The sequence below is a fragment of the Lissotriton helveticus genome, chromosome 10, assembly GCF_964261635.1.
Source record: "Lissotriton helveticus chromosome 10, aLisHel1.1, whole genome shotgun sequence".
Lineage (NCBI taxonomy): Eukaryota > Metazoa > Chordata > Amphibia > Caudata > Salamandridae > Lissotriton > Lissotriton helveticus.
The window spans coordinates 1,178,257,164-1,179,233,021 of NC_136071.1; the positions used below are offsets into that span (position 1 = coordinate 1,178,257,164).

At 48.1% G+C, this 975,858-nt stretch overlaps 2 protein-coding genes across 3 annotated transcripts; both read left to right on the forward strand.

The window, feature by feature from the left end:
• The first annotated feature begins 11,145 nt into the window (after positions 1 to 11,145).
• LOC144784914 (vitelline membrane outer layer protein 1-like) lies at positions 11,146 to 39,329 on the forward strand. Its single transcript, XM_078664026.1, has 3 exons — positions 11,146 to 11,380; positions 13,790 to 13,896; positions 38,504 to 39,329. The coding sequence occupies exons 1-3, from the start codon at positions 11,177 to 11,179 to the stop codon at positions 38,799 to 38,801; spliced, it is 609 nt and encodes a 202-aa protein (XP_078520152.1). The 5' UTR covers positions 11,146 to 11,176; the 3' UTR covers positions 38,802 to 39,329.
• A 238,472-nt stretch (positions 39,330 to 277,801) lies between these two features.
• On the forward strand, positions 277,802 to 827,383 carry ANKRD28 (ankyrin repeat domain 28). 2 transcript variants are annotated; one of them, XM_078664027.1, is made up of 28 exons: positions 277,802 to 278,020; positions 428,122 to 428,205; positions 499,921 to 499,999; positions 553,685 to 553,755; positions 565,272 to 565,472; positions 609,837 to 609,924; positions 613,365 to 613,507; positions 621,482 to 621,694; positions 669,823 to 669,901; positions 675,745 to 675,859; positions 688,712 to 688,794; positions 696,113 to 696,176; positions 706,318 to 706,386; positions 717,184 to 717,324; positions 723,441 to 723,552; positions 729,361 to 729,387; positions 731,042 to 731,116; positions 745,909 to 746,110; positions 751,545 to 751,632; positions 765,457 to 765,574; positions 766,556 to 766,772; positions 768,243 to 768,330; positions 768,424 to 768,507; positions 776,917 to 777,062; positions 790,064 to 790,146; positions 793,398 to 793,480; positions 812,731 to 812,822; positions 824,364 to 827,383. In XM_078664027.1, exons 1-28 carry the CDS (start codon positions 277,811 to 277,813, stop codon positions 824,648 to 824,650), a joined length of 3,342 nt encoding a protein of 1,113 aa, XP_078520153.1. In that variant the 5' UTR covers positions 277,802 to 277,810; the 3' UTR covers positions 824,651 to 827,383. The 2 variants fall into 2 exon arrangements, with proteins under 2 accessions (XP_078520153.1, XP_078520154.1); XM_078664028.1 differs by lacking the exon at positions 277,802 to 278,020 and adding an exon at positions 418,036 to 418,242.
• The last annotated feature ends 148,475 nt before the right edge of the window (positions 827,384 to 975,858 follow it).

A 975,858-nucleotide genomic window follows, 5' to 3' on the forward strand; every position in this document is an offset into this window, starting at 1 on the left:
TACAGTTTCACAAGAAATATTGGTGTGTTTAACACCGAATTGTCAGCCTACTCACTGGAAACGGCATTTTAACAGATTGAACTATTTCCTTAACAAATGTGCAGAATTCTGGAATTGGGATGATTTCTCGATGAAATACAGTCTGCCTATTTTTTTCACAGGTTACACATCTGAAATTGCTGGAGTTTGCATATGTCAGTGACGTGTCAAATTACCATTCTGCTTTTTGGCCGATCCATTGGAAAACACCTACTTATGCAAGGCTACTTTTAATTTTGATTGGGTGCGCTTTGTAATTATCATATTGTCATTCCTTGAAAAACAGGTGTGAAATGAAATAAGGTATTCTATAGGCCTCATGCGCCATTCGCAGAACCATCACATGTTTTATGAAAATGGAACTCACATTGAGACTTTATAAAAATGTGGCTAAAACAGATAATAATGATCGCCTAAATAAGGCAATTTTCCATCTTTATATGTGCTCGCTAGCAGAGCGCACTGGGGAAGAATTGAGGTAGAAAACATCTGCCTAACAAGTCCCTGATCATGGGGCAGGAGGCTACAGCTACTGCCAGAGTCATAGTGATTGCAATGGAGTAGGAATGATCTGCTTGAAATCACCAGGCTCTACTGCTTGTCTCTTCCCTGGCAATATCAGTGTCCAAGCAGCATTCAGTTCGGCGAACATAGTCTGCAGAAAAGCCCGCAAGCATGGGGAGCTCTCCTTCTGCCTGCCCCAGTGCCACCCCCAAAGGTTCCCTACTGCTTGGTTTTCTTTCTAGGAATGTACAGGCACATGCATCAAGGGTTTTTGCATTCGCAAACGGTGCGAATCGCAAAATTCGGCCGTTTGCGAATGCAATTTCATTTTTGGGATGCATCATTTTTTTTTCTCGCAATTTAAGGAATCGCAATTATGTTGCGATTTTTTAAATTGTGAGTGCATTTAAGAAATCGCAATTTGTGATTTCTTAAATGCAATGCATGAATACTTTTTTTTTGCGAATTCGCAAATTGGAAGAGGTAAATTACCATGAAGTCAACCTTCATGGTAATTTGCGAAAACTTTCAAAAATGCACAAAAGTGCATTTTTGAAAGTTTCATTTTACACAAACACATGCCCTTGGGGCATGTGTGTGTGAAAAATGTACTTAAAGGTACATTTCAGGGGTGTAGGGGGGGTCCTTTGAACCCCCCCTACACTCTTGAAATAGCATTCTCATTTTGCGATTCCTTAATTGCGAATCGCAAAATGAGAATGGCTTCCCATTCATTCCTATGGGCCTCTAAGCCCATAGGAATCAATGGGGAGGGATTTCTTAATTGCGATTCGCAAATTGTGAATCGCAATTAAGGAAAATTAAGGAATCGCTAAAAATATTGCGATTTTTTTTAATGCATAGCATTTTGCAATTTCTTAATTGCGATTCCTTAATTTTTGCAATTAAGAAATCGCAAAATGTAACAATGATGCATGTGGGTGCACGTTTATTATCTGGTGGGAAGCCATACATCTTCCGTCGTCTAATTCCAGTGTGAGCCTACAGCACGTTGTATGGCAGTTCTACAAACCTAAGATATATGGGGGTAAAGGCATAGACCCCAAACCTTGGGTAAGAGATGGAGTGCAGTTTGTAGCGCATGGACCCTGCAGCAGGAGGGGCAGGGTACTTGCCCGTTTTTGGGGGTTGGCATGGCTCTGCCCACGGTGGGAGACCCCATCCCTTGGGTTTTTTAAGACCGATCCCTGGTGTCTAGTGGGCTTTCTACCCCCACCGCATTCTGCATGTTGTGTTGAGCACTCTCATGCCATCTCCTATCACCTCTGAGCACCACACAACCACCAGCGGTCTTCATGGCAGGTCTCATCTTGTCCCCAGGGAGATCCCTATTGGCTGGAGTCAGTACCCTGAACTATGTTATCTAGCTCACACTGTCTCTGTTCTGTGGTTTGGTTACTTCATGCACCAGCAGTCCAATCAGGATGGTGAGGGGTTACTTGACCAGTGCTGATGAAGCCACAGTGGTGTTGTGAGTAGTGCCATAACTGTGGGCAACACCTCTCATTAACCAGCAGAGCAGGCATGCAGCAGCAGTTTAATGCTGCCTGTCAGTATCTGTACTGCTCTCACTGTGTGCAAGAATTCACACTGTTGGCGAATTGTGAGGCAATGTCACCAAGTTTATGAAGTATACTGTGCACAATACTTCTGCCTGTATCCATGTGTGTGCGCATGCGTGCTTGAGTGTGTGTGTGTGTGTGTGTGTGTGTGTGTGTGTGTGTGTGTGTGTGTTCAAAACACGTCTCCTTGTATCCATGTTTCGGCTGCCTGTGTCTCACTGGCCATGACTAAGACTGTGTTTTATGACTGTCTAGAAGACACCACGCAGATCTACGCATTTGTGATGAAAAGCAAACGCCTTGTGAGTGTATATATATTCACATAGTGTTTAAACATGAAAGGCACACAATAATCCTGCCTTTATTTCAAATGCATGTTTTGATTCAGAAATTTATTTTTTTGAGTATTTTATTTTTATGGTATTTTGAAGTTTGTGTTAAAAGTCACCTGCTCCCCCAAGCACCACATGTACAGCCCTATCAGGCTGGTCATGTCCTGGTAGCTATGTTACCCCAGCACAGTCATCACAGGCCCCACCATGTGCAGTGCACTCCCAGGGAGAACTCTGTAGATGCTTGCTCTCTGCCTAGCCATCTCCGCAGCCTGCCTTCACTAGCGGAGAAACAAACTTTCAAGGGCTGCAGCCATCGTCTGAGAAGACTACAACACCGTACTGGTGGCAGACTGGAGGAACAGAGTGAATATTTAGAGGTAGAAACTGCTGCGACAGGAGTCCGCACTAAGGTAAGGCGTTTCTCTCGTTTCAGTGTTAAGGAAAGGTAGATTTCAATATGTTTACATTTCAAATGTCTTCCAGGCTGTGCTCCTTATACAGCCTTTGTATAGTGATGCCCCTCACAGCAGGACTGCCTCCAGCTTGGAGCACCCGCAACAGAGGCACTGAGAGGTGTGAGGGCTCTGCATTGAAGTGTGATTGAGGTAGACAAATGCTTGGCCTCGTCTAAAGGGTCCCTTCCAACCTGCAGCTCCACCCCTACTCACCCACAGCATCTATAACAAGCATTTGCAATGCAATAGGTCTGGGGTTAATTAAGTTTGAGCTATTGGCATTGCTAAATATTGCAACACCAATTGCAACAAAAGTCTATAAATTGTAGGCCAAAAAATGTGTCTTTTTTGTAGCAATGGTGTCATGCTGTGTTTTAGGTGAATATGTTTAAAAGTAAAGTGGGCCATACTGCAAGTGCTACAATAGTTAATTGTGGATGTGTTAACAATTGATGTGTGCCCTGATGGCTGGTGGTGTGGGTGCCTGTAGAAATTGTGCACTGATGGCTGGTGGTGTGTGTGCCTGGTGGAAGTGTGCACTGCCGGCTGGTGGTGTGTGTGCCTGGTGGAAGCGTGCACTGACGGCTGGTGGTGTGTGTGCCTGGTGAAAGCGTACACTGACGATTGGTGGTGTGTGCCTTGTGAAAGCGTGCACTGACTGCTGGTGATGTGTGGGTGCCTGGTGAAAGCGTGCACTGATGGCTGGTGGTGTGTGTGTCCCTGGTGAAAGCTTGCATTGATGGCTAGAGGTGTGTGCCTGGTGGAAGCATGCACTGGCGGCTGGTGGTGTTTGTGCCCGGTGAAAGCGTTCACTGACGGCTGGTGGTGTTTGTGCCCGGTGAAAGCGTGCTCTGACAGCTGGTGGTGTGTGCCTGGTGAAAGCGTGCACTGACACCTGGTGGTGTTTATGCCCGGTGGAAGCATGCACTGACGGCTGGTGGTGTGTGTGTGTGCCTGGTGAAAGCGTGAACTGACGGCTGGTGGTGTGTGTGTGTGTGCCTGGTGAAAGCGTGCACTGACGTCTGGTGGTGTGTGCCTGGTTGAAGCATGCACTGATGATGTGGGTGTGTGTGCCTGGTGAAAGCGTGCACTGACAGCTGGTGGTGGTGTTTGTGCCCGGTGAAAGTGTGCACTGACGGCTGGTGGTGTGTGTGTGTGCCTGGTGAAAGCGTGCACTGACGGCTGGTGGTGTTTGTGCCCGGTGAAAGCGTGCACTGACAGCTGGTGGTGTTTGTGCCCGGTGAAAGCGTGCACTGACAGCTGGTGGTGTTTATGCCCGGTGAAAGCGTGCACTGACGGCTGGTGGTGTGTGTGTGTGCCTGGTGAAAGCGTGAACTGACGGCTGGTGGTGTGTGTGTGTGCCTGGTGAAAGCGTGCACTGACGTCTGGTGGTGTGTGCCTGGTTGAAGCGTGCACTGACGATGTGGGTGTGTGTGCCTGGTGAAAGCGTGCACTGACAGCTGCTGGTGGTGTTTATGCCTGGTGAAAGCGTGCACTGATGGCTGGTGGTGTGTGTGTGTACCTGTTGAAAGCGTGCACTGACGTCTGGTGGTGTGTGCCTGGTGGAAGCGTGCACTGACGGTGTGGCTGTGTGTGCCTGGTGAAAACGTGCACTGACAGCTGGTGGTGTTTGTGCCCGGTGAAAGTATGCACTGATGGCTGGTGGTGTGGTTGTGTGTGCCTGGTGAAAGTGTGCACTGACGGCTGGTGGTGTGGTTGTGTGTGCCTGGTGAAAGTGTGCACTGACGGCTAGTGGTGTGTGCCTGGTGAAAGTGTGCACTGACAGTTGGTGATGTGTGTGTGCCTGGTGAAAGCGTGCACTGATGGCTGGTGGTGTGTGTGTGCCTGGTGAAAGCATGCAATGATGGCTGGTGGTGTGTGTGTGCCTGGTGAAAGCATGCAATGATGGCTGGTGGTGTGTGTGTGTGCCTGGTGAAAGCGTGCACTGATGGCTGGTGGTGTGTGTGTGCCTGGTGAAAGCGTGCACGGACAGCTGGTGGTGTGTGTGTGTGTGTGTGTTTGCCTGGTGAAAGTGTGCACTGACGTCTGGTGGTTTGTGCCTGGTGGAAGCGTGCAGTGACAGCTGGAGGTGTTTGTGGCCAGTGAAAGCGTGCACTGACGACTGATGGTGTCTGTGCCTGGTGAAAGTGTGCACTGACGGTGTGGCTGTGTGTGTAGTTGTATGTGTGGTTGTGTGTGTGACAGGAATCCACTTTAATGCTCAAATACAGTGAACGTGTGCACGGACGGCTGGTAGTGTACTGCTGGGTACATCACCCGCAGTGTTATCCCTGTTTCATTCAATAATGCCGTTATTGTTAAAGAAAAGAATATGCTTCAAATAAACAAGGCGGCGAAGAGGGAGGATAAAGTGTGAAGGGTGAAATATCAATATAATTAAACGGTGCGTTCTCACATTTAAACCCTGGAGTGATTAAAGAAATCATGCGTTTTGGGTATTTTCAACATCTAACAAGTGGCTGCAAAATAAACCATTACAGAGGGGATGCTATAATAATAGAAATAGTGCTTTGACACCCCAAGTGCTCAGTGTTGCTCCCTTCTCACTACACCTCCAGCTCATCCGTTGCTTTCTCCACTTGTTCTCAGCCTAATGTTTCCCCCATCCCATATGGTCTGTGTTGCTCTCAGCACTCCCACACTACGTACATCTTATGCATTTAGGTTTAAACTGACTTTTTGTCAATCAAAAGTGCCGATGTGGTAGGAAGCAGACTTGCCCTGCAGCAACCTTGATTTCCGATCAGAGCTGTCCATCTCTCTTTGAGAGCAAGCATTTTAATGAAAATAACACACACAAATAAGGCATATATACGGGATATAAGGAGTTGAGTTAACCAGCATTACATCGCCGCAGCGCGAAAGTGAAACTGATTGCTGCGCCGCAAAAGTGAAAGTAATCGCGTACATATTTAAAACAAGACTTGTGCTGAAAGCATACGCTGAATGAAAAATGATGCAGCGTACCACATTCGAGTTGTCACTGTGTTAAGTACAGTTTAGTTCCTGTATAATACTGGGAGTGCGAGTGCCAAGGTTTTATGAAAATGTGTTCTGGAACTTCCGATCGGAATCAATTTCACTGTTCGCGTAACAGAACGAGCTAAAGCTGCACTTCATGTTCCTGTTTTTAACACCCCGGAAACAATTTCGCTATAAAGTATAGTATTGTAGGTTTGCATCCGTATTGTAATATTCGAAGTTGAGGAGTTCAATCCGTACTCTAACCCATGTCTGCTGCAGCGTTTGTAGGCTAACGGACAGCACTACGTTTATGTGGTCTGCTCTAAACAGTAGTTAGCTGAAAAACGCAACCCACTGAAAGCACAGTTATTGCCTGCCTGTTTATCAGCGCCGCGCGCCTCTCTGCAGACTCCCCATGCATTCCAGAGAGGCGCGCGACGCGATCCGGTCAGCCCTGGAATGCTGTGGAGACAAGACCTGGCCGCGCGCACAACGTTATCCTATGGGAAAACGCTGCGCGTGGCCAGGTCTTGTCTCACTTCGGTGTTCTCAGACTGCTGAGACGCCGACAATAGTTCTCTGGCGAGAACGCGCTTTTCAGCGCGTTATAGCCGAGACCTAAAAAAGGGCAGTGCTTCAGGAAGTCTAATCAGCAACCCATTGCTAACAAAGTGTTTATTTACTTTGTAAAGGGAGCCCTCTCACCATCTCCTCACCAACTCACATCAATGTTTACATCCCCTGCCCTCCAGGCACTGGAATGCAGGTAATAAACTTCCACTGTCTGGGAAGCTGTCCTCATCTCCCATCTTGTGCCAGTGCCAACCAGAGGCATTTAAGTGTATCCCACTCTGCTGTATCATTAATACTTTGGGTCAAATCTGAGGTTGAACCCCAGAATCTCTTTTTCAATGTGTACATTGTTTCCCATGTATTTTCTCGACCATCCAGCAATTATTTTTCTCTTGAGCTCATCAACTGACCTGGCTGGATCGGTAGTCTAGCAACGGAGAGATGCTTTACCTGTTTCTAGTACCTATTAAAATTTCGAAAATATTCCTTAAATCTGGCATTAAAGAACTGTCCTTTAATTAATACTTTGGTTTGTCACCTCTCCTTTTTCGCCTGTCTTTCAAATGCCCTTCTTCCCTTGTATCTTCTGCACTTCCCCTCTGTCTGAGCACAACCTACTCTGACACGTGCACCTTTGACTATTCTCTGTTTGAGCAAATGTCCCACTACTCTTACAAGATCAAAATCTCTGCTCCTTCCTCTGAAAGTCATACCAATGCAAATGAACAGTAGCTAATCTTCTCTAACTTTTTTATTGATCTCACCAGCCATGTGCTTGAGCTCACCCCGGACTAATGAATACAACCAAGCGCCAATACTTCAGTCCAGCATAAAAAACTGAAATGTCTGCATGGAATGGTTTGCTCTGAATGCACAAGATGAATCCCAATAACACTGAACTAACCATTTCCAACCAACCAGCGTTTCCCCAGGTCTCCTGATAAAATGGTACTTCACTTGTGTGGGTAGGAAATAGTGGCTGCATTAGGAAATGGCCCAAATCGTACTGTGGAGACTTCAAAATTACCTATAGCAAAACTACCTGGTTTTGGGGGGGGGCACCTGGCGTTTTGGCCCCAGGCTCGCCGCCATCTAGGGAAACCTACCAAACCCGCACATTGGTGAGAACTAGACACCCTGGGGAGTCCAATGAGGTATGGCTTGTTTGGATCCCCCAACGCTTCCCTTCCCAGAATCTCCTACAAATCTCAAATTTAGCTGAAAAACCCCACATTTTCTACATATTTTTGTGTGGAATCACTGTGACGGCACAAATGTCCTACCCCGGCCTAAAGCACTTTGACGCCTCATCAGGGGTAGTAAATGCTATATAAATGCAATTACAATATTTGGGTGTCAAAATGGCACTAATGAGGTGCCACCAAAACCCAGACAGTGTTACCAAGTTTAAAAATGACCAAATAATGAATAATACGTGCTACATAATGTGCCGCATATTTTGCCTTTTCTTGCTGCATAATTTACTTAACCCTGCTGCATAATTTGGCCCTCTCCTGTCGCATAATTCCAGTGGCTCTGGCCTGACCTTCGTGCCGCATCCTTAATGGTCTTTCAGAGGCAGCGCCTGCCACTGAAATAACCTCATTATGTGTCACAGATCAGTTCTAAACACAAATAAAGCATTGGCGACCCGTGTACACAGTGATCACCTCACATGTTCACGGCCACCGGAAGTACAGCTGGTCACTCACACACCAGTTTACACAACAACCTTCAAAGAGACTGCCTTGTTGACACAAAACAGCTGCTCAATGTCTTGGAAAGTTCCCACCATGTTTCTTTCTCTCTTTTTTTGACTTGCGACCATCAATCTGTTCAAATATTAGATTACAGACTTACCAGCCCGTCGTTGAACATTTACTGTAAAACACAGCTCCCCCCTGCCGAGGAGAGGGTCCTGTTTGAAAAAGGAGACGTTACAGACAGGATGAAAATTAATAAAATATAAGTGACCCCGTCTGAGTGCTTCTAAATGACTGATTAAGAATGGCCGATGGTGAACGTCTGGCGGGCACAGGTCCACTGAAATCAATTCTGGCGGGAAATATTCAAGACTCCCTTGACGTTGAGGAATATACTTTCTGGAGGATTAAACTTTAATTCACCTTTTGTTTTAATGTACGACTTATTAATACGGAAGCTGAACAAAGATGCAGGACTGACTAACCACCAAGTTCGTGTGAGAGCATATCTTGAGTCTGATTCGATGTCTTATTTATTCATTGATTAACTAATTCTCTGACAAACTGTTTGAAAGAATATCTAGTGTTAACTGGGGGCAAAATGTTGGTGCAATACTATTCAGGGAAAGCTTCCACAAATTAAAAAAAAACTAAAGCCCACCCTGACCTAGGGATACCCTCGCAAACAGGATCCGGTTTGCGAGGGTATCTGCAGGTTCCAAGAGGGTGTCTGGCGTTGAGGGCGGTGTGCCAATTACGCCACCACCCCCCTCCCGAGATCCATGGTGTGCTACTGACCCATCATTTAAGTGCACATTTTTATTTGTGAGGTCTCCTAATCCAGGAGTATCTAAGGAGCCCGCTCCTTCTTCATGCACTTTTTTCACTGTTTTTACTTTCACGTCCCTAGGTCAGGGTGGGCCTTAGAGTGCTCATACCGCCAGGGTTTAGTTCACCTTTTGTCCTGATGAATGCCTGGTAAATTCACACCGTTTCAAGGCAGAAACATGTTGACTGACTATTAACCTCTGGAAATAACCAAACAATTTATTTGGATCATTTACCTACACTGTTTTTATCTATGTCCAAGTGATCAATCAATAAATATTTTTTTGAGACACCTAAGACATTTTTAAATATCACTGTCACCGCTAATTAACTCACTTCACGTCTGTCTTTCACAATAAACCCGCTCCGCAGTAGATCTGGCGTCGAAGCACACTGGTGAGGCACTGGGCCTCTCCAGTGGGGCCCGATGATGAAGCATGTCACCAACCAGGTTGGTGAGTGAGGGCTTTCCAAACTGACCTGAGTGGGGTCAGTTCCATTCCTTTTTTGCTCCATTTGTCCTTCAAACTGTGTGTTTCTTGGACCCTCTATTTGATATGCCATTTTTTTCACTACATCCTTCTGAAATCCGCCACTTGTGCATTTCACGCCTCATCTCCTTCCTCTGCAACACTCTCTCCTGCATGTACTTGTGCGTCGCCTTCACTTCAACCCCCCACACTCACTTGTAGTCATTGCATGTCCTTTTACTTTCTCCCTGACAATATTTCAGGAGCCAGCTACATCCTTCACACACTTTGGCACATAAACACAATTAAAATTGGCACACCTGGACATTGCTCTTTGAGATACAGAGAGGCCAAGGATTGGATGAGCATGTATTCTAAGCAGCTTTATGACCGCTGACAGGCACTGTGAGTAACTGGCACTTGCTCGGCCTCTGAGCCAGGGCCTTCCATCAGAGCTGTCAATCACGCCCGTTATAAACACCCACACACAGTCTGAACTCACTCCGGCCCCGAGAAGTGACTCATTTCAGAGTGTGCACCATGCAAGAGTAAACTGACGCAGGAAAATAAAAACCTGCATAAAAAGCAGGAGGTGCGTCTCTCCATCAACTGAACTTCCATCTGCCCACAAGACACCTGCGCTCCGCCTCACTTGCCCTCCCACTCACTCCCCGCATCTGACGCAGGTGCAGCGGGGGCTGGGCCTTCTCCTACATCGCCCTCAAGACCTGGAACGACCTGCCCCTCCCCCTCCGAATAGCACCCTCGCTGGCAGACTTCACGAAGAAACTCCAGACTTGGCTTTTGGATGGGAGCGCCCAGAGACCCCTAGGGGTGACTGTGTGGCACTATACAAAAGCTGTTTGGGCCCGATTCACAGAACTAACTAAGACAAAATCCTAATCTTACTACCATTTTGGTATTCACAGAAGGCACTTACTCATTTTGGTATTCACAGAAGGCACTTACTCATTTTGGTATTCACAGAAGGCACTTACTCATTTTGGTATGCACAGAAGGCACTTACTCATTTCGGTATTCACAGAAGGCACTTACTCGTTTTGGTATTCACAGAAGTTAGGAGTCTTAAAGTTTCTAAACTGAGAAAAATCCTAACTTTAAGACTTTCGGTATTCACAGAAGGCATTAAGGAGTTCTAAAATTAGGACTCCTAACTTCTGTGAATACCGAAATGAGTAAGTGCCTTCTGTGAATACCGAAATGAGTAAGTGCCTTCTGTGAATACCAAAATGAGTAAGTGCCTTCCGTGAATACCAAAATGAGTAAGTGCCTTCTGTGAATACCGAAATGAGTAAGTGCCTTCTGTGAATACCGAAATGAGTAAGTGCCATCTGTGAATACCAAAATGAGTAAGTGCCTTCCGTGAATACCAAAATGAGTAAGTGCCTTCTGTGAATACCAAAATGGTAGTAAGTTTAGGATTTTGTCTTAAGTTAGTTCTGTGGATCGGGCCCTACGTTTGTTTATGTTCGTCCAGTGCAGTGTGGGAACCATCCCTACAGCCCAATTTTCCCCTTATTGGCCGGCTGGCATCTGAACCTTTTCTCCACAGGGGCCAACGGGCCACCTGTCGTCCCTCCAGCACTGTGTACACAAGGCAGGGGGGCTGGAGCAGGTGCATAAAAGGCGGTGGTTCCCGGGGAGGGAAGCTTCTGGCCTCCCCTGTCTCTGCCTCTGTGAATGATGTTGTGGCTCCCGGGACTCCTGTGTGCCCTTGCCTTCTGCCTCCAGGCCGCCCATGGCTCCGAGATCAAGGCCAATGGCACCTTCGCAGGAAGACAGTACTACACCAGCATCAGTGTGACCAACGGCGGCCCCTGGGGGTCCTGGACCTGGATAGACATGTGCCCCGAGGGGTCCTACGCCACCGGGTACAGTGTACAGGTACTGTCTGATGTGGCCCTCCGTCACTTCCGAGCCACAGGGGCTGCAGCACTATCAATCTAGAAATGTAGAAAGTGCAGGCACTCAGCAGCAGTGTGTATGTAGAAATGTAGAAAGTGCAGGCACTCAGCAGCAGTGTGTATCTAGAAATGTAGAAAGTGCCGGCACTCAGCAGCAGTGTGTATGTAGAAAGTGCAGGCACTCAGCAACATTGTGCATCTAGAAATGGAGAAAGTGCAGGCACTCAGCAGTACGGTGCATCTAGAAATGGAGAAAGTGCAGGCACTCAGCAGCACTGTGCATCTAGAAATGGAGAAAGTGCAGGCACTCAGCAGCACTGTGCATCTAGAAATGGAGAAAGTGCAGGCACTCAGCAGCACTGTGCATCTAGAAATGGAGAAAGTGCAGGCACTCAGCAGCACTGTGCATCTAAGAATGGAGAAAGTGCAAGCACTCAGCAGCACTGAATCTAGAAATTGAGAAAGTGCAGACACTCAGCAGCACTGTGCATCTAGAAATGAAGAAAGTGCAGGCACTCAGCAGTACGGTGCATCTAGAAATGGAGAAAGTGCAGGCACTCAGCAGTACTGTGCATCTAAAAATGGAGAAAGTGCAGGCGCTCAGCAGCACTGTGCATCTAGAAATGGAGAAAGTGCAGGCACTCAGCAGCACTGTGCATCCAGAAATTGAGAAAGTGCAGACACTCAGCAGCACTGCATCTAGAAATGGAGACAGTGTAGGCGCTCAGCAGCACTGCGAATTTAGAAATGGAGAAAGTGCAGGCGCTCAGCAGCACTGTGCATCTAAGAATGGAGAAAGTGCAAGCACTCAGCAGCACTGAATCTAGAAATGGAGAAAGTGCAGGCACTCAGCAGTACGGTGCATCTAGAAATGGAGAAAGTGCAGGCACTCAACAGTACTGTGCATCTAAAAATGGAGAAAGTGCAGGCACTCAGCAGCACTGTGCATCTAGAAATGGAGAATGTGCAGGCACTCAGCAGCACTGTGCATCCAAAAATTGAGAAAGTGGAGACACTTAGCAGCACTGTGCATCTAGAAATTGAGAAAGTGCAGGCACTCAGCAGCACTGCATCTAGAAATGGAGACAGTGTAGGCGCTCAGCAGCACTGCGAATTTAGAAATGGAGAAAGTGCAGGCGCTCAGCAGCACTGTGCATCTAGAAATGGAGAAAGTGCAGGCACTCAGCAGCACTGTGCATCTAAAAATGGAGAAAGTGCAGGCGCTCAGCAGCACTGTGCATCTAGAAATGGAGAAAGTGCAGGCACAGGTACAGCAGAGGTACATGAGCCTTGCTTAGGAGGGGGTGCAGTCCTATTAAAGGTACAGCAGCCCTGCTAAGAGGGGGTGCAGCCCAATGAGGGGCACAGCAGTCCTGCTTAGAAGGGAGGCCCCAGTGGAGGTACAGCAGTCCTGCTCATAAGGGAGGTACAGCCCCAGTAGAGACACAGCAGCCCTGATCAGAGGGGGGTGCAGCCCCAGGAGAGGTACAGAAACCCTTTTCAAAAGGGGGTGCAGCCCATTAGAGGTGCAGAAACCCTGCTTAGAACAGGGTGCAGCCCCAGTCGAGGTAGAGCATCCCTGCTCAGAAGGGGGGTGCAGCCCCATTAGAGGTACAGCAGCCCTGCTCAGGTGGAAGGTGCAGCCCCAGTAGAGGTACAGCAGCCCTGCTCAGGTGGAAGGTGAAGTCCCAGTAGAGGTACAGCAGCCCTGCTCAGAGGGGTTGCAGCCCCATGAGGGGCACAGCAGTCCTGCTTAGAAGGGAGGTACAGCCCCAGTGTCGGTACAGCTGGGACACAGCGTTTACAACGCATGCTTTAGATCGCATGCCGTTACAACAACCTCATTGTTACAACGCGAACCATTACATCGCAAGTTGTTACAACGACATTGCTGTAGGGGGCAGAAGGTGTTGGATTTATAATCCAACACCTTCCCTGTTGTTGCACAAACTGGATTAGGAATAGTAAATGATACTGTTCCTAAGTCCAGCTCGCCCCCTGCAGCAAGCCGTTGTAACAACTTGCGATGTAATGGTTCGCATTATAACAACGCAGTCGTAACGTCCACGTTGTAACGGCATGTGATCTAAAGCATGCTTTGTAAAGGCATATATATTCGTACTGCTGCCCTGCTCAGAGGGGACTGCAGACCCATGAGAGGTACAGGAGCCCTGCTCAGCAGGCCAGCAGCTGCCCCCTAAGAGGTACTACAGCAATACAGCCCCAGTAGAGGTACCGCATCCTTTCTGCTGAGTCGTGGCCTGTTGTCCATGCTTTCTGTTGTTATGGAGGGCGGCCAGCAGTGGACCTGTGTCCACTCTCTTGTTTGTCCTGATCTATGCAATGTCCCTTTGAACAGTGATGATGCATTTGTGTTGCTGTATTTCAGCTGGAGGAGTACGTCTCTGCAAGTGACGACACCGCCCTCAACGGTATCCGACTCTTCTGCACCAGTCAAGACGGGGTGGCCTACACCGTCGAGTCTGCGGTTGGAGAGTAAGTCTCTTTGTTCACAGTAGGACTGTAAGGATGAAGTAAAGCTCTTGGGTTGAAGGAAGTCTACTAGGTTGAAATAAATGTCCATGGATGAAGTAACCAACTCAGCTGAAGTAAGCTGAAGTCTCTTCTGCCTAGTTGAGTCCTTTTGTAAGTAGTGAACCTTCAGTTGTAGTCTTTCAGTTTGATGTAAGCAGCTTTGATTGACGTACGTTATGTTGAAGTACCTCTATTGGCATACTGTGAATGCTGTCTGGACTGTCAGCCTGTATGACTGATAGGTGACACTCCTTATACACTTGTACCTTTGTTTTAATTTCTTCTAGGATGGAACATTTCCCACTTTTTTTCTGCATACAAGCAGCTATAGCAGACGTTAGTTTATTTGGGAATGCATAACTCTTGTCCCATATCTCACGTAGGCTCTTCAGGAGCACCTTTTGAATCCTAGACAGTCCATCTAACCTAGTACCCGAGGTCTTCTAAACCGCTCTTCAGAAGAACCTGTTAAACCCTAGGAAGTTCAACTAACCTAATACCCGAGGTCTTCTAAACCGCTCTTCCGAAGAACCTGTTAAACCCTAGGAAGTTCACCTAACCTGGTACCTGAGGTCTTATAAACCGCTCTTCTGAAGCACCTGTTGAATCCCAGGGAGTTCACCTAACCTAGTAACCAAGGCCTTCTAAACCTCTCTTCAGAAGCACCTGTTGAATCCTAGGGAGTTCACCCAACCTAGTACCCGAAGACTTCTAAACCGCTCTTCAGAAGCACCTGCTGAATCCTAGGGAGTTCACCTAACCTAGTACCCGAGGTCTTCTAAACCGCTCTTCAGAAGAACCTGTTAAACCCTAGGAAGTTCAACTAACCTAATACCCGAGGTCTTCTAAACCGCTCTTCCGAAGAACCTGTTAAACCCTAGGAAGTTCACCTAACCTGGTACCTGAGGTCTTATAAACCGCTCTTCTGAAGCACCTGTTGAATCCCAGGGAGTTCACCTAACCTAGTAACCAAGGCCTTCTAAACCTCTCTTCAGAAGCACCTGTTGAATCCTAGGGAGTTCACCCAACCTAGTACCCGAAGACTTCTAAACCGCTCTTCAGAAGCACCTGCTGAATCCTAGGGAGTTCACCTAACCTAGTACACGAGGACTTCTAAACCGCTCGTCTGAAGCACCTGCTGAATCCTAGGGAGTTCCCCTAACCTAGTACCCGAAGACTTCTAAACCACTCTTCTGAAGCACCTGTTGAATCCTAGGGAGTTCACCTAACCTAGTAACCAAGGCCTTCTAAACCTCTCTTCAGAAGCACCTGTTGAATCCTAGGGAGTTCACCTAACCTAGTACCCGAAGACTTCTAAACCGCTCTTCAGGAGCACCTGCTGAATCCTAGGGAGTTCACCTAACCTAGTACCCGAAGACTTCTAAACCGCTCTTCAGAAGCACCTGCTGAATCCTAGGGAGTTCACCTAACCTAGTACACGAGGACTTCTAAACCGCTCTTCTGAAGCACCTGTTGAATCCCAGGGAGTTCACCTAACCTAGTAATCAAGGCTTTCTAAACCTCTCTTCAGAAGCACCTGTTGAATCCTAGGGAGTTCACCTAACCTTGTACCTGAGGTCTTATAAACCGCTCTTCAGAAGCACCTGTTGAATCCCAGGGAGTTCACCTAACCTAGTACACGAAGACTTCTAAACCGCTCTTCAGAAGCACCTGCTGAATCCTAGGGAGTTCACCTAACCTAGTACCCGAAGACTTCTAAACCGCTCTTCAGAAGCACCTGCTGAATCCTAGGGAGTTCACCTAACCTAGTACACGAGGACTTCTAAACCGCTCTTCTGAAGCACCTGTTGAATCCCAGGGAGTTCACCTAACCTAGTAATCAAGGCTTTCTAAACCTCTCTTCAGAAGCACCTGTTGAATCCTAGGGAGTTCACCCAACCTAGTACCCGAAGACTTCTAAACCGCTCTTCAGAAGCACCTGCTGAATCCTAGGGAGTTCACCTAACCTAGTACACGAGGACTTCTAAACCGCTCGTCTGAAGCACCTGCTGAATCCTAGGGAGTTCACCTAACCTAGTACCCGAAGACTTCTAAACCACTCTTCTGAAGCACCTGTTGAATCCTAGGGAGTTCACCTAACCTAGTAACCAAGGCCTTCTAAACCTCTCTTCAGAAGCACCTGTTGAATCCTAGGGAGTTCACCTAACCTAGTACCCGAAGACTTCTAAACCGCTCTTCAGGAGCACCGGCTGAATCCTAGGGAGTTCACCTAACCTAGCCGAGGACTTCTAAACCGCTCGTCTGAAGCACCTGCTGAATCCTAGGGAGTTCACCTAACCTTGTACCTGAGGTCTTATAAACCGCTCTTCAGAAGCACCTGTTGAATCCCAGGGAGTTCACCTAACCTAGTACACGAAGACTTCTAAACCGCTCTTCAGAAGCACCTGCTGAATCCTAGGGAGTTCACCTAACCTAGTACCCGAAGACTTCTAAACCGCTCTTCAGAAGCACCTGCTGAATCCTAGGGAGTTCACCTAACCTAGTACACGAGGACTTCTAAACCGCTCTTCTGAAGCACCTGTTGAATCCCAGGGAGTTCACCTAACCTAGTAATCAAGGCTTTCTAAACCTCTCTTCAGAAGCACCTGTTGAATCCTAGGGAGTTCACCTAACCTTGTACCCGAAGACTTCTAAACCGCTCTTCAGAAGCACCTGCTGAATCCTAGGGAGTTCACCTAACCTAGTACACGAGGACTTCTAAACCGCTCGTCTGAAGCACCTGCTGAATCCTAGGGAGTTCACCTAACCTAGTACCTGAGGTCTTATAAACCGCTCTTCAGAAGCACCTGCTGAATCCTAGGGAGTTCACTTAACCTAGCCGAGGACTTCTAACCCGCTCTTCAGAAGCACCTGTTGAATCCTAGGGAGTTCACGTAACCTAGTGCCCGAAGACTTCTAAACCGCTCTTCAGAAGCACCTGCTGAATCCTAGGGAGTTCACCTAACCTAGTACACGAGGACTTCCAAACCGCTCGTCTGAAGCACCTGCTGAATCCTAGGGAGTTCACCTAACCTAGTACCTGAGGTCTTATAAACCGCTCTTCAGCAGCACCTGTTGAATCCTAGGGAGTTCACCTAACCTAGTACACGAAGACTTCTAAACCGCTCTTCTGAAGCACCTGCTGAATCCTAGGGAGTTCACCTAACCTTGTACACGAGGACTTCTAAACCTCTCTTCAGAAGCACCTGCTGAATCCTAGGGAGTTCACCTAACCTAGTACACGAGGACTTCTAAACCGCTCTTCTGAAGCACCTGCTGAATCCTAGGGAGTTCACCTAACCTAGTACACGAGGACTTCTAAACCACTCTTCAGAAGCACCAGCTGAATCCTAGGGAGTTCACCTAACCTAGTATCCGAGGTCTTCAAAACGCTCTTCTGAAGCACCTGCTGAATCCTAGGGAGTTCACCTAACCTAGTACACGAGGACTTCTAAACCGCTCGTCTGAAGCACCTGCTGAATCCTAGGGAGTTCACCTAACCTAGTATCCGAGGTCTTCTAAACCGCTCTTCAGAAGCACCTGCTGAATCCTAGGGAGTCCACCTAACCTAGTACCCGAAGACTTCTAAACCGCTCTTCTGAAGCACCTGTTGAATCCTAGGGAGTTCACCTAACCTAGTAACCAAGGCCTTCTAAACCTCTCTTCAGAAGCACCTGTTGAATCCTAGAGAGTTCAACTAACCTAATACCCGAGGTCTTCTAAACCGCTCTTCCGAAGAACCTGTTAAACCCTAGGAAGTTCACCTAACCTGGTACCTGAGGTCTTATAAACCGCTCTTCTGAAGCACCTGTTGAATCCCAGGGAGTTCACCTAACCTAGTAACCAAGGCCTTCTAAACCTCTCTTCAGAAGCACCTGTTGAATCCTAGGGAGTTCACCCAACCTAGTACCCGAAGACTTCTAAACCGCTCTTCAGAAGCACCTGCTGAATCCTAGGGAGTTCACCTAACCTAGTACACGAGGACTTCTAAACCGCTCGTCTGAAGCACCTGCTGAATCCTAGGGAGTTCACCTAACCTAGTACCCGAAGACTTCTAAACCACGCTTCTGAAGCACCTGTTGAATCCTAGGGAGTTCACCTAACCTAGTAACCAAGGCCTTCTAAACCTCTCTTCAGAAGCACCTGTTGAATCCTAGGGAGTTCACCTAACCTAGTACCCGAAGACTTCTAAACCGCTCTTCAGGAGCACCTGCTGAATCCTAGGGAGTTCACCTAACCTAGCCGAGGACTTCTAAACCGCTCGTCTGAAGCACCTGCTGAATCCTAGGGAGTTCACCTAACCTTGTACCTGAGGTCTTATAAACCGCTCTTCAGAAGCACCTGTTGAATCCCAGGGAGTTCACCTAACCTAGTACACGAAGACTTCTAAACCGCTCTTCAGAAGCACCTGCTGAATCCTAGGGAGTTCACCTAACCTAGTACACGAGGACTTCTAAACCGCTCTTCTGAAGCACCTGTTGAATCCCAGGGAGTTCACCTAACCTAGTAATCAAGGCTTTCTAAACCTCTCTTCAGAAGCACCTGTTGAATCCTAGGGAGTTCACCTAACCTTGTACCCGAAGACTTCTAAACCGCTCTTCAGAAGCACCTGCTGAATCCTAGGGAGTTCACCTAACCTAGTACACGAGGACTTCTAAACCGCTCGTCTGAAGCACCTGCTGAATCCTAGGGAGTTCACCTAACCTAGTACCTGAGGTCTTATAAACCGCTCTTCAGAAGCACCTGCTGAATCCTAGGGAGTTCACTTAACCTAGCCGAGGACTTCTAACCCGCTCTTCAGAAGCACCTGTTGAATCCTAGGGAGTTCACGTAACCTAGTACCCGAAGACTTCGAAACCGCTCTTCTGAAGCACCTGTTGAATCCTAGGGAGTTCACCTAACCTAGTAACCAAGGCCTTCTAAACCTCTCTTCAGAAGCACCTGTTGAATCCTAGGGAGTTCACCTAACCTAGTACCCGAAGACTTCTAAACCGCTCTTCAGAAGCACCTGCTGAATCCTAGGGAGTTCACCTAACCTAGTACACGAGGACTTCTAAACCGCTCGTCTGAAGCACCTGCTGAATCCTAGGGAGTTCACCTAACCTAGTACCCGAAGACTTCTAAACCACGCTTCTGAAGCACCTGTTGAATCCTAGGGAGTTCACCTAACCTAGTAACCAAGGCCTTCTAAACCTCTCTTCAGAAGCACCTGTTGAATCCTAGGGAGTTCACCTAACCTAGTACCCGAAGACTTCTAAACCGCTCTTCAGGAGCACCTGCTGAATCCTAGGGAGTTCACCTAACCTAGCCGAGGACTTCTAAACCGCTCGTCTGAAGCACCTGCTGAATCCTAGGGAGTTCACCTAACCTTGTACCTGAGGTCTTATAAACCGCTCTTCAGAAGCACCTGTTGAATCCCAGGGAGTTCACCTAACCTAGTACACGAAGACTTCTAAACCGCTCTTCAGAAGCACCTGCTGAATCCTAGGGAGTTCACCTAACCTAGTACCCGAAGACTTCTAAACCGCTCTTCAGAAGCACCTGCTGAATCCTAGGGAGTTCACCTAACCTAGTACACGAGGACTTCTAAACCGCTCTTCTGAAGCACCTGTTGAATCCCAGGGAGTTCACCTAACCTAGTAATCAAGGCTTTCTAAACCTCTCTTCAGAAGCACCTGTTGAATCCTAGGGAGTTCACCTAACCTTGTACCCGAAGACTTCTAAACCGCTCTTCAGAAGCACCTGCTGAATCCTAGGGAGTTCACCTAACCTAGTACACAAGGACTTCTAAACCGCTCGTCTGAAGCACCTGCTGAATCCTAGGGAGTTCACCTAACCTAGTACCTGAGGTCTTATAAACCGCTCTTCAGAAGCACCTGCTGAATCCTAGGGAGTTCACTTAACCTAGCCGAGGACTTCTAACCCGCTCTTCAGAAGCACCTGTTGAATCCTAGGGAGTTCACGTAACCTAGTACCCGAAGACTTCTAAACCGCTCTTCTGAAGCACCTGTTGAATCCTAGGGAGTTCACCTAACCTAGTAACCAAGGCCTTCTAAACCTCTCTTCAGAAGCACCTGTTGAATCCTAGGGAGTTCACCTAACCTAGTACCCGAAGTCTTCTAAACCGCTCTTCAGAAGCACCTGCTGAATCCTAGGGAGTTCACCTAACCTAGTACACGAGGACTTCCAAACCGCTCGTCTGAAGCACCTGCTGAATCCTAGGGAGTTCACCTAACCTAGTACCTGAGTTCTTATAAACCGCTCTTCAGCAGCACCTGTTGAATCCTAGGGAGTTCACCTAACCTAGTACACGAGGACTTCTAAACCTCTCTTCAGAAGCACCTGCTGAATCCTAGGGAGTTCACCTAACCTAGTACACGAGGACTTCTAAACCGCTCTTCTGAAGCACCTGCTGAATCCTAGGGAGTTCACCTAACCTAGTACACGAGGACTTCTAAACCACTCTTCAGAAGCACCAGCTGAATCCTAGGGAGTTCACCTAACCTAGTATCCGAGGTCTTCAAAACCGCTCTTCTGAAGCACCTGCTGAATCCTAGGGAGTTCACCTAACCTAGTACACGAAGACTTCTAAACCGCTCGTCTGAAGCACCTGCTGAATCCTAGGGAGTTCACCTAACCTAGTATCCGAGGTCTTCTAAACCACTCTTCTGAAGCACCTGCTGAATCCTAGGGAGTTCACCTAACCTAGTACACGAGGACTTCTAAACCACTCTTCTGAAGCACCTGTTGAATCCTAGGGAGTTCACCTAACCTAGTACACGAGGACTTCTAAACCGCTCTTCGGAAGCACCTGTTGAATCCCAGGGAGTTCACCTAACCTAGTAACCAAGGCCTTCTAAACCTCTCTTCAGAAGCACCTGTTGAATCCTAGGGAGTTCACCTAACCTAGTACCCGAAGACTTCTAAACCGCTCTTCAGAAGCACCTGCTGAATCCTAGGGAGTTCACCTAACCTAGCCGAGGACTTCTAAACCGCTCGTCTGAAGCACCTGCTGAATCCTAGGGAGTTCACCTAACCTAGTACCTGAGGACTTCTAAACCGCTCTTCTGAAGCACCTGTTGAATCCTAGGGAGTTCACCTAACTTAGTACCCAACGTCTTCTTTACATCTCTTCAGAAGCACTTGCTAAATCCTAGACAGTCCACCTAACTTAGTACCCGAGGACTTCTAAACCGCTCTTCAGAAGCACCTGCTGAATCCTAGCGAGTCTAGGACCCCATCCCCTGAGGCCCAGTCATGTTGTAAAGGGGGAAGGGGCAAGTGGCCCTACCTCCCCGGGCCAATTTTGGCCCAGAGGACCCCATCGCCCAGGGCCCGGCAGCATCTACAATGGGGAGACGTGACTCCCCTCCTTGAGCTGTTAAGGCCCCATTCCCCAGGGCCAGCTCACGCTATGGGGAGCCCACCCCTGGGACATAGAAATTTCCCTGCTCACACTGGCAAGGGCAGGAAGACCTGTGTTTGCTCTCACTTGGCGCAAGCATTATCTAATCTCCCTCCAAGCGGGAGCAGACATCAAGTGCGCTCCCAGCGAGCTGCAGCTTGAAAAATGCTCCCGCCAGCTGGGAGCGGACTTTTCATCTGTTTCCCTGCCCGCAGTGAAGCGCGCAAGAAAACTGATGAAAAGATTGCTCCCGCCAGGAAGGATCATCATTTTCACCTGCTCCTTGTGGCCTGGAACAATGCTGGCCGAAAGTGTAGTGGGTCCCTGGGTGGATACCAGGACACCTACCCTTTGCTGGCTGAGCTCCAGGCCAGGGAGTGGGGGCCGGCATAACCCCCTCGCACTTTCGAGATGTGGCCAGGCCCCGGGGGATGGGGTCTCCGGGTCCAAAATCAGCCCATAGAGGGGGGCCGTGTGAACCCCCCCCTTTCAGATATGCGGCCGGGCCCCGGGGAATGGGGTCCCCAGGGTCCAAATCTGCCTTAAATATGTTGGAGGTCCCCAGGAGATGTGGTCCCCGAGACCAAAAGTGGCCTGGGAAGGGGGGCTCCATGCACCCTCCCCCTAAAATATGTGCTGGGCCTCAGGAGATGGGGTCCCTGGGGCCTAGTGCGGCCAAGGAGGGGAGCAAGTGCCCCCCTTAACAGATGTAGCCGGGCCCAGGGGGGTGAGGTCCCCGGGGCTAAAATCGGCCCATGGAGGGGGTATTCAGGCCCCCTACCCCTTAAATATGTTCCCAGAGCCCCAGGAATAGGGTCCCTAGGGCCCAAAAGTAGCACGGGAAGGGTAGCCACATACCCACTCTCCCACAGATATATGTGTCAGGCCCCCGGATGGGAATCCCGGGACCAAAATTGGACTGGTGAGGGGGGTTGAATGTCCCACTCCCCTTAATTTTTATTAGTGGCCCTAGGGAATGGATTACCCCTCCTCTTAAAAAAAAGGCCCTGTTTTCCCCAGGGCTAGGCCCTGTGGCCAACCCCTGCCACACACGGCCGACTGCCATGCGCAGTGTGGGGTTGGCCACCTTTGGGGGTTGGCCACAGGGCCTGGCCGAGGACAACCTCCGCCATGGATGACCGAATGCCCTACACAGCATGGGGTCGGCTGCGTGTGACCGTGTGCAGCAGAGGTTGGATTAATGTATTGCAATTAAATATTACTTTACTTCTTTTTTTTAAACGTTGAAATTCACTGAAAAAAACAAAAGTTGAAGTAACATTATAGTTAGGTGAAATGTTCAGTTTTAAGATATAAAAACCACTGAAATTAACCTTCTTTTTTATTAGAGGGGAGGGGGGCTGGGCACCTCTCTTTCCCAGAGACTCTTTAGTCCCTGGAACCCCATCCCCTAGGTACATACATATATGCTAAAAGGGGAGTGGGGGCACGCAGCCCCCTCCCTGAGCCTTGTTAGGCCCTGGGGATCCCACCCCCCAGGGCTGGGTATTATTTTAATGGGAGGGGGCAATAATGGCTCAGTGAGGTGCGTGATTATAGTAATTTGAAGGTGGTGCATAAATTATAAATGTAAGTTATAAATATGACTTGTAGTAATTTGAAAGAGGTGAGTAAATTATAAATGTAAGTTATACCTCTAATTTTAGATTTTCTAATGTTTGTGTACGTTTAAGTTGGTTTTGAATACAAAGAAGAAATTACGTTTTCCTAACTATAACTTATCCTTAACCTTTAGTTTTTCATGAAATATACATATTCATATTAGGCTATCTGACTGGGCAGAAGAGAACAATACCTTGAGTGATGTCCAGGATGGATTTAGGGCGGGAAGGTTCACTGCAGACCAATGCCTCAACTTTCATTTAATTATCAACAAATATATGGTGGCTCGGTCTGAATCTCCACTTCTCGCATTTATGGACCTGACGTCTGCTATTGACAGGGTGAACCATGCAAAATTGTGGGATTTGCTCAGGGATTTGGGGGTCAATCCTAGCATTGTAGCATTATTATCTGGTCTGCATTCATCAAACCTCAATGCTTTTTTCTCAAAGAGCAGCATGTACACGATCATTTTCAACAAGCTGTGGGGTTCACCAGGGGTGCATACTTGCACCTTTTTTGTTCACTTTGTATGTGAACAGGTTATAATCCGCTCCTATCGGTCTCTGCCGACTTGTTTAGGATTAGGAACAGATTTAAACCCGTTTTGCTATATGCGGACGATGGGGTCCTGATGGCTTGGACTACACAGGGGTTGGACTTACTGCTGGGCAAGTATGTGTCTTTTATGGGACTCCTGGACCTCTCGGTTAATTTCTCAATGTCCTATCTAATGGTAGTCGGCCCAAAATCCACAAATAGCAAGACCTTCAAGGTATCCAATTTTGCCTTGGCCAAATCTTGGAGTATTATTTGACATTAAAAAGTGTTGGAAACCCCTGGTGGATGCCAAAAGATCAGAGTTCTTAAAAACTATGGGGGTGGTTTTTAGTTTTGCCGAGAATTTTGGGTCCAGGGCACCATGGGTTCTTTAAAAAATGTATCAAGCAAAGTGTATTGCAGAGCTGCACTATGGCAGCGAAGTTTGGGGGTACACTAAGGTGGATCAGATTCAGACTATGGAGAACAACTTCTTGTGCAAATTGGCCCAGGTCCCCCAGTCCACTACTGTGTTTCCTGTGCATGTGGAATTGGGGCTTGACTGTGTCTCGTACCTAGACGCCCTAAGGCCACTATTGTGCTGGATTAAGATTTGGAGGAGGGAGGAGCTGAAGTTGAGTCGGTTGATTCTTGAGGATTGTCTGTCTCGGACCTGGTAATTAGTATACCATGGATTGCTCATGTTAAAGCTTCCTTTTTTAGGTCTCGCCTACGCAGCACGCATGCGCTGCATAGGAGACATTTAGCCGTTGTGCAGCTCTCTTTCAAAGTACATACTCGTGCTTGTGGCGGCATACGCCTTGCGGGAGTGCGCAGCGGCGTGCCACAAGCATGAGTATGTGCTTTGAAAAAGAACAGGCTGCGTGCGCACGCATGCACCTTCGCCATGCTTTAAAAAAATTCCTTTGGAGAGCGCACACTACTCCCGGGCTTGTTAGCTATGTCACATAGCACAAACTTTCCCACGGAAATAGGAGTGCTTTGCCACAGTCACAGACTACTTGACACTTTCTATTTTTTAAACATGAAATGGGGAGCTGTGCCGGATTGACAGGATGCCTACGGAAAACGCCATTACCTCCTTCAAATAACCGACTGTCTGAGGCAGCCCTGAATGTAGACCCTCCAAACCCAATGGTAAACGAAGTACCCCCCCCCCCTTTGTTGAACCAACCTAATAACAATACAACTAACGTCGAGAGGAACCTGTTATTCTGGAATGTGGCGGGTCTAGCAACCAAGCACCTGGAGAAAACTTTTCTGGACTTGGTCCACACAAATGATTTAATCTGTCTCCAGGAGACGTGGCTGAACGATCCAGTCCACTTGGTGGGATACAGAACATACTTCTCCCACGCAACAAAATCACACTCAGGGAGAAGCAAAGGGGGCCTAATAACATACATCTCGAACCTTTGGCCCTGTCAGGAAACAACGCCCATAGCACTTCATCAGAATTATCAAGTGATTAACATTAAAGTAACTAATCAAGTTATCTACACAATAATAAACTTCTATAACAATATGAGCCTGACGGAACTATCCAAAACTCTAAGCGAAATCAGCGACGTAACAAACATGCAAAAAATTAAATACGCCAAAGTTACACACTCAATAATCTGGGGTGGAGATTTTAATCTACACTTATGCAGTAAAAGTAACGTAACCACATGCGGGATCACAGATGACCAGGACAATCTTCTAATTCACTTTTCTCACACGGAGGAAGGAAATAACATGCAGACCATCATGATTGAGCTAGATTTAGGGTTTGCCAATATAATAATGACACCGACAACCCAATTTTCACCAACTTTTCATGGAAGAGGCGCTCAAACATTAATTGATTACATCTTAGTTTCTACCAACAACGCAACACGGATAAAGCACTTTGAAGTGAATAACAACGCACTCAGTGACCATTATCCACTTAAACTAACCTACTCTGAGCCTGATCATCAAAAGAACCAAGTAAAGGACTATTTTGCTCTATTGCATCAAGAAACACTCACACTAAACAGACTGAACGGCTTTACCCTAAAGTGGGGTAACCTAAATCAAGAAATAATCAACAAAAGAATAATTGAAAAATGCAGGACCCATATCGATAATTGCCTAAACCCTATTGCTACTGCAGCTGAAATTCTGAACGGTTACAATGCAACAGTGAAAATTATAGGAAACGAATTAACCAAACCAAGAAAACAAAATAACACACTAAGAAAATGATGGTTTAATAGCCAGTGTACAAAAGCCTATTCGAACCTAAAGAAAGCCCTAGCAAAGAAAGATCGAAACAGGGAAGAGATAGTGCAACTAAGGAAACTATATGCGCATGCACTTAAACAAAGGAAAAAAGAGATACAATGCAACCTCTGGACACAACTCGTAGATAGTAGTACTCAAAAAGATAGTCTAGCCTTTTGGAGAATAGTTAAGACGCCATTCTTAGCCGGGAGCAATGAGGGTCCCTCCTTAGACATTGCAATAAATGCGGAGGATTGGGTACAGTATTTTTCAGGGGTTTTTGGAGAAGTAAAATTAGGAGACCCAGCCCCTCTACCCGTCCTATCACCGGTGAATTACCCGTTAGAAATACACTTCACCATCAATGAGACAAAGAAAGCCATTAAGTCAGCAAAAAATGGCAAAGCGCCAGGACCAGACTCCGTTCCCATGGACCTTTACAAACCTTTCCCTGATTTCTGGTCCCCTTTTCTAACAAAGGTACTGAAAGCAGCGAAGGAAATTAACCTCCCTAACTCCTGGTCAACATCAATCTTAGTTCCTATTTTCAAGAAAGGCAACAGAGACAGTCCTTCCTGTTATCGACCCATTTCGCTTTTGGACTCAGCGGGAAAGATGGCGGGGAGGATACTTCTTGATCGTCTCCAGGAGTGGTCCAAAGAACATGGGCTACTTTCAGATCTTCAATATGGGTTTAGGGTGGGTCTGAGTACCGTGGACCAAGTCCTGAATCTAACCTTATTGGCCACAAAATACACAACAGTAAAAAAAGCTAGTCTGCACATGGTCTATGTCGACCTCACGGCAGCTTTTGACTGTGTAGAACATTCCAAACTATGGCTAATAATGTTGGAAATGGGGATTGAGCCCGCAATCGTGGATTTTCTACGTGAGTTATACTCTGGCGCCACGGGAAAAGTAAGATATGGACTGGAAGGCCAACTCACAGATAGCTTTCCAATACAGAAGGGGGTCAGGCAGGGGTGCGTGCTGGCCCCCTTCTTATTTAACCTTTACACTAATGGACTTGAGGAGGCAATGCTACAGGGAGCAAAAGATTTTCCAACTGCAGGCCGGCGACCAATCCCAGAATTGTTATACGCCGACGATGCGGTGATCCTCGCCCGAACTCCGATTCAGCTACAGCGAGCTTTAAACAACTACTGTACTTTTATGACTAACCTCAATTTAAAAGTCAACATTAAAAAAACCTTTGTGATGCATGCCGGCAACAAGGGGAAAAAGGTGAAGACAATCCTGGTGGACAATCTGCCCCTGAAAGAACTAAAACTTATCCATATCTTGGCATCACCATTGACGAGGAGTTCAAATGGAAAGAAGTAATCACTTCTCGTAAGCTATCACTCATAAGAACAGTGGGCGCCCTAAAAGCTTTCTCTCTTCGCCTAGGAAAAAAAACCCTGGTAGAGATGATAAAGATCTACAATGCAAAATGCATTAGCACGGCCATCTTCGGAGCAGGAGTTTGGGGAATAGCAAACGTAGAACAAATTCAGAAAATTGAAAACTCTTTCCTCAAGTTCTTATTAGCTGTTCCAAAGAGCACGACCACATTTGGATGCCATTTGGAACTCGGAGTAGATCATATCTCAGATCTCATCAAGATCCAGCCCATAATGTTATGGCGCAGAATATGGGCTACGGAAGAATGCCAGCTCACAAGAGCAATCATTGAGGACTGTATGAAACTAGAGCATATGGAAAAGATAATGTGGTTATGGTATGTAAAATCTTTTCTTGCAGACATTGGTTTTTCGAGGTTCTTTGACGATCCGCAGTCAGTAACAGATATAGCGAAAAAAGATCTAAAAAATATATGTCTGTCTCATTTAACCCAATCACGACTGATGACAGAAATAAGTAAACCATCAGTACAAAACTGCCTAATGATACAAACCGTTCCTTCTATACAACCATATCTGCAGCATGACCTGACCCAATTCGAAAAACTACTTCTCACCCGTTTCAGGTTTAATCTTTTTCATATTATGGTTTCATTTCCTACTCAGAACATCTGGACACACAATACTACAATGTGCCCTTGTGACTCTACTTCCTCTCAGTCCACAATTCATGTCCTTTTCTTTTGTACATTTTATACATCATTTCGTAAAAGGTGGATCCTACCAATCTTAAAAGTAATGAAGGTGAGAAGATGCCGCCCAGCATACTTGGCATTGCAGTTTTTGGAAAACACTTTAGTGTCAAAATCTGTGGCACATTACCTTAGAGTGTGCCTTAAACATCGTACGAACTTATGAGAAACACAAAAACTGCCTTAAATATGGACTTTAATAAAGGCATTGTCTAGTATAAGAAAGATTAATTTTAACATATTATGAATTCTTAAATGTTTTTAATGGTTATTTACTGTGTATATTTGTACTTTTGTGGCTTTCATATTGAAAACCGAATAAAGTTATTTTTGATTTGATTTGACAGGATGCTGAGTCCAAGCCGGGTTCGGACAGTGCTCCCCATGTTACATGGGCGGCATTTGTAATCACTAAGTCTTACGGCCTTCCGTGAAAGCTCTTCCTCGTTTTGGGCTTGAGCTGCGCCAGAGCCAAGGGTCAGGCTCGGGCCCGGCTCGAGCATTCAATGACTCGCTCATCTCTATCCCTACCGTGCCTTTCTTATTCTTTCTCTCGGTTTACCTACATCACCTCCACCCTCATCCTCTCTCTCACTCTACGTCACTCCTCTCTCTACTGCATCTCTTTTTTTCCCACATAATATTTGTGTGCCTCATCTTTCTTTCTATCCTCTATGTACCTCACCACCTCTTTCCTCCCTGTGTATAGCACAGTCATGCCTCTGTATCGGGCCTCTTTTTAACTCTACCTCTCCCTCTCTTCCGTCTATTCCGGGTTGTTTCCTTTCTACCCCTAATGATCTCTCCTTTTGACTTTCCCTGTACATCGCCTCCCAGCTACCCGCTTCTCCCCACCCCTTCCCACCCACTCTCCTGTTCTCCGATACAACGTACTTCAATACATCTGTCTCTTTACCCTTCCTTTCTCTACCTTCTCTCGTTTTCTCAGCTCTCTTACTTCCTGTTTTTGACTACTCTCTTTCTCTCCACCTCCCTGTGGTGATGGGGTCAGGGCCTTGTCACGTGGGGGCATTAGCGTAAATGACTGGACAGACACTCTGGGCTCAGGTTGCCGGGAAGACCACGAGCGATCTTCCCCGGGGTTTATTATACCCTCGGGGCGTGCCCGCCCTGAGGGGTGGAGTGGATGCATGAGTGTTGCTACATTGTAGGGTAGAGCCCGCCTGGCTCTCTACATCCCTCCTTCATTTCAGTCTGCTTCATCACCAGTTCTTGGTCTTCAGGGGGAGGTACACACAAAGTCCCGTAGCTTGTGGCTTGGGCCAGGGTTTGGCCGAAGGTTGTATCTTTGGCTTCGGCCCTTTGGTGATTGAGTGTCCCCAGCCGGGGACACCTCTCCTTGCGCTCCGCAGGTCGGGGAATTGTCGGCCAATGCGCACGGCAATGGCAACGGATCTTGGCTTCTCCTTTGGTCTTCGACCGACGTTTGATCGTCGGATCCTCTCACTGATGATGAGGCTGTTGGAGACAGACCGGCGTGTCGTGGCCCGACCTCTTCTTCCTCGCCTTGTTCCTCTGTTCTTCCCCTCGCTGGTTTAAAGCATGACACATTTCGTGTGACTCTTTGTTCACCTTTCTTGACAGTCACCATGGTTCCTCTGATCCTTTCAACGGTCCACAGGTCCGGTTCATAGGGGGTCCTATACTTCCATCCGGGGTGTCGGTCATGGACCACTACTGTGTCCCCTTCCTGTAGATTTGATGTCTTCGCACGTCTGGCCGCACTAGCCTTCTGGTTGGTTACATCTCTTCTGGACTGAATGGCGTCCCCATCTCGCTCAGGTGGTGTCCACGTGCTTGCGGACGGGATGATGTCCCTGGGGGCCTTTTTGAACAGTAAATGGGCCGGGGCACATTTGGTTGTGCTGTGAGGCGTTTGTCGGTAGGCTCCCAGGAATCGGTCTAGAGCTGATTCCGGATCTTCTCCTTGACTTACGGCAATCCTCAGGGCTCTATTAATGGTCCTCATAAGTCTCTCCACCTCTCCATTGGCCTGCGGCCACAAGGGGGTGATTTTCCGATGTTTGATTTGGAGGGCGTCCAAGTAGGCTTGGAAGTCTCGGCCTTGAAAGGGAGGACCGTTGTCCGTTTTAATTTCCTCCGGCAATCCCATGGTTGCGAAGATCTTGTCTAGATTCCGTTTGATTTGGGGAAAAGCTGTGGAGGGGATCACCTCCACCACCGGGAACTTGGAGAAAGAGTCCACTAGTACCAGAGTATGGCGACCATCCGGGAAACTCCCGAAGTCCAGGCTCAGGTTGGTCCAGGGCAGCGTCGGGGAGGGCTCCGTTATAACAGGGGCAGGTGCGGGATCTCCTCCGGTGATTAGACACGCGTGGCAGGCCCTCACCATCTCTTCTACTTTGAGGTCCATCGCCGGGAACCAGACTCGGCACCGCAGCCTGGCCTTTGTTTTGGCCATTCCTTGATGCCCGACGTGAGCGAGGGACAGAATCCTGGGATGGAGGTCTTCCGGTATCACTATTAGATGCCCTCGCAGGACTACACCTTCATCCCCGACACTCAGTTCATTCTTGATCTGCTACATTTGCTGGCGGGCATGACTGACCTCCGGCCTGAGCCCATGTATTCCATCCAGGAAGTGCGCCCATTGGTTTCCCCTGAGCGCGTGCTTGACTCGGCATAGTGTTTCGTCTCTTTCCGTTGCTTCCCCAATTTCTTTCAGTGTCATTGTCTCTGGACACGCGTTTTCTGATATCAAGTGCACAAAGGCGTCCGCTTCTTGACTTTCCTCTAGTCGAGTGGCTGGTTTGGTGCAGTCCGGGTGTCTCGACAGGTAGTCCGCTGGGTTGTTGACCCCCGGGCGGAAGATGACTTTGAAGTTATAGCCCTGTAGCTGGACGGCCCACCTCTCGATCCTTGGAGGGGCCAGCCTCGCTGATCCTGCAAATAGGGGCACAAGGGGCTTGTGGTCCGTTATCACCCGGAATTCCTGGCCGCATAGGTACAAGTGAAAGTGTTGACACGCCCATTTGATGGCCAGGGCTTCTCTTTCGATCTGTGCATAGCGGGTCTCGGTGTCCGAGAGAGCCTTGCTGGCATACGCCACCGGTTTCCAGACATCAGCTCCGTATTCTTGAAGGAGCACCGCTCCCAGGCTCACCGGGCTTGCGTCGACCACTAGTTCAGTCTTCCTCTTTGGCTGGAAATACGCCATCACTGTGGTGTCCAGGAGGCTGTTCTTTATTGCTTGGAACGCCGTGTTCGCCGCCACTGTCCAGTCCCACTTATGGTCATGGCGGGTGAGTAGCCTCAGTGGCTCGGCCAGGTCTGCAAGGTTGGGGATGAACCTCCCGCAATACGTTGCCATCCCGAGGAAACTCCTGACTTCTGTGGGGTTTTGCGGGGTGCTGGCAGCCCGGATGGCCTCGGCCTTCCTGGGGTCAACCTTCAGGCCTTCTCGGGTGAAGATGTAACCGAAGAAGTCCACCGAGTCCTGGTAGAAGGCACATTTGGACTTGTGGAGGGTCAGGCCTTGTTCTGATAGCCTTTTGAGGGTCGCTCTCAGGTGTACGTGATGTTCTTCAAGCGATCCAGAGTACACCAGGATGTCATCGCTCAAGTTGATGACCCCACTCAGTCCGGATAGCACCTCTCTGATTGCATTCTGAAATACTTCAGCTGCCGAGGACACTCCGAAGCTTAGTCGTTTATACCTCCTTAGCCCGACGTGTGTGGAGAAGGTTGTAATGTAGCGGCTGTCTGGCTCAAGCTCCAGCTGGTGGTAACCTGCGTTTAAATCGAGTTTGGAGAACCATTTGGCGCCGTTGAGGTCCGCTATGATGTCATCCATGGTAGGGGTGATATGCCTTTCCCTCCTCACCGCTACATTTGGCAGACGCATATCCACGCACAGCCGTATAGCTCCAGGTTGCTTGGGCTTGGGCGCCACGACGAGTGGAGAGACCCACGGTGTGGGCCCGGTCACCTTCTCGATTACACCGAGTTCTTCAAGCTTCCTCAGCTCCTCCTCCACCTGCGGCCGCAGGTTGAACGGGACACGCCGGTGCCTTAGGGCTGTCGGTCGCACAGACTTATCTATGTGTAGTTTGAACTTCTTGTTCTTGAGTTTCCCTAGTCCTCGGAACAGTTCTGGAAACTCCTCCATCAAGAACTCTGCATGTGACTGGTGCACCTGGTTAGCGAAAAACACTAATCCGAGGTCCTCGGCGGTGTGGCAGCTTAGTAGCGTGCCTTTCTTTCCTTCCGTGACGTGGAACTTAGCTACGGTGGAGTATTCCCCTTGTCTGATTGTTGTCGTGATCACTCCGCGCAGCGGCATGGGCTCTGTTCCTCCATACGTGTATATTCTCGCTTGGGACGGTACCAGTTCGGGCCTCGGCATCATTTGGTTGTACTGCTCGGAGTCCATAACATTCACGGATGCCCCAGTGTCTATGAGTGCTTGTACTGTCGTGCCATCCACCTTGACTGAACACATCGGTGGGGGTCTTCTCCGCGTGGACGCTGCGGATGCTCTGCCTACGTATGAGACGACGTAGACTTCGTCGTCTTCATCATCCTCGTACCACTGAGGCCGTTCTTGAGCATGGCTGTCTGGTGGCGGGTCGGCATCCTCTTCAAGCGACATTTGATGAATTCTCCTCTGTATGTTCCTCGGCCTTGTCCCTGCCGGTCTGTACTTTCCGCCTCGGCATACCTTCGCGAAGTGGTTCATCCTGCCGCATTTGGAGCACGTGCGCCCTTTCGCTGCACACGCTGCGGTGGCGGAGTGGGCCTCTCCACAGTACCCGCACAAATTCCTTGTCGTAGTCACCTGATGCGGCCACTCGCTGCAGGTTTCCGGTGGATTGCTTCCACTCTCTCCGTTTTGATCTGCACTGGCTTGGTCTGTGCGGGGGTAGCTACCGGGGTGTACAGCGCCGCCTCCATCTCCTCAGCCCTCACGTCTGACAGCTCATGCGACCTTGCGAGAATCAGGATCTCATCGAGCGAAATCCCTGGTTGGCGCAGGATTAGTTTCCTGAGCAGCTTTGAACGGCACCCCACAATGATTTGATCCCGAATTTCCTCACGCGGGTCCGTGAACGGGCAGGTGTTCGCCAGCCGGCGTAGCCGTGCGTAGAACATGTCTACCGACTCGGAGCCCGTTTGCCACGCCCGTTTGAATTTAAACTTTTCGAAATCGTTGTTTAGCTGGGGGTCAAAGTGTTTATTTAGCGCGGCCACCGCGGCCTCGTAGTCGCTGTCACCTCCTGTGTTGGGGAGCGTCTCAAAGAGCTCGTCTATCTCTGCTCCGCCATATAGGATCAAGAGGGACCTCTTGACCTCGCCATCTGTCTCCCTGGTGCCCTTGAAATAATGGTTCAGCCTGCGAACCCACGCCTTCCATCTCACCGCCGCAGTGGCCGGGTCAGACGCTTCACTGAATGGCGGCAACGGCGCCGCGCCTGAATGGGCATGGTGGCCAGTCTGCGGACCGGGTGTTGCGGCTTGGGCCTGTGCTGGGATGTTTCCTGCTTGGACAGGTGGTGGAGGCTGTGCAGCCTGTGCTGGTGCACCATCCTGCAACGCTGGGGCTCCCTCCTCCTGGGACATGGTGCGTTCTTTATTTATTTATTTCTTAATTTATTTCTTTTTCCTTTTATATTTGGCTATTGTATGCTGATTTGAACTTTATTTGCTATCTGTGACACCCATTGGGGCTCAGTCTGCACCTTGTGTGGGGTTGACAAGCTCGTCTGCGCTCTTCGCGCCGTTCCTCAGGCGAAGCCACGTGGAGATGGTGGCGCGTGCACTACCACTGGCAGCCACCGGGGGCCGCCTCGCGCTCGTTCGCGCCCTTCGCACTCTTCGCGCTGGGCCTGGAGCAGCCGACGAGAGGAGGGACTCCGGAGCGTGGAGACACAGGAGCGTGGAGAGCGTCGCCTGAGGGAGAGGCTCAGGAGCGGGGAGAGCGTCGCCTGACGCACTTACAGGTGCGTGGTGCACATGAGGCGGGCCGGAGGCGTGGCGCGGAGCCTCACCGGCCTCTGCAGCCGGAATCACGGTCCGGCGTATGCCTCGACACAGGCAGCCGTCGCCCGGACAACCAGCCAGGTAGGCCGAGAGGCGCTCGCAGGGGGGGCAATGATCGCGCACTCACCCTGGGCGCTCCGCGGTCCCGGCCCTGCCAGCTGAAAGCGCTTCCGACGGGAAGGCGCGTGGGCAGGCCGCGGACCGGAGCAGAGCGGGAGCGGGCTCCGTGATGCGCCGACACTCCTCGTCTTATCCTGCACGCGCAGGGCAGTCCGGCCTCGTCGCCAATGTGGTGATGGGGTCAGGGCCTTGTCACGTGGGGGCATTAGCGTAAATGACTGGACAGACACTCTGGGCTCAGGTTGCCGGGAAGACCACGAGCGATCTTCCCCGGGGTTTATTATACCCTCGGGGCGTGCCCGCCCTGAGGGGTGGAGTGGATGCATGAGTGTTGCTACATTGTAGGGTAGAGCCCGCCTGGCTCTCTACACTCCCGACCCCCTACCTCTCTCTCTACACCTTTTGTCTCTCCCTTCAAGTCACCCCTCTTTCTAGAATCTTTCCTCCGAGCCTTTCAGGCTCCTTCCTCCCCTCTCTCTTCCTCACCAGAGGCGGAGGGCACGGATGAGGGAGGTGTGGAGAGAGGGAGAGGAAGCTTATGCACGCTTGTGCCCACAGCCAATCAGCTGCAAGCGTTGCTTGGCGGCATGGAATGTTTCATAAAGAAGGCTGCGATTATAATGACACATGCCACTAGCGCCCACAGCCTATAGCACATGTGGGGCCTGCGGAAGTTTTCCCGCTTCTCTTCTGACGCTAGTAAACATGTTTTACGAACAAGGGATTCTTTCACAATATTTAATGTGAGGTGGCCATCACCACCACATCCACCACCACCACTTCCACCACCACGACCATGTCCACCACGTCCACCACCACATCCACCACCACATCCACCACCACCTCCACCACCAGCATGTCCACCATAACGTCCACCATCACGTCCACCATCACCATCATGTCCACCACCACCACGTCCACCACCACATCCACCACCACCACATCCACCACCATGTCCACCACCACATCCACCACCACGTCCACCACCACATCCCCCACCACATCCACCACCACTACATCCACCACCACGTCCACCACCACATTCACCAACACCACGTCCACTCTCACCACCACATTCACCACCACCACCACATCCAGCATCACCATCACCACCATGTCCACCACGTCCACCACCACGTCCACCAACATGTCCACCACCACCACCACCCACGTCCATCACCACCACCACCACAACCACCACCACATCCACCACGTCCACCACCACCTCTTCCACCACCACTACATCCAGCACCACCATGTCCACCACCACCACGTCCACCACATCCACCACCTCCACCTCCACCACCACCACCACGTCCACAACCACTACATCCACCACCAACACGTCCACCACCACCACGTCCACCACATCCACCACCCCATCCACCACCACCACATCCACCACCACGTCCACCACCACATCCACCATGTCCACCACCACCACATCCACCACCACCACATCCACCACCATGTCCACCACCACGTCCACCACCACATCCCCCACCACATCCCCCACCACATCCACCCCCACCACCTCCACATCCACCACCACATCCACCAACACCACGTCCACTACCACCACCACATGCACCACCACCACATCCAGCATCACCATCACCACCATGTCCACAACGTCCACCACCACATCCACCACCATGTCCACCACCACCACCACATCCACAACCACATCCACAACCACCACGTACACCACCACCACCACATCCACCACACCCACCATCACCACGTCCACCACCTCCACATCCACCACCTCCACCACCACCACCACGTCCACAACCACTACATCCACCACCAACACGTCCACCACGTCCACCACATCCACCACCCCATCCACCACCACCACATCCACCACCACGTCCACCACCACATCCACCATGTCCACCACCACCACATCCACCACCACCACATCCACCACCATGTCCACCACCACGTCCACCACCACATCCCCCACCACATCCACCCCCACCACCTCCACATCCACCACCACATCCACCAACACCACGTCCACTACCACCACCACATGCACCACCACCACATCCAGCATCACCATCACCACCATGTCCACAACGTCCACCACCACATCCACCACCATGTCCACCACCACCACCACATCCACAACCACATCCACAACCACCACGTACACCACCACCACCACATCCACCACGCCCACCATCACCTCATCCACCACCACCACATCCAGCACCACCACGTCCACCACCACCACATCCATCACCACCAGGTCCACAACCACCACGTCCACCACCACCACCACGTCCACCACCACCACCACATCCATCACCACCACCACGTCCACCACCACCACCATGTCCACCACCGCCACGTCCACCACCACCACATCCACCACCATGACTACCACATCCACCACCACATCCAGCACGTCCACCACCACCACGTCCGCCACCACCACCACCACCACATAGGTCTCGCCTTTGGGACCTTATAAGTGTTTAGCCATGCAACACTTGATGTTGTTGCACCAAGGATATTGTGCTGAATACCTAAACACTTATAAGGGCCCAAAGGCAGGAGCTATTGGCTATGCAAATGCTTGTCTCTCTAGGTAGGCCTGATATTTTTATGAATCCAACTGTTCCTACTGCCCACGAGTTGGTAACTGTTAAAAGATTGTTCCTGGAACACTCCCGTTTGGAGAGAGAAAGCTTAGAACTTCAGAAGCCAACAGTTAGGGGCCACATGCTTCTAAAAACTGTCCAGGGGTTGGAGGCATACCTGGGCTTGGTTCGCTCACAGCACATCAGGTTTTTCCTGGGATGGTTTAGGTTTAATCAATTGCATCATTTTTTAACTTCCCCATGTGGGTGGATTCACCCTGAGGGAAGGGTACCCTGCGGCTGCGGCAATATGTCGCTGCAGAATTTGCTCTGTTTTATAATGTTCTGCTTTTACTTCAGTTAACCGAGAAAACATTTTTAATCCCTTTGTTGAAATCATTGCATTTTAAACAGGCTAGGCCCGCCTTGATGTATTTAAAGACGCTACCCACGGAGTGGGTGACTTTCGCTGTTTATCCTTTTTACGGGCTGTCTGGGCATCGAGGGAAACGACCTGATTAATTGTTTTATGCGCTTCTTGTTTTTAAAAGTAACTGCCCTGTCTGATCTAATTGTTATCTATGCAACTGATCTTATTATTATGGAACTGCATTCTTTTATGGTGATTTTATCTACCGATTAAAGATTTATTGAATTCAATACAATACATATACATACATAATTCCATTATTCACAGCAACAAGCAGTGTCAATACTAGCAATTAAATTTTTGATAGAAAATACAAAAAGGTCTATATAAACATACGCAATATTGTACCTACTGGTAATTATAAGTTGATAAGATAAAAAGGAATTTAGATTTAGTTTAAAATGTAAAGTAAATGTGAAATAAAGATAAATTATTTATTAAAGTTGGAGCAGAAGATAGAGAGAGAATACTATTAGAAAACATCAAAGTGTCTTGGTAACCATTCTTTGTTTTTAAAGTCCAGATGTGCTATGCTCTGATCCAGATGTGCTATGCCCGTAATCCACATGTGCTATGCTGTGATTCAGATGTGTTAATCTTGAGATCCTGATGTACTATGTACTGATCCAGATGTGCTATGCTTTGATCCAGATGTGCTATGCTTTGATCCAGATGTGCTATGCTTTGATACAAATGTGCTGTGCTCTGATGCAGATGTTCTATGCTTTGATCCAGATGTGATATGCTCTGATACAAATGTGCTGTGCTCTGATCCAGATGTGCTATGCTTTGATCCAGATGTGATATGCTCTGATACAAATGTGCAGTTCTCTGATCCAGATGTGCTATGCTTTGATCCAGATTTGATATGCTCTGATACAAATGTGCTGTTCTCTTATCCAGATGTGCTATGCTCTGATCCAGATGTGCTATGCTTTGATCCAGATGTGATATGCTCTGATACAAATGTGCTGTTCTCTGATCCAGTTGTGCTATGCTCTGATCCAGATGTGCTATGCTTTGATTCAGATGTGACATGCTCTGATACAAATGTGCTGTTCTCTGATCCAGATGTGATATGCTCTCATACAAATGTGCTGTTCTCTGATCCAGATGTGCTATGCTTTGATCCAGATGTGACATGCTCTGATACAAATGTGCTGTTCTCTGATCCAGATGGGATATGCTTTGATACAAATGTGCTGTTCTCCGATCCAGATTTGCTATGCTTTTGATCCAGGTGTGTTATGCTTGGGATCCAGATGTGCAATGCTCTGATCCAGATGTGCAATGCTTTGATCTAGATGTGATATGCTCTGATCCAGATGTGCAGTGCTCTGACCCAGTTGTGCAATGCTCTGATCCAGATGTCCAATGTTTTTGGTCCTCAAAGCTCTGTTGCTGAACCCCACATGGTGACTGCTCATGAAATGTTCTATTGTGCCTCTTTCCAGCTTTGGCAAATGGTCGCGGGTGACGTGGTGCCCGGCTGGATACCTGAAATCCTTCCAGTTGAAGGTGGAGGAACCCCAGGGTGCTCTGGACGACACCGCCGCCAACACCATCAAGTTCCGCTGCACCTCGGGCGCCATCGTTGAAGGGGAGGTGGGAGACTTCGGACAGTATGGTGGCTGGAGCAGCGACTGTCCACGCGGTGGCATCTGTGGCATCGAAACCAAGATGGAGCCCTACGGTGGGGCCTTTGTGGACGACACCGCCCTCAACGATGTGCGCTTCTTCTGCTGCGAGTAAATCTGAATGTGATGTGTCTGGATTTGTAGATTGGACAGGTCTAGTCTTTGGGGCGTTGCAATGTGCAATAAATCACATTATAGATCAGCTGGCATTAGTTGTCATCCTTTGAACCTAACACCAGGGTTTTAAGTGGGATGAAAAAACTGGGGGGTGTCTCTAAAAGGGGCGGGGCCAATAGAATTAAGGGTGTGGCTTAAAACACTGAGCAAAATATCTGTGCTTAGCTTAGTGTGCCCATTGACTTGTATTTTGCTGCTTCTGTCCTCGCATCCAGATATAAAATATAAGTCACATTACACCTACAAACAAGCCAGGACTATTGGCTGTGTCAATGGTTGTTAGTTGCATAAGAAACAACTATCACTTCTTTTAGTATACATTAGGGCTCCTGGGTTTATGGTATTTATTTTGTTGCCATTTCTGTCTGTATTTATCCACATTTATTTTGGGTTTTGTGTGAAAACTATGCTTAAATGAGTATATTTCTACATTTATTTAACCAATAAATATGCACTCATGCTTGAATGTCTGCCAGGTTTCAGTGCTGTTGAACACCCGCAGAAGATAAATCAGAGAACTTATATGAAATTATGCAAATTTCAGTATTAACCTTGTGCATATGTACTGCTGTTAAAACCTCTTGTAATACAATTCCTTTCTTTTTAACCCTCTTACCTATCACTCCACACATCTATTGACTGGGCAGTCATGGCAGACAGTATTTAGAATTACTCAAAAAGCAACCCATTTTCCGTTTGTATGCACATTTAAATATAAGTACAGACAAGAAAATGAATGTTTTGTGGCCGTAATTATCTGTAAAAATCAGGGAGACTTAACCCCTTCACTGCGGCGGCTATTCCGCCGCAGTGCTAAGGGGGCGGGGCGGAAATACGGCGGGCGCATGCTGGTGACGGAACCGCTCCGTCACCAGCGTCGGTTGCGCTGTGCTTGTGACGGAGCGGTTCCGTCATGGCCCGCCCCGCTCAATAGAACGCTCAGCGCAGGCGCGGAATTCGCGCCGCGCATGCGTGCCGGGCGGGCCATAACGGAACTGCTCCGTCATCAGCACAGCGCACCCGCAGCTGATGACGGAGCGGTTCCGTCATCAGCATGCAAAGGGTTAAATATAATGTGACAATCCTTCAGTTCTGAAATGATGAGACTGTGAAAGAACTGTACCGAGTCCGAGAACTTTGTAAAGCATCCGATTTCTTTTTTTTTTATATATATATTTTTATTGATTATAACACAAGAAAGAAAATATACATATCAGGTGTCATTTGGTGAAATACAATCCAGCTGGGGACAGGCCAACAAGTTGAAGAAATACACCACAATCATAGGCATCGAAAAAAGGGATCAATACCAGCTTAAAGCTAAAGCAAAACAATAAGATGCTAAGGACCACATTACATCGCAACAGCACCCGCCCACCAGGAATACAGGATATACGGATCGGACGTGTGACACCCAGATATGATGGACAAAAGATCAGGAGCGTATGCCACATTTCTTGTGAAGAAAGGAAAAGGGAATAGAAAGGTCATAGAAAAAAATAAAGGAAAAATAAAAAAAACCCTCCACAACCCCCCACCCTACACCCCTGCCGATGGCTACGACCTAACCCCACTAGCAGCGTGCCTGTCGCCCTCTAAACTACACCCCAAGGAAGGGAAAAGCTGGAGGAGGAGATATGGTACAAAACGATACGGGCTCCCAGATTCCCATCCCCCCACCAGAAGCAGACATCCCCTACCGCAGCGATAAGCAAGTTATAGCAGAGCAATAAAAATTCAATAGGGGAGCCACAAACAGAGAAAGGACCGTCCCGCCCGGCCCCCAGCACCACAGAGGCAGCACATCCCATTTCGAACATAGCAGTTACACAATACCCAGACAATCAGAATCCCATCCGGCCCTCGCTCCCACAGACACAACCCGGCAAAGCCAAAAGAAAACATTGCAAAGTCAGCCCTGGCCCTGACGATCCATTACGCAGACCCCATCAAGTACGACCAGGCCGCTACGGTTCTTCATGCGAGCCCTGACCATACGAACCGCCATCACAACAAGAACATCCAAAGACAGAAACGGCTCAAAGTCGCCACAGAAGGGGTGATACCAGGAGAAACGCTGACAAAGTTCAAAAGTCAAAGCAGGTCCACTGCCCACCAACGATAAGTCAGCAAAGCGTTTTTGAGCATTCTCTGAAAGAGGCGAGGTATGAATCCAATAGTCCGTGGAGAAGACACACTGAAGTACAGAAATAGTCACATCCATCTCGGGCGGTATCGACAGAGGGCAGAACACACAACCAGTACTTTCGGGCTCGCTCGCCTCCATCTTAGGGTCGCAAGAAATTCCCAAGTCCGACGTCCGCACAGGGTCCTCGGTAGCAATCGGAGCTTGCTCCGCGGGTAAGGCATCTCGGCTCACGACCAACAAAGGGTCGGAATCCGGTCTCCGACAGATGTGGTCAACCGTTAAGACCATCCTTTGGAAGGTGGCGGTGACTCGTTTGTGGATCTCCCTAATGGCGCCCATTACATTGCGCAGCGACGGTGTAGTTTCGGCCCGTTCCATCGCCCCTCAGTGGGCGACCGGGCGGGTATCTGAACCCCGGAGGTCGACTTCTCCGGGGCACCAGGCAGAAGCAATGTAGATGACAACTGTGGGTGCCACCACAGCACGATCGCAGTGCCGTCGCCGACAACGAGGAACCAAGCCCATCAACCCCGGGAGCTCAACGGGGCATCCGGGCAGCGGATCCCCGGTCAAAGCAGTCGATATGGAAAGCTGCCGTAGTTGTAGGAGAAAGCTGCCACCAGGTCACCATCCAAAACGGAAAAGAAAGATGCCACTTCGGGAGACCGGAACCACCCACGTCCCGCGGCCGATGTTGTTCAACTCCAACCCGGCCGGGTTATAACTCGAGGCCCTGGCTGCAACTCTGAGTTAGGCCAAGAATGGCGCACGATGTATCTTCGTCGTCCGAGCAGCTAGAAATTCCGGGATTGCACCTTTAGAATCAGGCACACTTCAGCTGCATGGGAGTCCGGTGGGAATTCAGGATGGGAGTCAGGATTCATGAGCTTCCGGCGGAGGTCGGCGGAGCCGGGAGCCTATGCGGCCATCTTGGTCGCTAGCGTAGCTCCTCCTCAGCATCCGATTTCTTAATGTCCACCTGCAGTTTCCACAAGCAAACAAATAGCTCCAATTTTCTTTCTTGGGATCCTGTGTTTCTCCAAATTGTTATTTCTACACTGTAAAATATTCAAAAAGCAGGTGGGAGATGTAGCCTTTCGGTGGATTCGAGACCCTTTTGACCAATGTACCAAAATCCATTAAGAACACCTGCATTCCTTTAGTTTTTCAATTCATAATTTTGTATTCATGTAAATGGACATGTCCTAAGAGACTCTTCAAGAATGCTGTAAGTATCATAAGAAGCCTGCTGTAGCTCTGTTACATTGAATGCTCCCTTACCTGGGTACAAGTATTTACAAAGATCTTGAATGGGTTTATAGAAGACAACACCACAGAATCCAGGGACAGACAAACAGGGGGAAAGGTGCAGTGCACTTTGGATGAGAGAGTTTCAAAAATAACTAATAGTGAAGCTTATGGAGGAAACGGTCACATAACTCTGAAATAAACTCTCAGGAGTGTGGTATATAAATAAATAATACCGGATCTATTTTTGAATGAATGAATGAATAACAGATAGCTCAATAAAATAAGAGTCAAGATTCGAGGTAGTAGGAGTTTCTGCAGGTTTATTACAGCATAAGGACAGGATCAGGACAACCTGCATAGGAACAGAGGTGACAGGGCCCAGCAGGACAACTGGGGCCCAGCAGCTGCCGGGGCTTGATCTGGGATGAGCGCGCTAACTTTTAATAACAATACATTGACTTATATACATAGCGCAAACACATAGCATTACATTGCAGTAGGCGTAACAGTGGGTGGAGCAGAAGGCGTGACGCGTAGCAGTCGCGAGAGATAACAGTAAAGGTAGGTGTAACTGGGCGTGTACATAGACATGTGGTGCAAACGTAACAGAATATGTCATGAATGGGCGGAAACATAGGAGGGGGCTACCTAAGGAGCCGGGACCTCTAACCTAATGGTGCGCGAAAACTGGCAATGACGTATTACTAGGAGAAGCTGGGGGCTACGAACTCTGTGCTAGGAGCAGAGACTAAAGTCTGGAGGGTCGGAGCGACATGTACCTAAACCCTATCTGGTATCTGGTGTTTAGGGAACATGTGGATATAAACTAGAAGTCATGAGGGGAAAAGCTAACTTGACTCTAAGACTGGACCATGCATTATTCTATATGTAGTGCGTGATGAAGAATATTAAATGACCATTAATACAGTATTTCTCTAACGTGGAGCCGAATAGGCTAGACAATGACGGAAACTATTGATGCAGTTCAGTAGCTTAGGAATGCAGAGAAGGAGGACTGAACTGATAGCTGGAACTATAACATACTTTTGGCAGACTCAGAGGCAGAACCAAGCTGCACCGGGCACTGCGAGGCAGGGAGTAAGTGAAGGGTCGAGGATACAGGTGGGGGCTGTATCGCTCCTCAGCGAGGCTTTCAGGAGACAGGAGCTGAATCTGATGTCCGGGCCCTTTTGAGGCCTGGAAACGGGGGCTTTATAATGGAATAACGTGCATACTGAGAAACGTGGCAACATAGCTTTACATAGGCCTGATATTCGTAGTATTCACGAGGACTGGAAACTAGCATACTAGAGGTGGACACAACTGGAATTGCGTCATTAATCGGACATGGGGAATAACATATGCATATTGGTCATGCACACATAACATATGATGGATGAGTAGGGACACAGAACATGGCAAAATTTACTTTTCCACATTCCCTCCTTGTCACTACGTTTCCATCAGGAAACATCAATTTTCATGATACCATCTATCATTTCATACAGTACCATTTGCTCGTCTCGAATTGTCTTGGAACGGGATTTAGAACGGGGCTTGGGACTAGGAATACAAGAGGTAGCACACATGCTGCAAATCGCAGGGCCACATTGTATACAGAGGCAGCAGCTAAATATGATCGCTACTGCAATACCTAGAAAGGACAGGACTTTCCATCCCCATGCGGAAATTATATTCCAGAACCAACCGGACCATGTCCAGGTGCCTGGATCTTGGTGTAACAGATGGGCAATTTTATGGAGTCTGATTATAGCTGAATAAACAGACGGCGCGTTATTTGGAATGAAAATACAGCAACTAGATCCGATGACTCTACAGGCCCCGCCCCTATCGGCCAGTATGACGTCAAGGACGAGACGATTTTGCAAAACGACAAATCTCATAGCAGATTGTTCTTCGGTTAAGTTACCTAGAGCAGAGGCAGTCTCATTTACTACAGCTTCAAGGGTTCTTGTTAACCTACGGATCAGTTTACTATTCTGGACAGGTCCTACAAAGAAGAAGAAACCTTTATTGAAATCTGTATACTGTTCTAGAGTAGTTTCAGTATAATCGACAATTGGGGACTCCCTTCTATGTCTAATGTGTACTAGATGTGTGTTTCGGTGATAATCAGATGGGGCTAGGAAAACAGGTGGCAGTAGGAAGGCAATGTAACAGGTTCCCTCCCAATCGAGGGGCAGACGAACATATGCAGTTTGACCACAAATAAAATAAGAATGACGTGAAGCTTTGAAAACAGATTTCCCACTGTCACTATACTGGATAACAGTAGTACATTCACTATGACCTACATGTATGGAACCATAACTACGGACACATAATTCGCCTTTGACAGGTAGTACTGAAATAGCAGGTAAGTCTGGAGTAGTATCAGACTGAACATTCAGGACCATGAAATTCGACGAATAATTACCTAAATTATATACTTCATTTTCTAGATCTAAACCTGTTCTGTGGGGGAGACCTTGCTTGTCTGGGAAACATGTACTGTTAAGAAAAGACATATCTGTTGAGGATGACGTTAACGTGGACCATGCTCCACACGAACCATTATGTGAGAATGGATAAGGAAAGAGTGGCAGAACTCCCTTCGGTGTCTGGAAAGGGGGGAGTCGACCACACACCCAACAATTAGTGGCATTGCTGGTCTGGTGTGAATAATGTAACATACGGATAAATGTGTTGTTACGCATAGCGAGGCGGTAAGAATATTCGTGAGGAGGCAGATCACTAAACGTGTGCTCTACTGTAGCATTAGCAGACATATTTACATGAGGAACTGGAAAATACAGATAGAACGCATAGCTGGTGCAGGAAATCAAAATGCTGATGAATAATATGAAACTCAGAAAAACGATACATTGAATTGAGTTATTACTGACTCTCTCACTATGGGGGTCTATTTTATTCATGTCAGAAACAATCTAACCGTTTCACCTAGGGGAGGACTTATACAATCAAACTGACTGACTTATTTTACTAGACCTGAGCTTTAACTTATACTCCTGCTGCGGAGTTTTCTCTAACCAGGGAGGGGTTGTAGTAATGTCTTTTGCGGGACAGTCCTTTAAAACAATATCTTGACAGTTTTTAAAATCCTGAGAATCCTGGGAAATGTTCTTGGAGACGGGTTTCAATCCATTGAAAAGTTTTACATGAGAAAGATGGACCCACCCCTTCCTGCCTTCCAACTTGACGGCAGTACGGGTGGTCAAGAGGACCTGACGTGGCTCCTTCCAACGTGGTTCCAGCGGACTTGATCTGTCAAAATTTCTGATCATCACCAAGGAGCCTGGAACGATCTCGTGCGGTGCCACCTCGGTATTGTCTGGAAATGCGGCGGCAACCTGTGAACGACATGAGTTGAGGGCAGACATCAAGGAAGCTAGGTAATCTGTCAGCATATTACATGAAACATCGGTAATACTTCGGGGTCTAGGAGTACCCCACATGTTAGGGGGGCGGCCGAATACGACCTCATACGGGGACAGACCTGATCTGGAATGTGCGACCATGCGCATATAAAACAAAGCGACTGGCAGAGCTACTAGCCAGTCCACACCTTTTTCTTTACAAACTTTGGCAATACGGATTTTCAGGGTCTGATTATGTCTCTCGACTAGACCGGCTGCTTCAGGATGGCGTACACAATGGAACTTCCACTGGTATCCTAACAAAAGGGAAACGTGCTTCATTAACTCTGAGGAGAATGGCTGACCGTTATCAGAATATACGACTCTAGGGAGTCCGTATCTAGGGAAGAATTCACGAACCAACTGCTTGGCAGTGGTCGCGGCTGTGTAATCTGGGACTGGATATGCTTCTGTCCATCTGGACAAAGCGCATACAACTACAAGGACATACTTGAAACCTCGACATCGCTCCATCTGAATATAATCCATCTGGAGGACCTCAAAAGGGTGGTCAGGGGGCTGGAAACCACCTTGTTCCACCGGGACACTTTTACCTGGATTAAACTGACAACATATCATACAGGTACGGACTTTCTGCTTGGCTGCAGCTCGTAAATGCTTGTTGAACCAAATGTTCTGGATACTGTCTAACATAGCTTTTTCTCCTAAATGTGCTGGACTATGTGCGGTATTGATAATGACTTGAACCATAGAATCGGGGAGAAACCATGTGGCTCTACCCTTCGTTAACCATCCTTGATCTGTCTGGACCCCTCCTTGTTCAGACCATTTCTTGATTTCATCGGGAGTAGCGTGTAACTGTATATCTATGACGTCTTGTGTAGGGTCCTTAACTGTCATGCATGTAGTCGGATCTGGAGTATGTGTCATGTTAACTGGAATGTCTGGAGTCTGTGCTGTAAGCTTGGCTGTGCGATCTGCTAGATCATTACCTTGAGAAATAATGTCAGTAACTTTCGTATGTGCTTTGCACTTCATGATAGCAATAGATGTCGGTAAATGTATGGCATCTAACAGGGCTTGAATAAGGAGACCATGCTGAATCTTGGTTCCATGAGAAGTCATGAAACCTCTCTCCTGCCAGAGCACTCCGAAGTCGTGTACAACTCCGAATGCGTAACGTGAATCTGTGTAAACATTAACTTTCAGGTTCTTGGCGTGTATACAGGCTTGTGTCAGAGCGACTAGCTCTGCTGCTTGAGCGGACAGGGTATCAATACGGTGTGTTTCAATAACTTCGGTGTCAGTAGTCACTGCATACGCGGCGACTAGTTCTCCTGTACTAGTTCTCATACATGAACCATCCACATAAAGTGTCAGGTCAGGATCTGGTAACGGAATGTCTGTCAGGTCTTGTCTTGGCTTTGTCGTAATGTTAACTACTTCCACACAGTCATGTGTGTCTGGATTTGAATTAACTGATGGTAACAGTGTAGCAGGATTCAGGACGTTGCAGCGTCTAATTTCTATGTGTGGCTGGAACAGTGTCAATTCATAACCTGTTAAACGTGCAATTGTCAAGTGCTGTGTTTGTGTTCTGTTTAAAAGAACTTCTACGGAGTGTGGAACTTGTACTGTCAGGGAGTGTCCTAAAACTATGGAATCACTTTGTCTGATAGCTAGTGCTGTGGCTGCAACTGACTTGAGGCACGCAGGCAACGCCTGGGCGACTGGATCTAATGTGCTCGAAAAATAAGCACAGGGCTTGTATTGTCCTGCTTGATCTTGTGTGAGAACAGATAATGCTGTACCTTCGCGTTCAGTAACGAAAAGTGTAAAAGGCTTACTGTAGTTCGGTGTAGCTAGAACTGGAGCTTGACATAGGGCTTTCTTTAACTCGTTGAAACTAAGTGTATGGTCAGATGTCCAAGGGAGGACAGTCGATACGGCTGCCTCCTGTGTCGTTAACTGTATCAGTGGCTTGGCTAGAAATGCATACTGAGGAATCCATTGTCTACAATAAGAAGTAAGGCCGATAAAGGCACGTACCTCCTTCTGGGTTCTGGGCTGGGGAAGACTCGCTATTAACTGGATACGGTCGGGTGTCAACTGCCTACCCCTCTTGGACAGCAAGTGTCCTAAGTATACCACTTGCTGGACACAGAATTGAAGCTTCGAAGGTGACACCTTGTGCCCCATCTCGGCAAGGAAATACAAAACTGTCAGTGACGCTCGCTCGCAGTCACGTTCAGAACGGGCTGTGATCAGTAGATCATCGACATACTGGAGCAGGGCAGTGTCAGTTGGCATGTGAATGTTGTCTAGTTGTCGCTTGAGTGCTTGACTGTAAATACTAGGGCTTTCTGTGAAACCTTGAGGAGCGCGTGTAAACATATAGCTCCTTCCATTTAAACAAAATCCGAAAAGAAACTGGCTGTCTGGATGAATTGGAACACTAAAAAATGCATTCTTAAGGTCTATGACAGTGAAAAACATGGCTTCGTAATCAATAGCAGTTAACAGGGAAGAAATATCTGGGACAACTGGGTACTGAGGAATAATACATTTGTTAAGCTCTCGTAAATCAATCACTAATCGATATACTGGGGGTGCTCTTGGATCAGTACGTTTCATGACTGGAATGATCGGAGAATTACATACATTGGAGTCAGTTTCTACAACTACTCCTTGAGCCATGAGCTCGTCAATAATTTTGGATAAGGCTGCTACAGCCTCAGGTGGCAATCTGTACTGTCTGATTCGTGGTAACACTACACCTGGTTTGAGAGTCACACGATGGGGTGTGATTTGCATGTAACCTACATCAGTTGGACCTTGCGCCCATAAATGCTGCGGAACATTAGACAATCTGGAATCAAAATCTCGTAATACATAGTGACCCTTAAAGTCACGTAGGAACAGACGTATTCCCTCTGGGGAACAGCAAATAACTGCACCTAACTCTTTCAGTGTCTTAATGCCTAACAGATTTTCTGGACATGACTTAGTAAGTAACAGATCAGTAGTGCGGGACAATGGACCTACTTCTAGAGTGACTGGCTTTGATATCTCATTAACTATTGGCTTTCCTGAAAATCCAAGGGAAACATTTCTTGAGCCTGAGAGCGGAGCCCCTGGAACTTCGGCGTGACTAATTGTGGTCCTACTTGCCCCTGTATCGATCAAAAACTTTCTGTCTTTCCCTAATACTTGACTGTGAACATAGGGACCTTCTTGATCTACAGGTATCTCGATGAGAGGCAAGCCTACCTCCCTCTCTAGGCTGTTTCATGAATATGGCTGGTACTCTGGATACTCAGACTGTGCATACTGATACATCTGCGATGTAACGTGCTGTGTTGCAGCAATAGGCTGCGGTGCGGGAACTGTCTGTTGTGCATTCTGTGACTGAGGAATCTGTGAAACTTGTTCTTGTCTAGGCGGACGTGGTCTTTCTTTAGTCTTACCAGTAGCTATGTTATGTTTCAGAACTGCACACTCGTTTATAAAATGACCTGGCTGTTTACAATAATTGCAGTTCCCTTTAACGGGAGCTGCAGGATGACTGGCTTGATTCGGACCCCTCTTCTGACTGTCTTGAGGAACAGATTGTGCAACTAGCACTTTCATTTTCGTATCTTTTATACGTTTTCTCTCGTGTTCTTGCTCTTCCCTAATTCTATTCTGGTGATACTGAAGCATCTGGAGCATCTGGGACGGAGTATTTGCTTGCCAGGTGCTTTCGACTTTCAAAACTCGATTTTTAATTTGTGGACTTGAATTCTCGACTAATTTGGTAACAAAAAGATGAGGGTATGACTCACTACTTGTCTTGAGACCACTATTGATACTGAAACATTTCTCAAATCTAGAATAAAAATCACTAATATCTTCATCTTGTTTCTGTTTACAGGCTGAGATTGCATCCCAGTCTTCCTTCCTAGTTGTCAATAATCTGGGTAAAACTTGAATCAGTAATTCTGGTAATTCTTTACATTTATCTCCGAGACCGGTACCTGGTACTCGTGCCTTGTCTTCAGCTTCTAGAGCTGCCCAATCGATCTTTTTCTCTCCCACCTCCCATTCTTTTTCTTTTAACTTTTCATATACCCCTGCGGGCAGCAGGACTTTTAACATTTTAATGATATCTGGGTAAGTGTATTCTCCCATACGGAGCATGTCTTTTAATTCTCTATGGAACCCTGCTGGATCTTTGTCATGACAGGGAATTAATTTCTTCATTTCAAGAAGTTCCATCTTTGATATTGGAGTGTATACAAACACTCGTTGCATTACGCCACCCGCCCCTTGGACTGGGTGGACTTCTCGTAACGGATTCTGTCTGTCTATGTAGAATGATTTACTTTCTGGGGGTGAGACATGAACAAAATGCGGGTTCAGGAACGTTCAATCAATCAATCAATCAATCAAGTCATTTATATAGCGCACTACTCACCCGTAGGGTCTCAAGGCGCTGGGAGGGGGGGGGTGCCGTTACTGCTCGAACAGCCAGGTCTTGAGCTTCTTCCTGAAGGAGAGGTGGTCTTGGGTCAGGCGCAGGTCGGACGGGAGTGAGTTCCAGGTCTTGGCAGCCAGGTGGGAGAAGGACCTTCCTCCTGTTGTCGCTCTTCGGATGCGGGGGACGGCGGCGAGGGCGTGGCTGGTTGATCTGAGGAGGCGCGTGGGAGTGTAGAAGTTGATCCTGTTGTTGAGGTAGCTCGGGCCTTGGTCATGTAGGGCTTTGTGCGCGTGGGTGAGGAGGCGGAAGGTGATTCTCTTGTTGACCGGGAGCCAGTGCAGGTCTCTCAGGTGTCCGGAGATGTGGCTGTTTCGTGGGATGTCGAGGATGAGTCTGGCTGAGGCGTTCTGGATCCGCTGGAGTCTCTTCTGGAGCTTGGCGGTGGTTCCGGCGTAGAGGGCGTTGCCGTAGTCCAGTCGGCTAGTGACGAGGGCCTGGGTGACAGTCTTCCTGGTCTCGGTGGGGATCCACCGGAAGATCTTCCGTAGCATGCGCAGGATGTTGAAGCATGACGAGGAGACGGCGTTGACTTGTCTGGTCATGGAGAGGGAGGAGTCCAGGATGAAGCCCAGGTTGCGTGCGTGGTCCGTCGGTTTGGGTGCGGTGCCCAGGGCGGGGGGCCACCAGGAGTCGTCCCAGGCGGAGGGCGAGGAGCCCAGGATGAGGACCTCCGTCTTGTCTGAGTTCAGTTTCAGGCGGCTGGTCGTCATCCATTCGGCTACCTCTCTCATCCCTTCGTGCAGGTTGGCTCTGGCGGCGTCGGGGTCGTTGGTCAGGGAGAGGATCAGCTGGGTGTCATCGGCGTAGGAGATGATGTTCAGGTTGTGTTGGCGTGCGATGGTCGCGAGGGGGCTCATGTAGACGTTGAAGAGGGTTGGGCTCAGCGAGGATCCCTGGGGTACGCCGCAGATGACTTCGGTGGCCTCTGACTTGTACGGTGGTAGACGGCCTCTCTGTGTTCTTCCGTCGAGGAAGGAGGTGATCCATTCCAGTGCCTTGTCCTGGATTCCGATGTTGCCGAGGCGCTGTACTAGGGTGCGGTGGCAGACAGTGTCGAAAGCCGCGGAGAGGTCCAGGAGGATGAGGGCCGCTGTTTCCCCGTTGTCCATCAGAGTTCGAAGGTCATCGGTGGCGGCGATGAGGGCGGTCTCGGTGCTGTGGTTCGCTCGGAAGCCAGACTGTGAGGGGTCGAGGGATCCATTCGTCTCGAGGAAGGCGGCCAGTTGTTTGTTGACGGTCTTCTCGATGACTTTGGCCGGGAACGGGAGGAGCGAGATGGGACGGTAGTTCTTGAGGTCGGTGGGGTCTGCTGTGGGTTTCTTGAGAAGGGCGCTGAGTTCGGCGTGCTTCCAGCTCTCCGGGAAGGTGGCGGTGTTGAAGGAGGTGTTGATGATGTCCCGCAGGTGGGGTGCGATGACAGCGTCGGCCTTGTTGAAGACGTGGTGAGGGCAGGGGTCGGTCGGAGATCCGGAGTGGATGGAGTTCATTGTGCGGATGGTGTCTTCGGTGCTGATCGGAGTCCAGGTGCGGAGGGTGGTGGTGGGTGGCGTTGTTGCGGTTGTGGCTTCCGTTGGTTGGTTGCTGAAGCTGTTGTGTATGTCCGCGATCTTGTTGTGGAAGTAGGACGCGAGGGAGTTGCAGAGGTCTTGCGACGGGGTGATGTCGTTGTTTGCGGCGTTAGGGTTGGAGAGCTCTTTCACGATGTTGAAGAGTTCCTTGCAGTTGTGTGCGTTGTTGTCCAGCCGGTCCTTGTATGTATTTTTCTTGGTGGCGCGGATCAGTTGGTGGTGTTTCCGGGTGGCGTGCTTGAGGGTGGTCATGTTGTCCGTGGTTGGTTCCCTTCTCCAGACTTTCTCGAGGGCTCGACAGTTCTTCTTGGAGCTCTTGAGTTCGTCGGTGAACCATGGTGTTTTTCTGCTGCAGGGTCCGCTGGGTGGGGTTCTCAGAGGGGCGAGTTCGTCTGCGCAGTTGTTGATCCACATCGTGAGGTTGTCGGCGGCCTGGCTGGGGTTCGCTGAGCTGGCGGGAGGGTGCTGGCTCAGGGAAGCGGTGAGCTGGTCGGCTGTGATCTTGTTCCAGCTTCTTCGGGCAGCCTGTTGCTGGTGGTGGTGGATCGTCGTTCTTTTGAAGGTGAAGTGGACGCAGCTGTGGTCCGTCCAGTGGAGTCCTGTTGCGTGGCTGAAGGTGACGTCTTTGCTGGATGAGAAGACGGCGTCGAGTGTGTGTCCGGCGAGATGGGTGGGGGAGGTCACCAGTTGCTTGAGTCCGAGGTTGGCGAGGTTGTCGAGCAGGCTGATGGTGTTGCGGTCGCTGTTGTTCTCCAGGTGGAAGTTGAGGTCCCCCAGGAGGATGTAGTCGGCGGAGGGGAGGGCATGCGGGCTGACGAAGTCGGTGATGTCCTCGCTGAATCGTGTGCGTGGTCCCGGGGGTCGGTAGATCAGGGTGCCTCTGAGGGTGGTCTTCGGGTCGGTGTGGATCTGGAAATGCAGGTGTTCAGCGGTGGTTAGGGTGTCGTCGGTGTTGGTCGTGATGCGGATGGTGTCTCTGTGGATGATGGCAATGCCTCCTCCCGTCAGGTTGGCGGTGCGGTCCCTCCGGATGATCTTGTAGCCCTCCGGGATGGCGATGGCGATGTCTGGGGCTGAGGAGGCGTTCATCCAGGTCTCGGTGAGGAAGGCAACGTCAGGGGCGGTGGTGTCGAGGAGGTTCCAGAGTTCTACGGCGTGTCTGTGGACGGAGCGGGTGTTGAGCAGGAAGCACTTGAGGTGGTTGCTGCTGATGTTCGGCTTGGCGAGTGCTGGTGCAGGGCAGGTCCGGATGCAGGTGAACCTGCAGGCGTGGCAGCTGAAGGGTCCGTGGGTGTGCTTCGGGGCGGCTTGGTGACATCCTGGGGTGCGGCCGGCGTTGAGTGCGAGGAGGTCCGCGGCGTTGTAGGTTCGTCGGGTCGGCTTCCGTCGGTGGGGACCAGGGGTCCTGGCGCTGGTCGCGATCCGGTCGCGGACGGGCGCAGACGGGCTTACCTTTGGCGCGCCTTCGGCGCACAATCGGCGCACCCGCTGCGCGTGACCGCTGCGCGTTCGCATGGTCGCCATATAAGGCGAAGTGCGCGGGTGGGCGGAGCAGCTGGGAGGCGGGAGCGGGGAGGGAACAAAAGAGAAAGGGGCGGGGTAACTGGCGGTGGCGGGAAGCGGGGAGGGAGAGCGGCGAGGGCGGCGGGAAAAGGGTAGACGTTAGCACAGAAAATACAATGTCACAGAAAACAAGCACAAATTACGGCAAAACAGGCAAAACTTACGGGGGAAAAAAAGACAAGCACAAATTACGGCAAAACAGGCAAAACTTACGGGGGAAAAAAGACAAGCACAAATTACGGCAAAACAGCTGGAGCAGAGCGCACAGGGAGACGCAAGGCGGCCGGCGGCTCGGCAGTCAGGCACAACGGGGCAGAGGGGCACACGCAGCAGCTGGTGGCCGTGCGGCGCGGGGGTGTCCCACAAGTGGGTCACACTCACCTGCGTCGCACGGTCGCCATATAAGGCCAAGTGCGCGGGTGGGCGGAGCAGCTGGGAGGCGGGAGCGGGGAGGGAACAAAAGAGAAAGGGGCGGGGTAACTGGCGGTGGCGGGAAGCGGGGAGGGAGAGCGGCGAGGGCGGCGGGAAAAGGGTAGACGTTAGCACAGAAAATACAATGTCACAGAAAACAAGCACAAATTACGGCAAAACAGGCAAAACTTACGGGGGAAAAGAAAACAAGCACAAATTACGGCAAAACAGGCAAAACTTACGGGGGAAAAGAGAAACAAGCACAGATTACGGCAAAACAGGCAAAACTTACGGGGGAAAAAAAGACAAGCACAAATTACGGCAAAACAGGCAAAACTTACGGGGGAAAAAAAGACAAGCACAAATTACGGCAAAACAGCTGGAGCAGAGCGCACAGGGAGACGCAAGGCGGCCGGCGGCTCGGCAGTCAGGCACAACGGGGCAGAGGGGCACACGCAGCAGCTGGTGGCCGTGCGGCGCGGGGGTGTCCCACAAGTGGGACACCCCCGCTATATATTTGTGGCGCTGTTCTAGAATGACACTAATTAAATCGGTACCTAGACCTCTCCATCTATACTGGAGTAACTCGTTCAGGATATCGTGTAACGGGCCTGGATCAGAGTGTTGACACTCATACAGAGTAATGAGGTACTGGACCATATACATACCCACCAGTCGTTGCTCGGCTGGGGGCAATTTCAGAAACATTTGTGCCACTATTTCGTCTGGAAAAGTGGTAGAATCAGTAATCCATCGGACTGCTGATCGGGCTAGTTCTTGTTCATGCATGGTACTTAATTCACTATAACCGATTCGTGATTTCAGAATGTGATCGGTAGCTTGAAATACTTGTTCTAGAGAACCTTGTTCTGGTGCTGAATGATGACAAATAGACTTGTGTTCTAGGCGTAAATGGCGATCTGGAAATCTAGATTTTCCTACATACGCTATTCTGGCGGGATTCTCGTCTTCCTCTTCTTCGGGATCAGAGATACTTTCTTTCTCGCTTACTTGTGCTGCTTTACGCTGGTCGTGTAACCTTATTATTTCTTTACGAATTTTCTTGTACATACTCTCCATAGCACCGACGGTCTTGTGCTTACCCTCGGCTATATTATCACTCCACCTTGTCAGGATTTTCATCTCGGCGGAATCTTTAGACGGGTAATCTTGTTCTCTTATTAGACAATTGATCAGGAACTTTAATATCATGAGCTGAATCTCGGCTTTTCTTTGAGACATAATCTCGCCAATACTTTCTGGATCATCCCCTGTACGGATGAAACGATATATTCTGTCTAGATCTTCTTTCATATTCGGTAAGGTGACTAGATACTCGGTCACTTTTCTTACGCGGAATGAATATAAAACCATATTATCCTCGCCTGGGACTGGATCATAGCAACATTCGGCAAGGGATTTTCTTATTTCTGCAACAGACTGATATCTAGGCGTACGCTGTGATGCTTGTGCATGTAATTCGGCTAACGTTAAACGCTTGTGTGGCGGCGGGGTTTGAGGAGGACCTCCTCCTGCGGCCCCTAGACTAGAATCGTCGACTGACATTCTTCGTGGCGGAGCGGGAAGTTGAAACGCTGGCTGGACCGGGGGTACCGTAGCAGGTACTCCGGTGTCTGGAAGAGCGGGAAGTGCCTGATTTACAGGGACTGGCGGAGCGCGAACAGGATTTGCATATTCTGGGACTGTGTCGTCCAAATAGGACGAAATAAAAATATCAGCTGCGGTCTGTTTGTGACGTAGCTTGGTCGGAACTAATGGCGGCGGGAAATTACTGGATGCCTCTGGGGTCGCTTTTGGCAAGCCCTCGGCAAGAAGAGGATACATACCCTTAATAAGGGCATGCCTCTGTCTGTCTGACTGTTCGGCTTTGACTTGTTCACCTATCTCGATTAATTCTCTTTCTTGGGCTCGTTCCTGGGATTCTCTACTTAACTCCGACTTTCTGACTTCCTTTTCGGTTCTTCTATGCGCTTCTTTACGCCATAACTCGATGGCATCTTTCTGTGACTGTCTGGCTTTCTTTTTCCATAATGCTTCTTCTACTCGCATGATACATTCGGCATCCCATGTACCCGATACGGGCCATCTATACTTTTCTTCTAACTGTTTGGTATACTCTACCCATAAATCTAGATACAATATGGCGCTTATGCCATGTTTCTGATACATAAAATGACCTGGACTGTCCCTAGGCGGGACAGGAACTGCTTCTTCTAATAAACCCTTTCTAGTTTTTAACTGTCGTAACTTGGAAAGGAGCGGCATTGTAAACTTGAATCGAAACACAATACAATACACAAAGAACAATAACAATTGGGAAAACAATTCAGGCATACCACGATATTGGAAATACATTGAACAACATCATAACATAACAGTTCGGACAGAATACTACCTGAAAATACTGAGAACAGAAACAGAACAGATTTTCTCGAGAACGGAACAGACTAGAGTTACTGGATGCACTGCTGTAACAGTACGGAACATACCGGTCCCATAAAGGGACGCATCAAGACCTGTATCCACCTAGGTGAACACTTCGTTTGTGAGTCTGGGCACCACCAACCCACGGACCAGGAGTCAATTTAGACTGACCCTGTCTAGATACTACCCCAGCAATGGTACTCACCGGGCAGCACGGAACGGAAGGCCTCGGACGGGACTGGACTGCTACGACGACGAACTTCGGACTTCGGACTTCAGTTACGGGTGGGCCTCCGGATACCTCGGACCTTGGACTCTCGGCTTGGGCTCTGGTCGGGACTCGCCGCGTTCCTCCACCGTCTCGTTTGGATGCTGGACCGCCTCCTCCGTCTCCTCCGTGGGCCTGAGGGATACTTGAGCAGAAATATCTGCCACTGCGCAGAAGAGTTCCGTCACGACTGCAGAGGGTCAGGGGGTCGGCGTGGGGAAAGGGCAAGTCCCTATTCGGGCGCCATTATGTGGTATATAAATAAATAATACCGGATCTATTTTTGAATGAATGAATGAATAACAGATAGCTCAATAAAATAAGAGTCAAGATTCGAGGTAGTAGGAGTTTCTGCAGGTTTATTACAGCATAAGGACAGGATCAGGACAACCTGCATAGGAACAGAGGTGACAGGGCCCAGCAGGACAACTGGGGCCCAGCAGCTGCCGGGGCTTGATCTGGGATGAGCGCGCTAACTTTTAATAACAATACATTGACTTATATACATAGCGCAAACACATAGCATTACATTGCAGTAGGCGTAACAGTGGGTGGAGCAGAAGGCGTGACGCGTAGCAGTCGCGAGAGATAACAGTAAAGGTAGGTGTAACTGGGCGTGTACATAGACATGTGGTGCAAACGTAACAGAATATGTCATGAATGGGCGGAAACATAGGAGGGGGCTACCTAAGGAGCCGGGACCTCTAACCTAATGGTGCGCGAAAACTGGCAATGACGTATTACTAGGAGAAGCTGGGGGCTACGAACTCTGTGCTAGGAGCAGAGACTAAAGTCTGGAGGGTCGGAGCGACATGTACCTAAACCCTATCTGGTATCTGGTGTTTAGGGAACATGTGGATATAAACTAGAAGTCATGAGGGGAAAAGCTAACTTGACTCTAAGACTGGACCATGCATTATTCTATATGTAGTGCGTGATGAAGAATATTAAATGACCATTAATACAGTATTTCTCTAACGTGGAGCCGAATAGGCTAGACAATGACGGAAACTATTGATGCAGTTCAGTAGCTTAGGAATGCAGAGAAGGAGGACTGAACTGATAGCTGGAACTATAACATACTTTTGGCAGACTCAGAGGCAGAACCAAGCTGCACCGGGCACTGCGAGGCAGGGAGTAAGTGAAGGGTCGAGGATACAGGTGGGGGCTGTATCGCTCCTCAGCGAGGCTTTCAGGAGACAGGAGCTGAATCTGATGTCCGGGCCCTTTTGAGGCCTGGAAACGGGGGCTTTATAATGGAATAACGTGCATACTGAGAAACGTGGCAACATAGCTTTACATAGGCCTGATATTCGTAGTATTCACGAGGACTGGAAACTAGCATACTAGAGGTGGACACAACTGGAATTGCGTCATTAATCGGACATGGGGAATAACATATGCATATTGGTCATGCACACATAACATATGATGGATGAGTAGGGACACAGAACATGGCAAAATTTACTTTTCCACAGGAGAGGGCAGCTTGGTCCATGGAAGCTGGGGTAGTGGCAGAAAGCTCACCCAAGGGCCTGGCACTGTGGGTCCAACCGCTGAGGACCCACCCAGTGCGGATCTTCACATCCTCGGGCTGCAACCAGGTGAAACCAGGACCGCATGAACCACTGCAAGGACCGGCCTCGTTTCCAGAGGAAACAATCACCCACTAGAAGAGAAAATAGAAACTCAAGTGAGATGTGAGGATTAAAGACAAATGAATAGATTCATCAAGCCGAAAACGGCTCGCAAAGGGCCAGATTCTGCGATTTCTGCGATTTTTGCATTTGGGATTCATCATCCCAAATGCAAAAATTGCTAATTGCGAAATCGCATATTTGCGAGGAATTGCATTTAAGGAATCTCTATTTGAGATTCCTTAAATGCAATTCATCAACCATTTTCAATTTGCGAATTCGCAATTTCTGGCCGCTATTTACCACGAAGTCAGACTTCGTGGTAAATAGCAAAAACTCAGACTATAGCAAACTTCTGAGTGGTATGTTACACACACACATGTCCTTTGGACATGTGTGTGCGCAACATCTGGCTACATTTGCTTTTCAGGGGTGCTACAGGGTGTCCTTTGGACACCCCTGGCACCCTTGAAATCGCATCCAAATTGCTAATCGCAAATAAGGAATAACTCCCCATTCATTCCTATGGGCCTTTTCACTGTGGGCATGTGCTCATGACGGCCGGGAGCAGTCAGAACTCCACCCACTGATTAATTCTCTCACACAGGAGGGAATTAACATCACGTGGGTGAGCGGCAACGTTCTGACAGCTTCCAGCCATCATAAGCACACGCCTACCGTGACTCATGATGGCCGGGAACTGTCATGAGCACCGAAGAGGTTAAAAATAATGTTGATCCTTTACACTATTTAAAAACTTTCATTATGTTGCTGATATCATCAGCCAGGTAGGGATCCTTTTACACAAACACTATCCGGGGGAGTGGCTATGGAGCCGAACATGGGAGACACGTCTCCTTAGAGCTCCGCAAGTTTGCTCCTTCTCAAGGCCATTATCCTGCTGCATCCTGACCCCTGTTGCCGCTACCGGAGGTCATTCACCGCGGAGCATACCGAGACCCCTTTGGCAGAGTTTGGCAGTGGTGGAGAGCAGAGAGGACCCGGAGCTGCGCCCGATCGGTGGCAGCCACACGCTGGGCATCGGGCTAGGTGGGTGAAGCCGTGACTGCTGCTTGCGGCGGCCACTGGGAGTGACCACTGCGGAGGCGGCTGCCCTGCTCTGTGCTGCCCCGGGTAGGTGTGTGACACCATCCGGACCCTGTGGAACGGCTGTGGGTGAGTGGATCAGGCGGATGGCCCACAACGCCGCAGCGACGTCATCGTGGTGGCCCTTCCCCCGCCTCTGTAAGCACCGGCGCCTACGTTGGGGAGGCTGTGGACTGGGTTGGCTCCGGTCGGGCCAGGTGCTTGGGGGCTGCTGGCATCGCCTAGACTGCCCTGTGCGCCATCTGGGACCGATCATCCTGTCCTGGGGCTACGGATCCCCCTACTGTGGGTGAAACCATGTGGGGGTGCACCATGAGGCCTGGGTCTGCGGCGGTGACTATCCGTGCCCTGCCTGTGTGGACATCGCTGAGCATCTGCCTCTCTGCTTGTGTGCTGATGCCGCACGTGGATTCGGAGCCTTGGCGGTGAGTGGCCCAGATTCTGTTGTGTGGTGCCCCGTTGCTACCCCCAGCGCCCACTTCCTGGGAAGGGGTGGTGCGACGTGGGGCCTGGGGATTTGGGGCTGTGTGTGTCCAGACTACACCATCAGCTGTTGCGCTCTCCCCAGGAGGGACTCCATTGTGCTCCGCCTGGGCTCTGGAGGCAGGCCCTTCCTGGATCGCCTGGGGCCTTGGAGGGCTTCTCCTGCATACCGCTCAGGGCTCCCTGTGGGTGCAAATGCTGGAGGCGCAGGGAAGGCACCCTGAGCTCGGACCTGGAGTTGAGTGACTCTCGCCACTACTGACTACCTGCCATCCTCTATCGGCCTCCCCCTACTTATCTACTCTCTGCGGTGGCCAACCCAGTGCGGGCCCCTTCGGTCCGCTCCTCCGGTTGCCATGGGCAAGGACAAGCATGGTGCGGTGGCCTCCAAACAGAACACCATGGATCACTACACCACCACACCCGCTGGGAAGGATCAACCAGTCGCCCAGATCGGGGCTGTCGGCTCCGAGGTGTTGTTTCTTCATCAGGATCTTCAGATGGCGGTGGACCGAATCACGGATGCAGAGACAAGGGTCTCCACAGTAGAAGACACTGTATCCATCCTTCAGAAGAAAGTAGACAAACTCGCCGTGGTCTCCCAGGAGCTGGCATCGCGGGTTGAAGATGCGGTGGTTAGGGCCTGCCGCAACAATATTCGCCTGATGGGTTTTCCGGAAGGCTGTGAGGGGACATCAATGGATGACTTCCTTTCGGGCTGTCTTAAAGTGCTGCTGCCACCAGAGGCCATGTCTCCCTGCTTTGTGATCGAGAGGGCCCACCACCCTCTGATCAAGAAGCTGCCTCCCTGGGAGCGCTTGAGGCCGGTGATCGCCCGGCTCCTCAACTATGCCTATCGAGATGCCATCCTTTGGTATGCCTGGCTCCATAAAGACAAAATGACCTTTTATTCTCACTCCATCATGGTCTTCCCTGACTATACCAGACGGTCCAGCAGCAGCGTCAATCCTTTGTGGCGGCCAAGAGATGGCTCAGAGAGCTGAACTTATCCTATGCACTGTTGTTTCTTGCCCAGATGAAAGTGATCTACAGTGCCAAGACTTTCTTCTTTGACACCCCGGAGGAGGTATTCGCGTGGACGGATGAGAAGCATAACCTCAAGCCACACTCGCTGATTCATATGGACTTGGACTCCTCGCAGGGCTCACATCGGAGTGGTCAGCAGGGAAGGGACACTGCTGTGAGGCGCCACAGATCCCGCTCCAATTGGCGAGCCCAGGGCCAGTCGGGCTCTGCGGACTGAGGTTGCCTTGGCATATGGACATATCCTCTCCTGTTCTCCTTCAGCAGCAGGGCGATGTCGGAGGTGGTGGCTCCCTGTTGGGTCGCTTCAGATCCTACGGGCTGGGGTCTTCATCACAGGCCCAGGAAGGTGTTGGACATTGTACGCCCTGATCTTTTTTGCGTAATGTTGGGTGATGCTGGGTGGGGGGATCCACTGGCTATCCTGGATGAAGAGGGGTGAAACCCCGAAACCGGTCCTAGGATACTTGTTTCCAGTACAGGGAGGACCTGGCTTGGCAGTTCGGGCTGGACTGTTCCCATGAGGCACAGGGTCAAGACTGATTTGCATATGGCCAGGTCTAAACTGGGGTGGCATGGTGAGCAAAAGAATGATGGATTCAACCCAGATCTATTGACAGGGGTTGAATGTTTTGATTTGTTCTGCATTCCGTCCATCAATTGTGTATCTTTTACTTCAAGTTACACAGCATTTGTTAGGTCCGGGTGGGCGCTTCACATTTATATCGTACAAAGTTCTCCCAGTGCACAATTCTTCAAAGCCAACATACACAATAGTAAAAATTAATAGAGACAAATATGTATTGTAAACAATAATCAGTGTTATTTAATCACACTGATTATACATATATATCATTATTCCAACAATATCAAAGTTACCGTGCCTCTAGGGGGTAAGGGAAGAGGGTGTGGGTATTCGTGATTAGAGTGAGGATAAAGGAGAAAAATAGAGTGCAAATCACATCAATCAACCATTGGACAACATTAGGCTTATGTCTTAAAGCATAAGTTTCACAATATTATCAAGAGAACAAATAGCCATGTTCAATGATGCAGCCACAGTGATTAATCGCTGTTGGACACAAACTGGCAAATAGTGCAGATGTCGATATTGTGAAACAGTTTTATCCTCCCGAATAAAGAACGGCGTTGAGGGGAGGACATCCATAGTCTGTGTTCCAATGGAACAGGTCTCCACCACATGGTTGCACGAGGCCCCTTTTTTTGTTTTGGCTTCTGGGGACCCACACCATACTTGCGGCTCACAGGTGCCTTTGCTTTCGTGCCCACTAAAGGGAGATTGGAAGTCCGGGTCCTAGAGGATATACTAAACCCACCGGGAGTTTCCATATGTGGTGCTATTAATTCATCATGTAGGGGGACCGAAGTATCCGGGGTAACCTGTGCCGTCCCTTGAATGATGGGAAGTGGACAAATTTGATGTTGAATTATACATCCCGGGATATGCATGCCTAGTGAGGAACGCCTCTGCAAAGATGAAGGATCTAAAGTAAGCCGTGTCTCCGTTAGTTCAATCTCATGGCAAAGGAATGTTTCCGCCCTCGTGATGAAGGCATCCAATGTATCCTTGGCTCCCTTACATTTACAACAAGGGGCGGTGATGGACAGAGTCTCTGAATTAAGCAGAATACTCTCACCCAGTCAAGAGATCAGGGCTAGATCCAACACCGTTTTTTAGCTCATTGCACCATCCCAGTTTCAGAACATGGCTGTATGCAAATTAGTCTGTCCCTGGCCCAGTGCATCATGGGAACAGGGCAGACCAGACTACAAAAGCCAATTCTTACACTGGGAAGGAAACAAGCTTCCGGGGACCGGTTTCTGGCATTTCAGCCGTCTTCGGCCCGGCTTGCTTGAATCCTGATGGTGCAATGAGCAAGGGACTCACATCTGAGTATACCCTTCCACGCTTAGGGTGGACAAAAATATTTACAACAAGGGGTGGTGATGGACAGAGTCTCTGAATTAAGCAGAATACTCTCACCCAGTCAAGAGATCAGGGCTAGATCAAACACCGTTTTTTAGCTCATTGCAGACTACAAAAGCCAATTCTCAGAGACTCTGTCCCTCACCACCCCTTGTTGTAAATATTTTTGTCCACCCTAAGCGTGGAAGGGTATACTCAGACATGAGTCCCTTGCTCATTGCACCATCAGGATTCAAGCAAGCCGGGCCGAAGACGGCTGAAATGCCAGAAACCGGTCCCCGGAAGCTTGTTTCCTTCCCAGTGTAAGAATTGGCTTTTGTAGTCTGGTCTGCCCTGTTCCCCTGATGCACTGGGCCAGGGACAGACTAATTTGCATACAGCCAGGTTCTGAAACTGGGATGGTGCAATGAGCTAAAAAACGGTGTTGGATCTAGCCCTGATCTCTTGTCTGGGTGAGAGTATTCTGCTTAATTCAGAGACTCTGTCCCTCACCACCCCTTGTTGTAAATATTTTTGTCCACCCTAAGCGTGGAAGGGTATACTCAGACATGAGTCCCTTGCTCATTGCACCATCAGGATTCAAGCAAGCCGGGCCGAAGACGGCTGTAATGCCAGAAACCGGTCCCCGGAAGCTTGTTTCCTTCCCAGTGTAAGAATTGGCTTTTGTAGTCTGGTCTGCCCTGTTCCCCTGATGCACTGGGCCAGGGACAGACTAATTTGCATACAGCCAGGTTCTGAAACTGGGATGGTGCAATGAGCTAAAAAACGGTGTTGGATCTAGCCCTGATCTCTTGACTGGGTGAGAGTATTCTGCTTAATTCAGAGACTCTGTCCCTCACCACCCCTTGTTGTAAATATTTTTGTCCACCCTAAGCGTGGAAGGGTATACTCAGACATGAGTCCCTTGCTCATTGCACCATCAGGATTCAAGCAAGCCGGGCCGAAGACGGCTGTAATGCCAGAAACCGGTCCCCGGAAGCTTGTTTCCTTCCCAGTGTAAGAATTGGCTTTTGTAGTCTGGTCTGCCCTGTTCCCCTGATGCACTGGGCCAGGGACAGACTAATTTGCATACAGCCAGGTTCTGAAACTGGGATGGTGCAATGAGCTAAGAAACGGTGTTGGATCTAGCCCTGATCTCTTGACTGGGTGAGAGTATTCTGCTTAATTCAGAGACTCTGTCCCTCACCACCCCTTGTTGTAAATATTTTTGTCCACCCTAAGCGTGGAAGGGTATACTCAGACATGAGTCCCTTGCTCATTGCACCATCAGGATTCAAGCAAGCCGGGCCGAAGACGGCTGTAATGCCAGAAACCGGTCCCCGGAAGCTTGTTTCCTTCCCAGTGTAAGAATTGGCTTTTGTAGTCTGGTCTGCCCTGTTCCCCTGATGCACTGGGCCAGGGACAGACTAATTTGCATACAGCCAGGTTCTGAAACTGGGATGGTGCAATGAGCTAAAAAACGGTGTTGGATCTAGCCCTGATCTCTTGACTGGGTGAGAGTATTCTGCTTAATTCAGAGACTCTGTCCCTCACCACCCCTTGTTGTAAATATTTTTGTCCACCCTAAGCGTGGAAGGGTATACTCAGACATGAGTCCCTTGCTCATTGCACCATCAGGATTCAAGCAAGCCGGGCCGAAGACGGCTGTAATGCCAGAAACCGGTCCCCGGAAGCTTGTTTCCTTCCCAGTGTAAGAATTGGCTTTTGTAGTCTGGTCTGCCCTGTTCCCCTGATGCACTGGGCCAGGGACAGACTAATTTGCATACAGCCAGGTTCTGAAACTGGGATGGTGCAATGAGCTAAAAAACGGTGTTGGATCTAGCCCTGATCTCTTGACTGGGTGAGAGTATTCTGCTTAATTCAGAGACTCTGTCCCTCACCACCCCTTGTTGTAAATATCCCTTACATTTACTCACTGCAGGATTACTCATGATTGGGTTAGCAATGTGCGTCACCACCAGGAGAATAATTACAATTCTCGAGCTTTGCCACGGGCACGGCACGGGCGCTTCGCCGCGCGCGTCCCACTCCGCGGGCATGGCGTCCTCTTTTTGAGCGCGTCCATGCACTCAGAATCCTGGAAGATGCAGTCCCTGACTGTTGCTGGCGAGAGACCTGTGGACACACAAAGCGGGAAATAGCACAGTTAGGCATTCATTTTTGGAATCTCTTTGTTACTGAGATGTTACCCACATGTGAATTAGTCTACCCCAGCTCTCTGTTTCTCATCCCAGTTGTGCCAGGGCCCGTGTTATGCTTCTGAAAGCTGCTGGTCCCCAGAGATGAGATTATGGGTTCTATATCCAATGGGATGGTGGCCAATCCCATGGCAGTGCTACGTGGATAAGTGTGGCTCAATGGTTAGAGCGGCAGACCCTGATGCAGAGGTCTAGCCCGGGACCAGGGTTCAATACCCACCGAGGCGGGTCGTGGGCTCAATTTCCTCGGACTTGATAATTCTCGCCTCGGTGCCTATTCTAATCATGGGTCCCACTCTGTGACTCTGGGCAATAGCTTGCTTAATCTTCACAACGGCCCCAGCAGCGCTCGGATGCCTGGCTTCACCTTGGGGGTGCCCAGGAGTGGACACCTCACAGGGAAAGCCAGGAAGGGTTCCACAGCGGTATGAGTACAGCGCTACGAGGCCTCTGGGTAGAAGTGCGCTATATAAATACTATACACATTTACATTTACTGTAGTCCAAGGATTATCCTACAGTTTCTTCTCAGCCTAAAGTTTGCTCTCATTCCCTACATATGGAATTACATGCAGAGGGGATTACACTACATCAATCGAACCCGGTGCTATTGCTCCTTTTGGCCATATTTACTCTTTGGTCTAGTTGCAGGAGAATTGTGGGAATAGACTATTGCATCATCTTCATCACCTGCTCCGGCACCTTTGTTCTTTGTACCTAAGAAGGATCAAGGTCTTCTTAAGAGGGCCCCAGTTCAGAGGGAAAAGCACAAAGAGTCAAAAGCCCCCTTGGCAGACTTACAGCTCTTGATTGTAGATAAAGATTAATGCAGAGATGGATAGAAAGGCACCAAACATTGAAGAGGAGGAAGAGTCATGTGTCATGTCCAGGAGAAATCCAGCAGAATCTCCAGCTACAAAGGATCAAAAATCAGCGACAATCTATAAAATGGGGTCGTCGTAAGGGACTGTCCACATTGGTCATCCCACTGACTGTGCAAAGCAGCTGCGTCTGGTGAAGAAGGGTATTGCGACCGCCCAGGCATATATGAATGGGATACTAAACTTTGGCACATCCTTGGGAAGGATAAGATGACACACTCTGCACATGGAGCATTAGAAGGCGACGGCCAATCCAAAATGGCGGAAACCATCTTGGGATCCATGGAAACGCCAGAAGCATTCAATGTAAATCCAACACATTCAGCTGTTTTTTCTCAAGCCCAAATTTCACGGTCAACAGTACAAATGATGTTGCCGATTCCTTGCCAGAATCGGACTCACCAGCTCTCAGAAATAGTCTTTGAAAACAGAAGAACATTATCCGAATAGAGTAATACAAGCTGACTCAAGATGTCAGAGAACATTGCAACGCCCCATTATATTTTATTTGTGTTTTTCTCCTTCCTTCGTGGGGGAAGGATTAAATAAGAGACTTCCTATGTACTATTAAGTGCAGGGTAGCACCACGGCTATCGGGAGGAGTCGACTTTTCCTTAGAAAATGTCGAACATGATTCAATAGACATTATCAGAATCCATCCTCGACAAACAGCCACATTTGTTCCTTGAACCGTCAGTCTATGGCTGTGTTGGATGTGCAAGGGACATGGCAGATAGGTGTAGAAACATTTAAAACAAGCAATGGCAAAGTCAACAGGCCTGGATTTAAGTAGATAGACATGCAAAACACAGGCATGCAGAAATGGCGTTTCCATGTAATAGCACATTAAAACCTGGCCTAGTGGTGCTGGTATTGGCAGTGTTATTTTGGGATGGTATATTGTGGTTACGGTGTGCTATTGGTGGTGGTTTTGGTAGTTGGTGGTAATGGTGGTGGTATTTGTGATGGTACTGCGGCTGTCTGTACTGGTGGTTGTGATAGTGATGGTGGTGTGGCATCGGTGATGGTTGGTGGTATTGATGCTGGTGGTTTTTATGATGGTACGGCTTCTGTCTGTACTGGTGGCAGTATAGTTAGAGATGTCTAGTGGTCTTGGTGGGTATTGGTGATGTTGTGGTATTGGTAGAATTGGTGGTTGTGGAATTGGTTATGGTGGTGTTGTATTTGCTGTATGATAAAAAGCAACTAGGAGGCCATGTTAGAGTCAGGCACATACCGAAGTCATGGCAGAAGTATTCAAAAATGCTTGCTGCAGTAAAAGAAAAAATTGTTTTCAATCAATTAAACAGCATCTTTAAAGCCCAACACTGTCACCCCTGGGGGTATCTGAGCGCCGTGTCTCTGTTGAAGAGCCAGGTGTTGAGTCTCATTCTGAAGTATACCAGGGATGGGGCGGTATGAAGCTGGAGGGGAAAGTCGTTACAGGTATTGGCAGTGATGTAGAAGAAGGCGCAGCCACCGCTGCGCCTTCTCCTAGCGAGGGTGAGTGAAGAGGAGCACAGGTGTCTAGAGGGTTGGTAGAAGTTCAGACAGTGGCTGATGCAGGGAGGTCCTAGGTCATGGAGGGCCTTGTAGGTGTCTACCAAGCCCTCTTTGGATCTTTACCTGGCATCTCTTCTGAATGGGGAGCCAGTGGAGGTCTGTCAGGTGGGGTGACCTGGTTTCGTTTGGGGAGGTCCAGGATGAGTTTGGCTGCAGCGTTCTGTATGGCTTGGAGTCTTCTGAGGAGCTGTGTGAAAATGCTGGCGCAAAGGGTGTTGTAGTAGTCGAAGCGGCTGATTATGAGGATCTGAGTGATGGTCTTTCTGGTGTTGGTTGAGATCCATCTGAAGATTCTGCCGAGCATGCACAGTGTGTGGAAGCAGGAGGAGGCGACTGCGTTGACTTGCCGTTTCATGGTCAGTTGGCTGTCGAGGATGATGCTGAGGTTGCGTGCATGGTCGGTCGGTGTGGGTGTAAGTCTGAGTTCTGCGGGCCACCAGCTATGGTCCCTTGTGGAGGTGTTCTTCCCGAACATCAGTTCTTCAGTTTTGTCTTAGTTGAGTTAGAGACAGTTGTCTCTCATCCATTTTGCTACGATGTTCATGGCGTCTCAGATGTTGGTTTTGGTATTAGAGGGGTCTTCGGCGAGTGAGAGGATCAGTTGAGTGTTGTCTGCATAGGAGATTATGTATGCTAAGCATGTATGCGATTCAGAATTGTCTGTGACAGAAGTATGATGGTCAGAGTACTTGATGTAAAATAGTCCCTTAAGCATTAAAGAACAAGAACTTTCTAGGAGGTAGAGTGTTTCACCAAACACCCAATAGCACGAGGGTGAGTGAGAAACACTAATCTGGCCAGATCTAAGATGTGATTTACAGTACCTGAAGCCAATGAAAAGGACTGATCCTGCTTCTGTTGGACTACTCCCATATGTAAAGGAATGAGCCCAGATCTCGCATGAATGCTCTCCACTGGCTACCAGCTGCTAGAAGATCTACCTTCAAGCTGCTTTGTATCACCCACGAGGCAATACATGGTAAAGACCTTGTATTCCTCAGGAGGAAACCCTGAAGGTCTGGAGTAAAAGTACACACCGCAGGACCAGCATCTATAGTGTGGAGCAGCTGGCTGGGTCTGCCTCACCTTGCAGAGGTCAGATCCTGTTCTCAGGAGGCCTCAGCTCAGGGAGAATGGTGGACAGAAACCACCTGAAGGGCCTGCAGCCTGGCCTCTTCAGGAGCTGCTGGTGCTGAGCCCAGTCCGCAGCCTGTGGGTCCACCTGGAGGAGAGAAATGGTGCAGATAAGATGTCAAGCAATTGAAGGGAAATGAAAAACTCAACAGAAGGCAGCAATTCTCCTTCAGGTATCACAAAGAGGCACCATTAGAGAGAGCAAAAACCAGACATAAAGCAGAAACTTTCAAATTGCAGACAGAAAAGCGACATTACAAGAGAGAGCAAACACAAGGCAGGAACTGCTGAAATAGCAAAGAGTCATGATTAGAGAGAGAAAACCAAACACAAGGCAGGAACCGTGCAACTGCAGACATAGCAAAGAGTCATGATTAGAGAGAGAAAACCAAACACAAGGCAGGAACCGTGCAACTGCAGACATAGCAAAGAGTCATGATTAGAGAGAGAAAACCAAACACAAGGCAGGAACCGTGCGACTGCAGACATAGCACAGAGTCACGATTAGAGAGAGAAAACCAAACACAAGGCAGGAACCATCCAACAGCAGACATAGCGAAGAGTCACGATTAGAGAGCGAAAAACAAACACAAGGCAGGAACCGTGCAACTGCAGACATAGCAAAGAGTCATGAGTAGAGAGAGAAAACCAAACAAAAGGCAGGAACCGTACAACTGCAGACATAGGAAAGCGTCATGATCAGAGAGAGAAAACCAAACACAAGGCAGGAACCGTGCAACTGCAGACATAGCAAAGAGTTGTGATCAGAGAGAGAAAACCAAACAAAAGGCAGGAACCGTACAACTGCAGACATAGGAAAGCATCATGATTAGAGAGAGAAAACCAACCACAAGGCAGGAACCATCCAACAGCAGACACAGCAAAGAGTCACGATTAGAGAGCGAAAACCAAACACAAGGCAGGAACCGTGCGACTGCAGACATAGCACAGAGTCACGATTAGAGAGAGAAAACCAAACACAAGGCAGGAACCATCCAACAGCAGACATAGCGAAGAGTCACGATTAGAGAGCGAAAAACAAACACAAGGCAGGAACCGTGCAAATGCAGACATAGCAAAGAGTCATGAGTAGAGAGAGAAAACCAAACAAAAGGCAGGAACCGTACAACTGCAGACATAGGAAAGAGTCATGATTAGAGAGAGAAAACCAAACACAAGGCAGGAACCGTGCGACTGCAGACATAGCACAGAGTCACGATTAGAGAGAGAAAACCAAACACAAGGCAGGAACCATCCAACAGCAGACATAGCGAAGAGTCACGATTAGAGAGCGAAAAACAAACACAAGGCAGGAACCGTGCAACTGCAGACATAGCAAAGAGTCATGAGTAGAGAGAGAAAACCAAACAAAAGGCAGGAACCGTACAACTGCAGACATAGGAAAGCGTCATGATCAGAGAGAGAAAACCAAACACAAGGCAGGAACCGTGCAACTGCAGACATAGCAAAGAGTTGTGATCAGAGAGAGAAAACCAAACAAAAGGCAGGAACCGTACAACTGCAGACATAGGAAAGCATCATGATCAGAGAGAGAAAACCAAACACAAGGCAGGAACCGTACAATGCAGACATAGCAAAGAGTCACGATTAGAGAGCGAAAACCAAACACAAGGCAGGAACAGTACAACTGCAGACATAGCAAATAGTCATTTTTAGAGCGCGAAAACCAAACACAAGGCAGGAACAGTACAACTGCAGACATAGCAAAGAGTCATGATTAGAGAGGGAAAACCAAACACAAGGCAGGAACCGTACAACTGAAGACATAGCAAAGAGTCATGATTAGAGAGAGAAAACCAAACACAAGGCAGAAACCGTACAACTGCAGACATAGCAAAGAGTCATGACTAGAGAGAGAAAACCAAACACAAGGCAGGAACCGTACAACTGCAGACAGCAAAGAGTCGTTATTAGAGAGGGAAAACCAAACACAAGGCAGGACCCGTACAACTGCTGACATAGCAAAGAGTCATGATTAAGAGAGAGAAAACCAAACACAAGGCAGGAACCGTACAACTGCAGACATAGCAAAGAGTCATGATTAGAGATAGAAAACCAAACACAAGGCAGGAATTGTACAACTGAAGACATAGCAAAGAGTCATGAGTAGAGAGAGAAACCCAAACACAAGGCAAGAACTGCAGACATAGAAAAGAGTCATGATTAGAGAGAGAAAACCAAGCACAAGGCAGAAACCTTACAACTGCGGACATCGCAAAGAGTCACGATTAGAGAGCGAAAACCAAACACAAGGCAGGAACTGTACAACTGCAGACATAGCAAAGAGTCATGATTAGAGAGAGAACACCAAACACAAGGCAGGAACCGTACAACTGCAGACATAGCAAAGAGTCATGATTAGAGAGAGAAAACCAAACACAAGGCAGGAACCGTACAATGCAGACATAGCAAAGAGTCATGATTAGAGAGAGAAAACCAAACACAAGGCAGGAACCGTACAATGCAGACATAGCAAAGAGTCACGATTAGAGAGAGAAAACCAAGCACAAGGCAGAAACCTTACAACTGCGGACATAGCAAAGAGTCATGATTAGAGAGAGAAAACCAAACGCAAGGCAGGAACCGTACACCTGCAGACATAGCAAAGAGTCACGATTAGAGAGCGAAAACCAAACACAAGGCAGGAACAGTACAACTGCAGACATAGCAAAGAGTCATGATTAGAGGGCGAAAACCAAACACAAGGCAGGAACCGTACACCTGCAGACATAGCAAAGAGTCACGATTAGAGAGCGAAAACCAAACACAAGTCAGGAACCGTACAACTGAAGACATAGCAAAGAGTCATGAGTAAAGAGAGAAAACCAAACACAAGGCAGGAACCATCCAGCAGCAGACACAGCAAAGAGTCATGATTAGAGAGAGAAAACCAAACACAAGGCAGGAACTGCAGACATAGCAAAGAGTCATGATTAGAGAGAGAAAACCAAACACAAGGCAGGAACCTTACAACTGCGGACATAGCAAAGAGTCACGATTAGAGAGCGAAAACCAAACACAAGGCAGGAACAGTACAACTGCAGACATAGCAAAGAGTCATGATTAGAGAGAGAAATCCAAACACAAGGCAGGAACCGTACAATGCAGACATAGCAAAGAGTCACGATGAGAGAGAGAAAACCGAACGCAAGGCAGGAACCGTACAACTGCAGAGATAGCAAAGAGTCACGATTAGAGAGAGAAAACCAAACGCAAGGCAGGAACCGTACAACTGCCGACATAGCAAAGAGTCATGATTAGAGAGCAAAAACCAAACGCAAGGCAGGAACCGTACAACTGCAGACATAGCAAAGAGTCATGATTAGAGAGCGAAAACCAAACACAAGGCAGAAACCGTACGACTGCAGACATAGCAAAGAGTCACGATTAGAGAGCGAAAACCAAACACAAGGCAGAAACCGTACAATGCAGACATAACAAAGAGTCATGATTAGAGAGAGAAAACCAAACACAAGACAGGAACCGTGCAACTGCAGACATAGCAAAAAGTCATGATTAGAGAGCGAAAACCAAACACAAGGCAGGAACTGTCCGACTGCAGACATAGCAAAGAGTCATGATTAGAGAGAGAGAACCAAACAGAAAGCAGCAACCGTACGACTGCAGACATAGCAAAGAGTCATAATCAGAGAGAGAAAACCAAACACAAGGCAGGAACCGTACAACCGCAGACATAGCAAAGAGTCATGATCAGAGAGAGAAAACCAAACAAAAGGCAGGAACTGTACAACTGCAGACATAGCAAAGAGTCATGATCAGAGAGAGAAAACAAAACACAAGGCAGCAACCTTACAACTGCGGACATAGCAAAGAGTCACGATTAGAGGGCGAAAACCAAACACAAGGCAGGAACCGTACAACTGCAGACATAGGAAAGCGCCATGATCAGAGAGAGAAAACCAAACAAAAGGCAGGAACCGTACAACTGCAGACATAGGAAAGCATCATGATCAGAGAGAGAAAACCAAACACAAGGCAGGAACCGTACAATGCAGACATAGCAAAGAGTCATGATTAGAGAGAGAAAACCAAACACAAGGCAGGAACCATCCAACAGCAGACATAGCAAAGAGTCCCGATTAGAGAGCGAAAACCAAACACAAGGCAGGAACAGTACAACTGCAGACATAGCAAAGAGTCATGATTAGAGAGGGAAAACCAAACACAAGGCAGGAACCGTACAACTGAAGACATAGCAAAGAGTCATGATTAGAGAGAGAAAACCAAACACAAGGCAGAAACCGTACAATGCAGACATAGCAAAGAGTCATGACTAGAGAGAGAAAACCAAACACAAGGCAGGAACCGTACAACTGCAGACAGCAAAGAGTCGTTATTAGAGAGGAAAAACCAAACACAAGGCAGGACCTGAACAACTGCTGACATAGCAAAGAGTCATGATTAGAGAGAGAAAACCAAACACAAGGCAGGAACCGTACAACTGAAGACATAGCAAAGAGTCATGAATAGAGAGAGAAAACCAAACACAAGGTAGAAACCGTACAACTGCAGACATAGCAAAGAGTCATGATTAGAGTTAGAAAACCAAACACAAGGCAGGAACTGTACAACTGAAGACATAGCAAAGAGTCATGAGTAGAGAGAGAAACCCAAACACAAGGCAGGAACCATCCAACAGCAGACATAGCAAAGAGTCATGATTAGAGAGAGAAACCCACACACAAGGCAGCAACTGCAGACGTAGAAAAGAGTCATGATTAGAGAGAGAAATTCAAACACAAGGCAGGAACCGTACAATGCAGACATAGCAAAGAGTCACGATTAGAGAGAGAAAACCAAACGCAAGGCAGGAACCGTACACCTGCAGACATAGCAAAGAGTCACGATTAGAGAGCGAAAACCAAACACAAGGCAGGAACAGTACGACTGCAGACATAGTAAAGAGTCACGATTAGAGAGCAAAAACCAAACACAAAGCAGGAACCGTACAACTGCAGACATAGCAAAGAGTCATGATTAGAGAGCGAAAACCAAACACAAGGCAGGAACCGTACGACTGCAGACATAGCAAAGAGTCACGATTAGAGAGCGAAAACCAAACACAAGGCAGGAACCGTACAACTGCAGACATAGCAAAGAGTCACGATTAGAGAGCGAAAACCAAACACAAGGCAGGAACCGTACAACTGCAGACATAGCAAAGAGTCATGATTAGAGAGGGAAAACCAAACACAAGGCAGGAACCGTACAACTGAAGACATAGCAAAGAGTCATGAGTAAAGAGAGAAAACCAAACACAAGGCAGGAGCCATCCAGCAGCAGACACAGCAAAGAGTCATGATTAGAGAGAGAAAATCAAACACAAGGCAGGAACCGTATGACTGCAGACATAGCAAAGAGTCATGATTAGAGAGAGAAAACCAAACACAAGGCAGGAACTGACCAACTCCAGACTTAGCAAAGAGGCATGATTAGAGAGAGAAAACCAAACACAAGGCAGGAACCGTACAACTGCAGACATAGCAGAGTCATGATTAGAGAGAGAGAGAAAACAAAACCAAAGCAGGAACCGTACAATTGCAGACATAGCAAAGAGTCACGATTAGAGAGAGAACACCAAACACAAGGCAGCAACCATCCCAAAATAGGCACAGCAAAGAAGAATTAGAGAGAACAAAACCAAACCAATCATCTACAGTTCAGTTGCAGGTACACAAAGAGGGTTTAGAAGAGAGAGCTCAAAACAAACAATTCTGCAACTGTCCAATTGCAGGTATAGCAAAGAGGGATTATTAGAGAATGAATAAAACAAACACAGGGCAGCACCCACCCAAATGCAGACATGGAAAGGAGGGAGTATTTACAGAGCATAAACTTAAAACACAAGGCACCAACCGTCTAACTGCAGGCAAAGCAATGAGGCATTATTAGAGAGAGCAAATCCGAACCCAAGGAAACAACCATCCAACTGCAGGCATTGCAAAGGGGGATTATTCAAGAGTACAGAAACCAAACACAAGGCAGCAATTGTACAAACGCAGATATAGCAAAGAAGAATTATTAGTGAGAGCAAAACACAAAGCAGTCAGCAACAGTTCAGTTGCAGGTGCGCAAAGAGGGATTAGTAGAGAGAGCAAAAACGCACGCACTAAGTAGCATAAACCCAACTGCAGACATGGAAAAGAGGGATTATTGAGAGAGAGTTTGAGTGACATGCAGGCACCAACTGTAGGCATAGCATAGAGAGAGCAAACACCAAACACAAGTCTGCGACTGTCAAACTGCAGGTATAACGAAGAGGGATTATATCTGAAAACACAAATGCAAATACAAGACAGTGATACTCCAACAGCACATCCAGAGCACCCATTGGGGATGGCAAGCACTAAGGACGAGGCAGCCATTGTCTAGACACAATGAAGTGTAAAGGAAGATTCTCTTGGACATACACTATTCATCAATCCTAAATTCAACAGACAACTATATCATTCAAACACATCTATGCATACATAACAGAGGTAAAGGGTAATTAAAAAATACCTAATGGGTAAGCCCCAAGGGAACAGCTGTCTGGACTGTGGCACTCAAGGCTCTGAATGTTTCCATCCTTTGCCCCAGCTCCCACTGCCGATCCAGCGTAGACTTCGATAGGTCCGAACAAATGTCAAACTGGAAATCCGGGCCTTTTACCGTTTTAGGTTTTAGGGCAAGATTTAAAAAATTTTCCTTGAGTGCATAAGTAAGGAAATTTATCAGGATTTTTCTGGGCTTAGATCTGCCAGGCTTTAGGCGGAAAGGGTCCCTATGAATCCTTTGGATGTCCTTCTCAAGGGTATCCGCTGTCTCCTCCAGATTTAATGCACCCTTTAAAAGGCTCACCACAAAAGTTTTAATGTCACTCCCCTCTTTTCCCTCTGGAACCTTCAAGAGCCAGAGGTTATTTCTCCTTGAGTGGTTCTCCAAGGACTCAACCCTCTCACGGATCTAATTTCCATCTCTTCGTAGTGATTGTATTTTTAGCTCGGCAGATCCCAAATTCGCCTTAAGCTCCTCAACGGATCCTTCCAATGACTCTGTTCTCTCATTTAGCCGGTCAACCTTTTTTTCCAAGATGTCGCAGGCAGCCCTAATCTCCGTTTGGTTTTCAGCTGAGACTGAGAATCCCATCCTTATGTGAATGAATGAATGAATGAAACCCGACTTATAATGCGCTACTAAGCCCATAGGGCGTCAAGGCGCCTAGTCCAAATATCTAAATATCCACAAAGCAAGCTTACTGGTAGGCCTTAATGAAACACCACGTTTTTAATGCTTTTCTAAAAAGGGACAGTGATGGTTGTGCCTTAATGTCAGCGGGGAGGGCATTCCACATTCGGGGGGCCACGGTGGCAAAAGCCCTGCCTCCCCATCTGACTTTCATGATGCGCGGAATACACAGAAGATTCAAGTTGGAGGAGCGAAGGCTCCTGCTTGGAGAATAGCAAGTTAGCAAGGAGCCTAAGGCATCAGAGGGACTTGCCCGAAGTGCTCCAAAAGTCAGACATAGAGTTTTAAAAACAATTCTGTGCTGAATCGGGAGCCAATGGAGATTCTTCCTAACTAAGGTGGCAGAAAAAGACTTGGGAACATCCAACACAAATCTCGCCGCAGCGTTCTGCACGCTCTGAAGGCGTTGAATAAGGCCCTTATTGATTTCTGCATACAAAGCGTTGCAGTAATCCAGCCGGGAAGACACCAGCGCGACTACAGTCTGCTTACGTGCCTGGGGGGAGAGATAATGGACGATTCTCCTGAGAATCCTGATAACTCCCCAACAGGTAGCCACAGTTCTATTTACCTGAAGATTCATAGTCAACCAGGTGTCAAAAATGACACCAAGATTCCTGGCAGAGGGCGATGGGGTAGGACAAGCTCCCAACAATGGGGGCCACCACTCACTGGACCAGACATCCTGGTCCTTGCCAAAGATCAACACCTCAGTTTTATCGCCATTCAGTTTCAGGGAATTTTGAATCATCCATTCTGCAACTACTTGCATGCAGTTCCTGAAGCTGGACGCAGCGGTGCTGACTGAATGGGCCAAGGACACCATAATCTGTGTATCATCTGCATATGATACAACCTCCATCCCCTGCGATTTAACTAACCTAGCAAGTGGGGCCACATAGATGTTAAATAGGGTCGGACTTAACGCCGACACTTGAGGAACCCCACATTGCAACGGTTTGGCAGGGGAGAGGAACTCTCCAAGCTTGACCCTCTGCTCCCTAAGTTCTAAAAAGGAGGACAGCAGGCTCAGCGCTGAGCCCTGCAACCCTATCTCCCTCAGACGAGCTGTTAAAGTCGAGGGAGACAGGGTATCAAAGGCTGCCGTCAGATCTAAAAGGACAAGCAGGGTGGACTGTCCTTGATCAACCTTAGTTCGGATATTATTCATCACCACAGTAAGTGCAGATTCTGTACTGTGTGATTTCCTGAACCCATGTTGGGACTGGTCCAGGTAGCCAGAGGAATCAAGAAAAGCGGTGAGATGTGAATTAAGGTGAGATTCCAGCATCTTAGCAGGGGCTGGGAGCAGGGAGATAGGTCTAACATTTTTGAGGTTTTCTGGGTCCAGGGTAGGCTTTTTAAGAAGGGGCTTAACAATTGCCTTTTTCCAAACTGCCGGAAAAATACCCTGAAGGATAGCGCAATTCATCACCTCCAATAATGGTGGTAACAGGGAATCCCTACAATCCTTCAGGACTTTTAAAGGGCAGGGGTCCAATTGTCGAGTTCCTGTGCAGCAGCACCGGCATCTCTGGTGGCCAAAAGGGTCACGGATCCTATTAGAGGGGCAAGTGCCTCATTAGTGATATTCCTAAGGCACCTCTTGGGGACTCGATTAGCGGAGACCTGAGAGGTCGGAGGTCCTAGAAAGGAAATCAGCTCTAAGGGAACGGCCAAATGATCTGACCAAACCAATGGTACGGGGGGGCCCGAGGAAAGCCTAGGGTCGTTGGAAAACACCCCGTCCAGGATATGCCCTGTCAAATGGGTAGGTCTGTTTACCAGCTGAAGAAGACCACATGCCACAAGAGGGTCCGTCAAAGAGAGAGTATCTTTCGAACTCTGGTCGTCTAGATGGAAATTTAAATCCCCTAGAATAGTAAAGTGAGATTTACCAAAGTAAGGCTCCAGAATTCTGAACAGATCATGACTAAAATTGGATCTGGGACCAGGGGGTCTATAAATAAGAAGACCCGCAAAGGAAACCGAAGGAGAGGAGGAAATGCAAAAGTGCATGGCCTGGAAGGAGTCGGAGGGCTCAGAAAGGACCTTTATGCGACAGACAAAAGAGGATTTATAGAGAATCGCCAGTCCTCCCCCTCTACGTTTTACTCTATCGAATCTATGTAGCGCGTAGCCTTCCGGGATTGCATTCAGAAGGTCCGGACCCGACGAATCCGAGGCCCAGGTTTCCGTTATAAAGACCCACGATGGGTTCCTAGCCAAGACAAAGTCATGGAAAGCAATGTTGTTTTTAATGAGCGATCGGGAATTAATTAAAAAAAACCTTTCCGAATATAGGGGGGCCCCATTGATGGAGGAGGCTTGTATACTTCCAGTAGCCGAAATGGGAAGGGAGTCACTAGAACACGTACGGCAAATAGAAGAATTTAACAAGATCTCGGGGGTAGATTTATGGTGACAGGATAAGGGAGAAGGTTTCAAGGCCGTCAGTTCAGCAAGAGAATAAAAACGGGATACCTGAGAGACTACCGAAGAGACGTCATCCCCCAACAGGGCCCGTCCTCAGCGCGGACGGGCGCAGACGGGCAGAACTCTGGCATAACTCCTGCAGAGATCCGGCGATCCCGCAGCACGATTCCGCTGTGCGTCAATGTGACCTGCTTAAGTACATGCCTAGCGTCCTTGTGACGACTAGACCGTGACCGCGTCTAAAGGTGCCGCCGGGCGTACCTCTACCCCCCCCCAATATGGCCGCCAAAAAGCAACTGGATCGGGAGTGCCGGGAAAGGGACCGGCCAAACAGCGGTGCTTGATACAATTATACTGCGGGTGAGTGGGGAGTGAAGTTAAAAGGGGGCAAAAGGCAAATAATGATATAACCAAGATAACAAAAACAGAAGTATTAAAAAGCCTACAATAAGGCCAGCAATGCAGAAAACACCAGTGCAGCGCGCTCAGCAAAAGCAAACAGGGCTACTTCCTAGATTTTCCCTGCTTAAGTACACGCCTAGCGTCCTTGTGACGACTAGACTGTGACCGCGTCTAAAGTCTTCAAAGAGACCAACAGCGTCTCAATTGAAGGGCAGGCTAGGACAGTATCGCCCCTACTCACAGACACTCCAATCTCTGGTGATGATACAAAAACTGCTAGAGTTTGAGCCATGGGTGTGTTAGATATCTCGCCTAACTCAAACTGACCGAATGTCGAAGCCTCGACTTGGTCTGGCGATGATAAGGTATCTAGCACACAGTTCTCCTGCACCTGCTGGAGGCTGGCTGACTCGGCTACCTCAACTACCCCTGCCATCTGGGATTTTTCGGGGCTGTCGGCGGAGGAGACTGCTCGGAACACAAGTGACACCGGTGAGTAGGGAGCCTTCTTAGTAGGTGACTGGCGGCTTAGAGCTAAGAGATCAGAAGGTTTTATTGCAGAGGGCGTCTCTTGATAGATTTGTTGGATATTTAAGACCTGAGGTAATACTTTAAAAAAGGAGCACAGTGAAGGAGTGATACGCGATGATCTGACCTCTCCGTGAGCTTTTTTAGGGCCTGCTCTCTGCTTTAAATTCCCCCCTTCGACAGTCTCAGCTAGCTTGGCCCTACTTTCTGCTCCCCTTACAGGGCCCCCTATGTGGGTCTCACTAGTATCTTCTATTGCTGTAACTTGGGGGGCATGAATGGCCTTTCCGCCCCTCCCCCTGCCTCTTTTGGGCTTACCTTTAGCCTGTTTCTTTGCGCTTTTACCTTCCGCTGGAAAGCTCCCGTCACCTGCCACACCCCCTGAGCCAGACCGGCGTGTGCCCCCCTTGTCACCTCTTACAGATGCCACTGCCACTCTCTCCTTTCCTAGATCCAACGTCGAGAACTGCACTCAGTCCTTCCACCGAGGACTCAGTTGCAGCTGAGATGTCCGAAGAGATGACCGCAGCGGTAAAGAAATCGCCTATACTCGGCACACCAGCAGCAAGCTTGCTTTGATTCACGCCGCTCCCACCTGTGCTTGTGCTGACTCTGCCAGGACTTCCCCACAGGAGACCGCGGGCTGCCGCTCTGCGGCCCCGCCTCAACTCCACGGCTGCGAACTCCCAGCGCTGCGGCAGGGAGAAACCAGGAGTGAGAGCGGAAGCCAGATCTTTAAGGTGCATTCAGAGGCGAATCAGCACAGTGTGGCAACAAACAAGGTGAGATATATGATCCCATCACGTTCCAGCATCGATACCCCCGCACTGTTAGAAAGGCGGCATAAAGGGGGAGAGAGAAACTGAGGTTTTCTGGCGAAGGCGTGCGCTGCGGCTCAGCACGCGGGCGCCATGTTTTCCCTGCACGATTGCCTTCCTTCTTCATCGTTCATGTCCATCTTCGTGGTATGTTTTGTGTGTATGTGATCACTTGACAGATCACAAAGGTTAGATTTCAGGTTAGTCAAGACAAGGATTCACTTTAGAAAGATGCATCAACCCAGCCTGAACTCATTTTTAGGTCGAGCCTGTCCCATTCCGCAGGAATGGATAGGATCGAATTTTAGTGTTGCATCAGGAAAGCTAAACCAGCCGGCGGTTTTCCTCAAGTGCATATGATCGTGAACGCGCATCCGCCTGCTGCTTTCCTGATGCAACTCTAGGGATCTGCTCCGCCCCCTACTGCACGCGCTTTCCATCCGCCTGCCTCGAGCGCGTCCACTTTAAAGCCATCTGTTGCTCGGCCTCAGTTCTTCAGTTCTCCTCCCCCCTCCTCCCCTCTAATTACATCCCTGTTCAAGACCGCAAGGCCATTCTTCAAAGGGATCCGCAGTCCCGCCCCTAAAAGCTTCTTTCCTGACTCCACTCTCTTCCCCTCCTCTTTACTTTCCTGGTTTTCTTTCCGTTCTCTGTTCGTATCCCCCCTCACCCCCTCCTCTCTCTTTCTCTCTCTCTCTCTCGCTCTTTCTCCCTCATTTCTCTCCAACTCTAGTCCTCGAGCGCGTCCACTTTAAAGCCATCTGTTGCTCGGCCTCAGTTCTCCACTTCTCCTCCCCCCTCCTCCCCTCTAATTACATCCCTTTCACTTTTAACAATAGCGGCTGTCTCCATACCACCCAGTCCCCCCTCCAAAGCTTCCATGTTGCTTCCGGACTATAGCGTTAAATGAGCAATGCTTGTTTGTTTTTACAGTGCTTGTGTTTTTTTAGTTTCAACGCATTACAGTGCGATTTTACTCTTAACAATCGTAGCATTTCCCATCCTGCCCGGTCCCGCCCTCCAAACCTTCACGGACTTGATCACTTCCTTGCAGTCTGCCTGCTGAAGTTTCACGCCGTGTGCCAAGCGCTTTGTTTTTTTGTAGAACTTGCCCTTCGGCTTCTGGTAACTCATGGCCCTTGTGGCTGATTCATACTCTGATGTTTTCTGCCACACATGGGAAACGTAAGCTGAGCTAGAAAATAGCACACGTAAATATGCTGAACATAATAGGGCATAACAATACACACTAATGCATATTCGCCCCTCACTTGCGCACAGAACTGTCACTATGCAGAGAAAGTAACGACTCTCGGATGTGTCAGTCGTACACCTGCAGTTTCATCGCTAAATTACGTCTAGGCACACACATGCAATATTTCAATGTTCAGTTATTTCCCTCTTTGCACCCTGCATAGATGCGGACTCTCATATGGTTGTCTAATAGAGCGTACATTACATAGCACACTGTAGAGTAGTGTTCTACCTCCACCTAAAGACCATTTCGCGTTTCAGCGATTTTTGATAAAACCGGCACCATGATCTCCTCTACATTCCTAACCTTTACCTGTGAGTGAGGGACACACACATGTAAGAGTCGAGAAAGATCCCTAGATTCTGGCAGCACTTCTTACCCACTTATTTAACCTCTCTATTAGCAAAGGCATTCTGCCAAGTTTTGAAAAAAAAACTACTGCTCCCACTCCATTTCTCATAACTCCCGTTTCATTCTTGAGAATCTGGTAAAAACTATATTGCTTCCGTTACATCATCCCTCGTTGCTAAATGCAGCTCAGTCTGAAATTTGAGCCAAGCGCAGCAGTTTCACAGCGTGAGTTACAATCCTGGAATCTGTCTTAATGGAGGTGAAAATAAAATGTGTGTCACAGTGGTAATTGATCATTTAACCCCTTCACTGCGGCCGCTATTCCGCCACAGTGCTAAGGGGGCGGGGCGGCCGCGTGGCCCCGCATGCTGGTGACGGAACCGCTCCGTCATCAGCCGCGGTTGGGCTGTGCTTGTGACGGAGCGGTTCCGTCATGGCCCGCCCCGCTCAATAGAACGCTCAGCGCAGGCGCGGAATTCGCGCCGCGCATGAGCGGCGAGCGGGCCATGACGGAACCGCTCCGTCATCAGCACAGCGCACCCGCAGCTGATGACGGAGCGGTTCCGTCATCAGCGTGCAAGGGGTTAAAGACCTTCAACAGTTTTGATGATGGCATCGATATTAGGTACTCCCAGCCTTTGGCTTACCTGTAGTCAATTGTAAGTAATCCCTTGCAACTGGGAGCAGCGTAAACTAGCATTGACAAAGCCATTAGTTTGGGCTTTAGTACATTGAACATTTTCTGAAGCTTTACTAACACAAAAGCGCTACAGCTTGGGTAGCAAAGTGCTAGCTGCTCTCTCACACAGATCAAGTGCAGTGTCGGCAGCAGCAGTGCATGTTAGCTTCACATGCAGGACATTTATAGCGTAGATGGCAGCAGGGCAAGCTCCTGTCACGCAGAAATCTGGTGCAATCCTGACAGCAGCAGCTCATATTCATATCGTATATTTACAGCATAGATTGCAGCAGGGCAAGCTGGCCTCTTGTGCAGCTCAAGTACAGTCCTGACAGCAGCAATGCATGTTACAGTCATATCCAGGACATATGGCTATTGGCTTTGTGAATAACGATGCTATTAATTTATATATTTTAAAAGCCAACACATATTAAAAAAAAATTGTCATTTACAATACCAATAGCTCACACTTTCCTAATGCGAGACCTATTGCATTGCAAATGCTTGTTGTTTAATGTAGTTAAGAAGACCTTTTCTTTTGTTCCAAATATTTTATTGAGTTTTTAGCAACATACAATAAAGGAGATGAGCCGAGTGAGGTAATGACCGGTGTTCGAGAATAAGATAATGAGAAGTGGTAGTGGTGTCTATAGTGAACTCACAAGAAAAGGAAGTGGGAAAAAATGGGTTAACATTCTCATGAATTTGAACTAGGACTAATATGGTCCCACCTCACTGCAATGCTAAGAATGCAGTGAAAATAAATAAAGAGGCAGCAATCCATGTATATTTCTACCAATGCCTAGATCCTGAAAACTTAAGGTCTGATTACAATCTTGGCGTACAGGGTTACTCCGTCACGAAGGTTATCTTTGAGTAAATAGGGACAGACCTAGTCCCAGGATTCATTTCTGGGTGGTGACATGCCCTTACCAGAAAAATATGTTGACCATTTACTACAAGGGAAGAGTTTAATGGCTTTGATGTACTGCTGAGTAATTTGTAAATCTTGGATGCGGCATGACCTCCTCTTTGGATACGTTTGAGTTCTTCAGAAGACTTATGCTCATACTGCTTGGAAAAAGACATGTTTGGTGCACAACTGGGAAAATCAGACCTGGTAGAGGTTCTTCTCAGCAGCTGCAGAGTAACATTTCTTAAAGGTTCACCAGTACCTTGAGTACCTCCCTTGGCTCACAAGTGCCATAGGACCACCTTATGGACTTTGTACCCAGTATTTTAAAACAGGATATTTTCGCTTTCCCTTTACTTGTTCTCCCAAGGCACTGGATCTTTACCTTGAAGCCGGCAGCTCATGGTAGAAGGTACATCTCCAGGGTGCTTAAGGGTCATTAGAACACTGGAAGGCTTGCAGCTCCATTGGCGACAATGAAGCGGGCCAGGTGTTATAATGACTGGTATATGACCCTTCTGCTCCAACATTCCAATGTATGTCTTTCTGTTTCTCCCTTTTTCATTTATAACATTCTACCCTCAGAGGGTGAAATATTCTAAAAGCTTCATAGCCCTTCAGTTGTTAAATGCCCTCTCCCTTGTGATACTCCTCTCCTGCCACTCAGGCCTATAAATCTGATTCAGGGCCTTTAACAACCGGTATAGCCCCCAGCAGCGGGCAATAAGGTTATATGATAGACTGGAAGAAGTTGACATGGTCTGTTGAGGAAACTAGTGGTCGCAGTCAGAAAGCTGTCCGGCCAGAGGGAGAAACTTTTGGGATGTTACGGTGGCTGAAATAATTGGAGCTATCAAGAGGTGGTCAAGAAGTTTTGATGAAGGTACAGGGAGCCCCTATGTGTCTCCAATAAGTCTCAAAGGTAACCAGGTATAAAGTCAGGTCCCAGGACACCACATCCAGCAGAGTGGGACAAGGCGATGGGATGCGGCACAGGGCAGGAGAGGCTCCCTAGCAAAGACAACATTACCAGGCCTTCTTACCATGTGCACTTCTTGTGACCAGCAAGGAGTACGACCATAGAACTATGTTAGTATCTTGAACTCAAAGGTGTTGACATTCACAGATAAAATTGTGCAGTTAAATAGTAAAGTGATATATAGTGTTCAAAATTAGTCAAAAATTGAAAAAATGAAAAGCAGACGGTGTTTCCCGGCTTAACTTGCGCAGGAGGGAGGCCTCGCTGTTGTTCTTGTAGAAGATCTCCCTGTAGGTGTCCAGCCAGGTCTCCGTGACCCACATCTTGCTCCTCAAGGCTGCCTGGTGGTCAGAGAAGGTTTGGGGTTCGCGGTCCTGGGGTACTCGCCCCACTCGTGAGCAGGGTACGATCTCCACCGACCCGCCGCACAACCAGACCTGGAAGAACATCCATGGAGGGACATGGTGAGGAGGTAAGTAGGGGTGAACCTGTGTCCCATCTCAGAGCTATGGAGTCACAGGGTGGCCAACATTAATCTCTGACTTCAGATGAAGGCCTTCAAAGGAACCCATCAGGAGTAAAATCTATTTGTATGTATTTATTTCAAGAAAGTTTATGTTTGCTAATGCTGATTCTCAAGGAAAAACATCACCTAACTTAGAAAAGTTCATGTTGCAAATGGAAGTCAAATAGTTGCCTGAGAATAATGTGCTCTTTTCTGTGATTTTCAACCTCCAGCACACGCTCAAAGTATGTAGTCAAATCATATCAATTTAAACAAACAGTGTTCTGCAATTAATCATTCCAAAATCAATGTTATGCAAATTGCATCTAAATTTTTTCCCTTAGCATGTGCTCCAAATACAGAGCCTGCTTGTCCCCACACGTCAAGTTGTCTTCGTTAAGCTTAGTTCACTGATTTTGGTACGATAAATTGCAGATGACTTTCGGGTCGAAATTACAACCAGATATAAGGAAATTCAAAAGATTAGCCCTGAGGAAGTCCCGAGATATCGTCCCATTAAGGTGCCGAAACATGTGTTGGCTAGAAAGCTGCACAACTGGCTAGAAGGTGATACAACTCACTGGATAAAGAATCGATAAAGAACAAAAAGACGAAGATGACTGAATTGATGTCGTTTGACTATATACTTTTGAGCGTGTAGTAGAGATTGACTTGTGCAATATTATGTTGTCTATGACTGCATATTAGGGAATAGGGTAGTTCGCCCTACCTCATTAGCACCACATTCATTTTGAATTCAGCTAATATTTTTTGTGGCTTTGTTTGGAGCACCATCATCCTACAATTCTCCACCTGTACCACAGCTATTATAATTGGCGTAGAGCAGCCTTCACCAAAGTGAAAGGGCACAAATCTACCATAATTATCTAACACGATGCATTCCTGTCCTTTCTCCCTGTGCTGGCGCCATTTCAGCAGTCTAGCGGCAACGCAGGCCCCCTTGCACCAAGGATTGTTTTTGTTCAGGGCCTTTATGCACAAAAACAATCCTGAGAGGTGTTTTCCTCTTTCTATGAGTGCTCCAACACACACTGAAAGAGGGATAAACAAAGAAAATAAAGTAATTTCTCACATAACACCTCTCCTCAGGAGCCATAAAGTTTTGGCGCTTTGACAAGTTTATATGGTTTTGTTGATCTGTGGAAGCATCAAAATCCACGGGTGTTGCATGAGAACACCCACCTTAAAGCCCATGGAAAGCCTCCTGAGCACAGAGTACGGTAACGCAGTGATTTGTGCTGCCTTGCCTTACTCCATATCTATGAGGCCTCAAAGATATGATTTCAAGGTTTGCGCCACTGTAGCATCAATAAAGGTAACGCTTCTGCGGCGGAGGGGGCTAGTAAATAGGCCCCTGAGTGCATCAGTGGTGATGCGCAGAAGCTGCTCAGGGGATCAGCTTCCGACATCATCTGGCGGGTGGTGCACCAGTCTACCCACCCCTCATCCTATTCTGTGTGCCCTACAAAGTGTCAATAAATATTCATATATGTACTTACCTGCTTTCAATGACGTATTGAGGTGCTGCTTCCCTCTGCTGTACATTACACCAGCCAGTGGGGGTCACTATACCATAAGTGACGTCTCTGCTATGTAGAGCTTGGCTGCCAGAGCTGTGTGTGCTGTAGGGTGGAAGTGCTGTCTATGCATCCCTTTTAAAAAATCTGCAAGACCATAAGAAGTATTTCTTTTGTTGGGTGCATCGGTTTTAAGCTCAGTGGATAATGAGGGATAGCTCTGCTGGTAAATGTGCCAGCTGGTGAGATCAGTACAGCAGGAGCAAGAGCCAGGATAGCAGCCGGTGCAGGTAAACGTGGTGTGGAGGGCGCTGTATGAGTGTCGACAGACAACGGAATAGGAGTTATTTATTTATTTATTTTGCCCTATTCCGCCGTCTGTCGACATCCCCCCACAGCGCCCGCCAGGTCCACCTCCCCACTGCGCCTACCTGCACTGGCTGCATTCACAGAACTATCACTCTGTGACATCCATGTCACCAAAAGCCGCCCAGATTGGGGTCTTAAGATGCCAGATAATACACCAATACAAGGACAGGCTATGCTTGTTCCCCCTGCATGCATTGCTGTGGTTTGTAATCTTGTGATATCAGCTCACAAACTTACCCTGAGTGACAGCTCCAGGTTTTCTGCCCCCCAGGTGGATAGACCAGTATTGTAGCCTCCAATGTTCTGGAAGTAGTGTCTGTCCACTGCTAGGACACCCCCGGGTGCCACGGGGCTCCTAGGCAGAGTAGAAATTACAAGCAGTCAGCAATTCAGTATTAAAGGAATGAAAGGGGCATTGTCTGTAGAACAGCAGCCCTGATTCTGGTACCCAGACTGACGGATGGAGGAAAGATGCCACACAGAGGAGCCGTAAGGAGTGCCTTCTTTACTACAGTGGGGGCCAGCATCAGCAGATGCCATTAACTGCGTCTCTAAGTTAGCATGGCTAGTGCCGCCATGATGCTGCTTTTGCACACGTTACTACATAACTTAATTTTTGCGTGACTCTGTTTATGCCTTTCGCGTGAGAACTGTCTGCTGTGTTCCTTCTTTGCTGTTTCCTGGAGTTTAGTCTGAACACCGTGAGCAAGGTCGATAAACGATGCCCCTTGTTATTCTGTTCTGGTCAGGCCTTAGCACCTAGACAAAACATACCGTGGCAGCTGCGGCGGAATACTTGTGTTTTGATAATACAGGGATGCAGGGTTTGGGGAACACACTTGTAGAGGGACCTTTCCAGGGAGAAGAGCAAGGCCCAGCTTCGACGTAGAAATCTCCCCTATGCTCTAAGGTATGGGGTCTGTTCACAAAACCCAAAGATCTTCTATTAAATAATAATACATATTCTATCCAAGGGATGGGAGTTTAGGCACTACAGTTCTTTTTCTCCATTGTCTTTATACAATGACATCTACCTTCATAACCTATGGAGTGGCTACAATGCTAACTGTATTATTGTTATGCATTTTCCTGTTTGTTGTGGCACGCATACTGCATGTAAGAGCACGTTAGTCAAAATTAATATTTTAAACTATATTCGTGTCTCAGTCAGATCTCATTGTGGATAGGTGCAAGAGTGTGAGTGAAAAGGTGAGTCTTGTCACCACGATTCCTGAGAGATCAGGGAGTGTTGTGTTCTGAGTTATCTAAATCATTTGCTTCTCTGTATTTGGATAGGAGAGGGAGTGAGACACTATAGCTAGTCGGTCACGGGCTCGTGGGTACAAAGGAGGTAGGAGGTAGGCATAGCCCCAGTACACCGAGGTCCCATATTCCTGGCATAGTTCTGTGTGTGTGCAGAATCCCTCAACACTTTATTCTAGAAACATGGTACATTACCTTACATCCTCCTCAGACTCTAACCTTTACCATCCTGAGCGATCACACTTCCTTTATTGAGCCTCACCACTTTGATGGGTTTGGAAAATGCACTCTGGGAGTGCAATAACTCATGTGTTCTTTATGATGCATATCTAATAAGATCTAGCAAATTCGTCCGGTCCTGGGCTGATCACACTGCACAGGCTCTCAGATGCCAATTCCTGGTGCTGCTTTCATGCTGAGAATGTCATTCCCAGCATGAAAGTAGCACTGGGATTGGTCTGATCAACGTGGTTCGGTGCTCAGAGAGGGACTAGGAGCTTGTGACTTTTCTCCACCCAGCTGTACAACACAGCTGGGTGGAGAAATGCTAAGTGCGCATGACGGTTTAACTGTCCTAAGACACATCTTCCCCACTGCTGTTGGACACAGAGTGCATAGGCCCGCCCTATGACATGCTCGCCCGCAGCTGCAGGCAAGAAGAAAAACAAAATGATAATAAAATTGGTTTATTATCATTTTATGTTTGAAGAGTTTGCCTCAGCTGCAACCTAGTGGGGCGACGCTCCTCCGCCATAACGGAGGAGCCGCTCCTGGGGGTATGTGAGAGAGCCCACTTTCCTCCCAGTCCCACTCTTGTGATGTAACAGATATATTTTATAAAGCTGCCATATTATCAATGATAAGGCAGGTAAAATGGCTCATTCCACAAGATGGCGCTAAAGGCTAATTTGTCATCTTTTTCGGATACGGCTTCCACTATCTGCTCGTCAGAACTTTCACATATTGACATTTTAAAAAGTCGTAAATAGCTGGTTCTTTCCTTTCCATTAGTTTGACGGTTTAATTTCTGCTCGAGTCTTAGGGGCTTATTAGGATAGCGGATTTTCCGCATCCTCTGGGCCGGCGGATGGGGAAAATCCGCTGCGGACCCACCAAAGACCCACCGCCACATTAGGATGGATGGTGGGTCCTGGTTTCCGTCCGCTGCTTTTCCGCCGCGGTTGGCTTACAACCGCGGCGGAAAAGCTGTAATATGGTGACGGTGTCTCTCAGACACCGTCAGCCAGATTAGGATGGGATGTGAAACATGCTTTTCCGCGGCGGCTTTTCCGCCGTGGAAAAGCATGTGTAACTTCACTGGGGGGCCCGTTGCGGGCCCCCTAGGTGAAGGGGGTGAGGGGTGCACATGGGGGGTACCTATGGTACCCCCCTGCATTTGTATGCGGAAAGCAGCAGGCACCGCGCGGTGCCTGCCTCTTTCTGCATACAAATGCAACACCTGCATTTTTTACATTGCTGCGGGTGCAGCTTGAAGCCGCACCCGCCGCAATGTTAGTAATAGAGGATGTGACCGCCAGGGTGGCGGTCACATCCTAATCGCACAGGAGGGAACGCCGCAGCCCATGCGGACGTTCCCTCCTCCTCAGTGATCGCGGACGGACGAAAGTCCGTCCGCGATCATAATCGGCCCCTTAATACGGATACAGGGAGCGCCTTGGTACCCCAGGTAAAGATGCTGTTCAAACATTTCAAATTGCAAATATGGGGTTAGATGTACAAAATTGTGTACATGCAATTTCCTAATAGCGAATTTTAACGATTCGCTATTAAGAAATCACAAACTGCGATGTACAGCAGTGTGTTTGACATTATTAGCGTCGCCCCCCTGCTCTCAGTGCAGAAAAAAGGAAAAATAAAATTATAATATCATCGTTATTATAATTTTATTTTTTTGCGCTGTGGGGCTAGGTTAGGGTGGGGCCGTGCTGGCCAGAGCAGGGGGAAGAGTGGTTTGTGCACTCTAAGTACTCATGACTGTTTGGCCGGCCATCTTGCGCACTTTGCCTGTTCCCCACCAGGCTGCCTGCAATACACAGCCTGGTGGGGAACATGCCCAGGTCCCCCGTCCCCATCTGAGCGCTGAACCACAGAAATCAGACCAATCACAACGCTGCATTGCAGCATTGGGATAAGGTCAGGGGAGCCTGTGTGCTTCCTGCTTCCGGGACCGAAGCTGAGGAAAGGTAAGTGCGTTTTTTTGTCCCCCAATCCCCCGTCCTCCAGCCCGCCACCCGAGTTCCCTGCCAGCCGCCACTGTTTGCGGTGAGTCGCAAATGGACCTGCCTCATCAATATTTATCAGACAGTTTGCAATTTGCTACCCATTGTGAATGTCTACAATCACAGGGATGGTGGCCTGCTGGGGACAGCTGATCACCATGTCTGTGTTTGATTTTTAAATAAAGCTACTTTTTTCCCAATGCAGCTTGTTTTCCTTAAAGGGATGTGTTTAAAAAAAAAAAAAAAAGTTTCCTTATTATTTTTTAAGGGCAGACGGTGGTCCCATGACACTGCCTACCTGAATTTTTTTTAGCACCCCCATACACAAAGGGTAAAGGGTCTGTTTGCGAATGGCAGACCACCAACTTGAAGTTGGTGTTGACTGCAAATGTTTTGCGACCGCATTCTGGTCGCAAAACATTCTCACATACCAGTGTGACTGGCTATTAGAAACGGATGCCCTTGAAACAACACTTCCTAATAGCGAATCGCAAACCCAATTTTTGCGATTTGGTAATAGCTTACCAAATCGCGAATAGGGCGTTGTATATTTAATTATGCTTTTTTCAGGTGAAAACAGCCTGATTCTACAATTCAGGCCATTTACGAGCCTGAAAAAGCATCGTAAATCTGGCCCATGATTCGCACAATAAGAGCGTTAACACAGACAGATGCGACGGCCACTGCAAAGCCTTAGCGTGGCCCTAAAGTTGTGACATCAGCTATGAATGGGGCTTCCTGTTAGCAAAGAATGTTGTAAGATTCACCGTATGTACCTGACAGGACTAGTGGGGTGCCTGGCACCAGTCTCCCCATCCTCCGGAACCTCTCCCCATTGAACATCGAGGTTCCAGTCGAAGACGCCACGCTGGAGGGCGCTGGTTCGACGGTAGTCCCCTGTCCTCGGATTCACGACGTCTAGGGCGGGAGACACAACACAGCTCCTGAAAAAGGAACCATAGTTTCAGGGCTATCTGGTTTTCATTTTACTTTTGTGTGACACTGCCATGTTTGAGGTGTGTTCATGCGTGACATTCCCATGTGCTGCGCATGACAGTTTTTTGCTGCTCTCTCAACAGTTGTAAATGAGGTTGGTTACCCACCCACCAATTGCTTCCAAGTGTACCTTCCCCACCATGATAGTATAAACAACTGCATTCTCTCATTTAGCAGCTCTCAAACTAAAACTTCTGCCTTATTTATGGCCCGGTGTACGTAGGGAATGGTTTGCGATTACCAAATAGCAAATTCGCTATTTGGTAATCGAAAACACCCATGTACAACATTTTGAGATTCCTAATGGGGTCACAAATAGACCTACCTCATTCTTATTCATGAGGTAGGTCTCCGTTTGCGACCCAATGGGAATCACTAAAATCACAGGAATGGGGGCCTGCTGGGGTCCGCGGACCAACATGTCTGTGATTGCTTTACAATAAGCAATTTTTTAAATGCAGTCCGTTTTCCTTAGCGGAAAACGGGATGCATTTCAAAAAGAAAAAGGAAATGTTTTCTTTTCATTTAAAAAAAAAAGTTTTTACAAACATTTGCAAAGGGGAAGGGGTCCCTAAGGGACCCCTTCCCCTTTGCAAATGTTTGTAAAAACTTGACGTAGGTGGTAAAATGTAAATGTTTTGCAATCGCATTTCGGTCTCAAAACATTCACACATACCACTGCGATTCGGTAATAGGAAGGGACGCCCTTAAAGTGCTCCTCCTAATACTGAATCAAAAACCTAATTTGCAATTCAGTAATAGGTTACCAGATTGCAAATTGGGCCTTTGTACATTGAAAAAGGCCTTTTTTTCATTCGGAAACGGACAAATTCTGCGAATCAGGTTGTTTGATAACGAAAAAAACCTTTGTACCTGCGGCCCTTAATCTTAATTGTATTGCATAATATAACCAATTCCTTTCTCTCGCATTCCAGCATAGCTGCTGAGGGCAATGCTCAGAGGAGCTGCTATGAGTGGTGCAGTCCAGGACCCAGAAGCCTGAGGGACCCCCTGGAATAGTGCTGTATTTTGCTCTCCCAAGCAGCACGCGGAGATCCAGTCCGGTTGGTTGTTTTGTGGGTCACGGTGCCCCTCTCATGCCACTGGCAAGGCTTTTCAGTGATATATTTCTGTTGGATCAGCATTTCAACTTCAGCCAATCCTCATTTCAACTTTGAGTTATTAATTTAGGTATGAGAGTTTCTCCAGCCTTCTCCTTCCTCAGGGAGCTCCCCAACCCTCTGCTTCACATACTACACCACTCCCTGTGCTTTTAAACCTCCTTTCAGACCCTTTGTTATTTTCCCTCTGTCTGATCCATACTTTCACTTCACCAATTTCTAGTGACAGGTCCCTCATGTCCTTCCACCCAGTGCCCTACATCTGAGTGACACTCCCTTCTCACTGGACTCAAAGTTTGAGTGTGTCTTTTTTTGGGGCCCAGTTGAAATGTGATGACGCCTTTAGTCAGGGAGGGGGCCTCCGAGGTGTCCTCTGCTATATAAATGTTACTCTGTTTCAAGCCCACGCTCACTCACTTTTTGTGCTGTGTGTCATGAAATGCAGATGTGCATAGGGCAGGGCACAAGTCGTAAAAAAAGAAGTGGGGGGGACGCTGTCACCGGAAGTGACGTCACGACAGGAAGTGACGTCACAAAAGGTGCCGAGCTCCTCGTCCCAGAGAGGTTAAAGAGTGAAGTCCAGCTGTTTGACCGGGGGGATGGCGTCCCCCCGGTAAAATAAGTGGGGGGACGCCGTCCACCCGCGTGGTACCCCGACTCGAGCCCTGGCATAGAGGCTGTTCATTCATAAAACTGCGAGCTGCTCTTCTAGTGCCTCGTTGAGAGACAGTCTGAAGCGCTATCAGAGATGCGCCTTTGCTGCCGAGTGTCTGTGTTCTTGAGGGACAACGGGCTGCATAGGGGGCAGCATTTCGCCGCCGTCTGGCGTCAACCGTGGCACGTCCATATTGGCTATGGGGCTGATCCAGCGGCCTATAGAAAATATATCATAAACAACGCTACCCAACTTCATAACCTATAAACAAAATTCTATACTAAATCATGGACCCATTTATAAACCTGACATATTTTGGGCCTACTGAATCAGGTGGTCGGATTAAATCTATATACACCTAATTTACAAACTATATACAATAATATACATTTGCTGAAAGAATATTGTCATTATAACAAATCCTGACTATTTAAACGACCACCATTGGCGACGTGATCTAGCTAATAGTAACCTACACTTCTGAATAATCAAGACCAGCTTGTTTGTCAAAAGTAAGATTTTATTTACTAAATTATGGTATTTCAATTGGTAGTTTTATAAATGTAATTTATTAGCATTAGAGTAAACATATTTGTAAAGAATCATGAGAAAAAGCAGTTTAAGCAAATAAATCAAAGTTTAAGAGAATTATTAAAAGTTTAGCATTTCTAAAACCTAAGTCCCTAGCTGAGCTAAATAGATAGAAATTAAAGTAAAGTTCTTTGAGGATTCTTACGTGCTCCACGCAATGTCCGACAGCACTTCACCCTCATCGGAAAGTCAGAAAGCAGCAGCCAGCCCATCCCTAGGGGCATGACTTTTTATACCTTTCTACGCTAACTAAACTACGGAAAGGAAAGTTTTCAGAAATCTTCGACGTCCCATTGGCTGAGAGTGACAAGTGACATGTCACCCACATTTCAAATCTTCCATTAGGTCACTTTTCTTAAGGACCATTGTCTTTTCCGAATGCAACCAGGAGCTTCCTAGGTTTGCAACAAATGTACAATAATGTTCTCGCTGCGTCCATTGACTTCCGCGGATGCCAAGTTAAGTCTGACAAAATGTTCTTTTTCGACCTTGGCCACGTCCGACAGAATGATGACAGCACATCAGTTTTTGCTTTGTGAATGCAGCTTTTGACGAACACTTTATTTCAGAATGGGCGTCTCGTGACTTTTGCAGAAGTAAATTTCAGCTTCTAGCAACTCGAGCAAACTAGGCCCAAAAGCAGGCAACTTATGCTTTCTAGTATAAAACAAACACAAGAAAAGTATTAATGTAAGAAATAATGTAGATTCTGTATCCACCCCAGGATTTACTAATTAATTAACCCACCCGATTAGTCAAATGTTACCTAGCAAATGCAAACAAATAAAGCAGCGTTTATATCTACCAGTCTTCATTAATCCATGAGACTTATGTGCACCTAGAATAGTAGAAATGACATCACATAGACAAGGAAGAGCAAAATAAGCACATGCTTCTTTTAAGTTTGCAGCAGTTAGTAATGACAAAAACGAAAACAATAAATTATTTTATTATTTTGCACGAACAAAAAGATGCAACAATTATGCACGTTTATGAGCACACATGTTAGTCCCCCCATGTGTAAAGTTTAATCTAAGTTGTATTAGCACGACATATCACAAATCATTAATATTATTATTCATGTTATGGAAATGTGACTTCGCGAGTTCAAACAAAATTTTGTTTTCTATCTCGCTCCATCAACTCCCTCATCTGGTGATTAACAAATCACCACACCAGCACCCAAAATTTTGGTAATTTAAACTTCCGAGAAAATGATTCAAATTCATTTGTGTCAGTAAATTCTAAAAACCAGTATCTGCAAAATCCTCACAATTTGCATAACGTTCTCTATGTAATTCCTGTAACTCAATCTCCCTTTCTTCTTCTTTTCTAAGTTTATAGATCCTTTTCTTCTCTTTCAACTGCTTCTTTCTTTTATGCAACAAACAACCTATTTTGGTCAAAATAAAAATGAATACTATTATAATCAAAGGTGCCAAAATCTTGCCAAGAATTGAACTTCCAATGTCATGAAACCAATTTCTAATTGCTTGAAATCGTTTTGAAAGTTTCTCTGTAAAATCATCTTCTTCTAAAGGAATTATTTCCGAATGCATTTGTGTAATATTCTTGATGTACATTTCAATATTCTTACTTTCATCAGGTATATATGTGCAACAATGTTGCACATGTAAGATGCCACAGACTCCTCCCTCTTTTGCTAGGAGTATGTCTAAAGCAAGGCGATCTTGAATTACCATGGATCTAATTGCAATAACTTCAACATTCACTAATTGGAATCCATCAGCCGTATCAGTTGACAATCTATCAACTATAGTGGACAATTTTCTGATTCTCCCTGCATTTAGGGTTATACCAACAAAAGGTATTACTGCTTGAAAAATATCTCCCAGAACTTCAGTAAAAGTTTCTCTTTTAACTCTATTTACATAATTATGAATTTTAAACAATCCTTCTGAATCTCTGTCAACATGAAACACTTTAGGAAAAACAATTCCCACATAACAAGTTCCATACCAGTGGTCTGGAAGGTTGTAGTAGGCTTTGTCACCACAAACAAAATAAATTCCAGGAAAGATTGGATCTTTTCCACCTTTGAATCCCCAACCTCCCATAATCTGATAAGTATCTTCACAGTTACTTGCACCTACAAAGTAATTATCAAAAAGTGTGTTATCTCTTCTAATGCAAAGCTTTCCACTAACTGGTTTGTCTATGTGAATTGCAACATTTTCAAGCATTTTGCCATTTAACTTTTCATACTCTTTCTGCCAGAATCTAGACATAGTCTGCTTGACTAATTCATTCCTTTTGTAAATTGCTCTTCTCTCCTCAACCATATTCAAAAATTTCTTTCCTTCAGTGCTTAATTTGCAAGTTAGATTATTCTTATAAGCATACTCATATGTAAGTTCATTAGTAACAAGGAAAAATTCTCTCATTTGTTTTGCTTTCTTATGCTTATTTAAAGCATTTTCAATCTTTATATTTGCGAAAATCTCGTCAAAATCTGAATAATAATATTCTAAGCGTCCTGTTTGATAAAATAAGCTAGTTAACACACTACATGTTACACCATAAGTTAGAGGAAGCATATTATATGTTACTCCCTCAGAAACAGAAGCAGGTAACTTAACGCAGACGTAGCAGTCTTTTGCATCCATTACCTTAACATATTCACTCAAAAGTTTTGTGAATGTATTGCTTGAAAAATCACTAATTGATTTATCTTGATGAAAGTTAGGCTGATGATCAATAACTTTTGCAGCTGCACTATGTTTAGTTTGGCTAACCAAAGCTTTGCTTGTTATGTTGACTTTGTGTAATTCTCTATTCATCTCTAAAGGGATAATCACAGCTAAAACTAACCAGAGCAGAATTAAAATGAGCAGACACACCAGAGTCATCTTACAGCATCTCTTAAAAACAGAACACTTTGAAGTGTTCTCCTTAACATAAGGCATTTTTGGTTAGTTTAGCCTCAATTTAAAACAAAATAAAACAAAAATTTTAAAATCTAAATTTATATTTACACCCCCCTTTTAAAATATATATATTTTTTTTTTTTTTAAACCCTAAACAAGATTTCTTCGACCTTATGTCATACATAAGTTTTCTTCAACTAAACAGTTTTTCTTCGACCTTGTGTCAACTAACAAAATTTCTTCAGCCTTTTGCCAATTTAATATTTCTGTACTTCAATCATTGTCACTAATTTTTTGGATTTCGTCTTCTTCTTCACTACTATCATATATGTCAATAACAGGTGGAATAACTAAATAAGTCCACTCAGGAGACTTGTATTTCTGGTTTGGTCTTATTATTCTTTTTCCTTTTCTCGACACCACTTCAATTTTCCTTCCAACTCCAACTTCCTTTCCAGGACTCTTTTGACTACTGATTTCTTCAACTTGCTCTTTTGGTTTCTTGATTAACCTGACTCTCAATCTTCCACCAGGCCAGTAGTCTGCTTTTCTCACGTACTTTTCCCTTGGTTCAGAATTATTTGATTCTGACTTCCAAGTCCTTTTCTTTCCGTTTCCACTTTCACCATCCACGTTTCTTTCTTCAGTTTCGTAGTCTGAAATTTCAATTGACTCAGGAACTTCTCTATTCGGCAATTTCACTCCTTCAGGAACTCAACTTTGTTTGCCATCACTGGTACTTGGTAATTCGTCTTCCTCCTCTTCTTCAATTACCCCCAACTTCCCAGATTTTGGATTTCTGTTCCTTACTTCAGAGCTTGTTTTCTGCCTTTCGATACTCTCCTGGTTCGAAACTTCTTTTTGTTTTGCTTCTTTGTCTTCGATGGAGACAACCGAATCCTCAGTTATCTTTCCCTTTAACAGATTCTCTTCACCTTCAGAATCTATTTCAATGATTTCCAAGTCTTTTCTTGTCAAATTTCCATTTACTGGCACAGTTTCCAGATGTCGACTTTCTTGTCGATCTTCAGAATCTGGATTTATTTCACCTTCTGTTTCGCCTTCTGCTTCAGAATCAGAATCATCTGTGGTATCACTTTCAACATCAGAACTCTCAGGAGTTGGTACTGGAATAGTATGACTAGGATGAATCCAGCGTTTCAATCCTCTGCACTTTACAGCATTAGTAGTGATCAAAATTATTTGCCTAGGTTTCTGCCATCTAGGAGCTAGACAATTTCTTCTCCGATGTACTTTCGTTCTGACCCAATCGCCAGGTCTCAGATCATGTGTCAAAACTTTTTCATTTGATTGTGCTTCAGTTCCCACCTGATTAGACACAGAAGTTACCATATCAGATAACCTTTTACAGTAATCCAAAATAGCACTGTCATTTATGCTCAACAGTTTACCCACAGGTACAAAAGCTTGCCTCATAACTCTTCCCATTAAAATTTCATGAGGACTCAAACCTGTCTTTTTATCTGGTGTACTTCTTAATGACATCAAAACAAGTGGAAGAGCATCAGTCCACTTTACACCTGTTTCAAGACACATTTTTCCAATTCTGTTTTTAATTGTTCCATTAATTTGTTCAACCACCCCAGATGCCTCTGGTCTGTATGCACAATGTATTTTCTGCTCAATGCTCAAAGCTTCGCAAATTAATTTCATCAGTTTGTTATCAAAATGGCTTCCTCCATCACTCTCAATAGTGACTGGAAAACCGTACCTTGGGATGATTTCTCTGAGCATCAGTTTTGCCACTGTAATTGAATCACAATGTCGTGTAGGGAAAGCCTCTACCCATCTTGAAAATAAACAAACAATTACAAGCACATATTTCAAACAATTGTGTAAGGGCATTTCGATGAAATCCATTTGTAGCCTGGTAAAGGGACCACCCTCTCGACCAATTATTCCTGTCCCCACCACTGATTTTCTGTTTGGATTCATTTGTTGGCATGACAAACACCTTTGACAAAAAGATTCTGCAATTGTTCTGAACTTAGTATTGAACCATGTTTCTCGGAAAAGTCTAATCATAGAATCTCTTCCCAGATGTGCTGGACCATGATATAATCTGGCCATGTCTGCAATCAAGCAATTTGGTAAGACCACTCTACCATCTTTGTAAACCCACACTCCATCTTCTTCACGTGGTCTACAATCTGATCTTAACCACAAGTCTTTCTCTTCATCATCTGCTTCATTTTGTAAATCTCTAATCTCATGCCATGTTTCTACAACTGTTGTTAGCATTAATGAATTTGAATCAGTTTCTTTACTCCTTTCCCGATTGTATGAATAATTTTTTCTTGCACAGAATTTAGCCGTTTCATCTGCAAAGGCATTGCCCTTGGAGATATAATCAACTCCTTTAGTGTGTGCTGCACACTTGACAATAGCGATTTCTTTCGGCAATTGTATTGCTTCAATTAATCTCCTAATGAAAACTGCATTTTTAATTGGTGACCCTGCTGATGTCATGTATCCTCTCTGTGACCAGAGTTGTCCATAATCATGCACAACTCCATACCCATACTGACTATCAGTAATGATGGTAACTCTTATATCTTTTGATATTTCACATGCACGAATCAAAGCAATCAATTCAGCCACTTGTGCTGAACGAACTCCTTCAAGACATGATGCTTCTTCGACATCTTTAACTGTACAAACTGAATATGAAGCCTTTAAGACACCTCCTTCGGATCTTAAGCATGAGCCATCTACAAAGTAGACAAAATCCGATTCAGACAAAGGTCTGTCTTTGATGTCTTTTCTTGGTTTTGTGCAGAATTCCATGACATCTAAACATTCATGTTCTGATTCAATGTCATCAACGATTTCAGAATCAGGCAATAATGTAGAAGGATTCAGATTCAAACACCTTGAAATCGAAACATTATCTGCCCCTAGTATGATTTTCTCATACTTTGTCAATCTGCTACTTGTTAAATGCTGAGTCTTACCTCTTGTCAGCAATATTTCTACTGAATGAGGCACAAAAACTTTCACAGGAAATCCCATAATGATTCCCTCACTTTGTTCAAGACTAATACTTGTAGCTGCAACTGCTTTTAAGCAACCTGGTAATGCTTTTGCAATAGGATCAAGAACTGCAGAGAAGTATGCAATAGGTTTCTTTAGATTTCCATGTCTCTGAATCAACACGGATAATGCACATCCTTCTCTCTCACTGCAATACAGTTCAAAATCTTTCTCATAATTTGGCATACCTAAAGCAGGAGCTTGGCATAAGCTCTTTTTCAGGTTTTCAAAAGAATCCATCTCAGCATCATTGAGAATAATTGGATCCTTTACATCTGACTTTGTCAGTCTTTGTAGTGGTTTTGCAATTACTGAGAATCCACTTATCCATTGTCGACAGTAACCAACCATTCCCAAGAACATTCTGACTTGTCTCTGTGTTCTTGGAGGTAACATTGCTTGAATCATTTTTATTCTCTCAATTGTTACTTGTCTTTTTCCCTTTGCAATTCTGTGACCAAGATATTTTACTTCTTGTTTGCAAAACTGTAGTTTTGCTGGGGACACTTTATGTCCCTCTTCTGCAAGGTGATTTAACAGAATTATTGTGTCTGTCACACAATTTTCTCTTGTCTTAGCAGCTATCAACAAATCATCAATATACTGTACTAACGTAGACCTACCAGGTAAGTCTAGGTTTTCTAATGATCTTTTTAACAGTTCATTAAAGATTGAAGGACTCTCTGTATAGCCCTGAGGGATTCTACACCATCCGAGGGTCTTACCTTGGAATCTGAAAGCAAAGATTTCATAACTGTCTGGATGTAAAGGAACCGTAAAGAAAGCATTGCAAAGATCAATGACTGTGTACCATTCAGCATCATGTGGGATTTGGTACAGAATTACTGCTGGATTTGGAACCACGGGACAACATGGAACGACAATTTGATTAACCTTTCTCAAATCTTGTACGATTCTAAATGTTCCATTTGACTTTTTAACTCCCATAATTGGTGAATTACAAGGACTACTCTCCATTTCCTTTAATACACCTTGTTTAATGAATTTTTCAATAATAGGTGTAATCCCTTCAATTGTTTCTGTTTTCATTTTATACTGTGGAATATTTGGAAACTCTATTCCCTGTTTCAAAGTAATTTTTACTGGATCTATGTTTTTCATTAGACCCATTTCATTCCCAGTAAAATCCCATATTTCAGATTTCACTGTTTCTCTGAGCTCTCCAGGCAAATCTTTCTTTTCCATTGCAGGAAACAATTTTGTTTCTTCTGCTTCCATCATCATCATTGTCATTCTGTACAAACCATCTTCCTCCATTGTTTGTAACTCAACTCCATCAGGAGAACAATATATTCTACAATTCATTTTACATAGGATGTCTCTGCCCAATAGATTCACTGGACTACTATTACAAACCACAAATCTGTGTTTGTCTCTATAATTTCCAATTTCAACTGGAACTGGATCAGTTAAGTCAGTTTTAATTTGCTGATTACTTACTCCGACAACTTGGATGGTATCCCCAGAGAGAGGTAGGTTTTCAATTTCCACTGATCTAACAGTAGAACGGGTAGCACCAGTGTCCACTAGAAAAGTGATGTCTACATCATTAACTTTCCCGTTTACAAAAGGACCAGACTGGTCAACCTCAAGAGTGGCTCCAACAACACACTCTTCCTCCTCTCCCGGGCACCGTCAGCAATAATCATCAGAATCACTGTCCTGACTTTCTGCTAATAAAAACTGTTGTGAAGCATTTTGCATTTGAACTCTTTGCTGCTTTTGCTGTTTTTGTGGTTTTATTACCTGTTCATTTCCCTGAAATCCTACATTTGGATTATATTTTTGAACTCCCCCACAATTCGGAAAAGGTGGTTGTGGCAATTGATCCTGACGATTATTCACCTGTTGCTGTTGCTGCAACTGTTGTTGTATGTTTAACTCGTTTAACCCCTGTTGCATCTGTAGCTGTCGCTGCAGGTCAACACCATTCTGCATCTGTGGATTCAATAAGGGATTCTTTAAGTTTTTAGGAGGATGAGGACACTCGTCTCTCCAATGTCCAATTTCGCCACAATTAAAACAAGGTAATCTTTGTTTCAACTCCTCAATCTTTGGGCTAAATTTCTTTGGGAAATTATTACCTTTAAACTTTCCTTGTATCTGGTTTGTATTTCCAGTTTGAACAAAATTAGTGTTCTTATTACCCATGCTGGCAATCTGTTGCTCAGCCACTTTTACCTGAGCCCACATTGCTTTTTCCTTGAGCTTCTTCTGTCTCACTTCTAATTCATCACTGCAATATTTAGCTTTTCTCAGAATATCATCCACAGAAAGTGATTGCCATCCTACAATGCTATTTCTGATCATGTCTCCAATTTCAGGTTTTAGTCCATAAACAAATCTATAGACAAAATGACTCATATCTTTTTCATCTAGTTTTTCATAACCACTGTATTGTTTAAAGATTAACAGTAGTCTTTCATAAAAAGAATGAACTGATTCTTTTGTTTCCTGTTCTGTCCTTTCTATTTTAACCCAATCAACTTCTTTGGGTGGAATTTTGTTTTTCATCCAAACAATTACCTTTTCATAAAAATCCATTACAAGAGGATTAGGAGCACCTGTTTCTTTGATTCGCTCAGGTTCTGTTTTTGGCCAACTAATCGATATTTTGCATTCTGTCCAAAGATCTGATGGAACGACAATGTCAAAAAATCCATCTAAATCAATCCACAGAACTTTTGACACTTTGATAAATCTATCCACTTGTCTATACCACTCAACTGGTTTTTCCCTCAATTTTGGAAAGTCATTTGTAAATAGCAGAATGTCCTGTCTTGACCAAGGGACATGAACATATCCTCCACCTGCAATCTCTCTCATTGGAAATTGTTTTGACAATTTTTCCAATCTTTCATCTTCCTTCTTTTTCGTCCATTTTACTCTCCACTTATTCAGTTCTCCTAGCTTTTTGATATAAACGATCAAATCTTTTATATGTAGTATTCTTCCCATTGAGTTCAAACTCTCAATGTCACTTTCTGAAAAGTCTAATCTGTAATGTTTTGCAAAATTCTTTTGTTTACTCACATCGATTTCAAGTTCCGCTGCTAGGTCTTCTAATTGATCATATTTATTTTTTGTTTTCCACTGAATGCTTTTACAAATGAACAGTAGTTCATCATCTCGATAGTAATTTAAACTATCTGGACCGATTGTTCCGATTATTAATTCTTCGATATTTGCTTTTAATTTGGCCACATCAAGTTTTGGTGTAGTTACCCTGACTTCAGGACTCCCTACATCTGAAATAGCACCCATTGGTGTTTTTGGAGATAAATCCTCATTAAAAGTTAAATCAGGCATTCTTGATCTAGAAGAGTTTATTTCAGATATGTCTGAATAAAATTTTTCAGCTACTCTTTGAATTTCTGCATTTAAAGGAATATTTAAACCTGTTTTGCTTGATTCTTTTTGGTCAAATACAGGCTGAACAGGACCAATCGTTACTGGAACTGTCACAACTTCCATGCCTTTGGTCATTCTTCTAATTAATTCTTCTTTAGATCTTAAATATTCATTAGAATCGACATCTTCAACATTTCTTGTCTCTCTTGTATAATCTTTTGGAGCTTCTCTTGCCCTTGGAGCCATTGTAAAATGTCTACCTTCATTTCGAGCATTATCAAATTCTGGTCTTCTAGGAGTTTCAATGATTTCACAATTATTTGGATAAAGTTTAGGAGCTTCACTAATTGGAGGTGCACTCGGTGAAGTTTCTGTAGAAACCACCGGAGTAGACCATGATCTAGGAGGTCTCAAAGGTTGATTCTTTCTAGCTGTAGTATATATTTCTTCCATAACTGCATCTTCAGATTCACTCTCCATAGATTTCCCAGCAGGAGTACCCATTACCATTTCCTGAATTAAATACAATCCTTCACTCATGTTTCCCTGTCTCCACATTCGCAATCTGTCTTCATGAGTATCCCTTCTCCAAGGTGGATTTTTAGACGGTCTTTTAATTCCACTAGCTTCTCTTTGTAACTGATACATCTCATCTTCCCACTCAACTAAAGCTTCAAATTGAGTTGGTCTCGGTTTTGGAACAAGAGCATTCATTTTCTCTCGTAAATTTCTCAAGACTTTTACATTAAATGAACCATCATCAGGCCAAGTTAAAACACCGTCGTTCTTAGTATAGCGTTTCCAACTATCAAACCATAAGACAGTATGATATCCATATTCACCTTCCATGTACGCTGCAGGTGTTTTATACTTATGAAGTAGTTTACCACCTCGCGTTTCGATTTTCTTGTCAGGTGAAAATAAATTTTTAAACTTCTGAAATAATGTTGGCTTTTTCTCAACATGTTTAAAATGATAACTCATTTTTAAGAGTTAAATATAATTCGCAAAATCGTTCGTAAAATATTTCCGGGATGTTCCGCAAAACAACCAATCCGTGCGCGAAACACACCAACAAGCCAATGACAGTTGAGCTACGTCACTTTTCAGCTCAACCAATAAAATGGAGTTTTCCTGAATAACCAATTAGCTTACAGATCGTCAGAGACTCACGAGCCAATCAGAGTACAGTTTGTGACGTAGGTCACCCAATCCCAGCGCGGCTCTGTTACGTACACAGCAGCTGCGGTTTCTCGTTTCTCACTCCTGGCGCTTACCCCTCCTTCACAAAATCTTTTCACAGCGCCATTTTAAGAACACTTTTCAGTGTAAATTAATTATTAACAATGACAATAAGGACTCATCTGTTTGTTTCACTATTTAGGATAGTTTACATACATTCAAGTATCCACACTTCGGAATAGACGGCGCTATTCACACTAAGGATAATTTTCAATTGTCGGTAGAGTAACCCTTACCCCACCCTTCTAACACGTATAATTATGAACTCGCTTCCCTCTGAACGCACCGCGAAGTGACAGTTCTAAGATTTCCACTTGAACATAAAATACAAATCAAACTCACACTTTCACACGGAAAAATTCCCTAATTTCGAACACACATGAAATCCGTACAGGACTCTCACCTGTTTATAGAAATCATGCACAGTTAGCAAAATAACGACGTCATCCGTACAGGGCTCTCACCTGTTTTTAGATATAAAACATGTACCCGTACAGGACTCTAACCTGTTTATAGATAATCATGCACCGACGCTACTTTACCCTTCACTCAAGCTCGGATATAACTAATACTTTTATCACAGTGAGTTTTATGGAAGGCGCTTTGTCCCTATTCTCATGCTACTCTAATTTCTTAGAAAACCCTCACTATACAAGATTCACACCTAGCCCTAAAACTGTGCTGCTCGGCGACAACACTATGGTACACGGCGATACCTCTTGTGATACTCGGCGATATCACTACAAACAGAACAGATGATTTGCGTGACTAATTTCTCGCCACACAATCTATACCGGTATAGCTTACAGATAGCACGAATAACAAATTTAACATGTGTTAAAACATCGTTCCTATTTCCATACCATAACACCTTAGTAACCCTTAGCAACCAACATATTACCTTGGTTACCCTTAGCAACCATCAATTTCTGCTACCAGAGAATTGATCCAGCGGCCTATAGAAAATATATCATAAACAACGCTACCCAACTTCATAACCTATAAACAAAATTCTATACTAAATCATGGACCCATTTATAAACCTGACATATTTTGGGCCTACTGAATCAGGTGGTCGGACTAAATCTTTATACACCTAATTTACAAACTATATACAATAATATACATTTGCTGAAAGAATATTGTCATTATAACAAATCCTGACTATTTAAACGACCACCATTGGCGACGTGATCTAGCTAATAGTAACCTACACTTCTGAATAATCAAGACCAGCTTGTTTGTCAAAAGTAAGATTTTATTTACTAAATTATGGTATTTCAATTGGTAGTTTTATAAATGTAATTTATTAGCATTAGAGTAAACATATTTGTAAAGAATCATGAGAAAAAGCAGTTTAAGCAAATAAATCAAAGTTTAAGAGAATTATTAAAAGTTTAGCATTTCTAAAACCTAAGTCCCTAGCTGAGCTAAATAGATAGAAATTAAAGTAAAGTTCTTTGAGGATTCTTACGTGCTCCACGCAATGTCCGACAGCACTTCACCCTCATCGGAAAGTCAGAAAGCAGCAGCCAGCCCATCCCTAGGGGCATGACTTTTTATACCTTTCTACGCTAACTAAACTACGGAAAGGAAAGTTTTCAGAAATCTTCGACGTCCCATTGGCTGAGAGTGACAAGTGACATGTCACCCACATTTCAAATCTTCCATTAGGTCACTTTTCTTAAGGACCATTGTCTTTTCCGAATGCAACCAGGAGCTTCCTAGGTTTGCAACAAATGTACAATAATGTTCTCGCTGCGTCCATTGACTTCCGCGGATGCCAAGTTAAGTCTGACAAAATGTTCTTTTTCGACCTTGGCCACGTCCGACAGAATGATGACAGCACATCAGTTTTTGCTTTGTGAATGCAGCTTTTGACGAACACTTTATTTCAGAATGGGCGTCTCGTGACTTTTGCAGAAGTAAATTTCAGCTTCTAGCAACTCGAGCAAACTAGGCCCAAAAGCAGGCAACTTATGCTTTCTAGTATAAAACAAACACAAGAAAAGTATTAATGTAAGAAATAATGTAGATTCTGTATCCACCCCAGGATTTACTAATTAATTAACCCACCCGATTAGTCAAATGTTACCTAGCAAATGCAAACAAATAAAGCAGCGTTTATATCTACCAGTCTTCATTAATCCATGAGACTTATGTGCACCTAGAATAGTAGAAATGACATCACATAGACAAGGAAGAGCAAAATAAGCACATGCTTCTTTTAAGTTTGCAGCAGTTAGTAACGACAAAAACGAAAACAATAAATTATTTTATTATTTTGCACGAACAAAAAGATGCAACAATTATGCACGTTTATGAGCACACATGTTAGTCCCCCCATGTGTAAAGTTTAATCTAAGTTGTATTAGCACGACATATCACAAATCATTAATATTATTATTCATGTTATGGAAATGTGACTTCGCGAGTTCAAACAAAATTTTGTTTTCTATCTCGCTCCATCAGGGCCACGCCCCCTTACCTTTTGCCCATCAAGAAGAGTATCTATGAGGCTGAACAAAGGTCATCCTGAGAGACATTCTTTATTTTCAGGTGAGGCAGCCATGAGCCAGACATGCTCTAAATGCGCAGGCTCCTGGCTGCCTGAGCTGAACTTTGCTGGGCTGAGGATGTCACAGCCCTGTGGGCGTGACTTCCTAAGCTCAGAAAGGGTCCTTTTGGCCTCCCCCTTGTCACGAAGTGGATGTCACTGCTTGCCGCCAACCTCGGCGCTTCAGTTTTAAGCCCTGAAATGCCCAGAGCTGAGTGTCAATCAGATACAGAGAGTCACAGAGTGTGGTGGGTCAGCAACTCTCACTGACCCCATCCCACTCTGTCACTGGTAGGTACTGCTGCCTCCTCTCTGAAAGAAGGGAACAGTCCCAACCCTTCTGGGACCTGCCAGGCAGAACTGCAGGTGTGATGTCTTTTTTTAATATTTGGTGCGTGTATGTATGAATATTTGTCTGCGAGTGTTGTGAACATTGTGGGTCTGGGTGTGCTCGTGTGAATGCGTGGGTGTGAGTGAGTGTGTATGTGTGCTTCTCTATCCCACCCCCCTTTTCCCTCCTAAACTTACCAGCCGCCACTGTCTGGCATATGCACTCGGAGTCTGAGGTTGAGTACACTCAGATCTATGTACCGTCACACCTCGTCAACAGTTGTCTACAGTGGTGAAGAGCTCCCATATCAAGCCCTAGGGTGGTGGAGCAGTTAGGGATGTGGAGTTTCTAACCCACCTGGCTGTGGTACAGTCACTTCCGGAATACCGAGCTGCAGTGCTTAATTTGTAAATGATGGGGTGCCTATGCATGAAACTTTGCTCAGAAGCCCCACAGCTAGTGCAATTAAACATCAGTGTGCCGAATACCAAGGCTGGTAGCCTTAACCCCACCTTAGTCCTTTTAAATCCACTGTCCGGCACTCCCTGCCCCTTTATCTCACTCTTGTAGGTTCCTGATTCCTCCCTTTGGGACGGGTTTTCCGTTTTTCTCTTCTTCTGTCTTTCTGATCTGTGTGTAGTTCCCTCTGTTGCTCTCGGTAAATGTATGATGCGGAAACTGGTCCCTAAAAACAAGTGCCAGTGGCCCCCACTGGCAACCACCTGCTCAAATTAAGCACTGCATAGCTGACAGATTCCAGTACTCCGCAGTCCACACACACTTCTCCGGTGGGACTGCTGGAATCCACTGTAGGTTTTACAAATCAAGGCAGACACTCCGCCCATGCAGGTAGAGCGCCCCCTCGCCTCAGGAACCAGTCACTGGAAAAGCAGATGACCCAATCAAATGCCAGGACACATATTTCCACCCGCTCTGAGTGACACCTGCGTCCTTGTTTACATAATCTATGATCCATTTTCCTATTACACTTCCAATGAATCCCATGTAGCCAGGGGTGGAGGGCAGATTCTGGGACCCTCAGGTCTGTGGAATTTATGGGCATGTGGTCATCTCACAGCTGCATAGTGTGACGAATGACTCTCCTCGTGGGGATGCGAGAATATTTCTAAAATGTGTTATAATAACCCAAAATGCGTGGTACTTGGCAGAGCTGCACTTTATTTCAGTAGATTATGAACTTTTAGCAGGGCCACTGGAAATATCTGAATTTATGGCTGTTTCTGCATAGTTATGGATTTCTGCATTTGCCACATAATCCATCATCTGATGCATAATCTGTAGATTTTAGCAAAAAAAAAGTTTGTTTCTAGCTCAAACAGATCAAAAGTCACTAAAAATAAGGCAAGGTGTCTCCGTGCAGTGGAAGGCCCTCGCAAAGGTTGACTGGTCACCTTTCGGCTGCTTATTGCTATATTTGGGTGTTAAACCGGTACTAATCAGGTAAAATCTTTGCCCAGACAATGTTAACAAGTGTAAACATTACAAAATAATGAAATAGTACTGTAACAAAATGTGCCACATTATGATGCATAATTTGCCTTTTCTTGCTACATTTATTTATTTATTTATTTATTTATCTATTAACAGTTTTCTATAGCGCGGACATGACCCATGGGTATCAGAGCGCTTAACATCATAAGGTATAGGTTACAGATAGATTGTACATATAGCGTTGAGCTTGAGATGAGCTTGAGATGAATGTCTAACGTTCATGACAAGTCTTCAATTGTGCAAAACTTGATTATGGGAGGAACTTGCTGTTAGAATTGGGGGTCTCTGGTTGGCGCAGGTTTGTACTTGCGACAAGCAGGGACCCTCTCCTCTAAGTCAGGGCAAAGGATTACTCCCAGAAATAACCCCTACTCGCCCTTTAGGTAGTGTGGCGCAAGCAGTCTAGGCTAAACTCTGGAGTACATAGGGTTAAACATTTGCAACATCACACACAATGACCATCAACCCACCACACAATGACACTAGACTGTATTTCTGTAAAAATATCTTCTTTATATATATCTTTAGATCAGGCTTGTAAACACAGTCTTTGCGTAGTTTAAGAAAATGGTTCCAGTTACTCTCTGATTATGCCACAGGTCTTTGTATCAGCGTTAAAAGAATTGTTCTGGTGCTTAAAAAGGGTTGCGGACTCTTCCCTAGTCCTGGTACGTTCCTCCAGCAAGAATTTCAATCAGCCAGGGCCTCTCCGTGCCAACGATCGGACCCGGTCTGCCCAATCTCACGCCTCTAGCGGGATCGGCGGCCGGGGAGTCACTGTCAGCCTGACGAGCGCGCTGCACGGCTGTCAGGGGAGAGAGCGGGGGCCCGGGGAGTGCTCACTGCGCGGCTCCGGGGAGTCGGCTGAAGCAGATGGCGGTGCGAGCGAGGTGGGACAGCGGCTCGCACCGCGGGACGGGAAACAGTACCTTTGTCTTTTTGAAGGGGTCGGGTGCAGGCCGGCTCGGTGGTCCACGTCGCGGTGTCTTCCTCCCGAGGTTGGAGCGAGCGGCGGCTCGGCTCTGGCTCGGAGGTTGGCGTTGCGGCGCGGGTCGGGTAGACGGCGACACACCTCAGGTCCTGGAAAAGGGGGGCAGAGCCCCGGGTAGCAGCGTGAGGCGCACACAAGCCTCTCAGGTCACAGCAGATCCTTGGCTAAGTCCGTTCTTGCGGTGCTTCGCAGTTAGGCAGGCGGTAGGGACGGTGATTAGGCCAGCGAGGCTGGGCCTTTCGGTGTCACCTGGTGCCGGCCAGTTAGCAGATGCGGTGCTCGGCGGGACGGGGTGCCAAGGGCCTCGTAGGAGGGGCGCAGGGATTCTTTCACGGCGCGCTCCTCTTTCCTTCAGCAGCTGTGTCGATCAGGTTGCTGGCTCACAGCAGCTCCTTCCTCCAGGGGGACAGGGTAGCGCCCACTGTTCCTGGGGCGCTGGTCAGGGGGCAAGTTCACAGCAAGCCCTTGGAGATCTTGGTCAAAGTTTTAGCACAAGATGGATAAAAGCAAAGTCTTTCAGTCTTTCTTCTCCTGCTCTCCTTCAGCAGCAAGGCACCCACTACAGGCCAGTCTCTTGGGGTCAGAGTCAGTACTTCTCCTTGCAGCTTCCAGGGTCCTTCTCTTCAGGCAGAGCTTCTTCTTTGCGCAAACTGGATCTAATTTACAAGGAGCAAGGCTCCTACTTTTATACACAGTTTCTTTTGTTCTCACTGGCCAGGGGGGCCTCTGCATAACTGCTTCAGTCTCTGAGTACTTGTTGTGGGTACTTATGACTTCTGTATTCAGTGTGAGGGCAGGCACATCAGCCGCTCCCCAGGGGGGCGGAGCCGGCATTGAGAGGGCAGGAGTGGCCTGAGTACTTTGTTGACAAGCTTCGGTCCTTCCTGGGCCAGGTGCAGGCTGAGTCATCAGTCGCTCCCCAGGAGGGCGGAGCCAGCATTGTGGAGGCAGAGCACAGCCTGATGCATCATTCAGGGGAAACTCCCACCACCCACTAAGGGGTCCTCCTGCTAATCACTACCTGTCAACTCCCAGCCCTGTCACTCACACACACCAGACAGTCAGATCCACATCCAAGCAGAGGCGGGCTGAAATGGTTAGGCAAGCAAATGCTAACTTTCTAAAAGTAGCATTTGCAAACACAGGATATTAAAATAAACTTTACTAAAAGAAGTATTTTATTATTCTGAGTCCAGGCATACTAAACATGAATTTCTACCATGTTCCCTGAGCCTGCTGGGATTATAGAGTGTAATAATTCCAGCAGCCCATCTGGCCTAGAAGGGAACAGGTAGCCTTACACTAGTGAAAAACGAATTTGGCAGTAATTCACTATTAGAACATGCCACACACATCAGGGCATGTTCTACCTTATACTTACAATGCACCCTGCCCTCAGGCCTACCATAGGGGTGACTAATATGAAGTTAAGGGAAGGTTTAGGGGCTGGCAAGTGTGTGCACTTGCCCAGCCAGGGTGACAGTACCAGACTGCACGCAGGTTCTGCAATGGCAGACCCTAGACACATTTTAAGGCTGCTTCTGTGGGTGGCGCAACCAGCGCTGCAGGCCCACTAGCAGTATTGGCATTCACAAGCCCTGGCACTCCTAGTGCACTTTACTAGGGACTAACAGTAAATCCAATGAACCAATCATGGACATCAATCACATGTACACTTTACAGTAGGGAGCACTTGCACTGCGGCACGGGTTGGCCGTGGCGCAGTGCCCTGAGTAGCAGACACCATCAAAACATTCGAGGCACAACAGCAAAAAGTGGAAGGGAAACTCACGCCAAGGTGCCAGGTCTAACACGTGTCCCCTCCAGCTGAAATGTGGGGAGAACTACCCTTCCCCAGGGAGTTCCTCATCACTAAGGCGGAAAAATCTGGACAGACCATCAGCGTTGGCGTGATCTGTGCCAGGGCGGTGTTCCACCGTGAAGTCCATACCCTGTAGGGAGATGGACCACCTCAACAGTTTTGGGTTCTCACCCCTCATTTGCATCAACCATCTGAGGGGCCTGTGGTCCGTCTGAACCCGGAAGTGAGACCCAAACAAGTAGGGTCTTAGCTTCTTCAGCGCCCAGACCACAGCAAATGCTTCTCGCTCTATTGCACTCCACCTACTTTCCCGTGGAAGTAACCTCCTACTGATGAAGGCTACGGGTTGGTCCCAGCCCTCCTCAGTCATCTGTGAGAGAACAGCCCCTACACCATGCTCTGAAGCGTCTGTTTGCACTATGAATTCCTTGGAGAAATCAGGAGCCAGGAGCACGGGCGCCGTGCACATGGCAGTCTTCAGGGTGTCAAAAGCCTTCTGACAGGTGTCAGTCCAAATCACATTCCTGGGCTGCTTCTTAGAAGTCAGTTCTGTCAAGGGGGTCACAATAGTGCCATAGCCCTTGACAAACCTCCTGTAATACCCAGTGAGCCCCAGGAAGGCTCTCACTGCTGTCTGGGTCTTGGGGGGTTCCCAAGCCAGGATGGTCTCAATTTTGGGTTGCAAGGGTGCCACCTTGCCACTCCCCACTTGGTGTCCCAAGTACACCACGGAACCCTGCCCAATCTGGCACTTGCTTGCCTTGATTGTGAGGCCTGCCTTGCGCAGCGCCATCAACACTTCCCAGAGGTGCCGCAGGTGTTCTGGCCAGGTGCCGCTGAACACTGCGATGTCATCCAGGTAGGCGGCACTGAACTCGTCCAGCCCGACCAACACCTGGTTGACCAACCTCTGAAAGGTGGCAGGGGCATTCTTCATCCCAAATGGCATCACCCGGAACTGGAAATGCCCATCTGGTGTGGAGAATGCTGACCTCTCCTTTGCCCCATCGGTCAAGGCGATCTGCCAGTACCCAGACGTTAAATCAAACGTGCTGAGGAACCGGGCAGCCCCCAGCCGATCAATGAGCTCATCAGCTCTGGGGATAGGGTGCGCGTCAGTCTTGGTGACTGAATTGAGTCCTCTGTAGTCCACACAGAACCGGAGTTCAGGTGTGGCTCCCGGCGCAGCAGCCTTTGGGACCAAGACCACGGGGCTGGACCAAGGACTGCTGGAAGACTCAACCACCCTAAGAGCAAGCATCTTGGAGACCTCCTCCTTGATGCAGGCCCGTACCCTGTCAGTTACCCTGTAAGCCTTATGCTTCACAGGTAAGCTGTCCCCTGTGTCCACATCATGGACGCACCAATCTGTGACACTAGGAACCAGGGAGAACAGGTCTGGAAACTGCCCCAACAACTGGCGGCAGTCTTCCTGTTGCTCAGGGGTCAGGGTGGGTGAGAGGTTAACTCCATCCACTGACCCATCCTTCTCACAGGCCACTAAGAGGTCAGGAAGAGGCTCAGACTCCTCTTCCATTCCATCATCAGTGGCCAACAGCATGCCCACTTCGGACCTTTTCAAGTGGGGCTTGAGGCGGTTGACATGTAAGACCCTTAAAGGATTCCTGGGCGTCTTCATGTCCACCAAGTATGTCACTGAGCTCTTGCGCTCCACAACCTCAAATGGGCCTGTCCACTTATCCTGAAGTGCACAGGGTTCCACTGGGGCCAAGACATACACCTCCTGTCCAGGCTGAAGCTCTACCAGAGTGGCATTCTGGTCGTACCACCGCTTCATCTCCTCCTGGCTTGCTTCCAGATTTGCCTCAGCAAGTTGTCTGAAGCGCCTGGTTTGGTTTCTGAAGGCCAGCATGTAGCTATATACATTCTGGGGAGGTTTCCTGGGAGATTGCTCCCAGCCTTCCTTTACCAAACTCAGTGGTCCTCTCACGGGGTGACCATACAGCAGCTCAAAGGGGCTGAACCCTAGAGACTTCTGTGGCACCTCGCGGTATGCAAAGAGCAGGCATGGTAAGAGGACGTCCCACTTACGCCTCATTGGACCTTCCAGGCCCATGATCATGCCCTTCAGGGTTCGGTTGAATCTTTCAACCAACCCATTTCCTTGGGGATGGTAAGGTGTGGTGAACTTGTAGGTTACACCACACTCTTGCCAAAGGGACTTCATATACTTGGATATGAAGTTGGTCCCTCTGTCGCTCACCACCTCTAGAGGGAACCCCACTCTGGAGAAAATTCCCATTAGTGCACGCCCCACCACGGGGGCCGTCACTGTCCTCAGAGGGATGGCTTCAGGGTACCGGGTGGCATGATCCACCAAGACCAGGATGAACCTGTTGCCCATGGCTGTCTTGGGGTCCAGAGGCCCAACAATATCAATACCCACTCGTTGGAATGGCGTACTGACCACAGGGAAGGGTTGGAGGGGAGCCTTGTTCTTCCCTCCGCACTTCCCACTTGCCTGGCAAGTTGGACAGGTCCTACAATGAGCATCTGAGCTCTTGTGCATTTGGGGCCAGTAGAAGTGGGTGACAAGCCTGTCATAGGTCTTGTCCATCCCCAAATGTCCTGCTAAAGGCACATCATGAGCCAGTCCCAGTAGGAAGGCTCTGAACTTCTGGGGTACCACCAGCACACGGGCTGACCCAGGTTCAGCAGCCTTAGGCTCTGAGTACAGGAGGTCATTCTCCCAGTACACATAATGTGTTTTGGCCTGAACACCATTGGCCTGGTCTGCAGCCTGCTGCCGCATACCCACGAGAGAAGGGCATTCTTTCTGCTCCCTGCAGAATTCCTCCCTGGAGGGGCCTCCCTCTTGCTGCCAATGGGTCAGCTCAGGCAGGTCCCCCAGTTCGGCAATCTGTTCCCCAGTAGGCTCCAGGGCATCCCCCTCAAGGTCTGCTTCCTCCTGGACCGTGGGAACTTCAGGGGCTGGTTTCCCGCGCGCCCTGCGCCTTCTCCCTAAGGCCGGTTCCTGGGCCTCTCCGTCAGGCCCCAGGACCTCTTGATCACCCCTACTGGCTGCCATTGACCGGGTGGTCACGCACGCCCAGTCAGGTAGACCCACCATCTTCAGGTGAGTCGTTTTCTCCACCTTTTCCCAAGGGGAGTCCTCCAAGTCATTCCCCAGCAAACAGTCAACAGGCATGGTTTTCCTCACACAGACCTGCAGAGTACCAGCGACCCCCCCCCACTCGAAGGGAACTTGAGCCATCGGACACTGACTCTCTGAATTGTCAGCGTTGACAACCCTACAGTAGGCATGGGGTACAACCTGCTCTTGAGACACCAGGTGATGCCTCACTGCAGTCACACTGGCTCCTGTGTCTCTAAGAGCCTCAGCTTTCTTGCCATTGATGGTAACCACCTGCCCATATTTTTTAGTGTTAGAGGGCAGGTAGCTTGTAGGGACCATCTCACTGTCTCCTAGTGAGACTAGGGTCATCTGAACAGGATCTCCACCCCCCGGGACCACCACTTCTCCTCCTAAGTGAACACTGGTCACTTGTCGGGGCGGAGCACCAGTGGGTGCTGGTTTGCCAAACAGGCGACACTTGGGGTCACGGGCTATGTGCCCCGGGTCACCACATTTGTAACAATTGAAGGGCCCCTTTGGAACAGGTCGACCTGTCGGGGCCCCATCCTGCTTAGGGGGTGGGGGAGGCTGAGAACCTTTCTGCTGGTCCCCTTGGGGATTACTTTGGGGGCCTTTTTGGAACCCTTTCTGTTTTCCCTTGTCCCCCCCACTCTTCTGCTGGGGACCCTGCCCACCCTTGGCGGAGTCTCCCACTGGACCCTTGTGGACCCTGGTGCTGAGCCAGCGGTCCGCCTCCTCAGCAAGTTTCCTCGGGTTGGACAACTTGCTATCAATCAGGTGCTGGCGTAACTCAGGAAAACATTGATCAGACAAGTGCTCCCATGCAATTAAATCAAAGAGACCTTGAAAATCATTCACTTTGTTACCCTTCACCCAACCATCCAGTGCTCTGCAAAAAAAAGTCACAAACTCCACATACGTATTCCCAGGCCGCTTATTACACCCCCTAAACTTCTGCCTATACATTTCAGGGGTAAGCCCATACCTGGTCATTAAAGCTTCTTTCATATGGGGATAGGATCTCTGGTCTTCAGTGGGCAAATCTAGCAGGGTGTCCCTTCCTTCGCTAAGGAACCTTCCCCATAACCCCGCTCCCCAATCCTTCTCAGGGACCCGGTGGGAAAGCATGGCTACCTCATATGCCCTAAACCACTGTCCTATGTCATCCCCCTTAAAGAACTCTTTAACTACATCTTTGGGGATGTGCACTCTTGACTCTACCTGCACCGGCGTTGTGCTGCCACCAGAGGGAGGATGATCCAAGGCTTTCTCTTTTAGACTCATCTCCCTCATTTTCACATCAAACTCCAACTGGAGTTTTCGCTCTTCCAGAGCCATCCGTTTGCTCTCCAGCTCCAGTTGGCTCTTCACGTTTAATTCTGCCAGCTTCATTTCATGATTCCTGGTTTCTTTTCTGTCTGCCAGCTCCTCTGGCGACAGGCCTCTGCCAAAGCTATGGACGCTGCCTTCCTTGTCAGGTACACCAGTCTCATCAGGTAACTCCTGATCCTCAGGTGCATTCCTAGATTCAATCCAGGCTTTCAGGGCTTTGTAGTAATCCGTCTTGTTCTTGCACCCTGCACGTGGAACCTTGAATCTCTTGGCAAAGAAGACGAGCTCATCTTTCTTGTATTCCTCCAGTTTTGACACATCCCATTCTATTTCCAACACCTCAGAGGTCACAGACGCGGTTTTCTCTACGCTGTTGGTTCCAGGCATGGCTTTAGACAAACAGGGATCTTCTTCTAGCAGAGCAAAGTCACTTAAAAAGAAATCTGTGGCTCAGTTACTGGATTGAAATCACTGTGCAATGGTCACTAGTCAATGTATGGACACTGCAAATGTAAATTCGAGATCCTCACCGCTGCGACCAATGTTAGAATTGGGGGTCTCTGGTTGGCGCAGGTTTGTACTTGCGACAAGCAGGGACCCTCTCCTCTAAGTCAGGGCAAAGGATTACTCCCAGAAATAACCCCTACTCGCCCTTTAGGTAGTGTGGCGCAAGCAGTCTAGGCTAAACTCTGGAGTACATAGGGTTAAACATTTGCAACATCACACACAATGACCATCAACCCACCACACAATGACACTAGACTGTATTTCTGTAAAAATATCTTCTTTATATATATCTTTAGATCAGGCTTGTAAACACAGTCTTTGCGTAGTTTAAGAAAATGGTTCCAGTTACTCTCTGATTATGCCACAGGTCTTTGTATCAGCGTTAAAAGAATTGTTCTGGTGCTTAAAAAGGGTTGCGGACTCTTCCCTAGTCCTGGTACGTTCCTCCAGCAAGAATTTCAATCAGCCAGGGCCTCTCCGTGCCAACGATCGGACCCGGTCTGCCCAATCTCACGCCTCTAGCGGGATCGGCGGCCGGGGAGTCACTGTCAGCCTGACGAGCGCGCTGCACGGCTGTCAGGGGAGAGAGCGGGGGCCCGGGGAGTGCTCACTGCGCGGCTCCGGGGAGTCGGCTGAAGCAGATGGCGGTGCGAGCGAGGTGGGACAGCGGCTCGCACCGCGGGACGGGAAACAGTACCTTTGTCTTTTTGAAGGGGTCGGGTGCAGGCCGGCTCGGTGGTCCACGTCGCGGTGTCTTCCTCCCGAGGTTGGAGCGAGCGGCGGCTCGGCTCTGGCTCGGAGGTTGGCGTTGCGGCGCGGGTCGGGTAGACGGCGACACACCTCAGGTCCTGGAAAAGGGGGGCAGAGCCCCGGGTAGCAGCGTGAGGCGCACACAAGCCTCTCAGGTCACAGCAGATCCTTGGCTAAGTCCGTTCTTGCGGTGCTTCGCAGTTAGGCAGGCGGTAGGGACGGTGATTAGGCCAGCGAGGCTGGGCCTTTCGGTGTCACCTGGTGCCGGCCAGTTAGCAGATGCGGTGCTCGGCGGGACGGGGTGCCAAGGGCCTCGTAGGAGGGGCGCAGGGATTCTTTCACGGCGCGCTCCTCTTTCCTTCAGCAGCTGTGTCGATCAGGTTGCTGGCTCACAGCAGCTCCTTCCTCCAGGGGGACAGGGTAGCGCCCACTGTTCCTGGGGCGCTGGTCAGGGGGCAAGTTCACAGCAAGCCCTTGGAGATCTTGGTCAAAGTTTTAGCACAAGATGGATAAAAGCAAAGTCTTTCAGTCTTTCTTCTCCTGCTCTCCTTCAGCAGCAAGGCACCCACTACAGGCCAGTCTCTTGGGGTCAGAGTCAGTACTTCTCCTTGCAGCTTCCAGGGTCCTTCTCTTCAGGCAGAGCTTCTTCTTTGCGCAAACTGGATCTAATTTACAAGGAGCAAGGCTCCTACTTTTATACACAGTTTCTTTTGTTCTCACTGGCCAGGGGGGCCTCTGCATAACTGCTTCAGTCTCTGAGTACTTGTTGTGGGTACTTATGACTTCTGTATTCAGTGTGAGGGCAGGCACATCAGCCGCTCCCCAGGGGGGCGGAGCCGGCATTGAGAGGGCAGGAGTGGCCTGAGTACTTTGTTGACAAGCTTCGGTCCTTCCTGGGCCAGGTGCAGGCTGAGTCATCAGTCGCTCCCCAGGAGGGCGGAGCCAGCATTGTGGAGGCAGAGCACAGCCTGATGCATCATTCAGGGGAAACTCCCACCACCCACTAAGGGGTCCTCCTGCTAATCACTACCTGTCAACTCCCAGCCCTGTCACTCACACACACCAGACAGTCAGATCCACATCCAAGCAGAGGCGGGCTGAAATGGTTAGGCAAGCAAATGCTAACTTTCTAAAAGTAGCATTTGCAAACACAGGATATTAAAATAAACTTTACTAAAAGAAGTATTTTATTATTCTGAGTCCAGGCATACTAAACATGAATTTCTACCATGTTCCCTGAGCCTGCTGGGATTATAGAGTGTAATAATTCCAGCAGCCCATCTGGCCTAGAAGGGAACAGGTAGCCTTACACTAGTGAAAAACGAATTTGGCAGTAATTCACTATTAGAACATGCCACACACATCAGGGCATGTTCTACCTTATACTTACAATGCACCCTGCCCTCAGGCCTACCATAGGGGTGACTAATATGAAGTTTAAGGGAAGGTTTAGGGGCTGGCAAGTGTGTGCACTTGCCCAGCCAGGGTGACAGTACCAGACTGCACGCAGGTTCTGCAATGGCAGACCCTAGACACATTTTAAGGCTGCTTCTGTGGGTGGCGCAACCAGCGCTGCAGGCCCACTAGCAGTATTGGCATTCACAAGCCCTGGCACTCCTAGTGCACTTTACTAGGGACTAACAGTAAATCCAATGAACCAATCATGGACATCAATCACATGTACACTTTACAGTAGGGAGCACTTGCACTGCGGCACGGGTTGGCCGTGGCGCAGTGCCCTGAGTAGCAGACACCATCAAAACATTCGAGGCACAACAGCAAAAAGTGGAAGGGAAACTCACGCCAAGGTGCCAGGTCTAACACTTGCTCATAAAAAAGTTCTTAATTTCTTTCTTGAATGTTGTTGTGTTTCTAATTTTCCTGATGTTTGCAGGAAGGGAGTTCCAAATCTTGGGAGCTACGCCTGAGAAAGTCCTTTCATATGTTTTTTTCTTCTTAAAGATAGGTGGTTTCAGGAGCAGATAATTGGAACTCCTGACAAGTCTGTTTCTTCCTGTGATTTCTATTTTGTGGGCGAGATATTTAGGTGTGTTGTGGTGAATCGCTTTGTGGGTGATACATACCATTTTCACCTGTACTCTGGCCTCGTACGGTAACCAGTTTAAGGCCTTCAGGTGAGGTTTGATGTGGTCAAATTTCCTCGATCCTGTAATAAGTCTTGCCGCAGCATTGAGGCATGCTTTTAAGGGTGCAGTTGAAATTTTTGGTAGGCCAGGAAGTGTAGTACAACCATATTCGATCCTAGATATGACCAGCGATTGCACCGCCAATTTCAGGTCTGTCTCCGTTAAAAAAGATTTCATCTTTCTCAAATAGTTCAAATGGAAACGGGCATTTTTTGCCATAGAATTAATGTGGGTTTTCATATCCATGTTCTCGTCCAGTGTGATTCCGAGGGATTTCGCCAAGTCAACTAGAGTTGGGATGCAATTTAATGCTGTAATCCTTTAGGACCATTCTTTGACTAAGGATTGATTTTTTTGTGGTGAGATGAGTAAGAATTCGGTTTTGTTAGCGTTGAGCTTGAGATGATTGTTGGTTAACCAATTCAGCGATGTTTTGAGGGCATCATTCATTGTAGTTATGTCTTCCAGGCTGACGATCTTGATGTAAAGTTGCGTGTCATCTGCATACATGTGATAGGATATTTTTGAATTCTGTAGAATTTCTGTGAGAGGTTCGATGTATAAGTTAAACAGAGAAGGAGATAATGTGGATCCTTGCAGTACTCCGAGTGTGTTTGGGCATGAAGGCGATAGTGTTTGGTTTACTAGGAATCTCTGTGTTCTGTTCTTTAGAAATGATTCGAACCATTTCAATACCGTGCCAGACATTCCCATCCTTTCTTGAAGTCTGTTCAGTAATTTTTCATGGTTAACTGTGTCAAATGCTGCTGACAAGTCTAGGAGGATGAGTAGACAGGATTGATTTCGATCAAGAGCTTGCAGTGCATCATCGACAATGTGAAGGATTGCTGTTTCCGTGCTATGATTAGCTCTTAATCCCGATTGGCAGTCATAAGTAAAGAGTAATTGTCGATATGTTTACTCAGTTGATTCTGTACACATTTCTCTATGAGTTTTGCGAGAAAAGGGATGTTGGTTACTGGGCGGTAGTTGTTTGGATCTGTTGGGTCCACTGTTGGTTTTTTAATGATCGGGACTACTTGTCCCGTCTTCAGGCATTCTGGCAGGAATCCCTGTGAGAGTGAGGCGTTTATAATGTCTGTCCATATTGGAATCATATTATGGCTGATTTCTTTCAGGCATTTCGATGGTATAGGGTCCTTAAAATGGTTATTGGGTTTTGTGGATGCAAGTGTTTTAGCAATTTCATTCTGGTCTAATAATTTGAAGGTGTTCCATTGTGCCTTGTTTTTGGTTGTCCTGTTCTCATAGTTTGGAACGGAAGGTGGTGTAGGCGTGATGTCTTTGATGTTATTCGCGGCGGTCTTAAGCTCTTCTTCCAACTTATTGGCTTTGTTGATGAAGAAGGTAGAAAATTCATCGGAACTTAGCTGTGTTTTAGTGACCTCTTGGACAGATTTTGCTAGTTTGTTGGATTGTTGTTTTATGATTTCGAATAGTTTACGTGGTCTGTTTTTGGCGTTATCCAATTCAGTTCTGATAAATTCCTTTTTTGTGTTGAGGATCTTCTTGTTATAATCATTTCTGATTTTTCTGAGAGTTTTCAGTGTAGGGGAGGAAGGGTGTTGTCTCCATTTTCTCTCTGCTCGTCTCAAGGTACGTCTTTCTTCATTCAGCATTCCATTGAACCAAGGATTTTTATTCTTTTCTGTAACTCTTTTTAATTTGAGTGGAATGGTGTCATTGACTATTTTCGTTACTCTGGTATTGTAATGGTTCGTTAGGTCGATCACATTTTTCAAGTTGTCAGGTGGGTTCAGGTCTCTCTTGCAACTTTCGGATAGCAGGTCCATATTAGCGTCTCTGGTATCTCGGATCCATTTTTTTATTTTGGTAGTTTGAGTCGTTTTTAGGGCTCGGCCTCCGCCCACTGAAAGTGGGAGGAGTTTCGAGATCCTAATGTTAAAGAAAAAAAAAAAGTATCTCCTAGGGCTTTGGCGAGACACATTCCACACATTCCTTAGTGTGGTATGTCATCTGGCCAGTGATTCGTCTTCGTTGTGGTGTCGTTTTAATAGGCTTGAAGTGATAGGCTAAATGTCGTTTTCGTCGGGCATGTGTAGCATTTTTCGTGCGTGTGCGCGCAAAGAAGTACATTAATTATAAATAGGAGCTGTCAGGGTGCCTCCGTAAGTGAATCCAGATGGCCGGGCGCGTTCACCATTCAGCAGCGCTCAGCGCGCAGCTGCTCCATGCCAGGCCGGGAAAGGGCTTCATTAGTTCAAGAACAAGAGTCTGACGTTCTGTCATGGGCTGTTCTTTTAATCTCAGTTTCATTTTTTTTCTGGAATGGTCCGTGGCCGGTGTGAATGGAATTGTTCTCTCGAGTTTATTATGTGTTTCTTTGCAGCAGCTTTTGTTTTCGGAGCTGAGGTAATGAATAGCAAGCTGGCAGGCAGCGCCTTTTAGAACTGTTTGCTTTCTGTTTGAGACTCCTGACAATGTTTTACAAAATCTTTTTTCTAAAAGCAAGACTCTATCGGAAGTGGGAGATCGGAACCTTTTGACTGGTTTCATATAGTTCAGAGATTCACTTTCATTCCTCTTTAAATATCACTCTTTAGGTGTTCAAGGTTTGTGTATTTTTTTTTTACATACCTTAAGACAATCCAAAAGTATTTTTTCAAGATGAAATGCCAAAGCAGCACAATGCAGAGCAATGACATACTACAAGTGGCATACTATAATATTTTTTAATAAGGGGCAAGACGTTGAAAGCCTAATAGCATTCTCAAAGTTTATGTGTAGTGTTCATAAAAGCAGCAAATCTGGGATAAGCTGGGGGGAACTGTCTTTCGCTCTAAAGGCTGTCTGTCAACAGGTTTCCGCTTTCAGAAGTCTAACTGGAATTCTTCAGGACTGTTTATATGGAGTAGTTGCACTATTCTAGCAGACAGTAAAGCATCTGATTACAGTGGTCTTGGGGGCAGAAAACATGACCGCCTTGCTCCTGTCACACTCACATACGTGTATATGACAATTGTGAGAGTGCAGTTTGAGAGTTGAGAGTGCAGTTTGAGAGTTGAGAGTGCAGATTGAGAGTGCAGATTGAGAGTGCAGTTTGAGAGTGCAGTTTGAGAGTGCAGTTTGAGAGTGCAGTTTGAGAGTGCAGTTTGAGAGTGCAGTTTGAGAGTGCAGTATGAGAGTGCAGTATGAGAGTGCAGTATGAGAGTGCAGTATGAGAGTGCAGATTGAGAGTGGTGTTTGAGAGTGCAGAGTGGAGATTGAGAGTTGAGAGTGCAGTTTGAGAGTGCAGAGTGGCGGTGCAGAGTGCAGAGTGGCGGTGCAGAGTGGCGGTGCAGAGTGCGGAGTGGCAGTGCAGAGTGCAGAGTGGCGGTGCAGAGTGCAGAGTGGGGGTGCAGAGTGGCGGTGCAGAGTGGGGGTGCAGAGTGGGGGTGCAGAGTGGGGGTGCAGAGTGGCGGTGCAGAGTGGCGGTGCAGAGTGGCGGTGCGGCGGTGCAGAGTGGCGGTGCAGAGTGGCGGTGCAGAGTGCAGAGTGGGGGTGCAGAGTGGGGGTGCAGAGTGGCGGTGCAGAGTGGCGGTGCAGAGTGGTGGTGCAGAGTGGCGGTGCAGAGTGGCGGTGCAGAGTGGCGGTGCAGAGTGGCGGTGCGGCGGTGCAGAGTGGCGGTGCAGAGTGGCGGTGCAGAGTGGCGGTGCAGAGTGCAGAGTGGCGGTGCAGAGTGGCGGTGCAGAGTGGCGGTGCAGAGTGGCGGTGCAGAGTGGTGGTGCAGAGTGGTGGTGCAGAGTGGTGGTGCAGAGTGGGGGTGCAGAGTGGCGGTGCAGAGTGGCGGCACAGAGTGGCGGCGCAGAGTGGCCGTGCAGAGTGGCGGTGCAGAGTGGCGGTGCGGCGGTGCAGAGTGGCGGTGCAGAGTGCAGAGTGGCGGTGCAGAGCGGCGGTGCAGAGTGGCGGTGCAGAGTGGCAGTGCAGAGTGGCGGTGCAGAGTGCAGAGTGGCGGTGCAGAGTGGCGGTGCAGAGTGGCGGTGCAGAGTGGCGGTGCAGAGTGGCGTTGCGGCGGTGCAGAGTGGCGTTGCAGAGTGGCGTTGCAGAGTGGCGGTGCAGAGTGGCGGTGCAGAGTGGCGGTGCAGAGTGGCGGTGCAGAGTGGCGGTGCAGAGTGGCGGTGCAGAGTGCAGAGTGGCGGTGCAGAGTGGCGGTGCAGAGTGGCGGTGCAGAGTGCAGAGTGGCGGTGCAGAGTGGCGGTGCAGAGTGCAGAGTGGCGGTGCAGAGTGGCGGTGCAAAGTGGCGGTGCAGAGTGGCGGTGCAGAGTGCAGAGTGGCGGTGCAGAGTGGCAGTGCAAAGTGGCGGTGCAGAGTGGCGGTGCAGAGTGCAGAGTGGCGGTGCAGAGTGGCGGTGCAGAGTGGCGGTGCAGAGTGGCTGTGCGGCGGTGCAGAGTGGCGGTGCAGAGTGGCGGTGCAGAGTGCAGAGTGGCGGTGCAGAGTGCAGAGTGGCGGTGCAGAGTGGTGGTGCGGAGTGCAGAGTGGGGGTGCAGAGTGGCGGTGCAGAGTGGCGGTGCAGAGTGGCGGTGCAGAGTGGCGGTGCAGAGTGCAGAGTGGCGGTGCAGAGTGGCGGTGCAGAGTGCAGAGTGGCGGTGCAGAGTGGCGGTGCAGAGTGGCGGTGCAGAGTGCAGAGTGGCGGTGCAGAGTGCAGAGTGGCGGTGCAGAGTGGCGGTGCAGAGTGGCGGTGCAGAGTGGCGGTGCAGAGTGGCGGTGCAGAGTGGTGGTGCAGAGTGGCGGTGCAGAGTGGCGGTGCAGAGTGGTGGTGCAGAGTGGTGGCGCAGAGTGGCGGCGCAGAGTGGCGGCGCAGAGTGGCGGTGCAGAGTGCAGAGTGGCGGTGCAGAGTGGCGGTGCAGAGTGGCGGTGCAGAGTGGCTGTGCAGAGTGGCGGTGCAGAGTGGCGGTGCAGCGGTGCAGAGTGGCGGTGCAGAGTGGCGGTGCAGAGTGGCGGTGCAGAGTGGCAGTGCGGCAGTGCAGAGTAGCGGTGCAGAGTGGCGGTGCAGAGTGCAGAGTGGCGGTGCAGAGTGGCGGTGCAGAGTGCAGAGTGGCGGTGCAGAGTGGCGGTGCAGAGTGCAGAGTGGCGGTGCAGAGTGGTGGTGCAGAGTGGCGGTGCAGAGTGGCGGTGCAGAGTGGTGGTGCAGAGTGGCGGTGCAGCGGTGCAGAGTGGCGGTGCAGAGTGGCGGTGCAGAGTGGCGGTGCAGAGTGCAGAGTGGCGGTGCAGAGTGGCGGTGCAGAGTGGCGGTGCAGAGTGGCGGTGCAGAGTGCAGAGTGGCGGTGCAGAGTGGCGGTGCAGAGTGCAGAGTGGCAGTGCAGAGTGGCGGTGCAAAGTGGCGGTGCAGAGTGGCGGTGCAAAGTGGCGGTGCAGAGTGGCGGTGCAGAGTGGCGGTGCAGAGTGCAGAATGGCGGTGCAGAGTGGCGGTGCAGAGTGGCGGTGCAGAGTGGCGGTGCAGAGTGGCGGTGCAGAGTGGCGGTACGGCGGTGCAGAGTGGCGGTGCAGAGTGGCGGTGCAGAGTGCAGAGTGGCGGTGCAGAGTGGCGGTGCAGAGTGGCGGTGCAGAGTGGCGGTGCAGAGTGGCGGTGCAGAGTGGCGGTGCAGAGTGCAGAGTGGCGGTGCAGAGTGCAGACTGGCGGTGCAGAGTGCAGAGTGGCGGTGCAGAGTGGCGGTGCAGAGTGGGGGTGCAGAGTGGGGGTGCAGAGTGGCGGTGCAGAGTGCAGAGTGGCGGTGCAGAGTGGCGGTGCAGAGTGGCGGTGCAGAGTGGCGGTGCAAAGTGGCGGTGCAAAGTGGCGGTGCAGAGTGGCGGTGCGGCGGTGCAGAGTGTAGAGTGGCGGTGCAGAGTGGCGGTGCAGAGTGGCGGTGCAGAGTGCAGAGTGGCGGTGCAGAGTGGCGGTGCAGAGTGCAGAGTGGCGGTACAGAGTGGCGGTGCAAAGTGGCGGTGCAGAGTGGCGGTGCAGAGTGGCGGTGCAGAGTGGCGGTGCAGAGTGGCGGTGCAGAGTGGCGGTGCAGAGTGGCGGTGCGGAGTGCAGAGTGGCGGTGCAGAGTGGCGGTGCAGAGTGGCGGTGCAGAGTGGCGGTGCGGCGGTGCAGAGTGGCGGTGCAGAGTGGCGGTGCAGAGTGCAGAGTGGCGGTGCAGAGTGCAGAGTGGCGGTGCAGAGTGGCGTGCAGAGTGCAGAGTGGGGGTGCAGAGTGGGGGTGCAGAGTGGCGGTGCAGAGTGGCGGTGCAGAGTGGCGGTGCAGAGTGGCGGTAGGGCGGTGCAGAGTGGCGGTGCAGAGTGCAGAGTGGCGGTGCAGAGTGGCGGTGCAGAGTGCAGAGTGGCGGTGCAGAGTGGCGGTGCAGAGTGGCGGTGCAGAGTGGCGGTGCAGAGGGCAGAGTGGCGGTGCAGAGTGCAGAGTGGCGGTGCAGAGTGGCGGTGCAGAGTGGCGGTGCAGAGTGGGGGTGCAGAGTGGCGGTGCAGAGTGGCGGTGCAGAGTGGCGGTGCAGAGTGGCGGTGCAGAGTGGCGGCGCAGAGTGGCGGCGCAGAGTGGCGGCGCAGAGTGGCGGTGCAGAGTGGCGGTGCAGCGGTGCAGAGTGGCGGTGCAGACTGGCGGTGCAGAGTGGCGGTGCAGAGTGGCGGTGCAGAGTGGCGGTGCAGAGTGCAGAGTGGCGGTGCAGAGTGGCGGTGCAGAGTGGCGGTGCAGCAGTGCAGAGTGGCGGTGCAGAGTGGCGGTGCAGAGTGGCGGTGCAGAGTGGCGGTGCGGCGGTGCAGAGTGGCGGTGCAGAGTGGCGGTGCAGAGTGGCGGTGCAGAGTGGCGGTGCAGAGTGCAGAGTGGCGGTGCAGAGTGGCGGTGCAGAGTGCAGAGTGGGGGTGCAGAGTGGGGGTGCAGAGTGGCGGTGCAGAGTGGCGGTGCAGAGTGGCGGTGCAGAGTGGCGGTGCAGAGTGGCGGTGCAGAGTGGCGGTAGGGCGGTGCAGAGTGGCGGTGCAGAGTGCAGAGTGGCGGTGCAGAGTGGCGGTGCAGAGTGCAGAGTGGCGGTGCAGAGTGGCGGTGCAGAGTGGCGGTGCAGAGTGCAGAGTGGCGGTGCAGAGTGCAGAGTGGCGGTGCAGAGTGGCGGTGCAGAGTGGCGGTGCAGAGTGGGGGTGCAGAGTGGCGGTGCAGAGTGGCGGTGTAGAGTGGCGGTGCAGAGTGGCGGTGCAGAGTGGCGGTGCAGAGTGGCGGTGCAGAGTGGCGGTGCAGAGTGGCGGTGCAGAGTGGCGGTGCAGAGTGGCGGTGCGGCGGTGCAGAGTGGCGGTGCAGAGTGGCGGTGCAGAGTGCAGAGTGGCGGTGCAGAGTGCAGAGTGGCGGTGCAGAGTGGTGTGCAGAGTGCAGAGTGGGGGTGCAGAGTGGGGGTGCAGAGTGGCGGTGCAGAGTGGCGGCTCAGAGTGGCGGCGCAGAGTGGCGGCGCAGAGTGGCGGTGCAGAGTGGCGGTGCAGCGGTGCAGAGTGGCGGTGCAGAGTGGCGGTGCAGAGTGGCGGTGCAGAGTGGCGGTGCAGAGTGGCGGTGCAGAGTGGCAGTGCAGAGTGCAGAGTGGCGGTGCAGAGTGGCAGTGCAGAGTGGCGGTGCAGAGTAGCGGTGCAGAGTGGCGGTGCAGCAGTGCAGAGTGGCGGTGCAGAGTGGCGGTGCAGAGTGGCGGTGCAGAGTGGCGGTGCAGAGTGGCGGTGCGGCGGTGCAGAGTGGCAGTGCGGCGGTGCAGAGTGGCGGTGCAGAGTGGCGGTGCAGAGTGCAGAGTGGCGGTGCAGAGTGGCGGTGCAGAGTGGCGGTGCAGAGTGCAGAGTGGCGGTGCAGAGTGGCGGTGCAGAGTGCAGAGTGGGGGTGCAGAGTGGGGGTGCAGAGTGGCGGTGCAGAGTGGCGGTGCAGAGTGGCGGTGCAGAGTGGCGGTGCAGAGTGGCGGTGCAGAGTGGCGGTAGGGCGGTGCAGAGTGGCGGTGCAGAGTGCAGAGTGGCGGTGCAGAGTGGCGGTGCAGAGTGCAGAGTGGCGGTGCAGAGTGGCGGTGCAGAGTGGCGGTGCAGAGTGGCGGTGCAGAGTGCAGAGTGGCGGTGCAGAGTGCAGAGTGGCGGTGCAGAGTGCAGAGTGGCGGTGCAGAGTGGCGGTGCAGAGTGGCGGTGCAGAGTGGGGGTGCAGAGTGGCGGTGCAGAGTGGCGGTGCAGAGTGGCGGTGCAGAGTGGCGGTGCAGAGTGGCGGTGCGGAGTGCAGAGTGGCGGTGCAGAGTGGCGGTGCAGAGTGGCGGTGCAGAGTGGCGGTGCGGCGGTGCAGAGTGGCGGTGCAGAGTGGCGGTGCAGAGTGCAGAGTGGCGGTGCAGAGTGCAGAGTGGCGGTGCAGAGTGGCGTGCAGAGTGCAGAGTGGGGGTGCAGAGTGGGGGTGCAGAGTGGCGGTGCAGAGTGGCGGTGCAGAGTGGCGGTGCAGAGTGGCGGTAGGGCGGTGCAGAGTGGCGGTGCAGAGTGCAGAGTGGCGGTGCAGAGTGGCGGTGCAGAGTGCAGAGTGGCGGTGCAGAGTGGCGGTGCAGAGTGGCGGTGCAGAGTGGCGGTGCAGAGTGCAGAGTGGCGGTGCAGAGTGCAGAGTGGCGGTGCAGAGTGGCGGTGCAGAGTGGGGGTGCAGAGTGGCGGTGCAGAGTGGCGGCGCAGAGTGGCGGCGCAGAGTGGCGGCGCAGAGTGGCGGCGCAGAGTGGCGGTGCAGAGTGGCGGTGCAGCGGTGCAGAGTGGCAGTGCAGAGTGGCGGTGCAGAGTGGCGGTGCAGAGTGGCGGTGCAGAGTGCAGAGTGGCGGTGCAGAGTGGCGGTGCAGAGTGGCGGTGCAGAGTGGCGGTGCAGAGTGGCGGTGCAGCAGTGCAGAGTGGCGGTGCAGAGTGGCGGTGCAGAGTGGCGGTGCAGAGTGGCGGTGCGGCGGTGCAGAGTGGCGGTGCAGAGTGGCGGTGCAGAGTGCAGAGTGGCGGTGCAGAGTGGCGGTGCAGAGTGGCGGTGCAGAGTGCAGAGTGGCGGTGCAGAGTGGCGGTGCAGAGTGCAGAGTGGGGGTGCAGAGTGGGGGTGCAGAGTGGCAGTGCAGAGTGGCGGTGCAGAGTGGCGGTGCAGAGTGGCGGTGCAGAGTGGCGGTGCAGAGTGGCGGTAGGGCGGTGCAGAGTGGCGGTGCAGAGTGCAGAGTGGCGGTGCAGAGTGCAGAGTGGCGGTGCAGAGTGGCGGTGCAGAGTGGCGGTGCAGAGTGGCGGTGCAGAGTGCAGAGTGGCGGTGCAGAGTGCAGAGTGGCGGTGCAGAGTGGCGGTGCAGAGTGGCGGTGCAGAGTGGCGGTGCAGAGTGGGGGTGCAGAGTGGCGGTGCAGAGTGGCGGTGCAGAGTGGCGGTGCAGAGTGGCGGTGCAGAGTGGCGGCGCAGAGTGGCGGCGCAGAGTGGCGGTGCAGAGTGGCGGTGCAGAGTGCAGAGTGGCGGTGCAGAGTGGCGGTGCAGAGTGGCGGTGCAGAGTGGCGGTGCAGAGTGGCGGTGCAGAGTGGCGGTGCAGAGTGCAGAGTGGCGGTGCAGAGTGGCGGTGCAGAGTGGCGGTGCAGAGTGGCGGTGCAGAGTGGCGGTGCAGCAGTGCAGAGTGGCGGTGCAGAGTGGTGGTGCAGAGCGGCGGTGCAGAGTGGCGGTGCAGAGTGGCGGTGCGGCGGTGCAGAGTGGCGGTGCAGAGTGGCGGTGCAGAGTGCAGAGTGGCGGTGCAGAGTGGCGGTGCAGAGTGGCGGTGCAGAATGGCGGTGCAGAGTGCAGAGTGGCGGTGCAGAGTGGGGGTGCAGAGTGGCGGTGCAGAGTGCAGAGTGGCGGTGCAGAGTGGCGGTGCAGAGTGGCGGTGCAGAGTGGCGGTGCAGCGGTGCAGAGTGGCGGTGCAGAGTGGCGGTGCAGAGTGGCGGTGCAGAGTGGCGGTGCAGAGTAGCGGTGCAGAGTGCAGAGTGGCGGTGCAGAGTGGCGGTGCAGAGTGGCGGTGCAGAGTGGCGGTGCAGAGTGCAGAGTGGCGGTGCAGAGTGGCGGTGCAAAGTGGCGGTGCAGAGTGGCGGTGCAAAGTGGCGGTGCAGAGTGGCGGTGCAGAGTGCAGAGTGGCGGTGCAGAGTGGCGGTGCAGAGTGGCGGTGCAGAGTGGCGGTGCAGAGTGGCGGTGCAGAGTGCAGAGTGGCGGTGCAGAGTGGCGGTGCAGAGTGCAGAGTGGCGGTGCAGAGTGGCGGTGCAGAGTGGCTGTGCAGAGTGGCTGTGCAGAGTGGCGGTGCAGAGTGGCGGTGCAGAGTGCAGAGTGGCGGTGCAGAGTGCAGAGTGGCGGTGCAGAGTGCAGAGTGGCGGTGCAGAGTGCAGAGTGGGGGTGCAGAGTGGGGGTGCAGAGTGGCGGTGCAGAGTGCAGAGTGGCGGTGCAGAGTGGCGGTGCAGAGTGGCGGTGCAGAGAGGCGGTGCAGAGTGGCGGTGCAGAGTGGCGGTGCGGCGGTGCAGAGTGCAGAGTGGCGGTGCAGAGTGGCGGTGCAGAGTGGCGGTGCAGAGTGCAGAGTGGCGGTGCAGAGTGGCGGTGCAGAGTGCAGAGTGGCGGTGCAGAGTGGCGATGCAGAGTGGCTATGCAGAGTGGCGGTGCAGAGTGGCGGTGCAGAGTGGCGGTGCAGAGTGCAGGTGCAGAGTGGCGGTGCAGAATGGCGGTGCAGAGTGCAGAGTGGCGGTGCAGAGTGCAGAGTGGCGGTGCAGAGTGCAGAGTGGCGGTGCAGAGTGGCGGTGCAGAGTGGTGGTGCAGAGTGGCGGTGAGTGCAGAGTGGCAGTGAGTGCAGAGTGACAATGAGTGCAGAGTGACAGTGAGTGCAGAGTGACAGTGAGTGCAGAGTGACAGTGAGTGCAGAGTGACAGTGAGTGCAGAGTGACAGCAGAGTGACAGTGAGTGCAGAGTGACAGTGAGTGCAGAGTGACAGTGAGTGCAGAGTGACAGCAGAGTGACAGTGAGTGCAGAGTGACAGCAGAGTGACAGTGAGTGCAGAGTGACAGCAGAGTGACAGTGAGTGCAGAGTGACAGCAGAGTTACAGTGAGTGCAGAGTGACAGCAGAGTGACAGTGAGTGCAGAGTGACAGCAGAGTGACAGTGAGTGCAGAGTGACAGCAGAGTGACAGTGACAGCAGAGTGACAGTGAGTGCAGAGTGACAGTAGAGTGCAGAGTGACAGTAGAGTGCAGAGTAACAGTAGAGTGCAGAGTGACTGTAGAGTGCAGAGTGACTGTAGAGTGCAGAGTGACTGTAGAGTGCAGAGTGACTGTAGAGTGCAGAGTGACAGTGAGTGCAGAGTGACAGCAGAGTGACAGTGAGTGCAGAGTGACAGTGAATGCAGAGTGACAGTGAGTGACAGTGAGTGCAGAGTGACAGTGAGTGCAGAGTGACAGCAGAGTGACAGTGAGTGCAGAGTGACAGCAGAGTGACAGTGAGTGCAGAGTGACAGCAGAGTGACAGTGAGTGCAGAGTGACAGTGAGTGCAGAGTGACAGTGAGTGCAGAGTGACTGTAGAGTGCAGAGTGACTGTAGAGTGAGTGCAGAGTGACTGTAGAGTGACTGTAGAGTGAGTGCAGAGTGACTGTAGAGTGAGTGCAGAGTGACAGTGAGTGCAGAGTGACAGTGAGTGCAGAGTGACAGTGAGTGCAGAGTGACAGTGAGTGCAGAGTGACAGTGAGTGCAGAGTGACAGTGAGTGCAGAGTGACAGTGAGTGCAGCGGTGCAGAGTGGCGGTGCAGAGTGCAGAGTGGCGGTGCAGAGTGGCGGTGCAGAGTGGCGGTGCAGAGTGGCGGTGCAGAGTGGCGGTGCAGAGTGGCGGTGCAAAGTGGCGGTGCAGAGTGGCGGTGCAAAGTGGCGGTGCAGAGTGGCGGTGCAGAGTGCAGAGTGGCGGTGCAGAGTGGCGGTGCAGAGTGGCGGTGCAGAGTGGTGGTGCAGAGTGGCGGTGCAGAGTGGCGGTGCAGAGTGCAGAGTGGCGGTGCAGAGTGGCGGTGCAGAGTGCAGAGTGGCGGTGCAGAGTGGCGGTGCAGAGTGGCTGTGCAGAGTGGCTGTGCAGAGTGGCGGTGCAGAGTGGCGGTGCAGAGTGCAGAGTGGCGGTGCAGAGTGCAGAGTGGCGGTGCAGAGTGCAGAGTGGCGGTGCAGAGTGCAGAGTGGGGGTGCAGAGGGGGGGTGCAGAGTGGCGGTGCAGAGTGCAGAGTGGCGGTGCAGAGTGGCGGTGCAGAGTGGCGGTGCAGAGAGGCGGTGCAGAGTGGCGGTGCAGAGTGGCGGTGCGGCGGTGCAGAGTGCAGAGTGGCGGTGCAGAGTGGCGGTGCAGAGTGGCGGTGCAGAGTGCAGAGTGGCGGTGCAGAGTGGCGGTGCAGAGTGCAGAGTGGCGGTGCAGAGTGGCGGTGCAGAGTGGCGGTGCAGAGTGGCGGTGCAGAGTGGCGGTGCGGCGGTGCAGAGTGGCGGTGCAGAGTGCAGGTGCAGAGTGGCGGTGCAGAATGGCGGTGCAGAGTGCAGAGTGGCGGTGCAGAGTGCAGAGTGGCGGTGCAGAGTGCAGAGTGGCGGTGCAGAGTGGCGGTGCAGAGTGGCGGTGCAGAGTGGCGGTGAGTGCAGAGTGACAGTGAGTGCAGAGTGACAATGAGTGCAGAGTGACAGTGAGTGCAGAGTGACAGTGAGTGCAGAGTGACAGTGAGTGCAGAGTGACAGTGAGTGCAGAGTGACAGCAGAGTGACAGTGAGTGCAGAGTGACAGTGAGTGCAGAGTGACAGTGAGTGCAGAGTGACAGTGAGTGCAGAGTGACAGCAGAGTGACAGTGAGTGCAGAGTGACAGCAGAGTGACAGTGAGTGCAGAGTGACAGCAGAGTGACAGTGAGTGCAGAGTGACAGCAGAGTGACAGTGAGTGCAGAGTGACAGCAGAGTTACAGTGAGTGCAGAGTGACAGCAGAGTGACAGTGAGTGCAGAGTGACAGCAGAGTGACAGTGAGTGCAGAGTGACAGCAGAGTGACAGTGACAGCAGAGTGACAGTGAGTGCAGAGTGACAGTAGAGTGCAGAGTGACAGTAGAGTGCAGAGTAACAGTAGAGTGCAGAGTGACTGTAGAGTGCAGAGTGACTGTAGAGTGCAGAGTGACTGTAGAGTGCAGAGTGACAGTGAGTGCAGAGTGACAGCAGAGTGACAGTGAGTGCAGAGTGACAGTGAGTGCAGAGTGACAGTGAGTGACAGTGAGTGCAGAGTGACAGTGAGTGCAGAGTGACAGCAGAGTGACAGTGAGTGCAGAGTGACAGCAGAGTGACAGTGAGTGCAGAGTGACAGCAGAGTGACAGTGAGTGCAGAGTGACAGTGAGTGCAGAGTGACTGTAGAGTGCAGAGTGACTGTAGAGTGAGTGCAGAGTGACTGTAGAGTGACTGTAGAGTGAGTGCAGAGTGACTGTAGAGTGAGTGCAGAGTGAGTGCAGAGTGACAGTGAGTGCAGAGTGAGTGCAGAGTGACAGTGAGTGCAGAGTGACAGTGAGTGCAGAGTGACAGTGAGTGCAGAGTGACAGTGAGTGCAGAGTGACAGTGAGTGCAGAGTGACAGTGAGTGCAGAGTGACAGTGAGTGCAGAGTGACAGTGAGTGCAGAGTGACAGTGAGTGCAGAGTGACTGCAGAGTGACAGTGAGTGCAGAGTGACAGTGAGTGCAGAGTGACAGTGAGTGCAGAGTGACAGTGAGTGCAGAGTGACTGCAGAGACAGTGTGTCAGGGTGCACATTGTGTGAGTGTGCAGAATGAGTGTGCAGGGTAAACAGTGTGTGACTATGCAGGGTGACATTCGGAGTGTGCGGGTGAGCAGTGTGTGAATGTTACGGGGCAGTGTGTGAGTGTGCAGAAAACACCACACACACATACACCACACACACATAACGCACACACAAACCACACACCTCAGTCTCTCAACACCACACACTTGTCACCACTCAACACAACACACTCACCACCACACTCACTCCCCAGGCTCACCCCCACAGACTCACCACCACACACTCACCAGCACACAGAAAACAACACACACAACAACACACCCCCAGCCGTCAATGAATGCTTTCACCATGCACAAACACCAACAACCATCATCCATCTGTGCACGCTTTAACCAAGCACACACCCACCAGCCGTCAGTGCACCCTTCCACCAGGCACACACACCTCCAGCCGGCAGTGCACTTTTCCACCAAGCAATCGCAGTATGGTACACTTTACTTTTAAACATATTCATATAAAGCACAGCATGCCACCATTGGTAAAATTACAATTCAACCAACATACTTCCACTACACACCACATGCACACACTCCATAACACATGGCAAAAAGACATTGGCATTTACAATGCCATTAGCTCAAACTCAAATAAATCCGAGCCCGATTGCATTTCTAATGCTTGTTATTTTTTCCCGTGATTGTATTCGGAAGGTTATGGCATGGTGATCTGACCAGTCGCACTGTTCATTGGAGAGAATTGAGATGTCCTTGTTCTTCGAGATAATCCAATCCAGTGTAGCTCCTTTTGAGTGCGTTGGTTGAAGACATGCTTGGGATAGTTTCAGATCATTTAAAAATTCTTTAAAGGCGTTGACCTGTTTGTCGTTGTTGTCGTTCCAACGAAGATTGAAGTCACCTAAAAATATATTATTGATGTCAGAGTTGGCGTTAGCAGTGATGATTTCCATCATTTGGTCAATGAATATCATATTGTTTCCTGGTGGATGATATAGGGCATGTAACTTGCAGATCTGTTTGTTTGCTGATCTTATGTTGAGCCCTAGGTATTCGCATGATTCGAGGGGGTCAGATTGAAATTGGCTAACTTCTAAATTTGACCTAAAGATACAGGCAATACCTCCCCCTGTCCTTATCTGCCTATCTAGTCTTAATATATTGTATTGCGGTGGTACCAGAAGGTCCATGACTGGCGATGAGGATTCAGATAACCAGGTTTCAGTCAGGATTGTTATGTCTATTTCTTGATTGATGATGATGTCAGCTATGTCCGAAGCATGTTTCGCCGCAGATCAACAGTTGAGCAGCAGACTTTTTAGAGAATTCTCCGATCTGGTTGTGGTCATGTTTAACGGATCTGAGGATATTTGGATTTGTTGTAAGTTGTTGAAGTTCAATTCCCTTACCTTCCTAGTGGATTTTCTGTTTATGTCTATCGCCACTCTTTTTATTTCTTGTGTTATCATGGGCTTTGATGATTCATATTCCTGGAGTAGTGATGTTATGTCTTCTTCGGTTAGATGGTTTTGGTTCCTAATTGGTCTGTTTTGTCGGTCTGTCAGTGGTAGAGATTTCTTATTATTTAACGTAATGGGCGTATTGACTAACTCTTTGATAAGTTCTACTTCATTCTGAGTCTTCTTAGAGATATCACATAGTTTTTCAATCCTTTCTTGGTGTTTTGTAAGTCTTCTGCTAGATTGCTGATTTGTGTTTGGATTTCGCAGATTTTTCTCATGACCTTGGGTGTCGACGTGTGAATATTCTTCCGTAAGTTCCCAGTTTCATTATTTCTGTTCCTGATTTTCCGTTTGGAGCCATGTGTCGTTGATTTCTTGCTCTTTCCCTTCAGTCGATTATTATCTCTCTCATTTTCTGGGTTAGCCGATCTATCATACTTTGTTGAACCGCTGCTATGTTTGTTGTTATATGTAACTTGTGTTCTCTCTGATTTATTCTCGCTTGATGATTTTTCTATCTCGTCTATGGCTCCCGATTGAGGGTCTTGTTCCCGTAGGTTATTTGATGGGATATTTGTTTGTACCGGTTCCTGTTGTTCTCTGGTTGGAGTAATAATTATAGTGTTGTTTTCGTCTTTGCTTAGGTTGTCTGTTGGCGTCTTCTGGTGTTGTATTTGTGTGGTTTGTTCTGGTTCCAGTTGGTCTCTAGTTGTTGCGTTACTTGTAGAGTTACTTGTAGAGGGATTGTCTAGTGGGAGGGGGTTGTCTTCTGAGCTGCCCTGGTGAAAGGGTGGGTTCGAGTTCTCTACATTTCTTTTTAGGGTGGAGAAGATGTAGTCGCATTTTTCCAGATCATCGTTAGAGGCTTGGATCATCACTATACCATTCTGAAAGATAGTTATGCAAATGTCGGGAGTGTAGCGGATGCTGTGGTCATGAATTTCGTTCCATGAGGGATGTTGGTAGAGGTTTTAATATTTAGCAGGTTTGTGATGGTATTTCGCCATTTAGCCCTTCTTCTAGTGAAGAAAATCATATCTTTTAAAATGATCCCTTTATCCATACAGAATGAAGTGTCAGCGATCAATGTGGCAGGGTTTCTCCTCATGAGGTTATGTTTACATTTTTTGGCTGCATTTTTGGAGAGATATGTAGGGTATTGTATGTTGTAAACATTTATGCCTATTCGTTTCAGATAATTGTCTTCCATCTTGTGATATGTATTGGCGTTGAAGGCAATGAATTCCTTCTTCCAAGTGGTATTGTAAATATCTTGTGTTAATTACCGGCTAATAATTATCACGGTAATATTAAGTATTATAACAATAGGATTAAATAGCTGTATCCCGTAATATAACAATTATGCTTATCTTAGTAATTGTGGTTACTTGATATATTCTTGTTATCGATTCCTCCTCTCAGAAGTTTCTTCTGTATTCCATTAGAGTATGCTATCTTCATAACATATTAGATCAATGAAGTTCAATTAGATCTTTAAAGATGTCCGCCGTTTTAGTTGTTTTACTATGGGCTGAGTACTTTCTCTCTTTCTACTCTTTTAATTTAGTCCTCTTTCTCGTTTCATCCTCTGTTTGGGATCTGGAGTTGGCTCCTTTCTCTCTGTCCATTAAATTTAAAATTCGTCAGTCCTCTTTCTACTGCCTCTGAAGTAGTGCCATTTTGATGTACTCTCTTTTTGTGCAGTGCAGTAAGAGCTACATATCCTTCTCTTAGAAGTATATGGACAAGTTGTCCTAAGCGGCTGCCATTTTAGGGTCAGGCACGCCGCTTCGGGAGTTTCCTACAGTTTCACTTTCAGCTCTTTCAAAATAATTTGTTTCAATCCCCGCTTGTATTCCGTTCAGGGGCGCAGGGTCCCTTTAAATCCTTTCCAGTGCAAAACCGCTCTGCCTGCGATCCTGTCTCTTATCCCAGTCGCTTGCCGCTACGCATCTTAGCGCTGATCCCTCCTCGTTCCTCTTCTTACCGCGTTGGGCGCGCCTCTTCACTCAGGCTGCGTTCTTCATCCTGGTCCTTGGGCAGAGTCGAGGACACCCCGGCAATATCGCGGATGGCATCCAGGAGCCGCCAATCAATTTCCATCGGGCGCTACACAGCCGTGTACGCGGTGGGCACCGTGGCGATCCGCTCCTCCATGTCCGGTGATATCAGGCGACATCTGCTGTCCTCTTCGGTGTGCGGCGATCTACGGGCTCAGGAGGGGTCATCCCGTTGTGTTCTCGGGCGCCCTTAACAGCCTTAGATGGTGGCCGTAACGATGTCCAGTGAGGGCAGTCTTCCAGGCAACCCTCCAGGGTAGGTCGAGGTATCTATGTATTAACCTCTAGAACTGCTGTCTCTGCGTGCTCAGGGTGAGGGGGGGTTAAATCAGGGATTTTAACTTTAAAAAGTTATCCCGAACCCTAGGAGCTCTCGAAGTGAGCTCCTACGCTGCGGCCATCTTGACCACTTGATTTTGTCAACCTTTCAGCATTATACGGTCCTCTTGTTCTGCATAATTCCAGTGACCCTGACTATAGAGGGACATTAATCTATTTAAAATGTTTATTTCTCACAATATGCAATCATGCTTTTCTCTGAATTGCCCTATTTACTGCGTGCCTTCATGGCATTGACTCTTTATTGTATTACTTTTGAATTTTGTAAGAAAACCCTTTACCTATTCCATTGATCTAGAACTCAGTTTTTCTTATTTCTTAATGTATTGTATTTCTAATATTTTTGATGTGTTGGGAGGTGCCTTACCTCAGGAACACTTTGCCTCATGAAATTGAGTTCATCCCCATCTCTCATTCATCAGTATTGTGGGTATTCTGTGTAGGTACATTTTGGGGTGTCAAAATTGCGGGGTCCCCCGCGCCCACACCTGCACCAGTTGAGGAGAAGGTTTGACTGTGAGTGGATCAGACCGTGGGATGGATTGACTGTGTGTTCACCAGTCTGCGGGAAGGGGTTAGGTAAGTATTTCGCACACACCACCCCTGCACGTGGCTCCTTGAAATGCCTCTTTGAAGTGCCTTGACTATGGCAGTCTTTACAAGACATAATCTACTACCTATAAAGCGCGTCACATGTCCACCCTGAAACAGCTCACACACAAACTCAAACGTTTTAGAGGAAACGCAAGATATGAGAAGTAAATCCCTCTTGTGTCTTGGTGTACCTGGGTTCTAAAAGAAGTGCACCCTGAAACAATCCTCCCCTGGACACACAACAAAAAATGTGACAGTCTTCTCACCAAGGTGACGTGTCTCCTTCTTTCTCAACTTTGAGAAAAGCTCCAGCTAGCTCCTAATTTGCATTCCGTAAACCTAGAGGCTTATTTATAAGCCCTGTGCACCGCCGGAGTGGTAGTTTTTGTGATGTTCTTGATAGGTTTCATTTTCTGATGCCCCGCCCACTTACATTTACATTTATGAGTTAGCATAATGTGTTTAACTAATGATGTATTCATTTATGCATTTACGTTTATATTCTCCATCTCATTATTCATTTATGCGTGTGATGTTATTCAGTTTTCTTAGCTTAGCTTGTGTACCACCATTTTGGGGTGCTTCTCTCTGCGTGCGAGTCGCACTCTCTCACTCCCCCTCCCGTAGGAATAGGAAAAACCCTGAACGCAGCAGTTTTCGTTTCTTAGCTAACTGTGACCGAAACTAATAACAAAAAAACCCTAATCAGTAATGTTCTCATGCGCTGGAGATGCTGAGGCCCGGCTCCGCGGCCTTGGGCAGAGATAACCAAATGTTGCTATTGCAGGTGCAGATGCCTCTTGTGTGAGGCCATTGTTTACCCTCTCCGGGGACCAGTACTTTTCCAGTATGGGCGTGTTTTACTTTGCTATACCATGTTATAATGTATTGCGGTGATGAGATGAGTCAGTCCTCTCGGCGCACTCCTAGGGGTGAGGTCGGACAGGGCACTCTCATATGGGAGTTTGTGGCCTAATAAAATACTTTGTTTATTCTTCTCCACTGTACGGCTGACTTCTTACTTGGTAATTATAGGTGAGTGCGGTAAGTCACTCGGGTGGATTTGAGCCGCGCTTATCAGATGGCGCCCGAAAAGGGACCCTGCGATAAGGATCTTTCTCACCCATAAGTGGGTAGCAGAAGGCCGGGGACCCTCTGGTCGGCACGGTGGGTCCGGGTACCCATTTGATGCTGAGCTTGGTTCTCACAGCGCTGCCCCACCCTGCTGATCAGGAGAGGTCCCGGTTCATGATCTTACGCCGGGGTCCGGAAGGCGGAACTTTGGAGCTGACCGTGTTGGTCCCAGCAGCCGGCGGTGGAGAACGGTAGAGGTCGGTACCGCGTATAGAAGGTGTGTGGTCCGACTGTTGATTGAGGGAGCTGGGACGCTCCAAGAGACTGGTGTGTCTCCGAGACCGGCGTGTCTCTAGTGGTTGGAGGAGCCCGTGTGCTCCTGGGGCTAGTGTGCTCCGGGGAACTCAGAATGCGAGTGGTGCTCTGACAGACTTGGCGGAGGTTGGATGGACGTTTGTTTGCGGTCATCCGACCGGGTGGTACTGCGGTCGAGGCGTGGCTCATTGTGGGCGGATTCTGGGACTCACCCGAACCCCTAGTGTGTGTGGTTTGTTGAGAGCGGGTCCCGGGTCTCTCGTGGTAAAGTGCGCAGCGATCTGTAGTGCCGCACGGGTGGCGGATGTGTTCCCCAATCTCGGAACAGTGAGTGTACTGTTCGGTCTGCGGTAGGGTCCAGGTTCCCCAGGACTTGGTCGACGGGCCTTGTCCCATTTTGGTAACACATGTTTGGCAGGGATTTGACGCATAGGAAGCGTGAATATATGTGTGTGTGCTTAGTAGTGATTGTGCGGTCTGGGTGTCGGTGAGAGGGTGAGTGTGAATTTTGTGTTGGTGTGTGATTGAGTGGGTGAAGATGCCGTGTTTCAGTAAGCTACGGTGCCTCGGGTGCTGCTGCGGCGCCTCGGACACTAGATTGGCTGAGAGCCAACCCGCCCCAGTGGAGGGCTCACCTAATTTCGAGATGTATGTTAAACATGGATTGACTCCTATTTTGTTTAATACTTTGTGGCACAAGTATACCAAGGGTAACGTAGATTTGCAATGGCCGTTGACTGGTTCTTTCGATGTGGCAAAACTAGATTATTTGCAGGACAGATTATTTGCTAAGTGTAGCCGCCAGAGTATGTTAGATTCCTTGAGGATGTGGCAAAAAGAAGTAAGGGAACGACAGATGAGAGAGGAGAAGGTGGCTCAGAAGAGAGCAGCGCAGACGATGGCACAAAAGGCGAGAGAATATACTAAGAAAGAGAATGAGATACAGATTGAGCACGCAGACAGACTTCAAAGGTTACAGACTGATAAAAGCTATGTAGTAAGAGAGGAAGAGCAAGATGAGATGGAGGACATTTTGAATGTTCGGCCCCCTCCCCCGTATGCTCCGCAATCATTGTACCCCGTGTTGACAGGTTCTGCTTCCCCTGCGGTGGTTTCAGTTCCACAAACGGTTCGGCACCCCCACTTCCTCTGTTTCGGCCCCTACTTTGTTGAGAGATGTTGAACAAGCATTGTCTTCTGTCACCTCTACGCCCTTGGTTTCTTTCTTTGCGGCGAGCCCACCTGCCCCCTCTGTGATCTCTTCTGCACTTCCCACTGTTTCTGCTAGCGCTACCCCCCAAGGTGAGTTGACGACCCCGACTCGAGGTGCCAGAAGTGGGATACTTACCCAAGTACGTAAATTGCTTACACGCTCTACTGTTGGGTTGGATGAAAAAAACTATAGTGGCTAATCAGTGTAGGAAGGGGGAGTCTCTGGTTGGCGCAGTGCAACACTGGCGACAAGCAGGGCCTCTCTCTTCCTCGTCAGGGCTGAGGGTTACCTTCAAGACAACCTCTGCTTACCCTCTAGGTAGTGTGGCTTAAGCAGTCTTAGGCTAATCTCTGGGGCATGTAGGGTTAAACATTTGCAATATTACACCATCACAACCAACCCACCACACAATGACACCAAACTGTATTTGTGAAAATATATCTCTTTATATAAATCTCAAGCAGGCTTGTAAATACAGTCTTGGTTACTTTTCAAAGCAGGTACCAGTTACTCTTTTATCAATGTCACAGTTCTTTCTTTAGGGTTTCTTACAAATAGTTCTTATTCGGCTTATTTCCCCCAAAACGGGGATTCCAGGCTCCTCACGATACTTTTCTCCTTTCTGATTGTTAACCAGGATTCCCCCAGCTGCCCGTGGCCTCTCTGTGCCCCTTCGCTACTCCGTGATCAACATACGGGCCCGGTCGGCCTCCTCACACGCTTCTGGCGGGGAGCGGCGGCCGGGGAATCAGTGCCTGCCTCGCCGGGCGGCGGCGCGGCTGACAGGGGGAGAGAGCGGGGGCCCTGGGAGCGCTCCACACGCAGCTCCGAGGCTGGGCGGACAGAGGGAGAGAAACAGTACCTTCGCTGGGGAGTCGGCTGGGCGCAGGTCAGCGCTGTAGTCCGCGTTGCGTTGTCTTCCGTCCGAGGTCAGGAGCGAGCGGCGGCTCGGCTCTGGCTCGGGGGTTGGCGGTGCGGCGCGGGCCGGGCTGCTCTGGACAAGCGCCTCCGGATTTCCTGACGGGAGGGCACACACAGAGGGCGGTGATCCTCGGGGCAGGCCTCTTTGGTTCCAGGCGACGATCAGGCACCCCACGCAACAGCTGTGTCAGCGGCGGCGCGTTCAGGGGCACAAGACTCGAAGGGGTGCAAGCAGGCACCGGGCGCCACCCTCTCTTCACGATGCGAGCTGCCGCTCGGGGCCAGTCACGGTGTTTAGATCAGCCGGGCTGGTCCTCACGTTGCTTCTGGGCCAGGCAGGCGGCAGTTACTTTGTTCAGAGCGTGGGCAGCTCCCAGAGTGGTGCTAGAAAGCGCGATTATCAGAGCGCGCTCTGCTTTTCCTGGAGAGGCTCGCAAAAGGGAATCAGCGCCTTGTAGTGGTTCCGCTGTCAGGGGGTAGCGCTCACTGTTCCTGGAGCGCTGGTCAGGGGGCAAGTTCACAGGCAAGCCCTTGGAGATCTTTAGCAGAGTTTGGCACAAAGTTCAATAAAAGCAAAAGTCTCTTGTAGTCTCTTCTTTTCCTCTCCTTTGGCAGCAAGGCACCAGACACAGGCCAGAGTCAGCACTCCTCCTTGTAGTCCTTCCAGGTCCTTCTCTTCGGGCAGAGTTTCTTCTGTAGCGCAAACAGGATCTAATTTACAAGGAGCAGGGCTCCTACTTTTATACCCAGTTTCTTTTGTTCTAGCAAGCCAGGGGGGCCTCGGCATAACTGCTCCAGTCTCTGAGTACTTGTTGTGGGTACTTATGACTTCTGCATTCAGTGTGAGGGCAGGCACATCAGCCGCTCCCCAGGGGGGCGGAGCCGGCATTGAGAGGGCAGGAGTGGCCTGAGCACTTTGTTTACAAGCTTCGGTCCTTCCTGGGCCAGGTGCAGGCTGAGTCATCAGTCGCTCCCCAGGAGGGCGGAGCCAGCATTGTGGTGGCAGGGGCACAGCCTGATGCATCATTCAGGGGAAACTCCCACCACCCATTAAGGGGTCCTCCTGCTAATCACTACCTGTCAACTCCCAGCCCTGTCACTCACACACACCAGACAGTCAGATCCACATCCAAGCAGAGGCGGGCTGAAATGGTTAGGCCAGCAAATGCTAACTTTCTAAAAGTAGCATTTGCAAACCCAGGATATTAAAATAAACTTTACTAAAAGAAGTATTTTATTATTCTGAGTCCAGGCATACTAAACACGACTCTCTACCATGTTCCCTGAGCCTGCTGGGATTATAGAGTGTAATAATTCCAGCAGCCCATCTGGCCTAGAAGGGAACAGGTAGCCTTACAATAGTGAAAAAACGAATTTGGCAGTAATTCACTATTAGAGCATGCCACACACATCAGGGCATGTTCTACCTTATACTCACAATGCACCCTGCCCTCAGGCCTACCAGAGGGGTGACTAATATGAAGTTTAAGGGAAGGTTTGGGGGCTGGCAAGTGTGTGCACTTGCCCAGCCAGGGTGACAGTACCAGACTGCACGCAGGTTCTGCAATGGCAGACCCTAGACACATTTTAAGGCTGCTTCTGTGGGTGGCGCAACCAGCGCTGCAGGCCCACTAGCAGTATTGGCATTCACAAGCCCTGGCACTCCTGGTGCACTTTACTAGGGACTAACAGTAAATCCAATGAACCAATCATGGACATCAATCACATGTACACTTTACAGTAGGGAGCACTTGCACTGCGGCACGGGTTGGCCGTGGCGCAGTGCCCTGAGTAGCAGACACCATCAAAACATTGGAGGCACAACAGCAAAAAGTGGAAGGGAAACTCACGCCAAGGTGCCAGGTCTAACACGTGTCCCCTCCAGCTGAAATGTGGGGAGAACTACCCTTCCCCAGGGAGTTCCTCATCACTAAGGCGGAAAAATCTGGACAGACCATCCGCGTTGGCGTGATCTGTGCCAGGGCGGTGTTCCACCGTGAAGTCCATACCCTGTAGGGAGATGGACCACCTCAACAGTTTTGGGTTCTCACCCCTCATTTGCATCAACCATCTGAGGGGCCTGTGGTCTGTCTGAACCCGGAAGTGAGACCCAAACAAGTAGGGTCTTAGCTTCTTCAGCGCCCAGACCACAGCAAATGCTTCTCGCTCTATTGCACTCCACCTACTTTCCCGTGGAAGTAACCTCCTACTGATGAAGGCTACGGGTTGGTCCCAGCCCTCCTCAGTCATCTGTGAGAGAACAGCCCCTACACCATGCTCTGAAGCGTCTGTTTGCACTATGAATTCCTTGGAGAAATCAGGAGCCAGGAGCACGGGCGCCGTGCACATGGCAGTCTTCAGGGTGTCAAAAGCCTTCTGACAGGTGTCAGTCCAAATCACATTCCTGGGCTGCTTCTTAGAAGTCAGTTCTGTCAAGGGGGTCACAATAGTGCCATAGCCCTTGACAAACCTCCTGTAATACCCAGTGAGCCCCAGGAAGGCTCTCACTGCAGTCTGGGTCTTGGGGGGTTCCCAAGCCAGGATGGTCTCAATTTTGGGTTGCAAGGGTGCCACCTTGCCACTCCCCACTTGGTGTCCCAAGTACACCACTGAACCCTGCCCAATCTGGCACTTGCTTGCCTTGATTGTGAGGCCTGCCTTGCGCAGCGCCATCAACACTTCCCAGAGGTGCCGCAGGTGTTCTGGCCAGGTGCCACTGAACACTGCGATGTCATCCAGGTAGGCGGCACTGAACTCATCCAGCCCAACCAACACCTGGTTGACCAGCCTCTGAAAGGTGGCAGGGGCATTCTTCATCCCAAATGGCATAACCCGGAACTGGAAATGCCCATCTGGTGTGGAGAATGCTGACCTCTCCTTTGCCCCATCGGTCAAGGCGATCTGCCAGTACCCAGACGTTAAATCAAACGTGCTGAGGAACCGGGCAGCCCCTAGCCGATCAATGAGCTCATCAGCTCTGGGGATAGGGTGCGCGTCAGTCTTGGTGACTGAATTGAGTCCTCTGTAGTCCACACAGAACCGGAGTTCAGGCGTGGCTCCCGGCGCAGCAGCCTTTGGGACCAAGACCACGGGGCTGGACCAAGGACTGCTGGAAGACTCAACCACCCTAAGAGCAAGCATCTTGGAGACCTCCTCCTTGATGCAGGCCCGGACCCTGTCAGTTACCCTGTAAGCCTTATGCTTCACAGGTAAGCTGTCTCCTGTGTCCACATCATGGACGCACCAATCTGTGACACTAGGAACCAGGGAGAACAGGTCTGGAAACTGCCCCAGCAACTGGCGGCAGTCTTCCTGTTGCTCAGGGGTCAGGGTGGGTGAGAGGTTAACTCCATCCACTGACCCATCCTTCTCACAGGCCACTAAGAGGTCAGGAAGAGGCTCAGACTCCTCTTCCATTCCATCATCAGTGGCCAACAGCATGCCCACTTCGGACCTTTTCAAGTGGGGCTTGAGGCGGTTGACATGTAAGACCCTTAAAGGATTCCTGGGCGTCTTCATGTCCACCAAGTATGTCACTGAGCTCTTGCGCTCCACAACCTCAAATGGGCCTGTCCACTTATCCTGAAGTGCACAGGGTTCCACTGGGGCCAAGACATACACCTCCTGTCCAGGCTGAAGCTCTACCAGAGTGGCATTCTGGTCGTACCACCGCTTCATCTCCTCCTGGCTTGCTTCCAGATTTGCCTCAGCAAGTTGTCTGAAGCGCCTGGTTTGGTTTCTGAAGGCCAGCATGTAGCTATATACATTCTGGGGAGGTTTCCTGGGAGATTGCTCCCAGCCTTCCTTTACCAAACTCAGTGGTCCTCTCACGGGGTGGCCATACAGCAGCTCAAAGGGGCTGAACCCTAGAGACTTCTGTGGCACCTCGCGGTATGCAAAGAGCAGGCATGGTAAGAGGACGTCCCACTTACGCCTCATTGGACCTTCCAGGCCCATGATCATGCCCTTCAGGGTTCGGTTGAATCTTTCAACCAACCCATTTCCTTGGGGATGGTAAGGTGTGGTGAACTTGTAGGTTACACCACACTCTTGCCAAAGGGACTTCATATACTTGGATATAAAGTTGGTCCCCCTGTCGCTCACCACCTCTAGAGGGAACCCCACTCTGGAGAAAATTCCCATTAGTGCACGCCCCACCACGGGGGCCGTCACTGTCCTCAGAGGGATGGCTTCAGGGTACCGGGTGGCATGATCCACCAAGACCAGGATGAACCTGTTGCCCATGGCTGTCTTGGGGTCCAGAGGCCCAACAATATCAATACCCACTCGTTGGAATGGCGTACTGACCACAGGGAAGGGTTGGAGGGGAGCCTTGTTCTTCCCTCCGCTCTTCCCACTTGCCTGGCAAGTTGGACAGGTCCTACAATGAGCATCTGAGCTCTTGTGCATTTGGGGCCAGTAGAAGTGGGTGACAAGCCTGTCATAGGTCTTGTCCATCCCCAAATGTCCTGCTAAAGGCACATCATGAGCCAGTCCCAGTAGGAAGGCTCTGAACTTCTGGGGTACCACCAGCACACGGGCTGACCCAGGTTCAGCAGCCTTAGGCTCGGAGTACAGGAGGTCATTCTCCCAGTACACATAATGTGTTTTGGCCTGAACACCATTGGCCTGGTCTGCAGCCTGCTGCCGCATACCCACGAGAGAAGGGCATTCTTTCTGCTCCCTGCAGAATTCCTCCCTGGAGGGGCCTCCTTCTTGCTGCCAATGGGTCAGCTCAGTCAGGTCCCCCAGTTCGGCAATCTGTTCCCCAGTAGGCTCCAGGGCATCCCCCTCAAGGTCTGCTTCCTCCTGGACCGTGGGAACTTCAGGGGCCGGTTTCCCGCGCACCCTGCGCCTTCTCCCTAAGGCCGGTTCCTGGGCCTCTCCGTCAGGCCCCAGGACCTCTTGATCACCCCTACTGGCTGCCATTGACCGGGTGGTCACGCACGCCCAGTCAGGTAGACCCACCATCTTCAGGTGAGTCGTTTTCTCCACCTTTTCCCAAGGGGAGTCCTCCAAGTCATTCCCTAGCAAACAGTCAACAGGCATGGTTTTCCTCACACAGACCTGCAGAGTACCAGAGACCCCCCCCCACTCGAAGGGAACTTGAGCCATCGGACACTGACTCTCTGAATTGTCAGCGTTGACAACCCTACAGTAGGCATGGGGTACAACCTGCTCTTGAGACACCAGGTGATGCCTCACTGCAGTCACACTGGCTCCTGTGTCTCTAAGAGCCTCAGCTTTCTTACCATTGATGGTAACCACCTGCCCATATTTTTTAGTGTTAGAGGGCAGGTAGCTTGTAGGGACCATCTCACTGTCTCCTAGTGAGACTAGGGTCATCTGAACAGGATCTCCACCCCCCGGGACCATCACTTCTTCTCCTAAGTGAACACTGGTCACTTGTCGGGGCGGAGCACCAGTGGGTGCTGGTTTTCCAAACAGGCGACACTTGGGGTCACTGGCTATGTGCCCCGGGTCACCACATTTGTAACAATTGAAGGGCCCCTTGGGAACAGGTCGACCTGTCGGGGCCCCATTCTGCTTAGGGGGTGGGGGAGGCTGAGAACCTTTCTGCTGGTCCCCTTGGGGATTACTTTGGGGGCCTTTTTGGAACCCTTTCTGTTTTCCCTTGTCCCCCCCACTCTTCTGCTGGGGACCCTGCCCACCCTTGGCGGAGTCTCCCACTGGACCCTTGTGGACCCTGGTGCTGAGCCAGCGGTCCGCCTCCTCAGCAAGTTTCCTCGGGTTGGACAACTTGCTATCAATCAGGTGCTGGCGTAACTCAGGAAAACATTGATCAGACAAGTGCTCCCATGCAATTAAATCAAAGAGACCTTGAAAATCATTCACTTTGTTACCCTTCACCCAACCATCCAGTGCTCTGCAAAAAAAAGTCACAAACTCCACATACGTATTCCCAGGCCGCTTATTACACCCCCTAAACTTCTGCCTATACATTTCAGGGGTAAGCCCATACCTGGTCATTAAAGCTTCTTTCATATGGGGATAGGATCTCTGGTCTTCAGTGGGCAAATCTAGCAGGGTGTCCCTTCCTTCGCTAAGGAACCTTCCCCATAACCCCGCTCCCCAATCCTTCTCAGGGACCCGGTGGGAAAGCATGGCTACCTCATATGCCCTAAACCACTGTCCTATGTCATCCCCCTTAAAGAACTCTTTAACTACATCTTTGGGGATGTGCACTCTTGACTCTACCTGCACCGGCGTTGTGCTGCCACCAGAGGGAGGACGATCCAAGGCTTTCTCTTTTAGACTCATCTCCCTCATTTTCATATCAAACTCAAACTGGAGTTTTCTTTCTTCCAGAGCCATTTTTTTGCTTTCAAGCTCCATTTGGCCCTTCAAATTCAATTCTGCCATCTTGATCTCATGATCCCTGGTTGCCTGTCTGTCTGCCAGCTCCTCTGGCGACAGGCCTCTGCCAAAGCTAAGAACGCTGTCTGGTTTTTCCAGACCCACAGGATCCACAGGTGCATTCTGATCCTCAGGTGCCTTCCTAGATTCAATCCAGGCTCTCATGGCCTTGTAGAACTCAGGTTTGTTTCTGCATCCTGCGTGTGGAACCTTGAGTTTCCTGCAAAAATAACTCAACTGCTTCTTTGTGTAGTCATCCAGCTTTGATGCGTCCCATTCTAGCCCCTGCGCACTAGAGGCTATGGACTCTCCTCCATCAATGCTGTTTGTGCCAGGCATGTTTGCAACACTAGGGATCTTCTTCTTTAGCAAAATCAAAAAATCAAAAAGTCTGTGGCTAAGTTACTGGACTGTAATCACTATGCAATGGTCAGTAGCTAAGGTAAAACACTGCAAATGTAAATTCGCGAATCCTCACCGCTGCGTCCAATGTAGGAAGGGGGAGTCTCTGGTTGGCGCAGTGCAACACTGGCGACAAGCAGGGCCTCTCTCTTCCTCGTCAGGGCTGAGGGTTACCTTCAAGACAACCTCTGCTTACCCTCTAGGTAGTGTGGCTTAAGCAGTCTTAGGCTAATCTCTGGGGCATGTAGGGTTAAACATTTGCAATATTACACCATCACAACCAACCCACCACACAATGACACCAAACTGTATTTGTGAAAATATATCTCTTTATATAAATCTCAAGCAGGCTTGTAAATACAGTCTTGGTTACTTTTCAAAGCAGGTACCAGTTACTCTTTTATCAATGTCACAGATCTTTCTTTAGGGTTTCTTACAAATAGTTCTTATTCGGCTTATTTCCCCCAAAACGGGGATTCCAGGCTCCTCACGATACTTTTCTCCTTTCTGATTGTTAACCAGGATTCCCCCAGCTGCCCGTGGCCTCTCTGTGCCCCTTCGCTACTCCGTGATCAACATACGGGCCCGGTCGGCCTCCTCACACGCTTCTGGCGGGGAGCGGCGGCCGGGGAATCAGTGCCTGCCTCGCCGGGCGGCGGCGCGGCTGACAGGGGGAGAGAGCGGGGGCCCTGGGAGCGCTCCACACGCAGCTCCGAGGCTGGGCGGACAGAGGGAGAGAAACAGTACCTTCGCTGGGGAGTCGGCTGGGCGCAGGTCAGCGCTGTAGTCCGCGTTGCGTTGTCTTCCGTCCGAGGTCAGGAGCGAGCGGCGGCTCGGCTCTGGCTCGGGGGTTGGCGGTGCGGCGCGGGCCGGGCTGCTCTGGACAAGCGCCTCCGGATTTCCTGACGGGAGGGCACACACAGAGGGCGGTGATCCTCGGGGCAGGCCTCTTTGGTTCCAGGCGACGATCAGGCACCCCACGCAACAGCTGTGTCAGCGGCGGCGCGTTCAGGGGCACAAGACTCGAAGGGGTGCAAGCAGGCACCGGGCGCCACCCTCTCTTCACGATGCGAGCTGCCGCTCGGGGCCAGTCACGGTGTTTAGATCAGCCGGGCTGGTCCTCACGTTGCTTCTGGGCCAGGCAGGCGGCAGTTACTTTGTTCAGAGCGTGGGCAGCTCCCAGAGTGGTGCTAGAAAGCGCGATTATCAGAGCGCGCTCTGCTTTTCCTGGAGAGGCTCGCAAAAGGGAATCAGCGCCTTGTAGTGGTTCCGCTGTCAGGGGGTAGCGCTCACTGTTCCTGGAGCGCTGGTCAGGGGGCAAGTTCACAGGCAAGCCCTTGGAGATCTTTAGCAGAGTTTGGCACAAAGTTCAATAAAAGCAAAAGTCTCTTGTAGTCTCTTCTTTTCCTCTCCTTTGGCAGCAAGGCACCAGACACAGGCCAGAGTCAGCACTCCTCCTTGTAGTCCTTCCAGGTCCTTCTCTTCGGGCAGAGTTTCTTCTGTAGCGCAAACAGGATCTAATTTACAAGGAGCAGGGCTCCTACTTTTATACCCAGTTTCTTTTGTTCTAGCAAGCCAGGGGGGCCTCGGCATAACTGCTCCAGTCTCTGAGTACTTGTTGTGGGTACTTATGACTTCTGCATTCAGTGTGAGGGCAGGCACATCAGCCGCTCCCCAGGGGGGCGGAGCCGGCATTGAGAGGGCAGGAGTGGCCTGAGCACTTTGTTTACAAGCTTCGGTCCTTCCTGGGCCAGGTGCAGGCTGAGTCATCAGTCGCTCCCCAGGAGGGCGGAGCCAGCATTGTGGTGGCAGGGGCACAGCCTGATGCATCATTCAGGGGAAACTCCCACCACCCATTAAGGGGTCCTCCTGCTAATCACTACCTGTCAACTCCCAGCCCTGTCACTCACACACACCAGACAGTCAGATCCACATCCAAGCAGAGGCGGGCTGAAATGGTTAGGCCAGCAAATGCTAACTTTCTAAAAGTAGCATTTGCAAACCCAGGATATTAAAATAAACTTTACTAAAAGAAGTATTTTATTATTCTGAGTCCAGGCATACTAAACACGACTCTCTACCATGTTCCCTGAGCCTGCTGGGATTATAGAGTGTAATAATTCCAGCAGCCCATCTGGCCTAGAAGGGAACAGGTAGCCTTACAATAGTGAAAAAACGAATTTGGCAGTAATTCACTATTAGAGCATGCCACACACATCAGGGCATGTTCTACCTTATACTCACAATGCACCCTGCCCTCAGGCCTACCAGAGGGGTGACTAATATGAAGTTTAAGGGAAGGTTTGGGGGCTGGCAAGTGTGTGCACTTGCCCAGCCAGGGTGACAGTACCAGACTGCACGCAGGTTCTGCAATGGCAGACCCTAGACACATTTTAAGGCTGCTTCTGTGGGTGGCGCAACCAGCGCTGCAGGCCCACTAGCAGTATTGGCATTCACAAGCCCTGGCACTCCTGGTGCACTTTACTAGGGACTAACAGTAAATCCAATGAACCAATCATGGACATCAATCACATGTACACTTTACAGTAGGGAGCACTTGCACTGCGGCACGGGTTGGCCGTGGCGCAGTGCCCTGAGTAGCAGACACCATCAAAACATTGGAGGCACAACAGCAAAAAGTGGAAGGGAAACTCACGCCAAGGTGCCAGGTCTAACAATCAGGCTTGTCAGTGGGCTAGGAGTCCTATTTACGTACTGGAAGACATCTGGTCCACAATGAAGGATTATGAGCCTCTGATGCAGCAGCATGCTTTATGGCATATGTCAACGACGCTAATCTCGTTTTGGGAGCAGGGTTATGGTGGAACGGCACCCCAGGTTCTTTATGACATTAAGGACAGAGCCTATAGGGCTAATACTAGCATGAGGGATGTGTTACAGAATGTGCGGACTTTGCTGGAATATAGAAATGAATTGCCGTCAGCAGGAGGGCCATATTTCTTTGGAGCGCATCCAATGCGCGAAGTTCACCCTATTTTCCATCCTGAAGTGCCTGAAGTGGTAGACCCAGTAACTAAAATTGTGACCAGAGCTCGTGTAGAGGCTCATTTCCAGGAACACGCCTTGGAAACGGAGCGAGGTGTTGGCGCTGAAGGCGCAGTTGCCCGACTCTAGAAAAAACCCGACTACTTATTACAAAGAATTGACGGAAGCAGCTTCCTCGACGGTCATGACTTTAGCTGACATAGAATTGTTCTTTGGATTACTGGTTCCGGTGGAAGTGTGGAGGCAGGTGAAGGGTACAGATCATGCGGAGGAATTGGGAGGTACTTGGGAGGAATTTAAGGACTGGGACAAGGAACGGACGCCAGGGGAAAAACCGAAACTTGAAATCTTAGCATTACCGGGGTGAATAATAAAATGTATGCACTCTCTTATTCCTCCAAAGAAGGTGGATTGGGATAAGTTGACTGCATGTAGACAAAAAAAGGACGAAGCGGTTTCGGATTTCTTCACTCGTTTCGAGGAAGCCTTTTTGGATTTTAGTGGTCAGGATCTCTCTCAGGATGGGGGCTTGCGACTTTTCGTGAATAGGTTCGTAACTAACTTGTTACCAGAAATAGCGGCTAGATTGCAGGCATCGGAGAGTACGTGGACGACGTCCACCCACTCTGGTATTCTGAGTATGGCTCAGTATTATGAACATAGAGAGAACGAGAACAAAGACAGACAGGAAAAGAAAGCCAAAGACTTGAAGACAAGGGTGCTGCTGCAGCAGGTGTCGAAGGGTCGGGGACGTGGAGCCCCACCTATGGTAGCGGGTCGAGGTGGAAGTAGTTATGGAAGGGGAGAGAAGAGAGAGAGTCTGGTGAGTGCGGTAAGTCACTCGGGTGGATTTGAGCCACGCTTATCATTCTGATGGCGACATATCCACAAGGCGACATAAAGCAGCCCTGCATGGCTTTCCCTAGCCTTGTAGATATGGAGTAAGGCAAAGCAGCACAAGTCGCTGCCTCGCCTTAGTCTGCGTGAAAGTAGTGTTCCATGGATGTTGCTGTGGGTGTTTCCACTCAACACCCATGGAATATGACTCTGCCCCAGATTTACAACATCAAGCAAACCAAACCTGGAGCCGTGTCAAAACCTTGCGCCTCCCTAGAGCAGGTGTAATAAGGGGAAAGGTTGACTTTTCTCCCCGTATTTTCCTCTTTCCATGTGTGCTGCATTTTGCAGCACACCGACTGAGGAAACTGCATTTCAGGATTGTTTTTGTGCAGGAAGGGGCCTCTTCCTGCTCCAAAACAATTGTGCCAACAACACAGACCCCCTTGCACCATGGTCTCCTTGTTTTTCCTCTTTCCATGTGTAGGAAGGTAAATCCCTGACTATGGTTGCCCCCAACTTTTTGCCTGGTGTTTTGCTGGTTTTCTGACTTAGTTGACCTGAGGCCCTGCTATTCAGGACCTCAGGCCCACTGCTCTCTCTGTAAAATGGATTCCATGTACCTTAGGTACATATCTAAATTGGATACTGAGTCACCTTATCAGTCCCTGTACAGTGTACCTTAGGTACCCAGGGCATAGGTGTACCCAGGGCCTACCAGGGGCTGCAGCATGTATTATGCCACCCCTGGCTGGCCATCCAAATCTGACACAACTGGCTGCTTGACAGCTGGGGCAAGGTGGTGTAATCACCCTTTGCTTTAGATATAGTATACCTATATCTAACCCTAAAATGGACACACAGATCTCCTATCAGTCACTCCTATGGCAGGCCTTAACAATCCTGAAGGTAGAGTGCTTGGAATCGTGTGAGATGGTGCTCTGGCATGAGCTGAGCCTGTCTGCGGCTTTCGGGATCCATCCCTTAGCCGTTTCCATGATATCGCATACCATATACTCTTAAGTGCATTATAATCCTCGCGGTTATATGCCAACTCTGGTATCGCTTTATCAAAACATGTCGAGTAAGGTGTCATACGAATTGGAATACTAACCCCTCGCCAATTCTGGCGACGGGGTTAGCATTCCACCCTTCTAGAGGGACACGACATGCCTGTAACCTATAACCCGGTTAAAAGTCAGACAGAGCCTTAGCATCCACAAAATGGATGCTGCCACCGAGACACAAGTCTGCCCTCCTGCTGCTGGGAGTCCTCCCAGAGCAGGAGATAAGGACAAAGTGTTTCCTGCCAGGGGCGGTGCCAGCACCGTCCCAGACAGGGTTTTGTGTATTGTAGGTAGGCAGGGCTTTAGAGGAAGGTGACTGCAAGTGGCACCCCGGTGCTCACTGTGCATAGGCCGGCTGGAACCAGTTCCAGGGGCACTCCAGCCCCTGGCCTGGGGAAAAGCCCGCCAAGGAAGTGGGTGTAACCACCCCCCTCCTGGTCCCACCCATAGGGCAGGACCTAGTCGCGTGCCAGCCCCCTTTTACAGGATAAAGGTAGAGACTGGCCCCCTTCCAAATCAGATCATCTTTGGAATCAAGATACCACTTTCCACGAAAGGACTTCACGATTTCTTCCTCAAGATTCTCCCTTGTGGCTAAGGAGTAGTCACCCTGCATCCGCAGGCACCATCTAAGAACACTGCGGTCTGCTGCACGTCCTTCCTCCGGAATCCGACTGCCCAGCTCGACGAGACCCGGCTTCCCTGGCACCTCTGACCTCTACCCACCTCTACAGCCCAGCTGAGAACCGTGGGTGCGACGAGACCTCGAGGGACCGGCCATCGCCAAGACTGCACGACTTCTGCACAGCAAGCCCACCGAGTAATTTCCTGGTGAGTGCTTTGGGGTCCGAGAAGCCCCCACCCTGCGCAGCTCCAGCACCGAAGAGCAGCCCCCCAGCATCTCCACGATCTGCGTGGGGCCCTTCTGCTTTTTACTGCTCACCGCGTTGTTTGGCTACTAGCCCGCTGGCTTGTGGCCTTCCTGACGACGCCCGACGACATTTCTGCTGCTGGTCTGGTTGCTCCAGACTGGCCCTTGCTCCCTTCCAGAAGAGGAGCACCCCGGACCCTCCTGGTCCACTCAAGACGCCATTTTGAGTCCACCGCGTGGGCTTGAATTAGCCAAGGCTTGTTGCCCAATCCTGGGTAACTTCGACGCCAACGACTTCATCCTTCGTGGGACAGCTCGCACCTCCATCCTGGTCGCCGACAACGCCTCCTGGTCCGAGAGACTGCAGAGCCCAGCAGCGCCCACTCACCTGACTGCGGTGACTTCGCCCGGTGCCATCCTGGTGCCCACTGAATCACTGGCTAGTGATTCAAGAACTTGGTCCCCTCTGCTTTCAGGTTTCTTCTTCCTTGATCCAGGCTTGGATCCATCGAACTTTCCTTCACTGGTCGCCTGCCAGCAACTTCTTCCTTCCAGGCTCCTGGTCCGGCAACGAGATCCCCGACGTCTTTTCAGACCTATGCAGCTGCAGCCCCTGGGCTAGGTAACTTCGGCACTTCGGTGTCCCAGCATAGCCTCACTATCCTAGGGTCAGGATCCACTGTCGTTTTCTTCCTACCAGGTCGGGTTCGCCCGTGAACACTAACTTTGCCTTTACTAGCCTCCATAGACTTTGTCCCGCATCCCGCGTGAGAGTGCACACTCTGCACCCGAGTCCCCTGGGTCTCCTAGTAGTAATCTAACGATTCCCTAGTCCAGTCCTAGCGATTCCAAAGCCTATTAGAACTGTTACTTACCTGCTAGTAATTCGCATTCCACTTTTAAAGTATATGGTTTTTCGTGCCCCTCGGGCATTTGTGTAACGTGCTAACTTAAAAGTATTTTCGTAAGAGTTTTGTTGTGTGCTTAGCACCCTGTCCTCATAAAGAGTACAGGGTTGTTGTGATTCTAATAAATACATTGTTTATTTTCATAACACTTGTGTGGTGTCCTTTCACTGGGTGTTCAAGGGGTAATGTGATGGTAAAACAGCTGGCTTAACACGCCCTCTAGAGTCTTAGCCTTAGACTGCTCGTATCCATGCTACTAGGATAGCTGGTCTATAAGGTTGACTTACAACCAATCATCAATAAGGGTTGTTTGGACTGATATATAGTGACCACTAGAATAGTGAGCACTGCACATCAGGCCAACTTCTCACATTGGTGAGCAGCGGTTGGGATTTGAGCTTGCTGTTGTTTTACCACACATATCCTAAGAATATCTTGTGAAAGATCACATAAGTACTAAAGGTACATATAACTTAGCTTAGAATACTCTGAGTTCTACTGAACCAGCTGTTGTAGCTCCTAGGGCCTAGCACACCCTAAACTACAACTCTAGCAAGGGATCAGTAGGCAAACATATAGTGTAGGTAAGTGCACCACTTACACCTCACTAGAAAAGCATGTCGACTCAGGGGGACTCTACTGAGACTCCCCTGGTCAGTGTTGACCCTCCACAGGTCACTTCAAGATATGCAGCTCTCAGCTTTCATGAGATGAGACAGATCTGTGTCTCCAGAAAACTGAAGCAGGGGTCTAACCCCACCACTTCCTTTCTGATAGGTCTCTTAGAGACATATGATGCCAGAAAGCTTTCTCAGTTACATGAGAACATGCCAGCCTTAGAGGGAACCTCTGGGGATCCAGATCTCCACAACACTGATTCAGCAGTTGAGGAGGAGGATCAGGAGGTACTCTCTGGGGATGAGGTAGACAAGGGTCTTGAGGTAGTCAGAAGGCTAACTAGGACCAACTTAGACTTACTTGGGCTAGGATCTGGGGGCCCCCCAGTACTGACCCGAAGTGGGCCTAACCTTGGAGTTAGGAGAGATAGATCTCTTTCTAGGGACTCCAATAGATCTCTGCACTCTAATGCCTCTTCTCAGGGGAGAAGGAATCCTCCACAGAGGAGATTTACTTCCCCTCAGAGAAAGGAGCATGAAGCTAGGATGAGACAAGCTGAACTGAGGATTGAAAGGGAAGAAATTGCCCTGGCCAAAGAGAAGCTTGCCCTGGCAAGAGAGCAGCAGATGAGTGGGCTAGCTCCCACTGGTGGCAGCAATCTCCCAAGAGATAAAGAGAAGGGTTTAGATACTAAACACCTGACTAAAATAGTGCCCCCCTTTAAGCAAGGGGATGACATCCAGAAATGGATGGCTGCTCTGGAGAGGGCCTGCACTGTGCAGGGCATTCCCCAGAGTCAGTGGGCAGCTATACTGTGGCTCTCCTTTGATGGTAAAGGTAGAGATAAGCTCCTCACTACAAGAGTGGAGGATGCTAACAATTACCAGGTCCTGAAAAATGCACTGGTTGATGGGTTTGGTTTAACCACTGAGCAGTACAGGTTGCTGTTCAGAGACACCCAGAAAACTCAGTCTCAGGACTGGTCAGACTTTGTTGATTGTGCCACTAAGGCTTTGGAAGGCTGGCTACTGGGTAGTAAGGTTACTGATTTCAAGGGATTGTATAATCTAATTATGAGAGAGCAAGTCTTAAATAATTGTCAGAACCAGTTATTACACCAGCACCTGGTAGACTCTGATCTGACCTCTCCACAAGAATTGGGTAAGAGGGCAGACAAATGGGTCAGAACCAGGATTAGGCCCAAGAACCAAGGTGGTGACCAGAAAAAGGAATCAACCAAGCCTCAAGAGAAGGGTGGGAATAAATCTACAGATCAAACCACATCAGGGCCCCAAAAATCCTCTGAGGGGGGTGGGTCCCAGAATCCTTCCAACAACCAGAAGAAACCTTATTGTTATCCCTGTAAACAGGTGGGTCATTTAAAAACTGACAGCAGTTGCCCAAAGAATAACAATAAGGAAAACATACCCCCAAGTAACATTCCCAAACCTCCTGTTACTACTAGTAGTAATCCCCCAGGTGGTGGGAGTGCCCCCAAGAATTTGGGTGCATTTACTTTGGGAGTTCCTGGGGACTCTGGCCTAACCAGGTCCCCAAACTTAGATACTCTTGTCTGTGAGACTGGCATGGGGTTTGCCAACTTCACAACTTGTCCCAACACTTTGGGCAAGTACAGACAGGAGCCCCTCATCAATGGTATAAAAGTTGAGGCCTATAGAGATACAGGGGCTAGCATCACTATGGTGACTAAGAGTCTAGTCCCCTCAAGGCAACTTTTACCTGGTGCCACATACCAGGTGACCAATATTGATGGAGTACAGAGAGATCATCCCATGGCAGTGGTCAATCTCAGCTGGGGAGGTGTCACTGGCCACAAGAGAGTGGCAGTGTCACCAAACTTGCCTGTAGATTGCCTACTGGGGAATGATTTAGAGCTCTCAGCCTGGGCTGAAGTAGAGCAAGAGACCCATTCTAGAATGGTGAACATCCATGGTAAGGGTAGTGGGGCAGTGGTAGCCACAGCCCCAGTCCAAGATATCCTCCCTGAACAGGTCAGGAGGGTTGTGCCAGTCACAACCCAATCTCAGACAACTTCCTTCCCAGAACAGGTTGTCAAGGCTGTCATGGTAACAGCCCACACCCAAACTGAGCCCCCTCCTGAAAAGGTTGGGAGAGTTGTGATGGCCACAGCTCAAACTCAGACAGATGATAGTGTTGTGAAGCCTGAAACTATGGATCACTCCACTCAGACAGAGAGCATTGAGGAGGAAGAGAAATCTCCCTCCCACCAGACTTTAGGAAAGGATCAGCCTCCTCAGGGAACTGATCTGACCCCTTGTGAAGAAACTGCCACAGAGGTAGTCAGGCCTAGCCTGGCAGAACCCCTGATGTCAGTGGACCCTTCCAAGGTGGGACCCAGTCTGGAGCAGGTAACCTGCCCCTCTCTACCCTGCCTCAGTCAGCCCAGGGCTGTAGAGGTCAGGGAGGCCAGTGGTGGACCCCAAAGGGCCCCCTGTCCAAAAGAACTTCCCAATCAACAGATTAAGGGCACTGAAGCTAGTAATCCTAGCCAAGTGAAAATAAAACATACTCCTGAGGGATCCCCCTTAAAATTAGTTAGGGACCTCCCACAGATGGACACTGTTGGGCACAGCCAAACTTGGGACCTGAGGGCCCCAAACCTGACCTGTCCCTCCAGTAAGCCAAACAGAGGGACCCAACCTCCAGCTGTAGGTAGCCAGAGGTTGACCCTGAGAGCCCAAAACAACTCAGTCTTGGAAAGAAAGGCCTCTATGGTGGATAGTGATTGGAGGAAGCTGAGCCCAAAGTTAGTGGAGCCTCACTTCAGTACTCCATTTCAGCACCAGCCTTTTTCTTTGACAAAACACACCACAGGTAGAGATTCCCTATGGTGGAGACCCTCAGACACCCTTAGGGTGAGGGATTGCTTAGTGGACCATGAGATAGGGGGTGACCATGCCAGTGCTGGTACTTCCTTATATGGCCACTCAGGCAATATAGGCTTACCTGGCAAGGATAGCCTTATCTCCTTTCGTTTGGGGGGGGGTTATGTAGGAAGGTAAATCCCTGACTATGGTTGCCCCCAACTTTTTGCCTGGTGTTTTGCTGGTTTTCTGACTTAGTTGACCTGAGGCCCTGCTATTCAGGACCTCAGGCCCACTGCTCTCTCTGTAAAATGGATTCCATGTACCTTAGGTACATATCTAAATTGGATACTGAGTCACCTTATCAGTCCCTGTACAGTGTACCTTAGGTACCCAGGGCATAGGTGTACCCAGGGCCTACCAGGGGCTGCAGCATGTATTATGCCACCCCTGGCTGGCCATCCAAATCTGACACAACTGGCTGCTTGACAGCTGGGGCAAGGTGGTGTAATCACCCTTTGCTTTAGATATAGTATACCTATATCTAACCCTAAAATGGACACACAGATCTCCTATCAGTCACTCCTATGGCAGGCCTTAACAATCCTGAAGGTAGAGTGCTTGGAATCGTGTGAGATGGTGCTCTGGCATGAGCTGAGCCTGTCTGCGGCTTTCGGGATCCATCCCTTAGCCGTTTCCATGATATCGCATACCATATACTCTTAAGTGCATTATAATCCTCGCGGTTATATGCCAACTCTGGTATCGCTTTATCAAAACATGTCGAGTAAGGTGTCATACGAATTGGAATACTAACCCCTCGCCAATTCTGGCGACGGGGTTAGCATTCCACCCTTCTAGAGGGACACGACATGCCTGTAACCTATAACCCGGTTAAAAGTCAGACAGAGCCTTAGCATCCACAAAATGGATGCTGCCACCGAGACACAAGTCTGCCCTCCTGCTGCTGGGAGTCCTCCCAGAGCAGGAGATAAGGACAAAGTGTTTCCTGCCAGGGGCGGTGCCAGCACCGTCCCAGACAGGGTTTTGTGTATTGTAGGTAGGCAGGGCTTTAGAGGAAGGTGACTGCAAGTGGCACCCCGGTGCTCACTGTGCATAGGCCGGCTGGAACCAGTTCCAGGGGCACTCCAGCCCCTGGCCTGGGGAAAAGCCCGCCAAGGAAGTGGGTGTAACCACCCCCCTCCTGGTCCCACCCATAGGGCAGGACCTAGTCGCGTGCCAGCCCCCTTTTACAGGATAAAGGTAGAGACTGGCCCCCTTCCAAATCAGATCATCTTTGGAATCAAGATACCACTTTCCACGAAAGGACTTCACGATTTCTTCCTCAAGATTCTCCCTTGTGGCTAAGGAGTAGTCACCCTGCATCCGCAGGCACCATCTAAGAACACTGCGGTCTGCTGCACGTCCTTCCTCCGGAATCCGACTGCCCAGCTCGACGAGACCCGGCTTCCCTGGCACCTCTGACCTCTACCCACCTCTACAGCCCAGCTGAGAACCGTGGGTGCGACGAGACCTCGAGGGACCGGCCATCGCCAAGACTGCACGACTTCTGCACAGCAAGCCCACCGAGTAATTTCCTGGTGAGTGCTTTGGGGTCCGAGAAGCCCCCACCCTGAGCAGCTCCAGCACCGAAGAGCAGCCCCCCAGCATCTCCACGATCTGCGTGGGGCCCTTCTGCTTTTTACTGCTCACCGCGTTGTTTGGCTACTAGCCCGCTGGCTTGTGGCCTTCCTGACGACGCCCGACGACATTTCTGCTGCTGGTCTGGTTGCTCCAGACTGGCCCTTGCTCCCTTCCAGAAGAGGAGCACCCCGGACCCTCCTGGTCCACTCAAGACGCCATTTTGAGTCCACCGCGTGGGCTTGAATTAGCCAAGGCTTGTTGCCCAATCCTGGGTAACTTCGACGCCAACGACTTCATCCTTCGTGGGACAGCTCGCACCTCCATCCTGGTCGCCGACAACGCCTCCTGGTCCGAGAGACTGCAGAGCCCAGCAGCGCCCACTCACCTGACTGCGGTGACTTCGCCCGGTGCCATCCTGGTGCCCACTGAATCACTGGCTAGTGATTCAAGAACTTGGTCCCCTCTGCTTTCAGGTTTCTTCTTCCTTGATCCAGGCTTGGATCCATCGAACTTTCCTTCACTGGTCGCCTGCCAGCAACTTCTTCCTTCCAGGCTCCTGGTCCGGCAACGAGATCCCCGACGTCTTTTCAGACCTATGCAGCTGCAGCCCCTGGGCTAGGTAACTTCGGCACTTCGGTGTCCCAGCATAGCCTCACTATCCTAGGGTCAGGATCCACTGTCGTTTTCTTCCTACCAGGTCGGGTTCGCCCGTGAACACTAACTTTGCCTTTACTAGCCTCCATAGACTTTGTCCCGCATCCCGCGTGAGAGTGCACACTCTGCACCCGAGTCCCCTGGGTCTCCTAGTAGTAATCTAACGATTCCCTAGTCCAGTCCTAGCGATTCCAAAGCCTATTAGAACTGTTACTTACCTGCTAGTAATTCGCATTCCACTTTTAAAGTATATGGTTTTTCGTGCCCCTCGGGCATTTGTGTAACGTGCTAACTTAAAAGTATTTTCGTAAGAGTTTTGTTGTGTGCTTAGCACCCTGTCCTCATAAAGAGTACAGGGTTGTTGTGATTCTAATAAATACATTGTTTATTTTCATAACACTTGTGTGGTGTCCTTTCACTGGGTGTTCAAGGGGTAATGTGATGGTAAAACAGCTGGCTTAACACGCCCTCTAGAGTCTTAGCCTTAGACTGCTCGTATCCATGCTACTAGGATAGCTGGTCTATAAGGTTGACTTACAACCAATCATCAATAAGGGTTGTTTGGACTGATATATAGTGACCACTAGAATAGTGAGCACTGCACATCAGGCCAACTTCTCACACCATGTGTGCTGCATCTTCTGAAAAGCGTGGGTGCCAGACATGTATCAGAGACTTGGCCTTTGATAGAGCCAACAGGGCTGGAACGGAGTCAGTCACATGTGAAGTTTTTGGTAGTGTGTCGGGCAGGGCTAGTGTCAGTCTTTGTGTATTTGTTTCACACGCAAGAGGTCTTATTTTTCATCTTTTCACTTCCACGCCTCCAGCAGTAAAGCTCGTCTGGGTTTTATCCTTCCATCTGTCGCCCTCATCCATTCCTGAGGTAAGGGAGACAGCATTCCTAGCACCTGATGAGAGAGTCGAGAACTAGTCACGACAGAGAGCTGCTCTCTCTTATCAGACTCCTCCCTGGCACCCCTCACCCCTCTGAGTCTCTGAGGAGGTGCCCATTCAGATCAAAGGCGATTAAACATTTGTGGAGAGTTGCACAGGTGGGTAATGCACACTCACCATGTAGCATCATCCTTTCCGCAATGCATTATGGTAGATGTAGTTTCATCAGTTCTTTTTTCCCACATTCAGATGGCTTGATGAGTCATGCACTTGTTCAGTCAGAGCTGGACATTCCCTGGCACGTGTTTCCTGGTCTTTCCATCTAAGAGTCAAGGATATTCGTTAATATAGGGTTGTAACCTGCTGCATGTAACTAGCTGCAGTGCATAAACCATTCCAGACACAGGGGCAACCCCACTGGTTCGGATACGATTCCTTCCTTCTAAGGAGCTTCCAAAAGTGTAACTTTACCTTTGTGAATCAGACTCTTCATTCCTACTGCATGGAACAAACTACACCTGACCCGTCCTCCTCTCGTGGCGAGCTATTGCCCCACTTGGGGAGATCCTGCTTACTGGTTAATCTTTCCTTGGCCTGGTGTTGTGCGGTGGATTGTGGCGCCCTGTGCGCCCTCTGTGAAGTGATGGAAAAGCACAGTATAGGTGCTCCTGCTGCAATGGCAGGTCCTGGGCTTCTGCTGGTATGGAAGGTCCTGGGCTCCTGCTGGTATGGCAGGTCCTGGGCTCCTGCTGCTATGGCAGGTCCTGGGCTCCTGCTGGTATAGTAGGTCCAGGGCTCCTGCTGCAATGGCAGGTCCTGGGCTCCTGCTGGTATGGCAGGTCCTGGGCTCCTGCTGGTATGGAAGGTCCTGGGCTCCTGCTGCTATGGCAGGTCCTGGGCTCCTGCTGCTATGGCAGGTCCTGGGCTCCTGCTGGTATAGTAGGTCCAGGGCTCCTGCTGCAATGGCAGGTCCTGGGCTCCTGCTGGTATGGCAGGTCCTGGGCTCCTGCTGGTAAGACAGGTCCTGGGCTCCTGCTGGTATAGTAGGTCCAGGGCTCCTGCTGGTATAGAAGGTCCAGGGCTCCTGTTGGTATGGCAGGTCCTGGGCTCCTGCTGGTATAGAAGGTCCTGGGCTCCTGTTGGTATGGAAGGTCCTGGGCTCCTGCTGCAATGGCAGGTCCTGGGCTTCTGCTGGTATGGAAGGTCCTGGGCTCCTGCTGGTATGGCAGGTCCTGGGCTCCTGCTGGTATGGAAGGTCCTGGGCTCCTGCTGGTATGGCAGGTCCTGGGCTCCTGCTGCTATGGCAGGTCCTGGGCTCCTGCTGCTATGGCACGTCCTGGGCTCCTGCTGGTATAGTGGTCCAGGGCTCCTGCTGCAATGGCAGGTCCTGGGCTCCTGCTGGTATGGCAGGTCCTGGGCTCCTGCTGGTAAGACAGGTCCTGGGCTCCTGCTGGTATAGTAGGTCCAGGGCTCCTGCTGGTATAGAAGGTTCAGGGCTCCTGCTGGTATAGAAGGTCCAGGGCTCCTGCTGGTATGGCAGGTCCTGGGCTCCTGCTGGTATGGCAGGTCCTGGGCTCCTGCTGCAATGGCAGGTCCTGGGATCCTGCTGGTATGGAAGGTCCTGGGCTCCTGCAGGTATGGAAGGTTCCAGGCTCCTGCTGGAATGGCAGGTCCTGGGCTCCTGCTGCTATGTCAGGTCCTGGGCTCCTGCTGCTATGGCAGGTCCTGGGCTCCTGCTGGTATAGGAGAGGCTGGGCTCCTGCTGGTATGGAAGGTCCTGGGCTCCTGCAGGTATGGAAGGTTCCAGGCTCCTGCTGGAATGGCAGGTCCTGGGCTCCTGCTGGTATGGAACGTCCTGGGCTCCTGCTGGTAAGACAGGTCCTGGGCTCCTGCTGGTATGGAAGGTCCTGGGCTCCTGCTGGTATGGAACGTCCTGGGCTCCTGCTGGTAAGACAGGTCCTGGGCTCCTGCTGGGATGGCAGGTCCTGGGCTCCTGCTGGGATGGCAGGTCCTGGGCTCCTGTTGGTATGGCAGGTCCTAGGCTCCTGCTGGTATGGCAGGTCCTGGGCTCCTGCTGGTATGGAAGGTCCTGGGCTCCTGCAGGTATGGAACGTTCCAGGCTCCTGCTGGAATGGCAGGTCCTGGGCTCCTGCTGGTATGGAACGTCCTGGGCTCCTGCTGGTAAGACAGGTCCTGGGCTCCCGCTGGTATGGCAGGTCCTGGGCTCCTGCTGGTATGGAACGTCCTGGGCTCCTGCTGGTAAGACAGGTCCTGGGCTCCTGCTGGGATGGCAGGTCCTGGGCTCCTGTTGGTATGGAAGGTCCTGGGCTCCTTCTGGTATGGCAGGTCCTGGGCTCCTGTTGGTAAGGCAGGTCCTGGGCTCCTGCTGGTAAGCAGGTCCTGGGCTCCTGTTGGTATGGAAGGTCCTGGGCTCCTGCTGGTAAGGCAGGTCCTGGGCTCCTGCTGGTAAGGCAGGTCCTGGGCTCCTGCTGGTAAGGCAGGTCCTGGGCTCCTGCTGGTAAGGCAGTTCCTGGGCTCCTGCTGGTATGGCAGGTCCTGGGCTCCTGCTGGTATGGACGGTCCTGGGCTCCTGCTGGTAAGGCAGGTCCTGGGCTCCTGCTGGGATGGCAGGTCCTGGGCTCCTGTTGGTATGGAAGGTCCTGGGATCCTGCTGGTATGGCAGGTCCTGGGCTCCTGTTGGTAAGGCAGGTCATGGGCTCCTGCTGGGATGGCAGGTCCTGGGCTCCTGCTGGTATGGGAGGTCCTGGGCTCCTGCTGGTATGGAACGTACTGGGCTCAGGCTGGTAAGACAGGTCCTGGGCTCCTGCTGGTATGGAACGTCCTGGGCTCCTGCTGGTAAGACAGGTCCTGGGCTCCTGCTGGTATGGCAGGTCCTGGGCTCCTGCTGCAATGGCAGGTCCTGGGATCCTGCTGGTATGGAAGGTCCTGGGCTCCTGCAGGTATGGAAGGTTCCAGGCTCCTGCTGGAATGGCAGGTCCTGGGCTCCTGCTGCTATGTCAGGTCCTGGGCTCCTGCTGCTATGGCAGGTCCTGGGCTCCTGCTGGTATAGGAGAGGCTGGGCTCCTGCTGGTATGGAAGGTCCTGGGCTCCTGCAGGTATGGAAGGTTCCAGGCTCCTGCTGGAATGGCAGGTCCTGGGCTCCTGCTGGTATGGAACGTCCTGGGCTCCTGCTGGTAAGACAGGTCCTGGGCTCCTGCTGGTATGGAAGGTCCTGGGCTCCTGCTGGTATGGAACGTCCTGGGCTCCTGCTGGTAAGACAGGTCCTGGGCTCCTGCTGGGATGGCAGGTCCTGGGCTCCTGTTGGTATGGCAGGTCCTAGGCTCCTGCTGGTATGGCAGGTCCTGGGCTCCTGCTGGTATGGAAGGTCCTGGGCTCCTGCAGGTATGGAAGGTTCCAGGCTCCTGCTGGAATGGCAGGTCCTGGGCTCCTGCTGGTATGGAACGTCCTGGGCTCCTGCTGGTAAGACAGGTCCTTGGCTCCCGCTGGTATGGCAGGTCCTGGGCTCCTGCTGGTATGGAACGTCCTGGGCTCCTGCTGGTAAGACAGGTCCTGGGCTCCTGCTGGGATGGCAGGTCCTGGGCTCCTGTTGGTATGGAAGGTCCTGGGCTCCTTCTGGTATGGCAGGTCCTGGGCTCCTGTTGGTAAGGCAGGTCCTGGGCTCCTGCTGGTAAGCAGGTCCTGGGCTCCTGTTGGTATGGAAGGTCCTGGGCTCCTGCTGGTAAGGCAGGTCCTGGGCTCCTGCTGGTAAGGCAGGTCCTGGGCTCCGGCTGGTAAGGCAGGTCCTGGGCTCCTGCTGGTAAGGCAGTTCCTGGGCTCCTGCTGGTATGGCAGTTCCTGGGCTCCTGCTGGTATGGACGGTCCTGGGCTCCTGCTGGTAAGGCAGGTCCTGGGCTCCTGCTGGGATGGCAGGTCCTGGGCTCCTGTTGGTATGGAAGGTCCTGGGATCCTGCTGGTATGGCAGGTCCTGGGCTCCTGTTGGTAAGGCAGGTCATGGGCTCCTGCTGGGATGGCAGGTCCTGGGCTCCTGCTGGTATGGGAGGTCCTGGGCTCCTGCTGGTATGGAACGTACTGGGCTCAGGCTGGTAAGACAGGTCCTGGGCTCCTGCTGGTATGGAACGTCCTGGGCTCCTGCTGGTAAGACAGGTCCTGGGCTTCTGCTGGTAAGACAGGTCCTGGGCTCCTGCTGGTAAGACAGGTCCTGGGCTCCTGCTGGGATGGCAGGTCCTGGGCTCCTGCTGGTAAGACAGGTCCTGGGCTCCTGCTGGTAAGGCAGATTCTGGGCTCCTGCTGGTATGACACGTCCTGGGCTCCTGCTGGGATGGCATGTCCCGGGCTCCTGCTGGTATGGAAGGTTCTGGGCTCCTGCTGGTGAGGCAGGTCCTGGGCTCCTGCTGGTATAGAAGGTCCTGGGCTCCTGCTGGTAAGGCAGGTCCTGGGCTCCTGCTGGTAAGGCAGATTCTGGGCTCCTGCTGGTATGACACGTCCTGGGCTCCTGCTGCTATGGCAGATTCTGGGCTCCTGCTGGTTTGGAAGGTCCTGGGCTCCTGCTGGTATGGAAGGTCCTGGGCTCCTGCTGGTATGGAAGGTTCCAGGCCCCTGCTTGAATGGCAGGTCCTGGGCTCCTGCTGGTATGGAACGTCCTGGGCGACCGCTGGTATGGGAGGTCCTGGGCTCCCGCTGGTATGGAACGTCCTGGGCTCCTGCTGGTAAGACAGGTCCTGGGCTCCTGCTGGTATGGAACGTCCTGGGCTCCTGCTGGTATGGGGGGTCCTGGGCTCCTGCTGGTATGGCAGGCCCTGGGCTCCTGCTGGTATGGAACGTCCTGGGCTCCTGCTGGTATGGGAGGTCCTGGGCTCCCGCTGGTATGGAAGGTCCTGGGCTCCTGTTGGTATGGAAGGTCCTGGGCTCCTGCTGCAATGGCAGGTCCTGGGCTTCTGCTGGTATGGAAGGTCCTGGGCTCCTGCTGGTATGGCAGGTCCTGGGCTCCTGCTGGTATGGAAGGTCCTTGGCTCCTGCTGGTATGGCAGGTCCTGGGCTCCTGCTGCTATGGCAGGTCCTGGGCTCCTGCTGCTATGGCAGGTCCTGGGCTCCTGCTGGTATAGTGGTCCAGGGCTCCTGCTGCAATGGCAGGTCCTGGGCTCTTGCTGGTATGGCAGGTCCTGGGCTCCTGCTGGTAAGACAGGTCCTGGGCTCCTGCTGGTATAGTAGGTCCAGGGCTCCTGCTGGTATAGAAGGTCCAGGGCTCCTGCTGGTATAGAAGGTCCAGGGCTCCTGCTGGTATAGAAGGTCCAGGGCTCCTACTGGTATGGCAGGTCCTGGGCTCCTGCTGGTATGGCAGGTCCTGGGCTCCTGCTGCAATGGCAGGTCCTGGGCTCCTGCTGGTATGGAAGGTCCTGGGCTCCTGCAGGTATGGAAGGTTCCAGGCTCCTGCTGGAATGGCAGGTCCTGGGCTCCTGCTGCTATGTCAGGTCCTGGGCTCCTGCTGCTATGGCAGGTCCTGGGCTCCTGCTGGTATAGGAGAGGCTGGGCTCCTGCTGGTATGGAAGGTCCTGGGCTCCTGCAGGTATGGAAGGTTCCAGGCTCCTGCTGGAATGGCAGGTCCTGGGCTCCTGCTGGTATGGAACGTCCTGGGCTCCTGCTGGTAAGACAGGTCCTGGGCTCCTGCTGGTATGGAAGGTCCTGGGCTCCTGCTGGTATGGAACGTCCTGGGCTCCTGCTGGTAAGACAGGTCCTGGGCTCCTGCTGGGATGGCAGGTCCTGGGCTCCTGTTGGTATGGCAGGTCCTAGGCTCCTGCTGGTATGGCAGGTCCTGGGCTCCTGCTGGTATGGAAGGTCCTGGGCTCCTGCAGGTATGGAAGGTTCCAGGCTCCTGTTGGAATGGCAGGTCCTGGGCTCCTGCTGGTATGGAACGTCCTGGGCTCCTGCTGGTAAGACAGGTCCTGGGCTCCCGCTGGTATGGCAGGTCCTGGGCTCCTGCTGGTATGGAACGTCCTGGGCTCCTGCTGGTAAGACAGGTCCTGGGCTCCTGCTGGGATGGCAGGTCCTGGGCTCCTGTTGGTATGGAAGGTCCTGGGCTCCTTCTGGTATGGCAGGTCCTGGGCTCCTGTTGGTAAGGCAGGTCCTGGGCTCCTGCTGGTAAGCAGGTCCTGGGCTCCTGTTGGTATGGAAGGTCCTGGGCTCCTGCTGGTAAGGCAGGTCCTGGGCTCCTGCTGGTAAGGCAGGTCCTGGGCTCCTGCTGGTAAGGCAGGTCCTGGGCTCCTGCTGGTAAGGCAGTTCCTGGGCTCCTGCTGGTATGGCAGGTCCTGGGCTCCTGCTGGTATGGACGGTCCTGGGCTCCTGCTGGTAAGGCAGGTCCTGGGCTCCTGCTGGGATGGCAGGTCCTGGGCTCCTGTTGGTATGGAAGGTCCTGGGCTCCTGCTGGTATGGCAGGTCCTGGGCTCCTGTTGGTAAGGCAGGTCATGGGCTCCTGCTGGGATGGCAGGTCCTGGGCTCCTGCTGGTATGGGAGGTCCTGGGCTCCTGCTGGTATGGAACGTACTGGGCTCAGGCTGGTAAGACAGGTCCTGGGCTCCTGCTGGTATGGAACGTCCTGGGCTCCTGCTGGTAAGACAGGTCCTGGGCTTCTGCTGGTAAGACAGGTCCTGGGCTCCTGCTGGTAAGACAGGTCCTGGGCTCCTGCTGGTAAGACAGGTCCTGGGCTCCTGCTGGGATGGCAGGTCCTGGGCTCCTGCTGGTAAGACAGGTCCTGGGCTCCTGCTGGTAAGGCAGATTCTGGGCTCCTGCTGGTATGACACGTCCTGGGCTCCTGCTGGGATGGCATGTCCCGGGCTCATGCTGGTATGGAAGGTTCTGGGCTCCTGCTGGTGAGGCAGGTCCTGGGCTCCTGCTGGTATAGAAGGTCCTGGGCTCCTGCTGGTAAGGCAGGTCCTGGGCTCCTGCTGGTAAGGCAGATTCTGGGCTCCTGCTGGTATGACACGTCCTGGGCTCCTGCTGGTATGACACGTCCTGGGCTCCTGCTGCTATGGCAGATTCTGGGCTCCTGCTGGTTTGGAAGGTCCTGGGCTCCTGCTGGTATGGAAGGTCCTGGGCTCCTGCTGGTATGGAAGGTTCCAGGCCCCTGCTTGAATGGCAGGTCCTGGGCTCCTGCTGGTATGGAACGTCCTGGGCGACCGCTGGTATGGGAGGTCCTGGGCTCCCGCTGGTATGGAACGTCCTGGGCTCCTGCTGGTAAGACAGGTCCTGGGCTCCTGCTGGTATGGGAGGTCCTGGGCTCCTGCTGGTATGGCAGGTCCTGGGCTCCTGCTGGTATGGAACGTCCTGGGCTCCTGCTGGTATGGAACGTCCTGGGCTCCCGCTGGTATGGAACGTCCTGGGCTCCTGCTGGTAAGAAAGGTCCTGGGCTCCTGATGTTATGGAAGGTCCTGGGCTCCTGCTGCTATGGCAGGTCCTGGGCTTCTGTTGGTAAGGCAGGTCCTGTGCTCCTGCTGCTATGGCAGGTCCTGGGCTTCTGCTGGTAAGGCAGGTCCTGGGCTCCTGCTGGTATGGAAGGTCCTGGGCTCCTGCTGCTATGGAAGGTCCTGGGCTCCTGCTGGTATGCAGACCCCGGGCCTCTGCTGGTAAGGCAGGTCCTGGGCTCCTGCTGGTAAGGCAGGTCCTGGGCTCCTGCTGGTAAGGCAGGTCCTGGGCTCCTGCTGGTATAGAAGATCCTGGGCTCCTGCTGGTAAGGCAGGTCCTGGGCTCCTGCTGGTAAGGCAGATTTTGGGCTCCTGCTGGTATGACACGTCCTGGGCTCCTGCTGGTATGACACGTCCTGGGCTCCTGCTGCTATGGCAGATTCTGGGCTCCTGCTGGTTTGGAAGGTCCTGGGCTCCAGCAGGAATGGCAGGTCCTGGGCTCCTGCTGGTATGACACGTCCCGGGCTCCTGCTGGTATGACACGTCCTGGGCTCCTGCTGGTAAGGCAGGTCCTAAGCTCCTGCTGGTATGGCAGGTCCTGGACTCCTGCTGGTATGGCAGGTCCTAAGCTCCTGCTGGTATGGCAGGTCCTGGGCTCCTGCAGGAATGGCAGGTTTTGGGCTCCTGCTGGTATGACACGTCCTGGGCTCCTGCTGGTATGACACGTCATGGGCTCCTGCTGCTATGGCAGATTCTGGGCTCCTGCTGGTTTGGAAGGTCCTGGGCTCCTGCAGGAATGGCAGGTCCTGGGCTCCTGCTGGTATGACACGTCCCGGTCTCCTGCTGGTATGACACGTCCTGGGCTCCTGCTGGTAAGGCAGGTCCTAAGCTCCTGCTGGTATGGCAGGTCCTGGACTCCTGCTGGTATGGCAGGTCCTAAGCTCCTGCTGGTATGACACGTCCAGGGCTCCTGCTGGTATGACACGTCCTGGGCTCCTGCTGCTATGGCAGATTCTGGGCTCCTGCTGGTTTGTAAGGTCCTGGGCTCCTGCAGGAATGGCAGGTCCTGGGCTCCTGCTGGTATGACACGCCCCGGGCTCCTGCTGGTATGGCAGGTCCTGGGCTGCTGCAGGAATGGCAGGTCCTGGGCTCCTGCAAGTAAGGCAGGTCCTGGGCTAATGCTGGTATGGAACGTCCTTGGCTTCTGCTGGTAAGACAGGTCCTGGGCTCCTGCTGGGATGGCAGGTCCTGGGCTCCTGCTGGTAAGACAGGTCTTGGCCTCCTGCTGGTAAGGCAGATTCTGGGCTCCTGCTGATATGACACGTCCTGGGCTCCTGCTGGGATGGCAGGTCCCGGGCTCCTGCTAGTATGGAAGGTCCTGGGCTCCTGCTGGTAAGGCAGGTCCTGGGCTCATGCTGGTATGGAACGTCCTGGGCTCCTGCTGGTAAGACATGTCCTGGGCTCCTGCTGGGATGGCAGGTCCTGGGCTCCTGCTGGTAAGACAGGTCCTGGGCTCCTGCTTGTATGGCAGGTCCTGGGCTCCTGCTGGTATGACACGTCCTGGGCTCCTGCTGGTATGGACGGTCCTGGGCTCCTGCTGGTATGGCAGGTCCTGGGCTCATACTGGTATGGCAGGTCCCGGGCTCCTGCTGGTAAGGCAGGTCCTGGGCTCCTGCTGGTATGGAAGGTCTTGGGCTCCTGCTGGTAAGGCAGGTCCTGGGCTCCTGCTGGTATGACACGTCCTGGGCTCCTGCTGGTATGGCACGTCCTGGGCTCCTGCTGGTAAGGAAGGTCCTGGGCTCCTGCTGGTAAGGAAGGTCCTGGGCTCCTGCTGGTATGACACGTCCTGGGCTCCTGCTGGTATGGCACGTCCTGGGCTCCTGCTGGTATGACAGGTCCTGGGCTCCTGCTGGGATGGCAGGTCCTGGGCTCCTGTTGGTATGGAAGGTCCTGGGCTCCTGCTAGTATGGAAGGTCTTGGGCTCCTGCTGGTATGACAGGTCCTGGGCTCCTGCTGGTATGGCAGGTCCGGGGCTCCTATGTAAGGCAGGTTCCAGGCTCCTGCTGGTATGGAAGGTCCCGGGCTCCTGCTGCTATGGTAGATCCTGGGCTCCTGCTGGTAAGGAAGGCCCCGGGCTCCTGCTGCTATTGCAGGTTCCAGGCTCCTGTTGGTATGGAAGGTCCTGGGCTCCTGCTGGTATGACACGTCCTGGGCTCCTGCTGGAATGACAGGTCCTGGGCTCTAGCTGCTATGGCAGCTTCCTATAAAAGCGGTGCCTCTTTAAGGCGTCATGCCTTTGCCGTAAAGATATCTACTGTTTTTAGTTTACGTTATACCGCCCCACAAGCACCTTAAGTTTGCACCACACATGATTTCTTGCTTTGGCCGTCCATTGGGCGATTCTGCCTTCTCTGTCCTGACTGCCAAGGCTTGAATTCTCTCTCAAGAGCCTCGCGCCACCACAAATCTCTTCTGGATTCACAAGCTCATCTTTTAGCAGCCCGCTATGATCCTTTCCAGCATCACATAGAGTAGTATATCATAAATCTAAGCAGATTACCCTCTGCTCCCTCTAACATGGAGCACCCTAAGAGATGCAGACTGCAGGGCTGGAGTTTTCTGAAGGATTAATGGCACTATGCCGAAGACAAAATGATGATCGATGCAAGGACCATGTGAGCATGGCCTTGGGAGGCAGCGGAAGTGCCTCAAGGCTAAGAGGCTTCCAGTCTAGGCGCCTCATGACCTGGAGACACACAGCTGTGCAGCTTCTATCTCCCACTCTTGCCTTCTTCCCACCAGTAAGACAGTGTGACCTGGGGGTGGGGGGGGGGGGGTTGGGGTGTAAGGAGGGGGGAGGGTGGGGGTAGGGGGGGGGAGCACATCCTCTCCCCTGTCCCGTCTCAGGCTCTTGTGTAGCAGGAAGGATACTTTTTTGGGCTTCCCGATAATTATGAATCATTGATAATAAATACCAAAACATTTATATTCTTCTTTATACTAATTGCTCGCAGGGAAATATGCAAGAATTGGGTCAAAGTTACTCCTCCTAATAAAATAGAATGGTTGGCCTCAATACAGTATATTAATGTATTAGACAGAGTACGTAAAAGCGAGCGGAACGATTTCTGGATTCCTTATGAGAACTAGGTAGAATCACTTATATAATAGTCCGATGATTAGGCCTCCAGACCATGTTGCCAAAATACTCTGATGGTGGCTTATAAAGGATTTGACTAAATAGTCACCGACGGGCGAGTAAGGATGGCAAGGTGTAGAGTGCTCCGTCCCGGTAAATAAGATCACTGGTCGGTGTCACTTACTTCAGAGGTGATCCAGGAGTAAACCTCCGTTATACCTGGGCAATGAGGACAACAACAAAAAAAGGGAAGGAGACTGCTGAGACGGAAATAACAACTGCTGAGAGACCTCTCAACCTTAGAAATATTTTCGCACTGCATGATTTTAGTATCAAATCCTGAGAGGATGAAGTGGAGCAGAAAAGATAGGACGTCATGCCTACTTTGGGCTTTTCACATAATATATTTAATCAATTTAAAGCACTTTCAAGTTATTAAGAAGGTGGTATACTGGAGGTGGCGTCACCTGTCCTGGGCGATCCTGCTGAGCAGTGGCTCCAGCCAACCCGGGTGGCATCGGCAGGCAGAGTCCATGAAGACGAGGACCTGGCCCGTAGACCTTGCTGCTCCCAGCATGCGTCCCCCAAGGACCCCAAGTCTCCTGTTGCTTCTGATGAGTCTCACACCTTCTACTCCGGAGACGTACCTGCTCAGGGCCAGCTTCAGAGGACCTACAGGAGGACAGGAGAAGGACATCCAACATCAGAACCAAAAGCATGGACCAAACCTGGTCAAAGCTAGTCAAAGATGATGGAGGTTTGATTGTTGATGAACAGTAAATAACCATGGTTTATCCATGACCATAAAAACATGAATATGTCCAAAAAAGCAACAAGTGGAAGGCTAGACCGGTCCGCTTCAGCCCAGGGCTTTCGTCCTGATTCTGCTGGATTTATTGGCGGCTGGTGATACTGTCCCTCATTCATGACTTTTAGCTCGACTCCATCAATAGAGATTGGTGGTATGGCTCACTTCCTCTGTGGAACAAAGAACTCTGGGCCCGATTCACAGAACTAACTTAAGACAAAATCCTAAAACTTACTACCATTTTGGTATTCACAGAAGGCATTAAGTAGTAGTAAAGTTAGGATTATGTCTTAAGTCTGTCTTAAGATTCGGTTCTGGGCCTTGTCGTCTTGCTTTTACTGTTATAAAATGGGATTGACATCCCAGCATGCATCTTGCTGGAGGCCGAAAACCCAGGATTAGTTAAAGATGAGCCACAGCAGTATCATCTCTGTGCTGTACATCGACATGCGCCCAGATTGTGCGTCCCATTACACCCCCTATTAAACATCACACCATGCCTCCAGAATGCACATAGTGCTGTGTACCTCAACTGCACATCACTTGAAGGCTCTGGTGCTCCACGCCCAGGGCCTTTGTGGGATGAATCATCTAGTCCAGGAGGCCCAAGCGTTTTAGGACCATGACCCACTTTTTAGAAGTCAAACGTTTGCGACCCACCTACCTTTAATGGACATGAGACGGGTGATTTTTTAATGTACCTGAAGCATTGTGTGGAGGTCACTGTCATTTACACACATCACACCTTCTATTGAAGTGGCCACTGACTTTGCACAGACACTCCTTTGCTGATAAAACTACACAACGCAAATGATAATGTGTGGAAATCGGCCCTCTGTGAATATTTATCATTTGCGCATCACCAAGAAAAGTGACTTGATTTGTTTTGGTCCATTTAAAATCTGAGAGCCTTTTTCACAGAGGGTTTCTGCACTCCTGGTAGAGGACCCGCAGTCGTGGCGGAGTCGCCACACTTGTGGCAGAAGCCCCGCAGTCATAGAGGAGTCGCCTCACTCGTGGCAGAGGCCCCGCAGTCATTGAGGAGTTGCCGCACTCGTGGGAGAGGTCCCGCAGTCTTGAGGGAGTCGCCGCACTAGTGGCAGAGGCCCCGCAGTCGTGGGGGAGTCTCCACACTCGTGGCAGAGGCCTTGCAGTCGTGGGGGAGTCACCGCACTCGTGGCAAAGGCCCTGCAGTCGTGGGGGAGTCTCCACACTCGTGGCAGAGGCCTTGCAGTCGTAGGGAGTCTCCGCACTCGTGGCAGAGGCCTCGCAGTCGTGGGGGAGTCACCGCACTCGTGGCAAAGGCCCTGCAGTCGTGGGGGAGTCTCCACACTAGTGGCAGAGGCCCCGCAGTCGTGGGGGAGTCTCCACACTCGTGGCAGAGGCCTTGCAGTCGTGGGGGAGTCACCGCACTCGTGGCAAAGGCCCTGCAGTCGTGGGGGAGTCTCCACACTCGTGGCAGAGGCCTCGCAGTCGTGGGGGAGTCGCCGCACTCGTGGCAAAGGCCCTGCAGTCGTGGGGGAGTCTCCACACTCGTGGCAGAGGCCCCGCAGTCGTGGGGGAGTCTCCACACTCGTGACAAAGGCCCTGTAGTCGTGGGGAGTCTCCACACTCGTGGCAGAGGCCCCGCAGTCGTGGGGGAGTCTCCACACTCGTGGCAAAGGCCCTGTAGTCATGGGGAGTCTCCACACTCGTGGCAAAGGCCCCGCAGTCGTGGGGGAGTCTCCACACTCGTGGCAAAGGCCCTGCAGTCGTGGGGGAGTCTCCATACTCGTGGCAGGGGCCCCGCAGTCGTGGGCGAGTCTCCACACTCGTGGCAAAGGCCCCGCAGTCGTGGGGGAGTCGCCGCACTCGTGGCAGAGGCGCCGCAGTCATGGGGGAGTCTCCACACTCGTGGCAAAGGCCCCGCAGTCGTAGGGAGTCTCCGCACTCGTGGCAGAGGCCCCGCAGTCGTAGGGAGTCTCCGCACTCGTGGCAGAGGCCCCGCAGTCGTGGTGAGTCTCCGCACTCGAGGCAGAGGCCCCGCAGTCGTGGGGGAGTCTCCACACTCGTGGCAGAGGCCTTGCAGTCGTGGGGGAGTCACCGCACTCGTGGCAAAGGCCCTGCAGTCGTGGGGGAGTCTCCACACTCGTGGCAGAGGCCTCGCAGTCGTGGGGGAGTCGCCGCACTCGTGGCAAAGGCCCTGCAGTCGTGGGGGAGTCTCCACACTCGTGGCAGAGGCCCCGCAGTCGTGGGGGAGTCTCCACACTCGTGGCAAAGGCCCTGTAGTCGTGGGGAGTCTCCACACTCGTGGCAGAGGCCCCGCAGTCGTGGGGGAGTCTCCACACTCGTTGCAAAGGCCCTGTAGTCGTGGAGAGTCTCCACACTCGGGGCAAAGGCCCCGCAGTCGTGGGGGAGTCTCCACACTCGTGGCAAAGGCCCTGCAGTCGTGGGGGAGTCTCCATACTCGTGGCAGAGGCCCCGCAGTCGTGGGGGAGTCTCCACACTCGTGGCAAAGGCCCCGCAGTCGTGGGGGAGTCGCCGCACTCGTGGCAGAGGCGCCGCAGTCATGGGGGAGTCTCCACACTTGTGGCAAAGGCCCCGCAGTCGTAGGGAGTCTCCGCACTCGTGGCAGAGGCCCCGCAGTCGTAGGGAGTCTTCGCACTCGTGGCAGAGGCCCCGCAGTCGTGGGGAGTCACCGCACTCGTGGCAGAGGCCCCGCAGTTGTGGGCAGTCACCGCACTCGTGGCAGAGGCCCCACAGTCGTGGGGGAGTCTCCGCACTCGTGGCAGAGGCCCCGCAGTCATGGGGGAGTCTCCACACTCGTGGCAGAGGCCCCGCAGTCGTGGGGGAGTCTCCACACTCGTGGCAATGGCCCCGCAGTTGTGGGAGAGTCGCTGCACTCGTGGCAGAGGCCCCGCAGTCGTGGGGGAGTCTCCACACTCGTGGCAGAGGTCCGCAGTCGTGGGGGAGTCGCCACACTCGTGGCAGAGGCCCCGCAGTCGTGGGGGAGTCTCCACACTCGTGGCAGAGGCCCTGCAGTCGTGGGGGAGTCTTCACACTCATGGCAGAGGCCCCACAGTCGTGGGGGAGTCGCTGCACTCGTGGCAGAGGCCCCGCAGTCGTGGGGGAGTCGCCGCACTTGTGGCAGAGGCCCCGCAGTCTTGGGGGAGTCACCGCACTCGTGGCAGAGTCCCCGCAGTCGTGGGGGAGTCGACGCACTTGTGGCAGAGGCCCCGCAGTCGTGGGGGAGCCGCAGAACTCGTGGCAGAGGCCCCGCAGTCTTGGAGGAGTCGCCGCACTCGTGGCAGAGGCCCCGCAGTCGTGGGGGAGTCGACGCACTTGTGGCAGAGGCCCACAGTCGTGGGGGAGCCGCAGAACTCGTGGCAGAGGCCCCGCAGTCTTGGAGGAGTCGCCGCACTCGTGGCAGAGGCCCCGCAGTCGTGGGGGAGTCTCCACACTTGTGGCGGAGGCCCTCACAAAAAAATGACTTCACACTTTCCTCTACTCCAACAAGATTGTCACATAATTCACTTTAAAATCTCCTCTCACTTTGCAGTTGGTGAAAGAAAAGTAAACACCAGTCCCACAGGCAGGGATCTGTCAGTGGACACAGCCTGTTATTCAACCTCTATCTTTAAAGCACCAAATATGAAAGATAAACACAGAATTTAAGGCATCTTTATTTACTGCTGACTTTAGTGATCCCCCAAATATTGGCTGGCCTCCAGAATGCACATAGTGCTGTGTACCTCAACTGCACATCACTTGAAGGCTCTGGTGCTCCACGCCCAGGGCCTTTGTGGGATGAATCATCTAGTCCAGGAGGCCCAAGCGTTTTAGGACCATGACCCACTTTTTAGAAGTCAAACGTTTGCGACCCACCTACCTTTAATGGACATGAGACGGGTGATTTTTTAATGTACCTGAAGCATTGTGTGGAGGTCACTGTCATTTACACACATCACACCTTCTATTGAAGTGGCCACTGACTTTGCACAGACACTCCTTTGCTGATAAAACTACACAACGCAAATGATAATGTGTGGAAATCGGCCCTCTGTGAATATTTATCATTTGCGCATCACCAAGAAAAGTGACTTGATTTGTTTTGGTCCATTTAAAATCTGAGAGCCTTTTTCACAGAGGGTTTCTGCACTCCTGGTAGAGGACCCGCAGTCGTGGCGGAGTCGCCACACTTGTGGCAGAAGCCCCGCAGTCATAGAGGAGTCGCCTCACTCGTGGCAGAGGCCCCGCAGTCATTGAGGAGTTGCCGCACTCGTGGGAGAGGTCCCGCAGTCTTGAGGGAGTCGCCGCACTAGTGGCAGAGGCCCCGCAGTCGTGGGGGAGTCTCCACACTCGTGGCAGAGGCCTTGCAGTCGTGGGGGAGTCACCGCACTCGTGGCAAAGGCCCTGCAGTCGTGGGGGAGTCTCCACACTCGTGGCAGAGGCCTCGCAGTCGTAGGGAGTCTCCGCACTCGTGGCAGAGGCCTCGCAGTCGTGGGGGAGTCACCGCACTCGTGGCAAAGGCCCTGCAGTCGTGGGGGAGTCTCCACACTAGTGGCAGAGGCCCCGCAGTCGTGGGGGAGTCTCCACACTCGTGGCAGAGGCCTTGCAGTCGTGGGGGAGTCACCGCACTCGTGGCAAAGGCCCTGCAGTCGTGGGGGAGTCTCCACACTCGTGGCAGAGGCCTCGCAGTCGTGGGGGAGTCGCCGCACTCGTGGCAAAGGCCCTGCAGTCGTGGGGGAGTCTCCACACTCGTGGCAGAGGCCCCGCAGTCGTGGGGGAGTCTCCACACTCGTGACAAAGGCCCTGTAGTCGTGGGGAGTCTCCACACTCGTGGCAGAGGCCCCGCAGTCGTGGGGGAGTCTCCACACTCGTGGCAAAGGCCCTGTAGTCATGGGGAGTCTCCACACTCGTGGCAAAGGCCCCGCAGTCGTGGGGGAGTCTCCACACTCGTGGCAAAGGCCCTGCAGTCGTGGGGGAGTCTCCATACTCGTGGCAGGGGCCCCGCAGTCGTGGGCGAGTCTCCACACTCGTGGCAAAGGCCCCGCAGTCGTGGGGGAGTCGCCGCACTCGTGGCAGAGGCGCCGCAGTCATGGGGGAGTCTCCACACTCGTGGCAAAGGCCCCGCAGTCGTAGGGAGTCTCCGCACTCGTGGCAGAGGCCCCGCAGTCGTAGGGAGTCTCCGCACTCGTGGCAGAGGCCCCGCAGTCGTGGTGAGTCTCCGCACTCGAGGCAGAGGCCCCGCAGTCGTGGGGGAGTCTCCACACTCGTGGCAGAGGCCTTGCAGTCGTGGGGGAGTCACCGCACTCGTGGCAAAGGCCCTGCAGTCGTGGGGGAGTCTCCACACTCGTGGCAGAGGCCTCGCAGTCGTGGGGGAGTCGCCGCACTCGTGGCAAAGGCCCTGCAGTCGTGGGGGAGTCTCCACACTCGTGGCAGAGGCCCCGCAGTCGTGGGGGAGTCTCCACACTCGTGGCAAAGGCCCTGTAGTCGTGGGGAGTCTCCACACTCGTGGCAGAGGCCCCGCAGTCGTGGGGGAGTCTCCACACTCGTTGCAAAGGCCCTGTAGTCGTGGAGAGTCTCCACACTCGGGGCAAAGGCCCCGCAGTCGTGGGGGAGTCTCCACACTCGTGGCAAAGGCCCTGCAGTCGTGGGGGAGTCTCCATACTCGTGGCAGAGGCCCCGCAGTCGTGGGGGAGTCTCCACACTCGTGGCAAAGGCCCCGCAGTCGTGGGGGAGTCGCCGCACTCGTGGCAGAGGCGCCGCAGTCATGGGGGAGTCTCCACACTTGTGGCAAAGGCCCCGCAGTCGTAGGGAGTCTCCGCACTCGTGGCAGAGGCCCCGCAGTCGTAGGGAGTCTTCGCACTCGTGGCAGAGGCCCCGCAGTCGTGGGGAGTCACCGCACTCGTGGCAGAGGCCCCGCAGTTGTGGGCAGTCACCGCACTCGTGGCAGAGGCCCCACAGTCGTGGGGGAGTCTCCGCACTCGTGGCAGAGGCCCCGCAGTCATGGGGGAGTCTCCACACTCGTGGCAGAGGCCCCGCAGTCGTGGGGGAGTCTCCACACTCGTGGCAATGGCCCCGCAGTTGTGGGAGAGTCGCTGCACTCGTGGCAGAGGCCCCGCAGTCGTGGGGGAGTCTCCACACTCGTGGCAGAGGTCCGCAGTCGTGGGGGAGTCGCCACACTCGTGGCAGAGGCCCCGCAGTCGTGGGGGAGTCTCCACACTCGTGGCAGAGGCCCTGCAGTCGTGGGGGAGTCTTCACACTCATGGCAGAGGCCCCACAGTCGTGGGGGAGTCGCTGCACTCGTGGCAGAGGCCCCGCAGTCGTGGGGGAGTCGCCGCACTTGTGGCAGAGGCCCCGCAGTCTTGGGGGAGTCACCGCACTCGTGGCAGAGTCCCCGCAGTCGTGGGGGAGTCGACGCACTTGTGGCAGAGGCCCCGCAGTCGTGGGGGAGCCGCAGAACTCGTGGCAGAGGCCCCGCAGTCTTGGAGGAGTCGCCGCACTCGTGGCAGAGGCCCCGCAGTCGTGGGGGAGTCGACGCACTTGTGGCAGAGGCCCACAGTCGTGGGGGAGCCGCAGAACTCGTGGCAGAGGCCCCGCAGTCTTGGAGGAGTCGCCGCACTCGTGGCAGAGGCCCCGCAGTCGTGGGGGAGTCTCCACACTTGTGGCGGAGGCCCTCACAAAAAAATGACTTCACACTTTCCTCTACTCCAACAAGATTGTCACATAATTCACTTTAAAATCTCCTCTCACTTTGCAGTTGGTGAAAGAAAAGTAAACACCAGTCCCACAGGCAGGGATCTGTCAGTGGACACAGCCTGTTATTCAACCTCTATCTTTAAAGCACCAAATATGAAAGATAAACACAGAATTTAAGGCATCTTTATTTACTGCTGACTTTAGTGATCCCCCAAATATTGGCTGGCCACCCAAAAGTGGGTGGCAACCCACAGTTTGGGAAACACTATTCTAGTCCTTTTAAGAGGTGCATCACACAGGTCTCTGATGAGGGGCATCTCTGCTATGCTGGGGCATTTAAATATGTCTCCTCTGATTCTCATCGCTCTGTGCCTCCTGCCTGCAGAGGGTGACCACCGCAAGATCATTTAGGGCACTGTGTCCAGTCCTGAACTTCTCACCTGCAAACTCTTCTTTTCAGGTGTGTTCGTCTGACTAGGTCGATGGAAGCGAAAGAAGCTCTCATCATCATCCGCAGTGCATTAGGTTATCAAATGAAAGTCCAGGACTGAAAACAGTGTCGGTGATGGCCTGGACGCGGGTGACCGTCCTGGCCACACGTAATCCTGTGCCTCTTGATCTAAGCCACGTTTTTGCCCCAATGCCCCTCATTCTGTCCTCCGCAGGTGTCCCCTGGTGAGCAGAGTTATGCATGACTTGAACTGTGGGCAGTAATGCTGGCTTGTGTGTATTGGTGCCTGCATGACAGGGTTGTATGACGTTACAACGCATTTTTTTACAATGCATGCCATTACAACGCATCTTTTACAACGCAACATCCATTACAACGCATTCCATTACAACGCATGCCATTACAACAAATTTCCATAAACTACCATTACAACGCATTCCATTACAACGCATACTACCTTTACAATGCATACCATTACAACGCATAACATTACATTGCATGTATGGTAAGTATTGGATAGTATAGGGGTAAAAGCTACTATTCTAACTCCAGGGGGGGTGCAACAGTAGGGTAGGTGTTGGATAGTGTAGGGGTAAAAATTACTATTCTAACTCCAGGGGGTGCAACAGTAGGGTAAGTGTTGGATAGTGTAGGGGTACTATGCGTTGTAATGGTATGCGTTGTAATGGTATGCGTTGTAATGGTATGCGATGTAGTGTCATGCGTTGTAATGGTTGCGTTGTAATGACATGCGTTGTAATGGATGTTACGTTGTAAAAGTTTTGTTGTAATGGAAGTGCGTTGTAAAAGTTGCGTTGTAAACGTTGTTCCCGCATGACATATGGGCCATGTTAAAATGGAGCTCTGAGAGTGTGTTAGTATGCATGCACGCTCTACATGTACACGCAAACACACTTTTAAGCATGCATGTCAATCACAGGGCCTACATGTGTACCTGGTTGGCTGAGATCATCGACCAGAACGAGCTCGTGCAGGAGATGTCGCGGCGCGGTGTCCAGCACGCTGCGGATGGTCCTTCGAAGCACCGGCCACGCCTCGTCGCGGAAAGAGATGACCACACTGGCGGTGGGCAGGAGGGTCCCATACCACTGCTGGAGGCACCTGTGGGGGCAGAGGCCAGATGTTGGCATGCTGGACATATATCACTTACATTATGGGCTACAGGAATAGTGCTCGCCACAAACTGAACCGCCTCTTGGCGCTGACAAACCAGTCTTAAAACCCAACTCCCACCACCGAAGAATGGAAAGCAGTGTGAGGAAGGAATACAAGCCCTGTAGGAAGCCATCTGCTCTCATCCCAAGCTTCTGGTTTTTGGTCTCTATTGAGCTTAGAAGCCTGTGTTTTAACTCAATAGTATATTTCTGTTTCAGTAGGGGGTGCAGGCCTACTTTAATGCAAATGAAGATCTCAGAGGCCTGCTATAGACTGCACATATAACTTTATTTTTAAATAGCGGCGAGGGCAAGCCTCACCCTCGCCGCTGTCGCCCGCATCCAACAAACGACCTCCGGCAGCAGATCCTTCTCCTACCTCGCCGCCAAGACCTGGAACACCCTCCCTACCCTCCCACGGCAGACCCAAGACCTACTCGCCTTCAAAAGACTCCTCAAGACCTGGCTCTTCGAGCAGTACCAGCACCCCCCCCCCCCCCCCCCCTCAGCGCCTTGATACCCTCACGGGTAAGTAGCGCGCTTTACAAGTACTCTGATTGAATGATTGAAACTTCACTTATAAACTTTAAAGTTGGTCACAGACACAGAACTTAACAACCTTGTAAACATATCTGCTGTGAACTATAATATATATGTTGTGTGATTCTTTTGTGTTTCTCGGTTCATCCATCGCACAGAGCCTCACTGTGCACCACCTCTCACTGCCCCCACTTCGACGTATGTGCCCTCTGTATCTGCCTATCCGCCCCGCCCCGATGGGGGCCTGGTGCCCAGGGGGCAGCCAGGGGGCAGGGTGGGCAGTCTGTGCTCACCCAAGCCCACCCCAGGGTCTGAGCCCCAGCAGGACCAGGGGAATGTAAAGACTGCGGATGCCACGTTCACTATCAGACATGCAACTATCAATAAAAAGGTATAACAACTTTACAATAAAGAAATATTGTAAAAGACAGGATAAAAAATACATATTTACCAGCACAATGTGATCCCCCAGGGTATGAAGCCAATCAGGTAACCAGGAGCCCCGAGGTTCCCTCGACAGTCCTGGTTGTGCGCCCCCTGTCTGGTAAAGGTCATGTTTTGCCTGTTTTCATAGCTTTTTCGCTCCGTAAATTTCACCAGGCTTCTATTCTATCACACAACTCGTGATTCCAATGTGTACAAACTTCTGTTCACACAGGAATCTGAATTTAGCCCGGAACCTGTAACCAGGGCGCCAGTCCGACCCCCACCCCCCTCCCCCGTGCCTGGGACAGCTCGCTGAGCCATCCGTGTGGACACAGACATTTAACAGCCAAGGCTTGTGATAAACGGTCCCACATTTGCCAGTTAAAGTTTATTAAAGCCGGTCTATTGTTATAGGGGCAGATTTATGAAGGCCTTGCGCCGCCGGTGCGTCATTTTTAACATGGGAAAAAGTGACGCATAAATCTGCCCCATAGAGTTTATCTTTTTTAAATTATGGTTAAGTCTAATTCAGTTCTAATTGCTCCTATTTCCAGTCCGGACCGTTTAGCGGCTTCTAGTTAATTAATGTGAGATGCTAATATATCGGATTGACTCTAGAGCTGTAATCCGAAGCGTTTTACAAAACTTAAATGCAAGATGACTTGAACCTGAAAAAAACAGAATAATAATGGACCAGTCCAGAACCAAGGAACGAATGCCAGCAGTCCAAACCAACTTGAACAAAAATACAGGCAGCAGGTGAAATGTTATGTACACTTAAATGTAAGATGAAATGAAACCGAAAAGACTGAATAATGCACCAGGGGGAACATCCTTTACAACGCAACTTTTACTCCGCACTACCATTACGACACAGCTATTACAACGCAAGTTGTTACAACGACTTGCGCCGGGGGGCGCTGTAGGATAGGGAATAGTTTAATTTACTATCCAACACCTTCCCTACTATCCACGGGGACTGGAGTTGGAATAGAAAATTAAACTTTTCACTATCCAGCGCCCCCCAACGCAAGTCGTTCTAACGACTTGCGTTGTAAAAACTGCGTTGTAATGGCAGCGCGGGGTAAAAGCATGCGTTGTGAAGTCATGCATCCACCTGAAGGTCAAGGGGGAATACTGACCTGCTAAAATATTGCAGCTCAAAATTGAGGACCAAAATGTTGTGTAAGTATCCACAAGGAAGGATGGATTTACTATACTTAACTCTTTTAGAATGTATGTTGGCAATTTATATGTCTTTAAAGTACATGGCTGTGATGTTAGGAATATTACATTTATGCTCACCTATGCAGTCCCCCTCATGACGCCGTGGGAGGCTGTGATATTTTAACACATCCAGATGTTCCCCACAAACAGAGGCAGCAGCAGCTCTCTGACCGGTGTAGAGGACTCATGAAGGCAGGGACATGGAGCTCATGCAGAGACCCCCAAACCTGCTCCAACATTCACACCAGCCGGCGACCCCACCACCACCGAGGACCAGAGGCTCAGGCCAGGCAGGAGTGCGCCTACTGTCGCTGCAGCAAGTGTTATCATGCACTGCATTTGTGGAGTACAAGTAAATCCATGTGAAGCCTCTGCCCCCCCCCCCCACCCCCACCACCACTGTACTGGCTGCCAGAGCCCCAGAATCTGCTGTAGTGAAGGAGAGTATGAGACCACCAGGGTGGAAGCTGAGAAGGAAACGACCAAAAGGGAGTCTGCAGGCAAAGGCGGCCAGGGCCAGAGGAAACGAGCAAGCATGCCAGTGCTTCAGACAGGCTGGCAGGGCTGGGGCTGAGCTAGTCACAAAGAGGGGACAGTAGGGCGGCAGTCAGTCACATCTCGAGCTACTTCGTGAGTGTCCAGACACTTAACAAGGATGAAAGGCGGAGTCTGCCAGGCCTGGGTTCCATCCACTGACCTGGAGGCTGAGATCCCTTCTGTGTCATTATTCAGCTGCGGGGGTGTCCTACAGGCAGAGCTCAGGGGTGATGAGACAGGGCACTTAAGAAGGATGAAAGGCTGAGTCTCCCAGGCCTGGGGTCCATCCAAGGACCTGGAGGCTGAGATCTCTCTCGTATCATCACTCAGCTGCGGCGGTGTCCTACAGGCAGAGCTCAGAGGTGACAGCAAGGCCAGAGTCAGTCACATCTCAAGCACCCACGTGAGCGTCTAGGCACTTAACAAGGATGAAAGGCGGAGTCTACCAGGCCTGGGTTCCATCCACTGTCCTGGAGGCTGAGCTCTCTCCCTTCTCATCACTCAGCTGCGAGGTGCCCTACAGGCAGAGCTCAGGGGTGATGAGGCAGGGCACTTAACAAGGATGAAAGGCGGAGTCTGCCAGGCCTGGGTTCCATCCACTGTCCTGGAGGCTGAGCTCTCTCCCTTCTCATCACTCAGCTGCGACGGTGCCCTACAGGCAGAGCTCAGGGGTGATGAGGCAGGGCACTTAACAAGGATGAAATGCCTGGGTTCCACCCACTGACCTGGAGGCTGCGATCCCTTCCGTATCATCACTCAGCAGCGGCGGTGCCCTCCAGACAGGGGTGATGAGACAGAGGACGCTCCTGGCAGTGTATGAGGGGCGGTCTACAGGTATCACAAACATGGTGCACGAGGGGGCTGATGGGCGACCACCTGCGAGGCAAGGGAACCGGCCTGAGGTCTGCAGCCCAGTCACCCCTCAGTGGCTTCATAGCAATGCCCGGATGGAGCCTGGGGCTCTGGTGTCACGGCCCAGGCTCAAGTGCACAAGTGCCCTGGTGCCACAGCCTCATTTTCTGCACAAGTGCCCTGGTGTCACAGCATCATCTTCTGCACAAGTGCCCCGGTGTCCCAGCCTCACCTTCTGCACAAGTGCCCCGGTGTCCCAGCCTCACCTTCTGCACAAGTGCCCGGTGTCCCAGCCTCACCTTCTGCACAAGTGCCCCGGTGTCCCAGCCTCACCTTCTGTACAAGTGCCCGGTGTCCCAGCCTCACCTTCTGCACAAGTGCCCCGGTGTCCCAGCCTCACCTTCTGCACAAGTGCCCGGTGTCCCAGCCTCACCTTCTGCACAAGTGCCCCGGTGTCCCAGCCTCACCTTCTGTACAAGTGCCCGGTGTCCCAGCCTCACCTTCTGCACAAGTGCCCCGGTGTCCCAGCCTCACCTTCTGCACAAGTGCCCGGTGTCCCAGCCTCACCTTCTGCACAAGTGCCCCGGTGTCCCAGCCTCACCTTCTGCACAAGTGCCCGGTGTCCCAGCCTCACCTTCTGCACAAGTGCCCCGGTGTCCCAGCCTCACCTTCTGTACAAGTGCCCCGGTGTCCCATCCTCATTTTCTGCACAAGTGCCCTGTCGTGACCTGACAGTGTGGGCGACGGACAGTAGGGCGTTAGGACCCTGTGGGCAGAATGACCAGGTCACCGGACACCGGATCCGGTGACGTCAGAGGAAGGAGTGAGGACAATGACTAGGACATGGACGGGGACGGACGTGCGGACCAGCAGCTGCCCGAGAGGCTAACTAGCAGTAATGCGAGATGCCAATAAAGAAACGTGCAACTAACCTGTGTCCCGTGTATGGTGTACCTCCCGGCGCACATGGAGAACATGACAACTGGCGACGAGGGAAAGTGACGAACGACGCGTGGGAAGGCTGGAGACACACAAGGAGCCCACCCTGGAAGGGTAGGAGACACGAGAAAGTCTGCCCGTTGAGCAGCGAGGCGGGAGCTCACCCCGACTGCCACCGGTGAAGATGATGCGGTAAGCGCTGAGGAGAAAAGGAATAAATTGGAAAGGCTGGCGCGAGCCATCGCGAGAATATGGAGAGTCTCGGCGGCCATATTGGAAGGAGGCAAGCTGAGCCAATGGGCAGTGAGAACAGCGGTGGCGGCCATCTTAAGTACAGGCAATGCGATTAGGACGGCGAAATTGCGAAAAAGCGGCGGCCATCTTAGATCAGGAAAGAAAGATAGACAATAATGGAGCGGCCATTTTAAGGCCAAATAACGTCGGAAAAGAAGGAAATGAGAAAGGAAAGACGACGAGAAGTAAAAATAAATAAAACAAAGGCAGAAATAAGGAGAATAAAGGGGCATATTAAGGACAAGAAAGGACAAAGACGACCAAAGGGACATTTTGAAGGGGACATTCAAGGAAAGGTCATAGGAAAAAGGAGAGCAGCCATTTCAAAGCCAGGCAAAGGGCAAAGAAGAAGAAGAACATAAGACAAGGTGAATTAAGGAGAACGCGAGCAAGAAGAAAAGACAGGAAGAAAAAGAAGATAAAGAAGAAAAGGAAGATAAGCACGGAACATAAGACAAGGTGAATTAAGGAGAACGCGAGCAAGAAGAAAAGACAGGAAGAAAAAGAAGATAAAGAAGAAAAGGAAGACAAGCACGGAAAAGGTCTGAAAAGGGAGACAAAGGAAATGAATGTCTTGATTGAAGAATAAAGGATAAATAAAAGGCAAAAGAGCAATAAGGCAAAGGAAGATGATGGTGTAATAAGAAAAGAGATTACCAGAGAATAGCAAAAGGACAAATAGAGAAAGAGAAAGAAGGAAAGAATATATACACATATAAGAAAGAAGAACAAGAGAGTGGAAGAAGACAGAGAAGGCTAAATAAAAGACAGAAAAGAGACACAACAAAGAAAAGAAAACAAAAGGAAAGAAAGCAGAACAACAAAGAGAAATAAAAGGACAAAGATTGCACAAGGACAAAGAAAGAGCAGAGGAGAAGTTACAAGGCAATAAAGAAAAGAAGAAAGAAGAAAAAGGAGTAAAATAACGAGGAAAGAAGGGACCAAAGAAACAGGAAAGAGAAAAGGAGAACATAAAAGAAAAAGAGAGAAAAAGGAGACACAAAGACAACAACAAAAAAAGGACAAGGAGGAAGAAGAAAAAAAAAAAAGAAAGGGACACAAGAGAAAAGGACAAGGAGAGCCTAGAAAAGGCTAAAAGGACAAGGAGAGCCTAGAAAAGGCTAAAAGAAAAGGAGAATAACAGAAGAAGAAGAAGAAAAAGGACACAAAAGGGACACAAGAGAAAAGGACAAGGAGAGCCTAGAAAAGGCTAAAAGGAAAGGAGGATAACAGAAGAAGAAGAAGGAAAAAGGATACAAAAGAGACACAAGAGAAAAGGACAAGGAGAGCCTAGAAAAGGCTAAAAGAAAAGGAGAATAACAGAAGAAGAAGAAGAAAAAAAGGACACAAAAGGGACACAAGAGAAAAGGACAAGGAGAGCCTAGAAAAGGCTAAAAGGACAAGGAGAGCCTAGAAAAGGCTAAAAGGACAAGGAGAGCCTAGAAAAGGCTAAAAGAAAAGGAGAATAACAGAAGAAGAAGAAGAAGAAAAGGACACAAAAGGGACACAAGAGAAAAGGACAAGGAGAGCCTAGAAAAGGCTAAAAGGACAAGGAGAGCCTAGAAAAGGCTAAAAGGACAAGGAGAGCCTAGAAAAGGCTAAAAGGAAAGGAGAATAACAGAAGAAGAAGAAGAAAAAAAGGACACAAAAGGGACACAAGAGAAAAGGACAAGGAGAGCCTAGAAAAGGCTAAAAGGACAAGGAGAGCCTAGAAAAGGCTAAAAGAAAAGGAGAATAACAGAAGAAGAAGAAGAAAAAAGGACACAAAAGGGACACAAGAGAAAAGGACAAGGAGAGCCTAGAAAAGGCAAAAAGGACAAGGAGAGCAGAGAAATGGCTAAAAGGACAAGGAGAGCCAAAAAAAAATAGGGGTAAAAAGGAGCAAAACGAAAAGACATACCGCAGGAGAAAGAGCAGCAAAAAGAAAGGACAAAGACATGCAATGAGCAGAGCGGACAAGCGCCACCAAGGAAATAAAGGCAAGAGGCACCTCAGGGCCAGGACCAAAGGTGTTGAGACAGAAATAATATAGATGATAAGACAACAAGTTCTCCAAAGAGTCACTGGCGGTGACGAAAGTGAAAGGATGGATGATAACGGCTGTCTACGACAAACAACGAATAACAAGAAAGAGATAGCATTTCAAGGACAAAGAAGGCGGAGAAAGAAGAAATGGCAGCGACAACTGCAGCCACATGGAAGGTAGAAGATAGAGGACAAGGAAGCGATGGAGACACTAGATTCACGAAGGGCATGCAGTAAACAACAGAGACTCATTGAAGAAATGTAGAATGACAAGTACTCTCTCTCTCTCTCTCTCTCTCTCTCTCTCTCTCTCTCTATCTCTCTCTCTCTTTCTCTCGTTCGTTCACCTCCATCAATATAACTGTGAATGAGGACTATAGTAAATGTGTCACAAAGATTTGTTTGCAACAAGGGGGGAGGTGTCGTGACCTGACATTGTGGGCGACGGACAGTAGGGCGTTAGGACCCTGTGGGCAGAGTGACCAGGTCACCGGACACCGGATCCGGTGACGTCAGAGGAAGGAGTGAGGACAATGACTAGGACATGGACGGGACGGACGTGCGGACCAGCAGCTGCCTGAGAGGCTAACTAGCAGTAATGCGAGATGCCAATAAAGAAACGTGCAACTAACCTGTGTCCCGTGTATGGTGTACCTCCCGGCGCACATGGAGAACATGACAGGCCCTGGTGCCATAGCCTCATTTTCTGCACAAGTGCCCACGTGCCCCAGCCTCATCTTTAGCACAAGTGCCCTGGTGCCACAGCCTCATCTTCTGCGCAAGTGCCCTGGTGTCACACTCATCTTCTGCACAAGTGCCCTGGTGACCCAGCCTCATCTTCTGCACACGTGCCCTGGTGTCCCAGCCTCATCTTCTGCGCAAGTGCCCTGGTGCCACAGCCTCACCTTCTGTACAAGTGCCCTGGTGTCCCAGCCTCATCTTCTGCACACGTGCCCTGGTGTCACAGCCTCATCTTCTGCACAAGTGCCCTGGTGTCCCAGCCACACCTTCTGCACAAGTGCCCTGGTGTCACACTCATCTTCTGCACAAGTGCCCACGTGTCCCAGCCTCATCTTCTGCACACGTGCCCTGGTGTCCCAGCCTCATCTTCTGCACAAGTGCCCACGTGTCCCAGCCTCATCGTCTGCACAAGTGCCGTGGTGTCACATTCATCTTCTGCACAAGTGCCCACGTGTCCCAGCCTCATCTTCTGCACAAGTGCCCTGGTGTCACACTCATCTTCTGCACAAGTGCCCACGTGTCCCAGCCTCATCTTCTGCACACGTGCCCTGGTGTCACACTCATCTTCTGCACAAGTGCCCACGTATCCCAGACTCATCTTCTGCACAAGTGCCCTGGTGTCACATCCTCATCTTCTGCACAAGTACCCAGGTGTCCCAGCCTCATCTTCTGCACAAGTGCCCACATGTCCCAGCCTCATCTTCTGCACAAGTGCCCACGTGTCCCAGCCTCATCGTCTGCACAAGTGCCCTGGTGTCACACTCATCTTCTGCACAAGTGCCCTGGTGTCACACTCATCTTCTGCACAAGTGCCCACTTGTCCCAGCCTCATCTTCTGCACACGTGCCCTGGTGTCACACTCATCTTCTGCACAAGTGCCCTGGTGCCACAGCTTCACCTTCTGCACAAGTGCCCTGGTGTCACAGCCTCATCTTCTGCTCAAGTGCCCCGGTGTCACACTCATCTTCTGCACAAGTGCCCTGGTGTCACACTCATCTTCTGCACAAGTGCCCTGGTGTCACACTCATCTTCTGCACAAGTGCCCACTTGTCCCAGCCTCATCTTCTGCACACGTGCCGGGTTCACACTCATCTTCTGCACAAGTGCCCTGGTGCCACAGCCTCATCTTCTGCACAAGTGCCCTGGTGTCCCAGCCTCATCTTCTGCACACGTGCCCTGGTGTCACAGCCTCATCTTCTGCACAAGTGCCCTGGTGTCCCAGCCACACCTTCTGCACAAGTGCCCTGGTGCCACAGCCTCATCTTCTGCACAAGTGCCCTGGTGACACAGCCTCATATTCTGCACAAGTGCCCTGGTGCCACAGCTTCATCTTCTGCACAAGTGCCCACGTGTCCCAGCCTCATCGTCTGCACAAGTGCCCTGGTGTCACATTCATCTTCTGCACAAGTGCCCACGTGTCCCAGCCTCATCTTCTGCACAAGTGCCCTGGTGTCACACTCATCTTCTGCACAAGTGCCCACGTGTCCCAGCCTCATCTTCTGCACACGTGCCCTGGTGTCACACTCATCTTCTGCACAAGTGCCCACGTGTCCCAGACTCATCTTCTGCACAAGTGCCCTGGTGTCACAGCCTCATCATCTGCACAAGTACCCAGGTGTCCCAGCCTCATCTTCTGCACAAGTGCCCACATGTCCCAGCCTCATCTTCTGCACAAGTGCCCACGTGTCCCAGCCTCATCGTCTGCACAAGTGCCCTGGTGTCACACTCATCTTCTGCACAAGTGCCCTGGTGTCACACTCATCTTCTGCACAAGTGCCCACTTGTCCCAGCCTCATCTTCTGCACACGTGCCCTGGTGTCACACTCATCTTCTGCACAAGTGCCCTGGTGCCACAGCTTCACCTTCTGCGCAAGTGCCCTGGTGTCACAGCCTCATCTTCTGCTCAAGTGCCCCGGTGTCACACTCATCTTCTGCACAAGTGCCCTGGTGTCACACTCATCTTCTGCACAAGTGCCCTGGTGTCACACTCATCTTCTGCACAAGTGCCCACTTGTCCCAGCCTCATCTTCTGCACACGTGCCCGGGTTCACACTCATCTTCTGCACAAGTGCCCTGGTGCCACAGCCTCATCTTCTGCACAAGTGCCCTGGTGCCACAGCCTCATCTTCTGCACAAGTGCCCTGGTGCCACAGCCTCATCTTCTGCACAAGTGCCCACGTGTCCCAGCCTCATCTTCTGCACACGTGCCCTGGTGTCACACTCATCTTCTGCACAAGTGCCCACTTGTCCCAGCCTCATCCTCTGCACAAGTGCCCTGGTGTCATACACATCTTCTGCACAAGTGCCCACTTGTCCCAGCCTCATCTTCTGCACACGTGCCGGGTTCACACTCATCTTCTGCACAAGTGCCCTGGTGCCACAGCCTCATCTTCTGCACAAGTGCCCTGGTGTCCCAGCCTCATCTTCTGCACACGTGCCCTGGTGTCAAAGCCTCATCTTCTGCACAAGTGCCCTGGTGTCCCAGCCACACTGTCTGCACAAGTGCCCTGGTGTCACACTCATCTTCTGCACAAGTGCCCACGTGTCCCAGCCTCATCTTCTGCACACGTGCCCTGGTGTCCCAGCCTCATCTTCTGCACAAGTGCCCACGTGACCCAGCCTCATCGTCTGCACAAGTGCCCTGGTGTCACATTCATCTTCTGCACAAGTGCCCACGTGTCCCAGCCTCATCTTCTGCACAAGTGCCCTGGTGTCACACTCATCTACTGCACAAGTGCCCACGTGTCCCAGCCTCATCTTCTGCACACGTGCCCTGGTGCCACACTCATCTTCTGCACAAGTGCCCACGTGTCCCAGACTCATCTTCTGCACAAGTGCCCTGGTGTCACAGCCTCATCTTCTGCACAAGTACCCAGGTGTCCCAGCCTCATCTTCTGCACAAGTGCCCACATGTCCCAGCCTCATCTTCTGCACAAGTGCCCACGTGTCCCAGCCTCATCGTCTGCACAAGTGCCCTGGTGTCACACTCATCTTCTGCACAAGTGCCCTGGTGTCACACTCATCTTCTGCACAAGTGCCCACTTGTCCCAGCCTCATCTTCTGCACACGTGCCTTGGTGTCACGCTCATCTTCTGCACAAGTGCCCTGGTGCCACAGCTTCACCTTCTGCACAAGTGCCCTGGTGTCACAGCCTCATCTTCTGCTCAAGTGCCCCGGTGTCACACTCATCTTCTGCACAAGTGCCCTGGTGTCACACTCATCTTCTGCACAAGTGCCCACTTGTCCCAGCCTCATCTTCTGCACACGTGCCCGGGTTCACACTCATCTTCTGCACAAGTGCCCTGGTGCCACAGCCTCATCTTCTGCACAAGTGCCCTGGTGCCACAGCCTCATCTTCTGCACAAGTGCCCTGGTGCCACAGCCTCATCTTCTGCACAAGTGCCCACGTGTCCCAGCCTCATCTTCTGCACACGTGCCCTGGTGTCACACTCATCTTCTGCACAAGTGCCCACTTGTCCCAGCCTCATCTTCTGCACAAGTGCCCTGGTGTCATACACATCTTCTGCACAGGTGCCCACGTGTCCCAGCCTCCTCTTCTGCACACGTGCCCTGGTGTCACACTCATCTTCTGTACAAGTGCCCCGGTGTCCCAACCTCATCTTCTGCACAAGTGCCCTGGTGTCACAGCCTCATCTTCTGCACAAGTGCCCACGTGTCCCAGCCTCATCTTCTGCACATGTGCCCTGGTGTCACGCTCATCTTCTGCACAAGTGCCCTGGTGTCACACTCATCTTCTGCACAAGTGCCCACGTGTCCCAGCCTCATCTTCTGCACACGTGCCCTGGTGTCACACTCATCTTCTGCACAAGTGCCCCGGTGTCCCAGCCTCATCTTCTGCACAAGTGCCCTGGTGTCACAGCCTCATCTTCTGCACAAGTGCCCACGTGTCCCAGCCTCATCTTCTGCACACGTGCCCTGGTGTCACGCTCATCTTCTGCACAAGTGCCCTGGTGTCACACTCATCTTCTGCACAAGTGACCACATGTCCCAGCCTCGTCTTCTGCACACGTGCTCTGGTGTCACACTCATCTTCTGCACAAGTGCCCTGGTGTCACAGCATCATCTACTGCACAAGTGCCCATGTGTCCCAGCCTCATCTTCTGCACACGTGCCCTGGTGTCACACTCATCTTCTGCACAAGTGCCCTGGTGTCCCAGCCTCACCTTCTGCACAAGTGCCCTGGTGTCCCAGCCTCATCTTCTGCACAAGTGCCCTGTTGTCACAGCTTCATCTCCTGAACAAGTGCCCTGGTGTCACAGCTTCATCTTCTGCACAAGTGCCCTGGTGCCACAGCCTCATCTTCTGCACAAGTGCCCTGGTGACACAGCCTCATCTTCTGCACAAGTGCCCTGGTGCCACAGCTTCATCTTCTGCACAAGTGCCCACGTGTCCCAGCCTCATCTTCTGCACACGTGCCCTGGCGTCACACTCATCTTCTGCACAAGTGCCCACGTGTCCCAGCCTCATCTTCTGCACAAGTGCCCTGGTGTCACACTGATCTTCTGCACAAGTGCCCACGTGTCCCAGCCTCATCTTCTGCACACCTGCCCTGGTGTCACACTCATCTTCTGCACAAGTGCCCCGATGTCCCAGTCTCATCTTCTGCACAAGTGCTATGGTGTCACAGCCTCATTTTCGCACAAGTGCCCACGTGTCCCAGCCTCATCTTCTGCACAAGTGCCCATGTGTCCCAGCCTCATCTTCTGCACACGTGCCCTGGTGTCACACTCATCTTCTGCACAAGTGCCCCGGTGTCCCAGCCTCATCTTCTGCACAAGTGCCCTGGTGTCACAGCCTCATCTTCTGGGCAAGTGCCCTGGTGTCCCAGCCTCATCTTCTGCACAAGTGCCCGAGTGTCCCAGCCTCATCTTCTTCACAAGTGCCCTGGTGTCACAGCCTTATCTTCTGCACAAGTGTCCTGGTGTCCCAGCCTCATCTTCTGCTCAAGTGCCCTGGTATCCCAGCCTCATCTTCAGCACAAGTGCCCTGGTGCCACAGCCTCATCTTCTGCACAAGCGCCCTGGTGTCACAGCCTCATCTTCTGCTCAAGTGCCCTGGTGTCACAGCCTCATCTTCTGCACAAGTTCCCTGGTGTCACAGCCTCACCTTCTGCACAAGCGCCCTGGTGTCCCAGCCTCACTTTCTGCTCAAGTGCCCCGGTGTCACAGCCTTATCTTCTGCACAAGTGCCCTGGTGTCACCGCCTCATCTTCTGCGCAAGTGCCCTGGTGTCACCGCCTCATCTTCTGCGCAAGTGCCCTGGTGTCCCAGCCTCATCTGCTGCTCAAGTGCCCTGGTGTCCCAGCCTCATCTTCTGCACAAGTGTCCTGGTGTCCCAGCCTCATCTTCTGCATAAGTGCCAGGTGTCACAGCCTCATCTTCTGCATAAGTGCCCTGGTGTCACAATCTTATCTTCTGCATAAGTGTCAGGTGTCACAGTCTTATCTTCCGCATAAGTCCCTGGTGTCACAGTCACATCTCCTGCACAAGTGCCCGGATATCCCAGTCTCATCTTCTACACAAGTGCACAGGTTTCAAAGCTTCATCTTATGCACAAGTGCCCAGTGGTTACTGACTCATCTTCAGCATAAGTCCCTGGTGCCACAGCCTCACCTTCTGCAAAAGTGCCCTGGTGTCACAGCCTCATCTTCGGCACAAGTGCCCAGGTGTCATGACTCATCTTCGGCATAAGTCCCAGGTAACACAGTCTCATCTTCTGCACACGTGCCCAGGTAACACAGCCTCATCATCTGCATAAATGCCCAGGTGCCACAGTCTTATTGTCGGCATAAGTCCCAGGTGTCAGAGCCTCATCTTCTGCATAAGTCCCAGGTGTCAGAGCCTCATCTTCTGCATAAGTCCCAGGTGTCACAGCCTCATCTTCTGCACACGTGCCCAGATAACACAGCCATATCGTCTGCATAAATGCTCAGATGCCACAGTCTTATTGTCTGCATACGTGTCAGGTGTCATAGTCTTATCTTCTGCATAAGTACCCAGTTGTTAGAAGCCTTGCCTTTTAGGGGGGCTTGAGGGGGTGTAGCCTTCACTCTGCAGGATGCCCGGTCGTGATGAGCCTTACCTTGTGAGTGGGTACCCGGGGAAGAGGCCTCTGTCGTCAGGAGGCTCCCGGTGGTCATAGAGTCACGCCTCCCCAGGGGCTCCATGGATGGACCGGTGGAGCCATACCTGATCATGGGTGCCTGGTGGGGCAGGAGAAGGAGGGGCATCTAAGTTCTAGAGGAGGGTTCAAACTCGGAAGCAGAGACTGGGTGGGGGAGGGGGAGGGTGAGTGACCCTTCCCTCTGTTGGAAGGTGCAGGTGGGAGAGCTTGAAAGGCACAGGAATGCAAGTCTCTCTCACCTCTGCCAACCTGGAGGAGTGAAAACAAATACTCTATCAATACTTTCCTCCGGTTTAGGTCACTTTTTGCGACCTTGCTCCTGTGCCAAGGTTGATAAACCTGCCCCTTGTATCAGGCCGCAGAGATGTGGAGAGACAGGTCAGAGGGGAACAGATCTGAGGGAGGGAGGGAGGGGCTGGAAAGCCCCATCGGGGGAGTCCCTGAGGTCCGATCACAGCATGAACGGAATGATAACATTTCTGCACACACCTGCACTCTCTCAAAGCTCTTCAAAACACACAGCAGAGAAGACAAATGTTCCAAAGCTAAAAAGAGATTAAACATCACTGGTTCTCCCAAGCATGAAGGCGATGTGGGCCCATGCCATGTGTGACACCCTCATCCAGGCCAGGCTGTTTATCTAACAGCACTTTGCATTCTGGGATTTGCTGATTTCTTTTAATAGTTATAAGCCTTGTCTTAAACATCCAGAATGCAAGGCTGTTGGCTGAAAGCCAGTGTTGGCTAAAGACGGCACTCAAGGCATGATGGGAGCACTTGACTAGTATTACTAAGTCAAGTGTGAGTAGTTTACCTAGTGTTTTATTACTTTCTGGTACTTGCTGTTATGTACTCTCAATGGGCAAAGCAACACTGCCACTCCCACACGCTGAGAAGTAAAACACTGCCACTCCCACATGCCAAGAAGTAAAACACTGCCACTCCCACACGCCGAGAAGTAAAACACTGCCACTCCCGCACGCTGAGAAGTAAAACACTGCCACTCTCACACGCCGAGAAGTAAAACACTGCCACTCCCGCACGCTGAGAAGTAAAACACTGCCACTCCCGCACGCTGAGAAGTAAAACACTGCCACTCCCACACGCTGAGAAGTAAAACACTGCCACTCCCGCACGCTGAGAAGTAAAACACTGCCACTCCCGCACGCTGAGAAGTAAAACACTGCCACTCCCGCACGCTGAGAAGTAAAACACTGCCACTCCCACATGCCAAGAAGTAAAACACTGCCACTCCCACACGCCGAGAAGTAAAACACTGCCACTCCAACAAGCCGAGAAGTAAAACACTGCCACTCCCACACGCCGAGAAGTAAAACAGTGCCACTCCCACACGCCAAGAAGAAAAACACTGCCACTCCTACATTCCGAGAAGTAAAACACTGCCACTCCCACACGCCGAGAAGTAAAACACTGCCACTCCCACACACTGAGAAGTAAAACACTGCCACTCCCACACACCAAGAAGTAAAACACTGCCACTCCCACACGCCGAGAAGTAAAACACTGCCACTCCCACACGCCGAGAAGTAAAACACTGCCACTCCCACACGCAGAGAAGTAAAACACTGCCACTCCCGCACGCTGAGAAGTAAAACACTGCCACTCCCACACGCTGAGAAGTAAAACACTGCCACTCCCGCACGCTGAGAAGTAAAACACTGCCACTCCCGCACGCTGAGAAGTAAAACACTGCCACTCCCGCACGCTGAGAAGTAAAACACTGCCACTCCCACATGCCAAGAAGTAAAACACTGCCACTCCCACACAACGAGAAGTAAAACACTGCCACTCCAACAAGCCGAGAAGTAAAACACTGCCACTCCCACACGCCGAGAAGTAAAACAGTGCCACTCCCACACGCCAAGAAGAAAAACACTGCCACTCCTACATTCCGAGAAGTAAAACACTACCACTCCCACACGCCGAGAAGTAAAACACTGCCACTCCCACACACTGAGAAGTAAAACACTGCCACTCCCACACACCGAGAACTAAAGCACTGCCACTCCCACACGCTGAGAAGTAAAACACTGCCACTCCCGCACGCTGAGAAGTAAAACACTGCCACTCCCACATGCCAAGAAGTAAAACACTGCCACTCCCACACGCAGAGAAGTAAAAAACTGCCACTCCCACACGCTGAGAAGTAAAACACTGCCACTCCCGCACGCTGAGAAGTAAAACACTGCCACTCCCACATGCCAAGAAGTAAAACACTGCCACTCCCACACGCAGAGAAGTAAAACTCTGCCACTCCCACATGCTGAGAAGTAAAACACTGCCACTCCCACACACTGAGAAGTAAAACACTGCCACTCCCACACACCGAGAACTAAAGCACTGCCACTCCCACACGCTGAGAAGTAAAACACTGCCACTCCCACATGCCAAGAAGTAAAACACTGCCACTCCCACACGCAGAGAAGTAAAACACTGCCACTCCCACACACTGAGAAGTAAAACACTGCCACTCCCACACACCGAGAACTAAAGCACTGCCACTCCCACACGCTGAGAAGTAAAACACTGCCACTCCCACACACCGAGAACTAAAACACTGCCACTCCCACATGCCAAGAAGTAAAACACTGCCACTCCCACACGCCGAGAAGTAAAACACTGCCACTCCCACATGCAGAGAAGTAAAACTCTGCCACTCCCACATGCTGAGAAGTAAAACACTGCCACTCCCACACACTGAGAAGTAAAACACTGCCACTACCACACACCGAGAACTAAAGCACTGCCACTCCCACACGCTGAGAAGTAAAACACTGCCACTCCCACATGCCAAGAAGTAAAACACTGCCACTCCCACACGCAGAGAAGTAAAACACTGCCACTCCCACACACTGAGAAGTAAAACACTGCCACTCCCACACACCGAGAACTAAAGCACTGCCACTCCCACACGCTGAGAAGTAAAACACTGCCACTCCCACACACCGAGAACTAAAACACTGCCACTCCCACATGCCAAGAAGTAAAACACTGCCACTCCCGCACGCTGAGAAGTAAAACACTGCCACTCCCACACACCGAGAACTAAAACACTGCCACTCCCACATGCCAAGAAGTAAAACACTGCCACTCCCACACGCAGAGAAGTAAAACACTGCCACTCCCACACACCGAGAAGTAAAACACTGCCACTCCCACACACCGAGAACTAAAGCACTGCCACTCCCACACGCTGAGAAGTACAACACTGCCACTCCCACATGCTGAGAAGTAAAACACTGCCACTCCCACACACCGAGAACTAAAACACTGCCACTCCCACATGCCAAGAAGTAAAGCACTGCCACTCCCGCACGCTGAGAAGTAAAACACTGCCACTCCCACACGGAGAGAAGTAAAACACTGCCACTCACACACGGCGAGAAGTAAAACACTGCCACTCCCACATGCTGAGAAGTAAAACTCTGCCACTCCCACATGCCAAGAAGTACAACACTACCACTCCCACATGCCAAGAAGTAAAACACTGCCACTCCCAAATGCCAAGAAGTAAAACACTACCACTCCCTTATGCCAAGAAGTAAAACACTGCCACTCCCACACGCCGAGAAGTAAAACACTGCCACTCCCACACGCAGAGAAGTAAAACGAATCACTGACATAATATCGAAAGACACAATATCGTCCTACAAAAATATATACACAAAAATATCGGAGGCATTAATATCGACATCCTATACATAACTAAAAACTTACAAAAATATCGAAAATTAAATATCGACCTACATACACATCGATCTCACTAATATCAACAACATACATATCGTAATATTTAAATATCGACTATCAAAAATTATACACACTAAGAAAAAAAATCGAGAGTTAAATTATCAACAAAAATATCGTTAAATTAGAAACATCGAAAATATTTACTAATATATAATAACACTTTTTAACATAAAAAATACTATTAATACAAATTTAAACATCTCTCATAACAAACTATAAATATATTTACATTTCACAATTAAAATATATTACATTCAATACAAATGTAACTAAAACTATTAAAAAAAAATATATAAAATTATCTCACCAAAATATTAATTAGCGTTTGCCTTATATGGAAAATAAATACCCAAGCATAATTTCAAAAATACAAACTAACCAATAAAAACACTGCTAATATAAATTGACCAATAGCAATCTAATTACTAACTCCAAACCACTATATAAACCATTAAACACTAAACACAAACCACCTGGAAAAAATACGACTGGAGAAAATACTGTGGATAAATTCGACTACACCTACAAGAACACCAAGATTCAACCTACAATTCAGAGGAGTAAAAGTAAGTAACTTAAATAAAGTAAATGAATCTAACTGCTAAAACGTTAAAAAAAACCATGATCCAATAACTAATACATATCTATTTGTTTGATCTCCTACTACTACAGAATACTCTACTAACAAAGAATAGACAACAGAACTCAGAAAACCAAGATACAACTAACAAAGTAAGTATGTCCAACGATTTTTATAACAATATAAAATAAATCTAAACTAAAACTTATAGCATAAAATGCAACTGCAACCGAAAATATTATATCAACACAATTAACACAGATAAATGCATTATTTTTACAGATAAAGAAAATACAGAAAATACAGGCCACAACTAAACATTGGATACACTCGACTTCAACTACAAGAACATCAAGTAAATAACATGAACTCACTGAAACTAACTGCTAAATTGTAAAAAATAACAAACATTATCCAATTACTGATGCATATCTACTTTTTATTTTCTAGCACCACTACAGAATACTCTACTGACAAAGAACAGACAACAGGACAGAGAAAACCAAGATACAACTAACAAAGTAAGTATGTTCAAAGACTTTTATAAAAACATTACATAAATCTAAACTAGAATGTATAGGCAAAAACTGTAATTACAACCTAAAACATATATCAGAACAATTAACACAAATAAATGCATTTTGGTTTTCAAGTAAAGAAAACACAGAAAATACAGACCACAACTAAACAGTAAAGAACATCAAAATCAAAGACTAAGGGGTCCATTAGGATGTCCGCCCGCCACCCTAACGGAGATTGGGACCACCCGCCATAAGGGTGGGGGTCCCGTTGGGGGTATTAGGATGTGCTCGCCACAGTGGCGGGCACATCCTATATGTTTTACATTGTGGCGGGCGGTGCTCTCTGCACCGCCCGCCACAATGTAAAACATAAGTTGACGCATTCACACATGCAAAGCGGCAGGCACCGCGCGGTGCCTGCCACTTTGCATATGTAAATGTGGGGGGGTACCATAGGTACCCCCATGTGCCCCCCCAACAGTGGCACCAACCTGGGGGCCATACAGGGGGCTCCCACAGCAATCTCCGCATGCCTTTCCATGGCGGCATTGCCGCCGCGGAAAGGCCCACACATTTTGCCATCGTAATATGGCTGGCGGTGTCCATTGGACACCGCCACCATATTAATCTATTACCGCCCGGTAAAGCGGCGGACGGTCTTTCCGTCCACCGCTGTCCCCTCTGCCATCCTAATCTGGCGGAGGGGAAAACGAGAGTGGTTGTCGGGCTGATTGCCTCCACCAGGTTGGCGGTGGCCACAGCCACCCTGGCGGAGGCAATCCGCCCGATATCCTAATGGACCCCTAAATTGGCAAAAAGGTAAACATGCACAATAGAAATGTTTTTACATTTTATTTAATATGCATACTTCTATATTTCAAATAACTATAACATATATTTCTTATAGATTAACAAACAACAAAATGACAGAAGGAGCTGAATTTTTTACCACCCTAAACCTTAAACGGGGAATCTAAAACAAACAACGCTGTTGAAGGCTGGTACAATGCCTTCCTCCAATCAACAGGCAGAACTAAACCAACTTTAGAAAAATTTATCAAATGCCTCCAAAAAGAACAAAGTTATCAATAATTCAGAATGGAACACTCCATTACTGAACTAACTCCAAAAACATCTAAACAAACCAAGCAAATGCGCAAATACCTAGAGCAACAAGTAAAGCTGTACCCTAGCACTAAAGGCATAGAATACCTAAACATAATAGCCAAAACACTACTCTAAATTACTCTAACTAACAAATCATAACTTAAAAAAATACAAACAATACAATGTAAATCACAATAATATATTTTATCTCAAAAGTAATTAATGTGTTCAATATATATTATATTTTTCAAAATATATATAAACACATTAATAATTTTGGAAATAAATAAAACATAACAACAATCATAATAACATTACCCACCCACAATAAATAAACTTTAAAACACTTACCAAACATATCCCAAAGACTGTAGATTCCATTTCCACCAAAACAATCCAGTTAAGAAAAAGTGTGCCCAAAAAAAAAAATGAAAAAATCCAACTGTTCCAAAACTGAATAATCTAATTTCCGAAAGTCGTTCGAACAACCATAAAAATCCCGAAAAATGTAAAAAAATACAACAAACGCTCCAGGAAAACCGAAAAATTTAAAGAAGTGTTAAAAATCCATTAGTTAATAAAACTAACAAACACTTCTTTTAAAAAAAAAAGACTCGTTCCGACATCACGAACTCCTGCAAAAAAAATACATAAAACATACATTCCCACCCACACAAAACAACACATAAACTCCTACTAACAGTAATACTAACATTAGATTTCACTTAACCCCTTAATTGCTGCCGTCGGCCAACGGTCGTCACGGCCACTACCTCCCCAGTGCTGCGTGCGACCGTTGGACGTCCATTCAGCACTAGTTCCAATGGACAGCACAGCACTGGGGAGGGATTTACAACGCTCTTAAGGAGTTAATAAACATTAAACATAGAAACACCAACTCTACAAACAAGCCTATACAACGCCAAAAAGTACGTACATACACCATATGTAAATACCACATATCCAAATGCCTAATACAACTAACTTACTTCTAACCACACTAAATAGTACCGAACTACTATCAAAATTAATTAAAAACACACTTAAAAAATATAAAACAAACCTTACCTTCAGCGACGTGAAGTGTCTCCCAACCGCGAGCTTGTCTTCATCCAAATGACACAAAACGACCTAAAGCGGTTACAAAATAAATGACCCAAAACTAAATAAAAAGATTAACATAACAAACATATTTTTAATTTTTAAAGATTTTCCTTTATTAAATAAAAAATGAATACTATGTTAAAAAAATTGTGATTTTTTACTTGTATTAAAATACTTTAATAAAATCTACATATTTTGTAAAATTATAAAAATAAATATTATAAAATACATAGGGGTCCATTAGGATGATGGGCGGACTTTGTCCGCCCGTCATCCTCTTGTGGAATGGGACCGCCAGTAGGTCGGGGGTCCTGTGTTTGGCATTAGGATGCAGCCGCCACGGTGGCGGCCGCATCCCGCATTCATAACATTGTGGCGGGCGGTGCACTCTGCACCGCCCGCCACAATGCTATGAATAAATGCATACATTTGCATACGCAATGCAGCAGGCACCGCGCGGAGCCTACCGCATTGCATATGCAAATGCGGGGGGGTACCACAGGTACCCCCTGTGTGCAACCCCCACCCCTCCTTCACTCTAGGGGCCCACAGGGGGCCCCCAGAGTGAAGACCGCATGCCTTTCCGTGGCAGCATTGCCACCACGGAAAGGCATTGTAAAATGCCCATGTTAATATGGCTGGCGGTGTCTGATAGACACCGCCACCATATTATTCCTTTTCCTCCCCGGACGCAAGGCGACCGGGGCGGAAAAGCGGCGGACGGTCTTGCCGTCCGCCGAGGTCCCCCCCGCCATACTAATAGTGCGGGGAAGAAAACTAGTGAGGAGGTCGGGCGGATTGCCCCCGCCAGGCTGGCGGTGGCAATCCGCCCGACATCTTAATGGGCCCCATAATATTTATTATTATAATTCATAAAATCTGGAAAAATTGTACAAAAATGTTTTAAATTTTTTTCAAAATGTATATAAATAAAACTGTTAAAATATTTTCTTCTTTTAAATATATTGTTTCAAAATGTATTATAATTAGTTTTTTTATTAATATTCATAGAAAAATATTAATTATAACCAACAGGTATGACAATATAAAAATGGTATATATTTTGTGAAAATATTGTACTTTTTTTATAATTACAAACAATACCTACATGTACATGAAAGATGTTTTTGTAATAAAATAAAGTATTACAATCAAAATTTAAAAATTAAAAATTACCCATAAAATATTTTAACAAATATATGACTAAATATATTAGTATCAAATAAAAATGTCATACTAATTCTTTTGTTTATTTTTTGTCATGTTAATAAAATAATAAATTGCAACTAAACACAAATTGTATGAAATGTATTTATTCTCATAAACTATATACTATTCCCACTCCAGTCTACATTAATTTGGGGTAGGTGCTGGACACTAATTAAATATAATTTACTATTCCTACTCCAGTATACATTAATTTGGGGTATGTGCTGGATACTAATTAAATATAATTTACTATTCCCACTCCAGTCTACATTAATTTGGGGGTAGGTGCTGGACACTAATTAAATATAATTTGCTATTCCTACTCCAGTATACATTAATTTGGGGTATGTGCTGGATACTAATTAAATATAATTTACTATTCCCACTCCAGTCTACATTAACTTGGGGTAGGTGCTGGACACTAATTAAATATAATTTACTATTCCCACTCCAGTCTACATTAACTTGGGGTAGGTGCTAGACACTAATTAAATATAATTTACTATTCCCACTCCAGTCTACATTAATTTGGGGTAGGTGCTGGACACTAATTAAATATAATTTACTATTCCTACACCAGTCTACATTAATTTGGGGTAGGTGCTGGGCACTAATTAAATATAATTAAATATTCCAACTCCAGTATACATTAAATTCTGGTAGATGCTGGACACTAATTAAATATAATTTACTATTCCTACACCAGTCTACATTAATTTGGGGTAGGTGCTGGACACTAATTAAATATATTTTACTATTAACACCCCAATCTACATTAATTTGGGTTGGTGCTGGACACTAATTAAATATAATTTACTATTCCCACTTCGGTCTACATCAATTTGGGGTACGTGCTGGACACTAATTAAATATATTTTACTATTAACACCCCAATCTACATTAATTTGGGTTGGTGCTGGACACTAATTAAATATAATTTACTATTCCCACTTCAGTCTACATTAATTTGGGGTAAGTGCTGGACACTAATTAAATATATTTTACTATTAACACCCCAATCTACATTAATTTGGGTTGGTGCTGGACACTAATTAAATATAATTTACTATTCCCACTTCAGTCTACATCAATTTGGGGTACGTGCTGGACACTAATTAAATATAATTTACTATTCCCACTCCAGTCTACATTAACTAGGGGTAGGTGCTAGACACTAAGTAAATATAATTTACTATTCCCACTCCAGTCTACATTAATTTGGGGTAAGTGCTGGACAATAATTAAATATAATTTACTATTCCCACTCCAGTCTACATTAATTTGGTGTAGGTGCTGGACACTAATTAAATATAATTTACTATTCCTACACCAGTCTACATTAATTTGGGGTAGGTGCTGGACACTAATTAAATATAATTTACTATTCCCACTCCAGTCTACATTAATTTGAGGTAAGTGCTGGACACTAATTAAATATAATTTACTATTCCCACTCCAGTCAACATTAATTTTGGGTAGGTTTTGGACACTAATTAAATATAATTTACTATTCCCACTCCAGTCTACATAAATTGGGAGTACGTACTGGACACTCATTTAATATATTTAACTATTCCCACTCAAGTCTACATTAATTTGAGGTAGGTGCTGGACAGTAATTAAATATAATTTACTATTCCCACTCCAATATACATTTACTTGGGGTAAGTGCTGGACACCAATTAAATATAATTTACTATTCCCACTCCAGTCTACATTAATTTGAGATAGGTGCTGGACACTAATTAAATATAATTTACTATTCCCACTCCAATCTACATTAACTTGGGGTAAGTGCTGGACCCTACTTAAATATAATTTACTATTCCCACTCCAGTCTACATAAATTCGAGGTACGTGCTGGACACTAATTAATTATAATTTACTATTCCCACGCCAGTCTACATTAATTTTGGGTAGGTGCAGGACACTAATTAATTATAATTTACTATTCCCACTCCAATCAACATTAATGTGGGGTAACTGCTTGCCAAAAAATAAATATTTATAATAATACCAAATACATTTTTTATAATAAAATTATATAATATACTAAATAAATGTAATACATTTTTTAAACAATTTTTTTTCAATTTTTAAATATTTTATCAATTATACATTTGTCATTTTCAAAATATTTATGTTTTAACTATAATATAGACTTTTTCTAAACAAACACAACCCTTAACCACTATAAACAGTACAACTCAATCCTAAATAAAAAAATATTATTTCTAATAAATAATATTTATTTTCTAATTTCAATTTTTAAAATATTACAAATGTTGCTATAGTATATACTTTTTACAAACACACACAACCCTTATACAATAAAAACACAACAACTCAATACTAATTTTAAAATACATATTTATCAATTTTAATATATTTAAAAAATAATTCATTTTTAAAAAAATTATTTCATTAAAAATTAACTATTTCCAAAATTATGCAACCCTTATCCACTATAAACACTACAACTCAATCATATTTTTTACTAATTATTTAATTATTATTTCATTATAAAAATTATTTAACATTTTTGAAAATGTGTAAAATGTAAAAAAATATTATTTCATCATTCACCACCCTTACACTATAAACACAACAATTTTAACCTACATTTTTTAATTTTTTTAAAAAAATACAACCCTTATCCACTATAAACACTACAACTCAATCATATTTATTTTGAATTTTTTTTTAAATTTATTTATTTCTTTAGTTCGGCTGGATTGCCATAAAAGATTCACAACACAATTCATTATAAAAATACATCAAGTCACAAGTTTTAGATTACATTTTGGAGCAGATAATACAATTTTGATCTAAAAAAAGAATTTTCCCCAATACAACTATCTCTAAACTCAATAAAATACCAATAGCCCTTTAAGTACTCAATAAAAACACATTAGGTATATTTTGAATTTAAATTATTTTTTTATTTTTTTAAATTATTATTTTTTTAAATTAAATATACATTTGTAAAACACTCCCCACCATTACACTATAACACAATTCAATCCTAAATTAAAAAAATATTTGTTCTAATTTAAAAAAAAATGTAAAAATATTTTTTCTAATTTAATTTTTTTTTTCTTAAAAATTTAACTTTTTCTAAAAAAAAACAACCCTTATCCACTATAAACACTATAACTCTATAATATATATTTTTTAATTTAAAAAATCTTTTTTAAAAATATTTTTTAACAATTTTTTAATTTTTTTTTAATTTAATATACATATAACATCCCGCTCCTAAAACTATATATGATTTTTGAACAAACATGAACAAATGAAAATTTATAAACACCTTAAAATTACAAATTTTGAATACAAACAAAATATATTAACATAATTAAACACATTACTAAAAACTATACATTATCGATATTTTAACACAACGATATTTTATCATACTATATTTTTACTTTCGATATTAAAAAACACATACTAAAAATTATATTTTGGTACTCGATATTAAATATTCCGATATATATTACCATCGATATTAAAACATCGATATTCTGTCACATCGATATTTAAATTTCGATATTATGTCTACTTACCAAGTAAAACACTGCCACTCCCACACGCCGAGAAGTAAAACACTGCCACTCCCACACGCCGAGAAGTAAAACACTACCACTCCCAAATGCTGAGAAGTAAAACACTGCCACCCCCAAATGCCGAGAAGTAAAACTCTGCCACTCCCACATGCCAAGAAGTACAACACTGCCACTCCCACATGCCAAGAAGTAAAACACTGCCACTTCCAAATGCCAAGAAGTAAAACAATACCACTCCCACATGCCGAGAAGTAAAACACTGCCACTCCCACATGCCAAGAAGTAAAACACTGCCACTTCCACATGCCAAGAAGTAAAACACAACCACACCCACACGCCGAGAAGTAAAACACTGCCTCTCCCACATGCCAAGAAGTAAAACACTGCCACTCCCACACGATGAGAAGTAAAACACTGCCACTCTCACATGCCAAGAAGTAAAACACTGCCACTCCCACATGCCAAGTAAAACACTGCCACTTCCAAATGCCAAGAAGTAAAACACTGGCACTCCCACATGCCAAGAAGTAAAACACTGCCACTCCCACACACCGAGAAGTAAAACACTGCCACTCCCAAATGCAGAGAAGTAAAACACTGCCACTCCCACATGCCAAGAAGTACAACACTGCCACTCCCACATGCCAGGAAGTAAAACACTGCCACTCCCAAATGCAGAGAAGTAAAACACTGCCACTCCCACACGCTGAGAAGTAAAACACTGCCACTCCCACATGCCAAGAAGTAAAACACTGCCACTCCCAAATGCCGAGAAGTAAAACACTGCCACTCCCACATGCCAAGAAATACAACACTGCCACTCCCACATGCCAAGAAGTACAACACTGCCACTCCCACATGCCAACAAGTAAAACACTGCCACTCCCAAATGCCGAGAAGTAAAACACTGTCACTCCCACACGCTGAGAAGTAAAACACTGCCACTCCCACATGCCAAGAAGTAAAACACTGCCACTCCCACATGCTGAGAAGTAAAACACTGCCATTTCCACATGCCAAGAAGTAAAGCACTGCCACTCCCACACGCCGAGAAGTAAAACACTGCCACTCCCACATGCCGAGAAGTAAAACACTGCCACTCCCACACGCCGAGAAGTAAAACACTGCAACTCCCACACGCCGAGAAGTAATACACTGCCACTCCCAAATGCCGAGAAGTAAAACTCTGCCACTCCCACATGCCAAGAAGTACAACACTGCCACTCCCACATGCCAATAAGTAAAACACTGTCACTCCCAAATGCCGAGAAGTAAAACACTGCCACTTCCACATGCCGAGAAGTAAAACACTGCCACTCCCACATGCCAAGAAGTAAAACACTGCCACTCCCACATGCCAAGAAGTAAAACACTGCCACACCCCACGCCGAGAAGTAAAACACTGCCTCTCCCACATGCCAAGAAGTAAAACACTGTCACTCCCACACGCTGAGAAGTAAAACACTGCCACTCTCACATGCCAAGACGTAAAACACTGCCACTCCCAAATGCCAAGAAGTAAAACACTGCCTATCCCACATGACAAGAAGTAAAACACTGCCACTCCCACACGCTGAGAAGTAAAATACTGCCATGCTCACATGCCAATAAGTAAAACACTGCCACTCCCACGTGCCAAGTAAAACACTGCCACTCCCAAATGCCAAGAAGTGCAACACTGCCACTCCCACATGCCAAGAAGTAAAACACTGCCACTCCAACTTGCCGAGAAGTAAAACACTGCCACTCCCACATGCCAAGAAGTAAGACACTGCCTCTCCCACACGCCAAGAAGTAAAATACTACCACTCCTTCTGGCTGAGAAGTAAAACACTGCCACTCCCACATGCCAAGAAGCAAAACACTGCCACTCCCACATGCCAAGTAAAACACTGCCACTCCTAAATGCCTAGAAGTAAAACACTGTCACTCCCACTCGCTGAGAAGTAAAACACTGCCACTCCTACATGCAGAGAAGCAAAACACTGCCTCTCCCAAATGCCAAGAAGTAAAACACTGCTACTCTCACATGCCGAAAAGTGCAACACTGCCACTCCCACATGCCAAGAGGTACAACACTGCCACCCCCACATGCCAAGAGGTACAACACTACCACTCCCACATGCCAAGAGGTACAAGTCTGCCACTCCCACACACCAAGAGGTACAACAATGCCACTCCCACACACCGATCAGTAGAACACTGCCACTCCCCCACGCTGAGAAGTAAAACACTGCCACCCCTGACATGCAGAGAAGTAAATCACTGCCACTCCCACATGCTGAGAAGTGCAACACGTCCATTCCCACATGCCAAGAGGAACAACACTGCCACTCCCACACGCCAAGAGGTACAACACTGCCACTCCCACACACCGATAAGTAGAACACTGCCACTCCCACACGCTGAGAAGTAAAACACTGCCACCCCTGACATGCCAAGAAGTAAAACACTGCTACTGCCACATGCCGAGAAGTGCAACACTTGCATTCCCACACGCCACGAGGTACAAAACGGCATCTCCTCAAATGGAGTACCTTCATCTGCACTCTCAGATGCAGTTCTAACATCATCCATTGTGGGATCAAGACACCGTTCCACAGTTGGTACCTAATGTTTGATGCACCTCATCGGAGGGGGTACACAGAAATCATCGCAAACTTTAACTTCTGACATCCTCAATCATAGAATCAAGACCCGGTTTCACTGTTCGGACCTGCTATACCGCGGTCTATTCCAGCGACAGCAGTTAAGCAAGCCCCATAACCATGTGCAGCAGTTAACTACAGAAGCACAAAGTGTGATGCACCTCAACAGAGACAGTTATGTGAAAACCAAGCAAAAGGTTGTATCAGATATCGTCCATTCTAGGATCAAGACACCGTTCCACTGTTGGGACCTAGAGTTGGTTGCACCTGGTTGAAGGGAGTACCTTCGTCTCCACTCTCAGATGCAGTTCTAACATCCTCCATTGTGGGATCAAGACACCGTTCCACTGTTGGGACCCAGAGTTGGTTGCAGCTGATCGAAGGCAGTACCTCCATCTTTACTCTCAGATGCAGTTCTAACATCAAAACACCGTTCCACTGTTGGGACCTAGAGTTGGTTGCACCTGATAGGAGGGGGTAAACCGAAATCATCACAGACTTTAACTTGTGACATCCTCAATCATAGAATTAAGACCCTGTTTCACTGTTCGGACCTGCTGTACCACGAGTAGTCCAGTGACTACAGTCAACCTGTTAGGACACAGAATGGATAGAACGGAACGATAGCGATGCCGGTTCGCTAACCGAACTACAACCCCCAAATCAAACACGCCCGGAACTATCCTACCCAGCATGCTTAGCGCGGAGCATGCGCGATGCACACAGGCGGAAGAGCCGGCATATAACGAACAGCGGAAGCAGATGCAGCCGTCGGATAGTCCGTGTCCACAGTGGGAACCTGCGCTTCTACCTAGGTGAGACTTTGTTAGGAGGAGCGGCTCTTTGCCGAGACTGACGTGCATGACCCCAGTCCCCGCTCGAGGGTTTCGAGCTCTTGGACCCGCGCTTAGTCGCGCCAATGACCCCAGTCCCCGCTTGAGGGTTTCGAGCTCTTGGACCCGCACTTAGTCGCGCCACTGACCCCAGTCCCCGCTCGAGGGTTTCAAGCTCTTGGACCCGCGCTTAGTCGCGCCACTGACCCCAGTCCCCGCTCGAGGGTTTCGAGCTCTTGGACTCGCACTTAGTCGCAACACTTACCCCAGTCCCCGCTCGAGGGTTTCGAGCAGTTCGAACTCGTGCTCTGGAACACGCTGTGACTCAGTCCCCGCTCGAGGGTTATCGAGCGCGCTGACCCCGCGTATAGACACGCTAAGTGTAACAGTCCCCGTTCGAGGGTTATCGAACGAGCGGGATTGGACCTCCTGCTGACGGTCGTTTTCAGGTCACGCTCAAGGATTATCGAGTCGGCTACGGACCTTTGTTTTCCCTTATACTTTCGCGGTTGCCCTCCGTTGGATGGTGTCGGGACTGACATCAATGCGGAGGACGATATAAGAACAGAAGTGGAGCTCTCCCACACCAACAAAGTTCGAGTGGCATTGCTGGCCACTTCTTAGCACGGTGTCCTCTGTTGGGGAATGCCGGGACCGGCATTCGTGCAGAGGACGGTTGGACGGAGAGGATTGTAGCCCACAACATCGGCTTCTCCCCAGCACTTGACTTATTGCTTTGCCGAGTTTAGTTGTACAAACCTTGTGTGATTAAACTTGGTTTGCCCCAAAACAACAAGCCTGTTTGTGTCTGTACACGACCTGAAGTCCAGAGGGTTCTTCTTTTCTCAACCCCGGGGTACCCAGGGGGTTACATAATATCCGACCTAACGAACTCTAATCCACCTCCTGGTTGAGTAAGGAACCATGGCAGCAATGGACGATGTGTTGGCAGCTTTGCTTGACGTACAGACCGAGCTAGCTACGTCCCGTCAGGAAACTGCTGACTTGAGGGCTAGGATGGACCATTTGCAGTGGAATCCCTTCAATGCAGGGGCTCCTAGCACAGGCCAACAAGCTGCGGTAGTGGTGGAAATGCCGGTCGCCATACCACTGGCCACACCAGAAAGATACAGCAGGGACCTCTCTACAGTTCAGGTGTTCATAACACAGGTGGCTCTACATTTCTCCTGTAAGCCTAAGTCATTTCCAACAAACCAGGCGAGGGTGGCCTTCATGATTTCATATTTGGCAGGAAACGCGGCGCAATGGGCCGTGACTTTGGTGAGCAGGGATGACCCACTCCTGTACGATTGGGAAGCCTTTCAGGAGGAATTTGTCAAGGTGTCCGACAGGAGAGCAGATTCGTACACCGCAGACAGAGAATTACTACAGTTGAAACAGGGGTCCACAGGTCTCGTCCAGTATCTGAACGCGTTCAGGCGTCTTGTAGCAGAGACCAAATGGCCACCGACCAAACAGACAGCGCTCTTCCACCAGGGACTGAGTGAAGAACTGAAGGACGTGATCGCGCAGATTGACCCCCAACCAGCGCATTGCGAAGACCTGATCAGCCTGGCACTGCGCCTAGAACATCGGCTAAGCGAACGCCGTGGTGGTGGGCCAAAGAAGGATAAGCCCTGATCCACTTGGGGCCATCCTGGGTCCACCGAACCACTTCCGGCTCCTCGGAATGAGCCCATGGATATAGGGGCTGTCAGAGCCAGCCTAACGGCAACAGAGAAAGAGTCCCGCAGAAAACAGGGCCTTTGTTTGTACTGCGGAAAGAAGGGGCACTACGTCCGAGAGTGTCCAGCGAAACCAAGAACAGGTCGTCCACGCCCCAGCCGACTGTCCACAGCGACAGTGGAAAAGGGGGCGGAAAACTAACGGGCTCCTGGAACAAAGAAGGGGATTCCTGGAGTCATGGATACATCCCTTCCATACAGCGGCGCAAATTGACCAGTCCCAGACATCTATTCATTCCTCTACGCTTAAGAGTGCAGGAGGAGTGGGTCTCTGTCTCAGCAATGGTAGACTCAGGAGCCACGGGGTTGTTTATGGATGAGAAGGAGGCAGAACGTATCGGGGCCCCGCTCCTACCATGTTCGGTCCCAGATGATGTTTATGCGGTGGATGGGCGCAGGTTGGTTACAGGGCCCATCAGTCACCACACGGGGAATATGGAGGTGTGTTACGGAACACAACACAAGGAGGTCATGGACTTCAATGTCATCTGTGCACCGCAGTATGGAGTCAGCCTAGGGTTACCATGGCTGAAGAAACATAACCCTTCCATCGACTGGGAAACCCAGACAATACGGATGGACTCCCCTTAGTGTTCCAGGTTCTGCGGATGGTCCTCAGAGTGCCCATTAACGGAGAAGACACAGGGGTATGCGGTGGCCACGGCAGCCGAGAAAGAAGTGACTCTCCCAAGAGCATATCAGGAATACCGGGACGTCTTTGATAAGCAAGCTGAGACGCTTCCTCCACATAGGGTCTATGACTGTCAGATCGATTTGGTCCCTGGGGCCAACATCCCTAGTGGGAGGCTGTATGCTTTGTCCGTGCCCGAGAACAACCACCTCCGTTCCTATTTAGATACAATGCTAAGGCTGGGGTTCATAAGGCCATCAAGATCACCGGCGGCATCCCCTCTTTTCTTTATCCCAAAAGCCAACGGAGAACTGCGCGCTTGCGTGGACTTTAGGGCTTTGAACGCCATAACCGTCAAGAACAGATACCCCCTGCCTCTCATAAACGTACTTCTGGAGCTAGTCAAAAGCGCATGGGTGTACACCAAGCTGGACTTGAAAGGGGCGTACCACCTTGTCCGCATGCGTTGTGGGGACGAATGGAAGACGGCCTTCAAAACGAGGTTCGGCCTATTCGAATACAAAGTGATGCCCTTCGGGCTTTGTAATGCCCCTGCGGCGTTTCAGTACTTCCTGAACGACGTGCTAAGAGACATCCTGGATGTGTACGTCGTCGTCTACATAGACGACATACTCGTGTATTCGAGGCTAGGACTGGTGGCAGTTGTCTCATTTGACATGGATCCACTTGGCAGGTAAATGAAAGAAGATTCTCCCTTTTAAATAAGGTCAGTGCAGCTTGTCTGTGTGCAAACTCTCATCTTGACCTTCACACCTTACCTGGGATGTACAACATCGCGATAGATGCTCGAAATCTGTGGGAGACCACAGGATGCCACGAGAGCAGGCCTTAGGGGCATATCATCAAGGGCCCGGGGTTAACATTATTGCCGCTTTTGCGTCCCTTTTCGGGCAAAAAGCGTCGATAATGTAAACGCCCTATCGGCATGGACACCCTAACGCGTGAATGCATGCCTTAGCGCCTATAATCTTATCGCCGCGCCTTGCATCGCTATTGAAATGCGAGGTAGGCGTTCCCGTGTGAACTACAGTGATTTTAATCGCTAACAGGCATTCTCCCTATCATCAATGTAATCGCTAACCGGCCTAGCGACATTTGAACTAGTGCTAACCGGCTCTATCGCAGGTTTCTTACGCCTGCTAATTTTCTGACTTGGCTTTGTTTGTAATGGGAGGTGGATTATTATCTTGCGTCCACAACTCCCTATCAGCAATGTTATCGTCTAACTCTTTTTTGTATTGCAGGTAATTGCCCCTTATCGCCGATATTGCCTGGATTTCTATCATCTCGGCGATGCACGTTGCTGATAGTGCTCTCACCTGGCGATAGAATCCGGCGATAGGCGGCGTTAATTTTCTTAACACTAAATACGGCCAGCGATAATTTTCGCTGCCCGTTGATGATATGCCCCCTTCTTTGTAAAAGAATAACGGCCAGAGGTACCAAAGGGATTCACCCATTCTGTATCTATGGGAAAATGTGGTTGTACATATGGCGCTAAGTGCCAGAGCCCAGACGGGTTCAGAAGCCCACAGCCGGCGCTAAGAAAGGGTCCGGGTCGCCAAATTTCAAGGTGGCGTTGTCTTGATTCCACCTCATGCCTCTTTAATCCACCGCCAGACACTCCCTGACCCTTGACCTCACTCGTGCAGATTTTTTCTCCTTCTTCCTTCTTTCTTTGTAACAGTTTTTCTGTCGTCCAGTTCCTTCTTCTCTCCGCTTTTTGTGTTGTTCTCTCTCTTCCTTTGTAACAAAGGGCCATATTATCAAGAAAGGGCGATACATTATCGCCGCTTTTATCGGCAGGAAACTGCCGCTAAAGAGGCGATAATGGGCTTAATAATATGCCCTTGTGAATTCCCATAGAAGCCCAGGTTCTGGTGTGAACCTGCCTATTATCGCTGCTTTAGCGGCAGTTTCCTGCCGATAAAAGCGGCGATAAAGTATCGCCTTTTCTTGATAATATGGCCCAAAGACTGTTAAGGAAAAATACGTGCGGGTTTCCAAACATTACCGTTTACCGAGTTTCATTGAGCCCCACCTCAAATTAAGCACTGCAGGACAGGGAGTATAAAGATATGCTTAGAGTTAGCACAAGGCTCGAAATCACTGTAGGTTTTCCAATCCTAGACTTTCCTTTTACAAGCTATTGTTCTAAAGTGTGTTAGTCCAATGGATTCAGTTAAAGTGAACCGAGACTACAACTCCCAGAATTCACTGATTTGTTAAATGAAAAGCCCAGGGCTGTGTACTCTGCATCCTAGAGAGATAGATTGACATGGTAACCCTAGACATGTTGTAGCCAAATCTCAAGAGGAAAAGGAGCTGCTAGGCAAATTCAAAAGAGGGCTGTAATCATTGTCAAGAAAATAACAAATAAGTATTCTTCTGCGAAGCAATGCAGGATTACGGTCACTGAAGGCACCACTACAAAATGTCACAAGAGGGCGCCAGAGTGCAACAAGTGATCGCTCAAAAGGGACTTGAAGTTAAGACAAGGTGCAGAGCACAAATAAGGAACTGTCATGTGTTTGGGTCTCTGAAAAATCATACTGAGGTGTGTGTCTGTCTCTAAATTCATCAAGGAGCAGTTTCCATGATTCGAACTCAAAGGAACAAATTCCAACAGGTGTCACCCGGACAGTGCCCACACTGGCCTTCCCAAATCTCACCTCTCCCCCCTCAAATCCGTCCTCCATTCAGCAGCTCGCTTCCTTACAGGGTCCAAAAGAAGTGACCACATCACTCCTACCCTGTCTTCTCTCCGATAGCTTCCCATCGAGGCTAGAGCTATCTACAAAACGGTGTGCATCACCCACAAAGCTGTGCACTCTTCCTCCCCTCGCCATCTGGCGAATAAACTCAAACTGTCTGGAGGCTCAAGACCTTTTCGGAATGTGGAAAAGTTCCTTCTTGAGCCCCCCTCCTTCAAAAGAGAAAAACTGTTGGCACAATCGTTAACAAACCAACCTTCACCTGGAGCATCAATCAACACTGCAGAGCCGACACCACTCGCTCACACCCCTTATAGTATATGTAAGAAGTAGGTTTTGATATCAGCCAGTACTTCAGTATTTTAGCTACTTGGACAGTATTTATATGTCAAGTTTCTTTAAAAAAAAAAGTGGAAAAATCAGCTTGAAACAATATTTTTCTCCTAAGAAATATAAACTAAAAAAGCAAAATGCAAGACGAAATCTGCAAAAGGAAAAAGAGTCAATACTGACACATTCAAAAAGAATACAGAAATACAGAAAAGTTTACATACATTTTTGCTCTGGAACCTGCACCAGTCATCTTCACAACCTCCAAAAATGGTTGGAAAATTTATTTGAGGGAAGTGTAAAGCCTCACAAGAAATGCGTTTTTCTTTCTTACATACCACAAACGATGGAGCTGCTTTAGGCGAATGATGCTGTAATGAAAATGCAGATTGTTTATGCCCATGGATGACAATTCACCAAAATACTTAGGGCTTCAGTTATGAGAAGTGACGCATCACTGTGTGAAAGCAGCGATGCGTCACTTTTCGTTGCGCCCTCCTTGCGACATGATGGATGCGTCATATTTACTGTATAACGCATCATGTCGCAAGGAGTTACAGATACGTCAGTATTTCTGAAATATCTGTAGTGACGCATAAATAAAAGTGACGCATTGCTGGGTGTGTCACAAAAGTGACACACCTCCAGCAATGTGTCCTTTCAGATGGGGCAAGTCCCATGTGAAAGGGCTTGCGTCAGTCGTACGCTTGCTGTGAGGCAGGCGTAAGATATTGATGCATTTGCACCCTAGATGTGGTGCAGTGAAATCTCATAGATTTCACTGTGTCACTTCTACGAGGCGTACTTGTGTGGGAACGCCGACCTTACATACGTTATACCTGATGCAGGTATAATGTAGCAAAGGGGTTTACAAAGTGACGCATCGGCTAAGATACGTCACTTTGTAAATAGAGTGCCACAGGAGGCAGGTTTTACGCTGCCGATACATTACAAAAAGTGACGCAACGGAAGTGCAAAACTGTCGCAAGACCTTATAAAAAAGGCCCTTAAGGAAGTAGAAAGAATATTACGTACTATCACCATGAATATCTAAGACATCACAAGGCAGACTCTGTATCCCATCTTCAGGAACCGCCCACCAACGCATGCATGAAATTATATGAACTTCTGCCAGTACAGTGCATAAATCCTGCGCAAAACAAACATTATATTGATTATGGCCATTGAATTCCTATCATATTCTGCATGCCCTGCTCCCCTTATTCAAGTTCTACACAAAACTGTATTCCCTCTGATTCCTTTTCTATAAGCACTTGTGGGAACTGCCCAAGTGCCCACCGATAGCCCTGTTCTTCTCACAAACTGGGAATTGTGTGTCTAAAATCTGTCAATACCCTGGTCCTCCTCTACCCAATCTATGTACACCATCAACTAAGCACGTGAACTAACAACCCCCCTCAAGACCTTTGCAAGTGATCACATGCTAACTAGGAAAAGCTTTGAAGGTTTTTTTCTGAGAATATAATGCTAAAGTTACTTTAAAAAAGCCTCCAAATTAATCACTAAGCTTGGGTTCCTGAGTCGCATTCTACTCGCCTCCAAGCGCTTCAATGGCTGATTAGGGATAGTAAGCACTACATACATACAATTGCAATACAACACAACTCTGCCATTTCCATTTTGCTACTGATGGGCTCCGTAATGGCAACGATTAGAAGGAAACTACAGGACTCTGCTGCCTTCATGCCCCCTGAGGTCACGGAGGGCTAAGGCAGTGCCAGGTGTGTTAAAAACCACAACAGACTTCATATGTTGCATAAATCTGGAAAGAATGTGTACTGAACCAGTAAGGGTCTGATTATGAGTGGGTCGTGTATTCCGACGCATGAGTGAACCCCTGTTTGAGCACGGGTCGGAATTATGAGTTGGGAGGTATTTAACATATCCGAAAATTATGGGGTGCATTGCATACCTCACCCTTAGTTAAATTTGACTGGGAAAAAGCGTGTAGAAATTGCTGTATCATGTGGATTTTGGCGTCTTAAACATTGAAATCTGCATGTTATTCCCCAGAAACTTGTAACAGGAGTTATTTATCGCACTCGATAAATAGCGAACCACCTGGTATTGTTATTTACCAGGTGTGATAAATAGCACCTATACTCATAATCAGGACCAAAGTCTATTAAATACGATGTTCAACCCCATCCATGTGTGCTGCTCACCACCTTGTGGTATATCCAAGCTTGTGGTTCACTTTAGAAATTAAAGCTCTTTCTCTGAGAAGATGACGTCCCGAAAGTTTATTTTTGTTCTAGCGTTCAACTGCACTAAGTAATATTGTAACGATTTTTATTAATCAAACAATAATCATTTTATTATTAAGAGACAGGCCTTGGATAGCAGCTACTACTTCTTTCTAGCCTACATGTGACGTGGCAGGGTAATGGTTTAACTAAGTCAAAGCTGACAGCAAGCAAGGGAATGCCAAGGGCATAGCTGTTGTACTGCCACTTGTCACTAGGTGGCAACATCTAATCATTTATAGTGCATGCATTTCACAAGTTCCACCTTTGTATGGAGTAAGCCAGTACATGGGGTCAAAGTAGACGCAAGAGTAGTTATGAGTAATGACCAAATCTTAGGCGTCATTATTAGCATAAATCAATAAAGTTTATGATTAATAACCGATAAAAATCTCTCAGTGGAGCAACAGATTAACCTTCGGGTTTATTCAGGGTTGCGAAAACACCATTCTGTGTCGAAATAAACAACACACCCTCTACCAACAGAATTACAACCTGGAAAGCCTTTGTACATAGCAGCACCAATGATTAAATTGTTATAATGAGTGAGCTAAAGAATGGTGATGGATTAAACCCAGATCAGTTGACTAGGTGTGTGTGTTTGATTTGCTCAAACGCTCCGTCCATCATCCCCTTTGGTATCGCTTTGTTCGCCCTAAGTGTGGCAGGGTATGCTCAGACGTGAGTCCCTTGCTCACTCTACCACTGGATTCAAGATAGCCTGGCTGATGAGGATTATGAATCCGAAACCGGTCCCAGGATGCTTGTTTCCGGTCCATGGAAGACATGGCTTGGCCGTTCGGGCTGGACTGTTCCCATGAGGCACAGGGTCAGACTGATTTGCATATGGCCATGTCTGAACGGGGGTGGCTGAGCGAGCTAAAGAATGGTGATGGATTAAACCCAGATCAGTTGACTGGGGGTGGGTGTTTGATTTACTCAAACGCTCCGTCCATCATCCTCTTTTGTATCACGATAAAAATAAATGCAGGTCTTAGAGATTTTCTTAGGAACCCCCTTGGATGCTGGGGTTTTCCGATTATGCGGCGTAATGTGGCACATTTTGAGATAGTATTGCTTCATTATTTTGTCTTTTTGTTCTTTACACTTGTGAACACTGCCTGGACATTGGTTGCACCTCCTTATTATCAGTTTAACTCCCAAATATAGCAATAAGCAACAGAAAGGTGGCCAGTCAACCTCTGCACAGGGCCTTCCACTGCAAGCCAAGCACATGTCATTGAGTTTTTAGAAACTTTTCAACGTTTGAGCCAGAAGCAAATTTTATTTTTGTTAAAACCGGCAGATTATGCAGCAGGTGATAGATTATATGGCAAATGCGGCAAATCTATAATCATGCAGAAAACACAGCAGCTGCACAATCGCATAATTCCAGTGGCCTTGGGTAAGAGCGGAATGTGGGTATGTCGTTGAGGGTCTTAGGGACAGGAGTCACAGTTAGATGAGCAGCCTGAGCCATAAGATGCCTGGTTCTCACCGGGTCAACATTTATTTACAATTTATTGGAAACTGTAACTTGGCTTAACCTCTTCCATGCTCGTGACGGCCGGGAGCCGTCACGCGTCACTGTGAGCGTGTGCTCAGGGCGCCTCCCGGCTGTCCGAATCCCCGCCCACTAATGAAAACTCCCACACAGCGCAGAAATTTTACGCGCACAGAAGGGGTTAATAAATAAGCTCCCTGCCAAACTGAAGAGCCTATACATGGCTGCCAAGTTTTACACATTCATGCGTGATGCACTGCTAGTGACCAGGGTTTTTTCTTTGAATTCTGGGACTTGTTGTCCCATCTCATAACGGAATAAACAAGACCACAAGCCCCAGAATCCAAAGAAAAAAACCTGGACTGGCGTACCACATCACAGATGGACCGCTATGTTTCTTTATTGAGTTGTATAGTTGCCTGGGGCCATATGTACCAACCTATTTTGCATTTGCACTACATTTGAGAATTTGCAAATGCAAAATAGCCTTTCAAGATGTATGAAAGGCTTTGGCAGTGCACTTTTGGTAATCACAATTTCCTAAAATTACAACTCAAAATACGGAATCGCAATTTGCAATTCCTCAGCACATGTATTAGGCATTTCCTAAATGCAAACTGGCCATTCAGGAAATGCTACTACCATGGACTCCAAGTTGATGTTAAGCATGTGTCATTTTTTAAAATGCATTTTTCAAAGTGCCGTGTAGTAGGGCCATCAGTCCCTAGGCAGCCTTGGTTTTGCATTTTCTAATTTGGAATTACCAAATAGGTAGTCGCAAATTATATAATGCAAAACCATTTGCACCAATAGGCCTTTAGGCCCATTGGAACGAATGAAGTAACATTTCTTGCATATCATTTTGCACTCCCTAAATAGCGATTACCTAAAATTCGCTATTTAGGGAATGCAAAATGGAACTTTGATACATGTGGCACCTCGTCTTCTTTCCACCTCATGGCGCTTTCTTATACCACCCTTCATTTTATGTTTCTCTATTATTCTGTTGTATTTTTTTTCATCCCTGCTTTCTTCCTTTGTTGCTCTTTCCTATCTTTTTCTTCTTCCTTCTTTCCCCCTTTTCATGTGTTTCTCTGTCTTGCTCTGGGTCAAAGTTTGATGCTGAAAAGTAAGTCCTGGTCCCCAAAATGAATGTTGATGCCCCCACCTGCAGCCACGAGCATAGATGGCATACTGGTCTGGGTGGATTACATAGATGTAGAGATAATATTCTGATTTACCAGGTGAATTATGGCTGCCGTTATCACTATGATTGTGCAGTATGTAGGAGCGCAGTCTGGATTATGGTTGCGTGGAGCACTATGCTTGAACACTATGTAAGCTAGCAGTGTGGGTTAAAGCTGCATAGAGCCCTGTGGTTGTAAACTGTGTAAGCTGGCAGTGTGGGTTACAGCTGCATAGAGCCCTGTGGATGTACACGGTGTAAGCTAGCAGTGTGAGTTACAGCTGCATAGAGCCCTGTGGTTGTAAACTGTGTAAGCTAGCAGTGTGGGTTACAGCTGCATAGAGCCCTGTGGTTGTACACTGTGTAAGCTAGCAGTGTGGGTTACAGCTGCATAGAGCCCTGTGGTTCTACACTGTGTAAGCTAGCAGTGTGGGTTACAGCTGCATAGAGCCCTGTGGTTGTACACTGTGTAAGCTAGCAGTGTGGGTTACAGCTGCATAGAGCCCTGTGGTTGTGCATGGTGTAAGCAAGCAGTGTGGGTTACAGCTGCATAGAGCCCTCTGGTTGTGCATGGTGTAAGCAAGCAGTGTGGGTTACAGCTGCATAGAGCCCTGTGGTTGTAAACTGTGTAAGCTAGCAGTGTGGGTTACAGCTGCATAGAGCCCTGTGGTTGTACACTGTGTAAGCTAGCAGTGTGGGTTACAGCTGCATAGAGCCCTGTGGTTGTACACTGTGTAAGCTAGCAGTGTGGGTTACAGCTGCATAGAGCCCTGTGGTTGTACACTATGTAAGCTAGCAGTGTGGGTTACAGCTGCATAGAGCCCTGTGGTTGTACACTGTGTAAGCTAGCAGTGTGGGTTACAGCTGCATAGAGCCCTGTGGTTGTACACTGTGTAAGCTAGCAGTGTGGGTTACAGCTGCATAGAGCCCTGTGGTTGTGCATGGTGTAAGCAAGCAGTGTGGGTAACAGCTGCATAGAGCCCTCTGGTTGTGCATGGTGTAAGCAAGCAGTGTGGGTTACAGCTGCATAGAGCCCTGTGGTTGTACACTGTGTAAGCTAGCAGTGTGGGTTACAGCTGCACAGAGCCCTGTGGTTGTAAACTGTGTAAGCTGGCAGTGTGGGTTACAGCTGCATAGAGCCCTGTGGTTGTAAACTGTGTAAGCTAGCAGTGTGAGTTACAGCTGCATAGAGCCCTGTGGTTGTAAACTGTGTAAGCTAGCAGTGTGGGTTACAGCTGCATAGAGCCCTGTGGTTGTAAACTGTGTAAGCTAGCAGTGTGGGTTACAGCTGCATAGAGCCCTGTGGTTGTACACTGTGTAAGCTAGCAGTGTGGGTTACAGCTGCATAGAGCCCTGTGGTTGTACACTGTGTAAGCTAGCAGTGTGGGTTACAGCTGCATAGAGCCCTGTGGTTGTACACTATGTAAGCTAGCAGTGTGGGTTACAGCTGCATAGAGCCCTGTGGTTGTACACTGTGTAAGCTAGCAGTGTGGGTTACAGCTGCATAGAGCCCTGTGGTTGTACACTGTGTAAGCTAGCAGTGTGGGTTACAGCTGCATAGAGCCCTGTGGTTGTGCATGGTGTAAGCAAGCAGTGTGGGTAACAGCTGCATAGAGCCCTCTGGTTGTGCATGGTGTAAGCAAGCAGTGTGGGTTACAGCTGCATAGAGCCCTGTGGTTGTACACTGTGTAAGCTAGCAGTTTGGGTTACAGCTGCATAGAGCCCTGTGGTTGTAAACTGTGTAAGCTAGCAGTGTGGGTTACAGCTGCATAGAGCCCTGCGGTTGTACACTATGTAAGCAGGCAGCCTGGGTTAAAGCTGCATAGAGCCCTGTGGTTGTGCATGGTGTAAGCAAGCAGTGTGGGTTACAGCTGCATAGAGCCCTCTGGTTGTGCATGGTGTAAGCAAGCAGTGTGGGTTACAGCTGCATAGAGCCCTGTGGTTGTACACGGTGTAATCTAGCAGTGTGGGTTACAGCTGCATAGAGCCCTGCGGTTGTACACTATGTAAGCTAGCAGTGTGGGTTACAGCTGCATAGAGCCCTGTGGTTGTAAACTGTGTAAGCTAGCAGTGTGGGTTACAGCTGCATAGAGCCCTGTGGTTGTACACTGTGTAAGCAAGCAGTGTGGGTTACAGCTGCATAGAGCCCTGTGGTTGTAAACTGTGTAAGCTAGCAGTGTGGGTTACAGCTGCATAGAGCCCTGCGGTTGTACACTATGTAAGCAGGCAGCCTGGGTTAAAGCTACATAGAGCCCTGTGATTGTGCATGGTGTAAGCAAGCAGTGTGGGTTACAGCTGCATAGAGCCCTCTGGTTGTGCATGGTGTAAGCAAGCAGTGTGGGTTACAGCTGCATAGAGCCCTGTGGTTGTACACTGTGTAAGCTAGCAGTGTGGGTTACAGCTGCATGGAGCCCTGTGGTTGTACACTGTGTAAGCTAGCAGTGTGGGTTACAGCTGCATAGAGCCTGCGGTTGTACACTATGTAAGCTAGCAGTGTGGGTTACAGCTGCATAGAGCCCTCTGGTTGTGCATGGTGTAAGCAAGCAGTGTGGGTTACAGCTGCACAGAGCCCTGTGGTTGTTCACTGTGTAAGCTAGCAGTGTGGGTTACAGCTGCATAGAGCCCTGCGGTTGTACACTATGTAAGCTAGCAGTGTGGGTTACAGCTGCATAGAGCCCTGTGGTTGTACACTGTGTAAGCTAGCAGTGTGGGTTACAGCTGCATAGAACCCTGCGGTTGTACACTATGTAAGCTAGCAGTGTGGGTTACAGCTGCATAGAGCCCTCTGGTTGTGCATGGTGTAAGCAAGCAGTGTGGGTTACAGCTGCATAGAGCCCTGTGGTTGTACACTGTGTAAGCTAGCAGTGTGGGTTACAGCTGCATAGAGCCCTGTGGTTGTAAACTTTGTAAGCAAGCAGTGTGGGTTACAGCTGCATAGAGCCCTGTGGTTGTAAACTGTGTAAGTAAGCAGTGTGGGTTACAGCTGCATAGAGCCCTGTCGTTGTACACTGTGTAAGCAAGCAGTGTGGGTTACAGCTGCATAGAGCCCTGTGGTTGTAAACTGTGTAAGCAAGCAGTGTGGGTTACAGCTGCATAGAGCCCTGTGGTTGTAAACTGTGTAAGCAAGCAGTGTGGGTTACAGTTGCATAGAGCCCTGTGGTTGTAAACTGTGTAAGCAAGCAGTGTGGGTTACAGCTGCATAGAGCCCTGTGGTTGTAAACTGTGTAAGCTAGCAGTGTGGGTTACAACTGCATAGAGCCCTGTGGTTGTAAACTGTGTAAGCTAGCAGTGTGGGTTACAGCAGCATAGAGCCCTGTGGTTGTACACTGTGTAAGCTAGCAGTGTGGGTTACAGCTGCATAGAGCCCTGTGGTTGTACACTGTGTAAGCTAGCAGTGTGGGTTACAGCTGCATAGAGCCATGTGGTTGTACACTGTGTAAGCTAGCAGTGTGGGTTACAGCTGCATAGAGCCCTGTGGTTGTGCATGGTGTAAGCAAGCAGTGTGGGTTACAGCTGCATAGAGCCCTCTGGTTGTGCATGGTGTAAGCAAGCAGTGTGGGTTACAGCTGCATAGAGCCCTGTGGTTGTACACTGTGTAAGCTAGCAGTTTGGGTTACAGCTGCATAGAGCCCTGTGGTTGTAAACTGTGTAAGCTAGCAGTGTGGGTTACAGCTGCATAGAGCCCTGCGGTTGTACACTATGTAAGCAGGCAGCCTGGGTTAAAGCTGCATAGAGCCCTGTGGTTGTGCATGGTGTAAGCAAGCAGTGTGGGTTACAGCTGCATAGAGCCCTCTGGTTGTGCATGGTGTAAGCAAGCAGTGTGGGTTACAGCTGCATAGAGCCCTGTGGTTGTAAACTGTGTAAGCAAGCAGTGTGGGTTACAGCTGCATAGAGCCCTGTGGTTGTAAACTGTGTAAGCAAGCAGTGTGGGTTACAGCTGCATAGAGCCCTGTGGTTGTAAACTGTGTACGCAAGCAGTGTGGGTTACAGCTGCATAGAGCCCTGTGGTTGTAAACTGTGCAAGCTAGCAGTGTGGGTTACAGCTGCATAGAGCCCTGTGGTTGTAAACTGTGTAAGCTAGCAGTGTGGGTTACAGCAGCATAGAGCCCTGTGGTTGTACACTGTGTAAGCTAGCAGTGTGGGTAACAGCTGCATAGAGCCCTGTGGTTGTACACTGTGTAAGCTAGCAGTGTGGGTTACAGCTGCATAGAGCCCTGTGGTTGTACACTGTGTAAGCTAGCAGTGTGGGTTACAGCTGCATAGAGCCCTGTGGTTGTGCATGGTGTAAGCAAGCAGTGTGGGTTACAGCTGCATAGAGCCCTCTGTTTGTGCATGGTGTAAGCAAGCAGTGTGGGTTACAGCTGCATATAGCCCTGTGGTTGTACACTGTGTAAGCTAGTAGTTTGGGTTACAGCTGCATAGAGCCCTGTGGTTGTAAACTGTGTAAGCTAGCAGTGTGGGTTACAGCTGCATAGAGCCCTGCGGTTGTACACTATGTAAGCAGGCAGCCTGGGTTAAAGCTGCATAGAGCCCTGTGGCTGTGCATGGTGTAAGCAAGCAGTGTGGGTTACAGCTGCATAGAGCCCTCTGGTTGTGCATGGTGTAAGCAAGCAGTGTGGGTTACAGCTGCATAGAGCCCTGTGGTTGTACACTGTGTAAGCTAGCAGTGTGGGTTACAGCTGCATAGAGCCCTGCGGTTGTACACTATGTAAGCTAGCAGTGTGGGTTACAGCTGCATAGAGCCCTGTGGTTGTAAACTGTGTAAGCTAGCAGTGTGGGTTGCAGCTGCATAGAGCCCTGTGGTTGTACACTGTGTAAGCAAGCAGTGTGGGTTACAGCTGCATAGAGCCCTGTGGTTGTAAACTGTGTAAGCTAGCAGTGTGGGTTACAGCTGCATAGAGCCCTGCGGTTGTACACTATGTAAGCAGGCAGCCTGGGTTAAAGCTGCATAGAGCCCTGTGATTGTGCATGGTGTAAGCAAGCAGTGTGGGTTACAGCTGCATAGAGCCCTCTGGTTGTGCATGGTGTAAGCAAGCAGTGTGGGTTACAGCTGCATAGAGCCCTGTGGTTGTACACTGTGTAAGCTAGCAGTGTGGGTTACAGCTGCATAGAGCCCTGTGGTTGTAAACTGTGTAAGCTAGCAGTGTGGGTTACAGCTGCATAGAGCCCTGCGGTTGTACACTATGTAAGCAGGCAGCCTGGGTTAAAGCTGCATAGAGCCCTGTGGTTGTGCATGGTGTAAGCAAGCAGTGTGGGTTACAGCTGCATAGAGCCCTCTGGTTGTGCATGGTGTAAGCAAGCAGTGTGGGTTACAGCTGCATAGAGCCCTGTGGTTGTACACGGTGTAAGCTAGCAGTGTGGGTTACAGCTGCATAGAGCCCTGCGGTTGTACACTATGTAAGCTAGCAGTGTGGGTTACAGCTGCATAGAGCCCTGTGGTTGTAAACTGTGTAAGCTAGCAGTGTGGGTTACAGCTGCATAGAGCCCTGTGGTTGTACACTGTGTAAGCAAGCAGTGTGGGTTACAGCTGCATAGAGCCCTGTGGTTGTAAACTGTGTAAGCTAGCAGTGTGGGTTACAGCTGCATAGAGCCCTGCGGTTGTACACTATGTAAGCAGGCAGCCTGGGTTAAAGCTACATAGAGCCCTGTGATTGTGCATGGTGTAAGCAAGCAGTGTGGGTTACAGCTGCATAGAGCCCTCTGGTTGTGCATGGTGTAAGCAAGCAGTGTGGGTTACAGCTGCATAGAGCCCTGTGGTTGTACACTGTGTAAGCTAGCAGTGTGGGTTACAGCTGCATGGAGCCCTGTGGTTGTACACTGTGTAAGCTAGCAGTGTGGGTTACAGCTGCATAGAGCCTGCGGTTGTACACTATGTAAGCTAGCAGTGTGGGTTACAGCTGCATAGAGCCCTCTGGTTGTGCATGGTGTAAGCAAGCAGTGTGGGTTACAGCTGCATAGAGCCCTGTGGTTGTTCACTGTGTAAGCTAGCAGTGTGGGTTACAGCTGCATAGAGCCCTGCGGTTGTACACTATGTAAGCTAGCAGTGTGGGTTACAGCTGCATAGAGCCCTGTGGTTGTACACTGTGTAAGCTAGCAGTGTGGGTTACAGCTGCATAGAGCCCTGCGGTTGTACACTATGTAAGCTAGCAGTGTGGGTTACAGCTGCATAGAGCCCTCTGGTTGTGCATGGTGTAAGCAAGCAGTGTGGGTTACAGCTGCATAGAGCCCTGTGGTTGTACACTGTGTAAGCTAGCAGTGTGGGTTACAGCTGCATAGAGCCCTGTGGTTGTAAACTTTGTAAGCAAGCAGTGTGGGTTACAGCTGCATAGAGCCCTGTGGTTGTAAACTGTGTAAGTAAGCAGTGTGGGTTACAGCTGCATAGAGCCCTGTGGTTGTACACTGTGTAAGCAAGCAGTGTGGGTTACAGCTGCATAGAGCCCTGTGGTTGTAAACTGTGTAAGCAAGCAGTGTGGGTTACAGCTGCATAGAGCCCTGTGGTTGTAAACTGTGTAAGCAAGCAGTGTGGGTTACAGTTGCATAGAGCCCTGTGGTTGTAAACTGTGTAAGCAAGCAGTGTGGGTTACAGCTGCATAGAGCCCTGTGGTTGTAAACTGTGTAAGCTAGCAGTGTGGGTTACAGCTGCATAGATCCCTGTGGTTGTAATCTGTGTAAGCTAGCAGTGTGGGTTACAGCAGCATAGAGCCCTGTGGTTGTACACTGTGTAAGCTAGCAGTGTGGGTTACAGCTGCATAGAGCCCTGTGGTTGTACATTGTGTAAGCTAGCAGTGTGGGTTACAGCTGCATAGAGCCATGTGGTTGTACACTGTGTAAGCTAGCAGTGTGTGTTACAGCTGCATAGAGCCCTGTGGTTGTGCATGGTGTAAGCAAGCAGTGTGGGTTACAGCTGCATAGAGCCCTCTGGTTGTGCATGGTGTAAGCAAGCAGTGTGGGTTACAGCTGCATAGAGCCCTGTGGTTGTACACTGTGTAAGCTAGCAGTTTGGGTTACAGCTGCATAGAGCCCTGTGGTTGTAAACTGTGTAAGCTAGCAGTGTGGGTTACAGCTGCATAGAGCCCTGCGGTTGTACACTATGTAAGCAGGCAGCCTGGGTTAAAGCTGCATAGAGCCCTGTGGTTGTGCATGGTGTAAGCAAGCAGTGTGGGTTACAGCTGCATAGAGCCCTCTGGTTGTGCATGGTGTAAGCAAGCAGTGTGGGTTACAGCTGCATAGAGCCCTGTGGTTGTACACTGTGTAAGCTAGCAGTGTGGGTTACAGCTGCATAGAGCCCTGCGGTTGTACACTATGTAAGCTAGCAGTGTGGGTTACAGCTGCATAGAGCCCTGTGGTTGTAAACTGTGTAAGCAAGAAGTGTGGGTTACAGCTGCATAGAGCCCTGTGGTTGTAAACTGTGTAAGCAAGCAGTGTGGGTTACAGCTGCATAGAGCCCTGTGGTTGTAAACTGTGTACGCAAGCAGTGTGGGTTACAGCTGCATAGAGCCCTGTGGTTGTAAACTGTGCAAGCTAGCAGTGTGGGTTACAGCTGCATAGAGCCCTGTGGTTGTAAACTGTGTAAGCTAGCAGTGTGGGTTGCAGCAGCATAGAGCCCTGTGGTTGTACACTGTGTAAGCTAGCAGTGTGGGTTACAGCTGCATAGAGCAGCCCTGTGGTTGTACACTGTGTAAGCTAGCAGTGTGGGTTACAGCTGCATAGAGCCCTGTGGTTGTACACTGTGTAAGCTAGCAATGTGGGTTACATCTGCATAGAGCCCTGTGGTTGTGCATGGTGTAAGCAAGCAGTGTGGGTTACAGCTGCATAGAGCCCTCTGGTTGTGCATGGTGTAAGCAAGCAGTGTGGGTTACAGCTGCATATAGCCCTGTGGTTGTACACTGTGTAAGCTAGTAGTTTGGGTTACAGCTGCATAGAGCCCTGTGGTTGTAAACTGTGTAAGCTAGCAGTGTGGGTTACAGCTGCATAGAGCCCTGCGGTTGTACACTATGTAAGCAGGCAGCCTGGGTTAAAGCTGCATAGAGCCCTGTGGCTGTGCATGGTGTAAGCAAGCAGTGTGGGTTACAGCTGCATAGAGCCCTCTGGTTGTGCATGGTGTAAGCAAGCAGTGTGGGTTACAGCTGCATAGAGCCCTGTGGTTGTACACTGTGTAAGCTAGCAGTGTGGGTTACAGCTGCATAGAGCCCTGCGGTTGTACACTATGTAAGCTAGCAGTGTGGGTTACAGCTGCTTAGAGCCCTGTGGTTGTAAACTGTGTATGCTAGCAGTGTGGGTTGCAGCTGCATAGAGCCCTGTGGTTGTACACTGTGTAAGCAAGCAGTGTGGGTTACAGCTGCATAGAGCCCTGTGGTTGTAAACTGTGTAAGCTAGCAGTGTGGGTTACAGCTGCATAGAGCCCTGCGGTTGTACACTATGTAAGCAGGCAGCCTGGGTTAAAGCTGCATAGAGCCCTGTGATTGTGCATGGTGTAAGCAAGAAGTGTGGGTTACAGCTGCATAGAGCCCTCTGGTTGTGCATGGTGTAAGCAAGCAGTGTGGGTTACAGCTGCAAAGAGCCCTGTGGTTGTACACTGTGTAAGCTAGCAGTGTGGGTTACAGCTGCATAGAGCCCTGTGGTTGTACACTGTGTAAGCTAGCAGTGTGGGTTACAGCTGCATAGAGCCCTGCGGTTGTACACTATGTAAGCTAGCAGTGTGGGTTACAGCTGCATAGAGCCCTCTGGTTGTGCATGGTGTAAGCAAGCAGTGTGGGTTACAGCTGCATAGAGCCCTGTGGTTGTTCACTGTGTAAGCTAGCAGTGTGGGTTACAGCTGCATAGAGCCCTGCGGTTGTACACTATGTAAGCTAGCAGTGTGGGTTACAGCTGCATAGAGCCCTCTGGTTGTGCATGGTGTAAGCAAGCAGTGTGGGTTACCGCTGCATAGAGCCATGTGTTTGTACACTATGTAAGCAGGCAGCTTGGGTGACGCTGTATAGAGGCCTGTGGTTGTACAGTATGTAAGCAAGCAGTCTGGGCTGTAGATGCATAGGGCTCTGTGGCTGCACACTATCCACGCAGTCAGCTTGGGTTAAACCTGCATAGAGCCCTGTGGTTGTGCACTATGTAAGCAAGCAGTGTGGGTTACAGCTGCATACAACCCTGTGGCTGTACAGTATGTAAGCAGGCAGCCTGGGTTAAAGCTGCATAGAGCCCTGTGGTTGTACACTTTGTAAGCTAGCAGTGTGGGTTACAGCTGCATAGAGCCCTGTGGTTGTGCATGGTGTAAGCAAGCAGTGTGGGTTACAGCTGCATAGAGCCATGTGTTTGTACACTATGTAAGCAGGCAGCTTGGGTGACGCTGTATAGAGCCCTGCGGTTGTACACTATGTAAGCTAGCAGTGTGGGTTACAGCTGCATAGAGCCCTGTGGTTGTGCATGGTGTAAGCAAGCAGTGTGGGTTACAGCTGCATAGAGCCATGTGTTTGTACACTATGTAAGCAGGCAGCTTGGGTGACGCTGTATAGAGCCCTGCGGTTGTACACTATGTAAGCTAGCAGTGTGGGTTACAGCTGCATAGAGCCCTGTGGTTGTAAACTGTGTAAGCTAGCAGTGTGGGTTACAGCTGCTTAGAGCCCTGTGGTTGTAAACTGTGTAAGCTAGCAGTGTGGGTTACAGCTGCATAGAGCGCTGCGGTTGTACACTATGTAAACTAGCAGTGTGGGTTACAGCTGCATAGAGCCCTGTGGTTGTGCATGGTGTAAGCAAGCAGTGTGGGTTACAGCTGCATAGAGCCCTGCGGTTGTACACTATGTAAGCTAGCAGTGTGGGTTACAGCTGCATAGAGCCCTGTGGTTGTAAACTGTGTAAGCTAGCAGTGTGGGTTACAGCTGCATAGAGCCCTGTGGTTGTAAACTGTGTAAGCTAGCAGTGTGGGTTACAGCTGCATAGAGCCCTGCGGTTGTACACTATGTAAGGTAGCAGTGTGGGTTACAGCTGCATAGAGCCCTGTGGATGTACACGGTGTAAGCTAGCAGTGTGGGTTACAGCTGCATAGAGCCCTGTGGTTGTACACTGTGTAAGCTAGCAGTGTGGGTTACAGCTGCATAGAGCCCTGTGGATGTACACGGTGTAAGCTAGCAGTGTGGGTTACAGCTGCATAGAGCCCTGTGGTTGTACACTGTGTAAGCTAGCAGTGTGGGTTACAGCTGCATAGAGCCCTGCGTTGTACACTGTGTAAGCTAGCAGTGTGGGTTACAGCTGCATAGAGCCCTGTGGTTGTACACTGTGTAAGCTAGCAGTGTGGGTTACAGCTGCATAGAGCCCTGCGTTGTACACGGTGTAAGCTAGCAGTGTGGGTTACAGCTGCATAGAGCCCTGTGGTTGTACACTGTGTAAGCTAGCAGTGTGGGTTACAGCTGCATAGAGCCCTTTGGTTGTACACTGTGTAAGCTGGCAGTGTGGGTTACAGCTGCATAGAGCCCTGTGGTTGTACACTGTGTAAGCTAGCAGTGTGGGTTACAGCTGCATAGAGCCCTGTGGTTGTACACTGTGTAAGCTAGCAGTGTGGGTTACAGCTGCATAGAGCCCTGCGTTGTACACGGTGTAAGCTAGCAGTGTGGGTTACAGCTGCATAGAGCCCTGTGGTTGTGCATGGTGTAAGCAATCAGTGTGGGTTACAGCTGCATAGAGCCCTGTGGTTGTACACTGTGTAAGCTAGCAGTGTGGGTTACAGCTGCATAGAGCCCTGCGTTGTACACGGTGTAAGCTGGCAGTGTGGGTTACAGCTGCATAGAGCCCTGTGGTTGTGCATGGTGTAAGCAAGCAGTGTGGGTTACAGCTGCATAGAGCCCTCTGGTTGTGCATGGTGTAAGCAAGCAGTGTGGGTTACAGCTGCATAGAGCCCTGCGTTGTACACGGTGTAAGCTAGCAGTGTGGGTTACAGCTGCATAGAGCCCTGCGGTTGTACACTATGTAAGGTAGCAGTGTGGGTTACAGCTGCATAGAGCCCTGCGGTTGTACACTGTGTAAGCTAGCAGTGTGGGTTACAGCTGCATAGAGCCCTGCGGTTGTACACTATGTAAGCTAGCAGTGTGGGTTACAGCTGCATAGAGCCCTGCGGTTGTACACTGTGTAAGCTAGCAGTGTGGGTTACAGCTGCATAGAGCCCTGTGGTTGTACACTGTGTAAGCTAGCAGTGTGGGTTACAGCTGCATGGAGCCCTGTGGTTGTACACAGTGTAAGCAAGCAGTGTGGGTTACAGCTGCATAGAGCCCTCTGGTTGTGCATGGTGTAAGCAAGCAGTGTGGGTTACAGCTGCATAGAGCCCTGTGGTTGTACACTGTGTAAGCTAGCAGTGTGGGTTACAGCTGCATAGAGCCCTGTGGTTGTACACTGTGTAAGCTAGCAGTGTGGGTTACAGCTGCATGGAGCCCTGTGGTTGTACACAGTGTAAGCTAGCAGTGTGGGTTACAGCTGCATGGAGCCCTCTGGTTGTACACTGTGTAAGCTAGCAGTGTGGGTTACAGCTGCATAGAGCCCTGCGGTTGTACACTGTGTAAGCTAGCAGTGTGGGTTACAGCTGCATAGAGCCCTGTGGATGTACACGGTGTAAGCAGCCACTGTGGAATAAAGCTGCATAGAGCCCCTTGTTGTGCACACACACATTCACAGAACCCTCAAAACATACACACATCAAACCCTCAACACACACACACACACACAATCTAATCCTCAAACACACACAATCTAATCCTCAAACACAGACACACACACACACACAATCTAATCCTCAAACACACACACTCACACACTCTAATCCTCAAACACACATACACACCCCAACCCCCCTCCCCAAACACAGCAGAATGCTGCTTCCGCACGCGGCCGGGCCGCGCGTTCATCATTAAACCGCGGTGCATTGATTTACATTTAGCTAAAGGCCCCTGGGGCGGGGGTCACACAGAGATCTCTTCATGTTGGCATCAGCAGTGCGCACATTTAATTACACGCAGTGCTTTAAATGGGGAAAAATTAAGTGTAGATACTCATCAAATTGAGCTAGGGGACGTGGCAAGGGGCGGAGCTGAGGGTGGGGAATGATTATATAAAGACACTACTGCCATCTATCAAGTCACCATTTTGCCCTTAAATTACACTTATCAATAGTATCAAATTGCCTGCATGTGCAAATTACCTCTGCACAAGGGCATGGCATATGTAGACAATTAATAACCGGTCTCCTACTAGGCCCCTTTCAACTGTGTAAGCCGCCCACTGCATTTAAAGGGACACGTCAGTTACAGCAGTTTCAGCACACTCCAAAACACATGAAAAATGTATGAACATAAAGTGGGTAAGTCCAAACAATGTGTTATGCTTTAGTTTGTGTTGTTTTTATATTTGCAGGTTCAGTTCTTATTTGTTTTATTAGGTACAGCATGCATACATTCTCTTGCCCATGAGCATGAGCTCACACACAGGCACAAGAACAAGCAGACATGCGCACACAAAACATTCCTCACATTTTCTTTAAAATACCTTCACTTAATGTCCCGTTGCTCTCTGTCGCTTCGGCACTCTCACACAAAAGCAGACATTCACTGACACAAAAGGCTCACAACAGAATTAAAGACGTGGTTTGCAATTCCTACCTCCCACGGCTTTCTTCTTGCAGACTCTCAGGCAGTTGTCTGGACTTTAAGTGCCCGAGCAATTTCACACCTGTGATTGACAGTGCAGGGTGTGAGGGGACCCTGTCACTCACAGTGTGATACTGAGCTTGCTCCCCTGTCACTCACAGCGTGATACTGAGCGTGCTCCCCTGCCACGTTAACAAAATGTAAATGAGCCGCTGCTGAATAATTCAGCAACGCCTCGGGGGAAACATCGTTTACAACGCGGTGTTACACCAACAACTTCCCTACTGTTACGTAGGCTGGTGTTAGAATATAAAATCATAATATTCCACAATCCACGCACACCAACGCAAGTCGTTGTAACGACTTGCGTTGTAATGGCAGCGTTGTAAAGTACCGCGATCTAAAAGATCGCGTTGTACTAACGTACATCCGCGGCTCGGCACAGGACTACGAAGGCGCTTTGCCTGAGAGTGGCGTTCAGACAGCCACATCCTCAGCAGCACAAGTACCACTGAGCCTACCAGTCATGAGTAGCGGTACGCTCCGTGGCAATTAAAAAGTACTGGTACTCAGGAGTTTAAAAATAAAAAGGGCTGGTACTCAGTAGCGGCGAGTACCGGCCCATTTAAAGCACTGATTACAGGTATTAATCACATTAGATGAGGGGAGGGGGGCAGTAGCCCCCGGGGCATGCGCGTCACGGACACCCAGGACTCTAGCGAAGAAGCGATGGACACGCCTGGGCTGCGCCGGTCCATACTACTCCCCCCCCCTCCCCCCCACGGACCAGGACAGGGAGCCTTTCACATTTTGGGGTGTCTTTGAGTGCAGTAAAGTTTAAAGCTCGCCTCAAGGATTTTCCAAACAGTTTCATCAAACACTTCAGTGGGATGAGTCCCCTTTGCAGGGTTCTGTGTGCAAGTTGCAATTGACACACCTTCATGCCACCAGTCCTTTATTGGGTTTCGCCTGCCGAAGGCTGCGCTCTGCGCAGCTCTTCAGCGCAGGTGAAATCCTATGTCGAAAAACAGAAGTGGGGAGGGTCAAAGGGGATATAATTTAAAGACCTGTCAACTTATGCCCCAAATAAACGTCTAACACAGAAGAAAGAAGACCAGGTCTAGGTGTGGAGTGCTGTCCTAAATGGTGTGTAGGAATCACACGGAAAACCATGTGGCTAGAGATGTTAAGTTTCAATGGGCTAGAAACGTCCCATCAGACCACCCAATAGGCGGTATATCATCATTTGGGGGTTGGCAGTAATTCCTGCATCGCCAAAGAACAGTGCGGGCAAGGAAATCAACCATGTTCTGCCAATGTTGTGCCCAAAATGAAAAGTGTGTTATAGATAAGCAGTGCTGTGAAAAAGGTGATGCTTAAAAATGACTACCTAGACTGCGTGGATAACCTGATAGCAGAAAGTATAGGTGTCATGATTAAAAAACACGCCTAGTAGCGAGATAGTGGAGCTACATAGTGGCGTTGTGTGGAATGGTCAACTAGTTTCAGCTGTTAAGAGAAGTGCTCCAGCTTTCATCAGGACCTTAAATTAAGTGCGCTACTGCCAGATTGACTACAGGGTGTACAAGTATTAGGAAGCACAGGTTGCATCAAAATACTATATAAATGAGGACGTATCACCCAGACTTGGAGACTCTGTGTTCTCTGCAGACAGGAAAGGAATGTTCTACCTGTCGAATAAGTAGAAGATAACAAGTACATGTTACCACACAGTCAACCACATAACTCCACACACACAAAAAAGACAATCACCACCACTTGCATGAACAAATTGCGTCCTGCATTTGTAGATACGCAAACTAGCTGTATCTGGTTAAGCATATTAGCTACATCACAAGGAGGCATTTCCTCTAAGTGATACTTACCCAGCCTTGTGTGGGTAAAAGCCTCACCTTACCCGGCAACCGCTCGGGAAATGGAGGCCCCGCTCTAATGTGTAGAAAAAGAGAAAAGAGGGAAGGACACAATAAGCAACAGTTCAAACGTGTCCAACCCGCTAGTTCAGTACACAAACCTAAAAAGCATGTCGATGGCCCCTTACTGTCCAGTCCTTAACAAACTCTGTCAGTACTAATCATACCCATAGTTCATTCATAGTTCATTAGTGCACAAGATATAGACCCTAAACGAGGTGGGCTAGAGATTATGCCAATATTGACCATATAGCGTACTTCGAGTGATGTACTGGATAGCTCTATGAAGTTACTACAAGGTAATGCTACCAAATCAAACAGTAAAGTGCATCCCCTGAGTCTCAATCTAATAAAAAGTAGCCATCACAATAATCATTAGTATGCACTTTGAGTGGTGTTCTCGATAGCTCTATGAAGTTGCTACAAGGTGATGTTACCAAATAAAAAGTAAAGTGCATCCCCTGAGTCTCAAACTAATGAGAGGTAGCCATCACAACAATCATTGGTATGCCCAACCACTCACAAGGAAGCCACTGCCTGTAGTAGTAATGAAAAGCTTAAACTACACCACTACCCGTTTAGCTGTCTAATCAGCTCCTTGGAAACTCACCTATCCGTCGGTACCTCGGCTCGAAAACGAGCGGAAATGAAGGTGACCGAGGGGGGAGCCTGAAAAGGTTTAAATAATCAAGCTAACTGATGTATCAGCCAATGCCATCCAAGAGGAGGGTCAAATTCAAAAAATGATTGGCGCCGAAGGGAAAACTCTCCCACAACGGTAGGGGAAGCGACCTAGAACTAGTGTTGTTCCAGCCGCGCATGCGCAAGGGGTAAAGTGACCATCTGGTAATGCGCATGCGTGGAGCTGAGCTGGTGTCCCGCGGCAAATGTATGGTAGTCAATGAGGATCGGTAGTACACAGCGTAATGATAGGGGTATAGTGGGCCAATACTGATAGTGCCTAAGGACATTTGTATTTATATGTGTCCCACAAAAATACACCGCTAATGTCGAAAAAGGTGGTGTATAGTACCATACTGACAGGCAGCTGGGAATAGTGTTGCATAACATGACTGTACATGAAACGGGGTCTAACTGAGAAGGTTATTAATGTACAATCGCTAATAGATGTAGGGATCATGGCTCTGGATGCTGTTCCAAGTGCCTAAGCTGGAGGGTACAACTAAGACAGGTATGGGAAGGGGGGCAGGGGGGTCACAAAAGTGCAATCTAGGTGAGCTTAAATAGTGTAAACAGCAAGTCCGTTTACATCTCAGAAAAAGACCCGCAACTAAGAAGTTGCTCTAAATGCTGAAAAACAGAAGTGGGGAGGGTCAAAGGGGATATAATTTAAAGACCTGTCAACTTATGCCCCAAATAAACGTCTAACACAGAAGAAAGAAGACCAGGTCTAGGTGTGGAGTGCTGTCCTAAATGGTGTGTAGGAATCACACGGAAAACCATGTGGCTAGAGATGTTAAGTTTCAATGGGCTAGAAACGTCCCATCAGACCACCCAATAGGCGGTATATCATCATTTGGGGGTTGGCAGTAATTCCTGCATCGCCAAAGAACAGTGCGGGCAAGGAAATCAACCATGTTCTGCCAATGTTGTGCCCAAAATGAAAAGTGTGTTATAGATAAGCAGTGCTGTGAAAAAGGTGATGCTTAAAAATGACTACCTAGACTGCGTGGATAACCTGATAGCAGAAAGTATAGGTGTCATGATTAAAAAACACGCCTAGTAGCGAGATAGTGGAGCTACATAGTGGCGTTGTGTGGAATGGTCAACTAGTTTCAGCTGTTAAGAGAAGTGCTCCAGCTTTCATCAGGACCTTAAATTAAGTGCGCTACTGCCAAATTGACTACAGGATGTACAAGTATTAGGAAGCACAGGTTGCATCAAAATACTATATAAATGAGGACGTATCACCCAGACTTGGAGACTCTGTGTTCTCTGCAGACAGGAAAGGAATGTTCTACCTGTCGAATAAGTAGAAGATAACAAGTACATGTTACCACACAGTCAACCACATAACTCCACACACACAAAAAAGACAATCACCACCACTTGCATGAACAAATTGCGTCCTGCATTTGTAGATACGCAAATTAGCTGTATCTGGTTAAGCATATTAGCTACATCACAAGGAGGCATTTCCTCTAAGTGATACTTACCCAGCCTTGTGTGGGTAAAAGCCTCACCTTACCCGGCAACCGCTCGGGAAATGGAGGCCCCGCTCTAATGTGTAGAAAAAGAGAAAAGAGGGAAGGACACAATAAGCAACAGTTCAAACGTGTCCAACCCGCTAGTTCAGTACACAAACCTAAAAAGCATGTCGATGGCCCCTTACTGTCCAGTCCTTAACAAACTCTGTCAGTACTAATCATACCCATAGTTCATTCATAGTTCATTAGTGCACAAGATATAGACCCTAAACGAGGTGGGCTAGAGATTATGCCAATATTGACCATATAGCGTACTTCGAGTGATGTACTGGATAGCTCTATGAAGTTACTACAAGGTAATGCTACCAAATCAAACAGTAAAGTGCATCCCCTGAGTCTCAATCTAATAAAAAGTAGCCATCACAATAATCATTAGTATGCACTTTGAGTGGTGTTCTCGATAGCTCTATGAAGTTGCTACAAGGTGATGTTACCAAATAAAAAGTAAAGTGCATCCCCTGAGTCTCAAACTAATGAGAGGTAGCCATCACAACAATCATTGGTATGCCCAACCACTCACAAGGAAGCCACTGCCTGTAGTAGTAATGAAAAGCTTAAACTACACCACTACCCGTTTAGCTGTCTAATCAGCTCCTTGGAAACTCACCTATCCGTCGGTACCTCGGCTCGAAAACGAGCGGAAATGAAGGTGACCGAGGGGGGAGCCTGAAAAGGTTTAAATAATCAAGCTAACTGATGTATCAGCCAATGCCATCCAAGAGGAGGGTCAAATTCAAAAAATGATTGGCGCCGAAGGGAAAACTCTCCCACAACGGTAGGGGAAGCGACCTAGAACTAGTGTTGTTCCAGCCGCGCATGCGCAAGGGGTAAAGTGACCATCTGGTAATGCGCATGCGTGGAGCTGAGCTGGTGTCCCGCGGCAAATGTATGGTAGTCAATGAGGATCGGTAGTACACAGCGTAATGATAGGGGTATAGTGGGCCAATACTGATAGTGCCTAAGGACATTTGTATTTATATGTGTCCCACAAAAATACACCGCTAATGTCGAAAAAGGTGGTGTATAGTACCATACTGACAGGCAGCTGGGAATAGTGTTGCATAACATGACTGTACATGAAACGGGGTCTAACTGAGAAGGTTATTAATGTACAATCGCTAATAGATGTAGGGATCATGGCTCTGGATGCTGTTCCAAGTGCCTAAGCTGGAGGGTACAACTAAGACAGGTATGGGAAGGGGGGCAGGGGGGTCACAAAAGTGCAATCTAGGTGAGCTTAAATAGTGTAAACAGCAAGTCCGTTTACATCTCAGAAAAAGACCCGCAACTAAGAAGTTGCTCTAAATGCTGAAAAACAGAAGTGGGGAGGGTCAAAGGGGATATAATTTAAAGACCTGTCAACTTATGCCCCAAATAAACGTCTAACACAGAAGAAAGAAGACCAGGTCTAGGTGTGGAGTGCTGTCCTAAATGGTGTGTAGGAATCACACGGAAAACCATGTGGCTAGAGATGTTAAGTTTCAATGGGCTAGAAACGTCCCATCAGACCACCCAATAGGCGGTATATCATCATTTGGGGGTTGGCAGTAATTCCTGCATCGCCAAAGAACAGTGCGGGCAAGGAAATCAACCATGTTCTGCCAATGTTGTGCCCAAAATGAAAAGTGTGTTATAGATAAGCAGTGCTGTGAAAAAGGTGATGCTTAAAAATGACTACCTAGACTGCGTGGATAACCTGATAGCAGAAAGTATAGGTGTCATGATTAAAAAACACGCCTAGTAGCGAGATAGTGGAGCTACATAGTGGCGTTGTGTGGAATGGTCAACTAGTTTCGGCTGTTAAGAGAAGTGCTCCAGCTTTCATCAGGACCTTAAATTAAGTGCGCTACTGCCAGATTGACTACAGGGTGTACAAGTATTAGGAAGCACAGGTTGCATCAAAATACTATATAAATGAGGACGTATCACCCAGACTTGGAGACTCTGTGTTCTCTGCAGACAGGAAAGGAATGTTCTACCTGTCGAATAAGTAGAAGATAACAAGTACATGTTACCACACAGTCAACCACATAACTCCACACACACAAAAAAGACAATCACCACCACTTGCATGAACAAATTGCGTCCTGCATTTGTAGATACGCAAATTAGCTGTATCTGGTTAAGCATATTAGCTACATCACAAGGAGGCATTTCCTCTAAGTGATACTTACCCAGCCTTGTGTGGGTAAAAGCCTCACCTTACCCGGCAACCGCTCGGGAAATGGAGGCCCCGCTCTAATGTGTAGAAAAAGAGAAAAGAGGGAAGGACACAATAAGCAACAGTTCAAACGTGTCCAACCCGCTAGTTCAGTACACAAACCTAAAAAGCATGTCGATGGCCCCTTACTGTCCAGTCCTTAACAAACTCTGTCAGTACTAATCATACCCATAGTTCATTCATAGTTCATTAGTGCACAAGATATAGACCCTAAACGAGGTGGGCTAGAGATTATGCCAATATTGACCATATAGCGTACTTCGAGTGATGTACTGGATAGCTCTATGAAGTTACTACAAGGTAATGCTACCAAATCAAACAGTAAAGTGCATCCCCTGAGTCTCAATCTAATAAAAAGTAGCCATCACAATAATCATTAGTATGCACTTTGAGTGGTGTTCTCGATAGCTCTATGAAGTTGCTACAAGGTGATGTTACCAAATAAAAAGTAAAGTGCATCCCCTGAGTCTCAAACTAATGAGAGGTAGCCATCACAACAATCATTGGTATGCCCAACCACTCACAAGGAAGCCACTGCCTGTAGTAGTAATGAAAAGCTTAAACTACACCACTACCCGTTTAGCTGTCTAATCAGCTCCTTGGAAACTCACCTATCCGTCGGTACCTCGGCTCGAAAACGAGCGGAAATGAAGGTGACCGAGGGGGGAGCCTGAAAAGGTTTAAATAATCAAGCTAACTGATGTATCAGCCAATGCCATCCAAGAGGAGGGTCAAATTCAAAAAATGATTGGCGCCAAAGGGAAAACTCTCCCACAACGGTAGGGGAAGCGACCTAGAACTAGTGTTGTTCCAGCCGCGCATGCGCAAGGGGTAAAGTGACCATCTGGTAATGCGCATGCGTGGAGCTGAGCTGGTGTCCCGCGGCAAATGTATGGTAGTCAATGAGGATCGGTAGTACACAGCGTAATGATAGGGGTATAGTGGGCCAATACTGATAGTGCCTAAGGACATTTGTATTTATATGTGTCCCACAAAAATACACCGCTAATGTCGAAAAAGGTGGTGTATAGTACCATACTGACAGGCAGCTGGGAATAGTGTTGCATAACATGACTGTACATGAAACGGGGTCTAACTGAGAAGGTTATTAATGTACAATCGCTAATAGATGTAGGGATCATGGCTCTGGATGCTGTTCCAAGTGCCTAAGCTGGAGGGTACAACTAAGACAGGTATGGGAAGGGGGGCAGGGGGGTCACAAAAGTGCAATCTAGGTGAGCTTAAATAGTGTAAACAGCAAGTCCGTTTACATCTCAGAAAAAGACCCGCAACTAAGAAGTTGCTCTAAATGCTGAAAAACAGAAGTGGGGAGGGTCAAAGGGGATATAATTTAAAGACCTGTCAACTTATGCCCCAAATAAACGTCTAACACAGAAGAAAGAAGACCAGGTCTAGGTGTGGAGTGCTGTCCTAAATGGTGTGTAGGAATCACACGGAAAACCATGTGGCTAGAGATGTTAAGTTTCAATGGGCTAGAAACGTCCCATCAGACCACCCAATAGGCGGTATATCATCATTTGGGGGTTGGCAGTAATTCCTGCATCGCCAAAGAACAGTGCGGGCAAGGAAATCAACCATGTTCTGCCAATGTTGTGCCCAAAATGAAAAGTGTGTTATAGATAAGCAGTGCTGTGAAAAAGGTGATGCTTAAAAATGACTACCTAGACTGCGTGGATAACCTGATAGCAGAAAGTATAGGTGTCATGATTAAAAAACACGCCTAGTAGCGAGATAGTGGAGCTACATAGTGGCGTTGTGTGGAATGGTCAACTAGTTTCAGCTGTTAAGAGAAGTGCTCCAGCTTTCATCAGGACCTTAAATTAAGTGCGCTACTGCCAGATTGACTACAGGGTGTACAAGTATTAGGAAGCACAGGTTGCATCAAAATACTATATAAATGAGGACGTATCACCCAGACTTGGAGACTCTGTGTTCTCTGCAGACAGGAAAGGAATGTTCTACCTGTCGAATAAGTAGAAGATAACAAGTACATGTTACCACACAGTCAACCACATAACTCCACACACACAAAAAAGACAATCACCACCACTTGCATGAACAAATTGCGTCCTGCATTTGTAGATACGCAAATTAGCTGTATCTGGTTAAGCATATTAGCTACATCACAAGGAGGCATTTCCTCTAAGTGATACTTACCCAGCCTTGTGTGGGTAAAAGCCTCACCTTACCCGGCAACCGCTCGGGAAATGGAGGCCCCGCTCTAATGTGTAGAAAAAGAGAAAAGAGGGAAGGACACAATAAGAAACAGTTCAAACGTGTCCAACCCGCTAGTTCAGTACACAAACCTAAAAAGCATGTCGATGGCCCCTTACTGTCCAGTCCTTAACAAACTCTGTCAGTACTAATCATACCCATAGTTCTTTCATAGTTCATTAGTGCACAAGATATAGACCCTAAACGAGGTGGGCTAGAGATTATGCCAATATTGACCATATAGCGTACTTCGAGTGATGTACTGGATAGCTCTATGAAGTTACTACAAGGTAATGCTACCAAATCAAACAGTAAAGTGCATCCCCTGAGTCTCAATCTAATAAAAAGTAGCCATCACAATAATCATTAGTATGCACTTTGAGTGGTGTTCTCGATAGCTCTATGAAGTTGCTACAAGGTGATGTTACCAAATAAAAAGTAAAGTGCATCCCCTGAGTCTCAAACTAATGAGAGGTAGCCATCACAACAATCATTGGTATGCCCAACCACTCACAAGGAAGCCACTGCCTGTAGTAGTAATGAAAAGCTTAAACTACACCACTACCCGTTTAGCTGTCTAATCAGCTCCTTGGAAACTCACCTATCCGTCGGTACCTCGGCTCGAAAACGAGCGGAAATGAAGGTGACCGAGGGGGGAGCCTGAAAAGGTTTAAATAATCAAGCTAACTGATGTATCAGCCAATGCCATCCAAGAGGAGGGTCAAATTCAAAAAATGATTGGCGCCGAAGGGAAAACTCTCCCACAACGGTAGGGGAAGCGACCTAGAACTAGTGTTGTTCCAGCCGCGCATGCGCAAGGGGTAAAGTGACCATCTGGTAATGCGCATGCGTGGAGCTGAGCTGGTGTCCCGCGGCAAATGTATGGTAGTCAATGAGGATCGGTAGTACACAGCGTAATGATAGGGGTATAGTGGGCCAATACTGATAGTGCCTAAGGACATTTGTATTTATATGTGTCCCACAAAAATACACCGCTAATGTCGAAAAAGGTGGTGTATAGTACCATACTGACAGGCAGCTGGGAATAGTGTTGCATAACATGACTGTACATGAAACGGGGTCTAACTGAGAAGGTTATTAATGTACAATCGCTAATAGATGTAGGGATCATGGCTCTGGATGCTGTTCCAAGTGCCTAAGCTGGAGGGTACAACTAAGACAGGTATGGGAAGGGGGGCAGGGGGGTCACAAAAGTGCAATCTAGGTGAGCTTAAATAGTGTAAACAGCAAGTCCGTTTACATCTCAGAAAAAGACCCGCAACTAAGAAGTTGCTCTAAATGCTGAAAAACAGAAGTGGGGAGGGTCAAAGGGGATATAATTTAAAGACCTGTCAACTTATGCCCCAAATAAACGTCTAACACAGAAGAAAGAAGACCAGGTCTAGGTGTGGAGTGCTGTCCTAAATGGTGTGTAGGAATCACACGGAAAACCATGTGGCTAGAGATGTTAAGTTTCAATGGGCTAGAAACGTCCCATCAGACCACCCAATAGGCGGTATATCATCATTTGGGGGTTGGCAGTAATTCCTGCATCGCCAAAGAACAGTGCGGGCAAGGAAATCAACCATGTTCTGCCAATGTTGTGCCCAAAATGAAAAGTGTGTTATAGATAAGCAGTGCTGTGAAAAAGGTGATGCTTAAAAATGACTACCTAGACTGCGTGGATAACCTGATAGCAGAAAGTATAGGTGTCATGATTAAAAAACACGCCTAGTAGCGAGATAGTGGAGCTACATAGTGGCGTTGTGTGGAATGGTCAACTAGTTTCAGCTGTTAAGAGAAGTGCTCCAGCTTTCATCAGGACCTTAAATTAAGTGCGCTACTGCCAGATTGACTACAGGGTGTACAAGTATTAGGAAGCACAGGTTGCATCAAAATACTATATAAATGAGGACGTATCACCCAGACTTGGAGACTCTGTGTTCTCTGCAGACAGGAAAGGAATGTTCTACCTGTCGAATAAGTAGAAGATAACAAGTACATGTTACCACACAGTCAACCACATAACTCCACACACACAAAAAAGACAATCACCACCACTTGCATGAACAAATTGCGTCCTGCATTTGTAGATACGCAAATTAGCTGTATCTGGTTAAGCATATTAGCTACATCACAAGGAGGCATTTCCTCTAAGTGATACTTACCCAGCCTTGTGTGGGTAAAAGCCTCACCTTACCCGGCAACCGCTCGGGAAATGGAGGCCCCGCTCTAATGTGTAGAAAAAGAGAAAAGAGGGAAGGACACAATAAGCAACAGTTCAAACGTGTCCAACCCGCTAGTTCAGTACACAAACCTAAAAAGCATGTCGATGGCCCCTTACTGTCCAGTCCTTAACAAACTCTGTCAGTACTAATCATACCCATAGTTCATTCATAGTTCATTAGTGCACAAGATATAGACCCTAAACGAGGTGGGCTAGAGATTATGCCAATATTGACCATATAGCGTACTTCGAGTGATGTACTGGATAGCTCTATGAAGTTACTACAAGGTAATGCTACCAAATCAAACAGTAAAGTGCATCCCCTGAGTCTCAATCTAATAAAAAGTAGCCATCACAATAATCATTAGTATGCACTTTGAGTGGTGTTCTCGATAGCTCTATGAAGTTGCTACAAGGTGATGTTACCAAATAAAAAGTAAAGTGCATCCCCTGAGTCTCAAACTAATGAGAGGTAGCCATCACAACAATCATTGGTATGCCCAACCACTCACAAGGAAGCCACTGCCTGTAGTAGTAATGAAAAGCTTAAACTACACCACTACCCGTTTAGCTGTCTAATCAGCTCCTTGGAAACTCACCTATCCGTCGGTACCTCGGCTCGAAAACGAGCGGAAATGAAGGTGACCGAGGGGGGAGCCTGAAAAGGTTTAAATAATCAAGCTAACTGATGTATCAGCCAATGCCATCCAAGAGGAGGGTCGAATTCAAAAAATGATTGGCGCCGAAGGGAAAACTCTCCCACAACGGTAGGGGAAGCGACCTAGAACTAGTGTTGGGTAAGTATCACTTAGAGGAAATGCCTCCTTGTGATGTAGCTAATATGCTTAACCAGATACAGCTAGTTTGCGTATCTACAAATGCAGGACGCAATTTGTTCATGCAAGTGGTGGTGATTGTCTTTTTTGTGTGTGTGGAGTTATGTGGTTGACTGTGTGGTAACATGTACTTGTTATCTTCTACTTATTCGACAGGTAGAACATTCCTTTCCTGTCTGCAGAGAACACAGAGTCTCCAAGTCTGGGTGATACGTCCTCATTTATATAGTATTTTGATGCAACCTGTGCTTCCTAATACTTGTACACCCTGTAGTCAATCTGGCAGTAGCGCACTTAATTTAAGGTCCTGATGAAAGCTGGAGCACTTCTCTTAACAGCTGAAACTAGTTGACCATTCCACACAACGCCACTATGTAGCTCCACTATCTCGCTACTAGGCGTGTTTTTTAATCATGACACCTATACTTTCTGCTATCAGGTTATCCACGCAGTCTAGGTAGTCATTTTTAAGCATCACCTTTTTCACAGCACTGCTTATCTATAACACACTTTTCATTTTGGGCACAACATTGGCAGAACATGGTTGATTTCCTTGCCCGCACTGTTCTTTGGCGATGCAGGAATTACTGCCAACCCCCAAATGAAATCCTATGTCGTCAATAAGGACTCCTGGAACGTCCCCCGGCTCTCATTGGTTAGCTCCATAAATGGAGGCTAGCCATTGGGTGCCGGATCTGTCCATCAAGGCTGGACCAGATTCGGGGGCGTTCCGGAGATTTTTTCCCAGGGCGGAGTTACGTTTTTTGCCGTTCCCTCCCCTTTCACTGAAAGTGAATTCAGATGCGCTGTCCATTCCCGCCCCCTCCGTGTGCCTTTCCGCCCCCTTGCTGTCCTGTGCACGTTTCCCGCCGTCCGTGTCCTCTCCCGCCCCCTCCCGCCGTCCGTGTCCACTCCCACCCCCTCCCGCCCCCTCCCGCCGTCCGTGTCCACTCCCGCCCCCTCCCGCCCCCTCCCGCCGTCCGTGTCCACTCCCGCCCCCTCCCGCCGTCCACTCCCGCAGCCCGTGTCCTCTCCCGCCCCCCTCCCGTCGTCCGTGTCCCCTCCCGTCGTCCGTGTTCTCTCCCGCCCCCCTCCCGTCGTCCGTGTTCTCTCCCGCCCCCCTCCCGTCGTCCGTGTCCCCTCCCGTCGCCCGCCCCCCTCCCGTTCGTGCAACTCGAGTCAGCTGTGCCCATCAGCGAAAACAGGCAAGAGAGAGACTCTGAAGTCGGCAGTCAGGTAAGTTTTCTTTTTTTTTTTAAACTTTTCTTTTTAATGCCCCCAGCCTCTCATTCCAGCGCTTCCCCACCAAATCCCCCCAACCCCTCCGCAGCCATTGTGCTGGATGTTGGGTGCGGACACAAGCAGACGACTGGAACCCATCCACCCACTCCCACGGGACTCGCACAGAGCACGAGGAGAATCCATCCACCCACCCCCAGGGGACTCCCCCACGGCACCAGAACTCATCCTCCCACTCCTAATGGACTCACCCACAAATCCGATAAAACTCCATCACCCACTCAGCGTCAGGACTCACCCACCCACTCCAATGAAACTCACCCACAGCTCCGATAGAACCCATCCACCCACTCCCACGGGACTCACCCACAGCAACAGGAGTCTTCGTCCACCCTCTCCATTGGACTCCCCACGGCACCAGAACGTAGCGTCCCACTCGCAAGGGACTGGGACTTACCCCAAAGTACCAATTTAACCCATACTCCCACTCCCAAACGCCTCACACACAGCACCGACAGAACTCAACCACCCATTCCCATAGGACGCAGCACAGCACCAGCACATACCCGCACCTCCCACGGGACTCACCCACAACAACTGGAGAACTCACCCATCCATGTCCATGACTCACCAACTGCACCGCCGACTCACCTGGAGAACTCACTCGCCCACAGCAAGAGAGGGCTGTGTCGTCGCCCACATACTGACCGATAGGATAATTCACCCACTGCCATTGCGCCCACCTACTGTTCACGCAGGACTGACGCCCCCGAAGGCTCACCCAACACCCCATCTCCACTCAGGGGAGGTCTCCCCACTCCCGCGTGCACTCACCTAGCGCCTTGAGTAGCTCATCGAAGTTCTCCGAGTGCTTCATCTTCCATTTCCCGTTGAAGTTTTCAGGATGGGTCCGGGGCTGTGCGAGGCCGAGGGCTGGTGGCAGGTGCGCCCGGGGAGGTGCCTCCTAGGGCTGGCTTCTCGTGCCCTGTGGCGGGGGTCTGTGGGCGCAGCACCCTGATATCCCTCTGTGGGCACCCTTTCAATCACCCGAGCACCAGCCCCTGTCTGCGGCAGGGCGAGGACCTGTGCCTCTGCAGTGCGGGCCGCTCCCCCGTCTGATCTCCGTGCTGCGGTGCTACAGTCACCGGTCTGTGCTGCCCGCAGCCGTGCCCGCTGGCTGCTTCCTGGGAGAAGGCGACTCGGCGTGGACGCTGTACCCTCTACCGCGCTCCAAGCGCCATGTGTCTTTTTATTCCTCGCCGAGCCCCGGCCTCCCAGCTCGAGTCCCTGCCCCCTCGGGGAGGAGCCCGCCAACAAAACCTTTCTCCATCCCACCTGTGGAGTTTGATTCTCCCCACCCCCTTGTTGTCCCCCTCTGCACCCTCTCCCCACCGAAAAGAAAATCTATCTATTTTAAGGTGACACTTAAGACTGCGGGTGGCTGCTGTGTCTGCAGATCGCCCTGCTTCCTGCGGCGCCTGGTCAATGAATGTCTTTTCTTCCTGGTGAATGCCTCGCCTGCCTCCCGGATTCCTTCTCCCCCCCGTCTCCTGATGGGGTTTATTCACTCCTGTCATTTCTGCAGTTAATCTGCCCTCGAGTCTTGGCCATAGCTTACCCTGGGTGGCCGGTCTGGCTGGGGGCTAATGGCCGGCAGGAGCGCGGCTTGACGACTGACTCTGCCCCAACCCAACAGACTATGAGGTTATGGAGACACTGGCCGGAGAATGGCTCTGATCTAGCCCTGCAAGCACTTTTTATCACCATTAACTCGTAGTCACTACAGTCTTCAACAGCACAGTCAGTTAGCTCAGTACAGGGGGGTAGTAGCTCTGTTAGCGCCTAAAAGCAGCACTATTTAGCATTCGGCGCTAAAGACGTCTGACATCCACACATAGGTAAACACAATTATCTAGGCACGTGGCTTTTTACTCAAATGACTAAAAGATGTAATTCATTTGCACTCGAATAAATGAGTGACTGAAACCTTTATATCGAAGGCAGTGAAGCGATTCGCCTGTAGTCGTCCCTGCTAAAGAAGATAAGCCTTGGTGGTAAGAGGTTTTGCGGGCACACGCGAAGTGCGGAGTCAAGCCTCTGTAGTCTCAGCAAAGAGGCCAAAGACTGTACTTCTGACAATCTGCGCTGCTCCCGATCCAGAAAAGACGGATTTGACCGAATTCGGGTCCCACTGCTGTATGGAAAGGGGCTGCACTAGAGGGATTACATAACACGACGTGTGGAGCTTTTGATGGGGCAGTGTGTGCTGCCCAAACACTGGGCTGTGTATTGTGTAGATAACTTTTATCTTCCCATCTGGTCGGTCTTTTTACTCTTCTGATATCGTTTTTAGTGGGAGAAAATGTCTTTATACATTTGTGCCTTAGGCCTAGGTGATGGGTTGTCTGTGAGCTTAGTGTTAGACGATGATGCCATTGGGTACTAGGTGCCGGGCGCTGCTGCCCTTAGGTTTTAGTGTCAGATGTTGTGTTGATATGCCTGAATTTTATTGGCAGACTAGGTTCAGCCTGTTTTACCGGCGTGCATGATGCACTGCCATGCGGCCTCTTTCCGTGACAGTCCTTGTGCCACTGTCCTCGAGCTTTGTGTGACGCAGTGCGTTACTGCTTCTGAGTTTCACTATGAGGCACCTTACTCCCTCAGTCCCTCTGTCTTTTAGTGCGGCTCACTGTACAGATTTCCGTTGGTTACAGTCGCCGCGAACTGCTTTGTGGTGCCTGGGTCACTCACTGTGCAGATATCCGTGGGCTTAGTGTCGTCAGGCTTTAGCTTGTACTCCCTGTATTTTAAATGTCTGTATTTTTGTAATGTGTCGCCTGTGCCTAAAGTCAGGCTGTGCTGCTTCTATTTCAGTGAGCACGCACTGTGCTGCGGTCTTTGCACTTCTATCTCGGGCGGCGTGCTGCTGCCTCAGTTTGGCGTGCTGCTGCTTCTGATTCTCAATGACATGAGTTGTCCTACTCCTGCCTCTATTTTACTGTCATGGCCTGCACTGTAGTCTCTGCCCCCGTGCGGCGGCTGACCTGCTGCTGCCGTCCCCAGCCCTCCTTCCTTCCTTCCTTCCTAATATTCCTTCCTAGTTGTACTTATTAGACCTTGTTCATCCATTCATACTCTCACCCACTAGTCCAGCAGCCCATCTATCCCCTCACTTTTCCATCTTTGCGCTCAGTCACTCACCCAGCACTAACTTGGCACGTGTTTAATCCCGGGGCCCTCAGGATTGCTGTTGGCAATCAAGCGAGTTGTAGTGTTTTCTGTATTTTGTTGCCAGTGGTAGTGTTTCCTCTATTTACGTGCAAGTGGTAGTGTTTTCTGTTCACAGTCAAATGGTAGGGTTTTCTGTTTAGCCGCAATTGGCAGTATTTATTTTGTTTACGTTCTGGTGGTTGTGTGTTTTCTGTTTTACATTCTGGTGGTTGTGTGTTTTCTGTTTTACATTCTGGTGGTTGTGTGTTTTCTGTTCACAATCAAGTGGTGTGTGTTCTGGTTAAATACAAGCTGTAGTGTGTGCTCTGTTTACGTATAAGTGGAAGTGTGCTGTATTAGCGTGTATGTTTTCTATTTGCATGCAAGGGGGGGGTGTATTTTCTGTTTAAATTGGAGCGTTGGTGTTTTTTTTGTTTACTAGAATTGGTAGTGTCCTCCTCATATATTAGTAGTAGCGAGTTTTCTGTTTAGGTGGTAATGCAACTTTTTTTTTTGTTCATTTTTTTTTATATCGGGAACTTGACCCAAAAGCATTAAAGCCCTTTATATCGTATCAGATTTTTTTTTTTTAAACCTGGGGAGCCGGGATGAGCTGGAAACAACCCACACCTTCAGTGTGAGAGACATTGTGTATGAGAGACAGCAGTGTCTGTAAGAAAGACAGCAGTGTGTGTGAGAGAGACAGCAGTGGGTGTGTTCAAGGCAGAGTCAGCAGTGTGAGAGACAGCAGTGTGAGACCTTTTATTTATGTTTTGGTTTTTGAAACATAAATAAAACGAATTATTTGCAATGTCAATAGCATAAACTTGCTTAAATACGTGACCTATTGCATTGAAAATGCAATACAAATCGCATTTGCGAGAGATTAAGCTATTGCCATTGTAAATGACAATGCCATTTATTTATCTGTTTTCAAAACCAACACATAAATAAAAAGTTTGTAATTCACAATGCCGATAGCTCAAACTTTTCCAAAGGCGAAACCGTTGCATTGTAAATGCTTGTCTTTCTGATGCCGATAAAAGGAGAGTCATTGGACTGGGTAATCACTCATATTGTTTAAGCCTTAGCTTCTGTTTCATTGTTGGGCAGGAGCCCTTGGAGCGAGAAAGAGAGGGAGGGATGAAGGGAGGAAGAGAGAGAGAGAGAGAAGAGAGAGAGAGGGGGGGAGGAGAGAGAGAGAGAGAGGAGAGAGGGGGAGAGGGAGAGAGAGAGAGAGAGAGAGAGAGGAGAAAGGAGAGAGGGAGAGAGGGAGGGAGAAAGAGAGAGGGGGGAGAGAGAGAGAGAGAGAGAGAGAGAGAGAGAGAGAGAGAGCGAGAGAGAGAGAGAGAAAGAGAAAGGGAGAAAGAGAGAGAGAGAGAGAGAGAGAGAAAGAGCGAGAGAAAGAGAAAGAGAGAGAGAGGGAATAAGAGAGAGAGAAAAAGAAAGAGAAAGAGAGAACGAGAGAGAAAGAAAGAGAGAGAAAGAGAAACAGAGAAACAGAGAAAGAGAAAGAGAGAAAGAGAGAGAAAGAGAAAGAGAGAGAAAAAGAGAGAAAGAAAGAGAAAGAAAGAACGAGAGACAGAGAGAAAGAGAGAAAGAGAAAGAGAGAGGGAGAGAGAGAGAGAGGGAGAGAGAGAGAGAGAGTGAGGGAGAGAGAGAGAGAGAGAGATAGAGGGAGAGAGAGAGAGAGGAGAGAGCGAGAGAAAGAGAGAGAAAGAGGAGAGAGGGAGGGAGAGAGAGAAGGAGAGAGAGAAAGGGGGAGAGAGAGAGAGAGAGAGGAGAGAGGGAGAGAGGGAGAGAGAGAGAGAGAGAGAGAGAGAGAGAGGAGAGAGAGAGAGAGCGAGAGAGAGAGAGAGAGAGAGGGAGAGAGAGAGAGAGGAGAGAGGGAGAGAGGGAGAGAGAGAGAGAGAGAGGGAGCACTTTCACTGTCTTAACCCCCTTCCCCCCTAACCCTCAGTACATCGTTTGACACCAGAGGCGTAGGTGGCCTCCAGCGATGGAGAGGGAGGGCCTGGCCCCGTCTTCCACTCATGAGCGCCCGTGGCCAGGACAGGTGGCAGGCCCAGATGATGGAGTCGGAGGCCAATGCCCTGCAGGTAGGAGACCACACCATCGCCAAGGTTTGCAAGGATCTTGAAACTGCTCAACAAGAGCCTTCCCCTCATACTTGAGAGATTAAATCCCTCCAGTATCTCCCAGATGGGAGGATCTGCTAGTCTGTTGCCCAGACAGTCCCCTTGCAATGTCCTAGGGCTCAGGAGGAAGTAGTTCCAGGAATTCCTTGTAGCGTCTTCCATCCACGTCACTTTCAGCCACACTTATTCTGGCACCTCTGGCCATCCACACCCTTTTCAGGCCCTGGCACGGTGCCACCTGCATGTCCTAGCCATACCATAGACTGTCTCTGCCAAGCCAGGGTCACAGTTATGTTACCATAGCTAAGCAAGGCTGGCTTGGCGTGGCTTGGGCCACTCGCTTAATATTAAATCAGAGTCCTTCGATTTCAGATTATGTCATCTTGGTAGAACAATTCATGGCGATCTGTGGACGACGCAAACGCCATCCGCTGCTCCGAGGGCCCACTTACCCTTCAACAAGGGAAGGAGTTGGTCTCGCACAGGAGTCACTTCCAGCTTGTGGACCATCGCGGATGGATGAGACTGCTGCAGAGGTGTTTTATCAGTGTTATAGTCACGTGGCATTATGCAGCACACGTAGAAAGAGGAACATGCCTCAGTGGATTGCTTTTGTGCAGGAAGGTGTCCCTTCCTGCAGAAAAACAATCCTGCTTGCAACACAGGCACCCTTGCACCATGGTTCAAAGGTGCTGGAGTTGGTGTTAATCAGCACATTGTGCGTCAGGACTGGGAAAAGACAGGAAGGTGCCCTATTGTGATAAATAGAGCACATTCCTGCCCTTTCCCTGTAACGCAGTGCTGCAAAGGGACATCCTGCATTGCATTTTCATAAACATGGCCCTGAGAAAGGAACCTGACAAGTGATATAAAGAAGTTTGTAATTTGGTAACAATTTTGAAGATGCTTTGGATTGATTAGGGTACATTATTTGAGATTGTTGTTCATAGTGATTTATGGATGGAGCGTAAGGCTATATTGCTTGGTCGACTGAGGAGGCATGTGTAGTTCCACTAAACAATGCTCCAGCTGAGTTGGTTGTTGAAAATGTAGTCATTGATAGAACATTTGAAAAAGAAAGTGCCTGAGTCAGAAGTAAATTGGAAAAAAAATATTGAGATCTACACAAGAGCCAAAAGAGTCGGTGCATACTTATTATGAAAGGAGTATGCAATTTATAGCAAGTACAGTGGAGTTGAAGAGCTTGAGAAAGAAGTTGTTAGCAGATTCGTGTCAGGTTTGGTTTTGGGTTTGCAACCGGAGCTTAGTTCTCATATTCAGCAGAGTGTGATGTGTTGGCAGATCCAGAGCATCGAGCAGTATGCTAAATGTTGCAGTGACTGTTTGATGCAAAGCAGAAAAAGATTAAAGATGAGTTGATGATTCAACATACAGTGCAGATTCAAAGAAACAACAGAAATCTGGCAACTGGTATTAATTTGGATTCTATGCAGCCTAAGATATGTGGAATGAGTGTTGTACATTCCATGCAAGGTGTTGGAGTGAGGAACGAGATGCTGAAGATACATGGTTGTGATAGAGGGAGTGTAAATAATTTTGGAGTGAATGCAAAGATTAATGTGCTAAAGAAGATCACTGCTTGTCATTTCTGTGGTAAAACAGGACACTGGAAGTGCGAGTGCAGACAGAATCCAGATCGAATATTTAGTGATTTTGTCCCCCAGATGCAGTGAAACACAACTCAGATGCCAAATTGTGCCCCAGCCCAACCAACACCGATGCAGAATGTGCAAAATCAGGGCCCATCACTCCAGTGATGCAACAAAACATGAGAAACAAGATGCCATTTATTCCAGAATCTAGGATATCAACAGAACACTTTAAATCTGAGCAATGATTTTCCTCCGTTCTAACCATTGACTAATTCACAATGACGGTACCTGGAGGGGGAGTGAGAATTGCAGATGTGGTGCAGTCTTAAAGGGAGAACAGAGTGGTCCATATGTAGATAATGTGGTGAATGGCCACATTGTATCATTTTTTATCAATACTGGTGCTACCTACTCTATAGTGTGTTTTGTGGAGGTTCCAAACCTGCCCCTCTTGGAAAAAGAAGTCCAAGTTGTAGGCATTATCAATAAACAGATTGTTATTCAGGTTACGGCAGGTGTTCCAGTTAAAATAGGGTAAATGGAGAACAGTCATCAGTTCATATTGTATGAATCGAGTCTTGCTAATTTACTTGGCTGGGACTTGCTTTATGTTGTTCATTACTGTCATCAGTGAATTCCAAACTGTTCCCTGACTGCGAAACCTTTAATATGGCTGACTCACAGTGACATCAAAGAACCAGTACCATTTGATGACAAACGCATGAAGACCATCCGAGAATTAAGAGAAAAATTGTGTAGTGCACCAGCCCTCGGAATGCATGATTACGATAAGGGATTTTTGTTTTCCTGTTATGAGAAGAGTGGTTGCTTGCTTTCAATTCTAACCCAAAACACGGGGTAATGAGACCTGTTGCTTATTTTTCCTGCTCTGCTAGATTCAGTAGCTGTAGCTCTTACTGGTTGTTTGTGTCAGGATTCGGACTGTCCGGTAAGCGCTGACTCAAATCGCGCTACACCCTGAAGTATGAGGCAAAAAACTAAGTTTCCCAGCATGCTCAGTACGCACGTTGTACGTGCACCGAGAGACACGCAGCAGAGGAAACAAAACTCTTTCTGGGGATTGCATCGCTGCCGATAATTCTCTTCGAAGTTCCTGGTCGGTATGTAGCAACTTTGAGGAGGCGGTAAGAGCTCTTTGTTATATGCTATCTCGCATTTCTTTGGTCCTGGAAGGGTTACGCTGTACTCCCTTTATCGTTGGGTGCACTTCTGTTATTTGGCGAGAGGCACGCCCTGCATGAAACCGTTGTTGCCGGAACTAGGAATTCAGTTTCGGTGAACTCTCTCGGCTGAGCGAGTTCACGCTTCCCCGTTTGAGAAGACAGGCATTCCGCCGTCTTGTTGTGGGGAACAGTTGTGGTGCTATTGAGTTTCCCCATTGAAGACATTGATTCCTAGTCTCTTGCGGGGAAACTATTACCTGGTACAGTTCTGCACAATATATCTTGGCCATCCTAGCAGAGTTGCTGGGAATATGACGGATATCTGCGACAATATCGTGGTGCAGACATAGTTAAGAGGCAGTAACCTTGTCTGCTGTTGAAATTTGATTTCTGTCTACAATCCTTTATATTTATCCTATCACAGGAGAGAGGAGCATAAGGTTATCATATCGGTGGAACTTTACAAACTACGGATTATTGCACAGACTGTCTTGGGTATGTTGTAGAACAAAGACTATTATATATATTGTTAGAAATAGAGTCTGTAGTTCCAATGTGTTCTTTTGTTTCCCATTACAGTTTTGTAAAAGCCTGGTATCACCCTACTCTCTCCTTGCATTGAAAGACAACAGTATTTTCCTTTACAGGTAGGAGAGCAGAATAGTAAATGTTCCTATCAGGAGGGGGGGACTAGGGAACAAGGTAGCGTTGTGATCCACAGATACTTATAGTATGTTCCTTGTGTCTCTTGTTGTCTTTCACAGGTCTCCCTCCTTGCTGTTCCCATTCTTTCCTTCCCTCGCTTGATTATCCCAGTAGTCTGTGTATTCATACTTCAGACTCTGGGGCCAGTGAGAGGTGGTCCCCTTATAGCATCGGCACAATCCCGTAGATTCTGGAAGGAGGAGTCTGACAGTTTGAAGGTGGTTGCAGCTGCATTACAGTTGAACAAAGTGTAGGGATTTTAATGGGACCTGCATTCATTGTGTTTTTCCTCATTCTGCTAAAATTTTGCTGACTTGCACAACAAACTCAACACCTGAAAAACAGTCACCGTACAAAGTATGAGCAAATCATACTGGCAGCTGAGACCATCTCAATCAGAAGGTGTAATTCTCTGAACTCTGCTACCTGCTTCAGACAGCAATGAAAACAATGACAATGATAATGAACTAGAACACGACTGCGTGAATGTTATGTTATGTTATGTTATGTTAATATTTTATTAAGCGCAAAACAGCTGCCCCAGCAACGAGGCGTCCCGGCGCTGAACCATAACAGATACCTGAGGGGAGGAGGGGAGGGAGTGACACAACAGGGGGATTAAGTCAGGGAAAACAAATATGTTTTGATTGCTTTGCGAAAGGCCATCAGATTTGTCATGGAGCGAATGTAAAGTGGCAAGGAATTCCAAAGTTTCGCCCCCAAAACCTTGAAAGAACGGCCACCCATTCTGCCAAGCCTGGTTCGAGGGACAACCACAAGGTGTTGTCCTGAGGAGCGTAGGGCGCGCTGGGGGGTGTAGGATGCCAGGAGTGGGCGAAGGAGTCCAAGACAATCTGATCTGAGAATTTTAAAAGCAGTGGTGAGAGTCTTGAATCGAACTCGAGACTCAATACGCAGCCAGTGTAGCTTCTGGATGGTAGTTCTAGCAGAGCACCTGCGGGGAAGGCCCACCACAGCCCTGGCTGCTGAGTTTTGTACCCGTTGCAGCCGTGCAATCTCTGCTTTATTGAGGCCTAAATAAAGAACATTGGCATAATCCAATCGATCCAAGATGATTGATTGAACTATCAGTTGGCGTGTTTTGGGGTCGAAGAAGCCAAGTATCGGATAGAGACTCCTCAGCAGACCCACACACGTAGCTGCCACTTTCTTTGTGTGGGTCTGGAAATTGAGGGAGGAGTCCAGCCAGACACCCAGATTCTTCACCACAGATTTAGGCGAAGGAATGGGGCCAAGTAGGGACGGCCACCAATGTTCACTCCAGTAGCCGGGATTTTTTCCCAGGAGCAGCACCTCTGTTTTCCCAGCGTTCAATTGTAGGCAGTTGCGTGTCATCCATTGCGCAACTGCCGCTAAGCCATCTCTAAATTTCGCTGCTGAAATAGAGGGGCCCTCAGTTAGAGTGATGACCAGCTGCGTGTCGTCAGCGTACGACACCAGCGTGAGGTTAAAGAATCATATAACAAACAAGAACAGGTCAAGACTGGTATCAAAGATGTTCCTTTTGAAATGGCTGATCTCACTTTGTTTGTAGATGGATCTTGTCTGATAGACCATCTGGGCCATTAAAATCTGCTTCCGCAGTCTGCTCTATTTCAGTAATTATTGAAACATCGTACCTGCCTAACGTAACTTCAGCACAAGTGGTGGAGTTACTATTGTAAGTAAGTAAAATGTTTATTGTTTCTGATTAATTAAAACCATTACAAAAGTACATTTAGATACACATTTCATCAATACAAATATTTAAAAGAAAAAAGGAAAGATCTTTATTTGTTAAGAAAATGCAGTAGTTATAAAATCAGGGTTTGAGAACTGTCCATAATTCCTTATTTTTCTAAACCGCCAATGTCTATGTTGGATTGTTTGAGCACAACTTATTACATTTTTTTTACAAACATCCCATTTAATAACGGGAGTCTTGGGTCGAAGCATGCAACGGCTGCTTGTCTCCTTGTGCGTATACTGTATTCGTTAAGAGTGGTTTTTAAGTGAGCTACTCTTTCGTCTTTTAACTTCGTGCAGGAACATAGCAGGTGTTCCGTATCTTCTTTCCCTGCACCACATAACATACATGTTGTCCCGCAGTTACTTCTCAGCCATGGTTGTAGATGAGGTATGGCTGGTAGGATTCCTTGCCTGTGTTTTAGGAAGGCTTCTTTTGAGTTCCTGCAATACCCCAGTCCAAAGTAAGCCTGTAACCCGGGTGATTTATAGGTGCTCAGAATCCTCCAGGCGTGGCGCCTATGGGAAAAGGTGGCTTTGTCCTCTATAAAGGAAAGTCTCTTTATGCCCTTATTTACTGCATGCTTAAATTGTGCATGCAGTAGGGAGATTTCCCATAGTTCTTTTAGTCCTGTGGTAACCAGCGACTCCTCTAAGTATTTCTTTGCCGGAGCAGTGGAACTGCTACGCAAATCTTGCCAAAGCAGGTGGTTCAGTGTGTTCTCATGTGAATTCTTTATTTTGTACCAACACTTAATATACGATCCTCGCCTTGCAAGCAGTTGTTTTGTTAGTCCTAGTTCTAACTGGATCCGGGCTTGTGAAGTATAGGATGGTAAGTTTAAGAGGACTCTGTACGCTTTTGTAATAATAGTGTCCAGCAATTTCGCATCAGCGCATCTTAGTGCTTCGCTGCCATAGGTAATTGATGACTGAATTTTAACTTGAGCAACATGAAGCAGTGGCAGAAAGGTAGGCCCGGTCAGTTAGGTTTTGAGTTGTCTAAGTGTTGTCGCAATCAGCATGCCTTTCCTCTTGGTGGCCTCAAGATGGTTTGAAAAACGGCCTCCCCTGTCAACTATGACGCCAAGATATTTATATTCGGAGCAATTTGCGATTTCCCTTGTACCAAGGAACCACGAGTGGGACTTTTTATTCCCGGTTATTGACAGTATTTTGGTTTTGTCAATGTTGACTTTGAGAAGGTTCTCCTCAACATATCCATGCAGTGTATTGATAAGATGTTGTAGTCCTACTTTGGTGTACCTGACCAGGACCACAACATTTGCATAGGATATGCTAGACAGGGTTCGATGCCCTGGTGGAGTTGATTTGTGTGTGATAATTTACACGGATAGCAAGTATGTATTTGGAGTGGTACATGATTTATGGCAGCTGTGGTCACAAAGGGGTTTTATGACATGTTCTGGTACTCTCACCAGAATGGTCCTAATCCTTGTGATCTTTTAGGAGCAACGCAACAATCTGTAAGGACGGTGATGACATTGTAGGAAACAAGTATGCTGGCCAAGTGGGCAACTATTGCACACGTGCACATGCAACTCTGAGATCAGATGAGCAAACCACAGTGAAAGACCCTGAATGACATGAACACAGTGCAAATACTGCAGAAGATGTAAACTATGTGAATTCTTTTCTGTTACACTCAATACAAACCCCATTAGGCGAATTCAGAAATCTCCATGAGGTGGCACCGGAGGATGAAAGACAGAAATGGGGACTAGCAGGTTGTAAAAAGACCTTTAATGATGTTTGAATAACTCCTGAATATAAAAATGTACTCCTGGTGTCCTAGGACCACTATTTGCAGGGTCACATGTAAGAAGGGATTCGCTGACCGGGACTTTCAGAAAATTCTTTTGAGACAGGACGAGGAACTCATTTAAAAATGAAATCTTTAAATTGGCTTGTATAGCGCTTCAGATAGAGCAAATGTTACATTGTAGTTATTGTCCTCAATCATCTGGTGTTGTAGAGAAAATTAATTGAAAAAATAATAGACCCATAAATAAATTAAATTGATTCTGAGAACAGTGATGGTGAATTGCCTATTGTCAAAAGACCAATAAGAAAGAGAACTCCAAAACATGAAGTACACGTCACCTGAATGGGTGTATCTTGCCTCTGTGTCGGAAGAAAAAGGAGGAGAGTTAGATGTGGAGGACTACAATTCAATAAACTGTTGCCATTCATTTCCTAAAACATCTAGACAAAGAGCTATTTTGATTTTTCACAAATCGTGATGGTCATTACATTTTTAATTTAAAGATTTGAACTTTGCAAGAAAGTATCCACGTGAAAAAATAAGAGTATTGAATATATGAACTGAGCTAATGAATAGAGTAAAAAAAAGTTGCAGTCTGATTTTTGTTTTTGATTGTTTGAAAAAAAGAAGAAAGAAGAAAAAAAGATTTATTGTTGTTTTGAAAAAAAGTTTCTTGAAGACTACTTTTTGACTCATTAATTAGTTTAATTTTTTATCTTAATATAACTGTCACACGGCTAATGCTGTATAATTGTTCGCATGATTTCACTGATAGTGATAGGAATAACCTTATTCTGCCTATTTTCGTGCCTAATTTCTCTTGTTGAATATGTTGTCACACAGGTTGATTTGACTCCAGTACATTATAAAACTGAACACAACATAATGACACAGGGAAAGTTTAGTTAGTGTGTTTAGGTATAATTTCTAAGCAAATATGTTGGGTGAATATGTTGACCTTATGGGGATCATGAACTGTATGGTTTGTACTTTTCACCCTTCTTCTGCAGGTGAGGGTGCAACGCATTTACAACTACCTATTTTATGTAGCCTTTCTTGTAATGTTGATGTTAGTATATTTAATAAGTAAGAGTTTCTACCATGGTACTTATCAGACTTCCTTGCTTCACTGGAGGGTCTTCCTGTATGTGATGATATTGGGGACAGGGTAACTTATGGTAAATATTTGAATACAGTTGCACAACCAAACCTGAACACTAAGCAGACTAAAAGGGAATATGTGTGTAGTTTGAGTAAATAGGAGCAAGACTTTGCTAAAGAATATAATAAAAGGAGAGTAAAGATTTGGAGAGACTGGAAGGATGAAGAGAAATTTAGAGAACAGATTCAGACTGAAGAGAAATTTAGATTTTCGAATTTGCAAACATGGTTGAGAATGGAGCATGAGATAATGGTGAATTGCGTATGGTGCATCATGAACCTACAGGAGGTATATCAATAGATTTTGTGGGGAAAAGTGAGAGTGAAAGAAGTTATGTTATCAGTGGTGATTTCCTGGATGATGAAGAACCAATTCTTACAGGAATTTATTATGTGTGCCTATTTTAATCTCCAACATAATTGGGTGGTTTCTAGCTACCTGGCTTTAGTATTTTCTAGAGTTTATCATTATGAATGAGATGAGTGATGCTGTTAGTTAGAAGAGGGAGAAGCATGGTTTTGGGCAGAGAATGTTCTTGATGTATTAGGGACTATGAGCCCATCTACTGGAGTGGCTGTGAATGATGTGAAAATTAGAAGATTATCTACTCTTGTGGATCAGTTCGCTTCTAACCTTGCTGGTGTGCTAACACAAATAATTGCAGAATTAATTGTTATGTGTGCAATGAATATGCAAAAACCATTATCCCTAGATATCCTTTTTGCGAAGGAAGGTGGTGTCTGTGGGGTTTTGAAGGTGAGAGAGTGTTGTCCCTTCACCCCAAATAATAGTATGGTTATTAAGGCCTAGGTCTCAAATATATAACTAATATTTCTTGTGAGGTCCAAGCTTTAGAAGAGTATAGCTTTTGGGAACCAGGAGGTTTTTGGGTAGTGAAATTCGAAACGGTTTTAGCAAGGTTGGCAAGTGAATTGATAGTTTGGGTGGAGATATGTTTATACCATACTATCTGCAGTAAATATTGTGTTGATTTGTGCAATTATTCAGTTTCACCTGAACACATTTTCTGAGTTACTGTTTCTAAATTTTGGGCATAAAAAGAAAGAGAGATAGTCTAAGAGAAAGTGGGATGAAATTGAAATGGAAAATACCCAAGACCAAGTGTATAATCAACTGGAGATGTTGGATGGGTCAAATCATAAGAAGCAGAAAGTGATGCAGACTGCATTATAGTTTATTGTGGCTTTTTGTGCTTATACAATAATCAGGGGGGAGTTTGTAAATGTTTTTGTGCATTTATAAAATTGTGCATTGTTAGCAATGTGCATAATATAGCTCTACAGTTCAAAATGACATGTGTACAATTTCCTGATGCTATTGCCTTTGAAATCATTTTGCAGTGACCTGTTAAAGTACCTTTTCACAACTTATGCCAACTAGGCCTCTACGCCATATCGTTTAATATGAATGTTTCACCCTGCGTGTTCACTGTTTATTATTTCTGTTGCGCGCAGTCAAACAAAGTTATGCTTGTTTATTTCCAAATGATATTGTCTTGATGAAGTCTCTCTAACATGGGCTCAGTAATGTTACAAACTTTAAGGTTTCTTCTGCTTGCCCACTGCATTATATTAATTCACAATAGTTCACTGTTGTTTTGCAACTAGTTTGTCATTCCCGGATGGCATTAGCATGTGGGGCTGAATCAATATTCATGTAGTGAGATAATGTGTAGGTGGTAAGGCACTTTGGTGTTCTAATTTTCTGTACTCTGATTTGCTAAAATTGGACTCTTCTGCTCACACCATGATGAACGTTCAGTATTCAATGTTGGTTTATGTGCACATTTCCTATCTAAACCCTCAAATGTGGGGGTCAACCAGATGGCTTGTGATGCTGCTAGGAATGCTGCCCCAGTTAATACTAATTTTGCTGCTCCTTTGAAACACTGACACTCTTCATGGCAATGATTTATGCATCTGCAATTACAATTCATGTATTGTATGCTTTTACATTTTTGTAAAAATGTAATGGGCAGGGGGCCTTGGCCAGGCCAGGTGCCGCCAGCTGCCTCCACCCTTGCTGCACTAAGAGCCCAGCTCCACACCTCACCACTTGTGATGGCTTTAGAACAGGAACACTCGTGTGGTTGTTTGGTCTCCTTGTAATTACATAGTGTTTAATACTCTGGAAAAAGCTATGATGTATTCTAATTTACATTGTGATCCTGGGCACTCTTTTGGGATGCATGGTTGATAAGGATGCTGGATGTAGTGTGGCCTATACAGGAGGTGTTGGGTGAGGGACATGAAGTTCATACACATGCTTCAAACATGCTTCTGTGAACATCGCTGCAGATAAATATGAGGTGCCGCAAAGCGAGTGAAAATTGACCAACCATTTTGCCAAAAATGTGCAGTTAAGTGAATTGGCACAGCTACATTTTTAGTCCCCCCTGAAATGTTAAAGGTTTGCAAATGTTATGATGTTGCACTCTGTAAGAAAAATACATGAATAATAGCTGTTATAAGGAGTTAATATCTTCTTTACAATCTGGAACATGTCTGCAGAAAGTTGTCATGCTCAATGCCAGGTGCAAACCATTTTTCTCTCATGATTCAGAGGCCTCTTGCCTTTGGCTTCTTCATTGCCTTCTAATTCTACATATCACAGCAACATTTGGTCTGCCTTGGTCAGCTAGAATCCTTGAATTCGTTTAATAATGCAAATCGTTCTAATAATATAGACAAGTAACTCCTTAGAGATTCTGCTCAAGAATTACTAACACTTTGAGTGAGTTTGCATCACAAAGGTAATACAAACCCAGCACACAGTGTTGAGGTGGGATTTATTTCCAAACGCAAATCATGATTTACGTGGGAAAGTTGCCTACGGTAACACAAAGTAGCACTATGCCCTACACTGCACTACTTTGTATCAAGGGGGCATAGCATGGCTGGTACATTGGCATTTCCATGTAATTACCCATGGGTTTTGAAGTAACTCCTTATCTATTAACATTTATAGACAGGAATTTGAGCCCCAAAATTATCTCTTTGAGGCCGGCGTAACAGTTGAGCAACTTTTAAAAGTCTCCATATTTTTCAAGCTCAACTTGTACATTTGCAATTTTTTCTGTTTTTATCTCTTCCTTGTGTGACTCTACAACTTGTACATTTGCATTTTTTTCTGCTTGTATCTCTTCCTTGTGTGACTTTACCACTTCTCCATTTCCAATTTTTTTCTGTTTGCATCTTTGATGTAACTCATGTAATCCTAAGTCCTTATGTATTGCAACTGATTCTTATGTAAAGCGCTCTGACGCCTTCGGGTAATGATCGCGCTATATAAAATCGCATAAAAAAATTGGACGAAATCCATCCCTGCTGGGCTGTATTTTGTACATTAAAGTGCCTTAAACTACTTTGAGTGCCCATGCATTCTTTTGACTGGAGACTGTTGGATGTACGGAACCGGGCTCCGCACCCGACACCACGCGCCACTCTCGCAGTGGCAGCTCTGCATCTGTGGCATCACGGAGGGACGTGCCAAACATATTTTTCAATCTGTGCATGTGTGATGCACTGTACAGCATAAAACAGTGTGAATAGTCTTCAAGGATAGTTTTTGTACTGGAAGGATTCCCTTCCAGTCCAAAGCCTATGTTTGAAAAAACGCCCGTGTGCTAAGGTCAGGGCTACTGGAATTATGCAATTTTGTAGCTCGAGCGTTTTCCGCATAACTATCGATTTGCGGCATGTGCCACATAATCCATTATCTGCTTTATAATCTGCATATTTTAACCCAAAAAATGGTTTATAGCTTGAATGGATCAAAAGTTACTAAAACTGCAATTACCCTTAGTGCTGCGAAGTGAAAGACGCTTTACAAAGGTTGAGTGGCCACCTTTCTTTTGCTAATTGTTGTCTTTGGGTGTTAAATTGGTACTAATGAGGTGAGACATTTGCCCAGACATTGTTACCATCTGTAAAAATGACAAAATGATACTATCACAAAATGTGGTATTTTAGGCAACATAATTTGCCATTGCCATTGCAAGGAAGAGGTGTGGCGCCGCGGCCAGGGCGACTGACGCTGGAATCTGGGGACCTCGGTTCGATCCCCGGCTCCGGCGGCAGGTTAGCCCAGCACCATGTGACTCTGGGCAATAGCTCGCTTAATCTTCCCGACGGCCCCCAGCGCCTAGAGACCCTTACGGGTGATTGTGTGCTTTACAAATGTGGACTTTACTTTACTTTTGCTTGACGCAGAATTCAACCCTACTGCATAATTTGGTCCTCTTCTGCCACATAATTCCAGTGGCCCTTGCCGTAAAATTCAAGTGGCAATGAATATGGTAAACAGACATAATATCGACTACAAAATATTGAATGGAGAGAATATAGACATCAAAAATATCGTTTTAAGGTAAGTAATGTAATATCGAATGTTAAAAATATAGAGAGTTAAAATATCAAAGTATATAATATAGGTGAATAAAATTATCGAATTTTTAATAGTATCAAATTTTTTATAGTGTTTTTTTATGTTATTATATGTGTGATAATTGTGTATTTATGTTACAATTACTTTTAAATAATGAAATTTGTTTTTTTTTATTTTTGCATAATTTAATGCTGTAGCGGGTTGTGGGTTTATAGGGGAATAGGGTGGGAAGTAATTTAATTATAATTAATTAAATATGTAAATTTATTTCTTGGTATTCATTTTTAATTAAGTGTTCATTAATTTATATTTGGTAATTAATTAAATTTTAATTGCCAATTAATTTTAATTAATTGTTTAATTGCTAATTATGTTAATTTTACTAATTTATTTTCTGTAGCGGGTTGTGGTTTTATAGGGGAATTGGGTGGGAAGTAATTTAATTATAATTAATTAAATATGTGAAAATATTTATTGGTATTTTTTTAGAATTAATTGTTAAATAATTTTTTATGGGTAGTTAATTACATTTTAATTGGCAATTAATTTTATTTAATTGATTAATTGATAATTATGTTAATTTTACTAATTGACTTTCTGTAGCGGGTTGTGGGTTTATAGGGGAATAGGGTGGGAAGTAATTTATTTATAATTAATTAAATAATTTAATTTATTTAATTGTATTTAATTTGAATTAATTGTTAAATAATTTTAATTGTTAATTAATTAATTGTTAATTTGTAATTAATTTGGAATAACAGGTAACTAATAGTAATAAATAATTTTAATTTGTAATTTTAATTGAATAATTGTTATATTATATTAAATTGATAATTACTTTAAATACATTTTTTATAGATATTACTTTATATTTTTTAAAATAATATATGAAGTATTTACTTTCCCTACTGTTGCACTCTCTGGAGTGGGAATAGTAATTTTTACCCCTACGCTATCCAACGCTTTCCCTATTGTTGCACTCTTTGGAGTGGGAATAGTAATTTTTACCTCTACGCTATCCAACGCTTTCCCTACTGTTGCACCCACTGGAGTGGGAATAGTAATTTTTACCTGTACGCTATCCAACGCTTTCCATACTGTTGCACTCACTGGAGTAGGAATAGTAATTTTTACCCCCACGCTATCCAACGCTTTCCCTACTGTTGCACCCACTGGAGTGGGAATAGTAATTTTTACCTCTACGCTATCCAACGCTTTCCCTACTGTTGCACTCTTTGGAGTGAGAATAGTAATTTTAACCCCTACGCTATCCAATGCTTTCCCTACTGTTGCACTCTTTGGAGTGGGAATAGTAATTTTAACCCCTAAGCTATCCAATGCTTTCCCTACTGTTGCACTCACTGGAGTGGGAATAGTAATTTTTACCTCTACGCTATCCAACGCTTTCCCTACTGTTGCACTCTTTGGAGTGGGAATAGTAATTTTAACCCCTACGCTATCCAATGCTTTCCCTACTGTTGCACTCTTTGGAGTGTGAATAGTAATTTTAACCCCTACACTATCCAACGCTTTCCCTACTGTTGCACTCTTTGGAGTGGGAATAGTAATTTTTAACCCTACGCTATCCAACGCTTTCCCTACTGTTGCACTCACTGGAGTGGGAATAGTAATTATTACCCCTACGCTATCCAACGCTTTCCCTACTGTTGCACCCACTGGAGTGGGAATAGTAATTTTTACCTCTACGCTAGCCAACGCTTTCCCTACTGTTGCACCCACTGGAGTGGGAATAGTAATTTTTACCTCTACGCTATCCAACGCTTTCCCTACTGTTGCACTCTTTGGAGTGGGAATAGTAATTTTAACCCCTACGCTATCCAATGATTTCCCTACTGTTGCACTCTTTGGAGTGGGAATAGTAATTTTTACCCCTACGCTATCCAACGCTTTCCCTACTGTTGCACTCTTTGAAGTTAGAATAGTAATTTTTACCCCTAAGCTATCCAACTCTTTCCCTACTGTTGCACCCACTGGAGTGGGAATAGTAGTTTTTCCCCCTACGCTATCCAACGCTTTCCCTACTGTTGCACTCTCTGGAGTGGGAATAGTAATTTTTACACTTCTGCTATCCTACGGTAATAATATTGATTATTATTTAGTTATATTATGTTACTATATATATATACGTTTTAACAAATATGATTGTAAAAAGTTTTTTTTATAACTTTCGTTAATTATTTAAATATTATAAGGTAATTTAAGTATTTTTAAGTATATTTTAGTAATTAATTTTTAATATTAATTTAATTTAACATTGTTTTTAATAAAGTCGATATTTTTATAAACTATTTTTAGTAAACGATATTTTTTATTCAATATTTTTGTACTTACCTGTTTGTAGATACAAAGTCGATATTCTGTCTGTCGATATTTTGTCAACGATATTTTTGATAGTCGATATTATGTCCCTCGATATTATGTCAGTGATCCTTAAGATCCCTCTCACACGCTGGCCCTTGTAAATATGCAACATGCCAATCAAGCAGCACAGATCATGTTAGAATATGATAAGGTGTCTCAAAATGTGTAAAAAAATGCGGAAGGGTTTCACCTTAGTACATCAGATTATATCTCTGCATTGAGAAGTATTAAGTAAAAGTGAGAGTTTTTAAACATGAACTGAGAAACATTCCTGCCCCCACATTGATGACAATGCTATTAGTCAACTAAAAGCCAAGTCAGAGATCATGTGAGCCGTATGTGTGGCCTAGATTCTAATTATAGATGGAGCAACTTTATCAGCGATTGAATCAAACACGAGATGTTTTGTACTGTGCACAGCCTGAACTGATGATGATGAACAAAAAGGTGGATGAGTGAAAAAGTATTTGCCCATTCCTTACGCTGAATGTTTATTTTTTTGCAGTTGATATAGTTCATATTCAGGGCACAAGTCGTAAAAAAAGAAGTGGGAAGACGCTGTCACCGGAAGTGACGTCACGACAGGAAGTGACGTCACGAAAGAAGCCGAGCTCATCGTCCCAGAGAGGCCAAGGAGTAAAGTCCTGCTGTTTGGCAGGGGGGATGGCGTCCCCATGGTAAAATAAGTGGGGGGACGCCGTCCACCCGCGTGGTACCCCGACTCAACCCTGTTCATATTTGACCTGAAAGTATTGGAGCAATTTGCGTGAGCACCGAGACTTGAACCTGATTCTCCAGTTCCAAAGTCAGCAGCTCTGTCCCCAAAGCCTCCTCTTCACCCTCTCTTTGCGGTGTGATATACAGCCACAGAGCCCGGCGTCGGTCTCCTGACAGACTCCAGTCGTAAATGAAAGCAGCAGCCCCTTTGTCTTTAATGGTTGTGCTCTGCCTCCTGGAGCGCTGCCTGTCACACAAGAAGAGAGTCAAAGGGGTTTTCATGCCTCCCTCATGTGATGTACTTTGGTGTTGGGAGCGGTGAGTGCCTCCTAGAGAGAGTCTGGGCGCTGGAAGAAGCAAGGCTAGAACATTATAAAGGGGTTCTGCCCAAATCACCCTCCCATACCTGAGCAAGGGACATCAAAAAGATGAAAAAGTAGGAAAAAAATGGTACTAAGGGATCAATTCAGCATTTAATTCTTAAACAAGATATATTTAATTATCCTGTTATTTACAAATATTTGCAATCAAATCAAATTTCACAAGTTATAAGGACATGTATACGTGTCACAGGACAGGGTGGCACACAAGAACAAGGTTATATTAAATCATAAAACATACAATATATATACATCTCACATTTACAATATATACACTACATATACAACAGTGTACCCTACAAAAATAAAAATAAACGTCTCACAATATCCACTCCTAACTTAGAGTGATACACATCAAAAAAGGAAATCCTTGCAGCGCCTGAGATATAGATTCTCTTAAACAAAATATATTTATCAGGGCGCATGAAATCAAACAAACAATGCAAATTTATGGGGACTCCTTATCACAATGATGTCGACGCAGTCGCGGTCGCGTTTCCGCCAGTTGTCACTTATGGCTTCATCAGGACAAGGGTACTTAGAGCTTAATTTACAGGGGATTAAACAATCCTAAGGGACGGGACGGCTTCCTCGTCTGGTGCACACATGACGTGCCCTCAAATAAATAAGGGCGCCCACTTAGAGGTTCAAAGGTACGCTTGATTGTCGGAATGGAAAGGGCGAAAATGTCACTACTTTTTAACTCCGTATTCGTGGGTCAGGGCAAATCGAAATTCCATCTCCAAGCACTCGCAGCAGCAAACATCCGCGATGTCGAGCAAGGCTGCGTGCCTGCGCATATGCGCAGTCTAATGGATCACGGATCACATACGTGTCACCTCCTATGAATGCTCATTCAAGAGATAGCAAATTAGTTTTCTAACTAATTTGAAGGGCATAAGTATTAGTATCAAAGCTTAGGATAGCAGCAAGTTTGTTAAAGACTCCACAATGTCAGCTCTTGTACTATGCTGATATGCATTATTGAATATTAGAATTAAAATATCTCTATTTTCTCACATTTCTTTTCAGCAGACCTGGCTAACAAAGGTGCATGTCAGCAGAACCCGGAACAAGAGAGAAGATCCTCGACTAGGAATTGGGCACAAATAGATTCCACCACCAGAGAGGAGGAGGAAACCACCATCAGCAGGGGTAGTGTGCCCATCTGGAGACACATAGGATGTTTTCCCTGTTAAGGCCGGGCGTACCTTTCGAAAGGTGCTCTCAGCACAAATAAGGAGAGTGCGCTGTATTAGATTGAATGCCCTGTCCCAGGGCAACCGCTAAGTCATGCTGACCTGGGGGCAGCGCATTCAAGTGGCTGCTTCAAAGCGGCTCCGTGTTTCACTGTGCAGGCTGCAATGGTGCACAGACATAATATCGACTCCAAAATATCGACTGGAAAGAATATCGAGTTGTAAATATCGTTTGGAGAAAATATCGACTAGACAGAATATCGACAGTCAAAATATCGTTTTTAAGGTAAGTGAAGTAATATCGACTGTAAATAATATAGACAGTGAAAATATCCAAGTATATAATCTAGATAGTAAAAAATATAGTTTTGTAAATAATATTTAATTATTTATAGTGTTTTATGTTATATTATATGTGAAAAGTGTCATTTTTTTAAATTATTATTTTTAATTAATAATTTTTTTAAATTATTGTGTAATTTTATTCTGTAGCGGGTTGTGGGTTTATAGGGGAATAGGGTGGGAAGTAATTTAATTATAATAAATTAAATATGTAAATGTATTAATTGGTAGTAATAATTAATTAATTGGTAATTAAATAATATATGTTAATTATTTACAATTAAATTGGTAATTAATTTAATTTAATTGATTAATTGCTAATTATGTAAATTAAAATAATGTATTTTCTGTAGCGGGTTGTGGGTTTATAGGGGAATAGGGTGGGAAGTAATTTAATTATAATTAATTAAATATGTAAATTTAATAATTGGTAGTAATATTTAAATAATTGTAAATTAAAAAATATTTTTTAATTAATTAAAATGTAATTGGCAATTACTTTAATTTAATTGATTAATTGCTAATTATGTTAAATTAAAGGGGTATTTTTAGGGTTCAGGGTCAGTTTTCAGTTTTTGGGCAAAGGGGTATTTTTAGGGTTCAGGGTCAGTTTTCAGTTTTTGGGTAAAGGGGTATTTTTAGGGTTCAGGGTCAGTTTTCAGTTTTTGGGTAAAGGGGTATTTTTAGGGTTCAGGGTCAGTTTTCAGTTTTTGGGCAAAGGGGTATTTTTAGGGTTCAGGGTCAGTTTTCAGTTTTTGGGCAAAGGGGTATTTTTAGGGTTCAGGGTCAGTTTTCAGTTTTTGGGCAAAGGGGTATTTTTAGGGTTCAGGGTCAGTTTTCAGTTTTTGGGCAAAGGGGTATTTTTAGGGTTCAGGGTCAGTTTTCAGTTTTTGGGTAAAGGGGTATTTTTAGGGTTCAGGGTCAGTTTTCAGTTTTTGGGCAAAGGGGTATTTTTAGGGTTCAGGGTCAGTTTTCAGTTTTTGGGTAAAGGGGTATTTTTAGGGTTCAGGGTCAGTTTTCAGTTTTTGGGTAAAGGGGTATTTTTAGGGTTCAGGGTCAGTTTTCAGTTTTTGGGTAAAGGGGTATTTTTAGGGTTCAGGGTCAGTTTTCAGTTTTTGGGTAAAGGGGTATTTTTAGGGTTCAGGGTAAGTTTTGGGTTTTTGGGGTACATATACAATATTGCCTATTATTTAATTAAATTTTGTTACTATATATATATGTTTTAAGAAATATGATGAATTTTTTTTGTTTTTTTACTTTCATAATTATTTAATTATTAAAAGTTATTTTAAGTATTGTTAATTATATTTTAGTAATTAATTTTTTATATTAATGTAATTAAACATTGTTTTTAGTAAAGTCGATATTTTTTACAACGATATTTTTGTAAACGATATTTTGTACTCGATATTTTTGTACTTACCTGTTTGTAGATTGGAACTCGATATTTTGACTGTCGATATTTTGTCAACGATATTTTGGGTAGTCGATATTCTTTCAGTCGATATTCTGTCAGTGATCCGGCTGCAATCACCTGCACTTTTAAGAGGGGTGAGAGATCCACTTGTAGGTGGGTGCAGTGAGTGACTGCAGCCGCCTGCAAGGAGATGTCTGAGGAGTACATAGGACCCTCTTCACCCCCTCCAGAGGGCTGCCATCAGGGGCCGCTCTGACAGTGTGCCATTTTTTACGTGGCTCACTGGCAGCGCACCACTTGACAGCTTTTTTATCTTTGCGTCTGCGCATATATAATAAAGCACAGGTGCAGAGGCAAAGAGATTCCCACGCCCCCATGCAAATGAGGGAATGCCCTCTGATGATAGCTACATGTGCACCAGCCTATCTATATTACAGAAGGGGCCGCACAAGCGCCTGCAAGCCCTTCTGGAATACCAAAGGACCCTGGGGGCATGCAAAGTGGGCGCAAATCCCTGTTGTGCCCCCAGGACTTTTGTATAATTCCGCCCCAGGAGAAGGTTGAAGAGGCAACTGGAGACCTGGGGTTTGTGGACACCACCAGCAGATCTTGGGTCCCGACTTGGCCTTGAGCAACAATCTGTGGTGTATGAAGAGTAGACCCCAGCATCACCTGGCCCTGCACCCAGTCCATCCTTAACTCCAGAGGTCCCCATTCCATCGGGGTATACACCCCCTACACAGGTCTCATCTCTTCCTCCCAGAAGAATACAAACAGTTGAGGGACACTTCCGCCCCCAACATTTCACAGCCCTCTTGTGCAGCCCACTTCTTTCTTCCCGAATATGTGTCCTTGGCTGCTCTCAAGGAGGCCCTAAGGCATGTCAGAGAGAATCAGGGAGTGATCTTCCAGGATATCCAGTACTTAGTGGGAGAGGTCAAGATACTCAGAGAGATGATCACTGAACAGCTCTGAACATTATGTGGCCTCATGACCTCCTTGGTAGATGGTCTACATCCCCAACCCCCCCGGCCCCCCTCCCACCTCTGTTGTCCCATCACCCTGTCCATCTGTCAGCCCTGCATCCCCTGCGTTTCCTTCTTTCTGTGGGGTGTCTGGTCCTGCCTCTGCCATCCATTGGACGTCCACATCAGAGGAGGAATTCAACATTGCTCTGGTGAAGACAGCAAGCGAGGATGGCCAGAGACTTTTTTCCCAAACCAGAAACATGAATGAGACTTCCTCTCTGGCTTAGGGGAATGACTTTATAATAATTTAAGACAGGGGACTCTTGTTTTTGCACTGTTTATGGACCATTGACTTGTGTTGTTCCTCTTTGTATACAGATATTTTCTGACAATTTAATTATTTGCCTTCCCCCCTCCACATTAGCATTGTTCCTCTGCTGTAAGACTCAAATTTATGTCAATTCAATTCAATTTCATTTTATTGTTTGATTAATAAAAATCGTTACAATATTCGAACAAGATAAAAAATTACAATTTTAAAACGATAAGAGATTAAATATTCTGTCCCAGGTCGGGACAACACTGGTCATATTTCTTCCATTAAAATACATTAAGTTCATTAGCAAAATTGTGGGTATTGTCCTTTCTGCCACCACAAACTTCCTTCCTTGGTCCACTATTTGTGCTGGGCATTAGACGCCTTTATCAGTTCAATTTCTTGCATCGGCTTTGTTACCTTGGTCATAAATTTGACTCCCCGACATGCCAAGATGGATGATGTGCCTCCTAGCCAACTTGTCACTGCTTGCCGGCAGGTGCGGATCTTTAATGTGATGAAGATGGCCCGTAGGTGCCATCTTCTCAGAACTAGTAGGGCTGGACATGCACATAACAGATGCGTCAAAGTTTCCTTCTGGTATCCTCACAATCTACAGTTTGAACTTTCGACTTGATGTTTCCAAGAGGGCCTTAAGTCCTTTGAGTAGTGCATGCCAATTCGATAAGCTAAAAAAGCTTTTTTTAAATGTTGACTGTAATGTGAGGCTAAATATCCCTGTGGTTTTTGGTGGGTGTAAGAGTTGACTACTGTCCATGCGTGGTGCCATTTCGTTAGAGTTATTTTGTCTTCTAATAAGGAATTCCTCTGCTGTAAGACTCAAATTTATGTCGTTTTGGCCTTTCTCAACGATAGTTTATCATTTCCCCTGAAAAATGGCTGTAAAAACATTTTTTAATGTATCAAAAAATTTAATCTCATTCAATAATGTCTTTCTCGCTGTTTATTTTTTTCTGAATAATGAATTGTATGTCAAACAAATTAAATGTTTTAGATAGAAGATGCTTTCTATATTAGAATGACTTTTTTAATGCATTACACGTTCAAGGTAATCAAGGATCAGAACACATATAACACTTTCCTATCTTTTTTTATTTTTTTTAATAAATGTTTTATTAAGAGTTTCATCAGGATGATACATTCAGCATGTCAAGAAACAATTGTTAACAGCAACTTCTCCATAGACAACATCATTGATAAGGGTTGGTTCTTCGCATTCACATTCTATCATTGTAATATAGTTTTTGTGGCTTAATTTCGACCTTTCCCATCTCACAGCCCCACCCCCACTTTGCCTCCCATCTGCGTTTAAAGGCAACCTGGCCAGTGATAAGCAATCATATAGTAAAACCGTACACAACTGTCAAGATTGCAATCTACAATTGATGCATACATTCAAGTATCACTGGGTCCTCCCGTATGTGAGCCATAAGCTTACTGTATGAGTCTATGGGTTAGTGTCAGGGTCTGTGGTAGATTGTGTTGGCTCACAAATATTTCCACGTGATTCGTTCCATTTCCCCCATATCCTAGACCATTTTTTGGGGCATCCCCTATGTAGATAGACTGCTCTTCCTGCCACCATTGCCGTGTCCATATCATTTTCCCACTGTGTTCGTGTGGGGGCTGTTCCTGACCCCCAGTTTCTTGCAATATTCCTTTTCGCTAGTGCTAATCCCAGTGTGGCCCATGTCTGTAACGCTCGGTTGAGGTCTGTAGGCTTCCAGATGTTCAACAGGCAGCATCCAGGATCTAGCCGTAAACATGATGAAAGTTAGACACATGTTTTTTATTAAAAAAAGGCCCATATTTTTGTTTGTCTAAAATGTTTACAGTGATTGTGTTAGTTGTAATTTTTTATATTTTAACATTTTGGGGCATTCCCCCTACTACTCTGTCCATGAAATACTGGTGGCGAGACTGATTGAGATTGGGTTTGTGTTATGGGTGGTTGAGCTGGTGCAGGTGGAGATGGTGCAAGTGGTTGTGGCAGAGGTGTGAGGTTTGTGGCTAGTATTTCTCTCCTACACCGAGATGCCTCTATAGAATCACCTGCCTGCGTTAACCATGAAGAGTGACATTGGGCCACAATTTTGGCCTATTGTCTCTATCATCTTCATGGCCAAGCATGTTGCCTTGCACTCTCTTCCCTAAAATATTAAGTTCTTGGGACATCTTTGCCATATCTTGGTAACATGTTTCAAGTTTTTCCAAGGCACTACTGTTACAACGCATTCACCAAAGTAACGCCCCCTGGAGTTAGGATAGTAATTGCGTTGGAATGGGGAATGCGTTGTAACGAAATACGTTGTAAAGCCATGTGTTGTAAAAGTTATTGCGGAGTAACAAAGGCGGGTTAAAGCCATGCGGAGTAAAAATTGTGGGGTAAAGTGTCCTATTCCCATCCTGATATAGCCTCATGAACTAATTCCTTTTAGCATAATTTCCATTGACTTTTGAAATGCAGTGGCCGCTAAGATTCAGGCCAAAGGGTGTTCTCAAAAACCTAAAAGTAACAAATGCAGTCAGATTGTTTGAGTCTCCATTCAATTTGACTTGACGGTATGCTGACGCAAGGTCTTTCCTCCTTTCACCATCATCGTCATCCCCGTAATGTTTTTGCAGAGTGTAATTATATACTACCACTTCCTTGTTCAATTCTCAGAGATCAAGGCTTAGTCTAACTTCACCTGCCAGTTTTTGGGCCACAAACACTGGGGCCACTGGGACCAAACATTTGATCACCTCTTCTCAATCCTCCCTTTATTGCATGCTTTACCATGATCGGTACGATTCTCACCTTGCTTACTTGGGATGTGCCCCCCTCTTAGCTTAGTCTTGTGCTCATACCTTTGTAAACAGCCTTGCCAGTTTCAAAATACTTCAGGAAATTAGGCACAAAATTGTCTTCCTCCTCCAAATTCCTATGACATTTCTCTAATTTCCTTGGAATTTCTGTGCATGTGGCTCATTTTACTTGGACTTGACCTATTGCACAGTTTCTTTAAGCACCATGTCCTTTAATATTTTGTATACACGACATACAATATTCAAGTTTCAAGCACTTCAGTTAAAGGTGGCTCATAATTTAGCAATGACTTGCCTCTCACTTTTTTAGTAATACATTACAATATAAACAGGTCTCCTCTCTTCCAGATTACCCCCAATCTTGCAGGTGGATGTCAACTTTCTTAGATCAGACACATAATTTTCCACAGACTCCTCAGTCTAATTCACAAAGTGGTAGTTCTTCAAAATTGTGAAACCTTATCTTCATTTAGAGCATTGCATCTTCAGGTGAGAGCTCTGGGAGGTGGTCACACACCTCATTTCCTTCGGGACCCAGTTTCATAAAAGCAATGTTTTCCTTTTAGAACCTAAAGTCCCACACACTCTAGCATAATATACAAACACCTTCTTCCATTTCCTCCACTTTATATTACATTCACTTGGTGACGACAAAATGAACGGGCATGCTTTGACATTCTGCATTTTATCTTTAAATAGATTTAACAGTGGCAGGCAATAGCCTCCCTGACTGGCTACTGCCTGCCAAATTTAGAGATGACTGCTGGTCCAGCAGTTGTCTCAGTGGATGTATGACGTTACAACGCATACTTTTACAACGCCTACCTTTACAACGCATTTTTTACAACGCAACATCCTTTACAACGCATTCCTTTACAACGCATGCATTTACAACGAACTTTTAAAAACTACCTTTACAACGCATTCCCTTACATCGCATACTACCTTTACAACACATACCATTACAACGCATAACATTACTTTGCATGTAAGGTAAGTATTGGATAGTGTAGGGGTAATAATTACTATTCTAACTCCAGGGGGTGCAACAGTAGGGTATGTGTTGGATAGTGTAGGGGTAAAAATTACTATTCTAACTTCAGGGGATGCAACAGTAGTGTAAGTGTTGGATAGTGTAGGGGTAGAAATTACTATTTTAACTCCAGGGGGTGCAACAGTAGGGTAAGTGTTGGATAGTGTAGGGGTAGTATGTGTTGTAATGTTATGCGTTGTAATGGTATGTGTTGTAAAGACTGCGTTGTAATGACATGCGTTGTAGTAGTGTGCGTTGTAGTGTCATGCGTTGTAATTGTTGCATTGTAAATGCATGCATTGTAATGGATGTTGCGTTGTAAAAGTTTTGTTGTAATGGTAGTGCGTTGTAAAAGTTGTTTCAGTCTTTTGAAAAGAACCACCATCAAGACGATTACTTCCAGAGTACAAACCATTTGGCGGAGGGACGCTGTTGATTTTGACAGCCATTCGCCAAACATTTCCAAAATGTTTTGTTTTTCTGAAACAAACCCCCAAAGCAGGGTTGTTTCTGAAAAACAAAAAGTTCACTCCGCCCTGGAAGTTGTCTTCCATGGAGTGGGGGTCATTATTGTTCTTTTTCTGTCTCTCACTACTTTAAGGCGGTGACTGACAGAAAAAAAAGACAATATGGTCCTCCCTTCCCCAAATGAGGCAGGCGGACCACGTTTTTAGCAAAAAGGATACTCTGTTGCATTTGATATGGAGTACCCTGCCCAACAAACTTTAAATCAGGCTAGTAATAATTTCAATGTCCAGCATAGTGCTTAGCGTTTTAAGAAAATGAAAGTACTTTTAATCATACAGCAGTACTACGCACTACACAACCTGGCTTAGTGTACAGGGTAGTAATCCTGGGCCCGTACCTCCCTTGTGGTTTACCACCCACCGGTTTTCCTTGCTAGTTATGTTAGGTCATTTTATGTTAATAACACTTCTATAGCGCACAGATGCCCCAGCCAAGGGGCGTCCCGGCGCTTCTGGAAGGGTACCCAAACACAACACAGCAGTATAAGGGAGGAAACACAAGAACCTAAAAAGGATGAGGGAACAAATGCGTTTTGATGGCTCTCCTGAATTTCAGCAGCTGATCAATTTCGCGAATGTGGGGCGGTAAAGAGTTCCGCAGCTTTGCAGCCAAGACTCGGAAGGAGCGTCCTCCCGCCCTACACAGTCTAGTCCCACCTGGATGACCCCGCTTAGGTTGGCCCCACCTCTAGTAGTCAGAAAACAGCTGAATCAGGATCAAGTGCAGTCTTAATTTTCCTCCAGGAGTCAAATGCGCACTCAGTTCCTGGTTTTCTCATTTCTTACTTCCTGGAAGTGTAGCAGGTAGGCAATAGTCTTTTTTTCTGTACCTTTAGAGCAGACTGGACCGCTCCTCTGCAAAGAGTGAAGATAGTCCAAGGCTGCCAGTCAAGCCAGGCGTAGACCATGTCTCTAGTCAAGTGTGAGCCCAGCCTAGTCCTGGGATGCAGCAACTCTGCCACAGGTGCTATTGCGGCTGCTGTGGTTGATGCTGGCAGCGAGTACTATGCTAGCCATGTCCAGACCAATGATGGTCATTGCGGCCATAACTGAGCCAATGCAAATGTCACAACAGATGCAGCTGTCATCCGGCTGATGGCAGATACAACCCAACTGGGCAAATGGGACTTGTAGTCCTGATCAGACCAAGATGATGATCATGGCAGATGCAGCCATGAATTTGCTGATGACAGCTGCAGCCCTGCTGGGGTCAATGTGACCCTCTGCAGCGTGGGTCTCTCCTAACTTTTATCACGCTCAAGGAACCTTTGGGTCTGAAAAACAAAACTACTGTCATAGGAGAGACCAAGCCACAAAGGGATATCCCTTTAAAAGGTCGAAATCCCTCACCCAGCTGTGGTGGCATGTTTTATAATTGGGCTGTGATGCCCAGTCACGGCACGGGCTACAACTCCCTCTCTGAGAGGGAGGAGCTCAGGGATGTTTTCTATGTTTCTATGTTTTCAATAAGTGTCGGCCATTTATTGCAATATTACCCTTTTACCTGTGTTTGGTACTCTTTTGTAACATGCACACATCTCTTTTCTCTTGTAACACACTGTTTGCTACCTCTCACATTTTGTTTGCTTTCAATACTTGCACAAGTGCCACCACTGCCTACGTAACGTTTGTTCTTGTGTTTGATTGGCTGCCATTTATTGCAGCACTATACCTCTACTTGTACTTTGTACGCTTTTGTAACCTGCACGCATGCCACTTTTTCCTCCTGTAATGCACTGTTTGCTACCTCTTGTATTTTGTTTGCTCACAATTGTCACTTTTGCCTCATGTAACTTAACGTTTGTTTTTGTGTAATTTATTGTCCTGTAATTTTCTCCTCATGTATCATTACTGTTCCTATTGTGAAGCGCTCGGACAGCTTCGGGTAAAGTCCGCTCTATATACAAACGCAGAAAATAAAAACAAATAAAATAAAATAAATCAATAGGATAAAAGAAGCATATGGCTACACCACTAACATGGGTTTCACTACTATAAATTGTAAAGCGCTACATTAAAAAACCATAATATAAAATAACGCAGCCATTCTGAAACGAGCTGTAACCGAAGGCACGGGTTACAGCCGCGGCAGAAGTCTTTCTTTAATTTCCATGACATTGCCCGGTCTTCGCAGACGTCGTTATTGACAGCTACTTGACCAATCACAGCATGTTTTACTCAGCGGTGCCTTCACTTAGTCGTTGCCCCTTTTCCAAGGAGACGGTGGTATCGGTGCTAACCAATGAGCGGTGGTTTTGTAGCGGGCCAATGAGAGCGAGGCCCGGCGTTGGCCAATGGGCGGCGGGCTGAGAGTGGAGCGACGTGGGGGCGGCGGCTGTTGTGGCGCTGGCGGTAGAAAGCAACGAAGGACTGAGCGCTGGCTGCGGAGAGGCGGCGGCACCGGGCCCGGGGCATGGAGGCGGCGGCAGCGGCAGCGCGGGGGCCTTGAGGCGCGGGGGGCGGCCACACGAGCGGCCATGGTGTTCATGAAGATCCGAGACCAGGTGAGAGGCGGCGGCGGGCGAGGGGGCGGGTGGAGGTCGTACCTACCTGCCAGGTCCATGGGCAGGTGAGGGAGGAGGGGGTGGGGGCACTGGGAGATGATGACAGTGCGAGGGGTGGCAGGGGCTGGAGGGTGACGCGGTGCCGACCCCGGGTACCTGCGGATAGAGGGTCACAGTGTCCAGCAGGGCACAGAGGGCACCAGATATACAGGACACCGGGGAGCCTCGGGGCGAGCTGGGATCAGAGCCCGAGGGAGGCCCAGAGGGCAGTGTGGGAGGAGACACACTGGGCAGGTAGAGGGCAGTGTGGGAGGGGGCACACTGGGCAGGTAGAGGGCAGTGTGGGAGGAGAGACAGTGGACAGGTTGAGGGCAGTGTGGGAGGGGGCACACTGGGCAGGTAGAGGGCAGTGTGGGAGGGGGCACACTGGGCAGGTAGAGGGCAGTGTGGGAGGGGGCACACTGGGCAGGTAGAGGGCAGTGTGGGAGGGGGCACACTGGGCAGGTAGAGGGCAGTGTGGGAGGGGGCACACTGGGCAGGTAGAGGGCAGTGTGGGAGGGGGCACACTGGGCAGGTAGAGGGCAGTGTGGGAGGGGGCACACTGGGCAGGTAGAGGGCAGTGTGGGAGGGGGCACACTGGGCAGGTAGAGGGCAGTGTGGGAGGGGGCACACTGGGCAGGTAGAGGGCAGTGTGGGAGGAGACACACTGGGCAGGTAGAGGGCAGTGTGGGAGGGGGCACACTGGGCAGGTAGAGGGCAGTGTGGGAGGGGGGACACTGGGCAGGTAGAGGGCAGTGTGGGAGGAGACACACTGGGCAGGTAGAGGGCAGTGTGGGAGGGGGCACACTGGGCAGGTAGAGGGCAGTGTGGGAGGAGACACACTGGGCAGGTAGAGGGCAGTGTGGGAGGGGGCACACTGGGCAGGTAGAGGGCAGTGTGGGAGGGGGGACACTGGGCAGGTGGAGGGCAGTGTTGAAGGGGCACTGGGCAGGTGGAGGGCAGTGTGGGAGGAGACACACTGGGCAGGTAGAGGGCAGTGTGGAAGGGGGCACACTGGGCAGGTAGAGGGCAGCGTGGAGGGCAGTGTGGGAGGGGGCACACTGGGCAGGTAGAGGGCAGTGTGGGAGGAGGCACACTGGGCAGGTGGAGGGCAGTGTGGGAGGAGACACACTGGGCAGGTAGAGGGCAGTGTGGGAGGGGGCACACTGGGCAGGTAGAGGGCAGTGTGGGAGGGGGCACACTGGGCAGGTAGAGGGCAGTGTGGGAGGGGGGACACTGGGCAGGTGGAGGGCAGTGTTGAAGGGGCACACTGGGCAGGTGGAGGGCAGTGTGGGAGGAGACACACTGGGCAGGTAGAGGGCAGTGTGGAAGGGGGCACACTGGGCAGGTAGAGGGCAGCGTGGAGGGCAGTGTGGAAGGGGGTACACCGGCCAGGTAGAGGGCAGTGTGGGAGGAGACACACCGGACAGGTGGAGGGCAGTGTGGGAAGAGAGACACTTGACAGGTTGAGGGCAGTGTGGGAAGAGGCACACTGGACAAGTAGAGGGCAGTGTGGGAGAAAAGACACTGGCAGGTATAGGGCAGTGTGGGAGGAGGCACACTGGGCAGGTTGAGGGTAGTGTGGAAGGGGGCTCACTGGGCAGGTAGAGGGCAGTGTGGGAGGGGGGACACTGGGCAGGTAGAGGGCAGTGTGGGAGGGGGGACACTGGGCAGGTGGAGGGCAGTGTTGAAGGGGCACACTGGGCAGGCGGAGGGCAGTGTGGGAGGCGGGCACACTGGGCAGGTGGAGGGCATTGGGGGAGGGAGGCACTCTGGGCAGGTGGAGGGCAGTGTGGAAGGAGGCACACTGGGCAGGTGGAGGGCAGTGTGGGAGGGGGGACACTGGGCAGGTTGAGGGCAGTGTGGGAGGAGAGACACTGGACAGGTTGAGGGCAGTGTGGGAAGAGGCACACTGGACAGGTTGAGGGGGCGCTCCGGGCAGGGTTAAGACCAGCATGAGGCGAGAATGTAGTGTTCATTGGGACCCCCAGAGCTCCCGGATTGGGCAGGGTGTAAATGGCAAGAGTGTGTGGGCTCCGTGGGGCGAGGGTATGTGCAGTACCCAGGATTATGGTTCAGAGTATCCGACATAAGGGGTCACGGTGCCCATTACAAAGAACAATACATTGACATCTGGGTGCAGGATCTTTGGGAGGAGATGTGGCTCAGTGCCCCTGAAGGGCACGCTGCTGAGGATGGTACAAGCAGGGTACCAGCGGGTAGAGGGAGGGCAGTATCCATGGAGACGACCAGGGCTGCTGGAGTGGACCAGGATAGGATGCACAGGGCAAGCATGTGGGAACCATGAGCAAGACTGGTCCGGAATCTAGTATCTAGTGTACAGATGGCGAGAAGGGACGCTATACTTGGGGTATGTGGCATGCGGTACCCACAGTAAAGAAACGGAATATCCAGGCGGATGGCATATTACATGGTGCCCAGAGCAAAATAGGACAGTATCGGCGTATGTATTTTTTATTTATTGTCGGTGTAGTTTTGTGACGTTATGTATTAATCCGGTCACACGCACATACATTCTCCCTTATTGTGGCTGTTGTCATTTCACTCTTCTTCGCGTCACTACTTTTTATGACCTGTGGCCAGAAATGGTATCTCAGTGTGCTGCTTAAAGCCCGCCAGGAGTAGCGCGGGGTAGATCATTCAGGGTAGCGGAGGTCTCATGTGGGTATCAGTACACTTCGTTCATCCCAGAACCAACCCCTGTCGCCTTCAAGAACATAATTTAAACGCTGGGACCCGGATTTGGACATAAACTTCCCTTTTGCACCAGATTCCAGCTGAAAGGCATTCCCGTTTGTTACATGTTATCCTCGGAGTCTCCAGGGTGTCAACACCTCGATTTAGCTGGATTTATTTTTGAATGCCAGTGATTCTTGTATGTCTTTGTATTTGCCGTTGATATGGTTAAATAGATGGTTGGTAACACGAGAGGTGCCTGATGGGGCGCTGCAGTGCCAAACTAGTGTATAGAAGTAGAGCATGCAGCAAAATAATGTACATTTCGCTCAGTTGTATCGGACTGCTTGGAATTGGAGATGTGGCCCCTGGAACCACAAGTGAACACGGTCTGGGAAGTGGCTTTGGGTGACATGCGCCGTTCAAAGCTCCAGTGCAAGCAGGCGAGGAATGGTGCCCAGGGGGGCCCTCACTGATGGCTGAGAGGGGGCGATGTGACCTTGGTGAGGGCGCCCTGTGCCAGTGTTGATATGATAGATACATATGGCCGTTCTATGGAAGGCTTGTTGGTGGCGTGTGGCCTGTGGTGTCTGTGCATTGCGCTGTCAGTAGCTTGGGGGCCTCTAGCTGTTGTACTGATTCGTCTACCAGCTGCTACCATGGGGTTATTTATAAACCTGCCTGCCTTGTAGTATCGCCCTCTTCAGATAGTGGTGACGCTTTGCAAGCACGCACACTCTCCTGGTATCTTTGTGATCATATCGTGCTGTTCCCGAAACTCACCCTGCCCACACCACATGCAGAGCTCTACCTCTCCAGATTCGAACTTGTTAGCAGGCAGTTTCAAAAATAATAGGCCGCTCTGAGGCTGCACACTTAGCTCTCTGATGCTGTTGTATTTGGGAGCTTCAGCCCGCGCCCAGACTTCCACACAGCTCTCCCCCTTCATACTCAGACTTGTGAAACTTAAAGGTTCTTAAAATTCACGCACCACCCCAGCCACTCACCCCCCCCACTCAGTTTTGACATGGTGTAGTGTCATTTAACTCCAGACCTTTCCGCACCCATCTATATGTCTCTCTTTCTGCACACTCGGCTGTGTGATGCTGTAGGATTTTTTAGGCCCAGCCCCATCCGAGGCATCTTACACTTCTCTTTCCCTGCACACTTTTCTGTGTGATGCTGTAGCGTTTTTGAGGCCCAGCCCCATGCGCAGACATCTTACACTACTCTCTCCCTGCACACTTGTCTGTGTGATGCTGTAAGATTTTTTAGGCCCAGCCCCATCCGAGGCATCTTACACTTCTCTTTCCCTGCACACTTGTCTGTGTGATGCTGTAAGATTTTTTAGGCCCAGCCCCATCCGAGGCATCTTACACTACTCTCTCCCTGCACACTTGTCTGTGTGATGCTGCATTGTTCTTGAACTCCAGCCCAAGCCACACTGCTCTCTCTGACACTCAGCTGTAGTGTTCTTGAGGTCGAGTCCTATCCACAGCCATCTACACTGCTCTCTTCTTGCACACAGTCTACGATGCTGTAGTATTATTAATGACTAATGAGTTTTGGTAAAATCAAATATTTTAAAAAGATCGTTTAATTTAAGCAGTGAAGTCGCAATTTATCCAGATGTTCTGGCTTCACTTTGTAGAAACCAGTCAGTAAATGGGTAGCCATTTGTCTTTCCTTATATTACGGCTTTGCTTTTGCCTCACATTTACTGCAGTTCTTATATATTGTGGAAGAGGTGTGGCGCTGTCTCTCTCGTTACATTACTCAAGGTCCCATTCGTTGGTTATAGGAGCGTGCACATTAAGTAATATGCCCTGAATTACAGAATGTTGAACTGACTCAGACTCCAACCTGGCTCCCCAAAGTCAGCAACTCTGGCCCTAATACCACATCTTGGGTAAAGGGTGAGTGACAGGCAGGTGCCACATGAAAGCTCGACCAACAGGACCTCGAGCTGAGACAGGCTTCAGACTTCAGCACAACGCTGCTAGCATTACAGAAGTTCCTTCTATTTATACAACCCCGCTACCATTTCTTCATCATCAACCCAGCAGTAGTTTACTTTTATCCTGATGGTTGTATAGCCCGTTAGGATTCCCCTTTAGGATACCCCTTTTTCCTGCTATTTTAACTGCAGGCTTGGGTGCCTTATAATATTTACAAAGACCCAATACCATAACCCTCACCCATTTACACAGCTCTGCTAGCATGCATAACTACTGTTGTTTACACAGTTTTCCTAAGATGTATTCCTCTCCATGCCAACTTACCTCCCTCTGTTTACACAGCCATGCCTTTCTCTATTTACAGAGCCATGCCGATAGGCCTCCCTCTATTTATGGAGCCTTTCCAAAGGGCCTTCCGCTGTTTACGGAGCCTTTCCAACGGGCCTCCCTCTGTTTACGGAGCCTTTCCAACGGGCCTCCCTCTGTTTACGGAGCCTTTCCAGCGGGCCTCCCTCTGTTTACGGAGCCTTTCCAGCGGGCCTCCCTCTGTTTACGGAGCCTTTCCAGCTGGCCTCCCTCTGTTTACGGAGCCTTTCCAGCTGGCCTCCCTCTGTTTACGGAGCCTTTCCAGCTGGCCTCCCTCTGTTTACGGAGCCTTTCCAGCTGGCCTCCCTCTGTTTACGGAGCCTTTCCAGCTGGCCTCCCTCTGTTTACGGAGCCTTTCCAGAGGGCCTCCCTCTGTTTACGGAGCCTTTCCAGAGGGCCTCCCTCTGTTTACGGAGCCTTTCCAGAGGGCCTCCCTCTGTTTACGGAGCCTTTCCAGAGGGCCTCCCTCTGTTTACGGAGCCTTTCCAGGAGGGCCTCCCTCTGTTTACGGAGCCTTTCCAGGAGGGCCTCCCTCTGTTTACGGAGCCTTTCCAGGAGGGCCTCCCTCTGTTTACGGAGCCTTTCCAGAGGGCCTCCCTCTGTTTACGGAGCCTTTCCAGAGGGCCTCCCTCTGTTTACGGAGCCTTTCCAGAGGGCCTCCCTCTGTTTACGGAGCCTTTTCAACGTGTGTGGTGTAAACACGCGTCTTTGAGATAAACCTTTTCAGCATTTTCAACGTGTGTGGTGTAGTCACTTCGACATTATGGCGACGATCGCCAACCTTAAGTTGTGACTGTGACATCAGATCACGTCGTGGAAAGGAGTTGGAGCAAGGAGCTCCACGGCCCAGGCGGCTACAGTCTGTGAAGCAAGAACTTGGAGCGCTCCCTTCGAGTCAGCGGGGCGTCTGGAGGCATCTGAGGTCAGCGCCACTACAACAGATAAGTGCGCTTGACTGGATTGAGGGAATTCCTTTGGCTGTCTGTGGTTGAGAGGCACCGGAAGCCGGTGCGCCTTGTTCCGATATGTGCGCCTGACTGGAATGAGAGAATTTCCGGGGCCGCCTGTGGTTGGGATGCAGCTGAGTAACAGCCGTGCTGGGAGCGCGGTCAGCGGGTACCAGCTTACAAGAGTTTTTCTTTTTCGTTGTGTGCGCTCGGCATGTCACTTTATTTCTTGTAGCGCCTGCCCACTTTTAAAGAAGTGACCAAATAAATAACGTGCCCTCCGCCGAGACTGTCCTGCTCAATTGTGCTGCTCTTCTGAGTGCCTACCTGTGCTTTTCTTCACGCTTGTGTGGAGGAGGCTTCGTGCTGTTTGGGGGATGGCTCTGCTGTGAGGAACGAGTGTCACTGATCACATGACACATTAGAGGAAAAGTCTTGATGCAGTCTTTAATAGGAATAGGCTTACTTGGTTTCTGAGGAAAGCTCTTTGGCATTTCAGTGCTATCTGAACTTTACCCTCTCATTGCCCTCTGCTCTTAAATTCTTGCAAATTCCTCAATAGTGATTCCACCCCATTTTCTGGCACAACCGAGTCAACCTTCCATGCAGTGGGAAGAATGGCTAGACCTATTTGATAACTACATTGCTACTGATGGATTGGAATTCACTCCTGAGTGTAAGAAACCGTTTTTGGTGGGCACCATTGGCTTGGAAGCGCATCATATTTTCAAATATTTATCCCAGATGTTAAGCAATGACAATCAGCCTGTTGAGGTTGTGTTCCAAGAAGCCAAATTCCGATTGTAAAAAAGGGTTGCCAAGGAGGAAAATATCATTATTTCACGATACAAATTTTACGCTACACTTCAAAAGCCATGTGAATCTCTGGATGCCTTTGTGTCAGGATTACGAGAGCTGTCTTTTAAAATATACATTTGGGTAAATGACTGATGAGTTAGTCCGAGATCATCTTATAGTCCAGTGTTTAAGTAAGAAAACACGAGCGTCTTTGGGCAGAAAAGAATCCTTCTCTGAAGGATGCCATCTCCATTGCCAAGGTAGTGGAAGAGTCTGAGCAGTGCATGTAGCAAATTAGTAGAAAAAAGACTGTGGAAGGAGAGATTACTGGAGTCGGGATGAAGGAAGAGACATGTAAAGCTACTACCAGTAAATTTAATAATGAGGCACACAGAGGGTCTAGATCTAGAGGCTGCTTCAGGAGAGGAAGCACATATCATTCCAGTGAATCCAAGTGGTGTTTTGCTTCAAACAATGACTGTAGGAAATGTGGGCGTAGAGGACATGATGTCCAGGTTTGTAAAGAGCCTGCAAAATCTAGTGTGGCTGTCACTGATTACTTTAGTTGGGAAGATGAGAATGGAAGATTGGGTATTGGTGGTGCTTCCTTGCTCTGAAGAAAATGTTAGGAGGATTCGACCTAAGGCACCGTTCCCGGTTTTGGACAAACTGGTGGATCTGATGGTGGGCTCTGGCTCTTTATATGCCAATGTATCCAATAAGATGTGGGAAAGAAAGCGGCCTCATGTTACTCTTCTTCCCAAGGATATTAATCCTAGGGGATACCAGGGGGTAAAATAGAAGCGTTGGGATACTTTTCGTTTCCCATTGTGTTTCAATAACGACAAATTGTAGGAAAAATCTATGTGGCCGAAGATCGTTCACCCATTTTGAGGTGGGGGATCAATTTGACTTGCATATTGGTATTGATCTACATGCTCCCGGCAGGTGTTGTCTGTGATGGATATTTTCATTGGTGAAGCGTTGAGTGAAATGAGGGATGTGTTCAGTGATGAAAAGCTGAGAGAAATGAGAGGGTAAACACCTAGAATTGTGGTGGAAAAGGGGGCCATTCTGGTGAAACACAAATTAAGGAGAGTACTAGTGGTTGTAAGAGGGGAAGTCAAGGAGCTGCTCGAAAATATGCTGAAAGATGGTGTCATAGAGCCTGTGGAAGCGTCCAAATGGATTTCCCCAGTAGTATTAACCAAGAAGTGTGATGGTAAGCTCAGGCTTTGTGTAAAACTCTGCAGTTTGAACCAGCATTTTGTAACTTATACATTTCCTCTCCCTAATATAAATGAGTTGTTGTTGCTTAAGGAGGGGAAAGCACTTTTCAAAACTCATCTAAAAAATGCCTATCACCAGATTAGGCTGCATGAGGATTCCAGGGACCGTACTGCTTATATCACCATCTCGATTTAAGAGAATGCCATTTGGGTTATCCTTGGCCGCCAGCCTATTCCAAATGATCATGGCGGAGTTTTTCAGAGGGGTGGAAAACGTAAAGTTTTTCCAAGATGATATTCTTGTCCTCAGTTAAATCATTCAAGAACATAATAACATCTTGAGGTAAGTGTTGGGCAGTCTTAAAGGGTCAGTTCTTACTTTAAGGAAGGAGAAATGCAAGTTCCTTGTAGAGGAAATTGAATACCTAGGCCACACCGTTTCAGGTCAGGGAGTCTGACCTAAAATTTATCTGTTAGAAGTGATCAAGTTGGTACCCATACTATGTGATAAAGATCAGTTACGGTCATTTATGGGCTTAATTGAATACTATGCCAAATTTGTACCCAATTTCGCTAACAACTGTAGGTCTTAGATTGTTAAGAAAAGGGTGCACTTTAATGTGGGGTTGTGCACCTTTTGACACAACTTAAGACATTATTAACTGTTGATGCCAGGTGCATGGTTTGGGGGATGTTTTGTCCCAGCTGTGTGCGGGTTCAGAATAAACTGTGGCGTTCTCTTCGTGCTCTTTGACGCATTGCGAAACCAACAAGTCTGTCACAGAGTGTGAGGTCCTAGCGGCTGCCTGGTCTGTGGAACATTTTAGGACCTCTTTATGGGGTATACATTTTTGCATACGCTCTGATCATAAATTCTTAATAAAAGTTCTGAGTACAGGTGGTGCTGTTAAGGGTTCAGCTAGATTGGCGTCCATACAGCAAGAGTATCGCTACAACGTTGCCCACATTCCAGGATGGAAGAATGCTCAAGCCGACTGCCTTTCCCGTTTGTCTGTGGAGCGCTCTGTTGTAAAAGATCACTGTGGGTCTGCTGTGGATCAGGAAGGGCTGTGGCTTCATTAGGTGATGTGGAAGAGGCTCTTTCTATGCTGATGAATGGTGTTTGTGCATGGATTGCGATGTGGTCTTGAAGAAGGTCAAAGAAATGGTGATACATGGAGAGCGTAGGGAGAACACAGTTTCCCCTTCTGTGAGACCTTTTGTTAGGGTTCACCTTAAGTGATGCCAATGTTTTGATGAGAAACGACAAGTTTGTACCACCTGAGGGTTTGAGATGCAAAATCATTAAATTAGCTCATGAGGGGCACTTGGATCAAACCATGATGAAGAAAAGAGTGAGGGAGAACTTTTGGTGGCCCTTTATGGATGAGCAGATTGCGACCTGGCTAATGGAGTGTGCAGTGTGTAAGGAGAGTGAAAAGAGGCTAAAGACCAGAGTGCTTAGAGCACAAAAACATATTGAGGGCCTATGCAGGTGTTGGAGGAAGGCATGAAAAATGCCATTGTGTCAGTGGATGTACACTCAAAGTAGTTGGTGGTCAAATTTATGCGGGATGTGACCACTAGGTGTACAGTGGAGATTTTGAAGGAAGTGTTCATGTAGGAGGTCATGCCTCGTATTCTTGCCACTGACAATGGAACGCAATTTGTCTCTCTTGAAATGAAATCTATCTTGGCCAAGTGTGGCATCGCTCACCATCGCACTGCACTTTGGAATACCCAGGCCAATGGCATGGCTGAGCGTGCCAACCGCTTGGTCAAAGGGACCATCTCAATGGCTCTCCAAAGTGGGATGGTGAGAGGGAAAGCGCGAGACCAAGCGCGTGCCCAAGCTGTCAGAAGCACGAGCCTGCCTATGTGTCCCAGAAATCCTGGATCGAAAACACTTTCAACAAGCGAGAATGCACATATCTTATTCCAAGTTCAAAGGATCCTCACAGCCGTGAGGTGAACGGCCATCGAGGTCAGCAGTAAGCAGATAGCCTTCCGCTATAGCGCTCCAGCGCTCTACCGACGCCGTGAGGGAAACGGCCAGCGTTACCAGCGCTCAGCCACATAGCGCTCCAGAACAACAACTCCCAGGTGCCCCGGCGGCGGAAGTGACGCCGCACGAGCGCCCGGAGGCGCTTGAAAGAGCGGAGCGCCCAGAGCTCCGGCGGGACACTTTCTTTTTCCTAAGCCGTGAGGTGAACGGCCATCGAGGTCAGCAGTAAGCAGATAGCCTTCCGCTATAGCGCTCCAGCGCTCTACCGACGCCGTGAGGGAAACGGCCAGCGTTACCAGCGCTCAGCCACATAGCGCTCCAGAACAACAACTCCCAGGTGCCCCGGCGGCGGAAGTGACGCCGCACGAGCGCCCGGAGGCGCTTGAAAGAGCGGAGCGCCCAGAGCTCCGGCGGGACACTTTCTTTTTCCTAAGCCGTGAGGTGAACGGCCATCGAGGTCAGCAGTAAGCAGATAGCCTTCCGCTATAGCGCTCCAGCGCTCTACCGACGCCGTGAGGGAAACGGCCAGCGTTACCAGCGCTCAGCCACATAGCGCTCCAGAACAACAACTCCCAGGTGCCCCGGCGGCGGAAGTGACGCCGCACGAGCGCCCGGAGGCGCTTGAAAGAGCGGAGCGCCCAGAGCTCCGGCGGGACACTTTCTTTTTCCTAAGCCGTGAGGTGAACGGCCATCGAGGTCAGCAGTAAGCAGATAGCCTTCCGCTATAGCGCTCCAGCGCTCTACCGACGCCGTGAGGGAAACGGCCAGCGTTACCAGCGCTCAGCCACATAGCGCTCCAGAACAACAACTCCCAGGTGCCCCGGCGGCGGAAGTGACGCCGCACGAGCGCCCGGAGGCGCTTGAAAGAGCGGAACGCCCCTCGCACTCGCGAGTCGCGCGCGGGAGCGCCCGGGAGAAGCCCGGGACAAGGGCGGGACAGTCTTAGACAGTCCTAGACTGGCCGGGACTGGACTGGGCAACCCCTCTAACGTCTCCAACACAAGCAAGTAAGCAAATCTTTTTCTTTACTGACTTTCCTACATAGTGTCATCACGTAAGGATTTATACAAGTACCCGGTGTGTACAGGTAAAGCTTATATAATCCCTGGTCAATTGACTACATATTCTTAATATGTCTAAAAAGAATTCTAAAAAACAGCCTCCTGCTAGCTCTAAGCCTACAGTCAACTCTAAGCCCATTGAAAACTACATGCTTCAAGTCATTACCAAAATAAATAAAGACAGAAGAGAATCATTGGGATTAAGTCAGTCGCCTGACTTACAGTTACTAAGCCCAATTCAAAGTCCTCAACATTCAGGTTCTCTAGTACTGGATGATACCCCAAACCTAATAGACATTACGGTTCATCCTACTCCAAATTTGGACGATCAGATTAGTCTCAATCTGGATGATGCCGCTAATGCTTTACAACTAGACCAAGGAGTAAACACTGATCATGACCATGAGATCCTGGTGCATAATGCTGATGATTTACTTTCTCCTGAACAGGAAACTCGACCTACAAGGAAAAACAGGAGAACTCATCAAAAACGGATGGGGCTACGTTCCAGTAATAGGAGGAAAAATGTTTCTCCAACAGGTCAAAACAAGTCAAAAACTTTAGATGATGGTGATAATAATGTCCTTGATAAAAGCAATCATGGAAAAAGCTATAACGAAGATGATTTGCTTCAGAAAATAGCAGACATTATTGATTCCAAAATCCAAACTATCATAAAGCCTTTGATCGCTAAGATCGATAAATTGAATGCGGAGGTAAAAAAGATGACTACTCTTCAAGTTAAAGCTGTGGAAGGGGCTGAGACGGTCAATACTTTAGTGACACAAATGGTAAAATCAATTGAATCCAAGGCAAAGAGCCCTATAGAAAAGGAGATAAGTCCTATGCTCCCAGAAAGCACAGTCGGGAATGAAACTCATCCTATCACTCGACCTCCAAACATTGCCGGGGTATCAGGACCGAAAAACTTGCCATTAAACTGTCAGGAAACAGATCCCCTCCAATTTATTGAGGAAGCGTCTCCTGTGGTCCTGGTTCTGGCAAATGTTCCCTCGCCAGCAGATGCACAACCTGAAACATCGGAATCTTTGTCCAGCAAAGCCCTCCATTGGTTAACAAACAATATGCAAATGGCACCAGGAGGTAAACATCAACTTGCGTCTGAGATTAAATCCACTAAGAGGGTGGCGTGGATTGGAAATCGACCGAAAGTATTTAAGGGAGATTGTGTTTTAGTGACTTTTTTCCATCCAGGTGTTCTGCCTAATCTTCTAAAACATATCAATCCCCCCCAAAGAAGAGCAGGATCTGTTGTTCCCCTTACGTTAAAATTCTTTTACGGAGAGCAAGAGAATGTGACTTTTCCTAGGACCCCCGGACCTATGTGGAACACTGTGAGAAACAACAGAGGTCAAGGTGTTCCCCAAAAAGACTGGGGTATGGTTCTAGGTAATAGATATGATGCTTTATCAGGGCTAAATGACTGTGATTGACTGGGTAATAGTCTTGAAAATTTTCTAATTCCTGTTGTCACTTATGAGGCTAGGGAAATGGGCACCCGTTTAAATACTGGATTAGCTGATGTTCTGAGCAATGGAAGTAGCACTCAGGTCGAATCTGGTAATGTGATTAATGTTGAACAGTGTATTGAATGTCCCAAACTCACTTTAAATAATGATATACTTGAGTCATATGAGATTCTCTCCCCTGAATTGGGTACTATAGAAGGTAATGCATGTGAATATCTTTTTACTCAGCGACATGGTAAAGGTTTAACCAACATTACAAAACCTATCAGTGACAATGTTGACATACAAAGTACCTTGTTGTCATGGAATGTGGCAGGGCTAAAAAACAAGATTTTATCACAGGATCTGCTAAATTTCCTGGATTCTAAGGATATAATCCTTTTGCAGGAGACCTGGCAGATAGAACCGGATCCAATCCAGGGATATTTACATTATTTTACTCCAGCCACCCCGTGTTCAAGGGGAAGGGCAAAAGGTGGCTTGGTTACATGGATCAAGCAGAAGAATGACTACACAGTGTTACAAATAGATACCAATAGTCCTGATATATTACTGGTCAAACTACAGCGACCGCCAAGTAGGGACATTTTTATTTTTAATATTTACTCAAGGGGCCTACCGGGTGGCAAATCCACCAAGGCGGTCGAGATATTGGATATACTATTAAATCAACACTGTTTGAATGCTGATATCATTATTGGTGGTGATTTTAATTGTTGTTTTGAACCACTTGACAACCAGGATGTTGACCTCACTACCGAAGAGGACTTCATTTGGGAAATCCCACAGCTTTCCCTGATACCCATCAAAAGATGGACTGAGGCTGCATTACAGTTAAAGGTATTATGTGTCGAGTCTGGGTTGAGGGCCACTAATGGAAGAACGCCATCGGACAAGCAGGGCGCCCCTACTTTCTCTAATGGAACTACGCAAAGCCGTATTGATTATATATTAATTAATAAAGAGAATTGGGGGAAAGTTCTTGATATGAGGGTTGAGACTAGGGTGGAAAGCGACCATGATCCACTGATTCTAACCTTTAAATTGTTCGATCTGATGGCAAATGAGGAGGAGAGGGAAACTGTCCAGATAAACCTCACTAACGACCAAAGACACATTAGATGGGCAATTTGTGCAGCTAATGAGGAAAGCATGGTAGCCATAAGGGACTTTACAATTTTGGCCATTCAAGAAGTCCAGGATACACTTGAAAATAATACCCCGATAGCTGAAATTAGCAGGATCCACGATAAATTTTTTAACAATTTAAAATCATTTTTTCTAAAGAAAGCTAAGAAAAAGCCACGTAGACCAATTAGAAAGGAGGATCAGTGGTATGACAAGTCCTGCAGGACTGCCTATAGACTATTGTCAGATGCGGTAAAATCTCGAGACAAAACTAAAATAAGGGAGGCACGAGTTATGTACAAAAAAGTGCAACTTAGTGCAAAAAGGGAGTGGGAGGAAGGCTACTGGAGGGACCTACTTGATGCCAGTAGGGAAAGATCCATGACACCCTTCTGGAATATCGTCAAATGGGGAAGGGGCTCTAGTAGAGGAGAACCCATTAACCATGTGCTACCAGAAGCCTGGGTATCCCATTTTTCTACCCACTTTTCTGCTGAGGATGAAGTCGAAGAGGAATGTCTAGCTTTTGAAGATATCCTCGAGAGCCCTTTAGTCTTTTCAAAAGATGATATCTTAAAAACTCTGAGCTGTATACCTAAAGCCAGAGCTCCGGGCCTAGATTTTATCCCTGCAGATTTGTTTATGCATGACAAGGATCTATGGGCCACCTATATTCAGCTGTTAGCCAATGCTATCGCAAAGGGCTCGCCTATCCCTGAGACCTGGAAGGGAGCCGAGATTATCCCCATCTTTAAAAAGGGGGCATGCTCGGATCCAGGCAATTATAGGCCTATCAGCCTGATTGCATGTATGCAAAAAGTTGTGGCAAGACTATTATTACAGCGAATCCATGGGTGGATAGATGACAATGATATACTATCTCCCCTGCAGGCTGGTTTTCGTAGTCATACCAGCACTATTGATCAAATTTTTAGATTTGTTTTATTATATTGGCGCACAGTTTTATTAGAAGGCGGGATGCTTTTTGCAGCTTTTGTTGATTTAAAATCAGCTTTTGATTTAGTTCCCCGCCACAAACTGTGGAATATCTTACACGATCAAGGCATTCCAATAGAAATCCTGTCTTTATTGATTAGGATGCATGAAAATAGTTTCGCACAAGTCCGATGGAATCAGCGGGGTAGTACTACTGAGAAGTTCCCTATAGCGAGGGGGGTACGTCAAGGGTGCGTGTTGGCACCAACTCTCTTCTCGCTTTACATCAACAGGGTGATCGGCTATTTTGAACAAAAGCCCACGGATGCCCCTAGGTTGGCAGGAAGGCCGATCCCCCTGTTGATGTTTGCGGATGACACCTTGCTGATATCAAAGACGCAGCAGGGGCTACAAAAGGCCATCAGGGTGTTTGAAGGTTTCTGCAAGGATCATGGCCTTGTAATTAACACCAGCAAAACCAAGTTTATGGTTATGCACAAACGAAAACACATTAGAGGCAGAGTTATTATGGATGGGGTTCAGCTTGAGCAGACCCAGGTCTTTAAGTATCTTGGCATCAATCTGGCTTACAATCTAGATTGGAAACACCATACTAACGAACTAGACACAAAGCATGCTCAACTTGCAGGAGCTCTCACAAAGGAGCTTTTTTCATCTCACACTAAACCAATTAGACCTGTCTTAAAAATCTACAATGCTAAGGTGGGAGCAGCTGTTCTTTATGGAGCAGAATTATGGGGGTCCAGTAATCTGAATAAGCTGACGGTTGCACAGAATAAATTTCTCCGCAACATTACTGGGCTACCAATGTCAACCCCATTGATACCTTTAAAGTATGATCTGGGAATCTACAGCTTTAGTGACATAGCCAAGTATAGAATTGTGGCCTACTGGAGAAGGTTATGGACAACTCCGGAGCTCTCTCAGTATGCCCAAGGCTTCCTGGAGGTGAGATCCCTAGATACTGCTAATAAGATAGTCTGGTTGAAAGAGGCTAAGCTTCTATATAGGGCATTGGGCCTATCCCAAATGTGGGATGATCCACTAAATAGTGTCTTTCCATCAAAAAAGATACTTCGTGAACTCTACTGGAGTATGGTGGAGATTAAGTGCTTTAGGAATCACATTGACCGTTCTTTTACATATGACTATTTGGAGCTCAAACACTCGCCGGCCCTAGAATTATACTGGGATTGGATTACGGTCCCAGGGGATCGGAAGAGGTACCATCAGATGAGGGTGGGGACACTCCCACTGAATGCCCTAACAGCGAAATGGTATAAAGCACAAACTCCAAGGTGCCCCTTCTGTCCGGACCATAATGAAAACATTGGTCATGTGTTATTTGCCTGCCCCGAATATAGAATACCGAGACAATCATGGCTCAAACCAATTTGCATCCAGCTAGGTATAAAGACGTCAAATGAGGCTGTCAGGATTTTAAGAACAGATCCCTCCCAGCCTGTTGTTATAGCTATGGCAAAGTTCCTTCACTGGATGTGGATAATTCGGGCACGCAAAATCTGTTTGGAATAAGTTAGGATCTCTATTCGATGCCGCACAGTCTGCACTTATTTTAGTTTCTCTTAAGTTACATTTTACGTGATAAAATATGTAATTTCCAACATATAGTTGTTGTTTTTTATCCTTGTTTGATTGGATTCTAATGAACTTAGCTGGATATTTTAAGATTAGGCAAAAATGTAAATAGGATGTTGTAAGATTGTGTAAAGATGTAAGTAGTATATATAGTAGTAGTGTAAATAGCATGAGATAGGAAGATTTTTAATATTTTGCTTTTTTTGCTTATTTATTATATTAACTGATGTGGATTCTGTATTTCTGTGGGGTGGGGGGATGGGGTGGGATAAAAAACAACGCATTTTGTTTTGGAAATTGTCTTTTATGATTGAAATATATCGAATAAAGACTAATTAAAGTGAAGTGGGATGGATGTTAGAGCAATGGTGAATTATGTGGTGTGGGCTCATCTTACCACTACGCTTGGGGTTACTGGCGTTTCTCCTTTTGAGAAAATGCATGGGAGGAAGTCGGGCACGAAGCTCAATCCTGCATGGCTTACTGATTAATGTCAGGAGAAGCTTACTGTGGAGGACACCAGATTGGACGACAATGGGGTGTGTGGGGGACTTGGTCAAGATTAAACATGGCCGAGTTTGCAAGGGGTTGCCTAAGTTTTGGGACCCATTCAAAGTTAAACAAGCATTTGAAAACTGTGATCTTGACCAATGGCGGCAATTGGAACAAACGCACAGCGGCGTTAAATAAGAAAGCTGGAAGACCGGCAAATAAAGGAGTTGGTCCTAACTCTGCCAGTCTGCAAGGGGGCTGGAACAGTTTTATGCTGATGAGTTGACTAGCAGGAGAGTCTCCACATCAGGAGTGATTTCAGAGAATTTGGGGCAGGTGATGCTCATCTTCTTGGTTCGGACAACTGTTCTTCCCCCCCAAACCCTGAGGGCTTTATTGATTTATTTATTTGATGCATCACTCTGAAACTTTCCAGTTAGTAGCTGATGTAGATGAATTTGTTTTTGGAAAGATTTGTGACGATGTGTCTAACGGTGCCAAAGGTATTAGCAAACAAACACTCTTCCAGTGGCATCCATATAAATAATTTCTGCAGCACGCACTCAATCCCCAATTAGCATACCTCCCTGTATTTACGCAGACCGTCCTGCTAGAATGTCTTCTTCTCCTTGCGCACACATACACCCAGTCCATGTCGATATAACTGCTCCCCCTTCCCCCGCAAACATGATGGCAACCTGTCTGCTCTAAAAGCTGTGGTTTACCTTTCTCTTTGCAAAAATACCTGCTTGCTTTACATGCACTCCTCCATGCTAGCATGCATCCTTTTTCTTGCTCACATGCAACATCTTTAATTTACTTTGCTCAACCCCATTGCCATGACTTGCATTCCTGGCTCACACACTTATGTGCTAGTAAACCTTCAACTCCTCTCACACACAGCAGAACACGTCTTAGACAAACTGCTCTGATAGCATACTTTGCTCCCCATACAAACGCAATACAGCTATATGACATTCAGCCCCATCATCACACACCATGCTGAACCAACACCCCTGTATCCATCCATGCTAGCATGCATATTTGAGCACATGCTTTCCCATTACAGCACATTGAAGTGTGCAGTTATGTTTTTGTATACACGCTTAGCTCTGCTCCTGTGCACACTGAGGCATATACACAGGCTGCTTTGCAGGGCACACTTTTTGCCTCACCAGTACAAAGACTCTTCTGAAGCAGCAGTCCATAGGCCCGGTGAGTAATGTGCTTCACAGGACCAGTGCCTTTGGACTCTCACTGTGTGGTTCTGCTTATAGTGCCGCATGAGCTTCTGGTGAGTAGTTTGTGCCCACGCCTGTCGTCGTTCTGTTGGTTGGCAGTCGCCCAAGTTGTGAACACAAAGCCCGCTTTCCTCTCTGTAACAGGTGGGGAGCCCAGTTGAGAGTTGCTGGGGGGTCTTTATTTTATGTGCAGATGGGTAATTGTTCCCTTGGTTGATGTGGCGTGCTAAGACGTACTGGTGGACGTCCCAAGCAGGGCTGCAGTGGGTGGATTTACTTGTTTGTGGTTGCAAATGTCAGCATAGGGTTTGCCTTTTTCCTTTGGTTACTAAAAGAAAATTGGTTTCCAATGTGCTTTTCCCACCAAGTCTATTTTTCTGTTTGTTTATTTAAAGCTCTTACATTTGTTTTTGGTTTATTTTCAGAGTGTATTGCAGCTTTCAGTTTTAATGACAATTTGTAGAATGGTTCTTGCTCGCTTTCAACCCAGTCTAGCCTGCACTATAGGTGATAGTAATGGGTGTACTGCAGTTGTTTGACATGCACTCTTTATTTCCTATCTGTACTTAAACGATGGTTATAAATGAAGCTTGCCAGGCGCTGAGCATTGAAGATTACTGTGATTCAGGTGCTTGGGGGAGGGGCGTGCGGAGGGGGTTGCTGGGGGGGGGGAAGGATCGCCTCCTTAGTACCAGAAGGTTTATACTAGGCATATGTGTTTTTATTCTGTCTTTGCGGACACCAGGCACGCTTTGCAAAACCCTGCGAATCCATTATGTCTCTACTTGCATGCATTCATTTCATTGTTTAGTACAACACACACTGGTTGCCCTCTGCCACTTCAGTGCTCCTGTGTGCCTGGGAAGGAGGAACGCACTTTCAAACGTCCAACCAGTGAGTAGAAGGGCAGGCCAGCCTCTCCGGGTTTTCGGATGGTGGTTCTGTGGGCCCCAGAAACAATTTTTGGAGAGCAACAATCTCTTCTTGCTGTGGTGTTGGGCCCAGAACAGACTAGTTATCTGTATTAGGCATATCAGTATAAGAGAAGTAGTTTATCTATATGAATGCGCTTCTCCGTAATAACTAACTGTTCTGTTGAGTCTAGACTTGAAGGATTCGTTGCACGTGCCCTGGGGACTGAGTGAGCGATATTTCATGTACAGCTTATTTCTCACTGAACTGGTGGCATGCAGTCTGGCTAGGGGATCCCTTGGAGCCAGGAAATAGATCAGTGTTTCAGACAAATATCGCTGAAAGCCATCATTGGGAATGAAGCATTTGTGTTCCAGGGTGGATTTTCATATTGTCGGTTCTATTCCATGGTTACACATTTCTGTGTATTTTTAGGTGTATTCTTGATTTATGAAGAAGCCCCTTCGAAAAAGTACTTTAAAAATGCAGTTGCAAAACAAGTTGTGTCCAAAAAGTCGCGGACATCCGGTATATCTGGGTGTCAAAAATGCAGAGGTAATAATGTTGTACCATTACATTTTTTAAGGCTAATTTCTTTTTTGTAGGAGGTGTTTAAAAAAAATATGTTTTTAATTAAATATTTGCAAAGGGGATAATTCACCCTGAATTTAATCTTTCTCCTACATTGTCGTTTTCTTTTGCCCCCTGCTTCAATCTCATTTTTTTGCAATCTTTTACCTCCTGTTCTTTGTCCTCCTTCTTACCCACTCTTATTTTCACCCACCTACATTTCCCATGCCAGGTTCTCTATTTCTTCTTCCTTATCTGGAAAACTACAGACACCGGCACTCCTTCCAATTCGTTCCTTCTTCCCTTTTCTAGATTTTCTTAGCTCATGTTTCCCTGCATGATAAGGCTCTGCACCGCTCGTGTGTTCCTATGCACCACTTACTCTTCCGCCTGTGGAGTTCTTCACATTGGGCTCCTCCCACCCTTCTTTGCCAAGGTGGTCGTCTTTTATTTTGTAAGTTAATTTTTCTACGCAGCATTTTCGATTTCTATTTACTTGAGGCATTTTTATACCCTACAGTCACCCAATTGGTGTTATGACGCTTTTCAATTAAACATTTCATAAAAGAAGGGAGTACATTAACATTGAGTATGGGTTCACAGTGGAGAGCAGGCACCATTGAAACAATCGTAGAGCCGGTTAGAGCTCCAAGCGAGTATGGTAGTGCATGACATTTAATGCTGCCATAGAAATTGAGTGGAAAGAAGGGCCTTGACTTTATTCTTAGTTTTCTTTTGTTTATTTTTCCAGCTTTGTCAACTTTTTTATACATGCAACTATTCAGTGTCTAATACTTTATTGCAAACCTCATTTGGTTTTTATTGTTCATCTTAAATCTCTAACCCCACTCCCCCAATATACATCTTAATCCCCCCCCCCCCCGCTCTCCTCCCCACAGGACATTGAGTGAATAGTAAGATCTCGGTTAAAGCTCTCCCAACTTTCAGGCGCAATTTTGAAGGTTGCAAACACCTCAACCATTAAACCTATAAGCCCGGCATTAGAAATGTACAAAACCCAAGCCAAAGCGGCCGCATCCTATGGCAGCGAGCTATGGGGGTACAAAGCAGGGGCAGATCTTGCCAGAGTGGAAAATAACTTCCTTAGACGCCTTTTGGTCCTCCCTCGTGGCACACCCCTCCTCCCCTTAAGATTAGACGTGTGTTTACCCTCCATCGCTGAAGAGCTGGAGTCCAAGCCATTAAGATTCTGGCATAGGCTCTGGTCCACCAGCGAGCTCGCACACTATAGGCTCGATCTCACCCATGTAATGGACTTGAACCAGCGCGATAGAATCCCATGGCTGGCTTTTATTAAGAAAGAACTGTATCGCATGAAATTGCCTGAGCTATGGGAGGATCCCGAACAAGGTTGTCAAAGGGTTTCCCGTAAAAGATTGGTCCAAATTTTCAAAGAGAAAAGACTAGCTCTTCTGCTGTCCGCACCTAACAACGGCACCTTAACTGATCGCTTTTTGGAATCCAAAAATTCTTACGAATTCGAAGGTTTTATGGACATTATTTTCCCCATTTTAGCGAGAAAATTGTTTATACAGTCGAGGCTAGGCACTCTGCCCATCAAAACCTTCATTTGCAAATGGCTACAGGGGGACGATAAAATTTGCCCAGGTTGCAATACTCATGATGAGGAGGAAATTCACCTTTTGTTTTTCTGCCCAGCATATAATAGACCAAGGAAATATTGGCTGGTGCCCTTATGCAGGAACTTGGGATTTAGGAGTCACCTGTATGCGTACAGAATATTAAAAACTAGTACTCTGCCCCACATAGTTTTTGCAACTGCTAAATTTATTATGGCTATGTGGCAGATGAGGAAAAAAATTATTAAATGCACAAATGCCGATATGAATTGTGTTTTCTAATCCTCATTCACGTTTGGAACAACATGGAAATCATTTTTATGAAATGTGTTTTTATAATTGTAATGTGTTTTTAATATGGATGTTTAAAATGTAATATGCAATGTATCTTTTATGGTCTAAAGGACCGAAATAAAGAATTTTTGGATTGGATTGGATTGCAAACTTTCATGGTGTAATTCCCCTCCTTTTGGAAGAATTGTACTATGAAAGTTTGTAATATTCCACCGCAGGCTGTTTTTGATTACACACTTTTTCGTGTTAAAATAAATCCCTTCCTATTTTAATCCATGTAACATTTTTTATTGTTACAGCTTGAAACAGCCCCTTTAACATGCATCCCATGCCTTGACGGCAGTGTAGACATTGGCGTTCTATCGATAAATACCCTGACCCCCTCTGTATCGTTGCAAACTTACATTCTACATGTTGATCATGGTGGGGTGAACCTAGAAGGGCCCCTGCTCTTTGTTCGGTAGCACAGCATGCTATTGCTTTCCCTTTTCTAACAATGTTAGGACAGTCTGTCACGTCAAGCCTAACAATGAAGCGGTAATTAAGGACAGGTCATGTACCCGCAGGTTGCACATTCACCAAGGCACTGCTCCTGTCGTTGGCCCATATCCAGCTTTCCTCTATCCCTGGAGCATTTTGTTCCTGAATGCATTCAAGTTGTGTAAGCTTGTAAATGATTAATAACCACTTTATGCAGTTTGTTTCTGCTGGTGATGCTAGGTCAGGACAGGCAGACCAAGATCTGTGAGTGACCAGAAAGACAAGTGCAGTACGGAAAAGTTATTTCAAACAACCAATACTTTTTTAATTAGATGTGAAGGAATGGTACTGGAACGGAGTTCATGAGTAACACCGGAAAGTATTCATAGAAACGTAGAGAAAATAACAAGTGATTGAATTGAAAAAGACTGCTTCTTGGCACTTGCTAAGATAGGTGGGGTCTTACATGTGCACAGGAAAGAGGCGGGCTCAGCAGGCTGCCTGATCCTCCTGGGCCATCAGTTTTCACTTTTATAAATTCTTAAAGTGTGAGTTTGCAGTTAAGGTTGGTTGTTGGTTGAGGTGTGCCCATTCCACAGGCCCCATGATTTGAATTCCAGCATGACAGAATGTGTCCATCATCCACTTGGGGTGCATACCATACTTCTTGTTGGGAATGCTAATGGTAAGATCTATTATTTAACTCGGAAAGACGGTCTGGTTTTTGGAATTGCTGTAATTAGTTTTGTTTATTAGTTGCGGTTAGGCATTGTTAGCTTTTGGTCTTGGAGATGCTTATGTGGCCTTTATTGTTCATTGTGATCTTCCTCTGCAAAGAAGAATTGACCAGTGGATTTGGGACTGGCTACTAGAACTGGGCTTTTATTTCAACACACAGCAGAATTGGTTGGTTCACAAACCTACTAATAAACGTTTGATGTGGGTACCGTTTGCATAACGACGATTGAGGAGGATCATCCAGTGGTGTACGTACTTGCATTTTGGTCTTCTTTATATGACCTCTTATGTGTGGTATTTGTGATTTCTAAACTTCAGCCAGTCGTGAGTCTGGGGTTCTCCCTCACTGCACTTTAAAATACAGTACCAGTGGACTTGACAAGCAGTACCCAGTCATGTGCCAACCTACCCAGATGGGCTCGCAGGGACCAATCCTCAACATAACTTTACGATCAAATATTGTAAACGTGCTAAACAGTAGATCTCAGGAGTCTAATGTTCCATTACCTGAAAGGAGGGTGAGGGAAGGCAGTGAGCCCCAGAGAAACTGTCTACAATCAACCAATTGTACAACAATCAACTCTAAGACCCAAGATTGGCATGTATATCCAATCGGTTATCTCGTTACAGCGAGGAAAGCAGTCTTCTGTTCTGGCCATAGTCTACACACAAAAACAAGCATTTGCAATGCAATAAGTCTCGCATTTACGAGAGTTTGAGCTATTGGCATTGTAAATGACAATGCATTTTATTTATATTTTGTTTTTAAAACTGTTAAATAAAAGGCATAGTTCTTTACAATGCCAATAGCTTATACTCTCGCAAATGCGAGACCTATTGCATTGCAAATGCGTTTGTTGTATAAAAAAGTGTTGAGAGAGTGCATTCCCTGCCTGCAACAGCAGGCAGGACAAAGCTATTTGAGAAAATAGTGATCGGAGGCATGGCGGTTCTAAGGAGGGACTACTAAGCCTATTGACCAATAACAGCCACAGTTTACTGTGGGCAATGACGCAAGTGAATGAAAAATATGGGCAGAGTGGGCAGAGCTTCAAGGACCTACGCGCTGTACAACCTAAAAAGACTCATGGAACTCCATAGGCAGTGAACTTTTTTCTCGGCCTGGGTGGTAAATTCCGTTCCGCTCGCGGAATTTGGGTAATTTCGCAGAGAACGTGGAATTGCCCAAAAATTCCACTATCCGCGGCTTTGCAGAATTTTTTGCTTGTTCATGCTTTCAAAATGTGTGTTTGCAAGATATTTCCCCCCAGCACGCAAACTTAGTTTGCGAACAGGAAAAAAGCATTGCAAAAGGGCAGAACAAGCAATTCCGCGTGTTTGCGGGATTTGTACGCTCTCATTGAGATTTTTTACCATTTCGCGGAGCTTTGCGTAGTGCGACATCTCAAATTCCGCCCACCCCATCTTTTCCCCCAGTTTAGAGCCTATAACACACCATTAGTGTCCATCCTACTCTGTTCTGGGCCGGAGACCTTTCCCAGCAAGTGTGTAGACCCCCCTCTCACCGAGGGGACGAGATAAATATTTAATCTGTTTTATCCCTGGGGAAAGAGGCTCAACAAATCTGTATTTCTCCAATTCAGAAACCCCTACACAGGCCGCACAACCTTCGCTGTCCGTGTTCAGATGTCCGCAGTAAACCAGACAGTTTTTAGGCTTGTTGATTGTGGGTTTTGGCAATATGATTGATACATACATGCTCACGCTTTTTCCTGTCGTTGTCTAAATGTGTCCATTGGGATACGGAGCACCTTTGTCTTTTTCTCTCTGTGTGGAGTGAACAGTGGATCTGTAGGTTAGATGCATTATCAGTGATTATTGTGTATTAGCCGCGTTGATTGTGTTGAGTCCACTCTCTTGCTCAGGAGTCTGATTCCTGTCTGTTAAGAGACCCTCGTGAGCCTCTGTTGTATGGTCTCTGTGCCGGGCAGTGGACTGTCCACCCCACGAGCACGCCAAGAGTACTCCTCTTGCACCCTGGTTAGTCCGGCTTTCTGGCAAGTATTTTTTAAGCCTTCTGGTGTCCAATCTTATGCTATGCAGTTTAAGTATTTATAAATATATTGTTGCGCCTTCTTTCTTTATAGCCCCAATTTTGGTAGACCTATACATTGAAAGACTGGTCCAGGGAAGACCTGTCTTGGCAGTTTGGTCTGGGCTGTTCCCATGAGGCCAGGGCCAAGGCTGATTTGCATAGAGCTCGGTCTGAACTGGGGTGGCGAAGCGACCTAAAGAACGATGATGGATTCAACCCAGATCTGTGACTGCGGTGAGTGTCTGAAAAGTTTCAGCGCTCCGTCCATCATCTCCTTGTGTTTGCTTTGAAAGACCTGCCAAGGTGAGGCAATGTAAGCAAGTAGCAAATAGTGAGCCTAAATCTCTGATGTCATGGCGCTACATCCCCTCTCCGTGTTTCCTGAACCTGTGTTTCTGTCAGTACTTCTCCTCATGTGTGACTATTCAGTGGAGGACACTGTTAATTGTAACTTTAGTTTGATGTGTAGCATCAGACCAACTTTAATATGGCCAGGCATTTGTGCAAGTCAAGAACTGAACAGAAAACACACGTTTTGACTTGTTTTTGTTTTTAAGATTCCTAATTTCGTTGAATCTTTGTTTCCTGTGGAGCAGTGTTTGGAGTGTGACCTTTGTACATGTGAACAACAGATAATGGTTTCTCAGAATAAAGATTCTGGAACTTGGGGCTGAAAGAATTGGTCAGCAACATATTTTTGATAATACATCCGTTCCAAGCAAAACAACTTTGCTTTGTCATAAATGTTTACAGGCTACCGACATTTTAATATGGATTTGATGTTTTTGAAATTCCCTGTGTTCCTGAGCGGTGAGGACCAGCAGGGCCGTAGCAGGGGTTTTGGCCCTTAGTCTTTTCAGGTCCTGGGAGGTGGTAGTTAAATTATGTGGCAATTACTATCGTACAGTTGTAGAATAAACTCTGTAGAAGACAGATTGTCAGTTCCTCTGTTAACGCACATAGATCGGAGTTATTTCGGTAGTAGGGTGCTACTGTCGCCAGGCACATGTCTTGAGGTTGAAATGTTTCCTATTTAATGCGCTTGAAGCATGGCGGACATCTGCATTTGATTGTTGATACAGTTTGTTAACAAGGACATGCACATCGTGAAGTATGAAGCCTGCCCCTCTTACGCTGCTCCTAAACTCCAGTGCCAGTCCTTGGCACAGTGCCCACTCGCTGGCACCCTCTGAGATCAGGTGCCGTGCAAGCGGGCAGTGGTAGGCTTGACTGTTGCACATTTTCAGTGGGGCTGTGCGCTCCCCACCTCCCAGGGCTCCTCCCTGTTCTTATTTCCATTTTTGTGTTGAGAGGAGTACCACTTCCGGTTCGATCCTCCTTCCGGGGCCGCTTTTGCCAGTACGAGAGCCCTTCCATCTTGTCTTTATTTCAGAGAGAATGTACCAGGCCCCCGTCGACCCGCCGGCCCTCCCTTTGCACTGACCTCCATTTTCCTCCATGGTTGTGCCCACGATGGATTTCACGCTTATAAGTCACGTATGTCAAACACATCTGAGGGACGTAGAGATGGACGTCCAGTGTGCCAGTTGGCCCAGTTCGTTGTAGGAGATGACGGAGCCAAAGGAAGAAGCGAGTGGGCACCTGTAGGAAGTGATGAGCACCGCGGAGGCTTCCAGGCGCGCTCAGTGACATGATGCCACTTGGGCCATATGCACGGTGGCAGGCTTTGCCCCTGGCATGCATGGCTCTCTGGGTTCTCTAATTCACAGTGACGTGCCTCCTTCCTGAATCTGATGCTGTTGCCCGGCAACCCCTGCTGCTACTTCTTGCATTTGCATCGTTGCTTGGCAACCGCTGCAACATGGAGTAGAGGGCAGCTCTGGCCAGCAGCATCTGCTCTGTCCGCGCATCTCTGCTCGCACACTCTTGTTTGGTTTGTAGCCACCACATCTGGTAACATACGCTGGCACAACTGGCCTCTCTAGGAAGGGTGGGCACTCATTTACCATTTAGAGAGAAGGTAACATTCTGGAAGTTTAAAGTACACCTTCAGCTGCTGCCTCGGGCTCCAGAGCACCCTTAGCATCTGAACTTTCAGTGAGTGCCCTACGGTGGGGTGAACGGACAGCTTTTCATTTATAAGATCTCGGAGGCGCCATCTCGACGGGGCGAAGAATTCGACCGTGAGATTGTGTATCAAACTTTAACTCCTCTGTGAAAGTAAATGGATTGAACTCAGAAACAAAGGACCAGGGAGCTGCCACAGAGCTGTTCTTAGATTAGACCAGACAGGAAGCAGCTCCGGGTTTGGAAAGCTCCGTGGATGTGCAGGTGGTAGAACCGAGGCCTCTTGTAGCCAGAGCTGGTTGTGGGCCAGCTACGGTGTCGGGAAGACCTGCAAAACAATACCTGTTAGAAATGCAGGGCATCGAGGCCCTTGAAGTCACTCGTGTTGCAGAGCGAGCGCCTTTCTGTTGGAATCAGGAGCGCCTGCGTCGGCAGGCATCGGTGCTGCTGTGCGAGTGCAGCGGTGCGGCGTGCGTTGCCCTCGGGTCGCGGTGCGAGTAGCGACTCTTAGTGCGAGATTAAGGTGGTGCTCGTCACGGTGCTAGCAGGTCACGGTGCTAGCAGGTCACGGTGCTAGCAGGTCATGGTGCAAGCAGCGTCGTCGTCGTTGCTGCAGCGCTGTCGTCTGCTGACAAACTGGAGTCGATTCTAAAAAGGACAATTCAAAACGGTGAATTAAATCACCAGGGGGGGAGAGAAAAAGGAGAGCCCACAACAAAGTAGTAGGGTGGAATAAATCAAACTGTAATGTGTTATACATAAATATCAATTTGCACACATATCAATTTGCACACAATCCATCATCTGCTGCATTATCCGCCGATTACAATAAAAGAAAATGTTTCTAGCTCAAAATGAAAAGTTATAAAAAATGCAGCGACGTGTTTGCTCTTCGCAAAGGTTGAGTGGTCACCTTTCTGTTGCCAAGTGCTGTATTTAATTGTCAAACTGGTAAATAAGGTGAAACGTTTGCCCAAATAGAGTTAAGATGTGAAAAAATTCCCCCAAAAGGTTAATACTATCGATACACGTGCTGTATTACGCTGCATAATTAGCCTTTTCTTACTGCATACTGTAGTCGACTCTGCCACATAATTTGGTCCTCCACTGCCGGATAATTTCAGTAGCCCCACCTAGAGGCAGGTCAGTTGTCATTTGCATCCTATATATTTTCTCGATTCTTAATATACATAAACAGCATTATAATTAAAATACTGGAGGGTTTTGTACAGAAAACATCCTGTAATCGTATGCTTGAACATGCTCTCTTTGGCAATAATGACGAAAATGGAGGAGCTGTCAAATGAAATAACAGCCTAGCATCACTCAGTTTGGAGGCCGGGATTGATCCTAGGTTTTCTGGTTTCACTTTGTGCAATTCAGCCACTGGATGGGCATCTCTCTCACTCTCCTTTTTGACATCCGAAGTTAATGCTTTAATGCTTAACACACAAGGGTAGCGTGTGGGTGGCAGGCAGAAGGCACGTGAAGGCTCTGTTCATTTTTGGGTTTGCGTGTCTAAGAAGACCTCGTGCTGAGCCAGAGTGATAGATCTGTCTGGATCCTTCAGGCGCTTGTCACCTTCACAAAACATCTGGCCATTGGTTACCTGCTTAGTCAAATGGTGAGTTTGATGCTGAATTTTAAGTGTCTCTATGGAATGGGGTAATCTTTCTTGCTACAGAACAGATGGAAGATTCCCTGACACTGACCCAGTGGTTTAGTGTTTTTAGCATACCTTTCCCAGCTTGTGGTTCCTTCATCCAAACGTAAGTCGCAATGTCACTATAGGTTTTAGTCTTTGGGAACCAAGTGATGGAACTTTTTGGGACGACCTATTCAGAATGTGCAATCGCTGCAGTTGATGTCCTTAGAATCTCCCCTGATGGCCGCTCCCAGTGTGTTCTTCCTACCATCTAAATGTGTGTTTGTCCATGCTGGACAAACAAATATTTGGGGGAAAAAAGTCGAGTAAAGGCCGTAGAAACACTCTGGTGAAGATTCAAAAGACTTGTGCAATGCAGCAGTGTCCTGTCTAATGGTGAGCTGCAGAGATCATGTTTGTTGAAGTTGCAGCGTTGAGTCTTCATATAAGAGTCTGAAGCTTTTCAAGTAGGCCGTAAGTTCTATAGTCGAGGTTAAGTCCTTGGGTTACAGAAGCAGCAAGTAGGTCCTACCATGGCTCCATCTAAGTGTCACAGTCTCTTCGCTTCTATTGCGAACCGCACACCACCATTCTTTTGCATCATTGACTTACAGGCATCGGCTCAGACATACAGGGAATAGAGTAAGACAAAGGATACTATAACATGGTACACACCTTTCAGGCACTGGTATTCTGTGTTGGCCTGGTACGGTGTTTATTAACACTGGCTCAGACATACAGGGAAGTGAGACACACAGGATACTACAACATGGTACACACCTCTCTGGCACGGATCCTCTGCACTGGTCACACACGGTGTTTACTAACTTACTGTTTTTGTCTTCCTTCAGTTATGTCAAGAGTTCAAGTGCTACGCAAACTAATGATGGATGGAATGCTGAATAAATCATACATTCGCCCCCAGTCAAGACATCTGGGTTAAATCCATCGTTCTTTTGTTCACCATGCCACTCCAGTTTAGACCCAGCCATATGCAGATCAGTCTTGAACCTGTGCCTCGTTGTAAACGTCCAGACCGAACTGCCAAGCCAGGTCCTCCCTGGAATGGAATTTGTCACCCAGAGTGGGATGGGTTTGCCCAGATGGGGGTTCCGTGCTCTCCATGCCACTGGAATGAAGCTATCTTGGCTGATGAGGGCTGAGAGCCCGAAACCAGTACCTCGGATGCTTGTTTCCAGTTCGGGAAGGACCTGCATGGCAGTTCGGGCTGGACTGTTACCATTGGGCGCAGTGTCAAGACTGATTTGCATATGGCTGGGTCCAAACTGGAATGGCATGGTGAGCGAAAAATACAACGGATTTAGGCCCAGATCTTTGTACTGGGTTGAATGTATGACATTGTTCTGCATTCTGTCCATCAATTGTTCTTTTTGCAAGAGTTAGTTCAAGGCATTCACTCCCTCGTTCTGTGGACATTACATTTTCTGGTGTTAATTATTGGCTGTTATCTGCTCTTTAAGAGTCCTCTTTTGTTGAACTATGCTTGGCTCTTCACATTCTTTTTCGGTTATTTCCAGTGTGTTCATGAGCTGTGTTTTGTTCTACTGAGTTTAATTTTGGTTATGTCCGACTGTATTTTGTTAGGTGCCGCCCCAACCCTCCCACCTCGTATTCTTGTTTTTGCTAACCATTTTGGCTTAAGTTAATTCAACATTTTATCCACAGGCTAAGCATAGGTAACCGCAGTTTTGTAATTAAATAAGAGGTTGTAATATTCGCTAGCTTGAGGGTGCGTAATGTATCCTCTCAGCACGGTGCCCTCTGGGACTCAAACCTGTGACTTGCAGGTTTATACAAGCCTCTTCGCAGTAGGTGCTTAACTCCGCTGAGCTGTCCAACTGTCGTATCATGCGTTCTCGTGAAAAGCCCAACGCTGGTCTTATATAGAAACCAAGTCACTTGTTTATAAAAGAAAGCGAGAGGTTTTAATTGTACATGCACTCTAAGTGATGTTGGTAGGCCAGCTGCTCCTGTGACTGACTCTTCCCCAGGCCTAGCAGCCTTTTAAATGTACAAGCCTGTTGGGAAAACCCTCGTTTCATCTGGAGGCCAGAGACTTCCACATGGTAGATGATATAGTTAGCACTAACTTGCTGACGTTGGTCTGATCTGCATTCTTCTACTGCCCCCTTACTTTACAGCATGGAAATGAGCCAACCCCGTTACTATTGGCTGCTTAGAACACTAGGAATGGAATAGAGAACCTTTATTTTTCCCCATTTACCTTCAGTGGCAAGAGGCTCGTTTTACAGGCCATAAACATACCTGCCAGAGGGAGACCAGGTTTTGAGTAGCAAAAGCCTGGGCAGGTCAGAAATAAAAGTAGGACTAAAGCCTTTGGTCTCAATTGAATATCTGGCTTGTCCCGTGTTTTGCACGGGTGGGGTGCTGCACTTTCTGTAAAAAAACATCAGTAACTTCACTGTTTTAAACATAACAAATTAATATAATAGTGTGAATGCGTGCCAGCACCTTAATAAGCAGCAAAGTGAACAGAGCAGTGAAGTTACTGATGGTATTTACAGAAAGTGCAGCACACATGTTGTCAGCAATGGAATTGAAAACATGACATTTTTGTTTTAAATTTTGTATTGTACGAACTGCTAAGTATGATTTTTAAATATGCTTTACCACGGGTGATTGCTCAACAATAGCACTGGGACATTTAAAAACCGAGAAGATCATGAAAACGGGAGTATTTCTTCCATGTTAATGTAATTAAGCAACACCTGTGGGGAAATTTTAAATGTGAGAAAAAATGGTGCACTTTAAGGTTGATAAAGGCTGCAAAGACAACCGAAAAACGCGTTCCTGTTAATTGGTGCTGCCAGTGAACCTCTGAAAAATCAAAGGTTACAAGGATGGTAAAAAAAAAAAACACGTAGAAATTCACAGGGAAAAAAACCAAGGCTACAGGGATGGGCGTTAAAGTTAGGCGCAGATTTCACTCGGTACACACAGGGCTCTCGGGTCTAGCGAGCTGCGGAACTGCACAAAACGATTACTAATTATTGGTGTAAATGCGTTGGTTATTTGTTAGTCCTGTGCTCTCCGGAAACCAACCCATTTTCTTGAGTTTCGGGTGGGGTTGGGGGGGAGCGATACATTAATATGAGTTGGGTGAGATTATTAGACTGGCTTCATTCATGTGGGATAAGTAAATGGGGTGGGGGAGGTTAGACATTGGGACTGCAAGGAGAGGTTACACAGAGAGAGAAGTTGAGATCTATAGGAGCAGGATGCGTAGGCGGGTGAGGAAGGCTAGCCGTTGCAGGGATTCAGACAGTTTAGTCACTAACCCATGCATTCAGTAAGACCCATTTAATCACTCACTCATACAGTCAGTCACGCACCTACTAAATCCTTAATCCAGACACTTATACATCTACTCATTGTTCAATATGTAAAACATATTTAAACTTTACAGAAACACACAGTCACTGGATGATGTCATCAGTGATGTCATCAGTGAAGTCATTTGAGATGTCATCAGTGATGTCATCAGTGATGTCACTGACCATGTCATGAATGATGTAATATGTGACATCATCAGCAGTGGATTGCGGGTGCGCGAAATATAGTTAGTCCAACTAACTATATAGGAGCAATTTCAATGGTTTTGTATGAGTAAAATGTCCAGCTAACTATAACACCACTAAAACTAAGTTTTTTGAGTGAATTTCAATGGTTTTTTAAATGCTAATACCTAACTATATATGACCTGAAACCTATGGTTTTTTTCAGTGAATTTGCAAGGTTTTTTAAATGCTAATTCTATTAGCGGATAACGTTTTTATATATTCAGACTTTTTTAATGCTAATTCCTAACTATATAAGGCCTGAAACCTATGTTTTTTTCAGTGAATTTGCAAGGTTTTTTAAATGCTAATTCCTAACTATATAAGGCCTGAAACCTATGGTTTGTTCAGTGAATTTCAAAGGTTTTTTAAATGCTAATTCTATTAGCGGGTAACGTTTAAATATATTAATATCCTAGTGGGACCACCTGAGCAGCCCTAAGGAGTCGGGGTGTTTCTACCCTGCCCCCTTTTTGTGTCCTACACGTTTGTTTTCTGCTTTCTTGTGCCTAATTCCTAACTATATATGGCCTGAAACCTATGTTTTTTTCAGTGAATTTGCAAGGCTTTTTAAATGCTAATTCCAAACTATATAAGGCCTGAAACCTATGGTTTTTTCAGTGAATTTCAATATGTGTATATATATATATATATAGTCACTGAAAAAACCATAGGTTATAGACCATATATAGTTAGGAATTAGCATTTACAAAACCTTATTTTACTCACACAAAACCATTGAAATTCGCATATATAGTTAGTTGCACTAACTATATATCGCGCACCCGCAATCCACTGCTGATCATGTCACATATTACATCATTCATGACATGGTCAGTGACATCACTGATGACATCACTGATGACATCACTGATGACATCACTGATGACATCACTGATGACATCACTGATGACATCTCATTTGACATCTCATTTGACATCTCATTTGACATCTCATTTGACATCTCATTTGACATCTCATTTGACATCTCATTTGACATCTCATTTGACATCTCATTTGACATCTCATTTGACATCTCATTTGACATCTCATTTGACATCTCATTTGACATCACTGATGACATCTCATTTGACATCACTGATGACATCTCATTTGACATCTCATTTGACATCACTGATGACATCACTGATGACATCACTGATGACATCATTCATGTGATAATACGATGAACCTCTTCAGACTCTAATATAACCTTAGATACACTCGGTGTAAACAGACACAGACTGTCACTCATCCATGGAGTTACTCACACACCTAGTCAGTCATGCAAATAATCAATCACACCTCCATTTCCTCAACTATACAGTTATACACACCTTACTTATTCAAACATATACTAACACATATTTACACTCTTATACAATCCCTGATACAAGTTCACAATGATCCATACAGCCACTCACACATTCACTGGCTCTTATGCACAGTTATTTATATATGTCAACTCTCACATGTACTGTGTTTTACATATATTATTTTTTTTTATTTATTTTGAAAGTTTTATATAGCGCGAACAAGATCTTTGCAGATATCAGAGCGCTTTACAGACGAAAGGAACAGCGTGAGGGTAAATAACAATAGGGGTGGGGAAGGTACATGTGGGAGCATAGTCAGCCAGATACATCAATAATGAAACAAGTACAAGTAGTTGATAGCGTAAACACTCAGGCAGGTCAATAACACGAGTCATACAAAAATGCAAAAAAGATCAGTAGAACTGATTGGTACAGCGACTGTAGAATCATCCCCAGTAATAATTCAAGTGTATTTAGCCAAGAGGATAGCTTTTACTTCTCTCTTAAAAAGTATGGTAGAGGAGATGAGCCTGATTTCAGGGGTGAGTGAGTTCCAAATCCTGGGTGCCATTCCTGAGAAGGAGCGTTTATACGTTTTTTCCTTGCGGAATCTTTGGGGCTTTAGCAGGAGATTGTTTGTGCCTCTAGTGTTTCTAGAGCCTCCGGAAATCGTCAGCTTCTGGGTGAGATATCCGGGTGAGCTCAGGTGGACAGCCTTGTGCGTGATGCAGGCGATTTTCAGATGTATTCTGGCTTCAAAAGGCAGCCAATTCAGGGCTCTCAGGTCAGGTAAAATGTGTGAGTGTTTTTTTGATCCGGTGATGAGTCTCGCTGCGGCGTTTAGAGAAGCTCTTGTGGGTGCCGTGGTAGTTAGGGGGAGACCACAGAGGGCAATGCTGCCGTAATCTATTCGAGGGATGACTAGAGCTTGTACCGCAGTTTGGAAATCTTTGGCTGGAAGGAAGGGTTTGATTTTCCTTAAGATATTAATCTGGTAGTTCGCCCCCTTAGTTGCTTTGTTGATGTGTTCCTGCATGTTGAGGTTGGTGTCAAGTGTTATGCCTAGAGATTTTGCTGAGTCCACGTTGGTGGGATGCACATTGAGTGCGGTTAGGTGTTTAAGCCAGATTTGGGTGGTAGTGATCTTCGCAGGAGGTGATATCAAGAGGAACTCTGTTTTAAGAGCATTGAGTTTGAGATGATTAGCGGCCAGCCATGATTGGGTGCTTCTGATCGTTGAGTTCAAGAGCATAATGTCTTTGGGTGATTGTAATTTGAGATAAAGTTGTGTGTCATTGGCGTACATGTGGAATTGAACATTGCATGCTTGTAGCAAGGTGGTGAGAGGTTCCATCACTAGGTTAAACAAAGTTGGGGATAGGGAGGATCCTTGTGGGACGCCTAGCGATACCGGTATTGGAGAAGACATCAAGTTGTTACTCTTGAATTTCTGCGTTCTGTTGTGTAGAAAGGACGTGAACCACTTGAGCACAGTTCCAGATATACCCATTCTTGTGTTTAAGAGCTCGAGTAAGTTCTCATGTTTGACGGTGTCAAATGCAGAAGAGAGATCAAGAAGGATAAGGAGGCAGGTATCGTTTTGATCCAGGATTTGGAGAGCGTCGTCAATTATGTGAATCATAGCCGTTTCTGTACTGTGGTCTGCTCTGAAGCCTGATTGATGAGGGTTGAGTAGATCAAACTGATTAATGTGTCTAGTCAATTGAGTTTGTGCGCATTTTTCCAGCAATTTGGCAAGAGTCGGAATATTGGTAATGGGACGGTAATTATTTAGATCAGAGGGGTCGGCTGTAGGTTTCTTTAGTAGAGGTGTGACTTGTCCAACTTTGAAGGAGTCGGGGATGGTCCCTTGTTGAAGTGAGCTGTTGATGATTTTAGTCCAGAGTGGGAGGAGCGACGGGGTCAGGTCTTTGACCGCGTTGGCAGGAAGGGGGTCCGTGAGGTGGTTGGCTGGTTTCACAGTTCTGAGCAGTCTACCAATTTCTTCTTCCGAGTAGGTGGCAAAGGATGACCATGTAGCATGGTTTTTTAGTTCAGTGGGTGCTGTGCAGAGGGGTTTGGGGTAGAGACTTGCGTCAATGAGGAGATCGTTCTTTATGTTGTCTGTTTTTTGGATAAAGAAAGAAGCGAAGGCTTCGCAGGAGGGTGCTTCGCCCAGGGTGCTGAGTGGTTGGGGTTGTTCCTTGGATTGTGTTCTGATTAGTTCAAACAGCTTTCTCGGACGATTTTTGGCTTGGTCGAGCTGACGGCTGAAGAAATCTGTTTTTGAGCGTTTTCTTTTCCTGAAGTAGGCATTTCTCTTTTTCTTCAGCGTTTTTAAGTGCAGTGCGGAGGGAGCTGATCTCCAAGTGCGCTCTGCCATTCGCATGTCCCGTCTATCGTCATTGAGACTCCCGTCGTACCAAGGATTGGACTTTTTTGTCGATACTCTTTTTAGCTGCATAGGTGCAGCTTCGTTAACTAAGGAGGTCATAGCGTTGAGATAGTGATCCGTCAAGGATTGGACATCCGTAACGCCAGTGGGAGGAAGTAATATATTGCAGCTGTTGGGGGTTAGAGAGTTTGGGTTGAGTTTTTTCAGGTCTCTTTTCCAGACTTTGGGCTTGATGGATTGAACCGGGTTAGATTTGACTTTTTCGTTGATGAAGAACGTGACAATGTGATGATCTGACCAGTCACAGGGTTGGATAGATTTGAGTTGGATAGAGTCCTCTTTGGAGATGATGAGGTCGATGATGGAGCCTTTCTCGTGGGTCGGGCTGTTGCATATTTGGGTGAGGTCAAGGGCGTCGAGGAATGTACTTACTGTACTTACTTTGACATGTAGCACTGAGATATCCATTCACGCACCAATACACTCATGCACACAGTCAACCGCCCATACAGCTGTTTCCACATGCACTTTTGAACCCATACATCTAGTGAATCAACTGCTCACACATCTATGCACAGTCGTACACCTCCCAGCCACCCACACACACACTCAGTCTCCCATACAAATACTTGGGCAACCAATCAATAACCCATATAGTTACTCATATAGCTACTGATCAACACATGCAGCAGTTTACAGAACAACAGACATAATGATGCACAAATTAAGACAGTTTAGTCACTAACCCATGCACTCAGTGAGACACATTTAATCACTCACTCATACAGTCAGTCATGCACCTACTAAATCCTTCATCCAGACACTTATACATCCACTCATTCTTCAATATGTAAGACAAATTTTAACTTTACAGAAACATACAGTCACTGGATGTTGTCATCAGTGATGTCATCAGTGATGTCATTTGAGATGTCATCAGTGATGTCATCAGTGATGTCACTGACCATGTCATGAATGATGTAATATGTGACATGATCAGCAGTGGATTGCGGGTGAATGGGCCTATCTGAATTCCTAGTAAGGACATTACTAAATTGAGCCCTGAATGGGCAATCTAAGTCCAAGGAACAGTTAACGTGCTCAAATTTATATTACACAGGCACGTATTCACAGGATTAAATTATTGCATTCTAAGATGTTATCAATGCTGTTACTGAATCATTACAAATCTATAGGTGTACCCACATCTCTTCATTGTTATTTAGTCCCCAGGGCAACAATTTCTTCTAGCTAGGCAAGAGTGAAAAAAATGGATATGATGCCAAATAGAATATTACCAACTCTTAGCCTTATGTTGAAGTGCTCAACTAACTGGTCTCAAAAGATACGCATAAATAATGAAAGAATAACTTGTTGCTACAATTGTTTTTAATTTGCACTCAAGCACTTTATTGTACATAGCGCCGTTTGAGAAATACGAATCTACTTGCTTATTTGCATACTAAAAGATGGCCGCTATATTTGTCTTCTGAATTACAAACGAACCGTCATTTATGTTGTTGATGGAAATGTGGAAAGTGGCTTTAAATGGCGCCTTGTATTAATGCACTGGTTAACACTGACGAAGCCTGTTGGCTAAACGTGTCTGTTGTGGGGGTTAGGGGCTTGAATTAAAAAGCATCACTACGATATCAGCGTGCTGGTCATTTTTCTAGCCTGATTGGAGTGGATTGTGCGAAAATATATAGCGGCTCACCACCGCTGACCAAGCACCCGGGACTACGAGGAGCGACGGCGGTGGAGACTCGGTGTTACAAATCATGATGGCCGTCAGCCCCGAGGCTACAAGTATCTAACAGAGAGATCGAGCAGAATTGGTTGCTCAATCTTGAAAAAAACACGGAATTGGAATATACTGCAGACCTACAGGAAGAGCGGGGAGCTGGGGTGTGCCTGCTGAGCCTTCGGCGGACGATCCGAGTGACCCACTTCGGACTGGTGAGTGAAGCGGCAACGCGTATAAACATTTTTCCTGTGAGCATCTGTCCCGTAGACATATCGCTATTAACATCGCTAGCCCCGAAAAAGAGTGTATATTTAAAAACACCGCCCCGCTATTTGAAAGATAAAGCGTCACGCATTGAGACACTTTGAATCAACAACAATGTCGAACACAGGAGAACTTTTGCAGGAAAGGCAGTCAGCAGCCGAAATGATGTTTAAATCAACAAAAGACAAATCGGCAAAAGCGACTACTGCAGCAATGACAACTGCACCTCCCAGCAATTTAAAGATTTTGTATCAAAGGCTGGAAAAACTGATGGAGAGAGAAGTAAGGAAATGGTGGGAAACCACCTCCCTTCAACGTTACGTGGACTGCGACCGTATTCCAAGAGGTTTGCGTATTTTCACAGTACCATCATATGAAAGGCCAAACCCAGCCCTATTGAAAGAATGGGCAGAATACACGTCGGAATCTGCAAAAGGGATGGTAAGGATGCTTATTAAATACGCATGGTTAGACAGAGATGACTGTCTTAAAGAAATAGCAGACTTGGAAGAAACGATCGCAAAGGAAAAAGACACGAAAACAAGTGATGACTTAAGATCAACAATGTTAAAAAGAGTAAAAGAATATGAACTTGGAATCAGGAAGAGGAAACAAAATAAATTTCAAAGAGACGAGCAAGACTACATGTCGGGGAGAATTCTGACGTTTGCTCGAAAATTTGATGCTAGGAGGAAACGCTTGGCGCAAGGTATTTCCGGACCAACAAGTGCAGAAACCTCTGAATCAGAAGTAGAGATCTCAGATGAAGAAGGTGCGGAGGCTCAAGCAAACAGAGAGAAAGCTAGAGATGCACAAAAGGAAAATGTTTTTTTCGACGAATTTCAGATTATCAAAGAAACGAGACAGAGGCCACAACAACGAAACCACCCCCCAGCACGAAATCAAAGAGGAAAACAAGGAGGGGCAAGAGGGGGAAATGCGGCCGCCGCCTCACCAAGAGTAACGAGGAGCGCCTCCAGACGCGCGAAATGGTAAAAGAAACAGAAGATCAAACCATCATTAACCTCTCCACAAGAGAACTAACCAAGGGAGAGGAGAATGTACTCAAAAAAGGCCTCAGTTTCTGTCCATCTAACGACTTCAATCTCGTCGATACCAAAATAGATCTTTTCAGATATATTAGAAAGCTGAAATTCCAGAAGATTTTCGCAATGCATCCGATCAAATCTCCAAATACAGAAGCACAAACTAACGAGAATGACACTTTAACCGGAACCTTAACACAACTACTTGATACAATGAATAACTCAGTATCTCTGACATCAAACAATGAAAGTGACAGCACACAATCCTCACAAAGTGGGAGCAAACAGATCAGAGACCCGAGTAACTTGAAAAATAAATCGAAAAAGCTCCCTAAAACCCAAAATGATGCGATTGATATCTTCAGTGATGCAATTCTGATGGACCTTGAAAAGCTGGCCAAAGAGAAAATGAATGTCAAGAACTCAAATATAACACGCAAAGAATGGGAAGCAATTAAATCCTTGCGGAACGATGAATCCATTGAGATTAAACCCTCTGATAAGGGTGGAAACATGGTGATCTTTACAAAAGAACATTATCAACAGGAGGCTCTCAGACAACTAAGGGACACGGACTGTTATATGACAATTAACAGGGCAGAATACGTCAAAAGCACCATGGATTTCCAGAAATTGCTGGTAGACTGGAAACAACAAGGTATGCTCAATATGGACGAATTCTTATATCTGCAATGTGAAGCACCCATTTTACCAACGTTCTACCACCTGCCAAAGGTCCATAAAAATCCATTAAGACCACCAGGACGGCCGATCGTCTCCTCAATAGGCAGTCTATTGGAGAATGCATCCAGATTTATCGATAGATATATTGCACAATTGTGAAAGAACTTCCCTCATATGTAAGGGACACACAAGACTTTTTGCGGTTAATTGACAATATCGCCTGGGAGCCTGGTTTCCTACTAATGACTCTTGATGTTGTTAACCTCTATACCTGCATAGCTCACGAAAACGGTCTGGCAGCAGCGAAGTGGTTCCTGGATAAAAAACATGACCAATTCCGGGAACACAATGAAATGTTAATACAAATGATAAGATTCTGTTTGTATAACAATATATTTCTATTCGCAGGGCAGCTATACAGGCAGATTAGAGGGACATCTATGGGCTCGTGCTTCTCTCCCAGCTACGCGAACCTGTTCGTCGGCTGGTGGGAGAAGCACGAGGCCTGGGGGGAGGCTAATGACCAGTGGACAGACAATATCCTGCTATGGACAAGATATATAGATGACCTTTTTGTCGTCTGGCGCGGTAGTAGAACCTCGGCTGAGGAGTATATTGCTGCGTTAAACGACAACGTGTGGAATCTCAAATTTACCAGTACGATAAGTGACACCAGTGTTTACTACCTAGATCTGGAAGTTTATGTCAATAGGGGAAAGATTCAAACCCGTTTGTATAGAAAACCTACAGCAGGGAATGCTGTTTTGCATGCAGCAAGCCATCATCCCAATTGTCTTATTGCAAACGTACCCTTTGGCGAACTCCTACGCCTAAAAAGAAACTGCTCGGACGAGGAGGAGTACATTCAGGCGAAGGAGGAGGCCAAAAAAAGATTCCAGATCAGAGGATACTCCCACAACATATTCAATGTTGCTGAGGAGAAATCCATGAAAATTCGGAGAGAGGAACTTTTGGTAGTTAAACCTGTACAAAAACAAGATGAGATCCTCAGAATGATTACAACCTTCAATGTGAAGTCAGGAAAGATCATGCACATATTTCAAAAAAATTGGCATATCCTGGGCACTGATGAAATAATGAAAAAAGTCCTTCCAGAGCGACCAGTGATAACTTATAAGCGCAGCCAATCACTGGCGGACCATCTTGTACATAGTCATTTTACGTCCAACAAAAAGACTTTGCAACTCTCCACTTCAAAAGGATTTTTCCCATGTCGAGGCTGCAAGGCCTGCAAAAATAGTAAAACAATTAAAACATACCCAGGCAGAACCGATGAAAATGAGCCGGAGAGAATAATTAAAAAATTACTTAATTGTAACTCTGACTACACAATCTACTGCCTCCTCTGCCCATGCGGAAAACGCTATATAGGTAGTACTATCAAACCTACAAAGATGTGAATCCTTGAACACATGCGGGCAATTGCGAATAAAGATAAGTCGTACCCTGTGGCACGACACTTCGCAGAGCTCCACCAAAGCGACAGGAATTTCTCAAAATCCACTGGAGCACATATCTTGAGACATAGCAAAGGCACATCGGGCTACCAGTCCCTACAATTTTGCCAAGTTTTGTGGAAATCCATTCAGCCGTTCGAGCTAAAAGTGAGTCCAACCGCCCTATGGAAAACTCAATGTTAAAAACACGTTTTGGGACCCCCCTTTTTTCTCGGCCCCCGCTTGACGAAACCCCCCCAAACTTTCAGGGGACGCTCAGAAACAAAATGTGCCATTTTCCGGAAATTTCAGCCAATTCCGTCCAACGCCAAAGTTATTCAACATAGAATTTTCAGAAATCCCTATTCAAAAAAATCCTAACTATATATACCTACTGGCGACCGCCAGTAGGTTATATATATATATATATGTATATGTATATGTATATGTATATGTGTGTGTGTGTGTTCTGCTCAATTCTCCACGTAAACAAAGAATTACCCGCACTCACGGAAATTTCGATTTTTTTTTTTTATTTATTTTTTTCCCCAGGATTGCTTCATTTCAAACGGACAAAGACAGACGCCCTCGCGTTTCGACACACAGCCTTTTTCGATGTCGGTAGCCACCGGACATCAACATGTTTTTAAACACATTGACCTCATTAAAGGAAGGACTACTGGTCAACTGACCATAATCAGCGCCATTTTAGAGTGGTGTTTCATCATTGTTAATGTAATCACTTTATATTTACCTGTTTTTATGTTAAATAACAGTGTATATATATGTATGTGTATATATATATGTGTGTGTATATATGTGTGTGTATATATATATATATATATATATATATATATATATATATATATATATATAGTGTGTGTGTATATATGTGTGTGTATATATGTGTGTGTATATATATATATATATATATATATATATATATATTTACCACGAGCGATCCTGTCGCAGAGGGAACAGCTTTGCAAGTTGGTGCTTGGTTCGGGACCAGGACCGGATCCCGTGGAGAATTTTTCACGAAATGAAAACCAGCACTCCTGCACTTTGGAATAAGATATTTATTTAGACACTGTGCAAGCCTACGCGTTTCGAACCAGATGGTTCCTTTTCACGGCAGTGTTAACAGTTGTCCTACTTCACTTACAATTATATAGCTTGTAGTGCTTGTCCTGGTGCATTATGGATCATGCAGTTTGGCATTCATTATGCATTATTATTTACATTGTTTTGCATTTTTATTACACAATTATAAATGTGTTTCAGTTTTTGGGCTAGTAATTGTGGGCTAAGTGCCCTACATTTAGTCTTTGAGCACGAGGACTGACCATGTCATGAATGATGTAATATGTGACATGATCAGCAGTGGATTGCGGGTGCGCGATATATAGTTAGTGCAACTAACTATATATGCGAATTTCAATGGTTTTGTGTGAGTAAAATAAGGTTTTGTAAATGCTAATTCCTAACTATATATGGTCTATAACCTATGGTTTTTTCAGTGAATTTTCAAGGTTTTGATAATGCTAATTCCTAACTATATATGGTCTATAACCTATGGTTTTTTCAGTGAATTTCAATGGTTTTTTAATAGCAAATATCAAAAGCTGTAAAATGTATTCTTCTTTTAAAGGAAAAATATATTTTATATGTAATTAATATAATTTTTTTATGTATATAAATTTTTTGAGGGAACGATTTTATCAACTATCATGTTGAAGAAGAGTGTGGGGAAAAAAAAACAAAGAGGAGGATTAAGAGGAAAGAACAATCAGTTCAAAAATACAATTGCTTTAAAGCATGAAGTACTTTTCCACACATTTACATTTAAATAACCCATATTAGAACATACAAAATATCTACAGAGGAGACGGTGTACATTGAATTTTAGACTCTTCATTGGTACCTACATGTTGGTACTTACATCACCCACACAACACAACAGCTCTATTCAGAGCTACCCTACCTCAAAGCACTCTAAAATATTATTTTACTATTTCCCTTGGTTTTCCCCTTGTTACGCTTTCCGGAAGGCTACCCGGTGCGCGGTCCGGACGCTTTTTTTTTAAACATATATGGGCCTCCTCAGCCACCCTCAGAAAACCTAGGGGGTCAGGATATGTCTCCCGTGCCCCCTTATACCCATTCCCAACATTGTTTATCCTCCATCTTGTGACTAAATTCATCCGAAACACAAGATGGCGGACTCCCGTTACGCTACCGGTGAGCTACCCGGTTCGCGTACCGGGTAGCGCTTCCACCGCGAAAAATCGAAAAAAAATGTATTTTATTCTTTTGCCCCGCAGGGCCCTTTAATAGCCCCCACATCACTCCTAGGGGGTCAGGAGGGGTCTACCTTGCCCCTTTCATTCATTTCCCCCTTCGTTTATTTCCACCTCTTGTCTCTTGATCCTACCGAGAGACAAGATGGCGGCCGCTCCGGACTGTTTAGAATGTTGGGAGTCACCGGAGAGCCAATCCGCTTCTCCTCGCGAAGTTCCGTTACGCGTCTGGTACGCGAACCGGGGCGCTAACCGGGACGCTGTCACAGATATATATATTTTTTTGAACGTTAATTTCTCAAAATCCACTGGAGCACATATCTTGAGACCTAGCAAAGGCACATCGGGCAAACAGTCTCTACAATTTTGCCAAGTTTCATAGAAATCCATTCAGCCGTTCGAGCTAAAAGTGAGTCCAACCGCCCTATGGAAAACTCAATGTTAAAAACACGTTTTGGGACCCCCCTTTTTTCTCGGCCCCCGCTTGACAAAACCCCCCCCCCAAACTTTCAGGGGACGCTCAGAAACAAAATGTGCCATTTTCCTGAAAATTTCAGCCAATTCTGTCCATCAACGCCAAAGTTATTCAACATAGGATTTTTTTGAATAGGGATTTCTGAAAATTCTAACTATATATACCTACTGGCGACTGCCAGTAGGTAATATATATATATATATATATATATATATATATATATATACATACACACACATTTCTATGGCAAAATGGAACCCCTCATTTTGTTCCTTTGCAAATTAAATGTTTTAAGTGTTAACACTTTATTCCAATCAAGATGACTTCAGGTGAGCCATACTTTTGTCATAAGTAAGACTGTTAGCGCTCTAGTTGTTCTTTAGAACACTCTGGGACATTCTGTCACTGGGTTATAGTTGGGCTACATTTGGGCTCTTTTGTCTCTGGTGGCCATCTTTGGGCTACATTGGGCTCCAACATATATATAGCCCAATGTAGCCCAATATATATTTTTCAAAGTTAATGTTCGTAAAAACCACTGGAGCATATATCTTGAGACATAGCAAAGGCACATCGGGCTACCAGTCCCTACAATTTTGCCAAGCTTTGTGGAAATCCATTCAGCCGTTCGAGCTAAAAGTGAGTCCAACCGCCCTATGGAAAACTCAATGTTAAAAACACGTTTTGGGACCCCCCTTTTTTCTCGGCCCCCGCTTGACAAAACCCCCCCAAATTTTCAGGGGCTGCTCAGAAACAAAATGTGCCATTGTCCTGAAAATGTCAGCCAATTCCGTCCACAAACGCCAAAGTTATTAGACATAGAATTTTCAGAAATCCCATAGAGAAAAAATCCTAACTATATATACCTACTGGCGACCGCCAGTAGGTAATATATTAAGTGTTAACACTTTATTCCAATCAAGATGACTTCAGGTGTGCCATACTTTTGTCATAAGTAAGACTGTTAGCGCTCTAGTTGTTCTTTAGAACACTCTAGGACATTCTGTCACTGGGCTATAGTTGGGCTACATCTGGCTGATATTTGGGCTACATTTGGGCTCTTTTGTCTCTGGTGGCCATCTTTGGGCTACATTGGGCTACATTGGGCTCCAACATATATATAGCCCAATGTAGCCCAATATATATTTTTCAAAGTTAATTTTCGTAAAAACCACTGGAGCATATATCTTGAGACATAGCAAAGGCACATCGGGCTACCAGTCCCTACAATTTTGCCAAGTTTTGTGGAAATCCATTCAGCCGTTCGAGCTAAAAGTGAGTCCAACCGCCCTATGGAAAACTCAATGTTAAAAACACGTTTTGGGACCCCCCTTTTTTCTCGGCCCCCGCTTGACGAAACCCCCCCAAATTTTCAGGGGCTGCTCAGAAACAAAATGTGCCATTTTCCTGATAATTTCAGCCAATTCCGTCCACAAACGCCAAAGTTATTAGACATAGAATTTTCAGAAATCCCATAGAGAAAAAATCCTAACTATATATACCTACTGGCTATCGCCAGTAGGTAATATATATATATATAGATATATGTGTGTGTATATATGTGTGTGTATATATATATATATATATATATATATATATATATATATATATATATATGTATGTATGTATGTATGTATGTATGTATATATATATATATATATATATATATATATATATAAAAAATCAGACCCCTCCGTGAAGAAAGCCAGAGGACACAAAGGGAGCTTTCGGGAACGCTTTAATGACCGCTTTCGTATGGCATGATGCATTTCGGCGTGTTGCCTACTTCGGATATATATTCACTTAAAAAACCATAGGTTTCAGGCCTTATATAGTTAGGAATTAGCATTTAAAAAACCATTGTCATCAGTGATGTCACTGACCATGTCATGAATGATGTAATATGTGACATCATCAGCAGTGGATTGCGAGTGCGCGAAATATAGTTAGCACAACTTACTATATAGGAGCAATTTCAATGGTTTTTAAAATGCTAATTAATAACTATATAAGGCCTGAAACCTATATTTTTTTTCAGTGAATTTGCAAGGTTTTTTAAATGCAAATTCTATTAGCGGATAACGTTTATATATGTTATTATCCTTCTGGGACCACCTGAGCAGCCATCTTGTTTCTCAGGAGAAGTGAGGCACAAGAGAGCACAAAACAAGAGTGGAAAACGTGAAAAGGGGGCAGGGTATAGACCCCCTGGCCCCCTAACCCTTCTCGGGTCCCAGAAGCAAAACATTGTTTTTCAAAATCGCGGGGTACACCCACGGTACGTACCCCATGATTTTCTTTTTTTTTTTTTACCCTTGGGGGTATTTTTGGGACCCCCTGAGAAGGGCTAGAGGGTTGGGGGGTCTCTACCCTGCCCCCTTGTCGTGTTTTCCACTTGTTTTGGGCTCTCTTGTGCCTCAGTTATCCTGAAAAACAAGATGGTGGCCAACACTTCCTGGTTTGGACAGTTTAGAATGTGGACAGTCGACTGCCAGCCAATCAGAAACTCGCTCGCGCAAGTAAGGGTACGCGTACGGTGAACGCATATAGATATATAATTTGCTCAAATTCAATTTTCTCAACAACTACTGGAGGGATTTTCACCAAATATAGAAAAGGCACTACTGCATACCTGTCCCTACCATTTTGCCAAGTTCGGTGTAATTCCATTCAGCCGTTCAGGCTGTAGCCGTGTCTAAAGGTTCCATAGAAAATGCCATTTGAAAAATTTCAAATTCAATTTTCTCAAGAACTACTGGAGGGATTCTCACCAAACATAGCAAAGGCACATCTGCATACCAGGTCCTACCATTTTGCCAAGTTTGGTGTAATTCCATTCAGCCGTTCGGGCTGTAGCAGTGTCTAAAGGTCCCTATGGAAATTAACATGAGAAACACGTTTTGGGACCCCCCCTTTCGGCCCCCGGTTGACTAATCCCCCCCGAAACTTTCAGGGAAGGAGCGGAGCGAAGCTGGCCAAACTTCCTGAAAATTACACGCCGATTCCTCAATCGGCGCCAAAGTTATTCCCAATAGAATGTTGAGCGCATATAGATATATAATTTACTCAAATTCAATTTTCTCAACAACTACTGGAGGGATTTTCACCAAATATAGAAAAGGCACTACTGCATACATGTCCCTACCATTTTGCCTAGTTTGGTGTAATTCCGTTCAGCCGTTCGGGCTGTAGTTGTGTCTAAAGGTCCCATAGAAAATGACATTTTAAAAATTTCAAAATCAATTTTCTCAAAAACTACTGGAGGGATTTACACCAAACCTACAAAAGGCACTGCTGCATACCAGTCCATACCGTTTTGCCAAATCTGTTGTAATTCCGTTCAGCCGTTCGAGCTGTAGCCGTGTCAGAATGTCCCTATGGAAATTAACATGGGGAAAACAGGTTTTGGGACCCCCCCTTTTTTTTCTCGGCCCCCGCTTGACGAATCCCCCCCGAAACTTTCAGGGAAGGAGCAGAGCGAGGCAAACTTAAGGAAAATTACAAACGGATCCCTCAAATCGGCGCCAAAGTTATTCCCAATAGAATGTTCAGAATTTCCTATGGTAACTAGGTCTTAACTATATATACCTACTGGCGACCGCCAGTAGGTTATATATATATATATATATATATATATATATATATATATATATATATATATATATATATATATATAATACTGTATCAGAGTTCATTATTTTATTGCATACATTTATCATTCTTTTGGTGTTTTAATTAAGATCCAGTGCTCACAATTTAGTAAAGAGGGGTGCAGTGATAAGGGAGCAAGAAAGAATGTGCATCACAAGATATGACTCCTTAAAATTACTTCATTCAATATATATGAGTCTATATAGGTCGGTCATCAACATTTCAACCTAAGTCCTAAGGCAATGTGAGGGGGTCATCAGGACGAGGCTTCTGCACACGGTATCTGTAAATTAAAAAAACATATGTATAAGAATCTTAGGAGGGCGAGTCTGGGCTGGAAGAGCTCAGTATGGAAATACATTCGTTATACTACCCTTGGAGATTATTCAGGAGGGTGCTACCTTCTTGAATTAGAAGGAAAGGGCGTCCATGTCAGCCCTAAATGGCAGTAAAAATGAATTAATTATACTGGGTGCGCAGAGGATGCGGTAGAGGTGTTTATAATGATTGTAGAAGCTTACCTATTTATAGTAAAGAGCTGGATGGCAGAGGAAGCCTGGAGCGAGTAGTGGCTTATGCCAAAGGGACCAGCCTAGAGGTGCTGGAGTACCGTATAGCTGAAGCGCTGCATGAACATTCCTGTAAATGGGGGCATAAATTACTGAAAGATATAAGTGGCAAAAAAGGTATCAACCAAGATTGTGAATGGAAAGGATCTGTTAGAACGGGTGATACCCAGTTAGCATACTTAATTTACTTTTAAACCCCATGTAAAGTAGCACTACCTGTGCCATGGCATGTAAATTAAATGCTACTAGTGGGCCTGCAGCACTGATTGTACCAGCCACGTAAGTAGCACTTTAAACATGTCTCAGACCTGCCATTGCAGCCTGTTCGTGTGCAGTTTTACACTGCCATTTTGACCTGGCAAAATAAACAATCTGCCAGGCCCAAACTTTCCCTTTTAATACATATGTTACCCCTTCGGTAGGCTCTGAGCAGACCCAAGAGCAGTGTGCAGTGTATTTAAAAAGTTGGACATGCTCTTTTGAGGTTTGCATGTCCTAGTTGCGAAAAACTCTTAAATTAGTTTTCACTGCTGCAAGACCTACCTCTCCCATAGGAGAGCATTGTAGAAACCTTCTAAAAAATGTTTAAGTGTAATTTCTAAATGGGACCAGGGAACCATTTCATGTTCGGTGTCTCTGGAATTGTAATGAAAAATCCTAACTCATGGTGAAGTCTCATTTCAAATTACAATTTTTAGTATGCCGCTTTTAGACCGTTGGTATTTTCTTGCATTGACCATTTGGTGCCTACAGCCTGTCTCTGGGTCTCATGACTGGGTTGTAGTTGACAGTTGGTCTTTGTGTATTCCTCCTAGGCAGCCATACTCAATAAGGAACTTAAGTATGACTGGATGGGCCATCACTCGCAGGATGGGAGGGAGGAGCTGGACCCAGCACTACTTGCACCTGAATATGCTGTGTCTCCTCACAAAGGGCTGCATACCCCCCTGTAGTTAGTCTGAAGCCAATGCCAGACACACAGGGCACCTGGGCACTTCAAAGGCATGTAGAAACTTCTCCCCACTTCAGAGGCACAGCTGGGTATAAATACTGGAGCTCAGACACAAATCTCTTACTTACACTTTTTGACCTATGGATACTCTGCCAGGAAGGACTGCTGCTCTGCAGGACTTCTGTCCTGCTGTTGTCTTGCTTGGGTGATGGCAGGAACTGCATCTCTTGAGCACAATAAACAGAGTAAATCCAAGGGCTAGTTGTCTGGCATCCTGATCTGAAGCCTCCAGGACTCAATATGCTTCCAACAACTTGCACCTGCACTTAGATTTTGCCATTTGAGAGTTTACCTTGCCAAGTGGTGCCACACCAGTCCTGCACCCTTGGAAGTAGGCTTTAGTACTCTGCCAGCCTCTGTGTCCAGCAGAACTGATGCATCTCCTCTGCTGCATGGATTGGACCTGTTAAGTTCCTCATAGCATCCGGCCCATTGTAACAGCTGCTGCGCAAGGCATCCTCGGCTCAGGTCCTCGCATCACTTGTCAACAGCAGCCTGGACTGCAACGCCGGACTCAGCATAGCAGCCTTGCAGTTCCTAGGAACTGACATCTCGCCTGACTGCTCCCCACATCGCTTGACGCCGGCCTTTGCATCACAAGCCCTGCCTATGAAATCCTCAACAACGCAGACTCCCGCATCTTTGCCTTGCCGCATTTTGTAACTGAAGTATCCCTTTGGCTGCGTGATGCATATTCGCGCATCCTCACAACGCTCTGCAAACCGGTTATAAGGTACTTTGTTCATCCGGCCTAACCGGGTCCCGGTAGCCAGTCCGCGCACCATCGCGGTCGACTTGAACTTGTGACTTTTTCCCAGTCTGGCGCAACCAGATAGCCACAGTTGGCGCTTTTGGGCTTTTTAGCTCTACTTTCACTAAACTCTTTATCATTTTATATCTCTGGTTCTACTGATTGCATTTTTGTTGTTTTGGTATTCGTTTCTTTATTAAAGAATGTTCTATTTTTCTAACATTGTCTTTTACAATTTATTTTATATTATATTGTGTGCATGATAATACACTTTGGTCTTTCCAAAAGACAGACCTTCACTGGTTTCAACCATACATCATGATACAATGTGATTAAAAAAAACGGCTCATGATATATTACTTGCTGATAACTAAATCTATGTTGTGTTTTCTGTGTATCTGTACGTATCTGTATATTTGTCTACGTCTGGTGTCTACTCTAGCTCCAGACGAACACACTGGTCCCATTTTTTTATTGCTACGTGCACTGTCCCTTTGTCTCTTTCTAGGTCGGACAACCAATTGAATGACAAGACAAGTAGGTACCACCACTCAGGGGACTACTTTCTAACGAACATAGTGTGGTTTAGGTAACTCACCCTTGTTTCAGGTCCTGAAGAAGTGCCACAGATCATTTTGACCAATAGTGGCGCGAAACATGTTGACCCATGTTTGGTCCTAGCAAAGAAAACAAACTAAGCTACGAGGGCTCGTTGTAATCCCTCTAGTAGTACCAAATTATCAAGGTTTTTTAACCTGACAGAGGAATCCATATATTGAAGATTGAAGTGATTTCCACTAGTAACTTTTAACTCACTCTATCACTAACACTTCACTGCACCAGGACATCCCTCGTACTCGTCAAATGGTGTAAATAACAAAGATATTTACCAAAGCGACCCTCTGGGGGACCCGTAGTGCATTGCAGCGCCGGCTTGACTGGGAGCACTCGCTTAATGATGAAGCATGGCATCCCTTGGGGGGTGTGAGGGCAACAAGAAACCATCTTGACTGTCCTCCACGTTCTGTCCAAGAACTAGATACTCATTCTTTCTCTTTCGGTCATGAGCAGTAACTCTTCCCGCCCACCCCCCTGCCCCCCCCTTTTTTGATTTGCAAATTGAGAGCCAGTCATGATGTTGGCAGTGTCTACACTGGAGTTTGTTATAGTGGGTGATTCATAAGGACGCTGTCTACCAGTACACACCGTGCAGAGAGACCGTTCACTTGAGAGAGGCTGGATCTGAAAATGTGGCCATCTTCTACTGTCGGCATAAGTTAACGAACACCAATAGGCACAGCCACAAGGTCCTCGTGAGAATGCAAAGAGACTGCTGAAACTGGCTCAACGAAGAGCTGTAAAACAGAACTGGGTGGATTTTGGCACGTTCAAACATTCCAGGTCTGTGCCAAAGTCACTTTGGGTCACTTTACTCATGCCAGACCATAAGGTAAGCTCGGACATAGGCAACCTCCTCAGTAGCACTCAAAGTGATCACCGCTTCAACAGCAGTCTTGGGAGTTTTATGAACTCTAGGGAGCTGCTAGCATAGAGATAAGCATGCAAGGTAGTATAGCACCGAACCCAGGAGGCAGGTTCAAGTCCTCAGGATTTCTCTATTGTGACCCCTCCCAAGTAGATGGTTTGGTTTTAAGTCACTTGTACTCCCTGTGTTGAGGAACCATTACAGTTGCACTTCAGCGCTCGTTCGCCTGAACTTCAGCGCTCTGTTGCTTATTGGCTACACAGACCTTCTATAAATACCGTTTCATACTTCTACTTTAATATCGCTGATGGACCGCTCGTGTTCTGGCGTCGGTTGAAGGCTCGCCTACAGGAAAGCTCCAGCGATGAAAGGACCTCATTGAGAGGATTTCCAGCAGCAGCACTTTGAGGTGGTGTCACAGCTTGGAAATGAATTGGATACCTGCCAGCACTTCAACATCCGTAAAAAGTTTAATGGAGTCAGGAGGCTGTTCACAATCTGGTGCAGCCTTGTGCAGCCGGCTTGGTTTTCACAAACTTCCCAACATTGTTTCAGATTGTCTTATTTTGGGCTGATTGGTATTTAATAATGGTGCTCACTGTAGTACTTGTTACCAGAAGTTCCCCTTAGCTCAAGGGCTCACACAGAAATTGTCAAAACCTTTTGAACTCCATTCTTACTTCTGAATCCAAATGAGCACATAAATGACATCCTAACTCTGAGCACTGTTTAAAATTCTATTTTTATGCCATCATTAATATAGGCTAAATAAAATCCAAATGGCCATGCATTCTGTAAATGTACAATGTGATTGATCCTCCTTATGTAGTGTCATTTTCTAGATTTCCAGGATCGAACAACGATATTAAAGAAGCTGCTGGGCACAGAGCTTGTTCTTTCCTGAATGCTGAAAGTCTTAACGTTTGGCCAGGGGTTGAAGTTGCATTTGAGAAACCTGTCCAGTTCAGTGTCATCATTTATTTGAAGTCGCGATCTAAATTCCAATTCTTTTCTTTTCTCCTAATTAAAATCTGCCCTCCACGCCATTCAGGAGCTCAGATATCGGTGAGGTGGGGGTGTCCTAACAATACAGGGAGGATGCAACACAGCAAAAGTTTACAACTGAACCTTCACACAATACTTTCTGGAGCTTCTGTGGGTTAATTGCCTTGCTGAGGAGGGATCCATATTATAAGGTTAACTTTTCTAACCTACATTCATGGACATGAGCACAGGCTGATGCCTGTTGTGGTGTGGTCATTAGCATTGTGTAGCGTTGAGCCCTGGCCCTAGCCTTCCCACCATGCCTCTGGAATAATAGCAAACCTTTTTGCATCTAGGTTTAGGTCTCCATTTAGTTTCTGTATCTTTGAGCTGCTTGTCAGAACAATTTCGTGACCCATCAGTGTTTTATTAGGGATAACTTGTCTTAAAGGTTTTCTACCAAATACATGTTGGTTAGCTGTGCTTAGCTACTTCTTCGTTTCTAAATGTAACTTAAAGTTGGAATTGATTTACATTTGTATGTCCTGAAGACCAGCACAAGAGCAAGTATCTTCTGCGAGAGCTGTATTTAGGAGACGGAGAGTCAGGAGTGGATTATAAGGCACCACGCATTCCCTTTCCTCCTCGCAGCCTTCGTGGTGTAAACTTCCTTCTATTCATTGCTATTTCTGTTTGTCAAAGCACTTTTTTCTTCCACTTTGATTCTGTATCGAGATTTTAGTTCCAGGTGAATGTTCCTTGGGACAACTTTCAATAACCGTTTATTTTTCGGCTTTTTTTCTCTTCAGGCTCTTAGCAGTCTCCCCTTTGTTTCTTTTCTAATGTTTCTGCTCCTGAATACGTCCCTCTTCTGCTTTGCATGTTACCAGACTTGGGTGTGACTGGTCTGCTCCTTCCAGTGGTCTCTATTTGAGAGCTCAGCCATGTATGTAGGATGTCTCTGTAGTTTTGCCTCTGTCCTTTGCTGTGGAGCCAGCACTGTACTGGCCGCCTGGTAGACCAGGCCCTTTGCTGTCTACCAGACCATTTCTGCACATCTTATCTGTACACTGTCCTCTTGCCTTTAAGCAAGTAAAGTATAAATCGTCCCTTCTCTCTGACACAAGTTAAGTCTGAGTTTATAAATTTGGCTTCTGCCCGGAGTGCTTTTTTTTGATGAGATTAGGTGGTCGTTTCTTTTTGCCGTCTTTTTATTGTCTCATTGTTATCATTCATTTGTTTCTTCCCTTCTTGGGCTGTATGTACAGCTTTATTGGTTGAGCGCATACATTTTCCATTTGACTTTTCCTATTTGTGGTTTCTTTCTGTGCTTCCTCGTCAGACCTTTTTATATTGTGTGTTTTTGTTTCCTTCAAAATTCACATTTGTTTTTTTTACTATAGGTCATTTTGAGCTTTGAATTCCTTCTCCAAGAGCTACTGTTCTCTTTCTTGGCTGATTACATTTTGAAAATTATCATAAGTGCTCATAGGAAGAGTTCCCTCGGGTGATTCACAGAATAAAATGCATTTCTACAGTGCAGTTTCATTTTTAAGCAGTGACCTAGATTCTTTTCTTTGAGACTGATGCACACATTGGCAACAGTGCCCTAATTGTATCAAAACTTCTAAAAGCTTACGTATTCACTCATGTTTTATTGCCCTGTGGTAAAAGGGGGTTTGTTGCTCTTTGTGTATTAACAAAACCTAGAAATCTCCTCCCCAACAAAAGTATTTTACATTGTCTCAAATGTATTCTGATAATGGGCCCATTGCGTTATGACTTTTATCAAATTAATTAACTAAAAATCCACTCCCCTTACAGACACCAAATCTGCAGAACATAATATATCCAATATTTTTCCCTATTTTAAAATTAATGTGTTTGGTGTGGCACATTTCTGATCCTACAAAAGTACATATGCTTTGTGAAATTCATGTTTTTGCTAAATGTCTTGCTTGTGGCTTTTGCTCCTAATGCCACTTCTCACGTTCCCCGAAGAAACTAATGTCCAACTTTGATGATTAAATCAGAATTTCAAGAGTTTCCCGCCTAATTGGAAAAGTATTGACTTCGGAATAGAGTTCTCTTTTTGGAGGATTTTTCCAGTTCGCTGTAATAAGGGAAATATGATTCCCTGACCTATAAATGAGGGCTCCCTGCATGTTTCAGACATGTCACAGCGTTCTGATACTCCATCAAAAAAATTAATTTTCCTCAAGACTTGCATGCCTGCAATGTGATCTCGATAAATAAGAATCAATCAAAAACTTCTACTTTTTTGGTACATTCAGTCATTTCTGTAGTTCATATTTTTGTTGACATTTCATGAAGAAACGAGTGGGACCTACAAAATATTGTGCAGTTACAGAAGAGCCATACCATATTTCTAGCATACAACCAGGATTATCCCTGAAAATCTGTTGGCCAGCTCTATTTACTTATTACCTATGCGGGAAGTATAGTGCTTGGAAAGTGGATGAGTCTGAATTTAGAGGTTAGCATTTCTTATAGCCATTATCTTGTCTTGTACAGCTGGCTATAGTCTAAAGAAGCTGCTGGGTAGTGTCAAGTAGGAGAGGATAATTGGGAGGAGGGTTTGACTGTTCAGCACAGTGCAGTAATAATTCACCCTTAAAGGTCCATTGTCATTATTTAATGCATTTCACATTAAGCCATGCCTGCTACCTTTCTTGTAAATGTTCATAACAAATAAGTGCTGTAGCATCTGGCATAGCTTTTTCCTAAGAAACCAGGCAAGCTAATTGCCTTCATCATTGGCATCGCCATAACCAACTAAGGTATTGCTCATAAAATGGCAACAGTCAGGCATGTACTCCTAAAATTGCAAACCTATACAAAATTACGCTTGGCAAAACGGTATACAACCCCTCTGCCTAGCCAGGGTGACCTCGTTGGAAATCTTGAATGCCAAGGGTTTGTCAGACTGAGTAGCCACCAGCCAAACCCTTGCCTACTCTAATCTGGGAGATTTCATGTAACAAAGTATCGGTCGACTGTATTTAACGCATTGTAATGGCAATCATCCCTTAAGCGTCTATTGACTTTAACAAATGCTTTTGAAAATTAATGGTCCGGCATACTACCTTTGTCATAATTGTTCTTTATAAACCAATCCTACCTATAGTAGCTGGCATCTGTTTTCAGTGTACCAATCTCAAACTCTTTAGTCGAAGCTCACAGTACCGGTGCAGTCAAATCTGTACTGGTCAAACAATTGTGTGGGTCCAATGCCTCCCGCTCAGTAGATCACATAAGGTCTGCGTCAGACAGATTGTTGTCTGGGGTGGCCAATGGCCCCCCTCATGGAATAATAACACTCCTTGCCAGAGTGAACCCTCAATATCATTAAAGATACTTGACTTCAACTCCCTGGTCGCTATATCAGTGAGAGATGCTTAACTCGGGCAAATGTGAATGTATTTATACAGTAATAAAGTCAAAACACCAAACAGTAAAAAATGTTTTAAATAAAAGTAGCACCATTAAAGGCAAAGTGCCAATGGTAATAAAATACCCAAATCCCAACACAGAATGGTACTTCGTCGTTGTTTCTGAGGTGCAGAGACCTTTGAGTGAAACAAAGTGGAAATCCAATCTGGCCTTGTGGAACTGCTAGTGGGATATTTTTTCCGGCAGGGCCTGTTAATGCTTTGGAAGGAAAGTTTTCAAAAGTGTCCAGACTTTCTTGTGGTGCCCAAACAAACGCAGCATTATTGTTGTAAGGCTCCTAGGACATCAGGAAAGGCACCTATAGACTTACAGGGTGTCAAACAGAGGTAAACCAGCAAAGTCCAATCCAGCTCCAGTTGCCCCTGGCCAGCAGAGCACTTAAGAGAAAATGCCTTTTGAAGGCCTTTTTTTTAACAAGCCAGGAGGTAAGCCAACTAACACTTGAAATCCACTACTTTGTCCTTGCTACAAGAAGGAGCTGATACAGTCTTCGAGGGCTTCACTCGGGTCAGAGAAAGCAGGTCTAGTACTCTTCTGATATTCCGCATGTCAAAGTGTTCTGAGGAAGGTGCATAGGGTGCCACTTTCACGATTGGCACAAGCTGGTGTGTGGGGTTGTGACTCTACTATTGTAAACGTTCACAGGGGCATACCTACTGATTTCAGCAGGACCTGTTTGCCCTACTGCAACCAATCCCACAATGCCACTCACACTCAAAGTTCAAGATTGAGAAACCCTTTTTCCACTCGTGTGGAGTCTGTGTTTTCACCGAGAGGTGTGGCCAGGAAAATTAGCACACCTCCCCTTTGTCTATCCTACACCACTTTTGGGTGTAGCTTCCCTCTCATTGGGTTTGATGCAGACCTGACTAGGGATCAAAGGCTGCGTCCTCCAGTTCTCGTTACATTTACTTGTGAAAGTGCAGATCTCCATCCAAGTTATCGAAGTTACTTTGTTCCCTCTAATTGGCCTTCATGCAAGCTAAGGTCCAACACCTCCCCACACCCAGACCATTTTTGACATTTAAGTTCCAGGCCCAGGGTGCATTTTTTTACACTATGGACTTGCAGACAAATGTGTCTATCATTGGTAAGTCAATTTAAACATGCAACCTGTGGACTGCAGCATCTATTTTGCCATCCCCAGAGTGGACCTATTGAACATGGCTGAAGGTCTACCCAGTGCTAGTTCGGAAAGCTTTTCAAAAATACCATGGAAAGCTCTCCTGGGGTCATGGATTCAGCGGCCCAGAAAATATACTTTCCTGTTTCTGGGGGGCTGCTGTGCTCCCTGCAGCCCTCCAAAACCTTAATAAATGCTTGGGGTACCACACACAAGAAGAAATATAATATTTTTTAAATCCCTCGCAGGGCATTTTGGTGTGCTCTTTGCACGTAACAGTAAATAATAAATGAATGTCTATAATTGGGGCCCCAAAGTAACTAACTCATGCCCCCGACATGAGTTGTTAGTTACTTTAGGGCTTGAGTTATTAAAACTTGTGCACTTTTTTTTTGTTTACCCCAGACTGGCTGCCTTCCACCTCCTTTTTATGTCTCACATAGACATAGTCTTTAGCTGTCTGTTATTGAAAGACCTGTAGGGGACAAAGTCCATATTTACATTGAGCTTTGGGTTAGTCTTTTGCTTACCATTGGTTGCCTTTCTTGTCCGCTTCAGTGGCTTTCTTTCCTCTTCTTGTTTGTCCCGCCGCTGGAGCATAGCGTCTTTATTATACTTGTGATTGAATGACCTGTATCCATCCACAGCTTCAAATCTGGGAACTGCTCTCGCTCCCAGTATGATGCTCCTTTTTAAACCTGCCTGCTCTCTCCATGTTGCATGCTCCCATGCGCATCCATTACTTCCTCTGCCACTCCCCATCCCACTTTTTTTTGGGGTGGTGTGTGGGGGTTGTACACTTTTTTATTCAAAGAACTGTCATCCCACTACTGCTGTCAATGCTGTAGGCATTTAAAGGTGAGAAGTAGTGGATTTATGAATGCCTTGGTGTCCCGTCTCATCCTTTATTGCAGACCTCGAGAAATCTAGTTGGCCTCTTGCTATGGTGAGTCCGATTTTAGCGGGGCAAGCTACTTTTAGGGCCTTCTGGCACGGTTTGGAGAGCTCAAGCTGGCAAAGAAGTTTTTTTGTGCAGATAGAAAGAGAATGCGCAATAAATATGCTTTTGCTGTGCTTTCAAAGGCAGAGGTCAGATGTCAGCTTATGTCTTCATACAAGTTACTGCTTATTTTATTCTGGATATAGGTGTTTATATTTTTTCTCTGACGTAAAGTTAGAGGATTTTGTTAAGTGAACTCTCACAATCCTGCTGGATGCACAAAATTTAAATAGCTTATGAGTTGTACACATTTCAAAATATATTTCAGGATCTAGAAAATCACTTTTTGTATTTCTGAAGTGAGAGGGAAACATATATAGGATCAAACCAACCATAATTCTTTACTTGGTGATATGCAGATGATAAATATTTGCTGATATGCAATTTTCACACATTGTTTCTACACTGTATTGATTTGATCAGTGAAACTGCTTGAGAGTGGGAATGTTTGTGACTGTTTCAATGGAAACTGTCGGTTTTAAAGTGAGCGTGCTACCACATCATGCTTTAGTAATGTAATGTATTTATTACGAGTGAGAGATTTTAAATATGAATTGAGAAACATTCCTGTCCTGCCTTGATGACAGTGCTATTAGTGAACAAAGAAGGGAGTCCTGTGTACCTTATATGTAGATTTTCTTTTATAAGTTTAGCAAAAGATTATAGTCTCATTAAAATAAAGGGGTTTTAGTACAGTAGACATGATCAACTCGCATTTGAAGGTGCTCCGATGTGTGGTAATGAAGAAAAAGGTGACTCTGAAATAAAATATTTGCCTAGGATCACACAATTTGAGACAAGTTTATAGTTCAGCACATTGCAGTTAATCCTGGTAAATTATTAGTCCTAGGTCTGGTGACATTTTTCAGTTTTTTCTTGGCTTGCAGTGGTACTATAGTGCTTTGTGTGTGAGGCCAAGAGCGATGTTCTCGGACCTGTGGTGTGCTACAAATGAGAGTTGGGGGATTATCACAGATGTGATTTCCTACTGGTGGGAATTGTTGGTTGTTGGAGCGCTATGTAGGCTCCTTTTATTGAGCTTTTGAGTGATTGTCTTCTCATAACCGAGGAATATTCTCTAGGCAAATTCTAGAGTGCAGTGCCCTTGCGGGCTGTTTGAATAATGTATAAATCTATACATGGCTTTCCCTCTTTTCCCCATCTTACCCAGTAAATCCTCTTTTAGTCTGCACGCCAACCTTAGCTTGAGACCTCAACACTGTGTGGCAGCCACTCTGTCCTTTGCAACTGCCAGCTAATCAGTGTATTTCTCCTGACATTACACAATAGTAACACCTTCCAAAAGCATCATTTCAATCACGGAGGCTGCAGTTTAGCCCTTCCCTCAGGGACCACCATGGTACTGGTGTGTTGTCTTTCGTAAAAGGTTGCTTATCTTGTATTATGATGGAAGTCTCTCTGGCGCTGTTCTGCAAAAAAAACATTGTAGTCCCCCATCATGGTTTCATTATTGGCTAATGGACCAGGCCCATGTTACTTCTTTAGAACATTTTTCTTTGAGATCACATAATTAAAAATAAAGTATTTGTCTGCTCGAGATTGTTTTGTTCTCTGTGTTGTCCTGTCCAAGTTTCAGGGGTGAAAACACTGTTCCTGTGTCATTGTGGAAACTGGCTTTTTTTCCTGGCTTTATTGAGAACAGAAATGTGGGCAATATTGCTTCCATGGTTACTCCTTGATACTTATAAGCTAGGCCCCTGGCATTTGTTGTCTCATATACAATAAAAGAATAGCATGACATTTTATTTGGACTTTGGTATTGAAGTGTACGCATTGTGAAGATCTCCATATTTAGGATATTCTGCTGTTTTATGTCTGTGCTGAGGGCAGTTGTTGCTGTTTGTCATACCCTATTGTTTCCAAAACCTTACAAACGTAGTGAGCTTTGGGTCAGCCCCTTCGCGATTGGATGGCTTTGTTGCCGATCTCACTTGCCTATTTGAAGAGCTTTCTTCCTATTCTTGTGTTTGTCCCACCCAGGGCATTTTGGGAACACAATGTTCTGAGTGGATGATGTATCTGTTCACCACTGACGTCAGAACATGTTTTGCAGTTCATGGGGAACTATTTTATTTCCACCACCTGACGTCCCTTGCTTCGTTGACCACACGCTCTGTCGTCCAGTGTCCTCCGCTCAGTCCTTTTGTTGACTTTCACTAGGGAGGGGCTGCTCTCCTCCTCTTTCTGTGCCTCTCTTCCCCAGCTCTACGGGGCCTTTGAAGCACACTCCCTTCAGCTAGTGTGATGACCCAATGAGGAGGAGGATTCTAATGCCGCTCTACTTTATGCCACTCTACGTTATGCCACTCCACGCTGCTCCACTCTGCAGCAGTGTTTCAGGAGATGGATACTTAAAGGCATATTTTAGCTTAGAGCGTAATAAAATATTTATATTTTTAGCTTGTACTATTTCATAATTTCCTCCACATTATGGGCTAGTAAAGTGTAGTTTTTATAATTGGTCTAGAACATTAACTTATTTTATAACACACTAAGAAATGTACTTGAATGCAAAGACGTGACGTCACCATCTCAGACGAGGTGTATGCTGACATGTATGTTATGAGTTAAATAGGAAAGCAGAATCTTGATATGTACGTCGACTTTCTACTTTTGAACCCTTTATTTGCAATGATTTCATTGTGTTGGAGCTGTAAATGGAACATAAAAACTACAAATCACGGGAGTAGATAGTGGACACTGGGATTTATCGATGATTAAATCACCCCACTGACGTTTTTGACTTACTAAAGAATGACCAGTTATGCATAAAAATGACACCGACAGTCCAAATGCCACAGATGCAAACTTTGACACCCTCCGGTGGCAGCTATCTAGCGAAAAGGATTGCAAAGCCGGAAGGTTTCAAGGGCGGACCTAATGGATTTGCCAGTGCTTATTAATTATATGCTGCACACCAGAATACAATTGAAAATGACTGTCCTTTGGAGAAAGAACATTGTTCCTTTGGATAAGCTTTAAGAGCAGGTTTGCGAGTTGGCCACTAGATGGTGGTGTTGTAGTAGTATTTGACCGGTTCCTATCACTAGATTCATCATTTGCTGTTTAGTGGAGAGCCAACCTGGGTCTACGTTTCAGAAACTTGCAGTGGTGCAGAAGGCTTCCTGCCACACATGAGCGTTGTACTGCGTTCATACGTGTCATACTGAACAGAACAGACTCGTGCTGCTGAGGTCGGTATTAATACTGAGGTTTGCAGCAGGGGCAAAATGTTGAAAATGAAACCGGGGAACCTTAAAAACCATACTTGTATTGCTCACCTTTAAAAAACTATTTTACGTGGGTAATTAAGGTTTTAACCAAGAAATAGATGCCAATGAATTACTATATTAAAAGAGCAACTTGATAGTGCCCTATTTTTCCTACTTGCAAAATGAAAACTTTAAAGTATTATCCTGGGGCTACTGGTGTCTTTGTTATTGTTTTAAAAGAACCATATTCTTGGGCTAAAAGTGTTTCTCGAAATATTGTTTAGCATTTTTTTCCTTACTCCTTTGATGTTTACATTTGACACATTACCCATGCATCCAAAGGAAGTGTTCTTGCTTTCTAACAATCAGTCAAACATGTATTAATCATAGCAAATCACCTGCCCTCATGACTGCTGTGTGTTGGTTTATTCATTCGAACATCCAGGTCTTGAGTTCTTTCCTGAACTGCTGGAGTGAGGGGTGCTCCTGAGGTGCAGGGAAATGTCATTCTATGCCTTGGCCGCCGGGTGCAAGAAAGTGCATCCTCCGCTATTGGTGCGGCGGATTCGGGATGGAGGATGGGGAGGGGTCTCTGATGAAGAGGGAGGCAGATGGAAGGGGTCTGCTTGGTCTGTTGGTGGAAGGCCAGGCATTTGTTGATTGATGTATACTGGTCCTTCATTGTGAAGGGCTTTGAAAGCATGGGGCACCATCTTTTCAGAATATTTATCCGCAAACCTGTGGCCATATGAGGTCTGCAAGTCTTTTTTCACTTCACTGGGGTTTACAAGTCTGTTTTTCTTTTTTCTTCATTTACTTTGCCAGGTCTCTCCTCTGTACCTGTAGCTCTCTGCTGAACATTTATTTTCCTTATGTTGCCTACATCAGCTGCTGCTTTCTTCTGTTACTGTGACCGGTTATGATTTACTGCATGCTGGTGTTTTGGGAATTTTGGCACTGTTTTTTTTTGTTGAAGTTTCATAGAACTCTTGATGGTGTCCTGTGTTGGCCTTACGCATTTAGTTTCTGTTTTCCTTGTTGTTCATGGGCTGGCAAGAGATTTAGCTTATCGAGCATTACCAATGATATCTCTTTATTGATATATCAATGTAAGACTAGGACTGTGTTAATTTATGTAGTGCTTTACAGGCTGCAGTTACGTACCTACCGCAGTTTGTAGGGGAAGAGTGGCGCTGAGGCAGATGCTTGGTGCTTTGAGGTGCAACATTGTTCGCGGGGGTGTTGTAGTTTGAGGGTAGCAAGCAGTATTTTCATGTGGCATTGTTAGCATACAGAGAGTAGTACTTCAGTGTTGGGCCGTGTCCGGGAGCTGGGTCACTGGGTGCTGGTGGGATGGCTGTGCAGTGTTGTTGTGAGCGGGTCGAGAGACCAAGGCGGTGGCAGTTGTGTTGAGGTGCATGAGCTGGGAGTGGCATTTGTTGGGCTGTTATATTTCATATCGGTACCCTAATATAGTCCCAGGGAACATCGTACACTTTCCCTACATCCTCTCCCGTTATTTCATATTAACGAGCCTTATCAGGGCATAACACCAAATAAGGACAGACTGCCTTACAAGGACATCACACCTTATAAGGTCTGCAGCCTTTTATGGACTAAACCTTTCACCTAGTTCCATGCTGAGGGTGGGTTTTTCCCTATCGATATTGCTAATACGTCATCCTTAGCACATATGAATAATTGATGAGTACACTCTCCAGGAGGTACACTACACCTCTCCCATCGACGCACTAGGTTTAATCCCCAACGTCATCCACATACTGATCAATGGGTAACACGTACATAAACTAAATAAATACATCACCTCTTACTATCAGAAGGCAGGAAGGAACCGCGACTTCAAGGACGACACACTGACCAGAGACTCTGCAGCTCCGGCATGCCATCGCTCCAGCTGACAGTGGTCTAAAGATCCCTTTCGGGATATCCAGCTCAAGTCGAGGCCGAAGTCCCACACTCTCTCTATTCAGGTATGGGGGTTTGACTAAAGCCGAGTGGGATTCTTGGCTCTTAGGCTTATGGGCTCTTGGGCTATATAGCACCTACTCACATGCTAGGTACACTTAGGTACATCTAGTCAGGCACCTTAGGAGTATGCACTTTATTTTATAAATGCATTTTATATTCATGTATTGGTTAATGACTGTTGCAAAATGGTAGAACGATACTATTCCTTCTTATTCACTGTACTGCTGGTTCTATATCTCTGCTACTGTTACAATCGTAACAGCGCACATATTCTATACGAGAAGAACTACTGTATAATGAATTCTTATTGTAAACACGTTCGACTGTTTCTGCTCTGTATCTCTCTGAGAGTAAAAACAAACCGGCACTAGTGACTGGGTGCATCGTAATGTATTGTTTCCACGAGACTGAGGTTATTGTGTTCTGAGGTTGCCAAAAAACGAATCTCTCTGATAATAGGAGATTCTGGTGGCACTGCGAGCTAGCTAATGCAAACCATAGGCTAACATATGCGGTAGGGGTGTACGGAGTAATTCTGCCACCAAACCCACGGTATAGGTTATCTGTAAACGTCGTAGGTCCTGAATGACAGGGTACTTTTGGGACTACACTACCGTGCTAGGCTGGTAATACGGTGGTGGGTTGGTAATCTTGGTTTGTAGTGATGATTTAGTGGTTAGAATGTGAAAATAAAATGTGATGTCAGTGTAACTTTGCGATGTTAAATGGCCCTCACTTTACACTTAGTGTGCAGCAGATTGATACACCTAGCAGCCATTAGGATGTGGTGAGCGAGAAATACTCTTCTGGACCCCTATAGCTAACTAGACACCCATATTCCTGCAGGGTAGAACCCTATAGTCACTTATCCTCATCTTAACTATTTCACTTTTAAAATGTTACCGCGCTTACAAAACTATTGTCTTCATTGCAATTCTCAAATGTCTCTCAGCAGAACCAATAATGACACATTTACGTAAGCTATTCCGAAAGCGCCTCGAGAGTGTAGAAACGTTAGAGTGCGCTACACATGCTGCTAAGATGACGTGCCCTGGTCCTGTTCCGCCCATAGTTGAGATGCATTCTTTTAAACAATGCTTGCTGGAACACTTCTTTCTGCCCAGTGCAGAGGATTTTCAGTATAAATGCAGCTTCTGTCCTTTTCCTTCGCCTCCCTCTCCAGACAGTGGTTCCAGCCTGCAGCATGGTGAGCCTCCCGGCTTGTGTCGACCCTGCGCCCTCTCTAATGAGGCTGGGAAAGCAGCAGAACAGGCTGCTCTGCCAGCACAATAATGAACGTGGAGAGTCCAGCCTTTCCCATTGCAGTCAGGCATGTGGTGCCTTTTGACTGTGAAAAGGTCAGCTCCAGCTATTAAGCAAGAAAGAAAAGAAGCAAAGAGAATGTGTGCAGTCTCGGCTTTCGCAAAATCCTGTGTCTTGCCTCGAAATATCTGAAATAACTCTGATCTCTGCACCGCAGCTGGGTACTTCAGTTCTTTCCTACACCCAGTATGCACTGCAGTATCTTTCAAAGAGCTGGCATCTGGGCCTCAAGCTCCTCTACCATCTCCAGGCCAGCACTTGTAAGTAAAGAAGTATTCTGAATGTGAGCTCTGCAGTGTAGCTTTGGCCTTCTCTCTCCCTCGGTGGGTGGGTGGAACTCGTGGATTTTCACTCTACGGCATTCCTCAGTCACATAAAAAAAAACATGAAATTCTGTCACACGGTGATGGGTGGAATTTGGTAGAAAATCTGCGTTAGAACAGTAATGTTCAGTTGCCAAATTCCACCAATTCCATGGGCTTTAATAACGCATTCCGCCGATCACCTCTAAATGGTGGGGGGCTGGGCGGGGGTGTGTGTGAGCCAAACAGTGGACCCAGGGCCCATCTCCTTTCCTCTGTTTGCTAAATTGTAGTCTCTGCCGATTCATCATCACTGCCAGCTCCCATGGAGTACTGTAGGCTCTTGTGGTCAGATCACTGCGTGTTGAAAAGGTAGGCCGTGTGTGTTGTACAGTAGAGCCATGGCCATATCTCTTCATCTGTGTGCTAAATAGTTGAGCCCATGTTTGTGCTTTGCCTGTTCACCACCACAGTTGGCTTCCATTGAGTGATCCTGTACCTTCATCACTTAGCGTTGAAATGGCAGGCCTCGTGTGTGTGATCTGCTCAGTGGAATGAACCCCCATTATTGCTGTTGAAGTTAATGTGATAGAGGCCTGTTTTGAGCACTCGTGGTGTACCGCAGCCACAAGTTCAAGTGTCCAGGTCACTTCACTTACTGCACCGTCTAACCTATTATTGTACTGTTTAATGTTCAAAGGATAGGGCTTGTGTCCTTCATCGATACCTGGTCTAGGATTGTTGTGCCATTCTTATTTTTATGCCCCAATCCCGTAAGATTGTTTGCTAGGATTATACGAACTCATTCGCTGTTTCTTGTGCTCATTTTAGGACTTTAGACACTGCACTGACCATCGTGCGAAAGCGTCGCCCATTCGTAAGTTGCTTGGTGTCTTGAATGTTAATCACATGCCTGGCACATCCGTGGTGCATCCACACTACATGCGACGGGCTGCAACTTAATGTAATGTACATGTTCTCTGTATTGTTTACATGAAAGTGCAAGTTTTTTCCTTGATTGTGGAAACCTTGCCTTTCCTGGGATCATAACTTGGTCTCACATTTTGTATTTGTGGACACCTTCCATGCAGAGCTTCTGGCTACACTGCTATGGGCTGTAGTATAAAATGCAGTATGTCGCCTTGCTCTGCAGCCTGTGCTTCTGGTATGCACTATTCAGTAGTTATTTAAGCCTACAAAGCACTCTGTGTAGTGGTAAGCAGGTTTCAGGAGTATGTTTGCTACTTTCTGCAATATTCCAGGATTGCAAACCCGAACTGCTGAAACCTTCCCAGCAGGCTCTGGGAGCAAGCCGCCTTCAGTGTGGACATCAGTACCACAGCCTAGTTTTCTTACAGACTAGTTCACTAGGCAAATGAGCTACAATCTTCACTAGGGTCTTTCGTGGCAGGTAAAGGATGTACTTGGGAAGTCCTGTACCAGTGCCTTTTCAAATGATTCCAGAACAAAAATGCAATCTTGTTTGCAGGATCTAGGCAGATGGAGTCTTCCATATGCGGTGCCTGGGCTGTTTATAATGAATGGAGGAGCTTCAGATTGTTAATTACTTAATGAAATGATTGAATTTACAGTGCTCTGCAGCCATGAATGAATGTAAACTGTGTTTTTTTAGGTCTCCTGGCGTTTAACAGCGCGTCAGCGCTCTGTCCGCCAGGAGATTTTTTGTCGCTGACTGTGCTTCCCAGGAGACAGCACCTGGCCGCGCGCATTTCGCAAAAGGCGTTCGGCGCAGGCCACGCGCGCGCGAACGCGCTCGCCGTGGCTGTCTCCTGGGAAGCGCAAACATTATAGGCACACCTCTCCCTGCACGCATGCGCACACAGAGACACACACGAGCACACCTACACACACGCACGCACACACACATACAGAGACCCCTCCCCCCTCACCGCCGCATACATACATACAAGCGCACCCCCCCCACTAAACCCCACTTACCGCCATTCTACACTTCTGCAGCCTCCGCGGGGCTCCCCCTTGGCCATGGGAGCCCCGCGTCACCAGCACTGCTTCTCTCTGTGGGCGCGGGCTTCCGAAGACGGAAGTCCCGCCCCACGGAAGTCCCGCCCCACGCAAGGTTTCTGTTTCGCGCTGTAGCCTGAATAACTAAACATTAAATGCAAACGCAGATTGATGCACAAATGAAACCAACGAAAACTAACAATCTGAACAGACTCGGAAGCTATTTCTTTCCCAAGGACTGACTGTTCAATAGAATTGAGCAGTTTGTGCGCCTTCTTCGAGTTTCATTTTTTTAAATGGCTTGTTTATGACTGGAATTGCTAGTTCTGCAGCAATGTGGGGGGTACAGGCTTTCGACTGTCTAACGCTCGATGGTCAGACATGCTGCCAATATTCATGAGCTAATTGTGGACAATAAGCTTGATATATTGTTCATCAACGAAACATGGCTCGGAGTCGTGTGAGCCGGTGGTTGAGCTTGCAATCCCCCGGGGGTACCATTTAGCACGTGCGGGTCGCACGACAGGGAGAGGGGGGGTACTGCTGTGGTTTTCAGGGAAACCTGGGCCTTTGCATGTGAAACCTCTGTGGACTTGATGGAGGGTGAGTCTCTGGATTTTTCCTTCACCTTATCGCCTCATTTTACGCTGGGGGGCACACTGATCTACCGCCCCCCTGGCCCACTTGGTGCTTTCCTAAAGACTCTGGGGATGCCATTGCCCTACGGTTCTGCGTTTTTCCAAATTCCTCCTCCTGGGTGATTTTAACATCCATTTAGATACCCCGGAGGCCCCTGAACCCGCGGCTCTGTTGGACCTTTTGGCCTTGACTCAGTGGGTCACTAAACCAACTCACTCAAGGGGCCACTTGATCGATTTGGTATGTTCTAATTTTGAACTGCATGTTGAAGATCCACTGCCTGTTACATGGTCTGATCACTCGCTGATAACTTTTTCTTGGGACATGGGGAAATCTTCCCGCCTCCCATCCTGGCCACTTGGCCCTCCCACTCGCAAGATTAACATTCCTGTGTTAATAGAGGCCCTTACTCATTCCCAGGTAAGACCCCGCTGCTGACCTTGAGGGTGCGGTCGACCGGTTTAACACCTGGATTAGCCAGGGAGTAAATTCCTCGTGCAAACCTTTGCCTACTAAGACTCACCGGCCTTCCCCCTCTCAGCCTTGGTATTCCCTTCTCCTTAAAGAGGCGAAACTAGGCTGTAAGAAGCTGGAACGCCAGTGGCGGGTCGCCTACTGTCCAGTAGCTAAATCTGATCTGCGCACGGCACAGAGAATTTACTACACAGCTGTTAGGAAAGCTAAAAGCGATTTTTACGGTGAAAGAATAATGAAGGCCAATAATAATAGTAAAGAGATTTTCTCTATTGTCAAAAGTTTTATGTCGCCTTGCGCGGAGCATAAGGTCATCCCAGCCTCCTCTGGATGGTGTGAGGAGCTTTCCGCGTTCTTTATTAATAAAATTCATTTAATCCAAGATAGCTTGGCTTCTTCAGTGGCACTGTAGAGTTCCCCCTAGTGCCCCCTCTCTGTACGTCTCTTAACTCACTATTCACGCAGTTTGCCCTGGCCGAGAAGTCTGACATCCTTGCTATTCTCAAATCCCTCAAGTCAGGCTCTCCCTCTAACCCGTGTCCGGCCAGAGTCCTGGCGGGGGGTGCAGATATTGTGTGCGATTAAGCTACTACCATGGTCAACTGGCCACTTCAGTTGACGACTGTACCAGGACAATGGAAGCAAGCTAAGCTTCTCCCTCTTCTCAAGAAACCGACAGCGGACCCCTCTGTACCTGCCAATTATCGCCCGATTTCCTTACTGCCAGCACTGGCCAAAGTCTGCGAAAAGGTAGCTTTCCACCAACTGGAAACCTTTGTGGAAACATCTGGGGCTCTGCATCCGGCCCAGTCAGGCTTCAGAACATCTTACAGCACAGAGACAGCGCTGGTGGAGATGGCCGAGGCAATTAGGGAGTGCCTGGACGGGGGCGGCAGAGCGGCTCTGATTGTATTGCACCTCTCTGCCGCCTTTGACACGGTACCTCACCAGCTTCTTCTTGCCCGCCTCTCTGCCATTGGCATCTCTGGGGCTGGAATCTTTTTTGGATGCCCGTACTCAGCAGGTCTGGATGCCTCCTTTTTCATCCTCTGCCAGGGAGGTCTCGACTGGAGTCCCCCAGGGCTCGACTTTGAGCCCCTTGCTCTTTAATATCTATTTGACTCCATTGATCTCTCTGGCTGAAGAACTTGGTGCTAAAATAATGACTTATGCTGATGACACCCAGCTTCTATTTACTTGGAACGGCTCCGACCTGTGTAAGGGGGCCGCACAGAGCTGCCTTGCCGCGTGTTTACATGGCTGGCACAGGATAAACTCAAGTGCAACAAGGGGAAATCAGAGATACTGCTGTATGGTCAATTTCCACCGCTTTTCACAGAAGCCTTGTGGCCCCCAGATTTCCTCCGCCCACTTTCTGAGGGTGGTCCGGCTAAGAATTTGGGAGTTTGGTTTGGGAAGGATCTCCGGTTCTCTAAACACATCAAGAGGCTAACTGGTGTCTGTTTTGGTACACTCAAGTCGCTAAGTAGATTCTTCCCTATGCTCCCTCAGCCAGCGAAGGAAATGGTGGCACTAGCACTTATCTTGTCAAGTTTGGACTACGCCAATGCGCTTTTTATTGGCATCCCGGCATACTTGGTGAACAAACTTTAAATGATCCAAAACGCGGTGGCTAGACTCTTATTTAACATCTCTAAGAGATCTAGCATAAGGGCACACTTGCGTGACCTTCACTGGCTGCCCGTGGTCCAGCGGGTGCAGTTTAAGGCCCTCACTTTAGCCATAGAGCGTTGCATGACTCAGGACCCTCCTAAATTAGATAACAGGTGGCCTTTTACACCCCTCATCGATCCCTACGATCTGCTTCCCACCGTCTGAAGGCCATTCCCCGCTTCCGTCGTTCCAGGATGGGAGGTCAGTCACTCACGGTCAAGGTAGCTACTCTCTGGAATAGTCTTCCTGTTTCTCTGCGCCACACCCAGGACTTTTGTCGATTTAAGAAACTTCTCAAAACTCATCTTTTTAATCAGGTTATATAATTTTCCTCCCCCCGCCAGTCTGCAGCTCATAGCTCGCCAGGACACTCATGAGTAATTGAGCGCGTTATAAGTCTCGTATAACGTAACATAAAATAACGTCCCCAACTTTGTACAGTTCTTCTACATGGTGGGATCTTATTTAATAGCCATACACAGTAGAACATCTGCGTGTGTGCTGGTATACTTTTACCACCTATAAAACCAACTCAAAATGGTGTCCAATAGGCGGTTATAAATTCAGAAATAAAGATCTAGCTGCCTTACTGTGGGTGCATTTTAAAAACACTTAATCCTTTTTCTTTTGCAATTAAACTAGGAAACTACTTAAAACATTGGAGCCTAATCTCGCTTCTTCCAGAAAAGAAGGGAAAACAAATAGAAATGAAGCAAAATGCAGAGAGAAATGAAGGAAAATGCAGAGAGATACGCAACATTCATCAGAAATCTGAAAAGGATTCTGCTCCTTCGCCCGGCAGCTTCCGTAGTCCCTCACGGCTTGCACTGAATGTGGCTGCATCGCCTCAGTTGTTGAAGTCTCATCTGAGAATGATCTCAGAACACGAATAGGACCTTTTTTTTTTTTTATTGCTTTTTTTTTTTTTAGGATTTTCTAGCTTTTTTTTCTTTTTACTTGATCTTGTAATGTATGCCATCAATTCTACTGAATGTTTCCCTTGTTCTTGCCAATGTTTTCGACATTTCTTTGTTTATAAATGCCCTCCTTTGGAAGGAAGAAAGCTCCCTACTGCTCAGACTTGGTATGTGCTTCTGTCGACACATTCGACTGAAGAATGTGAATTTCTAACCAACTAATGAAGTACATTCGGTGTTTCGACAAAATATAGTTTTAAGAATATCGAAGGCAAAAATATTGTGAAGGTAAGCTTCTACGGGAAAGTTAAGTTTTACTATAGTTCCACATATATGTACTTTGACACTATATATCCCTTCAAGGTACACAGATGTGGAGTTAATAATAGTAAACCCTCACATGCCTATTTGCACTTACCTTCTTCATATTTTGGCCCTCTATTTTTGGCACACTATTCTGTCCATGCGATATTCACAAAGATATTCTATCAGACAAAACCCTAAGTTGAAACATTGCCTGGGCATCTACAGCCAAGGAGAATTGGAGGCCCTAAAAACAAGGAGTCACAAAAGGAGCTCAAGACACCTTGAAATGTTCCCATTCTGTGACCCATCTTGTCTCTTCTGGCAGGAGATCCAGGGCGAGAACAGCACATGAAAATCACCTGCGTTCTCAACACTCATGACATTACCCATTAATGTTGATTGCCCTCGTGTTGAACCGAAGCACAAAGACCACGTCTTCGCTGGCGAATATTGCCCTGCTGTGAAGTCATTGATGAAAAGGAGGTACCCCCGCCAGTCTGTTCATCCGCTTTCGGATCATTTCAAACATCACTTGACATAACCTCTCTCAGTATTGATGCCAAGGAATTTGATGATGAAGATGGTTCTGTTTTCGCCATGTTCAACAGGGTATTTCTCGCTCCAAGTACTACCTCTGAATATAATACTGACGTGATCAGATGCGGACACCACTGCAGCTACTACAGAAGCTACCCAGGTTTCTGGCTGTGCTGGAACCATAAGTCTATATTCTTCATTGAGACTTCTGCGACTCCTCGCGATTCAACACCAACCCCTGCCTCAGTGTCGTTTTCTCTTCTGCCTTTGCCTGATCAACCTCTTCACAAATCGGCATCAGATGTTGGGCACCAAAGGTGGTGGATCGGGTTCCTGAGAATAGGAGGAAGAGAACACCAACCGCTTCCAGGAGTATAGAACGAGCGACTCGTAGTCACGTTCACATCCCACATGCCAATCCTGTCCTAAGTCACTATAGGGAATGTCATCCGTGAATGACATTACCACATCTCACAACATGTTGGCCAGAGGAGCTACAAAACTCAGCATTTCATCACTCTCAACATTTGCAGACATTATGGAATTCTTGCAACAGAGGTGACAAACTAGAATATGCCCGTGCTGCCTTTCAGACTTTTTTCCTGCAACTCCCAGAAGAAAATGTGTACACCGCTCACGTAACTCAATTGGACGTTCCTAGCCTGTTTTAAAAAACAAAAAACAAAAAAAAAAAACACTTCAGCAGGAGCTAAGTTTTCTTAGATCTAATCCAAACGGAACTTGATTGTCTCCGCAGTTAGAACAGGGCATGCTTGCTGAGATTTTAATGTGTCAGGAAAAGTAAATCCGTAATTGAAAGGCTTAATTGTCCGAAAATGTGCGGTACAGCAATGGTGTCCTTAAAAGCAGACGGTGTCACTGTTTCTAGAGCACTACAACAGAAGCCTTAGAAATTCATTCAGTTAACATTTCAAAAGAGAGCCGGGACCAGGCTGAAAGGCCAAATATTCTGACCTATTCTGATTTTGAGCTTAACGTATGTACAAATTCTGGAACCAGGCTTTTATTTGAACTTCTCAGGCCTGCATGTGCGTTTCGAGAGAAGCTTGCAGTCTGGCAACCAGGGCCGACTATCTATTTAAGAGGAAAAGATTCTGCGTATGGTGCCTACAACAGGCCCTGATCGACCGGCTTTTAAAAAAGAAAAATTATATATATATATTTTTTTTTTATAAGACATGAGTTTGAAATCCTATGCTTGGTTGGAAATGGACCTTGGTCTCGTATAAATGAATGTTTCCTTACTTAGGACTTTTTGCTGTACCTATATTGGACAATACATTCCATTTTAGTTGGTGTTACTAGGGCTCGTACTCACTGTAGAATCGGGCTCTTTCTCCTCCAATCATCCCTGGTTTCCATTCGAACAGTAGGGCTGAGACCGGTCTTGCCCGAGGGCAGTCTGAGTTCCATGTACTTTCTGAATCGGTCTATGGAGATCGCCATGCCGCAGAGTGGTCCATACGTCTTGTAGGAGGGCGCTATTGGCTTTGGTGGCCAGCCTCTAGGACTCTGCTCTTTGGGCAGACCAGTCTTTTCTGGAGCCTGGTTTCTGGGTTCAGTCTTCAGGTTCCTCTTGCGGTTCAGTCCTTCGGCATATGTCCTTTTACTTTGGCTGCATCTCTGCACATGGAGCCTGGGTTCCAAGAGCGTCGACTCGAGCAATGCTTCGAATTTTGTAAGTCGACTAATGTTTAAAGCAGCAGCAAAGCGAATGGCTGTCATCTGGGACGTGCTGCATGCAGGCCCCGGATGGAGAGCTTTTTATGAGTTTGTAAAACGACAGGGTGGCAGGTCGAGGAATAAACGGGCCTCTTGTGCCTGCTGACAGGATTATGAAGGTGATGGATGATGCTTACCTCACTGGCAGCCGTCTGCAGGCAGGCCTCTGAGAATCTGTATCTGCAGTGGGGTGCGCAGTCTGTGTGGCACAGAGCCAGGGTATACCCAGGAGCATCCATCCAGTGGGCACAGGGCCAGGGTATACCCAGGAGCATCCATCCACAGTGGGCACAGGGCCAGGGTACACCCAGGAGCATCCATCCGCAGTGGGCACAGGGCATCTGAGAGACACAGGGCCAGGGTATACCCCAAGAGCATCCATGCGCAGAGGGCACAGGGTGTCAGAGAGACACAGGGCCAGGGTATACCTCAGGAGCATCCATCCGCAGTGGGCACAGGGCGTCTGAGAGACACAGGGCCAGGGTATACCCCAAGAGCATCCATGCGCAGAGGGCACAGGGTGTCTGAGAGACACAGGGCCAGGGTATACCCAGGAGCATCCATCCACAGAGGGCACAGGGCCAGGGTATACCCAGGAGCATCCTTCCGCAGTGGGGCACAGGGCCAGGGTATACCCAGGAGCATCCTTCCACAGAGGGCACAGGGCCAGGGTATACCCAGAAGCATCCATCCACAGAGGGCACAGGGCCAGGGTATACCCAGGAGCATCCTTCCGCAGTGGGGCACAGGGCGTCTGAGAGACACAGGGCCAGGGTATACCCAGGAGCATCCATCCGCAGTGGGCACAGGGCCAGGGTACACCCAGGAGCATCCATCCGCAGTGGGGCACAGGGCGTCTGAGAGACACAGGGCCAGGGTACACCCAGGAGCATCCATCCTCAGTGGGCACAGGGCGTCTGAGAGACACAGGGCCAGGGTATACCCAGGAGCATCCATCCACAGAGGGCACAGGGCCAGGGTATACCCAGGAGCATCCTTCCGCAGTGGGGCACAGGGCCAGGGTATACCCAGGAGCATCCTTCCACAGAGGGCACAGGGCCAGGGTATACCCAGAAGCATCCATCCACAGAGGGCACAGGGCCAGGGTATACCCAGGAGCATCCTTCCGCAGTGGGGCACAGGGCGTCTGAGAGACACAGGGCCAGGGTATACCCAGGAGCATCCATCCGCAGTGGGCACAGGGCCAGGGTATACCCAGGAGCATCCATCCACAGTGGGCACAGGGCGTCTGAGAGACACAGGGCCAGGGTACACCCCAGGAGCATCCATCCGCAGTGGAGCACAGGGCCAGGGTAAACCCAGGAGCATCCATCCGCAGTGGGCACAGGGCGTCTGAGAGACACAGGGCCAGGGTATACCCAGGAGCATCCATCCGCAGTGGGGCACAGGGCGTCTGAGAGAGAGAGGGCCAGGGTATACCCAGGAGCATCCATCTGCAGTGGTGCACAGGGCGTCTGAGACACACAGGGCCAGGGTATACCCAGGAGCATCCATCTGCAGTGGGCACAGGGCCAGGGTACACCCCAAGAGCATCCATGCGCAGAGGGCACAGGGCCAGGGTATACCCAGGAGCATCCATCCGCAGTGGAGCACAGGGCCAGGGTATACCCAGAAGCATCCATCCACAGAGGGCACAGGGCCAGGGTATACCCAGGAGCATCCTTCCGCAGTGGGCACAGGGGGTCTGAGAGACACAGGGCCAGGGTATACCCAGGAGCATCCATCCACAGTGGGCACAGGGCCAGGGTACACCCAGGAGCATCCATCCGCAGTGGGGCACAGGGCGTCTGAGAGACACAGGGCCAGGGTACACCCAGGAGCATCCATCCTCAGTGGGCACAGGGCGTCTGAGAGACACAGGGCCAGGGTATACCCAGGAGCATCCTTCCACAGAGGGCACAGGGCCAGGGTATACCCAGGAGCATCCTTCCGCAGTGGGGCACAGGGCCAGGGTATACCCAGGAGCATCCTTCCACAGAGGGCACAGGGCCAGGGTATACCCAGAAGCATCCATCCACAGAGGGCTCAGGGCCAGGGTATACCCAGGAGCATCCATCCACAGTGGGCACAGGGCCAGGGTACACCCAGGAGCATCCATCCGCAGTGGGGCACAGGGCGTCTGAGAGACACAGGGCCAGGGTATACCTAGGAGCATCCATCCGCAGTGGGCACAGGGCCAGGGTATACCCCAAGAGCATCCATCCGCAGTGGAGCACAGGGCCAGGGTACACCCCAGGAGCATCCATCCGCAGTGGAGCACAGGGCCAGGGTATACCCAGGAGCATCCATCCGCAGTGGGCACAGGGCGTCTGAGAGACACAGGGCCAGGGTACACCCCAGGAGCATCCATCCGCAGTGGGCACAGGGCGTCTGAGAGACACAGGGCCAGGGTATACCCAGGAGCATCCATCCGCAGTGGGGCACAGGGCGTCTGAGAGAGACGGGGCCAGGGTATACCCAGGAGCATCCATCTGCAGTGGGGCACAGGGCGTCTGAGACACACAGGGCCAGGGTATACCCAGGAGCATCCATCTGCAGTGGGCACAGGGCCAGGGTACACCCCAAGAGCATCCATGCGCAGAGGGCACAGGGCCAGGGTATACCCAGGAGCATCCATCCGCAGTGGAGCACAGGGCCAGGGTATAACCAGGAGCATCCATCCACAGAGGGCACAGGGCCAGGGTATACCCAGGAGCATCCTTCCGCAGTGGGCACAGGGCGTCTGAGAGACACAGGGCCAGGGTATACCCAGGAGCATCCATGCGCAGAGGGCACAGGGCCAGGGTATACCCAGGAGCATCCATCCGCAGTGGGCACAGGGCGTCTGAGAGACACAGGGCCAGGGTATACCCAGGAGCATCCATCCGCAGTGAAGCACAGGGCCAGGGTATACCCAGGAGCATCCATCCGCACTGGAGCACAGGGCCAGGGTACACCCCAGGAGCATCCATCCGCAGTGGGCACAGGGCGTCTGAGAGACACAGGGCCAGGGTATACCCAGGAGCATCCATCCGCAGTGGGCACAGGGCCAGGGTACACCCCAAGAGCATCCATGCGCAGAGGGCACAGGGCCAGGGTATACCCAGGAGCATCCATCCGCAGTGGAGCACAGGGCCAGGGTATACCCAGGAGCATCCATCCACAGAGGGCACAGGGCCAGGGTATACCCAGGAGCATCCATCCGCAGTGGAGCACAGGGCCAGGGTATACCCAGGAGCATCCATCCGCAGTGGGCACAGGACGTCTGAGAGACACAGGGCCAGGGTATACCCAGGAGCATCCATCCGCAGTGGGGCACAGGGCGTCTGAGAGAGACTGGGCCAGGGTATACCCAGGAGCATCCATCTGCAGTGGGGCACAGGGCGTCTGAGAGACACAGGGCCAGGGTATACCCAGAAGCATCCATCCGCAGTGGGCACAGGGCGTCTGAGAGAGACAGGGCCAGGGTATACCCAGGAGCATCCATCCACAGCGGGCACAGGGCGTCTGAGAGACACAGGGCCAGGGTACACCCAGGAGCATCCATCCGCAGTGGGGCACAGGGCGTCTGAGAGAGACAGGGCCAGGGTATACCCAGGAGCATCCATCTGCAGTGGGGCACAGCCAGGGTATACCCAGGAGCATCCATCTGCAGTGGGGCACAGGGCGTCTGAGAGACACAGGGCCAGGGTATACCCAGAAGCATCCATCCGCAGTGGGCACAGGGCGTCTGAGAGAGACAGGGCCAGGGTATACCCAGGAGCATCCATCCGCAGTGGAGCACAGGGCCAGGGTATACCCAGGAGTATCCATCTGCAGTGGGGCACAGGGCGTCTGAGAGACACAGGGCCAGGGTATACCCAGAAGCATCCATCCGCAGTGGGCACAGGGCGTCTGAGAGAGACAGGGCCAGGGTATACCCAGGAGCATCCATCCACAGTGGGCACAGGGCGTCTGAGAGACACAGGGCCAGGGTATACCCAGAAGCATCCATCCGCAGTGGGCACAGGGCGTCTGAGAGAGACAGGGCCAGGGTATACCCAGGAGCATCCATCCACAGTGGGCACAGGGCGTCTGAGAGACACAGGGCCAGGGTACACCCAGGAGCATCCATCTGCAGTGGGCACAGGGCGTCTGAGAGACACAGGGCCAGGGTATACCCCAACAGCATCCATGCGCAGAGGGCACAGCCAGGGTATACCCAGGAGCATCCATCCGCAGTGGGCACAGGGTGCCTCTGAGGCTGAGAGACACAGGGCCAGGGTATAACCAGGAGCATCCATCCACAGAGGGCACAGGGCCAGGGTATACCCAGGAGCATCCATCCGCAGCGGGCACAGGGTGTCTGAGACACACAGGGCCAGGGTATACCCCAAGAGCATCAATCTGCAGTGGGGTACAGGGTATCTGAGACATACAGGGCCAGGGTATACCCAAGGAGTATCCGGCTGCAGTGGGGCACGGTGTGTCTCTGAGAGACACACTGCCAGGGTGTACCTCAGGAGCATCCATCCGCAGAGGGGCACGGGCTGTGAGCGACACCGGGCCAGGGTATCCAACAGGAGCATCCATCTGCAGTGGGGTGCACAGGCTGTATCCGAGAGACACAGGGCCAGGGTATACCACAGGAGCATCCATCTGCAGTGGGGCACCGAGTGGCTGACCGGTGGCCGCCGTCTGCAAAGTCATGCTGGAACTCTACAAGGAGGCCTGGCTGACCTTGTGCGACCAGGAGCCTATGCTGGACCTCATCACAGGGGCCTAGCTGACCCTGTGCGGCCAGGAGCCGGTGTCCGCCATCTACAAAGGCACGTTTGACCTGTACACAGAGGCCAGGATGACCCTGTGAGGCCAGGAGCCAGCGGCTGCCATCTACAAAGGCACTCTGGACCTCTACACTGAGGCCTGATTGACCCTGTGAGACTAGGAGCCAGCGGCTGCCATCTACAAAGGCATGCTGGACCTCTACACTGAGGCCTGATTGACCCTGTGAGACTAGGAGCCAGCGGCTGCCACCTACAAAGGCACGCTGGACCTCTACACTGAGGACTGGCTGACCCTGTGAGACCAGGAGCCAGCGGCTGCCACCTACAAAGGCACGCTGGACCTCTACACTGAGGACTGGCTGACCCTGTGAGACCAGGAGCCAGCGGCCGCCGTCTGCAAAGGCACCCTGGACCTCTACACTGAGGACTGGCTGACCCTGTGAGACCAGGAGCCAGCGGCCGCCGTCTGCAAAGGCACCCTGGACCTCTACACTGAGGACTGGCTGACCCTGTGAGGCCAGGAGCCGGTGTCCGCCATCTACAAAGGCACGTTGGACCTGTACACAGAGGCCTGGATGACCCCGTGAGGCCAGGAGCCAGCGGCTGCCATCCACAAAGGCACGTTGGACCTGTACACAGAGGCCTGGATGACCCTGTGAGGCCAGGAGCCAGCGGCTGCCATCTACAAAGGCACGCTGGACCTCTACACTGAGGACTGGCTGACCCTGTGAGACCAGGAGCCAGTGGCCGCCGTCAGCAAAGGCACGTTGGACCTCTACACTGAGGACTGGCTGACCCTGTGAGACAAGGAGCCAGTGGCCGCCATCTACAAAGGCACGCTGGACCTCTACACTGAGGACTGGCTGACCCGGTGAGACCAGGAGCCAGTGGCCGCCATCTACAAAGGCACGCTGGACCTCTACACTGAGGACTGGCTGACCCTGTGAGACCAGGAGCCAGTGGCCGCCGTCAGCAAAGGCACGCTGGACCTCTACACTGAGGACTGGCTGACCCTGTGAGACCAGGAGCCGGTGTCCGCCATCTACAAAGGCACGTTGGACCTGTACACAGAGGCCTGGATGACCCCGTGAGGCCAGGAGCCAGCGGCTGCCATCCACAAAGGCACGTTGGACCTGTACACAGAGGCCTGGATGACCCTGTGAGGCCAGGAGCCAGCGGCTGCCATCTACAAAGGCACGCTGGACCTCTACACTGAGGACTGGCTGACCCTGTGAGACCAGGAGCCAGTGGCCGCCGTCAGCAAAGGCACGTTGGACCTCTACACTGAGGACTGGCTGACCCTGTGAGACAAGGAGCCAGTGGCCGCCATCTACAAAGGCACGCTGGACCTCTACACTGAGGACTGGCTGACCCGGTGAGACCAGGAGCCAGTGGCCGCCATCTACAAAGGCACGCTGGACCTCTACACTGAGGACTGGCTGACCCTGTGAGACCAGGAGCCAGTGGCCGCCGTCAGCAAAGGCACGTTGGACCTCTACACTGAGGACTGGCTGACCCTGTGAGACCAGGAGCCAGTGGCCGCCATCTACAAAGGCACGCTGGACCTCTACACTGAGGACTGGCTGACCCTGTGAGACCAGGAGCCGGTGTCCGCCATCTACAAAGGCACGTTGCACATGTACACAGAGGCCTGGATGACCCTGTGAGACCAGGAGCCAGCGGCTGCCATCTACAAAGGCACGCTGGACCTCTACACTGAGGACTGGCTGACCCGGTGAGACCAGGAGCCAGTGGCCGCCGTCTGCAAAGGCCTGCAGGACAGCCCTGGCTGAGTGTAGGTGGCTGTGCTAAGCGAGGAGGATCAGAGCCGGGGAAAAGAACCTGGGACCGGCAAGATTACACTTTCGGACGCTGGACCCGGACTCCTCACAGATCAATAGCTGCTAATACTCTGTCCTGTTGACTTTTCAGGAACATCCATTGGGAGAATAATTACCCCAGATGATTATCGTTCATTACAGTGAATCCACATTCCTTGTCCTTCATCCATAGACTCGGTCCTGTTGACTTCTCAGCAACACGAACCGGGAGATTAATTACCTCAGATGATTATCATTAGAATACCAAGGGGCAGTTGACTGCCCACTAGGACCGTTCATTGATAGTTCCTTCCCCAAGTGCTCCATACACCACCTTGAGGAACTAACAACCCTTCATCCAACAGGGGTCGAAACGTAGACTACCACACACCCTCAAACGCATAGGAATAGAAGAAATCCATTCATATGTACCTATGTGTTATGAATATAGGGGAACTATGGACCGATATTAGGCTGTAAAGGTTCTACTGTATATAAATGCAACTGTGCCTATGTCACAACACCTTTACCCTGTCCCTCACTCATCCTTTCACCCCCATTACCCAAAAAACCTTCTCTCTTTTTCTCTGTTACACTGTGAGCACTGAAAATATGACATGCAATAGGAGTATACTTAAGTAGATACATGGATTAACATTAATGCTTTGAATTACAAGAGCATCTAATGAATGTTTCACTTATAAAATAAAAAACCTTTGTTCCTGGTGAACAGAATTGGAACTGTTTTGTGGTGATTTGTGTGTTTAAATGTATAGGTACTACTTCGACCCCTTCTCGAACGTACTGTTATCATGACCTAGGTCGGGTAGTTTTATGGGTTAACCCCGTTAAAACTCAACCCTCTGTGGCACAGGGCCAGGATCTAACTGAACTAGGAGCAGCTATGTGCAGAGGGCACCAACTATATCTGAGACACAGGGGCTTAGTGTGCATAGAACGCAGCAGCTGAGGCAGCGGCCAGGAGGAAGGCACAGGCTGTGAGCCATAGGGCCAGGGGGGTGCAAGCTGTCTGAGACAAGGGCCACAATATGCAGAACTCAGCAGCTCTGTGAAACCTTCAGTGGTGAATGTGTACCCCCAGCGTGGCGCCTTCTTCAAGCGCAACCCTCACGCCATGAGCTTGGAGAGATTCCATTTTAATTTGAGAAGGAAGCAAGAAACTACATAATTTCTCATTTTTGTATTGAAACTGCTGCAGCAGAAAACGGTCTCCAGTTTATAATTGTTGTTTAACCGCTTGCGCGCTACCGCGTTTTCCCGCTGTACGCGGGAAATTCAAAAATGGCTTGTTTATGACAAAGCCAGCTCGTCATCCGCGCAGCGCAGGTAACGCTGATGACGAGCTGGCTTTGTCATCAGCGCCGAAGGGGTTAACAGCTCCGGGGAAAGCAGAATGTGACCACAGCTGCACACACTGGGTAATTTGTCACTGTGTCGCTATAGCGTTGTAACAGAATTATCTTAAAAGGAAGAGCAGACACAAGAATAGTGATGCTAAAGTCCACAGGATGGCTCGGCAAGTTAACTGTGAGAAAATGGTAAATAGACAATACTGAGGTCAATAAAATGAGTATGAAAAAAACAGATCCAGATTGCGTAAGAACTTTTCTTCATCCTCACTAATCCAATCTTCTGCCAATGCCCTATCTAACAAATCCTGTACCTCTTTCTTCAATTGGATGTTCTTAGAGTGGGATACCAGTTTGTAATGTTCTCGTATGTTTAGTAAGCTCATCATTTTGGTGTCATCATCGTTTTGATAAAAAATAACCACTCCTCCGCCATTGTCGGCAGGATTGATAAAAATCCGTGCATCCTCTTTAAGTACTTTGAGGGCATTTTTGTGTTCTATGGAGAGGTTATGATTAACTTTAGACTGGCGTTCAAACAGATTTTTGATTTCTATTTACACTGTTTTCTCAAAGGTGGCCATTTTGCTACTCACTTGCCCTAACGTAGGAGTAAAGGAAGATTTGACTCGAAATCCAGTCGCATTATTTCTTGGTCGGGGTTCTTTATCAGTAAGAAAATCCTTTAATCTTATTTTTCTAAAAAAAGATTTAAGATCTTTATCAAATTCAAATTTATTGGGGGCTGTTGCTGGTGCAAAGCTAAATCCTCTCTCAAGGACCTCAGTCTTGGCAACTGTCAACATTTTTTTTAGATAAATTTATAATAGGGATTTTATCTACCGCCAATATCGGCGATTCCTTGTTTTCAGGGGGATAATTCCTTCCTTGTTCTACTCGATTGGTGTTCCTGAAGGTTCCCGAATCTCGCAGCTCTCGCTTCTGGTGCTGGCCTAAAAAATGATGACAATCTTGGTTAAAACCCAACCTATTTCTATTTTCAGTAGGATGTTCCTCTTCTTCGCTACTTGAGCAGGAGGTATCAGAAAAAGTAATTCTCTTGTTGCCTCCCCTGGTATAGATTGGTTTTTGAAATCTAGGTTTGTCCCATCCCTGATCCCCTTTTGCATTATAATAGTCTTTCTCTCGCGTCGACGCCTTTATTCCTATACGCATTCCATCAACACAAGGCACGGTGTAGAGTAACAAGTGTACAATTACTGAACTCCGTGCCCTGGATACTTTCATATGATGGATGTGTAATATCTGAAGACACATTACATTTGTCTATTTTTTTCATACTCTGTTTTATGATGTTTGATTTGTTTTTACTTGTCAAAGAAAACCCCTTTTTCCTAATCTGTATAGGGATTGTGTTTCCTTCTGGAACCCGAAACCCTTTTTTAAGATAAATAAATGTATGAAATAATTTTTTTCAGTATAGAGGTTGGTGTTATTTCTTGTTTTATATGGTTCAATCACTTCGAAGGAGGATAAGTGAGTCAAGTGAGGGGTATGTTTGGTCTGCATGTGACAGCTTGATTGTGGACTAAGAGTGGAACAAGTTACCCAAAGGGAAACAAGTTTTTTGTCACTGTACAATGCCCTATCCCTATGGTTGCAAGGGGCCCCTCTTCTTTTTACCAATAAAATGAGTACCATTGAATTGTGTAACAATAAATGTCTGTTATTCAGCACCAGTCTGCCTGCGGGTGAACCAGTGCTTTACAAATACACGTTTTGTTATCCTAAGTTATTGTAGAGTGGTCAGTTGACTATCCTTTATGCACGGCCTGTAAGCCGCTTTATGGCAAGCGCTCTGCGGCATGCTCTGGGCTGTAGCACGGCCTGTAAGGCTCTTTATGGCGAGCGCTCTGCAGCATGCTCTGGGCTGTAGCACGGCCTGTAAGCCTCTTTATGGCGAGTGCTCTGCGGCACGCTCCGGGCTGTAGCACTGCCTCCAAGCCTCTGTATGGCGAGCTCTGAGCGGAACGCTCGGGCTGTAGCACGACCTCCTAGCCTCTTTATGGCGAGCGATTTGCGTCACGCTCTGGGCTGTAGCACTGCCTCCAAGCCTCTTTATGGCGAGCGATTTGCGTCACGCTCTGGGCTGTAGCACTGCCTCCAAGCCTCTTTATGGCGAGCGCTTTGCGGCACGCTCTGGGCTGTAGTACTGCCTCCAAGCCGCTTCTGAGCGGAACGCTCGGGCTGTAGCACGACCTCCAAGCTTCTTTATGGCGGGGGCTCAGCGGCACGCTCTGGGCTGTAGCACTGCCTGTAAGTCTCTTTATGGCGAGCGCTCTGCGGCACGCTCCGGGCTGTAGCATGGCCTCCAAGCCTCTTTATGGCGAGCGCTTTGCGGCACGCTCTGGGCTGTAGCACTGCCTCCAAGCCTCTTTATGGCGAGCGCTTTGCGGCACGCTCTGGGCTGTAGCACTGCCTCCAAGCCTCGTTATGGCGAGCGCTCTGCGGCACGCTCCGGGCTGTAGCACGGCCTCCAAGCCTCTTTATGGCGAGCGCTCTGCGGCACGCACCGGGCTGTAGCACAGCCTCCAAGCTGTTTTATGGCGAGCGCTCTGCGGCACGCTCCGGGCTGCACTAGTGTGTGCTAACATAATAGAGCTCTGCTGTCGTCTGGGACACGATGTGGGTCAGGAGGACTACAGATGAAACATTAATTTGAAGCCACGTCCATCGTGGGGCTATTTTGCCCAGTGTGGGGTTGACTGTGTTTAGCTCATGATTTCATTCCACCTCTCAATAACTTTTGATTGGTTCTAGCTTCTTCCAACAAAGGCAGGCATCAGCAAAGTCCCATGGCCAGGCTGTCCATCTCCTCTCAAGCTCAGGCCTCCCACGTTCGAGTAGGAGTCTCTGATCCCGGCAAGTAAGTGCTTTCCTCGAGGCCACATTTTCATATGCTAGAAGCTGTTCTAGGGAGATCTCCTTGCATCTGTCCTCGGTGCTCAGACTGCAGTCTTCTTTTCTGCATCTAAATTTTGGGGCCCCCACTGAAGTCCACCCCTGCAGCTTTATTTCCCAGCTTGGTAGATTTCCTATGTTAGATTCCTGGAATCTGGTGGCCTCTGCTGTCTTTTGGGGAGTTAAATGGTCAGCTGTTTGTTGCTATTCCCATTGTATAATGTTGCAAAAGGCCGGAATCTGGCAGCAGAGCAGCTCAGCTGTAGTGGGAACATAGCCGTTTGTCGCAGAGCTGTTATATTGGTCTGTCCTTGCCAATGTTTCCTTTGGAGAACGATCAAGAGTCTGAAATGCGCTCCAAAGAGTGTGGATCATCGCCCAGTTTTTATGAATGACTGCAGGCATCTGCATGTGAGTATATCGAGCTGCCTGATGTGTGCAGGAACTTTGTACAGGTGCTGAATACTTGAGGCTTCTTGGACCCCGCTTTGGGGGGAGTGCAGGGAGCAAGCGGCGTGAGTCAAGTGAGGGCTTTTAGGTGCCAGGGGCCACTGGGTCTCTTGCGTGGGGGGCTATTGGGTCTCTTGCGTGGGGGGCTATTGGGTCTCTTGCGTGGGGGGCTATTGGGTCTCTTGCGTGGGGGGCTACTGGGTCTCTTGCGTGGGGGGCTACTGGGTCTCTTGCGTGGGGGGCTACTGGGTCTCTTGCGTGGGGGGCTACTGGGTCTCTTGCGTGGGGGGCTACTGGGTCTCTTGCGTGGGGGGCTACTGGGTCTCTTGCGTGGGGGGCTACTGGGTCTCTTGCGTGGGGGGCTACTGGGTCTCTTGCTTGGGGGCTACTGGGTCTCTTGCTTGGGGGCTACTGGGTCTCTTGCGTGGAACTCTGGAACCTCCTCGACGCTACATCACCGGACGTCGCCTTCCTCACGGAAACCTGGATGAACGCCTCCTCTGCACCCGACATCGCCATCGCAATCCCGGACGGGTACAAGATCATCAGGAGGGACCGCATCAACCAGACCGGAGGTGGCATCGCCATCATCCACAGGAACACCATCCGCATCACGACCGACGCCAACGACTCCTTCGCCGCAGCCGAACATCTCCACTTCCAGATTCACACCGACCCTAAGACGACCCTCAGAGGCACCCTCGTCTACAGACCCCCGGGACCACGCACACAATTCAGCGAAGACATCACAGACTTCATCAGCCCGCACGCCCTCCCCTCCACCGACTACATCCTCCTCGGGGACCTCAACTTCCACCTGGAGAACAACAAGGACCGCAACACCACCGCCCTGCTGGAAAACCTCGCCAACCTCGGACTCAAGCAACTGGTCAACACCCCCACCCACTACGCCGGCCACACACTTGATCCCGTCTTCTCTTCCAGCAAGTACATCACCTTCAGCCACGCCACCGGACTCCACTGGACCGACCACAGCTGCGTCCACTTCAGCTTCAAAAGATCCACGACCCACCACCACCCGCAACAGGTACCCCACAGGAATTGGAGCAAGATCACCGCAGACCAGCTCACCACCTCCCTCAGCCAGAGCCCACCCGCCAACACAACGGACCCCAACGAAGCAGCCCGCAACTTCACACAGTGGCTGACCGCCTGCGCCGACGACCTCGCGCCACTAAAGAACCCTCCCAGCAGACCCAGAAGCAAGAAGGCATCCTGGTTCACCGACGACCTCAAGGACTCCAAGAAGACCTGCCGCACCCTCGAGAAAGCCTGGCTCCTCGACCGGACCACCGACAACATGACCGCCCTCAAACACGCTACCCGCAAGCACCACCAGCTCATCCGCACCACCAAGAAGAAATCCCTGAAGGAACGACTGGACAACAACGCCCATGACAGCAAAGAGCTCTTCACTATCGTCCAGGAGTTCTCCAACCCCAGCACCGGCACCAACGACATCACTCCGTCACAAGACCTCTGCGACTCCCTCGCCTCGTTCTTCCACCGCAAGATCGCCGACATCCACAAAAGCTTCGGCGCCCCACCCACGCACCCAACCGTCGAACCAACGCCCCCCACCGCCACCCTTCGCACCTGGACCACGGTGACCACCGAGACACAGCCCGCACGATGAACACCATCCACTCCGGATCACCGACCGACCCCTGCCCACACCACGTCTTCAACAAGGTCGACTCCACCATCGCATCCCAACTCCGGAACATCAACGCCTCCAACACCGCCACCTTCCCGGAGAGCTGGAAGCACGCCGAGATCAGCGCCCTCCTGAAGAAACCTACAGCGGACCCCACGGATCTCAAAAATTTCCGCCCCATCTCGCTCCTCCCTTTTCCTGCTAAAGTCATCGAGAAGATCGTCAACCGACAGCTGACCGCCTTCCTCGAGACGAACGGATCCCTCGACCCATCGCAGTCCGGCTTCAGAGCCAACCACAGCACTGAGAACGCCCTCATCGCAGCCACCGACGACATCCGGACCCTGCTCGACAAGGGGGAAACAGTGGCCCTCATCCTCCTGGACCTCTCCGCTGCGTTCGACACGGTCTGCCACCGCACCCTAGTCCAGCGCCTCAGCACCCTAGTCCAGCGCCTCAGCAACATCGGTATCCAAGAGAAGGCACTGGAGTGGATCATCTCGTTCCTCGCCGGAAGAACACAAAGAGTCCGCCTCCCCCCGTTTCGCTCCGAGGCCACCGAAGTCATCTGCGGCGTCCCGCAAGGATCTTCACTCAGCCCCACCCTCTTCAACATCTACATGAAACCTCTCGCAGCCATCGCACGCCAGCACAACCTCAACATCATCTTACGCCGACGACACCCACCTCATCCTCTCCCTCACCAGAGACTCCGACACCGCCAGAACCTGCCTACACGAAGGGATGAAAGACGTCGCCGAGTGGATGAAGGACAGCCGCCTGAAACTGAACTCGGACAAGACAGAAGTCCTCATCCTGGGATCTTCGCCCTCCGCCTGGGACGACTCCTGGTGGCCCCCAGCCCTGGGCACCGCACCCAAGCCAACCGACCACGCACGCAACCTGGGCTTCATCCTGGACCCCTGCCACTCGATGACCAGACAAGTCAACGCCGTCTCCTCATCGTGCTTCAACACCCTGCGTATGCTTCGCAAGATCTTCCGCTGGATCCCGACCGAGACCAGGAAGACTGTCACCCAGGCACTCGTCACCAGCCGACTGGACTACGGAAACGCCCTCTACGCCGGAACCACAGCCAAGCTACAGAAAAGACTCCAGCGCATCCAGAACGCCTCCGCCCGACTCATCCTCGATGTCCCCCGACGCAGCCACATCTCCAGCCACCTGAGGAACCTGCACTGGCTCCCCGTCGACGAGAGGATCACGTTCCGGGTCCTCACCCACGCACACAAGTCTCTCCACGACCTGGGCCCCAAGAACCTCAACGACCGCCTGACCTTCTACACGCCCACCCGCCAGCTACGGTCCACCAGCCTCGCCCTCGCAGCCGTGCCATGCATCCGAAGAGCCACCGCCGGAGGAAGATCCTTCTCTTACCTGGCTGCCAAGACTTGGAACTCCCTCCCCATCCACCTTCGGCTGACCCAAGACCATCTCTCCTTCAGAAAGCAACTCAAGACCTGGCTGTTCGAGCAGTAGCATACCCCTCCCCCAAGCGCCTTGAGACCCTCCCCGGTGAGTAGTGCGCTATACAAATGGCATGATTGATTGATTGATTGATTGCGTGGGGGGCTACTGGGTCACTTGCTTGGTGGCTACTAGGTCTCTTGCGTGGGGGGCTACTGGGTCTCTTGCTTGGGGGGCTACTGGGTCTCTTGCTTGGGGGGCTACTGGGTCTCTTGCTTGGGGGGCTACTGGGTCTCTTGCGTGGGGGGCTACTGGGTCTCTTGCGTGGGGGGCTACTGGGTCTCTTGCGTGGGGGGCTACTGGGTCTCTTGCTTGGGGGGCTACTGGGTCTCTTGCTTGGGGGGCTACTGGGTCTCTTGCTTGGGGGGCTACTGGGTCTCTTGCGTGGGGGGCTACTGGGTCTCTTGCGTGGGGGGCTACTGGGTCTCTTGCGTGGGGGGCTACTGGGTCTCTTGCTTGTGGGGCTACTGGGTCTCTTGCTTGTGGGGCTACTGGGTCTCTTGCTTGTGGGGCTACTGGGTCTCTTGCGTGGGGGGCTACTGGGTCTCTTGCGTGGGGGGCTACTGGGTCTCTTGCGTGGGGGGCTACTGGGTCTCTTGCGTGGGGGGCTACTGGGTCTCTTGCGTGGGGGGCTACTGGGTCTCTTGCGTGGGGGGCTACTGGGTCTCTTGCGTGGGGGGCTACTGGGCCTCTTGCATGGGAGCTGGGTGCTTCTGCCTCCGTCCTGGGCCCCATCCTACTACTGCTTTGCAGACTGGTCTAAGTACAGTCTTTTTAGCTCTGGACTATAGCGGCACCGATAGCAAGCAGTAACAGACTTCTCAGGTAGGTAGCTCTGGCGTGTTCCAAGCTCAGTACTCCACAGTATCCCAACAGAGCAATAATGTGAATCTTCCACGTTGTGCCAGATACCAGCAGTGCCTTGGCGTGGGGAAGCAGGGAGCAGCAGCGAATGCCCCCTCCCAGAGTCTGTGCAAGCTCCAGATTTGGTGCTAGTCTCTGGTTAGTCACTTCGGTATATTGAGGGATAAGCCATGGGCAATAAGTCCCAGGACCTCCATGAGGCAGACGGCACAATCCTGGCTTTATTCGTGTTGCTGGGTTAGCAGCACAGCCTGCTCTGGTTCAGTCGTCACTGTATCCTGGTCTGCTCAGCCACACTACAGGCTGTCGCAGCAGCACAGTCTGCTTTAAGCACAGCTTCAGAGTGCCTAGTGCTCTCGTTTACAACTAAAGGATTGCAGCAGTACAATTTTAGGACAGTGCTGCAAGCTGCTTGGACACAACTTCAGTTTTGCAGCGGCAAATTCCACTTACGCACAACCCCCGGGCAATACCACAGTGCAAGCCTCTCCGCAGGAGAGAGTGTGCTCCAATCAAGGAGCACGTAGGTCCTTCTTGAGTTTGAGTTTCGTTGGATGGACATCCCCTTGGCTCAGAGGTTATCTGCTCCTGGTTTACCCTAGATTATTGCACTTCCTGCAGGATTGGTGCACCCTTGAGGTCCAGGACATCACCTGTGTCAGAAGTATAGGCCTTCGGACACACACCAGATTAGTGTGCGGCTAGGGCCAAAATTAAAAAACAGGACACCAAATACTCAGTTGGGCCCTCTGAGTCGGGCCGCTATGAAAAACAATATTGCTCGCCCCTTTCAAAATTCTTTTTCACATGAGTATTGCCAAAATCAACATCAATTGGTAATAAGTAATTTCAAAATAAGCAAACCATTTGTGTCAATAGCACAAGCTTTAATTCTGTCTTTTGTGTGCACCTAAGTTGTCATGCAGTAAGTTGTCTGACCTTTGTCCACTTTGATGTCTCTCAAAAGAAGTTGCTTTTTGATGACTCTTCCACAGTGATGCAAAGAGAATCCTCAAGAAATGGAAACCAGCTCAACTGCTCGATAGGAACCACTTTGTGATATGGAGTAAGCCGCCAGACCTACCTTTAACCAGAACACATGGTTTCCAGTCCTTAGTCTATTCTATTTAGAAAATGTTACAGAATTCGCAGAACATAATCCTTTCAGACACAAAAGCCAAACCTTCCTTTTTAGGTCTCGTGGCGTTAACCGCACGAAAGCGTGGTCTCGCCAGAGACCTATTGTCAGCGAGGCAGCTTTCCAGGAGACGGGACCTGGCCGCGCGCATCTCCTCTCCAAGAAAGCGATTTGAACGGGCCACGCGCACAAGAACGCGCGCTCCATAGAGCAGGCCACACATCCCCCTCGTCCTCGTTTCACATACGCATGCGTACACACAGAGACACACACACGAGCGCACATACACGCACGCACACTTACAGAGACACCCCCCCGCCGCCGCACACACACACGCGCGCGCACACACACACACACACACACACACACACACACAAGCGCACCAAGACCCCCCCCCCCCCCTACAACTAAAGCCCACTTACCGGCACTCCGGACTTCTGCAGCCTCCAAGTGGTGATGATGTTGCGCCTGACTGAAATATGTTCCTTGGGCTCCCTACGCGCATATGAGGCATTGGGTTACCGGGCATTGATTGGCTGTGCGACCGGGACTATGACATGCAGGCTGACGCTATTGGCTGTGCTGCTCTGAGGGAACCCTCCTCCTCGCTGCTGGTTTCCCGCCAGTGCCGCTCCGCGCTCCCCAGTCAGATCCCGTGTGCAGCCACAGCGGAGCCGGAGCGCAGCCCCCGCCATGTCCCGTCAGAGCACCCTCTTCAACTTCTTCGCCAAGTCCCTTCCGCCGCCCGGCCGCAGCAGCTCCTCTCCCACCGAGGCCTCTCTCCCGGGCCAGGGCAAGCGGGAGGGAGCTCAACAACACCGCCACAAGCACGGGAAGAGGCCCGGGGTGGCCGCGAGCAGGGGGGGATGCGGGAAGGCGGCACGACCTTCCACACCCAGGTAACCGCGCCTTCCTGCACCACGCCCCCTCCCCCGGCCCTCTGTGCACACTGCAGCCCCACGCAACTGACCCCACCTGTAGCAGTGTGACCCACGCCCCATTTAGCGGCCACTCACACAGCACCAGGATCTAGGCCCTTGCCACTATGGCTGGGCCAGCACCGCCCACTGCGCTCACTTCCTTGGGTAAAGAAAAACCAGGTTACAAAGCAAAACGTGTTTTACTATAGCATAGAGTAACAACAACCCATACAAAACAACGTTTCACAGTCACAAGAGACAATATAGCTTAACGTACCTTGCAAGGACAATAAAAGGAGAAGGAGCTCGAATGCAATACATTAATTTCATTCCTCCGCACCCCACCGCGGTCAGTTGTAATAGCGTTCCCGATACTTCCATGTACCAGCCTGGCCAATGTAGGTGGGACTGGCGAAATATAGCCCTAACTGGCCAGTTGGCTATTCTACCGCAGAAGCGGACCTTTTGATTTCCAGTGCATGAATGGAAAACTCACGTAGTGGTTCTTTGCAAGGTTGGACTGAAATAATAAAGGCTAGCAGGAAGGGACTTCAAACAGATGCATTGCCGCAGGGTGTGCGGGTTCATCTCCGGCGAAGCCCAGTTTGTAAGAGATGGGGTACTCTGTGGGACCCTAATCACATTCACCAGGGTGATATGGTGCTCCTGTTGGGATCTCAGAGGCACGACTTCTTCATACTTTTTTAATATAAGGAAAACAGTTCACCCTACTTTCTGTGAGCCCGTGCGTGAGGTGCATCATCAGAGCTGTGTGAATAATAACAGCTGTGAGCCCTGTGCTGAGGTGCATCATCAGAGCTGTGTGAATAATAACTGCGTCAGCCCAGTGCTGAGGTGCATCATCAGAGCTGTGTGAATACCTGCGTCAGCCCCGTGCTCAGGTGTGACCGCTGTGAGCAACAGCATACTCTTGCACACACTCTCACTGCTCACCAGTTCAAAGTTTGCTAAATATTTTATGCAACGCATTGTCCTACACAATGCCAATAACTCAAACTTTAATGCTGCGAGACCTATTGCATTGTAAATGCTTGTTAATAACGCAGGTAGAAGCCCTTCAGGACTCAAGCAAACACAAACCTTTGTTCGGCCGAGGTAGGTCCTAGGTAAACCGTACGCTTTAAGCAACTGACTTCATGGAGTAATTCATCATGCATATGTACCCTGTCATCCTTTCTGCATCACCGAGGGCAGCCCTTGTGTTCGCCCTGCTTCATCCTCAGCCACTGCCCAGGCCTCAGACTGTCCTCAATAGTACTTCTACTCAAGACTTGTTGGTGCAACTCCCCCAGTGCTGATGGTCCTCTTCAGATGCCCCTCTCTGGCCTGCACCCTACAAGGACTCCAGGAAGGAACATGCCATTGCCATGCAGCTTTTCTCATAACCATATTATGGCCGGTCGTGATTTTCTGTAGTTTGTCTTTAGGGAATGATCGGGGCAGGGTCAAAGATGTGAGATTCGTGTGTTTCCACTCCAAAGAGTAGATACGCGAATTGGGATTAACATATATTTTTTTTTATGCTCTACCATTTCTTGTCTGGTTAGTAGGGCTTCTGCTCTGTCTGCCTGTCTGCTGTTTCAGAAAGTGCCCTTTCCCATAAGACCCTAATATGATGCATATGTTGTAAGTGTTTTAATCTGATTAGGGCAACCAGCTCTTTGCGTCGCGTGTTTTGATGTTCCCCATATCTCTTGAAGCTATAGATATATATATATATATATATATATATATATATATATATATATATATATATATATATATATATATATATATATATATATATATATATATTTATTTTGCGTCTTATAGATATTCAAAGTGCTGTGGTGTTGTTATTTTTAAAAGCCTGAAGAAGGTGGTTGGACTTGTGAGACCACCGAAACGCATTGCTTGTGGGTTACTTTTAAAAATAACCTGCCCTTTTTAGGGAAAGTATGATTTGTGAAATTTACTCCTACAAAATATTTTTTTATTGGAAATATGAATATTGATTATTTTTTTACATTTTCACGCACTTTTGTTTTTAAATTGAAAGTTATTGACTTGTGTTAGATCTATTTTTAAATTGAGCTATAATGAATTTGCAATGTATGGGTGAATAAATAAACATATTTTACTTTTGATCAATTGGCTACTACATGCAGCTCCTGTTGGACGAATGAACTGTGAGAAGTTGATATATGGGTTTTGCGTGTTGAGCATACAAGCAAAGAGTGGTGTGTGCAACATAGAATTCCCAAAGGGATCTATTTTTTGAGACTTTGTGTAAAAGCAAGGAAAGCCATAGAAACATTAGATAGCTAGTAAGATTGGCAAGCAGCCAACTAGTGATTAACCCTGGGCGTAGTTTGCGTAGTAGCGCTATGCGTAACTACGCCAAGTGCACTTCGCACTACGCACACTACACGTAGCTACACGAACTGCGTAGTGTGGTAAGGAAATGCTGTTCGCACTGATTGCACAGTGCGGACAAGCATCCGGCACTGTGCAATCATTGCAAACTGCATCTTGCACAGTGCAAGCGGTCGTTTTCTGCCGCTCAGGTAGATTTGCGCTCGAGCAGCAGCTTTCTCAATGCGGACTGGTAGTTTCTCATCGCAAGCGGTCCCGAGCATACGCAACCACTCGCAATGAGAAACCGGACCTCCCCGCGTTGAAACTCGCCAGGAGGTTTATTTTCCACGCTCGCGATCGGCAACTTGATGTTGCTGATCGCGAATGAGGAAATTCTTGCCGGGATGTTGATTTTGCTCGCTCGTGGTCGGCAACTTTGACGTTTAGGACCGCGAGCAAGCAAAAAATGCCCGCTACGCTGCGCGTTTTTGCACTGTGCTACGTGCAATTTGCGTAGTAGTGCAAACTACGCATGCTCCGCTAGCGTAGTACTACGCCCAGGGTTACTAGTGATGAGCAGTGGACTGATACAAAGCACGCTTAGTACCTGTCCGTTTTAGACAAGACCTAAACAGGCACTCAGTTCTCCTCACTGTAGACTTACTGTTGTCAGCCAGACTGTTTGCATGTTAGCAAATGTCTTGACTCCACGCTTGCTTCACTTTCTTCTTTTACTGGACTTCTCGCTTCTGCTCTATGTCCATCTGGGTCCTGCTCCAATCTCCTTACAGTACAGCAGTGTTTGAAACTGAGGGAGCCCCCATCCCCTTCAGGCTCTTTGAAGCCACTGAAGTCCAGGGAAAGGAAGAGTGCGCTGGGGGTTCCCCTGCTAGGAAGAAGCAAGGCTAGCCTTCCATCTTACTCTTGCTGCAGAACACGGCCTGCAGAAGAAAAGACAAACCTCCAAAACAAGTTTCTTAAATCCAGTTGCAAAGGCTTCATTTTGTTGCTCTACAAATCTGTTTTCTGACGTCTGGTCTTCTACGACGACTACAACACATCCAAAACGCCTCCGCCCGACTGATCATCAACGTCCCCCGCTGCAGCTATATCACCCCCCACCTGAAAGACCTACACTTGCTCACTGTCGACAAGAGGATCACCTTCAAGCTCCTCACCCACGCACACCAAGCACTCCACAACGCCAGACCAGCCTACCTGAACAGCAGACTCAGTTTCTATACCCCGACTCGCCAGCTCCGCTCCGCCAGCCTCGCCCTCGTCGCTGTCGCCCGCATCCAACGAACAACCTCTGGGGGCAGATCCGACTCCTACCTCGCCGCCAAGACCTGGAACACCCTCCCTACCTTCCTACGGCAGACCCAAGACCTACTCGCCTTCAGAAGACTCCTCAAGACCTGGCTCTTCGAGCAGTAGCGGCAACCCCAACCCCCTTGCGCCTTGAGACCCTCACGGGTAAGTAGCGCGCTTTACAAATACTCTGATTGATTGATTGATTGATTGATTGATTCTTTTGGAGTCATTTAGCAGCCATCTTGTGGTATTTAGTCAGGCCGTGTCTCATTGGTCTGATTCTCTATTCATGCCATGCAGCAGTCCAATCGGAGTGGTGTATCAAGGGACATTGCCTCTCTCGTCTACGCCTCTCCCCCCTTCGGTCTGTCTAGCTTCTGGGCCATCAGTCTCTCTAATGTGGATGTGTTTGGCACTGTCTTGGGGGCACATTACACTGCTTATGTTCTGTGCATGTGTGGTATATTTTGTATGTAAATGCGGAATGTGTTTGAACTTGAAGGCCTATGTGTGGTTATCAGAATGCAAAGCACTGGCCACCATTACTCCAAATAATGTAGTTTGCAGAAGATTACAGTTCTGTACATGCATGTAAAGCCTGGCCTTATGCTAGCCCCATCCAAACCTGTGCGCCATGTCCTCTTCTTGGTCCTGCGTTAAAGCTGCATTCCGTATTGCACCATGTCACCTGTGCATTGTGTTACCGAAGTCCATTGTGTGAATTCTTGCCGCAGTCATACGTGTTGCGGGCACTGCCAGTGTAACGCCCACGGTGGTGGTGTGGGGCTTCGGACAGTAAAGCACCAGCATCTGTGCCGCAAATTGTACAATTGTGTTTTAGAAACAACGTTGTTTCTTTTTTCGTTTATAAATAGCAGACAGAAACGCGCTTCCCGTGTTTGCAGCTTCAAATGCAGAATAAGCACAGCTCAGCAGGTCAATGTGCCTGGTGTGACCCTCTGCGTGCACCCAGCATGTTCGAGTCAATAGACGTCAGTGTGTACATATTTTTTTTGCAGGTTTTTGTTGCAGATTTATATAGCGCGAACCCAACCCAAAGATATTTGACCGCTTTACATGAGCACAGTTACTTACATAAGGACACATCCATTTTTGGTAGGCGCGAGAGATGAAGTGATTTTCCCAGAATCACAGGACGTTGATCCGACGCCCGGACCTTGTCCCCCAGTTTCAACGTCGGTAGCTCGGGCCATTAGGCCACATCCTCTCCCATAATGGCGCGGTCTCTCCATGTGCGTCTCTCGGAGCATGAGAGGTTGGTACTCTGTGGTCGGAAGTTGAATTCTCATCAGAGTAACTCGAGTGATCGGCCCCTCTTGCTCTCAGCATCTCCACGCCCCCCCCTTCCGCCCCCCCCACATAGCTGCCCCCACCCTTAGCTGCCCCCACCTCACCCCCCCTGGCTGCACCCACCTCACCCCCCCCCTCCCTGGCTGCACCCACCTCACCCCCCCCTCCCTGGCTGCACCCACCTCACCCCCCCTCCCTGGCTGCACCCACCTCACCCCCCCCCTCCCTGGCTGCACCCACCTCACCCCCCCTCCCTGGCTGCACCCACCTCACCCCCCCTCCCTGGCTGCACCCACCTCACCCCCCCTCCCTGGCTGCACCCACCTCACCCCCCCTCCCTGGCTGCACCCACCTCACCCCCCCTCCCTGGCTGCACCCACCTCACCCCCCCTCCCTGGCTGCCCCCACCTCACCCCCCCTCCCTGGCTGCCCCCACCTCACCCCCCCTCCCTGGCTGCCCCCACCTCACCCCCCGTGGCTGCACACACCTCACCCCCCCCCCCTCCCCGACTGCCCCCACCTCACCCCCCCTGGCTGCCCCACCTCACCTGCTCCCTGGCGGCCCCCACCTCACCTCCTCCCTGGCGGCCCCCACGTCCCCTCCTCCCTGGCGGCCCCCACGTCCCCCCCCCCCCACTGGCTACCTCCCCCTCACCTCCTCCCTGGCGGCCCCCACCTCCCCCCACCCCCCCTGGCGGCCCCCACGTCCCCCCCCCCCACTGGCTACCTCCCCCTCACCTCCTCCCTGGCGGCTCCCACCTCCCCCCACCCCCCCTGGCGGCCCCCACCTCACCCCCCCCTGGCTGCTCCCACCTCACCCCCCCTGGCTGCTCCCACCTCACCCCCCTGGCTGCCCCACCTCACCCCCCCTGGCTGCCCCCACCTCACCCCCCCTGGCTGCTGCCCCCACCTCATCCCCCTGGCTGCCCCACCTCACCTCCTCCATGGCTGCCCCACCTCACTCCCGTCCCCCTACCTCACTCCCGTCCCCCTGGCTGCCCCAAGTCCTCTCGTAGGGTTCTAGTGACAGACCGCCCTGCCTCAGGCTGCCTCGTAGGGTGCTAGTGACAGCACGCCCTGCCTCTGGCTGCCTCGTAGGGTGCTAGTGGCAGACCGCCCTGCCTCTGGCTGCCTCGTAGGGCGCTAGTGACAGACCGTTCTGCCTCTGCCTGCCTTGTAGGGTTCTAGTGACAGACCGCCCTGCCTCTGGCTGCCTCGTAGGGAGCTCGTGACAGACCGCCCTGCCTCTGGCTGCCTCATAGGGTTCTAGTGACAGACCGCCCTGCCTCTGGCTGCCTCGTAGGGTTCTAGTGATAGACCGCCCTGCCTCTGGCTGCCTTGAGGGTTCTAGTGACAGACCGCCCTGCCGCTGGCTGCCTTGAGGGTTCTAGTGACCGACCGCCCTGCCTCTGCCTGCCTTGTAGGGTTCTAGTGACAGACCGCCCTGCCTCTGGCTGCCTCGTAGGGTTCTAGTGATAGACCGCCCTGCCTCTGGCTGACTTGTAGGCTGCTAGTGACAGACCACCCTGCCTCTGGCTGCCTTGTAAGGTTCTAGTGACGGACCGCCCTGCCTCTGGCTGCCTTGTAGGGTGCTAGTGACAGACCGCCCTGCCTCTGGTTGCCTCGTAGGGTGCTAGTGACAGACCGTTCTGCCTCTGCCTCTGGCTGCCTTGTAGGGTTCTAGTGACAGACCGCTCTGCCTCTAGCTGCCTTGTAGGGTTCTAGTGACAGACCGCTCTGCCTCTAGCTGCCTTGTAGGGTTCTAGTAACTGATACCGCCCTGCCTCTGGCTGCCTTGTAGGGTTCTAGTAACTAATACCGCCCTGCCTCGGACTGCCTTGTAGGGTTCTAGTAACTGATACCGCCCTGCCTCGGACTGCCTTGTAGGGTTCTAGTAACTGATACCGCCCTGCCTCGGACTGCCTTGTAGGGTTCTAGTGATAGACCGCCCTGCCTCTTGCTGCGTCGTAGGGTTCTAGTAACTGAAACCACCCTGCCTCTGGCTGCCTTGAGGGTTCTAATGACGGAAACCACCCTGCCTCTGGCTGCCTTGTAGGGTTCTAGTGACGGACCACCCTGCCTCTGGCTGCCTCGTAGGGTGCTAGTGACAGACCGCCCTGCCTCTGGCTGCCTCGTAGGGTGCTAGTGACAGACCACCCTGCCTCTGGCTGCCTCGTAGGCTGCTAGTGACAGACCGCCCTGCCTCTGGCTGCCTCGTAGGGCGCTAGTGACAGACCGTTCTGCCTCTGCCTGCCTTGTATGGTTCTAGTGACAGACCGCCCTGCCTCTGGTTGCCTCGTAGGGTTCTAGTGATAGACAGCCCTGCCTCTGGCTGCCTCGTAGGGTGCTAGTGACAGACCGTTCTGCCTCTGCCTGCCTTGTAGGGTTCTAGTGACAGACCGCTCTGCCTCTAGCTGCCTTGTAGGGTTCTAGTAACTGAGACCACCCTGCCTCTGGCTGCCTTGTAGGGTTCTAGTAACTGATACCGCCCTGCCTCGGACTGCCTTGTAGGGTTCTAGTAACTGATACCGCCCTGCCTCGGACTGCCTTGTAGGGTTCTAGTAACTGATACCGCCCTGCCTCGGACTGCCTTGTAGGGTTCTAGTGATAGACCGCCCTGCCTCTTGCTGCGTCGTAGGGTTCTAGTAACTGAGACCACCCTGACTCTGGCTGCCTTGAGGGTTCTAATGACGGAAACCACCCTGCCTCTGGCTGCCTTGTAGGGTGCTAGTGACAGACCGCCCTGCCTCTAGCTGCCTCGTAGGGTGCTAGTGACAGACCGTGCTGCCTCTGGCTGCCTTGTAGGGTTCTAGTAACGGACCGCCCTGCCTCTGGCTGCCTTGTAGGGTGCTAGTGACAGACCGCCCTGCCTCTGGTTGCCTTGTAGGGTGCTAGTGACAGACCGCCCTGCCTCTGGCTGCCTCGTAGGGTACTAGTGACCGACCGCCCTGCCTCTGGCTGCCTCGTAGGGTTCTAATAACTGAGACCACCCTGCCTCTGGCTGCCTTGTAGGGTTCTAGTAACTGAGACCACCCTGCCTCGGACTGCCTTGTAGGGTTCTAGTGACCGACCGCCCTGCCTCTGGCTGCCTTGTAGGGTTCTAGTAACTGATACCGCCCTGCCTCTGGCTGCCTTGTAGGGTTCTAGTAACTGATACCGCCCTGCCTCTGGCTGCCTTGTAGGGTTCTAGTAACTAATACCGCCCTGCCTCGGACTGCCTTGTAGGGTTCTAGTAACTGATACCGCCCTGCCTCGGACTGCCTTGTAGGGTTCTAGTAACTGATACCGCCCTGCCTCGGACTGCCTTGTAGGGTTCTAGTGATAGACCGCCCTGCCTCTTGCTGCGTCGTAGGGTTCTAGTAACTGAAACCACCCTGCCTCTGGCTGCCTTGAGGGTTCTAATGACGGAAACCACCCTGCCTCTGGCTGCCTTGTAGGGTTCTAGTGACGGACCACCCTGCCTCTGGCTGCCTCGTAGGGTGCTAGTGACAGACCGCCCTGCCTCTGGCTGCCTCGTAGGGTGCTAGTGACAGACCACCCTGCCTCTGGCTGCCTCGTAGGCTGCTAGTGACAGACCGCCCTGCCTCTGGCTGCCTCGTAGGGCGCTAGTGACAGACCGTTCTGTCTCTGCCTGCCTTGTATGGTTCTAGTGACAGACCGCCCTGCCTCTGGTTGCCTCGTAGGGTTCTAGTGATAGACAGCCCTGCCTCTGGCTGCCTCGTAGGGTGCTAGTGACAGACCGTTCTGCCTCTGCCTGCCTTGTAGGGTTCTAGTGACAGACCGCTCTGCCTCTAGCTGCCTTGTAGGGTTCTAGTAACTGAGACCACCCTGCCTCTGGCTGCCTTGTAGGGTTCTAGTAACTGATACCGCCCTGCCTCGGACTGCCTTGTAGGGTTCTAGTAACTGATACCGCCCTGCCTCGGACTGCCTTGTAGGGTTCTAGTAACTGATACCGCCCTGCCTCGGACTGCCTTGTAGGGTTCTAGTGATAGACCGCCCTGCCTCTTGCTGCGTCGTAGGGTTCTAGTAACTGAGACCACCCTGACTCTGGCTGCCTTGAGGGTTCTAATGACGGAAACCACCCTGCCTCTGGCTGCCTTGTAGGGTGCTAGTGACAGACCGCCCTGCCTCTAGCTGCCTCGTAGGGTGCTAGTGACAGACCGTGCTGCCTCTGGCTGCCTTGTAGGGTTCTAGTGACGGACCGCCCTGCCTCTGGCTGCCTCGTAGGGTGCTAGTGACAGACCGCCCTGCCTCTGGTTGCCTTGTAGGGTGCTAGTGACAGACCGCCCTGCCTCTGGCTGCCTCGTAGGGTACTAGTGACCGACCGCCCTGCCTCTGGCTGCCTCGTAGGGTTCTAATAACTGAGACCACCCTGCCTCTGGCTGCCTTGTAGGGTTCTAGTAACTGAGACCACCCTGCCTCGGACTGCCTTGTAGGGTTCTAGTGACCGACCGCCCTGCCTCTGGCTGCCTTGTAGGGTTCTAGTGACAGACCGCCCTGCCTCTTGCTGCCTTGTAGGGTTCTAGTAACTGATACCGCCCTGCCTCTGGCTGCCTTGTAGGGTTCTAGTAACTGAGACCACCCTGCCTCGGACTGCCTTGTAGGGTTCTAGTGACCGACCGCCCTGCCTCTGGCTGCCTTGTAGGGTTCTAGTAACTGAGACCACCCTGCCTCTGGCTGCCTTGTAGGGTTCTAGTAACTGATACCGCCCTGCCTCTGGCTGCCTTGTAGGGTTCTAGTAACTGAGACCACCCTGCCTCTGGCTGCCTTGAGTGTTCTAATGACGGAAACCACCCTGCCTCTGGCTGCCTTGTAGGGTTCTAGTGACAGACCACCCTGCCTCTGATTGCCTTGTAGGGTTCTAGTGACCGACCGCCCTGCCTCTGGCTGCCTTGTAGGGTTTTAGTGACCGACCACCCTGCCTCTGGTTGCCTTGTAGGGTTCTAGTGACAGACCGCCCTGCCTCTGGCTGCCTTGAGGGTTCTAGTGAGCGACCGCCCTGCCTCTGTCTGCCTTGAGGGTTCTAATGACGGAAACCACCCTGCCTCTGGCTGCCTCGTAGGGTGCTAGTGACAGACCGCCCTGCCTCTGGCTACCTCGTAGGGTGCTAGTGACAGACCACCCTGCCTCTGGCTGCCTCGTAGGCTTCTAGTGACAGACCACCCTGCCTTTTGCTGCCTTGAGGGTTCTAATGACGGAAACCACTCTGCCTCTGGCTGCCTCGTAGGGTCCTAGTGACAGACCACCCTGCCTCTGGCTGCCTCGTAGGGTTCTAGTGACAGACCGCCCTGCCTCTGGCTGCCTTGTAGGGTTCTAGTGACAGACCGCCCTGCCTCTGGCTGCCTTGTAGGGTTCTAGTGACAGACCACCCTGCCTCTGATTGCCTTGTAGGGTTCTAGTAACTGAGACCACCCTGCCTCTGGCTGCCTTGAGGGTTCTAGTGACAGACCACCCTGCCTCTGGCTGCCTTGAGGGTTCTAGTGACAGACCACCCTGCCTCTGGCTGCCTTGAGGGTTCTAGTGACAGACCGCATTGCCGCTGGCTGCCTTGAGGGTTCTAGTGACAGACCGCCCTGCCGCTGGCTGCCTTGTAGGGTTCTAGTCACAGTCTGCCCTGTCTCCGGCTACTTCGTAGGGTTCTAGTCTCAGACAGCGCTGCGTCTGGGTGCCTCTCAGGGTACCTGTTACGGACCGCCCCTGCTTCTGGCTGCCTTATAAACTGCTGGTTCAGAAAAGGGGGTGGTGATGAACAGAGTGCCTGAATTAAGCAGACCACTCTTACCCAGTCCAAAGATCAGGGCTTGATCCATCACCGTTATTTATCTCACTGCCCCATCCCAGCTCAGAACTTGGCTGCTGGGTTCTACTAACCGAGGTCTCACTGCCTGTGGCTGCCTTGTGCAGTGCAGGTTTCTGTTGTCAGACTGCCTTCCCTCTGTGTAGGGTTCTATGGAAAGCGACTGCTCTATATCTTGCTGCCTTTGTAGCTGCAGAAAAGAAGCAATTGAGTTATGAAAGTTAACTTTGAATGTAACGTCGAATATAGGGCCACATGTTTGTGGCTGGAAGAGTCAAGGCAGTGATGGTCTGTATGTGGAGTAGATTCTGCCCCTGATACTGAAACCTGTTGCCTTAGAGAGCTTCCCTCTGGATCCGAGAGGATCTTGGCTGTGTCTCTGGACCAATCGCTTGGCATCTAGCAGAATAGATGTCCAAGCTTTGTCCTAGGAGTCAGTCCGTCCACATGTTGCCTGAATGCCCAGCTTCCATCTTGAACATCTGGAGGTAACGCTCTCTCCATGTTGCTGCCACTGGTGGGCCTGAGATGTCCAAGATCTGCCCTGTGTCAGCGCGTCCACATGTTTGTGATTGTCTGAAGGCCCAGCGTCCATCTTGCACATCTGGAGGGAATGCTCTCTTCATGCTGTGTCCATCGGTGGTCCTGAGATGTCCCTCGCCGCCATCTCTCATTAGATGCAGGAGTGAAGTTGAGAAGTTCTGCTGAGATTTCCAAGCTTTGCCCTATGAGTCAGTCCGTCCACATGTTGGTGATTTATTGAAGCTTCCGTCTTGCACATCTGGCGGTAACACTCCCTCCATGCTGTTTACATTGATGGGCCTTCGATGTCCCTCGCTGCCATCTCTCGCTCAATGCAGGAGCGAGGTTCTGGGATGTCCATGCTTTTCAAGCTTTGCCCGGAGTCTGCGCGTCCCCATGTTGGTGATTGCCTGAAGGCCCAGCCTCCATCTTGTAGATCTGGAGGGAATGCTCTCTTCATGCTGTGTCCATCGGTGGTCCTGAGATGTCCCTTGCCGCCATCTCTCATTAGATGCAGGAGTGAAGTTCTGCTGAGATTTGAAAGCTTTGTCCTATGAGTCGGTCCGTCCACGTGTTTGTGATTGCTTGAAGCTTCCGTCTTGCACATCTGGAGGGAACGCTCTCTCCATGCTGTGTCCATTGGTGGGCCCGAGATGTCCCTCGCCGCCATCTCTCATTAGATGCAGGAGTGAAGTTCTGCTGAGATTTGAAAGCTTTGCCCTATGAGTCGGTCCGTCCACGTGTTTGTAATTGCTTGAAGCTTCCGTCTTGTAGATCTGGAGGGAATGCTCTCTGTAGGAAGGTGGCTACCTGACTATGGTTACCCCAGATTTTTTGCCTGTGTTTAGCTGGTTTTTTGACTTAGTTGACCTGGTTCCCTGCTAATCAGGGCCCCAGGCCATCTGCTCTCTCTGTAAAATGGATTCCATGTACCCTAGGTACATACCAATTGGAAATGGACTCCTTGTCAGCCCCTGTAGAATGCACTATAGGTGCACAGGGCACAGGAGCCACTAAGGCCTACCAGGGGCTGCAGCATATCTTTTGCCACCCCTGGCTGGTTCTTAAATTGACACAACTGGCTGATCACTCAGCTGGGGTAAGGTGGTGTACACACCCCTTGCTTAGATATAGTATACCTATGTCTAAACCTATATCTGGACACATGTAAACCTGTGAGCCACTCCTATAGACAGGCCTCACCAATCCTGGAGGCTGGGTGCATGGTTTTTATGTGAGATGGAGCTCTAGCATGAGCTGAGCCTGTCTGCAGCCGTCGGGAACAAATCCCTAAGCTGTTTCAGGATAATGCCATACCATATACTATTAAGTGCCTTATAATCCTCGCGGTTATTTAGCAACTTTGGTTTGGCTTTATCAAAACATGTCGTGTAAGGTGTCATACGCTTTGGAATACCATCCCCTCGCCAGTTCTGGCGACGGGGATGGCATTCCACCCCTCTAGAGGGGTAAGACATGTTACTTCACTTTAATGCGGTTGATTTCTCCAAAGGCCTTAAGATCCACAAAATGGATGCCTCTGCCACAGACAAATGTCTGGACCCCTGGAGCTGACCGAAACCCAGTCAAGGGGGTCCTGGACAAAGGGTTTCCTGTCACAGGAGGGTGTCACCGCCCTCCAGACAGGAGATAGTGTATTGTAGCAGGGAGGTTTGAAAGAAACCAGACACTGCCTGGGGCGCACAAGGCTGCCCCTTGCATAATCCGGCCAAACCGGTTCTGGGGCACTCCAGCCCTCGTGCCAGGGCGGCCTGGATCAAAGGAAGGGGGTGTATCCACCCACTTCCTGGGTCCCACCCATAGGAGGGGACCTAGCAGGTAATCACGCCCACCAGATTCGAATAAGAGTGGGAGCAGTGCCAATGCACATCAGATTTCCTGGAAGAAACATTTGAAACGATATTCTGGACCCTTCGCCCTCCATCTCAACGTGGAAGCCCGAAGAATCTCCCTTGTGGTCAAGGAGTGACCACCCTGCAGCCGCAGGCACCATCCAGCCCTCGACGTCTACTTAGTTGCAGTTCCCGCCGGAACTCGAGCGACTGAGATCGACGAGATCAAGCCTGCCCAGCTTCTAACAGCCCGATCCACAGTCCCTGCAAAGCTGAGACCCGTGGAGGCGACCGGAAGCGTGGGGCACGCCATCTTGAAGTGACCACGAGACGCTGACCGTGCAGCCCACGAGTGACCCTCGAAGCTGTACACCGGGGTTTGAGAAGCCCCCACCCTGAGCTACTCCTGAGCCGAAGTTCAGCCCTCCACACTCGACGAGTGCTGCGTGGGGCCCTTTGGCACGATTTGGCTCAACGCGTTGGCCCGGTCACTTGCCAGCTGGCTTGTGGTCCCTGTGCCGACGAACTACAAAAGAAGACTCGTGATTCTGGTTGCTCCAGATCCACACCAGCTCCCCTGAAAGGGAGCCCCGACTCTGACCTTCCTGGTCCGAGTGAGACGCCATCTTCCAATCCCGCGTGGATTGCTCTTACCAAGGCTTGTTTGCTCCAAACCGGAAGCCGACTGCACCGACGGTGAGAGCCTGCGTGGGACAGATCGTGACCTGCTCCTGGACGTCGCAGATGCCCCAGAGCCCACGTGACAGCGAAGAGAAGCGCCTCGACGACCACCTGATTGCGCCCGACATTGCCTGGTTCCGTCCTGGTTCCACCCTGGTCACTGCTGAGTGACCCAGACTCTGTCCCCTCTGCTTTCAGGTACTCTACAACTTGAGTCCACCCTTGGACTCCACCGGACACTTCGTCTTCACCCTGCCTGCAGCCCTTTCAGCTTCAAGCACCAAGAGCCTGCGTGTCAAAACCCGACGCCACTTCGACCCTGTGCACCCACTTCCTGTGGGTGAGGTAACTTTGCTCCGCCGGTGTTCCCACACTGGTGCACACCTCTAGGGTCTGTGTGTTAAGTTTTGTTCCTCTAGGTTCAGCGGAAGTGTCCTTAAACTTTAACTATTTGACTTTTACGCACCATTGGTTAACATTGGTGCATGCGTGCGCTTTCCGCACATCTCCCGAATCCCGAGGGCCATTCCCGACTTCAGCATTGCTTGTCCTGACTGCTCCCAGCGATTCCCTAGGCCCTAGGCCTAACCACTGTTCGAGTGGCCTCTCTTATACCACTTGTTTAGTATATGGTTTGAGTGGCCCCCCGCCCTCATCCATAATTGTGCAACTTGTATGTTTAAACAGTGCTTTTTGATTTAACGCTTGTGCCCCTTTATTCATAAAGAATACTGGGGATTGTTTTTAGTAATAAACACATATATTTTTATAATATATACTTGTGTGGTGTCCTTTCATTTGGTATTACAGGATTGTATGTGGTAAAACAGCTCGCTTAACACGACCTCTTAAGTTAAGCCTTTAGGCTGCTTAGTCCATGCTACCCCTAGGATAGCTTGTCTAATAAGGTTGACTTACAACCAGACACCATAAGGGATTGGTTGGTCAGGTAGTAGGTGGTTCCAGAATTGGAAACATCCCCTACCAGGCCAACTTCTCACATTGGTGAGCAGCGGTGCGGATTTGAGCTTGCTGTTGTTTTACCATTGCAATCTTTATATCAAATTGAAAGATCACATCAAGTACCTCTAGGTACATATAAAATCAAAAGCTTAGCATATTAAGTTCTACTGAACTTAGTAGTTGTAGGTTGGAGGGAGTAGCACACCCCTGACTACAACTAACTAGCAAGGTACAGTAGGAAAACACTTAGTGTAGGTAAGTGCACCACTTACACCTCACTAGTAACCATGTCTGACACAGGAAAAGCCTCAGGGTCTGCTCCTGTGACAGTTGACCCTACCCAGGCAACTTTTGGATATGACAAACTAACCCGCAGAGACTTGATTGCCTTGTGCAAAGCAAGAGGGTTAAAAAGGGGCAGAAGCCCCACCTGCCAAATCCTGGTAGAAATCCTAGAACAGGATGACTTAGAGAAGGCAAAGGAAGCTTCCCTAGAAACAGGAAATGGAGAGAACCCCCCTGTAGTTGATCCCCTTGAAGAGGAGGATGATGATGACTTGGATGAGGACTCAGAGGTTGAGGACTTAGGAGTACAGGATCAGGGTAGCCAGGTTCCAGTTGGTAGGCTTAGCCAGGCCAACTTGGACCTACTGGGGAATGGAGAGGGCCAGCACCTCCCCAGAACCCAACATATGATTCTCCCAGGCAACAGAAGAGTGAGATCTCCCTCAGGGGACTCTCATCTTTCTAGTGCCTCCAGAGAATCAGAGAGAGGCATGAGTGCTTCTCAAAAAGCTGAGCATAGGACTAGAATGAGGGCTGTCAGACTCCAGATAGAGAGAGAGGAGGTAGCCCTGAGTCAAGCTAAGCTTACCTTAGCTCAAGCTAAACTTGCCTTGGCAAGAGAGCAGAAATTGTGTGGCTTAGATGCCACTGGTGGCAGCAATATTCCAAAAGAGAAACCCAGGTCCTATGATAGTAGAAACCTGACAAAGATTGTGCCCCCCTACAAGGAAGGGGATGACATCCACAAATGGATGACTGCTCTTGAGAGAGCCTGCATGGTACAGCAGGTTCCTGAGGAACAGTGGGCAGCAATCTTATGGTACTCCTTTTCAGAGAAAGGGAGAGATAAGCTCCTCACTGTTAGACATGAGGATGCAAACAATTACAAAGTCCTGAAGAGTGTTCTGATAGATGGGTTTGGCTTAACCACTGAACAGTACAGGTTGAAGTTCAGAGACACCCAGAAGACACAGACTCAGGACTGGACTGATTTTGTAGATTGTGCTACTAAGGCTCTGGAGGGTTGGCTACATGGCAGCAAAGTACATGACTTTACAGGATTGTATAATTTGATTATGAGGGAGCAGATCCTAAGTAATTGTCAGAACCAGCTCTTACACCAGCACCTGGTAGACTCTGATCTGACCTCTCCCCAAGAATTGGGAAAGAAGGCAGACAAATGGGTCAGAACCAGGATTAGGCCTAAGAATCAGGACAGTAACCAGAAGAAGGAGTCTACCAAGCCTCAAGATAAGGGTGGGGATAAAAGTAAAGAAAAGACTTCCCCAGGGCCCCAAAACTCCAAGGATGGGGGTGGGTCCCAAGACACTTCTTCAACTGAGAAAAAGCCTTATTGTTATGCCTGTAAACAGGTGGGGCATTACAAAACAGATAACTGTTGTCCCAAGAATAACAATAAAGAAAATATACCTCCAAAGCCAGCTTCAACACCTCCTGTTACTGTCAGCAGTAATCCCCCAGGAAGTGGGAGCACATCCAGGAATCTGGGTGGGTTTACTTTTGGAAATCAGGTGGACCCTGGCCTATCCAGGTCCCCATCACCCAATGATCTTGTTTATGAGACTGGCATGGGGTTTGCCAACTTCTCTGCTTGCCCAAATACTTTGAGTAAGTATAGACAAGAACCCATCATCAATGGTTTAAGAGTTGAAGCTTTTAGAGACACAGGGGCTAGCATCACCATGGTGGCTGATGGCATAGTCCCCTCTAAGCAACTTTTACCTGGTGCCACATACCAGGTAATAAACATTGATGGCATCCAAACAAATCATCCCATGGCAGTAGTAAGTCTCAGCTGGGGAGGTGTCACTGGCCCAAAGAGAGTGGCAGTGTCCCCAAACTTGCCTGTAGACTGTCTACTGGGGAATGATTTAGAAATCTCAGCCTGGGCTGAGGTTGAACAGGAAACCCATTCTAGAATGGTGAATTCCAATGGAAAGGTTAGTGGGGCTGTAATGGCTACAGCCCCAAATCAAGATGTCCTTCCTGAAAAGGTTGGTAGGGCTGAGAAACTCTCTGCCCCATCTTTAGCAAAAGCTCTTCCTGAACAGAATAGCAAAGCTGTTATGATAACAGCAGAAACCCAAACTGAGTCTCCTCCTGAAAAGGTTGGTGGGGCTGTGATGGCCACAGCCCAAACTCAAACTGATATGTGTGTTGTGAAGCCCGAAATGATGGATAACTCCACACAAACTGAGAGCATGGAGGAGGAAGAGAAATCTCCCCCTCACCAGACTTTAGGACAGGATCAGCCTCCTCAGGGAACTGATCTTACCCCTGATGAAGGAACTGCCCCAGAGGTTGTTAGGCCTGGCCTGACAGAGCCTCTGATGGCGGTGGACCCTTCCCAGGTGGGACCCAGTCTGGAGCAGGTAACCTGCCCCTCTCTACCTTGCCTTAGCCAGCCCAGGGCTGCAGAGGACAAGAAGGACAGTGAGACCCAGAGGGCCCCCTGTCAAATAAAGCACCCCCATCAAAAGATTAGGTGCACCAAAACTAGTAGCCCTAGTAAGGTGAAAACTTTAAAAACTCCTAAGGGAGCCCCCTTAAAAACAGTTAGGGACCTCCCACAGATGGATTCTGTTGGGCACAGCCAAACCTGGGACCCAAAGGGCCCAAACCTGAACTGTCCCTCCAGCAAGCCAAACAGAGGGACCCAGCCTCCAGCTTTAGGTAGCCAGAGGTTGACCCTGAGAGCACAGTGCAACTCAGTTAAAGAGAGAAAGGCACACATGGTGGAAGATAATTGGAGGGAGCTAAGCCCTAAATCAGTAGAGCCTCGCTTCAATACTCCATATCCAAACCAGCCTTTAACTTTGCATAAACACACCCAAGGTAGTGATTCCCTATGGTGGAGACCCTCTAATACCCAAAGGGTGAGGGACTGCTTAGTGGACCATGAGACAGGGGGTACCCATGCTAGTGCAGGTACTTCCTTATATGGCCACTCAGGCAATATAGGCTTACCTGGCCAAGGATAGCCTTATCTCCTTTCGTTTGGGGGGGGGTTATGTAGGAAGGTGGCTACCTGACTATGGTTACCCCAGATTTTTTGCCTGTGTTTAGCTGGTTTTTTGACTTAGTTGACCTGGTTCCCTGCTAATCAGGGCCCCAGGCCATCTGCTCTCTCTGTAAAATGGATTCCATGTACCCTAGGTACATACCAATTGGAAATGGACTCCTTGTCAGCCCCTGTAGAATGCACTATAGGTGCACAGGGCACAGGAGCCACTAAGGCCTACCAGGGGCTGCAGCATATCTTTTGCCACCCCTGGCTGGTTCTTAAATTGACACAACTGGCTGATCACTCAGCTGGGGTAAGGTGGTGTACACACCCCTTGCTTAGATATAGTATACCTATGTCTAAACCTATATCTGGACACATGTAAACCTGTGAGCCACTCCTATAGACAGGCCTCACCAATCCTGGAGGCTGGGTGCATGGTTTTTATGTGAGATGGAGCTCTAGCATGAGCTGAGCCTGTCTGCAGCCGTCGGGAACAAATCCCTAAGCTGTTTCAGGATAATGCCATACCATATACTATTAAGTGCCTTATAATCCTCGCGGTTATTTAGCAACTTTGGTTTGGCTTTATCAAAACATGTCGTGTAAGGTGTCATACGCTTTGGAATACCATCCCCTCGCCAGTTCTGGCGACGGGGATGGCATTCCACCCCTCTAGAGGGGTAAGACATGTTACTTCACTTTAATGCGGTTGATTTCTCCAAAGGCCTTAAGATCCACAAAATGGATGCCTCTGCCACAGACAAATGTCTGGACCCCTGGAGCTGACCGAAACCCAGTCAAGGGGGTCCTGGACAAAGGGTTTCCTGTCACAGGAGGGTGTCACCGCCCTCCAGACAGGAGATAGTGTATTGTAGCAGGGAGGTTTGAAAGAAACCAGACACTGCCTGGGGCGCACAAGGCTGCCCCTTGCATAATCCGGCCAAACCGGTTCTGGGGCACTCCAGCCCTCGTGCCAGGGCGGCCTGGATCAAAGGAAGGGGGTGTATCCACCCACTTCCTGGGTCCCACCCATAGGAGGGGACCTAGCAGGTAATCACGCCCACCAGATTCGAATAAGAGTGGGAGCAGTGCCAATGCACATCAGATTTCCTGGAAGAAACATTTGAAACGATATTCTGGACCCTTCGCCCTCCATCTCAACGTGGAAGCCCGAAGAATCTCCCTTGTGGTCAAGGAGTGACCACCCTGCAGCCGCAGGCACCATCCAGCCCTCGACGTCTACTTAGTTGCAGTTCCCGCCGGAACTCGAGCGACTGAGATCGACGAGATCAAGCCTGCCCAGCTTCTAACAGCCCGATCCACAGTCCCTGCAAAGCTGAGACCCGTGGAGGCGACCGGAAGCGTGGGGCACGCCATCTTGAAGTGACCACGAGACGCTGACCGTGCAGCCCACGAGTGACCCTCGAAGCTGTACACCGGGGTTTGAGAAGCCCCCACCCTGAGCTACTCCTGAGCCGAAGTTCAGCCCTCCACACTCGACGAGTGCTGCGTGGGGCCCTTTGGCACGATTTGGCTCAACGCGTTGGCCCGGTCACTTGCCAGCTGGCTTGTGGTCCCTGTGCCGACGAACTACAAAAGAAGACTCGTGATTCTGGTTGCTCCAGATCCACACCAGCTCCCCTGAAAGGGAGCCCCGACTCTGACCTTCCTGGTCCGAGTGAGACGCCATCTTCCAATCCCGCGTGGATTGCTCTTACCAAGGCTTGTGTGCTCCAAACCGGAAGCCGACTGCACCGACGGTGAGAGCCTGCGTGGGACAGATCGTGACCTGCTCCTGGACGTCGCAGATGCCCCAGAGCCCACGTGACAGCGAAGAGAAGCGCCTCGACGACCACCTGATTGCGCCCGACATTGCCTGGTTCCGTCCTGGTTCCACCCTGGTCACTGCTGAGTGACCCAGACTCTGTCCCCTCTGCTTTCAGGTACTCTACAACTTGAGTCCACCCTTGGACTCCACCGGACACTTCGTCTTCACCCTGCCTGCAGCCCTTTCAGCTTCAAGCACCAAGAGCCTGCGTGTCAAAACCCGACGCCACTTCGACCCTGTGCACCCACTTCCTGTGGGTGAGGTAACTTTGCTCCGCCGGTGTTCCCACACTGGTGCACACCTCTAGGGTCTGTGTGTTAAGTTTTGTTCCTCTAGGTTCAGCGGAAGTGTCCTTAAACTTTAACTATTTGACTTTTACGCACCATTGGTTAACATTGGTGCATGCGTGCGCTTTCCGCACATCTCCCGAATCCCGAGGGCCATTCCCGACTTCAGCATTGCTTGTCCTGACTGCTCCCAGCGATTCCCTAGGCCCTAGGCCTAACCACTGTTCGAGTGGCCTCTCTTATACCACTTGTTTAGTATATGGTTTGAGTGGCCCCCCGCCCTCATCCATAATTGTGCAACTTGTATGTTTAAACAGTGCTTTTTGATTTAACGCTTGTGCCCCTTTATTCATAAAGAATACTGGGGATTGTTTTTAGTAATAAACACATATATTTTTATAATATATACTTGTGTGGTGTCCTTTCATTTGGTATTACAGGATTGTATGTGGTAAAACAGCTCGCTTAACACGACCTCTTAAGTTAAGCCTTTAGGCTGCTTAGTCCATGCTACCCCTAGGATAGCTTGTCTAATAAGGTTGACTTACAACCAGACACCATAAGGGATTGGTTGGTCAGGTAGTAGGTGGTTCCAGAATTGGAAACATCCCCTACCAGGCCAACTTCTCACACTCTCTCCATGCTGTGTCCATTGGTGGGCCCGAGATGTCCCTTGCCGCCATCTCTCATTAGATACAGGAGTGAAGTTCTTCTGAGATTTGAAAACTTTGCCCTAGAGTCGGTCCGTCCACGTGTTTGTGATTGCTTGAAGCTTCCGTCTTGTAGATCTGGAGGGAATGCTCTCTCCATGCTGTTTCCATTGGTGGGCCCGAGATGTCCCTTGCCGCCATCTCTCATTAGATACAGGAGAGAAGTTCTGCTGAGATTTGAAAGCTTTGCCCTAGAGTTGGTCCGTCCACGTGTTTGTGATTGCTTGAAGCTTCCGTCTTGTAGATCTGGAGGGAATGCTCTCTCCATGCTGTGTCCATTGGTGGGCCCGAGATGTCCCTCGCCGCCATCTCTCATTAGATACAGGAGTGAAGTTCTGCTGAGATTTGAAAGCTTTGCCCTAGAGTCGGTCCGTCCACGTGTTTGTGATTGCTTGAAGCTTCCGTCTTGCACATCTGGAGGGAACGCTCTCTCCATGCTGTGTCCATTGGTGGGCCCGAGATGTCCCTCGCCGCCATCTCTCATTAGATGCAGGAGTGAAGTTCTGCTGAGATTTGAAAGCTTTGCCCTAGAGTTGGTCCGTCCACGTGTTTGTGATTGCTTGAAGCTTCCGTCTTGTAGATCTGGAGGGAATGCTCTCTCCATGCTGTGTCCATTGGTGGGCCCGAGATGTCCCTCGCCGCCATCTCTCATTAGATACAGGAGTGAAGTTCTGCTGAGATTTGAAAGCTTTGCCCTAGAGTCGGTCCGTCCACGTGTTTGTGATTGCTTGAAGCTTCCGTCTTGCACATCTGGAGGGAACGCTCTCTCCATGCTGTGTCCATTGGTGGGCCCGAGATGTCCCTCGCCGCCATCTCTCATTAGATGCAGGAGTGAAGTTCTGCTGAGATTTGAAAGCTTTGCCCTAGAGTCGGTCCGTCCACGTGTTTGTGATTGCTTGAAGCTTCCGTCTTGTAGATCTGGAGGGAATGCTCTCTCCATGCTGTGTCCATTGGTGGGCCCGAGATGTCCCTCGCCGCCATCTCTCATTAGATACAGGAGTGAAGTTCTGCTGAGATTTGAAAGCTCTGCCCTGAGTCAGCGCGTCCACATGTTGTTGATTGCCTGAAGGCCCAGCCTCCATCTTGTAGATCTGGAGGGAACGCTCTCTTCATGCTGTTTCCACCGGTGGGCCTGGGATGTCCCTCGCCGCCATCGCTCCAGGGCTGAAGCGCTCTGAGCATGTTTGGGCGCTTGGCAGCCGTCCCAGTGCTGTGGGAATGTGATTAATGAAAGGCATGGCCGCTGCTCTGTGAATGGGTCCCTCGTGCGGTAGGGAATGTCCAGTGACTCATCCGCTATATGAGTGTTCGCCCCCACCCCTCGGGGCCCCCTCCGTGAATCATAGCTGTCGTCGGAAGCCCCAGATGGCTCTCCTCTGTGAAACGGAAGCTGCATTTTTTGTTTTCAGTTTTCAAACTCTGGCCGTGTGCGGTCATTGGCGGCTTCAACGCCGTCGGATGTGGCCAGCGCCGGGGAACGGCCGGTGGTTTCTCAGGGTAAACATGGCGTTTCCTTGGTAACTTTCTTCCGCAGTGATGCTCGCAGGTCGGTGCTCGACACGTGTCTGCTTTCGGAATCTTCTCGAGTCTCTCGGATTCGAAGGGGTTCCCTGCCCAGCCTCTTTGGCCTCCTGTACTTCTCCTACAAGCTCCTAAGCTGCAGAGTCAGCGGATAGGCTTGAGGCATGAGGTACGCGAGGTATCCTTGGTGGAGGCAGTTCCCAGAGTCCCCAGGTTTGCATAGTCATTGGACAGGCAGCATGGAGCTGCAGCTGTCTGAAACTACTGATAGTGCCTAGAAGAGAGTCCTCTTAGGCTTCACTCAGTCTGAAGCCTCGAGCTGTATCCCTGCGAGGTCTCTGTCAGTAAGCCGTTCCCCTGTAGGCGAGCCCGTCTGCGCCCGTCGGCGCCCGATCGGGCCCAGGGGCCACAGACCCTGGTCCTCGCTCGGTATGCTCCATAAAGTATGATTCGCTTAGCCTACATGGGCTAAGACCGGGAAACAAAACTGAATGCAGCCACACTCTAAATCCCGCTATTCGCCCACTATATTGTCGATTCTGTCACCAGCACTTTAAATCTTTTGACCATCTAGACCAAGACCCTCTAACCACCACATTACGGAAACTGGCTCTCCTGAATTGCAGGTCTTTGCCTAAACATTGCATTGAAATAGCACTATTGATTGAGGAGTATAAATTAGACGCCCTGTTCCTAACCGAAACCTGGCTGCAGACTGGGAGTGACCCTGATATCATTCGAGCTCTGCCCCCAGGTTACGGGATATGTAGAGCCGATCGGGCATCGGGTAGAGGCGGAGGCCTAGCAATTATCTTTAAGGACTCCTATAAATGTCGACATCTACCCTAGTCTATCAACGACTGCGAAAGTATGTCGTTTTCGATTGAATTCTCATCCGTTGATACTCTCTCTGGCCTTCTGATTTATCGCCCTCCAGAAGCGCTAAAACAATTTGTCCCTAAATTTATCGATGCAGTTGCTGAATCCGCTCTGGCCATGGCAAATTTCACAGCACTAGAAGATTTTAATATACACTTAGATGATCAATCAGATCCCACAGCCAACTACCTCCTTTCAAGCCTTCGGGCGATAGACCTCCATCAAAAGGGCTTCCTTCCAATGCATGATAAAGGTCATCTCTTAGACCCTATTTTCAGCAACCTAGATAATCTGAGTACAGGGAATCCTATTTCCCTTCCTTGGTCGGACCACTTGCTAATTCCTTTATTTTGGGGTACGAGGTCCACTCCTCGCGACCAGGATCCTACGTTAGCCTGGGGCAGGAAATGGTCCAGACTCCCGCTGGCAAATTGGAAGTCCGCCTTAGAGGCCTCACAACCCTCTAAGGGAACCAACATCGATGCAGCAAACAATAACTTTAACAAGTGGATTCAGGACTCTCTCGATAAAGTTCTTCCTAAAACCATCATCCAAAAACAAAGTAGGAAAAGCATAGCCCCTTGGTTCTGTCCCGAACTCAGGGTTCTAAAACAATCCTGCCGGAAATTAGAAAGGGTCTGGAGACGAGACTTCTCACAGCCTAAGAAGGAAGCCTATACGAAAGCAGTCAAACTATACAAAACGGAAATTAAAGCTGCACAGGCCCTCTTCTATGATACTAAAATCAGGGCAGCTGCCAATTCTCCTAAGGAGATCTTTAGGATAGCGAAATCCCTGATTGCGCTGCCTCAGAAACCTCCACCGAGGGAAGGGGCCCTGATCCGCTGCAACAAATTAGCGGTGTTCTTCCAACAAAAGATTCTAGCCATCTATACAGGTTTCTCTCTTAGCCAGAGGAAATTGAGTCAACTGGTTCAGTTCCAGTCCCGTTGTTGGAACAATTTTGTCCTCTGGACGCAGACACATTAGATAAGTGTATAGGAAAGGTGTCCTCAGGTTCCCCGTCGGACCCTGCCCCTCCTCAACATCTGATGGCGGTCCTTCACTCTGTTCGCACAACAATTCTTGAGGTTCTAAACTCCTCTATTACATCAAGCTCAGTCCCTGTCCAATGGAAGTGTGCGAAGGTCAAGGCCTTATTGAAAAAGCCCAGCCTGGACCCACTAAACCTCTCCAACTGCCACCCAATTTCGCTTCTACCTTGGATGAGCAAATTGTTGGAGAAACATATTAATAACATCTTGGTTAACCATCTTGAATCCAATAACCTGTTGGATACCACACAGACCGGCTTCCGTCCTAACCACGGGACGGAGACCGCCCTGTTAATGGTAACAGAGGAGGCAAGGAAGCTGGTGGATGAGGGAGGGGTGGCTGGAATCATCCTCTTAGATCTCAGTGCAGCGTTTGATACGGTTAATCATAAGATCTTAGCCGACCGACTAAAAAATGTAGGTGTGAGAGGCGCTGCGCTGGCATGGTTCCTATCCTTCCTTACTGACAGTCACTTTCAGGTCTTTGAAGGAGACGCTGTTTCTTCCAGCTTGCCTCTTGGATGCGGGGTCCCACAGGGCTAGGCCTTAAGTCCGACGCTCTTTAATGTCTATATGAGGCCGCTGGCAGGTATCATCCGCCCATTCGGCATAAAGATCGTGAGCTATGCAGACGATACCCAGTTAGTGGTATCTTTATACCCCAATAAGGGCTCGTCCAGCACTCTGGCTCCCTGCCTTGAGGCAGTTGTTCCTCCCTCCGCCTTAATGGGGATAAGACAGAAATCCTGGTGTTGAGAAACCCTTCACCTACTATATCTGCCCCAACGTGGCCGCCATGCTTAGGGCCCCGCACCATCCCCAAAGCTCCAAATAAAGAGTTTAGGCATTTGGCTTCACAACGCCCCTAATTTTGGATATCGGGCCACTATGCTTTCATCAACCTGCTGAGATTGCTCCGAAAATCATTCCCCTCCTTCCATTTGAGGCTAGAAGGATTATGGTCCAGGCCCTCATATTGTCCCGGCTGGACTACGGAAACATTTTGTACTTGGGAGCACCTCAAGCTACATTAAATAAACTACAGGTAGTTCAGAACTGTGCAGCACGGATGCTCTTGCAGGTTCCACGGCGGCAATCAGCAAGGCCAGCCCTGCAACAGTTACACTGGCTACCCATCGCTGCCCGAATACAATTTAAGGCAATGTGCCTGGCCCATAAAGCCATGTGGAAAACCGGCCCATCCATCTTACACCCTTTACTAACACACTACCTGCCACCTAGGACTCTTCGTTCTGGTTCCCTGTATCTGGCCACCATCAAGAAAATAAGGAAGGTGAGATGGGATGGACGTTCTTTCTCCTTCACTGACGCTGGGTTGTGGAACTCCCTTCCCCAAGTTATGCGGGGGAACAACAACATGCTGACCTGTCGCAAGTGCCTAAAGACCCATCTGTTTAGAATGTTCCCTTAAAGGTTAGTTCGATGTTACTCTGCTTCCTTTGTTTAAGCGCTACGAGGCCTCCGGGTAGTCAGGCGCTATAGAAATACTTTTCATACTCGTACCCTGTAGAGTCTCCAGAGGTTTGTGCAGTCATTGGACAGGCAGCCGTGGAGCTGTAGGTGTTTGAGGTATCTCTGTCAGTAAGTAGTTCCCTTGTAGAGTCTCCAGAGGTTTGTGCAGTCATTGGACAGGCAGCCGTGGAGCTGTAGGTGTTTGAGGTATCTCTGTCAGTAAGTAGTTCCCTTGTAGAGTCTCCAGAGGTTTGTGCAGTCATTGGACAGGCAGCCGTGGAGCTGTAGGTGTTTGAGGTATCTCTGTCAGTAAGTAGTTCCCTTGTAGAGTCTCCAGAGGTTTGTGCAGTCATTGGACAGGCAGCCGTAGAGCTGTAGGTGTCAGTAAGTAGTTCCCCGCTAGAGTCTCCAGAGGCTTGTACGGTCATAGCCGCCATCTTTGAGAGACGCTGGTCTTTGACAAACAGCTCTGTTGCTCAGGGGATAGAAGAGTTAAATGCTCTGGCCATTGGCATAGCTAGGAAACCAGGGACCCTACAGTGAACAAGCACAATGGGGTCTCTATCCCTTGGCTTGTTACTGAGGTACAGCTAGAATTGTAATCCTCCTGAGCAGAGCCAAGATGGCAGTCCACCTGCCTGCAGAGTCCCACATGCAGTGCGTCTTCTGGCCAGTGGGCTTTCTTGCGACCTTTTGTTTATTCGCGATGTGCAGATTTTCTTTTGGGAGTTGGGGTCTATGCGATGTGTAGATTTTCTTTTGGGAGTTTGGGGTCTGTGCGATGTGTAGATTTTCGTTTGGGGTCTGTGCGATGTGCAGATTTTCTTTTGGGAGTTGGGGTCTATGCGATGTGTAGATTTTCTTTTGGGAGTTTGGGGTCTGTGCGATGTGTAGATTTTCGTTTGGGGTCTGTGCGATGTGTAGATTTTCTTTTGTGTGTTGGGGTCTGTGCGATGTGTAGATTTTCTTTTGGGAGATGGGGTCTGTGCGATGGGTAGATTTTCTTTTGGGAGATGGGGTCTGTGCGATTGGTAGATTTTCGTTTGGGGTCTGTGCGATGTGTAGATTTTCTTTTGGGAGATGGGGTCTGTGCGATTGGTAGATTTTCGTTTGGGGTCTGTGCGATGGGTAGATTTTCTTTTGGGAGATGGGGTCTGTGCGATTGGTAGATTTTCGTTTGGCATCTGTGCGATGTGTAGATTTTCTTTTGGGGGTTGGGGTCTGCGCGATGTGTAGATTTTCTTTTGGGAGATGGGGTCTGTGCGATTGGTAGATTTTCGTTTGGGGTCTGTGCGATGTGTAGATTTTCTTTTGGGAGATGGGGTCTGTGCGATTGGTAGATTTTCGTTTGGGGTCTGTGCGATGTGTAGATTTTCTTTTGGGAGATGGGGTCTGTGCGATTGGTAGATTTTCGTTTGGGGTCTGTGTGATGTGTAGATTTTCTTTTGGGAGATGGGGTCTGTGCGATGGGTTGATTTCCTTTTGGGAGTTGGGGTCTGTGCGATAGGTAGATTTTCTTTTGTGTGTTGGGGTCTGTGCGATGTGTAGATTTCTTTTGGGAGTTGGGGTCCGCGATGGTTTATTTTCGTTTAGGGTCTGCGATGTGTAGATTTTCTTTTGGGGGTTGGGGTCTGCGATGGGTAGATTTTCTTTTGGGAGTTGAGCTCTGTGTGATGTGTAGATTTTCTTTTGGGGGTTGGGGTCTGTGAGATGGGTAGATTTTCTTTTGGGGGTTAGAGGTCTGTGCGATGGGTAGATTTTCTTTTGTGTGTTGGGGTCTGTGCGATCAGTAGATTTTCTTTTGTGTGTTGGTCTGTGCGATGTGTAGATTTTCTTTTGGGAGATGGGGTCTGTGCGATGGGTAGATTTTCGTTTGGGGTCTGTGCGATGTGTAGATTTTCTTTTGGGAGATGGGGTCTGTGCGATTGGTAGATTTTCGTTTGGGGTCTGTGCGATGTGTAGATTTTCTTTTGGGAGTTGGGGTCTGCGATGGGTAGATTTTCTTTTGAGAGATGGGGTCTGTGCGATTGGTAGATTTTCGTTTGGGGTCTGTGCGATGGGTAGATTTTCTTTTGGGAGATGGGGTCTGTGCGATTGGTAGATTTTCGTTTGGGGTATGTGCGATGGGTAGATTTTCTTTTGGGAGTTGGGGTCTGTGCGATAGGTAGATTTTCTTTTGTGTGTTGGGGTCTGTGCGATGTGTAGATTTCTTTTGGGAGTTGGGGTCTGTGCGATGGGTAGATTTTCTTTTGTGTGTTGGGGTCTGTGCGATGTGTAGATTTCTTTTGGGAGTTGGGGTCTGCAATGGTTTATTTTCGTTTGGGGTCTGCAATGTGTAGATTTTCTTTTGGGGGTTGGGGTCTGTGTGATGTGTAGATTTTCTTTTGGGAGTTGAGCTCTGTGTGATGTGTAGATTTTCTTTTGGGGGTTGGGGTCTGTGCGATGGGTAGATTTTCTTTTGTGTGTTGGGGTCTGTGCGATGAGTAGATTTTCTTTTGGGAGATGGGGTCTGTGCGATGGGTAGATTTTCGTTTGGGGTCTGTGCGATGGGTAGATTTTCTTTTGGGAGATGGGGTCTGTGCGATGGGTAGATTTTCGTTTGGGGTCTGTGCGATGGGTAGATTTTCTTTTGGGAGTTGGGGTCTGTGCGATAGGTAGATTTTCGTTTGGGGTCTGTGCGATGTGTAGATTTTCTTTTGGGAGTTGATCTCTGCGATGGGTAGATTTTCTTTTGGGAGTTGGGGTCTGCGATGGGTAGATTTTCTTTTGGGAGATGGGGTCTGCGATGGGTAGATTTTCTTTTGGGAGATGGGGTCTGTGCGATGGGTAGATTTTCGTTTGGGGTCTGTGCGATGTGTAGATTTTCTTTTGGGAGATGGGGTCTGTGCGATGAGTAGATTTTCTTTTGTGTGTTGGGGTCTGTGCGATATGTAGATTTTCTTTTGGGAGATGGGGTCTGTGCGATGGGTAGATTTTCGTTTGGGGTCTGTGCGATGGGTAGATTTTCTTTTGGGAGTTGGGGTCTGTGCGATAGGTAGATTTTCGTTTGGGGTCTGTGCGATGTGTAGATTTTCTTTTGGGAGTTGGGGTCTGCGATGGGTAGATTTTCTTTTGGGAGATGGGGTCTGCGATGGGTAGATTTTCGTTTGGGGTCTGTGCGATGGGTAGATTTTCTTTTGTGTGTTGGGGTCTGTGCGATGTGTAGATTTCTTTTGGGAGTTGGGGTCTGCAATGGTTTATTTTCGTTTGGGGTCTGCGATGTGTAGATTTTCTTTTGGGAGTTGAGCTCTGTGTGATGTGTAGATTTTCTTTTGGGAGTTGAGCTCTGTGTGATGTGTAGATTTTCTTTTGGGAGTTGAGCTCTGTGTGATGTGTAGATTTTCTTTTGGGGGTTGGGGTCTGTGCGATGGGTAGATTTTCTTTTGTGTGTTGGGGTCTGTGCGATATGTAGATTTTCTTTTGGGAGATGGGGTCTGTGCGATATGTAGATTTTCGTTTGCGGTCTGTGCGATGTGTAGATTTTCTTTTGGGAGATGGGGTCTGTGCGATATGTAGATTTTCGTTTGGGGTCTGTGCGATGTGTAGATTTTCTTTTGGGAGTTGGGGTCTGTGATGGGTAGATTGTCGTTTGGGGTCTGTGCGATGTGTAGATTTTCTTTTGGGGTTTGGGGTCTGTGCGATGGGTAGATTTTCTTTTGGGGTTTGGGGTCTGTGCGATGTGTAGATTTTCGTTTGGGGTCTGTGCGATGTGTAGGTTTTCAGTGTGCTTCACTTCTCTTCCAGCTGAACCAAGACTTGTCGGCTCTAGGTCTGTATTTGATTCTACTCGGAGCCCCTTTCCCAGAGGACTGGTCTTGGAGTGGGAGAGGATGTGAGGTGTTTGGTGGCACCTTCATCCACGTTCATCCACAGATGCACATAGTTGTGCGCCTTGTGACCCTCGCTCCAAAATCATCCGTTCAGACCTCTTCCAATGGAAGTGGATGAAGTGTTTCCATTGGAGTTTGGCAAAAGGCGCAGCATTTTTTTAAAAATATCACTTTTGTTACTTTGCTTGGTTGCGAAGTTCCTAGAAGTATCAGGCCTTGTGTTGCAGGTACGAGTCTGGATCAATATTTGTTTTTCTAAGTGCATGAAAACATCTTTCTGGAAGCAGAACTTGGGAAATACTTTTATTTTATTAGACTTTTTTACAATGGCCTTCATTTTGACAAACCGCTGATATGCTCCGTGTGATGTTTCTGAGCCCGGTTTCCCTTTGCGCTTCCTAGTCGCAGTCTGCAGTAAGCTGTGGTGAGATCTGTGAAATCCCGGTCACCTGCCTGCGGCGACATCGGTGGTATCCCTGGCCCTTGCCTGCGGCGACATCCGTGGTATCCCTGGCCCTTGCCTGCGACATCTGTGGTATCCCTGGCCCTTGCCTGCGGCGACATCCGTGGTATCCCTGGCCCTTGCCTGCGGCGACATCCGTGGTATCCCTGGCCCTTGCCTGCGACATCAGTGGTCTCCCTGGCCCTTGCCTGCGACATCAGTGGTATCCCTGGCCCTTGCCTGCGACATCCGTGGTATCCCTGGCCCTTGCCTGCGGCGACATCCGTGGTATCCCTGGCCCTTGCCTGCGGCGACATCCGTGGTATCCCTGGCCCTTGCCTGCGACATCAGTGGTCTCCCTGGCCCTTGCCTGCGACATCAGTGGTATCCCTGGCCCTTGCCTGCGGCGACATCCGTGGTATCCCTGGCCCTTGCCTGCGGCGACATCCGTGGTATCCCTGGCCCTTGACTGCGGCGACATCCGTGGTATCCCTGGCCCTTGCCTGCGACATCAGTGGTATCCCTGGCCCTTGACTGCGGCGACATCAGTGGTATCCCTGGCCCTTGACTGCGGCAACAACAGTGGTATCCCTGGCCCTTGACTGCGGCAACGACGGTGGTATCCCTGGCGCTTGACTGCGGCAACGACGGTAGTATCCACAGATGCACATAGTTGTGCGCCTTGTGACCCTCGCTCCAAAATCATCCGTTCAGACCTCTTCCAATGGAAGTGGATGAAGTGTTTCCATTGGAGTTTGGCAAAAGGCGCAGCATTTTTTTAAAAATATCACTTTTGTTACTTTGCTTGGTTGCGAAGTTCCTAGAAGTATCAGGCCTTGTGTCGTCGCCACGAGTCTGTATCCCTGGCCCTGGACTGCGGCGACATCGGTGGTATCCCTGGCCCTTGCCTGCGGCGACATCCGTGGTATCCCTGGCCCTTGCCTGCGGCGACATCCGTGGTATCCCTGGCCCTTGCCTGCGGCGACATCAGTGGTATCCCTGGCCCTGGACTGCGGCGACATCGGTGGTATCCCTGGCCCTTGCCTGCGGCGACATCCGTGGTATCCCTGGCCCTTGCCTGCGGCGACATCCGTGGTATCCCTGGCCCTGGACTGCGGCGACATCGGTGGTATCCCTGGCCCTTGCCTGCGGCGACATCCGTGGTATCCCTGGCCCTTGCCTGCGGCGACATCCGTGGTATCCCTGGCCCTTGCCTGCGGCGACATCAGTGGTATCCCTGGCCCTTGCCTGCGGCGACATCGGTGGTATCCCTGGCCCTTGCCTGCGGCGACATCCGTGGTATCCCTGGCCCTTGCCTGCGGCGACATCCGTGGTATCCCTGGCCCTTGCCTGCGACATCAGTGGTCTCCCTGGCCCTTGCCTGCGACATCAGTGGTATCCCTGGCCCTTGCCTGCGACATCCGTGGTATCCCTTGCCTGCGGCGACATCCGTGGTATCCCTGGCCCTTGCCTCCGGCAACAACAGTGGTATCCCTGGCCCTTGCCTGCGGCGACATCCGTGGTATCCCTGGCCCTTGCCTGCGGCGACATTGGTACCCCTGGCCCTTGCCTGCGGCGACATCAGTGGTCTCCCTGGCCCTTGCCTGCGGCGACGACAGTGGTAGCCCTGGCCCTTGCCTGCGACATCAGTGGTATCCCTGGCCCTTGCCTGCGGCGACATCCGTGGTATCCCTGGCCCTTGCCTGCGGCGACATCCGTGGTATCCCTGGCCCTTGCCTGCGGCGACATCCGTGGTATCCCTGGCCCTTGACTGTGGCGACATCCGTGGTATCATCAGTGGTATCCCTGGCCCTTGCCTGCGACATCAGTGGTATCCCTGGCCCTTGACTGCGGCGACATCAGTGGTATCCCTGGCCCTTGACTGCGGCAACAACAGTGGTATCCCTGGCCCTTGACTGCGGCAACGACGGTGGTATCCCTGGCGCTTGACTGCGGCAACGACGGTAGTATACCTGGCGCTTGCCTGCGGCGACATCAGTGGTATCCCTGGCCCTTGCCTGCGACATCAGTGGTATCCCTCTCCCTTGCCTGCGGCGACATCCGTGGTATCCCTGGCCCTTGCCTGCGGCGACATCCGTGGTATCCCTGGCCCTTGACTGCGACATCAGTGGTATCCCTGGCCCTTGCCTGCGGCGACATCAGTGGTATCCCTGGCCCTTGCCTGCGGCGACATCAGTGGTATCCCTGGCCCTTGCCTGCGGCGACATCCGTGGTATCCCTGGCCCTTGCCTGCGGCGACATCCGTGGTATCCCTGGCCCTTGCCTGCGGCGACATCAGTGGTATCCCTGGCCCTTGCCTGCGGCGACAACAGTGGTATCCATGGCCCTTGCCTGCGGCGACATCAGTGGTCTCCCTGGCCCTTGCCTCCGGCAACAACAGTGGTACCCCTGGCCCTTGCCTGCGGCGACATCAGTGGTATCCCTGGCCCTTGGCTGCGGCGACATCCGTGGTATCCCTGGCCCTTGCCTGCGGCGACATCAGTGGTATCCCTGGCCCTTGCCTGCGACATCAGTGGTATCCCTGGCCCTGGACTGCGACATCAGTGGTATCCCTGGCCCTTGCCTGCGGCGACATTGGTGGTATCCCTGGCCCTTGCCTACGACATCAGTGGTATCCCTGGCCCTTGCCTGCGGCAACAACGGTGGTATCCCTGGCCCTTGCCTGCGGCGACAACAGTGGTATCCCTGGCCCTTGCATGCGGCGACAACAGTGGTATCCCTGGCCCTTGCCTGCGGCGACATCAGTGGTACCCCTGGCCCCTGCCTGCAGTGACAGCTGTGGTGTCCCGTGGGTTCCCATACCCTTGTCTGCGGTGACAGCTGTGGTGTCCCTGGGGGTTCCTTTGCCTGCACTGAGAGCTGCGGCGTCCCTGGGGGTTCCCTTGCCTGCAGTGACAGCTGTGTTTTCCCTGGGGGTTGCCTTGCCTGCGGTAACACCTGTGGTGTCCCTGGGGGTTCCCTTGTCTGCGGTGACAGCTGTGGTGTCCCTGTGGGTTCCCTTGTCTGCGGTGACAGCTGTGGTGTCCGTGGGGGTACCCTTGTCTGCAGTGACAGCTGTGGTGTCCCTGGGGGTTCCCTTGCCTGCAGTGACAGCTGTGGTGTCCCTGGGGGTTCCCTGGTCTGCAGTGACAGCTGTGGTGTCCCTGGGGGTTCCCATACCCTTGCCTGCGGTGACACCTGTGGTGTCCCTGGGGGTTCCCTTGCCTGCGGTGACACCTGTGGTGTCCCTGGGGGTTCCCTTGCCTGCGGTGACAGCTGTGGTTTCCCTAGACTCTCTCTGTAGTGACAGCTGTGGTGTCCCTGTGGGTTCCCATACCCTTGCCTGCGGTGACACCTGTGGTGTCCCTGGGGGTTCCCTTGCCTGCGGTGACAGCTGTGGTGTCCCTGGGGGTTCCCTTGCCTGCGGTGACAGCTGTGGTGTCCCTGGGGGTTCCTTTGCCTGCAGTGACCGCTGTGGTGTCCCTGGGGGTTCCCTTGCCTGCAGTGACAGCTGTGGTGTCCCTGGGGGTTCCCTTGCCTGCAGTGACAGCTGTGGTGTCCCTGGGGGTTCCCTTGCCTGCAGTGACAGCTGTGGTGTCCCTGGGGGTTCCCTTGCCTGCGGTGACAGCTGTGGTGTCCCTGGGGGTTCCCTTGCCTGCAGTGACAGCTGTGGTGTCCCTGGGGATTCCCTTGCCTGCAGTGACCGCTGTGGTGTCCCTGGGGATTCCCTTGCCTGCAGTGACCGCTGTGGTGTCCCCGGGGGTTCCCATACCCTTGCCTGCAGTGACAGCTGTGGTGTCCCGGGGGTTCCCATACCCTTGCCTGCAGTGACAGCTGTGGTGTCCCGGGGGTTCCCATACCCTTGCCTGCAGTGACACCTGTGGTGTCCCTGGGGGTTCCCTTGCCTGCGGTGACAGCTGTGGTTTCCCTAGACTCTCTGTAGTGACAGCTGTGGTGTCCCTGTGGGTTTCCATACCCTTGCCTGCAGTGACAGCTGTGGTGTCCCTGTGGGTTTCCTTGCCTGCAGTGACAGCTGTGGTGTCCCTGGGGGTTCCCTTGCCTGCGGTGACAGCTGTGGTGTCCCTGGGGGTTCCCATACCCTTGCCTGCAGTGACAGCTGTGGTGTCCCTGGGGGTACCCTTGCCTGCAGTGACAGCTGTGGTGTCCCTGGGGGTTCCATTTCCTGCAGTGACTGCTGTGGTGTCCCTGGGGGTTCCCTTGCCTGCAGTGACAGCTGTGGTGTCCCTGTGGTTTTCCATACCCTTGCCTGCAGTGACAGCTGTGGTGTCCCTGTGGGTTTCCATACCCTTGCCTGCAGTGACAGCTGAGGTGTCCCTGGGGGTTCCCTTGCCTGCAGTGACAGCTGTGGTGTCCCTGGGGGTTCCTTTGCCTGCAGTGACAGCTGTGGTGTCCCGAGGGGTTCCCATACCCTTGCCTGCAGTGACAGCTGTGGTGTCCCTGGGGGTTCCCATACCCTTGTTTGCAGTGACAGCTGTGGTGTCCCTGGGGGTTCCCATACCCTTGTTTGCAGTGACAGCTGTGGTGTCCCTGGGGGTTCCCACACCCTTGCCTGCAGTGACAGTTGTAGTTTTCCTGGGGGTTCCCTTGGCTGCAATGACAGCTGTGGTGTTCCTGGGGGTTCCCTTGCCTGCAGTGACAGCTGTGGTGTCCCTGGGGGTTCCTTTGCCTGCAGTGACAGCTGTGGTGTCCCTGGGGGTTCCTTTGCCTGCAGTGACAGCTGTGGTTTCCCTGAGGGTTCCCATACCCTTGTCTGCAGTGACCGCTGTGGTGTCCCTGGGGATTCCCTTGCCTGCAGTGACCGCTGTGGTTTTCCTGGGGGTTCCCTTACCTGCTGTGACAGCTGTGGTGTCCTTTGCCTACAGTGACAGCTGTGGTTTCCCTGGGGGTTCCCATACCCTTGCCTGCAGTGACAGCTGTGGTGTCCCTGGGGGTTCCCATACCCTTGCCTGCAGTGACAGCTGTGGTTTTCCTGGGGGTTCCCTTGCCTGCAGTGACAGCTGTGGTGTCCCGAGGGGTTCCCATACCCTTGCCTGCAGTGACAGCTGTGGTTTCCCTAGCCTCTCTGTAGTGACAGCTGTGGTGTCCCTGGGGTTCCCTGGTCTGCGGTGACAGCTGTGGCGTCCCTGGGGGTTCTCTGGTCTGCAGTGACAGCTGTGGTGTCCCTGGGGGTTCCATTGCCTGCAGTGACAGCTGTGGTGTCCGTGTGGTTCCCTTGCCTGTGGTGACAGCTGTGGTGTCCCTGGGGGTTCCCTTGCCTGCAGTGACAGCTGTGGTGTCCCTGGGGGTTCCTTTGCCTGCAGTGACAGCTGTGGTGTCCCTAGGGGTTCCCATACCCTTGCCTGCAGTGACAGCTGTGGTGTCCCTGGGGGTTCCCATACCCTTGCCTGCAGTGACAGCTGTGGTTTTCCTGGGGGTTCCCTTGCCTGCAGTGACAGCTGTGGTGTCCGTGGGGTTCCATTGCCTGCAGTGACAGCTGTGGTGTCCCTGGGGGTTCCCTTGCCTGCAGTGACAGCTGTGGTGTCCCTGGGGGTTCCTTTGCCTGCAGTGACAGCTGTGGTGTCCCTGGGGATTCCCATACCCTTGCCTGCAGTGACAGCTGTGGTTTTCCTGGGGGTTCCCTTGCCTGCAGTGACAGCTGTGGTTTCCCTGAGGGTTCCCTTGCCTGCAGTGACAGCTGTGGTGTCCCTGGGGGTTCCTTTGCCTGCAGTGACAGCTGTGGTGTCCCGAGGGGTTCCCATACCCTTGCCTGGAGTGACAGCTGTGGTTTCCCTAGCCTCTCTGTAGTGACAGCTGTGGTGTCCCTGGGGGTTCCCTTGCCTGCAGTGACCGCTGTGGTGTCCCTGGGGGTTCCCTTGCCTGCGGTGACAGCTGTGGTGTCCCTGGGGGTTCCCTTGCCTGCAGTGACAGCTGTGGTGTCCCTGGGGGTTCCCATACCCTTGCCTGCAGTGACAGCTGTGGTGTCCCTGGGGGTTCCCATACCCTTGCCTGCAGTGACAGCTGTGGTTTTCCTGGGGGTTCCCTTGCCTGCAGTGACAGCTTTGGTTTCCCTGAGGGTTCCCTTGCCTGCAGTGACAGCTGTGGTGTCCCTGGGGGTTCCTTTGCCTGCAGTGACAGCTGTGGTGTCCCGAGGGGTTCCCATACCCTTGCCTGGAGTGACAGCTGTGGTTTCCCTAGCCTCTCTGTAGTGACAGCTGTGGTGTCCCTGGGGGTTCCCTTGCCTGCAGTGACAGCTGTGGTATCCCTGGGGGTTCCCTGGACTGCAGTGACAGCTGTGGTGTCCGTGGGGTTCCCTTACCTGTGGTGACAGCTGTGGTGTCCCTGGGGGTTCCCTTGCCTGCAGTGACAGCTGTGGTGTCCGTGGGGGTTCCCTTGCCTGCAGTGACAGCTGTGGTGTCCGTGGGGGTTCCCTTGCCTGCAGTGACAGCTGTGGTGTCCGTGGGGGTTCCCTTGCCTGCAGTGACAGCTGTGGTGTCCCGGGGGTTCCCATACCCTTGCCTGCAGGGACAGCTGTGGTGTCCCTGGGGGTTCCATTGCCTGCAGTGACAGCTGTGGTGTCCGTGGGTGTCCCATACCCTTGCCTGCAGTGACAGCTGTGGTGTTCCTGGGGGTTCCCTTGCCTGCAGTGACAGCTGTGGTGTCCCTGGGGGTTCCTTTGCCTGCAGTGACCGCTGTTGTGTCCCGGGGGTTCCCATACCCTTGCCTGCAGTGACAGCTGTGGTGTCCCTGGGGTTTCCATTGCCTGCAGTGACAGCTGTGGTGTCCGTGGGGTTCCCATACCCTTGCCTGCAGTGACAGCTGTGGTGTCCCTGGGGTTTCCCTTGCCTGCAGTGACCGCTGTGGTGTCCCTGGGGGTTCCCTTGCCTGCAGTGAGAGCTGTGGTGTCCCTGTGAGTTTCCATACCCTTGCCTGCAGTGACAGCTGAGGTGTCCCTGGGGGTTCCCTTGCCTGCAGTGACAGCTGTGGTGTCCCTGGGGGTTCCTTTGCCTGCAGTGACAGCTGTGGTGTCCCGAGGGGTTCCCATACCCTTGCCTGCAGTGACAGCTGTGGTGTCCCTGGGGGTTCCCATACCCTTGTTTGTAGTGACAGCTGTGGTGTCCCTGGGGGTTCCCACACCCTTGCCTGCAGTGACAGTTGTAGTTTTCCTGGGGGTTCCCTTGGCTGCAATGACAGCTGTGGTGTTCCTGGGGGTTCCCTTGCCTGCAGTGACAGCTGTGGTGTCCCTGGGGGTTCCTTTGCCTGCAGTGACAGCTGTGGTGTCCCTGGGGGTTCCTTTGCCTGCAGTGACAGCTGTGGTTTCCCTGAGGGTTCCCATACCCTTGTCTGCAGTGACCGCTGTGGTGTCCCTGGGGATTCCCTTGCCTGCAGTGACCGCTGTGGTTTTCCTGGGGGTTCCCTTACCTGCTGTGACAGCTGTGGTGTCCTTTGCCTACAGTGACAGCTGTGGTTTCCCTGGGGGTTCCCATACCCTTGCCTGCAGTGACAGCTGTGGTGTCCCTGGGGGTTCCCATACCCTTGCCTGCAGTGACAGCTGTGGTTTTCCTGGGGGTTCCCTTGCCTGCAGTGACAGCTGTGGTGTCCCGAGGGGTTCCCATACCCTTGCCTGCAGTGACAGCTGTGGTTTCCCTAGCCTCTCTGTAGTGACAGCTGTGGTGTCCCTGGGGTTCCCTGGTCTGCGGTGACAGCTGTGGCGTCCCTGGGGGTTCTCTGGTCTGCAGTGACAGCTGTGGTGTCCCTGGGGGTTCCATTGCCTGCAGTGACAGCTGTGGTGTCCGTGGGGTTCCCTTGCCTGTGGTGACAGCTGTGGTGTCCCTGGGGGTTCCCTTGCCTGCAGTGACAGCTGTGGTGTCCCTGGGGGTTCCTTTGCCTGCAGTGACAGCTGTGGTGTCCCTAGGGGTTCCCATACCCTTGCCTGCAGTGACAGCTGTGGTGTCCCTGGGGGTTCCCATACCCTTGCCTGCAGTGACAGCTGTGGTTTTCCTGGGGGTTCCCTTGCCTGCAGTGACAGCTGTGGTGTCCGTGGGGTTCCATTGCCTGCAGTGACAGCTGTGGTGTCCCTGGGGGTTCCCTTGCCTGCAGTGACAGCTGTGGTGTCCCTGGGGGTTCCTTTGCCTGCAGTGACAGCTGTGGTGTCCCTGGGGATTCCCATACCCTTGCCTGCAGTGACAGCTGTGGTTTTCCTGGGGGTTCCCTTGCCTGCAGTGACAGCTGTGGTTTCCCTGAGGGTTCCCTTGCCTGCAGTGACAGCTGTGGTGTCCCTGGGGGTTCCTTTGCCTGCAGTGACAGCTGTGGTGTCCCGAGGGGTTCCCATACCCTTGCCTGGAGTGACAGCTGTGGTTTCCCTAGCCTCTCTGTAGTGACAGCTGTGGTGTCCCTGGGGGTTCCCTTGCCTGCAGTGACCGCTGTGGTGTCCCTGGGGGTTCCCTTGCCTGCGGTGACAGCTGTGGTGTCCCTGGGGGTTCCCTTGCCTGCAGTGACAGCTGTGGTGTCCCTGGGGGTTCCCATACCCTTGCCTGCAGTGACAGCTGTGGTTTTCCTGGGGGTTCCCTTGCCTGCAGTGACAGCTTTGGTTTCCCTGAGGGTTCCCTTGCCTGCAGTGACAGCTGTGGTGTCCCTGGGGGTTCCTTTGCCTGCAGTGACAGCTGTGGTGTCCCGAGGGGTTCCCATACCCTTGCCTGGAGTGACAGCTGTGGTTTCCCTAGCCTCTCTGTAGTGACAGCTGTGGTGTCCCTGGGGGTTCCCTTGCCTGCAGTGACAGCTGTGGTATCCCTGGGGGTTCCCTGGACTGCAGTGACAGCTGTGGTGTCCGTGGGGTTCCCTTACCTGTGGTGACAGCTGTGGTGTCCCTGGGGGTTCCCTTGCCTGCAGTGACAGCTGTGGTGTCCGTGGGGGTTCCCTTGCCTGCAGTGACAGCTGTGGTGTCCGTGGGGGTTCCCTTGCCTGCAGTGACAGCTGTGGTGTCCGTGGGGGTTCCCTTGCCTGCAGTGACAGCTGTGGTGTCCCGGGGGTTCCCATACCCTTGCCTGCAGGGACAGCTGTGGTGTCCCTGGGGGTTCCATTGCCTGCAGTGACAGCTGTGGTGTCCGTGGGTGTCCCATACCCTTGCCTGCAGTGACAGCTGTGGTGTTCCTGGGGGTTCCCTTGCCTGCAGTGACAGCTGTGGTGTCCCTGGGGGTTCCTTTGCCTGCAGTGACCGCTGTTGTGTCCCGGGGGTTCCCATACCCTTGCCTGCAGTGACAGCTGTGGTGTCCCTGGGGTTTCCATTGCCTGCAGTGACAGCTGTGGTGTCCGTGGGGTTCCCATACCCTTGCCTGCAGTGACAGCTGTGGTGTCCCTGGGGGTTCCCTTGCCTGCAGTGACCGCTGTGGTGTCCCTGGGGGTTCCCTTGCCTGCAGTGAGAGCTGTGGTGTCCGTGGGGGTTCCCTTGCCTGCAGTGACAGCTGTGGTGTCCCTGGGGGTTCCCTTGCCTGCAGTGACAGCTGTGGTGTCCCTGGGGGTTCCTTTGCCTGCAGTGACCGCTGTGGTGTCCGTGGGGTTCCCTTGCCTGTGGTGACAGCTGTGGTGTCCGTGGGGGTTCCCTTGCCTGCAGTGACAGCTTTGGTGTCCGTGGGGGTTCCCTTGCCTGCAGTGACAGCTGTGGTGTCCGTGGGGGTTCCCTTACCTGCTGTGACAGCTGCGGTGTCCCTGTGGGTTCCCTTGCCTGCAGTGACCACTGTGGTGTCCCTGGGGGTTCCCTTGCCTGCGGTGACAGCTGTGGTGTCCCTGGGGGTTCCCTGGCCTGCAGTAACACCTGTAGTGTCCCTGGGGATTCCCTTGCCTGCAGTGACAGCTGTGGTGTCCCCGGGGGTTCCTTTGCCTGCAGTGACAGCTGTGGTTTCCCTAGCCTCTCTGCAGTGACAGCTGATGTGTCCCTGGGGGTTCCCTTGTCTGCAGTGACAGCTGTGGTGTCCCTGGGGGTTCACATACCCTTGTGTGCAGTGACAGCTGTGGTGTCCCTGGGGGTTCCCTTGCCTGCAGTGACAGCTGTGGTGTCCCGGGGGTTCCCATACCCTTGCCTGCAGTGACAGATGTGGTGTCCCTGGGGGTTGCCTTGCCTGCGGTGACAGCTGTGGTTTCCCTAGACTCTCTCTGTAGTGACAGCGGTGGTGTCCCTGTGGGTTCCCATACCCTTGCCTGCAGTGACAGCTGAGGTGTCCCTGGGGGTTCCCTTGCCTGCACTTAGAGCTGCGGCGTCCCTGGGGGTTCCCTTGCCTGCAGTGACCGCTGTGGTGTCCCTGGGGGTTCCCTTGCCTGCAGTGACCGCTGTGGTGTCCCTGGGGGTTCCCTTGCCTGCAGTGACAGCTGTGGTGTCCCTGAGGGTTCCCTTGCCTGTGGTGACAGCTTTGGTGTCCCTGGGGGTTCCCTTGTCTGCAGTGACAGCTGTGGTGTCCCTGGGGGTTCCTTTGCCTGCAGTGACCGCTGTGGTGTCCCTGGGGGTTCCCTTGCCTGCAGTGACCGCTGTGGTGTCCCTGGGGGTTCCCTAGCCTGCAGTGACCGCTGTGGTGTCCCTGGGGGTTACCTTGCCTGCAGTGACCGCTGTGGTGTCCCTGGGGGTTCCCTTGCCTGCAGTGACCGCTGTGGTGTCCCTGGGGGTTCCCTTTCCTGCAGTGACAGCTGTGGTGTCCCTGGGGGTTCCCTTGCCTGCAGTGACAGCTGTGGTGTCCCTGGGGGTTCCCTTGCCTGCAGTGACAGCTGTGGTGTCCCTGGGGGTTCCCTTGCCTGCAGTGACAGCTGTGGTGTCCCTGGGGGTTCCCTTGCCTGCAGTGACAGCTGTGGTGTCCCTGGGGGTTCCCTTGCCTGCAGTGACAGCTGTGGTGTCCCTGGGGGTTCCCATACCCTTGTCTGCAGTGACAGCTGTGGTGTCCCTGGGGGTTCCCTTGCCTGCAGTGACAGCTGTGGTGTCCCTGGGGGTTCCCATACCCTTGTCTGCAGTGATAGCTGTGGTGTCCCTGGGGGTTCCTTTGCCTGCAGTGACAGCTGTGGTGTCCCTGGGGGTTCCTTTGCCTGCAGTGACAGCTGTGGTGTCCCTGGGGGTTCCCTTGCCCGCAGTGACAGCTGTGGTGTCCCTGGGGGTTCCCTTGTCTGCAGTGATAGCTGTGGTGTCCCTGGGGGTTCCCATACCCTTGCCTGCAGTGATAGCTGTGGTGTCCCTGGCGGTTCCATTGCCTGCAGTGACAGCTGTGGTGTCCCTGGGGGTTCCCTTGCCCGCAGTGACAGCTGCGGCGTCCCTGGGGGTTCCATTGCCTGCAGTGACCGCTGTGGTGTCCCTGGGGGTTCCATTGCCTGCAGTGACCGCTGTGGTGTCCCTGGGGGTTCCCTTGCCTGCAGTGACAGCTGTGGTGTCCCTGGGGGTTCCTTTGCCTGCAGTGACAGCTGTGGTGTCCCTGGGGGTTCCCTTTCCTGCAGTGACCGCTGTGGTGTCCCTGGGGGTTCCCTTGCCTGCAGTGAGAGCTGTGGTGTCCCTGGGGGTTCCCATACCCTTGCCTGCAGGGACAGCTGTGGTGTCCCTGGGGGTTCCATTGCCTGCAGTGACAGCTGTGGTGTCCGTGGGGTTCCCATACCCTTGTCTGCAGTGATAGCTGTGGTGTCCCTGGGGGTTCCCATACCCTTGCCTGCAGTGACAGCTGTGGTGTCCCTGGGGGTTCCCATACCCTTGTCTGCAGTGACAGCTGTGGTGTCCCTGGGGGTTCCCTTGCCTGCAGTGACAGCTGTGGTGTCCCTGGGGGTTCCCATACCCTTGTCTGCAGTGATAGCTGTGGTGTCCCTGGGGGTTCCTTTGCCTGCAGTGACAGCTGTGGTGTCCCTGGGGGTTCCCTTGCCCGCAGTGACAGCTGTGGTGTCCCTGGGGGTTCCCTTGCCTGCAGTGACAGCTGTGGTGTCCCTGGGGGTTCCCATACCCTTGTCTGCAGTGATAGCTGTGGTGTCCCTGGGGGTTCTTTTGCCTGCAGTGACAGCTGTGGTGTCCCTGGGGGTTCCCTTGCCCGCAGTGACAGCTGTGGTGTCCCTGGGGGTTCCCTTGTCTGCAGTGATAGCTGTGGTGTCCCTGGGGGTTCCCATACCCTTGCCTGCAGTGATAGCTGTGGTGTCCCTGGCGGTTCCATTGCCTGCAGTGACAGCTGTGGTGTCCCTGGGGGTTCCCTTGCCCGCAGTGACAGCTGCGGCGTCCCTGGGGGTTCCATTGCCTGCAGTGACCGCTGTGGTGTCCCTGGGGGTTCCATTGCCTGCAGTGACCGCTGTGGTGTCCCTGGGGGTTCCCTTGCCTGCAGTGACAGCTGTGGTGTCCCTGGGGGTTCCTTTGCCTGCAGTGACAGCTGTGGTGTCCCTGGGGGTTCCCTTGCCTGCAGTGACCGCTGTGGTGTCCCTGGGGGTTCCCTTGCCTGCAGTGAGAGCTGTGGTGTCCCTGGGGGTTCCCATACCCTTGCCTGCAGTGACCGCTGTGGTGTCCCTGGGGGTTCCCTTGCCTGCAGTGAGAGCTGTGGTGTCCCTGGGGGTTCCCATACCCTTGCCTGCAGTGACCGCTGTGGTGTCCCTGGGGGTTCCCTTGCCTGCAGTGAGAGCTGGGGGTTCCCTTGCCTGCAGTGACACCTGTGGTGTCCCTGGGGGTTCGTTCGCCTGCAGTGACAGCTGTGGTGTCCCTGGGGGTTCCCTTGCCCGCAGTGACAGCTGTGGTGTCCTTGGGGGTTCCTTCGCCTGCAGTGACAGCTGTGGTGTCCCTGGCGGTTCCCTTGCCTGCAGTGACAGCTGTGGTGTCCCTGGGGGTTCCCATACCCTTGTCTGCAGTGATAGCTGTGGTGTCCCTGTGGGTTCCCTTGCCTGCAGTGACAGCTGTGGTGTCCCTGGGGGTTCCTTTGCCTGCAGTGACAGCTGTGGTGTCCCGGGGGTTCCCATACCCTTGCCTGCAGGGACAGCTGTGGTGTCCCTGGGGGTTCCATTGCCTGCAGTGACAGCTGTGGTGTCCCTGGGGGTTCCCATACCCTTGTCTGCAGTGATAGCTGTGGTGTCCCTGGGGGTTCCCTTGCCTGCAGTGACCGCTGTGGTGTCCCTGGGGGTTCCCTTGCCTGCAGTGACAGCTGTGGTGTCCCTGGGGGTTCCCTTGCCTGCAGTGACAGCTGTGGTGTCCCTGGGGGTTCCTTTGCCTGCAGTCACCGCTGTGGTGTCCCTGGGGGGTTCCCTTGCCTGCAGTGACCGCTGTGGTGTCCCTGGGGTTCCCTTGCCTGCAGTGACCGCTGTGGTGTCCCTGGGGGTTCCCTTGCCTGCAGTGACAGCTGTGGTGTCCCTGGGGGTTCCCATAACCTTGTCTGCAGTGATAGCTGTGGTGTCCCTGTGGGTTCCCTTGCCTGCAGTGACAGCTGTGGTGTCCCTGGGGTTCCTTTGCCTGCAGTGACAGCTGTGGTGTCCCTGGGGGTTCCTTTGCCTGCAGTGACAGCTGTGGTGTCCGTGGGGTTCCCTTGTCTGCAGTGACAGCTGTGGTGTCCCTGGGGGTTCCCTTGCCTGCAGTGACAGCTGTGGTGTCCCTGGGGGTTCCCTTGCCTGCACTGACAGCTGTGGTGTCCCTGGGGGTTCCCATACCCTTGTCTGCAGTGACAGCTGTGGTGTCCCTGGGGGTTCCTTTGCCTGCAGTGACAGCTGTGGTGTCCCTGGGGGTTCCCTTGCCTGCAGTGACAGCTGTGGTGTCCCTGGGGGTTCCTTTGCCTGCAGTGACCGCTGTGGTGTCCCTGGGGGTTCCCTTGTCTGCAGTGATAGCTGTGGTGTCCCTGGGGGTTCCCATACCCTTGTCTGCAGCTATAGCTGTGGTGTCCCTGGGGGTTCCCATACCCTTGTCTGCAGTGACAGCTGTGGTGTCCCTGGGGGTTCCCTTGCCTGCAGTGACCGCTGTGGTGTCCCTGGGGGTTCCCATACCCTTGTCTGCAGTGACAGCTGTGGTGTCCCTGGGGGTTCCCTTGCCTGCAGTGACCGCTGTGGTGTCCCTGGGGGTTCCCATACCCTTGTCTGCAGTGACAGCTGTGGTGTCCCTGGGGGTTCCCATACCCTTGTCTGCAGTGATAGCTGTGGTGTCCCTGGGGGTTCCCTTGCCTGCAGTGACCGCTGTGGTGTCCCTGGGGGTTCCCATACCCTTGTCTGCAGTGACCGCTGTGGTGTCCCTGGGGGTTCCCATACCCTTGCCTGCAGTGACCGCTGTGGTGTCCCTGGGGGTTCCCATACTCGTGACAGCTGTGGTGTCCCTGGGGGTTCCCTTGCCTGCAGTGACAGCTGTGGTGTCCCTGGGGGTTCCCTTGCCTGCAGTGACAGCTGTGGTGTCCCTGGGGGTTCCCTTGCCTGCACTGACAGCTGTGGTGTCCCTGGGGGTTCCCATACCCTTGTCTGCAGTGACAGCTGTGGTGTCCCTGGGGGTTCCTTTGCCTGCAGTGACAGCTGTGGTGTCCCTGGGGGTTCCTTTGCCTGCAGTGACCGCTGTGGTGTCCCTGGGGGTTCCCATACCCTTGTCTGCAGTGATAGCTGTGGTGTCCCTGGGGGTTCCCATACCCTTGTCTGCAGTGACAGCTGTGGTGTCCCTGGGGGTTCCCATACTCGTGACAGCTGTGGTGTCCCTGGGGGTTCCCTTGCCTGCAGTGACCGCTGTGGTGTCCCTGGGGGTTCCCATACCCTTGTCTGCAGTGACAGCTGTGGTGTCCCTGGGGGTTCCCTTGCCTGCAGTGACCGCTGTGGTGTCCCTGGGGGTTCCCATACCCTTGCCTGCAGTGATAGCTGTGGTGTCCCTGGGGGTTCCCTTGCCTGCACTGACAGCTGTGGTGTCCCTGGGGGTTCCCATACCCTTGCCTGCAGTGATAGCTGTGGTGTCCCTGGGGGTTCCCTTGCCCGCAGTGACAGCTGTGGTGTCCCTTTGGGTTCCCTTGCCTGCAGTGACAGCTGTGGTGTCCCTGGGGGTTCCTTTGCCCGCAGTGACCGCTGTGGTGTCCCTGGGGGTTCCTTTGCCTGCAGTGACAGCTGTGGTGTCCCTGGGGGTTCCCATACCCTTGCCTGCAGTGACAGCTGTGGTGTCCCTAGGGGTTCCCATACCCTTGCCTGCAGTGACAGCTGTGGTGTCCCTGGGGTTCCTTTGCCTGCAGTGACCGCTGTGGTGTCCCTGGGGGTTCCCTTGCCTGCACTGACAGCTGTGGTGTCCCTGGGGGTTCCCTTGCCCGCAGTGACAGCTGTGGTGTCCCTGGGGGTTCCCTTGCCCGCAGTGACAGCTGTGGTGTCCCTGGGGGTTCCCTTGCCCGCAGTGACAGCTGTGGTGTCCCTGGGGGTTCCCTTGCCTGCAGTGACAGCTGTGGTGTCCCTGGGGGTTCCCTTGCCCGCAGTGACAGCTGTGGTGTCCCTGGGGGTTCCCATACCCTTGTCTGCAGTGAGAGCTGTGGTGTCCCTGGGGGTTCCCTTGCCTGCAGTGACAGCTGTGGTGTCCCTGGGGGTTCCCTTGCCTGCAGTGACAGCTGTGGTGTCCCTGGGGGTTCCTTTGCCTGCAGTGACAGCTGTGGTGTCCCTGGGGGTTCCTTTGCCTGCAGTGACAGCTGTGGTGTCCCTGGGGGTTCCCTTGCCTGCAGTGACAGCTGTGGTGTCCCTGGGGGTTCCTTTGCCTGCAGTGACAGCGGTGGTGTCCCTGGGGGTTCCCTTGCCTGCGGTGACAGCTGTGGTGTCCCTGGGGGTTCCTTTGCCTGCAGTGACAGCTGTGGTGACCCTGGGGGTTCCACCTTGGAAGCTGCACCTTCTGCTGGGGTTCCTGGTCGTGAGGCCGAGTCCATGGCATTGCATCGGTGCCTGCTCCTGCCTGCAGTGCTGAGCCGAGGGACTGCAAAGGCCACCTATGGGCCACCTGGAGCACTGGCATGGTTCAAGACGGAGTCTGCCGTCAGTATTCCTATTATTAATGTATTTAATGCCCGGCAGCAAGGACCCTGGGAAGCAAAGCTTCCGAGTGAATCCTACGTTCGTGTCAGAGCGACACCTGTTTTCAAGGGGTTGCCTCGACGGGCAGGCTTTCCTCTCCGCACACATGGTAACAGGCACCCTTTCGGATGATAACAGACGCAGGGTATGGGGCGCATTCCTCTCCGCACACAGGGTAACAGGCACCCTTTCGGATGATGATCGAGACGCAGGATATGGTGCGCTTTCCTCTATGCACACAGGGTAACAGGCACCTTTTCTGGTGATGACCGAGACGCAGGGTATGGTGCGCTTTCCTCTATGCACACAGGGTAACAGGCACCTTTTCTGGTGATGACCGAGACGCAGGGTCTGGTGCGTTTTCCTCTCTGCACACAGGGTAACAGGCACCCTTTCGGATGATAACAGACGCAGGGTATGGTGCGCTTTCCTCTATGCACACAGGGTAACAGGCACCTTTTCTGGTGATGACCGAGACGCAGGGTATGGTGCGCTTTCCTCTATGCACACAGGGTAACAGGCACCTTTTCTGGTGATGACCGAGACGCAGGGTATGGTGCGCTTTCCTCTCCGCACACAGGGTAACTGGCACTCTTTCGGATGATTACCGAGACGCAGGGTATGGTGCGCTTTCCTCTCCGCACACAGGGTAACAGGCACCCTTTCTGATGATGACCGAGACGCAGGGTCTGGTGCGTTTTCCTCTCCGCACACAGGGTAACTGGCACTCTTTCTGATGATGACCGAGACGCAGGGTCTGGTGCGTTTTCCTCTCCGCACACAGGGTAACTGGCACTCTTTCTGATGATGACCGAGACGCAGGGTATGGTGCGCTTTCCTCTCCGCACACAGGGTAACAGGCACCCTTTCTGATGATGACCGAGACGCAGGGTATGGTGCGTTTTCCTCTCCGCACACAGGGTAACTGGCACTCTTTCTGATGATGACCGAGACGCAGGGTATGGTGCGCTTTCCTCTCCGCACACAGGGTAACTGGCACTCTTTCTGATGATGACCGAGACGCAGGGTATGGTGCGCTTTCCTCTCCGCACACAGGGTAACAGGCACCCTTTCTGATGATGACCGAGACGCAGGGTCTGGTGCGTTTTCCTCTCCGCACACAGGGTAACAGGCACCCTTTCTGATGATGACCGAGACGCAGGGTCTGGTGCGTTTTCCTCTCCGCACACAGGGTAACAGGCACCCTTTCTGATGATGACCGAGACGCAGGGTCTGGTGCGTTTTCCTCTCCGCACACAGGGTAACTGGCACCCTTTCTGATGATGACCGAGACGCAGGGTCTGGTGCGTTTTCCTCTCCGCACACAGGGTAACTGGCACTCTTTCTGATGATGACCGAGACGCAGGGTATGGTGCGCTTTCCTCTCCGCACACAGGGTAACAGGCACCCTTTCTGATGATGACCGAGACGCAGGGTCTGGTGCGTTTTCCTCTCCGCACACAGGGTAACAGGCACCCTTTCTGATGATGACCGAGACGCAGGGTCTGGTGCGTTTTCCTCTCCGCACACAGGGTAACTGGCACTCTTTCGGATGATTACCGAGACGCAGGGTCTGGTGCGTTTTCCTCTCCGCACACAGGGTAACTGGCACCCTCGGACCCTCTCTGGCTGGGCACTCCCGCTCTGGCTGGGAACACCCTCAGATCCTCGGGGCGCGCCCCCCTTGCAGGCGGGTTACCCCAGTCCCGGCGTCTCCGCAGCGCGCAGGGTTCTCTGCGGCCTCCGGTGCAGGGATGCTGGCACCCCTAGGGGCCCTCTCTGGCTGGGCACCCCTCAGCCCCGGCGCCTCCGCAGAGCGCAGGGTTGCCCTCGGCCTCCAGGGCAGGGATGCTGGGCAGAGCTGCTGACTCGTCCCCCGCCGCAGAGCCGCTTGCACAGCGCCGCCCGCCGCCCCTTCCCCGCCCCCTCCCCGCCCCCTGCACTGCCGGAGCTCAGGCGGATCTGCTGCCAGGCTCTCCGTGCTGCAGAGTGCGCAGTGCGCCGCCGGCTCCGGGACCCACACGGCGCCTCCGCGGACCCTCCGCTGCCCTGGGCACCGTCCGGCCCCGGCTGCCAGCCTCTCCGATCCGCACTGCGCCCGGTGCCCTGCCACCCTCCTGCCCCGGGCTGCCAGCCTCTCCGATCCGCGCTGCGCCCGGTGCCCTGCGCTCCCGCCTCGGAGGGTCTGTCCCCAGCTCCCCTCCGCCGCAGCCGCTCCAAAGAGAGCCGGCCCCGGGCGCATCCTGCCCGCACCGCAGCGCTCCTCGCTTGCCTTCAGGAGCAGGGTGCCAGCCTCGCTTGCCTTCAGGAGCAGGGTGCCAGCCTCGCTTGCCTTCAGAAGCAGGGTGCCAGCCCGCGTCTCCCCGAGGTTGGAGAAGTGATCCGGCATCCTGTACATCTGAAGCCCGGTGAAGAAAACCGCAGCTTCTGGAGGCGAGGACAGGCTGGCATCTCCTACAGGGGGGCGCTAGCCTGCACCTGGAGAACTAGTCTGCATCTTGTGGAGGCGAGAGGGAGGCTGGCATCTCCTGCGGGGGCATTGGGGCGCTAGCCTGCATCTGGAGGACCAGTCTGCATCCTCTGGAGGCGAGAGGACAGGCTGGCATCTCCTTCAGGGGCATTGGGGCGCTAGTCTGCATCTGGAGGACTAACTTCTATCTTCTGGCGGGAGAACTCTCTCTTCTGGAGGAGGACGAGTGGACGTGTGACTTGGAGAAATGTCCTGCGTCTTCTGTCGGTGAGGAGATCTGTCCTGGAAGAGGGAGAACGAGCCTGTACCTCGGATAAGTGTCCTGTGTGTTCTGCAGAGAGCGAGCGAGCCTTCATCCTTCCTGCGGGAGGAGCGCCTGCGCCTTGTGATCTAGGAGAATGGATCCTGGCCCCTGCTCTTCCCGTGGATGAGTGGGCATCTTTCCCTTGGTGGTGGGGCCTGTGAAGCCACGGGGGTGCTCTCTGGCCCACCTGCTCTGCTGCTGGCCTTCGCCCTCCTCTCCCCGTCTGGATACGTCTTCTACCTCCATCGCCGACGCTGGGACCCTCTGCAGCTCTTCAGGTCGCAGTTTACACTTTGCACCAAGCGCCGGTGGGCTTGTTTTCGACCAGGGGGCGATCCTGAGCTGGCCTTCACCCTGCGCCCCCTGGCCTCTGCCTTCACAGCCTCACCGAGACCCCCTGAGCTGCCCTTGAATGGTGACCGATGCTGAGCTCGCACTAAAGGGGTTTGACGACCACCAGTGGGTACTGTTCACCATCACCACCACTGACTGAGCACCATCCGTGAATGCCAAGCATGGCTTCCCCAGCGCGGAACTGCACTTTCACCCTCCTGCCCGGCCACTGATCCTCCCCAGCACATGAAAACGCCTCGTTGGTTTCTCGCTGCCGCCCGCAGGCGCTAGGCGCTGTCTTTGGAGTTGCCACGGGGCTCGAGTCACCTGTGCCTCGTAAATTGCTTCTGGTCGGAGGTCGAAAGGAGCAGCGTGCACTCAATTTGGCGCCCTAAAAATAGCGTCTGGAGACAAAAGCGGCCCTGAAGTGAGCGTTAATTTTAGCCGGGTGCAGGGGAGGTCGCCGTGAGGCCCGCGGTGAGTGCCTGGAGCCTCCCTCGTGGTGCCCTCCCTGGAGAAGGCTGGCACCGCTGCCTGTGCCACGGCCACGGGCCTGGAAGTCGCGCGCCCTCCTGAGGTGACCGCGGCTGCCCCCGGCCAGCGATGAGCGGCGGTGAGGCCCGCGAATGAGCCGCGTGTGCATCGTGGTGCTGGAGGATGTGGAAGAGGACGACCCCTCCGCAGCCCTCGCGCCCAGGCCGCCCCGGGAGGGCGTGTGCCACCGCCGCCCCCCGCCGCCCCTGGCGGGAGACTTGATGGTAAGGGGTGCGCAGCGCAGGTGGGGCGCTCAGCAGGGTCTGTGCCAGGTGTGTGAAGAGCAGGCTGAGCAGGGTCTGTGCCAGGTGTGTGAAAAGCAGGCTGGCATGGTCTGTGCTGGTGTGTGAAAAGCAGGCTGGCATGGTCTGTGCCAGGTGTGTGAAAAGCAGGCTGGCATGGTCTGTGCCAGGTGTGTGAAAAGCAGGCTGGCATGGTCTGTGCCAGGTGTGTGAAAAGCAGGCTGGCATGGTCTGTGCTGGTGTGTGAAAAACAGGCTGGCATGGTCTGTGCCAGGTGTGTGAAAAGCAGGCTGGCATGGTCTGTGCCAGGTGTGTGAAAAGCAGGCTGGCATGGTCTGTGCCGGTGTGTGAAAAGCAGGCTGGCATGGTCTGTACCAGGTGTGTGAAAAGCAGGCTGGCATGGTCTGTGCTGGTGTGTGAAAAGCAGGCTGGCATGGTCTGTGCCAGGTGTGTGAAAAGCAGGCTGGCATGGTCTGTGCCAGGTGTGTGAAAAGCAGGCTGGCATGGTCTGTGCCAGGTGTGTGAAAAGCAGGCTGGCATGGTCTGTGCCAGGTGTGTGAAAAGCAGGCTGGCATGGTCTGTGCCAGGTGTGTGAAGAGCAGGCTGGCATGTTCTGTGCCAGGTGTGTGAAGAGCAGGCTGGCATGGTCTGTGCCAGGTGTGTGAAAAGCAGGCTGGCATGTTCTCTGCCAGGTGTGTGAAGAGCAGGCTGAGCAGGGTCTGTGCCAGGTGTGTGAAGAGCAGGCTGAGCAGGGTCTGTGCCAGGTGTGTGAAGAGCAGGCTGAGCAGGGTCTGTGCCAGGTGTGTGAAGAGCAGGCTGAGCAGGGTCTGTGCCACGTGTGTGAAGAGCACGGTCTGTGCCAGGTGTGTGAAAAGCAGGCTGGGCAAGGTCTGTGCCATGTGTGTGAAAAGCAGGCTGGGCAGGGTCTGTGCCACGTGTGTGAAAAGCAGGCTGGCATGGTCTGTGCTGGTGTGTGAAAAGCAGGCTGGCGTGGTCTGTGCCAGGTGTGTGAAAAGCAGGCTGGCATGTTCTGTGCCAGGTGTGTGAAAAGCAGGCTGGCATGTTCTGTGCCAGGTGTGTGAAGAGCAGGCTGGCATGGTCTGTGCCAGGTGTGTGAAAAGCAGGCTGGCATGGTCTGTGCTGGTGTGTGAAAAGCAGGCTGGCATGGTCTGTGCTGGTGTGTGAAAAGCAGGCTGGCATGGTCTGTGCTGGTGTGTGAAAAGCAGGCTGGGCACGGTCTGTGCAATGTGTGTGAAGAGCAGGCTGGCATGGTCTGTGGCGGTGTGTGAAAAGCAGGCTGGCATGGTCTGTGCTGGTGTTTGAAAAGCAGGCTGGCATGGTCTGTGCTGGTGTGTGAAAAGCAGGCTGGCATGGTCTGTGCTGGTGTGTGAAAAGCAGGCCGACATGGTCTGTGCTGGTGTGTGTGAAGAGTAGGCTGGGCACGGTCTGTGCCAGGTGTGTGAAGAGCAGGCTGTGCAAGGTCTGTGCTGGTGTGTGAAAAGCAGGCTGGCATGGTCTGTGCCAGGTGTGTGAAAAGCAGGCTGGCATGTTCTGTGCCAGGTGTGTGAAAAGCAGGCTGGCATGTTCTGTGCCAGGTGTGTGAAGAGCAGGCTGGCATGGTCTGTGCCAGGTGTGTGAAAAGCAGGCTGGCATGGTCTGTGCTGGTGTGTGAAAAGCAGGCTGGCATGGTCTGTGCTGGTGTGTGAAAAGCAGGCTGGCATGGTCTGTGCTGGTGTGTGAAAAGCAGGCTGGCATGGTCTGTGCCAGGTGTGTGAAGAGCAGGCTGGCATGGTCTGTGCCAGGTGTGTGAAAAGCAGGCTGGCATGGTCTGTGCCAGGTGTGTGAAAAGCAGGCTGGCATGGTCTGTGCTGGTGTGTGAAAAGCAGGCTGACAGGGTCTGTGCCAGGTGTGTGAAAAGCAGGCTGGCATGGTCTGTGCTGGTGTGTGAAAAGCAGGCTGGCATGGTCTGTGCCAGGTGTGTGAAAAGCAGGCTGGCATGGTCTGTGCTGGTGTGTGAAAAGCAGGCTGGCATGGTCTGTGCCAGGTGTGTGAAAAGCAGGCTGGCATGGTCTGTGCTGGTGTGTGAAAAGCAGGCTGGCATGGTCTGTGCTGGTGTGTGAAAAGCAGGCTGGCATGGTCTGTGCTGGTGTGTGAAGAGCAGGCTGGCATGGTCTGTGCCAGGTGTGTGAAAAGCAGGCTGGCATGGTCTGTGCCGGTGTGTGAAAAGCAGGCTGGCATGGTCTGTGCTGGTGTGTGAAAAGCAGGCTGGCATGGTCTGTGCTGGTGTGTGAAAAGCAGGCTGGCATGGTCTGTGCTGGTGTGTGAAAAGCAGGCTGGCATGGTCTGTGCTGGTGTGTGAAAAGCAGGCTGGCATGGTCTGTGCCGGTGTGTGAAAAGCAGGCTGGCATGGTCTGTGCTGGTGTGTGAAAAGCAGGCTGGCATGGTCTGTGCTGGTGTGTGAAAAGCAGGCCGACATGGTCTGTGCTGGTGTGTGAAAAGCAGGCCGACATGGTCTGTGCTGGTGTGTGTGAAGAGTAGGCCAGGCTGGGCAGGGTCTGTCGGGTGTGTGAAGAGGCGGCCAGGCTGGGCAGGGTCTGTGCCAGGGCAGTGCGGACAGGCTGATCTGAGTCTGTGGCAGGACCATGGACTGGGTTAGATGGCTCTTTGTGCGAGCGCAAATCCTAAGCCAAGGTCGCCAGGGGTCCTGGAAAGCTAGGTAGGCCCTTTGTGCGGGGACACGCTCGGTGGGGCCGTAGCCTGTGGACTATTTTCTGTGTCCATCTGTCTCTTTACAATGACCTTTTCTTCATACACTTTCGCACTCCTTCACATACTCACAAAAAAGTGACTTGCACCTGTTCATTGACACTCGCACAGTTCACGGACTCTCTCACGCTTTGTCACTTCATTTTCACATGACATTGACTCCCAGCACACCCCATGACACACCTTTGCGCTCCTAATACATTAACTTCTCTTCATTCAAGCGCGCGTTCACAGTTTAGAACTAACGTCCTCTCGGTTATATTTACATTTGTCTTCATGCGTAATGTAACTGACCCATCTTTCTCACTCTTTCACAGCTCAGTTTCACCTGCACTGATTCACATTCAAATTCAGGCCTTCGCTCTTTTTATACATGCAAACTCACCCTCATTCTCACAATTCCTATTGAGCACGTGCACGCACACTCACTCGCACTTTCCTGGAAGCACTTTAAATCACTTTCCCTCTTGCATCATCCATTCTGTGTAAAGTCTGGTCAGTGTGTGAAGCAGACGAGGCAAGGGGAGTTCCCTCTGTAGGGATAGCAGGACGGAGGGGCCCCATTCTCAGAAGAGATGTACGCAATTGTGTTTATTTATTTTTAACAAAATGAAACTTTTAGATTTTTACAAAATGATATGGATGTGGTTTGCTAGGAGCTCATTCGTGTAACTTGTTTTCGACACACCACACCAAGCCACTGGTGTGAGCGGAACAAGTCCCGATGCATCGTTTTATCTGCAAGAAGGAGTTTCCTGCGGGTGAACATGTGACATTGGGTAATTCAAGTTTCACCGGCTTAATTAAAATGTTACTCTGGCTAATTCTGAGGTTGTGGCAGAGCGGAAGTGGAAGGATAGGGGTGAGACCACATCATTGGCTCATGTGACGTGGAGCGGAAGTGATGATGCCACATTAGTGGTTTAACGGGGAGATGAGTGTTTCATTTAAGCATGGGCTGGAAATTAGTTCCGTTCGTGGAGTTTGCGAATATTTGGTAACTTCGAGATCCGCGTGAAATTGCCAAACAATTTGCGAGTTGGCGATTTTTTTTTGGTTGTTTGTGCTTCAAAAATACAGATTAGCCCGAGCGGCATTGACTTACCGTGATTGAGTTTGCCGAGTTGTTTTCCTCCCGGTTTGCGTGCACTGTGACATTTTGGATCTGGCTGCGTGATCTTGCAAGACTTTTCGACTGCGAGTATGTCATGGAGTCCCGCCATCTTGCACTGCGAGACTTTGAGATCGTGAATACGTCCTAAGGGCCTGCGATCACATATGGCAAGAGTAAAGAATCGCAAATATGCGCAGCTGACATCCGGCGGGAAATTTGAACAGCTCGCTTTCCCGAACTCGCAAAAAAAATCCGTAATCTCGCGAAAGTTCGCGTATTTTGCGAACCGCAAGTACGCTTTCGCGCGTTTTCGCATACCACGAATTCGCAAAATCCGCCCATAACTAGTTTCATTCCTCAGGACTAGCACAAGGCTGGGGTGGAATTCTGTCAAATACTTGTCGACGGGACGTATACCCCGAACTTTTAGTTGCCTTCTCTAGAAATGCAGAGGACCCTTTCGGTGACGTACAATGAGGTGACCAAATGGGACAGCGTCCCCCTCGTGTCCGAGCTCTGATAATGACCTCTCTGGTTATGCGAGGATTTGGGTCTTGGGAAGGACCGGTTGATGCCACATTTGCACCCGGCTTGTGAGGAGTTCTACTCTTTTTATGAATGAATTTCCACAGGCTCTGTTTATGAATGGACTCCGTCTGGACAGCTGTGATCAGTGGGTCGAGTTCAGAGAATGTTTCTGTAAATAAACCCAGACTATATTTGAGTCTGACTCCTGAGGGCTCACTTGACCATGTGTGTAAATCACCTCCCCGTGCCTCCGTTTCACGTTTCACCATGATTGTGAGCACATCAATGGCTGGTTTAGGTTTTACAATCAGAGGCCTCTGCAGGCTCTAGCCAGAGTCCGTGTCATGGGCCGGATTCGCAGAGCTGTTCATGCGTGCAAGCTTGGCACACACTTTACTCGCACAACACTTATGCCGTGAGCAGAATTACTCAGATGCAGGAAGTAGTAGTTCCAGTGCACCCTGAAAACTTAAATGTTCAACTTTCAACACCCTAAAAGAAAACTCAACTATGTATTTGTGACTTGGGTAGGATTATAACCTTTTCTGAGATGGGAAAGGCACCCTCCATTAAAATAAATAAATAAAGGTTGTGTGAGGACGAGGGAAATATTTTCTTCATGGAGGAAACAGGTGCCATTGATTTGCACTTGCTTTGCTGATTTTTGCAGGAATGGAGTGGGCGAACGTTCACTTGAAGTGAGGTTTCCAGGTCTACCTGAGTAATTCTTGAGAAGCCTTGAAAGGTATAAATCCGCACCAGTTCAAGGTCATGGAGCAGTAACTTTCTTTAAGGACGGGGCCTGGAATGTATGTTTAGGTCTGGCTCATTTGAGGCAAGGCCTTCTGATTTTACTGAAATGATCTATTTATTGTACTTACTTGTAGGGGCTTTCAGCCACCTATCTTCCCTCCTCCGCCCTCCATGGCATACAGCAAGGGACAGTGGGGCACCCACTAGTGCCCTATATGACGTCACTGAGTGGCAGCATTCGGTCCTGTTACAAGGGGAACGAGCATACACCCTCAAAGCAGCTCACCTAAGCGTCAGGCGCTACCATGACAATGTCTTTTTAGACCAAAAACTATTTTTGCTTTTAGCCAATATTTTAGATAGATGAGGACCTGGTAACTTTCACAACGATAACGTTTTGTAAACACCAGGACAAAACAGTCCCTGGCAAAGTCCAAGGCTGGCTGCCAGCACCAGACCAGGCTTTGCCAATTCTTGCTTTTCACAAGTTGACATTAATGTTGGATTCATACAGATTCTCCACGATTGTGTTTTTTTTTAATTCTTGTATTCACTAAACATTTTTCATAAAGTGATGCCGTAGATAAACAGCTTTCATAGTAATCCTTCAAATTGCCCAGTAGTTTAGCACAACTGCTTGTAACCTCAGCCCTTTTGACGATGAATGGTAGGTAAGTGGTGGCGCTGTAGTTGGCGAGGTGATCAAGATGGTGGGGGTATCTGGCCTGCTTTGAAAGCTTTTAGGAAAAGGCCTTATGTGAGGAATTCATGAAGAAAGGTGAGTAGGGATGAGATGGCTTCAGCAGAGGCTTTTGATGAAGGACTAGTGAAAGACGTCTTCGTTGGTGATGGCATTAAGGAAAGTGAGGATATTGGCATGGTCTATAGGGTTCAGGGGTTTTAAAGTTTGTGGCATTGAAGTAGTCTGATTATGGGATAGGAGAGTCAGCAGGAGGTTAACGAAATGCCCGATTATCTCAACAGCATTCTGCTTCCGTCGGCAGCTTCGTTGATCGTACTTGGATCTTGGATATGGGTGATACATTGTTTGCCTGTTGCATGGGTAGATTTCAATAGCATCAAGTTCTGTTATGCTTTCATTACTTTCCTGTGTGTTGATGAAGTGTTTGTTGTCCATGAGAACTTCAGGATACCAGGACGCTAAAAGATTTTGCTTTCACCTGCATGTTCAGTTGAAGCATAGGTGTTCACATGGTTTTCCAGACATACACTGAAGTCCTCCCTCTAGAAGGATGTCTATTTTGGATGGCAGGGTACAAAATTATTTTAAGACTAGCGTCCCGTCCCGACGTTGTCCGGGTATGACAAAAATGTCTGCAATGGTTAGAATAGGTATGTATATTTTATTTCAAAACCTCATGGTATACCACATTCGTTAAGGCTGTAGGGTAAGTAGGTCCTAAAGCATGTAGTTGTTCTCAAGAATAACACGCTATTTGTCGTAATTTTAGAAATTGTTTGTTACCTTTGTTTTTGATCCGTGCAGACACGCTACTGCTGGGTGTTCCTTGCAGCTGAACTTGTGGCCGTTAGTGGCTCATCTAGGAACGTTTTCCCTTTTGTGCTCCTGCGCACCTCACAGTCCCGTGACTCAGTCGTCCTTGCTCCCCTTTCGCCCCAGCGATATGTGCCTCTGCATCCGCTGATTACTGCGCCAACATTCAGCGTGTGTGCCTGCTGTCAAGTCCCTTGGCCTCACAGTGTACAAATGCGGCACCGCGATGCTGTGCGTGTTCCAAATGTCTCCGTTCAATGTGATAATGCGCCCCAGCGATGCTCATGTGCCTCTGCATCCGCTGATTAAGGCGCCGACGTTCAGCGTGTGTACGCCATCCGACGACGTACTCAGACGCCACATATTTTCTATGTGATAGAAGGCTATTCTCACGCTTCAAACGTCATACAATGCTGAACGCACATGCCCACCTCAGAGGTGGTGCTACATCCAACGGACTACTTTGTCCCACAACGCGCTTTGTCCCTTCCAAACTACATTTTGCGCTGGTGTATAGCCTATGTCCATCTGCTTTGCCTCATCTTTCCAATGCTGTATGCGGTGTTCGAGTTGGCGCAGTGGTTCCGGAGCTTACCCGCCTCAAAGGTTTGGTCTCTCTCTTTATTATTAGTATGGATTTAGATTGTCTATGGAGAGGTCTTTGAGTGAGATGTTTTTTTTCCTCTTGAGTTTACCTTGATGTGGGTAATGTTGAGCCTGGTCCTTCCAGGTGTATGGGAGGTTTGCTTTGGATGATTGGTGAAGTCAAGAATCCAAAAAGTCAACTTTTGGAGTTTTACCTTTGGATGACGTTCTTTAACATTCCTAATCAGCTAAACTATAGAATTCGCTATCCCCAAACATAAGTTATATGGATAACCATTTTTATTTTCAGAAGACTAATCACGAGTTCGTACTTTCCTACAGGATCACCATACTCAAAATACAAATGTACAACATATGCCTGTGTGTGTATACGTATGTAATTTGCTTATATGTATGTTTCTTTGTGTGTGTGTGTGTGTAGTGTAGAGCTAGATGTAGACACACACCCCCCCACCCTCTCCCCTCGTGTGGTCATAACGCTTTGCATTGTGGCATACCGGCTGGAGTGACTTGTTTCTTCACTCACGCAAGTGCAAGGTCTTCGATATATATAATTTTATGCATAACGTGTATTTCAGTCACTGCATACTTTACATAGAAGTTAATTGATCATATGCTTATTTTATCACAATGTATAAATATGATCCTAGCAATTTTATCAAAGTTCTTTACTATTGAAATATTGGTGAAAACATAAAATAAAAATATGTAAATATACATTTAAAAAAATGAACATAATTCCACCCTTCCCCACCAAAAAATTAAATACATACATTAGCTTTATGTAGAGCAACACTTTAAAGTCTGAGTTTTCTAACTATTTATCCATACATGCACATTTATCTCTTTATTATTTTTCAAATACATGTATACCTTTTACGTAGTTATGTGTCTAAGATTTATTACTTTACTCCTACTGTAGAAAATATAGAATAAAACAATAAAAGAAATACATTCAGCTCTCTCCAATTAACTACTTTCTCATCTTATGCCTCTTTCAGTATATCCTCTACCTCCACTCTGACTTTTCCCAAACCTCATTGTACTATTATGTCCCTAATAACACTTTATTACTTACCTTGTCTGTCTTCCTTTGACTCATCCCAAACCTTATTTTACAACTGTGGTCTCCCAAAAAACACTTTCTAGACTCCTCCTTTCTCTATTCCTCCTTTATCATTTTCATTCCATCTAACAGACTCACATGTCCACCGCTCGAAATCAATCAATCCGGGTATTGTAAGCGCACTACTCACCCGTGAGGGTCTCAAGGGGTGGGGGGAAGGGTTGTCAAGTTGTTCATTCAGCCGGGGAGCCAGGTCTTGAGTCTTCCTGAAGGTGATCAGGGAGGGGGTGCGTCTGATGTGGATCGGGAGCATGTTCCTGGTCTTGGCCGCAATGTAGGAAAAGGATCTTCCCCCTGCTTTGGCTCGGTGGATGCGTGGGGTTTTGGCGAGGACTAGGTTGGCTCATTGTAGCTTTCTTTTGGGTACGTGGAGGGTGATTCGGTCGTTGAGGTATTGGGGTCCAGTGTTGTGTAGGCGTGGGTGAGAATCTATAAAGTGAGTCTTCTCCACAGTGAGCCAGTGGAGCTTCCATAGGTGTTGGCTGAGGTGCTAGTGTCGAGGGATGCCGAGCACGAATCTGGCGGAGGTGTTCTGTATCGTCTGGAGCTTGCGGAGTAGAGACTTGTTTATGCGTCACAACTTAAATTCCCCTATAGTAATCCACCACTAATCTACTTTGGGTTCAGGAGTAGTGTGCTACTTGCCGAAAAGTGCATCATTGCCTGGTTGCGGGTAGAAAGCCATATAAATAAAATAACCATGTTGAGTACGTCAATGGGGCTGAGGATGTCTGTTTTTTAATCCTGCTTGCGCTGCTTGAGTGGTATAGATTGCTGAGGAAGGTGCCATGGGTGAGTCGGATGAGGTGGTGAAGTCTGAGAGTTTGTTGGAGAAGGCCTTGTTCAGTGCCGGAGACCTGAAGAGAAAATGGAAGTTGACCTACCTATATGTGGAGAGTTAAGTGGCTTCTGTGAGCGGAGTGTTTGTGCGTACCTTGATACAGGACCAGGAGGTCTTATGAATGGTGAGGCCTCTTCCCTATGTGATTTTTTTTTTTTCGTTTTTTTTCTGGTTTATAATGGATGGGTTGTACCCTTTGTTGGCTTTTTAGGAGTTCCACTCTTTCAGCCATTTCCTCCTATTTTGTGTTTTCCCTTGGGCAGTCTTTAATAAAAAAAAAATGTTTAGCATGTCTTACATGTCTTTGTCCGTTGTATTTGTAGATTGCTAACGTGAAAATGACCACTCCACCCTTTTTAACTTCGTTTTTTTTCTTGAAAATTATTTATATTCACCCAAAACATAAGTATTTAAATGCAGAATGACGCGCTGTGAAATAATAGATTGTGACGTGCAGCTGTGATGAATGGGCCGATTTTACTGCCCACTGTCACTTTAACACTAAAGCGATACCAAACCAGGTGTCCTGTGGCATCTTGTTTACTGTGTCTACGTGACTGATGTTCGCCAATCATGACATTTCTTAATTTTTTTAACCTTTTCTCTTGCAGCCTCCGCTGGTGCAGGCCATATTCAGTGGGGACCCTGACGAAATCCGGGCACTTATATTTAAGAAGGAGGATGTCAACTTTCAGGTAAGGTCTGGGTGTTCAGTGCGGTTTTACCTCATTCTTTAAGTGGGCAATGAGGACAACATTTAGTATGATTAAGTGACAGTGCTGTATTCTGATTAATATGTAGAAAACTCTCCTTACTGGCCAGATGAAACCTAAATGCATGCATAATAAATGTCATGGCAGGCGGTGTAACAGACATTGGGGTAACAAATGATATTGTAGGGGAGGTCCCTTAGTCCAACCTGTGGGCTGATAGTTTTCTTCTCGCTAGGCCTATAATATGGTGACATATAGCACGTTGAAGTTTCTGCAGCTGGTCCAGATGGCATTGCCTGGAACAGTATGCTGGCAAGTATTTTTATTTTTTTTAACAAATCCAGTCCACTGGACAAAGGATTCGGCACACTAATCCGATAAACAGACCTTTTTATTGTACAAAAAACAATAACGCGTTTCGGCCGAAAAGGAAGAAGAGAAAACCTAAAATATTGCACTTTCTGGGTTGTGCTTCTGGGGTGTGGGTGATGCAGTTATCTAGGAAAGGGCATGTTTTCAACTGCCTTCAGTAGTGTATACTCACCTGGGTAATTCTAATGCTGGATGGTAGCGAGTTCCAGAGCCTGGCGGCTTGTACGGAGAAAGCGATGCCCATGTTGTAGAGCTGCGCTGAAAGGCAGACGTAAAGTAAAGTAGTGCACCAGTCTGTGAGGTCTATTTAGTGGGCCTCAAGCAGATCTGTCAAATGTAGAGTAAGTCAGAAACCCAGGTGTCAAAAGTTAACTAAAATCTGGGTGAATATGCTCAAATTAGATGGCTCTCCTCTGTGCTCCCGTTAAAAATCATGTCTTCTGATAAAGACCAAAGGTGTTGCTTCTGCGTTCCGCATTGAGTCCAGGCATTAAGAGGCACATGATAAAATTACTGTGCATAGAGTTGCTGAGCATTGAACTCTTGGTCTTCTGCCCTAGAAAACTGCAAAGGACAAGAGTGGGCGATTTTCTCCGACTGCCCTAGTGAGGTCGCTGAACATGCTCAAGGGAAAATGAACAGGAAAGTTGTGCACTGCTTCTGGATGGGGCATTTGGGGAGAGCTGTTTAGAGGGTGGTGTTGGGCTCTTAGTGTGGCGTATATATATGGTGGCGCTGTTGATACAGAGAGGGGTGACTTTGTGCTTTTTGCGTGACGGACATTTTCTGATACTTTGATTACATGGCAAGGTCAGTGACTGCAGATGCTTTTAGTTGTTGGATATTGGGGTTCAGACTACCCCAGGTCCCTCCACTGAGGCTCTGGTGGATATCGGCTGCTTTGTCAGTAGTGGAGTAGTAGCAGATTGTCCCCAGTGATTACCTTGTATCTGATTGTTGTCTTGTGCCTATGTGTGTATCTCGCTTTTCACAGCTGCATAAAGAGGTTATGTTGTATGTGCTGAATGAAAGCGGTCACATGGACCAGGCAGTTGTTGTGTATGGCTCTCCTGTGAAAGGATAGATTGTGCTGTCCAAGCAGAGCTTCAGTAACTGCGCTGTTCTGGCTGGATTCCTCTGACAAGGGCGATGGTTGCCACATCAGCAGGTCTGAGTGTTGCCGTCTTAGCAGAGATTTGCCCGTCCGCTTCCTTTGGTCTTGTCCACACCAGCTTCTAACATTAGTGTTGGGTTTCCGAGCCCAAGGCTGATCACGTGGCAGACTGGACTCCTCGTGAGCCGTTCCATGGGAAACCGTAGGCTTCAGAAACCAAGTCCAAAATGTAGACTTCCAAAACCTTATATAAACAACTGTACAAAATACGATCAGTATTTCATTCCTAAAGCAAAGGTTCTACATGAGAAATTGTATTTTGTGAGGTATCTTTGATTGTTTACATGATACCCTATTTGCTAGTGAATATGTGGCTCTTGATAGGTTGGCAGTGCCATCTTCCCCCTCCCGATGGTCCAGGTGGGTTTCATATTTGACAAGGGACCAGTGGGGGATACCAGAATATGATGCTGTTCTCAGTGTGACCGTCCCTTTTATTCTACGGCCGCTTGCCTCTGATGGCGTATAATTCTGCCCAGGGATTTATATCCACATTGGACATGCAATTCTGAACTGTTGCCGCTTGCAAACTGAGGTCGTCCGCTCTTGCGTTGCATTGGCACTCTGTTTTGCTCACCAACCTAGCAGGGGCTCCCGGTGTCACTGAGCGGTCTCCTTGATACCAGTGTTAAGCAATAATCTGGACCGTGGCTTACCAGAGTCGGCGATACAGGTGGAGCAGATAGCTGTGGCTACCTTCAGCGGGAGCAGGCGGCAATCCTGACCGCATTCGATAACCAAGCTGTCACTTAGTACTTTGTAGCCCTTTGGAGGGTGTTTATTAGGGTTGTATTTCTAGGCCTTCCCTTGTTGAAGCTGATCGGCCACTTATTTGGCCCCCTACCAGACATGTTGTTTCTACTCTCAGCACTAGAACGCGCTGTGCCGAAGCTGATATTTACAAACGTTTACTTGTGTACGCTGTGGCGCCTGGCAGGGAGGCCACCAGCTGCAGCATGTCCTGATCCTCAGGTTGCCGGAAGCTTAAGAGATGGGTGTTGGAGGCCGCTGTTGGGTTCCCTGTCCCCTTCTGACTGTTGGCATTCAAGGAACGTGTCCCTCTGGAGTGTCATGCGACTGACGGCCTAGCGCCCAGGGTAGCTGTAATAGGGATAAACCACTGTCGGCTTGTCACTAAAGAAGGTGACCTCATACATCACAAGGGAGCCAAGAACTTCCCTGGCGACCTCTCCCTCCATGTTTGAAGCGTTGGCGGTGTCCCTCAGATGGAAATGGAGATCCTCATAAAGCCCTTGGGATACAAGGAGCGAGCGCTGTCAGCATCACTCCTGCTGGCCCGTCCCTGGACCTTGAAGTGTAGATAATTTTTATAGTTGGTAGGGGAGCAGAGGTCCTAGTGGACCTCTGGAAATAGCTCCCTTTTTTTTTTTTTTTTTTTTTTTTAAAGACCTTTATTGTCCAAAACAAACACAATACACAGCGTCTAGCCAACAACCCCGGGGCAGGCCGCCATCAAGTTGTCAGATACTTTGTTCAATTTTTACACAGCCTTTCAGCCGCCATCCCTGGGGCGCGGCGGCAGTTCACTATCACTCCTGTGGGTTTGACTACCGCTCAATTCGAATCGTAGAGGTCCATTTTTTTTTGTTTCTTAAAACATTGAACGTTTAACCAACTAGCAGTTACCACTTGCGGTCCCCTATGTTCCTGGCTTTGTGAATTGTGCCCCCGTCTAGTCCCGAACAGGCTCCCCCGTACCAGCGCGTGCTTGCCCAATATCTGTGTGCCTTCTGATCCCCCCACCGTGTGCAGTGTTCTCCCCCTTGCCCCCGCTGCCTTATGTCCCCCCCCACACCTCCCAGCTGCATGTGTGTCCTCCCTCCTGTGGAATGTGGCCTATCTCCTCTCCCCTTACTCTAATGGGTCATCCTCTCCCTCCTCATCGGAAGTCAGTGATTCCTCCTCTTCCAGTGGGTCACACAGGTCCCCCCTAAATGCATTCCACGGGAGCCATATCTTGTTCCACTTACGCGGGCACGCTCTAAGGGTATATATTGTTCTTTCCACCAACATGACCCTGTCCATGGTCGCGCACCACTGTGGTAGCGTCGGGGTGGTTTCCGCCCCCCACTTCTGTGCTATGTCCCTTTTGGCGATCACCATACCCAATGTGGCCCATTGTCGCCCGTGTCTGGTGAGGTCTGTGGGCTCCCATACGTTAAGTAGACATCTCCGAGGGTCCGGAGTCAGGGACACCTCTAAAGTTTGCGAAATGGTCCTCATGATCTGTCTCCAAAACTCCTGAATGCGGGGGCATTCCCATAAAATGTGGAACAGTGTCCCTTCCTCCCCGCAACCGCGCAGGCAGTACGGGTTTTGTGTTCTGTGGATTGCGTGGAGCAATGTACGTGTGTAGTACACCCTGTGTAAAATTTTCAGTTGTACAAGGCGAAATCTCGCTGATATGCCCACCTCCCTGGGTGCCGCCAATGCCTCATTCCATTCCGACTCGTCCATGTCCCCTACCTCCTCCACCCATTTGGCTTTTAGTGCTACGGTCGGGTCCGTCAGGTTATTGACTAGTTTGCGATACGTGAGGGAGGTTGCTCGCTCCAGCATGAAGTCCGTAAGCAGCCTATCCTCTAAGGGTGAGGCTTCCGGTAGTGTCGTGCCGCCGGGAATGGCGGTTAGTAAAGCATGTCTCACCTGTATGTACCGATATTGCTCCGTGGGCCCCATCTCGTACTGCTGTCGCAGTTGGTCGAAGGGGATCACAGTACCCCCCTCCCATAAGTCTCCCACTGTGGAAATGCCTATGTTGTCCCACGCTGTAAAGCCCTTACTACTCCTCAGATTACCCAGTGCCCTCAAGTCCCATAAAGGGGTCAGTCTTGTGATAGTCCCTTTCCATCCCAGTTTTGCCTGTGCCCTATGCCACAGCGACACAGCGAGCTTTGTGGGTCCGATGAGTGTACGCGCCTTACGCAGGTCATAAAGTGGGGCCAGGATGGTGCTGGTGCCCAGCTGGAGTCTGTCCGCCCGGTATGCCGGGTCGTTCTGGGGAGCATGCAGCCACTGGTTGATGGATTTCAATTGGGCGGCCCAATAATAGAGCTGCAGGTTTGGTAGCGCTATCCCTCCATCATACCACCCCCTATGTAGTTTGGCCTGAGCTATCCGTGCCGGGCGGTTACTCCACATCAGACCTGCAACCACCGCGGCCACCTTCCTGAAATACCTATCGTGGACCGGGTAAGGGGTATTCTCCAGAATGTATAGGAACCGGGGCAGTGACATCATCTTGTAGAGTGCCGCTCTACCCAGCAAAGTCAGCGGTAGCGCCGCCCAGAATTTAACATCCTGTTTAAGGCGTTCAAGGGGTGGCGATAGATTCTTACGGAAGAATTCCGCAGGATCCCTCGTAACATGGACCCCCAGGTATCGGAACGAGGACCCCGCCATTTTGAGAGGGCACCTGTCTCCCAGATCGGGGGACGGGCCCTTCAGTACATACAGCTCCGACTTGGTCCAATTCAGAGTATACCCCGACACCTTCCCCTGCTCGTCACAAATGTGCAGTAATGCCGGCACTCCGCTTTCTGGTTCCGATAAGTACACCAACATGTCGTCTGCGTACAGTGACAGTCTGTCCTCCCAACCCTCAGCCCAAACAATCCCCCTTAGCAATGGGGTGGATCTTATCAGGGTCGCTAGGGGTTCCAATGCTATTGCAAAAAGCAACGGCGAGAGCGGGCAGCCTTGACGAGTGCCTCGTCCTAATCGGAACGTCCGGGAGATATGGCCGCCAGCGACCACGTGCGCCAATGGCTCGGTGTACAGCAGACGAATCCAGGCCACGAATTTCGGTCCGAACCCCATACGCCCCAGGACTTCGAACAGGTACTCCCACTCCACCATATCAAACGCCATTTTGGCGTCCAGTGCCAGGATCACCGCTTTTTCTGTCAGCGTGTCGGCCTTCGCCAGTACGTTATGTACCCTACGTAGGTTGAGAGCGGTGTTTCTGTGGGGCATAAAGCCCGACTGGTCTGGGTGTATTAGGTGGGGCAGGACGGCCATCAACCGAGTGGCGAGGAGTTTGGCCAAGATCTTAAGCTCGGCGTTAAGCAGGGAGATGGGGCGGTAAGACCCGCACTCCTCCGGTACCTTACCGGGCTTGGGGATTGCTATTATGGCCGCCACCCTCTGATCTTCCGGAAGCAGGGCCCGTTCCAGGCTGTCGTGGTACATAGCCAGCAGGGGTCCACTAAGCCCATCCGCTGCGGCCTGAAACCACTCTATCGGGACTCCATTAGGCCCCGTTGCCTTCCCCGGCCTGACTGCGTGGATCGCCCTTTGGACCTCCTCCTTCGTGATAGCCGCTTCTAGTTCCGCCCCCTCCTCCGGGGAGAGCGCGGGTATGGGAATAGTCTCCAGCGCTGCCCTCGCCATATCTGCTGTCACTGTGCCTGCCGGCGTGTACACCCCTTCAAAGTAGTCAGCTAGTGTCTCGACTATTTCCTCAGGGCACGTGCATAACTGCCCTTGTTTATCGCGAATGCGCTGTATTCCTCTGGCGCTGCCTCCCCTCTTGTCTAGCCATGCCAACATTCTCCCCGCCTTGTCCCCTATGTCGTATATTCTATGGGCCGTGTCGGTGATCTGTGACAACGTCTGCAATTTAATATGTTCCCTAAGCTTTTGTTGATGCATGAGAACCGTCTGGGCGGTGTCTGGCGTGGGACCTGCCTCGTGTGTTGCTGTTGCCCCCTGCAGTGCCAGTTCCAATTCCGACCGTTCACGATGTTTCTCCCTTAAGTACCCCGTTATAGTGGCAATGGCCTGACCCCGTAGCACCGTCTTATATGCTTCCCAGAGGGTGGCCGCTGACTCCACTGACTCCGTGTTCTCCCGAAAGTAGTGGGACGTCGTCGTTTTAAGTGTCTTACTAACCTTAGGGATGGCTAGGTATGATGCGTGGATTGGGTATATCCTTTTACGCTTTCGTTCCTGCGTGGAGAGCTCGAGTGTGATGGGTGAGTGGTCCGAAATCCCCCTTGGGTGTATCTCAGCAGTGTCAATATGTGGTAAACCCCCACCCAGCGCCATGAAGTAGTCAATCCGCGTCAGACTATTGTGCACCGTGGAATGGTAAGTGTATTGCCTCGCTGCAGGGTGTAAATATCGCCATACGTCGATCAGTCCCAGTGCCGTCATGTACTTCTGCAACTGGGAGGGACCGGCCGCACGTGTCATCACGGGCACTCTATCTGCAGTGGGGTCGAGTATTGCATTGAAGTCTCCCCCTATTATCGTGTCTCCCTCAGGCAGGCCTAACAGGAATTTACCCAGCTCTGGAAGCATGACCGAGTGTAGTGCCGGAGGGACATACACGGATACCACATTCAGTAGCCTCCCCTCCCATTGGCCCTGGAGCGCCGCGAAACACCCCTGCTCATCCACCTTGGTGCTAAGTGTAATAAACTGCGCCGATTTCTTCAACAGAATGCCCACTCCCCTCGAACCTGTGGAGAATTCTGAATGCGCCACCATCCTATAACCTTTTCTATCAAGCGCCTTTGTCGCAGACCCTGTAAGGTGCGTCTCCTGGAGGAGCACCAAGGCTGGCCCCAGCCTCCTAACCGCATTCAGCACCAACCCTCTTTTGATCTTGTCCCCCAACCCTCGCACATTCCAGGACATGAGCTTGAGCGGCGTTACTCAGGCTCGCTGCGACTCCTCCTCAGCTGCTCGTGATTGTGTGTCCTGCATTGCGTGTTTTGCTATATGAAGCGCGGGAGCCGGACCCCCGGCCCAGGGTGCGCCCGCTCAGTGCCATACCCAGGGTGTGTATTTGTACCAGTGGAACGTTAGACCTCGCTCGCGGAACTACTATAACATAGAAACAACCCCTACCCCCCACCCTCCTCCCTGCCTAACGGACTTACAACCGCCCGCCTCCCCAACTTAGCAGAGTGCTTAACCCGTCCCTTCAACAGTGTACTTGCGCGCTGGGGTGGAGAATCTTTCGGAGCAGGCGACATCCCTGCCCTCCTGTGAGTCCTCCAGGCCCAGCACTCAGGCTTGTCCTCCCGCTAGAGTACATCCGAACGGGCAGTCAGCCAGCGTCTCTTGTAGAATTAGCTTTCCACCCCTCCTTCTGCGCCCTGACTGTCCAACGTCGGTGAGGCATTTCCTCCTTCCCTTCCGGGTGACCGCGATTCAGGAGGCCTGTCGTTCCTGTGTGTCCGGTCCTGTCTCTTCGTGCGACGAGAGTGGTTCGCGGATCTCCAACCCTCCAACCAGTCCTGCGCTGCCTCCGGCGACTCAAAGAACCAGGCCTTGCCCTCTGCTTCCACTCGGAGACGTGCCGGGAAGATCATGGAGTATGGCAGTTCCCTCGCCCTCAGCGCTTTCTTGACCTCCAAGAAGGTCTTCCTTCTGCGTGCCACCTCAGCAGTGTAATCCGGGAAGAAGGCGACGGTCGAGTTTTGAATACGGACAGGTGGGGAAACCCTCGCCGCCTGCAGGATGGCGTCCCGGTCTCGGAAGTTGAAGAGTCTTGCCAGGATAGGCCGAGGGGTCGCCCCCGGCTTGGGCGTTCCACCAGGCACTCTATGGGCCCTCTCCACCGAGAAGAAGCTAGAGAGGCCCTTCGGCTGCAGGTGCTTCTTGATCAGATCTTCCACAAATAGGTCGGTCGCCCCCTTTCCTTCCGACTCCGGCACTCCCAAAATTCGGACGTTGTTCCTCCTCGAGCGCCCTTCCTGATCGTCCGTCTTGTCTCTGAGGAATTTGTTTTCGGCCGCCATTTTCTCCATTGCAAGCTGTAATTCCGAGACATCCTCCACCAGGGACTTCGTCACCACCTCCACCTGCTTTACTCTTTCAGACATCTTGTGGAGGTCGGCCCTGATCAGGGTGCCTTCCGTAGCAGTGGAGCCCACTGTGGTTTGTACCTGTGCCAGGGCACGCATCACATCCTCCAGCGTCGGCTTCTTCGTGCCCTCCCCTTCTCGGGGCCCGCCCGACGAAGTACGGGATTCCACCGGTGGCTGGGTGCTCTTATCGTAAGCGAATTTGTCCAGTCTTGCCTGAACGGCGTTGCTTTTGGGGCCTCTCCCTGACATGGCTTGTCTCGTGGCCGCCCCACTTCTGGATCGTGTGGACGTCGTGTCTTCATGCTCCGTCCGCCAGGTGCAGGCGATGGTCCCCCTCCCAGCCTCCACAAATCTATCCGGCCGCAGTTGTCCCGTGGCCACTTGAGGTCAGGATCACTTCAAGGGGGGGAGGCAGCCTGGATCCCGGCGGCGCCCCCGCTCCCGGTCGTCTCTGCGACCCGTCCGCCACTCCAGGCTGCACTGGATCTCAGTCTCGTCTGCGGGGTGTGCAGCGCCTCCCCAACCAAGTCCTGAACTGCCCCAGTTCACCAGTTATTGGGGTGCCCCAGCGTAGGTCCAGTTGCCCCCGTCTCTCGTGGCCATCCCCACGCTCCTCCTCACCCCTGCAGTCGCCCGCTGGGGGGGGGCGCCACTGGGGGGTTCAAACTGGGCGTGTGTCCGTGGCGCGGGATGCCCACGCGTGGTTCCGGCAGACTATCGGCCCCCACCAGGCTCCTCCTGTTTGCGCCGGGTCTCCGCCACCTTGCACCAGGTATATTGCGGGGGGGGGGAGGGGGGAGGTCCCAATGCTGCCCCGCACTCCCCACCGTGCGTTGGCCGCCGGCTCTCCTACCTCCGCCCCTGGACGGTCTGGGTACTCGGGCGTCACTGCCTCAGTCCGGCGCCTCCCCAAGATCCTTACGTGGCGCCGGTAAGTCTTCTGCGCCTGTCGCTGGGCGCCGGTGTGCCTCCGCTACCTTCTTCCGCTGCGGCGTTTCCAGGTCCCGGGCACCGACCACTTCCTGCGCCCGAGTCCCGCCGTCGCCTCACTTCCGCCTGGACTGCAGTTCCAGGGCAGGTCGCGGCTCTCCTCCTTGCGCAGGCCTCGCCGCGCCGGACCGTTCACCGTCAGTTCTGGGTGTCCGTCAGCCCTCTAGACGCCTCTGCGGGATTCCGCCCGGCTCCGGACCCGGTCAGCCCCACTGGAGTGAAAAAGTAAAACGGATCAGTGCGGCGGATTGACGAGGGAGATCGCCTCACTCACGGAGCTCCGCTGTTAAGCTGCCGCCATGCTCGGCTGCTAGCCACGCCCCCGAAATAGCTCCCTTTTAATGTACTCCCTCACAGATGAAGTAATGTTTTTGCAGAAGTAAATGAATTGAACTTTTGGAGAGAAAATTATGAATGATTTTGAATTAATTGATTGCATATTTTTCCAAGATGTACTTGCTGCTTTAGTGTCTTGTTTTCCTTCATGTCAGCTGCTGCTGTTTGCATTTTCTCACAATTAGGAAATGGCACCTGGCGAAGGCTGGTTATTTCAGTAGAGCAGGCACTCTGATTTTCTAAATGCTTCCCTCCTAGAGCATAAGTGCACTCACCATTTTTAAAATGTAATGCATGAATATTAATGTAAAGAATTGGTAGCTCTCTCCCGTTCCAACCGTTTGGCTATATTACTAATTTTTTATTGTGCTATACCTGAAAATTGCAGAGTTTTTATGTGGCTATAGGATGATATCTCCCCTCATTTAATTTGTATCTACATGAGCACAGTAACCACTCTTTGATATGTTCTGGATGAAGCTTTAGCAGAAAGCTGCTCATTGAGTAAATGGGTTATCGACAATGCTTTTACACAATGGTGTTGAAAAACGAATTTTGAATTGTGATGTGGCATAATGAATGTTTCCTCAAAATTGTACCACCCAGGAAGGAAAATTTGAAAGAGTTAAAATTCATTAAAAAAAGCTTGACTGGCTTTTAGCAAGCTCGTGTGATTTGGCAATAAGAACATTAGTCTTACCTGAATTATTAATAAACTAGATGTTTGTAGTTTAACCAGTGCAGTTGGAGCACGTTGCTTTCGGCCGGACAAGGATCTTGGAACTTTTATGGGCAGGACCAGGTCCTGTATTTAAGTTGTACGCACCCCAAATGGAAAGTAGGAGCTGAGACGGTGACTTTCGATTTCAGTTTAGGGTCCTCCGGTTTCTGCAAACCTTTGGAACCCCCAATCAAGTCCCAACCTGTCGGGGTGTTCTTACGCGACCACCATCCCTCAGACGAGTGCTGAAAGGTCTGAGCTGTCCTTTTCGTTGGTTGACCCTACGAGGCTGTATTCGAAAGTACAATTCCACAACATTTATTTTAATGATCGTTGTGTTGGATCTGTTCTGGAGGTTAAGAACTGTTGAACGTATGAAATGTTCTCTCTGGGATTGAAAACTTTGTTTTGGTAGATTGTGCGTGTTTCTTGCACTGCCTGCACCTTCCCACTCAAGTGTTCGGGGCTCCTCGAGTCCAGCAAGGGACTTCCTCTGGATAGTCCTGGGTCCCTGTCTCCTTGGAACTAGTTTCGAAGGTTCTTCTTAGTCGTGCGTTTGCGTTCCTTGAAATACCGACATAGTGAAAGAAATAATTAGTTCTGGAATCTCATGTGACTATAGTGGGATCTGCAACCCACATGACTGGCTAAAAGTGTATGTTCGCAAATGTCCCACGAAATTTCCCCGAAAAAGTGTTTAATTTCTCACACACCCACAAAACTCTTGTCTTCATAGAATGCCTGTGGGGTTGGGAAGGGATCTGTGTGGCAAGGGCCGACTGTGCCATGGAAATCCCATGTCCCCGCTACTCCCACCTCTGGGGTGGGAAGCTGTCCGCCCTTCTGCAGATCTTCACTAGCACTCCTGTGTGAACTTGGCTACCAAGATCACTGCAGAGCAGCCCTGCAGATTCTGCTATGGTACATATTCGCTTTCTGCTGTTGGCATTAAATGCAAGCGGTGCAGTCGGCAGCAGAGCGAGAAATGATTCGAATTTTGGGATTCATCTTCAAATTCCTGCATGGTTGCAGCATGCCACGGTGTCTGCTGCAGAGCTGAGCAAAGAACCCCTCTTATCTCCCACTGGTTTATCGTAATCTGCGTTGTCACAACCCTGACCTGAGAAGAATAGAATGGTGGACTATTTCTCATCCATACATTCAGAGCTGGGTAGCCAAAGATATGGTGAAAGGAGAAGGTGGTGGAGAAGAGTAGCGGCATGTTTAATGTCCAGACCTTCACACCGTGCTGTGGTCTGAGTGTATTTCTTTTTAGTCTCTTTACATTTATTAGCATTTTGGACCCGCCCTTCTGTGGCTGGGAGGCAGGCGTGTGTGTGGGCCAGCCTCTGGATTTGACTACATTCTGATGCACTCGATCTTCCACCTCTCACAAGTTCAGAGCCAGGATTACTAGTTGCATGGGTGGCCTGGTCGGTGTAAGGTTGTATCCGTGACTTCGCTTTAGATACAGCAGGTTGTCCTCGAAGGGCAGGCCATCCCAATACATCTGCCCGCTGCCATGCACTAGTCTAGAAAGGAGCCAAGCTGTATCACTTCAGAGTGGTCATTAGGATCTCTGGGTCCCCAGAGAGGCCCATCCTTTATACCTCTGACCTGTGGTGGCGGTCACACCTACAGCTTCCAGGGAATCCACGCTCGATATCGTCTCCTATGAAGGTGCGGATGATTTGCTGTAGTAAAGTCTGATCCGTGCCTGAACATGTCATGGCCTCTCTGGAACATGGAGCAGAGCATTTCCTGAAGCAAAGCTCCACAGGGACTAGAGACTTAATAATTCAATACTTTGTGGAAAAATCAGCGTTAAACACAACCATTCGACCACTGCTTCCTTTTAACCTGATCTGTTGGCTTGCACTTCTGTCACAGACGGTGACAGCAGCCTCTCAACCTCTTTTCCTCTTGGGAAGCTTTGTATTTCCATCAGCTGTCCCTGTGTGGTAAGTCTGGCCAGTGACGGCTTCCGTTAAATTCAGAGTTCATCACTTTCGTGTTAGTAGGTGTATATTAAACCCTTCTCCCAGGAGAAGTGTTGTAAATAAAGCCTGCTACCAGAGTTGAATATCCAGACTTCACCAGGCTTCTTGAGAGGAATCCCTGACTTCTCATAAAAGCGGAGTTTATGTAACCCCGATGTGTTAACCTCACAACTTTCAGCTGTTGACTCCTGTCTACCTGGTAGAGATGACAGACCAAGGAAAGAGGATACTTGTCTTGTTGCCTACTGCAAGCAAGTCTTCTGGGAGCGTAAAGTTCTTTCGATGGAGGCACACCTGCTGCCAGCCCTCTCGACTCCGTATCAGAAGGCTGCTCATCGAAACATGTCTTGGCATCTGGACTGCCAAGTTTCCATCTCCTCTGAGCTGTCAGAATCACCCACATACACGAGCATTGTTGTACAGTTCCCTGATCCCTGCAAGGTCATGCGAGATACCAACACCTTTTTCATTGAATGAATGAGCTGTTGACGTTGCTTTTTAGTTAATTGGACAATCACCAGGTGGGTTCCTGCCGCAAACACATATTGGTGAGTATATGGGGGAAGGAGGGGTATAGATTCCAACACCGAGGTTCAATTGTGCACATCTTTCTACTCTATCAGCTTGGACTTGCCCTCCAAGGATGGTCTCTGCATCAAATTATTTTTCTAGTGTTCTTCAGCCTTTACCTCAGTCATACTGGGCAACGCTATACTGTGGCCCAACTGGCGCTCCAAGGTAGCTCTTAGTTAATGACTGTTCGATGGATGGATGTATAGATAGACAGCGACTTGGGAGTTATTGCGCAGCAGTAAATGTGCCCTGATAGCACCCTATAACGGTCACGCTTCTTGGCTTTGGTTTGACTCTCTCCCTGGCTGACTTCTTATTGACAAATAAGGAACTTCTATTTCTGTGTGAAGTTGTGATAAGATAGGTTACTGTCTTCCGAATGTACTTCCACCATGCTCCCTCACCCCATCTACACCCCTTCCCATACCTTGCAGCTACCCAGTGGGGTCATGTGTTACTTAATGCATTTTCACCGTCACCCCGCTTCTGTTTTTATCACCTGTCATTTTGTTTCACGTTTGTTTTCATGTAGTGACACTTTTTGTGGTATTCCTTAACACTCGTGACCTCTCGATGTTAAGGAGGTGGTTTTGTTGTGCTTTTTTGTGCAGGACTACTTATTTGGTTTTAGTGGATTTTGTAATTGTGAGCCTTTGCCATATTCCTATTTTAATGTTTTGCAATTACTTTCTATGTTGATTGTGAAGAATCCATCAAAAGTTTCTGCATTTGTGTCTTGTCAAATGGCAACATCTGGCCAGTCGAGACTTGTAGGGTTTGTGTAGTTCGGGGGCTGTACAAGGCCAGAGCCCAGCTCTCTTTGTGAAGGGCATCACATGGTCTGAGCTGCAGCTCTGCTTTCAGATCTAACACTGGCTGCACTGGAGGGCACCGGCCTTCCTTCCTCCAAGCCTAGGGCACCCATGAGGAAGGCACAGCCCGCGCCAGGCGCTGGGCCTGAGCACGGCTGTCTCAGCCCAACAAAGGGCTCTTTGTCCCAGGGCTGGAGGACCGGGCATCCTTGGCAGCAGAGGGGGACTCTGGGAGGAAATGTTTACTTATGTCTGCGGAAGAAGCATTAATCCTCGTCTCCTGAGGGCACTTCCTAGCCTCCTCCGTGGGCGGCCTGGGTGGTGATCCCTCTCCGCGACTCAACCGGGAGCCTCGGTGCATCCGGGAGAGTTTGCAAAAAGTAGGTCCCTCTTTTGACTTCCCCTACATTTTTCCAGATCCCCTATTTTGAAACGGTCATTTTCTGAGAGGAGGCGGTGAGAAGGATGAATCTGTACATTTATTGCATTAGGCTATCTATAGACTCAATCGTCCTGGAGAGACCGTGGATATCCAGCTTCTGTTGCTGCAGAAGTACAATCTTGCTGCATTATATTCGTTGTACATTGGCTGGCGGCTCTGGGTGTTTTTGGTCTTTGACAAGGGACATGTTTGTAGTTTTCCTGAAGTTGGGGAAGGAGAGAAGCTGGGTATGGTTTTTTTTGGGGTCCTGGTGTGCTTGTGAGGGCTCTTCCTATGATTTGCTCCACGTGAACCTGTTGGTGCCTATGTCGACATAGTGGTGGCTGTGAACTGCGGGAGCTTTGCAGCAAATTTCTGCTGCGGATAGATTTGATCTCACAGTGGCGGAGGGGTGGGCCGGCGCAGCAGAATCCATCAAATATTTCATTCTTGAGTTCAGGGCCTTGAATTTAATTCTAGTTATGTCAGGATGTTGGCGCAGGGCATTGCTGGTGTCTTCTCTGGTTAGTGGCCGGGTTGGCTGTTGCATCCTTTATTTTATGGAGGCCCTATCATGTTGGTGGTCCAGGAAGTGGGTTCCAGAGCATTTCTCTAGGCAAGTGTGGCATGTATCCAGTTGATCTATTTAAACAAGTTGCAAAAACCAGGCCGCTCGCCGAGATGGAGCACTGCCCGAGTGGCAGACAGCCTCTGCCCTGTACTTGGCCATTCGTACTCTCTCCTTCCGAGCTAGCCGGGAATTACTACCACTGCAGGCAATACCGGAGCAGGTTTCTAAAGGGAAGACCCTCCTATTTTTGGTGTGGGTACAGTCAGCGTAGCTGTCAAACACACCTGTCATTCTAATATATACAGTGATGTTTGGGACTGCCACTTGGAGCCATTGGCTTTTTGTGACCCGTTTCTGTCTGTGTTGGCTCCTCCCGCTCCTTATTCCGTTAAAGCAAATCCTTCTGCCTCCAACAATGAGCTCAGCGCCTGGACACCTCAGGGTATTAGAGCGCTTTACAAATCTCATTTTCATTTCAATGCTTGCGTTGAAGGGTTTCCGTGGGTATGTTACAATGCAGGCCTCCCGGTCTGCCTGGTGATGCTGGTCCCCGTTTCTCCTCTTGTCTACTTTCACCCTCCTGTGTTTGCTGCTGTTGAGAGATGGTAAAAGGCATCCCTTTTCTCCAAAGATGAAATGGGGGTGGTGGGGCAGAGGGGCAGTTAACAGTTGAAAGTTATGTTTTGCCAGGATATTGTAATTGGGCAACTTGAATAATTTATTTGCAAGCTTTCAGGACTCTCCCTACCAGCCATGGCGCCATGTTCTCTTGATCACAATTTTGTTTGTTTTTGTACCTTTGCCAAATTGGCGTTTTGAGCATGGCAGGTGGCATGAGTTATGGCGAATGATGCATTATGCCACTAGGGAATTACAGTGGTTTTACGAATTTGAGCCAGAATAGTAATTCACTTTTTTTGCTCACATTTGTTTTCGGAATAAAGAAGCGGTTACAGTATAAAACGGTGTACAGAAACAGGAGAGTATGTCTAGAATTAAATCAAGGAAGTCAAAATTATTAAGTATTCATAACCATACTCATTACACGAGAGATTTCTAGACTGCTTGCGTTTTCTTTTGTTCTATATATGTGGCATTGTAGGTACAAAAGTAGTTCAGTTTAGGGACAGAAAAAGGGAAGTGAAAAATGAAATGAAAAATGAAAGGAGGGAAGCAACCAATATTAGGATCAACAGGAGACTAAAAGAAGAAAAGATGGATAGCAGTATTATGTGGAGGAGTTGTTGCCATTTGGGTAATGTGCGAAGACTGGGTTCAGATGTATCTTGTGTGATAGCAATGTGTGGGTATGATCTTGAGTCTGTAGTGTCTTACAGGGACTTGTACCTATCTAGCTCATTATTTTACTTCTACATGTGTAGCAAATCATTCAGTTTCTGTACCTCTGAGTGGTTATACTAATGCTCTCTACAATGAACTGCAGGCCATAATCCGGATCTTCTGCAGCGCTTGCCGTCTTGTGAACACACCATTCTTCGCTTCTCATCACCTCTGTGCCTCTCCTATGCAGCATCATCCATTAGCCACCTTTTCTACAGAGTCATGTTGGTTGTGGCGATGAAGCTTTGTAATACCAACCACACCAGAATGGCTAACACTCAACCTAAAAACAAGGCATCTTGGCTGTACTTCGATACCTACTCGGAAGAAGCAGTACACAAACTGCTCTGCACCTTGAAGCCCTCTAATCACCTCACAGACCCTCTACCTGCTAATGCTGTAAAAGACTTCATCCCCTTGCTCCTCCCTCTCTGGACCAAAATCATCAACAGCTCCTTGCAACAAGGCCTCATTCCAGACTCCCTCAAGGTGGGGCAAGTCACGCCTATACTCAAGAAACCTACAGCTGATCTGTCTGACCTAAACAATTACCGGCCCATCACCAATATCCCCACCCTGGCCAAACTGCTGGAGAAATGTGTCCAACTCCAACTAACAAAACACATTGACCAATTTGACCTCCTCAACCCTCATCAATCAGGCTTCCGAGCAAAACATAGCACGGAAACAGCTATGACTCACATAATTGATGACGCCCTCCAAATTCTTGATCGCAATGAGTCCTGCCTCCTCATCCTTCTTGACCTCTCGTCAGCTTTTGACACGGTCAAACATGAGAACTTGCTGGAGCTGCTAAGCACTAGAATGGGTCTTTCGGGAACTGTTCTCAAATGGTTCTCGTCCTTCCTTCACAACCGGTCTCAGAAGTTCAAGATCGACAATGTGCTATCTACACCTGTGCCTGCAGATCTAGGTGTTCCACAAGGATCCTCCCTCTCCCCCACACTGTTCAACCTCGTCATGGAACCGCTCGCCACCTTGCTCCAAGCCTCCAATGTCCAATTCCATATGTACGCCGACGACACACAACTTTACCTAAAGCTACAATCCCCGGAAGATATCAAACATCTGAATTCCACGCTTATTAACACTCAATCTTGGCTGGCCGATAATCACCTCAAACTAAATGCTCTGAAAACTGAGTTCCTACTCATCTCACCCCCGGCGAAAATTGCCACCACCCAAACCTGGCTCAATAACCTAACAGCACTCAATGTCCAACCTACCATCGTGGATTCTGCGAAATCCCTAGGCATCACACTCGACGCCAAGCTCAACATGCAGCAGCACGTTAGCAAAGCCACAAAAGCAGCTAATTTCCAAATCAACACACTGAGGAAAATTAAACCCTTCCTCCCTGCCGAAGACTTCCAAACTGCTGTACAAGCTTTAGTCATCCCTCGAATAGACTACGGAATTGTGGCCCTCAGCGGACTCCCGCTATCCACAACAGCACCCTTAAGAGCCTCCCTGAACGCTGCCGCGAGACTCATTACTGGATCAAGAAAACATTCGCATATATCCCCAGACTTAAAATCTCTAAAATGGCTGCCTTTTGAAGCCAGAATACAGCTAAAAATTGCAGTTATGACACACGCGGCCGTGCACCACAATGCACCCAACTACCTCGCTCAAAAGCTGTCTATATCAGGAGGTTCGAGATCCAATAGAAGTACAAAAAATCTACTCCTGAAACCTCGTAGATTCCGGAAAGAGAAAACATACAAGCGCTCCTTCTCGGGGATGGCACCCAGGATCTGGAATGCGCTCCCTCCTGAAACCAGGCTTATCTCCTCCACTGCACTCTTCAAGAAAGAGGTGAAAACCATCCTTCTGGCCAAGATCTCCTGAACCTTATAGGTGCTGAATCAGAGACTCTGCATTGCTTTGTAGCACTGTTCACCTAGTCCTTTGGCACTATACTTCTACTTGATGGGGACACTACTACGCTACTCCCTTACTACCGACCAATATAGGATACACGTTGGTCTACTGGTTCACTCTCCCGTTGCCCCCACTCAGTGTTCTCTCTATACTAAAACATTGGTATAAGCCATCCACACACCCAATGTGTACCTGAACACCTCTGTAGTGGGTTCAATGACTTGTGCCGTCTTATATTACTTGTTTACCTGATTGTATATTGATATGCTTTATGTATGTTATTATTATCCTACCATGTTAATGACCTTTATACTGCTCCCATTACCTCTGTTTCATTCCCCTACCCTGTCTTTGTGAAGCGCTCTGATATCTGTAAGGATCTTGTTCGCGCTATATAAAACTTTGAATAAATAAATACAGCTGTATCCTAGCTAGGAGACCGTCTTTGGATCACCACAACCTTCTAAGTTCCCAGCTACTGTCTGGTGTCCTGTGGCTTCTTTTCACCTGATTATGTCCAGTGCCCAAGGTCTCTACAACCTAATCCTTGGTCTCCACACAAATGCTGCCCCTCCTCCTAACTCAATAGTAGTTTATTGTATACACTCTTATCTATAACTCAAGATTGTCATTTGATGGTAGTCTTGATTTGGGTGCCTCCAGCTTCAGAAATCCCAAAACTGTAATGTTGAAACTTAGGCAGGAGGGCCACGTATTTGGATTTTAGGAAGCTGCACCATTCCTCACCAGAAACTGATGTGATGTAGAAGGCGCCTTTCTGACCCTGAAGGGTGCTTTGGACCTGGCTGCAGACATCTTTGCAAAAGTGAAGACACACATCACATTTCTAAGATGCGTCCCAACACTGGCTCAACTCCTCAAATTTCCACGTTAGAACACATAGGGTTATTTCTTTTGGCCTCAGGAGATGCTATGATGTAACTACAAATATTGAGGTTCTCCCCTCTGGAGCATGGCCCTTACTGTCATACTTTTAATGTACTGGTTTGTGCCCTTCCCCTGCTTAACTTTGGGGAACTACTTATTTCTTTTTTGTTCAGCACTCCATGAGAGTGCATGTGTGTTGTTACTCTGTGTGCTGCTTATCCTCCTTCATTACCTCCTCTGGTCCCCCCACAGTTGCGTCTTGTTAAACGTATTTTTTAACGGCCCGGCAGCTCCTGTTTGCTTTGTGTCCTAACAAGCACTCTTGTGCATCTCCAATACTCTTTTGCCTCTCCTTGCTCGCTCGAACCTCTCCACCCACTCCCTTTTGTTCCTCTGTCCACACACCCCAACCCACTTTCCCTTTGCCCCCCACCACCACTTGCCCTTTGCCCCCCCCCCCCACCACTTGCACTCATGTATTCATTTATTTTTTGTACTTTATATTTTTGGGGAATGGTCTGCAGCTGCCATATGCTGCCGGGTGTGCCGCTGGACAAAAAGCACTTTTGCGTACTTAAAATTTTAATTTTTTTTCTTTACCATTCTAAGTGGGGTCCCACCATCCAAACAGTAGATAAAAAAAAGAAAATGGCGTCCGTCATTCTGTAGGTATGCGCAGTCAGTGTCCTTATATCAACACTTCTCCAGTATTGTATCTTTTATAGATTCACATGCTTGAATCTTCGCCGTTGTCGTGGTGGGAGACCCACAGTAACAGTAGAAATAGCAGAACTGAAACGGAACCATAGTTCTCCATAGAACAGAAACCCCACTTTAGTAACATTTCAACCTTATTTTATAACCTCCAAAGTTCAGCCAATCACAGTAGAGACCTCAGAGTACCCTTCCCCGACAGAGGCACCATACCTCAGATTTCTCACTTCACGTCGTGTGAGTCTCTTTGAGCGCCTCAGTGTTCTATCAATTTTTGACCTCCAGTTCCAGCTTCTGCTACTTTCACGGTATTTCTGGAATATATATTTTCTTTCCTCCTTAAGATGCCAGAGCCTAACAATTGTTTTTTAGGCCCTGTAAGACCTGTGAGAAGTGTAAGCTGTTCTCTGAAGTCACCCACAAACAGTGCCTATATTACCTCACCCTGACCACAAACCCAGGGAATGCAAATACTGCTGCACTTTTTCAGCCAAAACCTTCAAGAACAAGGAGGGTAGGCTACTCCTCTGGTTCCTGAAGAAGGCTGCCTCAGACTCTGAGTTTGAACCTGAGGAAAAAGCTCATTCTTCCTCCAGAAAGCAAAAAAGAAGACCGCTCCTCTTCCCATCATGGGGGACTTAAAAAGATCCAAGTCTCAGGATAAATCTGAGGTGAAACACCACAAAAAACCTCAGGCGGAGGCTTCAAAATCCTCTTCAGTTCCAGCTCCTGCTCCTCTGACTCCTATTAGAGACCAGTCATCTCGTCCGTCGACTCAATTCCAGGCTCCATAAGAAAACCTGAGCTTTTCGCACCGTTGACGGTCTTGTTGGCAACAGCTAATACGACGGTCAAGACGTCGAATGCAGCAGGATTGCTTCAAACGGTGACAACATCTTCGTAGTCAACGAGACCTTGCAGTCGACAAGTGTTTCACCGCCGACCACTGGTCCATCAACTACTCCGGTGATGACTGCCCTGTAAGCTAAAAACTTCCATGCGGTGTCGACTGTGTCGCAGACAACTCGGCGATGGCACAAAGGGTGAGCCTGTCGACAGAGGGAAAAGCTAGCTTCCTTCAGCCCAAGCAAATACAGGATTTCTCTAAGATTTCCCCTTTGCCCCCAGCTCACCTTTTAAACTTTAAAGAGTCGGAAGATAAAGGTTTGTTTGGCCCTGCATACAGGCCATCGCAGTTAAGGGTCAAGTGCTAAGATGCAGATGATGACATTGAGGACATGATCCATCTTTTTACCTTGCAGGGGAATATTCTTTTACAGATAAAGATCCTTCTATGCAGCAACCTGATTCCTTTCAAGAGCACTATCCATATGATGATCGGGAGGAGGAACGCCATTATTTTAGAGAACCATCAGTGAACGTTCCAGTTTCAGATCTACGTCTTATGATTGTATGTTATTATAGATGCTTCCCAGATGCTAATGCTCCTCAAAGGCCTCTGCCTCCACAAGAGGCTCCTAGTTATCTCCCTGGCCAAAGTACTCCCAAATCCACCAGGAAAAAGGGTTTTGCCTCCAATAATCATCAAGGAGGACATCCAGGATGCGGACCAGCAACAGATGGAGGAAGGTGAAATCTACACTGACGCAGATGCCGATGATGAATCAGATGACTATATAGCCCCAATGCCACCATCCTCTATCCCACCTTCTGCGGATTCTCCTCCTGCAGACATCAGTGGATTCCACGATCTTTTGGAGCATGCCTCCATACTTTTCGATCTGCCAATGCCGGTTAAACAAACAATGTTTTTATGTAATTTCAAGCCAGGCACTCCACGTTCCATTAGGGCAATCCCGATCATCGAGTTTTTAACCCATCCCATGCTCGTGACGAGCTCAGCTCGTCATCAGCCACGGTTTCCGTGTGCTGCTCATGACGAGCTGAGCTAGTCATGACCGTTAGAACGCTCGCACGCTGGGCTAATTCCTTTGCTGTGCTGCGCGTTCTATTGAAACGGGTGTGGCCATGACGAACCCTCCTTTTTAGGTTTTGACTAGCGATGCATGCGTACGAAGTACGCATGCGCTAGCAAAATCTAATGATATCCTCTAATCCTCTATGTGGGGTCGGGTATCTGCCCCCTCCTCCCATTGGCTAGCTCCATAAATGGAGGCTAGCCATTGGGAGCCGGATCTGTCCGTCAAAGGCCGGACCAGATTCGGGGGCGTTCCCGAAATTTTTTCCCTCTCCGCCTCTGCGATGTCGTCATCGCGGCGGTGGGCGGAGTTTCGTTTTTTTTTTATTTTGTTTGTCCCATTACGCAGCCGACCGCCGCTGTAGGAAGTCGAGGTGAGTGCTGCCGTTCCCTCCCCCCTCCCGCTGTCCGTGAGCCCCCCCCCCCCCCCACCTCTCATGTCAATTCGTTTCTGGAGCTCGGCTCGGGTCCATTCCCGCCCCCCTCCCGCTTCCTGCCCCCCCTCCCGCTCGGAAGTGCATGTGCAGTTGCTCGTGGGGTGAGTCAGCGAGCCCCCCGCTATGTATTGCCCTCGCGGGCCCCGCTCACAGCTTCAAATGTCTCTATCCCACTCGTCACGAGCTTATATTTTTTATAATATAGAATTTATAGTTGCATATACAAAATAGTTGTGGGTCATTTTTATAACATTCCTTAGTGCGCCCGCTGGAAACGCTGTAGACGGTACTAAACCATAAAGCAAATATTTATTTACCACCCGTAGAGTTCCTCACTGCAGCAGTCTAAATATCTGCAGTAGATTCCTCAAACCAGAGGATTCTATTTAAGCACCGTGTTATTATAATGATCCCTATTTTCATCGCCTTTTAACTCTCGGAAACCCTATTCGTGACTTCGACGTCCTACGGGAACCTGAGTCAGAAAAATACTTTCACGTGGGACGCGGAGTGGGTGCCCTGCACCCCCATACCCAGCACCTCAGTCCCTGCCTCGCTGCCCCTCCCTCGAAGACAGGAAAGCGACGGCCTGAACCATATAGCACGTCCCGGTCTGGCTTCAAGGAGCTGTGGCCGCTTCTTGGACTGTCACCCGAAGGCGCTCTATTGTTAGTGTGGCACTGAGGAGCAGGATCGGCGTGTACTAAGGTTACAGGAGAAACGCAGGGCACACTCGCTGCTGGTGTTCGTGTGGGTTACCAGTTTCGGACGGGCACAAGCAGAGTTGCCAAATGCCAAACAAGGTTGCCAAAGTCAGCTTTCCATCGCCCCCCCCGACAGTTCGCGAGAAAAATATCGCATTATTTGCGAACATGTATTGCAAAGCTGGCATTAGCTGGTCTCGCCTTCAGTACTAGACCACACATCGTCTGATCTTGTGCACGCAGCCGTACCTAAAATTGCAGTGTATGCACTGGAAATGCACCGGGCCCCTGGTAAGTGGAAGGGAGTACGACTGCCATCGACGTCTCTCGGAGGGTTTATTGTACTGAGAGTCGACTAAGAACACCGCAGCCTCGTCTCTGGAGGCGGAAGGGGCAGTGTCAGAGTCCCCTCCCCTCCTCACCTCACTGGCACCCTGGGAGGGCCTGGCACCGCTCCTGGTGTCAGCCACTTGTGCCCGGCCATGGCAAGCCTCACTCCCTTTACCAACACACTAAAGGCACCGCCAGCCATCACCCAAGTGTGCCCCCACTCGAATTCTCACCCGCTGTACCTCAAAACGACCCTGGCATTGCCCCTGGCACAACTGCTGATGGCCAGCCTCGCTACGCATGTGCCACTCGCTGCCTTTCATAGAACATGCCACTCTAGTGTTGTTCTGCACAGCTGCTGATGCTCAGGGTACACGTGCCCCTCTGACACCCCATGCGAAGCCCCCCTCTCCGTGCCGGCCAGTCCCATTGTCCCCCACCGAAGTGGTGGGTGGGGTCTCTAGCCAAAAATACGTGTTTCCAATCCCTGTTGGACGTTCTTCCGGGCAGATTACTACAAATAAACAATCCGTAGACCCTACGAGCTTATTTCTCGCCCCTTCCCTAATATTACAATACAGACAGGGCTCTGTCGAGGTCTGTCTTAAGTTTCGTGTTTCAGTACTTCCGCCCCACCTCATTCCAATGCCCCCTCAGAGTGGGAAATTGTGGATCCCGACAATAACCGCATAGACCTACAGTACACATTTGAACATCTGTGCAGTGACTCGGGGGAGGACTCGCTTAGCACAACGCCGTGAACTCAATGACTTCTGGGTGCTTTGACAACACGTTCATTCACATAGAGTTTCATGCTTACAACCCATTCCATTTTTTATATCGTTCAAATAAACTTTGACAAAGAGACGGGGCGAGTTGCTGAGGATCACACCATTTTGGTTAGGAGGAGATGCCGGGATTAGAACATATATATTGCAACAAACTCACTTACAAGAAACAGGGGCTGCTCTGTGTTGCAGGTTCCCTCTGTATACCCCACTAAACTGAACTTCGACGAGAAGACATATGTCGTTTAAAAAGAAAACAGCCTATATCTCATCTGGGCACGAACAAGTCTTGATTGATATCAGAGGGTAGACGGCGCATGAATGAACGTGCGAAGGCAACGGATAATAATTGGAAACAGTGAATCGTGAACTCGCAGCGGGTGGATAAATGACGCGGGTAGGTGGCAGGTTTTCGGCTCAGTCCTGGCTGATAAGGGATAGCGCCTGGGCGGATGATGCGGGTGTTAACTACGCCTCGGGGCGCTCCCTGCTCCCGGAAACCCTGGGCCTCGTGTCCCCCTCCCAGAGCCGGTCCCGTCAGCTCCGTCACTGGCTCTGAATCACAACCGGGCTGGGCAGGAACACACACCATTACCTGTGCGCCAACACCTCACGGGCGCACGCACATGAGTGTGTGTGTGTGGGGGGGGGGGGGGGGGGGGCTCAGAGGACCGCTGCCCCCGGGTCGCAGACTGGCAGGAGCTGCACGACCCAGGAAAGGGCAGGAAGGTGCAGGCTGGGCAGAAACACACACCCTTTCCATGTGCACTAGAACCTCAAGGGCGCACGCACCCGTGTGTGTGTGTGGGGGGGGGGGGGGCCCCGGGTCTCAGAATGGCAGGAGCTGCAGGACCCAGGTGGGGGCAGGGAGGTGCGGCCTCTTCATTCCTGGCTCTACTTCACTCCCTCTCCCCCTCACTTGATTTCCGACACACCTCCATCTCTCCGCCCCTTCTCTCGCTCCTCCCACCCCCCCCCCCCCACTGTCCCTCAGTGCGCTATGAAAAGCGGCGTTAAAATGAACACCACGTGCGCCGGGGGACTTTTGGGAAGCGCGGCGGTGTGTGGTGGGAAGTGGCCTAATAGGAGCGTTTCCTGTCCGCGCGCCCACCCCAAACGCCTGGGAATGGGAGGTGTGGGGGCTGCAACCTGCGCCGCTCTGCTCCGCAGTACATGCTTACTGTCATTCTCTCTCAGACAAGGGGGCCTGCTCGAGATGGGCTGACACACGCACGGGTTGCAGGCTTTTCTCCCTTGGACGCATTCATTCATTCGCATCTATATACTTTTTAATGAAGCGCCAAAGTAAACCACCTCGGTTGTTAGGGCGCTGAAATGTACATCTTTCAGATCTAGAGACCATTCGAAAAGACAGAGTATCTCTGTACAGAACTGAGATAGCGAATAATATGTTGCTTTCGAATAGGTACATTACAAATGATAATTGTAAAAGATAACTTATAAAGCAGAAGACAGAAGTAGTATTCGATCGGGATCCATATATGAGTGAAAGTAAAAATGCTACCACATTTCAACTCAAAATAGAGAGTGAAGATCAGTGAGTACGACCGTCCTGACTGGGATAAGACGGAGACACATCTCAGGCAGTCATTGGGAGTATATGCCTAATATGATTCCTTTAAGACGGCCATACCTGCTTGTTAACACCGACCCTCCAGCACGCGCGCTGTCTACCCGTGGGCTGCCCGGTGCAAGGGTGACCTGGTGCTTCGCACCCGGCGGTTGACGCTCATTAGGGAAGGAAATGGCACTCTCTGTATATTGATAATTCATGATTGGTTGTGTTTGTGTAGCGTATATATAACGCACGCATATCGGCTCCAAGTGCCGCGAAAAACAGGCGCTACTATTGCCTAACTTGTAACTTGGAGGTTCTCAGTTTACCGACCTTGGAAGGTAGGGGGATTGAGTTGGCCCTCTCTGTATTCACACACGTCATCTGTAACTGACAGCATTAGGTCAGAGACCGGGGGCAGAGGGGGGGCTGGGAGGTGTCACCCAGCACCGCTGGCTCACAGGCGTCCTTGCAGAGTTCCTTTAAGTCTACCTCAGGAAGGTACCCGACCTGTTTCCAGAGCTCAGTACATGCGTGCATCCCCGCTTGTACATTCTCCGGCGGTAGCTCAATGGATTGGGGTGCTGGCTGCAGCTATCCTTCAATCCCGCCATGTGAGCGCACTGGAAGGCTTTGGAGTCGAGTATAAGCTGAGACCAGGCTCGAGTGACCTCTAGTCCAGGCAGGTGGGTGCTTATGCCAGGGCTCGGAGGCGAGCATGCCCTGTATCTCACAGATCTCCCTCTGAAACGCCCATTATTAGCTCAAGGGCTGCAATGCAAGCAGTGCGCCTTCCCTCACATGCCATTTGAGTTCATCCAGAAAGAAGTCGCTCTCCAACATGGCGCTTCACTTTCTTGTGTTCTCCAAGAAAAGGGAAATTCTCGATTCCATCCAGGGGCAGGGCAGCCATTCATGTCCTGGCATCGGAGCCAGTAGGTCTGAGTCAGCTGCCCGGTGCCTGCCACCTCCAGGGGACCACCTGTCAGTGTGTCCGGGTATGCACAAATTACTTGCATGTTTATGAAGCTTTAGAACGCACTAACCAGGGCACTAAGGAAGTCAAGGCCTACATATATATTTTTTTCAAAGAAAAAAAAAAGGTTAAAGTGGATTTATATGTAGGTCTTCAAATATTAAAAAGTTTTAAGCACACAAATCACTGAAATTCCCCCTTTATACATAAATGATTGAAGTATAACTTGCACTCACATAGATTTGAGGTGTCCTCAGTGATGTAATATTTGATGCTATAGCAGTGCATCATAGCTGTACAAGTTATACTTAGGTGATTTAAATGTAACTGGCAAACTTCATTTTGTTTTTGTTTTAAAAACGTTTTTCATTATTAGAAGACCTACCTTCAACTCCACTGAACCCTTTTTTTCAGTGCATTACAAACTTTTTTTAACGTTAATTACCATCTTACTCCCTTACTTACATATAACTCCACTTAATCTGTTTTTTTTCCAATCAATTATATGGTTTTAAATGTAAATTAACACAATTTTATGATACTTCTGTGGTCAAACCCCAAGTGGGCAGAGTTGGTCACCTGGCATGTGGCCAGTCCCTGTATCCAATCACCCGTGGGCAGCCTGCCCTTCGCCATGCACATCTGCGGCCAGAAAACACCCCCAGAAGCGGCCAATGGGTCACAGACCCCCCCACTTTTTTATTTAATTTCCTCAGTTTGCCTCAGGGATTCCCTACAAGGACTAGGGAGTCAGGAATCAGGATATCCCTACCCGTTTCCCTTCTATGATTTTTAAATTTTGTTTTTCAGGACTTGTGGACTGAGTATCTGAGTTCTGTAATGGCAACCACAAAATTGTTCCTCATTTATAGTCAGCCAATTAGAGCACTTGATCATGCAGGACTGACCAATCAAAATCCTCTGTTTTGTTGTATTACTGTGGGTTTCTTGCTGCACTAGATATCACTATTTTTTAAACCCTAATTTCTATAAAACTGCTGAACAGGTTTACACCTAATCAAAAAAAGCATGCTTTTGTGTAAATATCCTACTTTCGGCCAATTTTGGAGTAATATTCTCAACTTTTTTAGGTTTTGCTTGGCAATGCGTACGAAGTACGCATGCGCTAGCAAAATCCTTATGTTTCTCTGTGGGGTCGGGTATCCGCCCCCTCCTCGCCCCCTCCTCCCATTGGCTAGCTCCATAAATGGAGGCTAGCCATTGGGAGCCGGATCTGTCCGTCAAGGCCGGACCAGATTCGGGGGCGTTCCCGACATTTTTTCCCTCTCCGCCTCTGCGATGTCGACATCGCGGCGGTGGGCGGAGTTTCGTTTAAAAAAAAAAATTGTTTGTTTTTCCCACTACGCGGCCGACCGCCGCTGGAGGAAGTCGAGGTGAGTGCTGCCGTTCCCTCCCCCCTCCCGCTGTCCGTGAGCCCCCACCTCCCGCGTCTCATGTCGATTAGTTTCTGGAGCTCGGCTCGGGTCCATTCCCGCCCCCCTCCCGCTTCCTGCCCCCCCTCCCGCTCGGAAGTGCATGTGCAGTTGCTCGTGGGGTGAGTCAGCGAGCCCCCCGCTATGTATTGCACTCGCGGGCCCCGCTCACAGCTTCAAATGTCTCTATCCCACTCGTCACGAGCTTAGCAGTATCAACGCTGCGCGAACCAGCACTGCCTCGAGTCGCGCTCCGGGCCCTTCATGCTGTCCTGCTTTTTAGCAGCAGCCACACAACTCCCAGGGACCGGTGACTGGGGGGGAATGTCTCTGTGCAACTCCCCGGTACCTTATATGTTTTAGCGCTGTGGCTGGCTGGCTGACTCGCACTTTCCACGCCGCTCACTTCCACCGGGCCCACACTTCCGGAGGGGAGCCTCGGTGTAGCGTAGCTCCCGGCTGCCAACTCCTCACTCTCTCAGTCTCCAGCGCTAATGTCGGGCAGAGGTATCGCCACCTCTCACGCCATGCCAATACTAGCATCCATTCTTAACTGCCGGCTCTCCTCGGGCATGTAAGGGCTGTTGTATATAAGTTATGCCCGTCGTTGCCAGTAAGTGCCAGGCGAGCACGGCTGCCGTGACCAGCAGCTGAAGCCATCTTTCAGTTGGCACCGGTGACGAAGCAATGCCTTTATAGCATAAAATCAGCACAGATCCTGTTCGAAGCAGATTGGGTGATTTGACCACGATCACACGAGGTGATAGATGTGAGGGGAGCTGGGATTAGAACTCAGGTGCACTCTATCCGCAGGTGTCAAGTTGACCAAGCGCCCCACGGCGTTGTTGTGGTGTGAGCCTGTGAACCCTATTCACAGAGGCCCCAGTGATGTCACTTCTGCAACATCACGAGCCAAAGTGCAAGGAGAAAGGGTCTATGCACCCCGCCCTCAGACACAAACAGATCATGGCTCTCTTCTTTCACCCCCACAAGCAGGGTTTGCAGCTTCTCTTAAGATGCATCCACCCCTTCTGCTTCGAGCATAGCTCAGTCTTCAAGCAGAAGTATATCTTGGCGCTTTACACCACACCTGTTATTATTGCCTAACCCAGCGGTACTCCTTTTATCCGCACCCAAACTGTATACGTTTAGGGATCGCAGTTTGCGCGCAGATCTCTGCAGTGAGCGCCCAACCCAGAAAGCTATCTAACTGAACAAACTGTGTGGCAGGATCCATTTGCTGGCACATATAGCAATAATAGGTGTCCTGCAGAGCGCCAAAATGCTGCTTCGATGAGCTTCAAGCATCTCTATGCTTTCAGAAAAAAAAAAGTTAATAACCATACATTTGGCACTTTGCGCCTAAACCTCCTCTGTCGTTGTACAGCACTTTCTTCCACCTCTCTCCCTTGCCTTATAGCTACAAACTATATATATAACAAATAGTGCCAACCCCAAGCCTGAAGGCGCTTTGCTAATAATATTTCGCTGTACTTCATGTTGTGCTTACACTTGCTTGTATTTCCTGTGGTTGGGATGACACCTCTGTGTAGGACGAAACCTTCACACCAGATTTCAATTCGGTGGGTGGACAAGGGGTTGGCGTCAAATAAACCCTGTTGCTGTTTCCAGTGCCATGCATAGACGAACTGGTGGTCAGGGCCGGATTTATAGCTGGTGGGCCTAGTGCCACAGTCTATTTGCCCTCCCCCCACCCCTACGACCTCCTTCTCTGTCGCAAAAGCGGTAACCCAGTTCTTTAATCTGCATTGTGCACGTACTGTTCAGCAGGCACATTAACCCTCTGCGCTACTTGGTGAATCCAAACTGCCCCTAGACATAACTCTGGTTTCACTTCTGCAGGGACATTAATCACCAGGTACTTTTACTTTTTAGTGCTGGTCCCACAAGGAACTCTGCAGCAGCAGGTACTTTTGAATCAGTAAGATAAAAAAAAAAAAAAGCGGCAGCCAGCAAAAACACAGGCGGTGGTATCCAGCTGCCCCATCGACTGCAATAAACGGGATAAATTGAGCTCTGCTACTAGTTTTGATGACCCAGGTTAGTAAAGTGCTCAGTAATTGTAATGATGGGCCGTTAAGAAAGCAAAAAAAAATGCCCCTCAGGTCTTTCAGTTGTTGGTAAGATTGTCCCAGAATAAGGCGCTGTGAAATTTGCTGTTACTGCACCTATTATCTCCTCAAATAGTTACAGTAATATGTGCTTTGTGGGGCTCGATGTGTGGGGGGGCTCTGTGTGGGTGTGTGGGGGGGCTCGCAGTGTGGGGGGCTCTGTGTGGGTGTGTGGGGGGGCCTCTGTGTGGGTGTGTGGGGGGGCCTCTGTGTGGATGTGTGTGGGGGGGCTCTGTGTTGGGGGGCTCTGTGTGGGTGTGTGGGGGGGCTCGCAGTGTGGGGGGCTCTGTGTGGCTCTGTGTGGGGGGCTCTGTGTGGCTCTGTGTTGGGGGGCTGTGTGGGTGTGTGGGGGGGCTCTGTGGGTGTGTGGGGGGGCTCTGTGTGGGTGTGTGTGGGGGGCTCTGTGTGGGTGTGTGTGGGGGTGCTCTGTGTGCGTGTGGGGGGGCTCTCTATGGGTGTGTGTGGCATTTGCGAGAGATTAAGCTATTGCCATTGAAAATGACAATGCCATTTATTTATCTGTTTTCAAAACCAACACATAAATAAAAAAGTTGTCATTTACAATGCCAATAGCTCTAACTTTTGCAAAGGCAAAACCGTTGCATTGTAAATGCTTGTTGTGTTTTGTTTCCTCCCACAAAGCAGCGTCAAAGTACTGATATCTTTACACTTCGGTGTTTGTTCATTCTGTTGGACTATTCTTTTCTTTTTGTTTCCTGCTCATCTTACATTGTTTGCCTGTCTTCGGTACGTGTTGAGCTTTGGCGCCCGTCAATGCTTGCATTGTATTTCATCTCCCATAGCTCACTTAATGTATCTCCCTCTAAATCCCCCTCCTTCCCCAGACCCTGCTTTTCCCATTGCTGCCGCTTGAGCATGTGCAATACGCTTAATCTTCATGTGCCTACAAATTTGAATGTTTTCTTGTGTAATGTAACTGGGCTCATACAAATTGCTCCAATAACTATGGATGGAGTTAGTACTTAGTTTCCTGCCCTTGTTTGCTGTTGCCTGTAAATTGTGTACCTCCTCATATTTCCCTGAAATCGCCAACATTCTTCTAGCGCTTCGGAAGGAAACTGCTGTAACTGCTATCTGAAAGAAACAGGTTAGTATTAGATTCCTTACCTTAGAATATCCCCAGGCGTCAGTCTGGATCCGGAAACTTTTGCGTAGCAGTACCCCTGCGCGTCGGTAGGCGTCGTCTGCAGGCGTCTCCTGCGGCTCCGCGTCCGTCGTCGGCGTCGTGCGCCGTGATGACGTCGCTGGAGTATATAGACGCCGCCTCCGCGCGCTGACGTCAGTTCTTCTTTTTTCCGCGCCAGTTAGCGCAGATCCGAAGAGCAGTACTCCGGTCTTTTGACCAAAGTTTTTGAATCTTATCCTTACTCTTAAGGTGCCGGTAGGATGCCCGGTTTTAAGAATTGTGACGGGTGTGACCGCACGATGTCGGTCACGGACCATCACCGACTCTGCCTCCGGTGCCTGGGCCCAGACCACGACGTGGACGCCTGTGTCGATTGCCGGGCCTTGACGAGTAAAGCTAGACGGGAGCGGTCCCGCAAGCTACTCGAGCTCCGGGTGTCGCCCCGCGTCGTGAGCGGTCCCGGTCCGGACGGAGGTCTAGGGAGCGATCGAGGGAGCGGTCGCGGAGCCGTCACGAGCGCTCCGAGAGTCGTCACCATTCATCTGGTTCCTCAGGTAGGAAGCACAAGAAGTCGGGGCGTCGTCATCGTACCCCCGACTCCCCCCCGACGCGGCCGGGGGTTCGGGTGGCCCCACCCCCGCGGCTCCGCGTGAGTCGCCGGCGCGGCCTGCTCCATACCCTACGGTGCCTGGGCAAGGCGCGACGCCCGAGGAGATAGAGGAGTTCCTCATGGCCATGAGGGCACTGTCTCCTCCGACGGGGCCTACGGCGCCTGCGGGCCCGGTGGTCCCGTCCGGGGGCCCTGGCGGTTCGGGTGCTCCTGCCCCGACGCCGTCGGGTGCTCCGGCCCCGACGCCGCCGGCGGCTCCGGCCCCGGCGCCGCAGGGGCCTTCAGGGTCGACGCCGGCTGGTCCACCGGCCTCTCCGGCGCCGATTCCATCGGGGCAACCCACGGTGCCGCCCCCGCGCGGCGCCGGGGCTCCGTCGCCGGCTCCGGCCGGTGCCGGGGCTCCGTCGCCGGCTCCGGGCGGCGCCGCCCCCATTCCCTCTCCGACTCCGGACGCGGAGTCGGACCGGCGTCGGCCGACGCAGAGTCCGGCGCCGAGGGGGTCTGTTGACCCCGGGGAGCCGGTCTACATTGTTGACTCCGAATAGGGTGAGGAGGTAGATTACGGAGAGGAATGGGAGGGGTCTGAGGACCCTCTGACCCGCGAGTGTCAGTACGATGTGGACTGGACAGGTGACTTGGGTGACGCCAGTGGTCTGGATGACTCCCCCAACCCTGGCTTTGTCTCGCCTCCTACCGTGGCTACGGAGGAGGGGGCAGCTTATTCAGTGGTGTTGATGAGGGCTGCCAAGGCCTTACACCTTGAGCTCCCCGTCGCGGCCGTGAGGACTAACCTCCTCACTGAGGTACTCAAAACGCAGTCATGCCCACAGGAGCCACTGCTGCCGTTCAATGAGGCCTTAACTGACGTTCTTTTGGGCACGTGGTCCAGGCCCGCTTCAGGTTCGCCTGTTGATAGGAACGTGGCCAGACGCCACCGTCCGTGTACGGATGACCCAAAGTTCTTGTCCACCCATCCCACCCCTGAGAGCCTGGTGATCCAGGCCTCAACTTCCCAGTTCGCATTCCCGTCGGCCCCGCCCGACCGGGAATCTAAGAGGTACGACCAGTATGGTAAGAAGGTCTTTTCGTCCCTGAGTCTGGGACTGCGGTCTTGCAACACCGCATGCCTCTTAGGCCGCTACTCCCACTCTCTGTGGGATACGGTCGCGGAACTGCTGCCTGAATGCCCGCTGGAGGTACGGTCTAAGCTCGGCAAGGCTATGATTGAAGGCCGAGACGCAGCGAGATACTCCATAAGGTGTGGTCTTGATACGACCGACTCACTGGGCAGAGCGATGTCCACGACGGTGGCGATTCGTCGCCACGCCTGGCTGAGGTCCGCCAATTTCTCGGCAGATGTCCAGAATGCATTGATGGACATGCCGTTTGATGGCAGTCGCCTGTTTGGCGACAAAGCGGACCACGCGCTGGAACGCTTCAAGGACTCCAGGGTCACGGCCAAGTTCTTGGGTCTCTCGACCCAGCGCCAGCAAACGGGTTCGTTTCGCTCCTTTCGTGGCCACGGAAGGGGCGGTCCCACACGTGCTGCCAGCCACGCGCCGCAACAGACTTCTCAACGCGGCGGCGGCCGTGGGAACCGCCGTGGTAGCGGTCGGGGACAGCGGCGAGGTCAGTCCACGACTGGTTGTTGAAGGCGGGCTCGCCCCAGACAGTCGTCCACCACCTTCAGATGACGGCAGAACTCCTGCATGGGCTGGGGTTTTCCATCAATGTGCCGAAATCACACCTGTGTCCCTCCCAAAAGCTCCTTTTCATCGGAGCGTTTCTCGACTCGGCGCAGTTTCGGGTCTATCCACCGGAACGGCGGGTCCAGGATATACAGGCTTTGATTCCCATCTTCCAGCTGTTATCCCGGGTTTCGGTCAGGTTGACGCTGCGGCTACTGGGGCTGATGGCTTCCTGCATCCTTCTGGTGCATCACGCCCGGTGGCGGATGCGGGCTCTGCAGTGGGTCCTGAAGTTTCAGTGGACCCAGCATCAGGGCAACTTGTCCGACCATGTCTTGATCTCGGAGGGCACTGCGAGACAACTGCAGTGGTGGCTTACGGACCGCGATTGGGTCAGAGGCAGACCCCTCTCCCTTCCCCAGCCGGAGCACGTTGTTGTGACGGACGCGTCCCTCCAGGGCTGGGGAGGCCACTTGGGAGAGGCAGAGATCAGAGGCATCTGGTCTCCGGCGGAGTCCCGGCTCCATATAAACCTGTTGGAGTTACGGGCGATTCGTCTAGCACTGAAGGCATTCCTCCCCTTTGTCAACGGGAGTGTAGTGCAGGTGTTCACGGACAACACCACCGCCATGTGGTACTGCAACAAACAAGGCGGGTGGGGTCGTGGACCCTTTGCCAGGAGGCCCTGCGTCTCTGGCAATGGCTGGAACGTCAGGGCGTGACTGACGGTTCAACACCAGGCCGGTTCTTTGAACGCCAGGGCGGACGAACTCAGCCGTCGGTGCTCGATGGATTACGAATGGCGTCTGAACTCGGATGTGGCGCAAGGCCTCTTTCTGCGATGGGGAGAGCCTTGGTTAGATCTATTCGCCACAGAAGAGAACGCGCAATGTCATCAGTTCTGCGCGTTGGAGTTTCCAAGACGGCACTCGCACGGCGACGCCTTTCGGCGCGAGTGGAGTTGCGGTCTGTTATACGCCTTTCCGCCTATACCACTTCTGCCCAGAGTGCTGAAGAAGATCAGGCGCGCCCGGGCCCAAGTCATCCTTGTGGCTCCGGACTGGGCTCGAAGGTACTGGTATCCCGAGCTACTCAGCATGTCAGTCGGTCCCCCGATCCACCTGCCCCTTCAGGAGGACCTTCTGTCGCAGCAGCAGGGGACAGTCCTCCACCCGAACCTGTCCAGCCTCCACCTCCATGCGTGGAGATTGAGCGGCGACAGTTGAGGCCATTCGACTTGCCTCCTGAAGTCTGTGATGTGATTCTGGCAGCCAGGCGTCCCTCCACGAAGTCGGTATACGCCTGCCGGTGGAACAGATTTGTGGCATGGTGCACAGCAAAGGCTGTGGATCCTCTTTCTGCCCCTCTTTCCGAGGTTCTCCTCTTTCTTCTCTCTCTTGCCCAGCAGGGCTCTGCTCTGGGCAGTATCAAGGGCTACCTTTCTGCCCTTTCGGCCTTTCTGAGGCTGCCTGATCAACCTTCTTTGTTCAGGTCCCCTATTGTAACGAGATTCTTGAAGGGCATCACACACATGTATCCACCTGTCCCGTTTGTGATACCTCAGTGGGACTTGAACCTGGTTCTGACCTTCTTGATGTGTGCTCCCTTCGAGCCACTTCATTCCTGTCCTCTCCGTCTCCTGACTTTAAATACGGCCTTCCTGGTTGCCATCACCTCTGCCAGGAGAGTGAGTGAGCTCCAGGCTCTTTCTGTCAAACCTCCTTTCATGTCCATTCATCCTGACAAGGTGGTTCTGAGAACTAGACCTTCTTTCCTGCCCAAAGTAGTCTCTGCTTTTCACATCGGGCAGTCCATCACCTTACCCTCCTTCTTCCCACCTCCGCATCCTTCAAAGGATGAAGAGCGGCTCCATCGTCTGGACCCAAAACGTGCGCTTTCATTTTATATGGATCGCACACGCCAGTTCCGGGTGGATGACCAACTGTTTGTTGGCTTCGTGGGTGCGAAGAAGGGACGGGCGGTACATAAACGGACCATCTCTCGGTGGGTCGTTCTGTGCATCAAAGCGTGCTACTCTTTGGCTCGGAAGGAGCCTCCTGTTGGGCTGAGGGCCCATTCCACTCGGGCCACGGCGGCTACTACTGCCCTGGGCCGGGGAGTCCCTTTGCAGGACATTTGCCAGGCGGCTACGTGGGCCTCGCTGCACACTTTTGCGAGGCACTACTGCCTGGACAGTCAAGTCCGGAGGGATGGCTTCTTTGGCCGTTCGGTCCTCCAGGACTTTCTGGTGTAGGATTGTATCGGTTCGCAGACCCACCACCGGGGTTGGTATTGCTGGGGTATCTATTCTAAGGTAAGGAATCTAATACTAACCTGTTTCTTTCAGATGAACAAGTTACTTACCTTCGGTAACGATATATCTGTAAGAAACAGTAGTTAGTATTAGATTCCTTACCGGCCCCGCCCATCCTCCCCGTTCTGCGAACTGATACCTAGGGTTAAGGACATCCCTTTCAGGGCCCTAGTTTCAAATGGCACCAGTGTTGGTTCTCGCATGGCTCTGCGTGTTCTGGCGCGGAAAAGCTATGTACAAATAACTGACGTCAGCGCGCGGAGGCGGCGTCTATATACTCCAGCGACGTCATAACGACGCCGACGACAGACGCGGAGCCGCAGGAGACTCCTGCAGACGATGCCTACCGACGCGCATGGGTACTGCTACGCAAAAGTTTCCGGATCCAGACTGACGCCTGGGGATATTCTAAGGTAAGGAATCTAATACTAACTACTGTTTCTTACAGATATATCGTTACCGAAGGTAAGTAACTTGTTCTTTATTCCTAATGATTTTCCCTATTGCCAAAACTGCCAATGCTGCCTCGCAGCACCAGTGACTCTCATTCCAACATGGCGCCAGCTCCTCCCAGCCCACACTGGAACGCACCGACCATGCAGTTAACTCACACTTACATCTGCGGACCTTAAAAAAAGAGACTAAGGTATCAGAGCTGTGCAATTTCAGGGCGTTTGGGTGAGTGCAAGAACCTGTTTATGGTTCCGCTTGCCATCGCACATCTTACTGGCCACTCTCCGCCCGATAGTGCTCCCAGACACCCCGCTCCATAGTTTATCATGTGCTCTTCATGTTTTCGGCAGTATAGTAAATCTTGTTTTTGCATTCAGCCCAAAACACAAACATCCAATGTGAGCTTTTTAAAAAATGTATTTGGAATTCCAATTAATTTTACTTTTTGAGTTTTATACTCCCTGAAATTGCCAACATTCTTCTAGCTCCAACCAAGGAAACTACTGTATCCTGCTTTACTTCTGAAAAAACTGGACTCCTAAAGCTGCGTGATGTAAGCTTGTGTCCTTTGTGTAATGTAACTGGTGCTCGTGTAAAGCGCTCCAATACCTCTGGTCCAGTTCGCGCTATAAACTACAAAAAGAAACTGCTTAACAGGGCTATCGGTGAGGTTGAATGCTGCATGTGGGCAGGTCTAAGCAGGATCAATAACCAATCTCCCTCTTATCTGAGCATTAACACTAAAGGAATGTCTTTTTAAAAAACGTAGTCTCAGCAGCACGTCATCAAACAGCACACTTTAAGCAGAATAATTATTCGTGGCACTGGTGTGTAATATAAAACTGCAAAAATAAGTTGCTTAAGCGGGCCATTAGCGAGGTTAAAGGCTGCACGTAAACGTGTGTAAGCCGGATTAATAGCCAATCTCACTCTTATCTGACCATCAACACTAAAGGAATGTCTTTAAAAACGTAGTGTCAGCAGCATGTCATTAAACCGCAAACTTGTAACAGAGAAACAAACTGTGCCACCTGTGTGCTTTCAAATATCAGAGCCATTTTTAATTTGTTGCATGAGATTTACAACAATTAGAACAAATCTAAGGGTTGTTTTGCCCTCTTTGTGTGGTATTTTATGTATTGTGTTGCGATTGTATGCCGCTCACCAAATCAAGACGCTGCGTTAGTGCTAATAAAAACTTCATGCAAATCCTCACATACCTTGTCATGCATTTTTTTTTTTTTAAGTTTCAGACACAACTGTCTTTGAGATAATTTGTCATGCCCAATAACTGAAGCAATTCCACATAGAAATAGTAACAGCACGTTAGGGCACAGTTCCCCGAGTCAGTCACGACATTCAGTAAGCCTTGTTTTAATGCACTCTGGCGTTGCTAGGGCAGTAAGGGTACCAGGTGCCCTGGTGCAAGCAGACAAAATGGACACCCGCTCTGCTGGTTGGCCATAAAAATAAAGCCCTAACTAGAGTTAAGATGCCGCCTAAGACTCGTGGTACCCACTGCCACTACACCATATGCACTAAATATAACTCCACACCGTCACATACGAACACTTGTTAATTACTTTATGATGTGTAACTGACCGAATATTTCAAAATGCTCATATTCGATTTTTTTTAAATAGCATTTGTATTGAGCGGGATAGTCAGTAAATGTATTTAGCGCATGTCTAAAACAAATGAGCTTTAGGTGCTTGTCATCCAAGTAAAGATGCTGCCCAGTGTATCCCAATGCGGCACGGTTCTGTCAAAAGCCAATGGGTCCCAAAGGCGAGACCCATTCACCATGCCAATACTTGTTTTGCTGATGCTGCTGCAGCATTAGAAACAAGCATTGACATAGCCAATGGTCTCCAAGGCAAAACCTATTGATTTTGCCAATGCTTGCTTAGCTTGTTGATTTTGAGACCGATGGTGCTCGCTGACTGTTGGGCAGGATAGCGTGGCAGTTATGTACTAACCCTGGGCCTCCTTGAGTGAGGGAACTTGCTAAACACAGGACATTTCATTGCTGGTTTGTTTGAGGCTGCTCCCCTGCTGGAGAAATGCCCTTGCAGCAGTGCTGAGTGAGAGGATGAGAGCCAAGGGCCAGCTGTGTGAAGGATGGACTTCAGGACAGAACCTGCTCAGGAGCTCTAGCTAAGCTTCCTGGACCAGCCTTATCCATCATCCGATCATGATACAAAGACTTTGTGGTGATCAGCTTTTTATAGAGTGCAACTATCACCAAGCAGGGCATCCTGGTGCTGAAGGACTAGCTCATGGTGTTGTATAAACTATGACTTTGGTGTAGGTTTGCAAGGTGTGGGAGGCGCAGGTGAACATGGTTCAGTGCAAAAGCGATGAATGTGAAAGGCAAAACCCTACTCCGTATGTAATTGAAATTGGAGGCATTGCTTTTCTGTTAGTAACCATTTCTGGGAAGGGATCGGGCAGCGTGGTAACTGCAACAAACCTATTTCATTATTCAAAATAAAACACTCAGACACACACTCGCACTAAGAAGAATGGACACTCAAATTAAAATGACTTACTACTGCAAGAACAATCTGTTTTTCAGTACATCTAAAACAACTACGCACAATAAAACAGCAACAAAACACGTTATGAATAACGAGAATAAAATAAACATTTCTCACATAGTTAAAATGTCATCTAAACCCAACTCTCTAATGTCACTGAGCATGGAAGGCAGAGCAACATAGTCTAGAGTTTCTTAGGGATAAGAAACGCACTGCATACCTTGTTGACAGCAAAGGCTTTCTTGATCTGGTATGAAGACCGCGTTCCCTACAAAGGGCAAACTCGTACTACAGTCTTAAGGTTGCTGTCGCCTCTGTTGCCTTCAGTCTTTTTCCGCTTTCCTCATGCATTCAGTAACAGCCCTTCTTTGCTTTAGAATCTCAGGTAAACTTTTACTTTTTATTTGACTTGGGTATGGGTGCCACAGCATCATTGTGCCCACCCTGTTGTGTTGGACAGAGACCCTACCCAGATTAGGACCAAGGCAGACCCATCATAGCTTGCAAGATCCATCTGGCACCCAGGTTTCATTGAACAAGACTGATGACCAAAAAGGTACGATAAGATCTAGTGATTACAAAGGCCTTGTCATCTCACCGCAACAGAAAACCTTGCCCATACACTCCATTGCTGATTGTGCTATAGGGCCTTTCTTCATAAGTGCTATAAACACATTTAAGATCTAGGGTCACAACTCCACCAGAGGGGCTAGGGCTTTCATGTTTGTTTTGCATCTTACTTCAATACCCTAACGTAGATAAATGAATTCCATACTCCATACTTTTAAAACGGTGTAGCCCTCGCTAGATGTAGTCTGATTACTCTCTCTTCTCTTTATGGTTCCAAACCTTCTGCTCACTCTTGGAGTATGCATTTCACTGCTCGCTCGAGCTGCCTTTGGAGAGCCCAGATTACTTGGTTGGTTCTTTTGACTGCAGAAATAAGTACCCAAGGCACTGGGGTGCCAGAAGTAGATGACTGTACCCCTCCGCCTGATACTTTCCCATACCTGCTGACTTTTGCGTCTCTGGCGTATCACCTCCAGTTGGCCACGGAAGGCCTTGGAGCAGCACGTTGAAGTTTAGATCTCTCCTCTGGTTGACTAGTCCTTGTTCAGGGTGGAAGTTGAGCCCCTCTGGTGGTTTCATTTTTAGTACAGTCTATGTGGGATTTGTGGTCTGCACAAAGCCCTGCTCTTGTGACCGGTGCTGCGCTCTGAAAAGGCTGACTGGACAGGTTGATGCACTTGCAGCATGTATTCTTGATTGATGAGGAACAGCTGCACCTACGGCTCAAAATTAGAATTCATTGTATGCCACAACTTCTATGATACTGGCCTTACAAACTCCCATTGTGGATCTCCAGCAGCCGAAAAGAAAGTGTCAGGCGTTATGGGTTCCCAAAGTAATTTCAATTCTAGCTAGTGTTGCAACCGGTCTGGTTTTCTACTGGCATGACTGGTGTTTACATGCCCCAGACTGATACTAAAATGATAAAAATCCATGCGCATTTGATTTCGTGAATACAACTGTGCAAATGCTGAGTATGATTTGCACACACGAAGCATTAGCTTGGATTTCAGTGTGAGAACACACATAAATGAAAGCATGAGCAGCCGTACATCAGTGGATCCAGCTGAAATCAAAGCCACAGTTCGAAAGGAAAGGATGCAGAATTCAGATTTCCAAGTTTTAGCTTTATGAGTATATTCTTCGCACTTGCTAAATCAAAAAATAAATGCCTAAATAACAGTAACATAATACATTTCACGATTAAGAGGAAGTGTCACATATCTTCTTCAGGCATCTATAGGAAGAACATCATATTCCATAGCAGGTGAATTTCTTTGGAGCCCCGGTTGGAAATAAGTGATTTGAACTCCTTTACAATTATGCTAGTTTAGCAAATCACACATTTTATCACGAATATATCATGACAGTGATGTTCACACTGAAACTTAAATCAAAAAGCTGGTTATATTGCACGTCATTACTTGGACATTGGCTCTTATTGCAAAAGGAGAAATAATTATTGTGTTGCCTTGTAGTGGCTCCATTGCAACTAGTTATTCACATAGTAAGGACTTGCATGCATTGTAGAACAGATCTTTATGGGACTTTAGTTGGGATTATTTATGTGCATTTGTGCAAATGAAATATTCATTACTAATAATACTCCGTGGCACAGAGAGCCTTAAGTCGAGACTGCAGCTGCTCGGCTCTACATTTAATTGATTGCCAGAGAGAAGCCAACCAGGTAGCCCAGTTGGCATAGGCAGGATCTGTTTGAATTGATTTTCTGCAGACCCACCCGACAACACGCCCAAGTGTCCAACCTAGTCTTGTTTAACAGTACTATCATGTTCCATTTCTGGGGCCTTATTTATGAAGGCCCTGCGCCGCCGGTGCGTCACTTTTTCCCATTTTAAAAGTGACGCACCAGTGGCGCAAGGCCTTCATAAATAAGGCCCCTGGTGCTTGCAGCACTTTTAAGATCTTCTTAGAGTTTCTAGGCGCTCAAACGGGTGTATTTTATGATAGTTCTGTTTCCTTACTCTTCATTGCTTGATATTTGCATGCGAAAAAGTGTCACACATAGTCTTTGAATGTCACTCATAATTACACTGAAATTATGAATATGTCACACATAGCAATCTGAAACCTTGGCAGCTATGTTCAGGCGCCAACAGGTGGCCGCTATTTCCGCCGGGAAGCACCCGAACTCTGTTTCAGCTCTGCCTCGGACCGCCCGCGGCCAGATGTCGGTTGTAAGTGTATGTGTGCTGGTTTCCCACGGCTGCTTCTCCAGTGTGTGTAGCCTGTGTGCGCCCTGGGAGACGGAGGCGCGCGCGTCCCTCTGTGGTGGTGTGTGTGACTGAGGGGTGTCCTCGTGAGCCGTGACACCAGAAGCACGCGCGCCGCTCACGCGGGAGGAGGACCTCTCGTCACGCGATACGGAAGCACTTCCGCTCGCCGCGCTGAGGTGGGAACATTCCAGACCTCTCTGGAGTCCCGCGAAGCGCGGCTGGCCGCGTGCCAGCGAGTGGTGGCTGCGTCACCGCGCGGTGTTAACCCCTCGCGCGCCGCGGCTGCGTGTGGACACGGTGCGTCAAGGAGGGGGGGCCTGGCGTCAAGCCCCACCACGAGGGCTCGCCTCACAGCCACAGTGAAGGAGGCCAGACTCCACGGCCGGCCACGAGGGCTCGCCTCACAGCCACAGTGAAGGAGGCCAGACTCCACGGCCGGCCACGAGGGCTCGCCTCACAGCCACAGTGAAGGAGGCCAGACTCCACGGCCGGCCACGAGGGCTCGCCTCACAGCCACAGTGAAGGAGGCCAGACTCCACTCCTGTTTACAAACCGTCAGGAATGCGTGGCTCCCGTGAGGCCCGGTGGGAGCCTGTCCCGTCTCATTAACAGAGAGCGGAGCCAGGCCATGAGCACACTTCGGCTTTAATCTGAAAACAAAAGCCACGTACAAATGTGCACTCTCTTCAACAATAAAAACATGAACATGCTGAAGTGTTGACAGGTTTTTATGAAGTGATTAAACGTGAACTCAGAAATATTCTACCCCCTCGCTAATATTCTATCCCCCTCGCTTTAACGACAATGCAATGAGTTACTAAGATGCAAGATAATGGTGTGTGCACCCTATGAGAGCGAGGCTCTAAGGCTAGCTGAAGCAGCGCTGTAGGGTGTGGAATCAAACCCCAAACTTTTTATACACGCCACATCTTAAACAGAAGTATTTGCATTTCATCTAGGAAAAGGAGCTTTGCTTAAATTTGCTTAAGATCACACAGTTTGGTCAAGCTGAAAATCCGGCATTGATCCCACGTGTTTTGTTTCCCATTGTGGAATTCAGTCACTGAATGGGTAATTATTTCTCCGGTTTTCCACCAAAGATGGGTTCGTTGTCTTTAATTCTTGGTGGATGAGCGTAGCTGGTAGGGAGAAGCTACATGAAGGCGCAGCTAGTATTGAGCTTGAGTGTCCAAGAGGATCTGAAGCTGAGCTAGGCTCATGCTCAAGACTTCAGTGGCTCGCCTACCTCTATTGTTGACCCTATGGTGTGATCCTAAAGTCCTTTTATTAATGAGCTAGAGAGCTTTGCTGTAGTGGTGCTGAATACTTGCTGTGGTACTGGCAGACATGGGTTATATTCCTCAATTCTTAATCATATGTGTGATCCTGGGCAGAGTGATTCAGCTTCGAACACCTCCGTTGCCTCATCTGTGGACAATGGTGTTGCCTAAAAACATTCTATTCTCGCTTTCCGTAAAAGTAGCAAAAGAAAATTGCACAACCTGTTCCATGCTCATGACAAGGTCAACTCGTCATGCAGTACCAGTGGAGCTGTGCTTATGACGAGTTGACCTTGTCATGAACAATGGCAAATCTGAATCTGCAGCGCAGGAGGGGAAAACCCCTTAGCACTGACGTGGCTAAAATTGTTTAAATTTGACTTTAGTATCAGTTGAACATGACTTTTGTGTTCTCATCTGGAAAAAAAAAGGTGGCGTAATTTACCTAACATTAAATACTTAATACACCTAATTTATAAGAAATTCCTTCCTCCCAACTCAGAGCTGGGCACAGACTATTACGCCCACCACTGCAAACGTAACTTCTACACACCAATGCTTCCTAAGTGAGGGAGCGTCTTGTACTCACTTGTGTGTGTGTTAGCTTTGAAGGTAATGTAGATTGAAAAGTGTGACATCTGTGCTCCAAATTGTAACCTCAGTTTAGGTATGGGTTTGGACAGGTTACCCCATTTTGGTAAATGGCATTTCTTAATTTGAGCTGGTGGTTGCAGATGGGAACCACCGACACTCATTTTCCGGGCCTGCACTTATTTTTCCCAATCAAACTTGCCTCCAGAGAAGAGACAGTAAAAAACACAAGGGGGAAAGAGAGAAGGATGATGGAAAAACAGTGACAAAAGGAGAAGCAGGGATGAAAAGAACCTAGAACAGTGAAATAAAGAGGTATTGTATTGCAATAGCTTTTATATAGCGCTTAATAACCCTGATGAGGCGTCCAAACGCTTTTTCGGCGAGTAGCACACGACTCCATAACCCATAAAGGATTAGTGGTGAATTAGTATAGTGAAACAAAAGTAATTTGAGTGGTGGATATGTTAGTCAGTTATTTGGATTGAGAAGGATAGTGGAGGGATAGAAGAGAGAAAAAGGTTTGCATTTATATAGTGCTTGCTACCCCTGTTGAATCACTTTTTTTGGCGAGTAGCATGCTACTCCGGAACCCAATAAGGATTAGTGTTGAATTAGTGTATTGAAATATGAATTCATTTGAGTGGTGGATATGTTAGTCTGTTATTTTGACTGAAAAGGATAATAGAAGGATGATTTGGCGCTCGTGAGAGGAGGCTTGGGATGAGTACAAGGGAGGTGGAGAGGGAAGAGTCAGAAGGAAGGATTTAGAAAGGCTTGTTTTGGAGCATCGGAATAGTAAGAGGTGTGAGATGATGCACGGAGGGGTAGAGTAGGGAAGAGTCTAGAAAGGGTTATTTTGGGGCTCATAGTAGTGGTATGTAGGGGGTGTCTGGTGTTGGATGCAAGAGGCAATGGATGGAATCAAGTCTGTATTTGCAGCCTTGGTACTTGGCACCACTGACACTTGTAGCACTGGCCAAGGGCTTCTGAGCAAAACTTGGGGCTCTGGCACTTACTGTTTTGCAAATGAATCACTGCTAAATGATAATGGGAACACCTTTTTTGATTATCTTTTAATAAATGTTTTACAGTTTTACTTTTCAATAACATGCACATGATCAATAAAGACAAACTTCAATGACCCGAAATGTGCAAATTCACCCAGTGGGTGTTCGTCAACCACTGGAGAAACAGTTGGTACTTACAAACTGCAGCCTGACATTTACGTTTTTATTGATCTGTCTGCATGCTCTTAAAATAATCAATAGCATATCGGGTTTTAAACCTGAATGTCAAGCATGTTTGCCTTTCATTGGATCTTTTTAAAATTTGTAAAATTAAACATTGAGCAACGGTAGCCATGAATAGCTGAAAAACCTATCCTATGGTAATGTGTTGCTATAATAAGGCCTTTAAAAAAATAAAATAAAATTGTGTCCTACATTCGGTGCTGGTCTCAGGCACGTGGAAAATGTGAAACTGCTAAATAAGTGCTTAATTGTTATAGGACAGAAACCCACAGTTACCAAAACGCCATGGGTAGCTTTATGTAACAAGCATTTGCAATACATTAGGTCTCACATTTGCAAAACTTTAAGCTATTGGCATTGTAAATGAGCATGCCTTTTATTTAGTCTGTTTTGATAATTATACCTAAATAAAAGGCATTGTCATTTACAATGCCAATGGCTCAAACTCTTGTCAATGCAAGACCTATTTTATTTCAAAGAAGCGGCCGCCATTGTACCGGGCTGCTTGGAAAGTGAAAGTGTGGTTTCGCTCTGAATGTTGCAGGAAAGCATTTTGTGCCTGCAGTAGGAAACACCCATGAAAGAAAATAGTGCTTACAGACTAAATAAGACATACCGTGTAATTGAAGTAAAAGGGCCAGTCCTCATGGGAGGTTACTAGGCGGTACGAAGGAGGGACTCGCATGCCGATTACCAAATCAGAAGCCAGCATTTACAAAGGACTTTGATACAAGCCAATTAAAAATGTGGATGGAGTGTGGGCAGAGCTTCAGGTCCATACTCTAATACAACATGCCTTGCAGCGCAGCGCATGCGCTGCCCAGGCTCGACCTAAAACCACTTCAGGTATCCTTTGCAGTATTTCACGTCACACCAAGAGGGTGATCATGGATTATGTGCCTACAGATCAGTTACTCCGATGAGACGATGCCCTATTTGCAGTCCATGTATGCAGGAAACTGCCACTCACAGAAGTAAAATGTATTGGCCACTACTAAGGCTCTTATTTTAGGGTTTTACATTCCATTGTCCTTTGAAATGGTGTCCTCATTTTTTGCTTTCATGTAATTACATAAGTTCTGGAATATAGTGCATAATTGTACAAATCTAGCATGTAGCTGTGTTTTATTTAGTGCCAAGCTCTTTTTTCCGCAGCTGTATTTAGAATTGGGTGAACTGTTGTGTTTCTGCTTGCAGAAACCGTAGACTGATGGCACGAGAGACAGCAGGCTGTAAGTGCCTGAGAGCGACCACCTGCACTTTTCTCCTGTACATGATCTCCAGAGAAAGCCTGGCAGTTACTAACATGAAAGCATAGAACTGAACCCCAAATCACTGGGAGAAAACCTGGAGTGTGTCCGTGTCCTTTGTTTTTGTTTTCTTTTTGACAAAAATTACTCCTTTTCGGGGGGTTGTATTTGTAAAACAGAAAAGCAGCTTTGCTGTGCGAGTGCATGGAACATGGCGCCCGCACAGGGAAGCTACATTGCTTTCAACGGGGCCTGCTGTGGTGGCGGGTCCCCTGCAGATCAGTGGGGATCTCTAAATATGATGGACTGTAGTCTGCTGGGCAGTGAGTACTTCCGTCAGCTGCTGTGGGGAGCAGAGTGCAGCCCACCAGGTCTAAATAAGGCTCCAAGTTGGTCTTCACCAGCAAGATACCAGACTTCTGAGGGGCGAATGCATAATGCGGAATACTCTGCTTAAAGTAGATGCCACCACTTTAGACCTTGAATGTTGGCGAGACTTGGAATGAAGTTTCTGAAGTGGGGTACTTTGATCCCTACTTTTGGAAGCTGGGTGTAGAACACTTTCTTAGGGAATGGAAAAAAAACATTTATTTCTGTGAGTTCTTATCTGGATATTCCACAAGGGCCCTGCTGGTAAGTGTGAAGATAGATTACAGTGCATCTATTCCTGTGCATTTTTTTCGAAAAGGAATATTTGCCTGAATTAGGGAGAATAATAGCTGGGCTTGAACGCATCTCTTGGAGGCAGCAATTTAAACACTTGCCTCTTTTGGTATGATGATACTTTTGAATTGGAGTGACTGGCGCTAATAGCACCTGGTTATGATACTTTTGACCCTGCAAAGCTTTCACATTCTGATCAGAGTGCTTCCGTGAGCACATTCACCAGTTTTCTATTTGTTTGTTCAAAGGTGATACAGGTCCTGCTCCATGATTCTTGATCTGGGAGGGCTGTGGCAAGCCATGTAGATGCATGGGGCAGGGAGGCAAAATCAACAAGTTTCTAAGAGCTCTGCTATTGAGGCACTGGCAACATCTGTCCAATATGGACATGTCTATGAAGTCACGTTTCTATTTTGAGATCTAATGCACGTAGCTGGCCACGCGAGTGTCCATGTTACTGTCTTCGACTCTATGCCATATTCTGAAGGGATATTGCGTGGTCTGCCTTTTGCTGCAGTGGGAGTGTTGTGATAGACTCTGCTGTTCAGTTGTGTATGGATAGTCAGTGAATGAGACGTCCACTTCCATCCTTACTGGGCTGACATCTGTGCACACACTGTGACTGGTCACTAGTGCAGAGTATTTAAAGAAACATTTACACGGGGCCTGGAGTTCTCCTTTGGGGATTTTGGGAACAAATTAACAATCTTTTTTTCATCAAAACCTTTTAAATAAAAAAAACAACCGTGCATACAGCGAAAGGAGCCCCATGCCTCTGAATAACTCAGCAACGCCCCTCGTCAGAATCCAATTCAGTATGGAATTACTCGTCTCCATCTGTCCAGCCCTGCTCCAGAAAGTCACAAATGGATTAGGTGTGAGCGGTAAAGATGGGTGTTATCAACAACCCCGTTAATAAGATGACAACCAAAAAACGGGTTTGTTCCATCATCCACCCAGCAGTGCAATCTAGACAGTACCCTTCCAAAGGATGACAGGCATAACTCCAAAGTCCGACCCACACCCAGTGCTTCTATAGTTGAATTCTTCAGTGAACTACCTCTTGTAGTCCCACCAGTTCCTGGGTATCGTCGGCTTCCACAGACACACGTGCTCTGTTCCTTTGAGTCTTGCTGGCTTCTACAGTGCTGCCTCTGCACCAAGTTAACAGATTCCTTCCTCTGAGTGTCTGGCTCCCTCCTCTATGCCTGGCTGTCTTTGCTTCAACCATTAAAAACAAGTTTCTTATTGAGGCAAACATCACTAGAGCCAGTTTTCATCATTGTTGTAGCTTTCTTCCGCCATCTCACCTTTCACAGCATCCCTGAATTGAAGACTACCTCCATCACCTCAAGGGTCAGAAAGTCACTAAGGACCAATTTTTCTCCTGCTATAGAACGTTTTTAAAACTGAGCTGGAGAAGCAACGTTGTAAAACTAGGGAATGATTTTTTAATGCATACTGGGCCAGCAGTTTCGCTTATAGAATAGAATCAAGCACCATCTTGCCCTATGCCACTTGTAGTTTTTCTAATGATTATTTATAAAACACCTGATACACCTGGGGCGCTTGCAGTAATCTGAACATGGTAGAGTTTTGCATGGAAAAAAAGCACACGTTATTTTTACGTGTCCTATGAAAGAAGGAGGGTTTTATAAACTCTGCGTTCCATGAAAGGAAAAAGGCTGGGACAGATTCTGTCACATGCCGGACAACCCTATCCAGTATTCCCTGACATTGATGGAGGCCTGTCAGCCTTTCGGAGAAGCCACCTGTCTCCTCACTAACCCTCTATTGGTAGGGCACCTCTTGCAGGATTTTGCCCACCTGGGGTGGATTTACATTTCAAGGCCAGTAAAACAAATGGGCAACAAAAGTGTAATTTTCCAACTTTGATATATAAAGTTATAAATAACCGATAAAGAAAAAGCTTCAAAAGTTCTATAGCGCTGTCGAAACTCTTCATAAAGGATCTTTAATTGAAAAAGGAGAGTCCTGGCAGGGTGAAACGAATGCAGAGACTTCCCCCAGATTTCTGTTCAGGCGCTAGCTCCAGGCCCTTCCAGAATCTTATAAAGGCTAGAAATGGCCAGGAGCAAACTCTGAATACGGAAGCCTTGCCCGCTCTGGTGTTAGCAGTTCCCCACGCTCATAAGCATTGCCACTGGTAGTGTGTGCGGCATGAAAGGGCCGAATTATGTGGCAGGCTTGAGTACATTATGCGTCAAGAAAATGCAAACTGTGATGCATAATGTGGTACATTTTGTAGTAGTGTTACTTGATTATTTCGTCATTTTGTAACTTGTGAACACTGCCTCTGCATTGGTTGCACCTCACTAGAACTCATTTAAGACCCAAATATATCAATAAGCAACAGGAAGGTGACTGGTCCAGCTTTGCTAGGGGCCTTCCACTGGGCAGAAACACGTGTTTGGGAACATAAACTGTGAAATCACAGAGTGGTGGGAACATTTAGGATCTTACTTTAAAGGATTGGTGCCCCTCGGTCGCACAAGTAGTGGCTGCTCCCCGGAGCTCCATGGATTCCAGTTTGGCCCCGTCCTTTGATTTGCCCTCATCTTTGACCCCAGCAGTGTTTATACCCATATGTATTACTGCATTTACATACCACTTTAAAGTTCTAAGCCGGGCACTGAAGCACATTTCCTGCCCCATGAGGGGGTACATGGTTGTCGCGCATGTGTTGTGATCCTTGACCGGAAGTGCTTATGTGTCGGGCCTGAATGACCAGAGTTGCTTTAATTTTGACCTGGGGCAGGGTCTAGGAGTGTAATGGAAGAGGCATGAGAGAGGCACACATTATACTTATCCGTAGGAGTATAACTCGCATATGCAGCGTCACAGCACTAGTCTTGTTGAGGGGCAGCGGCTGCTGTAGGCGTGAGCACCAAAAGGGTATCATCGAGAAGGCCCCGCAGCAGTGAAGGCGAAGATGACTTCAAACGGGGAAGAATAGGAGGTGGTCGCAGCCGTGCACTTCTTGCAGGCAGGGATACTGCCTGCAGCCAAACAAAAACACCTCGAGACCAAGGAAGAGAGCGGAAGAGCATGTAAGGTTGGCAGCTTGAGCAGAAGCCACACAACCTCTGAGGCTTCGATTCCATCTTATCTAGCAAACTCACATGAAGTCCTGTGGGGCGGGCCCTAGTTCAGTCACTGCTCAGTCCCTGGTCAGGCTTGCATGTGAGCATGAAAGACTGAGCGATGATGTGGCCTACCCGCTACCCTTCCATCCTCATTCCTTTATTCAGACGCAATACTTGCTTTTTCTCATTTACGCGAGGAGGCATCTTCTTGAATTTCCTTCTAAACCCCTCCCACTTTCATTATTAGCTGAAAGTATTTTTATGGTGAAAAAAGACAACGTGGTGAAAGGCGTAGGACTTCTGTGCATGCCTTACAACCTTCATGAGTGGCAGGCCAGCCTTACATGCTTTTTCAATGCTTGGAAGAGGGTGGATCAATATTATGATTGACATAAGTTTACCAAAGATTGCTTTTGTATTTAGCAATTGATGAAATTAACAAAGAAATCAGCAAGTCATAGTCATACTTAAACAAATGAAAATTATACTAATATGCCCATTTGACTTGTGTAGTAAAGAATCTGGACCAAGTGTAAAGTTTACCCCTAAGTAGTAATGTTAAGCTTTAGATTCTGTTCTGAATTCTCAAGTAGTGAAGGTAAGCTTTAGACTCCGGTCGTATTCTTAAGTAGTAAAGGTAAGCTTTAGACTCTGGTTGTATTCTCAAGTAGTAAAGGTACGCTTTAGACTCCGGTTGTATTCTTAAGTAGTAAAGGTAAGCTTTAGACTCCGGTCGTATTCTTAAGTAGTAAAGGTACGCTTTAGACTCCGGTCGTATTCTTAAGTAGTAAAGGTAAGCTTTAGACTCTGGTTGTATTCTCAAGTAGTAAAGGTACGCTTTAGACTCCGGTTGTATTCTTAAGTAGTAAAGGTAAGCTTTAGACTCGGTCGTATTCTCAAGTAGTAAAGGTACGCTTTAGACTCCGGTTGTATTCTTAAGTAGTAAAGGTACGCTTTAGACTCCGGTCGTATTCTTAAGTAGTAAAGGTAAGCTTTAGACTCTGGTTGTATTCTCAAGTAGTAAAGGTACGCTTTAGACTCCGGTTGTATTCTTAAGTAGTAAAGGTAAGCTTTAGACTCCGGTCGTATTCTTAAGTAGTAAAGGTACGCTTTAGACTCCGGTCGTATTCTTAAGTAGTAAAGGTAAGCTTTAGACTCTGGTTGTATTCTCAAGTAGTAAAGGTACGCTTTAGACTCCGGTTGTATTCTTAAGTAGTAAAGGTAAGCTTTAGACTCGGTCGTATTCTCAAGTAGTAAAGGTACGCTTTAGACTCCGGTTGTATTCTTAAGTAGTAAAGGTACGCTTTAGACTCCGGTCGTATTCTTAAGTAGTAAAGGTAAGCTTTAGACTCTGGTTGTATTCTCAAGTAGTAAAGGTACGCTTTAGACTCCGGTTGTATTCTTAAGTAGTAACGGTAAGCTTTAGACTCCGGTCGTATTCTTAAGTAGTAAAGGTACGCTTTAGACTCCGGTCGTATTCTTAAGTAGTAAAGGTAAGCTTTAGACTCTGGTTGTATTCTCAAGTAGTAAAGGTACGCTTTAGACTCCGGTTGTATTCTTAAGTAGTAAAGGTAAGCTTTAGACTCCGGTTGTATTCTCAAGTAGTAAAGGTACGCTTTAGACTCCGGTTGTATTCTCAAGTAGTAAAGGTAAGCTTTAGACTCCGGTCGTATTCTTAAGTAGTAAAGGTAAGCTTTAGACTCCGGTCGTATTCTTAAGTAGTAAAGGTAAGCTTTAGACTCTGGTTGTATTCTCAAGTAGTAAAGGTACGCTTTAGACTCCGGTTGTATTCTTAAGTAGTAAAGGTAAGCTTTAGACTCCGGTCGTATTCTTAAGTAGTAAAGGTAAGCTTTAGACTCTGGTTGTATTCTCAAGTAGTAAAGGTACGCTTTAGACTCCGGTTGTATTCAGGGGTGTGGAAATTTGTCAAAAATCTACTTGGCCACTGGACAAACGTTTACAGAAATCTACTTGTCCTGGGAAGATATCTGCTTGCCCCACCTATTCCATAAATCGGCGAGAACCTGCACTGTAATCAGTGCAACATACTGTGCAACATTATTTCAAGCACAGGACCAATTATGCAGTGCATGGTCATGCATCCTTAAATGCAACTGTTATGCAACTGTTGTACAATATGTGCGTGGATGTGTCAGTTTGCACTGCACCCAATTATCAACCAGTATGCCTTTGACAAAATTTCCTGTAGTACCTGAAGACAGTCTATGACAAATATACTTCAGGAAATGTAGTCAATTACTAGTCTGCGCTCTGTGTCGGAATGTGTACCTGTAGGACAGACTGGTGTTCGCCATCCTAGGGTCAACTCATAGCTGTCCAGCTTTAAAAATACTCACATGTGAACATGATATGATAAACGTGTGGATGGGAATAACTGCACTTTTTGGCAGAGCTTATGAACGATTCATGGGGCAGCCAACATTGCATGGCAGAGGTGCTGTGGTCCACTGACGCAGTATCCACAAGTACAAATACACAAGAGGCCGTAATGGGCAGTTAAATCAATCACACCATTTGCATTCCTGGGCAGGTGAGGTGTGATTATACTATTGTGCACTCACTGCTTAATCTCCACATTCTTCTCCCACACAAGGAGCATTTGCAGCACAGGCAGTAGCAACAGGGTTCTCTTGTGCACAGCAGTGCTATAGTAATGGCACCAGAAGAGTAAGCTCCCTAAACATGAGTAGGTGCAGCTCCGCAATAGATGTGCAAGTTTGTCTCACTTAGATTTGTGAAGTAGTCACTTTTTTTCTTTCAAATCCGAGTCTCTGCCACTTGTTTCTCTCCTTCCAATGTCCCCAACCCCCCACCTACCCACCCAGATGTGCCTGTTATCTTCTGGGAAAATCCTGGAATTCTGTTGGCGGATGCTGACATACGAGTATTGGGAAGCCTGCTGAAAGAGAAGGTTTTAACGTTGCAGCAACGTGTGCAATCAGTGTGGTTTTTTTCAGAAGCTGAGAGTACTGATGGTCTATGGGATGATGCGTGGATACTTCGAAATGGGCACATGCATAAAGAAGGCACACAGTCAGGCACACAGGAAAAACACTCCTTGTCAAATTATGTAGAGAAGAAAAACAAGCCTTTACGTCTACATAGGACGAATGCTCACACAGGTAGCAGTGTCACTTTTCCTTGGATCTGGTATGGGTTCATTTTTACTGCTGACGTAACTGTGCAACAAAAATGCAACAATACAGCGGTTGCATAAAATTAAGGTGGGTATATTGTACACTTTCACGCAGTTGTCAATAAAACATGATTGTGAAACCTACAAGTGTACTTATATATATATATATGTTCAAAACAAACTCCTTCAAGAAAGAGAAAGGCCACAGCAGGGGAAATTTTCGGAAGCGCTTTATTCGGCTCAGCTACACAGGACGTGGTTGCTCTCTGTCACCCTCAATGGCGAATGCATTTCGGCGTAGTTCTGCCTTCATCAGCGCCAGGTGCAAATGTTTCAGGATACGGGCGTGCATCAAGGCTTATATGTCCTGCCCTCTCCTGTATATAATATGTGTGTATGTATGTGTGAATATGAGTGTGTGTTTATGTAGGTCTATGAATGTCTGCTATGTGGGCACTTGTAGGGACAGTGAGGGAACCACCAGCTTCTTTCTTGGGAGAGTTTCTTCCGGAAGGCCAGATTCTCTGGTCCGGAATCATGAGATGTCAACGTTCAGAAAAAGTACTTAAATGCCTCCAAGGCAGGGTCGCTAGAATTCTGCGGCAGTGGAGGAGAGGATCATGCGGCAAGGTTGACTGAATAATGTAGCAGGAAAAGGCAAATTATGTAACCTAATATGGCAAGGTTTGTGACAGTAGTACATCATAATTTTCATTTTTAAGGCTAGCCTAGCACTGCGCGCATGCGCTGCTCTATGGGAGGCTGCTTGTGAGCACTCCAAACTTCCACAAAACTTCTCCGTGTGGGTGTGACTCCGTCCACACATTTGATTGGGCTTTGCGTGTGGCTTTAAATAAGGATAGCACGCAAATTCCCAAAGGTGAGTGCATGTCCCACCTCTTCTTCAAATGTTCACTTCCACAGTGTTTGGGTTTCGGGAGCAAGCAGCGGCGCGCAGGGTGCAGCTGCAGGTCACGTCGTGGATCATGTTACTAAATAAACACAGCGTAGTTGCTTTCACTTTCGCTGCAGCTCTTGTTAGGTTTCGACCTGGCGATCTGCGCAAGCAGTTCGCGCAGGTGAAATCTTTTGTTTACCATATTGGCTATCGGAACGTCCCCCACCTCCCATTGGCTAGCTCCATAAATGGAGGCTAGCCATTGGGAGCCGGATCTGTCCGTCAAGGCCGGACCAGATTCGGGGGCGTTCCCGCGATTTTTTCCCTCTCCGCCTCTGCGATGTCGTCATCGCGGCGGTGGGCGGAGCTTCGTTTTTTTTCCTTCTGTGTTTGTTTTGGTCATTCCATGCGAGGAAGCCCAGGTGAGTGCTTGTTTTTTAGTGGTGGAGCACGTGAATTCAGTGTACGTTAGTTAGAAATACATGATGAAGACACAGGCCACGATCTGGCTGTTCATCAAGTGCATGGGCGCTAAAAGTAGTTTTTGCCCCTTTATTTGTAGTGAGGACTCCGCAGTGGTTTGTCTGATGTGAAATTGCTCGGCTGATCCCCTTTGTTGCAGCATGCATAACTTTTCATTCTTTCAGTTCGACTTTACAGTCCGTTTTAATAATGTCCTTAAAACTGCGGGTGTTCAGTACCCAAACGGCCTAAATAGACTCGTATGGGCTAAGCATCTCGTGCCCCTCGTGAGACACTTGTAAAACTGCTCATAAGATTTGCAACAGGGAGTTTTTTCATGGTTTGGCATTTTTCGTAATGCATTACAGTTGAATTTATATAGCGCTTCATATCCTAACCGCACTGCAAAGCGCTGAAGAGCATCATAGAGAGTGCATAGGGAGTGGAGAGTGCATAGGGAGTGCAGAGTGCATGGAGAGTGCATAGGGAGTGGAGAGTGCATAGGGAGTGGAGAGTGCATAGGGAGTGGAGAGTGCATAGGGAGTGGAGAGTGCATAGGGAGTGGAGAGTGCATAGGGAGTGGAGAGTGCATAGGGAATGCAGAGTGGAGAGTGCATAGGGAGTGCAGAGTGGAGAGTGCATAGGGAGTGCAGAGTGGAGAGTGCATAGGGAGTGCAGAGTGCATAGGGAGTGGAGAGTGCATAGGGAGTGCAGAGTGGAGAGTGCATAGGGACTGCAGAGTGCATAGGGAGTGCAGAGTGGAGAGTGCATAGGGACTGCAGAGTGCATAGGGAGTGCAGAGTGGGGAGTGGAGAGTGCATAGGGAGTGGAGAGTGCATAGGGAGTGGAGAGTGCATAGGGAGTGGAGAGTGCATAGGGAGTGGAGAGTGCATAGGGAGTGGAGAGTGCATAGGGAGTGCAGAGTGGAGAGTGCATAGGGAGTGGAGAGTGCAGAGTGCATAGGGAGTGGAGAGTGCAGAGTGCATAGGGAGTGGAGAGTGCAGAGTGCATAGGGAGTGCAGAGTGCATAGGGAGTGCAGAGTGCATAGGGAGTGCAGAGTGCATAGGGAGTGCAGAGTGCATAGGGAGTGCAGAGTGCATAGGGAGTGCAGAGTGCATAGGGAGTGCAGAGTGCATAGGGAGTGCAGAGTGGAGAGTGCATAGGGAGTGGGGAGTGCATAGGGAGTGGAGAGTGCATAGGGAGTGGAGAGTGCATAGGGAGTGGAGAGTGCATAGGGAGTGGAGAGTGCATAGGGAGTGCAGAGTGCATATGGAGTGCAGAGTGCATAGGGAGTGCAGAGTGCATAGGGAGTGCAGAGTGGAGAGTGCATAGGGAGTGCAGAGTGCAGAGTGCATAGGGAGTGGAGAGTGCATAGGGAGTGCAGAGTGCATAGGGAGTGGGGAGTGCATAGGGAGTGGAGAGTGCATAGGGAGTGCAGAGTGGAGAGTGCATAGGGAGTGCAGAGTGGAGAGTGCATAGGGAGTGCAGAGTGGAGAGTGCATAGGGAGTGCAGAGTGGAGAGTGCATAGGGAGTGGAGAGTGCATAGGGAGTGGAGAGTGCATAGGGAGTGGAGAGTGCATAGGGAGTGGAGAGTGCATAGGGAGTGGAGAGTGCATAGGGAGTGGAGAGTGCATAGGGAGTGGAGAGTGCATAGGGAGTGGAGAGTGCAGAGTGCATATGGAGTGCAGAGTGCATAGGGAGTGCAGAGTGCATAGGGAGTGCAGAGTGGAGAGTGCATAGGGAGTGGAGAGTGGAGAGTGCATAGGGAGTGGAGAGTGGAGAGTGCATAGGGAGTGCAGAGTGCATAGGGAGTGGGGAGTGCATAGGGAGTGGAGAGTGCATAGGGAGTGCAGAGTGGAGAGTGCATAGGGAGTGCAGAGTGGAGAGTGCATAGGGAGTGCAGAGTGCATAGGGAGTGCAGAGTGCAGAGTGCATAGGGAGTGCAGAGTGCATAGGGAGTGGGGAGTGCATAGGGAGTGGAGAGTGCATAGGGAGTGGAGAGTGCATAGGGAGTGGAGAGTGCATAGGGAGTGGAGAGTGCATAGGGAGTGCATAGGGAGTGGAGAGTGCAGAGTGCATATGGAGTGCAGAGTGCATATGGAGTGCAGAGTGCATAGGGAGTGCAGAGTGCATAGGGAGTGCAGAGTGGAGAGTGCATAGGGAGTGCAGAGTGCATAGGGAGTGCAGAGTGGAGAGTGCATAGGGAGTGCAGAGTGGAGAGTGCATAGGGAGTGCAGAGTGCATAGGGAGTGCAGAGTGGAGAGTGCATAGGGAGTGGAGAGTGGAGAGTGCATAGGGAGTGCAGAGTGCAGAGTGCATAGGGAGTGCAGAGTGCATAGGGAGTGGGGAGTGCATAGGGAGTGGAGAGTGCATAGGGAGTGCAGAGTGCATAGGGAGTGGAGAGTGCAGAGTGCATAGGGAGTGCAGAGTGCATAGGGAGTGCAGAGTGCATAGGGAGTGCAGAGTGCATAGGGAGTGCAGAGTGCATAGGGAGTGCAGAGTGCATAGGGAGTGCAGAGTGCATAGGGAGTGCAGAGTGCATAGGGAGTGCAGAGTGGAGAGTGCATAGGGAGTGCAGAGTGGAGAGTGCATAGGGAGTGCAGAGTGGAGAGTGCATAGGGAGTGGAGAGTGGAGAGTGCATAGGGAGTGCAGAGTGCAGAGTGCATAGGGAGTGGAGAGTGCATAGGGAGTGGAGAGTGCATAGGGAGTGGAGAGTGCATAGGGAGTGGAGAGTGCATAGGGAGTGGAGAGTGCATAGGGAGTGGAGAGTGCATAGGGAGTGGAGAGTGCAGAGTGCATAGGGAGTGGAGAGTGCATAGGGAGTGGAGAGTGCAGAGTGCATAGGGAGTGGAGAGTGCATAGGGAGTGGAGAGTGCAGAGTGCATAGGGAGTGGAGAGTGCAGAGTGCATAGGGAGTGGAGAGTGCAGAGTGCATAGGGAGTGGAGAGTGCATAGGGAGTGGAGAGTGCATAGGGAGTGGAGAGTGCAGAGTGCATAGGGAGTGGAGAGTGCAGAGTGCATAGGGAGTGGAGAGTGCATAGGGAGTGGAGAGTGCATAGGGAGTGGAGAGTGCATAGGGAGTGGAGAGTGCATAGGGAGTGGAGAGTGCATAGGGAGTGGAGAGTGCATAGGGAGTGGAGAGTGCAGAGTGCATATGGAGTGCAGAGTGCATAGGGAGTGGAGAGTGCATAGGGAGTGCAGAGTGGAGAGTGCATAGGGAGTGCAGAGTGCATAGGGAGTGCAGAGTGGAGAGTGCATAGGGAGTGCAGAGTGGAGAGTGCATAGGGAGTGCAGAGTGCATAGGGAGTGCAGAGTGGAGAGTGCATAGGGAGTGCAGAGTGCAGAGTGCATAGGGAGTGCAGAGTGCATAGGGAGTGGAGAGTGCATAGGGAGTGCAGAGTGGAGAGTGCATAGGGACTGCAGAGTGCATAGGGAGTGCAGAGTGGGGAGTGGAGAGTGCATAGGGAGTGGAGAGTGCATAGGGAGTGGAGAGTGCATAGGGAGTGGAGAGTGCATAGGGAGTGGAGAGTGCATAGGGAGTGGAGAGTGCATAGGGAGTGGAGAGTGCATAGGGAGTGGAGAGTGCATAGGGAGTGGAGAGTGCATAGGGAGTGGAGAGTGCATAGGGAGTGGAGAGTGCATAGGGAGTGGAGAGTGCATAGGGAGTGGAGAGTGCATAGGGAGTGGAGAGTGGAGAGTGCATAGGGAGTGGAGAGTGGAGAGTGCATAGGGAGTGGAGAGTGGAGAGTGCATAGGGAGTGGAGAGTGGAGAGTGCATAGGGAGTGGAGAGTGGAGAGTGCATAGGGAGTGGAGAGTGGAGAGTGCATAGGGAGTGCAGAGTGCAGAGTGCATAGGGAGTGCAGAGTGCAGAGTGCATAGGGAGTGCATAGGGAGTGCAGAGTGCATAGGGAGTGGAGAGTGCAGAGTGCATATGGAGTGCAGAGTGCATAGGGAGTGCAGAGTGCATAGGGAGTGCAGAGTGGAGAGTGCATAGGGAGTGCAGAGTGGAGAGTGCATAGGGGGTGCAGAGTGCATAGGGAGTGCAGAGTGGAGAGTGCATAGGGAGTGCAGAGTGGAGAGTGCATAGGGAGTGCAGAGTGGAGAGTGCATAGGGAGTGGAGAGTGCATAGGGAGTGGAGAGTGCATAGGGAGTGGAGAGTGCATAGGGAGTGCAGAGTGGAGAGTGCATAGGGACTGCAGAGTGGAGAGTGCATAGGGACTGCAGAGTGCATAGGGAGTGGAGAGTGCATAGGGAGTGCAGAGTGGAGAGTGCATAGGGAGTGCAGAGTGGAGAGTGCATAGGGACTGCAGAGTGTATGGGGAGTGGAGAGTGTATAGGGAGTGGAGAGTGTATAGGGAGTGGAGAGTGCATAGGGAGTGGAGAGTGCATAGGGAGTGGAGAGTGCATAGGGAGTGGAGAGTGCATAGGGAGTGGAGAGTGCATAGGGAGTGCAGAGTGGAGAGTGCATAGGGAGTGCATAGGGAGTGGAGAGTGCATAGGGAGTGGAGAGTGCAGAGTGCTTAGGGAGTGCAGAGTGCTTAGGGAGTGCAGAGTGCATAGGGAGTGCAGAGTGGAGAGTGCATAGGGAGTGCAGAGTGGAGAGTGCATAGGGAGTGCAGAGTGCATAGGGAGTGCAGAGTGGAGAGTGCATAGGGAGTGCAGAGTGCATAGGGAGTGCAGAGTGCATAGGGAGTGCAGAGTGCATAGGGAGTGCATAGGGAGTGCAGAGTGCATAGGGAGTGCAGAGTGGAGAGTGCATAGGGAGTGCAGAGTGCATAGGGAGTGGAGAGTGCATAGGGAGTGCATAGGGAGTGCAGAGTGCATAGGGAGTGCAGAGTGCATAGGGAGTGGAGAGTGCATAGGGAGTGGAGAGTGGATAGGGAGTGGAGAGTGCATAGGGAGTGGAGAGTGCATAGGGAGTGGAGAGTGCATAGTGAGTGGAGAGTGCATAGGGAGTGCAGAGTGGAGAGTGCATAGGGAGTGCAGAGTGGAGAGTGCATAGGGAGTGCAGAGTGGAGAGTGGATAGGGAGTGCAGAGTGGATAGGGAGTGCAGAGTGGATAGGGAGTGCAGAGTGGATAGGGAGTGCAGAGTGCATAGGGAGTGCAGAGTGGAGAGTGCATAGGGAGTGGAGAGTGCATAGGGAGTGGAGAGTGCATAGGGAGTGGAGAGTGCATAGGGAGTGGAGAGTGCATAGGGAGTGGAGAGTGGAGAGTGCATAGGGAGTGGAGAGTGGAGAGTGCATAGGGAGTGGAGAGTGGAGAGTGCATAGGGAGTGGAGAGTGCATAGGGAGTGGAGAGTGGAGAGTGCATAGGGAGTGCAGAGTGCATAGGGAGTGCAGAGTGCATAGGGAGTGGGGAGTGCATAGGGAGTGGAGAGTGCATAGGGAGTGGAGAGTGCATAGGGAGTGCAGAGTGCATAGGGAGTGGAGAGTGCAGAGTGCATATGGAGTGCAGAGTGCATAGGGAGTGCAGAGTGCATAGGGAGTGCAGAGTGGAGAGTGCATAGGGAGTGCAGAGTGCATAGGGAGTGCAGAGTGGAGAGTGCATAGGGAGTGCAGAGTGGAGAGTGCATAGGGAGTGCAGAGTGCATAGGGAGTGCAGAGTGCATAGGGAGTGCAGAGTGCATAGGGAGTGCAGAGTGCATAGGGAGTGCAGAGTGCATAGGGAGTGCAGAGTGCATAGGGCATAGGGAGTGCAGAGTGGAGAGTGCATAGGGAGTGGAGAGTGCAGAGTGCATAGGGAGTGGAGAGTGCAGAGTGCATAGGGAGTGCAGAGTGCATAGGGAGTGCAGAGTGCATAGGGAGTGCAGAGTGCATAGGGAGTGCAGAGTGCATAGGGAGTGCAGAGTGGAGAGTGCATAGGGAGTGCAGAGTGGAGAGTGCATAGGGAGTGGAGAGTGCATAGGGAGTGGAGAGTGCATAGGGAGTGGAGAGTGCATAGGGAGTGGAGAGTGCATAGGGAGTGGAGAGTGCATAGGGAGTGGAGAGTGCATAGGGAGTGGAGAGTGCATAGGGAGTGGAGAGTGCATAGGGAGTGGAGAGTGCATAGGGAGTGCAGAGTGGAGAGTGCATAGGGAGTGCAGAGTGGAGAGTGCATAGGGAGTGCAGAGTGGAGAGTGCATAGGGAGTGCAGAGTGGAGAGTGCATAGGGAGTGCAGAGTGGAGAGTGCATAGGGAGTGCAGAGTGGAGAGTGCATAGGGAGTGCAGAGTGGAGAGTGCATAGGGAGTGCAGAGTGGAGAGTGCATAGGGAGTGCAGAGTGCATAGGGAGTGCAGAGTGCATAGGGAGTGCAGAGTGCATAGGGAGTGCAGAGTGCATAGGGAGTGCAGAGTGCATAGGGAGTGCAGAGTGGATAGGGAGTGCAGAGTGGATAGGGAGTGCAGAGTGGATAGGGAGTGCAGAGTGGATAGGGAGTGCAGAGTGGATAGGGAGTGCAGAGTGGATAGGGAGTGCAGAGTGGATAGGGAGTGCAGAGTGGATAGGGAGTGCAGAGTGGATAGGGAGTGCAGAGTGGATAGGGAGTGCAGAGTGGATAGGGAGTGCAGAGTGGATAGGGAGTGCAGAGTGGATAGGGAGTGCAGAGTGGATAGGGAGTGCAGAGTGGATAGGGAGTGCAGAGTGGATAGGGAGTGCAGAGTGGATAGGGAGTGCAGAGTGGATAGGGAGTGCAGAGTGGATAGGGAGTGCAGAGTGGATAGGGAGTGCAGAGTGGATAGGGAGTGCAGAGTGGATAGGGAGTGCAGAGTGGATAGGGAGTGCAGAGTGGATAGGGAGTGCAGAGTGGATAGGGAGTGCAGAGTGGATAGGGAGTGCAGAGTGGATAGGGAGTGCAGAGTGGATAGGGAGTGCAGAGTGGATAGGGAGTGCAGAGTGGATAGGGAGTGGAGAGTGCATAGGGAGTGCAGAGTGGAGAGTGCATAGGGAGTGCATAGGGAGTGGAGAGTGCATAGGGAGTGCATAGGGAGTGGAGAGTGCATAGGGAGTGCATAGGGAGTGGAGAGTGCATAGGGAGTGCATAGGGAGTGGAGAGTGCATAGGGAGTGCATAGGGAGTGGAGAGTGCATAGGGAGTGCATAGGGAGTGGAGAGTGCATAGGGAGTGCATAGGGAGTGGAGAGTGCATAGGGAGTGCATAGGGAGTGGAGAGTGCATAGGGAGTGCAGAGTGCATAGGGAGTGCAGAGTGCATAGGGAGTGCAGAGTGCATAGGGAGTGCATAGGGAGTGCAGAGTGCATAGGGAGTGCAGAGTGCATAGGGAGTGCATAGGGAGTGCAGAGTGCATAGGGAGTGCAGAGTGCATAGGGAGTGGAGAGTGCATAGGGAGTGCAGAGTGCATAGGGAGTGGAGAGTGCATAGGGAGTGCATAGGGAGTGGAGAGTGCATAGGGAGTGCATAGGGAGTGGAGAGTGCATAGGGAGTGCATAGGGAGTGGAGAGTGCATAGGGAGTGCATAGGGAGTGGAGAGTGCATAGGGAGTGCATAGGGAGTGGAGAGTGCATAGGGAGTGGAGAGTGCAGAGTGCATAGGGAGTGGAGAGTGCATAGGGAGTGCATAGGGAGTGCAGAGTGCATAGGGAGTGCAGAGTGCATAGGGAGTGGAGAGTGCATAGGGAGTGCAGAGTGCATAGGGAGTGGAGAGTGCATAGGGAGTGCAGAGTGCATAGGGAGTGGAGAGTGCATAGGGAGTGGAGAGTGCATAGGGAGTGGAGAGTGCATAGTGAGTGGAGAGTGCAGAGTGGAGAGTGCATAGGGAGTGCAGAGTGGAGAGTGCATAGGGAGTGCAGAGTGGAGAGTGCATAGGGAGTGCAGAGTGGATAGGGAGTGCAGAGTGCATAGGGAGTGCAGAGTGGAGAGTGCATAGGGAGTGGAGAGTGCATAGGGAGTGGAGAGTGCATAGGGAGTGCAGAGTGGAGAGTGCATAGGGAGTGGAGAGTGCATAGGGAGTGCAGAGTGGATAGAGAGTGGAGAGTGCATCCCCTCTACTTCTCTTCTATGGACACTTGTACTTGTTCTACTTCTCCACCAGCACAGTGTGTGTTTCCACTCGCCCGTGGCACTGGAGACTGAAGCACATCCTTCTTAGGGTGACAACCGTCTAGCTGGTCATTATGGACACTCTTTCCAGTTCTGTACTTTTATGTGATCACACTATGCATTATGGGGGGTGTAGTGTTGTTTTGATTCCATTAGAACACAGCTGAAAACAATGATTTGTAGATAAAAACTCTAGTCCCACTAAATCTTGGAAGTGCTTATTCACACACACACACATGCATGCACACACATGCATGCACGCACATATGCAAACACACTCTCTCTCCCTCAACAGGTGCACTACCTCCTCACAAGCACGGACAGCAAGCGTCGCCTTAATGTGCCACCCCAGCATGGTTTAACCCCCTCAGCTGTCAATTGGCCGTCTGTCACGTGACACCTGCAGACCAGACTCTGAATTTCTTCAGTGAAATCCAGTAGGGTACAATAGGTCTTACATTTGCAAGAGATTAAGCTGTTGGCAATGTAAATGACAATGCCATTTATTTATCTGTTTTCAAAACCAACACATAAATAAAAATTTTGTCATTTACAATGCCAATAGCTCTAACTTTGGCAAAGGCGAAACCGTTGCATTGTAAATGCTTGTTTTTATGGTTGTTATTGTGAGGTAACGAGGGCCTTTGACCCCACTTTTAGGAACATTGACCCTCTGACACCCATGAATCGCCTTTATTTAACCTTGATGTTATCATGCAGTTTGCGTTTTAATGCATTGGTGTGATGTTATTTGCTTAGCGCTGTTGCCATTCGTCTGACCTTGCGGCGCTGGAATACCATAAAATGGGAAACAGGTTATGATGGAGAGGACTTAAGAGTAATATGCTGGCTGAAAAAAGTATGTACAGTAAACCATTCTAATTGCCTGTAGGAAGCAGTGACTTGACTTTCACCTTGCATTTCAAAAATACTCTATAGAGAGTAAAAAAAAAAAACCTGAAATAAAGCAAAGCTGAAAAGCAAAACAAAAATGACTATGAAAAAGTACTCCCTGATAATACAGTTGGAATTCCAAACAACACAACCCATTATGTTTAGCCGCACCTGAAATAAGCGAGCTGCTGTGCGTTATGGTGTTGAGTTTGCCACTAGATTTTGGATGGCAGGATTTAAGCTTCTATGTATAGTCCGTGACATACATATGTTGCATGCAAGATTTAGATTCTTTTCTGAAGGATAATACAAACTGAATCAATGATGTGTTCACAAATACAAATGAACCCTATTTGAAATCACCCTTCCAGCTGTAGAGCAAAAGCTCCAGCCATGGAATAATTTAAATGTCTAAAAAAAAAGCTGTGGCGGTGATAATTTCAGGTGCCCGCCCCCGCCCCCTCCCCTCCTCCAAACCTACGGTGAGGAGCCAGAAGATGATCTGAAGAACAAGAACATGTGGTGCTGAACACTTTGGTGGTGGTCCCATCATCCTAGGACCACCACAGGTGAAGAGACGGGCAGCATGACTTTCTAAATAAAAGGTCCTGCAAAACATTATGGGGCGAGTCTCTGTGGTGCTGTGAATTTTAATAACCGCTTTCCCACTGTAACTGGACAGCCGTGAAGAGGTTTGTCTAAATTTGTCTATTTTGCTGCAGCATCATACCTCGCTTTCATTTTTCTACGGGATGTTTCAACAATATTCAAACAAAGTGCCACAGATTAAGTGATTTCCCCAGAATCACAGGATGTTGAGCCAGCTCCGTGACCAGAACCTGGTTTCCTTGCTCCAATGTTGGCAATGCTGGCCGTTATGCCACATTCTTTCCCCTATAAAACACAAATCCTGGAAAATGGAACGAAAAGAGCAGATGCAAAGAAAGAGCCCGCCAAGAAGTTCAAGCAGTGTTGAGGGTGCAGTATCATAGGCTGACTGGGTGTTCCTTCTGACCTCTTTTGCCCGCATATTGTACTGCACCCTGCGACATGGGTAGTGAAAGGATATGACTCAGTGGTGAGAGTTGCCAACTGGGATGCTGGGGATCAGTGTTCGAGTCTGCTGTTGGCTCAGCGTTTAGCAGCATGGCTAGGTGCACTATATAAATAAAAGCTACTAATTTAAAATAACCTAAGAATTCAAAGCCGCGATCTCAGGGGTGGGCAAGCAGTGTAGTATTGTGCAAGGGGGTGGGGGTAGATTGCATAAATTAACCAAATGATCAAAACCGCCGTGGCCTCAGAGGGGTTGTGGTGGGGCCTGTGAGTAGTGTTGTGGGAGAAGTGAGGGGGAGGCACACAGCAAGGAAATAAAGCGACCAAAGTTTCATTTCACAAGTAAACAGAACAGTTACGCAGGCCAACTAAAAAGAGTTCTCGCTAAGTATAAATAACCTGAACAATAAGAACACATGTAAGAGGGCCAGTCCTCATGGGAGAATACAAAAGTCCAAAAGAAGGGACTACTAAGTGTATTCACCAATGAAAAGCCAGCATTTTTAAAGCGCAGCCACAGGAACCAATAAAAAATAGGGGTGTTTTTTCAAGCCCATATCTTAGATACAGCATGTCTTTAAGAGACCAGATAGTTCATGTGCTGCCTAGGAGAGACCTAACAAAAAAGGATGGTTGTAATTGGTGATGGAATGAGAGAGTTCAAAATACCAATTATGCACAGATCTGACAACGAGCCCTAATATAATTTGTGTGAGAAAATTCAACATTAGCTTAACTTTAAAACTGTATTAGAACATTTGAATGTGGAGCACTCCATTGAAGACAATGGAGTCGTGTTTCAACGGGCCGGTGAAGGCCCGCAAAGCAACATTCCACTGTTTTCACAAAGGCCTCCCCCTCGGGCTCTGATAGGCTTTTGTTTTATTTGCTAGAACATTCTGCCCTCTAGTGGCAAAATGTTCTTATAGCCTTCATAGCTGGACTATACCGGATATTAAAGTCCTGCTCCCTTGTAAAAGGCCCGAGCCTTTTGCTCTGGCCTTTAAGCGGACCTTTAATAGCCGGTATAACCCGCTACGGCCGGTTCTAAGGCTAAAGTAATAAAGGAGGACCAATAAGTGAGTGTCTTTGATGAGATGTTGCTTCTGAGCAGGTTCTAGAGTGGGGGAAGCTACAGTAATTGTTGGCATGGATTGCATTTTTGATTCTTGTGAGTGTGAAGGAAGCTGTGACAGGCAATCTTGTTTAATAAACTTATTCAAAACATCAAATCAGTTGTTGAGGCCTTGCCTGCATTAGAAAGCAGGATTTGGCCTTTATGGTTATGACTTCCAGTTCTTAAATTTTCCTTTGGAAGTGGAGTTCTGCCCCAAGTGATTCTGTGCCAACAACGTTCTGTTTGTATGTTCTTTTATTTTCCAATGTTGACTTGCTCTGTCCACCTGTTGTTGCCAGGATGTATTGGTTGAGGTTTAAAATGTCTGTGCTGCATTGCGATGTAGTGAAGGTGCCATTAAATTCAGTTTGAGCTCCCCCAAATGTAAATCTTAAATTGATAATGAAGTTAAGTTTCATGGTCCTTGATCAGATTTTTGTTTTCATCGTATTATAATAGCATTTAGGATCTGATTTGGTCCTGCTGGATATTTTATCCATAACTGAATTAGGCGATGACCCATTCCACTTCTACAAGTTATAGTAATGAATCTCGGCTGACCAGAAATTAAACCATTTGGATCTCTAGCACAGCAAGAGAGGTCACTAACCAATCGAATTAGCCCCAGCGATTCCATGGAGCGGAGAAAATCTATATCCTTCTGTCTCGTGTCAGCATGGAGATCTTAGTAAAGAAAGTATTTATAGTTTAGAAATTCTTGACTGTTTGTTTCCAATCTGGCTTGTCAATGCCTAGGGCTTCCGTGTGGAAAAGACAAAAGCATTCCTGAAAAAAATGTGAAATACAGTGCAGCTTTTCCACGCCATGGAGAGAACTTCTATCCCTACACTCAAGTGGGCAACAGTTTGGCTCCTGGTCAATTGTAACTTCATATGAATTGATACAAATGAACTGTTCTTTACCATGAGTAGTAAAGAGCAGAGGTGTTATTCAAGGGTGTTCCACAACCATGCTCATTCTTGTCATGCGATCATTTATTGCACCGAAGGAGTATATGCATAGTCATGTGACCTTAAAAAAAAAAAAAAAGCGGACCCCTAACCTTCCCAACAATCGCCCTGCTTCCTTCGAAGTTATGGGGAGATTTTACTCCTGCAGAGCTATGCAAGGCTCCCTTTTAAACAATACCTAACTGTTCTGGAGAAGATTGTTGACCATCTGCATGTTCACAACTTTCATGTCGACATGTTTCAACCAGTGTATCACTTTTCTCAGCATTTTTCAAGACTTTTCTGGGTTCTGATGAATTGGAGGGTACCCACATCCTATCCTTCATAATAGATACCACCATATAGTTACCATGGAGATATACTGTACATAAATGTGTTGTCTACCAACAAGCTTCAATTTACAGTTATTTGAAATTATAAAATGGTTACTTAGTACAGAGATTCCTCACTAGAATGCAAGTGTGTGTCCCCTAAGGCACGGGCAATTATTCTTTAATGTTTTGCTTACACCTTATTTGATTTTCATCATGTGAGATCTTACTCAGTACTAAGGGTTGCTGAATTTTTTTTACATTTTTTTTATTATTGAAGCGAAGCCACCCTCCCACCAACAGCTGGTCGCAGAGACAATCTAGTCTTAAGCAAGCCTGAATTCGAAGCCAAAACTCAAGCAACTAATGGCCTTTCCTTGTGATGTCGTCATACTTTGCCAGTGAGTGAAAGTTCTGAGGGGCGCATTACACGTGGAGTTATGGTGTCACCTGGGGTTAATGAGCAGATGCCGAGGCAGGGACCACCCACCCAGAGTGTAATGAAGCCAATGACATTTTGCAAATGGCAGGGTGGAACATGCATGCAGCAGATGCCTGTGACATTTGCATCAGCACCCACATCTCCCCCCCCCCCTTCTAGCACGTCCCTCCCAGCTGCACCCATCGCAGTGTCATGGTGCGAAGGGCTGAGTCACGCATCTGGTCTATTTTCAGCGCATTTGTGAAATTCAACATCACATCCTCACACAGCCAGTAATCCAGCTGTGAAGAAAGGCGGGAAGGCGGTCGGCAAGACAACAGCTTTCAGGACATTAAGGAGATGGCGTAGCGTCCTAATAAGAACCGATTACCCACTGACCTGGCGTGCACCACTAATGCCAGGTGTCATTGTCGCCCGCACTTTAATTTCTAGACCTCTGAAGGCTGAACGGCGGAGTCGCCGTGGCACGTCTGGTTACTTTCAGGTCTCTGTGCTGAGCACTCGGCCCTTTGAAAGGTCTTCTCAGCCTCTGTAGCATTGTTTGCATCCCAGCATGGGCCTGCCAGGCTCCTCCCCACTTCAGGGTAAGCCCCATATTGATGTCGAGGCGGCTGCTCCCACACATGTTAAACTAGGCTTTTGGTTTCGCCCACCGCTGCCTTCTGTTTCCCTCGGTGTCCAGTTCTCACACTTGGTGTCACTCGCCATAAGTCACCCTTCAGTGGGGTCCCACTGCTCACATGCGCACCATCTACGCAAACGGACACGTACTGGCGCGGATGTCCACATGAGAGAATGGGACGCGAGTGTCCTTGAGTTTTGTACCCTTTCACCACACCGCTGTCTCCGTGGGGGTCCCTTCTGCCTCCCAGGCTTTCGTGCCCACTTTTGACAAGTGAATGTGCCAGCGGGTTCGAGAAACTAGCCCCCCCCCCCCCCCCGAGTGATCAGGCCCCCTTGGGCAGATGGCACAGGGCAGTACTGAAGGGAAAGCAGTGGTCGCCCTTTCAGGGAGCAAGGCCCCTCCCCGGGGTGGAGTATTTTGGACTACCACACACTGCATTAGAGCGGGGCATTCCCCATCACCATGGAAGACGTGTTTCACATTTCCGACTTCTTTGAAGTCAGACCTGCATAACTGAACCACCGCCTCTCATTCCACCTACCCACCAGACACCTCCGTTCTGCCCAACTGACCCTTGCCACCGTACCTCAGATCCGCAAGACCAGGACCGGAGGAGGATCCTTTTCTTACCTTGCCGCCAAAACCTGGAACACCTGCCTCCTCCTCAGGCAAACCTTGTTGCTGACCCAATTCAGTAAGGATCTCAAGACCAGTCAGACCTGCAGCCCCCTATGCCCCAGCACCTTGAGACCCTCACGGACGAGTAGTCGCGCTTGACAAGTACTGAATGATTGATTGAAATGCCTTGGGCCAGCATGGGATCCGCATTGTGAAGGCATAACGTCGTGGGGTGCTGATCCGCATTGTGAAGGCATTACGTGTGGGGTGCTGATTCATATTACATTGTGGATGGTGATCAGCATTGTGATTTCAAAAAGAAAATTGAAGGGCTGATTGCTGGATCAATGTCAAACATTGACTCCCAGTACTGAGATTCCAGTTTTGACCCAGCCATATGCAAATCAATCTTGATCCTGCTCCTCATAAGAAAAGCCCAGCCCGAACTGCCAGACCAGATCCTCCTTGGACTGGGAACAAGCATGTTTTATTTTGTGATGTTACTATGTGCGCCCTAAGTGGCTAAGGGTATGCCCAGATGTGTGTCCGTTGCTTGCTTCGCCACTGGATTCAAGCTAGCCTGACTGCTGAGTGGTGTTACCCCCCCACCCTCCCCCTCCCTCTGTCCTCCAGCACACATGTGAAGGTTGGACCAGCAATGAGGTACACCGGCACAGGCAGGTCTCCCACTGGGCATGCACCCCCCCCTGTCCTTGGGTACCAGCACACATGTGAAAGTTAGGCCAGCAACGAAGTACACCAGTGCAGGCAGGGTTCCACTATGCATAGGCTCCCTCCTGTCCTCTGGTACCAGCACAGATGTGAAGGCTGGGCCAGCGATGAGGTACACCGGCGCAGGCAAGGTCCCACTATGCATAGGCTCCCTCCTGTCCTCTGGTACCAGCACAGATGTGAAGGCTGGGCCAGCGATGAGGTAGACCGGTGCAGGCAGGGTCCTACTGGGCATAGGCACCCCCCTGTCCTCCGGTACCAGCACATATGTGAAGGTTGGGCCCGCAATGAGGTAGACCGGCGCTGGCAGGTCACCACTGGGCATAGGCACCCTCCTGTCCTCCAGTACCATCACACATGTGAAGGTTGGGCCAGCAACGAGGTACACCGGCGCAGGCAGGGTCCCACTGGGCATGGACACCCCCCCCTGTCTTCCGGTACCAGCACATATGTGAAGGCTGGGCCCGCAATGAGGTAGACCGGCGCAGGCAGGGTCCCTCTGGGCATGGGCACCCCCCTGTCCTCCGGTACCAGCACACATGTGAAGGTTGGGCCTGCAATGAGGTACACCGGCGCAGGCAGGGTCCCACTGGGCATAGGCACCCTCCTGTCCTCTGGTACCAGCACAGATGTGAAGGCTGGGCCCGCAATGAGGTAGACCGGCGCTGGCAGGTCACCACTGGGCATAGGCACCCTCCTGTCCTCCGGTACCATCACACATGTGAAGGTTGGGCCCGCAATGAGGTACACCGGTGCAGGCAGGGTCCTACTGGGCATAGGCACCCTCCTGTCCGCCGGTACCAGCACATATGTGAAGGTTGGGCCCGCAATGAGGTAGACCGGCGCTGGCAGGTCACCACTGGGCATAGGCACCCTCCTGTCCTCCGGTACCATCACACATGTGAAGGTTGGGCCCGCAATGAGGTACACCGGCGCAGGCAGGGTCCCACTGGGCATAGGCACCCTCCTGTCCTCTGGTACCAGCACACATGTGAAGGTTGGGCCAGCAATGAAATACACCGGCGCAGGCAGGGTCCCACTGGGCATAGGCACCCTCCTGTCCTCCGGTACCAGCACATATGTGAAGGTTGGGCCAGCAATGAAATACACCGGCGCAGGCAGGGTCCCACTGGGCATAGGCACCCTCCTGTCCTCCAGTACCAGCACACATGTAACGGTTGGGCCCGCAACGAGGTACACCGGCGCAGGCAGGGTCCCACTGGGCATGGACACCCCCCCCGTCCTTCGGTACCAGCACACATGTGAAGGTTGGGCCTGCAATGAGGTACACCGGTGCAGTCAGGGTCCTACTGGGCATGGGCACCCTCCTGTCCTCCAGTACCATCACGGATGTGAGGGCTGGGCCAGCAATGAGGCACACCGGCGTAGGCAGTGTCCCACTGGGCATAGGCACCCTCCATTCCCAGCACACATGTAAAGGTTGGGCCAGCAATGAGGCACACCGGCGCAGGCAGGGTCCCACTGGGCATGGACACCCCCCCCTGTCCTCCGGTACCAGCACATATGTGAAGGTTGGGCCAGCAATGAGGCACATCGGCGCAGGCAGGGTCCCACTGGGCATAGGCACCCTCCTGTCCTCTGGTACCATCACACATGTGAAGGTTGGGCCAGCAATGAGGTACACCGGCGCAGGCAAGGTCCCACTGGACATAGGCACCCTCCTGTCCGCCGGTACCAGCACATATGTGAAGGTTGGGCCCGCAATGAGGTAGACCGGCGCTGGCAGGTCACCACTGGGCATAGGCACCCCCCTGTCCTCCGGTACCAGCACACATGTGAAGGTTGGGCCAGCAATGAGGTACACCGGCGCAGGCAGGGTCCTACTGGGCATGGGCACCCCACTGTCCTCCGGTACCAGCACACATGTGAAGGTTGGGCCTGCAATGAGGTACACCGGTGCAGGCAGGGTCCTACTGGGCATGGGCACCCTCCTGTCCTCCGGTACCAGCACACATGTGAAGGTTGGGCCTGCAATGAGGTACACCGGTGCAGGCAGGGTCCTACTGGGCATGGGCACCCTCCTGTCCTCTGGTACCAGCACACATGTGAAGGTAGGGCCTGCAATGAGGTAGACCGGCGCTGGCAGAGTCCCACTGGGCATGGGTACCCTCCTGTCCGCCGGTACCAGCACATATGTGAAGGTTGGGCCTGCAATGAGGCACACCGGCGCAGGCAGGTCACCACTGGGCATGGGCACCCTCCTGTCCTCTGGTACCAGCACACATGTGAAGGTTGGGCCTGCAATGAGGTACACCGGCACAGGCAGCGTCCCTGCTGTCCAGGTATTATAGGTGCTTGAGGGTCCTGATTGGTGGAGCGGTACTGATGAAAGAGCAATGACTCATGGTATGTGTAGTTGGCTGCTGTGTTTTCATTAGTAAAGAAAGAGAAGCATAATCCGAAGCCTGTGCTCCTGACATAGAATATGTTTCTTTACTTGCCCTTGCAGTGGATTGGCTGAAGTCAGTGCTGTGCTCATTGATCCTTTGCTATCATTTCCTTAGTTTGTCTCATCGCCGATTGGTGGAAGTGCTGTGTGCTCCTTCTCCTTCTTTTATTGTGAGCCTCACATGTTCATTTTATGTATGGGTTCATAATTGCTGTTTATTGAAAGGAAGTTTTGTGGTGCGGGTTCCTGCACTAGGTATTTCTGACTTCTCCATGTTTTCTCCCCAGGATAATGAAAAGAGGACCCCATTACATGCTGCTGCCCACCTGGGGGACGCCGAAATTATTGAACTCCTCATTTTGTCTGGTAGGTTTTACCTTTATTTGTTAAAACATAGTGTGCTGCCTTACATGTCTCCGAAATGATTCTCTATATTGTGATGCCTAAAAATGTTCCAACGAAAGGTCAAGGATCAATCAGGTGTTTGTTAAGCGCGACTACTTACCCGTAAGGGTCTCAAGGCGCTGGGGTGGGGGTGGGGGGAGAGAGAGGGGTCGCAGGTTCCAGTCCATCAAGGAGGGGGTCTGTCGAAGAGCCAGGTTTTGATGTTTCTTGAGAAGATGGGGAGTGATGTATGTCTGAGGTGGAGCGGAAGGTTTTTCCAGGCTCTGGCTGCGCAGAAGGAGAAGGAGCGGCCTCCCGATCTGGTCTTTCTGGTGTGGGGGACCACGGCATAGGAGAGCTGGGCTGATCATAGGGTCCTTTGGGGTGTGTGGAATTTGAGTCGGCTGTTCAGGTATGCTGGTCCAGATGGTGCTAGCAATGCTTCCTAGGTGTTCGGGAGGCAGTGAGCAGGACTTTTTCATGATCACGTCTGTGCCATATTATTTGGCCATCGCTAACTATCACAAAGTACAGCATTCAGAGGGACTCAGCAGAATGGATTACAAGCAGTCTTGGGTGTCTACGCAGCTCACAAACCAGCACTTGTAAGGAACTTCTGTTTCAATGTCTAGAGATGTGCATCATCGGATAACTCTAAATTTACAATTTAAAGAGGCAAAAACGACTAATCATACGTTTGTTGCAGGCCTAGTTTGAGAACTGGCCAGAGGATGAAAGCACAGGGGAATAAGAGTGTGGTTGTCCTGTTGGTTTGAGCACAGAGCGGTGTCCGTCCAGTGCTCGTAAAGGGATCTGCAGTTCACTTGAATGGGGCCTTTGGTAAATGCCTGTGAGGGTTCGAGAGCGCTTCCATGCTGGGGATTCTATTCTTCGCACTAGTCAGGCAGCACGTTTTAGTAGAACTTGACATTGACATCCATTTGGCAAAGCTTCATCTGCTTTTCATTGTGGCAGGCAAATGTGTGCGAGGGCTCGTAGGAAGACTGATCGAAATCTGCAGCAGTTCAAGAGTGCGCGGAGCCTAGGACGAGCAGCTACTTGCTGTGCTGAGATGGAAGGCATCTTTGCAATTCCTGATTCTTTTTGGGGTTTTATTCCCTCTGCAGCCTCCACCCTCCCAACAGTGGTGCAATGTATCCCTAAGGAATGGAAGCCCCTCTGTCTCCCCTCAATGGCATGCTGTATCACTAATGGATGGTAGCCGCACTTCAGACCCTCCGCAGTGGTACTATGCATCACTAATGGATGTGGTAGCCCCACGTCAGACCCTCCAGAGTGGTACTGTGCAACACTAATGGACGGTAGTCTCACTCCAGACCCTCCACAGTCCTACTCGATATCACTAATGGATGGTAGCCCCACGTCAGTTCCTCCAGAGTGGTACTATGCATCACTAATGGATGGTAGCCCCACGTCAGATCCTCCAGAGTGGTACTATGCATCACTAATGGATGATAGCCCCATTCAGTCCCTCCACAGTGGTACTATGCATCACTAATGGATGGTAGCCCCATTCAGTCCCTCCACAGTGGTACTATGCATCACTAATGGATGGTAGCCCCATTCAGACCCTCCACAGTGGTACTATGCATCACTAATGGATGGTAGCCCCATTCAGTCCCTCCACAGTGGTACTATGCATCACTATTGAATGGGAGCCCCACGTCAGATCCTCCAGAGTGGTACTATGCATCACTAATGGATGGTAGCCCCATTCAGTCCCTCCACAGTGGTACTATGCATCACTAATGGATGATAGCCCCACGTCAGACCCTCCGCAGTGGTACTGTGCATCACCAATGGATGGTAGCCCCACTCAGACCCTTCACAGTGGTACCATGCATCACTAATGGATGGTAGCCCCACTCAGACCATCCAGAGTGGTACTATGCATCACTAATGGATGGTAGCCCCACGTCAGATCCCCCAGAGTGGTACTATGCATCACTAATGGATGGTAGCCCCACTCTGACCCTCCAGAGTGGTACTGTGCAACACTAATGGACGGTAGTCTCACTCCAGACCCTCCACAGTCCTACTCGATATCACTAATGGATGGTAGCCCCACGTCAGTTCCTCCAGAGTGGTACTATGCATCACTAATGGATGGTAGCCCCACGTCAGATCCTCCAGAGTGGTACTATGCATCACTAATGGATGATAGCCCCATTCAGTCCCTCCACAGTGGTACTATGCATCACTAATGGATGGTAGCCCCATTCAGTCCCTCCGCAGTGGTACTATGCATCACTAATGGATGGTAGCCCCATTCAGACCCTCCACAGTGGTACTATGCATCACTAATGGATGGTAGCCCCACGTCAGACCCTCCGCAGTGGTACTATGCATCACTAATTGATGGTAGCCCCACGTCCGATCCTCCAGAGTGATACTATGCATCACTAATGGATGGTAGTCCCATGTCAGACCCTCCACAGTGGTACTATGCATCACTATTGAATGGGAGCCCCACGTCAGATCCTTCAGAGTGGTACTATGCATCACTAATGGATGGTAGCCCCATTCAGTCCCTCCACAGTGGTACTATGCATCACTAATGGATGATAGCCCCACGTCAGACCCTCCGCAGTGGTACTGTGCATCACCAATGGATGGTAGCCCCACTCAGACCCTTCACAGTGGTACCATGCATCACTAATGGATGGTAGCCCCACTCAGACCATCCAGAGTGGTACTATGCATCACTAATGGATGGTAGCCCCACGTCAGATCCCCCAGAGTGGTACTATGCATCACTAATGGACGGTAGCCCCACTCAGACCCTCCACAGTGGTACTATGCATCACTAATGGATGGTAGCCCCACGTCAGATCCCCCAGAGTGGTACTATGCATCACTAATGGATGGTAGCCCCACTCAGACCCTCCACAGTGGTACTATGCATCACTAATGGACGGTAGCCCCACTCAGATCCTCCAGAGTGGTACTATGCATCACTAATGGATGGTAGCCCCACGTCAGACCCTCCACAGTGGTACTATGCATCACTAATGGACGGTAGCCCCACTCAGATCCTCCAGAGTGGTACTATGCATCACTAATGGATGGTAGCCCCACTCAGACCCTCCACAGTGGTACTATGCATCACTAATGGATGGTAGCCCCACGTGAGATCCTCCCCAGTGGTACTGTGCATCACTAATGGATGGTAGCCCCACGTGAGATCCTCCCCAGTGGTACTGTGCATCACTAATGGATGGTAGCCCCACGTGAGATCCTCCCCAGTGGTACTATGCATCACTAATGGATGGTAGCCCCACTCAGACCCTCCACAGTGGTACTGTGCATCACTAATGGATGGTAAGCCCAGGTCAGATCCTCCCCAGTGGTACTATGCATCACTAAAGGATGGTATCTGCACGTCAGACCCTCCACAGTGGTACTACGCATCACTAATGGATGCTAGCCGCACTTCAGATCCTCCACAGTGGTACTACGCATCACTAATGGATGGTAGCCTCACGTCGGACACTCCCCAGTGGTACTATGCATCACTAATGGATAGTAGCCCCACGTCAGATCCTCTACAGTGGTACAATGCATCACTAATGGATGGTAGCCCCACGTCAGACCCTTTGCTAATGCATTGTAGCCCTGGGGCAGACCCCCCACAGTGGTACTCTGTACCTCTAATGGATGGCCTTCAGCGCCTCAGTGGTATTCTAGGTCCATCTCAAGGGACCTACGCAAGTTCCCATGTTTATGGATCTTGTGATGGTCCAGTGGCATTCTGATTCCATGAGGTTAGCCTGTCAGAACCCTGCCCATGATTAATTGAAGCCACATGGCTTAGAAAGTGTCAGTTTGTGTTTAGTATACAAGACAGTGATGGGTGAAATGCTTGAATTATTCTCAGCCACTGGTAATTACTTGGGCCGCATCCGAGTCCATTGTTTTTCACCCACCATGCCGCATCAATGTGGACCCAGCCTTATGGAAATCAGTCTTGATCCAGCAAATAATGAGCAAGAATGCTTTCCCGAGCAATTTCCAGTGGCTAGACTTATTGCAAGCTTTCCTCCCATCGCCTTTTGTGTGTTTGATGTTTCATGCTTAGGCCATACGTGTTTGCTTGTGACTCAGGAGGTTCCCTCCTGCGCCCAGGTTTTGTAAAATAAGCCTACTCCTGGCCCTAGAATAAACACACGATGCACTGCCCCGTTTGCGTCACTGCACACCTTTCAGAGGGGTGTAGTTAGGGCAGACTGATTGTGAATCCCAATATGAGTGTGATGCCTTCAGGGCAGCTGCAAACTCACGCTGCCCCCATGGTAGTGCGTTCAGTGATAGATTGAATGGCTTCTTACAAGCTGCTCCACTTCACAGGACAGGCAGCAACCACATGCACTTTGAGGTGGGGACAGAAATCCCCCTGCCGGTGGGTGCAGTGACTGACTGCACCCACCTATATGGGGATCTCTGGGGTCTCTATGGGTCCCCTCCTCTTGCTCATTCCAGAGGCTGATCTCAGGAGGCACTCTGACACTGTACCTCTTTTTTTTTTTGTGGCATACTGTCAGTTCACCCACTAAGGACCTGTTTGCCTCTGCACCCGCTTCTGTAATATGTCTCAAATGTGAGGGCTAAGTTATGTTAATGGAACTTTTTGAGTGCACTAATACCCGGAGGTGTCTTGGCGCAAGCTCAGCAAAAGTAGACTAGGATTCAGCAACTCATTTAAACAAAAAGCCATGTTTTTAGTGCCTTACTGAAAGCTAATAAGGTAGGCTCTGATATTGGTGGGGGAGGGGTGGGAGGGGGGGCATTCCACAGTCTGACAGGGAAAAGTGCTAAGCTGCTGCCTCCCCAGTTGGTCCTTTTGATCCTGAGAATAGTAAGATTGTTTGCTCTGGAGGAGCGCAGACTTCTGGATGGCTCATATTTTTTTAAACTATACTTAAAGTAGTCTGACCCACCTCCCTGCAGTGAATTGTAAGCAATGCAGAGAGCATTGAACTTGGTGCATTAACTGGTATGGAGCCAGTGTAGATTACGGATAGCTTGTGAGGCTTTGCAATTTATTCAGGTGTTGGTTCTGCTCATTAAGGTACAACCCATTTCAGTAGTCCATTTTTTATAAAATTGTAGCTCTCACCACTGTGCTGGCACTACATCTGTGCCAGCGGTATCAGTATTATTGAAGGGGCCGCACCAGCCTCTGCCCACGCTTCTGTACACCCATGCCTGTTGCTCCCCTGGAACACTTTGTGAAATACGTGCACTGATCAACTTGCCAAGAGAAGCACGATTTGGTTCAGGTGACAATCATTATAATTTGGTTAGTCGCTTCTTCCCCATGCCATATTTAACCAATTTTATTTGAATGGCAGTCGATAAACTGCCCTGAGTGAGACATCTTCTTGACCCTGAGGTGAAGTTTAGGCATTTGTGTGAGCCCTGTCTCATGTAAACACAGGATCTGGTTAGAAAACCTCTGAACCGGATCCGACTTAATTTGTCCTTAGATGGGCACAGGCAGGCAGCCAATCCTTGGGCCCAGAGTGTCTGTCTGAAAAGCTCTTTGCCATCTTGCATCATTTCCTGGCTCTGGGGAGTGAACAGTAGTTACAAAACAGATCTGCGATACTTTGAGGGCACTGTTGTGGCTATTTGGAAATCCTAAAAGCCCTATCAGGTAGTGTCTGTTATACCCTGCAGTTAATCCATACCCTTTGAAATCTAGCTGCACATACTCCTGGTACATCGAAAGCATCAACACTTGAAAACCTTCTGATGTGGGACCTCTGGTAACAGGAAGGTGCTTACTCCTCACGTCTGCTAGCATTCGCAAAGTGAAGCGACAAATTATTGAAAAGTAGGTGGGTGGAACCAAGTGAGCATTTGACAAGGTGAACTAGGGAACTATCTATTTTCACCATTCCAGATGCTACTGCTGCAAGATAAACATTAAACGTGGGTTTTCTTCACATTTTTGAAAAAGCATTCGCTATTCTAGTAGGTTTGTCTTATAACTGACTGTGCCTTGTCACCACTAAGAGTTCAGATACTCGAGTCGTATATGCCGTCTGTCACTCATCTTTGCACTTGCGCATCCATTCATCCTCCCACTGTCAGATTCTTGCATTCACTCGCTTATGTGTCCAGAGTAAACCCGTACCCAAATTCAGCATGGGTGTGCAAGATAAATTACAAGAATAAAAGTAAAAAACCGAAATCATGGCAACGCCCCAACATTTTGGGTACATCATTGCAATTAAAAAATTTAAACACAAGAAGATGATGGACAGAACGCTGAAACTTTTCAGACACTCAACCCCAGTCAGCGATCTGGGTTGAATTCTACTGTATATAGACCAATAGAGAGAGTGAGGGATTTACACTAGCTATGTGTGGAGGGAACTCCTGGTCCCCGGGGTTAGTAATAAGCAACAATGGAGGAGTACCCCCTGGGAGAAAAACAGAAAAAAATTATTTTCTGTGTCTAGAGCGTAAAGCTCAGGTTAGCACAGTCTGCCCCAACCCGTTCAAGGACAAAGCCTGTCCTTGAAGAAGACCCCTCACTCACCAACCTAGTTGGTGACATGCTTCATCATCGGGGTCCCACCCCATAGGCCGAATGCCCATAGGGTGTGCTGCGGCACCTGATTACAGTGGAGCAGGTTTTTTTTATATTTATATGTGCAGAAAGTTACAGTGAAACGTGTGTTAAAAAAGGGGCCAATCTACTCACAACAAGATTTTATTCTTGAGTGTTTGGACCCTTATAAAACAGTGTGGCACCTGTGCCTAACTAGGAAGGCTTTGGTGTCTCAAGAAGTGTGTTAATTAAGAATAGCGAGGTGTGCTATGTGATTTATACAAGTTAGGTCTACATGTTTCAACCATTCAAAATTATTGGTTTTCGTCAGGACCGTGGTGGTTAAACGGGGTGGTCCGCACAAGCTAAGGTGCGTCCAGCCCACGCTTAACTAAAGACCAAAAATGATGGTCTAGTGTAAAAAAGTGTCTTTATCCTGGGTCAGGAAAAAAACCTGCAAGAAAGAAATTGTTGTATAGGGTTGGGATTACATACTGGGGATGACAAAAGACAAGGGTACACATTTAACAATTAAGGTGTTAAGTGAAATCGCCCAAGTAAGGTGACACAGGCACACCTTATTGATCAGCACGTACCCGTGGTCTATCAGCAATGATAGACTAATGTGCTTCCAACGGTAAATTACCGGAGCGTAGAACCGCTCGACATTTTGTGGATATAGTGGACTAATGGTATGGCAAAGGTGGTGGGAGGGAAAGTGAGGGAGAGTGATCGGCAATCATAATGCGGCGTTTGGCAAGTTCAAGCATTGCAACTGGTGTGCGACGGCTAAGTGATCGTGCCGCTTTTAAGCGGGAGGTGCAATTGACCTATGTACAAAACTTGTGTATTGTTCGATTCAGCTTACACTTGAAGCGGTAATTGTCGCTTCATGGGCATCGGAGTATCCAAGACGGCAAGTTTCCGTCACCTGGAAAGTTTTGGAAACAAGGACAGGGCTACAATTAGTAAACCGTCCTAGCTTGGTGCCTCGAGATCGGTATGAAAACGGTGTGTGGCGGGAATCGCCATACACATCCTTCGAGGACAGCACTTACTTGCGGCTTCTGCTCGTCTGGAGTTTTAAACCTACTTGGCCATTTACTCAGGATGCCCCGTGGAGTGATCAGTTCCCTCTGCGGTGCTCGGGAAGTAAGCTTCACGCTACTTCCTGGGTGGGCGGGGCGCCAGGTCAGGGCCCTCCGGTGGGCCAATCAGAGCTGGTCTCAGGGGCGGTGTCGGCTACAGAGCCGGTGACGTAGCCGCTGACGTGTCTTGTTGTGAAACCAAGGCAACCGCGCTAGTTAGGACGGTGCCGTTTATGCAGAAATTGAGATCAAGAGTGGAAATTATTAACAGAACAAAGGTGGAATTCAGAGGAAAGAATGCAGTGGCCGTCTTTCTGGGTATGAATATAGACAGACTCGTTATTGTACAGACTACACGTCATGACAATCTTCATAGGGATTCCATTTGTACACGAGTAGGCCCAAGATCTAACTCAGAAACTAAAGACCCGGGGATACCCTAACAAGATTCTACAGAAAAGCCAGAAACGCGCTCGTAACCAACCGAGAGCTGTTCTTTTGGATTGCCAGCCAAAACCAGTGGAGAATATCCCCCTAACCTGTGTTACCACGTATAACACCATCTCTAACGAAGTAACTAAAATTATAGGGAAACACGGGAGTATACTCAATACTGGCAACCTGAGATGGGAAAAACCTCTTTCTCATATAAAAGGGCACGCAGCCTAAAAGATGCGGTAGTGAATACCAGACCAAAGAAAAATGCAGTACAAAATGACACGGTCCTCAATGCCTGGGGGCTACCCAACGTGACTGGCCACTACAAATGTGGGAGTTGCAGTGTTTGCCCGTTCACTTCCAATACTAAGACCCTACAGCTGGAAGGTACAAAAACCTGGACGATAAGAGGACATACAAACTGTAATAGCGAGAATGTTGTGTACAGATTGACATGTCCCTGCAACCTACATTACATAGGTATGACCAGTAGGAAGATAAAAATACGTATTGGTGAACATAGAAGCACTATCAGGTGCAAAAAAACCAACACCAAGCTAACGGAACATTACCTGCTGGCTGGCCACAACTCAGATCAAATACAATGGACCATCATTGAACAAGTCCAACCAGGAGCCAATTTGAATCAACGCCTCTATGAAAAGGAACAGAGGTGGGTCTATAGACTTTCTACACACAAAATCGGCCTAAATGATAATATCCCCTGGAATACAGCTTTGGGCTAAAACCTCCTTGACTACGAACACTTTAAACCTACTGAATTACTCGTGTACAAATGGAATCCCTATGAAGATTGTCATGACGTGTAGTCTGTACAATTAAGAGTCTGTCTATATTCATACCCAGAAAGACGGCCACTGCATTCTTTCCTCTGAATTCCACCTTTGTTCTGTTAATAATTTCCACTCTTGATCTCAATTTCTGCATAAACGGCACCGTCCTAACTAGCGCGGTTGCCTTGGTTTCACAACAAGACACGTCAGCGGCTACGTCACCGGCTCTGTAGCCGACACCGCCCCTGAGACCAGCTCTGATTGGCCCACCGGAGGGCCCTGACCTGGCGCCCCGCCCACCCAGGAAGTAGCGTGAAGCTTACTTCCCGAGCACCGCAGAGCGAACTGATCACTCCACGGGGCATCCTTAGTAAATGGCAAAGTAGGTTTAAAACTCCAGACGAGCAGAAGCCGCAAGTAAGTGCTGTCCTCGAAGGATGTGTATGGCGATCACCGCCACACACCGTTTTCATACCGATCTCGAGGCACCAAGCTAGGACGGTTTACTAATTGTAGCCCTGTCCTTGTTTCCAAAACTTTCCAGGTGACGGAAACTTGCCGTCTTGGATACTCCGATGCCCATGAAGCGACAATTACCGCTTCAAGTGTAAGCTGAATCGAACAATACACAAGTTTTGTACATAGGTCAATTACACCTCCCGCTTAAAAGCGGCACGATCACTTAGCCGTCGCACACCAGTTGCAATGCTTGAACTTGCCAAACGCCGCATTATGATTGCCGATCACTCTCCCTCACTTTCCCTCCCACCACCTTTGCCATACCATTAGTCCACTATATCCACAAAATGTCGAGTGGTTCTACGCTCCGGTAATTTACCGTTGGAAGCACATTAGTCTATCATTGCTGATAGACCACGGGTACGTGCTGATCAATAAGGTGTGCCTGTGTCACCTTACTTGGGCGATTTCACTTAACACCTTAATTGTTAAATGTGTACCCTTGTCTTTTGTCATCCCCAGTATGTAATCCCAACCCTATACAACAATTTCTTTCTTGCAGGTTTTTTTCCTGACCCAGGATAAAGACACTTTTTTACACTAGACCATCATTTTTGGTCTTTAGTTAAGCGTGGGCTGGACGCACCTTAGCGTGTGCGGATCACCCCGTTTAACCACCACGGTCCTGACGAAAACCAATAATTTTGAATGGTTGAAACATGTAGACCTAACTTGTATAAATCACATAGCACACCTCGCTATTCTTAATTAACACACTTCTTGAGACACCAAAGCCTTCCTAGTTAGGCACAGGTGCCACACTGTTTTATAAGGGTCCAAACACTCAAGAATAAAATCTTGTGAGTAGATTGGCCCCTTTTTTAACACACGTTTCACTGTAACTTTCTGCACATATAAATATAAAAAAAACCTGCTCCACTGTAATCAGGTGTCGCAGCACACCCTATGGGCATTCGGCCTATGGGGTGGGACCCCGATGATGAAGCATGTCACCAACTAGGTTGGTGAGTGAGGGGTCTTCTTCAAGGACAGGCTTTGTCCTTGAACGGGTTGGGGCAGACTGTGCTAACCTGAGCTTTACGCTCTAGACACAGAAAATATTTTTTTTCTGTTTTTCTCCCAGGGGGTGGTACTCCATTGTTGCTTATTGAATTCTACTGTACCTAGTTTTCCAACATGGCTGACACATTTATAAGCAACATTTGGGCATCTTTGATCAGTGGAACTGTTGTATACTATTCATAAAACCATGCCTTCAGTAAACATTGTACTGGGTGGCCATCTTGGAATGGTATTGTTCATAGTGTTACCTTTCCTATTTCAGATGGCTGACATAATATTTCTACATGTGGTGGCCACCTTTGAATGGTAAAAGAGTTATAAGCTAAGGGAAAATCTTATTACAGGCTGGCAGCCCAGTTTAGAAGCAGTTGCCTCTGGAAATGCAGTAGATTTCTGGAGATGTGAGCAGCTAACAGCCTGCCTGGTAGCATTGTTTAACAAGCATTTGCAATGCAATAGGTCTCGCAGCATTAAAGTTTGAGTTATTGGCATTGTATATGACAATGGGTTGCATACAATTTTTAGCTAAGTCTGTATTGGTGTTACTAAAGGTTCAAGTCCACAAGGCTTAGTACCTCTCATCGACAAGCAGCATCTTTACCTCCCGCTGAGCATATTCTACAGAACTCTTTAGTGTCCCAGATCCAGTCCAGGTTTTTGGTTGCTTGCTGAGATTTATAACATTGTTTAACTTGCTGTAATATCAGGACTACAAATCCCAGAATGCAAGATTATCGATTGGCTGAGTAACTAAAGCACCGAGCTGTACGTAAAAAAAGAACACCATTGTACGCTGAGAACGATTTATTCAGAACCGTTTGTTGGCGTTAATTATGACGTGAGTGCCATAAATTGGTACCAAAGTCAAGAGGTGCTTGCGGAAGTGTCAAAGTGAAAAAACTTGACCTCGAGAAGAAGTTGCAACGTTCCCATATACTTCGCAAAGTTTGGTAAAAACTTGGCACCGCCGTGAAAATGTGCACGAATTAAGATGGAAGGCTGCCAGCTGCTTCCGGGATGTGGTTGGGCTGGTCACGTGTTCACTTTAACCAGACCATTGATTCCGCATTCCTGTGCACCTGGTGGGTGACGCGGTGTCAGGGCGGGGGCTAGCCCACCTTAGCACTCCTTTGCCTGAAGGTAGGGCCACAGGGAACAGTCAAAGAGGAATGCATGCGTTCACCATACGTCCTGTCAGCTTCCATGCCCAGCAGGCAGTGCCAGCCTTTGGGATGGGTGAACCAGCACACAGCCAAGGTGCCAAGCTTTGGATGGGCACACTGCGGTGTATGCATGAGGCCAAATAGGAATGCATGCGTTCACCATACGTCCTGTCAGCTGCCATGCCCAGCAGGCAGTGCCAGCCTGTGGGATGGGTGAACCAGCTCACAGCCAAGGTGCCAAGCTTCGGATGGGCATACTGCGGTGTACGCATGAGGCCAAATAGGAATGCATGCGTTCACCATACGTCCTGTCAGCTTCCATGCCCAGCAGGCAGTGCCAGCCTTTGGGATGGGTGAACCAGCACACAGCCAAGGTGCCAAGCTTTGGATGGGCACACTGCGGTGTACGCATGAGGCCAAATAGGAATGCATGCGTTCACCATACGTCCTGTCAGCTGCCATGCCCAGCAGGCAGTGCCAGCCTGTGGGATGGGTGAACCAGCTCACAGCCAAGGTGCCAAGCTTCGGATGGGCATACTGCGGTGTACGCATGAGGCCAAATAGGAATGCATGCGTTCACCATACGTCCTGTCAGCTTCCATGCCCAGCAGGCAGTGCCAGCCTGTGGGATGGGTGAACCAGCTCACAGCCAAGGTGCCAAGCTTCGGATGGGCATACTGCGGTGTCGCATGAGGTCCTGCAGCCACCAGGGGGCGCAAGCCTGCATGGATTCTTTTGATCACGCTCCCCGCCCCGTGATGAGGGGGCGCCGGTGCCCATTATTCCGCCGCCCTGGCCGGGTGGCCGCAGGGCAGGGCCGCACCGCACCGCTGGGAAACCACACCGGAAGTCTCGCCCAGACGTGGAGGAAATGACAGGCCTGCGCCACGGGCCAGACCTCACCTTGGCAGACGATGAAAGATGGCGCTGCCGCGGGAGCGCCCAAAAGAAGGGCTCATTTCAGGTCCTGGTCACCCGGCGCCACCCAGAGGAGCTGCCGGCCTGGCACAGGGACTTCACCTTAAAAGAAAAAGTTTCAGAATAAAAAAATAAAAAACAAACTTCTGGTTCTGTTAAAATACAGATCTTTGATCCGCAGAGTACGCATTTTCACAGCACGCACATTAACCCTAGACTGTGCTACATTATGGCAGGTCAAAACTGACACTAGACAAAACTTCAATCTCTTTCTCTCTAGCAGGAACGTTAACCACAACAGTTCTCGAAGTGTTGAGCTCCGTGTGTGCCCTGCAAGGGGTTAACAGTCAGCAAACAGATCTCATGAGGGGCGGACCTTCGAGTCCGTGACGGCGCCCTCGAGCACACACTAAACAGTACCTGGGTCCGGGATGCCGCGGACAATGCGGGGAACAGCTGTGGACCGGCAGGGCTCAGCAGAGGCCCGGAGGTAGGTCCGGCTCGTGGCAGCGTTGAAGAGATGCGGCGCTGGAGCGGGGCCTCCGAGGGGCTCTGCGGGCCGTCGGGGGTGCTGTCTGTTGTCCGGGCGTAGGCGGGGCTCCTGGGGCAATCTAGCGGCTCTCCTCCCGGTGGGGCTCTGTCCGGCCCGTGAAGGCGTCTCTAGCTGAGGCGTTACGGGCGGGGCACCCATGTGTGTGTCTGTGTGCGAGGGGGGGGTGGGGGGGCAGCACTCGTGTGTCTGTGTGCGTGCGCGTGTGTATGTGTGTGGGGGAGGCTGTATGAAAGTTGCAACATGGGCATCGAGGGTAAGCGGCCAGATATGTAGGCGGGAGTGCACAGTTCAAAGGGTGATAAAAACGGAAGGAGAAGGAGTTAGCGAGTGACATGGAGGGAATGCAGCTTGTATGCGCGTGTGTGTATGTGTGTGGGGGGGGAATCTCTCTGTATGTATGTGGCCACTTGTGTGTGTATGCGCATGCGTGTGTGCTTCCCAGGAGACAGCGCCTGGCCGCAGCGCTCGTGCGCGTGTCACTTTCAAATCGCCTCCAAGGCGATGCGCGCGGCCAGGACTGTCTCCTGGGAAGCACACATGCCGACAAAAGGGGCTCGGCGGAGACGCGCTTCGCGCGGCTAGCCGAGACCTAAAAAGCTGCAAGAGACTCCAGAAATGAAAGGGGTCCTGTATAATGCGAAAATGGAAAACTAAAGTGTGGAAAAGTAAATTTTGTCATGTTCTGTGTCCCTACGTGTCATCCATCATATGTTATGTGTGCATGATTAAATATGCATATGTATTCCCCATGTCCGATTCAAGACGCAATTATAGTTGTGTCCACCTCTGGTATGCCATTTTCCAGTCCCCGTGAATACTACGAATATCAGGCTTATGTAAAGTAATGTTGCCACGCTTCTCAGTGTGCACGTTATTTCATTATAAAGTCCCCGTTTCCAGGCCTCAACAGGGCCCGGACATCAGATTCAGCTCCTGTCTCCTGAAGCCTCGCTGAGGAGCGATCCAGCCCCCACCTGTATCCTCGACCTTTCACTTACTTCCTGCCTCGCAGTGCCCGGTGCAGCTTGGCTCTGCCTCTGAGTCTGCCAAGAGTATGTTATGATTCCAGTTATCAGTTCAGTCCTCCTTCTCTGCATTCCTAAGCTACTGAATCGCATCAATAGTTTCCGTCATTGTCTAGCCTATGCGGCTCCGTGTTAAGAGAAATACTGTATTTAATGGTCATTTAATATTCTTCATCACGCACTATATGAAGAATAAATGCATGCTCTAGTCTTAGAGTCAGTTAGCTTTTCCCCTCATGACTTCTAGTTTATATCAACATGTTCCCTAAACATCAGATACTAGATAGGGTTTAGGTACATGTCGCTCCGACCCTCCAGACTTTAGTCTCTGCTCCTAGCACAGAGTTCATAGCCCCCAGCTTCTCCTAGTAATACGTCATTGCCAGTTTGCGCGCACCACCAGGTTAGAGGTCCCGGCTCCTTAGGTAGCCCCCTCCTATGTTTCCGCCCATTTCATGACATATTCTGTTACGTCTGGATCACATGTCTATGTATACGCCCTGTTACACCTCCTTTGTACCCTTATCTTTCGCGACTGCTACGCGTCACGCCTTCTGTTCCACCCACTGCTACGCCTACTGCAATGTAATGCTATGTGTTTGCGTTATGTATATATGCTCATGTATTGTTATTAAGAGCCAGCGCGCTCATCCCAGCCCCAGCAGCTGCTGGGCCCTGTCATCCTATTCCTATGCAGGTTGTCTTGTTCCTGTCCTTATGCTGTATTAAACCTGCAAAACTCCTACTACCTCGAATCTTGACTCTTATTTATTGAGCTATCTGTTATGATATATGTCTAGTCAAAAATAGGGTATTATTTATTTATTTACCACATAATGGCGCCCGAATAGGGACTTGCCCTTTCCCCACGCGTCGGTGAAGCCACGCCGACCCCCTGACCCTCTGCAGTCGTGACGGAACTCTTCTGCGCAGTGGCAGATATTTCTGCTCAAGTATCCCTCAGGCCCACGGAGGAGACGGAGGAGGCGGTCCAGCATCCAGACGAGACGGTGGAGGAACGCGGCGAGTCCCGACCAGAGCCCAAGCCAAGAGTCCAAGGTCCGAGGTATCCGGAGGTCCACCCGTAACTGAAGTCCGAAGTTCGTCGTCGTAGCAGTCCAGTCCAGTCCGAGGCCTTCCGTTCTTGCTGCCCGGTGAGTACCGTTACTGGGGTGGTATCTAGACAGGGTCAATTTAATTGACTCTGGTCTGTGGGTTGGTGGTACACAGTCCCACAAACGAAGTGTCCACTTCGGTGGATGCGGGTCCTGACGTGTCTCTTTAAGAGACCGGTAAGTTTCGTACTGTTTCAGCAGTGCATCTAGTTTCTGTTCTAGTCAGTTTCTGTTCTCGAGAAAATTCATGTGTTCTGTTCTCAGTATTTCCAGGTAGTATTCTGTCCGAACTGTTATTTTAAATGTTTTTCATGTATTCTAATGTCGTGGTATGAATGGGAAATAAGTATCGTGTTTATTGTGTATTGTATTGTGTCTAGATTACAGTTCAGTCATGCCCATATTTTCCAAGTTACGTCAGTTAAAGACTAGAAAGGGTCTGCTGGAAGCAGCAGTTCCCGTCCCGCCTAGGGACAGTCCAGGTCACTTTATGTATCAGAAACATGGCATAAGTGCCATATTGTATCTAGATTTATGGGTAGAGTATACCAAACAGTTAGAAGAAAAGTATAGATGGCCCGTATCGGGTACATGGGATGCCGAATGCATCATGCGAGTAGAAGAAGCATTATGGAAAAAGAAAGCCAGACAGTCACAGAAAGATGCCATCGAGCTATGGCGCAAAGAAGCTCATAAGAGAACCGAAAAAGAAATCAGAAAGTCAGAACTAAGTAGAGAATCCCAAGAACGAGCCCAAGAAAGAGAATTAATCGAGATAGGTGAACGAGTTAGAACTGAGCAATTAGACAGACAGAGGAATGCCCTCATCAAGGGTATGTATCCTCTTCTTGCTGAGGGCTTGCCAAAAGCGACCCCAGAGGCATCCAGTAATTTCCCGCCACCGTTAGTTCCGACCAAGCTACGTCACAAACCGACCGCAGCTGATATTTTTTATTTCGTCCTATCTGGACGACACAGTCCCCGAATATGCAAATCCTGTTCGCGCTCCGCCAGTCCCTGTAAATCAGGTAATTCCTGCTCCTCCAGACACCGGGGTGCCCTTAACAGCCCCCCCGGGTCAGCCCGCCATACAAGTCCAGCCCACGTTACAATTACCGACCCTGCCAGGACGAAAAGCATCAGTTGATGATTCTAGTTTAGGGGCCGCAGGAGGAGGTCTTCCTCAAACTCCGCCGCCATACAAGCGTTTATCAGCACTCGAATTACATGCTCAAGCATCACAGCGTACTCCCAAGAGTAATAAGTCTGTTGCAGAAATCAGGCAAACCCTTGGCGAATGTGTCTATGACCCAGTTCCAGGCGAGTTTAATATGGTTTTATATTCCGTACGCGTAAGGAGAGTGACCGAGTATCTAGTCACCCTGCCGAATATGAAAGAAGATCTAGACAGGATATATCGTTTCATCCGTACAGGGGATGACCCACAAAGTATTAGTGATGCCATGTCTCAAAGGAAAGCCGAGATTCAGCGCATGATATTAAAGTTCTTAATTAACTGTCTAATAAGAGAACAAGATTACCCGTCTAAAGACCCGGAAGAAATGAAAACTCTAACAAAGTGGAGTGATAATATAGCCGAAGGAAAGCACAATACCATTGGTGCCATGGAAAGTATGTACAAGAAAATCCGTAGAGAAATAATAAAGATACACGAACAGCGTAAAGCCGCACAAGTAAGCGAGAAAGAAAGTACCTCTGATCCTGAAGAGGAAGACGACGAGAATACTGCCAGAATAGCGTATGTAGGAAAACCTAGATTTCCAGATCGCCATTTACGTCTAGAACACAAGTCTATTTTCCATCATCCAGCACCAGAACAAGGTTCCCTAGAACAAGTATTTCAAGCTACCGATCACATTCTGAAATCACGAATCGGTTATAGTGAGTTAAGTACCATGCATGAACAGGAAATAGTTCGGTCAGCAGTCCGATGGATTACTGATTCTACCACTTTTCCAGACGAAATAGTGGCACAAATGTTCCTGAAAATGCCCCCAGCCGAGCAGCGACTGGTGGGTATGTATATGATTCAGCACCTCATTACTCTGTATGAGGGTCAACATTCTGATCCAGGCCCGTTACATGATATCCTGAACGAGTTACTCCAGTATAGATGGAGAGGTCTAGGTACCGATTTAATTAGTGTCATTCTAGAACAACGTCATAAATATAGAACATTCTTGAACCCGCATTTTGTCCATGTTTCACCCCCAGAAAGTAAATCATTCTACATAGACAGACAGAATCCGTTACGAGAAGTCCACCCAGTCAGAGGAACGGGTGGCGAAATGCAGCGAGTGTTTGTATACACTCCGATCACAAAGATGGAACTCCTCGAAATGAAGAAATTAATTCCCTGTCATGACAAAGATCCAGCAGGGTTCCATAGAGAATTAAAAGACATGCTCCGTATGGGAGAATACACTTACCCAGATATCATTAAAATGTTAAAGGTTCTGTTGCCCGCAGGGGTGTATGAAAAGCTAAAGGAAAAAGAATGGGAGGTGGGAGAGAAAAAGATAGATTGGGCAGTCCTAGAAGCAGAAGATAAGATACGTGTACCAGGTACTGGTCTAGGAGAGAAATGTAAAGAATTACCAGAATTATTAATTCAAGTTTTACCCAGATTATTAACAACGAGAAAAGAAGACTGGGATGCAATCTCAGCCTGTAAACAGAAACAAGATGAAGATATTAGTGATTTTTATTCTAGGTTTGAAAAGTGCTTTAGTATCAACAGTGGCCTCAAGACAAGTAGTGAGTCATACCCTCACCTTTTCGTTACTAAATTAGTCGAGAATTCAAGCTCACAAGTTAAAAACCGAGTTCTGAAAGTCGAAAGCACCTGGCAAGCAAATACTCCGTCCCAGATGCTCCAGATGCTTCAGTACCACCAGAATAGAATCAGGGAAGAGCAAGAACATGAGAGAAAACGTGTGAAAGACACGAAAATGAAAGTACTAGTTGCACAATCTGTTCCTCAAGACAGTCAGAAGAGGGGTCCGAATCAAGCCAGTCATCCTGCAGCTCCCGTTAAAGGGAACTGCAATTATTGTAAACAGCCAGGTCATTTTATAAATGAGTGTGCAGTTCTGAAACATAACATAGCTACTGGTAAGACTAAAGAAAGACCACGTCCGCCTAGACAAGAACAAGTTTCACAGACTCCTCAGTCACAGAATGCACCACAGACAGTTACAGCACCGCAGCCTATTGCTGCAACACAGCATGTTACACAGCAGATGTACCAGTATGCACAGTCTGAGTATCCAGAGTACCAGCCATATTCATGAAACAGCCTAGAGAGGGAGGTAGGCTTGCCTCTCATCGAGATACCTGTAGATCAAGAGGGTCCCTATGTTCACAGTCAAGTATTAGGGAAAGACAGAAAGTTTTTGATTGATACAGGGGCAAGTAGGACCACCATCAGTCACGCCGAAGTTCCAGGGGCTCCGCTCTCAGGCTCAAGAAATGTTTCCCTTGGATTTTCAGGAAAGCCTATCGTTAATGAGATTTCAAAGCCAGTCACTCTAGAAGTAGGTCCATTGTCCCGCACTACTGATCTGTTACTTACTAAGTCATGTCCAGAAAATCTATTAGGCATTAAAACACTGAAAGAGTTAGGTGCCGTTATATGTTGTTCCCCGGAGGGAATACGTCTGTTCCTACGTGACTTTAAGGGTCACTATGTATTACGAGATTTTGATTCCAGACTGTCTAATGTCCCGCAGCATTTATGGGCGCAAGGTCCAACTGATGTAGGTTACATGCAAATCACACCCCATCGTGTGACTCTCAAACCAGGTGTAGTGTTACCACGAATCAGGCAGTATAGATTGCCACCTGAGGCTGTAGCAGCCTTATCCAAAATTATTGACGAGCTCATGGCTCAAGGAGTAGTTGTAGAAACTGACTCCAATGTATGCAACTCTCCGATCATTCCAGTCATGAAACGTACTGATCCAAATGCACCCCCAGTATATCGATTAGTGATTGATTTACGAGAACTTAATAAATGTATTATTCCTCAGTACCCAGTTGTCCCAGATATCTCTTCCCTATTGACAGCCATTGATTCCGAAGCCACGTTCTTCACAGTAATAGACCTCAAGAACGCATTTTTTAGTGTTCCTATTCATCCAGACAGCCAGTTTCTTTTCGGATTTTGTTTAAATGGAAGGAGCTATATGTTTACACGCGCTCCTCAAGGTTTCACAGAAAGCCCTAGTATTTACAGTCAAGCACTCAAGAGACAACTAGACAATGTTCACATGCCAACTGACACTGCCCTGCTCCAGTATGTCGATGATCTACTGATCACAGCTCGTTCTGAACGTGACTGCGAGCGAGCGTCACTGACGGTTCTGTATTTCCTAGCCGAGATGGGGCACAAGGTGTCCCCTTCGAAGCTTCAATTCTGTGTCCAGCAAGTGGTCTACTTAGGACACTTACTGTCCAAGAGGGGTAGGCAGTTGACACCAGACCGTATCCAGTTAATAGCGAGTCTTCCCCAGCCCAGAACCCAGAAGGAGGTACGTGCTTTTATTGGCCTTACTTCTTATTGCAGACAATGGATTCCTCAGTATGCATTTCTAGCCAAGCCACTGATACAGTTAACGACACAGGAGGCAGCCGTATCGACTGTCCTCCCTTGGACATCTGAACATACACTTAGTTTTGACGAGTTAAAGAAAGCTTTATGCCAAGCTCCAGTTCTAGCCACACCGAACTACAGTAAGCCTTTTACACTTTTCGTCACAGAACGTGAAGGTACAGCATTATCTGTTCTTACACAAGATCAAGCAGGACAATACAAGCCCTGTGCTTATTTTTCTAGCACACTAGATCCAGTCGCCCAGGCGTTGCCTGCGTGCCTCAAGTCAGTTGCAGCCACAGCCCTAGCTATCAGACAAAGTGATTCCATACTTTTAGGACATTCCTTGACAGTACAAGTCCCACACTCCGTGGAAGTTCTTTTAAATCGAACACAAACACAGCACTTGACAATTGCACGTTTAACAGGTTATGAATTGACACTGTTTCAGCCACACATAGAAATTAGACGCTGCAACATCCTGAATCCTGCTACACTATTACCATCAGTTAATTCAAATTCAGCCAAACATGATTGCGTGGAAGTAGTTAACATTACGACGAAGCCAAGACAAGATCTGACAGATATTCCGTTACCAGACCCTGACCTGACACTTTATGTGGATGGTTCATGTATGAGAACTAGTACAGGAGAACTAGTCGCCGCGTATGCAGTGACTACTGACACTGAAGTTATTGAAACACACCGTATTGATACCCTGTCCGCTCAAGCAGCAGAGCTAGTTGCTCTGACACAAGCCTGCATACACGCCAAGAACCTGAAAGTTAATGTTTACACAGATTCACGTTACGCATTTGGAGTTGTACACGACTTTGGAGTGCTCTGGCAGGAGAGAGGTTTCATGACTTCTCATGGAACCAAGATTCAGCATGGTCTCCTTATTCAAGCTCTGTTAGATGCCATACATTTACCGACATCCATTGCTATCATGAAATGCAAAGCACATACGAAAGTTACTGACATTATTTCCCAAGGTAATGATCTAGCAGATCGCACAGCCAAGCTTACAGCACAGACTCCAGACATTCCAGTTAACATGACACACACTCCAGATCTGACTACATGTATGACAGTTAAGGACCCTACACAAGATGTCATAGATATCCAGTTACATGCTACTCCCGATGAAATCAAGAAATGGTCCGAACAAGGAGGGGTCCAGACAGATCAAGGATGGTTAACGAAGGGTAGAGCCACATGGTTTCTCCCCGACTCTATGGTTCAAGTCATTATTAATACCGCACATAGTCCAGCACATTTAGGGGAAAAAGCAATGTTAGACAGTATCCAGAACATTTGGTTCAACAAGCATTTACGAGCTGCAGCTAAGCAGAAAGTCCGTACCTGTATGATATGTTGTCAGTTTAATCCAGGTAAAAGTGTCCCGGTGGAACAAGGGGGATTCCAGCCTCCTGACCACCCTTTTGAAGTCCTCCAGATGGATTATATTCAGATGGAGCGATGTCGAGGTTTCAAGTATGTCCTTGTAGTTGTATGCGCTTTGTCCAGATGGACAGAAGCATATCCAGTCCCAGATTACACAGCCGCGACCACTGCCAAACAGTTGGTTCGTGAATTCTTCCCTCGATATGGACTCCCTAGAGTCGTATATTCTGATAACGGTCAGCCATTCTCATCTGAACTGATGAAGCACGTTTCCCTGTTGTTAGGGTACCAGTGGAAGTTTCATTGTGTACGCCATCCTGAAGCAGCCGGTCTAGTAGAGAGACATAATCAAACTCTGAAAATTCGAATTGCCAAAATATGTAAAGATAAGGGTGTGGACTGGCTAGTAGCTCTGCCAGTCGCTTTGTTTTATATGCGCATGGTCGCACATTCCAGATCAGGTCTGTCCCCGTATGAGGTCATTTTCGGCCGCCCCCCTAACATGTGGGGTACTCCTAGACCCCGAAGTATTACTGATGTTTCATGTAATATGCTGACAGATTACCTAGCTTCCTTGATGTCTGCCCTCAACTCATGTCGTTCACAGGTTGCTGCCGCATTTCCAGACAATACCGAGGTGGCACCGCATGAAATCGTTCCAGGTTCGATGGTGCTCGTCCGGAACTTTGACAGATCAAGTCCGCTGGAGCCTCGTTGGAAAGAGCCCCGACAGGTCCTCCTCACCACCCGTACAGCCGTGAAGTTGGAAGGACGCCGCGGCTGGGTGCACCTTTCTCATGTTAAACTTTTTAAAGGACTGAAACCGGTCTCCAAGAACATTTCCCAGGATATCAAGACTTGTCAAAACATTGTTCCTAAGGACTGTCCCGCAAATGACATTGATACAACCCCTCCCTTGGTAGAGAAAACTCCGCAGCAGGAGTATAAGCAAAAGCTAAGGTCTAGTAAAATAAGTCAGTCAGTTTGATTGTCTAAGTCCTCCCCTAGGTGAAACGGTTAGACTGTTTCTGACATGTATAAAATAGACCCCCATAGTGAGAGAGTTAGTCAAAACTCAAACCGATGTATCGTTTTTCTAAGTTTCATATTATTCATCAGCATAATGATTTCCTGCACTAGTTACGCATTTTTCCTGTGTTTTCCAGTTTCACATGTAAATAAGCCTTCTAATGTTACAGTAGAGCACACGTTTAGTGATCTGCCTCCTCACGAATATTCATACCGCCTCGCTATGCGTAACAATACATTTATCCGCATGTTACATTATTCACACCAGACCAGCAATGCCACTAATTGTTGGGTGTGTGGTCGACTCCCCCCTTTCCAGACGTCGAAGGGAGTTCTGCCACTGTTTTCTTATCCTTTTTCACATAATGGTTCGTGTGGAGCATGGTCCACGTTAACGTTATCCTCAACAGATATGTCTTTTCTTAACAGTACATGTTTCCCAGACAAGCAAGGTTTCCCCCACAGAACAGGTTTAGATCCAGAAAATGAAGTGTATAATTTAGGTAACTATTCTTCGAATTTTATGGTCCTGAATGTTCAGTCTGATACTACTCCAGACTCACCTGCTATTTCAGTATTACCAGTCAAAGGCGAATTATGTGTCCGTAATTATGGTTCTGTACACGTAGGATATAGTGATTGTACTACTATTATCAAGTATAGTGACAGTGAGAAATCTATTTTTAAAGCTTCACGTCATTCTTATTTTGTTTGTGGTCAAACTGCATATGTTCGTCTGCCCCTCGATTGGGAGGGAACCTGTTACATTGCCTTCCTACTGCCACCTGTTTTTCTAGCCCCACCTGACTACCATAGGAATTCCTACCTAGTACATACCAGACACAAGAGAAACCTCCCGATTGTCGATTATACTGAAACTGCTGCAGAGCAATTCATTGATATTGATAAAGGTGTGTTCCCTTATTTAGGTACAGTTGTAAATAGTAAGCTAATTCGTAGGTTAACAAGAACCCTTGAAGCAGTAGTAGATGAGACTGCCTCCGCTCTAGGTAACTTAACCGAAGAGCAATCCTTTATGAGAATTGTTGTGCTCCAGAATCGTCTCGTCCTTGACGTCATACTGGCCGATAGGGGGCGGGGCCTGTAGACTTATCGGATCTAGTTGCTGCATTTTCATTCCAAATAACGCGCCGTCTGTTTATTCAGCTATAACCAGACTTCATAAAATTGCCCATCTATTACACCAAGATCCAGGCACCTGGACATGGTCCGGTTGGTTCTGGAATATAATTTCCGCCTGGGGATGGAAAGTCCTGTCCCTTCTAGGTATAGCAGTAGCGATCATATTCAGCTGCTGCCTCTGTATACAATGTGGCCCTGCGATTTGCGGCATGTGTGCTACCTCTTGTATTCCTAGTCCCAAGCCCCGTTCTAAATCTCGTTCCAAGACAATTCGAGATGAACAAATGGTACTGTATGAAATGATAGATGGTATCATGAATATTGATGTTTCCTGATGGAAACGTAGTGACAAGGAGGGAATGTGGAAAAGTAAATTTTGTCATGTTCTGTGTCCCTACGTGTCATCCATCATATGTTATGTGTGCATGATTAAATATGCATATGTATTCCCCATGTCCGATTCAAGACGCAATTATAGTTGTGTCCACCTCTGGTATGCCATTTTCCAGTCCCCGTGAATACTACGAATATCAGGCTTATGTAAAGTAATGTTGCCACGCTTCTCAGTGTGCACGTTATTTCATTATAAAGTCCCCGTTTCCAGGCCTCAACAGGGCCCGGACATCAGATTCAGCTCCTGTCTCCTGAAGCCTCGCTGAGGAGCGATCCAGCCCCCACCTGTATCCTCGACCTTTCACTTACTTCCTGCCTCGCAGTGCCCGGTGCAGCTTGGCTCTGCCTCTGAGTCTGCCAAGAGTATGTTATGATTCCAGTTATCAGTTCAGTCCTCCTTCTCTGCATTCCTAAGCTACTGAATCGCATCAATAGTTTCCGTCATTGTCTAGCCTATGCGGCTCCGTGTTAAGAGAAATACTGTATTTAATGGTCATTTAATATTCTTCATCACGCACTATATGAAGAATAAATGCATGCTCTAGTCTTAGAGTCAGTTAGCTTTTCCCCTCATGACTTCTAGTTTATATCAACATGTTCCCTAAACATCAGATACTAGATAGGGTTTAGGTACATGTCGCTCCGACCCTCCAGACTTTAGTCTCTGCTCCTAGCACAGAGTTCATAGCCCCCAGCTTCTCCTAGTAATACGTCATTGCCAGTTTGCGCGCACCACCAGGTTAGAGGTCCCGGCTCCTTAGGTAGCCCCCTCCTATGTTTCCGCCCATTTCATGACATATTCTGTTACGTCTGGATCACATGTCTATGTATACGCCCTGTTACACCTCCTTTGTACCCTTATCTTTCGCGACTGCTACGCGTCACGCCTTCTGTTCCACCCACTGCTACGCCTACTGCAATGTAATGCTATGTGTTTGCGTTATGTATATATGCTCATGTATTGTTATTAAGAGCCAGCGCGCTCATCCCAGCCCCAGCAGCTGCTGGGCCCTGTCATCCTATTCCTATGCAGGTTGTCTTGTTCCTGTCCTTATGCTGTATTAAACCTGCAAAACTCCTACTACCTCGAATCTTGACTCTTATTTATTGAGCTATCTGTTATGATATATGTCTAGTCAAAAATAGGGTATTATTTATTTATTTACCACAAAAGGACTGACTGGGCCCTGACACACACTCCATTTCAGGGGATGCACACATGATTAGGCAAAATGTCATCACTCACAGTACAGCCAGGACTGAAGTTGGCTGACCCGTTGCCCCACGCTGCATGCTTTCATGGGCAGACCCCTAATGAATGAACAGACCAATGGGAGAAGAGGGCTGACCCAGGGCCCTCTGTATGTATATGTTGTATTATGTGTTATGGTTATTTTCAGTACAAGACTGGCAGACCACTGTATCCGTCAGGCTTTTCTAAAAGCGTCTAGCAAGGATTATCGCAGCACAAATCTTCTGTCTCAAGGGTTTGTCAAATGGGTTTACCAACACCCTTTCATTCTAAGATAATCTGAGAGATTTAAATGCTGTAAAATACCGGTCTACAGGCTTTCTTAACACCGTGTAACAGCAATATACGCTTCAAAGCTTTTTGGCTTTAACAAATGCTTTTTCACAATGAGTACGTCAGTCCTACTGCCTTTCCTGTAACTTTTCTTAGTAAACAGATTAGATCTGACACCTGCCATCATTTTTCTCAGTTAACCAATCAAGTGTATAGCCTTTGTTGTCTTGTCACCATAACCAACTCAGGCGAACAACTATCAGGCGCGTAGCTATGAAATTACAAATATGTATGCACAAGTTTAGTTAGCCAAACTATATACAACGGTAAGAATAAGTTTTGCACAAGGCAACCATCAGGCATGCAGTATAAAAAAAAGTCTAAATTTGTACAAGATCACAATTGGCAAAAAATATCCCCTCCTGGGAGAGCAGACAAGAACGCTTTGTCAGAAGAAGACACCAAAACTTTTTCCTACGATCGTATTCTATGAGATTCCATGCAACAAAATACCTCTGTCCAGGCTTTAACGAAGAATAATACCATGCCAGCCTATAAGGCGTATCTGAAAGAAACAGGTTAGTATTAAGTAAAGTAAAGTCCACATTTGTAAAGCGCACAATCACCCGTAAGGGTCTCTAGGCGCTGGGGGCCGTCGGGAAGATTAAGTGAGCTATTGCCCAGAGTCACATGGTGCTGGGCTAACCTGCCGCCGGAGCCGGGGATCGAACCGTGGTCCCCAGATTCCAGCATCAGTCGCCCTGGCCGCGGCGCCACACCTCTCCCACGTATTAGATTCCTTACCTTAGAATATCCCCAGGCGTCAGACTGGATCCGGAAAATTTTGCGTAGCAGTACCCCTGCGCGTCGGTAGGTGTCGTCGGTAGGCGTCGTCTGCGGCTCCGCGTCTGTCGTTGGTGCCGGGATGGCGTTGCTGGAGCACTTAGACGCCACCCTCGCGCGCTGGCGTCAGTTCTTCTTTTTTCCACACCAGCAAGCGCAGGTCCGGAGAGAGTAGTACCCTTTAGTCACTTTTTGACTAAGCTTTTTCGATCCTTTTTGGATCCGTTTCGAGTCGAACGACTCCATCGGTGCCGGTAGGATGCCCGGGTTCAAGGCTTGTCCCGACTGCAGCCGCCTGATGTCGGTTACCGTACCGCATAAACGTATCTGAGCTATGGCTCTGATCTAACCTTTCCCTGTTCGCTGCCATATCATTGGCTTGAACATAAGATTCCCCACAAGGAAACTATGAGGCGTAAAGTCATAAAGATTGCAAATATGAATAAAGCTGGAGTTCTTCAAACCATATAGACCCCAATCCTAATAGGGTTGAGAATGAGCATCTCAGTGTAGATTCTCTACCCAAGGGGGTGTTGGAGGGAGACACCAACACTGTTGCCTGCCAGGGTAATCTGTGAGGTTTCAGTAACAAATTACATGTTGACAGGCTTTAGCACAATGTACAGCAATCCAGCCTTGAATGCCCATTCGCTTAAACATCTGTTTTTTCAAAGTAAATGTCAGGCCTACTACCTTTGTCGTAACATTCTAAATAAACAGATCTGGCTCATAGCCGCAGTTATTGACGTGTCACCGTAACCAACGGAGTCCTCCTGTATTGAGCATAAGCCTTTCCGCGAGGTACCAGTCCATTACAATGACACCTTTTCATCCGATGCCCACAACTACTGCGTAGTCAAGTTGTAGGGAGTCCGCGTGTGCAGAGTCGAAGCCCCTCGGTCACTCACGCTTCTTCAGTTCCACACAAGGTTTGACTCCAGCTGCATTGTAATGTCAGCCCTAAAAGGGATCCGCGTCTGACTTATCCAGACCGCTTCCCTCTTATGCGCTCAGCTGCATAATTTGTAGGTCAGATGCGCTGCCTCCAGGGACTTTCAGCTGCTGATCACTTCTTTCAGTTGCTGCTGGTTTTACTCTGCACATACTTAAGTAGCCCCTCCGGCTGGTGCAGTCTTGTTCTTCAAAAGCACAGGCCTGCTGCTGTTTTGTAGAGGAATGGAAATTTAATGTGGAGTGCGGATGTGCAAGCTCGCACAGACTGCTCTCTCACCCCTTACCAACAAACACAGAATAAAGTACACCCTATATTCCCACCCCATATGTTCCGCTTACAGCCCCTATGTATAATCGACCTGCTCAAAGTCTGTGCTCAGAGGAGATCTTTGTGTATCAGAGGTGCTCTCAAACCCCCTGGGTGTTATAGAGATACTCAGATATCCTATGTGTTATAGTGAATGCCCACCCACCCTGTGGGTATAGGGGCTGTTCTCGTATGCAATAAAATTAAAGGTTGCCCACACTCGCTGTTTTATTTTGGTGTGCTCAAAGATGATCATTGGATTTTCTAGCTCCTCCCACAAGCCCTGTGCGCCCTGGCAGTGCTCTCATACCCTGTGTGTATCATGGGTTCTCAAAGATATATTTTTTATTGTAACATGGAGTAAAGATTGATCAGCAGAATCGTAAATGCTTGTGCAGCAAGTGGGAAGTGTGCTGCCTTGCATGTGACGATCGAGCTGATAAGGTCGTATCCTTTCCCTCCCGCTTCTCTCATCCTGCATCATCAGCAGTCTTTATCCCATGTTGGCTTGTTTGACCTTCATATTAGCCCTGAATTGACCCCGTGTCTTCACCACGAGAGGATGGATTGTCCAATGCTGTTCATGTTCACGAGAGCGACGCTCCTCACCTGCCCGGGTGAATGGGGAGCGTTTGATGTACCTGCTTCTGTAGTTGATGTACATGGCGTTTCATGGTTTGCCTGATCCCAGTGTTCTCTTTGGTCTTTCCTGGAACTGCCCTCTAGGTTGTTTCTTTAAATGCTAAGGGACGCTCAAGCACCCCAAGTTCCTCCGTTGCCTCCTAGAAGGTGGGGGTCTATATTGGGCTCTCACCCTTCCCTCTTGCTAGTATGGTTTGCTGCATTATTTCCATATTTGCCAATTTTGTGGTCCCTTTTCCAGTCAGCCACCGTGTCAAGTACTGTGACAGACTGCTTTCAACTATACATTATCGCTTTTCCTTTCAGATTCAGTGGTTGGGGTTATGGGGGTTGCCTGCATTTGGTTAGGTCTGTCGTTAATGGCACAGTGTACTCCCCCGTTCCAGTCGTATATTTCATTTAAAGCCTGACTCGTAGCGATGATTATTAGTGCACTCCTTGAGTTTCCCTGGGTCATAGTGTATTTGTACCTTGAACCTATCGGGTGCAGAAGCTGCAGGATGAATAACCACCTGGAACCGCCATAATGCAGTCAAAGCTTCCTTGTGCATCACTTGTTCTTCTTTCTCACTGTGGACCAACGTGCAAGTGAATCCTTGGCAGCTGTGGAGGAGCCTTGCATGCATTTTCAGCAGAACCTACGTGTAGAGATTTCCCATCACCATGAATGCAGGATCCCATTGTTTCGTGTAACCACGGTCTTGCCAAAGGTAGGAATCTGCTACAGAGGTCGAAATCTGGACTGGCCGCTGTCTTGCTCAGAAAGAGGTTTCAAATTGTAAAGCAGAGAAGAGTAAATCAACCTTCAAAAAATCCACCTTAATGAGGGCCTCCGTCAAAGGTGTTGATATCTATCTATATCTATCTATCGCCATTTGTGTGAGGTGTGCAGGACATCCTAAATTCAAGAGCGCATGTATAGTTTCAGAGAAAGGCGTAGACCACATGGATTGGAGACATCTGAGAATTCGAGATGCTTCCCAAGCCTTATTGTTGGCAGCATGTTGGGGCTATTCTGGTGGGGAGCCTGGGGTTTGATTGTGATTAGGGTTACCCACCCTGGTGCGTAAGTTATGTATTTGGCATTCTTGGGCTTTGAGCACACCCTAAAGGTAATGAGTGATTTTAAACCTATGAAAAATGCCATTCGAGAAACTTCAGTGATAATTGATTAGTTCTCAAGTAAGCATGCCTAAAGAAGGATCCTGGAACTCTTCTAGTCTCAAATTTGACTTCTGCTGATTGTCATCGCCTACAAGTGTAATCGGCAATGCTACTGTGTATTTACATGTGCAATATCCAGAAAATATATGAATTAAGTTGCATCTCCTTCCTAAGATGAACAAGAAAACTGGATCTCAGGATATCAGGAAGCAGAGTGAAATAAATATTCGTACCCTCCTTTCGCTACGTTTGGTGTTACGGTTCTGTAGAATACCTTTCAAGCTAGCCTCATTATTGTCAATGTTAAGCAGTTTCAGTGACTATTTCCTTAAACCGTTAAACAGTTGTGGATTTAGAAGAATTATTTTCAGGATTCTGACAACTACAGATGCTGTCTTGTATGTGGCTTAGGGCATCTTGAGTGAGAAAGGTATGACCATTATAAAGGATGTATATGTTTTGAAGCCATAAATTGAGTATCGGGAGAAAGTCCTGACCAAAGATTGAGTCACATCTTGCCACTGGTTATTACAGATCTGTGCAAAATGATTGGAAAATATTGTCAGTGGGACTGATCCTTTGAGGAAGGGTGCTTACGTTTATTTGGACCGAGAAGACGGTAGTACTTTGGCTCTCTAAAAGAGCAAGTGTTGAATCCTCAACATTTGAGATCTAAGGATTTGTGTCATAACTTCATAGAAGTGCTGGTGGGTTAGTTCTTTTCCAAATAGAGAGTTCTAGGATTTGCTTCCGCACATTATACATGCTGCATAGTGGCATTACCGTTCGTCTGAGACAACTGCCCTGCTTGTGCGTTGTGGAACCACTCACATCTTTCTTATCGAGGAGAGCAACTTGTTCTCCTGCCTGATAACAATTACAAACCCTTTGTGTACATTTTCTGTGGATAAACTACTGTAGGGTATGTGGCTGGGATCAGAAAATAGGCTAGCAAGTTGTTGGAGTTCCACTATGCGTGACAAGGCAGATTAATGGGGATGACATTGAATTATTCTAGCTGTAGCAAATAAATATTGGCCCTGTGAGTATTGTCAAGGGGACGCTAGTGTATTCCAAGATATCTTTGTGCTTCTGTATGCAGTATGTGTCCATCTATTTGACTGAGCCCCTTCAGTCATTTAGATGTGAACGTTGCAAAAGGACTTACTTGTCAAAGTAATCAGTGAGTTTACTCTTTGCCATGTGCTGTGCTGATTCCCAGGAGATGTGTAATGCCAAGTGTTTAACAAGTGGTACTTGTACCAGATAGGTCTTCGAGAGGGTGGTTGTTTTTCTTTTTTTTGGAGCACATTTCACCTTGTTAGTACAGGAACAGTTTATCGTCTGTAGTTCTAGATAGATTGAGGTGAGCTTGTTGGTAGTCAGAGAATTGTTATCTGGTCATGTCTTTTAGCAATATTTTTGTGGTCATAAGGGTGATGTCCTATTTATTGCACCACCTGCTGTAACAATCGGCTAGCATAGTGTTGTCTGACATACATGAGGAATGGGTCTACACACACTGGATACCAACGTTGAAGAAGCAGACTGAGGCCAAAGCGTATTATGATCGCAGGAACAGTGTTGAGTGGTGCTTTTGGAATGGAATGTAGATCCCATTAAAGAGCTGTTGCCGGCCTCTTTTTATGTGGTGATCCGGTATGCAGCTGAAGTTTGGGACCTACACTTCAATCTATTGAGGTCGCAACAAATGTACAAAAGTCTCTACAGCCTGGACCACCATTTACTGAGCGCCTTCCTTTGAATAAAGTGCAGTCTGGCACATTAATAGGCACCTGGGTATAACCTTGCTCGTTAATCAATAGGCAAGTGGCCAGACTTCACAGGCCTGCCCCAGGAAATCCTGCCTTCTTCACACAGCATCCTACACCAGAAAGCCTAGTTGTCCAATCCCCTACGCTCCAACCCAGCTCCTTTTATACGACTTCCCTGACAGATAATCTAAACATATGAAAGCATTTGGAATTCAGGTGTTTTCTTCTGCCAGCCTAGCCTTATCTTGGTCAATGCTAGTTGCCTTCTGGGTAGGTAGTCACAATATTTGTGGGACATGGTCAGCAAGGTTTTGCCGACAGTCCTGGAAGAGTTTCATGCAATTTAGCCCAGATCATTCAGGATGTCCGGAATACGCACAAAGTATGTGATCCATTCTGACCTGGTCACTAATGCAGTCAATACCAGCGTGGTTCTTCAACACCACTCGTGGATCAGCCCCACAGGCTTTTGGGGTGATGCCCAGCTGTTAATGGATATGCCATTTGATGGCACCAGTCTCATTGGGGATAAGGCAGACTCTGAATTGGAGTACTTCAAGGAAAGCAGACCCACAGCGCACTACCTAGGCCTTTCTATGCCGGGCGGTAGTATCCCCAGTGATTTCACTCTTTACAGTTTTCGGAACAGGTTCAAAGTAAAGACATCTATGCCCAGCACTCCAGCAACAGATCGATTTCCCCCGCCCTTTTTATTCTCCAGTTGATCTAACGGACAAGGGACAGGCCAGGAGGGGCACCCTACTGCCCAGTACCCACTACTATCTTCGCTACCAAGCCACTTTAGTTTGCCCTTTTAGTCCCACCTGTGTTATCTGTGATTCAAGGTGAGCCAGGTGAATTAGTTTTCAGTGCTCCCCTTCGGCCTTACCAGTGCCCGTTGGGTGTTCACAAAAGTGATGGTGGTGATGCAGTACATTTGAAAGGTTGGGGATACCAGTCTTCCCCCCCCCTACTTCAATTGTAGTGTAGTTCCTATATTCCCAATAGGCTCTGCGCATTGGAATAATATACACTATAGATTTGACATAGGACTGAGGTCAATATGTCTCTATCGAGTATACTAAACTTAAGTGTGTGTGTGCTAGCTAACTCAGAGGTCACTCGAAACTTTCTCGAGTGAAAAAGAAGGGATTAGTTTCTGACAACCGCATAAACATGACAACTTTGTTTCCCCTAGAACCGAAACGATATCTTCAGAGTCGTGGAAACAATAGATAACTATTTCACTCAGTCAAACATGCATTCTTCGTTTCTACAGAGTTGCACAGAAATAGAGACACGGGCATTTCAATGAAAGGGTTTATTGAACAGTCTTCTTTCTCATGCGAGAGAGGTGAATTTGAACTGCTACAATCGTTAGACAGAATGCGAAGTATAATGCGTACATTGTAAACAGTAATATAAAATAATACTGTAATAGCATTCTGTTGCTATGACATATATAAAAATACATACATAAATAACACAGGCTAAAATACTCAACTGGTGCTTCTAAAATATACCTACCCCAGTGTACCTGACCTAGGTCTAGTACGAGGGAAGAAGTAGGTGCTGTCTTTGGCAATTCTTGGCAAAACTAAACTATGCTAAAGGTTTCTCTAGGTTCTAATCGGCTCCATCCCTTAGAATGAGAGATTGGTATATCTTTCCTGGAACTCGATTCCCCAACACCCCGCAAGGGGAGTCAGAAACACTGGAGCTGGATTCCCTGCAGGAGGATGACAGCTTCTAGTCCGTGCGTCAGCTGGAGAGTTGGCTTCCTTCGGCACTTGCTGTAGCAAGCTGCGTCGTGCAAGTAGGTAGTCGAACTGCACTGAACCACACCATGCTTTGCCATAGCAAGTGAAGGTATATTTATACCTTGAAGGTGTTTAGGAATGCCAGTATTGAGGTAAAAGTCGGGCATATGAACGTCATGAATGAACCCCTAAGGAATAAATGTTCATGCATAATAGTTATTGGAGAAATCAATATCCAAGCAAGGGGAAGTCCCTAACGGCTTAAGAGTCTGGTTTTCCAAGAAATCGTTGTGACGTAGATGAAGTGATGGAAGTAGCCATGCCTGTATTTGGGTAGCATGGACTATGCCTAAATAAGGACTGGATTCCTATGCCTATATAAGGGCAATGTGAAATGTACCTATATAAGCGCATGAATCGGGAAATTCATTCGGAATCTAAAATCGAACACAACACAGTGACTGGCTGTTGAAGTCAGTCATTTGTACACCATCTCCAAACGACAGTGAACCTTCTAACATCTTTAGAGTTCTCGATCAATGTGCTGAAGCCACACCTGACTCCTTTGCAGAGGCTTCCGTTTATCGGAGCCATCTTTAATACGGTGCAATTTTGAAGCCTTCCTTCTGGTTCAATTAGTCCAGAACATTGAGTCTATGATTCTAGTGTTTCAGCTAGGTCCAGGGACTCAGACTACTTGGCCTCCTGTATCCTGCTTGTTTACTTTGCTAGATGACACATACGTGCTCGGCAGTGGGATTTAAAGTCTCAATTGGCTCAGCATTAATGGAACTGGTCAGATTCTATCCAGGTTTCAGAGGAGACTGCTAAATACCTGCACTTGTGGCTGCTTATCTGCAATTGGAGATATTGCATACCCGACTCCGTCCCCCACCCAGAGCTGATGGTGGCGACTGATGCATCATTGTTGGGTTTCGGAGGTCATCTGAGGGAATTGGAGTTAAGAGGACTCTAATGTGGAGGCTGGTTTCCACAAGCAACCAGTCTGTTGGTGTTGGGGGCTATTTACCTGGTTGTGAATGCTTTCTTACCATCCATCACAGGGAGTCTGGTTCAAGTCTTCATGGACAACACTACTGCCCTGTGATACTGCAAGAAGTAAGGCGGAGTGTGGTTTATGGGACTGTGCCAGGAGGTCCTACGCCTCTGGAGCTGGCTGAGTCAGCAGGACGTCTCCCTTGTTATGAACCACCTGACTGGATCTTTAAATGCCAGGGCAGACTAACTCGCCTACCAATGCCTAGTGGATCACAAATGGCAGCTATACCCGGAGGTGGTGGAGAGCTTCTTCCAGGGATGAGGAGAACCCTGGCTTGATCTGTTTGCCACCACTGAGAGCACGCAATTTCAACACTTTGGCACACTGGAGTTCTCAAAAAGCCTCACTCTCAGAGATGCATTCCACTTACAGTGGAGCTCATGACTCCTATCTCCCACTGGTTCTCCTGCCCAAAGTTCAGAAGATAAGAAATGACTGGGCCAAATTCATCCTAGTGGCTCTGAAATGGGTAAGAGAGTGCGCTACCTCGAATGTCTGGGCATAAATATCTGTTCTCCCATCAGGATAGGGTATGTTATGTGTATTTTTAAAGTGCATTATAACCCATGAGGGTATCCTGGTTGTTAGAAATGGGGTTTCTGGTTGGCTAGGGCATGCACCTAAGCCTGGCAGAACCCACCACTCTAGTCAGGGCAATGGAGTTACACGCTGAAGATAACCCCTGCTTACCCCCTTGGTAGCCTGGCATGAGCAGTCAGGCTTATCCCAGAGGCAATGTGTAAAGCGTTTGCGCAACACAACACACAGAGCAGTGACACACTAGTCACACCACAAAAGAAACTCCACACAAGGTTGTATAAAAATAGCCTTTGTATTATCCATAAAAAAATTAGAACACCATCACATATATTACACTGTGCCCCTGGCACTCGTCATGACTTCACAGGAAATACATAAATCACTAGGCCGATCAGGCCACTGTCATTACAGTTAGGGCGACCATTAACGACTGGTAGGAACTGTGCTTAATATAACGCATTATGCATACATGTAATTAGCAGTGCACCATCCTCACAGCCACCATGACATCCGGTCCCCCACCCCAACAGTGAACCACCTCAGGGCCTCATCTACTCAGAAAGGTCTCCAATAGTGAACTGTAGCTGCCCACAAACCTGTGGTGCAGCAGCTGGAACCAAATGTGGTGAGTCTATGCGGGGAACACAAGACCTCTGTCGAGGTTCCACTCAGTCCCCCAATGATACTCCCAATGACCCCAGTAGGTCCACAACCGGGGGGGTGTCACCCGCACAGACCACAAACGGCAGGAGCCCCCTCACTGCCAAAGTCGGGGCAGTGCTCTCTCACGTCGGCAGGAGGACTCCATAGTGTCTCCTGCCTGCAGCTTCACTCTGGGACCGGCCTGCCAATTCGCGGTGCCGTTGTTGCTCCTAGCTTACCTTTGTTCGGCAGAATGGTTGGCAGGCCACAAGAGGCCCTTGGTCTGGCCCAGCCAGGCCGCTACAGCGAGATGTACGAGACGCTCTCCGCATCCCACATAGTTCCTCCTGCTGGACCACGCCCTGGCAGGAGGGGCTCCTTTTGCTCTCCACCAGAGCAGATTCGCTACTCTCTGTGCTTGGAGGTAAAGACAGCGTGGAAATTGGCAGATGCGTCTGGGTCGGGTGCTTCGGGATAGGCGGCCCGGCCCGACTTCTCTGCCCTTACTATCTGCAGTTTAGGCAACACACAGGGCTCTCCTGCCTCTCGGGAGCCCCTTCCACAACCAGGCTCGACCTCTGCCTGGCTTCCGGGTGCTTATCTCCGCATCCCACTTCCTGATTCGTACCTTCTGAAAACCGATATGTGGCTTGCACCAGACAAAGTGGGTGGGGAGCTCTTCCTACCTCAAGCTCTCCCCTCCTGTTGCCCTTAGCAACAGGGACCAGGCAGCACTGAACACGTGCTGCGCACCACTACCACAGCACTCACCATGTGCTTCGTGCAGGCATAAAACGCTCTACATGCTGATGAGGAGACTGCCGAGAGCACACCATGGGGCTTTACTGCAGTCAAATCCCAAGTCTTGTGCTCTAACAAACAAAGCACAGCTCTCTCTCCCACTGTTGAGGTTCAGGGCCACAAGCCCAAAGGAATACAGCTCTCAAGGTTGTAAGGACCAGGGGCATAGCAGCACCATCTGGGAGAGCACTGGGGCACACCAGCAGAGGGCGACCATGCAGGCTAGCACAAGGGTCCCAAAGCAAAGTGGTGGTCCTTCTTTCTACTCTGATTCCTCAGGGGTGTGGAATTTAATAAAATATCTACTTGTCCATGGGGCAGGTTGATTCATAAATCTACTTGCCCTGTAACAGAATCCACTTGTCCCTTTTGTGCCATGTAATGCGGCGACAAATTACAGCAGCAAACTCATTATATAAGAGTTCTGATATAACCTCTCTAATTATGCCAGGGCTCGTACCATAGTAGGGTTGCATACTAGCAATTCCCTTATGCTGCCACGTTTCTGCAGGTCTACATACTGGGCTGAAGGTATTGGTAAGAAATAGTTCAAGGGTTGGAATGCCCTTTTGAGTCTGTGCAAACCTACTAACGTGCGTGTTGGGTTTGCACCAACTCTTTTCTAATCTTTTTTTTTTACTGAAAAAGGTTCGAAATTTACTCCTGACAGTTGCAGACGTAAAACTTCTTCCAGGGTTGGGAAAAAAGTGGCTAGAGGAAAAGTGAACTTGAAACATTAAGATTTTCACATGAGCCAATCTACACATGCACATCTGCTCATGCTAAAATGCAGTTCACAAATAATTTCTAGGTGTACTATTTCTTGACCTACTTCTGTAAATTCTTGTGAATTCATGGAACCTGTATATATGCACTTAATGCAAGGATATATACCATGGATGCACTTTTGAGACTTTCGTTAATAATTGGGCTTCTAATTAGGCCTGGCGTTAACCATGACCTATTGTGTTTAATAAAATTGTCTCTCTCTCGCTCTTATTCTCTCCGTCTATCAGCTGGCTTCACTGTCAGTGACAGTATTCTGCTCTTTGACAAGGAGCTTATTGGCACACAAAGTCGTTTTGTTCAGTGCCCGGAACTGCTGTGGCAATGTGTGCTTTTTGAGACCAAAAACTATTTTTGCTTTTGCCAATGCTTGTTAGAATGGTGAGGGCCCAGCAGCTCCCACACGGATACGGTTTTATAAAAACCATGCCTGAACAAGTTACGCATTGACAAAACCAAAAGGCTGACCACCAATTTCAGACCTACTGGCTTTGCCAATGCTTGTTTATTTTTGTTTCCGGTAATCGTATTTAAACTGGTTACACTGATTTTCCATTATGAATATTTTTTGGGAAATACAAGCATACATCATCATATTGCTAAATGATGCTGCAAAGGTATGGTACCTAAAATCTTACAGTAGCAAAATGTTTTTTTCCTACTTGCATTTATTTTTAAACATTTTATTTTGAAAGCAAAGAATCATCACTCTTGCTTTGAAGCTTCGGCAAATATTTGCATATAATCAGAGAGCATTCTGGGAGCATTATAGATAGCCTCATATTACTAAACTTTGAAAACATGTATTCACATTTATACTGAATCCACCGTCAGTAGTGCAGGCCGAGCTTACAGCGTTTACTTTTAGTGCTCACCCTAATAATAAAGGCTTTGCATTAATGAACCATAAATACAAGCTTGAACAGCATTTAAAACATGGACACAAATATTACCTTACCTGCAGACATTGCCCTTTCCGGATCCATAAAGTGATACTGTAAACTGGCAGCCAAAGGGTTTGTGCTGTAGGAGGTTGGGCCTACTTGTCCCAAGGACAAAACACACTTGAAAACGTATTGCCCTTGACCCCAAACAATATGTCCCGGGAGTCAGGCTATAGGAATTCCACATCCCTGTTCCTCAAGTCCCATGTCCTTTCCTCCTGGCACACTGTAGTCCATGCAGTGTCTTAGTTCAAAATTTCAAGCAAGTTCAAAAAGCTCAACCGACATGGGGTCACAGTCCCAATCTTTATAGTACTAACAATCTTTGTTCTCTTATGGTAGAGGGCTGTGAGCCCAGTCCAAACCAGTTCTGGGGGGGCACTTAAAAATATCCTTACAGTGCACAACACTCCCCATTGTAAGTGTAATCCCTATCTCCAGACACACCACAGGGGGACCGGAGCCATCATTTTGGAAGGCAGGCACAGCCATATTCAGGTGCAGGTGCTACTCCTTCCACCACTCCAAATGTAGACCAGGCCTATTCAGCCTATCCCGGACTCATCCAGACTCTCTGGCGCCACTGCACCTCCCCAACCCCTGTCACTCCAAAGCCAGACAGTCAATACACATCCTAGCAGTGGACCAGGCGCACATAGCACACAGAAATGCCTACTTCTAAAAAGTCAAAAGTACTAACCACAGCTGGCGTGCACTCAAATTGAACTAGTACACAAAATCTGCCCAATACTCAATAATATTCTTACTTGGTGTGCCCTCCCTGAAGTGTTTCCACCCTGCCACCTATTCAAAATGAAAGTACAATCTTGAGCATAATGTTCTAGACAGGATGTGCACTACCTAAAACACTCCTACATGAGTGTATATTAACAATTCATCAAAGTGTGTTAAACATTTTTCACAAAGAAAAAACAATGTTGATCATAAATTAGCAACATGGCTGTGCAACATGAATATTCAAATGATATGGACCATAAGCCAAATCCGTCTTGTAGATGCGTTTCTTTTTATTGGCACATGTGATGTCAAAAACGCGGTGGGAAGTTTACTCAAGGTAAACAGCTTAGTGAATGGCCACCAGATTACTGAGAGTGAGGCGATACTCAAACGTCGATGCACACAGAGTTAAAGTCCCAAACGTGCCCTTTCACCCTGTGCGTTAAATGAAAAATTGAAGAATTGAACACTATACCATCGAGCATATCTGGAGAATACCTACCTAATCGGAATCCAAAGAAGGTCTGATACCAGACCTGCTGCTGGTCAATCGTAATATACCAAGAGTCCTGTGGAACCAAAATAAAACATCCTCAGTGATGGCCTTGACCCTATATGCGAGCAAATAAGCCAAAGTGTAACCAAGAGTAACGTGAAGTATACTAAACTCACCAGGCGTCCACTTGCACCGGTATTGGCCATACTTTATGCTCTGTGCTGAGCAAAATGAATTCAATGTTAGTCTGGCACACGATGTCATGCTGTAAGTAATGTATGCACACAATTGTAAACCACGGGAAGGCACAATCAAAGAGAACCAAATAATCACATAAGAAGGCTCACCCAACGTAAGAAGAAACACTTACAAGGTTCCTAATAGTGCGATCGGTCCACAAAACTACTGCTTCTTGGGTGAAGGTTCTGTAAACTGATGGAAGCTCTTTACTGCAAATATTACCGCTATAGCTGAATCAATCCACAACACCACTGTGAGGTAGACACAGGTTCTATGGAAAGAGGAAAGCCCTTTACTATAACACCGCGTATGAAACCGCATGTGTGATAAGCCAAAAATATCCCCCATATTGAAGGAAACTTATGGTTAATGCCGACACACTCTGCTTATGCAAACCACGCCAGACGCCAAAGTTCCAATCCCGCGCTCTAGGCCAACGGCATAAGTAAACATGTACGTGCTGCGTGTGCGTTTGGTGGAAAATAAAGAAAGGACTCAAAGTTATTGCTCTTGAAAATGTTGACCGCCATATTGGAAGAGTCTGAATGCTGCTTTATCGAATGCTTGAGTGGAAGTTATATAAATCAAACATGCATAGCTAATGAAATAAATTGTGACAACTAGAGAATACAATGAGGCAATGAGTGCTCCCCGTAAGATGACCGATGAAGTGCTCATGGCTGTCATTACACATTGTGAACGTTTGTGAAGGAGAGGACGTGTTTAGTTACGACCTAGTGTGATCAAGAAGAAAAAGAGTAGAACATAGTCAAATGTTTGCAACATATTGCATATAAAATATCCGTACGAATGACATATCTGAGTCATCATGGCAAATATTCACAATCATGTTTGACAATGTCACAAAGAATATTCACAAACATTTTTGACAGTGTAACAGTCATTTCATTTCATAGAGCTTTATTCGGAGCATAAAACATGTCCATTAAAGCACATACAGTTGCATATACAAACATTTCATAGATTAAAAAATATAAAGAAAAATACAGTTGTAACAATAATTATCCAGTGCGGGATGGAATAAATATATTAAAACAGTCATTAAAAACACATGCTTTTCCTTGCGCTGATAGCCTTCTGTAGGAAAATAGCCGTAAAAAAGCAAATGTCCGGATGATGCATATTAAAAAGCAATTTCATAGATTCTGTGATAGTTCTTACTCCAAATCTATTCAGAATAGGCTTTAAATAAATTTTCCGCAATTCACTGTACATGATACAAGAAAAAAGAAAGTGCACAGTACTCTGTTCTGTCTTGTGATCACATGGACAGGGTCCCACAGGGCGCGTTTTTATATTAGGGCACGCAACCAGATGGTGTGCAGTTCCCATCCTCATTCTAGTGAGTACAAACTGGTGTGAGACTCTAGTCACCTGCGTCAAGTATGAATGTAATCCACTTAACTCATTCAAGCCATTATACAATTTACAGGTAGTAAGTTTTGAATCCTCCAAGGCACGCCTCTCTAAACAGGAATTCAAAAACATAGTCTTCAAATTTGACTTGGAGTTATCGGATACACAAAACCGATCATTGATCACATCATATCCAAAGACAGTTTGAAAAATTTCAATATTATATTTGATCCAGGGGATCTTCATGTGCTGGTCCAAGGTGAGGCAATCCTCTATGATAGCTCTGTTTAGTGAGGTGCCTTCATTTAACCAAACAGATCGCCACAATAATAAGGGTCTTAGCATGATTAAATCATTCAAGAAATGGGACCCCGTTTCCTTGTGGACCAGGGTATTAGAAGTAGATTTGGGCAGACACAGGAGCCTTTTCAGGAAGTTGTTCTCCTCTATCTGTAGGCACCCGGCAGATGTTACACCCCAAACTCCTGCCCCATATAGGGCAGCAGATAGGCATTTAGATTGATAGATTTTTAGCATATCTGCTATACGTCTATTTCCCAATTTCTTTGCGAATACGAAAACCCCATTGGCACTTCTAATCATCTTAGTTTTAACCGCTTTGTGTTCGATGTCCCAGCTACCATTTTTTGAGAAATTAATCCCCAAATAGCAGAAATTGTCTACTTTTAAAACCTGTTCACCTTCTATAAAATAATGGGAGTTTGTTTTTGTTTTTGACTTAGCTCGGCCAGAGCACTCCATCACATAGGTTTTAGATCTATTGATCACTAATTTTCTATTTTTGATGAACAGAACAAACCTGTCCATCAATCGTTGGAGACCCAGGGGTGTCCTAGACAACAGTACGGCGTCGTCCGCATAGAGTAGCACTGGGATGTTAAGGCTATTCACTCTAGGGGCGTCAGCCGTAACTGCTTGTAGGGCAGCATCCACCTCATTGATAAAGAGAGTAAACAGTAGGGGTGCTAAAACACACCCCTGCCTGATTCCTCTCCCTATCCTAAATTTACTTGTACATTCCCCATTGGGCCCATATCGGACGCTAGTGCTAAGTTTTTCATACAGGCGAGCTAGAAAATATACTATACTGTTGGGGGCTCCCATGTCAATCAATTTGGCCCAAAGTAGGGCGTGGTCAACCATGTCAAAGGCACTGCTTAAGTCGGCGAAACATAAGTACAACGACCCACTCTTGGCCTGTGTATATTTCCCGACCAAAAGTTCTAAATTTAAGCACTGCTCTATAGTTCCACGCCCCTTTCTGAAACCAAACTGGCTATTAGTTAAAATCTCATTCGATTCCGCCCCTTCTTCTAATCTGGCTAATAAAACACGACTCATAACTTTAACTGATGAGTCCAGTAGGGATATTGGACGGTAATTTTTTGCTTCGCCCCGGTCTCCCTTCTTATAGATAGGGATTATAATTGATTCTGACCAAGTAGGTGGTATTTTAGAGCAGACTGCAGCATTAAAAATCTTTGCCAGTAGGGGGCCCCATATCTCCGGGGCTGTCTTATATACGTCTATAGGAACCCCATCGGGTCCTTGGGCCTTCCCTCCTTTACTAGCTGTAATGCTGGCCATAACTTCCTCTACTGTAATATCTAGTGCAACTATAGGCCATCCGTTTCCTGGGGGGTCTATATTATTGCCAGAATCAAATATGGTCGAGAAATGTTGGATCCATGAGTCTATGCTCACATTAGATGTGAGCACTGGAACCTTCTCGTCTTTGAATAATGGACTATTTACAGTAGACCAGAACAGGTTACAGTTCCTTTGTTCTGCTGCTTGGCTTAGATTGTCCCACGCTTCCTGCTGTAACTCAGCCTTTCTGCGTTTAAGGACCAGTTTAAAATCCTGCCTAAGTTGGATCACTAAACACTTGTCTCTGGGTTTAGCTGCTAAAGCTTCTTTAAGATCTCTCCGGGCAATAGAACAAACGTGATCAAACCATCCCATATTCTGTCTATTTACGTGCCCCACCTCTTTAGTGAACTTCTTACTGATAGTGACATTAATTCTGTGAAAGTGCTCGATACTGGCACCATCTAACTCCCCTTGTTCGAGAATAGCCGAAATTTCCATCATACAGCTGTTAATGATGGAATCAGATGTTTCTTCGGCTTTCCCACCCTTCCACCTCAGCCTAACTCCGTTAGTTCTGTGCGGTTCAATATTTACAATTGTACCCGAATTGGGAGTGGTGGTAGAATTCCAGATCTTAATTTCTATGGTAAGGCAGTTATGATCGCTCAACAATACATCAACCACATTGACTTCAGAGCACATATGTTTTAGGTAGGTAGACATGCATATAAAATAAATTACTGTATTAGCCCCCCTCCCTTTGAAAGTTGGGACGCTTTCTCCCATATCATTTTTTAAGTTTTCCATGATTACCATGTCATAATCTATCAAAAAATTATTCAGGGTTTCCCCGTACAAATGATGGGGGAAATGAACTTCAGCATCCCCCGAATGATTATAGACACCACATAGATTCTGGGATGATAAGGGGCAAGATGAGACATTAAAATCCCCCACAAAAATATATTCAAAAACACCAATAAAATTCTCTGCTAAATTACACACTGCTTTGTGTAAATCATTGACAACTGTGTGCCTAGTTCCGTCAAATATATTATTGTAGAAATTGATCAACAGAACATTTCTACAATCATTTTGTACAAGCCAAAGGATTTGGGAATGAACCCCCACTTTTACATACTTTTTTACTAGTACAGGCAACTTCACTGAAATCAGAACTAGCAGACCTCCTCTAGATCTTCCATGAGGTGAGGCCAATGCGGGAAGTTCATAGGAAACAAAGCCATCACTCCCTCTATATTCTCTACACCATGTTTCCTGTAGACAGATAATATCAAATAAGCTAATAAAATCATTCCAACCCAACATATCCTCTTTGGCCGTCAAACCAGCAATGTTCCAGCTAGCCATATGACACGTTGCCTTACCCGTCTCTAGGCTGACAAGGGGCATATCATCTGAAAATATGGACACGTTATTATTTACATTAAAATGCTCTGCGTTAGGCTCTACATGTTCATCTTCACCCCCATTAAACATACAATCCTTATTCACAGTATTAATGTTTTCAGTTGAGGGCATTTTTAACTCTCCGGCATCCACTCTCACCTGGACTAATTTACCCTTATGTCAATCGTTTTGGTCCAGGAAGCTCAGTGACTGAAACCTGTTCTGGGTAGGGACTTGGTAGAACATCCCATTAAGTGGTGACATTATACTATCGCTTACTGGTGGAAAATTAGGCGCTTGTGTTATAAATCTTTTCCCGCCATGTACCGGGTTCATCATATGCATTGGAGCAACAAATGGGCCGTCCTGGGGGGCAAAACAGGGGGTATGTTGCCCTAATCTGTTTCCAGTTGAGTAAGAATTATTATTATTCGAGGATCCCTCCCAGCTGTTTACTGAATGCAACCTGTTTAAGTGGTTGTAAAAATATCCCAGTGGCCTTGCGACAACGTCTGTCTCTGACTGCGTAATCGAGGCCGCTCTTAAGAGGACCGTCGCAACATGTTGCGGATGTTTAAAATTGATAATCACGCAGTCACCCCCACATGTTTTTCTGGTATTACCTATCCAGTTGACTCTTCTAATAGAGATGATCTGATCTGAGTAGCCAACTGGATAACCACAGTGCCGACTAAGCCAAGAAATAGCTTTGTTTTTAAGAGAATCTACCGATTCTTGGGTATAAGGGGCCTGTGTAATTGGTGGGACATTCGTTAAAACTACAACGTATGGTACGCAATCAGGTGGGAGGTCCACAGGGCTCTTATTTACTCTAGCTGAAACCCTACTTGTTCCACCATTGACAGCCACTTGGGCTTTATTGGCTAACGCAGCTGGCACATGACCAGACTGCTCCCCATTTAAAGATAATGTTGGTCTAACCACCTGGTTAGGACTAACCTGTCCTTTACTTGATGACCCCGCTCTCTGTTGCTGCTGAGGCGGTCTACCCTTATCCTGTGCAACAGAAGTTGTTACTATGGTAATTGGAACAGGTTGTTCTTTAGATGGTTGTTTCCCGTTATTAACTATAACAGGAGGGCTAATTAGATTTCCTGGTTGCCCCTTATCCTTGGTAGATATATCTTTAAAAGTTGATACCGTTTTATCCAGGGTAACAGATTGATGAGCAACCACATCCCTTAGTCTTTGAACTTCCCCGCACAGGCCCTCTATTTTAGCAATCAGTGGATCAATAATCATTTTAAATTTCTTGTCGATAGAACCCATCAGTAAATCTAATTGGACAGGGTCGATGGTGACACAACTTTCTTTAATTGGTGAACCTATATCCTCTGGGTTATCCTTATGGGTTAAATCCTTTTTATGTTTTCTACCTTGATAATAATTTCCCCTTTTAGGTACAGTTTTCCTGCAGGCTCTCATTAATCTTGAGGCCCTCATTGAATGTTGAGGGGTGCCCTCACAAGTATCACACAAATCACCTCCCACCTCAATGGAATTGCTAAAAACCTCGGTACTATCTACAATGGTATTGTTCTCATCTGCCCCAATTAATGTAGCATGTTCACTGGGAGTATTAGTATCCACAACATTGAGGTCCAAGGACTCGATTAAAGGGGGGATTTCCGGAGTGCTTTTCCCCAGCGATTTCCTCCTATCCGTATTTATTCTGTTAACCACCTTCAGCAGATAGTTATCGGGTAGGGTGGATTGAATAGACATGGTGAATGGGTAATCCGAAGACAGTTCACGACGAGTAAATAAAATCAAATGTTCGAATGTTAAGTCACAATATACTACTTGGATGTACTCACAAGTAGAAGTAAGGGGGGTGGCCCGTCCCGTCCCTGGTCGTCCCCGGACGGCCACAGACGGCCCGCCCTCTGCCCGGGCTCAGCCCGGCGCCCCCCCGCGTGCGTCCCGCGAGGCGTTAGGGGGGGCTGTTGCTTGTAGCGCCTCCGGGCGCAGTGCTCGCGTCAGCGATGGAGCGCCGGGCCCCGGGGCAGCTGGGATGTGTAGTTCTCCCGCTAACACCCGGTCCCGGTCTGGTGCAAGGAAGAGACTGCTGCTGCTGCCCACGCGGCGCTGTGGCAACCCACTCGCAGGGACAGGTAAGTTCAAGCTGGCCGTTGCCCTCACGGCGTGTGTCCGACAGTTTCTGGCCCCCCCAGTGTAACAGTCAATGTATATTCATTAGATCAAAGAAACCCCTGTATGTCACGTTGAGTGAATCATCATGAAAAAATATTCACAAATCGGTTGAACAGGCTCACAATCCATTCATAATAGTTACATCAATGGAGTCCCTGCATGAACTATTAATGATGAACAATCTCGTGCATAGTGACTAGATGAGGATTTTATGTACCCCTTGCATTAATTGGTATCTACAAGCTGCCACCCACGAGTGATGTTTACATCTTGACTATTCCCTAAATAAGATTTTCATGAATAGGTGCCCCTCATCCTATACGTGCCATATGAGACACACACTTTCCACAATATATAAAATGACATTGAAGATGTTCATACTAGCAAACATTGGCTGAAGTGTTTGTCACAATACAAATGCTTCATTTGTATAAAACATGTTACCCAATGGTGAAAAAATGGCAATAGATACAAATACAATAAAAAAATTATACTAACCAATACAAGTGAACCAAACTCAATCAATCCTAATCGAAATTAAAAGAAGTGCTATGAATTACCAGTATCGCCTCACTTTCTAGAGTAACTGTGAGTATCAACTACCCATTCATACTGAAAAGATACCTTTACAGAAAATATGATAAGTCCATTTTATCATTCAAACCCTTGGGCTCATTGTGTCCAGGTATCTGATCCAGAATGTCTTCCTCTGAGTGATGTCTTTTGACATGTCCCTGTCATTGTATTCCCGCACCACCTCTATCACACAGAATCTTAATTGTGCTATGGTGTGATGTGCATCAACCCAATGACTTGTTAAAGGGGAACTCAAAGTTCTCGTACGAATCCTGCTTTTATGTTCTGTTATACGTGTCCGTATAGACCTCTTGGTCTTTCCTACGTAATACATGCCACAAGGGCACCGTATTATGTAGATGACATTCTGCGTATTGCAGGTTGCTGAAAACTGTAACCTAATCGGCTTTTCTGTCTAGGGGTGTGAGATGGATGTACCTATGATTACGTTATTACAATGTGAACAATTGTGGCATTTCAACATTCCCTTTTGCTGGTGTGTGTTGTGCGTCTCGATTCTTCAGTAATCCCCTGAGGTTACTAGAACGTTTGTAGGCAAAGATCGGCCGATCTTTGTAAAGATCTCCAAAGTTGGGTTCTGTTTGCAACATCTAATTTGTTCCAAATGGCTTTTTGTATAGCAGGTGATTGAGTCGAGAAGGTAGGGACAAAAACGTCTCTTCTCTCTATGGGTTTCACTTTCTTCTGTAATAGAGTGGATCAAGGAAACTCTTCTAATCTCGCCACTGATTCTTCCCCTATTTCCCTCGGGTAACCCCGTTCCAAGAAATTTTGTTTGGCGGACTCAAGTGTCCCTCCGATTTGTACTGGATCTGAAGTGATGTGCTTAATCCTCAAAAATTGAGAAAATGGAAGATGTCTTTTAAGAGAGCCCGGGTGAAAGCTGTCAAAAAGTAATGTATTACAATCAGTAGATTTTTTTAAAAACCTTTGTGACAATCTTAGAGTCCTGACGTTCAATATTCACATCCAAGTATGATATAGTGCGCCTATTTAAGGCAAAAGTGAATTGAATCCTAGGGTTGCTATCATAAAGTGCATTAAACTTCCTCTCCAGGTCCTGTTTCTCTCCTCGCCACATGATAAAAAAGTCATCAATATACCATCGGTATATAATAAGATGATCAGTCCAAGACGTGTCATTAAGGACATGCTCCTGTTCAAATTTCATAAGAAAAATGTTAGAGTAGCTGGGCTCCCCTGCAAAACCCATAGATGTACCATTGGTTTGAAGAAAGTACCTAGCTTTCCATTTGAAGTAGCCGTTAAAAAGACAAAGCTGTAACAGTTCCAACAGGAAAACTTTTAGCAAGAATATCACCCTGCTGTAGCAGGGCCCACTCAATGGCTTCAATGCCCTCTGCATGAGGTATTGAGGTATATAAAGATACCACATCCACTGTCCTTAGCCAAATTTCCTCTCCTGGCGGTAAAATCAGATCACCTCGTAATTTCAAAAAATGAGTGGTGTCTTGCACGTAAGTAGGTCCTGCCTGTACAAAAGTTTGCAAAAACGTATACAAATAATGACCCAAAGGTTCATGAATGGAGATGCATCCTGACACAATAGGGCGTAAAGGGGGATCTCAAAGACTCTTGTGGATTTTTGGTAACATGTATATGAATGGCCTGCGTGGAAACTTAGAATACAAAAAGTCAAACGTCTTGGGACTAATCCACCCCATGTCCTTAGCATGCAATAGAATTTTAAGAATGCCTTGGAATTCGGAAGTAGGATCCTGACTAAGTGGTAAATACGTGGATTCATCAGACAACATCTCATTTACTCTAGATTTATAAAAATGACTATCCATAACCACCAGAGGACCACCCTTATCTGCTGGAAAGTAGACTAGTGACTCATTGGTTCTCAATGTTTTTAGTGCTTTTCTGTTGGCTGGTGTCCGATTGTGATGTTTCTTAGATGGAGTGGATAAGAGATAAATCCCTTTTCACCAATACTTCAAAAGTATCAAGAACCTTATGGGAGCTAGGAGCAACAAAAGTGCTTTTAGGTTTGAACTCCATGTATTCCATCTCACTAGAGTCCATGCTCATGTAGCTTTGATTGGAAAAAAAGTACCGCAACCTGCGTTACCTCATGAACTTATAGAATTCTACTTCTGTATTAAACAGTGAAGTGTGAAAAGTGGGCACAAAAGATGTGCCTTTGTTTAATACCGCTGTTTGTGCCTTCGACAGTGTAACAGAAGAAATATTAACCACTAATGTTTTTCTGTCTCCGCCCTGCCCCCGTTTGTTTTGTGCCTTCCTGCTACCTCTACGGGTCTTGTTGTGCCTTACTCTATATTGGTGTGTGCTATCGGTGGGTTGTTGGCGGCTGGACTGATCTCCAAAAACGAAGACTTAGTGGCCTAAGTTTATGGTTCCTCTGCAAGTGTAGTGTCAACTGATGATGGTACTGGTGGTCTAGTTAATCGGGTGTCACTAATGGAAGCTATACTCTCTTCCGATTAAGTGCTCCCGGGTTTCTGGTAAGTGCGCTTCTGCGCATAAACCTCCGCCCAATAATATACTTCATCGAGCTTATAATTTATGGTATCTCGTCTAAACTTACGTACCTTACGCTCATGTATCTCTTTTGCATAAAAGTCAAAATGTTTGTTGATTTCATCTAGAGATGAATACCAGTCTTCTCCTGTCATGCTTGTTTTTAAAGCTTCTTGCAATTCATGAATTTTTTGCTCCAAACCAATAGAACACTGGAAAGTTCTTCCACTATCAAAAGGATAAGATCTAATGAGCATTTATTTAGTATAGAGTACCACTTGCCCATACATTTTTTGTTCATCTTGAACATCATTGGTTTAAGTGGTAGTCTCAACCCTCTCGGAATCTTGCTAGCTTTATGATATTGAACTAAAGTTGTAGCATGCAAACGCTGATTCATTTCACGTCGCGTCAGTTATTCTAATTGTCTCCGTTGATGAACAACCGGACCTGGTCACATCAAAAGAACGAGCCTCCCGGATAAGGCCATAAATCTCTTGCGCCTCTGAAGCGCTGTAAACTTTAGTTTCTGCTTTGTTTTCCGTAAGGTGTAGTATATCTTCAAAAGACATGTTAGTGGTGCTACTGGTAGCTGTGTTGGGTAGAAAGAAGAAACAATCAAAAGTACTACCCACAGCTGGCGTGCACTCAAATTAAACTAGTACACAAAATCTGCCCAATACTCAATAATATTCTCACGTGGTCTGCACTCCCTGAAGTGGTTCCACCTTGCCACCTATTCAAAATGAAAGTACAATCTAGAGCATAATGTTCTAGACAGGATGTGCACTACCTTAAACACGGTTTTAGGTAGTGCACATCCTGTCTAGAACATTATGCTCTAGATTGTACTTTACTTCTGAAAAGTGCCATTTCGAAAATAGTAATAATAAATCCGCTAACACCAATAAGCGGCTTTTCTCACCACTATTCCAAATACACCAAACTTAATCACCCTATCCCTCTCATGTCAGGAATTACAACTGAAGCGCATATCAGGGATTCCCCACTGCATTCCTATGAGAGGGCAGCCTTACAGCACTGAGAAACCAAATAGGCTGTTTGTCACTACCAGGACACGCCACACAGTTAAGGCACATGTCCTACCTTTTACCTACACCGCACTTTGCCTATAGAGCTAGCTAGGGCCCACCTTAGGGTTGACTGATATGTAGTAAAAGGGGAGTCACAGATGTTGCAACCACTTTGTGCCTTGTCATACCGGCAGCAAACTGCATGCGCAGGCCCTGCAGTGGCAGAGGCCTGAGACCGGTTTGAAAGGCTACTTTGGTGGGTGGCGCAAGCAGCGCTGCCAGCCCTCCAGTAGTATTTACTTTTCTTGCCTGGGTATATGAGATTTCACTGTTCAAGGGACTGATATGTAAATTAAATATACAAAGCCGGTGTAGACCAATCTTACCAAGTTTACCACAGAGAGCACATGCACTTTAGCACTGAATAGCAGTGATAAAGTGCCCAGAGTCATAAAACCACCATCAACCAGTCAGAAAAAATACAGGAGAAAGGCAAAAAGTTCAGGGATGACCCTGCAAAAAGGACCAAGTCCAACACTGGTGCTGAGTTCTGTTATACCTGGTGTCCAGTTCTTAGTCCCCTGAAGAGCCTTGGATATTATATTAAAGAATTGCTTATAGGTCTTTTAAGATTTTCCAAGGCACACAAATTGAAGCATTGAAGTATGGGGGGACAGAAATCACACCCTTTCCCTTTGAAGATGTCACATTTAAAATTGGTCCCTTTCTCGGTTTTACAAATGGATATAAGATGGATGGTGTGAGCAGAGAAAAGGAAGATATCCTCACATTGGTTGTGGCTGTGAAAATGGATAGAACTAGACATGCAGAGGAATAGGGTCAACCCAAGTTCATAAGGCAACGGTGCATGCAGGAGAGTAATGCTCAGGGATGAATGACCTTGTCGGCAAAGAAGGCGGCAGATCCATAGCAAAAATAGACATGCCGTAACTCAATCACAGGTTAGAGGCATAGGTTTCAGGAGGCGGTCCTCTGACGTGGGTACCACCAGTCGCGTATTTACCTCCTTTGAATCCAAGGTATCCGGATTGTGCCTCACTAATTCAAGCATAGTTGCGCAGCATGGGTCGACATCCCTCAGATAAGACCTACTGCACATATACCTGATCATCGGTGATGGGATGTGCTCCCGGCTTTTGGGTACATTCTGTCCATCACAGGCAAAGTTATTGATGTTTTGCTTCTCGTACTGCCTTTAGCCTAGCAAGGGTTGGCTGTGGGCACTGCTAAAGGTTGTCAGCCCTCTCACCATTTTTTTGTGTTTACTGGACGAGCCTTCCTTATTAAATCACTTGTGATGCTTTTTCTTAAATGTCTGCTTCATATGTTTCCATGCAAGCCTTTTGTGATGCCGCTGTGGGGCCTTCATTTGGTTCTCACAATCCCTTTATGTACCCCCTGTGAGCTAATGTGCAGCTGTCCTTTTCGTCTTCTGACTCTCATAAGTCTTTCTTGTAGTGATAACATCTGCACGTGTCATGAGTGAGCTTAAGCTCTCAAGATTAGATGGAAAATAACTTATGCTATGCAATTTCTTTCCCCTCCTACAGTGGGATTTCTCTACAGCCTCTTACATGTCCAAAATTCATATTTTCTTTAGCAAAATCAGGATTTATTGCATGCCTTTGTTGTTGGTAATTTTTGGTCAAGTATTCTGGCTTGCTTGGATTTTTTCTTTTATTAATCTCTTGCCAGGTGCTTTCTTCTTTGCATTGCCTTGTGTTTTTCAAGCCTTACTCTGCAGTGGTCAGGCCTTAAGGCTATAGGCTGGATTGCTTCATCTGGACAATGTATGCCCATTTCCACATCTCCTCTTTTTACGTTCAAAAGTGATGACCAGGCCTGACCTATTTTTGTAAAATCCTATGTTAAAGACAGTATCTTTTAAGTGTGGGATTTACCCCACAGTGTTAGTCTATGGATATTATGTTACATGGAGTTTAACAGATGACTGTAGCAACTTGGTGTTTAATGTAGTTTTACCCTTCTGACGAATGTTTGGGAAAAAGATTTGCTCTATGACAGTCCTTGTTGGGCATTTTTAGGAAGGTCTTGCATTGTATTGACGACTGCGATTTTGTTAATTTTTTAGATTTTATGTGTTGTTTTATTTTAACTGTATAAATATTAAATTGATTTTTAAATGTGACCTTGCAGCTTTGGCGGTCTACAAGCTTTTGTAACTAAATTAATTTGTTTAAAAAAAGTACATGTGCGTATGAATACGGAGAGGGACCTCTTCAGCCTTTGGTCTGTTTGAGTGATATTGGCATTCTACTTTCACCCATGACCACATGTGGGAATTGATCAGACCAATCTAGTGATTGGCTCTCTTGTCCTAGTTTGACTGCTCTTTTTCTTACCCACTTGGCACATCTGCCCAGAAATGAGTGTGATTCAAGCCAAGAAGTGATGGGCCAGTCCTTCAGTCTTCCCTTTCCTTCTTTCATAGACCCCCTTTCATTGCTTTCTTTTGTTTGTGGTGGTATGAGGCTAGCCTAGGATCAGAAATCATAAAACAAGATTTTGAGGCCAGGTCACTTTACTTCAATGGAATCCGTTCCTGAGCAGCAGCAGAAAACATTCCCTGGGGACGATTCCTCCAACAGTGCCCAGGGCCACACTCCCGGGGAGAAAAGGGGGTGGGGGGTTCACTTTGGAATGGAAAACTGGAGATCCAGCTAATCAGGATACCTCTCTGTTTGGATCTTCTGTGGTGACGGACATGGGCCTTTCTGGGAATGCCACATGTCTACCAGGGGGGACTGGGAGGAGTGGCCCCAATTGGCCATACTGTATCTGAAGCCAAGAGCACAACCTCGAAGTCTGCTCAGTCTGCCAGCTCTGTGTATTCGAGGAGAGTCCAATTGTGGGAGGAATTGAACTCATGATTATGGCTGACAAAGTCACTCTAGTGTGAGGGGGTGATAATGTGCGGGGGGACAGGACTAGGGTGTTAGGATGGGTGTGCTGTGGGTTGGTTATTGACATTTGTGTGGGTGAAGCAGTCGAATGCATTCTTTCTTCCCTTTTAGTGCTCTCTCCTGATTTAAGGTTAGACCGCTTTTTGTCAGTTTAATTTTACCTATTTGTATTCATTGTTGTAAAATAATGTATTTCACTACGAACCTTGCAGAAATGTAATGCTTAAACAAAACATCTGTATATTCCCACACAAATGCCAGGCAGATTACTACCTACCCATTTCTCCACACAGCTGCCGCTCAGTGTCAGTATCTCTGTGTAGATTTTAAAGTCCATCTTTATTTCGTTATAAAATTGAAATAATTTTACCACCAGGCCTACATGTTTCACACCTACACAGGCCCCTTCTTCTGGAATTACAGGAGTCACGTGACACATCAGTACGTATGATTATCTGTGCTGTAATACACGGCTGTAAATCTTGACTTGTTTATGTATAAAAGTCTTTAAAGGGATATATATCCCTTGTTCGTCGGTATCACAGCATGGCTGTATATTTACCATGCACTCTTGAGGGTGGGGTGCAGAATGTGGGATATGTTAAGTTTGTTAAAACTTGTAATTGTTTAGGTGTTTGATCTGTCCTTGGTTTCCGAATACAATATCTTGCAGGCTATGGCCCTGCTTCTGTATGTCTATAGACGTCCTTTCTAGTGAAAAGTAATAACCTAAAGGAAATATAGATGTCCGCTTTCACATGGGTGCAGTCCAACTCAAAACATTTATTGCACCTCCTCAGAGTTCATGCAATTGTTAAGCAGCTTCTGCTCTCCCCATCCTGACACCTCTTTAAATGTGCAGAAAACCTAGTTAACACCTCTGTGAGTAACACACGCTTGGTTTCAGCCAGTCGTATAGTGCAGAGGCCTCCCTCGTCTCGTATCTGCCTGTATTACAGTATGTGTTTTTTGTTTGTTTTGCAGGAGCTCGAGTTAACGCCAAAGACAACAAATGGTTGACGCCGTTGCACAGAGCCGTGGCCTCCTGCAGCGAGGTAAGACCGGTCGTCTACTTTGTGACATCCATAGTCCTTCTGCAGCTGATAGATGTACCTGCCAGTCCATGGCTTAGGGTCACTTGGGAGTGGTTTGAGTCATAAAAAGTGCACCATCCTCCTTGGGAAATTAAGAATAGATTCCCCAAATAGGAGGCTACCTTGGAAAAGAATTCCTTGGACAGCGCGCTTCCGTCTTAACGCCCCTCTCAATACCAATATGATGGAGCTGTGCATCGGGCAACAAAGGCTTCTTGGAAGGTGCACAAGCGATCTGTTGACTGCAGAGCACTAGCAGCAGTGGAGGAAGGTAGACTCAGTGTTCCATGCCCTTCTAACTACTTCGTGCAAACCGAACGTATAGCAACTGAGCTTTGTGCACATTAAGTGAAAACGAGTACACTGTTTGGTTACTGGAAAGCGGTACTTTGGGAGCAAGGTTTATGAAACTGTTGATGGGGTCCATCACTAGTCCCTTTCAGACAAAATCCCCAACACGAGAAACAAGTTCACCACCTGCATGACTGCCGTCGCTAACTGGATGAAAGCCAACTGTCTTAAGCTCAACACCATTAAGACCGAAGCAGTGATCTACTGTAAGAACACCTCATCATGGGACTCCAAAGGTTGGCTGCCTGAACTTGGACCAAGACCCACGCCAGCAACCTCCGAAAAATAATCGACCACAAACTGGACCGGCTCCCACTCCACATTGTGCCTACTCCTATCTTTTTGAATTTTGCAAGAAGCTGAGGGCCTGGCTTTTAACCAATCTACTATTGGAAGGCCTAGGTGCACACACCAGCTAAGCGCCAGGACAGCTTTGCGGGTGATGGTGCTCTTTACAAATATACACATAACCTACTCCTGCTTATCCATTGAGGCCAAGTTTCTACTGTGGGTTGGCCCAGCCCACAGGGCTGATGTGCTGTGGAAATGATCTGAACAGGACTGCTCTCCCAGAGCAGTGGACCAGGCATAAGCGACTCATTCAGGACTTTGGCGTAGCACTGACCAACCCAATCAGTTCTCCTTTGAGTCCAGACAGAAGAGAACAAGCCCACTGAAAGTATTTGTGAGACCTGTTAGCGTTGACAATGTTCAATGATATTACTTTGTCATAGGAGCGGATGTCTTAATCTTATCATACTTTTTATGGTAATGGGTTGGTTTTTCAGGCATTGCCAAGGTACAAGCTGGATATACATTATGTGCATATACATATGTATAGTATACTTAGGGCATAAATTCTAAAGGCGTTTGTACTCATATTATATAATTCGCAAAAACCCAGGCTTTGCGAACAGAAAATCATGTCTCAATTATAAAATGCATATTGTGGTGCATGTGTCTGCGAGGCACAGTGTACACCTTCACTTAGATCCGAGAGACCCCGTCTGGCTTATCTGAGGAGGCACCGACCTGCGCTTCGAACATTTCCTCCCAGAGAGTTCTGATGTTCATCAGTTAGGTACCCAAGTTCAGGGTAAAACAGCAATGTGTTGGAAGGAAACTCGCCCTGCTTCCATTGTTTGGACTAGGACATACACTTAACATAGATTTGGAATGGCTCATTGTTAATATGAGGCCAAAAAAACAGTTTTCACAAATCCCCTCCGTTTAGCTTTTATCCCAACTCCCTCTAGTTTGCGCTCACTTTGAAGGAAGAGGCCTTGGATCCAAACATCTCATGTTTTCCAGAACTCCTGAATGAGCCCCTTACTGTATTACATTGCTCTCTTCTGCTAAGGTGACAGTTACCACCCTTTGTTTATTGTGGCATCACATAATCTGTAACATCACAAACATGGAAAATGCAAAGAAACTGGTAGCAGAAGTCAGTGAGAAGGCAGGAACTGGGAAAGAATTGGATGGGCCAGTAAAGATTGAGGTATTTTCCTCACCACATAAATACAGATGTGGGGTGTGTTCTGCATTTACTGGGTGCTGTAAAGATCTGCTTTACAGAGATTTAATTTGCATAATAAGATTGAGCTTGCTGAATCTGTGTTCACTGCACACAATTCCACATGAATCAGACTTTTCTTATTTTCCCAGGAAAAATTTGGCAACTGCCTCGCACTGAAATTTGTCAGAGTAAAATATTAGGGGGTGCAACGTGTACCACAAAACTCCGCATTTTCATTCATGCACAAACAAGAGTTTGGTCAGTGATGAACTGACCCAATCTGTATCAACCTTGGGAGGTAAGCTCTGGATCATGGTGCTAGCACTTCCACAGAGCAGCATTATGGCAGCCATACGATTAGAACAGGTTGTCTTATTGACAGTAGAGGCTCAACCTGTGTTAAGAACTTTTGTGTAATGCTGAGCGAATTCCACGCATGCGCGAGAGATCAGTGCCGAGTCGAACGCCGTTTGATTCCTTGGCCGCTTTGGACCCAAATTTTCGCTACGCCCTTGCCAGGCGCGAGTTTGTTACGCCCCTGTTCGCGTGAAGCACGGGTGCTCTGTTGAAATTGAATTCACCCGCTCGCCTCCTATCTAGGCAACCAGTCGAGTAACTAGATCGGGAAAGCTGACGATCCAACAAGATCGTATTGTTTGCCTCTCCGCATCGCGTATTAATTGATTCACCGTTTCCGGTCCCTCAAAGTGTTTAAGACCGTCAATACTTCACCCGCCTTCCATCTTCACCGCGAGTTTCATCTTCTGCCCCGAGATACAACCAAGTTTTGCTAGGGGCAGTTATCGATCCCTTAGTGCGGATGAACCCTCACTTCGTCGTACAGGCTTCCCCTTCATTAGAACGCACACCCTGAGTTGCGAATAGGATATGACACCCCCCCCATGAAAGGCCAGTCTTCTTAGCCCACGTCTAGGACCCCCAAATAAATTGATTCTGGAGTAGGCCCTGAAGAGAATCCCCAACGACTTCAGTGGGATTCTAAACGCGTAGGCCCTGCCACATTTGGTCTACGTAAGCATCTGGGTATTCAATTAGTTCAACCCGGAGCTCCTTTTTGTACATCACCTTCCAGTATTAATTTATAATGAGTTTGAACCAGTTTGTCTGACATATAGGAATGTACCCGATAAAATAGCCCATTCCACTGCCATTGGAAATCATATGTAGACCGTGGCTGCTTTTTCGGGTTTTTGATATTGGATATTGTTCATAAAATTTCTTCCTTTTATAGAGTGTATGAATCTCTTTTGGTCGTTTGTGATATGCCTGTTTTCTTGAATGAATGATTGAATGCATGCTGAATATTCCTATGTCCCACGTGTTTGTTTAAAAATCACATTTTGTACTATGTATTAAACCTTGAAATACATCAAAAAATGTTTTCAATAAAAAGCTATTGAGTAGCAAATTCCCCTTCTTGAATTCCCTTTCTTGTTTTGGATGTACATTGGTTGATTAAAATTATTCATATCAGTACTGGCACCCCTGTTCCGTTAGTTCATTTCCCGGCACAGCCTTACTGATTAGAGCCAGCCCTCAGTAGTTTCTCGGAGCGAATTCCTTGAGCTTGCAATTTCTTGTGAATTCTTCTGCTTGCAGTTTCCTCAACTCTGGACTTTTCTCTAGGTGCCAAACAATCAGGAAACACGAAATGGCTCTCCGGCATCTATTAGTGACGCTGTCATTCTGGTATCTAGCCCGGATTTGAGATAATGGAGTTGTATAAAGCCAACCTGGTGCACTGACGTCAGTCCCTTTTTTTCTACACCCTTGAACCTGAATATGGAGTTTCTGTCCTTGGGAACATTAATTCCATGTTATTGCTAGTTGCAGTGTTTTCAGGGATGTCTAATCTGAAAATCTCCAAGTTTAAACGTGCTCAATCTTGTCAGAACAAGATGTCTCTCGGACTCCCATGACTTCTGTTTCTGGTGCCTGGGGCCCAAGCACAGCTCCACGTGGTGTCCAAAATGCGGCTTCATGCTCGCTCAGGCCATCCAGGAGCCAGAGGCTATCTCTTAATGGCATTAACTTTGGGTGAGCGCTCACAAGCAGTAGAGGTACATCCATTCAGGGTTTTAAGAAGTTCAGTATAACTCATATGGAGCTCTCTAGCGATCAGAGATCAGAATACGTGGTGCACATGAGTCTTAAGATGTCTTGCTCAGTTGAAACTGACTGTTTAAATATTGAAAAAAGATCTTTGATCAAGTTCTGTGCTATTAAATCTTAAAGTTTTGAGTTATTTACATTTTGCTTCTGTACCCCTGCACACATCTGCTTCCTCTCCGGATGAGGTGAAAGTTGTCATTGAAAAAGGATTAACAAAGATGAGGTGGAAGTCTACCTAAGCCTGGTGAAAAGAGCATGAAAGGGCATTTAGGAGTAGATTGAAGTGCAGACCTGCCCAAACAGCAGCAGTTGGAATAGAATTGCAGACTAGGTGTAACTGGTAACCTGGCTCATCTGTCTTAATCAGTTCACTATTTATGGCTCTCTTGATAAGGTATCTGTGCCCAGTCTTGATGAAGACTCTCGGACAGCAGCTGAAGCAAAGATGTTTTCATTTGATGCTTGGCATCCCTCAGAAGGTGGTGGGGACATTTTTACAAATAATTTTTGCTCAAGTATGAATTTGTTCTTTTTATCTTTTATTTGATAGATAAATTGCATAAATATTGATGCTACTTTTTGTATTGTTGGCAGATTGTGTGCGTAGCTTTTGGTCTCATAAACTAGAATTCTCGTTCAGGTCTATGAAGAATGTTTGTTAGCTGATCCTGCTCGAAGGGGTGTGGTTGACCTCACGGTGGGACAGTGGGATTGATCCCGGCACAATTTCAACCGTACTTATGGAGCCTCGCAAAGTCGGTAACGGCAAAGGAGCGGCTGGTGCTTCACCCATTTGAGGGGACCCAGCAGCCCATTCCTAAAATCAAACCGTTGTAAGTTGTATTTGTGTCCAAGAAAACATTGTAACATCAGAAGCCCCAGTACATTGTGTATTCCTTTCCAATATGTCTCTATAGTATTGGGACCATTTAGTAAGAGAGACGTTTTGGGGAGAATTGTATAAGGACTTTCAGCACAGGGCCATTAGGTGGGACTGTCTGGTGTCTACTGTTCATCCCTCAGCCAAGTAAAACCATCCCATCCCCCAAATCAAACCGGACTCCCTTAAATGGATGTACACACAAGATTATCCTTTCCAATGCAGTGCGATTGCAACGTTTCTCATTTTCTTTTTTAAATTGAATGTTTACCGATCGGATTCATTCTCCAGCATTCTGTTCATGAGACTAGTTAGTTTGCTGTGACTCCCACATGTGCTCAAAGTGCTATTGATTGCTTTGTATTGCTGCTAACGTCTTGAGAACAAAACCTTTTCACTGGCTTCAGTTGTAATTGTGCTGTTTACAAAACTAATGCTGCACATGTATTCTTGAAGGAGCTTGAAACACGCATTTATTAATCTATTTTTAATAAAAGAATTAGTCCGCGCGCCTGTGAGTTTGTGTGCTGCGGTTACCATCAAGCTATAGTGTTCCATATTTTTTTTATTTCAGTTCAAAACTGTAGATAACACAATAGTTAGTATGTCATTAACATTCAATTTAAATGAATTCCCCTAAAATTCACAGTTTTTGAAATGACAGTGACAAGTCACATAATTCCATTATATCTTGACTTCATTTTTGATCAACAAAAACACTAAGCCCGCGGACTCGTGCCAAACCACTTGGGTAGGAGCAGAGCAACAAGGAATTTTTAACAACGCGTAGCAACTGTTGGTATCTATACTGCAGTATCACAATTCCAAATTAAGGATCATTAATTTCTGCCCATTTCCATTCTTTCGCATCTGACATACAGCCTTTACACATGATTCGCATTCTGGTTTTAAAAACAGACACTTGACATTTATATAGTCAACTACACTTTAAATCAATCTCTTTTTAACTGTGCTCTTACCATTTCATTCATATTGAAGTGTTGGACTTGCGTCACACACATTAATGTCGACATATCACGTCATATAACGACTCCATATTCAGTCGCAAACCACATTATTTTAATAATCTGTCCCTTATTCCTATTACACACCTCAGGCGTATATAAACAATGTATAAATTATACCCAGCTCAGTGGAACTCAGAAAAAAAGGAAATGGTGAATTGATAAAAACCCCCAACCACACTCTTAATTACCAGAATCTAGAGAGCCATCCTGGCTTGTTTGTAACACACGCAATAATTAATAGATTTTGCTCGTTTTCAGCCCACGCAATTTGTTTAAATTGTACTTTGTCATTTCTTTCAGAGTCTGGCCTGTATATATAAGGCTTTCAAGAAACTTTAGAAAGTCATTGGCAAATCCAAATGTATGTAAGGAAAAGTTTAAGTGGTACCGATCAGCCCTATTAAAAACTGCAGTGGAGCAAAATGTCAACTTTTTGAAGTAAACTGTTATTTTGTAGCGCAGAGTGGTTAAGCAAGAGTGTCGCAGTTTCATAAAACCATTTCTTATTAGGATAAATAATGTGTTCAATTATGTTCATCAAATTTCTTTTTATACCAAAGACCAGCAGATTTCGTATCAACATTTAACACATGAATGTGATGGGAACTTTTGTTTAAGAATCGGTTATAAATCCCTCTCGCAAGATGCTGATAGGCGTGTGTCCTGGATGTACTGCTTGAAAAAAGCCTAGAAGCAGGGAGAATTAATCAGAGAAATTTTGATAGACTTCATCTTTGAATCAATCCGAATCAGGGGCTTTATTACATTTTGGTTTAACAAATGCTTCTGTCTCGTTTCAATTTACTTTTTTATGGTCAAAGATCTTAAATGTAGCAGAAAATAAAAAATACTTTTCATTGATTAGATACAAACAATAGAACCATCTCAAATAAGATTCACAAAAAATTTACAAGTTCCAAGACTTATGGAAAAATCGGGGCCTAATGTAGAAAAAAAGTAAAATGCAATATTATATTAATTTCATATAAAACATTTTTTTACATATAAAAGTACTTAAAAAGCTATTGTCTTAAAAACAAGCCATTTGCCTGACAGCAGTGGTTCTACCTTAGCAGTGAATCATTAAGTATGCAAAGGTTCATTATTGAATGGCAATGTTGCATAAACTATTCATTAAGATGGAACCTATCAAATACTTTTATCCAGATAGTTAATTAGTTCTTATCTCCATCAGAAGAAGCTGCTGTTTTACAAATGTGAAGCAATTAAGTCAAGCAGATTCTAGGTATTTAGCAACAGAACATACGATGCATGACCCAGTGCCTGATTTACAGCTCCCCAAGGCCAGCTTGTAGTAGCATGTTTCCAAATATCTGTACAGGGGCACAATCAAATGCCTTCATTGTCTCTAGTATTTCAGGCAGAAAAACAAAATGGTCGCCCGTTTCATCAATTTCCCTAAAGGCAGGGCAGAGTGCACTGCCCTCTCGACGACAACTCCAGTTCCTGGTAAAGAACGCTAGCAGTAGTGTGCCCAGCCTAATCTTATGTACAATGATCTAGTGATCGGAGGGTCAATCTCCTCAACAAATTTTCCAAACTATAGTTCATACTTGTGGTTTAAGAGGAACTCTGACACAGATAGAAGTTTCTACAATGTGTTTTTACATACTTCAATCAAGGCCATGCAGCAGTGCTCCTAGGTAAACCAAGGATTTCTTTCAGCCCAGTTCTATGGTGATCTAGCTCTGGGTCGCCCATAGTCGAAGCCAATGCAAGATTGGTTTCAGCCAGACTTGGGTAGTAATTGGTTGAAAATCCAGGTCCACTCTGAAGAAGACCAGGGGCGCACTCTTAGGGAGTTTTAACATTGCCCTCAAGAACTTATTTTCAGCCACCCATAGAGCATCTGCGTTGTTATAACCCCAGAGCTCAGACCTGTAGGTGGCAGCAGCCACAGCTTTCGGTCTCAAAATTTCTAATAATAATGACATCGTGTGGAACGCAGTATTTTTTGCAAAGCTCATTGTGGCGGCTGGTCTGTGATTCAGTAGAAGAACACTCTTAGCTGACTAGTCCATGAGCTAGAACCAGATAAAAGAATACCCAGTTAGTCAAAGTCTACTACTCTTTCCAATATTCCCCCCCCCCTCCAAACTCACCACCCCATGACATTTTCGGTAAAGATGTATTGGCATGAATTTAGTTTTGTTGGAATTGATGGCTAGACCATTATTTATCCAGAAAAGATTGAATCTATCAAGCAGGGCCTCCAAGCCCTTAAAGTTTCCACCACCAAAAGGGTGTCATCCCCAAACAATAGTGCAGGGATCTTTTTGCCACCCAAGAATCATTTTCACAGGCCAACAGGAACTCAACACAGTTGCTTATAAATAGCAGGAAAAGAGTTGGTGTAAAGACGAATCCCTGTCTGACCCTTCTTGACAGGTATGCAGTCCATTGTTTCTCTATTTGAACTCAACCTAATTTGGGCATAGTTCCTAGTGTGGAGTCTCATTATGATTTCAAGTAATCTTAAGAGGAAGGTCCAGATCCCTCAAGACTACCCAAAGTCTATTTCTGGGAACCACATCAAATGCCGCCTTGAGGCCCCCAAAGGCTACTTAAAGGCTACCTCCATTGATCTCCTCAGTTTTTTATCTGAGCTTTAGGAATCGGAAAACATGGTCCACAGTGTTCATTTGTGGTCAAAAAACAGCTTTCAAATTGGGACAAAACGTTATTGTCTTCTATCCAAGAATGTAGGTGGTCTACAATCTGTTTGCTAAAATATTTTTGGGCTGTGTCGATCAAGCTTCTGGGCCAATAATAGGCTTGGCCAAATTTCAGGCCATTCTTGTGGACGTGAACCATTCCTGCACCCCTCCACAAGTGGAGAATTTGCGCCCCGGCCAAGATGGCGTTAAAACTCTATTTAGATATGGCACCCAAACATTTAACTCAGATTTGTGTAGGTCCCCAGGAATCTTATCCGGACCTGGGGCCTTGCAGGCTTTCATCTTGCAGATAGCTCACTGTGTTTCCTCAAGGGTAAAGCACAATTTGGGATTACTTGAATCAACTGGTCAAATGCTTCTGTCACTTCGCCAACAGTAATTCCACTGTCTAAGGCTTCTTCATCTTGAAAATTGGAAGGTTGACATTAGCAAAACATTTTCTAAGTCATCTTTCACAGGGTTAAAATTTTCCTCATACAAACAAAGCTAAGGCTCTGCAAAAGCAGCGTTAATATCCATGTTAGGTGGGATGACCCCTACACATTGTTTAATTAATTGTTTCCTGAATCCTACTTCAATTGATTTAGGTGTCCCCATGCAGTTGTTTAGACTCTTCTCTGTGGTATACTTCTGAGATGTATTAAATAATCTTTGTTGGGCATTACTAGTCTAAGCAGTGACTACACTACCATCTACAAAATATAGTATTGGATCTTTAAAAATCACCACCGTTGGAGTATTCGTCCCATTTTCATCCAAGATGAAACACTCATTTAATACATGAGACGAACAATTGAGGAGCAAAAAAAAACGCACTCTTGAGGTCACCCCTCTGTCAACAGGAAAGTCAATATGTCTCCACAAGAGGCTATATGCAAATTATCACTACATAAAAGCATTAGTCAATTAAGTGGCCCTCTTTAAATCCCCATTTCATGTCAAGTAGACCAGAGGATGTTCCTACTTATTGATGCAATATCCCTTGGCTGTACTGTACTTGAGGGTTATGGTCCATACCACATACTACTGATTCTGAATATTACTTACTTAGTTTTGCTCTTTGGTGTAGCAAACTTGGCTTGAGCAATGTCTGCCTGACACTTTTATTGTAGCCTTTACATAATGCCATATACCCTGACGAGTCCCGAAGTCGCTTTTATGAGGGTTAGGGCTACTTATTTTCTTGCCTGGGAATGGTTTATTTAGTAGTCTGCAAAGGAAGAGTTTTGGTGTTGGCTGTGAGGTTTGACAAAGTGCTCCAGATTTGTCCAATCAAACCTGTAGATGGAGGCTACACTGTTCCTTGGGGGTAGTGGGTAGAATGTGGGTTTATGGAGAGGAGTACATTTGGAGAGTTTTGGTGTTCTATAGGCGGTTCAGAGAAGTGCTCCAGCCATATTGTAAAGCACTTGTAACTTAGCTTAAGCATAACTTGAAGCACAGTCTCCTCATGTTTATACCAGTGTGGCTCTATCACTGGTCTGTGGTTAGAAGAGTTTTGTATTTTAGAGTAGGCTATTTGTCAAAGGAATGGGAGTTTTGTATGGTTTTAAAGGAGGGTCCAAGCATATAGATGCCAGTATGCCTTATTAACATCATAATTCTAAATGCTTCAGCAGAAACCTATGTGCAGCTAAAAGACCAGCTTGAATGTTTGACAAGGTCACACATTCCCGGTCCCTTTATATGGCTTGTCTTGGTGATGGGTTGTTGCCTAGAGTCACAGAAAACCTGTTTCTTAAAGTTTGTGATTCTACGTGGTGTACTAAAGTTTTTTCACCACGGAGATCCCTTTCAGAGAAATGAAGGCACCTAGGTGGTGTACTAGGATTTTCTGAAACTCAGAGTTCCCTGAGCCAGATGTGATTATGGGTTTTCTGCTACATGGCTTTCTTCTCTTCTCGTATGGTGTACAATGGCATTCTACCCAGCAAAGGTCCCTTCCGTGTATGTGATTGAATATGGCACTCTATAACTTCCTTACATTGATATGATTCAGGGTATTGTACAATTGCTTTATTGACTAAAAGTGATTTGGACAGAAGCGTTTATGCGTTAATGCCTTGTACACCACAAAGGCCCCTTTCACATACATAACTCTGGTGAAGTGTCCAGCGGTTTGTACTGTTAACCTGTAGGTAATGGAGTGCATGCGGTACGTCTGCCCCTTCTTGCTGGCAAATGTGTAGAACTTTCAAACGAAGGACACTATCTTAAGTGAATGCTTCCTACTTTCCATTTCCACCCAATAATCTTTCTAGCAGGATAGAAACATGCCACTGGAATGGATAATTGGAAGGATGCCCAAATATCAGTACCATAGTATGTAGGTGAGCAGCACTTTGTAGGTCTTCAAAGCCTGTCGCTGCTTGAAGCCAAGCATGGACCAGAGAAAGACCTTTGCCTTGTACTGCATTCATTTAGCTACCACGCTTTAAAACCTTCACATGGTGCTACGGTACTCACCGGGCTTCCAGTCTGTAGAGAGACCACATTAGACCGCACAGGCATTTAATGCTGATTTCCCTTTCAAAACCTCTGTGCTTAGACCATTCCATCTTAAATGAGTTTTTTTTTTTTAATTAAAACAAAAAAGTATGTTGATGCCATTGCTTCTCTATAAGTGGGAAATAGAACAAATCAGAGACTGACACACTCTTTAGCAAATAATGAAAGGCCAGCCACGTGGCACATATTACATTGTACCTCTGAGTCAAACTAATGTTCCCACGGTTGGCAAAGCTTCAGATACGGAGCTGGTTGTCACCGGACTCCTCTGAAGAAATGCATAGCCTTAGGAGCTTCAGAAACACTCAACTGTTCTTATGACATTGCATGCCATAACCACAAGTGCTTGTGTCTTTCAGGAAGCCGTCCAGGTACTGTTAAAGCACTCAGCCGACGTCAATGCCCGCGACAAGAATTGGCAGACACCCCTGCACATTGCTGCTGCCAACAAAGCTGTGAAGTGTGCCGAAGCCCTGCTACCACTGCTGAGCAACATCAGTGTATCGGACCGGGCAGGCCGGACTGCGTTGCATCACGCTGCTTTCGGTGGCCATGTGGAGGTACGGCTTTCATTCTTGCATTACTGCATTCACGGATTACCTTCTGCCCACCCTTGTGCTCCTCAACACTCTGTGCTTTTCCGGATGAGTAGCTGGTAGCTACATCACAGTGCATTCAGTGGCCATGTGGAGGTACAGCTTCTACTCTTGTGTTACAGCTACACTTGTCCATATTGGTATCTTTCATAGATTCACATGCAACCCACCCTCCTCCCCATCGAGGCTCCCCGCATAGCTTGGGATGTTTTAATCCCACTTGTGCTTGAAAATGTGAGGGTTTCAGCCTCGGCCTGGAGTGTTCTAGAGGGTGCTGTCGCTTGATTCCCAGGTGGGTATCCTGGAATGTCTTGATATAACTGTTACCAGGGCAACTGGTAATTTCAATTTACTTGGGAGATTGTGAATTCCTTTGAAGAGAATCTCTTCAGAAGTGCTGCCCCTGGGGATTTGGTTTAATTAAAGATGTAAATAACTTTGTATTCAGCCTAACTCGAGACGCTTTTCAATGAGCTGCAGCTCATGTGAAGTCAATCATGGGCAGTGGTTTACAGGGAAAAGAAGGCAGTGAGATTTTCTTGAAATAGACAACAGACATTATAGTCCCCACATACAATGGTATTATCAAATGAAAGTGGTTTCTTAAATTCCGCTAGTCCTCAAAGCTTTTCAAGTTCACTTGTTCAACAAAATAGCGGTCATACGAGCAGAGCATATGACTGCAATGCATTATATTAAAAAGTTACGCGAGTTTAAGCTTATTGGCATTGTAAATTACAATGCTTTTTATTTGTTTTTAAAAAGAAAACAAAAATAAACGGCATTGTTATTTGCAATGCCAATAGCTAAAATTTGCGTCAATGCGAGACCTATTGCATTGTAAATGCGGGTTTCGTTTTGTTTACAGACGCAACTTGGATCACTAAACAAAGCGGTAAAAGATCACTTGCTTCATTTAGTCGGCACGTACATGCAAAATGACCCTTTAATCCTCAGTGCAATGTAAAAATGAAGTTATACTATCACAGTTGTCTTTTCTTGCCAATTAATTTAGTCAACCATGCTGCAAAATTTCGTTGGAGCCTACCACAAAATTCTAGTGGCCCTACTCCTATTCAACCAAACCACCAAAACAGAAGGTTTAGAGGTACTTGAAATGCAGTACACCACACAAAGCGAGTAGTTATCTGGCCAAAGCCAACAGAGTAAAACATAACTTCAAATCGAGACGAACTCAAACATGTGTTGTTCCATGAAGTGTTTGCCCCTGTACATAACAGATGTTTGTCTAAACTGCAGCCTCATTAGTATCCACATTATATTACCTGTACGCAAGTTATCCTACCACTCCTGACATGCTGATAAATTAAAGTTCTCCTTAACAGCCAAAACAGAGAACATAAGTGCCATCGCCAGTGTCAGTCCTTCTTCTCCTAGACCATGTGCTCGCCAAGTCGCATCCATTCTCACGTTTTTTAGGCCGCCAACGCACAGACCCCTCGATTCTCTTTCACAGGTTGTAATTGCCTGTAAACTCTGCTGACCATGCGTTTTATATGGGATATGGCGCCAGTAAAGGGGCTCCCAAGAGCTGCTCGCAACCGGGAGAGGAAAATAAGCACAGTGGGCAGAGTTGATGATACTTGCGTCCGGGAGTGAAAACATTGCTCTGGGGCACTCTATCCAGCCACACCCCTGTAGACCGCATTGACACCGGGGTCTTGCGTGCTGCCATGTCCGCCCAGGTGTTACCGGGGGACGGGCAAGAGAGAAAGCTTCTGCTGGTGTCTGGTGGTGCGCTGGAGGTGAGGGAGCTGCGCTCCCTGCTGCAGTTGGGCTCACGGGCGCTGACCGGCATGCTGGAACAGGGACAGCAGCGGGGCCAGGTGCTGCTAGTCACCCGCGAACAGCCTCAGCTCTCCGTCCCTCGTCTCCTGGAGGGCCCTGGAAAGCAGCCGGAACCCACCGCGGAGCAAGTGGAGCAGGCCCTTAGTGGCGTCCAGCTGTGGTGGGAGAGGCCCGGAAGTTGTGATGGAGTGTGCGGGAACCTTCATCTTTGTAGGTTTTTCGTCTTCGGCAACTGCAGGAAGAATGTGAGCAGGTATGTTACCGATGGGGATATACTTACGAAAAATGGCGCTACGACTCCTGGGTTACGGTGGTGTGCATGGCAAGGGTGGAACAAGTGGAGAGCATGCGGCTATCCCGTATATGATCCCTAGGGTAATCTGCATGGCCAAGGATAGTAGTGGTACAAAGCTCTAATTGGGAACAATGCATTGGGGGTGACTCTCGCAGATATTTATTTATTTTGACATTTTTATATAACGCGAACAAGATCTTTGCAGATAACAGAGCGCTTTACATAGGCAAGGGGGGTGGGTACACGAGGGAGCATAGTTAGGAAGGTAGGTCATCAATGCAAGTAATACATTAACGGGAAAGTAACGGGATTGAAGTGATTGGTGTAACACACGTACCTGAAGCGGCAGGGACCCCTGCCACGTTCACCGGATCATCATCATCATCGGCGGAGCCTTGGACGGTGGGTGTGCTGTGGCTGCTGCAGTCGCCGAGGAGGTTGGTCGCGGTCAATAACCAATGATCGACCGGGAGGCTGTAGGCGTCGGAGAAGCGCTGCCGTCTGGGTCTGGGGCCCGGACACACTCAGCGGATCTTCGGCGGCGGGTTGGAGCCCGCCGTGTCTGCTTGCCGGGGCTGCTGCGATCACTGGTCTTGAGTGGGCACCTGTGGACCGATCTTCATCGTGGCCCCTGACGGGGAGTGCGAGCCTGCCCTGACTGCCTCCCTGCCGTGGCTGTTGGTCACAAATGATCGCCTAGCCTGCAGAGCGGAGCGAAACGGCTGGGCCGCCCCAGCGAAGAGTGCCGACGTGGAGGCGGCGAGTATTGCGAATGCCCCGGAGGACTTTTCCCTGATGCTGGAACGCCAAGCCCTGAAACACAAGGCTCGCGGCGGAGTCACCCCTGTCCTCTCCCCTCCCACCGGAGTGCCCACCGGGATCTATGTCGGTGGATGGCGGCGGAGCCCCTGAACAGTAGCGGTGGGGCTGCAGTGCGTCCTGGGAGAGCTGGGTGGCGGGTCAGCTGCATCGCGGCTTTGGCGGCACCCAGGAGAACCTCGCAGCGATCAAACTTGGAGAGAAGTCGCCTCATAGCCCCGCCCCCCAGGAAGTGCACCGAACATATCAAAACAACGCTGATAGCAATACAATCGGCTATCATTCATTAACGAAGCTCCCTATTTCTTTGGAACCTACAACGGGAAAAGAGAAATCTACACAGCGACAACGTGGAAAAAGGGCGTTTTGAAGCCAACAGATTAACTATCTGGTACAAAAAACGACCCCAGGACTATGGCAAGGTATCGTGCATTCTGCTCAGTTTTTCATTGTCATTTTTGCACCGCTTTTAAGCTGTTTTTACATGACTGAACTTTTGTGATACTCTGCCCAAAATGGCTGGGGCCATAAAACTGTAGTATTTGCTCTCCACTTCTACCTCGGAAAAACAGATCTTTTCACCCAAAATGGCTGGGGTCATAAACCTGCAACAACAAATTGCCAGACCCTCACAAAGCTAATCTTAAAGCACTGCCTTCCCCTTGCCCTCCAAAATAGACATCGGACTCACCTCTCCCTACCCCTCCCAGTAAGATAGAAACAGGACTTCCTCGAAACTTGTCTGCATCTCTGATTTCAGGACATAAGAACAAACATAGGACTACTATACTCTGTGCTACCTTTCTATCCTGGAGGCCATCTTAGACTAGTCCTCATCTCTTCACCATGCCTCACGAAGCGGCCATCTTAGGCTAGTCAAATCCTCTACCCCCCATACACACTTCTTAACTTCTTCTCCTACACCTCCCCCGCGCACACCATAGCTCTTTCATACACCCACCCTCACATCCCCCCTCGCTTGCCTCTTCCCCTTTGTCCAACATGGAACTCACGGGCAAACACACTTACAAAATTAACTACCCCCCAGAGCTCTCCAAAAAAAACGCGAAACGTTTTAAACAAAACTGCTTAAAGTCCCACCCTGAAACCCCCTTTATAGACACCTACTACTCCCTCATCAATGGAGCTAAGAGCACCGATATCATTCTCTACACTACACGCAGAGCACAATGGAGAAAAGCATTACTCCCCCTACTCACCATATCGAACACCAGGAAAACTGCACATGGCATAACGCTATCCACCACACCATCCCAACTCTACCCAGCTAGAGCATCCATCACTATCTATAATAATGGTACTATCTTAATCCAATCCACAGACAGAAATCTCGACCTATTTGACAACCTGTTCCCCACTTTCAAAGAATACATCTCCAACGCTCAGATCCCGCACCATCTGGCCCCCAATACCAACATCCTCGACCTCACAACACCTCCTACCACTAACACGCACCTCCTCCCTCCCTCCAGTACTCTACTCTATCACCTCCCGGCTACTTACACATCACAATCCTCAATCCCAGCCGCGGTTCTCCCCTCCGCCACCAACACCCCCAGCCCCTCTACCCCACTCCCACCTAACCAGAACCCCACTCTTCCGACTAGCTTCTCAGAACAACCAACCTCACCTGACAGCACCCAACACAACATGACTCTCTCCCAACCCATCACCCCCCCCACTCTTGGCACTCCCGCCACTCCTAGCCCTCACTCTTCCCTCAACCTCTCCCCCCCCACTCTGTGCACTCCCGCCACTCCTAGCCCTCTCCCCTCCCTCAACCTCTCCCCCCCCACTCTCACACCCTTCTACCACAATGTCACCCCCGCAACGCCCAGCCTCCAAATGTCCCGCAATTGCCTCACCCCCCCTATCATGGATTCCCTGTCCAATAACACCAACACCTTCACCAATCCTTTCACTCACCCCCCCCAACCTCCCCACTTACCCGAACAGCAACACATTCACTAACACTCCCAACTCCAACCCCAACCACTTCACTAACACCCCCACCCCTCTCCCCCCCCCGTCCCCAGTAACCCAGACACTCATTCTCAATCAATTCCCACCCCCAACCCCACGCTGGACATGATTATGTCCACCCTCCTCCAAGTGAGAGAAGAACTCCACACCCTCAAAGAGTTTCTCATCACACACCCCAGACACCCCCTTCCCACCTCCACTTCCCGACCTAACAACTTAGCCCCCTCACACCGTTCTCGACCTAACAACGTAGCCCCCTCACACTCTACGCACCCCCAACAATGGTCCTCTATCCCCTCTCGCAATACCTCCAACCGCCCTCGACGCACCATCATGACTCTTTCGGACCTTGACATACACACCCTACTCCGCACATATGTCCCTGATCGCCAAAACCCCTTAGCCACCACACACCTGTCCATTCCTACGATTTTCTCCAACACTCTCAGACACCCCACGCATAACAGAGGCTCCGTCCCCAACAACCTCACAAAAGTCCCCCTCACTCAAGATACCCCCTCCACCATCTGCACCCCCAGACTCAAATGCACACTTCTCAACTGTAGATCAGCCCAAAGACACTCCTCGGAGGTCGCTGATCTCATCATCTCTCTGAACCTTGACCTAGCCATCCTAACTGAAACATGGTTAACTGAATCTTCTACCCCTATCATGGATATCCTAGTCCCCCCCCCCGCCCCAACTACTGCATCATTAGACTTGACAGACCCAGGAAGACAGGCGGTGGAATCGCATGCATTTACAAGAGCAACCTTTCATTTAATAAAGTCTCCGCGCCCTCTCTTACCTCCTGTGAATACATCTGCCTTGATGTCATCAGTGAAAACAAACCTGTTTGTTCACTATACATCATCTACCACCCACCTGGGGACAACCTCACCTTCTCCCAACAACTCATGGACACAATCTCAATCAACTCAGGACGGCAAAACACACAAATTTACCTTGGCGATTACAATCTCCACTGGAATGATGGAAGTGACGCAGTGGTCAATAGCCTCAAAAACTACCTTAACGCCTCTGACCTCACCCAAATTTGCAACAGCCCGACCCATGACAAAGGCTCTATCCTCGACCTCATCATCTCCAAAGAAGGCACTATTCAACTTGATTCAATCCAACCCTGTGACTGGTCAGATCACCATACTGTTACATTCTTCATCAATGAAAAAGTTAAACGTATCCTGGTCCAATCTTCCAAGCCCAAAGTTTGGAAAAGAGACCTGAAGAAACTCAATCCAAACTCTGTACCCTCTAACAGCTGCAATCTCCTACTTCCCCCTACCGACGTTACTGACGTTCAGTGCTTAACTGACCACTATCTCAACGCTATGACCTCAATAATCAATGAGGCTGCACCGATGCAACTGAAAAGAGACTCCACCAAGATCTCTAACCCTTGGTACGACGGGAGTCTCAATGAAGACAGACGGGCCATGCGAATGGCAGAGCGCACCTGGGGATCTGTTCCTTCGGCAATGCACCTAAAAATTCTGAAGAAAAAGAGAAACGCATACTTCAGGAAAATAAAACGCTCAAAGTCAGATTTCTTCAGACTCCAGCTCGACCAAGCAAAAAACCGTCCAAGAAAACTGTTCCAGCTAATTCGATCTCAATCCAAGGAACAACCCCAAGCAGTCGACACTCTGGGCAATGCACCTTCCTGTGAAGATTTCTCTGCTTTCTTTAAACATAAAACTGACAACATAAGGAGCGATCTCCTCATTGACGCTAGCCTCTACTCCAAACACCACTGCATAACACCCAATGAACCAAAAAACAATGCGACATGGTCATCCTTTGACACGTACTCTGAAGAAGAAATTGACAGTCTACTCAGCACCCTGAAACCATCCAATCACCTCAATGACCTTCTTCCTGCTAACGCTGTAAAAGACTTCACCCCGTTGCTCCTCCCACTCTGGACTAAAATTATCAATAGCTCACTTCAACAAGGAACCATACCCGACTCCCTCAAAGTTGGACAAGTTACACCTTTACTAAAGAAACCAACAGCAGACCCCACTGATCTAAACAACTACCGTCATTCCCACTCTCGCCAAACTGTTGGAAAAATGCGTTCAACTACAATTGACAAAGCACATAGAACAGTTTGATCTCCTCAACCCTCATCAATCAGGCTTCCGAGCAGGGCACAGTACCGAAACCGCTATGACTCACATAATTGACGACGCCCTCCAAATTTTAGATCACAATGATTCTTGCCTCCTCATCCTTCTTGATCTCTCTTCCGCATTCGACACTGTGAAACATGAGAACTTACTCGAACTCTTAAACAAGAATGGGTCTTTCCGGGACTGTTCTTCAGTGGTTCACCTCCTTTCTTCACAACAGGTCTCAGAAATTCAAGAGCAACAACTTGATGTCCTCCCCAGTACCTGTATCGTTAGGTGTCCCTCAAGGATCCTGCCTATCCCCTACTCTGTTCAATTAAAGTCTTAATATTAATATTAAAATATTAATATTAAATATTAATATTAAAGTCTGGTATCGAGTACTTGATTGTCCAGTTGGTTTAGTTGCAATTAATATGGATCATAACTGTCCCGGCGTAGTCCACTCTGCTGCACTTCTCTCGCTTTGCCCCTTCCCCAAGCTCTTTAAAAAAAAAAAAAAAAGCATTTATCTCTAGTCTTTATGGGGCCATGTGTTTCTAATTAGAAACACATGGCCCCATAAAGATAAGCAGTGCTTTCCGACAGCAGCAAAGCAGGCGACCCAGGCCGGATCGGAGGCGAAAGGGCGTCTACATAAACCCCTCATTTCCAATGGCAGTCCACCGTTTAGCATGAACGGTGGTGTCAGCCAATGGAAATGAGGGGTGGGGCTTCAAGTCCTTTTCTGAAAACCAGTCATCCACAAAATCTCTTGCTGAGCAAGCAGCGCTTTGCGCTTCAACGCTAGGCAAGACCTAAAAAATGGGGTGGATATATTCCTCACAGCTATCTCCTCTCAGAGAATCTGGTTTAGGGGCAATTTACCTAAACATCCACCTCCTAGCAGAATACCTGCCTGGGGTCGACAGTGACTTCACAGATATGCTCAGCAGAACACATCAACAAGTGTACGAGTGGGAAATCGATCAGACACTACTTCACTCTTACTCTTACTTCAAAAAGGTGAGGGGACACCGGAAATGGACCTGTTTGCAACTCGCCTCCCTGCTAAATGCCAAAACTTTGCATCCAGGTTCCCTCACCCGCTATCCAAGGGCAATGCCCTATGGATGAATTGGCCAGGAGTATCTACGTACGCTTTTCCTCCTGTTCCACTCATTCCATATGTAGTTCAGAAGTTAACGCAAACCTCTCTGACACCAATTCTAACAGCCCAACATGGGCACGGTAGCCATGGTTCACAACCCTACTGCAACTATCTCTAGTGCCATACGATAAACTACCTTTATGGCCACACCTTTTAGCTCAAGATCAAGGGAAATCATACACCCCAATCCCAAACAGCTCAATCTAGCGATTTGGCTCCTGAAGTCTTAGAATTCGGATATTTAAAGTACCACAAGGTATGGGCATACTTTAAACAAGCTTGTAAAACTACAACTAGATCGTGTTATGCATCTAAATGTAAACATTTTGTGAGTTTGTTTTGTAAAAATAATCCGATGCAGCCTTTTTTACCTTATTATAGGCTTTTTCATTTGTAGCAAAGAGGTCTTGCCTGCACATCTTTAGGCTACACTTACCAGCACTAACCGCCTACATGCACAATAGACAACATATGTCTATATTTAAAATATCATTCATTAAAGCATTCATGGAAGGGTTCAGAAGAGTTATACCACCTTCCATTCCGCCGTCCTCAACCTGGGACCTGAATATTGTACTTGCCAGGCTTATGGCACCGCCAGTTGAACCACTTCATTCATGTGCACTACAGTTTTTAACATGGAAGGTGGCTTTTCTAGTAGCAATCTCATCTCTCAGAAAAAGAAGTGATTTGCAAGAACTTACTTTGCAAGAACCGTTCTTTAAGGTCTCTGCAAATAGAGTAGTTTGCGAACCAACCCTAAATCTTTGCCCAAAGTGGTGTCCGCTTTTCTTACCAGCCAAAATATAAAAATATAAAGTAACCAATGTTTTTTCCAAATCCGTTAAGAAAAACACAACAAATGTTTGTTGCCTTTAGCAAACCGCTTCAAGGGACACCAATATCCAAAGCAGGGATTGCTAGATGGATAATCCAATGTATTCAAACTTGCTATCAAAATGCCTAAAGAGTACTTACAGTACCACCACAGGCTCATTCTTCAAGAAAACAGAGCCACTGTGGCTTTTTTAGGAAATATTCCTATAGAATATATTTGTAAAGCAGCTGTATGGAATAACCCACACTCATTCACTAAGCACTATTGTTTTTGATGTACTCACTAACAAGCAAGCAAGAGTGGCTCAAGCAGTATTACATTTTTTTCAAACAAGTGATTCAACCAGTCTGTAGCACCGCAAGGGGAGAACTGCTTTACAGTCAGTGCTTAGCACGTGCTACGAATGGAATGTTACCTGCCCAGTAAGCATCTATTCGTAGCGTGCAGTGCCGTTCATAAATATGCACCCACCCACCTCCCCAGAAGGTTTTGGTTTAATTACTTATAAGTATTGAGGATATATTGAATACATTTACCACTTTTATCTTTATATGCATGTTCTTTATATTCTGTCAATGCATTGCTCCTATATTTATAACACTCACCCGTTGAGCCAAAAACAACTTTACAAAGAAGCCACGGTATATGTGCAATACACACTGGAGAGGGGTCATTCATTATACCTCGTGGCTCGAAGACTTCTTCAAAGAAAAACAACTTGTAATTGTCCGAGCCCAACACTCGATGGCAGGATTGCTAAGCATATGAATCTATGGCACTCTACGCTATGAATAGATGCTTACTGGGCAAGTAACCTATTTCTTTCTCTCCATTTTCCCCTTTATTTGTTAATTGGTGAAATAAAAACCTGCTTGTGATAGGCAGGTGGTACAAAAGGGGGTGGTGATGGACGGAGCATCTGAACCAATCACACACTCATACCCAGTCAACAGATCTGGGTTTAATCCATCACCGTTCTTTAGCCCACTCTGCCACCCCAGTTCAGACATGGCCATATGCAAATCAGTCTGACCCTGTGCCTCATGGGAACAGTCCAGCCCGAACTGCCAAGCCATGCCTTCCCTGGAACGGAAACATGCTTCCGAGGACCGGTTTCTGGCATTTCAGCCATCTTCAGCCCGGCTTGCTTGAATCCAATGGCAAAGTGAGCAAGGGACTCACGTCTGAGCATACCCTGCCAACTTATGGCGAACAAAGTGGTACAAAAGGGGGGTGGTGATGGACGGAGCATCTGAACCAATCAAACACTCACACCCAGTCAACAGATCTGGGTTTAATCCATCAACGTTCTTTAGCCCACTCTGCCATCCCCAGTTCAGACATGGCCATATGCAAATCAGTCTGACCCTGTGCCTCATGGGAACAGTCCAGCCCGAACTGCCAAGCCATGCCTTCCCTGGACCGGAAACAAGCTTCCGAGGACCGGTTTCTGGCATTTCAGCAGTCTTCAGCCCGGCTTGCTTGAATCCAGTGGCAAAGTGAGCAAGGAACTCACGTCTGAGCATACCCTGCCAACCTATGGCGAACAAAGTGGTACAAAAGGGGGTAGTGAAGGACGGTGCATCTGAACAAATCAAACACTCACACCCAGTCAACAGATCTGGGTTTAATCCATCACCGTTCTTTAGCCCACTCTGCCACCCCAGTTCAAACATGGCCATATGCAAATCAGTCCGACCCTGTGCCCCCATAAGTTGGCAGGGTATGCTCAGACGTGAGTCCCTTGCTCACTTTGCCACTGGATTCAAGCAAGCCGGGCTGAAGACGGCTGAAATGCCAGAAACCGGTCCTCGGAAGCTTGTTTCTGGCCTCTGGACTGTTCCCATGAGGCACAGGGTCAGACTGATTTGCATATGGCCATGTCTGAACTGGGGTGGCAGAGTTGGCTAAAGAACGGTGATTGATTAAACCCAGATCTGTTGACTGGGTGTGAGTGCTTGTTTGGTTCAGATGCTCCATCCATCACCACCCCCTTTTGTACCACTTTGTGATAGGCAGGTGGCAGAGTGAGAATTGGTAGGGAATTAGTCTGTATTTATTGCAGATCTTGCTCACCTTGTTTTTTTCCGAACCCTATGGAGGGAAATAAACTAAGGTGGAGTATTGTCCCAGTACATTGTGGACTTCAGCGTGCTGTGGCCATGAACCATTCTTTTCATGCATGAAGCCAGAATAAGACTTGGAAAAAATGACTTCCAATGTGCCAGACACTCAATTAAAAGATGGGCCTCTGCATAGTATGTTTTTTTTATTTTACAACATACTGTTTTAATAGTCTTACAGGTAAGTAACATTTTTCTTCTGTCCTGACATAGAGGGCTGTGAGAAAACAAACGTTCCCTGCTGTTTTAGGTCTTGGAGTTGGAATCCCTTCAGAGTGCCACTGGTTGCCATGCGAGTTTGATGGCCAGATTAGGAAATCACCTATCAAGGTTCTTTGCTTCTTTCTTATAGTTTCAGAAGGTTCCACAGAGATTCCGCACCATTTTCTCCTGATGCTCTGCATCCAGAAAGTGCTTTGGAAGTAAGCCTCTGGCATCTAGCAACCATTGATGTCAGGTGGGTGCCCTCAGTGTGTTCGGGCCTGTAATGTCAAGACTCAACTTTGATTTAAAGAATTTTGAGAGGGGGCCCTGGAAACAGCAAGTACACAGTTGGGCAGAGCAGCCAAGATGTCAGACTTGCTGTGCACTATAGCACCGCAGGAGTATGAGGAACCGGGGGAGGGGAGGGGAGGGGAGGGGGGATGGTGTTTGATGGCTGCCTTACCGTTCTGTGAGCTAATCGTGATGACCGAGGGGAATTGAAACGCAAAGGGCATAGTGCCTATGATCCTCCTTGTCTCCGATCACTGGGCCACAAGAAAGCGTATGGACAGATATTGGGGCTCCCAGAGGGATTTTTGTAAAAAGACCATGGTATGGTGAATGTTGATGGAGCCCTATAACTGAACTGCCTCAGTGGCAGATTGTTTTGCTCCTATTTACTGTGGGAAGGTATTTTGGATTGTCCAGTAGACAACAGAAACATCCAGAGAAGGATGCTATTTTATTGACCCCTTTTTCACAGGTTTGACAATGTCTGAACAGTTGATGATTGGGCAAAGAAGTCTGCAGTTATTCACACGTCATTGAAGGGTTAATTAATTCCTGTTTAGGACAGGACACCTCTACATAAGACTTAATGTATAGCTTAAGAATGTCCCTATATATATATATATATGTACCACCGGAAAAGCAATCAAATGAGCTTCGGGTGGAACAGGGGCAGTCACATGCGTTTTCATATTGAGGCTGGCTTTCAATTAGGTAGTCTTTCTTGCCAGATGTATAGGCCAGTATTCTTTCCTTTGTACTATATTTTTAGACTGTAATTCCTTCCTGCTACTCGCCACCATGTTATTTGCAGTGGCATTGTACGCATGCCCTGGACGCTAACACAGGCAAGGGAATTGACCACATCATCCACTGGTCTGGCTCCTTGTCACTGCTACATCTGCATAGCTGTGCTCCTGCTTCCTTAGAGGGGGTGAACCAGCCCTTCTATAAAGTGTTTGAGGTTGTGAATGAAGTATCTTTATTGAACTCATGAGCTTCCCCAAAGCTTCCGTGTCGGAACAGAAACACTTGCCGTCCCCCAATCACTTTCAGGACACTGCTAAAATGTAGTGTCAGACCAGCAGTACCTATGTTTCATTCTCCTACTGTGGAACTGCTGGCTCTCTTAAAAGTACAATGTTTTTTTCTTTTGTAGGTTGTATGTTTGAGAACGGTTTAATATTTTTTTCTTCAAGAAAATGGCAAGCCTTGGCAAAGCCAGTTGGTCTTGCTTTGCCACTGCTTGTTCACACGTAAAAATTGGCTTTGCTAGTGCTTGTATTTTTGCGTGTCCATCATTGGCAAACTCATTAGAGGCTTCTTGGAGTGTTTTTTTGTTGTTGTTGTTTTTTTACTTACAAGATGCTGTCCCTTTGCATCTAGAAAAGTGTTTGGTGGCTGTAGACCCAATTACTTAGCATAAGTCCGCCATCTAGTGTTGGGCTCGGACATGTGAAATTTGTTTTTCTTAGAAGAAGTCTTTAGAGTCACATGGTATAGTGACTCCTCCTCTTGCTTGCAGTGCGCATGGTCATTGACTCCAATGTTTGTTTTTTCCTTCATCTCTTTTAGTCGTATGCTTCCCCGCTCCTGTCGAAACAGTCATTGGGATCCTTTTCGAATACAGTCTATATTGTTTTTGATCGAGATTCAATCCATATTTAGACTAACTTAGTGCAGAAAATTTGAAAGTTTGCTCTACAACACGAGATTCAGTTGTGTGCAAAATACATTCCAGGAGTAAACAACACATTGGTGGATCTCCTCAGCAGGACATTCCAACATGTCCAAGAATGGGAACTCCATTTACAAGTCCTACACCCATTCTTCCAACAAAGGGGACAACCAGCCATAGGCCTATCTGCAACACCAGAGGGCGCAAAATGACAAAACTCTGCCTCCAGATTCCAACATCCACAGTCCAATGGCAATGCCATATGGATCAACTGGTCAGGGATATTTGCTTACGCTTTTCCACCTCTCCCCCTGCTTCCATTTGTAATTCACGAATTAAGGCAGACATCTCTGATGCTCATCCTAGTTGCTCCTCATGGGCCAGGCAACCATGGAACACGACTTTACTGGCGTTCTCAGTAGTCCCACATTAACTACTACCCAACAGACAAGACCTACTCACTCAGAATCAAGGAGCAGTAAGACACCCAAATCCCAGATCACTCAATCTTGCAAACCTCAGCGTTGTAATTGGCTAAGTGGAGCCTGGGTGCTTCCCGTTCGTCCCGGACGCGGAGGATGGATGACATGGGAGAGATGTGGCAATAGGCTAAGTTGTGTTCTTTTTTTTTTTTTTTTTCTTTTCTTACTCCTACCCCCTGATACGTGCTGGCTGCCACTGAAATGCAGTGAGCTGTAAGCTTAGTTTGCGTTACTGACAGCGATTCCTGTATAAAAACCAGTATGCATGTGTTCGAGGCATGTGGGCTGCTAAATTCATATCTAGTGCATAGATCGCCGCCTAGTGTTGGGTCCGGATGATTGCACATTGTTGTCCTGGAAGAGTCTTCGAAGTATCACGAGATAGGTGGCTCCTCCCCTGGACTACAGTGCGCATGGGCATCGACTCCATCCCCAGATTGTTTTTTTCCGCCATTGGGTTCGGATGTGGTTTCGACGTCTCCGTGTCGGAACCGATAAACTTTGTTCTTAAGGCCAAAAGGCCTTCGTTACCTGCGTCGGTATTGTTTGCGTACGGTCTCGAGCGTCGTCCGACTCTCTGAGCCGGAATTCTACGGAGTCAAGTAACTCTTCGGACATCGAGGCCCTCTCGTCGCAGCAAGACCCCGACGAACTTAACATGGAGCGGAGCCCGTTCAAGTTCTGCCCCGTCTGTGGATCCAAATATCCACACATCGATGTGCATCCGGTCTGTAATAAATGCCTCTCACCGGACCACAATGAAGAAAACTGCATGGCCTGCTCTAAATTCAGGTCAAAGAAAACGCTCCAGCATCGGCGCGCGGCGCGCCTCGAGGCACAGCGAGCGGCACCGGCACCCGACAACATATTCGACGACCCCGCAGAAGAAGGTGGTAGCCATCATCTCCAGATTTCACCACCGTCGACGGAGGTCCAGGCCGATCCCGAGGAACTCGTCGCAGGACAGGGCTAAGACCTTGAATACGTCGAGGAGGTAGGGGACGACGAAGAAGTTTATGGGGCCGCGGAAGATAGCTCAGAGGAAGAGCTATGCCCCGAGGTATACATTACTCAGGCTCAGGTCACGGGATCGCCACTCGGCCTTACCCACGACCCTGCACCGCTATCCCGGGCCCCGCCTTCTGGCCCGGCCATGGACACTTAAGCGGAGCCGCCATTGCACGTATCGAAACCGAAACCTTCGGTTTCTACAGCACCCAAAATGGCCGACGTCCAGCCGAAATCGAAACCGAAACCTACGGATTCGACAACACCTACAATGGCCGACGTCCAGCAAAAACTATCGAAGCCTGCTCCTTCATCGACTCCGTCGCCCTCCGGCCCACAGAAGTCGAAGAAGGCTGTCGAGTCGACAGCGCCGCAGAAGGTGCACAAGGACCCATCCTCCAAGAAGGCCGTCCATCAAGAGTCGACCTCTGTTGCTCCGGCACGGACGTCTAAGTCTGTTGACACGCCTTTGGACCCTCCTACGGCGCCGTCAAGTAAACGCCCAGTCGAACCAAAATCGACTAAAAGCCACGACCCGAAGGCCGCAGGCACTACGCATCGGCACAGGGATGCCGGATCTGCAGCAACGGCGTCGGCGCCGAAGCCTACAACGGAGCCGCGGCACATTGCAGCAGAAGATTCGTCGACGCAAATACCGTCGACACCGAGGGACTCCGACGCCAACGAACAACGGCCGTCGGTTACAAAACCCTCTGCCTCCTTCACAAAGCAGGTCACTGAAACGTATTCGGGAAAAGACTTTGTCGGCAACGGCTTCCACGCCATCGGCTCCGAAAGCGGCCTCAACCAAGCTTCATTACACTCTGACACCAAAAGTGGCACCAAAGGCATTTGCACCGAGATCGGTGCCGAAAACTTCGGCTCCTTCAACGCAAACGAGCCGCTCGGATACACATCAAGCCTCAGAAGACCATTCTGAGCATTACATCGATGCCCAAACAGGGAAATTGACCCTTTACAAAAGGAAGATCACTTCCCAACCACTGGAATCCTATGTTATTCCACTGAAGAAAAAGAGGCCAGCACAGGACATTCCTGCCCTTATTGAGCCTATTCTGCCACCACCTAGAAGGAGTCCATCACCTTCCCCCAACCAATCAGGAGGAGAGGATGATGAAGAAGACGACCAATACAATTTCCCAGTGGACACTGACCCTGATGTTCAGCAGGACTCATATGACGACACTGGGGACCAAGGTGGACAGCACGTGGTACAAGATCCACAGGGTTTTGGGGCACGTACATCTCCAACAGAGGATTCTGCAGCATTTAATGCTTTAATCTAACGGGCAGCAGCAAATCATAATGTGGACATGCATGCTGACCCGGTGGAGGAAGATTTTTTGTTTGACACTTTCTCTGTCTCAGAAAGAACAGTTAAAATTCTTCCTATGCTCAAAGGTGTCCTTAAACATGCCCCAGAGATCTTTAAGGAACCTACCAGGGCAAGAGTGGTGAACCCACGTATCGAGAAAAAATACAGGCCAGCACCTGGAGATCCTGCATATATTCGAGGACAGTTGCCTCTAGACTCGTTGGTGGTCGCCAATGCCCGCAAGAGGGCAAACTCCCAAACTACGGGTGAAGCTCCTCCCCCAGACAAGGAGTCGAAAGTGCTTGAGGCATCCGGCAAAAGGGTGGCTGCGCAGGCTGCCAATGTATGGCGTATAGCAAACACACAGGCACTCTTGGCGCGATACGATAGGGCGCATTACGACACCCTAGAACAGCTCCTTCAACACCTACCTGATGAGTATAAGGAAGCAGCCGAAATGCTCATTCAAGAGGGCAAGCTTATCTCAAACGCTGCAATAAAGTGTGCACTTGATGTGGCAGATACAGCGGCTAGGGGAATTAACACTAGCGTCATGTTGAGGCGACAAGCTTGGCTTCGAATATCTGGATTTAAGCCTGACATTCAAACTACAATACTCAACCAGCCCGTCAATCCTGACAGACTGTTTGGCCCAGATGTAGACACCACCCTTGAAAAGATTAAGAAGGACAACGAGACTGCTAAGTCCATGGGGGCGCTTCAGTCACAACAATTCAGGGGAAACACTTTTCGTCGCTCAGGAGCGCGTGGTGTTACCAGAGGACACTTGGGTCAACAATCACACTTCTCAAAGGGTGGGGCACAATCCTCGTACCCCAAGCAGGGTAGAGGGGGTTACAGGGGTAACAGTGCCAAGGGCAGAGGCAGAGGGAACAACAACTCCCGTTCCTCTGCCACCAACAAACAGTGACTCTCTGTCACTGCCCCCCGACCATCCAACACCTGTCGGGGGGAGACTCCAGCAGTTCCTGCCAGTCTGGACATCCATCACCACAGACAGGTGGGTGAGAAAACTTATCCAATACGGTTATTGTTTGGAGTTAACATCCACTCCTCCCAACATTCCCCCAAGACACCCTCCTATGTCGGCAGAGAACTTGCACTTATTGCAGCAGGAAGTTCTGGTGATGCTGCAAAAAGGCGCAATCGAGCTCGTACCAGTGGAAGAGGAAGGCACAGGAGTCTATTCCCTGTACTTCCTCATCCCAAAAAAGGACGGATCCCTCAGACCTATTCTGGATCTACGCCCCCTCAACATGTGCATACTGTCAGAACATTTTCACATGCTGACACTGCAACAAATTCTTCCCCTGCTAAATCAAGGGGACTTCCTGGCAACCTTGGACCTCAAGGATGCTTATTTCCACATCCCACTCCACCCATCCCACAGAAGATACCTCAGGTTCACCATTCAAAGCAGGCACTATCAGTTCAAAGTCCTACCCTTTGGGGTGACCACTGCCCCCAGAGTGTTTACAAAGTGTCTGGCGACGGTGGCGGCGCACCTCAGGAGGCAAAACATACATGTCTACCCGTACCTAGACGACTGGCTTGTTCAAGCAAAGTCGGAACAGCAGTGCGCCGCGGACATGTCCCACACTATTCAACTCCTTCACAGTCTGGGGTTCTCGCTAAACTACCCAAAGTCGCACCTTCAACCAGCCCATGTGCGGCAGTATCTAGGCGCGACAATAAACACCCTGACTGCTATGGCTCAGCCAAACCCAGCCAGAATCAACAGCATTCAGTCGCTGATCCAGAGGTTCAGACCGCGACACTCCCTGCCAGCGAGAGTGTTCATGCAGTTGATAGGCATGATGGCCTCCTGCATTTTCATAGTCCCGCACGTGAGGTTGCACATGCGTCCGCTCCAAGAATGCTTGGCAAATCAGTGTACACAGGCTCGGGGACAACTGACAGACCTAGTGTTGGTGACCGGTCGGGCATACAACTCTCTGCATTGGTGGAATCCACACAACCTTTGCAACGGACGACCGTTCCAAGAGCCAGTGCCACAGATTATCCTAACGACGGACGCATCTCTCCAAGGGTGGGGAGCTCATGTGCTCCACTACACTGTGCAGGGACTGTGGTCCACCCAGCAACAGAAGTTGCACATCAACTACCTGGAATTGATGGCAATCTTCATGGCGCTAAAGTCCTTCAAAGTACATCTGTGCAACAAAATCGTGTTGATCCGGACGGACAACATGACAGCCATGTACTACATCCAAAAGCAGGGAGGTACTCACTCGCCACAGCTGTCTCATCTGGCTCAGAGCATGTGGAAGTGGGCCATTCAGAGGAACATTTTCCTCATGGCGGAACACCTCCCGGGCAAGGACAATCAGATGGCGGATCTGCTCAGCAGATACAGCCATCAAATGCACGAGTGGGAGATACATCCATCAGTACTCCACCCGTACTTCCAGCAGTGGGGTCCTCCAGAGATTGACCTGTTTGCCACAAGGGAAAACGCAAAATGCCAAAGCTTTGCCGCCAGGTTCCCTCACCCGGAATCGCAGGGGAATGCGATATGGATGAACTGGTCAGGCAAATTTGCGTACGCTTTTCCCCCAGCACCTCTCATTCCGCTGGTGGCAAGAAAGCTAAAGCAACACTCGATGACTCTCATCCTGGTTGCTCCAACATGGGCACGCCAACCATGGTACACCACGTTTCTAGAACTTTCCGTGGTACCGCATTAAAGGCTGCATCTCACACCCAGCCTCTTGACGCAGAACCATGGCGACATTCAGCATCCAGATCCGCAACAGCTCAATCTGGCGATCTGGCTCCTGAAGTCTTAGAATTTGGCTACCTTAACCTGCCTCCTGAATGCATGGACATCATCCGGGAGGCAAGGAAGCCCACGACCAGAGCTTGCTATGCTGCAAAATGGAAGCGGTTTGTCATTTACTGTACAGACAACAATATCAACCCGCTAGATGCATCCATTCCTAACATCATCTGCTATTTGTTACATCTTTACAAATGCAATCTAGCGTACGCTTCCATTCGGATACATCTATCCGCCATATAGGCTTATCTCCAGAATAGGCAGCACCTCTCTGTTTTCAGGGTGCCTGCCATTAAAGCCTTCCTAGAGGGACTGAAACGAGTCATTCCTCCTAGAACTCCACCAGCTCCTGTGTGGAACCTCAATGTGGTCCTCACTAGGCTGATGGGCCCACCTTTCGAGCCACTGCACTCATGCGAACTTCAGTTTCTAACGTGGAAAGTGGCTTTTCTCATTGCTATCACGTCGCTCAGACGTGTTAGTGAGCTGCAAGCGCTCACAATCCAAGAGCCATTCATCCAAATACATTCTAACAGGGTGGTGCTCCACACTAACCCCAAATTCCTTCCAAAGGTGGTGTCACAGTTTCATATCAACCAAACTATTGACCTGCCTGCATTTTTCCAAAACCCACAAACGGTAGCAGAAAGAATGCTTCATACATTAGACGTTAGGAGGGCGCTAATGTACTACATTGACAGAACACAACCCTTTAGGAAGACACAACAACTTTTTGTTGCCTTCGCAGCACAACACAAAGGCAACCCCATTTCCAAAGCAGGAATAGCCATATGGATTGTTAAATGCATTCAAATCTGTTATCAAAAGGCTAAACGCACTTTAACAATACCCCCAAGGGCGCACTCCACACGCAAATTGGGGGCCTCCATGGCTTTCCTGGGGAACATTCCTTTAGAAGACATTTGTAGAGCAGCCACATGGTCTACACCACACACATTTACCAAGCATTACTGCGTAGATGTGCATTCCAAACAGCAAGCAGCTGTAGGACAGGCTGTTCTCAAGACACTTTTTCAAGCTTCTGCAGCTGGCACGGGCAACCGCCCTTAATGGAGGGACTGCGGTGTATTCTATGCACTAGATATGAATTTAGCAGCCCACATGCCTCGAACTGAATATGCTACTTACCAGTATGCATCTGTTCTTGGCATGTAGGGCTGCTAACATTCATATCGCCCGCCCTCCTCCCCGGTGCCCGTAGCGGCTGCAGACACTCTCTTGCATTCATCATTAGCATGGACATCCTTTACACGATTTCACTCCATCTCTGCCACAATGGCTAAAAACAATCTGGGGATGGAGTCGATGCCCATGCGCACTGTAGTCCAGGGGAGGAGCCACCTATCTCGTGATACTTCGAAGACTCTTCCAGGACAACAATGTGCAATCATCCGGACCCAACACTAGGCGGCGATCTATGCATTAGATATGAATGTTAGCAGCCCTACATGCCAAGAACAGATGCATACTGGTAAGTAGCATATTCATTGCCAAATGTAGTAATTTGAGTCGAGTTATAATGCTTCCAGAATGCTCCCTCTTTGTATGCAAACTCCTATATAAGCCTGAAGGCAAAATTGGAGATTGTGCTTTCAAAATGTACACAAAACGTCTGTGACTTGGGGTGGGGGGGTGGGGGGGTGGGGGGGGGGGAAGCGAAAGTACTACTGGGCAGCTTTAAATGAAATTTGAGTCATCATTTTGTAAAAACTGCTTTATGCATGCCAGTGTAAGCAAAAGATGAATAATGGAGAATCTGTAAAACCATGTTAGGCAACCGAAAATCAATTTTCTGATTCTTAACAAAATAAGTCACGGAAGTGCACCTGCATGAACATGTCCTTGCTTTGGTGCAGATGTGACTTTTGGATATCCACAAGGGTTTACAGAAGCAAGCCTGGAAACCGTACTCCTAAGAAACAATTGTAAAATTCATCTCTGAATCCATGCAAAAATCTGAGCGATTTGCAAATCCACTTTCTCTACACAGCTCCTTTTTCCTCTCCTTGAAGAAGTTTACTCATTTTTTTGTCAGGAGTACAATTCTAACCTTTTCCAGTGTATGGTGAAAGGGAGTTGGTGAATACCCTTGAAGAGGTCAGTTTGTGAATGTATACTGACTCCAGTACAATGCCAACACTGCACATACCCATTTCCTGCCTATGTCCAAGACCTGTTTGTGGAAACGTGGCAACATCCGAGCTTAGCTAGAATCCAAACCCTGCAAAAGAGCTCATTGCAAATACCCTGTTGCTTTTTTATAAGTGTTATTTTATAATTAATGAAATGCATTTGTATGTATGTGTGTGTGTATGTATTCCAAGCTCACAACTCCGCCACTGAGATCGAACGCGCACTCCCCCTTCAAAGTATCTTTTTATTACGCAATAATAGACAATCTGGATAATTATGCTAATTTTAAGCCTGTCGTGTTTCGTACTGATCAAGTCCTTGGTCACAGGCAGCTGGTTAGCAGTTCAAACGTGCCATGCTTACTGGTTTTATATTACATAGTGTCCATCTTACTCTTCGTGAGCGTCATTGTGACAAGTTGATAAAATGCATTGTGTGACCAGTAGTCTGCAGCACGCAGGTGTGTGTGTGTGTGTATATATATATATATATGTATATAGTGATGCCACTCCTCAATGCATCCTTGTGATGCACTTGTTTGACTCTGTAACCAGTGGTGCTGTTTTAAACTATGACTCTTATGAATCACCTCATGATGTACCTCTTGTCAACGTTTTCACATACCATGTAAAGTGCTCTAATACCTTCGGGTCTATCTAGCACTATATAAAACTCACAATAATTCATAAATATTTTCCTTTCATCCAGCAGGTGCCTGCGGGCACTGAACCATTGGCGGTGCTTTATAGCACGCTGCCACTTAGGTGATCGTAATCCATCATTGCTCTGTCAATTAAAGAAAGTACTGGCAGTCCAGGGCTCTGGAGTGCAGGTCCTTTATTTAACTGACAAAGGAATGAGTTCTGTTTGTGTATATATAAGAAACCCCATGTAGACCAATATATTCAGTGTTTACAAATGTAATTGAGAGCATGTCAGAAACACATTTATATAATCAAAAAAAAGGTGCACGGTACAAATCCTTGCTCTAACTGGAAGCGCTGGACTTTACTCCGGGTGCATTCCCTGCCATGGTGTTAACGCATTGGTGGCAGTGCATAAAATGACTGTCCATCTGCAGTTTTTCTCTTCACAAATATCAGTGGCATCCCAAAGTTATAATAAGGAATGTAGGCTGTGGAGGAGCAATGCACCAGTCTTCTACTCACCAATGGAGAAAACTACGCAGAGACGGTGCAGTAGAGCCTTCAGAAATGCTGAAGCCAAGGACAGGATTGCCTGATCTTGGGACCTTATGGACACCCCAGGGTCCAAAAAAGACGGGCTCCATATGTTTTCAGCCATTCCTGATGCAGGGTCCATCACAGAAAGTCACCCTTCCGCGCAGAGCGAACCGAGCAGAGTTCACAGTGTATACACTGTGGCCCTGCTGCTGAAAATTGTGAGTTGTAGAGGGAAAACAAGTGATGGCAAAGCTTTAGGCGGGTTAAACTTTAGAGACAAGTTGGCTGCAATCACTGAGAGAGAGACTTCTGACAAGTGAGGCTCTGCCGAATGCTGGGCGAAAGCCCCCCTCACGCAGGGACATGGTCTTCCTTAATGTGGCACATGGTTTGGGAGGATGGATTTGTTCACATTGAGGTGGTGAGAGAGCAGAGTCCCCAGTTCTGGAGAGTTCAGAGCTAAACTGCAGTTGAGAAATGGAAGCAGGCACTCATCTGCTAGTGGAGAAAGGCTGAAGAGGTAAGCACTTGACTTGATCTCCCAAGTGGCACCTTAACAAGACCCATGTCATATTCTCGGACTGGATGTATGTGCCACAAGCAGAAAGGTACCCTCCTCTTTTGGGTTGGGCTTTTTGGATAGGGTCACCCAGGACTCTGCAGAGGCACAGCGGGGCTGCAAATCATATCACCCCCCACGCCCTCGCCCCATGGAGATCTGCAGCTTGCTTAAAGGGAGAAGAGATTAACCTTTTTATGGGAAAGAACATTAGCTAGTGAAGCTTCATGTAGATGTTGAGACTGGACTCTGAACGGACAAATCGAAAACAGTGATGAGAGCATGTCCCCCTCATGAGCGGAAAATGCAACGTAGTTCTGTAGGGGCTATCCCTCAGACTGATGCAAAAAGTAGCATCTAAATAGGCTATCATGGGAAATTCTGTTAGGACCCCTTGGTGGTGAGAAGCTTCAAGATGTGCCTCTTAGATCCAAATGAAGCAAGCCTTTTGAATCCACTGACCTTCTTTGGAACCACGCTTGGGTCCATGAAGGAGCAGTTAATGCAACCCCCCACCGAGATGTAGTGCTCTTATGTCACCTCCACAGGTCCTGGGAAGAACACAGCATTAACGAACCTTAGACCAACTGTTTAGGTTCAGCCAAAGAAATGGGTAGTTTTTGTGAAGGAAGTAAAAGAAGAGGTGTACTCCAACTTGGTTTTCAAAAGGGGATTGGCTGAGACCCAGAAAGAAATTTATTTACACCAGATAGAATAATGGACATTAAAATACTCCTCGAAAGACTCTACAAGCAAAGCAGTCACCCAGCATTGCCTAACAAGGCCTCAGTTAAGCTTATTGTTGTATAATGGGGCTCCTTTCCCTTCTCTACATTGCAGGTATCCTGCTACCTACTGGTGGTATCGTAAACTGCAGATAAAATAGATTTCCACATGATCTGTCCACTTTTACGGGGCTTATGCACTCATGGCCTGCTCCTTTATTCCACTGTGTGGATTGAAGCCTGCTTCTCTTCCAGGGTATACTCATTAATAGTCATAAGCACTGAATTATCTCCGCCCATGAGCGGGAACCCGGAACACATAACAATATACATATATATGTGTAAATATATCAAAAAGTACATAGTACTAAACTAATTGTACACATATAAATGTATAATAACCATAATATGCAGCCTAACATATATACATAGGCTAATAAAGCCAACATTACACTCGTTCTGAAGCATGAAAATATGCTGTATATAATGCAATAAACAGGCATGAGCCCAAAATGCATTTCGTAACCATGAAAAACTTTTATTTTCATCAAAGAACCTGTTGTAAACAGTTATTAGCCTAAAAGGCTGCATATGAAAAATTGTCTGTATACAGAAAATCAGACTGGCACCCTGCCTTTAAGGCCCCAGAGAATCTGCACACTTTGCCTTTAAGGCCTCTAGGAGAACTCTTTTCCCATCATGCACCACAGGTGACAGTTAGGTTAGTTCTTTTTTCCGGCTTGTTCTGTGAGGAACCTGGAACTTGAGCTCTGCTCATTTGTAGTATTTTTCTGTCAGAAGTTGTTTTTTTCTTACCTTTTTTAACAAAAGAGTATTTTGGTGGTGTTTTGTATCTTGTTCTGACTAACTGGTGGGGATTTTTTAGTCAGAATTCCACCTTTATTTTACAAATGTCCTTCCTGTGGGAAGAAGATGTCAAAAATGGATCCACACTCTGTTTGTGTGGTGTGTCTTCCAGCTTCTCATAAGGTGGAAGATTGTTATCACTGCCTCAACCTTTCTAGTAGAACTTTAAGAGAAAGGGAGAAAATGAGGTTGCTGGGCCTTCTGGAGAGAGAAAACCGTGGTGAGAAGAGTTCCAAGGGCTTATTATCATCTGCTAAGCCATCTTCTTATCCTAAACGTCGAAGATCAGCGTCTCCAGAAGGTAGAACTAAGAAAAATCGACTCCAGGGAGCGTCGCCGTCAAAAAAGGTGCGGTCGACTTCGAGATCCAGATCGCCGTCAGCATTGTCGACGTCGAAGAGGGCTCCGTCGACGTCGAGAACTACGCCGGTGAGGCAAGGTTCACTGTCTAGACAGTCGCCGTCGAAATCATTCTCGACGTCGAGACATCTGGTGTCGATTGCTGTAAAGACGACGTCGGGGGCGCCACGGTCGACGTCGAAGACTCGTGAGAAGTCGAGGGAAGAGGCGTCCGACGTCGAAAGGATGGTGTGTCGACGTCGAAGGATGGTGTGTCGACGTCGAAGGATGGTGTGTCGACGTCGAAGGAAGGTGTGTCGACGTCGAAGAATGGTGTGTCGACGTCGAAGGATGGTGTCTCGACGTCGAAGGATAGACCGAGGTCGAGAGAGAGAGACTTACGACGTCGTCTAAGAAGAGATCGACGTCGAGAGAAAGGACGGCGTCGAAGGAGTCGACGTCGAGACCTAAAAAGAGAAGATCAAGGTCTCCATCGCGACATAAGTCGATGTCGAAGTTTGCTACGGGCTCGAAGCATAGAGTGTCTAGGTCTCCCCCACCTGAACACTGGTCGGCGTCGAGACTATCCAGACCGGCCTCTCGGACCTCAATTAGGTCTTTGTCGAGGTCAGACATCAGTCCAGAACATACGTCTTCTCCGCGAAACCAGCAAGACGACAGGTCTGTGGTGGGGCAAGAGGTAGTGCACCAGGACTCGTCTGTGGTGGCTCATTTGGGCTCAACCTCAGGGCAGGTGTCGGATGACAGACAATTGGTCCCCAGACAACGGACTCCATCTGGCTCATTGGTTTCTGAGCACAGTGTAGTTTCCAGAGCCTCCAAGTCTTCTACTGGACTGAATATTGTGCAGGTGTCACCTGAGGCTTCACCTGAGCGTGTAGGGCGGCCTATTAACTTGTCTCCAAGGTGACTGGAAAGCCTGAGACATTGGAAGATGCGTCCAGATGCAGGACTGATGGGGATGAGGGCTCCGGTCCCTCAGACGGAGCTGCATAGAAGATCACGCTCGAGGTCCTTAGTGAGAGAGAAATCACGTTCAAGGGAACGAAGGAGGCAGCGATCGGCAACTCCTCAGAGGCGGAGTAGAACTCCTTCACAATCTTCTATGTCGTCTAAGTCTTCTTTAAGATCTTCATATAGAGACTATTCTCCCACAATCTCATCTACTCCTCCGTCCAGAGTGTCTCCAGTGGATGATTTGGGCACATTTAATGATGTGTTGTGTCGTGGGACGAATAAGTTCAAGATCAAGATGGCAGTTCCTCAAATAGCAACGTCAGTCATCTTTGAAACCCTGCATCACAAGACGACTGGTAGGCCTCTTCTGCCGTTAGTGCCCGGGTTGATAGAACCAGCAATGAGAACATTCTTAACTCCGGCCACAGTGGGTTCTGGTCCTTCTAGGATTGCTAAGAAGTACAGGGCTCCAGCAGAAGATCCTTTATTTTTGCGTTCTGACCCGCCTCCAGATTCACTTATTGTGGCGGCAGTCAGAAAAGCACATTCTGCGGCATCTACCTCTTCTGCTCCACCTGAAAAGGATAGTAAGAGTATGGATTCCTTGGGGAGAAGAATGTGCAACACCTCCGGTTCGGTCATGAGAGTGGCCAGTGCGTCAGCCTTATTGGGCCGCTATGATCGTCTGCTCTGGGACTCAGTGGCTCGTTTTGCAGATAAACTTCCTAAGGAGGATCAGAAAGACTTCCTAGAAATAGTGGAATAAGGAGGATTGGTGGCTAACCAGAGTATAAGTGCGGCTGCTGATGCGGCCGATCTGTCAGCTCATGGCTATGCACATGGTGTTTGTGCTAGACGTACTGCTTGGCTTCGCCTTACGGGACTAAAGCCAGAGGCTCCGAGGAAAATGGTGAATTTACCTTTTAATGGTTCGACTCTGTTTGGATCTCATGCTGACGACGAAATGTCTAAAATGAAAGTGGAGTTGGACACTCTGAAGGCCGTCGGTCTTGAAAAGAAAAAAGAATTTAGACGTCGGGGTAATTTTCGTCCCTTTGACAAAAGATCTTTTCAGCAGAGGGGCCAACAGACGAATTGGTCCTCGCAAAATCAAGGCCAGAATCAACAGAGGTCGCAATACCAACAGCGACGACCTGGACGAGGCAGAGGCAATGGAAACAGGCAGCAATCCTCTGCTACCAAGCAGCCTCAAAAACAATGAACGGATGCTTCCTCCACAACCGTGTGCCACTCCGGTTGGAGGAAGTATTGTGTGGTATCTGGACGAGTGGAAGCAAATCACAAAGGACAGATGGGTGCTGAGTATTATTCAAAGCGGGTACCTTTTGAGATTCAAGAAGCCACCGCCTGTCATGCGTCCTCTAAAGATGGTTCAGTGGAATATAAAGCGCTTGCAACAGGAAGCGAATGTCCTTCTGAAGAAAAACGCCATAGAACCAGTACCATCTCATCAGGGATGTCAAGGCCTGTACTCTCGATTTTTTTCTCGTACAGAAAAAAGGTCCAGCTACGGAGTTCAGACCCATTCTGGATCTGAGACGATTGAACAAATTCATTCGGAAGGAGAAATTTCGAATGCTGGCTCTTCATCAGATCTTCCCTCAATTACACCAAGGGGATTGGATGTGCTCCATCGATCTGAAAGATGCCTACTTTCATATTCCGGTATCCAGAAAACATCGCAAGTTGCTCAGTTTCCAAGTAGGGGCTCATCATTACCAGTACTCAGTACTCCCTTTTGGCCTGAGATCCGCTCCCAGAACATTTTCAAAATGTATGGCGGTAGTTGCGGCTTGGCTTCGAAAGAGACGGATTTTCATATATCCGTACTTAGACGACTGGCTTCTGAAGAGTTCATCCCCATCGCTACTAGAAGAGCATCTAGCAATATGCCTCCAACTCATGTTCAAGTTGGGTCTGCAAGTCAACTACAAGAAGTCCATAATGAATCCCACCCAGAAGATCCACTACCTGGGTGCACAACTGGACACAGAAAACGAAAACGTGTGTCCTTCGGAGGAGAGATGGTCATCTATCAAGGCGAAGTGCGCGCTTCTCCTCCAGTATGCACGTCCGACAGTTCGGCAAGTATCCTCTCTCCTGGGGTCCATGGCATCGTGCATATTCATCGTGCCAAACGCACGTTTGCAGATGCGTCCTCTGCAGCAGTGTCTGGAAGATCAGTGGAAACAGAGGACGGGATGCTGGGAGGATCGAATTCATCTCCAACAGTCGGCAAGAGATTTCATTCGGTGGTGGATGAAGAAGGCACACTTAATGAAGGGAGTTCCTTTTCATCAGGACCCACCAACGCAGACTCTAATCACATATGCCTCTCTCCTAGGTTGGGGGGCACATATGGGCCCTCTGCAGGTACAAGGGCTATGGTCAGACTTCGAGAAAGGATATCACATCAATCTACTCGAACTCAGAGCGGTCCATCGTGCTCTCAAGTCTGTGGCTCCATCTCTACAGACTCGGTCCCTCCTGGTGCAAACAGACAATACAACTACCATGTATTACTTAAACAAGAGGGGGGTACCAGATCCAGGACTCTGTCCATAGAAGCCCAGACCATCTGGCATTGGTTACTTGCACGAGACCTGTCCATAACAGCAGTTCACCTACCAGGGAGTCTCAACTCACAGGCGGATGGCCTCAGCAGAGACTTCGTCGAAGCGCACGACTGGGTTCTCAACGAAGACGTCGCGCACAGCATTTTCCAGGCTTGGGGAACACCAGACATCGATCTGTTCGCAGACGCGGCAAACACAAAATGCCCCGTCTTCGTGTCCAGGTTCTCCCAGAAAGGGTCTCAAGGGAATGCCCTTTTGATAGACCGGTGTCAAAATTTGCTGTACGCCTTTCCACCGACACCGTTGATACCAGCAGTGATCAACCGGATGTACAAGACCAACTCCAGAATGATACTGATTTGCCCGGAGTGGCCACGGCAGTGGTGGTTCCCAGATCTCCTTCAGTTGTCAATCAGGCCACACAGGAGATTGCCTTGTCGCCTGGATCTTCTGTCCAAACAGGAGGGGCGAGTGTTTCATCCCAATCTGCCCTCCCTGCGCTTGGCAGCATGGCTCCTGAAGTCATCCAGTACGGGCATTTACAGCTGAATCCGGAGTGTATGAACATTCTTAAGGAGGCAAAGCGGCCTTCTACAAGACAATCCTATGGATTTAAGTGGAAACGCTTTTACCTTTGGTGTCAGAGTAAGGGTCTTGACCCTATTCATGGTCAAGAACAGGTGATCTTGCCTTATCTTCTTTACCTTGCTGAGTCTGGTTTGCAGTTTAGTTCTATTAAAGTCCATCTTGCTTCAATAACTGCTTATAGAAAATCGCCAACACAGATATCGTTTTTTCGGATGCCTGTGGTGAAGGATTTTCTAGAGGGGTTAAGGAAGGTGTTTCCTCCAGTCCGGTCTCCTTCTCCACCTTGGGAGCTTAATGTGGTGTTGACTAAGTTGATGGGTCCACCTTTTAAGCCCATACATAAAGCGTCTTTGCAACACTTATCTTGGAAAGTAGCATTCCTGGTGGCCATCACTTCTGCTCGTAGAGTGAGCGAAATTCAGCACCTGTGTTGCAAGGAACCGTACACAGTTTTTCATGGAAACAGAGTGGTGCTTAGGACTCATCCTGCTTTTCTGCCAAAGGTGGTGTCGGATTTTCATGTTAACCAATCCATAACATTGCCTACTTTCTTTCCAAACCCTTCGAGTCCGGCTGAGCGGACTTTGCATTCATTAGATCTAAAGAGGGTTTTAAAATTTTACTTGGATAAAACGAAGTCGTTGAGACACACGGACTGTTTGTTTGTGAACTATGGTCCTACGAATACTGGTTTGGCTGCATCCAAGAGATCCATCTCTAGATGGATAGTGTCATGTATCTTACTGGCTTATCAGCTAGCCCACAAGTCTTTATCAGGTAGACCTAGGGCTCATTCTACGAGAGGGAAAGCTGCTACCACAGCTCTCCTGAGGAATGTGGCTATGTCAGAGATATGTAAAGCAGCTACTTGGCGTTCAGTGCATACGTTTACACGCCATTACTGCTTGGATTCCGATGCGCAGACTGATGCACAAGTGGGTCAAGCATCACTCAGAAATTTGTTTGCTGTTTCTAGTTAAACACTGTATTTTTAAAAGTGCAGCTATGCATTTATCTGTTCGCCCGCTCCTAGTGGGTTTGAGCTTGCTACTCTATTCAGTGCTTATGACTATTAATGAGTATCCCCTGGAAGAGAAGGATTAGTTACTTACCTGTAATCCTAGTTCTCTTCCAGGGGTATACTCATTAAAGTCATAAGCACCCTCCCGCCTCCCCGGGTGAGCAGTGGCATTGAAGTTTTTTCACTATGTATTGTGAAGTTTTTATGTGCAGATTCCTGCTAAAAGTTTACTGTACCGTACAAAAGAACTGACCTAACTGTCACCTGTGGTGCATGATGGGAACAGAGTTCTCCTAGAGGCCTTAAAGGCAAAGTGTGCAGATTCTCTGGGGCCTTAAAGGCAGGGTGCCAGTCTGATTTTCTGTACACAGACAATTTTTCATATGCAGCCTTTTAGGCTAATAACTGTTTTCAACAGGTTCTTTGATGAAAATAAAAGTTTTTCATGGTTATGAAATGCATTTTGGGCTCATGCCTGTTTATTGCATTATATACAGCATATTTTCATGCTTCAGAACGTGTAATGTTGGCTTTATTAGCCTAGGTATATATGTTAGGCTGCATATTATGGTTATTATACATTTATATGTGTATAATTAGTTTAGTACTATGTACTTTTTGATATATTTACACATATATATTGTGTTCCGGGTTCCCGCTCATGGGCGGAGATAATTCAGTGCTTATGACTTTAATGAGTATACCCCTGGAAGAGAACTAGGATTACAGGTAAGTAACTAATCCTTCTCTTATACTCAGAAAAATGTGAATGTGGACATTTGCTGCAGTGCTTGTGAGTCTTTTTGGATCTTTCCCACACATTTTAGTCCATGAGCTCCTGTAGCTCATGCCTCAATTCTCCAGCTCTAAGCAGTGCATGCCATGCCAGTGGTTTTTTGAAGCATCTGAAACTCTATGATCTCTGTTGTCCTGTGACTGCCTATTGAACGTGTGTAAGGCACCCAAGAGCCTTGGGCTCATCAAGGTCCAGATGTTCTCCTTGTTCTAAGACTCTATAAAACTGTTGACTTGGGCCAAGCTCCCCCATCTGGATGTGGAAGTGCCAAGCCCACTGCTGGATGGGAGTGTTGAGCCAGTGTCACTCGCTGGATTTGTCTCCCCCTTTCGCTTGCAGGTCGGGTCGCTCTTATTAAAATGGTTGTCCTCCCGCAGTTTCTATATTTATTCATGAATATTCCCTATAACTCTGCGCACTGAACTGTTGCGTCTTTTGGGGGGAGGGAAGCAGCCACTGCTCCAAAGGTCCATACTGACAAGGCCCTAGCCCAGGGGGGTTTCGACATACCAGACTTTGAGATTTATTTTCTTAGTGCACAAGCACACTATGCATACTATTGGGTACATCCTCCCAGGTACATGCCACAAGTTGCCACGGAAGATTGACTTGCGGACCCTATTCCACTGTCTGGTCTAATACATGCCCCTGCTAGGACACGAGCGATGCCACCTACTACAGTCACTGGCACGGTGGACGCCTGGCATCGCATTATAGATATATCAGATACTCCCTTGCTATACTCTCCGTTGTTACCATTGACCTATCATCCTAGTATACCACTGCTGCAACAAAAGGGATTTCATAAGCTGTGTGCGGGTCAATATTGCAACATGGAGTGATTTATTTTATGAAGGCACCATCCGCTCTGCAGATCATTTCTTTCATGACGAACGGTCCTCTCCTCTGGACTATTTCTTATATGTTCGTCTACGACCAGGTATGCGGTCAGTTCTCCCTGATTTCCCGCAGGAGCCAGCAACTCTAGCACCCCTGCACTTATTGCTTGGCTCTACAGATGGTAAACATTTGGTGTCAAAGTTGTATAACAGTATACGTATGCAGCAGGCTGATGTTTCAAGCTCGGCGCGTATACAATGGTCCGCAGAACTGGGTGAGGAAGTTTCCGATGAATAATGGGAGTATTGCTGCCTTCAGACTTCACAGATCTCTTCTAGTTGTAGGCACCGAGTCGTACACTACAAATTCTTACATCGTCTATATTATACCCTGGCCAAGAAAATCAGGTACAAACTATCTTGACAATGATTGCTGTGAAAGGTGTGGGAGGCCAGAGGCAGACAAGCTCGTGGAGAGGCACCCACGCGCTCTACTTCTGGACGTGGAAGTCCCAAGCCCACTGCTGGATGGGAGGGTTGAGCCAGTCTCTACTTATGGACGTGGAGGTCCCAAGCCCACTGCTGGATGGGAGGGTTGAGCCAGGCTCTACTTCTAGATGTGGAATTCCCAAGCCCACTGCTTGATGGATGGGATGGTTGAGCCAGTCTCTACTTCTGGATGTGGAAGTCCCAAGCCCACTGCTGGATGGATGGGAGGGTTGGGCAGTCTCTACTTCTGGACGTGGAAGTCCCAAGCCCACTGCTGGATGGATTGATGGATGGGAGGGTTGAGCTAGTCTCTACTTTTGGACGTGGAAGTCCCAAGCCCACTGCTGGATGGGAGGGTTGAGCCAGTCTCTACTTCTGGATGTGGAAGTCCCAAGCCCACTGCTGGATGGATTGATGGATGGGAGGGTTGAGCTAGTCTCTACTTTTGGACGTGGAAGTCCCAAGCCCACTGCTGGATGGGAGGGTTGAGCCAGTCTCTACTTCTGGATGTGGAAGTCCCAAGCCCACTACTGGATGGGAGGGTGAGCCAGTCTCTACTTCTGGACGTGGAGGTCCCAAGCCCACTGCTGGATGGGAGGGTTGAGCCAGTCTCTGCTTCTGGACGTGGAGGTCCCAAGCCCACTGCTGGATGGGAGATTTGAGCCACTCTCTACTTCTCGACGTGGAAGTACCAAGACCACTGCTGGATGGAAGGGTTGAGCCAGTCTCTACTTCTGGACGTGGAGGTCCCAAGCCCACTGCTGGATGGATGGGAGGGTTGAGCCAGTCTCTACTTCTGGACATGGAAGTCCCAAGCCCACTCCTGAATGGATGGCAGGGTTGAGCCAGTCTCTACTTCTGGACGTGGAGGTCCCAAGACCACTGCTGGATGGGAGGGTTGAGCCAGTCTCTACTTCTGGACGTGGAGGTCCGAAGCCCACTGCTGGATGGATGGGAGGGTTGAGCCAGTCTCTGCTTCTGGACGTGGAAGTCTCAAGCCCACTGCTGGATTGATGGGAGGGTTGAGCCAGTCTCTACTTCTGGATGTGGAATTCCCAAGGCCACTGCTGGATGGATTGATGGATGGGAGGGTTGAGCTAGTCTCTACTTTTGGACGTGGAAGTCCCAAGCCCACTGCTGGATGGGAGGGTTGAGCCAGTCTCTACTTCTGGATGTGGAAGTCCCAAGCCCACTACTGGATGGGAGGGTGAGCCAGTCTCTACTTCTGGACGCGGAGGTCCCAAGCCCACTGCTGGATGGGAGGGTTAAGCCAGTCTCTGCTTCTGGACGTGGAGGTCCCAAGCCCACTGCTGGATGGGAGATTTGAGCCACTCTCTACTTCTGGACGTGGAAGTACCAAGACCACTGCTGGATGGGAGGGTTGAGCCAGTCTCTACTTCTGGACGTGGAGGTCCCGAGACCACTGCTGGATGGGAGGGTTGAGCCAGTCTCTACTTCTGGACGTGGAGGTCCCAAGCCCACTGCTGGATGGATGGGAGGGTTGAGCCAGTCTCTACTTCTGGACGTGGAAGTCTCAAGCCCACTGCTGGATTGATGGGAGGGTTGAGCCAGTCTCTACTTCTGGATGTGGAAGTCTCAAGCCCACTGCTGGATTGATGGGAGGGTTGACCCAGTCTCTACTTCTGGATGTGGAAGTCCCAAGCCCACTGCTGGATGGGAGTGTTGAGCCAGTCTCTACTTCTGGATGTGGAATTCCCAAGCCCACTGCTTGATGGATGGGAGGGTTGAGCCAGTCTCTACTTCTGGACGTGGAAGTCTCAAGCCCACTGCTGGATGGCAGGGTTGAGCCAGTCTCTACTTCTGGACGTGGAGGTCCCAAGACCACTGCTGGATGGGAGGGTTGAGCCAGTCTCTACTTCTGGATGTGGAAGTCCCAAGCCCACTCCTGAATGGATGGGAGGATTGACCCAGTCTCTACTTCTGGACGTGGAGGTCCCAAGCCCACTGCTGGATGGGAGGGTTGAGACAGTCTCTACTTCTGAACGTGGAAGTCCCAAGCCCACTGCTGGATGGGAGGGTTGAGCCAGTCGCTACTTCTGGATGTGGAAGTCCCAAGCCCACTACTGGATGGGAGGGTTGAGCCAGTCTCTACTTCTGGACGTGGAGGTCCCAAGACCACTGCTGGATGGGAGGGTTGAGCCAGTCTCTACTTCTGGACGTGGAGGTCCCAAGCCCACTGCTGGATGGGAGGTTTGAGCCACTCTCTACTTCTGGACGTGGAAGTACCAAGACCACTGCTGGATGGGAGGGTTGAGCCAGTCCCTACTGCTGGACGTGGAGGTCCCAAGCCCACTGCTGGATGGATGGGAGGGTTGAGCCAGTCTCTACTTCTGGATGTGGAAGTCTCAAGCCCACTGCTGGATTGATGGGAGGGTGGAGCCAGTCTCTACTTCTGAACGTGGAAGTCTAAAGCCCACTGCTGGAAGGGAGGTTTGAGCCACTCTCTACTTCTGGACGTGGAAGTACCAAGACCACTGCTGGATGGGAGGGTTGAGCCAGTCCCTACTTCTGGACGTGGAGGTCCCAAGCCCACTGCTGGATGGATGGGAGGGTTGAGCCAGTCTCTACTTCTGGACGTGGAAGTCTCAAGCCCACTGCTGGATTGATGGGAGGGTTGAGCCAGTCTCTACTTCTGGACGTGGAAGTCTAAAGCCCACTGCTGGATGGCAGGGTTGAGCCAGTCTCTACTTCTGGACGTGGAGGTCCCAAGACCACTGCTGGATGGGAGGGTTGAGCCAGTCTCCACTTCTGAATGTGGAAGTCCCAAGCCAACTGCTGGATGGGAGGGTTGAGCCAGTCTCTACTTCTGGATGTGGAAATCCCAAGCCCCCTGCTGGATGGGAGGGTTGAGCCAGTCTCTACTTCTGGACGTGGAGGTCCCAAGCCCACTGCTGGATGGGAGGGTTGAGCCAGTCTCTACTTCTGGATGTGGAAATCCCAAGCCCCCTGCTGGATGGGAGGGTTGAGCCAGTCTCTACTTCTGGACGTGGAAATCCCAAGCCCACTGCTGGATGGGAGGGTTGAGCCAGGCTCTACTTCTAGATGTGGAATTCCCAAGCCCACTGCTGGATGGATGGGAGGGTTGAGCCAGTCTCTACTTCTGGACGTGGAAGTCTCAAGCCCACTGCTGGATTGATGGGAGGGTTGAGCCAGTCTCTACTTCTGGACGTGGAAGTCTCAAGCCCACTGCTGGATGGCAGGGTTGAGCCAGTCTCTACTTCTGGATGTGGAATTCCCAAGCCCACTGCTTGATGGATGGGAGGGTTGAGCCAGTCTCTACTTCTGGACGTGGAAGTCTCAAGCCCACTGCTGGATGGCAGGGTTGAGCCAGTCTCTACTTCTGGATGTGGAATTCCCAAGCCCACTGCTTGATGGATGGGAGGGTTGAGCCAGTCTCTACTTCTGGATGTGGAAGTCCCAAGCCCACTGCTGGATGGGAGGGTTGAGCCAGTCTCTACTTCTGGACGTGGAAGTCTCAAGCCCACTGCTGGATGGCAGGGTTGAGCCAGTCTCTACTTCTGGATGTGGAATTCCCAAGCCCACTGCTTGATGGATGGGAGGGTTGAGCCAGTCTCTACTTCTGGACGTGGAAGTCTCAAGCCCACTGCTGGATGGCAGGGTTGAGCCAGTCTCTACTTCTGGACGTGGAAGTCCCAATCCCACTGCTGGATGGGAGGGTTGAGCCAGTCTCTACTTCTGGACGTGGAAGTCCCAAGCCCACTGCTGGATGGCAGGGTTGAGCCAGTCTCTACTTCTGGATGTGGAATTCCCAAGCCCACTGCTTGATGGATGGGAGGGTTGAGCCAGTCTCTACTTCTGGACGTGGAAGTCTCAAGCCCACTGCTGGATGGCAGGGTTGAGCCAGTCTCTACTTCTGGACGTGGAAGTCCCAAGCCCACTGCTGGATGGCAGGGTTGAGCCAGTCTCTACTTCTGGACGTGGAAGTCCCAATCCCACTGCTGGATGGGAGGGTTGAGCCAGTCTCTACTTCTGGACGTGGAATTCCCAAGCCCACTGCTTGATGGATGGGAGGGTTGAGCCAGTCTCTACTTGGGAAGTCTCAAGCCCACTGCTGGATGGCAGGGTTGAGCCAGTCTCTACTTCTGGACGTGGAAGTCCCAATCCCACTGCTGGATGGGAGGGTTGAGACAGTCTCTACTTCTGAATGTGGAAGTCTCAAGCCCACTGCTGGATGGGAGGGTTGAGCCAGGCTCTACTTCTAGATGTGGAATTCCCAAGCCCACTGCTTGATGGATGGAAGGGTTGAGCCAGTCTCTACTTCTGGATGTGGAGGTCCCAGGCCCACTGCTGGATCGATGGGAGGGTTGAGCCAGTCTCTACTTCTGGATGTGGAGGTCCGAGGCCCACTGCTGGATCGATGGGAGGGTTGAGCCAGTCTTTACTTCTGGATGTGGAAGTCTCAAGCCCACTGCTGGATGAATGGATGGATGGGAGGGTTGAGCCAGTCTCTACTTCTGGGTGCAGTGTGGCAGACCCTTTTCACCAAGAGGTGAAACCGGTCTTCCTTCATTGGGGTTTTGGGAGGAACAGTGAAGGTTGTGCTCAGGGGACCAAATCTTTTCAGTTGTGTTTGCACAGAGATTGTGATCTGAGGCTCTTTATTGGGGGGGAGACATGTCCTACAGTCCTAAGCTTTTTAAGTAGACCCATTACCAGACTACTCTTCCACCCTTGCACTTGAGCCTTGCTTCCCAGGTGGCAGTTGCAAGAAGGATGCTACCCAAAAACCAAGCCGAGAGCCTTGGAACAAGGGAAGCGCACAAGGCATGCCTTCCCCAGTGTGGGTAGACCACTTCAGGACCCTATGAAACATGTCACGAGCCACATGCCAGGCAGCCACACCTGCAATCTTACACGGTGCTGACCTCTACGGTTGCTGAAATCAGCGGTTCGTGGTGCTCACTGCCCCAAGGAGTACGGAGCCCTCTTTGTGTTACTTTCAGGCTCTCTCGACTCTGCAGGGTTCTCAGTAAATTCTACTCCTACATACTCATTTGCTCGTTTGATGGGTACCACACTTCAGACACTTTAGATCATTTCAGCCAGAGATGTGTGAATTAGGAGCTCCACAACCCCTGCAGCTCTCCTCCAATTCGGTTGCAGGTTTTGCCTCCATGTTGTCCTCCACTCAGACTTCTTCGATCTGAGCGTGAAGCTTAGGGCTAAATGAACCACTATGGTCCCTCAGCTTGAAATTCTATTACAGCTACCTCTCACCGTGGCCCGTTGTATTGTTTGGGGCCGCCTGGGTGCCTTAAAGTGGTATAACCATATTTCTGTACTCTAACTTACCTGCCCATGTGATTTTTCACATATTTTAAATGTGGACCTGGAGAATAGGATAGGTGGCGCACATGCTCGTTCTAATGCATCAAATCCAGTGATCTGTTTTACCTAATGATCGCAAGTTCAAATCCTGGCTTGTCAGGTCGACATTTCATCGTTCTGAGGTTGATAAGAGTTTTGCAGCGTGAATCTTTTTCTGGATTCACATGCTGTGCATCATTCCGCCATCTAGTGGTTGGGTCTGGAATTGTCTTTGTGCTTTTTTCTTTTTTGTTTCTTGTTTTGGTTGCTGTTGACCACCATTTGGTGGCAAATACATCACCTCTATGACGTCAGACTGCATCCTGGAGGTCGACTTGCGCGGTGGCCATATTCAGATTCTTTTTCCAGCCGTTGGTTCTGGAAGCAAGACAGGAAGCTCTGAATAAAAGTTTTTCCCAAAAATTTTTTCAAGAAAGAAGATAGTCATCGAAAGGATCAATGAGAAGAGATCGATCACCGATGCAGATCATAGGCAAAGGCAGAGTGGCCCTTCCTTTCAACAGCAGCAGACCACTCCGGGCCACAAATGGCAAGGTAGCAGCCATGGAGAAGACCCCTTTCAAAATCTGCCCTAAGTGCCATCACAAATACGCACAGCGTCATCCACACACCGTGTGCAACCTCTGCCTACCCAAGGAGCACCAGGACAAAGACTGAGGCCTGTGCAGCGATCCTGCCGAAGACTCGAGACACATCGAAATCAGAGACAGGCCCACTACACCACGATGTCGATCCCAACGAAGAAACCTTCCATGTGGGAGATGGGTTTCTTGAGCGACGAAGAGGAGCAATCCGCTCCTGCGGAATCCACACATGAAGGATCGGACGTCGAAGTTATAGAAAAAGACGCAGAGGAAAGCCACGCCATGAAGAAGACTAAGGAGTCCAAGAGAAAGACAGAGAAGGTAAGACCCAAAGATCCGTCGGAACCGAATGGCCACCAACCGAAAACAGCCAAGGCAGCCCCGACTCAGAACAAAAAGGCGATCGAAGGTCAGTCGAGAACAAAAGAAACCCACGGCACCCACCCAAGGGTTGCCAAAGAGGGGATTCGCACAAGACTCCAAGGCCAAGGGTCGATTACAACGAACCTGCAAAAAAGGCCTCTACGCCGAAAACTAACGTCGACACAGAAAAGAAAAGGAAGACCCTGGCATCCGACGCTGAAAGGGCCCTCGAAGTCGAAAAGAAGACTCGAGGAAGAGATGGCTGCGCTATTACAAAGAAAGAGGGAATTCGATGAATCATTAAAGGAGTATCGAATCCCTAAGGCTCCGGACGTCGAACCGGAAACAAGTCTACTCTGAAGAGGCTGAAGACGCCAAAGAAGATGTTATCCTCCAAGCCCCACCAGCGCCAGAACCTCGAGGCGAAGATCCTGAGGAATACGATAACGTACCGGAGGAAGAAGAAAACTTTGAGGACGAATTGAATGTTCTCAACACCAAGAGTCCAGAGGAGATATGCAACTATCCCTTAAAGGCATCTTCCCCCAGATGACATTGCCTCCTACAATTAAATTGTGAAAAAGGCTGCTAACCAGTTTGGGGTGCCCATAGAGGGAGAAAAAGGGGATACATGTTTCCTGCAATAAGGGGGACACTATCTACCCATGTTACCGAGTATTCTGGACCAAGGCAAGAAAGCCTTCAAAGAGCCAGCGTCTAACAAAGGGGTAACTCCTAGAATGGAGAAAAAATATAAACCCTCTTCAAAAGACCCAAAATATACAGGGAAATGCTACGCCAGATTCTATAATCTTAACAGCCAGAAGGTGAGCTAATGTAGTCTCCAACACAGGACGTCCCCCAGAAAAGGAGAGCAAAAAGATGGACTTGGTGGGCAGAAGACTGAAGAAAGAAGTAACAAGGCAGTGGCGCATTGCCAACTCAAATGCCCTGCTGAACAGATATAGCCACCAACAGTGGGATGAAATGGAGGAGTTTATAAACAAACTCCCAGAGAAGGACGAGAAAAGAGCAAGAGCGGTGGTTTAAGAGGGAAAGAATGTAGCTAATACATGCCTAAAATCTGCACTAGATGCAGCAGATACCGCAAGCAGACAAATGTGTACGGGTACCATACTCCGAAGGCATGCCTGGCACAGGATCTCTGGATTCAAACCATAATTCCAGACATCAATTATCAACAGGCCTCTTAACGGACAAGAGTTATTTGGCAAGGAAGTGGATGAATCCCTTCAACAGATCAAGAAGCATAATGACATAGCTAGGGCAATAGGGGCCCTACAACAAAGAGGATCTTTCAAAAGAGGAGGTTTCTCTAACAGAAAGACCACAGGAAGAGTCAGCTTTGGCATGGAGCTAACAAAGACACCACCTGCAAATCCACCATGGGTGAGATAATTACCCAAATCAGAATAAACACTGCTAAACGCAGAAATCAAAAGAACTGTTCCTTAAAACCAGCTATAGAAACAGTACCAAAACAGGAACAGCACAAAGCAAACTACTCACCATACTTCCTTGTACCAAAACAAGGAAGTATGTGCCAATTTTGCATTTAAGATTTATAAACAAATTCATACGGACGCAACACTTCAAAATGTGCACCCATCAAGAAATCGCACAAATCCAAAAAGGAGATTTCCTAGCAAAAATAGACCTCAAGGACGCCTATTTACATATTCCAATGGACAAGAAACAGAGAAAGTACCTAAGGTTTCTACACAACAGAACACCACCAATTCAAGGTACTCCAGTTCGGAATAAAATCAGCCCCACAGGTGTTCACCAAGTGTCTGGCCGCAGTGACCGCCTACCTAAGAAGAGGAAAAATCCATGTATACTCCTATGTGGACGATTGGCTAATAAGGGGACACACGAAACAAATATGCCACAATCACGTTCGGAAGACAATCCAAACACTTCAAAGTCGAGGTTTCTCAATAAACCACAAAAAATCAACAAACCCAGAAAGGGAAAAAAAACCTTTCTAAGGGCAAGACTGAATACAAAGAACGCAAAGGCTTCTCCCACACAACCGGATACAAGCTATCTACATGGAAACAGCCCTCTACCAGAAGGGACAGTCTCGGACAGTGAAGAAGGTAATGAAACTCACGGGCATGATGGCATCATGCATCCCACTCATCTCTCACGCTCGCCTACCCATGCGACCATTCCAAGAATGGATCACCACCAGCTAGCCACAAGCCACCGGAAGTTGGAAAGATCTAGAGGTTGTTACACAAAGTATTCAAGCAGAGAAACATTGGTGGGTCCAACAACATAGCACAGGGGGACCAGCCAGAAGGAGGGATACAGCGAAGCAGCTGAAAAGTCCTGTGGGTACTATTGGTGTCTCCCCCTCCCCCACTGCCCCTCACCCCACTCGCCCCCTCCCCCTCTCCCCACAAACACACAATGGAGAAGAAGCCTGGGCCCTCTCAGCGTGGGCGCAGGCTCAACAACAACCTGGTCTCTAGGGGAGACAGGCCGGCAGCATCTGGGGTGGCAGAAAGTGATGGTATTGATACTTCCCACTGCACACAACTTACTTGCACATCACACCCCCTCAATGGCTCCATTTAACCTGGATGCTGGACCGCCTGGTGCAGCTGAGAAAATCAAACATATGAGGATCCGACGCACCTCTTTTCCGGGGACATTCGTTGCAACTGTTCCAAGACTGGTCAGCAATAACACTCCAGAAGAGGCGAGAGTTTCGTCCAGTGACCTCTTTTCTAGTGCAGCATGAGACCTGCTTAAGATCGAGAAACTAGAGGCCCAGGTAGGGAGCGCAGAAGAGGCAGGGGCCAGGGCGGGGCGGTGGGAGCGACGGAGGCGGAGAGGCAAGAAGGCACCGAAACCAGGTCCCGAGGCCATGGCACAGGAAAGAAAGGCAGTGCTCGATAGCCTCACCGGGTGCACAGTATGGGGGTGGGGAAAGGACCGGCTGAATCAACACAGCTTGCCCAATGGCCATGGGGACACAAAATGGACGCTATTCGGGTTTGAGAGAGGAGTGGTTTTAATGATGTCCTCAGACCACAATGAACCCCATCAGGAAATCTTCTTGTCGGAGGGCAGGGACCGTTCGTGCGGTCCTGGCCCCCCAAAAGACATTGTTCAAGACTGCAATAAGTTTTGTGTTTTGGTGTTTTTGTTTTGAATGTTTGTTTATTAAGTACCGATGTGCAACGCAAGCAGGGGTAGTTAAGATATCACCTCACATGCTTCAGGTCTCTACTCTGCTGGCCACCTTGGAAGGGGGGACGACGGGACAAGCCACACTAACACAGCAAGCCCCTACACATTCACTATGAATACGGGCAACACTCTAAAGATTATCTCGCTGAACGTTAAAGGGTTGAACAACCCTGGCAAGCGTAAGGCAATCCTCTCCTAACTTGAACACACTAGAGCAGATATTTGCCTCCTCCAGGAGACTCATCTCTTGGCCGGAGACTCCCAGCGACTGAAATTCAGATCCTTCCCACAGAAGCTATTCTCCTCAATGGGGTGCAAGGCGGGAGGGTTGGCTATCTTATTTTCATGCCCATTCAGAGGCACTGAATTAGCAGAACTGAAGTGTCGTCTCCTGGTTCTCCAAAAACGGCTGGGTACGCAAACAAGAACACTGGGCACCCTGTACGCGCCAAATGAGGGGCAGGAGCACTTTATTCAGGAGGCGCTAGATGAGATACTCACAATGCAGGACCATCTGGTTCTGATAGGGGGCGACTTTAACATAGCCCTGGATAAAAACGTTGATCGCTCTGTCCACAGAGAGGGAGGGTCCGGGTCACTATCTGGAGAGGGCATTGCTTGGCTGAAAGGGGCCAGGCTGGTGGACTTGTGGAGGGCCAAACACCAGGGACTTCGTGTTTTATTCTCACGCCCATAAGTCTTACGCCTGAATAGATTACTTTCTGGGCTCCCAGGACCTACACCAACTCCTCCGCTCGTTCGAGATAGAGCCAAGAACCCTCTCGGACCACTCTGCCCTAGTTTAGAGATATGTTCTCCCCTACAAAAGGCACAGCGGCAATGGTGCCTAAGGGAGACCTTATTGCGGAAACCCGAAACACAGGTAAAGATTAAGAAAGTCCTCACCAATTACCTGGAAGCGGATGACAACAAGGAGGTATCTCGCCCGATAGTCTGGAAGGCAGTAGTTAGGGGCGAGCTTATCCCTCTTGGCTGCTGAGAACAGGCAGAGGAAACTCAAAAGAGCTGGATTTCAGAAGAGGGTCAGGGAGATAGAGGAAATTCATAATCGTACTGGAGCCCCCAGGGTGTGGCGCCAGTTGGAGACTGCCCGAAAACAACTAGCCGGATTGGACATAGACAGGGCGGAATTTGCCCTGTTACGTCTTAAGCAGCAACAAGAGTGGTCGACTCCTGGCTGCAAAGCTAAGAGACCAACGTCAAGCTAACACAGGCTGCTCTTCCGACCGAATGGGATAGAATTGATGAGCGACACCTCTATAGCGGAACAGTTTAGGGAATTTTACGCAACACTATACTCAAGACAACCTGCCTCCCCTGAGGACATAGCAGACTACCTTCGTTACCCCCCCCCCCGTGACCAAACTGAATGACGCCCAGGTGTCTTCCCTAGACAAACCCATCTGGCTGGATGAGGTTACCTCTGCCGTTTTGAGGCAGGGACCACTGAAGTCTCCAGGCATAGATGGCTTTTTTCGCCAGATTCTTCAGGACTTTCTGCCCAGAACTTGCCCCAATTCCTGCTAGATTCCAATTCGATTGTGGATTCAGGCACCCTCCCGACCTCCATGCTAGAAGCAACCATCACTCTTCTCACCAAGTCTGGGAAAGATCTAAAATCCTTTGCCAATTACTGCCCAGTTGGTTCGCCCAGGACGGAGAGGCTGCTGACACTGTACAAGAGGTGGATTATGGGTAAAAACACAGCTAAGCTTCTCATTTCTGAGCTATATGTCCTCCTTCAGCCTCCTCAGACCAGCGATAGACCACTTTCGCAAATGCGCTGGGAGTCTGAGCTCAGCCGTTCTCTCTCCAAAGGAGTGTCATGACATTTACTACTGGGCCCGATACACCACTGCACTTACATATGGGGAACCTGGCCCGCAGTGATGCATGCTGTAACAGTGTGGGGCTAAGGGAATGCTAACACATTTTCTCTGGGACTGCCCGGAACTAGCAACATTCTGGACTACAGTCTTGAATGATATCGACACTCACTTCTCTACTCAGCTCCCTAGATTCCCGTCGTACACAGTACTGGTGTTGGCTTATCCAATCACTTTTCCCCTAACTTCCCATATAAGGCATCGGATTTGCATAGCCCTAGGGGCTGTGCATCAGACCATCTTGGCACTTTGAGGTTCTGCCACTACCCGACCCACCTGGCATGGCTTAGATGCCTATGGGACATATTGGGGACGGAAAAACTCACCCTATCATTGACATCGCGAGATGACACATTCCGAACAATCTGGCAGCCCTTCATTACTTTGTTGACCAAGGAATTTAGACAATGGACTCTTCCCCGTTACCTGTGGCTACTTCGCTTCGCTGAACTTGACACAACTTGAAACGATCGCAACAAACACAAAAACAGTTCACTTAGCTGAGGGTACTAAGTTTAGGTGGTGGGAGGCTTTTGGGGGGGCGGGGTTGGGTGGGAGGGTGCTTTTTTGTGACTCATTGGGATTTAAGTTGTATTCTTATAACGCGCATTAGAGCAATGTCATCTCAACATGCTCTTGTTTTGATTTAACTATGCAATAAAAAACAGATTTAAATATAAAATGGACCATAAGCTGGTGGATTTGTTTATATTTCTCTTGTTTCTTTTCTAGATGATCAATTTGCTATTGTCCCGGGGCTCCAATATCAATGCTTTTGACAAGAAGGACCGGCGAGCATTACACTGGGCTGCTTACATGGGTATGTACTTTTCCAGATCCTACCTCCAGACCAACATGATTGTTCTACGTAGAACAGAGAATGGCTGTCATGCTGCTTAACTCTTTGGCAAACCCCGTTCCAGACGTCAGGACTTGAGGCATTTGTTAAAATGACAGTCTTTTGAGTGTATGCTCATCGAAATGTAGTCACAACAAGCTGTAAGGCAAAGCCTGTCACCAATTATCCATTTCCAGTCCCTTATTTTGCCAGTCTTAAGCCCCAAGATAATCAAATAATTTAGTTAAATGGTGCTTTCATGTATATTGCGACTTTTCTTAATTGCATCGTTAGTACTTTAAGTTACTGATAGGCATATCTAAAATTGTGTGTTAGAGGCAGAGCCCCTGATGGTCTCACCAAGATCTGATTGGGCAAAGAAATAAGGAGGAATAGTGTATGATAATTGTTTATTATGTTTGAAGAATTATTTTCTGTTGTAACCCCCCCCCCCCCCCACCCCCCCCCCCCACACACACACACACACACTTTTTGCCTGGTATTTGATGCAACTTTGACTGACGTGTACTGGGTTCCTGAAATCAGGTCCCTAGTGCCAGTGTTCTTTCCCTAAAACTGAACAATTGTTTCCTCCAATTGGCAGTCCCTAATAAATAGTACTCCTGGTACCTAGGACCTGAGGTACTAAAGGGGGTCCCTAAGGGCTGCAGCACGAATTGTGCCACCCTAGGGGACCTCTCACCAAACTCGTGCAGGAGTGCCATCGCGGGGTGCGTGTTTTGGTGCAGACAAAAAAGAAAATATGACATGACACACATCCCTGTCCCCCAGCACTGCGTTTAATATTTGTAACTCACCCCTACAGCAGGCCTTACAGCCCCGAGGCAGGGTGCCTTATATTACATGAGGACATATCTGCATGAGCCGATATGCCCCTGTGCTTGCCTGTTCCATTGCTGCCAGTGCAAGTGATCAGAGAAGCCATTTTAACCCATGTGCTGGACACTAGTGAAAACGAGTACCACCAGCTATGTTATGGTTTCACTGAAAATAGGAATGTTTGGTATCAAGCATCTTGTATTCACAAACCCACCCTGATTTCAATGGTGTATTTGTGAATACGTAAACACAGAAGGCACCTTAGTGGTGCCCCCTAAAAACCCATTAACCTCTGGTGTGTTGGCTGACTGGTCCCTGCCAGTCTGCTATCCGAGATAGATTTCTGACCTCGCAGGGTGAGAGCCTATTCTCTCAGGAGATCAGAAACAAAGGATGCACAGAAGGAGGGTGTTCATAGCCCCTCCCTCAAGATGACCTGCTGAATAGGACTCCAGGGTCGGAAAGCTTCAAAGAGCTGCCGCCTTTGACATGCAAATCATGCTACACTCATGGGAGAGGAAGCTGACCTCCTTTGTCCATAGGCCTTTGGCATCCGGACAAGCGGTACATTTTGCTAGTCAGGTAGAATTGCCCACTGCCAGGTTTATACCACCCCTAAGGTGGGCTAACTGAAATGGACAGAACTTTTCAGAGGTGGCAATCTTATAATTCCTCAACCAAATTATGCCCACTTCCCACAGGGAGTGTTCATATAGGGGTTGTAGTGACCACACGGGTAAGTAGCTCATTGGCCTACACTCCTTTAACGCCACTAAATTCAGTATTTAGGGCGCTCCTGGCACCAGAAAATCAGATCCTGCAGACCTGAAAGACCAAGACAGACTATAAGAGTTGCATCCTGCAAGAACTGAAGACCTAGCAATTGACCTGGTGTCAACCTTGACGGCCTGTCTGCTGACCTCGACAATTGCACCAAAAGTCTACTTCTTGTCCTGCAGCTGCTGAGACCCCAATGCCTGGGAAACCTACCAGCACTTCCCAGGAACCAAGATCTCTCCAAGTAGCAGATCTCCTTTCCTACAATCTTCAGGCATCCAAAGCCTCTTTTGAGGACTTTTACTGCAGAAACCATATGTGTGAAGACACCACTGCACCAGTCGCTCCAAGCCCAAGTTGAAAGGGGCAACAGTGTCAACGTGGTCCTCTAGAGACAGTCCACTGTGGTTTCACCCCCAGTGAATTTTCTGACATCCCCTTCAGCATTTACACGCAGGCCCCCTCTACTGCAACTGCTCTAGGTTAGAAAACCAGGTGCCTAAAGACACCTCTGCACCCATTGCCCTGGGCCGTGGAAAAGAGGCCCAAAGGTGTTGCTACATCTCCAAGCTTCGAGACTGGAACCACCGCCCCCCCCCCCCCCCCTTTTGGTTCAGCCTGACTGACCTGTCGGTCTACAGCCTCTTTACAGGGAGACTGATACCCATAGAGTAACATTGGGGCACCCAATGCTGTTTTGCACCTCTGCATCAGACCGCCCTAGTGCCGCTGGTGGTGTTCTGCTACTGCTGCCTTATTTGTCCACCTCTCAGCTTCACTCCTGGAGGTACCTTTTTCCTCCCATGGGATAACATTGCAGCTTCTAAAAATTGCCATGTCAACTTGTTGAACTGAAAATAATTCCTATCTAAAACTTACCTGAATGATATACATATATAGGGATATTTGTTGTTTTTATAAATTGGTGTGGATCTCCTTCTTGAGTTGTTTCATTTATGGGCCATTGTGTGTGTTTTCAGACGTCTTGCACCCCTCTGTGATAAGTCTAAGGCTGCTGGACCACACTACCCCCTAATACAGCACTTTGGGATTGCCGTAGTAATTCCACTGTCCACTCATAGGGGAACACCCTGGACTCGTTACTCTATATATTTCATTTTGATATATCCACTATGGAGCCAGCTTCGTACAGAAGAGATGTGGAAATACAAGCACCTCCCAGTAAGCTCAGAGTGGGTGTTCAGCCAGTTTGCCTGCGCTCCAATACAGAGAATTCCCAGATTGTGACAAACTGGGAAATGTAACGGACAAGAGTTGGCTTGGATGTGGCACTGACCAAGGATTGCTGTTGCACTGACCAAGGATTGCTGTTGTTTTGGCAGGATAAGATTAACACAAAATAGTTTTTTTAAATTTAGAATGGTATGATGTTGTTTGCCAGAGAACAAGAAGAAAGTGTGAAGAAGATTGTCATTGGAAAAGACGGGAAATGTGTCCCTTTAAGTAGGTGGATTGCAGGTTATGAGGTCTTCTCAGGATAAAAATATAAAAATGTTGTGGGAAATTTGAGTGAGTGAATGACAGTGCAAGGTACAGTGTGACGACAGAAGGGTAAGTGACAGGTAGTCTGAATCGTTGAGAAACACCACAAAAAAAACCAGTGACCGCAAAGGCCAAGAAAGTGGTGTGGAGGAGAGATCGTGTTTGAGCGGAAGAGGTGTGGCAGCCCTAAGGGAGTGCCCCTCAGCAAGGTCTGAAGAGATGATGGACTTTAACGGTCATGCCAAGTCTTACAGTGCCAACTAACTAGTCCTGGTTTGTTCTTTTCTTGTGTCTGTGTTCAGGTCACATTGATGTAGTGAAACTGCTAATCTCCCACTCTGCTGAAGTGAGCTGCAAAGACAAGAAGTCCTACACGCCTCTGCATGCTGCAGCCTCGAGTGGAATGATCAGCGTCGTCAAGTACCTGTTAGACCTCGGCGTTGATGTAAGTAGACATGAAACATACTGGGAATTGCACTGCTTTGTGTTGGTGTTGAAATAAATGTGGCTTTAGAAAAAGTGTTTATAATAGGGTGCGGTAGAACGTCATGCCGTAAACCTGTTGTGGACTTTGCTCCTCTGATGCTTTCAGCCTTCTGAGGTGTAGTGGGGTATTAGGCCAGCTGGGTGCGCCCCAGGTTTCTGCAGCTCAGACTGGCCCGTGGGTTCCGTGTCATCCATCGGCAGGGAACAAACACATGAAGTACAGTGCATGTCTGACTAGTCTGTAAGCTGAATCTTTACAAAACTCCAGTTGTTTGGTATATGTGAAACATGTTGTCCAGTGAAGTTATAAGAACACCGGACTTGTCGATGTGGGTTCAGGAGTAGCCTAGGATCATTTTGTCGTAAAGAGTTAGAAATGCAAGGAGCCACTGATGAGCAGTGACGTTGGTAAACATGCTTGTTTTTACAGGAGGTCCTTTTCCATGCTTCACCTGTGTGCTTGGACATGGTGAGAAGGCTGGGCCTATCTACTACAGCCGTGGTAACCAGAGCTTAATTTGAGCCAGTGGTTTCCGTTGCTTGGCACTCAATTGTCAACACACAGGCACTTATCTCAGCTGCCACATGGTGGCATTGTTTGTTTTATTTAGAGATAAGCAGAACAGTTATTTATGAATTCAGTGTACAATATAAACAACTAATACCAGTCACCCAAGCCATTTTTATAGATTTGGAGACCTCAAACGGTCTGAATTATCACACAGGCACTGTGGCAGTGGGTGTTGCGCTGGCAGTGGGTGGTGCAAGCTGCAGCGGCCTTCTGACGAGGGCTCTGGCACACTAGGCCTAACTATACTGAAAAACTAAACTACTCTATTTGAAAGTTTGCCGAATGCACTATATGATGGCGTGACGTGCAGTGTGCGGACTATCGAAATGCACACTAAAGGAAGTAATAAGGCAGCCCCTGGATTGCGCAATACTTGACTGCGGTCCTATTTCCTTGATCCTGGAGGTTGCAGCCATAGTATAACCATGAATTGTCTACCAGTGGATCTTCATTGCCAGTCCTAAGCACTGATTTGGCCCAGTGCACTGTTTACACAGCATATGTATTTACAAATAATAAACTGTTCTATTTTTAAAAAGTTCATGTTTTCTGAACAATAAAAATGTTTCAGAACGTATTTTATTGGCCAATTTTCAGGTATTTGCTTTAAAAAAACAGCTATGTTTAAAATAGAAATAAAGTAATTAGAACAATACTAGTGACGTGAAAAACACTTCCACAAACCATTTTTGAAGGAAGGGTTAGAGGCTGGAAAAAGAGTGCTTCCCTTTGAGGCACAGCATGCCCTCTGTATCCCATCAGTCCCTTTGGGTGATAGTTGGGCCAGTCCTTGTTTACATCTCCTCCTGACAGGAGCATAGAGCGCTGATCTCAAACATTTCATGACTGGTAGAGCGGCTACTGTGGCACTATTAAGACCAGGCCTGGGCGTAGTTAGCAGAGTTTTGCTACGCGAAACTCCGCGAAGTTACAAAACAATTCTGCGAAGTTCCGCAAATGGCGGAGTGCAGGGAAAACTGCACTTTGTGCTGGTATTTCTGTGGCTCTAGTAGCAATTCTACCAGAGCAGCAGCTCGCAAACTTACCGATCGAAATCGGGGGGGGGGGAAATCCCCTGCACTTCGCGAAGCAGAGTTTTCTGCACTCCGCGACCTCCGCGGAGTGCAGAAAACTCCCCAAAGTCCGCGAAGTTCATCACCCAGCCTAAGTAAGACACAACAGTTCAGTCACTGACATAAATAAAGCGGCCACTTGGCGGCCCTTGATATTTTCATATGGCATTCTTGCCTGCAGATTCCAGAGCACATGTTCAAGTGAGACAAGCCTCTACCATATGCAGTGCTGATGCCAGTAGATCTGGAATGTCCGTTGCTTGTGACGGACCTGGCTCAGTTCCTCTATGCCATTGTGGTACTGATCACATACGCAGCGATCCCCTGTGCTGCGCCTTCGGGCTCCTGGGTCTATTTGAGGCGCGGTCTGTGGATCCTCCATTTGCATCGTTCAATCCCACAGTTCCCTCATAGAAAATGCCTCCTGTGCTTACCGGAGCCTAACGGGCTCAGAAGCTCTTACCCACGGGCCTTCCTGCGGCTCTGACACCTCTTGGATCCACAAACACCGCTTTGAAAAACCTAAACATTCCTAGTAAGGCCCAGAAGGGAGGCATACATGATAGTCAAAGTGGCCAGATACAGTAAGGAATGCCTGCCTGAACTCTCTTGCTGCCCATGACTGAGACAGTCCTTCTGAGGCCCACCCACCCCAGACATGGCCTCTTACGATGTCACCTTAAGGAAGGCAGCTGAAGTATTTATCTGCCCTTACTGGCTGTGGAAAGGAAGTCAAATGTACTGTGTAGGTGGCATCAAACTTTATTACCCTTTATCTCTGTCCACGCATCATCAGAAAGTTTGGCGGTGCAGGCCACTTGCATGCAACAAAGCATAGGTCTTTTCCCTACAGCTTCACCAGATCTAAAATCCCAAAAACTGTAAGCAGTATGTAAGAATATATTCTCAGCATGTAGTTAAGTCCTTCGGTTGACAGATTCCTCTTCTCTTTGCTGCTACACATGCCCACTCCTTGTAGGGTATGCTAGGTGCTGAATCTTCAAGAACACCTCAAGAATCGTTTTGCAGATGTAGTGAAAGACTGACAAGATCCTTCTAGGCAAATCATAAGGGAAGGCCTGGACACAGCAGTCTGGGTTCACCAGAGCCATGGCTTCATTGGCAGCCATGAGAAGTCTTGCATGGGTAAGATCTACTATGCGTCCTGCTGCTGTGACATTAACAGACATGCCTTTTGATGGGACAGGCCTGTTTGGCTATAGAAAGGCTCAAGGCAGCGAGATCAACAGCCTGATTTTTGGATTTTCAATCCTTGTTGAGGGGCTACTGACAGTACCGAAAACTTTGTGGCTCTTATAAACAATTCTCCTTTTCCTAGCGTCAGCCATTCAAGCCGGTCCAGCAGCAGATTTACTCTGGACAGAGGCAAGGGGAAAGGCTTGCAAGCGCAACAGTCTCCCTCCCCTCCTGCTCCTCCTCCGCACCCTCTGGAAAGCCGCTTTAGCTTCCCTTCAAGAAATACATGCAACTGGTTTAATGGAAAGTGTCTTGAAATAATGAAGTAACTAGTTAGGCGCAATGAATGCCCAGAGGCGTATTGGTTATAAAAAAATGACAGGATCAAGGAGGCCCAGAAGACATTGGTTGTTTAAATAGCCAGGTTTATAAGGACTTTCTAAAACCTGAGAGGGAACCAGTGGCTTTGAGTTCCCTGAGGCAGTTGAATCCAGTTCATGGCTGTGCAGGCGACAACGCTCCTGCCTCCTGAGGAGGAACGTTTAAAGGAAGGAACAACCAGATTACTGGCGAAGCTGGAACGGAGAGTCCTGCCAGGCTTGTACCATATTAATCTCTCCTTCAGATAGACCGGGCCTTGTCCATGAAGAGCCTTATAGGCAATGCATAGAGCTTTAAAGGCTATACGCTGCTTCAGAGGCAGCCAGTGAAGCCTGGGAATGGCTGAGGATGCAGAATGAAATCTGGGGACTTTCAAAAGCATGCGGGCTGCTGCATTTTGTAGAGTTTGAAGTCTGTTTAAGTAACCTTTCAGCAGATTTTGGTATAGTATATTGCAATAATCTGGTCTTGCTAGGACTCATGCAATTCCTGGAAGGCCATACCTTCAGACCAATGAGTCTTGCAAATAATAGGGGAAACAGGCTCCTCCCCACATCCATCCCCCTCAGACCCTTCAGTTGGAGGATCACATGCAGATACTGCGGCCGGTGGTGGTGGCGGCTCTGCTGTAGGAAGTAGTGGTGGAGTTGGACCCAGAGCAGGAACTTGGCACAAGTCCTATTGCTGGTAGTTCCTGGTCTCGAAGAAATATGGGGTCTGTGTTCGATACTGGACCTCTGCAAGGAAAGGGTCAAGATGCTGTCTCAGGCTCTGCTGTTTTTTGTGCTAGAAGAAGACTGCATTTATCCCTCCATTTGGAGGCACGTACTTTCATAGACCAATCCTTCAGTCGCACTGTAAGTACCAGCATTCATGGTAGTTTCCATACACTATCAGTTTGGCATGCCTGTTTGGGCTAACATTCGTACCCCAAATCCTCACCAATGTTATGGTAGTGGTTGAAGCACATCTACGAAGGTGAGGGATCTCAGTGGTCCTGTAACATGACTATTGGCTGCTCTAGGCAAGTTTGCTACAGCTCGAGTGTCGGGCCATTTACAGGCACCAGCATCCCTGTTGTTAGACCTGTGGTTTTCCATTAGCATGCCCAGAGGGGCAGTACTGGGCAAAACATTCTTGAGAACCTTCCCTTCCTAGAGGATCCAGGGCAATTTTTTGGACGAGATCTCTTGTTCCAGACCTGATGCCTCTTTGCCTTCTAGGTCTGCTGATTTCCTGCATCCTGCTAGTCACATACCCATGCTGGCATATGAGGGCTCTCAAGTGGTGCCTTTTGTCTACTGTGGTTCTAGCACAAAGGACTTTGTCCGAGACCTTCAGGTCTTTTGGGCCACCGCTGAAGACTTGCCATGGTGGTCAGTGAAGTAACACCTTGTTTAAGGGATTTCCTTTTATTCCTCCATCAGTAGTGACTTTAGCAATGACCGATGCATCCATCCTAGGGTGAAGTGGCCTTTTCTCCACAGAAGTTGGTTCTTCACGTCAGCCTGCTTGAACAGCATGGCCTTACGAGACGTTCTCCCCTCCCCTGCAGCTATCCTGCCCAGAACTTGACGGACTGTATGACTGTGATGTGGTAGATCAGCATGCAGGGTGGAATTGGGGTCTCATGTTCTCTGCTGGGAAGCACAGAGACTCTATGCCTTGGCAACACATTCGTAAATTGTCTGTTTGCCAACCATCTTGCAGGTTCTCTGAACACTCCAGTCTGAGTTAGAGGTGGTCCAAAAAATCCTTTCCCTGAGGTGTGATCTTCATGTGAAGCTCTTTGCCACTCATGAAATGCACACTGTTCTACGCCTGACAGTATCTGTTGCAGGGAGACTTCAGGATGCGTTTTGGTTGAGGTGGAATTTTCTACTTTTGTTTTCTTCCATTGATTACTTAGTTCTTGAGGAAGCTACGCAAGGACCTGGAACAAGATATTCTGATTGCCCCAGACTGGCAAAGGAAGGTTTGGTATGCAAACCTCCTGCAGCACTCCCTGTACCCCCTGCTTCATTTACCACCTGCAGTTCCAGTCGGCAAGATAGGTGCTGCACCCCAACTATGTTACTTTGAGAAAGTGGATTATTATTTGTAGTGGTTGTGAGACCTCATCAAGAAATAATTTTGCTATTCTGTATTGGGTACTGTTTGGTTACTTTAATTTAAAACCTTATCTCAGTCGTGGGTAGCTGTGGCACAGAGAGGTGATGCTTAATTGAAAGGAAAACCAGTGCAAAGCATTTTTCATTACCAACACCGATAATTAGTTGTAAACACAATACAATAAAAATCCCACTCCAATTTATAAAAATAGTTCAACTTTTTCTGAGCAAATCGACATCAAAGCGGCAAAAATTGTATTAGTGGAACTGGAGATAACTGTTGGCCTTTGTAGAGTTTACTAGCACCAAAAAGCATCAACCGTGGTTATCTTGTCACACTAGACTGGGTCAAAGTTCAAAGTTAAGGCCCGCTCCGATGGCTCCCAGGTCCGATACGGGGCCAGGTTTGTCCCAGTGAAAGGTTTACCTCCTGACTTAGTCTGGAGGATTTTTCTCATCGCCAGGGCAGCTGCCAGCTGAATCCAACATACGACTTGATGACTGAGGGAGCTGCTCAGTGTTGGTCTCAATTAAATCTCCCATGTTTGGACTTACAAACTTTTCTGGAAGTTGAGCTACTTTTAGTAGGAAAACCAGCATTTTAAATCCGACCGACAATGTGCCGACGGCGGCTGCAGTTTGATGATGGTTCAGTGGTATCCTCAAACTTTCTGAACTTTTTTATAAAAGAACCAAGGTCTCCACTTTTGCAATTTTGAGGGGGAGGGAGTACACTTTGCCAGCCAAGGGTCCAGACCTTTTGGGCTTTTGTCGGTGGGTTAGGACTTAATGTCCCATAAGCCGCCAGTAGGGTCAAGGATAAATTCAGTTGGGACTGGTCAGCTGTGCTCCTCTTTGTTGCAGGCTTCTTGCAGCTTTTATGTTCATGACGCTTAACAGGAGGTTATCCGACACACCTTGTAGGATTTATATGGGAGCTGGTCCAGCCCTTGGGGTTCTCTCCACAGGTAAAACAGCAGGCTCAGTCCTTCATCTGGATTCCAGTTCTTTAGTCCAGCAGGTACAGCCCTTCCGTTTTCCTCAGATTAAGCAATGTTCTGAGGAAGGTAGCCAGTGGTGCCACTTTCATGACTAAATGTGGGTGGGGTGACACTAACCGATGAGGAAAAAGGTCCATGGGGTAACCCTATCCTCTTGACATTTCCGGAGAGGGAGGCCCTTAACAATCTCACAGTGCACTGCTCTGACAAGCTTCAGCATGGCAAAATTGTTCTTTCTTCCCTTGGTCAGAGCTAGGGTCAAACCCCTGAGGTGTGTGCTGTATAATGAGGAACACCTGTGCAAAACCAGTTCTGGGACTGGTTCCTCCTGCCCACTGGGCTACTGAAACAATGTCTGAGCAGGGCTATGCGAGTTTACATCTGCCTGTGACAGGGGCTGCCCCTTTGACGCTTGTACAGGTTGATAGCCTCACCACCCCAGTTCATCCTTTCAGGAGCAATTCTCATCTTCTCCCAGCCAAGGCCCTTTTGTTCCCTTTTTTTGAGAACAGTTCGGACCCCCCAGGAGGCTGCCAGGTGACAGTTGTGGATTATTTTGGGAATGGCTATTATTTAGATACGAAAATGTTGACTTTCTAAAATTGGCGTTCTCTAAATAGTAATTTAAAATCCGGCTTTACCAACCGATTGGATTATAAATTCCTATTAATTTGAGTCCTTGAATCTTGGTTCTAGCTACTTTCAAACGACGTTCTACATTATAAGATTTTATAATGTAACCCAGTGCTATGGGATAGCCAGCCTTTCCAGAGTTTAAAAAGAACAGCTTTGGAGATTTTACACTCCCTGGACATGTAAAACGGAAGTACACATTTCCAACTTCTTAAATACCATGCACCTTGCACTTTGGGCGCCCTTGTCCTACCTTATGGGTAACTTACCAGTATTAAAAGGGAAGGTTTTGGCCTGGTAAACGGTCTATTTTGCCATATCGAATTGCAGTTTTCAAAGACCTGCTTTGCTCCATCACGTTAGTGTTCGCACAAGAGGTGCTGCAATCCACTTGTGACATTTTAACTTACAGACTTTGGGTATAGTGCGTGTTGCTTTAGATGTGATCCATGCTCTTCCAGAGCCATGTTGTGATGCAAACCTCTGTTGCGGAGTGCCATTTCAGCTCCAAGCAACGGTTCATATCAGTGTAGCACCTGAAAGAGTTGGACCAAAACACTGATGTACTTATTCTGTGTTGGTCCCCATTTTGCCAGAGCCTCCACGACTCAAATGCCCCGTAGGTGAGGTCAGGAAACACTAGTGACATCCTACACCTCCATACTGCTGCAGTTTACAGGTGTCCCCCTCCCATTATTATGTCTGCTCTCTGGCAGTCCAAAAATAATGATATTGTTAGTCTGTCTGCAGTATGTCAGTGTATGCAGACTCTTGATGTATTGTTGCTGGAATGTTTCAGATAATTGAACATTTGTGTTGTATCTGACCAACCCTGCATGACCCCTACAGTGTTCTTCACTTCATTGTCAAACAGCTTCTCTTTCACAATGCTGCAGTGCTCTGACTAACCTTCACAAGACCTCACCGTTATAGGTTTACCTATTTTCTGTATTTTTGTTTGGACAGATGAACGAACCAAACGCCTATGGAAACACCCCCCTGCATGTTGCCTGCTACAACGGACAGGATGTTGTGGTGAATGAATTCATAGAGTGTGGTGCTAATGTCAATCAGGTCAACGAGAAGGGCTTCACTCCTTTGCACTTTGCTGCAGCCTCAACTCATGGTGCACTGTGTCTAGAGCTTCTGGTCTGCAATGGAGCCGATGTGAATATCAAGGTAAGAAGCCCCAGGCCATGTCTGGCCAACCATGTTGGGTTTGTTGAAGCTCAGAAACAATGCTCTTATAGTTTCTTCCTCTATTATTTATGTTGATGTGAAAAAGTTGAAATCTGTGTACACAGAGCCTTCCTGGTAAAAGGGCCTTGCCTGTGGCACACCCTGCCTTGCCTGTGGCACACCCTGCCTTGCCCGTGGCACCCCCTGCCTTGCCCGTGGCACCCCCTGCCTTGCCCGTGGCACCCCCTGCCTTGCCCGTGGCACACCCTGCCTTGCCCGTGGCACACCCTGCCTTGCCCGTGGCACACCCTGCCTTGCCCGTGGCACACCCTGCATTGCCCGTGGCACACCCTGCCTTACCGGTCTGCTCGCTGTCCCCCTGTGCAGAGAGCCTTTCGTGTCTGTAGAGCACCTTGCTTTGTGTGCTTTTGTTTCTTGGCCTTTTCTAACATGGTGTTAACAGTTTAGTGTTGGCGCAAACACGTGCTGGCCCTTTGATTTTGGGCACTTTGAGAACTTCACAAATCAAGAGGCTCGTAAGGCTAAAGGCCCCACCCTATGTGTTCTGAAGTTTTTTCCAATTGTGTAGTGAAGATTGATTGGAATGTCGGTGCCTCCCAAGGACTGGTTTTGTATTTACTTGATCTAGATCTGTTGCTGTCGATATGAGTGGCTGATTCAGTGGAGCTCAGCTGAGTTCTCACTGTTGTGACAAGTTATCCTTGTTCCTCCTGCTGCTTTCCTCTGTTCATGTTGTGCTGTTTGGGCAACATTCCACTCCAGGTGTTCTCTTGATCGCCCCTCTGAAGAGAGTAACTTGGGAGTGTAGTTATTGTATAATATACTGACGAGTAGGACGTTGCTTGAGTAAACCTTCCTGATGGTTTGTGGGTGAAATGCGAGCATTGTAATATAACTTCCTTTTGATAAAGATTTCCTGCTCCTTCTGAATAAAGCTGGAGCCTCGCATGGCCCTACTTGGACATCTGATATCAGATGACCGGGTTGAGCCCTTAAAACCCCCAATCCTGAGCTGAACAAGTAACTTGGAGTCACCAGCTTGTCCTGTGGGCTTCCAGCTTTCCTGTAGATCAGGATGCCATTGAGCTGGAGGAGTTTACGGTTTGGGAAGCGATATGTAACTGCACCTACCTCTGCTGCCCACAACGTGTAAAATCAATCGATTAGTGTCTACAATGTGTAAAGAGTTTCTGACTCAAAACCGTATTAGTTTAGTGCTAGCTGCTTGTCGTGTTCACGAGCTACAGAAGGTAATGGGTGTCTCCCTCCCTCAACTGGTCAGCTCTGTTAGGTTGGGATGGAAACCTGCATTGTGTATGGAAATGAAATATCAGGTTATTCCACAGTGCAGCATGCTATAGCACCCCCACTGCCATGCCCATCAACAGCGAGACCAAGTGTATCTGTGGCTGCATCATTTGGAGCATAGATGAGCAGGAGATTGGGCTTGGTTATTTCTGTAAAAAGGTTGTCTCAAAGTGCGGAAATGGTACATGATAGATTGGAAACTGGGACTGGTTGAGAGGAAATGAGTGGACAAGACGCAAAGAATTTGGAAGGAAACTAATTGATGGAGTGCTCTTCCCAGTGCTAATAGGATCTCGCGTTGTCGAGCAGTGGTGCAATGTGGCTAGCTAGCTGTAGGCATCCGTGCTGGAAGTTTAGTAGCGAAAAAGTATCAGAAGCGAGATGACGTTTTACACAACTGTCGAGGGTTAGAACCCATGGTACACTGTTGCGTCGCACTAGGGCAAGCCTGACAGAACCAATGGAAAGCAGGAGATTGGCTTCCTTCACACCTTTGACCTCATATGTTACATACCGGCACTATGCAGCTGAGGAGATAACTTTGGGCGTGGAAGGACAGGAATTAGAGGACCTTGGCTGCTGGGAGGACAGAAAGGATAGGGTATGAGACAGTCTTCTGCTGGGTGCTGAAGCTTAACCCTAGAACTTGCCTAGAGTAGTGTTAGACCTCACCCTAGGTTCGCAAACTGGCTGCACCTGCATTGTCTGTGCTTGTTGCTAAGTTAGGGATACAGCTCGTGTTTGTGATGTGTTTAGTAAGATACAGGGCACAGAACCCTGCCTGTTTCACTCGAGGACCTTTGGGGCTACATCAAGTAATGTGTTTGCAGGATCTGGAAGGATCAAGCATTCAGCACAATAGTGGGATAGGCCGGGTTAGTAATACATTGCAGTTCTGTGCATGAAGCTTTGCCATGACCAGTAAGGATAGGGTCACAGTAAGGGGGTGGAAGGGTGCCTTCAGGGGCTCTTGTACAGCACATGCAGAGCAGCTTATTGGCAGGTAGCCAATGTCAGACTTGGACTTGACCTCTCAAGAGCCTCGAGTTTATTCCCCCCCTAAAAGCCATAAACAGAGGTTCTTGTTCATCATCATCAATAAGCTTTATTTCGGTAAAAAAATATCTTAAAAGCATTATAAGAGAAAACAGTAAAACACCATCATTTAAAAACATTGGCTAAGAATTCGGATGAAAAAGCTTTCCAATAAATTAAATAAAAATGGTTGTAATACATGACCGCAATTAAACAATGATTTTTAGCCTCTTAAGTCTAATTGACCATGCCCAGCCCAAATATTTAGCCATACCACAGACAAACAGCGGACGGGGATCAGACATTAATATTCGTAAAGCGTCTTTGTAGTGTCTGGTAGCCAGTCCTCTACATAATGGTTTTAACTACATAGGTTCTGCATTCCTTAGGATTGGAGTTGATTTGTTGGCTACCCACTGCCAGTATATAGTCTTGAGGGCAGCTTTCGGGAGGGCACATCTGGAAGGCCAAGTGTCTGCAAGACCCAAATCACCAAGCAGAGTTTTGACATTACTAAGCCACCCTATTTTGGACCAGCCCGGCATACCCAGTATTTCTGACAGTCCTTCCGCATAACTAGCAAGTTCAGGCACCCTCCATAGGCGAGCCCATAAGAGTAGCGGTCGGAGATGGGCCTGGTCACTAATCGAGCGGCAGCCCATATCCAACAGCAGGGGTAACGTTGTTATGCTCTGGGGGAGGGACATCAGCTCCTTCAAAAATTTGTTTTCAGAGCAGGAGAGGAGATTGATCTTGGAAAAACCCCAAAGTTCAGCCCCATATAGCGCTGCACTGACTCCTCTTGCTTTATAAATTTCTAGAACAGGGGCAATAGGTTTAAAGGAAGACGAGCGCTGCTCTTTAAGAAGTGACCCAACAACCCTTTTATGGCCCAACAACAGTTTTTGGAGGTGAGGGCTCCACTGCATAAAGTTAGCCAAGCGGATGCCCAGGTAGTCAAATTCCCTGACTCTTTCCAGGGGGTTGGCCTAGCTTTTTTGGTGGATTCAATACCAGGTACTTCGTTTTATCGGTGTTCATCTTAAGCCCCCTACTGGTGCAGAAGATCTGGAAATTGTCCAAGAGGCTCTGTAGGCCCATGGGTGACTTTGAAATGAGGAGGGTATCATCGGCGAATAGGAGGGTTGGTATTTTCTTACCCGCCAGGGACGGAGCATCAGATGGTTTGCTCAGGAGGTGCTCCACCACTCCATTCACATACAATGAGAACAGAGTGGGGGCAAGGACACATCCCTGGCGGACCCCCCTATTCACAGTAATTTTTTCGGTCTTTTGGCCCTGGGTACCCCACCTCACCTGGGCAAAGTTCCCAGTATGCAACTTCACCAACAAGGACAAAATGTAGCCCGGCATCCCCAGATCAGAAAGTACCGCACATAGGCGGTCACGGGGTACTAGGTCAAAGGCAGTCTTTAAATCAATAAAGGCGAGATAGAGACTGCCCTTGCCTAGCACTACCACCTTCCAGTATATGAGCATTAGTCTAAAGACCTGCTCAATGGTGCCCGTGCCTGTCCTAAACCCTGCTTGGAACTCCGAGAGGATGTTATTTTCAAACTCCCACTGGAGCACTTTCCCTAGAATCACTTTCCCAGCAACCTACTGAGTAGAATCTATAAGGCTTATGGGCCGGTAGTTTGCTGGGTCCTCCCGACAGCCCTTTTTAAAAATCGGGACGACCTCCGCCCCCTTCCAGGAATCCGGGATAGCCATGCCATCAAGATTAAAGTTGAGCAAAGATGAAATAAGCATTCCCCATTCCTTGGGATTCAGGCGAAGCAAGTCCCCCGGTATCGCATCAGGGCCAGCTGCCTTATTTGACACTAAGGATTTGATCACATCTTCCACCTCCCTAGCTGTAAAGTGGATGGCCGCACTCTCACCAGAGTTGCCCAAAAATGGTAATGGAAGCAACCCTTGCCCATCATTTGAATTGGTAGAATAGAGGAGGGAGAAGTGATCAAACCATGTTTGCCCAGTGATGATGCACGTAATGAGGCAACTATCAGGCCTGTTCCTAGTCCTAATCAGATTCCAGAAGCCTCTGGGGTCCCTCCCTGCGCTGGCCACCTTTAGGTCACACCAAAATTGGTCATCCCAATCCCTTTTTGCTTCATTAATAGACAGTCTGTAATCTTTCCTAGCAACCTGGATCAGTTGTCGATCTTTCGATTTAACGGCCTTCACCAGTGCTGTTTTCATATGTCGGCACTTTTTGGTAAACCAACCTGTGGTGTCCTTCGGTTTCTTGGGCACCCTTGCATGGGAGTGTCTGCTTGCTTTTATCATAGGTTGCCCAAGGTTTTAATAGTATTGCAAAAGAGCCCAAGGACCTCTGGGGATTCCTGGGGGAGAACATCCAGCTTAGACAGGGCTGCCGCCATCGTGGCCCCTATGTTTTGTATCTTCCCCTCGTCCAGGCCAACCGTATGCCAATTACGTGACCTCCCTCCCTTCAAGGTGCAAATATCTGATGTTAATTTTAATGGGGAAACCGGTACATCGTCTAAGAGTGGCCACAGAGAGTCTATGCTTAATGATAGCGGATTGTGATCGCTATCTGCCGTGGGCAAGACTTCCATGTCATGCAAATGTCTCCAGAGTCCAAAGTCGAGTAGAATGTAATCTATCCTTGAGGAGTGGTCTACCCTGTTGTATGTGTGGGCACCAGAAGGGTCTGATGGTGTTCTACCATTCATTGCCCTTAAGCCGAATTCCAGTGTTAAGGTGTTCAATGGATGGACCATCTCTTGATGGGCGGGATTGTCAGGGCAGGAATACCCCTTCTTACATCCTCATCGGAAGTCCCCAGGATGTCCTCAGCCGCAAGGGGCTCAAAAGTACAATTGAAATCCCCCGCGACCAGGACATACGGACTCTTGTGACACTTGCTAAGCTCTTCTTCGAGCAAGGAGATGGTTGGGGATTGGGAACCACCTTTTGTGCCTCTAGCATAAAGGTTAAATAGCTCCAGGGCCTGTCCTTACCGAGGGCTCCTGACAGACAATCTAAGTAGATCGGGAGAATTGGATATTAAATGTCTGATGCTACAGCCCAAGGAGATACTAATCCAAATAAGAAGGCCTCCTAAAGGACGGCCTTTCCCATTATGGGCAGGGGTTGCCGGGACAAAGTATGTTGCATAACCGACCTTGTGACGTGGTTCCACACTCCAGGTCTCTTGGAAGATACAAATCCCAAAGGTTTCGATGAATAGATTCCAGTCGGGGATATCTAGTTTCTTAGAGATCCCCGCTAGATGCCAACTGAGGATTCTCACCTCATTGTTCATTTTTACTACCTCTGAGGGGAGCAATGCATCGGTCGGTCTGGGCCCAACACCAGTCTCCCTAGCACTGGTTTCCCTCACCTCTGTCCTAAACATATTCTCAGGAACCGAAGTTCCCGGAGCAAGATTAAGCCATTCGGTACTTCCGCCCTCCAAGAGGTTCTTGTTGCTGAAAGCAGGGACTCTAATTTCACTTCCATCCCAGTGACCGGAGGGGCCGTTGGCCGCATATAATTATTGCTCATTTTATACTGCTTTTTGCTGGGTGACATGCTCCTCGCGGGGAACTTGAAGCATGACTTTTGCTTCACAGCAAGTCTTGAAGTCTACTGGAGAGGGCTTGTACACCAACTTGTAAACCCATTCATGCTTGGCGAAGACCGTGCCCCTCTTAATCAGGCAGTCACTGGCAGTTTTATAGACCATTTTTACCTGGTGCTCTTAGTGAGCGGAGGCTGCTTACGTTAAACATCTGGGCTGTCTGCCCTAAGTGGGATCTTTATACCCACTGAGTGTTGCTTGTATGTCGTGCACCCATCTGCTTGTACATGAGTAGATGATGTTCTCTTTCGTGTGGACATCTTAGGGCTCAGGGTCCCAGGGCTGGTGGGTCTGAAGCAGCTCCTGAGGCTTTGGCTTGAGACTTTGATTCATTTAGGATTGGAGGTGTGAATCCCCTGTGTGCATTTGTGTTTCTGAAATCATAACCTCTCACCTGAATCTTCTGCAGGAATGCACTTCTGCTGGTTCCGATCTCTGCAGTTCAGAACCTGGTGCTCAGGGACTGGGCTCCCATCACTGCATGGAAGCAGTGCTTAAGTTGAGCCGGTGGGGTCCACCAACCTTTATATTTAAGGATTGGGCCTTATTTGCCATCATCGGACTTTGCCACAGAACGAGAGAGGTTGAAAAGAGGGACTGAAGGGTGAAGAGATGGGTAGAACAGGGACAAAAGAAGAAAGCAGGGATGAAAAGTAGCCTGCAGTAGTGAAATAAAGGGACAGGAGTGTAATGTTGTGGATGAAAGGAGTGAGGTAGATTCGAGACTAGTTAGCCTTCATATTCTTCAAGCCCATTGTTGGGCTGCGCCTGCCACTAGCTTAAAAGGAAATCTTTGTGCCCCAGCACCTATTCTTGTACAAATTAAACTCCGCATGTAAGACACAGACTAAACTGAAGATCCTAAACTTGTCAGTTTGTGCATACAGATGGCATGCTCTGTGTGCCTCTGCAGTGTAGCAGCTTTATTTTTAATATTTATATAGCACGATTGCCCAAAGGCCTCCTGTCTTGGAGCCTGAAGCGAAAGAGCTATATCCTGCAGTAATGGATGGAGATCCAAGAGAAGCCATATTTTACAAGTTCTCCACATATATGGAGCCTCGACATGATGTTAATATCCACTTAATTATTTGGTATACAAATATCTTGGGTAATTAAAACAGAATAATGAACATCAGGAGACAAAAATCACTGTTAACTAAAGTGGAATAGGGGAAATAGTCCATAATATGAAAGCATGAGGATATGGGACAGGGAAGAGTTTGGACAATGCCAGTAGATCTTGCCTTCTGGAGGTACTGGCTTGGCCAGTGCTGTCTGCTGATGCTGTGTGGCTCTGGCCGAAAGGAAAATAAAGGTGCCATGATGGAGTCTCAGGCTGCATCATTTCGTAGGCGCACACACACGTGTTGACAGAGGCGCGAGCATGCACCAGTATTAGTGTGCATGCCCATGAAATGGTGCAGGCACCATTGTTTTTAATTTACTGATGCAAGATGGAGCCGTAAATAAAAAATTACTTGCGTAAAAGCTCTTTAATCAAAAGATTAAGACCACGGCTGGGATCAGCAATATAAAACAGTATAAAAACATCCATAACTTAAGTCCATTACTACACTGCACATAGATAAAATATTTAAACCCGTTTCAAGAAAAAACATAACTTGCATATTCATTTGAGGGAGAGAATATTGAATAAGTCTATTCATCAGTTCTTGGTAACCTAAACTTAAAATGTAAAAGAAGTAAATAGCGATGGTGTACCGAGCAATGATTTACATTGAGTTTGGTAACGATAAACATTTGATATTCAGCGCCAAGATTCCCTTCTGGATGAACGTTTTATTTGTTATGTTACTGCTGAGACTGCAGGGCAGGCATAAAATGCAGGTCTTGAATCTTGGACCCATCCATGGCACAGTTCAAACAAACCTGGCTTTTATGTAGAATTAGACCAAAGACTTTTGTAGGCATTGAGTGTTACCATCCCTAGGCTGAAGGTTGACATGGCATTCTCCCAGGCGCTTCAGAGTGGCTCGCAGGTGCCTGTGATGTTCCTTTGCGGTTGCTGAATAAATTAGAATGTCATCACTCACATTCATGATGCCTTGCAGCGATGATGGTGTCTCTTATGGCATCCTGGAACACTTCCGCTGCTGAGGAAATGCAGAAATTCAATGTTCGAGGCATGTGGGCTGCTGAATTCATATCTGTGCATAGATCGCCGCCTAGTGTTGGGTCCGAATGATTGCACTTTGTTGTCCTGGAAGAGTCTTCGAAGTATCACGAGATAGGTGACTCCTCCCCTGGACCACAGTGCGCATGGGCATCCTTTCCATGCTCAGATTGTTTTTTTCCGCCATTGGGTTCGGATGCAAACTCCTTCTCTTCAACTCTGAATCTAAACAAACCTTTTCTAAAGGCCAAAAGGCCTTCGACGGTATTGTTCTCGTTCAGTACCTCTCTACTCGATCCAACCTTCCATCTCGAATCGGTCGTTGACGCAGGCCGTTGGGCCTTTTCGACGCCACGTGAACCGACTGTCGATGGAAAGAAGCCCCTTCAAAAGGTTCCCACAATGCATCTCAAAGTTCCCCCATACTGATAAACACTCAGTATGCAACAAGTGCCTTTCCCCAGACCATAGGAAAGAAACCGGTCGGAAAAAAAACATACGGATCCGACGTGCCGCTAGGCAAGAAATACAACATCTTCGATGATGACCAGGATCTACCGGACGCTCAAGACTCGGACCTAGAGATCTTCACAGTCAAGGATTACTCCGAACTCCCGTCGGGCCAAATCGTGAGTACACTGCCCCCGACACCTATTGACCCCTCACTAAAGGCTCCGGTCGAGGCCTTAGCCAAGATCATAAAAGACTTTCGACAGCCCCGCCTTCCGGCTCTGTTCCGAAAACGAAACCTTCAGACACCCCAGGGCCTAGTAACGTTGCCCCGAAGAAGGTTCCAGAGCCAAAAAAGGTCACCGACCCGAAGGGCGTCGATCCAAAAAAGGCCGTACAGCCAAAGAGCGTCGAGCCGAAAAAGACTGTCGACCCCGCAAAGGCCGCTCAGCCAAAAGCCGTTGAACCCCCAAAAAATTGGTTGAGCCGAGCAAGGGAGCACAGCCAAAGAGCGCCGAACCAAGGAAGGTCGCCGTCCCGACCAAGCCTGCGGTTCCGAAAACCGTCGACCCGGCATCCGGTGCCGTATCGAAGCCGGACAAACCTTTCGACCAAAAAGTAACAGTTCCAAAAACACCGGTCGATCCAAAAAAGACCGTCGATCCGGTGAAAGACACTCACCCAAAGAAGCCTACGGAGCCCAAACAACGTGTCAACCCGAAAGTTCGCGTCGACCCGAAACGAGTCGAGCCTAAATCGGGGCCCGAGCCGAAAAAATCAAGCAAAACACCAAAGGTCGTCGACAAACCTGCCTCTGTCGACCCGAAAAGGTCCAAGCCGAAACCCAGGACTCTAGAGGAAGAACTATTCCACCCAGATCCATCCGAGGACCAGGCAAAGATTTACATTAACCCAGACACTGGTAAAGTTACCACCCTGCATAGGAAAAAGACCTTTGGACTTTGCACCTGATTCACCTATCCCACTCAAGAAAAAGGACTTTGGCACTTCTCCCACTAGACCCTCACTCCCTTTCCAACCTATTATGCCCTCCACACCACTTGCTCCTACCTCACCTTCTAACCACGATGACGATGAGGGGGACACAGGGTATGAACCACAGCCCCTATATGACTTTCCTCAAGATCCAGATCAAGAGGAACCTTGGGAGGAGCCAACAGATCCTTATGATACACATCCTATCCCTGATGTGCCCACTTATCCTACTAAACCATCACCCACTGATGACATAGTAGTGTTTAACCAACTCATAGACAGGGCAGTGCAATTCCACAACGTGGACATGCACAGTGACCCTGTGGAAAAGGACTTCCTCTTTGACACTTTCACTACTCCAGAGAAAAGTGTCAAAACACTTCCAAGGTTGAAGGGAATTCTAAAACATGCCCCTGACATGTTCAAAGACACAGCCAGGGCACGGGTAATCAATCCCAAAATAGAAAAAAAGTATAGACCGGCTCCTACAGACCCCACCTATATCAAGGGCCAGCTGCCACTAGACTCCCTAGTGGTTGCTAACGCACGAAAAAGAGCCAACTCTCAGACTACAGGGGAAGCACCTCCCCCTGATAAAGAGTCCAAAATCCTAGAGGCATCGGGCAAAAGGGTAGCGGCACAGGCATCCAGTTCTTGGAGAATTGCTAACACACAGGCACTACTGGCTCGTTACGAATGGGCACGTTACGATCAGCTCGAGAGCCTTATGCAACATTTGCCCGAGCCGTTTAAAGCGCAAGCAAATGATATTATTCAGGAGGGCAAGTTCATCTCCAACGCCTCCATTAAATGTGCGCTGGACGCTGCAGACACCGCAGCTAGATCCATTAATACTAGTGTCCTCCTCCGCAGACATGCATGGCTGCGGGTTTCAGGTTTTAAGAATGAGGTGCAGTCCACCATTCTCAACCAACCCGTCAACCCAGATTTTTTATTTGGTCCTGCGGTCGACACCATCTTGGACAAAATGAAAAAGGACACGGAAACAGCAAAATCCATGGGTGCACTGCAATTTTTGCAACATAGGGGCTCCTTTCAGCGCTCCTCATACAGAGCAAACACAAGGAAATGCTTCACAAACATTTACCTCCTACAAGGGTAACACACAAGGTCCTTCACAAAAAACACCAACAGAGGTGGTTACAGAGGTAACAATCCTAAGGGAAGAGGGCGGGGAGGCAAAAACCCCAGAGCCTCCGCCACCACAAAACAGTGACTTCATTACGCTGCCTCCGGAACACTCAACACCAGTCGAAGGCAGACTACAACAGTTCCTACCTGTCTGGCACACAATCACCACAGACAGGTGGGTAAGAGAAATTATCCAGTCTGGTTATTGCCTAGAACTGACTTCTACGCCACCAAACATACCACCCAGACATCGTCCTATGTCCATAGAACACATCACCCTACTTCAACAAGAGGTGAAAAGCATGCTGGAAAAGGGGGTGTAGGAAGGTGGCTACCTGACTATGGTTACCCCAGATTTTTTGCCTGTGTTTAGCTGGTTTTTTGACTTAGTTGACCTGGTTCCCTGCTAATCAGGGCCCCAGGCCATCTGCGCTCTCTGTAAAATGGATTCCATGTACCCTAGGTACATACCCCAATTGGAAATGGACCCCTTGTCAGCCCCTGTATAATGCACTATAGGTGCCCAGGGCATAGGGGCCACCAAGGCCTACCAGGGGCTGCAGCATATCTTTTGCCACCCCTGGCTGGTTCTTAAATTGACACAACTGGCTGATCACTCAGCTGGGGTAAGGTGGTGTAATCACCCCTTGCTTAGATGTAGTATACCTATATCTAAACCTATATCTGGACACATATTAACCTGTGAGCCACTCCTATGGAAGGCCTCATCAATCCTGGAGGCAGAGTGCGTGGTTTCATGTGAGATGGAGCTCTAGCATGAGCTGAGCCTGTCTGCAGCTGTCGGGAACAACTCCCTAAGCTGTTTCAGGATAATGCCATACCATATACTCTTAAGTGCCTTATAATCCTCGCGGTTATATAGCAACTTTGGTTTGGCTTTATCAAAACATGTCGTGTAAGGTGTCATACGATTTGGAATACTATCCCCTCGCCAGTTCTGGCGACGGGGATAGCATTCCACCCCTCTAGAGGGGTAAGACATGTTACTTTGCTTAAATGCGGTTGATTTCTCCAAAGACCTTAGATCCACAAAATGGATGCCTCTGCCACAGACAAATGTCTGGACCCCTGCAGCTGACCGAAACTCAGCCAAAGGGGTCCTGGACAAAGGGTTTCCTGTCACAGGAGGGTGTCACCGCCCTCCAGACAGGAGATAGTGGATTGTAGCAGGGAGGTTTGAAAGAAACCAGACACTGCCTGGGGCGCACAAGGCTGCCCCTTGCATAATCCGGCCAAACCGGTTCTGGGGCACTCCAGCCCTCGTGCCAGGGCGGCCTGGATCAAAGGAAGGGGGTGTATCCACCCACTTCCTGGGTCCCACCCATAGGAGGGGACCTAGCAGGTAATCACGCCCCCCAGATTGGAATAAGAGTGGGAGCAGTGCCAATGCACATCAGATTTCCTGGAAGAAACATTTGAAACGCAATTCTGGACCCTTCGCCCTCCATCTCATCGTGGAAGCCCGAAGAATCTCCCTTGTGGTCAAGGAGTGACCACCCTGCAGCAGCAGGCACCATCCAGCCCTCGACGTCTACTTAGTTGCAGTTCCCGCCGGAACTCGAGCGACTGAGATCGACGAGATCAAGCTTGCCTGCCTTCCAACAGCCCGATCCACAGTCCCTGCAGAGCTGAGACCCGTGGAGGCGACCGGAAGCGTGGGGCACGCCATCTTGAATTGACCACGAGACGCTGACCGTGCAGCCCACGAGTGACCCTCGAAGCTGTGCACCGGGGTTTGAGAAGCCCCCACCCTGAGCTGCTCCTGAGCCGAAGTTCAGCCCTCCACACTCGACGAGTGCTGCGTGGGGCCCTTTGGCTCTATTTGGCTCAACGCGTTGGCCCGGTCACTTGCCAGCTGGCTAGTGGTCCCTGTGCCGACGAACTACCTAAGAAGACTCGTGAATCTGGTTGCTCCAGATCCACACCAGCTCCCCTGAAAAGGAGCCCCGACTCTGACCTTCCTGGTCCGAGTGAGAAGCAATCTTCCGATCCTGCGTGGATTGCTCTTACCAAGGCTTGTTTGCTCCAAACTTGAAGCCGACTGCACCGACGGTGAGAGCCTGCGTGGGACAGATCGTGACCTGCTCCTGGACGTCGCAGATGCTCCAGAGCCCACGTGACAGCGGAGAGAAGCTCCTCGACGACCACCTGATTGCGCCCGACATTGCCTGGTTCCATCCTGGTTCCACCCTGGTCACTGCTGAGTGACCCAGACTCTGTCCCCTCTGCTTTCAGGTACTCTACAACTTGAGTCCACCCTTGGACTCCACCGGACACTTCATCTTTAACCCGCCTGCAGCCCTTTCAGCTCCAAGCACCAAGAGCCTGCGTGTCAAAACCCGACGCCACTTCGACCCTGTGCACCCACTTCCTGTGGGTGAGGTAACTTTGCTCCGCCGGTGTTCCCACACTGGTGCACACCTCTAGGGTCTGTGTGTTAAGTTTTGTTCCTCTAGGTTCAGCGGAAGTGTCCTTAAACTTTAACTCTATGACTTTTACGCACCATTGGTTAACATTGGTGCATGCGTGCGCTTTCCGCACATCTCCCGAATCCCGAGGGCCATTCCCGACTTCAGCATTGCTTGTCCTGACTGCTCCCAGCGATTCCCTAGGCCCTAGGCCTAACCACTGTTCGAGTGGCCTCTCTTATACCACTTGTTTAGTATATGGTTTGAGTGGCCACCCGCCCTCATCCATAATTGTGCAACTTGTATGTTTAAACAGTGCTTTTGATTTAACGCTTGTGCCCCTTTATTCATAAAGAATACTGGGGATTGTTTTTAGTAATAAACACATATATTTTTATAATATATACTTGTGTGGTGTCCTTTCATTTGGTATTACAGGATTGTATGTGGTAAAACAGCTCGCTTAACACGACCTCTTAAGTTAAGCCTTTAGGCTGCTTAGTCCATGCTACCCCTAGGATAGCTTGTCTAATAAGGTTGACTTACAACCAGACACCATAAGGGTTTGTTTGGTCAGGTAGTAGGTGGTTCCAGAATTGGAAACATCCCCTACCAGGCCAACTTCTCACATTGGTGAGCAGCGGTGCGGATTTGAGCTTGCTGTTGTTTTACCATTGCAATCTTTATATCAAATTGAAAGATCACATCAAGTACCTCTAGGTACATATAAATCAAAAGCTTAGCATATTAAGTTCTACTGAACTTAGTAGTTGTAGGTTGAAGGGATTAGCACACCCTGACTACAACTAACTAGCAAGGTACAGTAGGAAAACACTTAGTGTAGGTAAGTGCACCACTTACACCTCACTAGTAACCATGTCTGACACAGGAAAAGCCTCAGGGTCTGCTCCTGTGACAGTTGACCCTACCCAGGCAACTTTTGGATATGACAAACTAACCCGCAGAGACTTGATTGCCTTGTGCAAAGCAAGAGGGTTAAAAAGGGGCAGAAGCCCCACCTGCCAAATCCTGGTAGAAATCCTAGAACAGGATGACTTAGAGAAGGCAAAGGAAGCTTCCCTAGAAACAGGAAATGGAGAGAACCCCCCTGAAACTGATCCCCCTCAGGAGGAGGAGGATGATGATGACTTAGATGAGGACTCAGATGTTGAGGACTTAGAAGTTCAGGAACAGGGTAGCCAGGTTCCAGTTGCCAGGCTTAGCCAGGCCAACTTGGACCTACTGGGGAATGGAGAGGGCCAGCACCTCCCCAGAACCCACCATGGGATTCTCCCAGGCAACAGAAGAGTGAGATCTCCCTCAGGGGACTCTCATATTTCTAGTGCCTCCAGAGAATCAGAGAGAGGCATGACTGCTTCTCAGAAAGCTGAGCATAGGGCTAGGATGAGGGCTGTCAGACTCCAGATAGAGAGAGAGGAGGTAGCCCTGAGTCAAGCTAAACTTACCTTAGCTCAAGCTAAACTTGCCTTGGCAAGAGAGCAGAAATTGTGTGGCTTAGATGCCACTGGTGGCAGCAATATTCCAAAAGAGAAACCCAGGTCCTATGATAGTAGAAACCTGACAAAGATTGTGCCCCCCTACAAGGAAGGGGATGACATCCACAAGTGGATAACTGCTCTTGAGAGAGCCTGCATGGTACAGCAGGTTCCTGAGGAACAGTGGGCAGCAATCTTATGGTACTCCTTTTCAGAGAAAGGGAGAGATAAGCTCCTCACTGTTAGACATGAGGATGCAAACAATTACAAAGTCCTGAAGAGTGTTCTGATAGATGGGTTTGGCTTAACCACTGAACAGTACAGGTTGAAGTTCAGAGACACCCAGAAGACACAGACTCAGGACTGGACTGATTTTGTTGATTGTGCAACTAAGGCTCTGGAGGGTTGGCTACATGGCAGCAAAGTACATGACTTTACAGGATTGTATAATTTGATTATGAGGGAGCAGATCCTAAGTAATTGTCAGAACCAGCTCTTACACCAGCACCTGGTGGACTCTGATCTGACCTCTCCCCAAGAATTGGGAAAGAAGGCAGACAAGTGGGTCAGAACCAGGATTAGGCCTAAGAATCAGGACAGTAACCAGAAGAAGGAGTCTACCAAGCCTCAAGATAAGGGTGGGGATAAAAATAAAGAAAAGACTTCCCCAGGGCCCCAAAACTCCAAGGATGGGGGTGGGTCCCAAGACACTTCTTCAACTGAGAAAAAGCCTTATTGTTATGCCTGTAAACAGGTGGGGCATTACAAAACAGACAACTGTTGTCCCAAGAATAACAATAAAGAAAATATACCTCCAAAGCCAGCTTCAACACCTCCTGTTACTGTCAGCAGTAATCCCCCAGGAAGTGGAAGCACACCCAGGAATCTGGGTGGGTTTACTGTTGGAGCTCAGGTGGACCCTGGCCTATCCAGGTCCCCCTCACCCAATGATCTTGTTTATGAGACTGGCATGGGGTTTGCCAACTTCTCTGCTTGCCCAAATACTTTGAGCAAGTATAGACAAGAACCCATCATCAATGGTTTGAAAGTTGAAGCTTTTAGAGACACAGGGGCTAGCATCACCATGGTGGCTGATGGCATAGTCCCCTCTAAGCAACTTTTACCTGGTGCCACATACCAGGTTACAAACATTGATGGAATCCAAACAAATCATCCCATGGCAGTAGTAAGTCTCAGCTGGGGAGGTGTCATTGGCCCAAAGAGAGTGGCAGTGTCACCAAACTTGCCTGTAGACTGCCTACTTGGTAATGATTTGGAGATCTCAGCCTGGGCTGAGGTTGAACAGGAAACCCATTCTAGAATGGTGAATTCCAATGGAAAGGTTAGCGGGGCTGTAATGGCTACAGCCCCAATTCAAGATGTCCTTCCTGAAAAGGTTGGTAGGGCTGAGAAACTCTCTGCCCCATCTTTAGCAAAAGCTCTTCCTGAACAGAATAGCAAAGCTGTTATGATAACAGCAGAAACCCAAACTGAGTCTCCTCCTGAAAAGGTTGGTGGGGCTGTGATGGCCACAGCCCAAACTCAAACTGATATGTGTGTTGTGAAGCCTGAAATGATGGATAACTCCACACAAACTGAGAGCATGGAGGAGGAAGAGAAATCTCCCCCTCACCAGACTTTAGGACAGGATCAGCCTCCTCAGGGAACTGATCTTACCCCTGATGAAGGAACTGCCCCAGAGGTGGTTGGGCCTAGCCTGACAGAACCTCTGATGTCAGTGGACCCTTCTCAGGTGGGACCCAGTCTGGAGCAGGTAACCTGCCCCTCTCTCCCTTGCCTTAGCCAGCCCAGGGCTGCAGAGGACAAGAAGGACAGTGAGACCCAGAGGGCCCCCTGTCAAATAAAGCACCCCCATCAACAGATTAGGGGCACCAAAACTAGTAGCCCTAGTGAGGTGAAAACTTTAAAAACTCCTGAGGGAGCCCCCTTAAAAACAGTTAGGGACCTCCCACAGATGGATTCTGTTGGGCACAGCCAAACCTGGGACCCAAAGGGCCCAAACCTGAACTGTCCCTCCAGCAAGCCAAACAGAGGGACCCAGCCTCCAGCTTTAGGTAGCCAGAGGTTGACCCTGAGAGCACAGTGCAACTCAGTTAAAGAAAGAAAGGCACACATGGTGGAAGATAATTGGAGGAAGCCAAGCCCTAACTTAGTAGAGCCTCACTTCAATACTCCATATCCAAACCAGCCTTTAACTTTGCATAAACACACCCAAGGTAGTAATTCTCTATGGTGGAGACCCTCTAATACCCAAAGGGTGAGGGACTGCTTAGTGGACCATGAGACAGGGGGTACCCATGCTAGTGCAGGTACTTCCTTATATGGCCACTCAGGCAATATAGGCTTACCTGGCCAAGGATAGCCTTATCTCCTTTCGTTTGGGGGGGGGTTATGTAGGAAGGTGGCTACCTGACTATGGTTACCCCAGATTTTTTGCCTGTGTTTAGCTGGTTTTTTGACTTAGTTGACCTGGTTCCCTGCTAATCAGGGCCCCAGGCCATCTGCGCTCTCTGTAAAATGGATTCCATGTACCCTAGGTACATACCCCAATTGGAAATGGACCCCTTGTCAGCCCCTGTATAATGCACTATAGGTGCCCAGGGCATAGGGGCCACCAAGGCCTACCAGGGGCTGCAGCATATCTTTTGCCACCCCTGGCTGGTTCTTAAATTGACACAACTGGCTGATCACTCAGCTGGGGTAAGGTGGTGTAATCACCCCTTGCTTAGATGTAGTATACCTATATCCAAACCTATATCTGGACACATATTAACCTGTGAGCCACTCCTATGGAAGGCCTCATCAATCCTGGAGGCAGAGTGCGTGGTTTCATGTGAGATGGAGCTCTAGCATGAGCTGAGCCTGTCTGCAGCTGTCGGGAACAACTCCCTAAGCTGTTTCAGGATAATGCCATACCATATACTCTTAAGTGCCTTATAATCCTCGCGGTTATATAGCAACTTTGGTTTGGCTTTATCAAAACATGTCGTGTAAGGTGTCATACGATTTGGAATACTATCCCCTCGCCAGTTCTGGCGACGGGGATAGCATTCCACCCCTCTAGAGGGGTAAGACATGTTACTTTGCTTAAATGCGGTTGATTTCTCCAAAGACCTTAGATCCACAAAATGGATGCCTCTGCCACAGACAAATGTCTGGACCCCTGCAGCTGACCGAAACTCAGCCAAAGGGGTCCTGGACAAAGGGTTTCCTGTCACAGGAGGGTGTCACCGCCCTCCAGACAGGAGATAGTGGATTGTAGCAGGGAGGTTTGAAAGAAACCAGACACTGCCTGGGGCGCACAAGGCTGCCCCTTGCATAATCCGGCCAAACCGGTTCTGGGGCACTCCAGCCCTCGTGCCAGGGCGGCCTGGATCAAAGGAAGGGGGTGTATCCACCCACTTCCTGGGTCCCACCCATAGGAGGGGACCTAGCAGGTAATCACGCCCCCCAGATTGGAATAAGAGTGGGAGCAGTGCCAATGCACATCAGATTTCCTGGAAGAAACATTTGAAACGCAATTCTGGACCCTTCGCCCTCCATCTCATCGTGGAAGCCCGAAGAATCTCCCTTGTGGTCAAGGAGTGACCACCCTGCAGCAGCAGGCACCATCCAGCCCTCGACGTCTACTTAGTTGCAGTTCCCGCCGGAACTCGAGCGACTGAGATCGACGAGATCAAGCTTGCCTGCCTTCCAACAGCCCGATCCACAGTCCCTGCAGAGCTGAGACCCGTGGAGGCGACCGGAAGCGTGGGGCACGCCATCTTGAATTGACCACGAGACGCTGACCGTGCAGCCCACGAGTGACCCTCGAAGCTGTGCACCGGGGTTTGAGAAGCCCCCACCCTGAGCTGCTCCTGAGCCGAAGTTCAGCCCTCCACACTCGACGAGTGCTGCGTGGGGCCCTTTGGCTCTATTTGGCTCAACACGTTGGCCCGGTCACTTGCCAGCTGGCTAGTGGTCCCTGTGCCGACGAACTACCTAAGAAGACTCGTGAATCTGGTTGCTCCAGATCCACACCAGCTCCCCTGAAAAGGAGCCCCGACTCTGACCTTCCTGGTCCGAGTGAGAAGCAATCTTCCGATCCTGCGTGGATTGCTCTTACCAAGGCTTGTTTGCTCCAAACTTGAAGCCGACTGCACCGACGGTGAGAGCCTGCGTGGGACAGATCGTGACCTGCTCCTGGACGTCGCAGATGCCCCAGAGCCCACGTGACAGCGGAGAGAAGCTCCTCGACGACCACCTGATTGCGCCCGACATTGCCTGGTTCCATCCTGGTTCCACCCTGGTCACTGCTGAGTGACCCAGACTCTGTCCCCTCTGCTTTCAGGTACTCTACAACTTGAGTCCACCCTTGGACTCCACCGGACACTTCATCTTTAACCCGCCTGCAGCCCTTTCAGCTCCAAGCACCAAGAGCCTGCGTGTCAAAACCCGACGCCACTTCGACCCTGTGCACCCACTTCCTGTGGGTGAGGTAACTTTGCTCCGCCGGTGTTCCCACACTGGTGCACACCTCTAGGGTCTGTGTGTTAAGTTTTGTTCCTCTAGGTTCAGCGGAAGTGTCCTTAAACTTTAACTCTATGACTTTTACGCACCATTGGTTAACATTGGTGCATGCGTGCGCTTTCCGCACATCTCCCGAATCCCGAGGGCCATTCCCGACTTCAGCATTGCTTGTCCTGACTGCTCCCAGCGATTCCCTAGGCCCTAGGCCTAACCACTGTTCGAGTGGCCTCTCTTATACCACTTGTTTAGTATATGGTTTGAGTGGCCACCCGCCCTCATCCATAATTGTGCAACTTGTATGTTTAAACAGTGCTTTTGATTTAACGCTTGTGCCCCTTTATTCATAAAGAATACTGGGGATTGTTTTTAGTAATAAACACATATATTTTTATAATATATACTTGTGTGGTGTCCTTTCATTTGGTATTACAGGATTGTATGTGGTAAAACAGCTCGCTTAACACGACCTCTTAAGTTAAGCCTTTAGGCTGCTTAGTCCATGCTACCCCTAGGATAGCTTGTCTAATAAGGTTGACTTACAACCAGACACCATAAGGGATTGTTTGGTCAGGTAGTAGGTGGTTCCAGAATTGGAAACATCCCCTACCAGGCCAACTTCTCACAGGGGGCCATAGAGCCAGTCCCTTTCCTCCAGCAAGGGACAGGAGTATACTCCCTATACTTCCTTATTCCCAAAAAGGACGGTTCCCTCAGACCAATATTGGACCTCAGACCCCTAAATCAATACATACTGTCGGAGCACTTCCATATGATCACACTACAGCAAGTGCTCCTGTTGCTACAAAAAGGAGACTTCCTAGCAACACTGGACATCAAGGACGCGTACTTCCACATACCCGTCCATCCAGCCCACAGAAAATACCTAAGGTTCACAATAGAAGGGCAGCACTACCAATTCAAGGTTTTGCCCTTCGGGGTTACCACGGCTCCAAGAGTCTTTACAAAATGCTTAGCGACAGTAGCAGCGCATCTCAGGAGGCAACACGTCCATGTGTACCCTTATCTGGACGATTGGCTAATACAAGCAAAATCGTACCAAGAGTGTGTAGTGGAGATTAAGCAAGCTATTGCCCAGAGTTGCAGAGTGTGACCCCGTGATTAGAGTAGGCACCGGAGCGAGAATTGTCGAGTCCGTGGAATTTTTGAGCCCGAGACCCGCCGAGGCGGAGAATCGAACCCTGGTCCACGGTCGATCTCAGCTTCCGGGTCTGCCGCCTCTAACCACTCAGCCACGCTTCTCCACAACATCTTTCTCCTAGCAGAACACCTCCCAGGGAAGGACAATCAGATTGCCGACCTGCTGGGCAGGCGCAGCCAACAAATACACAAATGGGAGATTCACCCCCAAGTTCTCCAACCATTCTTCGAGGAATGGGGTCACCATGAGGTAGACCTCTTTGCCACAAAAGAAAACTCCTAATGCCAGTACTTTGTCGCCAGATTCCCACATCCGTTGTCACTGGGCAATGCGATAAGGATGAACTGGTCAGGCAGATTTGTGTACGCTTTTCCCTCAGCACCGTTGATCCCGCTGGTGGCACGCAAACTGCGACAACACTCACTCACCCTAATCCTGGTTGCTCCTACATGGGCGAGACAACCATGGTACACAACGTTCCTAGAACTTTCAGTAGTTCCTCATCAAAAACTATGCCTTGCTCCACATCTTCTGACTCAGAAACATGGAGAAATAAGACACCCAGATCCCAATCAAATAAACCTAGCGATCTGGCTCCTGAGGTCTTAAAGTTCGGTTACCTTAACTTGCCCCCAGACTGCATGAACATCATTAGGGAGGCAAGGAAACCAACCACACGAGCGTGCTATGCAGCAAAATGGAAAAGATTTGTTATTTACTGCAACAATAACCAAATCAACCCATTAGACGCTTCCATTCAGAACATTATATGCTACCTGCTGCATTAACAAAGATGTAACTTAGCATACTCTTCCATTCGACTACACCTCGCTGCTATAGCAGCATACCTTCAGAACAGGCAACACCTTTCGCTGTTCAGGGTACCAGCAATTAAAGCATTTATGGAGGGCTTAAAAAGAGTGATCCCTCCAAGACACCCTCCTTCCCCAGTCTGGAATCTAAATATAGTGCTTACCAGACTCATGGGACCTCCTTTCGAACCTCTACACTCATGCGAATTGCAATTCCTAACGTGGAAGGTCGAATTCTTAGTTGCCATCACCTCACAAGAGTGAGGGAATTGCAAGCACTGACAATTCAAGAACCCTTCATGCAGGTACATGCTAACAGGGTAGTTCTTCGAACAAACCCTAAATTCACACCTAAAGTCGTATCCAACTTCCATATTAATCAAGCAATAGAACTGCCAGTATTCTTTCAGAATCCACAAACAGTAGCTGAAAGAACCCTGCACACACTAGACGTTCGAAGAGCTCTACTATACTATGTGGACAGAACTAAATCCTTTAGAAAAACAAAGCAACTGTTTGTTGCTTTTGCACCACAGCACAAGGGAAATCCTATTTCAAAGTCAGGAATAGCCAGATGGATAGTTAAATGCATTCAAATATGTTATCTAAAAGCTAAACGCACTTTAACACTCCCCCCTAGAGCACACTCTACACGGAAAATGGGGGCATCCATGGCTTTCCTAGGAAATATTCCCCTCGAAGACATCTGTAAGGCAGCCACATGGTCCACCATACACACTTTCACTAAACACTACTGTGTAGACGTGCAAGCAAAACAGCAAGCTGCTGTAGGCCAGGCTGTCCTCAAAACTCTTTTCCAAACTGCTGCAGCTGGCACAGGTGGCCACCGCTAGAGGAGATACTGCTGTTCAGTCTATGCACAGATATGAATTCAGCAGCCCAAATGCCTCGAACGGAATATGCTACTTACCAGTATGCATCTGTTCTTGGCATGAAGGGCTGCTGACATTCACATCGCCCGCCCTCCTCCCCGGCGCCTGTCGCAGCTGCAGCATTATCTCTAGCATGGACATCCCTTACTTTCCTATCTCTACCTCTGCCACAATGGCGAAAAACAATCTGAGCATGGAAAGGATGCCCATGCGCACTGTAGTCCAGGGGTGGAGTCACCTATCTCGTGATACTTCGAAGACTCTTCCAGGACAACAAAGTGCAATCATCCGGACCCAACACTAGGCGGCGATCTATGCACAGATATGAATGTCAGCAGCCCTACATGCCAAGAACAGATGCATACTGGTAAGTAGCATGTTCCCTTTTGTATCTGGGTAATCCAAGGTGTGTGGAAAACCTTGGTTCGAGGCATATGAGCTGCAGATTGCACACTATGCATAGATTGCCACCTAGTGTTGGGCCCGGATGTTTGCAGTTTGTTTTGTTGTAGAAATGTCTTTGGAAGTCACGGGATAGGTGACTCCTCCTTTGGATGATACTGCGCATGGTCATCGGCTCCATCCCCAGATTGTTTTTTTCCGCCACCGGGCTCGGATGTGTTTACAGCGCTCCGTGTTGAAACCGAATTCCTTCGGCGCGCAATCCTCACCAACTTTCAGAAAATAAGTTTCGAACGCTTTTCCACTCAACGCTATTCTTCAACGTTGAATACTTCCATTCCAGTCGTCGTCGACAGCCTTCGGGCCTAACTAGGCCTCAACTCCAGCTCATGGAAAGGACGCCATTCAAGAAGTGTCCTCAATGTGGGTCGAAGTTTCCCCACACCGACCTTCATGAGGTGTGTAACCTCTGCCTTTCTCCAGAGCACGAGGCAAAGGACTGTTCAGCTTGTGCCTCTTTCCACTCCAAAAAGACTATCCGGGACCGGAGAGCGAGAAGAACAATGGCTCGATCTTCAACTTCCATTCCGGACGACATCTTTGAGGAAGGCGTCCACGTCCCAGAACAACAAGACGTCGACCGAGGTTCCGAACAGGAAGAAAATTCGAATGTCGAGGACATCACTCCAGCGCAGCGGGTCGTAAGTAAGACCGTCGACACGCCCAAAGAAGGCCCCGGTTACACCCTCGCCCTCGGGCGCACACCGACACTCCGCTTCTACTGCCCCACCTTCGGGCCTGGCTAAGAAGCCAATTAAGCCTTCAGGCGACTCGGGCTCGAGTCAGCCTTCGCATGGTGCCGGCGCCAACTTACCGGCACCGAAAAAGACATAGACACCAGCTACATCGACGTCCAAACCATCGGTGCTAAAACCCACAACTCCTTCAGCACCGAAAACCAGGTCGGAACCAAGCAAAGTTCGGATTCCAAAAAAACCCCGGAACCGAAAAAACCATCGGAGCTGAGAAAACCTTCGGAGCCGAGAAACACTCCTGCTCCCCCGACAAAGGGCATTGTCAGAAAACCAAAGCAAGCCGCTTCGGTGCTGAAACCTTCTCCAGCACCAAAAGATCGGCCTCCGGCAGAAGACTTACCTTATCCAGACCCTGCTCAAAAGACTCTGGCTAGAGACCCAATCACTGGACAGTTGATTTTGGCCTCAAAGAAGCGACCACTGGACAAACCAGCTCCAGCTCCGCATGCAAAGAAGGACATGGCTACCTCGCCTTTAAGACTGCCTCCCCCTTCTCCTCCACCTATGCCATCGCCACATGTTCCCATACCACAGCATTCCCCAGCATCCTCTATAGACCATAGGGATGATAGCTCTGATGATATGGGGGGTAACATGCCTGATCCAGCCACACCTACAGGATCACCTGACCCATGGGATGATTATACCACTCCAGATGTCCCAAATGTCCCTCAGGATGAGTTATACCCCTCAAGGTCTTCCCCACCAGAAGACACTATATGGTTTAACAAATTGATACACAGGGCTGCACAATATCACGGGGTAGACATACATACAGACCCTGTAGACGAAGACTTCCTGATGGATACCTTTGATAACGCACAACGGTCTACATCCATCTTACCAATGCTTAAGGGAGTAATTAAACACGCTTCTGAAGTTTTCAAAGACCCAGTCAGATTAACCCTCGTATAGAGAAGAAATATAAAGCTGCCCCTTCAGACCCGGCATATATTAAAGGGCCAGTATCACTAGACTCACTTGTAGTTTCCAACGCACGCAAGAGAGCAAAATCGCAAACATCAGGTGATGCTGCCACACCAGATAAAGAGTCTAAGTTACTGGATGCATCAGGGAAGAGAACTGCGTCTCAAGCAACAAACATGTGGCATATCGCTAACACACAGGCATTACTATCCAGATATATTAGAGCACATTATGACGAGTTAGTCACTAATGATACACCTCCCTGACAAGTACAAGGATAGAGCACACAAACTCATCCTGGAGGGTAAGAAATTACAAACACCTCCATCAGGTGTGCCCTTGACGCAGCGGATACTGAGTCTAGAGCAGTTAACACCAGCGTCTTACTACGCAGACACGCCTGGCTACGTATATCAGGATTCAAACCTGAGGTACAAAGTGCCATTCTTAATCAACGTTTTGATGAGCAACACCTATTTGGACCCAATGTGGATGTATCTCTTGAAAAAATGAAGAAAGATACACACACCGCCAAATCTATGGGAACCCTGCAGTCGCAGGTTCCCAGGCGTTTTTTTCGTCGCTCATCCGATAGGGGTGCCACCAGAGGATATTCCTCAGACACAGCTTCTACCTCATAAAGCCCCGACACAGTCCACTTATGGCAAAGGCTACCAAAGGGGTGGGTACAGGGGTAACAATAACAAGGGCAGAGGTTAAAATAACAACTCCCGCTCTGCCTCTACCACCGCCCAATGACTCCCTTCCCCCGTCCCATTTCACTGCTGTCGGGGGAAGACTCCAACAATACCTGCCAGCCTGGGAAAAAATCACATCAGACAGGTGGGTGTTACAAATAATTCAATCAGGTTACTGTCTGGAACTAAAATCTACCCCCCCCCCAAACATACAACCCAAGCAGCGTCCAATGTCACAGGAACATTTAACATTGCTCAGACAAGAGGTAATATCCCTCCTGCAGAAAAATGCTATAGAAATAGTTCCAGAGCACCAGAAAAACAAAAGAGTATACTCACTATATTTCCTAATACCAAAAAAGGACAGATCTCTAAGACCCATCCTAGACCTCAGACCTCTAAACGTTTACATTCAGTCGGACCATTTCCATATGGTCACACTTCAACAGGTCCTTCCACTACTGGTACTAAATGACTTCCTTGCCACTCTAGATCTCAAGGACGCCTACTTCCATATTCCCATCCACGCAGCTCACAGAGAATATCTCAGATTTGTGCTAGACGGGCAGCACTACCAGTTCAAGGTGCTCCCATTCGGAGTCACAACAGCGCCAAGGGTGTTTAATAAATGCCTAGCAGTAGTAGCAGCACACTTAAGACAGCATATTCATGTCTTCCCATATCTGGACGACTGGCTGATAAAAGCCAGCTCATACAGCCAGTGTGTACAACACACTCACGCTACCATTTTACTACTTCACGACTTGGGATTCACAGTAAATCACACCAAGTCGCATCTACAACCCTCACACATGCAACAGTATCTCGGCGCTACATTAAACACCCAACTAACACTAGCGTATCCCTCTCCAGCAAGGATAACAAGCGTACAAACTCTCCTAACAAAATTCAAGCCGCAACACTCGCTACCAGCTCGAGTGTTAATGCAGCTCATAGGAATGATGGCATCTTGCTTATTTGTAGTACCTCACGCAAGATTGCAAATGCGTCCACTTCAAGAGTGCCTAGGACGCCAATGGAACCAGGCTCAAGGTCAACTGACAAACCTAGTGTTGGTAGACGGTCGGACTCCTCGCTCTCTGCAATGGTGGAACACCAAAAACCTTTCCAAAGGGCGACCGTTTCTAGAGCCAGTTCCTCAAATAGTCATGACAGTGGACGCATCGCTCTTTGGCTGGGGAGCCCACCTCCTGCATCACACCATGCAAGACAGGTGGACACTGCAACAAAAGCTACTCCACATCAACCACCTAGAGTTACTAGCTGTGTTTCTAGCCCTAAAAGCTTTTCAAACTCAAGTGTCAGGCAAAGCTGTCTTAGTCCGCACAGACAATATGACAGCTATGTACTACATAAACAAACAAGGAGGGACACACTCTGCAGCTCTCTGTTAGCACAGCAGATATGGAGATGGGCTATACCACTAAAGATCTTCCTATTAGCCCAACACGTCCCAGGAGGTTAAAACACTATGGCAGATCTGCTAAGTCGACAAACTCAGCAAATCCACGAGTGGGAACTTCATCCACAAGTTCTTCATCCGTTCTTTCAAATGTGGGGACAACCTCAAATAGACCTTTTGGCCACCCAAGAAAACGCAAAATGCCCAAACTTTGCCGCCAGATACCCACACCCATTGTCCAAAGGCAATGCGATATGGATGAACTGGTAAAAACTATTTACGTACGCTTTTCCTCCTCTCCCACTACTTCCATTAATGGTACGCAAACTACAGCAACATTCCCTAACGCTCATCCTAATCGCTCCAACTTGGGCCAGACAACCGTGGTACACCACGCTGTTACAAATGTCTGTAGTACCACACCAAAAACTAAACCTATCGCCACGCCTATTAACGCAGAACCATGGAGAGATCAGACACCCGGACCCAGCTCAGCTCAACCTAGCGATCTGGCTCCTGAGGTCATAGTTTGGTTACCTCAACCTTCCCCCAGAATGTATGAACGTTATCAAAGAAGCTAGACGCCCCACCACTAGAGCATGTTACGCTGCTAAGTGGAAAAGGTTTGTCCTATACTGCCAGAACAACCAAAATAATCCTTTAGACGTGTCTATTCAACACATCATCGGATATTTATTGCACCTTCAAAAGTGTAACTTAACCTACACGTCTATCAGGTTACACCTTGCGGCCATTTGACTCCGTTTAGATCAGCGATGATTTCAGTTGATGGTAACCTGCATTGAGATCAAATTTTGAGAACCACCTGGCTCCGTTTAGATCAGCGCTAATATCTTCCATTGTGTGCTTGGATGTGCTGCTCCCTTTTTATGGCCTTATTTGGGAGGTGCATGTCAATGCACACTCACTTTGCCATGCTGATTTGGCTTTTAGCTAAAACCATGGGGGACACCCAGGGTGTTGGTACGGATACTTTTTTGATTACTCCTAGGCTTTCGAGTTGGACCAGTTCTTGCTCAACCAGTGGCCTCAGGTGGAACGACACATGGTGATGGCAGAGTGCTATAGGCTTGACTGACCTATCGATGTCTAGTTTGACTGTCGGGTCTCGCAGGCTTTCTAGGCCGCCCAATAGTTTGGGAAGTTGGCTTAACAGTTTGTCTACTTTGTAGGCTTTGACATTTCGGGGCGGATGACACTAGCCCTAAATCCTCTGCGTTGTCTTGCTAGTAAGGTGTCCGCTTCTCAGTCAACCACATGGAACGTTGCCAGGATCTCTTGATCATTGGATCTTATGCATACTGTCATGCATCCTTGGAGGGGCAGCGGAGACTGACCTTCACATGTGAATATTTTGGTGTGGGACATGGATAATGTTGGCTTTGGCATGCAGCATCAATATTGCTGTATGCCAATCACATTTACTGACCCCCCCCTGTGTCGATGAGGGCCTTGACCTCTGAATCAACAATAGCTACAACATATATGGGCTGTGGCCTCCAATGTCTTTTCAGATCCCCTGTAAATGAGATGAGTAAGACTTCCTCTTTGTCCTCCAACTGCGAGTCTTCTGGCCAGTGCCTGCTCTGCTGCGGTTGCCTGGTAGCTCCTTGAGGCTCTGGGTCAGTTGGAGACTGCTGCCACGCAGCTCCTGTTGGGATCCGTCTCCCGTGGGCACCTCTACCCTTTTGACCACCTTGGCACACCGTTGCATAGGTTGATATTGCTGCTCTTTAAACAGGTGCGTCCTTGGGCTCGACAGGCCTCTTGTGGGTGTTCGTCACGGCCTCAGTATTTGCAGTTGGTTCCTGTCAGCGGGGGAGCTGGCACTCTGGGTCCGTTTGTCTTCCCTCTTGTGTACACTGCATCAGCATGTTCTAGCTTCACGTTGGCGACCTTTTCTGGTGTCTGTTATTGCAGTGTTTATTTCAGTGGCCCTGGCCGCAGACAGGTCATGAGTTCTAGACATTGAGAAGATCATCTAAGCTGGTGTTCAGTTGTCTCCGGATTAGACGTCGAAGTGTCTTATCTCTTTCGGCAGGTCATCCACCGTGCACGTACTGGCTGATTCATGGAGGGATGCATAAAAAGCGTTAATGAACTCACTCGCTCTGGCGAGCTTGGTGGAGTTAAAATCTTCGAAATCTGGATTTAGGTGCGGGTCACTATGCGTGTTGAGGGCCCTCACCACTGCATTGTAGTGGTTCGCTGAGCCAGTGTTTGGGAGGTGTTCAGTTAACTTATAGATTTCTTTGCCTGTGTAGTGCAGCAACAGGGAGCATTTGACTGCTCCATCAGTTTCCCAGGTGGAAATTAAATGGTTGTCCAGCCCTCCCCACCCATGTTTTGCATAGAGGCACAGCCCTAGCAGGGCCAACTAGCTCACTGAAAGGCTGCCACTCACCTTCCAGTGCATGCTCTTGGGGAATTTGCTCATGTCGCAGCCCTTGTGGGGACTCTGTGTTGGCATAGTCAGCCATCGCTTTGTCAGCAAACTGCATGGGCTCCCCACTCCCTCAGGGTCCTTGGTCTTGAAAGTACACATGCACGTCATAGCGCTTTTTTGTTTTAGGAGGGGCAGGAAAATGAACTCAACATGGGGCAAAGAAACTACATTGGCTCACCATCCTCAACATGGGGGCAAAGAGACTGCATTGGCTCAACATCCTGTGAATTTGGGCTTCCTGTAACTTTCAGCCGTGCAAGGGCTGTTTAATGTTCAGATATGCAGAGATTGATTCACTGTTCTTTTCTTTTGTACCCCTTTTCAGGTATGCAGTGTGATTCACTGCTCTTTTTCCTTACCTTTTTTTATTTTATTTTTTCCATGGGAGTCCTACACGCTGCCCCACCCGGGCAGCAGCTTCACTATTATGGAGTAGTCCAAATGACTTGGACAGCGTGTATTTGAGGCCCTCCCTCTCCTCATCTGGGTCCCTGAGCACGGTGCCGGTGGTGTTGGCGGGTGACAGAGGTGTGGTTGAGCTTCACTGGCAGGACTTCACCGCAGCATGCTATAGTCTGTCTGCGCCAACAGCCGGTACACCAGGAGTGTTGCCTCTGCAGCGTGGACGGTCAGCTGCTTGCCACGCTGTGCCAGGGGTACAGCGCAATTGGCACCACAAGACTACTGCACCTTGAGTGAAGGGGAAGCCGCGTCCTCAGCAGCGCTCTGCCGGCTTCGTGCAGACTGCGCCGAGATCACACATGGTTAATCCTTGTCGCCATTGTGTGGGTGTTAACGGGTTACACCCGCGGCCTATGTCGCACCACAATCGCACACTAATTGCAATTAACCACACAGTATGACAGTATGGTGGAAGACTGAGTGGTTTAAGACTCCTTTATTATGTAGCCTCTGGCCAGAGGATGTAGAACCTGTACTCTGGGGCAGTGAGCTACCTCGGAAGAGTGCGGATGGCTCACACTGTCTGCAGGGTTTAGGGAGTGGATGCATACGAGAGAGAGCAGCATGTGAGGAAGAGAGAATGCTGAACACTAGGGCACAAGCACACACGGTAGAAAGCTGGAAAACATGTGCGCACTCATGGAGTTCTTAACCTAAAAGGGAAAAGAAATGAAGGATACACGTCTGCTAATGTTTCTCCCTCCAGGGTAGAAACAAACACAATATGAGTAAGACAAGACATTGGATAGGAGGCAAGCAAACGACTGTAAATAAAGCCAAACAGCGGTAAAGAATTAGAAGGCTGTAAGCCTACAAAAGGTATTTCGCAACCAGATAGTTTGTGCTGTCTGGCAAGCAAGACCTACAAAGGGAACCCTTGAATAATACCAGCATTGAAAAAGCCAATAGATCTCGGCAATGCCTGAGCTATTGGCCATGTGAATGTCTTTTAACCATGTTGTCTAGCAGGACATCTGCTCTTCAGAATGACTAAAAGTTACAGAAAGCCCAGAATCGCAGGATGTTGAGCCGACGCAGTCATTGTCCCCCATGTCGAGTTTGTCCTGCCCCTTCCAACACAATAAAGCGCTATGACTTTACTTTCTCTGACCGCATGCATTGTGTAGATGAGACCTAAAACAATACAGGGAAAGCATAACAAGAGTCTGCAATGCAATAGGTCTCGCATCTGCGAAATTTTAAGCTATTTGCATTGTAAATGATTTATGTTTTCAAAACCAACACACAAAAGGTTTGTGATTTACAATGCCAGTAGCTCAAAGTCTCGCAAATGCGAGACCTATTGAATTTCAAATGCTTGTTCTGAGTAGGCGGAAATCCTACCTGACAGCAGCCCAGGTTTGTTAGTTGCGCTTCTGCTTGCTGTCCTTTTGAATGCTAGGAGGGGAAGGTGCAGGGTCTCCTGCTGGCCACGGCGGAGCGGGGGTTGGGGCACATCGTGCCTGCATCAGCCTCTGCTCTGCTTTGCTTTGAGGTGCCAGACACATGCATTGGAGAGCGCAGGAGGCAGGGGAGGGAAAGAGGAGACGCGTTGTGACTTTTTTTATTTTTATGTACCTAGAAGAAGCCCAGTTACACGGGCCTGGAAGGTCACCACACTCATAAAAGCTGTGACACACATTTCACCTGGTGGCCAGCTAGCGTGATTGCCAAACATGAGTGCGAGCGCTGGGACGAGCACAATTGTTCCGCTGCATATCAGATGGGGGGATCCAAGTTCCATGCTGAGATCTAGATAGGTCAGTGAGGATCACAAATGGCTCTCCATACACTATACCGTCAGACACACTTTATATGTTCTTAAAGTGTAGAAAGATGGATCATGTAATAAAGGTGACGTCTGCCTGTATTGTGCCACGAGACGTGGGCAAACCAGCTTCTTTAGAAAGAGCAAGAAAATATACACCGACTTAATTTCCCAACCCTTATGCATGTGAATCTCACACCTCAGGGTGCAGTGCCATTCGAACATCGCATGAGTCTCGCACCTCGAGAGCAAGCCTAGTTAATGAGTGGGAGTCTTACACTGACTCTTTGCTTGTTACTGTCACCACGGTTTGCAGTGCAGCAACCGCACTGCCTGAGTATCGCTCAACAGAGCAGAGTCCTGGTTGCTGGCTAATATCAGCGTCATGCCTTTGAGCGCAGCCTCAGTAGTTAGATGTGTGAGCGTCAGTGACATCTGGGACCGCTGTCTCCGTTGCTGACAGGAGTGCAGGGCCAGACTCAATGTCTCAAGTTTCGAGTACAGTCACACAATCTTCGAATTGTCTTGATGCCCTGTCGCTACGCACACAGAGATCCCCTTTTCATTTAGAGGATAAACCTTTCATCCAAAAAACCCTTCTTCCCTGTGTGAACCTTCAAACCCTGTGATTGCCAGCACTTTTCCATTAACGGCACCGCTTGAAAATATAAGAAGCGCGGGTGTGCAATGCCCTGGTGCCCTGGTATCCAGCCTCTGTAAACCACAACCTTAGTCTTGCAATGAAATGCAAAGCTTAAAAGAATGGCTGTGACTGCGCCTGATCTGCCCCGCTGAGAAAGTGGGGGAGTGTGTAGCGGAATTAACAAAAATAATAATGAGTATCACCAGAAAAAAGGCTCAGAGAGCGATTTCTGCGGGATGATTCACTATCAAAGAGAAGAAAGTCCTTCTTTGCTTATTAGTAACCCCTCACTCACCGACCTGGTCGGTGACATGCTTCATCATCGGGGCCACCCTGATGGCCGAGTGCCATCAAGGTGTGCTTCGACACCTGAACTACAGTGGAGCTGGTATGTGAGTGATGAATGTGAAAAAAAGATGTAGGTGAGTTAAAAATTGTCCTGGTATGACTTATATGAAAAAACTTTATTCTTAAAGCTACTGGACAATATTAAAATATAAGTGTTGATACAGTTAATGGTATAATTATGACCAAAAGTATCTGGGAAAATGTGTGGTGGGTCTACATGTTTCAAACCGTAATGGGAATTACCGGTTTTTCTTCAGGACCAAAAACAAGGAATAGGGTGGTCAGGGTACACTAACGCCCTGCCGTGCCTGCAATTCCCTGTGCCTTAGCAGCAAAATTCGTGGTGCTGGGCAAAAGAATGAAGGTATAACCCAAAAGTGGTTAATCAAGAAAAGACCTGTGGAGAAAAAAATTATAATCACAATCAAACTAGTTACAAGCCTGCAACGTAGTGAAGTGACGGTGTCTCGTGTCTTCATATCTCTTGAATCATCCCATACTGAAGGTTATATGGTTTGTGCAGTTTCCGGAGTGCACAGTGCAGCTCAATGAGTATCGTAACTGATTCATGGCGCAGAAGAGCCCTCAGTTATAACCAAGCACACCTATCAATTGTAGCGTGCTATTGTGGTATTGGGCGTAAATTTATTATTCATTCACACGCATCAAGAACTATCGGTGCGTGGCTATGCAACACTCGTACCATATTTAGGTGGGGGGCATAGCGAAGTGATAACTGTTTCTTAGCTTAACATAAGACAATACAAAGTGTGTAGCGGCCATGAAGAGGATGCTGGGAGGGAAACAACCTGTAGACGTGACTATGGCCACACCGTAAAACAATGACTGCCGCGGCATAAAAGCGCTGTGGAAATCTAAGACGTCCCATATCGTAGAACGAAGTGCCGCTGTTTGTTAAAGTGAAAGCGCCATAAAGATCTAAGAAGTCACATACCAGACCATGAACACCACGCTTTGGTAAAGTGAAAACGCTGTGAAATGCAAACAGTCACGTTCCGGAAAATGCAGCGCAGCTGCCATTGTCCTGAACAATGTGTGTATAAAATAGTGCTGAACCAACATATAAATCCCACCATGTCACACCGCAAGTGCACGATCCAGTCCGGATGGGCGAGACGAAAAGGAGACATGGAGGGAACAAAAAAGCCTCACTTCAAATAGAAAGCGACGTTTAGCATAAAGTGTGACTCGCACCAATAAAAAGCATGGGCAGAGCTTCCACTTCACTTCCTAAATCGCCTTGATTACAATAATAATAACCTTGAATTTGTAAAGCGCACAGCTACCTCCGAAGTGGGTTCCCGGCGCTGGGGGCCCTTGAAAAGATTAAGCGGGCTATTGCCCAGAGTCACATGGTGCTGGGAAGACCGGCGCCAGGAATGGAACCGTGAAGTGAACCCTGTGGTCTGGAGTTGGGCACCCTGGCTGCTGCGCCATACCTCTTCCACTAGATCTCGCAGAGTGAGCCGCACATGTGCTGCAACGCTAGGCGAGATCTAAAAAGGGGGACAAAGAAATAAGTGAAACCAAGCTTGTAGATGGCTCAACACTGCCATCTAGAGACTGAAACGAAAAACATCTGATGAGAGAAGTTTTGTTGCTGTGATGTTGGGACTGCCGTGCTTGGTTTTTGGGTAACACTAAAAGACTGGCTATGGCAGAGTATAAGGGGCATGCTGACTTGAATCTGTTAAGGAAGGGAGATGGAGGCCCTGCGAGGAGGTCTGAGTTGGAGGCTGGCTGTCCACCTGAAGAGAATGCATATTGGAAGAGAGGGGCCCTGATTGAGTGCTGAGGAGTAGCCAAGAGGAGAACAGATAGCATTCTGAAGGCCATGGGTGTGCTCCGGCAAGAAACCAGGAGTTTTTTGTTCAGTGTATTTAGCCTAAGAAAAAAGGGAGAGCCATTAGCTAAATGCTAAGATGACAGTGTGTCATAGGAATAAACTCCCAGAGTTAGCACAGAGGGGGATAGGACAAGAGTCTGGGGCATCTGGCGACCGAGTGGAAGCCCCCCACCCACGATTACCACCTCCTCAGTTGTCTGTTTTTAGTTTCAGATCATTAGTACTCATTCAGTAAGCAAGGGCCAAACAAATGGGCCCCGAAATAGCTGTGCGGCAACTGCTTGTTACTATTTAGTTTGAATAGGACTTGGGTATTGTCACCGCAACACATTCAAGGTGGATTTTGTTCACTTGGCCAGTGGAACAACATAAGGTTTTAAACAATGTGGGTCTTAAAGAATAGCTCTGAGAACCCTTGACAGGACAGCATTTTAGTAGAGGATCGAAAAGGAAACCTAATAACCATCTGGCTCAGTTCCGATGGGAAGAGGAAAACCCAGCTCGGTGTCTTTCTTCTGATCCTAGTCAGCCTGTCTATAAGAAGTGAGTGGGGCACAGTCTCAAGGGCCGCAAAGAGGTAGAGGCGAATCAACCAGCACTGCCATCCCACTCTGATCCTAGATCACATGGAGCTCATTCTGAACAGGCGCCAGGGCAACCTCAGTGCAGGGAAATCGTTTAAATCTGGCTTCATCCGGGCCCAGTACAACATTTTATGATATAAGGCACCTGAGTAAAGATCATCCTCTCTCCTATTTTGTCAGTAACTGGAAACAAAGAGATAGGTCTGTAGTTAAGAGGGTGGATTCGAAAGGGGCGATTGGAGGTCACACTGACTTTATCGGTCATAAAGAACTAGGTAAATGGAGACCTCCTCAGATTCCAGATAGCTGTCCTCCAGTTGGAGAGTCCCAGAAGGGCAAGGGTCGTCCAGAGATCAGATATGATTGTCTTTATTAATTGCACGATATGGAGGACTAGATTGTTAGCAAGTTCTACAATCCCAAAGAAGTGCTCTGAACATCAGCAGTCTGACCCGGCAGGCTTGAAGGAACAATATGATACAAAGCTTTGTTGATGGAATGGAATTTGTCCTTGAAGAAAGTGGACAAGGATTCACAAAAGAGAAGGAAGGAAAAGCATCTTTTGGGCCCTCTGGGGATAGGCAACCCAAGGACTAGTTTGAATGTGTCTTGAGTGGGCATGCTAGCTATCAATTGTTGAGCCTAAAGAGTAGAATTGTGCCCGAGCAAGTCTTAACTACTGATCTTTGTAGGCTTCAGAATATGTGATCTTTAACTTACTCTATAGAACAACTTTAGCACCAGGTGCACTTCAGCGTCTTGCAGTCTCATTTGGATTAGGACAATCTGCTGGTACATCAAGCGGCAGAAGCTGAGCACAATACACAACTAATTCCTTCTCATGGATAAGTGCACAAGCGGGAGTAAGCTATAAACGAAAATGACTTGGTTAATGGTCCTAAAGTGGGTTACCAGAAAGTGTTTTAAGCTGAAAGAGGTTAGTTATTGGCCCTAGAGTCATTGAGATCTCCTGACTCAAAAGACGTCTTTGATGAAAAACAAGTTGCAAAAGTCCGACCGCAACACTAGCTGGTAGGAGTATGCAGAGCATGTGAATCTACAGCACTACATGCGACAAACAGATTCTTACAGGGTAAGTAACATATTCCTTTCAACACTGAAGTAGGCATGCTAGAAATGTGAATGCTAGAGTTAGTGTATTTCAATGAAAACAAAATGCCATTCTTGTGAAACCAGGGAATTTGAAAATAGACTAAGTCGGGTATAAAATCATTAGACATAAAGATCCAATGAGTGACCAGCTGAATTTGTAGATGAGGGTATCTTTTGAGTAAGACATATGGTGGGGTCTCTACTCAAGTATAGAAATCCACTTGTGCAGTACACTTGGGGGGGATTGGTGGGGGGATAAGACAGGCAAAGTCTGTCCCAAACTCAGACTCCATTACTAGTGAGCGGTCCAAGGACCCAGAAAGCGAGTAAATGTGCTTCTGTGAACATGAAGCGGTAGACGTTCAGCCCTCAGGATTCCCTCATACTCCAAAGGCCTTAGGGTTCATTGGTCAAAAAAGATGCCCACCAATTCATCGGTGACTATCAGTTTTAGATGTTGTATCATATGAGCCAGGAGAACTTCTCGATGTATTTCAGGGAGCAAAATAGCTTTTATCCAGGTTTCTGCAGCAAAACGATGTCTAATTGACAAACCCCAAAAAACACTCAAATACGTTCATTGTTTTACTAAGGTTAGCGATTGTGCTAGGAGACGGGCAATCTATTCTTATTGGAGCTTAGATCTATTAACCTCACTGTGCGTACAGCAGTCTGGCATGACGCTTGCCTAGCGAAGCAGGAGTTGGAGGAACCATGATTGCTGTCAGGGAAGTGGATGCAGAGCTAAGTGTTTCGTGTTTAAAAAAGAACCCACAATGAGTGGAGCTAGTACATTGAATCCGGTTTTACTCTACTGTTGCCTCTGTAGGAGTCCCTGATGTAACATCACCCTTCAACTTAAAGCCTTGACTGCTCAGGGGACACTTGAATCGGGGTTCGTTGCATTGGAAGCAGAGTAGCCAGGATTCCTGGGACTAAGAAACTGGTGCTCACAGTGGAGAGGGAGCACAGTAATTGGGTTTCTTTGCATTGGAAACCAAATTACTAGGACTGGAAAATTGGCGCTCGGGTCATCCGGTTTCTTTTTTTTGGAGATCCTATGACTTGACTCCTTATCCTGTGGACTTGGCACCAAGAACCAGGTGACCCATATCCTTCACTTTAGCAGCCCTGCGATGTGGTCAGCCTTGACACAGGAAACCTACCCGACACTTGGCCAGGTGGTTCTGGAGTGAGTGAGGAATGTTGTGTGCTACAACATTAAGGTAACATAGTACAGAATCAGCGCTACTGGCAGTCACTGAGTAGCTACGATCTGCTCTGAACGAGGACAAAACAGCAGCATTGATCCTACTGGATCTCAGTGTGGCTTCGTCACCTTCTCACATAGGATCCTGCTATATTGGCTAGAGGAGATTGGGGTCAATGGCAATGCCTTGGCCTGGTTTGCATCCTTTATGACTGATCGGTCCTTCCTAGTTTCCGCCCCTCCATACACCTCTAATGTTCATCCTCTGGGCCGTGGTATCCCCCAGGGGTCAGCCCTAATCCCCACTCTTTTTAACATTTATGTTCGACCCCTCGCCTTGCTGGCCAAAGCCCGGAACATGGCTATGGTTTTATATGCTGATGATACCCAAATGGTATTTACCTTTTCCAGCAATACTAAACACGACCAGGTGAAATTCCAAGTTGACCTTATGGCCATCTCTGAATGGATGACCAGACCAGAAGTGCTTTTGGTGGGACGAGATACTCACCTATTGGGCAAGCAATGGTGGCCTAAAGCCCTAGACACCCCTCCCCAGCTGAAAAGCGTGGTCAAGAATCTGGGAGTGCTAATGGACAGCTCCCTTTTGTTCGATCTGCAGGCTAAAGCTGTGGCAGGCACTTGTTTTGGTCTTCTTCAAAGCCTAAAACCCATTCTGGGGCTATTCGATGCATCTACTCGACAGACGATTGTTCAATCCACCTTGCTATCACGTTTGGACTATTGCATTGGGCTACTGCTGGGTGCCAACAAAGCTGTGAAAAAGACTTCAACGGGTTCTTTGCACTACCTAAACACTGTCGTGCATCTGCCCTCTTGCGACGGCTTCACTAGTTAGCCATTGAACAAAGAATTTACTTCAAGAGTTTATGTACCACACATAAGATCTGGCATGGTATGGGTCAGCAAATCCTGAGCGATTTATGATCAATGTACACCCCGCCCCGGCACTGCGCTCGGTGGACCTACACCTGGCCTGTGTCTTGGGGGTGCGTAGAATTAGAGCCAGTGGACGCTCTTTCAGGGCACTGGCCCCCGCCCTCTGGAATACCATCCCCCTCGCTGGCCGTGGCTTGCAAGACCACTGGGTTCTCAGGAAATTGATCAAGACATGGCTCTTTTCCAATCTTTAGCCTACTCTCCCTCTGTCCGCTACTACCTTGGCTTAGTGCTGGGATGCCCAGATGATGGGGCAGCCATGCGCTATACAAATGCAGATAACATAAAATAACACTACGATTAAATGCAGTGTTGCAAATGTTGGTGAAAAAGAATGTACCCAATCTGGAATGTAGTTGTGCACATTGCGTGAGCTTCAATGGCATTCATCTGATCTCTTGTTTTTTTTTTAGGTCTCATAAAATGGAGCCACTTATTCATGACAAACCCAAAGTTTGTCGGAAAAAAACTAAGATAGTTCTATACCTAGTTCCTTTTTTACTAAGTAAAATAATATATTGTTATCAATGTCTTCTAAGGTGTGTATATGTGCGTGTGTGTATAATGTAGATACAACAACAATATCATTCCAGAAGGACATTAGTCTTTTTCTTTCAAATAAATAATCCTAATTGATTTAAAATTGGGATGACGTAAAAGTTAAAACATTGTTTTTCTTAAAAGAGAAACCAATGCACGATTTAAGTGAAGAAAGACCAGCTATATGCCTTGACATTTCATTTAAACAGTAAACCTGTGATGCATCATTTTGTTCATGTGTTAGTATTTCTAAAATCTTAACTTCGGATTTAGGAACTCAGTGATCTATTTACAATTCATGAAGATTTTGACAGACTTCTTCAGTGCTACTTTGAGACCATGGGGTCCTAATATATTAAGAAATGTTAACCAGGGACTAGTTCTAAAACATGTAAGATGCTGGTGAGAGAGCTCAGTGGGCTTGGGGGCCTCTTAACAGCGTGTGTAACCTGCCTTTTGCAGATGGTACCACATATTCCACTGGTCTTCGCCAACACCATTTGAGCAGTGCTGGTGTGTGTGCCGAATGCCTGATTGTCTTGAAGTATCTGTGCCCAGGGGTGTGGAAATTTGTCAAAAATCTACTTGGCCACTGGACAAACGTTTACAGAAATCTACTTGTCCTGGGAAGATATCTGCTTGCCCCACCTATTCCATAAATCGGCGAGAACCTGCACTGTAATCAGTGCAACATACTGTGCAACATTATTTCAAGCACAGGACCAATTATGCAGTGCATGGTCATGCATCCTTAAATGCAACTGTTATGCAACTGTTGTACAATATGTGCGTGGATGTGTCAGTTTGCACTGCACCCAATTATCAACCAGTATGCCTTTGACAAAATTTCCTGTAGTACCTGAAGACAGTCTATGACAAATATACTTCAGGAAATGTAGTCAATTACTAGTCTGCGCTCTGTGTCGGAATGTGTACCTGTAGGACAGACTGGTGTTCGCCATCCTAGGGTCAACTCATAGCTGTCCAGCTTTAAAAATACTCACATGTGAACATGATATGATAAACGTGTGGATGGGAATAACTGCACTTTTTGGCAGAGCTTATGAACGATTCATGGGGCAGCCAACATTGCATGGCAGAGGTGCTGTGGTCCACTGACGCAGTATCCACAAGTACAAATACACAAGAGGCCGTAATGGGCAGTTAAATCAATCACACCATTTGCATTCCTGGGCAGGTGAGGTGTGATTATACTATTGTGCACTCACTGCTTAATCTCCACATTCTTCTCCCACACAAGGAGCATTTGCAGCACAGGCAGTAGCAACAGGGTTCTCTTGTGCACAGCAGTGCTATAGTAATGGCACCAGAAGAGTAAGCTCCCTAAACATGAGTAGGTGCAGCTCCGCAATAGATGTGCAAGTTTGTCTCACTTAGATTTGTGAAGTAGTCACTTTTTTTCTTTCAAATCCGAGTCTCTGCCACTTGTTTCTCTCCTTCCAATGTCCCCAACCCCCCACCTACCCACCCAGATGTGCCTGTTATCTTCTGGGAAAATCCTGGAATTCTGTTGGCGGATGCTGACATACGAGTATTGGGAAGCCTGCTGAAAGAGAAGGTTTTAACGTTGCAGCAACGTGTGCAATCAGTGTGGTTTTTTTCAGAAGCTGAGAGTACTGATGGTCTATGGGATGATGCGTGGATACTTCGAAATGGGCACATGCATAAAGAAGGCACACAGTCAGGCACACAGGAAAAACACTCCTTGTCAAATTATGTAGAGAAGAAAAACAAGCCTTTACGTCTACATAGGACGAATGCTCACACAGGTAGCAGTGTCACTTTTCCTTGGATCTGGTATGGGTTCATTTTTACTGCTGACGTAACTGTGCAACAAAAATGCAACAATACAGCGGTTGCATAAAATTAAGGTGGGTATATTGTACACTTTCACGCAGTTGTCAATAAAACATGATTGTGAAACCTACAAGTGTACATTCTTATAATTTCTACTTTATATTGAATTTTGTTCTCCAATTTTTTCCATTTTTAATCGTTGTAAATGACAGATGGTCCCCCACAGATGGCAGGTCCTGTGTACATGCGTAATTTATAACAGAGCCGCTCTAATAATGAGATTCTACAGCTGAGACGTTTTCCTAATAATTTGCCACATAATGATGCTAAACTGCATATTTTAACAAAAATGTTGATTCTAGCTGAACCAGATCAAAAGTTTCTAAAAAGAGGGTAACCCATCCTGCCACACAGTGAAAAGCTCATCACAAGTAGTGACTGGTCACTTTTTCATTGCTATTGCTGTATTTGGGTGTTAATCTGAAAGTAATAAGGCAAACATTTACACTGACAGGGTTAACATATACTAATGTAAAAAAAAATGAAGTAATACGATAAACAAAAATGTGCTGCCTTCTGCTACATAATTATAATTTTTTGCGGCCACATATTTCAGTCAACCCTGCTGCATAATTTAGACCTTCAATGCTGCTACATCACAGCGGCTCTGTTTATTTGGCACAAACTGCCAGAGCACTTTGCATGGTGGGTGGTGGTTTACAGTAGGTACAAGAGCCGAGAAATGCAACCAAATAGAAGTATAGGAATGTGCCCAAACGTGGAGAATAACCGGTTTCTTGCCAGATTAAGCCTGTAAAATTGACACTGATGTGAGACTTTTCCTCTGCTGCTGTAGCAAGATTAGGAAATAAAGTGGGGCGCTGATTAAGCGAGAAGTAGTGGAGGGAAGGTGGAGGCAATGGAATAAGGAAAAGGCAAGCAAGTCTGTGGGGGATGGCATTAGGAACGGAGACCCCAGGCAAAAATGTGGAAATTATGATTTTTCAGACGCCATGAGTGGCCCACGTTTTAGTGAGCTGTGTGAAATACGCTGCACACATAACATTGCCTGGAACACGGACATACTTTCTGCCTGCTTCATTATGTGCTGTTTCTTTTATTCAAATTTACCCTTTTTGTTTAACCCCAGTAAAAGATGCAGTTTAAAAAATGTTTCTATTTACAGCGCACGCATAAACTTGCGAAGCTGCCTTTTCTGTAAGACTGCCAGGTGTTAAAGTTTGCTCCGAGCCCCCGAATGCGGCCTCGTCCATAAAAGCAGACTGACAAAATAAAGGTCAATGTCTCTAACTAGAGACTCCATTAGTTGTGTTTTCACTCGTTATCAACGCTGGTGGCATTGTTGCGTTGCAATAGGCGCCTCAATTATCAGCGATGGCAGTGTAGAAGTTCCTGCCTTACTGTAAATTAACATGCCACACATGTGACCCTGCCCCCACGCCCACGGATACTAGACCATTCCATGCAGAATCACAGTTAGCATAATTTTCCTAAGGCTCTGACTTCCGCAACACCCATTATCAGATTGACTCGCCTGTTGATGAAGTTTTCACTTTGTCAGAGATGACGACTTGCCGCTCTCGATCCCAGGAAGTGCCCAGCAGCGCACCAAAGATGAGTGGACTGCCCTGGACGGATCCCAATGGACAGGGCGATCGAGTGGTGCAGCAATCAGTGACAGAGACCTGCCCGCAGCGCTGGGACCCAGACAGCCGCAAAAGTGTTTCCTGCCTCGGCGCCCGCCCTTGCACTTCAGCAGCTGGGCTCCAAGAGCAGGCGGGCTGCAGCAGTGATGAACTCGTGCTAGAAAACTGTCTAGTGTAAGACTCCCCCAGCAATCACTGGCTAGATAGAGCCCAGTCATGGTCTTCCAGCCAGTTAAAGGATTTCTAACAGCATTTCATTTGCCCTTGAGCCCCAGAGTGCCGACAGCTCATTTCTTTTTTTGTGATTTAATGTCTGCTTGTCCGTCGGGCAAAATAGACAATAAATCTTCTTGCCCTTCATAACATTCTAGTTGGTTCGGGCGTCGGGCGATAGGATTCCCTCACCCCTGTGTGCCCTTTTCTATGTTTGACACACTCAGCTGATGTTCACAGGCACCATTTTATTTCAAAGGGAATGGGCTGAAGCCCTACATCTGATAGTCTGTTAGTTGTCGATTCCTTACCTTAGAATTTCCCCCAAGCTTCAGTCTGGATCTGGATATTTTTTTAGCAATACCGCTGTGCGCCGGTAGGTAGCGTCGGTCGACTCAGAGGGTCGTCGTGGGCACCGGGATGACGTTGCGTGCCTACTTCGATGCCTCTCCTACGCGCTGACGTCAGTTCTGACACAACTTTCCATGCCGGAAGTGCAGAGCCATGAACAACACTGACGACTGGTGCTGCAAAACTAGTACCCTGTAAGGAAGTCCCTGTCCCTAGATATCAGTTTTCCGAGTGGGGAGGATTGGTGGGGTGGTGAGAAATCTACAACTAACATGTCTGTGACAGATACATGGTTAACCAAAGGTAAGTAACTTGTTCATCTGACACCAACTACCGCATTGTGGGACACGTGTGAGCAGCACCAGGGCCAAAGGCAGGCCTGTCTATGCCCCAGACAGGCTGGGCCACTCCGCTTTCCCCGTAGCTTTCAGGTAAGTCCCCTCTTCTGCACCCACACTCTGCTTCTACCCCACCGGCTTTTGCTCAGCAGCTAGCTGCCCTGTAGAGCTCCCAACTGGCCGGTGCAACCTTGGCCCGCGACACCTGTCCTCTCTCCGGAGGCCCCGCAGAACCTCCGTGGCCCCCTCCATCTCACTCCTCGGGTCAGTACTCCTCCCCTCCCCTCCCCCCCCACTCCAGCCTCCTGCTCCTCTCTCCGTCGTGCCAGGTCCCTTCCCCCGTTGAGGCCCACTGCCACTCCCCTTGATCCCTATGGCATGGGGACCACAGCGTGACCACATAGCAGACATGCGCATAGGGCTCGTGGTGCGTGCAACAATCCCCACGAATTGCCACCTCTTCCTTTCGGACGAACTTCGAGCCCTGAGCGCCAGGACAACAGTGCCCATGCCCCTACCAGGACAGCTTCACTGAGTATACCACCCAGGCAACGCCTATCAGCCGGTCCACTTCTCTCACACTGACCAACAAGGACGACGACCACACATCCAGAACGATATCTGCCTGCTAATCAATGTGCGCTCACTTGGAAGACACCTGGAAATCTGGGACACCTTTACGACCTGGACGACTTCGTCACAGAGACCTGGCTGAACCCTGCATCTGCACCAGATAGTACTACATCCGCTCATGATGAAAACAAGATCACACACCAGGACTGATTCAACAGAAACGGCGGTGGCATCTCCATAATCTAGAAAGAGAACCTCGAATGCTCTACCACCACAGATGACTCAATTCCCTTCATGGAGCACCTCAACTTCCAACTCTGAACCAACAGAAAAAAACACTATCAGAGGCACACTCGCATACAGACCTCCAGGACCCCGCCCTGCCTTCTGCAACGCCATTCCAGACTTCATCAGCCCTTTCGCCATCAATTCTAATCTGTACACCTTCCTAGGAGACCTCAACTTCTACCTTGAGAACTCCGAAGAAGCTAACACGCCTAACCTCCTAGAAAGTAAGGTCAAGCTCGGACTCAAACAGCTGGTCGCAGACCCCATGTACAACGCAGGGCACACGCTTGACCCTATCTTCTCAGCCAGCAACAGAGTAAAGTACACCCACACAAGGAGTTCATCTGGCCAGACCGACCACTACTGCGTCCACTTTGTCATCTCGCAGCCACCCAACACCCCCACCCTCAACCGATACCAGCACCTCCCATAGAACACCAAGAAGACTGCCCTAGACGCCCACATTAAGGACAACTCCAACAACAGCAAGGAACTTTTCAACATAGTCCAGAAGTTCACCAACCCCACCGAAAACATCTTCACACCCTCAAAATCTCTCTGCAACACCCTCGCAGACTTTTTTTCACAACAAAATCACCATCATCTACCAAGAAAGACTTCACACCCCAATCCCCCGGCAAAGAAAGAATTGACCACATCACGCAAAAAAACGTACACTCACATCTTCTCGGAGAAGGAAACGGCGTCAATCATGAGATCCATCCACTCCGGAGCCTCAGCAGAACCCTGCCTACACCACACTTTCACCTTCGGTAGTCAACCCATCAGCAAGGAACTTGCCAAGGTCCTCAATCCCCACTGCCTACTTCGCCCAAAAATGGAAACATGCTGACGTGAAGCTGCTGTTGAAGAAGTCATCTGAGGGCCAGGGAATCTAAGAACTATCTACCTATCTCCCTGCTCCCTTTCCCAGTAAAGGTCGAAAAACGCATCAACATCCAGCTCTCTGGACATCTAGAGGACCATAAACTTCTGGACCGCTCCCAATCATACTTCAGAGCTGACCACTGCACAGAGACCGCCCTAGTCGCAGTTACGTACTACATGAGAATGCTGTTGGATTACAGAGAAAAAGCAGCAGTCCTCGACCTTTCATCAGCTTATGACACATTATCCCACCATACACTGTTAAAACAGACTCTGCAAATCGGAATCCAAGGAGCAGCCCTCTAGTGGATCGCATCCTACCTTACGGGAAGAACGCAGGTCATCCTCCTGCCCTACTCCTCGCTCCCGAAGAACATCACCTGCGGTGCACCTCAAGGCTCATCGTTCAGCCCAACCCTCTTCAACTTATACATTACACCCCTAAGAAACATTGTCAGGAGCCACGGACTCAACATCATCTCCTATGCTGATGACACCCAACTCATCTTCTCCCTGACAAACGGCTACCAAGGACAAGTTCCGAAGATGTATAAAAGACATGGCAGCCTGGATGAACAGCAACTGTCTCAAACTAAACATCAACCAGACAGAAGTAGTACTCCTCTTCAGGAAAGGCAAGCAACATTTCTGCAACAACGAATGGTGGCCATCTGAGCTGGGCCCAACCACCAAACTCATTTAACCCGCCCGCAATTTCAGCATCATTCTCAACAGCCAGCTATCCATAAAGAAGCAGGTCAGCGCCATCTCCTAAAATTGCTTCCTCACCCTCCACATGCTCAGGAAGGTCTTCCAATGACTCCATCCCAACACCAGGCGAACAGTCACGCAAGCTCTCGTCACTAGCAGACCAACCTACGACAACTCCCTACATGTAGGAATAACCTCCCAACTCATGACAAAACTCAAGTCTATCCAGAACACAGCAGCAAGACTAATCCTCAACCTCTCCAGACTCGTATCATGTTATCCCTCACCATGGGAAACTACATTGGCTACGAGTTGCCAAGAGGTGACAGGTCAAGCTGCTCGCCCACGCCTACAAGGCACTACTCAACGAACGACCAGCATACCTCAACAATCTAATGAATTTACACCAACCTACCAAGAAACTCCGCTCTGAATCCCTCTCCCTAACAGCCACCTGACGCATCCACCGGATGAACTGTGGAGGCTGCTGTTTCTCCCACCTGGCAGCTAAGACCTGGAACAACCTCCCCGCACCCCAGAGCCTCACCATCGCTCCAGCAGTTCAGGAAGAACCTCTAGACCTGTCTGTTCAACCAACCAGAGAACATGCAGTATATTCTCCCAGCGCTTCGAGACCCACACGAGTGATGCAGCTGTGTTTTACAATCCTGGATGGATTGATTGACAGCAGGCAGGAATAGAGCTCTGCACGAGGAGTATTGGCCCGGAGTCACTCTGTTATTGGTGACTACTCCAGGATAGTATTTGACAAATAAGTCCACTGTTTGTGAATTGTACTTGTCCCAAAGGAATCTGGGTTGTAGTTTGATTTCCTTTAGCGGTCTACATCACATCAATGGGCATTTGAGGAGTTTGGCCTATAGGCTTCATATGTAGTCACATATAGTTGGCACTAGCTTTATACTTTTCTTAACCGTGAGTTCAAGGAAAGTGTTTCTCTGCATCTGTACTGTTCCTTCTGACTCGTTCTCAGTAAACATACAGGTCTTGCAGATGTGCTACACCCATTATTTTGATCTGCTAGTGATGCCACGAAGAGCTGTTCGTTGCATGCAGCTAACGCTGCTATTATTTGTATTCATTCACAAGATTATCTTATGCCTTTTGAATACCACCCAGTCCAGGTCCTTTTATCTGCCTGCATGTATTATTTGGTTCATTGCTGAAGATAACGTGGCAGAGTATCACTAGGGACAGAACTATCAGCCTAGCCATGGCGATGGCAGGTCATGGTCTGTTCACAGAGAACAATTGATGGACAGAATGCAGAACAATGTCCTACATTCACCCCAATACAGAGATCTGGGCCTAAATCTATCGTTTTTTAGCTCCCCATTCCATTCCAGTTTGAACCCAGCCATATGCAAATCAGTCCTGACCCTGTGCCTCATGGGAACAGTCCAGCCCAAACTGCCAGGCAAGGTCCTCCCTGGACTGGAAACAAGCATCCTAGGACATGTTTCGGGGGTTCACCCCTCTTCAGCCAGGATTGCTTGACTCCAGTGGCATAGAGAGCACGGGACCCACGTCTGGGCATACCTATCCCACTCGGGGTGACAAATGCAAAAAGAACAACTGATCTGCAGAATGTAGAACAATGTAATACATTCACCCCAGTACAGAGATCTGGGCCTAAAGCCATCGTTTTTTTGCTCACCATGCCATTCCAGTTTGGACCCAGCCAGGTACAAATCAGTCTTGACCCTGAGCCCAATGGAAACAGTCCAACCCGAACTGCCAGGCCAGGTCCTTCCTGGACTGGGTCCCTTGCTCACTTTGCCAATGGATTCAAGCTACCCTGGCTGATGAGGGCTGTTAGCCTGAAACTAGTCCCAGGATGCTTGTTTCCGGTCCCGAACTGCCAAGCCAGGTCCTCCCTGGACTGGAAACAAGCATTCTAGGACTGGTCCCAGGATGCATGTTTCTGGTTCAGGTAAGACCTGGCTTGGCAGTTCGGGCTGGACTGTTCCCATGAGGCACAGGGTCAAGACTGATTTGCGTGTAGCTGGGTCTGAACTGAGGTGGTGAAGTGAGCTAAAGAATGATGATGGATTCAACCCTGATCTATGACGGGGGGTGAGTGTCTGAAAAAGTTTCACCGCTCCGTCCATCATCTCCTTGTGTTTGCTATGGTCTGTTCACAGCACTTATGTTTGCTGGCTGGCATTTGGCATTTCTCAATGGAAACCAGAAAAACTATAGGACTAATGCACTTTTATGATGGGCCATAAAACGTCCTTCCACTGGTGTCAGCTGACACTCTCTCTGGAATGTTCAGTGGTTAACACTGTGCCTGCATTTTTCCCAGAACACATGCAGTCAATGTCATTTTGGGATGGACAGAGCGTAACGACAGGACTAAGGTCTGGGATAGCCACTGATCATTCTTGGGGAGCTTTGTCACACTTGAAACTCAAGAAAGTGACTGAGCGGCTTGCATGCTCTGGAAGCCCAGAGTCTGTAGCCATCACAGCTCTTTCCCGACCTTCCTCATGTAAAGACAGTGTTGGGCTTTTGTTTCCATCCCTTTGGAAAAGCCAATAGGTCATCCCATCCCATTGGAGTTTACTGGATCGATTGCTACTGAAGTGTTTTTTAAATATCCATGAGGGTGATGGCGCTTGCTACACCTCAGTCGCCAAGTCAGCTGAAAAGTGTTCTCAACAAGAATTGAGCGAAGTTTAAATCAAATTTACTAGTGAAAGAAAACATCAACTTTAGAGGCCCCTTAATCTTCTTTTTCAGACATTCTTCAAAAATATATTTTTACAAATTGAAGTTGTTACATTTGGGAGCATTTATTTCCGACTCAGAAAAACATTAAAAGTGGGGAAATATAACATTAACTTATCAGTGCTGAAAATACATTTCTCTCAGCAAAACCTGTTTGACCCATAAATTCTATCCTGAACTAGGAAGTAGTGGAGTCTGACACTTATTTTTGGGCCATAAGAGATTAATCGAATTCTCATTTTTTATTTCAGAGCAAAGATGGGAAGACGCCATTGCACATGACCGCGATCCATGGCAGGTTCAGCAGATCGCAAACCATCATTCAAAACGGTAACCACAAGGGAATAGTGCTATTCATAATGTCATGCTGATGTTGCCTCTTCCTTGTGTCTTTCTTTTCTTGTACTGTTTAAAAGTAAACAAAGTAATAGTTGGGACACCTCAGCCCAATGGGTGGGACTGAGTTGGCATTTTGAGGTCACTGACTTTTTTGATGCTATCCAGCTCCCCAGATTGGTATCCATTAGGACATCTGATGCCCTCCCATAAACCCCATTTGTGTTTGTAAAGTGGCAGGACTTTTTATTATGGGACAACTCTGTCAATATTCGTAAACTGCCTTTGCAAACAATGAATGCCGACTAGGGCAGTTTAATAAGCTGATTCATCTGATGAGTGCTAAGTAGTTTACTTTCCGTATTTCGCTTTTGTTTTGGAAAAGTGCCTTAAATCGACCATGACAATACAAAACATCCGCAGAACATAAGTGGCAACCCCAGAGGATAACTGCAGCTCTATGGCAAGCGTGTGACTTCTACAATCTCACCCTCTGCCATATCTTTGTGAATGACTGGATTACAGTTTTTAAATAAACCCGTAACAAGCATTCTAAAATATGGTTGTGTTAGAGGCTGTAATGCAATCTGCAGTTGACCTGCTGAGAAGGGCAAACTAATGATGACTGAGATATGAACAGCAGTGACAAATTGGAAGGACTGAGGACAGGCTGATGGTACAATAGTATTACTAGAGGATGGATGGTTTAACTTAGGGTGGGAGATACTGGTCTCTGGGAAAGATAGGGCTGACCTCTTCCAGCTTTCCTTACACCCCCTCATCCCACCAAGAAGGAGGAGAAAGTGCATAGCCTGGATCCCAGATGTGCGTTCTCAACTGCATCGACCATACTCCACTGGAGAGGGTGCAAGAGCAACCCCTGCCAAGAAAGGCGAAGCAATGACTACGCACACCATTTCACATTGGGTCATCCTATGTATCGAAATGTTCTTTGCTTTGGCCAAGAGTGATCTTCCTCTGGGCAGTCATGCCCTCCACCAGTGCCATAGTTCTGTCCGCAGCTCTCAATAGCAACATTTCAGTGGCTGTCTGCTGCTCGGGGGACCACATGTCACCTGCATAGGTTTGCTATACATTACTGCCTCGCAGCCAAAGCACGCCTCGACAGGAACTTTGACAGTGCAGTGACACAGGGCTTCCTTGGTTAATGGGCACTACTCAATCTCACTTCAGAGTGTTATTGTGGGACTCATTCTTTAGGTTAGGAATATGCAGGAAGATGCATCCATCAGAAGGGAAATTTAGTTCCATTCAGTAGAGATTTTATGGTGGGTACATAGTCTTCTGGCAGTATACTTATTGCCCCCCTTTGACCCCTCATGAGTCAACACTGAATAGAATACGATCGAGATGCGTGCCCCATGTAATGCGCTATCATTGCCGCTGTCATGGATGCTTTCTCAATTCCTAGCAGCACACCTTGCTGGGAAGCTGAACGAAATCGGTAAGACATCTGCGTGAAGGTTGGTGCCTATTATATGCCGATATCGGGTCTCACGGCCAAAGCCGTCAAATTTATGCTTTTGGGAAACTTTATCATATGATGTGAAGAAAACATTCACACACAAGTCTTTATTATTCGGGTCACTGATTTCTCATTAGGACTTGACCAAAACATTGCAGACCCACCCTTGGAGTGGACAATTCATTGGCCCTTTGCAATTCTTCAAACCCATTTACAAGGTTTCTCTCCAGAAATGGTCATGGAAAGCATCCTTCTTGGTAGCCATCACTTCACTCGTATAATTAGTGAGGTACATGCTCTATGTTCACATAAACCATACACAGTGTTCCATAGCATTCTATAGCAACAGCGTAGTGATGAGGGCCCATCCTAAATTTCTTCCCAATGTAGCCTTGCATTTCCATGTCAAACAGACTATTGCATTGCTCACATTTTTTCAGAATCCTCCTTCTGCTGAGAGAATTCTCCATGCTCTCTGTGTTAGGAGAGTTTTGAAGTTCTGTCTTGATAGAAAAAAGTCTTTTAGAATGTCAAAACAACTTTTTGTAAACTTTGGTCCTTTATGGACTTGATTTGCCACTTCTAAACAGTCCCTGTCTAGAAGGATTGTCTCCTACATAACCCTTTATCAGAAGGCTACAGAAACCTTACTTGGTAGACCTAGAGCCCATTCCACCAGGAGCAAGGCAGCTACTGCTGTTTCTCTCAAACATTCTGCTCGCTGAAATTTGCAAAGCTGCGACTTGTCGGTTCACACATTGACAAGACATTGCCTTGATTTAGATGCTGATGCTCAAGACATTGCCTTGATTTAGATGCTGATGCTCAAGACATTGCCTTGATTTAGATGCTGATGCTCAAGACATTGCCTTGATTTAGATGCTGATGCTGATGCTCAAGACATTGCCTTGATTTAGATGCTGATGCTGATGCTCAAGACATTGCCTTGATTTAGATGCTGATGCTCAAGACATTGCCTTGATTTAGCCTTGATTTAGATGCTGATGCTCAAGACATTGCCTTGATTTAGATGCTGATGCTGATGCTCAAGACATTGCCTTGATTTAGATGCTGATGCTCAAGACATTGCCTTGATTTAGATGCTGATGCTGATGCTCAAGACATTGCCTTGATTTAGATGCTGATGCTGATGCTCAAGACATTGCCTTGATTTAGATGCTGATGCTCAAGACATTGCCTTGATTTAGATGCTGATGCTGATGCTCAAGACATTGCCTTGATTTAGATGCTGATGCTCAAGACATTGCCTTGATTTAGATGCTGATGCTGATGCTCAAGACATTGCCTTGATTTAGATGCTGATGCTCAAGACATTGCCTTGATTTAGATGCTAAGGCTGATGCTCAAGTAGGGAAAACCTCTCGGAGGAATTTATTTGCTTGATTGTACTATTTTTTTTTTTAATCTCCTTCCTTGTGGAATTCTTGGGGATGAACTCTCTAGACTTTTCATTGCTTGGTGATCTCTTGACAAACAGGGCATGGTTTCTTACCTGTAATCCTAGTGCTCTCTCAGGGGAATTTCCATTGAAATCATAAGCAACCCTCTCTTCTCCCCGAATGAAGAGACAAAAGTAAAAAAATAATTCTATACTGCTAATTCGCTAGTCAAAAAAAACTGAGTAAACTGCTCCTGCAGGGATGTTGGGACCCTGGAGGGCAAGAGCCGCTTAAAGGTGCAGTGTCCTATTCTCATGGTTTCCAGTGCTGCAGTCTATACAGCTACATGGCTATATATCATGCAATCACTTAATTTTAAAAATAATTAAAGCGTTTGTGGAGGACATTTTTGAAAGGTCTCTTTTCATTTTACAAATTAGGCTTTTAAGGATTGTACCGCTTTTTCATTTTAGTTTTTAAAGTATTACATTAAGATTGGCAATATAGCCTGTTTTAAGGCAGCAAAATGTATACTTTTTCACTGTTTCCTTGCCTTACCGAAGTTAGGCATAGTGGATACGACCTTGAAAGAACTGCTACAAGGGTCCACACACATGGGTGGGACTATTCAGTGCACATGATGTCATTGGAGATTCCCCTGAGAGAGAACTAGGATTATATGAAGGCACCATTCGGTCATAGCCCGAATGACCTAGACCTGTCATTCTTGAGGGACTGCCTGACGGATCCATATCCAGAATGGCTCATATAAAAGGTAGCCTCTGCAAAGGAGTCATCTGTTACTTCGGCACGTTAATTGCGATGCCCAGCGATGTATGAGAGTTTGCCATCATTTGGAGATGGACCACAACAGACTGTAGGACCTGCAGGACACCTGTTTCCATACCCCCGGCCTGCAGGCTCACAGGTGCTACCTGTGGTTCAAGGGGAGATACAAGTATTTTCAGTTTGCTTTGCTCAATTTTGGAAGTATGACATTACAACGCATGCTTTTACCACGCATGCCTTTACAATGCGGTTTTTACAACGCATGCCTTTACAACGCACAGCGCTTTGGGGTGCTGGATAGTGAATAGTTTAATTTACTTAATCCTAGAGCGCCCCCCCCCCAGCGCAATGCGTTGTAATGGTTTGCGTTGTAAAAGTTGCGTCGTAAAGGCACTGCGTGGTAAAAGTTGCGTTGTAAAGGATGTTTCCCCTCCATTTTAGCCTCACTAGTGCTCCTCTGGTGTTCACAAATATGATGGCAGGGGTTGAGGCATGGAGATGGGAATGTACCAATCTTTCTGTGCCTCTATGACTGGCTATTGAAGGTGGGGTCACCACAGTCAGTCGTGTTCCCCCTCCAGACAATGGGCAACCTCTGTACATTATTTGCACTCGCAATCAACCATGCCGAAGTCTCATCCTTTTATCGAAGCCATCATGGATACAATGCACTTTAGCGCCTTCCCTCTGAAACCAGGAGTCCATTACATTGGTCTATGATCCCAATATGTCCACCTGTGACCTGGGTCTCAGTGAGGATAGCTCTGAGGCTTCTTGGCCTACTGGCCTCCTGCACAGCAACCATGCCAGGTGGGGATCTGAAGTCTGAGGGCCCAGCACTAAGGGAATCTGTTGGACTCTATCCATGTTATGGAGAAAACTGCAAAAGAACCTTTAGAAAGTATAAACGAGCCAATGTAGAAAAGGAGTACCTAGGACAAAATAAAATTTTTAAAAAATCTTCCCTGGACACAAACCTATCATGGTTTTGGCCATTTATGATTAAATCATATTTTTAGTGCTAATCGGAGATGGTTGAAGCGCGCTAAATGACAACTTAGTCCTCCACTGCCCTGTTGATTTAAACACCTTAAAACACCTTGGGTGGCCCTTGCTTGTTCAGGCCCCTTTTTATGTGCTCACATTCTTGTCATTCAGAAACACTTCCAATGTCTGTCCTCAAACCCCTCTTCAGGTGATAACACGTTTTCCATTATATTGATGTTATTCGGGTTCCTCGATCCTCCTTGCATTGTAGTCCTGCGGATCTGCAAACGTCTTCCTCCTCCGAAAGAAGTTCTACAGGTGGCACCTGCGGCCAAACAGCACAAGTGAACTTCTAATTGTGTGTTCCGCAGTGTTATCTGCAAAACGTCTGTCGACACCCACACTTGTGTGATGAACATCATGTCTTTCAGTGGTCTGCATGTGCAGATCATGGTGAGGAATAGTTTTAGCAGTACCCTCGGGGCATCCTCCTTGCTCCCTTGTATTCCGCCGTGCGAGTTTGATAGTTGTTTTCCCTACCCTTCCATCCCACACTCCATCCTCTGTGTTCAAATGTTCCTCAAGTGTTCGATAAAAAGCTGCCCATGGATGTAGAAGCAGCTTCAGTTTGCTCATTGGATTGAACTTTACAGTCCGTTTCAAACGGCCTCCTAACCCCACCTACACCATTCCTACTCTAACGTGTGCAGCATTTGAGTCTGTGAAGAATGTGCACACTGGAGTCACTCCTTGTATCACTCTGCAGACTCGCACATGTGTTTTAATGTTTGTTATTGCAAAGGGTGTTACCATTTGTTGGTAGAGATGTAAGGAGCTGGTCTGTGGTGGAGGAGGATAAAAGCAGTGACCTGCTTGGTTACACATTGAAGGGGCAGCATGACAACCTCTGCTTCTCTAATCCTTTCTCCAAGTGCTCCCTACGTATCTCCTTGCTGAGGAGGCCCCCCATATGTTTAGAGGAAGACCATGTTAAGTTGGTAGCCCAAAAGAGACTGTGGAGTGACTGGTATTTATTTGCACTCGTAGTGAATGAATCCTTTGCTCCATGTTAGTCTGATTATTACGCATGAGGTCTACTTTTGACTGTGCCCTCCTGTAGGTTATTCCTCCATACCTCGCTTGCACTGCCACTTGATCGCTGTCATCCATTACAGGAGCTGAAATAGACTGTGAAGATAAGAACAGGAACACGGCGCTGCACATAGCAGCTCGATATGGCCACGAGCTGCTCATCAACACACTCATCACAAGTGGAGCCGACACTGCAAAGTAAGCAAATCTTTATTCTAGTGCACTACTCAAGTGAGTGATGTTGTGAATGTGCCCCCTTCTTGCTCCCTTTGTGATGCATACTGTCCTTGGTGTGAAGTTAACTAAGGGCCAGGGGTGCGGGTGCTGTATTTGTCGCCCACAGCTGCTTCTTGGCACTTTAGGAAGACACAGTGTTAAAATCTAACATTAAAACAATGAGTTTTGTAAGTGGGAACAATAAGACCTACAGGTCGAGGATCCAGCGTATTTGGGGGTACCAAACGTGCATCAAACCAAATCAGTAAGGCAGGCAGTGAGTTTGCATTTTAGAGCCCACTTTGCAATGGTGAAGGGAACCCTTAAGATGGCCTCGTTGTGGCGGGAGAATATCTGATAGAAGTTGTAATGGATGTAAAATAAAGACCGCAGTGCAACCCCTGCTCCATGCTGGAAAGGCAAGACAGAAGGATGTGAAAACGTAGTCCTTTCATTATAAAACGGAATCTCAGCAACTTGTGGTGAAGTGTTTCTGGGAAGAAAGTTCGAAAGAGAAGGCAGCCAGAAGGACAAACGTACAGAGGAGCATATGGCCAATTAGTGAAGCTCTGAGACAAAAACATTTTTCCAGCTTGCTGGGTGAAATGAGGTGTTTGTATGCCAGAGTATCGTATTCAGAAATATTGTCTCACGGCAATAGTATTTCTTAAATCTTCTTTAGAAAATACAATCCCATTCAGTGTCCATTTTCAATTGCCTCCAGTGGGATATTTTTGTAGCTGGAAAATATGATGCCCAGCAACAGTGATGGGTCATAGATGAGATGCAGAAGAAGCAGCTTTGGCACCATTCAGTTTATCACATAAAAGGCATCTTAAACCAGGCTTGCTTTGTTTAAAATGCAAGGGATTTCAGTGATATATCCTAAGTTACTGAAGAAACTAGGATGGTAGCAGCAACTCCAACAGACCAGTTGTATCACTGTAGGGCGCGCAAGTGATTCTGGACAACTGGAAAAAGTTGCATTTAGTTTCTCGAATTTAAAAGACCGAGTAGTGATCAGTCTTCCAACTAGAAGACAGATCAACTGATACCAGTGATGGGGACTTTTAGAAATGGCCTTCAAATAGAAGAATTGCTCAGCATTATCCATTGGAAAACAAATCGGCTAAAAGACACAGTGAGTTCACATGGGGAAATGGGATGACAGAAGGATAAGGACAGATCAGAGACTGCCCAAGCAAGGGGGAAGAAATGGCACTCTACATGCTGCTGGGATTGGTATGACAATAGAAAGATCTTATTGTGGAATGCAAAGGCAGTGCTTTCTTCCCCCTTTTTAATGGTAATAAAGCAAAGTATGTGCTAAGTGCAGTTTTAATAACTTTCAGTGATACCATTGATACTGATATTATTGTGCAGAATAAAGTGTAATCCATAACCAGCAAAATAGTACAGAAAAAAAAATCTAAGCAAAAGAAAAATAGGGTTTTTGATGTTGAAATGTGCATTGGGAATTAGAGGGACATGAATTCTAACGTTTTGTTCAGGGAGGCAAGGAGAGCAGTTTGCTCTTAAGAGTCTTTAAGCACAGTTAACACAAAACTGTGGGAGAATCTACACCCAGAATTGGATTACCTTAACGTTCAATTATTATAATCGTAACATTCTGATAGCTACATCTGCCTGCAGGTTCCTCACCTTTTGAATATCCCTGGGTGCAGACTGGATCTGGAAATTCTGGTGGATAATTCTAACGGCACATTCCTCAACTTGGGAACATCTACAGACACAACTGTATCTGAAAGCTCAAAAGAGTGCTAGCTGGGGGTGCCTTTCAACTTTGCGTCGACTCTGCTTTGCTCCGGAAGTGAAGACCAGACCTGCATTTAAGCACCAATTGTGCATGTGGACCCCCGTTCCGTTCTTTCCATGCCTTCTGATGTGGTTCCAGAGCTCCTCTCCTTTTCTTCTGTGAAACTTTTCTTAAATATTCCAGCGCACAAGATGTCACTCCCTAAAACCTACAGGGTGTAAACCTTGTATGGACTGTCACAAATAGATGTCTGCGACAGATCCCCACAAGGGCTGTCTCTGGTGCTTGTGTTCGACGCATGACTCCAGTCAAATCCAAAACCCATCTAAGCGTGCAGAGCTCCAAGTGTTGCATCCCAACAAAACTCCATGCTGGTCCCATTCCAGCTTGAAGTTGTCAGACTTCAAAGTCTGATTCAGAGTACTCTAGGGCCTATTCACCATCCAGGCCCACCTCTCCAGGGACCATTTCGGATTTGCCAACACCAACTTGAGTTTTTTAAATTTATGTTCGAGGCATGTGGGCTGCTAAATTCATATCTTAGCATTAGATCGCCGCCTAGTGTTGGGCTCGGATGATTGCACATTGTTGTCCTGGAAGAGTCTTCGAAGTATCCTGAGATAGGTGGCTCCTCCCCTGGACTACAGTGCGCATGGGCATCGGCTCCATCCCCAGATTGTTTTTTTCCGCCATTGGGTTCGGATGTGGTCTCGACGTCTTACTGTCGGAACCAAGTAATACTATCTTTTACCGGCCAAAAGGCCTCGATTTTCTTGCGTCGGTATTGTCTGCGCTCGGTCTCGAGTCTTCCGTCTCTTGAAGCCGGAATAAGCGGAGTTTTCTTCGCTTTCAAAACTTTGAGGCCTTCTCATCGCGACACGACAGCAAGCCTTTACGGACATGGAGCGGAGCCCGTTTAAATACTGCCCGCTCTGTGGGTCCAAGTACCCACACATCGATCTACACCCCGTGTGTAACAAGTGCCTTTCACCGGACCACGACGACGGCAAGTGCAAGGCCTGTGCACAGTTCCGCTCCAAGAAAACTCTCAAGCTTCGGCGCGCGGTGCGCTTGGAAGCTAGGCAAGCGGCCCCAGATCCGGAGAACATCTTCGGCGACCCGGAAGAAGAGGTCCAGGGTCACCTTCTACAAATCTCCCCATCACAGACGGAGGTCGAGGCGGATCCGGGAGACGACGACGGAGTCGCGGGTCAGGTCCTCGAATACGTCGAAGAGGTAGGAGACGACGATGAGATTTATGGGGCCGCGGCGGATAGCTCTGCGGACGAGCTCTGCCCCGAAGGTTACGAGGATACCGACCGGGACACGGGATCGCCTGTCGGCCTTACCCAGGACCCGTTGCCGCAAGCCACAGCCCCGCCTTCGGGCCCGGCTACGGACTCACTTGCTGGGCACGCTGTTTCGAAACCGAAACTGAAACCGTCGGGGTCGTCAACACCTAAAATGGCCGACCCGAAATCGAAACTGAAACCAAAGGACTCGAGTGTCCCTAAGATGGCTGCCGTGCCTGTGAAGAAGTCGGTGCCCGTCACCCCGTCGGCTCCGTCGACCTCCGGTCCGCAGAAGCCGAGGAAGACTGTCGACTCCGATGCTCCAAAATCGAAACCGACGCCCGAGGAAGGGGCCCCCAAGAAAGATGGTCGGCACGGATCAGCGGCTCCGGCGCCGTCCAAGCCCGCCAAGGTCGGCTCCAAAGAGGCTACGACCAAGAAGTCTGCGCCCCGGCCTCAAGATTCGGAGGTGCCGAAGACGGTTTCCGCGCCCAAAGCGCACAAGGCCCGCGAGGACGTCGGATCCGAGGGACCGCTCAAAGCATCCTTGTCGGCGACGAAACCCACTGGCAGTGTACCGTCCCCCATTGCGGAGTCACTGCAGAGAATCAGGGAGAAAGCCTTTGCTCCATCGGCTCCGATGCCATCACCGCAGCCGCAAAAGGACGCTCCGGCTAAGCCTTCTGGGAAACTCCTTTTTCTCTTGCCACCTAAGGAGGCGCCGAAAGCGTTTTCGACGAAATCGGCTCCGAAACAGGGTTCCTCGCTGCCTGACCCTCTTCCACGTCGTGTACTCGAATCGGAAGACGATTCAGAGCATTTCATCGATGCTGCCACCGGCAAGCTGACACTCTATAAACGGAAGATCACTTCGGAGCCGGTGGACCCCTACGTCATCCCGTTGAAAAAGAAGAGGGTGCCCCTTGACGCCTCAGGCCTCACGGAACCGATTCAGCCTCCTCCAAGACGGAGCCCTACTCCCTCCCCAGAACACTCTGTGGGTGAGGAATATGATGAGGATGACCAGTACAATTTCCCTATCGATGAACCTGATGTCCAACCAGATTCTTACGACGACACTGGTGACCAGGACACCCAAGGTGTGGGCCAAGACCCGCAGACCTTTAATGCACGTGCATCCCCGACTGAGGACTCAGCAGGTTTTCATGCACTAATGGAACGGGCGGCAGCCAATCATGATGTGGACATGCATGCCGACCCGGTTGAAGAAGACTTCCTTTTTGACACCTTTGCCGTATCTGAAAGGACAGTAAAGACACTTCCTATGCTGAAAGGTGTTCTCAAACATGCTGGGGACATTTTTAAGGAGCCTACAAGGGCGAGAGTGGTCAACCCTCGCATTGAAAAGAAGTACAGGCCTGCGCCTGCGGACCCCGTCTACATCCGGGGACAATTGCCACTGGACTCTCTTGTGGTTGCCAATGCCAGGAAACGTGCCAACTCCCAGACAACGGGTGAAGCTCCTCCCCCGGATAAGGAGTCCAAAGTGCTTGAGGCAGGAGGCAAAAGAGTGGCTGCACAGGCGGCAAACTTTTGGCGCATCGCAAATACACAGGCGCTCCTGGCGCGTTATGATAGGGCGCACTACGACACCCTAGAACAGGTTATACAACACCTGCCCCCACAGTTCCAAGAAGGCACCAAAATGCTTATTGAGGAAGGAAAGCTAATATCAAACGCAGCCATCAAGTGTGCACTTGACGCTGCGGACACAGCTGCTAGGGCTATCAACACTAGCGTTATGCTGAGAAGACAAGCCTGGCTATGCATCTCAGGGTTTAAGCAGGATATTCAAACAACAATTCTGAATCAGCCAGTCAATCCTGATAGTCTGTTTGGTCCGGATGTTGACACCACCCTAGAGAAAATAAAGAAGGACACGGAAACTGCTAAGTCTATGGGGGCCCTGCAGTCCCAACAGTTTCGTGGCAGCAATTTTCGTCGCTCAGGTGCACGTGGAGTCACCAGAGGACAGATGGGTCAACAATCCCAGTTCTCCAAAGGTGGGGCGCAATCCTCGTTCACTAAACAGAACAAGGGAGGCTATAGGAATAACAGCAACAGAGGTCGCGGCAGAGGAAACAACAGCTCCCGCACCTCTACTCCAAGCAAACAGTGACTTTCTGTCACTGCCCCCCGACCACATAACACCTGTCGGGGGAAGACTGCAGCAGTTCCTGCCCGTCTGGAGAAACATCACCACAGACAGGTGGGTGCGACAACTAATCCAGTATGGTTATTGCCTAGAGCTGAAATCCACTCCACCCAACATCCCACCGAGGCAAAGGCCTATGTCCGCAGAGCACTTGCACTTATTGCAGCAGGAAGTGGTGGCGATGCTGCAAAAAGGCGCAATCGAGCTCGTGCCGGTGGGGGAGGAAGGCACAGGGGTATATTCCCTGTACTTCCTTATTCCAAAGAAGGACGGTTCTCTCAGGCCCATTCTCGATCTACGTCCCCTCAACCTGTACATACTGTCAGAGCATTTCCATATGCTTACACTACAGCAGATTCTTCCCCTGCTAAACCAGGGAGACTTCTTAGCGACCTTAGATCTCAAGGATGCTTATTTCCACATTCCACTACACCCGTCACACAGGAAATACCTCAGGTTCACTATTCAAGGCAGGCACTACCAGTTCAAAGTCCTACCCTTCGGAGTCACTACGGCCCCGAGGGTGTTCACCAAGTGTCTAGCGACAGTGGCGGCGCACCTCAGGAGGCAGAATATCCATGTCTACCCCTACCTGGACGACTGGCTCGTACAAGCCAAGTCAGAACAACAGTGCGCCGCAGACATGTCGACTACAATTCACCTTCTTCACGATCTGGGTTTCTCCCTAAATTACCCAAAATCGCATCTTCAGCCGGCACATGTCCGGCAGTTCCTGGGTGCTACGATCAACACCCTGACAGCCATGGCTCAGCCGAACCGAGTCAGAATCGACAGCATTCAGTCACTGATCCAACGATTCCGACCAAGACACTCCCTGCCAGCGAGAGTGTTCATGCAGTTGATTGGCATGATGGCCTCCTGCATCTTCATAGTCCCTCACGCACGGTTACATATGCGCCCGCTCCAGGAGTGCTTAGCGAATCAGTGGACACAGGCTCGTGGGCAATTGACAGACCTAGTGTTGGTTACCAGTCGGGCATACGACTCTCTGCATTGGTGGACTCCACACAACCTTTGCAAGGGCCGACTGTTCCACGAGCCCGTGCCGCAGATTGTCCTGACGACGGACGCATCTCTCCAGGGCTGGGGAGCACATGTGCTCACTTACACAGTGCAGGGACTATGGACGACGCAGCAACAGAAGATGCACATCAACTATCTGGAACTGATGGCAATCTTCATGGCGCTCAAGTCCTTCATTGTACATCTGAGCAACAAGGTCGTGCTAGTCCGGACGGACAACATGACCGCGATGTACTACATTCAGAAACAGGGGGGCACCCACTCGCCACAGCTGTCTCATCTGGCTCAGAGCATGTGGAAGTGGGCCATTCAGAGGAACATTTTCCTCATGGCAGAACACCTCCCGGGCAAGGACAATCAGATGGCGGATCTGCTCAGCAGATACAGCCATCAGATGCACGAGTGGGAGATACACCCTTCTGTTCTCCACCCGTTCTTCCAGCAGTGGGGTCATCCGGAGATAGACCTGTTCGCAACAAAGGAGAACGCAAAATGCCGACTCTTTGCCGCCAGGTTCCCTCACCCACAGTCGCAGGGGAATGCGATATGGATGAACTGGTCAGGCAAATTTGCATACGCTTTTCCGCCAGCCCCTCTAATACCGCTGGTCGCAAGAAAGCTAAGACAGCACTCCATGACTCTCGTCCTGGTTGCTCCAACGTGGGCACGACAAGCTTGGTACACCACGTTCCTCGAACTCTCAGTGGTGCCGCATCAAAGACTGCGCCTCACGCCCAGTCTTTTGACGCAGAACCATGGAGACATTCAGCATCCAGATCCACGACAGCTCAACCTGGCGATCTGGCTCCTGAAGTCCTAGAGTTTGGATACCTTAACCTACCTCCAGAATGCATGAGTATCATCAAGGAGGCAAGGAAACCAACTACTAGAGCATGCTATGCTGCTAAGTGGAAGCGTTTTGTCATCTACTGTACGTCCAATGACATCAACCCACTAGATGCATCTATTCCCAACATCATCTGCTATCTGTTACATCTCTACAAGTGCAATCTGGCGTACACTTCCATTAGGATACATCTCTCAGCCATAGCGGCTTATCTTCAGAACAGGCAGCACCTCTCTGTCTTCAGAGTGCCCGCCATTAAAGCCTTCCTTGAAGGTCTGAAGAGAGTCATTCCCCCAAGAACACCACCAGCTCCGGTGTGGAACCTCAACGTCGTTCTCACCAGACTGATGGGGCCACCATTTGAGCCACTGCACTCGTGTGAGCTCCAATTCCTTACGTGGAAAGTGGCCTTTCTGATAGCTATTACGTCTCTGAGGCGTGTCAGTGAGCTGCAAGCGCTCACCATACAAGAGCCGTTCATTCAAATTCACCCAAATAGGGTAGTGCTACGCACTAACCCTAAATTCCTTCCTAAGGTGGTGTCACAGTTTCATCTTAACCAAACTATTGACTTACCAGCATTCTTTCAAAACCCGCAAACGGTGGCGGAAAGAATGCTCCATACCTTAGATGTACGGAGGGCGTTGATGTACTACATAGACAGAACACAACCCTTTAGAAAGACAAAACAACTCTTTGTTGCCTTCGCACCACAACACAAAGGCAACCCAATTTCCAAAGCAGGGATAGCCAGGTGGATTGTTAAGTGCATCCAGATATGTTATCAAAAAGCCAAGCGCACTTTAACAATACCCCCCAGAGCGCACTCCACACGCAAACTGGGGGCATCCATGGCTTTCCTAGGGAACATTCCTTTAGAGGATATTTGCAGAGCAGCCACGTGGGTCACACCACATACCTTCACAAAACACTACTGTGTTGATGTGCACTCCAAGCAGCAAGCAGCTGTAGGACAGGCTGTTCTCAAGACACTTTTTCAGGTTTCTGCAGCTGGCACGGGCAACCGCCGCTGATGGAGGGACTGCTATGTATTCTATGCTAAGATATGAATTTAGCAGCCCACATGCCTCGAACTGAATATGCTACTTACCAGTATGCATCTGTTCTTGGCATGTAGGGCTGCTAACATTCATATCGCCCGCCCTCCTCCCCGGTGCCTGTCGCAGCTGCAGATATACTATTGTATTTATTCATTAGCATGGACATCCTTTACACTTTCACTCCATCTTCTGCCACAATGGCGAAAAACAATCTGGGGATGGAGCCGATGCCCATGCGCACTGTAGTCCAGGGGAGGAGCCACCTATCTCAGGATACTTCGAAGACTCTTCCAGGACAACAATGTGCAATCATCCGAGCCCAACACTAGGCGGCGATCTAATGCTAAGATATGAATGTTAGCAGCCCTACATGCCAAGAACAGATGCATACTGGTAAGTAGCATATTCATTACGAAGTTTTATATAGCACTAGCCTGACCGGAGGGTATCTGAGCTTTCAGAACAGTTACAGAGCAGAGCAAACGAGAGCAGAACATATTACAATAAAGCGAGCAAAAGAGAGCAGAACAAATTGCAATAAAGCGAGACCTTCTGGATGAGTCATAGTAAAGAAGATGTTGAAGAGTTCCGTTACAAGGACTTGTTAACCCGCAAACGAGAGAGGTTCAGTGTCATTTTCAGCACTCCCACTGCCCCGATCTAATCGCATGGGATCGATCGAAGAAAAGGATTTTGAGCTGACTTTTGAATTTAGCAAAGGAGGGAATAGTTCTGATGTGGGGAGGGATAGAGTTCCATATTTTGGGCTCATTTCTGGTGAAGGACTTAGCCGCGGTTTTTTGTTTTCGTGATTTTAGCGGGATAAGAAGTAAGGTATTAGAGCTTCTGAGGTTCCTGTTCTGACCTGCTTTTTTGAGTTTGGACGCCAGATATTCGGGATTGCCTGTGTGGAGGGCTTTGTGGGTGAGGCAGGGTTCTGAAGTTCGCCCGCATTTCTATTGGTAGCCAATTGAATTCTTTGAGTGCAGGAGAGATGTGGTCAAATTTCTTTATTCCAGTGACCATTCTGGCAGCCACATTGAGAGTTGTTTTCAGCGGAGCAAGGTGTGTTTTAGCTATTCCTGAGAGGACTGAGGTTCCATAGTCCAGTCTTGACAGCACCAATGCTTGAGTGGCTTGTTTGAGATCGTTGGGTGGAATGAAAGGTTTTATTTTGTTTAGTAGCTTCAGGTTAAGGAAGGCGCACTTAGCCGAAATCTTAATATGTTTGGTCATGTCCAGTTTCGAGTCTAGTGTGATGCCTAATGATTTAAGTGTCGGCCAGGGTGAAGTTTCAGTTGAGCGCATCGATCTCTTTTAACCACTCGACCATTTGTGGTTTCTCTTCTTTGTTCGAGATGAGGAGTAGTTTGGTTTTGTCTGAGTTCAGTTTTATGTGATTGCTTGACAGCCAACGTTGCACTTCCCTTAGTTTTTCATTGAGTCTTTTGATGTCTTTAGCAGAGGAGATTTCCAAGTAGATTTGGGTATCATCAGCATACAGGTGGAAGGGGATGTTAGCATTTCTGAGTAGGGTGGCGAGTGGTTCCATGCAAATGTTGAAGAGTAGAGGGGAGAGCACTGATCCTGGAGGAACTCCCCTCATGACTGGCTGAAGGTCAAAATCGAAGCTTAATATTTTGATTCTCTGGGAGCGGTTGTGTAGGAATGAGGAGAACTATTTGAGGACCACCTCGTCTAGACCAGCCCTTTCTTCGAGAGCTTTGATTTCCAATATAATCTACTCCACCTCCACAGCACTCAACCTTCACCTGCTGCTGCTCCTCCACCAGCGATTCCAGCATTGCCAATTTCGCCAGTCTCCGCACCATCACATCCTACTGAGCCAGTGACTCATGCACCAAGGCACCCTAGATCTCGTTCCCATCACACCAGACCTCCCAGGTCTAGGTCAAGATCGAGATCCCACTGTCCACATCGTTCAGGGTCTCACAGGCACTCTTATTCAAGGCAGAAGATACTCTACCTCTAGATCCCCCAAATCTCCTCCTACATCTTCAGAATTGTATGTAAGTAGCATATTCCTTGCCTACATGAACAGACTCCTCCATCAAGAACATCGCCAAAAGATGACATTACCACTTTCCAGGAGTGCTTCTCAAGGGAGCTAACCAATTGAGTTACGATTTACCAACTACTGTAACATCCATGTTTGTAATTTTTGAGACCCTTCATTACACGGTCCTCAGCTAGACCACTACTCCCTTTGCTTTCAGGTCTTTTAGAACCAACAATGGAACTTTTCCTGATCCGGCTGTCTGAAGGCTGCTGCATTACGTGTGCAAAAGAAATACAGATCACCAGATCAAGATCCGGCCTTTCTTTGCACAGATCCAAATCCAGACTCGGTCATTGTTTCAGCAACCCAAAAACTTAATGCCACAGCGCCATCTTCTCCAGTACCTCCTGCTAAAAACAGCAAGAAACTAGATTCAGTGGGCAGAAAGGTCTGCAGAACCTCTGCAGTTTCAATGAGAGCTGTTAGAGCCACTGCTCTCCTAGGACGCTATAACAGGTGTTTTTGGGACTCCATTCAACAATTCATGATGCTCTTCCCAGAGATGAGCGTCAGGATTTCCAAGAGATTTTTAATGAAGGCATGATAGTGTCAAACCAAGGTATCAGTACTGCAGCAGATTCCTCCACTCTAGCAGCGCATAACTACACTCTGCACCACCACACTCTGCTGTGGAACACTCTAATCTACTACACTGCATTGTATGCCACTGGATTCTATACCTCTACACTCTATGCTGCTATACTCTGCAACACTCTACGCTGCAACACTCAACACCAGGCCACTCTACTCTACTCTGCGCCACTACACTCTACTCTGCACCAGTCCACACTTCCACACTACACTTGTCCATTCTAATCTACACCCGTCCATTCTACTCTGTGCGGCTGCCCTCTGCCCCGCTCTGTGCTGCTGCCCTCTGCGCGGCTGCCCTGTACCCCGCTCTGCGCGGCTGCCCTCTGCCCTGCTCTGCGCAGCTGCCCTCTGCCCTGCTCTGCGCAGCTGCCCTCTGCCCTGCTCTGCGCAGCTGCCCTCTGCCCTGCTCTGCGCTGCTGCCCTCTGCCCCGCTCTGCGCTGCTGCCCTGTACCCCGCTCTGCGCGGCTGCCCTCTGCCCCGCTCTGCGCGGCTGCCCTCTGCCCTGCTCTGCGCTGCTGCCCTCTGCCCCGCTCTGCGCAGCTGCCCTCTGCCCCGCTCTGCGCAGCTGCCTCTGCCCCGCTCTGCGCAGCTGCCCTCTGCCCCGCTCTGCGCAGCTGCCCTCTGCCCCGCTCTACTCTTTGCCAATCCAATCTGAGACTTCACGCCACTCACTTTTAGCCCTGCTACACTCTATGCTGCTATACTCTGCAACACTCTACACCAGGCCACTCTACTCTACTCTGCCCCACTACACTCTACTCTACTCTGCACCAGTCCACACTTCCACACTACACTTGTCCATTCTACTCTACACCCGTCCATTCTACTCTGTGCGGCTGCCCTCTGCCCCGCTCTGTGCGGCTGCCCTCTGCGCCGCTGCCCTCTGCCCCGCGCGGCTGTCCTCTTCCCCGCTCTGCACGGCTGGCCCTCTTCCCCGCTCTGCGCGGCTGTCCTCTTCCCCGCTCTGCGCGGCTGCCCTCTGCCCTGCGCGGCTGCCCTCTGCCCCGCTCTGCGCGGCTGCCCCCTGCCCTGCGCGGCTGCCCTCTGCCCTGCTCTGCGCGGCTGCCCCCTGCCCTGCCCTGCTCTGCGCGGCTGCCCTCTGCCCTGCTCTGCGCGGCTGCCCTCTGCGGCTGCCCTCTGCCCCGCTCTGCGCGGCTGCCCTCTGCCCCGCTCTGCGCGGCTGCCCTCTGCCCCGCTCTGCGCGGCTGCCCTCTGCCCCGCTCTGCGCGGCTGCCCTCTGCCCCGCTCTGCGCGGCTGCCCCCTGCCCTGCGCGGCTGCCCCCTGCCCCGCTCTGCGCGGCTGCCCCCTGCCCCGCTCTGCGCGGCTGCCCCCTGCCCCGCTCTGCGCGGCTGCCCTCTGCCCCGCTCTGCGCGGCTGCCCTCTGCCCCGCTCTGCGCGGCTGCCCTCTGCCCCGCTCTGCGCGGCTGCCCTCTGCCCCGCGCGGCTGCCCTCTGCCCCGCGCGGCTGCCCTCTGCCCCGCTCTGCGCGGCTGCCCTCTGCCCCGCTCTGCGCGGCTGCCCTCTGCCCCGCTCTGCGCGGCTGCCCTCTGCCCCGCTCTGCGCGGCTGCCCTCTGCCCCGCTCTGCGCGGCTGCCCTCTGCCCCGCTCTGCGCGGCTGCCCTCTGCCCCGCTCTGCGCGGCTGCCCTCTGCCCCGCTCTACTCTTTGCCAATCCACTCTGAGACTTCACGCCACTCACTTTTAGCCCTGCTGAACAGCAGCCACGCTGGAGTACAACATGGCTAAAACACATTGGCACAGCCAATAGCTGTTGCAAAGGCAAGACCTATTGACTTTGCCAATGCTTGTGTACCCTAGTTGTCGGTGTGTTACGGCTCCTATACTCAAACTGTCAGTGTGCTCTATTGCTCTTGTGCTACTAGTGCAAGGGAAGTCGACCTCGAACTTGTGGTTTTGTTGCCCACTCTGGCTGTACTCACGATCATCTTTTGCTCTCTTCAAGACGCGGCATCCACGGAATGTTCCCGCTGCACTTGGCTGCACTGAGTGGTTTTTCAGACTGCTGTCGAAAGCTACTGTCATCAGGTATGTCCTCAGTTTTTTTATCACTTTATTGACAGGTAATTCATTGCTTTTGAAATAAGTGATTGCACTGCCTCTATACAGAACATGTTCCATGGTCTTGTGCTAACAGTTGAGTTGTATACATTATGCATGTGATAGAAATGCTGTGAATGTTTGGCACCATTTGGAGCTGCTTTAGTGACCAGAAGATTATGTTCGAGGCATGTGGGCTGCTGAATTCATATCTTAGCATAGATCGCCGCCTAGTGTTGGGTCCGGATGTTTGCACCTTGTTGTCTTGGAAGAGTCTTCGAAGAATCACGAGATAGGTGACTCCTCCCCTGGACTACAGTGCGCATGGGCATCTTCTCCATCTACAGATTGTTTTTTTCCGCCATTGGGTTTGGATGCACTTCGACAGCTCCAACTTCGAGACCTAAGTTTTCCAACTTTCTAACGCTAAAACCTTCTACATTCGACGGTATTGTTTCCGCTCGGTATCCCTTGACTCGACAAAACTTCCATTTCTCTCCGGTAGTCGACTCTGGACGTTGGGCTTTTTCGACACAACGTGGACCTCCTGCTGATTGAAAGGACCCCGTTTAAAAAAAATGCCAGGAGTGTGGAGCCAAATTTCCACACAGCGACAAACCTAGAGAATGCAACAGATGCCTATCTCCGGAGCACAACGAAGAACACTGTCCAGCTTGTGCTCTGTTCCGGTCCAAAAAGACTATCCGGAACCGAAGAGCTGCTCGACTAGAAATGCAGCGGCAGGCACCAGAACCGGAAAACATTTTCGACGACGAACATGAACTCCCAGAGGCAGAGGGCTCTGAAGATCTCGAAATAGTCACTGTGGAGGACCAGTCGGACTCCGATGACCAGATCACACCGGGGCAAACCGTGAGCACCAAAGCCCCTACCCCGCCTCCACCTCCACACAAGGCTCCGGTCAAAGCATCGCCTAAAAGCCTTAGCTGCGACCGAAACGCCGCTTCAGAAGCGCCGCCTTACGGCTCGTCTCCGAAGACCACACCCAAGCCTTCCGGGACCTAGCAAAGCCAGTCAACCCAAAAAGGTCGTCGACCCCAGTAAGGCCGTCGAGCCCAAGAAGGCCTTCAAGCCAAAGAAAGCCGCCGAGCCGAAAGGGCCCGTCGAGCCGAAAGGGCCCGTCGAGCCGAAGAAGGTCGTTGAGACAAAAAAAAAAACTTGAACCGAAGAAGGTTGTCGAGCCGAAGAAGGTTGTCGAGCCGAAGAAGGTTGCCGAGCCGAAGAAGGTTGCCGAGCCGAAGAAGGTTGCCGAGCCGAAGAAGGTTGCCGAGCCGAAGAAGGTTGCCGAGCCGAAGAAGGTTGCCGAGCCGAAGAAGGTTGCCGAGCCGAAGAAGGCTGGCGAGCCGAAGAAGGCTTCACATCATAAAGACGTCCAGCCTAAAGAGAAACTCGACCCGAAAAAATCCGTCCAGCCGAAAAAGACAATCTTCGGCACCACAGCCATGGACAGAGGAGGAAGAACTTTCACCCAGATCCACAACAAAGACTATATATAGACCCTGAGACAGGACATATAGTTTACAATAAAAACAAAAGAAGACTGGACACTGAAGCCCCTTCTGCAGTTCCTCCTAAATAAAAGGACTTTGGCACATCCCCTTCAAGTCCTTAAACACCTCCTCCTTTCACTCCAACATGCCTTATGTCCATATTCTCCTTCACTTGCAGATCATGATCAGGAAGAAGACATGGGAGAAGATCCTCAGGATGACTTTATACCACCTGACGATCCGGGGAACCCAGATGACACATGGAGTGACCATAATGATCCTGGTGACACAGATTATACACAACCCATACCCGATCCCACTACATACCCCACAAAGCCGTCTCCTACTGACGGCACTGTCGCTTTTAACCAACTAGTGGACAGAGCAGCTCAGTATCATGGTGTACACATGCACACTGACCCTATAGAGGAGGATTTCCTATTTAACACCTTCCCAGCATCAGAGAAGAATGTACGTGTACTCCCTATGCTAAAAGGGGTACTAAAGCACGCGCCACACATCTTTAAAGACCCAACCAGGGCGCGTGTCCTCAATCTAAGCATTGAAAAAAAAATATAAACCGGCCCCTACAGACCCCTCTTATATCAGGTCTCAGCTACCACTAGACTCCCTAGTTGTGTCTAACGCTAGGAAAAGAGCAAACTCTCAAACAACGGGTGATGCTCCCCCTCCTGACAAGGAGTCAAAAAAGTTTAGAAGCATCAGGGAAAAGAGTGGCCTCTGAGGCAGCAAACACCTGGAGGATTGCCAATACACAAGCTCTCCTAACACGCTATGACAGAGCACATTATGACGAACTGGAGGGATTATTACAACACCTACCAGAACCCTATAAGGCAAAAGCAAACGACCTAATACTAACTCATCCATAAAATGCGCCCTTGATGTAGCTGATACAGCCGCTAGGTCTGTCAACACTTGTGTACTGCTACGCCGGCATGCCTGGCTTCGCATTTCAGGTTTTATAAATGAAGTGCAATCTACCATACTCAATCAACCCATTAACCAAGATTTCTTATTTGGCCCTGCGGTGGATGCCATCTTAGAAAAGATGAAAAAAGATACTGACACAGCTAAGTCCATGGGTGCACTTCAACAGTCCAGAAGCTCTTTTCGTCGCTCATCCTTTCGAGGCTCAGACCGAGGCAACGCATCCCAAACATCTTCATCATTCAAAAGCACTACACAAGGCACCTTTAATAGAGACTCCAATAGAGGAGGTTATAGAGTAAACAATTCCAAGGGCAGAGGACGTGGTAATAATAACATCCGAACCTCAACTGCCACCAAACAGTGACTTTCTCACACTCCCTCCAGACCACTTAACACCAGTCGGAGGAAGATTAACACAATTCCTACCAGTCTGGAATGCCATTAATACAGACAGGCAGGTGAGACAAATTATCCAGTATGGTTACTGCCTGGAACTCACTTCTACTCCACCCAACATATCACCCAAGCACTGTCCAATGTCCAAAGAACACATCACGCTGTTACAACAGGAGGTGAAATCCATGCTAGAAAAAGGTTCCATAGAGCCAGTCCCATTACAACATCAAGGGACAGGGGTATACTCTCTATACTTACTCATTCCCAAAAAAGACGGCTCCCTCAGACCAATATTGGACCTCCGACCTCTGAACCAATATATTCACTCAGATCATTTTCATATGATCACTCTACAACAGGTACTCCCGCTACTCCAGCAAAACGACTTCCTCGCAACATTAGACCTCAAGGATGCTTACTTTCACATACCCATACATCCAGATCACAGGAAATACCTCAGGTTCAAAATAGGTCAGCACTATCAATTCAAAGTCCTCCCCTTCGGGGTAACCACAGCACCAAGGGTGTTTCCAAAATGCCTAGCAGTAGTGACAGCACACCTCAGAAGGCAACACATCCATGTGTTCCCCTACCTCGACGATTGGCTCATAAAAGCCAACTCGTACGTACAGTGTGCCAGCCATACCTCTCAGACAATCCAGCTACTGCACAATCTAGGATTTTCAATAAATTACCCAAAATCACATCTGCAACCCTCAACCCCAGCAATATCTAGGAGCAACAATAGACACCTCAGTAGCAAAGGCATATCCAAACCCTGCCAGGATAGCCAGCATACAATCTCTCATTCAAAATTTTCAGCCACAGCACTCCCTGCTAGCTCGAGTGTTCATGCAGCTCATAGGTATGATGGCCTCCTGCATATTCATCGTCCCTCATACTCTGCTTCAAATGCGTCCCTTACAAGAATGCCTAGCACGCCAGTGGAACCAAGCTCAAGGACAACTAAGAGACCTAGTGTTGGTAGACAGCCGCACTTACCGCTCTCTGCATTGATGGAACCCACAAAACCTTTCCAAGGGGCGACTGTTCCAAGAGCCGGTTCCACAGGTAGTATTAACAGCGGACGCATCACTGACAGGTTGGGGAGCCCATCTCCTTCAATATACAGTCCAAGGTCTCTGGACAGCCAAACAAAAGACTCTACGTATAAACCACTTAGAGCTACTAGCAGTATTGCTAGCAATGACAGCTTTTCAGAAATACTTGCGCAACAAGACTGTCTTAATCCGGACGGACAACATGACAGCCATGTATTACATCCAAAAACAGGGGGCTCACACTCTCTGCAACTATCTCACCTCGCACAGACCATATGGAAGTGGGCAATTCCTCAGAACATTTATCTCCTGGCAGAACACCTCCCAGGGATAGACAACCAGATAGCTAATCTACTAAGCTGACACAGCCAGCAAATACACGAATGGGAGATTCATCCTCAAGTTCTCCAACCATTCTTCCAAAAGTGGGGACATCCAGACATAGATCTGTTTGCCACAAACGAAAACTCAAAATGCCCGTCCTTCGATGCCAGGTTCCCACACCCGTTGTCACAAGGCAATGCGATATGGATGAACTGGTCAGGCAGATTTGCGTACGCTTTTCCACCAACCCCAATGATTCCATTAGTGGCACGCAAGCTAAGGCAACAGTCACTCACAATGATCCTGGTTGCTCCTACATGGGCAAGACCGCCATGGTACACAACGCTACTAGAACTCTCAGTAGTTCCTCACCAAAGACTGTGCCTCTCGCCACAACTGCTAACGCAGAACCATGGAGAAATCAGGCACCCAGATCCCAATCAGATGAATCTAGCGATCTGGCTCCTGAAGTCTTAGAGTTCGAATATCTTAACTTGCCTCCAGATTGTATGAACATTATCAAAGAAGCAAGGCGTCCCACTACCAGAGCATGTTACGCAGCTAAATGAAAAAGATTTGTTACTTATTGTATTAATAACCAAATCAATCCATTGGATGCCTCCATCCAAAATGTAATCTTACTTGCTACATCTTCAAAGGTGTAACCTAGCATACTCATCTATAAGGCTACACCTCGCTGCGATAGCAGCATATCTTCAAAACAGACAATACGTCTCCCTTTTCAGAATCCCACCTATCAAAGCTTTTATGGAGGGACTTAAAATAATTATCCCTCCAAAGTATCCACCTTTTCCGGTCTGGAACTTAAACATAGTACTTACCAGACTCATGGGACCACCCTTTGAACCACTTCATTCATGTGAACTACAATTCTTAACATGGAAGGTGGCATTTTATAATTGCTATTACCTCCCTCAGGCGAGTGAGTGAGCTACAGGCACTAACCATTCAGGAACCTCTCATGCAAATACACTACAATAAGGTAGTGCTTCGTACAAACCCTAAATTTATGCCAAAAGTTATATCCACTTTCCACATCAATCAGTCCATAGAATTGCCAGTTTTCTTTCAAAACCCGCAATCTGTAGCTGAAAGAGCCCTACACACACTAGACGTTAGAAGAGCTCTCTTATACTACGTTGACCGAACAAAATCATTCAGAAAGACAAAGCAACTATTCGTCGCATTTTCACCACAACATAAGGGTAATCCCATTTCCAAGACAGGATTAGCCAGATGGATAGTTAAATGCATTCAAATATGCTATCAAAAGACAAAGCGCACTTTAACAGTTCCCCCAAAAGCCCACTCAACGCGTAAAATGGGGGCATCCATGGCTTTTCTAGGAAATATTCCCTTAGAAGACATATGTAGGGCAGCAACATGGTCTACCATACACACTTTCACTAAACACTACTGTGTTGATGTGCAAGCTAAGCAACAAGCTGCTGTGGGCCAGGCTGTCCTTAAAACTCTTTTCCAAACTGTTGCAGCTGGCACAGGTGGCCACCGCTAGAGGAGAAACTGCTATACAGTCTATGCTAAGATATGAATTCAGCAGCCCACATGCCTCGAACGGCAAATGCTACTTACCAGTATGCATCTGTTCTTGGCATGTTGGGCTGCTGACATTCATATCGCCCACCCTCCTCCCCGGTACCTGTCACAGCTGCATGGTTATCTTCTTTACATTTACATGGTCATCTCTTACTTTCCTATACTCCATCTTTGCCACAATGGCGAAAAACAATCTGAAGATGCCCATGCGCACTGTAGTCCGGGGGAAGAGTCACCTATCTCGTGATACTTTGAAGACTCTTCCAAGACAACAAGGTGCAAACATCCGGACCCAACACTAGGCGGTGATCTATGCTAAGATATGAATGTCAGCAGCCCTACATGCCAAGAACAGATGCATACTGGTAAGTAGCATTTGCCTTCTAAATGCCAGAAGCGATCCTGCTTGAGGAGTTGCAGGGTGGGGTCCTACAGGAGAGCAGAATGCTGAAATGGAAGTGTACTTGCTGTTAACTTGTCTAAAAGCAGAATGCAGCCGCGGAGGTGTTCTTGCTGTTCACTTGTCTGAGAGCAGTACATGCCGTTATGATAGCCTGATGTTGTATGAAGTTTACTTGAGCTACTCTTACATCAAAATAAATATCTTGTATGATCTCACGCTAACGTACTAGGTCGTTTCTCTTTGTTCAGTCAAAGATACCATTGCTTGCAACATAAACCCTTTCGTGGACGGACACAACCACAAATAACCTTTTAAACACAGAGTTCCGTACTCATCAGTTTAGAATGCAGAATCTGTCCGCGCGAGAGGCAGTTGGGAAATGATATCTTGGTGATGGCTGCATGGTCCTGTGTTTGGTTTAGAGGATATTCTCGCAGGTGATGGTGCTCTTTACAAATACACATAACATTAATTGAACCTCAGTGAGAGATGCTTGCAGACAGCCTTTCCATTATCCTTCCTGAGGTGCCATGTTCATTAGCCCGCACACTCTTTACAAAAAGTATGGAAATACAACATATTTGTGTGCCATTGTAGGCATTCTTTCATTACTTCTCTCTGGCTTCTTCGACCCCTTTCCCCCAACTGTTGGTAAGCTACTGATCTCTCAACACCTTCAAAGTGCAGTTTGGAGATTCACCCATGGAGTTCAGACTCAATTTGAGAATCACAATATTCGTCTCTGCCACAGCCTGCAAGAAAAAGCTAATTTTTCACAGGAGGAAAAATGATTGTACATTGGGAATAAAAGCTTAGAAGTCCTCGTCAAGTTTCCATCATCATTATGACCGGCCCTATTCATGTTTGTATTTTTTCTCCATTCATGTTTGTAGCTTTGTCTTTTGTTAGTTTGTCTGAGAAGAATGTGAGCTTTTTAAAGCAACTCTTGCACATTAAATATTCTGATTTGATTTCATCTTGAGGCGTAAGTAGATGATCAGTATGCGCCACAGCAAGGCTGTCGGGCAGTACATCGGAGGACTTCATTCCATGCTTGTTTGTTTTTCTGCATCATACAGGCTTTGACATCGACACCCCTGATGATTTTGGCAGGACCTGTCTACACTCTGCTGCTGCTGGAGGGTATGTGTACACTTGTGCCTTTTTCATGCTCTTCCTGTGTCATTGCATTAGAAATGTGAGCGATAGCTCAGAGGGATGAGGTATGTTGTGTTTGATTAATAGAGCATACATAGCTTCATGGGGTATATATTCATGTCATGGGATCGACGTCGACACTGGATGTTGGGCAATGTGGAATGATCAATGTCTGAAGCACAGGCACCCCAGAAGGTACAGCAGTTTGTTTTCATGACCTGGAGCGATGCTGGTCGTCTTATATTGGACAATATTTGGTGGGGTTTGTGTGTCAATACCAAATATAGGTCTTTCAGACATCTGGTAGACACACTTGCTGTATCCTGTTGACATTACATTGTGGAGGAATGTATTGCACCCACTCCGTGGACATCCATTTTTCTTTTTTCCAATGTATTTGTTGCTGCTACGCTGTTTTATTAACACTTATCCTTAACTTGTCTTTACTAATTACCTTTCACAATCGTATAACCCATGATGTACTGCCCCACAATGTTGTATGGGTATTCTAGTACACACATATTCAAGGTAAAAATGTTAGATTGTTATATCTTTTACTGCCTGACAAGATGAGGTGCTCACTGTTTTTTTAATAAAGCATTAGACACCCTCCAACCACAACTATCCTCCTGTTCGTTTACCTCTCACGTTCCAGAGTTACTGGCATCATGACCGCTCACAGCATCTGGGATCCAGTCTTCCAAAATCCTATTCATGTCAACCTCACTCCCCTCACACTAGCCATTCTCCTCGACTGTCTCTTCTAAAAACCCCATCAACCATCTGATAACTCAACCTAGACTTCACACTTGATTGATTTTTAACGTCACACAACTCCAAATATTGAGTAAATTTATTTAAGTACTGTCAAGTGTGCTGCAATAAGGTACCCTACATTCCCATCTACTGTGAGTTCTCACTTACCCGATTGCCCCCACTTTTCCTTGGCACTTCCTAAACTGCACTGCCAATGAAGAAACGTAGATTGATCCCACAGACCGATGCACTTGGTGCCCTGCACTGACAATACACATACACACCCAAAGTAGTTGCCATGATGGAACAGTCTGGCTCCTCCCCAACACACCTTACCTCTGCCACATTCTTGTGTATTGCGCCACATTGTGCTGTAGAATACTTTAGAATGTGCATCGTCTCACCATCCATTCAGACTAAATAGTGTTCTAATGTATTGTCTCCTGGAACTACCATATCCTCCTTTAATGACCAAGATATTATGATGGACTTGGCGCCTTCCACCTCATTATCTTGGGCATCTTCATCGAAGTATGTAGATTCGCAAACATGATCACCTAGCCAAGTTATATGTTGAACACTCTCTTGCAAACACTCACTTCATCCACTTTTACAACAAACCGCTGAGCCTCATTCACTTCCCCTCCTATCATTAACATACTCTCTGACCGTGCCATAATCCAGATGATTAGACAAATCCTCTCATACCAAATTGCTCAGACCTGTTTCTCAAAACATAGCTTCATGCCGTTTCTTTCCCACCTCTGCTCCACAACCTTGATTTGCACCCAGCTCTTGTTCCCTCAAGGCCCAGATTTGCGATGACTCTTGAAAATGTATAGGCAAGCCCTCCTATCGTCCCTGGACTTTTCAAAGTTGGCCAACCACCAAAACCACATCTATGCCTGCTCACACCCCACCAGTCTAGTTCACCCAATCAAAATGCAACTCTTCCTATTTCCCCTCCAAAATGTTCGTCATTAAGAGCCCCTTCACTTCTCCATCAGGAGAGCTCCATCGATAATCATAAGCACTGAATAATGATGCTCCCGTTCAGGATGCCGTAACGATTCTCTGAATATATGTCTGTGTTCCATTTGCGCCTATAAAATAGGCTATATTGGTCAGTTCCATGCATTTGCATTAAAAAGCTAAAATACAGAAAAGGCTCAACAAAATAGATTACTCTACAAAACCTCTTTAACACACCTTTCTTTAAAGGGAGTGGAGTTGAAGGAATAAAGACAGTGTAGCCATATATGTTGCAACTAAGTTGGAATGAAAACTGACACTCCAGTGTCTCACCATGCCCTGTAAACCACATTGTTTCTGGCTCCTGCTAAGAGGATCTTGAAGCACTGAGTTTGGGCTTCTTTTTACTTTCACCTTGTTTGTGCCATTTCGTGAGCAAAAATATTTTTCTTTTTTCACCAAATGCCATCTTTATTTTCAGTGTCCTGCATGTGTGAGATAAAATCAAAATCTGATTCCTAAAATGTATGTACGCATTAGCCTCTGACATGACATACCAGAAAGATGCAAGCACTGCAGTGCCTTTTTCGAGCACATCCTAACACACCAGGACTAGATTGATCTGCACGGAATAAAGGAGCTGCGAGACTGCATAAGGCATTGTCAGAAGGGGCAGGTATGTTGCACAACTGAGGAGAGGATCCATCCTCTACATGTGGGGTACCCCAACTCTGATGGACTTCCTTCTGAGGGAGATCCAAAAATAGACACTACTTTGGAAGAAAACAGCGTTCCAACATCCATGTCAAGGAGGTTAACGTGATTGCAAGGTACAATGCCAACTTGTTAGCCGTTGAGGATTGGGTTGACATCAAAGAAAAGGAGGCACTTTATGCAGAGAGAACCAATCAACGTAGAGGCACTCTCATTCTTTCTTTTCAGTCCAACAATCTGTAGCTGGTTAAGGAAAATGAAGGCGAGGTGACCCACTACATCAGACTCTAGTAGTCTAGGTTGTATTTGCCACCTAGACCAACATTCCTGGTAGACACACTAGACTCTCCTGCTCCTGCATCTCAGCCTTTTTGTCAACCTGCTCCGCAGCTGCCATTATCCAGTTTCTCCAGTAATTCCATTGCATGGTGCTCGTCCTCGCCTCCTCCATTAGTGCATTTGAGGTCTCAACCACACTCAAGACCAAAAATGGCACCAAGGAGATCCAAAACGTCTTTTCCTGGATCCAGACCTTGTTACAGCTTATGGTGAAGATTGAGATCAAGACACCTCTCTTGCTGTTCCAAACATACCACCTCTTCTAGACTAGGATGTCAGTCTAGAATACATTCTTTCTCTTCTTGGTCATCCATATCTTCTGAATTGAGAAGGTTATCGCCTTCCTTGATAGATTCTCTGACAGCAAAAATCTCCCTGGCTGAGACGATTAACATATTTAAGGAGGTGCTTACTCGAGGAGCTAACAATGTCTCCATCCTGCTCCAACTGTAGCCATGTCAGTGATTTTTTTTTTTAAACCAGCGTATATCACAAGGCAGCTACTCATTACAGCTACATTACTCTCTGACCTGTTAGAATCGGTTAAGGAATTATTCGTCACTCCAGACTCTGCTATAGATGCACCACCCAGACTACGAAAAAATGGTACAGGCCACCTGATCAGGATAGTCTGTTCCTTCGTTTTGATTCTTCTACTTACTTGGTAGGGGTGTCAGCAGTGAATGTTTCAGGCCACTGCTTGTCCATCTATGGTTCCACCAGATCAGGAAAGCAGAAAACTTGATTCAGTAGGGCGGAAAATGTATGGCTTGTCTCTACCCCCATGAAGAAAGCAAGTTCTACTGTTTTTCTGGGCAGGTCTGATAGATTGCTATAGGACTCCCTCCAACAATTTGTTGACTATCTAATGAGGCCATAATGGTTGCCAATCAAGCCATCAGTGCAGCTGCAGACTCCTCTGTTTTAGCTGCTCATGGATACTATCATGGTCTGGCTTTAGGGAGATATTCTTGGTTAAGATTAACTGGTCCTTAAGCCAGAAGCTCAGCAGCAAATATTAAAGTAACCTTTCCCTGGCACTTTATTTGGAAGTCATACTGATGATAAAATGACCTTATGCAAGCTGAAATGGAAACTTTAAAGGTTGTAGCTCTGGAAAATGAGAAAAAACAGGCAAAACACTCCAACTGAATTTACGATCAGCGATACTACCCACAGATGGCATCCACTCCTTGGAGACCTCAAGGTCAACAGCAGCTGCACAGGCCTTTCTACCAACAGAAGCACAAACCCAAAGGCAGAGGTCACCAATTGGCTTCAGTAGGTAAACCTCCTGCGTGAACAAAACAATGAGTTTTTACTTTCACTTGTTCGTTAGCCACTGCAGTAGAGCGAAAGCATTTCAAATTACTTGGATATTTTAAAAGCAAAAGTGTATCTTTTGGTGGAATAACTGTTGTCTATACATTTGAAATGTTGCAATCTGCTGAAAGCAGCTCATACGGCAGCGAGGCCTGTATTGTCACTACTGACCTTCATGGTGTCCTTCAAATGTTTTGCCCAAGCTCCAGCCTCTACATGATTGTTCCTGGAATGCCTGTAAGCTCAGTTGTCATTCCTCAGGCAAATGAAACCACAGCATCATTCTTTCTCCCAATGCAGCCCACCCTGTCAAGTGATGACGGTGTCCAGAGACCCTCCTTAAAAGAATCACTTCTCATCAAGAGGTTCCGTCCCAGACGATATTGACTGATGCCCTTCTCGCACTTCAGAGAATTTGGTCCTCGAAGGAAATGACATGCCACGCCACATCAGTCTGCCTGACTGAGAGCTGTACGCTTTGCCCTGAAAACCGTCCTTCCCTCTCAGAGGACATACTCCCTCATTGTTAAGACTGACAATGCAACAACAATGTACTATCTGAGCAAGAAGAGAGGGATGAGGTCCAGAGCCATGTCACTAGAAGCATAAGCCATCTGGAATTGGTTAAGAACCCGACACCTGAGGATCACTGCAGCCCTTTTCCCAGGAGTCCAGAACAATGAAGCGGACCCTTTAAACAAATACATTCATGTAAACCACAAGTTAGTCTTCAACCATTCTGTCTTTCACAACATCTTTTGTGATTCAGGTTTCTCTCTATTGGATCTCTTTGCCCTCACAGAGAACAAATACGTTGACTTGAGTTTATACCAACGAGGGAGATAGAGGAATGATCTATTGAATGACTGTTCTGGCAATTGCTCTATGCTCAATTTCCCCCCTGATTACCTATAATTCCAGCAATAATCTTCAAACAGTCTTACTCCTCAAGAGCCAGAATGAGTTTACGAACACCGAAGTGACAAAGTAAGTGGTAGTTCATGGACCATCTTTGCCTAGAAGAACTACCGCACAAAAGGCTGACATACAGACCGGACAAGTTCAGGGGCTAGATGATGTACCCCAGCTTAACACCCTTGAGTTTGTCAGCCCCACTCCTGAACTAACTCAATATGGGCACTTGAGCCTTCCATAGGATTATATGGAAGTTCTAAGAGAAACTAAATGGCTTTTAACAAGAGCGGCCCACTTCTTGAAATGGAAGAGATTTATGAATGTGGTGTTCTGGATACAATGTTGATCCGAAGACTTGCCAGCAAAAATATTTTACTCCCATATTTACCTCATTTGACCTAATCTAGTTTACAGTTATCTCCTATAAAAGTTCACCTGGTACCTATTACTGCCTATTAAAAAAAAGTCCATCACAAGCATCTTTTTCAGGATCCCACAGGTTAAGAAATTCCTTGACGGCATTCAAAATGTTTCCCCCCCTCCATAACGTAGACCTTCTCCAGGAATTGGCTATTTAACTATTACGTTCATGGGTTCACCATTCTAACCGAAGCCCAAGGCTTCCTTACAACATCTTTCCTAGAAAGCCTCTTTTCTTTTAGCTGTAATATCGGCTTAATGGGTTAGAGAGATACAGGCCTTATGTTCACATGAATCACAGACTGTTTCATGGCAACAGGGTAGTCATAAGGACTCTTTCGAAATTCCTACTTAAAATAGTTCCAGAAATTCATGTAAATTAAGCCATTATCATACCAAAATTCTTTCAAAACCATACTTCTCTGGCAGAGAGATCTATCCACACTTATGTTACAGTTCTAAAATGCAGTCATTATAAGACTAAAGAAATGCGTACGTCCAAACAATAGCTTGTAAATTATGATCTTTTATGTGTAGGGTTAGTCATGTCCAAGCAATCTCTGTCCAGATGAACAGTTTCTTGTTTAATGTTATGTTGTCAGAAAGCGAATAAAACTTTACCTCACAAGTGTAAGCCCGATCTAAGAGAGGCGAAGCTGCTGCGGCTGCATAAATAACAAATGTTCCCATTTTGAAATCTGCCACACACAGCCCCTTGGAGGTCTGTTCACACATTTACAAGACACTGTGCCTCAATTTGGCTTTTAGGACAGATGCCCAAGTACCACAAGCCTCATTGCGAAACGTTTGCTTAATTTTTCATTGATTTATCTTTCTTACCTTCCAAAGAGGTTATTGGGGGTGGTTTTGCTATTCTATTCAGTGCTTATGATTATCACTGGAGATCTCCTGAAGAAGGAAAAGTTTCTTACCTGTAATTCTAGTTCTCCTTCATAGGAATCTCCATTGGAATCATAAGCCTGCCTCCCTCCCTCCTCCCCGGTGGAAGGAACACATTTGGTTAATGGATTCCCTATAATTGTATTCTCAGTCTTAAAAAAAAATGAACTGGCACCTCAATAGCTTGGTGGGACACTGGACTGCTGAGATCCCTTCAGGTGCAGTGTCAGTTTTCCTTCTAACATAGCTTCAGCATCTGAGGCTTCATTTTCCTGATTACTCCAATTGCTTCTATTCGTTCAACTCCCTTTTCTTTAAAAAAAGAAAATGTAAAAGAAATTGTGAATGAAGTTTTTTAAGTAATCTATTTTCTAGTGGTCTTTCTGCATTTTTTTGCCTCATTTATCCATATCCTGTACCCCCAGTTGTGCTTCTTTGTATGTCTATGCGGGGAACATCCCCCTACTCCCTATACTACGGCTTATTTAACACGGTCATCAACTTTCATAACCACTCACTGTTAACATTTTCCAACCATTCTGCATCTGCCCAGATCAGTTGGCTATTCACAATGCACCAGGCAGTCTCTAAACTTCTGATGTTTTTCTTTGTGAGTACATGGCGCATTACTACCCCACACCACCCCAGGCTGCTACTGTTATGTCTCAATAAGCGCACTGCAGTATGTAAATCTTCGCCAGCTTTCTAGCCACAAGCATCTTTAATCCCATTCCAAGGCTAAGGACCTTGCATAGAGTTGGACAGAGCCAGACATAACCAAAAAGTGTCAGATGTTCCGCCGATCTATTCAGAGTGCTGTCGACATTAATGTACTTGTTACCCGGTAGACAGGCCATCTGCTTCTACGTTGTTAGGGTACCCATCGACTGGATCGACCTCTTCCCAGATGAGCTTTGGGCTGAATCTTTCTGTGCCCACAAGACCCTACTTAAGCTTTCATTTAACTAAATCTTTTTTAACAGTTTGCAATGCAATGACACTACTAATCCTCTTCAACACCTTTCTGTTAAAGGTCTGCCTACCTCCTACCTGTTGTAATGTACTGCCATACTACTGTATACAGTGTTTCTGGTAGAAATTGGTTAATCTTAAAAGACTAAATATTCCAAATGCATTATTAACATTTGTGTCCCTGAGTGATGTGCAAGTTATGCCTTAATAAGAACTAGTACCATAAAAGCATCCTCCACACTGCCTCTCTAGAGAAACAGTCTAAACAGAGTGAAGCAGATAGTGATGGAGCAGAAGGCAGAAGCTGAACACCACAGCTATGTTGTGCATGACATTTAGATGAAGGTCTTTTAATCTTTTGCTTTCCATTGTTACACTACCCAACAATGCAGTTTGCCGCTGAGCACACCTCCGCAACTTCCACCGAATCTGGTCTGATATAAAGGACTTCCGTTTATATTATGATGCTTAGATTTGGACCCACGTTTATATTATGATGCTTAGATTTGGACCCATCTCTTATATTAAAATTAAAAAGTAAGGTCCTGAGTGTTGTCAAAATAAAAGGTTTACAAACTTTTCTGTACTGAGAGCTACTTATGTTAAATAAAACGCATTGAGAGTTACTAATATTATTAGTGTTGTATAATCTCATCTTTGTTATATGTATATTAATTTAATCAAGTAAGAGCTTTCTAATTTAATAAGCTGGGCTGCACACAGGTGAGCTACTCCAAGGTAGCTGGAGAGCTACAGTAGCCACAGAGCTACTAGTTGGAGACCTAAGCCTTCAAAAACAAGTCGACCTGTTTATGTCAAAAAAAAATTTAATACCCTGATTTTCCCAATTGGTTCTTTTTACGTGCTTGACAATCAGCTAGCCAGTCCTAATTGAGAATTCGTTTAATTCTGATTAATGTAAAACTTGTATCCGATAGAGACTTCTTGCCACAGATTCCTTACCTTAGAATATTTCCCAGGCATCAGTCTGGATCCGGAAAATCTTGAGCAGTATCTCGGCAGGCTGGTAGGTGAAATTAATCTGCTTGCATTGTCCACGCTGGATGTGACTGTGCAGTGCATATGTAGGTGCCACATCAATTGCTGAAATCAGTTCTTTTCTTTCTACGCTATTAGAGCAGATCCAGAGAGCTCTACCTCAGTCCATTTTCTGAGTATTTTTTTTCCACGTTTAGATGACTTTTTTTAGACTGTCTCCCAGTGTGCTAGGGATGGGAAACAGCCTTTACAACGAGGTGAATACATTGCATGCCTTTGCCTCTCATTTATTAGCGCGCATATTTTTACCACAATTATGCATTTACATCGTATGCCAATACTATGTATTTAAGGTAAGTTGGGGGCGGGTGAGGCCCCCCCCCCCATACATTGTTTCTAAATATAAAAACAATGTGTGGTATTGGCATTCTGAAGACAGATCGGCGTTCCCAACATCCACTCAGCTGCCGGCTGGAACTCAACCTTCCAATCTAGAGCTCTCTCTTTTCAACAGGCCCTGAAAGGAGTAAGATTGTTGAGAATTTGAAGATCATTATGGCTACCCCAACCCCTTGGAAGAGCCTGACGGTAACTGGTTTTAGAAACTGGCGGATGGCAATGAATTGGATTCCTGTGTGTAGCTGTCCTCTGCATCTCTTGACCATCAAACTAGCCTTTCTAGTGCCTATTACATCAGCCAGTGGGATTAGCGAACTGCAGGCCCTCTCTGTGAACCCTCCATATGCTAACTTTTTTGCAGATTAACTAGTTTTCAGAATACTTGCTACTTTCCTGCCAAAAGTGGTGACACCCTTCCATTTCGGCCAGACCATCACTCTGCAGACTTTCTTTGCTCTGCCTCATCCTTCCAAAGAAAAGGAGACCCCACCGTCTAGACCCAATAAGACCGTCCAATGGAGGATCAACTCTTCGTAGAGTTCTTTGGGGTAAAGAAAGGAAAAGCAGGACAGAAACATGCCATCTCCAGATGGATTGTACTCTGCATTGAAATCTGCTATGTACTGGCCGAGAAGCAGCCCTCTGAGAGCTTGCAGGCTCTTTCCACCAGTGCCAAAGCTGCTACCACTGCGTTCGGCGGACTTCCAGTCCTGGATATGTGTCAAGCTGCAACGTGGGAATCTCTGCACATGTTTATCAAACATTACTCCTGGACATTCTGATCCGTCTTGACAGGCGCTTGGCCCATTTAGTCGTCCAGGACTTCCTGGTTGGAATCTGTTCACAGACCCACCTCCAGTGAGGTATTGCTTGAGTGTCTGCTATAAGGAAAGGAATTTGTGGGTAGAAGTCCCCAGCAGATGAGTAAGTTGCTCATCTTCGATAACACATTATCTGGCAGACTGTATCTGCCATATATTCCTTACCAACCCTTCCAACCTTCCCTATTCTGCTAACCGATTTGTCCATTTAGGGTGACCCTTGTAGTGCCTTAGTGGTTGCACACTCGTCCATCAGCCTTCCAGTGTGTAAATGTCATGTAAAGCAACTATATTCAGTGTATTGGGGGAGTGCCTTTATAGGCACTGTGCATGTCACTTTTCAGCGATGACTTGGAGCCAATCGCCTACTACCGGAGCGCAGAACTACTGCTCAAGATTTTCCAGATCCAGTCTGTCGCCTGTGGAATATTCTAAGTTAAGGAATCTGCAGCTAGACAGTCCTTACCAGATAAGTGATAACTGTAGGTAAGTAGCTTGTTTGTTCAGAAATGCAAACATTTTCATATTGTGGCAATGGTGGAATAAGATCAACGGCTTCTTTTTTAAAAAAAAATATATATTTTTTATCTATTTAGGAATTTGGATTGCCTGAATCTTTTACTGAACTCGGGAGCTGACTTTAACAAGAAAGACAAGTTTGGAAGGTCAGATATGATTTATGCTTTAAAATGTTTCGGTTTCCCTCATTTGCCATCAAGTCGAAAGTATCTAGGCCAGCATCTTCCCCAGCCAAGCTCTGTTTGTGTATGCTGAACCCATTTGTTATTTAGAAATTAGTCTTGGGATATCAATCTTGGAGTAAATAATATTGGTCATCCTGTTATTGTGCTGATTTTTACACTGGCATCTGATTAAATATGAGCTTAATTTGATACTATTTAATTTCTTTAAAAAGGAGCAGACCCCCACCTTGCCTCAGCCTGGTTGTCCCCCTTTGTCTTTTTTTTCATTAAGTGAGCTTCCCCCACATCCTCTTATATCTCATACATATATACATACACGTGTGTGTGTGTGTGTATATATATATATGTATATATATATATATATATTACGCTCCATGGGGTTGTCCAAGTAGCGGGTAGCACCCGAGCCTGCGTGCGCCTTCCCCAAAGCGTTAGTTGGTATGGGCAGTTGCGTGTTTGAAATAGGCCCGACGCGTTTCGGAAATTTATTTTCCTCATCAGTTTGGGGCTCATGGTAGAGCCTTGGAACGAGCAGTAATTTGAGAGTGCATCCATCCAGGATATATGGACTACATCTCCCACAAGCACAATATGTGTTTTCATACAGGGAGATGGTAGACGTCGTGCACTTTACTGCTGGCCCCTGATGAGGAAAATAAATTTCCGAAACGCGTCGGGCCTATTTCAAACACGCAACTGCCCATACCAACTAACGCTTTGGGGAAGGCGCACGCAGGCTTGGGTGCTACCCGCTACTTGGACAACCCCATGGAGCGTTATATATATATATATATATATATATATATATATATATATATATATATATATATATATATATATATATATATATATATATATATATATATATATATATATATATATATATATATATATATATATATATATATATATATATATATATATATATATATATATATATATATATATATATATATATATATATATATATATATATATATATATATATATATATATATATATATATATATATATATATATATATATATATATATATATATATATATATATATATATATATATATATATATATATATATATATATATATATATATATATATATATATATATATATATATATATATATATATATATATATATATATATATATATATATATATATATATATATATATATATATATATATATATATATATATATATATATATATATATATATATATATATATATATATATATATATATATATATATATATATATATATATATATATATATATATATATATATATATATGGTTAAACAAATTGCCCAAGCTTCGAGAGGGAACACGACCGTGCTCAGCCATCCGGCAGTAGTAGTGCAGCCTGCATTCACTCCAACTTGATTATTTTTCGCCGACGCGTTTCGAGGTCCTGAGCCTCTTCTTCATGGGCTGCTCAAGAAAGCACACTGACGCAATGCAATTCAGGCCATTTCCGGTATTTTTATTAACCATGCTCACTCTCTGTTGGTGTTTTGCATATAAGCCGTTAATGATGCATGATGGGTATCTGAGTCCTGAATTGCGTGCATTTGTATTATTTTCTTTCAGTAAGTCCAGTTTTTTGCTTTCTGCTTTAGGGAGCGTTTTCAATTGTTTACAATCCTATAGTAGGAGTTAGAGTCACTCTGCAGGCTCAATTCGCATATTGAGAACGGTGCTTAGAAGGTCTCGATCCGTTCGACACCAAAAGCCTCTATCAGCTGGAATTACGTTTCTTTTCCAACTAAAGATGGTTCCCTTCTCCACGGCAGGACGGCCGTGTGAAATGTGGTTAAACAAATTGCCCAAGCTTCGAGAGGGAACACGACCGTGCTCAGCCATCCGGCAGTAGTAGTGCAGCCTGCATTCACTCCAACTTGATTATTTTTCGCCGACGCGTTTCGAGGTCCTGAGCCTCTTCTTCATGGGCTGCTCAAGAAAGCACACTGACGCAATGCAATTCAGGCCATTTCCGGTATTTTTATTAACCATGCTCACTCTCTGTTGGTGTTTTGCATATAAGCCGTTAATGATGCCGTGGAGAAGGGAACCATCTTTAGTTGGAAAAGAAACGTAATTCCAGCTGATAGAGGCTTTTGGTGTCGAACGGATCGAGACCTTCTAAGCACCGTTCTCAATATGCGAATTGAGCCTGCAGAGTGACTCTAACTCCTACTATAGGATTGTAAACAATTGAAAACGCTCCCTAAAGCAGAAAGCAAAAAACTGGACTTACTGAAAGAAAATAATACAAATGCACGCAATTCAGGACTCAGATACCCATCATGCATCATTAACGGCTTATATGCAAAACACCAACAGAGAGTGAGCATGGTTAATAAAAATACCGGAAATGGCCTGAATTGCATTGCGTCAGTGTGCTTTCTTGAGCAGCCCATGAAGAAGAGGCTCAGGACCTCGAAACGCGTCGGCGAAAAATAATCAAGTTGGAGTGAATGCAGGCTGCACTACTACTGCCGGATGGCTGAGCACGGTCGTGTTCCCTCTCGAAGCTTGGGCAATTTGTTTAACCACATTTCACACGGCCGTCCTGCCGTGGAGAAGGGAACCATCTTTAGTTGGAAAAGAAACGTAATTCCAGCTGATAGAGGCTTTTGGTGTCGAACGGATCGAGACCTTCTAAGCACCGTTCTCAATATGCGAATTGAGCCTGCAGAGTGACTCTAACTCCTACTATAGGATTGTAAACAATTGAAAACGCTCCCTAAAGCAGAAAGCAAAAAACTGGACTTACTGAAAGAAAATAATACAAATGCACGCAATTCAGGACTCAGATACCCATCATGCATCATTAACGGCTTATATGCAAAACACCAACAGAGAGTGAGCATGGTTAATAAAAATACCGGAAATGGCCTGAATTGCATTGCGTCAGTGTGCTTTCTTGAGCAGCCCATGAAGAAGAGGCTCAGGACCTCGAAACGCGTCGGCGAAAAATAATCAAGTTGGAGTGAATGCAGGCTGCACTACTACTGCCGGATGGCTGAGCACGGTCGTGTTCCCTCTCGAAGCTTGGGCAATTTGTTTAACCACATTTCACACGGCCGTCCTGCCGTGGAGAAGGGAACCATCTTTAGTTGGAAAAGAAACGTAATTCCAGCTGATAGAGGCTTTTGGTGTCGAACGGATCGAGACCTTCTAAGCACCGTTCTCAATATGCGAATTGAGCCTGCAGAGTGACTCTAACTCCTACTATAGGATTGTAAACAATTGAAAACGCTCCCTAAAGCAGAAAGCAAAAAACTGGACTTACTGAAAGAAAATAATACAAATGCACGCAATTCAGGACTCAGATACCCATCATGCATCATTAACGGCTTATATGCAAAACACCAACAGAGAGTGAGCATGGTTAATAAAAATACCGGAAATGGCCTGAATTGCATTGCGTCAGTGTGCTTTCTTGAGCAGCCCATGAAGAAGAGGCTCAGGACCTCGAAACGCGTCGGCGAAAAATAATCAAGTTGGAGTGAATGCAGGCTGCACTACTACTGCCGGATGGCTGAGCACGGTCGTGTTCCCTCTCGAAGCTTGGGCAATTTGTTTAACCATATATATATATATATATATATATATATATATATATATATATATATGTTTTTCTTTCCGTTTTCTTTAATTGAAACCTTACCGCTCACCCTTTGATTCCTCTTCCCAAACTTTTTGTTTGTAATATTTATCACTGTTCATTATTTTCCCAAAGCATCTGTTCCCAGCGTGTTTGTATCTGAAATAAACGTCATTCCCTATCCAGGTGCTAAATCGTGTAGGTTTTCTCACCACTTCTGTGTGACTCTGGATCCTGGAGGTGTGGGCCAAGCTTTGTGTGCTGCCAAAGGATTTTGCAATGTGAATCTTATCTGGGTGCACATGCTCTAATATATTCCATTATCTAGTGGTTTGGGTCTATAACAGTCCCTATTCTTGTGTTTTTTTTTGTGTGGGTTTAAAAAAAAAATATTATTTTCTGCCCAGAGGAGGACAGTGCTAGTCATTTAATTTAAAGCCACAATGCCCCAGTGCATGGTCAGCAGGCTTGTGTGTATAAGAAGGTTAATGTGCCAGCTGACTTCATCATTGTCAACAGCCAGGAGATCTAATACTCCACTATTGACGGAACCACCACAGGATGAGGAGACCCAGGCTGGAAGCAGAAAGCTGAATGATAGCGAGGTCTGCGGCCACACAGCAGCATATTTCTACAGCTGTAAATTTGAACACCAGCAATGGGAGGCAATAGAAAACGTGCAGGGCGGTGCAAAAAAAGGACAAAAGAAGTAATACATGAATTCAAAACCATCCCAAGTACATGCCACAAGTCCTTGCTGGATTTCACGGACACGACCAGCAGGCAGATGTGTACTAGCAATACAGCTGGTTAAGAGTCCATTATTAATCCAGAAGTCCTGCCATCATCCAGCATTCCGTTGACGGGAGAGCCTATGTGGAGCTGTGGTGGATGAACACCTTGCAGCAAATGAAAAAGGACAACACCTCAAAGGTGTTGGCAGCAGGGGATCATTTGGAAGAGAAAAATCGCTTACCAGGAAGCCAATGAGAATCCCTGGCTCCAGCAGATGCAACCTCAAGCCCAGACCATTCAGGCAGCAAGTGCTTGAGGAACAAGCCCACAGGGGCAACATCCTGTGCAAAAAAGACACACCTTTGAAGCCAAATGGAGAGGAATGAGCCAGTACACAAGAGGATCTGGTATCCCTGGCAAAGGAGACTCGAAGTGATTCCCTGCTCAGCAAGTCTGGGCAGAGTAGGAGGATTGAAGAAAAATCACCTCCAATATTATAAAACATATTTTTAATAGAACTTGAAAAAATATCTCCAAACATCAAGTTAAAAGGGACAGCTTGCAAAGGAGAACTAAAGCGGTTACAACAGCAACATTAGGACCTCCTAGAACTGAACAAAAATCACAGTGTATTTATTCCTTCCTGATTCCCTAACAGAATCTGACTTTAACACCTTTCATAGACTTTCAATTCCTGAATAAGTTCATTAGGACACAAACATTCAAGTTAACCACCCAACAGTAAGTTATCCCAGTGCTTGTTAAGGAGCTGCATACCGACCATCTACCTCATGAAGCTTGTTTCCACTTCCCAACAAACCGCAACCACCAAAAGTATCTCTGGCGTGCTAGGGGGCAAACATGACTCTCATTCAATGAGTACTCAGAAGTGGCAGAGACGGCTGGCAGTAGAATGATAGCCAATGCTTCAAACCTGGTTAACGGTACAAAGTGGGTGGGAGTTGTTCTATCAAGAACTAGCTAGCCTCAGTACAGCAGCCTGGCTTTGTAGGACTTAGTTTGACCACCTCTGCCTTCCAGCCAGGTGCATGGAGGTACTAAGGGAGTCAAGACAACCTACCACACACATGCTATACAGCTAAGTGAATCACATGTATACAGTGGTGCCGTAAAGAACTGCTGCATAATTTAATAGGGGACACAGCCTTTATCAGGTACTTGATACGTTTGTTGGAAGCTAAACTCTTATTTTTCTATGCGATTACACCTCTCTGTTATAGGTGCATGTATTGTATATTGGGAAGGAATCTTTTCACCACACCAGTAATAAAAAGGTTGCTCGAGGGGATTGAAGAGGATCTCACTACTAAAGTTGGCTACCTCACCAATCTGTAACCTGAATGGTGCTCGGATGACACTTTAAACATACATTTGAACTAGTACATAAGATCGACCTCAACTATCAGCCTTGGTCACAAACAAAGTACTGCCTGTTTTCTTCAAAAACCCTAAAACACAGACACAACAGGCACTACATATACTAGATATATGGAGTGCAATTATGTAATTCCTCCGAGAAACAAAACAAATAAAGTGACAATTTTTTGTTGCTCATGCACCAGTGAATGAAGGTCTCCCTTGTCAAAATAAACCATTACAATATAGTGCAAACAATTCAGATTTGCTATAGCCTAGTGGAAAGTCCCTTGCTAACAACCGAACGCCCATTCGACCAGTAAGAAATGGGCCACACCACCTTTTCTAGCAAATGTTTCCATTAGTGTTTTGTGCCTGACTTTCACAAGGTCATAAATCCACATTTTCACAAAATACTACTATGCTGAAATCCATGCAAACAGGATGGCTTTTGTGGGGTAGAAAGTTCAAAAACATATGTTTGCCCCCAAACAAGCACTTCACCGCATCCCTATTTTTCAAGGTTAGTACTCTTGCACAATCTATGCACACTGAAGTATACAAAAAATGATGGATGGAATGCTTGAATTATTCTCAGCCACTGGCAATTACTCTGGGCTCCATCGTATTTTCAACTCCATGTCACCTTACTTTGGACCCACACATGTGATTAATTCCAGACCCTTCTCTAATAGGAACTGTCTTCCCCAGCTGTCAGGTCGTGCTCTCGCTGAACCGAAACACAAGCAACCCAAGACAGGTTTCGCCCTTACTAGGGCACATCAGTCTGGTATAGCTTGGCTCCAGTGGCACTGTGCACAGGACCCTTGTCTGGGCGTGTACCCATCCCACTAAAGCGTCACACTGAAGAAAACAAAAAAGTGATTGATGGAATGATTGAATTAAATACAGCCACTGTCTGAGTTATCATCAGGCGGGAAGGATCCTGATAGCCCATTGGCTGGTGACTGGGACCTCCCTAAGGGCACTTTCTGTTGATAAAAGGGGCAATTCTGCCACTCCGAACTCATATCTTGCTCAACTGGAAAACAAGGACCGAAGGACGACTACCATGTTGACCATGGAACCAGCATGGAAGAGGCTTCACTGAAGCTGGACTGCACCTGCTGATCCTTGGGCTAGCAAAGTGAAGGACTGTGCCTGCTTGTGTAGAAGATGTTCCCCGAGCCCAGCTTGAAACAGAGACTCCAAGAGTCAGTTGGCCGACGTCATGCTCGCATCACAGGGCCACAAAAGCTGAAGGAGCCTGCTGGGATGAATTGGTAGCCTGGATCACCGCTCCTCACATCCATGAAGCCCAAGAGACTAGGCCCAATGCTCAAATATTGCACTTGAGTCAGCTGGATCGGGGGGGTGAGGGGGGATTGGCCACCCATAAGGAGAGTTATCGCCAAAAGAATGAAACTGCTAAATTCACTGTATCGACAACACGTACCCCAGGGGCAACTGGGCTTCTGCTGACCTGTAGAAAACTTCAAGGTAAGTCGACCCGTGTGGCTGGAATCCCCTCACCAGGACAGTGGACCAAGAAGTAGCACCATGAAGACCCCTGTCAACTGCACAACATTTTCAGCATCTTTGAGCATCTTCAGCATGCTGTACCCCTTGGACAAGACCACTTCATAGCAGTCAATGGCAAGGAGCTACTGATACTGGAACTGGACTGAAGAAAGCTTTTCTTAACCCCTTCGCCGCTGGGTTAATTCCCCCGCTGTGCTGGGGGGCGCGCACAACGCCCCGGTGCTCGTGACGATCTCAGCTCGTCCCACAGCACGGTGGCGCTGTGCTCATGACAAGCTGAGCTCGTCACGGCCACACCCGTTTCTTTGGAACGCTCAGCACAGCGGGGGAATTAGCCCCGCGTTCAAGCGCTGCCGCAGTTATGACGAGCTCAGCTCATCATGAGCACACGGCCACCGTGCCTCATGACGAGCTGAGCTCGTCATGCGCACACATGAGGTTAAGCAGATAACTGTTTTGGTGGACCTTTATGGTTCCCTTGACTGGCTCCCTACCGGAGTTGGTCACTGTAAGTATCCTCATTACAACTTAGAAACATGCTTGTTTGCAGTTAAGTGAAAAGTTGTGATTTACTGTACCTTGTAAAATTCCTAACCCCAGAACCCTCTGGTAGGTCTTTTTCATTTTGGTGACTAAAAATTCATAAAAATCAAATCTATTTTTATAAATGTGTGTGGAATTCCTTGTCTTGTTTCTTTCGTCAATTGTTTTTTGTGCTGTTTAAATGCTTTACTATTGTTCCTTTGTGTAAGCCTGCCTGCTCATACACGGCTACTCATGGTTGAGCTAAGGTATAACAAACGGAACTTGATTGTAACTAAGGGGATTGGTAGTGTATTGCACGGTGAGGTCCCACAACCACACCTTTAATATATCCCATTTCCTCACAAGTAATATTTACCTTTTTGGATCTCAGGTTGGTGTTGCTTTACTTGAAATCTAATTTTCAAATGTATTTACCTCTAAGGAAAGCACACTTTTGATAAATCACAATCTTGTATTGAATCAATTCATAGTGTGCAGTCTGGTATCTTCTTTCAACTGTGAAGATCAATGTGTCAATATTTAGCTACCCATTTTATGAGACGTTCTCACCAGGCACATATCTAGGGTTCCTGTTTGAGTATGCTTCATCCATAAGTTATTATTCAAATGTAAAACTTCACAGCATGGTGAAATCGTTTCTGGGTTCTTTTTAATGTATTTGTTCATACGGTTGAAATGAATCTCGATAAGAAAGAACACTCTAGATTGCAATCCCAATTGATTTTGGGATATTTCCCATCGCTACGCAATTCATCAAACAGAAATATGTGCCTGAAATGAAGAAGTAAACTAACAATTCACATATAGTGGAATGGATCCATTTCGAAACAAGTAGTCAATATATACAACACTAATATATATTACTTTAAACATGATGGTACTAGAATCCAACAATAATTGAAAGAAAACGTTTTCATGATTACACAGGCATGTGGTATTAAGATGAATCTGTCTGTGCTGAAATTTGCGGGACCATCAAAATAAAGATTTTAGAAAACTGTCTCACTGTAGCTAAAGTTGTTTATAGCAACCATTCAGATTCTAATAACGTATTGAATGATTCTGTTTATAAGTTCATAAGCATTGGTAATGACAAGGGATGGCGACCCTGGCTGGAACCTTTGAGGGATTGTGCTGACTACAAAGTAGATTTAATATCCTTAAACTCTTTCTAACCGGATTCCATCCATACAAGCGAAGTTAATTAATTTTTTTAGTAGCTCTCAGATGCAACATGTTTAGCAACATTTGGCATGTATCTAGCATAAGATTCTGTAATACATAAGAAAGATTGAACTTCTTTATCCCAAAAGGTAGATCAGCATCAAATAAATGTGAAAGAGGGAATTTCCACAAGCCAGTAACTTGTCCTTGAATACCCAGTTGTCGCCAAATATGAAATGTAATCGAAAGGCAGTGATCCAGCTGAAAGATAGTTATGTTATGTTATATTGGTATTTGTAGCGCACACAATTACTCTTGAGGATCCTGGTGCGGAGCAATACTACATAGACAGCGAGAGAGAAGCATTTTAGTAGGCCTGACTGAAGAGGTGGGTTTTGAGGAGTTTTTTAAAGCATCTTAGGTCCCGCGTGTGGCGGAGTGTTAGTGGGAGGGAGTTCCAGAGAGTGGCTGCTTTCACCGAAAACGGTTGACCGCCCAGCCTGGTTCGTCAGAAATGGGGGATTGCCACCAGACGCTGGGAGGCCGACCTGAGTGATCGGCTGGGGATGTAAAAAGCCACTCTTTTCTTTAGGTAGGCGGGGCCAGTCTCATGCAGGGCTCTAGGAGTTAGAACCAGGGCCTTAAACTGGACTCTTTGGGCCACTGGCAGCCAGTGGAGTGTGGCCAATTGAGATCTTATGCTGGTGCGTTTAGGGATGCCCAGCAGAAGTCTCGCAGCCGCGTTCCGGATAAGTTGCAACTTATTCACCAGAAATGAGGGGGAGCCCAGATAGAGAGCGTTGGCGTAGTCCAGGCGGGACAGTATGAGGGCTCGGGCGACCGTCTCTTTTGCCGGTTGGGGAAGCAGGGGAAAATATCTGCCTAGGGATTTGAGGGTCCCAAAGCAGACGCCCGTAAGTCTTTTTATATGCTCTGAGAACCTTAAATCGTCATCAAACCAAATACCAAGATTCTTGGCTGGCCCGCCCTCCGAAAGGGGACCTGGGAAATCAGGTGGCCATATTGATTCTGTGAACAGGGCAGGGAATTGCCCATATAGTATTATTTCGGATTTTCCTTCATTGCATTTTAGTTTGGCCTGAGCCAGCCAAGTGAATACGGCAGCAAGGCATTTTTGTGCCGCGTCTGTTTCCACCATAGAGTTGCCCCAGGTGAACAGGAGCTGGGTGTCATCGGCGTAGGCCATAATTTTGGCGCCCAGCTCTTCGGCCAGGAAGATCAGCGGGGTCATATAGATGTTAAAGAGGAGCGGGCTCAATGTTGAGCCCTGTGGGACCCCTGTCTGAACTTCCCTGGCTGAGGAGTAGTACGGGGGCATCCAAACTTGCTGGGAGCAGGAGTCTAGGAAAGATTCCAGCCAGGACCGCACTGACCCGGTGAGGCCGATGGATGTAAGGCGAATACAGGGATCGTTTTTTGCTCCGCCTGCGGTGACAAGAAGCTTTGGACGATGGCAAAGATTTCTTTGTCATTATCTGCCTTCATGATAGTAAAGGTAGTCAAAGCTTTTATCACATGAAAAAACTCCAGCCACTGTTACATAGGTCAACATCCAACTCCATCTCCACTGTGGGGGGCATATAGCTTCTTTAAAGCGAATAAACTAAACAAGAACTAAATCCTTTTGGAGGGAGATTTCACATACAAAAGTAATATTGCTCATGAATTGTTCCTCTCACATTCTTGCTTGCACTTTAGTTTGGATCTGTGCTCTAACATAACTATTGTTTTTTTCCTGCTCTTACCAAATTGCCTGCAAAGATCTCCACTGCACTACGCTGCTGTGAATTGTAACTACCAGTGCCTGTTCGCTCTTGTGGGGTCTGGAGCCAGTGTCAATGACATCGATGAGCGGGGCTGCTCCCCTTTGCACTACGCTGCTGCATCCGACACCGATGGCAAGTGAGTGTGCTGCTTTCATTTGAGACTGGACATTGAGAATTAAGGAAAGTGTGAGCTGTGCATGTGCATAAAATGAAATTATAGCAGATGTGTGCACCAGTGGTCAACTGGGTGGCATTCCCTTGGAGAGTGTAACTTGGCTTTGTGACTTTGTTGCCGTGTCACATGTAGAGGAAAGGTCACCTGTACTGAGATTTGAACATTTTGAAAGGATGCTACTCAAAAGTTAAGAATTTAAAGGCGATCTTAGAAAAGACCATGATTCTCTCCTTACACACCTGTGTATAGTCCATCCCTACAAATATATGGGTCTGGAATTTACCCACAGGTTAATTTGTGGCCCCATGTTCAACAGGAAGAAGCATTTGATTGGGACTGGAAGTCATGCAAAATGTAATTCTGAACATGGGGGTATTTGATTCTCTTATAGGAATGGCTGCCTGATCTGAAGTATTACCAACAGCACCTTATGTGGAGGAATCATGGTTTCCAAGCTATAGGTGATCCTTGATGAGATTGAAGCACCACCTTGGAGGAGGGTGCTGGGTCAGCAGAGTTCAGTACCACTTGAAGCAAATCTCTAATTGGTTATTTAAATTTGTAGTACTGTGTTGGCCTCTGCGGTACCTGCGATCATGGCTCGAGTTAGGATGAAACAGACTAAATCATATGTCCTCCCCAAAGTCAGTAAAACTTGAGAGGTTAACTTAATCTTGGAAATAATGGGGTTGAGGGCAACACAGTTTAATGTTCTGGAAAGCTCCACTTAATGTAGATACTCTAGATATGTAGCTGTGATCATATCACATAGCATGGGTCTTACAGCCTGTTTATGGCAGCAACAGTCTGTCAGGCATAGAAACATTATTTAGCCCATAAAATAACGGCATAAAAAGTATTGTACAAATATACATTCTAAATATTAAAAACATTACAGAATAAAAAGACATCTATTAAAACTGAGTTATTAATACAACTTAAGAATATAAAAACATAATCAATAAAAAGAATTCATCAATATAAGAACAGGAATTAATCAAATTGACCCTTATCTTAGTTATAAAATTCAGACTATGGAATTTGCCTTCTTGTCTTTGTAGCAGATAAGAACCAGGCCAGACGAAAACATACCAAGAGGTCTGGTAATTGCTGGAAGTAATAAAGTGCTGGGCGGCATTATCTAATCTTTAATTTGCGTATAAGCAGAAGGATATATCTATTCCTTCATATACAGTTTGCAGTCAAAAAAACAATTGTAAATCGTCCGTAGGAGAAAGGTTGTCATGTGGATATGAAGAGAGGGCATCAATGGAATATGTTTTAGAAAGATAACTAGCATAAGTGGTATGTATTTTAATCAGAATCTCAGTAATATGTATCTATGCTGGAGATTCGTTACAAATGACTCGTATGAAGTTGAAATATTACTTATGCTAGGAGCTAAAAGATAATGTCTTACTGTGGTCAAGTTACAGTTGAGGTCATACCTCTTTCTATCAAAATTATCAAATAAACACAACTTCAATTCTTTTTTTAGAAATTTTCAGACAAGACTTCGGGTCCTCGTATAAATTATGTAACCGGATTGCCTGTAGGTTAGCCTCGATATATTTTAGTCATTTGATTTTGTGTACACCATCTAAATTCAAGTAGAGTCAAATATACAACGTGGTCATTTAACAGTAGTCTCTAAAAGATTATGGATACAACTGCTCCTTCCACTGCTGGATGACTGTGATTTGACATTGAAGGGTGATTGGCATTAATGATACAATGTTATTTCATCTTAGTTCCTTGTTGGACTGTGTCAAATTAAACACATTTTCCTATTTCCTAGATTGCATGCAGTAATTCTGGCATAGTCAGTCTGATTTAGCGCCGGGATGCTCCAGGGTTACTGCGCGCTCTACAAAAACCTTAATAATTAATAATAATAATAATGTAGCATAGTTAAGTAATTACAGTGTAATAGAAGTTGGAACTATCCACCCTATGTTAAATGGTGATAACTTTCAGTGGAAATTATGCTGGGTAGCAATATCATTCAAATGTGAGAAGGAATGTAATATTACATGCTGTATACTTTATCACTTTTTTAAATCAAGTTAACTTTTCATAGATATTGACAATTCAAACTAAAAATAACTACATTCATAGCACTAAAACTAGACACAATCTTCACTGAAGGCTAAATTAAAATATTTTCTAACGGTTGGCTTTTCAAGTTGAATGAAGTTAAAAGAAATCATTAGTCCTTGTTAAGAGTAGTTACAATAGAATGGAATTGTAATTCTTTATTTTATATGGTTTGTGTTCTTTACTAAACTATTGTGAAATGACAGGTAAAATATCACAAGAAAAAACAGACTAGTGTCCACAAAGGTGCCCCATCTTTGTTCAACATGCACATTGATCACTTGGAGGCTTGCAGCAACTTTATCCGTCAGTCTGCAGACAACTCCACATTGCTTCTTCAGTAGCCAGTCAAATCCTATCTAGCCGATTTAAAAAAAAAAAAAAGAAAAAGAAAAATGAGATCAGCTGTCTCAGTTTATCAGAAAACTGGAAGGGACCCAAACATAGTGAATTTCCCCTGTGCTTTTCTTCACCTTCAAAAAAATCCAAATTACTGATCCAGTGTCCAGGAAACAATCGATCACTTGTTTCAAATCTCTCACTCGCAAGTTTCAGATCTTTTCTCGTTTTCTTGAGTCCGATCCCTGGAGTTCATATTTTGAAGCCAAAGATTTTACCTTGGAAATCTTGAATGCTAAGAAGAAGAATACCTGAAAATCAGAATTCTCTTGTTTCTCCTCAGATATGAAACAGCCTTTCTGAAAGATCATATATTTTGAGCTGATCCTTGAAGGCACAATATGTGCCAGCATTTTTCCTTTGCTCTCCCACCTTTCACACTTATTTATTTGCTCTTCTTCCTGTAACTTCTTTCGTTACCCTCGGTCAGTATGTGAGGTGCTAAATTAGGAAGGAAATAGTAAGGCATTGAGTTGGCTTTTAATTCCCTTCGCAGCTCATTCATGGAGAGAAATACCGATTGCACCATCTGACTCCTGATGATTGGAAGGATCCAGAACTAATGGCACCCGCAAATGCATTTTTATCTGGTCTTCGGAGTCGAGATTGCCTCCCTGTGCAAAACTTCAGCTCAACTTCTTTTGCTCTCCTCTCTGTACCACCCTTTCAGGCTAGCTCTTCTTGGAGAGAGCTATTGAGTAAACTGTGGCCATGACTAGAAACCATCTGCACCTCTGGCCCACACATTCACTCAGAGGGTTGATTTTGCTCTTTCTTCAAACTCCTTTCATTTCAGTCCACCGATCCGGCCCTGCTTCATAGCAGATGAACAGCTCTGCTTCAGCTTTTAACCCTCTGTACATTTCTAGAGGCTTCCTGGTTTCAGTCCTCATACAGATGTCTTTAATAACTGTCCTCATAGGGCTATCTTAAGATTAATCTTGTTGTGACCTTCAAACTGCTGTGTAGATGGTCCCCAAGTTGTATTTGAACAATTGTTTCAAATCTTTAGGCGTAATGTTCCTGTCAGTATTATCCCTTACAGTGCCACTTTGATTGTGTTGTCTTAAAAAACATAGCTGCAGCCTCTCTTAAATGCTTTGCAGCTTTTGATCCATTATTGCTCTTAAATCACTGTCACAATGAGTCAAATCAGTTCCCCCCTTATGTAGCCAAACCAGGTTGCAAAATACAGCACATAGGACTCTGACATGTAAGCACTTTTTTGTAATGAAGGCGTCCAAAGGCGGTTAAATATAAATGTGACCACGGTGGAGCCCCATACATGTTTCAACTAAACAATGGTACGCAGCACTCTTACCAGGGGAGACTCCCGCTACAACAGCATCCTCTAATTCTGGCATTAAGGCAGTCAAGCCTTGGTAAGAGGTAGATTGCAATCCGATGCCCTGGGTGCTGCCAAGTGTAATCAATACTGGTCAAACACTGCTCTGGCAGGCTCACTCGTCGGTGCTGGCGTTGAGGTGACCAACACCCTCTGATGTAGATTAAAACCAGAAGTATGCTGCACTCTGTCTCAAAGACAATTATTTATTTGTGTTAGGTGAAAATATGACGCCAGCTAGTTTCAACCTTTCAGTCTTTTTCACAGCATATAAGTTTGTTTTCCATCACTAAATATACTCTCCCACTGATGCTCCTGATGCTGCATTTTAGGAGATGTAGTTCGGGATATAATACACAATTGACACCTAAAATACAATTCCCACGATGAATGCTTTGTAATCTTGTTAATAAATAACTTGAGCCCAAAGGATTTTAATTCATGCAATGACCACACGCCAATTAATTGGTGAATTCCAGAAAAGAAGCATTTGATTGATATCGCACGAACAGCTAACATTCGGATGAATAGTGCCAATCAGATATTTTAGTACACTACATTGGAAGCAGTTTCTCATCTATAATAATACAAACTAATTAATGACTTCCTAAAGAAAATGTATGTAATGATTATTCGTCCACTATTCATACGAATGTTCACTGTCATTTTGTGATGTGTGTTTTGGAATCCCCCCAAATTTTTATTTTTATTTTTATCGTTGCTTAGGTTATTGTGATTCCCAATATGATGGATAATATGTAATTGAACAAATTCATGGATTACCCACGCAGGCGATAATGAGTAGAGAAATAACTGTCACATGTCTTTTTTCTTCTGGAATTCACCAATTAATTGGTGTGTGGTCATTGCATCAATTGAAATCTATTGGGCTCCGGTGTGGTAGAGGAACTCTGACCCCATGGGACTGATTGAGGGGTCTGTAAGGGACCACTCCTGGGCAAGAAATTGTCCAAAAACGTTTTTTTAGAGTGCGAGGATCCTCACAGATTTAGGTGGATTTGCGGATCCAGCCCCCAATAAAAAACACATACACCCACTCACAGATCCACACACACTTATACACTTTCCCACACACCCATATACACACACCTACTCACACACTAACCCACCCATTTACAAACCCACTCACACACCCACTCACTTATACACCCAGTTATACACCCACACACCCATACTCACACACACACACACACACTCACACACACACACACTCACACACACACACACACACACACCCATACTCACACACACCCATACCCACACACACCCATACCCACACACACACACACACACACACACACACACATACACACCCATACTCACACACACACACACACACACACTCACACACACACACACACACCCATACTCACACACACCCATACCCCCCCACACACACACACACACACACACACCCATACTCACACACACCCATACTCACACTCCCACACACCCATACTTACACTCCCACACACCCATGCTCACACTCCCACACCCTCTCGCCCCCTCACCACATCCCCCCTCCCCTCACCTGCCTTCATTTTTACACATTTTTAGTTTTAAAATAAATAAGCATGAAGTGAATAAAATGTATTTATAACCTTGTGAAAATTTATATTTGTAAATTGAACTTGTGGGTAAAATTGTAGTACAATTTATATTTTTTTTAAACTGTAAAATTCACTAAAAAACCAAAGGTTACGGGGCGTTATAGTTGGGAAATAGAATTTAAAAAACTTTAGAAATTCACTGAAAGAAAAAGGCTACAGGGACTTTATAATTTAGATTCATATTTGACATCAACACACAACCTTTAGAAATTCAGCATTTCTAGTTAGTTATCTCCAGTAACTATAACGCATGCCCTGAGGTAACTATAACTCATGCCCTCTCCATGCACTGCTTATTACCCCACATATTACATCACATATTACATCACTTATGACATCTATGACATAATTGATAATATCATTCAACATTTGCAGTTAAACAATTGAGAAAACTGTGCATGGTGGGGGCGTAAATTAGTTACCTTATAACATGGATCATAGTTACTTGTGATAACTGCAGAATTTCTATGGTTTTATGTGTGTAAAATCTGAACCTAACTTTAACACCTCTGTAACTTTTGTTTATATATAAATCATAATCTCAGTCATTTAATGTTAGATAATAATATTTTGTTTCAAAGTATATTCCTTGTTGCCTGTTCTAGGTGCCTGGAATATTTGCTACGAAATGATGCCAACCCAGGGATCCGGGACAAGCAAGGTTACAACGCTGTTCATTATTCTGCTGCCTATGGACACCGCCTGTGTCTTGAACTGGTAAGGAGAAGAACTTTACGACGTAGACTTGTGCTGTTAGCTAGCCTATATGTTCCCACTGTACTTTTCACATGCCCCAACGGAATCTCATTTTTGTTCTGACGCTACTGAGAAGTCCGTTTGACCCCTTAGACAGTTCTGGTTGTGACCAATTCGCTTAGACTGTTTTTTTGATGGCCATCACTTCAACGTCAACGTGATGTGGCAGTAAGTTGCAAGCACTGTCTTCCATCCTTAACCTGTTTCTACCCACACACACTGTATGAGAACTAAAGCGGGTATCCTGTCCAAGGGGTTTACCCCATTGCATATGGGCCAGTGACTTACACTTCCCACAGTTTTCCTTCTGCCACACCTTTTTACGGCAGTCTGCTTCTACATCGATCCGATGAAGGAATTCAGATCGGATGATCGGCTCTTTCTTGGATATGCAGACAGCATGAAGTCCAGAAAAGGACTCCGTCACAATGGATTGTCATCTACACTTAGATTGGTTTTGCCCTTGTTAAAAAGGAACCACCAGGAGGAACCTAGGCTTACTCCACAAGAGAGAAGACCTCTCCCTTGACCAGGGTAGTGTCCATAGGAGAGATGTGTTTCAGAATGACACGGATTTCCCTTTACACATTTGTGAAGCATTATTGCTTGGATTGAGATGTGAGATGGGAAGGCCATTTCCCTTATTCCTGGTTTGACCTCTTTGCAGGGACATCTTAAGGATGTTGGGATATTTAGGCCAAACATATTTTGGGGGCCCTGTTCAGAGCAGCTTAGAACTTTTGATCCACATGCACAGGCACACTGGTCCAAATTCTTAATGTGTTTATATCTATATTTATGGATAGAGATGTGTTCAAAATTGTAACACAGCAGCAGCTCACCAATATTACTGCAAATAATCTCTAATACCCTCCCATTTCTCATATATGCGATCCTGTTTGTATCTAAAACGCTTTTTTAGGTATGTTGCTTGAAACATAAACACATTAGTCTGCAAAATGTCTAATAGACTCCCACGTTACCCACATTAAAAATAAATTAAAGGAAAAAGGCATAAAAAACAATCTGCTGAAGAGTTATTCAAGGTTATCAGGGCAAGACTCTGCAGAACAGAGCTAACTCTATCAGGGGCCCATGCCTTAAAACATCTCTGCCTCTTTGGGACCCACAACCTTGGAGGGAGTACTGCTGTAGTAGGTATTCAAGAGATGGGAAATCTGCAGGTAGAAGGATCCATCGGAAGAAAGGTATTTAGCTTTGGTAATCTTTCTGGTGGATAATGAACCTTCAGATTGCTCAACAATCTCGCCAACCTCCCAGTTCTGAAAGATAGTCACCGAAAATGAATGAGCTTACAATTTAGATCAGATGACTGCATATTCATGTTCAAGCCGATTCTGTCCCTTGTCTCTACCTCTAAGTGCTTGGAGTGAAAAGTATAAGGAACTGACGTCAGGGCACCGGGGTGTTACTGCATGGTTCCATTGACATCACATCTGCACAGCAAACCATGCAAAGGAGGAGCCAGCTACAGCTACCACTGCAGGCGAGCTATTGCAGTGTTTTCAAAAACAGTCTGGGACCTACGATAGTCTAGAGGTGAAGAATGTGCTGGTGGACGGAGACCTTCCGTGCACAAAAGAAATAGAAATTACTCCACTGTTGTTGGGTATAATGACCCTCATGAAAACTAAGCTTGAATGTCTTATATTATGATTTTCTGCAGTCCTAAGCATCATTTTCCTATTACAATTCTGCGCAGTAACTTGGCAGATAAATCAAGCCGGGGAATAGACTAATAGCAAGATGGGTCAATCAAACCGGATTTATAAAGTGCGGCTAATCTCCCACAAGGGTATCCAGCCGCTGAGAGCTTTGCTCACCCAAAACACCCTTAAATTGAGTATTTAGGGGAGCCCTCGGCACCAGAGGAGATCCTGATGACCTACAAAGGAAGGACACGAAGAGCCTCAAAAGCAGAAGACTGAAGAGCGTACCTGACTTGGCCCCAGCCCTGCTGTCCTGTCTGCCGCCCTATGTCGGACCTTTGCCAAAGGTGACTCTTCCTGCAGCTATGTGCCTCTAAAACTTGGGGGGACTGCCTGCCTTCAGTAAAGACCAAGCCCTCCAGAAGAACAGTGGGACTGTTCTGTGCATCCTGCAGAAACTCCAAAATAAGACTGAGGTCTCTGGAACCCCAGAGTTGAAGTGGGCCATCAGTGTCGACAAGGTCCCCAGCCCATCAGAGCTCGAGTCCATTGAGTTTTCACCCCTCGTGGGCTACTAGACGTCACCTGCAGCCTCTGTACGCAGGCCCCATCGACCACAACTGCTCTCAGTAACAAAACCCAACTCCTAAAGTCTCCTCTGCATCAGTCGCTCCCGGACCATGGAGAAGAGAACCCCAGGTGTCCCTATGTCCCTGAGCATCGCAGGACTTGATTCAAGCCGACTCGCCTTCCAGCCAGAGCCTGCAGCCTCTTTTCGCTGTGACTGATCTCCATAGAAACCTATCGGGCTCCCGATGCTGTTTTGCGCCCTGCACCTGATCGCCCTTGTGCTGCTGGTGATGTACTGCTGGTGCTGTCTTGGACCTTGCCCACCACTCTTAACTCCTGGAGATTGGTCTTGTGAGTTGCTGTACTATACCGGTTTGAAGAATGTGTTTATCCTTCCATAGAATAACATTACAGAATTCACAAATTGCACTGTCCACTTTTTTACAGTGAAAATAATTTATATTTAAAAAAGTACGATTTTTCTCTGATGTCTAAACATATATAAAGATACTTGCTATTTTTATAATTTGGTGTGGGTTCTCTCTTTGAGTTGTGCGTCCTGTATTAATCATTGTGTGTATTTGCACTCTAATGTGTTACGCCTAAGGCTGCTCGACCACACTACCCCCAAATAGCACTCTTTGGAATTGCATAGCAAGCCCCTGTCCACTCATAAGAGAACCACTGGATTCCTCACACAGTAAATTAGATTTTTGATATAACACATAAAGACCCAGCTTTCTAAGGGACTGAGATTACTAGATTCTTTCTCATTCGAGGTCACCACGCGGACCATAGACACCCACGTTGGAAGGCCCTTTAAAGGGCGGTCCTTCAGAGCCTAGAGTAAAAGTTAAAAAGCATTCAAATCCATCAAAATGCATAGTAGTAGTAGTTGTGCATGTTTCTTGTAAACAAATAGTCTGGTAATTAAGCATTTGGCAGTCCAAAAAGGCAATTTTAGTAGTAAAGCTTGCTACATTTCAGGATATCATAAAAATAAGTATGGGAAAAAGTCACTCCGTCCAGCAGCAGGTGCTGATGGAGGCGTGGTAAACTGGTGGTCTGTGCTGGCAAGGATTGTGGATCATCCTCCACATTACCAAGCTTAGTCAGGCTATGCAGGCCAAACACATTCGATTGCGGTAAATTGGTGGTAAGCTATTGGGACCCATCTAAATCCCAAGATTCAACAGAACCAGATAATCGATGATGGTAACATATTAACAGAGCTCCTTTTACAAGATCTTGTAAGCACCTCTGTGATTAGGTGTGGGGGCATCTGCTGTTCAAGAGAATGTGTAGCTTGTAACGAGTAAATTGCCTGATATTATGTTACGGTGTGGATGCAGAAATCTGCCCTCCTTTCTTGGAGGTTCGTAGGTTGAGGGGTGACTTTTCAGATTCACAGTGTGTCCAGTGCGCGCACAAGGTGCAGAAGAATATCCTCTGAATATTATAGTAGAAAAAACGTAAGCAGCTCCTTCAAACTTCTGGATTCATTGTCCAAACATTTAAAACCGGACCTCCGATGGGAACAGGTTCCAGACATACAGGCACATAAAGATAGAGTAAGGAATGGTGATAGATGGACCAGGATTCCGGTCACAGAAGTGCTGCATGAACTGGATTGGAAGAGGCACAACCTCTTGGTACAGTGCACGAAGGGTTTCCACTGACAGGAAAAGGCTGAGCAATAGAATGAAACCATAACAGTTTGAGCTGCATCCACGAGGAAACGTGCATCGTTTGATGGGCCTTTTAGGCTTCAAGCCTTTGGGTGTTCTGTTGTAATGGATTAAAACATGGTGCAGACTGACCACAGCAGGATAGAAGGCGAAGTTGATATTGCTGGGATTCATCAGCAAGCATTTACCTTACTAAGCCATCTTGCTGGGGAATAACTGCATCTTCCTTTTGTTCTAGTTGGGCCTAGCACAGTGATCCGCACTGAGGCTGTGACGCGTACAAGATTGCATGTAGAGGCCTGCTGGATGATCGGCTTAGCACAAAAGCTTCTGATCTCGTTAGTTACAAGACTTTGATTACCCCTGACTGTTGGCAGGTTATAGAATATTTCTGAAAGGCAATTTTTTGGTACATTGAGAAAAACATGCGTTTGATCTCTGTGCCTAGAAGAATGATTTTCAAATATTGTAAACTACTCTTGTCAGTTTTACATAACTGGAAAATGCAAAGCATATGATTGTATAATCACCCACAAATTGCGAGTCGAACGTGACAGCGAAGCAATTTTTCTCTTTCTACAGCGTTTACAATATCTGTGTCCACTGTGAAGCTGCTTTGATCATACCTTTGAAACCCTTGATACCTTGCTTTTTGAGAGTAGATTGTATTGGTATGTCCCTTTTCGTGCATCCGCCACTAGTTGGCCCTTTGTGATTGGACAACTCGGAAGATTTCTGCAGGCGCTTTGGTGGTTTGAACAAGTAGAAAGAACAATGTTATTGAAGCGCAGAGATGTTGCAGTATTTTGACCCATTACAAATACTGCAGCAGCCAAGTTTAGAATATTAACTCCTCTCTTCCACAACCAATGATTGTAGGAGACAGTCAAAAGTAAACACCTATGTAGTATATTTGTTGTGTAGCCCATTCAAAGCGGTGTGCTGCTACCTTTCACAAACCTCATCTTCCATTCATTCAAAGATCAGGATGTGCTCCTGATGCGGCTTCAATCATATAGCACAATCGCAGCTGAAGAAAGAGGCCTGGATTATAATAGCTACATCTTTCTTAAGTGGATGTCTAGAAGGTGGTGGTTAAAGATTTAAGCTGAGGTTTTTGCTCATCTTGACATCACACTCCCTCATGATGCCAAGGTTAGCCACCGCAGCACCCGCGTCATCTCCCATAAAGTGTGTCCCCTGGTCATGTCGCATGTAAAGTTAAATACCTAAATACCAAAAGAAATGGGCAAACTCAATTGTTTTGGAATGAAAGTGCACACACAAATCTCAGACCGCTCCTTAATTTATGGTTACTAGCACCTGGTTTGTTGCTAGTCCTCGGGCTTCAAATAAAAGCGCAGGGGATTGTTGAGCTATTGCTTTGACTGAGTTATCATCCAGTAGTTCCCAAAAGCATTTAAAAAGGAAATAGAATGCTGAGGCATAGCCAAGTCTCTACTTGTATACCTGCGTGGTCTGCTTGCTGACTGTGGTAAGTGTTTGGAAGTCCTATTAATTTAACACATTGAATGACCAGCTAAAGCCAGCCCCCTGACGTTAACCGCATGCGTGCGGGCGGAATTCCGCTCGTACGCGGAGATTTTTAAAAGCGCATGTTACGTGACGAGCTGGGCTCGTCATCAGCGTACCAGGAGGCTACCTCATGACGAGCCCAGCTCGTCATCAGCGTGGAGGGGGTTAAAGAGAACTAGGGCAGCAGCCGGAGCTTCTAGTTCCCTCGACTTTATTCTCCATGTGTGTCTGCAAAAGTATAATATAGGACTTTGTAAGTGGAAGTACATTTATTTGTTCATTCATCCTTTGGTTTTGCCTTTCAGATTTCAAGGGAAACTCCTCTGGACGTTGTAAGTGTGTGTGCATTTACTTTTGCTTGTTAAAACTGTCTACTTGTATACAGCTAATGTTTAATTAGTTTAGATAGTTAGTTTTGGGCTCGGAAATATTTGAATTTGCCTTATCAATGTCCACACATGAGCAGAAGGTTTTATCTTTGCGCTGCTCCTTTTGTCAGTGGCATTTCTAATCACTTACTATCCATGTCATTACATGGACACAAACATCAAAATGCTTTCTGTGACAGTCTTTCACCCTACACTGTGATCACTATATAAGCACCGATAGTGTTGTGATTTTACCTTCCATGTTGCAATGCTTTTATCCTTCAGAAAAATCAGTGCACAGGCTGATCGCAGCTTGCATTTCCATCACCTTGGCGTGTTCAGCCGAAACCCAGCGGTTTTAGCCTTGCACAGATCTTCATTTAGCACCTTATTTAACATCTCTTTAACCCATGTTGATCTGCCATTCACATTGTGCTCGAGTTAGCCAGCTGTTGGCCCATTCACTTTGTTTTCATTTGCTGGGTTCTTGATGAGGCAAGCATGTCTGCAGCCATGCTTAGTTTCCAGCTCACAGAGTCCTGGGTGCTACCTTTCTCCTTCTGCCACTCTTGAAATCCACCTGAGCCCTGTGTGGATTGGGAACTGTAACATAGGCATTGGCAACTCTGTGCAGGTGTTGTACTTCTCAAACCAGAAACCTAGACTGGTGCACATCCATCTTTGTCTCGGGGATGTCCTAGGGAGACAAGATGGCTCCAGAGAGTGGTGCGGCTAGTGTTCACTCTGTTGCCCCTCACAGTAGGTTTACTAATATGCCCAATTATAGTGCTCCTAGGATTGTTCTTAGCAGGGCTGCTGATCCCATTGCATAGACCAAGGACTGTGCATTGCACTCTTGGCAGGCTCAGAGTCCACTGATGGTGCTGTGACGTTCCAATCTGTGAATCTAAATAGTTGAAAATTAGTGTTGGTTTAATAACTGATCAGGGAGTTAGGAATATCAAGGACTGCTGTCTTCCGAGACTTTTCAACTATGCCCACTTAGCATCCTCTTAGAGACTCAACAGTGGCCAGTTTAGGGCCACTGTTGTGAGTTTATTTACTGTCTCAAAGTTATGTTTTTTAAACGGTGGCCCTTGGTCAAATGGCAAAGCTTGCCACTAGTTTGCAAATAAGTCTAATTAATAGGTTTTACTTCAAAAACATGTGAAGCTTGGTAGTGAACCAGATGTCCAAGGTTTGAGCAAAGATGATTTCATATCAATGTGATGACCCTCTATTCTAAGTGATTTGGTGTGTGCTAATAATATTATTCAAAATTGTTTTTCTCAGAAATAATAGTCTTTTGAGACTTTGAATAAAATAGATAGGGAACACCTCATGGTACTGCATGACCTAATCAACAGTCAACTTAGATTACACTGCTCCAGGATAGCCGGTTAGTTATAAATATCAGACCGAAACATGTGGAATAATTCCTGTTGTAAATGTATTCAGTATTGGTATAAGTGTTCTGAAAAACTATACTTTGGGAATAGACCCTCATGTTTCAAAGAAATCAGTGCATCCTTCTAATGCAGACCATCCCTGTTACAAATCGGTTAATTGAACTTGAAAGGAACAATTACCTTTTTTGTGTTTTGACTGCGTTTGTCAGCTCATGGAGACATCCGGGACAGACATGCTGAATGAAGCGGACACCAGAACGCCCCTCAGCCCATTGCACTTAGCTGTAAGTAGTGGTATATTCTTGTAATGCAGTTTGCTTGGTTGAACCACTGTGTGCTTCTGGCTGTGATGCTGGAAGCTTGTGGCTGCATTTGTTGGTTGTGTTTGGCTGTACTGTTGCATTATTTTGGCTTCCCTGATATGCGCCTGTGGTAACCCGTAATGTGCTTACCATGATCTAGTTGTGAAACTGCTACTGTTTCGATGTTCCATAACAGCAAAGGCTCTTGATTCTGCTTTGTGACACCTGTACGTGTAAAGGATTAACAAAATCATTCGGCTCCTAATCCTATAGAAAGACTCAAAACAAAATTAAACTTCAGGATAGTGATCCTAGGACCAACCCATAAAGCTTATGAAAGATGTGAACCTTGTCCTGGTGATGTGCTATTTTAAGGACTTTAATCTAGATGAGTTGTTTGCAAAAAGATGGACAGTCCGTTAGGGACAAATATTTTGGAAAGAAGCCATGCCTTTATAAACAGTGTGTACATTGACAATGTTACATTTGAAAAAGAAGTACTATAAGGAAACATGTAGCATTGCACTATCCTTTCAAACAACTGTGTTTTAGAAAAGAACTGTGAATAGCACATAATGCAGTCACATCATGTGGGACGACCAACAAAAATCTGTTCAAAATTGAGGGGAGGCAAAGCTTACCATGGACCAAGGAAATGACCATTCTCTTCAGGGGATCTCCGGTGATGATATGCACTCAATAGTGCCGCCCACATGCGGATCACTGAGCATTTCTTTAAAATATATCTTCTTTCGTGGTCCATTTTCACCTTTCTTCCGGAAGGCCAAATCTGGTAATATTTTTGCAGCCTATAAAATTGGCTATATATAGAAAAGTTACTAGAAAATGAGTAATGTTTTCTGAAAAAGAAACTTATTTGCAAACCTTTTATAAAGAAAATGAAGTTAACGGAATTAGGACAATGTGGCCATACAGGCTACAGTTTTTTTAATGTGAAAACTGACACTGCATCTATAAGGGCCCACAGCCATCCATTATCCCATCATGCTTATCCAGTAGCAGTTACCTCCGTTCTATTTTTCTGGCTCTGGTGACTGGGAGAAGATTCAGCTGCACAAACAGCATGAGGGCGCTATCTGAAGAAGCAGGATAATTGCACAGTGAGAAAACGGCCAGCTCACTACGAGTGTTTTACCCCTTCTCTAAGGACTCCACGAAAGGGAGATCCAAAAAGAGACATCAACCTGAAAAACAGTAATTCTCCCATTCCGCAACAAGGGCTTCATTGTTGAGTCAAGGTTGTGTCAACATATTTGCCAATGAGGGCTGGGCCAAAAGACACTCGACGGTGTGACTTAGACCATGATGTCGAAGCACCCATCGACGCTGAGAAACACTGGTCAACGTTTTAGACGCACCATGACGTCATAGCACCCATCAACGCTGAGACACACATAGACGTTGAGAGACACTGGTTCTTCTTTTTCAATATGCGAATCTGCCAATTAGGTAAGAAAGATGAGGGTGAGAAGGTTGCCTGCAGCATGGAACTCAAATACTCCAGAGCATATTCACTAGTTATGCCATCATTCTGGGTGGTCACACCAGATTCTCCAGCTCCTGCTTTGCAGCCTTCACCTCCACAACCCCAAGTTTCTCTATCGACTTATCCACCTCTTCCTTCTGCTACTTCTCCTCCTCCTCTGGTAGAGCGTTGGTCGAACCCTCCATCATCACCTATGGCACCAGGGAGATATAAATCTTTGCCTAGACCCTTATATCCTCAAAGATGAAGAGCGAGATCAAGACATCACTCTTGTTGCTCAAGATAAACGTATTTTCCAGATATTCCTCTAGGCATAGACATTGGTTTAGAACATGCTCCTACTCATCTACATTTATCAACATTCACTGACCCAAAAAGGTTTTCGCCCCCCTTGACTAACTCCCCTCCAGCAAGAATCTCCCCAGTTTACGTTAGCAAACCAGGTGCTCATCCGGGAGCTAACAAACTTAATATCCCTCTGCCAGCACTTACAGGCCACCACATTTGTGATTTTGAGAGACACCATCATTCATCCTCAAGGCACTACTTCCATTTATTTCCAGGCCTGTTGGAGGCGGCAATAGAATTCTTCCACACGACTATTGCAGCTAAGGCTGCGTCATCCAGGCTACAAAAACGAGTACAGGCCTCCTAATCCAGATCATCTTTTTCTTCGTTCGGATCTTCTTCCTGACTCTGTAGTGGTCTTGACAGCAAAAGCACAAGCGCCAAGAAACCGGTTGGTGTATGTCTGCTTTAGAAGGACTTCTAACATTACAGGGATTCATGCCACAACTCCCTGATCTACTTTCCACCAGACGAGGAAAGCAGAAAACTGGATTCTGCAGAATGGAAAATGCGAGCTACAGTGGCTACCATCATAAAGCCGGCAAGTGCTACTGCTCTTCTGAGCAGAGATGACAGATCCTATCGGACTCCTTTCAGGAATTTCTTAAGCTTTCAGAAGATCACAGAGAAGACTTTGTTGAAATGTTGAATGATATCATGATGCTGTTCAGTCAAGCTATCAGTGTGGCTGCAGACTCGTCTCTGTTGCCTGTCATTTTTTGACTTTAAGAAGATATTCTTGACCAATGGCCCTCAACCTAGAATCTCAACAACGGATCCGAAATTTGCTTTTCTCTGGCATAACTTTATTTGGAAGTCATGCTGATGATGAAATGGCCTGTATGAAAGCCAACATTCAGACCTTAAAAGCTGTTGGTCAGGAGTAAAGAAGGAGCATAAGAAACAACCTTACAGACCTTATGAAAGGCGATGCTACCCACAGTGGGTTCAGACCCTGGTGTTCTCACAGTCACCAACCGCAGCATCATAGGCCTTTTCCACTAACAAAAGGCTCCAACCAAAAGGTAGAGGTGGTCACCAGTCTGCTACAGCAGGTACACTTCCTGCAAGGACAAAGCAATGATTCTCTACTTAACCCTCTTCCGGTATGCACTCTGGGTAGGAGGGGGGAGTTCCATCACAAAAGACACATGGATTCTGAATATTGTTCAGAAAGGCTACTGTCTCCGCTTCACCAATCCTCCGTCAGCTATACCATCAAAGAAGTTTCCACACATCTGGAGAGGCATCAATAAAAGGTGGATTTGCTCCTGTAAAATAGGAGGTTGTACCTCCTTTCTCAGAAAGGAATGGGAATTTATTTATTGTGTTGGTAAAAAAGAAAGGCCTGTTGAACTAATTCAGACCAATTCTGGATCTAAAACTGGCAAACAAATGGATATGAAGGAAACATTCAGGATGCTAGTATTTCATCAAGTCTACCTGTACATCCATCGAGGGGATGGGCTATGCTCCATAGATCTTCAATGTTCATACTTCCAAAAACCAAGAAATACTGCAAGTTCCCGAGATTAGTGGTTGGCAGCAATCACTCATACTACAAAGTTCTTCCATTAAGATGGATAAAGCTGTTCTCCTGCGCGCTGATAGGTGGTCTCCTGTGTCTGTGCGCGGGTATCATTCCGCTGTGGAAGTGATTAGCTGAGCCACATCTAACCACCACCCATTCGCATTGATGACCGTTCCTTTGTTTCCACACCTTCAGACACCGATCCAGATTTTTTCCTTGGTCTTTCAGCCCACTGACTTTACCAAGATATGCCACTGTGCAAGGGAAACGTTCACCACCCTAAGGGAAAAGGGTTCAAACTGTGCAGGGCACTGTTGCAAACAGATGTCTAACACTCTCACAAAGTATGCTTATGGCTTTACAAAGTATGCTTATGGTGTCTGTGGTCGGAGCATGACTCCATGGCCTGAGACAGCTGTTCCCAAATAAACCCGAAGGCCATACGGGACCATGAGGACAAACTTTACATCACCAAACACTAGAACACTACACAATGCAACTGGTCGTAGTCAAAATAACGGTGCCTCTCCCGCGGCAGATCATAGTCTTGGTCGAAGTCTTTGGGTAAGTCTCAAAAAGAAAACATAAGTGGAAGCAGGAATTTTCTACTTCCAATCACTTTCGGCTCTAAAGAAGGCATCAGTGTGCCTCCCTGTCTCACTTCAGAGCTCCGTCCAAGTCTTGTCCTGGACTCTGTGTTGCCAGGTCCATCTGTGACATTGCAGCAAATAGAAGCCTTCTGAGCAGCCATGCTGTCCATTTTCAGCAGTTTTCTGGCTCCCTCTTGTGTGCCTAAGGGCCCCAGGGATCCACAACTCCTTCAGTCAGACTTCTGCTGGCACTTCCGTTCTCTGCACCTTCCGTGCTCCTTGAGCTCATATCTGGTTCAGAACAGACACTGCACAGATTCCCTATGTAGAGACGCAGATCTTGATGCTGGAGTGGGATGTTCAGCCCATAGTGCTAACTGACTCCAAGCAGAATCCACCGCCACTGAGTTGGAGTCCGGCTCCCACTGGCATGCTGCCACCAGATCATCTTTCAGAGTCCAATACTTTACCCTTCCCGAGTGGTAGTGCCCACATTTTACACTGGCCCTGACTTAGACAATGGCTATTGAAATGAAGTGGGAGACTGTGTTCCCCAGTATGAGGAAAACTGGTATGAAGAATTTCAGGTTGCCATTGGTCTGGATACTTCTCTAGACACTAGACTTGGATCTCCTTCTCGTCCTGCCACGGAGGAAAGCACCTCCTTCGCAGTTATGAGAAGGGCAGCATATGTCCTAGACCTGCAGCTACCCACTATGGAGTTGAAGTCTAAAGTGGTAACTGTGGTACTTCAACAAGCAATTTGTTGAGGCACACTCCTTTTTATGTGGCATAATGACATAAATATTGTTTTTCTAAATTTTATAATGGGTTCCTGGGTTCGACAAGGTAAATGTTTTTTTTTTTATGGACTTGGAAGTTAAACTTGCTTATTTGCAAAAAGGGTACACCATTATTTTAGGTGGGGATTGTAATGCTAAATTGGTGCGGACACTGCTGAAAGACTACCACAACTTGGGTGCCAACATTGGCCTAGGGCACAACTCCCTATAAAGAGAACGGGAGAGGCCTAGCACTCTCCAACTGATTTAGGTATTTGATCAGGTTAATGTGAATGAAGCCTGCAACCCCAATTACTTGCACAAATCCACCTTTGAGAGGGGCAAATAGTCATTTGTTATCAATTACATTTTTGTTACTTGAGAATTATTGGCTAGTGTTGCAGGGGCATAAATTGTTCCCAGTACAGAGTGACAATAATCCTGTTAAGTTTAGATCTGTGCTTATCTAGGAGGATGGTGGGAGTCAAGAACATGGCATTGCTCATTAACTGAGTCCCAGGACCTGCGTTTGGCATGGAGAAATGCTGATATGAACACCTTTTTGGCTAATTGTGTTTGAATCATTTGCCCCTGGTGACCAGCTGCCTTATTCCATCGGCCACCTACAGCGCGAGGGCACACATTTGTCCAGCTGAATTTGGGTGTTAATAGAATGCTGTTGAAGCCCAGTAGACCCTAGTGACTAGAAACCAAATGGTTTAATCAGCCCTGTAGGAAGGCATCAATATCGCTCTGAGTCCCTAACGGAGTTACCCAGGGATCTGTGTAAAATACAAAGATGTAGAACCGAGTGTAAGGCAGCACTACAGAACAAGGAACTTAAGATGAATCTTGGGGCAAACTGATATGGGAATGTAGGGCTTTCTGGCTGGATGCAATCAAGATTTGGTCTGTATGTTCTAAGCCCTACTGTTGTCACCACCTTCGGTCCGGAAGCTTGGGTCGACCACTTTAAGGAGCAAAATAAGGTGCTTGGGCGTCTCCTGGTGTCCCACCTGCATGCTCTAACTTTATTGCACATCAGGCGCTTGGGATGGAGTATGCAGAGGATGCCATGAAGGTGACGCCCTTGTTTTTGTGGTGTTCTATTTGGGCTAATTCACGTTTCTTTAAATAGAGATCAATAATTAGTGTCTTGCATGTGAGAGGGGCATGAAAATCCCCTGGTTTGATTGTATCAAAACTTGACAAATGAAGCTGGGTAGCCCATCCCCTGTCAATAACCCTTCCACCATGCAAAAACTGATATACCCCCTCTCTGGAGCCTTACCTAGAGTGGATTGATGGCTCCTGGGACAGGCTACTGCTCACTACGTTCAGAATGGGATTTTTTAGGTGGCTCCATGGTGTTCCGCTTGGCCAATTTGAACCCTCAAACGTCTTGTTTTATCCATATGATGAATCCTCCCCACAAAGCCTTTTGCATTTTACTTTGTTTTGTATACTTTTCATCAACCTTAAAAAAAAAAAAACGTTCCAATTATCTGAAAGCTTGGGATTAGAACCTCTGGATTAGCCCTTGTGTATCTGCAACAACTATATCCCCCATGTAACTGCGTTAACATTTGTTCTTTTTTTTTATGTGCAGTCAGTAGAAGCAAATCACTAATGTTTAACTGTACAGTCTTATTTAATGATGGAAGCTATGTGCACTTGAATGAACTCATTTTGTAATCTTGGCACTATGCGCTGCACCTTTATATCCGCCTGTTATGAAAGATAAGTGTGTAATGTATTGTTACAGGACCAATTCATAGATTTGCTGAGTATTGTTCGCTGCTATTTTTACCTAAATTGCATTTTAACTCAAATAAATAGATATATTTATATATATTTAAACACATTTATATAGATGAGATATTTTTATATATATGATCTATTTCCCAAAAGCGATGAATTGTGTTTTTTTGTGTGATTTTATGGTCACATTTGTGCCTGAAATAAAGTGAATTTGACTCCAAGCAGAAACCCAGCGACCAAGATTGAGCCTGGTTCCCACCGGCATGCATCCAATAGATAGTCTTTCAGAGTCTGATACTTTGACCTTTCCGGGTTCTAGGGCCCAAATTATACACTGGTTCTGACTCAGAAAATGGCTATTGTGATGAAGGAGGCGACTATGTTCCCCAGTATGATGAGGAAAACTGGTATGAAGAATTTCAGGATACCAATAGTCTGGATATCTATCCCAGATTCTGGATGTTTATCTCTTCTGGTCCTGCCACTGAGCAAAGCGCCTCCTTTGCAGTTATGAGAAGGGCGGTAGAAGTTCTACAGCTACCTACTATGGATTTGAAGTCTGAAGTGTTAACTAAGGTACTTTAACCTGGTCAGGCCCCTACAGAGCACAGGTTACAATTTAATGAGGCAAACGAGAATTCCCTTTAGGGCATATGGCTGAAACAATGTTCAGGACAGCCTGTTGATGGGCAGGTCATTTGTTGTTCTCGTCTTTCACTTGGTCATCCAGCATTTCTTACACAACCTCAGGTGCCGGAGAGCTTGGTGATGCAGGCATTCACAAGCAAAGTAAATCCCAATGCTTTCCCTTCCACTCCGCCGGATTGTGAATCTAAAAGAATGGAGACATTTGGAAAATAGATTTGTTTTCCTCTACTAGCCTTGTCCTGAAGTCTGTGAATGGCAGCTGCCTTCTAGGCCACGACTCTCATGCCCTTTAGATGCCGTTTTGATCCACCCTTTGGGAGACCGAGGTGGCAAGTGTTCACTTCAGACAAGTGATCCTCCAAATTTGTCCATCAGAGCTCCACCTACTCCTTTCTTTCTACTCCACTTCATCTTTCACCCCCATCTGTGCTTCTAAGAGGTGACCAACTTTGCGATATGCAGCTGGAAGCTAAGGCTCTTTTGGCCTAATAGGTAATAGCTATAGTTCCAGCTTCTAAAGTAGGAGCTTGGTGTTACTCCTGCTATTTCCTTGTGCCGACTGAGGCTTTCATCCTATTTTGGATTTGAGCCCTCTCGATGCCTTCCTCTGAAAAGATTAATTAAAAATGCTCACAGTAATCCAGATCCTGTATCTCCTAGAACACTGAGAATGGGTGGTGGGGTTGGGCCTGCATGTCGTTATTTCCTTATACCTGTCCTGCAGGCCCACAGGCACTACTTGCTGTTTTGGATGGGCAGTATAATTTTCAGGTTACAATACTCCCTGTTAGACTCACTGTGTCCTTGGGTGTTCACGGACGAGGTCACCGCACTCATTCGGAGGTCGGAATGCCAGCCTTCCTGTACTTCGACTGGCTGTTAAAGGCAGACTTGAGCTAGGAAGTAGTCCACCACCTCCACAGGATGGTAATCCTAACATTGTGGGGTTCAAATTCAGCGTGCCAAAGTCATACTGGACTCCTTCACAGAGGTGCTAGTTCATTAGGGTTGTTCTTGATCTGGTATCGCTTTGTGCCTTTCCCCCGGTACAAGAGTCCAGGAAAATTCAGCCTAGGGTTCCAATGTTTCAGTTCTTGGCCCCAGTTCAGATGGCTCTGAGGCTCATCCATAACAGTTGGCCATACCAGGTGGCGGATGGTCCGAAGGCCAAACCTACCATGTGGCATGTTGCGGGCTCTGCAGTGCGACCTCCAATCCCATTGGGCAAAATATCAGGGTAACCTGTCCAATTGTATTTAGATTTTGAAGGAGCCTGCAAAAGATCTGCAGCATTGGCTACTAACACCCAATTGAGTCTGTAGCAGACCCATCTTCTTACCCCACCCAGAGCCGCTATAGGTCACGGATGCATTACTGCTGTTAGGAAAGCCATCTGGGAGAGGTGGAGATCAGAGGACTCTGGTTTCTGACGAAGACCCGACTCTTCATCAATTTGTTGGAGTTAAACATGATTTGTGTGGCTTTGAAGGTCTTCATACCCATTAGAGGAAGGCTGGTGTAGGTGTTTGTTGTACACCACCTCTACGGGGTAATGCAACCAGCAGGGCAGGGTCTTGGGCCCTGTGTCAGGAGGCTTTGCACCGCTGCAAGTGGCTGGATTTCCAAGGAATTTCTCTAAAGGTAAACCACCTGGTGGGATCATTTTAACACCAGGGTGGACGAATTCAGCTGCTGCCGCTTAGCAGGGCACAAATGAGCAATGTCAGCACTTTGTGCGCATTGGAGTTTTCATAGCAGCTTTCTTGAAGATGCCTTCTGACCAGAGTGGAGCTTAGTCCTCCTGTATGCCTTCCTGCTACTGTCTCTTCTGCCTCAAGTTCTGAAGATGACCAGGTACAACCAGGCCGAAGTCATCCTAGTGGCATCGGATTATGGCAGGAGTTGAGATATCAGGAACTCCTGGGCATGAGCATCTGTCCTCAGATCATGTTGCTTTGGGAGAATCTTCTTTCACAGCAGAAACTAATTGTACTGCACCCGGGCCTGCAGCATGCTTGGAGATTGAGGGATGACATTTGGTCTCCTTTGACCTTCCCCAGAGGTCATTGGTGTCATCCTGGTAGAGTGGAATCCTTCCACAAAATCAGTGTATGCCAGTTGTTGGGAAAAAATTGTACACTTCGCTTCTATTAAAATGTATTTGGCAGCTTTACTGCCAGTACCAAATGTCCTTTATAAGGCCTTTTTTTCTTATTCAAAATCAATGGTGTTTAGAACTAGAGGGAATTAAAGATTTCCCCCTGTACGTAGACCATCTGCTCCCTGGTAGTGGAACATAGTACTGTCATGTCTTCCGGGTACACCATGCAAACTAATCCATAAAGCTTCCTTACAACACCTTTCCTGGAAAGCTGCTTTCCTTTTAGCTAATATATCGGCACACAAGGTTAGCGGGGTAGACTCCTTCAGCTCCATTTCCAATAAAAGGTTCGTGAAGTAGGTGTTTTTAGGAAATGATACTCGTTTTCCAGCTCGGCTACTATTTTTGCCTTTTTAAAAGTTAATAGATGGAATATAACCTATTTTATTGGCTGCAAAAATATTTAATGTCAAGTTTAAAGATTTGGCCTACATAAATTAAGGGAAAAATTAAACACACAATTAGATATATTTACAAAGTGCACCAGGATCCGGTGAGGGTGGAGGGGTGCTAATCAGTTCTTATTTTAACTGACTTTCCCATGAATGAAAACTTGGATTACAGGTAAGAAACCTTTTCTTCTCCGGCACAACTCCCTCTCCAAGGCTGTGTAGCTGGACTGATCAGGGCAGGATACTTATCAGCAGTATCCATGTGTTGGAGACACTTCAGGGACCATTTACGATTCACCTGACTTTGTAGAGTCAGACTTTACTGAAGATGAATAAATGATATGCATTACAAGATATTCAGAAAGCCACAGTAGAATCGAGAATGAAGTGATCATGCTCATTGGAGCATATGAAGTGTACCGACCCCCCTCCCCCACACATCCCCTTTCCTATTGAAGATATAATAGCGCTTGATATCAATGAGCAGCCAAAGTGCATTGTTGGGTCATGGACTGCTAATGTGGACGCAGTTAGTGCAAGAAAGCGTGACCTCGTTGCCAAAGCTATGGAAAGAGAAAAAAATTGCATAATACAAAAATACAAATCTTTGATTCATGCTGCCTCATCCAGCAGAAGAGGCAAGGTTTGTTAATCCATGGAGATTGAAGCCCCCTTTGAGCAATCTGTAATGTACAACTCTTGCTTATGTCTTCCATAATTTTCTTAACTCAAGCATTTAAACAAAGTTGTGACAGTTACTGAACACAAATTCTAGAAAATTCCCAAGCACTTGTAGATCTTTTTTTAAGGAAATTACATGGGAGACAATATCATTTATTCCTAGATTGATCGATTAGTAGTGAGCAATTGAGTTATGGAAGGCTCTTGTAGAGAGCCATTAACATGACTACCAGATTCTAAATTAGATTATTCACTCAATAACTTTAAATCAATGGAAAAACAAACATTTTTCCACTAATGTTATGTCACCAAGGGAAGTGCTTCCTCAATTTTCCTCCATCGTGTCCATAGCTCCAAAGATCCCTCTCGTGGAATTGTGGGTGATGCTCTTCCATGTCACCCTTCTTCGCTCTTCTCTCTTGTCTCTGCAGGCAGACCGCAGAGGTGTTTGAATGTCCTTCATCTGTCGGCATTTGTAGAAAGCTGGGTTTCTGTTGCAGTAACCCCCCTCTTCCCCTGAACCCCCCCCTCCACACAAGTTTTGCCAGATTTCTGATGCACTTTGACTTGATGTTCCATGGGGCCCTGCCAATCAGGTGCCCAGGAAATGTTATTTCCCTAAACTGTAACTTTGTACTCCTGATTGGCATCTCTCTGGCCACATGCAAGTCCCTTGTAAAACGTACCATGGGTACCAAGGGCACTGTGACCAGGGAAGTCTTCTAAGGGCTGCAGCATATATTGTGCCACCCTTAGAGGTCCTGTACCTTAACTAACACACACACACACACACACACACACACACACACTCACTCACTCACTCACTCACTCACTCACTCACTCTCGTGTTTTGGTGCAGAGAGAAGTCAAGTTGACATGGCTCACATTCCTGTGTGACCTGCCTGCAACCCACTGCGTATGGTATAAATAAGACACCACTCTAGCTGGGTGCAGTATACCACTGGTAAGGGTAATGTTGCATGAGCACTGTACCCCTACAGTGTCTTAAGTCCATTCTTAGACATTGTAAGTGCAGTAAAGCCATAAAGAGTATATGGTCTGGGAGTTTGTCATTACGAACTCCACAGCACCATAATAGCTTTACTGAATTTTGAGAAGTTTGGTAGCAAACTTATCAGCATAATAAGCCCACATTGATGTCAGTGTGGGATTTAATATACAATGCATTCAGAGGGCATCTTAGAGATGCCCCCTGAAAAACGACCAGGCTCTGGTGGGTTCCCTGACTGGTAAACACCAGCCTGCCACCACAAGACATGTTTCTGGACCCCTGGGGTGGGAGCCTTTGCTCCCTGAGCCCAGAAACAAAGCCTTTCCTGGGCGGAGGAGTTCACACCTCCCCCATGTCCGGAAGAGCCATCGGTGGCAGGGGAGCTTCAAAGACCTTGCTGCCTTTGTAATGCGACCACCAGCCTTTCCTGCTCTCAGGAGCTGGCCCCCTTCCTGTCTCCCCTCCTTTTCCGTAGCAAGTCCCGCAGGAAAAATTAGAACAGCCCAGAAGGTGAAGCTCACTCTTCAGTGCCCGCCATCTTGCAGATGGCAGGCACTCTCCAATCAGAGTTAGGGATTGCGCCTACTCCCCCCTCGTGGGGTGAGCACACCAAGGGTGTAGTCACCCTAAGTTGTCTACTGACCTCGAGACCCCTGGTAATCAACAAGTGCAGGACCTTTCACTGTGAAACCACAATCTTGCTATTTACATGCACAATGCAAAGAAAGAAATTTAGTTTGGCACCAAGACCACCTTCCGTAGCAGCATGGCTCCTGTGAATATTGAATTCAAACACCTGAACCTCCTAAAAGAGATTTAGCAGTAGTTAGATGCCGGAAATCCAGATGTTTGCAAATGCCGTGTGTCAAAATGGCTGGTCTGATTTATCTGTAGATTCCTCACCTTTTGAATATCCAAGGTGACTGATTGAAACCGGAAGCTTTTTTACAGATTCTGTATTCGGCTTAGGATATTCAAAAGGTGAGGCATCTGCAGGTAGACGCACCTGAAAGATCACTACCCAAGGCAAGTAACTTTCTTCCTCCTGCGTTGGACAAAATCATGATTCTGAAGATGGCGTGATTAGTGAGACAAATGGCATCCAATACTTCAAGCATTTGCTAGATCGTGAACAATGATATGCATCTCTTGAGCTATGTTTGTCGGGTGTAGTGACACATTCCAAGGAACATGTCAATAGCAAACTGTTAGCACTACACCACAAGTTATTAAGAGGCTCCTGGGAGGGACAAAGAAAATTCTGTCCATTATAATTCATTCCACCATCAGCATAGTGTAGAATCCAAGCACTGCTCTAATACAACCTTTTTTTTAACCAATTCATACGGCCAAACTGGACCACCTTGGCCTTTTTGGCAGCAATCACATCACTACATCGGTTGTTTTAAGTACAAGCCACATCCTGTACAGAAAGTATACTTCCAAATACATCAAGATAAGATACTAACCACAAATTCAATCCACAAGTAGTTTCAAACATCATTTAAAAGTCTCCTCTGCTACAGACATCCAAAACCTCAGACACTGCACATCATCCAGACCTTGATATCCAGCTCCGACCTGATGCTCAACCCAACCAGGACAGAATTCCTATTATTTGCCAGGAATAACAGACCAGATATAATACAAATCCGTCTCAATGACCTGAACCATGACAGCTTCGAACCCCATCTCTTGCCGAATACTAAATCACTAAGGATTCACGCCGGACACTGACCTCTCCCTTAGGGAACACATTGCCAAAAATAAACAGACTGCCTGGTACCTGCTCCTTTAAACAAAGTGAAACTGTTTCTTCCTGAGAGCAACTTTGGACCCTCTCTTCAAACCTTTGTACTCTTCACTGGTGTTAATGCCCTACTCCCCAGGCTCCCCCAGCAATTCGTAGAGGTATTGTACACAGGGTAGCATGTCTCATCTAGTGCCTGAAGAAATATGAACATATCCCCTCCATCCTAATGGAACTCCATTGACTTCCCTTGCCAGCCTGCACCATTTTCAAAACCAGCTGCATAGTTTACAAAGCCGTCACCACCAGCACCCCGCTTATCTTGACTAGCTCGCCATCTCTGGTGGTTCTTCTCTTCACACCCGCAGCCAGGGCACAGGACACCGTCAGAATGCAGACTTAAGAAGTATAGTAAAGAAAAACCAAGACAAAGTCGTATTCAATTTAAGCCTCAGGATATGGAAGATACCGTATTCATCGGGACTCCCTCTATCACAATGCTTGAAACATCTTTAACTCCGCCTTCTCTCCTATCACTCGCTGAATTTAAGCGTTCCTTTGACCATGGACAGTGCTCTGCTGCATTTTGGCTAGATTCCCGTTCTTGAAAGAACTATGTACACACATGTACATGCAACGGAGGAAGCAACACAGAGCATGGGGGATTTTGCAAAGAGAAGATGGTCCAGAGGTTGTACTCCATGACAGGGGCACACACAAGATGGATAAGCTGGGACAAGGGAAGCCATCAAACATGAAGCAAGCACATAAGAGTGGTAAAGCCAATGAGTGGTAGGCCGTCAGTGGGTTATACGCCCCTATAAGCTCTGGGTATGCCCACAGTAGGTCTTTTGCAGCCACACACACCACAAAATGACTTTTAAAGTTCAGCACTTTTAAACTGGCATGGGTAATAATGAACGGCACAACATTAACTACACAATTTCAACTCAACTTTGATGTAGTCAATAATTTAAAAGTCGACTTTATTCCATACCACCGCATCTGATGATGGGGGATTATTTGAATTTGTAACTGTCCTGCCTAATGTTAATGTAAGTGATCTTTTCTATGTCGTGGTAGCCTGAGTTGTTTATCGGGAATAGCACTTAATACACAGTATCCCTAGTAAATGTATGTGTAGTGAATTGAATGACCAACCATGATAAAAGGGGAATATGCCCCTGCCCTTTTTATAAGCCTTTATTTACACATGAAACAGTTCCCTCTAGATCTGAAAGTCCTGCTGTCTTCATATCCTCGTTGCCCCTTTATTCCATCTGGTGTAGAACATCTTATCTTAAAAATGTTATGATCATATTACAACCAATGTGAAATAGTATTCTGAAGTACACTACACCGAGCATGCCAAGTATTTGGACTCTTAGCCTGGTGAACAATGATTTACATAGAGCAAGAAAGCAAGCAGTGGCACAGTGCTGGGTTTCCATGGCTCTGTCAAAATTGCTTGCACCCTCCGGCTTAATAATGTTTTCCATTACTTACTTTTAATGATTTTTGTCTTGATTGAACGCTGTTGATATCAGAGACTGTAGTTAAGCACTTAGCAGTGAACGGTACATTGACCTGCCCTAACCTTGTTTTCTCTAGGCCTATCACGGTCACCACCAGGCGCTGGAAGTTCTGGTGCAGTCGTTGCTGGACCTGGATGTAAGGAACAGCACTGGAAGAACACCTCTGGACCTTGCTGCGTTCAAGGGGCACGTTGAATGTGTGGATGTCCTCATTAATCAAGGAGCCTCCCTCCTAGTGAAAGACTATGTGGTAAAGAGAACACCCATTCATGCTGCAGGTATGCTGCTGCTCATACATTGCGTAGTAATATGTCCATTACACTGAAAGAGACCTAGTCTAAATTATTTTAAAATCATCCTTTGTAACCCTCTGACTGGCCTGTTGACACTTATCAGGTGTGTCCAGTACAACCTTAGGATGTGTATGTACATTATGTCATGGGGTCCAGGCTTTGGGTTGGATTTAGAGCGAGTGGGAGAAGGGGGGGGGGTGCTGACTTGTTCTTTGGTTTAGTGACATTTGAGATAGTGGCATGCTGCTGTTTGTAATATTGCAGACTGTTACTGACATCGATCTTACTGGTAGCTTTGAGATTGCATGCATACCTTAGCGATTCATTTTACAGTTTAAAAAACCTGCTGCTGATTTAAGTGTCTGAGACATTACCCTCATTAACACTTCTATCCCCCAAGCAGTCCTTGGGAACAGGATCTTGATAAATAACATATTTAGAAATATTTGCTGAAGATTTACCTATACCTACAAGTTTTCACAATAAGTTTGTCACTGTTATTTGTAACTTAAAGTGATGTATAGAGCATCTTATGGTGCCTGGAGTGGACTTGTCATCCTATTTTGTGCTATTTACCTATTCATAAGTCCGCCTGCTGATCCCTGTGTCACAGCTCCTCAGTCTGCTCCGGCTAAGCAGAAGTTAGGTCCATAATAGGCTACATGAGTCACTCACGTTCTACTTCAGGCATGTGGCAAACCCACCCTTTCCAGCACTCCACGTCCTCTGAATGACTGAGACCCCTCTATCCAAGGAAATGCATGTTCCCCTGCCTCCCTGAAGTATACACAACCTCCTTCAAAGAATGAATCTCACCTTTCTTCTCTTTGCACATGCTGCTGTATTTATTATCTCCTTCACACATAAGGCTCCTATCAAACTGTTTCTGGTGGATACTTGTAACCACAGATTCCTCACCTTGTGAATACTCCCAGGCGCTAGACTGGATCCGGATTTGTTTTCTTCAATTCCCTTGCGTACATGTAGTTGGCTTCTTGCAGTTGTGTACCTACTCTGAAGTGACACCAGAGCCACATCTGCGCTGACGTTCCTTTCTTTCCATTTCTTCTGATACGGATCCAACTTTTCTGTTTGCAGGGATTTTTTCATCCAACTGCTCCCACAGTGTGTAAGTATATGTCCCCTCCAAAGCTACAGGATTTATGCCCTGAAGACCCCCCCCCCCTCCCCGACAGGTTTTTCTCTGGTACTTGGGCTCATCACACAACTCCAAGTCTTGCTTGGACTGTGCCAGGATAACTCTGAAGGCGATCCTGGACAGCAATGATGAACTCTACATTGTCAAACATTGTTAGAAGGCACATAATGGCTGGTCTCCGTGTAAGTCAAGGGCACAAACCTGTTTTTCGCTCTTAAGTCCATTGTCAGGAAAGGTCCTCTTCACATTCAGTTGTCAGATAAATCAAAGTCAAAGAAAAAAACACATGAAGTCCAGGTGTGACTCCTTCCTCCGCCTGCTCATCAGAAAAGGTTGTGTGATGTGAGTATTCCTCTTGATCTCGGTCACAGAACCAATCCGTCAACTTATCCCAATCTAACACGAATTCCCCGGTCACAATGTCGACGCTGTCATAGGTCGAGGCCTTCAGGGAGGCCATATTGCACACCTTTGTGCACCCTTCAAGCTCCCTCTGGCATGCTCATGGGCCCCAAGAATTCAAGGAGTCCCCCACTCGGATTACAGTTGGTGGATCCTTTCTCGATGTCTGTGCCTCATGACTGAGATGTGGGATCAACCTGGACTTCGGTGGCCTGAGCCCATCCCAACATCAATCCCAGTGCCCACGTTTTTGCCAGCCCCCTGCATGTTAGCGCCAGAGGAAAAACAGGTAATTATTTTGGACATGGAAGTAAAGCTGCTACAACTCGGTGGAAGTTGTGCCCCCGCAACCTCAGGTGCACCCGGTTCAGCCTCATTCCAATTCAGATGGGACATTGCCCTTACCCAGAACTGTAAATGTTCACTTTGTTCCAGGTGTGGAGCAACGTGATGGAGATGATGCTAGTGATTTGGACACATCCCCAGACAATGCATTGAATTCCTCACCTTAGCCCCCCACTGAACAATCTGCTTCATTGGCTGTGGTGATACAGAGGGCTGCAGGACTTTTATACATCCAGTTCCCATCTATCAAAGTCAACGCAGATATTCTGACTGCATTCCTGTAACCTGGACAGACTTCAACAGCACCACTCTTCCCCTTTACGGATACACTAATAGGCACCTGGGACATGCTCGGCCTTTGCCTGCCAGTTAGGTTTGGTAGAGAACACCTACGTGCTCCAGTAGACCCACATTTTCTCCTTCAACATCCAGTGCCTGAAAGCCTACTGTTCCAGGTGTCAAAAAGCAGAATCAACTCAAATCCATTCCGTACTTCACCTCCTGCTAGAGAATCAAAAAGAATAGAGGGATTCGGAAAGTGGATGTTCTCTTCTGCCAGTCGCACACTCCACTCCATGAATGTTATTTGCCTTCTGGGATGCTATTTGCATGCATTATGGAACATGGTTGGTAAGATCCTGTGCACAGTCCTGGAGTAATCTTGGACAGATTATAAAGGATGGCCAAGATGCAGCAACAACACCAACGCCAGCTTGGGCAATGCAGCTGGTACCAGTGTGGTGCTTGCTTTGTGGCCACCTGTAGTTTGGATCCAGAGGCTTTTATAATCACCTGCAGGCATCCCTGATGGATATGCCATTTGACTATTTTGTGACAAGGCAGACCCTGCCCTGGAGAGCTTCAAAGAGAGCAGAATCACAGCTAACTGCCACAGCCTTTCTGCAGCCAGCAACAGTATCCCAGCTGTGTTTCCCCTTTTGAGGCTTCAGCAGGGGTTTGGTGTAACAACCACACCAAGATACGCTTCTGCAAAAGCAGACCACTCAAACCTGTAGGTGATCTGGCTAATAACGTCCAGGCCTTTGGGGGAAACGTACTGCTTTGTATCCCACCTCCAAACCACTTGGGTTGTTCTCAGTGCCACATGGTACCTCCATTAGTACAAAAAGCACCCCTTAGCTCCTCCCCATCAGAGAGGGGGTTGTAGCCCGTAGCCTGAGTAGGCATCACGATGCGAGGAAGTTCCCCAATGATGAAGCATGCCACCATGGGTGGGTGAGGGAAGCCGTCCTAAGAAAGGAATTCTCCTGGGTGTTGTACCTTCATCAAGGCTAGTTGTGTTTCCAGACACAAAGGTTTACTTTTGTGTTGTGACTTATGAAGTAGGGAAGTTTATCTTTGTAGATCTTTAAACCTCGTCAAGCCCTTGTTGTGAAATGGTCCAGTGCCATTGGGCTCTGTACACCTGGAACTGAGTGATTTGCCAGGTCATCACCTTGGTAACCAACCACCTGGCAGAATCTTTGAACACCAGGGTGGACAAACTCAGCTGGCGTTGCCTAGCGGATCACGAATGTCAATTGCACTCGGAGGTGGCACTGGGGAATCTTCCAGCACAGGAAAGAACCCAAAATCAAGCTTTTCACCACCATTGGAGAACATGCAGTGTCCTAGGTTTCGCTTATTGGAGTCCCCAAAGCGACTCTTCCTCGAAGGCACTTTCTGTCTAGAGTGGAGCTCGGACTCCAGTGGGCAATCCTGCCGCGGCCTCTCCTGCGCAAAGGTCTGAGGATCATGAATTATTGGGCCCCAAGTCAACTAAATGGTTTCGGATTATACCAGGAGAGTGTAGTGCACAGAACGTCTGTCCGTGAGCATCTGTCCACTGACCAGGCTTCAGGATGATCTTCCTTCACAGCAGGGGAGTACTGTGCACCCAAATCTGCACAGCTTACACATCCATGTGTGAAGACTGAGCTGCAACAGTTCACTTCTTTACACCTCAATCCCGAGGTAGTGGATGTCATCTTAGCAGCTAGAAAAAACATTTACACAGGTTATTGTTTGGAGTTTGTTGCTTGGTGTACCTTTTGGTTGTTAGAGCCACTACAGGCCAAATTGTTGGATGTATTGCTTTTTATGGTATCTTTGTCCCAGCAAGGCCTTGCTATAGGCACTGTAAAAGGTTATTTATTAGCCTTGTCGGGGTTTTTGTTTGCCAGACCAACCATCTTTTAAATAGTCTGTTGTGATGTGTTTTCTGCAAAGGTTACTCCACCCTTCCCCCCTCAAACCTATTGTAATTTCAGAATGGCAACTTAATTTGATTCCTCAGACTTTATGTGCACCTAATTTAACCCCATGTACAGCTCCACTCTGTCATGTAACTCTGACATAGTCTTTCTCATAGCAATGACAGCTTGTCGCGTGAGTGAGTTGCAAGTGCTGTTTGTCCAGCAAGCATATGCTGCCTTTTTCCGTTGGTACTACGGACTAAAGCGGCATTCCTGCTCAAGGTTGTGGCACCTTTCCATGTCTGACAATGAATCACGCTTTCAGCATTCTTTGACCATCTCATCCCACAAAAGAGGAAGAAAGTCCATCATTTGGATCCCAAAAGAACTTTGAGCTTTTAAATCAGTCTCAACGAGTTGAACTTTCAGCTCTTTGTGTGGTTTGCACAAGCAAGGACGGGTAAGGTAGTGCAGAAAAGACCTATTTCAGGGTGGACAGGCCTCTGCATCACATTCGGCTACGCGTTGGCTAAGAAGCAGCTCTTGGACGGCTTGACAGCCAATTCCACCAGGGCGAAGGCAGCTTCCACTGCTTTGGCACATGGAGTGCCGATCCTGGACATCTGTCAGTCTGCAGCCTTGGCGGCAGTTTCCACATTCACAAAGCAAGCACTAATGCCTTGATCGCCAGGTATGTCGGGAAGGATATTTTACCCATTTGTCCTTGCAGGACCTTATGACCTGAGCCACTGCATGGACACACCACCAAAGGAGGTACTGCTTTGGTATCTTTTCACAAGTTGAGGAATTTGCTTTTCAAAAGTATCCATCAGAAGAAGTTACCTGCCTTTGGTAATGCTCTTTCGGGTGGAAACTCTATCTAATCCCAGATTCCTAACTTGCCCACCCTCCTCCCCGTTCTGTGGAGTGGATTCTTGCCTCTATCTTTAAACAGTCACAATTTAGAGATCTGCACATTGTAAAGTCTGATCAACCAATGGCTCCACAGTCTGACGGTGCAGACAGAGTTCAGAAAGAAGAAGAACTCTGGTGGCAGATAAACATGGCTCAGGCATCACTTCTAGGGTGGGACTGATCAATGCAGAGCCGCACAGCACCATTTACGGGTGCGCAAAGGAATTGCTATAAAAAAAATCCAGATCCAGTCTGGCTGGTTGGGGCTCTTCACAAGGCGAGGAATCTGCGATTAGATGGAACATCCAGCAGAAATAGCGTTACAGACAGAAAATAACAATTTTGTTTCATAAAAAGCAAGGACTTACTTGCACTAAACCCCTGCCTTCTGTTTTTATGCCAGCCACAAATGGCCACTCCGAGTGCCTAAGGCTATTGATAGGAAATACAGACATTCAGACAGCTGTGGACATTCAGGATGGAAATGGACAGTAAGTGAATCAAAATACTGCTTGTTGTGTGTTGTCTATTGTTTGTAAACCCAGCATTAAAATTATATAGTACAGTTTACTCCAGCAAGTCTCCTTTGAGTGTTACCTGTGCCCCTAAGCTTCCTGCTCCCTATGCATGTGTACATTTCTACTATACTTCTCGCTCAATAATTGTTTCAACATGCAATATATATACCCATGTAAAAGCTATAAATTAAAAATACGGTTAAAGTGACAGATGAACCCTGTCGTGGATATAGCATATGTATGATGCTATTACCGTTTACATCTACTTCTAATGCTTATATGATTAGCACATATATTTAAGGGTACAATTTGGGTTTTTTAGACGTTAGAAGTATTTGTCTCAGTGTTTGTTAATCAGCACTTTTTTGACATTAGTTTGCCATGCATCACAAGAACTGGGAAAACCTTATGTATTACTGTCATAAACAAAAAGACTCTACCAGTCTTGCCTCCACTACCTGCCCAAGTCTTGCCCTCTGCCTGAGACACCCCGCCCCCAACCCTCTTCCTAGCCCTCCTCTACACCCACCTTGCCAAAGTTTGTCCAAAATTCACTACAACTTTACTGAGGTATTGTTCTAAATCTGTAATAAACGCTCAGACTTTCTTTGACACGTTGTCTGTTCTGTACTAGTTGTTATTTCTTTAAGCATTAAGAACCATGAATGCATAAAGTGGTCATGATTGAAGTGCCTTCTGATGGGCTCCTTGTGGAATTATGTCACTCCTCCCAATTTCTCACAACGGTGACATTGGCTCATTTGCACAGTCCTCTGCTTACCTCCCACACTTTCCTCGCAAATATAAAACTATCCATGTATGGTCTGTTAAATTTGGTAGAAAACAGTAGTGTGTACAATCCCGGCCTCCCTTAAACCTATACAGAGCAGCTTTCCAGGCTCATATTCTGCCAAACACATTTACTCCAGATCTGTTATTGAGCCAATGAAAATCTAATGCAGTCCCTAAAAATCTGTAAAACATCTTCTTATGAAAGCCAGCACGCTGGTCCCCCTTCAGTAACTATTGCTGAAACGAACCCTTCAACACTGTCTACACTGTGAAAATTGCTACCTTTGTTTACCTCTGGAGAGCGCCGTCTGGTCATTACCTACCCCTCAAACCTACATTTTGTTCATCCTTAACTCTGCCCTTTGTCAGATGATTCAATCTCTTCTCAGACCCAGGTACTGTAAAGCACAGTAAAACACCTGTTATTTGTTCGAGTCTAATCAACCAGACCTTAAAGTATTATTTTCTGATACACTACTAACCGCAGACTCTTCACCCAATATCCCCAGGTGCTAGACTTAATCCAGAGGATTTTGTAGGATTTCCATACCCCGTGAACTGATATGCGTTCCATTCTTTCTTCACCTTTGTCGTGGATCAGGAGTTTCACTTCCTACTTTCTCTGTCTTCAGACGACTCCTAAAACTTTTTATAGTGCCCTAAGGAGCAATGTTCTCTTTGAAAACACACTCCAAGTCATGCCACAAATGCTGGAAGGGGGTGTCGGTCACGGATCTTTGCGAGGAGTACCTGTGGTACCTGGGCTTTCAGCGTGACCCAAAGTCCTGTGACAGGTGTTCTGTAATGCACCCAAAGGCGAGTGGAGATCGGTAGGCAAAGTTGTATGTCGCCAAACACTAGATCCTGCTCCAAGTCGAGGCCCTAGTCCTCGATCTCACAACTGCTCCACTTCCTGCACTGAGTCATGTTGTAAGTCCAAGTTCAAATACCACCATAACACAGCGGAGCAAGGACACAACCCTATTCCGCCACTCAGACACCACAGAGGTGGTGTGAGAGTGTCAAGATGTAGTTCACTCTCCATCAAGTTCATCAGTTATGGAATACATTCCTACGTCAGACCCTATGCACAAGGGTTTCACGGGCAGTCTTCGGCAGATCGTGACCTTCAAAGAGGAAATGTTGTAAGTTTTAAGTGAACCTCCTGTCCCCTCCAGACTTTCTCACCAAGCATCCTGCTCTTAAGAGTTTTATTGTATAGCATCACCCAGTAAGGTGGACCCTCAATATTTTCCAACCAATCCCCCAGCTAGAGAATCCGAAATGATTGATGTTGTTGGTAAACACAAAACATTTTCCTCTGCTAGCATGGCACTGCGCCTCATGAACGAGGGCTTTTGTTGGGCCTCTACACACATGCTTTTTTGTATATGGCCAACAGCATCTTGCAAGCAGTCCTGATGGACCTTTAGGCCTCTTTTGCTCAGACCATACATAACTGGGATGATAAAGCCAAGTATGTTATCCCCACAAGTTTGGATGCCATGGACTGCATTGGCAGACAGGGTGCTACCAGTGTTGTCCTCCGTAGACCTACCTGGACGATATCCACTGGTTTCTCCAGCGATGTACAGGCTTTGCTAATGAATATGAAATTTAATGGGTCCCTCCTTTATAGAGAAAGGGTAGACTCCTCTTTGAAATGCTTTAAAGACAGCACATTCTTGGGGCTGTTCAACTCCCAAACAATTTCCGCACCAGTTTATGAAATTTACAGGCTTTTCTAGGGCACTAGCATGTCAGCAGATATAGCCTTCCCAGCTGCTAATGCAGCAGTCATTTTGGGGATGGGGACTCTACAGGCCTGCAGCTCCATCAGTCCTCAAACTCCTCTTCCCCTGCTACAACAGCCAACAAACTACTTGAGCTGGTCTTTAGTGGCGCATGACCACCACGTAGGAGGCAGGATCCAGCACTTCATCCTGGGTTGGCAATCCATTACGTCCATTAGAAGGGTCTGGTAAAAGTTTTCAAAGGGGTCCTACCTTTTCTCTCATTCCCACCCAATATTCCTCTCACACTATAATACATTTCTGCAGACCATTTGCCAATCCTGTCACAAGAAGTATGCCTGCTACTCTATAAATGTGCCATAGAGAGGTTATCAGACTCTGAAAAAGATGAGGGTTGCTACCCCCTTGTCTCGAAGATGATCGGTGGCCTCAATCCTATCTTGGTCCTCCAATTGTGTTCCTGTGGAAGAACAAATTAAAAATGATCATATTGGCCCAGATCCTATCCGCTCTGATCTCTGGAAACTGGGTAATGACCTTGGACTTGCAGGATGCATATTTTTGTATTCCTGTCCAGCAGTCTGAGGAGTTACCTGCTGTTGAAGGTTGGCCACAAGCATTTTCAGTGTACTGTGCTTCACTTCTGCCTCATCTTTATCCATTGCATGTTCACGAAAGTGATGGCGGTGGTCTCTACCCATCTTTGGGGGTCAGGAGTCCCTGTATCCCAGTACCTTAATGACTGGCTCCTGAAAGCAGCTCGTCTGTCAGGACCAGACTGTGAACCCAAAGCATCTCTGGCAATTTTCTCTGGCTAACCCTTGGGGAAGCACTGCCAGGCCCGCAAGGCTGGAAACATTTCCTTACTGCTTTTGTTACTGGAAACAGATATTGCAGCAAAAACGGCCTCCACCCTTCCAGCCTCGTGAGTGAAACACCAGATACGTGGTACAGCCTGCTGTCAATCATGTACCACTTCAGGGTAATGGTGGATCTTTTGATATCACTAAATTTCACCATAAATTTCCCAAAGTTCTACCTGATTCCCTTACATAGGCTTTCGTTCATTGGGATAATCTTGGACACAGTGGAGTTCAGGGCTTTTTCTCCTCCGAGTTCTGGACATTCATACTGTGATCCCAGTTTCAGGCTCAGTCTGGGTGAGGCTGGCTCTGACCTACTTGGCCTCCTAGCCATGCCCATCCTCCTTGTCAACTATTCAAGGTGGCACATGCAAGCCCCACAGAAGTACCTGAAGTACCAGTGGGCCCAGGATGAAGAAGGCCTTGCAGACACTATCCAGATCTGCAGTGCTGGCTGATCAAACAGTTTGTCCTGTGGCACAACATTTTTCCCCACAAGGAGCTGATAGTGGTGATGGACACATCACTCTGCCAGATTGGGAGATCACCTGTGGAGGTGGAGATTAGAGGACTCTGATCTCCATATCCTTTAACTGGAGCTGTGGACCTTTTGTCTGGCTTCGACGGCCTTCCTGCCATCCATCAAGAGGAGGCTGGTGCATGTTCACAGAAAACACCGTCATCATGTGGTACTGTAACAGGCCGAACTTTGTGGATTGCTGGGTCCCGTATCTGGAGACTTTGCATTGCTGGAGGTAGTTGGATCCCGAGCGCATCTTTCTGGATGCCAGTCACCTGGCACGGTCCCCGAATGAGAGAGCTGATGAACAGAGCAGACGCAGTCTGGCAGACCACGGGTGGTATCTGCATCCCGGGGTGACACAGGGCATCTTCCACCAGTGGTGGTGAACTCTGGCTAGATAGTTTCCCCACCATCCAGATGGGCTCTGTCAACAATGATGTGCTTTGGAGTTTCTGCAAGGGCACTTGTTAAGATACTCATTCCAGCTGAAATGGAACAAGGGTCACATATATACTTTCCTGCCACTTCCTATACTGCCCAGAATTCTGAAGAAGACCAAGAGTGATTGGGCCCTGGTCATCTGGTGGCCCCAGATTGGGCCAGTTGCGTGTGGTACCAGGAACTTCTAGTTATGAGTGTCTGACATCCCTCCATTGAGGCTAACAATTTACGAGAATATCCTGTCTCAGCATTGGGTCCTTCACCCAAATCTATGCAATTTACACTTCCATACATGGAGGTTGAGAGGCGGCAATTGTCTGTGTTCCATTTGCTGCCTGATGTCATCCTCGCTGCCAGATAACCCTCCATGAAATCAATTAATGCTGGGCTGTACGGCACATTTGTAACTTGGTGTGGCATCCCAAACACACACCCTTTACAGGCAAAGCCGTTGAATGTTCTTTTGGCTTTAGCCCAGGAAGGCCATGCAAGAAGGGGCACTGTAGAAGGTCATTTATCTGCCGTTTAGGTCTTTTATATTTGTGGACCAATCTTTTTTTCTTTTTTTTTTTTCTTATTAAACATTCTCGACATGAAGGTACAAATGCATGGATTCAATAAATGGATTACAGCAAAAACAGTTACATACAGATAAAGCAGTATAATTTATTGGAAATCACGGGGATGGGGGCTCATCTGGATCAAGGGGAGGGGTACATATATCGCCACGATATGCATTCCAGGGGGCCCAGACCTTGGACCATTTGCAGGGGCATCATCGGGCCGCATAGACTGTTTTTTCCCTTAGCATACACCAGTCAAGATCCCACTCTCAATCTGTGACCGCGGGCGGGTGTGGGGCTCCCCAGAGCTGCGCAATATTCAATTAATCAATCAGGAAATTTGTAGAGTGCGCTACACACCCGCTAGGGTCTCAAGGCGCTGGGGGGGGAAGCAGCTAGTGGTCGAAGAGCCAGGTCTTGAGCAGTCTTCTGAACGCCGGGAGGTCAGCAGTCTGGTGGAGGGGGAGGGTTTCAGGTCTTGGCGGCGCGGTGGGAGAAGGATCTGCCTCCGGAGGTGGTTCTGTGGATGCGTGGGATGGTGGCCAGGGACAGGTCGGCGGAGCAGAGATTCCTGTTGGGTACGTAGAAGAATAGTCTGCTGTTGAGGTAGGCGGGGCCGGTCTTGTGTAGTGCTTTGTGTGCGTGGATCATGAGTTTTAGGGTGATGTGGTTTCTGCGGGGGACGTCGTGGATCAGGCGAGCGAAGGCGTTCTGGATTCTCTGGAGTCTGTTGATGAGTTTGTTGGGGCTCCGGCGTAGAGGGCGTTTCCGTAGTCGAGTCGGCGTGGGTGACTGTTTTCCGAGTATTCGTCGGGATCCATCTGTAGATCTTGCGGAACATACGGAGGGTGTGAAAGCAGGAGGAGACGGCGTTGACTTGGTTGGTCATGCTGAGCGTAGAGTCGAGGATGATTCCTAGGTTGCGTGCGTGGTTGGTCGGTGTCGGGGGGGGCTCCCAGGGAGGGGGGCCACCAGGAGTTGTCCCATGCCGAGGGGTTGGGACCCAGGATGGGGATCTCCGTCTTGTCCGTGTTCAGTTTCAGCCGGCTTGCTTCCATCCAGGCGGCGATGGCCTTCATGCCCTGGTGCAGTTTGGATTTGGCAGTGAGGGGATCCTTGGTGAGGGAGAGGATCAGCTGGGTGTCGTCGGCGTAGGAGATTATGTTGAGGTCGTGTAGTCTGGCGATGCGTGCGAGGGGAGCCATGTAGACGTTGAAAAGCGTCGGGCTAGGGGAGGACCCCTGAGGGACGCCGCAGATGGTCTTGGTGGTTCCGGATTGGAATGGGGGGAGGAGGACTCTCTAGGTTCTGTCAGTGAGGAAGGAGGTGGTCCAGTCCAGGGCCTTATCTCGGATGCCTGCGTCGAAGAGGCGAGCGCGTAGGGTGTGGTGGCAGACGGTGTCGAAGGCGGCGGAGAGGTCCAGGAGAATGAGGGCTGCTGTTTTGCCGTTTTCGAGGAGCATTCTGATGTAGTCTGTGGTGGCGATGAGTGCAGTTTCAGTGCTGTGGTTGTTTCTCTTGGCGCTCATGCAGCCCAGCGTGACCCATTTCGTAGTACAAGTGTTGAGGTCTGTAGGTTCCCAAATATTAAGGAGGCACCTAGGCGCCTCTGGTTTGATTTCTACCTCCAACACTTTGCTCATGATTGTGTGTATCGTGCGCCAATAATCCTGGCTCTGCTCACAGCGCCATAGTATATGTATGAATGTGCCCAATTGTGTGCATCCCCTCCTACAGGAGCCATCCGTCAGCCCACTCATGTGCACCAGCTGGGGCCCAGTGATGTAGATTCTGTGGAGGATTTTTAGTTGCACCAGTCTTAGTCGTGCCGGGGTAGCCACTGTTTTAGGAGAGGAGACCGCTTCCTGCCAAGTTTCATCATCTAACTCTATTCCGTCCTCTGTCCATTTATCTCGTAGTTTCAACAGGGGGTTTTCAATATTATTGATAAGTTTCCGATATGTCAGGGAAATGGCTTTCAGGCAGATGGCCATCCAATAGTCTATCTTAAAGTGGAGTGGCTTCTGGCGGAGTGGAGTAATCAGGAATTGCTGTTTGCAGCGAGTGCTTGATTTGCAGGTATCGATAGAGCTCAGAATCTGCAAGGGCATACTGGGTTTTTAGAGCGTGAAAGGACTTCACACCTTCTGCGCACCAAAGGTCTTTAACTTGGGAGATGCCTATTAGGTCCCATTTATCAAACCCCTTTGAGTTCCCCAGGTATCCAAGTGTTTGTGAGTCCCACAAAGGTGTGGCTCGAGTTAACTTGTTCTGCCAGCCGAGTGACTTAGTCGCAGAGTGCTAGATTTTGACTGTGACCAGTGGGGCTGGTGAGTGGGTATTTACTTGGTACTGAGTACAGCGCTCGGGAGAAGGTCCCGTTGGGTAGAAGCCATTGGTCCATATGAATCCCCGGGTTGTCCGGGCGACCATATGTGCAATGATTTATGGCTGTTAAATGTGCGGCCCGGACCAATCATTTTTATTTAAATAACCTATTGTGATGAGATTAAAGGCTTGACGCATGTTCCCTCCCAATCAGTTTATGCCACAATGGGACCTTAACTCTGTTTTAATATTCATGTGTGCACCCTTTGAGCCTATGCTTAGATGTTTGCTGTGTCTTCTGGACTTGAATATTGTTTTCCTTATTGTGAATGTCGGATTTTCACTTGAGTCAACTGCAGGCATTCAGTTCACCCACCTGACACCGTTTTTTTCCTGGACAAATTGGTGCTGTGGATGTATGCAGCCTTCTTACCAAAAGTTGTGAATCCCTCCCACATTGAGCAATCCATCACTCTACCAGAGTTGTTTATCCACCACCCCTCGAACGAGGAGACACTCGATCGGTTGGACTCAAATTATTTTAAATTTTACATAGCTCTTATCAAGGACCTTAGAATAGACAATTACCTCTTTGTGGGGTTCTCTGGAGGAAAGAAGCAGAAGGTGGTGTAGAAGAGTACCTTTTCGAAGTGAATAATCATCTGCATTGAGATCCACATCAACTGGCCGAGAAGCTGCCTCTGGAGTGTCAGAGAGCCCATTTCACAAGCATCAGCTTGGTTGTCAGTGAATATGTTCTCGAACCACTACTACCTTGACAGCCATGTCCAGTGGGAAGACTACTTTGCCCACTCAGTTCTGTAATACTTTTTGGCATCAGCCCACTCCACATACCCCCCTATCTTAGGGTGATACTGCTTTGATTGCTATTCTAAGCTGAGAAATCTGTGATAAGAAGTATTCATCAGAAGATCAATTTACTTACCTTTTGTAGCGATCTTTCTGGTGGATACTCTTATCTAACCACAGATTCCTCACTGCTGTTGCACCTCTCTGTTTAGTGATGTGAGCTCTTTTAACATCTAAAGCTGTCCCAAGTTAGTACACAGGACACTGTAACCTACAATTGTTCATGTTCCGTGTCGGAGTGTTGCGAAAGGGAAAAGATCAGAAACTTGTCAGTGTGCAACACAGGCCCTTAAATGTGTATCCGCTTTTACTTCTGTGGCAGAATAGAGCAAACGCAGAGCCGCACAGTCCAACTTAGCGCCGTGCAGAAGCACTGCGACACAATTCGCTGAATCCAGTCTGGTGCATGGAGGGGTTATTCTTAAGGTGAGGAACCTGCCGTTAGAGTATTCACCAGTAAGAGCCTTACTGAAGTTGGTAACCTGTTCAATACAGACAACTCATTCAGCATTGATGGATCATTTAGCATACACCCTTTCATTTTACCTCCAGGTTTTTTTTCTTTTCTCGAGGGGTGTTGATGGTTGACTTCTCTCACCCATGCCTTACATCCAACTCTGAGTGCCCTTTATCTTGTGGTGTTACCCTGCCCCTTGCTGTGTCTGTCTTCAGTCTCCTTGGCAGCACTTCTCCTTTACCGCCACTGGGTATGTTGCTCCCTTATGCCTTAATCACCATCTCTGTTGCATTAACTGGTTAGTCCCCACGTTATGCCTAGTTTTGATGTGGTTTCAATTGTAGTGCACAGGGTCCCGACCAACCAGGTTCCCTGTGCCAGTGCTTCTTCCCAAAAATCTATCTGAAATGGGTACTTCTGCCTCCCCTCTAAGTACCTTGTAATTGGTACCCTAGGGACCTAGGGTCTGGGAGCTGAAGAGGGTCCCCTGGGACCCCCTCACTAGGACCATGCACCTGCCCTTGCAGCTGGCATGCCCCTGTGAGGTGAAAAACAACAAGGTTGACATGGCATCTTGTCTGGGAGCAGTGCTAGCCAGCACTGCTTGTAGGTATATGTAATTCACCACTCTAGCAGGCCTTCCAGTCAAGGCAGGGTGCACTATACTCCAGGTAGGACATATCTGAAAGAGAAGCTATGCCCTTCTAATACTTTAGTCGATTCTTAAATATTGTAAGTGCCATGGAAGCTTTGAAGAGTAGATGGGCTGAAAACTCAACATCTTGAGTTTCTCAGCACCCCGATTGCTTCACTGAAACCAGGAGTGTTTGGTACTAAATGACTCCTTGTAATACATCTACACTGCCTGTATGAGATTTATTACACCGTGTACTCAGAAGGGAGGTGCCCACTGACAACCTACCAACCCTGGTGTGGTCTCTGACTGGCTTTAAGCAGTCTGCCACACACAACCAGTTTCTGGACTCCTGGGTAGAGAGATTCTGCTCTCTAGGCCTGAAACTGTGCACATCCTGGGCAGAGGTCACACCTCCTCCCCCCAGGATGAGCCAGTGCTCAAAGGAGAAGCTTAAAGACCTGCCACATTTGCAATGGAACCACAGCCTCTGCTGCTAGCAGCAGATGGCAGCCCCTGGTTTTACCCCCACTTTGGGTGGGGAAAACTTGGAACAGAAGATGTGCCCACCTCTGACAACTCCACCCCTAGGGTGGGGGAGGCGAGGTGAAGTTCATCTTTCAGTCCCTGCCATATTGAAGATGGGGAGACTCTTCCAATCAGGGCTAGGCTATGCCCCCTCTATCAAGAGCGTGGCATCATTAAGGGTGTAGTCACCCCAGGTAAGGTGCCCATTGGCCCTACCTGCTACTCCCCTAAAATGCCCCTAAGCGTAGTATTTAGGTGGTTCCCCCAGACCTCGAAATCAGATCTGCGATGACTTAAGAAAGAAGACATCCCTGCAGAGAAGACTGATTACAACGACTGCCTTTGCCACAGCCCTTCTAGCCTGTCTCCAGCTTCGACGACCCTTCGACATGTCTTGCAGCCAGCAACCTCTGAAAACCCTGGGAGGACTGCTGCCTTTCAAAAAGAGTCCAATCTCCTGAGGACGGCCGCCCTGTCCTAAAGAAACCTACTACAAGGACTCCGGATTTGCGGCTCCTGCCCACTCTGCGCCAGACAACCACGGCCTGAATGAGAGTGGCCCTCCTGCTGAGTGAAGTCACCTCAGCCACCCGAACCCCGAATCCAGCATTGGCCAGACCTCTCCTGACCTCACCCACTGCGCCTGCAGTGCAAACCTGAAGGGTCTCCCCCACCGCGACCGGTCCGGTAGGAAGAAATCCGAAGTTTGAAGGCACTCCTGCACCTGCAGCCCCTGGGCTCTGAGGAGCTTGATCAGCAGTGCTCCTGTGACCCCATCTTAACTCTGCCGTCGGTGGTTTTCTGGCTGCACCCCCCTGGTTCAACACCTGCAGCCTGTTTCCCAAACAAGAATCTCCATTGAAACGCATTGGGCACCCGACACTGATTTTGCATCGCATTGGCCGCCCTTGTGCTGCGGGTGGTGTATGTTTGGTGATGCTTTGTTGCGCACCATGCTTGTTCTAACCCCAGAAGCTTGGCCGCTGCAACCAATTTACTGACCTCCAAGCAGTGTAACATTGAAATGCATTGCGCTGAACTCCAAATTTGACCTCTGCACCGGCTGCCCACGGTGCAGTTTCTATATTCACCGGCCCTTGGCCCCTTGGTGACCTTTGGGCCCAAAGACTGGAATTGTAAGTGTTGTGCTTACCTGTTAAACTGCATTATAGTTTTCCTCCATAGGATAACATTGAACTGTTCAGAAAGTGTCGACTTTTTAAAGTGAAAAGTATTTTTAGTTAAAAACGTACTTGCCTTTTGTGAAGATCTTGTTCTTAAAATACAAACTAAGCTTATTTTGATAAAATTGGTGTGGATTCCCTTTTTCAGTTCTGTTTCACTTATTGATCAATGTTGTGCAATAAATGTCTTGCGCTCCTCTGAAGGCTGCTCGCCCACTCTACCACAAATAGAGCACTTTAGGGAACTCCTGGACTCTGTGCACGGTATGACCACCTAGTGGTATACCAAATCCAGAGCCAGCTTCCTACACTAAGTTGCTGGAATTTGTTTGGTCTGCCTTGTGACCCTCTGGTTTTCAGTCTCTTCCTTGTCACCCTGCTCTACAAGGTCTGGCCTGGGGTCCATCTGTCTTCATACTCTGAAAAAACGGTTTGTTGTTGATCATCCTGTTTGTAATAGAGCTAGAGGAGATGCTGGACCTGGTGGTCTTTCTTCCTAATCGTTTTTAGGTCTCGTGCCTAGCGTTGCAGTGCGTAGCACTGCTCGCGCAGCGAGAGGCTTCATGTAGGGGCCTCTGAAAGCTGACCACACGCTCGTGTGTGTGGTTTTGTTATCGTTGCTGGCTATGGGGCGTTACATGTGTCTTTCTAACAAAGACAGCACGCAATTGGGCAAATGCGGGCGCATGTCTCGCATTTGCCCCACCCACGGCCTATTGGTGTCTGTTACCCGCACGGCCGACATCTGTTTTGCATTATCGTGGCCGATAATGCAAAACAGATGGCTCGCGGTGGCACGCGCGTGTGGCACGCGCGTGCACCACTTGCGTGCTTGTTCTGCTTACAAAGGCTGCACGACGTGGGCAGCCGGGACGGGGCTTTGTTAATGGTGGCGCGTGTTTATTTTTTGCAGCACGCTTTCACTCACTGAAAGGGCGATGCAAAAAATAAACTCAGACACGCTTTTACCTCCTGTTCGCTTGTTTTTAGTCCTTTAACACATCGGTTTCGCGGTCCGTAATCCTTTCCTAAAATTGTCTTCACTCCTGGATTTCAAAGATTGCCTGTTGAGACGCTTTGATTTGTGCAAAAGTGACTTCTTATGGCAGGTGGCTTTGCCCTCTTCAAATAATGTCTTATTTACACCCTCCTAGACAGAGCACACATTATTTTCTTGTCAGCACTGTAGGCATGAACATTGGGGCCCCCCCAGCTGTGGGAGTCTGTCAACTTCCTTATTATTGCGCTCCACTGAGTGCATGTTCTAGCTAGCCGTCTCCCCTCCTCCCTCGTCCATACTTGCTCCTGCCTCCCAAACCACCCCTACATCGATGCTGCTTTCACCTGCCCGCTGCCCCCTTCAGAGCACATCAAATGCTTGTATTTTTCAGAGGTGTAAAATCAATATTTTATTGAAATCTCAAAGGGGTGAGACAGACACAGGAGTGTGTGCGGGGATATTTGCACATGCATGTCTGTGTGCACATATGTGTAGGTAAGTAGGAGTGACTGTGTGTCCTTGCTTATGTGCATGTCTATGCGTGCGTCTGTATGTGCTTGTGCCTGCATGGTGCATGAGTGTGTGTATGGTTGCATCTATCTGTGTAGAAGGCTGCAGGTGCCTGTGTTTCCAAAAGTGGGCATGTCTGTGTGTGCCTATTTGTCTGTGTTGCGTGTTTCTTTGTATCTATGCTTTCACATTTGTATGTGTCTATCTGTGCATCTATGTTAATTAAGTTTTTTTTTATTATTGTACATGAAGGGCCCAGGATGTATTTCAACTCAGGCGCTGTGCTTTGTTGCATCATGGCGCTCGCTTTTATATTTACGAAGACAATGGCTGAAAGTCTCGCAAATGCGAGATCTATTGCATTGCAAATGCTTGTTTCTGGTGGTAGGTGTTTTCTATTTTTCAGTTTAATGGCTTAGCCCATTATAGAGTGCTTTTGAGCCAAGGTATGTACTGAATTTCAGAAACCTTAAAATGGTAGAAAGTAGCATTAAGTTGGTAAGATTTTACTGTAAGCATCTGCAGCTTCCTTGCTTGTTTATTCAGGCAGTTTTAGTTCCAGGCTTCCGAACTACAGAGAAGAAAAATGTCAATGGTTGAGTGGAGCGCGTGAAGACGAGGAGGAATAAGTGTGGTTTGGGGTGCGTGGATTCTCCTTTCAGGTTGAGGACGATGTCCTGCAGTTTTGATCTATTTATAATGTGTGCCATTGCCGAGCAAAGGTGACTTGGTACTAGGTGGTTTCTTCCCAGTTTAAGATTATGTTGCCCCCTTCATTTCAGTGCTGAGGCAGCTCAGCATTTTAATATTGTAATAAGTTCAATTTAATAATACAGTCCATGGTTGTGAAATAATTATAGGGGATATTTTCAAAGCGAGCTCTGCCCTGTTGATTTCCTTCACACATTAAAAGGACACGTCATCTAACAAACCAATCCATAAACGCAACAAGTGTTGTGGTTGGCCTATGTTCCTCTTTGTGAAAATGCTTTGCCAGTACTTCCCACTTACAACTCATGCTGTAATATGGATTGTCAATGTACCTAGAATGTGTTCTTAACTTTCAGCTTTTTATCATGTTTCTAATACAAACCTTTCACGTAATTTTAGACAATCTTGTTTCTAATCTTTTAATTTTACTGTGATTCACATAAACTTATGTAATTTTACCTACAATTAAAGACCTGCAGTGGTGTAGCTACCACCAGCTATTTAATTTCAGAGCTGTTCTTGTTATGAGTGTTCTAGTTTGGAGAGCTGTATTGGTCCTGGTCTGTCAGTCACTTTTGCAGCCAGCCTGTGATCCTCTAATGAATCCTGATGTACTTCTCCGGGTCTTGTGTTTCACAGGACTCCACTGATGCTGTCCGTTCTGAATGGACACACAGACTGCGTGTACTCGCTGCTCAACAAGGGCGCCAACGTCGATGCCAAAGACAAATGGGGAAGGACGGCATTGCACAGAGGGGTAAGCAGGGGAGGTCTCTCGTTTTCACTTAACCATCTGCTGAATGTCTGATTAGATGGTTGGTTAAGAATCCTTTGTGAAATAGTCATGACACAGTTCACAATCAATGATTTTTACCCTCGCTATATGCTGGATGTTGCCCTCCATTCAGGCATCCAGTGACTCCAGCGTCACTAGCCACTTAGTTATTAGTCACTACCAGAAAGAAAACGATGAATTAAGTGTATGGTATATATTAATGAACACAAAATCAGACGTTAAAGGAGGTTTGTTGAATGCCAGAGACACTACTTTATTCCGGAGTGTATATTTTAACTATTAGAGGCAGTTTTTTCCAAGGAAGAGGGTTTAATAAAACAATCCGCTATATTGGATTCCACAGTGTGTTTGTGGACATCTCACAAGTGACTCTAGTGTCATTGATAGTTGTCACTGGGAGGTAATCTAGACATTCTGTGGGCATCCTTGGAGCCTTTCTGTAGTCTCCCAGAGGGGAATGGTTGCCCTGGTTTAAGGTCCAGACAGCTGTCTCCCAGAGATGGAGTGGCTCACTAGTGCTAGGTCAAGGTGTTAATGGATATTCCTTGTGCTCTTTCCTAGTCTGCCAAAGAAGGCCACTGACCCCAAGACCCTTGATCCTAAGGCACCACTGGAGCATGTCTCAAATCACCCAGGTCACTAGGGAGGGTCCAGGGATCTGCGGACATCAGTTGACTTCTTCTGCAGCCTCAGAGATGAATGGGCACACACCCAAAGGGTCCAGTGATCTTTGAAACCTGTAAAGATGTTCCTTATTTTCCCAGAGTTAGAAGTCCCTGTGACATTGAGTGCTCCTCTAGAACTTTGCTTCAGTCTCCGAGATGGAGGACCTCACTTGAGTACTGTCCAGAGATTTCTTCGCAGCCACCCCTCGAGCAGTCCTCTAATCCCTAAGTAGAGAGCAGCTCCATGCACACCCTAAATCAATTGATTCTTTCACAGGCTGTGACCGGACACGAGGAGTGTGTGGAGGCCTTGCTTCAGCATGGTGCCAAGACCCTACTGCGGGACTGTAGGGGGCGAACACCCATGCACCTGGCAGCTGCCTGCGGACATATTGGTGTGCTTGGAGCGCTTCTGCAGACATCTTCAACAGATAGCGTTCCTGCAGTAATGGACAATCTTGGTTATACAGCACTCCATTGGGCCTGTTATAACGGTAAGTGTAATGGACCACTGTGCGGCTGAATGGATGATGGCTCTACCTGCAGAATTCGTTTACCTGGGAAGGTGTAGATAATGCTTCTGTATCATCCAATGTACATATAACAGAAGGGTTAAAAACCAAGCATGTCCACATGTAGGGAAGCATCCTCGGTGCATGTTCTGACTTGTCTAGAAGAGATGGTCCTTACTCCTCTCCTTTACCTACTAAAGCCTAGTGACCATTACATCTTACTTGAAATGTCCTTCTCGGACTGTCTTTTTCACTGTGGCAATAACTAAAGATCTTTTTGTTGAGGGTTTTATTCTATCCGTTTATGGGATTTACATGTAGCTGTCTTTTAAGTAGTGGGCCCTGTCTGTGAGTCACTGCATAAATAACCTTCAACATCTATCATCAGAAGCATTCCTCTTAGTTTCCGAAATAATGGGTAGAAGGGTTAATGAGCAGCGGTCTATTTTCAGGACGCTTATTGAATAACCTGAAGTTACTGAGAACTCTCCCCTCTTTCCTTGGAAAGATAACATAAACCACACCGTTATTCTTTTCTGGTCTTTCCCTAATCCATTCTCTCCAGAAGACATCAAGTTTGCACGTGAAAGCAGACTTTTGACAATACTCCATCAATTCCAAACTTGTTTGGAAAGCAAAGTAACTTGTAGTTCACTACAGTACTACACTTTCAGCCTTGGCAGCATGTAAGCAATGAGTAGTGTTATGCCTGTGTCCCCCACATGTGATCAAAAAGCAAATCAACCTCTTCCTGCATAGTAAACATAGTACCATTTTTAGTTTGATCTTACCACGGAGGCCCTTGAACAAAGGACTCTGCAGATTCCTTTCCAAGTCATTTTAGTTTTTATACCCGATCTCCAGCAATATCAATAGCTCCCTCATGTAGATTGAGCCCATACAGATGTACCATCATTCTGGATGAGGTGCCCAATTATGAAACATGCCACGAACGTGGGCAAGATTCCCAAGAAAATCCTAGAGGGGTACCGTCTCTTTTTGCGATGGGTATCTAGAATGGAGTAAGTTTGTGCACCCTAAACCATGGTGTTAGAGGCCATATTCAAAAGACTGTCTCTGGTGGTACTTTTCGTTCTGACACTCATGTACCATGTTTGTCTCTTAGCCTTCCCTCTGCTATTGGATTCTTCATCCTCACTTGTAACCCATGTAATGTGTAGGGGCCCTCACTTACTTACACTAAATTCTACACCAAATTGCTTTAGCCCTCCTCATTCCTCACATTTCGCTTCCCTACCTTTGCAACTGAGGCTTTCTGACGTGTTGGATCTTCCTTGGATGCAAAGGGTATGGCGGGCTGTTCCCCTGTGTAATGCTTATGTCTTGCAAGTGTGCATACTCAACCACATCCTGTGAATATGTGGAAGAGTCTGACATAGGCCATAGGACTACCATTGTTGTCAGTAATTTTAATTTTTTTATGGTCTGTAGGTCACGACACCTGCGTTGAGATGCTCCTGGAACAAGAGGTTTTCCAGAAACTTGATGGCAATCATTTCAGCCCTCTTCATTGTGCCGTGTAAGTGAACTAAGATACTTATTCTCTAGCTAATCGCCCACTAGAGTTTTATGAAAGCTAACATTTGTTGGTATTTAACAATATTTTTAATAGGATAAATGACAATGAAGGAGCTGCTGAAATGTTGATAGACACGCTGGGCACCAACATCGTTAACTCGGTGGACACGAAAGGAAGGTGAGTCTTGGCATGTGCAAGGATAGTTTCGCAAGGAAACATTCAGTTTTCTTTCTATTTGTAAGTGTAGAATACTTGTTTGTGGTTGAAAGCTGAAGTAATGAGCACGCATTATGAATTCTGCAGCAATAGTTTACGGTCAGGGACGTTGTGGTGTGCCTGTGCCCACCATAAACACACTGCGTTTGTCAAATCGATCCTGCATCTTCAGTACCAATCCTCATCGCTATGCTAGACGAGTCTCTTATATGGTTATCCCATAAATGGGTGTGATGTTTATACACCACATCAATGAGCTCTCTGCTTAAGAATCACTGGTACTGGGGAGACATTAATTACTTTCTCATTCTGGTCTCCCTCCTTAACTATTAAGGAATTGCCTACACTGCAGATACAACTGGAGAGATGTTTCTAAAGTAAGCCCCTCCCCCCCCCCCAACCCCCCGAATTCCTGTTTTCTTTTTTTCCATTTGTCAGGATACTTTAGTGCTTCTATTTTCAAGGGAATTGCTTAATGTTTTTGTAGTCTACACGTTTGAAGGAACAGGCTTTTAAATTTTGCATTCATTCATTTAACTTCAGACATTCCTATTCCACCGTATAGTGATAGAAGTCATCACTATGTGTGGACTGCTGTGCAACCCAGTCCTTTCAGCGTTGTGGCAAATCCAACTGTTCCACCAGTTGACTCTGTATTGGTAAATGCAGTGTTAAAGGTTCCTTTGTTAAGCAGCATTCAAGAAATGTACTTATTTAGATATAATTTCAATACAATGTTCAATTATCCCCAAGACAGGTGTCGCTATAGTGGAGGCTCCTCACAAATATCGATGCAGGCATCACATTCCATCCTTCATCAGACAGAGTAGCGATTAGCAAGTAGTTTTTATCAAGGTGGCTAGCACAACATCGATGTTTAACTTTGCTAACTAAGGAGAAACAAGCTACTATGGGACCGAGCCCTCTCCTAACAGGACAACATCGATGTGGAACTTCATCCAGTACACCAAAATGATCAGGCGGAATTACTCAGTGTATAACTATTGGACTACCACATGTGGGAGCTATATCAGTTTCAATCAATCATTTGTAAAGCGCACTACATACCCGCGAGGGTCTCAAGGCGCTGGGGGGGAGGGGTGGGGGGGCGGTCCGCTACTGATCGGACAGCCAGGTCTTGAGGGTCCTCCTGAAGTTCAGCAGGTCTTGGGTCTGTCGTAGGCTCAGTGGGAGGGTGTTCCATGTCTTGTCGGCGAGGTGGGAGAAGGATCTCCCATCAGTGGTTGTTATTCGGATGCACGGGACGGTGGCGAGTGAGAGGTCAGCGGAGCTGGGGGTTGGGGATGTAGGCGGAGAGCCGTCTGTTGCGGTAGGCTGGGCCAGTCTTGTGGAGTGCCTTGTGTGTGTGAGTGAGGAGCTTGAAGGATATCCTCTTGTTGACGGGGAGCCAGTGCAGGTTTCTCTGGTGGGGGGTGATGTGGCCGTGGCATGTCGAGGATCAGTCGTGCCGAAGCGTTTTGGATCCCTTGTAGTCGTTTGATGGGCTTGGTCGGGGCTCCCGCGTAGAGGGCGTTTCCGTAGTCGAGTCTGCTGCTGACGAGGGCCTGGGTGACTCTTTCTTGTATCTGTCAGGGTCCATCTGTAGATCTTACGGAGCATGCGGAGGGTGTTGAAGCAGGAGGAGGAGACAGCGTTGACTTGCTTGGTCATTGAGACCGTTGAGTCGAGGATGATTCCCAGGTTGCGTGCGTGGTCGGTGGGTGTCGGGGCTGCTCCCAGGAGTCGTCCCAAGCTGAAGGGTTGGAGCCGAGGATGAGGACCTCTGTCTTGTCAGAGTTCAGCTTCAGACGGCTGGTCTTCATCCAGTCGGCGACGGCCTTCATTCCTTTGTGGAGGTTGTCTTTGATGGGGTCCTTGGTGAGGGAGAGGATCAGCTGAGTGTCGTCGGCGTAGGAGATTATGTTGAGGTTGTGCTGTCGGGCTACGTGTGCGAGGGGGGCCATGTAAATGTTGAACAGCGTCCGGCTGAGGGAAAATCCCTGGGGTACGCCGCAGATGATCTCTGAGGCTTTGAAATGGAATGAGGGGAGGCGGACGCTCTGGGTTCTGCCGGAGAGGAAGGAGATGGTCCAATCCAGAGCCTTGTCTCGGATCCCTGCGGCGTGGAGGCGTGCGCGTAGTGTGCGGTGGCAGACAGTGTTGAAGGCGGCAGAGAGGTCTAGGAGGATGAGTGCCTCAGTCTCGCCGTTTCCAGCAGTATCCTGATGTCGGTGGCGGCTATGAGGGCTATCTCTGTTTTGTGGTTGCTGCGGAACCCTGACTGGGAAGGGTCCAGGATTCTGTTTTCTTCGAGGTATTTGGTTAGCTGTCTGACGGTTTTCTCAATGACCTTGGCCGGGAAGGGGAGCAGAGAGATGGGCCGGAAGTTTGAGGTCTCTTGGGTCTGCCTTAGGTTTTTTGAGTAGGGCGTTGATCTCGGCGTGTTTACAGATCTCTGGGAAGGCTGGGTCTCGAGGGAGAGATTGATGAAGTTGTGCAGGTGGGCTGCGATGGAGCTGCTTGCTCTTTTGAAGACTAGGTGTGGGAATGGGTCTGGCGGAGAGACGGAGTGGATTGTGCGCATGGTCTTGATGGTGTCATCGATGTTCACGCTGGCTCAGGCTAGCAGGGTGTCGTGGTCGATGGTGTGCGGTGGGTCTGTTGTGTTGCTGTCTGTTGGGGCTGTCTGGGTGTTGAAGCTGTTGTGGATGTCTATCTTGCGGTGGAAGAAGGTGGCGAGGGATTCGCACAGGGCTTGCGACGGCGGGATGTCTTTGGTGTTGGAGCTGGGGTTGGAGAGTTCCTTCACGATGTTGAAGAGCTCCTTGCTATTGTGTGCATTGTTGTCGAGGCGGTCTTTGAAGGAGGTCCTCTTGGCCGCCCTGATGAGGTGGTGGTGGTGGTTGCGGATGGCGTCATTGTGTGCTAAGTGGCTGTCCGGAGTTTGTTCACTGTGCCATTTTTTCTCTAGTTTCCGGCAGGCTTGCTTGGAGGCTAGGAGTTCTGGGGTGAACCAGCTGGCCCTCTTGCTGGTGTCTCTGTGTGTGTGTGTGGGGGGGAGTTCTTCAGCGGGGCGAGGGTGTTTGCGCAGTCCTCGATCCAGTGTCTCAGGCTGTGGGCAGCGTCGTCGGTGTTGGAGGGTTTGGTGGGTGGGCTGAGAGCGAGGTTTTCGTGTAGTTGGTTTTCGGTGATTTTGCTCTAGCAGCGGTGGTGGATCTGTTGGGTGCTGTGGTGTGTTGTGGGTTTCTGGAAGGCGAAGTGGATGCAGCGGTGGTCGGTGCAGTGGAGTTCGGTGGTGTGGCTGACGGAGACGTGCAGGCTTGAGGAGAAGACTGGGTCGAGCGTGTGGCTGGCGGAGTGGGTGGGCGTTGATGAGTTGCTTCAGTCTGAGGTTGGCGAGGTTATCGATCAGGGTTGTGGAGTTGTCGTCGTTGTTGTTCTCAAGGTGAAAGTTCAGGTCTCCAAGGAGGATGCAGTCGGTGGAGGTCAGGGCGTGCGTGCTGATCAAGTCGGCGATGGAGTCGCTGAACTTGGGGCAGGGTCCGAAGGGTCGGTAGACGAGGGTGCCTCTGAGGGTGGAGTTAGGATCTGTGTGGATCTGGAATTGCATGTGTTCGGCGGTGCTGAGCGCATTGTTGGTGCTAGTCGAGACCCTGATGCTGTGCTTGTGGACGATGGCGACTCCTCCTCCTCCGACTCAGTTGGTGCGGTCTCTGCGGGTGATCTTGTAGCCGTCTGGGATGGCTATGGTGATTTCAGGTGCGGAGGAGTTGTTAAACCAAGTCTCTGTCAGGAAGGCGACGTCCGGGGATGTTGTGTCGAGCAGGTCCAAGAGCTCGACGGCATGCTTGTGTGCGGAGCGGGTGTTCAGTAGTATGCATCGGAGGTGGTTGGGGCCTTTCTTGGCGGGTGTTTCGTCGGCTCTGAGGCTGGTGTAGCTGCAGTTCCGGCAGGTGAAGGGGCGTGTGTACGTTTCGGGGTGGCCTTGAAGCAGGTGTGGCTCCGTCCGGAGTTGAGAGCGTGCAGAGTGCTGGTGTCGTAGTGGCGGGGGCCAGGGGTTCTGGTGCTGGGTGCGGTCCAGACGCGGATGGGCGCAGACGGGCTTGCCTTAGGCGCGCCAGCTGCTTGTGGAAGATGTAGTCAAGTGGACTACATCTTCCACAAGCAGGGCTGCCCACTCTGGACTTGTTCGCCACCGAAAACAACTAGAAAGGACATTGCTATACCAGCAGGTTTGAAAAACCAGTAAACAAAGTCAATACCTTTTTCGATCAAATGGTCCAATGGCTTTGCATGCATGTTTCCTCCAATTGCCCTGGTCCCCATAGTACCAAGGACATCAAAGGTGGGTCGCTATACCCTGTTTCTCATTGTCCTGGTGTGACCATGCCAGTACTGGTACAGCAAACATCTGAGACAATCCACTCCCAGCAATACCAATAAAAATGGGATCTAGTTTCTTCTTCAGACACAACCAAGACACTCCATCTCACCCATGTGTCACTGAACCTGGCAGCCTCGTCCTTGACCACTTAAAATCCGGTTATTTGCATCGGGTAGCGGACCACATGTGGATCCTGGTGCAGGTTTGGGCGCCACAACCTTGAAGACCTCATCAGTACAAGTCCAAGTGGCAGAAACGTTGAGCAAAAGACACCTAGTCTACTCTATTCTCACGAAGGGTCATTAAGCAGATTACGAAGAGACTTTACAAAGTATTTCCTCTTGTACAGCCCTCTGAGTTGGCCTGAGAGCTCCACACTGCTGATTCTGTTTATGCTGCCTCCCTTCAGACCAGTCCACAACCCCCATTTGAAGATTATCTACTGAAAAACCTTTCCTGGGCCACGGGCAAAGAGGGTAGGAGACTTTCGGACAGCATTTACTGTACAGGAACGTTTTCTGTGCTTTACAAGGGACAAAGTAATTTTACAGACCAACACTAAATGTATTCCTAAGGTCTCTACTTATTTCCAACGTGCCATTCTCCCCTTTTTCTTCAAATCCCCCAAAAATAATTTGCTCGCAGGAGCATTGGATTTTACAAGGACAAGACAACAAACCTACATTTGTCTGCCAAACAGTTTGTGTAGAAACAGGAAATGGTATGTTGGCTGTCAGCCTGCATCCTCTTCTGCCACAAGGTGAAGCGTTCATTCTAAGTTAGAATGAGGACTCTCTACACCTGGAGCATGGTTACGTCTGCACGCTACCCTGGTGTCTTTGCAGGACATCTGTTATGCAGCTACCTGGAAGAGAACTAACTCTTTCATGAAGCACTACAGCCTGGACGTGAAGGCAGCTTCCGACTTTGCAGTGGGGCAGGCTGCAACATGTTTCAATAAAGGAGAGTGTGTACCAAGTTTATTACAATGTTATGTATTACTAACTATTCTGATTCAAGCATGCAAATGTATAAAAGATCCAGTGCAGGAGACAAAATGATGTACTCACCTGTAACTCCAGTTCTGCAGCACTGGTATCTTTCATATAGTTCCCATGCAGCCTTTCCTCCTCTCAAAGGCGTGTGTGTGTATATAGATAGAGGCGGGGGAGCTAGAGAGGCGGTGGGGCTAGAGAGGCGGGGGGCTAGTGGGGGGGGGGGGCGAGGAGAGAGAACTATAGTTAGAGAGCAGAATAGGTATACATAGATCTGTCGATAGAGAGATACAGATGGATTATGTATTGGTATTCGCCAAGGGGGGAGTTATAATTAGGTTGGCATTTCCAATGGAAGAGCGGTTTTTGGCATTTCCAATGGAAGAGCGGTTTTTGGTTTGCTAATAACTTTGGCGCCATTTGACAAACTTCCAAAATAAAGTTCATCCTTCTCAGCTCCTTCCTTTTGTGTCATCCGTGAAGTGGGGGCTGAGGAAAAGAGGAGTCCCAAATAACCACATTTCCTGATGCATAGACTTTGTTGAAAAGCGTTACAGCTCAAATGGCTGAACCATACTACACCAGATTTGGCAGGAAGCTAGATCTTGGTCCAGAAAGCTTGTTTTCAGTAGTTTAGGAGCAATTAGGATAGAAAAATATTTGTATAAATGGAAGATTGGGTTCAAGGGACTCTTGTGAGTGTTTTAAAAAACAAAAAGAAAAGAGCGTTCCGATTGGCCGAGGGAGCTTTTTTCCCCCCTTAGGTCATCTGTGTCCCACAGGAGTGAAGCTTCCGTGGTAGGGAGCTCTCTTATTGGGTGGTCACGGCCTAAACAAATATTGCAGTGACCATCACAAGTCGAGTTCTTAGTAATCTGTCCTGAAAATGAGTTCCAAAAAATATATATATAAAGGGGCAGGGTAGGTGATACCCTGCCCCCGTAAACACCCCCCCACCCACCCACCCACAGCCCAAACTCCACGCCAGGCACAGCCAAAGGCTGTGGGCTTTAAGAGGAGGGGTGTTGGCTTCCCGAATGTGGTTGGACTGCCCTGAAGCCAACTGTGCGCGGCATGAAGTTGGCTTTACATATGGTAATAAAATATAACTTTTTTTTAAACTTAGAAATTCACTGAAAAAATCAAAGATTAAAGTGATATTCTAGTTGTGAACTGTATTTATATCTTAGTTTACCTAAAGAAACTGAAACATTCACTGAAAATGGTTAAAGTAACATTATAGTTGGCTGAACATTTCAGTGACAACGTAACATTTTAAACTCAAGAAAAAGCTGGAATTCTCCACTTATGGTTCTCTAGTAACTATAAACATGTGCCCTAAAGTAACTAGAACTTGCACCCTTTAATATAGAGACATACAGGGAGTGCTATAGATATAGATATATGTAGATAGACATAGATAGAAATGTGTAAACATATATAGGTATGTTTCTTTTGTGCTATGAATTCTGAGCTACGGTGGCTTCTAGGTGGAGTAGGATAACTTTTCAATACTCTTTCCCCAATGGGCTGAAGTTTGGGGAGTTTCAAATGAGGTGTATGGACAAGTAAACAAACTGGTTGAGGCCAGTGGCCATCTTAACAATGCTTACTGCTATTTAAAGTTCCCGGGAATTCCTAGCCTTACGAGGGGGAATGAATCAAGCTTGTACAGGTAAGTAACTAATTTCTTCTGTCAGTGGCAGAATATAGGAGTACACTTGTATTACGAATGTTGCATCTCCCATGTTTATGATGTGGAATGCTTTATATAGGAACAAGCAAGTCTCATGTACTGTGAAATTGGTGTAAATTACGAGTGGAGTTGAGTGGCGGATATCTTGAGTTAACTTCAGTTTGTGTTTATCTTGCACCTGAGAGGAAATTAGTTATAAGCATGTTATCATGATAACAGTAAACATGTTAAATATGGAAGAACGTAATGGCCCCATTCAGTTGACTGAAAACACTCTAGTTTCCTTTGCAGCATGCAGGCTTGCTCAAGAAGACTGCAACCTCTGTAAATCTTAACTTTTGAGCCAATTACTTGAAGGTAGATGTGTGTATCCTCTTCACAGGAATTGATTCTTAGCCCTCCCTTACCTACTTAGTTCAAGGAGAAGTTTAATGTACACATAAAATAGTTTAGGTTCTACTGCAGCAAATCTATACTTTATCCCACGTGGCATCCTCCAGTGGAAGAGGAGGAAAAATACTAGCCGTTTTTAACAGTGACGGGTTCACTTGTCACCCTACACCAATGAAGATATCCCAAACTTTTCCCTGTTTGTGGACATCCTGATCTTGATGTTTGGGTGGTGGGTTTTTGCAGGAGAGCATATGTTTAATCCAAATACTTAAACTGTTATTAGTGACACCATTCATTTAGAGCACCACATGCGTCTGAATCAAAGTAAAGCCGGAGTACCAGTATGCTTGTAGGCAATCCATCAGTCACCCTGATCTTTTACTAAGAGACCCAAATGCTTCGTAGAAACCTAAGTTGACCTGAATCATTCTGTAGATAACATTCGCCTTGGGGCTCATTGTTAACTTGAAACTTATACCGGGGAAGCTTTGAAGATGTTTAGGGTTGTGACTTGGGCTCTGTAGGTGGAAGGGCCTTCTGGTTTTCTTTATGGCAATTTTAATTTTCTTCCCACCTATTGAAGTATGTTGCTTTGTATAAGGTAATGCTTTGATAAAACATTGAAGTTATGGAGTGTTGTGTGGTATCACACTGCATTCTGAGTCTCTTAACCCCTCCACCTTCTGAAGTAAACCTTGGCTGCTCCTACCTTGAGAGTCAAGTTTCTAAAGAGACTCTTGAGTATCCAGTTTTAAGGGCTCTAGAATTCAGTAACCTCTAATTCACCTAAGGATACAAGAAAGGATCTTAGAACCTGTCGTTTTCCAGCTCTGTGCCACAGTAGACCTTTGCAGTGACACCTGTAGGTTGTCTTCCTGAATAACTGTTCTCTCCTGCCCCAGGACACCCCTGCATGCCTCTGCTTTCACGGATCACGTGGAGTGTTTACAGCTACTGCTGAGCCACAATGCACAAGTGAACGCTACGGATGCCGCAGGGAGAACACCATTGATGATGGCTGCAGAAAACGGGCAAACCAATGCTGTTGGTAAAGAGTTTTTTATATTTATATTTTAGAAAGACATAATTTCTAGTGGGAAGAATGTAATGATTTGGAAATTTTGAAACATACATCTTGTTTTTAGGAAGAATCGGAGTGTTCCTCTTACCTTCCCCTAACCCCTGTATCCAAAGTGCTCCAAACGCATTCTCCTCCTTTTCTGCTTCCACCCCATCCCAGTCCTCCCTCCACATGCCCTAAGCGCCACTTATTACCCTTTCTCTGGAGAGCACCACCTCCACTTTTTAAATCTGGCTATGAAGAGTTAGTAGGGTAGACTCTGTCACAGAACAGTGTGTGAAAGGCTGTATGGTTGTCGTACTTCACTAAATGTGTGATGTACATAGTGGAGGGTTTACCCTAAGCATGTGATATAGGAAATTAGTTACTTACCTGTAACTCCAGTTCTCCAAACATTATTTTTTATATATTCAAATGCTTGAATCATTCCCGTCATCAGGCTGTGAATCCCTGGTACATTAAATTCGTAAGCAGTATACAGTGTAAAATGTATATAACAAACAATATATAATGTAAGAGGGCCATAGTCCTGAAACAACATAGTATGTTTAGTAACACATCCACCGCATTCGAAAGAACCCAAAATTCAGTCAGAGTTGGACGCTTAAGGACCCCCACATCCTCTCCTAGCCCTCACCCCCTCTCTGTTCCCGAGCTTCTGACCGGGGAGGAGAGGGTTGCCAGTGAATATATAAAAAAATACCAATGTTGGCGAACTGGAGTTACAGGTAAGTAACTCATTTCTACTCCCAACATTGGATATTTTTATATATTCACATGTTTTAATCAGAATAGCAAGCTGTACACATTATTAAATACAACAAAGTAGGCTGACCTTTAATGAAACCTGTTTCTCAGGACTGCTTGCCTACTGTTAACTTCTGCATTCACCTGTAGGCATTATTGCTTCGTGAACATATGTTTGAGGCATGTGGGCTGCTGAATTCATATCTATAGCATAGATCGCCGCCTAGTGTTGGGTCCGGATGATTGCACATTGTTGTCCTGGAAGAGTCTTCGAAGTATCACGAGATAGGTGGCTCCTCTCCTGGACTACAGTGCGCATGGGCATCGACTCCATCCCCAGATTGTTTTTTTCCGCCATTGGGTTCGGATGCATATTTGATCACTCAAGTTCGGATTCGATAGAAACTTTCTTTTAGGCCCAAAGGCCTTTCCTACATCGTCGGTATTGTCTTGCGTTCGGTGCCCAGCTCTGTTCCGGCTCAGTTCCCGAGTCGGACATCCAGAGGAGTCGCGTGGCTCTTAGGTGCTAGAGGCCCAGTCGACGCAACAAGCAGTATTCAACGACACATCATGGAACGGAGCCCGTTCAAGAGGTGCCCCGTGTGCAACTCTAAGTATCCCCACATCGACGTCCATCCGGTGTGCAACAAGTGCCTGTCGCCGGATCACGATGAAGCCAACTGTATGGCTAGTTCTCGTTTTCGCTCCAAGAAGACGATTCGACTTTGGCGCGCCAGGAAACCGAGCAGACGGCACCTGACCCGGTGAACATTTTCGATACCGAGGGAGAAGAGGCAGACGAGCAGGAAGATCAAGAGCCGATTTCAAATCCAGCGGCAGAGATCGACTCCAACTACGACGCAGAAGTTGAAATGCTCGATACTGAAGACGTCGTCGACGAGGTAGGAGACGACGATGGGGTCTATGGGGCCACGGAAGATAGCTCAGGCGAGGAGCTATGCCCCGTTCGGACAATAGCTAAGGCTCAGGTCGAGGGATCGCCACATGGCCTTACCCAAGATCTTGCACCTAGATCCACAGTCTCGCCTCCGGGCCCGGCTACGGACACTTCTACGGAGCCGCCATTAGTCAAATCGAAACCGAAAGAGAAAGCTTCGGTCTCGACAAAACCAAAAGTGATAGCGGCGCCGTCAAAACATAAAGCGCCTGTCGCCTTGGTCGGCTCTACGTCTTCAGACCTGTCGGTGCAGACGAAGTCAAAGAAGGTTGTCGAAACGGTGAAGTCGCTCAAGGGCGTCGAGCCGAAGACTGGGGCACCGAAAGCGCTTGTCAAGGTCACCGACCCGAAGACGTCGGCGCCAAAGGCCGTCGACACAGACAAGGGACTCGGAGCTACAAAAGCTGTCGATCCTGCGCGTCGGCCGGACAAGGCCAAAAGTACTACGGCCCTAGAGTCCGCACATGGTGGTGGCCCAAAAACACCTGTCGAGTCGACGCAACCGTCCGCATCCTTCACTAAGCAGGTGTCGGACTCATTGAAACGCATTAAGGACAAGGCTTCCGCGGTCGATCCGAAAAATGCTCCCACGCCAAAGCCTACCGCAAAAGTCGGCGCCGCCGATTCATTTCACGCTGCCGCCGAAAGTGGCACCGAAGGCATTCGCACCGAAGAAGGTCGTAGAGGCGTCCATGAGGGTGTCCACGGGGCCGAAGCCTACCCCTGCAGTTGTAGGCACAAAGCATCGACAGCCCCTGCTGAAGGAGCAGTCGGAACGATTTATCGACGCCAACACCGGTAAACTTTCCATTTACAAGCGGAAAATCACACCGGCACAGCCTATGGAGTCCTACACAATTCCTTTAAAGAAGAAAAAGGATTCCACAGATTCCCCAGTTCTTGTTGAACTGATTAATCCACGTGGTCAGGGCACTGCTCCAATCTCGCCCAATTACACGGATGTGGAGGCTGGGGAAGGTGACTAAGAGGAATACAACTACCCTGCCGACACTGATCCTGAAGATCAGCATGACACATGGGCAGATGCTGCAGACCCGGGGGATCCACAAACTGCCCCGGACACTCAAGTGTATACTGTCAAAACCTCACCTACTGAGGATTCTGCGGCATTTAATGCGCTTATTGAGAGGGCAGCCAAGAATCATGACGTCCAGCTCCATGCTGACCCTATTGAAGTGGACTTTCTGTTTGACACATTTTCCACCTCTGAAAAGACCGTCAAGACTCTGCCAATGCTGAAGGGTGTCTTAAAACATGCTGCGGACATTTTTAAGGAACCCACACGTGCCAGGGTTATAAACCCCAGAATTGAAAAAAAGTACAAGCCGGCACCTGGCGACCCTACCTACATCAAGGGCCAGTTGCCATTGGACACTCTAGTTGTTTCTAATGCCCGGAAGAGGGCAAATTCACAAACTACTGGTGATGCTCCTCCCCCTGACAAGGAATCCAAAGTGCTAGAAGCATCGGGGAAAAGGGTGGCGGCTCAAGCGGCCAATATCTGGCGCATTTCTAACACGCAGGCACTCTTGGCCAGATATGACAGGGCACATTATGATACACTTGAAACCATGTTACAACACTTGCCCGATGAATACAAGGAGGCAGCAGAGATGCGCATTCAAGAAGGGAAACTCATCTCAAATGCTTCTATTAAGTGTGCACTAGACGCAGCAGACACTGCGGCCAGGGCCGTTAACACAAGAGTAATGTTGCGGCGTCAGGCCTGGCTCAGAATCTCCGGGTTCAAACCGGAGATACAAACCACCATCCTAAATCAGCCTGTAAACCCCGATCACTTGTTTGGGCCCGAGGTGGACACCACCCTAGAGAAAATCAAAAAGGACATCGAGACTGCAAAGTCTATGGGGGCTCTCCAGTCCCAGCAGTTCAGGGGTGGTTCTTTTCGTCGCTCAAGTAATAGAGGCGTTTCCAGAGGCCAGCTGTCCTAGCAAACACAGTACACTAAAAGTGGTGCACAAACCTCATACAACAAACAGAGTAGAGGTGGCTATCGCGGAAACAGCGCCAAGGGCAGAGGTCGTGGAAACAACAGCTCCCGATCCTCCGCCACCAACAAACAGTGACGCCTTGTCCCTGCCCCCCAACCATACAACACCAGTCGGGGGGAGACTCCAACAGTTCCTGCCAGTCTGGAAATCCATCACCACAGACAGGTGGGTCAGAAAGCTTATCCAGTTCGGTTATTGTCTGGAGTTAACATCCACTCCACCCAACATTCCCCCAAAACACCATCCTATGTCCACAGAGCATTTGCACTTATTGCAGCAAGAGGTGCTGGTCATGCTGCAAAAAGGGGCAATCGAGCTCGTACCAGTGGAACAAAGAGGCTCTAGAGTGTACTCCCTGTACTTCTTGATCCCAAAGAAAGACTGGTCCCTCCGACCCATACTGGACCTCAGGCCCCTAAACCAGTACATTCTCTCAGAACACTTTCATATGCTCACGCTGCAGCAGGTTCTTCCGTTGCTCAATCAGGGGGATTTCCTCGCAACTTTAGATCTCAAGGATGCATATTTTCACATTCCACTACATCCGTCACACAGAAAATACCTCAGATTCACCATTCAGAATCCGCATTACCAATTCAAAGTCCCCCCTTTCGGAGTGACTACAGCGCCCAGGGTGTTCACAAAGTGCCTGGCGACAGTGGCTGCGCACCTCAGGAGACAAAACGTTCACGTCTACCCTTATCTGGACGACTGGCTTGTCCAAGCAAAGTCGGCCCAGCAGTGCGCTGCCAGCATGTCCCACACCATTCACCTTCTTCACAATCTGGGATTCTCACTGAATTATCCAAAGTCACACCTTCAGCCCGCCCATGTGCGGCAGTATCTAGGCGCGACGATAGACACTCTGGCGGCCACAGCGCAGCCAAATTCTGTGAGGATCAACAGCATTCAATTGCTGATGCGGAAATTCAGACCGCAACACTCGCTTCCAGCACGAGTGTTCATGCAGTTGATAGGCATGATGGCCTCCTGCATCTTCATAGTCCCGCACGCGAGACTACATATGCGTCCGCTTCAAGAGTGCTTAGCACGTCAGTGGAATCAGGCTCACGGGCAGTTAAAAGACCTAGTGTTGGTGACCGGTCGTGCATACAACTCTCTGCATTGGTGGAATCCACACAACCTTTGCAAAGGCCGACCGTTCCAGGAGCCTGTTCCACAGATCATCCTAACGACGGACGCTTCTCTCCATGGTTGGGGAGCTCATGTACTCCACTACACAGTGCAGGGACTATGGACAACGCAGCAAAATAAGATGCACATCAACCACCTAGAGCTGATGGCAATCTTCATGGCAATAAAGGCATTCAAAGTACATCTGTGCAACAAAGTCGTGTTGATCCGGACGGACAACATGACGGCCATGTACTACATTCAAAAGCAGGGAGGGACACACTCTCCACAGTTGTCTCATCTGGCTCAGAGCATGTGGAAGTGGGCCATTCAGAGGAACATCTTCCTCATGGCGGAACACCTCCCAGGCGAGGACAATCAGATGGCGGATCTGCTCAGCAGGTACAGCCACCAAATGCACGAGTGGGAGATGCATCCATCAGTACTCCACCCGTACTTCCAGCAGTGGGGTCATCCAGAGATAGACCTGTTCGCCACAAAGGAAAACGCCAAATGCCAAAGCTTTGCCGCCAGGTTCCCGCACCCACAGTCGCAGGGCAATGCGATATGGATGAACTGGTCAGGCAGATTTGCGTACGCTTTTCCCCCAGCACCTCTAATACCGCTGGTGGCACGAAAGCTAAAGCAACACTCGATGATGCTCATCCTGGTTGCTCCAACGTGGGCACGCCAACCATGGTACACCACGTTTCTAGAACTTTCCGTGGTACCGCATCAAAGGCTGCACCTCACACCCAGACTTTTGACGCAGAGCCATGACGACATTCAGCACCCAGATCCGCAACAGCTCAACCTGGCGATCTGGCTCCTGAGGTCTTAGAGTTTGGCTACCTCAACTTGCCTCCTGACTGCATGGATATCATACGGGAGGCAAGAAAGCCCACCACCAGAGCATGCTATACAGCAAAATGGAAGCGGTTTGTCATTTATTGCGTGGACCACAACATTGACCCGCTTGACGCGTCCACGCACAACATCATTTGTTATCTGTTACATCTTTACAAATGTAATCTGGCATATGCTTCCATTCGAATACATTTATCCGCCATAGCGGCTTATCTCCAAAACAGGCAGCATCTCTCCCTTTTCAGAGTGCCTGCCATTAAAGCCTTTCTGGAAGGGCTCAAACGAGTCATTCCTCCCAGGACCCCACCTGCTCCTGAATGGAATCTTAATGTGGTCCTCACCCGGCTGATGGGTCCACCTTTTGAGCCTCTACATTCATGCGAGCTTCAGTTCTTAACATGGAAAGTGGCTTTTCTGATAGCCATTACGTCACTGCGACGTGTTAGTGAGCTCCAGGCGCTCACTGTACAAGAGCTATTCATACAAATTCACTCCAACCGGGTAGTGCTGCGCACTAACCCTAAATTTCTTCCAAAGGTGGTTTCACAGTTCCATGTCAATCAGACTATTGAACTGCCTGTGTTCTTCCAAAATCCTGAGGCAGTGGCAGAAAGAATGCTCCACACTCTTGACGTCAAAAGGGCTTCAATGTACTACATTGATAGGACCAAAGATTTTAGGAAGACTACACAACTCTTTGTTGCCTTTTCCGCACAACACAAGGGCAACCCCATTTCCAAAGCAGGTATAGCCAGGTGGATTGTTAAGTGTATTCAAATTTGCTATCAAAAAGCTAAGCGCACTTTAACAATCCCCCCAAGAGCCCACTCCACCCGCAAGTTGGGGGCCTCCATGGCTTTCCTTGGAAATATCCCTTTAGAAGACATTTGTAGAGCAGCCACATGGTCTACCCCACACACATTTACGAAACACTACTGTGTAGATGTGCACTCCAAGCAGCTGTAGGGCAGGCTGTTCTAAAAACACTTTTTCAAACGTCTGCAGCTGGCACAGGCGGCCGCCGCTAATGGAGGGACTGCTATATATTCTATGCTATAGATATGAATTCAGCAGCCCACATGCCTCGAACTGAATATGCTACTTACCAGTATGCATCTGTTCTTGGCATGTAGGGCTGCTGACATTCATATCGCCCGCCCTCCTCCCCGGCGCCTGTAGCGGCTGCAGAACTTACACTTACTCTTAGCATGGTCATCGCTCACGCTGTTACACTCCATCTTCGCCACAATGGCTAAAAACAATCTGGGGATGGAGTCGATGCCCATGCGCACTGTAGTCCAGGGGAGGAGCCACCTATCTCGTGATACTTCGAAGACTCTTCCAGGACAACAATGTGCAATCATCCGGACCCAACACTAGGCGGCGATCTATGCTATAGATATGAATGTCAGCAGCCCTACATGCCAAGAACAGATGCATACTGGTAAGTAGCATATTCATTCTCCTCCTCCGGGTGGCTGCACAGCAGATGTCTCTCAAAGGCACCTTGTAGGAAGCTGGATATATATATATATATATATATATATATATATATATTTATTACTCTATTAGTGGCAGTGTCGTCGAGCAATAAGTATTTATCAGAGGGTGGTGTTAAGCATTTATTGTACACACTCAGACAAGGAACGATGTCACACACTCAAAGACTGACTCAGACCAATTTGTTTGTATAATATTATTTAGTTGTCTGTTATTTCTTAGAACCAAGCCAGGCCTGGTACAGGTAAGTGTAATTGTACTGTGCAACAATAATGCTGTAAAGTACAGTTTGTATGCAGTTGAATGCAATTGGATTGGTTGCAGGGAAGTCCTTTGGTTGTAAAGCAGTTTGAGTTGCTTTTCAGTTACTTTTTAGATTACTTTCTCTACTCAGTGTGATATGCCTAGATATCACACTGGGACGTTTCCTAGAAGAAACGTAAGTAAATAGGTTTTTGTGCATTTGCAGTTTCTTAGGGTTTCATACAAACCAACTCCACACAAAAACATTTTTTACAAGAAAGCAGTTCAATGCAGTCCTATAGGAGAAAACAATGTTATCAACCTAACAGTAAGTACTTAGGTTTAGGAGTTGGTTTTCTGGGGTTGGACCAAGGGGTCTCCCAGGGTCAAGGATGCACTCTCAAGCACCCTCAGCTGCACTAGGGCGGACGGGTGCAGAGTGCAGAGCCCCAATGTTATCCAATGAGGGATAGGGGGCCTCCGGTTGGCGGCTGCTCACGAGCAGGCCACAAGGATGTGGGAGCAAAGCTCCTGGTGTTAGGCTCAGGGCAAAAGCGGGGGGGGGGTCTGGTTTGGCACACAAGGTGCACCCACAGCAGCACAGGGTGGCATTGGATGCCCTGTTTATTTCAATAGGGATTCTATGTTTGCAACAAATACTGGTGACCACCAGTTGTAGAGGTAAGATGGGATGTCTTGGGATGCCAGGATAGCTTTGGTTGGGCCACCAAAGGCCATGGGACGACGGGTGCAGGGTTGTCTTTTGGCATCAGGTTTCTCTTAACAGCTCCAGTCGCGGTCAGTGGGATCCTCCAGAAAAGGGCTGCAGGTGTCGATTGGAGACTTGAGGCAGGTAGGGATCACCCAGGTCAGGATCGCTGGAGAGAACTCTTCGTGATGTTGGGCCACTCGAATTCGGGCTATAGGCGTATGGTGCAGCGTGGTGCAGACTTGCGGATTTTGCCAGAGTCTGTTGGTGAGCAAATCTGGTACTCACGGGACACAAAAAGTCCTCTGGGTTCTTGGGGGCTGTTGGTTGCAGGACACACCAGGATTTCGCTGTAGTCGGTCGAGGGTGGGATAGGCCGGTAGGACAGGGGCCAAATCAGTTGGTGTCCTCCTCCTTCCTCACGGCTCTTCAGTCCTTCTGGTTTCTTTTTGTCTGAGGATGCAAGGTTCAGGGTTGCTCCTAAATACTAAATTTAGTGTTGTTACATGTAGGTACAGGTCGGTACCAAGGGGTGCCTTCCTTGGGGTGGCTACACCCCCTATTATGCCACCCTACAGTGCGAAGGGGGCATAAGCCTCACTCTGGTTGGCTGGGTCCCCCCATCTGCAAGCTGGCGGGGACTGAGTTGTGCTTCACATCGCCTCCCCCACCTGAGGGGTGAGGTTGGCAAAAGCAGGCACACCTCTCCTCCTAACTTGGATTTTCTGCTGATTCTCCTGCCCAAAGTGGGGGGCAGAAGCCGGTGAGGGCCAGTTGCTGGGAGCTACAAATGGCTGGGGTAGCTCACAAAGGCAGCAAGCCTTTGAAGCTTTCCCTTCGTGGACCCTGCCCATCCTCGGTCAGGAGGCTTGGCACCTCGTCCTAGGATGGACTTTGTATCCGGACCCCAAGAGCGTTAGGCTCGCGACCCAGGGGTCCAGAAACATGTCTGATGTTGGTAGCTGACGAGCAGCCACTCAGCCAGGACACTAGAGTAAATTGTTTTTCAGGGGGCATCTCCAAGATGCCCTCTGAGTGCATTTTTCATTAAATCCCATACTGGCATCAGTGTGGGTTTAATGTGCTGAGAAGTTTGATACCAAATCTCCCAGTTTTCAGTAAAGCTATTATGGTGCTGTGGAGTTCGTAATGACAAACTCCCAGCACCATATACTCTTTATGGCATTACTGCACACAGTGTCTAAGAATTGGCTTAGACACTGTAGGGATACAGGGCTCATGCACCTGTACCCTCACCACTGGCTTAGTGCACCCAGCTAGAGGGGTGGCTTTTCTATTCCAGGGCAGTGGATTGGGGGCATGGCACACACAGGGATGTGTGCCATGTCGACTCTTCGCTTTTTTCTGTACCAAGACACGCAGCCTGCAATGGCAGTATGTATGTATGTATGTATGTGTGTGTATTTAAAGGTACAGGGCTTCTATGGGTGGCACAATAAGTGCTGCAGCCCTTAGAGGCCTTCCTTGGTCACAGTGCCCTTGGTACCTATGGTACCTTTTACAAAGGGCTTACATGTGGCCAGAGAGTTGCCAATTGGGTTTTGCAATAGTACAGTTTAGGGAAAGAACATAGGCCCTGGTACCTGGTTGGCAGGAACCCAGGGCGCACTCAAAGTACATCAGCAGTTTGGCAAAAAGTGGGGGCAACCATGTAAAAAGGGGCACTTTCCTACACACCTCAGCAGAGTGCTTAAGTTGAAGCCTTGCACCTGGTGGAATGCGGCCTCACTTTTCCCTGGAAAGGACGATAGACTTTGTCATAAGAGAAAGCAATACTGGCTCAGAGCCGATGTACTATCCCTTGTTTGGACAGGGCATGACCTTTTCGTTGTGCAAATGATATAAATAGCTGGTATGATTTGTAAATGTCTTTTGTTTTGTCTATATAGAATGAGACCTCTAACCTCGTGTAGAGAATGTAATGATCTTTCTGTTGGTGATGATTAAGAAAGAAGGATTTAAGAATAACAGGTGGCACACCAGCCACTATGGAGAGCCCAAGACCCATGGAGAAGCAGCAGCAAAAATCAACAGAAAAGCAGTTGCCAAACCAGCACCCTAGCAACCAGACACATCCCCAGCCCACGGGAGGGAGGCACCGAGAAAAAGAAATATGAGGTGGAAAGCATAAGCACAAGCTCGCAGCCCAGCAAACAGGTGGCCGGAAAGGAAATCAGGTGCATAGCCCACCACAGAGACCTGCACACCCGAGGCCCCAACATTGACGAGTCAGGAGCAGGGCCTGGCAGGCAACCAGGCCCATGAGAAGCAGCCTCCCCCGGTTGCGTTTACAGTGAGCCCCGTACAATTTTGGGGAATTTCTAGACTCTGCACACGGTCTGACCACCTAGTGGTATACCATATACCAAACCAGCACCCTACATTGTATTTGAGGATAATAAGGGTGTCCTTGACCTCCATACTGGTTGAACCCAGCTCTGAAATGTTGTGATCTCCGAGAACCACAAAAAAGTAGATGTCCCAAATCTGCGCTATTGCAACAGCCCTAACGCCTTTGCTCTATCATTGTCGGTTTTATGGCCTTGCCAGAGCTTCATCAACATGTTCACCAAAATGTTAGCCCATCAAAAGGCACGTATAAGATTTTACATTGGACAATAGGACGGAAAGCTGTGAATTGCCTTCGTAGTACAGTCCCGCCTGCCAATTGGCGAAAACCTGTTTTGGAAGCCTTGATCACTGCATCAATAATGAAAGAGGTTAGTTCTCCTTCCTTTAGGATGGCTCTCACCGTTTCCCTATTATCCTCCGGGATAAGATCAGTAATGGAGCTGTCATGCCACATCTGACAATCGTAACGACCTAGAATCGCCAGCGCATTGGCTGTCTTAATTGAGGTTGCTGCCATAGATTAAATTCTCCGACCCTGATTATCAGTATGGTTGCTATCCTTGTCTGCTGGACGAGAAGATGGCGTTATTGAGGTCTTCATCCCTCTCTGAGCCACTGCAGCAATTACTGAATCTGCTCGAGCATGACCGGTGAGACTAGCCGGGGTTGAATTCGGGGCTCTGTATTTCTTTTCCAGACAAGGTATCACAACTGGAACTGTAGCAGGTGTCTTCATTATTTGCAGATATACACAAGGAGGGGACAGGAAGGTAATGAAGGCCCAGAACCCAAGCTCTTAAGGCTAAATCACTATATCAAGAAGGTACTGTTCCTGTAGGAGAAGAAAAGGAAAGCTCGGCTGGAGAATCCCCATAGATCCTAGTGATTATTGCTTGGTGCCCTTTATCAGAGCTCTTTTTAGTGTGTAGCCTAATGAGGCAGGTATGTGTGAGCCTGTGAAATGTGTATGGTGGGGTGAGTACAAAATAAGGCGTAGAGTGGATTAAAACGGTGTAAGGGTTTTGAAACTGTTTTAACATGATGTTCCCTTGGCAAAGTTAAAAATATTGAACAGGGGCTATCATAAGGGTTCAATGGAATAAGATAGACTTAATGTGTATGCAAGGCTGAAGTTTGGGTTCTTTCAAATGATGTGAACGTGTTAAACATCCTATGTTTCAGGCGTATACTGCTTGTTATGTATAATCTACACTGTATACTGCTATTTCAATGTACCTGAGATTCCCAGCCTGACGACGGGGAATGATTCAAGCATGTGAATTAATAAAAGGTCCAATGCTGGATAACTAGATTAGCATTTAGTCCATGTCTTCCTATGTTACATACATGATGGAAGTGGAGAGGGCAGTGCTTCCTTTGCGACACAATCATGTACTCCTTTTAGACCTCCGATTATGATTTGAGCCAAAAGGGACACTGGTGTCGCGATTTTCAGTATATGATTTGTAAGATTCCTCCATCCTGCCTTGACCCTATTTGGCACCCTTCATCCTGAAACAATTCCAAGATGTGGACCATTTATCAGGCTTCCACAATTTAACCTTTCCTACACAAACGACTGCTTTCCTAATACACAATTCTGCTTTCACATTACCAGTCTGAGAGCAGGGTGCCGCCTTGGGGTGGTAAGATATAGCAGTCTTAACTTCCAACAAACCTAGGAGCACAAGCGGCTGAGCTTGTGATGCTTATTTGGCTAAACAGTAAAGGGTTCAATGTCCCTCTCTCAATGCTAGGGCAGCAGCCGTGCTTACACATCCCATCCGCCAGAGAACCAGTGATTTCCTGTACACTTCCAAAGCCTCTGCGAATGATCCTGCTCTGGCCTGATCCAGGCTTTGCTTGCTTTGGATGTGGTTGATGAGAAGCAGTTAACTTGAATATCCTCTGGTTTATTTGATGTTCACAATAATTGCGGCTCTCTTAAAGAGCTTTACTACCCTTGCTAGTAATCCTTTTTCATTGTCTCGTTATATTGCCTGTTTTTTTTTCTTCTTCAATTTTAATCATTTTTTTGCATGACTTGGGTGTGAATTTCTTGGCGCCGAGGTATGACGGTAGTTGTATAAGAGTGAATATGTCTTCAATTGTATGCCTGGGTGAATAGCTAGGTCTTGAGTAACTTTCTAAACTCTGTGTAGAAAGTGGCGGTGTCCAGATTAGAGGGAAGGGTTTTCCAGAACTGGGGGCCAAGATCGTATTGTGTTTTAGATTTTCCTTTCACTGTTTCATGCTCATTTTACTTTCCACTGTGTTATGAATACCCATAGACCTCACTATGGCTTCATCTAAGAAAAGGTGAGCCACAAGCATAGATACAGGAGGATACAGGTCAGGCCTCAGATCTTGCGCACACATTAATTGCAATTTATCTGCTTTACAGAGGTTCTGGTGAGCAGTGCAAAGGCTGATCTGACATTACAAGATAATAGTAAAAATACTGCATTGCATTTGGCATGCAGCAAGGTATGTATACATTTTGCTTTATTTCATGTGCATCTTTGTTTAAAAAAATTATATTTTAATTATTTAATGTAAAGAAATTGTCAATGAAGGTCTTAAGCTGATGACGAACATAACGACTGAATCCAAAAACGTTTTTTCTCAAACAAAATAAATGTACCACAACTGGTACAACTTGAAGACGAATTAGTTATTTACCTTTGGTACCGATCACTGGCGGCTACTCTGTCTTCCTGCAGATTCCTTACCTCTTGACTCAACTTCAACCACCAGACTGGAGCTGGAAAGTTAATACAGCTCTCCTGCTGGGGCAAGGTGGCACCAGTCCTCTGACTTCTTTCTGGTACCGTCCCCAGGTGTGACATAATGGAGCTCTGATGCTTCCTGTTATTTTATTCCACTTCCTCAGAATGAGACACGACTGACAAAATTGTCAGAAATACAGTGCAAAAAGTAGCCTGAAATCATATTAAAAAGGTCTGACCAGTCCCCCAATCTGCAGGTAGTATCCACAAGAAAGATTGGTATGAGAGGTAAGTAACTTTTTCATCTGATTACTCGCAGCTGGATTGGAGGAGATAATTCATTCAAGATTCCATGACCCACACTGTTCAGAACACCCGTCCCTGCAGCCCTCGGAGACAAAGTAATGCCTGGCACATGAGTGATCTGAAGCCCACATTACAGTCTGACAGATGTCCTGGATATGGACACTACTGGCCAGCACCAAATAAAGTTTTGTTTGCAGCACATGTATCTTTATGAATGATTTCGATCTAGTGTTGGGCGTTGGACACTTTAACTTGTATTTCTTAGAAGAATATCTTTTGATTTCAAAGTGACTGGCGACCACTCCACTGAAACCCACAGTGCACCAGAACACACACACTTCTATAAGGTTTTTTTTTTCCGTCATCTGGTTTGGCCGGGTTTCTGACCTCTCCTCTCCGCTGATCACGGAAAGTTTGATTTAGCTCTGGTGAGTCGGAGCTTCGTTGGAGAAGGACACAAATTAATCAAGAGACATTTAACTGCTTTGAAGTCGAACCGAAGGAAGAGCCTTGGGCCAGATCATATAACGAATGACTCGTTTCAGAGGAAGGTATGAATACACCATTTAAATTCGACCCTTTATGTAATCACAGTTTCTGATGGATACTTCCAACTGCAGATTCCTCACCTTTTGAATATTCCCCAGGCATCATTTTGCATCTCCAATGTCAAGCAGTCACCTACCAAAGTAGATGGCGTTGTGTGGTTCTGTGTCTACGTCTTCCGCTAAGTAAGGGATGTGCAGAGGTACATGGCAGTGCAACCTAAGCACTTTATTAGTTCCTGTCCTTCTGAACTATGAGATGCGAATGCGGAGCAACCTCTCATTCCTTCATGAGACTAAGTTTCCAAAATGTAGACATTAATACTAGTGTGCAAGGAAACTTATCACCCCAAAAACCACAGGGTTCAAGCCTTGTGACTATCACAAGCAAATGTCTGGCGGATCTCCACCTGATGACTTTGGTGCTTTAAGTTGACCCATGACTCCAAAGAGTGTAGAAACTGTGCATTGATGAGTCTAAAGGCCATATGGGGCTGTGACGCTAAGTTCTATGTCACCAAACCAAACACAATAAGGCTCTGTGCCATGACAGTTAGAAGGGACAGTCACATTCCTGAAGTTCAAAATGGTTCCTGTGGCTGATCTTCGTTGAGGTAAGTGAAAAAAGAAGCACACGGAGTCCAAGTGGGATTCTGCACCTTCCCACTACAATCGAATTCCTGGAAAGGTGTGAGGGAGTAAACGTTGCTTGAAATGGTGCCGACATCTTGAGGTCAATAGATATTATCAGCTGGGTATCATCCGCTTTATTCCTAAAGGCTATTCTCTATTGGCAGAGTAGCGGGGTCAAAAAGAGTAGGGCTAAGTGCGGATCCCTGAGGCAACCACCAACCCCTCTTCCCCCGGTTTCGTACACTGAAATTCTAACCGGTACCAGGGTAGATTAATAGCCTGGGCTCCATTAGCCAAATGCCAATATATTCTAGCTAGTATTAGTAACTCAAGGGAGACAACGTTGGATGCGACCAACAAATCTAATAATACCATGGCTGCAAAATTCCCCTTTTCAACCTCCGGTTATTCAGAAGTGAGACCAGTGTGCCGTCTGCACCATGCAATGGGTGAAAGCCAGACTGGGCTGTATTCAACAGCTCGTTGTTCTCTAGATGGTCAAATAGAATAGAGTTTGCATGCTCTTCTAGAATTTTTACTGGAAAAAGACGCAGGGAATTTAATTGTTGAGGATGTTTGGATCAACTGTTGGCTTACAGTTATCAAAAACTTTATTTGAAACAGCAGAAGTGTGGCACACAACACTGCAGGAAAACACTTTATTGGTAGACCAAAGTCATTGTAGGATTTTGATTTCTTAGCCATCAGCGGTTTCCAAACATTAGCTGGTGGTAGTGCTCTCTTACGAATCTTGAATAATTTTCTAGTCCGCTGTGACTGGGATATGAAAGAAACCCCTTATTTGTAACACGCTGAAGTTGTTCCCAGGATATGTGCGATCAATAAATTGTCTACAGAGGAGGATAACTGCTTCCTAAACTGTACACTATGCAAGAGTTTGTATGTTTTCTGGGCCTTCACCTGCTGTTTGGATCTACACAAGATTAGTGCTAGAGATGTATCACAAATATGTTAGTGGTTTTTTTTCACTGACTGGACGCTCCTCAACATTTTTAACAGCAGCTAAAGTCATTTGAAGAGTCCAGGATAGTTGATCCTCTCCCATACAATGAGTAGGAATTCCACTGTATGTCAGGAAGTGGTGCGACGTACATATCTGATGTGTACCACACCTGAGCTGTGATGACTGTGATACTGTTGATAGTGGTTTCCTAAATCTTGAGTGCAATGAAATGAAATGCCAGCATTTGTAAAGCACACGGCTACCTCCAAAGAGGTGTTCCGGAGCAGGGGGCCATCAGGAAGATTTAGGAAGCTATTGCCCAGAGTCACATGGTGCTGGGCTGACCTGCTGCCTGCACCGGGGTTGGAACTGTGAACCCCGTGGTCTAGAGACAGGCACCCTGGCTGCTGCGCCACACCTCTTGATTCAAGCCAGTGTGTACAAGAATTGCTTTGTAGTTTTTAGTAGACTGTGCAAGATCATTAACTTGTTTTGTGTTTAGCGTTCAGTATATTGTGTGTGCACAAGAGATGTCCTTACAAAAAATGTTGTTTCCTGCAGGGTCATGAAACTAGTGCCTTGTTAATACTGGAACGAATAACAGATAGAAACCTCATCAATGCAACAAATACGGCATTGCAAACGTAAGTACTACACATGTTTGAAAGAGAAGTTCATTCAGTTTTCCTATACATACATTGCAGAAGTGTTCAAAGATGTTTGATCCTGGTTTTTGATAAGTTTGTGGTATTGAGTTCGTATATTTTCCTAAAATTGCCATTACAGTTGTGTTGCTCGGCTGTCATTTTCAACTTGGCGCAGCGGATATGTAGTTCTCTAGTTGCTGGTCATATCCCAGTTGAACTAGGGCGTCACTGTCCTCACAGACCTTCCAAGAGTTAACTAGTGCCTTATCACTGTGCTCCATGTTACAGCCGGACTTGTCATCCAATTGTGTGGACCCAAAACAAACTGCCATCGAACATTTCTACCTCGAAACACAGTATGCATTACACACGGGCCAATGCATCTCAATACTCCCACTTCCATAGTAAAGAACATTACTGTTTCTACGGCGGAGACCAGTGAGAAGCAAGGAAGAACTGAGGCTTGAGCTCCAGGCCTTCAAAAACACACATCTGCAGCCCACACTTATTCAAACTTAGCACCTATCGCAGTAACGTTTCGTCATCTCCTACAAAACATTCCACCACACCGGCACAACGTTTGCACTCTTCAACGGAGCGTAATCTTTAATGCAACTGTAGGAAAGTAGGATCTGCTTTCATGGTTACGCCCACTTTTTGCTGGTGTTTTTCTGCTTTCTGACTTGTCCGACTGGAATTCTGCTAATCAGGACCCCCAGTCACTGTGCTTCCTCCCTACATTTGACAGTGGTAAGAACTTTCGTACCTTCCAAATTGGCCACTGGTGTACCCAGGTAAGTCCCTAGTAGATGGTACTAGGTACACAGGGTATAGGTGCACCAGGGGCCCCTCATGGCTGCAGCATGAATTATGCCACCCATGAGAAACCACTCACTGTTACTAGAGGCCTACTGTTGCAGCCTGAGTAAGTTGGTGCTAGCACCACTTACAACAGATATAAGTTTCTTTATATCTGAGGTCACTGCACTTAAAACCTATGTCACCCCTATGAAAGTCTCTTCAGTCCTGAGGGCAGGGTGCTTGGTTGCAAGTGAGGGTGCCTCTGCATTAGCAGGGCCCCTCTACAAACCCCGGAGTCGATTCTCCAGGCTTTGTAAGTGCGGTCAGCCATTTTATACATATGGTGGACATCGTCAAATACGGGATGTCGAACTATATATTGGCTGCACCAAAACTGGTCATGTTTGGCATTGAACATGTTTGAATCCTACCCCTACACTGATTCCAGTGTTGGATGTAGGATCTCATGTACTCCCCCACACCCCCCCCCCCCCCTTTCAGGGTGCCAGCGGCACCAGACTGCTTTGAAAGGCACATTTGGTGCCCTCCTTGCATACTACAGCTTGCTCCAGTTAAGGGAGCCGTTGGCTCCTGCTCTGGTGCAAAACTTGAGTAAGGACATGGGAGTAGCCTCCGATCTATCCAGCCCCTACTCTGGGAGGGATCCTTGAATCGTTCTAACCCTTTCCCTAGGGTTCCTAAAGGTCTATCTGCGGGTGGCTCTTCAGATTCGTCGTGGGTCAAGATTCAAATCCGAAACCACTTAAACCATCTGGCCACCCTGGACTTTGTTGGACTTCGCCTGGAACCGAGACTACATCAAGGAAGACTCCTGCTGCTCTTGATCTCGTCGTCCTACCAGTCTTCTGCATCGTCTGCGCTTCTTACAGGTTTTTCTCCAGGCCTATGTGCATCAAAGCCACCCAAAGTAATCTCCCTTGGATTGGAGGAGTCACTCCCCTGCATCTGCAGGCACCGCAACTCAGCAGACCAGTCTGCTGCTCCTGGCGTCCTACAGCCTCTGAAGGGCTCAGCAACACAGTTGGTGGTTCTGCAACTCCCTTGAGGCCTACACTGTCTTCTTAGTAAGTTTGAGGCCAGCATCCCTCGTCAGAACCGCTGGAACAGAACCTCTGTCCACAGAATCGACAGCAGTTGCCAAGGCTTGTTGACTGTCCTCACAAAATCTAAATACTACAAGAAGCTCCAGCCACCAGCATCTTACTGCCAAGTTCTTTGTCCTCACTACATCCTCTGCACCGTGGGACTACATCTTTGGTAAGATGCTCGTGGTCCGCTTTCAACTCCTGTACTTTGTTCTGTTGGTCCTCTTGAGGGTCTACTTTGGCTTCAGTGGGCGGGTCCTGTTCTGGCTCTCTTGCATCTGGTGAGTCCCTTCGGCCATGCTGGTCTCATCACTGCACCTTCTTCGTTTACCACGTCTGTTGCTGCTTCCAAGGCTTCTTGGTCCCCCCTTTAGACCCCGACCCTCTAGTTCTCAACTTCCAGCACGGGACAGCTTGTCTTCCACAGTGTCGCCTAGTCCTCACAGCTGCAGTGATACGGTCACAATCATCACTCCTGCATCTTCTGTCATTGGTCTTCCGTGCCTCCTGGTCAATTCCAAGTGGCATGAACTCTGACCCCTCTGCTTGCAGGTACTCCTCTTCAAGAATACACCCCTGGATTCCACTGGACTCTTTCACCTTTTTCACCAGCAGCATCTTTACTGAAGTCTTCCATTGTGGTCTACAGCGGTTTCCGAAGTCACTTCGCGCCTATGCACCCGGCTTCCCTAGTGAAGGAATCCTGGTTACTGGGGTATCCATGGGTGGGGTGACTCTCCAACTTTCTTTCACAGGGTTTCTTCAGGGTCCACTGGGAAGGGTCCTTCTTAAAAACTGCAACCGCAACTTTCCCATTGACTTGCATGGAGTATGCAGCTGTGTTTCCACTCTGCGGCCAGCCTCCGTGGGGTTCCTGGGTACTTACATCTGGTGATTCCCCAGCTCTTCTGAGTCTTCTGGTCCAAGTTCCGACTTCGGTCAGAGTTTGCATTCCACTTCTTTAGTATTTAGTTTGGCCTTTCCCTGGAGACCACTATGTATTTGAGCTTACTTACCTGCTTTACAGTTGAAATATTGTGTTGATATCTCCGTGTAGGAGATGTACCAATGTGTTCATGTGTATAATAAATATAACAATTTTTATAGCTACACTGTGTGGTTCATTTAACCTACACTATTTGATTTGTTCTGGTATAACAGGCTGCTTAATACTCCTTCGGGACTAAGCCTGAAGGCTGCTTTCCACAGCTACCACTTAGAGAGCTTTCTATGGTGGTCTAAGACTACTAAAATCACCATAAGGGTTGTCTGGATTAGTTCAAGGTGCTTCACTTAAGTGTACACTGTATACTAAGCCACCCTCCTACAGCAGCATACAGAACCTTCCTGCCAAACTTCATTGCACATTGGTCTTGCCTCCAATGTGAGGACTGTCTTTTTTAACATGCAGGCACCAGAAATGTCAAAATGTGTCTGACAGGTTTCTGCAGCATGAGAACGACCTGGTTACCACTATGCTGCAGCTTAAGGTGATACTGTTTGTGGTGAGAGGTCTACAAATTATACAGATTAAAATACATGGCTGTGGCCCTAAAAGCCTGCATCTTAGCAGGTGCACTTCTGCCACTTTGCTAACATGTCCATGACTTTAGCATTCCTGGCTCTGTTAAAAATAGTTTCTGTAGCCATGTTGCTCCCACGTCCGCTCTAGATTCCTTCTCTCTGCTCTTTCTTATGAAACCCTTCTTTCTTTCATCTTTTTATCATTAAAATGCTGGGTATTATTTTGCCATTTGTGCTGTGATTTACAGTTTTTTTTCCCTTACATTTGTCTTTTTTTCTATTTCTTTGTATTTTTATTTTCCTCGTCTTGTGATTATCCTTTTGCTTCTACCTCTCCAATGATTTTCCCTCCATTTTTCAGTTCCCCTCTTTGTGTTACCCTCTTTCACTAGCTACAGCCCACCACCCTTTTTTGTCCTCTATTTTGTTTTCCCCTCATTCCACCTTGTTTTCTCTCTGCATGATGAATGCCCTCTCTAGGTAATTGAAGTGCCTCTTGTTAATAACAAGTGGTGCTTGTACCCAGGCTGATAGTGATAGAGGCATTTGCTGTGTTCATCTTAATTATGTTGCTCTCTGAATAGATTTGGGAAGGTTTACGTCAGTCTTAATGTGCTGTTGTGCTTTCATGTACACTACCAACATCTGATCAAAAGGAAGACGCGTGTAGAAGTCTTCAGCCTGTGATCCTCAGATTAAAATATCCCAGCGCCTGAGGAAAGAGTTTTTTACAACATTTCAGAAAAGGATGTTCGAGGCATGTGGGGCTTTAGATACATATGCTGTGCAACGTCCTCCCATCTATTGTTGGGTCTGGATGTGTGCAAGTTGTTTTTCTTCGAAGAAGTCTTTCGAATCTCTAGGTAGAGTGACTCCTTCCTTTGTTGATAATACACATGGGCGTTGACTCCATTGTTAGATTGTTTTCTTTCCAACGTCTGGTCCGAACGTGTGCTCCACTACTCTGGTTTAACACTATAATGGTGCTCTTTTTAGTTCCTACTGTATCTTTCCTCTGTCTGTATTGTCTATGATCACGTACCTCTATTTCCCTTGTGTATAAGTGTTTGAATATTTCGATCAAGCCAGGCCCGTATCGATCGTGGCTCCTCCTGGGACTCGCCCATCGCGTCCCAGAAGGACGTGATGGGTGTCCATCGAGTTTCTCGAACGTATCAACGGTGATGGAACAAATGCCTTTTTGTTATTGTCCTCACTGTCATGCTAGATACCCTCAGACTTGCAACAGGTCTTTAATTTGTGCCGGTCACTGAACCACAGTGAGGCTGACTGCAACGCCTGACACTCCTTCCGCTCCAAGTTAACTCTTATCGGACGTTGCGCACATCGGCTCAATAAGTTGTGGAGGAGTATGAAAGAAACACCAGACCTTTTCGGTCCTAGCAGTGTCGAGGAGGAACACCCACAACCATCTGCTGCTGCTGAAGAGGCCATCTCCATTGAAGGCCACCATGGTTCAAACTTGGAGTTCGACCTGGAGATAGAGGACCTCCCACCTACTCCCAGTCCCTCCTGAACATCAGACAGAGGCTTTTGGACCGCCACAGCCTTCCAGTCATGGGCAGCACCAAACATTTGCTTCGGACGCCCTGCCCAGCTCAGATTCATCACGTAAGAAGCCTTCTATGGCAAGTACTTCGGCTCTGAGCACGTCAGTACCACTTCCACACTCTGTGTCGAGCTGACCTGTGCTGTCTAGGTCCTCTGTCTCGACATCGAGCAGACCATCGGCACCTGAACAAAAGACTCTTTAATATCTCAGTAGACTTCGAGGTTGATGTTCAAGCCTGACTCTGGCACAAGAGTCCAGCCCATTCTTCATAAATTCCAATAACCGCTTGATTCCAGTCAAAAACATCAAGTAATAGAGCTTTACCGTTTGGGCTCTGCTGCTCCAGCATCCAAAAGACAGGTCTCATTTCAGGAAACCTTGGACACTCCAGTTCTTGGACACTCCAGTTCATGTGAGAATATGCAAGAAGGCAAATAAGTTCACCTGCCTCTTACCTCTTGCACCACGATCACCACCTATTCCCCTGCCTTTGCCCTGCCCCATTCATTCTCTAGGGGATCCACTTGAGATTGCACCCCAGGGATCTTCACATTGACATGGGTGGGCATGGTGGGACGGAGGACACATTTGATATTCCTCCACAGGATATGACTCATGGGACTCCTATGATATAGAACCACCAAGGGATAAAGACCTTGGTCTTTACCCTGTCACCATCCTCTCCCAGTGATTATACATCATATCAAGAACTCACTGGAAGGGCCACCCCCTTTCATCTGGTTGAACTTCACAAGGAGCCCTTAGAGGAGGACTTCCTTAATGAAACACTTTCCTCCACTCACTGCTCCAGGCAATATATCCCAATGCTCAAGGGCATGCTTTGTCACCCCAGATATTTTTAAACACTGCCAGAGCTAGGGCCCAAAAATATATATTGTCTCCCCATCTGACCCGATTATATTTGTAGTCTGCTTCCACCAGACTCACTGGCCATCACCTCTGCCCATATTCGAGCTATCTCCCAGGCAAGCAGAGATACCCCGCTGCCAGATAAAGAGAGTAAACATATTGATACGGTGAGAAGGGTGGCAGTGCAATCAGACAGCTACTGGTGCATTGCAAATTCTATGGGCCTCCTGGAAAGGTATGATCATACCCACTGGGACTAAGTGGATGAGAGTCTCCAATACTTCCCTGAGGAGCCCAGAAAACGGGGCCGCTACTTATATCAGAGGACAAGCTCATTTCAAACGCATCCATTTTTTGCTCCCTAGATTCAGTTGGCAGTGCTGCTAGGGGTGTAAAAACAGAATTCTCCTCTGAAGGCATGCATGGTTCCGCATCACTGGCTTTAAGCCAGATTTCCAGCAAAATTAGATAAGCATCCCTTTTGATGGCAACCATCTATTTGATAGACTGTTGGTTGTAGATTCCTTACCTTAGAATTTCCACCAGGCGTCAGTCTGGTTCAGAAGATTTTTTTTCTTCAGCAACAGTACCCCTGTGCGTCGTTAACACCTTGGATGCTAAGGCAATTCCCGCTGGGTGCTGATTTTTGGGGAACCCCATTGTTCAGACAAGGTCAGCTCGTCATAAGCACAGCTCCAGTGTACTGCATGACGAGCTGACCTTGTCATTAGCATGGAAGTGGTTAAGTGGCGTTGGTCGAGTCCACACCTGTCTTTTGTGTTGTGGGCCCCAGGATGACGTCGCGGGACCTACATAAATGTCGATTATGTGCACTGACGTCCGTTCTTAACACAAGTTTCCACGACATATGCGCAGAGCCATGAAAGACACTGATCACTGGTGCATCAAAATTAGGGCCCTATAGGGAAGTCCCTAGTCCTAGCAATCAGATTGCAGTGCGGGGAGGATGTGTGGGGCTGTAAGGAATCTACAACTAACATGTCCCTACCAGATACATCCTTACCGAAGGTAAGTATCTTGTTCATCTGTTAGAGACTCTTTAGTTGTAGATTCCTTACCTTAGAATAGATACTCCAGCAATACCATCCCCGTAGGAGGATCTGTGAACCAACATAAAACCAGAACGTCCTGGAGGACCGAACAGGCAAAGTACCCATCCCTCCGAAATTGGCTGTCCAGGCAGTAGTGTCTGGTAAACGTGTGCAAGTATGCCCACATTGCTGCCTGACAGATGTCAGGTACTGGAACTCCACGTGCTAATGCCATGATTATCACTGTTGCTCTGGTGGAGTGAGCACGCACCACACCGGAGGGACCTTCTTTGTCACAGCATAGCATATTTTGATGCAAAGGACAACCCATCAGGAGATGGTCCGTTTCTGGACAGCCCAACCTTTCTTGCCACCCACATTGACAATGAGGAGTTGATCATCCACCCGGAAGTCTTTTGTCCCATCAAGATAAAGACAATGCACGTTTTGGGTTCAGACAGTGGAGTCTCTCCTCCTCCTTGGAGGGATGCAGGGATAGATAAAAGGTGGGCAGAGTAATTGATTGTTGTGAGAAAGTGCCCTCTTTTTTGGATGGTATGCCTCCACTTTTTGCTGAATTGCTGATGTGCTTTGACTGAGTGTGCCCTGGTACCTAGGGCCTGTGTTCCTTCCCTAAAACTGTATTGAAGCCTAAACCCAATTGGCATCTCTGGTCACAGGTCAGCCCCTGGTAAATGGTACCCTAGGGCATTGTGACCAGAGAAGGCCCTAAGGGCTGCAGCACTCATTGTGCCACCCTAATGGCCCTGCACCCTGACATACACACAGTGCCTGTGCAGGCTGAGTGTCTTGGTGCAGCACAAAACAGAGTCGACATGGCACATAACCCTGTGTGCCATGCCCACAAAACACTGCCCTGGCATACCTCAGTCACCCCCTCTAGCTGGGTGCCCAATGCCAGTGGTGTGGGTACAGGTACCCCTACTGTACCCAGGTCCATTCCTGGGCATTGTAAGTGCAGTGCTGCCATTAAGAGTATATGGTGCTGGGAGGTCGTCATCACGAACTCCACAGCACCATGATGGCTACACTGAAGACTGAGAAGTTTAGTATCAAACGTTTCAGCACATTAAATCCACACCGATGCCAGTGTGGGATTTAATGTAAAAATGTACGACAGAGGGCAACTTAGAATTGCTCCCTGAAACTAACCCACAACCTGCGTCCTGACTGACAGGCTGCTCAGGCTGCCACCCAGCAGCCATGTTGCTGGACCCCAGATTAGAGAGCCATCCGCTCTTGTGGGCCTGCAACAAGGCACATGCTGGAGCGAGGTGCTAGGCCTCCTCCCCAAAATGGACAGGGGAAGCTTCAAAGGCATATGCCGCCTTTGTGAGCTTCTCCACAGCACTTGCTGTACTCCGCAACTGGTCCCCACCAATTGTGACCCCGACTCTGGCGGAAAGACAGGAAGGAAAAACAAAGTGAGGAAAGGGAGTGTGCCAGCCTCTGCCAACCACACCCCTCAGGTGGGGGAGGTGAGGTGAAGCACAACTCCGGGCTCTCACCATCTTGAGGATGGGGAGCCCTACCCAATCAGGGCTAGGATGTAGGAGGATGTAGGCTTACGGCTAGAGCGGTCGACCTCGAAGCTGGGGAACAGGGTTCGAGTCTTGACATCGACGCGTCCTGTGATTGTGGGCAAATCACTAACAAAAATGAACGTGTCCTTCGGTAACGAAACTGGTGCTCATGTAAAGCGCTGTGATACCCTTTGTCTCTGGTCTACTTTGCGCTATGTAAAACTCTTAAAAATTTTTTTTTTTAAAAATAGGTTCCTGCCCCCTCCACCGGAGAGTGACAGGATAGGGGGTGTACCCTTTCCCTACCTGTAATGCCCCTAAATTTAGTATTTAGGGGTACCCTGAACCTACCTTCCTCAGATCCCGATTTCGAAACTACAAAGAGCAAGAAGAAAGAAGACCTGTTGTGCAGCTGCTAACAAGAGGACGACACCAACTGACTTGGCACCAGCCCTACCGGCCTGTCAAACCTGCTCCTGCTAAACCCCGGCGTCTTCTGTGGTCAGCAACCTCGAAAACCCCGGAGGACCTGACTACCTTGCTCATCCAAAGACTAAGACTCCCATGAGCAGTGGTTCTGCTCAAAGAACCACAACCCCTGGTGCCAGCCAGGAACCGCAAATCCAGCACTCTCTGCACCCGCCGAGCCCGGCCCATACCTGAGTGGACAAAGACCACGAGACGTCCCCCCGGCGACTGTGACCAAGAATCCAGCACCCAATGACCCTCCTCAACACTCCTGACGACGCCTGCAGCCTCACAACCAGGGACCCCTCCAACCGCAACCAGCAGAGAGGGTAAGATTTCACGGCCCCAAAAGACACCCCTGCACGGCGCCCCTTGGCCCCCTGTGCCCAACTCCTGGGTGTCTACCCATCCTACAGCTTCCCCTACTTACCCCTCGAAGTGGTGGTCGCACCTAAAGAATCTCCGTCCCCGAGCCTGCAGCCTTTGTTCATCTTTCAGCTTTCCCATTGAAATACATTGGGCGCCCGAAGGCCCAAAAGCACCCTGCACCCAGCTGTCCCAGTGTCGCTGAGAATGCAGCATCTGTCCTATTCGACTAGGAGCCCTGCTCCCACAGCCGCGTGGCCTGCCTGCTAGCAGCCACCAACCGAAGGCCCCCTACCCGCCATAGGCTAACATTGGGCCTACTCTCTCTGCACCTGGCTGCCCCTGTGCTGCTGAGGGTGTAACTACTGTACCTACCTGAACCTGGGAGACCCCGTAGTCTAACCCCTGAACCTTAACTCTGCTAGTCGAGTACTTACCTGAAAACCGATAACATACATTTTCTCCATAGGGAAACATTGACTGGTTTTCACTTGGAAATTCTTTTAAGTGTCGAGTTTTGAAAATGTAAAATATTCACTATAAATCATCCGATCAATGAAAACGAAATTACTCCCCTATTACCAGGGGAGATCCCAGTGCTGGATCTTGGTGCCCAGCACAAACCCTAAAAAGTAATTAAAACTGATTTTCCGATAACCTGATTTTCCTCCATAGGAAAACATTGGCTGGATTTTACCAGAAATTCTTCTAAGTGTCGATTTTTGCAACTTAAAAATATTCCTTAAAAATCGTCTGTTTACTTTAAACAATTTCTTTCAACTGTTTACGGGAGATGCACCAGGGCTTAATCCAGGATCCAGCCCTGAGTAAGAAAAACGTACGCAAAGTAATTGATATTGCATTTACTTAAAATTCCCATTAAGCTATGTTATTATTGTGTTAAGATTGTGTTGCATATTGCAACAACTGTATCTATTGCTTTCAAAAGACTATTGCTCATTGAAAGTATTCAACTGTAGCAGCTCATTCTGAGAAAGTATTTTTATTCCTACTTGTGGTTCTAAAATAAAACAATATATTTTTATATACAAAACAATTGGCCTAAAGTTCAGGTCTTGAGTGTGTGAGACCATTTGCTGACTGTGTACAACAAATGCTTTACGCTGTCCTCTGATACTGCCTTACTGCTCGACCAAGCTACCACTTTAGAGAGTAAGGTTATATCTAACTTTAACCTCTGCCAAACGACTGTGGACTCTGTGCACACTGTATCTTACTTTGGTGCAGTATATACAGAGCCACTTTCTTACAATTGTCCCACATGAAAAGGCATTACAACCTTAGGAAGGAATGTTTGTCCGAGGCACCACTTTATCCAGATAGACAGATAGAAAAGGGGCTTCGAAGATAAAAGTCTGCAGCTCGCCCGCCCTGCGAGCAGAGGTGATGGCAACAAGAAAGGCAGTTTTGAGTCCGCAAACCTGAGGGGAGTTATGAAGAGGCTCGAAGGGAGCACACATAAGAAAGGCGAGAACCAGATTTAAGTCCCATTGGGGCATTACAAAAGTAGAAGGTGGGAACAGATGAGTAAGACCCTTAAAGAATCTGTTAAAGATGGTTTTGAATAAAGAAAGCTGATCTGGCAGCCAAAGAAAAGCGGAGATGGCTGCAATATATCCTTTAAGAGTGCCCAAGACAGATCCCTGCTGGGCCAAAGAAAGTATATATACAAGAGAAACTCAGAAAGGGGATCGACAGCGTCTGCTTTGCACCATGTCACAAATTTGTTCCCTCTACAGGTGTATACAGTTTTAGTGAAGGGATGCCTAGCTGCCAAGATACCATCACAGACTTCGGGAGGAAGGTCGTAAGCTTTCAACTGCTGCTGCTCAATCTCCACGCAAGGAGTTGGGACTGGACAGGTATGGGTGAAGAACCCTCCCCTGCTGCTGCGACAGAAGATCTTCCTGAGGGGCAGTCTGATCAGAGGATCGATGGCCATGTTCAGAATGTCGGAGTACCAGACTCTTCGTACCCAGTCAGGAGCTACAAGAATGACTTGAGCCCGGTCACGCTTGATCTTCTTGAGCCCTCAGGGCAGAAATTGACAGGAGGCTGAAGCTTCACTCGTGACGAACCACGAAACTGCTGGCATTGCATGCTCTCTTTGGAGGCAAACCGATCTAACCAAGGTTCTCCCCACCGCTGCCAGCTTATGTTCGCAAAAATAATGCATCTCAGAGCACGTCGTTAAAATAAACATTTTAAACGTTTCCATGTCTCTAATTACTCACGTTGTGGACTGGTATGAGAATAACAAACGAAAGAGTGTTCTTGATTCCCACCATTCCTGAGAGTAACCTAAGTTGCATGTTCTGGGTTGGCTAATCATTGGTAGCTTCGCTATAGGACGGAGACCTAATGAGACACTGATGTATGTATATGTATGTATGTATAAACTATTTTGTAGCGCGCTCCGTTACTTGAGAGTATCCTGGCGCGAGGGGAAAGGCGGGAAACAGAACCGCAGAGAAATCAACTTATATTAAACTCTTGAATAGGTGTGTTTTTAAATTTTTCTTAAATAGCGCCACAGTTTGGGAGGAACGCAGATAAAGAGGTAGAGCGTTCCACGCCCTGGCCACAATCACAGAGATTGACTGGCCACCAAGTCTGGCACGTTTGAAACGGGGAAGGTACAGTTTCAGCTGCGTGGATGATCTAAGAGAGCGAGTTGGTACATAACAAATAAATCTCTTTCTCAGATAAACGGGGCCTTGGTCGTGAATGGCTCTAAACGCCAGCACCAGAGATTTAAACAAAATGCGCTGCGCAACCGGGAGCCAATGAATGGTGCTCATCTCAGCACGTACGCTCCTCCATCTGGGGATGTTAAAAATCAGACGGACGGCCGCGTACTGGATGATTTGCAGGCGCTTCACCAGGTAGGCCGGAATACCGCTGAACAAAGCATTCGCGTAGTCCAGCCTTGCCAGTATAAGAGCTCGGGCAACCGTCTCCTTAGCTTCTTTAGGGAGCAGGGGGAAAAACTTGCGGAGCATTTTCAGTGTGGCAAAGCAGGTGCCTGTCAGTTTTTTTATATGCTCCTCAAATCTGAGGTCCTCTGCAAACCAGATGCCCAGGTTTTTAGCCGGTCTTCCCATCTCTTTCGGACTAGGGATGTTAGGGGGCCACAGTGTGTTCTTAAACAGAGGGGGGAAGGAACTGTAAAAAAGCACCTCCGACTTGTCCTCATTGCACTTCAGCTGGGCCTGAGTCAGCCAGCGAAATACAGCGGACAGACACCGATGAACTACTGATGAGTCCAATTGATCATCAGGCCAGGTGAACAGCAGCTGATGCTAGTCTGTTAGGGGTTCTGGGCACTGAGGTGAGTTTTTGGGTACACCACAATTCACTGAGGTCATGGGTCTTTGTGCACAGTTCTGTGTATGAGCAAAATCCCCGCAATAAACCCCCCACAACTTACTTCTGGCAAAGGAACCTTTTCTATAGCTCCCTTGGCCAAGAGAGCTGATAATTTCTGGCAGAGAAGTGCTAAATGATCCTCTGTCATGCGATCGTAAAAAGGTGGCATGGAGGGAGGGTAGGACCGAAGGGGAGGGAGTAGCCATTTCGGACTATTCAGACAACCCACCAGTCCGACGTGATGGATTGCCAGTGGAGGAGGTGATGGTGGACATTCCTCCAACTAGTTGTTGATGGGCCAGAAACGTTGGACTAGGAAGGTTCGGAGGCTGCGGCGGGGTGGGACAGGGGAGGGTGAACTGGCCCGCCCGCTGGCTCCCTGACCCACGAGGACACTGGGTCCCACATCCACAGCCGCGCACAGGCTGGACAGCTTGCGTGCCTCTGTGGTAGGGCTGGAAAGTACGTGGCTGAGCACCCCTTCTGTAGCCACTAAAGGCAGACTTGGAAGGACGTGAGGTAGCTGCGAGGCCCAAGAATCTGGCAGTAGCTCAAGAATCCGTGTAGCGCTAAGTCTGCCTTGTCTCCATCAAAGGGCATGTCCTTCAAGGAAGACCGGATGGCCCCAAGAAGCCAGAAGTCCTCAACCACATGTAGCATCCAGTAGCTTCAGACGTGGCAATCGTTCTGCCCAGTGAGTCTGTGGCATCCAGTCCACATCATATGGTGAATTGGGTTGTGTCTCTCCTGTCTGCAACTGCTTTAACAAGAATGGCACGGGCCTCTTCCGGGCACTGAGGCAGCACCTGTGAGGCCAAATCCCTGATAGTCTGACTTTGAGTCCACTTGGGGATGAGGATGGGGTCGGCGCTGACCGGGGGCACAGTCGACACCGGGAGCATAGTCTGGATTGACGTCTGGGATGGTAGAGTAAGATCAACCGGCATCGATCTGGATCTACAGGGACCTGCTGTAGCCACTGGCGTTTAAGTCCCTGGGCCCCGACTGACTTGCAGGACCCGAAGGTGCATCGGCGGAGCCGGGCTGCCCAAAAATAGGGTACCAGGCCTCTAAAAACTTCTGGTTCTGGACAGGAAAGCGAGAGGCGTGGAGCCATTTCAAAAGTAGGCTCCGGAGTCCGAGCCTTCAAGCATAGTTACTGAAGGTAAGCAACTTGTTCTTTTGGCCCGTAGTGGACCAAACTTTAGAAAAAATAAAAATTAAGGACACATAGTAGGCAAATGCAATGGGGGCACTGCAAACACCAGTTCCCTGTAGCTTCTTTCACCGCCCCTCCTACCGTGGAAGTTCAGAGACCACCTCCTCTGATACTTCCACCTCATATCGACACAGCCAGGGCCAACATTCCTCTCCCAAGGCTTATTTTAGAGGGTTCTACTGGGGCAACAACTCCAGAGGCAAGGGTAGTTCTAAAAAGGTGCTATGCCTGCCGCCAAACCGTGACTTTCCTCTTATACCCTCCCCTGACCACCTGTCGGGGGATGCCCGAAAATGTCCTTACCCACATGGCATACTGTCCCCTCCAACCAGTGGGAGTTGGATATTATCCAGCATAGGGTATTGTCTGGCGCTCACTTCCACGTCTCCCACCAGTACACCTAGCAAACAGACCATCAGCGGAACATCAGACACTAATCAAACAAGCATTGGAAATGCAATAGGTCTCGCACCATTAGAGTTAGTGCTTTTAGAATTGTTTATGGGGTTTTTTTGTCAATGTTTAGCATTTTTGTTTCCTGTAGCCAATGCTAAAGTATTACAAATAAAAAAAGCCATAAACATTTCTAAAAGCTCTAACTGAAATGGTCTGAGAACTATTGCACTGTGTGAGGGTGAGTGAGGGTGAGTGAGGGTGAGGGGTTGAGGGTGAGTGAGAGTGAGGGTGAGTGAGGGTGAGTGAGGGGGAGTGAGGGTGAGTGAGGGTGAGGGGTTGAGGTTGAGGGTGAGGTGTTGAGGGTGAGTGAGGGTGAGGGTGGGTGAGGGTGAGGGTGAGTGAGGTGTTGAGGGTGAGGGTGAGTGAGGGTGAGGGGTTTTGGGTGAGTGAGGGGGAGTAGTTGAGGCTGAGTGAGGGTGAGTGAGAGTGAGGGTGAGTGAGGGGGTGAGGGGTTGAGGGTGAGTGAGTGAGGGTGAGGGGTTGAGGGTGAGTGAGGGTGAGGGGTTGAGGGTGAGTGAGGGTTTGAGGGTGAGGGGTTGAGGGTGAGTGAGGGTGAGGGGTTTTGGGTGAGTGAGGGGGAGTAGTTGAGGCTGAGTGAGGGTGAGTGAGAGTGAGGGTGAGTGAGGGGTTGAGGGTGAGGGGTTGAGGGTGAGTGAGGATGAGTGAGAGTGAGGGTGAGTGAGGGGTTGAGGGTGAGTGAGGGTTTGAGGGTGAGGGGTTGAGGGTGAGTGAGGGTGAGTGAGGGTGAGGGGTTGAGGGGGAGGGGTCGAGGGGGAGGGGTTGAGGGTGAGTGAGGGTGAATGAGTGAGGGTGAGGGGTTGAGGGTGAGTGAGGGTGAGGGTGAGTTAGGGTGAGGGGTTGAGGGTGAGTGAGGGTGAGGGTGAGGCTGAGGGGTTGAGGGTGAGTGAGAGTGAGTGTTGTGAGAGAGGGGTGATGAGGCCTGGTTGTTGTGAGAGAGGGGTGATGAGTCCTGGTTGTTTTGAGGTACAGCTGATGAGGCCTGGTTGTTGTGCGCTCTGTGTATTTTCACATGGCGTTCTACATTCTTAATGGAGTGCCTGTAACTGTATATTCCACTCAGTTATCTCCAGTTGCATCTGGAGATCAACCTGGGCGGACGCCTTAGCTGTGCTGCAATAAACCTGCTTGTCTTCTTATCGTGGATTTGGCATCATTGTAATAAAGTCGTTCACTAAAAGAATTACATGAAATTACATTGGGAGATGAGGGTTGGAGGCGAGCTAGTGAGAGAAAGAAGAGGGCCGGCTTTCTGTGTGGAAATGAACACAGAACTGCAGCGGCTCCACTGTGGCGTCTGATAACAAATATTAAACATTATTTATCAGCATTGGGAGCCATTGAGAATGTAACCAGTGATTAGTGCTTATCTACTTCCATCGGATTTCCATTGTCTGCTGCGCAGCGCTCCTAGAGCAATGTTTTGTGCAGCAGGCGCTTAACAACCCCCTTCCCCATGTGTAAATGCACACGCACTATAACTCACTGCAAAGCGTTAAATGTCGCTTCGCCCAACAAATATTCATGACTTGCTGATTGTAGCGAATAAAGCAGATATAAGGCTGGAGACATTGTAGGCGGTGTGAAAAAGCTATGCTGCTTTCTGCCACGCCTATTCCTAATGCTGACATGACATTTTTCGATTACGGCCCCAGGAACGTTTTGGAACTTTGTTTCCTGTGACCGCAAAAACGCAACAGGCTGTTGAACAGCGGCCACCACTGACAGCTTCTGAATGACAGCAAAGTAAATAAAGAGATGGGCGAGCCGCGCAGAACAAAAGAAAGGCATGCTACCGCCATTATTAAAGATGAATAAAGGCACGCGCCGCCATTGTTAATGATGAAGCTACCCAACAAAAAAAAAAATGCAGTAAAACTTTCATTGAATAATTAAAATGTATCAACACATAAAAATGATCATCACTCCCCTAATTGTGCTACTAGATTGCATTAACCAGTTTCGCTGTCGGTGCCCCTCAGCTGAGATTTCAGGGAGAGTGTGTACCCACTGAAAGAACCTCCAGTAACCTCTTTCTTGTTCGTTCTCTGAGGTTCACGGCACAGGAGGACGTTAGTTACGAAGAAGCTGTGGCATGCAGTTACTGTGATTGGAACCTCTGTGCGGAGGAGCATGCGTGGGCTGCTAAAGGGGGCTGGTGGTGTGAAGGTGGCTTAATAGTCTGAAGCAGTAAGGTTAGGAACACGGATGTAAAGGGTACAGCTACAGGAACGTGAAAGCCAGCAGCATGCTTGCCTGAGCCAGAGAAACACTCACAAAGGGAGGAGAGCAAGCATCTGTATACATTAAAGTAAGGCACCCATGAATTGGGTGCCGCTCTAAGCCAGGGAAACGCTCATTCAAATAAACAAGCGAAAGGATCGGAGACACGGCGGGTAAAATAAACAACAAAAAAAACGAAGCCGGAGGGAAGAGAGGGGAGGGGGGAGGAGAAATGCGACACGGTGGGAAGGGGAGGGGGCGGAGCGGGTCAAATCAACAAACAAGCCGAAGGGAAGAGAGGGGAGGGGGGAGGAGAAATGCGATACTAGATTGCATTAACCAGTTTCGCTGTCGGTGCCCCTCAGCTGAGATTTCAGGGAGAGTGTGTACCCACTGAAAGAACCTCCAGTAACCTCTTTCTTGTTTGTTCTCTGAGGTTCACGGCACAGGAGGACGTTAGTTACGAAGAAGCTGTGGCATGCAGTTACTGTGATTGGAACCTCTGTGCGGAGGAGCATGCGTGGGCTGCTAAAGGGGGCTGGTGGTGTGAAGGTGGCTTAATAGTCTGAAGCAGTAAGGTTAGGAACACGGATGTAAAGGGTACAGCTACAGGAACGTGAAAGCCAGCAGCATGCTTGCCTGAGCCAGAGAAACACTCACAAAGGGAGGAGAGCAAGCATCTGTATACATTAAAGTAAGGCACCCATGAATTGGGTGCCGCTCTAAGCCAGGGAAACGCTCATTCAAATAAACAAGCGAAAGGATCGGAGACACGGCGGGTAAAATAAACAACAAAAAAAACGAAGCCGGAGGGAAGAGAGGGGCGGGGGGAGGAGAAATGCGACACGGTGGGAAGGGGAGGGGGCGGAGCGGGTCAAATCAACAAACAAGCCGAAGGGAAGAGAGGGGAGGGGGGAGGAGAAATGCGACACGGTAAACAAAGACGGACATGCACGCGCCCGTGACTTTTAAGGTCAATGCGCATGCGCATAAGCTTAATGCGCATGCGCATTGACCTTAAAAGTCACGGGCACTGCAAGGAATCGCCACGATTCCTTGCAGTGTGGATAAAGAGTGGATAACTCGCAATACTCTCGCCTTGCTCGATGCGCATGCGCATCGACAGGCGAGACCTAAAACTAGTTCAAAGCCCTCCTCCTCAAAGGAGCTGCAGACGCTGTCCCCAATCATCAGCAGGGGTATAGGAGTGTACTCGCTATACTTACTCATACGCAAAAAAGGGCAGGTCCCTCTGGCCCCTAAACGAATACATCCTTTCAGAACACTTCCACATGGTAACCGTTCCCACTGGGGCGCTTGAGGGTCGAAACGTCGACGCATATCATAGGTCCAGAACAGCCAGGATCCTGATAGGAAAACTAGGAACCCTTGGTTGAAAATCGGCATCTGGCCAATGAAATACTTGTATATAGTTGTACATAGGAACTCTTGTTACACTGTATATTTTTTCACTCATTGAGCACCATTCACCAAAAAGTCACATTATTGCACTTTTTCTGACTGTCATTTCATGCATTGAATGTTATTCTTGAATGATTCTTAATTCAGATACTAAATGAATAAATTGTGTTGTAAATTGTACAATACAATCTCTTGATCGCACGATTTTTGTATTTTGAGCATTTATTTCTCAAAAAACTGGTGTGTACAGAGAGCGCTTGTTGTTGACTGCATTAATAAGCAGGTTTCAAAGCAATTGGTCTTACCTAACAGAACCACTCTTTGTTTAACTATGAATGATTATGGTCCATGACCATCTACATTTCATTTCTCCCCTCCACAAATCACAGTAGGATATCTGGACTAATTTACACTACAGCTTTGCTAGGATACTGATTTCACCACACACCTCATACATACCCCCACTCCACCAGTTCTACTATGGACAGTTTGTGTTGCAATTGCAAACCACAAAGGCCGTAATCTTTCTCACCTACATTTATAGAAAGGGACAGTTGATTTTTACAGCAAAGTCTGGTTAACCAATCTTAATCTAGGCCGTCATTTGTATTTTCTTACTACTTAATATCAAGGCAAACTGTATGGCACATTTTATGACATCAATACCTACCTCTTATTACACTTTAATGCACAGATACTAGCACAAAATAGATTTCTGTGCTTTCCAAAATCGGGGTTTCTTAAATAAGAAAACATTTGGAACATTTTGGAAATAATAAAATATTAAAGTAGCGAAAGCTGTGAGGGTTACAAGGTCCAAGTTAAGTACTGCTTTTGGTGAGGATTCAACTACTCTGCTTGCTCAACATGTGTAAGGGATGATTCTAGTGTTTGTGAAGTAGCTTCTTTTAAGAAGAGTGCTCCCAAACGTTCTGGAGTAGCAGCACATAAAGGTTGCACTTCTGTGACAGTCACGTTGAGCCGTTTTCTGTAGTAAAAAAGGATTTGGTGCTTTTCTGGACTCTTCAAGCTGTACAAATAGTTCTCACTGAGTATTCATTAATAATCATGGCGCCCTATTAACAGGATCGGGCCTCTGTCTCTCAATTCCTGTGTTTTGGCTTCACTACCCACTGACCCACACCCCAATAATTTGGCACATGAGCTCTCCACTAAGGTCTTTCAATGGTTACATCGTTTTCTTTTTCCTTGCAGACCGCTGCATGTTGCTGCTCGCAATGGATTAACTGTTGTTGTTCAAGAACTCTTGGGGAAAGGAGCAAGCGTTCTCGCTGTTGATGAAAATGGTAGGATCTGAATTCACATTGTTTTTGCTTCCTGTTTTTCTATCCAGCAACTAAAGTTAGAGCTTTCTGACTGAGGCAGGATGGGAGCTTTTTTGGGTTGGGAAGACAGGTTCCATAAACCGTAAACCTTACAGCAGAGTGTCAGCCTCCATGGGAGCAGGGCAACAGGTTAGCACCATATTAACTTTTTCCCGCAGCACTACCTGCTGTAAGGTGGCACCCGTCACCGTTTTGAAAGTCTTTAAGATGGTAATCTAGAAGCTTTCTGAATGAGGAGCTCATGTTGTGATACTGGGCTGGGGAGAGGATGTTGGAGGCCATAGTAAGGGGCCTAGATGTCTTTGTCCTGTGACTGCAAAGATTTGTGACTGTCGCAAGCTAGTGTCACAAACTCAGGTAATAAGTTTATGCACTGGAGACGTTGAACATGGGGTTTGTTACCACATTATAAGCATTGGTGAAGCCACACCAACAGTGTAGAAGTTGAGAAGGAGTGGTGATGTAAGACCTTTAAAAAAAAACAGGGATCTAATATATTCCAGGGAAGAAGTGAGAACCTAGAAGGATGTTGCATTGGACGCGGGACTTTAGATTAGGTGGTCGAAACATGGTTTGTCAAAAATGTGAAGTTATTCCCTGAAAGGGAAAAGAACTTCTTTGCAGTGAGAGCAGTAAATGGATGTATTCACTTTAATGCATGGATGGTGAGGGCACACTTCATAACTGGGTTCATCGAGGCCTGTATGGATTCATTAAAGAGTGTGAGAACAAATGTAGTCACCAATAGCTGCCTCCATCAGGTATATGAGCAGAACCTGGTGGGTCTCAGCTTTTGTAAACTCCTAGGCTTTTCTTATGTAATTGTTCTCTGCAAAGCTGCATGTGACTACATATAAATAGAACTACGTGTAAAATCAAACTTAAGGATGGGTGCAGTGGATAGTGCTGTTGAAGTAACTAAACGTGCAGAGTGCCTGAGTCCATATTGTATGTGATTCTGATCAAAAGGCACCCTTTGAACAGAAACACAAGAAACCGCAGACTGGTATCTGTCTATTTGGGCCTTGTCTGGGTGTAGCTCCAGTTCAGTGAACCCTGAAAAAAACTGGGCGTCACACTGAGGAAGTATTAAAAACGATGGGTGGATTGCTTGAATTAATCTAAGCCACAGATAATTACTCCAGGCTGCAATCCAGTCCATCCATTTGACCTCCATGCCACCTCAATGATCCACAGGAAAGGCAGTCATGAGCCCAATTCACGTAACAGTCCTAGTGGTTTTCAGCCCAATAGAACTGGCTTATTTTCAGAATCCTACATTCCAGACGTTTGCAACCACAGCACCTACTGGGGCTTCGGCAATGATGCTTTGGATGCATTCAGGGTCAAACGTTTGAGAGCAGCGATGCAGCTGGTCTCCCTGCTTCCTTCATCTGACAGCACAGTTGAACTTTTCTACGCTGAGTAGAGAGCTAAAGGAGAAGGCGAAATAAAAGCATAACAGAGACCATCTTTTATACGTGCAGCAGACCGCTTTATACTAAGTAGTCCTATGAGCTGTTTCAGGATGTGTATGAAGCAGCTGGAGGGCCTAATCTTACATTCTTTCAGTGCTTAATCTTCCAGGTCACAAGAGTCTTTTTTTAATGGCCTGCTTCAAGATGGTATAGAAGCTGTGTAGGAGATGTTGGCTTGTTGGACCATCAAGTTTACGTCAGCCTGCTTGTTAGACTACTGGGTAGTCCTGACGTGGCATGGCGAAAGACATGAATAGATTATCCTAGGACATCAAAGATCTAAAATACTTGATATTTCTTTTGAAGTGGCTGGAGGAAGCTTGTTTTAAGGATTCAAAAAGAGGTGGCCCACTGCAGTATTGAGGCTATAGTCCCCAATTTAACAAGTGGAAGCAGCAGGCCCAGCCTTCTGAGCAAGAACAACCATAATGAGGAAGAGGTTCAGGTCGAGAGAGGGAGTTAAATCTTCATCTACTGCCACTCTGCTTCCTCCACTCCCGCAACACTAGACCACTGAATACTGGCTATACTAGGTTCTGTGGTCTGGGTACATGTGGGCTCAGTTGTTCAAGGTCATTTAAGATGATTGAGTATTTCACATATTGGAGTCTGGCTATTCACTGCCATTTTTAGGAAAATCTGTCCCAGCACCCCCTATTAACCCCTTACTTCCCTAGGCCAAACATCTGAATGTAAGAGAACGCCTATGCTCTTTAAGGCAGCAATAGAGAGCGTACCCATATCAGAGACTCAAAGGATACTATTCAATTCCAGTACGAAAATTATTGGAGACTGGGGCATCCCTAGCTTGTGCTTCATTTTATTTCGATAGGGTCAGAGACTTGGCCATTTAATCTAATGTTGGCAGTTGTGCGCCTATATAGCTGCACCAGGGCCACCCCTAGACCTACCGAGTTCGCATCGACCACAGTATGCATCAGCCAGCAGCTGTTCGAGCCCTCAGTGGTGCGGACAATTTGGCCAGGTTCAGGATGAACCGGACGCAGTAGGTTGTCATTTTAAAGAAGCTTCCCACCTCTGTGGCGTTCCACGAGATTGCTGCACTTTTGAAATCGCTCACACCTGCCTTGGGTCTACGCTTAGATATATCCCCTCCCCCAGGAAAACGTACCCAAAGAGCTCTAAGGAGTTTTCATAGAACAGCCACTTCTGCTGGAGTAGTGTCAACCCACAGTCTGCTACAATGTCTTCCATAGTCTCCGTGATATGTTGTTCCCTTCAAATGGCCGTATTCTGGAGTTTCATGTCTACACATAGCCGGATGGCTCCAGGCTGAGTTTCGGAGCGATTATGAGCGTGGATACCCAGGATGTGGGGACGGTGACTTTCTTAATGGCCCTTTGCTGTTCCAAGTCCCACAGCTCCTTCTCTGCTTGTGGTCACAGGTAGAAAGGGGACCATTCTGCGATGAAGTGCCGTAGGCCTTACAAAACCATCAATGTGCAGATGGACCTGTGTGCTCTTCAGCCACCCAAGGTCTTTGAACATCTGGGGAAACTGCCCTAGTATCCTTGCTTTTGTGGGGGCCGTTTGGGGAATGGTGTGAGCTTGTCGAACTGCAACGAGTCCATGATGACAGAAGCACCAGTGTCAATGAACGCCTTCGCGAAAGTGCCCCCGATTTCCACTGGGCACATGGGTGGCGGCCGTATCTGGCTGCCCTCTTTTCCTGCAAATAGAGATTAGGAAGACTTTGTCCGGATGTGTCCTTGGCACCCCCTCTGAAGGGTCCTCGGACTCACTCGTTGATCAACAGCTGCCGCAGAGCGGTCAGCCCCTGGCTGTGGTACTCAGGCCAGGGCCACTATTTCTCGCTCTGGCACACCTTTACAAAGTTATTTATTCACCCACATCTGGAGCACGGACGCCCACGGCAGACATTTGGCGTGTGGTGCTCGGGGCTGCAGTTCCTACATTTGCCATCTGCTGCCTTGCTGCGCGGGGCGAAGTCTCCTCTTAATGGTGTCGACCTGTTCCTCCTTCACCTTCACAATGCGTGTTGCCCCAGCCAGGGTCGCAGTTCTCTCCAGGGCCACCTCCATGTCATCAGCACAACTGTTTGCTAGTGCATGCGCGAGCCAGGATGTCATCCAAGGATATCCCCGGTTGACGCAAGATGAGACGCCTCAGGACTGCGGATCTGCAGCCCTGTATCGGTTGAACACATCTCTCTTCGGGCTGATTGATGTTGACATACATGCTCTCTAATTTGAGTGTGTAGATCACATCCACTGACTGCTCCTCTGTCTGTTGAGCCTGCTGCAATTTGAACCGCTTGTAGTATGGGTTGAGGTGCAGGTCAAAATGCTCGGAAGTGTCTTCACTGCAGCATCAGTAGTGTCTCCACCTTCTTCCCCTACACACACACACACACACACACACACACACACACACACACACACACACACACACACACACACACACACACATACCCTCCACCCCCCTATGTTGGGCAAGTTCTCAAATAAGTCATACAGTTCTGCCCAACCAAAGTGAAGTAAGAGCCATCTCTTCACTGCCCCGTAAGCCTCCTGGATTGCGCAGAAGTAATGTTGGAGCCATACCCAGAAGAGCCACCTCGGTGCCGCTGTGACCGGGTCCATCATCTCACTGAAAGGTGGCAGCACTGTGACACACGAATGGGCGTAGGATTGGCCCGCAATAAAGCCTGGTTCTGTGTTGCTGGTCTTTCATCATGGCAGTTGTCTTTCACGTGCTGGCACTGAGCCCGTTGGCTGTCTGCCTTTGCCTGAAGTCTTCTGGGTGTTCCACCCCGCTCCTCTGGTCTTGCCCTCTGAATTGGGAGTCTCTGGCCACCCCTGGGGTCCATGACCGTTTCGCCCCTTACTTCCAGCCGTCGTACGTATGTCTGAATATGGGGTGAGAAGGGCTAGGTGCATTTAAATTTATTTATCTGAAAGAGACACGTTAGTATTAGATTCCTTACCTTAGAATATCCCCAGGCATCAGACTGGATCCGGAAATTTTTGCGTAGCAGTACCCTTGCGCGTCGGTAGGCGTCGTCTGCGGGTCCGTCGTCGGCGTCGTGGGCGCCGTGATGTCGTCGGAGTACTTAGACGCCGCCTCCGCGTGCTGACGTCAGTTCTTCTTTTTTCCGCGCCAGCTAGCGCAGATCTGGAAAAAGCAGTAACCCTAGTCAATTTGTGACTAACTTTTTGATCCTTTTTGATTGCTATTTCGAAGTCTCTCGTCTCCGAAACGGTGCCGCTAGGCATGCCCGGCTTCAAGCATTGTGACGATTGCGACCGGCTGATGTCGGTCACGGATCCTCACCGTGTGTGTTTGTCGTGTTTGGGCGTCGACCACGACGACAAGGCCTGCTCCGACTGCCGGGCCCTCTCTTCGAAAGCCAGGCGGGAGCGGTCCCGTAGGCGCCTCGAACTCCGGCAGTCGGTCCCACGCCGTGAGAGGTCCCGATCCCATGGGAGGTCGAGGGACAGGTCGCGGGCTCCTCCGGGTCGAAGTCGTTGTCAGGTAAGAGGCACAAGAAGTCCAAGCGGCGTCATCGCTCCTCGGACTCCCCCCGACGCTCGCACGATGCGGCCGGGGGTTCGGGTGACACCACCCACGCGGCTCCGTCGGAGTCGCGGGCGCCGCGTCCAGCTCCACACCCTTCGGTCCCTGGGCTGAACGCGTCGCCGGAGGATATCGTGCGCTTCCTCATGGCCATGAGGAACCTCTCTCCTCCGACGGGCTCCGCGGCGCCTCCGGGCCCAGCGGATCAGTCTGGGAGCCCTAGCGGGTCGGCGGCTCCGGCCCCGACGCCGTCGGGTGCTTCGGGCCCGGCGCCACAGGTCCCCGTTATCCCGACGCCGCCGGTGCCTTCGGGCCCGGCGGCGAGGGGCCCAGTTGTTCCGACGCCGCAGGACGCCGCTGGTCCTCCTTCGGGATCTGGTTCGTCGCTGGTGGATCTGACGACCTCCCCGGCGTCGGACCCTCAGGTGTCGCCTCCGGCGCCGTCCTCTGGCGGCCCCGGTCCTACCTCCATTCCTGTTCGGCCGTTGGGACGGCCCCGCTGGGCGCCGCTCCAGACGCCGTTAGGTGAATTTCACTTTAATGAACAGGCCCCATTGGTTGAGGACCCTGAATTTCAGGAGATGGGTGAGGAAGAGGACTGGGAGGGGTCTGAGGACCCTCTGACCAGGGAGTGTCAGTCTCATGAGGACTGGACAGGAGACCTTGGGGAGGCCAGTGGCCTGGACACCTCTCCAGACACTGGGTTTGTCTCCCCTCCTACCGTGGCTTCGGAGGAGGGGGCAACATATAGTGTGGTGCTGATGAGGGCTGCCAGGGCCTTGGGCCTTGAGCTCCCCATCGCGGCCGTGAGGACTAACCTCCTCACTGAGGTCCTTAAACCGCAGTCAAGCTCCGCCGAGCCTCTGCTGCCCTTTAATGAGGCCTTGACCGACGTTCTTCTGGGCACTTGGTCCAAGCCCGCTACGGGTTCACCCGTAGATAGGAACGTGGCCAGGCGCCACCGCCCAGCCCCGGGCGACCCATGTTTCCTGTCCTCCCACCCTACCCCCGAGAGTCTGGTCATCCAGGCCTCCAATTCCCAGACCGCATTCCCGTCGGCCCCGCCTGATCGGGAATCCAAGAGGTATGACCAGTATGGGAAGAAGATCTTCTCATCCCTTAGTCTAGGCCTGCGGTCTTCCAACACCGCCTGCCTGTTGGGACGTTACACCCACTCTGTGTGGGATAAGGTCGCGGGAGTGCTGCCAGAGTGTCTGTTGGAGGTACGGGCCAAACTCGGCCAAGCCCTTGTGGAGGGCCTGGATGCAGCCAAGTATTTCATCCGGTGTGGGCTGGATACCACAGACTCGCTGGGTAGAGCGATGGCAACGACGGTGGTGGTCAGACGCCACGCCTGGCTGAGGTCCGCCAACTTCTCGGCAGATGTCCAGAGCACGCTCATGGACATGCCGTTCGATGGCCGTCGCCTCTTTGGCGACAAGGCAGACCATGCGCTTGAGCGCTTTAAGGACTCCAGGGCTACGGCCAAGTCCTTGGGCCTCTCGGGCCAGCGCCAGCAATCTGCTGCCTTTCACTCCTTTCGTGGCCACGGAAGGGGTGCGCCCACACGTGCGCCAGCCACGCACCACAGGGCAATACCCAACGCGGTGGCAGCCGTGGGAACCGCCGTCCGGGCGGTCGGGGGGCAGCGGCGAGGTCAGTCTACACCTTCCCCCGCAGTATCCGCCTCGAAACCCTCCTAGTCCGAGCTTGCAGGCCCATGTGACGCCAGTGGGGGGCAGGGTTCGCCATCACCACCTCCACTGGCGCATTGTCACATCGGACAGGTGGGTGCTGCAAATCGTCCGAAGGGGCTACTCCCTCCCCTTCGAGGCGACTCCTCCAGCCATGCCACCGCAGAACCACCGTGTATCGGGGGATCATTTGCGACTTCTGCAGGAGGAAGTTACGGCCCTCTTGGCCAAGGGGGCCATCGAGCGCGTTCCTGGGCCAGAAGTAGGGTGTGGTTGCTACTCCCACTACTTTCTGGTACCCAAGAAGGGCAAAGGGGGCCAACGCCCTATCTTGGACCTAAGGAACGTCAATGGCTTCCTCCGGAAGGAGAAGTTCAAAATGCTGACTCTGGCTCAGGTTCTGGCTGCCCTGGACCCAGGAGACTGGATGGTAGCGTTGGACTTGCAGGACGCTTACTTTCATATCCCCGTCCTGCCTGCCCACCGGCGCTACCTGCGGTTCATGGTGGGCCACGAGCACTTTCAATTTACCGTGCTCCCCTTCGGCCTTACCAGCGCCCCACGGGTGTTCACAAAGGTGATGGCGGTGGTCGTAGCTCATGTGCGCAGGTTAGGGGTTTCAGTCTTCCCCTACCTCGACGACTGGCTGTTGAAGGCGGGCTCGCCCCAGACAGTCGTCAGCCACCTCCAGACGACGGCGGACCTCCTGCACCAGCTGGGGTTCTCCATCAATGTGCCGAAGTCACACCTGTGCCCCTCTCAGAAGCTCCTCTTCATCGAAGCGGTTCTGGACTCGGCGCGGTTTCGGGTTTATCCGCCCGAACAGCGGGTCTGGGATATTCAGGCTCTGATTCCCATCTTTCAGCCGTTATCCCGGGTTTCGGTCAGGTTGACGCAGCGGCTTCTGGGGCTGATGGCCTCCTGCATCCTACTGGTGCATCACGCCAGGTGGCGGATGCGGGCTCTGCAGTGGGACCTGAAGTTTCAGTGGGCCCAGCATCAGGGCAACCTATCCGACCACGTCCTGATCTCGGAGGGCACTGCGAGACAGCTGCAGTGGTGGCTCACGGACCGCGATTGGGTCAGCGGCAGATCCCTCTCCCTTCCCCAACCGGAGCACGTGGTTGTGACAGACGCGTCCCTCCAGGGCTGGGGAGGCCACATGGGAGAGGCGGAGATCAGAGGCCTCTGGTCTCCGGCGGAGACCCGGCTCCACATCAACCTGTTGGAGCTCAGGGCGATTCGTCTAGCACTGAAGGCATTCCTCCCCTCTGTCCGGGGGAGTGTAGTGCAGGTGTTCACGGACAACACCACCGCCATGTGGTACTGCAACAAACAAGGCGGGGTGGGGTCGTGGATCCTTTGTCAAGAGGCTCTTTGCCTTTAGCAATGGCTGGAACGCCAGGGCGTGACCCTGGTGGCTCAACACCTGGCGGGTTCTCTGAACGCCAGGGCGGACGAGCTCAGCCGTCGGTGCATGATGGATCACGAATGGCGTCTGAGCTCGGACGTGGCGCAAGGCCTCTTTTAGCGATGGTGAGAGCCTTGGTTAGATCTATTCGCCACCGAAGAGAACGTGCAATGTCATCTGTTCTGCGCATTGGAATTTCCAAGGCGGCACTCGCTCGGAGACGCTTTTCGTCGCGAGTGGAGTTGCGGTCTGTTGTACGCCTTTCCGCCTATACCACTTCTGCCCAGAGTGCTGAAGAAGATCAAGCGCGACCGGGCCCAAGTCATCCTTGTGGCTCCGGACTGGGCGAGAAGGTACTGGTATCCAGAGCTACTCAGTATGTCAGTCGATCCCCCGGTTTGTCTGCCTCTTCAGGAGGACCTTCTGTCGCAGCAGCAGGGGACGGTCCTCCACCCGAACCTGTCCAGTCTCCACCTCCATGCTTGGAGATTGAGCAGCGACAGTTGAGGCCATTTGACTTGCCTCCTGAAGTTTGTAACATCATTCTGGCAGCCAGGCGTCCCTCCACAAAGTTGGTATACGCCTGCAGGTGGAACAGATTTGTGGCATGGTGCACAGCAAAGGCTGTGGATCCCCTCAATGCCCCTCTTTCTGGTGTTCTTCTCTTCCTTCTTTCACTTGCCCAGCAGGGCTCTGCTCTGGGCACTATCAAGGGCTACCTTTCTGCCCTTTCAGCCTTTCTCAGGCTGCCTGATCAACCTTCTTTGTTCAAGTCCCCTATTGTAAATAGATTTCTTAAGGGCATCACACACACGTTTCCTCCTGTTCCGTTTGTGATGCCTCAGTGGGACTTGAACCTGGTTCTTACCTTTCTGATGTGCGCTCCCTTTGATCCACTTCACAACTGTCCTCTTCGCCTTCTGACCTTGAAGACTGCTTTCCTGGTTGCCATCACCTCTGCCAGGAGAGTGAGTGAGCTCCAGGCCCTTTCTTGTACTCCACCTTTCCTTTCTGTCCATCCGGACAAAGTGGTGCTGCGTACCAAACCTTCTTTCCTGCCCAAGGTTGTCACGGCCTTCCACATCGGGCAGTCTATCACCTTGCCAACCTTCTTCCCGCCACCGCATCCCTCTAAAGAGGAAGAGCGGCTCCACCATCTGGACCCAAAACGTGCGCTCTCATTCTATTTGGATCGCACACGCCAGTTCCGTGTGGATGACCAACTCTTTGTTGGTTACGTGGGCGCTAAGAAGGGGAAAGCGGTGCACAAGAGGACCATCTCCCGGTGGATCATCCTGTGTATCCAGGCATGCTACTCCTTGGCCAGGAAGGAGCCCCTGGTTGGACTGCGGGCTCATTCTACCCGAGCGGCGGCGACTACCACTGCCCTGGGCAGGGGTGTGCCCTTACAAGACATCTGTCAGGCAGCTACGTGGGCATCGTTGCACACGTTTGCAAGACACCACTGCCTGGACAGCCAAGTCCGGAGGGATGGCTTCTTTGGCCGTTCATTCCTCCAGGACTTTCTGGTGTGATTATTAGTTCGCAGACCCACCACCGGGGTTGGTATTGCTGGGGTATCTATTCTAAGGTAAGGAATCCAATACTAACGTGTCTCTTTCAGATGCACAAGTTACTACTTGTGTAACGATATATCTGTAAGAGACATTAGTTAGTATTAGATTCCTTACCGACCCACCCATCCTCCCCGTTCTGCGAACCAATATCTAGGGTTAGGGTTGTCCCCTTTCAGGGCCCTAGTTTCAATGGCACCAGTGTTGGTTTTTAACATGGCTCTGCGTTTCTGGTGCGGAAAAGCTGTGTCTTAAGAACTGACGTCAGCACGCGGAGGCGGCGTCTAAGTACTCCGACGACGTCATCACGGCGCCCACGACGCCGACGAAGGACGCGGAGCCGCAGACGACGCCTACCGACGCGCAAGGGTACTGCTACGCAAAAATTTCCGGATCCAGTCTGACGCCTTGGGATATTCTAAGGTAAGGAATCTAATACTAACTAATGTCTCTTACAGATATATCGTTACACAAGTAGTAACTTGTGCTTATTGCTTACAAAATAAGACCAGGTCTCACATGCAACATTGCACAATTATACAATAAAAATATGCAATACTAGTCATTTTATGGTCAGGGCTATCCCTCCCTCGATCAGGCTTGGTGCGGAGAAGTAATATTTCAGAAATATATTCACAAATGCATGCATCTTTCCGGCCAAATCTAGGTGAGTTTTCCGAGGTATAAGTTTCAGATCAAACTATGATAAACAAACTACTCCAGTCCCCTCAGTCTAGGCATGCCGTGGCCGAGTCAGGCTTTTATTGTCAACGTTGGAAATATAACATACTAATGGTGTCGGATAGCGACCTATGCCAATTTCTGTGCTTACGTTCACACGTTTACTTATTTGTTACTTCCCTTCTGTGCTCCAGACCAATCTTCAAATTCAATATGGATTGTACCATGCATCAAGATCTGCTATGGGCTAGCAAAGAAGCAGCGCCCAGAAGACTTGTGCGCTCAACACCAGAGTGAAGGCGTAGCGCCGTATGTTCACACAGCATTACTGTCTGGATAATGAGGTCTGGCAGCATAGACACTTCGTCTGATCTTTCCTGAAGGATTTCCTGGTCTACGCCATTCCACAGAGCCACACCGGGGCGGTATCGCTGTGGTATATATTCACAGGTGCGGAATCTGTGGTTAGTCTCTATCAGAAGAACAAGTTACTTACCTTTGGTAATGCCTTTTCTGGTAGAGACTCTATCTCACTGCAGATTCCTCACTGTTGCCTGTTGAATGGACTCATCTTGTCCATTGATACGGTTCTATCAGTTGATCACATCTGCACACTGTCACCTATTGATTTCTAGCGGTTCCTCGTCTGCTGACATGGACAGAGTTCAGAAAGATACTGCCATCAGCGTGTGGCGGTGGCCCCTATGTAGGGGCACCAATGCCATATCCATGGTGGGAAGGATCCGGCTCACAAAGTAATTGCTACAAGAATATCCAGATCCTGTCTGAAACCTTGGGATGTTAACGAGGTGAGGCATCTGCAGTTAGTCTATAACAAAAAAGGCGCTCCCGGAAGTAAGTTGTTCTCCAGGTCTTATCTTGTCTGTTATGGAGAGAGGTTTCTTTTATGGTGTGAAGTAGGGCAAGAGGAAACATTGGAGGGGTATTTATGCCGCAATCCGTGCTCTGCTCCACTGTTGCTGACAAAAGGCCATAAAGGTTTAATAGTAATTTAAAAATGGTCAACAGAACATTGCATTTTTAGAGCCGGATCTCCAATTGACACTGCGAAGTGGTCTTTTAACAGTTTTCCTTTCATATTTCAGGTTACACCCCAGCATTGGCTTGTGCTCCCAATAAGGATGTGGCTGACTGTCTAGCTCTGATCCTGGCCACCATGATGCCTGTCTCCTCCAGCGGCGTGCTTCCCTCTCTGACTCTGAGTGCCATCAACCACTATACAAACACCTCTAAGACGGTCACCTTCGACTCCCTGCCACTTGTGCGAAACGAACACAGCTCCTACTGTAACTTCAACAGCATCAGCCGGGAAGATGGCTACCCCTACCCAGAGGATGATGAGTTGAACGATTCGGATTCGGAGACGTACTGAGATGGTCACTTAGAGCAGTCGAGCTGAGGAGCCCAGGCATGTGGGAAGGACGCGAACCGCCCACATTCATCAGACTCAAGTGTGAGAAATGCACTTGATTTCTTGGCCACAGGGATGACCGCAATGGTTTTATAAGATTTTTAAGCACTCATGCCTTTGAAGAAGAGGAACTAAGCTGCAGTGGAGGCCCCTGAAGACTTGGGGCTTTTCGCCATTTGTATTCTTTGGGCAAGTTGCATCTGTGAATAGGAGCTCAACAGTTTCCAGGTCCGCGACAAAGAACTAAAGCAATGAATGTCCATAGAATTTTATTTTGTTGTTTCTACAATGTGGTGCCCGGAGCAGTGACGTGCGGCCATGTGCCCAGGCTGGTCTACAATAACACTACTGTAAATAGAGCAACACCAGCTGTACAAATCTTTCTAGATGACAAGGTGATTTAAAGGCAATAAACAAGTGTGGTACAATAGGCATTGTGTGTGCAGCAAATTGCCAAAGGACCAAATAATTTAAAGTTTTTTTGTAAATTGAGATTCAGTACTTTTCATGTCTAAACTGGAAGTGGAGAAACAGCCAAACCTCTATGGTCTTGACAGCAGTGGCAGGACATGGTGTTGTGTTCAGTTATTCCTTTTAGTTTCAAAGACAATTCAAATGTAAGAAAGTGGATGAATAAAATATGTTTTGGGGAAGTGTCAATTGGGCGGAAGAGACAAAATGAACTTCTCATAATTTTATAATGCTAAAACTTTACATTTAAGCCAGCTGCCGAGTTGCAGTTTAAGATTTGTGTACAGGGTATTTTTTTAAGGACTCGGACCATTTGGGGTTGCTTAGTTTTAGCTTTTAAAATTTGGTTTTTATTATGTTGAATTGTTTATTTTAAGAATATGACAGGTGGTGTGCTGGCTGGAAGAACAGGAGGCCATGTTAACTTATTCAGAGGTGCCGAGCGGTAATAGTCGAGTTTGTTTGGAACAGGACAAACCAGTCTAGTTGCAAGATCTACTCATCCATAAAGAATATTAACAGCTACTCTGAGTATAGTGCAGTAGTGTGTAGGATTCAGCAGTACACAGACTGGAGAGTTGAAAGGCAGGGATTGCTCCTTCTCGAGATGCTGTATTTCTTTTTCTTCACCAGAGTATGGTGTGACCTTTCACCTGGGAAGAGCATTGCATTAGATCCTTGCACTAGCTTACCTTTGGTGAAACCCTCCACATTGAACTGGTATACTTCTCCCAATTGGGGACCTATTGAGTACTCGCTTTGTGTAACGATTGGCTGGTCTAGTACATTTGTCGTAATGTTGGGGCCTTTCCACTTTCTCCTTTCCCTCTTCTCACTCCTGCTGTGTTGCCTTTTGAACAGGATCACTCCCAAAAGTATAAGAATCAGTTACTTGCAGTGTTGTGCCCACATTCTCTGGTGTCGTCTGTAATGGCATACGAGCGGCCAAGGCCACCTTTGCAGAGCTGCATCTGAGCAGCAGTTAAGGGGATGCAAATGGGGTGGCCATCAAGGGCCCTCGGCTTGCGTGATGATTGTTTGGCTCAAAAGGTACATGAATAGGTCCCACCGTAAGACTAATGCAGTATTCTTCACGCATTAGCGTGTATGCTACTCTTGTGAGAATCACCACATCCACCCCAATCTCAATTATTATGCCTCCATTGGTGGCTTTGTCATGTTCAACAGTCTAGCTGTGCTTTGTAGGGACTCTACATTTCACCTGCCCAGTCTGTATAGTGTAACGCTTCCACGATTTAAGCAAGTCTGGCCAATACTCGCATGTTTGGTTTTGGTGCAAGTTAAGTTCCCCCAAGAATTCTAAAGGCTTTAGCCATCGTCAGGTGTAGCATGCTTCCTTAGATGCATGCTGTGTTCTCGTGGTGGGGACTTTTGAAGCAACATCCCCACCTTACCTTTTTCATTTGTGTATATATTGACTTACAAAAGCAGTCCCATTCCTCTCTCGAATGTCCAATTGGACCACTCTGCTTCCCTACCATACCACCCTGGCTCGACAGCTCTTGGTGTCTTATGATCCTGATGTACCATGTACCTCTAGTGTGGTTGTGATTCCTTTTGAAGAATTATTTTTTTATAAAGTCCCTGCTGTGAAAAGAGTGTGAGCTTATGGTTGGGATGTGATGGTAGGGTGTAGGGAAGGGAAGGGAAAAAACAGTTCTTTGCCTTTAGAAACTTGGAAGACTTTACGCCCGGTGAATTCGCTGCCTGGACCTTAGAATTCCTATAAATGGCCAAATGACTGCAAAATATATTCCTGCTGATTCATGATTTTCCTGGTTCTCAAGCAGAAGCTTACGTTTGTCTAGTTAATACGATTTTCAACTTTGTTTGGTTCATGTTTAAACCTGTTACTTTTACCAGTTAAATTGCTTATTCCATGCCCGTGCTCCAGCGTGTAAAGGTAAGGTCTACAACCAATCAACCCCGATTACCACCAGTCCTTTTTGTATTGTGATACTGGAAAACTAAGAGAACTGTAACTAAGCAGCTGGTTTTCTAAACACAAAGTGTGAAAACGGGACAGTATTTTGATCTATTTGATATTTTTTGTGAGTTTTTTGAAGACTTGATATACGCATGTACATAGGATAGCGACTGCTTACCTACTGCATTCTCTGCACTCTTTCAGACATGGAGATTCCTGTATATTTTATGGAGTATAAATAAAACCCAGATGTGAGTTGTATTTAATGAACAATCCACTTGCCTCATGTACAGTACTTTTGTGGTGGTGGTTGTGATGTATTGTTTTTGCTTCACTACAGCAGTAATTTAGGAGTTGTCATTTTTTACTTGTCCTCATATAAGGCCAAAGTCTGTATACTGTAAATGCTAACAAAAGAAATAGGCAAACATAAGAGGAACGATAACGGTTGAACAGATGGAAAAGGCTAAGGAAGGTTTCAAATGATTTCCAACTTGAGCGATGAAGGGATGTTTTTTCACATCCGTTGGTAGATTTGGAGTCCTGCTAAAAGCTGTAAAATGAGAAGTTATCGTGTGAATTTTGATGAGTTGAGCAAGAAGTTGCAGAGTTATGAAACTGTCGCCAAGAGTGAGCAGACCGATGCAGATTCCACTATGTCAGCATGGGACATAGACTGGGACCCCCTTAGACTTAGAGGAGGGGGGACCATGCTGTCAATTGTTAATACATTTTAGATATCTGGGACAGATACAGGCCTTCTTATCCACTCAGACTCCACATACATTTTCAGTTTAAAAGAGGCTAATTCCACAGTCAATGGCCTGAATTGTTCATTTTGTATTGTAAATCTCTTACCCGATTTACATGTCTATATTCAGTCTAGTGGTTGGATCTGGCATCATAGCAATATTTTGTCTGATTTTAAACTCTTCCTTGATATCCACTTGGAACCAACAACTTCTCATTTGTTAGCACCATATTAAGATTTAATTTGCTACCACCGTGTTTGGTCCCAAGGGTCAACTTTGAAAAGCAAGTACATCACGTGAGAAAAATCAAGGTATGAAGACTGTTGTTTTTTTTGTTGTTTTTTTTTAAATCCAGGTCATGCTTAGCTGCAGATTATATCCAAGATTGCTTGCAAGTTGAATGGTTCCTTTTTGTAGAAATCTCAATATAAGGGTTGTCATGAGTAATTCATAAAATCCACAGTCACACTTTTAAGATTTACAATTCTTCTGCTACTGGTTCTTAACCTCTTAGCTGCTGGGCCCTTTTTGGCTATTTTGTTTAGTTCTCTCTTACGGTTCCATAACTTTTTTCTGCATAGGGTATCCACACCAAATTTGTGTCCCTTTTTCCCGATATCCTGGGGATTCTAAAGGGACCCAGGGTTTGTGGATTCCCTTGGAGGGGCCCGAGAAAATAGGCGAAATAAAGCAAATGTTTGAGTTTACTTTTAGAAAAATAGAAAAAAAGTGTTCTGAATAACTGTCTGATTTTTTTTCCCCTTAAAATTGTATCCATGAACGGTTTGCTGTGCTAAAGTCACCATCTTACCAGGTTTCAGGAACATGCAGAGTTGAATAAAAAAAAATCTACTTTTGTGCCGCAGTTTCAAATAAGTACCCCATTTTCCCTATTTTGTGTGCTGTCAGACTACTTCCAGTTTGTGGTGGAAACCACTGTGAAACCCATGGGTGATCCAAGAAAGCTTTAGCTTTCTCAACAGTAGACAAAATTCCGAATTCAGCAAGAGGTCGTATGTGTAGATTCTTCAAGGCTTTCTCAAGGAAAATAACTGTTGAAATAAAATATTGAAAATGGTTATGAAAAAACTGCCATTAGTGACATTATCCTTCGTAACTTTGTCACAATGGCGGTTTTACAAAAGCAGTGTACCAATATGTCAGCTAGACCCTTCTGGTTGCGGGGATATGCAGGGTTTGTAGGTCTACCTACTCCAGTGAAGTGCCATTTTCGTCAGGAGACATGTGGGAACTTTTGGTGGCAGAAAATTTGAAGATTCCGGTACTTTGAGTTTCAGAAATATGTAGAAAATGTGTGTTTTTAGCCTATGTGTGAGGATTGTAAGGGCTTCTGGGTAAGAAAACCTAGTGGAATCCATGCCAGACACACCACCCTTGAGACCCTCTGGTGTCTAGTTTATAAAATATATCATCAATGGCTACTTTCTTTCCAGGAGTATAAATCTCTGGAAACCTGGCTGACAAATGTTCCACAACAGGCTGAATCTCAAACCGGTCATTGTCTGGATGATCCCGGGTCAATGCAATAGAATTGTCAATGAAATGCAGCATGCGTTGCAGTAGTGATGAACGATCTCTGCTCATGTTCGGTGCGAAGCAGGGTGTTACCCATACCGTGCAGACCAGTAGAACTGCAAATCTGAAAGAAACAGGTTAGTATTAGATTCATTACCTTAGAATATCCCCAGGCATCAGACTGGATCCGGAAACATTTGCGTAGCAGTACCCTTGCGCGTCGTCTGCGGCTCTGCGTTCGGGGTCGTGGGCGCCGTGATGACATCGGAGTACTTAGACGCCGCCTCCGCGCGCTGACGTCAGTTCTTCTTTTTTCCGCACCAGCAGCGCAGATCCGGAAAAAGTGGTACCTTAGTCATTTTTTGACTAAACTTTTTACGATCCCTTTTGATCATTTTTTGAGTCTTCGACTCCGTAAGGTGCCGATAGGGCTGCCAGGTTTTAAACCCTGTGAGGACTGCGACCGACTGACGTCGGTCAGCGACCCTCACCGCCGGTGCCTCCACTGTCTCGGCATCGACGACAAGACCTGTCCCGACTGTCGGGCCCTGACTTCGAAAGCTAGGCGGGAGCGGTCCCGCAAGTGGCTCGAGCTCCGGCAGTTGGCCCCGCGCCGCGAGAGGTCCCGGTCCGGACGGAGATCGAGGGACCGGTTGCGGGGTCGGAGCCATCATAGCTCCGGGAGTCGACATCACTCCTCAGGTTCGAAGTAGTCAGGTAAGCACAAGAAGTCGATGAGACGTCATCGCTCTTCCGACTCCCCCTGACGCTCGCACGACGCGGCTGGGGGTTCGGGTGACACCGCCCGCGCGGCTCCGTCGGAGTCGCGGGCGTCGCAACCTGCCCCATACCCTCCGGTCCCTGGGCAGCATGCGACGCCGGAGGAGATCGAGTGCTTCCTCATGGCCATGAGGTCCCTCTCTTCTCAGACGGGCTCCGCGGCACCTCCGGGCCCAGCAAACCCGTCTGGGGGCCCTAGCGAGTCGGGAGCTTCGACACCGACGCCGGCGGGTGCTTCGGCCCCGACGCTGCCGGCGCCTTCGGGCCCAGCGCCGCTGGATCCGCTTCTGGATCCGGGTCGTCGCCGGTCGACCTGCCGACCTCCGCGGCGCCGGTCCCTCAGGTGTCACCTCCGGCGCCATCTTCAGGCAGCGCCGTCCCCCGATGCCCCCCTCGATCCGGTTCCTGATTGGGGAGTTTTACTTCAATGAACCGGCCCCATCATTTGACAACCCTGATTTATCAGGAGATGGGTGATGAGGAGGAGTGTTGGGAGGGGTCTGAGGACCCTCTGACACAGGAGTGTCAGTCCCAGGAGGACTGGACAGGTGGACTTGGGGATGCCAGTGGTCTGGACACCTCGCCAGACACTGGCTTTGTCTCACCTCCTACCGTGGCTTCGGAGGAGGGGGCAACCTTCAGTGTGGTGTTGATGCGGGCAGCCAAGGCCTTGGGCCTTGAGCTCCCGGTCGCGGCCGTAAGGACTAACCTCCTCACTGAGGTCCTTAAACCGCAGTCAAGCTCGGCTGAGCCTCTGCTGCCCTTTAATGAGGCCTTGACTGACGTTCTTTTGGGCACTTGGTCCAGGCCCGCTACAGGTTTGCCTGTAGATATGAACGTGGCCAGACGCCATCGCCCGGCCCCGGGTGACCCTTGTTTCCTGTCCACCCACCCCAGCCCCGAGAGCCTGGTCATCAGGCTTCCAATTCCCAGACCGCATTCCCGTCGGCCCCGCCTGACCGGGAATCCAAGAGGTATGAGCAATACGGCAAGAAGGTATTCTCCTCCCTGAGTCTGGGACTCCGGTCTTCCAACACCGCATGCCTCTTGTGCCGCTACACCCACTCCCTGTGGGACACGGTCGCGGACGTGCTGCCAGAATGCCCGATGGAGGTGCGGGCTAAACTCGGCCAAATCCTTGTGGGATAACACCAACTCACTGGCAACGACTGTGGCGATACGTCGCCACGCCTGGTTGAGGTCCGCCAACTTCTCGGCTGATGTCCAGAATACACTCATGGACATGCCGTTCGATGGGCGTCGCCTTTTTGGCGACAAGGCAGACCATGCGCTTGAGTGCTTTAAGGACTCAAGGGCTACGGCCAGGTCCTTGGGCCTCTCGGCCCGCGCCAGCAAACGGCTGCCTTTCGCGGTCAAGGAAGGGGCGCCCCCACACCTGCTGCCAGCCACGCACCGCAGATTAATATCCAGCGCGGTGGCGGCCGTGGAAACCGCTGCGGCGGTCGGGGACAACGGTGAGGCCAGTCCACACCTTCCCCCGCAGGATCTACCTCAAAACCCTCCTAGTCTGTGCCTTCAGGCCCATGTGACACCAGTGGGGGGCAGGGTTTGCCATCATCACCACCACCACTAGCGCACTGTCACGTCGGTCAGGTGGGTGCTGCAAATCGTCCCAAAGGGACTACTCCAGCCATGCCACCGCAGTACCACCGCGTGTCGGGGGATCACTTGGCACTTCTACAAGAGGAAGTTACGGCCCTCTTGGCCAAGGGGGCCATCGAGCGCGTTCCTGGGCCAGAAGTAGGGTGTGGTTGTTACTCCCACTACTTTCTGGTACCCAAGAAGAGCCTTACCTAATCCATATAACATCAGTGTACTAGACCAGTAGCCGGGGTCTGATATATCATTATCAGTGGCTATTCCCTGAATGTGTAAAATAACACTATTCCCCAGGTCAAGATGTATGAATTAAAAAAAAATATATATATATATATATACACAGGCCACCACTCACTACAAACAGAAAAGTGTGAGAGCAGAGAGAGTGCCTCACGGTTGCAACACCCGAGGGGGTTCCCGGCTAGCAATAGCTGGTATACCCTCTTCTCATCATCGGTCACTCTCTCTGTGTCAAGACAAAAAGAGGTACACACTAAAATTCAAATGTGCACAAGTGAGAATAGTGACAAATAAACAAACAGTGAACAAATACAAACACTATTGTGAAAAATGTTTATGAATACACCTATAGCCCCATACGAAAAAGATAAAAGCCTGGTGAGGTTTTGCTGGCTATCTATCTTTTATTCTGGTGCTGCAAAGCCTCCCAATTAAAAAATGGTTAATTGTATACCATCATAGTTTATTTAGAGCCGACATGTTTCGTTGCTCCAATTTCAGCAACTTCATCAGGGCAAAGATGGGGTTCTCTATTCTCAGCCTTCACACCTTATTAATGAACGGACCTTATGATTGCCACGTCTCCACGTACCGGCAATCATGTGACGGACCCCGTGTCACCTGATCACGCGTCCACCTCGGGAATAGTGTTATTTTACACATTCAGGGGATAGCCACTGATAATGATATATCAGACCCCAGCTACTGGTCTAGTACACTGATGTTATATGGATTAGGTCAGGTCTTAGCTTCCCTAGACCCTGGAGACTGGATGGTAGCGTTGGACTTGCAGGACGCTTATTTTCACATCCCCGTCCTGCCGGCCCACCGGCGTTACCTGCGGTTCACGGTAGGCCACGAGCACTTTCAGTTTACCGGGCTCCCCTTCGGCCTTACCAGCGCTCCACGGGTGTTCACAAAGGTGATGGCGGTGGTCGCAGCTCATCTGCGAAGGTTAGGGGTTTCAGTCTTCCCCTACTTCGACGACTGGTTGTTGAAGGCGGGCTCGCCCCAGACAGTCGGCAGCCACCTCCGGACGATGGCAGACCTCCTGCACCAGCTGGGGTTTTCCATCAATGTGCCGAAGTCACACCTGTGTCCCTCCCAGAAGCTCCTCTTTATCGGAGCGGTTCTCGACTCGGCGCAGTTTCGGGTTTATCCTCCTGAACAGCGGGTTCGGGATATTCAGGCTCTGATTCCACTCTTTCAGCCTTTATCCCGAGTCTGTTAGGTTGACGCTGCGGCTTCTAGGGCTGATGGCCTCCTGCATCCTTCTGGTGCATCATGCCAGGTGGCGGATGCGGGCTCTGCAGTGGGACCTGAAGTTTCAGTGGGCTCAGCATCAGGGCAACCTGTCCGACCATGTCCTGATCTCGGAGGGCACTGCGAGACAGCTGCAGTGGTGGCTCACTGATCGTGATTGGGTCAGCGGCAGATCCCTCTCCCTTCCCCAACCGGAGCACGTAGTTGTGACGGACGCGTCCCTCCAGGGCTGGGTAGGCCACATGGGAGAGGCGGAGATCAGAGACCTCTGGTCTCCGGCGGAGTACCGGCTCCACATCAACCTTTTGGAACTGCGGGCGATTCGTCTAGCACTGAAGGCATTCCTCCCCTCTGTCCAGGGGAGTGTAGTGCAGGTGTTCACGGACACCACCGCCGCCATGTGGTACTGCAACAAACAGGGCGGGGTGGGGTCATGGACCCTCTGCCAAGAGGCTCTGCGCCTTTGGCAGTGGCTGGAACATCAGGGCGTGACCCTGGTGGCTCAACACCTGACAGGTTCTCTGAACGCCAGGGCGGACGAACTCAGCCGCCGGTGCATGATGGATCACGAATGGCGTCTGAACTCTGATGTGGCGCAAGGCCTCTTTCTGCAGTGGGGAGAGCCTTGGTTAGATCTATTCGCCAAAGAAGAGAACGCGCAATGTCATCAGTTCTGTGCGTTGGAGTTTCCAAGGCGGCACTCGCTCGGAGACGCCTTACGTCACGAGTGGAGTTGCTGTCTGTTGTAGGCTTTTCCGCCTATACCACTTCTGCCCAGAGTGCTGAAGAAGATCAAGCGTGACCGGGCCCAAGTTATTCTTGTGGCTCCGGACTGGGCACGAAGGTACTGGTATCCCGAGCTACTCAGTATGTCAGTCGATCATCCGGTTCGTCTGCCTCTTCAGGAGGACCTTCTGTCGCAGCAGCAGGGGACGGTCCTCCACCCGAACCTGTCCAGTCTCCACCTCCATGCTTGGAGATTGAGCGTCGACAGTTGAGGCCATTTGACTTGCCTCCTGAAGTTTGTACTGTGATTCTGGCAGCCAGGCGTCCCTCCACAAAGTCGGTATACGCTGCAGGTGGAACAGATTTGTGGCATGGTGCACAGCAAAGGCTGTGGATCCTCTCTCTGCCCCTCTTTCTGAGGTTCTCCTCTTCCTTCTTTCTCTTGCCCAGCAGGGCTCTGCTCTGGGCACTATCAAGGGCTACCTTTCCGCCCTTTCAGCCTTTCTAAGGCTGCCTGATCAAGTCCCCTATTGTATCTCGTTTTCTGAAGGGCATCACACACGTTCCCTCCTGTTCCGTTTGTGATGCCTCAGTGGGACTTGAACCTTGCTCTTACCTTTCTGATGTGCGCTCCCTTTGAGCCACTTCACAACTGTCCTCTCCGCCTTCTTACTCTGAAGACTGCTTTCCTGGTTGCCATCACCTCTGCCAGGAGGGTGAGTGAGCTCCAGGCTTTCGTCCAAACCCCCTTTCCTTTCTGTCCATCCGGACAAGGTTGTGTTACGGACTAGACCCTCTTTCCTGTCCAAGGTTGTCACGGCCTTCCATATCGGGCAGTCTATCACCTTGCCCACCTTTCCGCCACCGCATCCCTCAAAAGAGGAAGAGCGGCTCCACCGTCTGGACCCAAAACGTGCTATTTCGTTCTATCTAGATCGCACACGCCAGTTCCGGGTGGATGACCAACTCTTTGTTGGTTACGTGGGCGCTAAGAAGGGACGGGCGGTGCACTAGAGGACCGTTACGTGGGCGCTAAGAAGGGACGGGCGGTGCACTAGAGGACCATCTCTCGGTGGGTCGTCTTGTGTATCAAGGCTTGTTACTCCTTGGCGAAAAAGGAGCCTCCTATTGGGCTGAGGGCCCATTCCACTCGGGCCACGGCGACTACTACTGCCCTGGGCCGGGGAGTCCCTTTACAGGACATCTGTCAGGCAGCTACATGGGCCTCGCTGCACACGTTCGCAAGACTCTACTGCCTGGACAGCCATGTCCGGAGGGATGGCTTCTTTGGCCGTTCCGTCCTCCAGGACTTTCTGGTGTGATTATTGGTTCGCAGACCCACCACCGGGGTTGGTATTGCTGGGGTATCTATTCTAAGGTAAGGAATGTAATACTAACCTGTTTCTTTCAGATGAAAAAGTTACTTACCTTCGGTAACGATATATCTGTAAGAAACAGTAGTTAGTATTAGATTCCTTACCGCCCCACCCATCCTCCCCGTTCAGCGAACTGATATCTAGGGTTAAGGTCACCCCCTTTCAGGGCCCTAGTTTCAATGGCACCAGTGTTAGTTTTTAACATGGCTCTGCGTTTCTGGCGCGGAAAAGCTGTGCCTAAGAACTGGCGTCAGCGCGCGGAGGCGTCGTCTAAGTACTCCGACGACGTCATCACGGCGACGCAGACGACGCCTACCGACGCGCAAGGGTACTGCTACGCAAAAGTTTCCGGATCCAGTCTGACGCCTGGGGGTATTCTAAGGTAAGGAATCTAATACGAACTACTGTTTCTTACGGATATATTGTTACCGAAGGTAAGTAACTTGTTCGCTTAGTTTGTGCACTAACTCTATTTTCAGCGTAAGGCCCAAAAATATCTTGAGCTCCTAAAGTGAAGTGGAAAGCCACTGGTGTGCCCTAGAATGAGGCCCTAGAGTGCATCTATGCTCCCTCTGAAAGTGGTCGGTACAAAAATGTTCCTCAACATCCAAAAAGAGATGGACTTAGTCAACTGGTAAAAAATCGGCCGTAGCAACTTTTCATCCAGCGTGGCCAGTGAACGGCGGAATTTGTGGCTGACCTACATTGGAGGACTGCCAAGAGAGCACTCTGTGTTTGACCCCGCTCATGCTCACTCTCTGGGTTGGTCTGCCCTGCTATGGTTGCTTTGCTGCACAGAGTATGCTTGCAAAGTGACCGCAATACTGCCATAATCATTCTGCCTCAGAATCGCTAGTAGACAAGTCATCGGATGAAACTCCACCAACTGAAAAATCACTTTCAGATTCTGCTTCATTTTCTTCTTTCAGATGCTGCCTCAGGATCTGATTTCTCAGTCTCTGGACCTGCCTCAGAGTGGTCCTCCATGACCTGTGTTGGGACCTGGGCAGCAGTCATCCACCGAGATGCGATCTCTGCTGACGGGCTAAAAACTTCCTTCTAAAAAATGGTCCTATCGAGAAGGCAGAAGTATTATTCAAAATCAGTTGGTGGGGCTGTGAGCTTTGTGGAACAGTAAATAAACACTTCTCTTTCAGTGAACTTGCAGATTCTACAAATACACTAAAAAAGATCCTACGGGACATCGCAGCTAAGTGGTCCCAGAGGGAGGCACCAACCTTGTCGAAATGGAGGAGAGGGGTGGACTGGTGTGGGACTCAAGAAGAATCCGTTTTTGAGGCGAGGGGCTGCCCAGAACTTTTTAACAAAATATGGGGCAAATGGTTTGGTGTCCTACCGCCGTGAAGACTCTGATATTACGTTGACCGCTGGGAGCCAATGACTCGTTCTATCCATGTTACTCTACTATGGGGTGTCATGTGGGGGAATCAGGGGTGTTTTAAGGGAATATGTGACTTGTTGCGAATGAATTACCTTGTGTTCAAAACTTTAATAAAAATTGATTATCAAAAAAAAAAGATCCAGTATAACTTCAAGTTGCCACATACCCAATACCACCTCATGCATTTGTCATGGCTTATACAAAACTTTATTGTTGGGGAATCTCCTTGGTCACTGCCAGTAAAAAAAAGTAATTTCCCCAAAGCTACAAATCTCCCTTTGATCTCAAGATCCTTGTGAAACTCAGTGCCATCACTAGGGTCAATGGAATTATGCGGCAGGGGGGGAGCAATTATGCACAGGGTTGACTGAATTATCCATCATGAAAAGACAAACTATGCTGCATAATGCAGTGCCTTTTGTATAGTATTTCATAATTTGCAACCATGGTAATACTGTGAATGGAAACATTTCGCCCCATTAGTACCAGTTTATCTGATATAGACATCTTACTGCAGATTCCTTATCTTGGATTCCTCCCTAAGCGACAGACTGGATCCAGAAATCTTTTCCAGCAGTACCTGTGTGTCAGTAGAGGGCGATGAGTGACTCTGCAGCGACGTCTCCCAAATCTGACATCAACTTAGGCCATTGAAACCCTCCCCCCAACGTGCTGACATCAGTTCCTTTTCCGTGCTAACAATGCAGATCCACACTGCATTTTCTCTGGCTGTTTTTGGCCTGCTTGACCTTTTTTCATCGAATGAACAGTGTGTCCTTTTTTCTCCCTTCTTCAATGTCCTCTGGGTTCAAGCCCTGTGAGTTCTGTGGACCACAAATGTCTGCAACGGACCCTCACTTGGTTTGCATATGGTCCCTGGGTGAGCACCATGACTTCAAAGAGTGTGACTCTGGTCTCCAGCTCCAACCAAAAGCGCACAGAGAACGTCACATAAAGCTCCTTAAGGCGCAGATGTTAGTCATCAGTATTCTCATGTCCTCACTCCCCTACGTGCTCTACGGACTGACTGTGCTAGGAGCCGTTTCTGCACGAATCGTTCTCCTTTGACGTTCGGAAGTAAGTCTCTGTGCCGGTGGTCGAAGTCGGGGTACTGCCCGCCTTAATCACCTACCCCTGGTCTCCACTCTTCTGTTGAAGTGTCAGGGTATGAGCCCGCCACACGTCTCCCCACCTATCCTGGAGCCTGGGTGCCTTTGACCTAGATGAGACCATATTCTCAAACTCTTCATTCTATTTCTATTCTTGGATTGCCAGCTCCTTCTGGATCGCCTTCAGGCCTCAGATGTGCGGGAGGTTGTGCCTGTGTCTCTGCCATTGAGTGCTCCTCCAGCTTCAGGTCGGCCTAATACATCTGATACCTTAGCAACGCCATTGCACAGCCTGCAGAGGGTCCCACCTTCAGCTCTTGCTTCTGAGCGGTCTACTCCAATGTCTGCATCTGACTCTTGTCTGCCAGCCCCTATAGTGGTGCCGTTGAGGGTGATCAATGCACCTTCCGACTTAGGGTGCGGCGCCGATGGAGCTGACAGTCACAGGCTCCCTTCCTTTGGTTTTTCCTTCAGAGGAACATGGTTGTGGAAGTACCACAGACTGTGGTGTGTCCCCCTCCCATTTCAGAGATGGCTCCCCCCCTCTATGCATTATAACTGGTTGTTTGACTTAGTTGACGCCAGTTATCTGAAAGAGACACGTTAGTATTAGATTCCTTACCTTAGAATATCCCCAGGCGTCAGACTAGATCCGGAAACTTTTGCGTAGCAGTACCCTTGCGCGTCGGTAGGCGTCGTCTGCGGCTCCGCGTCCGTCGTGGGCGCCGTGATGACGTCGTCTGAGTACTTAGACGCCGCCTCCGCGTGCTGACGTCTTGTCCAGCCTTGTTTCTCCTCCTGGTTTGGCTACTGAGGCGAGTTCTGCTCTGGCGGACATGCTCAATCAAGTTTCCGTCGTACTGGATTTAAAACTTCCTTCTGTGGAATTGTCAACAGATCCTTTACTTGCCATTCTACATCCTAACCAGTCTAACGTTGAGCCTGTGCTTCCTAATAGGGAATGTCCTTTCGATATCCTAATGGGTGCTTGGGCTAAACCTAAAACTGTACCCCGGTGGTTTGCTCTTTCTCACAGGCATCGGCCGGCCCCAGGGGATCCCTCCTATCTCCTAAGACATCCCTCTACTCGGATCTTTGTGGTTGAGACTGTTTTGGCTACCCCAAATATTGATTTTCTCCCTTTTGTCCCTCTGGAGAGAGAGGCCAGGAAGTCGGCGCTTGTGGTAGGCCTATTTTCTCTTCTAGCTCTGCCCTGTGCTCTGAATCCGTGTGTCCTCACCCGCTTTTCCTATTCCTTGTGGGACTCAGCGGAATGCCTCTTGCCCTCCCTTCCGGAAAGAAGTCCGGAATGCTCTTGTTGTTCTGGTACCTGATGGGCAGCAAGCTGCCACTTTTGCAACCACTGTGGTATGCATACCACCGATTCTGTTGGGCTATGACCTCTTCCATAGCTCTGTCGGCTTGCATAGTTGCAAACTTCCAGTTTTTTTTAGGCTGTGCAAACTACTTTAATTGACATGCCTTTTGATGGCACCTCCCTTTCTGGCGCAGGTGCAGACTCTGGCTTATGCCAGTTTAAAAATAGTCATGGTGGTGCGGAGTCTTAACTATTCATTGTGTTAAGGTTCTCTGGAACAGTTTATTTCCCCTTGTTTTGACTCTTGTCCCCCTTCACAGGGCGGGGTACTCTCTCCCTTCCAAGGTTACACCCGGTGTGGTGTTCCTGCTTTCTACAGGAAGTTTTCTTCTCATTTATGCAGTCAGTGACCAGTTTCGTTTCCAGCCATCTGGAACACCATCTTGCTTCGCTGTCTCTTGGGAGTCTGTTTTTATGGTTTCTTCTCCTTGATTATTCTGTTGCGGGTTTTCTGTTGCATTGTGTGGATGCACTGTTGCCTTGTTCTCCGATTTTGGAGACCTTATTTTGTATGCCTTAGTAGTTTTGTAAGCTGTCTATACACTTAGTATCCCTTATGGGGACTACATTTCTTCTTTTCTCTGTCCCCGCCATATGAGCGATGGTCCTTACTGTCGCCTCCTGTGTTTTTTTTGTTTTTAACTCTGCCATCGCACCTGTGAGGTAGCTGTTGTGTCCTGCTGTTCTTTCTGTTGTCTTCACCTGGGACACCAGTCCCCTTGATTGTTTGGCTCCTTGTCTGGTGTCCTTATTTCACATGAGGCTGGGTCTACCTTTCTATCCTCTTTCCTCAAGTTTCGATGATGCATTGGTCCGGCTTCTTACCCGTTTCCCCCTGCTTCCATAAGTTGGGCAATGTGTGATTGTCATAATCTGCTATCAGTTGCCCTTAGTTTCCACCGGCCCTCTACGTTTCCCATGGAGATCTTATTACGCTCTTTCATAGTGAATTTTCCACATGCTGTTTATTCTTTGCTTCTCCTGCTACTGCCTGCTGGCATCCTTCCTCAGTTGGTGTTGGTTTTTGGACGGTTGCCCTTGTTTTCCGGTGGTGGACTATGCCTTCCACTTCCTGCTCTGTGGCACTGTGTTGTAGTTTCCCAGCTTTGTCTTTCTGTCTCTGCCTAAGTTACTTTTGTAACCTCTTCTTTTATGACGGAAGGACGTATTATCTCTGTACTTCCTTGGATAACTCTGTTCTTGGAGTGTCTCTCGCTCCTCCACTTCTCGTTCTCTGGCTCACTGGAGGAGGACATGAGTTACCTTCTGAGGAGAGGATATACTTTTGCTGTATCCTTTTTGACTTGTGTCTCTACACAAATTTCTATATGTATATACCAATCTCTTGAAGGGATCCCGTCTGTCTTTTACTTCATGAAAATTTGTGTTTTGCACATATGGTCATCTGGCAATCTACGGTGTGCGTCGCTGCATTTTACCTACACTCTTCTTGGTGACCTGGTTCAGCTTTCCTAGGGTGTGCTAGTCTGTTTCCTTCCTACTCTCCAATGAGCATCTGTTACTTTATTTTGGAGTGTGCCTTGTATATCTATCAAGGTTCTTTGAATAATAGCAACTTATTTTTACAGTTCTTGATTTTCTAGCAATGGTCTTAAGCATGCATTGTTCTTTTTCTCTTTCTCCCTCATTCTATGGTTGGATGTCCCTTTTTTCGAAATCGGTTTCTCAGGATGGTTTCCCTTCTAATCGGTGGTGCTCTTCATTCATTGTATATGTTCGCTGTGGCTGAGCACATCATGTATGCTCCTTCCATCGGTTTTAAACCTGGAGTATTGTCCTTGGTCCCTTTGCATTCCCAAATCGTAGGTTGCATCCCTTTTTGGGGCTATCTTTTACTGGCTCAATAGTGTTTTTCACAGTATTGTAGCTTTCTACTCCCTGGGGGCTCCTGTAGTCTTACTCGAAGATCAGTCCTTGGTGACCGTCTTGATTCACCTATTATCATTCGGATAGTCTGGTCCCTTTTGGACCAGCCTCTACTATTTGGGGATTTTTGGTGAGGTCATTTTAAAGCCCCTCTGAGGATGGTATTGCTTGGGTGTCTGATTCTAAGATAAGGAATCTGCAACTAGATGTCTCTATCAGATGGACCAGTTATTTACCATTGGTAACGCCTTATCTGGTAGAACCAGGATATAGCCGCAGTCCTCATGGATCCACCCATTGTCCCCACTCTGCGAACAGAGGGCCATGTGGTCTCCTAGATCATTTCCTTGGTTCCTACTGCAATTCTTTCAATCTGTACTTGTTGCTTCAAGAATTTTCCCCTTTTGGCACACGGTTTCCTGAGACTGTTTCTCGAAGTGGCTCCATGTTGTTGGTGCGGAAATGGTCACAGTGGCTCCATGTTGTTGGTGCGGAAATGGTCACAGTGGCTCCATGTTGTTGGTGCGGAAATGGTCACAAAAGAAACTATCTGAAAACAGACTATTAGTTATAGATTCCTTACCTTAAATTACCCCCAGGCAATAGATTGGATCCGGAGAATTTTTCTTCAGCAATACCCCTGCGTGCCGGTAGGTGGCGTCAGTCGACTGTGTCGTGGTCGCCGGGATAACGTCTCTGTTCCTACTTAGACGCTGCCCCTGCACGCTGGCATCAATTCTTTCTTTTTCCATGGCAGCCAAGCGCAGATCTGGAGAGAGCTTTTCCCTTAGTCATTTTTTACTAAACTCTTTTAGACTTTTGTCAGTCTTTTTTCGAGTCTTCGACTCCTGGTGCGTGAAGGATGTCCCATTGTCAGCCAGATTCAAGCCCAGTGACTCCTGTCACAAACTGATGTCCGTGACTGATCCGCACCTCGTGTGTCTCTAGTGCCTGGAGCGCGACCACAACCCAAAGTTGTGCTCCAACTGTCTGGCCATGAATCCAAAATCTTTGTGGGAGTGGTCCTGAAAGGTCTGGGGTAAGTCTAAGCACAAGAAGAAGGCGAAGAAGCACAGTCGCTCTTCACCTGCTCCCCGTCAGTCAGCCGACGCAATGCGGTAACGGGAGCGTCTTCACTTTAAGGCTCCTTCTCCGGTGCCTGATTCAGGGACAACTCCGCGCCGCCACCCATTTCCGGGAGCTGGAGCGTCCCCTGCCCAGCTTCGTGCATTTTACGAAGCCCTCCATTACATCTTTGGGCAGCCCGACTCAGCTGGCATGCCTTTGGGCCCCGCAGAGCCAGTTTGGGGTCCTGGGCCTTCGATGCCGGTGGCTCCAGCGCCGCAGGGTCCCCATGGATCCAGGCCTGGGTCCGGATCAACGCCGGTCGACCTTACTCTACCTTCCCCAGTGCCAACGCTGTCCCCTTCCTCATCCCCGAGATGGAACTGGTGCCAGAATGACGTTGAATCTGACGCCGGAGGGTACTTGTGTGCCCTTGTTCATTCCAGGTGATCCCTATCGCTCTGAGGGTGGAGATGAGGACTGGGAGTGGTCGCTGGACCCTTTAACAGACCAGCTGTAAGAGCCGGACTGGAGAGATGAGTTGGGTGACACCAGTGGTCTGGATACCTCCCCAGACCTTGGCAGGCTTTCTCCCCCAACATGGCAACAGAGAAGGGAGTCTCTTGTGCAGTGGTGGTGTATAGGGTAGCCGAGGCTTTGGACCTGGAGCTCCCTACAGTGTCAGTCAGGACTAACCTCCTGACAAAGATGCTTCAGCCGGCGGCAACTTCATCTGAACCCCTTTTGCCCTTTATTGAAGCCCACACGAACGTCCTTCTAGGCACTTGGTCCAAGCCCAGCACAGGGGCTCCTGTGGAACAGACGAATGCCCACCGCCTTGCTCTGGGTGATCCCAATTTTCTCTCACCCTTCCCCCGAGAGCTTGCAATCCTCTTCTTCCAAGGCGCATTCCCTTGTGCATCTCTGGATAGGGAATGGAGGAAGCTGGATCACCTTGGGAAACGTATGTTTTTTTTCTCCAGCTTGGCGCTGCGGTCCATGAATACTGCATGCCTTTTGGGCTGCTATACCCATACAGTCTGGGATACAGTGGCACATGTAATGCCTAAGTGCCCGGAGGAGGCCCGCGCCATTCTCTCACAGGCAGTGGCGGATGGGAGAGATGCAGCAAAATTCACAATCCGCTATGGACTGGACAGCGCTGACTCTCTGGGCAGAACAATTGCCACATTTTTAGCCCTTCGATGCTACGCCTGGCTGAGGACGTCTGGTTTTTCAGGGGATGTCCAGGCAACTTTGCTAGGGCATGCCCTTTGATGGCTGTCGCCTTTTTGCTGACAAGGTGGACTCGGCACTGGAGCGTATCGAGTATTCTTGGGCTACGTTCAGATCCTTGGGCCTTGCTGCTTCCCCCCAGTCTGCCTTTCGTGGCTATGGAAGGGGCACCTCACCATGTCCGACCTAGTCCAGCCATCGGCCCGCACAAGCTACCCAGCCTCTGTGAGGCCACAGTCGTGGGACCCAGCGACACGGGCCCGGGAACCAGCGTGTTGGCCAGTCCACCCTTTCCTTCCTTGCAGCAGCCTCCAAACCCTCCTAGTCTGACCTTTCAGGGCCAACAGCGGCCAGTGGGTGGCAGGATCCGCCATTACCTCCCACGCTGGCAATCCATCACGTCAGACAGGTGGGTTTTGCTGATAGTCCGAAGGGCTTACTCCCTCCCCTTTGAGACTGCCCTCCCTCCATGCCACTGCCTCTTAATCGCATGTCGGAGGATCATCTGGCGCTTCCCCACCAGGATGTTTCGGCTCGCTTGGCCAGGGAGATATTGAGAGGGTACATTTGCCAGAAATAGGTTGTGGTTGTTATTCCCCCTACTTTCTTGTGCCCAAGAAGGACAAAGGCCTGCGTGCTATCTTAGACCTCTGGGCACTCAACAGCTTCCTCTGGAAGGAGAAGTTCAAAATGCTAACCTTGGCTTGGTCCTGTCTGCCCTAGACCCTTGTAACTGGATGGTAGCGTTGGACTTGCAGGATGCTTATTTTCACATCCCTGCCGTGCCAGCCCCAAAGCGTTACCTACAGTTCACGGTAGGCCACAAGCCTTTTCAGTTCACCATGCACCCTTTCAGTCTTACCAGTGCCCCTCGGGTGTTCACAAAAGTGATGGCGGTGGTCACAGCTCATTTGTTCAGATAGGATGTTCCAGTCTTCCCCTATCTCGATTACTGGCTGTTGAAGGTGGGCTCTCCCCAGGTGGTAGTCTCCTACCTCCAGACTACGGCGTACCTCCTGCATTGGCTGGGGTTCACTAATCAACGTGCCAACGTCGCATTTGACATGCTCTGTCACTCTTTCATCTTAGCTGTTCTTGACACAGTGCAGTTTCGGGCCTATCCTCCCGAGCAGGGAGTCTGGGATATTCGGGCTATGATACCGATGTTTCATCCTCTATCCCGCATTTCGATGAGAATGACAGAAGCTTCTGGGCCTCATGGCCTCCTGCATCCTGCCAGTAGATCAAACCAGATGGCATTTGCAGGCTCTGCAGTGAGACCTGAAGTTCCAGTGGGCGCAGCATCCGGGAAATGTTTCAGAGTACGTCTAGATCTTGAAGGGGACTGCACAGCAACTGCAGTTGTGGTTAACGAACCAGGATTGGGTCCCTCTCCCTTCCAAAACCAGACCTCACAGTGGTGACCGCCGCGTCACTAGTGGGATGGGGCGGCCACCTGGGGGGGGCGGGGCGGAGATCAGAGAAGTTTGGTCTCCGGCAGAGTCCGGTCTCCATATCAACCTGTTGGAGCTCCGGGTGATTCTCTTGGCACTGAAGGCATTCCTTCCCTCCCTCAAGGGAAGGCAGTGCAGGTGTTCACTGACACCACCACCGCCATGTGGTACTGAAACAAACATGGCGGGGTGGGGTCATTTGACCCTGTGTCAAGAGGTTCTTTTCCTTTGGACATGGCTGGAACATCTGGGCATTACCCTGGTGGTTCAACACCTGGCAGGTTCTCTGAATGGCGGGCTGACCAACTCTGGCGTCGGTGCCTGGTGGACCACAAATGCTATCTTCACTCGGAGGTGGTGCAAGGTCTCTTTCAGCAGTGGGGAGAGCCTTGGTTAGATCTGTTAGCCACTGAAGAGAACGCATAATGTCAGCAGTTCTGCACGCTGGACTTTCGAAGGTGGCACTCGCTCGGCGACGCCTTTCGGCGCAAGTGGAGCCGTGGCCTTCTGAAAGCCTTTCCATCTGCTGCCCCGAGTGCTGAAGATCAAGAGCGACCGGGCCCAAGTCATTCTTGTGGCACCGGACTGGGCATGAAGAGTCTGGTACCCCGAGCTCTTGAACATGGCCATCGATCCTCCGATCAGACTGCCCCTTCAGGAGGATCTTCTGTTGCAGCAGCAGGGGACAGTCCTCAACCAGTACCAGTCCAGTCTACCTCCTTGCATGGAGATTGAGCAGCGACAGTTGACAGCATTTGACTTTCCTCCAGAAGTCTGTGAAGTTACCTTGGCAGCCAGGCGTCCCTCGACTAGGATAGTATACGCCGTTCAATGGAATATGTTTGTGGCATGGTGCGCAGCAAAGGCTGTGGATCCCCTTTCTGCCCCTTTTTCTGTGGTACTTTTATTTCTTCTTTCTTGGCCCAGCAGGGCTCTGCTCGGGGCACTCTTAAAGGCTACCTGTGGCCATTTCTGCTTTTCTTCGGCTGCCAGATCAGCCCTCTTTGTTCAAGTCCCCTATTGTAAGTCATTTCTTTAAAGGCATTATTCATCTCTTTCCTCCATCTCCTTTTATAGTGCCTCAGTGGGACTTGAATCTTGTCTTGACTTACCTTATGTGCGCTCCCTTTGAGCCTCTTCACAACTGTCCTCTCCGGCTTCTCACTCTGAAGACTGTCTTCCTTCTTGCCATCACATCTGCTTGCAGAGTGCATGAGCTTCAGACTCTCTCTTCTATGCCCCCTTTACTTTCAGTCCATCCGGACGAGGCGGTGCTTCGAACAAGGCCCTCATTCTTGCCTAAAGTAGTCATTGGACAGACTATTGCTCTGCACACCTTTTTTCCCGCCTCCGCACCCCTCCACGGTGGAGGGGAGACTCCACCGCCTGACCCAAAATGTGCGTGTTCTTTCTACCTTGACACACAAAGGAGTTCCGGGTGGCCTATGAACTCTCTGTTGGCAATGTGGGTGTCAATAAAGGTTGGACTGTACAAAAGTGAACCATCTCTCGATGGGTTGTTCTCTGTATCAAGATTTGTTAAGTTTTTGCTAAAAAGGAACCTCCAGTGGGTCTGCATGCTCATTCCACTAGAGCAGAGGTCTTCAATCTGTGGGGCACGACCCCCAGGGGGTCCATGGAGTCCTGTATTTTCCCGGCTTCGTGTGCCTGTAATTGAATGTTTGTTTTCTTTTTGGAAAAAGACAGCCATCTTGGGATGGCTAATTTAGATTGTGAGATGAAGTTTCATCTATTGAGTGTCTTGTGTGTGAAAAGCCTTCCTGCCAGGATGCCTGCTTGCCTGAATAAAATGGAAATGAGCCCTATTAGTTAATCTGCAAGTGTAAAGGGTGCTTGGGAGCTGGTTCTGACTTTAATTGATGCAATCAATCTAAGCTTTGTGAATGCAAAGATGTTTTTTTTGAGTGGTAGTGCAAAGAGTTAAATGGGCTGTGATGTACGTGCTTTTAATTGAAACTGCATTTACACAGCCCTTAATACCCCTAAGGAGGTGTTGAAGGGAGAATTAAGTAAAAAAAAAAAAAGAGAGAATTGCATTACATACACTGTTATTACTAAAATCTACATTTTATCATAAAACGTTTTGCACATTTTGTAGGTGTCTATCTAAAGTATAAAAGAATGACTTACATATTCACAGTGCTTTCTGTCACAGGCTGTGACCTCGTAGCACTCAGTCACTATTCTCCACTGCACAAATCAAGAATTTATTCTGTGGCTCTCTGGTTACACACAGACCTCTGTAGTCTAGATCCTGCTGGCACGGCAGCTCCGCCACCAGCTCCGGAGCCACAGGATCCTATGCCACTGGCTCCGGCCCCGGCGCCACGAGGTGCAGCGCTGCTGGCTCCGGCCCCACCCTCGGCGCCGGACTGGGTGCCGTTTATCCCACCCTTGCCCTGGTTCCTGGACCATTTTGTCCCGGCCTGGGATCCGAATTGGGAGGCGGCTCCTGCCCGGCCCCTGCTTGTGCCATTTTCGGTACCGTTCCAGACGTCGTTCGTCCCCTCTCCGGCTTTGCCACCGCGACCGGCTCCCTCTACGCCAGAGGTGGACGACGACTGGGACGGGTCCGAGGACCCTCTTGCCCGGCAATGTGACTCCGAGCAAGATTGGGTGGATGACCTGGAAGATGCGGGCGAACTTGATGTTTCTTCTAACCCGGGGTTTGTCTCTCCTCCGCCTACTATGGAGGAGGGTGCTTCCTACACTGTGGTGCTCCGTCGGGCTGCGGAAGCTCACAATCTCAACCTCCCTACAGTGGCCCTCAAAACTAACCTTATTGAGGTGCTCCAGACGGCGTTGGCATCATCTAAGCTGCTGCTCCCTTTCAATGAGGCCCTTACCGAAGTCTTTTTGGGCACTGGTTTGCTGCCGGCCATGGTGGTGCCGTTGGATAAGAACGTCGCCAGGTGTCATCGCCCAGCATCTGGCAATCCTGCCTTCCTGACCACTCACCCTACGCCTGAGAGCCTGGTCATTCAGGCCTCAACATCGCAGAGTGCCTTTCCCACGGCTCTGCCGGATAAGGACTCTAAAAGGCTGGAACAATTTGGTAAGAGGTTGTTCTCCTCGGCCAGCTTAGGGATGCGGTCGGTTAACACCGCCTGCTTGTTTGGCCGTTACTCCCGCGCAGTGTGGAATTCTGTCACTCAGGTGATGCCTCAGTGTTCTGAGGAGGTCCAGGCTGACCTTTCCCAAACAATTGCTGAAGAGAAGGATGGGGCTAAGTTTGCCATCAGGTGTAGGTTGGACACTGCTGATTCGTTGGGCAGGGCGATTTCCAAGACTGTGGCGTTACGGCGCCACGCCTGGTTGCGTTCGACTGGGTTCTCGCCCGATATCCAGAGCTCCCTCATGGACATGCCCTTTGATGGCTCCAGCCTCTTTGGCGATAAAGCCGACAATGCTCTGGGGCGCTTTAAGAACTCAACGGCTACGGCCAAGTCCTTGGGTCTTTCTACAAAGTACCCTGCCACTCCTGGGTTTAGTTCCTTTCGTGGCCAAGGTAGAGGCACCCCAGGCACGCTCTGTAGGAGAGTAGGGTCTGCAATCCTATGATCACCCAGATTTTTGCTTTTTGCTTCACTGGTTTACGACTTTCCCTGGCTGTGGGCCTGCTAATCAGACCCACAGCCTAGCTGTTCTCTCTATTCCAAATTGTACCCAGGTACTGAATTGGCACTGGGCCCTCTCTTGTGTCCCTGTAACCAGGGCAGAGGTGTACCCAGAGGTCTCCCAGGGGCTGCAGCATGTATTATGCCACCCCTGGGCTGACTAACTAAAACAGACACAACTGGCTGATTGACAGCTGGGGCAAGGTGGTGTACACACCCTTTGCTTTAGATATAGTATTCCTATATCTAACCCTAAAATGGACACATATATTCCTATCAGTCACTCCTATGGCAGGCCTTATCAATCCTGAAGGCAGAGTGCTTGGAATAATGTGAAATGGTGCTCTGGCATGAGCTGAGCCCGTTTGCAGCTTGCGGAACCAAGTCCTAATAGCTGTTCCATGATAACGCTATACCATATACTCTTAAGTGCATTATGTACCTCGCGGTCAAATGCTAACTTTGGTATAACATTATCAAAACATGTCGAGTAAGGTGTCATACGAATTGGAATACTAACCCCTCGTCAATTCTGGCGACGGGGTTAGCATTCCACCCTTCTAGAGGGACACGACATGTATGTAACTGTGAACCCCGGTTAAAGTTAACTCAAGCCTCAGCTCCACAAAATGGATGCTGCCACCGAGACACAAGTCTGACCTCCTGCTGCTGGGAGTCCTTCCAGCAACGGAGGCCTGGACAAAGGGTTTCCTGTCAGGGGCGGTGCCAGCACCATCCCAGACAGGATTTTGTGTATCCCAGGTAGGCAGGGCTTTAGAGGAAGGTGACTGCAAGTGGCACCCCGGTGCTCACTGTGCATAGGCCGGCTTGAACCAGTTCCAGGGGCACTCCAGCCCCTGATCTGGGGAAAAGCCCGCCAAAGGAGAGAGGTGTAACCACCCCCCTCCTAGTCCCACCCATAGGACAGGACTTACTCGCGTGCCAGCCCCCTTTCTCAGGATAAAGGTAGGAGCAGGCCCCCTTTCAAACTAGATCATCTTTGAATCCTGAAACTACTTTCCACGAAAGGAACTCAAGACTCTTCTCATGATTTCTCCCTTGTGACTAAGGAGTAGTCACCCTGCAGCAGCAGGCACCATCCAAGCATCGCGGTCTGCTGTAAGTCTCTCCTCCGGATCAAGACTGCCCAGCTCACCGGGAACCGGCTTCCCTGGCACCTCTGACCTCTACCTACATCGTCGGCTACGCTGAGATTCGTGGGTGTGACGAGACCTCGAGGGACCGGCCATCTGCAAGACTGCACGACGCTTGCTCAGCACGACCACCGAGTGACCCTCGCCTAAGTGCTTTGGGGTCCGAGAAGCCCCAACCCTGAGCAGCTCCAGCACCGAAGTCCAGCCCTCCAGCATCCACGAGGTCTGCGTGGGGCCCTTCTGCTCTTTGCTGCTCACCGCGTTGTCCAGGTCACTTGCCCGTTGGCTAGTGACCCTTCTGACGACGAACCACGACGACAACACCGCTGGTCTGGTTGCTCCAGACTGGCCCTTGCTCCCCTCCAACAGAGGAGTACCCCGGACCCTCCTGGTCCACTCCAGACGCCATTTTGAGTCCACCGCGTGGGCTTGCATTTGCCAAGACTTGTTGCCCCAATCCTGGGTCCAGCGACGTCGACAGTAGATACCACCGTGGGACAGCTCGCACCTCCATCCTGGTCGCCGACAACGCCTGCTGGTCCGAAAGACTGCAGAGCCCAGCGTCGCGCACTCACCTGGTCGAGGTGACTTCGTCCGGTGCCATCCTGGTGCCCACCTAATCACTGGCTAGTGATTCAGAACTTGGTCCCCTCTGCTTACAGGTCTCCATCTTCATCGATCCAGGCTTGGATCACATCGAACATCTTCACTGGTCGCCTGCCAGCAACTTCTTCTTTCAGGCTCCATAGACTGCAACGAGGATTCCCGACGTCTTTTCAGACCTATGCAGCCGCAGCCCCTGGGCTAGGTAACCTAAGCATTTCGGTGCTCCAGCATAGTTTAACTATCCAAGTGTCAGGATCCTTTGTCGTTTCAGCTCTACCTAGTCGGGTTTGCCCGAGAACACTAACTTTGCTTTTACTAGCCTCCATAGACTTTTTCCTGCCTTACGCGTGAGAGTTCCCACTCTGCACACGACGTCCCTAGGCCTCCTGCTCGTAATCTAAAGGTTCAGTAGTCCAGTCCTAGCGATCCCAAAGCCTATGAGAATAGTTACTTACCTGCTAGTAATTCGCATTCCACTTTTGTAGTATATGGTTTTTCGTGCCCCTCGGGCATTTGTGTAAATTGTGCGACTTTCAGTATTTCTTTAAGAGTTTTGTATTGTGCTTAGCTCCCTGACTCATAAAGAGTTCAGGGTAGTCTTGTTATAAATAAATATACTTTATTTTCATAACAACTTGTGTGGTGTCCTTTCACTTGGTGTTCAAGGGGTAAATGTGATGGTAAAACAGCTGGCTTAACACGCCCTCTAGAGTTTAGCCTAAAGACTGCACGTGTCCATGCTACTAGGATAGCTGGTCTATCAGGTTGACTTACAACCAAACATCAATAAGGGTTGTTTGGACTGATACAAAGTGGTCACTAGAATAGTGAACATTATATATCATGCCAACTTCTCACATTGGTGAGCAGCGGTTGGGATTTGAGCTTGCTGTTGTTTTACCACACATATCCTAAGAATATCATTTGAAAGATCACATAAGTACTAAGGTACATATAACTTAGCTTAGAATACTCTGAGTTCTACTGAACCAGCTGTTGTAGCTCCTAGGGCTTAGCACACCCTAAACTACAACTCTTAGCAAGGGATCAGTAGGCAAACAAATAGTGTAGGTAAGTGCACCACTTACACCTCACTAGAAAAGCATGTCTACCCATGGAGAGTCTTCAGAGACTCCCCTAGTGGCTAATGACCCTCCACAGGTCATCTCAAGATATGCAGCCCTCAGTTTCCAGGAGATGAGACAAGTGTGTACCTCCAGGAAACTGAAACAGAGGTCTAACCCCACCATTCCCTTTCTGATAGGTCTCTTAGAGACATATGATGCTAGGAAAGCTTCACATACAGATCGGAAGATGTAAATGTAAATGTAGTTGAGCTTATATAGCGCACAGCTACCCGCAGTGGGTTTCCCGGCGCTTGCTTAGGGAACCCTTCCTGGTATTCCCCTGTGAGATAGCAGGGTATCCACAAGTTGAAAGTCAGGCATCCCGCCGCGAGGGGCCGTTGTGGAGATTAAGCAAGCTATTGCCCAGAGTCGCAGAGTGTGAACCCGTGAGTCGAGGAGGCACCGGGACGAGAATTATCGAGTCCGTGGAATTTTTAGCCCAAGACCCACCGAGGCGGGAATTGAACCCTGGTCCAGGACCGATCTCAGCTTCCGGGTCTGCTGCCTCTAACCCCTGAGCCACACTTCTCCAGCCTTAGAGGGTACCATCAGTGATCCAGACCTCCTTGACACTGAAAATGCAGTTGAGGAGGAGGAAGAAGAGGAACTCTCTGGGGATGAGGCAGACAACAGGTCTGAGTTAGTCAGCAGACTTACTAGGGCCAACTTAGACCTACTTAGGGAAGGATCTGGGGGACCCCCAGTACTGACCCTAATAAGGCCTAACCTTGGAGTTAGAAGAGATAGATCTCATTCTAGGGACTCCAATAGATCTCTGCACTCTAATGCCTCTTCTCAGAGGAGAAGGAATTCTCCCCTGTGGAGATTGACTTCCCCTCAGAGAAGAGAGCATGAAGCAAGGATGAAGCAGGCTAATCTGAGGATTGAAAGGGAAGAACTTGCCCTTGCCAAAGAGAAGCTTGCCTTTGCAAGAGAGCAGCAGATGAGTGGGACAGTTCCCACTGGTGGCAGCAATCTCCCTAGAGATAAAGAAAGGAGTTTAAATACTAAACACCTGAGTAAGATAGTGCCCCCCTTTAAACAAGGGGATGACATCCACAAATGGATGGCTGCTTTGGAGAGGGCCTGCACTGTCCAGTGCATCCCCCAGAGTCAGTGGGCAGCTATACTGTGGCTCTCCTTTGAAGGCAAAGGTAGAGATAAGCTCCTCACTACTAGAGTTGAGGATGCTAACAATTACCAAGTCCTGAAAAATACACTGGTTGATGGGTTTGGCCTAACCACTGAGCAGTACAGGTTGCTGTTCAGGGACACCCAGAAAACTCAGTCTCAGGATTGGTCTGACTTTGTGGATTGTGCCACTAAGGCTTTGGAAGGCTGGTTGCTGGGTAGCAAGGTTACTGATTACACAGGGTTGTATAATCTGATTCCGAGAGAACAGATTTTAAATAACTGTCAGAACCAGTTGTTGCATCAGCACCTTGTTGATTCAGATCTGACCTCTCCCCAAGAATTGGGAAAGAAGGCAGACAGATGGTCAGAACAAGGGTCAAGCAGAACCAGACTCAGAACCAGGGTGGTCAGAAGAAAGCAGACCAAAAGGGTAGTAACAAGAGTGAACAAAATGACCAGAAGTCTTCAACAGGTCCTCAACAAACCAAAGAGGGTGGGGGTCAGGCTTCACAGCAGAAAAAGAAGACTCAAGAAGGCCAGTCAAAAAGGTGGTGCCAATACTGTAAAAGTAAGTCTCACTGGTTTAGTGAGTGCACCAAAAGAGGAGGGCAAACTCCTACCACTACAGCCCCCAAGGCAACTGCACCCCCTAGTACAGTCAGTAGTGGTAGTGCACCTCCCAAGGGAATAGTTGGGTTAACCTTGGGAACTGAGGGGTCTGACAACTTAGTTGGCACACTCACTCAGGCTGTCCTTGTCTGTACAGGGGATGTGGATATATCCCCTGATGCCAGTCCCAATACTTTGGGAAAATACAGGCAGACACCTTTAATTAATGGAAAAATGGCTCAGGCCTACAGGGACACTTGTGCCAGTGTCACAATGGTGACACCTAACTTTGTGTTCCCTGGACAGATCATGCCAGGTGCAGATTACCTGGTGACCAATGCCAGCAATGTCACTACCAATCACAGTATGGCAATTGTTGATTTCTCCTGGGGAGGGGTTAGTGGCCCAAAGAAGGTTGTGGTTAGTTCAGACCTCCCAGTAGAATGTCTGTTGGGCAATGATTTGGAAACATCCCTATGGTCAGAAGTGGAGCAGAGGACTCACATGGAAATGTTAGGCTTGCCAGCACATGTCCTTGCTGTGACTAGGTCACAGGCCAAAAGATGCCCCACTGAACAGGTGCTGGATCCTGGAACAATGGACCAGACACCTCCTAAGAAGAAGAGCAGTAGGGTTAAGGCATTGCCTTCCCCCTTGCCCCAGGTTGTGGATCAAGTCTCTGAGGAGGCTGATCTCAAGGAACTGAGGGAAACTGAGCCTAAAGAGCTTGAACCTGATCAGGTTGAGTTTCTGGGCTCAGGGGTACCCTCCAGAGCAGACCTGGGGAAGGCACAGTTAGACTGCCCTTCACTTGAACCCCTCAGACAGCAGGCTGCTGCTGAGGCTGCAGGGAATGCCACAGGTACCCACAAGGTATACTGGGATGATGGACTCCTGTACTCTGAGTCAAGAGACCCCAAGCCTGGTGCAACCAGGAGGCTGGTCATCCCCTTGTCTCAGAGAGGTTTCCTTCTTACCTTGGCCCATGAAATTCCCCTTGCAGGTCATTAGGCCAGAACAAGACGTGGGACAGACTTGTCACACACTTTCACTGGCCTCACATGAATGAAGATACCAAGGAGTTTTGTCGCTCCTGTGTCACCTGCCAAGCCAGTGGTAAGTCAGGTGGCCCAACAAAGGCCCCCCTCATACCACTACCTGTGGTGGGGGTACCCTTTGAGAGAGTGGGGATTGACATTGTTGGTCCAATGGAACCCCAGACAGCATCAGGGCACAAGTTTATACTGGTGGTAGTGGATCATGCCACCAGGTATCCTGAAGCTATACCCCTTAGGACCACTACAGCACCTGTTGTGGCAAGAGCCCTAATTGGAGTGTTCTCCAGAGTGGGCTTCCCTAAGGAGGTTGTCTCTGACAGAGGTGCAAACTTCATGTCAGGATATCTGACTGCAATGTGGAAGGAATGTGGTGTCAACTATAAGTTCACCACACCCTATCACCCACAGTGCAATGGGCTTGTTGAGAGATTCAACAGGACCCTTAAAGGGATGATTCATGGACTACCTGAACCTCTCAGGAGGAGATGGGATGTCCTGATACCCTGCCTCTTGTTTGCTTACAGAGAGGTCCCACAGAAGGGGGTTGGCTACAGCCCTTTTGAGCTTCTGTTTGGGCATCCTGTAAGAGGACCCCTTTGTTTGGTAAAGGAAGGATGGGAGAGACCTCTCAAAAAGCCTGGAACAAACATTGTGGACTATGTACTTGGTCTCCGCTCCAGGATGGCTGAGTATATGGAAAAGGCATCTAAAAACCTTGAGGCAAGCCAAGAACTCCAAAAAGCTTGGCATGACCAAAAGGCTGTCCTGACTGTGTACAAGCCTGGACAGAAGGTGTCGGTGCTGGAGCCAGTGGCCCCAGCAGCACTCAAAGACAAATGGTCTGGGCCACACACAATCATTGAGCAAAAGAGAGAGGTCACCTACCTGGTGGACCTTGGAACTCCCAGGAGCCCCCTCAGGGTGCTCCATGTAAACAGGCTCAAGGCATATGTCGACAGGAAGGACATGGGCTTGCTCATGGCCACAGATGAGGGACAGGAGGAAGAGAGTGACCCTCTCCCAGACCTGCTCACTCAGAATCCTGATGATGGATCAGTAGATGGTGTTGTCTTTTGTGGCAGCCTCTCTGAACATCAGCAACAGGATTGTAGACAGGTTCTGCAATCCTTTAGACATATGTTCTCTCTGACACCCAGTCAAACTGATTGGTGTACCCATGAAGTTGACACTGGAGACAGTCTACCTGTCAAGAGTAAAATCTACAGACAGCCTGATCATGTCAGAGACTGCATCAAGACAGAAGTGCAGAAAATGTTGGAGCTGGGAGTCATTTATTTATTTTATTTATTTATTTATTCAAAGTTTTATATAGCGCGAACAAGATCCTTACGGATATCAGAGCGCTTCACAATGACAGGGTAGGGGCAGTAGGAATGAACAGAGGTAATGGGAGCAATGTAGTAATCACTAACATGCACGGATAATAATAAAATACATAAAATATATCAATATACAGTCAGGTAAACAGGTAGTATAACGGAACAAATCAATGAATCCATTACAGAGGTGTTCAGGTACACCTTGAGTGTGTGGAAGGCTTACACCAGTGCTTAGTATAGAGAGCGCACTGAATGGGGGCATCGGGAGGGTGAATCAGTGACCCAATGTGTCTCATATATTGGTCGGTAGGAGAGGGTAGCGTAGTAGTGTCACCATCAAGTAGAGGTATAGTGCCAAAGTGACAGTGTGACAGTAGTGACAAGGTGAAACATTGATACAAGGCGATGCAGAGTCTCTGATCCAGCACCTATAAGGTTCAGGAGATCTTGGCCAGAAGGATGGTTTTCACCTCTTTCTTGAAGAGTGCAGCGGAGGAGATACGCCTAGTTTCAGGCGGGAGCGCATTCCAGATCCTAGGTGCCATTCCTGAGAAGGAACGCTTGTAAGTTTTCTCTTTCCTGAATCTACGGGGTTTCAGGAGTAGATTTTTTGAGCTTCTATTGGATCTCGAACCTCCTGATATGGACAGCTTTTCAGCGAGGTAGTTGGGTGCATTGTGGTGCACGGCCGCGTGTGTCATAACTGCAATTTTTTGTTGTATTCTGGCTTCAAAAGGCAGCCATTTTAGGGACTTAAAATCTGGGGAAATATGCGAATGTTTTCTTGAGCCAGTAATAAGTCTTGCGGCAGCGTTCAGGGAGGCTCTTAAGGGTGCTGTTGTGGTTAGCGGGAGTCCGCTGAGGGTCACAATTCCGTAGTCGATTCGAGGGATGACTAACGCTTGTACAGCAGTTTGGAAGTCTTCATTAGGGAGGAAGGGTTTGATTTTCCTCAGTGTGTTGATTTGGAAATTAGCTGCTTTTGTGGCTTTGCTGACGTGCTGCTGCATGTTGAGCTTGGCGTCCAGTGTGATGCCTAGGGATTTCGCTGAGTCCACGATGATGGGTTGGACATTGAGTGCTGTTAGGTTGTTGAGCCATGTTTGAGTGGTGGAAATTTTCGCCGGGGGTGAGATGAGAAGGAACTCAGTTTTCAGAGCATTTAGTTTGAGGTGATTATCGGCTAGCCAGGATTGAGTGTTAATAAGCGTGGAATTCAGATGTTTGATATCTTCCGGAGATTGAAGCTTTAGGTACAGTTGTGTGTCGTCGGCGTACATATGGAATTGGACATTAGAAGCTTGGAGCAAGGTGGCGAGCGGTTCCATGACGAGGTTGAACAGCGTGGGGGAGAGGGAGGATCCTTGTGGAACACCTAGATCTGCAGGCACAGGTGACGATAGCACATTATCGATCTTGAACTTCTGAGACCGTTTGTGTAGGAAGGACGAAAACCATTTGAGAACCGTTCCCGATAGACCCATTCTAGTGCTTAGCAGCTCCAGCAGGTTCTCATGTTTGACCGTGTCAAATGCTGACGAGAGGTCAAGAAGGATGAGGAGACAGGAATCATTGCGATCAAGAATTTGGAGGGCGTCATCAATTATGTGTGTCATAGCTGTTTCCGTGCTGTGTTTCGCTCGGAAGCCTGATTGATGAGAGTTGAGGAGGTCAAATTGGTCAATGTGTCTTGTTAGTTGGAGTTGGACACATTTCTCCAGCAGTTTGGCCAGGGTGGGGATATTGGTGATGGGCCGGTAGTTGTTTAGGTCAGACGGATCAGCTGTAGGTTTCTTGAGTATAGGCGTGACTTGCCCCACCTTGAGGGAGTCTGGAATGAGGCCTTGTTGCAGGGAGCAGTTGATGATTTTGGTCCAGAGAGGGAGGAGCAAGGGGATGAAGTCTTTTACAGCACTAGCAGGTAGAGGGTCTGTGAGGTGGTTAGATGGCTTCAAGGTGCAGAGCAATTTGTGTATTGTTTCTTCCGAGTAGGTATCGAAGTACTGCCAGGAAGCCATGTTTTTAGGTTGAGTGTTAGCCATTCTTGTGTGGTTGGGGAATCGGCTTACATCCATGATGAGGTCATTTCTTATGTTGTCAGTCTTTAGCTTAAAGAAAGCAGAGAAGTCTTCACAGTGTGGGGTGTCGCTTGTTGTGCTATTTGATTGTAGGGGTTGTGCCTTTGTTTGGGTTTTGATTAGTTCGAAGAGTTTTCTTGGCCTGTTTTTTGCTTGGTCCAGTTGGCGGCTGAAGAAGTCCAACTTTGTCCGCTTTATTTTCCTGAAGTAGGCATTTCTCTTGTTTTTAAGCCTTTTGAGGTGCAGTGCTGAGGGGTCCGCTCTCCCGGTGCGCTCTGCCATTCGCATCGAACGCCTGTCGTTATTGAGTCTGTCGTTATACCAGGGGTTAGAAGTTTTGGTGGAGACTCTCTTCAGTTGTAGTGGGGCGACTTCATTGACTAATGTATTCATAGATTCAAGGTAGTGGTCAGTCATTGAGCCCTCAGATAGCCCTTGGGCTAGCCCAGTAGTTCTAGTGCCAAAGCCTCACACCCAGGGTGGTAAGAAAGAGATGAGGTTTTGCGTAGACTACAGAGGACTCAATGCAGTCACTAAGACTGATGCCCACCCAATACCAAGAGCAGATGAACTTATAGATAGATTGGCTTCTGCCAACTACTTAAGCACATTTGACCTGACAGCTGGGTATTGGCAAATCAGGTTAGCTGAGGAGGCCAAGCCCAAGACAGCATTTTCTACCCCTGGTGGGCATTATCAATTTGTGGTAATGCCCTTTGGTTTGAAAAATGCACCTGCCACCTTCCAAAGGCTGGTGAATCAAGTTCTCACTGGGTTGGATGACTTCTGTGCAGCATATCTTGATGATATAGCTGTCTTTAGTTCCACCTGGGAGGATCACCTGGTCCACCTGAGGAAAGTGTTAGAGGCACTGCAAAAGGCAGGTCTCACTATCAAGGCCACTAAGTGCCAGATAGGGCAGACACAGGTTGTATACCTGGGCCACGTTGTAGGTGGAGGCCAGGTTCAACCCTTGGAGAGCAAGATACAGGCCATCAAGGACTGGGCTCCTCCAACCACCCAGACTCAGGGTCGAGCTTTCTTGGGCCTGACTGGTTACTATAGAAAATTTGTCAAGAATTATGGGTCCATTGTGACTCCACTTAATGACCTGACAAGTAAAAAGATGCCAAAGAAAGTTCAGTGGACAGCAAGCTGTCAGAAAGCATTCAATGACCTAAAGCAGGCCATGTGCACAGCACCTATCCTAAAGAGTCCAGACTACTCCAAAACATTCATTGTCCAAACAGATGCTTCCAAGTTGGGTGTGGGAGCTGTTCTATCTCAGCTGAATTTTGATGGTAACGACCAGCCCATTGCTTTTATTAGCAGAAGGCTGACCCCCAGAGAGAAAAATTGGTCAGCTATTGAGAGGGAGGCCTTTGCTGTGGTGTGGGCCCTGAAGAAGTTGAGGTCAAACTTGTTTGGCACTCACTTCAAGATTCAGACCGACCATAAGCCCCTCTTATGGCTAAATCAGATGAAGGGTGAACACCCCAAACTACTTAGGTGGTCCATTTCCCTACAGGGGATGGATTTTACAGTGGAGCATAGACCTGGTACTGATCATGGCAATGCTGATGGGCTCTCCAGGTATTTCCACTTAGAGCAAGAAGACTCACCTGGTCAAGGTTAGCTTATTGTCCCAAACTTTGGGGGGGGGGTCATGTAGGAGAGTAGGGTCTGCAATCCTATGATCACCCAGATTTTTGCTTTTTGCTTCACTGGTTTACGACTTTCCCTGGCTGTGGGCCTGCTAATCAGACCCACAGCCTAGCTGTTCTCTCTATTCCAAATTGTACCCAGGTACAGAATTGGCACTGGGCCCTCTCTTGTGTCCCTGTAACCAGGGCAGAGGTGTACCCAGAGGTCTCCCAGGGGCTGCAGCATGTATTATGCCACCCCTGGGCTGACTAACTAAAACAGACACAACTGGCTGCTTGACAGCTGGGGCAAGGTGGTGGATCTGGGGAAAAGCCCGCCAAAGGAGAGGGGTGTAACCACCCCCCTCCTAGTCCCACCCATAGGGCCGGACTTAGTCGCGTGCCAGCCCCCTTTCTCAGGATAATGGTAGGAGCAGGCCCCCTTCCAAACTAGATCATCTTTGAATCCTGAAACTACTTTCCACGAAAGGAACTCAAGACTCTTCTCAAGATTTCTCCCTTGTGACTAAGGAGTAGTCACCCTGCAGCAGCAGGCACCATCCAAGCATCGCGGTCTGCTGTAAGTCTCTCCTCCGGATCAAGACTGCCCAGCTCGACGAGAACCGGCTTCCCTGGCACCTCTGACCTCTACCTACATCGTCAGCTACTCTGAGATTCGTGGGTGTGACGAGACCTCGAGGGACCGGCCATCTTCAAGACTGCACGACGCTTGCCCAGCACGACCACCGAGTGACCCTCGCCTAAGTGCTTTGGGGTCCAAGAAGCCCCAACCCTGAGCAGCTCCAGCACCGAAGTTCAGCCCTCCAGCATCCACGAGGTCTGCGTGGGGCCCTTCTGCTCTTTGCTGCTCACCGCGTTGTCCAGGTCACTTGCCCGTTGGCTAGTGACCCTTCTGACGACGAACCACGACGACAACACCGCTGGTCTGGTTGCTCCAGACTGGCCCTTGCTCCCCTCCAACAGAGGAGCACCCCGGACAGGCCAACTTCTCACACGCTCCTCCAGCAAGCCTGTGCAGAACTACCCTCAGCGCAGTCGTGGCCGTGGCTTCCGCAGGGGCGGGTCTGGGAACGAGTGTGCGGGTCAGTCCACCTCTACCCCCGCTGCTTCTGCCTCCAAGCCTTCCTAATCCGAGCTTCAGGGAGCACCCCATGCCGGTGGGTGGCAGGGTCCGACACCACTGGTGCGAGATTACATCAGACAAGTGGGTGCTGCAGATAATCTGCAAAAGTTACTCTCTTCCTCTTCAGTTTTCCCCTCCGGCCATGCCACCTCGGTGCCACAGTATGTGGGGAGATCATTTGAACCTTCTCCGACAGGAAGTTACGGCCCTCTTGGCCAAGGGAGCCATTGCGTACATTCCTGAGCAGGAAGTAGGGAGTGGCTGTTATTCCCACTACTTTCTGGTCCTCAAGAAGTACAAGGGGGGCCTGCTCCCTATCTTGGACCTCCGGGACGTGAATTGCCTTCTCCGGAAGGAGAAATTCAAAATGCTGACTCTGGCTCAGGTGCTGTCTGCCATCGAACCTGGAGACAGGATGGCAGCGTTGGACTTGCAGGACGCTTATGTTCACATCCCTGTCCTGCCGGCCCACTGGCGCTATCTGCGGTTCACGGTAGGCCAGGAGCATTTTCAGTTTGCCGTGCTCCCATTCGGCCTCACCATTGCCCCTCGGTGTTCACGAAGGTGATGGCGGTGGTCGTAGCTCACCTGTGCAGGTCAGGGGTGTCAGTCTTCCCCTACCTCGACAACTGGTTGTTGAAGGCGGGTTTGCCCCAGGCAGTCGTAAACCACCTCCAGACTATGGCTGACCTGCATTTGTTGGGGTTCGCCATCAACGTACCAAAGTCGCACATGAGTCCCTCTCAGAAGCTCCCCTTCATCAGAGCGGTTCTGGATTTGACGCTGTTTCGGGTTTGTCCTCCTGAACAGTGAGTCCAGGATATTCAGGCTATGATTTCGACCTTTCAGCCTCTATCCTGGGTTTCGGTCAGGATGACCCTCTGGCTTTTGGGCCTGATGGCCTCCTGCAGGTGACACATGCCAGATGGCAGATGCTGGCTCTGCTGTGGGACCTGAAGTTCCAGTGGGCGCAACATCAGGGCAACCTGTCCGATCATGTTCAGATATCGGAGGACACTACAAGACAATTGCAGTGGTGGCTCACGAATCGCGATTGGGTCTGTGGCTTATCCCTCTCCATTCACCAACCGGAGCACACTCTGGTGATGGATGCGTTCCTCCTGGGATGGAGGAGAGGCCACTTGGGAGAGGCGGAGATCAGAGGCCTCTTGTCTCCGGCGGAATCCCGGCTCCATATCAACCTGTTGCTATAGATTATAATGCGATGTCAGGAATATGTGCTGATGTATATTTCCTGGATGAAAATCAATAAACATATTTTAAAATAAACATATCAACCTGTTGGAGCTGCGGGCGATCTGCCTTGAACTGAAGGCATTCCTTCCCTCTGTCCGGGGGAGTGTGGTGCAGGTGTTAACAGAAAACACCACCGCCATGTGGTATTGCAACAAGCAGGGCGGGTGGGGTCCCGGACCCTATGTCAAGAGGCTCTGCGTCTCTGGACATGGCTGGAACATCAAGGCATTACCTTGGTGGTTCAACACCTGGCAGGTTCTCTGAACGCCAGGGCAGACAAACTCAGCCACCGGTGCATGATGGATCACGAATGGCGTCTGAACTCTGACTTGGCACAAGGTCTCTTTCTGCAGTGGGGAGAGCCTTGGTTAGATCTGTTCACCACCGAAGAGAACGTGCAATGTCATCAGTTCTGCGCATTGGAATTTCCAAGGCGGCACTCACTCGGAGATGCTTTTCGTCGCGAGTGGAGTTGCGGTCTGTTGGACGCCTTTCCACCTAGACCACTTCTGCCCAGAGTTCTGAAGATCAGGCGCGACCGGGCACAAGTCATTCTTGTGTCTCCAGACTGGGCTCGAAGAGTATGGTATCCCGAGCTACCCAATATGACCGTTGATCCCCCCCTGATCTGTCTGCCTCTTTGGGAGGATCTTCTGTCACAGCAGCAGGGGACGGTCCTCCACCCGAACCTGTCCAACCTCCACCTCCATGCGTGGAGATTGAGCGGCGACAGTTGACTACTTTCGATCTTCCTCCCGAAGGCTGTGATGTTATTCTGGCAGCCAGGCGTCCCTCCACTAAAACAGTACACGCCTGCAGGTGGAACAAGTTTGTGGCATGGTGCACAGCGAAGGCTGTGGATCCCCTTTTTGCTTTGGGCACTATCAAAGGTTATCGTTCTACCATCCCCGCCTTTCTAAGGCTTCCTGATCAGCCTTCTCTTTCTAAGTCCCCGGTTGTTAACCGTATCCTCAAAGGCATTACACACACGTTTCCTCCTGTGCCTTTCATAATGCCTCAGTGGGACTTGAATCTTGTCTTGACTTATTTGATGTGCGCTCCCTTTGAGCCCCTTCATAACTGTCCCTTACGTCTTCGCACCTTAAAGACGGCTTTCCTGGTAGCTATCACCTCTGCCAGAAGAGTGAGTGAGCTCCAGGCTCTCCTTCCAAACCTCCTTTCCTTTTAGTTTATCCGGACAAGGTGGCTCTAAGGCCCCGTCCTTTCTTGCCAAAGGTTGTCATACCCTTCCACATCGGGCAGACCATCACTTTGCCCACCTTCTTTCCGCCTCCGCATCCTTCCAGGAAGGAGGAGAGGCTCCACCGTCTAGACCCAAAACGTGCGCTCGCATTCTATCTGCGGTACATAAGGGGGTGGTGATGGACGGAGCATCTGAACCAATCAAACACTCACACCCAGTCAAAAGATCTGGGTTTAATCCATCACCGTTCTTTAGCCCACTCTGCCACCCCAGTTCAGACATGGCCATATGCAAATCAGTCTGACCCTGTGCCTCATGGGAACAGTCCAGCCGGAACTGCCAAGCCATGCCTTCCCTGGACCGGAAACAAGCTTCCGAGGACCGGTTTCTGGCATTACAGCCGTCTTCAGCCCGGTGTGCTTGAATCCAGTGGCAAAGTGAGCAAGGGACTCACGTCTGAGTATACCCTGCCACACTTATGGTGGCCAAAGCGGTACTTATGTTATGTTATGTTAAGCATTTTGTAAAGCGCAACAGCTGCCCAAGCAACAGGGCGTCCCGGCGCTAGAACCAACATAACCAACTGGGAGGAAGAAGAAGACCTACAGGGGGGGGAAAAGATGAGTTTTGATAGCTTTGCGGAAAGCTAGGAGGTTGTCGATGCAGCGGATGTGGGGGGGGAGGGAATTCCATAACTTGGCTCCTAGCAGTCTGAAGGAACGACCTCCTATGCGACAGAACTTGGTATAGGGGACCTCAACTAAACCTTGCCCTTTAGAGCGAAGGTTGCGTTGGGGGTTGTAGGGTGTGAGCAACGGGCGCAGGGGCTCTGGTCCTTCAAAATTCAGAATTTTAAAAGCAAAAATGAGGGCCTTGAATTGGATGCGAGCTTCCATAGGCAGCCAATGCAGTTTATGGATGGTAGCTTTTACGGAGCACTTTCTGGGTAGGCCAACTATTGCCCTGGCGGCGGAATTCTGAATCCGTTGGAATCTCTTAATTTCAGCTTTATTGGCTCCTAATAGCAGCACACTGGCATAGTCCAGCCTGGCTAGGATGGTCGATTGAACAATCAATTGCCTCGTTTTTGAGTCGAAGAAGCCTAAGATGGGATTAAGGCTTCTCAATAATCCAGTGCAAGTTGCGGCAACTTTCTTAGTATGAGCCTGGAACTTGAGTGTCGAGTCCATCCATACTCCTAGATTTTTTACCAGAGTTTTAGGGGGGGGGGCCGGACCCAATGAGCTGGGCCACCAGAGGTCACTCCAGTTGTTGGTGTTTTTACCCATGAGCAGCACCTCTGTTTTTCCTCCATTAAGTTGGAGGCAATTCGCGGTCATCCAATTGGCCACTGCTGTCAGTCCATCCCTAAATCTAGTGGCATCGGGGGACGGGGCTTCGTTGAGGCTGATGACCAACTGAGTGTCATCAGCATACGATGTCATTGTGAGGTCCCATTTTTTGGCAACTTCCGCCAGAGGTTGCATATACAAGTTAAAAAGTGATGGGCTAAGGGCCGAGCCTTGTGGCACCCCTTGTCCTATGTCTTGGGGTTGGGAAATGAATGGGGGGGCAGATACCTGGAAGGATCTGTTCGAGAGAAACGACCGGAACCATTCTAGTGCCGAATCTGTGACTCCGATGTTTTCCAGGCGTAGAAGTAGGATATCATGGGATACCGTATCAAAGGCCGCGCTGAGGTCGAGCAATATCAGCGCGGCACTTTTACCGGCATCCATGATTTTCCGCAGGTGTCCTGTAGAGGTAAGAAGAGCTGACTCCGTACTGTGACCCGGTCTGAACCCGTGTTGGGAAGGGTCCAGGATGTTGTTTGCCGCCATGTGGTTATTAAGCACTTTGTTTGCATGGGCCTCCGCTAGTTTCGCTACCCATGGTAGCAATGATACCGGCCGGTAATTCTCCGGTTTGGAGGGGTCTAGGGTGGGTTTCTTTATAATCGGAGTAATCCAAGCCTGCTTCCAGCAGATGGGTACCGTGGCCGTGGCAAAAGAGAGATTAAGGAGTGAGGTTAAATAAGGGAGGAAAAATTCCAGTTCTCTCTGAAAGTATACTGGCCTCATAGAATCTGCGGGGGCGCCTGATTTTACTTTCCTGCATATTTTAGTTAGATCCTCGCCAAAGATAGCTGGTATGCAGGAGAGCCTAGAGCCGTCTAGAATTACCTTGGGAACATTAATGTCCTCTGGAAGGTTGTGGTTAAAGGAATTATAAATTTTCTTTACTTTTTCCGTGAAAAAGGTGGCTAGCTCTTCACATTGTTGAGTAGAAGTGATGTGAGAAGCGGGTTTGTCTCCATTCTGTAATTTTTTTACGATTTTAAAGATAGTTTTTGTAGGATTGGGGCTTATTTTAATCTCATTCGCGAAAAAGTCTGCGCGGGCTGTGCGTATGGCTTTATGATACGATTTGAGCTGGTCTAGATAAGCATTTTTGTCCTCCAAAGTGTAATCCTTCCTCCATTGACGTTCCGCCCTCTTACATGCTTTCCTCAGATTTTTCAGATTGTCATCGTACCAAGGGTTGGAGGGAGTGTTACGTCCTTTCGTCCATTTAGCCGGTATAATCGCGTCCAGTCCCTTGATGAGCCAGTCCTGGAAGGCTGCATACGACGTTTCAATGTCGTTACTGCCCTCCAAGTTAAGCTCACCAAGGCTGTCCGCAAGGTTGAGGTGTTGGAGTTTGTGCCAGGGCCGCTTCATGCATGAGGTGGAAGTCATTTTAACTGGACGGGAGACGTTAGGAATATGGACCGTGACTAGAGAGTGGTCTGTCCAGACCATGGGTTTGGGTTCATCAGCTCTGGCTTCTGAGATGTTAGTAAACACCGGGTCAAGTAGGTGACCAGCTATATGTGTAGGAGTTTGAACGAGTGGGTTCAGTTGCAGGGCTGCTAGGTCCGCTAAAAAGTTGCTGATGGGGTGGTGATGGACGGAGCATCTGAACAAATCAAACACTCACACCCAGTCAAAAGATCTGGGTTTAATCCATCACCGTTCTGCATTCTGTCCATCAATTGTTGGTTTTGCATTTGTCACCTCGAGTGGGATGGGTATGCTCAGACGTGAGTCCCATGCTCTCCACGCCACTGGAGTCAAGCTATCCAGGCTGATGAAGGCTGATAGCCAGAAACCAGTCCTTGGATGCTTGATTCCGGTCCAGGAAAGACATGGCTTGGCAGTTCATGCTGGACTGTTCCCATGAGGCACAGGGTCAAGGCTGATTTGCATATGGCCATGTCTGACCTGGGGTGGTGTGGAGTGCAAGAAAACTATGGATTTAGGCCCAGATCTCTGTACTGTGGTGAATGTATAACATTGTTCTGCATTCTGTCCATCAATTGTTGTTTTTGCATTTGTCACCCCGAGTGGTATGTGTATGCTCAGACGTGAGTTCCATGCTCTCCACGCCAGTGGAGTCAAGCTATCCAGGCTGATAGCCAGAAACCAGTCCTTGGATGCTTGATTCCGGTCCAGGAAAGACATGGCTTGGCAGTTCGGGCTGGACTGTTCCCATGAGGCACACGGTCAAGGCTGATTTGCATATGGCCATGTCTGACCTGGGGTGGTGTGGAGTGCAAGAAAACGATGGAATCTGAAAGAGACACGTTAGTATTAGATTCCTTACCTTAGAATATCCCCAGGCGTCAGACTGGATCCGGAAAATTTTGCGTAGCAGTACCCTTGCGCGTCGGTAGGCGTCGTCTGCGGCTCCGCGTCCGTCGTCGGCGTCGTAGGCGCCGTGATGACGTCGTCGGAGTACTTAGACGCCGCCTCCGCGTGCTGACGTCAGTTCTTCTTTTTTCCGCGCCAGCAAGCGCAGATCTGGAAAAAGCAGTAACCCTAGTCACTTTTTGACTAACCTTTTTGATCCTTTATGATCCTATTTCGAGTCTCTCGACTCCGACACGGTGCCTTTAGGGATGCCCGGCTTCAAACCTTGTGACGAATGCGACCGGCTGATGTCGGTCACGGATCCTCACCGCGTCTGTTTGTCGTGTTTGGGCGTCGACCACGATGACAAGGCCTGCTCCGACTGCCGGGCCCTCTCTTTGAAAGCCAGGCGGGAGCGGTCCCGTAGGCGCCTCGAACTCCGGCAGTCGGTCCCGCGCCGTGAGAGGTCCCGATCCCATGGGAGGTCGAGGGACAGGTCGCGGGCTCGGAGCCATCACAGCTCCGGGAGTAGGCCGCACTCCTCCGGGTCGAAGTCGTCGTCAGGTAAGAGGCACAAGAAGTCCAAGCGGCGTCATCGCTCCTCTGACTCCCCCCGATGCTCGCACGATGCGGCCGGGGGTTCGGGTGACACCGCCCACGCGGCTCCGTCGGAGTCGCGGGCGCCGCGTGCAGCCCCATACCCTACGGTCCCTGGGCTCAACGCGACGCCGGAGGAGATCGAGCGCTTCCTCATGGCCATGAGGAAACTCTCTCCTCCGACGGGCTCCGTGGCGCCTTCAGGCCCAGCGGACCTGTCTGGGGGCCCTAGCGGGTCGGCGGCTCCGGCCCCGATGCCGTCGGGTGCTTTGGCCCCGACGCCGCCGACGCCTTCGGGCCCGGCGCCGCAGGTCCCCGTTTTCCCGACGCCGCCGGTGCCTTCGGGTCCGGCGCCGAGGGGTCCAGTTGTTCCGACGACGCCGGCGCCTTCGGGCCCGGCGCCGCAAGATGCCGCTGGTCCTCCTTTGGGATCTGGTTCGTCGCCGGTGGATCTGACGACCTCCCCGGCGTCGGACCCTCAGGTGTCGCCTCCGGCGCCGGCCTCGGGCGGCGCCGTCCCCGGTTCCACCTTCGTTCCTGTTCCGGCGTCGGGACGGCCCCGATGGGCGCCGCTCCAGACGCCGGTTGGAGAGTTCTCTCTCTATGAGCAGGCCCCATTGGATGAGAACCCTGAATTTCAGGAGATGGGTGATGAAGAGGACTGGGAGGGGTCTGAGGACCCTCTGACCAGGGAGTGTCAGTCTCATGAGGACTGGACAGGAGACCATGGGCAGGCCAGTGGCCTGGACACCTCTCCAGACACTGGTTTTGTCTCCCCTCCTTCCGTGGCATCGGAGGAGGGGGCAACTTATAGTGTGGTGCTGATGAGGGCTGCCAAGGCCTTGGGCCTTGAGCTCCCCGTCGCGGCCGTGAGGACTAACCTCCTCACTGAGGTCCTTAAACCGCAGTCAAGCTCGGCCGAGCCTCTGCTGCCTTTTAATGAGGCCTTGACCGACGTTCTGCTGGGCACTTGGTCCAAGCCCGCTACGGGTTCGCCCGTAGATAGGAACGTGGCCAGACGCCACCGCCCAGCCCCGGGCGACCCATGTTTCCTGTCCTCCCACCCTACCCCCGAGAGCCTGGTCATCCAGGCCTCCAATTCCCAGACCGCATTCCCGTCCGCCCCCCCCGGACCGGGAATCCAAGAGGTATGACCAGTATGGGAAGAAGATCTTCTCATCACTTAGCCTCGGCCTGCGGTCTTCTAACACCGCCTGCCTCTTGGGGCGTTACACCGACTCTGTGTGGGATAAGGTCGCGGAAGTGCTGCCAGAGTGTCCGTTGGAGGTACGGGCCAAACTCGGCCAAGCCCTTGTGGAGGGCCGGGATGCAGCAAAATACTCTATTAGGTGTGGGCTGGATACCACCGACTCGCTAGGCAGAGCGATGGCTACGACGGTGGCGGTCAGACGCCACGCCTGGCTGAGGTCCGCCAACTTCTCGGCAGATGTCCAGAACACACTTATGGACATGCCGTTCGATGGCCGTTGCCTCTTTGGCGACAAGGCAGACCATGCGCTTGAGCGTTTTAAGGACTCCAGGGCTACGGCCAAGTCCTAAGGCCTTTCGGGCCAGCGCCAGCAACCGGCTGCCTATCACTCCTTTCGTGGCCACGGAAGGGGTGCGCCCACACGCGCCGCCAGCCACGCACCGCAGGGCAATGCCCAACGCGGTGGCGGCCGTGGGAACCGCCGTCCGGGCGGTCGGGGGCAACGGCGAGGTCAGTCCACACCTTCCCCCGCAGCATCCGCCTCGAAACCCTCCTAGTCAGTGCTTCCAGACCCATGTGACGCCAGTGGGGGGCAGGGTTCGCCATCACCACCTCCACTGGCGCACCGTCACTTCGGACAGGTGGGTGCTGCAAATCGTCCGAAGGGGCTACTCCCTCCCCTTCGAGGCGACTCCTCCAGCCATGCCACCGCAGAACCACCGTGTATCGGGGGATCACTTGCGACTTCTGCAGGAGGAAGTTACGGCCCTCTTGGCCAAGGGGGCCATCGAGCGCGTTCCTGGGCCAGAAGTAGGGTGTGGTTGCTACTCCCACTACTTCCTGGTACCCAAGAAGGGCAAAGGGGGCCTACGCCCTATCTTGGACCTACGGAATGTCAACGGCTTCCTCCGGAAGGAGAAGTTCAAGATGCTGACACTGGCTCAGGTCCTTGCTGCCCTGGACCCAGGAGACTGGATGGTAGCGTTGGACTTGCAGGACGCTTATTTTCCTATCCCCGTCCTGCCTGCCCACCGGCGCTACCTGCGGTTCATGGTGGGCCACGAGCACTTTCAGTTTACCGTGCTCCCCTTCGGCCTTACCAGCACCCCACGGGTGTTCACGAAAGTGATGGCGGTGGTCGCAGCTCATCTGCGTCGGTTAGGGGTTTCAGTCTTCCCCTACCTCGACGACTGGTTGTTGAAGGCGGGCTCGCCCCAGACAGTCGTCAGCCACCTCCAGACGACAGCAGACCTCCTGCACCAGCTGGGGTTTTCCATCAATGTGCCGAAGTCGCACCTGTGTCCCTCTCAGAAGCTCCTCTTCATCGGAGCGGTTCTGGACTCGGCGCGGTTTCGGGTTTATCCACCCGAACAGCGGGTCCGGGATATTCAGGCTCTGATTCCCATCTTTCAGCCGTTATCCCGGGTCTCGATCAGGTTGACGCTGCGGCTTTTGGGGCTGATGGCCTCCTGCATCCTACTAGTGCATCACGCCAGGTGGCGGATGCGGGCTCTGCAGTGGGACCTGAAGTTTCAGTGGGCCCAGCATCAGGGCAACCTATCCGACCACGTCCTGATCTCGGAGGGCACTGCGAGACAGCTGCAGTGGTGGCTTACGGACCGCGATTGGGTCAGCGGCAGATCCCTCTCCCTACCCCAACCGGAGCACGTAGTTGTGACGGACGCGTCCCTCCAGGGCTGGGGAGGCCACATGGGAGAGGCGGAGATCAGAGGCCTCTGGTCTCCGGCGGAGGCCCGGCTCCACATCAACCTGTTGGAGCTCAGGGCGATTCGTCTGGCACTGAAGGCATTCCTCCCCTCTGTCCGGGGGAGTGTAGTGCAGGTGTTCACGGACAACACCACCGCCATGTGGTACTGCAACAAACAGGGCGGTGTGGGGTCGTGGATCCTTTGTCAAGAGGCTCTTCGCCTTTGGCAATGGCTGGAACGCCAGGGCGTGACCCTGGTGGCTCAACACCTGCCAGGGCGGACGAGCTCAGCCGTCGGTGCATGATGGATCACGAATGGCGTCTGAACTCGGACGTGGCGCAAGGCCTCTTTCAGCGATGGGGAGAGCCTTGGTTAGATCTATTCGCCACCGAAGAGAACGCGCAATGTCATCAGTTCTGCACGTTGGAATTTCCAAGGCGGCACACGCTCGGAGACGCTTTTCGTCGCGAGTGGAGTTGCGGTCTGTTGTACGCCTTTCCGCCTATACCACTTCTGCCCAGAGTGCTGAAGAAGATCAAGCGCGACCGGGCCCAAGTCATCCTTGTGGCTCCGGACTGGGCTCGAAGGTACTGGTATCCAGAGCTACTCAGTCTGTCAGTCGATCCCCCGGTTCGTCTGCCTCTTCAGGAGGACCTTCTGTCGCAGCAGCAGGGGACGGTCCTCCCCCCGAACCTGTCCAGTCTCCACCTCCATGCTTGGAGATTGAGCGGCGACAGTTGAGGCCATTTGACTTGCCTCCTGAAGTCTGTAACATCATTCTGGCAGCCAGGGGTCCCTCTACAAAGTCGGTATACGCCTGCAGGTGGAACAGATTTGTGGCATGGTGCACAGCAAAGGCTGTGGATCCTCTTTCTGCCCCTCTTTCTGAGGTTCTTCTCTTCCTTCTTTCTCTTGCCCAGCAGGGCTCTGCTCTGGGCACTCTCAAGGGCTACCTTTCTGCCCTTTCAGCCTTTCTCAGGCTACCTGATCAGCCTTCTTTGTTCAAGTCCCCTATTGTAAATAGATTTCTTAAGGGCATCACTCACACGTTTCCTCCTGTTCCGTTTGTGATGCCTCAGTGGGACTTGAACCTGGTCTTAACGTTCCTGATGTGCGCTCCCTTTGAGCCACTTCACAACTGTCCTCTTCGCCTTCTGACTTTGAAGACTGCTTTCCTGGTTGCCATCACCTCTGCCAGGAGAGTGAGTAAGCTCCAGGCTCTATCTTCTAAACCTCCTTTCCTCTCTGTCCATCCGGACAAGGTTGTTCTGAGGACTCATCCTTCTTTCCTGCCCAAGGTTGTCACGGCCTTTCACATCGGGCAGTCGATCACTTTGCCAACCTTCTTTCCGCCACCGCATCCCTCTAAAGAGGAAGAGTGGCTCCATCGTCTGGACCCAAAACGTGCGCTCTCATTCTATTTGGATCGCACACGCCAGTTCCGGGTGGATGACCAACTCTTTGTTGGTTACGTGGGCGCGAAGAAGGGGAAAGCGGTACACAAGAGGACCATCTCCCGGTGGATCATCTTGTGTATCCAGGCATGCTACTCCTTGGCTAGGAAGGAGCCCCCTGCTGGATTGCGGGCTCATTCCACCCGAGCCACGGCTACTACCACTGCCCTGGGCAGGGGTGTGCCCTTACAAGACATCTGTCAGGCAGCTACGTGGGCATCGCTGCACACGTTTGCAAGACACTACTGCCTGGACAGCCAAGTCCGGAGGGATGGCTTTTTTGGCCGTTCCGTCCTCCAGGACTTTCTGGTGTGAGTATTGGTTCGCAGACCCACCACCGGGGTTGGTATTGCTGGGGTATCTATTCTAAGGTAAGGAATCTAATACTAACGTGTCTCTTTCAGATGCACAAGTTACTACTTGTGTAACGATATATCTGTAAGAGACATTAGTTAGTATTAGATTCCTTACTGACCCACCCATCCTCCCCGTTCTGCGGACCAATACCTAGGGTTAGGGTTGTCCCCTTCAGGGCCCTAGTTTCACTGGCACCAGTGTTGGTTTTTGGCATAGCTCTGCGTTTCTGGCGCGGAAAAGCTGTGTCTAAGAACTGACGTCAGCACGCGGAGGCGGCGTCTAAGTACTCCGACGACGTCATCACGGCGCCCACGACGCCGACGACGGACGCGGAGCCGCAGACGACGCCTACCGACGCGCAAGGGTACTGCTACGCAAAATTTTCCGGATCTAGTCTGACGCCTGGGGATATTCTAAGGTAAGGAATCTAATACTAACTAATGTCTCTTACAGATATATCGTTACACAAGTAGTAACTTGTGCTTTAGGCCCAGATCTCTGTACTGGGGTGAATGTATGACATTGTTCTGCATTCTATCCATCAATTGTTGTTTTCGCATTCTATCTGCAGCGTACACAACAGTTCCGGGTGGATGATCAGCTCTTTGTTGGCTACGTGGGCGCCAAAAAAGGTCTGGCTGTGCACAAACGGACCATCTCCCGGTGGGTAGTTCTGTGAATCAAAACATGGTACTCCTTGGCCAAGAAGGAGCTTCCTGTGGGGCTGCAGACCCATTCCACCAGGGCAACTGCAGCCACTACTGCCTTGTGATGCGGCGTTCCCTTGCAGGACATTTGTCAGGCAGCCTCGTTGCACACGTTTACAGAGCACAACTGTCTGTGCAGTCTGGTCCGGAGAGACTGCTTCTTTGGCCGTTCTGTGCTCCGTGACTTTCTGGTGTAATCTTGTTAGCAGACCCACCACGGGGGTTGGTATTACTGGGGTATCTATTCTAAGGTAAGGAATCTATCACTAATTGTGTCTTTCAGAGGCACAAGTTACTACTTGTGTAACAATATATCTGTAAGAGACATTAGTTAGTGAGATTCCTTACCGCCGCACCCATCCTCCCTGTTCTGTGGACTGATTATTAGGGTTAAGGTCATCCCTTTCAGGGCCCTAGTTTTATGCCCCAATGGTCCGAATCTTGCATGGCTCTGCGTTCCTGGCACAGACAGTAGTGTACAGAACTGACGTCAGCTCGCATGGGTGACGCCTAAGTACTCTCCGTGACATCATCTAGGTGCTGACAGTGACGGACGCAGAGCCGCAGGACACCACCTACTGACACGCAGGGGTACTGCTAAGCAAAACTTTCCGGATCCAGTCTGACACCTGGGGATATTCTAAGGTAAGGAATGTTTCACTAACTAATGTCTCTTACAGATATATCGTTACACAAGTAGTAACTTGTGCTTTTAGGCATAGGCAAAGTGGCCTCTGGCCCAAGGCCCCAGCCTTTCATGGATCCCCCCTGATAGAGCCAGCTATGTTTCACAGGGAGTCTTGCCCTGATGACCTTGAATACTTCCTAAACAGACTGCTTTAAATACCGTTTTCCTTGAATTTTTTTTTTTAATGGGGGTGCTGTGTGTGAGTATTACAGACATTTTGCAGAGAAATGTTGTTTCATGAAACACTCATGAAAAAGGTTTCTTTTGGATAATAACATGACCAACATGCCAGAAATAGGGGGTTATATAGGGGGGTGGGATGCACACCATAATTCTCATACTTTCCGCCGTTTAATCCATTATAATCCTTGATAATCCATTTTGCGTGCAACTTGGTTTAGTGTCATGCCCAAATGACACAATTTAGACAACAACCACAATACAGGAAGACCTTTCTCCCCAAACCGATGCACAGCATAATTTTGCCGTTGTAGGCATATTCCTCTTTACTTATTCTTTGTCTTCTCAGTAGCTTTTAATTTTAATTTTCGTTTGCTTATTATCTTTGTCTGTTTCTACAGTTTTAAGTCCACACGTGGAAGTACGCGCTTTACCAGGTTTCTAATGTCCCCAAAGTGCCCATCCAGGCCTCAAACAGGAACACGACTGAAGCGTTTGTTCATAAAAAGCAGCTTTTATTCGCATTACAACCCAATGCATTTCAGGCTTGAATAACTCAAGGCAGGTGTGGGTTGAGCCGGGGCGGAGCAACAGAGGACATCCGGTATAATGGATGGTGGGGAGAGGGATTTCCAAACAATTTTTTTAGAGATTCAAAGGACGCTCGAGGCTCGAGGCCTGGATGGGCACTTTGGGGACATTAGAAACCTGGTAAAGCGCGTACTTCCACGTGTGGACTTAAAACTGTAGAAACAGACAAAGATAATAAGCAAACGAAAATTAAAATTAAAAGCTACTGAGAAGACAAAGAATAAGTAAAGAGGAATATGCCTACAACGGCAAAATTATGCTGTGCATCGGTTTGGGGAGAAATGTCTTCCTGTATTGTGGTTGTTGTCTAAATTGTGTCATTTGGGCATGACACTAAACCAAGTTGCACGCAAAATGGATTATCAAGGATTATAATGGATTAAACGGCGGAAAGTATAAGAATTATGGTGTGCATCCCACCCCCCTATATTTCTCTTTTGAATGAGCCCAATGGGGATAGCACCCGCTTGAATAAATGGTAACACGGAAAAGAATGACATTGCAGTATAAGTTCACAGGATGGTGTTAACATCAACGTTCATAAAGAAACGGGGTTTAATGCTTAATTATGTTCACACTTTTTACATTAACATAGCGTAGTATAACTACATCAAGTCACGAGAATGTATGATTTGAACATATTTTGTATTTCAAATGATGAGCCCAAACACTTTGTAATGCATTATGGGAATATGAGTTTCATTTTTTATGTTCGAACGCCTTCAGCGCAACTCAAGGCAGGTGTGGGTTGAGCGGGGCGGAGCAACAGAGGACATCCGGTATAATGGATGGTGGGGAGAGGGATTTCCAAACAATTTTTTTAGAGATTCAAAGGACGCTCGAGGAGCAGCAGCGTGTTAGCGCAGGTACGAAATAATGCTTAAATAATGAAGGATAAAGAGCACAGTTTGGAAGTTTCGGGAATAGGGATGATAGATTAACTTAAAGGGTAGATAACTAGAGGGTTAATACTGAAGTGAGAACATGAGGAACTTTTACCGAGGCATAATGTGGGTACTTGTTTGATGCAAAACAGAGAATGTTAACATGGTGTGACAAACGCAATAACTGCTAGTCATGTGAAAGGCACGAGATTCAATGAAATTTGGTGGCGATAATATTTTTTCGGTATATTAATTTGTAATGCCTTCTGATATTGATATGCACTGACTACGGCTTTATCTGTGATTTTTTTAGTGACCCCTGACGAAGGGCTATTCAAGCCTGAAATGCATTGGGTTGTAATGCGAATAAAAGCTGCTTTTTATGAACAAACGCTTCAGTCGTGTTCCTGTTTGAGGCCTGGATGGGCACTTTGGGGACATTAGAAACCTGGTAAAGCGCGTACTTCCACGTGTGGACTTAAAACTGTAGAAACAGACAAAGATAATAAGCAAACGAAAATTAAAAGCTACTGAGAAGACAAAGAATAAGTAAAGAGGAATATGCCTACAACGGCAAAATTATGCTGTGCATCGGTTTGGGGAGAAAGGTCTTCCTGTATTGTAGAAATAGGGGGTTGACACAGATTATTCAAATTAATATTACTGAGTGTAGGAAGGTAGATCCCTGACTATGGTTGCCCCCAACTTTTTGCCTGGTGTTTTGCTGGTTTTCTGACTTAGTTGACCTGAGGCCCTGCTATTCAGGACCCCAGGCCCACTGCTCTCTGTTAAAATGGATTCCATGTACCCTAGGTACATATCTAATTGGATACTGAGTCACCTTATCAGTCCCTGTACAGTGTACCTTAGGTACCCAGGGCATAGGTGTACCCAGGGCCTACCAGGGGCTGCAGCATGTATTATGCCACCCTTGGCTGGCCATCCAAATCTGACACAACTGGCTGCACGACAGCTGGGGCAAGGTGGTGTAATCACCCTTTGCTTTAGATATAGTATACCTATATCTAACCCTAAAATGGACACATGTATTCCTATCAGTGACTCCTATGGCAGGCCTTAACAATCCTGAAGGCAGAGTGCTTGGAATCATGTGAAATGGTGCTCTGGCATGAGCTGAGCCCGTTTACAGCTTGCGGAACCAAGTCCTAATAGCTGTTCCATGATAACGCATACCATATACTCTTAAGTGCATTATAATCCTCGCGGTTATATGCCAACTCTGGTATCGCTTTATCAAAACATGTCGAGTAAGGTGTCATACGAATTAGAATACTAACCCCTCGCCAATTCTGGCGACGGGGTTAGCATTCCACCCTTCTAGAGGGACACGACATGTATGTAACTGTGAACCCCGGTTAAAGTTAACTCAAGCCTCAGCTCCACAAAATGGATGCTGCCACCGAGACACAAGTCTGACCTCCTGCTGCTGGGATCCTTCCAGCAATGGAGGCCTGGACAAAGGGTTTCCTGTCAGGGGCGGTGCCAGCACCGTCCCAGACAGGATTTTGTGTATCCCAGGTAGGCAGGGCTTTAGAGGAAGGTGACTGCAAGTGGCACCCCGGTGCTCACTGTGCATAGGCCGGCTTGAACCAGTTCCAGGGGCACTCCAGCCCCTGATCTGGGGAAAAGCCCACCAAAGGAGAGGGGTGTAACCACCCCCCTCCTAGTCCCACCCATAGGGCAGGACTTAGTCGCGTGCCAGCCCCCTTTCTCAGGATAAAGGTAGGAGCAGGCCCCCTTCCAAACTAGATCATCTTTGAATCCTGAAACTACTTTCTACGAAAGGAACTCAAGACTCTTCTCAAGATTTCTCCCTTGTGACTAAGGAGTAGTCACCCTGCAGCAGCAGGCACCATCCAAGCATCGCGGTCTGCTGTAAGTCTCTCCTCTGGATCAATACTGCCCAGCTCGACGAGAACCGGCTTCCCTGGCACCTCTGACCTCTACCTGCATCATCAGCCCAGCTGTGATTCGTGGGTGTGACGAGACCTCGAGGGACCGACCATCTTCCAAGACTGCACGACGCTTGACCAGCACGACTCCCGAGTGACCCTCGACCGAGTGCTTTGGGGTAAGAGAAGCCCAAACCCTGAGCAGCTCCAGCACCGAAGTCCAGCCCCCTTGCATCCACGAGATCTGCGTGGGGCCCTTCTGCTCTTTGCTGCTCACCGCGTTGTCCAGGTCACTTGCCCGTTGGCTAGTGGCCCTCCTGACGACGAACTCCGACGACAACACCGCTGGTCTGGTTGCTCCAGACTGGCCCTTGCCTCCCTCCATCAGAGAAGCACCCTGGACCCTCCTGGTCCACTCCAGACGCCATTTTAAGTCCACCGCGTGGGCTTGCATTTGCCAAGACTTGTTGCCCCAATCCTGGGTCCAGCGACGTCGACAGCAGATATCTTCGTGGGACAGCTCGCACCTCCATCCTGGTCGCCGACAACGCCTCCTGGTCCGAGAGACTGCAGAGCCCAGCAGCGCCCACTCACCTGGTTGAGGTGACTTCGCCCGGTGCCACTCTGGTGCCCACCTAAATCACTGGCTAGTGATTCAGAACTTGGTCCCCTCTGCTTACAGGTCTTCCTCTTCCCGATCCAGGCTTGGATCCCCAAGAACTTCTTCAATGGTCGCCTGCCAGCAACTTCTTTCTTCAGGCTCCTGGTTCATCAACGAAGAAACCCGACGACATTTGAACCCTATGCAGCCGCAGCCCCTGGGCTAGGTAAACCGAGTACTCCGGTGCTCCAGCGTAGACCAACTCTCTAAGTGTCTAGATCCACTTTCGTTTTGACCTACCTAGTCGGGTTCGCCCGAAAACACTAACTTTGCTTTTACTAGACTCCATAGACTTTTTCCCGCCTTACGCGTGAGAGTTCCCACTCTGCACACGACGTCCCTAGGCCTCCTGCTCGTAATCTAAAGGTTCAGTAGTCCAGTCCTAGCGATTCTAAAGCCTATGAGAATAGTACTTACCTGCTAGTAATTTCGCATTCCACTTGTGTAGTATATGGTTTTTCGTGCCCCTCGGGCATTTGTGTAAATTGTGCGACTTAAAGTATTTTCGTAAGAGTTTTGTTGTGTGCTTAGCTCCCTGACTCATAAAGAGTTCAGGGTAGACTTGTTATAAATAAATATCTGTTTATTTTCATAACAACTTGTGTGGTGTCCTTTCACTTGGTGTTCAAGGGGTAAATGTGATGGTAAAACAGCTGGCTTAACACGCCCTCTAGAGTTTAGCCTAAAGACTGCACGTGTCCATGCTACTAGGATAGCTGGTCTATCAGGTTGACTTACAACCAGACATCAATAAGGGTTGTTTGGACTGATACAAAGTGTTCACTAGAATAGTGAACATTATATATCAGGCCAACTTCTCACATTGGTGAGCAGCGGTTGGGATTTGAGCTTGCTGTTGTTTTACCACACATATCCTAAGAATATCATTTGAAAGATCACATAAGTACTAAGGTACATATAACTTAGCTTAGAATACTCTGAGTTCTACTGAACCAGCTGTTGTAGCTCCTAGGGCTTAGCACACCCTAAACTACAACTCTAGCAAGGGATCAGTAGGCAAACATATAGTGTAGGTAAGTGCACCACTTACACCTCACTAGAAAAGCATGTCTACCCATGGAGAGTCTTCAGAGACTCCCCTTGTGGCCATTGACCCTCCACAGGTCAAATCAAGATATGCAGCTCTCAGTTTCCAGGAGATGAGACAAGTGTGTACCTCCAGGAAGCTGAAACAGGGGTCTAACCCCACCATTCCCTTTCTGATAGGTCTCTTAGAGACATATGATGCCAGGAAAGCATCTCAGGGAGATGGGAATATGCCAGCCTTAGAGGGACACCTTGGTGATCCAGACCTCCTTGACACAGCAGATGCAGTTGAGGAGGAGGAAGAAGAGGAGACCTCTGGGGATGAGGCAGACAAAGGTCCTGAGACAGTCAGCAGACTTACTAGGGCCAACTTAGACCTACTTGGGCAATGATCTGGGGGACCCCCAGTACTGACCCTAATGAGGCCTAACCTTGGAGTTAGGAGAGATAGATCTCTTTCTAGGGACTCCAATAGATCTCTGCACTCTAATGCCTCTTCTCAGAGGAGAAGGAACTCTCCCCAGAGGAGATTGACTTCCCCTCAGAGAAGAGAGCATGAAGCCAGAATGAGACAGGCTACTCTGAGGATTGAAAGGGAAGAACTTGCCCTGGCCAAAGAAAAGCTTGCCTTTGCTAGAGAGCAGCAGATGAGTGGGATAGTTACCACTGGTGGCAGCAATCTCCCAAGAGATAAAGAGAAGGGTTTAGATACTAAACACCTGACAAAGATAGTGCCCCCCTTTAAACAAGGGGATGACATCCAGAAATGGATGGCTGCTTTGGAGAGGGCCTGCACTGTACTGTGCATCCCCCAAAGTCAGTGGGCAGCTATACTGTGGCTCTCCTTTGATGGCAAAGGTAGAGATAAGCTCCTCACTACTAGAGTTGAGGATGCTAACAATTACCAAGTCCTGAAAAATACACTGGTTGATGGGTTTGGCCTAACCACTGAGCAGTACAGGTTGCTGTTCAGGGACACCCAGAAAACTCAGTCTCAGGATTGGGCTGACTTTGTTGATTGTGCCACTAAGGCTTTGGAAGGCTGGCTACTGGGTAGCAAGGTTACTGACTAAACAGGATTGTATAATCTTATTATGAGAGAGCAAGTCTTAAATAATTGTCAGAACCAGTTATTACACCAGCACCTGGTAGACTCTGATCTGACCTCTCCACAAGAATTGGGTAAGAGGGCAGACAAATGGGTCAGAACCAGGATTAGGCCCAAGAACCAAGGTGGTGACCAGAAAAAGGAATCAACCAAGCCTCAAGAGAAGGGTGGGGATAAATCCACAGAGAAAACTTCCCTAGGGCCCCAAAACTCCAAGAATGGGGGTGGGTCCCAAGACACTTCCTCTACCCAGAAGAAACCTTATTGTTACCCCTGCAAACAGGTGGGTCATTTGAAAACTGACAGCAGTTGCCCAAAGAACAACAATAAAGAGAACATACCCCCAAGTAACATTCCCAAACCTCCTGTTACTACTAGTAGTAATCCCCCAGGTGGTGGGAATGCCCCCAAGAATTTGGGTGCATTTACTTTGGGAGTTCCTGGGGACTCTGGCCTAACCAGGTCCCCTGACTTAGATACTCTTGTCTGTGAAAATGGCATGGGGTTTGCCAACTTCACTACTTGTCCCAACACTTTGAGCAAGTACAGACAGGAGCCCCTCATCAATGGTATAAAAGTTGAGGCCTATAGAGATACAGGGGCTAGCATCACCATGGTGACTGAGAGTCTAGTCCCCTCAAGGCAACTTTTACCTGGTGCCACATACCAGGTGACCAATATTGATGGAGTACAGAGAGATCATCCCATGGCAGTGGTAAATCTCAGCTGGGGAGATGTCACTGGCCCCAAGAGAGTGGCAGTGTCATCAAACTTGCCTGTAGATTGCCTACTGGGGAATGATTTAGAGACCTCAGCCTGGGCTGAGGTAGAGCAAGAAACCCATTCCAAAATGGTAAACCTCCCTGGTAAGGTTAGTGGGGCAGTGATAGCCACAGCCCCAGTCCAAGATATCCTCCCTGAACAGGTCAGGAGGGCTGTGCCAGTCACAGCCCAATCTCAGACAACTTCCTTCCCAGAACAGGTTGTCAAGGCTGTGATGGTAACAGCCCATACCCAAACTGAGCCCCCTCCTGAAAAGGTTGGGAGAGTTGTGATGGCCACAGCTCAAACTCAGACAGATAGTGTTGTGAAGCCTGAAACTATGGATCACTCCACTCAGACAGAGAGCATTGAGGAGGAAGAGAAATCTCCCTCCCACCAGACTTTAGGAAAGGATCAGCCTCCTCAGGGAACTGATCTGACCCCTTGTGAAGAAACTGCCCCAGAGGTAGTCAGGCCTAGCCTGGCAGAACCCCTGATGTCAGTGGACCCTTCCAAGGTGGGACCCAGTCTGGAGCAGGTAACCTGCCCCTCTCTACCCTGCCTCAGTCAGCCCAGGGCTGTAGAGGTCAGGGAGGCCAGTGGTGGACCCCAAAGGGCCCCCTGCCCAAAAGAATTCCCCAATCAGCAGATTAAGGGCACTGAAGCTAGTAGTCCTAGCCAAGTGAAAATAAAATCAACTCCTGAGGGATCCCCCTTAAATTTAGTTAGGGACCTCCCACAGATGGACACTGTTGGGCACAGCCAAACCTGGGACCTGAGGGCCCCAAACCTGACCTGTCCCTCCAGTAAGCCAAACAGAGGGACCCAACCTCCAGCTGTAGGTAGCCAGAGGTTGACCCTGAGAGCCCAAAACAACTCAGTCTTGGAAAGAAAGGCCTCTATGGTGGATAATGATTGGAGGAAGCTGAGCCCAAAATTAGTGGAGCCTCACTTCAGTACTCCATTTCAACACCAGCCTTTTACTTTACCAAAGCACACCACAGGTAGAGATTCCCCATGGTGGAGACCCTCAGATACCCTTAGGGTGAGGGATTGCTTTGTGGACCATGAGATAGGGGGTAACCATGCCAGTGCTGGTACTTCCTTATATGGCCACTTAGGCAATATAGGCTTACCTGTCAAGGATAGCCTTATCTCCTTTCGTTTGGGGGGGGTTATGTAGGAAGGTAGATCCCTGACTATGGTTGCCCCCAACTTTTTGCCTGGTGTTTTGCTGGTTTTCTGACTTAGTTGACCTGAGGCCCTGCTATTCAGGACCCCAGGCCCACTGCTCTCTCTGTTAAAATGGATTCCATGTACCCTAGGTACATATCTAATTGGATACTGAGTCACCTTATCAGTCCCTGTACAGTGTACCTTAGGTACCCAGGGCATAGGTGTACCCAGGGCCTACCAGGGGCTGCAGCATGTATTATGCCACCCCTGGCTGGCCATCCAAATCTGACACAACTGGCTGCACTACAGCTGGGGCAAGGTGGTGTAATCACCCTTTGCTTTAGATGTAGTATACCTATATCTAACCCTAAAATGGACACATGTATTCCTATCAGTCACTCCTATGGCAGGCCTTAACAATCCTGAAGGCAGAGTGCTTGGAATCATGTGAAATGGTGCTCTGGCATGAGCTGAGCCCGTTTGCAGCTTGCGGAACCAAGTCCTAATAGCTGTTCCATGATAACGCATACCATATACTCTTAAGTGCATTATAATCCTCGCGGTTATATGCCAACTCTGGTATCGCTTTATCAAAACATGTCGAGTAAGGTGTCATACGAATTGGAATACTAACCCCTCGCCAATTCTGGCGACGGGGTTAGCATTCCACCCTTCTAGAGGGACACGACATGTATGTAACCTGTAACCCCGGTTAAAGTCAGACATAGCCTCAGCTCCACAAGATGGATGCTGCCACTGAGACACAAGTCTGCCCTCCTGCTGCTGGGAGTCCTCCCAGCGCAGGAGGCAAGGACAAAGGGTTTCCTGCCAGGGGTGGTGCCAGCACCGTCCCAGACAGGGTTTTGTGTATCCTAGGTAGGCAGGGCTTTAGAGGAAGGTGACTGCAAGTGGCACCCCGGTGCTCACTGTGCATAGGCCGGCTTGAACCAGTTCCAGGGGCACTCCAGCCCCTGATCTGGGGAAAGCCCGCCAAAGGAGAGGGGTGTAACCACCCCCCTCCTAGTCCCACCCATAGGGCAGGAGTTAGTCGCGTGCCAGCCCCCTTTTGCAGGATAAAGGTAGGAGCAGGCCCCCTTCCAAATTAGATCATCTTTGAATCCTGAACCAACTTTCCACGAAAGGAACTCAAGACTCTTCTCAAGATTTCTCCCTTGTGACTAAGGAGTAGTCACCCTGCAGCAGCAGGCACCGTCCAAGCATCGCGGTCTGCTGCAAGTCTCCTCACCGGATCAAGACTGCCCAGCTCGACGAGAACCGGCTTCCCTGGCACCTCTGACCTCTACCTGCATCATCAGCCCAGCTGTGATTCGTGGGTGTGACGAGACCTCGAGGGACCGACCATCTTCCAAGACTGCACGACGCTTGACCAGCACGACTCCCGAGTGACCCTCGACCGAGTGCTTTGGGGTAAGAGAAGCCCCAACCCTGAGCATCTCCAGCACCGAAGTCCAGCCCCCTTGCATCCACGAGATCTGCGTGGGGCCCTTCTGCTCTTTGCTGCTCACCGCGTTGTCCAGGTCACTTGCCCGTTGGCTAGTGGCCCTCCTGACGACGAACTCCGACGACAACACCGCTGGTCTGGTTGCTCCAGACTGGCCCTTGCTTCCCTCCATCAGAGAAGCACCCTGGACCCTCCTGGTCCACTCCAGACGCCATTTTAAGTCCACCGCGTGGGCTTGCATTTGCCAAGACTTGTTGCCCCAATCCTGGGTCCAGCGACGTCGACAGCAGATATCTTCGTGGGACAGCTCGCACCTCCATCCTGGTCGCCGACAACGCCTCCTGGTCCGAGAGACTGCAGAGCCCAGCAGCGCCCACTCACCTGGTTGAGGTGACTTCGCCCGGTGCCACTCTGGTGCCCACCTAAATCACTGGCTAGTGATTCAGAACTTGGTCCCCTCTGCTTACAGGTCTTCCTCTTCCCGATCCAGGCTTGGATCCCCAAGAACTTCTTCACTGGTCGCCTGCCAGCAACTTCTTTCTTCAGGCTCCTGGTTCATCAACGAAGAAACCCGACGACATTTGAACCCTATGCAGCCGCAGCCCCTGGGCTAGGTAAACCGAGTACTCCGGTGCTCCAGCGTAGACCAACTCTCTAAGTGTCTAGATCCACTTTCGTTTTGACCTACCTAGTCGGGTTCACCCGAAAACACTAACTTTGCTTTTACTAGCCTCCATAGACTTTCCCGCCTTACGTGTGAGAGTTCCCACTCTGCACACGACGTCCCTAGGCCTCCTACTCGTAATCTAAAGGTTCAGTAGTCCAGTCCTAGCGATTCTAAAGCCTATGAGAATAGTACTTACCTGCTAGTAATTTCGCATTCCACTTGTGCAGTATATGGTTTTTCGTGCCCCTCGGGCATTTGTGTAAATTGTGCGACTTAAAGTATTTTCTTAAGAGTTTTGTATTGTGCTTAGCTCCCTGACTCATAAAGAGTTCAGGGTAGACTTGTTATAAATAAATATCTGTTTATTTTCATAACAACTTGTGTGGTGTCCTTTCACTTGGTGTTCAAGGGGTAAATGTGATGGTAAAATAGCTGGCTTAACACGCCCTCTAGAGTTTAGCCTAAAGACTGCACGTGTCCATGCTACTAGGATAGCTGGTCTATCAGGTTGACTTACAACCAGACATCAATAAGGGTTGTTTGGACTGATACAAAGTGTTCACTAGAATAGTGAACATTATATATCAGGCCAACTTCTCACACTGAGCTGGTACTGTATTACAATTTTGCGAATTAGGACGAGTGTGCCTGTGCACTGTCAGTGACCTGGCAAAAGAAGGAGTGAAAGATTTGAAACTAGATCATAAATTCTAAGCGGTTCCAAACTGGGCCCCCCAAAATAGCTTTGGCGCAGGGCCCTCAACTTTCTCACTTCACAGTAACCACTGCCACGGACGCTACTGCCACTTAGGCTACCTGTGCTGCTTTTACGGCTCCAACCAGGTCTACTGCTGCCAATATTGCCACTACTTCTTATATTACTACTAATGCTTCCACTGATGCAATCTCTTCTGCTGGTCATACCATTGCTATTAACACCATCCATGCTCATGACGAGCTCAGGGGTAGTGCCACTTGCCTTCAAAGACTCAGTGTTAGTGCCATTACAAAAGAAAGCTGGAGTAGATCCCCGCATCCTGGGCAATTATAGGCCTCTCTCGCTCCTTCCTTACCCAGCTAAATTGCTGGAGGCACATGTGGCTAAACTCCTGTGCGCCTTCATCGAAGAATCTAATTTTTAGGATTCTCATCAGGCAGGTTTCAGACCATTGCACTCTACCGATTCAGTTATCTTAAGTGTCATGGATGACCTGAAGGAAGGAGCAGACAGGGGGTGTACACAGGCCTTGGTATTATTAGACCTATCTGCTGCTTTCGATACTGTGGATCGGATAGAATGGCGGCGGCAGGTCTGAGGGGCATAGCTCTGGATTGGATGCTCTCATTTTTAAGGGAATGCTCTCAGTCCATTAGACTGGCATCCTTTAATTCCTCTCGGGTTAACACCAATTGTGGGGTACATCAAGGGTCTTCCATTTCGCCCCATCTGTGCAATATATTACCTACTGGCGGTCGCCAGTAGGTATATATAGTTAGGATTTTTTCTCTATGGGTTTTTTGAAAATTCTATGTCTAATAACTTTGGCGTTTGTGGACGGAATTGGCTGAAATTTTCAGGAAAATGGCACATTTTGTTTCTGAGCAGCCCCTGAAAATTTTGGGGGGGTTCGTCAAGGGGGGGCCGAGAAAAAAGGGGGGTCCCAAAACGCGTTTTTCCCATGTTAATTTCCATAGGGCGGTTGGCCTCACTTTTAGCCCGAACGGCTGAATGGATTTGCACGAAACTTGGCAAAATTGTAGGGACTGGTAGCCCGATGTGCCTTTTGTAGGTCTCAATATATGTGCTCCAGTGGATTTTGAGAAATTAACGTTTAAAAAAAGATATATATCTGTAAGCGCGGACCAGGCAGCGCACTGGTTCGCGGACTTTTCGCGCAACGGAGCTTTGTGAAGCGAAGCTGATTGGTTCTCCGGCGTCTGTCAACATTCCAAACAGTCCGTAGCGGCCGCCATCTTGTCTCTCGGTAGGATCGAGAGACAAGAGGAGGTCAAAACAAAGGGGGAAATAACTATAAGGGGGCATAGTAGATCCTCGCTGACCCCCTAGGTTTGATGTGGAGGTTTTAAAAGGGCCCCGCGGGGCAAAAAAAAATAATAATAATAATAATCGAACGGCTGAATGGATTTGCACGAAACTTGGCAAAATTGTAGGGACTGGTAGCCCGATGTGCCTTTGCTAGGTCTCAATATATGTGCTTCAGTGGATTTTGAGAAATTAACGTTCAAAAAAAGATATATATCTGTAACAGCGCACCGCTTCGCGTACTTTTCGCGTTACGGAGCTTTGCGAAGCGAAGCTGATTGGCTCTCCGGTGTCTGTAAACATTCCAAACAGTACGTAGCGGCCGCCATCTTGTCTCTCGGTAGGATCGAGAGACAAGAGGAGGCCAAAGCGAAGGGGCAAATGACCATAAGGGGGCATAGTAGATCCTCGCTGACCCCCTAGGTTTGATGTGGAGGTTTTAAAAGGGCCCCGCGGGGCAAAAAAAAAAAATAATAATAATAATCGAACGGCTGAATGGATTTGCACGAAACTTGGTAAAATATTAGGGACTGGTAGCCCGATGTGCCTTTGCTATGTCTCAATATATGTGCTTCAGTGCATTTTGAGAAATTAACGTTCAAAAACAAGATATATATCTGTAACAGCGCTCCGCTTCGCGGAGATAAAATTATATCTGTATTACCTAGGTGTTGCTAACACCAGTTAGCGACGGCTAGTAGGAGATAGCGACCATCTTGGGTCCCACTTTGCATGTGAGTGATATTTATCACTAATGACATGCAAAGTGGGCATGCCAAGATGTTAGCGACTGGAAACAGTCGCTAACATCGCTATCTCCTATTATCAACTTTTGGAAATATTCGAGATAAGCGCGAATATCTCCAAAAAGTAACAGCTGCCCTGAGCAGTTCTTAGCCATGTTATCCAATGGGAGGTGGATAACATGGCTAAGAGCATTAGCTCGGTAATGCATGAATATCGCGGAGTTTTCAGCGATATTAATGCATTGCGCTCGTTTTTTATCGTATTTGCGATAAACCTTGATAATAGCAAGGTTTATCTGCGATAATTTCTGACGGTAAAAAAATCTTTGCAATGCATCGTTAGGGATAAATATCGCTTAACTTTGGTAATATGCCCCAACGTCTGTTAACGTTCGATTCGAAGGAAATCAGGAATTGTTGAAAAACATTGTGTGCGCCATCTTGTCTTTTTTCAAATGCCACACTTTTGTCGTGCACGGCAGCCATTTTAGATGCCTTGACCAGACCCACTCTGTGCACGCTGTCGATCCTTAGCATGGCTCCCCACCCTCGCAAGCATCTCACCCAGGCAGTGGTCACCCCCGCTCTCTGTCTTATGCATGGGTAATAAACCTCCCCCCATCTGCGCTGCTCTTCCCTGAGAATCACACCCTGTGCCCGCCCGACACCTCCCTTTCGCCCTATTCACTACCGCACCCTCTGACACTCCTTTTCCTCTGTGTCCGATTGTCCAGGCCGGTCCTAGGCTATCAGCTAGCCCTGCAGATGTAGTTTATGGCCACAGCTGTAAAGAATCACCCCTCTTCAAAGGAGTTATAGTAGATCAAGGCCCACACTCGATGAGATCCGTCACAGCAGAAGCGTTGCTATTATCTGAAAACCATCCTGTATTGTGATTGGGGAGGGGACCGAGCGTGAAGCGGAAGATTCCAGGGATGACTCTTTGTACATCAAAGTTTTTACAATTATGTGTCACATTAAAAATATATAGCACTCCGACAAAGTAGTAAGATTATAAAACTTTAATAATTTATAAATATATACAAGAAAACAAAAATAGTAATAACATATAAACATTTTTAGAGAAAAACAACGAAGTAGCGGTCGGCTGTGCGAATAGTCCCAACGCAGCACAACGTCCAGATTTCCGGCGTGGGGCGTCGCGGGGGGTGGGTCATCAGTAGCAAACTGTTGTGCGAATAGTTCCAAGGCAGCAGAACGCGCCGAAATCTAGATGACACGAAAGTGATGTCTAGTAAGTTGCCACCCAGCAAATAACGGCGTGGGGCGTCGCGGGGGGTGGGTCATCAGTAGCAAACTGTTGTGCGAATAGTTCCAAGGCAGCAGAACGATGGCACCAAGGTGATGTCCAGTAAGTTGCCGCACTGGTTTTGGTATCCTACAATGCTGCTCCGAATAACGGCGTGGAGCGCCCCGGGGGAGGCGGCGTGAACGGGCCTCTCCAGGTGGAGTCTCATCTGTTTTAGTGGGGCGCCCCTTTACCGTTTCAGTTGCCATTCCGTCCGCTTTTGGTCCACTGTGTCAAAATCCGCCATTCAGCTGAGTTGCGCCCACTCTTGCGGTGCAGCGATAGGCGGCTGCCACAGGACTCTCAAAATGGCGGCAGGCTCTTTCCTTTTTGGGCGTGGTCCACTGAAATGGCCCTGGGACACCTTGGAAATCGGACGCTTGTCTGCTAGGTCTTGGACCCCATTCTCGAAAGCGTCCCCTCCGCCTTGAGAATTCATCAAAAGTTTTGGGGGCCCCGACTCCTGCAGGCTTCTGGTGGGGAGCGGCTGCCATGATTGCTCGCGGAATGACCACGACGGAGCTACGAGATGGTGGTGCTCTCATGGTGACGCCAGTTTAGTCTGAAACATCCAGAAACAAGGTGGGGCTTTCATCGTTTGGGGGAAAAAAAAAGTTTTCATCCAATGAAAAGTGTTGTTTTTAGGTCATATGATCAAGCCTTCCATCATTAGGAAACCAAAAGTAAAATGAACCAATGAAAAGTTTTATAAACAAGTCACATGACCTGTTATGCGGCATAGGGTATAAAATGCGGAGAAAATACGTTGGCACGTGAGGCGGCGTCAGTAGCGGACCGATGTGCGAATAGGCCGAAGGCAATACAACGCGCCAAGATCCGGATGGCACCGAGGTGGTGTCATAGTTGAGAGTTCTGAGCAGCGGTTGTAACACTGTCTGAAGCTTATTTGCAGCTGCTGCAGCTTCACTACGCGCCAAGATCCGGATGGCACCGAGGTGGTGTGTAGCAAGTTGCCGCACTGGTGTGGCCATCCTACAATGCTGAAAGTCGGCGTGGGGCGCCCCGTTGGCCTGTGAGTTTGCGTCAGTAGCGGACCGATGTGCGAATAGGCCGAAGGCAGCACAACGCGCCAAGATCCGGATGGCACCGAGGTGGTGTCTAGTAAGTTGTCGCACTTCTGTGGCCATCCTACAATGTTGAAAGTCGGCGTGGGGCGCCCCGTTGGCCTGTGAGATGGTGTCAGTAGCGGACTGATGTGTGAATGGGGCCAAAGGCAGCGCAACAATATTTTCTACTATATTTCCGGAGTAGAAGACACCACAAGGCGCTGAGATGCCAAGATCCGGATGGCACCGAGGTGGTGTGTAGCAAGTTGCCGCACTGGTGTGGCCATCCTACAATGCTGATAGTCGGCGTGGGGCGCCCCGTTGGCCTGTGAGATGGCGTCAGTAGCGGACCGATGTGCGAATAGGCCGAAGGCAGCACAACAATATTTTCTGACTGACACCACAAGGCGCTGAGATGCCAAGATCCGGATGGCACCGAGGTGATGTCTAAGTTGCGGACTGATGTGCGAATGGGGCCAAAGGCAGCGTAACAATATTTTTTGTATGGAAGATACCACTAGGCGTTGAGATGCCAAGATTCGGATGGCACTGAGGTGATGTCTAGCAAGTTGGTGTGGTCATCCTACAATGCTGAAACTCGGCGTGGGTCGCCCCATTAGCCTGTGAGATGGCGTCAGTAGCGGACCGATGTGCGAATAGGCCGAAGGCAGCACAACGCGCCAAGATCCGGATGTCACCGTGGTGGTTTCATAGTTGAGAGGCACTTCATCTGCAGTGGGGCGCCGAGATCCGGATGGCACCGAGGTGATGTCTAGCAAGTTGCTGTACTGGTGTGGTTATTCTACAATGCTGAAAGTCGGCGTGGGGCGCCCCATTAGCCTGTGAGATGGCGTCAGTAGCGGACTGATGTGCGAATGGGGCCAAAGGCAGCGCAACAATATTTTCTGACGAGAAGACACCAAAAGGTGCTGACATTCCAAGATCCGGATGGCACCGAGGTGGTGTCTAAGTTGCGGACTGATGTGCGAATGGGGCCAAAGGCAGCGTAACAATATTTTTTGTATGGAAGATACCACTAGGCGTTGAGATGCCAAGATTCGGATGGCACTGAGGTGATGTCTAGCAAGTTGCTGTACTGGTGTGGTCATCCTACAATGCTGAAACTCGGCGTGGGTCGCCCCATTAGCCTGTGAGATGGCGTCAGTAGCGGACCGATGTGCGAATAGGCCGAAGGCAGCACAACGCGCCAAGATCCGGATGTCACCGTGGTGGTTTCATAGTTGAGAGGCACTTCATCTGCAGTGGGGCGCCGAGATCCGGATGGCACCGAGGTGATGTCTAGCAAGTTGCTGTACTGGTGTGGTCATCCTACAATGCTGAAACTCGGCGTGGGTCGCCCCATTAGCCTGTGAGATGGCGTCAGTAGCGGACCGATGTGCGAATAGGCCGAAGGCAGCACAACGCGCCAAGATCCGGATGTCACCGTGGTGGTTTCATAGTTGAGAGGCACTTCATCTGCAGTGGGGCGCCGAGATCCGGATGGCACCGAGGTGATGTCTAGCAAGTTGCTGTACTTGTGTGGTCATACTACAATGCTGAAACTCGGCGTGGGTCGCCCCATTAGCCTGTGAGATGGCTGTTCTTTGGATTTGGGCCTGGTCCACCAAAATGGCCCTGGGACACCTTAGAACTCGGACGCTCGATTTTTTTTTCCTTTCCTGTACATGCAAAAAAAGGTAAATGCCCGGTACGTTACACGCTTCATCTGCCACGATGAACTCTCCAGAGGAACCGAAAAAAAATATAGTTGTGGTAACTATACCATGCATCGTCATATGGAGAGGTGGCACCAATTAATTATAGTGCTGCATAAAAGAGAGATTTGGAGGAGAACCCCTGACCTGCTAGTACATTCATCAAAGAAGTGGCACTGAGAGCTTCAGAGGCAAGGGAAACGGTCCCAAATATTTAGAAGAACTTTGGAAAGATTAAAATGACATGTTTAGATTGTGGCAAATTAATTTCATGTGGACAGATGAGTGTTACTCTAATAAATACAGCATATGAACATCATCATAGTCGATGGTTGGTAGAGACATTTTGACTATATCCTGGACCTGCCCGTCCTCGCCCAAAATGGCGCCAGAATAAATGGGACTCGTAACTCCTTGTTGTGTACTGGTTGCAGAACCTTGAAATCACGAGATACGTATGCAGTTTTGAAGCACATGGCGGGCGGGGACGAGAATTGATTGAATATTTCGACATCCCTATTGATATTAAGTTCTGATGTGTTATTGATTACTGTACTGTTGAAAGTTCGAATTAACGTCACCCATGGTACTTGCCCGCAAATGTATATCTAGATAATTTTATTGTAACTGGCCCTGTCGTATTTTAATTATAAAATGTACGTCCACCGATTCCTTAACTGTTAGACACCTTAGTTCTTGCAACCTAATGGCCCGCCCGTTACGTTCCTCTACAGTGTAAATGTCTATTCATCATATACGATTACAGTTTGCTCTGTGGCAGGCCCACGTGGTTATAGGCTCGTATTTGTATAATGAAATTTTCTCAATAAAGGTTTTTAAAAGAAAACATGGTAGTAGTATATACATTGGTAAAGTTTTTAATAATAGTGACTGTTTTAGAATCATTAAAAGGCAAGTGAAATAAAGCAGACCAATTACATGAAGGGTAAAAGGTATAATACGAAGGAACGCAGTAAAGATAAATGGTCAAGGGCTGTTGTGTTTTCTATTCCTGCAACATAAAGTGATCGATAAGAATCTCATATTCAGGCGTATCGGCGACTAAGACAGCAGGTCGACCCTCTTTTGCTCAACGGCTCCGTCATGGGACGAAGAAACGCTCTTTTTCTCGAAAAAAGAATATATTTTACTTGCAGGACAGTTGTAAAATTTCCGGGAAAGTACATTAGCCTGGAACATTATAACATATATTTAAGAAAAAATAATGTTCGGAAGTAATGAAAAGCGTAATTTTTAGGTCATATGACCAAGCCTTTCATCATTACAATAAGAAAAGTAAAATGAACCAATGAAAAGTTTTATTAACAAGTCACATGACTTGTTATGCTTACGTTACGCGCTGCGCGCCCCGAATGACTTCCGGATGCGCTAACGCGGCGCGTCATATGACGCATTACGCGACAACGCAGGTACAGAATATAGTCAAAATGTCTCCACCAACCAGCGGTCGGAACACAACCCCTTTCAGCAGGCTAAATAGTTCTGTTAAATGACAACAGAAGGGACAGGCAACAAGAACCATCAGTCAAAGAGGGGAGAGCTAGTTCTTCTCTACCGGGTTACATTGGGGCGCTACCGGAACTGATCGAATTGGTAGTCTACAGTGTTTCTGGATGTTTCAGACTAAAGCTGGGGTTAGCATGAGAGCAGCACCATTTCGTAGCTCCGTCGTGGTCATTCCGCAACCAATCATGGCAGCCGTTCTTTATCGTTATTTTGGGCGGGGTGGGTGGCGGAGCCGAGTTGTTTTGCAGCCATCATTGTGTGGAGTTCAGTTCATCTCACTAGTTTTGTATTTGTCATGAGGGGTTGTTCCTAATGTTTCTATTTTAGCGAGGTCAAAAAGAGATCCCATTAGTGGCCTACTGTTTTTGCTCGATTCCTTTTTTTTTTTTTACACGATTTTTCGTTATCTGCAAAGACTGAACAGAGTATTGCGACTCTGTGTTTGTTTGTAAATAGAGAATGAACCAAAGAGAACTAATTCTAAAACAGTAAATACTTGGATAACAATCAATCAAATGGAGAGAGAAGCAGGCACGACGGATTACAATGGGGGCAAAGACCTGCGTTAACTACCTTTCACTATCTGCAAAGAGAGAGTACTCCTAATAGAAATGAGGGGGGGGGGGCACCATTCAAAGCAGATCAGTGTGCATAAACACGAAAATGTTTTCACTTACCACGTACTTGACATTCGACAGCTTATGATATTTGCTATTAAAAAACCATTGAAATTCACTGAAAAAACCATAGGTTATAGACCATATATAGTTAGGAATTAGCATTTACAAAACCTTGAAAATTCACTGAAAAAACCATAGGTTATAGACCATATATAGTTAGGAATTAGCATTTAAAAAACCTTATTTTACTCGCACAAAACCATTGAAATTCCATATATAGTTAGTTGCACTAACTATATATCGCGCACCTGCAATCCACTGCTGATCATGTCACATATTACATCATTCATGACATGGTCAGTGACATCACTGATGACATCACTGATGACATCTCAAATGACATCACTGATGACATCACTGATGACAACATCCAGTGACTGTATGTTTCTGTAAAGTTAAAATATATCTTACATATTGAAGAATGAGTGGATGTATAAGTGTCTGGATGAAGGATTTAGTAGGTGCGTGACTGACTGTATGAGTGAGTGATTAAATGTGTCTCACTGAATGCATGGGTTAGTGACTAAACTGTCTTAATTTGTGCATCATTATGTCTGTTGTTCTGTAAACTGCTGCATGTGTTGATCATTAGCTATACGAGAGGCTATATGTGTTATTAATTGCTTGCCCAAGTATTTCTATGGGAGATTGAGTTTGTGTGGGGGTGGCTGGAAGGTGTGTGACTCTATGCATAGATGTGTGAACAGTTTATTCACTAGGTGTATGAGTTCAAGAGTGCATGTGGAAACAGCTACATGGGCAGTTGACTGTGTGCATGAGTGTATTGATGAGTGAATGGATATCTCAATGCTACATGTCATAGTAAGTACATATGTAAAACACAGTACATGTGAGAGTTGGCATATATAAATAACTGTGCATGAGAGCCACCGAATGAGTGAGTGGTTGTATCGATCATTGTGAACTTGTATCAGGGATTGTATAAGAGAGTAAATATGTGTTAGTATATGTTTCAATAAGTAAGGTGTGTTTAACTGTATAGTTGAAGAAATGGAGATGAGATTGTTTCTTTGCATGACTGACTGGGTGTGTGAGTAACTCCATGGATGAGTGGAAGTGTGTGAGTGTCTGTATACACTGAGTGTATCTAAGGTTATATTAGAGTCTGAAGAGGTTTATCGTATTAGCACAAGAATGATGTCAAATGAGATGTCATCAGTGATGTCATCAGTGATGTCATTTGAGATGTCATCAGTGATGTCATCAGTGATGTCACTGACCATGTCATGAATGATGTAATATGTGACATGATCAGCAGTGGATTGCAGGTGCGCGATATATAGTTAGTGCAACTAACTATATATGGAATTTCAATGGTTTTGTGTGAGTAAAATAAGGTTTTTTAAATGCTAATTCCTAACTATATATGGTCTATAACCTATGGTTTTTTCAGTGAATTTTCAAGGTTTTGTAAATGCTAATTCCTAACTATATATGGTCTATAACCTATGGTTTTTTCAGTGAATATATATATATATATCTGTCCTCTGATTCATGCTCGTCAAGAAAGGGCAGTGAAGGTATACAACTATGCAGATTACATGCAGCTGATTTTCCCGCTTGATGAAACGGATGACTTCAAGGACTTATTCCAACACACTATGCTTTTCATCAAGGAGTGGATGACTCATAATTATCTCAAACTAAACTCTGATAAAACAGAGATAATTATCTCTAATAATAGAATAGAACAGTGGACACCAGCACACTGGTCAGCTGCACTGGGTTGTAGTGTAGTTCCTATCTTCCCAATAGGCTCTGCGCATTGGAATAGTACCTACAGCAGTAAAGGCCTAGGCCAGACGTTAACTAGGTCTACTACTGTCGATACTAGACTTAATTTTTGGGTTTGCCAGCTAAGCTCAGAGTTCGCTAGAAACTTTCTCGAATGTTCAAGGAAGGATTAACTCCCCTGATTAGACAAGAAGGGATTTAGTTTCTGACAACCATAGAACATGACAACTTTGCTCTCCCCTAATCAAGAGTCAATCTCGAGAGTCGTGTGAGCACAAGGCAATTATTTTACTCAGTCAGTACGTGCATTCTTAGTCTCATCAGAATGTAGAGAAAAGGAAGAGACGGGCGTGTTCAATAAAAGATGTTATTTATTGATCAGTCTCTTTTCTCGTACAAGAGAAATGGATCGATATTATTGCAATACTTATAGTTAAGTAAAGTGCATACATTAAAAGCAATAGTATAAAATAATATTGTAAAAACATTGATATGGTTTCTGAGCCATATGATGTTTTAAAATGATTAAAATATATTTACATACACATATACATTTGACTAAACGTACTCAACTGGTGTTTCTAAATACGCCTACCCTGTGTACCTGACCTAAGTCTAATGCGTGGGCGGGAATAGAAAGTTACAGTTTAAGTTAAGTTTGTTTTTGCCAAGTGAATAACTAAAGAATTCTCTAAGAGGGGTTATTCAGTTCTGTACCTGGAATTTAGGATGAATGAGGAATGGTATCTCTTTCTCTGCTCTCGATATTCCAGGCTGCCTGCGAGGGCTACCCGGAAGCGCCGGTGCTGGGTCTCTCGGCTTGAGATAGCAGCGCGTCTCTCAGCGCGTCAGGAAGGCGGGGCTGCTGCCTGCGGGGTCTGCTTCTGCTCTCGGCTTCGGCAAGTATGGCTGCTCAGTCTTGTCACCACGCGTGTGTTTTGCATAGGGCAAGGTCGGCAATATTTATACCTTAAAGGTGCCGGGATTGACGTAAGGATGGACATAGGTACGTCAATAAAGATGTCATACGACTTGCTCGTTAGCACATTCTTTACTAAAGTTCTCTGTGAAATCAAAACAATGGCCGCACGGATTATCCAGGTTGTCATAGGTTTGATTTGTTATGAGAACGTCGTATGCCTTATCAGGGGCTGGAGGAATGTCGCTTGTCTAATTAGATCTCAAGCGTTATGACCTAATCAGATAACACGTTCCTGTGCCGTAGTGTGACTGCGTCAGATAACGGTATCTGCATCATGGGGGATTTCTTGCCTCATGGGCTGACTGTTAGTTAACTAGCTAGGTAGTTTAACCAGAATAGGGTCAGGAATAGGGGGATCGATTCAGAACCTATAGAAATACACGACACCCACTCCACGCTAACTATGGTCATATCTACTAATCTATGCATAGTATAACATAGTACAACATACTATAGAGTATAGTGTATACCTTACCACCCCAAAATACATAAATGCATTTTGAAATTTTCAAATATACTGAAAAATTGCAGTCATATATATTGTATGCACTTAAGCTATGAATTAAATGCAAAAGTAAACACGCATTGTTATGCATTATTGCTTGTTGGTATATGAGAAATACACATGAAATGGCTCTTAATATGGCTATACAGAAAAAAAGTCGAAACCATTTCATCACATAAAATATATTGTGAACATACCAGCGGGCAGCTAAAGTCTATATAAAGTCTATAAAGTATCTAAAAAAATAGAAATCTTAGTTCTCTAGGAATAGTTTCTTACTTTAAGCAGAAGATCAGTGTCCCGGGGAAAAAATATATAGAAAAATATTTTAAGGGCTTGCTGAAAAAAGTTGCTGTCCGTGAACTGGATTGTAATTGTTCATGTGACTTTATTTCTTAAAAGTTGAAGGCCGAATTCAGGGAACGCCGTGTGCGAGTTTACTCAAAAGTCTCTATTTCTGTTCCGGAGAGAACATCATATCATTCAGGCTTTCGAAAAAACTGTCAACAGCTTCATGGGAAAGTTCCACTAAGTCGGAAATAGGGGTAACCATGCATTCATGCGCATGATTGTCTGCATTGACATTCTGATTTGCATTGCTGACAGAAGGTCGTACCTGTTCGATGCTGCTTTCATCTTGAACTTCACTACCCTTCAATCGCAGTGGTGAAGATTCCAGGAATGCCGTCATCAGAATTGGCAGCCTTTGAGGGCAGCACAAAGCGTGAACCTTGGTAGGAACCAGCAGTGTATCTGCATCCACCGGCGCATCCGATTGTAGCGTCAGACAGGTGTCTAACACGCATTCTTCTCCGCATAGCAGACACCTTAGTACAGGTAAAACACACCTTTGCCACATTGGTCGAAATGATAGAAACCAAGTCATGTTTAGGTCTCTAAGCCGGGAGAGTCCCAGGATTTTTGATATCCGGTCCCGGTATCCAATGGCTAGGATCGTATCTTCCATTGTCGTGAGAGTTTGTTCTGTGACATGGGTTGCCATAACGAAAAATAAGGACTAGGAATAGGATTCCTGCAATTAGTCCCAGGATCAAGGGAAGTCCGCCAAAAATCGAATGGACGAAATCTGGAAAAATACCCAGTATGGCTTTGAATGGTGTTAATGCCATCGAAAATACTGTCTTAAATACCTTTGAGACCCCAGTGGTATCAGAAATATTTAAGATTTCGCTCAGGATTTCCGCGAAATGTACGGGGGAATTAGTTGATAATAATGTATGTATCTCTGCAGTCGTCCTTGCGACTTGTAGATCATACGTTTCTTTAGATGACGTGAGCCTTGTAGGCGTCTGAAGAAGCACTATTTTCATTCTGCTTAAAGTGTCTATTCGAATAGAAGTAATTTTCAAACCGGGCCATGCCCTTGCCTCCCTGTCTGGAAAGGAGCTGGGGAACAAAGAACGTCCACAGCACTTGACCTTCGCCGTCGTAGTGACGAGATAAGGAGTCCCGGGCATAAGACTACAACATCTGCGGTCTACAATAAGAATGTAACTCCCATTATAGAGTCTTTGAAAGAATGGTTCTATTTCAGTTGCAGGTGCGCCTTGCTGGTGACATGAAAGGTTGTATGAATTCCCTTCACAGGCTCCGTGCAAACTAATACCGTTACACAGAAGTGTGCCGCTTAGTGACATAGCACAATTGTTGCCACTAAGAAACACTTTCTGTCCTTTGTTACTGACACATGCATGTGAATAGGGCAGGTTCCAAGTTGTTTTAAGGTACCCCTTTCCCAATTTCTCGTACATGCCAGCCTGTATATATTTTTGGCAGTATTGAAACCTGAAGGTTGAGATTGGAATATTTATGATTCCGTGGATTATCCATTCACTGACAGGTCGTTCTGACATTGTCAACGGTAATCTTTCTAGTTTTTCAATGCTCAAGATTGTATAATCAGCACCCTTCTGCGCCATACCGATTTGTCTATCAGTAAGGTTAAAGATTTGGAATAGTGACGTTGTGTTGATTAAACGCCAAGGCACATAGCCTGAACGCAGATTTTGTAACGTCCAGCCAAGCTGTACAATAGAACGCAATTGTGACTGACCATGTTGTAATAACAGTAAGTCTTGCGATAATATGTCGATTGCTGAAGACACAATGCTGTCCAATGAAAAAATTCTGGAGGACAGAGTCATTAACCCATTGTCCACTACAGAAAGTGATTTTTCCAAATTGATACGGTCAATTTCCCGTATTCTTTCTGCTGTCTCAATTTGAGTAACCTTCCAGGCCTCATTGTATGCTGCATATACAGAGGCTGCTATGAAACGCTTTTGACGCTGTTTGCGTGGTCCCATTATGAAATCACGCAAGTCAGCACCATCAGTAAGTAAAGTTAGGTGTTGCTTAATTTCAGGCAGTGTGGAAGACTGTAGCCATTGAAGGCATAATTTGCCCACACTGTAGGTTGTTATTATCCCTGGGTGATGTCTTTGGGGATATCTAGGGTCTGGCCTGGTCATTTTGAAACCCTGTGTTTTATTCAGGAATCTATCTTGACAGTTATTTGTATCTGTGGGCCAGATCAACCATTGTTTCCAATCAGGATGTGTTCTGTTTTGGTTAAGTATATGGTTTATGTCTATTTCTTCATCTGTATCAGAGTTATTGCTAAACATTGTTGGCTTTGGAATAGACGGGTTATTTAAATCTTTGATTTTGGCTAAGCCAAGACAGGTGGTTTGTTGAACAGTGTCATTTAAAAATATCATTTGTTCTGGGATCATGCAGGCTCTAAACAAAGCTTCTATACCCTGTACTTGCCATTCTTTTGTACCCCAAACACTTTTCAAATCAACATTTTTGTCCCAATAATCGAATCCAAAAGTATTCATTTTTTCAAAGAATGAATCAGAATAAATCAATTTTGTGTTGGTTATCATGGTTTTGGTCCCTGTCTTGTTTGATAATTTATAATAAAATGTTTCAGCATTACTAGTGTTAAAACCTTGAAAGTATGAATATTTGTCATAAACGGTTCTAGAGCTCCCTTTTGGAGGTGTAGCACAATGTTCCCATTGATTATAATTTAAAACATTTCTAGGTTGTGCCGATTTATGCAAGAAATGGTTACCATAGTGGTTATAGCAATACATACTATCATAATTTGTAGAACCTTGCAAATAATCATGTTTTGTAAATTTAGCAGACATTACTAAGTCAGACATCATATTGTTTATACTTTCAAAGTCCCAATCATCAGCAAATGAGTTTGGTTTTGCAAAGTCACTCAAAGAGATCTTAATTTGGTGTGGATATTTCAGGATCTCGACCGGACCATAAATTTCATAGTCAGTGTTGTCCCAGGCTACCCCACCAGGTATTGGAATTGCTGTGAAGTTGGCTGAAGAAAGTTCTGAAGAAAGTTCTCGTTTCTCGACGTGTGAAGATGTGTGTGGTTTGAGGACCAAGTTGATGTTCTGACTTGCTGTGTCCATTTTAGCATATTTTCCCTCAATGAAGCGTCCCAAGGTAAATACCATGATGAGCCAAAGTATGAGGATAAATGCACCAAAACCCACCCAAAATTCAATCCATGGAGTAACCAGATATGTTTCTTTTAGTTGTTTCAAAAGTTCCTTCGCTTTTTCTTTAAAGGATTTTGATGATGGCTGTGTCTTTTGTTCGCTGAAACCTTCAGAGGAATCATCGAAGTTGATGAAGTAACCGGATGCAGTTCTGTCAATTGTTCCAATTGGTTCAGGATTTTTGTTTCTTGCATTTTCACTTGGTACTTCAGTATAGATTGGTGTGTCTCTGCTAAATGTCTTTATTTGGGTTTTCAGAGGTCTAAGTTCTATTGCATTGTTGCATACTCCTTGTTGTTCTTCTGTAGGCGTTTCGAATGTGATGAGCCTCTTTGTTAGGACCTCTGTACTGGTAGCAAACCTTGGTGTTCTGCTACTTATTGGGAGTCCACTTGGCCTACTGTTTGTTATCAGCCACATGTTGTGGTTTTACCAGGTCGATGGATACAACTCGGTTCTCCTTTTTTCCAGCAAGTGGCGGTAGTACAACTGATCTTGTCCCGTTGACAGACAAGACAGGAACTGCTTTTCTGTAAGAAGGCCCAAATTCCTTCTTTACCGCGATCTTCTCCCTGACTAGATCCCCGACTTTTGGAATCCAGACAGGTCTTGCTGGGACAGGTGGTGATTCTTCAGTGGTTGTTGGCTGTTGTTTCAACTGTATGTTGCTCAGGTTTTTTCTTGTTTTGTTTAAGTCCTGTAAAATAGCCAAACGGTCTTTGACATCAAAGCTTTTTTCTATTACCACTGAAGTCTGACTATCAAGGTCAGAGATCAACATCCTAGTTCCGAATAATAATTCGTACGGACTGAATCCCTTCAGAGAATTTCTTGGCAAGTTATTTAGACTACGTTGGACACTTATTAGATGTTTGACCCACCCAGCTCCCGAACCTAATATCCTTTCTATTATAGATTGCTTTCTGTCTTGGTTTTTTCTTTACACCATCCCATACCCTCAGGAAGGAAGTGAGAAGATTCCCGCTGGGCTGTGCTCATTTGGCCATTCTTTCCCCCCCCAGGCTGGATTGCCTGAGAAAAAGAAAAAAATGGTCGAACGTAGCATGCTCTTAGCGTATATGCCATTTAGACTCGCAAATCTTGTATAATAGTCCGGACGTCAGCCGAGTGCTCTGGATCTACATTATAAGTGGGAACTAGCCTGTATATGTTAATCGCAAGCCATTCTTTTTGCTGGTAATATTATCTGCCTTGATACGACGAGGTATTAAACTGCTTCTCTCCCCACTGCGATCTCTGTTGCAGTTTGGGCAGTTTTTTTACAAAGATGGTAAGATGGAGGCTCATGCCTGGCCACCAGTATCGTGATTGTAAATCTTCCAGAGAATCTTTTAATTTAAGGTGTCTGTGACCCTCGCCCATGTGTGCGTCTGCGATTAACAAGTTTCTCCTGTCCATGTTTGGAATCACTCTGTCCCCCACTCCAGGGATTCGAGCAAAAGGGACGGAGTTTGCATCGATTATGTATGTATAATTGAGTGGATAGTTGATCGGTAACGCTGAGCAGTCGCCTTTTGATGACGTTTTCACCGCCAGCAATGTTTCACCGTCAATGTATTTTAATGTACGCTTTTTCCGATCTACGGGAGCCGATTTAGTGGCTGCCGCTGCGGCTGTCTCAGCCAATGAATTCCCTACAACGTGAACGCCATCACGTTGATGACTCAGTGAGTGAGTCACGTGAGTCTTTGGTAGTTCTTTCTTCAAAAGAGCTACTTGTTCCCAGAGAAGTCTCTGCTTTATTGGTGCATCTGTGTCATCTTTGTAACCGTTCTGAATCCATGTCTGCAAATCCTTGTTATATGCTTTGACGCAGAAATATGAATCTGACACTATAAGTGTCGGGAATTCGCGATCCGCATTATCTAGCGCCATTTTCAAAGCTATTATTTCAGTTTGCAGTTCTGAATTAGTTTCTACTGAGTGTGATTTTGTTAATAGAGGTCTTAGTTTACCTCCGCGCCACGCTTCTTTTGTGATCTCACATGTGGGATTGTATGCATGTTCTCCCCAAACGGATGGTTGAGCATGTCCGTCTGTATAGATTACACAGGCGTAATGTCGTAGAGGCAGAATGTCGATTGGCAGAGGATACGTCTTTTCATATTTTAGATTTTTCAATTCTTCTAGTTCTGGATCAAAGTAGTAGTATACTTTGTCCGTTGTGATTGAATTCACCCATTGTATCCATTCCGGATTCAATGTTGTTGTTGGTAAATTACACGGTGTTGTTAGTGCCTCGAAGGCTGATTCAGCTGTTCTGACTGTGATATGTCTACCATCAGCTATGTCTTTTTCTCTAGCTATTGCGGTTTGAACTGCTTGAACCATTTTTCCTTTGTTGCTGAATCTCTGTTCAGCTTTTGTGTACAAATGTGATTTGAATGCAATTGGTACCTTATCTCCCTCATTAGAGGTTAGGTATGTGAATCCGCATCTCCCTGGGATGACTCGGATCACAAGGTTGCGTGTATTATCACGGGTTTCTAATTTTGTTTTAATTAGCATGTCTGTTTGTAAGGATCTCAAAATTTCTGTGTGTGCTTGAGTCCAACTGGATCTTTTAAAGTCTGGTTTAATTAGATCATAAAGGGGTTTGACCCTTTCTGCGTAATTTGCAATATATGTTCTTCCGAAATTTAGGAAGCCTAGAATTGACTGTAGGTTTTTTAGTGTTTTAGGAGCTTGGATTACGGCACATTTCTCTAGGAAATTGTCTGCCAGGCTTTTACCTTCACTTGATAACTCATATCCTAAGAATAGGACCGTCAGATGGGCAATTCTGGACTTTTTGAAGTTGAATTTGTAACCCTCTGCAGCGAAACCAAGTATTATGGTGTTCACTCTTTTCAAGTGAGTCTCCAAGTCATCATCTGTTAAGTAAATGTCATCGACATAAGATAATGCTTCATCATCATATAGTTGTAGTAATTCTGTTACTCTCGCTGAGAATACCCCCGGGCTATTCTTGTACCCCTGGGCTAACCGACAGAATTGTTTTTGAGTGCCATTTACTGAGAAAGCTGTTAAATATCTGCTCTCTGGTGCTATGTTTTGACAAAAGAATCCGTTGGAGATGTCCAAGGTAGTTTTGTATTTTTTGCGCACTATGTTATTCATTAGTGCAGCACTGTGTGAATTTTGCACTGCAAAAGTTTTGCAACATGTGTTAAGGTGTCGGTAATCCAAAACTAGACGGTATGAATTGTCTGGTTTGGAGACCGGAAACAAAGGATTGTTCATTTGTGAGGTGCAAGTTTCAATCACCCCCTGGTATTCTAGCTGATCTAGTATTTCATTTACTTGTTTTTTAGCTTCTTGCTTAACTGGGTACTGCCTTTGTGCAGTAGGTTGTGATTTTAACTGGATTTTGTGAGGAGGAGAATCCTCATCCCATCCTACATGATTTTTGTATAAAGCAGGTGCTAAGGCCACTGCCCACTTTCTAGCAAGTGTGTATTTTTTATGAATCGGTATTTGATTCGAGAAGGCAGGCATAATTACTTCTTCGCCATGAGGGCACTCCCTGACAAACTCTGGTGGCCAGTCTTTTTCAGCTAGAAGGATGTCATAGCCTTTGGAGAGGTTATCCCAAAATAGTCCCCTAATTTTCCTAGTCTTATCTCCCTCTATACGTAATGTTATCTCGTATATTTTGTGGGGCTTGCTAACTCTGGTATCTGCAGTTTCCACTTGAAGGTATTCATTCGTGTCCACTGTCTCCAGATGATTCATAAGGACTTTGCGAGCTATGCTCACCTCTGCTGCGCTGTCTAGCATTGTCTGAGCCCACTCTCCGTTTTTCAGTTGTGTCCTCAGTATTCTCGGCATTGTTAACTACCTTGATACTGGCTACCTTCTTTTTTGGAAATTGTGATTTCTTTTTCAGTTGAGCAGGTTCCTTGTCTTTGGACTTGGCGTGCTCTTCTGATCGTCCTCTTCTTTCCGATTTCTGCGAGGAATTCTGAAAAGATTGAGAGGGACGTGTATCAATGTCTTGATATCTATCAGGTTTTTTAATATTATCCCTATTTCTAAGGTTATATCTATTCCCAGAGGGTTCACTCTGGGGTGACCTTTGTCTCGGGTTTGGAGATTTCTCTCTTCGCCTAGGAGACCTTCCTCTGGACTGGAATTTCTTTTCTTTAGGATTGGATTGTTTGTTCCCATCCCAGTTCTTTTTTGGTGAATTATTATTATTATTAAAAAACATTTTTTCTGGACTTGTAGTCAGTTGCGGTTTTACTGGTATTCCACCTAGACTATCTCTGCCTAGTTCTTCATAGGATTTTTCTATGATTCTGGCAATTTCAGCTGGTTGGTCTGCTATATCTGTCTCTTTTAACCTCTGGCGGATCGCCACGTTTGCTGCTTCACCTTTTATGTTGGCTAATAATATAGCCGAGACCTGCTTGAAGTCTTTCAGTAATTTCATACCAAGAGTTAAAGCAGGTTCTGGACCGTATTCATCTTGAATTTGTTTTAGCACATCTGGTATTACCGAAATGGATGGAACACCGTGTGTTTTTGTGTAGATGGAAGCAAAGACTGTACCCCAAGTGTCACAGTCCTCAATGTGTGGTGCGATTCCCATTGGGAGACATATAGTCAGAATCCTGTGTTTTTCTAATGGCGTGGTGTCAGGAAACACCGCCTCTATTTGGGTGATTTTCTGTGCCAACCAGAATGGTATCTGTTCCCGTTTAGCTGGAACTTTACCTAGGCAGGATTGGATGTTCTGTGGTGTAATTTTATTTGTGTTCCCCTGGTGAGGGGTCAGCTGTGGAAGTTTAATCGCTGGCTGAATTGTTGAAGTCCGCATTACATACTGAACTAATTGTCTATGAATTTTTAGTAGTTGTTTTAGCTGTATTAATAGCTCTGCTGCAGGCATTCTTTCGATGTCTGGATGTGGTGTGTATCCGGCTAGGACCGGCCACGTTGCTCCTGGTCTTCCTAAAGGACCGAGCCTTGTAATGTGATTGTTATGTATTAGGGCGCCATCAAATAAGAGCAAATGCTCTTGGAATTTGAGTGGTACTTCCACCTCCTCAAAAGGAGTGTACTCATTAGGAGGTTCCTCTACTTTGTAATAGTGGAAGTACTTTGTTACAGTATTAGCTGCTGGAAAATGTATCCATGTATAGTATACCTCTGTCTGCCGATATTCGTGTGCCTCGATTACGAATATGACTGTGCCACCTCTAGGTGTCAGTCCATTTTCTATAAGTTTTAAGGTTATAGATCTCCTTTTGGCGACCTGGATGAGTATTATATCCGGGTCTGCTGTTTGCATGGTAGCATCAGCATCTGCTATTTCAGTAGCTAATCTAGTAACCTCCCGTTCTTCATCGCTGTCCATTTTGCTGACAGGATGGTATTATGTTTATTTGCAGATCAGGTTTCTTTATGGAAACAGAGATTAGATGCACAATATTTTGGAACTGTTTTATCCTTCAACGTTGACTAGACCAAGAACCATACATAGGAGTTCCCTCCTGCGAGGTTTTGGAGGATATAATAACCTTTCACCCACTCCAGACGTCTTTGGAGTATTTGGGAAAAGGGGTCTGAGTGAGAAAGCACGACTGAGTTACTCTAAATGTCTTACGTTAGTTTTATCGCCCTTTCCAAACGCGTTGGGCGCCATGTAGTGTAGTTCCTATCTTCCCAATAGGCTCTGCGCATTGGAATAGTACCTACAGCAGTAAAGGCCTAGGCCAGACGTTAACTAGGTCTACTACTGTCGATACTAGACTTAATTTTTGGGTTTGCCAGCTAAGCTCAGAGTTCGCTAGAAACTTTCTCGAATGTTCAAGGAAGGATTAACTCCCCTGATTAGACAAGAAGGGATTTAGTTTCTGACAACCATAGAACATGACAACTTTGCTCTCCCCTAATCAAGAGTCAATCTCGAGAGTCGTGTGAGCACAAGGCAATTATTTTACTCAGTCAGTACGTGCATTCTTAGTCTCATCAGAATGTAGAGAAAAGGAAGAGACGGGCGTGTTCAATAAAAGATGTTATTTATTGATCAGTCTCTTTTCTCGTACAAGAGAAATGGATCGATATTATTGCAATACTTATAGTTAAGTAAAGTGCATACATTAAAAGCAATAGTATAAAATAATATTGTAAAAACATTGATATGGTTTCTGAGCCATATGATGTTTTAAAATGATTAAAATATATTTACATACACATATACATTTGACTAAACGTACTCAACTGGTGTTTCTAAATACGCCTACCCTGTGTACCTGACCTAAGTCTAATGCGTGGGCGGGAATAGAAAGTTACAGTTTAAGTTAAGTTTGTTTTTGCCAAGTGAATAACTAAAGAATTCTCTAGGAGGGGTTATTCAGTTCTGTACCTGGAATTTAGGATGAATGAGGAATGGTATCTCTTTCTCTGCTCTCGATATTCCAGGCTGCCTGCGAGGGCTACCCGGAAGCGCCGTTGCTGGGTCTCTCGGCTTGAGATAGCAGCGCGTCTCTCAGCGCGTCAGGAAGGCGGGGCTGCTGCCTGCGGGGTCTGCTTCTGCTCTCGGCTTCGGCAAGTATGGCTGCTCCGTCTTGTCACCACGCGTGTGTTTTGCATAGGGCAAGGTCGGCAATATTTATACCTTAAAGGTGCCGGGATTGACGTAAGGATGGACATAGGTACGTCAATAAAGATGTCATACGACTTGCTCGTTAGCACATTCTTTACTAAAGTTCTCTGTGAAATCAAAACAATGGCCGCACGGATTATCCAGGTTGTCATAGGTTTGATTTGTTATGAGAACGTCGTATGCCTTATCAGGGGCTGGAGGAATGTCGCTTGTCTAATTAGATCTCAAGCGTTATGACCTAATCAGATAACACGTTCCTGTGCCGTAGTGTGACTGCGTCAGATAACGGTATCTGCATCATGGGGGATTTCTTGCCTCATGGGCTGACTGTTAGTTAACTAGCTAGGTAGTTTAACCAGAATAGGGTCAGGAATAGGGGGATCGATTCAGAACCTATAGAAATACACGACATGGTGCCCCTCCCATACCCAAAAGTTCTGTCAAAAGTCTGGACATTAAGATAAATGCTAATCTATCCATGCAGGAACAGATTAGCCTGGTATCGTCCTCATGCGTTTTATCAATTGAGGACCTTCAAGAAAATCAGGACCTTTTTCACCAGGAAGGCAAGCATAGCTGTTCTGCTTGCCCTGATAATGTCCCGGCTGGATTATGCCAACTCCATTTATCTGGGACTCCCTGCTAACCGAACTCGCAGGTTACAGCATGGGTACTCGCAAACTTTCTCTTGGGGGCCAAATTTACAGTGTGGTTTGTGTCCGAGGGCCGCACTGGTGGGGGCGGGGTCAGTGGAGGAGGGGGTGGGCCTAGAGCAACAAAAAAAAACTGTGACCATGAGGTTGAACACCGGTCCCTGCATCGGACGCCTTCGTCCACTGAGCCACCAGACCCGGCATACACACATCTCTCTCTCTACCTCTCTCTCAACCTCTCTCTCCCTATTTCTCCCTCTGCCTCACTCCCTCTCTCTCCCTGACTTCTCTGTCTCACTCACTCTGACTGTCTCACTCCCTCTCTCTCCTTCCCTCTCCCTCTCTCTCCTTCCCTCTCTCTCCTTCCCTCTCACTCTGTCGCCCTCCTCCCTCTGTCGCCCTCCTCCCTCTGTCGCCCTCCTCCCTCTGCCGCCCTCCTCCCTCTGTCGCCCTCCTCCCTCTGTCGCCCTCCTCCCTCTGCCGCCCTCCTCCCTCTGTCGCCCTCCTCCCTCTGTCGCCCTCCTCCCTCTGTCGCCCTCCTCCCTCTGTCGCCCTCCTCCCTCTGTCACCCTCCCTCCGTCACCCTCCCTCTGTCGCCCTCCTCCCTCCCTCTGTCTGTCACTCTCCTCCCTCCGTCGCCCTCCTCTCTCCGTTACCCTCCTCCCTCCCTCTGTCTGTCACTCTCCCTCCTTCTCCCTTTCTCTGTCTCTCTCCCTCTCCCTGTCTCCCTCCCTCTCCCTTTCTCTGTCTCCCTCCCTCTCCCTCTCTTTGTCTCCCTCTGTCTGTCTCCCTTCCTCTGTATCCCTCCTCCCTCTGTCGCCCTCCTCCCTCTGTCGCCCTCCTCCCTCTGTCGCCCTCCTCCGTCTGTCACCCTCCCTCCGTCACCCTCCCTCTGTCTGTCGCCCTCCTCCCTCCCTCTGTCTGTCACTCTCCTCCCTCCGTCGCCCTCCTCCCTCCGTTACCCTCCTCCCTCCCTCTGTCTGTCACTCTCCCTCCTTCTCCCTTTCTCTGTCTCTCTCCCTCTCCCTGTCTCCCTCCCTCTCCCTTTCTCTGTCTCCCTCCCTCTCCCTCTCTTTGTCTCCCTCTGTCTGTCTCCCTTCCTCTGTATCCCTCCTCCCTCTGCCTCCCTCCTCCCTCTGGCTGTCGCCCTCTCTCGGTCTCCCTCTGCCTCCCTCCTCCCTCTGGCTGTCGCCCTTTCTCTGTCTCCCTCCCTCCCTCTCTCCCTCCCTCTGTCTGTCTCCCTCCCTCTGTCTGTCTCCCTCCCTCTGTCTGTCTCCCTCTCTCTGTCTGTCTCCCTCGCCCTTTCTCTCTCTCTCTCTGTCTCCCTGTCTGCCTCCCTTTTCCTCATCCTTTCCTTCCTTCCCTCGCTCTCCCTGTGTCTGCATCCCTTTCCCTCCCTCTCCCTCTGTCGGTGTCCCTTTCCCTCCCTCCCTCACTCTCCCTGTCTGTCTCCCTTTCCCTCCCTCACTCCCTCTCTCTGCCTCCCTTTCCCTCTCTCCCTCTGTCTCCCTCGCTCTCCCTCTCTGCCTCCCTTTCCCTCCCTCCCTCCCTCCTTTTCTCTCACTCCCTCTGTCTTCCTCCCTCTGTCACCCTCCCTCTACCTCCCTCTGTCACCCTCTTCATCTCTCCCTGCCTGTCTGTGCCCTGGCTGTGACGGCTTCAGGGCACATGCACACACACACACACACACACACAGTCGCACGAGCACTTGACAGATCTTTAAAAGACCATTTGTATGGTAATGAGGCTTTTGTCTTTCACCTCTTAGCGCCCCTGCAACTTCACTCTGACTATCACGGAATGCCCGGGCCCCCACAGAGCAGCAGAGTCTCGGCCCCCAGTATTTAATTTAACACGGGTAAATTATCTGCAAGGTCCGCGGGCCGCCAGGGAAGGCTTGCCGGGCCGCTGACGGCCCGCGGGCCGTACTATGAGTACCCGTGGGTTACAGCTTATCCAAAATCAAGCGGCCAAGCTAGTCTTTCAGCAACCGAGACAATGCCACATTAAACCGCTGATGAAGCAGCTTCACTGGCTTCCTGTGACACAGCGGTCGATGTTCAAGGCCAGTTGTATGGTCTTTAACGCACTTCATGAACCAGGCCCCAAGTTCATATCCACTAAGATCTCAAGATACTTACCTAAACGGAATCTTAGATCAGCTACTATGAACAAGCTGACTACTCAGAGATTTAAGCGAAAGTAAATGGGTGGCTCGCGCTTCTTGGTACTAGGCTCCACACTTTGGAATTCCCCGCCAAAAGAAATCAGATCATTCCCAGAATACATCAGTTTCAGGAAAAGACTTAAAACATGGGTATTCGCTCAAGCCGACGGTTAGAGCCCTGGAGGACAGCTCCCTTCTCCCTATAGTGCCAAGAGACCATTGGTATACGTGCGTTTTATAAATTCCCTAAACGTAAACATGGGTACCTTGCTCACGTTGCCACTGAGTTCAAGCTGGCCCAGCTGATCCCCATCTAGCCCCCCGGCATACGACTCCGCGGAAAGTGAGGTCCCGGACAAGGAGAAGGTCCCAGGATCGTTCACGGAGCCCAAAGTCATCTTTGTCCCATTCAAAGTCCTCGGGACACTCAGGTTACAGGCAAAAGAAAAAGAGCAAAAAGTCGAAGCGCTCTTCGACTTCTCCTTGACCATCAGCCGATGGGACAAGAGAGAATCAGCACTCTAAGCATGGTTCTACGGACCCTCCACGTGGGCTGACTCCGTACCTCCCCTCCAACATGGAGCTGGATGGGTGTCGCCCAATGCAGACACCGACAAGACCTTTGATTCCTAGATTGGAGCCTGAGCGCTATTCCCATGGGCTAGGACTCTTGGAGGAATTGGAAGGGTCGCTGAACCCTCAAAAAACAGCTGTACATAAAAGGTCCTAATATAGACCGGACTGAGGAATTGGGTGAAGCCAGTGGATTGGATACTTCTCCAGATGCTGGTATGCTTTCTCCTCCTACTGCAGCTATAGTGGAGGGAGCCTGCTACGCAATATCTTACGGAGGGCAGCTGTGGTCTTTGACCTTCAGTTGCAGTCAAGACCAACATCTTGAGAGGTACTGCAACCGGGAGTCTCCTCATCGAAACCCCTACTCCCATTTATTGATGCCCTCACTGACTTCTTTTGGGGGACCTGGTCTAAACCCCACACAGGGGCACCTGTGAAAAGGATGATTGCCCGCCATCATCGCCGTGCTCCAGGGGACCCATATTTTCTCACCCAACTCCTTGCATCATAGAGCTTGGTTGTCTAAGCCTTGACTTTACATGGAGCATTCCCTACCGCTCACTCGGAAAGGGAATCCAAAAGGTTGGATACTGGGGAATAAAATGTTTTTCTTTGCCAGCTTAGCATTGCGGTCTGTGAAGGCCACATCCTTTTGGCCCACTACACCCGCACTCTGCCGGACATGGTTGCACAAGTGCTGCCACAGGTCCCTGAAGAGGCCTGGGCCGTCCTCAGGTTGTTGCCGATGGGAGGGTCACAGCAAAGTTCACAATTTGTTGTGGATTGGACATTACCGACTCACTGGGCAGATCGGTTTCATCGATGGTGGCCATGAGGTGCAACACCTGGTTGAGGAAGACTAGCTTTTCGGAGGGTGTCGAAGCATTCCCTTATAAACTTGCCCTTCGATGCCGCCCATCTCTTCGGAGGCAAGACAGGCTCGGCGCTGGAGCACATTAGGACATGCGGGCTGCCCCACGTCATCCCCAGTCTGCCTTTTGCTCTTTTCATGGGCTATGGAAGGGAATTCCTTTTTTTATTAAAACAAATTTTGTTTGTCAAGCGTCACATGAATTGCAGGCCCCTGAGCACCAGGGGCTACTGCACATATCAAATATACATTTAATTGACTTTGACTTTTACAAACAACCAACAAGTCCCCTTATAACGACACGCCCCCCCACACACTCCCTCCCCCGCGAATCGCGTCCATGTCACACACAGTCCTCCGCTGCACCCTTGTGCACCCCTAAAACCTCAATCTTTCCAGGACCTCCCACCCCAACCCTGTACAAACATGAGAATAGTATACGCATCAGCCCGGCGGGCGCGTCTCCATGTCCTGTGGTGGTTTCAGGGCTAGCCCCCGGTAATCCGCCCACCTGTGCCATATCTTGTAATGCCATGACAAGAAATGGCAGTAATGCAGAAAGATAGGTTGCTCGAGTCCCATTCAGAAGTCCAGCCCGTTTTACCATGTGGCTACGGACGGAGCACAAGGCGCATTCCAGGCCCTAGCAATGTCTCTTTTCAAAAGTATAATGCCCGACGGAAGGGAATATTACCCGCACCAATACCCTACCAGCCATTGAGAGGCTCATGATCCCCAGTATCTGCTTAGACGAGGGTAGATGTACCCACAGACCTCTTGGGTCAGGTAACCAGCAGTCTGATCCATTCCCCCACAATCCTCCTTCAGCAGCTGCAGCCTACAATCCTTACTAGACTGCTCTGTTGCCACCATGGGCATCCAGTTGGCGAAAGGAATAGTCATCAACTGCCCCACTGGCAGTCCATACCATCGGACAGGTGGGTCTTGCACATTGTCCGAAGGGGCTACTCGCCTTCAAGACTTCCTCTTCCTTCATGCCACTATTTCATGACCACCTGACAAAGGATCATTTGTCCTTGCTCTGCAAGGAAGTCATGGCTCTTTTGGCCGAGGGAGCCATAGAGAGGATTCCAGGGTCAGAAGTAGGCTGTGGTTGCCATTCCCGCTACTTTTGGTCGCCCAAAAAGGACAAAAGCCTTCATCCGATCCTAGAGCTCTGAGCCCTCAACTTCTTCCTCAAGAAAAAGAAATTCAAGATGCTGACACTAGCTCAGGTCTTAGCTGCCCTGGACCTAGGAGCCTGGATGGTAGTGTCGAACTTGCAGGACACCTATTTTCTTATTTCTAGTCTGCTACCAGGGTGTACACCAAGGTGATGGCGGTAGTAGTAACTCATCTGCGAAGGTCAAGGGTGCTAGTCTTCCCCAATCTTGACGACTGGCTGTTGTAGGTGGGCTTGCCCCAGGCTGTTGTCTCCCACCTCTAGATTAAGGAGAACCTTCTGCAACCGCTGGGGTTCACTATTAACGGGCCAAAGTCACACATGACTCTCAGACGCTCCCTTTCATCGGAGCTGTTCTGGACACCGTGCCCTTTCAAGCCTATCCTCTCGAGCAGCGAATCCAAGATATTCAGGGTATGATACAGATGTTTCAGCCTCTAGCCTGGATTTTGGTGATATTGACTCTGAGGCAGCTGGACCTCATGGCCTCCTACATCCTCAGTGATACAAGCCAGATGATATATGCGGGCTCTGCAGTGGGACCTGAAGTTCCAGTGGGTGCAGCATCAGGGGAATCTCTCCAATTGGGTCCAGATCTTGGCAGGATCTACAAAAGATCTGCAGTGGTAGCTGACCAACTGCGAATGGGGCCGAGGTGGACCCCTCTCCCTTCCCTAACCAAATCTGACAGTAGTGACCGATGTGGCTCTCCTACAATGTGGTGGCCATCTGGGATGGGTGGCGATTAGAGGACTCTGGTCTCCAGTCAAATCTGGGCTCCATGTCAACATGCTGGAGCTCCATGTGATCCGACTGGCATTTTTTTTTTTTTTATTTTTTTAGTTTTATATAGCGTGAACTAGAACCGAACCGAATCAGTTATCAGAGCGCTTTACATAGCACCAGTTACGTTACATGAGGACACACTTTCATTTTAGGCACGGGGAGATTAAGTGATTTGCCCAGAATCACAGGGGGTTTTTGGCGTCATTACCGAGACTCGAAACCAGATCCCCAGGTCCGAGGTCGAGCGCCCTAGCCGTTAGGCCAACCCCTCTCTACCCTCTTTCAAAAGAAGGCTAGTACAGGTGTTCACGGACAGCAACACCACCAAGTGGTACTGTAACAAACCGGGCAGGGTAGGTTTGTTGACCCTTAGTCAAGAGGCCCTGCATCTCTGGACATGGCTGGAACAGCAGGGCATTTCCCTGGTGGTTCAACACTTGGCTGGTTCACTGAACTACAGGGCGGACAAACTCCACCCTCGATGCCTAGCAGATCACAAATGGAGTCCCCATCAGGAGGTGGCATAAGGTTCTTTCAAAAGTGGGGAGACCCATGGTTAGTTCAGTTCACCTCTGTTGAGAACGTGCAATGTCAGCAGATTTGTGCACTGGAGTTTTCAATGTAACTATCACTCGGAAATGCTTTTTGTCTTGAGTGGCGCTCAGGGCTCCTGTGCGCCTTTCCACCCATATCACTCCTGCCCAGAGTTCTCAAGAAGATTAGCAATTACCAGGCCTTAGTCATCCTTATGGATGTGGACTGGGCATGGAAAGTCTGGTATCCTGAGTTACTGAGCATGGCCATCGATTCTCTGGTCAGGCTGCCCCTTCGGGAGGATCTTTGGTCGCAGGGGAGGGTTCTCCTTCTTGCATGAAGATTGAGCAGCAGCATTTGACAGCTTTCAACCTTCCTCCTGAAATCTGTAATGTGATTCTGGCAACCAGGCGTTCCTCCACCAAGACAGTATAGGCCTGCTGTTGGAAAGAAATTGTGGCATGGTGTGCAGAAAAGTCCACGGAACCCCTTTCTGAAGTTCTGCTTTTTTTTTTGTCTCTTTCCCTTGCCCATCAGGGCTCTGCACTGGACACCATTATGGGAAATCGTTCTGCTCTGTCTGCCTTCTTGCAGCTCCCTGACCAACCCTCCTTATTTAAACCTCTATTGTACATAGGTTTTTGAAAGGTATTATCCACCCCCCCCCCCCTTCACCATTCATTATGCCTCAATGGTACCTTAATGTGGTTCTTACTTTGTTGAACTGTGCTGTTTGAGCCTCTACACTACTGTCCACTCAGGCTTCTCTTGCTCAATAATAATCCACATTTGTAAAGCGCACAATCACCCGTAAGGGTCTCAAGGTGCTGGGGGCCGTCGGGAAGATTAAGCGAGCTATTGCCCAGAGTCACATGGTGCTGGGCTAACCTGCCGCCGGAGCCAGGGATCGAACCCTGATCCCCAGATTCCGGCGTCAGTCGCCCTGGCGCCACACCTCTCCGCTAAAAACAGAAATCCTGGCTCGAAACAGAGATCCTGGTGGCAAACACATCTGGCCGTAGAGTGAGAGAGATGCAGGCCTTATCTAAGCCGCCTTATCTCTGTCTATCCTGACAAAGTGGTGCTTCGCACATGGGCCTCCTTTATGCCACCCCAATCCATGTAGGCCAATCATTCACACTGCCTACATTCTATTCTCTTCCACATCCCTGGAAAGAAGAGGAGCGATTCGGTCTGGACCCAACAAGAGCATTGTTGCTCTGCCTTGACTGCACATGTGAGTTCCGGGTGGATGACCAACTCTTAGTGGGGTATGTTGGTGCGTAGAAACGTCAGGCAGTGCAGAAGCAAACCATCTCTGCTGGGTCGTGCTCTGCATCCAAATCTGCTACTCACTGGCAAAGAAGCAACTCCCTGAGGGTGTGCGTGCTCATTTTGCCAGAGCTAAAGCTGTGACCACTGCATTAGCTCGTGGAGTTCCAGTCCTGGATATCTGTCAGACCGCAACGTGGGCTTCCCTGCATACGATCACCAAACATTCCTGTATGGACAGTCCGGTCTGTAGAGATGAGCACTTTTCCCATTCGGTCTCACAGGTCTTCCTAGTCTGAATTTGGTCCGCAGACCCTGCTCCGGGGATGGCATTGTTTGGGTATCTATTCAAAGATAAGGAGTCTGCAACCAAATTACTTACCATTGGTAACGTGTAATCTGGTAGACGCTATATGTAGCCGCAGATTCCTTACCAACGCACCCATCCTCCCCACTCTGTGGACAGATTTCTAGGGTCAGGGATGATCCCTTTCAGAGCCCTAGTTCAGACACACCAGTGTCAGTGTGCTTTATGGCTCAGAGCTTCTGGTGTGGAAAGTTGTGAAACTAGACGACGTCAGCGCACCTAGGTGGTGCCTATATGGGTGATGTGGTCGTCACTTCCTGTGCAGTTGACAGCGACAAAGCCATGAGGCGCTGTGTGACGCCACATAAGCGCACGCAGGGGTACTACTCACTAAAAATCTACCAGGTCTAGTCTAGTCTGATGCCTGGGAAAATTCAAACATAAGGATTCTGCAGCTAGATTTAGGCCCTAATTACAATACTGGTCGGACGGGAGTCTGACCGGCATCGTTGCGGTAAAGGTGCTGGCCGACAAGTAGTCCGTAGAGGTGGTCGGACACATGCCTCTTTGCACTGAGGCCCTGATAAGGGCCGCAGCACAAGCCCCAATGCCAAAAGGCACCTTTAAACATCCCTGCCCTGGGCATGGATGTTTTGGCCTCATAGCGGTGACCGCGGAAGGATGTACGTTGTTACAACGCATGCTTTTACCACGCATGCTGTAACAACGCAAGTTTTAAAACGCAATCCATTACAACGCATTACACTGGGGGGTGCTGGATAGTGAATAGTTTAATTTACTATTCCAACTCCAGTCCCCGTGGACACTAGGGAAGGTGTTGGATAGTAAATTAAAACTATTCCCTATCCTAGAGCGCCCCCAGTGTAATGCGTTGTAATGGTTTTCGTTTTAAAGTCTGTGTTGTAATAGCACTGCGTGCTAAAAGTTGCGTCATAAAGGTTGTTCCCCACCGCGGAAGGATCGGTGGCCTGTTATGGAGGCCCGAAAACCGTTTTTGACAGATATTTAATGGCGTCTAACGTGCTCCTGTTGGATATTATCAGCCCCCAGTATTATCCTATCATTTCTTTGTCGTTTATTTACACAGCGCTTCAGGCACACCGTTTATCATCCAAGCATATCAACTATAACAACTCAATTGACACCAGGTACGCTATTGCTCTAATACAACTGCACCCCCTCATGATCAACCATATAAATTACATTCCACCCTTACATTGAATATTTTTTCATTTCTTGCAGCACTGCCCCTGACGAAGGCACAATTTTGGGTGCCGAAATGCATTGGGCCTATTCACAAATGTGTGCTTATTTACAACTGTCTGTAAAATAATGCCATGTATATAAGTTTTGATGCAAATGTATTGATAAATGTTTAAAGCAAATGTTATGAAAACTGCAAATAACATAAGCAAAAAACAGAAAAGCGGAGTATAATAAATGCATGAATAATTGCAAAATCAACCAAAAAAGAGTTTGTTTAAACATTTTATTTATTTTTCAAGGTGCGGAGCACCAAGTGAACAGTGCATGATTAGGTGGGCTAAAACTCACCATTACCATTCATTCCGCATATTTAGTGTTGGCTGTAAGCTGGGAGCTATAGGGCTGTATATGGACGTATGCCATACAAGAGGTCGAGGCAAGGAGCGGGCTGCAAGAAACCCTCCTGAGGGGCCCTGAACCCCTCACCCCCCTCGAGGGCCCAGCCTGCTTAACTTGCACAGTGCTGTGAAAGAAGGGAGAGTCCTTCACTCATCCTCTGAGACAGAGCACTGCAGGAGACTGTGAGTCAAGTGAAATGCTTCATCGCTGTGTGTCACCCTGGGCAGAAGCCAGGCGGATCGCCACAGTACGGTGCCAACCTGAGCATGTGCTGCGGAGGCAGGTGCGCGGGCATCGCACCGGGCAGTTCACACTCAAACCATCTGCCAACCTAATACGAAAAAAACACAGCACAGAAAGGTACACACGGAAATGTCATGCTGCAGGTCCACCGAACAGTCTGCATCCTTTTTTTTTTTTTTTTTGCAGGCACCTGTATTAGAATGATCTATCTCTTGCCTAAACCGTCATATTTGTGCCTCAGTGTGTTGATGAGGTACTCTAGAGTGCCTCCCCGACTACCAATGTCAAATGGAAGCCCCCCGTTCAATCAGTTTATGGTTGAATGCTGTGTACACCCCCAGGGCAGTGCTTAATCTAAGCCAGTGGTTGCCGGTGGGGGGCACCCATACTTATTTTTGGGGACTGGAACATATTTTTCCGCATCCGCTACCGAGCGGAAGGGCGGGAAAACACAGATCGAAAAGATGGAGGAAGAGAAAGAACCCTAATAGGGTGACCAACCGCCTGTAAATTTCACGGACAGTCTGTAAATTGGACCTCACGTCTGTTGTCCGTGAGGATCCCTTTTATGGGCGCCTTTTGTCCGTAATTTTGGGCCTTTCAGGGAACAGAGCTGTTCCCCTGCAAAAGGCCTCAGCTCCCTGATGGGGCCGCCTCGCAGTCCTCTGAGCACAAGTGCAGACCCACCCACCCACCCATTCTCATTCTGTGTGGGGCTGATTGCCACCTAGAGAATGACAATGGGTCAGTCTGGGCTGGCACAGCATGTGGTGACCTCCTCCAGCCTCGGTCCAGGACAGGGCATTCTGTCACATGGAAGTGCAAAAACGCCCATGAGCTGCTAGGTGGGAATCCAGTTAGCCAAAGAAAGGTGGTGAAAGAAGTTGAAAGGAAAGGATTATAGTTATAGTATAGCAGCCATGGCTGCTGCTTTTTTTATTTAATGCAACTAACAACCATTGACAAAGTCAATAGTTCTGGCTTGCTGTAGTTGTAACATTACTTGTTGTATTACATATCTGGATGCAATGACAGAAGCAACAAAAATACCAGTCGGGCGACACATTATATTAAGCACGGCTTATGTGTTTTTAAGCCACATATTTTATTACAACAAACACCCTTTTGGAGAGACCCCCTGTTTTTTTTATCACACTTAAAGCTCTGGAAGCAACACCATGTCACAGTCGCCCCACGTCCAGGTACTGTTCATCATGCATGACTCACGCCTTCCACTTTTTCAGATTGCCTACGTGCAGGGGCATAGTGAACCCTGCCCCACCCCACCCCTTGCTTTAGGAAACTACAGAGAGGGTGGAGTTTTTGATGGGTCTCATAATTATTGTGAAAAGGTGAGTGAGTAAGTAAGTGAAGGGATGGGTGGATGGATAGCTGGATAGATGAGTGAAATGATGGATGGATGAGTGAAAGGGGTGGATGGATTTATGAATTGATAAGTGAAAGGGTGGATGGACGGATGAGTGAAAGGGTGGATGTAAGGCTGGATGAGTGAAAGGGTCGATGTAAGGCTGGATGAGTGAATGAAAGGGCGGGTAGATGGACAAAAGGATGGATAGATGAGTGAAGGAGTGAAAGGGTGGATGGATGAGAGAAAGGATGGATGAGTGATAGGGTCAATGGATGGATTCATGGATGGATAGATGGATGGATGGATGGATGGCTAAGTGAAAGGGGAATTAAAAGAGAAAGGGCATGTGTAAATGGATGACTGAATGGGTGGAAGGATGAGTGACTGGGTGGATGAATGAGTAAGTGAAAGGATGGCTGGAAAGATAAATGGCATGAGTGAATGGAGGGAAAGGGTGAATGGAGGGATGGATGAGTAAAAGGGTGGATTGAGGGATGGATGTGTGTATTGATGTATGGAAGGATACGTGATGGATAGGTTTGTAAATGGTTGAATATGGACATGGATGGGCACACAGATGGAAAGACAGAATGAATGGTGAAAGACTGAATAATGGATGAAAGTACACATTGTAAGCCCCATTATCTTAAGCAACATTTCCTATACATTGACTTTCACATTTATATGAGTGATTGTCTCTATATAATATGTGTGTGTTGCAACGCACTCCAACACTCTGCCCCACATACTTGGGATGAGTAGCACTTTAGAAGAAATTAAATACACATTAGAGAGGGTCTACGTGAAGATGAGGGTCACCTTTGGAGGGAGGTAGCAAGGCCAGACTGGCCGGACAGGGCATCAGGTGTTTTCTCCAAGAGGTGGGGGCGGTTTTGTTATCACAAAAAGACCTGCACATTTGCTTAAAGCTGCGCGCATGCAGACAAACCATGAAGTGCACAATTATCTCATTCTAATATAAACTTATTTTCACTTGTAGTTTAGTTGTTGTTTATTTACTTATTTATATACTATTGCGCAACCTTCTCTGATTTGTCCTGAATGTTAACCCTTTGTCCTGAATTTTTACACTCACTGTCCTGAATATGCACCCATGCCAGTTGGTCACCCTAAACCCAAATCGCCACGGAGGAAGAAAGCAGGAACCTGCAAGAGTGAGATGAAGGGGCAGGGAGGGTCTGGTCATTAGTTAACCTCATGCATGCTCGTGACAAAACCGCTCCATCACGAGCCTCGGGTGGGCTGTGCTGGTGACGGAGCGGTTCCGTCACGGCCCGGCCGCCGCGCCTGTGCGGCGCGTTCTATTGAGCGGGCAGAGCCATGACTGAACCGCTCCGTCACAAGCACAGCTCACCCGAGGCTCGTGACGTGCGGCCCCCCCCTCCCCCCTAGCGCTGCGGCGGAATTGCCGCCGCAGCGAAGGGGTTAAAGAGGTATAAGATGGTTCTAAAACTACCAGCCTCGATATTACTTTTGCCGAGAGCTTCTGAAAATAGCTTTGGGCTTCAGAACTATGGGGCATATTACCAACGTTAAGCGATATTTATCGCTAACGATGCTTAGCAACGAATTTTTTAATGCTAAGCCACTCCAGAAATGATCGCAGATAAACCTTGCTATTATCAAGGTTTATCGCAAATGCGATAAAAAACGGCCGCAATGCATGAATATCGCTGAAAAGTCAGCGATATTCATGCATTACCGAGCTAATGCTCTTAGCCATGTTATCCACCTCCCATTGGATAACATGGCTAAGAACTGCTCAGGGCAGGTGTTAGCTTTTGGAGATATTTGCGCTTAGCGCGAATATCTCCAAAAGTTGGTAATAGGAGATAGCGATGTTAGCGACTGTTTCCAGTCGCTAACATCTTGGCACGCCCACTTTGCATGTCATTAGTGATAAATATCACTGACATGCAAAGCGGGGCCCAAGATGGTCGCTATCTCCTACTAGCGGTCGCTAACTGGTGTTAGCGACAGCTAGGTAATAGGGAGATCATTTTATCTCCGCTTTCTTGGCTTTTAAAGCCAAAAAAGCAGAGATAAACCCCCTTGATAATATGCCCCTCTTTCTTTTAAAAATCAAGCACTGCCCCATATAACCGCATATGTGTAAAGTGCGAACATATCACACCTAAAGGTTTCAAGGCGCTGGGGGCCGTCTGAGAGATTGTGAGCTATTGCCCAGAGTCGCATGGTACTGACTTGAGCTGCTGCTGGCGATCGAACTGTGAGCCCTGTGCTCCGGAGTCAGCTGCTCTGACCGCTGCGCCACACCTCACCCAACCCATGGACCCAGAGCCATGGTTGATTCAGCGCCAGTGTCTGCGCACATGTATTTAGATTTATAGAGCGCATTAAGTCAACAGGCGTCTAGGTGCTAACACTCGTAAGAAACAGCCGGGGTGAGACGACAAGAGCATTACTGAGGATGCGAGAAGAACCAGGTTGTGAGCTGGTTACGAAACGGTGTGTAGGGGTTTCGAATCCCTGGGGCAGATTTATGATAACTGGCGCATCTCTGCATATCAGCAGGGATGCGCCAGTTATTGTGCGTCAGGGCTTCGCCACCATGGATGCGCCACATTTACAATGCTATGAACAAAAGGGGATAGGTCCATAAACAAGTGGTGGGGGCTAGACCCTTTATAGAATATGTAACACAAATTGCCCGAACCACAAAATCTCCACAAGCTTCTTGAGAGGGAACGATCAATTTATTGTGATCACCCTCGACACTTTACTTAGTGTCAATGTTTTTTTAAATCTTTTTCAAGTTATAACAAGCTACATGACAGAAAACGAACAATACATTAAATATTTACACAGCTATAAATACTCTGTACATACATGAAAAACAAATTCTTTGCACATTACAAAAAAGAAAATTCCTTGCATCAAACATTACAAAAAAAACAAGAATACATCGCAAACAACATTAGAAAGTGCACTTTCATAGGGTGGAATAAAAAGTCATCTTCACGATACTAGGCCCGGCTGGTCCAGTATTGATTTGTTTAAGAGCCATTCATTTGCTTATAATTCCCCATTGGATTGGTTTTCTCTATATTTTTCTCATTTTTTGATTGTAATGTTTGTTCTAATGTTGTTTGCGATGTATTCTTAGTTTTTTTGTAATGTTTGATGCAAGGAATTTTCTTTTTTGTAATGTGCAAAGAATTTGTTTTTCATGTATGTAAAAAGTATTAATAGCTGTGTAAATATTTAATGTATTGTTCGTTTTCTGTCATGTAGCTTGTTATAACTTGAAAAAGATTTTAAAAAAAACATTGACACTAAGTAAAGTGTCGAGGGTGATCACAATAAATTGATCGTTCCCTCTCAAGAAGCTTGTGGAGATTTTGTGGTTCGGGCAATTTGTGTTGCATTTACAATCAGACCCTCCAGGATATCGCGATTTCGCGATTTGCAAAAAAATCGCGAAATCGGCACTTATGTAGAAATGCCGCGATTTTTACTAAAGTGCCCGCGAAATCGGCACTTATGTAGAAATCGCTGCATTTTTACAAAAGCTAATGATCCTGGGAGGGTCTGTATTGTGAGTCCGGTAGCCATGAACAGCCTGGTATTGTGAGTCCAGACGGGGTGTTAATGTCCCAGCGGATGGCCGGGCGGTGCTGCTACACAGGAGGATAACCCTAAAGAGCGAGTAATTAAGCAGGCCATCCGCCTTCCCATTTGCCTCTGTTTGTGTGGGTGACACGGCGCGGTGCAGCTGCAGTCACGATGGGACACAGTTAGGCCATAATCATTTAATTAGAAACTCAATCACCGGGGACCGCGGGTGCATTTGTCTCATCTAAATAGGTCTTTGTATATTGCTCCTAGGAGCCCCCTTCTGATGGAAAGTCCGACATCATGTCCTGTGGTTTTGAAAACAGCCCACACTTAATAAATGCATACACGGGGCTCAGTGTTAGGCGCTATGAACACTACTGAATAGTTACATTGTGATTTTGCCAGTGTTGTTCAGATGACCCTTTCAGAATGGATTTCCCTTCCTTCTGTGTTTCGTTCCTTGGGTTTTATAGTTTGCTATTGCATTAATAAGGCTATGGGCGTGGGGAGTAAATATGCATCACGTTGGGCAGGCTGTGTATACAAATCATTGCAGATTTCAGCGTCATATTTGCACAAAGGGGCGGGCGGGCGAGGCAACACACATTTACAACCAAATTAATTGCAAGAGCCGAGCCGACTCCCTGTCTGGGTTTTAAGTGCTCCTGCACTTCAACATTCCAAAGAGTGCATTTCTTTAGCAGATAGAAGTGTTTCAACGTAGTAGATCAGATGATATCACTGCATTGCGAGGGATTTATTAAACATGAACTTCAAAATGGTCATGCCGCCTGGCCCCAGCCATGACTGCTTTGCCATTAGTGAATTAAAAGGCAAGTCAGTTGCCATGTGTACCATGTAGGTGGCCTTGATTCTTTCATGGAGCAACGTTATAGTCTTTCAATCCGACACAAGATAGTACACACCTTGAACTCATGTATTTTAAAGCACTCTTAAATGCAATAAAGAAAATAGGAGGCACAGTGAAATAAAATATTTGTCTAGGATCACATCACAGTTTGGTCAAGCAGGGAAGGCAGGAAAAGTTCTAGGTTTCCTGATTCCACATTGTGCCATTCAGACATTGAGTAAGTATTTCCTTTTCCTATTTTACATCAAAGGATAATGTTCTCATCTTAGAGTATTCAGTTAGAGCGTGAGTGGTAGGCAGAAAACATTTTAAAGTTCGGATCGTTTAGGGCTCCAGAACCCAAGAGGACCTCGAGCTCAGCCAGAGTGAGGCATCGGGCTCGAGCCTGACTCCCCCTTTCAGTGGCTCGTCCACCTCTGGGTGGAGTGCAGCAAGAAGAAATGCTATCAAAGAAATAGGGGTCTGCAGATGTCAGGATAATCCCAATTACAGATGTCTGGATACTACAATTTGGAATTACAATGTACCCAGAGGTAGAAGTGGGCGGAATCTATGAGGAATAAAAATCGCGAAATCTGCACTTTTATTATATTATATATCTTGTGATTCTCTCCAATTTAACATATTCTATGGTCTATGGTCATTGGTGGCACCCTAGATTGGAAGAAGCAATCACGGTGCCTGCTGACTGTCACAGCTCCCACTCCATAACACAGCATTCTTGAGGCCCTACGTGTTCCAAAACGAGCCAGATTTGCACCAAAAAACTAATTTCTCTGTCTTTACAACTTCATTTTAAATGCAGCAGCTGAACTTAAGTGTTTGGTTGGAGTGTGAATTCCAGTATAGAGTGAGTTGCTGTAGTGCACCGTCGCTGGTCTTGAGGAACAGCTGAGGGCGCAAATGATTGTTGAGTGATGAACCTCCAAACTCCAGCATCTCCCCCTGAAGAAACTCCATGCCATTCTATCACTGGGCAAACCTTCCAACGTCATAAGCCGGACCAGTTTCTGCCGTCCTCCCGTGAATGATGCTGGTAGCTCCTGGTGGGACGACGGTTCTAGCCCCCCCCATGCAACGCGGGACGCTTGTAACGCTGTTGTGCAGCCCTGGGCTGCTGACGGGCCGTTTTTTGCTTTTCGAGGGAAACAAAGTGTCTACATTGTAAATAAACCAAATATACATAGCTTCAAGTTGTTAAATAACTAAAGAAAACTAAGATATCTGTGTTTGTTGTAGGAAAAATGGCCAAATATAATGCCGCAAAATTGCCGCTAAATTTCCATATTTGTGCCGCTAAATTTCCATTTTTGTGCCGCTAAATTTGCTAATCCATGCCACTATATCCTGGGGGGTCTGTACAATGTGGCGCACCATGGGGCAAAACGGACAGATGCGTGACGCATCTGTGCCGTAAAGGCGGTGCATTCCTGGAGTTGCGTCGCAAGCGCAATGCAGCTCTAACAAGGCTCTAGGGGGCCCTATCTGTACAATGCTGCGTCAATCTTTACGCCTGCTTCAGGCAGGCGCAGGGTTTTGACGCAGCATGGGCACAAAAGTGACTGAGTGAAATCTTGTAGATTTCACTCAGCCACTTTTAGGAGGCGTTCCTGCGCCGGAATGCCCACATTTGGCGCAGGGCCTCCCAGATACGTCGCGTTGTAAATACCCTGCAGCATGGTGCCTCTTTTGCGCCGCCACGTCACAAATGTGACGCAACGGCGGCATAAAAGTGGCGCAAGGGGCTTGTAAATCTGCCCCTCAGTATCAATAGTTGCCGTGTTCCATAGCATGGCCGCGGCCACCTCAGGCGATGTGCAGGTTGTGGTTCTGAAAAATATGGATCCGTAACAGTACCGGACTCGAGAATAAAAACTTCGTCGAAATAGGACGAATTTGGTATCAAAAGACCGGAAATGACGAGTACATCAAGTACATGTATTTTCAGTATATTCGAGTGACAATTTCACCTCGAAATCGTCATTTACCTTCTGAACCCTTAGTTGCATGTTGCCCTTTTCATAGGCCTTAATCCAGTCGAATTTGATTCCACAAGGACACGTACTCCTTAATCGACTTCTTCCTGACCTCAGTACAAGTTAGAACCATTGCCCCAGGCCGAGCTCGTTAGGTCAGTTCCCTCCCAGTGGCCAAGCAAGATAGTATCTAGGCCCAAACGGCCATAAAGCCATTTCAGCACGCACACCTGCCCTATCTCGCTCACATCTTTCTTCTTTCCTTTGCCTCACTTATTTTATGGTGGGGAGGTGACCATTTTTATTAGGGGTCCAGCGATATCTGATGAAATGTTGGGCCTTGCCGGATGATTTGTTATGGGCATCACAACGTGAAATATGTACATGTCATCATGACTCTGCTTTCCTTTTGTAATCAGTAACCATAAATGAAATACCGCGCACCCAAGGAATGTTTCGCCAAAGGGCAAATGTTATGTATAAGAAGAGAAGCCTAACTTTGTGAAAGTGTGCAGTCTCCTGAATATACTGGCATTGTACTTCTAGGACCCTGTCACCTTGGTTGCAGCCAATAAACTAATCTTTGACTTCACCTAGAAGACTCTGAAGTTTCTGTGGGTCTGACTCAGGAGAACCCGAGGTCTTTGGTGTGTTGATCCCCTGGCACCGCTGGGTTACCGGTTCGGTACCGGTCCCTAAAAAACCAGTACCTCATTTGGCGCCCAACGTGGGGCGATTCCAGTGGTACCAATCAGCCTGAAGATCGTGAGGAGCTTCGTGTGAAAATTCCGGAGGAGGGCCCACCACCTCATCGACCCCTGCATGTCGACGTGGTCCGAAGGTCTTTACTGCGAGGTTCCCCGCTTCCCGACGGCTACAAGGACTGCTGCCCTGGCTATCGCACTGATGTTGGACCCTTGACATTTTCGGTAGAGCGAAACGCTGAGACGAGTCTTCTGGTGAAGCCATCGATAATTTTCAGTTAAGTATAAGTGGAGCGTCTCCTAGTCCTTAGTTGGACTTACTTTGTATATCTTAGAGATACATAAAGGTTTTTATTGGTTCTTGCAAGTACCATAACCGAAGGACTCGTGTTTTCACGAGCAATATCGTAATCGATAACTCCTTTGAAGTTTTGGAACTAGACTAGAGAGAAAGGATGCCTAGTCTTAGACTTGGGAATTTGTTTTGTCTTGGTAATAATAATAGGGACTCCCGATTGGAGGACTCATGTCCGGTTCCTCCAGTTGGAACTCCGACTTACGAGCTATACGCTAAACATGGGGTAGGCCCCATCGTTTACAACGAGGTATGGATTAAATACACTAGGAAAGATGGTGTTTTAAAATGGCCCCAATATGGTAGCTTTGATTCCGAAATCTTAGACAACCTTGAAGTTAAACTCTTCAAAAAGAAAGCCCGGCCGGCGATGTTTGACTCTTTCCGCATATGGCGCAAAGAAGCCAAACAAAAAGAAATTAAATTAGCTAAGAAAAATAAGAGAGAAGAGGGACTTTCAGTAATGCAAGCTGCCGTGCAGTTTAAAGATAATGAGGAAGAGCAGATAAATGAACAATTGCACAGGCGACGTAAAATGGCAATAGATAAGTGTTATCCAGTTTTGCCGTCTCTTCAGCAAGGGAAAGCAAAAGAGCGTGAAAAAGACCAATTAATGTCGCAATTGTTAACCTCGCCACCGCCCTATGCGCAGAATGCTACCGCACCCCCGCAACCTTTAGTTGCACAAGCTGCGCCTCTGGCTTTTCCACAGCACCCACCAGCTGTTCTTCAACTGGCTCCTACTTCTTCGGTGCAGCCTCCTCTAGGCCCACCGACCAATTCTGTTGCTCCTGTGTTTTCTACGATCTTGCCTACTGTACTTTCTACAAATGCCCCTTCTATGATTTTGCCTAGTACCACATCTATTATTCCTCATGCCTCTTCTGTCATCTCTGCATCCGCTTTACCTCACCCCGTTCTTTCATCTGTTTGTTCTTCCGTTTCACCTTCCCTTCGGCAGAAAATGGCCAGTACTGTTACTAATCTTCTTTTACCACTTTTCGGGTCGCCTGCTACGACCCCTAACATAGGAAAAAGACAGTTGCGAAGTCAACTGCCCGATTATCAAGAGAGAGATTCCCTGAATAATTTAGCTCGGAAATGGGTCATGGACACTGCAAAATATGATTTACAGTCTGTCATGGAAGTTTTCCATCAATGGGAAACAGCGACACAGAGATATGTGTTCGAACAGATGTGTGTTTTTCTTTGCGAAGATTTAGAAGACAATGATCAGGATTGCCTCCCACAAGAGATGTGTCGTATAAGGTTTCATTTTAGTCTGGGTATGATTGTAGGTCCCGATGTGGAAGAAGCAGTTGAAATGCTATTATCACATCGAAGTAAGGGAAGTAGTTCTGGGTCACCATCAGAATCTAGTGCATCTAGTAGGAAAAAGGCACGACAATACCCTATGAGAGAAGTTCCCCCACAGTGGAGAGAGGGTGACGCGACAGCTGTCCCACCTGTCCTGCCCCACTTTCACCGAGTATGGGTACATGTTCCATGGAAGCGAGCTGAAGTTTTAGCACTCAAACAAACACTACCAGATCCGCGTAAAAATCCTGCAGGGTACTATAAAGAATTGTCGCAAACTGCTGGATCATGTATTATGAATTTAGCTGATATCGATATGTTATTCGGGAACGTCGTTCCACAGCCTTTATGGGGAAAAATTCGTCATGAAGATCATGACCAGGAATTAGGTGACACGTGGGCTAATATTACTGTTGCAGATGCACGACAAGTTGGTGGTGCAAAACCTGAGCCCCTGATAGCGGAACTACCTGGTAGGATAGTAGATTACATGAAGACAATAATGCCTGCGATACGTGTAAATTGGGATAAGTTATCTGCATGCAAGCAAAAGAAAGAAGAAACTGTGTCAGATTTCTTCACCAGATTTGAAGAAACATTCATTGACCACAGCGGTCAAGATATGACCACAGAAGGTGGTCAGAGATTGTTCGTCGATAAATTTGTGCACAATCTGCTTCCAGACTTGTGTAGAAAATTGAAAGATTCAGAAAGCTCTTGGGCAGTCTCATCTTCAGCCCAGATATTAGCTACCGCACAATACTATGAGAATAGAGACAAGGATGAGAAAGATAAAGTAGAGAAGAAAACTAGAGAACTCAAAACGAAGGTTTTGCTACAGCAAGCATATCCTCCACGTGGTGGTGGTAACATAAATAATAATGGTCCGAATCACTACCGGAACACTTTTCAGCAACCGCAGAGAAACTTGCAGAGATTCGATTACAATCAAAACCGCGTAGGTCCCAATCAGTGTTTATACTGCAAACAAGAAGGTCATTACAAATATGACTGTCCTGCCCTGCCGCAACGTACGAACGAGTTTTCTGGTGTACGAGGCCGTGGTAGTCAGCAAGCGCCTAGAGGTAGAGGGCGTGGAAACACCCCTCAGGACGCACGTCCCCCTCCACCACAAAACTCTATGAACAGGTTTGACCAGCAAAATAACGTATCTGACAGGACAGCTCAATACTACGTCGATGAGTATTACACAGAAAATGAGCAGTGGGAGAATAACGATTGCTAGGACAGCCTTAGACGAAGAGAGGGAGTTGTTTCAGTTCCAGTAGATCAGAGTGGACCTTACGTTGAGGTGATTACATCGGGTGTGTCAGAACCTTTTCTGTTGGATACTGGTGCTACAAAGAGTTCTATTATGCACTCCAAACTCCCTGGCGCACCTTTGTCTGGCGAAATGAACGTTTCCGTAGGTTTTTCTGGCGCCCCTGTTAGAAATCCGATTTCTGACCCTTTATCTCTTTCTGTTGGTCCTTGTGAATTCGAAGCACCCCTTATTTTGACAACAGGTTGTGGTGAAAATTTGCTAGGATTAGATTTGCTAAAAAGATTGTATGCGACTTTGTACTGTTCTCCCTCAGGAGTACAACTGACTTTAGGTAAGAAAGTGGTTTCTCCCATGTATTTGTCGAGAAATACGCTTCCAACAGAATTGACACTTCTACCAGATATTCTTTGGGCTACTGGTCCGAATGATGTAGGTCTTTTAGAAATTCCGCCATATGTTGTAACATTGAAGTCGAATGTCAAAATGCCACGAATTCCCCAATACCGAATATCGAATGAGGGCGAAAAAGCTTTGCTAGCGATTGTTTACGAGTTGATTGAGAAAGACGTAATAGAGGAAACACGAGGAAATGTTTGCAATAGTCCTGTTCTGCCTGTTTTAAAACGAACTGACCCTTCTCAGCCACCTGTGTATAGATTTGTGATTGATCTTAGGGAAGTAAATAAGATAGTGGTGCCACAATTCCCAGTCGTCCCCGACATTACAACATTATTGACTATGATTCCAGCATCCGCATCATGGTTTTCGGTGATTGACCTGAAGAATGCTTTCTTCAGTATCCCGATCGCGGAGGAGAGCAGGGATATTTTTTCCTTTAGTTTAGGTGGTCGCAGTTTCCGCTTTAAACGCGCTCCTCAAGGCTACTGTGAGAGCCCCTCAATATACAGTCAAGCTCTGAAAAGTCAGCTTGACGCAATGGTTTTGCCCAAAGGTTCCACTCTCGTACAGTATGTGGACGATTTGCTCATAGCCGCGGATACTGAGAAAATATGTAAAATGGCCACATTGGCACTACTGCGTCATCTATGTGATCTACATCACAAGGTGTCACTTTCCAAGCTCCAATATTGCCGACAAGAAGTGACCTACTTAGGTCATCTCTTATCGAAGGAGGGAAGGAAACTGACCCCAGAAAGAATTCAGGCAATAGCTAAATTGAATGTGCCAAGAACACAGAGAGAAGTACGCGCTTTCTTGGGCATTACATCGTACTGTAGACAGTGGATTCCAAATTTTTCGTTATTAGCCAAACCCTTATTGGCACTAACGTGTACAAATACACCCAATCCCATTCCTTGGTCTGATGAGTGTCAGAAAAGTTTTCTCGAATTACGCACAGCATTATGTTCAGCCCCTGTGTTAGGTAACCCCAACTACAGTAAGCCTTTCACATTATATGTCCACGAGAAGGAGGGCTGTGCATTGTCTGTGCTGACTCAGTTATACGGAGATAGACAACGGCCATGCGCCTATTTTTCGTCAACTTTGGATCCGGTAGCACGAGCATTGCCAAGTTGTCTAAGGGCCACAGCAGCAGCAGCTGTTTCTATTCGACAGTCTGCAGGCCTAGTAATGAATAATACACTAATCGTGATGGTCCCGCATGCAGTAGACACATTGTTAAATAGGACCAAGACACAGCACTTAACTAGTGCTCGACTGTCCAGTTACGAATTGACGCTACTAGCAAGCCATGTGCACATCAAAAGATGCAGCACCCTGAACATCGCCACATTGTTACCAATTGCTGAGGAATCGGATGCTTCAGAAAAGCACGATTGTTTCCTCAGGACGGAGGAGGAGACCAAAGGGAGAGTTGATCTATCCGATACTCCTCTCGCCGAATGTGATGGTACATTATGGGTGGATGGTTCATGCTTTAAACTCCCAAACGGTAACGTGACTACAGCGTATGCTGTCACAACTTTGCACACAATCGTTGAAACTGCGCGAATACCACATGGTTCGGCTCAAGCCGCCGAACTCGTGGCACTTACGAGAGCATGTGTGTTATCAAAAGGAATGAAAGTGACTGTCTATACCGACAGTCAGTATGCTTTTGGAGTGGCTCACAGTTTTGGACGATTGTGGAGAGAACGTGGGTTCCTGACTTCGCATGGAGCTAAGATTCAGCACGGTCAGTTGGTGAATGAGCTTCTTGAATCACTGACGTTGCCCCTGAAAGTAGCAGTTGTGAAATGTAGTGCACACAAGAAAGTGATCGATGATGTTGGTCGTGGAAATGCATTTGCTGATGAAACTGCTAAAGAAACGGCAAAGAATGTGATGAGCCGAATGTATGTTGCGAGCCCAGAAAGATGGACTGGTGATGTTGGAATATGTGAAGACACAATAGAGAGTGTGAAGTCCATCCAAGCTGAGGCCACGGAGAAAGAGTTAAGCATGTGGAAAGAAAGTACAGGGAGAATGGATGTAAATGGTTGTTGGATTGAATCGACAGAGCAACAAAGATGGTTGTTACCCGATGCGTATGTGCCTGCAGTGGTTACAATGGCTCATGGGATGGCCCATATCAGCGCGAAAGGGATTTGCGAGTTATTGGCCCCAGTGTGGAAGAATTCAGGGATTCCCAAGTGTGCAGAGAATGTTGTCAAGAATTGCATGGTATGTCTGAAACACAATCCTGGTAGGGGAACCCCAACTCCAGCTGGTCATTTCGCACCTCCTACGTATCCGTTCGAGGTTTTGCAGCTAGATTTCATACACATGGAGAGGTGCAACAACTTGAAATATGTGCTCGTGGTTGTTTGCGCCTTCTCAAGATGGGTAGAAGCCTATCCCCTAAGGGACAATACTGCCTTGTCCACAGCGAAAGCCCTTGTGAAAGAGTTCTTCCCCAGGTTCGGAATGCCTAGAATGGTCTGGTCGGACAACGGAAGTGAATTTGTGGGTTGTGTGATGAAACGAGTGTGTGAAGGGCTAGGCATTAGTCAGAAGTTCCACGCTGCAAATCACCCCCAATCAGCTGGATTAGTGGAATGTTACAATGGCACGCTTAAACTTAAATTGGCCAAAATCCAAGCGAGCACGGGTCTTAAATGGCCCGACGCTCTACCCTTAGCACTCCTATCCACCAGAATGACTGTGCATTCGCGAATGAAACTCACCCCCTATGAAATAGTCTTTGGTCGGCCAGCCAACATATGGGGAGTGCCTAGGCCCACGAAGTTTAGCGAGCTGCAACACCCAATTTTGCTTGACTATTTGTATGAATTGACGGCTAAATTGCGTGTTTTATATCAACAGGTCCACAACACCTTGCCTCCGGTTTCCGAGACACCGGGTCACTCCATTGACCCTGGCACCTGGGTTCTGGTCAAGAATTTCCAGAGAACAAGAAACGACCAGCCCAGATGGACCGGACCTCACCTCGTCCTCCTGTCTACAAGGACAACTGTTAAGGTGGAGGGGAAGGCCAATTGGGTCCACGGGATCCATTGTAAGAAAATACCTTTCCCTCTGCCACATGACCAATGGGTCCGGACAGGAGGCACTGACTCAAAGCGCACAATTGATGAACGCGTAAAAGAAGACAGTAAGAACATTTTTCAAGAAACTACGCCGCCATCAGAACAATTGAACTCTGTGGAACCTGAGCTACTATTTCCGGACCAGACAGCACCCGGGAAAAGACGCTATAATTTCCGACCGAGAAAAACAGACTAAAGTAAAAGTGATTTATTTTTGATCCGAGAGAAAAACCTGTGGACTAATAAAATAACGAGTTTTTTCCTTCCAAAATGCTATTTTGAAAATGCAGATTCTCCCATCTAGGTAACTTGCTTATTTTTGGTTTTTTTGAACCGCCATCCGGGTTCCGCTGCTAGGGTCGCGGTTGACTAAAGACTTTTGGGTGCAGCTGACAACAATAGGTTGCTGGTTCCAGTTGGTCGAAGGGAGCCACCCTAGACTGACGGAAGCATCCTTTAGCAGAAACAACCTACCGCCGCGGGCAGCACCTTAGAGAGGATGGAGTTTCCTGATGTGGAGAGAACTGCCAGACAAATGAGCTTTAAGCAGAGACTTTTGAAAACAATGAGAAAGAAAATTTTTATAATGATGTGTATTTTTATGATATTTAGCGTAATGGTGTTTTTGATAAGCTATGTTTTATTCTCTTCTCATATGACATTCACGCCTACTACATCACCCATACCTCCCCCTACTGTTTCCTCTCATTCTTTCCACTCTTTGCCTGACCACGAATCAAATAGGAGATTAGAGTTCATTAATAACTCCTTCGTTCAGCTATTACACCAACACCAACTTGTAATGAACACAACCAACTGTTGGGTGTGTGGTCTCATGCCCCACACCACGGATAGAGGTATCCCCTATTTGGTCCTGCCATTTAGTCACAATGGGTCAGTATGGGCATATAGGACAATGTTCATATATGCACGAGAAATCCAACCCCTACGTTCTGTAAAAGACAACCTCAAGACTAGCGCCCTAGTGAAGGGTATAGTTGACATGATCAAGGAAGTGACTTCTTACGAAGATACCCCAGACGATGAGATACTTGCATATGTAGGTTGGAATGTGACCGGATATGGCACTACACTAAGTGAGAAACAGCAAGCTAAGAGATCGTCCCCTATCTGGATCGTGCCCCATCAAGGTCACCTGTGTCTGCAAGGTATTGGTAGGAATCCCAGAGCTCAGCTAGGGAAGAGTGTCTGCACAGAAACGTATGTTTTTGGATCTCAGACTTCCCCCGCCTTTTTAGCCGCGAAGGGTACTTATTTCATCTGCCACGATAGGGCCTATACATGGTTGCCCCCTGACTTCTCGGGCTCATGTTTTGTTTCATTCCTGTTACCTCCCACCTACACAGCAGCGGCGGATTACCATCGGACAAGGATAGTCCGAGGTGTTTTTAGTAAAGAAGACACTGCGGGTCAAGAATTTGGTGACTTTGCACTGGGTATTCTGCCGTTCTGGGGAGCCATGGTTAACAGCAGAAACATAAGGCAATTGACAAGGGTAGTTGAATCCACCGTGATTGAGACTGCCGGTGCCCTTAGTAACCTGACTGCTGAGCTCCAGTCGGATCGACTGATGACCCTTCAGAACCGGGTCGCTTTGGATGCAATGCTTGCGGACCGGGGTGGAGTATGCAAATTGATCCAGTCCAGTTGTTGCATTTTCATTCCAGATAATGCTCCAACAGTGTACGGGGCCATCTCCAAACTACATAAGATTTCCGAATCTATTCATGTGGATAAAGGAGATTGGTCATTAATGGGATGGTTCTGGGAACTGATATCTGCCTGGGGATGGAAAATTCTGATGGTCATTGGGATGGTCTTAGCCATTCTTTTCCTGTTCTGTCTATGCATACAGTGTGCTCCTGCAATATGTGGCCTCTGTGCTACATCATGTGTAAGGAAGCCTGTGTCAAGACACGAACTCAGCACTAGAATGATGTTGCAGCAACACCTCAATGACTTTAGGAATATAGATCTGGACTCAGATTAACATGAGGATAGATTAATTGCCTATGTAAGGGCAAAAGGAGGGTCTGTGGTTCTGAAAAATATGGATCCGTAACAGTACCGGACTCGAGAATAAAAACTTCGTCGAAATAGGACGAATTTGGTATCAAAAGACCGGAAATGACGAGTACATCAAGTACATGTATTTTCAGTATATTCGAGTGACAATTTCACCTCGAAATCGTCATTTACCTTCTGAACCCTTAGTTGCATGTTGCCCTTTTCATAGGCCTTAATCCAGTCGAATTTGATTCCACAAGGACACGTACTCCTTAATCGACTTCTTCCTGACCTCAGTACAAGTTAGAACCATTGCCCCAGGCCGAGCTCGTTAGGTCAGTTCCCTCCCAGTGGCCAAGCAAGATAGTATCTAGGCCCAAACGGCCATAAAGCCATTTCAGCACGCACACCTGCCCTATCTCGCTCACATCTTTCTTCTTTCCTTTGCCTCACTTATTTTATGGTGGGGAGGTGACCATTTTTATTAGGGGTCCAGCGATATCTGATGAAATGTTGGGCCTTGCCGGATGATTTGTTATGGGCATCACAACGTGAAATATGTACATGTCATCATGACTCTGCTTTCCTTTTGTAATCAGTAACCATAAATGAAATACCGCGCACCCAAGGAATGTTTCGCCAAAGGGCAAATGTTATGTATAAGAAGAGAAGCCTAACTTTGTGAAAGTGTGCAGTCTCCTGAATATACTGGCATTGTACTTCTAGGACCCTGTCACCTTGGTTGCAGCCAATAAACTAATCTTTGACTTCACCTAGAAGACTCTGAAGTTTCTGTGGGTCTGACTCAGGAGAACCCGAGGTCTTTGGTGTGTTGATCCCCTGGCACCGCTGGGTTACCGGTTCGGTACCGGTCCCTAAAAACCCAGTACCTCAAGGTCGGTACACAGGCCCCCCTGTGCATTCTGCACCCTGTGGGGGCAGCAGGTGCCCACCCCGCCCTCACCCACCTCCTTGCTTCTCACAGGATAGGATGCCTGGCTTTGCCTTTCCTGCTGCCCTATGCTGTCCTGCTGTGGGGGTAACCCACGTGCTAACAGCAGGGCATAGGAGCAGGTGACGTCACTTTCCTGGGGTTCTTGTAATCTTAGTGCCCAGGCAGAGGGCAGGGTGGGTGGGTGGGGGGCTCCAGTCCTCGCCGTGCCACGGGCTGAGAGACTAGGGCCTCGACCCTGGAAGCAGGGGGGGCAGACGCATCCAAGCTGACTCACACACCTGGCTTTGTGGCCCTAATGTCCAGGGGCCCCTGTCCGCTCACTGAGGCTCCCTTCGGGGGTCTGATCCGGTGTCAGCAGCCCCTCTCTCCTCTGACCCCGGGGCTGCTGGAGTAGGGCGCGGGCACAGAGGCGCTGCCCTCCCCGGGGGCATCGGCAGATGGAAGATGAAAGGCTTGGAGGGCCCTCGGTGTGCTCTGCCTTTCATCCTGAGGACCCGGCCCGTCCCTTTCATGTCAAGGACTCTCAGAGGAGCGTCTGAATGGACGTCTCCGGGGGATTAAAGCAGCTTTGATCCTCGGCGCGGGCGCCACAGCTGGAGAACCGCTGGAGGAACAGCTGTCATCGAAGGAGGCTTCTGTGGACGTCGAGACCCGCGCCTTTCACGCACATCCGTGCAAGGAGTGGAGGAGAGCGCCCCCTCTTGAGGGGGGTGGGGGGGCTACAGGGTTTAATCCCAGTGTGAGGGGTCAGCTGGAAAACGCACCCTTTCCCGCACATCCTCAAGGAGGAACCCACAAAATCCATCTAAAATGTTATTTACGTTACCTTTAGTGTTATCAAATATCACAGGCCTAATGCAATAAAATACACGGGCATATTAGCAAGGGCCATATCGCCGCTTTAGCAGCACTTTTTCCCACTAAAGCGGCAATATTTTATCGCCCTATTATCAAGCTGTCGCTAACAGCAGCTAGCGACAGCTTTTAGGCGCTAGCGACCGGTTTGGGGCCCGCTTTGCATGTCAGCGATATTTATCGCTAATGACATGCAAAGTGGGCGTACCCAACCTGTTAGAGACTGAAAGCAGTCGTTAACACAGCTATTGCCTATTGGCAAGGCAGGCATAGCAATAAAAAAAAATTGTGCTAAGCGCGATTATCGTTATAATCTAACGCCTGCTAAAAACATGACTTACCTGTTTATCCAATGGGAGGTGGATTGTCAGGTTAAGTCCCCATTGCCGTTAATGCGTGAATATCGCTGGATTTCAGCGATATTCACTCATTTCGTCACTATCTCTGGATATTTTAGCACAATGGAGAAAACCGTTGCTAATACCAGTTTTTCTCCACTAACATATCCAGCAATAGGCAGCGATATATAAAAATGCGCTAAGCGCATTTAGCGATAAATATCTTGCTAACATGCCCCACAGTTTCTAGGTAACTGCCCTCAAATTCTCTGATACATTCTCTCCCACCCCTCTATAAGGTTGCCTTTAAACCTCATCACATTGTAATCACAGTTACTGACCACATTTCTTAACTTTCCATTTAGTAAAAAAAACATCAATAATCAAACAAGCATTGGTAAGCCGACAGGTCTAGCTTTGGCTGTCAGCCTTTTGGCTTTGTCAATACGCATTCTCTTTTATCATAGTTTTTGTACAGGAATCTGTCACGACCTCGTCAATGGGAGAATAAAAAACGGGCTAAAAGCAAATACATTTTTGCACACTAATAGCAAACATATAGTAGTTCAGGGCACTGGAGGAAAATACTTTGTGCAAGGATATGCTCCTTCTGAGAGGGGAGAAGACTGCCACTCACAGTGATGTTAGCTAATGGCTGGAGTGGGCGGGCCCACTGCTTGGTCCTGTATGCTATAGTAAGCGGAAATAGAATGTGATGAATGGATGAAGGGGGTGGCTTAAAATCCCTATAAGTATATAAAGAACTTTTGTAAAATCTAAAGACCTTGGCTAACGTTAGACTTAAAAATAACAGCATGCTTTGGTTGCTAGGGAGACTCAGCACATTGTACTATTTTTCCTCACAGATTTTGTCAGGGGAGGGAATGCAACCCGCAGTCCTACTTCTTACTGCTGTTGTCGTCCATCGGTGCCTGTCCTCCCCCTCAAGCACTGGGGCCATGCCCTCAAGACATACTTCAGGCCTTCGAGGACAGTATAAGGAATTGCGTCATCCTCAAGGTTTTCAGTGGTGGGTCAGAGTGGTGGTGATGGCAAAAAAAGAATCACAACATCCTGCCCAATGGATATATATAGGTCCTACAGAGGGATCCTACAAATTCAACAAAGGCTGACAAACTAGGATTGGAGCCAAACACACAAAAAGACCTTTATATTATTTTATTTTTTTATTAAATCAATGATTTAGTGTGAAAGATATGAATGTGGTTTGAATGTGGACTGGTACAGTGTGTGTGGGACTGTACTCCTTGCTAACTGTGCTTATTAGATATGCATATGTAATGTGCCTTATCCTAATGAAATAATAGTTTTATATGAATTTGATCAAATGACAAATAAAAAAAGAATATAAAGGTCTTTTTGTGTGTTTGGCTCCAATCCTAGTTTGTCAGCCTTTGTTGAATTTGTAGGATCCCTCTGTAGGACCTATATATATCCATTGGGCAGGGTGTTGTGATTCTTTTTTTTGCTGTTTTACCCCGTTGAGCCTGCCCATTATCGCTAAATCCCTACTGGGAGCCCCCTTCTATTTAGCAGAGTTGTGGTGATGTCACCTCCGTCCTCAAGGGAACACTATGGGAGCACAGATATCCCAGATGGTCTTGGGTGCTGTCCTTTCCCGCATGTGCAATGGAGAATGTTTACTACGTGCGACCCATGTTCTTGGCATTTGAACAGAGCACATTCTGCTATTGGCGTAGTCTTGCAATGCTTTCAACATAATTCTGAGGGGTTCACCACAGACCAGAGAGTGATGAAGTGTGTGATGCTCCGAGTAAGTGTCTATAAAAAAGAAGTTACACACCTGTACACTGTGGTTCACCAGTATTCATATCTTTCATAGATCCACATGTTTGAACCTTCCCAGTCGTCGATGTTGGAGTCCCACGGAAAATATGATAAGTAGCGCAAAGCATCACACACTAAATCTTAAAACAGTGGAACAGTGTAGCAAGTCAAATGGTTTTAGGCAGGCACACACTTCAGCCAATCAGAGAGCAGCTTCTTACATCACCTTTCCCCTCCAGAGCCACCATACCTCAGATTTCAGAGCACAAGTGAACAGGATATAATCCCATAAATATCGAAGTTAACCAAAGTGGTGGGCATCTGAAAAGGGGAGGGGGGGAGGGTCGCATGTGAATCTATGAAAGATAACAATACTGAAGAACAACAGTGTACAGGTGTACAGCTTGTTTTTTCTCCAGTTTGAATTTTCACAAATTCAAATGCTTGAATCTGAATATACTTGATCAAATATATAAATATACATATTTATTTATATTTCTATATATTACCTACTGGCATTTGCCAGTAGGTAGTTATAGTTAGGACCTTGTTTCTATTCAAAAAGCGCTTTTTCTTTTGCCAATATCTTTGGCGCCGATTGACAAATATTTGCAAAATTCTCAAAACTAATGACCAGCTCAGGTCAGCTCCTGTCTTGAAAGTTTGGGGGTGATTCGCCAAGCAGGGGTCGAGAAAAAAGGGGGGTCCCAAAATGCGTTTTCTCTGTTAATTTTTTATTTTTTTTATTTCAAAGACCTTTATTGTGCCAACAAAATTTCCACAGCACAATGCCTACAACCTCACGGGCCGGCTGCATTCGATGAAACATTTCATTTGCTCTTGCACATATACACAGCCAGTGTGCCGACAACCCGGAGGCCCGGCGGCAGAATTCAATAGCTGATTCTTCTATCCACTGTAGCGTGGTACTCTGTAGTCTAAGGCCCATGAATTGTTTTTTTTTCTCCTAGTAACGGTAAACGTAAACTTGGGGTATGATTTTCCTACAATAATCATGCTAAACAGAAGTATGTGGTTGCTGTAATCTTGCCAATCATATAAATGTAATTACATACATAGCAGGTGCATAGAAATAGCAGCTCCCTCGACCAGGACAGACCGTTGTCCGACCTGTCATAGCAACGATATATCAATAAGGACGACAGATCCAGGGGATACTCAAGCATACGATCACTGCAGAACTCAACCCTAAATTTCTTGGTCCGGCATCCATGGTGCGCGCTGGGACCTTTCTAGTAGATCCATACCCAACCATTGACCCTATGGTAGACCTACACTGTGCAGCAAGGCACTCCTACTCCCTGAGATCCGCAGCACATCTATAGCAATAAGGAACCTACACAGAGAAGCTTCTTATCAAAAGTACATTAAACCCTTCCTTACAGACTCATGTACAGGTCAAACCCTCGGTGATCTCTAACAGCCATTCGGCATATCTGTAACGTGTTGACCCTCCACTACCACATCCAAGGCTGTATCCGCTCCTCCCTGACTCCCATCGTCAGATGAATTTGTAGTGGCTAGCAAGTACTCTCTTAGTGGATCCCATATGTCCCTGGCCCTGCTGCTCAGTGGTTGTGTATCAGCATATACCGTGTTCTGCTCCTGACAGTATAATAAATCATTCAGCCATTCCTTAAATTTCGGGGCGCGACCCCTTCTCCATCTACATGCAACCCTCCGCTTTGCTAGCAAAAGTGCAACATTTACAAACTTCCTGTCCGATTTGGGTATCTGCATAGTATATCCCAGTAGCATAGTAAGTGGATCTCTTTCAATCGTATCACCCACCATAGCCTGTAGTGCTGTGTGAACCTGAGTCCAGTATTCAAACACCCCTGGACATGCAAATGCCAAGTGTAGGAAGCCTGCACCCTCCGAGCTGCAACGCTCACATCTGTCATTATCCGATAGGTTGAACCTCATCTTTTTTTCGGGCGTATAGTACATTCTCCGCAAAAACATATAATGGATGATCCGCAGTCTGCAGCTGGCCGATATCTTGGAAGTCAGATCACAGCAATACGTCCACTGCGCCTCAGTGATATCCCTGCCGATATCAGTACTACAGTGCCTGAGCGCTCTACACTCTCCCATCTCACTTTGCCCTCGAATGCTACGGTATAGGTAAGAAACCAGATGCCGTCCATCCGCAGACGTAAGCAGAACTTGCAACGGGAGCACCGTTTCAGGTTCCTTCGGAAAGTGCGGTATAACAGTCCACAGTCCCTGCCTTAGCCGGACATAGTAGAATATTTCCAGCGGTGTAGGCTGGCAGTCGTGAAACAATTGTTCACGTGTTTTGAACTGACCATTCGCAAACAAGTTGCCCCAGGTGAAAAGTTTCAACTTAGTACACATCACTTGGAATCCCCTTTCCTGTAATAGGGAGAGATCCGGATAATAAACTAGCGGCATAGCCGGTGCATACAGGAAAGTAGCTGGTAGCCGGTGTAGTATTCGCCGCCACGCATCAACCGTGCATGTCACCGTGGTAGCCGGTGTCTCAATTGCACTTACTGGGCCATGAATAATGCCTTTCAATGGGAGAGGTCTGGCTATCCATTCCTCCACAGCCAGCTGCGGCATGAATGGCGTATGTGTAAACCAATGGTAGGCAAAATGTGCTTGAGCGCTCAGGTAGTAGACCATAAAATCAGGGACATCAAAACCCCCGCTGATATAAGGCTGGGTGATGATCGACCATGCCAACCTCGGTTGCTTGCCAGCCCAAAACAATCGCAACAGTTCCGAACGTAGTGTTTTTTTTAAAAAATTACCTGGATAATACCGGATATTCTGAAACAAGTATAAAAATCGAGGTAGAACCACCATTTTAATTAGTGAAGCCCTACCAGCTATGGAGAAGGGTAAAGATATCCACCGTGTAACATCCTCCGTCAGTTCAGTGATGGCAGTGCCATAATTTAGTCGCAACGTCTCCTCCTTCACAGTCGATATCTGAATCCCTAAATAACGTAGGTCAGAGTCACACCATTCCAGTGGATAGTCCAATGCGAACCGGGCCACTGCAGGGGTCAGGGGAAAAAACTGAGGGGCATATTATCAAGGGGGTTTATCTCCGCCTTTTTGGCTTTAAAAGCCAAGAAAGCGGAGATAAAATTATCTCCCTATTACCAAGCTGTCGCTAACACCAGTTAGTGACAGCTAATAGGAGATAGCGACCATCTTGGGCCCCGCTTTGCATGTCAGTGATATTTATCACTAATGACATGCAAAGTGGGCGTGCCAAGATGTTAGCGACTGGAAACAGTCGCTAACATCGCTATCTCCTATTACCAACTTTTGGAGATATTCGCGCTAAGCGCGAATATCTCCAAAAGCTAACACCTGCCCTGAGCAGTTCTTCACCATGTTATCCAATGGGAGGTGGATAACATGGCTAAGAGCATTTGCTCGATAATGCATGAATATCGCTGACTTTTCAGCGATATTCATGCTTTGCGGCCGTTTTTTATCGCATTTGCGATAAACCTTGCTAATAGCAAGGTTTATCTGCGATAAAAATCGCCGATGTGCGGCGATAATTTTTGTCTCTAAACAAGTTAGAGACAAAAATTATCGCTAGTTGTTGGTAATATGCCCCTGATTTCCTCCAGTTTATTTGTATACCAGACAGTCGACCGAATACCAGAAACTCCCTGAGCAATGGGTTGAGGTTAGTCTGTGGATCTACCACATATAGCGTTAAATCGTCAGCATAGAGAGATACATCTATTTGTCGTTGGAAACACTTAAAGCGCTTTGTTTGTGCAATTGTCAGATACGACATGCCAAGGGTTCAATTGCAATCGCGAATAGTAGCGGGGACAACAGGCAACCCTGTCTGGTGCCTCTGGTGAGGCAAATCGGGTCCGAAAGCTCACCATTAATGAGCACTCTTGCCGTTGGATCCGTATAAAGTAGTTTTATCCATGCCACAAATATTTTAGGGAACCCCATCCTGTTTAAAACGGTAAAAAGGTAGCTCCATTCAACCGAATCAAATGCTTTTGTCGCATCTAGGAATATGGCAGCTACAGGGAGGTCTGGCGCTATCGTTTGGATCAGAGAAAAAAGAGTACGCAAGTTACTAGCCGTGGATCTTCCTGGAACAAATCCTGCCTGATCCAGAAGAACTATCCTGGTCATAAGCAAGGAGAACCTAGTAGCCAGCACTTTCGCCAGTATCTTGGCGTCACAGTTTATTAAAGAAAGTGGTCTATACAAGTCGCAGTGAGCGGGCTCTTTACCTGGCTTCAACAGAGAAGTGATTACCACCTCCTTCATCGATCTCGGCAATATGACCACCTCCAAAGACTCCTCAAAGACCTCCCTTAACACCGGGGCCATTATATCAATATAACATTTATAAAATTCCGCCGGCAGACCATCCGATCCAGTCGCCTTGCCATTATTAAGGGACATAATTGCATAACGTATTTCATCAAGCTCGAACGGGGCCCCAAGGAACTGCCTATGAGTGTCACTCAGCCAACACAGGGCCACGTCGTCCAGGAAGCTCCCAAATTGGACCTCCCCAGCCTGTTTCGTGGCATACAACTCCTCATAGTTTGCTGTGAAGAGGCCTAGAATACCCTTCGAATCCCGGCTCATTCTACCCTCCGGTGTGCGTATTTCCAGTACGTGTGTGTTGTATCGTGGTTGTCTAGTGACTTCTGCCAATGCTCGACCCGGTGTAGCGATCTCGTGGTCCCGACAGCGGAAATGGTCCTATCCCTACAAACATCGCTGTTTGCCGTCCCATCACGGTACGATGGAAAACATTAGAATGACTACAGCTACCAGCATGCCAAGGGGCAGGAAGAGAGGAGAACTGGGGCGGATCTTATTAAAGCACCTCCTTGCCACTGGTCAGGTGCTTGTCAATCAACCTGGTGTTCGAGGAATGGCGGATGGTGTTCCCCGCCGGATTTCAGCTTGAAGAATCGCAGCAGCTGCCTGATGAGATGTTCGATATTGTGGAGCCTTTGGGGATACGTTTTTGGAACTAATTCAGAGGTACTTTTGGCGGAGAGAGTGCGGGCTTGCCTCCTCCGCTTTTCACAAAAATCCAACTTGAGAGAAGAAAAGCCGCGGTGCTTTAAACGCGCTGAAGTGCGTTTAAATTGCATTGTGAGCGCGTAAAGGTATTAAGAGAAAACGCGACTGAAAGAATAGACGCGTTTCTTGCAATTCCTTTCAGGGATTTTTGTGATTGCTTGTTTGGACATTTTCGTTTCTATCCCAGTTGCTACGTTTGGAACTACAAAGTATCCCTGCTGGTTAAGTACCGTTTGGGCGCTTATTGAACGCGTGCTGTGAATCTTAACAACACTTGCATTTTCTACGGAGGGAATCCCTACCGGTTGTTGTGAATTTTGTGACTGTGAAGAGACACGTGTTCTGGTTGTCAAGTAAGACTATGTACTTTCAGTGTACTGATCTCCAGAGGAACTTGGGAGTGGGGCTGCACAGCGTTTATGTTTGTTCCTGTTTTGCCTTGAAACTACCTGTGCACAGTTACCTGATTGACTAAGGGAATTCTGGTGAGTAGGGATAAAATACCTTGATACCTTGTGTGGGAATTAGAGGATAGACTTTATATCTTCTGCTTTGTCATTTCTTACTGCAGTGTGACATCTATCCTGGTTTATGAGCGGTTCCTTTGACCAGACCCGGAGGGAAACACAGACCCTACAGAGAGTTTATTATTTTACCCACTTCCCTTTTCCCCTGGGTACAGGTCCACACAGGAGATTGGCCGTCTTCTGTTGGGGGTTGTGCTAAGAGGAATAAGGAGGCTTTTCTTCCGTCATCGTCTCTGCTAGTCACAAGAATAAGGTTAGTGGCGTTTTGTCTATTCTTGCGCTGCTGGCAATCTCGACAGATTGACAAGCCCAAGTATATACGCCTGGCCTAGACGATGGACGTTAATGTGGTATTGGCCTCCGTGGTGGAAAGCTTGGCTGCATTGCAGCACGAGGTGCAATCATCACATATGGAAAACCAAACATTGTATAAAGAAGTAGGCACTCTACGTAGGGAGGTCGCAGGACTTACACGTAGAGGAACTGGAGGGGTTTCTTATATTAAGCCAGCTACCCTGCCCCCTCCTGTATCACCTACACAAATTCCATCTTCAGGCGCTCAAGGGGGTGGGTTCTCTGTACATCCTCCTACTATACCTCCCCCTACTGATCCAGCACACACCGTTCATGTCATTCAAAATGCTGGGATTCCATTGGCACCTCCTGAGCGATTTTATGGAGACCCCAGAAAATTTGAGACTTTTTTGAATCAGTGCAGATTACATTTTTTATGTAAACCTGTTGTGTTCCATGATGACCCTGCCAAGACGGCATTTATGATGTCATATATGGGTGGCAATGCGGCGAGCTGGACAATTCCTTTAATGGAAAAGAATGATCCTATGTTACACAATTTCCCCCAGTTTTGTTTGGAACTACGGAAACTCTTCGATAGAAAACCGCATATGATGACACTTGATAGGGAATTGATGACATTACGACAAGGTTCCCAGGATTTGCTGACATATATTACTTCCTTTAACCGACTTATAGTTGAAACGGACTGGCCTCCTGAAAAAAGAATTTTGTTGTTCTACCAAGGATTGAGAGGAGAATTGAAAGATGTCCTGGCTCAAGTCGTTCAACTCCCTCCTACATGCGAAGAATTTATCGATTTGACAGTTCAGTTAGATCATCGACTCCTGGAAAGGAGAGGAGACAGAAACAGAGGAGACAGTCGTCCCTTCTATCCTAGATTTAAAGGCCCCAGTGAAGAACATCCAAAAACATCGGAAGGAGCTGAACCCATGCAAATAGGTGGTATACGTGGTCCTCTCTCACAGGAGGAAAAAGAAAAAAGACGAAGACTGAAACTATGTCTGTACTGTGGGAAAGGTGGACATTTTATCAAGGAATGTAGAGCACGTAATGCCCTACCCGGAAGACCTTTTGTGCCTCGTGTACAGGCACTTATGCAGTCCGACAAACCGGCGGAAAACTAAAGAACCCAAATCAGGAAGAGGTCTCTGCCTTGGGTTCTCCAATTTCTATGATCTCACCTGTACTAGCTAAGACGTTGCATCCTGCTGCTGCACACATGAATCTGAAAGTCACTTTGTGGGTCACTTCTCAAGACGCTTTGGATATCGATGCATTGCTTGACTCTGGGGCTACCGGAAATTACATCGATCAAGAATATGCAATGAAAACTGGAATTGTGTGCGAAAAGAAGGAAAAGCCTGAGCTGGTGAAGGCAGTCGATGGAACTGTTCTGTCCTCCGGTCCTGTGGCTTACCACACCTGTTCCTTGTTAATGCAGACCAGCCAAAATCATCGGGAATACATCCAGTTCGATCTTATTGATGCTCCTCAATTTCGGCTTATTTTGGGCATGCCTGGTTGACCCTTCACGATCCTATTGTCAGTTGGGAAGCACGTACCATCACTTTGTCTTCTGATTATTGTAAGGAGCATTGTAATCAAGATCTTCATGCTACCAATACTCCTGGCATAACACCTTCAGTTTGTCTGGCGACGGAATGTACTCAAGAACATTATTGTTGTGCTACTGTTCTTCCCGAGGAGTACAATGACTATTTTCCTGTGTTCGACAAACAAAAGGCTACCAACCTGCCCCCACATAGGGTATATGACTGCCGTATTGAGCTGGTGCCCGGAGCAGACATTCTGTGTAGTCGGGTTTATGCCTTGACAGAGAAAGAAACACAGTACCTGAAAACCTACATTGAAGAAAACCTTACATCTGGCTTCATTAGGCACTCAACATCACCAGTCTCATCCCCTATGTTTTTTATTCCCAAGAAGGATTGTGCCGAATTAAGACCTTGTATCGATTATAGGGCAATAAATCGTGTGACCATCAAAAATCGATATCCTCTCCCCTTGATACCCGTGCTCATGGATCAGCTGAAAGGAGCCCGTTTCTTCACCAAATTAGACCTTCGTGGAGCATATCATCTAGTCCGGGTTCAAAAAGGGGATGAGTGGAAAACGGCCTTTCGAACGAAATTTGGGCTGTTCGAATATAGGGTGATGCCTTTTGGGCTATGTAACGCCCCTGCTGCGTTTCAGTTTTTTATGGATGAAGTGCTGCGAGGATGTTTGGAAACCTTTTGCGTCGTATATATAGACGACATTCTGGTCTATTCATCAACCTTTTCAGAGCACGTAACCCATGTGAAAACTGTGCTTGGCAGATTACAGCAAAATTCGCTTTATGCAAAGCTCGAGAAGTGCCTGTTCCATGCTGAAGAAGTTTCTTTCCTTGGTTACGTAATTAATGCACAAGGCTTTCAAATGGACATGAGCAAAGTCGAGACCATTACAAAGTGGAATACCCCTCAGAACGTCAAATCGGTGCAGAGCTTCCTTGGTTTTGCAAATTATTACAGGCGGTTTATCAAGGATTTCTCTAAAATCATTCATCCGATTTCCCGTCTCTTGAGGAAGAATACCCCCTTCGTGTGGAGTGAAGAGGCAGCTACATCATTCCAGTTCCTTAAAAAGCAGTTCACCCAGGCTCCAATCCTTTGTCATCCAGATCCGCAAATGCCTTTTTTGCTTGAAACAGATGCATCTCAATACGCTGTGGGAGGCGTGCTATCCCAGCGACATCCTGTGACAGGTCAAATCCATCCTGTTGCTTTCTTCTCGAAGAAAATGACACCTTGTGAGATCAATTATACCATCACAGACAAAGAGCTCCTTGCCATAAAGAGGGCTTGTGAAGAATGGCGTCACTATCTTCTGGGTGCGGTGCATACCGTCGAGATCTATACGGATCACAGGAATTTACTGTTTTTGAAGACCGCTAAGGCACTCACTCCCCGTCAATTACGGTGGACGTTGTTCTTCTCTGATTTCGACTTCATCATTAAGTATAAACCCGGACCACAAAACGGGAAAGCGGATGCCCTTTCTCGCATAGGAGAAATAGAAGAACAGCCGGAACCTGATGACGTCGAACCTCCTTACATATTGACGGAAGTGGGTGATCTGACCCCTTCAGTAGCCCTATTGTCTTCTCAGGACTTCTTGGAGGACGTGAAGATCGCTCTTGCAGATATGAACATGCAGGAATGGGTCCAGGAAGATTTAGAGCATCGTGCAGAAAAAGATGATCTTGCCTATCATGGCACTGCACTATTCATTCCAACTGAAGCATTGCGGCAGCAAGTGTTAGCCTGGACCCATGATTCCACGTTGGGTGGGCACATGGGAACGTATAAAACCATTGCCAGTGTGGAACGTTCCTTCTGGTGGCCCCGAGTCCGAGATGATGTACGACGCTACATTAGGAACTGTGCAGTCTGTGCACAGGGAAAAGCCATCCATATCAAACCTGTAGGTCTCCTTAGACCTTTGCCTATTCCTCCACAACCCTGGCATACGCTATCAATGCCACTTTATAGTTGAAATGCCACCCTGTAACGAAATGACTGTGATTTTGGTGGTTGTGGACCATCTGACTAAAATGGGACATTTTGTACCACTGGCGGGCCTGCCCTCATCTGCGGAACTGGCAGGGGTGTTTCTCCAGCATATTGTGCGGGCTCATGGTATCCCTTGTGTTCTGATAACTGACAGAGGGACTCAGTTCACGTCTAGATTCTGGAAAGCTCTGTGTAAGACACTGAACATTGATGCACAACTCTCTTCCAGCTACCATCCCCAAACTGATGGCAAAACGGAACGTCTGAATCTGACGTTGGAACAGTACCTCAGATGTTTCACTCTGCAGAATAATATGGACTGGACCACGTTGTTATGGATGGCAGAATTTGCCTATAACAACGCTGTGCACACTACCCTGGGTTGTTCTCCTTTTTTTTGTCTCCATGGCTATCATCCCAACACTCTTCCATTTGATTGGCCTGTTCGTTCTCCTGTACCCAGTATACATGAACATCATGCACATCTTAGAGCAGTGCTTATAGCCGCAAAACACAGTTTAGTTGATGCTCAGTCCACTCAGAAACGTTTTGCCGACAGGAAAAGAACTCAGGAACCTATTTATAAGGTGGGGGATAAGGTATGGCTCTCCACAAAGAATCTCCATCTCAAGGGGGTGAATAAACTGAAACCTAGATATGTGGGTCCATACAGTATAGTTGAGGTCATCAATCCTGTAGCGATGAAGCTGTCACTTCCTAGTTCATGGTTGGTCCATCCTGTCTTTCATGTTTCCCTGCTTCAACCTTGTCCTCCCGATACGAGACTGTCTGAGAAGCCTCTTCCTGTTGAGGTGGATGGACAGGAGGAATATGAGGTTCAGTCTATCCTAGATTCTCGTATGGTTAGAGGGAGGGTTCAATATTTGGTGGAGTGGAAGGGCTTTGGGCCAGAGGAAAGGACTTGGGAACCTGTGAGCAACCTGAACTGTCCGGAGTTGGTGGAACAGTTCCATTCTCTATATCCGGGTAGACCTGGACGACTGCCGGGTCGGCAGTCCTCGAGAGGGGGTTCTGTAGCGATCTCGTGGTCCCGACAGCGGAAATGGTCCTATCCCTACAAACATCGCTGTTTGCCGTCCCATCACGGTACGATGGAAAACATTAGAATGACTACAGCTACCAGCATGCCCAGGGGCAGGAAGAGAGGAGAACTGGGGCGGATCTTATTAATGCACCTCCTTGCCACTGGTCAGGTGCTTGTCAATCAACCTGGTGTTCGAGGAATGGCGGATGGTGTTCCCCGCCGGATTTCAGCTTGAAGAATTGCAGCAGCTGCCTGATTAGATGTTCGATATTGTGGAGCCTTTGGGGATACGTTTTTGGAACTAATTCAGAGGTACTTTTGGCGGAGAGAGTGCGGGCTCGCCTCCTCCGCTTTTCACAAAAATCCAACTTGAGAGAGGAAAAGCCGCGGTGCTTTAAACGCGCTGAAGTGCGTTTAAATTGCATTGTGAGCGCGTAAAGGTATTAAGAGAAAACGCGACTGAATGAATAGACGCGTTTCTTGCAATTCCTTTCAGGGATTTTTGTGATTGCTTGTTTGGACATTTTCGTTTCTATCCCAGTTGCTACGTTTGGAACTACAAAGTATCTCTGCTGGTTAAGTACCGTTTGGGCGCTTATTGAACGCGTGTTGTGAATCTTAACAACACTTGCATTTTCTACGGAGGGAGTCCTTACCGGTTGTTGTGAATTTTGTGACTGTGAAGAGACACGTGTTCTGGTTGTCAAGTAAGACTATGTACTTTCAGTGTACTGATCTCCAGAGGAACTTGGGAGTGGGGCTGCACAGCGTTTATGTTTGTTCCTGTTTTGCCTTGAAACTACCTGTGCACAGTTACCTGATTGACTAAGGGAATTCTGGTGAGTAGGGATAAAATACCTTGATACCTTGTGTGGGAATTAGAGGATAGACTTTATATCTTCTGCTTTGTCATTTCTTACTGCAGTGTGACATCTATCCTGGTTTATGAGCGGTTCCTTTGACCAGACCCGGAGGGAAACACAGACCCTACAGAGAGTTTATTATTTTACCCACTTCCCTTTTCCCCTGTGTACAGGTCCACACAGGAGATTGGCCGTCTTCTGTTGGGGGTTGTGCTAAGAGGAATAGGGAGGCTTTTCTTCCGTCATCGTCTCTGCTAGTCACAAGAATAAGGTTAGTGGCGTTTTGTCTATTCTTGCGCTGCTGGCAATCTCGACACCCGGCCTTTCTCCCTCACAGTATCGTCTTGCCCGCCAATGTTTGCCTCTGAACTTAGCCTCTCTATCTGCTTCCTCCTCATACTGCGTTAGCCTGTCTCTAAATTCCTTATGTATGGGGCCCATTGGTTCCCGAGTCATCCTAGATTCCAGCTCCTTCAATTCTTTTTCTAGTTTCTCAAGCGTTCCTCGAATGTCCCTCAGTACCCCAAAGCTCTTTGATATGTAATAGCCTCTTACTGTCCCCTTAAACGCCTCCCATATGGTTTCTACGCCATCCACCGATCCATGATTGTGAGGAAAAAAGTTTGTAATTTCCTCCCCGAACTCCGTTTTAAACTGTGCATCCAGAAGTGCCGTGGGTCGCATACGCCACGTTGGTGCGGCCCTATCATATCCCGGTATCGATATCTGCACCATTACCGGGCAATGGTCTGAGTAGGACCTTGGTAAGTGAGTAACTCTGCCTAAATTAACCGCCAATCCTCGAGACAGGAGACAGTAGTCCAGTCTTGCCCATGTGTTGGCGTGTGTGGTAAAGTGTGTTCCCTCTCGAAGCCCAGTATGCACAAACCTCCAGCTATCTATAAGTCCTCCTTCACTCATTATACCCTCTAATGCATCCCTGCTGGGTCTGTTATATTGAGGGCTTCCATCAGACCTGTCTAACCCAGGGGCCATCGCAACATTAAAGTCTCCTCCCCATAGTATATGCATTGACCCAGTGTCTAGTATTTTCCCCCATAGCTGCGTGAAAAATTCGGGCAAATCTACGTTAGGACCATAACAGTTTACTATTGTGACTGTGTCAGTACCAAGCCTACCCCACAATATGACAAATCTCCCCTCTGTATCCGTATGCTCACCAAGTTTCACAAAAGGCACAGTGTTTTTAACTAAGATTGCAGTGCCCCTGGCATATGCGGAATATGAAGAGAAACTTCTGACCGCTGCCCACCTGCTAGCAAATGCATAAGTAGAGCGTGGGCTCAGATGCGTTTCCTGCAATAATGCGATTTGCATATGATGCTGCTCCAGATAAGTCACCACTTTCCTGCCCTTTCTGGCGTAATTTAATCCCCTCACATTCCAGGACAAAAGTGAGATTTTCGTTATGCGTACCGTATCTGCCATCACTTATCAAACCCCCATATCCTGAACAGCCATATATTGCAGAGCATGTTACTTTTCACACGAACCCGCATTCTGATCAAAATTAGCCACAACAACCATAGCAATGTACATTCATGATTATGCAAAACAGCATTCCAATAAACTTCCCGCACCACCCTCCTCTGTAGGTAAAAACCCTTTAACTGTCCCATGCCCCCCTTCCCCTCCAATGAACTCCAGACTGCATGCCCATCCTCTGGCATTTTAGACCCTCCCCACTCCCACTGAAGCAAACCCCAACCTGCCAGCCATGTACCCTCCCCTCCCACAATTGCCCCGAGAACTAGGGCTAGTGCATTCCCCACTCAACAAAGAAACTTGTGGGTATTTCCCTTTGGGGACCATTTCTAGGTGGCAACACTAATCCCCTTCACTTTAGCCAAAACCACAATGTGACTTGTAGTCCGGCCCAGTGACCCAGAAGGGGTGTCCAGCGCTATAAACATAGGCAACTTGGGTACCGCACCTGCAAGCAATACTATCAATAGTCAATATAAAACAGAATAAAGAAGCAACACAGAATGTGGGGTCCATAAAGATACTCGTGCACCCCAGTACTCATACATGTAGGGGACAAGCAAACATTCGTGCTCCATTGCAGTACCTTCTTCGGCCAGTAACCCCTTTCTCACACTTCCTGTCCCACATCCATATACTGATGATACCAGTCACTGTATGTGGTCACTGGTCACCCACTCACTGATCACCTTCCTCCATCTCCTCGTGCAGTGGATCAGGATCCTCCTCCGCTCCCTCAGCATTCCTGTTACCACCCCTATAGTGTTTAAGGAAATCCTCTACTTGCTGAGGGTTTGAGAACATTTTTTGTCGTCCCTGGTACGTGACCCTAAGACGAGCCGGGTAGAGCAATGCATAGTCCATTTGCAAATTACGCAACTTAGCCTTCACAGTCAGATACTTCCTCCGCTCCTCCTGTACCAACGGCGTGAAGTCTGGGTATATGGTAAAGGAATTGTCATCGTATGAGAGTGATTTCGCATTGCGGGCCACACACAAGGCCGCATCCCTATCCCTATAATTCAGTAGCCGAGCGATGATAGGTCTAGGAGGTGCACCTTGTTTTGGTTTAGGGCCCACGGATCGATGCACCCTCTCCACTATAAATTGCGAAGAAAAAACTTCTGAGCCAACCGCCGCCAGTAACATTTTCTCTACGTATTCCTCCATCTTGCCCACATTGGTTGTCTCCGGAATGCCTACTATACGAACGTTATTACGTCTACTTCTCGCTTCCAAATCCTCGTTCTTGGACGCAATAACCCGTAGCAGGTTGTCCATTCTGGAGAGCTGCGCGGTGGGTCTCGTAGTAGTGTCTTCCGAGTCTGAGATCCGTTGTTCCGCTTCTTTCAGACGGTCTTCGTGGGCATCCAATTTATGAACTACTGCATCCATGCGCGATGATATTCTATCAACTTTGTCAGCGATCGTCGCAAATCCTTGACGAATCTCGCGCAGAACTATTTGCAGGTTCGTCGCTGCTTCAGACTATCCTCCCGCTGCTCCACTCGTTCCAGCCGGACTGTGTTGGACCCCTCCAGCTTGACTCGTCTTCTTGGTAGAGTCAAAGGTGAGTTTTGGCTGTCTCGTGTCCGGTCGCCCCATCTTTACTGCGTAACAATGCAGATTATCTCACTCCTTATATGACCACACAGCAATTCCTCAGCCAGCAGTCCGAAAGTGGTATGGTGCACAGGAAGAGTTGGGGGTGATAGGATCCCCAAGTAGTAGGATAGTCCAGGAGCACAGTGCGTCCCTCGATTTCAGATCTTCCGCCCCACGCTTCCTGGAACAGGAATTGCAGCGCAACCTCCCGTATTCAATACTCAGCAATCTCAGGGCATTGCTGTTTGCTGTGCCAAGCAATGGGCGTGAACCTATCTAATCGCCTCTAAGTCCAAAATGGCGCCGACCCCCTCACTATTTCCCTAGGCGCTGCATTCCAGTCACCGCAGCAATCTGCCCGCAGTATTGAGGAGTAAAGAGCAGTTCAACACCACTGGCACGACAGGCACCGCCGCGATCCCCACAAATAATTCGAATCTCCGCTGTCGCTATCTCAATAATTAATTCTGGAGCATGGCCTCTTACACAATCTCAGGCGCATCCCGCCAAGCAGTATAATCACTCACTGTAGGGCTCTTGCCGGTGGTATGGATCTCTTATGGGGGACTAAGATCTTCCAATGCAAATCGTGCTAAGTTCACAATGAAGCGCTGAGGCGGCAGTAGCTCACGCGATCCCCCGGCGCTCCGTCATTAGTCCACCATCGGGGGCTCCTTCCCCAGTCACCCTCTGAGTTCTCTGGCGGCTCGTTCACCCTTCGTGCGGACACTCGGCAGTTCACTTTCGTCTCCCGTGGGAGGGGAGAGGGGAGTCATCCACACCCGGTCAACTATTTGGGCGATCGCAGTCCCAAGACCTGCGCCTCCAAGAGTCGGGCCTCCTTAAGTCCCGGGCAGTATCGGCTCCACCGAGCCTCAGCAAGCTGGCCTGTGGAGCGCTTTAGACGTTGTTAGGAGGGGGATCCGTGTCGCCACCACCCCAGGCAAGCAGCACCACAATTGTTCCGGTAATCCGATGTGGCAAAGTCGCGCCTCGCGATGCGCCCGATCTCGGGGCCTAAGGCCGCATGTACAGCCACGGGCTTGCCTGGTTAATGCAGCCGGTGAAGCACGCCGTTACCTCCGTCTATCCAGTCCGTCGAAACTGCCGGAGCGTCTCACCACCGCAGCTTCACTTCGATTCCGACCAAACTCGGCATGCAGTTGTCGGATGCCTTGCTGGATCGCTGCCTGCAGTTATAGCCCCCAGAAGTGCCTATAAAAGGATATTTAGACGGATAAATGTCGCCGGACTGCGGGAGCCTCACAGGAAGGCTTCCATACGCTAGTGCGCCACCTAGCGCCCCCCCGTTTTCTCTATGTTAATTTCCATAGGAATTTTGGAACAGGCTACAGCCCGAACTACTGAACGGAATAGCACCAAATTTGGCAAAAATGTAACTCTTGGTTCAGAAAGCGCCCTCTTTTTTAAATGGTGTAAATCCGTTCCGTAGTTCCTGAGAAATTCAAAAAATGAAAACATCGATATCTGAGCACCGGGGAGGAGACGCAAACTCTCCCAAGCACAAGCTTCATTTTGATTGGCTGTCAACACTCCAAACCAGGAAGTGTTGGCAGCTATCTTGTGAGTCACAAGAAAAAGAAAAACAAAAGATAAAAATGCAGAAAAGGGGGCAGGGTAGAAACACCCGGACACCCTAGGCCTTCTCAGGAGGTCCCACAGGGAATAGGCCCCCAAAAAAAGCATTTAAAAAAAAATTCAGCTAGGGTCACTCTGGGTGCGAATATTTTTTTAAAAACGAAGTGCAATCTCCCTCACTTTGTTTTCTTAAAGCCCCCGGGTGGACCAGGTGCCGGGGGCAATATTTAATAATGGTGCGGGGGCCCTGTGGGCCCCTGCAGCCCCGGGGACCACCACCTCCCTGTGGCAATCCTTATTCAAATGGGGGGGCTCATGGCCCCCCGCAGCCCCAGAGACCTCCACCTACCCGGGGCTTTATTTAAAAAAATTAAATGAAAAGCGTGGGGGCAGGAGGGCTCTTGCTCCTCCATGCAGCCCTGGGGACCGCCACCTCCCTGGGGCAATCCTTATTCAAATGCAGGGGGGCTCATGGCCTCCCCGCAGCCACCCCGCAGCCCCATGGACTGCCACCTCCCCGGGGTTTATTAAAAAAGAATTAAACGAAAAGCATGGGGGCTCTTGCTACCCCATGCAGCCCCGGGGACCGCCACCTCCCCAGGGCATTTAATAAATAACATACTAGGGGTCCGTTGCGGACCCCCGGAGAGCACCACCTCCCGGGGTCTATTTATATGTTGGAAGGTGGGCTGCGCGGTCCCCCTCCTGGAGCCCTCTTTGGCCCAGGGGATCGCCACCGGGCCGGCTCCTGCAATGTCCCGGGGTGCCCAACCCCAGGACATTGCTGTTTGCTATGGCAGGGCGGGAGCACGGCTCCCGCCATGCATAGCAAAGACTGGGTGTCCTTGGGGGCCAACTAACCCTCCTGTTACCTCCAGTAAGTCTCACACACACATTGGTATTGGTAAGACGTCTTCGGAGACCATGCCCCCCTTGCTCTACCACTCTGCAAACATGCCTCCTGGCACACTATGGGTTGGAGGATGAAGTCCACTTTGCTCCTGAGGGACTTTGGGGGGAAAGAAGCCCTTCTGGTACATCCTGTAAGTCCTAAGCAGCGGAATTCCTGTGCGCTGGTCGGAGGCCCGGCCCCCTTTCTCCACCTCTCTGCAAATGCTACTACTAGTTAAAGAAGCATTTGCAATGTAATAGGTTTCACATTTGCGAGAGTTAGAGCTATAGGTGTTGTAAATGTAAAAGTGTTTTACTAATGTTTCTTGGAGTGGAGTGGATGTAGGTTGTGTGTAGTGGAATGATGTGGTATGATGTGCAGTGAAATTATGTGGATAGACTTTGATGTGCATAGAAAGTATCTGGTATTTAGTGTATAAGAATTATTTAGAGTGAGATTATGTGTTATGGCGAGTAATGAGTAATTACGTGGTATGGTAGTCTGTATTGTGGAGTGGTAACCTCAGGTTTAGTCTTCCTCATTTCCATAGAAGCTAATGTAAACTCAATGAGACAAAAAAAGAAGGAACCACTGAGGAGCACTGCTGGACTTAGTCAGAGTTATGAGCAGGGCCACTGGAATTATGCAACTGTTTGGCTGCACTGACTTTTGCACAATTATACATTTTCGGCATTTGCCACATAATCCATCATCTGCAGCATAATCTGTAGATTTGAATAACAAAACCTTGTTTCTAGCTCAAACATTACCAAAAAGGTAGCGACAAGTCTTACAGCGTGGTGGAAGGCCCTTTGCAAACCTAGTATGGTCACCTGTTACTCATTGCTAAATGTGGGTTTTAAATTGGTACTAATGGTATGCAAACCACTCTTGCTTCTTTCTGCATCTCGCTTGCCTCTTTGTGCATCTGTTGTTTCTTTCTGCACCTTTCTTTCTTTTTCTGCACTCCTTTTGCCTCGTTCTGCTCATCTCTTCTACTTTCTGTACCTCTGTTGCCTCTTTCTGTACTTCTGTTGCCTCTTTCTGTATCTCACTTGCTTCTTTCTGTACCCCTCTTGCCACTTTCTGCACCCTTCTTCCCTCTTTCTGCACCTCTTTTGCCTTTCTGTACTCCTGTTCCCTCTTTCTGCACCTCTCCTGCCTGTTTCTGCACCTCTCTTGCCTCTTTCTCCACTTCTCTTGCCTTTTTCTGCACTTCTGTTGCCTCTTTCTGCACCCCTCTTGCCTTTCTGCACCTGTTTGCTTCTTTCTGTACTTCTCTTGCTTCTTTCTGCACCCCTCTTGCTTTTTTCTGCACCCTTCTTCCCTCTTTGTGCAACCCTCTTGCCTTTCTACATCTCTCTTCACTTTCTGCGCCCCTCTTGCCTCTTTCTGCACTTCTGTTGGTTCTTTGGCACTGCTCTAGCTCCTTTCTGCACCTCTCTTGCAAATTTCTGTACTCATCTTGCCTCTTTCTGCATCCATTTTCCCACTTTCTGCACCTCTGTTCCTTTTTTCTGCATTTCTCTTGCCTCTTTATGCACCCCTCTTGCCTCTGTCTGCATTACTGTTGGTTCTTTTGCACTCCTCTTGCCATTTTCTGCGTCGTTCTTCCTGCACCTGTGTTCCTTATTTCAGTACTTCTCTTGCCTCTTTCTGCGCCCCTCTTCCTGCACCTCTGTTCCTTCTTTCTGTACTTCTCTTGCCTCTTTTTGACTTCTCTTGCCTCTTTTTGCATCCCCTTGCCTCTTTCTGCATTTCAGTTGTTCTTTTGCACTCACCTTGCCTCTGTCTGCACCTCTTTTTCTCTTTCTGCACCTCTTTTGCATTTCTGCAACTTTCTTGCCTATCTGTAGTTCTCTTGCCTCCTTCTGCACCTCTGTTGCTTCTTTCTGCACCTCTCTTGTTTCTACCTGCACCCGTTGTCTCTTTCTGTACCTCTCTTGTTTCTATCTCTACTTCTCTTGCTTCTTTCTGTACCTCTCTTACTTGTTTTTGCACACTTCCCTTTTTTGCATCAATATTGCCTCTTTCTGCAGTTCTCTTGCCATTTTCCGCACCTCTTACCTGTTTTGGCACCTCACTTGCCTCCTTCTGCACTTCTCTTGCTTCTTTCTACACCTGTTGCTTCTTTCAGCAATTCTCTTGCCTCTTTCTGCAGTTCTCTTGCTTGTTTCTGCACCTCTTTTGCCTCTTTCTGTACCTGTGTTGCTACTTTCTGCACCTCTGTTGCCTCTTTCTGCACCTCACTTGCCTTTTTCTACACCCTTCTTGCCTCTTTCTGCACCCTCTTCCCTCTTTCTACACCTCTCCTCCCTCTTTCTGCACACCTGTTCACTCTTTCTGCACATTTCCTGCCTGTTTCTGCACCTCTCTTGCTTCTTTCTGCACCCTTCTTCCTTTTTTTGCATCAATATTGCCTCTTTCTGTAGTTCTCTTGCCAATTTCTGCACCCCACTTGCCTCTTTCTGTACTTCTCTTGCCTCTTTCTGCACTTCTCTTGCTTGTTTCTGCAACTCTCTTGCCTCTTTCTGTACATGTGTTGCTTCTTTCTGCACTTCTCTTGCCTCTTTCTGCACCTCTGTTGCTTCTTTCTGCACTTATCTTCCTTCTTTCTGCACCCCTTCTTGCCTCTTTCTGTACCCCTCTTGCCTCTTTGTGCAGCTCTCCTACCTCTTTCTGCACCCCTCTTGCCTATTTTGCACCTCTGCTCGTTCTTTCTGCACTGTACTTGCTTCTTTCATCACCCCTTTTGCAAATGTCTGCATCATTCTTGCCTCTTTCTGCACCCCTCTCCTCCACCTCTCTTGCTTCTTTCTATACTTCTCTTGTTCCTTTCTGCACCTCTCTTGCAAAGTTCTGTATCCCTCTTACCTTTCTGCACCCCTGTTCCCTCTTTCTGTACCTTTCTTGTCTGTTTATGCACCTCTCTTGCCTTCTTTCGGCACCTCTGTTGCTTCTTTCTACACTTCTCTTGCCTTTCAGCATCTCTGTTGTTTCTTTCTGCATTTCTCTTGCTTCTTTCTGCACCCCTTTTGCCTCTCTGTGCACCCCTTTTGCCTCTTTGTGTACCTATCTTGTCTCTTTCTGCACCTCTCTTGCCTCTGTCTGCACCTATTTTGTTTCTTTTTGTACTTTTCTTGCCTCTTTCTGTACCCCTGTTCCCTCTTTCTGTACCTCTGTTGGTTCCTTCTACACCTGTTGCAAATTTCTGCATCCCTCTTGCCTTTCTGTACCCCTCTTCCTGCGCCTCTTTTGCCTCTGCGCACCTGTTCCCTCTTTCTGCACCCCTTTTGCATGTTTCTGCAACTCACTTGCCTCTTTCTGCACTTCTCGTGACTCCTGCACCTCACTTGCCTCTTTCTGCACTTCTCTTGCTTCTTTCTGCACCCTTCTTCCCATTTTCTGCACATCTCTTGCCTCTTTCTGCACCTTTTTCTGCACTGCTCTTGCCTCTTTCTGCACCCCTCTTGCCTATTTCTGCACCTCGTTTGGTTCTTTCAGCACTTCTCTTGCCTCTTTCTGCATCTCTCTTGCCTCTTTCTGCACCTCTTTTGGTTCTTTATGTACTGCTGTTGCTTCTTTCTGCACCTCTCTTGCTTTTTTCTGCACCTCTCTTGCTTCTTTCTGCACTTCTCTTGATTCTTTCTACACCTCTCTTGCCTCTTTCTGTACACACAGGGCTACTTTTAAACTGACCTCAGGCTCAGCAGTGCACACATGCAAGTGTAGAAAAGGGCTGCTGGCCTCTAAACTAACATGCCCTATTATATGCTAGGGACTTAGAGGTAGTTTTAATCCCCCTGCCCTATTATTTACTAGGGCCTTACAGGGGAGGTCATGCCAATCACAGGGGATCCCCAACCCATAGTGTACCCTAGTGTATGTAGGTGTTTTCAATGTATTATAATTGTCTTTCATCATAGCACTGGCTCCGGGCCTGGCTAGGAAGAGCCCAGGGTCAGTCAGAGTCAGTTACCTCCAGTACCAGTCAGCAAAAAGTTGGGGGATGCCCAGGTCACAGGATGACTTTGCAACACGGCCTCTTTCTGCACCTTTGTTGGTTCTTTCTGCACCTTTTTTCCTCTTTCTGAACTTCTGTTGCCTCTTTCTGCATTTCTTTCTGTGCCTTTCTTCCTCTTTATGCACATGTCCTACATAGGTAGGCATAGTAAGAAATTAGCATTTAGAAAACCTTAGATATTCACTGAAAAAAACATGGGTTTCAGCGACGTTAAGGTTCGAAATTAGCATTTAAAAAACCTTAGTAATTCACTGAAAAAAACCATAGGTTTCAGGGACATTATAGTTAGAAATTAGCATTTAAAAAACCTTTGAAATTCACTGAAAAAACTATAGGTTTCAGGGACGTAATAGTTAAAAATTAGCATTTGAAATTCACTGAAAAAACATAGGTTTTAGGGATGTTATAGTTAGAAATTAGCATTTAAAAAACCTTAGAAATTCATTGAAAAAACTCCAGGTTTCATGGACGTTATAGTTAGTTGGACATTTCACTCGTATAAAACCAGAGAAATGCAGCCGTTATAGTTAGTTGAGGTAACTATACCTCGCGCCCCCGCAATGTACTGCTGATGACATCACATATTACATCACTCATGACATGGTCAGTTAAAATTTCTCCACACGCAGGCTGAGAGTTCTTTTTCAATTACAGAATACTTGTATTCTACTTGTCTCAGTGTTCTAGATGCAAAACTCACAGTGAATCACAGCCTCCCTCAATTTGAGATAAAACTACACCCAGTCCATACTCACATGCATCTACAGTGACCACTGTGGTTCTGCCTTCTAGAAATTGCTGTAATGCAGGGGCATTTACAATTCTCTCTTTGATCATTTTAAAAGATTGCTCACACGCGTCAGACCATACAAATTCAGATTTGTTTTTAAGAAGTGGTCTAAAACATTCTGGTAAGTTAGCAATGTTGATTAAAAACTTGGCATAGAACTCACATAATCCTATGAATGAAAGCAATTACCACTTATTTTTAGGTGCAGGAGCATCTACAATTCTTTTTACAAGACAAGGTGTTGGTCCTTGCCCAGATAAAGCAGGACCTAGGTATTCAATTTCTCTTGTGAAAATACACTTATCTTTTCTTAATGTTGCACCCCTAGACTGAAGTGTACGTAGGACTTTGCTTAATGCTACATCATGCTCAGATTCATTGTGAGTAAAAATTAAAATATCATCTTGAAAGACTGCTCCTTGTGGAAAGTCTTGAAACATTGAGGACATAAGTCCTTGAAAAACTGCAGCTGCACAAGCTATGCCAAATGGCATCCTACAAAAGTGAAAAGTACCTTCAGGAGTGATAAACGCAGTTAAGTGGCGAGAATCCTTGTCTAATTCAACCTGGTGATAGGCAGATTTGAGGTATAGTTTTGTAAATCAACTAGCATGACCCATTTGTGTGATGAGATCCTCTATTCTATTCTAGGCAAAGGAAAATGATCAACCCAGATGGTTTTCATTGACACTCCTTAAGTCCATACACATTCTGAGCTCCCCAGACTTTTTCTTTGCCGGAACAATGGGAGATAGCCATAAAGTTCCCTTTACTTTTTCGATAATGCCTTGTTCAGACATAGATTTAACATGTCTGCTAAGCCTTTCCTAACACTTAAAGGAATGTTTCACAATTTATGTTTTACAGGAGGAACTTGTTTGATCTTTATGGAATAAACAAAATCTGTAATCTTCCCTAGATTGTCTTTAAAAACACTTTCAAATTTAGTTTCTCATACATTTTGTGTATTTGTGAGCGATTTTAAATCAAGTTTTTCAGTGGTGGATTATTTGAACCAGGTCTACTTTGTCAAGTTGAATTCTGCTTGATGAATTTTACCTAACACATTGATGCCTTTATGTGCTACATACACCTTCCTTTTAATAGAAGAACCTAATAATTTGTTAGTGGTGTGAAAATAACCAATTAGATCTACTTTGCTACCCTCGAAGGCTACAGTCATCACATGAGGAGGTAGCAATGGTTACTCCTTCCATAATTTAACAAAATCGTTATGATCCACTATAGTGATCTGTGCTCCTGTGTCCACTAAGAGTTTCACTGACTTATTACCAATCAATACCTCAATCTCTGGGTCAGGTATTTGAAATGTCTGATCTTGTTTCTCACATCTCACCCCTAGTAACAATTCTTGATGATCCTCTTCTTTACTATCATCATTGACCTAATAATCTTCACTACCTACACAACGAGCTGAGTTGTTTCTTCCTCCCCTACATACTTTTTTAAAAATGACCCATTTTAACACATTTTTATGTTGTTGACCATGTGCAGGACAATACGTAGATACATGACTTGGTGAGCCACATCTATAACAAGAACTTCTTTGTGGTTGAGGATTTTGAAAATTAGATCTTGTGATGCTTTTACCTTTTTTGTTTTCTACTAGGGCTACAGGTTTATGTATAAATACCCCAGCAATGGAGGTTTTACTGAGAGATTCTTCTAAAAATGTTACATAGATATCAGACTGGAGGAGGTTATCACGGCCATCTACCGCTTGAAATTGGCCAAATCCCCCGGCCCGATGGCTATACCGCTGCGTTCTATAAGCAATTTTGCATGACCCTTGCCCCCTTGCTCACCCGGCTTTTCAATTCATTTGTAACGACTGGAACGATTCCAGGCTCCATGCTAGAAGTGGCGATTGGCGTTCTCCCTTAGCCAGGAAAGGACAAGTCAGAGTGGGGTTCATATCGGCCAACCTCCCTCTTAAATGTAGACCTGAAACTTTATACTGGCATCTTGGCTTCCAGGCTTGCCCCCTACATGCAGGGAATAGTGGATCCTGACCAGGCCAGGTTTATCCCACAGCGACAGACCAGCGACAATACAAAACGCGTTGTGCACCTCATAGAGCAGGCCTCTCGCATCCCTGGGAAATATATGCTCCTTGCCATAGACGCAGAGAAGGCCTTCGATAGGGTCCACTGGCCGTATCTCGAACGAACACTGGTCCGTTGTGGAATTGCGGAAAAGATGCGGACGCATATTTTGAACTGTTACAGATCCCCCACCGCCACAGTACGGATCAACGGACACACCTCCACACCATTCCCTATCAACAGAAGCACGCGGCAGGGATGTCCTTTTTCACCCCTGCTCTTCATGCTCTATATGGAGCCTCTGGCTCAGAGGGTTAGGGACTGCCCTTGGATTATGGGCATCCGCTTCGGGGGGACACGCACACCATAAGCCTCTATGCGGACGGCGTGCTCATCACCCTAGCAAACCCTGAGCAGTCACTGGGGCCAGTTATGGAGGAACTAGATGTCTTTGCCCGTGCCTCAGGGTATAAGGTTAACCTGTCCAAAACCATAGCGACGAATCTTTCCTTGCCGCCCCACGAGCTGGAGGCCCTCTACGCTCGTTATCCTCTGCAATGGTCCACAGATACCGTCCCCTACCTGGGTGTACACTGGCTCCGACCCTACAGGCCATGCATGCCTCTAACTACTCCCTCCTTCTCTCTCACATCCGCACTGAGTTGCAGAGGTGGAAGCATCATCAGATCTCTTGGCTGGGGCGAGTGTCAGCTATTAAGATGACAATACTCCCCAAAATATCTACTTATTTCAGCCGCTTCCCCTGCCGCCCCCAACCGGTTGGCTTCATAGGGTGCAGTTGGAGCTTTCACAATTTATCTGGCAAGGGTGCAAACCGCAACTCAAACGGATGGTGGGATTTCTCCCACCCCACGACGGGGGTCTGGGATTCCCAGATCTCACGCTTTATTTTTACGCCACTCAGCTCTGATACTTGGCAGAGTGGAGCTGGGCTGAGTCTGAAAAACATTGGCTCTTCCAAGATCGAGCCGTTGCCGGCACGTCACTCATGAAAATACCCTTCCTATCGAAGACTCACCGCCCTCCCAAACTGTACGTCTCTGAAGTGACTCGCTTACTTCTAACAGTTTGGGACCGGACCAACATGAGTCATAGCCTTACAACTTTCTCCTCCCCGCTTACATCATTTGTGGACAATCCTGACTTTGGCCCCGGGATGGGCCATCAGCCCTATCGCCTGTGGCAGCTTTGGGCAGTCTACGGCCTACCAGAATCCGAACGCATGCACTACTTACAAGTCCGACACTGGGCTATGCATCCTGACAACCGATCCCAGGCCACTAGACAACTTACTACATTCGAACGGTGCGGTGGCTCATTACGGGGATCTCTGATAAGAAGTTAATTTCAGACCTTTATAAGATGCTTCTGTCCAGATATACCCATACTTACCATGCGGGTCGCGCGCGGTGGGAGGGAGACCTGGGTCGTTCCCTTAGTTCTGCAGAATGGGAAGGTGCTTGCTACCGAGCGTGCTATACCGCAACACACATAGGCCTCACTGAGACCCTCACCAAGCTGGTTTAACACTGGTATTACACCCCGGTGAGGCTCCACCAAACTGATCCGACGCAAAGTCCTGACTGCTGGCGGGGTTGTGGGGAGAGAGGCACACTGGTCCATTTATTATGGGTTTGCGAATATCTTCAGGTCTATTGGAAGCACATTCTTGATGACGTGGACAAACACCTTGACATTGAAATTCCTCGATTCCCCGCTTATGTCCTCCTGGGGGTGCCTAATCCACTCACTTACCCACTGAAATCTAGGCGTGGGAAGCAGATAGCTATAGCACTGGGCTCAGCAGTTCAGAATATATTAATTCACTGGAGAACCCCCCGCTTACCTGCACACTCCTGATGGTACCAATGACTATGGCACGTACTAGGTATGGAAAACATTTCTCTCAATATGCCCTTGTGAATTCCCATAGCAGCCCAGGTTAACACCAGAACCTGGGCTGTTATGGAAATTCACAAGGACATATTATCAAGCCAATTATTGCCGCTTTAGCCGCAGTTTTCTGCCGATAAAAGCCGAGATAATGTATCTCCCTTTCTTGATAATATGGCCCATAGTCCCTCAAACATACTTTAGATTGGCTGACTTGGATCTTTGCACTGTACACATTTAGGGAACTACTTTTTTCATTTTCTTTTATCACTCCAGGAGGATGCACGTTTTCGATCTCTCTCCCCCAAGTGCTGCTCAGCCACTAAACGCTCGATCAATGCACGCTCCATGTTGATCCATCATCCAACCCCCAAGCTCATCCATTTTTTCCCCCAGAACTTGCCGGCTTTTCTTTTTGCTTTTCTGCCCCAACCTGAACCACCTTTGTTGCTCCCTCGCCAGGCCCTCTTCCCATTGCTTCCCACCGGTCACTCCCCAAATCCAGGCCTCCACTGCACCCCACTCCTTGTGGTCCTTTCATCTTTTTTATTTGTTTGCCGTTACTGAAGATTACCACCAATTAACTGGAGTATTACCACTTCCTCTCTCTTTTTTGTTACAGTCCTTACATTACGAGGACCTGCCAAACCTTGACAAACAATTCTCAGCAGCAGCAATTCTACCAGTCATGCAGAGCTCTCGACCCTCATGGATGTACAGGCTGCAAAACTGCTAGGAAAGGAAGGGAAGCCCCTGCTCCAGGAACCACCACCATCGTAGCTAGAGAAGAGTGTCTTGTTATACTCTCAGTATACTCTTTATACATGGTCATGGATTTGGCTGAGGTTTAAGAGTTATCCTGAGGGAGTAACAGCACCTGGACGAAAGGCTCTAGAGTTCATCCGTAGAATGTAATAGAACCTGGAGGAACAGATTCAAAGTTCCTCTCGAGGGCGCAGTAAACCTAGAAGACCATTAGAGTTCACCCCGAGAGTGTAACACAATCCGGAGTAACAACTTCAGAGTGCATCCTGAAAATGCCATAGAACCTATAAGTACAGCTTCAGAGTTCATCCCGAGGGTGTAACACAACCTGGAAGAAGACTAATAGACGTGCTTCCCTCCTCCATGACCAAGTCTCTGCAATGGAAAGCGCAAATCCCATCTCCATATTATCAATGACTAGCTAACCCAGGGCACCATCTCAGACAGTCCAAAGAGCAGATAGATCTTGCCGCAACAGAAAAAGTCCACACTGGATCCACCCCACCTTGCTAACTTATGTCCTATAACCTACCTCCCATTTGTGGGAACAATCACAGAGAAGAATGCCCTACCTCACCTCATCTTCATCCAAGACACTACTTCAAGATGATCAATCGGAGCTCAGACCACGCTGCAGTATTGAAACATACACACTCTAAATATTGACAAAACCCTCTCCCTCAATGAAAAGAAAAACCATTGCCTGCTGGTCCGGCTTGACCTTTTTGCAGCTTTCAACACTGTCAACCATCCAGCATTGAACCACACCCTGAAAATGTAAATTGGGCTTCACTGGCAGAATCCTGCAATGGTTAACATCCTGCCTCACCAACTGACAGTAACTCGTTCCCAAAGGAACTAGTAGGTCGCGGACTCACTGCATCACCTGCTGAGTATCCAGGGTTCCATCCTCTCACCCATCATTTTCAACCTTTATACGTAACCCCTGGCAGCCACCGTAGCAGACAGTAACATCAAGATACGATATGCTGATGTCACTCAACTTCATCTCAAAGTCTCATCTACTAACCACATGCAGGTACTCTTGAGTCGACTGATAACACATCCAAACTGGGACGTCAAGAAACTACCTGATGCTAAACCCCACAACCACCACATCCTCATATTGGCCAACAACGCTGAACATTCTCTGATTCTGTCATGGTTCTCCAACTTAAACCTAATAGGCTTCTACCTCCAACTGACAGAACAGGACAAAACCTCTGGTTTACTCCCCCCCCCACTCCCTGAGTCAAACCTCTCACTCAAAGAAGACATTGCCAAGAAGAAAACAGACTGGATCCAAATCTCTCCTGAAGAAAAGTAAAACTTTTTTTTCTACAGGAGAAGACTTCAGCACAATATGCCAAACCCTAGTTCTCTCTCACCTAGATGAAGGCAACGCCCTGCTCAGTGGCATCCCAATGACCACCCTCACAGCCCTGAATGGCATCCGTCACCTGCAGCACAGCTCTTGGGGGCTGAAGAATTCCATCCACATCAATTTGGTGTTAAAGGAACAATGGCACCCTCTGCAAGCTCAGAACAGCTTTAAGATCAGCTGCATCACTTAGAAGGCCCTCTATATCAAGACCCCTATCTACATAGCTAACAAACACTATCAGGGGGTTAATGCCAGAGAAGAGCTCCGTCATCAGAGGATCAGAGATTAGGCACTGCAGGAAAAAGACAAGCTTTCTTAGCATATGCTTCAGGATCTAGAATAATGTCCCCTCTGACATTAGAACAGCACTACCCAGCCTATACATCAGGAAAAAACTGAAATACACCTATTCAAAGAACACAGCCTGAGATAGGTTGACTTCTTACACCTTCTACTGGTTCCACATCCTCTCTCTGTCCCCCGCCCCATGTATCGTCACTAGAAACGTGCCCCCTGTACATCACACCGCTGCTAGCCAGCTAAGTTTGTGCTTTAGAAATGCTAGCACATATATACATACATACAGAGCTGGAAGACGCTAAAACCTGTGCAAAAATATCAACCAGATCGACCGGGGGCACAGTGCAGCTCCTACAGACCAAAATCACTCAAAAAATCAATGCACGTTTCTACCTCGACTAAAAAGGTTTCATGCCCGCAGAGGCCAACGGGACGCAAAACAAGATGCCTGCTCAATGCTGTGGCACTAACAGTGAAAGTCCATGGACCAATGGCAGTTTTATTCCTGGATTTCAAAATAGCCTTTGATAATGTGGATTGGGACTATCCTCTTCCGCAAGAACACTGGCCTACACATCTTATGTATTGTATGTATGTATGTGGTATTTGTTAGGCGCATATATCACCCCTAGGTCTCATAGCGCCAGCAGATACTCAGAGAAGAGTAGGGGACTCGGCAGACTAGAAAAACCAGGTTTTAAGTGTTTTTGAGAGTGACTGTTTTATAATAAACCACACAAGTGTGGGCAAACAGAATATTGTCTGACCTTTCCAAACTGGATGGGGCACGCACAAGGGCAGTCCCTTATTGCTTGCAGCCTGGCTGTGGTAAGCTGAACTGATTGCAGGAGATTGCTGGGCACCGGATCTGGAAGACCGAGTGTCCCTGTATGCGGATGACCTACTCGTATGTATAGTTAAGTTATCCTCATAGTTTAGAGAGGAGGGTGAGACACATGCTACAAGAGTTTGGGAAGAGCCCATGGCTTAGAGAGAACTAGCCTAAGTCAGTCAGAATTCCGGTCTGAGGAAGAGACGAAGCAGAAGCAGGGGCAATCTAATTGGCCTTGTTGGTAGAAATTGGTGGTTTCAAATATATTGGGATGCACATGGCAAAAAAAAAACACCCAGATTTGGGAAGGCAACATCATACCTCAAACCAAAAAGAGACCTCCTCAATTGGGGCCCCTGTCTTTGTCTGTACTGGGAAGGGTGGTACTAATAAAAAAAGAATTGGTGGCACTGAAGCAACTAGGGTGAGACACATCCTACAAGAGTTTGGGAAGAACCCAGGGCTTAGAGAGAACTAGTCCAAGTCAGTCAGAATTCCGGTCTGAGGAAGAGACGAGGTAGAAGCAGGGGCAATCTAATTTGGCTTGATGGTTTCAAATATATTGGGATGCACATGGCAAAGGAAAACACCCAGATTTGGAAAGGCCACATCACACATATGGTCCTTAAACCAAAAAGAGACCTCAATTGGGCCCAGTGTCTTTGACTGTACTGGGAAGGGTGGCACGAATAAAAAGGAATTGGTGGCATTGACGCATCTGCTATATATCATACAAAACGTCCCAAACCCAACACCATAAATGTTCTTTAAACAAAGAACTGGCATCACAGCTGAATACTTTCCTGTGGAACAAGGGATTACCATGTAAACGTTGAAAAGACTCTGATTGAGGGAGGAGCCCTAGGGAACTGTGCAGACTAGCTGCTTGGGTTTGGAGGTGAAAGTTGAGAGTCTGGCCCGTTGTGTCCTGTTGGACAACAAGTCGGCAATCCAACGTAGGGCCAGTCCCTGGACTCCTGATTCCTGAAGTCTGGGGATGAGGGTGCAGTGGGAGACGGTGTTGAATGCTGCCAAAAGATCTCTCCTCTGTCCATGATTGAGTGGATGTTGTTTGTTGAAGTCAGAAGGGCGGTTCTGTGCTGTGGTTGCTGCAGAAACCTGATTAGGTGAAGTCCAGGAGGCGATGCTGACCAGAATGGACGGAGAGCTGCTTGTTGATCTCTTTCTACAGGACTTTGGCGGGAAGGGTAGGAGCGAGATGGGCCTGTAGTTGCTGTGATTCTTGGGATTAGCCGGGGTTTCTTCAGCAGAGCAGGGACCTCCTTGTGTTTCCAGCTGCCTGGGAAGTATCCGCTGAGGATGGAGGAGGTGATCATGGTGGGGAGGTTGGCGCTGATCTGTGTGGTTCCCAATTGACCATGTGGTAAGGGCAGGGGTCTGAGGGGAACCCTGAGTGGATGATCTGCATGATTCTGGCGTGTCATTTGTGTTGTTGGGGCTCCAGTTTGTTAGGAGGTGGGTTCACTTGGTGGTGGTAGGTGGTTGCGTGATGATGTTCTCTATGGTGGATTAGGGCGCCAAGTTGGAGTAGATACTGAGGATTATGTTGTGAAAGAAGTCTGAACGGTGTCGAAGAGGATCTACAAGGGGATGATGGTTTTGGTGACGGTTGTCAGGTTGATTAATTTTTGACAATGCTGAAGAATTCTTTGTCGATGTTGGAACAGGATTTAAATCCGATAACGAGGGCTGCTTTCCAGGCTTCTGTGCATGATACTTTCTGAGAGCAGATTTGTATGAGTCTCTGTGGGTGTTGTCTTGGCTGGTCATTCATCTTCTTTCCAGCTGCTTGCAATAGCGCTTGGAGTCTCTGAAGTCCTCAGTGAACCAGCGTGCTTGAGCGCAAGTTCCTGCGAGTCTGATTTTTTTTATTGGGCCAGGTTTTTGACACAGTCCGAGATCCAGTTGTCGAAGGTGGGTAGGTCTTTTTGTAGGTTGGTTGGTTGGTTTGGAGGGCATAAGTCCAGTCTGCTTCTGCTATGTTGCTACAGTTGTAGCGGAGTTTGATGGTCAGTTTAGGTTTGTTGGGGTGGGGTGTGCTGATGTAATACCTTGGAGTGAACGGTCCATATGAGCAAGGAGATGTGGCTGAAGGGGATCTTGTCACTGGATGTAGTTTTGGTCGAGGGTGTGTCTGGCGGCGTGAGTCATGCCTTTTACAAGCTGCGTGAGGCCGATATTGTAGAGGCTTTCTTGAGGGCGATGAATTGTGAGGCCGACGAGTAGTTGGAAGTCATTGGATCTGATGGCAAGGGAGTGATGAAGCTGGTGAGGACGTTGCTGAAGGCAGTGCAGGGTCCTAGCGGACGGTAAGCGAGAGGGCCTGAGATGGTCATGGAGTGGCTGGTCTGCAGGTGGAAGTGCAGGCGTTCCATGAGAGCGGTTGGTTCATCCGAAGAGGTGGTGCATGTGATGGTATCCTTGTGGGTGATTGCAAGGCCTCCTCCCGGCTTGTGGGTCTTGTCGCAGCAGATGATTTTGAAGCCAGGGGGGCTGGCCATGACAATGGAGGGGGCTGAAGACAGGCTGAGCCAGGTCTCTGTGAGGAAGAGGATGTCTGGGGAGTGAGTGCTGATGAAGTCCCATATCTTGGTGGCGTGCATGCAGAGGGAGCTGGTGTTGTGGAGCATGCAGGTGATAAAGGGTGCGAAGGGTGGTGTGGGGGGGATTCGGCGATATAGTGCGGGGCAGCTGTGGTGGCGGTGTTTGGTGTTGAGCGCTAGCAGGTCAGCTGAGCTGTAGGACCAGGATCTGAGGTGATGGACAGTCCAGGAGCAGACGGGTTTACATTTGGCATGCCAGCACAGGGGCTGACATTAAGTGGGTTTTAGGAGGGGAGAAACATGGGGGGCAGGGCTGGGGAGGCACGGGAAAGCAATGAGAGAAGGCAGCAGGAAAAGACACGTAGGAGAAGCAGGTAAGAAGAGGGGGACAAGGGATGAGCGAAAAGACCGGGAGGAGGAGGGAGCACAATTACAGGCATAAAGACTGGGCAGAGCGAAACGTACAAAACAGGGACAAAAGCATTAAAAAAACAGTCAAAATGAGCACAAAAGACCAAGGCAGCAAAGACAACAGTCATGAAAGAAGAGCACAGAGATCTGGGGCCTCAAGTCAAGATGGCAGGGTTTGGAAGGACCTTAGACTTGTCGGAGGACAAAGTCCAAGTTAAGTGGGAGCTGGAGCATAGGCACCTCCTCAATGAAGTTTTGCAGCAACCGCCATTGAGTAAGTCCTAAGAGGGGAGGAGCGCAGGGCTAGTGATGGGCGGTAAAACAGCTGGAAAAGACAGCAAGAGAAGACACGCCAGAGAAGCAGACAAGGGGAGGAGGAGGCAGGAAGAGCATGGGAGTACAGGGAAACACAGTTATGGGCACAAAGACTGGGCAGAGTGAAACGGGCAAAATGGGCACAAAAAAAGGGCAAAACTAGCACAAAAGATGAAGGCAATAATGATAAAACAGGCTCAGAGGAGGAAAAACTAGTATAAAAGACCAAAACACAAAAGCAGGCAGAGAGGCAAAATGAGTGCAAGAGACCAGGCACAAAAGACAGAAGTACTGGGCAGAGCATAAAGAGGGCACACACAACAATGAGCACTTAAGGCTAAGCACAGGGACAGACAGGCACAACGGAAGAGCGCAGAGAGGAAGGGCCTCATGGCATTAAGGCTAGGTCTGGTAGGGCCTTAGACTGGTCGAAGGACCAGTCTATCTTAAGTTGGATCTGGGGCCTAGGTGCCTTCTTAATGGGGTAGCGCAGCGGCCGACATTAAGTAGGTCCTAGGAGGCGAGGAGCACAGGGCTAGGGAGGGACAGGAAGCAGCGGGAGAAGGCAGCAAGAAATGCACACGGGAGAAGCAGATAAGGAGAGGAGGAGACAGGGCACACAATTCCAGGCACAGACTGGGCAGAGCGAAATTTCCAAAACGGGCACAAAAGCAAAAAGGCACATAAAATGGGCAACACGAGTGTAGTAATCAAGTCCACACGGGTTGATGTAGTTCAGGAAGATTAATTGTAGATATGTACATGAAATAGATAAGTCCAGTACAGGTCCTGAACAAGCCCAACCAGGAGCAGCCAGCATGCTGCGCAGCCCATTCTCAACTGTGGCTTTTCTTCACAGACTCCCAACATTCCATAATGCATCATCACAGTAACATTCCACTGGCTGAGCATGTGGTGGAAAATGGCATACATATATATGAACAGTAAACTAGGATACCACATATCCCCCTTTCTTATATAACAAAAACAAATAAGATGGAAACACAAAAAGGAGAACCATAAATGCAATGAAAAGAGAGAAATAGAGAAACAACAAAGCAAGGCAAAGAAATGAACTGCAAGAGGAGAACAGAAAGAATAGGCAGGAATATTTGAGAAAAGAGGAAGCGACAGATGAAGAAACAGACCAATGCAACGCATCCTCCCTTTTATATAAAAAAACAGAAAAGGATGAAAAGACACAGCGAACAGCGAAAAAAAAATGAGAAAAAGAATAGATGTGAAAACATCAATCACTAACCCAAAACACACCTACTGGCCAGCCAGACATGCGAGGAGGCAAAGCATAGCACAACACAACTAACTAAAACACTGGAGACAGCCAGACACACACAAAGTGATGAAGGAAAAGCAACCAGAAAAGGAAGAAAGAACCCAAAAGACGCACTACGATGATGGAAAGACGGCGAAGAAAGAAAAGCAAACTGACAACAGGAAACAAGAATCCACGGATGACAAAGAGAAAAGACATCGCGAGGAGAATAGAAAAAGCGAGAAAACAGAGAAGATGAGAAGAAAATACAATAAGATCACTCATACTTCCTTGTTATAAAATATACATTGTGATATAATATAAACATAACATTGCAATGAAGAATTAACAATGTAATAAGAATACAATATATAATGTTGAGTCAAATGGAACTGGAACCCATGAGACACACTCTAAATAAGAGTAAAGACGTAACCAACGTATGTGAAAATGGGAGGACTATAACCAAAGACCAGCTCCTACCAAGAGGAAAAGGGGTCAAAACTATTACGCATGGGACTAAAACCCAATAAATAATAGCCCTTGTAAAAACAACTTCCATTAGAAAACACATTGCAGTGTAGTAATGAGACAAAAACCACTGACCTATTCTAAAAACGAAAAGTAATTAAGATATAGAAAACAAATGTAAATGGGTAGGAACCCATAACCAGTCCCTAAGGATAGAAATAGTTAACTAATGCAATAGGACTAACACCCATGCATAGATGCCCTGGGAACCGTAAGCGGCCCATGAAGGCAAGTGTATAGTGAACAGATGGGACTAGGACCCATAGCTGGCAAATGGAACTGAAACCCATTGCGACCCCAGTGTAGGGAAGAAAAGAAAATACAGAAAGCATGCATGTAAACAGAACTCATGGACTTTTGACGGTGTGAACCTAGGGTCCATGTAAGACAGAAATAATGAACTCTTGACAGCGTGTACCTAGAGTCCATGTATGTACGTAAACAAATGGGACTAGAACCCATTGCTATAACTATGAGAAAAGAATAAAATGTAGAATGCGCATGTAACTAAGATAATAAACTCTTAACAGTGTGTACCAAGAGTCCATGTACGTATGTACAAAACCCATAATACAACTCTATGAAGGATAAACATTGTCTTTCAAAAACATCGCCAGTTAGCGACCTCTCACCCGAGTAGTAAATACTAAAACATCCCTCGCATAAGGGTAACTAAAACTATGCCACTAACTCATGTAAGGGATTCCTCCACACTGTAGAGAAAACAGACCTCACAGGCCAAATTTTGCTTAGAGCTGTGTGAAACAAGTGTGGAATGGAAACATGAACAACAATACCACAAGACATCCTTGTAAAATACCAATTCGGAATGTAGTATGAAGAAAACAGACACCACTGGCCAAATTTGCTTAGAGCTTCGTGAAACAGATGTGGAATGGCAACATGAAAAACAACACCACATGACATTTTTATAAAATACCGATCCGGAATGTGGTATGTAGTTTGCAAAAGTCAAGTTATCATAACTTAACCAACCTCACAAGCCATAGAGTAAACTACTTGCCAAAACTGCAAATAACAGTCTAGTGGCAAACGAGGAGATGACAATCAAACTACCGTCCTTTAAAACTGCGGTGTTTGTAAAATCTGTGGTCGACACAGGATGACCAAGACTGTACAGTCCATAACCATGGTCAGCAGGAAAAAGTAGACAAAGAATTAAGTTCCCAGTCTTGAGCTCCACAGGGCCGCACGAGTCCACTGTAGTTGCCGCCCGCCATCCATCCCCACTGAACTTTGTCACAGCACCAAACCGTCGGTGACGACTTGCACTAAAGACGTGATTGGCCAAATGAAAGAAAACAGAAGCAGCCAACCAGAACATGCCGTCACATTGTCTACGCTGTACCGTATGGCTCACGGCAGGTCCGTGCATGCGGCGTCCAGAGGCAGTAGAACATTGATGGAGCAACGTCACAAAGGATCCATGGAGACTCCACAGGATTGAAGATCTCATGAAGGAACAATAGATAAGGGTGCACGCGCTCTACATAACACGCCTCTCGTATTAAAACTGGCACGTGCCTCATATTTAAACTGCCTCACAATGGACAAACTGTAAAACAAGGCACTTGTAGTTAAAAATAAAATGTCAAGATCACTAACTGTACAGCCGCTTGTACCTAGTAAACTCTGCACAACTGTCCCACACGTAGCTCATTAAACACAGCTAGGCTCAAAAATCGATGCTGGTAATAAAGCCCTTAGTCGATATTTTGACAATGGATTATGGAGAGTAGTCGTCCTGGATAAGACGGGCAGCGCTTTAGGTTGCACTACACAAGATGCTTTCACACGTCAAGTAAGGAGAAACTTTTGTCTCAGTGTGGTTGGAACCACGGTTGAAAAAGACAGATAAAAATGAGCAGAGACACTGCTGAAGCAAAAACAAAAAGAACTGGCACATTTAGGTTGTGGGTGACCAGTGGTAAGGTCACTGGTGGGGCTCAGGGGTGCCAGTTAGCTAGAAAGTACGTAGCTGTTTGTTAAGAAAGGATTTTCTTTACCTTGACATTATTCCATATTTGAAATCTGTGTAGATAATGTTTCCAGGTTCCCAGGTTCAAGGTGCCAGAGTCTTTGTTCCAATCATAGTTTGTAGTTTCTTGTTGCTTGAAATTCAAACTCTTGACTTTTTGAAAATTACTTCATTTGTTGAGCACGTAGTACGAGGGTAGGTCTCTAGATCGTCGCCATAAAATTGTAGTAATCAAGTTCACACAGGTTGATGCAGTTCAGGATGATGTATTGTAGAAATGTAGATGTAGATAAGTCCAGTACGGGTCCTGAACTAGCCCCACCAGGAGCAGCCAGCATGCTGCTCAGCCCATTCTCAACTGTGGCTTTTCTTCACAGACTCTCAAAATTACGTAATGCATTATCACAGGAACAGTCCACTGGCTGAGTCTGTGGTGGAAAATGGCATACATAAATATGAACAGTAAACTAGGATACTACAACGAGCACAAAAGATCAAGGGACAAATGACAAAATGGACACAGAGGAAAAACTAGTACAAAAGGGCAAAGCACAAAAGGCAAAGCGGGCACAGAGGCAAAACGAGTACAAGAGACCAGGCACAAAAATGGTCACATAAAACGAAAGGACTGGGCAGAGCAAAAAAAGAGAACACAGACGAGAACTGGCACACAAGGACAAGCACAGGGACAGACAGACACGAAGGAAGAGCACTGCCAAGATGGCCGGCTACGGCAGGGCCTTAGTCTGGTCGGGGGACCAGTCAAAGGTAAGTGTGACCTGGGGCCTGGGCACCCTAGAAGTGAACTTTCACTGCTGGGAGATTGCTCTCCCCTCCACTTCTTATAAGTAGGACATCCCCGAGTGGATATTCCACCGGCCACTAGGGCGGTATTACAGGTCTGGAGGGAGGGTTATGCATAAGTTAATCAGAAGGGGGCACTAGCGTGAGAAACTCCACTTTGAACAGGAACATGACTTCCAGGTGGGTTGGAACTGAAATGGTTCAAAGGATGAGACAGAATGGGGCTCCCCACAGTGAATGTTGCAGCCATCTACAACCACATGAGGTTATCCACCAACCTCCAGGAGGTGTTTGGGCTCTAACAGAATCAATTCTTCTGCTACTTACAACTGAGACACCCAGATCCCAGACTTAGCAGACATAGAGGAGATACTAGAGTTTAGCCTGCTAGAAGCTGAGCTCAAAATGTCCAACCTAAAAGACCTTGAGATATCTATGATATTCAGATCACTGTTCACACATGCCATTGTGTTATTTATAACACTTAGACAAACCTATGAGGAAGATGTAGGAGAGAGAAACAAGGGAAAATAAACAGTGGTGCTGAAGGCCCCAAGAGAGACTGCTACATAAGAATAAAACAAAAAAATTCAATTCAATAATCTGAATTGGGTATACTTCCTCAGTACACGATTTGAGAATACAAAAACATTTCTTTCCTATACACAAATGTGAGGCTTCTACCACATTGTCTAGACTCATCTGGAGATTCGTGGGGGTGGATGGACGCTATCAACAGTGAAAGGTTGATGAATAGAACTCACCCCTCTGATAACACTCCTGAATGTGCCGTAGACTTGGGATTCAATAGACACATGGAATCCTTCCCTGGTCTGTGCCTTGTACTGTCTAAGAGAGATATCGTCCAGAACCAGAGATCGACTGATGCACATAGCCTATCCAATGGAAGGCAGCGCTTGACAACACTACATAAGGCAAGAGGGTGGCCACAAAAGGTGAACAACCTTTACAACGAAACTTTTACAACGCACTACCATTATGACGCAGTCATTACAACGCAAACCATTACAACGCATTGCGCTGGGGGGCGCTCTAGGATAGGGAATACGTTTAATTTTCTATCCAACACCTTCCCTAGTGTCCACGGGGACTGGAGTTGGAAAAGAGAAACTGCGTTGTAAAGGCAGGCGTTGTAATAGCCTGCGTTGTAACGTCATACATCCGCCACAAAAACAACTGAAAATCTGGAGAGACTGGATAAATGATCTGGGCGGTGTAGACTGAGGGTTTCCGTCAAAATATTTCTACACTAGAAATATTCCCATAAAAAGGAAATTTTGTGTGGGAATGCATGGGAAGTCTTAAATGTAGGTACGGTGTTTTCAGTGCGCATTCAAATCCAAAGAAATTGTTATTTAAAATGTTAATG

Coding starts and splice junctions, on each gene's coding strand:
- ANKRD28 (XM_078664027.1), top strand. CDS start 277,811: ATGGGCGGCGGGCTGAGAGTGGAGCGACGTGGGGGCGGCGGCTGTTGT. Junction 609,925..613,364: donor ACACTGGGCTGCTTACATGG/GTATGTACTTTT, acceptor GTCTGTGTTCAG/GTCACATTGATGTAGTGAAA. Junction 777,063..790,063: donor CGGGCAAACCAATGCTGTTG/GTAAAGAGTTTT, acceptor TCTGCTTTACAG/AGGTTCTGGTGAGCAGTGCA.
- LOC144784914 (XM_078664026.1), top strand. CDS start 11,177: ATGATGTTGTGGCTCCCGGGACTCCTGTGTGCCCTTGCCTTCTGCCTC. Junction 11,381..13,789: donor CCACCGGGTACAGTGTACAG/GTACTGTCTGAT, acceptor GCTGTATTTCAG/CTGGAGGAGTACGTCTCTGC. Junction 13,897..38,503: donor GTCGAGTCTGCGGTTGGAGA/GTAAGTCTCTTT, acceptor GCCTCTTTCCAG/CTTTGGCAAATGGTCGCGGG.